This window comes from Bombus terrestris, chromosome 1, assembly GCF_910591885.1.
Source record: "Bombus terrestris chromosome 1, iyBomTerr1.2, whole genome shotgun sequence".
NCBI classification, from domain to species: domain Eukaryota; kingdom Metazoa; phylum Arthropoda; class Insecta; order Hymenoptera; family Apidae; genus Bombus; species Bombus terrestris.
Window position 1 is genome coordinate 1,776,088 of NC_063269.1, and position 834,976 is coordinate 2,611,063.

The 834,976-nt window shown below is 41.3% G+C and overlaps 13 protein-coding genes and 1 long non-coding RNA gene across 27 annotated transcripts; 8 read left to right on the forward strand and 6 right to left on the reverse strand.

The window, feature by feature from the left end:
- Positions 1 to 34,458: 34,458 nt before the first annotated feature.
- Positions 34,459 to 345,374, reverse strand: LOC100651512 (B-cell receptor CD22). The gene is made up of 11 exons (XM_003393124.3): positions 345,078 to 345,374; positions 342,075 to 342,607; positions 268,182 to 268,226; positions 191,752 to 192,085; positions 190,779 to 191,014; positions 165,449 to 165,790; positions 121,678 to 121,800; positions 111,732 to 111,875; positions 107,314 to 107,586; positions 43,194 to 43,372; positions 34,459 to 37,078 (listed from the first exon to the last, which is right to left on the reverse strand). Exons 2-11 carry the CDS (start codon positions 342,166 to 342,168, stop codon positions 36,845 to 36,847), a joined length of 2,004 nt encoding a protein of 667 aa, XP_003393172.1. The 5' UTR covers positions 342,169 to 342,607; positions 345,078 to 345,374; the 3' UTR covers positions 34,459 to 36,844.
- Positions 158,734 to 161,752, forward strand: LOC125385456. Its single transcript, XR_007224758.1, has 3 exons — positions 158,734 to 159,135; positions 159,789 to 160,083; positions 160,399 to 161,752. It is a non-coding gene; the product is annotated as an uncharacterized LOC125385456 (long non-coding RNA).
- A 10,179-nt stretch (positions 345,375 to 355,553) lies between the features above and the next one.
- Positions 355,554 to 356,490, forward strand: LOC100652102 (28S ribosomal protein S17, mitochondrial). The gene is made up of 4 exons (XM_003393129.4): positions 355,554 to 355,718; positions 355,808 to 355,924; positions 356,027 to 356,103; positions 356,175 to 356,490. Exons 1-4 carry the CDS (start codon positions 355,554 to 355,556, stop codon positions 356,350 to 356,352), a joined length of 537 nt encoding a protein of 178 aa, XP_003393177.2. The 3' UTR covers positions 356,353 to 356,490.
- On the reverse strand, positions 355,944 to 360,192 carry LOC100651629 (RNA polymerase II subunit A C-terminal domain phosphatase). Its single transcript, XM_003393125.4, has 7 exons — positions 359,605 to 360,192; positions 359,121 to 359,424; positions 358,683 to 358,927; positions 357,850 to 358,609; positions 357,621 to 357,788; positions 357,204 to 357,483; positions 355,944 to 357,119 (listed from the first exon to the last, which is right to left on the reverse strand). The coding sequence occupies exons 1-7, from the start codon at positions 359,829 to 359,831 to the stop codon at positions 356,848 to 356,850; spliced, it is 2,256 nt and encodes a 751-aa protein (XP_003393173.2). The 5' UTR covers positions 359,832 to 360,192; the 3' UTR covers positions 355,944 to 356,847.
- A 138-nt stretch (positions 360,193 to 360,330) lies between these two features.
- Positions 360,331 to 362,239, forward strand: LOC100651864 (centromere protein L-like). The gene is made up of 5 exons (XM_003393127.4): positions 360,331 to 360,627; positions 360,765 to 360,973; positions 361,137 to 361,528; positions 361,681 to 361,855; positions 361,956 to 362,239. The coding sequence occupies exons 1-5, from the start codon at positions 360,483 to 360,485 to the stop codon at positions 362,046 to 362,048; spliced, it is 1,014 nt and encodes a 337-aa protein (XP_003393175.1). The 5' UTR covers positions 360,331 to 360,482; the 3' UTR covers positions 362,049 to 362,239.
- Positions 362,081 to 364,033, reverse strand: LOC100651980 (snurportin-1). The gene is made up of 6 exons (XM_003393128.4): positions 363,719 to 364,033; positions 363,442 to 363,641; positions 363,105 to 363,357; positions 362,853 to 363,041; positions 362,402 to 362,773; positions 362,081 to 362,332 (listed from the first exon to the last, which is right to left on the reverse strand). The coding sequence occupies exons 2-6, from the start codon at positions 363,633 to 363,635 to the stop codon at positions 362,306 to 362,308; spliced, it is 1,035 nt and encodes a 344-aa protein (XP_003393176.4). The 5' UTR covers positions 363,636 to 363,641; positions 363,719 to 364,033; the 3' UTR covers positions 362,081 to 362,305.
- A 28-nt stretch (positions 364,034 to 364,061) lies between these two features.
- On the forward strand, positions 364,062 to 367,095 carry LOC100651744 (protein Hook homolog 3). 2 transcript variants are annotated; one of them, XM_048407829.1, is made up of 2 exons: positions 364,062 to 364,547; positions 364,614 to 367,095. In XM_048407829.1, the coding sequence occupies exons 1-2, from the start codon at positions 364,353 to 364,355 to the stop codon at positions 366,462 to 366,464; spliced, it is 2,046 nt and encodes a 681-aa protein (XP_048263786.1). In that variant the 5' UTR covers positions 364,062 to 364,352; the 3' UTR covers positions 366,465 to 367,095. The 2 variants fall into 2 exon arrangements, with proteins under 2 accessions (XP_048263786.1, XP_003393174.1); XM_003393126.4 differs by having other exon boundaries at positions 364,062 to 367,095.
- Positions 367,096 to 367,632: 537 nt separating this feature from the next.
- Positions 367,633 to 369,564, reverse strand: LOC100652219 (dehydrodolichyl diphosphate synthase complex subunit DHDDS). Of its 2 annotated transcripts, none has more exons than XM_048407849.1 (6): positions 369,139 to 369,564; positions 368,832 to 369,026; positions 368,558 to 368,719; positions 368,324 to 368,472; positions 368,008 to 368,192; positions 367,633 to 367,930 (listed from the first exon to the last, which is right to left on the reverse strand). In XM_048407849.1, the coding sequence occupies exons 2-6, from the start codon at positions 368,990 to 368,992 to the stop codon at positions 367,700 to 367,702; spliced, it is 888 nt and encodes a 295-aa protein (XP_048263806.1). In that variant the 5' UTR covers positions 368,993 to 369,026; positions 369,139 to 369,564; the 3' UTR covers positions 367,633 to 367,699. The 2 variants fall into 2 exon arrangements, with proteins under 2 accessions (XP_048263806.1, XP_012175854.1); XM_012320464.3 differs by having other exon boundaries at positions 369,514 to 369,532.
- A 609-nt stretch (positions 369,565 to 370,173) lies between these two features.
- LOC100642191 (PH-interacting protein) lies at positions 370,174 to 381,434 on the forward strand. 2 transcript variants are annotated; one of them, XM_003393131.4, is made up of 22 exons: positions 370,174 to 370,688; positions 370,775 to 370,833; positions 370,904 to 370,933; positions 371,143 to 371,202; positions 371,847 to 371,997; positions 372,075 to 372,173; positions 372,284 to 372,621; positions 372,699 to 372,853; positions 372,923 to 373,240; positions 373,328 to 373,745; positions 373,826 to 374,051; positions 374,902 to 375,226; positions 375,314 to 375,509; positions 375,579 to 375,827; positions 375,898 to 376,119; positions 376,195 to 376,573; positions 376,741 to 377,140; positions 377,256 to 377,486; positions 377,579 to 377,759; positions 377,838 to 377,991; positions 378,081 to 378,188; positions 378,428 to 381,434. In XM_003393131.4, exons 1-22 carry the CDS (start codon positions 370,646 to 370,648, stop codon positions 379,354 to 379,356), a joined length of 5,271 nt encoding a protein of 1,756 aa, XP_003393179.1. In that variant the 5' UTR covers positions 370,174 to 370,645; the 3' UTR covers positions 379,357 to 381,434. The 2 variants fall into 2 exon arrangements, with proteins under 2 accessions (XP_003393179.1, XP_048263783.1); XM_048407826.1 differs by lacking the exons at positions 370,174 to 370,688; positions 370,775 to 370,833; positions 370,904 to 370,933; positions 371,143 to 371,202 and adding an exon at positions 371,733 to 371,771.
- Positions 381,435 to 381,870: 436 nt separating this feature from the next.
- Positions 381,871 to 383,716, forward strand: LOC100642552 (60S ribosomal protein L13a). The gene is made up of 6 exons (XM_003393133.3): positions 381,871 to 382,016; positions 382,488 to 382,618; positions 382,740 to 382,849; positions 383,045 to 383,190; positions 383,397 to 383,519; positions 383,592 to 383,716. The coding sequence occupies exons 1-6, from the start codon at positions 381,996 to 381,998 to the stop codon at positions 383,673 to 383,675; spliced, it is 615 nt and encodes a 204-aa protein (XP_003393181.1). The 5' UTR covers positions 381,871 to 381,995; the 3' UTR covers positions 383,676 to 383,716.
- Positions 383,717 to 383,806: 90 nt separating this feature from the next.
- LOC100642434 (DNA-directed RNA polymerase II subunit GRINL1A) lies at positions 383,807 to 385,344 on the reverse strand. The gene is made up of 4 exons (XM_012320495.3): positions 385,009 to 385,344; positions 384,677 to 384,932; positions 384,175 to 384,537; positions 383,807 to 384,096 (listed from the first exon to the last, which is right to left on the reverse strand). The coding sequence occupies exons 1-4, from the start codon at positions 385,158 to 385,160 to the stop codon at positions 383,881 to 383,883; spliced, it is 987 nt and encodes a 328-aa protein (XP_012175885.2). The 5' UTR covers positions 385,161 to 385,344; the 3' UTR covers positions 383,807 to 383,880.
- Positions 385,345 to 385,466: 122 nt separating this feature from the next.
- LOC100642314 (trafficking protein particle complex subunit 10) lies at positions 385,467 to 391,387 on the forward strand. 3 transcript variants are annotated; one of them, XM_003393132.4, is made up of 11 exons: positions 385,475 to 385,816; positions 386,248 to 386,465; positions 386,570 to 386,763; positions 386,853 to 387,048; positions 387,125 to 387,236; positions 387,313 to 387,500; positions 387,581 to 387,799; positions 387,888 to 389,318; positions 389,410 to 389,871; positions 390,024 to 390,345; positions 390,453 to 391,387. In XM_003393132.4, exons 1-11 carry the CDS (start codon positions 385,738 to 385,740, stop codon positions 390,578 to 390,580), a joined length of 3,549 nt encoding a protein of 1,182 aa, XP_003393180.2. In that variant the 5' UTR covers positions 385,475 to 385,737; the 3' UTR covers positions 390,581 to 391,387. The 3 variants fall into 3 exon arrangements, with proteins under 3 accessions (XP_048262292.1, XP_003393180.2, XP_048262301.1); XM_048406335.1 differs by lacking the exon at positions 390,453 to 391,387 and having other exon boundaries at positions 385,467 to 385,816; positions 390,037 to 390,266; XM_048406344.1 differs by lacking the exon at positions 385,475 to 385,816 and having other exon boundaries at positions 386,351 to 386,465; positions 386,563 to 386,763.
- Positions 391,388 to 392,527: 1,140 nt separating this feature from the next.
- Positions 392,528 to 393,407, reverse strand: LOC100642793 (H/ACA ribonucleoprotein complex subunit 3). The gene is made up of 3 exons (XM_012320509.3): positions 393,228 to 393,407; positions 392,982 to 393,024; positions 392,528 to 392,912 (listed from the first exon to the last, which is right to left on the reverse strand). Exons 1-3 carry the CDS (start codon positions 393,279 to 393,281, stop codon positions 392,815 to 392,817), a joined length of 195 nt encoding a protein of 64 aa, XP_012175899.1. The 5' UTR covers positions 393,282 to 393,407; the 3' UTR covers positions 392,528 to 392,814.
- A 565-nt stretch (positions 393,408 to 393,972) lies between these two features.
- On the forward strand, positions 393,973 to 833,105 carry LOC100642674 (dystrophin, isoforms A/C/F/G/H). 9 transcript variants are annotated; one of them, XM_048406314.1, is made up of 49 exons: positions 393,973 to 394,204; positions 394,843 to 394,933; positions 406,786 to 406,847; positions 406,970 to 407,062; positions 407,610 to 407,687; positions 407,769 to 407,861; positions 408,008 to 408,097; positions 408,177 to 408,375; positions 408,470 to 408,618; positions 408,669 to 411,638; positions 411,714 to 411,866; positions 412,269 to 412,430; positions 412,715 to 413,017; positions 413,095 to 413,238; positions 413,348 to 413,518; positions 413,609 to 413,791; positions 413,857 to 413,973; positions 414,049 to 414,168; positions 415,073 to 416,476; positions 416,673 to 416,897; positions 417,100 to 417,615; positions 417,684 to 418,321; positions 418,718 to 418,865; positions 419,265 to 419,378; positions 419,481 to 419,657; positions 419,734 to 419,841; positions 420,212 to 420,323; positions 469,476 to 469,687; positions 478,016 to 478,114; positions 494,019 to 494,124; positions 531,527 to 531,738; positions 534,370 to 534,524; positions 534,771 to 534,960; positions 734,320 to 734,492; positions 756,514 to 756,658; positions 762,846 to 762,969; positions 769,485 to 769,651; positions 824,360 to 824,619; positions 826,477 to 826,635; positions 827,735 to 827,871; positions 828,462 to 828,666; positions 828,792 to 828,877; positions 828,968 to 829,295; positions 829,455 to 829,566; positions 829,658 to 830,296; positions 830,448 to 830,562; positions 830,899 to 831,006; positions 831,155 to 831,205; positions 831,769 to 833,105. In XM_048406314.1, the coding sequence occupies exons 2-48, from the start codon at positions 394,843 to 394,845 to the stop codon at positions 831,163 to 831,165; spliced, it is 12,363 nt and encodes a 4,120-aa protein (XP_048262271.1). In that variant the 5' UTR covers positions 393,973 to 394,204; the 3' UTR covers positions 831,166 to 831,205; positions 831,769 to 833,105. The 9 variants fall into 9 exon arrangements, with proteins under 9 accessions (XP_048262271.1, XP_048262273.1, XP_048262270.1 ...); XM_048406313.1 differs by having other exon boundaries at positions 393,974 to 394,204; positions 831,155 to 831,166; XM_048406304.1 differs by lacking the exon at positions 831,155 to 831,205 and having other exon boundaries at positions 393,975 to 394,204.
- Positions 833,106 to 834,976: the final 1,871 nt, after the last annotated feature.

Consider the following 834,976-nt stretch of genomic DNA (forward strand, 5'->3'; position numbering starts at 1 on the left):
AAATAGTTAAATACGATAGCAATATCTGAGATCATATTTGTTTTTATACGGTGCGTACGTGGCCAATGTTCGTTCGAACGACGTTTTTGGCGTTCAGTGCTAACTAATAGAAGGACGATGAAATATCTGAGCGGTTGTAATTTTAGTTCATGGCATCGCTTCGCCTATACACGCGGTGAGGTCGAAACCCTGTCTCTAGACGTGGAGTCACTGACATCGTGAGGTCGACGAAAACGAAATTTAGTTCGGTGCACTTGAGATAGAAACGACCTTCGCAGCCCCTGACAATAAGTCACTATCCTATGTTTAATCATTCGTTCCGCTCAAAATAAATAGTTATTCCGAAGTCGTTCTCATTGATGAATATTCTTATTTTGACTATAAAGAAATTTTTAATTGAAACGTAGGTACATTGGGCCACACAATGCAATTCTTTTCGAAACAAACGAATTAGACGCGACTGATTTATTTTCTATCAATTTTGTATTTCATATACAACAGTTTCTATCGAGTATCGGTGGACAAACTTTAAAACGATCAAAGTCTCCAGTTATATGAAATTTTCGGCTTGTTCACGGGTATTTCTGTAGCCAGGAAATTTCACTTTCCCTTAACGTTGTTTGATACGGTTACCGGAACACACACGAGCAGAGAGAGAGAGGGAGAAGGAGAGAGAGAGAGTGTGTGTGTGTGCGCGTGTGTGTGACAGAGAAAGAGAAAGAGAGTCTTGGGTCAAACGTGTTCCGGCAGAAATGGCGTCAAAACGCCGGCGGGAATCGCCTCTCGCGACGAGAATCGAATTGTATAGAAGTCGAAAGCCTGCGAGGCCTCAACTACAGACTATCAATGGACTGCATAGAATGTTGCGAATCAAATTACACACGGTGTGGGAAATAGCGAGTACAAGTTGCTTGGCTAGCCAATCACTGGCCGATTCATGGGAAAGAAAATCAAATTTTGTTGATGCCGAGTGCAGAACGACATCGTAATGTCACATCGGATAAATCTGCAAAATATTTTCACTTTTAGTCTAGTTTTTCGTCTCTCAGCTCAGATTTGTCAACTAGAGTTTCAATCCTCTATCGATTTTTCCATAACAGCAATCTTAATGACTTTTATGATATTCAAATGTCCCTGTCTCTTTAATGACAACGATTTGAATGCCTTCGACTTTCGAATGTCTTTGACTATGAGTAACACGACCTCAACGACCGCTGCAACTATCAAATGATCTAGACTTTCTATGACATAAGCTTGTTGATCTCCTGTGGGCCTTGAACGATCTTGACCGTCAATGGCGTAACCTTATTTTTCAAGTAGTCTTCTCTGAAAAGGAAAGACATTATCATCCAATTATAAGCTTCCATTAACTTCGAAAAACCATACGAGAACGAGATAGACACGAAAATGAAGTTGGTGCGCGACATTTTAAGATACAGCTTGCAGCTTCGTTCGTGATATATTATCTACAGCGTCTATTTGATATGCACATAATTTGATTGTTCCCAGTGATGGACGGGCGCGCTATTTTATTTCGCGGATTTCATTGAATCTTGTCGCATTTTCAGACGTGTTTTGTTCTCTCGCTAACCGGTTTACACATCTGTTAAGCTTGTTATCGATCGAGCTCGAATTTTTGCAATCGTTTCCCCTCATTTCTTTCTACTTCTATTTCCTATATAACTCGTAAAAATGCTTGCCAACGAAAATGTCTCGCGCGCTCTATCATATGACACAATATCGTTCCCATTTTATCACGTAGTTCCTTTTCAACATTTCAAAATTTACATAAATGTACATAAATCATCGATAACTATAGTATCAACAATTTCTATGGAAAAGACCAGCAGAATTCTCTGCGTATTATATTTATCATCGAAAAATAACAACCTAAAGCTAAAGGGTAATTTATTTTATTTATTTATTTATTTATTTGCGCACGTACAGCTTCATCCGCATATAAACAAATAGGCCGGAAGCGTGGAAATATCAGTAGTTGCAAAGGAAACAGAAAAACGTGATAATCAAACAGAAGAAAAAAATGGAAAAAATGGTCCGTGTTGTAACGATAATCGCCATCGATAAAATAAATTAGGATAACAAAGAGTACAGTTTCCATAATTCGAGAAATATCGTCATAAATCATACTCGCGTCAATATTTTGAGATTACGATTCTTATTATCATCAAACCCATGTGGGAGTTTGCGTGCTAGATGTTGGTTGTATCGGCGTCGTTCTTCGTGAAACGACTCGCAATGTCATGTGCACGAAATGTCCCGTGTGACAGAGTGACTGGTGACGAATCATTGCATACGAATGATAACGTGACATTGCTGCATCGACGTGATTACGACTTCGATATGTTGTCGGAATAAACTGGCAACCTGGTTTAAACACGACCTAGTCCTCCTGCCCTGGAAAGGTGTTCGTATCGTTGTTGTCTGCGGCGTGTTATCAGCACGAAAGCCAATAGCGAGTCGAGACCGTGGAAACGTGTACTTAATCTATCACGAGCAATGTATTTCCCGATTATATTGTCGGCCAATTTATTACACCTTTCAGATACCCCTGCGTATACAGATGCATAGAAGGCTTTGGCGGATAGTCAATGGAAAATATAAAAATGGTGACGGTGATTTGCTTCAACTACGACATCGAGATTCATGTTGATAACTGTTTTCGAGAATTATTCATTTCCGAAGATTCTTTGATTACGAGGATAATTAATTACACACGGTGTTTATAAATACGTAGGTGCAGTTAGGAAAATCGATTCTAAATGTGAAGACAATGAAACGAGCGTATAGGTTTTAGACAAGACATATCTTTAAGGAATGTTTTGTATGCGCGTGCACCTTCCTATAGAGAAGAAATATTATTATTATTAGATCAAAGAGGATTTGTGATTACATTTTCTTATTGGTTCCTTAATCATCGTCGCATTTTGTACGAAATCTACAAACAATCTTCCTCGATTCTATCATTTATTTCAAAATCCTACCAAATTAATGACATTTCTCTGTTACAGACATCTTCAATCAAAGCTATATATATTTAAGTAAAAGATTCTCCTATTCTTCTGACAAATTCTATCTTTAATGAGTTAAAAACTATTATAAAATGATCACTTGTGTATATGCAAATTCATCATGGGATCAAAGCTATGAAACATATAGCATGGTAATTTCTCTTTCATATTCCTGTTCACTTTGAACTTTTACTTTCGAGCCTACCCGACGTACCCTATCGACACGTCCGTGTCCGTTAAATTCCAGGAGGCAAAGAATCCTGTCGCGGACGTCCCGGTTTCCAATAATACAACGCGGGGTGGCGTCTTCCTCGCAGCGCGGATTGAAGAAACGGATATCGAAACGGAGCGAACTATCTCCTTGGCACGGAACTCGAAAGGAATTCATTCACGCTCGCTGGTCTCCATCGAATCGTGCTATTCCGTCAATTCGAACGGGAAGTCTCTTTGTGCTCGGCTTCATTGTTCGGTCATCGAACGCGTCCAAGTGTCGAAGTGGTCGCCGCCTCGGTCGGGTTACGCGGTATCAGTTATATAGAAACGAGTCGTGGAACTTTGTCGAATAACTTTAACGAGACACGAATAAATAAATCGAAGATCGTTATCAGACAGAGATTTATGCTGTTTTCTTTCGCACAGCCTCTTTGTACCGGTTAGAATCTTTCTCGATTTCTTCGTTCGCCAGTATTTGTTTTTCATTTCGTACCAGCGAAGAGACTCGTGGTTATTTTCTAGTATTTTCTGTCGCGTTCGGATATCGTTAGATAGAATAGAATAATTTTGTAGAGCGTAAGATTTATCGCTGTAATGAGAAATTAGCTTTCCAAACTTTTGATCGTTTCGTTTATCAAGCGGGGCTTATATTAGAAATTCGTTAATAATACTCTTACTTTGTTCCCGATTGTAGCATCTATTTCTGTGAATTAAGGGGAAGAAAAGTTTGTTACTAGTTCTTCGACAGATACGAGGACTACTCCGAGAGAATTATGGGCACGAGCGAAATCGATCGAGATGATCGGATTGGATACGCCATCGCCGACGATTGATTCTTCTTACTGGCGCACATTATCCAAGTATCCGAAATCGATGCTGTCTTCGGTGAGTTATGTTATTAGACCCGAAGCTATGAAATGTATCTACCGTTTGAGACCGATAGGTCTGAGGGGTCAGATCTATTGTTATCGTTTGAATATTCCTGATTCAAAGGTTGGAACATTGACGGAAGAGCAGGGAAATTTGAAGGTTCAGTGGATTCGCTCGGTAATATGAATTTCTTCAAAAGATGTACTTCATGCATGAGATGTTTAAAATTTATGAAGGTAAAAGCGGAAGAATTTTCAATCTTCGAGGCCTCTACGTTTCACCCTCTACGTACGAGATCGGTTTGAAAAAAAAGGATCTTGCAATTTGAGACTTTACATTCTTTCACGGAACCGCTCTTTTCTCATATCGCTCCTTATAGATTATTTTATATTATATTAAAAGATCTTTACATAAAAATCGCTTTCGTACTTTGTGGTGTATTTAGATCCAATTCACTTGGTTCATAATACGTTCGTTGTAGTATTACGTTCCGTGATTCCTGTACAATACCTATTGACGCCTTTATTATTACAAATGACGAATCACGCTGTTCTACGATTGCCTAAACCAAAAGTACCGCATCGACGCGTGAAATTTCAAATTTCTTCCGTGTCCATCGCGAGTACGAAACGATCGAAAATCGTCACGTTTCCGGGCCAGCAAATTGCGATCGCACAGCCACCCTTTCAAACGGCGACACGCAGCCATATCGAAAGTAATAGTTGCGCGGTTTAGTTACCGTCATCACTCGGCTATGACATTTATCGCGACCGAATAAAGCACCAACACTCGTACCTTTCGTTCATTCATCGACATCGACGCGACCATGTCGAGAATTTTTTTTCATTTCTGCATCACGTTTACCATCGCCACGCCGGGAAATCGAATCGAAATTAAACGAACACGGCCACGACAAGGACAGGGTAGCGACGCACATATCCCACCCCCTGGCCCATTTTGTTTTACCTTTTTTCAACTCCTCTTTTCTTCGTTTTTTTGTCCATTTTGTTTCATCCTACCTTTTGGTTGTCCGTTTGCTTTTTTCTTTCGGCTTGTCCCTTTTTCTCCGTTTGAATCGTCGCTCGTTCACCCTTTTCACTCGCGTATGCACGCCTTCCATTACAATCGTTTTCACCAATTTTGTTCGGCGACTCGTGTATTTACGAGTAATAGCAGCTCCGAGCTCTGTGTCTCTTTCTCTACTAGTAGATTACATGCCGATCTGCCGATGACACTCTCGCCTTAGGTAGAAATTGTTTGTAGGATCAGCTCGTTTTTCGTCGGATAAAGAGTGGATGCGAGTAACGAGAAAAACCGTACAGTGTTCAATTAATTCTCTCATCGATTTGTACGCTTTGAAAAATACGCCAGGGAGCACGAAGTTTTCTACGCAACGCGATCAATATACACGTTACGATAAAAAGTGCCACTACGTTCCTGTTCATCAGCCAACAATTACAGCTTAAGTTACTTTAATCTAAAGAGATAGATCGCATTTCTAATCCGACGGTCATACGATATCTTCGGAAAGAAATCGTGTAGAGCATTTTACTTCTTTAATAATTTCTTTAATAATTTTTTAATAATTCGTAAGAGAACATGGGAATACACCTTGCGTATTTTCCCAGCAAGAAAACAATAATATTGTCATTTCTCTCGTAAAAGTTCCTGTCGGATTTGTGTCACGAGCAGCCCACCTTCTAAAATCTTTGACCGAAAGACCCAATGTAAAGCAGTCATCTGTTGGAAAATTTTTCGTGCACCCAATGCAAACAATGTCCCACAGTTGCCCCCTGTTCCGTAGAGAAATCATTCTTTTCGCACAGTTCGAGTAAATTAGTAAAGTTTGTAAGTTTGAACGGCCGCAATTTACCCTACGAGATTGCCGAGGTATAATTCGATATCCTTCGCGACACTGTTTCACTTCCGCCTCCTGCTTCAACCTGTTCGCTCAACATGCAAACTATTCAGAACAACACCGGCTCAACGAAGGTTCTTGGTGGATTCTAGCAGGCAAGCCAGGAAAATGGACGAATTAACATTTAAAGGACGATTTTAGCCGTGTAAAACCTGCCCTTTTTATCTCCGGCTGCTTTTTCTCTGCGAATATCCAGCGATATCCGTCTCTCTCCGTGAAGATGAGAAGTCTCTAGGAAACACGTGGACCAGAAACTGGTAACACGATGGGTGCACGACGATGGCCGCTGGTACGCGAAGAATAGAGATTTTCCTGATTAGAGGGGCTGATCGGCTGAGCTTTCTTGGAAACGGAGGGCTAATGAAACGTTTGTAATCGTAACTGGGAGGAAACGAGCAGTTTGCGCGACGTGAACGTTCAGCGGTTGAACGCTCGAAGAATCTTCGAGTTTCCAACCGGTCTTGAATAATAAAAGAAAAAAGTTTCCAACGTGAATGTAATGAAGATGCAATGGGGCGAACGAAAACTCAATGCACGTACGACGACGTGGGTGAAACGTATGTTTCTAAATTCAATTAGAGGCGTTGCGTTGCTCTATTATTGTGTAGTCTTCGGAGGGTGTATCGTCGGATGAGTTGAGTACACAGAGATGGGAAAAACTTTGAGTAATTGAAGTCTTTCGCGAAATTATGGATAATTGTACGATAGTGATGAATTTAAAACACAGTTAGCTGTTCGATATTTGAATATACGGTTTTAGGAAATGACCTTCTTCCTATTTCTATATAGGGTTAAGCGTTTTGAAAAAAATGTCCTTTCTTCGCGAAGTTGAGTGTTCGTTATTTCGTGAATACTTAACCTCGTTCATTTTTTAGCCTTGGTTTACTTATATGCCGTGCATGGTCTTTAAAACACGTATTATGAGACGAGAAAAATAGTCGGATGACATAATTGAGATCTTTAATAAAGAATTACAATTAGCTACGTGGCAGAGTGGAAAAGTTAGTTACATTCCCTTAGAGATTTTTATTTGTAGGAGATATCACGATAAAGGTTGGTGGCTTCAATGATTATTACTTTGTCTCTAGAGTTTTATTAACAGGAAAATTTCATTTGTTTTCAGTCGTGAAGGGTACGTTGTCGGTTGGGAGTTGAATCCAAATAGGAAGCCGGCGTAGTGATTCGGTCTTTCTGCGGCGAAAAAAGTGTAACTCCACTGAAACTCATCGCCAATTCAGTGAGGTGTATGGTGATAATACGATATCGCAAAATAACGCAATTCGATCGAGGACGAGCGTACGAATATCAAAAAAAAGTTATCGGCAGGGAAAACTGTCAACTTGGTCGACAAATGACAACGCACGTCACCGGGAAATTTTACGAAACAAGCATAGAAGAACTAACTATAACTGTTGAAATTAGAAATATAGCCATAAATGCTGAATATCTTTTTTTAAGGCGAGTACAACCAATTTTTCTAGCTTGCCTCGTATTATTTTTACAAATTTATTTCGTGTCGAAGTAATTACTTGAAGAAAAACTCTACACCTTTTCTATTGTATATCCATGACATGGAGACCGCAGTCACGAAGAAAATAGAATTTAGTGAAATAAAAAATTCTATTGTGCCCCTCAATATAAATTTTGTTTTGGAATACAAGGTCTAGAAACAAAAGAGTTACAAGTAGATTTCTATTGCTGTTTTTTATAGGTCCATATTATTGTGTCCTTCAATATAAATTTTGTTTTGGAACACAAGGTCTAGAAACAAGAGAGCTATAAGTAGATTTCTATTGCTGTTTTTTATAGGTCCATATTATTGTGCCCATTAATGTAAATTTTGTTTTGGATCACAAGGTCTAGAAACAAGAAAGCTATAAGTAGATTTCTATTGCTGTTTCTTGTAGGTCCATATTATTGTGCCCTTCAATATAAATTTTGTTTTGGATTGCAAGGTCTAGAAACAAAAGAATAATAAGTAGATATCTATTGCTGTTTCTTGTAGGCCCATATTATTGTGCCCCTCAATATAAATTTTGTTTTGGATCACAAGGTCTAGAAACAAGAAAGCTATAAGTAGATTTCTATTGCTATTTCTTGTACGTCCATATTATTGTGCCCTTTAATGTAAATTTTGTTTAGGATCACAAGGTCTAGAAACAAGAAAGCTATAAGTAGATTTCTATTGCTATTTCTTGTACGTCCATATTATTGTGCCCTTTAATGTAAATTTTGTTTTGGATCACAAGGTCTTGAAACAAGAAAGCTATAAGTAGATTTCTATTGCTATTTCTTGTACGTCCATATTATTGTGCCCTTTAATGTAAATTTTGTTTTGGATCACAAGGTCTAGAAACAAGAAAGCTATAAGTAGATTTCTATTGCTCTTTCTTGTACGTCCATATTATTGTGCCCTTTAATGTAAATTTTGTTTTGGATCACAAGGTCTAGAAACAAGAAAGCTATAAGTAGATTTCTATTGCTATTTCTTGTACGTCCATATTATTGTGCCCTTTAATGTAAATTTTGTTTTGGATCACAATGTCTAGAAACAAGAAAGCTATAAGTAGATTTCTATTGCTATTTCTTGTACGTCCATATTATTGTGCCCTTTAATGTAAATTTTGTTTTGGATCACAAGGTCTAGAAACAAGAAAGCTATAAGTAGATTTCTATTGCTGTTTCTTGTAGGCCCATATTATTGTGCCCTTCAATATAAATTTGTTTTGGATTGCAAGGTCGAGAAACAAAAGAGTTATAAGTAGATTTCTATTGCTGTTTTTTGTAGGTCCATATTATTGTGCCCTTCAATATAAATTTTGTTTTGGAACACAAGGTCTACAAACAAGAGAGCTATAAGTAGATTACTATTGCTGTTTTTTGTAGGTCCATATTATTGTTCCCTTCAATATAAATTTTGTTTTGGAACACAAGGTCTAGAAACAAGAGAGCTATAAGTAGATTTCTATTGCTGTTTCTTGTAGGCCCATATTATTGTGCCCTTCAATATAAATTTTGTTTTGGATTGCAAGGTCTAGAAACAAAAGAGTAATAAATACATTTCTATTGCTATTTCTTGTACGTCCATATTATTGTGCCCTTTAATGTAAATTTTGTTTTGTATCACAAGGTCTAGAAACAAGAAAGCTATAAGTAGATTTCTATTGCTGTTTCTTGTAGGCACATATTATTGTGCCCTTCAATATAAATTTTGTTTTGGATTGCAAGGTCTAGAAACAAAAGAGTAATAAATAGATTTCTATTGCTATTTCTTGTACGTCCATATTATTGTGCCCTTTAATGTAAATTTTGTTTTGGATCACAAGGTCTAGAAACAAGAAAGCTATAAGAAGATTTCTATTGCTATTTCTTGTACGTCCATATTATTGTGCCCTTTAATGTAAATTTTGTTTTGGATCACAAGGTCTAGAAACAAGAAAGCTATAAGTAGATTTCTATTGCTGTTTCTTGTAGGCCCATATTATTGTGCCCTTCAATATAAATTTGTTTTGGATTGCAAGGTCTAGAAACAAAAGAGTTATAAGTAGATTTCTATTGCTGTTTTTTGTAGGTCCATATTATTGTGCCCTTCAATATAAATTTTGTTTTGGAACACAAGGTCTACAAACAAGAGAGCTATAAGTAGATTACTATTGCTGTTTTTTGTAGGTCCATATTATTGTTCCCTTCAATATAAATTTTGTTTTGGAACACAAGGTCTAGAAACAAGAGAGCTATAAGTAGATTTCAATTGCTGTTTCTTGTCGGCCCATATTATTGTGCCCTTCAATATAAATTTTGTTTTGGATTGCAAGGTCTAGAAACAAAAGAGTAATAAATAGATTTCTATTGCTATTTCTTGTACGTCCATATTATTGTGCCCTTTAATGTAAATTTTGTTTTGGATCACAAGGTCTAGAAACAAGAAAGCTATAAGTAGAATTCTATTGCTATTTCTTGTACGTCCATGTTATTGTGCCCTTTAATGTAAATTTTGTTTTGGATCACAAGGTCTAGAAACAAGAAAGCTATAAGTAGATTTCTATTGCTGTTTCTTGTAGGCCCATATTATTGTGCCCTTCAATATAAATTTTGTTTTGGATTGCAAGGTCTAGAAACAAAAGAGTAATAAATAGATTTCTACTGCTATTTCTTGTACGTCCATATTATTGTGCCCTTTAATGTAAATTTTGTTTTGGATCACAAGGTCTAGAAACAAGAAAGCTATAAGTAGATTTCTATTGCTATTTCTTGTACGTCCATATTATTGTGCCCTTTAATGTAAATTTTGTTTTGGATCACAAGGTCTAGAAACAAGAAAGCTATAAGTAGATTTCTATTGCTATTTCTTGTACGTCCATATTTTTGTGTCCTTTAATGTAAATTTTGTTTTGGATCACAAGGTCTAGAAACAAGAAAGATATAAGCAGATTTCTATTGCTGTTTCTTGTAGGCCCATATTATTGTGCCCTTCAATATAAATTTTGTTTTGGAACACAAGGTCTAGAAACAAGAGAGCTATAAGTAGATTTCTATTGCTATTTCTTGTACGTCCATATTATTGTGCCCTTTAATGTAAATTTTGTTTTGGATCACAAGGTCTAGAAACAAGAAAGCTATAAGTAGATTTCTATTGCTATTTCTTGTACGTCCATATTATTGTGCCCTTTAATGTAAATTTTGTTTTCGATCACAAGGTCTAGAAACAAGAAAGCTATAAGTAGATTTCTATTGCTGTTTCTTGTAGGCCCATATTATTGTGCCCTTCAATATAAATTTTGTTTTGGATCACAAGGTCTAGAAACAAGAAAGCTATAAGTAGATTTCTATTGCTGTTTCTTGTAGGCCCATATTATTGTGCCCTTCAATATAAATTTTGTTTTGGATTGCAAGGTCTAGAAACAAAAGAGTAATAAATAGATTTCAATTGCTATTTCTTGTACGTCCATATTATTGTGCCCTTTAATGTAAATTTTGTTTTGGATCACAAGGTCTAGAAACAAGAAAGCTATAAGTAGATTTCTATTGCTATTTCTTGTACGTCCATATTATTGTGCCCTTTAATGTAAATTTTGTTTTGGATCACAAGGTCTAGAAACAAGAAAGCTATAAGTAGATTTCTATTGCTATTTCTTGTACGTCCATATTTTTGTGTCCTTTAATGTAAATTTTGTTTTGGATCACAAGGTCTAGAAACAAGAAAGATATAAGCAGATTTCTATTGCTGTTTCTTGTAGGCCCATATTATTGTGCCCTTCAATATAAATTTTGTTTTGGAACACAAGGTCTAGAAACAAGAGAGCTATAAGTAGATTTCTATTGCTATTTCTTGTACGTCCATATTATTGTGCCCTTTAATGTAAATTTTGTTTTGGATCACAAGGTCTAGAAACAAGAAAGCTATAAGTAGATTTCTATTGCTATTTCTTGTACGTCCATATTATTGTGCCCTTTAATGTAAATTTTGTTTTCGATCACAAGGTCTAGAAACAAGAAAGCTATAAGTAGATTTCTATTGCTGTTTCTTGTAGGCCCATATTATTGTGCCCTTCAATATAAATTTTGTTTTGGATCACAAGGTCTAGAAACAAGAAAGCTATAAGTAGATTTCTATTGCTGTTTCTTGTAGGCCCATATTATTGTGCCCTTCAATATAAATTTTGTTTTGGATTGCAAGGTCTAGAAACAAAAGAGTAATAAATAGATTTCAATTGCTATTTCTTGTACGTCCATATTATTGTGCCCTTTAATGTAAATTTTGTTTTGTATCACAAGGACTAGAAACAAGAAAGCTATAAGTAGATTTCTATTGCTATTTCTTGTACGTCCATATTATTGTGCCCTTTAATGTAAATTTTGTTTTGGATCACAAGGTCTAGAAACAAGAAAGCTATAAGTAGATTTCTATTGCTGTTTCTTGTAGGCCCATATTATTGTGCCCTTCAATATAAATTTTGTTTTGGAACACAAGGTATAGAAACAAGAGAGCTATAAGTAGATTTCTATTGCTGTTTCTTGTAGGCCCATATTATTGTGCCCTTCAATATAAATTTTGTTTTGCATCACAAGGTCTAGAAACAAGAAAGCTATAAGTAGATTTCTATTGCTATTTCTTGTACGTCCATATTTTTGTGCCCTTTAATGTAAATTTTGTTTTGGAACACAATGTCTAGAAACAAGAGAGCTATAAGTAGATTTCTATTGCTATTTCTTGTACGTCCATATTATTGTGCCCTTTAATGTAAATTTTGTTTTGGATCACAAGGTCTAGAAACAAGAAAGCTATAAGTAGATTTCTATTGATGTTTCTTGTAGGTCCACATTATTGTGCCCCTCAATATAAATTTTGTTTTGGATTGCAAGGTCTAGAAACAAAAGAGTAATAAATAGATTTCTATTGCTGTTTTTTGTAGGTCCATATTATTGTGCCCTTCAATATAAATTTTGTTTTGGAACACAAGGTCTAGAAACAAGAGAGCTATAAGTAGATTACTATTGCTGTTTTTTGTAGGTCCATATTATTGTACCCTTCAATATAAATTTTGTTTTGGAACACAAGGTCTAGAAACAAAAGAGTTATAAGTATCTTTCTATTGCTGTTTTTTGTAGGTCCATATTATTGTGCCCTTCAATATAAATTTGTTTTGGATTGCAAGGTCTAGAAACAAAAGAGTTATAAGTATCTTTCTATTGCTGTTTCTTGTAGGCCCATATTATTGTGCCCTTCAATATAAATTTTGTTTTGGATTGCAAGGTCTAGAAACAAAAGAGTAATAAATAGATTTCTATTGCTATTTCTTGTACGTCCATATTATTGTGCCCTTTAATGTAAATTTTGTTTTGAATCACAAGGTCTACAAACAAGAGAGCTATAAGTAGATTACTATTGCTGTTTTTTGTAGGTCCATATTATTGTGCCCTTTAATGTAAATTTTGTTTTGGATCACAAGGTCTAGAAACAAAAGAGTAATAAATAGATTTCTATTGCTATTTCTGGTACGTCCATATTATTGTGCCCTTTAATGTAAATTTTGTTTTGCATCACAAGGTCTAGAAACAAGAAAGCTATAAGTAGATTTCTATTGCTATTTCTTGTACGTCCATATTATTGTGCCCTTTAATGTAAATTTTGTTTTGGATCACAAGGTCTAGAAACAAGAAAGCTATAAGTAGATTTCTATTGCTGTTTCTTGTAGGCACATATTATTGTGCCCTTCAATATAAATTTTGTTTTGGATTGCAAGGTCTAGAAACAAAAGAGTAATAAATAGATTTCTATTGCTATTTCTTGTACGTCCATATTATTGTGCCCTTTAATGTAAATTTTGTTTTGGATCACAAGGTCTAGAAACAAGAAAGCTATAAGTAGATTTCTATTGCTATTTCTTGTACGTCCATATTATTGTGCCCTTTAATGTAAATTTTGTTTTGGATCACAAGGTCTAGAAACAAGAAAGCTATAAGTAGATTTCTATTGCTGTTTCTTGTAGGCCCAAATTATTGTGCCCTTCAATATAAATTTTGTTTTGGATCACAAGGTCTAGAAACAAGAAAGCTATAAGTAGATTTCTATTGCTATTTCTTGTACGTCCATATTATTGTGCCCTTTAATGTAAATTTTGTTTTGGATCACAACGTCTAGAAACAAGAAAGCTATAAGTAGATTTCTATTGCTATTTCTTGTACGTCCATATTATTGTGCCCTTTAATGTAAATTTTGTTTTGGATCACAAGGTCTAGAAACAAGAAAGCTATAAGTAGATTTCTATTGCTGTTTCTTGTAGGTCCATATTATTGTGCCCTTCAATATAAATTTTGTTTTGGATTGCAAGGTCTAGAAACAAAAGAATAATAAGTAGATATCTATTGCTGTTTCTTGTAGGCCCATATTATTGTGCCCCTCAATATAAATTTTGTTTTGGATTGCAAGGTCTAGAAACAAAAGAGTTATAAGTAGATTTCTATTGCTGTTTTTTGTAGGTCCATATTATTGTGCCCTTGAATATAAATTTTGTTTTGGAACACAATGTCTAGAAACAAGAGAGCTATAAGTAGATTTCTATTGCTGTTTTTTGTAGGTCCATATTATTGTGCCCTTCAATATAAATTTTGTTTTGGAACACAAGGTCTAGAAACAAGAGAGCTATAAGTAGATTACTATTGCTGTTTTTTGTAGGTCCATATTATTGTACCCTTCAATATAAATTTTGTTTTGGAACACAAGGTCTAGAAACAAAAGAGTTATAAGTATCTTTCTATTGCTGTTTTTTGTAGGTCCATATTATTGTGCCCTTCAATATAAATTTGTTTTGGATTGCAAGGTCTAGAAACAAAAGAGTTATAAGTAGATTTCTATTGCTGTTTTTTGTAGGTCCATATTATTGTGCCCTTCAATATAAATTTTGTTTTGGAACACAAGGTCTACAAACAAGAGAGCTATAAGTAGATTACTATTGCTGTTTTTTGTAGGTCCATATTATTGTGCCCTTTAATGTAAATTTTGTTTTGGATCACAAGGTCTAGAAACAAGAGAGCTATAAGTAGATTTCTATTGCTATTTCTTGTACGTCCATATTATTGTGCCCTTTAATGTAAATTTTGTTTTGGATCACAAGGTCTAGAAACAAGAAAGCTATAAGTAGATTTCTATTGCTATTTCTTGTACGTCCATATTATTGTGCCCTTTAATGTAAATTTTGTTTTGGATCACAAGGTCTAGAAACAAGAAAGCTATAAGTAGATTTATATTGCTGTTTCTTGTAGGCCCATATTATTGTGCCCTTCAATATAAATTTTGTTTTGCATCACAAGGTCTAGAAACAAGAAAGCTATAAGTAGATTTCTATTGCTATTTCTTGTACGTCCATATTATTGTGCCCTTTAATGTAAATTTTGTTTTGGATCACAAGGTCTAGAAACAAGAAAGCTATAAGTAGATTTCTATTGCTGTTTCTTGTAGGCACATATTATTGTGCCCTTCAGTATAAATTTTGTTTTGGATTGCAAGGTCTAGAAACAAAAGAGTAATAAATAGATTTCTATTGCTATTTCTTGTACGTCCATATTATTGTGCCCTTTAATGTAAATTTTGTTTTGGATCACAAGGTCTAGAAACAAGAAAGCAATAAGTAGATTTCTATTGCTATTTCTTGTACGTCCATATTATTGTGCCCTTTAATGTAAATTTTGTTTTGGATCACAAGGTCTAGAAACAAGAAAGCTATAAGTAGATTTCTATTGCTGTTTCTTGTAGGCCCAAATTATTGTGCCCTTCAATATAAATTTTGTTTTGGATCACAAGGTCTAGAAACAAGAAAGCTATAAGTAGATTTCTATTGCTATTTCTTGTACGTCCATATTATTGTGCCCTTTAATGTAAATTTTGTTTTGGATCACAAGGTCTAGAAACAAGAAAGCTATAAGTAGATTTCTATTGCTATTTCTTGTACGTCCATATTATTGTGCCCTTTAATGTAAATTTTGTTTTGGATCACAAGGTCTAGAAACAAGAAAGCTATAAGTAGATTTCTATTGCTATTTCTTGTACGTCCATATTATTGTGCCCTTTAATGTAAATTTTGTTTTGGATCACAAGGTCTAGAAACAAGAAAGCTATAAGTAGATTTCTATTGCTATTTCTTGTACGTCCATATTATTGTGCCCTTTAATGTAAATTTTGTTTTGGATCACAAGGTCTAGAAACAAGAAAGCTATAAGTAGATTTCTATTGCTATTTCTTGTACGTCCATATTATTGTGCCCTTTAATGTAAATTTTGTTTTGGATCACAAGGTCTAGAAACAAGAAAGCTATAAGTAGATTTCTATTGCTATTTCTTGTACGTCCATATTATTGTGCCCTTTAATGTAAATTTTGTTTTGGATCACAAGGTCTAGAAACAGGAAAGCTATAAGTAGATTTCTATTGCTATTTCTTGTACGTCCATATTATTGTGCCCTTTAATGTAAATTTTGTTTTGGATCACAAGGTCTAGAAACAAGAAAGCTATAAGTAGATTTCTATTGCTGTTTCTTGTAGGCCCATATTATTGTGCCCTTCAATATAAATTTTGTTTTGGAACACAAGGTCTACAAACAAGAGAGCTGTAAGTAGATTACTATTGCTGTTTTTTGTAGGTCCATATTATTGTTCCCTTCAATATAAATTTTGTTTTGGAACACAAGGTCTAGAAACAAGAGAGCTATAAGTAGATTTCTATTGATGTTTCTTGTAGGCCCATATTATTGTGCCCTTTAATGTAAATTTTGTTTTGGATCACAAGGTCTAGAAACAAGAAAGCTATAAGTAGATTTCTATTGCTATTTCTTGTACGTCCATATTTTTGTGTCCTTTAATGTAAATTTTGTTTTGGATCACAAGGTCTAGAAACAAGAAAGATATAAGCAGATTTCTATTGCTGTTTCTTGTAGGCCCATATTATTGTGCCCTTCAATATAAATTTTGTTTTGGAACACAAGGTCTAGAAACAAGAGAGCTATAAGTAGATTTCTATTGCTATTTCTTGTACGTCCATATTATTGTGCCCTTTAATGTAAATTTTGTTTTGGATCACAAGGTCTAGAAACAAGAAAGCTATAAGTAGATTTCTATTGCTGTTTCTTGTAGGCCCATATTATTGTGCCCTTCAATATAAATTTTGTTTTGGATTGCAAGGTCTAGAAACAAAAGAGTAATAAATAGATTTCAATTGCTATTTCTTGTACGTCCATATTATTGTGCCCTTTAATGTAAATTTTGTTTTGTATCACAAGGACTAGAAACAAGAAAGCTATAAGTAGATTTCTATTGCTATTTCTTGTACGTCCATATTATTGTGCCCTTTAATGTAAATTTTGTTTTGGATCACAAGGTCTAGAAACAAGAAAGCTATAAGTAGATTTCTATTGCTGTTTCTTGTAGGCCCATATTATTGTGCCCTTCAATATAAATTTTGTTTTGGAACACAAGGTATAGAAACAAGAGAGCTATAAGTAGATTTCTATTGCTGTTTCTTGTAGGCCCATATTATTGTGCCCTTCAATATAAATTTTGTTTTGCATCACAAGGTCTAGAAACAAGAAAGCTATAAGTAGATTTCTATTGCTATTTCTTGTACGTCCATATTTTTGTGCCCTTTAATGTAAATTTTGTTTTGGAACACAATGTCTAGAAACAAGAGAGCTATAAGTAGATTTCTATTGCTATTTCTTGTACGTCCATATTATTGTGCCCTTTAATGTAAATTTTGTTTTGGATCACAAGGTCTAGAAACAAGAAAGCTATAAGTAGATTTCTATTGATGTTTCTTGTAGGTCCACATTATTGTGCCCCTCAATATAAATTTTGTTTTGGATTGCAAGGTCTAGAAACAAAAGAGTAATAAATAGATTTCTATTGCTGTTTTTTGTAGGTCCATATTATTGTGCCCTTCAATATAAATTTTGTTTTGGAACACAAGGTCTAGAAACAAGAGAGCTATAAGTAGATTACTATTGCTGTTTTTTGTAGGTCCATATTATTGTACCCTTCAATATAAATTTTGTTTTGGAACACAAGGTCTAGAAACAAAAGAGTTATAAGTATCTTTCTATTGCTGTTTTTTGTAGGTCCATATTATTGTGCCCTTCAATATAAATTTGTTTTGGATTGCAAGGTCTAGAAACAAAAGAGTAATAAATAGATTTCTATTGCTGTTTTTTGTAGGTCCATATTATTGTGCCCTTCAATATAAATTTTGTTTTGGATTGCAAGGTCTAGAAACAAAAGAGTAATAAATAGATTTCTATTGCTATTTCTTGTACGTCCATATTATTGTGCCCTTTAATGTAAATTTTGTTTTGAATCACAAGGTCTACAAACAAGAGAGCTATAAGTAGATTACTATTGCTGTTTTTTGTAGGTCCATATTATTGTGCCCTTTAATGTAAATTTTGTTTTGGATCACAACGTCTAGAAGCAAGAGAGCTATAAGTAGATTTCTATTGCTATTTCTTGTACGTCCATATTATTGTGCCCTTTAATGTAAATTTTGTTTTGGATAACAAGGTCTAGAAACAAGAAAGCTATAAGTAGATTTCTATTGCTATTTCTTGTACGTCCATATTATTGTGCCCTTTAATGTAAATTTTGTTTTGGATCACAAGGTCTAGAAACAAGAAAGCTATAAGTAGATTTCTATTGCTATTTCTTGTACGTCCATATTATTGTGCCCTTTAATGTAAATTTTGTTTTGGATCACAAGGTCTAGAAACAAAAGAGTAATAAATAGATTTCTATTGCTATTTCTGGTACGTCCATATTATTGTGCCCTTTAATGTAAATTTTGTTTTGCATCACAAGGTCTAGAAACAAGAAAGCTATAAGTAGATTTCTATTGCTATTTCTTGTACGTCCATATTTTTGTGCCCTTTAATGTAAATTTTGTTTTGGATCACAAGGTCTAGAAACAAGAAAGCTATAAGTAGATTTCTATTGCTGTTTCTTGTAGGCCCATATTATTGTGCCCTTCAATATAAATTTTGTTTTGGAACACAAGGTATAGAAACAAGAAAGCTATAAGTAGATTTCTATTGCTGTTTCTTGTAGGTCCATATTATTGTGCCCTTCAATATAAATTTTGTTTTGGATTGCAAGGTCTAGAAACAAAAGAATAATAAGTAGATATCTATTGCTGTTTCTTGTAGGCCCATATTATTGTGCCCCTCAATATAAATTTTGTTTTGGATTGCAAGGTCTAGAAACAAAAGAGTTATAAGTAGATTTCTATTGCTGTTTTTTGTAGGTCCATATTATTGTGCCCTTGAATATAAATTTTGTTTTGGAACACAATGTCTAGAAACAAGAGAGCTATAAGTAGATTTCTATTGCTATTTCTTGTACGTCCATATTATTGTGCCCTTTAATGTAAATTTTGTTTTGGATCACAAGGTCTAGAAACAAGAAAGCTATAAGTAGATTTCTATTGATGTTTCTTGTAGGTCCACATTATTGTGCCCCTCAATATAAATTTTGTTTTGGATTGCAAGGTCTAGAAACAAAAGAGTAATAAATAGATTTCTATTGCTGTTTTTTGTAGGTCCATATTATTGTGCCCTTCAATATAAATTTTGTTTTGGAACACAAGGTCTAGAAACAAGAGAGCTATAAGTAGATTACTATTGCTGTTTTTTGTAGGTCCATATTATTGTACCCTTCAATATAAATTTTGTTTTGGAACACAAGGTCTAGAAACAAAAGAGTTATAAGTATCTTTCTATTGCTGTTTTTTGTAGGTCCATATTATTGTGCCCTTCAATATAAATTTGTTTTGGATTGCAAGGTCTAGAAACAAAAGAGTTATAAGTAGATTTCTATTGCTGTTTTTTGTAGGTCCATATTATTGTGCCCTTCAATATAAATTTTGTTTTGGAACACAAGGTCTACAAACAAGAGAGCTATAAGTAGATTACTATTGCTGTTTTTTGTAGGTCCATATTATTGTGCCCTTTAATGTAAATTTTGTTTTGGATCACAAGGTCTAGAAACAAGAGAGCTATAAGTAGATTTCTATTGCTATTTCTTGTACGTCCATATTATTGTGCCCTTTAATGTAAATTTTGTTTTGGATCACAAGGTCTAGAAACAAAAGAGTAATAAATAGATTTCTATTGCTATTTCTGGTACGTCCATATTATTGTGCCCTTTAATGTAAATTTTGTTTTGGAGCACAAGGTCTAGAAACAAGAAAGCTATAAGTAGATTTCTATTGCTGTTTCTTGTAGGCCCATATTATTGTGCCCTTTAATGTAAATTTCGTTTTGGATCACAACGTCTAGAAACAAGAGAGCTATAAGTAGATTTCTATTGCTGTTTCTTGTAGGCCGATATTATTGTGCCCTTCAATATAAATTTTGTTTTGGATTGCAAGGTCTAGAAACAAAAGAGTAATAAATAGATTTCTATTGCTATTTCTTGTACGTCCATATTATTGTGCCCTTTAATGTAAATTTTGTTTTGAATCACAAGGTCTAGAAACAAGAAAGCTATAAGTAGATTTCTATTGCTATTTCTTGCACGTCCATATTATTGTGCCCTTTAATGTAAATTTTGTTTTGGATCACAAGGTCTAGAAACAAGAAAGCTATAAGTAGATTTCTATTGCTGTTTCTTGTAGGCCCATATTATTGTGCCCTTCAATATAAATTTTGTTTTGGATCACAAGGTCTAGAAACAAGATAGCTATAAGTAGATTTCTATTGCTATTTCTTGTACGTCCATATTATTGTGCCCTTTAATGTAAATTTTGTTTTGGATAACAAGGTCTAGAAACAAGAAAGCTATAAGTAGATTTCTATTGCTATTTCTTGTACGTCCATATTATTGTGCCCTTTAATGTAAATTTTGTTTTGGATCACAAGGTCTAGAAACAAGAAAGCAATAAGTAGATTTCTATTGCTATTTCTTGTATGTCCATATTATTGTGCCCTTTAATGTAAATTTTGTTTTGGATCACAAGGTCTAGAAACAAGAAAGCTATAAGTAGATTTCTATTGCTGTTTCTTGTAGGCCCAAATTATTGTGCCCTTCAATATAAATTTTGTTTTGGATCACAAGGTCTAGAAACAAGAAAGCTATAAGTAGATTTCTATTGCTATTTCTTGTACGTCCATATTATTGTGCCCTTTAATGTAAATTTTGTTTTGGATCACAAGGTCTAGAAACAAGAAAGCTATAAGTAGATTTCTATTGCTATTTCTTGTACGTCCATATTATTGTGCCCTTTAATGTAAATTTTGTTTTGGGTCACAAGGTCTAGAAACAAGAAAGCTATAAGTAGATTTCTATTGCTATTTCTTGTACGTCCATATTATTGTGCCCTTTAATGTAAATTTTGTTTTGGATCACAAGGTCTAGAAACAAGAAAGCTATAAGTAGATTTCTATTGCTATTTCTTGTACGTCCATATTATTGTGCCCTTTAATGTAAATTTTGTTTTGGATCACAAGGTCTAGAAACAAGAAAGCTATAAGTAGATTTCTATTGCTATTTCTTGTACGTCCATATTATTGTGCCCTTTAATGTAAATTTTGTTTTGGATCACAAGGTCTAGAAACAAGAAAGCTATAAGTAGATTTCTATTGCTATTTCTTGTACGTCCATATTATTGTGCCCTTTAATGTAAATTTTGTTTTGGATCACAAGGTCTAGAAACAGGAAAGCTATAAGTAGATTTCTATTGCTATTTCTTGTACGTCCATATTATTGTGCCCTTTAATGTAAATTTTGTTTTGGATCACAAGGTCTAGAAACAAGAAAGCTATAAGTAGATTTCTATTGCTGTTTCTTGTAGGCCCATATTATTGTGCCCTTCAATATAAATTTTGTTTTGGAACACAAGGTCTACAAACAAGAGAGCTGTAAGTAGATTACTATTGCTGTTTTTTGTAGGTCCATATTATTGTTCCCTTCAATATAAATTTTGTTTTGGAACACAAGGTCTAGAAACAAGAGAGCTATAAGTAGATTTCTATTGATGTTTCTTGTAGGCCCATATTATTGTGCCCTTTAATGTAAATTTTGTTTTGGATCACAAGGTCTAGAAACAAGAAAGCTATAAGTAGATTTCTATTGCTATTTCTTGTACGTCCATATTTTTGTGTCCTTTAATGTAAATTCTGTTTTGGATCACAAGGTCTAGAAACAAGAAAGATATAAGCAGATTTCTATTGCTGTTTCTTGTAGGCCCATATTATTGTGCCCTTCAATATAAATTTTGTTTTGGAACACAAGGTCTAGAAACAAGAGAGCTATAAGTAGATTTCTATTGCTGTTTCTTGTAGGCCCATATTATTGTGCCCTTTAATGTAAATTTCGTTTTGGATCACAACGTCTAGAAACAAGAGAGCTATAAGTAGATTTCTATTGCTGTTTCTTGTAGGCCCATATTATTGTGCCCTTCAATATAAATTTTGTTTTGGATTGCAAGGTCTAGAAACAAAAGAGTAATAAATAGATTTCTATTGCTATTTCTTGTACGTCCATATTATTGTGCCCTTTAATGTAAATTTTGTTTTGAATCACAAGGTCTAGAAACAAGAAAGCTATAAGTAGATTTCTATTGCTATTTCTTGTACGTCCATATTATTGTGCCCTTTAATGTAAATTTTGTTTTGGATCACAAGGTCTAGAAACAAGAAAGCTATAAGTAGATTTCTATTGCTGTTTCTTGTAGGCCCATATTATTGTGCCCTTCAATATAAATTTTGTTTTGGATCACAAGGTCTAGAAACAAGATAGCTATAAGTAGATTTCTATTGCTATTTCTTGTACGTCCATATTATTGTGCCCTTTAATGTAAATTTTGTTTTGGATAACAAGGTCTAGAAACAAGAAAGCTATAAGTAGAATTCTATTGCTATTTCTTGTACGTCCATATTATTGTGCCCTTTAATGTAAATTTTGTTTTGGATCACAAGGTCTAGAAACAAGAAAGCTATAAGTAGATTTCTATTGCTATTTCTTGTACGTCCATATTATTGTGCCCTTTAATGTAAATTTTGTTTTGGATCACAAGGTCTAGAAACAAAAGAGTAATAAATAGATTTCTATTGCTATTTCTGGTACGTCCATATTATTGTGCCCTTTAATGTAAATTTTGTTTTGGATTACAAGGTCTAGAAACAAGAAAGCTATAAGTAGATTTCTATTGCTATTTCTTGTACGTCCATATTATTGTGCCCTTTAATGTAAATTTTGTTTTGGATCACAAGGTCTAGAAACAAGAAAGCTATAAGTAGATTTCTATTGCTATTTCTTGTACGTCCATATTATTGTGCCCTTTAATGTAAATTTTGTTTTGGATCACAACGTCTAGAAACAAGAGAGCTATAAGTAGATTTCTATTGCTGTTTCTTGTAGGCCCATATTATTGTGCCCTTCAATATAAATTTTGTTTTGGATTGCAAGGTCTAGAAACAAAAGAGTAATAAATAGATTTCTATTGCTATTTCTTGTACGTCCATATTATTGTGCCCTTTAATGTAAATTTTGTTTTGTATCACAAGGACTAGAAACAAGAAAGCTATAAGTAGATTTCTATTGCTATTTCTTGTACGTCCATATTATTGTGCCCTTTAATGTAAATTTTGTTTTGGATCACAAGGTCTAGAAACAAGAAAGCTATAAGTAGATTTCTATTGCTATTTCTTGTACGTCCATATTATTGTGCCCTTTAATGTAAATTTTGTTTTGGATCACAAGGTCTAGAAACAAGAAAGCTATAAGTAGATTTATATTGCTGTTTCTTGTAGGCCCATATTATTGTGCCCTTCAATATAAATTTTGTTTTGCATCACAAGGTCTAGAAACAAGAAAGCTATAAGTAGATTTCTATTGCTATTTCTTGTACGTCCATATTATTGTGCCCTTTAATGTAAATTTTGTTTTGGATCACAAGGTCTAGAAACAAGAAAGCTATAAGTAGATTTCTATTGCTGTTTCTTGTAGGCACATATTATTGTGCCCTTCAATATAAATTTTGTTTTGGATTGCAAGGTCTAGAAACAAAAGAGTAATAAATAGATTTCTATTGCTATTTCTTGTACGTCCATATTATTGTGCCCTTTAATGTAAATTTTGTTTTGGATCACAAGGTCTAGAAACAAGAAAGCAATAAGTAGATTTCTATTGCTATTTCTTGTACGTCCATATTATTGTGCCCTTTAATGTAAATTTTGTTTTGGATCACAAGGTCTAGAAACAAGAAAGCTATAAGTAGATTTCTATTGCTGTTTCTTGTAGGCCCAAATTATTGTGCCCTTCAATATAAATTTTGTTTTGGATCACAAGGTCTAGAAACAAGAAAGCTATAAGTAGATTTCTATTGCTATTTCTTGTACGTCCATATTATTGTGCCCTTTAATGTAAATTTTGTTTTGGATCACAAGGTCTAGAAACAAGAAAGCTATAAGTAGATTTCTATTGCTATTTCTTGTACGTCCATATTATTGTGCCCTTTAATGTAAATTTTGTTTTGGATCACAAGGTCTAGAAACAGGAAAGCTATAAGTAGATTTCTATTGCTATTTCTTGTACGTCCATATTATTGTGCCCTTTAATGTAAATTTTGTTTTGGATCACAAGGTCTAGAAACAAGAAAGCTATAAGTAGATTTCTATTGCTGTTTCTTGTAGGCCCATATTATTGTGCCCTTCAATATAAATTTTGTTTTGGATTGCAAGGTCTAGAAACAAAAGAGTTATAAGTAGATTTCTATTGCTGTTTTTTGTAGGTCCATATTATTGTGCCCTTGAATATAAATTTTGTTTTGGAACACAATGTCTAGAAACAAGAGAGCTATAAGTAGATTTCTATTGCTATTTCTTGTACGTCCATATTATTGTGCCCTTTAATGTAAATTTTGTTTTGGATCACAAGGTCTAGAAACAAGAAAGCTATAAGTAGATTTCTATTGATGTTTCTTGTAGGTCCACATTATTGTGCCCCTCAATATAAATTTTGTTTTGGATTGCAAGGTCTAGAAACAAAAGAGTAATAAATAGATTTCTATTGCTGTTTTTTGTAGGTCCATATTATTGTGCCCTTCAATATAAATTTTGTTTTGGAACACAAGGTCTAGAAACAAGAGAGCTATAAGTAGATTACTATTGCTGTTTTTTGTAGGTCCATATTATTGTACCCTTCAATATAAATTTTGTTTTGGAACACAAGGTCTAGAAACAAAAGAGTTATAAGTATCTTTCTATTGCTGTTTTTTGTAGGTCCATATTATTGTGCCCTTCAATATAAATTTGTTTTGGATTGCAAGGTCTAGAAACAAAAGAGTTATAAGTAGATTTCTATTGCTGTTTTTTGTAGGTCCATATTATTGTGCCCTTCAATATAAATTTTGTTTTGGAACACAAGGTCTACAAACAAGAGAGCTATAAGTAGATTACTATTGCTGTTTTTTGTAGGTCCATATTATTGTGCCCTTTAATGTAAATTTTGTTTTGGATCACAAGGTCTAGAAACAAGAGAGCTATAAGTAGATTTCTATTGCTATTTCTTGTACGTCCATATTATTGTGCCCTTTAATGTAAATTTTGTTTTGGATCACAAGGTCTAGAAACAAAAGAGTAATAAATAGATTTCTATTGCTATTTCTGGTACGTCCATATTATTGTGCCCTTTAATGTAAATTTTGTTTTGGAGCACAAGGTCTAGAAACAAGAAAGCTATAAGTAGATTTCTATTGCTGTTTCTTGTAGGCCCATATTATTGTGCCCTTTAATGTAAATTTCGTTTTGGATCACAACGTCTAGAAACAAGAGAGCTATAAGTAGATTTCTATTGCTGTTTCTTGTAGGCCGATATTATTGTGCCCTTCAATATAAATTTTGTTTTGGATTGCAAGGTCTAGAAACAAAAGAGTAATAAATAGATTTCTATTGCTATTTCTTGTACGTCCATATTATTGTGCCCTTTAATGTTAATTTTGTTTTGAATCACAAGGTCTAGAAACAAGAAAGCTATAAGTAGATTTCTATTGCTATTTCTTGTACGTCCATATTATTGTGCCCTTTAATGTAAATTTTGTTTTGGATCACAAGGTCTAGAAACAAGAAAGCTATAAGTAGATTTCTATTGCTGTTTCTTGTAGGCCCATATTATTGTGCCCTTCAATATAAATTTTGTTTTGGATCACAAGGTCTAGAAACAAGATAGCTATAAGTAGATTTCTATTGCTATTTCTTGTACGTCCATATTATTGTGCCCTTTAATATAAATTTTGTTTTGGATAACAAGGTCTAGAAACAAGAAAGCTATAAGTAGATTTCTATTGCTATTTCTTGTACGTCCATATTATTGTGCCCTTTAATGTAAATTTTGTTTTGGATCACAAGGTCTAGAAACAAGAAAGCTATAAGTAGATTTCTATTGCTATTTCTTGTACGTCCATATTATTGTGCCCTTTAATGTAAATTTTGTTTTGGATCACAAGGTCTAGAAACAAAAGAGTAATAAATAGATTTCTATTGCTATTTCTGGTACGTCCATATTATTGTGCCCTTTAATGTAAATTTTGTTTTGGATTACAAGGTCTAGAAACAAGAAAGCTATAAGTAGATTTCTATTGCTATTTCTTGTACGTCCATATTATTGTGCCCTTTAATGTAAATTTTGTTTTGGATCACAAGGTCTAGAAACAAGAAAGCTATAAGTAGATTTCTATTGCTATTTCTTGTACGTCCATATTATTGTGCCCTTTAATGTAAATTTTGTTTTGGATCACAACGTCTAGAAACAAGAGAGCTATAAGTAGATTTCTATTGCTGTTTCTTGTAGGCCCATATTATTGTGCCCTTCAATATAAATTTTGTTTTGGATTGCAAGGTCTAGAAACAAAAGAGTAATAAATAGATTTCTATTGCTATTTCTTGTACGTCCATATTATTGTGCCCTTTAATGTAAATTTTGTTTTGTATCACAAGGACTAGAAACAAGAAAGCTATAAGTAGATTTCTATTGCTATTTCTTGTACGTCCATATTATTGTGCCCTTTAATGTAAATTTTGTTTTGGATCACAAGGTCTAGAAACAAGAAAGCTATAAGTAGATTTCTATTGCTATTTCTTGTACGTCCATATTATTGTGCCCTTTAATGTAAATTTTGTTTTGGATCACAAGGTCTAGAAACAAGAAAGCTATAAGTAGATTTATATTGCTGTTTCTTGTAGGCCCATATTATTGTGCCCTTCAATATAAATTTTGTTTTGCATCACAAGGTCTAGAAACAAGAAAGCTATAAGTAGATTTCTATTGCTATTTCTTGTACGTCCATATTATTGTGCTCTTTAATGTAAATTTTGTTTTGGATCACAAGGTCTAGAAACAAGAAAGCTATAAGTAGATTTCTATTGCTGTTTCTTGTAGGCACATATTATTGTGCCCTTCAATATAAATTTTGTTTTGGATTGCAAGGTCTAGAAACAAAAGAGTAATAAATAGATTTCTATTGCTATTTCTTGTACGTCCATATTATTGTGCCCTTTAATGTAAATTTTGTTTTGGATCACAAGGTCTAGAAACAAGAAAGCAATAAGTAGATTTCTATTGCTATTTCTTGTACGTCCATATTATTGTGCCCTTTAATGTAAATTTTGTTTTGGATCACAAGGTCTAGAAACAAGAAAGCTATAAGTAGATTTCTATTGCTGTTTCTTGTAGGCCCAAATTATTGTGCCCTTCAATATAAATTTTGTTTTGGATCACAAGGTCTAGAAACAAGAAAGCTATAAGTAGATTTCTATTGCTATTTCTTGTACGTCCATATTATTGTGCCCTTTAATGTAAATTTTGTTTTGGATCACAAGGTCTAGAAACAAGAAAGCTATAAGTAGATTTCTATTGCTATTTCTTGTACGTCCATATTATTGTGCCCTTTAATGTAAATTTTGTTTTGGATCACAAGGTCTAGAAACAAGAAAGCTATAAGTAGATTTCTATTGCTATTTCTTGTACGTCCATATTATTGTGCCCTTTAATGTAAATTTTGTTTTGGATCACAAGGTCTAGAAACAAGAAAGCTATAAGTAGATTTCTATTGCTATTTCTTGTACGTCCATATTATTGTGCCCTTTAATGTAAATTTTGTTTTGGATCACAAGGTCTAGAAACAAGAAAGCTATAAGTAGATTTCTATTGCTATTTCTTGTACGTCCATATTATTGTGCCCTTTAATGTAAATTTTGTTTTGGATCACAAGGTCTAGAAACAAGAAAGCTATAAGTAGATTTCTATTGCTATTTCTTGTACGTCCATATTATTGTGCCCTTTAATGTAAATTTTGTTTTGGATCACAAGGTCTAGAAACAGGAAAGCTATAAGTAGATTTCTATTGCTATTTCTTGTACGTCCATATTATTGTGCCCTTTAATGTAAATTTTGTTTTGGATCACAAGGTCTAGAAACAAGAAAGCTATAAGTAGATTTCTATTGCTGTTTCTTGTAGGCCCATATTATTGTGCCCTTCAATATAAATTTTGTTTTGGAACACAAGGTCTACAAACAAGAGAGCTGTAAGTAGATTACTATTGCTGTTTTTTGTAGGTCCATATTATTGTTCCCTTCAATATAAATTTTGTTTTGGAACACAAGGTCTAGAAACAAGAGAGCTATAAGTAGATTTCTATTGATGTTTCTTGTAGGCCCATATTATTGTGCCCTTTAATGTAAATTTTGTTTTGGATCACAAGGTCTAGAAACAAGAAAGCTATAAGTAGATTTCTATTGCTATTTCTTGTACGTCCATATTTTTGTGTCCTTTAATGTAAATTTTGTTTTGGATCACAAGGTCTAGAAACAAGAAAGATATAAGCAGATTTCTATTGCTGTTTCTTGTAGGCCCATATTATTGTGCCCTTCAATATAAATTTTGTTTTGGAACACAAGGTCTAGAAACAAGAGAGCTATAAGTAGATTTCTATTGCTATTTCTTGTACGTCCATATTATTGTGCCCTTTAATGTAAATTTTGTTTTGGATCACAAGGTCTAGAAACAAGAAAGCTATAAGTAGATTTCTATTGCTATTTCTTGTACGTCCATATTATTGTGCCCTTTAATGTAAATTTTGTTTTCGATCACAAGGTCTAGAAACAAGAAAGCTATAAGTAGATTTCTATTGCTGTTTCTTGTAGGCCCATATTATTGTGCCCTTCAATATAAATTTTGTTTTGGATCACAAGGTCTAGAAACAAGAAAGCTATAAGTAGATTTCTATTGCTGTTTCTTGTAGGCCCATATTATTGTGCCCTTCAATATAAATTTTGTTTTGGATTGCAAGGTCTAGAAACAAAAGAGTAATAAATAGATTTCAATTGCTATTTCTTGTACGTCCATATTATTGTGCCCTTTAATGTAAATTTTGTTTTGTATCACAAGGACTAGAAACAAGAAAGCTATAAGTAGATTTCTATTGCTATTTCTTGTACGTCCATATTATTGTGCCCTTTAATGTAAATTTTGTTTTGGATCACAAGGTCTAGAAACAAGAAAGCTATAAGTAGATTTCTATTGCTGTTTCTTGTAGGCCCATATTATTGTGCCCTTCAATATAAATTTTGTTTTGGAACACAAGGTATAGAAACAAGAGAGCTATAAGTAGATTTCTATTGCTGTTTCTTGTAGGCCCATATTATTGTGCCCTTCAATATAAATTTTGTTTTGCATCACAAGGTCTAGAAACAAGAAAGCTATAAGTAGATTTCTATTGCTATTTCTTGTACGTCCATATTTTTGTGCCCTTTAATGTAAATTTTGTTTTGGATCACAAGGTCTAGAAACAAGAAAGCTATAAGTAGATTTCTATTGCTGTTTCTTGTAGGCCCATATTATTGTGCCCTTCAATATAAATTTTGTTTTGCATCACAAGGTCTAGAAACAAGAAAGCTATAAGTAGATTTCTATTGCTATTTCTTGTACGTCCATATTATTGTGCCCTTTAATGTAAATTTTGTTTTGGATCACAAGGTCTAGAAACAAGAAAGCTATAAGTAGATTTCTATTGCTATTTCTTGTACGTCCATATTATTGTGCCCTTTAATGTAAATTTTGTTTTGGATCACAAGGTCTAGAAACAAGAAAGCTATAAGTAGATTTCTATTGCTATTTCTTGTACGTCCATATTATTGTGCCCTTTAATGTAAATTTTGTTTTGGATCACAAGGTCTAGAAACAAGAAAGCTATAAGTAGATTTCTATTGCTGTTTCTTGTAGGCCCATATTATTGTGCCCTTCAATATAAATTTTGTTTTGGATTGCAAGGTCTAGAAACAAAAGAGTAATAAATAGATTTCTATTGCTATTTCTTATACGTCCATATTATTGTGCCCTTTAATGTAAATTTTGTTTTGGATCACAAGGTCTAGAAACAAGAAAGCTATAAGTAGAATTCTATTGCTATTTCTTGTACGTCCATATTATTGTGCCCTTTAATGTAAATTTTGTTTTGGATCACAAGGTCTAGAAACAAGAAAGCTATAAGTAGATTTCTATTGCTGTTTCTTGTAGGCCCATATTATTGTGCCCTTCAATATAAATTTTGTTTTGGATTGCAAGGTCTAGAAACAAAAGAGTAATAAATAGATTTCTATTGCTATTTCTTGTACGTCCATATTATTGTGCCCTTTAATGTAAATTTTGTTTTGGATCACAAGGTCTAGAAACAAGAGAGCTATAAGTAGATTTCTATTGCTGTTTTTTGTAGGTCCATATTATTGTGCCTTTCAATATAAATTTTGTTTTGGAACACAAAGTCTAGAAACAAGAGGGCTATAAGTAGATTTCTATTGCTGTTTTTTGTATGTCCATATTATTGTGCCCTTTAATGTAAATTTTGTTTTGGATCACAAGGTCAAGAAACAAGAGAGCTATCAGTCGATTTCTAGCTCCATATTATTGTGCCCTTTAATGTAAATTTTGTTTTGGATTACAAGGTCAAGAAACAAGAGAGCTATCAGTAGATTTCTAGCTCCATATTATTGTGTCCTTCAATGTAAATTTTGTTTTGGATCACAAGGTCTAGAAACAAAAGAGCTATAAGTAGATTTCTATTGCTGTTTTTTGTAGCCTTCAGCTAAGGCTACAAAGTTAACTTTTTGGTAATGTCCTTTGCTATAAATATATGAAGGTGCTCCCTATCACTCTTCCTCTTATTGTATTTTAAACACTGTTGTATTTTAAGAGTGAGGGCCTGGATCAGCATACATTATACCTGTGTTTATACTTATACCTTTACTTATTTCAATATAGGATTTTTCTATTACAAATTCATCGACTCGTTCTTCTATCAGTCAACCTCAACATTTATCAAGGGAATTAGAGACAATGGAAAGCGTTTCCTTTTTCCAGATCTTTATTTATTAGTTGACCACCTTTAATCTCATCGTTGCGTTTTTTCATACCTTTCCTGAAAAAGATGTATTAACTTTTGATTATACTGTTTAACAATGTCTAATCGAAAAATGCCAGGTACAAGAATCTACAATCAAGCAACCCTTTTTCTTTTTCTTGCGTGCGTTCGAGCGTTCGCTGCACCGCGAATAGCCAGGCTCATTTTTCTTACTTAGCGTCGCGAGCTCTCATTCCGCGAAATTAACAAATTTATAAACGCTTCCAAACAAAGTCTCTAAACGAAGCATCCTTTATCTCGCGATATCGTAACTTACGAACTTTTCCCGATTAAATTTCCCTTTCCCCAGGTTCATAGTAATCTCTTTCGCGTATTAATCTAGACGCACAGAGATCAATCGGTTTATCAAATTTCCGAAAACGTTGCAAACGACACCTGGAGAATACTCTTCTTCTTTCTCTTTCTCAATATCGTTCCGATTCCAAGGACATCGTTTCAGAGACTTCGATGGAACACACAACTTGCATAATCTCCGGCAAGTTCATCTTCGCCAGATTTCCCTAACAATCATTCAAAAAGGTACAATTGTTTCATTTTACCAATGCAATGAATATTTTACTGTTGCTGTATATCAGGTGAAAAGTACAAAAGTTACCGTTTGCAATGCTTACATATTAGCATGCAGCTATAATATTACGAGAAAATCTCATGGGTAATAGCCTTCGGGGATGAAAAATGTTTATAATACGCTCATCAACATCTCGAAGATACTATTTCTATTTCCTTTTCACGTGTCGTTTCATGTTATACAAACTCATGGTTCACCTCTTGGACAGAATCAACCTTACCAATATCGTTTCTAAGATTTCGACGGAACTCGGGCTGCACGTTTCCGGTAGGTCTATCTTAGGTGGATTTCTCTGATAGTCGCGTCCCGCAGGGACGAGAAAAGAAATAAATGACGAGCGATTCCCGTGAGCCTGGTGAGCCGGCAAGAAGGAGCGGTTTCGGTGTAGATAGCGCGAGAATTATGGTTCCTCACGGGGGCTGTGATGAAGGTAGGCGGCAGCAGGGGTACGCGGGGCAATTTTAAGCCCTCCTCTCGGTTTCTGGCCTTATAACTCTGTAATTTTTACCCTCGGAAAAGTTAAGAGTAATTTACTGGCTCCACGTAGGCGTTATTCGACTCGACCCACTCCTCCGTGTACGCCTCCTATGTTGCCCCGTGAAATAGCTACATCGAAGATCCCTGGCCCTTGTTAATTGTCTGCCGTGGATGAGCTTGATCTTCCCGCGAAACTGCTAACCGGCAGGCTTGAGATAAATGTTAGTAATATCGTTACGAAAATAGGTAGTTACTTCTTTTCGGAGCCACGGGTAGACGTCCCCAGGGGTCTCATCCCCCAACTCGTTGAATCGTCCTTTCTTTGTTTGTCGGTAATAATGGACGAAAGAACTTGGAAACGAGCTGATGAAAACGAGTTTCTCTTGTACGAACAATGGGTCGGAACAAACGGAAGTGGTTGTGTTATAGAAATTAAGCTCCATATATCTTGTACATATTGTACGTACTAACGTTAAGGAATTTGATATTCGTTTTCATGAAAATTGCGTTAAGTACATGTACGTTAACATTTCCTCTGAAACGATGTGACTCTCTTGCAGATTCGTTGACAACGTTTTTCTGTAAACGTATTGTACGATGAAATAAAATATTATCCGCGGACCATTGTCTCGTAGGTAGCTTCTAACAATTAAAGAATTTATTTATTTACAATAAGTATGAAGTTGCTTGTAGGACCAATCGGATAGGAATTAAATGCATTCCTATTCCCTCGGTTTACCTAGGAACTTCTAGTTCGTACGATTATCCTGTCAGCATAGAAACGCAAGTTGAAGCAACCGGAGGTACTCGCGAGATGGTCGATCACGAGCAATTCGAGATATTGCGGGATGGTGTGTACGTGTTCGAGAATGCTACTGATCTGTGTGTACTGGACGGAGAAACGGGCCACGAAGGGGCCAGCATGCATCGAATCCCGGTAGCATTATTTAGCCGGGAAAAGTGCTGCCGACGCCATTAATCCGATTGGACGAACCTTCACCCTTAGGCCTTAGGGATCCATTATGTATTAGGAGGATCGGCTTGCTCAGTAGCCGGTAAGATTAAAGTTGGAACGGGCAAGGAAATGCGCTGCTTCAACACCGAAAATCCCGAACATAATTTCCCCCGGTAGAGATTTTAATCCTTTAAGAAAATAAGGAATCTCGGTAGCCACGTAGCGACTTTGTGGATCCATATATTGATATAAATTATGGGCGGAAATTTTGACGGTAGAGAATTGCAATAATTAGGAGAATAAATCGCGTGAATTTTTTCATCGAATAAAATTTCTACGTTTAGAATTATGTCACATTATAAGGATAATAATATGTATAATTCATTGGGAAAGGGAAGATTTCTTGAATGCGACAGATTCAACAACTATGTTTATAAAATTAATATTCTTCTTTCTTTTTCAATTTTCATGGACTAACTAACTTTAGAATGAAGATAACGTTAGAATGGAATGTACCTCTGTGTCCAAAGTCGCACTTCTTCAGCTTCTGTTCGCTCCTTAAAAAGTTGATATTTCGTGGACACGCGAGGGTGGAAAGCTGTTTCGTGGATATTTCACGAGGCAAATGCCGTGACTTATTTTACGGCACGAAAGAAGCAAACGAACGTGAATTTCCGGTGGGCCGACATTCTTTCTTTCCTACTGCTTCTCTACGTTGAAACCTTTTCGTGGTAAAAGCAAAGAAACGCACGCCTGCTTGCGCAACCACGTCTTTTTGAGGTTTCGTCTCTATTAGCATGATTGTAACTGCGTATCGAGTTGCCTCGTTTTCGCGCTCTGTTCTCACCCTACCAACTCTACGAAATAATAATTTGGCAATTTATTTAGATACATTTGTCCCGAACACGAAATGTTAGAAATATCTTCCGAAATATGTACCGGTTGATTTAAATTTTCTCCCTTTAAATTTAACATCTTCTTTCAATTCTGCCTGCAAATTGTTCTATGTAAAAATGACGTTGACTATTTTTGGTCGCTACGTGGGGAGAATGTGGCGCGATCAAAGGTTAAACGAAGCGTGCTGGAGGAAAGAGAAAACTTTTAAAAATAAGAAAGCTGAAGTATGGTATAATGAAAAATAGAGCGATTCTCAAACACCGCATTCAAACGTGCCGCACCGACAAGAACCATTAGGAAGGAAATGACCGTGAAGCTAGGCACGTTGGTCGAAGGAAACCGCGTGGTTTCCTCGCGAAAGTAATTTGTCTGCTTTTCATTCCCTTTCCGTTTGCTCACGACGAACTTCTGTCCCTGAATATTTTTCTATCGATGGAAATATTTACATAACTGTTAGAAATTATCACTAACATTTACATGCTGAAATTTATTTACAAAGTTTCTAAATTTTCGCTATCGGATTGGAATTATTAGGAGGAGGAATTTCAATGATACACATGAGAATCATTATATCAACGCAGATATTGTAAATATCATTTATTGGACTTTTAGGCGTCATGGGGTACAACGATTACATCACGTTGCTTATTTATAACACCTAAGCAATTCGATAAAAACGAAAAGAAAGAAGAACTACGGGGAGACGTTTTCCGTTCGTTCGGGTAAAAATCGTCGAGAAATGAAGAAACTCGGGGAGGGGGGGGGGGGAGGGGAACACTGGATTAATCTTCGTTCTCGCGTCTATAAAGTGTAATAATGCCGACTTCCGTGCGGATTAGGCGTGAACGGATGAATGAAGCTATAAACGCATCGCAGCCGGCACGCGTTGACAAAAATTAGGAACCACTGCGTTTACAAAAATGTACGCAACAACACCATTTTTTTTCTTTCTTCCTTCTTTTTCTTTTCTATTTTTTTTCTTCTTCTTCTTCTTCTTTCAGAGGAACTGGAACGATCGAAACGAGACGCTACATTCACTTCTTATCTAGCAATCGCGGAGAGATAAAAAACGAATAATCACGAAAGACAACGATGTTACGTAGGTTCGTGTTGATTTGTGTTTTTTCTTTTTTTCTTTCGTTTGTTTTTTCTTTACTACTGCAGTACAATCACCGTACAACCATCGAGAAACGTATAATCTAGGACGTTGATCGGGAATAAGGAGGAGTTCCGTTTGATTTATTTATCGTTATGATTTTGTGTTTGAATTGAAATCGTCATCATCGTCGTCGTCATTATCGTAACACTTTTTTCACGGCCGCTCTCGATTGAAAACTAACCATCGATCGGTACACGACATCCAGGGGGAAGGCGAACGAGAACTTATGGCTAAATAAAACTTTATAAAAATATATCAACGAATAATAAATATATCTCTAACAGCGTCACTGTATAATTCGTCATGCATAGCCCTCGGTGTACGATAGCCTATGCATTTACAATCACTATATACACGCTATTTTTTTTTTTTTTTGTTTTAATGCTACTTACCTAAAATAATATACAACAATGTATCTTTTTCCTTAATGTTCCTATTTTCTTTTTTTTTTTACGGAATATTTCTTGTTTCGTTTCTTGCGTTTAATTCAATTCGTTACTTCGTTTTCTTATCCATACGCGTAATTAATTCCATCATTTTCTTCTTTCTTTGACTCGACTTTCGCCGAGTTGTTTTCTTTGGTTCATGTTACGTCCTAACAATTACATTTGAACGAACAGCGATCATTTTCTATACTTCGACCACGTTCAGCCGTCGACGTTCTGCGAACCCGAATGTAAAAATTGGTCTCTTGTTCAACGCGTGTACACCTCTGCCTTCATTGCATTCTTTTATCGTTTGTCTTTCTTTTTCGTCCTCTTTCATTCTCGCATGCCGTCCGGTTTCTTTACAAATAAACTATACAAATATTTACACGTGCCCTCCGTAACGCATAATCTCGTCGAATATTCCATTTTATTAAGCTTAATCGAGAAAATCGCCGCGGGTCACGATTCTCGTGGTCAAAATCTCGCGACAATTTAGTTTACAAAGTTTTCCCCTACGCGATAACCGTATCCTCTTTCGAATTACTTTGGCCGCGCCGTTTCTCCATTTAAGGCCAGAGAAAGACATTGGCTACGTCGCGGTCGTAGATTCGAATCGCAGACTCCGAGGTATCGAACACACGTACGAAACCGTGGACTGTGCCTTTTAATTCCACTTCGAAATGGACATTTTTTTCCTTCTTTCCCTTCTTTTTTCTTTCTCTAATAAAGAAGAAAGGAGAAAAGAAAAAAAAAAGGAAAATAAATCTATAATGTACAGTCGAAGTTACGTCGATTCGATTTGTCAATCCCAACCGTCGTTTATCATCTAGAAAACCCTATGACAAGAACGTAGAGAAAAAGAAGACAAGAGAGAAAAAAAGAGAATACAAAAAGAATAAAAAATATGGAAAAAGAAAAAGAACGAATGTAGCAACGAGATCCATGATTAAGGAACGTCGAGGCCGGATTATCGTCGTCGCCGGAAGCTCTGCATCGTTCATCGACAACGACAGCGTCGATAAAAGGCTTTCTCGTTTAAGCGTGTTCACCCTTTCGATACATAATAAACAGGGTTTTCTCGTTGCATCGTCATCGAGTCTCGCCTTGAGTCAAGAACACGCTAATACAAAACGTTGCTCCGTATTCTTATCCGAAACGATGTATCCCATTCATCTTGCTCGCTCATTCTCTCCTTTGTAATTTATATATTTTCTATTTACAATCGTCGAAGATGGCGGAAATACTGACGGAACTTTGACTTCCTTCCCCCTTGTTCTTATCGTCTAATCAGGGAAGCTGATGTACAATTTTTTGTTCGAGTTCAGAGCCACTCCCTTGACTCTTCGCAAGCAAACGGTATCGACGTACTCCCAGCGATATCTCAGCGGCGATGCTCCTGCAGAATGACCAGGGCCAGACACATCGAAAGGTAAGTGAGACTCGCTGACCGGAAGTGAGCGTGACTGTACTCGGAGGCGCGCGTCACGTTCAACAAAACGGAAGCGTCCGAGATCCCTTCCGACGAGCGAACCAGCACAAACCATTCGCCGGCGTGAGACCATTGAATCGTGTCGAAGCTCAGCACCGTTCTGTAACAGGACTCCGTGCCACCGTCCTGAAAGGCAAACAACGAGAAACGTGCGTCGTTAATGAATTCGATACCGATGTTCCCGGAGTTTGTCAAGTATTCGTGACCTGATTCGTGCGATGGTTTTAAAGGGTTCGCTAGGAACCACCGAGGGTTATAAAGGATAATTTATCTGAATGGAGTTGCGGACGATCGTTGCTACTGGCAAGTTTTCGAGAGGGGAAAGTTGATAGCGGAATAGGTCAAGGGTAGTTCGAGATTTTCCATTTTCCCCCAATAAGAATTGCCATTGCCTCTTTTTTTTATGGAGATACGTAGGCTAGGAGAGAAATTTCTTACCGCCTTTTTGTGGAAGAATGGAATGGCAGAAGGTGGAAGAGAAGTTACCTTGTGTTCAAATAGACTATCATCTGTCCGATGAAACGGCGATTAAATACAATTGTTTACGAAAATGTTTGAACATTCGTGCATGCTTTCATGAGTATACCGTGTGTGTTATGCAAACGTTCAAACACTTTCGCGAACCATTGTGTATGTAATAATGACATAAAGGTAATATGCGCGATTAAGATGTAAGAATTTGCTTGTGTTAATTTAAAGAGATAGAACTTTCTCAGGATTCTCGTGCCACAGATCGCGTCTTTATAGTTCGATATAATTGTTAAAATAAAATAAAGTCAGAGCGTAGATCTTGAAGCAAAGACCAAATCGGTGCAAACGCAAATTGAGATAAGAAGTTGATATTCAAGCAAGAGTTTCGGAGTCGTTCGATTTCCCGACCTTTTTATCACTCGGCGTTCATTAACTTGCAATTCGATAAAGTCGATCCTACGACCGTATTTCTTATCTGCCGCGATTCTGTTTAGCTACTTGAGATTAAACTTTCGCGCGCAACTTCCACGAAAAAGCGAAAACTTCCTACATCGTGCCACGTTCTCGCTTCAATTGCCCATATCACTTCCGATTTCCATCGCTTTATCTTCCTTTTCTCCGACTTATATACCTCCTTAAGCTTCTCCTTTTTTCCCCCTAGCACGGCTCTTCTTCTTTCGTTCCTTCAGCTTTTTGTACGTCGCCGATGGAATCGATCGAATTAAATCGGCACGGTTTCCAGTGGTTGATCGATAGAAACGCGAAGAACACGGAGCTGAAAATAAAATTGAGCAACGCAAAATGTCAACTGGCCAGAAATAAAAATGACGCCTTTTAACGGATTAACTGGAACGCGTTGCTGCGAGTTCCATTATCGCGTAATACAAAATGAGGCACGCGTCAAACGATTGCCCTGTTTTATTCAATCACGTTAATTACTCTGATTATTTTTGCACGCGTTTAATCAACGGAAAAGCAGACGGTCGATCGAACGTATCGATGTTAAGTTCCTCGTGATCCTTTTATGGGCAAGCAAAGAGGAAACCGTATCAGAAATAAACGTACGAAACGGCATAAAAGAAACGTGGATCTTGGAAATGATATTTAAGCTTGTACAACGAAATTAAATCCACGGAATGCCGCGTAGAATCGCGTGGAACACGAAAAAAGGTATAATTATATTGCACGATGCTCCCTTTATCAATTCGTGTCCTTTCCGTTTGGCAAAGTACGTGCAACGAAGAAATACGTTTCCGTAATTGAATCGGATTCCGCTTGTCTCGGGGGTAACTTCTCTCGCAATTCGAACCAGACGTCGTCGTTCGTAGTCTCGCGAATTTTTCGCGTGCAACCAGTCGCAGTTTCTTGCTCCATTTAACTTTGCGTTTCATCCTCGTACTTTCTCAGTTTCACCAACCTACCACCGATCGCCATCCCAGACTCCTCGTGCTCTTTATTCTTCGGCTTTGCTCTTCTCCGTTACCATTCTTTGCCCTTGGCTTTTTTCTTCGTGTCGTTTCCCGAGATGAGTCCACGTCGACGCACGTCGATGTTTTACGTGATTTGTGCGTACCCTTTGTCGAATTTGGGCAATTTACGATAAATTAAGTAGCTCGAGTTCGTTCGGTTTCGATTTTATCGATGTCATTTTCATTTCTCGATGTGTATACGCGTGTTACTTTGTCGTGTCTGTTCTGTAATCTATCGCGAAGACTTCTATCACGAATGAAATTCCATCACGGTATAATTTTTCTATCTTATAGATGTTATTAATATTTTATCATAATTCTATATCACACAACAAAGAGTTATCGTTTGAAAATGCCAGAAAAGTAGTTTTCGAGGATCAGAAATATCCGGAATACGCTCGTCGGCATCTAATCCAGCGAAGAGCACTCCATTCGGCACTTTTATTCTCCGTTGAAAACCGTATTCACTGTAAACGATCGGAGATGCGAGAACAAGGTGGCAATACCGGGACTCTTTTATCTCGTATCGGCGTGGAAAACTTCTTTTCCCGGTGCTTGATGCACAAACAGCGTTCGACCGGAAACGGTGTCGCTTGCCTTCGTAAGGCGTCCTCCGGCGTTTCCCTCTCTGTCCAACCGATTCGTCGGTCGTGTGCAAAGAGTGCAAACACACGGAGGCGTCGCGACTCGTCGTTTCTGCGTCGCGTCGTGCTACGAGTTTGTTCCTTTTGTTCGTCGTGGAGGGTCGATCCACGGGAAATTTCATCGAAACTTTCGCCCAGCAACTCAAAGCGAAATTTCTGCGGCATTCGTCGAAAGCACGACTGATAGTAGTTAGTACGTGATTTATCTGTCTATCTCTCTGACCATCCTCTTCTCTATATCCCTTGTTATCCACGGCTGCAGTAGCGGGTAATTAATTCGTGGAATTGCAGCTCCCCGACCAGGGTTACGAAGGGACCACGCTGCAGCGTGCAAGCGGAGAACGACGAAACTGAAAACGGGTGCACGTGTTGCGGTGAACGTAGTTATTTCGACCTAGATTCTGTTTTGAATACCTCGCACTGTGTCGATACCGGCTACCAACTATCCCACTGTGCTTCTCTCGACGAAGAATTAATAAGCTACCCCCTCTGGCGTGGTCCGCGTGCTACGTAATCACGTCGAGAAAGGAAGAAATTTCGTATCGCGTGCAGCAGCCTGACCGACGCGGTGTGCTCGTTCAAATAAATTGGAAAACACGTTAGCGAAATTTTTATGGCTGCTCCGTTACGCAGTTTACCTCGAATTGCTTCTTTTTATGAATCAGCTCTTCTCTATGAAATTAACGTATTACGAAATAATCTCGCAGTTTTATCGCTAGCTGTGCTAAAGCGATAAAAATTGTTCTATCATGCATATAATACATAGGAAATATATTAGCGTTTAACGTTTTCCCTTATAACGGAGAAAGAAAGATACGAGTCTCGATTTGGATAAGCTGCTTCTTTCCTTCAAGAAAATTGTATCTTTATCGATGAACCGATATTATCGATAATGCGCGATATTTTGTAAGTAATTAACGAACGCGACAGAAATTAGAATTTAGTGTTTCGCGAGAAACATAACAATTTAAGCCTTGCTTGATATAGGATAGGAAATATGTTTCAGTTTTCAAATCGTCGTCTGTTTTCCAGGCAAACGGAGGAAAGCCATGATTAATCCCTCTTGGAGGAAACGATATTATAGTCGAACGCAGCGCGGAATGACTGTTCGAGCGTAGACGAAGATCTCGTGCATGTCTCAAGAAGTGGAATAATGCAGGAACAAGCGAAACGGCAGGAGAGCTTAAACGCTTTAAAGGAAACGCTCTTCCTTCCTTCTTGCCCCCCCCCTCTCTCTCTCTCTTTCTATTTTAACGAATGATTCCTCGCGATGAAATTTCTCCCGATAAAGGAGACGAAGAAACGAAAAGATCGACGACGAAATTAACAAAGATGATCGTTTCCTTCTTTTTTTTCTCTCTCCACTCGTTCAACGAATTAAGAACGCTGGCGCGTGGGACAAAAGGGATTAAAAGTTAGTAAAAACAAACGTAACACACGTGCATTAGTAAATCCCTCTAAAGCTATGCCAGATTCTTTCCTCTGCTCTGCTCTCCTCTCCTCTCTTCTCTTCTCCACTTTCTGCACTAGTTACCGATCTCTCTTTCTCTGTTCTCGGTTCCATGCGTTTCACCGTTATTCCTGATTCCTCGGAAAAACAGTTAATCCATCTTTTGTACGGAGTATCTAGACTCTGTCTGTCGGTGAAAAATAAAACGAAAAGAGAGAGAGAGAGAGAGAAGGAAGGATTGAAAAAGGAGAAGAAAGGCGTGCAACGACGTCGCGCGGAAATGAAATAAGCGCCGGCACCACGTATGAATCCGGTATCCCGTTTCATTCTTTCGTTCTCTCATATTTTCACGGTATGCAACAAGCGTTCACTGTCTCACGGCTTCTCTTTCCTTTTATTCCCACCCTTTTGTCCCCTTTCTACCTATTTCGCCGAGAAGAAATCACGTTTCGGCCGGTTCTCGTTCGTCGTCCGCGATAAAAATATAATTCTCCCGTTCCGAGAGTTGCGAATTCCTTGTTATTCCCGTTTGTTGGTGTTATTGTTGGGAAAGCAGGAATTGTCTGGTTGCCGAGGCTCGCGGACTATCTTCAAAGTTAAATTGCACCGGATGCTCCTTCGTTGACCCGGTTGAAAAGCGAGCCTCGCTTCCTGGTGATCGTCGTTGCGAGAATTCTTGCATTCTCGAACGCGAATCGAGATATTTTCCTCTCGTGTAAAACGAGTCATTTCTGGTTCAGATGAATCCTCCCTCTTCGTTTTACTTGTTTCGAGGATCGAAACGCTGTTTCGCACGAACAACGCGGCGAGTCAGAGAAGTGGAAGTTGGTTTAGCGGGCTGAGTATTTAGTTCGAAAAATCGCTATTTGTTTGTTTTCCTGGCTGTTAGTAGATTTATTAACAAAACCACGTAAGCAACGTTCGATAACGGATCAAAGGATTTACATACTGGAATTAAGGATTCCGCATGAGATTATGGAAAAAGCAGATGGATGGAAATACGTAAGAGTCCGGGGTGTAGGGAAACGAAGAATTCTGAAATGGAAAGCAAGAACGAGGAGAAGGATTGCGAGTAATAAAATCTTTAAATAAGAATTAGAAGTCAAGCAAAGGTATGAAAAAAAAGAGATTTGCAAATACATATTCCTAGTTAGGAATTACGACAGAACTCGTGACAGAAAGGATTTATTAAGGGTGTTTGCAACTATGTCGGCTTGAAAAAATCGAAATCTCTATTGCATTTTTTTAAAACTTGACATGCGTAGAATTTCGTGGCAAAAAAGTATTTTGAAATTCTAAAAAATAGCGGAGTTATAACTCCGAATACGAGTGCATCCTCTTATTTTAAAGACAGATTAACTTAAAACTTTAAACGCATTTTTCACGAAACTATGTTTTTCGACCTTGCGCTTAGTAGACCTCCGAAACTCTTCATCCGATTAACTTGGAATTTATGCACGTTACAATGCGTAACGTTACGCAATACAACGTACGTTTGATGTTACAATCCGTTGAATTTGCATAAACGTTCAGAGTTGATTTCATTCGCGGAAAAGTAAAATTTGATCTCTAACACGCCGGCATTTTCTTATTTTTCGAAATTGTGGAAAAATCGTACGCTACATTCGAAGATAATCTACTTCTGTATAAGATAGTGCAACAATTTTTTCATTTTTACAATCGAGTTACGTTTGCCATTGGCTACAAGCGAACAACGTTCCGCTGGATATAAAGTCACGTAATGTCGTACCACACCGTCGTTTTATAATTTTACGTAATAACAAAAATATGTACGCGGAGCTAACACGCTGCTTAAAGTTTGCCATAAAAATCTTGATTCTTTATCAAATACTTGCAGGCGAAAAAAACTATTAAATTCACCTTATTCTTTTTTTACATCACCGGGGTTGCATACTCCCTTCAAGCGTTAATAAAAACGTGTGTGAAATTGATTTATAAAACAAACAATCCATAAACAGAAACAGTAACGAGAAATATTAATAATTTCCATCTTCAATTTTCCATGTACAAAAAGACTGAACAAAAATTAACCGAATCCACAACGAGCAAAAATTAAGAAACACGTTCGAATGCGGAGGAAACGATCCACCATGTGTTAACGATATTATCATCTTCGATGTACTTTTCCATGTACAATCAAATCGAGTGAAAAATTGAGCGAATTCGTAAAAGACCATGAAACGTACCTCGATAGCAAGCGCTTGAACACCATCTCTGGCCTCTGTACCAGGTACGTAAACGCTTTCCTCGGACATCCAAAGCACCTTGGTGTATCTCGGCTCTGCGCAAAATTCGACGACGATGCTGAGCGACTCACCCTCTTTGGCCGTGACTGTTTGACTAGGTGGATGAACCATGGGTCGACCTGGAACAAAAATTCGCAAACAATTCTGTTATCCGTGCGGTCATGGCAACGTATACGCGTTTCTTTCGTCGGCCATAAATCCAGCCTTCGGTTCCGCTAGCGTAACCTAACCCCTCTTATCTTCTTTCTCTCTCGCTTTCATTCTCTATGGAGCTTGCACAGAGCTTTATGTCTTGTTAACTGCGAAAATATCTCAGCATGTAGCTAAACGACGTAATCTTCCGTAATTCCTGTTAAATTATGTTGTCGTCGGCGCGTGTTCGGCGCGCCACCGTCATGTTTCTATCTTAAGTGGAACTTCATTAAGGTGATCGAATGAAACGGTGGGCACGCTGAAACATCGTAGCGTGGGATAACGGAGTTAGGCGAACGTAGTAACATAGCGAATTTAGTGGAAAATGAAAATATCGATATGGCTGTGGGAAATCCTTTTTAACGCGTATTTATTCCGCGAAGGTATTTCCAGTTTCCCCTGTAACACGTTCGGTCGGCGAATTGTCAGACAATCGATATTTTACGTTTACGCGGCTGGTTATTAAAACAAGTGTTGGAACGTTGTGCATGAAGTCTGGCCACGCACAATATCGCGCGTAGTCGAATTTGCTTCTCGCCGGTTAATTTATTCCGCTTGGCAATCATGTCACAATGGCTGTTACAAACAATGAAAAGGTTGATATGTTTATCAAGTTTATACGCCGCTTTAATCACTGACTGTTGCAGTAATTTATCGCGGCAAGTATTCTCGGCCAGTGTAATCGATATCAAACGCACACATCCACCATCTCTTCTATAAGATACCATTCGTGACTAACCAACTACGAATTTTACAAATTTGCAAATCTTTAACATTTTATTCCATTTGAATGTAATTCTCGTTTAATTTAAAAAATACACCTTCGCGTTTCGCCAATGGCTTTCCGAATTATGTCAAAGGCGTCTCTTAAACGACGTATGTGACCAGACGAAATAAACCATCTTTTACATTTCCATACCTCCATTCTTTATCCATTTGACGAGACATCGGTGTCAGTTGCGCACGAAATTCGCTAAACGACCAACGGCGTCCACCGCGCCTTTATTTTCTCCTATTATTATTTATGGCCGTTTTTCCATGTTTACGAGCCGGATCGGATCGAAACATCGGCTTTTCCGCGTCGATTCGCGGTAACGCCCGCGACGCTTTTGATTTACTCGTTTCCACGAGTTTCACCGATCCCTGCGCAAACACGGCCTCCAGCCATCGAAACTAGACATTTACAGCGCGACAATGTGGCCACAACCTATAGCGACTCGTTGCAGCAAGAGAAAGATAGACGCAAAGCGAGCAGATAGAGAGAATCGTAGCCGTGACTTCTCGATTTCAAAGCCTTAAGGCGATCGTGATTTCCGGGACAGTTTCGCTATCTAGCCTCGTCAAAGTATCCCGATCCCTAGAGGCACCTGCTGGAAACGTGGCCCAACGTTTGCAGAAAGGAAATACATTTGCAAATCATGAATCAATATGACCACGTTTCGGGTACCGGTATTCAATCGTTGTTTCGTGTTTCAATTTGTTATTCGATACACTTGCACGTGTCTTCGCTTCGCCACTAAAATAAAAGTTTATGCGAGAATTGAGTGACTTTCGAGACAGTTTACAGAAAGTGCGATACACGTAAGTAGTTGTTCCGTTTAGGTATCGCGAGAAGAAAGACGAACGAAGACTATGAGATACTTACACGAGAATTTTCAACAATATTGTTCTATCGTCGTTTGTGCTTGCGACAGGTACGCGGAAAATGTTACGTCGGTGTAAAAAGCGCAGAGTATTGAACGTAAGAAAAAGGCGAGAGGGAATAACCTGGATTTTAAACCCGGTAGATCTCTATTTTAGAAGCCATCGGATGACAAAAACAATTTATATAACTGATGTTCACATAATAATAGAAATGCATCGACTCTCCCATTATCTATGATTTTTCGTTCGAATAATAGGACTTGCTATTTCAGATAACGGGATTCAATCTACAGGAGTTCGTTTAATCGAGCTCTGATTAGAATTTCGTTCCAGTAAACCGAACACTCAAATCCTCGAGATATTCGAATTACATACTATACGAACCTTTAAATATTCCCTAACGTTCCTTCTCGCGATTATCATAAGGTTCGCCTTTCGAAAAATCTTCTTCCAGAGAATAGAAACCCTATTCGGTTACAATTTTCACGCGTTCACTAGCTTGTTAGCAACTGCAGGTCTTCCACGGGGATCCAACGACCGAATCCAATGATCTCTAAAGGAGCAAACTTTTTGGTTTTACTCTAACGTTCTCCATTCACGGTGTCTTATCGAAACGATCGACGTAGGAGAGACACTAGCCACGGCCAGCGGCTGTGCTCGATGTCGTGGCAACAGCTTTGTTGCTGCACTTTGGCTAATTGAAGCGTGGATGCCGACCGGTTGGCCAAGACGAGCTCGTCTCTTTCGCTCTTTCGCCACCAATCCCCTCTTCTCACTCGTCCTCTTTCTCCCCCCGCCGCTCCTTTTAGCCGTTCTCATCTGCATGGATTTCCTGCTTCGTAAAGCAAGCTTTCTGACCCTGGTTGGCCTATCTGCAACGGTGAATAGAAGCGGAACAGTACACTCGGCCGTGGCTGCTCATGAATATTCCTACGACTGAAATTACTGGGATACCTTGGCTGCGCCTCTTGTTTCTGCGGCGAGGGTGAAAGCAGTCGGCCGTCTGTCCGACTGACTGTCTGTCTGTCTGTTCGTCTTCTCTCCCTGTTTCACCTGCGTGCCGTTTCAATACCTGCGTTCCACGTTCGATATGCTGCAAACTTTTCGATACGTCCGCGAGTCGGGATTCGACGTGTCTTTCTTCTTTTTCTTCGTTTCCTTCGATATGGATTGATCGATATAGTCGGAGTCGTTGAAGCTCATTATGGGGTTTGATAGGAGTTGTTGTAATTGATAGTGCGTTTCGGATGGTCTTTGAACAAATGGTTTCGGTTATACGTTGATTGGATATTGAAAAGTTTGTTCTCGTTGGCCTGTCAGAATTGCCGCGGTTTTAGATTTCAGATGGAAAGTTCGTTTAAATACGCGCCAGAACGGAACTTTAACGCTGTGTGAGCGGCAATGAGTTTCGAGCGTTAGAAATACGCGGGAGGATATAGCGGAGATGAAATTAGAGCGCGAAAGAAGAGCGTTTGATCGATTGAAGATTTTCCACGTCCTGGGAATGCTTGTGTTTTATATAGCTTTTGAGTCGCTTTGCACATCGTTGGGTTGTTAAATCGCCAACGTTGCACGTAAAAAGCCGGAAAATGTAATAAATAGATTGCAAATATTTACGAATTTATGGGAGATTTAAATACGCAGGAATGTACCGAACGTATGTAATATGCAGAAATATGAAATACCCAAAGTGGAGTACCCGTTATAATATTTAAAAGGTGAAACAAATCCCCGTTTTAGTTCCGTCGACAAACATATAAATTTGCATAAACATCGCAGAGTGCAATAATAAATAAATTTAATTATTATTCGCAAACGCATACCGCACTTATTCGATAACAGTTTAACCAAATGATTTTAAATGGTAAAATCATGCCATTTTTTTCACCTTTATTCTCCTACGCCGAATCCATTCGTTGTGCCACGGTGCAACGGTTTATTCGTTTGTTAGCTACCACTCGGCTCCATTTGCCGCGAGCGCGTGTTCAATTATACAAATGAAATAACCGGCCGATAGTTTCTGAACTTCAGCTTGACGGAACAAAGCTGGCTTAATTCCGCCATTAATTCTAATTGAAATGATTAATGAAATCAACGACGGCGAGTCGAAAACGCGGCGCGGCATCCGAATGGGATCAGAGCTAATTTCAGGGCGATGCTCCAAAGCCCACAAAATGCGGTTTGCGTCGCTAGCTCGAACGTGTTCCGCGAAAATGTAAATGCATTCGCGAAACTGCCATGTAAAATTCCCGTACGGTTCTCCACCCCTTTCACCTCCAACTTTGCCCTCGCGTTAGCGTTAATCTTCAAATTCGAAATACTCTTCGTTCTACTTCTTTCTCCCTTCTCTCTTCTATCTCTCCCCCTGCGTTGAAAAATTCTTGGATAGTCGCGAACTCGAAGGACGAGTACGTGGTAGAGAAAAAAGAAAGAAGCTGAAAGGAACCTGCCGGTCGTTTCGGTGAATTTTTTATACGGGCCGCGACGGCCCGCCAGCGCACGTGACACACATGCGACTCTATGCATTATGCAGAACGTTATTAAGAATGTGAAGAAACTGCAGATCCTCCGTGTTCTAATTATAATTTAAGCTTCTTCCGGCCATGAATAACTCAGCTGTGAGGAATAAATTGAAAGGGAGATGCGCAAGCTCTTTAACTTAAGGATCCTGAATTAAAAACCACGCCGTTGGACACTTTTCCGTGCGTTTCATGGAACTTCATCGTGAACGGTATCGTTAAATATTTAACAGCTACCGCGTGAAACGATATCTTCAATTTTATCGATGTTTTATCGGTATCCGCGGGTCTATTTTGATGGAAAGTTAATTATCGTATCAACGAGAGCCGTCGTGCCATTAAAAGGAACATTTTGCGGCAACACGAGATTGCAGATAGGATTCTATTTCCTAAATTATTTACGAAACTATATTCGAGCAAAAAATTCACCGAACTCTAGCTTGATTCTTATTCCGTAGGACTCAATTTGTTCAAACTTGCGTCACTCGCAATGTTACTCGTCGTAATACCTTGTTCACTCGCCGACGAGTTTGTTGTTTATTTTCTCAAAGAAACTCGATCATTTTTTACAACAGTCCCCTTTTCTTACTTCTCACCATAACAAGAATGAAACGACCATCGAGTTCAACGACCTTAGACGCCATGAAATCCTTCAGTTCGTACGGGTCGCTAGACAATGTATCCTGCAAAAAGCAACACGAAGCTCGTTGCAGAGAGTGGGCCAACGCGAACGTTATTTCAACGAGTGATGCGCGCTCGATTATCCGTGGCTATTGTCAAACGCTTATATAAAGCGGAACGTTGTTACACGCGGGAACAGAAAGGACGAAAAAACGCGTGTTCTCTGACGAGTTGGGTGACGCGCATTTTCGGTTGGCGAAAGTCGTCGCTTTCTCGTCGAGCACAGAGGTTAATTATCGATCGTTTAACGGTATAAAAGTGAAAAAAAGCGGAGCAGGAGAATGAAAAGCCGGAGGGAAGGTATCGTCTCGTTCGCTGGAGCAAAAACGAATAGAAATCGTCGGCCGGTCGAATTCTGCGTCCGGGACGACTTCCGGGAGGAGTCGCGTTCCCGAAAAGTACCTCTTAGCATGTTAAATGAGCCGTGGGCAATGGCTACGACGGCCACGGTGATTCATTTCTGGTGGCATCGCGGAAAAAGTTTCGACAAGAACGACCACCGTTACGGCAACGAATCCCTTCGAGTCGACGACTCGCGTGCTGTATACTTTGCTCCATCGAAACTTCGATCTATCTTAGCAAACTTCCCACCCTTTATTTTCGCAATTCCGACGCGACATTTAAGTGTTACGTATTCCAGCGAAGCTAACGATCGTCTGTCTTTCTTTTCTTTCTTTCTCTTTTTTTATTAATCCAGATATTTATCGACGAAATAAATTCGAACGGAATAACGTTACGTCGATGAAAATCATGACGGTGCAAGCGAAGATTTCGAGCATTTGAGTAATTTAATTTTGGCATTATTGAGATATGTATAATTTTGTGTGCTAGACTAGATTGACAACGTAGTAATGACACACGTATGCGAATATAAGTGTGTGGAAGTATGTGTGTGCACAGCGTCCCGAAAAACAGACGAATGTAACTGTTCCGTTGGCAGTGTGGTATGGAAGATGGTGAGACAAAGAAAGTGCTGAGACGCGTGCAAATGTACATCGACGAAGATCCTGGAAATCGTTTATTAAATAAATCTAAAACTATTTTAATATGAATTCCAAGTGTAATCTTGGTGTTCTTTTACTATTATTTCGACGATTAAGATCCACAATTGTGAACAGACATGTTTCCTAATTAATTCAGTTACGATTTTATTTTTTGTTACGATTCGTCTCCATGTGTTAGAAAAATACAGTCTATTTTTTATAGTAATAAACGTAGAAAAGGATTTTATGAACATTAGCAACAAACTGGCTTTCGCTATTATAATTTTCAACCCTGTAATTGTAAGAGTGAGTTACGATTGAGCGCAGGAAAATTAGGTCGTACAACGTACTTATGAGAGTTTATATGCTACAGTGTTAAATAACGTGGATGACATAAAAAGGTGTAATGAATCGCAAAATTTATTGGCTACGTTGCAGAAATGATTAACAGAGTTAGAGAAACCATAATCCGTTTACAGAGATACAGGTAACAGGATTAAAACGAGCATATTTATTTTTGTTTGCGGAATTATGCGAGTTACAATTGTATATCGTACGGTGATATGATTAAACCGTTTCATTGCTGTAGCTGCACGGGTATAACGGATTTCATATACAGCTAGTAAATCCGAGTGTTTTGAAATTGTAAATATTTGGTACAAAATAATTTGATTGAACGATGCTGATAAATTGAAAGACGCAATGCAAAATGTTAAATAAATATAAGTAAACAAATTCTTCAATGTGCTGCTATCCTAAGAGATTACTTTATCAAATTTCCTGTCATATGTAGTTGCAGGCTTAAAGGCCAAATCATTTTTTTAACCAGATACATGACAATTTATTTTTTGGTCTAATTTGAGGACGATGTCTCTTACCGAAACGCGTTAGTCGACCGCATCGATCGAAAAATCGCTCGTTTAATTGCTCGTTATAAATTCATACAACTATTTCCTCTCGTCGTAAAGGGGTATGGATCGCGATAAAATCCCTGTCCCCATTTCATATCATTACAGGTAATTTTGCAAATTGTACCGCATTTTTCCACCAGCGGATTCGTCGTTAAATATCCTCAGATTAATTGGCCGTACACGTGCGCAATAATGTAATTTTTAAATTAGAAGCCCGACCTGCAGGCATTACCGCTAATTAAACAGTGTTTGCTGGATCTGTAGGTATACCTCTCTCATTAGCGGCGTGTATTACGAGATATCAAAAGATTTTATCCTAACAGTTGCTTTTTACCGAAAATATTTCTATCCACCGATTGCCTGACTATGCGCCGACCGTTTCTACTCGCTCACTTGGTTACTTGACAAGAAAAGGAGGAGGTTTACACTCGTCGTTTGGAATGTCAATCTTTCGAATATAATTCGTCTTTATTTAAGGATTCTCTGTTGTTTGCGCGCTGTTTCATGTTCGTTAAAAGTAAATTATATCATCCAATTAGAAATTGACTTGTCTTTGAATTTGTTTAAGAATTTTTAAATTCAGCGAATGTTTGAGCATTCCTTTCACTCGATACTGATACTACGCACAAAGTAAGTACTTAGAACTGAAAAGGTTAATACGTATATAGTTATTCATAAAATATTTGAACGTACTTCACTCGATTCCCGTTTTATTTAAATACAGGAAACCTGTTTTCTTCTTATAAAAGCTTCAGATGTAAATATTTCAGGAAATTTCAATGATACTTTGTTTTTAAACAACTCTTAAAAGGTTTGAAAGCATTTTCCACAACCTATCGATACTATTTGATCGTAGAACGTCGCAGTCTGTGTCTACCCTGGAGAGTAAGGCTTGAGCAACGCTGGTTTGAGCGGACAGCGTCTGACGCGGCACTGTCCTGTTCCACTTTCGAAAGCGCTATTCGATTCAAAAGCAATCTATGCGTGAAATTGCCAACGAGAGGGCGAACGGGCGGACACACGGCCGAGCGGACAGACGATGAAACGAATTACTTGTACGCCGGCCTAGGCAGCCTGCGTAACAGCTTGCTAATTAATCGATTAATTTCCAATCTCGGGATCAAGAGCGTAAGTGCACTATCCTGCTCGCTTCTCACTTACTTTGTGTCATAATAGGCACGCGTCTTTGATCGGTGTAATTTCATAACATTTAAACGTTTACCCTAAATTTTCCATCGGGCAATTTCTAATAGATCTGCGTTCTTGTTCATTTTAGGCTGCTTCTGAAAATTTAAGTAAACTTGCACGGTGATTGGAAAATTATTCGATCCTCTAGGAATCGATATCTATACGAATGATTTTATAACAGAAATTCAAAATTTGAGAAGATTTCTTTCAATTTCCTCTCTAATTCACCCGAAACTTTTTCCAGTAGAATTTAGAATAGAAAACTGTGAAACATAATTATTATATTGTATTATGTTTTACGATAAAGTGACAACTCAATTACAGAATGATTTTTTTTTTTTTAATTTTTATTTAAAACACTAAGGCGTCACTCTTGATCTTCTGATCGTCTGCTGTTTATTCTCAACTCTGAAATTCACTCGATTGCTCATTATCAACCGCTTCTGAACGTATCTTGCGCAACCACTCTCGCATTCGCACGTTGCTTCTTTGCGTGTCTCTTGTTCGATTCGGCTAAAGACGTTCTGCAGACGCTGCTAGAAATTCAGGCACGTTCACGTTCCTCTTTGCTGCTCTAATATCAAACATACGTTCCACTTTTAACGTTTCCAACTCTATCATACACGGTCGCGCCAAGTTTCTCTTGGTAGTTGTAGTTCAGTGACGTGAGAAATAGTAGTTCTTAGAATATTTACTTTATATTTGTAGTCAACATTTTTTACTCCCGTATTTATTCAACGTTTTATCCCGTTTCCATTTTAGTTCACGAGTTCTCTGCATTTTGCATAACGCAACTTTTCTTTTTCATATGTATCAAAATATCGAAGTATTTCTATAATTGATGGGTCGATCTAGCTGCAAGTAAATTATTAAATCGACAATAACGCGATAAATATCAAACTTGACATGTTTTTCCAAACGTTCTTTAAGCTCTACATCGTGCGTCGATAAAAATAATCGTATTAAAATTCAACGCAGTGCTTCCAATTGCAGCTGGAAATGAGGTCGATCTCGTACACAAACAAGATTAACTCCACGACTCATTCTACTAGAAAGAAAATATAATTTCCAACAAAGGATGGTCGTCGATTTCTTTCTACTTTCTTAGAAGATCAAGAGTGGAAAAGCTACCAACGATCCTCCATATTGCATCGTGTTCCTTCAACGGGAGAAATGCAGGAAGGGAGAGGAAGAAGTGGGGTGAAAGGGTGCACCGGGTTCGAGATTGCTCCACCGGGAAGAACGATATATCCCGGAAAGTTTTGACATTATCCGCGCTAGGATTCACTTGGTTACATGTACCTCGACGCGATAAGAATCAACGCCCATTCAAAACGCGCGATAACGTTCGCAGGACGACGCTATTGTTTCAAGGCGCGAGCCTAGACCGCAGTTATCTTCGCATTGTTCTCGATATTCATTAAAACATTTGCACCCTTAGCACAGAGACACAGACAGCTTCGTCCGTCGTTCCGACTCTCCTCATCTGCGCGTCCACTTTTCAAAACAATCGTCCAATTGTACGACTTTTCGTGAATATTCCGACCAGCATCCGCGAAACTCGAGTAAACAGCTGCGATACACTTGCAAATATTTAGCGATACGATTTTGTTACAGTTTGTTAGACATTCGGGAATTTGTTTGTGAATTTTCAACGAGAGACGTTCGTTGTAGAGGAATGGTGGTTAGTTGTCGAAGACAGCGTACATAGTTGTTTCGTATAATGATATGCATAGTTCTCCGAAGGTTTGTAATTTCATTCGAAGAGTACATAATTGTTGATATTCCAACTTTTACACCTTTGCCGCTATGGGTTGTTTGATTAAGAAGAACAAGAGCATACCGAGCAAACCAAACAGAAGTTTCAACGAGTTTTCAACGTGTAAATATCTAAAATGAACAGTTTGTAAAAATACTAAAGCACGTGGTTTAGTGGATTTATACTTGACTGTACATCACGAAAGTTCAGTTTCCTGTGGAACGAGCGACCGATGTCTGCTTGGTCATCTTGCTGGGTAAACGCAGGAAGACAAATTTGACGCTAGCTGGTCCCTGGAGTTTTCAATTTGTCCTGAGTTAACACCTAAGTTAGGCGCGCCACGTCGGTATCGTCGGTTCTGCGAATTTTTGTTTTTCTTTCGCCAGGGAAACCGAAACGATATGCACGCGTACCCGCGACAAAGGAGGAAACTTACGTTGCGGCCAGTTATTCCCCACGGATAAAAGGGTTAATTTGCAATTTTACCGGTGGAACAAGTTTGTTCGGCTTGCGGCCTCTTCCCTTAGAGCGACTCGTTTTAGTCAAGTAGCTACATGCTCCTTTGCGTTGTATGCGCAGTGTTAAGGAAAAGAAGCTCGTAACCTTGTTACCAAGCGTTAAGGAAACGAAGGTAGCTTACGGCATGGCTAGAGCTTGTTACATCGAATGAAAAATTCACGCGTTGCGAATCTAGGAGGTGAAATTGAAATCATCGTTCTGTTATACGTAGTATCGACGGTTACCGCTGCTCGACGTTTTAATTCGAGTCTTTGCTTATTATCGACGTTTCAGAAAGCTGGATGAAACGAGGAAATTTCAATAGAGGACATGTCTCGTATCAGGAACACGGTTGAAATATACGTAATATTGTTAAGAAGAAGCTGAAAGTTTACGACACGAAAGACGTCATATATAATTCTCCGTTGTCATCCTTACGCTGTTACTAACATAAAACATTTTAACTAAAAGCAAGTACATAATCGGAAAAGGGAAGTACGTTGCCAAGGGTTCAAGAAACGACGCGGTATAATAACACGTTTAAAAGTAGCGCCGAGCACAGAGAATATATCGAAGAAGCGTCTACGACTGCTTGGACAATTAAATATCACGCGACCGAGGACTGAAACTTTCTTCGTGCAGAACCAATCTCTTCCCATTATTTCTATTCGTCGAACAAACTCTTACCGTTCAACTCCTTTCAATTTTCTATGTTGCAACGATAATTGCAACGTATCCTCGTTGTCTCGACGATTCTTTTTCTCTCCGATACTTGGTATAAGAGCATCGCGCGGAATTCTCGTATTGTTTGACGTTCGACCGCGACCGAGTTCTTTCGTCGTCGTGGAATCCTCTTCATCCACATCCTCCGTGCCGGAAGTTTCGGCGCGCTGGCGGAGAACGTTTTTTCCCCTTGGTTGCGCCGCTATCAATTCCACTTTCGTCCGCTTTCCGTCCGTTGTTACGCCGTACATTTACAAAAGGGCGTAGTTTCTCTCTTCCGCGTCGTTACTTCTCCCTTTTCTTCCTTCTCCTCCTTTTTCTCCCTTCTCGTTCTTTGTCCTGCGCTTTTTCGCTCTCTCTTTCCACTCTCGTTTCTCTCTTTCCTTTTTTTCTTTCTTACACCGACGATTAATCGAAAGCTCGCAAGTCGGCCGAGTTTCGAACTGTAAACGGTAGAACGAGTTACCACGTAACGAGGAAAAATACTCGCTGCGAGTTGTCGGCTCGAATCCACGGGATCTATGTCTATTCTTCGTGTATTTGCTTTTTTTGCAAAGAATCTGCAGTTCGAAAGACGTTTCGATGTCCCGAATCTGCATGTGGATTACCTGTTTCTTTTTTATTATTTTAAAAGTAATACCTATCACTTTTTAATCTTATTGAAATGTGTATAATTTTGTGTGCTAGACTAGATTGGCCGCGTAGTAGTGACACACGAATGTGAATAAGAGTGTGTGGAAGTATGTGTGTCTCGAAAAACAGACGAATGTAACTGTTTCGTATGGAAGATGGCGAGACAAGGAAAGTGCTGAGACGCGTGCAAGTGTGTATCGACGAAGATCCTGGAAATCGTTTATTAAATAAATCTAAAATTATCTTAATATGAATTCCAAGTGTAACCTCAGTGTTCCTCTACTTTTATTTCGGCAATTAAGATGCACAATTCTCAACAAATCTCATACAATATTCTCTGCAATATTCCGACTGCTTTTCCAACACCGACAGTCGAAACGACACCGATCGACGCATACAGTGCACAGTTAATCGTACGTTGTTCGAGGGTGTCGTGTGAATTCGAATTCGTTTCTAAGATTTATCCTCTGGAGGTAGCGACAAGAGTAAAGCGGTATGTGGAATTTTCGTACGCGATCGTAGCCCCGCTACGAATGAAATTTTAGTTTTGGCGTACGTTTAATATAATATGAGATTGCGTGTCTCGCGCAAGAATGACTCGTACCAAGGACGTATCTCTCTCGTTGCTTTTATTTTTAATCAGAGCGGTTCAACTTGGAGCAGAACGACGAGAAGATACTTTTGACGTGTTCATAACTGGATCTGGACATTAATTTTCCCCGTTATTGTGATTACGCAACTGAGAAATTTAACAGAAGTTAATTATAACGTTCTCTAAAAATACGCAAAGCGAAAGGGTAAACTAGTATCAGACTAAATATTTGAATATCAACAAGTATTAATATATCCGGCAGCATATGCAATGTAGAATAATATTTGATTGTAGAATTATTATTTGATATTTAGAACGCGCAATAACATCGTATAATTGAATATCATTCTGTATTGATTAATTCCAATGAATTAAAATTTTCCTTTGATAACGTTCCAATTGTTATTCCACCGCGATCAATATTCATTTTATTTTCGTCCAATAAACGATCATTGGCGACTGTGGGCAAACGATAGCCGTATTTCCCTTCAATTTTTCTCACCTCCAGGTTGATCATCGCGTATTACCAAGATATCAGGAAAACACATTGCGGTACGTTATTTCTTTTTTCACAAGACCGATACGATAAAACAGATTGAAAATTACAAAAACATACGATACGTATTCGTGCCGGAAGTCGCAAGAATGTAGCGCGTATAATCGAATGGTGGGGAAAAAAGAAGAAATTTACTATCTTCTCGTAAAAATTGTCCGTATGCTAATGATGTATGCAAATGTAGAATAGCTTGGAAGCGATCGAAATATACGGTGAACGAATTGACGAAGGAAACTGTAAAGATAAATAAAACCTTTCTCCTTTGCAAACGGTGAATACCGTCGATCGATTGGGTAGGCGCAAACGATTTTCGATGGATAATCGAGAGACGAAAAGAAATTTGAAAAAATTGAACGTTCATTCACGAGGGCGGTCGATTAATTCGGAAATCGCGTGGCCGTTTGCATATCTATCGGAGCGACGGCTCTCTCGTTCGGTTCACAATGCGAAAAGAAAGATGAAAGAGGTAGGCGTCGCGGCAGAGACACGAAGTGCCCGCAGTGCCTCTGGAAGAAGCCTTAACCGCATTTCCTGTCCCATTTTCGGTAGTGCCCCACATCGTCGAAAGCTACAAAAGCCGATTCCACGGAAATAAACCGCCAGAAGGCTGACTAAGCCGTCAGAAAGAAAGGAACGGAGTTAGGGGCGATGGCGGGGATGGCGGTGGCAGCAGCGGCGTCTGCGGTGGCTCGAACTTTTTAACTTTACCACCGCAAATCTGACCTCCTTCTTTTCTCTTTCCCTATCCCTCTTTTCACCGCCATGCCGCCGTGAAAATCTAGCAGATATCAATCCGGAGCAGAACAGATCGCATCACGATCCTTCAGATATGTTAACGTCGACAGAAGGTCGAAAAGGGGAGCGGAGGGTGAATGGAAGGGAAAAGTCATCGAACGAATGACCGGCGAGTGGATGTTCGAAGGAAATGGCTTTGTCACGAGACGTACAATAACGCGAGTATTCAGGATCGTGGTCGATGCTATGTCACCGAGATTTTTCCACGTTCATTCGCGGAATCGCGATCGAAATTCAGCTTTTCATTAGGACGAATTATAGAAAAGATGTCTGTATTTGTGGATGAAAATTTTCGTCGATGGGCAGGATCGAAGTTTTTAATTAATATTTCCAGTAATGGAAAAATTGATTAAACTAAGATGAAAGCAAACGTTTCCCGATCATTTTTGAAGTTTCAGTTACTTGCGATAACATAAAACTCGTAACATCTAACGTATTTTTTCCAAGTTTTAATTCAATATAAAAATTACGAAATTATCAGAAGCCTATAAATAATTGTGAAACGTGTAAGTAGTTGAAGATTTGTTGAAAAGGCCACTAAAATGCTAGAAAGTAAGTTACCATCGAGACGAAAGCTAATAATGAAATTTCAAACGAGAGAAAATTTAATCTCGAGGAAAAATTTATTCGAAATTACCATTTCCACAAATCCTTTCATTACGATATTTCCAGCATTCGCATGAAGTCATCTTAACGCTCGATGCGACGCTAACGCGTTAATTGACTTTTATGCGACGCGTACGCCGCTCGCGGAGGGTTTAAAGATAATTTCCCATTATTTCTCCTTTAGCGGATGCGCGCCATCTCCATGCACGCGGAATATATATACGGGGGGACGTGCATTAATGAACCGACGTAAATTCAACGGGCGCCAGGAATGCTGAAGCGAGAAGAGAGGCAAGAACTTCTCTTCCGCAGAGATGGTGGGGTCATCGTTAAAAGGAAAAGGCGAAGGAGACGAAGAAAAAGGGAGGCGGCAGAAGGGGCGGATGAAAAAGAGGAAAAGTGGAAGCTGTCCTGTGGAATTCCATGCCGCGTGATTACCGTCGAATTAACGAGCGTCTCCGAGATTTATCTCGCAATTTGGATCGAATAGGGTCACGGCTCGTTGACTGCTTATCGTTCAATCGAACTTTTATGTCATCGATGTGCTCGGTCAGCTAGTCGAGCCAATCAGAAATACAGTGCTGTGCAAAATCTTACAGAATTCTACGGAATCTTCGAAAATCGCATGTTTTGTTACTTTTCAGTGAATCGAACAACACGCTGTAATATACGATCTTGGTACGTTCGATTCTTCTTATGAAATATTTCCTGAGAAGCATATCGATCGATCGGAATAATTTTTAGATAAATTCCTTTGTTCGACGCTTTATGGGTAAGCTGGAATATACTCCATAATATCGAGGCAAAGAAAATATCGATAGCCAAGACGTAACAGATAGTATTTTTCTTTTTTTCTTTTTTTTTTTTTTTTTACTGATCTAACTACAACAAAAAAATTGATGTCTGAGACTTTTGCGTTATACTGTACACTGTACATGTTCGAAGGCAAGAGATGTACGATTCGGTCGGTCTGGCTCTCGATTCGATATACTATTGAAGGAATTGGATTGGGGAATTGCAAGGTCGGTATACGCGAGTCTGCGTGTATTTCAAAAGTGATCCCTTGTGCGATAGAAGGTGGAATTTGAGGCTTATTTGAAATCTGATGCGAAGGATCGATGCGAATCGAGCGTTGCGTGTATAGCGTGTAGTCTTTCGAACTTGATGGTAAAGTTCTAGCAGTATCTCACACGCTGAGCAATTCCAATAACGTTACGAACCTAGAAACGTCTGAATTGAGCTGTTTATACATTAGATGTTACCCGGTGGTTCTGCTTGATTTGTCGATTGAGTTTATAGACCGGTTAATTAGCACGTTTGAAATGGAAATGGAACACGTGCAACAAGGACCAACGAATGGGATGAAAAATTTAGGCAGATGGAGAAAGTCGAACTGTGAATTTTTTCACCGTTCCACAGCAAAAATTTGTCGAGATACCGTAAGATGCCTGTTGCTGGAACAATTGAATTTTCCCTTTGTATTTCTCGACATTTTTGCCTAACGTGAATCGAGGCAGAACTCGAAGCCTATTTCAAATATTGTCATAAGAATTCGGCAATAGCTTCCATATCGATCCCGGAATTCAGTCGTTTGAAATCAAGTCTGTAAAAGAATTAGAAATTCCAAAAAGTATATATATCGAAAGTTTATCCGAATGTTCGAGTGGAATAGCCATCTTAATAATTTAATGCCTCTTTAACATTCCGTTTGAGATTAGTAACTTTAATTCTACGGCAAAACGTTGGAGAATTTCTGAAATCTAGGATGGAAAGAAATAAAAGTTATACCTTATAATTTGAAACGCGGCTACGTATACCCGATATTTCGCTGACTCGTCGGTTCTCAATCAGAAACTCGCGGTCCGTAAGAGAGGGACGGTGGAAGGAGTAGTATAAGAACGCTTTAAATTGCATCAAACTCGAGGAATTATGTAACGTTAAAACGATAATTGAAATTGGATACGATGGCAAGGGAAAAGGGGTGAGCGAGGGTTCGGTTAATAAAGCCAATTATGGGATGATTCGAAAGAGGTGGAAAGGAGATTCCTCGCGGCGGATATAGCGGAGCTAGGAATTTTCCGGCTTTCCTCTATTCACCAGGAGAAAAGGATGAAATTGCTGCTAAAAATTCTGTTTCACCGGCTGATATTCCTTCCACCGCTTTAAACATTCATTTTCAAACGGTATTCGATGGTAAACAGCGATGTATGAAATTTCGGCCAACATCGGCAAGCGGTGAAGCAAAAACGAGAGAAAAATGAGAATGAAAGAAATGTGTGTTCTACGCGACGAATACGTATCGATTTGATCGCATGATCGAAGATCGATCGTGAATTTCGTTCGTAATATCCAATCTCGGACACGGGCTAATAGCATTTACTTTCGGTCGAAATATTCCTACGGAAAGAAATTTAGTTTTACTTCCACGGAATCTGGAAAGCGTAAAAAGGAAAAAGATTTCAAACGTTCCGAGAACATCGCGTTTGATTTGCCGTGTTTTCGGCAAACTTCTATCGGAACAAATCGATCGCTTCTCCAGAGATTCGTTCCATCGATCTTCGTGTGTGAAAAGCGAATCATCGACGATTTATTTACGCTCGGATATCGCTGTTATACATAATCATGGCCGTTAATTAATCGAGTAAACTGGACAAAGCTATATGACCGTGTACAAATGAAACGAGACTATTTATACACGATTGAATTTATAATTAAATTTTTCTTGCGGCAAAGCGCGTATTAATGGCCATCGCGATTATCCATCTCGCTATCCTGTAAACAACGATCTGGTTGAACCAGAGCCGATTCCGACGATTTCTGTTTCATTATAACACCGTGTACCGAATCGCTTTCGGGACGATCCGATCTGTTCAGCTTTGTTATCTTGTACGAGGATAAAGATTTCGTTGGACAGAGACGAACGAAGAGAGGGAAACAGGTCCCTCGGGGCGATATGTCGTTCTTCTGGCTATCGCGTCCAACTTTCTCTAGCAACTTTCCAGGGGAGGAGTAAGATGGTGGAGAACGAGAGGATACAGGTGGGGCGAGCTAAGACGAATTATTGGAATGCCGCAAATATTTCTTCCGGGATTCCTTCCGCCTTCGGGGTCGGAACGTTTATCGTGAAAGAACGTTAATACGTTGTTGCGCAAGCGTCCACCGAGAACGTTAGAGTATTCGATGTTTGGTCAACGGGCCAGAACGATCGGCCGTTTTGAAACGGTGTTGAACGAATATAATGCACGTTTCAGAATATGGTCGTATAGCGTGAAATTGAATGGACGCGCCAAGTGACTTTTACTTCGCAGATAATTCTAACGTCTCTATTCTTTTTTCTAGATTGACGCATCGAGCGAGTGTTACGCTGCATAGATGGCTTTCATTCGAGAAATCTTAAACGAAATACATAGCAACAAAATAAGAATACGAACAATGATTCACTGCGTGCTAAATATTCCATCAAACTCTCAGTTTTTCCTCTTCGAAAACTCAAACTAGGTTTGCATGACAATTTAATAAAGTTATCGTTGATGACGTTTGTGGGCTAAACGTGCGATTTAACAAAGACAAAAGTTAGATAAACAGCTAGTAAAATGTTTCATATTTCCGTCTTTCGATTACCAAATATATAACGAACTGTTTTCTGATTATTTGACGTTAATATCCGAGTATCCTGATTATTTGCATCTTCGAATTAGCTTTTAATATAAAAGGATGGAAGTTAATTCTTAGTTAATTCCTACATTCGCGGAGAAACGTTTCAGAATAGAATCCCCTTTACGATAATTGTTAGCTCGGAACGGCGGGCAGCATTGAAAATTATTTCACGTTTTATCCGATCGTTGCAACGGCTGAATTATCATCCTCGAAATACGATTATGGTTCCAGAGCGACGATGTTACGCGAATTTTTATGAGATTTCCACGATATACCGATGGTACCAGTGTTTCGAATCAAACTACATTTTAAACGCTGATCTACATTCGCTGCACCACGTTCATCCTCCTGTATGTGTTTGTTTGTCTCATGATTAGAGTCGATGATGCATCGACGGGCAAATTTTTCGCGAAAAGCTTGTTACGCGTTCGCGATCGACTGGCTGTAGCTTGGAAATTATGTGACACTGATTATTCTGTTCGAAATGACTCTCATTTGTAACGCGCGAAATGTAGATTGCAAAATGATAGGAAAATCGGTACTGTACTTGAAAAATTGAGATAGATAGACGAACAGACGGATAAACCTGTCGCGGGTACCGTAAAACGCTGTGAAAATTCAATCAAATATAAATTAAAGATATAAATTACTAAATCGTTTCTTTTTTCAAATTTGTGGCGAAATCTCTGAGAAATTTAACGTTTTATTTAACAATATACGCGCAGGGTTCAGTTAGAGACAAGACAAGAAGCGAACGAATCCTCAAATAGTAATCAAATCGTCTCGTAAAACTAGTCTCAATCTTCTCTGTTAATCGCTATCCTAATTATTTGAGAAGCTTTAAAGCTGCCGTACGAGAATATTGGAACGCATCAGCGTTTCACAGAGAGTTCTCTTTGACAAGTGGCGTTTCATCGGCGAGACGATGTAGTTTCTAGGGCGTAAGAAGCGGCAATTTGTCGACGAAGTTTCCGGTTGATCTGATGGTACGGCTGCTAATTAAGCAGCTGCGGGTGAGTGAATTAAAACGGGCTTCTCTTAGCAACCAACGACACCCGTTATCGCCTGGTAATTAATAAGACGGTCTTCTCGTAATTATGTTTTTGTTTTCTCCGCCCGTTTCCATCTTTCCCTCACTCTCCATTTTTTTTTTCTCTCTCTCTCTCCTTTTAAGTCGACAAATTAACGCACGACCGCGCCGTTCGTAAACTAGGAATATCGGTTGGCACGGATCCCAGGTTTCGCTCGTTTCTCCTGTCTTGGAGAAACGTAGGCACAGAAGGGTGCACTCAACCGATGAACTTTCTGCACCGCGACCTATGATATTTTTTTCAGAAATTCTTTCAGCAATTTAATCGACTCGAGTAGTTACGCGTGCCTCGTGGTCGATCGCAGTCCAGGAATTATCCGAGTTGTCTACGAAGAAGATCGTTTAACGCGGTTTCCTTGAGGTTTTGAATAAATTTCCACTCGGGCCAGTTCTTAAATCGTAGAGGATTAAAATATCGAATGCCTAGAATTACAAATTTTTGTCATTTTCCGAATTTATAAAACCTGCATAAAAAGCGAAGACGAATTAATTAGTTTCATTATTCTGGTAATTTTGGCGCAAATTGTACGGCGGCTGGAACGTTCACGGTACTCTTAAAACAAGTAACAAGCTCGTCGTACGGTACCTAGCTCACCACCGGACTTCCACAAACTGGATCTACCTTATCCCCGTCACTCACCCCTGTAGTGGTGGTAAGTTTTAATGAAACGCGGCGTGGTTTACAGGCAGCATCGAGGCACGATGACGGTGTGACACGAGGCACGCGCGAAACTTCCGCCCGTTATCGCGAGACGGACATGCCAGCCTGTGAGTACACGCTTAACTTTAAATAAGAAAGTCTGACTGCAAGAGGCGCGGCGTGCTGTCCGATACAGTTTCCGCCCAACAGCGGAAGTATGTCGCCGAACGTGCATCGAGAAATATTATCGCGTCCAAGTTAACGTTTCTCTCTAGCTTTCTACTTTATCTTTTCGTTCGACGTTCGATATTTTCCTTGGTCTTTTTCTCCACAGACCAAGACAATTCGTAGTCTGTTTGTTACAAGTTTATTCTGTCGCGAGTTTACCAGAAAATTGCAGCAGTTTGGCATTAGATGTGTTTAGCGATCGATGTCTATCGAAATGTCGTCCTTGAGCTTTGCTTTTTAGGAATTTTTTATTTTATACGTATAATTCGTCGATCTATAATTTAAAGCAGTATCATTGTCAGAATCGATATCAGAAACAATATAAAGAATGAAACTAGCCTATGATTAATCACATGTTACAAAGCCATAAACAATCGTTCAACATCTTGGTGGAATTCGTAAAGCTGGCTGGTAAACGCGTCTAAAGCGAGATTTACGCGTGTCAAAGCGATTGAAACGGTGAAACGACCATGATCGTTTGAAGGGGTGGATTACTCTACCGGTCGGCGTGCGAATATTTCAACGTAATTTCGGCGCGGAGAGGTCGGCGCGAGAAATATAGTGGCGGGGAGGCGTCATATTTTCCATGAGATATGTGAATTATCCGCAGGATATTGAATCGACCGAACATCTAGAAAAGAACCGTATCTCATTTTGCTCGATGGCAGGTTTGGCGAGTTTAAATTTGCCGCCGTTAGAAGAGCGAACGTGTTTTTCTTCTCGGAAATTATATGGAGAAGGGTAGGCAGTCGAGCCTCGTTGTTTGGCGGTGGCGGTGAATTATATTCGCGGCTGTTTCTTAGTCGCTGATGGAAGAGAAAATTAATAAGCGTGAGACGGTGGGGCGCGAAAATTGCCATGCGTCTTAGGCGCTGCCTGGTCGCGACGACGACGACGCTTTAATGAACAGCTGTAGGGTGCACGCGTGAGTAAAAACTCGTTGCACTGATGAGAGGCGTTGAGATGAGAGGGTGCAGGATGTGTAGACAATGGCGTGCTTTTGAGAAATTTCGGTGTAACCGAAGTCTTTGGTTTTGGGAAGGACTTCAAAGAGTACCGTGAAACCCATTAATTTTAGGTGTTCGTAATTGCGGATGAGCTCGAGATTTGTTTGATTTCGAAACTGGCAATCTAGCACGCGAGTATGGACTTCCTCTTTTCTTCGAGATCTCGTTTAATTTGAAATTTCTTTTCGTTCGAGTAAAAGGATATCAAAGAAATATTAAAGAGCAATGGGGTAAGCTAGGCGTTTGTGATTTCAAATTTGTTTAATTCAGCAAGCGATTTTCGGAGAACTGTTTTCTTTTCAATTTATGGTAATGCCACGCTATAGAGTAACGTATACGCTATATGTACGTATACGTTAATTATGTCGTTTGAAACATTTCCTGTAAGCGTTATTATAATATATCAATATTTGTCAGGTACCTATAGATTATTTCACATTTGACGTATTAAATACAATAATATAATGTTTTGTTACCAATTCAGCAGCTTATGACGCGGGATTATTCGATCGTATAATCACACAGTAATAAACTGAAGCTGAAAAATTGATGTATCTACTCACGCAGCAGCTAATCGGATGGTTCAATTTCAGTATTGTTGCGCTGTGCATTTGTCATTTCGACTGATTGAGAGTGGCGTTTCATATTCAACACGCGAGACACACGGCATAAATATATACAAATGTTTCTAAATATTCTCAATTTCTCACGTAATAGATCGTTTACTGTACATCGATTTCGTTTATCGTATCGTCTATTCCCAAAACTTAAAATTTTAACGATACAATCGATGTACAAATACAAGAAAACGGACTAGACGCTGGCAAAAGAAAGAAATTGGAAACGATAGAAAATGGGAAACGGAAGCTGTCTCACCGGATTCGCTATAAAAAGAAAATTATAGCCTTATTAATCACTCCATTCCCAGCTGGCCGATGACGAAAGTTTCCTCGAAATCAAGGGCTTTCCAACCTCTGTGCCGATAGCTTAACCGGAAATTGATCGTCGTAAAACAGCATTAAGCGTGTCCTTTTCTCCCCTAGTCGTGATACCATTCTTTAGACGAATGGCGAGGATTAACCCGATCGCTATTAGCGTGTATCGTTCTTACTTCTTTCTTTCGGTCATACCACTTGCCGAACACGCCCGAAGAAACGACGACAACGAAAGAAATCTAGCGTTTCAGGCTACCGCTATTATTCAAGTTGCTCGGACGAACAGTCGCTGTCATTAGTTTCTTGTCGACGTTTCGCGATCATCGTTGATCCAGCCTGAGCATAGCACGCGAAATGCGAGAAAAACCGTGGGCAAAAAGGGCCGTGCGATCGTTTCTCGCATTTCTACAGCGGCGTTTTTGCTCGCTCGTTCCGTTGTCACATCGACGTCTCGTCGCGCCTTTTTTCGCAACGGTTAGCCTTCCGTTCCCATATCGAACGTTCACAGCCGATGAACAATAATCGCGTCTTCTTGATCATCGTGTAGCTTCTTTCTTCGAGCTTACCGTCCGCGACCAGACGCAACTACGAGCCGACCGTGTGACGTGTTTGAGAAGTAGGAAACCCAAGGGGCAATCTGTGAAAAATGGAACCTACCGATGCCAGCCACTCCAAGTTCTAACGCTGTGATCTATTTTCCGAAAGGTTCTAGATCGTAGAGTTATTATTTTCGCGCTATCTGCTTCCGGAGAACAGCGTGCTTTGCCGGACATTTCAATTTTCGGAACGATCGAACGAAGGAAATGAGAAACGACTAGGGATACGCGGCGAGAAGGTCGACCGTCGGAAGAAACTTATTTCGAAGGGAAAATACAATTTGAATGCAGCGCGAAATGACGCGACCAAACTCTATACCGCGAGATACCACCGACTTCTAACTCTTCGTCTTTCTTCGCGACTATTCTGTCTACACGTTCTGCTTCGTTCTTCGCTTCGTCTTCCGTCAACCATCTCGCTGGCCCCCTTCTCCTACGTTGCAACCTTTCCGCTATAACACGACACATGCATACGAAATGTAAAACGACTTCCGTCACTGCTAAAATATCGCGTCGTGTATGTTGTATATATCCTTGAAGGATGGCCGAGGAAAGGGTGGTTGGAGAAAGAAGAAAGGAAGGAAGGAAGGAAGGAAGGAAGGAAGTGGATTTAGAGCGTCGGTGATTGCTACGGGTCGTCGAGTCCTGAACGCATCCACGGCTTTCGGGCAATCGCGCCGATCGCGAAACGATGAATTTATAAGCCTGTGACTTCTGGCTGAAGAGAAGTGTGGCAGGAAACGTAGGAAACGGAAATGTATAGGAGTTACTTTGTTGGCGAGGGTAACGCGGTAATAACCAAAGATCGCCGATCCCTGCTTTGATCCTCGAATCTCGTTTCGTTCCGATGGTATACGATATTTCAGGATTTAAATCCCGATACTCCTTATTTCCCCCTTTTTCGATTTTATCTCTCACGCCAGCGGAAAGAAAAAGATACAGTAATGAATAGCAATCTCGTTCCGATTGGATTTTACAATCGCTATTTATATTACATCTGTTCAATGGAAGCGCTTTGTCGACGAGAAAAAAGGGATATCGATAAATCTTAAATTGTCCAGAGGAAATGTAACACGACGATGTCAACGCGCAGGCAGGCAGCAGCTGTGTACAATTATTAGCCTGCAGTTCTTTGCATCGTTGATCCGCTTACGCGTGTCGACGTAATGTAGTGTAATATGATCTCGATATAAGAAAATCGGATTCCGTTTGAACAGTTTAAAGGCGTCTGTTTCATTGCAAGAGGTTAATGCGCGATTTCTGTTCGCGTGGAAGAATCGAATCGAGAATCCAGCCTTTTTCCCGGCCAGTTTTTCGTTTTATTAACACCGCTATTGTACACAGTTGTCGATATTATTCGCGACACCGGACGGAGCATTGTTTATTCGTACGTGCGACTGGGCATCACAGGACGGAACTAGGCTCGTGTCAGGAAGCGGAAACCAGAGGCATGGGAAGTTCGCCGTCCTACCCTCCGGACAGTCTGACGGGAACGAAAATGAACGAGCGTGTCGCAAGATCAATTTACAGCGGAATGAACGTGGTGAAAATGTGAAGAAAAACAGCGGCTGAATGAATTTTTACGAACTTGCCGGTTCGTACGTTCAATTACGAATTAGTCGGAGAGCTCTTTTTGTTCGAGCTACAACGTTGGCACGTTTCGACGCTCGGTTCTCGAATCTTTTGTGTCACATAGTTTACACCGAACTAAATTTCTCTTGAACATACATGGCCTTTTAGCTTTTGAAACAGCGCGTAGTCATGTCCGTATGACCCTATAAAGTGAAATATTCACGGCTGTACGTGAATTTTCACGTCCGCGTTCCGCCATTCTTATTTTCCTATTTTATTGCCAGTTAATTGAAATTCAGTTATTTCGTATCGTGCCTTTGAATTTCATTCATTATTATGCTCGTGGTTGTAGATGAATATCAAATTTTCATCAGATATTTAATTATATTTAAAAGTACACGTTAGAAATTAGAACACGAATCATTTTTCCTTCACTTTGTAAATTTTCTCCTTCTCCTTTTTCTCGAAATACGTGTTATCGATGATATTAATTAAATCTCGTCCAACAAAAGGTCTCAGACACTTATTCGATACGTTGGTTCCGTAGTCGATCGACGGACCATAAATCAAGCAATTCAAACAAGTCAGGCTGTTCACCCTGAAAACAGGATTTGCTCGTGATTGGTCGCATCGTGAGATGCAGCCAAGGGACTAGAGAAAAGAGAGGGAAGAACAGCGAAAAGCTCGCTGAGATTACTGTCAAACGTGTCGACCGGTTTAGACGTGGAGAAATTGTCCTCCGAACAGTCTGACGTTTCATTTTCCGAACTGGCATACCACTCACGCGATCGCTATTTGTATTCCGCGGTTTCGCCATGTGTCTTACCGCGGTTGTTTAATTCTCTCATTTACGATACGTCGAAGTATCAACTTCAACCAAGCAAATTTTAAGCAAACGTTTTAAACAACGTCCAGTCAACGATAAATCCGTAATTGGACGAAAGAAAGAAAAGAGAGGATAACTTGGGCCTGAATCAACGATTTAACTTATTAAGAACTCGCTAATCTATCTATGTACGAGAAATAATTTACATTAATCGTAGAATTAATTTTCCGGTGAAATTAGTCACGAAGCTAATGAATTTGAAAAGACAACGAAGAAATAGACATTGGCAAGGATTTATGCGTATTGCGATTCCTTTCGTGAACTTTTAAAGCAATGCTTTTGTTGACCGCTGACGAACGAAACTGACATTAGCTTCCGTGGCAAACGACTATCTATCAAGCAAGAAGCTTATTTACGACAGCCACTGTGTCGTTTTTCTTTCGTTCGCAACGATTCATTTTTGTCAAACCGAGTGCTTTCCATTTCCGGAGCTTGCGCTGCCAGTAGTCGTTCGAAACCTATCAATGAGTCAACCCTTTCAGACCACCAATTCGCGTGAAAAAGATGTCTCGATAAAAACATGAAATACCAATAATCATTTTTGGTCTCCCATCATGTTTTCGTCTAGTTGAAATATTAATATTACCCGTTTTTTTAAACTAAGACCTTTAAATGGGAGAGCAGGGAACCTGTTTCAGAAAAAGAAGAAACTGGCATAGATGAAATTCTAGTTTTACAGCTACATTACCATTCTTCCGTCGATGGAGAGATAGAAACGATACTAATATCATATTTTTAAGAAACTAGAAAACTAAGGAATTAGAAATTAGAATAAAAAGATTAAAAGATTTTCTTCAGATACGACATAATTCAACATAAATTCAACTGATATTAGTTTTCCAGTGCATCGGGAGTGTTAGTTGGTAGAACTAAACAGATGAATTGTAATGAATTAAATCGTAATAAACTGTAACATCAAATACGAGTCAAACGTACACCTTGATCGATCGTTAATTATTTTTAATATCGAAGGCAAATAAGTAACAATAATCAACGTATTACGGGTTTTATTCGCGGAGCGATAAAAGGGTTTGGAACGCGACTGTTGCAACATTATTCTTCGATCCCCATCGAAATTCCAAATTCCCCGGGTTCGATCTGCCGCGTGTCGCACCGCGGTTTAATAGACAGCCGGATAAAGAGAAAGAGAATGAACGAGAGAGGCGAAACAGACGAAGAGAGGGAATATCGAATCGCAACGCTGATCAAATTTTCCGCACCCAGATGAGCCATTTGATCAGGGAAAGCAACGTGGAGGCGACTCGCGGTAGACCACCACGAACACAATCCGTCGCGTACAATGCGACGCGATGAGGTGGCTCTCCCGTTGGTCTGTTGGCATTATTAGCGAGCCGATATCGGCGAATGAAAATCTCCACGAGTTGCCATCCTCTCTGTGTTCGCTTCCAACCGAACAGCAGGGAAAACGAGACGTAGTAAATCGGGAAGGCGTGGAGAGTGTATCAACCATGTTTGAAAGAAAATGGATGTTTCGGTATTTCCTATTGTACGTATACAGACTTTGATTAGTTGAGCTGGATCGTTATTACATTCTCGTTTGAGTATTGGAAATTCGGATGAATATTGTTATTACGATTGAACCGATGCACGTACAAATTTATATTTTTGTGAACGGAATTGGAGAAATGGATTTAGAAATTTCTTTCGTACTTTGAATACTGTAACGAGTAGTTTGCTGTGGAACATTTGTGTACTTTGTGCATTTTTCTACTTATTCTATACTTCATTTTCCTATCGACAGCGATACAATTATTATTGCAGTAATCGAGGTATAGATTTTGTTGCACGAATATTGGTTTCCGACTATATGTATTCGCTTCATAAGAGAAATAATGCGAGGAATTTAAAGGAGCGTGTAGAAAATAACAGCTACGTAAAATACCGCAATTTTATCAAAGAAATTTGCCGATTTCATAAAAGACAAATTTAATTACACTGAAATGAGGAGCATTGTACCTAGTATAGAAAATGAACTTTATAAAACGGGAAATTACTTCTTTTCGCGATATAAAAGGCTGATTGAACAACGTACCAATACATCCAACGTACAATAACATCGTCCAGTAAAGGGGAAATTATTTCACTCGAAGGGAACAAGACGCTTAATGAACAACGTTACATAATCGACGAATAAGTTACCATCAAAGTGTCATCAGCAGGAAGGTTACGTGGTGCAGGGCTCGAGAAAGTTTCACGAAGGAACGAAGTCACCGACTTTATTTTACGTAAATCCATCGGTCGAGCAACTTGTTTCGTTTCTCTGAAGTCTGTCAACGTGATACTCTTTCTTCGACGACGATAAACTTCCACGAGGAATGTCTCTTCTCGGAGAGTACGCGCCTCCTATTCCAACTAAACCCCTCTGTAATTTGAAGTTTCGAGAATTTCAACGACAACCGACTTCAAAGAGCGTTTACTACCAAGGGATTTGTAAACTGATCGAATCGTGGTACTCACTGGTATACGCAGGAAAAATAATTGCCTCGCTCCTCGTGGATGAATCAATTTGTAAAGAAATAAGGGGCAGATTCGTTTATTGAAAATTTGGGAAATTTGATTTCTTTTTCTCTCGTTAGAGGGAAACGTGTGTCGAATATTAGAAAGTGTTATAGTAAAGCTGTTAGAACTTTAATATTTCACGTCATAAATCATCGGAATATTCGCTTAACTTTTTTATGACTTTCAACTAGGAAAGTGTATCGTTAAGGCTGCAGGAAATACAAGTTTAGCATCCGAAAAAGCTTGTATAAATGTTAGGATAGCCCAACGTTGATTTGTAGATACGACGTCGATTTGCATATAACCTGATGAAATATAAATCGAGACAGAGGGTAAGAACGTAAAGACAGCGTTCCATGAGTTCTTTAATCCTATGGTCCATGGTTTTTATACGGGTAAAAAATAACGCGATTTTTCACCAATAGACTTAATTATTCCAGTCAAGGTACCAGGGTTTCGTAATAAATTTTATTTCGAATTTCTCTCTGACTAAAATATGCCGACGAAAATTTCCAGCTATTCTACAACGTGCCAAGCATCGAAATCCCAAATTACAATACATAACAATACCAGAACCACCCTCTGCAAAGTATAATGAAAAAACTAATCCAATGATCACTGAATCTGTACTCCATCGCCCGAACCTGCAAATTCAAGCCATCAAACCACCCTTCAACAAGAACATCATGACCAGGATCACGTAATTGGACCACCTTGCCGCGTATCCGATTACCAGACTAATTTACGACCGGGTATTTTTCATTGCGACAACTCCGACTAGCCAGCAATCCGGATGACCGTCGTGGTAATAGAGCATCCTCTCGTGCACACCTATCCGGCTGAAATCAATGGGGTGTCTAACGACTGTCTGGGGGCCACTAACTGTAGCACGGCGACAGCCTCTTTCGGTGAGAAGAGAGGAAGCTGCAGTGAGACGGTTCCCTAATCAACGTTAGCTGGTCCATGCCAATTCCGCGACGTATTTCAGAAAATAACGAATGTACTGGCATAATGCGACGAAAACGCGGCAGCCGATAATTCGTTACGCTGCCGATGACATTTATAGGAACAATAATTGGTATATTTATGGCGAGCAGCGCGCCTCTGCCGCGGATAAATATTAAACGCCGTCATAATTTACATATCGTCCGCTGGCAATCGACGGCCTATTGTTCGCGGTAAAAATCGCAAAATTATTCGGTGAAACGCGCCCTCGTCTGGCTTCTGGCTTTATTGTCTCCCTCCCTTCGCGAGCGCGACATGCGATTTCGCCCGGTTTCTTCTCTACTTCAAGCAGAGCTTCCATAGAAATCGTCTATACGTTGTTATTCCTTGAAGTTAGAATTGTAGACGTTCGCTGTAGGCATTATGATTCGTACAAGCTTAGAGACGAATATTAGAAACGAGACTTTAGCTTATCGTAAAGCAAAGAGTTTGTTTACGTCATAACGCGTCAATGGCTTTATCGTTTATCGTATTTAGAAATTAAGTGCGAGAAATGAAGAAAAGGCAAAGATGGATCGATCTGAATTCCATCGTTTACAGGTTTGGTATTTCGCTTGTCATCTTTCAAAAATGTTTAGATAATCGATAAAAAACGAATTATTGTCGACTGCAGAGTCTGCTATTATTGACAGTCTACTAGAACCGCGCAGACAAGCATGAAAGTCTCTAAAACTGTACGATGTCGTGGTGTATCTCGCGCGGTATCGATTGATCGCGGAGTCTCTGGTTCGGCTGTCATGTCTGTTGGCTGTAATTTCGCAAATGGTCAAATACAGGTCGCGAACTCGTGACATAAGTGTTTAGGGGAACGACGTCGTGCGTTTGACACCTCGTACATGCTCATCTCCGTTTCACGATCATCCTAGCAAGCGGAGGTTAACGGAACAAGCATCCGAACAGCGTGTACGGACTACTTGAATGCGCGCGTTAAGCAATCAGCCCGCAGATTATTAAGCAGTAACTCGGGTTATTTAGGCAATCTCGGAGATGCCTCGCTCGGCTGCGGTATTATTTCGATGCTGAATACACGCTCATCCGGAAATATATTCGATGCCGTGCATACTACGGAATTAAGTTACTTTCAGATATAATAGCATAGTATATACGATGCATTTATGCAAAAGTGAAGTTGGAATGAATGGTACGCGAAAGAATGGTAGGTGGGTATGTACGTGTGAGAATATGCAAAACGTATAAGTAGTTCCTAACGTTAAAGGGACAAAGTACAACAAGATATACAGTCGATAGAAAGTATAAAAGGATAGAAAGACGCAATAGTAAAGGTTTGTACGTAGCGAGAAAATTCTTCCAATTTATCTCCGAGTTTCGATCCGGAGAGATTAGGATCATTTCGTTTCAATCGTTATCGTCTTAGTTGCAAACAGAAATTCGTTAAAAAATTATCACGACAACGCTCTCGTATAAACGTTGACATTTAAAACGCAATGAAATCCTTGATATCCTGATGAAGCTTAATCAATGCCGATCCTCGTGCTTCGTTATGGCGACAATCAACCCTTTCGTTCTCTGAAAAACGGACGGCAATCGCAGGATGTTTGTCAGACGCTTGAAAACGAAGCGTTCCTCTCAACGAGGCTAGTCGTGATAGAACAGAGACAGAGACAGAGAGAGAGAGAGAGAGAGAGCCGGAAGAATCGAGATTACAAATTAATCCGATTATTCCCGATAAAACGAAACCAAACAGCGAAATCTCATTCGAGGTATCGTCCCGATTTTTTCCCACGGAACAATTCCACGGTCCTTGTTCTCCAATTATGCCTGTGTTCCTCCGGCAACGAGCCCGTTTCTTATTAAACTCCTGTCGATGAACCCCTCTTCGACCGTTCCCATCAACCTCTGTCTCCCTGTCCGCTTCCTGGCTATTTACCCTTCGGCAATATCGGGCCGTAGTTATACCACTCTCTGTTTAACTAAATGTTACGGAGCCACTCGATGAATCGTCCGGTGCTGCGTGTATTATCCAAGTGAGTAACCCAGATCATGGACTATTGAGCTCGTAACGTCAAGTACGCCAAAGGGTTCGGGGGCATCGTAAGCAACGTCCGAGCCGGTAGCTCGGATCGATATCGAGAAACACGGAACGGAAAGGGGGCGAACGAGAGGGAGGCAAAGGGACGGGGTAACCTCAAACTACCCGAGGCTAGTGGCACTCTGGTCACCAGCACGGAAAACGGTCCAATTACAGATGACGCCTTTGACCGGGGCCGCGTGTTTAACTACGCGCCGCAGGAAAGGGGAACAGCTTCGCCAAGGATCACCGTTAATGGATCGACCAGCAACGGGAAGATTGCCGTGCAGCTTCCTTACGCCGTGTGTACGCACGTGTAACCCGCGTGGCAAACTCGCGCAGGAATTTCACCTGGTGTTACGGTGCTTGCGCGTGTGCCGGCAATGTAACTCGGTTCTAGACTGCCGATACGTGACTTGGGTTTTGATCATCAAAGTGGATAATGGATATATAGTGGCTGCAAAAAGTGTTGCCACGATATCGTGCTTCTTATACCATTTACTTATTAATTAGTCTGATCGAAGAAACATTGTAAATATACTGCGAAAGATTATGCGAAATTTATTTAGAAGAGCATCTCCATCAAAATCATCGAACCTGTATTAATTAATCGCGTTTTTATTGGTCCTAGCAAACAGCACAAACTATCACAATTTCGGACTCTTTATTTTAAACGCCTTGCGTAGAATGTATGTGGAAAGTAATTGAAAATTTGCAGAGCATTCGCTAAACCCGAGTTCTCGCGAATCAGAACTTTTGAATTATTATAATTAGTTCAACATTGTTGTAATTTAATTTGCATGCGAGGGATAATTGCTTTGTCTCCTTAGGGATAAAGATAAGTAGACATCGTGTTTTTGTTGAAGTTACGTTGCCGTAAGTAGGTGCTCTATCCACAATGAGGATTTGCATGGTGTGTTACGTTCCTGAGAAACACTGAAACGTTTTTAGCTGTTAAGAATTGCATAGAACAGGTGCTGCGCTGTTATTTTGTTCAGAGCTTGAAAATGTGAAATAGTGAATTAACTTGTTACAAAGATTCATAAAAAGTTGTTAGCAACAAAGAACGAACGAGCGCGGAACGTATCGCGTCTCTGCATATTATCAATAGCTAAAGCTTGTTTTGCTAAAATAGGCTAAATTAGATATCATTATGAATTTGTAATTAAGTTCCATTACAGAATTAAATTATACGGTGTACAGCATATCGCATGGTTTCTGTACTTTTCCCGTCTCCCTTTTTTTCGAAATGTCACATTTTGTATATTTCGCTGGAATTATATTATCACAAGATTACAGGTCACTAGCGCAAGATAGTATAAAAATAACATTTATGCTTGTTTTTATAAAACAACCGTTTTGAAATAACGAAATACACCTGAAAAAATAATCTCTGTGTCACGGCAAGGAGATGCTTATTTAAACAAAAATGCCCCGTCCACGAGAAGCCAGGCATCGTTGTTTTGTCTGCGTCGCAAAGAGAAAAGTATATTTTTCGCACTAGCAAACATATTTGGCATCTCTCCGTTCTCTATCTCGCCAAATGAAATTATACGCAACCAGTTTAAAAACGTAACGTCGCGTTAAAAGGCCATGTCTACGTGTTATATAGTTACGTCACGGCTGAGAAAGACACGCACAAAACGTTTGTATCGTGGCTACGTAACTGGGCCTGTGTTCTCTACAATTCAGCCACTCTTGTCGCGGTTGACCTAAAAATTTCAATTTCCATTCGTTCGAACGATTGCCATTCTATACGCATTGATGCATCGTTAATTAAGCTCCATGCGCCACAGGCATCGTTTTAAATATTCGATGGAAAGAGAAAAATACACAGAATCGTTGTCCTCGAATCGGCCGAATTAGCCAATTATTTCCAGAACTATGAATTGAGTCGAAAATATCAGGAAAGTTGTCGAACGATTTGAATCAGAGGACACGATGTAGCATCAAGTGGTAGTAAGTGAGAGTGTGGTGAAACACGTGGCAGATCTACGGATTACGTACACTCAAGTGGAGTACACCAATCACCGAAGGAATAAGTAGTGTAAGTTGTCACTAGCCGAACAAGTAGAATAGGCCGATGCATCACCGCGCAAGTAGAACAGATCACAATTTGGCCAAGCAACTGGAATGTCTGGAATGCCTGACTAGACAGATAGAATAGGAAATACATGGACAGACAAGTAGAATGGGCACTGTCTGGTCGAACAAGTAGAATGGTATCTGGCTGTTCAGTCAAATATAATTAGAAGCGTTGTGTGGATGTACGGAGTCGGTACGATACTATACAAGTAAGATTAAGATTATCATGCGAAAACTCACGAAAGCATACTACGTGGCACGAGTAGTTTGACTGGAGTGATAGAGAAATATGATGAAGCATCGTATTATTATAACGTTTCTATACGAATGGCGTAACCCTGATTGGATAAATGTTACTTGGTAAATTACGATTGGAATTCAATGGTGTAAATACAGTGCGTATCGTGAACAAGTGGCGCAAGCATTCTCTACGTTTTCCCGTTTTTCTCGTGCGAACTGACCGTATCGCCGCGACAAGAAAGGAAAGCACGGAAGATTCTTGCTTGCCTCCGCATTGGGAGAAATTCGAAGAAACTTAGTTTCGCCGTGAAGAAACGAGCCGCGTGAAAAACACATCGTAGATGTGGCTCGTACCTTGTCTCTCCGGTGGGACCACTTCCGTATCCTTCTTGCCGGATAACCAGACGTACGCTCACCGGCGAAACAAATAGGTTGCGAACGTGTTGTACCTGCTGGTATGAAAAAGAACGAGACCAGTGAATTCTCATCCCGATGCAAACTCCCACAGCATATTTCGCAACGGTCCACGCGAAATTGGTTCACAATTAATGTTGGCTACATCCTCGTAGATAGAATATTTTCCCCGTATTCATTTTCCCTTATGCCATGAAGTAATTTTTAGACGATAATGAAAAGTGTAATGCATATGCGGCGATCGAATAAGATTCCTTTTATAATTTTTAGTACATGTTATTACGTTAACAAACCGAATTTTCTTTTTTGTAAATTTCGTATGTATCGATGGTTTATCGTATCTACAAATATTTTATCTATGATCTAAGAGAGATTATGATTTTGATATATTCACGTCAAATATTTGATAGAATATTGTAAATTTGATATTTAAGAACAAGCTGCCATTTCTAAGAAACTACTCTAAAATTTAAACAAACTTAATATCATTCGATTATTCTCAAATAAACGCAATCCACTTCCAGTCTAATGATATCGGCTAACGTTATAAAGCAGTGCTGGAGCTCGCATTTCGCCAGATGGACATTGTCGCAGAACAACAATTAGCAGAGGTCAGTTAGCGAAACGCGCGCTACCGAAAACTTTTCATAACCGCGTGATATTTGGCCCAACCGCTCTGCCATCCTCAAACGCGAGTATAATTTCACAGCGAGATAGTTACATGGCTCAAAATACATCTTAACGACACTTTGGAAGTTTCGTATCTTTGACACTCTTCTTTCCTAGGCGAGTTCACCCACGCGCAAGATGCATACACGCCCGCTGTCGCGACACTTCACAAAGAGTACGCCAGCTAATTTAAAGTGCAAGAAACTGCGAACGCGATGAAACTACAAGGACCCTGCTGTCGGCTGATGTTTAACCAAAGTCTTCGCAGACATCGTTGCTTGAGCGTATCTTTTCAAATGCGGGCCCTTTAGAGAACGCAACCATCCAGAAGGAACGCGTCGCCAGCATCGACCGAGATTTTCCTTTTCCCAGACGTTTGGTAAATAATAAGTGTTAGCATCGCTCGAATACCGCAACCCTATCCATTCCGTTGTCCTTTCGTTTCTCGAGAGCACGTTCAAACCACCGGTTCTCTTTTCCACGTATTTCTACTTAGTACTCGTTACTCGCCGATGCAATTAGAACTTTCCTAGAGTCCGTTGTCTTCGAGATACGCTTGGTTTTTTGCATAATTAAATTTTGTCGCGCGCGCAGAAATTCGAAAGGCTACGACACTACTTAAGGGATTTTTTGAGTAGTTTTTCAGTCACGTTCCTCTGGGGCTAAATGCGTTCGCTGGCTTTTTCGCGTGAAATGTTTCTCGAGAAAGAAAACCGGACGCTACGCGGTACAACTTCTATTACTGCCATCCAGAAGAAATTGTCTAGCTTTCGGAATTTAGACACAAATTCCATCCAAGGATATTATTTGCATATTCTATTAATCTATTTTTTATCCTTACGCGGCATGCTTCTTTCGTTGTATTATTTCATTCGAAGAAGAATGAATCGATGGTGAGAGTATCTTTGGTATCGTCCTCGGACATTGATCGAGCTCGAAAAACGACATTGGTTCTTTGGTACGGACGAAACATTACACTGCTGTGTTCACGAACTATTGGATTCGAACTATGGCACGACAGTGGTTTAAAAGAATTCAACGTGGAAGGGGCCGTGTTCGATTTAACCGAGCCACGAGTCGAATCGGCAACGTAATCGGTGGAACGATGCAAAAAATTCAATATCCCAACAATAGAACGCGACGATCGATCGGTGTGTACATCGGAGGAAGTCGTGAGTCTAGTCGGATTTCCCTGTACAGGCGACGGTAACGCTTGTTTGCCGCTCGCCCAGGAAAAAGCAGCTCCGGAAGCAGAAAGTCACGATTTTCGTGTCCGCTATCGCCGACATTTGTCCGTCCATGAATCGTTCTCTCTTTTGTTTCACCGACAATGAGAAGCAGAACCGATTCGACGCTGACAATCGCGTCCATGATCAATAACCGTCACTCTTTCCATTATAATGGAGACGGAAATCAGTGAATCGGTTCATTCTGCGCGTTGTTCCGCGATTTCGATACAGGCAAAAACCGCGATCTCTGCCAGAAGATGAGGCCGATAACCCGGCAAATAGTAGCAATCAGATTTTTCTCTCCTTGTTCGTAAAAGAGCGCAAATATCTTAACCTATTCGCGATTCTATTTTTACGTTCAAGATTGTTGATACGTAGGGTCGTATCGTTGACATTCGAGATGAAGGAAGGTCGTTACGATGCCATTGCTTCGGTAGAGATATCGTTCAGCGTTTCAAAGATTACCGTGTTCATTCGTCTAGAATTTTATACTCGGCGTAATTATAGTTTGTACGCCAATATATCAGCGGAATTATATCGTTCGGTGCAAATGGTCCGCAAACCGCGACAAATTTTAAGATAATCCGTTGTAACGCTAAATCACGTTAAGCTGCCGTTATAACCTTTCCAATACGGTAAAACGTCTGTAACGTTTGAAAAGAAAAGCGCTGTGTAAAAATAACGGTACACGAAAGAACCACGTGTTCCGCTAACGTTACGTGTTTTATTTACGCGGAGGTGGTAATAAATGTACCTGTGACCTCGAGATTATCCCTCGACACACTGATCGCGAACACGATATCTCACTATGCTTTTATTACCTATTCCAGCGAAATAAAGATGGAGGCCGAGAAAAATGCCTCTTTCTCCTTTCGAGACCCTATCAGAAGCTCAAGTTCGTGGCACGTAGAAGAAATAAAGCGGGAGAGCGGTCGGCAATAAAAGCAACCTTTAAGGGTTGGCCGCCAGCTTGCCAAATAAATACATCCCCCAAACGTCACATACCAACGATATCTGGATCTTCTCAGGACGACCCGGATCCGCTGGAAACTCATTGTTTCAAAACGAGACTACGTGATGTGGTTTTTGACTGGATCACGGCTACTTTCACGATTGTCAGTTTGCCTTAAGTAGACTTTAATGTTTCCTCTTCACCCTTCTTCTTACCTTTCCCGTCCTTTCCTCAAACTTGTTCCAGTTAATTGCTCCTTGTTATCGGCCGAGTCATCGGTATACGTTAAATCTTCCCATTTCAGGTTCTACTTACTCGTTAAAACTTCAAGTTGTTACGATTTGGGCGTGTTCAAGGTTACCGTTATCGAACCATGTAAAGGTAGAATCATCGGTGAGCACCGCAGACACGTGGATACGTAATTTACAGATTTTAGGAAAAATACTTTGAGACTATAATATAACAGCCATTTTTAGACCGTTGCGTGATACTCGCAATGCTTGAAATCGCATAGTGATCAATGTTGAATTTGGCGAGGTCATTGATAACGAAGTTCCAAGACCTGGTTCCTTGATATCGGATTGCAAAATTTCCAACTTGTTAACGTTCCATCTGAAATATTCAGAGTCGTAGCTCGATAGTTACGAAACGTCAAAGTTATTGATATAGTTTCCAAGTTTTTATGTGACAAGTTCAAAGATCTCACGATCGTTACAAATTTTGTAACCCGTGAAATATCCATACACGATAACAATGTAAAATTCGGGCAGAATTTGGAAATCAAGCGTATCTGCCTTCGCATATCGGCGTTCCGAATCGAATGGAAAATGTCGCGTCTGTCCCTGAAACTCGAATTCGAATATGGCGGTGTTCCGTGGTCGTTCTACTCTCCGGGGGATAACCTCGAGTTTATTTTTGAATCGTTTCGTTGTTTGCCCGTTGGAGATTTGGACGGGAAAAAATTTATTTTATCATGTATACCGGTTGGACATTCGATAGGGCGCGGCTAGTCACTCTGATCCACTTTTTCAACGGTATAAACCAACGGTGTCAAAGCCGTTGAGAATCCAGTAAATCGGATAACATTCAAATCGACGCGACGGCTAAAAGCACCGCGGTGAAACCATTATACGATATTGCATGGAAGAGGCATGAATTTGCGGACAGGCAAAAGGACCTTGGAATTATGAAATCATTCTGAAATGCGCATGGGGCTCGCCCGTATACATAAACGTGTCGGTAAATGCGTTCGATTTCTGTTACCAAATATTATCATCATAGATGACATCGTTTCATGGTTGAACGAGCATCCACGATAAAGCTAAGCATCAAACTGCTATTCGCGGTTAAAGCTCATCGAGAATATCGCAAATATATGATAGATTTGATATTCCACATGCAGGCGAATAATCGCTGGATCATTTTAATCGATCGTTAAACGAAATTGGAATTATTACTGTGAAAATCGAGAAGAAAAATTTTGCAACGTTCGATTTGAAACGAGAAACAGATTTAAATAACTATGTATCAAATTTCCAGTAGAATTTTGAATATTTCTCCTCATAAACCACGTCATCGACACCAGAAATAAACGGTACCGACAAAATCTATCTTTCGTTGTCAGAAATTGTTTTCAAGTGACATATTGAGATATGTATAATTTTGTGTGCTAGACTGGATTGGCCGAGTAGTAGTGACACACGTGTGTGAATATGAGTGTGTGGAAGTATATGTGGGCGTCTCGAAAAACAGACGAATGTAACTGTTCCGTTGGCAGTGTAGTATGGAAGATGGTGAGACGAAGAAAATGCTGAGACGCGTGCAAGTGTATATCGACGAAGATCCTGGAAATCGTTTATTAAATAAATCTAAAACTATTTTAATATGAATTCCAAGTGTAACCTTGGTGTTCCTTTACTTTTATTTCGACAATTAAGATCCACAATTCTCAACATAACGATCCGACGAAGACAAAAATCTAACTTGAAATGAAACAAAAAAGAATCCAAACTACAGAGATCGAAGGTTAAACGCGAAAAGTAAAAACCGTGAAAAGAAAGGATATTTGCAACGTGTACGTCCTCCACCGTTTCTCAACTTAACCCGCAAGGGGTTTTTCAATTTCTTGTGCCGTGCTCGAGGCCTCTGAGATTACCGTTATCCGAACGATGCCGTTGGAACTCAACACCAGCGCAATATATCTAACTGGCCAGCAGTTCACCTTACACCTCGTAACCGTACATAACCGGCAAGATCTCGCACGTACGCGCCACCGGTGAACTTAGTCGCCGGTTCTGCCGTCTGTGCGTCGCGCACACGTGCACGCCAAGGGGATGCACAGAGGGGAAGATCTTTTATACTGGATTCAGGGGTTAACCGTACCAGCCCCAACCCTCTTACCTGCTCCGCATGGAAAATAGCTGGTTCTTTGTCCTTACGTTCTCGGGCCAGCTACGTATCTACACCAACGATGCGATAGCGTGCAAGTGTACAAGATGTTCCATAAAGTGCGACGCTTTTGGGAGACGAGAAACACGGCGAAAAAATAACGCGTTCGCCACGAAACATGTAAAATTACATTTTGCCGGCGCGGCGATGTTGCCGAATAAGATTAGACGCGTAAAGCTGAGGAGATAACATAGAGATGCAGCAGCGCGTTTAAGACATTCGCGAGACTATTGCCGATGGCATTGTGCAATTTTGGCAGCAGTGGAAACTCTTCAGGGTTCTTGAATTTGCTGCTGCGAGATACTTTGCTTATATCTGCAGAATTTTCGGAACTGTATAGTAGTGTTGAGCGTACAGTAATCAGGAGGTGGTTCTTAATTCGTAAGATACTTAAATTGTACATGATTTCGTGGCCAGAAGTGGTAAATTAGAAAAATTGTAATCAACGACAATGTACGAATGGACTATTCCAGGAACGGGGAAGTCACGACAGAAGTTTGATTATTCCGTTCCAATCAGTGTTCATTTAATCTGTTCTCATTTTCTTATTTCGACGTCCGCAGTGCTTGCAAAGGGTTATTTTACGAAGACCGATACAATAACCCGTAGTACACTTGCGGAAACACGGATATCAAATGTGGACGCGTTGAAATGTAACCCAGTTACCCGTAAACTGCACAGAATGGAAAAATATCATAAAATAAACGAGCGTATTCCTTGTCAAAGTACGATCGAAACAACGATCGTATCAATGCTGGAAGATGATCCCTCGTGTGATCACGCCAGCGATTGTACGTGGTAGCGATAGTTATTTTATACGAGTCTCGAACGTCGGAAAGGAACGTTCATCCGATCGAGAGAACGTTGAAGGCGAATATACGTAATACACAATATCTCAATCACACAATTTGTGATCGCGATAATTTATATTGCCGCGTACTGAACTTCACGACTCATTGCTGCATTATATTGTGAGTACATGGTCAAGCGATTTGGTTGTAAAGGACGAACTAGTTTTCCTGGTTTTTGACATCGTACTAGGTGTTTGTAGGTGTGGTCAGTGGTGAAATTAATAGAGACGAAGCATGTGTGGAGTTTATGGTTGAATATTCTTAGATCGAAGAGATCGTTCGCTTCGTTTCACAGTTCGTCGAGGTAAAATACGAAAAAGGGTAATGGTGATGGTTTATAATTGCGTTGATCGTTCCGTGATCTTGTGAATATTCTCTGTCCGAAATTTCGTGTTTTCCGATAATTTACGCGGGTAAGGAAGTTATCATCTTAGATAGGCGCTTAAATTAGTTTTGTTTCTGACTCGTCCTGAAATGTGAGAAAAGAAACAAGGCTTCCAAGAGGCTTAAAGAACGTAATTGTAGCTTATTTTAAAGATCATGTTTGTTCGGAAGGCTCGAAAGTTAAAAATAGGTCAGCATATACATGTACATAGACCGCAAGCTTCTTCGAGGCCACGTATTTTATTCTTCACGAAAGTCAACTGTTTTGCGATATTCAACTTCTGAACAAAAACAAGGCTGCGAAACCAGAAACGTGACTCGTGTGTAAGAAGCACGTCGGAAAGCGATATCCACGTTTTATCTGGGATATTTCTCTGCTTCGCGAGGATGAGCTTTTTTTCATGCTGATATAAATTGTTACATAATCTTGGCACGAATATTTCATACCTTTTCGAAAATCTACGGCCACGGGAGAGACAATTTCTAAATAAATACGTATTGACAGTATAGAAATTAAAAGCCAGAACTAAACCAAACTCTACATCAAATCGCGATGGCAGAAAGCATTTATTTCAATCTTTCATTGTATAGTACGTCCATTTTATTAGAAAATATTCAGTATTCCGTTTCAGCGTCGCCTTACCAAGACAAAACGAGTATATGAAATGAAACGAATATCAGTTTCGTATTTTGAAAAAGTCTGCTACTGCTGCTCCTAGAGTCTTCCAAAGCACCAAAGCAAATAAAGAAGATTGTGTAACGAAACATAGACAGTATACGACCAAAAAACATAGTAGCGCGTAAAAGTGGCGAAGGTTAATTTTGTTTTTAAATTTCAGGGAGCTGGCCCGCGTTATCAAAGTTGCACGATATTATCTTGAACTTGGTAATAAAGCACTCCCTAGCTGCGCTGCGCGATATCAAAGGATCTCTGGTAGAACGCCTAACGAATCTTAAGAGGGAATCTAAACCGGATACCTTCGACTTTTATTCATCTACGTCTTGCACGATTAATGACGCAAGCAACTTCGCCCTTCTGGCTGTACGCTTGTTAAACATCTCCACCCTTGCTCGGTCAATGAGAAAGCCGTTACGGTAATTGCTCGATGTACTCTCGACTCGTCAGCGTAGAAAAGCCGAACATCACTGCCGGACGAACGATCGATGCACGCGTGTACACCCATCCTCAAGTGGAAACCGACGACCGATCGATCGCGTGGATACGCGTCTCTGCGTGCATACGGAGAATTTTTCTGGCGTACGCCGAGATTAATGAAACGGAAGGATCTACGAGGAGAGGAACGTCATTACGCCAGTCAATATTTGATCGGTGTTCGTCAGGGCTTTCGAACGACAGACATCTTTCCTCGCGTGCACAACAATACCGCTAGGATTCTTCCACGCCTTCGCTCCCAGTGTAACGCGTTATCCGTATCGTGTATTGTACGTCTAAGAGTCTCGTTTCCGATGACCGAGCCGGGTGAAATTGATCGTGTGGTGGGAAAATTCGATTACGAATTAAAAGAACTCTGATTGTGAGAGCAGTAGTTACGGGCTTTGAATTTTTTAAGCTGTATATGTACATAAGTTTGGTAAATTTCACCTTTTTTTGGTAAATAATACCTATCTTTATATTCGTCGGTGTAGAAAGGAATGATTTTAATCTTCTGGGCTGTTATGAAACCAGATTAAAGATTATGTATCCATGCATGCGTATCTTCTACGCTTTGTCTTACCTACTTATCATAGTTTCATTTTGTTTCATTATCGCATCGACAACAAGCCGTGTACTCATAACGATAATTAGTTGCTAATTTCCGAGTCAAAGGGAGAAACTGTAATGAAACGTAATCTTGTTTGCTGGTAAGTAAACAAAATTCTATCCGTGGTAGGTTAATTAACAAACATCGCTAAATACGTTACGTTAAATTTCGTTTAAACTAGAATCTTGTATTATGACATGTTTTTAGATAAAAGACTTCGGCCTTTTTACCAGAATATTAAGCAGAATTTCCTTTCCAGAGGAAAATACTGGAAAGTTTCAACCATTCTCTAGGAAGGTGGTTGTCACGTTGAAAATTCATCCTAAGACGCTATATTCGAGCGATCAACCGAGTCGACGATAAGCAAAAGGACTCGGTGGCCAAGCTACAATTCCATTACTCGCGTTGTCGCTACCGTTCGCCCACAATCGCGTTTCCAGTTGCTCGCCTCCGGCCGGCCTGGCGAGGTGGTTTCTTTTTTCAGTGCTCAACAGCAGCAGCACGAGCTGGCCGTTCCATCTCCACCCCTCCTATCGGTTGGACAGAAATTCTCCGACGACTTTCAGCTACGTCGGCGTTAATAGATCGTCGTCGAACACGCTGTCGCGTTATCTTCGATCACCCTTCTAATTTAACCGGCGAAAAATATAATTGAAATCGAGCCAAAGTTTCCCTTCGCGTTTCTTTTTTTTCCTACAGCCTTTCTCCGTCTCTCGTTCGTTCTTTCATCGTGATTACTTCGTCGTTACGTCCTTCTCACTTTGCACGCTTATTTCCGCGGATTCAGCTCGCGAACCTTCGCTGGCGTCGTGTTAATTGAATTTCGGCGGGTTAATTAATTTGGTCCCGTTTCCCGTGTGAATTACACGATAACGAAGGACTGACGCGATATCCTTTCGCTGTCCGACGAATACGTTCGAATCGATAACAATCCAAGGAATTCTTCGCTTCGAATCGCGCACACTGCTTTTACACGTACAGTCCGTATGACTCATAGTTTCTGTTTCACGCGTTTCCGGTTCGATGTTTCGCTAGCTGTTTCAACGAAACGTTCCCTCCCATCCCTTGCGACTCGTCACTCTTTTTTGTTCCATATTACACGGGCTCGTAACCGCTTCACGCGTTTCAGGTTCAATTTTTCGATTGTCCGTCCCTTTTTTTTCTGCTTTCGATTCGAGTCAATGTTAACGCATGTTCCAGCGGCACCGGTCGTTTTATGAGGAATACGAAATTTCCTCAATTTAAATATTTACATTATAAGAGAAATCACCGGCGTGCAATCATCGATTGGCTGCCGTGGAGAATGTCGATATGCGGTGATTGATCGAGCTGCGAAGTACCGTGCGTGATGCATTTTTACGTTCTTGGTAATGCATTTTCGACCTTTGTGCGGAGTTTCTCTGTGACGTTCTGTTTCACGAGAGAATGCACGGGCAAAGCATTACAGAGATAATTATTACATAGGCGATGAATAACGAGGTAAAATATTATTTTCTTTGCTTCCCTCTATACGTTTATACAAAGATGCAATTAATAACTTTTTCTAGGTCAACAGATATTCACGCGTTAGTCGGTTTTAATAATAAACCAATCGACTACCACAGAAGCGTCCTTTTAAAGGAACCAGAACCTACCCTCTCACCCCAAACAAGCTAACCAATGAGACCAACGGGACACGCTCTCTTCCCCTACTGTTTCTCGTTTCCAATCTTACCCATCGTTTCATCGAAATCGATTTTATCCAATAAATTACATTTAGCCGGTGCATCGATTTCGAACGACTATAAGCAGATAAATATGGATGAGGCTACCACGTAGAGGAATAATTGTGGAAAATTGACCAAGCCACGGAACCGGCCAGCGGATCGGTCTTAATTGATAGACACGGCACTTCCGTCTGCTCTCCGCTTTAGAAGAGAAGATTGGGTTAGCTGCAATCGGTTCGCCGGACCATGCATTCGCTTATAATCCGATTTTCTCCGGGGGGTAAGCTGTCTGCGCGCGTGTACACGCGAATCTGGAGAGTAAACTCTCTCTCTCTCTCTGTCTCTCTCTCTCTCTGTGAATCTGCGAGCGCGATAGACACGATCCGTGTGTCACGATGCAAATGTTTGCTTATTCAGCAAGTCGAACTTACGCGAGCGGCCATGGCGCGTTGTTGTCGTAGTAGTCCGTGCCACGAACACCCTCGAACGCCGATATCGTGGAGGGTAACCAGCTTACTGGGACTTGTGGGGCCGCGTACGAACGTCTTCGGCCGCATTGATTGCGAGTTTATGTCTCCCGGATGAATTCGCCACGGTTCGAGTGGCTCTTCGCGACGCTTCGAACGGCGTCGTTGCTGCCACGGCGCCGCCACAGCAACCCTTTCCGCACGGTATGCACCGTATTCCGTGGATACGGCTTCTCCCTTCACGCGGACGATAACGTGTACGAACGTGCACCGACAGAGAACGAACGCGACATCCTACGCGAAAGATAAGCTAATGTCGCGATACGCCAACCCTACGTCGTCTCGCGTGCTTTCACATGGGAAAACTTGGTGATTCCGCGTGCTTCGCTGTGTTCAGGTTTTGTCGGTGGATGGGATGTTCGTTTTACGGGAAATGAATGTTCGATAGAGTCTTCTGTATGATTGGAAATGTTGAATATTCGCGGTGTCGTGGTTGTAAGCGTCGAACTCTGAGGCAGAGAAATTAGCACGATGCGATAAAGTTATATTAGGATAATTACTAGACGACGATTTAAAAAATTTTGATCACCTTAGCCGTGTAAAATATTTACATTCGCCATATCGAATACGCGTAACATCGTTCGTGTATATTCTCATCAACGATACGTTAGATATACCTTTGTCTTTTTAATAAAATTTCATAAATTTAATAAAAACCCGTCAGCTATCATGGTCGATTCAAACAACGCAGAAAATAAGAAATTACGTTTAAAAATCTTGATAAAATCAGATTGATAAGAAGCGCGCTCGATTTCGCTAAATTTGTCGATCGTTTTCCAGACGATGAGGAAAAAAATATCGCGGCAATTTCCGCGACATTTGTCGTACGCGGAAGAGGAAGCGAAACGGCACACGAGGACGGTACGCTTCTTCTCCGCGCGGAAACGAGCAGCTCTGGGAGAAAACAAAGGCGTCACCGCGGAAAACGTCGCGTCCATACATAGAGAAACACGGGAAACGCGGTGGCGCTGCCCACGGGAATCGGTGTCGCACTCGGAGATTAATGGCGCTTTCGTCCGAAACGCAATTTACCGTGCGATCGACACGGAACGATGATTCGCCACGCGGGAAACCATCTCTGCAACTTGCGCGTTGACGGAGAAAAAGAACCGGCGTTTCGGGAACCGACGATGAACCCGCCGAGTCCAATATCGCCGACCGGTTAATCATTCTTTCGGGACGAGTTATACTAAATGAACGTAAAAGTAATGGCCATGTGCTGTTGTTCGCGGTTAGGTTCTGTGAATATGTTTAAAGAACACGTTGAAAGGAACGTCTGGAAATTTTTATGTAGTCTAACTGTGATTATTTCGCCTCTTTGTTTTAATAATTAGAATCACGCAGAAAGTCCAGACGAAGAGCACATGGATTTACGATTTTGATCAAGTCATGGAAGAACAAATTTAGATTCGCGTAACGATGAAATAAAATATGAAAGTGCTTGTTAGACAGGCATTCGATTATTCTTGTTTGGGTCTTGGAATCAGCAGGAACAAAGGTAAATACTAATGGTTTCCCGTCCCTTTTTTCCCTTCTCTGCTTTTATTCATCTCGTACTCTCTTCTTTCCTTCTGTTCACTCCCTTGCTTTCGATCCTCCGTTTTCTACCTTTCCTCCGCTTCCCTCCCTCCATTCTCTCCTCCTCAAACAGTTTTTATATACATGACTAACAGCTCGAACTAACAAAGTGACAGGTAATATATCTTTTACATAATTTTTCATTCAAAAATAAGAAACCTATGCAATGGCAATGACAAAATAAGCAACTGGAAATTAAACAACCACACAGCAGCCGCCTTTAAATATAACGATATCTTCTTCCAAAACTGTTCCGATCATTTACATGGTGTTTAGAACGCGAAAAGAAGTAAGAAGTTCTAAAGTTAAACCAGCATACTTAATGGAACTACATTGTCGAAATAAGAAACTTGCGTAATCCTTAGAAAAGGGAATTGCGGGAAAGCTAAACCGTAGCGTATTCAAAACAGCCGAGGAGCAAAGAAATTACGTTTCATTTGTAATATCCTTTGAAACACACGGGTACGTCGGGATCGGATTATTCGTGGCAAGGACGAGAAGATCAGTGGAACAGATGTCTGCCACGATTTGCTGTTAATTTTGTCTGTGCCAACCTTCGTGAGCAATCGAAATAACAGACCGCTCTATTTCGTCCGTGTGTGCTCTCATAACAGGAAAGTGCCACGGGCCATCTTACATCTGGCTATCGAGCGCTTGCAAGCCTCGCGAGAAGTTCTGGTCAGTGTAGGCGATAAAACCAATCACGTGCAAAGCGGGGATTAACATCCGGACGAGGAGAAGCGGTTGAAATCCGATTGGAATTAGCCAAGTATTTGAATAATCGGATGGTACGGAAACAATCGTCTTGCAAGGTGATAAATTCGGTTTTAGGAGATCTCTGATGGGGTAACTCAATATCGGATCGTTGTAGAATAAGGTCGTCCACATTTACATTTAGAATATGCATTTTTGAAACTTGTTGATGCGACTTAAAATTAGATTTTAGATGATTGTATAGGAATATCTTCGATAATTTGTACTTTCAAATTTTCCAGATCTAATAGTTTCTTATACATGCAATAAACCTTAGACTTACGATCTTATACCAATATGAGAAACTATAATATGTTGTAAGATAGTGTTTATTTAGTATCAAGGACTACGAATAAGCGGAATTTCGAAATCTTGTAAAATATTTCTAAAAATATACGCATGAGATTAATTTACTGCCAAGACGGAATTCTAATGTAACTTACAAAATATTATGCAATAATATACAAATATATCGAATATTTTCTATGCAATACTCATCAGGAAATAGAATCAGAACAAGATTATTTTTTGTACCTATTGTAATAAAAGCAATGAAATATATTTCATACATTCAATATCAAACTCAATATTAAACAATACCGAGTCAGTGCTTCTCCGATAAAACAATTTTCGACCTACTTTCTACTCTTTTCATTGTTGCAAGATAAAAATCGCCCGTGTTTTCATGAAACTATATTTAGCATACAAATATATCAATTTTTCAAAAGACACGCATCCATTAGTACGCTTTTACCAAAGCACATACATTTCCCAGTAACAGGCAACGTTATCAATTTCGAAACACCGTTCCACTAGTAAAATTATATACACGTATAAATTTGCTAGTAACCGTACTTGTATTTACCGCAACATATACATAATTGAATCATAAAATGACCGCTCTAAACATACCACATTGACCAAACGTCGTAATCATATCGTTAGTCTCATACCATTACGCTAATTGAACATATTACGTGTTCCTTTATTCTTTTCGACATATACGTATTATCGCTAATTTTTTTCTTTCAGAAAGTAAACCATTTCACTCGATACTAGGAAATTTATAGGGTAATAAATAAAAAAATATTCTAACCACTCTTTTCGAGAAAATTTCATTATTTAAAAAAAAAGCAAATTCTATATTCTCAAAATCAATAAGAAATCACTGCAAACCCATCAGTTGTAATTATACATTGATTAAACAGCATGAAACAGCAAGTGTTTCCACATCATTGAACCGGATATTTTTCCTGGTATTAACAACTGGAATAGAAGGGCTAAGAAAAAGTAAGAAAAAATGGATATCGGCTGGAACGAGCGATTCGACGGACAGCCATCGATAATAAGACGAAATATCAGCGGTTATTTTCGCAGCGTTAATTTTTCATCGCTTACATATAGCTGTGTTAGGCTAAGCATGAATTATGAACACATTACGGCCGGGATACAAATTGATTTATGGTCACGGCGTCGCGCCGTGCATACCTAATATCCCCCTGGCGATATTCTTCAGCCGTGGTGCAAGGCGGGTCAGGGAATACGATTAATCTGCATAGCAGATCGCGTCAGATTCGCTAATAGCGCTTTTATGATATTCCATCCTGAGCTCTACTGTCTCTGGCGTCTTGACAAGAACCATGGAAAAAAGAGGGCGCAAGAAAAAAGAGAGGAAGAGGATCCTGAGGCTACGTGAACGACTTCCACGATGGATTTCCCTGTCCTTCTGGGCGAAGATTTAAAAATTGTCTCGAGGTGGAGATTTGCTTGGATCGGAGCTTGCATTTTGATGAGCTCGGAGAGGAAAAAAGAAAAGGATCCCGTTAACCGAAATATTTCTTGAAACATAATTTATCGCGATACGTGTGCTGATGATAATGGAACTTACGTTAAGCAGTGAAAAATCTACGATTGCGTCGAAAAAGAACGTCGAGTCGTCTCATTTGTATTAAAATTTTTAGATACAAATAAAATCGTAAAATAAATAATATAAAATTTAAATGGAAGAATCAAGCTACCTGCGTAATTAATAAAACGCAGACTTCTATACTTTGACTATAGAAATTCCTCTATTGATTAAATAGATGACCGATGTTTTTATACTCGTTGCATCGAATAATCGGCGAAAAAGTTAGATGTTTTTCAATTTCCTAATTTTTAGTAAAGATAACGATAAAGCTACAAACTGTTGTTAGGAATATTATTTCATTTGCCATCGATTTAGAAATTGCAATACTTTAAACCGAGAGAAATCCTGCCAACGAAACTCCATGGGGATAGAACGAAAATATTCCCGTAAATATACAGTGTGCCGGACTTTCCCTGACTCTCGTAAAAAGCGGAAAAAATGCCCACAATCGACGTAACGCTGAAGCGAATTCCTTTCTCGTACTGTTGCCTGCGAAAATCGTTATATTTCAGGAGAGACGAGTGGGCATGCAAAATTCCTGCGATCGAGCCCCGAAGTGTCTTCGTAAATATTGTGCCCGAGCTTTCACAGCTTTTCCTTCTTTTTTTCATAAAAAGGTAAAAAGCGATTCGACGCCGTTGTGATGACACCGATGAACGAATGTTTGTTCTTTTCCACTCATTCTAAAAGCGATTGCATTCTCGGGTTAAAATACAGGCACGAAGGGAACAACGATTTTCTACGATAACGTTCAAAATACTTTGAAGGATATTTATTTGAACGTAAAGAACCGAATATAAAGAAAATAAATTTTACCTTTTAACTGAAATCCCTTGTGTAAAAAATTCTACTGGAACCTGACGCCATTGTTATTTTATCGGGAAACGTAACAAAAATCCACTGTTTTTACGTCATCTATTATACGATTATATAATCTGCACAATCGATTCGAATAACTACTGTCTCTTGGCGATTCAGTCGATTGCCCGCAAATATTCGCGTTATGGAGTTGATTTCTTAATGGATTTCCCGTTTCGACGAGACCGTCTCGTTAAAATTTCAGTTGGAAGGATCGAAGGTATTTTCGATAGACGGGCGCCAAAATACGCTATAACTCGACCGAATTTTGTTTAATCTTCCTCAATTCCGTTCATTAACGCATTCCGGATGCGCTCCACATGTTAATTACACGGCTATTAAATTGCCGCCGTGATCATTACCGGGGGTTGAACCAACCTGCCGATACAGTCGTTTCCGTGCACTGTACCATCGGTTAATAGGTGTCGTTGCATATTTTACTGGAAAAATTTATTCGCCTCTCGCGTTACGATACACGAGAGAATGCTACTACCTTTTTTCTATGGAGCGCATCTCTTTTTGGCACCGATGAACGTCGAAAATGTTTTTCGATGGATATCTTATCCGAACGAACGATTTTTGGGTTGTCGACGTTTTTCGCCTATATTTTACCTTTTTATTTTTTCATCCAGCTTTATACCTGTTTTTCTTCCTTCTCTTCCCTTTTTGTACATAGAACGACAGCTACGAAAATTATGATAGAATCTCGAAAGCTCGTTCGCCGTTGAAAACAACTTTCACGAAGTCGAAAACAAAATTGATCAGTCTGTGTGAAACGGGCATGGAAGGAAACTTTTCGTTCCCGGCCAACCGGTGGAACGAAAAGGAGCTAAGTGGAAAGCGGGAAGAAGGAGCAAGGGGGGGGGGGCTACGACAAGAGCAAAAGGGAGTTAATGCCCACTACATCTGTCAGCCCTCGAGACCGTATAGCGTTCCTATAGAAGTCACGCGACTCGGTGTACCGTGCAAATGTAGCTGTTCACCATGGACCAACGCGAAATTGAAATCTGTTTAGCAGATAATGCTTCTTTCTTTTCATCGAGGTGAAGGTTTAAACCGCCGACAAATTGATAAATGGCCGATAATTCCAAAAAGACAGTGTGGTACCGAGAAGCGAAATCTCTTTCCGAATGAGTAATTGCTAGAAAATTGTGCTTTCACTAAAACTGTGTTTTCAGTGCAGTAGATTGTTACACACTATCCAATTTCTCAATTAAAATATCTCATTATAAATGAAAATTGTTGTCTAACTGAAAGTTATAAAAACGTCAAAGTTTGCTTCACTTGGTGCAACTTTGTTAATTATTTTAAGCGAACTGAAAGTTAATTTAACTCGAACGACTCTTAACTATTTCCAACAACAAAATTTCCCCCTTCGCGAGCATCTTATTTTAACCTAACGACTGGAAATCAATCGAATATCTCGCGATCAACGCGCTAGAACGTTTCCATCGTCTTTTCCTGCCATTTTTAAATATTCTTCCCGGGTGAAAAACGTGGGAAGAACGAAGGGTAGATAGGAGAACGGAGAACGTGGCGGGGGTGACTGAAAGAGAGACAGACGTGACAGGAATGACAAAAAAGGTAATCTCGACTGACAGAAATCCAGTCACGGGGGAGATCGAAGACGCGACAGAGAGTCATTGACTCTGAGAACTCCCTATATTCTCTTTCGTCATCCCCTTGGGCAGCTGGATGATCAGATTCACCCTTCCACCAGTTATTTTTAAAGAACTTTCGTGTTTAAGTGGCAATGTACCACGATCAACGATCGTAATTCGCTTTAACGGTACTTCATGGCTCGATTATCGCCCTAATCAAACTTTCCTATTGTTTTTTTTTCTGGTTGGATAGCAAGAGAATGAAGATGAAGATCCCCTCCCCATATGACTCACGGGAATGCGATTGTGAAAAAACGAGGCACAGCTGGTTCACCATGGATCATAACGAAAGTTGCAAGCAGAGTTAAAAATATATTTGTCTTCAATTTTCTGGCTTTATTTGCGTTCTCGTTCGAGCAGCCACAGTTTATTATTGCATCGCTTGTTAAAAAGGATAGCTGTTTGTTCTTTCCCCCGACCGTTTCATTGCTCCGTTGTTTTTTCGTTTCGAGAAGATCTCAACCGAAAGCTTCTTCCGTTTCGATCGAACGTTTGTTAACTTTCGAGTAATGAACCGGCGGATTAAAGCAGTAATTCCATCATACGAAGTGGATTACGAAAGTTGGACACTTGAAAATTCCTGTGGTTACGTGGTTGGAACCGTTCGATACTTATCCTACTCTGTGTTGTATTATGTTCATGTGTAAGTACGATAGAATGTTTAATTAATCAAAATATGTATTATAAAAAATTTAATTGGTTCTCATATGTATTAGAAAATACATACAGCTAGTAATTTGTTCGAGATTATGTGAAAAAATTGCCAAGAATTATTGTACATGTTAAAATAATAAGAGGTAACTTTCACGTTTCTTATTGCTTATATTTGTCTCTGACAAAATACGAACACGTTCCTCTCTGCGTTCTACAATATTATCTTTCACATTTTAGTTCTCTTCTGTATTCCAGTCATGCATATGTTACGTTGATGTATTCGTACTACAAGGTACATAAGAGACATATCGCTATCACGTTTTATAAGCAAAATATGTAATTTCTAACAGCAAATTATGAACTACGAAGTTTCCTTTATACTATTAATCAATTTTGTCTTTGCAACGTTTTATATGGGAAAAGTTACTATTATCCGCGTGAAATACAATTGTAAAAACATCGAGCAACGTATTCAACGTCACGTTTTTGGCATGCAATTTACTTTTTAATCATGATCGAACTGACCTTGCAACCAGCAAGTGGTTCCTCTGTGTGGATCGAGGATCAATAGACTACGCTTAATTCTCGAGCGTCGAGGAAAATGCGGCAAGGATGGACCGTCTATTGCCATTACGACGGGGCAATTGATCCTCGTGGTCCAAGGTTTTTACATTGTCTAACGCGACGCTGACAGAGTCGAGTCGTTCATCATCGAATCGCGATGAAGGGATACGCGGCCGCATACGTGTAACGTGGCTCGAAGAAAAATTCCTTCGACGGCCACTCAATCTTGTTTTTTTCCGCTACGACGCCGCACCGCCTGCTGGCAAGTACCGTTCTTTTGGCAGTTCATCGAAACCTTCAAAACGATCGGAGAGGTTTTGACAGATCCGACAAAGCGAAAAATAGTAGATACATATATTTGTAATTGTGGAGATCTCCTGTGATATGTAAGAATTTTTAAATATACCGTAAATTATATACTACGAAAAGTATTTGCACATTCTCCTATTTTCCAATGAAGCGTCCTTTTATTACACGTTATATTTCGTTTTCATAGTACCCAAGTTTCGTAGTTGTATGAAAGTATCAGTAAATCATACGAAGTTTAGTATACTTGGACCTAATTAATTAACATGTAAATGATATAATAGATACAAATATTTTCTGCGGCTGTAGTAGTTCATGGATTTTTAAATCTTTAAACGTCTCTCCTATCGATTATAACGTGGAGTAATAATGAGATAAAAATTAATTAGCAAGTCGATGAAAAGAAGAAGACGAAGGAAGTACAGAAATATACCGAAGCACGGTAAAGTAAAATCGGTAAAAGCACGAAAAGGTGGAACATAATCGTAAAACTGCAAAATAAAATATATATATTACATATCGACAGTCCAGTTTTCTATGTGTACGATTGTTCGTTAATGCCGATAGGGAGAGAATATGGCGAGAGAAAAAGCGAGTCCCTAGGTAATGGAGTATGTGCTCGTGTTTTTCAGAACTAGTCCCAGTTACGAGACAATTTTTATAGAGAACAAGGGAATTTTACAGTAACGGTTGTGAGAATGAACATTCTAACTATAGAATCCATCCTGTTTTAACACAGTAGCCTCCATTCTATACAAAGCGTCAATGGCCAATACGATTTTTAAATGGATGGAATTGGAATGTAAAAATAGGATAGCAAAATACCAATGAAGAAGTTTAAACAATTAGCAGCTGGTATAACCAAGCATATTTATATGTAATATACTTATATAACTATATATAAAAGCAAGCTTTAAATTCGAATCGTCGACGAATCACTAATTAATTGCAAAAGATATTGCAAATATTGCTTGAATAAATAACAAGCAATATTACTATATTGTCCTAATATTATACTAGATTATTAAATTGCGTTCAACCATTGTAAATATGATATGAAAATTCAAAAAGTATTGAAAAAATCCCACACTGTATTATAAATATTGGTTATTGTTATTGCAATCGTAAGAATTATTAAACAATAAGAATTAACAGCGTCAGTCAATAATTGAAACAATCGAATTTCGATAATAATCAATTCGATAACAAAGAAATTCATATATTCTATTACTAATATAGGGATTTTTATTTTGTATATACTTTTCTTAGAATGATGGAATAGAAAACTATGATTATTTAACTAGAACTATTTCTTAATATATTAATGTCTACAACTACAGCAACTAAATCGATACAACTAATCAATTTCTAACGACAACTCGCAACCCACGTCAACCAACGACAACTACCAACAACCTCTTTTTCCATCAAAGCATTCATTTTTAACGCTTTTCGTACTTCCACCACACACACGTTTTCACAGTCGTCCGTGATTAAATATAATCATGTCTTTTCAAGTACTCACTTTTCTGAGGGGACCAGAGAACTCCCAGCAAGTCCATCGACTTTTTTAAACGAGTATTTCACGATACTATACTAATAACCTCACAATCCACATTTTCGGATTCTTCGAATCATAATATCGACGACATACCTGAATCGATGACGCCGCTCTGGGCACTATAACCAATTTCTCCGTGGCAGTCGTACCGTAAACATCGCACTATTCAATCATTCTAGAACATAATTGAACAAGCTGTGTGGATATTCGTGGGTATGTATGGTTTAGGGTTAGACTAGATGCTGTGTGCTAATCTAGATTTTACCGTTTCTGTTGGCAGGTGTGCGTGGGTAACAATTGGTGTTTTTCTGCATGCATTCTCGTATGTCCAACGGTGGTTAAGATTGGTCCCTAATGTATTACCACATGTGTTCACGTATGTTTAATAATGGATTACTCTATGTATTCGCGTGTGTTTAACCATGAATCAACGCTTGCTTTCGCGTATGTACTCGCGTGATTTCGCGTGCGATTACCCGTTTATTACTCCATAGATTGGTGAGGTTATGCGCATGCGTCCACGAGTGACATCTAGTCTGTTTGTGCAAGACCCCGCGAGTTTCTGGGCACGTTTCCTGCGCATTACGTAGTTTTATACGACTTTATACGCGTCGTGAACTTTTTCGTATATTTTTGTGCGTTTCCGTATGTTATTTTCAATATATTTACGCGTATGTTTCGCAATGCATTTCCAGAATCCTTGAATTTTGTATGCTGTCCTCGGTACGCGTATTGCTGCAAGAGGTGAGTTAATTATTTCTAAATAAGTAAATCCCTGAATTTTTGCATACGATTGTCCGAACATTTGCGTGATTTCATGCGTATTTCCATCTACCATTCCGGTTAAATTTCCGATTATATGTTTCTGAATTCTTGCACAACTGTTATGCATATGTGTGCGATTACGTTATTGAAATATCGCTCATTTATGAAATTATATTCAGATTCATATGATATAAACCTCGATATTAATACATAGAAATCAGTTTTTCGGTATTGAGGTTAGAGAAATCTATTTCCTTGGTTATGTTAACTTTTATTGCAAAAATGGCGTCGTATTAGACTCCGAACAATGCTTGCGATATCAAATTAAAGAAAAGATGTTAATCTCGATCGTATCGTGCAAGAAATCTTTTCCATTTATCTCATTTTGGTTAGCTTCTATCGGTTTCGTTTTGGCGGCAATTGCGTGACATTTTCTCAATCCTCGGTATGCATTCGGCGTTGTCGTAAGTGCAATCGTTCGCGCTGAAACACCGTAAGGAAACTTGCTACAACAATCGACGAGAAGCCTGAGATTGCCGCGGGGGAAAATTGTTCAGAGGCTTCGTGACGGTTTCCACGGAATATGTGGCGGGCGTGTACGTGAAAGCGGAATTCCATCAGCAACCACTGGAATCACGACACTTCGAGCGTGTCACCTTTGCGCGTTCAATTATAACGCCATAAGAAGCGTTCTAGCTGTCGACTATTACCAGACGCATGAATTAATAGGCTCGAATGCGATTTTCTGATATTCCTACTTGCACGACGTACATTCAATCGTATTTTTCATCGTTCGACATTATTTTTTAAACACTTGGTCATTGTATTTAGTATTATTTTAGCTAATGAAGCTAATGAAATATTACAAATTTGCTGTAGTATCAAATAATTTTAGAATTCCGATTATTGACGTGTGAAATTTACGTTCATTATCATTGTTAATTGTATATGTATTAGGGAAGTAGTATTACATGGGCTGTGAAATTCTATTATCTGTTCAATGTTGGATATTTTGGGTTAATTATTACAGAATGTCCAGTGATTGTTGGAATTATAGTTATCGATTATATTTATATATTCGCGAAATAATCATATTTTAGACGCAATTAGGAATTTTACACTGTACAATATTTAATTTATTCTCTTTTTAAATGATAATGTCAATACATTTGGAACGATTCTATCTGTATTTTGCGAAGCAACCAGACAATTTCTTGCTATGTAACGTATCAGTCAGATCAATCTTCTTTTCTGTCTAGAAGCAATCGTTAAGTTTCAACAGTATAATAAACCATTTCCGAAACGTGCCTCGAATTGTTCTCTTGAATTATAAATTCTCAGACCTCAATTTCCACGGCTAAAGAGGGCTGTCATTCTGTAACCATCGCGAACCCCTTTTTCCGCAATTAAACATTCCGGGAAGGAAGAGCCGCAAATTTTATTAGCCCCTAAATTTCCTTACGGTCCTGAAAAAGACCCAGGCTCGTTTTATTTTATCGTCCAAGTATCTTCGAGACCGATTATTCCCTCTTCATCAGCGAATTTGCCTGTTGAAACGAGCAACGGCGATGCCTCTGATTTCCATTCAACCGGTCATAACTCCGAATCGACGAATAAAAAGCAACGGAAGAGAAGCTCGTCGAGACGAAGAAGCCGCAAGATTCAGCTTCCTTTAATCATATCGTTCGCGAGCGCGTTCGCTAGCCGCGAAACAGGCCACAAAAGGAGGCCTGGTTAATTTCCGCGCGGAGGGGAAAAGCTGGATGGCGCGTAACTGAAACTTCGACTTGTTGAAAAATTTGCAACGCGCCGTGAGCTATTGCCGTCGACGAGACGAGACTAAACCAAACGAGACGGGAGCAGAAGAGAACGAAAGAGGAGTGTGAGGACCTTTTCACGGCAGAACCGCTTCCTTTCCCTCTTGCTTCCTGCGCTTTGATCCTATAATCAGCCTTTTGTTCCTAGCCACTCTGATACGTTTCCCTTGTAAATGACTCGCTGATTCGACCGTTCCTTTTATTAACCATGCAAATATGAAATCGTGATATCGGTCTTTGCCATGCTTTGCCAGACGTAACTACGGAAGACGGTTGTTTAGGCGAACAGAAGTTCAACCCTCTTACGATCGTAGCTTGTTACAATGAAATTTTGAGTGAGAATGTTGCGGGAAGGGTGGTTAATTAGAAATTTTACTTGACGATTGTCTGGCAACAATCGAGATTCGAGCGTTCGATTATTCTTTAATGGGAAAACGCGAGGTCGATATTAAAGCAACAATTTTAGATAGGTATCTGAACACGGCAGAAAGTGTTTGAGCAATTTAAATTTAGATTCGAACCACGAGATACCGAAAGACATTATTATACGGAGGATACCGAATAGGGAGCTTAGCGAATAGTCCTCTCGTTCTGTCTCTGGCTTCGTGCTATGGCTTGGGCTTGTTACGCAAGAAAGGGGAAGGAAATTGTTAGCGTGTTAATTTAGTTCGGACGAGTCAAGTGTATTTGCGACGGTAATTTCATTAAAAAGAAGGCGTGCTCGAAGGTACGTCTTATTTTTTCTAAGTAATGTCAGGATTGTATTGATGAAAAAAGAAATGTAAAAAAATATTATATTTTGTTTTTAAAGGAAAAATGTATTAAACTCTTTGTTAGTTCTGTTTGAAACAACGCAAGTCTCGAGGAAAGCGGAAAATAAAAAAAGGTCTCTAAATCATTTTTCCTTGCAACATGTTACGGTATACATACATAGATGGACTAACGTGTAACGTCGATTGAAATTGCAAAGCACACACGTGAATTCAAAGCAAGGAGGTGTACTATCCGCGACCAATGTTTGTGTTTCGGCGGTAACCTGGCGGGATCCAGGTGAAGCAAGATAATCCTCGGTAAAAGCCACTTACGGAGCGGTGTATAGCACTTTAACTTGTTATTATATAAGTTCCCGTGGCGGTGCTTAAATAAGCTTGCGGCCCGGTGAAAAGCAGACGAAAAACGGTGCATGTCTTAGCTCGGCGCAGCGTGAACATTTAACGAACGCTTAACGAGCCGTACGTAACCGAAGAAATAACCTCGGTTGTCGAGCTAAGCAATCCAGTTATCGTCTTCTCCTTTCCCGAGAAACAGCCACGATGAATTTCTGTCTAAAAGTACGTCAATCTACGCACAGATCTTTTTTTTTCCTATCTTCTTTTCCTAAAGTTTCTCTCGAGTATTTTTGTCGAGCGTTCCTTACGAGGAATTTTTCTCTGTTTTTTGGGGGGGTGTAAACGAAAGATGTAATTAATAGAGCAACGTTCCTCGCATTTTAGAAATCGATACTAATGAATTAAAAGCGTGGAGTACGTTTAAAGATACAATTTTATGTAAATCAGATATTCGCGAAGACAATTGAGAAAGTTTTGTGCTCCAATTATTCGTTCTCGCAAGGAAATTGATGAATATTTCCAGGGAGAAGAAAATGAATATCGATTAAAAATTGTTTAGCGATTTCGTTTCACAAAGTACATTGAGAAACAAAGTTAGAAGTCAAGCATAAAGTTTCTGAATACTCGTGAACGAAGTTTTAAATCAGTTTCTGGAAATTAATCTTCGATTAAGATTAAACCTGCGATTCTCCGGTCTTCTGGAAATGATAAATATTAATTACATCTATTGTATGAGTGAACATTAAGGTTTAAATGAAATGATCGTAGCGTCTTCGCAAAAGATATTTCAACGAATCAAGTTTAGAGAAATTAGATCGAAAATACCAGAGTATAACGATGTTCGCGTAAAGCGGCGGAGAAACGTCATTTAGCTGAAATAATTCGAGTGGCCGTAAAGGGTTAATATAAACAGTGATAATTTCAAATGAAAATGTTACAATAGCAAGACTAGGAAATTTTGACCAGCGGAATTAAATTAACGAATATTTAATTTCGCATAGTAGACAGTTACTGCTTTTTCTCCTTAAAATATTTCTTCGATATCGTATACCGTTAATTAAAGTGGAAAGAAAATTTGGAGAAACAAATTTACAACGATATATCACAGCGAGTAAAATTCCTAGTTTCAATGATCTTGACTGTTTTCGGAAACTGCATCCTTTTCGAGTTTCATTTCACGGTACGAAACGAGCGTCCATAAATCAGCAAGTGTCTAACTTGATTTAATCAACGACGGGTTACTAATTTTCCTCGAATTACTCGTGAAAAGCGTTCAACTGCAAATTTCCCGAGAACCTTAATTAACAACAGGTTGTTTAATCTTTCGTGACTCGCGACGAAAATTCGTTATAATTCCCCTCCCTCTCTCTCTCTCTCTCTCTCTCTCTCTTACTATTTCTCAACCTTTTTCTTTCATTCGTTTCCTTTCCTCCCATTTTTCTTTCCTTTAAAAAGATTTTAATCCCAAAACTCCCGCTCGTCTAATGATAAACGACCACGACCATGTAAAACTGCGAAAGTGTGTCCCGTGCAGGCAGCAGTTCGCAATTTCGTGGGGAAATTATCGCGAACGTGTCGTAGAGTTCCAGAGAGCCAACTAACGTAAGAACCAGGAGCATAATGTAGTTTTATTGCGGCCACAATTCGGTCCAACACGAAACTTCTCCTTGCTCCTACGACTTCTTCTACATTCTCGAATATTTTGCAACTGTTTTTTCTCGAAACGTTTAACTGAACCATCTCGCTAAAGAAGAGAAACGGTTTTTCTTCCGTAGGATCATAGAATTTTCTTACGATAACGAATTCGAAAAAACACGTTCGCTATGTTTTTCGCACGGAGGAAAAACGCGATTTTCTACGAACGAATAACTCGGGCAAAGTCAAGAACCGCCAACTTTTGAGAAATACATGGAACACCGATAAGAAATATTGACTGCAATATTTATAAAAGCGGATCTCGGAATCCAAGTGCATGTTATCCAAAGCATATTCGTTGCACGCTTCGTTCTACGCGCGTGGGTTTATGAAATAGGTATAAAAAAAAAGAGAGAGAAAGTAAATAACGAATATATTATAAATTACAGTAATTTATCGCGCCGTTCGATATTTTTCTATTCGTTTATTTTCAATACATTTCTAATATTAATCTACTTTTCGCAAAGTTTACCAAAGCGTGTACATATCAAAGGGAAAAAATGAAATAAGCGAGAAACCTTGTTGGAAGTCAACACTGGGCAGTCATAAAAATCGGAACTTGACGTTTTATATAACCAACAAACTTCGCTGTATTTTCCCCACGATATTCTTTTCATTCCACGTATTCCAAGAACGTACAAAATTCGCCGGTCTCTTCGATGTTTGCACAGAAAATCGATAATTTGCAGAAGGAATTAAAATGGTTCGTTCGGTTGTTTTTCCAACTCGCAACAAGAAGAGAAGCAGAGGAAGAAAAAAACAAGCGGAGAAATCGAGACAATTCGCGATAGGATGATTCCCGCGGCGTCCCCTTGTTCAATCCGGGGAAACGATTTTAAAATCCCGAGGATACCGTTCGACTGGCTGAGCCCCTTACACGCACGAGTTGCCTGAGCTGCAATCAATAAGAAGTCGAGATTGCTTCAGCGATTGCCTCGGGCTGGATAGCAAGCAAAGGCTTCCGCAGACCGTAGAATGAGAAAAGGCCAACGATTGCGGCTTGCAAAGAAGAATCTGCATTTATCATCGATGTGTAAGCAACGTGGACAAAGATAGTGCGCGGAATGCGCTCTGTGACGGGTATTAAAGAAACGTTCGATCGGTTTGGATCTGCTACAATACTTTGCATCGGAAATTTATGCGCAAATGCTGAGATTCAAACGTTAAAGGATCGTACCTTTGGTACTTTTAATTACATCTTTTCAGAAATTTAAACTTTCCGATTTTGAAATTTAAAAAGATTTAAAGTCTTTCGCTATTTAGCTTGCAATTTACATTTGAAAATTTGAAAACTCTCTTGTATAATAGTTTGGTAGGATATTAACAATATTATTTTTGTCGTCATCAAATCTTGCCTTTCTATCGCGTCAACGACTGATTGACATTTAAAATCTTCGTCATCGCGAATTTAATAAATATCCTATCATCAGACGAATTACATTTTAAAGAATCATTTAGTTAGTTACCTGATTCGAAGGTAGAATCTGACGTAAAATATTTGGCTAGAGGGAGAAATTCATTACTAAATGCTGTTGCTTTCAACTCTCTTACCAAGCCGGCACTCGGCATACAAACTTATAATAGTCGATTCCATTAACGATTTGGTTTTGAATCAGATTCTAATACCCCGGGAAGCGTACACTGCTTTTCCACCCGAAGTGTTGGACGTTGACCCTCCATAATCTGTCAGAAACGACAAACGATCGGTTTCCGTTTCGAACTACTTTACCTAGAGCTCGGCGAAAGAACGAAGAAGTTAAACGTTCTCAAAGTTTCCTGTCTTCTCGCTCCTCTTGCCCGACATCCGCTCGGTTCTCGTTCTTATAATCCCGCGTCATTTTCATTCGCGGCTATCCAACTCTCCGGACAAGGAGTCGCGAAGAACATTCTTATTAAGGTCGGATTATCGTGTTCTTCGGGTATACGATGCTTGAATCGCAATTCGTATGTTTGCGATGCTGCTTCTTGTTATGTCATCGACGTTTTATAGTCTTGGAAAAAGGAGATGTTACGCTACCTCACAGATACTTTGTTTCCGATGGTCGTAAAAGTTGTATCCTCGAGATTAGATGCGAATTAAACCATAGAAATATCAGGAAGGATGCAAAACGTGCAATAAGGTAGGTCGAGTTTGGATAAAGGAGAACGTTGATTCTTGTTTTAGACTTTATCGCGATATTTCATTCGTACATTATCTTTGTACAACTGATTTCTTGTTAATTACGAACTTGTTTATTTTATACCGCACTGCGAGTCGAATACGTCGAAAATCATCTTACACTTGGAGCAAGTTCTTACATGGTTTCTTGTTGTCTAGTCTACAACTGGAAACCTCGTTCGTTCGGAGAGAAAACGAAAAAATTTCAAACGAGAAAACCAGAAAAATAAACCCTAGGAAATCCTCTTTCTTCGGCAGAAATAAACTACGAGATTTTAAACACTGCTATCCTTTGAAACATAAACTAACCGTATAACGGGAACAACTTAGAATCGTTTGACAATGTTAAAACCATGAAACTATCGTAGTTGCAGAATTTCCAACGTGTAGTCGGGAGATTCAGTTTCTCACCCCCTTAAAATGGGCTAGGATCATTTCGACAGGACATGGTGCGTACGAAACAGCCTTTACGACGCACCAATTCCCATTCCGCGTCATAAACTTGTTTTCCGCGCCCTTACCAGGGGAAAACGGGTCTTCCAATATACACGCGCATCCCACCTATGTTTCTACACATAGCAACGCGCATTTCCAAGATCAAACAGAAGTCGCACGACGACGAAGACCCTACTGTTGTTACCATTGATTCGACTTTTCTCTTTCCCTCTCATCCAAGTCTACCCTTCGAGAAGTCGAATATCCGTCATTCCGAAGGAAGATACTATGGGGGAACGTGACCATTCAAGTGAAAACGACCAGAACGTCGATTTTCGGATTTATTCAAAATTCTTGTTTCTTACGACGGGATTTTTAGATTGGACGTTTTCGGGATTACTTAAAGTTTCTATTTTACAGTCTTTGGACGAGGGATTTTTAGAACTGCCTCGATTCTTGGATAAATGATTTTTCAACTACAAACTTTTGGAATTATTTAGATCCTTGTTCCTTTTAACACGGTTTCTACATCGAGCGTTCTTGGAATTATTTGAAATAACGATTTAGATGCAAAGGCTTCTAATTGCAAAGATTTGAAAATTTTGCACTCGAATTTGGCATTTTTAAAGCTCACAGATATGTTAGAATTACCTCGGTTCTTGTATGTATTTTCTCTAAGTAAGAGACGTGGAGAATTTTTAATTTTTCAGGTTATTTAAATTCCCGCGTTATACGATCACTGTATTAAAAATTCTTGGAATTATATAAATTCTCGATCCCACTATTCACTGATCAAGGATTCCTGCAATTACTACGAGGAATTTATGCTATACATAACTCGGAGAATTATCGTGGAGCAAAGTTAGCGGTATAACAGTGGTAGAAACAAGATAATTCCATTTGACGATCGTCAAACGTCGACGATCTGTCGTAGCAAGTTCAATTTCGTTCGCCGTCCATTCTTAAGCTCGTTTCACACTGATTTAATGACCGCGTTTATCCCGCTTTAATTAATTTTTCTCCTACAGGCAATTTATCCGGGTATTTAACGACGCGAGCGCGTCGATTGATTTCTCAAAGAAGCTGCTGCTTTTCGGTTGAAAATTCGCTTAATGTCGAGTGGAAGAATGCGTTCATGGAACAACAAACTCACCGCATATTGCATAGCGGAGGAAAGAACACGTTTTCCTCGGTGTTACGCGCGATATATCGCCGGAGAAAGGAGGAAAGGAAAAACCATCGGTTGCAGCGCATCGCGAAGGACGATAATAATGTTACAAGAATGAAAAAAGTAAAAGAAGAGGAGAGAGAAAAAGGAAGGAAAAAATAGAAGTGGATGTAGAACGTACGGTAGAAAATTCTAATTCTCTCGTCTCGCTTTTCCTACGTGGGTTACTCGTGTAAATATTCCAAAATACAGAAAAAATATACAACAGTCGCGAGTACACGAAAAAAGGGTTTAATGAATATGAACAATTTAAAAGAGGCCGTTGGCTAATGGTTATTTACACCGCGGAGTAAAAAAACGTTGCTGGTTTCTCTGACGAGAGAAACGTTCGCGCGTTCACGGGAGAAAATTTGGAAAAATAGGTAAACGATTAAGTTGAAAGGAGCGAAGGCGAAAGGCAGGAAAAGTGGTCTACGAGAAAGTAGTCGTTCAAATTGGCGGACTCGGTCTGCCGAGGATCAAACGTAATTTATCTAAAGTGCGTTCATAAGTCTTGCAATTAGGTGGTTGTCGAAGGGCGCACGCGAGCAATTATTGGAGAAAATTGGATAATTCCATTGAGGCGGTACGAAAGAGGGTTAGTCTCATGATAGTGACTAATGACGATAAGCTTTGAATTAGCCGCCCTCCTGGTAAATTAACCCACTCCTTCTCTGCACTGATTATCGATGGTTTCCGTTATTCAAGGTCGTCCTTTGTTTTATTTAAATTAAACTTAATCCAACAGGATCTACCGCGTTTTACCAAATTAATCGTATTAAAGGAACGATGATATTATTTTTCACATGGGTAGGGAGGAGCAGATTTATATTTCCTTAAAGAGGAAAGGAGTAAAGGTTCTCCTTAACCCGGTAACTAGGTCGTTCATTAGTCGGAATCTTCTATAATCGCAGACTTAAAAGTTAATCGCTAGAAATTAATTTGATGAATTTCAATGCATTCCGATCATAAACATCGTATAACGATACGTTGGAAACATAATACGCTAAGAGAATAAATTATTACACCGAGATATTATTAACAATTAGAGTAAAAAACCGATTCATTTCCTCCAGTTAACCTGATAATTGATCGACACTTGTTAGAATAAATACAAATAGTACAGGAGTAGAATAAACCTGCGCTTATTGCCATAAGTAGCAATGGTCCATCTCATGTCAGACAAGCGAGTCATCGATGCCTTTAATCAGACATCGTGATCTTGAGAATTCCAGACTTTTAATCAAAATAATAACAATAGGAGAAAAAACGACGATGAGACAATAGGAATAATCGTGTTGGTATATCGAGACTTACCAGTGATCTTGATGTGGTAGGGTAGTTGAGCACGCCAGGTGTCTTGCATTTTTCTGTCAGGTGCGACGCAGCGATACTCGCCAGCTTCCTGGTAAACGACTCGACTGAGAGCCAATGGGCCGGGACCACCGACTGGATCCATTCCAGGACCATGTCCCCAACAACCACCGTCGCACTCCAGAGTCACTGCACCCCCGATCTGAACTTCCATTTTTCGGGAATCGGTGGCCTCGCCGTTCAACGCTTCCGCTTCCGTTTCCATGTCTGGATCATCTAAACGATGATTTGAACGATAAATGTTGACCAGGAGAGTGAAATAAAAGCAATGGAAACACAGGTAGAGATAGATACAAACGCGTAAAGATTTATTTAACAAATGTACGAAATTAGACAGAGCACGATAACGTTTCGAATTTTCGAACCATCGAGTCTTCAAACTTATTATACGCCAAGTTTCTTGCTACGTTCGTTCCAAACTTCCCATCCGTACAATTTAACGTGGAAAATATATTTTCCACAAAAGTGGCGTCTTTGGATATTCGCTACAGGGTAAAGGAAATTACAGATTTCAATTTTTCCAATGGCCTCGACATATCAGAGGCGAGCGCGTGCTCGCGATTCTCGGGCACGCGACTCGCATTCGTATCCAAAGGTATTTTAAAGCGATCCTGAAATCCGACCAGTCGTTGTCATCGATAAGAACGAGGTGGCCGCGCATCAGGAATCGCACGCACGTACCGGGAATAAAGTTCAAAGTAGAAGTGGCGTACCCACGTGTGAGCTTCGGGAGAAAATCTTTCTGCGGGAGAACGAGGGCAAGGGAAGATAGGACGGACACCGATGACGCTCGCATCGGTGTACCTTTCCTTTCCCAATTCTACCTACGGAATTATATGTGCGCGATCGTTTGCTCTGCTGCGAGCTAACGCTATGTCCACAATTACGTGGAGAAAGGGTGTCGAGGGGTTGGTGATGTCGCGGCCGGGCTATCTTCTCTCTGAGAGGAGAATTAGAACGTCGGTAGATAGGGTGGAATTGGTTGGAGGGAGAGGAAGAGGGAAACAAAAGGAAGAGAGGAAAGAAGGGCAAAGAGGCGGGCGAAACGGAACCGATGGTGGGGATAGTCGGAGGGGATGGAGAAAGAGAGCAGTCCTTTGAGTTAGCAAGCTGATCCTCTGGCTCATCCTATAACAAAACAAAGGGATCAAAGTGGTGGATGCGACGATAGGAGGCTTTTACACCCTCCCTCAAGCCCCGGTCGGCTCGTTGGCTATACCTCGTTTGTCTTGTAGTTTGTTCGGAATTTTACAGCAAACACAGTCGTGACGCTATAACAAACAGCGGGTATACTGCGAGCAGGGTGGGAGATTAAGGGGTGAAGGGAAGAGTTTCCACTTTTTCTTTGTTAGCCTCCTGAATGCACGCGCGTTCGCGAATGCTCGAGTGTACGGAGAATCTCTGTTTTTTAATGGCGATTCTCGTTACCTACGAATTTGATCTATCACCGGAAATTCCGACTGACGCGCGCTTTGATCCTCGATGCGGGCAATTCTGTCGCGATTCACCGCATCGATGGGATCCATGCGTCGTGATCTCATGTGCGTTGAACCGATTCGTCGTTCATCGTGGAAAAATATAAAAATACTCGAGCGCCTATTGTGCCACCCATCGACGTTTTATCTGCTGCCGAACAATTTTCGACAGGAGTTTTCCCGGGATGTTTTCGAGCCTCGATGAATTGTAACTTTTTTACATTCTGGATTTGAAATTTACATACGTAGATAGTTTGTTCTACATAAATACACCTCGTGCGATCTGACACGTTGCAATTGAAATATTATCGATAGTCGAAGCTCGTTGAAGAGATCTTTAAAACTAAAGCATTCTTCAACGTTTCTGTTTAACGATCGATCCGCAACTATTCGTCTTTGAAACTATACGTAACTTCAACTTTGTTGTTCGTTACACTGTCGAGAGCTTAAGTAGTTTGGATGTCGATTGTTGGAAGCCCGATTGCTTTTGACTCTTTGTAATGTATTATATTTCACGACTGATTGGTAACTAAAGTAGGCCAACCAAACTGCTAACTAACCACTACCTTTAGAAGGTATCTCGACCTCTAACCGAGTCTTCTTCGGATACCTAGCGTATCCGATGACGGTCAGAACTTTAGCTGTAGCACGAGCATCCCCGAAATCCAGAAATTTACAATGATACGTACTATGTTTCTCAAATTTAGTCGAACGTTCGATTTCGATGTTTCGCTTTTGCTAAACACGACAGCAATCACGGAAAGCGACCGCCTAGCATCGAGAATCAATTTCCTAAACAACACAATTCGATCGATCCGAGCGTTTCCGAAATCCACCGTTTGCTCTCTCCGCCACTCTGAAACGTACGTTATCTATGATTGCACGAAATTGGTGTTCGCCGTTTAAAATCCTGCTAGACGTTATCCACGGATAAGTAATCCGGCCAGGAGATTCGAACAGGACGCGGTTGCGCTGTAATCGATAATTCCTTACAGGGGATGGCTGGTTTATAGGTGCACTCGAGCCATCTAAATTGCGTAGAGATTAGGTGCTCGGAAACCCGTATCCAGGATCCCGTCGGTCGACGGTGCGAGCGGAAGCTGGAGCTGAAGAGGCGGAAAGGGGCAGAGGAAGTGGAAAAGGAGGAAACTCGAAGGTTCGAGGGGGACTCTGCCACCCTCTCCTCTCTTCCACGGGTTATAATGGCAAGATGGAAGGTCGTACGGGGTCCAAGGCTGGGTAGGAAATTTGCAAATTTTCACGACAGGGCACGGATAATTTCCGGTTGGCTCGGTGGTTTCCGTACTTGACAAATGACTGTGGTTTCCGGTTATCGGCTGCGACGACCGCCATCCCTCTTGCATTCCGAATTAGCGAGAATGTCTGTTGCTCTTTAGGAGAGGCGATACTCTTTTCCATGTTCGGTCCACGATTACCTACTCTTCTCCTTTGCATTTCTATGGATCGCGATTTCCTCGAAGATATTTACTTCCCGAGTGAAACGTTTTTTCGTGTTATTTGTTGCTTTATGGTTTTTAATGCTTTAAATATTCTAATCTTTTTCTTTGACATTTGTTGCAAATCGTTGCATTTAAAAAATGCGTTTTTTCGAACTATACGGTATTTGGTAAAAAATAGCGTTCAATTTTATATCGGTATGGATTTGTTAGATCAATCAAGTTTCAACGCGGTTCTTGCGATAGCAGCGTTCCTTTTAACGAATAAAAGGTTTTGCAGAAGACAAATATTTCGGTGCATAAACAATGAAGTAGCAACATTTATCTCATTCGATCGTAATATAAAATGGTAAATTATCTCTTCAGGAGCAGGCAATACGCGTAGACTGGAAAATGGATTTTCTGTCGAAATTTTAAGGCAATTTTGAATCGCCTTTACCACGGCCGTTTAATAACATAAATCTTCGCCGATGACGCAAACATATCGCATTTCGAAGACTCGGTGGATCGTTTCGACGAACGAGACTCTCGATTCAATCGCTCTCATAACTCAAACAGCCGTGCAACGCGGCCCGCGATTTCCATTAATTTCTAATATTACTGTACCCTTTATCGGCTCGTACAGCTGCTCTACTTATTCTATTTTTAACCTTTTCATTGTTATGGAACGAAATGGTCGTTCCATAGCCCGCTCAATAAATCCATTCGTTGGCTATAGACACCGATAGATTTCAACGTATATTTAACGCGATTTTTAGCGTCTTTCTTTAATTCAATATCGTAGCAATTGACAAATCAAATGGATAATATAAAGTCGTTTCGCGTCCCACTGTCTTATTTCGCGAACAAACCTGCATTTCCATAATGTTGTACGAAAACGAAAAGGGACTTTTCACTTTTAAAAGATCGTCTATTTTCTGCAATATCATCAGAATGCACTATCTTTGAAGCATCTCTCTTGATACATCGTACCAACTAACTACTTCGTAGCTTTTCGTTATATATATTACAAATGTAATCGAGACTTTATCTTACAATCGATCGTTCCTCGCGCTTGAAAATTGAATTTTCTGCTCTTTATTTGCGCGATAACACGGTTATCTTGCTAACACACTCCTCTCCATTTCATCCAACAGAAAATGAGAAGAAAAACAGAATAATTGTGAAATTATCATCGCAGTTTACAGTATACAGTTTCGTGTTTCTAATTTGATATTAATCTAACTTCCAATTTTTCTAACGAACAAAGAACACGTTAATGCGCTTAATTGCCGAGAAACTCAACAGGTAACAGATGCGTTTAACAAAGGAAACCCGAGTCTTCGTAAAGTATAATAAAATACGTAAGAGTCTCGCAGTTTTGACAGGAGTTTACAAAGCACGCCAAGCCTCTGAATACGTAAATTACGTTGATGGGAAAAATACTCACAGCGTACGTTTAGGAAATAACCGATACTGGTGAATATGCCGAGCATGTGCCTGGTGTAACATTTGTACCAGCCGCTCTCGGCGCGGCTGATTTTTGTAAAGTTCAGCCATCCGTCGTCGCTCTGCTCGACGGGTGGTCCATTGTCTGAAACACAAACAGAGAGGCTGTATGGTACGGGAATTAACTCGGTGGAAACATCACGTCGTCCGACCGAGCCGGCGGCGATTCTACGCGCACGCTTCTCGCGCGGAATCGCGCCGTGCTCCTACCCGATTAACCGGCATCGCGTCGTTGGTATTACGCGGTCGACGCTGGCGCCGTGCCAACACAGGCCTCGTTATTGTCTTTCGAAAAATCTCTGTACGCGCGGGATTACGCGCCAACGATTCGAAACCTGCAATGGGGTAAGGGGATGCTGTTTCGAGGGTTAAGTCGCTGGGAACAGGCAACCCCGTGTAATTTTACTATTTGCTATAGGAAGCCATGGTAAATAAGAGAGTCTGTGCAATTTTGATACTTTTAGAGCGAGTAAAAGAAAAACTTGCGTACTTTTCGTACTTTTCTGGCAACGAACTGATCTCGCGTGGTTTTCACGTAACATTTTCGGCGCAAGGTTCAGTAATCGAGCGAAATCTTATAATTTTGATATTTGAGTTGCTGCTATACGTTGGTATATCGCAGCAAGCGTATCTCGGCATTGAACGTTTTTATCTGGAATGTCGAAAAGAAATACGAAAGGATTAATAGAAAAATTAGTTGCAAAGATTGAGAGCAATTACATGAATTTCTATGGAAGAAATGTATTCTCATAATATACTACGCCACGTCAGGTTAAAGATATACGTCGAATGGAATATCAAATTGAAATTAGTAGAAGCATAAGTCGTGGAGGATGAAAATTGACCGGAGTACCGATAAATCAAACTACCCAGCAATTCCACCTATCAATAATCCCGATTAAAACGAACGGCCACGATAAATCTTCGGACGCTACAACCCTTTCGTGCAGCCGGAACTTAAAACTCAGCGATCGTATCGATCGTATTTTCGTTAATCAAATTAGTACACGCGACTCGGCTATCTTCCTGCTTGTAAGTAGGCGGGGCGGCGGTACGATAAGAAACAAACAAAAGCGAACCGAGAGGATCTACCGCGGCTCGGCTTATTCGAGCGAACGAGTAAAACAAAGAAGCCAAGGAAAAGAAAAAGGAAGCAGGGAAAAAGAAGCGGCATGGGAATCCACTGGTATCCGTTTCGCGAAGTCGTTCGCGAAACTTTCATCCGGCCATAGGCATTTCGTTGGCTCGTTGTTTTTATCCCGCCCACGATGCGATTTGACGAAAAGCAGGATTCGACGCAGCTGTCGGATTTACTGCTAGTTCTCTGTGCTACGTCCTGAATGTGTAACAACGTCGACCAACAGAAGCGCAGAGATGAAAAAGGAAGAAGGGTAAGTTTGCTAACGGCCGTGGCGAAAGAAACCGAATCGAAAAGAGAAAGAAAAAGAGAAAGACGAGGGAAAAAAACATTCTCGCGTGTATACTCCTCGGTCGACGAAGTTTTGTGACGAAACTTTTGTATGATCCGGTATAACGGTCTTTGGTGGTTGAAACTCGGATGGTTCAGAGGGCGGATCACCACCGACTGTCTCGTTAAACAGCGAGCTCGTGCCGTTGCCAAAACACGCTCGATTGTGTTAACGGGACCTATAGGCTGGGAAGGACTAGCAAGATGTCGTGCTATTTTGTATGAAATAAGAGCGGCCCGTGACTTGGCCCGCCAAGCACGATATATCCGGTAGGGTTATGCGGGATTCCGGCTATTTGGCTCAGAAACAAACGAACCGTGTTTGAAACCGAGACAACGCGGAGAGAAGCTCCGGAAAACGGATAGAGTGGGATATTGGCGTTGGACAGAGTATTTGGTATAACGTAGAGTGTTCGTTCATTTTGACCGAGTCTAGACCACGACGTTGCCAACTTATCGAATACTTTGAAATAGTTTCACTTGTATAATTAGTTTAATTGGTAATCAACGGTACGATGCATGGAGAGTGAAATTCGGATATTTATACAAGGTGTTCCATAGCCGATGGTTGAACGAAGTAGGATAATTGGTAGAACGAGGTCAAGATTTTCGGATTGCTTGTACGATTTGCTTGCTGGCTTGCTAAAAACGATTAAGATTCTCGAGATCTTTCGAGAGAAAAGAAATTAGGATTGTAAGATTTTGTTCGAGTAAAATGAAGTGGAAATAAGATTCGAATGGAACGGAGTTAAGTGAAATAAAACGAGAATAAGATTTTTCACGACTCGAACGAACGCCGGTGAGTAATTCTACTCGGCACGCTTTATAAAACGAGATATTCTCGTCTAAGCTCGAACAGCCGGCTATTAGTTGCGCGGAGGAAGCAACGCAGATTGCGTTTTTTGCACGCTGTTCGAATAAAAAGTAGAAGAGCGATCGCGAAAGGAAACGTTCCCACGGAGACGAGTTTACGCGAGGTTTACTCGTTTCTTTGCCGTGTGCGATCATTCCTAAAAAGGTGTTGCTCGACTTTACCGTTCCGGGTACGCCAGTTAGCCGATCGAAAAACTTCGTCAACGTAAATACCGACCCGTTGCAGTGTCCTCGCTCGTTCCGAGACTATTTGAAATAATTTTACTAAAAAGAAAATCTTCCGTTGTTAACTCGCTGAAAGGAACATTTACCATCGATTGTAGCAAACTTATATAGATCCTTAGAGAACTCGCTTAGACGAAAAAGTTGCAGAGAAGTTACCCACAAGACTCGCGATATACAAAATTTGGACCTAAACTCATCTAAAATAAAACGCGAATACATTTTCGGAGAAATCTATCTCGAGTCACTAAACTGGTTGAGAGTTCACATATTTCGTTGTTGTATTCGTGTGTACCATCGCTGCTTCAAAAAAAGAAAAAGAGAAAAAGAAAAAGATGAAAGATCTACCAAAATATAACTAATTTAAATAAATACGAATAAATCTCCCATAAATCTCGCGTATATAAAACTCGAATCTTCTCTTTAAGTTGGTCTGCAGTAGACGCGATTGTATCACAAACGTGGCATTTTTTCGCTCGCAAAAAGGAAGCGAACATTTAGAATCCGTCAACGAGTTGCACGATGGAGCTCGCAGGAAAAACCGAAACGAGGTTACGTATAACAGACATACATATATATTTGACTCTGGCTGGCATCGCATTATATGCTAGGTTCGTATGAACAATGATCGGATGGGGATCTACTTCCCCCGGAGCGGTTTCCCGCAGCTGACGCCCTCGTACGTTCTCCGGAACGTCCGTAGCTCGAATGTATCGTCGTGATAAATCGTTCGACGGGGCCGTGATAAATTTATCCTTCTTTTCATTTAAAATATCCTCGCCCTTAACCGGGCCACTTTATAGCGATCATTACATATTGATCGTATCGCCGATGGCAGAGAGCTGGCCGCCGCTTTTTCTTTTCCTTCTACGTCGATAAGTCTTTACGACGACAATGTCGGACGTCAGCATGGTTTTCTCTGATTATTCCAGGCACGAACAGGGCGGGCGATTTTATCGTGACGCTGAAATTTCGTGAACGGGCTCGACTCGCGGCAGGATAACAGTGGACTACAGATATTTATCGATAAATTGAATTCCAGTTGGGGATACATACAGCCAGAGTGGATGGTAAGTGGTTGGAAAAATTGGTTGTATGTTGCGAATGGTAGGCAAAACGAGTGTGATTAAGGACTGGAAGAAAACTCGTACACGAGTTAAACGAATAGTTGACAAATTAAATCGTTTACAGCGGTTATGTTAGTCGATATAATACGAAAAATACACGGTGTATCGAAAGGATATTAAACTTATCGCGTGACCTCCTTTCCAACCATATATCGCGCACCCTTCAATTATTTCTAGCTTATCAGACATCCGACTACCGTCAGATTTATAACCTCGGGGAAAAAAAAAAGAAAAGTGGAAGGAACAAGCAGAAAGATGGAGAAACAAAAACACGAAACGGCTAGGACGAATACGGAAGTCGGTCTCGAAAACTATCAAAGAGCTAGTTGAATCGCTGGCCAAGCGTCGTAATATTACACGGTATGCCACGAGGAAAAACTGCAGTTATCCAGCTCCGTGCTATGATATATCGCTGGAAGACGAATGGTCAAAATATCTGCCGGAGTTTCAACAGTGATAAAGAGCTCTTTGAAGGAAAGCGAACGTGCTTTCCCGATACCTCCGGGCATCTGGATTGGGATTCGTTTAATAAGAGAGCACCCGTTCCAAAAAGAAATTGGGATCCACGGGAACGAGAACGAGGGATGGCGAAGGACGAGATCTGCAGAAGGGTGAGTTGAAACGCAAGGCTAAAAGCGAAGCAAGACGAGCTCAGGGGGTGGAAAGGATGTGGTTGGAAGGAGGCATCGCCCGGAGCGGCTACGTGCTCCAAAGGATATTAAAGTATTTTAATTGCAGCGGATTTCGCGGAACGCTGGAAGGATTTATTCGAAATCACTCGATCGAGTCTATGAATAGGGATTAAGCTCTCGCTTCCAGCCTCCCACATCGTCCAACCCCTCGTCTTCCCCTAGTGAACCGATGCACGCGGCAGGCCAGAATTCCGGACGTCAGGAATGGAAGGCAGAAATAATTGAACATTTAATGGGATAACTGGCGCTTATACCGGTCGTGACGTTGTCGAAACCGAAAGACTCGATTTACAGAATGTTACCCTCTTGTTATTACTATGATTGCGAGGAGACTCGTCGTGGCTACCTGTTTCTGGCGAATCTCTTCTTTCGCCTTTGCTCTCTGGTTCTTGGCTGGTGTCACGCGCAACGGATCGACCGGATAAATTCGTTCAGCGCACGTTAAACGTCGAATTGTGGAAAGTGGAACGTGGAACGAGTGTTTGGTCGCTCGTATCACATCGAGCGTGCCACGAATTCGTGCGATTCTCGGATCATACGGATCGAAGTCTATGGTTTTAAACTAATTATCTACTTTCGAAGAATCGAGAAGATTGACATCTTTAAACCAGGATCGCAAGAATAAAGTCGAAGGTTCCGAACGTTTCAGCGACATCGCGTTACATCGGCCACGATTAAACCTCAGATTCCTAAAGACAGCAATTTATATTACAGCCATAAATTTCAGCCATTATTCTTTTAGAACGGTCGACAAATCGAATCCACTTATCTGGACGATAATTCGCATTTAGTTGTAAAGCGAGAAGAGAATCAGCTCGGCACGATGGAACGACGCAAGATATTTTTCGCGTACAATTTGTTACGGTCTCGTGAATTCTTCCGTTTCGGATACCGTTGAACAATAATCCTCTGCGTCAACCGTTCGCCGGTAACGGGTCGTTCATCATATTTCTTATCACTCTCACCTAGCTGATCACGGCAGAAAGTGACGGGTGCAGCTGCTCTCAGCATTTTGTGTAACTCAATAACGGGACTAACGAGGCTTGTACGATTAACTCGGCTCCCGATAAATTTCATCGCCCTTCCACTACGGCAAACGGAATTTCTCTCCGAAAGGCGAAACGTCGTCCTCGCTTTCGAAGATCGAAACATCGGAAACATTTTCGATATCGTTGCTATGTTGATTTTTCTATGATTTTGAAAAATATTTTTCTTACCCGAAACATGAAATGTAAACTTTGGTTTGGCAAACAATGCTTTTTACCTAAAACTTATTATACAAATAAAGATCTATTTGTAATTAGTAACAAAGATTGCCAAGTAGATATAAATTCGTATGGAAAATGCCCAAACACGTACGATGTGATTTATCGTGTTGATTTTACGATAGATATTTTCTAAAACGCGTGTAATTACTTCTTATCGAGCTCGTATAATCATAAACCCATTCGCTATAAATTAGTTATTGATTTCGGCATACGCTTCTGTTTCGTTACTCATTGTTCTACAGCGCAAATGGTACATATTTCACCGTACGTTCGTACTATATTATCAGATAGGAGCTGATAACAATAATTTACGACGTACGGTACTATGCGAAAGTCTTCAACAATCTACCAAATAGAAACATTTCTTTTTATTAACAAACATACAAATTTCCACCATGTAAATTCCAGAATTTCTCGTTATATCGCTTCCAACCTGCGACTACTCGAAATGTTTTAAAAAACCGCAACATTGCCGCCATTTCTACTGCTTGTAACGTCAGAGGCTTGCAACGAGATTAAACATCGGCTTGATCGTAACTCGAATCGGTACTTCCGTAGCAGCTTCCTTCAAAAGGTTCGACCTACAAATTCGGAAAAAACCGTGGTTCCATAAAAAGTTCAGCGAACGCTCGGACCGAACCGCGTTTAACGAATGTAATAGTTTCGCCCGCTTAAACTGGCCGGTCTAATCAAGAAAGTGGTCTCGCCGTTGGTAACGCGGTACTCGCCACGAAAATCCTACTCCCGTTTCCTTTTTCGTGATCAAAGTTTCTCTGATTGACGACGAATAAAGGAAATTATACCGCGGCGAACTTTTATTTGCCACCGATTCGTAGCAAAAAGCAACATCGTTACCGATCCTCAAACTCCGTCTGTAAATCCTTTTCATGATTTCCACTGGTCGGATAAAAGGTGCAGAGGTAGACCAGTGGAAAAAGTCTGCTAACTGTTAGGCGAACGTGAACGAAAGAAAGAGGGATCGACATCGAATTTTCTGGCCGGAAAGCAGATTCTATCGTAATAGAATTTAGGGTGGTGAATATCGTTCGGTGTGTGAACGCGTAGTTTGATAATCATTTCTCGAAGTGGAGAGACAACGTCGTTGGAGTTTTTAGGGGCATTTTTACATCATAGGGGAGAGAAAGTGCGGGTGGATTTTCGAATTTGGATTATTTCACGGTTTAATGCGCAGGATAGAAGGTTCTTACTTTACGGCGTGGCACAGACACGGTTTCAAAGAAGCATATTTAATTTAACATACCGTTGCAGTCGGCTTCTAATTACATTAAAAGATCAGCTTAACGAGAACAAATGCACACTCGGACTGCATGCTCGAATGCAACGTTTTTGAGCGAGGAAAAAAAGCTGCTGCGAAGAAAGCTCGAGGAAATTTCACGATCAAATCCACTTTTAAAATTCAACAAGAGCATCCACCGTAGCTCCGTGAAAATCCTTCAACGTACTTGGAATTACCATACATTATATCCTTCAACTTCTCCGACCATCTTCGCATATCTTTTTATTTTTATTTCCTAGGGTAAATTAGCAAATAAATCGAGGAGCCAAGAATCGAAGAAACCGTGTTTCAGAAAGAAAAGGTTATTCCGACGGAACAATTGGCCGCGTATCATCTATCCCTGGGCTTCGAATCGAGCAATCAAGTTGCAAATCATGCTGTTCGTGCGAATAGCTATCACCGATGCCTCCGGTGCAGCTACGAATTTCTGCCTAACACGCGCGTGCATCACACGCGCCAGAGAACGAATCTACCTACCAGCGATGGTTCTCTGTGTAACGACGTAGCATGCCGACTCGGGGCGAAAAGTACGTCCATTAAAACAAACGTTAATTCCCATGGTAGGACGCGTAACGACTCGCACCGCGGCCGTTACGTAAAGCTGCACGTACCTGTACCTACGTACGTTTCGTAGTACCGAAATAGGCGTACAGTCATGAGGATACATAACGCCGAATTTGGGTTAACTCTTGGACTATGCTTTGTACAAGAAACACAGGGGAATATTTGCCATCGTTACTTTCTTCCTTTTGAATTAGTCCGACCAATTTCGCGGGCCAAGCTTTCTGACTTTTCTACGGAATAGTTTTTAAAAAGTACATACCCGTAAAGTATTTTTATTCGAGCGTCTGACGTGTCCGTTCTATTCTACGTTATGATACGAACTACTCTGAAAAATACTGCGGATCAAGGTTTCGGATTTTACAGGGTAGAGGCAATTGTTAAAAAAATAATATTTGAAAAGTATTTCCATTCGCGTATCCGATGTGTTCGGTCGTATTCTACTTTATGGTATTTCTTTTGCTGACCTTGCATCTGTTCGAACGAATTGACAGAAGGCTGAGATGATAAGAAATAAAGCCCGAAATTCCAGTCAGGATCGAATGATATATAGCTCGGACTTGGTTCAACCCCTGCTGATAATAAGAAAAGAAGAACGCCATATATCGTCGCTGGTTACATAGCTGGCGTTTTCATCGATAGATGCTACTAGGTATATTATATATTAATTTATAACCTCGCTATATCGTGCAAACCGGTTGTATTACTTCGTTACAGAGTCTTTTGGGACGCAATGTATTTTTATTATATTTTACTGTGAGATCTAACAAAAAAGGTCGACACAAGAGCCAACCTACTTACATACAAAGTAACTGCTTCACCTTCGACCCGGACGTTTTATCCTCTCTATCTGAAATCGTTCAAGAAGCTTTACTTTTACTCGTTGCCCCAGCTAAAATGTTGTTACATCGGGGTGTATCGGAATTGAAGGACCTCCGGAAGAACTCAAAGACGCTACCACGAGGAAAGAGAGACAGTGTCCGGGTAGACTAAAGGGGGAATTATAGAAGGCTTTAAATATTTATCAAGTCGTGGGCCAGTCTACCGTCGGCGAGCTTTGACAAAGAACAAGAGGCTGCTAATGAATCCAGTCGGCTGGGAGTAATTCACCGTCCCCGTTTCTCCTCCTCGAAGCAAATGGAATTTAAGGGAACAGGCGAGAGAACTTTTCCATTTGCCAATCTTCTTCGATCCTCGTGCTTAAAAAGAAGACTGGTATCGATCGATTTCCACTTCTTTATCCTCGAATTATTCGTTCATAACCGTTCGATCTGTGGTTAGGAAATACAAATACAAGGTATCGCGGAAATCTATCTCTTTCGCTTTCGTTTCTATTCTATGGGTTTTTTTTTTCGATCGAGAGGTTCGTTTCCGCCGGAAGGGAGCCGACCACTTCACCGTCGAGCTATCGATTACGGTCAGAGGGGAAAAAACGCGACGAACGAATTCGAACGAGCCAACGACGTTCCACGTTCGTACAAGGAGATTTCCAATTATCGGGAATAAGTCGGTGGAACGCTTCGAAAGCGAAATCTCAATGGAGTCCCATTGATTTCTGCGAGGATAGGTGGATGAAAGGAAGAAAAAAGAAGAAAGAAAAAAGGAACGAAGAAAAAGCATGACGAGAAAGAAGAAGAAGAAGAAGTAGCGATGCGCGCGTGACTGACGAAAGGCCACGGAAGAGCAGAGAAGCCGTCTCGAAGCGTAGAATTTTTAATCTTGACGAAGCATTCACAACACGCCGGATTAGAGGAACGAGAAAAAAGCACGCCATCGGGTTGCTTTCGCTACTCCACGAAAGATAATATCTGTCACGCATACTTATCCACGATGAGGGGATTCGCTCGCCTCCAACAGGGTAGGATTATTTATTGTCCTGACTTTGACTTCACGAACTAGCCTCCTCCTCCGAGTTCTCCTCGGGTCATCGTGGTATACACTAATGTGATTATACGATTTATCGTTTTGTTTTCTGATGACCGCGAAGAGACTGATAGTCTGGACGTTGATAGGAAATGGGAACACTTGACCCAGGATAGCAATGGGGCAGATAATTCCCTCTTGGAATAGAAGATGAAAATATGCCGGTTATTCGAGATTTTCTTCCTCTTGTCTTTTTCTTTTTTTTTTTTTTTTTTTTTAAGAGGTAGCTAATTAGAATTACGTTGCGAATTAGAAGGAAGAAACGTAGGTTGGTTTCGAAAGAGATACTTTGCATTCTTATTAGAGGCAATTGCAAGATGTGAATGTTCCGGTATAATATTTCTAAATATACATATATTTGTCCATGTTTCCCGTTTTCTTTTTATGTCGGTGTTTTAGGTAGGTTGTATGTATGGCTAACGAAACATGGAATTCTTCGTTACTATTGTCACTTACCACGTTGCCAAATCGGTGTGCTAGCCGGATTGCTGTCCACTTCGCATTTCAGGCTGACGGACATCCCCTCGACGATCGGAATTCCAAAACCAGGTAAACGCGTTATCGCGAACGACGGAGTATCTGAAACAGGTATTAAGCAATTACTGTCAGCCCCAATATCGATAGTCGTGTGTCGATCACGTGTCAGTAGGAGAAAAGAAGAAGCGCTATCTTTACGATTCTTGCCTGGAATTTTCTCTAATTCCACGATTTCTCTAAAGCGAGCGAATATATCAAAGACGTAGAATAAAAATCCCAGCGAAAGATTTCTCTGTAAATAAAATATTGGAAAGGAAAAAGCGTGAAAACTAATTGTTCGAATATATGCGGAATTTTTAAGTCGTTTCGGTAAAAAGAGTTTGGTACAACGAGGCTAAAGTTTCACAGAGTACGAACCGGAAAAAGAGTTTGAAATGTTCGGAGCTGTAAGGTATTTATATTCGTACACCGGACTGCGTCGTTATTATTGTTTATTAAAGCGCGCAAAGAAACTGGAGCCGTAGGTAGGTCGATAAGACCAGAGCTTAACGTCTTAACACAAATTGTATAGTAATGAGGTATCGCAAAATTTCGTGTTAGGTTGCCTGGGACGTAGGCTTAAGCAACAAGATCTGAAATGTGTTCTCTATACAAATAAATTCAACTTAGTCGAGTACAGGAAAAAGTCGATTAAGGATAAACCGCGTTATGAAGATTCTCGTGTCGCTGCTGGTAACACAGCGAGGAAAAACTGTTAATGTTATTTGCTCTCGAGTCCAAGTTACGATATTGCTCGCTTATTTTATTCGTGGCATTTATATCGTTGTATAAGGAAAATATTTAAGCGCGACTCTTAAATCTTCCCCGGAATTATATATCTCGCGATATAGAACGTCTTAAATATTCTTCGCATAATAAAAATACTCCTCTTTAATTTGAAAAGTAATTCTCCATACCGGAGAAATTTTTCATCCGACCACGATTATTCCTCAAACAGCGGTCTCTCGTTGATTCGGCGCTCGAAATCGGTCAGACCGACAAAGGACAACAAAAAGCCCGAGAGGCAAAAAGAGGAATATCGAGCGGAACGAAAGCAAAAATCGCGCGACTTCGTAATAACCGAAACGAGCGACGGGGAGGAAACGAGCCGCTCCATTGCGGACATCAAACCTACTAATCGGCAAAACGGAACTGCGCCTCTGACGAACGAGCTACCCCTTCGCCCCGTTTTGTGGGCGACGACCATGGCGCGCTACTAGCGTTCCTTCCGCGTCATTAACGACCGACCTCGAACTAGGTGACAGAATCGGGCCGTATCCAGAATGTGGATGCACACATGCGCGTAAGCACGCGTGCTACATAAAGGACACGTACATACGCGTGATACACACATATAGGTACGTAAACGTATGTATATAGGCGATAGAATCGAAAGCGTTCGACGAACGAACGAGCAGGCCAACGGCGAGCGAGCGAGTGAGCGCGTTTCGAGGCCGCGAGTAATTTAACGAACAGCGTAGGACAGTGAAAATTTTACGACCCACGGGTCGCGTGTACTCGTTAAAATCAACCCTGTCTTTATTTCGCTTCGTTCCCCTATTTTTTCCTTCTCTCCGTCTTTCTTGCGCTCGATGTCCGGTCGGATGGACGACGATGGTCGTCCGATCCACGGCGGGGAACAGGCTGGCGCCTTCTCGCGTGAAATCAAAGCTTGCCGTGGCGCCGTCCGAACGTTCGGTCGCGCGCTATATCGCGCTGTTCGTTCGGTTCGTTAATATTTCAGCAGCGCGCCGACGCGAGGATACCGAGGGAAAGGGTGTCGAGGTCGCGAGATAAATTGGTGGTTGGGAAGGAAGAAGAGGCGACGCGGTAGGTTTAGAGGAACCGGTCGTAAGAGCAATGGAGACGAATCGCGTTGAAAAGGGCGAGAAGAGAATCCCAAATACATTGATGCGGGCTGGAAGTAGCAAAGAGGGAGGAAAAGAGGAAAAAAGAAGCGAGAAGCTTTGCCTCCGACTACCGGATGGCTCCAAGTTATTCACTCGGCTATAATAGCGCGGTGCTGAGACAATGCAAGCTTAATGAAAGCCACCCCCACTTCTTTTCATCGCGTCTCTCTCTTTCTACCGGTTTCGTTTCTATCTTCGTTCGTCCTCCTTGTCCCTCTTTCCGACTATTCTCCGAGCGTCTTTGTCGCTCCCGCCGTTTCTCCGTCCCTGTCGGTTTTCCCTGTACGTCTCGTGGGTCTTGCTCGACGCCAACGGGGATAACGCCACCGCCGCCGCCACCACGGCCGCTGTGTAGACTCGGCGCAGTGGCGTAAACACCAAACAAAGCAAACAATGAGACACAGAAGTGTCCCACAGACCTCGATCGCTTAATGAGAACTTTAAAGCGCCTCCGCAAACTACCAGTCTGCCTGTTTTAGACAGGATCAAAGGCAGGCGTATGTCTGAGTACACGATGTATTCGGAAATGTCTGCCGACGCGATAGGGTTACGTTCTATTTATCGTGATAACGAGAACAGAAGCTTTTTCAAGATCGAACGCGAAACGTCTATTCTAATGGATTCTCGCTATAATTAAAACGCTAGTGGCGATTATATGTTCCTAGCGCGCGTATACCCGATGGAAATATTTCCAGATTGAAAATATCGTTCGATCGAACGAAATTTCACATCGCCGTTTAAACAGAACAATTAAACGTTCGCCGACGAACGTACCTCTTCATTAAATAATGGTCACACGTTCCCAGAATTGACCCAGGTATTTCTAAAACAGCCAGTGTGTACAAACACGAAGCCCGCAAATACACGCTCGCAGCGGTTCCCTTACGTGTTCTCTCTCGTATCGTTCTCTCGTTTGCCGTGTGCCCGATAAATCGCACGTCCGGGACTCGTTCGAACGCGAAATTCCTGCTCTATTTCTCCCTGTGCCCTGTGTAATTCCCTTTACGCGGGTCGTGAATTAACGCGAGACGAAAACGACGGCAGATTGTTGTCCCGATGGTGGCCGACTGTCGGTGTTTGTACCGGCTCGAAGAACTCGACGTGAAAGGGTGAAAGAAGGAGGCGAGCGTCTTCAAAGAAATTTTTCCTGCCGTATGCCACGGCTGTTGGAATGCTCGTAAACCTTATACGGGCCGTTAAGCAAACCTATACACCAAGGGGTATTTGCGAGGGTACACCACCAGTCGTTCCAGCGAGAGTTGCGTAAAGCAACGTGAAAAAGAACGTACGAGTACGAGTTCGACCACGGTTCCACCAGCCGCTTGTAATTTGTATCGCGAGATAGCTGTTGCCAGCGACCGTGTTGCGGTCAAAGGGAATTCCTCTGGTCTGGAATTTTAAATCGAAAAAAAAAGAAGAAAAAAGGGAATGGAAAGGAAACAACATGAAAATGGGGAAAAAAGAGAGAACGGATCGGAACGAATCAAACGTGACCGATTGTTTTGCCTGTGGCTTCCGGTGTTTTATGATACGACTGTGAAGAGGGATCGTTTTTTCCCGAGCTCCGGGAATTTACAGTCAACTTTTTAATCAGTGTATAACGTAAAAGCAGCTGTTTTAACTAATTCCGTTTCATGGAAATTTTATTATTCTTTCCGTCGCGATAGTGATTTGCGAGGGAACCGAAAACGATGGAGCGAATATTTAGTTGTTCGATCGATCGAATACCTATATTTTTTTCCGAATAAACGCGAAAAAATGTGGCAGAATTGACAACTTTGCGACCATCGTCACGTAACGATACCGACTTCGCTATTAACGAAACAATAGGCGAGCGCAAATATTTGGCCGTCACACGTCCACCACGGTGAACGCAGAAAGCTCGCATACACGGATGGAAACTATCGTGAAAACTCGTTTATGCAGGAAAAATCGTGACGCGGCTGTTAAATGATTCTTTGATGATCGAACGCTTTGCCGTATGGTATGCTGAAGTATTGCTGTGCGAATTAAGCATGCAACGTGTCGCCACTGCTATCGAATTTACTCCGTTTTTTAACGACATTGCTCAATAGACGTACAGAAAGTCGTACTAATTGATAGTTATCGATTTCGATGAAATTTTTAGGAAAAAAATACCTGCCTTTGGTAATATATATTTGTTTCATACAGAATTGTACAAATACGAGAACGATTTTACGCGCTATAGCGTTGTTTTCGTAGTTGCTGTTGTTTGTTTATTTAGATCCAGGAGGTGTGTTCGATCCAATCAAGTTGACCAAATGAAAACCAATGTTTTCCGCATGGTAGAACTATCGACAAGGAAATCGATCAATCAATCGGAGAGTGAGTCAGTCGGTTAACGCCCGGTAATCACCTCGCATCGTCAAATTTGTTTGAAAGAGGTACGCAATGTGGTGTTAACACAGATCGAGCGATTCCTCTGGAAAAATGACATTGCGTCGTTGAAAAATTGCAATACCCGCGAGCAGAGAAATAACAACTAAATTACTCTCTTTTTCTACCGGTCTTCCATACAACTAAATTCGGAACCGTAAATACATATACACGTTAATGACGAAACTAACGATATTCGACGATAATTGACATCGAAATGAAACAAAATTTTGCAGATATCCGGATAACCATTTGTAATATATGTAATGGGTCAGAGAAAAATCCACGTTAACTCGATCGCATTCATTATGTAATTGTTCGCGATTACATTCGTCTCTTATATATTGGTGTATATTTCGATGGAACTTATTCCAGCGGAAAACAATTCTATTATACAGAATATTTCGTGAAATATAGGACGATTTAATCAAAAAATGACGTAGGCTGCAGAGAGCTATATTCTCAACCTCGTAAATGGAATACCGATTCCGTTACACGTTTTAGAAAATAACCTGCGAGAAGTCGTAGATTTCTATCGACGAAGACTGGTAAGGATATTTTCCATATCGATGAATTCGAAGAACGCTATTAACTGCGTTCTAATTTCGCGAAGATACGAACATTTCTTCGGCTCGCTTTATCTTAGGACGGGTCAAAAACGAAAATAGAACCAAGAATATGCTTTTACACTCCAAATTCATCGCCTTAGGTGGCTCAATTTTCATTTGGAGAGCATCTCGAATAGGAAGCGAGTAATTACGTGTTGCCGGGTGATTCTGCGAAAGGAATGCATTTTCGTCGCTTTCTGTGAAACAAGGAACGCGATGACGGCTCGCAGTATTCGTCTCGTAAACAAGTTTAAGTTCCGCTATATTGGATCACCGGTCATCGTGCCGGAGATGTAAGCGTTTGAAACGCGTGCTTTGCTGGAAACGTTGGCCGATTGTTACGGATGCGCCTAGTTTCCCGAGCATTGCCACTTTGTCCAGTGTGCATGGAACTTCATTTCGAAATACTCGTTTCGCGAGGAAACGCGAGGGTCCGGCGCGAATTAATAGAACATGCGAGCGGACTGGAATGTTTCGCAAGGTACTTCATGGTTAAAACGTTGCCACGGTGCCGCCTGTTTTAAGGGTCGGAATGTGGCACGGATGAAAATGACGTCCCACAGTTTACGGGTGGTTAGTCACGTTACAGTTTAATTAGGTAAAAGGTTATGATAGTAGTAAAGGGGAAAAGGAGAGGCTTGCTAGTGGCTTCATCGGAGAGACTTTGCAATGTTCGAGGACCACGGCAAAAATGACGATAAGAAATTTTATCAAAACGATGTTTTAGACGAGGTTCGCCAAAGCTGAAACTTTGTGCCAGAATAAATAGCGAATTAAGCTTCGTTCCCAAGAAGCGAAAAAGATTTAATTATATGGCAACGTAACAATTTCACAAAACAACGATTTTACAAAGGAGAATTCACGAAAAAATCACGTTTCTTCGTTCTCGAGCTTGCGAAGCTTTAGTTGTTTAAGTAATTCGCAAACTAGCTATTTCTCGTTCGTGTATGCAAATCTCTCCGAGCCTTTATTTTCCTCTGAAAGTAAAAGGCATACGTACGACGCACACGATGCGATGCGATATTCTTCCGCGCCCTGAAAAAACAAACACGGGAAATATGAAATGGCGAGGTGACAAGGGATCGACGGAAACGCGATAAAGCGGCGAGTACTTGGTTGGGTTAAGGATGAGAGGATTCGAATCACCGATCCTGCAAACGTAAGTGACTTGGACGGAGTAGTAAATTGTAATCGTGAGTTCATGCAGTTTCTCGATCTCGAAGTTTGTAGTTACTCTTCGAGGTATTACCCAGGGAACCGTGGTAGCCTCGCTACCTGGCTAAGCATTCTCCTGTTTCTACCTAATTACCAAGTATCAAGTAAGCTTCATAAAGCTGCTATTAATCTTGCTCAAGCGCGCGGCAACGCCGAAATCCATAGGGTATCGCGGCAACGTCCTGCACGTTCGCACGATCTGCTGCGTGATAACGTCGCGTTTGACGTGCGAGCAATTTACAACTAAATTTCCAAATCTTTGAATTTAAACGAGCAGCAAGATCTCGCGATATCCGCGAGAGAATTAAGAGAATACTTTGATGGACCAATTTGTCAACTAACATCGCAAACTTTACTTCTCGAGCAGTTGTTTGAAAGACTCGAAAATAGGATTTAAGTTGAGCATTTGCTTTGCACGTAAAGCGTAAATGAAACTTAAATCCTAGTTCGTTGATTATATTTCCTAAAGCTATTATCGAAAAATGTCGATAATTGGAGAAGATAGCTGTTACTAACGAACGATGCGTCAACCACGGTAGAACGAACCAGCTGCTGATCAGACACGGCCATTAAAAGTCTAAAACAATCGGGGAATTTCAACTTTCAATTCTATCGTAGAACAACCGAAAGCTACACGAGAGCAGCATGAAAAGCTGTGTGAAAAAGCAGACCATCGTAATTTCCACGCATCTACTTCTCCTACATTTTCCTTACATTTTAAAACCCGCGGACTTTTACAACCTCGTGTTACCCATTTCTTTCAATTACGATCAACTGCACTGATTTTGCTCTGCAAACGTGCGACGCGAAAGGAAAAGGGAGACAAGATTTCCCGGACGGTTTCTCCATTGCTGTCAGCGGTACTGGCAGACACCCGATAACAAACCCACATTCCCGCGACCAAGCGTAGGGCGCATCTGCATTCATCGCGTAGATTCGGCGGCCCCGTAACAATTTTCATTAAACGACCTCAATAGGCAAGTTATACAGATGAATATAGCGTTCATCAGGGCTGGTGGAACGTCGCTATCGAGGCGGGGCGGCGCGTGTTTCGCCAGGACAAACCGGAAACGGCGACGATATTATACAGCCGGGTCGCCGGGAGTCGAATGAAGGAGGCGCGCCGCCGTTTCACAAATTTGCAACTTACTTTCGGTTTCGGGCGGTTCGTGCGGCAGGACGGTCGCCATAATTTAGACTCGAGTTTTCCTTGTATCTGTGTTAGTCAAATACGACGAAACTGGTGCGCGTACAAGAGCTGGGATTAAAATCAGTCGGTTAACTGGCGTCCTTTGGCAAATAGAACGGAGACGAAATAAAAAAAGGAACAGGAAGGTTTTAGCGTCGTTAGAATATGTGGGAAAGTAGAACAGAGAATTTCTTATACATCTAACAGTTAATGTACAATCGTGAAAAGATACTCGTACTGTTCAAAACGCTTCACGTATACGAATAAGGTCGTACTGCATCACGTGCCATTTTCTGAGCGTCGAACAATGCTCGTAAATGAGATTATCTTGGCAGACGCGTGTCTCAGGTATCGAGATACGTCGAGTTAGAAAATGCATTTACAGAATAAAGAATTTACTTGGATGGTACATTGCTCCGATGACAAAGAGTCGTTGCGGTATAAAAGAGAGAGAAAGTAGAACTTGGATGAAACGAAGGGAATGGAAAGAAGAAAGAGAAGCACAAGCATGGAGGAAGAAACGATCGAGAGAGTGGAGAGGATAAATGGCGAGCAGATTGGAAGAGATAGAAGCGAAGCGGGTTCAGCAATTCAGCAATTGGCACAAAGCAAATCGCGGCCTAATTAGAAGATAACATCGGTACTCGTGGCGGGTTCGCGACGCGTGCGAATGCCTCACGTGATTTGCGAGACTGTCACGGGATAATCAACGAACGGGTCTGCCGCGATCACGTTTGCCTCCACCGGGTGCACCCGGTTGCCGTGGAAATAGCTTCTCGAAACGTCGCGATAATTAACCGGCTCGTCGACAGAGTCCAGAGAAGGCGTGATTCAGCTGGAACGAGACGGATATATGTACACGAACGCGCAGCCATACACGCACAAAGGCAGACAAGGGTAGAAATGGAACAGCGTTCGCCGGAGCAACGATTCGAAGGATAGACCGCGTTGTATAATTCATAGAGCGCGGGGCAAGCGAGAAAGACAGAAACGGAAAAATATAGGAAGAGAGAAGGAGGGGGAGAGATGGCGCGGCGAAAGGCAGAAAAAAGAGCAGCGTTTCGTGGAAAAAGGTTGAGATCCATTGGCGTGGGCCAGCGGGGATATAAGACTATCGAAAAACGATTAATCCTTGAAGAGGATCACCGCACCGGATGAAAAGCGATATTACCCTGGGGGCCTCTAATTCAGCCTAATTGCTCGTTTATGCGAATCCTTGAAATATTCATGAAGCTTTATGAGAATTTTTCATCCCGCAGCTCACGCTGCTTCTTTCGAACTGTTACCCAAAGTGGGAGGGGGCTGCACGTGTTCCCGCCACGAGGCGCGACGCGATCGATCTTCCGTCGATACCAAAGGTACACCGGCGATTTTGTCGAGGCGATGCGTTTGTGAGAAAGACACAGGCCACTGACTTCATATCGAGGAACTCGTTTTAGAAACGACGCGGTGTATCATCCTGCTGGCAGAGATTAAACGGACGAACTTAATGGGATACAGGTGACGGTTTCTTCGACCCAGTAATATGAAAACTAAACACTTGCGATGGATTTTACGTGGATTTCGCCTGAAGTTTCGAGCGTGGAACGGCACGGTTACGTTGTAACAGGATTTTTCAGTCGATGTAGAGATACGGATGAATTACGTGCGAGTAATTACGGCTTAAGTACACAGACTGCGAACCAGGTATATTTGGACTGTCTGTAGCTTGTTAAATAGTGGCAATTGACTGTTATTTTCGCTTAAATATACCAAGTATGTGAGAAAGGGTCGTACGTAGATGAAGATAGAAACGAAAAAAGTATGGGAAAAGAAGAGTTTGAAAGAGCGCGGGAACGAATCGTCGTAAGCGAAGATACGGAAGAACAGCAAACTGAAAATGTCGAGAGAAATTGGAAAGTTCGAGAAAAGGAAGATCGCGTCGGCGGCGTAACTGGCACACCGCGATTCCAGCGAAAGACGTTTTTTCATCGGTAGTTCATCGGCTGAGAAAGGGAGAGGAAGGGTACTTATGTTCAGCCACGGTACCAGGCAAGGATGGTAAAAACCACAGTTAGTTAGTTCCGGACTCCTTCCCTCGAAACAAATTGCGTTTAAAGAGGAACAACGCCGACGGACTTTCGCAGTTAAATCTCATCGGGTAGCTTTGAGCAAGTTTTTGTGGCCAATAAAACATCAGGAGAGGTTGGGTAACGTTTTCTACCCAAGTACCTTGCAGGAAATCAAATTGTCCGAGCGCGTTTCGCAAGTGTCGCAATATTTCCTGCGTGCGCCACCGACCTTGTACCGGATCAAACGGATTGGATTTTCAATTGCTTTCAGAAACGTTCCGACGATTGTGACCGTAGAACACCGCCTCGGGCCCTCTACCTTTGGAAAGCATAGCACTGTTGCGTTTCAATTAATCGACTAATGAAATAGTTGCGAGAAAAAAAGAAAACAGACAGAAAGAAAAGAGGAGCGGTGGAGGAGGGGCAGGGGGGAGAAAGGATATAAAAGTAGCGGAAATCAAAGAGTAGCAAGCAAGCGAACCTTTCAACGTTTCTGGGACGATACAGTAACGGGCAGTTCGCCTCGAGCGAGTTTACATCGCGTCGTTTCAATTTCCGAATGGGCTGATCAGAAGGAAGAAAGGCACATGCGAACGAATGAACGAACGAGCGGTAGAAACGGCGCACGAGAAGAGCAACGGGTTGGGGAAGAAGATCGTCGGAGTATTGCTTCGACGAACGGTCGCCTGCATCGAGGACAGTCGTTCATTTCGCGCGTACGCTAGCTCTTCCGGCGTTGAAAATTACGCAACTACTGGTTCAGGGAACTGGCGAGGTTACGGACGAACGAAGGGACGCCGGTGGCAAAGGGTGGTCGATGAAAAACCGGGAAAATGTGGGAAAAAGCGAGCGGGATAGTTCGACATAGTCCGAAGGAAAAAAGGAAACGAGCAAACAGGAAGGAAGCGGTGGAACTGATACAACGTTACGCGACGATACAACGAAATAAGCGGAGAGAAGAGATGGAAACCAACGCGGCACGCGTATATCAAGCTTTGCTTGCTCGGCGTGGGCCAGTTCATGCGGAAAAAACGTTTGCCGGCGGCCGAGCATAAATAACCGGTCATCTCCAGGAAAAAAAAGCTTGATCGATCTGTTCAGGTTATTAATAAGTTGTCGAGCAGCCTGGAATACGGTTTAATGTCCGTTTGATGTTTAATCGTTACGTAATTCGTATCGTTATTATCGTCGTATTCGATACGATTTCTTCGGGAGATAACGAGTGGAACGAAAGAGAGGAAGATCGGCAGCCGGGAAACCAAGTTTATATTTCCCGTATCTACGATTGTCAGAAACGCGTATTGTAAAAGTTACGTAATTAGTCCGTTAATACACACGCCTCTTCAAACAAACGACGTTACCGTGTATCGTAATTTGCGCGTAAAATAGCGAGAAACGTGTATTCAGATATTTGAAAAATATCGAACTCTTTGCGAAAAACCAATGGAGGAATACGAACATCGAAACCTGGACAGGAAATTAATTAGACTTTAAGTTGATTGGCTTAAGACTGGAAGTTAACTGAGAAGTTGACTGCTAAGAAGCTTCACGGGTCTTCGTTTTTGTCTATGTTACACGTAGATCGAGAAAAGCCTGAAAATTTGTTTTTCCGGCTTTGATTAAGTGCTTCTTTAAATCACCTCTTTTTTTCAACGACGCTAACTAGCATGCTCTCGAGGAAAGACAAAAGAGTCGCGAAACTTTTAGTATCCGCATCTTTCTAGGGCCATCAAGTTTATAAATCTAGGTAATTAACTCTGCAGGAAGAAGTGTCCGTTTCTATCAAGCAAATGCCTGGAGGAGCAAAGTTTCCTTACAGATCTCTGGACATTGTTTAAGAAACATTTTCCTCCGGTAAAACATTCGCCATTGCCTTTTGCTTAATTATACGCTTCATTTAACCTTTTGACAAGATCAGAGAAAGCAAATGTTCCCTTTTAGAACTTCCAAACTGAGAAATTTCAATAAAACAGATACTTCGGAAACTCAAGCTTTCTTGGAAATATTTCACGTCGTTCTCTAAAGGTAATGTGAATTCCAAATCGTATTTTTCAACTTGCTTTTAATTTAGTAACAAAGTTCCGTCATTATTAAACAAATTTCTATAATTTATAAAACACGGGCTTAAATTCTTCGAAATTATTAAACGCTAGCAAATATCTGTCTCGGTATAAACAGATTTTAAATAATATACGGAACATCGATAAACTTTCTCTCTCGTTAAAATATCTCTAATCTACGGAACACTGATAAACGTTTTTGCTACCATAAAAGAGATTAGCTTAATCTTTATTCGTTCGGTGAACAAAAGCGATCGTACGAGAATCTTAAGCGTTTCCTGGCTGGAATGACAGCTAAAAATTGTCTAACAATTTCAAGCTGTTACTTTGTATTCGTTGCGCTACTCCGCAGAAGCGTAAAGTCGCGTTTCGCGATTTCCAGGACAAAAGCGTGAAACGTTATAACGTCGAGACGCGATTGTGCTTCAAAGCCACGACCTGTTTCGTTCCGCGTGAATGTTTTCGCTTTTAGCGCGTATCATCGTAATCCTGGACTTACGACACGGCATTTACCGTCCGTGGCCGACTGTCCCTACAAACAGTGGCTTTGAGCATCGAAAATTGAACGGTGAAAGCTGAATTTCTCTCCTTCTACCGCCTTCATTTTCTTCCACTTTCATTTCATTTAAATTTGCTTTAGCTTTAATTCTTTGCCTGCAAACAAACTTACTCGATACAGTTCTCTGTCGAGGTTAGCGTAGTTGAAACTCGATGCTTTAGACGTTAATCGCAGTTTCCTTTACCTTATAGAAATATCTTTTCCTCCGATTTCCAATTCTTAATGTTTCTTCGTTAAGATTTTTACAGTTTGTCGAATCTTTAGATCGTTTAGTTTCTCGGTATATTTTTTCTTTATTTGCAATTCGCTATATTTTACTATTATTGTACTTTATTCCTCTGATTTAATTCTCCGGTATTACATCTGTACAAAATGTCGTTAACGCAAGTGTAGAAGAGCGAACGTCCTGACGATGAAAGTAAACGAAGGTAAAATTAACGTAATTGAACGATTTAGTTGTATTGAAATTCATTCTAAACAAGTTCGGCGCTGTTACCGAGCTACTGGCAAAACATCGCATACAAATATTTCTTACGAAATAACTAAAATAAAACAGGCAGAGTATGCGATATCCCGCTAGAGCCTGTTGCTGAATTTAAAAGATAACCTCGCAGAAGTACCCGGTGCTCGACAATTTTACGCTTACCATTTACACCAGTGAGCTAAATGTAAACTTGGACAGTTCTTCAAGAAAATCTTCTCTCTACGTGCTGTTCGTCGAACAGGTCTTCGAAACGACTGGACGTAAACCGTCGTAAAGAAACTGTCTGCACGCACGCGACTACCAAGAAACACCGTTGTCATCGTGGTGTCGCCGGTTAAACCCGTCGTTACGTCCGAGGTTCTTGCGAACGAGCAACGATCTAAGGCAGCTACATCGAAAGACTAGCCGAGGAAAGTAACCCTTCGTCGTAACTCGTGCCGGTCGTTTCGGTTCACGGCGAACGACGATTTACATCGGCCGTAACCGCGAGAAAGGATTCCGGGAAATTGGATGTTACTTGGACATCTAGTCCGCCGTTTTGTTTCCTACACTCCTTCGGACAAGCTTATGGCCCGAGTCTGACTTTTCTGGCGGTTTCGAATGATCTCGTCTGGATAAAGAAAAAATCGAGGGACGTTGAAACTTACCAGACGACATGGTAAGCTTACGTGTATCGAGAGATAAGCTGGTATTTATTTAGGTTTGCGAAGTAGGTTTACCGATAGCAGGTTGTTGGCTAGCTGGATGGAAGAAGAGAGTACATGTTTCTGGAATATCGATCGAATGGAGCAAATACTTCTGGAAATTAGGATTCGATAAGAGTGACCCTACGAGATTGGATTTAGTCTGACTTGTTAGGGTTTCTATGGTATTGATATTGTATTATGTTTCTTTCTGCGAGTCCTATTGCCAGGTATCAGATTCTGGGTCTCAGATTGTCGGTAGACTCGTCTTATGGACATCTGTCCTTCGCAATAATCGCAAGATCATCCTTTCTATAATATATATTCAGACGCGAATAAATTGAAACGAGACTAAAATCAAATTACATGTAATGGATCGTTGCAGATTAAATGGGATTTTCGTTTGCAATTATCTACGTCTTTTCACGTCGCTACCTAGTATACGACGAAATGCAGATCACGCTTGTAGAGATCGAAATTAAATCGGAAGAAATGCAACTACGTATCTGGAAGATGTAGAGTAAAGGAAGGCCAAAGGGATAATTACGAATTCTCGCGTAAATTACTTTGCACAAAAACTTCATAGAAAATCTACATATCGTGCTAACGAAACGGCGAATTTTGCTCTTTGAAAGCCGAAAACGAGTGTCAACGCGAACGTTACATCGTGATGCAAGCGCACGACAAGGATTTTAACATTTTGCGGCAATTCCAGTGACAAAGGAAGCACACGGTGCCTTTCCCTCGTCAGCGATTCCGCGCGCGAAGGTGCCATAGCGCGGGAATTTGAAATTCAGATTAATACGGAACGCGTTCATCGTTAACACTGCAAAGGTCTGCCTGGCTATGCATTACCATACATGCGCACCCTCGCGCATTCAGATACGAACGCGCACCCTCGCACAGACAATATTCCAGCTTCCTTGTAGCTTGCGCGCATATGATTCCACCATGGTGTTTACCTGTCTCACGGCTGGTTGGAGAAATTCGGAAACCAGCGCGAGCATGTGGATTTCAATGAAGATGCGACACGTTGCCAGCGCTAAGATCGTTCACCGAGTGTTTTCGCAATAAATTCGTTGCGTTCGTGGAGCGTAAGTCGCGAGCGAGAGAACGTTCACGCTTCCTTCGTTTGATTGCACGTTGCTTCATTTTGCGTCGAGTTCGTGCTCAAGACCAAGAGGATAACGATCGAATTACCACGAATTGCGTCGAGTTACCGCCACGAGTTCTTGCAAGTCGAATACTTCGATTAGTTGGTTTCGCAGGTTTCTCCAGCAGCGACCTATTTTCTTGTTAAAAATGAAAATGTTGAAATTTCACACCGTTGAATATTTAAAGGAACGTTACAGCGAAAACTCGAGAATGCTTCGCAACTCAGCCGTGCGAAAGCCTCGAGGAAGCTGTCGATAGTCTATGATAGTCTTAGAATGCTCTGAATATTTACGCCGTCGAGATCATTGATTTACGTACGTTTTAAACTCTTTTTATAACCTTCTTCGCGATTATAGGGCGGAGGATATTTTTCTATGTGTTTTTATGACAGTTTATGAGAATCTGAAACTGTTCGAAAATATATCAATTTATAAATATATAAAAAATAAATTAAAGTACGAAACCGTTCTATCTGATAGACAACCTTATACCTTCCAACAGAATTTATCAGCAGTACAAGCACGTGTAGTATCGTGGACAAATGGCCTAAGATATATCGGGTGAACCATAAACAATGTTGCGAGGAAGTCCAATTGCCGACAGGCTCGTCAATGTGTAGTCGGTCCTTCAATCGAATAGTTACGCGGAAAAAAGGTCTACGTGATCATTGCGGAACACGTACGTGGTGGGGCTATGAGAAAAGACAAAGGGATGCTTATGGGAGAAAGACGAATTAACAGTCAGTGTGAGCTGAGAAGTCAGAGTGTGTTGTCAGCGTTGTCGAGGAAGGCGATCCTCGTGAAGGAGAGCGTTGGAACCGTGATGACGAGAGTTGTAAATTAACTATTTAGTTGTCTGAGTTGTAGCACATTACTGTATTACGTTCACGTTAAATAACCATCGTTTCCTGTTTGATTCATTCTAAATAAATAAAAAAATCCTACAATATAAATTAAAGTACGAAACCGTTCACCTGATAGACAACCTTATATCTTTCTATCAGTAGAACAAGCAAATTTAGTTCTCCAAATAAAAGCAGTATCATTGACCGGAATGTGTTGCTCCTTCGAAGTTTAGAAATTGGATCGCGATTCTACCGAAAGCAAATATTTTTCCTTGCATCTTGCGCGTGGGACAATTTCAGCGAATAAAATTTCACATAAAAGTAAATATTCCCGTATAACACGGAAGCGTCCTCCAAATTCTCGAAGCAGGACCGGCTCGAATTGAAAGGCGTCCGCTTTCTAATGGTTCTCTGGGCGTCTTGTGGAAATATGCGAGTCTAATCCCCGCAGCGACCGTGGAAATTCGTTAAGCGGAATTCGCGAGCCTTCGCGGTCGGCGTTTCTGCTATTCGACGATCTGGCATTCGCAACGAGGACGCGTAGAAGAAGATGATGACACCACGGACTATCAGCGTGACGAGAGTACAGTTTAAATCGAGAAATAGAGAACGAATCATACGATTTAGGATTATTAAATATCAAAGAACCGTCGCTTAATAGGCACAACGCAGTTTAAGGATGGGTTTGGTTCGAAAAATAACGAAATTACGATTAATTATAACGATTAAATTTTGATTAAATACGAAGGAAGTGTTTGCGAACTGGGTATGTGACCCCAAGTATCATAAACGAGCTAGAAAGAACATAGCCTGTTCCTGACACGATTTGCATATATTAAATTCCAGTTTGTATATAAAATGGGGAAAGAAGGTGGTCGGTCGAATTCGTTCGATCTTCAAGCCGGACCAAGCTGCAAAGAAAAATCTTGTAACGCGAGATTGTCCCGTGGAGGGGGATAGGAAGTTCCTTTTCGATGATCACAGAGCCTCGTCTTCCGTGGCACCGTTTTGGAATACTAATATTAAACTTCGCCCGTTAGCGACGTCAAAGACTTTTTGCATAGAGCAAAGTCTGCACGTGAGAGAAATAAAAATGCAGATACCTGTATACACGAAAAGCGAGGGATACGTCGTCGACTACGTAATTGGGAACGACCCCTCGATATCGTCGGACAATTATACGTCTTGTGGAGCGTACATCACAGTTGAGTTTCATCGATTCTTCTAATTTCCACTCAAATATTTTTACGATAAAAGATAAAAATAATAAACGGAAAAGTCTTCGCCGATAAAATTTGTTTAAATATACACACACGTATGGACGAAAGAAAAATCTTAAAGTTTCACGTACGTGTTATCCCGGATGAAGTTCACTTTCCAGAGAAATCGATTTAACATTAAAATGTCGGCTTTTACCTCGTCAAGTATCACAGAACACGTTATTCTTCATGAATTAGCGTTAGAACGGAGAAATTCGATTAGCTGTCCAGTCGACCGCGTTTAATCGTGCGGTTACATGGTGTCTTTCTTCTGACTAACCCTCGGCCTGCCTTATCCACCGGTAAACTTTACCCCTCGACACTACCCGTTCCCTCGTTTCCGTCGTGCACGAACGAAACGGGGTTAATTCGTCGGAAAACTCGATGAGCCGGCGATCTTAAATCTCGTATGCACCGGCCAGACGAGAGAAAACAATGGAGGATCAAATTTTATGGGGTCGTTCTGACTAAATTAACGCGTGCCACCGTGTCGAAATATTCCACAGGGATTACGTATTGACGAGATACACTCGTGTCCCCATTTTTCCCCTCGTTCGGTTAACTGCATCGTACACCACCATTGAAACACCATTCCCCTTAATTTTGCTCTCTATTATCGACGAAAGAATCCTGAAACGCTGTTTCCACCACTACGGACGTAACAACGAAGCCAATTATTCGCTCGCAACGAATTCGACGAGAACGATTTATGACGAAAATTCTGAAACGATGTTTTTGAACGGGGTTCAACTAAAATAATATTTCCGTTAAAATAAAATTCTCCATTGAAAAAAATTGCCGCTGTATCGATAAACCGTATTTCCCGTTAAACAAAGATTGTTTTTCAATCATCGTAGCAGCGAGCTCGTCGAGAGCTTTAGACGTTCTGGTTTACCTTACGCTCTCCGGTTGCTCTTTCTGATTGCACGAATGAAAAATACGAAGAGGCGAGCGCTAGCTCAGCTTATACGAAGGAGCTTACGGCTTAAACATTCCGACTGGCGAGTGAGAAAACCGAAGAAAAAGAGTCCAAAAAAAAGAAAAGAAAAAGAAGAAGAGTACGAAACAGATGATGAAAGGAGAAAGTACAAGAAAACGAAGCGGAAGCAGGATTCCGCCTATAACGAGCATCGCGTACGAGGACGCGAGTGATTGTTAAAATACACTGCCCGAAGGGGTGCGTGTGTGTACCGATAGAACGCAACCGGAAATGTTTCGAATGTTTTACTCCGGAATGCGCCCTTTCTGTCGCTTATTTTTCCTCGCCAGCATCCATGCAACTGCTTCGTTAGAGAGCCCTCTGTTTTTCTCCGTCCTCTTTTTCTCTTTTATTTCTCTCTTCTTCCTTTTTTCCTTGTTTCCTTTTCTTTTTTGTTTTGTTTTTTTAATCATTACCCTGCGTCCTTGTTGCGCGAGCACGGCAGAAAGATATTAGTTATCGAATTCCGATAATAACGCGTCAAAGATGACGAGTCTGGTGTAAATAAGCCAGGAAATTGTTATTCGCCGGGGTTGAAATTGAAAGTTACGTGCGGCGGCAGACGCGAACGCACAGCCAGACGCCAGGATAACAATGATTCTCATCGAACGTCTCGCCGTTCTCCGGCCCGACTTCTTACCCGTGCAATATCGTGGCAAGTTTTCTTGCCAGCCTGAAACCCGCTAACCCTTTCAACGTACGAAGCAAGGGCGAGCACAACCTCCAAGAGGGAAGTTAGTTTACGGGGGAACTTAGGTATATATGGAGTGTCTTCGAGGGAAGCTGGTGTACGAGACGATGTATAGGGCGTTTCTATGGAAAAGGAAGGTTGCTTCGTATTTGCCTCTTGGCCCCGGTTCATTATACCATAGAGTATTTGCATTTTAATTACATTAAACACAGGTTGGAGAGAGATACTTTGTTTAGTGATTTATGGTTTATTTATTTGAAAATACTTTATTGTACGTAGGAGGTACGAGTTTTCGGGGAATATGGTAATATCGTGGAGAAGAAGAACGCGTAATTAAGAAAATCTTGTTTCGTCGCTCGATAAAATTCTATTTACGTACATTTTAAAGAAAATTCGCCGTTGCTTAACGTTACGAAATTATCTGGTCTATCTTGAAATATTTATCACCTAATTCTACTCTGAGCCAGTTAACGGTTAAAATGGAAAACAACGAATCGAAGCTTCGATCGACGCGAACGAGTAAAATAGAAAATCAACCGTCTTCTTTCTCCTTTCTAAAGAAACGAACCTTCTGATGGGAGAAAATACGTGGAAAAGGTTGAACGTGGCTCAACGAGGAGAAGCCAGATCGAAAGGAAGCAGAACGTCGCGCAGACAGAAAAATATCGTTTTCTCAAGGTTGCGGAAAGGAAGAAAGTCGAAGACACTGGGTGAAAAAGCGAAATAAAGCGGCGAGATGCGCGGTACGAAGACGAAACTATGACTCGTGAGGCTCGGTAGAGGAAAGATGAATACAGCCACGAAGGAGATGTTTGTACAACCCAATTTTTCGCTCGATTGCCGTCCTCTACGCGATTTCCCATCTTTCTGCCCCTTGCCCTCTCTCAGCCTTCGGCATAATATTTCCCCTAGCTTGCCGCGTATCTGGTGGCGCGTTAGACTCTTAGAAGGAACGCTCTCGTATCTCCCTGCCTCGTTCCGTATTCCGTGTATATATCCGGCGCCTGGAATTTCATTTTGATTCAAAGTTGAAGACGCCTCGTTCGACCCGTATTTACCAGCGGTAAAGTTTCATCGAGGCATGTAAATAATGTGTCGGCCACGGTTCGGGCCACGGTGAATCGAAAAACGACCAGCAACGCGTTACCAGGGGTCACTGAAAGAGGGAACACGCCGTAGAAAATAGGGAAAATAGGGGAGGGGAGAAAAATAGAGAAGGAAGAGAAAAAGAAAGGAAGCGAAAGGTGGAGGCGGATGGCGATGCCGGCGAAGGAAAAAAGAAAGCAGCCGGCGTGTGTGTAATTCCAGAGGAAAAGGTGCGCGAGAGAAAGGCTTGCGGCGTTGTTTGTTGCCTCATTGCCCGCGGTTAACTGCCAGCAACAAAAACGTTCTACCGTCGGCCAACGTTACGTCCTATTACCGAGCCTCGTGTCCCACGCTTCTCCGCGTCCCTTTCTTCTTCGTCGCGTTCCACCCTCTGCCCTTTCGCCTCGTCATCGTGACGAAACGCTCGTTTATAAAACTCCTACGAGAACATATTCCGCGCGAATTTGCATGGAAAGTATTTCGCCCGGTAATCGCGTTACATCGGCGCACACGCGCATACACACACATCTCATACGTACATACGTAGGTGCATAGGCGAGCAGGAAAATCCTCGCGATCGTCCGTCTTGAAAATATGTTGGAACGATGTTAAGATGGAGGTGAAATATGCTTTATAGGGAGGATTTTTCGGTCGATGCCGATATAAAGATGATATTCGAAGTTTTCCATACGTTTGCTAAGATAAATACGTTGCGTGGCCGTACCGCTTAACAAGTTGGCTAAAATTATCGAATATCTGTCGGATAGTTGGTGGAAATCGGCCAAGTCGATTAAGGGCGTAGAAGTTATGAAACTCACTTGTGCGATATTGTAACGTACTGTGCGGAGTATATCGCGGCTAATAAGTGATAAACCTTGTACTGGAACCTGACTGTCTGCAAAACGCAGCTCGACTACTACCTTCGGTAGCCTGTGTAATAAGCGTAAAACGTAGTTCGTTATTAATAGATCAACTTCCGTGTACCTGTACAATTAAAACTTTCCTCCACACGGAAAGTTACCTGTTTTTCTATCTCGTTTCCTAAACTCGACTTTTTTCCATCAATCTACGTCTATAATCTATAATCTAATCTATATGTAGGGTGTATCTAAGGGAGTGTTCGTTTTAAGTTTCGAACGCCAGGGGACGCAGACCGCAGAGATCTAAATTAATTCTGTTAATTTTATCGCGAAAGCCGGATCGTCTCGAAGGTGGAAAAAGGGAGGAGGGGGCGGGGGGGGGGGGAGAGAAAAAGTCTCGACGGGAACGGGATTACCTTAGCATACCTAACTCCACTTTCCTACTTTCGCCCCTTTCGACCGGCTCGTTCCGCTTCCGACTCTCTGTTTCTCATCCTTATTCTCGCTTAGGATCTTCGATCTCGGCCTCCATTGAAAATTCATTTCATCCGTCGGATCCCATGGCCAATCTTCCTTTCCATTTAATCCGAGATGCCGACTGAGATATCCTCTTTGCTGATAGTCAAAGTGAGGATCTCACGAAGACGTTCCAAGTCCGGAAGTTAACTTGTTCGGGAAAGGAGGAACCGAAGTGGCAGCTGACTGCATTAGCTTGGTTAAGTGGCGGCGGTATTCATCTCAGGAAACGTTTACGATTCTATGAAATAGATCTCGTAGTCGATGGAACTCGATCGGACATTTTTTTTCATTCCCAGCAGCCGGTCGTGTACATTACGAGGGTTACCCGTGATTTTTACGAGGCGACAAGTCGACCACGAATCGCTGCCAAGCTGGGAAACGTGCGAAACCGCGGACAGATTTGCGAAGAAAGGACGTGCAAATTCGACCTGCCGAGTTACGGATTTTTTGCCTGCTTTGAATGAAATTCAAAACTATCTCTTTACCTCTTTGTCAAAAATTTTGGGCGCTTGAACGTAGTACCTACGAGACCAAGTTCTTCGTTCCGTAAGAAACGTTTAAAAACTAGTTTCCGGTGCGAAAGTTGCTTGCGATGTTTCAAAACTTTCAGATGTCCTAAAATTCTGAGATCCTGGAATCGGAAAGCGCGATTTCTCAGCGTAGTAAAATCGACAAACATTTTTTGATCGATCGAATCTCTATCACGTTGCTTCGTCCGACAACAGCTCTCCATCCACCTTGCCATTATTACTTGCACTTTCCTATCGAGCAAACAGCCCGGGTTCGCGTCGACAATCGGCCGCTAGCAACGACGACGACCGAGACAAAAGCGTCCGATGGAGATAAAAGCTGTGCGTCGACGGGGTTAAACGAAAGCAAAAGAGGAAATAAAAAGTGGAGAGAGCTGGAAAAGAGTAAATAAAAGGCGACGAAGGATCGGACGATCCATGGACGTAACGGGTATTGGCCTCTTTTGGCGCGCAGACAACTCTCGCTAATCCTCCTTTATCCAAGGCTAACGTAACTTCGCGTTCCATTCGGCGAATATCTTACGAGCACCGGCAACCATCCAAGCCGTCTGCTTTTTCCACCCTGCGGCTCTCGCCAACCCTCCTACGAACAGTGGTGCGCGACTTTCCAGCGAGGAGGAAATCTTGGCCAAGTTGAAAATCGAGTCGTGATTCGTCGATGCGGAGGGTAACTGAGAAAGAAGGTGGACGATCTCCAAATAGGTCGGCAAACGAGTCGACTTCGTTTCCGATTTAAGGATTGATGAGGTGCGCAGCTCGCTTTTGAGCAGCGTAACTTTCTGCTCCTCTTTCGTCTCTCCGCAAGGTACGTAAGAGGGTTGAAGGAATTGGTGGACGAAGTAGCGTAAGAGAAAAAGAACGACAGCGAGGGAAATTCCTGTGCAACGCCTTGTCGAACCGTAAAATCGTTCGATATCGCGACGGTGGTGGTGAAATTTTTGTCGTGCCGCAGCGTATCGAGCGACGCGGGTACTGGAGTGTTCGCGAGCATTGGGACGCCTTGGAATATAGGTCGTATCGAGAATCTCTCGTCGACTTCGTAACGAGAGTAACGAAGGGCAGCGGAAAATGGGCCATGCATACCGCGGTTCCTTTCAAATTTTACGAGACGGCCAGCACGCGGAATTCTATTATTCTCGTGAACCTTGAGAATGGGCCGGCTACAAACGCCTCCATTCTTCCACGATGAAATCCGATGAAATCACGATGAATTTTTTCGAATCGAGTCTCTATGTTTAGCGAGCTTCCTCTCTCGGCAAAACGAGCGGAAATTTCTAATAATCGAAGATTCCTTTGTATGGAACGACCGCATTGATTGGGAATCGAGCGAAAGTCGGGTTTTGTGATAAATTATTGAATGGTTCGATGGAGTTTCTTATTAAAAGTGGGTTTTGTCGGAGAACACGCTGTCAATTATGAATAGGGAATGGACTCGTTGAACTAACCGAAGTTTCTTCCGAAATATAATATCTTCAATTATGTAAGAGGCATACGGCTAATTCCAAAGTCGGATTATCTGAAATTTCTTGTTAAACACCACGGTGTAATTACCACGGTGTAGTAAAAAATTCCCAAGTTTCGCGAGATCAGTCACCGCGATGCAAATTATTCACGCATGAAAATTCGGGTCATTTCCTCTCCCGACCTCAGCACCCTCTCAAACTAGCGTATCCAGATCTATCTACCTGAATCTTGGACCGATGAGAAAAATTTGCAATAAGGCAACGAGGTTCCGTCTGCGAGATTACGTTTACAGTAGAATTCATTTGCGTGACGTTGTTCGATCGAAATTCGATATTGAATAATCAACATTTCCGTCCTTCGTCATTACCATAGTTTATTTAATGGCAGTAAAACAAGTCTGCATTACCAATGTTAAATTTGCCAGCTGTATGTACCTTTCCCTCGGTTACTCTTATACATACATACTTCATACAAATTTATTCTACGTTTTATAGCCTACCTTATGCATATTTATAGGTCAAAACTTAAACACGCTGCTCAAGTTCAACGATGTAATTCTTCGACAAACGGATACTCCATCTTTCTTTTTATCCGTCAAATAAAAGATATTATCGGTAATTGATAAAACAAGACGCGGCAAACTTAACGTATCAATCTCTTTGTCAATTCGCGAGAAACGAACGATTAAAATTTTTTATACGTTCAGGTTTTATGAAAAAGAGGAACGCAACGACGAAGAAACTCGACAGTGGTGTATGATATAGTCTATAACATCTTAGAGGTACCACGATCTCGTTATTTATTTTGCAATCTCGGTTTTGTCGAATTCGCGTCGCGACTCTTGTTAGCACCAAACGCCAATATATCCAATCACTAGCAACCGACATATCAAGCGAACCTAACCTAAACCTCAAACTGCTTCCAAAGACTCCCCCAATCTCGATTCGCAAACTGTTCGTCGTCAATCGCGCAAACGAAGGGTGCCGTGGTCGGTGGAGCGTCGAAGAGGGCCGTGCGTTTCCCTAAATGGAACGATGGAAGACGCCTCGGCAGTTTAGTTGGATCGTTGGTCGCATGGAAACTCGCGGGGTTTCTCGACCGATCGCGTACCCTGTAAATCAATTACAAGTAGCTCCGCTTGGCCTGTACCCAGTGAAATGGCACGTAGTAGTCCCAGCGAAGCTAGTCGAGTTTCGGGAACGTTGACGTGATCGGCAAACTCATGCACGCGCGTTCTACGGTCTTAGTTCGCGATTGCGAAGCGGCGAGGACGATGGAAAGTACAGGATGAAAAGGGGATGGCGAGATGGAAAGGCAGGAGGAGACGCGAGGATGGCAGCGAAGGACCGGTTCGTGGATGCATCGTCGATAATAGAAAGCGCGCCGCAGCCGAGCTTCCGCTGTTCCTGATCGATGCCGCATGCCTTCGCCAACGGCTCGGTTCCTTCCGATGGGTCACGTTTATAGGAACTCGTCACGCGGACGGATGAAAGCAGATCGTTAACGACAGTAACGAGGCTCGTTTCGTAATCCGACGACGACCGTCTGTGGCTTCGCCAGTTCGTAACCGACATCCGTTCGCCCCCAACGACAATTAGTTAAATTACTGCCTAGTGAAAATCATTGACGTCCTTGCGGCCGATTAGCCTCGTTAGATCCTTTCCCTTCTCCCGTTAGCCAACGTAGAAATTCCACGTGGCACGTGGGTGTGTTCGGTTCAATTCGATTTCACAGCGGATAGGAGGACGGAAAGGCGGGAATGAAGGTGGTATGATAGGTTTGTCTGTCGTTCGAACCGAACGTGTCAAGGAGGGGAGAATCGTTTGTAACGCGTTCCGACGAAGAATTACGTCGGGTGGAGGAGGCAGAGCGGTTTAAACGGCAGGATTGTTCGAATATCCTTTCTTCGGCACTGGTGGTTTTCGCCTAACCTTCTCGTTATCGGTTCTTTGACTACGTCGATTCGGGTCTTGTCAAGGTTGTAACGCGTTCTTACAATGGTTCGTTATTGCAACTGTGGAACGGTTCAGGAGGGAAGAACCGGAGAACGAAACGAGGATTGGTGGTGCAGTTTTTACTTAAGGGGTTCGAAACGAAGCGTTACGGGAAAGATTCGTACAACAATCTGGGAAATTCGATCGGACGAGAATCGAATTTCTTCCGGCTGCTTTTTTATCAAAAATCCTTGTTAAGAATCTTCGAGAACCGTTCGTTGGTCAAATATTTAATCCTTTAAACGACGATTGAACGACGGACTGAGATAAATCTTCTAAAATCTCTGGCAATCAAACATTCCGTGTTCTTCTCAGATTGATTAAAATTTGAATCTTTATTTTCATCGTATTAGATAATTTTTCGTTGGTTCTTTTCGTCGAACGATGTTAAATCGATAGACTGCGAACGAGGAAAGAACGGTGTCACGAGATTGACCGTGCTAATACGTATAATATACTCGACATAAACGAGAGCGTATACGGGCCGTGCAACCATCTCGAGATGGTCGAGCGTGGAATGCCGGTATGGAGGTGTGGCAAAGCACCTGTTATTTTCGCCCCATTATTCCCCGACCTATTGTTAAGCGGTGGTGGTTTGATCTCGAAGGAAAATAGCCTTTAACGTTCCGAGTTATAATCTGAATTCCGTATCTCGTTCAATCGCTTCATCTACTCTCGACCGTCCACCAGGCGCGTCCTACATTCCATCGAAGGAGCAAACCACCGATTACAAAGAGTATTGTCGACCAACTTCCGGCCATAAGACGTTCTCTATGCATAGAAAACAATCGCCACTGTTTCGCTAATATTCCCTGTTGTATCGTTAGCTTCTGTAGAGATTAGGTTAATTGCGATTCTCGCGAAAGATTCCAGATTAGACACGCGTGTTTCGTTTCGTTTTTAACGAGAGTCGCGTTACGGACGCGCTAAATATTAATTAGCGAACTTAACAAATTAGTCGATAGTTTCGAAAAGTTGAAATCGCATCGAGATCAACGAAATGATCATTCCGTGTTCTTTGTTCCTTCCCGAAATCCTATTGTTGCAGCGCTGAGAATCCAAGTTCGCGCGCTGCATCACCCAAGGGCCTGTCGCTCCTGATGCGAACCAGTTACTTATTCTCTTTACTTTCTCCGTCTCGAGAAACTATCCAGTCAGGAACTTTGAGTGTCCACTGCCAGCGACTTGCCTAACTTTGACCATTTTTCCAGTAACCAAGTCTGTAATAGAATTTCACCGAGCAAATTCTCCAAAATTCTCCAATAGTACGCGTCTGTCCTGGCTTTTTCCCGAATCTGATTTTTTTCCAAGACACTTGACCGCATTAAGTTGGAACTGTAGCTGGCCGAGCGATAGATCCGCCGTACTACGACGCCTATAGCAGAGATATGTTAAATTTACAAACGTCGAATTAATAGAAAAAGGTTGCAGACGTTCGTTAGAAACGAACCTAACATTACCGGCAAAGGGAATTTAATTATCGAAGCTGGAAATTAAGCTGCCTCGTTATTCCTATTTCCAGTGCTGTACTTTTCAGCACGTTTATTAAACCGGAACGAATACATATGCGTCTCATAATTCATTTAGTGCTTTCTGTCTCTTCTCTTGCCAAATCCGATCCGAAATTCCTTATCAGAATAGACGAGAACCGACAATAAATTCTCTACGCTCTACCTGATCCTGCTAATTTGCGTTCGCTAGAATCAATGTTCGCCGGAAGCTGAAATCATCCGACTCGGTGAAATAATTCGGCAACGATTCGTGCATCTTGCATTTCGCTGGAACGAACCACCACGGAACAGAATTCGCAGGAACTCGCGTCATCGTTGCGGATCCTTGTGAACTACGCGCTCAATTTGAATATGATTGATCGAGAGTACTCCTAAGTAGGACGTGAATGGGTCTACTCGTACGAGAGGGAAGCAAGGAACTAGCGATAAGGTGAGGGTAGCCATGCCTGCGTTGGTGCACGAAGGGGGAAACGAAGCTTAAGGAGACGAAGCGTGACAGTGACGCGTCCCACGGCGCTATCGGTGATACCGGAGACTCTCACTTAAACCCGATGATAACGTCGTTATGTCGGGTAGGGAGTCTCAAGTCGTACGACGACAAATCGAGGGAAAGTGATGATGATAAATGTTGAGGATCATGCGTGAACTTGAACGAACGAATACGAACGAGCGTTAAAGTCGTGGACGAGATTCTTCGAGGATCTCGCGAGTATCGGATGAAAAACTACTTGAAAATGCAGCGTGAAAGTGAGTCTCGGGAATCGAACGGTACATTGCAGTTATTTAACTCTTCACTAATGGAATTCTATTTGCTCGTGAAAAAAGAAAGTCTGTTTACAACGATATAAAAGTTAGCGACTAATTAATACAAACAGCAACTTTTTTAATATCAGTGCAATAGCGTAGTGAACAGACAAGTACAATTTTCCAATGTTTCAGGAAACGGTTTAGAGGAGTTATTTTAGAGTTAAATTTAGATTTCTGTTGGACGATCTCCTCTTGGATTATTTCGCTATGAAAAAAAGAATTTCGATGTTACGAAAACAAAAGACGAATCTTTCGAGATGATTTTCTATTATTCGGAAATCTAGGCGTGGTAAAGTAAAGGATCAATGTCTTCGGGTCGTGTAATTGCAAGCAGAACGACTAAATGAAACGCGGCCACTTTTAATTAAGCCTTAGCTTTATTCCTCGAAACGTTGCCTCATTTCTACTGGATACAACACCGCGTCTTTATTTCTTACTTAACTCTGTACTTTCGCCGGTCTTCGCAACGAAGGCTTAGAAATGCGAAGGCGAAACTTTCCGGGGAAGTTCGAAACTCCCCAAAATTGCTAAACTGTGTTGAAAATGTATGTAATCAAACGGCACATTGTGCGTTATTTCCTGAACGAAAGAATCTTCTCTTTCCATTCCGATTCTTCATTCTTCTATTCTTTACTTTCTGACTTGCGCTCTTTTAAAATGTTTTTTCTTTCTTTAATCTATGCAGCCTCTCGAGTTACTTTTCGAATATACTTTTCGACTCACCCAACGATATTATCTCCCATTTTTATCATCACTTAATATTTATAATTATTGCCATCATTATACCATTATTGTACCATTGTCTGGGTTTTTCATTTTGTTATTGATCTACGTAATTTTCTCAATGACAAGTCTAAAAATAAGAAAAAAGAAAAAAGGAACATCGACGAAATCTAAGAACCCAGTGAACCGCAGTTTCTTCTAAAAAAAACGATGTCACATTTGCAAGTAGTAATCACTGACGAGTCGTACTTTGGCTCGCGAAGAAAGCGAACTTGCGCGCTAGTGAAAGAGAAAAAAGGCATCCCTAAAGTCTCCTATTGCTCGTGAAGCTAAATTGTTATAGTTAAAGGAAGTCTTCTCTGTATCTAAACCGAAGAAACCTATCTTGGATTTACGACATCTCAAACGACGAAACGCGCGAGAAGGAAAGGAATGAAATCTAGCGAACTCTACTTCACCCTACCCTGTTCGCTATAATTTCGCCCAATTGGGATATATGCAGAACGACTGATATTTTTATCTCTCTTTTTCGTAGATCCCGTCGATGGCTAAGGGTGCTGTTTCCAGAGGAAACATTGGATATACAGGGTGGGTCTCGTATGATGTACCTCTTGAATTTTCTTACGATTTATTGACTTCCATAAAGTCGTTTTACTTTTCGTTCCTTACAGAAACATACGACGAAGAGGAAACTTTTTGGAAAGTAAATTACGGTAGATTTTTCGAGAGTGCGCAACTTGTAGAACAAGTTTCCTCGATACTTAGGATACAGGTCGTGAATTATAGTTCTTTCGTAACGCCATATCGTTAGATTTAGTTCTTTGATCGATGAAATAGGTGTGTTCAAATCCTTTGATATCCTTTGTTATAATCTGCACCAGTCAAAGGAAAGACGAAAATAAGTAAGAGAGAATGAACGAAGGTGAAAATAATTTCTAAACCTCGATAGAACGAAATGTCCAAGTAACGGACACTCGTTTCGACGAGTGTCTCGTTCTTCGTTGTCTCCCATATTTATGAAAGGGCCTGTAGCACGCAGACTCGCGTGCGCGTGGCGTTGAAAGCTGCTGAAAAGCCGTTTCGAAAAGGAGCGAGAGGGAGTAGAAAGGATGGGCTGTGGCGTGGTATGAGAAAAAGCGTGTGCAGCGGGTTCAATTTCGTCCCTTTGCAAGAAGAGATATCGACGTCATTCATAGCGAGGCTTTTCGCGCCCTCTCACCGTAAGGGGAACGTAATTATAGGTATCCCTTTCATCCGACTACGGAATAGATAGATCCAGCCGGCCAACTAATCCAGCTAATCCCTCTTCTAGGCTTTCAACAGGCCCTTCGCGCGGCTTCGATCCCATCAGACGATGCTTATCATTTCGTAGCTGGTTTTATTAAATGCACGCCTGTCACACCCTCCGTGGCCTGTCCTCTGTCAACGTCTAATCTGCTCGAATTATGTCATCAGGATTTTACCAACGAAATTCACCGGCGGTACACATAGATGGTGTATGCAACGCGTACCTTTGATATTCCTAGTGGACGAAACGAATTTGGAAAGCCTCGGTGGTAAAGCGAAATTGGTAGAAGTTAAGGTAGGTTCTGTTTGAGTTACTTTGTATACTTTGGATTTATTCGATAGATTTTCCACCAGTGAATATTTCATCTTGCTCGCAGTGGTTGCGGCAAAATTATTCCGCTTGAGACTGCTACTACGATTATTTCATGAGCAGTAGACATAACGATCGCAGAGCTGTCAGGTATAATTGTTTTTGCTTCGACATTATCATTTGTCATTTCGTTGGTAGTATCTGGTAGACGTTGGCGTAGGGTAGATTTTAATTGAGTTCGAATTTAAATTCGAATTAAAGTTTCAAGTTTCAAATTCAAACTCCTCATTGAAATTTCAAATTTAAATGATCGAAAATTGTAAGTTGGTAGGCGAGTAAATGACGAGAATTCGGACGATAGTATTCGGCATTGAAATAAGGACGAGAGTATTTTCCGGTTCGACGACAGTCAGCATCCCTAATTATCAAACGGGAACCGCAGCGTTGTATTCGGAAACAATACCGCGAGCAATGCACGATGCACCTGTAGGCACGTACACACGCGTACTCTTACCTGACCGAATCTGAACTAAATAACCACGAAATACGGTCAGCAAAATCAACAACCTGTTGATATTCGGCGTATTTAAGAAACAGCTTGCACGCTCCCGATGGATCGTGTTGCCTTTTATCGTCGAATTATCGCGACAAAAATAAGTCGAATATATTTCCAGTATCGAAACGAACTCTCTGAATCGAATCTGATACTACTGAAACCTTAGATGTCACTACTTCAAATATCCCGTGTTTAAATAAACGAATAGCAACGAGTTTATCCAAGTAAGGAGAAGCTTCAAATTCCCCGATTCTTAATTAAAAATTAATATTTTCGATAAAAATCGGAGTACGAATACAAACGTAAAAATAGCATACGCTTTTCGTATGAAGAAGGTCGTTGAAACTCGTCCGGGACAGTTTTGGAATCTCGTTTAAAACGTATCAGGCGGCAGAGTGGAATCAACGTCCTCGAGAAAATCGCGACGAGAACAAAAAGAACACACAACGTATTTAATTATACGAATAACACGAGCGCGTTATAGAAAAAGAGGGATTCCTTGAATCGCTACATGTTTTGTGTTCCGGACTAGAGTTCCTTTATCTTGGCGAATCGAAATATTGTAATGCACGTTTCAAAATAACGAGAAAGAGAGGAAGAGAAAATGGAGAAAACGCAGAGAAAGTAATTACTTCTCCGTGAAAATGCGAGTGCTAATTTTATGGCGGAGGAAAAAAGGACAGCGGGAGAGAAAGAGAGATAGATAGCGCGAGATGGATGGAAGTTGAGGGATCTTTTAGCAGGAATTAAACGCGTGCACGTGTTTGAAACGGGCCTGAGTGCTCTCGTACACGATGAAGATATCTCTGTTTTGATGAGAAAGTCATTCTGCGCGCATTCGCGTTTCATATAACCGGAAATCATGACGGGGCTCTCTGTATCGCAATTTGCGTTCCGCATTACGTGCCGCAGAGTGCTCTATGAGACTTTACCGCCCTATCCAGCGGATCCTATCAATGGGAAATTCCGTAATAATATTGCGAAACTTCATCCCTGAAGTTCATGCAAATACCAGCTGTTTACATCCTTCGAAATGTTTATCCCTCCACCTCTGGAAAAAGATAGTTTCCTAGGTGCAAACACGACACCTTGGCGAATTCCAGAAATTTATTTCTCGCGAATGATACAAGTGGGAAACTTGTACCTGCGTACGATGTCTACTTTTCTCAATAAATTCCGCTTAAAATGGAGAACGCAGGTTTGAAACTTACAGGAAGAATTTACTAGATCTTCCGTTATTAGTCCAAGTTACTTTCCAGTAGTATAACGGAAAATAGTTCTCGTTGCGAACGTAACCTTCTTCTTTTCCTTTCGAGTATCAGCTTACGTTTCAGCAGGATTTTCTTCTATTTGAAGCGTAACGCACCATATCGCAAGTACGATAGTACCTACTTCCAACAGATATTTTCCTCTGTCCTCTTTTTTTCTTCTCCTCTTTAAAAAAAAAAAAAGCAAATATTTTAAAAAATCTACTTTCGGAGACTCGACGCAACGTCGATAGCTAATTAAACGAAAGAAAGTATGAAACCGCGGATGTAAAAAAATTGGAAGTCCTCGAATTAAGCAAACCAGCCTGCGTGAATCTCGAGACGTCGCTTCTCGAGCGTAGAAGGAAACTCGAAGAGAAACAGTTGATTTCTTCGCCCCCCAACGCTATCGATCCCTTTTTCATTCCTTTAATAAACGTTTAATACAGACAAGCCATGGAATTTATTTGAAAAGGGATTTATTCCGTGTATTTCGTTGCGGTAACGTACAAAGGAACACCACAAGTGGCAATTAGTATGCCGACATTTCGAGCGGCATAGATAACTAAGAATGTTATTATCTGCTACCAAAAGGAATATCTCGATACCAATTTACACAAAGCCAGTCGATGGGTGGCGGGATCGTGAAGCACAATACTTCCATTCATCCCTTTGAGGAATCGCTGCTAAACGAGCGACCAGACAAAAGGGGAACAATAAAACCGGCAACTTTTTTTTTCTCTATCCTTCTTTGCACCTGTCCCTTTGTTGCCAGTCGGACTCGTTTCGCTTGACACGAAATTTCACTTAGGCACGATCTTCCCTCGGTAAACAGTTTTTACTTCCATTCGATCCTAATGACTTCTTTTAATTCCATCAGCAAGAGAAACAGCGCGAGATTCGCTTTTCAGCGGAACATGAAAGGGTTCGGTCGCTTTTGAAACAAATGATAGCTGTCAGTGTAGAGCTGCGAGATATTACCAATTCGCGAGATGTTGATTTTTAAATACGAACTTTTCATTATCTGCTTCATGGTTCGTTGAACTCGTGCTATTTTCAAACAAACAAATACTGCGTCATAAAATCTTCCTTCGGGGTTTTATATCCAAGGTTTCAAAAATTGTACAATTCCCATTAATTTTCACATTCGACGGTTCGAATTGTCTTTTCCCCATAGGAATTATTTTACAAATAATCTTTGTCGCCGACGTTTGAGTACGCAACATTTGTTCGCCCTTCGAAATTTATTAGGTTGTCCGGAAAGTGTCTTTCTTTTACAGACACGTCTTTTACGACGATATATTTTTATACAAACATGAAACCTAATCTGTCAAACGTTGTGATCTTCATTTTGATAGGACAAAATGGATCATACGTAGTTCGATACAATGATATAAAACGAAAAATGTTGTGCATCCATTATTTCCTTATAAAACGAAAGAAACTTTTCGGACAACCTAATACTTCTTTCACGCGTTTTCTTGAGATTCCCTTTAAATAATACATTTCGTATAAACGTCGAGAGGGAAACAACGATTCGTAGATAATTATAGGAACCATTATAATGTAATCATCTTAACGCACAAATAGAGTTAACGAAACTGGTGAGCTAAAATTCCACAAACGTCTAATTAATCGCTGACATCGTCCAACGAGTATCGGGTGACAAGCGAAAGACGAGATCGGTCGGTGCAACAGTGAGAATCGGATAATATGAGCAGCGAACGAGGCAAGGTGTTTACGAGAGCGTGTGGCATGTAAATACATGCACAATGGGCAAAATGGGTCACGTTACGTGTTTCAAGGTGCGTCGTAAAGGCATCGAATGTCTTCTAAAACGTCTTCGGCGTCCGTTCTGTTGGAAAATTCGCCCGGTCGGATGTCGACGAGCGTTGCAACGGCATTTCCGTTGCCCCCTCTAATCTCCTCTTCCTCTTCTTCCCTGCATCTCCTATAGCGACATCCGGAAACGCAGGTACCATGCGAATATAAATTCGCGGAAAAACGCGAAGAAAAGGACAGGTCCACCCGTAGGAACGGTGCTTTGCTATCGGAAGAAATCGCTCGAGAAACACCCGCATCTCCTTCCGGAATCTCGAAGGTGTGCACAGAGCTGTTCGCCTAGAAAATATGCATCTTCACGGCGCTTCGGCTTCGCTGCACGCGCCCGCATCATCTTTGACGCTGCAAGCGTTTCCTCTAGCTCGGAAAATATCTACTGCAGTGTTCCCGAATTTTTTCCGCTCCCAATTGCCCGGAAACAATTCGCCCCGGTAAAATATGCAACGCGACCTTATGTGTCACACTCGGGGAAACGAAACTTATCTGAGAATCGTCGTTTCTTATTTCCTCCTCTTATTTTTCTTTTATATTTGGATTACGAGTGATTTTATGGGGCGTTGAATATTGAAATGTTGGATCGTGCAACGTATCGTATCGAGGGAAATAAAAGAAGATCGATTCGTTGTATTTGAAACAGCGTGAAATATAGGGTAGCGTAGTAATAAAAGAGTGTAGAATGTTTGGAAACGACATAAGGAAAGAAATAAGTTGTAGAGAAATTCTTCAACGAATAATCTCTTTTTCATTCTCTCTTCCCTTTCGCTATTTTCTCGTTTACTAGCACGCTATTCTATCGTTACCAAATCGTTACAACTATTTCAGATTGCATTCTTTTGATTTTTGATATGATAGAAGAATTTAGAAAGCATCCTCTTTTATTAGACGAGTCTTGCACAATAGAAGAGCATAATTCGATACTCTTGCCATGATACTCCATGATCGATTCCGTTAAATTTGACAAGGGTTGTGCTGTATTTCGCCATCTTCCTTGATAGATATTATTATGTTTGACGAGGGCTGCGTTGTACTTCACGATCGTTTTCAAGAGTAGCCTTCGCAGAGAAGGTGAAGTAGCTTAATGGTGGTGAATTCCCGTATTTTGGCTAGGTAAATGACGTAGAGCTGCGCTGAACAATCTCCATTAGGGAAAATGTAATTTACTAACCCATCGACTTTCTACGAATTCCTTAAATTTCAATTAAGCTTCAAACTACCTCGGATCGTACACCTATCGTTCATTTCGGCATCTTCTAGGTTTACCCACCAGTATTCCGAATTTCTTTATTATGTAATATAAATATTTGACAAAACGTTGTTTCTATTCCAGCGAAGAACTCTGACATAGTTGCAGATCTCTTAAAAAGTTTGCCAACGGTATTTGGATGAAATATTAGTTCATTTTTAGTGCAGGAAACGAGGAACCGAACACGCGTTTATTTCACGTTGAAGATGAACCGCCGAGGAGTTTCCTGTAGTCCTTATTTCCCGTATTTAGGAACTTCTCCAGTGTTTTTCAAAGAGCGTCGAACTGCAAGAACAGACTGATTGAAGTTCCTCGAACAATTCTTCGGTGGATACCAGAGGATTCTGCTCGAATGTCGTTCGTAACGGATCCTCACGAAACTTTCCGTCTTGCTGGCCGTAATTCTCAAATCGAAACTTTTAGAGTCATCCAACATCGGACTGATAATTGTTCTCTTTCTGTACAGTCGGTGTGTGTCTTTCCTCGAGCTCGTACGAACTTTACGACGATCGAATTCGACCGAGTAAACGTCGGAACGGTACGTCGTGTAACCTGCTCCTCGCCCACGAAACGATATTTTTGTTCGAATATTATAGTTTGCGAGAATATCCACCTATTATGGAAATTACTTTGATATCTTTAGACGTTTCGAAGAAGATATAAATTTAAGAAGGAATAAAGGAACTGGAACCACCCCGTTCCTCGTGACTGATTTCGATATTAACGATCCCTTTTTCTGTTCCCATATTTTTTTCCTTTCTGGTCCCGTGAAGAATCGAACGACCACGGTCGAGTTTCCGTTTCACGAACTCGTAACTGACCACCGGTTTCCTTCCCACCCACTGGAGAACAAGCGCGGAAGAATTAAGGGGACGAAGTGACGTCGAGACACAATGGGTTCTCGTTGCGGCCAGAGAAGTCCGAGAAAAAGGAAACTTCACGGGAACCAGAAATGACGGAATAGCTCGCGGTAAGCGTATAATTTGCGGGAGAAAATCGTGCCACGATTAATGGAGCGAAAGAAAACGGCTGCAAAAATGTAGAAAAATTGATACTACTTGGTAATAACTCCACCGTAGATTAAACGATAACGAGTATACGATGAAAATATAAATTAATTGCATTGAAGACAAGATCAGCACGGACTTTTCATCTTATGGGTTATTTCGTGACCTGTGTTCTCAAGTAAGTACGTTTTACTACGATCTTTGTGATTTAGAATAATAAATTTGCGAATTATATTTTAATTCATCGTTGAAAGTGGTACAGTAAATACATTTATGTAAAATGATTTTCTTTCGTTGCATCGTTATGTAAAGATCTACGTATAATATAGAAATAATGATTGTTACTATCAACGTAGGAATAATAAAAGAATATAAACATTTATAAAGTGTAACTAAAATTTCCAGACAAAGGTATCGTTTTATTTCAAATATAATTTAACCAAACAATGTCTTATTGTTTTTTCTACGCACTAAATGGTATCATTTGTTCAAATTAAGTCGATATACGCAAATTTTCCAGGTACAGTATTGTGCATACTTGGTTAAAAATCATGGTATGAAAAATGTTCATTGTTACAATATTTGCTGAAAGTTGAATTTTCCAGGAAACCGTTTGTTTGTGTATGTATATACGCCTTTCATCAAGGAAAAGGTGAAATCTCTAAAAATTTCTAAAGAATAATACAGTCCAAGAGTCTCATAATTCATTGAAAGAGAAAATTTTTACGGCGGACTATGTTTCAATTTCGCGCGCTGCTGCGATTGGAAGAATAATCGTAGCTCGTTAGACTGCGACGTCAATCGCCATTTCCCGGTCGAAAATCGTAGCGTTAAGATATGTCAACAAAGTTTCGTCTGCGTTACACGGCGTCACTCGACTACGTAGTTATTTCTTGCTGATTATACATCGCTATTAGATTTGTTTCATTAATATAAATTTATAGAATAATTTATTGTACGTTATATAAAAGAATCAAGTAGTTTTAATTCTTTCCTGCTCTTTCTCGTCCTTTGTCTACGCTACTTTTATTTACGTCGTTTACATACGACATTACGAGATTCTAAGACGTAATTTGAGTTACGTTATTACTGTATTTTGATGTAATTGGTATAAGTTTATACGTTTACTTTACATTTATGTAGTATCGGGGCCAAAAGGCCTAAGGTATCGGCCGAACTGTAAACAAAGTACCGTTTAGCATCAATGTACCGTTGGGTCCTTTAAGTGGATAGTTTTCGTGAAAAGGCTGCGTGACCTTGACCACGGGGGTTTCGGGATACCTGTTCCTAAGAACGGGAAAAGGCAGAGTGTGCAGAGTGTGCAGAGTGTGCAGAGTGTGCAGAGTGTGCAGAGTGTGCAGAGTGTGCAGAGTGTGCAGAGTGTGCAGAGTGTGCAGAGTGTGCAGAGTGTGCAGAGTGTGCAGAGTGTGCAGAGTGTGCAGAGTGTGCAGAGTGTGCAGAGTGTGCAGAGTGTGCAGAGTGTGCAGAGTGTGCAGAGTGTGCAGAGTGTGCAGAGTGTGCAGAGTGTGCAGAGTGTGCAGAGTGTGCAGAGTGTGCAGAGTGTGCAGAGTGTGCAGAGTGTGCAGAGTGTGCAGAGTGTGCAGAGTGTGCAGAGTGTGCAGAGTGTGCAGAGTGTGCAGAGTGTGCAGAGTGTGCAGAGTGTGCAGAGTGTGCAGAGTGTGCAGAGTGTGCAGAGTGTGCAGAGTGTGCAGAGTGTGCAGAGTGTGCAGAGTGTGCAGAGTGTGCAGAGTGTGCAGAGTGTGCAGAGTGTGCAGAGTGTGCAGAGTGTGCAGAGTGTGCAGAGTGTGCAGAGTGTGCAGAGTGTGCAGAGTGTGCAGAGTGTGCAGAGTGTGCAGAGTGTGCAGAGTGTGCAGAGTGTGCAGAGTGTGCAGAGTGTGCAGAGTGTGCAGAGTGTGCAGAGTGTGCAGAGTGTGCAGAGTGTGCAGAGTGTGCAGAGTGTGCAGAGTGTGCAGAGTGTGCAGAGTGTGGAGAGTGTGGAGAGCGTGTGGAGTGTGCGGAGTGGGCAGAGCTTGAGTTGGGAAGCAGAAAGCCGCATGCGAGAATAGAACGTAGAACCGCATTGTAATCATTTCGTTGCTCTTAATAATATATATTAAATCAAAACATCATTACTTGTCCTTTCTCTCTAAGACCAATTTGGATACTACATTTATTTTAAATCTTTGGTTTTCTTTTGTATAGATCGTTGTTAGACCACAGAAATGATTTCGAAAGAATAGGACGTCACTGTGATTAATGATCCATTCGATGAGAATCGAATGCAGATAACCTGATTGGCAGATTTGATTTGCTGTAACAAAGGCTAATGTACGTACTGTACTTTTATTGAACTATAAACTACGCATTTAACACACGATTGACAAATAGCGCGTAATACAGAATTAATACGTAATGCAACTATGTTATAAATAATTCTATAGTTTATTGACAATGTTAAAATGGACGTAGACTTTGTAACATTTAAACAAGGAATTGAAGTAGCTTTTACATTTTGCTGCACTTCGATCGTGATCTCTCTCTGTAATAACCTTATCACTGAATTTGTATTTTCGCGATGAAATACGTTTCGATTGTAGGTTAGTCTCTAATAGGTCTCTTTTGCGTACCATTATCGGTTCCTTTAGGGACGCTTACATGAAAAATTTTAATCTGTTGCAAGTTGTAAGCATTCTCGAGTATATACATATCTAGTAAACAAGACAAATTATTATTACAAATACATTATTGAAACCTGATAGCAAGCATTTATAACATAGTTACATAATATTGCAGGTAGGTTATATTACATTCAGAATATTTCAATATTAACCGATGAGAAATGAATATTAGCTAATTGATAATTTAATAAATAAAATAGCAGTATTGTTTTAAACCAACGTTCATTAGGAAGCAAGGGGAAAACAAAATATTTTTCTTTTTTTCTACTCTCTCTACTAACGCACTTCGTTCTTCTTTTTCAGAGAACTTTTGTGACCGCGTACAATGCGGTCGATAAAATCAGTGTTTGCTGTGTAGGATGTAGGATCTTGAATATTTTTCAAGGCACAGTAGCTCTAATTAAATCTAATTACAATCGTCATACGCGAAATTAGAGTCAGTGCTATTTCGTCGATTATTTTCTTTTCTTTTCTTTCTTTTTTTATTTGAATTTATTCTCCTTCCTTTATGTACACATTTCTCTTTTTCAATATTCATCTCGGTATTAGAGTCAGTGTTTGTCTCAAGAGGATCCAACCTCTCCAAAGCACCAACTATGTAAGTGTCTTTATTTACTTTCTTACATTTTGAATGAAATTATTATCCATTAAAAAATAAAAATTTTTTAATATTATATTTTTAATATTATATTTCAGAGAGCTAAAAATTTTAAAATTTTATATTGGAGAATTGCAATTTTTATTATTATTAAACTTTAATTTTCGATATTATGTATTATTCAAATTCTACATTTAATACAATATTACAAACAGTACGATAACGATAACAGTAACAAATTCATGAAATTCTGCACTTTTTAAATAATGAGTATTGTCTTTAAAAATAAATTACAATATTGCACATTTTTTAAAGATTTCCGATTTCCTCCACTGATGACGACTTTCACGACGCATCGTTCTTCTGGGATATTATAGCATCGATGACAACATTTTCTACATCTAAGGGCGAGTTTCGTGCATTCTTGTTGCTCTGATCACTCGATCGTATCATAGGATGAAAAGTTAAAATCGGCACGGGTGACTGGTTGTATTACGTGGAACTTTTAACGAGCATAATGACTGCGGGTGTTTACTATACCCGTGAATAATAATATTTCCTTTTCCTATCTTTTATATCATATTAATTCAGGGAAAACCTTGCATATGGCGTTCTTGATACTAACAATATGACGTTGATGATAATGATATTAATGCAATATTAAATGCTATAATTAATATGAACGATATAATGTTGATAATTAGTTTGAATAAGTGGATGTAAAAGCAGAACATATCCAATATGAATACATATTTGCAAAAGCCAAACATCAATAAAATGTGAATAGGCACTTGTATAAATAACAAACATTGAAATAACTTCAATTTAAGTGCTTTGTAGTAAAGTCGAATATCCTACGACTTCGTTGTAGTGAAACTCGAAATTATTGTAACGATAATGTAAATTATAGTTGATAATTTTTTGTCTCATTTTCAGTCTCATGATGATATGTCGGACAATTCAATTATTTATTCTTCGTAATATAAACTTTATTATAATGTGATAGAGTATTTTGATACGAAGATATTAAAGTTCAATTCTTTGTATATTCAGTGTAAGAATTACTGTTGCAATAGTCCTCGGTCGCGCTTACTAAAATTATTTTTCGAATTAGTATTGCGTCGATGCATGATCGTGATTGTTGCGTCTATAAAATGTCACCCAATATTCTTGCATCGAGATTGTGGAAATATATTTCCGTCTTTGGATCATCTGATGCTACGAAAAGATTTCTCCTTACGTTCCTTCGTTTTAGGTATTTACGTAGGTTGGACTCGTGGAAACTTGGATTTTTAATGATCACGTGAAATTAGATCAACGGTTAGGCAGAATAAACTGATTAACTAACTAAAAATACAATATTAGTCAGTGCTTAAATTTATGTATGTACATCAATATTTATGTATTCGAGAGATATTAAGTGGCTGCATAAATAAAGATAGTGTATAAATAAATGAAATAAATTGAGAGACACATTTCTCCCCTTTTTTCTTTTTATCCACCAATTATTTTACATCTTTATGGCGATGAAAGTATAAAATATCGATACAAGTACGAAACAGCGTCTCACATAAAGTTATAAAATGAATGGTTTGAAATTTAATGTAAATTTCAAGAAGGGAATGCGTGTAAACTGTAATGATACAATGATAACGGCGTTGTAAAGCTTGCAAGATGCGAAATAAAAAATACATCGCGTGATAAATCTATTCTCTACCTCATCCATAATTCCGCTGCAACAATCTCGTCGAGTTTGTACTATCGTGTACCGGTTTGAGAATTTAATTTGAAAATTCCAGAAAAAAGAACATGTCATCGCGAAATATCTGAGACATTGGACGTGTGAAATTCAATTCCTTTGAACGACCCGCGTGATTTTACGTGTAACAACAAGTCAGCTCCCTGGAGGGATGTATAACCGCTTTCGGAAACTCGAACTAACAGGGATCTCGCCGGTTTCTCGAGGAAGGCAACAGCAAGAAGTTGACCAAGAGAAAATAAAGCGTACACGTTGGACGTTACCGTGCGCGGTTAACGGTGTTCCCTTCTTGCTCGGCTTTGTTATCCCCCGTTGCTTCATTCCTCAGGGTGAGATAGGATGCGAAATCTCTTTTCTAGTGCGGTAGATTTTACGAGACGTCTCGAAGAAACTAGTTTCCTTCTCTGGTTGCATCAACGACTCTAATTTGTTGGCGATAAACGGTGGCCCACGGAATTTTGAAGCCAGCGGAAAATTTACTCAAACACTGAACGACTATGGCCAAGGCTATGGCCCGATAAATTCCAGGCCCGTTGGAAAATTCTGAGTAATTTGCCGTGGGATTAATAATCTGAAAAATAGGGCGCGCGCATGGAGCATCAGTGGAAATTATCTTATTTCTCTTAATATATCCTGTGTTTTCTGTATTATTCAGTTTGTTTCTTTTTGTAGAATTTAATACTCTGATTAACTTTCATGGGTGATTATAGTACTGTTTGTAATAGTAGAATCCCTTGATACAATTCGATCGATTAAAACTTTCTTTTCTTCAGTTGCAACCACAAATGATCTAATTCGATAGAATATCTATAATTACTTACTTTAATGATACTTTAATTTCCAATTACCACCGAGTATTCCTAACTGAATTATTTTATTATTAATAATATTAGCCACACAGTAGTGGTGAGACAAGCGGGGTTATCACGAACGATAGTTTAAGTTAATCGCATAATTTGTTTTACCTGAAATTTCCCCATACACATTCCTTCTCTAATGTTAATTCCAAGTTCTTAGAAATGAAACAACATCGCAACGTGAAATAACAGCGAAGAAACGTAACTTAATTAAATTACTGCTTTCCTACACGTGGCATCCTCGTCGTTCAGACAACGATACTCGTCCCAGTTCTAATACCACGGAAATCCCGTTAGCTGCTACGTTTCTGTCCACCCCTCTCCCATCAAGCAGAGAGCAGGCCAGGGGGAAAAACGATCCGCGGAATTATAACACCTCCTTGCCGCTCGACTTGAATTAAGCCCATTTTTAAAACGCACCCAGCGACCGGCCGGGGCTTTTTTAGCCGCCAGGTCCCCGTATCGCGATTTCTTCTACCTAATATTTCAACAGGAATTGTGCTGGCTACGAAGTCTACGAAAATTAGATCTCGACCGTGGCCACTGGCAATTTCAACGCGGCATCAACTAAATAATACGCTCGTAACTTTTCCTCGGATCTCTTCTTCTGTATCCTTTCCTCCCTTTCTCCTCGTTACACCCTTAATAACGACGATGTGTGCTGGACAACGAGAGGAGACGAGGTAGGGGGATAAATAGGATTCGTTTCGTTCGAGACGAGACATCGAGGATTATACCGTGATAGCGAAAGTATAGAATGGGATTGGTGACCTAATTGCGTGGCTGCTCGTTGTGTCGAGGGCTGCGTTCCAGATAGACTGAAACAACGACGTGGGTGAATACCATCGTAAAAGTTGATTTTTTCTTCTTCTCTCTATATGAATCACGATGTATAGCGTAACGTATATTTGAGAGGTTTTGCTTGGATAGGAGAATATACGCGTAATAGGTATACAGTAGAGAAGATAAAGTTAGTTTGAAGGTAGATAGGTCCTTGTGACAGATTGGACTGAACAATGTTGAGTGTTAGTGTTAATAAATTCTAATTGTTTAGCGTGCTAAGTCCATATTATCCTGATAAGTTGTAGCAGTCACAGAAATGGGGTACAACTTCCTACAATACCAGGAGCGGAATACAAATTGCTTAGATATTCAGATTTGTGCCGTGTATAGTACTAAATAGCAATATTGATCTTTCGGTGATAAAGCAACATAGAATGTATAATAATATATACTCTGGTATAATTTGCTAAGTTATTTTAATTTAACTTATTTTCAGATAAATGACAGTAACGCGTTGGAATACGGTGCATTACATAGCGCGAATACTTTACAAAAGATTTAGCATAGAATTTTTAGAAGAGCCGAAAGAAACCGAGAAAGAGTCAAGTACAAGACAAAAGTTGTTTGCAATAGACGTGCAACACATCTTATAGACGAAATGGAAGTTATTGTATTTAGAGGTAAATGTACGCGGATAATAAAGTAGCAGATTGTCTGGATGATCTTCTCTAACGCACGAATGTGCTTAACCTGGTCAGGAAACCAAGTAACAAAAGCATATTCTAAACGTTGTATAACCATCAAACGATATAGCAATTTAGTGGAAAGGACGTTGCTGAAGAACATCGTTTTATCAATCCAGAGGTTATTGAATTTGAGCATGAAAAAACTAGACGTTTCATCTGAAAACACCAAATTGACCTGTAGATTTCCTCTTCCATGTTATTACTTGAAACAGCGTCTAGATGGAGAAAGATTCTTCTTTTTATGGTTCACGAAAGAAGAAAGATTTTCTATTATTTCACAAAGCATCAGAAAATTCCCTACCTCGAACTTGCGAGAGTTTAAGTTTTACGGCGTAGAAAGAGCAGGTCACGGGTGGTGAGCGTTGCGAGTTTCTGGAGAAAAGTGGAAAGGTCGAAGACCAGACGAGACGAGCAAATGACGAGACAGCTTACGGTGAAACGCTCGAAATTATACGATAGTTTCAGGGCAGGCTAAGGTGATGAGTTCGAGACGAGACAGCGACAATAACTCCGGGGCTACATAAAGACAGTTTAAAACAAGATATCACAGTGTGTTCATCGTGCTCATGTTGACGATCTCGCCGATGAAATCTTACAGTCCTTCTTGAACCGTTTCATTTGTCATTGAAATTTTACGAGAAGCTCATTTATGACGGCGACAAATAAAACACTGCTGAATTCATAAATTCAAAGTAGTAGGGTATTGTACAATATAAATGAGAAAGAAACAATTTTTGTCAAACAAACGAGAGTATCCTGAAGCGATTTGCGTTGCTTAAGTATATAAGAATAGGAAGGTCTTCAAGTATCTGAACTTTTTACGTTGATATTTCTCTAAATTTATGTATAAAAAGTCATTTAAAATCTCTAGCAAATTTATCGTCAAAGTATATTCTGAAACAGTTTACAATAACCTAACAGCACACGACAAAATCATTTATCAAACTAGGCCTCTCAACACCAGACACGAGGCCAATAGAATCCCGCAAAAAAGTATTCGATTAATATCCTAAACGTTCGAACAACTTTAAACACGACAACCTTCGTGTCAAGTTTTGCCATGTTTCGCCGTGTTCGCACGTTTCACGCAATTTCACCCTCGTCTTTTTCAAGGGGGACCTTAACCTTAACCTCGCTCGAATAAATAGCCGAGACGCGAAACAAAAAGCCAAAAAGAAAGAAACAGGAGGAAGAGAAAAAAATGTCGAAACATTACTCACATTGGACGTCGAGCAGAATACTCGCGTTCATGGGTATGGTGAGGGTGACGTGACGGGCGACGCAGGCGATGGTTGCGTTATGGTGTCCCCTCAGGACCTTAAGGTGAGCTCCGCTGCGTCTGCCGGACGTGGAGGGCAACACGGTCAGATTGTCCGGTGGTTGCTCTGGTCCGTCCAAAGTGGCCTGAGACAGAGTCATCCCCCATGCTAAATCGGGCGGTGGATTTCCACCCTCAGCGGCACACTCTAACGTCAATTCGGAGCCCTCCTTTACAGGGACGAACTGGTTGCCCGGGTCCAACCGACGACCATCTATCAGCAGGTACGTCCCACGGGGTGCCTCTGCAACAAATCCAACGACCCGATAAGTTCACCGATTCGTGACCTCGTAACGATGAAAAATCTTATCGGATATATTTCACCTGGTACTACTGAATTTATTTATGGAGAATTTTGTTTAGATTATTTTTGTTTCGATATTCGACTTCAGGGTTGTGTCGAATACGGCTAACGATAAGTCTTATAAATGAAAATTCTTCAAATAACAAATTGTACTGGTTACTCTGCGATGAATCGGCTAAGTGCTTTTGGCTGATTTACATTATTCTCCTCTGCGTTTTTTCTTTCAACGAGCTTTTCTCTAAACGAATTTTTTCTAAACTGAATTTTGATACCAGAATACGTTCGGTGATATGATACAATAGAAATCTCATTCCCATTGTTAGCGTAGATGTATTATAAAGCACATTGAACGAGAATATTACAAGTCCATTTTCCGTTTATTGAAATTAATAACAACAAACTCATCGGAGATTTAAATACAGGAACGTACGTAACCTTATTCCTTTTTAATAAAAGCGGGATACAAGACCCATCATTCAAATATATTACAGAGCTAATGAAACATTGAAGTAGAATTAAAATTCAGATCGTAACGACTGAATATTTCACGGCGTTACGATATTTTCAACGGAAAATCACGAAGGTGCTGTAACCAATGATTTTCTGCATCATTGTTATTCACAACGAGGATTTCGATCGAACAATACTGTTTTTCGAGCCGCCTGATGCGCCGTTGCAAAAACTGGAAACAAGGAAATGTAAATTTATCCGAGTTGAGACCGGGGATGAGGGAGGAGGAGAGGAGAGAAGAGAATAGCAGTAATAAGAATCATGTTTTCCATCCAAATTGATCGTGTTTATGTAGTCGAAGAGTGTGCCAAGCGTTTCAACAAGATTTCTGCCGTTCCAGAGTTTCGTTTCCCAGCCGATAAGATCCAGTCACGTTCATTAAATCGCATCGTGCTCTCGATCTTGCCAAAAATTGCCGCATGGAACGCTCCACGAAATGGATCATGGAAAGGAAAACGCGTGCAGATTTTTCGCTGCATCGAAATTGCGATCTCTGACACGTGTCCCGATTTCGCGTAATAAAATACGCGTTCGCTGGAAATACCAACGCAATGTTTCGTACATTATATCGTATATCTATAGTCTTTGTATCTCGTTTCCTTACAACTGTTTTTGGCATTGCTATTTTTTTTTTTTTTTTTTTTTTTACAGAACATATCGAAGTAAAATCGGTCATTCGCAGAGGACTCGTCTCTCAATTTTAATATAAATACGAATAAAAAAGCTATTAAACTTCAAGCATTAAATTCGATAAAACGAGGTGATTCGGAGATAATCAGAAAATCTGTCCTTCGACTCGATCGAGTTACCGAATCATCTGGTAAACAGGGGTGAAATTACATGAAATATTTTCGAGAGAAAGGGTTCGAGAGAAAAGAAAGAAAGATGAGAATGGAAAAAAGATACATGAACATTTAGCGACCGTACTTTGTGTCAGATATTTTCCAATTTTTCCGATAGGATGTATCGGGGCTGAAGAAGCGGTTCATTATTCACGGGTCCGTTCACTTCAAAAGAGAATCCAGGGCGAAACAAAAACTACGACAGGGGCAGCGCAAGAATCCTTGCCGCTACTGCTTCCCATTCGCGTCCTCCATCCACAATTTCATCGGAATTTTCGCGATGCCAGGGAATATATGGTAGATACGAAGCGGGAAAGGGGCGAGGAAGAGGGCGGAAGCATCGAAGTTTTGCGTTTCATTCGACGAACTGAAAAAGGTGCGCCTGTCCGCTCGATAAATCTGCACGCGTAGTTTGAAATTTTATTCTCCCGTTTTCCATGAAAACGCTACGGTTTCGCGATGCATCCGATCGGACCGGTTCTCAATGCCCGTTGAAATACTGCAGCGAAATTAATATAAAATCGCCAGACAAACGCGAACGGCAACGAGGTCTCTATTATTTCACCAATGATTTTACAAAACGATAGAATCGGCCACGATGAAAATTAACCTCAATCGTGTCACGTTGAGATTATTATTAATGATTTCTACTGAAATCTGATCGAATTTCCTACGATTTTAATATCGATTTCGAAAGATATTGTCATCTATAATTATTCGTACAGTTCAAATAGAGGAGATTTCTTTAATCGAAGTTAATAATCGCCAACAGAGAAATCCTGAAAATTATCACGAATTTTTAGAAATCTCAAATTCAATCGATCGTACGCGTATTTATAGAATATATTTGCTTTTAACCCTGAGATTCGTTCTTTCGTCGTCCAATTTTACTCGATCGTCCGATTTCCTTCGTTTCCGTAACGGAAGCGGGAAATACACGAGATCTTTTGGTTCCTTCTTCGGAATGAATAAACGACCTCCTTAATTCAGCGTTCTCTAAGTGAAAAGATGGATCGACTCTGGCTTATAACCGGAAGATCGTATCGTCAGATGTGAAAGCGGACGGTGGAATCTGAGAAAAATCCAGACACACTTTGCATACACTTTTCGCTTCAATTTTCAGTCTAAAAATCACGAACTTGCTCCGTTGGAAAGGTTCCAGATCTGTGTAATGCGATCGCGAATCGAGGAGAGGAAAGGATTCGGAAGGAAAAGAGGGTTCCTTGGTACGCTGGTTATATAATATATTCCCCCGTGAACATACGCTTCTTCCTCCAACTTTTCAACCAACATCTCGCCATTCTTAACCAAACTTTTGGAATCTCGATCGTTTTTTAATTTGATTATGACTACTCGATATCCCATTTTCCGTACAACGTTTACGTTTCGGTAATCAGAGTCGTTTTGTTGATAATATTCGACTACGTGGGTGCACCGTCAACGCAACGAATTAGTCAGCTCGTGAGAAATTGATCCAGTATACTCCGTGGTTTATTCCCACTTTCTCCCTTTTCCTAATTTTTACCGGCCTCTCCGAACGTTACTTTCCACCTTTGTGAATGTTCATCTCTATGCAACGATCTATCCGAATTTCCGCTCGTCTCTTTATCATTAATTGCCATTCGATAAAAGCTGTATGAAGAAATAGCGACAAATCTTCCTTCGAAGCTTGCTTTCTTGAAAAAATGTCCGACGAAAGAATATTCTTGCCGACATTTGAGTCATCAAGTCCATCGAACAACCCACTCAGAATAAGACAGTTTTTCGCTTCTGCATGAAAACCGTGCAACTTGTTCCGAGTACTCGTTAGACAATCATCGGAAAGACGAACAAACGATTCAGAAATCAAATGAAATCGAATCGATCGAATCACATTTTGCGTCTGATGGGAGAAAAGAAAAAAAATCGTATTCTGTTTTCTACACGGTAGTGCGGAAAAATCTGCTGGAAAACGCATATGAGTATGGTACAGAGTATTGCGGAGAAGTGATATTAACGAACGCAGCACGGTGTACTTTTTGCTCGTTAACTCGAATTGGCCCAAGAGAGACGGTTCGATCTTTCGTTCGGCTCGAAGCAAACGCATCGCGAATTTTTAACGTAATAAAGTGGAAATAAAGTGGTTTGGCCGGCGACTAACAGAAGGCTTGCCCCGTCTATCCAGGTCACTGAATTAATACCGGTTTACCTAGCGGCGCGCCGTGGCATCGCGTGTTCCCAACTCTCCGAGAGAAAAGGAAAGACCACCTCTCTCGATCAAAAGGGATTTAATCGCAACGCGAATCGAATTATATTATACACTCGGAACCCTTGCATCCAACGCGCGTTTCCATTACCGTTTCACATGGATAACGATTCATATTTGATTTCTATCTCCGTGGAATTTCATTGGCAAACATGCAGACGGGAAGCTTATAAAACACCTGAATCGTCGACGATCATACGGTTGGAGAGGCGGAGTTGAAAAGGCGATAGAAGCTTCTCGATTACCCTTCTGTTTTGTGAATTCAATTGGCCCCGAAAGGTATCCGATTTCGAAGATTGCCTCGCCGATTATGCAATATTTTAAACAATCGTGAAACGTGTCCGTAATTCCCGTTGTCGGTGAAAAAATTTGCGGTGAATTCGCGAGAAATGCATTATAGGAGCGAATTATTTTAGATTTCAAATCGGATTCAAAGATCAAGCGAAAGTGAATAAACGAAGGGACTTTAGCGAGATTTATTTTAATCGAAATAAAATTATTAACAGTTAAGAAGATCGTACGAACTTTGATAATAAAAAAGATTTTCATTCTTAAAATAAAATAATAGCCGCAGGACATTCGTTGTGTCGTATCGTCATATTACGATATGAGAACAATGGCAATGAATCATGTTTATAATAGATAAATTATTTAATTCTTATATGTTGAAGGTATTCTTGAAATGTTTCATATCGGATAGTTGACTCTGTATATACGTAATTGGCCAGGTGTCTGCAGAGAAAGTGCCGCCCTCCCCCCGAAATTCCAGGCCAATAATAGGTGCAAGGGTGCGCGTTTAAGCCGGGAAGAAAGCGTGCCGGCCGCGTTAATACAGAAACATAACGCTAAAAACAATTTCGAACGGTAGCGAGCTGCGTTTCGCACATATGGTGCCACGTCTGGCCGAACCAGGAATTTCCCAGATATCTATGGTTCGTAAAATTTCACAATATCGCCGGCACCGACCTCCTTCGACGATCGATTTCTCCGCGAATATCAGAAGGAACGCTTGTGTTGAAGTTAGGGAGTGAAAAGGAAGGAGGCTAAAAAGAAAAGCGAAAAAAGGAGCGGAGAGAAAAGTTGCCGAAGCGACGAAGAAACATTGATTTTTATGCGAAGCGAATGCTTCCGAAGGAATTTTTTTTATAACAGGCAAATAGGATTTAATAATCGCGTTAAGCAAAAGTTACGGGGAAAAAGCGAGACGAAATAACATTTTTTTTTTAAGTAGCGAATCTCAACGAGAATCTGGGAATTTGCAGACACATCGATAATGTAAAAGTAAAAAATGAATTATTTTACTCGATGGTAGCAGTGGAACGTAATTATAATACAAGAGGACTGCAATAACAAGATAACACTGGAGAAGTTCGTATTGAATTACAATGAAGTATACTTCATCGGTAGTTTCTCGCGATAACGCAAAGCACAGAAGGTCTGACGAATTTCTCAACGGAACTACTGAAAGTGACGTTTGACTACATAGAGAGATACTTGACTGAGATTCACCTCGACAGATACTACGCGAATACTCGTGTACAACATGCGATACCGCTTCGCCATCGAAATAATCTTTACAAAATTGAAAGTTTAAATTGTGCAAGGGATCACGGGATTCCAATTTAGCAGCGCGCTTAAAAATTGTCACTTTTTTCCTGAATTTAATCAAGCGACGCTTCTCTTCCCGCGACTCTGCTCCATCCAACCGGCAAGAAATTGTTCTCGCGCGATGTCGCGTCTTTCACCGCGATTATCCGCTGCGACTTTCATTAACGGGATGCTCGTAATGTTCCGCGTATGAATCGGGTGTCATTCGCGTTTATTGCGCCACGTGTCTTTTAGCTTTCGCTATCGCAGGCCACCATTGCCTGAAAAGATTCATTATCATTCATTAAGGAAACTTGAGGCTCGCGAAGCCGGTAATGTCTGTTTGGAACTGCAACTTGAGGAAACTTTAACGTTATTTTATTAAAATTCGAAAGTCTGTGGGAAAAAATCTCGCCCGGATAACACCGGAAACTGTATTTATGGTGCCTACTAAAAATTCGTCGACTCGGTTAATTATAGTTGAGCGGTTTTTTAAAAATCGTCTACAGAGGATAGACTTGCTGAGGATGTTACAGAGTTGCTGACAGCGAAACTCTGAGGAAGCGTTAAATATTCAGATCCAGTCACCGCTCTCAAGGAGAGGACGTATGTTTGCGAGTCTTTTAATCCGCGAAAAATATTTACGTTACTTAAGTGCAGACACTTCCAAAATTTTCTTTTTATACAGCTCTCTTCAGTCCACGGTTTACCGATTTATCAGGTTGCGGCAATGAGATTACTTTTTTTATACTTTGCGACAAATTGCTTTAGTTACTTGTTGATATTTTATCAAGCGACAAGAAAAACAGATTCGCTAATGCAATTTATAAGTTTCAGAATGTAATTCACGCTATTAGCTGGCATATACACTAGACCTACTTTACTTGCTTGAGCGCGAATGGCTTTTTACGACTCTTGTTCGACCACTGTCACCGCCCGTGTCACTGCCCGACCGCGTACCGTCTTAAGCTACTTGTTGGATCATATATCAGCCCATACTACTGTTCTCTCGATATAACGTCTATACTACTTGCTCGTACTGTATGCGATTTACGATATTTTCTTGATCAGGAACCATCCTCGTTCTACTTATCTGATTCAGAAGGGTTCCTATATTGCTTACATAGCAAGGGACGATTTCTATAATACTACTTGCACGACCAGAGATACGATTCCTATATCCGTTCAAAGACGGTTCCATTCCACTTGTACGATTACACATCGACTCGTACCACCCTGTCTAATCTGAAACGAGCTCCGCGCTACGCAAGGAGAATTATACAACGTTCCCCTAACTCTGCCAGACTATTTACGTAAGCTACACACGAGACGAAATCAATGGACTTTCCCTATATCTTGGAAGCAAAGCGTAAAGGAAAACAAGAATATCGCCGTTTCGTTGGGAAATTTGATAGCACGGCGAAACGATTCGAGACGATCGATCGCGAGGATCTATCGCCATGGTTCAACGAACACGACGTGTCCAGACAACCCAATCGGGTCAGGAATTTCGCAGACTTCGACATCTTTTCCGATAATCATTCGGTTCGCTCCGGGCAAGCAATAAATAGGCAAGATTTTAAATCGTTGCCCGAGGACGGCTCGTGGGAAAAGTTCGCGAGTCCGCACGCATCACCGCGTTCGATCGACTTCATCGTCCCTGCTCGTCGGTGTATCTAGCGCGGAAAGATTAGCCTGTACTCCTTTTACCTTCCCCTCTGCACACCGCGTGAACGAAAGTTCGCTTATTCCGTTTGCCGGCCTATGCTTCATCGTTTCTCTCGACTTGGACCCGGAATTTTTACCATCTTTCGATTTTCTCGACGAAAAGGAAATCGTTTTTATTAACATACGTTAACGCGGTTTTCAAATACCGCAAAATTCAAGTCAAGTAGAAAAGTAGCATTCCCAGAGAAAGTATAAATCGATTCCTGTCGGAGCGCAAAAGAAGAGCAAGAGAATTCGTATCGATTTCGTGGATCGACTCCTAAGTTTTCTCCCTTCCATTCGGCTTGCGCTTGTTTTGTGGATAGACGAAATAGAAAGTAAATATCGGATTCTGTATGACGCGTCTCCTTTGAGGAATATCTTCGATGCTTTGGATTAAAGATTTGTTTTCGTTTCGGGAAAATATCATGGAGCTTGTAAGGAAATGTATATACACAGATGGAGAGAATTTTTGATACGCCTTGAGTTTCTTTTGATTGGCATTAGAACGTATCGATAATCAAATGTAATTTAGTAATTATGCTTCATCAGATACATTATGGAAAAATGAATAACGAACGTACATTTTGTAGATAATTTACGAAGGCTGAAATATCGGGTTTTGTTTAAAATTTCATACGTGTTAAAATAAAAAGAAATTACCTTTAATAAAATAGTATAAAATGTTTCGCTCTTTATTCATATTGCACAACATTTTACGAAAATTAAAATTCATAGAAAATTGTGTTTTAATTTCTTAAGACGTTAGATGAAAGGAGAATTGTAGATCAGAGATAAATAATAAAAGTTCGAAATTTGTTTTCTGTCGTCACCTTTTTACCAAGAAGAGCGCTATGCAACAGAGATACAGATTTTCAGCCGGAATTTAGGAAACGGAAAGGATAAAGCGTACTATTAATAAAGCACTGTATTATGAAGGATGGTAAATTAAACGTAGAATGTTGGTTGGCTATTGCCGCGGTTGGCAGGTAATTGTGAAATACCTACGAGTGGGTGCGCGAGGCGAGCGTGCTAGGGTCGTGTTTGCATGCGATTGCTCGGTGTTTGGTCGTGTTGAGCGCCACCGAAAAGAATACCTCGTTGCGTTTCACGGTGCGCAACAAAGGCGCAACAGGTGCACGCAGCACACTGAAAAGAGAGGACGCTCGAAAGAAAATCTGCACGAGACGATAATTTTTTTTCCGACGGTGCGTCGAGCGTAATTCGTCGTCGCGTTACGAAATTACGAAGATCGTCGTGCCACGGACCGCGACGTTCGGGGCGATGAAACGAAAAGGGAGAGAAAAGGGAAAACAGGGGATCTCGGAACGACGTTTAAACTGTCTTAAAAATGAAACATTTCGTGAAACTCCTGAATTTGCTCTCGGGGATGTACGTGAAATTTAATGCGCTGACGAAAAGATGATATGAATTGCGCTGTTCGATCCACGAGAGAAAAATTGGAAGAGAAAGAAGGAGCCTTGGTTAGACAGCGCATGATATTACGATGCAAGAACGATCAGTCGCGAGTGACGCTATTATTGTCAGAAATCATTTGCATAGCCGTCCCGTTCAAAGACTTTAAAATCAATTTATCATAGCTTGCGACAGTGACATTATTGTATTCAATATTTCACGAAGGATATAGCCACGGGATATTACGTATTAAACTGCAATTCCAAGTCGCCAGTGCATAAACAGCTTAAATAATGTCCGATGCGATTCACCCTGACAAAGTTCCATGTCCGGAAACTACTAAAATATCAATAATTCTAAACTGCTCGTACCGCGGAATGGATATCGAAATAACATCGTCAGAATGTATAATATCGTGCACCGGTACTACTTCCGGTCCCAGTCGTATAGAAAATTCAATTGTGTACTTTATCTTCGTTCTACTTAATAGCGCAGCAGAATCGTCGATGTTTGACGAAGACAAATGTTTAATCACAGACAACATACCCAAAACCACTTCACCAACACACTGGGTCGACGGCATCGGCCGACTCTATTTCGATCCATGCTACTTACCAACCAAACACTGACCTGCTCTACTTTCCAGATGTCTGACCGTGCACGAGCCTATTTTACTTTCCGCGTGCCTACCCATATACTCTAGCTACTCCACTTCCAACACGTTGCCTGCGCGCTAGTCTATTCTACTTTCGCATTCTCGTGTATAGATCGGTCTATTATACCGTCCGGTGGTCCGACTACTCTAAGCCTATTTTACTTAATACGTTACCCTATCATTGCGCTGTTTCTCGCCGTGCTGTGATTAAATGCTGTGTATACGATAACTGCGTCTATTTATCGCGACGTTGCAAACGTGATATTTATGATTTAGCCTTCCGATATTTTGAAAGGTTCACGGTGTACGCGTCGAATATCAATATGCTTTCTACCTTCATATAATACACGTAATTCCAATTTACGTGGAAAGGTAAATTTTGTTAGCGTTTCCTATCTATAGAATTTTAACTCAACATATACAAATGTGTGTAGATTACACGAGGGCTCGGGAAAAAAGTAGGTGTTCGTGAAATAGTATCGCGCATGGATTTTTTTTCAAATTACCGTACGTATCGGGAAATAAAGAAGTGGCAAAGTTGAAAAATTCGAATTTATACGCGCGGAAATGTCGCAAAAGGAACTGTTTAAACGCTAAAGTAGTTTTTCCAGCCGACACTCTGCGAAATAAACGGCTTCGTTTTACGAACGCGCATATACTTCAAAATTCGAGCAGGGTCGCGTACGGTCACGCGTCTCCAGCAATTTCTGTTCGCGCTTTGCATGCTGCGATGAAGTGCTTTTAATTATGAAAGTATCCACTCGTTTGGGTGAAAACGAAGGGGACGTAAGCGTTACGACAGCGATACAATCTGCTGTAAATTAGATCCAATGGCGTTGTACGTTGTCCGTTCGGCTATACGAGAACCATCTATGATTCTTCAAACGTCAACTATGATTCGTTTATTCTTCAAGAGTATATAGAGCGTTTCACTGTTGGCGTATGTTAATGCACGGAACAATTTAAACAGAGGGAGTTAATGGAATTCCTGATTAGAAGTAAGCAGAATAAGTAAATGCGCGAACAGACAACTGGCAAGGTAGAGTAGGTCAACGTTTACTCGGTGATGCTGATAACAGAAAGCATCGATATGGGAGGAAACGCGTTAAAAGAGGCTTGTAAATTCTGGTTTTATGCAAGATATACAAATTTCTCGAAATAGTTGCAACGATAACAGAAAGTAGAACAACGCCCACGAGACAAGCGTTTTCCTCGGAGTGGTTTAAATTCAAATATCATCAATTACCTAGAGGAAAATTCCTCGTTAAAGAGTTCGATCTTCCGACGATATTTCGAAGCGAATACCGCGAATTACGATGAACCATAGCACGGGGTTTGCCTCGATGTTTATCCAAACAGTCTTAAACTTCCTAGGCGTCTGTACGAACGCTAAGGCGAGGGTTCCTTTAAAATGCAAATATTCTCGAAGGACGAAGCGCCGTAAGAAACGTTACTTTTTATAAAGCAGAGATTTTCGACGCCCGACCGGAGGATAAATTGTACGCCTTTGAATGGCCACGATATAAAGTCCACGCACCTGCTGGAAAACCACCCTTACCCATTTCACCGAGCATTAAATTATCTCGAGACCGAGGCGAATTAACGAGCGCCAAAACGAATTCCAACTTTTGCTCGTTCGATCGGGTGGCTTAAATCTTGCAATTGCCGCGTTGGACCACCGGCGAGCGATAAATTCCTTGGCGTTTCGAGAATTAATCCACGAGGGTGAATCACGGGCCGATCCACCCCAAGCTGGGAGACTCTGTATCGCCCTGATTAAACGAACTGCAACCGTAGCGCAACCGCAGCACCGTAAAGTAAACTCTCGGAAAACTCGCGTAACGATCCAACGTAACTTGGAAGGTGTCGCGGCCAACTCGCGCATAGTCGTCTGGCGAATGCAAACTGGTAGCGAGCGAGTATATCGACGCGAGATGACTTATTCAGTTGCCAGACCGCTGACGCGGCTGGAATTCGCATACGAAAGTGGGATAGATGGTACCGATGGTTCTCGAATACCGAAGGCCGCGTACGGCGTGAACACGCTCGTCTTTTTCCGCTTTTCACCGACAGCCAGCTGTGCTCGTGCAAGAGACGCGCAGCATCGCGTATCTCGTACGGAAAATCTCGGATTCCTGGACGGATCGGCACGGATAAGGGGCGAGACCAAAGAAGAGGGTAGGGGACGAAGCATCGGAAAAAGAAGAGGATGGGACGAGGAAGCAACAACACAGCGAAATTTCAGCCTGCAGCGAGGGCGACTGGCAACCGGCTCGACGAGCAAACAGGCAGTCAGGTAAGGCAGCCAGACACCAGCGATGGATGAGATGCTAACGAGACGCGAAACGATCGACTATTCTCTCTGAGCAAGAGAGAGAGAAGGGTAGTCGGGCGTGAAATGGTTTTCCTTTAGCACTCTCGACTCGCTGCGCCGCGCCTCGCTGCCAGCCAACGGTCCGAGTTTATCCCCCGTGCCAAATACGTGAGACGCGTACTTTGCCGTGTTTCCTCGCCGCGATACTAACCGATCCTCCAAGAATTATTGCTTTCTTTGTATCCACCGCCTCTGGGAGAACTGCTGGCTCAAAGGGACCTGCTCGGGGTTCTTCGAGAATACCTGTTTTCTTTGAAGTTCCTCAAACCGCTGGCTGATGCAAGTCTCGACATGGACGAACAACACGTTTGCCCTTCTGGGAGCGTTCAATGTTAATGACCCGAGGTCTTTTTGCGGCGGATACACTTTGATTTCCATTGCTTTAATAGTTACTTTGAAATATCTTTCGCGATTCTTTACCTGTTATGGCAACGATCGATCAGTTCGAACGTACGTTGTTACAGTTTGATCTTACATTTACCAGTTTATCAAGAGAAAAACGACTGCATAAAATTGAAGCGTGTGAAATATACCGACGTGGAACGTCGATCAAGCATTTCGACGAGCTTCCCAATATAGTCTCTTGGAAAAATGCATCGGTCACGACTGTACACCATGCCAAAATCTCGAGCGACCAGGCATCTTTCATTCGCGACATAATCTCAAACACTTTCCCTCGCGACTCTATCGCTCTAGACATCGGACTAAGTATATTTCTTTTGCTCATCTATCGTCTCAGTTCGACGACTCTTTTGTCCGTCTCGGCAAAAATTCTACCACCCCAACAAAGTATTACTCTCTATTTTCTTGGTAAAAATCTCTTTTTCCGATGTCGCCTATCTCCTTTGATTAATTATACTCCATGAAGCGTGTTTGATATTGTATGCACGCTCTATCAAAGAATCGTACTACAAGAGGTCGGTTCGATACAACTCCAAGTGTCAACGATTCGAACGCGAAGAGAGAAAAGGAGAAAAAGAAAGAAGAAAACGAAGGAAGAACCGTGGACAAAGCGAGCGCGGCGCATTGCACTGTATCAAACAACGGTGATTTGCAGTCCGTTGCAAAAGACAGGGTTATTGCGCGAGTACCCTCGGGTGAAGTATAGATGAAGTTTCCTCCCGCGGGAACGCAGGACTGCTTGCATTCAACGATTCAGCCGTAAACTTTGATCAGCCATGCATTGCACGCGGCTAATCCGCTAATCTCTCACGTACACGCGATAAAACGAGCGCGAGACCGTGAAGTGCGCGAAGGAAACGGCAAGAAAGCGGAAATCGTAGCTTTGAATGCGAATCCAGGGCTGCCGACTCTTTCTCGAATGCGATCAAACTGCCTTGAATCGAGCAAGTAACGAGGCATATCGTTTGTGATTGTTTTTAATTGCGTGAGAAACGAGAGCAAGAATCGATACCGTGTTCCGTTTCCGGAAAGCTCTGATCGCCAGAATAGAAGTAATAGTTGCTTACTAGGAAAGTAACCGATAGAAATGCAGTAAAATTAACAGCAGGCAGTGATAAAGGCAAACCAATGATAGAAAATAATCGATATTAGAGTAATCGGTAAGAGTAATTAATTAATAAAAGGTTCCAAGAAAGTAAGCTATATTTATGTGAATCCGCTATCCATGAAAGCTTCAAGAACAATAAAGACGAAATCGTACGCGTGTACGATTTTCGTATTCGAGTAATTTTTAACATTTTAGCCTATAAATCGGCTTTCTGTCGTCGACAATCTTTCTCATTATTTGAGCAGTAATTTGTTATTTAGTACTAAGGTACCTAGCTCAGTTGCGTTGCTTCGTAAGCTCCCACAGTTTTATATCAATTTAAAAAACTTATCGTTCGCGGTGAACGAAAAGAATAGTTTTGGGGAGTCTAAACCGAAACAGAGCCGGCGCCAGGGAAAATCTGCGCCTGAGCTGCCGGTCGGACGTGCGTAAAGTGTTAATGACAAACACAAGCATCGATTCGATCAAAAGTTATACACAAAAGATGAAACGACATTCGTTCTGTTTCTATCATGCGGAAAATCTTGAATTAAAAATAAGTCGGCCAACCGGACTATCGACCAGACGCGAAGCTAAGCATTTTCTTTTTACGATCTGCATCGACGCACCTCCGCGTTCATCCTCTGCGACAAGAATCGCTTCGTCTAGAATACGCGAAAAGGTGAGAGAAAGAGAGAGAGAGAGAGAGAGAGAAAAGAAAGGTAGACAAGAAACAAGAAGAGACGGTTCGCGAATCACTCGTTATAGATCTGCTTGCTGGTGTCAATTTTTCAAGGCTTCATATCACGCGTCGCCTGGTTCGAGACAGCAGCTATATTTATCACTCTCCGTCTATTCGTTCGCCGCTGATGCATCTCTTTGGGAGCGATCTTATTGATGAAGCGCCGCGCCAGTGTCGAAGAAAAATCGACGATCGACCTCTCTCGTCCAGCGGAATCGTGCGTCCGGACAGCGGATCGAAAAAGAGACGAAAAAGGAACTCGTGATTTATATCATAATCCCATGGTCGGTGTCTCCTTTCGAACGGAAGGTGACGTCTACGTCGGCAGGCTTGAAAATTAACACCGTCGTGTACCGGTGGAAAGGGACAGCGACGCTTCCATTATCCAGTAATATTATTTACTTGCTTCCAATTTCCTGGTCAATTGATTCGGCGGTCTCCGGTGAAACGTGATTTACCACACCGCCGATTGGATGGCTTCGCGTCCACGTTACGTGGCTCGAGTTACAATTGCAAAATGATACACGCGCACGCATTCCCGAACTAGAATTACCCGTGCGAAAGTATTCGCGGTATTCGGCCGGGAAATTGAGTTTATAATGCGGATGAAATTCTTAGATTAACGTTAAAATCGTTTTACGTGTTTGATGCAGATTTTAAAAACGGAGACGGTTCGAATTTGGAATATTTCGAAATTCCGTATAGAAGAGGAGCGAGTTACCGTAGTTTTATAATGCAAAATTCTGCTCTCGTACATTTGCTTCCTGGTAAATTGGAAGTTTTTAACATCGTTCAAAGAGATAGTATTATTTCGCGTTATTATTGTAGAAAGTTATGAAAGTTGTATGATTAAATTTTAATGTTAACGAGTGCAGTTGTTTAATTTCGCATAGCAGAATTTACGAAGTCACGTCACGCGAGAACGTCTGTTCCGTGCCATCGATTTTGAAAATCTCCGGCACGCTTTCCAGTCGCATGAGAGTTCGCCGGCGTAGATCAACGCTGGGTTATAAACAGCAAATCGGTCAGAAGAATAACACCGTCTGAATGAAAACCGACTGCAACTTCCGCAACGAAATGGGATACGTGAATGGCGAGGCGAAACTCGCCGGCGTCGACGTAATAACTTGGCCGTGGAATCGAAACGGCTGGGAAAAACTACGTGTTCGTTTCGTATTTTGTCGGCGTGTCGAAGAGGGATGATCGAGCGCGCTATCGCCAGGTGAACTAGAAGCAAAATTCACGGGGTTTCTCTTCTCTCTTCTCTCTTATCTCGTCGATTCTTACGATCCTCTTCTGCTCGACGATGAAGAACGCTCGACAGAAATCGAATTCGTGACAACGTCGAAGCAGGGCCAATTTTCGGAAAATTCATTAGCCGTGTTCGATGAAAACCGCACGCTCGTGGCCCAAGCGGAAACTTAGCGGTTCGCCGGAAAAATAGCCCTCCGTTGAGCAAAGTTCTGATTAAAAGTTATGAACGGGACCGAGAACCGGTCGTGTGCACTTTATTTACGGGCTCTCGCGTAATTGGATTTCATTTTGCCCGAGAAACTTGAATTCCCGATCCTTTGTGCCCGGCGATCATCTGCCCAGAGAAGCTTAATTCGACGTTGAATCTAATTAACCATCATCGAACAACCGCGGAAAAATCGCGGGTTAATTAAAACAGTTTCGAGCTTGGTGAATCGTTGCTAGGTATTTGCCGCGAGAAACGGGGCAAAATGTACGATCGATTGCACTGACGTCTAGTAGTCTGCCTATTCGTGGAAAAGAGATTAACGTAAAAGAGATTCGACGACATAGAGAAGAAGGCTAGCGTGGAATTTTTTTGATCTTCGTTTAACTATTTTAATTACGCAGAGGGGAAAACGGCTTTGAATTTGATGCACGTGTCAGCGCGATGTTCGTTCGTCTCTGAATTTCGATAAGAATTTACCTTATCGTTGTTACCTTAACAACATGCCGAATCGATTCATCGTTGATAATTGATTTAAATTAATCGGAACGATAAAATCTTTTCTTCGATCATCGTGTCGTAATACGCAGATTTATTGCAATATTTTCCACTATCGTTTCACTGTCCTTCGTGTTTCTTATGCAAATACTACGACAATACATAGTCTGGCACTTTTGCATACCTGGACACGGTTGTAAAACGAACGTAGAGGATACCCGCATCTACCTTTTCCATTACCTTGCCAAATTACACGTACAGCTGACCGTAAGTCGAGACAAATGTCCACCTTGCGTAATCTGACAGAAACGCAATCTCGATCCGATGTAAGATCGCCTGGACGAAGATTGCTCCCCTTGATCCTAGTTGAGAACACCTTATCGTTACGCGAATCTGTTTTATGACTTTCGACAACGAACCACCCATTACATAGCCCATTTCCTATTCACCCTCGCCCCTATTTAGCTGTCCGCCTAACGGGGACTCTTCACGAGGCTCTTTGTATTCGTGAATATATTTATGTACATGCGCTTGTGTTGCTTGTCAGTCTCTCTCGTTTGACCGCCACGTTATGGCGAAAAAGTTCATTCCCAGACGCTACTTTCTCGTGGGGGGAGCGAGGTTGCGCGATATCCGAGAAGAGAGAAGACGAGGAAATTGGCGCGCTTCGTTATACGAAATCGCCTGTATAAAACGGACATCATCGCCGTGGGCGGGTATCAGCGTCGTAGAAAACCGGTTACCGTCGTAGGTGTGGCTCGTGCTGCCAGATATTTGGCGCTCTAAGCGCCGCGTCTGTCCCGCCTCTTTAAAATTGAACGTGGCAACGCGAAACCACTATTCCTTTTATGAACACGAACCGACTTACCGGGCTAGCAGAATGCATTGCAAGAATACGTTCTAATTAACATAAACGCGGCGTCGAGAGGTTGCAGCGTTCCGAAAGAAGAGGAACATTTTTGTTTGTTTCTCCGGCGACGGAAGCGTACGCGTTTCGTAGATGTGAAACGCATGGGGGAAAATCGATGTAGTCACGCTTCGATATTTAGTGGGATACGAACTGGGCTCCAAGTGTATTATTAGTCGGTGGTCGAGGCAAGTTCGAATTTTCGATTAGGGTCTTTGGGAATTTGAACTCTGAACCCGGTAGTGATTGAATGTCGGAATGGAGAGAACGGAATATAGAGTTATGGAGTTTCCTGTTGTTCCCTATCTCCCCGTTCTCGCAAGAAATTCACAATCGCGGTAGCAAATACAGAGCTCGCTTCGATGGTCGAAACACAAATTACTGAGAACTCGAGCATTTGCGATCGCGACGCTGGATACCGGCTAAGTAGCTTTGTTAACTGCTTTAACTGAATGCTTTGTTAACTTTCTACTTTGACGCTTTCCATTCGTAATCCTTACACGAATAAACTCTGTTTTCTTAAGATACTTTCTCTTGGTTCGACGGAATATCGCAGAGAGTAATATTATTCGTATAAAATATAAAACATGTTGGTGCTGTTTCGAAATTAACAAAGAGTCAGGAATCTGCGAAACAAGAAAATTCAAAGGCTAAGACAGCCGCAAATCTAGGTCGTCGAATATTGCTTAAACGAGAGAAGAAATCGAAATCTCTCGCGTCTTCGGCGAGCTGAATTTCCTTTGCACAGACGTACGGAAAAATTATTCTCTCGGAGGATAACAGCACGGATACAGGTGATTCGTGCAAAATGTATCTTGACCAAATGGAGCTGTGCGGAGGCTGCCGCAGCGTAGATTATAATCGCGGGAATTGCGGCCAGGCTTGGTCATTAAATCGCGTAGAACACCAGAGATTGTTTCGTCGCTGTTTGCACGGCAACTGAACAAGCAATGAAACGACTGACCGGAGATAGTCAACTAATTATAGCGTTCCTCACGGACCAGAAAACAGAACAATGCTCCGTATATCGGCAGCCTGATCGCGCTTCCAGGCTACATTAAAGGATTTGCACCGTGAGACCAGTTAATTAACTAGCGTGCAATATCAGTCACGGAGATTAAAGTCGATCGACGATCTTCGCGACGCAACGTCTCGCCGATGAAAGCTACTGTTTCGGTCAATAGACACCGCCACTTTCGATTCTATGGTAGATTTACAGATTAGTTTGGCTATGTTTGCGTTATCGTTCCTTTGAAAATATTTCACGAATGTCGACAGATAGAGAGAAGACACGTGCGATGATATTGTTCTTCGTAATATGCGATGTCAAAGTGATAAAATCTCAAGTATCTCTATGGGTTAAAGATCAAAAAGGCGCGGAAAAACGTAAATTATAAAAATATTGAAAAGAAGAGATTAGACACCGAACAATATGTATTTCTTATATTACACGCGACCAAATTGGAAATTAATGTCTGTCGCGAAAACATCGGTTGAAAACATCGAATATTTCCCAAGTACTTTTATCATACTATCGTGCGTCGTAATTAAAAAATAAAAAGATCGAATTCACCAGCGAAAAAGAATCTTCGTCCACGCAAATACTTGTACAGCTACCACTGCAACTTACGTTCGGTTCCGTCGGTTTGGAAAGCAATCAGTGCCGCAGACGACCGGAAACGCGCAGCTTCTCCGACAAGCGTGTATCGTTGACCGGCGTTAAATGCCCGGAGAACGATAACGTCGTGCAACGGAGGAGAGTTGTCGGTTCGAACGACAGCCCTTCAAGCGTACCGTCGACCGGAAGCTCGAGGTTATTGACTCGCCACTCGACTTCGTAGGCGTGCAACACACGCTCACGGGGGAAACCTGGGGTGCGGTGTGTGTCGACGAGGGAACAGAGACAGGATCGAGAGACCGTATGAGAGAAGCGACTCGAAAAGTGCTGTATATACGAGATATGGTAACAGGTAGAGGAGAGACGGCTCTTGAAAACGGCAATTTCTTGTTTCCACCGAGAATCGAATACGCATGGTCGCGCGGTTCGCTTGAAAAAACAACCTCGTTGGAGATAATTAACTTTGTGCTGAATTCTTTCGCGATGGTTTCGCGATGGACGAGATTACAACGTCTTCTAACGGGTCCCGTGTTTTTTCTGGCAAAAGGCTGGAGATATCCTTCAGACACGATATTAACTAACACTCGTAACTGGATTATTAAACGTAATATCGCGAAATTGAAGTTGTGAGAGTTTCTTGGACGATAGATGTGTCCGGTATAAATCTCAGACGTAGTGGAACGTCTGGTAATAATTATATCGATCGCGTGTAAAGTGAAAGCTATAGAACGTGGGTGAATAATCTGGTTTACTCTGATTCAAGTCGATCCTTGATCTATAAACGAGCTTTGCCTTACAATTTTTATAACCCCGTTATATTCATATAACGATGTATCGTTGAGATACGCATAGAAATCGAATGATCGATTTAATCCGAATGATTAATTCAAAGTGGACGACGAGCGAGAAACAGGCAGAATCGCACGGCCAGATAAACACGATAGCCGCTGATTGGAGAAACGGCACATCGATATGGCGAAATTAAGCGGAAAATTATTAGCTAGTGCTGTTACACCGGTGCGTGCCTTGGGCGCAAGGCTTCTAAAGGATCTGTCAGCGCCGAAAACTGGAAACCCTAGTGGTAAACGCGAAATCAAGTTACCAGCGAACAGAGGGTGCTAGCGCTTCGTCGTAAAGCGATGCTGTAACCGTATTCGAGATCAAATGCGATAGTCAAATAGAGTTTTTTGTCAGATCGTAGCGCGAGCAGAAGCCGTACAAACAGAATCTATCGGCTAATAACCAAGAACGATCGATCGAACGTCGGTTTCGAATGTACGCGCGCGATTTTCGATAGTCGAGGCCGCGATTAACCGCGTCGAAACAGCGCCGCCCGGAAATACGACGGGTATTCGATGTTTGGCGACTCCTGCGGTCATCACCGGCCGATGAAATTAAATTACTTCGGCCGCCGGCCAAGCGAAACACCAACCTCGCTTCTCCTCGCCGTTGCAAACCCGATTTTGCACTTAAATCACTTGTAATCGACGGTTTTTGGCTTTGCGTTTAACATTCCCGATCGAGAAAGATCTTGAACACGTTCGTCGATCGTTCGATATATCGTCTACTTCGCGATAGGAATTCGCGGACTTTGCGATTAAGCGAGGAAAAATTGCTTTCGAAGCTTGGAATTTTTATTCCGTTGCCTTTGATCGTTGTATTTGAGACGTGTCGCTTAAAATTTGAGTAATTGAAAAAACAAAATTCCACTTTTTAAGTCTGCAAAAGCCTACCCGTGTCTTTAATATACAGGTCGTGTCATTCGCGAGGACGTAAAGCTGGAATAGAAAATATTTGATTGCGACTAACGCTATCGTGGACGGAAAGAAAAGTAAAATATGGAAAATCGTGGCGAGGACAGAAATTGTAAGCGATCGATCGCGAGGCCATTGGTGCTGGAGAATGTTCCATTAATTACGCGGAAACCTTCAGCTAATCAATGGGTAGTTAGTGGCCAATGGTTGGCTCGCATCAATAATCACTGGGCGACGTGGTAGTATAGTACTGGGCTTTGATGCGCTAATTTACACCACCTGCATTAATGCCCTTGTCCCACTGGTCCGGAACGACGATTGTCTAAGTGCGTGTACGATCCCAGGACAGGTATGCGCAAGGCGCCGCGAACAAGACGATATATTAAGGTAAGCCAGGTCGTACAAGCATCGATGTTCATCCCTTAATTGACAATTCACGTCTACATATTTATTTCTGTCTGAATCGACAAGAATCGTTGATTTAGATTCCGCTAGCGATGCTACTCTCGATGCAGAATGTATCATAGTAGGAAAAACGTTACAAACAGTAGGATAATTTTGTAGAAGTACACCAACGAACATGATCGCTCAAAGATAATCGATTCATTCGGTAGAACAAGCACGTACAAGTCGGCCGTCGTACAACGAAATCTATAGTTTGCAAACTTTGTACCAAGTTGTCGATACTTGCGAGGATTGATAACATTTCCTCGTAAGATGAATGTCAGATAAAAGCAAACGCCGCTGTGGAAGCAAAATGGTACAGGGGAAGTTCATGGTCTCTGGTTGGAAAGAGAATGTAGAATTAACTGACGAACAAAGTAGAATCTTTTCGTTCCATCGCCTGTTTAATATCTGATGCTACGAATGTAACGAGCGCACAAAAGAACAAACCTCTCTTGGTTACCTCGCAAATCCGTCTACTCCGCAAGGAAAAGCGCAATCACGCTAACAGCGCGCGATTAACCGGGGAACAATGGCGAGGTCCGAGGCTTCCGAAAATTCGCGGCAACGACACAATGAGCGACTGCCATCCGCGGCACTGGTTCTCCGTATCTGACTGCTATACTTTTCAGTCTGTTATAAATACACCGTGTAAACGTCTCGGTGACACCGGTCTCGTTCCTCCGTCGCGCTTCCGCGGCTTCCGCTTTCGAGCGGTGACAACGGTGGAAACAATGAAGCAACCCTCGCGGCCCTTCCCACCGTGCAAACTTTAGCTTTTGTCCCAACGCACCGGGAACAAGCGACGGAACGAAAAAGAAGCCCTCCTCTGCTCGGTTTACGGCCGAAACAATACTTTTATCTTTCGAAATTCGTCGGCGACGGCCTCGAGACAGTGCCGGTCGTCGCCTAATTAGATTCCCCGACGAAAGGGCCAACTATTTAGCCACTGCCGCTAATAAAGTTCTAAACGACGAGACAAAGAACGTGGCATAACGAGATTAGCAAATTACATCACGGTAGGCGTTTAATTAATTCCCACAACCGAGTAGATTTTCGTTCTTCCTCGTTCGATAAGCATCTATGCGATTGTTATTCTTTTTTCCCTCTCCTCTTTTTTTTTATCGATGATGACGATGGATGAAAAAAACTTTGGTGGTGATATAATTTAAAATTGAAAGAAGAATACCGGAAAGTGTCTTTGCGCGTGATAATCTTGGGGAAGGAAGGATTATCTTATGCTGTTAATTATTTTTCTATGTTAACGTGCCTTTTTTCTTTAACGATGTTTATCATCCAATGAGATCGACGTTACTAGCGAATCGCTAAATCGCTAAATCGAACAAACAGACGGGAATAAACGAATGATAGAGAACGATGTTTGCCGTTACGATTTATGACCCAGCGCAACAGCCGGAAGCCAAGACTGTATTTCCTTGGAAGATAAAGAAGAATGTACGCCGTGAAAGAAGCAGTTTCTAATTCATACGGTCGGCATGCGGCTTAGGTAGCGTGCCGTGCAACCGGCTCACAGATCCGATTTCTCGACATCCTTTTGCGAAAGTTTAAATAATACCAGCTTTGTACGTGGAATACCATCCACTCCATCGGCGTTTTATTGTCGTCGGCTCGTCTCGCGAAAATCTACAAAGAAACTCTCCAAACGGGAGAGAATATAAAGAAGAAAAGGAAGAAGAAGAAAGGGAAAAAGAGTTGGTCGGCAAGAGGAAGAGAGGTGAAACTTATAAAGAGCGGTTCCGTTGACGTCCACGTGAATCGAGCCATTATCATGCAAACCTTAGGAAGTCGAACGTTACCCGGACAGAGGGAAACGAAGAGAGAAAAACGATATTGCCGCGAGTGTTGGCGTAGTGCGGCGAAGGAGTAGGAGAAGTAGGAGGCGGAACGAAAGCGGAATGCCACGAATTTCGTTAGCGTGGTTTCGACGATGGAGTTGGACCGACGCGGCGCAGCGGACCGAGCGAGGCCGTATCTGCCCGGTCTGCTCTGATAAAGGAGAAAGCCCCGATATTGGTCAGACAGTGGAATGCCTGCACATTCGTGTCGGACAACAAGATTTCTCTCTGTACCTTATACCAGTCTCGTCAGCCTTATGGACCGAGGTTGCTGGATGGAACGGAAGGAAACGAGAAGAGACGAGGGAGCAAGAGGGACGAGGAGGAGAAAGGCAGTACGACAGATCGAGGGCGAGGTTAAAAGGAAAGTCGAAGGGATCGAACGATTGCGATTGGAACAAGTACCGTTAAGCGGCAATGGTCTGCCTGTTGTCACGATCAGACGTTCTCCGCAACACGAGAACCGTAGTACACGCGTGCCCCCCTCGCCTCTACTGTCCTGGCTGAAGAACAAGCCGGCAAATTGAATTTCGGCTCGAACAGCAGGGGAAAAATGTCGAAGAATCTAACGTCGGCGGGAGAGAAGCGAGCACAGGTGTCCAACGAGCGTGGAGAAACTAAAGGAGGGATCGTGGGGTCGAGCCGAAAAAAAGCGAGACGCAAGATTCTCTCGGCGAGAAACTTAGACGTCCGTCTCCTCGTGATTCAACTACTTCACTGGTGCGAAGAATGCAAAAACAAGCAGAGTGTGTTATCGAGCGCGGCTAAACGAATTCGTTGTGGAAAATCACCGATAAAGGGCAGAGGAGGATTTCGATTTGGTCGGCTTGGTCTATTCGGTCGGCTCGAGTACAGAGAATTCGGCGGAGCAGCCGCATAAAACGTGCATTATTCTTAACTTTTTCTTCGCGGCGAATTCGCTTACGGCAACCCCGAGGGCGCTAAGCAAATCTATCCCCATCAAACGCAGAACGACGTTACCATTTCCAACCAACGTCTTCCAATCTCTTCTCCTGCTTTCATCCCCGGGCTACGATGAGTCGCCGGAATTTCACCAACACCGACGAAATCGATGATTATGACTCGATGAACGCGTTACAAGCATATTATCGGTCGTCTATGCTTCTATTTCGATATTCTTTGTTCGAGGCTTGTTTGCTAGCTTGCAATATTCGAAAATTGTCCTTGGAATACAATCTTAATGTTATTGCATCAGCTTTGTTAAGGGTAATGGGGAAATTGAAACGTTTAATCGTTTTTATCGATGGTACGTAATTTCTTCCCGTGAAATCTGTGTGTATAGAATCTTTAGTCGAATGTCGATTAATTTCTATCGATTCCGTTGTTTCATAACCTTCCGATGTTACACGTATCCCACATTTGTTATTCTTTGGTAAGTTGAGATTCGCGTTTCTATATACTTGGGAATTGGTTTTTGTACGTATTCACCGTCCAAACGTTGATTTATCATTCGCTATAATTCAGTATTCAGTTAATTATTTTAGTACGAAAATTGCGAATCTTTCCGCGCACCACGATTACCAGATCCGGATTTCTAAAGCGACTAGGTGCTCGGTTAAATGACACAAAAATTTTCCATAAAATGCAAGAAAAATTGTCCCAGCGCAATGAAAGGGCTCAAGTTGTCTAATAAGCCATAAACCGCGGTACGTTGCGCAAAGTCTTGCTAGGAAATCGTTGACAAGTCGGCTGGTTCGAAACTCAAGCAGACTAGCGCGCGAAATTAAACATCGCCGCAAGGGGTTGCGCGGATGACAAATAAACGAGGCGAGAAGCGCGACGGTCAGACTGAAAAGAGCAGCTCCGGGGTTGGCCAGGACACGTCTAGCGGCTAGCTGGAAATAAAGGAAGGGCTGTACTTCGCGCGAGCAACGGGCGAGATATTAAAAACAAAAGTGGTCCGCAGGAGGGTGGCGTAGACGGCCGCGTGGCGGCTGGTTCATTTGAAACGTGATTCGAGCGGGTCGACGTAGAGGGTTGAAGCGTGTCGCGCGGCAGTCGCCGACGCCGCTTGCAACGATTGTTTCGTTCCGTGCATACCATTGTTTCGTCGCGTGTATGTACGTTTTGCCGCGGAGACGAGCGCCACCGATGCGTCCGTCAACCAGAAAAAAGAGCAAATTAAAAAGAATACCAGGAACGAGAGGAGGAGAAAGAAGGGGAGGAACGTTTACGACAGATGCATATTCATGCGGCGCGAGGATGCAACCGTGGTCCAAGTGACTTGATTTAATATGCATAAAATCTTTGCATTTCTGGGACCTGGAGTAGCATTTTGTAGAGACTAAGAAATAATTCGACACGGGAATGGTGGTTTTTTGAAAGGAGATCTGATAATCTGCTTTCTGTGGAGTCGGTTACGGACGACGAATCGGTAAAATGATTTTTCATACGTTGTAACTCGTCGAAAGCTTTTGCCCGATACGCGATATCGTTCTCGGTCTGTTTCTGAGTTCGATCGATATTTCTGTCGACCTTTTTTCCTTTCTCCCTCGGGATTTTCTTATTTTTTTTTTTTTTTTTTATTACTTCCTGTCGTTCTCTTTTAATTGTAATAATCTTGATAACTCGCTGAAAGCTCGTTACGACTGTTGGAAATAATTCTTCTCGTATAGCAAGAGAAGTACAATGCGCGAATATAAAAATTTCCTAATAAAGAGAATCGACAAACAGCATTGACCTTAATCCTCGATAATTAATTTCTAGCTACTCGCTCGTTATACGGCAGTACCGTTTCGTCAATATTTGCTAATACTATTAACTAGATATAACTATCGTGTTCAATATTCATAATCGTAACTTACCGAGGACGACGAGCTTCACAGGTCTGCCGGAAAGTATCTTCCCCTGATCGTCCTCCAGCGTGCAACCCCATATACCGTCGTCCTCTAATCTAACGTTGTCTATATGCAACGCCTCCGTGATAGAGTCACCGATATATCTATGTCCAGTTCCACTCATCTCCGTTCTCGTGTTGATTGTAATCATATCTACCGGACTTCCCTCGTGCAGCCATCTCGCTGGTCGTATTCTGTAACTCCTAACAAGACAATTCGTACCAATTAGAGAATTAATTCGGAACGACAATACCGTGCGAATTCGTTGCTGGGACGATATCGACTTCGACTACTTGCTCTCGCTACTTTAAATCGAATCTTCCCATTTGCGGAGAAACAGCTACGCGCGCAGAACTGTGTCAGCAATTACGACGAATCTGTTTCGTTGCGTCCCCAGGTACTTTTAAGACACGCGAATCGAACGTTGTTTTTTTTCGAAAATATTGGTCTTTCCGACATATTTCCAACTTATCGATCAAAACTGACACAGTGTCATCTATCTGGTTAATAACCGTGCTAGATACGTCTGCACTAGAATTATTTCTACATTTCGAGCAGCTATTTTTGAACAAAATCGTTGTAACAAAGCCGTACTCGTCTTCTAGCAAAATCTTTTTTACAATGGAATTTTAATGATGGAATTTTAGTTCGTTAAACAGCGATCCCTAGTTTAAACAGCTTCTTTTTCAAACGCGAACGCGATAAATTTCAAATGAACACACTATCCATCCGACTAAAACAGCTATTTTCACGCCAAATAAATCACTTTCTCTTGAACGAGGAGAAAGAAATCCTTCTCGGGAAAGAAGCGAATAAACCAAGCCACATTTTCTACGATATAAATTTATCTTTAGACGGAGGTACGTAACAGAGAAAAAGGACGAATCTCGTGATAGTCGCTCGTGCGCGTTTCATTCGTCGATGAAGAAGGTTAAATTACCTGACCCCGGGCAATAGCAGCCTCGAGTAATTTTCTAGCTCGCATGGCAATATGACCTTGCTGTGAGGTTTCACCACCAGTTCCAAGGGTGGCTTTGACGGAGCGGCAGCTGTATCTAAGGAGACTGGAACATCGGTCGTAGCGGAAGAACTGGTAGACCATAAGTCCTCTTCGGGGGCTAAAAGGGCCGCGGGCTGCGCCACCTCGTCCGACAGAGAAATCAACGTCGAGCTGGACGCCGTTGTACTGGTGGTGCTCGTCGTGGTTCTTCTAGCACGCCGTCCTCCCTCCTGCCTGCCACGAAGGGTGAAAACACCGGCCTCGTTCACCGACCCTGTAACGACAAAGGATAGTATCGTCATCTCGCTGTTCCGTTGTCTCGGCGAATAACTCGAATTTACGCACAACGAGTTTACCTTTGACTTGAACAGCTCGAAAATACATACGAAAATAAAATTACTTTGTTCGTCAGAAATTTCACAGATTCGAGTTAACAATATTTTTTAGCGTCGCTCGCGAACGAGAATTCTAGATGATAAATTTCGAATAAAATATTTTATTAATACGTTATTTTACTGGAATTTTAGTTTCTCTATGTTCGTACGCGTTGATTTTAGGTTTGAAATACGAGATTCTGAGGAAGCTCGAATGGTCGATGTATTTTATTCCATCAAATTTCATACTTGGCGATCCTAACGCAATCCCGAAACTCGACAGAGCCGCAAAATAAATAGCGTTCCACGCAAACGAAGGCGCTTCTTAACTAAATGGTGTTTCCACCGGTCGGTCGATTCTGCCGAAAACTGTCTATCAGCTTCGGTCGACCAAGGCTACCGAGGAAAACTAATTATGTCTTCGATGGACCGCAAATAGCTATAACTATCTAGCGTAACTGAGGTACCTTGTCGACCCGTGTCTCTACTCATACTCTCCTCACGACCTCCTATATTACGGAACAAGCTAATGTTTATTACTCGCCAAACGATGACAGAGCCGAAACGCGAAACGTCTCTGCCGTTTTATCGCTTTTTGCAAAACCATTATCACTCGTTCGATTTCAATTTCTAGTCGTCGATCTTCATCGACGCTCCAATTGCTCGAAGCCGAGCCAAATGAACTAAGAAATATTGTTCAAATCCGATTGTCCGTAACAAGCAAAACGAATAATTCAACGAGTAATATATAATAAATAAATTTGACTCCGAGGCATACGAAAAATGGTATCAATTGAACGAAAGACGCGGAATGAGAAGAAGACGAACCCGCTAAGAGCAAACGATTCGTCAATGCGTTCGTTAACGTTTCCGGGTATATCGGCGACCGGTTATACACCGACACCGAGTGGATGTTGTTGAGCGTTGATGCATGCATTATTCAGACTGTGTATCCATTCATTATTCATGTCATGATCAATGGATGTCAACAGACCGCGATCTGTATCTGAACGCATCAGCCTGACAGAAAGTGAAAGCACTCGCTGTCGTTGGGATGCGCTCGCGACACGAAGGGGCTATCGATGCCGATCAGATTTTATGAAACGAAGGAACCTCGCGCGAACACGCTTGTCTTCGTTACAATAATGCGTTATTGTCGCCTGGATGGTCCTGTTTGGTCACCGATACCGTTGACAAGATAATCAGCCAATCGTAGCGTTAGTTGATAATATGCCCCTGATGTCGAACGTCAAGTTTGAATATAGAAATTATATAGATCGCATAGATCTATTATGTAATCATAAACACGACGAGTCGATGAAATTTATGCTGTGCCGAGAATTCGCTCCTACGATGCCGCTATAATATAACATAGCGATATAATATAATCTGGGAAATTCAGCGTTGAGTTTCTCGGAATTTCTCTGCAACGAAAGTCAATAATTTCTGCATCGTAGAAATCGGAATTAGATGAATCGTTGGCCGTCGGAAACAACACAATATCGGGATACATCGATATTCGAAAACTTCCAAATAGAAAGAATCGTTCTTCGAAAAGGCAGTGCTCTTTGTTACGCGGATCGATAATGGTAAATTTCAAAAGCGGCGGAACAAAAAGATGACAAACGCGTAATCGTAAAGATCGATATCAATGCGTTGCGCGTTGAAGAAAGTGTTATCGATAAATCTCAAGGATATGAGGTTTCCGCGTTTCGCGCGAGTTCCGCGTGTCGAGAAAAGCGATATCGATAAATATCGATTGAATTTCCACTGGATGCCGATAAATTCGCTCATCCTCTGAAAATCAACACCAATAAATTCCGGGTCGTGGAAATCGGCACCGATATATTCTGGGTCGTAAAAATCGATGCCGATAAATTTCCCCGTTTGGTAAAACCCTCCGGAGCATCGGTAAATTTCGGGTCGTGATAACCGATCGCCGAATAAATTGCGAATCATGGAGATCGATAACATTGAATATCTTTTCGGCATGATCGACGATGATTTTTGGGTCGTGGTAATTTCCTACGATGACAAATTCTCCGTGCTTGGAAACCAAGGACCGAGATAAATTCTGGGTCGTGGCACGCGGCATCGATAAACCTCGCGTCCGTTCGACTCGAATCTTTCATTAATCAACCCGTGTTACAACCTAGTTACGCTAACATATACACACAGCGCGTAACCGAATACGTGGGAAACACTTCAGCAAGAATGAACTGGACGTTTAAAAACTAAAGCGTAAATTCGCATGGACGCATACTGTATACGGAATGTATTATATTTCCCTTGTAGTTTACACGCTGATTATTTAAATCCTGCAATATTAAATTTTCTATCGCTTAATATCATCCTTTCGTCGTTAGACAAGTTTGATATTCGAGGTTGAGAAACTTGATACTGATAACTGCGTAAACAGAGCCTAGTAAAAACAGACTCGCTAAAAAATACGAAATTAAATTACAGGCAATTTCGTCTCGCGATATTTCTAACTGTATAAATTATAAATTCACGTATCGTACAGTTCGATCGTTTCAACATCTCACAGAGACACATTGGACATAAGTTACCAAACAAGTTACGGATGCAGTTTGCGTTCTACGTTTGTCGTGCAATAAGTCATGCATTTAGCACCTTCGCGCAGACACTGCGCATCGTACGGACCTTGTATGTTGACGTGAAATAACATGGACTAATTACCTAATTAATCTTGCGACCTACCGAGCTAAAATTGAAGTACCGAGAGACACCTCGCGTTGCCCCATTTTCACTAATAAAAAGTCATACGCCATATTTCTGCCGATCGTAGAACCTTTGTCGCGAGTGTCTACTCTACGTAAAATGTCCATCCTTCACTGTCCAGCGTCAAACTGTCGACATACTTATTCGTGTAGCTTATTAAAACGTTAAATCCCTTCGCAAAATGTTCTCAAACGCATCAAGTCGCACCTGAAACGCTCGACAGTCGATATTCCGTGGCGCGCGACATCCTCAGACGTTTACAGCCTCGTAAAATCCTTAAGAACTTCGGTCGGCAACGGTTGACACAACCGTGGCTGCTTACAACGAGCAAGCAAGTCCTCGGCGCTGTATGAAATCGCAAAGACGAAGGACAACGACCGACGAAACGACCTATCTTTGCGCGTGTCTCTTGGTTGCCCGTTGCTCGCAAGCAACCGCGATAAGCGACACCAACCTTGGCGAACACAGGTAAGAAAATGGGAACGCTAGCGCGACGCGGGCGTGAAACGCGAAAGAACAAACGGAGAGACACGACGCCACGTGACGTGCTTACGTCGGCGCGTTTGCATGTATGCATGCGAGTCGCGACAATACGAGGTTGTAAAACGGTTAAGAGGATTTGTCACCTCGTGTCACTGGATAAACTCCTTTTCCTTCGCTCGCGAAACTCTGCTGTGTCGCTACTTTGGTTGACATCTTGGAGGACACGAACGCGAGCGACTCGGTGTCTCTCTTCTCGCCTCTCCTTTATTTCCTTCCCTCTTTCTCTCTTCCTCTCTCGCATCTTTCTCCCTTTTACGTACATTAAAGAGAATCCAAACTCCTCGTCCTGATTCCCTTTGTTCGTGGCGCATCAAACGTGAAATATGCGAATTCGCCCGGGGAATTCCGGTAATTTGCGAAGAGGAATCGGGGAAACTCGGCTTCGTCTTTAATCCCTCCCGAAATACTAGATTTGTCGAACGTTGCACGAAGCAGGAGGGAGCAGAGGGAACGGGGCGCGCAGCGGTACGGAGGAAACTTAGTCTCGCAAAACGCATGTGATACCGTGGAAAGTTGGCTGGAAGTTCTTCCTACCATCCCCTTGCACGGCGAACTCTCCAAGCCCCGACCATCCGCCGGCTATAGGATTTCGCTTCGTCGCGCTATTAATCGCTACTTATTTCCAGGCTTAATGGTGCCGTAAAGAAAATCGTCGGAGGATACTGTTATCCGAAGGGGTGAATTTGTTGCGCCAGTTCCGCGGAACGTCGGAAGTGCACAGCTGTAGGGTACAATGGTTTTAATGGGTGCATTGTGTCTGTTTCGTCGAGTACTTGACTCCGACAGAAATGGTATAATTGAGCGCGACCGGTATTTATCGCTGCGTTTTGTCTGGTTTGCTGAAAGATATGGATTTAAATTGCACCGACGGTATAAAAGGTTCCCAACTCTTTGTTTTCTAATGGATATCGAATGACGGAGAGACTAGGTAGGAAAGCTACGAAAGTAATCAATCACCTACGAGGGTAAATCGAGGAGCGATATTAAAACCAGGTCTCAGTGTTTGTGTATCTTTGGAAACAAATTCATTTTCCACCGACCAACTGTCAAAATGATAGAGAGCATCGTCGTCCGATAAAACTGACGGACGTATTTGTCGAAGGTGTTTTGACGCTCCGCCGAAAATACGTTCAGCCTTTTAAAAGCGCACCTTGGCCAAACACAACGAACAGATCCGTATAATAATCTTTTTGAACGATGTAGCTGGGCAGAAAGGAATCGATCGTGGCGAACTAGCGTGTTTTCCTTCCGGATCGAACGACTCTCTGTGGTCACGGCAACCGCGTGTGAAAAAATGTCATCGAGCGTGCACAGAGCGAATATCAAATAGCACGTTGCAACAACAACGTTCGTAACTCTTGGCAAATATTTTCTGTTGTGTTCCTCGGATGCTATTACACCGGCGTATCCGCACGTATTTACGAATCTGTTCAAACGCTTTCCAGTAAACCGACTGTTGGTAGTTTGGAAAATATCAGAAAACGTTGTCGAAAATTTCCAGCGCTCGCGAATGGATGAAGGGAGAAGCCAGGTATAAACGAGTCTATGGTCACAAGAAAGTACCAAGCGAAGTAAAAGAAGAAAAAAAGAAGAAGGTACGAACGATACAACGTCAGCGTTGTGTACATGAAACTGTAAAGATCATAGACCGCGTCTCTGAAGCGCATCTAACAGAGCAATAAGAGATACAAGGCGAAAGAGAAAGCGGGCAAAATGGTGAAACCAGAAAGAAGAAGAAGAAGAAGAAGAGAGGGACGGAAGAACGAGAAAAATGGAAAAAGTAGGAAAGAAAGAATTCAACGGTATGGATATATATCGGCGAGAGAATTTATCTTTGGCGGAATTCACAGCACGAACGTCTTTGATGGCAACCGGAGTGATTCTCGCCCAGGCCACACCTCCTTCTATCTCTACAATCCCCCTCCTCCTGGTTCTCTTCTCGTTCCGATCCTCTAATCTCTCTTCACCCTTTACTCCGATCCTCGGTGTCATCCTGTACTAAGCCCTCTGTAATACCCTCTGCTACGGAAACAGTTACGGACCGGTATTCGTTCCGGTCCTTGCCCGGTAATTCCAATCACTACGACGCTCTCGTTAACTCGAATCGACGAGCAAATACCGACGCGGCAAGAACAACACACGAGATTTCGACCCCGGCAGCACCCCCAACCTCCTCCTGGATTATACGAAATATTCTTTCAGCTCTCTTGTCCTGTTTTCCATCGGGAAACAGATTAATCTCGGCGGCAGGGAAAATACAAGGGGATACGTTGTACTGTTTATAATCCACGAATGCGAGAACCGAATTAATCCCTAATTACGAACGTCGTTGGATAACTCATTGAACCTCGGATGTACAGATATAATTTGTTCATATAGTATAATTGTATGCACGGATCCTGATATTAATTTGTCGGTATCTGATTTCGCCAATTAGCTTTGCGTACGAAAGAATCGTAACGTAACGATACGTAAATTTATTTTTCACGATGGAACGAAAGGTCGTTTATTCCTTTCTCCGGTCTACGGTGTATAACGATCGATCGAAGATTAAATTTATACAAAGGAAACTATTATCTTAGATGAAAGAATACGCGACGCGGGGAAACATACCTTTGTGACTCTGCTCGCTTTCTTCAACATCCTTTAAACGTTTCCACAATGGCCAAACAATTTCAATGGATGAATTTCCGTTTATGCATTGAAATAATCCAGAAGCAGGAAAACCAAGCTTCGTATAACCGACCGCGTAAGTTTTAATTTTATTTCACGTCGAATCGATTTCAATTTCACCTTTTCGTCGTACAATACCTGCCGCTAATATTCCCTGGGCTTGTCTTCTTTCACCGAACGCGAATCGAATTTCTAGTCGCGTTTCGCTTTTGTTGATAATTTTGGATCTTAATTGCCGAAATAATGATATAGGAATAGGTTCCTTTGTTTTCGAGATGCCGCCCACACACATACTTCCACACACTCATATTCACATACATGTATCACTACTACGCGGTAAATCTAGTCTGGCACACAAAATTATACACATCTCAATAATTTTTTCTATACCGTGTCTTAAAAACGAGTTGTATCGTTATTCCTATAATATTCATCGTTAGCCGTACGTAACAATAGGTTAAGAGAATGAGAAATAAAATGCTGAAAACTACATAGAATTAAAACACGAGCATCAACGCGCGAAGAAGAGAAACAGAAGCTGTATTCTGGCGTCCGATTGGTTTTGTTCGAAGAACGCGTGGAATCAGGTGCGGCTAACTAGAAATCGTTACGATCTATCGAACGGTTACGATTACGATCGACGTTCATAAACATCGAAGAGTATGTCGGATCCATTTGTTTTCAAGCACTACCGATACGTTATGAACTTTTTCGTTCTCTCACACCCACATTTCCAGCTGTTATTGCTTATACAACTGCGTGAGTATCTTCTTTTTCCCTTTTCTCTTTTTTTGTCCTGTAATAACTGTTGCCGTTTTTGCTCATTTTCTCGCACCTGGGAATAATCTACAAAACGGACGATTTGCATAGGAACGATCGTGTTAGCCTGTGACGAATACTTTCGTGGACTATGGACGTTAAACAGGAGTTAAAGGATTGGATTTTTATATTGGAACTGGAGAGTTCCTTTTGTTATGTTTTCGAGATTGTACAGATTTCAGATGACAAAATAATATCGTTATTTCAAATGTCACAGAGGCATGGCAGGAAAACAGTTCCGCAGCGATATAAATTCATGTTGCGACTGAATCGACGCGCACGACGTAACTCGTATTGCCCGATGTCTGTTTTTAATCGCAGGCCAAATATCAGATTGTAATTGACGCGACGCGTGATTTATATTCCTCTACGGGAGATGTAAGAGTCGGTGGAAGTTATAATTGGAACGAGTAAAAGGTATAACAACGAGAATATCTCGTAATAAAGGCGGTTAGACGAGAATGATCTTTTTCGACACGAGATTTCTCTCGTAAATAATGCAAATAAAAATCGACGACAGAAAGCAAACTCCTATCGCGCTTCTATATTTTCAAACTTATCGTTGAAAACAAATTAAACCTGTCGCGTTTGTCATAAAAGAGTCGAGAGAAAAGTTTCTATTCAACGTCCAATTTCAGAGCTACGAATGCAGCGCGATGGAATTAAATTTCTAAATATCTGAATTTCCAAATATTCAAATTCTCTAATATCCAAGAATGGTCAAACTTTCGAGTTTATTTAATAATAGAACTTTCGAATTCTCGCAAAATACACCAACTTCGTTCGTCGTCAAACCCTGGCAAAAGCACTCGATCATCCCTTTCGGATTCAATGGAGCCTATTAATCCACCGCAAATCCCTCGAGGGACGATCGAAAATTAGGATTTGTACGGCGTGCCACTTGTATCCTTATCAAGCGACAGCGAAAGAGGGCGAGATTCTTTGACGTGGTGGCGTCGGTGGCGACGGCGGCACGGCGACGCGACAACAGATATTATATGTACAGAGCGGTGAAACCCTTGGCCGCACGGAGTTCCATTAACAGCGGCGTTGTCCATCCGGAGCCGGCGGATTGCTCGGGATTCTAATCTGACCGCATAGCATGCCTTCTAATATAGATAGGCTTGATTAATTCCGCGGCAACGCAGTAATGCGTCGTGTGATCCGCGCGCGCTTCCCCATCCGTACGACTACGACAGCAGGTTACGTTGTCGCGTAAACGAGCCGAGATTTCGAGTGAAACCGCGAGCTCAAAGGAACACGATCACCGGCTCGCCGGGCTATGCGAATTAAATTGGAGAACCCTCGTATCTAGACGGCGTCGTCCATTGCCGGCGTCGTAAAAATCCGCACGACAACCCCCGGGGTAACCGGATGCACGCTCGACCCCGCCATTATCGAGTGTCGCTCTGTGCAAGCGGTACAGTGTCTGCGCGCACTGATTGCAGAGTTAGCGGCGGTAAACAGGCTCGATAGAATGGACGGGTGGATCGATGGCTACGGTGCTTCGATTGCGATCCTTTTGTGTGGATTACGTCAGTGTGAATACAGGTTGAGGGAAACTGATCGATTAAACGGATAACGTAAAAGGATAATTTTGGAGTTTTTCCGTTTTGCGACTCGAGATACGCTCGATGTTTCATTCTATAAATTACTTTCGGAATTGTTTTAAAGGTTTGCATTTAATGTACGCGCGACCGATGCTATCGCGTGTAATTTGATGGAGGAACGCAAAGAGACTGGATGAAAAAAGGACAGGAAACCGCCCATATCGCGTTACTTACCTAAAATTGGCTGCCCGCGCAACATCGGAAAATAATTCGAAAGGCAGCCGGTGGATCCACGAATATTCATCCCGATTCCCTTCGGCTGAGCCTGGAATCTCCGCTAAACCAGGGGAAACGTTCCGTTTCTATTTAAAAAAATATCCGACAATTTTTATGATAGCATCCCCCCGCATTCACTGGCGGAAAGTTACGCGAGTAATTTCAGGCTGGCCGCGTGCCACGATCGCATGGCAGTAGGAAAATCTTCGTTCAAACAAACTGCTCGCCTATACACACATAGGCCGGATCCGGTTTTCCAGCCACAGATATCGAGTGATTGATACACTTTCCACTGCGCAGCTTACGGATCTTGCAAGTTTTCTGAAGCTTCGCCAAGAGGCGAGACCCGGATGTCGAATGTGCCGAGTCCGGCGCACGATGCCAAACCGGAAATCGCCACCCACCCGTTTTCCATAGGTCGAAAAAGAAGCTGACCCGCGCGAGCGGCGAGTGGCACAAAGTCCACCTCCTCTATCTTTAATCGTTATCGTTCCGTATCGAACATTTTGCATAACCGATACTCGCAGCGTGGTCGTGCCAGAATGAAGCCAGATTCGCGGAAACGAAGCTCCGCGACTTCTTTTGCCTTCGGAGTCACATCCGTTCGGACGATATCGAATATACGCGAGTCTGTAGAGCCACAGACCCAAAGCTGCAGCTCTGAAACAGCATCTTAAATTTTGACGCTCTGATCGGGTTGATAGGAATCGACGAAGATACGCGGAAGCTGTGTGGATCGATGTACAGCTGTATATCTACGGTTATCAAACGCCGCGGCTTTGCAAGTAGAATGTGGTGGGTTTAAGAAGTTTTATTTAGCAATCTTAATCTCACGAGAAATCTCATTTACTTACGAGTGAGCTGGCCGATCGCCTCGTTTAGTCACGGACTTCCGATACTAGTGAAAGATTAATTAAAGCTCAGGCAACGCGTAATGCCGGAGCATTGCTTTCCACTTAAGTTCGCCGTTTCCGTAACATCGTCCATCGCGGTTCCATCAACCAGGAACTTCGCCACCTGCCGCTTAATAACGGACACTGCTTGCTCGCTGCTAGAGCGACAGAAGCGATATAGCGGGGCCGTAAAATCAGTCAGGAGTTAAAGTTTGCGTGTTTCGACGGCCGAAACAGCAAGTAATTTTAGATGGTTTGGCAAGCATAAGATATCGAGTCTTGTTCGATGGATCGTACGATATGAACTCGTGAGACGCGGACAACACCGTTGTTAAACAAGCGATAAGTAAAATAGAAAATTAGTTCTTTGCAAAGTAGAACGATTACGATATTGAAATCTCTACTTCTACGATTCGTCGTTAAATCGTTGACGATGGAAGAAATTGCTTTCGAAAAACTGGCGTGTGCTACTGGTGTGAGACGCGTAACATCCCTAGACGCGACTAGACGCTTTATTTTATGATATTGCCACCGTCGAAGTTGCAACCACGTTGTAACCAGCAAATATGAAAGCGGACGTGATTCATCGACATGGAATCTTTCGGACGACAGCCAGCGAGTTACCCTCGAACCCTCGGCTCGTTTCTTTCGTTGGAGGGTACTCGACGTCTTCGTTAGCGGTAATTTCTATCTGCGAGGAGGAGGAGGACGGCCTCGGAAGAGATTGACGTGGTCGTCGGTCGTTATTCTCTCTTTCGGGCAGCGTCGATGGTTCGCGCGCACCGTTCGATCCACTAAATCACCGGTACCACGAGCGAGCGACGTTATTAATGAGGCACTAATAGCGGCCGTACGAGGGCCATGTTTCGTATTCCCGCTCGACCCACTCTCATCGTTCGCCACTTAGCGATAATTGTTATCGTGGCGAGGACCGGGCTTCCTGTACAAATCGGCCGCTATGAAAATCGATCATCGTCTCCGCTTGAGGCTCGACCCCCGTTGGAATTTCGGACTTGATTTACACTCTTCGTCCCGAGTTCGCGCGCACCTATCATCCACAGTGACTGACTTTTATTCAATCTCGCGTGTCACATTAGAGGAATGCTTGGAAATTTGTAGTCCGCTAATCGAAGACGAGGATAATTCGCTTCTCTGGCAAGAAACCATCCCGTTTTAGCTTTCTGATCGTACGCGGCATTTATTCTATTTATACAACAAGATGTACTGTTCTGTGTCTGACTGCTTCCGCTTCACTTGCCTAATCATACTCGGCGTCTACTCTAATTGTCTCAATTTCGATCGTATTCTATTTGTCGACCCAATAAAGGTTCGTTCTGCTTGTTTGGCCGGTAGGGACACGTTCTATTATACTTGCACTGACAAATGTTGTTCTATTTATCTATTCAGGAACCTTTCTACCATATAAGTACACAGATAAGATTACTCGTCTATTCGTTGGAAATTATTATCAAAGATATTGCGATGCGTTGGATTTTTAATTATCAGAAGCGAAGAAGGCTGATTTTTCAACGTTGTTTATTCGAATGTTGCAACCGGCTGACAAACCATCGACTGTAACAGGTCTACGATAGTCACTCGACGTTACTCTGTAACGTTTCAGGCGAATGTCGGTAACAGAAAGAGGCAATTTCTTTGATCCCGATCGTTCGGGACGAATCGGAGCGGCTGCGGTAATGAATAGAATTAGTGCGATTTGCTGTGAGGCGTGCGACGCTACGGCTACGGGAGGACGATGCTAGCTGCGGATACCAGAACTGTTTATTTCGCCCACGACCGAATAAATTGTCCTGGCTTTCGATGCATCGTTCGAAGGGAGAGACTCGTACTTCTTTCGTATTTGATACTTTGTGCGGTCTTGGTAGATCGAAGGTCGGTCGGATGAAAGAGTTTGCCGTTCAAAGTATCCGCCAGAAAGCATCTTCTTAATCGTTGGTTCCGAGTTAAATAGTTACGATCGTTGAGCTTGTCTTGCGAGCTACCTTAAGCTTTTAGGAAATACCGTGTCCAGGAATCGCGTAAGGAAACATCGTCGAATGAACGAAAGAATTGTCAAGGATAGCTGTATGTTCGACTTTCGACTTAAAATAACCAGATTTCTTTCTGGAATATACGCGCGATGGTTTGGTACATATTTTCGCGATTTCCAACGCGAAGAGAATGGGAGTCGTCTCTACGGTAACTCTCGAGACATTAAATTTTACCAAAAGAAAAGCTCCTTTACCTTATCTTCCTCCTCTCTCGTCGCGTTTAACATTTCAGACTTTTTGAAACATAAAGTATAGCCATGATATACGTACTCTCTTGCTTCGTGCTCAGATACGGCTAACGTATTAGCGAGGCCTGTGCACTGCCCAAGGTTTTCTCAATGGGTCTGGTTTCCGTCACTGTGGACCATTTGCTTTCGCTTTTACAACCTTCTTTCTACCGTGTCTTTTAAAACTACGTCAGAAAATAATGTGCACGTTCTTACGATATGGCGCTTCTTGCGAGACTACATTTCTAATCTCGAGCTTTCGAGATAATGGCTGTGACATCGAATTTACGAGCTCATCGAGTTTAATTACGTTTCCTTGCGGATACAACGGAAGTTGCGTCGCAGGTATAGAGGAGCACGGTTTTCTTTCAAACGATCAGCGATGGCAGCACGCGAACCACGATACTCGTAAATTTCGAAATCGCTCGATGATCGAGAAGCTGTTTGAAAAATGCAACGCTTCCCCTGCGGCGAACTTTTACACCGGTGGAAGGGAACGTGGAGCGAAAGAGCGAGAGGAGAACTGCAGGGGGAAAGGAGGAAGTAGCGCGCCGACGAATTTACGGGCATCCGGCAGGACCTTAAGGAAATGCAGAAAGTACATAAAACGACGCGTTCTCCCTGGCAGAGATACTTTTATCGCTTACACATTTAGCGCCGCCAAGGGAATTTCTCGACGAACGACTCGCCACATTGGAAAAAGAAGGGGCTATGAGCGACGAGATAGTCGATGGATCTTTCACGCCGCAGAGAATAATATCTGGCTCACACCCCGTAAACCGGAGGAATAACAAATTTTACACAAAGTTTCTATATCGGTGTGACCCAATAGAATCGTCATACCGTTAACATACAATTGGACGCGTCGCGCGTTCTTAAATGCAGCTCTGGAAATTTCAAGATAAAATCGTGTCGTATGGTAAACAAGCAAACGAAGGTATATCGTAGCCAGAAGCTTTTGACGATTCTTGTAAACGGTCTTGAAGTTTGATACATCTATCGAAGAAACCAGCTAGACTTTCAGGCTGATTAGTCGCACAAAGCTTTCGCTTGGTCCTCGGCGTCGAACGTAAATCTTGGTACAAACAGGTAGGATCACTTTCTCTTATGGGCGCACGAAATGCTAACCGTTCAGATTTTACGAGCCAGACTGTCGTAAAGTGACTATTACCTTTCTTCAGACGCGTACCGGTTAGAACACGGAAGAATAACAGTCCGACGATTTGCCAATCTCGATAAATGATCTTATCAAGTATGTTTTTTTTTTTTTGTAAATGATCGATCGTAACTAACTAAAGATAAATTGCACAGGTACAGTACCGATTTTAGTTGTTGGGTCAACAGAGATTTTAGTTATAAAAGTTGGCCATCGTTATCGCTCTGTACTAAAACAAGGAACGATATTTTTATCGTATTACTCGTTGAAATGGTAATTTAAGTCTAAATTACGTTTCGTTACATCCAGATTTAAATTACATTAAATTTTTAAATTGCGCTACAATTCAAATGAAATGATTAAACAACGACTGTTTGCTCGAATAAATTATTGCTCGTAATTAGCAGCAGTACGCCTTTGCAGGCTTTCGAGCGAAATAAAATCCTCAATATCGAAACCAACTGAAGTAACTCTTCTTCGCCACCATGATCGCGATACATCACGGACACGAACATAGCTTGTTCTTCGTTTTAACGAACCGAAACAATTCTCTTCTCGGGTTTAACGATTATTATCGGTCCTTTCGATGAATCGAAGCAACGCAGCGCGGAAATGAGAGCATCCAGGAAACTAGGCGTCCCGGATGCGTTGCAGCCGTGGTGAAACGTCGATTCGTTGGTCGTTTCGCGAATGTATCAAGTTGCTTTTGTTGGCCACGTCGAGCAAAAACGGGCAACGGGCCTGTCTATCGCGAAACTTGATTTCGAGACTCGCAGCCGGCGATTTCATTCGCCGCTGTCAGACGTTGTGTTCCGGCCGGTCCATGGGAAATTCTGCCTCGTTACCAATCGGAATAACAAGCCGGAAAATGGATAAAATCGTCGGGGAGGCTCGAACGGAGGCTCGGCTAACGGTTGCCGCTCTCGAGAAAACTGAAGCGCCAAGAAATAACGAGATCGAGTCTGCCACGCGAGTCTGCCTCGTTAGAACGCCTATGGAAGAACGCCAAGTCTCTTTCGACACTTATTTGTCAGACGATTGCCTCGTCTTCTCCGCCACCCTCTCTACCGCTCTTGGAAATTTCGAGAATCAAGATCGATTTTCTTTGATTCGTTCGTTTTCAAGTGGCGCTTTGATTGGGAACGTAATTAACACATAATTCGCTATATCGATGGATTAGCATGGTGATTCCTTTAATTCCGCTTGCTTGAAATATTCCACGCTTTCATTGTTTTGAAATTGATCGAAATATCGGGGTGGAAAAATTTCTCTGTTTTTAGCAAGTTTATCTCAAACATCGGCTCGATCGAACGAATAATCAAACTTGTTGATATTGTCCTGAAATTCATGTAGGTAAACAGAGGCGAAACGTGGCTATTAGATTTTAAAATAGAAACATGTGGTTCATTTTGGGAAAAGAGTTGAAATTTACCGCCGTTTCGGCAGGTCCGACGAAATGGAAAAATATATTCTGCTCGGCGCATCTTTCATAGGAAACATTTTTTCCCTTTTTTTTTTTCTTTTTACTTTTTTTCGTTAAACGCCAAAGGCGGTGAATATATTTCACGCAAACAAAACGAAATGGGACACTTTAACCCGTCGACCGGCGAATTTGCGTGCGAAAAAGAGGGGTTTTCGGCCGGATAGAGGAGCGGCGCGGCCGAAAAATATCACGAGACGTTTATCAACGCGTCGATTCACGGGATCCGTTAGCGATAATTGATTATAAAAAGGGAGGGCCGACGATAACCGTTTCCGACGCTCTTTAAATCGAGATTTTATGGCAGTTACATGCCTGATTTTCGGAGATAAAATTCCCGCGCACGTTTTCGCTCTGGCCACCAGAATCGTGCAGTAAATCGTGCCGGACACTTTTAAGCCCTTGACACGTCCATTACGCGATTATTCCTAGCGCTATCGCAAACGGCGATATCCACCGTCGGATTTTATGATTGTAACCGGCATTCCTGCCCGAGTGAACGCGACTACGCGGTGGGAAACTATGGCGAGAAAAAAAGAGACTGGCCCCGACAAAATGGAACGTCGATAGTATGCAAAGGTAAATATGAACTATCTAGTCGTCGAGTAAACATTCGTTGAACCGAACAAAGAGATCGTCAGATCGTCGAGAACGTAATCTAGCGTAGAATTCATGGAAACGAATGTCGGAAAAAATCGAAAGAGAAATATCTGGAATCTAGAATTATGAACCAAAAAGCAGAATGTTCGAAGAAGATTATGGTTACGAAATACGAGCGAGAATGATGGATCGTTTAGTTGCCGTAGCAAGTAGTACGAAATACGATTAGATTTGCCTGTATTTCTTGTTTGGTGAAGGAGCATCGAACGAGCAAAGACATCTGTTCAAATAAATTCCATTTTGGAGATTGGTCGATGGAAACGGGCGTTGGGAGAAATCTGGAAGACGAAAGCCTACGGAGGATTCTCTTTCGAAAATCCGACGCGTGCCGTTATGAAACGTGCAACGAGAAGATAATAAAAATCGAGGAGATAGAACTTTGCGAAGCAGTAAATCCAAAGGACGCGACGTGTTTTCTAACGTATGAAAACCAAACGCTGCATCATTTGTTTCCTCTGATACTTTGTTTCTCACACGATCGCTGAAGATGGTAGAGGCGTTTTAAAAACGGTCGATTCGGCAAAGCAGCGATTAGATCGGAGAAACAGAAAGAACGAACGTGTACTGTTGTCTGTAAAAGGGAATTTCACATTTTCCTGGTAGATATCGTCGGTGAGAAGCTCTTGCAATTAACTCGCTACTGGCAGAAAGTCTGATGTAAAAATAAAAGCCACGAGACGACGAGGAAGAAGATGTAACGAGGTAAAACTTAATTGGCGAGAACTGGTGGAAAAGTTTCCAGGCCCTTGTTCTTGCGTTGCCCGGCTACCGATGGATTAAACGCCAAAAATCATTCCATCAACGACGGCCGACAGCGTTTCGGAAAGTTCGGTTTCAAGTTTCTAATTCTTTCTCGTAAATCAACGTCCTGGTCTGCTGAGAGATAGAGGCGGCTGAAGCGTGGAAAACAACCGTTACAGCGTATTCTAGCAACTAAAAGCGAGCATTTCGGCCTCCGACGCTGTTAATTTCCTCAAATGACTTTATCGATACGCGCCAGTTCTGCCACTGGCTCGTGAACCACGTTAACCGTGCACTTCTCCGATCGTTTAACGAAAAATCTTTCTGCATTTTGCACTGCCGAACAAATGAGGCCAGGGTGGATATCATTTTCGAACGGTGTGATTTCTCCAATGAGAATTCAAATATTCATCTCCGTCTTATACCGGTTACTTCGATCGCGTAAGATTTAGACGTAAGATTTAAACATAATGCGGCGCGAGCTGGAGAGACTGTGTCGCTTACAAAGTTGCCAAGAATTACTGGATGCTTGTTACTAAAACTTTAACGTGCACGTTAGCTCTGAAACACACCTTCTTACCCTCTACCGTTCCCATGATATTAATCCACGCAGGTGCAACGAGTATATTACGAAGCTAGATGAGCTAGAGCACCTTAAACATGCATGAAAACCCAAGAATAAGCTGTTGTTTCACGATGTCACTGGGGAAGACTACCGAGATCCAGTTGGCCGCGCTTAGGCTATTCTGGATACCCTAATAACCAGTAATTGAGTTCTCGTTATTGAAATTCACGGTCATTTTCACGGTTATTGGAATTCACGTCACAAGGGGTCATGGAAGTTTCCATATTAGAACCGAACGAACATCATTAACGTTTCTAGAATATCATCGAGATCGTATCATTACATTACGTAAGATTATTCGAAAGAGTTCACGAGGAGTCATCAAGATTACGTTAGTGGAACTTGAGATGATTTCCAGGTCACGGGAGGCCATCGAGACGATCCCATCATTGACACTTGCGATTTAAATACGGTAGATATTCATCGAGTTTGGTGATAAACATTGTAATATCATATTACAGTTTGGAAATGATCTATACCGCGTAGTTAATTGATTCTACAAATATCGTGGATAACAAAACGGACGGTATTAACGTTAATTTGTGATACAATGATTGTTGAACTACTTGAAATCGTCGAGCTGTATCTACAATTGTTGATCGAATAACGAGTGAAACGAAGCATCGCGTGCAGATATTGGCACGAGCAACAAGAGCACCGCGAAGAGCCGGTTACGATGAAGAGGAACAGGCCATGAGAGAAAACGGTGGCAACTGATAGGAACGTTATGCCATTTAACGTCGCCTTTCGCTCGACTTTGACACGTGATCGCAATCGCGCTGCGTGACATGCATCAATTTTCAACGTCGCGACGCCTCTTTGCTTGCGTATACACGCGCAATTTCGCGAACAACGTCTGCAACTTGCAAACAACTTAATTCGCCATTATCAAACGACAACGTCGATCACGCGTCCCATTATCAGCGCTAAACTTTATTTTCGACTCGGTCGAGCGGCGCATAAAACTTTGCGAGCGTTGATCGTTGAATTAATACGATGCTTCTGCATAAATAAATTTACTATACTTATGCGGTTCTCGCACGTGCAAACAAAGCTGATTTATCCTCGCGATATAAAACGTAAGACAAAACTGCAAACTACTTCGACGTTTTATAGCCGACGGCTGAAACAGACTGATCCTGCCACGGAAACACGACGATTCTATTTTTAAAATTCTCGTGCCTGAGATTTAAATGGCTTCTTCGTTAATCCATTCGTCGATCCATCGATTTGCCGTGACTACAAATTGTTCGCTCAGCCTCTTCCTCTGTCCGCGGTTCCTAGTTTCCGGGAATGGCGATAAAATTCAGAGATACGCCGGTACATCCATTATTCAGAAAGCGGGGAACACGATGAGACGAGCTTACGCTTCCACTTTATTTTTCCTGTTCGTTTTTTAAATAAAGTTATCGGCTTCGAACTCGACGAATCGCATAACGTCAAGTGAATTATGGGCCTCGGTGCGAGGGTCGCGTGCGCGAAAGAGGGTGCGTTGACAAAGCGATTTGCCTCTTGTTACCTTCGTCACGTAGAGAACAGAGTCGCTCTGTAAATTGTTGGCAGGTTGAAGGAGACTCGTAAAGACGTAGCTACAACGCGACGAGCTCACTTGGACCTTCGATTTCCTAACTTTGTTTCCACTATGTTTTATCGTGTCTCGTGTATTTCGAAAAGTATCTCGTCCAGCCGACAATAATCTCGTAAGCAAGAGAAGAGTTTCTAATTCGGATTTCGATAGTTTTAAAATACTACGAGGTAGAGATAGAGTAGAAAATATATGTCGATATTTACCAAAGATCGAACATACAAATGACAATAAATTGTAGTATCCGAGATACAAAGTCCAACTAGAATTTAATTGTCGAAAGTAGTCTGTCCGTGAGTAGAAAATCCAATTTCGAATTCAGCCTCGTTAATCCAATTTTAACCGCTCTTTCTCTCCTCGCGTGAAAATGAAATTTCCAACTATCTGTCCATCTATCAAGCGTCATCGAGCAATCATCGAGTTCTTGCAACTTGCAATTGTTAGATTCTGGGACAGCCATACACTGTTCATCGATCCATCGATGGAACGAGCATCCATCGTTCGTGAAAATGTTAATCCAGAGTCGAGTGGTCTTCGTGGAAACGCGTAAACGGTCTACGGATTCGAGTGAAAAATCGTCGTTGAGCTCCCCACTCCATTGATCGTCGAAGCAGTAACTCGACGAGATACGCGATTCTATCGAAGCCCCATTTCGTTGTATACCGACAGACAGTAAACCCTAGACCGTCTATCCGCCGGTTTATTAGAAAAATTAAGCAAACAACCAGCGAGAGCGAACGAATGAGCCGCGACTATTCCGCTGGTAATAAACATTATTGCCAGGGGAATCGCAATGCGCATTGGGAGACGTCAGGTCGGACGAAACGGGAATATCATCCTGCACGATTTTAAGGGGGAAAACAAAAGCCGGTTCAGACTGCGGCCCAACAGCAATAACACCTTCGATCTCGATGCGTATCGAAAAACGCTAAATATTCGCGTTCTCGTGGCTTCGTTTTATATCAATCGTTTCATTCCACGGTACATCGCGAGACTGGGAATGGCAAGAGGGTAGCTCGATCTTAACAGACTCTCGGATCGTTGATGGCACGACAAACTGGCTAAATGTAATTACTTTATGGGACAATTTCTGGTTGATTTACGAGATTGCCCGAGTACTCGAAGATCGTGTCGTTTTATCGTTTATTTTTTTCCTTTGGCGTTTCGTTTCGTCGGTGAAATCTTTGGTTGGAAATACACATAGGTACGAAAGGTGGATAGTTTTCGTTAGAATCAGCTTACGATTATGGAGGAAATATTCTGTTGAAAATTGTTGGGACGACGAACAAAAATGATTTAGAAAGCGTCAGATCCGCCGACAAAATCTACTTTATATTGCCAGTGGAATCATCGTGGCGTAAAAGCAGAAAACAATTGCAAGCTGTAAAATATCTATCAGCTTTACGAATCCACTGGCATGTTGCAACAAAGCGAACGAACAGGTCGTAAGTATCCGGACCACAGCACCGATCGCATTGTAACATCGTATCGAGTTCCGGGCCGATTCAACGTCGATAAATTCGCCGAGCGAATTAATCCCTGTCGTGGCTGGTAAATAGAAATCGGCTTCGTAAGGGCGGTCGTTTTGTTTCAGACTTTCGTGTTGTAACCGGGTTCTGGCCCCGTGTAATCGGTTGAAAAATGCGCGGGAGGGGGGAAAAGCGATTTTTCGATATTCGAGCAACGTCGAAATTTCGACGCACTGCCGCTTGCCCCCAGCTGAAATTTGAATATCCGCGAGAGAGGCCGCCCGGAAATGTATTTATTAAACAAATACGAGCCGCGCGGATTCGTGCGTGCGAGAAATATAAATATGTAAATACCCTTTGGTCGGCGCACGTATCTCGCTCGCTTTTAAGCATTTTTTTCTCTTTTTTCTTTTTTTTTTTTTTTTTTGCTTCCTCCAGTATACGAAGATAGCTGCGCGCGTGGATCGTAAGCTTCCAACTAAAATTCTTCGATAGATTTGTATATCGCTCGCGATATTCTTACTTGCTGCGTGGAAATTTTTCGGTGATAAAAGTTTTCGTATAAAAAGACGCCAGTCTCGGTATCGAAGGGTATGAAAGCCACGTAACGCGATTATTTGACACTTTGTTTCGATACTTTTTTATTTAACCGGGCAGAGTGACATAAAGTTTCTGTATCTTAACATTCTGAATTTATACGTATTATACGATATCGTGGCATTATACGTATATAACAACGCAGAAGACGGGTATTGCCCGGAGTAAGATATACCGTGATATATTCAACGTAGAAATTGTTCGTTTCGTCCAACGATCGTTAACGCATATCGCGATGAAACATGCATTCGATATGTTTTTACCTTCTTTTGCCAAAGATTTCGAACGGGCGAACGTGAAAAACGATTAACGCGACGAGAGGCACGTTGAATGATTTTTTCGTGAATTCGATTTCATTCGTAAGAGACGAACGACGACAGGTGGTGGTAAAATGCATCGCTACCGTTGATCGTGTACAGTTCTCCGCGTTTTGTCGCAACGTTTATTTGTCCACTTCTGAAAGGCATGGGCTCGCGGTAAATCAATCTCCAGACCGTGACATAAATCTTTCTAACGATCGGTCGTGTGCAACGAGCCGCGGTCAATCTAATAGCGTGCGATCGATATTCAAGTTTGAAAAAAAGCCCGTACCTCGAAAGAGCGCGGAATTGGCGCCACTTTTTCTCTAGGTTACGTAAACTCTTCGACTTTCTTCGTTTTTCTCTTTTACCTTCTTCGAAACTTGGCCAACTTACCCAGACCCCGTGCCCGGCAGATTTTTGACGTCCGAAAGTTCGGTTTAAATGCATTCGAAATAGCGAGTTACAGGGTAAACCTCTTAATTCGTTCTTTGGATGCTTCGAAACTTTGGATTTTCTAAGCAAAGGGGGTTGGTCGCGTGTGACAAGGTTAATCCGACCTTAATGGCGCTAGAATCTGTGTCGAAGTTATAAGTTCACCCGGTAATACCTAAAATAGCGGGTATAGCAGATTCTAAAAATAAAATGGCCATACCGTAACTGCCACTTACCGCTTTATGGCACCCTACTCGAAGTCTGAATGGTTCAAGGCTATAAAAAATAAGGTTAAAGGGTAACGTTGCTTAAAGAGCGCTTCTTACGTCGTGCGAATTACTCGATTCGAGGTAATCCAACACAGAGAGGAGAAGATGTTCGTCCGATATTCCTTCTCGCGGAAAAATGATAAAACCATGTCGCTCAAAGCTGTTAAAAATCTTTCTCAAGCTAACGTCGTTACAACGATCTGTCAAAGGTGAATCGAGTGCCACTAAAAATTGCGGACACGGTTCCCAGATGATCAGAACACGTCGCGACGGAAACGTCCATGTCGCTTTTTTCCGAAGCGCCGAAAGCTTTGAGATCTTTAACGACCGAGCGTCGTGCCATGGCGGCGGCTCTTTGTGTACTCGCGTCACGGTAATTCTTCACTGTCTTCAGGAAGCGTTTCCCATGCAGCCGGCTCGTTATACGAGACACCGTTCGAGCAACCAAGCTCGAGCTGGCCTGTTACATCATATTCACGATTTACTATCGTCTCTTTGTCTGCGTTGAAAATGGCCGAGGGAATCGCGCCGCGTAACCCGGTCCTGTTTGTATTTTTCATCGCCGGCAACATCGATCCTCCGTGGGAACATTAAAACAACCGAAAAACGAAGGAAAAGAGCAAGTAGAGAACGATAAAATAAAAGGAACAAAGCGAAAGGAAAAATGGAACGGAAAAATAGAGGGAAAGAAGATTTGTTTGTTAGCGATCGAACGATTTTTCAGAATGCAATTAAAAAGCGAAGGGGCGAAGCGTACAGAAAAAATTCGAAAGGCCGTAACCGTGCGGTGTTTTCGAAGTTTTTAAAAGCCAGTGAAACGTATGTTCGTCGCGTTTATTTTACAACGAAATTGTTGCTTGTCCCTGAGGGATTCCGCGAATCGTCGTGAATGCGGCGATGAAAAAATATTTTCATCGGTCAACGTTTTTTTAATACGTCATGAACCCCCCCCCCCTCCCCCTTATATTAACCACGCGACAATATAAAACGCGACGTAAGATTAAACGTATTTCTCTGACAAACCATCGTACGCGCGTAATGTAACGAGATTCTTCAAAGCTTTGTCGGTAATTTCATAAGAGAGATCGAATTTATTTCGTGAACGCGATATTATTTGCCATTTACGTTGAATATATAGGAAGAACGAAGAAAAGACGCGAATAGAGAGCGTAAAATTCGCACGAAACGCGTAAAAATAAATTAGGCCGAAAGATTCGACGATTTACAGTTTTGCGAGCACGAAACCACCGCGAAACGTCCACTCGTCGATGCGAATCCACTGTACAAGGTGCTCGTGTTACACTTGCAAAAAACGTGCTCCCTCGAGTAACGCGGCGCGTCGTTCCCTTTACGTATTTTCGCTTTGCATATCCAGGGACGGGCTTAAACGGTCCCCGGAAGTTTCCCGGAGACTTCGTCACCTCATTTTCATTCGTTCGCGGAAACAGTGTCGCGCAAATAGGTGGCAACGCTCTGCCACTCCGGTTCCTCGCTGCCGTCGCAGATAATTACCGTGGTAGCCGGCTCGCAAACAAATTACAGGTGAGCCACTCGCAAGAGCCCATCTCTTGATACCACTGTCGACAAAAGGTCGCATAATACAGCTATACGTAACTCTAAAATACTCTCGACAAGAAAATACTGGAAATGTAAGAAAGGATATCAAATTTTTTCTTCCACTGTGTATAAATTTGGCGTTATTAAATTCTCGCGAACGTATAAAACGAACTTTCAAATGTAATTTCAGTCTTTACGTCAGCGATATACGGTATACTGTGTCCATCTCGTAACGATGAATAGATTGGATTCTATTCGATATCGCAATTACCGACGAAGGTATCTGAACGCTCTTGTTCCTGGCAAAAGTCGTAATTCTTGAAATTCTCGAGATTTCTTTCAATATGCTACGCACAAGAACGAGATCTTCCGAGACACGAAAATAGAAAGACAGTGAAAAGTTCTCTTTAATTGTCACGTTTTACCTACAAGTTAAATTTATAATATTATTTCTATGCAATTGCACTTCTCTACGATATCTATACTACCCACTGATTTAACAGAAAAGCGTTCTTATTATTTCGTATATTATTATTTTCCTCGTATTATATTCCGCCGACAGATGCAAGCGTAAAGTTCGATAAAACAATAAAAAGTTGGATAAAAATTTCGACAATTCTCGACGTACCCAGAGCCTCTTCGCTTGGCTTGGCCCATTCAAGGCCAACTACTGCCACGATCTATACTCTACAGCCACGCGTTCAGCCAACATCAAAACGCAAAACAAACTCCGTGACGCGCATCGCGCAGCATTTTTCTAGAATATTTTTACAGGAGATTCGGAAACTCGGCTTACCATGAGCGTTGTGGCTGCGGTCGACAGCGCGGCCTCGGTCGGCCGCGTTTGCTTGAAAGCTGCCGAAGTTTGTCGGCAAACTTGGCAGACCATCGCGTGGCTGTCCGTCGCCTTTGAACCGTGAAAATCGCGCGAACAATGGAACCGCGAACTAGTCGGAAACGGAGCAGAAAGAGAAGGAAACAGGCGCAACCGAAGATTAAACAGAGAAAGAGAACGAACGACACGGAAACTGACGAAACCGAGCTGGAGACACGCTGGAAAATGGACGAAAACTGGAATTCCCCGGGAACTTTGCCTCTTTCTACGCGGCGATATACTTTTCACGGAGTTTAACCCGCTGCTCGCCGTGCGACGAACTCGTAATTCCGCCACGGCGTATGTCAGGCCGTTGATCCACCTCGACCCACTTCGACTTTGGTCCCTTCTGTATTTACGACCTCGTCAACCGACCGGGCAAAACTTGTAAGCGGCTCTGGAGATTACGATTTTTCCACGTCTCCGTTTCCCTTTGTCCGGGCTCCTCGAAAAACGAAAAACCATCGTCTATTGTCAGGATGATCCCGCCGCGGCTGCAAGTTTCATCGGTGGAAAGTGTTATTGTTAGAGAACACCGATCCTCTAGCATTACTGACCGCGTTTCTGCTGATCTTCCTGGATTCCTGAAAGGAGTTTGTGAATCGTAGGATGTGCCGGAGAAGCAGCTTTGGGAAATGTACTACTCGTCAGGCTAGAAAATCGATGGACCAAATCGAACGTTGAGTTTTGAATTCCCTGTGGTTTGCCGATTATACAAACCCGATAAGTAAACGGATATTTCAAGAAGGCGGTACGCGAAGATGGTCTTCTGGATGAAACGTTAGGGATTGAAAGCAAATGGAATGAAAGTCGGGACAAATGAATCGTCGTTAGCCCGATCGGATCGATCCAAGCCGATACAAACATTTTCCTAACGACGTCGAAACGATAGAAAAAAAAAAATCCGGTAAAGTAGTAGCTATCGCAACGAAATCATTCTCACGGTACGTTAACTTGGAAATTGCACTCGCAAACTTTCCAACTTGAAATCGTAAATCTAAATCCGGACAAAACTACGATATACTGCATCTCATCCAAACCATTCAGACGCGCCATTATTCGATACCGAACGCAGCTAAAACCGAGAGCGTCACTCGCACAAACGAAACGCGGCAATAAATCGCGAATTTCCAACGCATTCCACGACTGTCGGCCATTTCGAAGATCAATTTCAGGAAGCACGCGAGAATGGGAACGGAAAGGTATACGAGTGTAGCGTACTGGATAAGCATTAGCTCGCTTCGGCCTCGCCTTCTCGTCTATGTGGTTACTTTTGTTTCAGGAATCTCAGGTCTCGGGCGGAGAGAAAGCTGAAAGGTGACTCCGGTTCCGAGACACGCGTAATCTTATTTGCACGTTTCTAGGGCTTCTCCGTGTCTGAATTTTCCTCGCCGCAACCAACCCTAAGCAAAATCAAGCACTCTGTCGGTAATGCATCACAGTTGGCTTTAATCGCGAGACGCATACGACGGAAAATTTCAGCCACTTAGGTTTCCTGGCTTCTTGCCCGGTTTTTCGTAAAATTTGCTCATTGGGATGAAGCTTCAACGGCGTTGCATGTCGATAGTTACGCGTCGATAGTTGCACGTCGATAATGATATTGATAGTAATCTCTTACTTTCAATGCGATTCAAGAGATCGATCGATACAGAAAAAGATGACACACGGTATCGTATTTACGCGTCACTGGGTAATTTATACAAGCGATACATCTTCTATCATAGATATCCTCGTATCGTTGAGAAGAACTAAGTTTGTCGATATCGAACGATAACGTCAAGATACGTCGTTTCGTACAATGTCGATAATTAAAATAAATAACGACGTCGAAAGGTCCTCGACTTTTAACGACGCTTCGACTCTCAACAGGCGCGACTAAATCACGCGTAATCGATGAAATTGTCAAGTACATATCCCAGCTAATTAAAAATTGCGCAATTTACAAACTTGAAGACTCGTTGGTCTAGGCTTTGCTATAAAATCTGGCACATCGTGTACGAGGCCTATCCAAGTATATATATATTTAAATACATGTGTGTGTATATATATATACATGTTTGGCGAGTTTCGCGAGAACGGGCAAGTTTCCCTTTGAGGTTGGTCGAAGCTCGCAAAATGATGCTCGAAACAAACAAAGGCAGACTTTTTCCCGGCTGTGGACAGGTGGCGAAGTGGCGCGCGGCTGATTAGCGACCCAATTACCTAATGTAACGAGCACAGGAGGGAACACGGTGCACCGGAGTTGGACGCTTGACAGGCTGACGATTAAAAATGAACGCTAGGCCAGGCCCGTTCTCCGGGTGTCTCTTTGAAATTGCGCGCGATCCACGCCAACAAAGAGGGGAAATGAAAGTTCAACTTAATTATTTTCGCATTAGCTGCAAGTAACCGCGGTATCTGGTGCGACACAAAGGGTAGCCGAGCCTGGCGGCATAGCGTCGTCGTCGAACGAAATTCCCAGAGCTTTTAGCGGCCATCGGATTAATCCGCTCGGGGCCGATATTTTCCCCCGAAAAACGATCACCGCGACGCGAAACGCCGCGGCAAAGCTTCGTAGAGGAGTGACTCGCAAAACGGGAAAAGGAAACGGAGGAGAAGAAGCGAAGGTGCTCGCGAAGAAGGAGCATTGTGTAACTCACTTTCGAGTAATAAACGCCCGCAGCGGCGGAAGTTTCGCGGCGAGTGCCGCCTTCAGAATTTGCCGCGGTTAACTTTCGGCGAGCTCAAATAATTGCGTTCGTTCGAACGGCAAACGTTGCCCGCGCCGTGGAAATAATTCGATAAATGCGGGAGAAACCGTGTCCCGAGGAGTAGTGTACAAGAGTTGGTCTTTAATGATAGCGAGCGCTGCTGGTACAACGACGTTAAACCTTACATCGAGTATCGGAATTTTTAATTGCTTATCGCATTTAAATATTGGGATCGTTGAATATCGAAAAGCGAAATTTCAAAATATCATCGGTCAAAGTATCTAGAAATTTAAGCCAAAATAACAGAAAGATCGGAAACACGGCGCAACGAATAAACAATTATCTTTAATCGTAAGAAGCGACGTTTATCTCGCGGAACGTAACAGTTTCGAAACGTTAAAGGGCTGTATTCTATCTTCTAGTATCGCGAAGCGTCAAACCGTAACAAAGATCTTAATCAACGTCGCGCAAACAATTCCTGAACGATTTAAGGTAAATCGGATAAACGCTCGTGGTTACGCTTAGCGACTTTGGCGTAGATAGCACGTCGAGAAAGAAGATTCCTTCGGGAAGAGAACAAAGAATCGCGGAAGAAGGGTGTCCGGGAAAGCGAGCGGAAGAGCGAGCGTCCCGAGACGAGGCAACGCAAGGGAAGAGAAGACAGACGCGGCAGGAAGCAGGAGAAAATTTAATAACAATTTCTCAAAATGAGAATTAGCCGCTTTCAAGCATCGTGCGGCTCCGAAGCCGGCTCCCAACGGCTTTTCCCCCTCGACGTCTATCCTCGCCGCAACGGGCCGGCCTGCATTTTATTTAATATTAGCCCTGTTACCGGGTTAAATTGTCGGGCGGAGAGCCGAGGCCCTGGAATTTGCATCTTAATCGGACCCTATTACGGTAACGTCGTTGCAACGGTTCCAGTTTTAGGTTGGCCGTGGCCGGCATCGCGCCTGACCACTCGACGAAACACGCAACCCAGCCGCGCGCGCCCGTTGCAAATCCAAAAGCGGTTTTGATGCAGCGAGCCGCTGCTGCTGCTCGAATCGTTGCGTCGTTGATCGCCTCGTACCGGATAATCGAACCGATTCACTCACGTGAATACGCCCACCTGATTGACTCCCATTGTTGCCGATCATTCATCGCTTCCGCCACCAATTGCGCCCGTCTCTCCAAACTTTCCTACTCTCTCGCGCGTTCCACACCTATCTCCTGCCTCTACCCGACTCTCTCTTACTCCACCGTAACATGTTTGTCGCGATTCGAATTCAGATTCTTTCGCCTTTCTTTTTTTCCATTCTTTCGTTCTTTTTTTTTGACAACGCTATCTGGCTTTTCTATCTCGTCTGTCGAGCTTCTTTTCACTTTCCGTTATTACTTTTCCTTTGTTTTTCTTCGAAGAAAAAAAAGCGGACCGAAGCGCGAGCGTGTTATAGCCGCGACGAATCGATTCGATTTCCACGCGTCGAATTTAGTCGCAGATAAAGAGGATTTTTTGAAACGAAACGATATTTTAAATTTGACCAGTTGGATTTAAGGAGGATTAAACAATTTTTAGAATTTGATGGTAGCTTCGACTTTGGATAAACTGTGAATCAAATGGAGTAAATCGATCGTTTGATTATTCTCGCGAACTTGGTACACACTGTATTTAGGAGCAAGAGTTTTATTAAAAATATATTTCGCTATAAACCGTGTTGTTCAATTTCCGTATTCGGTTACCTGGTATTTTTGCTAATATCGTTCTAAAAACATTCGAGCAGATATTACCTTTATCGAAACAAAAGCTATTTTCTTATTCGCCATAACCGGCTCGGATTTTTATTAATTTCTCGTTCAATTTATTTAGCAAACTGGCAACACACGCTGGGTAATTGCTCGGCTTCGAGAGTCCAACGTAATATTAAACGTTTATTCCATCAGACATGCAAACAAAATTTATTTAAGGGTGCAATCTCGTTGTCATCGATAACATTTCGTATTCGTGTGCCCGGATTAATTTTTTAAATTTCACGTTTCACCCTCGCTGTTTACGGTCGAACAACCGAGTACATTTAATTATCAATCCCGTATAAATTCATCGATATTATACGTACATTAACCCACCAATTTACGATACAATTACTTTTCCTCTGTATTAACGCTATTTAAAGAACGAACTACAAAGATCCAATCTTCTTGAACATTTAGCTGGAACGAGTTTCACACTCACCCGTACGCCCAAACATTTCTCTGTCATTCTGTCTCTCGGAAATGCACAGGAATCTCGCAAACACTCACGGAATCCCGACTTCCGAACGTAAAAGTTCCACTCGACGTTTAAAAACCCTTTCTCGGTTCAACGCGAGACATTTCACCGAAACGCCCGCACGCTGCAGCTCTCTTACTTACGAATTACCTAATTACGTAGACGACGACTTCGCGCAAATGCACTTTTATCGAAGAGCTGATCCTCGTGCATCGCCCGAAGCTATGGCTCTTCGCCGCAGAGTCGAAGAACGAGTCGCCTGCAAGGCGACTTCCATGCTCCGTGTTACCCTTCGTGTCGGCAACAATCGCTATAATACACAACGTGCGCTACGTACGTTCACCGCGAGAAGAAGGCAAATTAACGAGACAGCGAAAAGATGGAAGAGACGGCAACTGGCGCGTGATCACGAGGGTCCTCGCGTGCGCATACGTGCACATGAAATTCTCGCCAGAATTACTTCGTCTCCACGAGCATAATTGCTCGACGAAGGCAGGAGCGTCGCGCTGAATGCTAAAAAGAATCAGTTGGCGAACGTTTGATTTCTTCGACCATTTGCATGCCAAATGCGCCGGTTATTCCTAGCTGGATTATTCGCGAGTCTTTTTATTAACCCTTTACGCAGCGAGAACCGTCGTTAAGGACGGGTTTATTCGATCAGAATGATACATCTCGTATGGTGTAATAGGAAATATGTGGAGTTGGAAGTTATCGTTGAAATTTTAAATAAGCATCGGTCACACGGAATGCTCAACTCCGTATACTCTAGCGACCGATGCTTTTAACCGCGATTTATCTCAATATAACGATAAATGTTTTAGCAGATCAGATGCATTGCATCGTCGATCCTCGTGGTGCTGATAACAAAATTCCTCTTAAATAGTAGTTTTTAGGACAATAAGGGAATCGTTATAATTCTTCTGGCAGCGTCGAGACCATAGTGGGCTTACTCGTTTAGCAAGTTACGATTAAGCTATATTCGTTTAAACTCGAACCTATTAAAGTTTGTCCTATCATATCTTTGTGTGGATTTCTGAAAGGAATATATCGGGAAGGTTACTAGCATAATCCTGCGGAAATCGTTTACACCGAGACTAAGAGCTGGCTAAATGAGTATTAAGTATGGCGATGGACTCGCGAGTGTCCTGGCGGAATTCCGCGTGCCGCAAACGGGAAGAGACGGAGAAGCAGCGACTGGAATCCGTGTAAAATCGATCGTGTTGAGGGTATAATGGGGCCGAGCCACTCCGTCCGGAATGGAGCAGATTATTCTTGTTTACAGGGCCACCGCTTTTACGCGGCCGCCATACGAATTACGATGATGCTAGTAACGATGCCACCGCCTTCCGCGAGTATCAAAGATTTTTCAAGATTTTTAGCTCGTTGGGAAGTCGAGCGAGAATGGCTGTACGCTTAAAAGTCTCTCCTCTACTCGATTGAAATTTATGGGCCGAGTTTTTAGCCAAGGAATCTCGAATTAGAGGATTATTCGTCCGACTTGCTGCGACCAAAGACCTGTTGAAGTGTTCGATCGCCCTGCTTTGTTCGAACCAATGTTACGTCGAAAGTAAAATTTGCATTTGCACGATCATTGGAAAACCGTGATCGTTACCGAACCGATAAAAAATATTCCTGCTCTCTTATGTCTACTCATCTATTTACTAGAATTATATAGAACATTTTTGTCACTGAAACAAGTCTTTTTGCAAAATGTAGAATGGCAATCGTGTTCATCTGGCGCGATAATACTCTGACGAAACCGTACAATTGCACGAGTAGAAAGCAGATTAATTAACGCGAGGGATTCGATTCCCACGGGATTCAAAGAAAGGAAAAGGAAGTTAGATACTGTTCTTGTAAGTCTGAGGAAGTTAAGTCCTGGAAATAATATTACCAGGCGAGTTATCTTCGGGTCGAAACGCTGGAAAGGAAGTTGCCGTTGTCCCTGGCGAGAAATTAACGAATTTATCCGCGTTCGGCGGAATTCATCGGTGTACTGCTTTTCGTTGTAACAGGTTGCAAAGGAAAACGTTCTATCTGCCTGATCCCGAACCACTTGCGCAATTCCGGCGTCTAAGTATTAAGCAAGTAAGCCTGTTCCCAACCGTTTTACCCCGCAGGCATTCGTATCGGAGAATTCTCTTGCGGAAAAGTCCCCTTTGGCCAGCCAGCAGTATTCAGTGATGCAGGTATTCGAGCACGGAAGACGGGAGGATAGGAAATTCCAAAGCTCGTTCCGGCTTCGTTCTTTTAACGCGTCGCGTGGGATCGCGCGTCTGTGAAATCGCGAAAGGAATTCCGGATCATCGCGTGTCTAGGCGAATCCCTTTTGCCGCTCCTTTACAAATCCTTCGAATTTATGCCCACAATCAAATATTAAATTTCATCGATCTACCTACGCGTTTCCAATTTCCAACGTATTTAGTAGGTAATGGGAAAAATGCTTCGATGTCTGACGGATGTCGCGTAAATAATTGCCAAGATATTTCTCGTGAAATCAGTAGCGATATTTGCGAAAAATCCTACGATGCGAAGTTAAACGTCGCTTTCCAGCTGTCCAGTCGATATCGTTTATCGCATAGGATGAGCCGAAAAGTAGGATACATTTCCGATCCATGTTTACCGTGTGTGTGAAATTTTTGTAATTGCCAATTTATAGATACATTCGTTTAATTTACACGTTCGTTCGAGGTGAAAACAGTCGGTGTTTTCGAGTCATTAATTTCGCAAGTAAAACTACGGATCGTATCTTCATTATCGCGTTGCATCGAGCAATTAATTGCAATAATCTCGCTAATAAAGCCGATAAACGAACTTCCACTTACATAAATTAGTCGATGTAACTTATTCAATCAATAATCCAATTTATCGGCAATTGTGCTGGACGAAATTTCTGCTAATAAGACCAAAGACAGCTAGGTTAACATTAACGAAATAATTTCCATTGGATCTGCTCGTTCATCGAATCGATAGAAACATTTACACCTCGAACATCAACCTAACCGAGAATCGCCCGTAACTTGACCGCTTCTAAGCGTGACTTTTAGGCTAATGGCTTCCAGCTTTAGGCAACTCTGATTGACAACTGATTGCTAACTAACTGACTAACAAACTGACCACCAACTTGCCAAGGAATCACGGCCTGCCTTTCACCGTTTCCCTTAACACGACTTTCCCAGTGCTGCGACACTGTTCGCCCTTTGTTCTGCGGTGAACGGAAGTTGGAAACAATGCTGAGTTTCACGCAGTTTCTGACTTCCCAGTTAGATTCACCGATTCCCGACCACCATTAAACAAAACGTTTTTATTCTACGCTTGGGAAATTGTAAGTTTTACAAATTCCACAAACTTGTAAACTTTAAGCGATAAATTCTACCTCTTTTTTTCCCGTACAATCATCTTCGCTTGTTGAACAGAAGGAAGATAGAGGATCCGTAATCTTTTCCTCTTGCGATTAAATATCTATGCGTTCGTTTTACCGCAGTTTATCCCAATTAATTCTCCAAGCGGTAATTAAATCTCAAAAGTCGAGATAACCGCTCGAGTACGTCTTTTTTTTCTTTTTTTTTCTTTTTTCTTTAAGTGTTTTAACCGTTTGTATCGGTATTAGGAAACTGACCATCTTGGATCGACATTTTGGTTTGAACAAAACCATCCAATTAACCGCAATATGTCGGTCAGGTCTCGCAAGGTGAAACCAATCGGTGGCATATAATATAATATAACAGACGGCGCGGCGATACACGCGTCGGCCGCATGCGGTAACGAACAATGTCTCGGAGGGCCACGTTGTCTCATTAATCAGGGCAATCTCTCGGCACAATATTGAAAATTCCATTGTACAGCCGTGCGGCGTCGCGCAGCCTCGGTCGACGACGCGACGCGATTTCAAGTATTTGCAAAAGGAGCAACCGGATATCCCTCGTCTCTGGCCTTTTCGTGCCGCTAGAGAGGCACTCAAATACCTGCACATACACACACACACACATCGATGTGTACGCGTAGACGCATCGGTGTACCGTCTCCTTTGTTCGCGTCTCTTCTTATCCTCTTCCCTTTATTCCTAACGCCCTTTGCTCGTCTTGGAACGCAGAACGAAAGACGCTATCTACGTAGCCTTCTCTTTCACTAACCTTCGAGACTCGCTCGTCGCTCATAATGGGTCACTCTTGGAACGACGTAATTGCTATCAATTTATATCGAGAGCGTAGAAAGGGCGTTAAGAAGATACAGGTGCCAACAGCCGGCTCCTGATAATCCCTTAAACGCGACTCAAAGATCGATGAAACGCTGACCGGTCTTTCGTTTGCCGAGCGAAACAGCTAGCTACGGAGCCGGCCAGTCTGCAGGGATTCGATTTGTCAACGACCGCTGCCAACGAACGGCTATTAATTACGACATAATGCGACTAGAATGGATCGGTACGAGTGCAGTATCGTTTTTAGAAATGTAATATTCTAGCGATTAGCGAAGGTGATTATTCTTTGAGCTCCAACGATGGAAGAAAGGGAGGTTGAGTGCGCGCGGTTGACGAGTGATTAGCGAGTTATACCTTTTGTGGCAACAGCTTTATGCGTAATATAACCAGCAGTAATGCCAACTGTCTGACTAGTAAATTTTAGATTTCGCGAACATTATAGGTTATTATGTAGCAACTATTCGCCGAACTTCCTCGATAATAACGTGGCAATGTTGCAAAGCAATTAGGAACTCGGTGTAACAATTGTGGGATTTGCGACAATCTCCTTAGAGCTGGCTGGAAACGCTCTGACAATTCAAAAGCTTGTAAAACGATACGCAACGCACCGTGCAAAGCTTATGTCGTTCGTTCCGCTCCAATTATCAAAAGCGCAATGCATTTGCACGTGACGAACGAAGAGAATGGCGACGGGCGCCTCTCGACATCGCATCGGAAACGTACACGGTATCCGTAATTCCGGGGTCTGACGTGGCACACAGGCGTCGCTGATATTTCCATCGCGCGACAGAAGGAGTATACATTAAACGTGTGTTATGCAAATTTTTCGACCCATTAAACGTCCGTTTCGTCGTCGCCGCCGCTCCTCCGTCGTCCCATCATTTCGCATCTCTCCATTAGTTACAGGGGTCTCGAATGGCGTCGCACGAGCACGTCCGATAACGCGACCATTACGCTCTCTCGTAATATTTCCTCGCGTCCTGTATCGTCCTATCGTGCCGATTATTATCGGATCCAACCGCGTCGTGTCATACGTTTTTCGCCGTTTTCGGCAAACGTCCTCGCGAAGACGGATTTCGCTCCTCAATATGCGCCGCTACTGCACTGTACTGTAATAACGCGAGAGAATTGATTCGAGGATTTCTAGATCGATCGATGTCGCACACGGATGAGATCGTTTGTCATAGTCGAAGAAAATAAAAGCGAGAGAGGAATTGGATCGTAATTGGTTAAATTTAGCAGATTGTTAGCAAGCTATTATTTCTCGTGATAACGCGGATGATTCGTCGAAGCGGTAATGATCGAATTACTTAGAAACTATATTTAAAAATTATCCATCTTCTCGTTAGAAATTTTCCATATAACCTATCTTTCTACGCTCTGACCTACATTTCTAGTGCAACGCTGGGAAACTTTTTTCCAACGAATAGATCGCGCGTTTATATCTTTCGTAGTTTCACGGATTTAACGGAGCATACTGCATATAAATATATTAGTTTCGTTCTTTCGTCTCTCGTGCTTGTTCTGCATATAGAAACCGTATGGCATACGTGGTTCTCGTCAATTAAACGAATTACCCATTTCTGGGAACAAATGATTTATCACTTTACACGGGTCTAATAAATTTCCCGTTAATTCTCGCGCAGAAACGTTTCTGTGGTAGCAAAAAAGAAACGCGAACCCGATGCTCCCCCGACCATTCTCGCGCTCTCTGTCTCTTCTCGCCCTTTTTATTTTTCATTCTCTGTCTTTCATTCGGTGGGTTTTTCGACGCCGGATAAAATCGTTCGACGAATTTGCAAACGAAAGAAAGAAACGATGATCGTTTCGGAGCTCTTTTAACGGGATAGATATGGCCGCCTTTGCAGCACGACAAACCGCTACCAGCCAGCCGCAGGATCGTTCTCTTGAAACAATTGAGCCTCTCTTAATTTATCACCTCGCCAGAATGCAACGAATTCCACGGGAAATAAATTATCGTAGATGGCCGGGGCCCGGGAATTCGGGAAGGCAAGTAATTCACCGACGAATTTGTTCTGCCGCTACCTATCTAACCCCCGGTTCCCTCTTGGTTCCTACTTTGCCTCCTCGTCGGGTTGCCACACACCTCGAGAAAATAACGTGCTCGCGTTAAATCATATTTATAACTGCGACACTCTTTAAAAACGTTCCTTAATCTTGCTCCTGCAATCTGCGGGAAATAAAATACATCGAGGGAATAAATAAAATATTAAGCCAACCGTGAAATTTCGTTTGGAACTGATGGCTCAACGTATCGCGTTATATTTACGTCCACTGAAATTATATAAAATTTCCTACTTTAAGAAATATCTTTTCTAGTCACGCCAATGTTTCGTATTTCCTGACATCCGAGAGACAACGATATGCAACGGGATATTGTTCCAGTTTGAACGAAACAATTCAGGTTGGGAAGAATTATGACGATTCTGTCATTAAGTGTTGATGACAAAATCCCAATCCAATAGAACAAGGAGAGCATCGGTTAAATGGGGTTTGTTTCCGATTTTTGGAATGAAATTTCGAGGGTGGGAGGTCGGCGTACTCGATAAGAAAAATGATGATAAATAAGAATAAAGCGTCGGGGTATGGTATTATTTGAAAAAGGAGAATCTGGGTCGAGGGGATGAGCATAAAGTATTATAGAGAAAGTTATAAGTTAAGCTTATTACTCTACAGTATAATGTAATCCTTAATTGCAAAATGTACCTTGTTACACTTTATCGGCTTCTTAATCAGCTTTCCCTCGATGTTCCGTATACTTATCGTCCGAAGATTCTTTAGTTTGCTATCACGCTTAATCACTTTAAATTGTATTACGTGTATCGATATAACAGACGATTGTATAGAAGCTGGAAGAAGTGCATAAAAGATGTATTCGTGGCACAGTCACTTTCTTTCCGGAAGTCGAACAGGTTCTTATTGAATTATATATGATCCATTTCGTTCTATTTCTATTATTACGTTCGTGCATAATTCGATAAAATAATATAAAACAAAAGGTATTGTGCGTCTATTATTTCCTCATAAAACGAAAGAAACTTTTCGGACAACCTAGTAGATTACAAAGTAATTGCTATTCCATTCATAGATGACGACAACGTTATATTTGAGAAACTTGAAAAGTTTGAAGAAGGATTATGAAACATCGATGGAACGAAACGTATTCCATGCCAATTAAACCAACTCTGATCCTCAAACCGTCAAAGTTGAAAACGGCACGAACAATGGAAACAGTAGGAAAACTCGACGCAGATTGGCACTAACGTATTAAGAAAAAAAGAACCACGTATATATGAGATATTTCATTTTTACGCGGATGTTTTACTACAAAGTTACAACGAAAATACCAAAATTATAAACGAGTGGATTCTCGTTCGATCGGATGGTCGCGTTTACCGAAGTTCTCGTTCAGTGTGTCGTCCGTATTTCTTTGAAATTCACGTCGTTTCCACGCACAACTAAGCCGGTTATCTTTGCTGTAACTTTGTAATAAAGCGTCTACGACTCTACGTTCAACATGGAGTTCTTATTTTCGATCGTAGTACATACCGATACCGTTTGGCGGAACAAAATGGAACATCCTGTAGATGATTATAACGAGTTGCGCGTAATTATTTTTCTATCCGAATGAAAATCGATATGAATTTTATCGAGAATACCTATACGCGTATCGTTGGTAATATTAAACCAAGGGAATAAAAAATTCGTCGTTTTGACGGGTTTGATAACTTCAAAGTGGAAACGTCGAAGCTTCTATACTGGGTAACATTCAGGAATTTCAATATACAAAATCTTCGCGTAGAATTTTTTAAAACAACTATCGCGAGGAAGGATGCTCTTAGCTTTGGTCGAAGATCAAACGTTATCGCCCAGTCATCGAGTCAACGAATCGAGTCCTTTAAGCCTGACTGGCGAAGCGACAAGATCTACGGTATTACAACTGATCCGCTTATCATTCCCGGATCTCCCTTCCTCCGTACTCTCTCCGGGCTTCGTTTCTAGATCCGAAGGTTCTATTCTATTCGCACTTTAGCCCCTTCATTCCTATTTGTTCTCTCGTTCATAATGCGCGCGAACGAACGGAACGGAGCAATGCACAAGAGACTGACGGGCAAAGAGAGAAAGAGAGAGTGAGAGAGAGAGAGAGAGAGAGAGCATAGTGACGAGGGGAATAAGAGAAGGAAAAAAGAAGAGAAAGAGACTCGCCTCTGGGCCGTAAAAGGTTTATTGGAAAAATGAAATGACGTCGGGCAATCACGACTCATCGCTACGATATAAGCATTTTATCCTTTCGATAAAGTGTGTTCGCGCAAAGGAAAGACAGAAAGGTAGAACAACTATAGCAGCGTCGCGCGAAGGAATTACTCGTAACTTTCGTAATATGTAATATTGCGTCTTACCGTGTAAGAGTTGTCGCGCGAGCGAATGAAAATCGTGTAATATCGTTAAAGTTTATGCATCGTAGAGGAGGTCACGCGATTCCACGTCAGTCTCCGTTTCTTCATACCGACGACGAGTCTGCAATCGCTGGAAAGAACGCGCTCGTATTCAACGACGTTAAATATCAAAGATCGTCCTTTGGCAAAGTGCTTGGATCGGTGATACGGTAAAATTCCTTTAAATTGTTACGGTCACCGGAGAAGTTAATAATCCGACTGGGAAGATAAAGTAGATATTTGCGCGATATTTGCGAACAAATTGGCGATAAAATTCCGCGAGATTCGACGATGTATTTTTAAGCACGGTGGTCTGTCCGCCTCTAACGAGACAAAGCGTCGCGTACGTTTGAAACCCAGGCTGGGTTAAACGCCATCGCCGTAACGTCGCCGCGCGTATCTAATTTGTATGGTGCAACCACAGAAGACGGCGTTCGAAGGCCAACGTGCTCGAACGATGCGACGAGGAACGCGTCAAAATCGCGGAAACTGTTGTCAACGCTGCCGTTCCTGTCGACATCCCCGATGACACGTAATTTCTGAGGCCGATTTCCGTGCGCCTGTAATTCAATGTAATAAGCCCATCGGCCGGCCCCGATACTGCATGCGATATCGTAACGGGGCCGACACGACGCCTATATCGGCTAAATACGTAGCGTATTTAGCCGCGGCCTACGTGCGCATCCGATTCCGCGGCAAGTAATCGATGGTCCTACACGGTGCGTGACGATTCAATTACGAACCGACGACGCAGACTTGCCGGAATTAACCGTGGATAAAGCCGAATCGAATTGTCACGATCGAGTGTCACGAACAGGTAGCCGAAACAGGCTCACCTGTGCGCAAAGCCCGAGGCGTACACCTAGGCCGCAACCCGTGACAGCTTTGACAAGGGTATAAATATCTGGCGTGCAAATCCGGCGTGCCGTAAATCTTTAAGTAGTCGAGCGTGGAGAAAATGGTGGGGGCTGCGAAGAAAAGGACGGTGACCAGATTTATCGAATATAACCGGGAACATGGAGCAACGGAACGCATTTATTTCGCGCTGGGGGCTGACACACGCGCAGGATAAGTACGTTCTCGAGGATTTATTCCGCGTGGATATCCATCGATTTCGAAATTATACGACTCGCGACCCCCCTCGGCGCGCACTCGCGCGTACACGAACCAACAGGATCGGGAATAAATTCCTGGTTCCGCGGGAGTTGAGCGTGTTTCGCTTGGTCTCTGTGATGCGCCAGCCCGATCGTAGTTTCTCGCGACACCGTTATACGTTTTATCCCCCATCGAAATGTTTCGGCGAAACGATCGCGAAAATCGTGATCGGTGAGGACCGAAAGTGATCGATCCTCTGTCGTGATTTTATTATCGATACAGCGATTAAATATAGTCGAATAAAATGTACGATCGTGTCGACAGTGGTTGGCCGTTTTACTGTATCGACGTACGTTTTACTGTATCACGAATAGAAATGGCGAAGGCGAAGGAAACGCAAAGATCGAACGAAACCGTTGCAGCATCGAATGGTTCTTTGTCATCGAACGGCCGCAAGAAACAGCGAAGATTCCAATGGTAAAGACTTTATCGGTGGACGGCGGATTGTTTCCGAAATTTCAATCGTACTTTTCGAGCATCCGCAGCTTTCGAGCGTTCGTCGTACCGCGTTTCTGTGTCCGTGTATCGCATCGTGTTTCGAACTTATTCGATCGAAACGGTCGGGGGAAATGAAAAAGAGGAAAAGAAACGCGCCCCCTTTACTGGTGCATCCTTCGTCGGAACCAGTTCCGATCGGCACCGAGCGTATCTCCTAACCCATAATTTCCAATGCATTCTCTAACCTACTTATTAAATGCCACGAGTGCACGTGCGGACCCGCTCTTCTCTCCGCTATAACTTTCCCCATCCTGACTTTTATATCTTCCCAACTGGAATTCCGTGTCTAACTTTTAAATTAGGATAACCATCGTTCTCAAGCCAACAACTACGTCTTGCCGTATGTCGCGAAATAAATAAAGACGAAATATTAAAAGGCAACCGACGATGAAAAATAACCGGCAGTGGGAAATGAGAATTTTCTCCATCGAGTATCTTAATCAAATATTTTGCGATTCTGTTGCGATCGATAGGTGGACATCCGTTGTATCGTAATTACCCTTACAGTTATTAAATTTACCAAAGTTAATCCATTGGCGGTAGTTGATAGCCAACGATTAATCTTGTTTCTTGCGAATTATTTAGACATTTGGAGAGATGGAGTATCAGTGCCATAACTAGTCGTTAATTTATTTCAAATTGGACGCGTAAAATCGGAAATCGATTCTCGAACGATTAACGGCCGGCATTGCAAGCTCCTCAAGACGGTATTAACGGAACAGAGGCGAGTAGAATTTTACCGAATAATCAGGCGCCCGTTGGCACACAAGTGCGCAATTAACGCGAGCGTACGATCGAGCGCGATACGTGCTACTATTTTGCGGTATAATTGCAACTCGCTCGACGGTTATTTATCCTAGTTTACGTTAACCATAACAACACAGAAACAAACAATCCGTTATACGATTCGCCAGACTAATATTTGATCGTGCAGCCATCGAACGGTGTAGTCAGCATTTGCATCGCGAAAGCGCATTTTGTTTCTTGTAATTCATCGTCGCTTGTCTCCATCGATGAAGAACAATCGAGTGATCAGGAAACAGAGAAGCGATCCGACGCTAGTTACCGGTCGGATTTTCGTCCGAACGGAATCGGTCGTGGAAAACGATCGCGTGGATCGAGTGCCTGCAAACGATAAAAGGACGATAATCCGTGAAACGTACGATTGCATCGGCGTTTTGACGAGCTACCGACAGCAACATTGTATTTTTAATCGGCCACGTGCGTGCTACCTCGATTGCTCGAAACGCTCTTGCATACTGATAATGCGATATAACTTTGTTCGAATATTTGGAATGTAGTTAATCCGATACTATTTTGATAGAAAGCATTGCTGCGGCCTGTGGTATTATGCAACGTTGTTCTGTCCGCGGGCAATATGGAACATCGGTGTAACTTTGTTGGGATATTAATTCAATTAAAAATAGCATTAAAAACGAAAGACGCGATTCGCGGCACGCAACGTTATTTCAAAATCGTTCGCGTTCTTCTCGATGTCCATCCCTGAAACATTCTATTTCCAGCGAAAAGAGGAAAAAGAAAATAGAATTATTAAAGTCTCGCGTAGAATAATTCGTTAGGACCGTTGAAGGAAAGCTGAAGTTATACGAACCTACATCGCCTGTTGGATTAAAATAATCAACCCATCGGCTCCGTCCGTTTTCATATTGCCGCGAACGTACGCTATTATCAAGATCACCGGTGAAAACGCTGGCGGAACAAAAGCGTATTTTCGTAAGAGCGTTCCACCGTGCCGGCAAATAAGCTGTCAAATAAAACTCAAATACCCGATACGACGCGCGCCGATCGCGCAGCGGAGCTGCATAAAGGAGATCAAAAGCTGCCGTGACACTCCCGACCCTTGCATTTACCGTAAACGCGAACAGCTCGCGAAACGGTGCTTTCGCGGTCGAATTCCAGCCGGATCGACCGTCTTCGCTGTACGTATTTTATCGCGCGTATTCTCGTGGAAATAGGCGACGACCGCGTGGAACTCGTCGCGTATGTCTCGCGACACGAAAAGCTTGTCGAAACTTTGTCCGAAATTTCCGCTGGTATTCTTGAATCGGTCGACGCGATCGATATAAATTTCCTCCATTCGTAAAGCGTAAAGCACACGGATGAAACGTAGGTGGACGCGAGCAGCCTCGTCCTTTAAAGCCCCTTCCCATTTGACGCGACCGCGTTGCTTTAATTAAATTCCCGTCGATCTCGCGCGTTTCTCGTGCGGCCAAGTCGGAATTCTCATTCTCCGCGGCTGTGGGGGGAAAAAACGGCGACCAGAAAGGTCGGGTCGAAGAAGGAAGTCGAAGGATACTAGTTGGAAACGCGGTACAAAGGATATTCGCGCCTCGAAAATGTACGTACGCGATAACGCGGCAATGTGTGTGTCGGTTGCGTACTTATGCACGTACGTAGTATCTGTATCGACGTACAACGATTCCACGACCTCGATTAAATGCAACGGAACGGAGATTAGAGACCAAGGTAGGATAAGATACAAATGTAAGTACGGTCAACGTAGAATAAGGATCGCTGCGGTCTGGGATATTATCGACATTCTAGAGGTGTACAAGATCGAGAATGTCTCATGCATCTTGGAATTCTCGGGTTTCAGCAGTGTCGGGGGATACGTTAGACTGGAAACCATCGAAGCAAGAAAACTTGCAGGCATACAGATTCTCTTGCTGTGGAGTAATTGCTGCAACTATGAATACGTACAGCGGGACTATAGAAGTTGAGGGTGAACTAGCAATTTATCGCGGTAAAATTTTCATGGTAAAAAGTTTGAAATAAAAATAGTTACGTGCAAATGGTTTCGTATTTCCTCGTACGAACAATTACACGTGAAAGCTTCGTCCTTTGCGTTCTCGTGAAAAATCCAATCGAGTAAATTTGATCGGTTTAATAACTACGCCGATCCAGCCCCTCTATCGGCGGTATCCAACTATCGTCGGTTTTTACAGCGAAACTTTTTCCTCCCCCGGTGGCGGACAATCGTCGGATCGTCAATGAAGTGAACCAAAGAGGAACCGGAGGAGCAGCTTGTCGACGAGAGAACGGCACCGCTCAAATATCGCAATATCCGGCCATATCTGATCGAAGTTTCTATTTTCCCAAAGTCGCGCTCCATCAAAGTTTCGTCGAGCGTACATCGCGAACGAGAAAGAGAGAGAGAGAGAGAAAGAGGGAACTGGAGATGGCGAGGGTAGCCGAGACGAAGAGAAGTTTGTAGGTCAACGGTGTAATAGACCGCACGGAGATAGGAGAACATAAGAAACGCGAGATTGGAGAAAAGCAGAAGAATCGGTTTTGGAGCGTGACTGTAAATTAGAATCCTCATGCCATAAAGTAAGAAAGGCTGGGGTGGCAATGGTTTGGCCACGGATTGATACAGAAAATGCCGCTGGTCGAACAGAAAGGGGCAACGACGGCGGTTTTCTGGCAACGAGGAGGACGAGCCAGGGGGATTGGGTCTCGCTCTAACGGCACAGATTGTTAGTGGACATTCAGAACTTTCCACTCGTGACTATTGCTTCTTCCCCTTGGAAGTTTTCTCGATGTTTTCGAGCCGGCGTCGCGATGAGAACCACCTCGAACCTCTTTCTTTCCTTTCCACTGATATATAGCCGCCTTTCTCTTCGACCCGTAGCCTCTGATCGCGCTATCGAATCGCAGCTCGTGTACCTCTTATTGATTTCTGGATTCTTCCAATGTTCCATCTAACCAACGGAAACTTGGACCTCTCGTTTATCCGGAATTCCGATAATAATCGATCGCGATAGTTTGTCCGTAAGTAATTCGACTTTTTTCCTACAACCGCGATTTGCGTATTTTTATTCGATCGATGGATCCTGTTTACGCGCTGTTTGATTTTTCGAGCTAAGTAAACACGTGATGCAAGTTTAAACGTGGAATAATTAGTCATTCAGTTGCCCCCCGTCCCCCTCCTTTTCATCTCCCAGCGTTGCGTTTCTGTTTCTTTATACAATGTTCCGAATCTATGAAAAAGTTATTAATTATACGAGTACGTCTTCCAATTTTCCACCCTACTTGCCTGTTAAAGCAACGAAGAACATCGAGATTCTTCCAATTAAAAGTTGTACAATTTTGAACAACTCCGACGACACCTGGCTGATTTTTTACTCGCCCGCCCTCTCTCCTATTGCCTGGTGTTTTTCATTAAAAACTGTAGTACAACAGTTCGGAATCGAACGTATCGATGGCGCAAACATTCCGCCCAGCCAATAGAACATAACAAATTTAATTAAACACGCAACTGCATCGCACAGATTCGAGAAAAAATGAGGCAATTCAAGGCCCAGAATGCTGCGAAGGTCCGAATTTTCCACCACGTAATTATTCGCCAAACTTTCTGTATATAATTTAGCAATTTATAGGATCGTTGCTGGGCTCAGGATGTTATTAAATTTTGCGTTACACGAGGTGAAATTAGACGTAATTCCGTGGGAAAGTATACGTAATGAAGCGGTTCAACGAGGATCGAGAAACGCGGCACATCGTCGTGCATCTCGAGCAGAAAACACGCTCGGTGAACGGTTAATTCCAGTGTCAATAAAGCAGAATCATCCAATTACAGACGCCGCTCGGGCAGCATCGTCGGCCGGCATGGTCGATTTCTAAATCGGAAAGTAGGAATACAAGTTGGGCGAGGAAAGGAGAAGGAAAAGTGGAAAGGAGGAGAACCCCGGGCGGAAAAGAGTTCGAGGGCGGCTAATGCCAAAATTAAAGCCAATGAACCGATTCGCAGGGGGAACGAAAACAGTTCGATAAGGTCGCTTTTCTGCTTGGAAACTTTCCGTGATCTTTTAATTAAAGTCGAATCGATATTGCTCGATATGGCGAGGATCGCATAGGGAAAAGAGATCGTATTGTTAACTTTTCGGATATCGCGGTTGATAAATACGATAAATCGCGAAATCTTGTCATAAATATTCTTAAACGGTCGCAAAATATATCCTTGGCTTGTATATGGTTTGTGAATACGAGATATTTCTATATTCGTAAAGAGAGACGAGAAAGAAAGAGGAGAAAGGAACGCGAAAGGGGGAATAATTACTCTTGTGCCATTTAACAGAATTATGTGCTAAAATTAGCCAGATGTTAAAAACGGAGGGAGGAGGTTTAATGTCGGCGCGATTAACGCGAAATTGAAGAGATTCCGAACTGTAATTTTTTTGATTGCTCTTCCAATGGTTTGATCCAGAGACCCGCAAAAAATTATCGCGATGCCACTGCGCCGTCGACATAATTAAACGTTCATATTTATATATATATATATATTTTTTTTTTTATATATATTAAACGATGAGAGCAAGCGAATACATACGCACGCTGATCGCGATACAGAACGATCGCTCAGCTGAACGAGATAATTACGATACAACGAAGCGTTACTCGTACTAGGAAACGAGGAGGGAAGAAAAAGTGGAGGCACAGATCGACTAAACGATGGAGATGGAAACGAATATTAACAACCGGTGCGCCCTGTACACAATATTAATGTACTCGGTCGCGAACGACATAGAAATACATCAAAGAGAGCCGCGCATAAATGCACTCGAAATCAAAGAGACGAATCCGAGAATGGAAAATCGCTATACAATAACGTCTATCAGCGTGAAACGAGATGCCGTACAAGCGTAATTGATTGCACCGAAAGCTGAAAAACGGCGTGGCACGGCGCACGCCAGAATCAATTAAATATTTCCGTCGATGAGACGGTCGAGCGAGTCGGAAGAGGCGTGCATGCTCGAAAGGTCAAAAGTGATCGGCTGATCGATGCCAATTAAGTTCCCATAAAAGATTCCATCGAACCTTGAGGATCTCCGGGCTCCTCATCTAGCGGAGACTGCCTTCGAACGAACTTGGTCGCTAATTGTAAGTTACCTCGTTATCGCGGATTTCGCGGATCGTCGAAGCGACCAAACACGCGGCTTCCCTTCCTCCTTTCGATTCAAAGATCGTCCCCTGTGTTTCGTTGAAGAATTGTTCAGAATTGCGGATCTTAACCCTGTCGCTTCGAGTGCCGCTTATAGGCGGCGACCACGCGACGACTTCCGAGTCCGACACTCTATATATCCGGCACGCAAATGATGCATATACAAGTGCTATCTGTAGTCAACGATATATCTTTTCGTTATCGGCAGAACATTTTCTTTTGATTTTATTGACATGTTGGATTAATCGCTTCTTAAAGTTACTCATTGTTGAAACAACATCGAAACGTTTCACGCAATATGTTTCAAACATCCAAACGATCGTATACTGTTTCATGCTAAAAAATCTATTAAATTCATTGGCAGTGGAACGATATTTCATGTACGGTTTTTACAAGAATTATTGTTATTTAAGACTTAGGAAAACGTATATACAGCAACCACGAACACTGTGCGTATTTCTGGCGCGTGCTTTCGCTCAGTGACAGTACTTCGGCGAACTGGATTATCGAAGCGAAAGGGTTAATCGCCGAAATAAATGTACAGGAACACTTAGATTATACTTGGAATCGATATCAAAATAGTTTCAGATTTATTTAATATGCGATTTACAAGATATTCGTCGATACGCATTCGCACGCGTCTCAGCACTCTCCTTGTCTCACCATCTTCTTTACCACACTACCAACGGAACAGTTGCATTTTTCTGTTTTACGAGACGCTGTGCACGCACATACTGCCACACACTCATACTCGTATATGCGTGTCACTACTACGCGGCTAATCTAGCGTAGCACACAAAATTACACATATCTGGATAGACGACAAAAAGTTGTACAGGTGCAGGGGAATGGTTTCTTTTGGGAAAGAATAAGGAGCGAAAAGGGAGGGTCGAACGTTATGCAAATCTTGGACAGAGGTAGTAAAACGGGGACGTAAAGGCCCGTTTGGTTCCTTATTCTTAAGGTCGGCAACTCTCATAAATTCGACCTCGTCCTCTATCAACGAGATCCCTGCCTCTTACACTGCGTTTTCCTTCGTATCTGTTTTACGCGAGCCATTGTCAGTCGGTCCTAACGTATAACCTTTAACCTTTATCCTCCTTGTTCCTCTACGTCGCGCCATGTTGTCCGCTACGAAAACGTATCCTATATACGACTGGAATATCGCATCAGGTATAGGTCCAAGACGTGGGTAGGAATATTGTAAAAACCTGTCGCGTTTCCATATCTTTTTAAAAGAACAGCAGGCTGCCCTATTAAATTTACTCGTCACGCTTTTTATCACGTACGATATTACAAAAATTCTTTCACCCATATCTTCTATCCTCTGTTTTCTTTTAACAGTTTTCCTTCGATTCGTCGTTGGGCACTGTCGATGCGCGTTCATTTAAAATCTCGCGCAAACAAACGATCGATACACCGCCGATATCGTTGGCCGGTAAACGATCGGGGCCCGGAAGTATGCGACATTCGATTATCGCGTTATTCAAATACCCAACTAAATCCATTAATGTTCGCGCTAATTAATTTATACTTCCGCCGCGGTTTAAGCTTTTAATAATTTATCCGATGCTGATTCACGACGATAATGCAAGTTTGGTAACGTATGGACGGTCCACGCACCGTTCCCCTCCCCGACCGTCCACTCTACTACCCTGGTCCTCCGTAATTTTCATCGGGATTTTCCTCGTGCAAACATTTAAGTAACCTAATTGATGAAACTGATGCCAGAAGGCTGGGAGAGCGTTGCGAGCCGGGATAATGCGAGCTCTAAATCGGCCGTCGAGAAAAATGGCGTTTGAAAAATGGCTACTGTGAAATCGCGGAACGATACAAACGATCGAGGGATAATATTTCTTGCGTCGCTAGTGGATTATCGCAGTTGCAGTGCCGATGGAATTCCTTTAATCTAACATATGTACGTAAATAAGATTTTCGAATGTCATAAATCGACCTTTGCACGAACGAACGATCCGCAGCTGCTTTTTAAAGAGAAGAAGGAAAAAATATTAGAGTGGAAATTCACGTGTCATTCGAATAGACATTTTCTCGATAATATTTCTTTCGCGAACGTTCCATAGCATTCTTCTAATTGAATCGACCGACTCGTTGCATAAATTGTTTCGCACGTATAATCGCGATAAAGCGTGAATATTTCGCGAGAGACGCCGCGCGTTCCGTACGCGAAAAATTAGTCGAACGCATCATACAAATATTTAAATGTTCAACGGCAGCTGTCAATAACGTATTTATTTGATAATATTTACGGTTTTCCACTACATCCTTATACACACGTACGCGTTCTACGTGATTTCGGTTTTTATTATAAAATCAATCGTAAATATCATCCTTGACAAAATATTGGACCGTCGCCAACCAGTGGAATTCGTTCAGCTCTGCGAACGCATCTTTGCACGGCCGAAAAAGCTGACTCTCGACTTTGACTAAAATAATTACGCGATTTCCAAGAATCCTTCGTCGTTCATCGCCTTTTCCCACGATTGTTTGCCCTGCTTTAAACAACATACGTCCAACCGAACGAATATATCAAAGATTTCCCGAAACGTTTCCAATTACCGATCCTTCCAATCCTTTACGTTCGACCGTAATAAATTATCTTTGGTTTTAAATAGAAAAACGGCATTGCATAATAGTTCTACGCGTAAATTAGATCACGAACAAATATACTCGAGATGGTGTTAGATGTAAGTACCCAAGAAATACACTCGATGTTCGACAATAAAGGTTTATTTAACAATTAACAATGAACAATCAACGGTTAACGATCAACAATTAACAATCACGCCTCTCGAATGTGTTTGCTTCGCTGTTACGCTAGACCCTTCGCACTTTGCTGTTCGAAACGGAATGAATCTTTTCTTTTTTTCGTCGCCCCTCAATATCCCCGCTATCCACGCGTTCGTTAGGCGTCCACGATCGTTGCCACGCACGCCTTCTTCTCGAACATCCGGCGGAAGGACCGTTGGGATATTGATGGCTCGTTTAGGCACTTCGCTTCGGCGATATACATCGTTGCCGAGTGTCGCGCAGCCGTCGGAAAGTCCCCTCGTTGCGTACCCGCCACATACTACAAAATAATTCTTAAACGTGCATTTCGTTTCAAATGTGGAAGATACGAAGCGACTCGACGACGCAGTATAAGCAGCTTTCTCTCTTAATTCTCCGTACGATTGTTCCATTCTACGATTACGCGCGCCCTCCGCACATTCCCCAATTTCACGCTCTTTTTCGCTCACTTGGCAGATATTTCTAGAAATCGGTCACGTTCGCGTAAAATCTGGCGCCTCGATGTAACCTTCTTTCATCCTCCAATCTCAATCTCTTGATTCTTCGACGCTTCTCCAACATCGTTAGAGATCCGCGTGAAATTTCCACTTCAACGGTAGATACATTCACCGCGAAGCCACATCGATCGTGGCTTCTGGCATTGGAATATTAAAATTTGCGACAGTTCTTTTAACCTTTGCCCGTGTTCCAGTAGAAGCTAAAAGTCTACGATTGTCAAATTAATTACCGGTGGTTCGTTGCTCTCTGTTGATTACCGTTAAACGCGAAAGAACTCGCGCGCTCAAAGCGACTTTCCGACGCGCGGACCCGCGAATCAGAGGTGGCAAACTCGAAATTACTGGAAATTTCGAGGCCGCTTTGACGAAGGGACAGTTGCCTTTCGTGGATGCGTGTGCATTCGTGTGCCAACGTGTCCGAACGTCGATGCAATTAGGAAACAACTGCGTTGGCGGCCAGCCACCCGGTTCGTTGGATAATTGGTTTCCTCTTACCTCGTTGTCTCGATTGCCGCTCAAACGATGTTCGCGAACTGCTAATTGGCACCGCGTGTATTCTCTGCCTATCTTTCCCTGTTTCGCTCTTTTCTTTCCTCTTCCTTCTTTTGTACAGTCGCGCTCGTCGTGCACGCGGCGCGGTAGATTAACAAGAACGCCGGACGAACGATGAGAAAAGAGAGTGAGAGAGAGAGAGAGAGATGGATTGTCTGATCGATTAACTTACCAACGATTGAAGCGATTTCCTTGGTAAAAGCTTCGTGTATATCGGCGACCATGCGCGAGTGATTCAACCGCTAAAGAAAATAACTCGAACTCCGTCCGTGAAATCGACTTCCTTTTTTCTTTGTTTCTTCGATTCTTCGTTTTTTCGTCTTTTCGCAGGAAAGCTTGGGAAATAGCTGGAGTCGAGAGTCGAAGCGACGAGAGCAGCCACGCGCTCATTTCTATCCGCTCTTTTTGCGACATGTTCGCAAAGATAGATTGAAAATTACGAACGAAGATAACTCTTGCGAATCTGTTCGCTAACCATAGTTCTTTTATACGTTTGGTATTTCGTCGCGTTCCACGTTCCTCCGCTGCTACAGACAGCTTTTCTACAAACAAATTTCTCCATTACTCGTGTCAAAGAGGAGACAGTATTATTTGGTTGCGCGTGAATTCAATAGTCTATAGTTGGACCTATCGAAAACGAGTTCACGTGGAACGAGCGCAATCAGTTTGGAAAATTCCTCTTTTTCGATAGTAAACCTGCTGCGTTCGGCTCGTACGAATACCACTGCTCTCTATATTAACCCATATTTTCGACGCTAGCAATCGTTCGCTTTTCAATGGCGTTCGCGACCGCCACGGCTGACTTGCAGCACTTTGAAAAAATGTACGCGCTGACGAAAATGCAAGCAAACGCGGCGAGGGTGTCGATAAACGGTCCATTAGTCCGATCGAAAATGGCCATTTGCCGGCCGCGTTACGTAAAACATAATACGTTGCGTGTTGAACGGTGAATTTCGCGAAAAGTTTCCACGCCGAAGCATCGATGGAGCGGCGAGTTGGCGTAATCGCCTGCTGTCTTCGCAAAATACAATGTACCTTGTCGCTATAAATATCCAGCCTAAATATTTGCGCATCGATATCGGCCGTGATATTTATTAGCCTGTGTAAAAGCCGATGGGCTTGGATTTTACGGAAACGCGGACCGGTTACGGCCGAATGCGCATCTAGCGGGACGCCAGCGAATCTATAGAGATGCACGGTAAGAGGGAAAAGTAAGAAGTAGCTCGGCCAGGCGGTGCGCTATGGCTGCAAGACGGGCCGCGATAAAGGAATTTATGTCCACGCGAGATTTACGTCCCCTTATGCTTTTACAAGATACGCGACGTTGGAGGTTACGGTCCCCGGCACCGCACGATACGCCGCTTTGTACGATGCTGGTAGAGTTTGTATGCGGCGTACGTGTGCCCGGGTTGCTAGCCGGCGTTGGTCACCGGCGGTAGAGAACGGGTTTGAGGCAAATACGAGGGCAGAAAGGCAAAGAGAGACGAGAAAAAGGCGAAGGAAACGGCGAAGATATAGGAGATTGGGGACTCCGGGGAAGCTAGTCGAGAAAGCGGAAGAAACGCGGTGGAGGGAAAAAAGCTGGAAGAAAGCGGAGGATGAGAGAAAGATAGGGATGAGGGAAAGAGGGCGAGGAGAAGAAAAGAGAAATATAGAAAAAGAGAAGATGCATGATAATAGAAAATAGTGGCAAGAAGAGAATAGGGAAAAACATGGAGGAGGATCGAAAGTAAGAGAATGTAGGGCGAACGTATATAGAACGTGGAAGAAAAGAGAAGTACGAAGGAAGCGGAGATCTATAAGAACGGAGAGCGATGGCAAGAAAAGGAAATGGTATTTCGAAAGTATATCCCAGTCGGTGCGAAGACCTCGCGATTTCCAAAGGTCCGACTGCAATTTTTTCGTATAAATTTCAAAGGATTCCCCAAGGCGGAAACGGAACCATGAGCACGAGAAAGCGCAAGACAAACGCACACGTATCCCACGAGAGAGCATAAATGTAAGAAAAGGGAACGAAAGAATAATTCGAGTCTGAGACCGGATGATAGTTCCGCGATATCGTACGGTCACCTTTGCATAAGCCTGCTTTATGCTTTTATCGGAGACAATCTCGAAAAGGTTGGGCCTCCTTTTGTAGAAGCATCGGTCGCGATTCACCTGCTGCAACCCGTGTCTTCTAAAGCCCTTCTTTCGTCGACTGTGTGTAGCCCTTTCGAGATGCCTGGCAAGAACGCGCCAACCCTTAACCGAGTTTACTTCCATCCGACACCACTTCCACGAGACCTCACTGCCTCTTTCTTTCCCGCCACTTCACACATGCTATTCTCGCTCGATTTTCCTTGAGCACCGTTGGCCCCGTGATGGCTCTCCAACGTCTACCCACTCTCCATCGCACAATCCAATTGAATTTGTAGAGGCGTACGCATAAACGGTGTTTATATTCGACGGTGCAGATAAAAAAGATGACATGGTCGATGCTTCGGCTGCTAATTTTCCCGATAATCTCGAGTAACGGAGGACTGATCAGGACGCTGAAAAGATCGCGAAATGCTTCGATAGAAATTTGTACTGTAAATCTTGGGAAGGATGTAGAAACAGGGCTACGTTGGAGGTATACTAACACTCGCGTGAAACTATGCGAACATTCCCACTTTGAAATTACTATAAAATATTTCTATACGGTGAACGTGAAAAGCATTTGCACCGCGTTGTATTTGTTATACATGGAACGTATATAGGTACTAAATATTATAATTAGGTCCAAGTATAGCAAAAAACGTAAGGAATATCATCTTATGTGTTGTTCCACCTGCCAGCTATCCTCTAACGCGCCATCGATCGATTCATATTCGAGCAAGAACTCTGAATCGTTGTTGTAAGCAGTCGAAACGCAAACATAACGAAGCACGCGAAAGGGTAAAATGGCGCGATCGATTATCGGTGCTGTTAAGCTTCGGCAACGGAAGTAACGAGAAAGTCGGTGCCAGGCCGATAATCACGGTAGCACTCAAGCGGTAGTTGCATAAGACTAGCGAGCGAAGTGTTGGCGCGAAACGCGACGGATCTCGATCGACGACGGGAAACGAAATATTTTTCGACGGAGCCGCGTCTCCGCCACCATCGACGGAGACAGCAAGGGAAACCGTTAGACTGCAGAAAGCGTAGTAAGTCTTTGATAAGCAACAGCCACCGTGGAAAGGAAGAAGAGGAGTGCGCTGTATTGAATGGCGCGCGATAAAAGAGTGCGGCGACTCGCTTGAATGCGGCCAAAGTTAGCGGAACGCCGCGAGAACGCGAACGGAGACGAAAAAGAACGAATAGCGGAGCCTACGAAGAACAAGAACGGAGAGAGATACGGAACGAGAAACGGGAGAGGGAGGGACGCGAGAAGTTCCATCGCAACGGAACAACGCTTGCAAGCAGCGTGTAACGTGTAGCCGGAACGAGTAAACAAAAAGAAATCTCTCACGGGTAAGCTTCATTAAACAGACGCCGAGGGGGGAGCAGGGTGTTATAGGCGGAAAGCAAGATGCGAATGGTAGAATGGGGGTGGTAAAGAGGATCGTAGTACCACGATGCAATGGGAAATAAAAAATGGCGTAGAGAAGAGGATAGGAAGAAGAAAGAGAGACGAAAACGATAAGAAAGAAAGCGGGAAAGAGAAACGAGAGAGTGAGAAAGAGAGAGAGAGAGAGAGAAGGTAGGGCGAAGGGGCTGGCATAAACTGTCCCCTTTGTGCGGGAAATTGCGTTTTAATTCCCGCATTCAGGGTTCCCCGGTACCAGCCGGCAGTGCTCGTATACACGCCATACACGACTTTCATGCATTTTACATGGTCAGCACCTGCCGACACATTGCGCCGCGCTGTGTGTAAAGAGTCGTCGAGAGAGCACGATGGCCACAGCTCGAAAGAGCCGCTTATCAACGGTCAGGAACCTCTTTTGGACTTTTACCACGTCGATTTGCTAGTCATGGCCAATTGGCTGAACAATAAGCATTACGGTGGAAAGTACGATTGCCGAGCGTGAAAGGTTCGTGATAAAGCCACCAATGGCTCCGTGTAATTAACAATGGACGCTCTCGAATAACCGTGCGACGATTCGGCAAACGACGAGAAAAAGTCGGGACGCTGTGATCGGCACGAGGTAATAAAGCTTTCACGGAATAAAGATGATCGTAGAAATTCACGTACTTTGGAAAAGATTACAATTTTATTTAAGAAATTGTCGCATTCCAAATACGTTTGGGGGCCTGGGGTTCATAGATCTATCAGATCGTCGCGTTATAACCCTTGCTAAACGTGTAAAATCCTCTTTGATCGTCGTGAACATCGCAATTACTCGGATATAAATCAAAAGCGCGAACATAAAGGAACGGAAGGGAGTAAGGGACTGGAAAGAATTTGTCATCGTTGTAGCCTAACCCCGTATCGTACTCGCGTTCCCCCTTGATTACGCGAAACTGTAGCACATCCAATCTCGCGGCGAAAATCTTTTCATGCGGTGGTTCTGATGCAAGAAGAGCGGTAGCAAAAATTTATCGGCGCGTTCGAGCTAAATGGGTCCCTCGGTAGATGAGGCCTCGTTTATTAGTAATCGTGCAAATCTTTCGAGAGCACTCGGCGAGAGGGTCAACCGGCCAGAAACCGTACGCGGTTCGCAGAGGGGTGAAAAAGTGAGAAAGAGAAGGCTAAGCAGAAGGACAGAACTGAACAAACCGTAGATAAGGGTTGCTGGTGATTGCCCCATAAAATATGTATGCTACGAGCGTCGACCTTTTTCTTTTCTTCCCCGTACTCTTCTGCGCGCTCGCCCACCTCCGCGAATTTTCTTGCTTTTTATACGCAGCACGGACGTCTTCGATCCCTGGAGCAACGAGCGACACCGATGTCGAGACATAGTGGATTCATGCGACTCTCTACGAACATGCGAGACTTTACGTGCCTTATATGGGGTGTCTCGCGTTGTTAGAATCAACGTTGGAGACTTGGACGGGAAATTGCTAGTAAAATCGGAGAATTCTCTGCTTTAAATAACCGAGCGTAGCAGTAACGTTGAGAAATGGCAAAGTACCCTAACAAGAATAAAGATAAAACACGGAAGAGCGAAAGAAGTATCGTAGAATATTCAAGCAAGTAGTATATAGTCCGTAGTTGGACACATTTTTCGAACAATGCCGACACGCTATACAACATTTTTCTACAACTTTCATCGCTTTCACGGGAAACATTTTTCGCGCAAACGAAGAATTTTTTACTTACGTAATAAAAAACAGCGTTCGAATTACAATGCTGTTCTCATCCCTTTCAAGAGCAACGTGAAATCTTCCATGTAATATGCAAGACCCTTTCATTTCGCTATGAATTTTAACAAGAACGTACTCCATGAATCTTAATGTATTCGTGGCGAATCTTTCGAGATAAAATTAACGGAACACCCTGTATGTACCAGTATGAGTTCTCCCACATGTTACTCTCTCACTCTCACTCTCTCTCTCTCTCACACACACACACACATACAGACACACACACACACACACCCTTTGCCTACGACTACACTGTTTGTTTCTGCCTGTCGAACTTTGGACCTTTCTCCACCGAGTCGCCTATCCCTCCTTTTTTTTTCCTCTCCTCCTTCTTTGTCATCGTATATCGGCCCCATGACGCTCTTTGCCAGAAGGGCTCTAAAGGGAGAAGACCCGCACCGATGCCAATATTCCCCTGCCGATGAAAACAGAAACTCAATGGAACCGTGGCAATCTCTCGCCTGCCTTTGCTCGCCCAGATGCAAATTCGGATATGCGTCTTCGAGAGTCTGTCTGCCGCAACGACGGATAGGTGTCGGCGAACGCCGAAGAATATTTTCGCATCGCGGATTCGCGTTTTACCCTCCTCTGCTATTTCCCGTCCAACGTGTCCAATCCTCGGGAATTGACGAATGGAAAATCGCAACACGATTGCGCGGTTCTCTTAAAAGAAACGAATATCAGTCCCGTTGAACGACGTGCCTAGGAGATTATCTACGAATTAAACGAGCGCGAAATTTCAACGAAAATGTTGCGACGAACGGTGGCGGGTTCGCTCAACGATTTTCCATAAAACGGAAAATTACAAACGAATCCATGCAAATTACAATTCGAATATACAATGGCCATGCAAAATGTTTCATAATAACGCTCGTTAATTTCTTTTTAACGAGTCGTGTATGCAGAGTATCAGATGCATACGTTGCTCTTTATGCGCAAGAAACAAACAAACGTTCGCGAATAATGGAATTGTTTTCTGCTTATTTATTACGATATATTTCTCCCTCTAGACTGGCTAGTGACTCGACTAACCGAATGGTATAACAGGGCGCGTAGCACGAGCATGTTAAAATGTCATGTTACGCGATAACGTACATGCTTGCTCCTACTATAACAGCTTAAGCTTCCGTATCTAATCGTGCTTCGAAAAGTTGACCGATATTACGTAGCTCGAACGTGTAAAGCACGTGACGGAAACACGCGGGGCGATTATCGAAAGATGGAGGGAAAATGTGGCGAGTCTTTAAGGAAACATCGGTGCACGTTGTTCAGAGCAACATCCAACTTGCCACGCGTGGAATTAAATTACGTTCGAGAACGATCAGCTCGTACAATCAGGACTAACGCGCGTAGAAATCGGACTTCCGTTTCGCAAATATTTTCGATCCAACCGAGCCGGGCTTCCTTCAACGGCGTACAAATTCAACGAGGAAATTTTCCGAAGCAGTATACGAGCATCTGAAATTTAAATGCACGCGAATTTGTTGGTTTCGCGAAAAACCCATACGAAACGTCGACAAAGAAAAACGAAGAGAGTAGCGGCGAGAGAGACGGAGAAAAGAAAAGGGAAAGATGGAAAAAAAGCGAATAGCTAGCGAGCATTGACTGTACATTATAAATTCTAGTTTGCATACCGAGTTTCGTTCGTAACGATATTCCTCGATGCGCCGCACGAAATATCCGTTTTATACAAAAGAAGAACATAGGAGCAAACCGTAGGTAATAGAATAAACACGCGAATCGATGCGCGATGTTGAAACGCGGCGCACACGGATTCGCTTGTTTGCCAACGTTTTCGCGCTTGTCTTTCGCCAACGTTCACGAAAATACAGTTTATTAACTCGATCCTTTGATGGACCGAACATTTTCCCGGGCGGACTTCGAACGCTGTACGAGATATTTTTAATCCACGAAATTTCTAGCTAACACGAAACCGAGTCTGCTCATCGGTTCCAAAGAAAGATAAACGGCAAGCTCGTCGATGGTGGATGATAGGAGCGCGAGAACCGGCACTGTTTCCTCGGAGAACGTTAAAAATTGCGAAATGGAGAAAATGAAGCGGGTAACGCGAGCACGAACGCGAAGAACCCGAATGAAAATGGTACGGGAAGCGATAGATAAAGGAAGAAACGTGTTGCGCTGCTTTCATAATCAGTAAAAATAGCATCGTGCAAAACAGTGTCAAATATAATCCAGATGAACTGTGCTGGCTAGCGTTCGTTCAACCCTCCGATGGTATAGGACGCGTCGAACTCGCAATAAAGCAAATATCATGATGAATATATTCAAAGCAATACGTTCGTCGAGGATGGAAAAACAGGAGGGAAACGAACGAGACATCTTCGTTGGCGACACAAATAAAAAGACTGAAACATGGAGAAAATTCGCGTAAATCCTGATTATTCGCAGCTTTTCGGATTTCTCATTCCGTATCGACGTTTCCACTTCCTTTACGAAGATTCTTCGAGCGGTTGCCTCGAGGTATAACGATCAAACCGAAGTGGTTGGCGAGTTCTCCAGGCGGATTTATAGCTCGCCTTAAGAAACAACGACCGTCGCCCATTTGTTCCTCCGGCAAAGATCGTTATCCCTCGAACGGACTCCGATAATTTAAAAAAAAAACCGATGATATATCGCTGGTCATTAATTCGAGTACCGACCGACCCCAGCCAAAGTAACAGGTATTTCTTTTTCTCCTACGCGGCATACGTCCTTGCTCCCACGGCTGACGATTAGAATACGAGTCGTGTCACGCGACACTCGACGCCATCGCATCCCTCTTACCGCATTCCCGAACGTTCAACCTCTAAACCGTACGCTCCAAGATATTCGAACGTATTTGTGCGGGTGCTCCTGCTTTTTCACGCACAGTCTACAAAGCGACACGTGGCTGAAAACGCCCGTAGTGTCGGTCGAATCGATCGGAAAGGCATCGTCCATCGACGTGGCGCAAAGAGAAATTTTTCAGCGGCGTCGACGATCGTTTCTCCGTTTTCTGTGAACCAGTCGCACCGCCCCCTGTCCTTGGAGTGCTACGCGAACTTTATAACGCGAGAGGAAGCGATGGGCGACAGGTTGCGTGGCGCCGCTTGCGTTTCCGTCGTTGAGCATTCCGCCACGTATTTCTGCCACGTATTTCGCTTGTTTGGTGCATGGCTCGTTCCTCACGAGGACAAACCACCGTCGATCGTGTGACGACTTCGTTTCGCATGGAAATACCACGCCACAACGAACTGCGCGCTTAAGAAATCTTCCGGTTACGTGCCCTCGTGACAGCCAGAAGTCGATGACCGATAGTTACGTATGGACGTGTACGGTCGTCGTTAGCAGTTAGAGCGACTCGAAGTGCGTTTGGGGAGGTAGTTTCGAGTTGTTCGAAAGGGTGGAATATATATATATAGTGTATAGTCGTCGTCTAGTTTCGACGTGTAATGGGCGCCAATGGGTTAGGTGTGTTCGATTCTCTGTCGAAGTAAATTCGATTGCCTGATTACCTTCGCTTCTTCTAATATCGGTGAATAAGATACAGCGAATATGTTAATGCGAGTATCTTACGATTAACGTCGACATAAAAGACATAGTTTTATACGTAGTAGATATAATAAAGTGAAAAATAAAAGAATGCTATGCCGAGGGATCGAAATTTTATTCCAGGATATAGCGCGAGGTATCGGAGAAGATTTGATTCTCGTATTTTTCTCAAGATCCGGTCGTAAATCAAAACGCTGGATCGTGCCAAGTAGAAGCAACGGCGTAAAAATAATTTTAGAACGGTGGGTAAGATTCAGCTTCACCGAAAACGCTTAAGCCGTGGTTAATCGCTTAATCCATCGACATAGATCTCTTTGTGCGCGCACAATAGGTCAGGATTGATTCCAGTAGACCGTAACTACTTACGCGCCACTTCCGACGAATATTTCCACGGTGGAAGCCACTCGTTTGATTCGTATCTCCGATCGTTATCGGACTGCATATCTAAAAATTATTTTTAACGAGACTACGCATTTGGTTGAAATCGTTCGACCATTCGCAACTACGTATCACGCGAAAACAAGTTTTTACTTGAAAGTCGCCAAAGATATTACGCGATAACACGTTTGCCGCGTCTCTCGAAAAGAAAATATTTGCATATTTCAACATTTATCAACGCGACACAGTTCGCCGAACATACACATAAATATTGAATTCACGACACTGGCGAATAATTGCGCCCTGTACGAGTGTTATCTGCCGCCAATAACATCCAACTTTAATAGTACTACCCTCGGAACGACTTACAACTACCCTCTCGTTGCCACAGCACTTCTGCTCTCCTGCACGTGGCTACTTACACGAGCATATCGACCGTAGGAGTTATCTTGTGACGTAATTATAACTTGTAGTTTCTAGTACTTTAGTTCACGGAGGTTAGTGCAAGGAGGAACAGGAGAAACAGGGGAAGAACAGCGCCGCAGTCTGAGAGATCGTCATTTGCCTGCCTCCGCTGAACAGAGATAGCGCGAAAGAGCGGGACAAACGGACGAGTAAAATGACAGATAAAGGACGAGAGAGAGAAAGTGAGAGAGCATGAGAGGAAAATGACAAGGAGGAGTGAGAATATCGTGGTGTTTGTAACATAGAAGATAAGCGAAGAAAAAGTAGAGACGATGGAAAGAACAGATAAAAGTAAAAGAATGAAAAAGAGACGGAAGGAAGACAGAGCTAGAAATTGAAAAAAAAGGAAACCAAGGGCAGAAGGGAAAGGACAACAGAGATTCGAATGTGATTTCGTGGTTTCGAACTCTTCCAAAAACGAAGCGATCATCCACTTCTGTTGTTAGCGTACCGTTGTTTTTGCCTACGACTAACTGCGAGCAAAAACACAGACGCGAGTACCGTATGATCGTGGATACTCGCTACATTTCACGATGATTATTCATTTTAATTAGTGTGTCGAAGCGGTTTCGTCTTGCTGTGCGACTAGGAATCGCGCATATAATTGCTGATTAGAGACAACAGCAGCAGTCGTGTGTCCTTTGAAACACAAAGCATCGGTGCAACGTTGGATATCAAATATTTGATCCCACCTTTGGGCACGGATAGTCGAACGAAGAGAAAAAACACTAACGTGACAGCACTCGAAAGAGATGGAAACGGTGGTATTTCATTTTCGGCAACATATTTGCCCTTTGAACGTCATTGAACCGCGAAACCTTTATCACAGAAGCGTTTCCACACGGTGTAACCCTCGTCTCGACACTTGCAGCGTTGTTTGCTCGCTGTAAAACGGCAACCAACACTGTACACTACGCTTTTTCTTTTTGCTTCGAATCGCTCGAAGATACGCGACGAAGGCGCAATTAGCGATTGTTCACGCTTTCACCAATTAAGACCGTAGAGATATCGAAAAAGCAAGTGTCGCGACTTCCTTTCTCTATATTCCGTCCCCTGTTTCACTCTTCTGTTGCAGCCAACGATTTCACGGCTTTTAGTTTACAAGACACTTGACTAGCTGCGAAAACACAGAAACGTTGCGGAAAGGCGAAAACAGATCGTGGAAAGTTGCTCGCAATGTTACAGTTCACAGATTGAACGAGAACGAAACTAAATTATCTTATTTCCAACTCTTAATACGGTAACTTCTAATTACAACTTTTGTCATCCACTTTTTTTTGGCCATATCTTAGAAGACACGATCAGAGAAAGTACAAGTCGAACGTTTTAATTATCTTGTTACGTTAATATCTATATACCGAGCTACATTGTACGTAACAAGTTATACTAATTTACCATCTTATACGATACGTACTTCGATGCTTGTCCGAGCAAATATCGTCTCGTTCGACTTGACAAACCACCTATTATCCGCGCTGCTTGTCCGCTCAATAGTTCCATTTTATTCGACGAAACAACCTACTGGTCGTGTCTGACCAGATACGACGCTATTCTACTTGCCGCGCTAGGACGAATCTATCTTACTTATCTGGTAAGACAGAAGTCCAGACAAAGGTACAAAACATCAAGACCAATTCCACTGCTTGTCAGATGAGACTCTTAATGCTTCGCTGACCATCCTAGAGTAACAATTTCCTAGCCGATATTATTCATCTTGTAGCGCTGTAATGGGAAGGAGGAGAAGAAAACAAAGGAAAACGGAAAGAAGATACGTTTGTGTCAAAATGTAAATACCAGTTATAGCTGATTTTAAAAAATGATGTTAGGTCAGGTCAGAAGGTAGTTTGACGATTGAAGAATTGTCTGTGTCGATGAGAATCCCTTCGATAACAAGTGACAGTAACGGTAAGAGGAGCGAGCTAACGTTTAATATCGTATGGCCGATAATTAATTGAGCTCGATGTACTTTGTTCGTAACTCTGTAATTCCGTGGAATTCAAAGAATAGTTAAACAGTGAGGTTAAATTTCGGTGTCAATCGAGAACGAACATATACGATTGGAAGTGTTGGAAAGACGTGAAAATTAGTTGACCAGAAGAGGGAAACTCGTTTAACTCGACTAGAAGCAAATCGCGCAGCTATCAATTTAATTTGGTTTCCGGTTGCTGCAACGCGAGCATGGTGTCGTCTTACAGGGCAAAAGAGCCGCCCGTGTATTCGTAATTTTCGTAACACAATACGCAGCACCGTGTGCACTTGGTGCGGCCAAGCGAAAGCACGCGCGCGCTAGTTTACGTGTATCCACGATTGACAAATTTTCAACGAGAGGACGGCAACACGTCTCCTATTAATCCGCCGCTATCGTTTATAATATGGCGTTGTTGCGAACTTTCTGAAACAGCCTGATTAATTTAACTCGAGCTTATGAAATTGCACCCAAAGCGAGCTTCATTCGCGCATATGCCGGAACGTTCTACGAAGCCAAGCAACGGGTACAACTTGTGACAGAAACGCATGGCCGCCCAGCCGGGGAAACACACTTCCGGTTAAACGTCCTGGATCTTTTTTCTTTTTCTTTTCCTTTCTTTTTATTTTCCCCTTGGTAAATCCACGGCATAACCGGATGCCTGTCAAGATTTATCGCTCCTGTAAAAAGACACGAAAGGGGAAAAAATGCTTTTCAACACCCTGACCTTGCCTTTCCCCTTTTACTCTCGTTTCCTCCCAAGGGACCAGCGGCCGAGTTTATCGAACCACGCGAAGAATAATGAATCACACGCGGTACTATATCACCTGTTCCGGCAGGTTTGCGGTTGACAATTTCAAGTCAATCTAAAGCGAACGGCAACGTATACGTTTCCAAGTTTTTAATTACTCGTGTTTAAAAAAAAAAAAAAAAAAAAGGAAAAAACGAAATGGCCTGGTACGATCGATTTAGATTTCGATTTTTGATAAAAATGAAAATCGATCAATTTCAGCCACTGTAACGTTCGCGAGTAAATGCAAATGCGATAATTACAATTCAATCGAGCAAAATCGAAAGGATTAATAAACGACAGTCCATCTGATACGAGGGAAATTCTAACAATGTTTCCCCTGTACGGCTTCAATTTTAATACCTACCCGATCATTTGTGACGTTCATCAGCCTGTGTTTGAATATTATAATGTAATTATTATGAAATTATACAATGACAGCGTAATAATCTTCGAGGGAATAATGCGAAAGCTTTTGTAATTGTCACGTCGCTTATTTGACGACTGCCCCTGCGTGGAGTAATTTGCGACAATCTCGTTAATAAATAATTAGAATTATCGTATCGTATAATACGGAATATTAATCGCATGTCGCCATTATTTATTGGGATCTTACCGAAATTCGCACTTTGCAAGCTAACGTTGAACAGAGAGACGAGAGGAGAGAGTGTTAGAGAGAGAGAGAGAGAGAGAGAGAGAAAGGGGAAAAAAGATTACAGCAACGGTGAAGAACAGAAAACGAATAGTACAAAGCGTAAATAACACAGTGCTGAACTTTCTAATTAATAATACCGCGAACGATTAATTATAGAGGGGAAAAACTTTCGAACAAACACGCCGACCGCTTTTTAACGCGGCTGTTGTGGCCGGTGGTTTGGTACAATTTCCGCGTAATTACTGAAGTAATACCAAAACAACTCTCGTTAAAACTATTCTGGCCGAAGTAGGACGATGTCAAGTGGAAGCGGAGGTGAAGGTTTTAGAAAGCTACCAAACGAATAGCAGAGAATACCGTTTCAATTATTACCCGTGTTATTATTCCGAAACGGCTTAAACTATTTCAACTTTTTGTTAAACGAAACGGAACAACATAGTGTACGTACACGATGAATCGGCTTTCCGATAAAATTCAAGAGTTCGAAAATTCCGCCTTCCGTTTCTCTCGTACAATTCTTGGCAAACGATGCACGCGACGCGTTTTCCCTCCGGTTGCCGGTTCAACTTTGACTTCATCTAGAACGCTTCGTTCCCTTCAGGCGCGTTATCAAACTTCACCCAGATTCCACGGTTGTTCACAGCTGCAGATCCATCGCGAACCGGCTACAGAGCTCTTTACGAATTTACAGCTCGCTCTGGCCGAGTTTCGTCTGAATTTGCAACTTGAAGCACAACGGTCAACCGACTTCTCACGAGAGACACGACTGTGTACCGACACAATTATGAATCGTATCACGTTTCATGATCAACCGTAGACTTAATTGGATCGCGTGGACAACGACGATTACGTAACTATTCGGAGTGGATCGTAGTACGTTTACGAGGCAGCCAAATCGAATAAATCATCGATCATTGATCCCGGGATAGCTTCAACCGCCACCAAGTTGATGACAACGAAATCCTTTCGTCGACGACAAAGGGAATATGGAACGACGTATCATCGAACGTGGAATTATCGGCGTGATGGCAAGCTGCGTGAATTTCCTCGACAAGCAACACGTATCGATATTGACGTAGTATCGACCGACGAAAGCGGCGGAACAAATGAAAACGTTAATTCGAAACCAGGTTGACCAGGCATCGAGCTGAACGAGAACGATCGAAAGCTTTGAGCCAGCTCGAGTGCAATAAGAGCCCTGCTGCGCCAATGAAATCTAACGAGCCGCGGTTAATTTTTCTAATTTACGAGAGCTTTCGCTGAATGCCTGAATGACCAGGTTTCACGAGCACTCGCGAGAATTTGATAGTTCCGTCGAACGTTTCTCGTCTGATGAATTGAATTCTCTAAACGATGAAATCACCGGAACGAAATTAATTGCTCGTTCCAACTTATGGCTTTCTATTCATACCGAGTAAAGTTAGGCTAGTTTATATTCCAAAAAAAAACGTGCAGATTTACCAACTTATTAAAATAATTGCCCTCGCCGTCTCGGTGGTGTCACGTTATTTTTATCATCTTCTCGGTGTAATATTAAAACAATACATCGAGCTTGTAAGAAGACGAAGGATAATTTTTCAAAGGATTTTTATAGATTTACAAACTTTGGTCATCGATAATCGTAGTGTTAACTGTGGCGGAAGAATAACGATAGGTATCGTCCTATCTTAAGATATTTTCCTCGCGATAATAAATAACGAAGGATATCCGGTTAAAACGTACAAGTTATTTCATCCAACACCGCATAAATCGTATCTTTTTGATCGGCCTACCGTACGAGTGTTCGTAATTCCGCAATAGCCGATCGTTAGTCGATACTGTCCTCTTCTTCGAAGCCTTGAAGCGCCCTCGAAATGTTCATCGAAAAATCCTCGACCGCGTAACCCACATGCGTCAATCGTTTCCTGTATGCCACTACGAGATCGAGCTCGCGTCACGAAAAAGATCAGCGATTATCGATACCTCTTGGAATTTTCAAACGGATCTACGTATATGGTCGACCAACAAGTTTCGCGATCTCTAATCGACAAATTAACGTACTCGCTGTCAATAATTTTCGGAACATGGGGAAAAAGAAATTTGAACGAGTTTGAAAGAGTTTGCCTTTAAATACAACGTTATCGGGTTACGAACGTTTTCATGAGAACGTCGATGTATTCGTGAGAATTTAAAAACTCTGCCTCCTTTAGATATCCAGGCGAAAAATTGTCCATTTTCTCAGAGTCGAAATATTGATAATAAACGGTCGCAAGATTCAAGGTACCAGCGAGTCGCTTGTTTTCCTCGAAGAAACGAAACTCTTTCGTCCTTTGTGGAGAACAGGCTGAAAACTTCTTTCGAATACGCGGACGCTGCGGGCTAACCGAAAGAACATACTAAGAACCGGAGGATTACGGAGGCACGCGGGCTCGAGGTTGGCCAAAAGCTTTTGTCTAGAATTGCTTGAAAACCGGCAATGAGAGTCCTCCGAAACCCACCCCCTATCCAAACCAATTACCTTCTTTTCTCTCGTCCTTTTCTCCAGTCCCCTCTTTGCCCTTTTTTTCCCCTCGAGGTGTCGCGAACCTCATCCCGCGACAGAAATTTCGTTCGCGTTCAATTTTAGCCGCGGGATAAGGGATAAATGCCAAAGTCGTCCGTCTCCGTCGTTTTTCTCTCGCCCTCTGTTCCTCCTCTCTTCCTACTTATCGTTTCCCGTCCCTTGCCGTGTCCCTTTGCCTTCCACGCTTACTCCTACGCCCTCTTCTCTTTGCTAGGCTCGTGACACCTTGGAGTATCACGCGGAATTAAAAGAAGACGAGCAGACGTTTTCGTTTCACGCTTCGCAACATATATGCTTTCGACGAAATCGAAAAGCAGCTTACCGTAAAACGTACTGATCCGTGAAAGTGTTAGAACGTGTAGGCTTTTGCGATTTTATACGCATCGTTTCGTACGCTTTAGTTTTAGAATTATCGAGTTAATTAATCTGCTGCACTGCATTGATCCTTTTAGTTTGCACAGGTTTAAGAGATTACGTTGGAATTAATGATTCTTCGAATGTCACGTATACCTATATCCAGTCACGTACACCTATTTGTATGCCACGCGGAGCCTCTAAATCGTAATCATCGAATTCTGGATAAACCCTCGACGTTTAAGAATTCAGGCAACCAGCGAACGCGCTACTCAAACAGACGCAGCCTACGAAATTAAGCCTGGCTATGGTTCTCTGTTTAATGTCGCCTCTTCAACCACCCTACGATTAGCACAGCCGACGAAAGTGTACAGTGTGCATGAAGGAAATGGAAATAAGAAGACTATGGGAAAGGTGTAAGTTCCTATGGACGTATTTTACAAAAATCATGCAGATTTCCAAAAATCGGCGTTGCCAGTTTATGGGATTTTTATGAGAAGGTAAAAATTGGTCGTTTCAGCTATTTTGATAGCTTTGTGGTTAATTGAAACACAGGGAAACGACAAATTACAACGTGCGCGTCTATCGTCGAACGTATTATCATCGAATACACGATAGTGATAACTCGTGATAGTTCTTCTTCCGCCAAAATTGATACTACGAATCGTACGCTGGCAGGAATACGAATTACCACGCGAGAAAACGTGGCACGAGTTCGTCCGCAGTTGTTACAAATTCCAGCTGCGAGTCGAGAACTTTTAATTCCGCGTGATGTACAGCTGTACCGTACGTACTCTCACTTCGGACCACCGACTGATCGATAACGAGAGTGAAATTGAAATTGGCCGACGCCATATCGGCCGCTGGAAATCCATCGCCCTGGAAATTACACGCTGAGTTAAATATGATTTTTCGACTTCGTTTGCTCCAGTTAAATATTGTATACGCGCTACAGCGAATGATCTTCCATAATCGAAGAACAAAACTGAAATATCTGTTTAAGATATTTCAGGATATTGTACCCTCGATATACGTTGGTAGGACTTTTTCAAATCAAAGTGTCGTTTGTGAAACGTTCGATACGTAAAATTTGCAGAAAGTTTTAAACAGAGTCTAGCGAATCGTTGTACCATCACAGTCACCGTGTCAACTAACCGTGCAAAGTAGCAGAGAGAGCAGAGAGTTACAACAGCAACGCGCGTAGTCTGCAGCACAGAGCCGAGAGTTAGATGGTACAACATACACAACACACGCATCAACTCGTACAACAGAAACACACAGATATCGGTAAACCACAACAGTCAGCGATCATCTGCAGTCGCTCATTTTACACGATCCTAAACCCATTCGCACTTGGATGGCCTCTCGAATCGGCGAGAGAAATTTAAACGACACCGTCGTTCGATCTGCAATCTTAAAATACCTAAATCGTTTATACGCGATGAAAAAATTCATTTCGCAATCTTCGTCTTCGCAATGGAGTTTCGTTTGAAATTCTCTCCGGAATCGATCGTGTCGCGACGATCATCCTTTCGACCGATCTTTTATCTGGAACAATACGCTAAGAGGTAGAGTACTTTATTCGAACGATCGAACGATTCGCGCGTTTTCTGCGGGTAGCTGTCGCTACCGTAATCGAAGGAAGGGGGGTTGGCGAGAGGGAAAGAGGGTGTCGCGAGGTCGCGCAAAAGCATTGGCCCAATTTACCACCGCAGCCAATTAGCCCGACATTCGGTTCTGCGCCCGTATTCAAGACGACCCTTACGTTATTCCAGCCATTTGGAATTGCAACACGCAGCGCAGTAATTCCTTCCACGAGCGCGTTCTATGTACACGACGTACGTATATATACGTAGGGACCGGCAACTTCATGCGCTCTGTTATTACGTTGGCCACACATAGATGCACACACAGGGCGAATGGCAGGGGTGCTTAAAGTTGGACGTTTTGGTAATTCGACGCCACTCGTACACGGGTACGGCCGTGTAACCGGCGGCCAGGCCGGCTGCTACAAGCGACAATTAGAATCTGTTTGCATAATCAAGATAATAATGGAAATTCTGAATGGCGCGCGGGGGATTATTTTGGTCCGCCGCGGTATATGTATATACAGCGATATAGGCGAAAAGGAAGCAATACCGTGTTATTACGCTGTCAGGAAACGAAACCGAATTCGTGTCAACTGGAATCGCTTACTATTTTGCGCGGGAAATCTTGCATCTCCGATCTAATAGCCCGTATCGCGATACATTTCTCGCGGAATAAAAGAGACAAAGTTGACCGTTTTACCGAAAAAAGAAAAGAAGTATTAGCAACGAAATGCTCAGGATTTTCAACGATATCTCATCGACTAAATTATCATTCTAGGATTTCTATTCCGTATATTCCATTCCTAAGATATTTACCTGAAAAGGGAAAAATCTTGCACCATAGTAGTACCGTAACAGGATCATTTTTCACCGGATGTTATTAGCACGGAAGGACCCTATGTGGACGACGAAATGTCCTTAGATAACGTCTAACTAACGACTGTACGACCGATCATCACCCTCTGAGCGACAAGGCAAAGAGCGTAGGCAAAGGAAAAAAGTCAGTCGATATCCTCCGGTCCAATCGACAGGTCCGATTTCATTACAACCCTCGACCGTATGCCCATTTTCGGCCGAAGCCCTGTACGAATCCGGGCAGCGCGATTGATCACCCATAACAGGTTCACCGATGGAAAGAAAGAAAAGGGAATACGGGCCGAGCGAAAGGTGAACCGTCCTGTTGGAAAGTTGAAAATAATAAATTGTTGCCATTAGCAGCGAACGCGGGGCTCTAACTGTCCGTCCAGATGGCAACTGTACAACGGAGAAAGGCGAGGCTTTCGAACCAATTTATCCCTTTGGCCGGTGAATTCCCCGTAGCTGTCATCGGTGATAATTCTTGTCCGGCCCGCGTTTCAACTATCCGACCGGAGCGTGCGATATCTGTACCGAATGTAGAGTAACTACTGGCGGTGAAATAATTTCGTGACACGAGCAGGCGTCGTGGTAATAAAAAAGAGACAAAAAAAGGGAAAAGGTGGAGGAGAAGAAAATAAAACAGCGACGCGGCGCGGGAGGATGAAAGAGGGTGAGAAAAGGGTGCGTTCGTGAGCGGAAACGAGAAAAATTATCGCGCGACGTGTTCCACCCCTGTTGGGACGAACGTTTTTCCGGCAAAGTTAGCTCGCCAAAGGTATCGGTTCGAAGGATCGCGTTACTGTGCCTCTCGAAGGTAATGCTTGATCGATTACGACGCTCTTTCCGTGTTCCTGGAATTAAACGGTGTAACGAAAGAGCGTGCGTTTGATTCGATTCGTAAGAAGAACCAAAGGTAACGATGAAAATCGACGGACGACGTGTCGTTTATGCAAACTTTAACCGAAGACGTTCCGCTTGGTTTCGCGAGAACGTTTTCTTCTCGTCGACTCTGAGATATCGAGTTTTACGAATCGACCAACTCCTGAAGTTTATTCCGACCTCGATCGAGATAAGTTTATTCTGTTCGGCACGGATCAAGTCGAATACAATACCATTCGCGGATACCAGTTTGACGTGTCTTCTTGCCAACGAGGAAGTTTGGTCAGACTCGAATCGACAGACGACAAGAGTCAGCGGGACAGTGGGAAAAATGTACTTTGAACTTGTTTCTATTCGGCCTTTACCACTCTAACCGCGACTAAGAAATATCTTTCTAAATCATTTGGAAATATTTTTTGATCGATTTAAATAATGGATAAAAGGCAGGAACAGTCGTCGTTCTTATACCGCGCGTACGCTCTAAACACGCTCGACGTTTCGAACAAACTTTGGAACGCTCGGTGATACAGTTTCACGAAGACCAAAAGAATTCCGTTCGGTACTCGGAACCTCGGAGTTTCGTTCCGTTTCGCGTACAAAGAAGAAGAAAAGCGATCTATGAAGAAGCAGTGGATACGCGAGTTCCTTCCGTTCGTGTCTTTGAAAATGGCAGCACGGGTTGTTGCGCGTGTCGTAGAACGGATCCGGATGCAATGCCGTGTGAAATAAAGTAGGCGTGAAATAGACGCGTTCTTCACGCGGATTCCTCTTTCCTCTCGTTTCCGTAACGTGTAAGAGTGCAAATGTGTCCTCGCGTAAGAGTGTAAGTACTCGGCTCGCAGCACGAGCACGGAAAGAACCTCGACGCAATCGTGTGACGAACTGCCGGCAGAGCGGCCGGATGCCATTTTACGAGAATTAATGTAAACACAGAGAAATACTCGAGCGTGGTAAATTGACGCGAACAAATTAGATCTCTCGTCATGAAATTAACACCCGTCGTGGAACGGAGCGTCACGTCGTTCAGATCGTGACACGTAATTATTCCTCGCTTTTTCGTTTTACTCTGTATTTTCTCTCTCGCGATTTCTCTCTCTATCTCTCTCGCGCGCGCGCGCTTTCGTTTTTCTCTCTTTGTAATCAACTTTTCGAATTATTATCAAACCGCGATCCACGTTCACCCCTATGGTCGCGTAATATTTCAAAAGGAATATCAATGATATCGTACGTTGTTGATCTTCGTGACGCGTGTTTGTTGCACGATAGAAATGACTTTTACGAAAACATTTTGGCAACCTGTTGTTCGTACTATGTACCGAAATAGTTTCGTTATTAAGGTATTAAAAGAGCTTGCATGGCGCTTGGGATTTTAGTAATTATGACTAGTTTATGAACATGAAACGTATCACACCGTTACAGAGCATTATGCTATTTAATATACCATTACCGTGATACACTATTAAAACATATTACATCAGTTTAACAGCTGCAATTACATCCAGTATTGTTCTATCCAAATTTTCTCTGCGTGTACGTTACCGCCTTTCGCCTAGGGTACTTTATCGACTATCGTACAACGAGATCTATGCTCAAAATCTTTCTCTCGCGAAATTACCATCGAATGGCTGATCCGAACGAGTCTCGCGAGTGATTTTCGGAACTACTCGATGCGGGTCTGCGATACGTCGAAGCAAATTAATTCCCGGAACAAGAAAAGAGAAACGATGATATAACGCGAGTGCAAAAACAACGTGCAGGTTTGGAAGAGGAGAAGTATACGAAAAGACGTCTGCACTTAATTTCGTAGCGCTAATAAGGTTACGTTGAAACAGTGCTTCGTATAGCCGTGCTTTCGCTTTCGCGTGTAAGTTAATACACGTTAAAAGCAGAAACGCTTTCCGTAGCTGCAGAAACAAAGATAAGTATATTAAACGGATTTCAAGTGCTTTCTGTTGCTGCGGCAACAAAGATAAGTGCATTAAACGGATTTAGTTTCGAGGCCTGGGAGAAGATGACGAGCCACTTTGTTAATTGAGTTTTGCCCTTACGATACCGGCTGTATACTTCTCCTCCTCGGGGGGTATTAAATAGCGCGGGCTGCATTAGCCCCGACTATCGACGATACTTCCGGTATATCGTGCGAACCGAAGAATATTAATTACTCGATTCGCCCCAACGAGAACCACCGACTTATTTTCCAATTACGATTCGGATAATTAGAACTCTTCCAACGAACGCGCTGGCAGGCAGAAATTGATCGGTCTATTTCGCGCTGAGAAATCGTTAATATGGATTTGAAATTCCTGCCGTAATAAAGGCTGTTGTCGTAAGAGGAGTCGTTTAAAAAGGAAAAATCCGCGCAGAAGAGAAAAGTTTATACGCATTGAGTTGGCAACTAAGTGGTTGCGGATTTTGTAATTAGATGGTAATGACAAAATCCGCAATCGCTTGGTTGGCAACCTAATAGTTCGTTAAAGTGCGTATGAATAATCTATGTGATCGGAATTCGTATAATAGGTATCCAGTGTGCACCCATTCTCCGTATGATTTTTCGTCCATTACGATAGAAATTCAACCGACGGGAGTTCGTTTGATCTCGTTCGTTCGAGAACGATTAAAATTTGAAATAAATGAAAGCCCTGTAAATGCAACGAAGGAACTGTAAAAATCGGACGCGGATTATGCGAAAATGTGACAGAGATTTAACTCGTTTGCGCGTTTTAACTTTACGTACGAAATAATACATTTTTCTGTTCGTTAATTATACTTTAACGTATGAATTTCTCGTTTGCAAGTCGAGTGAAAAGTGGCCTCGTTCGAGCATTATCGGTGGATAATGGCTAGCAAGCCCGAACGATATCCTTTCCCCTGTCGGTGTGTAAAAGGAGGACCACCTTGCGTCTATGAAATCAGCACAGCACCGTAATTATCTCGACTTCCGTGAACTCTGCAAACTTCGGTATTACGAGATTCAAATCGAATTGCAGAAACTCGACAGAATGTCGCTTCTCTGCATCTGCTACCGACAATGCTCGCCGCTCGAGCGCGAATCAACGTAAAACGGCAACGTCTCGCCAAGAAGCGAGTTCGCAACTTCCCGACCTCCTTACCGTATTTCATCGGATTCTTTCGTCGCGCGACACTCTCTGCCTTCTGTGTTGCTGGCATCGTGCTCGACGTTCCCGCGTCTCCCTCTCGTCGATATGATTTCGTAATCTGCGCCAAGTCGCCGGCGACAGCCGCGGAACGAAATACCGCGAGCCGGTCCGAAGTAAAACACGTCGAAACATTCGAACGCCAATAGCGAACTCTCGCTTTTTTCCTCGGATCTACGAGATTTATCGCGCGACAGCCGTTCTTGTTTACGAACGAACGGTCAAACGAAGAGCAAAAGCTTTTCCCTCCGAAACTGATACGAGAAGTCGAAGAGTAAAACGTTAATTGCGAATACGTATCAAGAGGTAATGGGTTCATGGCAACGCAGAATTTTTAATCTCTATCTCCCTTTTACAGAGACGATCGTAGAAAAAGGACGAGTCCCTACAGGCCAGCCCCACTAGCCATCGGCCTGTGCAACCGAATGGCTCGTGGATAGTTAAATTCGTTTTCATTTCGTTCCGTTTCGTCTCGTTTATTTTTCCCTCGATTTCACCGTGGCTGGTTTTTCGAGCTGACGTTAAAAGGAGCTGGCTAGGCGGCTGCTAGCCGATCGCACGTTTTATAGCATGCGTTTTAATGCGAATGCAATTTTACCGCGGTCTTTTAAGCAAGATCCGCGAATGCATCTACGATGGTACTGCGTTAACGGCGATTTGCCTTTTTAATTCCTTATAATAGCCTTGTATAATATTAGCACGGATTATAATATTCCGTGCGCTACTTCACGAAGGTACGCGTCTTATTTCTATCAAAATTTTATTCGGGCCCTGAATCTTATTATCTGTCGTGCCTTACACTCGATACAACGTTACAGCAGGGAATAGCTTGGAACATCAACTGACCCTACTAATTCTTGGAACTGACTATGTGAAATCTGGTGTTTCGTATTAGAAATAAAGAAATGCACCACTTATCCTCGACACAGAGAAACCTAGTCGATATCTTGCTCGATGATCGATAGAAAAACTGATCAAAGTCCTATCCCACGACCATTTGGCGAAGCGACGCTCCTACGAACCGCTGCGAAAGGCTAATGGCCTGTGCGATACCAAACTGCATTAGGGAAAAATATCGGTGCAATGGATCTGTTAGGGAAAAATCGGATGAAAAAGTTGCGGTCACGTCGCAAGTTGGGAATTAATGAATGACCGCGAACCGGTCGAACAAAGAGGCAAGCTATTACGCGGTTGTCGTAGAGCGGCGAAGACAGCCAGAGCGCACGGTCTCGCGCGTCGAATTAATTAAACTGAACGCATTGTCCCCGCAGGCCATTTACCCGGAATATCTATAAAGCAGCTTCGTGCCTCGAAGGGACTCATTACGAAAATTGATACAGATCTCCGGCAACCGACGCAACCGGTTCATCAAGAGAACTCTGATTAAACAGACGATTCCAACCAATAGGGAGAAGACGATAGAAGAGTACCAGGTAGACTAAAAACAAGCTGAAAGTGAGAAAGGGTGGTAACAAAGAGAGATAGAGGAGGGTTGCAATGGAGAAGGGAAAGAGAAACAAGCAGCCAGGCAGAAGGGAAATGATATTGGAAAGGGAATTCAGAACAGTACCAACGGTGATCCTCCACTTTTCGCAATTTCTGGCCAACCTGGCCGAAAAGGAGAGACACTTTACAACACCTTACCTACTCGATTCTGGTTCATAGCCGCGCACAGTAGTTACTAAACCGATGGAGTATAGGATAAAACGAAGCAGGGACCGGCGAACTAATCAGACTCGGCCAACCGTAGTCGTTTCCCCGGAGAAGCGGATGCTTCCTCTCGGCGGACAGGATAATTTAAACTTTCCTACACGATGCACCGCGTCCACGTATCTCGATCACTCGGCTAAACAGAATTAGATACGAGCATCAAATTCAAACGTTAACCATCTCGCCGTCTTGTCTCGCCACAGTATGCGCATCCTCTCCTCTCTGCCGTCTGATCCTCGATGGATCGTTTTGTCTGCGTCCTGCAAACGGAGTTTCCAACGACACTCGCTCTCCGTTACGTTTATGCTCGCGTGAAATTCGCATAACTCCTGCATATGTTTCCAAGATAAAAGCTCTCGTCGTCGACGTCTGAAATACGACGATGAAAAAGCCACCGATGGAACTGTCCCGTACGTGCGCGGACACAATTTAAACTTTCCTTTCCAGCACGAATATCATTCGAGGGTTAATTACCGGTTGGATATGGCGAGCTGATCAGCTTGGTTCCGTGTCGTGCGTTCCTATATAGACCCGGGATTGCATTCCCGGAATCTGTTTCCAACTCGAATCAATGTTTCTTAAGCTACGAATAATCGTAGTAAGTAGTACGCGTCGGGTCTCGTTTCACGTACGGAGTACGAAAGAATTTGCGCGTGTGTTAAATCTCCTTTGGTGACAAAGGAAGAGAAGAACTACGCGGTATCGATAAATAAACGCAAACTGATTCGTACGACAGATCGTAGTCTAACATTTTACCCGGTTTTGCCGTGAGCTACAAATTCGGATAAAACATATGTAGCTACAACGTTCTATATCCTTACCCGCTCTCGTCCTTTCTCGTTTCGAATTCCGCCATAGCCCGCGTTTTTTCTCGTTCGATTTCCACCGCATTGCTTCTGTTTTCCACCGATCCACCACCACCGTTCCTTCAGTTTTTCCCCAAATATTTTTCATACTCCGGTCCACCGCGTTCATATCGGCCACCGATATAGGTAAAACCACGCGGTCAAACCGCGATTATATCGACCGTAAACGCAAAAAAAAAAAAAAAGGAAGAAACGCCGACCCAGAATCCGGACCGAAACGCGTATATATAAATCGCGATCGAATATCGATCGCCGAGGTATGTGGTACGTACACGTATACCTGTGGAGAGCAGGAGTCGGATGGGCACACGCGATTCGCTGTACGGCGGGACGTGGATTTTCATCGGAGCCGGACTGCAAAGCTCTCCATCGACGGATCCGATCGAACTTTCGTTCCGTCTTGCCGTTAAACCTCTTCCATCGAACTCTGTCGGTTCGTTTAACGTATAAACCTTTCCTTCCAACCCACCCTCCACTTAGAAGACACCGAATGTTCAATTAAGGCGATCCCTTTCGAACGAGCCGGATTCAAGAGGATCGGAATCAACGTTAAAACTCGACGTCCAAAAGGTTTGGCGAAGCGCACGCGCGTCCTTTAGGGTGCTCGCGTGAAACAGAGAAGTGAAAAATTCACAGATGACACGAAAACCGAGGCAATTTAACTTTCACGACGAAGTCGAAAGTGTGGTGCGCGCGTGCTCGAGCCCCGGCGAAGCTTTTGACGAAAGCCACCGGGTATCGGCGGTCAGGGGAAAAGGACTTTACCGGAACTGTTCCTAACGGAATACATTACTTCTTAATCCGTTTCTGGCGAAAATGTGCCCAGGGAAAACGAAGCAGAACGTTTGATGGCGCGACCGGTTTTAACGGTGATCAAAAAATAGTTCAATTTCTACGGTAAAATATATTTTCAACGTCCTCCTCCGAGGGCTTCGATACGAAACATTGGAGAGGATCTTTTTTTCCAGCCGGGCTGATTATTCATTTTTCCACTTTCGCCGAAAGCTTGCGAGAAAGTTGGTTCGTTGAAACGCGTAATACTCGTCAACTATCGATTAAAGTTGCTTTGATTAACCAAATATCGCGCGATTGGAAAATCGTTTTGTAATATTCTCGGTACAAAGCGAGCAAGTTGTTCGATTTTCAAACATTCTTCTCTCTTTTTTCGCTTTTTCTTTTTTCCTTTTTTCGTTTCGTTGGAACCAGCAATAAAACCGAATCCGCGTAACGTGGTTAACGTCAAAAACTACACTACATTGTACGCGACCTACATTGTATACGTAACTATGGCCCGGAAAGGACATAACGCTGGAACCCCTCGTAACATGTGTGCGCATACGACAGGAAACTTCCCGCGCGACAATACGTATAAAAAATCATCGTCTCGTCTTCCTTTCATTTTCATCTTCCGGATACATGGCTGCGATAGACCGGGACGATATCTGGAATTTGTGCGAGAATTTCTCTGGCGTCCGTGAAGCACGTGGATCTACGATAGTACGCGACGACGTTACGTCGCTGGAATCGAGGCTGGCACGGTAGCACGAGGAAATGAGAATTTTCGAATTTAGGAAATCGTAAACCACGGAAATTTCGTTATCCAGCTGCAACAGAGTGCGCGTATCACCCGGGTTAAAAGTATCGGCGCGGGGTGAAGTGAAACGAGTCAACGATTTACGAGGCTGACAGTCGTGCTTTAACATCTTTATTTCGCTGCCACTCTCGCCGAAAAATTTATCGCCGGTCCGTTCATCTTTCCGTGGCCCGCGCAATTACAAAATAGCCTCGTTAATCGAGAGGCTTACGTCAATTACGCTAATGAGCGCCGCGAAGCGAGCGCGAACGACCAAGTTGCTATTACTCGAAAAATTAACGCTCGAACCGGTCCGCTATGGATCCGTTTAAAGGTACGCTTCGTTCAAATTTTCCGTTTCGAATTTAATTCCGATCACTCGTTTACGGCCAATCGAATTATTCAGCCGCCTGGCCTCCTTTGCCATCCGATCTTCCCTAAATCAGCGTATCAAATTGCCACGTTTTTACGAATATCTTTTGCGAAACGAAAGGATGATGCAGTAAAACAGCGTAAGTACAACGTGGGACATACGTTCTACCGCATCCTAGAAACCTGAGTTACGCAAACCACATGGATTGTACCGGTTCAGCTGTAAATCTTTACATATTTTATAACTGTTAGTTTTCCTGTACGTGTGTAAGCAAGAAATACGTGTATTGCACCCGGAAAAAAGAAGAAGAAAAGAATGTTTCAACCGTGTCCTATCGCGTTATAAAAGACCGTCTTATAGGAAAGTCCACGGTACCAACGAACATGGACGGAGTTGTCAACGACTCGTAAACGACTAAATAAACTCACCACCGCTCCTCGGTGTGTCAGTGGGTCCAGACCGTTGTCGCAATCCTGAAACAAAGAACAACATTGCCTCGTTACTTTACGGACAGTGTATTGTGTATAGATAACACTGTGAAAATAAATCGTTCTCTCGAAAACGGATTCCGTTGGAAACGAAAATCCAGCGAGATCTTTCGAAGTCTATGGCCGAGGTCTTTTCTCTGCCCCCCCCCCCCTTGTAACGTAATAGCTAGATTAATTTTCAGAAATATTCGAAAATTACCGCGAAACTTGGCCGACCGTGGCAACCGCTCGAGCGAAACGCACCCAATGGATGCTCGCTCGTAAGCTGATGCGCTCCCGCATTTTAATGAGTCTCATTTTTTTAATAATTAACACCGGTTCCGGCTGGAACCGGATCGCCTTCCTACATCCTCCTGGCTACAACGAAAATTCCCTGCAATTCGTCGGCAAGGTGAAACAACGGAGCAACGATGAATCTTGAGATTCTCTTACGCGAGTTCTTGCCGAGAAAAAGGACGAAAATAGTAACGAACAACTGCAGAAGGAATATTAGCGGATTTATGACACAGAAGATGGTCTACCGCTCGCGTTTGCTTGAGTTTATGACACGGTCGCGAATCTTCCGTTAGTTTCGAGCCGAGGAATTTTCGTTTTGACAGCTGACAGCCGGTGAAAAGAAGGATGGTGTTCGAAGGGGAAGCAGAAAGCGAGGCGCGTTGGTTTCATTCCGGGCCGCTATACGTGATGGACGTTTTCGAATATTAGGCTCAGTCGGAAGGAACTCGTCGATGATACATTCATCGATGATATATTAATCGAATGTAGCAGTTATCTGGCAAACGAGAAATTAAGCGTAACGGTTTCGTTCCCATTAAGATTTAATTGACGTCTTCTAAGATCGATACATTTTCGTTTATTAATATCTTTTTATTTAGGTGAATCGGTTAATATCAATGAGCGATTATATTAGACAACTGTCGACGTATTTTGAGATTAATCGAATTTTGAGATCGATCGAAAAAACGTAAAAATTGTCAGCAACGGTGTTAAAATAATTAGAGAAGCGCAAGTTGCGTGTCGATAGAAATTGAAGCGTTAATTCTGTGTCATCGACAACGAAGAAATACGAGAGGAACTAATACGAAACTATTACATATTTTAACGAGATCCGAAACCCGTCAAACGCACGATATCTCTGGCGTAACAAGCGAAATTCACGTGGCAAACTCTGGCCGAAGAAAACCGTAAAGAATCGGCGTTGGAAGGGGTGAGTGGAGGGCGCGCGAGGTGTTCCAGCTGACTTTTCTCACTCGAATCTTCGGTGTTTCTCGTTCGTCGAACATAAACGGCAAAGTTAACGTACTTACAGCTCCCTATCGGAGCCAGATCCCCATCGTGTGCGCCGGTTTTATATCTCCTTCCTTTGCCACCCTCTCCAACGCTCCACCCAGTCCTCCACGACCTTCGCCGCCGCCTGTATAAGCGCGAACCCCCGCCCCCGTAACTTTCGCATTCAAACTTTATCTACGGTACTTTTTGAGCGCAACGTCAACTCTACATCCCGCATGCCAGTCCTCTCAAACTCGCTGAATTACAAATCGAACGTGGCACCCTGTGTACGAAGAAGGAAAAAGGGGGAATAAAAGCGTCGCGAGCAACGGCGGAACGAAAGAAAACTGAGAGATGGAAGGAAAGATGGAAGGAAAGAAAAAGGAGAAGCTAGAGAAGAGGAGGACGAAGTAGAGGAATAGAAGCTCGGTTTGGGGATCGAGAAGGAGGCAGAAACGAGGGTATTTCAATCTCGTTCGTTGCCTCTACGCCACTCCGACGCATCGAGTTCGAAAACTTTCGCTTCTCGGCTCGTCCAGCTGACTGAGTTTTTCGAAGTGGTAAAGAAACCGGATCCTGGTTCAGAGATCGTGCACATTCTCACTGCTCACCTACACGCCACGCCCCCCTTCCCGTATCTTCCTTCCTCTTTTGCACGGTTGGTCTGGAAAAAGCGGGAATGGCCTTCCGCTCGGCAGTTTGTTTAACGAAGCGACCCGGTAACGGTGGATATTCTTTTTGCCAGCAGATAGGAGAGGGAAACTTTACTCGCTCTTAATTCTGTTTACAGTAGCGACGAAAGCTCGTCAGAAGTTTAGAGAGCGGGATAGATTAACGAGCGTGGTCATAAATCCTCGAATTCCGGGGTCGAAAGGCAGCCAGAGCTGCGTCCACCACGCTGAAAATAACCGTTTACTTTGCCCGTTATCTCGATCGTAGAATGGAACTCTCACTTGCTGTAATTGCATTCCAACCATTGGTCATTGTCGTCCTGATAAACCTTACCCTCTTTCCACTGTTCCTTAGATCATAGAGCTAAAAACCGAGCAACGACCGTTCGTAATGGTATAAATTGTCGCGTCTCGAATTTTCTTAATGTTGTTGTGGTCACCACTTCTAGGAAAACTCCACATCTGATCTTTTTAGTTTTCTCAAGCGCCGAAGCCATCGACAGCATATAGACAAAAGAATAGCAGCAAGGCAGACCATAAACAGTAGACAGGCGACGTTGGCTTCGGGGTTTTCAGTTATGAGGTAACACTGCTAGCGTGCGGATCTGGACCAGCTCAAATTCTATTCCTACTTATTATTACACTTCACTATTAAATCAAATATATATATTTCGTACCTTACACTTTATCCGCGCGTTTTTCTCTCTTTATACACCGAATAACCTCAACACTTAAATCTTGGAAATTGGTCATCGCAGAACCTCGCAAACCAAGCACTCTACGCTCAGTTCGTTTCCATCGTCTTCCTCCTTTCTCTTCGTTTTGCTTCCATACGTCATCCACGCCATTTCCATTTTCATCTTCTTCCACTACAAATTAGTGGTTTCATCCTCCGATCGATCGCTTTCTACGTAGCATGGATTAAATTTGTCTAAATTTAAATTCGCCAATGGCCGTTCGTCGCGATGACGAGCGGACGGTAATGGATACGTCGTGGGGTTATTTTTATATAATAAAGCAGTGTCTTTACGCGGCACCCTTAACGGCGTTCCTCGGCGAACGATTTGGCAGAACGGTCCCCGAAAAGTCATAAAAGTCAACGAGGACGAGAACGATTCGGTGGCAGAACTGGCGCGAAAAAACGAGTGAACCTCGTCATCGAGGCCATATATGGCGGCAGCCAATGGTTGGTCGTTCGTATAGGTGAACGCAACTCGGTTGGCGGGTTCTTACATCCGAACGACAATATGTATCGCACGTATGTGTGGGTCGGGTTGTAAGTTTAACAGAGGAGGGTACCGGCAAACGAGAAAGATAAGAGGAACGTGGGTAGACTCGCTACTTCTCGCTGCCGATAAGAGATCACACCTAACTTAACCTAGTCTTCGACCTAGGACGAACGACCGGCAGCAACCCTTACCAACGACCTACCATTCGGTTGAACTGGTTACGCTCCTAATATCTTTCTACTTTTTGTTAAACAATAGAACTATCACGCCAGTCAAATTGACTGGTTTTACAATTTTATTTTAAAATTCTTACTTCGTGTTATATTTTTCCCCCGATGATGTAATGACTTTCGCAATGATAACTGAAAGAATAATATAATGAGTTTTATTTTGTTCTTTATGTATTCAAACTGAAAATAATTTCGTATGAAAGCTACTTATGACAATACCAATCGAAATGACTGGTACTTGTCAAAGTGTGAAAGGATGCTGCAATCTGTTTATGGAACCACAATTAACCAGTTTCTTCGTTTTGTACAACTTGCAACGCGTTTTGAAAATTTTTACTGCCTATCATTCGATATGATGATATCAGCTATCGATTGCTAGATGCTAACACTAGCTAACACTAGCAATACCACACCAGTCAAAATGATTGGTTCTATAATTTTATAAATATGTCAATCCTCGTTTAGGGATGATGGTCTCAGATGGATTAATAATGCCAAAAATGTACTACGTAACATGGAATTCCTTCTGTAAGAAAATAATAAATCAATAAATTTAAAAATATTCTATTATTGCGTATTTTTTAAAGACCAATCATTTTGGCTGGTTTTGTTAGAAATAGCTTCGTGTTAACCATCGGTAGCTCTAGCGTTAAATAATGGAAAAGCGTTCTTCGATTATCGTATTGCTAGTTTTTTATCGCGCCAAAAATACTATAGTGCCATATATCGATCGGATCGAAAATCGAAACGGATTTTGCGAATCTTAACGCGCTAACGGAAGACGCTACGTAATTTTTATAAAGCCGAGAACAAAGATAGGTAAGTATCGGATTAAATTACGGTGTTTAAAATATTTCTTATATTTTCCCGTTGTGCGTGTTTGCTTCCTATTATCGATTTTTAGAGGATCGATAACGCTAAGAGGCAGGAACGCGTGATTTACGTAAACGATCCACTAATTGCCCGGAGCACCATGTGAATAATCTGATGATCAGTGGCAAACAAATTGCAGGCGAACACGCGCTACTTAATCCGCCGTATTCCATGATTTTCCAAGAGATCTGCTACGTAAAGAAACAACCCCGTTTGCTTCACAACGAAAAGTGAAAACTTTTCGACGCAACGTCGAACCGCTTCGAAATGATAAAACGCGTTATACGAAAAAGTAGAAGAAGAAAAGAAGTAAGAGAAAAAGGAACGGGAGATCTAATTTGGCGAATGGAATAGGACAATAGGCGATGCGTCGAAACAGCCGTCGCCATTTAGGTATATTTCGCTGTAATTACTGGTTAATTCGTTTCACGACAAATTTGCTTAACCGCGATCGGCCGCGAATTCACGAATTGCGAAGCAAGAGAAAGAGAAAGAGTGTGAGAGAGAGAGAGAGAGAGAGAGAAAGGGTGTATAATGGGGAGGTAGAGAGGTAGTTCGGATCGAATGTAATTTACAAAGCGAACGAATTCCTGGCTGTTCCGCGGCGAGTGAATCGTGAAAACACTCTCGGAACCATTTTTATTGAAATATATTTAAAGCATGCGCGGAAAAAAGGTACGACTCCCCTTTTGAAACTGTAGTTACAGAATCAACGACAGAGGGCGCGGGAAGAGGAGAACGAATGGAAAAGCAAGAAAAAAGAGAAACAAAAAAAAAAGGTTGAAAAAAAAAAACTAGAACGATCGCTGCAAGCTGTTGGCACAGGCCCCATGCACACTGCAACGTGCCCGTATGTGTGTATAGATTATCTAAATGGATCGTTCCTATGTGCCGGTACACGGCCGCGCATCCTACCCTGGTTCTTTTAGCTCGTTGCTTTTAATGACGACGTTACGAGTGGCTTCGATGCTCGCCATTATTCGAATAATTTACGGCAAATGTTTATCTAAGATAATTGTCCGAGCAAAGTCTCTTCGATAGTACACAGGTAGGTATCCAGGTAACAGGCTTGTTCGTTTACATAATAAATTATTTATCGTAAACGAGGATGTAACTGGGCATCGATGTTTGCTGAAAGCCAGCCGATCGAGCGACCTTTTCGATCAAACTATACGTTTGGGTTAAAAATGATTCGCTACGTGTAACAATCTGCTTTACATAGTTACACGTTTCGTTAGCCGTGACGTAATTGGGGGAAAAATATCTCTGACGATTCGTTGGAACAACCGATAACGTTTCAACGACTTTTCTGGTTTCTGTACGTGCTGCAACATTTGGACGCAACGAAAAGCGAAACAATTCTTTTTAAAAAAATGAAACCATCGAACGCACGGAAGCAATGTATCGGTAGCGGTACCGCCACTGGCTACCTAAATAAAATTGCGCAAAACTGTTACGAGCCTTTCAAATTTGCCCGCGGCATCTGAAATTCGATGGTGTCTTTGGCATTTGTCAACGCAAGGGGAAGAAAACCGATCTGCTTGGGACTTTGCATTGGTTTACAACGAAACGCCCGATGAACGAGATCGAATCGGGTATATAGCGTATCAAAGGAAACGCGATCGAAAAACGAAGACCGAAAGAGAATTAATATCTGGTTGCGTTTGCCGTTCGATCCTGACTCGGAGACAATGCGCACGTGGGGAACGAACCTACAGGATTATTTATCTTGAACCAGGGAAATTTCTATGTGCAACGTCAAACGCACTCGCAAACGCTGACCCGTTTACATTGTCGTAAAATCAATTCCCCGCTCGGCGCACGTAATAACATTATACCAACCACTACTGAGTTGATCTTTTATTAAAATATCGTCGAAATGGCAGGGTCGAGTAAATAGACGAGGATTATTAAAGCACGTTTGGTCTGGCAAGTCAGTTAATAGCACGCGATTGTGAAATCCATCGGCGAACTCGAACTCGACCGGTTCGTAATATCGATGATAAGATAACCGACGCTATCTGGCGTTTCAATTTTCTAATTCTCTGAAACGGCGATTGAAAGTTCCCTGCGAAAGCAAAGCTATTCGTCACCGCGTATCTACCATTATCACGAACCCTTCGATGGACTCTTGGATATCCACGACCAATTTATCACTATATCGCTATCACGGTATCGGCAACGGTAAGAAGTTGAATCTATCGCCAAGAAGGCGATTCTCTGTCAGCTTGCAGCGAGCGATGTTTCCAGATGCAATAACGAAAACAGCTAGACGCAACTGGAATCTAAGAAGATCAATGCCGCCCATCGGTTTTACACGTTGTCGCTACGAAATATAAAAGTCAAGGTTCGCTTAAACTTGCATCGCGTCTGCGATGAATCAGTCCTTTGCCATAAATAAAGAGCGATAACTTCTACCGCGTAGAAAGCTTATGTAACCATCGTACAACCTTCGTGCTCCACGACGAGACATCTTATCGAGACATTCTCGTATCCTGATAGTCCTTGTTACGAACTACTCGTTTCCTTTTTCTTCGTATGAAAACCAATATCGTTTTGCACGGTGTTCTCTGCCATACTCCTTCCGCGTGATCTCGATAACAATAACGATAAAATTCCTCTACACGATCCGCATTAACTCATCCATCTTGTTACGCATCGAACGATTGCAACGAAAACTTTTTAATCCATCGTGTCAATGAAAAGTCAAACGATCCACGCGACAAAGAGTTCATAGGACCATCGCACCTGTACGCTTCTTCGCATTTTCACCTGATTTAACAGAAACGATTCTCTAAATCGCTGCTGCGTCGAGCGACGGTGTAACTCGCGCTGCTATAAAGTTACTGTTGAGTATTTTTTAACATATCGGCCGAGCGTCACGCGTTCGCCCAACGAAACGGACAAAGCAGACGTGTTTTACGTAGCCGCGCGGAAAGTAACGATCGTCCGTCGCTGTATTCAGCAATTTCGCGTACGTTCCGCGCGACCCAGCACCACTAGCCGCGTGTATACGCTGGCTCGCGCGCAACAGCAAGGTGCCAGCTCGGTGTATCGCTGAAAATACGAAAATTCATTGGAAATTCCCGTGACGCGTTGCAGCATGCGGGATGTTTTCGAGCGTGACGATAGCTCGGGCAGAATCGACTTGGCCAGGAGCGCAACACGCGCGACAGCCGACGCGGGGAATTAACTAAAGCGCGGGATGGAACAAAATGATCGTCATCAGGGTGGATGGAATAAAAAGAGAGAAAGAGAGATAGAATGAGAACGGCGAGTGAAAATGAGAGGGAGAGAGAGAGAGGAACGGGTGGAACGATTTCGCGAGGCGAAAAACTTGGCCACCTGCGAAAACGAAGATGCTTACGGTTAAAGGAACGACCGGCCGTTTCAGCTAATCGCGTCGAGGCGATACCAATACGTTTCCCCTGAAAACTTCTTATCGCCGCGAACGATGTTTCCTTCTACCGTTTCCATATATCTTACGTAGACGAAATGTACTCGTCGACACACTGCGCAGGATAAAGCAGGATAAAGGTTAATGCAGACTGTAGCCCGGTGTGTACGATTTACCTCGTTGTTAAAAACAAAAAGAAGTACAAAGGAGAGAGAAGAGGAAAGAGACAAATGGAAGGAGAAAGAAAATAGCGAGTGAAAAAGAGCGAGGAATCGAAAGGAAAGGAAGAAAGATGGTGATCCGAGAAAAAACAGTGTAAAGGAAGAAGGGGGGAAGATAAGGGAAAAAGAGGAAAAGAAAAGTAAAGGGAAGGTGAGAGAAGAATGCGAAGACAGAGAGAGGAAAGAACGAGAAAGGAGAAAGGAACGGAGCAAGGGAAAGCAAAAAATAGGATGTCGTTGGAAATAATCTTTTTCAAGATTCGTCGATGGAAAATTAACGAAATGGTTTTCGGATCAAATTCGAACGCTCGATCCGAAGAAACGAACGAGCACATTGCGAGCGGATCGTACTAAAAATTAAATCGACGCTTAAAACAAAGCACGGCCGCGGATATCGCTGCTAATGAATATGCAAGAGGGCACGGGCTTTTCATAAGCATTCCAGGACCCGGGGATTTCAAACGGTACTGTCCGGTCGGCGCGCGCCTTGCACGCGATAGTAAATCGTTAAACTAAAATTTAATCTCCCGATACACGTGTGCTCCGTCCTCCGTGCGGACAGTATGCGGCAAATCTCAGTGAAACAGCCGTCGTGTACGTCGTCTAAAGAAAAATTTATAGCTCCAGCTGCGACGCTTTCTGTTCACGGGATTTAATCGCGAATTCCTGATGACCGATCCGTCCGAATAGACGACGATTAATCGCGCCATCCTGACATCGTTTACGGAAATTACTCGATTTCAATTCGACGGCTAATTGCAAAATTACCATCCGCTTGTAAACCTAAAATGTATAAATCCATCGGATAAAACTGGTACGAACTGTTGGAAATTTTCGTTGTAATTTCTTGAAAACAGCAACGCCAGTGAATAAAAAGAAACGAAACGCTTTATAAATACAGTGGTATGTACGGTACGAGCCATTGAAAAGCTACATCGATCGATACTTACGTGGTAACGAAACTGAGAAATTGGCAAAAATTGCAGTTGATCGGTTTGCCCTCTAAAAGGCTCATATACTCGTGCATATAAAACACTCGATATTTATTTAACTTTAGAAAGTGATTACGAAGAAATTATAACTTTCACGTGTTTTCTATAACGTAGTTCGATTGGGTTCGAACGATTGTCTTTGTTTTTAATAGTTTGCAAGACAAATATTCCAAGTTCCATCGTATATCAACGAATCTTCCCGATGATCATTTTCCGGTAACGTTTTCTCGATCTCGACGAAACGTGTCGTTCGTCATGGACAAAAACTGGAACGATCCGGTGCTGGCCGTGTTGGAGGCGAAAGGAAGGCGAAAGGAAGGGAAAAATCGCGGAGCTCGGAGCCGTGTCGACAACTGCGTTACGCGATCAATCGGAAAAACAGCGGGACGAAAGAGTTGGCCAGAGAGAAGCGGACCGACTTAGTCGGCTACGTTGGCTGGCACGGGAATTTTTTTCTCCTCGACACCGTTCACATCGACGACGCGTCGTCGGTTACGATTCCGCGACGAGTCTACTCACGGGGCGAATGTCAAATCGTTACGCGAAACTTTGCCATTGCAACAGGATTACCTCTAGCCCCTGTTCCTAGCCGGGCAAGTCGAAAGCTGTGTTAGACGAACGGAATATAAATGAGCGTAACCCGAAGACGAACTGGATCGATCGCGTGCACGTGATAAGGCGGGGCGAAGACGCAACGAGACAGCTTCCTTCGAGGTTCTTCAAGCCCGAGAACACGTGCAGAACATTTCAAGCGGCGATTTTGATATCGAGGATCTGCCGCAAAATTCGATACGAGTCCACTATCCTTCCTCTCGACTCTGTATACCTGTGCATCTGTGTGTATATCTGTACACGTATACGTTTGTACGTACGTATACACGAACGTAGACGCGAAACGAACATGCCGGTGTACACGAGATCGAACCGTGACATTATCGAGGACATCGGGGATTCTTTTTACAATCCTGCCTGCTTCCGACCATCAATTTTTGATCGACGGTGTATTCATCAAGGATGGCTTCGATAGGACGCGAAATCTGCAGAGAATAAAGATTTTCTGCGCTCGATGCAACTTTTGAGAGCACGTAGAAGACAGAGGGAAAGGGGTGGGGATAGAAAGTGGGCGGGAAGGGGTAACCAGAAAGATCGAAGAGGGATTAATATCACGCATCGTTTAGATCGTATTTTCTGAGAATAAGTGGAACGTACGGGCCGTGTCCGTTTCGTTTGACCTATCTTCCAACCTGCAGTTCTTCGTTCGCTACGTTCGTTCCATTGCCCGTTTGGCCGCACATCCGCGTACAACAGCCCACCCCAAAGCTGCGAACAAAGCAACGCCGCAATATCGTACGTGATTTAAGAAAAGTTTTCTTCGAAATTGTTTTTGTCATAACCTTTTGGAGTGGTTCCAGCGGAGCGCGGTGCCTAAGATAAGAATTTTCCTCGCAGTTGCTCGCTGTCACGGCGGCCAATATCCAGAATAGAGGGCAAAGACAAAGAACGAAATCGAAGCAGCCGATAGCAAAGCAGGCGAAGGAGACAAAGAAGGTGATTAAAGGCATTCGACGTACATTCGTGTACTCGTTTCAACGTTCTTCTTCTTCGAGTAACGAACGACTTAGTCCGACTTAGATTCGAAACAACGAACGATCCCTCGTTTCGCGTCTCTCCCTTTAGTAGCCTGGTCGCGTTAACATACCGCGTGACAACTCCATGTTTTTCAATTAAGGAGAGAAAAAGAATTTAGCTTTGGCGACAGCGGAACGGTCCAGGAACGCTGTACGAGTTTTAATTGGAAAAATAAAGAACAGTCTCGCCTCGGATCCATTTATTTACAAATTCTCGCTGCTAGGAAGTTTTAAGCTTTCGAGCCGGTCACAGCCATTATCGTCGCGACGCGATAAGGGAGAAAAATTAATTTCAAAGTACGTGGAGAAGCACATTCTCGTAGAGTAGACGTCTAAATGTTTAAGAGGGGACCCGTCAACGTTGTAGAAGTCATTGAGACAGCACCGTTGAAGGGTATGCCGTTAATTAATGATTCGAATCTCATTTATCATTACGGTCAGGTCGCTGGAACGAGCAACTGTCTGGCATTACAGCGTTCTTCTGCACCCTACTTCCTATACTTTCGTCTTCTTCCTTCTCCTCAGAAAACTATACACCAGATACACCGGAGCCTCCGTTCGCTGCTACTGCTTTTCTTCCGCACCATCTTTCCTTCCTCTCACCTTTCTTTAATTAAATAACTTCAAGACACTATCCGTTACTTCATCTACCCACTCGACCGTTCGTCCGCCAGCAGTCTACTTTTCAGGTCTGAACACGGGATGCCCATTAAGGTGAATTCAGGGAATTCGATATTCCCGATATCCGGTTGCTTATCCCCCTAAACCGCCGTTTCCTCCTGTTTCTCGGATTTTCGCGAGAAACAGCTTCCCGTTTCTACTTTCTTGTAGGAAAAAAGGAACAGAATCTGAAGACGGCTACGCGTTCATCCTCCGCGTCGAATTTCTTTTTTTCTTCTTTTAGCGAAAACGATTGTTCGCTCGTCCCTTCGTTCGTTCGCGCCAAACCAACAAAAACGTTGGCTCGTTTGCTACAAAAATTCGGTCCGAACGATCTGTTGGCAAACTCATCTGCAACGATCGAAGAAGCATTTTTGCACCGCTTATAGAGCATTCGGATGTTCGGTTGGACGAACAATCGTTAAACAGCGGAAGAATATTTTCTATACTTTAATTTTAACTGGAAGCGGAAGAAGTAGGAAGATTGGCTGGCTCGCTTCGTCTAAGCGCACCCCTATTTCCTTCGTTCGTTTATTCGTTCGTCTATTTGCTGGAGAGCAAATGATCCGATCGGCTACGATTGATTGATACGAGCTCGTTGATATTTCGACGCGATACATTTACGCGTATAGCGTGCCATGATAGGTTGATACATCGGTCGGTATGCATGGCACGGCACGGCAAATACAGCAGCGATGTTCGACGCGAATTCTCCGCGATTCCACACGGTTTTTCAACTTGTTATTTATTGCGACGCCAGTTGTTTTCCTTGCCTGGCTTCCTGGACTGTACGATGTCCTCGATATTCCGGAAAGGAGATTCGGAATCACGATGAAACGTGACGGATGATAGTGGAAGGAAGGAAGAAACGAAGGGAGAATCGAGACGAAGGGGAAGCCCATTGTCGGTATATCGCCGGAGCTGTCTTGTCAGCCCATCCATTATTCAAGTCGCGCGACTTACGGGTGCACCATACCATGCTATGCCACACACGAGTTCTCATTAATTCTTCTTTATATGTTTGCTTAATACCGGCAATCCTTCCACCGGATTGCACCTCGTTCAACTTGCGCGACACGTCATGCCAAAAAGCTCGAACGATCAACATCGTTGACCTCGATATCGATCTTTGGGAATCTTTTTTATAAATTGTAAATTGCCAAGAATTACGCTTTCAACGTACGATAAGTAGTTCTTGTTCGAAGTTTTTGCAATTTCAATTTCGCGTCGAAGAAAAACTAACGTCATACCGCGATAGACGCGTCGATTACACGCCGTCATCGGCAAAGAAGCCATTGAAGAGTGATACTCGTTAATCTGGCTTGTTAAAGCTTCTAAATTTTAATATTATCGTTTATCGTTAATACTTAATCGCTCAGAAATTAGGTGATCTAAAACGGAGTTGATGGGTTTAATTTCTGTGCGACTGGATGGAGTTGGACGCGTATTAAGCGATATCCAGACGCTTGGGCAAATGAAGAGCGGAACTATCCTCTAACTAGCTAGCAGGGCGCGGTCAGATCGACACACCTCGTTCTTTCAGCCTATTACGTCTCATTAAACGTGATAATTGTAACATACGATGTATCACCCAATTTTCCTCCGCTTGCAACAACACAAAGCTACAATTTAAAAAACTAATAACTATTACAAACGACGATAAGAGACAAAAACGCGATAAGCAATTTTAAAATTCAACGCTCATTTCCATATTACCGATATTATCTTCCCGTTTAGTCGTCTCTTGAAATAATGAAAATACAAACCGATACTTAAGAAGCATAAATGAGTGGACGCGTAATTTCGTGCCTTTATAAGAAGATCGAGATTAACTTGAACGAACAGACCATTAAAACGACCTAGATCGATAGTCTATGTATCGATTCTGTAGATGCTACCAATAGTCACCGGATGCAGCGCTGGAAGCTCGAAATTTGGTCGCAATAGCGTGTACGAGAGAAATTCCATCGCAGCGAAGTCGATCGGAGCGCATACTTTCGTCGGACGAGGAATTTTGAAAGGCGACGCGATTCCATGACACACACGCTCTCCGCCACGAAACCGCTTTCTACATGCGGCAACAACACGCACGGAACACCGTATCCATAGCGAAATCAATGATCGACGGGGCTGATGTACATTGGACATCGAGTTGCATAACCACAATCGAAATTTCGAACCGTCCGCATCGATGCGGAGGACCGCGGATCCCGTGAATTTCCGCGCGACCGGCATTCGAAACGAGAATCCGCGAGAATATCATATTTTAGCTGGGAGAACCCGACACTGTTCGGCCAAAGTCCGCACCAGACACGCTATCGGCATCTATACACACAATTCTCATCCATAGAATGCGGCATTCGAAGTCTTGGATTATTTTTGGTCGTTCAACAATGTTCTACTATTTGTTTCAGCGTTATTTCATTCTCGGTGCGTTTTAACGCGAAAGACGAGAAACAAACCGATGTTGGTCGAGTAAAAAAGTTACTCGAATCCTTAGAAACGCGTAGTAACATTAAATATCGATAAACGGAAAACTTAAAAGTATTCGGAATTCTAGACACGCGTTGAACGAACAAACAGTAAGTAGCTCGACGATAAAAAGAACGACCATCGTGGAGAAGATGGAAAGCGTGGCGGCTATACGAGGATACTCGATAAATTAGCGGAGGGCACGCAGCTGCAAGAATACATTTGTTTCGTTAATACATCGGGTCGGGTTGCAATTAATAAATGATACCGGTTTCTTATCCGCGCTGAAACTATATCATCCATTGTACACCTCTCTTCCATCCATCGTCTTAATTACCGCGCTGTCGTGCCACGTCCCCCACGTGTCCCCCAGCACCTAGCAAGCTTCGTCGCGAGAACTAGATCGTGCAGATTAAGTCGTCAACGGGTTACGCGTGGCCGTTAGCGAATCGCGAATTTGGAGAGCTGTAGGCTAAAGAGCTTAGAAGAGCCATGACCAGGATAAATAGAAGGCGGTGTCTTTCCAGTAGCAAAAAGCGAAGCTACTGTAGAAACCGTGAACATGCAATCCCTGTTCCGGTAAAAAATCCAATCGATACGGTCTCTGTATTCCTTGGGTAGTATCGAAGAAGCTTTTTGTGTAATTATTCCGCCGGATATCGTATAGTTTCATGGTTCTTCTGTGTAATCGAGTTTCTGTCATTTTCTAAACGTTCAAGATCGGTATCGATAACACACGAGAGGTAATTAGGTTAACTCGGTCCATTGGAAAGTAATGGAGGGTGCGTTGCGCCATTGTTTTCCACTTGGTTCGTAGATGAGATGTCGATCGAAAGAGTTATTAAAGATATTCCATAGCGAAGAATGGAAAGAATGGTTTAAGAAGTAGCCACGATTTCCTGGTTCGTCTTCGGGTTATAAATATCGTTGGAAAGAAGTTGATCGCGTTACTTATGTTTTTCTCGGGCTTCTTACTCGGCCGCGTTGCCTGGGCTCTCCGTTGACGATATATCAAGCGCAAAAAGTTCGTGACAAGCTGAAAGGGGAATCGCATTTCCGTCGACAATAGCGCGCCGAACGCGATTCATTTCTCCATCAATATGATTGGATAGTTGATCCTGATGGATGATCAGCATCCGTCACTCCTCTCGGTCGGCTATACTTGATTCACTTTCCGCCTGATCGGCGAAGAAATGCAAATTTGTCAATGATACGACACCGACAGATTCCACGTTACACCGTGGCCGTGGTATCATCCGGTAAGCTGTGTCCCGTTGCAAAAAAAGAAAAAAAAAACGAATCTGTTCCTCGAACGCTCTCGTTCGCCGAAGCAATTGCGATTTCATGCAAAATGTAATTTATTTCGTTCATTACGAAACGGAATGATCCCGCGAAACGAGATGATCTGTTCGCCCGATCGGAATTACGATCGTGGAAAAAGCGATGCGGGACGAACTCGATGGACGTTATAACAGTCGCCGATCAACCGGTCCGACTCTCGCCGCGCTTTTTAATATTAATTCACGGTGCGCCGTGCTAATTTATTCCCACGAGGCTTTGATCGCTTCGCGCGCAAATGACCAGCCACGGCACGCCTACGTTTCGCATACGTGCGTATGCAGCTGCCATCCATAATACTCGTCCATACACGCGAGGCCCCGTTTGCAACGTTAGTTTTCGCTAATGTCTGTCCTTTGATAAATTCCGCACGGTGAAACACATCCGGAATTCAGTAGCCTGCGCCATGTGCACGCGTTTCTCGTTCCAGCCGCGCTACTAATTTTCCACCTTCCTTGCTCAGCCCGTCATCAGCCCTCGTTCCTCCGTCTCTCCTCTTCTTTCTCTCTCTGTCGGAGGCCCTCTCTTTTTCTCGATAGTCATTATTATAACCGAGAGCACGTTAAAACGCTTCCCCATTTAATTCCTGTACGTAGCTCGCGGATGGAAATTTCTTAATTAACGATTAGTAATTGGAGCCACTTCTTTGGCCAATCTCTCGTCAATTTTTCTCCGGCTTAATTAACTTTCCTTTCAGCTCTACGTCGGCTCTCCTGCGATCGAAGGACGGCGAGGGACGAAGAGAAAAAGGGAGAGCCGGGCGCGGTTGGACGGAGAATGGCGGTCGCTTAACGCGTTTCGATATGCATGTCTCGCGCGTTCTGAACGACTACGACTACGACGAGTCGTCCTCGTGCTTAACAACTTCGAATATGTTGACTCTAAGTTGACTCACCGTTGCTACTTTACCGGTGCGGCGCGACGCTGGCATAAACCGAGCTCGAAGGGCAAATATAAGCGTGTGCACCGAGTGCACAGGTCGAAGGTGAGAGGGAAAGATGGCCAGGGTAGGGGGCTTGGAAGGGAACGTTACTTCGTTAGCAGTTACGTCATAGCTTGCGTAACACGGCTAATCGCTTCCAGGTTTACGCGCTTATTACGAGGGTAGAGCAGGTCGCTTGTGAGGGTGAATCGATGTAAAGCTCGGACTACGCCAACCGATAAATCAGTTCACTAAATTGAAGCGCGTGTTACGTAAAATATCGACGAGCTGGTCGAACCGTAATCCACGCGCGCTTTTATCCACGAAGAAATCGATACGTCGCTCTCTCCAAAATCTAACGTCGACCATACACGATGGACCATTGCCGTTGAAAAGTTTATGGCGATCGTATCTTTGGAAATCGAAGGAGGAGAGGATTTTCCACCCGACTCGTTCGACGTATTTAGAATCATCTTATAAAATACGAATTCGTGATAATTTAAATCGTGAACTCGATACCAAAGTTGTAGCTATAAATTCCAGTGTAACGCGTATAGCACCTTCCAAAGAGCGTGAAAAATTCTTTCGTCATAGTCCCTGACAGCGTCGTTGAAGTTTCTAAAGAATGCCAGATGTCGAGTCATTCGGTCCTTTCGTTAAATCGTCTTTTTCTTCCTCGTTGTCACAAATTCTAAACTTAGATCGCAATCATTTGCTCCGAGTAAAATACCTAGGAGAAGGACGCGCAACCGGATATGAAACTGCTGTATTTTTACAATAAGCGTGAAGGCAGTACGACACGTAAACTACGCAAGAAATAATTGAAAAGCGTTTCATCGTGCGCAAAACTTTCACGTCCGCGATACGTAACTCGACCGGCTGTCACTCCTGTTACGATTCCGACGACAGCAATACGCAGCGACGAATTTCATGAAATCCACCGTTGCGTTGTCGTCGTACACGATTTACACGGTAACGAAAACCCCGTTCGTGCGACAAAAACTATTTCGCTCTGTTTCTTTCGATTTCATGAGGGAAAAAACCAACCCCCAATCATCCATGCAAATCCCAATCGTCCTGAAATCTAGCAACTTGCTGCACGAAAGCTCGAATGCAACAGGCTTAAAACGCCTTGAAAGCGGGTTCGATTAACGACAACGAACGAAACGTGGTCGATTAAAGCTCGAACGATAGTGTCGTTCGGTTCCATCGGAGACGAAGACATCGCGTTCACGCGATTACCAACCGAACATCCTCCCTCTTTCTCTCCCTGCTTGCTTCCCTCTCTCTGTCCGGTGGATCCACGAGCTTATTCGCGATAATGGCGCGTCGTAACGATATTTCACGGTGGCCCTATATCAAGCGAAACTGCATATGCAAGTACGATCGTAGATAACGAGCCGCGGCTTTGTCCGGACCCTGTCACGTGTGCGGCTCTGATTTTGAGAAGCGTGTGAACGCCGGAAATTACGCCAACCCGGTTGTATACGCGACGTCGATCTCACGGCACTGATAAGCCGTTTTTCACGAGCCGACTTCAATCTAAATTACAGACAACACTCGGTATCGATCCGAGCCTCGGTGACTTCCCCTCGCGGAGTGCTCATCGAATACGATTCCGCGGCGTAACCGGCACACCAGTTAACCTACTTTCGTTAAATTTCGCGCCGTGTCTGTCATCTCGCTCTAATCGAGCCCGCCGTTGTTGCGAGCGTAGGAAAGCGCGATAGTTGCGAATAGAAACCGACCGGGTAGAGATGCCACGGGTTAATTCGGTAGCGTCTGCTCGTATGATCGTAGATCCTGGTTTCCGCTTCGGCCGAAAACCGGACCAGACGATCTCGTTGTTTTCGACGACGTAAATTTTCATGTATTTTCGAAGATCGAGGTTTTTTCGACGATCTGATCGATCTTGCAAACGCGAGATTGCCCTTGAATCGATCACTGTAATTATATTAGTAGACTCAAACGTTTCCTCGGTCATTACGAGTAGACCGCGAACGTAGGAAATTCGAATGTCAGAAATATACAAATGGACGTGATATCGTAAGACGCGAAATTCATAAAACATCCAAAGTACCGGTACATTATGAATTTACGTAGATATTCGCACGTCGATCCTACTGATAAAGAGCCTGTCGTTGAAAAATTAGCATACCATACGTATTTTTATTTCCAACAGATAAACGTGATAAAAAGGATTCATCGATTAAGCGCAAACGGTCAACGAATTTCATAATACATGGAAGAACGTGCTATCCTTTGGTTAGAGAGGCGCAATAGCGGTGCCGCTTGTTGTTACGAAAATGGCTTAAGCCGGCGTTAATTAAGGGAGGCTTTAGCTCGTACTGACTATAATCACCCGCGGCAGGCGTCGCCATGGTGACTACAGAATGCGTAGGAAATAGCTACGGGATGAGAAAACGAATGAACCCAAGAAAGGGATAGGAGCGTGTGTGGTGTACGACTGTTTTTGCACTACGGCCGCGGGATCGTCGGTCATTTATTATCAGAATTCCCGGAAAACGATAGAAACCAGAGTTCTCTACGATAAACAAATCGATAAGTTAAATAATTTGCTAAAGAATATATATTTATTCAGTCGTTTAAGCTTCAACGTCTTAAAGTTCGATTTTGCACTTAATAATGATAATAAGTGCACGAAATAATAGTTGATGTTTGGTATAGCAGCGAAAGGATGAGATTTAACGAGAAAAAATATGAAAAACGAAGAGTTTTGCTGATCTTGAGCAAGATCTTGCTAAAGTAACTGAAGACGTTTGTAATGACGTGTTTGAAGGAAAAATCGAATTCGCGTTAGCTGGATATATTCGAAATTACAGGAAATTGTATCGCGTACGCATGTTTTACAATTAAAGAATCTGTCGTCGAGGTAACTAATTGTCGAGAGAGTTTGAAAGTAACGAGAGGAAACTTTCCACGAGATACAGTCGCAAACAATCAAACGTTCGCAACGTATTTAACTACGGTAGCTAAATGTACTTTGTGCTGTACTCGAAGTAAAGTTAAAGATTAATGAATACGGTAGAAGAAGAAACTGTAAGCTTTCCGGGATTACGAAAAATAAACAACGTTCCGGTCTAACGTTTACGTAACCTCTTTGAATTAAAGAACGAGCATTCTCCGTTCTTAAAAATGATACTGAAAGAAAAAACCTGTTTCCTTCTTAATTCTCGAACAATCGGATAAGAATTAATAATGGAACAGCCAGCACGATTCTTTCAAATAGCGCCACTCGACAATGGAAACTCGGCCGTGATGTCGTTCGTGTACACAACTCACGGCGAATTTCGCGATGAGAAGCTGAATTCGCCAAGTCGTCGCTTAGGAGGAAATCGGATCGCGAAGCACGCGCTCGTAAAATAAGACGTTAGAACGATATTGCATACGTGTAACCCGATTATCAAGAGAACGGAGAAATGGTAAACCGATTTCACACCGATGAACGCGAATAATTAGTCGAAGCAACTTACATAAGTCGAAAGTTACGATTATGTTCCGTGGATTTCTCCGAATCCAGATCCCTTTGTCCCGACCAAATCGAAGTTAGAACCGACGGAATATTCCGCGATACACGTTCGTACTCGCGACAGAATGAAAAATTGTATAAAGTAAATTTTATCCATAACCGTGATTAAACGTAAATTGGCTTTCGAATCTTAACTACGGAGCATTAAACTCTCGCTAAGACAATAGAGCGTGGTACGAAAGGAAGATACTAGGTATTACTTGCACCGAGGATATTTACTAAGAAAGTAATTTTAGAAGAACACCGTCTCTGAGTTAATGAATTCGAAAGTACGAGAACGTCGCAGAAATTCAACTTTCCTAATTGAATTCGCTTTATTCGGAGTTACCCTTCAACGTCTATTCGACGATATTATCCTCATCGGCTGTCAACGCGTGCACGTTCCCAGAAACCAATAAGCGCCTGAAATGCAAATAATGGCTGTCAACCCGATAGAACTCGACGAGACACGAAAAACTCCGTCCTTGATCGTGCCGAAATAATTGAGCATCGGTCGACATTATCGGCTGGCCGTTAGAATAGAGAGGATCGAATGCAGGATGGTTACACGGAGGGAAGCCGATTAATGCAAATGTCTAACCTATTGTGGTGTATGGCATAGGCCGAACTAACCGGGGAGAATGATCGGTGCGTGGCGGGGTAGCAGGTAGAGTACGCTACATGGTTGGATAAGGAAGGAAGACGGAAGATACGGAATAATAGAGAGAGAAAGGAAAATAGAATAGATAGAGAGGAGTACAGAGGGAGAGAGAGAGAGAGAGAAAGATAAATGAAGAGAGAGAGAGAGGTAGAGAGTTGAAACAGGCGACAGAGAGGCAAGGGGTTAGAGAGGTCTATTCTGAATTACCCTGGACCAAACTGGACCTGCTCCACGACGGCTCGACCGCAACGCTTCAATTTAGAATGCTAATCAGCCAACCCGCCCTTCAATCCCCTTCTCTCCGCCCCGTGTCTCCCGCTTCTCGTACCGACAGTTTAATGTCTATACGTGTATCCGTCCCTTAATCCGCCGTCAGTTTTGGAGTCTGGGACCAACTATCTTTCACAGAAAGCCAGTAGCAGTATGTCAATGTCTGCCGGTTCAAGACTGTTCTCATCGTCGAGGGATTCCTCGGCACGACAACGCGGCGCTATGTTCTTCGAGGCTACGAGAGAGAACCGAGACCAGGAATGGGTGATATGGGAAGACGATCACAGTGCTAGAAGGGAATGTGGTGGGGCGCAGAGGAGGATGAAGAGAAATCCTTGCATCGTCGAGGATGCACCGTGCGCGAGCTTCCTTTGATCCTGTGACGGAAGGACGAGTACCATCGAGCATCGTCTCAAGGACCATTCGGTTACGGCCGAGTTCCTTCAGGCCGATCCTTCGAAGCACAAAAAGATGTGTGGGAATGACAGCGATGCGATCTCTCGCCCGATACTCTGTACTCTCTCTCTCTCCCTCTCTACAGATACCGCATAAACGCTACGATGAAAAATCGAATTCGCGACTGCTCTGCCGGACGATCACGCACGAGCGTATGTACAAAAGATCGTGTCACTGCACGGGAGGACGTACCAAAACTCAAAGTTGTATGATTTATTTGATCTTCAAAGTAAGAAAGATGGTCGCGAATTTATATCGAGAGAGTTTAAACGCAACGCTTCTGACGCATCCGGGCTCTAGCGAATAGTTACCGCGAAGAAGAAGCGTAAAGGTCGTACATTGAAATCCGTACGATTAATTCTGTCGCCTTAATGAGAACCGAGACCTACCTTTTCACTTTTCATCCTTCTTTCTCCGTCGCCCATCTTCCACCACCCCCTTTCGCTTCGAGGAGACGACCGGAGAAATCTCCATACTTGGAGCGTCTCTGTTTGAGAAGCGACGACCGGAAGACGGAATTTCAATTAAACATTTATCTCTCGGAAAAGTCCGCGCGAGACGCCTTGCGTAACTTGGATGGCGCAACCCACCTGAACCTATCGAATCGTTTATTTATTCACCGATAGAAACATCTGTCCGTAGAACGGAGGGCCGTGTCACGATATATACTCTCCGGTGCTCTGTAATTGGTGGACTTGTTAATTATCTGATAACGACGATTCCGCTCCCGTGATCAGTCGAAAGATTTCACCGGCGAACAACGCGCGCGCCCTCGCACACACGCGCGCACACCGTGGCGAAAACAACAAAGCGAATAATTAATGCAACGAACGCAGCCGTGCAACTCTTGTACCGGTCTAATTTGCATTTACAAGACAGACACACGTTGTAGCGTATCAACACTTTGATTAACAAAAGTCGACGTCCGAACGTGACGAGCGACCTCGCAAAAGAATGCGGTTAATTAACAGCGGGATTCCAGGGAGTTGGGAGGAAAAAAGCTAAAGCGCGTGTTCACAAAAACCCCCCGGGCAGCTTTGATCGAGTCCAGGTATCCCGTTTGATCTTCTCGAGATACGACCGAAGCAACGAAGTATATAATTTATGATTTTGTTGGAACGTTTACGGCGTTCCCGGAATGAAACGCACGGATTTGCCGCGACCGCGAGAATCACGGTGCACCGTTGCCGAACTGGCTGCGATATTACGCGTAACGAACTGAGTGCTTGGCTGAATGCATAATGCGTGATATCGCGACGAACAACGTCGACAAAAGTGCGGACAAAACAACGATAGGTAAATCCAGAAACATACACGGCTTAACTTTTTGATACAGTTTGTCTGTAAGCGTTGCAAAGAACGTTCGGATGCAAAAAGGTTGCGTAGAAGGTTCGTAGCATTTCTGAAAATTGACGTTAAGTTCTATCGTAGATTTGCTGAGAACGTTGAAAAGTCTTCGCCTTAAACCGAGAAACATCGAACCTTGACTGGAACGTACGCCGTACGCTGTATTCACCGTGCGATCTCTATACGTTTTCTATAGCGGGAAAACTGAATACGCCAGAAGCTGGCAAACGCACCTTGAAAGAGTTCTCTACCAAATAAGAGGAAATTTTTCGGAAAACCAATCACGAAGCTATCCGATAGACGGAAAAAATTCGCTGAGAAAAAATATTGCGTAGAATGCTGATTCCATAAAAATACGTGCATTGGCTTCGGATTTTTCTCGAATTTCGCTACCAACTTTCCGAGCAACCCGTACTAGTGACTTTTCGAAAGTTGAGTTCGAAGCTGAAACGAATCGTCGCGTGTATCCATATATGTACATATAGGTACGTATGTATGTAAGTCGAAAGCCGATGAACGAAACGAAGCAACATTTGCTCGACCAAATTCAATGATCGACTAATTTCTAAGTTCGATGATCGCATTCGTGGATAATAACAAACTACATTCGGCAAATTCGGCCGGCATTCTACCTATGGCTAGTTCGATGCACGAACAAAGACTATAATTTGGAAAATTTCGTTAGTCCGTGTACGTTCGAACGCGTTCACCATCGCGGATTCGTCGTTCGTGTGTTACCGTGTGTTAACTGGACGCGATCTGAACATCGGCAGTTGGCCGGAATAAAATGGTGCCGCTGCGTTGGAAAGTATGCGTGCACAGCTGAATCGGCGTGTAATTAAAATTTAATCGCGCAACCTGCCGCGAATATGTGGCTTACGCGCTTGTTGCGCGACCGTGTAATTTGCACGATCGACAGGTGGCGATGACTATTTCAAATCTGCCAAGCGAAACTACAGTGATTGCAAACATGGTCACGTTCTTGCCCGGAGCTATATATCAATCCAGAAAGACGTGCTAATCACGACCCGTCCTCGTTCGCGACAACCGCGATCCCGTCGCTCTTGCAGCTTCCAATTTTCATTCAAATGCACCAGCTGTGCTCCGTGCACGTTTCGTACAGCCGGATGTGCCCACGGAATAAAGCTTAATATTTTGACGTTGCCTGCCGGTGAAACGCGCCGGAATGTGTCCACAGAGGCATCGCCGGTAAGCTGACAGGTAATACATATTCTGTCCGCTTTGATTAAATCGAAAGAATTGTTCCCCACCCGATTTCAAATTTCTCGTTTCTATCGGATTTTTAATCCGACCGCTGCCAAACCGTCCGTATTTCCATCGGTCTTGTTATACTCTGGAAGCATCTGTAGCGCGTACTAATCGAACGATGGATAAAGTCTTGGTCGCGTGCACAAAGTCCAAGCGTCGTTCCACTCGCGCATACGTATAGAGAAACGTATCCCGAGCGAAGCATCTCTGAAACTACAAAACGCGTATGTTACTGTTTCATCCGGAATGTTTAATGTTCCGTGAGTCTGTATACGAGCCGGGAACAATAGTTGCCTCGAACGAGTAGCAACAAGAAAACGATAGAAAAGTAAAGGGCGGGAAGGATGGGAACGACTGCGCGAAAGAACAGAGAAGGAAGAAAGAGAAACATCGAACCGACAGGATTCGGAGCAGAAACAAGTGCGCGGCGGAGGAATCGGTGTACGGTGTAGCCCGGCGCGTGCATGAATTACGGGAATACGTATTCAAAGCCAGTCCACTCGGAATGACCGCTCGAAATTCAGAAATTCAGGAGCAGCAGCACGCTATCGGTCGGACACCGTCTCTCTCTTCCGCGCTGTGCCGCGCCACGCCGCGCCACGCGAACTCTGTGTGCTCGTGGTTCCTACTTCCGTTGGTACGGACACATTTGATATACGGGTCGGTGTATGCATCACACGGTAGTGGTGCGGGGGCGTATATAGATTACCGAAGGTGCGAGAGAGGCACAATAGAGTGTAATCAACGCCGAGAGCGGCGCGGCGCGGCGCTGTCCGCGTTAATATTAAATCGCGGCTCCTGCGGTTGTCTCGAGTGCTTATCTCGGATCTTCCTCCGCCTCTTCGTCATATAGTTGCCGACATCGGTGGCTGTTGATACCCTCTCGAGCCACCAACCACCCTAAACTCGCCCTATCGTATACCTATACCTTCCGCTAACTTTCTCTTCTTCTCTTCTCTTCTCTCTCTCTCTCTCTCTCTCTCTCTCTCTCTCTCACTCACTTTCCATCCATATCTCGTCTCCGGTATACCACGGGCAAGGGCGAATTAGGAAGAGGGAACGATGGAACAATGGAGAAGCGAGAGGATGATAAATCAGGCGATGCGTAAAAGAATAATAAAGAGACAGGAGAAAGAGTGGATGATAAAGGAAATGCAAGTAAATGATAAAGAGGAGGAAGAAAAGAACGATGGTCCAGAATGAAAAATCTTCGATATTGCACGTTTGGGACACCGACTACCAGGATCCTGTATGATTTTGCCATCGATTCTCTCTACCCGACACGCCTGTCCCTTATTTCTTACCCCATCCTCCTAACAGGGACTTCTCAACCCCTGCATCGTCCTCCCTGTCTTCCATCTTCTCGCAAAGCCACGACGCCGCGACACCGCGATACCATCTCGAGCCTCTGCTTACAGATTATCTGAACCGCTTACCATCCAGAGAGGATAATCGAGCCAGTTTATAGCGAGCTTCCGTGGTCGTTTAATAGAGTCCACGCGGTTGATGATCACCGCTATTCCGTGAATGGCTGTCGCTTTATTGCGCGCCACTTTTTTCGATCGCGACGGCCAAGGCGTCTCGATCTTTAACTCGCGCTTGCGGCGTATGACAATTTCTGTGTTACGAGATCCCAAGTAACATCGCTGCGAGAGCAATATTACAGATAGAAAGCATTCATAGATAGAAAGGTCCACAAAATAAATCCAATCGTGTAGCTCGCGGCACTTTTTATCGAAAAATTCGACCAAGTCGAACTCTAGAATTGGTGTCTCGAGGAAAACCTATTCTACCGAGTAGAAAAAGAAAAAAAGGGCCAATTCTCCTTTTCAACCTGGATCATCGTGTCCATGGGTCTTCGAACTTTAGACTACGATCATAGCGGAGTCACGCTCGGACGAAATGTTGTTCGAAGGAATGAAACACCCGGGTACGGTACGACACAGCTACTCTGGTTTGATCGCTCCGGATTGCTTCCGACTAGTCAGAAAATACGACTATTGGCGTGAAAGATACAAGAGACATTATCGCAAGCCTTTATCGCAAACATCACGACGTAGAGGGTAAACCGATGGAGCAGCTGGAAGATTCGTACAGCGTTAATCGTGACGGGTGGAACAACGACATCGTTCGTAATTAAATCTTGTAACTCGGTCGCGCGGCACAACCACCGGACAAGCTCGACGCGACATGACTTCGCGCATTGTTGGAACTTTAACGATATTTGTTGCGCGAAATTGGCGCAAACGCAACGCGTAATTAGAAATCGATACGCGTAGCCGTGAATTACGTTAAGCGGGGAACGATGAACGCCCCCGGAGCCTTAACAACGATCGTTCAGTGTCATGTAACGGCTGACAAGTAGGTCAGCCGGTTCTCGCGTATCGCGACTGACGACACAACGCCAGTCGATCGAGTGAATTTTTAGTTGAATTTTTATGCGGCCACTCACCACCGTATTCCATTTTACAATCTCGTCGCTACAAAAATGGATAGCAATTCGCAGTTTCGAGTTTTGCTGCGCGACATACTTTATACGACCTCTAACGACGACAAACAGACGCGTTTTCAACGGCAGTAGATTTTGGAGACGCGTTCGGCGCAGCGTATATTCGAGGAGACGTTCTTTCATAGAACGTCTTGCCTTGCATTTCCGAGCGTCTAGTAACGAGAATTCTCGTACTTCCTTTTCAGAATGCCATTATGTCACCCTTTTGTGGAGGACAGTTCTTTCGGATGCTATATGGTAGTTTAAAAGAGCGACGATTACAAAATCAAAATCGTAAAAGTTTTTGCGACAAAACCGTAACGCGAGTTATGGAACGGCGCCAGTGTGACGATGTAATCGCGATGTTTAAAGAATAGTTGGTAACGTTGCAGGAAACGATGAAATTCCACTTAATAACCTCACGTCTTCCGTTTCGTGCGTTACTGGTAGCATCGTTAGACCGCACGATTATTATCTCTCGCGTTCTGGCAAAAATGTGCTTGCTTTCATCAGAACTGGCGAAGGGAATCGAGCAGCTCCGTTGGTACGTAATAACCGTATTCATTGTTGGGTGTTCGTAGTCGAGAACACCCCGTGTTATCTCGGATAACGTCAGTTTTCGTTATCTCTGAAGATGGCTGGCGCCGTTAGAGGGAAGAAGATGATTCGCTCGAAGGGGGAAGAAAATTTAATTTCTCTTGATACGCCCACCTTGTGTCTCGCCCGAGCTTTCGAAATATCTCGACTGGATCCGAGTCTACCACGCTGATACGTATCGAGCAAAGATCTACCGAACTCTGTCGCTTCTCCCAGTTTCCCAATTATTTAATCGCTCCTTCGAAATAACCTTGCGTCGCTGTTGGCGATGTTCGCGGTAGAAAGTTACGCGAAAAACGGTTTAACAGAGAGAAAACTCGACGCTGGAAGCAACAGATTTAAACAATTTACGACGATACATTTTTGGGAATTTCAGTCGCTCTTCTTCTTATCGCGTTACGTATTCTTTGTAGTTGTAAGCCTTTCGTTGCTCTTAGTCGACTCATCGTTCTGGCGTCGAAGAAGCTACGTTAGAAGGAGCGTTAAAATTTCGGTCGAAGAAGATCGCATCTACGCAGTTTATCGATACGCTGAAACGTAACGTGCAACCGAGCGAGCTACGAGAGCTGCCTGGAATTTTCGGTTTCCTTACAACGACCACGCGTCGACTTCCTCGCTACCGCCAAGTACGACTACAGAATGCAACGTGTTACTAGATGCTACGACCATACGCCGAATCGAAAGTCGTCGAGATTCCTCTTTCGTTCGCTCGTACCATATATACAAGATAGGTTTCGCTATCCAGAAGTAATATCAAAGTTCAAAGCAAGGTGGCGGAATTGCTAAGCGAGCACCAGGCCTCGCGCTATTCCGTCGCTATCTGAACGTGATATTGCAACTGTATCCCGTGTACATGTGCTGTCGCTACTGTATTTTAATACGGATTCCTCCTACCCCCGTCTCCACCATTTTTCCTATTTTTTTTTTTTTTCTTTCCCTCTATTCGTTTGCCTTTAAGCATTCCCGGTACGTGACAATAACGATGGTGCAGCGAGTCGAAACCGTTCTTGCTGATTAAAATTCTGACGCTCTGAAAAATACATTATAATTGCACCTTAATTGCGACACGCGAGTTTGAATGGAAGCGAAAGAGAGGAAGAGAGAGGAAGAGAAACGGATGATGAAATACCATTCCGTCGGAGTGTTTCATTTGAACTCTTCGTTCAAGATGTTGTTTCGAGTACAAATATACGGCGGAAAGGGACAAAAAGGAGTTGTTTTAAGAAAAGCAACGACATCGCGGGTTAGATGGGAATCGTGTAAAGCGCTCGGATTTAACACGAACGCGTAATTCCTTCTCGTGTAAAATTTCCAGGAATAATCCGTGGACAGAAGGGCTATTTTAGCTGGCGTGTGTGGCCTTTGTGTCCTAGAATTTCGTTCGGCATCGAATTTCGTTTTCGAGCGCTTACCAGCCGGCTCCGGTATTGGTCGGACGTCTCTCAGTCAAGAGCGTTTTGGTGTTCTCGTCACGCTTTAAGCCTGTGCCTTATCGCCATAAATCCATGTGGCAAATGGCCGAGAAGAGGTTCGAATAGGGATTTCTTTCATACGTTTTTTCTCGCAGACCATTTTACTAAACTAATCTACACGATTCGGTTCATACGTATGTAGCCGGTAAAAACGTTCTCTGATATTAGATTTAGGAAGAAACAAGCTTCTCGTATAACTCAGATACGCTGAAACCGTTGAATAAATTGGCCAACATGTCCAACATGTCCAACGTTAACATAGATTCATCGCTCAACACCTTCGAACGTTATTAACGCGATCTCTAGCAAACGTGATAAACAGCCATTGATAATACTCGATGAACACGTAATCGTGAATCCCGTTAAATCCAAATCAAACTATCTCTTACGGTATTAAGATACGTAATAGCATAGCCACAGCTTCAAACCCCATTAGTGCTCGCAAACGTAACCGAAACCGCACCGCTACCGATTAACGTCAATCGACGATGTTTCGCGATGGCGTATAACCGTGACCACGTGTGATTTCTTTTATTAGATACTCGTGTTAGACGCACTGCTCGTCGTACAATAGGAGCGGCGATATGACAATTCGTTGCATGGGATTGAACAACTTCGATGGAAGTTTCGTGAAACGGACGAACCTCTTAGGCGCGTAACCGCTTACAAATGCTTAAAGCAGCTGCTCCAGGGAACTTCGCCCGACACCGGGAAACAAACTGACGTGCTGACTGAACATTAGAAACTCAGCCAAGCAATCAACATTTCCGAGATACTCTTACAACTACGACGATTAATGCACGCATTCGGGGAATTCCATATACAGATGTAGCCGCGAACGTAATCGCGTTAATTCGCGCAGCAAATGTAACTCATCCCAGGAGAGCGAATTTCCACGCACGGCATTCAATTACGCCCGCCACGATGGCTCCCTGCACCGATCAACATTCCCTAAATTTGTATAAGCGTGGAAAAAGATAGAATTTCGATTCGCCGTTGGTAATTTCATTCTTCAATTCCGGCTTTTTCATTCCAGTCTTCTATCTTCCTTTCTCTTTTATTCTTCCCTTTCTCCGTTTTATGTGCCGCGCGAGAATTTTTCTAACGTTCTTAAAAACGTTAAAGAATCCGTTGCGTGAAAAGTAAGATAGCTTGTTGCCTTCTTTTCGTTCAGAAAAAAAGAAAAGAGAGAGAGAGAGAAAAGAAAGTTTCACAGCGCTCTGCTTTTTCCGCCTGTTTTCTTATACATACCGCGACGACGTACGACCACCTGAGTAGAGAACTTGAGTGTATAATTCTTTCACAGCTCCCAAGGGAAGAAGGAGCGCGATTCGTGACACAGTCGGCCCACCATAAACAAGAATCACTGACATATGGATACCATAGACGAACAACGGACCGACCGATGCACGCACCTCTGTTGGTGACAGCGAGAAGTGCAGATGAAATTATTGGGTAGGAAACGCCCACGATATTATAAACGGATGATGTTTACCGTTCTATCTCTCTGGAGTTTATCGCTTCCTGTCGCGTACTCGGACTATCCCGTGTTCCATCCACCACAGAAAAAAAGGAGAGACTTTTTCAGAAAATAATCTCGTGGCAAAAAGAAATTTTAGTATCTTTATCACCGTACTTTAGCACTTTAGAACTTTCGACCATGTCGATTCATCTTCTCTAGAACGCTTTGTTTCCGATGAACTGTAACGATAGCGTGCTCCGTATGGAAGATTCGATGGTCCTTTCGTCAACGCGGATTTCTTACGGAAGAACGAATATTACTGTCAGTTTCGTTTCTCCTTTGTAACTCGCCTGGTCGGTGAAAAATCCGACTGATTTCGTTCGCAAATTTTCACAAAGCTGGAAGAGGGAAAAGAAAAGCCATTTAATCTTTGGCAACTACTAAAAGCTTTTCAGTCTCTCTCCCAATTTCATTAAACAGAGCCCGCATTAAATTCGAAATCCGAAAAAGCATCTTTCTCTGTTGCCGCGGCTCGGAAACTTGGATCTTCTTTCTGAGTAAACTTCGATGTGGCTTTGTAAGCGTGCCAATGTTAGAAATAAAAGAGGAGAAGAGAAAAAAGAAAGAAGGAAGAGAGAAGAAGGTACGGCCGAAACCTCGTACACTCTATAAGTGGGTACACGTGCAGCGTCGCAGTTTCCTCGCACAGGATAAGGAGTCCACCTCGAAACGAGAGAAACGACTCAGAACTTTATCAAAGAAGTACGTGATCCTTGCACTTAACGACCGTCGCCGTCTTCGTTCGGTACGCGGTGTTTCAGCAGGCGCCGAGGGCCACGAGATAAGGTTTACGTGGACAGGGATTTCTCAAATTGGTTTTGTTAGAAGCCGGATCACCTTCGTCTCTTCGACAGCCTCTCGCACAAACGCTTTCTTCGACGAGTAAACGAAAAACAACCACGAGAATGCTCTGTGTGGCTACCCGAGTCTTATCCTGCTTGCGGAAGAAATTAACGTTCCGAAGCAAATGATCGATCGATCGTTCCTTTATCACTTTGCGGTTAATCCCGGAGAATTGCGCGTGCTAGATGTCTCGGTACGACTGTCGTTTTATCATTTCGCTTCTACCAAAGTAACCTATAAAGAACGTTGTTCTAATCTGAACGACGAAATTACAGTCAATATAATAAACGTATCGGTCTATAGAGAAAGTGAGATATAAACGGAGAAAGACTGGCGTAGAAAGAAAGAGACGCGGGTCCTGAATAACCGACGACTCGCACACCAAACGCTTGGAAAAGTGTCTCGTCGAGTTGCCCGATATTTTTGCAAGCTGATATATCTCAAACCAAAGTAACGATTATACTTTTACCTCCAAAAATATCAACGTCGATGTTATCAAAGAGGTCTGTACGCTTTCGATAAACGTAAAAGCAAAAGTTTCCAAATTGCTCAATTTGTCTAATTAGTCTGTTCCAGCGTTAAGGCGATAGCGATAGGGAAATTCACCTGAGAGAGAAATTTGATACGATCGGTTTTTCTAACAGCAGAGAAACGGCGTAAACGTAAACGTTCGACCAGGATAAGCTGTCGTATTCTACTTGGTCGTACGCTAATCCCGAAACTGGAGTATCGGCGCGATCGTCGAAACGTTCTCTCTCTTTCTCTTTCTCCCCTTCTCTCTCTCTCTCTCTCTTCCTCCCTTGGCGGTATAACAATGAGAGCAGAGCACGGTCGGCAAAATCTCCGAAAACCAACGTTGCAACCGCGCGTATACCGAAAATGGCGAGTGTAACAAGAAGTACAACGAATGTCGCTCGCCGCTAATAACTCCGACGCTGCACAGCCCGCAAAAAGGCCGCTTTCGAGCCGCGGGATATTTTGGCTCGTGACTGCGACCAACCCCGAAATTACTGCCGGCGCTGATCGTTCCTCGTATCACAGTCACGCTAGATGCCGGCTAGATTATAAACACACGTATAGAACACGAGCACGCAGGCCACGGGGAAAACAGTGATACATAGCCGGTGCGTGAAACCAGCCAGCGCACGCTCCACCTACCGTGTGTTGACTTCGTGCAAAGGCGACGCGTGTAACGACGGTACAATGAAACCCGTCAGCTAAAAAAAGAGGGAAAATGGGTAAGCGAAGGCGCAGAGAGGCAGGTGTACTCGAAAACGAGAAGTATCTGTCGATCGAATTCGATAGAAAGAAGAAACAAAGGAAAAAAGTAAGAGGAAGGGAAATAGGAGAGAAAATAGTAATAAAAACGGGGGCAATCCTATTTTACGAGATCCATGGTAAGGATGTGTCTGTGTCGTACGGCGACGAGAAAGTACTCCATAAAGCATTCCCGTTAGTACAATAGCCGATAGAAGTTTCACAAAGAGCGCCGCCTAATGGAATTAGAAGCGCCAAGGATTTAAATACCCCGAGCCTCCAAACAGACTGGTTAACCCGTTGACGTGCAAATTCTTCGTTCTACTACTAGAAAACAATCGAATAACCTTCGTTTCTGTTCTTTCTTCTTAATGGACTCGGTCTGAAGATATTATATCATCGTTTTTAATGTACAATGATAACGACAATGTAAGGCAAGGTATGGTAAATTTGTATAAACATAAATTATTTTTCTAGCAATAATACCTTTAAGCGATTGTGTCACGGTAGTACGTAGAATGTGATTCATTCGAGACACGACCGAACCGAAAAAGCAGCTGCACGTTTACGGTAAACTCTTGACAGTTTCTCTAGCGGAACTTCTGCATCGATGAAAATTATACTTTTGGCAAAGGGAATTTCTTATTTTTACTTCCACTTTCTTGATAGTCGGAAACTCGACTACACTCCCCACGGTACGCTTCACAGAATTAAAAGAAACCCAAATATCTTTGTTCCGAATGTGCTTTTGGCCAACTTCTTCCTTCTGTATCGTTCTTTTCTTTCATGTTAAAAGGACGAAATTAAGGCAACAAGATGCTCTGCTGGTTTCTCTCTCTCTCTTTCTCTCCCTCTCTCTCTCTCTTCCTCCGTATACTTTTCTTGCTAATTGTAGAAATTTGATTACAAATGGGAACAAGTTCTCGTGAAATCTAACGTCTAACAACGTTTATAACGGCGAGTCCTTGTTACCGGAAGATGACTAAAACGAGAGTCACTGCTGGAACCAAAAAGTCGATGGAAAGTGCAAAGGGTCTGGTATAGAACGTGTATGCAAGTTGGTAAGTGGAGGCACTCCTGCGCCAACTTGGCATACGGCCAGCTTTTCCTCTCTGCGACTTCGAATGTGCTTGCGAGAACAAGCCCGTTCGTTCGTAGTTAGAGGAAACTATCCCATCGAATCATCCCTGCACTTTGATTGATCGTGATTTCGCTCTTTTTCAGGTAGCTACCGTCGAATCGTTCTATTTTCGGAAAATACCGCGTTTCGTATTTCGCTTACTTATTCTCCGAACTTTAGAATTCGAAACTTTCGATCGCGACATGTCGATCAACTCGCGACGTTTTGTAATTATTTTGCAAGCAGTTTGATTCGCGTGTTTGTTCGTTACTTGTTCGATCGATGCCACCAGTTCGTGATAAATCGACTCTTCTCTTTTTCTTTTTTTTTTTTTTTTTTTTTTGAAAGTTAATAATCCACCATATTAAACCATCTACGCTAAATTGAACGTCTAAGATTCTCCGGATGATAAACTCGTATAGATAAAGCCTGATCCGGTAACAAACGACGAGAGCTCGGTAAAGCCAAATACAATAAACTCTTGGTGAATTGATCGCGTTCTATTTCAAAGCTGCAGAGGAGGAGAATATTACTTCGCTCGCGCGGAACGTTCTAATCTAGCTCGTAGCAATTTCCAAAATCGCGAGTGCCTCTCTGTCAGATAACTTTCTGCATATATTTACAGACGCTGCCTGTTAAACTGCGCAAACCTCTCGAACCCCGCGACTAAGAGCTTTGATATAGCTGACGACAATTGGTGTCGCAAGTTACACAGGCCACAGGCGATGTTCCTCGAACTGGTTCCGGTTACAGCGTCCCTCCCTCGTTTCATATCCATAGCGGAGAAGCGGATCCACTTTTCCCCGCAGTTCCACTTTCTTAATCCCGATTACCAACCTCCTTTCCACCATAACGTACGTCCAAGTGAAACAAAACTTTCGTCGTCGTGGAACAAACGATCGCGAAGACGTAAAATCGCGGCGGTGGCGTACACTGGCAAAAGTCAAACGATCGTTCCTCGTTATATGGCCGTTGAAATTTAAAGGAAGCATAGCTACCTGCCAGCCATCCCGTTTCGACGCAAAACCAGGGAATTGCACCCAAGACAAATCCAATTTCTATAATACGCAGCAGCGTTGCCGATCAAAGTTATTTCGCCAGTGTCTGTTCAAGTTGCCCCGGGATTTCGTTTCGTTTTCCTGACGAGAAGGCAGGTGCCCCCTTATCTCAAGAGGACGCGAGTCTTGCGGGATATTCCCCGGAGAAATTGTCGCAGCCTTATTCCCCAGTGCCTTATACCTTCCGACTATCATCCGATCGCAGCCTTCCAATTCTGTACGTAGACGAATCTCATTGTCTACTCCGCCTTCCCATCGTGATGTTTCCACCCCATCCTCGGCAACCTAGCTGACAGCGAGACGAAAGGAACTTCGATCCTTCTACGATTCCCCCTACTCCTCTCGAGGACGCAACCCCGCCACACGAACCTGTTTTTCCTCGTGGAAAGCTTTTCAGCCTCCCCTGCTCGCACGAACCGACGATTCCATCGACTCGATACATCGATATTATCCAGTCAATATGCGAGGAATTTTGCGACAACGATAACGATTTACTTTGTAGAAGTTGACGCGCGTCGTTGGAAACTTCTTCTTCTATAGACAAGCTTCTTCCTCTCTTGCCTGGAAGTATGGAAAGGAAAACGCAGGATCGTGTGTACCGGTCGAACGCAAACATTTGATAGGATAAGTTTGACGCGTCGAGAGGAATCGAGCAACGCTGCGAAAATCCATGAAAATAGAGAGGCCCGTGGAAAATCGAGAACACGTGGGTCAATTTCGGGATAGAGAACGTCGTACGCTGCGAACGTAATGATTCTGATTTCAAAGGTAGATCGTGGCAGAGGAACGAACGTGTAACTCGTCGAGTTTCGTTTGTTTCACTGGCCGTCAATTTCTAACAAAAACCGCGCCACTGCTGCGAAAAGCTCGGAACGAACGATAGAATCTATTTTGCCTTCTGTTATCCTTTATTTTACTTTATTCCTTTTATCTTTATCGGGCATTTTTGCACAGACATAATCGCACATAAGGCACAAAGACGCGGATAGGAAAAAATGGAGGAAGAGCATGCTCGTATCATTTACGAGAGGACAACGAAGCATTTGATTCTATTGAACCGCGATAACCAATTAAACGTAAAATATTTACGAATCGGTGATAAACGTGGGAAAGGGAAAACGCGCGGGTTGGGCATCTTCTGGCGAAATATATTAAAAAAATATCCCGCGGCAGCTGCGTCGTGTGATACACCAAAAAATATTTTCATCCATCCATATAAATCGCGGCGGTTAGTTTTTTCCCGATTTTATTAGCCGGACGTTCCGTAAATAATGGAAACGAGCCAGTCGTATATAATTGTGCATGTTATCTATAACTGCGCACAGTTGCGAATATATTCGAGAGGAAATTTCGGAAAAAAAAAAATAATAATAAAAGGATATGCAGGAATATAATTGGATGAAATGTGAAGCTCAAAATTGAACAAATAGCCCGTGTAATATCTCTGTACTCTTTATCATTATAGAAGGCAAGTTAGATCATATAACTTGATACAGTATCGTGCAAAACCATATACACGCGAATTCAAGAATCATTGGCGATTTTTACGCTCTTGGCTTTCTTTCGTCTCGTAGCATCATTCTATATCATCCTATATATGCATTTTATGACATTTACTTCGTGACTCTGTTACGAAACTATAGAAACTAGTTCCTATGAATCGCGCTGCAACACTGTGTGCAAGTGTTTGATAAACGCGTTAGTTCTTACTGTGAGATCATCATCGTGAAAGGTCAGTGTCAAGTAGCCTAAGACTCGGCCGCGATAGTACATACATATGTATTTTTCCTACGATTCGATTGACCGTTCAAACGCTGCATTGAAACGGAATGAAGCAAAAAAAGAAGACAAGAAAAAGAGCGAAGACAACCGAGGAGAGGATAGAGATAGATCGTCGACCATCGTTTTTCAACGACGACAAGCTTTTTCGCGGCGCCGACAACTGACGACCAGGAACCCAGACACGTGAGATTCTCGGGGAAACGAGAACCGCGAGAAAGATCCTCTCTTTCTCTCTGCCTCTCTCTCATTCTCTCGTGGGATAGGTGGATACGACACGATGGATGACAGAAGATGGAAAAAAATTAAGAGGGCGGAGAAAAAGAGAGAGAGAGAGAGCGCGAGAGAAAAAGAGAAAAAGAAAAAAAGAAAGCGTCGGTAGCAGGCCGAGTCTAAGTGATTGCCGGAAGTGACATCGGCGGACGGGTAAACGCTTTATCGCAGAGCTAACGAGGCAGTCCGCGCGACTTTACCGCGCTCGGTTTCGCGCTGTGTGCCTCAATGGAAACGGGATCAGGATAGGTGCCCACCTCCCCAAATAAATCCTCTTTTTACGACAGAGATTTATGAAAGCCATTCCCTCCTACTCCCCGGTTCCTTTCTCTTCCCTGTCTTTTCTCGCCTCCGGCCTACTCCCCATCTTTCTCTTCTTGCAGCAGTGGAATCGAAGGGGAGCAGGAGCAGGATAAAGTAGAAAAAGAAGGAAGGGATTGCAGCGGCTCTTCTCGCTAGGCGTAAGGATGGGCTCGAGCTCCGAACGTTGGAAATCCAACCGAGGCTGAGTATCCCGGATTCCGGGCAGTTTCAGGCAAAATGAGGTAATTAGGATGCAGACGAGAAACGATGTCTCCCACCTCCGTCACATTCTCTCTCTTTCTCACCCTCGTCTCGTTTCGATTACACTCTCTTCGTACCACCCTCTACCTCTTCGTGTGCGCGTGTATATCTTCTCTCTCTCTCTCCCTCTCTATCTCCCTTTCATCTTACGTGGACGTCGTCTTTGTCGTCTCTCTACCTCTCCACCGTTTCGCTTCTCTTCTCCGCCGTCTAGCTCTCGCAAGCACACGCCAACAGCACGGGTGCAGTGCAGTGCGGTGGTAAATCAAAACCGTCGCGCTAAGAAGTCTTTAAACGTCTCGCGTATATGCAAATTACGCTACTGCGCCGGCAAAGTGCGAAAGGAAATTTGAAAAATCGCGCTTCCGCTATTGCTGCTGGGAACAAGAAGAACGAGCTGTATGAGAAACGCGAGCGGCCACTTTCCACGGGATATTTGCATCGACGATGAAACCGCGATTCTTCGTAAGTCGAAACATAGTGACGGAATTGCGAAGCAAATCGACTGTATCGATCCGTCGAGCGTGTCGCAGCCGAGATCTCGACGACCGCGAAGCCGACCGACCGATAACTAATCTCGCTGCACGATTCGTCGAAACGATTAACTTAACGCGCTGAAGCGTGCGCCGCCGCTCCCTTCCGTCGTTCAGCCAACGATTTATACCACTTTCGTACAGTGAAAATTTTCTCTCATCTACCGTAGAATCGTCGCAGTGTACAACTAGGATCTACGGTAGAACCGTGGATTCGTCGACTCTGTGCGTGGAACCGGGTGCCACGGAGGAAATATGATACGCGTGAAACGAAATGCATACCTCCGTCGTCGTTTCTTCCCGACAAACATTTTCAAGAATCCAATCCCCGGGTCCTCGTACAAAACTGGATAGACAAACTCCGTGGGATACCTGTTATCCGTAGTAGCCAAACACGTAGTGACCTCGCTCGGTGCCAGAGACGGAGAGAAATTCAGCCTGATCTCCCTGGAGACGCGGAGGCCAGAAGCCACGGAGAGGATGAAGAAAAATAGATAAGAAAAAGAAGACGAAAGAGAAGCAGGGGAAACAGAGGGAAGAGGAAAGGGAAAGTCGGTAAATCGAGGAGAAAAGAAGGAATAAGAAGAGAAAGGAAAAAATATTGAATGAGGGAACTCTAATTCTCGCGTCTTCCAACCACTTCCTCACCACCTTGCCGGTCGACGATGCTTAACGGGGCTCGAGTGTGCTACGAGCACCAGAAAGGGTACTTTGGTTGGGAACGCGGCCAGGATTGGCTTTCGTTGTCACGGCATATCCGATGCAAATGTAACGATGAAAAAGTCGCTCGTAACGAACGTCACCGGTAACAATCGATTCGCGTATCGAAGTTACGATACATATCTCACAGGGATGAAACAACAGAGCGACCAGAGGTACATGGCGCGTTACCATGCGCACGCTGACCAGATGATGGCAGAGAAGTGCGACGGCTTCATTAACAGCAATTTATCACTGGATCGGCGGGGGCCAGCGGCAGGCGCCACCATTAACCCCCTAAGGTCGTTAGGTTGCGGTTTGACATGAGAACATGCCCATAACACTGTTCGGTTATACGTACCTAACGTGTACCACCTATCTGGCCGGTGGTAAAGCACAGATCCATTGGCCTCTGCCTCTAGAACGCGTACAACAGCCGGATGAGAGCGGAGAAGGAACAGCTGTAGAGCGAACGGATGCGAATAGGATTGAACGAGGATGGAGAGAACGGAAATCAGACAGAATGAGTAAACGAACATTGTAAAGGAGAGAGTAGGAGAGAGAGAGAGAGAGACAAAGGGTAGACTCGCTGCTACGTCACAAGCTAACCATTAGCGGTCGTACAGTCTCGTGTTTAGACACCCCGTTATTGAATCGGTTACCTACGCCCCCTTATCCTGGATATCGAACCCGATGTTACACGTTCCGTCGCTAACGTTAAAATCGACGAAGCTAGCGAACCCAAGGACAGCGATTTTCAATGTTATTAGACACCGTGCGCCGAGGTCCGTTTAACCGAAAGCGTTTAAAGTTGTCTGTCCTTCGCTGGTCTCTGGTCCAACGCGATTAAACGATTCCTTGCGAGAGGTCATTATCACCGAAGCGATTGTCCATCGCAGTACTTTTAGGTCGAGAGCGTTCCGTATCGTTTATGGAACGCGACACGCTCGATGAAATATTCGATCGCGCGTACAACCGTTTAGCGTACACGCGTTGTTCCCGTGGCAGGAAGCTCGACACGGGCCTAAGTTTATTATCACAGAACCAAGGGTCGAACGAAATCTCTCAAGTATTTAGGAGTATTACCGATAAGTACTACTGGCTATAGGTATGCTTGGGTATTCCGGAATGGTATTTGCGATATTACTCGGAAGCTGGAATAATAGGCAGGAATTCTATGCGCGAATCGTGGAATATATTCGGAATCTCGAGCGAAGAATGACACGCTGGGAAAAAAGGGGATTCTAAATAAAAGGAGTCAGGTTTATTTATAACGAATAGGATGTGGCACGTAATGGAGCGCATAAATAGCGTGTTTTATAGACGTAAGAATATAGGTCTCGATCGAAGCAACAAGCTGTTTCGAAACGCGATATATGTACTTTGTGCCGAATTCACCGCGCCAACTTGCCATCGACGCGCTGGAACGCGACATTTCCGTAGAACATACTTTCATATCGTTCCGCAGCCGACGCGTACATCGATGAAACTGTTTTAATTAAAACGGTCTATCTGCCTCCACTCGCGTAAGATTTAATCAGGCCATAGACTGGAATCGGGCACGTGTGTAATTTAAGTTCCACCGTATCAGCGCCAGCGGAACCCGCCTTTGCATTCGACTAATCCGCGTGAAAGCAAGGATTTTGGGGCTTACGTAAGCGGGACTTCTCAAAATGAACAAGTCGCGTTCAAAGGTTCGAACTCCCTCTACACACTCGCGTGAATATTCATTAAACACGAGATACGTAGAACGAAGGCGGAAAACGGGAGGGAGACGTAAAAACAACAGAGCGGAAACTCGCGTCGATAGTTCGAACAGTTTCATCGGAGAGAAAGAACGAGCCCGTTCTCCGTTTCTTCAATTATGGAATAATTAACTAAAGATACTTTGAAAGCAAATTGCCTTATGTACTTGAAAGCGGCAGACCGGTCTTTCCTCTTTTAACCGCTTCTCCTTCCAACTTTCCTGGTACCTGCTAGCCTTACAACTTCTACCTACGCTTCCAGCACCCATGCACGAAGAGTTGAAGCACCCACTTCTCTCCCCTTCGCCTCTTACGCGCGTAGATTATTAATTTCGTTAATTTCCCCGTAGTTTTCAGAATTCGTCCGTTCGTTAGACCACTGCCCTTTGCGTCAACCCTACGCGGAACATTTTTACACCGTGTAACAAGTGGCTGCCGGCTAAAAGAAACCCTTTCGCTCCAGTTACTCGCGGCTCTCGACGTCTTTCGATTCAACCGCGTCTTTATTCGCACGAACGATCAACGGATCTGTATAAAAATAATACTCGAAACAACCTTCGTAAGGTATGTATCGTCGTAAAAATTACGTACGGCTGTCCGCCGTAATTGGAAGAATTTTCGAAAAGTTTAGGCTCTTTAAAAAACGAACTCCTCGTGTATCGTTCGTCGGACGATCCATCGTACGTACGTGTTGTCGAACAACGGCGAAGCGGAACAATCGATAAACCCGAACGCTCGATGACGCGTGCTAGCAAATTCTTCGAGCACCGCGGTTCTAACTTTAATTAACGTCTGCTCCGAATACTAGGCGAATTGAAATTCACGTACGACACTTACAAATTCGATGGTTCGCTGGAGTGTTATGCGTCCGCGATCCTCGCACTCTCGCCGTCGTCGTCGCCGTCGTCGTCGTCGTCGTCGTCGTCGTCGGGTAAGTTTCAACGAGCAGTGCGACTTTACGCGTTCATATTGAAAAAAGTCAACAACGCAACGCGGCGGCGAGAAAATGTGACGGAACGAAGTGAATATTGGCTATCTCCCCGAGCTTCGACGTCATTAAAACTTTTAGATTGCATAAGAATGGCTTTCCATTCCCGTCTCTAACACTCTTCAGAAGACGTCATGTCGGGCAAGAAATTCTTGCTCGGTCAAGCAGTAATTACCAGACTCGATGATAAATTAAATGGGGAAAAAAAGATGCTTCCTCTTATTTTTTTTTTCTTCTTCTTCTTTTCCTGTTCTCTCTTATCTTTGTGTTTTCTCTTTCTGTCTGCCGCTCTATTCTCGCGAGAGATCTATGTACATCCCCTTCTCTGTCGTTTGTATAAGTAGATTACTAGCATTACAGAGTAATATAACTCCGTTCTTCTCAATAATACGAAAACTTTCCACTCGTCATGGACAAGCAAACGAGGGATTTCGTTATAGACAGAGTCGAGGAACTTTTTAACACTTAAAAGGATCTTGGAAATATATCGCGTAGAAATTGCTATTCCAGGCGCTCGGATAAAAGGCTTGCGAAAGGTTATTACGTCTGAGTGCACGACTTAAGGGAAAACAAAGCAGTCGGAATAGAAACATCTTTCCGCGAGATCGATAACAATTATGGGGATGATGAAATAAATCTGACAATTTTCGAGCATTAAAATAGCAGATGAGTCGGATACACGACGATGTCGAGTGGTATCTTGCACGGAGATTCGTATTAATTTTATAAACTCGCACGTGCCAGTTTGACGAATGCAGTCAATTCGTCTAATCAACGGAAAACAATTCTCGCGTAACGATCATGCTCCCAAATACCACACTTTCTATGGAACCGACTAAAAAACAGTCTGAAGATACGGTAAAACCTGAAAGAAATACCAGGTGTATTATTATCAACATCTGCCTTCCGATTGTCTTCCGAATTGAGAATTGTATCCCGAAATAATAATAATCGATCGTCTATCATTTTCTATCGCTGTAATTCAACTATGAAAGTGATATAGCTGTTATAGCTAAAACTTTTAAGATCCAAGAAATTGATTTGACGTTTATTCGAAAATTTTAAGGGAGAGTAATTTTTCACGGAAACGTTTCCGATGCCGTGCGAGATATTCGAAAAGGAAAGGATGTAGCGGGGAAAAAGCGTAAAAGTCACAACGGTGTTTAAAACAAACGCGTGAAATGCAAATTAATTGGCGAGCAGTTCAGAGTATTATCCAGCCGTAAGAGGGGCATTGTATTAGCATCCTTTTCTTTCGGTAGCGCCTTTGTATCGATAGAGACTCGCGTGTCTCCATCCAAATACAAAAGAGCAACTCAATGGAGACACGATAGAAGCGAAAGAGAAAGAAAAGAAGAGAACTGGATGCATACTAGGTCATCCTTTGGCGCGACGATGTTACACCGGTACATTCCGCTTACGAATACGTCTTTTAGAGAAAGAAGAAAGAAATGAAAAGGGGAAAGAGATGGCAGAAAAAAGTTGGGGAAAAAACGCTCGTGACCCAGCGGGCGTCAATGTTATCGTTTCCGGTGTAGAAGCAGACTGCGTCGCGTAACATCTTGTCCCGCGTGAAATGTCAGCTTTCGCGCTGAATAGCATAGCCGACAACGAATTGACATAGTTGGCGAACGTTAAACTAATTTTTCATCTCCCGGCTTGCGGAACAATCGTCGCCGACTGCAATTTCGACGAGAAACGCATTTGTGCGTGGCAACTGAGCGGCGAAGGTAGAAGTTGCGAGAGTCGCCAGGAGTATAATTCCACCGCCTTTATCCCTACGCTCTAGGCTCGGCTCAATTTTCATCATCAAAGTTACGCGCGTACGTACATAACGCTTTTGAACACGAGAACGAGAAAGGGGGCAAGATGAAATCTCGGTCGTTAATTAGTACCTTGCGACCGGGGAGAAACGTTGAAACTGAATGGGTAATTCGTGCGCAAAGAAACGCAACGATTTATAGAAACAGAAGGTGGCTAGCGCGTGTTCGATAAAGCTGCAAAGAGAAGTACGAACCTTTTAACGAACATCGTTCGTATCATATTTCGTCTCTTCTCGAGACGACTGTCCTCCGCCTCTCTTCCTTTTCTTCTTCTCCTTTTCATTCTCTGTTGGCGTTCCTTCTGGTTTCTTTTACCACGACACGACGCGCGATTGCTAGCAAGAAGCACGACGGGAAACAGAATTACACGGACGAATTCTAGCATAAATAGTATTTGCTAACGAGTTGCCCTGTTGCAAGCCGCATCCGCTAACGCTACTCCGGCCGCAGAGGGATGGCCCAAGAAATTAAGAGGGACCACTTTGGTTTCGGTCCTCCGAGGTTTAAGGCGAGTTTATGCTCCAATTACCTCGTTTGCAGTATTAATTCGCGCCTCTATACCTTCCTCTCTTCCTTCTGCTGGCCCGGTTTAAACGGCGAAACAGGGCGAACAGAGGAATAAGGAAACGACGGACCAAGACAATAAGAGAGAAATAGAGGCGAATCGAAGGAGAAGAACCTTTGCAAATGTGTCTCGGAAACTACAAGCCGCGCGAGGATTACGGATTGGACTCGGGGCACAAGCATCGACTTGCACGAGCTCGTGCAAGGATCACAAGTTAGGAAGTCGTAACCGGTTCGGGATTAAGCTTGTCTCGGGCAATACCTTCGGGTGAATACGAAATATATCCGGACTATGTGTGGATCAGGCTTTGGTTCCGCTTCGCGTAGCTAGGCTATACGTTCACCAGGACACCATTTCGAACCGTGCAATGAACTTTTACCGTGCGCTAAACGCTACGATCCTTTAATGTGACGTACGTGTTACGGAATAAGAAAGATAGAGAGAGAGAGAGAGAGAGAGAGGAGAGAATGGAAGAGAGAAATAGTCTTTCACGAACGTATAAGTTTCGCGTACTTGAAGCTGCTGTTTTAAACTAACTTTGAAGAACGGTAATAACCACGGCCATAACCCGGAATTACGAATAAATTCGTTTCAGAATAGTTAAAGTAAAAAGGCAGTAGCCAAGGTAAATACGACGCGCGTATATGTATTATTTACTCGACGATTTATTTAGTTAATCTTCTGCGCGGATTGTATAAATTCAGACAATTTTTCCTGTTACACGTACAAAATTAAACGAATAAATTTAACAAGCGCACGTCGTCGTTGATCGTACAATGTTATTAATAACATTGACGTATCGCGTCGCGTATGCCGTAAGAGATAGATAATCTTGAAAATACATCTAACTAAGAAGCGTCTATTTAGAGTCAGAAACGCTCGCTCCGGAGTAATCCGGCATACGATAAAACAAGGAAAAAGTTAATTTTTCTGAAAAGTTTGACCGTAGCCTGTGCATATACAAGGTCGTTGGCGTGCACGATTTCAAAGTGTTCGCGTTTCTCTCTTCCGGTTTCTTTCGCCGAGAGAATCAAACTATCCCGGGGGATACACGGTTACTTGTGATTCTATGCGAAGCACATTTCCGAGAAGTTCCACGCAGGTTAGGCTGAGCTATGGTGCTACGTATTCTCGGCATTCACCGTTTAATCAGGAAGCAACTTGGCTGCTCCATAGAAAGCAAGTTTGGTTAGCGAGGAACGGTAGCCCGGACACTAGGCAAGATAGTCTGGCACGCGTATCGATCTTCGACGTTCGGGCAAACTTATCAAAACCAACGCTATCGTTGCGTAGTACAACGCGGTAGCTTCACCGCGCGATATTTCTTCGCGGAGACGAGCGTCGGAACGCTTCGAGCGGCGAATAAGTTTAAATTCTTAAATTCATAGATCCTCCATCGACTCGTCTTTGCCGCAACTCCGGCGCAACTCCTAAACGAACGTTAACAAGAGTCGAGTTCGCCACGTTTCGAAAGAGATCAGTGGAAGCTCTTCTCCGGTGCTACGCGCCGTCTAATAAGTATACACTTTGTACCGATCGAAAACTTCCTTAAGGATTGCTTCGCGTGGCAAAAGTTGGCTGGAAACTGGAAGCAGAGGGTTGCGCGGTCGTGAATTCTCTCGAGGCGCTAAACTAGACCGGAGCATAAAGGTCCTAGGTTTGCCAGAGAACGTTAGATCACAGAAGTGGATATAATCGTGAGTAAATGGTCCGTAAGTAACAGTCGAGGAAAACGTTTGAACGACCCTCATCCTCTTACTATTCTCCGACCACCTTTGGACTGTCGACGGATAGATATATGCAGTCCCGTTACCACCATTCCCGACACGCTCGCTAACGCTGTATCTTGATTATATTCCATTTAGGGTACGGCCTTGCCGCCCGTGCACTCGGCCAACTCGCGAAGTATTTCCACATCGAGATATCTCGTTTGTCACAGGGGTTACCGTGAACCGACGAATTTCTTGCTCTAAATATAGTCCAGTAGAAGCGACAAGTTGCTGGAACGTCGTTACCGGCCAGTCTTCCAGTAACCACTGCGAGCAACGTATTCAGAAAGTGTATGTGCGCGCACCAGTTAACCCGTGTCACGGTTAAAACCGTACGCCGACGTTTGGACGAGTTGAAGCGCTTCGATGATACGCGAATGACCACTTAGAGTTTTCGTTTGTAGATGGATTTTTAAAACGATAATTAAGCTACGGATGTATACGCTTCAACGAGAACGTTTTCCTTCCTATTTTCATTTTTCATTTTCAGGTGTCTCGCGCCTTCGAATACAAACGTTGGATTTACGACAATCCAGCGATCAGAAAACGAGTGTTAATATAGTTACGCGTCAAATTTTAAACCGTTAACATACATAGAGCAACAGAATGTACATTAAAAAATCAAAAGTTAGTTGTACATAGGTGGAAATTCTTCGAAGATCAACACACATCGAAGGAGACACGTTATAGACATTAATTTTTCCTCCTATTGTCTCAAATATGATCTTATACTTTAGATATTCCAATTGATTCGTTTCTCGAAACGTTCAAACAAAGAGAATCGAAAGTTTAACGAAAGGATAAAAGATTCGCCATTGCTGACTACGTTGTTACGATCTCCGCTGTACGCAGCGCACTTACGAAACGTTTAAAGACCGATGTATTTTCCTGCGTATCGTTTCCCATTACCCATTCTGTTTCGTTTATCCGGACCGGAATCTGTCTTCGTGAAGGACGAACGTTTCACCGAGTATCGTATCGTCGGTTGACTTCGCTCGATTTACTTCGAGTATTCGTTTTCTGTTAACGGGCCAGAGACATAATGTGTTTGCGGAACATAAAACCTTTGGGAAATCAACGAGAATATCGTATAGACTCGTTCAACGATTTCTTCCTATCTCCGTCCCTCTCATTTCCGCAAACATAAACGCACAATCGCGTTCCTTAGATTCGAGAATCACCAAATTGCTTGATACGCGAACCGTTAGGTTCCTCACGAATCGGCACGTTCTCGATTATAATCGGACGTTTATCGAGCACGATTCCAACGCTAATCCAATCGTTGCGTCTGTTTCGCATTGCAAATACGAGAGCGAGAGCGAGAGCGAGACGACGAAGAGATAGAGACGTGGACCAGCTACCCGTAATGAAATTACATGTACAGGAAAGATGTAGCATCTCCAGCAGAGTCGATATTAGATCCCCTTGTACTCCATGACGTTATTGTAAAAGTAACGCAGAAAAGTCAGCTGTACCAGCTGCGCGAGCTGATCCGATGAAATTTAATCACATCTCGCCGACGTTACGATATAGTATCCATAAATCTTGGAATCGACGTACCCTCGTACTGAAAATGTCTCTGAAAGGTATTTCCCGGTGTCGCAGCTTTTCCAACATTAAAACTCCTTATCCCTGGCACGACTTATCCTCGCTCGCAGTAACACCACCGACGTCGATTTCCTCAACACCCTTTTTCCCTCCTTCTTCGCCCGTTCTCCTCTGCCTCTGCCACCTCTGCTTCCTCTCTCTCTCTCTCTCTCTCTCAAACACACACACACACTTTTTCTCTCTCCCTCTTTCTTTCTAAATCCTCTCCACCGTCAACACCCAAACCAACGATCTCACCCCTTGCTCACGACCTCCGCCGCTCTCCCTCGCCAATCGACCTTTCTCCCCACTTTACATTCCACTCCGCTAGATTTATTTGTCGATACATATTGCGCTTGCGAGGACTGACAGTAATCTCCGACCCGGTGGCGATTCGTTCCAAGTTCACGAGTCGAGCAATTGACGAGCGCGACAATACGATGCGACGCGACATGCCGTTCGATTCCATCGAGTTGTCCAACATCGATCCACCTAGCGATTCTCGATTTTCACTGTTTCCCCTTTTCTATTCGTCGACTAGCTGCGTGATTTGCAAATTTGTTTATATAACCAACGGATTAAAGAAGCGTATACATCGAGACACCGGTGAAATTAACTTTTTACAAGCTAGACTTTCTCCGTTTACGTGTTCCAAAGCGCGTAGAAGCGCGGAGTGCTTTCAAGAGTCCACACCCTCATCAGACCGAGTCAATGCGTCGAGAGCCACTCCAACAAACACGCCGATTTTCAACTAACAGCTACGCGGAAGAGAATAAACAGCTAGGGAGGAAAACGAGAAGCCTCGACTTATATCGCTCTTAACGATTTATCTCGTTCTAAGCAACGATGGGCCACGAGACGCAAATACAGTCAGCGTTAAAACTCGAGCTGCTTATCGCTGTCGTTGCTCTTACGAGTCGATCTTAAGAAGAGGTTCGTATTCGCGAAATCCTATCAACAGCGTTAACTCGGTGTCGAGACCGCGACGTCTCTTATTCGATCCAACGACAAAATCGATAACTTCGCTTTAATAGCTCTGACAAATCCAAACGCTGTTTGCGGCTTCGAAACACGGTAGAACCGTAGAACGCATTCTAAACACAGCTTCCTATTACTCACATGTCACGTCCACGTTGACCAGAACTGTTCGCTAACAGTTGACGAGCTGCTTGCGTATTGATCCTGAACAAGTGTAGAATCGTGAATACGTACTAGAGAAATAGCTTCCGAAAGGAGCATTATTAGAAGGAGTATTAGCCTTCTTTCGGTTTAGCTGCTTAACCTTAGCTTCGTCTAACCTCTTGAGAACACGCTGTAGGACAACGGAGCGCGTTCTTGCTGCGAAACGATGCGATCAGAAAATCCTATCGCTCTGACGACCCAACGGTCGCCGCACAATAGTCGCGATGCGATTGATTCGCTCGGCCGAAGTGTCGCTTCTATTAATATCGCTGACATTATCGTCGTCGCGGTACATACGTTATGCACGCCGTCAGTGAGCAATATCAGCCAGAAACTGGTTGTCACGCACGTATAGGCGTAATACGGCATGAACGTAGATCAACGCTTAACGAAACATCCCGACGTCCAAGAGCAAGCGCCGGCCGGAATTAACATACGGGTAAACATAGGTAATACGAGGCGGATGCCGGAATATGGCTGGAGGCGGATAGACGTAACCAGTATTGCTATCTCTAACCGGCATCTCGATATTACGCCTCTCCGCATTTCGGGAGCTGCACCATAACCTACCCCAAAACGATGGAAATGGGTCGGGGATGGTACCTTTAGCACGGCTATACCGGACCGATCTCGACGATCAGAAGTCAAAAGCTCGTGCGTGGACAAATTGGGAACGATACGAGAGAGATATCCTGGGTCAGATGCATGCGAATCAAACGATTTGCCAAGATACAATGTGCTTTGTATGGAAACGTACCTCGGCGATGCCAGAAGGTTCTCTTATTTTATGGACGAGCTTGCGATCGATTTGCCATGTATCTACCAACTAATCTCGTAGTAACTTGAAACCAGTGTATTTTTTATTCGACTATAAAGATAGCTTTTTCTTTTCGACCTTAAGTATAAAAGTGTACCATTAACCATCGGAAGTGAGATGCTGTAGCATCACTGCAGGCAAATCATAATGATCCATTATGCATGTAACATACAGTTCGTCTGTAAAAATATTCATACGTCTTATAGGAGGACCGTTTCTATTTAAACGAAGCCGATAATGATATCGTGTAATAACGTTATCTGTTTTCTGAGAATATGTACAAAGCGACTCTTAGCACAAAGTGCAATAAAATTATAGCGAAATTTCGTTTTATCAAAAACGCGCACTTTATAGACTGCACGAAGACTCTATAAACGTCTTTCTTTTTTCAAATATTTCGCGCGATACGATCGTTCGTATTAAGTTAATAGGAGAGGAATTCAAGGTACGCGTTTAACTCTGTGATAAAACTCGTTCCTCTAAAATTCTCCGACCCCGATCTTTTATAGCCGATCTCCGACCAACGAACCTTGCAATATACGAATATGACTTTTATCCGAAGACAACGTCGTCAGTCGGGCAACACGGACGATGCGTTCGTAGAAAGTGGAAATCGAAATGTCGGTTCGCGTGTGTCCACGCGGGTACAACGACTCCGCATACCGTAGACGGTAAAAATGGACAAAGGTAACCATAGTACGCGATAGTTGCGGCCAATGCTCCCTCTCTCTGCGTCGACTGTACCGTTGGTGCGGTAACTTCGGTCATTACATCGGTGATGCCGTGCACCGAAGTGCAGGTTATTCCCGTTGCAAGTGGCCACCGCAATCGCCAGAGACAGAGGAGGGAACAACCCGAGCAAGGACAAGAGTTTGCATTGTCCTATCTGCGTAGTTTATACGTGTCATATGCGGTACAACCGGTAGATACGCGTGTATGTGCAAGGAATCGTTCTCTTCCGTGTCGTGTTTCGAATACACACGCCTCGCGAACATCGCATCACGAATCTAAAAAAACTTAATATCCACCGTTGCGCCGCCGGCGTGTCCCGACTTAAAAGCAGATTTGTTTTCTCATTCTCGGGCATATTTTTCTCGCTTCCGTGTGAGTCCTGTAACTCTCTCTCTCTCTCTTTTTCTCTTTTTGGAGACGTATACATACGTGACACGTTGTTCAGGTTTCGCTTGGACGAGCTCCTAAAGTCGCAACGTTCCGCAGAAGCCATAAACCATCTACGAAATAGGCATCGGAGTATTTGGAAAGTAAAAATGGCAGATGTTGGTGTTTTAATTCCCTCGTTGTTTGTTAAGAATTATTTGGTTTAAGAATTACTAGGATAATTTGCGACGATGGTCGAGAAAGATTTAATAGGAAAGTAAAGGTACGTCCAATTGGAAATCACAGGACGATAGGAGGTGTTCGTGTAATCTAAGGCTTATGCATATCATCGCATGAATACTACAGGCAAAAAGCTTGCGCGGAATTTTCTAAAGATACATATATGTGCGTATATATCTGCAGGATTTATCTTGCAGAATGCTAATTTTAATTTGTCAGAGTGTGATTCGAAAAAAATACGAGCTTAAGTTTAAATGTAGTAATATCGTGCTTAACATCGCGCTCGTTACTTTACGGCGACATATTTTTTACGGTAACGCCAGAAATTATTTCAAATAAATGATTTAAATATGTTAGTAACGCGAATTCTGTGGAATATTTCTGGCTGAGTTTACCGCTCGCGTAAAAATGTCGTGTTAAGAGTAAAATAGAAAAATATTAGAACAGGTATGAGGAGAAAAAATTTGAAAAATCTCATGTTTTCCACCAGGTATATATATATATATGCACGTATATATTTGTAGCCGCGTAGGATTTTCGTGAAATCATGAAAAAGTTGTCGCGGAAGGTGGCAATTAAAGCATCTTGTACAGAGTGTCAAGCTTTAGTTCGGACTTTGTTTGCGTAAATAACGTTTACTAAATGAAATGCTAACGAGTAAACACTTAGCTACTCTGAAGCCAGGTCCAGCGAAGTTAATGAAGAAAATTCAGGGTAACGTAATTCAATTATTCGCAATCACGACGCAGTGTGTAGTACGTTTGCCGCGACAATTATAACAAAATCAATTTAACGGCAACCGGTAAATAACGTTTGGTCGTTAGCATGACACGGACAAAGCCTGAAAATATCCATCATATGTAAAACGTTTAATATCGAGCTACGGAATGTCGGTTTCCCTCCTTCGAATTACGCTTCGACGTTCCATTTATCGATATCATCGATCGACCGACTTAATTTCATCGCACGACTTTACCGAAACAACGTGTTCCTCCGTCATTCGATCAAATTCATCCAATCTTGATTAAACATTTACACGCGTTACGATAGAAATCTCCGATTTTACGGAATCATCGACGTTGCTGGCAAGCGTGGAAAGCTGGAAAATCCGTCGACGCGATCACCACAGACACTATAAAATCTAAAACTAAGAGCTCTTCGCGTATATGCGTGTGACGATAAAACTTAACGAAGGAAGCGGTAAACCGATCGTTTAACCCATTCAAAGCTGATAATGGACGAAGGGATTCGCGTTACGCGAAAAGTCGAAGGAACAACGTCGTAGAAAGCATCGTGTATAATTAAAAAATGATTTCAAGCTAAAGGAGACCAAGAGGAATGGATTAAAAGAGGAATAGATACTTCAAAATTCACAAAATTGCCATCAAAAAATTCCCTCTGCGTCGTAGTTAACAGTTTAGGCAGACAATGGAAATATTTGAGAATGGAGCTACAGTATCCGCTGTGGACATAATAGCGTAAGCAACAAACGCGAGAACTCGGCGAGAGCCAAGTATCAAACTTTATGCTTTCAGTCGACGAGAATAAGTGTGTATCCTTTCCGAGCGCGGAAAGGATGTAGCTTAGTGCGACGAATAAATGCATCACCGTATAAGCCAGGACGCAATATTTTTTTCCCTTTCGTGGTTCTTCCATGTGAATCACCGACAGCAAAAGAGAGACAGACAGACAGACAGAGAGGCAAATGGAGAAACCGAGAAAGGGTGAGAAAGATGGGTGAACGGTTGAAAAAAGGTAACGCACGAAACGTAGCCTTTGGGGGGAGGGAAAGGGTGAGGAGGAAAAAGAGGATAGAAGGGAGTAAAGGGAGACGTTTCGAGCGGAGGTTCTCGTTGAATTTAGAAATCCACGCGCAAGCCCATTTTCCGAGGGAAAGGCCACTTCCTGCGGCATGTCGGTGCAGCCGTATTTTATCCGTTTGCGGCGGACCCGGTTCAGTCCGCTACCCCCTGTTCCCCGTGCCCCAGGTTTATAATAGCTTTGCGATGCGAAGATCGCGGACAAAAGCCGGACGAAAGGTAGAAAAATTCCGCCGCGGTGCTGACTGAGTTCCGGCTCTGTCCATTCGACAAACGAACTGCACGTATCGTACGCACAATAGACCAGGTCCGCGAGATCGTGCGGCTCTATTCGATACGGAATCGGCCAACCTTGGATAAATTTGTTTTCTTCCTCCTTTCTCTGCTCGCTTTTTTTTCATTTTTATTTTCTTTTACAACGTACAACCAGCCAGTCGCCATCCGTCTGTATTTCGGAGGAATTAACCAGAGATTTGTTGGAGAAGACTCGCCCCTGGAGGAGATGCTCGTTCCGGGACATTAACGTACGTCACTGAATTAGGTAACGTATAGTTGCCGGATAAAGCAAACATCGCGAGAGATGGTCGATTGTTGCCGAGATACGTTGATATCGGGAGATTAGTGACTCGAAGATTTTAAGCCGGAAGTGTAAATCAAATAGCGGAAGAACGAGTTGAATATATGAAAGAGCGAGAAAGGAAGGATTCGATAAAGGGGTATTTTAGTCGAATGACTCGTTCGATCATTCATCGTGGCCGTTACTCCAGGGATTAACCTTTCCCTGGTTTCACGAGTTAATTGAGAACGTATCGAAGTACATGGGCTACGGTCGACCCAAGAATCTCTTCCGTGTAATTAACCGAACAATAAATCGGAAGGAATTATGTATTCGATATTTATGCCGACCCGTCCGCGCCACGAGCGAATTTAATCTAAAGTTTCGAGCATCCGATTAAGCCAGGTTTTGTCAGTGGGAGGAAACGACGCAGAATTCCGTTGTAATAAATTGCGCGAGGGCAGCGAAAGTTTATCAATAAGGGACGACAGAAAGTGTGTCATTGACAAATATCTGGACAGCCGGGCGAGCGGTTGTGTAAAAAAGGGGGAAAAAATAGCATGGGAGAGAAAAAAACAGAACGTCCAGTGAATTATTTTCACTTGCATCGGGCTTAATGGACGCCTGCATTTTATTTTATTTTTTGTTCCGCTTTTTTTTCCCAGAAGATACGAAATCACGAACGAGCGATTGGGTCGTACTCCGACGCGAGAGTACGCATGAATCGTCGATCGATTTAAAGCGCTGTCATAGCTGGGAAATGTTCAAGCGTAAAACGAAAGAGGAAATTACCGTTTCCAGTTCTATGCGCGTTTCAAGCTTGCATGTGGCGTACATCGCGACCGGTCAAGCAGAAAAGGAGTGGAAAATCTATGTTTCATGGATCGATCGATCCATGACATTCCTCATTAACGATGTAAGCTTGTTGTCCTATATTTGAAATATCAAGAAGCCTGAAACTCCAAAAAAGATTTTATATGCCCGTTGCGCAGCGAAGCGAATTCATTCGACGAAATGGAACATCGAAGTTGATTGCTGTATCGAATTGACCTTTAATTAAATTGAATAGCTAATAGTCGTTTGTCAGGCAATCGGCTGTCAAAAAGATGACCGAAGAACACATATCGTTCGATCGAACGCTCTACTTCTATTGACGTTAAAGCCATTGAAACAAAATCATAAACTATAGTCCCGGTAGCGTGAGTCTATTCCAACTTCCAAGTGCTTCGGTTGAAGTTCAACAATAGAGCAAAGACAGAGTACACAAAGCTATCGAATAGATAATTGGTGTAACCCATTAAAGACGACGGTCTAAAGACAGTACAAGAGAGGAAGATTCTGGTCCTTCTCCGTGTATCTATAAAACGTGATACGATAAATCTTTCTCGGTATAATTTTGACTTTAATTAATTCGAAATACGAATCGTATTTGTGAAAAATTCGTTCTGTTCGCAACTATAAAACCAAGCGAGCCAAGTACGAGAAGGCTTTGTCGCGCAATGTCGCCTTGCAGTTTGCTCCGTGTTTAGAAAAGAATATGCACAGCTTGATGAAAACTTAAGTACAGATTTCGTTAAAGAGGACGAACCTGGGAATAACAGCCGTTCCGTGTTGGCGGGAAACTGCAGCCACCCAGCTATCTTTCCTTCAAAAGAATTTCCACGTTTTCCTTCGTGCGAGTGGAAAAAAAATCTCTGCGACGCGTGCAGCGCATTATACCCTTGACAGATTTTTCCAGTTAACCCTTCAGCTCTCTAACCCGTCGCGCTTCCATGAAATACGAAACGCGAACCGAGGCGGATCAATTTTAACCTGCGTTTTTACTCTTCCTAAATAAACTGTGGCCGCCTTCGAGTCAGAAAATTCCATTCAAACGTTATATGTAGATATTTCGTAAACACGGGCAGTAGCCCGCGATACGTTTCCATGTAAGTCCGTATAAGAGAAGTAAAAGAGCAGCGAATAAAAGACAGCTCGCGTTCCGGTTAAAGTCGAGAGATTTTCTCTTCGAACTTATCGAGCTTTCGAAAACAATATTATAGCATGCACGAATGCAACGTGTATTTTACCTAGCAAATGTGAAACATTTAACGCCGCAACAACGTGTTATGATTGTTAAATTATTTCGCCAGAACGGATCGGTATAGACCGTGCGCGAAACGTTTCCTCACCACATCGTGTCGAAATTTAACGATATCGATTAATTACCTTGTTCGCGTGATTTAATTACGTCTGACTCTTCGAAGCTACTGAAGAGATTTGCGATGCTACATTAACAACGATCAAACAGCTCGAGCATATTTATCATGGAGAAATCGCACAAATTACCCATAGAGTACATCTGACCGTCATTGAATGCATTCATACTCGTGCAGCATTTACAGGCGACGAGATTTAGCCGATATCATTCTTCATAGATGGTAATAAACGTTTAGAAGTTGATACACAAAAAAGCATCAAGTAAGACTGTTTCATTTAAATGAAAGATGTCGCGCTGTTATTCGCGAAACACGCTGTATCTCATATTTCTTGAAACGATGTTTCACTATTTCGATTAATGCATTTTGTACGAGATTTCGTAAACATTGACCTCCTATCTTCACCCGATTTAATATTTACTCAAATCCGGCACCGTGATGCAACCTACGACCATACCAGACACTATCAAAGGAGAAGTGAAAGCGTTAACCAGTCCCCACCTTAATCATCGATACAATATACTCTCTGTGCGTGTGTGTGTGCGTGCGTGCGTGTGTGTATGTGTGTGACACCCAGTCCAATTGAATGCGACCTCTGCGAATTCAAATATCTCCATCCAAGCTTTAGACAGCTCGGTATGGTGGTCCTTATGATCTCAGGAAGAGGATCAGGACTGTTAGTCCTGTCCGGATGTTCTGACGTTGACGTACCGCTACCTTGATACCGAGTCGAACGTAGCAGCGAGAGCACACTGAGTCACCAGGCCCTGAGAAGGATGGTAAGGAAGGCTATAACATCGGCTGAGATTGGCTTTGGCATGTTGGTACGTCGCTTCTCATTTGAATTTAGATTCATCTCGCTCTTCCCCTACTGCTCTCTCTCTCTTTCTCTCTCTCTCTCTCTCTCTTTCTATCTATCTATCTATCTATCTATCTATCTATCTATCTATCTATCTATCTATCTATCTATCTATCCAGCTATCTAGCTATCTAGCTATCTAGCTATCTATCTACCTGCCTACCTATATATGTGTATATATATATGTATATATATCTGTTTGCTATCATCTCCTTCTCACCCTCTCAAAGTTCTCTGCATTCGTTCCACCTCCCTCTACTTTCATCGTACTAGAGCAGCCTTCGACACTCTACGCGTCTACGAGCACGAGAAGAACCCCTCAGGTTCTCTATACTATCTTGGCCCCAAGCGCTTTTCATGCAAGAAAACCAAAACGCACATCCCCCTCCCATATAATCCAGGGAATTTGAGAAATACGTGCCTGACGTTCGAGGCTTTCTTCGCCGCTTCAATTTGCTCGGCAAATGAATGTCACGGCTTCCATGTCATTAGAATGTTAACTCGATTTTCGTGGAACACGCCGAAAGATCTGGAATTGGAAACAACGCGTGGCCGAGAATTCTCGTCCACCTGCCACCCACCACTCTCTATCTTGTTTCAGTCTGCGCCACCCCTGCCATCGAGTCTCGAGAACGCATTTCGTCGAAAGTACGCAGACCCTTGCAAGCGAGAGATCTTAAATTCGCGTACTACGTGAAAGTATCCTCGAGGGACAACGACGCGCTCGGTCAAAGTGAATCGAATATCCGAAAGCAGCAACACGACGGCCTCTCAGCCTCGTGCTGCCGTCGAGAGCAAGTCCTATGTGTCGTGCATTACGGTCGCATCACGCGACCAGCAAACTGCTGAGCGTAAGACAGCTAGACGTTCATGATGACGTGGATGAACCGGATGATCGCTGCGCGCTCTACAAATCCATAAATCGGCGAACAGACCTTTTGTAGAGTAGACGGAACGCCTCCATGAACGATTGACACATCGAGCTTGATATTTTTCCCCGACGCGACGTCGCGAATAAATGCGAAGAGTATAGGGAACAAAAGGGTGCCGCGATCTCGGACGCAACGCCAGGAAAAATATCAGCAATTTTACAAATCTGTCTGTACTATCGAGGTGAGTCGAGCAAGGGGAGTAGAAAGTAGAGAAATATTGGCAAATAGCGAGGGCAACAAGAAAAGTGAACGCGTACAGGCGAAGAATAGTAGAAGGGTGGAGAAAAAAGAGAGAGAGAGAGAGAGCAGAAGGGTATGGTATGTTGGTTGGTTCGACGGTTGGAAAGGTCGGACATCTACGGCCGAGGATAGAAGAGGAGTTTGAACTGTAGAGAATAAGCTCGGTGGTGGCACTGGCACTCGCTGGACGAAGGGATTGGCGGGGATTCGACGGGAGTAGATCGGCGGCGAAGGGGTCGACAACAGAGGGTGCGGGTTGGTGCGGATTCGCGCGCGGCTTCGTGTGGGATCGACTACTGAGGCAGGGCGGAGGATGCCGTGAGTTATCGCAGCAACTATCTGCTCAACTGGGCGGATTTATTTCTATAGGTACAATCTGCTGCGCAAAATAAAGTATTTTGAAAATAAGAAGAAGGAGGAGACGATAGAACACCGAGATATCATTCGCCATTTGTTCCACAACGGACGTGCGTCTAACTGAGCATGTCTAGCCTCTCCGGATATTTCCACGTGCGCGTCGAATATTCATACGATGGTCGTTCAGACGCGATACATCTTCGTTCGATAAGCTCATTCACGGTTCGAACGTTCTTGCGAATTTCACGTTCAATTAACGTGTATCTCGGTGGTATTCACCGCGCACGAATACGAGCGACCGTGAACGGACGTTAAAAAATTAACTTTTATTCGTTAAAGGGTTGTAACCGCTGAGTAAAGAGTAGAAAAGTCTTGATAGAATCGAACAGAGCGCAATTTAATTAGCGTTCCAATCAAGACGATCGAATTGTGTCGGAAATTTAGGCACGCGCGTTAGAATTCACGGTTGAATGTGAAAAGCTTCGCGACAACGTGAAATGTGTTGAAATTAAACACACGTACGTAATGGGTGTGGGCACGCGGGAAATAAATTGCGTGGATAATTCAAACAATCGGACGATTAATACTGGCCGTGCCGCTTCGTAAAAGAACGTATTACGGTCGAAATTATTTCAGCACTGGAATGTATTCAAAATATTATTACGGTACAGCGACTTCTATTTAATAATTATTCATCTGTGCTTCTGCAAGCAAAATCGCGCACTCAATTACGCGAATGAATAAAATTTTAGTACGCGATAGACATACAGTTATAGAGCGTCGTGACAAAGTTCCCTCTAATACGAACTCTTTAACGCGATAGAATATCAGCAAACGTGATTTAAACAACGTAAATTTATTCGTCGTGAAATCTAAACTATTTGTTGAAAAAAAAGGTATCGATATCGGATTATTTTCTGGCTAAAATAACGTTTTACAAATTGCGCAAATGGTCGTACATAAAATCTCCCTTTGAATTGCTTTTCGTGAAATTTCAGCGACACTCGATAAAACAACTTAAAACAGTTTCGTTTATGTAGATTCGTCCGCACCGAACCAAGCCTCGCCGCAATTTAGTAATTCTATCTGCTTGATTATTTCAAGGAGAATGTTTATTCGTGCAATTGCCCCGGCGGAATTTGCGATCGAAGAGCACAATTATTATGTGAGAGAGGCGCGATATTTGGAAGACACAGGAGAGAGGTTTGGAAGATTCGATTTGCATCAAATCGCAGTAAGTTTCACCGCGAACACGAGAAGTCACTGCGTGCCGTCTCTAAATTGCATTACCACCCGCCACTATTCCCAATATTTTCCCTTCCAAGCGTTCACAACCGACAACATACTTATTAATTTAAAATTCAAAGTATGTAATTTGCCGACGCTAATACTTCGATAGATTCTCGAACAAAAATATCGCGCGGTTTATAAAGTACTGTAACGCACAAAAGTCTTAGATTTTGGATCGTTAATGTATCGAGCGAAAATATTTCCTTTATGATATTCTTATGGATACTTGATATTGCTTAAACTTTGTCGTTATTTCTTCTGGAGAAACATTTAGAGCGAAAATTAATCATCTCGAAACACGTTCGATTATTTATTCGAATTAATATTTCAAGTAATATTTCTCTCAACGTCGCTGTTGAATAATGATGTAATAAATTCAGTTTTCAATATTTCAGAAAAAATTGACGCCCATTTTTTACTGTCTTCTCTGCTAGTTTATTCAGAATGGTGGCGTGCGTGTTTTATCAAATTTGGAGCAGGGCTCTATTTGCTGCAGCATTTTTAAAAAGTTTGTAAACCAAGAAATAGCACGAAGGTTGTATCTAAATATTCCACGTAACAGTACCTAGAGATATTTCCTAGAAATATGTTTAGTTTTCATGATAAAAATAGCGACGCGGACCGTCAAGATTTTTGCACATTACTGTACCTGAATAAAGATAAAAGTATCGACAAACGTTTTCTCCGCTCGACTAGTTTTTCCAAATCTTCGTCCTAGGTACCATCCTATTTGGTATGTTGTGCGAGGTAATCGTGCGCATGTTCTACTCGTAGACACGTAGCGGCCGCACGTTTCTCGGCAGCTTCATTTCAACGGCGAAGGAAACAAATGCCACGGGACGTGTCAAAATTTTAACCAAGCTGCATAAAAATATAATCTCGAGGGAAGAAGTTCCACGACAAGTGCAATTACCGTGAAAAGAATGAACCGCGTTCGCCGGAGAAGCGTCGCCATATATGTAATACAGACTTTAGAACGTAACACGAACGATCGTGCGAGAAAAAGATCGTGTCGATGAAAGAACGACGAAAGAAATGAATACGATAGGACGTCTTAAAACTGATATAAAAATTCGGGTATATTTTGATTACTCGCGGGATAGAAGTATAGAAATTTACGTGATACGACGACGACACAGACGTTCGACCCTTCGGATGAAATTCGACGAGTATATCGGTACTCGAACTCCGAGACAGATTTATTCGGCGGTCATGGAGATACCATGACCGACCAATCGCGATGCCATTGCTTGCCCACAGATACAAATCGTGATTCTTCCTTCCTGTGGTTGCCGAATCGGAGTTACGTACGAAGGAGAAAATACCAAGTTCTCGGGGTTAAAATAGCATCAACGAGAGAGAGACGAGAAACGAGACGCGCTCTCGGGATCTCTCGAACGTAGATAAAGCGTCGAGGGAAACGGCCACTCCAGATAACGGAAATCTCCCACGTATTCGTATATTCACGGGCCAAGTGAAACAATTTTTAGAACGGAAGAATTAATTACTTCGAATTAGAGCCGCCGCAACGCGAAGGCTTGAACGCGTTTGTATGCATAAATACGTGTCTCGCGATGATTAATCGTGCGAGTTTAACGCCATGGAATTCGTCATCTCGATATTAGCCGGAATAATTTTGATATAAATTTCGTCGCGGTGCACGGTTATAAAAAACGAGGCGGTAGAAATAGGAAAAGTTTGAAGAAAATGGTTGAAACGGTGGAGACGCTGTGCTGTATTTTTTGCAATTTCTAATTTTAATTCGTAAAAGTAAATATCCGTTCGAAGGAAACGAATCTAAACCAAGACATTGTTCTTTTATTTCGCTTCTTCTCTATCCTCTTGTTTTCCCGAGCGAAACTCCTATCCGCGGCAAGTCGAAACTTTTTCGTTGGCCTTAGAATAATGGAAACGCGAAAGAACTTCGAAGAATACAAAACACAGGCAGACGAGCAAGTCTAACGGATATCATCGGTCCTTGATTTCTACGAGTTTTTATCCATCGGAAGAATTTCTTCGGGCTCCCTTACCGATTTCCGTGGACGACGAAATTACGTCGGCCATTGTCTTCCGTGTTCCATCGAAAGTCAGGATAATTGCGAATTGAAAAAACTTGGATGCCTTCGAGGAACGCGTTTTCCTTTTGTTTGCTCTCGCTGTCCTATAAACGCCGTCGCGATCGACGAACAAATGACAAATGACCAATTTAATTTCGCGAGAGGAGACTCGCTGCCGGCTACGACATTACCTAGTCCCGTCAGAGAAAAAACAAGTAGAGTCTTCTTCTTTGGAAAGAAACAGAACATCGTCGTCGTCGTCGTCGTCGTCGTCGTCGTCGTCCAGCGATGTTCGCGACAAACTAATTTCTTAAGGCGATGCACTTGGACGATTAACTCTAGATATAGATAGATAGAAGCGGCGAAAGGCAGAAGTGGAGCGTACAAAGAAAGTTAGCGAAGACGATCCATCAATGACCTCATGACGCTTCAAAATTACGAAGCACCGTCGTTGCACGAAACAACGTTGAGCGACGTTCGTCCCCTACGACCCGACGCTGTGGATCAGTCAGTAATTGATCGGACGCCGAAGGAGTAAACACTCGGTCGTTGATTGATGAACTAATCAACCCTGCTAAACTATCGTAGATTCTCCGTCCCGTCTCGCAATCCCCTCCCTCCCTCCCTCCCTCTCGCCCTGCCGCTTGTACAAATCAAATTTTCCTGCCGCTTATTCCGAACAAACAGAATTTCAAAAGTCACCGGAGTGTTACGTAACTACTTCGACAATTCTATGTACTTACGTTTAACTTTCGTTCTATTTGCCACGCTATTTGATTAACGCGAACTCGCGTTATAGAAAGTCGAATATATCGATTGCTTGACGGATACAAACTTTCATGGCTGAAGGATATGTGTTTTCATGGGAAAATAACGACGACAGCCGAGCAAAACGTTTAGATGGAGATCTAATATCCGCGTCCGCTTGTACAGCAAACGATTTTATTTGATAGGAAGATAAAGAACGGAAAGGTCGTAATTCCTGAATTATTCCGTTGGACCTTTCATCGGATTTTTGTATTCCGTCGTGTTGGAGCACAGAACGAAAGTATCAGGGAAAATTTCAATTAATTTCTGAGAAGACGGAAACGAGTCCAATTAAGTACCACTAGCGGAAGGAAAGACACGAGACAGAATTCTTGCACGTTATTACCATGGCCTAGAAGTCTGCCGGTCCTTATTACCGTGCCTCGTAATTCTTTCACGAATGCGATGCTGGAAATGCTTTAATAACACTCGAATCGAATCTTCCGTAAGGTAACGCGCGTTGACCTTTCCAGAGAGAAAATAAGAGAGGCAACCACCGTGGCGCTGGCAAAGCGTAGCTAGTCTTTTAAAAAATTCATCGTCGCGTCTTTGCGATGCGATAACCGAACGAACAGCGTTCGTTGCATTCAGATATATACGGTGCACATATAGTAGAAAATTAACGAGATTGTCGCGTTTCGCGAACGAAGAATCGCATCCTGTTCGAATCGCGTAAAAATAATCTTACGGTTCAGGTATCGTTAACAAATTGGATAAACGATTCGACGATCGTTGTTCGTGTAAAAACACCGAGCAATAATTTCTTTGCGAATGCATTTTAATTTTCATTGGTAGAAAAGGTCGAATCAGCTGCATTATCCAAAGTAACGTGAAAATAAATTAATATCGAAAGCCCGGATAATATCAAATTGATATTAAAGTAACATTACAGTTTAATCAATATCAGTGATATCGAATTCACAATATCCACTATATGCGCACGTTGCTTGGCTAATTATGCGTTTTACGATGTAATACGAGAGACTAAACACGATGATTGTGCGAAAGAGTGGATAGAGCTTCTGGCCCGTACTAGTTCGTGGGGCACGTCCTGTGCGATCGGCAAACGGAGGGGCCAACCTACGGAGAATGTCTTATTATTTTTCGATAAGTCCGTTATCGGGACGGTTTTATTGCTTTTTCTTTAACCCCGAGTTACATCCGGGCGTTGAGACCGTATTATGGGGGAAAAAGGAGGGCAAGAGAAAACGAAGAAACGAAAAGCTGGGAAAAAGGGGGAAGCGAAAATCCGTAATTACGACAAATCACTTGGTCGACGAGAGAATTCTCTATTTCCGTGGGACAATATTGCCCGCCATTGCGTCCGCAAAACGAAAAGTTTCCACTTGTTTGTTCTGCTCTCCTGCAAATTACTGGGACAATTTCTAAAACCAGCGAAACAAAAATGGCGAAGAAGTACGCGCATAGACGAAAACTATAAGCTATTTCGCCGCAGGCTTTACAAACGTTTCTAATTAATATTTTCACGGATAAAAACGTATCCTCATTTGCGACTTCTACCCAAGTTACGTATGCTGCAAGTACTTACACGGTACACGGCGTGTACAGGTCTATGAACGCGCAACGAATTAATTTCAAACTTTTGCTTAAACGAATAAACATATATACCTGCGAGACGAAACTCGAATCGTGCATTGTGCGCTTACTTCGACACGCAAAAGTGTTTTAAAATGGTAAATCAATTAAAACGGAAAACTATTTTGCTTCGGCTTGCGCCGCAACTCGATTTCCACCAACGGTTAACGAAACAATTGTAATCCGGCCGTGGATGCGGAATAGCAAATTGTCGGATGTGAAACGAAGGAAAATGTAGTTCGAAGAAAATGTACAAATAGGAAAAATTCGAAATTCCTAACGCGCGATAAACAACCACGCGTTCAAACAAAAATATTCAAACACGTCGGCAAGTTTCATTACTTGCCCCAACGTTAATTCGGAAGCATACATTAAAATTGCATTAGCAGCAGAAATGGCGCTACAGAGTTCCCATAACTCATACAGCACGCGCATAACAAGAACATGCAAAACGACTCGATTCTCGTCTTCGTCCGTCCGCACGCTGTTGTTCGCGCGGCACAACTTCTTCCTCTCGTCGGCCGCTACACAGCGCGCCGCTCTGATTAATTTCTTGATTCGAACCGCTATCTCAGAGACCGATTTCAGAACGAAACATTACGTTCGTCTCAGCCGCGTCACGCTCTCCATTTATTCATTTATTCGTTCTCTCGTCCTTTCGTCGATGTATTCCAAGCGAAGAAACGAATGAATAAGGAAGATTACGGCTATCGTTTGGCGATTATGAAAATGACGGCATTAACAGGTTTCCGGTGTGGCGGCAGTTAAAGTCCCTGCCGGTATAACGTGTCGGTAATTTGAATTTACGATGAATCGAGTTATCCATCTTCAAAGATGATATTAATTTTCACGCCGAAGGGATTGCGATTCGATTCATATTAATGACACGCAACGATATACTCGTCCCTCGATTTATCACCGTTACGAAACGTTCGGGTTTTGGTCTGCGATTACCATCCACTGGAGGCGAAACTCGTAGGTGGATGGATTTACGTGACTAGTAATTCGTACGCGGTCGAAGGGAACGGAAACGGGATACGCACAGGGTGACACTGAAAAGCGTGGCGCGGAACTTGCGGTATAAGGCGGTCGCGTTTAACGCGATACGATCGTCGTATAAACGAACCGTGTAATTGCAAACGTGTCCCCGTGACGTGAAATCGGATGAAACGGAAAGCTCCCACGGACGCGGCAACGGCGTGACGAGCGTCAGTTAAAAACTGCTGCTTACGGGAAGAAATCAGATTAGCGTTAGTAGTTGGATGTCGAGGGGAGAGACAGGCATTTTCTAAATGCAAATTAGTCGGTTTGGCGACATGGTTACGCGGGCGACGCGTCGCGAACACAACACCAACTACGACGAGCGACTACGACGAAGTAGACGAAGTAGACTACAAAATGCCGTTACTATGTCAGCGTGCGTCTCTTTCATACCATACTCGCGGATCACGCGAAACAAACCTCTTCATCGTGAATATCCATTAACTTTTTACCGATGATAACGCAATTATTTCTAACGCGATGGAATCTGTCGTTCGAGGTACTACGCTCGCGAGTACGTCTTCAACGAACGATCCATCCACGTCTGAAACTTCCCGAATGCTTAAACTTTCATTATTTCCCTATCGGTTCCCTTACGAGATAGAATCGACAGAACAGTTCCGCGATTGCAAGCGGAAAAGGGAAATACGAGAGGTAGATGGAGAGATCTATAAAGTAACAGGAAGAAAGAGAGAGAGAAAGTGAACGAACCGTAAGTCTGCAATTACAATTAGGATAAATACCTTTAACTGGCAAACGCTAACCCTATCGTACCGGCTGTCTGTCCCTTTTGTAGACCTTCTCGCGACGAAACGAACGAATCGACCGTTTTCCGCAATCCAATAAATTCCTTTCCCAATGCGACTATCCACTCGCGCGTACGAGTAATTTGGGGTGAAATTGTTCCCTGTTCCCCTTTTCGACGGCGATGCCGAATTTATAGGTAGTTCGTATTCTAATTAAAGAACGCGAGTACCGATCTAAACGTCAGTGAAAGCTTTCCATCTCCGGTAAAACTGTTCCATGTTAGAGAAACGTTATTTATTGTTTTGCCATTAAGTAGCTGATTCGAGATATAAGGTAAAGAACGTCAAAGCTGTTTCGATATTGTTAACATAGGTACCGTGTATTGGTTCGAAAAATGAGAAACGTTAAAGCAGTAGAAAAGCTTGATTCTTCTATTAACGATACGAAACAATATCGAAATATTGGTTCTACGTAAAATCGTAAGAACGTAGGTTTTCATGGCTAATAAGAATTTTACATCGAACACCTCTCTACATCGAGAGATTGAACTTTTTAAAAGTCTCACAGGGATGCGAGAGGTCTAACAGGTTCGTAAGTAAGGGAATTCGAGAGAATTTCTGCAATTCCGAGACTCTTAGAGGCTCTAGACCATCTCGCAAATCTGACGATATCAGAGATCGCGTAACTCACTAGGATCTCGGCACTCCCCGCACCCCCAAGATCCCTTGGGACCCTTGGACGTTCAGGACATCTGCGATTCAGAAACCCCTGGGCTCCTCGAACTAAAATCAACCGAGACTCTTCACAGTCTCTGGTGTCTAATATAATAAACCACGCAGAGCATTACCGGTCACGACGAGATGCTTGCACGATTACGCGTTATGTACTTCTCTCTGCATGCGGAGATAACATCGACGAATCGATTAGAATCGTACGGTTAGAATCCATTGTAAAACAAAAATCGTATTAAATGGTCGGCAACGAAATGGCATATGGCAGAAATCTGTCTGTTTTAGAAAGTACTTTGAAGCAACGCAGATGCGAGATACGATGTAGAGCAATCGAGGAGACTGTGGATGCAGAGAAGGAAAAAAAAAGCGGAAGCTGTGTCGGAGCAAATTGTATCGCGACTCGGGTGTTTGGCAACACGTGACGGTGACACGAGCTTTCCAATTAATCAAAAATAAACGATGTGAACGGCCGACCGTCGAGAATCGGTAGCGAGTACAAATGTTATTTATCGTCAAGTATGTAGCCGCTAAATGTAGCCGAGGGTGTTATTTAAACGATTGTGCAAACGTCATCGTATCGGCTGCATTATGCGTCGCGTTTCACCGGAAATTCGTTACAGTTTCGCAGCTCGATTGTGTCGCGCTATGCGCCGCGACCCGGCGTTTATTTTCCTCTCAAGGAAAATACTCGGCCGCGGAACATCGAGTGAAAGTTATATCCTGGATCGCGCGAGTGCGCGTACACGTTCGTACGCGGTCGCGCACTTTCATACAAAATTGATTCGCCCGTGGTCGTGTTAAAATTCACGATCAGATGGAACAACGAGCTCGACGCAATAACGAGTTAACGCGATAACGAGTACACAGAGTGTCCGGCGAATAACGGCGAGTGGAGCGTCAGATTAAAAACGATCTTCGATCGGCGAATGAATACGCAAATGATCACGACGAATGAAACGCGTAATTGAACCGTGGAGAAGGCTACGGCTTGATCGATGTCCGGCTGCTTGTTCATCGAGTCTATACGATTCCCACCTGTTTCATATTGACGCATCCTGATGGTGATAGGTCGAGCTCCATGAAGACGGTACAGCTTTTCTAACCAATTATTTTTAATGTCTCGTTGTACTCTCCCTAGCGCGGCCATTAAACTTAATAGCCCGCACTACCCAAGGCGCGTCGCTCCTTTTTTTTCCTTCGAGGGTCGTAATTAAAGTCAATCGCATTACCGGAAACAGTCCATTAGACGTATTCTCGACCCCGAAAGCCAGTCAATCGGTGCACCGTGACACACCCGATGCGGCTCGAGCGATCGTTTTTAAAAGGCAATCTGCTCGCTCTTCTCCGACGAATCTCGAGCCTCGGAACTCAAAGAACGCAAAGATATAGAGAGGTCGAAGACACGCGCGCGACGAAATGTTTCTTCGGATGTCGTTTTACAGTTCTCCCCTAAGTTATTCGCGACGCGTTCCTGCGCTAAATGCGGCACGTAAATCAGGTTTTACGTCTACACGTATTTTTGTCTCTGTCGTACGATAACCTCGCAGCGGGAGACACGGACAAGTCTGACGCGAGTCGTCGTCAAATCGGCTTTAAATATTCGCTAACAGGGGATCGTGTTGCGCGCAATGCGAAACGATCGACACGATGTAACGCTCGATAACGCGAACGTTATTTCGAATGTTATCGCCCAATATTAATAGGGACGCGTCTGAAAGAAAAGGAAGAAACAGAAGCGAAAAGACAGCGGGAAAATACAAAACTAAAAAGAGGAGACGGGAGGAAGAGAAAGAAAGGAAAACGCGCGCGAGTTTTATTACGCCGGTTTTTAAACCTTCCAATGGAAAACAGAGTGTTTGACTTGGGCGAAACAAATCGAGGCTGAAGCTTTTCAACCGGCTACGCTAAATCGTTTCGACGGAATGGTGCAATGCTGTTACCGATTCGATTTCGTCCGAAACATTCCCGACGAAATATTCTAGCGCGTAGCATTTTACAAATGGACCAGTCGGGGTTGTTCGTGGTGATGACGTCAAAATATACGAATTTCCGCTGGCTAGGATCGGCACAGAGAGGGTGCTGACAAAGACAGAGAAAGAAAGATAGAAAGAGAGAGGCGAGAAGGGGAACCGCTACGTTACTAACCATTTTCTCTTCTATCAATAGCTTATCCATAACGATTCAACGGGTTTGTCCGAGCGTGAATGCAACGATAATGCGATGGTCCGTTTCTGTCCGGTTACGTTCTCCTGCCTGTTCTTCGTCTCCCTCTTTTGTCTCTTCATCGATTCATGCACGCGCCATCATTACCGTCAGATAATGCCCCCACGTTCGAACGTGGCGCAGGTCGATCGATGCGGTTTCATCGTACATAATACGGGAGGGAATGGTAAAGCCCCAGAGAGGAAAGGATCGAAGGAAACGATCGTCGTCGATCCAATATTTACTCCTATCTTGATGCACCGGAACGTAGCAGCTCCGACACGATATGGATGACAGAGGAACTTGCTTATCACGGTCCGGATGCGCATCGACGTATCCGTTCGACCATTCGCGGACCGTTGCATCTTCATGAAAGATTCAAGATAAAAGACTAGGGACGAACGAATGGTCGCAAGAATTTTCGCGCAGTTTAAGAACTGCCCGGAATTCGCACCCATCGAAATCGCGGATCAAAGGATCAAAAGTGGCTATTTTATTAGCGCGCGTACCTCTGCCTGCTCTCGTCGGATCTTATCGAGTATTCTGCGAAAATTACCGCTAAGAGGCGCCTTTGTAAACGTTCCCTGGAAGATTCCACGGTTTCCATGAACGCGTCGGATTACCGTGGATACGATCGTTTATTTCATCAGATATCAACCATTTCTGCCGTAGATTTCAAACACGTAACGTTTGCGATGGATCCGCGAGCGTAACGTTGTTACTCGAGGTAATTCTACGCGATCGATCTTTATCTTGTACTTTTGCCTAAATCTATCTCGTACCGCCGCTATCTTTATCCCGTATTTTTACAAAATAACGTTAATTCCGATGAAATCTTTGCCGTTTACGTGAAACATCGCGATCTAGAGAGCCGTACGTTGAAGCGGGCCGAATCGTTTAATTTCGCTGTAACGCGTACAACGGGCTCTTTCTCTATATTACTAGTTAGTTGTTTAGTACTAGAGTTACCGGGGGATTTGTCAGTCCCGCTGCACTTCCCCTGGCATTCGTCGAAGCCTCGAAATGCCGGGCGTGTTCGTCAACAAAAAGACGAAGATAAAACGATCGTTACATCAATCACTGCATCTCGAATCGAACCGTGCTCGAGGTTTGTGAGTGTCAGCAGAAATGACGAGCCGAACACGAAACCTCGTCCCTACTAACTAGGACGACAGAAGCGTATTCCATCAATTCCTCATCGAACGTATAGCACGTTCGTTACGCTGAAATTGTGTCTTAACCGAAGTGAAAAATTCCTATACTCGGCGGACGCGATCTATCAGACGCGGAAGCATTATTATTCGCCATGTTCGCGAACAGATCTCGGCAAATTAAACGTCGTTTTGTTGCTAGCGTCTGCCGTGATGCTCCCTCTATAGTTGAGACACGGATACGATCAACTATGTAAACCAATTAAAAAAGGCAGGCTGGAAAAAAGAAACGCGAAGCCGATGACAGCGAAGGAACGTCACAGAGAGAACAGGAAATCAAAAGGGAGCATTAAAAGTTGTCGATGCTTTAGCGGCACAGCGGTCGTTGCCAGAAAGGACTCCTTTGGGAGTACATAGGACGAGGATGAGGATGGTGGTAGCGCGAGGGTGGGAAGCCATTTCGCTCATCTGCCGAGTCATAAAGCAGATAGTACAGTTCTATCCTCGAAAATACATAAATCTTTGGTAGGTGTAATGTACGAGAAATGAGTCGTCCCGTAAAATAAATGATCGGATCAGCCGTCGTTTCCAATGAAGACGTTCGCTGTAACTTTACGCTCAAACTAGGGTTTGATACGAAGATGGCGGGAAACGTCATTAATAACGCGATAACAGCTATCCGGTAACAAGCGGAAAAATTAGAAACCGTCACCGCAGAATCCTCCTTCTCGTCGACGAATCCTTTAAAACTGGTCTTATCGAACGGATCGTCAACATCAAGAACAGACGCAGCTTCCTCCTCGCATTCGTCCTGATTCGCTGGTAATCGCGTGGAAGGTATAAGCTGCAACATCGAACCTTGATCCTCCTCCTTGATCAGAAGCTTGACGTAAGAACGTTGGATTCCGCATTCCACGCGAATCAAAGATTTCTGATTCAACGTTTATTCGCTAAACGAATTGATAAATCTTCGGCAATACGCGTTTTATCCACTCGTCTGTTCCGAATACCTATCGTACTTTTTTCTCGAGGTAGAGACCCTCGGCTGTCTAAAGGCACTTTTCCTTGGCATCCGCAAGATACACTGCTTTTATCGGTATGGCAAGCAGTCTGGGAATGTCACTGTTGCCAACGCTGACGCAAAGATATTTAAAAGGATGGGTGGCGAGAACCCAACGACAAATTCAACGCGTGACACTCGTGTTTCGAAGTGTGCGCGAGTTCGATTCTTGACCGTTAACGCCTTTACATGCGAATGATTCAGCAGCGTTTACACGAATACTTGCCCGGGGCAATAGACGCACTTTTAAAGCTCTAACAGTTTGTAATTACGAAATTGCAAAGCGAAATTTAATATCGAACGTATAGAGAGCACAAGACGTAATTTATCAAATTTATCGCTGCGAATTTCAATGGTACGCGAGGGATAATACTCTGTCCAATTCCAACCTTGCCATGGTTGTAGCCCGAAATATGCTTTATTCTTGTGAAGATAAATAGACGAGAGATATATTAATTAGAAGAACTGTCATTATTCTGTAAAATAAAATGTTTGACGCACCGACATGCGTAATCTAGATGCTAATTAAGCACGTTTGGCTTCATCGTGCATCGTGACACAATACGTTTCACGGTACTGCGAGTTTCCATCGTTAACTCAGCTATTGTAATTAATTTCGTGAAAAGCATTCAATGTACTTTATTGCGTCTACATAATGATTGCGTAGACGAAAATTCTGTATAAGCGTGAATTACACGCAACAGAGATTGCAGCGTGGAAATGCCCGGACGAAGAAGCGAAAGATGAATCGAGCGTTCCTACATACTTGCAGCTTGCAGCAGTGACTTGCAGCTTATTGGCTCAAATGGATATTAATTATCTCAACGGGATGACAAGCATTAGCTTTTTTGTTTTCCATTCGCCTGCATCAGTGCGCTACGAGGTCGACAGGATTTAACTTATGGATCTTACAAATGTTACACGCGTCCGGATAATTAAATCGCTCTCTTCCATTAAAGCGACACGAAATCGTCGAGACGAAAACGAAAACAAAGAGAACCGAGTGGAACTGAATCCTTTGGCGCGACTGAACTAACGGGATGAGAACAAAAAAATTGTACAAGTTACAAATCAGAAATTACCTGCCGATGCCAGTAGATTCTCTTCCGACAAGATTAGCAATAAACCAAACGAAATGTAATCTAAATCGTCCGATTATCGTATTCCATGCAAAATTGTAAGACGAATGAAAAAAAAAGAAAAGGTCGATAAACTACAATCTGTAAGTGGTGAATTTATTAACGTTATTAGCTGATAAATTATCGTGCGAGAAGATCGTGTTAATAAATGCGTAGAAAGATTTGTCAACATTCGAGAGCGCGCGTTTCTCCTCGTTTGATCCGAACGATCGATTCGTCGCATTTCTTCGCGTTAGTCGAATCTCATTAAACCCGAATGCTGGAGGCGCGTGATACATCTACGAAGTCGGAAGTTCCGTTGACAATGGGCGATACCCGTGCGAAACAGACGATACGATTGATGCAACATAATGCCGTCGCGTGTACGTATAATGCACTCGAAGCGACGGGATTTTCGAAATAAATCTTGAAAACAAATAAAAGCCCGATGCCAGGGCAATGCTCATAATTCCATGGAAGCGCAGTTGTATCGATTGAATGCAGCCCGATGGTTTTGCGAAACGAACGCGCCGACAGTCCAGTTCGCAGGCATGGCAGCACGTAATCTCTAATGCGTAATATCGGTGTTCACGCTGAAACGAGCAAACGCCAATAAAACGAAACAAGCCAGACACGGGAGCAAGGCAAAATGTGCCGGTCGATAATTTCGTAATTCGACGGGGGCTGACAACCGCAGGACCCGATTCGGTCGTTACATTCGCGAAAGAAACAAGGAGAGGAAAAAAAGGTTCACAATTTGATTAATCTGCCGTTGTATCCGTCGCAAGAGCGGTGTAAAATGTTTGCTCGCGCGCGCCATCGAACCAGTCCGAGCTCGGATGGAGCCCCGATAAATTGAGAGGACAAAGCTTCGAGTTTATTAGATCCATAATATTTTACAGGAAATTGTTTCTACGTGAAGCCATTTTTCATCGGGCGACCGATGTGATGTATTATCGGTACACGCGGGCCTCTCGGTACCGTTATCGTTATTGTTTTCCAACGGATTCATTTTTCCCTACTCGAATGCTCGCTCGAAAAACTGTTTTACCTCTCGTTACTTCCGTTTCGTTCCTGAATTTCCACGGATAAAAGGAACGATTTTCTCCGGGCGGACAGGGACAGAGAGGGAGAGAGAGAGAGAGAGAGAGGAGGACTACAGAACAAAGTCGCCAGGTAAAGCATCATCAATCTCATGGAAAGTCAATGGATCGGAGGAAAAAGAAAAAAGAAGTACGGGATCGCAGGTGCGTTCAGGTAACGACACCGAGAAAAGGGGCTTGAGAACTTTTATTGAAGCATCTGTTGTAGCAAACGGTGATAGCCGAAACTGACCCGAAAAGTTAGACGAACGTGGACTCGAGTGCCCTTCAGAAACCCATTCAACATCCTGAGAATATGCGCGGAAGAACGCCAGCAGAAAGAAGAACGAAGAGAAAGGAAGAAAGAGAACAAACAAGATTCGCCGGCAAATAAGAATAGTTATTACGCTCGTGGAGGAGGATAGAGAAAATTCTAGAGGGGAAGTTGGGAAACAAGAAAAGAACGAGAAAGAGATGCGTTGCTCAGGCAGAATGCAAAGGACTGATGTGAAAAGAAACTGTCCACAAACATTTTTCAAGAACGCAGAAGCACACCGTGGTCGGGCGACATTGGAAATAATAATACAGAACACGCTAGAAAATGATGCAAATGTGGCCATCCCGTTTTATGAAAATAACTGTGACATCATTTAACGTTTGCGTCTCCTCAAAAGTGCGGTGTTGTAAATAGGATGAACAAAAGACGAAAGGAAGGAGAGAACGGAATCGATGTTTTAGACGATACGAACACGTTCGTAAAACTAGAAACTCGACGCACGTTGATAATACCGGGAAACGTTCTATTTACAATGAAATTTAATTGTCGGTTGGCTGGTATCTTTCCGAGTATATTTCTACGTGTAAACAGACGATCAGACTCGTAAGACACGCGTATTTCCCTCGTAAAGGTCGAGCAACGAAAGAGGAAAAAGCGTAAGATATAAAAGACAGGTATAAATTGTACGTTGAACTTATTATTATTAATATTAATTTTTATAACGAATCAACAGACAGGAAACAGGAAAGATATCGTTCCAAACGATGCTCTTCTATACTATAAATTAGAAATATTTTAGGGAATAACTGCATCGATATTGAAATTATAGCGAACTCGCGATAAAAGCTACAAAGGCGACGCGCTACCATGGGAATAATTATAATACTATTCGTCTGCGTTTACTCCGACTGTCCGCCACGTCGACGAAATGAACAAGGACAAGTGCGCTGAGGGAACATTAGTCGTCTACACGGTGGAACCGGACGAAAAAAACTAAAGCGAAGACGAAAAAAAGATAGAGAGAGAATTCTCCTTGACAAAAAAAAAAAGGAGGAAAAACGAAGAGGGGGAAGGAAAGAGAAAAGGAAAACAAGAGAATATCAGCCATCTCACACCCACCGTGACAACGTCCGCATCCCATTCTGGCTTCAACGTCCTTTGAGCCAAACCACCGCACCCCGTTCACGCCCTCTTTGCTCTTACTCTCTCTCTCTCTCTCTCTCTCACTCTATTCTACCCTTGTCGGTCCACCAGCCTCGTGCAGGCTGGATACGACAAGCCAGCACAAGAGAAGGGGGTTATATTCCGTTGTATCGTTCCTGCCTTTTCACGATGCGTCGCGTATATCCCAGCTAAACAGGCCATTTCATCACGTTTCGTTTCGTTGTGTCTCGTTACGTCCTCGCATTCTCCCACCATCTTATTCTTTCGCGTTCGTTTCCACCCTTATCCTTCTACCTTGCCGCGATATCTTTTACTATTTTTCTAGAAGCCTATATTTTCTACGATCAAGTAGTATCATAAACAGAGCGGGCGCGTTTTTATTGTCGCTTTAAAAGTCGTTTCGGAACGATCGGGATCAACGAGGGAAAAAGTTCCGCTGATATTCTAGACGCGATTAAACGTGTTTTGCTGGAATATCGTATAAAAAGAAAAAATAGAAGGAAATTGGAAGTTTCATTTTGTGTATCGTTAAACGTGGACGATCGTCGCGTGTTTACGCTTGGCCGGGAAGTCAAGATATTATGCGAAACAATCGATGTTCCGATTGAAAAGAGATTCCAAGTTCGGCAAGAGGAAGCTTACATAGAAAATAAAGTTTCTCGAATGCTTGGAGCGTGTCGGTACGATGTTTAGTCTGAAAGCGAAGAAAGCGTTACGCATGGTTTTTATAACAATAAACGGTATTATCATTGAAAATACGCGGCGAGATAAAGTCGGCTCCATGGTCAACCGATAGTCCTCGCCTTTTGCCGTGCCAGAGCCTGTTATCAAGTTCGTCTTTTCCTTCGATCATTTCATCCACCGCGAACGTATTTTCGCGTTACGAAAATATTGACCTACATCAATTTAGAACTCGTAAAACCGTTCCCACGACGCACGTCGAATGGCGTCTGTCGAATCTCGATAAAGCCGCTCATCGAATCTCATATTCCCTTAACTGCTCGTTAAACGAATACGAAATACGAATACGATTTCGCGACTAGATAAAGTTAATGGTATACCACATTATCATTTAAATTACGTTAAATTACTCACTGGTTGCGTGGGACGTTTCGCAAAACAAGACGACGTAGAGTAATCCACCCACAAGGAGCGTAGCCAGAAAGGACGATCCCGAGCTGCAGCCCATCACGGCATCACTACTGATTTTCTATCGTTCGCAGTAATCCTCACCGAAGCACCGTGACTCGATCACAAACGACTGGTCCTTTTCCAGTTTAACTCTCGAGGATAGCACTGTCACTTGGCAAACATCCGGCTGTCATCCAGTGGCAAAGGAACCACTCGAGCGACGACCACGTCGTACAATCCAGCATCAGTGCAACTATGCTGTCGCACCAGAATCCCAGAGGTTTTACTCGCGTCACATGGCGTCGTCAACTTTTCACGCGCATCGTAACTCGCGAAGCTCTCGTGCCTCCTGTTAACACCGAAACCGACTCGGACGTTTAACCGATTCGTCACTTCGTCGCACGATCCTCCTGCTTCATTGGTGTCCCGTCGTCGAATTCAAGACCAAACGCAGTCGATCTCCACTCGTCACGGACACCATCGTCGTTCCGCGATCTCTGTAATATTCGATACACGTAACTAGATGAGATAATTTTACACCGATTCACGGTGACTCTGCTTAAGTAATCACGACTCTCTCTTTCTCTCTCTCTCTCTTCTTCCTTTTTCCGTCTGCCCTCTCCGAAGAATTCTCCGAAGAATTCTCCGAAGAATTCTCCGAAGAATTCCTGCCTGAACTCCGAAGAGCCAGCCCCTATCTCTGTACTTTCTCGTCGTCTGTTTGCAATTAAGTACCGAGTATGGATTCAATTCGAACGGATAAAAAGAATCGCTCGGGTTTCTTTGTACGAGAATTCTTTACGACCATCAAAGCAGCCGATGCAATTTCACTGAATGCATAGTGCCCAGCCAATTATCGGAGTTTAGGGGCTCGGGTTGAATCTCCTCGGGCGGAACGTCGACGGAACGGACTTGTTAAACTTTGGCACTAAAGCGCCGTTGTAGGTGATGTAACTTAAATCGAAGAACCGGTGCACGATTCTGGATACGATAGAGCGGCTCGATCATCCGATGCCGAATTTATTCGTGACAGCTAACACGATTTGTCTGGCGATTCGATCCTGTCGTTTGAACGAACTTTTCGAAAGCGTCGAACATCTCTACGGAGGTAGAATTACATCGAACGAACGCGTGAATTTTAAACTTATCGTTGGTCGTTAATAGTGGAATATCGAACACGATTTCAGCTACTTTTTACCCGTGGAAATAGATAGACGACAATGTTGTCGACGTACGTAGCAGAAAATAATATCGAACCACGGAGGTACTTAATGGGCCGTGCGAGTCACTTAACGTTTACTCTCGAGAACGATGATTTACGCGCGATCGAAGGAGAGAAACGATATCGTCGCCTTGGTGAAACGAAGTCAACCGGTTCGTCGCGAACGATTCAAACGAATCACGTATTTAGGGCACGGCATAAATCAGCCGCGTGCTTCGTGAAAACGTATGATCTTTTAAAATTGATCGTAACCGTGAATCGTTCGTATTTTACCTGATTCGATGTTGGAGCATATGTCGCGCAAATTCGAAGGGTCGGTTGTTAATTAAAAATTTCCCGGTAACGCGCATTCTCGAACGCGTCGATTCAGCTCGACGAAATTAAAGAGCCAGCTGACAGTGGTGAAATACGAACTGTCACCGCGTTACCTGTCTATTTATACGCCAATTATACAACATGTTGTGCGTTCTCGAATTAATAAATCGACATGGTTTAATTTATCATGGCCGCGCTGATTCAAAGACCGAGATGAAAAACGAGAAAGGAAAAGAGGAACGAATAAAAGACATTGGCGCGGAATGTTACAAGATTTGTGTCGTCGAATGGGAACAATGTACACAGAACGAACTAAGGAAAGTAGTTCGCGAAACACATTTGCGGAAGCCATATATCTTGCTATCGGTTTATTCCCAGCTCTAATCATCGGTCCGCAAGCTGGCAACACAAAATCCCTTGTGCATATGCATCGTGCATTCGCTTTGTACCGATGGTTTACACCCTCGTGTACCGTTTCTACCACTCGAATTGTTCGATTTCCGTCGAAGAAACAGTCCATTAACTTCCGCTTAGAGAAAAAGACGAGAGAAAAAGGAAACTCACTCGTAAAGATAGTCGTTCGTCGATACCTACAAGTCGTTAACGCGTTTGCATCGCGCCAAGAACTTTTCTTTCGATTATTCCTGGTGGGCCATCAACGTCGATCGAGGAACAAAAGAAATGGTACATAGGAGCATATAGGTGGATCGGAAGCACGTGTCGTGTATCGGTCTTGCGAAAAATGACGTCTCGCGCGGAGCGTTTCGAGATGAGAAAGCAAACGGAGTGGACGACAAAAACGCGATAAATATAAAATGGAGCAAGGTAGTGAAGACACGTGGCCTTTCGACGGCGTTAGATATTAAATAAACGCGTCCACTCGGTGACAAAGGAAAACGGCGATCATCTCCATTAAATGCCAGATGCCTGTCGCGAGTACGTGTACTCGGAACAAAAGCGCAGGCCGCTAAAGGGCCCGGCTTTTGACGGCTTCGAGAGTTCAAATATCATCACGCCCACGCACACACGTGCCCGGCAAAGTCGATCGACGAGCTCTTTCGTTGTCACCGGCAAGAGCGGAATTCCTGAAAACGATGGAGAGAAAAAAAAGAGAAAGAGACAGCGAGAGGCAGAGCGAGACAGAGAGGGAACAGAGAAAGAGAGATAGAAAGAGGGCCAGTGCTTTGTTGCTCGAAAAAGACCACCAAGCCAGCGGTTTCAGCTGCACGTTCACTCTTTTACAGCCATCCGCTTTCCAGACACATTCGTGACCCTTTTCGCCCTTCTAAATCCTTTCAGAAACATCGCTGCACTCGATCCTTTTTCGCTGTTCGCGAGACTGCTACTCAAACCGAGCGTCTCTAAACGCTTCCCTCCTGAATGCTAAAAAAATTTAAACAAAGTCGAACGTTCCAAGCGTCGTGACGTACCGGGACGAAACTTCGTTTTCAAATCCCTTGTGCGAGCACCCCTCGAGGACAGCGACTCGCGAAATTAGAAAGTAGAGGAACACCGTCGTTCGCGCGACGTTTCCTCGATCCTCGGACTGCCGCGCGATCGAGAATTAAGTCAGATATATGGAGTTCGCGTGTGCACGAGAGGAAACGAAACGAAACGACGACGACGACGACGACTGGAGCAGATGGAAAAGCTCGACGCGGTACGCGATACGAACACGCCTCGAGTGTACTCTCGGCTCTGGCTCTGCTTTCGGAACTGAGTCGTCGAGAGAGAGAGCATCGTTGGAGTTTCGAGGGATTCAGAGCTACCCCTACCCCCTACCCATCGAGCCGACCCCTGTCTCTCGGCAACCCGCGTGCTCCAGCACTCGCAGTTTTCCCCTGAGCCGCCGTCCCCACTCAAGCCACAAGGATGTCCCCCACTATCGAAAGCATTGCCACCCCAGCCGCTGGTCGGCTGCGCGCTCGCGCCTTTACGCGCGCAGTCGAATCCAGTCGAATTCAGGCACGCGCGTCACCACCAACTCCGGATCTACACAGAAGCACATGCGGCCAGCAAAATACACCTCGTTACGGACGACGATGCTATTTCACGCGTCCGTCTAGATTCTTCCCTTCTTTCCCACCAACGACAACGATTACCATCCCTTATGCATCGAGGAAACCCTTCGAAGGGAAAACGTCAGACCCGCACGAGATATGCCCCGCGAACGTGCGCGACGTTACGCCAACGCGTCGTCTTTTTTTCTTTCCTTGCGGAGCATCTGTCGTATCAACCGTGAAAACATCGTCGCAATTGCGTTTCAGTTAGCCGTACGTTGTCAGTGGGGATAGCACGAATGTGTAATTATATTAGCGATACCGTGACCTAACATTGTCGTGGAAATAACAGGGGGATGTTCGAGTGGCGCCAGAGGGATGGGCTTGAAAGCGTTTGTTGCAACGTGGTTCGTCGTAACTCGTGGCCGCGTACTATTCCGAAGAAGCTGACGCCCTTTTTTTTTTAAATACTGCTCGATTTAAAAATCGATACTCGTTAGTAGGATTAGACCCGCGGAGAAATAAATTTCAACGACGATATCTCCATCCTGCAGTTATCCTGTAATACCTACATACACTCAGCCGTTTATTTTGAATAACATCCAACTACGTAGAAGATAATTGTTTGGTTTATGACGAGCTATGGTATACCACTTACCGTATATCGTACTTTATGTTGTCTAATGCGTGTTGTTTAGTACCCGGAGAGAATGCGAATAGGGAGACAAGAAACGGCTGACGTATAAGGGTAAATGTTTCCGCAATTATTTCAAAAAAACAAAAGCGCGCTCTCTGAATGTACTTCGCATTATATATAACTGGAGATAATTAAATCTTCGTAAACTTCTTAATTAGCTGTTCGAGGCAGAGGATGAAACGAGGAGGATCGTTCGAAATTAAGCTCGGAGGCCATTCAAATTCGAACAAAGGACAGAGACGAACGCGCCGTTAAAAAATTACGGGAGATTTCTTTCCTCGAAATAAGTTTCCAGATAGAAGACATTTTTTTACGTGATCGAGGAACGATGGATACAAGCCGGAGAACTAGACTCCAATCACGTCTGTAGGAAAAAAAGTATACCGTTGCCTCTAGGGAACTATTTTCTATTTTATCCACAGATTCCTATAAACAAGCCGTTCCGAAGAACCAAAGGTATGAAAGGGAACCGAATACGAAGCCGAAAGAAGTCCTCGCGATAAAAAGTTTGCTTAAAGCGTATGTCTCGCTCGTTGTTCGGTGATTTCAATATTCACGATCGTAGTGAAAGGGCGATACGTGAGGGTACAAAACCGCGGACGGAGCTTTAAAGATACATTCGCATAAACTCGCGAAGATCGTGGTTTCTTTCTGAATGATTCATTGAAATCGCGTCACCATTGATAAGCGCGGCTCATTGTAGAAAATGAAACTGCCTGCTTACCGTTCTCATAATCGTATTCTACGATATTGGATAAATCGTTGGTCGCTGCATAAATTCCTTCGACTGTCGTCTCGTTGTTCTTGCGAACTGGAATTATCGTCTACCGAGTATTAAAAAGACCAGTTGGCAAGACAGTGCGCTACTGAAAACAAAATTAGGAAATCACGATCCAAGACAATAGAGACGATGAAATATATTTGACCGAAATACCGTACGCTGCATAGAACGATATAATACTATAGAGAATTCGAATTCTTCGAATCGAAGAACATAATCGAGTAGAGGTACGCTACCGTAAAAGAGTCATAAAAAGACGTTTAACGAACGAATGGTAGGATGCTTGCTGTTATTTTCATTGCAATTGAGAAAAGATGTTAATAGAACGTTCCTTAGAGATATGTATATTCGATTGCTATTAAAAGACGGAAAGCGTGGATAATCGAAAAATTTTGCGCGATACCGTACGTTACAGAGGCGATCAAGATTACATTGAAAAAGTTGGAGGATAACGTGGCAAGCGACGTAACTTTTTCATTGGTCTTATCGTAATTTAATTTAATCATTAGGTTTGACTTAGATCCAACGAGCCGCGTGGTACGAAATATCATAAATAAACGAACGCGAACTTTTAGTAAAAATTAATTTCCAGTTGTACGTACAGCGAAGGACGAAACTTTCGCTACGACCCGATATAAAGAGACGATGTTCGATCTGTCTTGGATTCAATAATCGCCCGATGATCGAACAAGATACGTCGGTAATCGATTGAGTTAGCCTTTACACAGATGGTCCGAAGTCAGTGATTTACGCGATATATTCGATGAAAGGCGAAACACGCGAATCCACCATATACGTCGAGCCGTTTTGCAAAGCTCGCGATAAACTTCGATGGTCTACCCTTTTGTCAAAACAGTGTGTGCCCCCGTGTCTCGTGTTCCTACTTCCGGCGTGTGGACGATAAAGTTCACCGATATTAACATCTTCGTCGGTGCTGTAATTTTCACCCCGGGTCTGATATACTGCAGCGTTTCGTTGCGGCGGTACCCGTATTACGACTAATATTTCTCTTCCGTACAGAACGAAAATTGAGTACTTTATAAGGAGCTGGGACATTAATAACTCGTACAGCCGGCTGGTATTTTCAGGACAGCTTAAAAGCCCTCGCCGCATCGATGATGTATTATATGCTCACAAAAGAACTGACACTTACCGCCACGTGCTTTCTCTTTCCACCCTACCAGTCTGTACCTCTCTCGCGCTTCGTTCACCCTCTTTCATCCCCCCTCGGCCTAAAGTCCTGTTGTCTCTGGTGTCGCACGAACCACCCTTAAATCACTGCTAAACATTTGTTCCCGGATATAATTTAAAAAAAAAAAAAAAAAAGAAAGAAAGAAAAACCATTTCCCGATGTAAATTCGTCGCTCGCTCGAAATGCAAGAGAGGAAGAATACACGCGATAGATTCTGGCTCGATAAATTCGATGAATCGCGACGCGATTCGTGACGACGCGAACTGTACGCGATACTGTCTACGTGTTCGCAGAACAATAGACGATGATTGCAAAAACGACGACGAATAGACAAGGGGCGTAAAAAGCGATGTAATGACGATTCATTATCACAGCGCGTTCCTGACAGATTGGCGAGCTCATAAATGATTTAAGAGTCATCGAGCTATCTATAGTGCTACTTTATCAAACACTTTCATCGACCGACGCTAAATAAGAACGTTTCGCGTACTAATCAACACGCTTACCGTCTGATATCCAATCTCGCGTGTTTGCAACCCTGTTCCAAGTTGTGGCATCCCTCCACGATTCGATTTCCAAAAGCCATCGCGACTTCTGAGAACAATCAGTCCCATTAATCGTAATTTTCGTTTGATTACACGTATTCTGCGAAAGTTGCCTCTCGGTTGTGAAAATGTAATTAGTAATTAGAACGTGATCATGGAATTCGTATTCGGCAATAATTTGTCGAATTACAACGTACCGAACGCTCGTTGTTCTCGCGACTGAAAAGAAACGCACGTTTCGCTTGGCGAATGCTACGGTTACTCTTCATTTCGAGATTTGTTGCTTAAAGTTTAATTACGAGACTTTAAAATCCTGTTTCCGCAGAATTTCATCCGTAAAGGGATACTTTATTCCTACTGTGCTCTAAAGAATTGTTCAAACGGCAAAAAACGACAAGAGAGATGGATCCAAAAAATATGGCAAGAATTATTCAATGTTCGCAGCGCCAAAGGCACGGCTACCTGCAATATTTACGACGACAAGGAAAAACTGAAAAACAGAACGAATCGCATACGCGAGCATCCCACGTGTTGGCCGGATAAATCGGTAAATTAAAGCGTCGAATAAATAACGTATCGACCGATCATTAAGAAAGTAAACCCCTGGCCACAACCCCATCGGTTGAATGCGATTCTCCTGGGAATTCCGTTGACTAGAATGAAATTGATGTCGGGGGAATTATGTAATCAGGATTTTTTGTCAAGAGACGACAAGCTACGCGAGAAAGCTACTCGGAGGTTCGTGATTAGGGCAGAATAAATAAAGGAGAAAAGCAGTGAAAGCGAGGGAAGAAGAGATCGGAAGGGTGAGCAGGGTGGAGAGATGGAAGCTTTTCGAACTCTTAATTCGCCTGCGGCCAGCCCCTTCCTCGGCAACCCCTCTCGATCCTCCGTACCGCACATCATCATCGAAGTGGGGTTGAAGGCGTACGGCCCTGGTCCCACGTCTACGGTAACCATGGAAACAGACGCGTAGTCGACGTCGACGTCGACGTCGACGTCGTCGTGTGGTCGTCGTCCTCGCGTACGTAACGAACACGCACGCACACGCGCGACCTTACACATTCGAATACGTGTGTGCACACCGTGCACGGACACGCGTTTTTCGAAACCGCGTAGAGAAAGAGTGCACGGATGTGTCGTACTCGCGGTCGTGCAAAAGCACGTCCGCAAATGACGTTTGCGCGTGGTTGAGAACACGAGTTGCGGTAGACAACGGTGAAACAAAACACGGAAAGAAACGAAAAGTGGAATCAACGAAAGCACGTCTTCGAGAGTACATCTTAAGTTGTCGGATGCGGACAACCTTTGTGCACCGGTAAAACGTGTTAAGCACTTTGTATGCTCGTTACTCGTATCGCGTGTATAATGTACACATATACAGATCCGTCTCGGAATTATAAGTAGCTGGTACAGTTCGTAAAAACGGAACAGCGAAAAGAGAGTCATAAGGAAAGGTATCTCTGAACGTTAACCGTACCTCGTTTTATAAGAGGATATTTCAGAAGAATTGCCAATCTTTCGTATTAGCGTGCATTTCAAAGCATTTCAAGACCAGGCTGTTACACCGATCCTCGAATAACCAATAATTTCCTCTGTGTCGGCTGTTACGAATTATTAGATTTTCTATGTAATTCGGACTGCTTCTTTAAACGTTGAAATTTGTCTGGGTCGCAATTTCATCGCGAGAAAAATAGCGATGTCAATGAGGCATTGCCGATGGAGAAAACCTTCGTGGGATGAGAGATTATTTCCGATCACTGATCTGGGATAGACACTGCCCATAAAAGTAGTTGGAACTGGAAGAGAAAATGCCACAGAACCGTCCGCGATAGTCAGGTAGTTCAGCAGGAACGATTTTGGAGAAAGTGACCGCTAGTAACCACTAACTGACCACAGGCTGGATGCCACTCGTGGCAGGTACTCGCTCAAGAGATAGTTGTTGGTAGAGCAAACCCGACTTTCGACACCTTGATATTTGTAAAAATGAAAAATGTAAAAATGAATTCCATCTGTATGAAAATCTAACGCGAATGTAAAAACCATCTCCAAAAAGACGAGCGATGGGTGGTAAAGGATCGTCGACAAAATACGCGTATTATGTACAAATTTATGCAAAGCAATTAAATGTCATTAAAACGTGTATATTGGAAATAGAGGAAGCGTATAAGCCGAACCTTAAAAGTCTGAAATGTCTAATGAAAACCTCAAACAGTGACGAAGTACGGCGCGCCGTGAATTACGTTATGCGTCAAAGTTCGCGGGAAATTGCACGAGAGACGAACGAAGCCGCGCGCTGTAATAATATCATGTTCCAGCAATTATTCTTGCAGAATCTAGAGTCGAAGCGGATCCGTAAATTATGACCTGTTTACGGCCTAGGGAAAAGCATTACCTAGAGAGCAATAAATGTCCGCCACTGAGAGGATATCACCTGGAGTGCGTACACATACCCGACGCGATTAACGTCAAGATTTTCATGCCGTTCCCAGCTCGACTTCCCGTTTCACGAACACACGAATAAAAATCCTCCACGAGTTGATCCTCCCTGTTCGCAACCGCGTTTTCGTTGAAATATTCGTTACATCTTCGCGCGAATATTCCCCGAATGGGAATGATTTTTCCCGGCAAGGAAAAATGAGGCGAACAGACAGAGACGGGGAGTGAGGCAAGAAAAAGGCAAGAGGATGGAGATCTAACGTATTTTCGTAAAATGATCACGTCGTTAAAATGCATCCATCTAGTAGCTGGCAAAATGAAAAGCGGACGTTTGAAATACTCGACCACCGCGAGTTCGACGAGTCACCTATAAGAATAAATTGCGCTCGCCCGACTCGGTTGAGCTAGGAATTTTTCACCAAGTAACATCTGCCGGCATTTGTATCCTTCGACGATACTTCGACCTTACTCCACGCGGCATAGACAAACCTTTGTAGGTCGGAAATAACCCCGGGAGGGTCTACGAGAGGACACCGACAGGAAAAGGCTAAGCGACGATATCTCCTTTCAAGGATCAGGAGTAAGATCTGAAAGAGAGTCAACGAGAAAAAGTGGAGGAAACGAATTCCTTCGGTTTTGTCGAATGGCTCTTCTTTCCTTCTACCAACATTTTCCACCTTTTACCGTCTTTCGAACTCGCTGTCTTTCCCTCGTGCTTGCACCGTCTCTCCCGCCCTCCCTTCCTCCTGCCGCAGGTCGCGAGATACACGCGAGCGAAAATTTACTATGGAGAAGCAGAGAGGAACAGAGGAGTGTGCGGTTATTAAATCGGGACTCGACGGTGTAGCGTTTCATAAATTCGTTAGATAGTAACTTTACAACGATAATTTCGTTCGGCCGAAACGGGGCCGGTTTACGACTCCTTTCCCGTCCAGCTATATCTCTGTTTTGCCCTTTCCTACCTTACCTCGCAAAATTTCTGTTCGTCTTTTAAAAATCGTTTAAGCAATATCGCAACATCGTTTGGAAACGATTAAAGGATGCGTTGCATACATTACCTAAAAATACCTTAATAAGATACCAGGCGTTGACATTTGAAACGTACGTAAAATCTACTTTATTGAAACGTTTCTTATGAAATACTAATTTACTTTTACACGGCGGTTACACGTTGCGGAGATCATATCGGTCGAGGAAGAAGCGGTTTGTCCGATTTCAATTCCGCGAATCATACACGATTCCATAAAAAACGGTAAAATAGGAAAAACATTTCAGGAGCTTCTTCGGTATCTTACGAGCGTAAGTACGGTTCAAGAAGGTCGAAGGTCGCGCGAAGTTTTCCGCGGTAAATGCTTGGCGGGCATTATCGGCTAAGGAAGCAGAGAGAAACGGAGTATTTCGCCCGGAACGCGTTCGCTTTATTTTGTCTCGCAATCTGCGAAATGGATAACATCGAAGACGAGTTTCCGGTCTGTACTGTACGAGCTGTGCATCAGGCTAACGTAGTCAGCCTTTCAGAAATCAATGCACCGCAATAACCGAACGATGCACTCGGCGTGCTTCGTCGCATTGAGCTCCGGCATCAAAAAGCTATTACATACAATGAAAATAGATTTCAAAGGCCAGCAACCATGTTCAGAAGACAGACAGAAGGGGAAGAGGAAAGGCGGGACAGGAGGTGGAAAGAGACAACGGTTTATGCATGGACAAAGCTATCGGCCAGATGAACCGGAAGAGAGTGTAATGTCCCGTGACATTTTGTTTCACGTGCATCAACACCATTAAATCCTATGGAGATCGTGTACATTCTATAAAATCTCTTTATGTTCTACTGACGCTCTTCCCGGAAGGGAACCGTTCAGAGTCATCGCACGCGGAACAAGAGCAACAACGGTTACGTTGAAAGTAAAAGTGCTCGATGAATTTTCTTAACTTTTGACTAACGCCAAGATCATCTAATGCAAAAAAGATTGAAATTCGAAATACAATTTCTGTTTATATACGGCATACATAGGTTGGTAGATGCGACGATCGTAAGATCGAAGGGTGTTAAAATAAGATAAAAATAAAGGTGTCACCATAGTTTCCGATGATTAATCTGCAGTGCTATATAGATGACCAAGTTTGAAAGTGGGGCGTTAAAAACCCCTGCTTCCCTTCTCAGCGCCCATAAATCAGGGAACGATTACATGTGTAAATATACTGTTCCTCACCCTTCATCGCAGCTGCGCTTTCCGGAAAATTCACCCTTGCGGCGTGTTTATGCGTGAATCTGTTCGCGTGAAAAATCATTGAATAAACATTTAGGGAGGGTACCGCTTGAGAAAATGTTAAATTTGGATATCTATATCTTACATCCAGAATGAACATTTTCTCTTATAACAAATAAGTTTGTTATCGTATTTTTATTAAAAATCATAAAAAAAAGACACGCGCAGTCCATTTGAATTCTCTCGTACGCGCTCTTAATGTAAACTGTCTATACAAATAGTGGTACATAACGAAACCAGTTTAATTTATGCATTTTGTTCGTATATGTAGCGCGCAATGTTGGGACTGATGGAATCGTCGCAAGAGGTATGCGATCATATTTATATGTAAATGCAGATACGTACACATTGGAAAAACGGGAATTGATGGAAGCAGGGGTTTGAATCAAAATTTGCAACGTGATTATACACGGTGCCGCTAAGCGTAAACGCGAACCGATGACATTGTTAATTTTATTATAAATATTCACCATCGATAAATCGAGTGCCCATTTTTGAATCGCAGACCGCGAATGTGTACTTCTATGATAATCACGTTATATGTCTAACTAATTTCGCGTAACACTTTTATTTTCCTTCGATACGTCAAAGTTATTTTTCATCGCAAATTGTTGATTCGGAATAAAACGAACTTACAGGAGAAAAATACATATATCGTAACAGAAGCAGCAACTACAACCGACCCATAGTTGTCCCGATTTTTTCACCGACAATGGAATTTCCTGGCTGACTGACGGCTCGGTCGCCGTCGATTCACAGAGCGATCAGCCGTGAATTCCCCTGCTCCTTTATATCCCGCAATAACAACGCGACTCGCAGATGCCAAAGGCACATTACATATACATATACACATAATGCGTAAAACAGAAGAAACGAATAAAGAATAAAAGTAATACATTTCGAAGTATCTTCGATTCAAGGCCGTTTCTTCCACCATCTCTTTCTGTAGCACTTGTCTTTCGTTCATTCATCCGCCACGAATCCCTCAGTGATATCTACCGATGTTTCTTCTAACCAATTGTCCATAGCCTGTAGCAACGATCTGATTGCAAATGCTTGTACAAAGGACGATGTCTCCTTTCGAGTCAGCCTCTTTTTCTGTCTCGCCAGGTTTTGTTCATTCTTCGTGTGATTTTCCTTGCCACGATCTTGACAAATAGATCCTTCGTCTCTCAGCCACGATACAAAGACAAAAAGTAACACGAGATCGAGATTAAAATTATAGATCGTGATTACAGTAAAAGTTATGCGTTCTACAAGTGCAGTATGGTAAATTCCGTAAGACAAGAATATAAAGAATCGAACGAATAAATAATGCGATGAAATGAAATGCAACACGTTTACTTTCTTACTAACTCTTCACTCGTTCGAACTATGTATATTCAGTATCTGCGATGTTATTAATTAAGGAAGCGCGTAATTGAGTGCCCCATTATCGAAAACTAGAGTTGCGCTGTTAGTAGTTGGAAATTAATTATTATTAAAGCCCATGGATCCCTGGAGTATTCTTGGATGCTAACGTTGATGATAGTGAATCTGTCTGGTACTCAAGATTTACGTATAAATACTATATGTACACTTTTCTCTCTGTGAAAAATTATATAAATAATGTAATGTTACCGACTATTATTCTTCAAAATATACATATGCATAGTTTGCATAATTCTACAAATTCATGACAATTTAAAAAATCACTAGTGAAATAAAAACTACTCTATTAGATATTGCTAGAATATATTCTTATCCAAACTATAAGGTTGAAAAAATGCAGCTATACATAATACTTTTCAAAAATGACAAATGAAAAAGGTATATATATAAATCTAAACTTATTTACTAGGATACATATAGTGATTAATAAAGCAATTAATCTAGAGTGCTGTTACAGTAAATATCATAAAATAAATTATGCTACAAATTATTCTTCTGGTATCATACCTACTACATATACAATATAGTATATCAAGTGTATGTACATATGTATGTTAGATACAAATATCGCAATAGTAACTATCATAGTCATGGCAGGGAATATCGTAAAAAAGCGAGGATTAACTTATTTATTAGGTGTATGTGTACCTTGTGCTAAACAAAATGCTGCTAAAATACGAGTGAAACAATCAGACTTCGATGCACATCTGTTAATGGTACGTAAATTCAACGTGAGTTCTTAAAATCGTAAATTCATTCTCGTAAGTGTTTAATTGAGGTTATGTTTTCAATTATCGCATTTCAGTATTTTAATAAATATGAATTTATTTATGCCGATGATCCCGAAAAGCGTTGTAAGACAGGTGATACAGTTTTAATACAAAGTTTACCAAAAAAATTAACTCGCCTTATCACTCATAAAGTATGTATATCATAAAAAGTTGAATCTCTATATTTTATTCATATTTTATTACAACTTCTTAATACAACTTTTATGCTTCTAATTTACATTTGATGATTATAGGTTGTTGATGTCATTTATCCACTAGGTGATATTACAGATCCTATTACTGGTAAAAAGGTTGTTGCAGGAAAATATAGGTATATTCTTCTTCTTTTGAAAATATTTACCATTTATTTGAAATTAAAACTTTATATTTATTTTAAATTAGGGAAAATATTGAAAAGGATGCTGAACTTTATGGAAATTTAGAATCTATGTATAGATATGAAAAAGCACCAAAGAGAGGAATCACAGAAGGCAAACGAGATTTTACAGACAAGGAAACTTATATGAAATATAGTGATGATCCGAAAGACTATGACCCATATGCAGTGAATCCATCGTAACTCGTACATACAACATACAAACATATTATAGATAGAAATTAATAAATGATGTTATATTGAAAAAAATTAACAGTGTATTTCAAATTAAGTTATAACTTTCAGAAAAAGAAAAAATATATTCGATTCGTTTGATACTTATCTTTTGACATTTTTTTAATATAAACGAATTATTTTATATATCCGCTATTTACATATATTAGTTACAATTTCCTTTAAAAATAAGAAAATAATTATTAAAATTACAATTTATTAAAAATGTAATATTAATTTTAGATTCAATTATTAAATACAATATCATTTTTTTGTATTTCTCCTTGTTAAATTTATACATCATGTTAAATTTGTTATAACATTGCCTCAAACTACTTGAATCAAAATTCTGCAAACACGTCAATTTAAATAATATCAGTGATTATTAAAATTCTCCAATTCAAAATTGAAAAATAATAATCATAGCTGATTCATAAAAGCAAAACAAGCAATTTTTATAATGAATCATTCAGAAAGAAATTCCCTTTCAAGTGCAGCTCCCATTTCATTCCATTCTCGTTCATCTTCATTATCCATTATTTCCAGATCATCGATTGAATCTTGAGAATTATCACCTAAATCTAAGTCATCGGGTAAACATTCTCCTCTTCTAAAACGCGTTACAGGGTCATCATCGTCATTGTTCAAAGTATCGTCTTTGCCACTTAAACTATCATCATTTGAACTTTCATCAGAAAGCTTCCTTTTCTTTCTTATTGGTTCATTTGTATTATTTCCTATTAGTAAAACTTGATATTAGTTATTGGATATTAGTAAAACTATTATCTGATAGTAAAATAAACTATAAATATTACACATACGATCATGGTTTATAGAGTCATCAGAATCTGAATCCTTATAACAATATTTTTTATCACATTCTTGTTCATCATCTATATCCTCTGTATCAAAGACAGGTGCATCTAATTCTTGATCATCCATATCTTCTTCAACTTCTTTATCCATAATTTCTATTTCCTCTGGTGTGAATGACATTAATGGATTAATACTATCAGCAAAACTGTTTTCTATATTTTTTTCTGGTTCTTCTATACGTTCAGGACTACTGCAATGTGGAGGCGGTATTCTAGAAGCACGTGCCTGAAAATACATAATTGATCATCATATGTATATCACTATTATATGTAGAATAATTGGAAATAATTTTATTATTTATTATTTTTTCTGTTTTTATCAAAGCTCTTGCTTCAAACTCATCATTTTTATAGTACCTATACCTTTGTAGTAAGTGGAAATAAACGCTCATCAACATGTTCCCAGCGTTCTGCACAAGTCCAAAGCCAATCTGGGTTTACAATTTTTATATTTCGATTCTTTTTTGCTGCATTAGCCTTTGCAGTTCCGGGTCTAATAGCTACCAAGTGAGTAGTTTTATCTGACAAATCCTACAATATAACGAATTATTAAAATAAAGATAATAGCATGAGAAAAAAGTTAACATATTACCTGTGCCACTTCTGCTCCAAATGCTCTGGCGACTTTATAAGCTCGACTTTGATGAAGTTTTTGATGAGTAGGTATTAATCCACTAAAAGTTAAATATACCCCTTTTAATACTTGAGCCCGCACTCGTGGAATAATGTCTCTTAATGACTTCCGTCCACCTTCTTTTTCTATAGTAGCATAAAATTCAGTATGAATCCTACGAAGAATATCTTCAAGATATAATAAATAATCATCGTCATCTTCATCTATAATATTATTTTCATCGGGATTTTTATTTACAGCTTTTATATCTTGTACTGATTCAGATAGTGTTAAATTTTCTTTCGACTCCTCTGATGCTTTATTCTCATCTTTATTTTCATTATTGGAATCAAGATTTAAATCAGTGTCGCTCATGGTATTATCTTTGGCACTTTTATCATTCTTTTCTATAAATTTATGTTCATTTTCTTTATCTTCAATTGTTTCCTCAATTTCCTTTTTTTGATTGTTATCAATCGCATTCCCTTCATCTGACAATACAGATGCACCATTTTTATCTGCTTCACTTAGATTGTCATCAATACAAAGCTCATTTGTATTTTGCAATTCAGGTAAAACAGATACATCACTTTTTTCTAATCCTGGTGGTGCATGTATGTCACCAGTATGACGAAAGAAGTGATAAGGCTTAACTTGAACTAAATTCCCACATCCTTGCCATACGTCTTCTCTATCATCTATAATGCATACCAGATCATCTCCACAAGGAAATAAAGCCCTATAGAAAAATAGTTAATAAAGTATCTATTTGTTTTGATAAGATGTCTAAAATACAAATTTTATGACCATACTTAAGATTAGCTGTTTTTGATGCTGGATCAAAACATTCATCCCTTGAAAGTATTCTATGAGAAAATAAAGTTCCATCTTTATCCAATAACGCTGCTACAGTATGTGCATAGTTTCTTGCTCCAAATGTACATATATGTAATTCATATAAACGACTCATTTCAGAAAGAAAGTGTTTGGTATTAGGCCTTAAACGAGTGTGATACCATGGAGAATTTGGTCCATAAAGTTGATAATGATAAACATCCTGAGAAAGGTATGTCAATGATGTTAATCTTACTCTTATTATTATTATTATTATTATTGTTATTATTATTATTATTATTATTGTTGTTATTATTATTATTATTACATGTATAATAATCTCTCTCTCTCTTTCTCTCTCTCTCTCTTTCTCTACATATATATAATATATGCACCTATGTATATAATACCTGTACCTTTATATTGGAGGGAATATTATCATTTGTTGTATGAACAATTGTTTGATCAAGATCCACAAGTAATGCTAACTTGCGATCATTCAAAAGACGTTGCTCATCTTCCTTTCCAATTTTTTTAGCCAATTCTGGGCATACTTTCAGTTCTGGCACACTATGTACCATTGGTACACTAGCTTGTGATATTTTTGTACTTTCATTTTCTTTATCAATCCTTTCAACTCTTAAATCCACGCCACATTCTGCACACAAGTCTTTCATTACGGTAGGATGTCTACATCCTTCTAATGTCATTACTACTTGCCTATAATATTAGTCATTTATGTAAATTTGAAGATAGAATCGTATAGAAATAATCTTACTAGAAAGAAGTTATTTTCTTAATTAATATCATTTTACGTAATGAAAAGTTATATATAATAAATTTTATTTTTGCAATACATTAAGCACTAAGAAATCTTATAAGGTTAAGGATATTATGTACCCAGGTTGAACAACATCCCCTTCTTTCGCTAAAATTTTTGTAACACGACCCAGTCGTGTGGCCCGAAATTTCTTCTCAGGACCTTTACTATCTTCTGTTCCCGGAATAACATTCTGATACAAAAACAGCACTCTACCCGCTGAAACCATAGTATCCATTCGAACTCTCCATTTTAATAATTTTCCTGATTGTCCACCAAACGGAAATGTTATCTCTATTGTCCCCATAACTTTTAAATAACTAACATTCAGATGTTAAAATGTTATCTTCAATTGAAAGAAATTAAGTAGTAAATATCATTAAACTCTTAATGTTTTTGCGCGGGAGATGATATAAACACACACTGATGTTCAATTTTCCAACACTAATAGAAATTCACATATACATGTATTTTGTTACACGTATAGGAAGATCAAAGATACTTTATTTTTATTATTGGGTAGCATATTTTTTAATTTCTATAGATAAAAATCACTTATTCTTCTAATAGTTTTATAACTATTATTAACATTTAATGATATTCAGTATGGGAAAACAAATAATACGTATACAGTAATGAATCACATGAACGTTATATTACATAACACTAGATAAACAATTTACCATATTAAAAAAGATTCGACACACATTTAAACACTTGTAATATTATATAGCATTATCATACCATAAAAATAATTAAATGTGTACTTAGTTATTTTAACTGTAATGATTAATGTAAAATTCCCCTAGTACATATAAATATTACTATATTCATGTTATAATGTTTTCGATACGATTTTGATTCACAATTAAAACTTTCAAACAATTGTCAACTTATAAACAGTATAGAATTTTTAATCAAGATTTAATTTAATACTCTACTGTTCATTCTTTGTAAAATGGAAGATAACATAGAAAACATATTGCCAAGTACTAGTAATACTATTCACACAACATGTTCCCTTCGAACGAGAGGAAGACAACAATTTAGTTTGTGTGTTAGTTCTGCTCCAGTAGAAGAAATTGAAGCTTTTAACTTAGAAGGTGTATTAGTCATAATTTTTATTTAATCTAGTATTTAATAATAATATGTATGTGAATAATTTTTACATATAAGTGTTTTGAAACTGTTTAAATTATAATAATATCTAAAACTCATGTTTATACTTCATATTTTATAGAATTATTATATAAAACTTGGACTATTTTTGGAGTTTCCACTTTATTTAATTTTCATCAAGATGAAGTACATTTGAAACAATATGCAAAACGATTAAGAGAAGAAGTTGCAAATAATTTATCACAAGAAGATGTTACATATGACGCAGAATTTTGTATTATGAAAGACATAACACAAAGACCTAGTCCATTGGATCCACCACCAATAAAGGTAGTATCAACAAATAAAATATGTTTAAAAAATGAGAAGTTACAAATCTTCCATATTAAGAATTATTGATAGTTTTTAAAACTTCTCATTTTTTATTCAAAATAGACATAAAAAGTAATCGCATCTCCCATGATTATAAATGTAATAAAAATGATAATTACAGATTGACGTTTATTCTGAAAATAGTAATAATCAAACAAATTCAAAGAAATGTATTTATAAAGGAGTATTTTTATCATGGAGAACTACCAAAAATAAATTAACCACTTTTAATTCTGTGAGATTACCTCTTTTATTATGTCGTGGTACACCAAGTGCTATAAGAACTGTTCATAATGTGTTAAGTCGTATGTTTGATTGTATGATTATTGCATTACCTGCACATGAGGATGATTTAATATGGCTTGTTCCAATTATAATTACTCCAGCAGATAAAGAGGAACAAACAAAACACACAGATGAAATTCGTATGGAATATAAAATACCAGAACTAGAAAATACAGATACAATTACAATAAAGTTTCTAGTTTTGGATTTAATAAAAATATTAACAGTGTATGTGTTCATAATGCCTAAAAAATAGTAAATATTTACCACTGTATTGCTGTATTTGTATATTATAATTTATGATTATCCAAAACACTATTATACAATATGTATAAAAATAAAAAAGTATGTTTTTTATATCTATATTAATTTTCTTTTAGAATTGTAAAGGATCAAAGTGATGAAGCAAATGTTGAAATTGCCTTTAATTTAGAACATATAGAAAAATTTCGTGAGGTCTTATACTCTCAAATATTAGAACTTGCTGGTTTACAATTAGGATTGTGTACATTACATAAAATTATTCTTCCGACAGTTACGATAATGGAAAACAGGGTAAATAAATAGTTATTACCTATATTGTGTAATTTTTATAAACATACATTTGTATTCATATTTTCTTATTTATAAGATACTCCTTTTCGTTTATTTTCAGATGAAAGTAATGAACGCAGATACCATGAATCGCGTTTTGTTATATTTAAATGAAAAAGCCCTTGATACATTTCACACATTAAATCTTGAGTAACATAATTTAACAATATTTGTAACAATAAGCAGTCTTTATATATTGTATATATTTATTTCGTATTTGGTATAATTTTTTCAAATATCACAGATTGTATAAAACATTATTGTTTGATTTCGAATACTATTATCAATTAATTTGTATAGCACATAAATTATATTTGTAAAATATAGTACTATTAACATTTTCAATAAGTCGATTATATGTCACTTCATTTTTGAAGAAGTTCGTTCATTTAAATAAGATAAAATAAGGTTCTAGGAATTCTCATCTACAATATCCATCTACAAGCAAAAATAAATAAATAATTTAGTTCTTTAATTAATATTCACTTTAAAAGTAGATGAACTTACTTGGTTTTCTGATTCTACTTTCTTTTTTTTAGCTCTATTATTAAGGATATAATGTACAAAATCTATATATCCATCAGGTTGTTCATCAAGTGGTGGTGGTACTGAAACACCAAGTATTTCAGGTAACATAAAAGTTTTTGACCATGTTACAAGTGGGGTACGACCTTTAGTATATTGTCCATCTTTATGGTAAAATAATAAACCGTCTAAAGGATATAAATTCGAAAGATTTGCTAATGCTAAACTTATATCAGTATCACAACTGATATTTGGTAAAGGTAATATAGGAAAATTATTTCTATATGTATCTCTTTCGTGTAATTCTTCGATTTCTTGTAACTTTGATCTCAACCAAAAGAACCTAAATTCAGTCTGAAACAAAAATTAAAAATCATCATAATGTATATAAAATGTAACTAGTATTATTACATTTGGAAGTAAAAATTCTTACATCACAATTTATTAAAGACTGATTGGACCATGCAAGTACATCTAAAATATAATATATTTTTTGTTGTTTTATCCATAAACAATCAAGAATGGTACAGCTACCTCTACATTCAGATGGATTACCACCAGGAAGTGCTGAATGGAATTTACCAAGGTTATTACCGTGTCTGTTATATACTTTAGTTATACCCTACAAAATATAAGAAATATAATAAACCATAAAAAATGTTCTCACTTTTTCTTTCTAACATACTTTACGTGCAACTAATAAAGTTCGTTTTCCTTGAGGACATGGTACTACAATCCACTTTCCTACGAGATCTTGAGGTACTTCCAACATCCATTCAGACATCATTAATTGATTTGCATAATTCTTATTTCGTTTAGAGTAGTAATATCCCTTTTTATCAATTTTTTGAATTTCCATTTCTTCCTCATATTCATCTTCAGAATTAAATGCTTCTTCCAGTATTCCTCTTCCAATATTAAATGCAGTATCTCTACATCTAATAATGCATATTATTACTTTTATGTTCATATGTTCATAGAGCTCTTTTATAAAATATAATAGCCATATATAAGAAACATACTTTTTTTGAAATTGTAGTAGCCGTCGACGTCTTATTTCTTGAAAAGTGTCAATGTTATCTACATCCAAATTGTAATTATCTTTTTTAACAGGTTTTTTATAAAATATGGCACGTAGATTACCATTTTTTTGTTCATGCATATTTATTAACTTATCTTTCATCTCAGTTGCCATAATTGTATTAATAATTACCATATGAAACTAAATTGTCCAAGAAAATAAAATGTTATACATAATTATCATTAAGAAATTTTGTTTAATATAAAATTTCCACAAACCTTTACACAATATTTCTATAACAGATTCAAATAATTTAATAAAAATTAATCTTATACATCTTGTTCTTTACAAAAGTACATGAATATATACTAATATGTAATGCATTTTCACGCACGAAAATAACTTTCATTCACTATTATATCAATAAATGTCAATTTTCTTGATGTATGTTTCAAGGTTTCAAGCTTTTATTAATGTACCATGAAATACTTCACTGAATAGATTCTTCTGTGTTATATGATTGGTAGTACAATTGTTACCAACATATTCTCAAAAATAAAATGTGGTTTTCTTAAGTTTACAGCAAAATTAACTAAAAACGAAAATATCTCAAGATAGCCTAGTACTCCTACTTTTTTTTCGTAAAGGAATGTCAAAATAACGTCAAAATAACGTTTTGATACAATTTGTAAGACATTTTTGTTGAAAGTAAGTTAATACACGATACCAATAAATGATGCAGAAATGGTCAAAGTACTCCTAGCCTCTACATTAATTACTCAAGAGGTAAATAATAAGTTTTTAAGCTGAGAACTTGAAAGGATTGACGTCTATCGTAACACTGTCATATATGACAGAGCTCGTATAGGTATTTTTACAATTTAATCGATACGTTCGTAAGTAGATACAACAATGGATGATCAGCAATTAAATAATTTAATTAAATGGTTAGATACATTTGATCTTCAAGCTCCTCATTCCACAGCAGAAGATATAAGTGATGGTGTTGCTTTAGCAGATGTCTTAGCTCAAATTGCTCCCGAGTGGTTTACTGCTGCTTGGAGAGCAAAAATTAAAACAGATGTTAGTTCTAACTGGCGATTAAAAGTTAGTAATCTTAAAAAAATTGTTGAGGCTATAATGGAGTATTATATAGAATGTTTAAATCAACAGTTATCAGGTTACATTAAACCCGATGCAACTAAAATTGGAGAACACTGTGATAACTATGAACTGCACCGTTTATTACAGTTAATTCTTGGTTGTGCAGTTAACTGCAATCAGAAACAACAATATATAACAAGAATTATGGGAATGGAAGAAACTGTTCAACAAGCAATTATGCAGAGCATTCAAGAATTAGAAAGTAATATGCATGGACCAAGATTAAGTTTAGGTACTAGCCTTAATTTTGAATCTTTGGATGTAGCTGATGGTACTCAGCAAAGATTATTAGCAGAACTTCAAGTAACTGTTGATATGAAAGAACAATTAGCACAAAAATGTCATGAACTTGATCAACAACTTTCGCTTTTACAAGAAGAAAAAGCAGCATTAGTGACAGAAAATAAAAAGCTTCAAGAACGATTGGATGAATTTGAAAATCCAGAAGAGTCTGGTTCTATCTTAAGATATTCTGGTCTTAGAAAACAAGTAGAAGCATTGAAAGATGAATTATTTAAAGTAGAAACATCTAGAGATGATTATAGACTAAAGGTAGAGCTATTAGAAAAGGAAGTATTAGAATTACAATCTAGGCAAGAAGATTTACAAAAAGCAGCTGATGAGGCTAATCATCTGAAAGATGAGATAGATGCATTAAGAGAAACTGCAGATAAAGTAGCAAAGTATGAACAGACAATAGAATCATACAAAAAGAAAATGGAAGATTTGAGTGATTTAAAAAGACAAGTTAAAATGTTAGAAGATAAGAATTTGGAGTATCTGCAATCCAAAATAGATTACGAAGAGGAATCAAAACGGACTACAATGCTCCGTAATCATTTAGAACTTTGTAAACAACAACTTGCTGAAGCACATCATAAATTGGATGAACAAACTAATAAATGTGATAAACTTGAATTTGAAGGGAAAAAAATGGAAGCAAAATTAAGCACTTTACAAAGAGAAAGAGATAGATTAATTGTAGAAAGAGATGCTTTAAAAGAAACAAATGAGGAATTGAAATGCACACAATTGCAAGCAGCAGAAAATATAACAAAACCTACTACTGACAGCACTGTTGCAAATACGGAAATGATTCCTCTTGAAATTAAAGAAAAACTAGTTTGTTTACAACTTGAAAATAAAATGTTGAAACTTAAACAGAAAGGAAATGAGGATAAATTACCAACAGTTCAAGCACTATTAGAAGACTCAGAGGAAAGATTGAATATACTTAGAGGTAAAAATCGCAAAGCTAATCAAAGAATAATTGAATTAGAAAATAGATTGGAAGAAGCATTGGGTAGTCAATCAAGCGGAGACAATAAAACTGATATCAATTTAGGACAAAAAATAACACAGCTACAGGATGAACTAGGAAAAATACAAGCAGAAAAGGAACGTTTAATTTTACAAGTCGAAGAACGGGAAAATGCATTACAAGCTCAAAAGCAGAAAGCTTTTGCACTACAGGAAAAGTTAACACGCAGAGAGTATGAAAATGCTGCACTAGAGGAGCGTTACAAAAAATATGTTGAAAAAGCAAAAAGTGTAATAAAAAGTTTAGATCCTAAACAAAATAATTCATCTCCTAATGAGGTAGCTGTTTTGAGGAATCAAATTTTAGAGCAACGTAAAATTATGGAGGATATGGAACGTTCTTTGAAAGAATCTAAATTAATTAAAGAAATGGAAGAAAAGTTAATGATATCTGCATTCTATCGCTTAGGTTTATCTTGTCATAGAGAAGCAATTGATCATCGGCTTGCAGCCTTAAGTTCAGCAAGTCAGGGACAATCTTTCTTAGCAAGGCAAAGACAACCATCTGCTAGAAGGCATCCGCCTTATAACTCTAAATAACAACTAACAAAAAATTATTTATATTCGCTGATTTTATTTTAATTAATGTTTAAATGAAACTAGCAGTTGATCAACGGCTTGCAGCCTTAAGTTCAGCAAGTCAGGAACAATCTTTCTTAGCAAAGCAAAGACATCCGTCTGCTAGACGGCATCTACCCTATAACTCTGAATAACAACTAACAAAAAATTATTTATATTCACTAATTTTATTTTAATTTATGTTTAAATGGAATATATAAACAAAATAGTTAAAATTTTATCAGGTTCAGCATTATATTATTTTACTATATTATCAAGTTTTATTTACTTAACCAATATATATTTTATTATTTTCTTGACCATTAATAAAATATTTATTTGAAATAAATTTAAAATGTTTTAATTTTTATAAATATATTATACATTCATGAACATACGACTTATTGTATATATTGTATATTACTTATCTTTATGCTGTTAAAACGTGATTATGCTTACATAATATGCTTACAGACTATATGAATCTCGAAATGCAATAATGTAACTTTGTATGTTTCTATTTCAGAAGAATTATACTAATAATGTGCCTGGTCATATTTATGTGATACATTATATTTATTTAGTAAATGTATGCTTTATAATCTTTCTAACAGACTGAAGTTCTTAATTTCGAATATTTTAAAGTATAAAAAAGTCTTATTAACGAAATCATATACAATAATGAAATAATGGAAATAATATATTTAAAAAGAATGGGAAAACTATTAAAATTAAGCCACATATTTAATATACTGCAGCAGACTTGGTATACAAGATATTTCAGAAAAATATCTTAAATACGAATTTTATAAATATAAATATATACAAATTTGTAAAACAACAGAATGAAATAAAAGAATGAATTTATGTATATGCATAACATTTCTATTTTTGTCTGATATTTTTTATCAATATATACATTATATTTATTTTTAAAAGAAATTTACTCAATATGAAAAAATATACATATATTATTATATACATATATTAATACATTTTCCTATATACAAGAATAGAAGAAGACCTATAGATTTTCAATACTTACACGTATTTGAATAGTATTATAGCATTTAAAAAGAAATGTACAAAAATATTTTTGAAGTATATACATAAATGTAAATTTCTAAAAAAAGGTATGTTTACATAGATGTATAATGTTATATAAACTTTAATGATCATAAGTAATCTTAATCATATTTGTTTTTTAAATACATATATTAAATGTTTGACAAATATATTCTTTCCAGTGTTATTTGTCTTTTATGATGTAATTTGTCTATGTATGTTGATTGTCTACTATTTTGTATTATTTGCTTCATATTTTGTATTTTTATTACTTTTTGTATATCAGAATAACATCTTTGGTAATAAAATATTGCATTGAGAAATTCCCACAGATTAAATTCTGGCCATAAAACAGTGGTAAAATAAATGCATGTATTTGATATCTGAAATTTATTAAATAACAATGTATTTAGAAAAGGGAAGGAAAAACAAAGAATTAGCCTATAATCTTTAAACTTACTTGCCACATAAGAAAGTCGCTAAATCTAACTTCTCCAGAAGTACGAATTAATAAATCTGGATTTGGTGAATAATTAGTATATAAACAGTTGGAAATTAAATTTTCATCAATATCTTCAGAAAGAATATCGCCATTTTGAACACCTTCGATTACATCTTTAATAGCATGTGTAATTTCATCTCTTGCTAAAATATTATATATGAAAGAAGATAGAAAAATATAAAAGTTAATAATATTTATATTACATTATATAATTGAGTGTAGCAAAAATAATGTTTGATATTTTAATGTATAAAGGTTTTTTAAGTACACTTACACGTATAAGCAAATGCAATATTGAGAAATCCTTTATTATGTTCTTTAGTAAGAATCATAGTTTCCGCTATCAACTCTTGTATATTTTGAGGTAATAGCGACAAATTACCAATTATACGGACACATAATCCATGTTTTCGTATTTTATCCCTATATTCAAATATTTGTTACATGGTATTATATTTATACAAATATTAAATAAACTGTGTTATAGATAAAACATGTTTCAACATACTTTTCATCCAATAATCTCTGGAATTTTTGTTCTGCAAGATTTAGAAGCCCATTTACTTCTTCTTGTTTCCTTTTAAAATTTTCAATACTAAATGCATAAAATGTTACTTCTTGTATACCAAGATCTGTACACCATTGTAAAGTTTCAGCAAACTTATCAAATCTTAAAAATTACAATTTGCATTTAATATACAACATACATAAAATACATAAAATAGACAAAAATAGAATGTGAAAGCTACATTTATATCCGATATTTTTTTACTAGTACACACCCTTTTGTATGTCCTTCTATTTTTTCTATTCCATTTTTACTTGCATAGCGTCTATTACCATCCATTATAAATGCTACATGTTTAGGAACATGCCCAGTTCTTAAAATTCTTATAGCCAAATGTTGAAACCAATTTAGAGTATTGTCTCTTATCCATGACATTGTTCACAAAGTTTCAAATACAATATTTAAAGTCCTAACCAAATTGTTTTACAATAGTAATAAATAAGATATGTTAAAAAGAGATTTCTCTATATAAAAGTTGGTAAATATTATACAAATTTAAATTATATAATTTTAATATTTACATATAATTTAAACTAATTTTACATGTTTAGCCATTTTTTAAATCTTTAATATATCAGTTGCCATAATATCTCATAAATCGAATGATGTGTATGATTTAATATAAATTTGTAACTGTGTAATTTTTAATAATGATAGTGTTAAATAATACTTAACAATATGTCATGTTTTATGAAAAAATAATGCTAAAATCATCATTCTATTGACACGTCGACATTTAACCGTATTAGAATTTTGGAACACATTTATCGTCTTCAAAAATTATAACAATTTGTTACATAATATTCTTTATTTTTGTAAGATATATATCAATATAATAGTTCATATCCATTAGCAATTTTTTCGAGAATTTTAAAAACTTTCCAAAAGTTACATACGTGGTATTGCATACATACATACACACACATTCACATACATTACACAAATGTGTATATACATATCGTTACACATCGATATTTCGAGTTTATTCGAGTTACCTAGCATCCATCTTGAAGTTTTAGCTTTTGTGAAAAAATGCACATTATGTTTTTATTCCTCTTAAATATATGTAAGTATTTAAATATATATAATAATATCAAATAATAATATTTTAATTAGTTTTGTCTAAAAAAGATACAAGCAGAATTCGATTTCATAATGCATGAAAATTTCTGTTATATCATATTACAAAATAAGTGCAAAAATATTATCATAGTATTAAAGCAGTGATATGATTAAAATTAAAAAATTAATTTAACACGTTCATGTCCTACAGCAGTATACAACATTTAAATAAAACACAGTAAAAATTATATAAGGACATTATCATCCTTTTATTAACAGCAGTTTTCATGGTCATTATTTATTGTTTAACTCGAATCGCTGTAGAATTATGAAAGTTGTGTTTTAAGTAAAAATTTCTTTCCATTCCTCTATTAAAGCCTATAATTAATAATAATTAATTCATATTTATCAACATATAATAACAACGATAACAAACTTCATTTGATAACCTACTTTAGTTTATGTTACCTTTAAATCAAGATTGTCTGTTTTTTTACATTTCTTACAATTGCGATTACCGTCACTGTATTTTTAATTTCAAATAAACCGCGTTACATGGTGCAGATATCATCCATAAATGCGTTTTATCGTAATGAAAACTTCGAACATATCAAATTAAGGTCTATGATAGTAACGTGAAAATTAGTTATCTAATTTCACTCTTTATTGAAATGTGAAAGAGAAGAGGAAAGTGTTTCGTTCTCCTAAAGCGGTTCAAATGAAAATAAAATTATACAGGGTTTTGGGAAGCAAGTTACGTTCCTGAATAATATGGTACGTTGTGTCGACAATCGGGTAGGGGGGGGGGACTACTTTCCGTTGAGGAGGTGAGTGTGCGTGTGCGTCTCGCGGTCGAGACCTCGCTAGAGAAAATGAAATCTGAAATGGTTACTACCGCGCTATGACCCTAAAAAGCAAATGTTTCTCTTTCTCTGTGAGTGAATAATAAACGATTGATCAGGCGAAATGGAGGGCAGCGTAACGAAGAACGAGACTGCAATAGCACCAGGTAAAGAATGGGAGCGATAAGCGCCCTTACTATCCGCAACGAAGCGAGGCGTGCGGTTCATTCCTAAACAGCGTTCTTTCTTACAGAGCTGTACTTCCTAATTGCTAAATTCTTAGCGGCGGGACCTTGTCGCGAAGCCGCAGACGTAAGTATTATTGAATTAAAATCCATGAAATTTCGTTGTGACATATTATGATGAACAACGTACGTTCTAGGTGTTGAAGCGTGAATTGGAGCGAGCTAAGGTAAGACGATTGGTCTGAGTTGACGTTTTGCCGGGGTGACACTATACATACCCATCGGCTCCACATGGTTTGCACGTGGTTTCTGCTTGTCAAAACATTAGAATTTCAAGGTCGGCGACCTTGACGTTCGACAAATTGGCACAATTTTATCTCGAGTGTGATCGATCGATCAATCGACTTATTTGTATGATTTTTTTATTTTTTTATAGGTTTTACCGCAAAGACTAGATTGGGGAGGGCATGTACATAATCAAACCTTTGAAGAGTTGGTAAGTAAGATTAATATTTCAGGAAGGAATTTTATTTTGTGTATAATAATTCATCATATATGATGAAATAAATAGGTTATTTTTCGAAGTAACATTATGATAAATTTCTGTTATGTCGTAAGCTAGTCAAATGCCAATGTATCAAGTACCCCTAATAGGGTGCTACCCCTTTTCTGTCCCACTCCTCAACCCTTCTTCCTCCTCCACTTCTCTGATCCTATGTTGCTGTTGCACAAGATTCTCCCACCATATTGCTTTCAACCAATAAGCATTAACTTCCGGCCATCTTGCATGCACTGATCAATGAGTATATCTCATACTCAGACCTTATTTATAGAAACTAGTATCGTGTGACGAGTAGGCTATTCGGATTGGCTGCGTTTGCTTGTTTGTCTTCTGATTGGTTACAAATAGGAACTACTTTAGATTACTTAAAATTCAATTAATAGTGCGAACTAGTTTTATTCCAAAACGTAATTATCATCTTTCTCTTCGTATATATAATATCTGTGATCTAAATATTTGGATATCCTAAAATACATATAATGATTGTATTATATTGTGTGATCGTATATATTTGTAATGATATTATATTATAAAATAGGATATGAAAAGATAGTTATAAAAACATTTTAATGTTTTAGGAAAAGAAATATTCTCATATTGGATCAAATCATTTATTACAAATATGTGCCAGAATTGGACCAGTATTGGAAAAAGAGGTACCGCCATGCATACCAGGAGCGATATCTCTTCTAGGAGCTGGCAGGCAATCTTTGTTACGTACACACGAAGGTAAAGTAAAAGATATAAATATGTTTAAGTAATTATTGAAATTATTTGACTTTTGGCATGAATATCTTTTGTTGTAGATGTCCAACGTCAAGTGCATGGCATTATTTCATATTCTGGCAGACTAGGTGGAAAACCATTTTTGGCTTCACCTTATAGTTTATCAGTGCCTAATATAGGTAAATCAAATATTCATTTGTTTAGATTTGGTACATAAATATTGCTAATATCAACCATTTTTTTCAGTACATAAAGCATTTTATTGTTATGTTACTTTTTTTTTATATAGTACATGTACTTCAGGGAAGGGAGAATTCCGGGCCTCTAGGTCGACGAGAGGCAATACCAACAAAGTTTTACAATAAAATGCAGTTGTATAGACACACATTAGGACATTTATCTGCAGTATATTGTGTTCTCTTTGATCGCACTGGGAAATATATAATAACTGGTGCAGATGATTTACTTGTTAAAGTATGGAGTTCTATTGATGGGCGATTATTAGCAACTTTTCGCGGAGCATCTGCTGAAATTATGGATATTGCAGTAAATTTTGATAACACTTTACTTGCTGCTGGTAGCCTAGATCGAATATTAAGAGTCTGGTGTTTTCAAACAATGTCTCCTGTAAGTTGATTAGAATATTAATTAATGTTATTGCATAGACTGATTTTGTTAAATTCATTTTTATTACTTTTTATCAGGTTGCAGTTCTATCTGGACACTCTGGTATGATTACATCTGTAAATTTTTGTCCTATATCTTGTAATGGCGTATATTATTTAGTTTCTACAAGTACAGATGGATCTGTTGCTTTCTGGTCTCATACAAAGAAAGGCAATGAAAGAGCAGTTTTTCAGTAAGTTTCAATAATATTTATATCCCATACAGAATGAAAAATAACATTATATCTTTTTTTTTTTTTTAGGCCGAAACCAATTCAATACCATGAAAAAATGCGACCTGGTCAAGCACAAATGATATGTGCGTCATTTAGTCCTGGTGGTGCATTTATGGCTGCTGGTTCTGCAGATCATCATGTTAGAGTGTATGCGATGTTAGGAGATGATGGTCCATGTAGAGTTTTAGAGGTGGAAGCACATTCTGATACAGTTGATAGTATTCAGTGGGCACATAACGGTTTAAAATTTATTTCGGGTTCTAAAGATGGTACTGCAAATGTTTGGCATTTTGAACAACAACAATGGATATACAAACGTTTGTTGATGACTACAAAACTTCCTGGGTAATTAAAGTATTATGAATATTTTTTATGAATGTTTTTCTGTATAATATTAATGACTAAATACCATTTTGTTCTTATAATTTCTAGAGAATCAGAAACAGAAGATGATTCTAACAAAAAGGCTAAGGTGACTATGGTTAGTTGGGATGTAAGTGATGAATGGGTTATTACAGCTGTAAATGATAGTTGTCTTAAAGTATGGAATGCAAAATCAGGTGAACTGGTGAAAATTTTACGTGGACATAAAGACGAAGTTTTTGTGTTAGAATCTCATCCCATAGATCCCCGTGTTATATTAAGTGCTGGACATGACGGGCAACTTATAATTTGGGATGTTCTGAACACAGAACCGATAGCGTGCTTTCAAAATTTTATTGAAGGGCAAGGTAATGGTGCTGTTTTTGATGCAAAGTGGTCCCCAGATGGAACAATGTTAGCAGCAACAGATTCTCATGGGCATCTTTTAATATATGGGTTTGGATCTGGTGTGGAAAAACTTAAAATAGTAAATACATTTGTTTTTATATAATTGTTATATCTATTAACACATTAGAAATGTATATTCTCTATTTTATATTTGTATAGGTACCCAAAGAATTATTTTTCCATACGGATTATAGACCCTTAATACGAGATGCAAATAATTATGTTTTGGATGAACAAACACAAACTGCACCTCATTTAATGCCTCCACCATTTTTAGTAGATGTTGATGGAAATCCTTATCCTCCAGCTCTGCAAAGATTGGTTCCTGGGAGAGAAAACTGTAGAGGAGAACAATTAGTACCAAATATTGCAGTAGGTGCTGGAGGTACATAAATTATTTTATTTCTGTTCAGGTGGATAGTAGGTCGGTGATAGTGCTGCTCCTAGCATATAGGTCGTTGTGAGGTACCGCTGTTGGATTGCCTTCTTCTTAGTTAGGAATCGTGGAGAAAAAATCGGAGTACGTGTGCCGGGATTTAAACCTGGTCTGGAACGTTCGTAACCAACGGCGCTAACCACTGCTCTACCATCGTCCGGGTCTTAGTTTGCTGTCAAGCGCCGCTATAGTACCCCCTTACCAGTTATAACATTCTCTTCTTTGTTGTACATATGGTCATACGACGTCGTTCGTTGTTTTTTCGTCGGCATTTGCGGATTTGTCGTTTCGATGCGGGGTACAGCGTCGGCAGCTTGTTATCAAACCCGTGCAGATGTTGCGCGTAGTCTTCGATGTGGCGGTGGATGCCTGTTGGTACGGTGCGTGCGTTTCAGCGTATGGTCGCCGCGGAGTCGTAGTAGGTCTCCGTTTCTACACTCTTAGATTCGCGGTGATCGAAGTCTCGGTAGCGCTATCATGGTCGTCACCTCTTTTTACTGTAGATCATTACGTCGGGGTCACCAATTTGAGGTAGGTATAGGTAGTGGTGGTGATAGTGCTGCTCCTGGCGTATAGGTCGCTGTGTTCTCAGTTAGGAATCGTGGAGAAAAAATCGGACTACGTGTTCCGGGATTTGAACCTGGTCCGGAACGTTCGTAACCAATGGCGCTAACCACTGCTCTACCATTGTCCGGGTCTTAGTTTGCTGTCGAGTGCCGCTACACTGTTTATTATTGTATATTTCCTGAATTTCCTGATATTTCCTGAAGCTTTAAAAGATATATATTTTATTTTGTAGGGATGCAGGAAGTTATAGAAGGACTTCCAGCTCAAGAACCACGATCCAACATTGATCAGTTAATTGAAGCGCTTGCACAAAGACAAAATATTAATGCTGATGCAGAAAATGCAGCTGATGAAAGAGATGAAAATGCAGCAGAGCAACCAGTTCGTCAAATGGCTAGTCCGCGAGGAAGCAGGTCTGGTTTAAGAAGAGCTGGAGATGTCGAAGGTGTACGACAAAGTAGTGGTAATTGGCAAAGAGATAATACTACACCTTGGAATAAGCCTATTCTTGCTCGACCCATGAATCCGGCTATTAGAGAAACACAATTTAAAACTTTGTATGTTTTGTATTATAAATTACTTCCTTCTTCACGAATATATCTATAAGTAGTTTAAATTCATAAATAAGGATATAATGTTTATAGACATGCAACAGCAGAAATGGAACTTGAAAATTTGAAACGCGAAATGCGAAAAAGACCACAACCAGTATCAAATACTGCCAATACCGAAGGTAATATAGGTAGTCGAATAGCAAATCGAAAACGCAATAGAACTACTAGACATGGATATAGAACTAGAGCTACGCGTAGTGAAGAACAAGAAGATGATGAGTTCGAGGTATTTTTTATACAATTTTAATTTAAATTAATAATTCGTATATACTTAATAATTCGTAAATCTTTATAGAATCCCGATAATGCAGCAACAACAGGAAGTTCAGCCAGTAGTAATAGTAATGATTCTACTGCTCATGAAGAAGATTTGTGTTCTGATAGTTCAACATCAGAGTCTAGTACTGAATATTCAGATTGGATTGCAGATCATGGTTTAAATTTAGAACCCCCAAAGCGAAGTAAACGCAAACCTGTAAAAAAACGATCTCTCACACCACCAAGTGATATGGACAAAAGGCGTAATAGACGACCTAGAAAAAAGGTAGGTAAAAACATTCTTTGTAAATAAATTTATTATTTTCTCTCTTTCGAAATCTTCTTTTTATTTAAAGGATATTCCATTGTCTACTGGCATTGATGATATCCCAGAAGTTTTTAGACCTTCAGAATGGCTTACCGAAATAATACCAAGGAAAGCCCCATATTATCCTCAAATGGGTGATGAAATAGTATATTTTCGACAAGGTCATCAGTTCTACTTAGATGCTGTTAGGAATAAAAAAGTATATGAACTTGGTCCACGATGTGAACCATGGAATAAAGTCAATATAAGAGTAAGATTTTTTTCTTTCAATTTACTTTATGAACATTAATATTAGTTACTTAGAAAAACATTCGATATTCTGTAGGCACAGGAATTTGTAAAAGTAGTAGGTATAAAGTATGAAATACGTCCACCTCGACTATGCTGTTTAAAATTGGCGTTAATGGATGAATATGGAAAATTAACAGGAGAAAATTTTACTATTAAATATCACGATATGGCTGATGTGTTAGATTTTTTAGTTTTACGTCAAACATTTGACACAGCTTTGGCACGTAGTTGGTCTGAAGGAGACCGATTTCGTTGCATGATTGATGACGGATGGTGGATGGGTCAAATACAATCAATGGAACCTTTAGACGAAGATTTTCCAGAATCGTTTTTCATGTGTTTCCGTGTCAGATGGGATAATGGCGAATATGAGAGAATGAGTCCTTGGGATCTTGAACCAATTGATGAAAATAGTATGTGTGTGTTCAAATGTTTTAACAATTAAAAATTTTTTGGAGAATATTGGGAAAAGTAACTGGTAAACTTTGGAAAAATATAAAATCTTAATTTATTCACAGTGTGAATATAAGCATTCATTTTATTGATATTAATACCTTGTATAATGTGTTATGTATTACAGGACTTCCAGTAGTACTTGGAGGTGCAGTTCCTGTGCTTCAAGAAGAGATACGTACAATACTATATCAACCTCATGCAGAGGAATGGCCAATGGGAGATAGAGAAGCAACATGCCGCAGAATTATACGTGGACTAGATCAAGTGATGAGCCTTGCAATTGCAGAACCTTTTATGGCGCCTGTTGATCTCAATGCATATCCTTCGTATGCATTTGTTGTGGAATATCCTATTGATTTAACAACCATAAAAGCTCGTTTTGAAAACCATTTTTATCGAAGAATAACATCCGCACAGTTTGATGTCAGATACTTAGCAACAAATGCGGAACAATTTAATGAACCACATAGTCAAATAGTAAAGCATGCAAGAATAGTTACTGACCTATGTCTACGTATTATAAAGTAAGGTCTAGTTTATTTATTCACAAAATTTAATACCATTTACATATCTTTTTTATTTTATTTCAACTTTATCAAGATATAATTAATAAAAATGTATTATTTTCCATTTATACAGAGAAACTACAGAATTAGATGTACCAGCTGTTTATCACCAACTGGTTGACACATACCATTCTTCTGAATCAGAAGTTGATGTAGAAGATGCAAAGGATAGACCTTCAACTAGCACTCAGAGAGCAACCTCGAGCAGAAATTTACGTTCACAAGAAGCATCAGCTGATTGGAAAGTAGCATGTCGTCAATTATTAGAAACGTTATGGCAATGTGAAGATTCTATTCCTTTTAGGTAAAATAAATTAATATTAGTATATTGATACGCATAATATACATATGTCAGACAGATATCTTTTGTAATAATTTTTATTTGATTTTTTATAGAGAACCAGTTGATAGATTAGAGCACCCAGATTATCATCAAATTATAGATACACCAATGGATTTACGTACGGTAAAAGAGGATTTATTAGGAGGAAATTATGAAACTCCTATAGAGTTTGCCAAAGATATGCGATTAATATTTACAAATAGTAGAAATTATAATACTAACAAACGATCAAGGGTATGCCATATTTATTACAATACTATGTGAAGAATATTACAACTATTGTACAAGATAATGGTACAATCTTTATTCTAGATATATTCAATGACAATAAGATTATCAGCCATGTTTGAAGAGCATATGGGAAGAATTATTTCAAACTGGAAATCTGCAAGAAGACGCAATAATAATGCAAAAAATACAAAAGGGAAAGCTAAAAGGGGCAAAGTTCGATTAACAAATGGCACTGGTATGCTTTCATTATATTAGTTAAAAATATTTGATAAAATAAATTAGATAAATGTAGAATAAATTTTAAACAATTAATATGATATGTAGCACCTTCAAAATCAAAATCTGCTTGTTCGGATGATGATGATGAGATAAATAGTGAGGATGATGATTTAGATGAAATGGAAAAGAATAATTCTAACATGTGTGCACCAGGTATATATATATATTGTTTTTATAGTATACACATACACATATATAAATACATAGAATGTTATCAGAGAGCAGAGTGAGAACATGTGAATAGATATTAATAATTTGATATATATGATAATAATAAGAATAAAATAATGATAATAAAATTATAATAAATATATTATTAAATAATAAAGATTAATCACATAGCTATGTAAAAAGGAAAAGAAAACATTGATTAACATTTTTTTATTTTATAGGGCCATCACGTATGACAAATGGACATACAAAACGTTCTGCTACTGCGACGCGACCTACGTTAAAACTTCGGATATCTAGATCTGCAGTACCTAAAAAACCAAAAGAAAGTGGAAGCGAAGCCAGTGACTCAGAAGCTTCCACAGAAAGTGAAAGTAGTGGTAGTGTGCCTGTAAGAAGGACACGAGCTAGAAAAACGGTACCCAGTGTTAGTGCTGATAGTGATTCTGGGGAAGTATATACACCCAGTGGACGTGGAAAACAAACTCGGAAAAATCGTGCGAAAAATACCAGAAATAGTAAACAAGTAAAGTCGAAGTCAAAGCTAAACTTTTACGAGAACTCAAAGAATGATAAGTATGAGGAGGATGAAGCATTTTCTGCAAATGAATTATCAGATGAAGAAAGTGAAGAGGAAGTTATTAATAGAAGTAGAACGAGATCACGAAAATTAGCATCTACACCCGAACATAATGAAAGTTTGAAGAACACAACAAAAAGTGGAAGAAATAACATTGAAAGTCAGAGTGAGGAAGAAGAAGAAGAGGAAGAAGAGGATGAAGAAGAAGAAGAAGAAGAAGAACAGTCTCAAAATGAAATTAATAATCAGGATTCAGATAGTGAAGAATCAGACAAAGGTTTTGTATCATCAAGATCTCAAAGAAGAATTCGTGGAACAAGAGAGATACAAAATCAAGAAACTGTACAAAATTCAAGAAGAACTGGAAAACGACCTCGCTATAATGAAGAAAGTGATGAGAGCAATACGATGCCAGTTAGAAATCGGCGTAAAATTAAGCGTCGATATTATGCAGAAGAAAGTGATGAAAGTCCTGAACCTGAAAATGTACCACGTATTAGTATAAGTAGTAGAGGGCGTGTGCGCAAAATGACGGAACGTGCACGGGCTTTTCTATTAGATTCACCCTAACAGCATCTTTCATACTAGTAATAAAAGTGTAAATTATGATTTTTCAAACAATTCTTACAAATGTTTAAGAATAATGTAAAAATTTAAAATGTTATTTGATAATGTTTATTCTAAAACACTCGACTGTATAAACACTTGACTGTATCCATATTATAGCATTACACTAAACTTGTGTATGCCAGGATATATTGTCTGAAAAGTTTAAGGTAAGATTATAGGTAGGCTGTACGTATAAACACTTGAGATTGTCATAGCAATTCATCATAAACACTGCTACAAAGTACTTCCATTATTATGAAGCACATTGGTAATGTTATTTTTTCATGTTTAAATATATAATCAATTAGCAGTGTATAAGACAGATTTAATAGCAAGCGGAAACAGTGTAATCATTCTATAATATTCGTTTGTTTGATCAACATACTTTTTATACATTTTTCCAAATTTTATGATATTACTGGTTATTTGAATATAAAATATTTATTGTAGTTTTAACTTACGCATCATTCCCAATACTTAGAATGGAATAACGACTAAATCGTTATACAATTATTTTTGCAATTGTTATTCATAATATATTGTTTAAAAATATTAATGGAAGAGTATTCTTTACAAATCCTGAATAAACATACAGTAATAACAGCAAAAAATAAAATGTATGATAATGTTAATATTACATGATTGAAAATATGTTATTGTACCTGGAATAATATAAAAAAAATACCCATCTTGTTCGGGGAATATAACTTTAAGCTTAACTTAATAAGTTCAACTGCTGCTTTTTTGAGGAAAGTCAATTGACAAATGAAAAACTACTTTCATGCTAATATCTTAAACAGTCAAAAAAAGGCATTATCTTCTACATGCAATTGATAAAAATAATCTGTATCAGTGTTTATGTTTATGTTTAATTACATAAATGAAATTATATTGTAAATCCTTTTAATAACACTGACATTTACTTAATGAATTTAATATTTGCATATTTGTATATTTTTCTAATAAGATAATTTTTCCTCTAATATGTCCTAAGATAAAATAAAATTGGTTTCAGGTCGAAAATTGTTTTCAGATTGAACATATATGTGGAATATTATTTTTTTATTGTGTGCATACTTTTAATATTCATAAATTAAATCAAGTGTTTGTACATTGAAGAAAGAATTGTACTTACCATCCATATTGTGTAAATTACATTAAATGAGGCAGTGCCTTTACATATATGATTATTTATTTAAAGAACATAGATAAAATCTTTTGTTTTTTAAAAGAATAATCACACAAAAATTAAATACCTTTCAATTTCATTAATTTAATAATGGCACTGTTTTCGCTTTTTGCAACTATACTTAAAATATATTATTTGTAAATATAAATACACACTGTAAAATGATTGCAATTTTTTTTAAAGTTACGTAAAACAAATGTGTGCTTTACATGATCTGTAGTATGAAGTAGAAAGTTTTTACATGTAATTTGTATGTCCGTTAGAAAATTAAGAACCAATGCTCGTGCGATTTTAGGAATTTTTCATATATAGAAATAGACATTTTTCAGATTTATATAGCATAAAAGTTATTTCACTTACTATACAATAGGATACAAGTTTTTCAAGGCAGTTATGCAACTGGCAAACTAACATAGTATAAGAATATGTGCACAAATATTGGAAGTCTTGACTGTCTCGGGCCATTGTGATATTAGCTTAAGAATATTAAACATAAAATGATATAAATAATAATAATTAGAAATATAACGGATATTTTTTTAATAACGCCTTGAAGAGAAGGAGTCATATCATGTGGACTCAAGAAGTCAAATATCTGGTTATATTATAATTTAATACCAATCTTAACTTTGATCATTTAATTACATTACTATTATGGTGTTTCGTATCTTAATCTTCAGAATTAATATAATTTCGTGTACATAAATATTGTTAAATAACAAAACTTAACACCGAAATTTTCGATTTATGTAAAATTTAAAACTTTAGTTGTGAAATCAATGTACTCTGTTGCATACTTAGTTTATCGAAACCCACCGTCACCAATAAAAAAATATTAAATTGTTTCATATTTGTTCCTTATTTATTTAAAAACCTGTTTTTTAAATCCTAATTTCATTAATTACAAAATTGAACATAAACCTTTATTTTGACGCCAGATGGCAGTTTTGCATGCTTTTTTGGTTAAATTGATAATTTTCTAAATCTTATTAGAATATAGATCTTATTATCTTATTATCTTATAGAAAAATTAATGTTACTTTTTAATATTATTCCAATATGTTTTAATAAAAAAATGTTTCCTTACTTTATAAAAAATTATATCCAAATGTTATAATTTCTGAAAAATATTTCACCAATAATGTAATGTAATATAATAAATTAATATAATTACTATATTATTAAAATGTTATGGATAAAAATTTTTTCAATTAAAATGATTATAAAATATAATACGATATAAAGTAATAAAAATTGTATCAATATTTTAATAACGAATTATGTTTGTTATGCTTTCATTTAGGAAAAAAGATATAATGTTGGATGCCCTGACAATGTCATCAGAATATCTTCCGGAAAGAGGTCGCATACTTCTCAATGTTCATGAATCCTTTTCCGGTAGACTAACAAGATGACTGGCTTCAGTAACAAGGTATGTATGTTTTATTTAATGTTTTAAGTCCTTAAGAGTAAATTAAGTTACACGATATATTTCTTTTAATCTGTACACTATACACAGAAATTAAAAAATACTTTTTAAACCACTCGATATTGCTTTTTCTAGAAATATATTCTTTGCATCCTTTTCTGAATTCATGTACACGTGTTTTCTTGCAATATCATTTGCTATATTTCCTCAAACGATGATGCAATTCCTTTATGTGATTATTTTTCGGTATGAAAATAGTACATGCATACATTAATTACACGGTATCTTAGAAATAATTATTTTATTTTTAAATCTGTCAATTGACACGTGTTATTTGTTATTGGTAATCGTACATATATTTATGCAATTCAAATCTTTGATAAAACCGAAAATTCGTTGTTATAAATATTTGTTTTATATAACGCTTTAATATGGAACAAAAATAGACATTAATTGTCGTAATTATGTTTTCAGCCAATATTAATTGATGGCCGTGGCCATTTACTTGGTCGTTTGGCAGCTATTATTGCCAAAACGATCCTACAGGGCAATAAAATAATTGTTATTCGCAGCGAGCAACTTAATATTTCCGGTAATTTCTTCAGGTTAGTTATACTACAGTAATATTATAATTAAGTATTCATGATATATACATATTCTTTTTTTTTTTTTAAGTATTTTCGCGTATAATTATTTCAGTGTGTTTTATGTAACTTTTTATTTTAGGAATAAGCTGAAATTTATGTCGTTTTTACGTAAGAGATGTAATGTAAATCCAGCTCGTGGACCTTTTCATTTCCGTGCTCCTAGTAAAATACTTTGGAAAACAGTTCGTGGTATGTTGAAATATTACTTATTTACATGGAATTTTATACTTTATATTAATCGATGATTATGTATATATTACCTACATTATTTGATGGTATCATGAAAAAAACATTTATATGAGATCATTAATTTATAAATAATTAAACAACCTTGTATATGTTTTACAGTATACTGTATAAATAAAAATATCATTGAATTTATAGGAATGATCCCACACAAAACAGAAAGGGGGAAGGATGCTCTCAGAAGGTTAAAGGTTTATGAAGGTTGTCCACCACCATATGACCGTAGAAAACGTGTTGTTGTACCAGGTGCCATGAGAGTTATGTGTCTTAAACCTGGTAGGAAGGTAAGATAGAACATTAATTTAAAAATACATTTATTATTGTTAGTAAATTATTTAATTATTTACAATGATGGTATGGTAATTTGCGCCTGAGTATAATTGTTTTTATACTTCGTGATGTCACATTCAGCTGAGTAAATAATAAAAAAATGTATATAGATATATTCCATCTAAAAAACATGTGATACTAATACAATGTTATTTTTTAGTACTGTCATGTAGGTAGATTGTCTCATGAAGTTGGATGGAAATACAAGGCTGTTGTACGTACATTGGAAAACAAGAGACGTGTCAGATCAATTCTTGAAGTTCAAAAGAGAGACAAGCTTAAGGTATATCTAAAAACATTACAAATATAAATGATGTCAAGAATTATTTCTTATACGCATCTTTTCTTATTTTAGAAACTTACCAAACAAGCAGGGCAAACAGTTGCAAAGGCTACTGCACCGTACACAGCAATTATTAATAATTTTGGATACAATTAATACAAAAATTGTAAAAATAATAAAGCTACATAAACATTTTACATTGAGTTATTATTATATTTTACACTATCATGATTATATATCCCTATATATATTTTTAGGTATATAAAAAAATACAAATTCTAATAATATAGGATTCTTAAGATATAAGATTTATTCATAAACATATTTACATAATATACGTGAGAGAAATAAGATAAATTAATTAGTTTCCTATACTATCTACTGTAAAAACAACAGTTCCTGCTTTATCATTATCTTCATCATCATACACTTCACTTTCTTCGCCTTCTGAATTAGAAAGATCGGATTCTTTTCCATTTTGTAGGCGATAAGTACCTACATTTTCAGGTGGAGGACCAATGTTATGTAAACCAAATTGATCAGCTAATCTTTCAGCTGCGTGTTTAGCTTGAATCTCCTAAGTATTACAATTTTTATTATAATTTATGTGTAATATATACTTTTCACAAATATTTAAAATATAAAAATTAGTTACTTGAAGTTTTTTAGTTTGTTCCTTTTGTAACTGAAGGGATTCAGTTAAATTGATGACTTTTACAGCACCATGAACTATAAGAGGTGGAGTTGCTGCTGTAACTTCCCAATGTTTATTCTGTTTTCTCAGTTTTTCTTTTTCTGGATCATGTACATCAGACTTGGTTGTTCTATATGGCTTGAATGGTTCTCTCTTTTTATCACTGTTTTCTTGAGGTTGTTCAACCTTATTAACAATGTATGTAATATGCTCAGGAGTTTTTGTCTTAAAAGATTCTATTTCTGCCAAATCTTCTGGCTTAATTAAACTTTCCTTCGGTGGAAGATGCATAATCTTTTTTTTATGAACCCCACATCCTGTAGGCTAATAATAGCAAATAATAAACATTGATATACAAAATTGATATATAATACCAATCTATATATATATATATATATATATATATATATATATATATATATTCATAAGGCATATAGTCTATAATCTAATACAAGTAACTTACTTGAGCTAATATTTTTAAGGGATCTTCTTCATCATCGCTATCAAGTTCAACAATTTTGATAGTATCTTTGGTTTCAGTATATTTGCCTGTCCATTCTAATTTATTTATAGCAGCTTTACCTTCAGATGCCAAGTTTAATCTTGACAAAAGATTAGCTGCCTGTTCAACTTCATTTTTATGTTCTAGTTCTTTTAATATTTTATCACGAAAAGATTTGATCTTTTCTCCTTTGTCCGGCAGCTTTAATACAAATGTTCTAAAACAGAAATATTTATATTTTGTCAAAAAGTAGTTTAATAAAGAGTATAGTTTATATCTTAGACCTTACCTACTTATTACTAAGAATTTTATTTTGTCTTTCTAATAATTCCTCTAGTTCAAACTTTTGTTTGTTTCTTAAATCCTCTATGTACCCTTGACTTTCTTTCTTGGGAGGAGGTGGTAAATTACCTGGTACTTTATTAATTATTTTTTTCTGATACATTCCGCTTTGTTTATCCAAATTGTAAAATTTGAAATAGTTAGGAGCTATTTTATTAACATTTATAGGAATAATATTTTTAGAATGACGGAAATTCTTAAAAAAAAATTAATGTTATGTGTTTTTAAATTAATTATTATTTAAATTAATAATTACAAGTCAGTTATTACGCGTTTAATTATGACGTTATGTATAGTGACGTGATAAATCGAATCTAATTGCATTACTTTTCACTGAACAGAAGATTGCAATAGACAATATATCTATTGAATACGAGATATCGAGATCTTCAAGACTATCGATATTGCACGACATGTTAAACGAAGATTTCAATTCCAACCTCAATGGAACTTAACTAAAGGATTTAAATAAAATGTTACATTTATTATATCATGTTGAATCTGTATTTTCAAGTGACGAATAAAGCTATCATCCTCTGTGTAATATAGAGAGAACATTGAAGTGTTAAATATTTTATTTCAAGATAAACTAAAAAATAATTTTTGTATAAAGTAACAAAAGTGACGTAAAGTTGTAATGATTAAAAGCAAGTTCGCGAAGCAACTGCCAATCTTTAGAAATGAATTGCAATGGGGGGTCGTCTTTGGGTGGTGAATGTAGATCAAATACATTTATGGATGTTAAGCCAATTGTTACATGTAAGTTTATTAATCAAAAATATTAATATATTTAACCTCTGTATGGTGACACTATTGTTAAGTATTGTTATTTGCGCTCTTGATGAACTGTCAATCTATATGACATTTCTTTTCCTTTTTTTAATTAAGATTGTTCATGAAATGATATACATGTTTAAAGCTGTATAGCTTATAATAATAATTTTTAAGCTATAATTAAAACTTTTTAAATAATTAGCATTCGTCATTGATGAACATATGTTATTTTAAATAGGTTAACTCTCTTTTTATAATAATTTCTTTTTCATGTACAATATTTTATTTCTAGTTAATTGTTATCAAATATATTACACATTTTTTACTTTAATTATAACACATTTAAGAAAGAGCAAATATAAGAGTTATTTTTGTTTGTATTACTTTAATGTATTTTAATGATTTCTCCAATATAGATGCAGGAGATGACAAATTATTTTCTACATTGGAAAACAGTTTATTCCAAGCCATATCTGCTGATACAGTGGAATGGCGTAGATCATTTAGTAGACCAATTAAACAAGTCAAACTTGGAGCAACATTTTTGCCATTTTCTAAGGATATTTTGCCAACTGAGAAAGATTGGCATTTGATAAAACAGCCAATATTTCATATTTATTGGACTGAATGTTCTGTAAGTAAATTAATATTATAATTATTTAAATATCTCATGAGTAAAATTTGTTATACTTATATATTTGTTTCATACTTTTCTAATTATGTATATTGAGATTACAGGATGTAGATACCTATAAAACAAGTATTAGAGAAGACATAGATAACTGGTTAAAAACATTAACACAATATCACATTCAGGATTGGATGATTGTTATAGTAGAAACTTATGACATAAAAAAAACTAACAAGTTATTACCCAGGACAACAGTTTTAGACAAAATTCGCAGTGACTTTGCTGCTAAGCATGGTGATAGGTGAAGTAATAATTAATCAGTGAATATTTGATAAATATATTTTTACATCTGATTTCTTTATTATATCTTATGTTTAATGTATTATATAGATGCTGTGCTGTAATAAATCCAATAAAATCAGAAATGCGCTCAGCTGAATCATGGAGAAGTTTAGTTAGCCGTATACGTTATTTAATGCTTGCTGCATATGATAAAAGACTATCTCATTTTGAAGATATTATTAGAGAACAAAGAGAAAATAGAAATCACCCAAACTGGAATTTCTGTCACTATTTCTTACTGCAGGTAAACTGATTATTGATTGAAATTAATTACTATTTTTAGACTTTAATCCTGTATATATATTAATTCTTTTTTTCAGGAAGAACTTGCATTTGTTTTACAAATGTTAGGATTATATGATGAAGCATTAGTACAGTATGATGAATTGGATGCTCTTTTTACACAGTTTGTGCTTAATTCTAATGTAGGAGGTATGATATTCTCATTTTCTTTCTATTATCTATTTTTTCAGATTATAAAATTAATCTGTTATTTAAAAATTTATAGATACACCAATTTGGTTAAATTTATTTCAAACCCCATTAAATAACTGGGGTGGTGTTAATTTAAGTAATGGTACAAATCATCATTTAAGGAACCTTCTGGCTGAATGTAAAGCATCACTATTAGATCTTAGAAGTTATTTATTCAGTAGACAATGTGCCATGTTACTATCACTTAACAAACTATGGGAGGTTGGTATATATTAAGACTGATTTTATTCATAGATTTAATTTCATTATGTATATAAACATACAACGATATTTTAATTTAGGTTGCGCAAAGGTGCTTATCATTTGTTCATAATACATTAAGTGAATTACGTATATTAGAAGTTCAGCGACCTGAAGGATCCATTGAATGTTGGTCTTTCCTTTGTGCGTTAGAAGTGCTTCAAGCTTGTCAATTATCATCATATAATATCGATAACAATCAGCAACTGGACCTTTGTTCCTTACATACCGCGAGTTTATGGGCTCTTGCTAGGGATAAAGTAAGTTACTAGACATATTAATAGAAATTATGTAATAATATTATTTATAGTATTAGAATAGTTAAATCTTTATTCTAATTTATTTTAGTTGGGAAATTTAGGAAAATTATGTGGTTTAATGCCTGGAAGTGAGCCATCTAGTGAGCAACTACACACAGTTGTTTACCTAATAGCTGGTATGGGAGATTCTGAACCACAGATAGAAGGGAAATTAACACCTACCGATAAATTAAAAGAAGCACTTTCGTCTAAAGAGGCATTCAAGAAACAATATCTTGAACATGCAGAATTAGCTATGGGTACTTATAAACATGTAGGCCGAATTCGATCAGCCAGATTAATCGGAAAAGAGTTAGCACAATTTTATAGCGAGCTAGGCGAGAATCAAAAAGCTGTTGCATTTTTATCGGATGCCTTAAAAACATACACTGATGAAGGCTGGAGGCACTTAGCAGCACAAACTCAACTCGAATTGGCACAGTGCTACAAAAGAATGGATGATGTTGAAAAATATACAAAAATATGTGCTGCTATTGCCAGTTTGGATGTATTACATATTACTGTTCGTAATACTTATTTTGAAGAAATGTTCGGGTATATGAAAATGATCTCATCACCACAACCCTTACTTGTAGAACTCGGATGTGCTTTTGTAGTACTCAGTATGGAAGTTAAAGTGATGGATAAAGTAGTGCAAGACTGCGTGGTCAATATCGAAATATATATACAAAGTTTGTTTCCTAGAGAAGTAAAATGTACTAAAGCGTCTATATCTGTTGAAGAAGTTCAGAAACCTCTATTACCTAATAAAAAAAAGGGTTCGAAGTTACCACCTGAACCATCAATTCCATTATTATCGAAATGTACTCTAGAAGATATGAGACCGTTTGATCCAAGTTTGCTTCAATTACAAGTATATTCATATTTAGATTATAAAGAAGATAAAAGCCTCGGATCAGCTAGTGTCTTACACAAAAACACTAAGCCTATTGTAAGACGTTCTGACAGTACAAAACATAGGAAACCATCAGTAAATGCAAAAGGTGATTTTAGTAAAGCGCTATCATGTAATGATTTTATTGTGAAACCAGGTATGAACATGGTTACATTAACTAGGCGTATAGATCAGCCTGGTTTTTACAAAGTTGGTCAAATATCATTAGTGATTGAGGAAAAATTGGAATTTTTATCACCTATTTTAAATCCTCGGTTATGTTATGAAGTAGCTAAGACTCAGCCTACAATTTCTATGAAATATAGTAGAGACTTATTGGCAGGCCTTATTCAAGGCATAGAATTAGTTATTATGAGCGGAAGTATAAAAATAACAAATGAAATGAAACTTAAATTACGTACGTCTAGGGGATTGATAATACAAGTCGATGGTTCACAAGAAACAATGTCTAAAGAACTAGAAATATCACTGCCATTTTGTGAACCATTTCAAACAACATGGTTAAAGTTTAAAGTTCTAGCAGAATTACCACCAAAGAAAGATTCTTTATCAATGGAACATAAAGTATGTTTTCATATATTTTAAAAATCAAAATAATATGTATAAAAAAGGAAATATGTAATTAAAAAAAAATTAATATTGTAAATTTTTATAGCTGAATATCCAATGTCCATGGGGTCTGGAGGAAAGCATACCTTTACATTTTGGTCCACCACTCATGTCAAATATGAAACTCCATACTGCAAAAGAAAGGAAATTTCTTCAAATAATTGTAACAGGATTAACAAATCAACTTTTACAACTAATTGAGCCAGAATTAACAACAGCAACATCAATAGATGTTAACTTTAAAAGCTTAAATCCTATTGCTGGTCAGAGATTAGTAATAGGTAATGGAATAAATGTATCATTTATGTGGGAACTTGAAATTGGTAAAGATGAAAAGTCTTTGATGCCAATAAAGACTGATTTTCGTGTAAAATATATACCAATCAATGATACTGAAGATTTGAACGATTTAAATAGCAATGAGGATCCTCTGCAAATTCATAATTTACAAAGAATGGAAAAAGCATGCAGTCTTTATAGATGCAATTTTGATATTACAGATTATGTGGTAAGAATATAATTATTTTTTTGGCTCTTTTTTCTTAATAAGTATGAACTGTAACTTATGCAATAATTTAATAATAATGAAATGTAAAATATAAAATTTATTTTTAAAATATTTCAAAGAGGTGAGTTTCTATTTATAATATCATTTTCCAGACTTTATTTACAGTGTCTTCAAAAGTTGAAGCAGCTGGAAATGGAGGTGAATTTTGTCGTGCTGGTAGCATGTGCCATCTTTATCTCACAGTAACACGTATGTTACCTAGTCCAAATCCAAATCCTTCACCACAATTAATGTACGAAGTTCTTGCTGATCAAGCCATGTGGGCTGTATGTGGTCGTACTGCTGGTATTGTGTCTTTGGAAGTGTTAGAGAAACAAAGCGTCACATTGGACGTGATGCCATTAACTAGTGGTTATTTACCCCTACCCGTTGTTAGATTGTCTCGATATATTCCAGCACCAGAATCCAAAAGTGGTAGGTATCCCAATACTAAAAAATCTTAAAATATTAAAGATACATTTGCATAATTCGTTTTACATTTTCACAACTTCATATTATTAACACCTATTAACTTTTTAAAGATATGATTCGCAAAAGTGAAATAGCTTCTAGTTCAAGACTAGAACCATTTAGTCCAGGCCAAGTTTACAATGCTAGTAAAGCACAACAAGTTCATGTTCTACCAGCAGCACCATCAGAAGCAAATTGAATGCAGATATTGATATTAAAAATGTATAATACACCTATGGCATTATAAAATGCAAATTGTATGCACATTGATCAAGACAATTTCTACGTTGTTTGGTATATTTCTATGATACAGAGTATATAATATATATATATATATATATATGTATTACAATATATATTTATATTATATATATATATATATATATATATATAATATTACTATTATTAATTTATCAATCATCACTATATTAATTTGTTTATATTTTTATATTTTTAGATTGAGATTTGAATTTTGGACAAATAAAATTTATATATATTGTTCGAAGTTACATGTTTATACGATATTTGTTCAAAAAACAAATTTCAATTTGCATCATTGTTTATTTTTATTAATAATAAGCAATTATAAGTTTAAGTTTTGCCATTATAAAAGCAAAGAAATAATATGACAATATTTAAGCAGTAGGTAAAATTCAGAAGTTTCATAGTTAAGAAATACTGCTACAATATAATGTTTTCTTTTGTGCAGTAATGTGATTTATATTCTAGTGAACTTATTGAACAATGTTCATTTTTTGATATTGTTGTATAGTCCACGTGTAAAATTCAATCAACATATTTTTCTGTTCGACTTAATTCGAGAGAAATAAGTTGTAAAAGTTTGTTACTTCTATTTTAATGTAACATACTTATAATTTTTCCATCATGTACCTATAATAGTATAGTTATATACCTTAAACTGTTTCCTATTTTCTAAATATTTAATTTTTTACATATGTTCTATATGCTAGATTTACAATAAAACATTCGTGATAATTTCATTCGATTTTGGAGCTCTTACAAATTGTGTTATATTAGTTCTAGAGTGATTGAATATTCAATTCTTTTGTTAAATACAATTCTGTACAAGAGTTTATGAAGAATATACTCGTAACATTGAATAAGCACTTGAAATTATACAGTTTGCATAATATAAACAATATAAAAATATCACAGGAAATAAGTAACATCTTAAGGGTAAAGATGTGTTCTGTAATAAATATTTGTGAAAAATGTAAGTATATGTAAGTATATACAGAGAACAAGATATATATATCTTATAATAATATATCTTATAATTAATAATATATATATATATATTATTTATATTACATTTACTTCTTAGCTTTATTATTCAAAATATGAATATTGCAAAAGGTATAATTATATTGCCATCTTAATTAGGAAACCATATTTTGATTTAATAAGATCATTAATTCTGTAAATAAGATAATTATTATAATACTCAATATGATATTTAGAAAATGTCAAAATTTGACATTTGTGAGATAAAATAATATTTTTCAGTATAATATAAAATGTATTTTAGAAAAATATAATGGATAAGTGTTTATTTCCACATTATTTATTAATTAATAGATAGGTAATGAAATATTATGAATGAATTACTAGACATATTTCTCAATGTATTTGCAATCTAAACAATTAAAAGAAATTATTTTTAATGCAAAATGTTAAATGTCATTTTGAAATGACAAAAAACGAATAAAAGATATGCATATATATATTTGAGTATGTGTATACAAATATATTTGGATATGTTAAATAGTATACACATTGTTATTCTGCATTTTAAGTTTAGTACAATGTACGTAGTGAAAATTACAAGTATCATGGAATGTTGGTACTAGTTTTGAGTCTACAAGTTTCATTATATGCAATTTAGGTTTTAATTATTTCTATCATACAAAGGGTTACTTCATAAAATTCTACAATATTTTTGACATAGTATTAAGATTAAAATATTAAAGTCAGTTCTATGTAATCTCGTTGATACATTATTTGATAAAATTGTATTCTACTCAAAATAATTAGACACTGTACAATAGATTACAATAAAACTTTTATTTTTTATATGTACATGTTAAGATGAACTAAATTCTGAATAAAAACAAATTTTATTAAATAAAGTGAATAATTAACCCATTTTATTTAAGATATTAATTGCATTTTATACATAATTTACACCCAAGTATAATTATAAATGCTATGAATGTTTCAACACAAATGGGATAGCAGACATTTAGATTACCAAGAGGGGAAGTCGTAGGCGTTGAAAGTTCAGTTCCGTATTTAAACAGTAAGAAATATCATATAAATATTTTAGGCATATACATTTAATAAATTTTAGGCTATTATATTCAATGCCATTACTACGCAATATATACGCATATAATTGTAAACGTAAAAATATTAATATGTTGGTAATGGTTGTTGTGTGAGCAACAAGCCAAATCTTCGTTTTAATGTTATCCTTTCTCTTGAATATTTATCTTCAGGAGAAAATCGAGCTGAAATAATTTTTTTTATTAATTAGTTGCAACACTTTATACAGAAACAAAATAAGATCTATTATATACCTGGATGAGCCGACAGTGTCGGTTTTCCATTAGGATCCATTTTCTATAAAACGAAAAAAAATACGGTTATAAATATATAAATACAAAATATATTACAGAGTAAGAAATTAATGCTTCCATATGTCTGTGTAAGAAACTAGACTATGTAAACACAAAATAGACTCAACAAAGAAAAATAATGCATTTTTTGTACAAACAATAAACAAACGTAATGTAATTTACAACAAATTACATTACATTTATTACCTTCAATGTATACACTCGATCTCCATTCTCATTTAGATAATACATCAAATACATGTTTACGTTCTAATTTTGATTTTTTCTATGAGTTCACAAATATTTCGTGTTGCATTTGTCGTCAATCTTTACTTCCACCTCGTGCTTAATCGCTTGTTACGGCCATTTTTGACGCATGCGTCGTTTCAGGATAACTGGATCGACCACGCAGATCGATCTATCTAACTTTAAATTTCAAAATTTTTAGTTAAAAAGCAAAATCAAGTTAAAACATTTTGATTTATAAAATTATATAAAAAATATTATATTTTTTTAAATATAAAGAGCTTGATTTTAAATCTAAACATATACTTTGCGCTACATATACTTTTTAATATCTGTAAACTTTAATGATTAAATGGTCATGTTTTATAAATCGTCGAGATAATATCCTTTTACATAATAAGGCAGTTAAATGTTAATAATTATTTCAGATTATCATAAATGATAATTATATTTATTTCCTTTTATTCAGAGATACGAAAAATATTGATATAAAATTTGTTAAGTGAAATAATAAAAGAAGCATTGTTCAATATTATCTTCGATCAATTTTAAATTGTATTCATAATGTCGGTAGATTATGCATGTTAAAGGGATTGGTAGTGAATGGTGTGCTTCACTTAATAACAGAGGAGAATTTAAGAGTGATACGTGCTTGTGTCAGAATATCTCGTGGACGAAAGTTCTGATCGTCCACACATATAACTAACAGACCCGTGGGTGTAGAAGTTCTGACAATTCTTCTTAGCAAAGTCGACATTCAAGCACGCATGGTCGATGCAACGAACAGCCAGATAGTCACAATACAGAGTGTCACTTCCGTTGACAGACAAATCATTGTCAGTGTGAAACGAGTATTGCCTGCAACAGCGTATTCAGACGTCGTCCGATGAATATCGTGTTAATAAATATTTTTTTTATGTTCCTCGACGATATTTAAGGTAACTTAAACATTGTTTGCGTGTTCACAGATTTATTCATGTGGAACATTAATTTGTATTTCAATACCATTCACGATTGCTACGTATCTAATCGTTGACATCTAATCACGAGCAAGCGCATATCATATTAATTTTATACTAATGATAACTATATCAGTTTGTTACGAATTGTGAAGATTAATAACATTTCTCTCTTTCAATTTTTTATGTATATTTTTATGTATAATAATGTAATTCTTATAAAACAAATTTTATTATTTATTTTATATTATATATTTAATAATATAATAGTAACATATTTAATAATTTGTATTTTTTTTAGGAAGTAATAAATTAAAAGAATCAATTTTTAGAAAATGTATTAACATAATTTAAAAAAATCAATATATACATTGAAAAGATATGTTACATAAAAACATATTTAGTTAAGGTTAATATTATGTTTGAGGAAACTCATTCAAGTCGCATTATCTGTAAACACTCTATTCGTAAAAAATAATCATATACCGATACCGATATATCGACTTTAAAACTAGCGTGAACTACTGATCTGGTGCAGTTCGATGTTATACAAGTAATGTTTGGCTGTGAACAGAGTTTTCCTTTTTATAAATAGAAATCATACAATTTTTTTTCAGATGCAATCAAGAAAAATTCGTTGGATTATTCAAGTCGAGGGAGATCCATGGCAAGGTGAGAGCGTCGAGGAGCAAATTTCCAGTATTAAAGGTAACTTAAAAATAACTCGAAATATGTGTTTAAAAAAATTGTTTTATAATTATAGTGAAAGAGAAAATTTTTTATCCTGACTGAAAAATAGTATAAATTGGTACTATATATAATAAAATAATATAGTCTGTTACTTTACTTATTAACTTCAATAGTATCAGTGTAACACACTATTCATTTTATTCATTTATTAGGAAAACGCATTCGTTACTAGCACTATGTGTCACTTATGTAATTATAAATAGAAGTGATCAACGCGATCACGTTTCACACCACGTTTTACTTTGTTCCGTAATGTAAAAAATGGGAATATACAGAAGAAGGAAAATAATACATAAGAAAATATACAAAAAAGTCGTTGTTGTCATACTGTCATTTCCATGTATTATGAATATTTGATTATGATTAAATATGAGAAGTTTTTTTGAATATAAATCAGATTAATCTTTTTATTATATTATATTATAAGTGAAAATAAAAGTATAAATATATAGGATATCTCTGATTTCATAGGCAACAATGATCTTTACTATCTATACTATAAATCTTCGTGCGCAATTATATCAAATCTTTTCTAATGATTAAAGGACATGCAAAGAAGCTGAATATCATCGATGATGTGCTTTATCACTTTGTGAAATTTTAATAATATTATTTTCGAAAATTTCTTGAATAGTACTTTTAAATCTCTACACATTTCCTAATAATTTTCCAAACCACTCAAACGTTTTATTCGTTTATTCGATTTTCTTCTAATCGCATAAATATTGCTCAAGATACATTTATTATCAATTTTATTCTAGCGATTAATACATATATTACTTTTGTGTGCTACTTCCAATATTGATAAATATCATTCCCTCCAATTTTCCTGCTTATAATATGAACGTGACGATATTTTTGGAACACATGCTACATTTCTGGTAAGTACATTTCGCGTAGGAACAGCAACAGATGTATATGAACCTTGACACGGAATATTTTAATTGAACGTCGTTTATATTTTTCAAAATATTTTTCTCGTATTTGGAAATTGAAAATATTCTGAAACTTATTCTTAAAATGGAGTTCTATAGTGGTTTTATAGTTTTTCTAAGTCGAACATAGTCATGGACGTTTATCAATGGGCAGTGTATAGTGAATTTTTGGTGTCAGTTTCATTGACACTGAAAGCGACAAATTAACGACACCGGAATAGTTTTCGATGATCGAACAAATTTAATATTTGATGCGTCGGCGCTGACTTCCAGAAAGAAGATCGCCTACGAAGCAAGCTTCTCAACACCTTACAGTGGCTTACAGTATCGCGACAGACTGCACCGAATGAGGTTCTTTGTTAACTAAATCCATGTGTGATCACTTCATGGTACCGTACTATCCACTAAAATCTCATCTAACCAGATTTAATTACGTGTACGCATGGAAAATCCGTTTTTGGAAAATTATTTAAAATCTGTGTTCATCGTTAATCGAACATGAAACTCTCGAAAAAATTGAAAATATGTTTAATAAAACTATAATAAAGTGTTATTTTACCAGTCATTGACAAGTCCGATCATAAATGTCGAGTGTTTAATGTTGTCTAATATTTGGGAAAGATGTTGCATAAAAAAGTGAATCTTACTGTGTAATCAGTACAGAATAGTTGATTATTTCGATGTTATAAATAATAGGGCAGCGTGTACAGTGTCCAATATTACAAAAGAAAGTGTGATTTGTTTAATGTGCTACGATGTGTAATGTACAAAGTATTCAGCAATTGTGAGCATGTGATAAATTGCATTCTATTCGACGAAATATTCGTGGAGTTTAGTGATTTTAAATGCATATATAACCGGAAACAAGTATGGATGATGATATTTGTAAGTATGTCAAACGATAAAATTGCATAATTGGTTTGTTTTTACAATTGTTAAAACAATCACGACGGATATAGTCGGACGAATATCAATTTGTTAAACGATAATATACCTATGGCTGGAATTGATTGGATTAGTTGAAGAATTGAAGATGCGACGCTGTGGGAGGTCTCTAATGCAAAGATATAGACGCATTTCTCAGAATTGCATTAATCTTGTTTCGTCTTCATTCAATACGGTTTTTCAAACGACAAATTATCGAATATACATTTGAACTTATGTTGATATATATATATATATATATATGTATATAAATTGGATATTCAATATTAAAATTATTATTAAAATATTTAAATTATATAAAAACCCGCTCTTATTAGGCTATTTTTGATCTCGTAGGAAATATCGATCTCGGTATGACAATCGATAGAATTTAAAATTCTTATTATGGAGCTATACGATCCACCTCTTTCTACCTGTTTCATTCGAGACAGACTACTTCTTTCGATTTCTGAGATCCTGTTTACCTGTGATACATTGGGCCTTACGGTCCACAAGGAAGAGCCCGAGGGCCTGTTTCACTGCTCGTAGATAGAAGTTTTTCTATATCTGTTTCAATCTATGTTTAATCCTTCGAGATATTTTATTTGTATCTAATGCGCAAGTTCCTTTGATAAATTATTTATCGCTTTCTATAAATTTCCTATAAATTATATAAATATCATGCGACTGTAAAATTTATAGACTTAACCAGTATAGTGTCAAAAGTACGATTACGGAATTAATTTTTACATTCGTAATTTTGACATAGTCGATTATCGAATAATTTTAATTCGTAACTAGCTGGGCTCAAATTTTAACACTCCTTTCGTTGTTTTCCGTGAACATCAATAAAGTCCTACGATATGTTAGGGAAAGGGGGATCTCATCTGAGAATAAAGGAAAGAACAAGGCAATTTATAAGAAAAAGCGAGATAGAATGAAAGTGTACATCGCTAGAGGGCGGGTACAGGTGGGGGAAGTTGGGCCTTACTTGTCCCGAACTCCGAGGTTGCCAGTTTGCTTAAGACTCAGCCGGTGTGTGGTTCGTTCGGCGATCTATTGACGCTCGTATGAAAGTAAGAACGTTTGGCAGTGTTTCTTTTCCTTTTACATTTTCGGTTCGCGAATCAGCTATCGTTTATCCGTGTCTTTTTCATCTTATCGTCACCGAATACTTTTTTTTCTGTTTCTCTCGCTGTTTCTTCGATATTCGCATTAGGCGCGAATAATCAACAATACTGTGGTTTCACGTATAAGTTATAATCGCGTTAAGGATTTTGAAGGCTTAAAAGAAACGCTATCGTCGGTGAGAACAAAGTAAACAAGAGAAAGAGATAGAAAAAGAGAATGCGAGGGAGATAGAGAACGAGAGCACGAGAGAAAAAGAGAAAGAAAGCTAAAGGTCCATGTGTGTAAGTGACGACGTGTTTGCTCGCAACGGGTGCAGTGGTCTTCTTGACAGTGTGGAATCAACAAGTGTCGTATACGGATCGCTGTTGTCGCGCGTTGTGCGCGCGCGATTCTAACCTCACCGTCGAGATCGGCTCGAAATTCAGATCGATTCGTTTTGTCGTTGACAATCGTTATTGTTTCCAAGTGTTTGAGTCTAAATTGTGCAATCTGTGACAGCCCACTTAGCGTGGTGACTGTAATCGATGTGATATTCTGTGCTTTCCACTAACGTGCCCTTGGATATTGTTACGTCGCCGATTCCGTGGCTGCGTCTGTGCAGAGTCTCAAGCAAGATGGAAGTCGTTTACATAGGTACTTTGCAATTATAACTTTACTACTTACCGAACCTTCCTATTTTTGTTACTTTTACTTTGTAATCGTCTCACAAATGGGTGGAGTTAACGTCTCTCTATACATCTACCTTACAATCACGTCTCATGTCTTGACATCTTGATGTTAGTTAAGAATTGCTTGCCTTCAGGATTTTATCCGAAAGCCGGCATTCGGTTTTCTTCGTTTTCATTTAAATTTAGCCGATGCTAGATTACTTTTAATATTATACATTAAAAACAATTAACTATTTAATGATTAACTCTTATCTGTCTGCATTGCGATTTAAACGATATCTTTTTTACGTTTACTGTGTCATATTAAAAAATGGATGCAATCTGCAACAAAGCATCGTATAGGGCTTGGTATTACAATATGTTCTTTGCATAGAGCTTAAATAGTGCATTTTATATATTATTTTAGTATTCATTTGCCTATTTTACGCCAGTAGACAATGAGGTTATCTATGTTCTAAGGTATGTTTTATCTAATCTTTGAAATATTTATTCGCCATATACGCGAAACGCATGTATACGTCAAGAAAGAGGTACGGTACACGTGCACGTCAAGAATGATAACTAGGCTGCGTAAGTGGCGTCATTTAGATTAGAATGCGTGCTTCGTGTACTAGGTTCAGTGAACATACTATTAGCGAAACGATTCAAGGAAATCGTTACACGCAAATTTAACGCAATCTCGTTTCAATTAAACAATTTAATGCTGAAATTTTCAATTTCAGCGACTTTGACAGTTTAGTTTCGTTCAGATGTTTGTTTTAATCAGCCATAGTAAAAGAATGAATCTTTATATTGTGAAATTTGTTGCGGTAATTGTTACGGTTGTTTACTACCTGTTCATCGACAGCATCTCTAATTACTGGTACGAGAACAATGGGACATTCTCGTGGAAGAAACTGAAATCTCGTTTATTAAATAATTCGTGTAAGACATTGATGCATTAATAGGCTCGTTAATACGTAAACAGCCAGTTAATTGTCATGGTAATCGAAAGGTGTAGTTTCAATCTCTTTTTCCTCTACGGTTTTATCATATTGCGTTACTATGAATTATTCTTAGTTTCGAATACTGCCTTCTGAAAAATTTATCCATTTTTTAAATGCAAAACGCTAACATCTTTTCATGGTACCTAGTCCAAGAATTATTTGTCCTTTATTAAGGCACGAATTGCTCATTGTACGCCTGTTAAAATAATGGATCGCTTTGTTTTCCTCACTTCAATGCATTTATTTCAACTGTAGACAATAACTACTTGTATATCTTCGGTAGAAGAAACGCATTCCGTTCGTGGAAGCTTAAATTGTAGAACTACGTAATGCTAGTGTGACGAATCAAGAGTTGAATCGTTGAATACAAAAACTGTCCATGTATGGATCACACGGACTATTCTTTGGCGTTCTGTGGATCTTTAAAACCTGTGATTGTCATACAAATGTCCGTATTCAATTGAAGAGATTTATCAAAGGTAACGATTTCGTGGTGCGAGCATTTCCAATGCTTTCCATTATAAATTTTTGCGTTGAACTCGATCCAGTTAGTTAGAAACCAACTCGATCCGAAGCGATCTATTCTGAGTTGGCTAGCTCGATGCTTTCCAATTTTTATTTTTTAATCGATTCGATTTAACGTGTTCTTTTCGTTTGAGCTAGATTTTATTCGATTCGAATCGATACGGTTCGATTTAGAATTCCGGATTACACGAATATGCTTAGTTTTAGAGAACATACTCGGGAGTATGTTCTTAAACCTATAATTTAGTACGAAGGATATACTATGGTCTATAGAAAGCTATGAATAGACGGATACAATTAACTAAACGTTGCCTTTCACAATAATACACCGCGAATTCATAATACTAAATACATATTTTATTACATTGTACGTGTAAACAGATCGGTAATTTCTGAACGGATTAACTTGGTATAATCCACGCAACTGATCCGATACAGGTCGCGATTAATGTCTTCCGTGTTCATACGTTATAAAACTTTTATCAGACTCTCTATTAACCAGATGCGTTTGATGCACGCGATTCGAGTTTGTTAACACAGTTGACTTTCATTGAAACGTTATAAACGTTAATCGCTATTAAATTTACGCGATATGTTTCAGATATCAGGCATTTAAATGTTCATTAAATGTGTTGTATTTTCGAGCTATCGCGGGGAGACGCGGTCGCGAGAATACGCGTCAACGGGAGTCGTAAATTTCCGTTACCATTGTAATAATCGACACCACGAATAGTTCGATCCTCTTATTTCGGTTAGGATAATAGGGGTGGTTGTTGTAGTATAACATTGTGATTCACAGAGTTATAAAAATATATATCTCCAACACTTTGTACGATCACACAAATTAGTAACGCCGTTGGTTAAGATACAGGTAACGAAGAAAAGGATTATTCGTAGATGAGAGAATTCGTGTCTATGTTGACTTTGATTGACTAGCGAGACACTTTGAGAGCCGTCGGAACTCTCGGACCTGTAGGCACTGTGAGAGCTGTAGGAACTCCAGGAACTCTGAGAACTCGTTCTGATGTGATTACGGAGGAAAGCTCGGTATAGGTGTCCCATTTGAACCAAGAACCCATTTTGGTTAGGAAAGTGAGGGCAATGGTCCGCGATGCCGATTGGTTATGACCACTGTTGGGAATGAAGATGGGAGGAAGAAGCCTCCTACCAACGTGGTTCATGGGCGACATTGTTTATGGGAAAACCAGCTTGTCCGTTAGGCAACTATTTCGTTTTTTCCATTAGGTAACTACTTGCTTTCTCCGTAATTTGGAAGCATGTACAATAGACCTAAGGACTTTTTATGTACCAGTTATAAACCAAAAATACTTGCAGGATTAAAGGTTCCTGCAAGCTGACAAACTCGGTTCATGATAGGGCCTTAGGTTTATTGAGGATATCTCAAACGGTGTTTGGGCCTTGATGATCAGACCATGAAGGACGTCGCGCGGACCTTTTCACGCGACGTAACATGTGTTATAGCGAATCTATTAAAAGATTCTGTTATATTTCTCTTTTAGTTACTCCCCTCGTTTGAACGATTACGATTAATTTGCAACCATTGCCGATAAGAATGAAAATAACGAGATACCGTTTATTTCTTCGCATTGAAAAATATCTCATCCATAAAAACACATATGATAAATTGAACAATTTGTGAACGATCGAAAGAAAATTATGACTTATGAATTTTTACTCAGACTATATCGACAAACGCTTGAAAACATATACGTTAAAATATATAAGCTCAAACGTGTTAAATACTAGGACGCTGTGAGAATATTACGTGGTTCCATCAGTTCGTTTGACCTGTGAACTTTGGACGATGGTGCGTTTAGGGCCAACGACACGCGTTCCAGTGTACACGCCAGAAGAGATGCAGTCCTCGCGGTCGCTAGTACGCATTGTCATCTCGTTTAAACGATTGTTAGCCACGCAGACGGCCATCCTAGGCGGTTAGCTTGTTTGCAAAGTGCACGCGGTACTCTACTTGCATTCAGGCTGGTGCCAATGAATGAAAAGGCGACGCTCTGAATGGCACATAGTCGAAAAGCGTTTAAAAGCGTTGCGCCTTTTGTGCCAATCGTATAATCGCACAGACTGCAGAGTATAGGGACAGGCAAAGTGCGCTCGATCCGGCAAATGGACACGCTGGCTCGGGCAGAAATTTACCGTGTTTTGTAAATCATTCTAGGTCTTTCTCAGCAGCTGACTTTTATCTTCGTTTCTGGCCTATTTCTGACCTACTTTCTGACTTACTATTTAAACCGTAAAGTTTTCATATTCTCTGACTTTCATCCATTTCTTAGATATGACGCGTAAGAGAAGCAAGAAAGGAAGATTTTGGTTAGATTATTTTTACATCGAGGGAAATATTCTTCGGGGTGTGAACTGTTTCTGTTGTCCACGAGTTCTATAAAATTGCAAACATTAATCGTAGCTGGTGCGTTAAGTCAAGGATATTTATAGAGCAATTTTCCGGCTTGCGCAAAGGGTCAAAGGTTCTCTACCGTCGCGCGATGTTTACGACGAAATTGAAATAATTTATCGTAAAACGACGCTGGTATTAGTAGGAACGACCAGCCTTCGTTGCTTCTTTCCGATCTTCCTCACCTCATTTTCTCGAAATTTGCATCTTTTTAATGAAGAGGCGATATCGAGTGGTTTCGAGCATCTCGTTCTCGCCGGCCCTTTTCGATGACGCTTAACGATTCTAGGGGGAAAAGAGGCAGACAGAGGGACCGAGACACCAATGGGATAAAGAACGCTCGATGGAAAGAAGGGAGAGAATCAGGTTCGAGATCGTTAATTCGACTTTGCCAAGCTGTCGGCGTTCACCAAGCAATGGCGACGCGTAAGAGCTTCGACTCGATGTGAAATCAGCACTCGATACGTATAATTCTTCCGGAGGTTCGAACCTCAGCGTAAAGATACCTTGGATGGAGAGCATTTCTCCCGCGAGTGGTAGTCGACTGGCGAAAAATTCTGCGTCCTTGAGGTAACCGATACCCGAGATCGCGCTGCGACAACGATACTGCAAACCTAGCGCACCGTCGATGGCGTAATGGTCACTGATGTAATCGAAAGATCGGTGTGACTGTAAACATAAAAGATCTTTTACCTTTTTCCCAATAATATTAAATCGCGAATCAACTTTTAATAATATTAAAATCAATATAATATTTAGTACTTGCTTTAGTATCGTTTAAACCACGGAAAATACGTTATCGCTGTTTGATCAATGAGAAACGAGTCGCAATCCCTGTTCGTGAACGGTAGAACGCGAAAGACGAAGAATGCAAGGTTTCTTTTTAGAAAGCTCGCCACGATAGGTGTCGGTGCAACGGCGCTTCGCCGCGAAATATTTGTTTCGTTGATTTGCTCTAATGAATGCGCGTATAGCGGATAGGAGAGCTCGTGTTAGCGCGCGTTTAGCTAAGTTTAGCGGTGGTTTCAGATGGCTGGCACTGTTTTCTCGGCGATGTAGCATATTATCGAGGCGTTAATAGCATTACGCGCGGCGAACTTTCGCGGTTCGTTCAACCCTCGCGATCGCGGAAAGGGTAGCTCGTGGCAATTGTCGCGGATTCGGAAATCGCTCGAGCCGAGACATACGAAACTCGTATACGCTACAAGTTGCAGCGAATCTTATCTTTCGTTTCGTTCGCGTAAGCGAAAATCAATTTCAAAGTTCTCCGATAAACGTGCACTGGAATTTTGTTCTATTTCGCAGAGTAAAGTTTTAACCTTATCAGAAGGTAATCAATTTTCTGTGTCACATCTCGCAGCGGTATAGTGTCGTGTACACAGTACTCTCTCGCGTACTTCATACTTGGCCACCGTTGTTTACGTTAGTTGCTACGAAAGTGAGCCAGCAGATGTGCATGTGCATATAAACACTCGAATCCATCTTTGGATTTTACTGAACGTTAAGGATAGACTTTCGTTACGAATAGTTTGCGCGACACGTGCACACAGCTGTTTCGTTTCCTTTTAAACTTTTAGTTTTTAATACGTTCTCTCCGATACCGATGATACACACCTTTGCAAGATAGTAGAGAAATCGATAGAATCGAGAACAATTTGATTTAACGGTTTCACGGCTCGGATGCATAGCTTCCACCGATACTCTGCATTTTGCAGTTACCGGTGATGTATGGGACTGTATTATGCGATATGTCGAGTCACAAGTAGTTCTCTATTTGCTCAAGGTACATATCTTCGCGCCGGAGTAGTTTTCACTTGGACACCGGTCAAGGTAATTTCACTGTCTTCTTGAAGCAACTTATCTCTTCGTTCGTAGAGCTTCGATTTCTATTTATCGACAGTTCTGTACTGTACTCGATCTTGTAATTTAAAGGAGTTGGTATAAACTGCGTTTTACTTGTTTCTCTGATGCGACTTAATTCGACCCTGTGTCACCGGTTAACGTGAAAAATCTGCTTACATTCCGTCGTTGGCATAGAAACAACCGGTAACGGTTAACAGAAAGACTGCGCAGTATTCGCGACAATGTTAAGGTCCACGTTTCCCGTTTGATAGTATGAAAGCTGGATGACCTCAGCTCTGAAATTCCGTTACATCCATCATGTACAACCGTCTCTAAGCTTGTCGTCGCTCTACCATCTTCTTTTCGTAAACAATGTCTCGAAACCCTATCCTTTTGAATACTTTGCAGCGGCACAGGAAGCATGTTTTTAAAATTCATAAGACCCAAGACGTTAGAATACTATGCAGCTAGAATGAATTCCAAATGTTGTACCAGACAGGAAACTATTTACTCAATCTTTACTCCAAACATCGAGTCGACGGATTATCTTCTCTGGAATTGTAGTATCTCGTAAATAAAATTCCCGCAAATGATAGAAGCTGTTTCGTTTTTATTTCTAGCGTGAATCATCGTTCCGATTAAAAGTCGAGTTTACCATTAAGAAGATATTTTTAAACTAGTTAACCGATCTTCTCGACTCGACGAGTAAATACCATGTCCTATTAGTAGCGTGTCTAACGTGCATCACCATCGAACAATCGTTCCAGTGGTCGTTACTCTCGGTTGCGTAGGTTGGCCTGATCGAGAGCGCAGGAAGTGGCGCGATTTACGTGACACGATTGAATTTTGTGACAGAAAACAGCGGGGAACCAGAGGGTGGAGATACGGTGATCGCGCAAAGAAAACTGGCGATCGAACGACCGTGCGAAAGAACTCGATGCACCATATTCGGAAGCGGCACGGTTTCGTAAGGAAAGGCTCCACGTTGGCCGATACCCGGCCAGGAAAGACGCACGCTCTCGTGCGCGTATCTTACGGCATACTTTGCTTCGGCTACGTGATCGCCATTCGCGATTTCTGTCCCCCTCGTTTCCCCTTTCGTTCACTCTGCTATCGTCTATCCTTCCGAACGTAAGATAAGCACGCTCGTTCCATTCATTCATCGTTGGTCAGTGACGTCCGCATGCTTGTCGCGTTTCTTTTCCATTTGCTTATTTGTAGAAATGTGGGCCGAAAAATGCATAGCTTTCTGGATCGCCTGGCGCCAACCACTCTGATACGGTTTCAATGACTAATAACGTTGCTGATATCTATGGACTTAACGTTGTCGAGATATTTCGTTTGCCAATAATTTCCGAAGCATTGGACGAGAAAAAGAAAAAGAGGTAAACGATGACGAACGACGATAGTTCGAAGAGAGCGTAGGTGATTTGGAGGATGCGTGGACGATATTATTTGTTCGATTAAGAATTCGCAGCGTCGATCGGTATAAAGTAATATATGATCGGAATCTGAATATTCTGGTTTCTGGTAAAAATCGAGCTAATGTATGCGGTTGCGTCAGGTTTTAAAGGACTCTCGTAGATATAAGAAGAACGAGTAGACAACCATGCCGATCAAAGTACACGGTGAATCATTCCAGTAGTTCGCGTACCAGAGATTTGACGTTGGCCCACAGATTTCGAGCGGGTGGTTACTCGTCCAAACTTGGTGATATCGTATGGCTCTAAAACGAAATTCTCATGACTGGTGAAAAATCGCTAGCCTCACAGAACCCGGCCACAGGTACATATTTAAGCATCGTGCTTATGACTTTCTGTTGGTCGACCTAAATTTCAAGAGTTTACTGCTGCATTTACCGGGGTCAATGAGTGTCAACGCGATAGATGACGAGCCGTCGTTGCCACGTCGACAATAATTTCGCGGTGGTGTCCAAATGACAATGAAACTACTGCTGTTGTTGCAGAAACAAGATATTTAAATCAAAACTCGTCGTTTTTTCCCCTTTTTCTTTCGAACGATAACGCGAGATTAGACTTTTTTGCCTCTACGTAAATCATCCAAAATATAATATGTGTCGTACGATGTACACTCTCGTCTCTGATAAATATATATTACTAACATACATCAGATACGTAATGTTTTCTTTCATTTTCCTAATTCATTTCCTCAATTACTCGAAAATATGATTATCGTAATCGCATTGAACGCTATTTAATTGCCAACAAACACGATATCATTATTAATGAACTCACCGTGTTAAATTACAAATGTATGTTCAATGATACGAGTACGGTATATATTGACCTTTGTAAATTAAAAACGATTGTCCTGCAATTGTTGTAACGATTATCGTATACGTATATTGCAGATGAGCGGGAAGACGTACAAAAGAAAACGTTTGCGAAATGGATAAATTCACAGTTGCTTAAGGTATGTACCACGTTGATTAAAATTACGAGTAAGAGTGAGGATTATCCGAATAAGACTTCACGATCCCACTAATATAAGAATTATTTATCAAACATGCATATTCATTGAAACTTTTTACACAGAATCACCACGAGCCGATTTCTGATTTATTCGTTGACTTAAGAGATGGCAATAGATTACTATCCCTGTTGGAAGTCCTTACGTCGAAAGCCTACGTAAGTAAAGAATTTGCAGTAGAGGTAAAGGATTATATAATCGAAACGTATAGGCGCGACAGCCCATAACGAGACATAAGCGATATTTTTATTTCGCATATGATGTAATCTTCTGAACATTGCGCTGACAGTTGTTCTTTTTTTAAAAGGACTAGTCCTCGCAATAGCGCGTCTCGTGTTTACATTACGAGGTGTACGAATAGAATTCCAAGCAGGTGCGCCTATCGAGTATTACGAATATTTGCATGAGAGCGCGGATTATCTACGCACGGTAGGCGTAAGATTATTCCGAGGGAAAAATATGCGTCGTTACGTGGATTCACTTTACGTGTCATTTCACGGCTAACTTTAGTCGCTCGGAAGATTTCCTTTATATAATCTCACTTTAAATCGCATTATTTATGATTTATTTCCTACTTTTTATCAATCCTTTTTACGACAGCTACATAGAGATAATTACAGCCGCTGAAATATCGGCTATTTACATTCCTGTATTTCTACATTAATTATCTCGTTTTTCTTCATTGTCTTGATTTATTTATTACAGAAAAGAGAACGCGGTCGAATGAGAGTTCATCATCTGAATAACGTTAACAAAGCTTTGCAAATTCTCGAGCAGAATAACGTGAGTTGCTAACATTGCAGCCAATTATGAGAGAAAGTATAAGAGATGCAAATTAATTGATATCCTTTACGCTTCTGCTAGGTGAAACTCGTAAATATTAGCAGCAACGATATAGTTGACGGGAATCCTAAGCTAACACTCGGATTAGTATGGAGTATTATTCTACACTGGCAGGTCAGTTTTATAGCTGGGTCAATTTACCGAGAATAAAGCTTATCAGCAAATATTGAACTCGTTTTTATTACTTGTCATCTATGTAATTTTATGTCGTAGACGTATAATACATCATTTATCTGATATCAAATGAAATGCTTATTTAGGTACATTACCATCTGAAGGATTTAATGACGGAATTGCAACAAACAAATCTGGAGAAAACTCTTTTGGCATGGTGTCGTCAAAATTCACAGGTGAAATCTCGTTCGAAGGATAAAATCAATTTTTCTAGCTATTTGCGTAACAAATTTTTGAGACGCATGTCGTTTATAGAATTACCCTGGGGTTGACATTAAAAACTTCACGACATCTTGGTCGGATGGTCTGGCATTTAATGCGATTCTTCATAAATGGAAACCACATTTATTCGATTTCAATAACATAGCGCGTAAACATCCGAATGCCAGATTGGATCATGCGTTTCGTATTGCCCAAGAACAATTAGACATCGAACGTTTATTGGATCCAGAAGGTAAATTAAATTAAAAGTTATTAATATCTGTACTAATTACTAACATTTAGTTTATGAAGTTTAAGACTGACATATACGTTGTATGTTGTAACAGATGTGAATACATCGGTGCCGGATAAGAAATCGATAATGATGTACGTTATGTGTCTTTTCCAATCATTACCTCATTCCGGAGACGATATAGGCGAGTTGGATCTATCAGTAGCGAGTGATAGTAGCCCGGTTACGACACCAGGAGCAGAGGTATTCGATCTGATTTCGCGTAGCTTAGTAATTATATGTATCTTTTTAAGAATGTTTCTTTGCAGAATACTCTATCTTTCACAAACTTTGGAACGCCAACGTCGCGGCCGATGAGTCTCGCAACGAACGTGTCTGTGGAACTTGGCGGTTATCAAGTTGCTCTCGAGGAAGTTTTGACCTGGCTCTTGGAGGCGGAAGATAAATTAAATCACGCTCCAGAACCTGGATCTAGTTTGGAAGTATTGAAGCAACAATTTCACGAACACGAGACATTTTTGGTGGAATTATCCGGACATCAGGATGGAGTCGGTGCTGTATTGGAGGAAGGTGCGAGATTATTAGCAGAAGGTGGTTTACACAAGGATGAGGAGCACGAAGTTCGAGTTCAAATGTCGTTATTAAATTCTCGATGGGAAGGGCTTCGAATGCGAGCGATGGAAAGGCAAACTAAAATTCACGAGGTTCTTATGCAAATGCAGCAAGGCCAGTTAGATGCATTGCGGCAGTGGTTAACGAGGACTGAAGATAGGATATCGCTAATGGCAACGATCGAACTAAATCAATCCGCTTTGGATGATCAACTAAAACTGTTAAACGAACTAGAACAAGATATTGCAGCGCAACAGGGAATCGTCGATGGTATGAGAAACATGGTAGTTGTCGTGGATGAAGAAAACTCTGAAGCAGTTTACGCGCAAATGGAAGATCAATTATCTGCTCTGGGAGAGCGATGGACTCACATTTGTCAATGGAAAGAAGAAAGGAGGCAACGTTTGCAAGCTTTTTCTTCGCTTTGGCAAAATGTTAATGACGATTACAAAAGATTAGTATCATGGTTGAGTGAAACTGAGATCACGTTAAAACAAATGGAAGCAAATCCAGCGTCAGAGATTGGTGAAGTGTTGGAAAGAATTAAAAAATTACAAATTCTGAAAATGGATATGGATGCAAATCAAAGGAAGTTAACGTCTTTGCAAGAATCCGTTCAAGAACTGGAGGGACAAAGTACTTCGCCAGAGTGTATTAATATATTAGAAAAGATCGAAAATTTGCAAGATCGCTGGGAAGCGGTGGGGCAGATAATGGAAGTACAGACGCAGAGGATAACAAATTCCGGATTTGAGTTTGATCTAAAGACTGAGAGGGAAACAACGATGATTACAGGTAACGAATGGATGTCTGAAACAGTAACAAGTATCGCCTATAAGGAAGAAATTACTGCAGCTTCCACACCTCACAGTGATTCGAAGAAACGTCGTATAGATAGTACAACTAGGCACGAATTTGAATCTGCGTTACATAATCTGTATAAATGGCTCGATTATGTTGATTTAGAAATTGGACGATCGGAGGGAGTATTTGACGAATTGAGCATCGAAGAGAAAAAAGTCGTTTACAATGATACAATAGCTGATATAGAGGCACACAAAGATGACTATAACAGAGTTTTAGACTTAGGGAAACAGCTTCTCGAGGAACTAAGAGATGCAAATGAATCGGTCGAAGCAGAGGAAACAAAAATCAAAGACATACAGAATTGTTGGATGGCAACTAACAATCGGCTTGAAGAAATAAAAACTCGTATAGAATATTTAGAAGAAGTGAAAAAATTCCGAACGGAATTGGCTAGTTTAAATTTAATGTTAGACAGCTATACTAAATGGTTTGATTCAAATAAAGGAAACAATCAAGTAGAACCGTTCAGGGTAAAATTGAAGTCGATGAAATCTCACGAGGAACGCATTAAAAAATTGTTAGAAAAAATCAAAGAGTTGTCGGAAAATCAAACTGGTAGTAATGAAACTGTTAATTTAAATGCTGATATACAAACTTTTGTTCGTAATTGGGACAAATTGTATAAAATATTGTCTGAAAGGCTAACCGAATTAAATGATGCTGTTGATAAAACACCACCAAAGAAATATACGGATGCTGTTGCTAATCTTACTTCTTTTATTAATAATGTGGAGAGTACATTATTGTCAGAGCATATAGTGATGTCAGATGATAAGACAATGGCAGAACAATTACAAAAATTCAATAATTTACAAAATTCTCTGAATGAGCATCAAGAAAATTTTAATTATGTAAATAGTGTTGGACACGAACTAATAATGAAAACCAGTGGAGATTCTCAGGGACAAAGACTTAAAGATGCATTGCAAGATCTTATCACCAAATGGAGTGACATACCTATAATATTAGAAGAACGGCAACAAAACCTATTGAGAGATATAGAGACTTTAAAGGCATTTAATAACGAGCTCTTGGATCTTCAAAGTTGGCTTGAAAAATCAAATCAGTATCTAGAAGAATTATCGAAAGATGGTGTGTCAAATAATATCGAATGTATGGAATTTAAATTAAAGCAAATTCAATCTTTTTGTGAGGATATAAATCAAACAAAACCTCGAATAGAAAAACTTCAAATCTCTACAAACAGATTACTTGAAAATTCTGAACCAAAATTTGCGAATGTATTAAACAATAAGCTGGAAGTTGTATCGCATAAGTGGAATGCTATTGTTGATGGTGCTAAAAGTTTAAATGATAAATATGAGGATACATTGAAGAAGAATGATGAAATAATAAATGGGATAGAAGATTTTACGAAGTGGTTGTCTACCTTAGAAAAAGAAATACCGGTTGAAACTAAAATAACATCTTCGGTTGAACTGTTTCAAGTTCGTGGCCGATATCAGTCATTAAAAGAAAAAATAGATAAACGAGTAGAAGAATTTCGAAATCTTAACGAAATGGGTAATGATAAATTGTTAAGTTCCGAAGGATCTTCGGTACAAGAACTTGGCAGACGATTTACGTTTTTAAATGCTCGCTGGACAGATGTTACAGATCGTATTTATGAACGATACAGACATTTACAAAATGCCAGCCACGAATATGGTGAATTCCGTGCTTTAGTTGCGCAAGAAAGTGATTGGTTGGATAAATTAGATAAACGATTGAAGAGATCGACAGAAAGTGCTGCAGATGCTGAAGAAATATCAGAGGAACTTGATGTAAGTTTACACGTTATAGTATCATGCAAATTTTTATGGTTTGTATGAAAAGTAATGAATTCTTGTTTTAAAAAGGATTTAGAGAATTACATACGAAATCATCCAGAAATAAGGCTTGAAAAGATACAAGAAATTGGTAAACAGTTGATTGAAAGTAATATCATGACGCAGTCCATTCAAGCAGATGTAGAAAGCTTAACAAGTCGTTGGGAGAGCCTAAATAATCAGGTATGTCACTGTTATATGTAATGTCATAGTGCTTGAATTATTGATTCTGTTCATAACAAAAAGTTGTATTTATTTTTAACTGCATGCATCATTGCCAAGGAAAACTTAAGTACTTATTTTAGACATATCTATTTAAAGATGTTAGTTTTTTATTCTGCTTTGAAAGATTACTCTTGCTTGTATGAATTATGAAGCTTTTTACTTATATGTTTGAAATTATAATGCTGTACAAAGAAAATATGTTATTCAGGTGAATTTTTTTAAATTTCCCCATATTTTTAAGTTGATAAATTTTTATATATTTATAATTGTTTAAGTTTGGTGAATACATTTAAACAATAGTTTATTCAACGAAGTTGTTTAATTAAGTTATACAGAAAATTAGAATTATATTTTGAGTAGGCAGGGCAGCGAGCAAAGCTGCTGGAAGGATCAGTGAAGCAAGCGCAACAATCAGAAGGACGTATTCTTGCCCTTCAGCACTCCCTAACGCAAATAGATTCTGTACTAACTGCACGTCTTGACTGCGACCTTACTGCTGATGATTTGCCTCATGATTATCAGGTCTGTTAGTGAAACTTTTTCTTACCATTTACTAAGCGTATGTTTGAAAGTTTCTGCAAATGTATAAAAAATGTGTAAACATAATATGTGTACTAAATTCATCTTTTTTCTTATATTAATAAACATTGTACATAAAGCATTGCTTCAAGGAAGCATGATAAAAATGTTACCTATGTATTTTGTAAAAATATATATTAATTAGCGTGTAATGTATAAACAAAGAACTTAGAATAAGATTTAAATTTTGTGATGATAGTTATACGAGTCAGGTATATATATTTTAGAAATTAATGGAAGAAATGGAGCATCAGCGTTCGACGCTTCAAGAAATGGCATTACAAATCGAATCATACAAAGCTTCTGGAAAGCAAGAAGCTGCATTTAGACTGCAAGAACAACTGACTCTTATTGAACAAAAATTCTCAGAAGTTCAAAAGAAATTTCAACGTTTCCGATGTCCAACGAATTTAGAACCGAGATTATCCAGAGCTCTGAGAGAACTTAGAGGAATAGAAGAAGCAACTTGTTTATTAGAATTATCATCAGAAGATCCAGAAGCTATTGAAGGTCAACTTAAACATTGTCTGGTAATTAATTATATACTTCGTAAGTTTTATTTTTCATAGATGTTCAAGTTGTGAAAAATCTGATTTTTCATTTATAGCGCTTTTATCAAACATTAAGTGAAATTAAAAGTGAGATAGAAAATATTATTCTAACTGGTAGAAAATTAGTCGAAGAAAAAAGTGTCACTGAACCAGAAAAATTTTCTCGGCGTATTGATATGTTAAAAGAATTGTACAACAAGGTAATACATGTTTAACATCAATGTATATTTTTAGTAGTACTGCTTTCTATGTACAATCGTTCTGTTTATACATTATATTTGTCATTATATTTATATTTTGTTATTACAGTTGGGTTTACATATAACTGAATCGAAAGCATGCTTAGAAACTGCTTTGGATTTATCACGTGATATGTATAAAAATATGTCTTATATTAATATGTCCATAGATAGTATTAATAAAGAATTAGATACACAAAAAAATATGCCTGACCTTCCAGTTAATGCAATATATGTACGAGTAAGTGCATAAATACATAAGTAAATTTAGATTCCACGATTTTTAATAATCTTTATATGAAAACAAATGATTATGAAATTGTTTAAATAGGAAACTCTGACAGAAGTAATACCACGATTAAATGTTGTGAAAGACAAGTTGCTAAATTCCCAGGAAGAATTTTCGAAACTTTGTGACCCAATGTATTTAGAGCAATTTAAAGAAAAGTTATCAGACGTTGTTACGAGATTAGCATATACTGAAAAGAGATTAAGACTATGTAATGCTTCAGAGGTAAATCCATCACATATAGGGAAATTGGTGTAATAAATGAGGTGAACAAATTTTTTTACTTTTAGGAAGAGCCTAATGTTGATGAAATAACGGCTTGGCTGTTACAAGTAGAGGAAAAGCTAAATAAATTAGATGGTGTTCCAGTTGATCAGTTAACGGAAAATCATTTTGAACAATGCAAAGTAATCAATATTTTAAGACTGCGCTACATGAAATGGGATTTTACTTTATGTATTTATTTAATGATTAATTTTTAGGCTGTACAAAGTGAAATGATTGAGGCAAAACCAAAAATCAATCAACTTCAACGTTATACCTATTATCCGAAAGTTTCAGATGTCTGCAAGAAGTGGGAGGATATATCTAATAGAATACAGGTATGTGTATTTATATATATACATATTTTCGTGTAATAAATTTAAATATCATTCATTGCTTGTTTCCTCATGGCTTGTATTGCTTCTTCTTTATCTTAACATCCGGTATATGTAATGCTTGTGCTTTATAGTACCATTACGTATATCTCATCAAGACAAATTTTCAATATATATATATATATACATATATATACATATATATTAAGAGTATGATTATATCATTTCTATAAACTAATGTTTCAATTCCACTAAAAATGATAATTGATGTAATACGTCAATCTTTCACATTTGAGGTTTTAAAGTTTTATTAATAAAGCTTTCTTTTTTTTGAATATTTTTTCATGAATTCTTTTGCTTTGCATTTATTTTTTAGTTCACTAAAGCATATAATGAGTTTTTTTAAAGATTTATGTGTAAATCAATTATATGTATTTCTACCTCTTAAGTTTGATTGTTAATACTATGTACATGTTTAACACATTATTGTACAAATATTATATATAAGTTATATTGGTACATATTCGTGAATGTTATGGAGCTGTCCAAGAGGTGTCTCTATCTATGTAAATAATACTGCCATTAATAATAAAAAGCAGACATAGACTTTGGTGGATGGAAAATACTTGTCATTGATCAGTTATTTATGATATTGTCTCTCCCCTTGTATAGAATTTTATACAGAAGTCTGAATATGATTTGCAAAAGCAACGAATAAGGAATGAACAGAAATGTGTTCCAAATTTTTATACTGGTGATGGATACACGCAAAGAAAAAGCTTTGTTTGCACAATGAAATGCATTGTCACTTTCATTTTGGCCATGCTTGATATTGTCACACTATTAACAATGCTCTTTCAATTAACGCCTGTCCATGAATTTTCTGTTACCTATCATATTTTCACAGGAATGGATCCACAAAATCACAGACAATTTATTAATAAAAAGTAAGGTGGGAGAAACTAAGGGGAGAGACAATTATGGACGCACTAAATTGTCTAAACAGCCGGATCAAACTTCGGTGCAACTAACTAAAAAAGAAAATAAATTGATAGATGAAAATGAGGAGGTATATGGTATAGGATATCTTAATCCTGCATTTGATGAAAGTCAATGTAATGTTATACATACACCTGAAAGTTCACCAGTTGATATCGTTCATCGAAGTCGGAAATCTTCCGTAAAATCTGAGAAAGTAAAAGCTAAAATCGTAGATGTTAGTAGGACTGTTAGACGAAAATTAGATATGAGTTCTGTACCCGATGTTGTTCAAACCTCTCAACCACAAGTCGTTCATATAGATGACGATCCACCTTCTTCATCCCCTGATACAGATGTGTATATGACCGATGAAGAATTCTTTTTGTCGAAAAATAGCACATTGTTTTCCCAAGTTTCTTCTAATACACTGATTACTACAGATTCAAAACCGTTTGACTATAACACACAGATGAATCCCTTCCGTATCGTTGAAGTGAGAGAAATGGAAATAATAAAGTCAGTTGCATCTCCCGAAGATCATGTAATATTACCAAGTGCGAATGTCAGTGTAGGATTAATGCCACAAGTTGTTGAAAGAGTAGAGATTATTGAAGACACAGAAACAGAACCAGAGTCAGTAGATACTGATACAGAAGATAAAGAATCTAGGGTAAAAATATGTAGTGGAGTTAGTAGTGGAAATCAAACTGTTAATAAGAAAAGAGAACTTATTCCTATTTTAAAAAAGAAAAGAACAGTAGACCCGTATTCGGCAAAAAGCATTAAAAAATTAACTCTTAAATTAGATGTTGAGGATAACGCATCGGATAATCAAATTTCGAATCGCAAGTTAATAAAAAGTCCGCAATTTTCGTGTAAAGTAAATAGATTTGAAAAAAATTCCATGTGGAAAGATACGGATAGCATAGCTGAATATCTTATTCTTGAAGATAATGAAATGAACGCAAAGTTAAACTCAAAATGTACCGCTGATCTTTCTGTCACGTCAGAGATCAGTCCTAGAAAAGGCAGGGAAGAGCACAGTAATGGCAAAGAATTGACATCGAAGAAAGATACAGATTTTTCAAAATCACGTAATACTATCAATCATAATGTTGATGAAAAAAACACGAAATTATCGTTATTCAGACGTACTAGAAGTATCTCAAAAGACGATACGTTAGAAGATTGTGAAAGCTTCTATGGAAGCGATAAAGAAACAGATGATGTTTTAATTTTTTCCGATGACACGGAAATTGATGTTGGAAGTTCCAGCTCAGATGGAGAAGATCTAAATTTAGGAGAGCATGTTGAGCACCTCTTGGGCAAGGTAATTCTAATAACACATATCTTGCCATTGTAAGATCTACCTTGTATATGTTATGTATTATTAATAATATAATTCGTGCATAATAATTGCAATTATAATTTTAATATTTGGTAGATACATAATAATAGGTGAAGGTTAACATAATATGAAGGAGTTTAATACTTTATAAAATTTTTTATAATTTTGTTGCATATAGATACAGGCTGAAAAATTATCACAGGAAATACAACAGAAAGCAGAAGTAAAATTTTCTAGTGAGAAGAGGTCTTTCAAAGTTTCAACTAGTTTATCCAGAACCGGCTTGGAGAAAAGTATTTTGGAATTTGAACAAGCTGCACAACGTATGTTACATAGGATGGATGTTATGTTGATGAGCATTGGTGGCATTACTAATGAAAAAGATCCAACTAAGCGACTGGAGGTTTGTATAGTGTTACTCTAAAAATCTGAAATTACATTATATCAGGTACAACCCGCGATTTTGTGTACCCGAAGCTGGAATTGAATCGGAACGGATTGACATTCCTATTCTAGAACTGAAGAAATATTTCTGATTTAACCCGATATTTCCGTAATTTCAGGTATATATATATTCCTAATCCTAATACATGTACGTATTTCAGGTACTAAAATCAGAAGTTAGTACTCTTGCACCAGATGCAGCAGCATTGATTAGTAAAGGCGATGGTCTAGTCATGACAGTGCACATATCCGATCCTGTTAGGGCTGAGAAGATAAAAAATGAACATCAAGATAAATTAAGAAGTAAATGGCACCAAGTTATGTCCGAAATAGAAACAAGACGCACACAAGCGCAACGAGCAGAGGAACTACTACGACAGTATAATAACATAGTAGCAGAGTTTGAAGACTGGTTCCGTGATGTGCCATTGAAACTTGAACAAGTAAATAACTACGAGGGCCAGTTAGAATCGTTTACTATAGAATTTGATGCTAAACAAGAACAAATTAAAAAATTAAACGACTTGGCTGTTGAATTGAAAAGATTAAATATTGGATATTCTGAAACTATACGATATAGTATCAATAGTAGATGGCAAGAAGTTAGTTCACAATTCAAAAGATTTAGTGGTAGCAAGGATAAGGACAAGCATGTGACAGACAAGAAAGTCGAAGTGGTATGTTCATACATCTCATTTTCGATTGGGTTAAAGAGTTTTGTTTATATTGGTCTTATCTTCTTTAGGATTTAGGAGGAGTTGATATGCAAGAATTTACTGCAAGAGTCAATAAGATCAGAGAGGCTGTCGTAACCGTGACAAGATCTCTAAATTCTATACCATTGAATGGCGATGATTACGAAATGTTTTCGAGTCAAGAAGATTGTCTGAAAAAGATCAGTAACGCATTAAATATTCTAAAACCGAGTATTGAAGAGATCAACACTGTTTTCGAAAATGTTGCTTCGCAATTGAGAAGAGAGCAAGCCGAACAAATTAGACGTTTGAGTGATAAATTACGGGACGAATGGATAAATGTCAACCAAAGTTACGTGGAAAGGTATAATCGTTGGAATAAATGTCACGAAAAGTGGAAAGAAATTTGCAACACATGTCGAACGTTTTCCGACTGGATGGATAAAACGGAAGAGTCATTAAAAAAATTAAATTCTCTCGGTCAGAATAAAATATCAAAAACGAAGATATTTGAATTGGAGCAAGAGATCTCTAGAATGCAACGAACCATGAATAATATTAATGTTTCAAGTGCTAGTATTTTAAGTCGTGCTAGAATTGAAGATATAGTGGATCTAAGAGAAACGGTTGAAACGATAAAGCGGCGTTGGCAAAATATTGTAACAGACATAAATACACGAAAAGAAAAGTATGTAAAAATGTCAATAATAATCTATATTGCTTTATCAAATAGATTGTTTATAATGTTTATGAGTTTCATGTGTTAATACACGAAATAGTAATTCAAAGTTTTTGGTATGTATGTAGTATTGAAGGCAAAGCTTTTTCTCTTACTGAGCTATTTCAGTTGTGATTTGCCTTTGGTGCTGTAGTGATCAACTCAGAATAACCTCTATGTAAATTAAGAAGCATGAATTAACTAGAATTTAAATTGTATTGTACTTACGTTTTTTTGTATATCGATGTTTTATACATTTTAATTTTTGAAAACATCTTTTTTAAAAATTAGACCACTGTTACTTGTACATGAATAGTTTTTATATTTTTAAAATTGTATTTAATAATTATATACTTTTTTTTGAAGGAATTTTGCTATGGAAAAAAAAGTGAACAATGAAGGCAGAATCTTAGAAAGCGCTCATAACATTTTAGAACAAATTAATTCTTTATTGGTGTCAGCAGCAAATCCTTCAGATGAGACCTCTTTATCAATAAGATTGTCATTAATTAAGGTAAGTTTATTTACATTTATAAAATAATTAAAAGTTTTCATAAAGATGTACTGTTAATATTCGTGGCACTGTAATTATTTAACATGTTCTTAAAACATATATTAGTTTATAACTTCACTATGCTGAATTACTTATTACTTTTATAAACGATTTAAATAAATTTTTATTATCGAATATCTGATCGTAGAATATGTATTTTGAAGTAGTAGCCGTTATAACGTTATCAAATAAATTGAAACTGAACCTAATAATATCTTCCATACCATGACTGCACAATCTAGAGTGTGCCAAGACATAAATAGCAATGATCTGTGTCGCTCCTTTTACTATTAGATTAATATTCTTTACATACAATGGATTTTATAAAAAATGTTAATTTAAAATAATTATTATCTTTAGGCTAGGCAAGAGGAACTTCTCTCCCGTAAGAGAGCATTACAGAATTTAATAAATCAAAACGGTATTCCTTCGGGAGAAGATGAATGTAATAAATTACTTGCAGATATGGATAAGGTATCATATTAAATTTATTTGAAATACATAAATCGAAATATTATGTGTCATAAAATTGTAAACGATTCTAATTTAAGTAATTTACTTAAATTAATTTTCCAGGCTAACACAAGCCTTTCCAGTCACCGTGAATATGTCGAAAATAAACTTGCATCTCTTAAAAAATATATTTGTACCTTGGATAATGTTATGACGTGGGTTATGGAAACCCGAACGAGAATATATATATCCCGAGAATTATCCCAACAAGAACGAGCCGAAATTATTAGTAACGTTATGGTAAGTGTGAAAGTATGTATTTAATGCAATGCAAAATTTTATGCAGAAAATAAATTAAGAACATTTTATATTGTAGACTAAGGTCGAAGACCGAGAAATGGAAGTAAAAGATGTATTAGAGAATTATACTAATTTAGAAAAAGAATGCGAGTCTGCGAAACAGCCTATTTCTGTAGAATTACAAGTAAGTAGAATAATTTATATTATAGTAAATTTAATATAATTTTCTTCAAAAAGAATAAATCGTAATAAATTTTCACTCACCAAATTATTTGCCTGTTTCAAAATTCGTATTATATCTGCATAAAAGATTTACTATTTAAATATTTGAATATTCCGTTACAACGAGGTACCAACTATGTAAAAAGTAATTGTTACTATGTTCATACTTTTAATTCTGTAGAAAAATTAAAGTTGAAAAAATGGCGCTCTGACAAATCAGTTTTCGAACTAACGGTCTGGCGTGCGGGCAGACCGTGCGTTAATAATTTGTATTTTCAGCTTTGTGTTCTGTTTCGTGTTCAATTTTGTTTTACCTCTTGTGTCTTTAATAGGAGAAATTGAAAAAGCTAAGAGAAGATTGGCAGTTTGTGAAGAACAATGGAGAATCATCGAATCATGAGGTCAAAACTACAGTGGCAGTTGGACCGGCGTCACAAGGAATCGGTGAGTCTTTTACATTTAGATCGTTAAAACGAAGAAATTATCTTAGAAATGTAACTTTTCCGATGATATCGACGTAAATACAATATTTTTAACGACTAGTATTAGCTAATGTCGATGTTAATTGCATGATTCGTCATATCGTATCGCACTTCATATTCTATGCGCGGGAAAGGAGTTCAATTTGAATTTGATGGTTGTCTAGTTTCGGCGTCTGCCGTAAGATGGAGTATTATTCGATACAGTAGAATCAGACTTGGTATATCGAATATGAAATATGTTTGTTAATTCTCAACCGCTATTTAATTCGATATTTTTATTTCGACCATATTTAAACATCTTTATAATTTACTTGTCTAAAATAAACATGTATCTACTTTCTTCTAATCTCTAAGTGTTTAAAACTAAAGCAGATGTAAAATATTTTTTAAATGTAATATTCTTTCAAATTTAAATTTTGTATATGGAATGTTATTGGTCAAACAGTATATCCGAAGTGCATCTCGCAAACACGTAACAGGTTTCTTTATATCGGCAATTTGTAGAGAAAGTAGTCGCGTGCAGTTGGCCTTTAAAAATTCAATAGCAATGAAAGCCGTTCTAACTCTTGCTAACTGTGTGCCTTTGCGACTGTTGGAGGATTTTCCGAGGAAGCTGGCAACTGAACAATAAATAGTACGTTTAGTCGGTCCGGTAAGCGTGGCCACATATCACTTCCACTCCATCCCGTACAACGATATATATCCGCCACGTTAAGTGCAGTCTTTTCACCGAGTAGTGGAACTCCCTTTTTTTTTTTACTTTCGCCCGTCGATCGATTTATGCATTCAGAATCGTCAACGGCGATAAATTACGCCGTGTCGTCGTTCTTTTAATCGGGGACTCTAACGATTCGTGCTCGAATCCTTTGACAGAAAACGAATCGACGCAATAAACCTGTACGATTTTAAAGTTGCGTCATGTTTCTCGTTTATACTTTAACAAATAAATAATCACAGAAATTCCAACTCGATCCATAGTTAGGCATCGATCGTTCGATCTAATCGTCGTTTTAATTGTCGCAATATACGTCTTTGAAGGAAATCGCGTTATCGTTAACAAAAGTACTGGAAAAGTATATTTAGGAAAATGAAACAACGTTAACGGTATATCGCAGAGAATATTACGTAAAAAATACATTTTCATTTTAAAATAAAAAGAAGGAAAAAGAAACGATTACATAATCCACAAACAGGACTGATAAATGTTGCTAGGAGTGTCGTCTTTTAATTAGAGGCCGATTTCCAAACGAGATTGTGAGATTTGGAAGGAGTTAATGCACGTTAGAATCGTTAAAATTTCTCGTTGTTACTAAAAGGCTTAAGCCCTCGTCGGGTACAGGACCATTAACCAGCTGAATTAAAATTTTACAGCAGCGCGCATGATTCAGAATCGCGTTGAATTTAATCGCGGCGGGTTCAGGAAGGAAGAACGTGAGATTGTTGATCCAAAAGCGGAGAGCTTAACGGAAAGGTCGACGGTTTGTAGTATAAGCGCGATCGTCGGGCCGCATAATGAGCGGATAAGCCGCCTAATGTAGTCGTGGTAGAACACCACCAGGCTGAAGATAGCTAAGGCTTCGTTATTCTCTGTTCTTCTTCGTTCTCTGTTTCCAACGCTTCCTTCCTCCATTGTCTTTCGCCTCTGTCAGACCTTTCGGTGTTACATCTAGATGAAATCAAGCTCGTTTGACTAAAGTTTGGGGGCCTACAAAAGGATTAAGCTGGCGCTTTTGATCCATCTTCTGGAATAATATTATTTTTTATTATTCTCTTTTATATCTCGTGTCCCTCGCTAATCGTTTTAGTATCTTTTCCATTCTGTCGCCATCAGGAATGTGCGAGTTCGATGTAAATGGAAATTCATACGGTTCATAGTCGTTGGGAGTTGGGAGTTCATTGATTTGATACGTAAGAGAGGATAATCGAGTTCTCCTTGCGCCCGATCGATTAGGGAAAAAATCTAGGCGGTCTCTTTTTATGTTTCCCTAAGGAATGCAGAGAAGGGATACGTTCATGCTGCCTTTCCCTTATCGAATCACTCCCAGAGGTTCGCCTCTTATCGTGATCAAACGCGTAACATTAGCCGACCGAGTCTCTGGTTTGTTACGATTACTCTGTTCTTATAGCACTGTTCTATAAGAGCAGAGTAAAGTAATCTCTTGAATAATTTTTTCTAAGAAATAAGACAAGGGGAGTGGAATATAATGAGAAAATAATATGCGCGACAACATCTAAAAAATTCGGCAATGTATTAGCGAATATCGATGCAGCCAAGAATGCTAGAAATTTAGGGATCCGTTGTTAATCGATAAATATTCAGATGTTCGTTAATTCGCGCGTCAATGAGTAACCGAGTGAGTTGTAGTATGTTACGTAGTATGTAGTAAACGCAGACAGTACATGGGAAAATAAAGCTGATTAACCGAATGAGCTTTTGGTAGCTTTTGCGCAACATAATATTTAGCAGTCTCGTGACGTGAAAACGGATTGTAGGTTGATTCGAGCTGACGCGATTAGCGGGATATATTGTGAGCCGTGATCACGTTAACGGTGAATTACGCCGATCCCAGAAAAGCTGCTCTCAACTAGCCTAGCGCGTGTACGTCGACGAAGAGGAACGGATGTTCACCTGAACAAACTCGTTCCTCGTTAGCGAGAGAGCTCATTAAGACTTTCATGTTCCTGTGGTCACGTTTTTTGCCTACAGTAGCAACATGGATTGAAAAGGCTAAAAAAAAAAAGAAAAAAAAAAGAAGAAACGCACGAAACTTTCGGCCTACAGAGCGCCTTTTAGCATCCGCCGTCAACGCGAGAAATGTTTAATCTTTTATTTCTCTTGTTCTTTTATTTGTTTATTACGGTCGAAACGTAAATTCGCCGAATATACGGATTTTCTAGCGCATTAGAAGTTAAACGTTATCGCACACGATAATTTACAATTAACGCAAATATAAAATATCGTAGGGCGAAAGTTGCAGACATAGATCATCGTGCAACGATATTTATCTCTTTATATACGCGATAGCGGATCGAACTCGGACAATTCGTAGGATCGTGTTTCTGCTGTACGCGGCGCGTTAGTGGCTGCAATAAAAAATACAGATAAAATTTTCCAGCGCGACCGTGGACACGTACGGATGAGAAATATCGGATGTTGTGCTGTTGTGCTGACACAGGGATTGTACTGTATGACGCTGTGCTAATTGCAGCAGGCTGTTGTACGAGAGACAGCTTTTTATGCGGCGACTGGTAATGACATCCGCCCTGTGCAGCTGACCCTCTATTATTTCTCACCGGTGCTGCTTTCCTATCGAACAAAATCCTCTTGGCAGGAGAACGCGCGTATTTATCTTGCCCCGAATTTCGAATTTCGCATATCAAAGCGCGCATTCAGCCCTTTTCATCATAAATGCCGTCACCGCTGGCCCCACTCCACCTCTACTCTCTGCCAATAATTCCTTCAAACTCTCCACCGAATAATGAATCTCCAGATGAAAATCGCTTTTCGACGTGCACCGAATTATAGCGTTCTTTGTGCCGCGCGATTATTCCACGGAATTTGCTTTCGCGCAAACTCGCCGCTGCTAGAGTGTCTTTCGGCCGCGAGCAGAAAAACACAATATCGTTGAACACGCTTTATTTTTTCGACGATTCGGGGATTTCTAACGCCGACCGAATATAATCAAAGGATCGTTTCGCTTATTCGTTGAGGCTCGGAGGCTCGCTTCGAGGAAAAGAGAAGAGCAACGTTTCGAAAATTTCTCAGCGAATTTTCCTTCAATTGCGGGACTAAATTTTTCGTTCGATTTCAATCAATATACGCAACGCGTTCGAAGAAAGTAAGAAGACGAGGGAAGTTGGTAGGGATTTACGTGGAAAATAAGAAGAAGGGCACTTCTCCGGGATCTAATAAGAGTCAGCTTAGCCGTGAAATTTTATTGTACTACGAAAAAGCTTCCAACGCTGATAGGGTGGTTTCGTCGTGCCATACGTTACTGGCACGCATGAATGCTCGTAGGATAGGCTTGTGGGTGGTGCGTAATATAGGACAGTGGTGGTGTATATAATCCCACTGGGTACATAGGTTGTAGAGAACGAATGACGAGGGGTGGATGGATGAGTGAAATAATGGTTTTTTGGGGCCTGCGTTAGACGCTGAAATATGTAATTCGATGGTGACCACGCATTACCGGCAATGAGATTTTGTATTAAAGGCTAATGTGGGAATTGTTATTTAAATTTACATTTTTTTCTTTGATATCGATTCGCTGCATTAACTCTCATTCACTCACGTACTCGCCGGTTTCATACGAGAATTTCGTGAAATATCTGGCAAAAGGTAGAGATATTTCTGTTAAAATTTTTTCATCGTTTCCACAAGCGCGCCGTATGCGAACAGCATTTTATTGTTCTTGCATTCACGATTTTTATTCCGCAGTCTCAAAGGTAAAATGATTCGATCGAACGTATAGATATACAAATACGTTCCTTGTCTAGGTCTAGACGAAGCGAATAAATTCATTCAACCGACTGAGATACGTCGGTCTGAGAAGAGCTTTGCATTCCTCTTATATCCGTTTCCATTCTGCTCGCCAGATACGTTCGACTTCGCATTCGAGCAAGAAACTTCACTCGCAAAACGAACGCACGCGTTCATCCAAATCGTACTAACGTTACTTGCTAACATTTTACTTGTGCGAAAAACTTGTATATCAAGTTGCTGGCGATGATTAATGCGCTTTATAAATTCGTTCGTATATAAAAATATAATTTGATTTACAAAGCTACGTATATAGATAGTAATCTACGAACGTATATACCATATACGGTAAAGCGGAATGCACTTGGAATTTAATCTTCCATAAAAAATAATCGAATAAAAAGACCAACAAGTGTAACAGAGCATAAATTACGTAGAGCCATATTATGAAGTTAATCGAAGGCGACGTCCTGTCTTCGCGTGGCTTCATTGTGTTCCAAGAATTCCTAAGAATACGTCGTTGCTAGTGAAGATTATCGTTTTAGTTATCATTCGTACTCGACAGACGACATATTTTATTCCATACCTTTGTCGTTTTCTTGCCGTGTCTAATTGCCTCGATGTGGCAAATTCCTTCGTTCGTTCGACCCGCGAGACCTTTCAGGGACGATCGAACGATCGTGCTCTGCGTCATCACAGTTTTATTTGTATGAAAGTAGCTGGCTATGTACTCGGTCGTCTCCGAGGCGACCGTCAGGTTCTTGTGCTCGAGGTTCCTCGTTAACGAGATCAAACGCTTGGCGTACAGGTGGATGATGGAGACTCCTCGAGTATCAGTACCTGTTAATTTGTCCTCGAATTGGAAAAGGGTTCTCTTTCAACCGATCGAGTGATTCACGTTGTCGAGGATACTGAAATAACTGGACGAGAGGTACCCGGGCTTTCTTCGGCAGCTTGCTGAACAAGTCAAGCAACGAGGAGGTAGCTGTAGTCTCGCAGAATATTCTCTTGTTCATGAATTTGTCATCCTTAACTTCTCGATATGCCGTGTCCTCCGACGAAACGTGAGACGCGTACGGATCCGGATAATCCTTGAAGAACGCTTCGCAAGCGGTCAGCTAAAAGTATGGAAGGACAGTTACTCTCTCGCTTTCCTTCATCGACTGAAATTTTAAACTATGCTACGTAAAATATTCTTGACGCGAATATCAAGGATCTACTTATCGTTTTACCGTGAATGTCTATGCAATTGCATATTTCAATTCCAGCGTGATCTAAGTAAAGATTTATCAGACATTGATAACGAATACTATCTTTAAATTTTACAAAATGGAAGTGGAAGAAACGGCTATAGAATGTTCCATAGGTCCCAAGAAATTTCCAAAACATTCCAAGAAATGGCGACGAAAGTGGATCGTGGAAATTCTCTTTTCTAACAACTATGTGAAAAGACAGAATTTAACAAACGTAAATTGATCGAACAAAACTGCAAACGAAACATACAAAATACGATTGAGTTATCCGAAGTGTTTTGCCTCTCGTTGCTTTTTATCTCGACTTCTCGGTTAGATTTTTTGCTCGTTTTCTGTTTTCCCTATTTTCTGGCCTTTCTCGCGACGAAGAGCACGCGCCGATCTATAGAGTTACTGACGCTTACTCGTTCATTCATACGCCACACCGAACTCCCGCCACCCGGTTATTCTTTCACCCTCTCTTATCGCAATTCATTAGTGAATCGTCAAGAGCTCCACAAACAGCGAACGTAGACCCTCATTAACGTAATTTCAATGATAATAACGCTTCCACGATTTTAAATGCGTTTATCGTTGTGTTTGCCCCGGACAATGATCGTGACTCCGTGCGCGGAATTGCGTGCAAATGCGATATATTTCGTCCCACTCCACAGGAATTCTGGTCATAACATTCTAAGGTTAGGTATAGCAATTTCACAATTGCCCCATGTATTGCTATCTTCTTTTAATCGACGCTTCATACGCGATATTCTTTATTCGTTTAAAGCCGTTCCCGACCATTTTCCCATCTTACCTGCGATTTTAATTCCAATTCGGCATCGTTGACTCTTCGTAAAATCTATTTTGTGTTATCAAAAACGTTCACGCCGAACGTACGCGTCGACGCTTCTCGTTTGTTCGAAACTCGAGCATCCCTTTCTTCTTCGTCTTTCCTGCCACGTTCCTTCGCAAGTTCCGTGTCCGATTTCTTCGAAAAATCATCCGAGTCCGATGTCCAACTCCAGGAAAGTGCGAGTCGTGTCCCAACGGGGATGATCCTCGTGTTAAGTCGACTATTTTCGGGTCGGAATTAGTGCAACGAGATAGGAGTGGCGATTGCATCGTGCGGATCCGTTAGAGAGCTGTAACAATTAGCGGCGCCGGTGGAGAAGAAGGACGGCTGGTTTCTCCAGTTTCGTCCTGGTCGAAGCTGTCTAAGCCGTGTTCATTACTGTACCGACGATCGGGCTGCTCGACGATGAAGAGGGCGGGAGAGGACGATAGAGGGGCGACAGGGGCACACGAACAGAGTTAGGGGCGGTTTAAGCGAGCGTAGCCACGGCGGTCAGGCTTGTAATCTGACGGTGGTAGGTCGTTCGGTTGGTCGGGGTAAAACGGTCCATTAAGACCGGGTAGCAGTTAGTGGTCATGCTATAGGAAGCAGCCAGCTTACTAATGCCAGCCGTGGTTCATCCCCGCAAGGGCCGTTAACCGGGGTCAGACCTGGGGCTGATTTCACCTTCGCGGAACTTGGATTTCGTTCGACCGCGTCCCGTTTTCCCTTGTTTTCCGCAAACAGAACGATGCATCATGCTGCCCTTCCGTTCTATCCGTGATCAATTGTAACTCATTCTCCGCGTCTCCAAGGGATGTATTTGTCTTCTGTGAACTGGAACGATCGGAGGGTTCCTGGTGTTATCTTTAACCAGCGTGCAGTGGAATGCTAGATATCGTTGGTCGGGTCGGGTTTGTTTGTTCTTATTTGGAAGAAATCATTAATCTACGAGTTTCGTAGATGGTGTGAATTATCACTTCTCGCATCGTTTAAAGTCACGCCTTTTTAGGACCGTAAAATTGTATACAACACGAAAGATTAAATTGGTTAAACGTTAGTTTTGTAAAATGTATCCAATATTGGAATCACGTAGCAACGTTTACAAGCGCCGGTCCATAGAAAGTTATACTCGAATAATTGATACAACGCCACGAGAAATTTTAACACTGATACCTGTACTAGTAAAATGTATTCGAACGAGTCGATATATTGTCATAGGTCCGGTTCCTGATAAACCCTACAGTTAGACCTTGTCTAGCGATAAACCAGATTTATTGATCGTATTATTGGACCGATTAACGAAACACGCAGACTAGTTAACGCTTTCACGCGTAGTTCTTACACGTGTACGCGTACCCAGGAAAGTTTAGCCGCGGTGTAACTTGAGCGCTAGCTGGGCATCAAGTTGACGATGTTATCGGTATGGTACGTGCTCCAGCAAATTACCGTGCACGTATATGTATTACGTACACATCGTGTCTAGTGTGTCTACGGTCTTGCGTACGGATATCCGAGTCGCGCGTGGAGGACGGGTAAGCAGAAGTTACCAATGCAGAGGGACGAACCCCCTTAAACGCGCGCCGACTCGGGGGTGGTTTTGCCTTTACGAACCAAAGTTTGATTACTGTTTTCACTGCGGGACTGCCGCGCAAGTGTAATACGACGTCCAAACCCGATACATTCTCGAGTCGTTACTTCGTCGATGTTAGAATTCGCGTGGTTCTTGTTTAACTTGCTCGTCGAGTTCGGTCTCTACGTGAAATAATTCGCGGCGTGTAAGGCTTCGTTTTATCGGCCCTTCGTAGGTATTCATTCGCATAGCCACCAGGGGAATTTTCTCCGAAAGAAATCACTTTCGGTCGTAGTTGGTACGTTCTTTTACGACTCTGATAGTAGTCTTTCGTTCGTCTCTTTGAAAACGTAGCGTTGAAAGGGAAGGAAGGAAAGAGAGGGAAGATTGGAAGGGAAAGGAGAGAAAGTCGTTGAGGGACTGATAGTTGGATTTGTCAAGCGTACGAGGCTTTCTTGCAAGCCTATGGTTTAGACAGCGAAGGCTGGAGAACGCGATTGTACGAATAAAACGATTGGCTCGAGAACATCTCCGCGATAAATCGAGAGCAGACTCAACACGAAAGTTTCGCCAACGGTAATTTTATTACGTGTAAGTTCGTAAACCTGGGAATATCGTAGCATACAGACGCTTAGTATACGTACAGTATATACTTAGTATACGGACAACGATAATTTTATTACGCGTAAGTTTGTAAGATCTGGGAATATACCGATATACAGAGAATTTGAAACGTACTCGCGCAAGCGTTTCTCCGTGACGAAGGTCCACCATGATAGTCGACGTCGTTACACGGACGATGAGTTTTTCATAGCGGCGTTTAAAGGACGTATAACGCGTCATCCTGGTGGTGTTCCTCGATTTCCTTCGACCCATCGAAGCAGAAGTAGAAGACACCGTGGACGTAGCGTTCGAGTCGTTAAATCGTCGCAGCAATTTAATAATGTCACGATGCTAACCTTGGACTTAGGAACGAACTGATCTTTGACGCTCGTTAAGGTGGTGTTAGTAATAACTTTTATAGCTTCCGGCGGACGTTAATGTCGTTATAACGCGAAGACACAACTAGCTCTAGCTTCGTCGTTTCGTGTCCGAGCAACGCGAGCTCGAACGATGTCCGATCGCGAATCCTCGCCTTGCCATTTTATAGTGGAATGCGTTCACGATCCTCGAGAATTGCGTTCGTTCAATCTTTCGCTGAAATTTATTTCCTCTCGATCTTCTCCGGTCGCATAGTTTCCTTTTCGTATCCAAACCTTGGGACGTAATTAATTCGCTACGCTCGTGTCCGTCTACGGAACTTTGCGCGGCAAGTTTCTCGAGGGGATGGAAAAGGATATTTCCCGAAGAGCATCGGGTTAGAGGGAAACTTTGATTTGACTTGCACGCGACCACTTTCGCACGAGTCTACGGTTAAGTTAGGACCTGTTTCGTCATCGAACAGGTAGCGATTGCACGAAATTAGAATTCTTGTCTGCGGTCGAGGTCGGCGCTCGAACTTCTCTTTGAAAGTACGTAATTATTCGGCACGATCGTGGCCAACTGCCTTCCTTTTTCAGCATCCGATCTGTGCATATTTCTTTAAACTTTTAATTTAGATTATCCGTTCGATTTTATCTTATCGTCGATTATCAACCACTTGGGATTAACCACTGGAGAAAAAGAAATTTCATATAAATCGGGTCAAGAGTATTTATTTTCGGACGAGGATATCGGAATATCCTTGTTACTTGTGAGTAATCGAAATATTAATCGCGTAATTTCGAAATATCGTTTATTCTTCGCCTTTGGACGAGAGACCGTCGAAAGCATCGAGGCGTAGTTGCTTCTAATTTTTGAACGGGGGTTTCGTCGTCGGATTTCGCGACGTTCCCCGGCAAAAGTTGGCGCGATTGTACGCGGAGAGGAGAGGCGAGGACGGCGCCGGGGGAATAATACGCGAGCGTTCCAGAATCCAGAGTTTCGCACGGAGGGAACAATGGACAAGATTAATGGGAAATGGCGTGAGCGCGGAGCCAGTTCCGAGGATCCTAACACAAGCATAACGAGAGGTCGGTCTTGCATAATCTGTCTTGCGGTGTTGCTGGGAAGCATCGCGACGCCGGATTATTGGAACATTTATGGCAGAGAATTTGATATCACGGTCGGATCTTCGAAATCGCTTTGGAAAATCCGCCAGTCGACCGTATTTCATTCACGTCGCAGGAATTTTTGGGTCTAAATGCTGACCGATATCGCAGCCAGAGGTATGATTTATGCGGTCCGTGATTTAATCCGTGCTTCGAGAGCACTCGTGAAATAAAACAGGGATTTAATTAAAAGCGCTTGTAACGCGTTGATTCTTTTTTTTTTTTTTGCTTGCCCGATAAAAAAGATAGCTGCCACGAATTAATTTGTAAACGCGTTTAACGCGAGACGAGCTCGTATTTCTTTTTTCTTTTGCGTCTTTTGTCGAGAGGAAATGAAAGTAGCACGCAGGAATAATCTTCGAGCTGTTGTGACTCGGAGGCATTCCTTTTTTAAATCTCGTCCGAGTAATCACCCGTGCTTCGGTCGAGATTAAAAACCAACCTACGGATATTAGCTAACCGCCCATCAGCGACTGTAAATCGAAGAACGCTTCGCATTTCTCGGGTTCGTCCGGTTTGTTCAGCCTTTGTTCGATGTAGCGCGCGATCGTATTGTTCCTCCTTGCGCGTTTCGTTTGTGTCGTGGAAAATGCACCATCGAAAAAAGAAAAAAAGGGTTTGGACTTCCCATTTACTTTGCTCCGGTCGTAAGAATCACGGAAATCTCACGAGATTGACGTACGTTTTATCCGCACGGTTGAAACCCATTTGTCGATATCGATAGTGGCGGTGGTCCGCTCTAAATTCAATTCAGCCCGCAAATCGAGAATTCTAATAGACGGCTATAATTTCGCCGCGGATCGTCGATCGTTTTCCGTCGCTCTTCGTTCGGCATTTAAAAATCAGGTCGAGATAAATTGATTTGCAGAAAAGCAATCGACGAAAATAAAAAAATGGAAGAGAAACTAAGAGCAAGAAGAGCGGGGAAGAATTGAAAGTAAAAAAGACGGTAGCAATTTTTCGTAGCGTGTTGGTTTATTCGAGGACGTATTCGAGGGACGCATCACGGTTCCTACACTTACGACAAGCCATAGAATAGCATATTGAAAAATCCCCGTCTTACACTGACACGCTACCGCTCTCCTCTCGTCTCCTCGTTCTTTCCTTTTCGCTTCTCGTCCGCTACCAGCCGAGGATGAATGCGTGCGAGGGTGCCACGAATGGTAGCAGGTGCGCCGCGTGAATTTATCGCGGCGAAGGAGCTCGACTTATGAGCGCTGCTTGTGATTCGAGTCGACCAAGAAGTTCGCTCCACGCTCGGCCAGTGATCGATAATCTTTCAGCTTGGAACTGACAGTACCGAGACGTCCTTCCTTTTCGTCGATCGATTTTTGGGGATTCTTCGTCGCTACAATTACGATACTTTTCGCTAAGTTTAGACCCATTTGCTCCTACAAAATGATATTATAAAAAATCGTCTTGCAAATATTAAAAAGGAAAATTTATCTAATAAAAGAATAAATTAAAGATGAAAGAAGGAAATTGTCTTGGAGTTCGAACGTATGCGGATCGGATAGTTAGCATTCGTTTGGCTAATTAAGAAGGTTCGCTTCGTTCAATCGGTTTGTCGAACTTAACGTACGAAATGCGTGTATCATAACGCGATATATTCTTGGCCCAAAAAGCGTTCTCGATATTGGCACGGTTATGCGAGGGAAGAAGGTAAAGGTGAGACGTTGGAAACATTTGAAATCAGTGCGTTCCCTGGGGACATCTCGTAAATCGTGCGCCCCGTTGTTGGCGCCTTTCCACGTGCCACCCTCTGGTTCTTTGCTTCTCTACATCTTGCTGCTTTCTCTTCGTGCCTTGAATCCTATCTCTGTTTTTCTTCCTTTCTCTCTTCGTCTCTCTTACGCAGGAAATCCAGGGAAATCCGAGAAAAATCGCGTTATCGCTAACCCGTGAAACAGAAGCCGTAACAGAAAGGACGACTTTAGAACGCTCGGGGACAAAGTATTCTTCCACAGCCAGTAGTACTATCGCGAGTTTCATATTTTTTTCTCTTCTCCTTTTCATTATAATCTTCCCATCTGTTTTTCATTAACCGGTGAATTTTTATAGCGATGTTTGAAATACGACGGTCGTTTCTCGCGGAATTATCGATGACGATAGAAGTCGGACGACGACGTTGATAATTCTTTTCTCGAATCCTTCTGTTCCTCGATGCCAGTTTCGTTTGTTTGCTCTCGAAACGAGCTATATTCGAAAGCTGTTCATGATCGTAACACCACGGTACGCTCTTTTTCCCCCCCCCCTAGAAAATTTATCGTTTCCTTTTAAGGGAACAGCGTAACTTTAAAACCTCGCAACGTTCTTTACGAAGCGTAAGTCTGTGGTGTTTTCAGTTTTTCTTCCGATATTTTCCATTTTCGGTAACTTCCGAACGAGAGATTCGGCTTTTAACGCTGCTGAATTATTTTCACTTCGATGTCTCGTTGGCTGCTCTCTGTGTCACGATAGAAAAGTTCTTCTTCATCAGGGAAAAGCTTTCCCACGGTTTTCGCGCCGTAGATTACAATGCTCGTTCACCGTGTTCTCTTCCTTTTCCTTTTTTCTAGTTCTTATCGCGCTTTAGCTTTCTCATCATCTTCATTCGCGTACAGTTGATTTTTCCACGCAAGCGATCCCAATATTTCAGAAATATATGAACGCGTCGAACGAATAAAAAATAGAAAATTTGAGAAAAAATAGCAAATGAATATTTTGCTTCCGTTGTATGCTTCTTTTCTAGCAATGACGTGATTCGGTGACGTGTGTGTGCTCGCGGAGTAATTTCGATGGCCGCGGTACGTCCGCTGTTTTGCAAATATTGATCGTGAAAAAATAGTCGGTGTCTCCGATACGAAGACAGCTTCAACAGGGCTGCATGGAATCGAATTTCTCATCGAGGATCGTGTAATCTGGGTCGAGCGTATATCGTTGTTACCGTAGAATATTGGCGATTGTTCGATACAAATTCAACCTCCGTTCGCCTAGCGTTGTCACCGAAAGAAAAGAAGAGAAAAAATGGTCGGTAGAACGAATGCAACCACTGGTTAAAGTCATCGAGAAGAAGCTCCAATATTTGGTCTCTTCGAACAGAAAATTGCATATCGCTACTGGGTTGATCGAACGAGCCTCGCTGGCAGATTAACGCACTCCCCTCTCGTTCCTGGTGATAACCAAAAAAGTAGAATTTTTACTCTTCTCGTAAAAGTAGATCGAACGATTGTTACGATTCGGGCAGATACAGAAAAATTCTACTCTCGACTAAATCGACTTCGTGCGAGTTTTAACAGCGTTGTCCGAGGATCGTAGCAAACTTGAATTGGATTCGAGTTCCGCGGAAACGTAGGATACGGTGGGTTATAATTCACGTGTATCGCATGCATAAACGGCGTTGTTGTCACCAAGGTCGAAACGAACGAGCAACGCCAGACGACGTCGATCCCGTTAATCGACTGTAAGCACTTTGCTCCGACTGGGACGATTTCCGCTAGAAACGCTTCGCAAATTGAGTTCGTCACGGTCCGGCGAATTAACGTCTAATAGTCTGTCCTCGAGAATGGAATTAATTATTTCGGTTTCAAGTCGTTGATATTAAATGCACCGATTAACATTCAGTTATAACGACGACCAGTTACGTCAATTTCGTCTGTTCTGCGCGTTAAAGTTGCCCGATGGCCGATCGCTTCCTATCACGTCCAAGTTGCGATTATTGGACACTCGTTTCGCTTGTTTCTTCGTGTTTAGGCGGATCCGGTAATCGAATAATTTATGGAGGCCAGAGAGGAAAGGTTTCGAACGACGTCGATTTCGCGATCCGATTAAATCAAACCTTGATCGTCGCTGTAATCCGATCTAGCAGACTCTTAAGCAGCTTACTTTTTCATTTGGTATTAATCTACTGTATTAAATACTTTCTAAATCAAAAGGAGAAAAGAAGTCGTTGTTTTGAAGTCGGAGAGGCTTGGTTAAAAAATATGAAAGGTAAGCGAAGAACTTCTAACGTTGTTCTCATCGAAAATAGCCAAGAATATCTAAAACTTAGGTAACTACTTAGGTACACGATGCGTTCAACCGTTCCATTAGACCTATGAAGACAAATAGATCTGAAAGTCCAACGAACCTTAGATAACGCGAAACTAAGCTGCTAGGGAAAAGGTCGGTTCCTTGTGAGGAGTTAAAAAGTTACAGAGAAAATTGTTACAACTGCGAACGGTAAAAACGAACTCGGAAGAATATTATTGATTCGTCGGAGTACTCGAAGACTCTTGTTGTACTTGTGGTACAACCAGGGTACACTTCGAAACACTTGTAAAACATTGCTCCTAGTGGCAAATTTTTATCGCCGAAAGATCTAGCGACGTTCTTCGAACGCTCTCGTTACACACACGCGCACCATAAATTATACATTTTTAAATACCTTCTATCGCGATAAATCATTCTTCATCGATAGAAAAGTAAATTATCGACGCGACAACGATAGTCGGAAGATACGAAGAAATATCGCTAAGCGTTAATTAATTTCCTAAATAATTGGAACCACTTGAAAATTCGTAATCCACGTGAGTTGATAAATATGGGAGGTGCCTGGAGGTATTTGATCGGGAGTGTCTAGGTACATTACGCTGCGCGTGCAAGCAACAGATCGAAGCGTTAGCGTTTCTATAGTAGCATTCGCGGTGGAAAGCGATCGACGTGAAATTTTCCGAGAAATCGTGATCGAGATCGGTGTCGAAAATGGGCCGGTTCGGGCCGTCTGGCTCTAAAGTGGCTATATCTCGGTGTCAGGAGCCGGAGTCAGGGATGTCGGGTGACATTGACCGCGGGAGCAACCCCCGTGGAGGGTCGACGAGGTTTTCGCTGGCGCGTGGAAACGGCGCTTGCGCTCGCCACGTTCTCGTGCAGCCGGGTTCGCGAAGAAAGGGGCGACGGGGTAAAACACAGTACGACCCTGGACGGCCAAGGGGTAACGACACGTCCATCGAATATAAATCCTTGTTTCCCTCGTATCGAAGTTCCCGCGGATAGGCGACCGCGTTCTCCGTCGCAGCATCGAGAATCTCGACGCGATAAAAACATCTCGGCGTCGTTTGTCCGCATTTCGTCCGTGTTAGGCGCGTGAAGCGTCGTCCTCTGGCGCGTGTATATTTGTCCGTGTCGTGGTACTCGTTAGATACGCCTAAGCTCGTCCGGTTGATCGTGCTTTCGTTTCTTTTGGTGGGTGATCTGCGATCTGCGAGTGTGTGCACTGCGTGCAAACGTGTGCCGCGTCTCTCTCGGAGTCGCGTGGCTTTGTTATGAAATATACCATGTAAGTATAACCAGTAGAGCGTGTATGGTGTTGCTTCTTAGCGAGACAAGTAGTGGGAGTAGTAACGAGAAGCTGTGTTTACCGGACGTCGATTTCGAGTTGCGAGCGCAGCCGGCACCTCGTGGTCCCGACATTCCCAGCGGTTTTCCGTTTCTCTCTGTTTATAGGTTCGATTACGTTTCACGCGGGTTACGAGGTTTGCAAATTCATGAAAATGCTCGGTAGGAAATACGATCGTCCGACGTATATTCCATGTATAATACACGTGTCGAACGAATAATCAAAACGAATGGCTATTACAGCGAGAAAAACACTTTGCCCTGCAGATAAATACACGAATTATTAACGTGATAGCTTTTGCCGGATAATTCCCTTGACAGAGTATATTCGTATATTAATAGGATATTTCGAGATACGGTTGATTTAAAGGAAAAGGAGGAATAAGTCGGAAGCGGAGATGCGCGAGACACAAAAAACCGATACGTGACTCCAATGGATCTAATCTTATCGGTTTAATTCGGTCTGGTAGACGGGTTTGAATAAGACGTAGACCTACCATTCGTTTTTCCTTCGCTTTCATCAGGTTTTCACGACTCTCTGTATATCGAGCCGGCTGAATGGACGCGCGGCTCATATTCGACAATTCGTATGCACGGCTCATAGTCGAAAGTTCGGCTGGTTGCTCGCTCAAAAGACAATGGTCGTGCTTCACCAGCTATTTCGCAACGTTTCATCGATGCATCCATCGAATAACGCGAAAACGAAATCCCGGTACTGACTTTGCTTTCGATCGTTTCTTTCTGGCGAACTATGAAGCTTCGAAAAATCATCGAACAACGATGTATTACGTACACGCGTTATACAAATTCCTCGGATTTTAACCGATACTTTGTTTCGTACGCGTACTGTAGACAGCATGCCTACGACTAATATTTGTAACGGGTAATTATTCGCGATTAATTGATTCGGACGAAGCTTCTAATTAAGGGGACGGGCAGCGGATGAGTGGAACAACGTGTCACTGGTTCTGCCCGCTTGGAATTTCAATGCTGGCCGTGTCGCTAAATAGGCAAATAAAATATTTGCGTTGGATCGATTACGTTTGAAAATTTCGAGCTGGAACTCGCGGTGTGAAATGTGCGTGGGGGTCGAAACGTCGGCACGTCTCATCTCGTTTAATCATCGACGCCAACGGCTACATTATTAACTGGGATTCTAGGTTGATAGATTATTCACGTGCCGCCCGTAATAACGTGAAATTAATTTATTCGATGACCGAGTAGAGATCGACCGCCGGGATAAGCCTGGTGTCGATTAAATTATCAAGCGGTGAAAATTAGAACGTCGGTATTGACGTTTCCCGATCGACTCCTTTCCTCCATCTGACTGTTCCACTTTCCATCCGTCTCTGTACGCCCGGCAAACTAGCGATTTTCCTCGTTTCTGTTCGGTGGCGTTGATATTCCGGCACAAACAAAATTCTCCCGTTCACCGCGAGTAAATCTCCCGTAGACAGTGGCCCGTTCCATGCAATTAGTTTAACACTTAACGCGCTAAAGCGAATCACGTGCCACGTTAATTCGGATTTGCTGATGTTATCGCGGTACATCAGCCAAGTAAGCGCGTTTCTGTTCTGGCTGCATTGTGTGCTCGTTCCGCGGAAATTTCGAACGGCCCCCGTCTCTCGCACGAAATCCCAGAGTCTGTTTTCCACGTTCGTTTCCGTATTTCGTATGGTAAATCGAAGGAGGTTAAGTAGTCGCGCAACACCTTCCGCAAATTTAACGAATAAACGAACGGCGCGTGTGTGCGATCGCGAAACGAGTGCAACGAATTTGTAATAATCCTTCCATTCGTACGAATTCGTATCGACGCGTTTAAAAATGCATTTTACGGCGAGCTCGATCGCGTTAATTACGCTCAGATGCTAGCTTTTTAATACAAATTTAATCAGCCATCCTGACACAGAAATTGCTTCGCTTTATTTACGTAGCGGTTTTAATCGATTTCGCTTTAGCCGATTTCTGCAGCAGCGTTAAATCTGAAAAAGGCGATTCGGAACGATACCTGTGTAGAGCTAGCCGGTTCTGATATTAATTTCGCGACAAACCTTCCTCTTCGTTTCTTTCTTCTCGAATGCCCGGCATCCCTTTTCCTTCTGCCTCATTTGCGCGCAATGGCCGCGTTCGTTACTCTCTCCAAAGTACCTAAGACGCTCGAAGTCGCAAGCTTCTCGGCATTGTCGTGTTCTTTTTGCTCGCTTCCAGCGTCTCTACTCTTCAACTTCCTTCCTCACCAACATTCCCTATGATTTCGAGCGCGTTGCCACGAATTTTAGCAGTTCGAAGTACGACGAAATTGGCTACTTTTATTTTCCTGCATCTTCTTGCTTCAACGTGCGTATGCCCTTTCAGCTTCCTTAAATAAACGCGACAGCGCCTGCTCGCTGCCAGCTGCGTTTATACATTCGCTTTGCCAGCACGAGAAAACAAGACTTTCCAAAGTAAAATGTTTTCGTGGGACGGTAGCGCATGTTGAGTCTCAAAGCAACGTTACTTACGACAGGCAAAGACGGGGGATGAAATCGCTTCTACGCGGCGATCACGCGTTTCCTTGCCCCCGGAAACGAATCTTTAGACAGACGTATATCGATACAATGTCTCGATGTTTTGATTCCCTGTGTCACGTATTTTCTGATATCGTTCGAACAGCAGGAATATCGCTTTCGGTGGCCCTGGGGATATTTTCAAAAGATTGCGTATCATCGGATCACCGATTCGTTGCGTGTGTTGTACGTTTCGTTAGTGTAATTTTCCTTCCTATGAAAAAAAAAAAAAAAAAAAAGAAAAGATATCGTTTACTTAACGTACAATTTGTTGATGAATATTTTCATACAAAACGATATTATTTTCATAGGTTTATCGTCTATTTTCCGCTTGTTCTCCAAAGTTTACCTTTTGATTTATCCACAATTTCGTAATTGAAATACATTCTGCCAAAACTAAAGAAACATTCGGTTAAACGTTGTTAACACCATCGTAAATGCGATACGTAAAAAGGAAGAAAACAATGATAATCCGACAGTAAATGCAATATTTAAGATCTTATTTAGCGGAACAATTTTGTCAGGATTGTACTTGGCAAAGTCGATACGATTTATTTCGAACACAGAGTAATCCTGACGACACGGTCGCGATTCTTTTAATTCGAATTGCTCGATCGTGCGCGTGTAAAAAGGATTACCCGATTTTCCCCGGTCTTTTTCTTCGTCCTCTTTTTTTTCGAGGGCGCGTCATTAAAATCCTACGAAATAAAAAAAAAAAAGAAAAAAAAAAGGAAAGCACCTCGTAAAAGCCGCGGGCGTTCGTTTTACCAAGCTTGCCCGTGAATCAGGCCATCCGACAGTGGGATCCGCGGCGAAGGGCGTCTGAATTTTATGACGGGGTTTCCATTAATCATCTCATCATTTTGTACCCCCGGCTGGACGGGTTTTATTCAAAGTACTGCCGATTTGAAACGCGGCATCGATTCGTTCTCGTTGAATGCAACAGAACTGCACCGGCCGACCCTGCCATTGTGTTGAATTAAACGTTCGCCCTGTGCCCGATGAAAGCTTTATATATCTCCTACGTTGGATCGGGTTACGCTTGGAGAGAGTGGCCCGATTGCTCGCGGCCAGCTTTCCACGTAAGTTCTAATTATCGCTACCGTTTCGCGGTCGATGGAAAACGAGCCACGCTACGTGGAAATAAAGACAATAGAATTTGCGACGTTCACCGTATTCGAATAGATTCGCTTGACAGTTCTGAAAGTGTATATGCGATATTTTACGTGGTTTTTTTCGGTAGGTGATTAATAACGAATAAATACAACGATTTATTTAACGATCGATTAACGTACCGATGAATCTTTTAGTCGTTAAATACTTAAATCGTGAAATCATTGTTGGAATAATTTACAGCGTGGACCCTGACTGTTTGCGTGGCACAGCAGATTACCGATTTCGATATCTTTTTTTACGGTGAAACTCTTTGGAATCGAGGTCTCTTTGTTTTTTAATGAAACGAAACATGCAAAATGTCCGCAGATTTACCTATATACTAGAATTCGTTCCTTTTACGCTTTTTATCGACGAGTACGCTACACGAAACAATTTTCACATTTGACCACGTTGTAACAGTTGGGTGGGTAGAAAGCGATAAATTACGGAACAATCGACAAATAAAATACAATTTAATTTTGCTTGAAATTTATTTCTAACATTCTTTTAAACGCGAAACGCGTTCAAAGCCCTCAAAAGTTGATTGCGCCGTTAGCGAGGTTGTAACCATCCTCGTCCCAGGTTTCCAAAGATACATCGACCTCGATAAGATACGCCTCTGCGTTGTATCGACACGCGAGGTGCGACGTGGGGATGAAATACTTTAATCCACCGAACGGTTCCGGTTATTTATTACGGCGACACGTAATTCGATAGCGCGGATCGCACCGGCGGAGAGTTTCGTTTGGAAAATAGAAGCGCTAATGGAACTAAGCAGTTGGGCGGCTGGAAACAGGCACGGATAGAATAGACTAGTTTCGCGCTAGTTCGAGGGACAATACCCGACAAATCCCCTTTGCGGCCTCCTCTCTCTGCCTTTGGCTAAAACAATGCGCGATTCTTCCCTGAAAATCACCCACCCGAGATACGGCATAAACAATGGTCGCACTATTGCATGGGCGTGCTCGTAGAAAATCAATGAGGTATAGTTCGAGGTATTCTTTTTACGTAGCCGTATCATTGTCCCGCGAGAAACGAGGGAAGAGCGGCCCGTTTTAAATTCGTGAAACTTTCATTCTAGTTCTCTCTGTCTCTTTTCTCTCGTGTTCCGATCCATTCGGAACTTGGCGTGTCGGTTAAGGCGATTCAGATACCGGAACTATCGTTACGTTTCTGGGTTACGGTTGATTGGTTTACGGAAAAAGTTCACCCTTCAACGAGATTAGCGCCGACTGTTTTATCTCAATTTACCTCGGATTCCTATTTCTTCGAGCCGTTCGTTTTTACTCGATTGCTTAATTTTATTACGATTGATAGACACGCCTGTACGTTTGTAGGAAATTTTAACGCTTGGAAATGTACAAAATATTCAAAATGAAAGACCAGTTGGAAAATTTAAATGCCGACATGTTTAATTAAGTCGATCGTGCTCATAAGAATACAAATGTACCTAAATATCCCCGATTTATTTCGCGATTAACAAACAGAGAAGCTGCAGGTTATATACGTCTGTCGCGAAGCATAATATGCGCGCGTGCACACAGTAGAATCCCGAAAAAAATAAGGTTACGCGTTGCTCCATCGTCGCGTCGCCCGTAAAAAACGGAGTAGAGACATTGCACGGACGCGACAACATATTTTTCGGGTGGCAGAGAATCGAGGCTCGTGCGAGTAACTCGGTTGCCAAGACGATTAAAATACCAAGCGAGTGCTATCGGTGGGCATCGTGTACAGATCCCAGACCGAATGACCAGCCGGCCAACCAGACTCGACTCGTTTAATTACCAAATGCAGTCGTCGTCGTCGTCTGTGATCCGAATACGAACGGCTTTGTGCTCTGTGTGTATCCGTTTTTAGGGGAGGATTTGCTCGGGAGCACACGGATTAATCGAGCAGGGGGGAACAGTGCAGGCGTTATCAGTGCGTCCTGCAGATAATGCGTGTCGGGATGCGGCCGCAGATAGATATAGAGATAGACGGACAGGGGTAGAAACGGTAGACGAAGAGGGAATAGCGCGTGTCTGTCCATTCGACCCTATCGTGCGAAATAGCCGAGCGTGTTTGCTCCTCGTAAACTACCCCCGATGCGCGTGCCTTCGAACCACCTCTACCTCCCTTCCGACCAAGTACGCTGGCTCTCCCCTGTCGCATACCTACGTACGATGTCGCGCGAGACGTCGCGTCCTAACGCGTTGCATTGTCCGGATTTACATACGTCGAGATATGCTCGTTTTCAAGGCCACAAATCTTATACAGTCGTTGTCGTCGTTGCCTCGGTGCCTTCGTGATCGTGGGTCATGGTCGCTGCCATTAAATCGGCACAGAGGTGGTATTTCCATCCAACGACCAACGACAAACGCACAAAGCTGCGAAGGGATTGTCTGCTTCGGCGGATTTCAGAAGTCTAGAACAATCGAGACCTGGCACTGTCACGTGCCGATCATTTGTTTACGGTGGATATTGCGCGGGGATTGAATTCTCTAAGCTAGCACTGAATTCGAGGTTTTCTCTGGCCGTGAGTGCGTGATCGGTTTTTCAAAAGCATCGGGTTACATTGTCATACCACGCATCAAGGGCATGCTCTTTTCAAGGGGTGACTCTCTGGGCCGTTGTCGCGTCACGCGAGTCACTTTTTCGGTTTAAACTCGTAATTCGACATGCCGCGACAGCGTCAAAGCGACCGGTCCGCTGTGTTTGTACATACTTCGGCGACAAGTTAATCTGACATTAATATGCGTGCAGCCGCGTGTTCAGTCGGTTGAAATGTACATATAGTCAGATTGATAAATTGACCGCATCCTATCATTCCGCGAGTATTTGATTTTCAGTTAGGACGGTCCAAACGAGCAGCTGCCTCTGTTCCTTCGTCATTAACGAAGTACTCGGCAAACGATTCGCTGTTATAATTGAATCCGGCATCGGAAATTTGGTGAAAAAGTGGAATTTCCACGATGTCTCTCGATCGTCAGGACGAGTTGCCGCGGATAATAACTTTTGAAATTTTTTCGTGCTTGACGGTAATTCAAATTCTCTCTGTTTCTCTCTATCTTTACGTCGTAACTTCTTTTGTAACGTTGGTACCGCGTTATTGGTATCTGACATCCGACAGAAAACCAGGCATTCGACTGCAAAAGGTATAAGTGCGTTCATTCGAAAATTTGCAACTTTGAGACGCGTTTAACCGACGAGAGACGACTATCAACGCGATTAAACGGCTCGTTTCGTTTCGATTTCACCGAGTACAAGCAGAATCTCGACACTCAACGACGATACTTTGAAATTCCCAAGCGGACGTCGCGTCTGCTGGAGATGGTAACTTCACGCTGTTTTGACGCGGCATAATAATTTCTCTGGAGACAGAATTTCCGCCTAATCTGTGCGCGCATGCAGACATATGCGCGGCGCAGTCGACGAAAAATGCGTTCTCATCGATCGCAGGTTTGCCAGGGATCGCTGGAACGAATCAATAGCGGGATATCAATATATTTGAAATCCATATTTCATTACACCACGAAAATTATCTGGCTGGGATCGCCGGGCTCGGAGGACGATTTCCAAAGTTTTATGACATCATCATCGTTCGGAAAGTTCTATCCTTCTCTCGTTCCGGTCGTGTAAATCTCTCGTGCTTTTTTCTCGAATGTCCTTTCTTACCACCGTTATCGTTCTTTTTACTCTCTCGTAGATTTGTCGTAAGCTTTGCGCGGAATAATCGAAACCAATATCTAGATATCGCAACAATTATTCCCCTGATGCTTGACAACGTATCTCGTATGCATGTATTCGTGCGCGATAACGCGATCTATCTAATCCATTCGGTGACATATGTATCCAAAATTGAAATACACAAACAGTCGAGGTACATTGTTTCGCTTCTGCTTATCCAACAACAGATACGTTATCTTTAGCCAGTCGTAAATTACCATCGCGTAGTTGAGTTTTCCAAAGCTCAATTCGAAATTCAAAATTCAAAGTTGGTTATCGTCTGGAATTGAAAGGTCGACATATCGTGTCGTACATTTCTCTCGTAACTTTCGTATATACATCCCATAATCTGACAAACGAAGAATCCTACAAAATTCTCATCTCTTTCTCAAGTAACTTTTGACTCTGGTGAAAGTCTGTTTGCCAGTGAAACGACGTGTAATCTCAAGAAAACGAAATTAACGGCCGTTTGGCGATGTTAAAAATCTTGGTAGGACTGTTTCTCAAGTTCCACGAGACCCGCCCTTTGCTCTTCATTCTCCGGCGCGGGTCTATTTACGAGTGAAAAATCTAGTGGTAAAGGAAATGTCTGAGAGAAAGAGAGAGAGAGAGAGAGTGAGAGAGAGAGAGAGAGAGAGAGAAATGGAGCTCGAATGTGGCAGTAGACTCGGAGGTATCTTGATTGAGATATGGTAACGTAGCTTGGTAGTTAAGGGGCAATTTCTATGGATGTTCGAATGCGTAGTGGCGTTCCGCGTGCGTCGAAGCAAGCGATAGAAGCGGCGAGCAGAATGAAAAAGAAAATAGGAGAAGCTGAAAAAAAGAACGGACGCAAAGCGGGCTGGCGGATGGAGCAAGAAAGGGGCATTCGCAGGGTGGTGGATCGAAGAGGGAAGAAACACGAACTAGGCGGGTAACTCGGCATGCTAATATCGGATTTTCCCGTACGTTCGGTCCATCTGTTCGGGGAACGTTTATTCGGCGCTTTATTTCCGTTATGCGGATGAATGCCAGCGGACTAGGACTCTATCGGGACAGAGTTTTGCAAAAAAAAAGGAAAAACAGAAACTGAGCAGAAGAAAGTCGACGCGACGCAAACAATTTCTTTCGACGGTTCTCACGAGGGAAAACAACGCGAAAACTTGTCCAAACTTGCGATGCTGGGTTATCGAGAAAGGCATCGAGAAACTCGAGGTTTTCTCGTCTTTCCCAACCGTCGTACGGTGTACTTTTATGAAATTGGTTAGACGCGTTATGTTCCTGCTTCCCGGGTTATTTTCTTTATAGCTTTCTACGTTTCGTATCGATGGAGGGTCGTTAACGATACTATTATTTAATTAACGATACTATCAGTGCGCGTTTTGACGCACTGTCGTTTTGACGAAGAACCATGTCACTCGTAATCCGTATGGACGTCTATAAATCGACCGTTGAAACTGCAAACTGTAGATAATATAATATAATACAATCGTCGAGCAATTATTCGAGCGATACACGCGATATTGTGTCCGTCTGAGCAAGTTCGATATCGAAATCATATGCTACGTTTCATCTTCAATTACGGCCGGGGACTTTAGTTGCGGATATTCGGTTGCTCGAATGCGCAGCCGAGCGAATGATAACGAGCGTAGTTTGCGTAGAGAGTTGTCGGGTTATTCCGTGAAAAGGAGCGACAGAACGTGTCCGTATTCCTATTAATACGCGAGTTTTTCGAGGAAAGGCGCCGCCGGAGAATAATTGCAGAGAAACGATGGCATCCTCGGCTCGTCTCTCGTATGTGGGCCAGTGGAATGGCGCCCTGTTGCTTTTAGTTGATGAACCGTCCCTGTTTCCAACAGTTGGCTTCTGCCTTAGTCGCATTCCAGCTGGCGTTCCAGCGAATGGTCGCGATTTCTGTTGACGCAGGATGCTTTTGGACATCCGGGATGATGGATCGAGTTTTCCACGCTTGAAAACGACACACGCTGCTTTTCCTCAATTGCAACGCGAACCACCTTGTTTCGTGATTTTACCGAGCTTCCCATGTAACCTAGTCTTTTAGGTCTTGGAATTATTCGACGTGTACTTTGCGAATTCAAAATCTTTCGATTCAGATTATACGTAGATCGAACGCGTGTACATACATCTATATATTCTACAGCACACTTTGTTTTCTGATAGCGAAAGTTTAGAAAGCTTTTGGTGTCTGTCGACGAGCAATTGCCATGTACGATGTTTCTCTCAGACTTCCGACGAAATTTACATATTTCTCGATAAGAGGGTTGCTGTTTCTTTTGGTATCTAAATTTCCCCACTTTCGTATTCAAAACTTTGCTGAAACTCGACGAAGATGATCGGTATACGGAGGGAGTTTGCTCCTCGACAGATAGTAAAAACTCGTAGCTAATTTGTATACGCGCGAAGAAGATATTCTCATCAACAGCTTGTTCGACTTGTTAATTTCATAACATTTTGTATATATATGACGCTTCGCGTTTTCATCCGTAAACCGATAAAGCAACCGGAACAACGAAAGGAGTGCAAATCTGTTGCTACGACTGCGAATAATCTCGAGACGTAGAGGGCCGGCGGTGAGGTACGCGAGAGTTATTTGGGTTAAACGTGGAAAATAAATTAAGCCCTGTTTACCGTGCGATAAATCGCGCGCTTAAAATAAACAAATAGGCCCGCGTGGCGTTTAAGTGAGTCGTTAAGATGTTCAGCTGCGCACGAGCATTATTCAAGCCCGTTCCGCTGTTCTCTCTGTTTCAAGGCAAGTTCCCCGACGTAGGAACGCGTGGTACATAGCGCTGTATCTCGTGGGATTTTGCCGCCGTTATCGTGAGTAACACGGTCCATTATCAGCAGCGGGACGGCTAAAACGAAGCGTATCGGAAAGCACGTTGGAAGAACAGAGTCGCGTTTTTGCGCGCTTGCAAGTTTCCCAGCGTTTGCGCGCGATATTGTGCGTATAGAAAGGCTCGCGTTCTACTTAACAAGATTCGACGAAAGAGGCGAGTTTGCACGTTAAACGCGTCACCGTTGGTTATATAATGGCGGCAGGAAGTACTTTAAATTAAAAGCTCAAATTGCGTTCCTGTCGACGACATTTTAATTACCAGCTGCGGCCTCCAGGTGAAACAGCGAGATTTTAGTTAATGAAACCTTAGGCAAACCGGGCGTTGTCGAGAAACGATTCAACAACGACCTTTTGATAATCGTTTCCTCGCTTCTCTACCAGCGCCTCGATCATCCTTTCCCGTCGTTTTAACATTTCCTCGTCTCTCCAGTCGACCAGAATCTTTCGAATTTCGTAGATTCTCGCGAGCTTCGGTAAACGCGTTAATTGGATATCAAGGGTATAGAACCTAGGTCTTTGATGTTAACTCGAGCCGTGTTTGATTTCCCCGTTGCATCTTACAGCTTTTCAAGGTGTTTAACGTCGTTAGGACCGGAACTCAAATACCTTCAGTTTTACCTGGCTTTCCTCTTGTCCGTTCTTCCTTCGCCCGTTCATCGTTACAGCTATGTGATTTTCCGTCATACCGTGTGCGTCCATGCCTTTACCGTCTACCGGAATCGAGAACGCGTTAATATCGCGCATCCGTTTATGCGTGACGTCGATTCGGTTGTAACGAAGTTGCGAGTTTCCCTTGGTATTTAGTAGCGCAGAGGGAGCCATCAGTGACACGTATATCAGCCGATTGTTGCGTTTCTTGCTCGCCTGACGATGGAACAACCGTAACTCGATCGACCGTCCCATAACACTCGACAAAGCGATTGTAATTGTTTTCGGTCGATCGGGAAGCTGGTTGTTTCATAAAAGGCGACGCTCGAATGGTTTGTCTCTCGAATAATCGGGAAATTCGTTTAGCGCGTAATAACTGCCTTTAACGAACACATCGAGGAACGGATACTCACGATATAGCAATTTAAACTAGATTCAAGTCATTAAAGTTTGATTAGTTACGGAGATTTTAGAACGCAGCGCCGATTTTACCCGACAATCGACAGTTGCTCCAATTTTCTTCCTCGTGTCTACTATTTGCGTCTTTGCGCCAATTTCCCGACGAAAATACCATATTCTCGATTCGAATCGACTTCTCATCGATTTTTTAGAGTTTCAGTTCTTTTTCCAATTACGATAACGTGTCGCTGTACCAATCGTGCAGCGTGTATCGGCAATCGGACAGCGATTGTTTTGCGAACAGATTCGGGCGGCTATCTTCTCACGGTCCTTGGCCGAATGTAATTGAATCGATTCTTGGTTAGTCTGACGGCGATTCGAAGGATTTAGGGGAGATTCAGGCTAACGATTTGCCGATACGTTACGCGTGCGGCGATAATGGCTGATGCGGATCGATCCAACTGACCAATGATTTACCGTTAATGGTTCTGTACCGTGTATTGGGATCTCGAGTTTGCGGACTGATCGATGATGTTTCGTTAAATTTGCATCGACGGTTTAGCCGCACAGGGGTTGCAGATGTCGCGGTTTATCTGGCTGTACCCTTTAACGTTTCCAACTTCCGCCTCCATCTTTCTTCCTTGTCTCTTTTGTTTCCTGCGATCAAGTTGAATGTTATTACTGTGCAATTATTAATATCCATACAAGTACCGTTTATATGAACATCGTTAATATGGTAATAGCGATAAACAATTTACGAAGCTCGTATAATAAGAATGCACTGGTCCTGCGTACCACGTATGATTTTCGTTCATAGTACAATAGAAATTCACGACCAGATAACTAGATTTAATGGACAGGAATTCATTGAATCGGCTATTAATTAAGATTTCATTTGACTAAACGAAATTGTGTTGTATTCAAGCAACGTAGAATCGTTCAGCGAATAATTACGTATACGCGTTAATGTACATACAAGAAGATCTCTTCGTACAGGTTTTTAACCAAATCCATTATAAGGTTCGCCAATAAACAGCAAACAAAAGACACATTAAATCTGTATATGGCCATTATATAGATGTAGAACTATATCGTTTATAGATCCACGTTATTTCCCTCGGAGAACGTCAGATCGACGAGAAAAGCGTTCTTCTTTTAGACCGATCTGGGCGTTCGTCTGGCGAAGTAACACGGCTGGAGCTTTTAACCGTCGTAAATGACGGCCCAAGTGAACGTTTAAGTCGTTTCGCGGGGATGCATCGAGGCGTCTCGTTCCCAGTGCCTTCGTGGAAAATCGTCGACCTAAAAGAAGTCACGCTTTGCACGACGAATTACAGCGAATTCATCGGCGTCCGTTTTGTTTCTAATTTCGTTCGACGGCGATCGTATCGATCTGCCAGCCGTGTTTAAAGGGGAACTAAAGCCTAATAGAGAAGAGCACCGGTCAGTGCGAAATGACCGTGCTTAAACGGTTCTAAACGATAAATCTTACACCCTTTTTGCCCGCCAACTGTAATCCTACAGTTAGCTTCACATATGTTACCCGCTTACGCAAACATCCCGGCAGAGCTTAAAGCCTGTTTGTGCAGTCAGGAAGTTGCTTCGCCCGTACATAAAATTCCATCGCTCCTCGGCCTACGAAATATTCTCTTTCTCATCCCTCTCTCCCTCTCTCTTTTCATTCTCGGCCCTGCACGCGATTGTTAAAAATATTTTATCTTTTACATGCTCTTTTTATCTATTGTAGTATTTAGTCTTTCTATTATTCTTGTGTCTGTTCATCACTTACTTATTTGCACTAACCGTGCTAGCGCTAACCTTGGCTCAGTATTGCGTAAAGAATTACGTCAAAGTTTGATTATTCTCGGAGCAGAATATCGATGTCGGTGGAGTCAGAGGATAAACAGTGGATCGGTAATTTCATTTACGAAGCCACAAGTTCTTATCTACGGTATCAATAACGAAATGTTTTATGGTCTGCACTTAGCTTCCAGAAACGTCGATCTTGTAAAATTGTAATGGTTCGCGAAACGATTACACAACTATCGACCAACTAACGAGCAAATCGATGGAACGGCATTAACCATGGCCTTTCGCCGGATAAAATTTCTTACTGCGCGAAACGATAGTTGGAACCGAGAGGTTAGATGTGGAGGCTGGAAAACCGGAGGTAGGTTAATTAACTGGAGGAGAGCTATTACAGTAATTTATCGGGGTAGTACACGGGAGCACGGATGTAGAAAGGAGGACGGGCTACTTAGTGTGCGGAGTCTGAAACGAAGCAATCCGCAATGGGCATGGTAGGCCGGCTAAATCCACGAACAATGGTGAAACTCGGCGAAAGAGGGCGACGCGCAAACGGCGATTGTGGTGGTTGTGGCGGTGGCGAGAGAAAAGAGCCCGGAGAAGGTGTTGAGGGGGCGGTTGCCGGTCGGATATCCGGACTACGTATATAAAAATCAATGGTAGATCTTTCCTGCGGTACTCGTTATTGCACCAGGCAGCCTTACCTGGAGTATCATCGTCGGATTCAAAGCTGCCGGGGCTTCGTCCCGTCGGGGAGTTTCTTCTATTCCGTAGAATTGGGGTAGAATGAAAGAGGGTTACGACGCGCGGGGAGAATACAAAGGGAGCGGGAACTGGAAGATGAAAAACACCAGTCGGAGAAACGTTGCTCCGATTGTTTGGGTCACGTTACGAAAGAGACGATAGCGGCTAAGGAAAGGTGTCACGACAGGTCTCGATCCTTGATCGCGTTCCATTTTAATTTCTTTCCGTTTAGTAACTGTGCGATGCTTCCAACGACAATGGGATTAACTTTATGAGAGCAGTTAAAGACAACGTAGCAAGTTAGGGTTGTTCGAGTCACGCAAGGTTCAACGTTTTGAAATTCCATTTTGAACTTTGCACAGAATAATCGAACCTCTTAATAATAATCTTTGTCGAAGGAAGAAACGAGAAAACGAGGGAATATCGTGTATTTTCGGTGCAGTATGATATTTCGATGAACTTTCTAAGATATACGCGTCTCTCTGCAACGGACGATCTTCCGGTCGTACGACGTCGTTCGTACCTGCCTTGTCGGAATTTCATTGCACGTTTTGTCATCGACTGTGCGGTACATTTTTGCCAGGAGGATGTAAGACTTAAACTCGAGCCCCTCTCGTCCTCTTTTTGCAAGCTGACACGTTCGAGTTTTTGTCCTTGAAGCTGACAGTCCAGAATGATGTCGGCAGACATCCTCCGTCGTCGGAGGATAAAACGACTCCTCGCTCGTGTGTGTCAGTTGATAGCTAAAGCGAAAGTAGCTTAGTCCGGAACGAGACTTTTCCTGCTAGAACGATGTCAGAGACAAATAGCACCGGATGCGCTCTTCTCTTTCTGTGTCGTCTGCTCTTTGCCACGTGGGCCTCGTCCACGCAGCTACGTTACAGCGTCGTTTCTGTAAATTTGCGAACCCTTCTCCGTTCTTCTTCCATCGCAGGAATTTAATTTACAGCTTTTCCATACGTTCTAACTCGACGACGTTCTTTTCGTTTCAGAAATTTATCCATTTCCTAACGAGAATCGTTTGTCCGTAGACAAGTCGTGCTGCCAACGATCGTTAAAAGCAGGCGATACGTCGAACCGTCTCCTGAAATATTTTTATCCGAAGGGGAGAAGACGAAAAAAAGTAGACGATAAAAATAATACCTTGTGATCTTGGAGCAGAAGTAATCATGGTGGGCGAGATTGCACGTGTCACACGAGATGGACGTACTCTGGTTTTCATAGGGCACAGGAAGCCAAGTAACTTTACGAGTTCGGGATTCGATTTTTCGATCTCTTCGGGGGTTGTTACGCATGCGATACGAGCCGCGTGGGATTATTTTACCGCAGGCCACAAGGGGGTCGTAGGAATCGTGCTGTAAAATCCCTCGCATTCTTGTCTTTCACATTCGTCTGGTACACGTGGTTCGCTACTCGCGCGCTGTTGACACTGAAGCTTCACACGTGTACACGGAGGGAAAGTTGGTTCGTTCGTACGTGTACAACCCTCGCGCTCTGAAGACACGTCGCCGACCCTTACCACTTTCTCACGTAATCCGGAACTCGTGTAATTTAGGTTCGAATCCGGTTCCATTGAAATCTTGTTTTGTACGGCGATTATGTCTTCGTGAAAATTTCAAATTAGCCAGTCGAACGGGCGATTCGAAAATTTCTCTTTATCCATCGTGTAGCATTCTAGAGTTTTAACATTCTCGAGAGTGTCACGATTAAAAAATTTTGATCCTAGGATATACTAGCTTTACCTAAACTCTGCCTTTTCTTATTTTTATGGTCACGGCAGAGAAAATAAAGTTGATCTTGTGATGATATAGTTGATGATATCCCTCTTATTGCTGTAAAAAGATTGCTGGGATTAAATTATCGGCTGCCGGACGAAAAAGTTGCGTTACTTCGAGGGAAAATTCTGGAGTAACACGAAGCGACGCGTGTTCGACTGCGCGAAGCGTTCGAGATACGGGGCAGGATAGGTGTTCATAAATAAAGCACGGCGATTCTACGCGCGTCTCGTCCCGTCTCGTCTTGTGGATTTCCTGAAATATGCATTTTAGGCTTTTGTACGGGTCCACGGCAGCTGCTTTTACCTTGTGGAGATACTTCTCTTTATACAGGGGCCCAGCCCAGTCTTTAATAGCGGGTTTCACGGTGCTGTGCATCGCGTTGCTTGCAAAGGAGCGTGTCGGGTGAATGAAGGAAAAGAGTAAAGCGGCATCGTGAAAAAGGAAACAGGAAGAAGAAAAAAAGAACTCGCATAAATTTGTTCATCCGGCACATGCTTTTACCAGCATTCGAAGATCCAGCCAGTTTCCTTATGACTGAACTTTCTCGGGATTTTATTCTCTCGGTTCGCCACGCCTCGCACGAACCTTCTTCTTCATCCGGAATGCGCCGAACGTGTTTCCTCGAATCGTTTTGCTTCAACTAGAATCACTTACGCTCTTCTTGTTCTCTCGCTTTTCAGCTTACCGTGTTTCGTGTTTTACAAGACGAGACTGTCAAGACGGAAGCGTCGAACCGGCAACAGAGGATACAAAAAAAGTATCGATCGAAGGAACGATTTTCTTGACTCGGTGAATCGATCTCGACGACAATTAAGCGCAATTAATGGATCCTGCTGGTTGACGAATAAGTCAGCTGTCGGAACTCGATGTTTTAAGTGTTGGCAGTGACAGCTAATCGATTTTCCTGGCACAAAGCTGGATGATCGGTCTTCGTGGTTCGTTTGATGTTCGTGGTTAAACGAGTTAATGGCTTTGCAAGTCACCGATCCATTTTTTCGTTCGTCCGCCGTTCATTCAAACTGCATGTGTCTGCTGTACCGCCCGACGCTCGTCCATGTGGTACAAGGATTTGTAAGGGAAATGTCCGTGATCGTTTTTCCCCTCCTTGTCGTGCAAAATCAAAGAAACTCGCGTTCGTTCGAAATGAAATTTCACGATTTTTAACTGCAAATGCAGCTTATCGATAGAATAAATCTCTAGAACCTTCTACTAGTCCTCAGGTACGTAAAATGAGAGAAGTTTTAGCTCTTCGTTGTTCTTTAAACACGACTGTATATTCGTTTGTACGGCTTCGAACGAAAAGGCATCTGGTTGAAAGTAGGAATTCTTTGTATTTACATTGATAATATCGTGCGCGTGTTCTCCGCTGGATACACGGGCACATAGGGACAGTGGGGGGAGGCGTCGCGGTGCGAGGCAGAGATCTGAAATCGTCGAAGAGAAGAGAGAAATGCACGGGAATACGACGTAGCGGCCGTCAAGCAAACAGGTATGCTTCAGAATCAATATTTGCTCGATACACGACGGTACTCTACTCTGAATGCATCCCTCGTCACACAGGCATGCACGAACACACGTTGCCTGTTACTCTCTGTCCGCCTCTCGCCACTCTTATGTGACACGACAGCCAGTGGTTGCCACGTTTCGCTACGACTCGGTACGGGAACGTCGGCAACGCTAGTTTTCGCCCCAAAAGTTTGATTTCGCGTGCATTCGATTATCCTCGCTCGGTGAATATCCTGTGAAATCGTGTTTCCTTTTGTTCGTTCCTTTTGTCTCGAGGTAACGGTCGTAATTAGAGTTTCCTGCTGCGCTTTGTCTCGAGCTAATTTTCTTCAGCAACGTTTCTTTCTCGACGAATCACCTACGATTAATTCGATTATACCGTGAACTTATTCTTCGCGTTTCCTTCGCTGAGACGTTTTTCGCGTAGCTCGCTGATAAATTTCTTCTCCAGCTTTGTCTCTCGATTCTGTCCACGATATTAGGACCAGCCGGAATATCGCCAAGGCGTCGCACGAGTAAATTGCGTTCACACCCAGTTTCCAGCGCCGCCCTGTTTCTTTAGCTGTCCCTTGTTCCGCTGTTAGGACCGAGGTCGTTAAAAGTTTTTTTCAAATTAAATTGGGTTCAAATCGACGATACCATTTCGTTCGGCCGTTTCTCCCTTAAACACCGTCGGTTTTTATCGTCTCGATAACGAGACGGGGTCGACAGGGGATGAAACTGCTTTTAATAGGTGTCCAAAAAGAAAAAAGAAAAAGAGAAAAATAAAAGTTTCTCAGTTCGAAAAATTTTACGATCGTGTAATCGATTCTTCTTCTTCGTTTCGGAGATTAGCGAATTTGTAATCGACTTTGAATTTCATTCCATTCTCCTTACTAATTAGATTTCACGCGAAGTAAATCTCGTAGAGTGGCGTTGATCAGCTTGAGTCGATAATTTCTTGTTCTTTTTCCAAGACGATCGCACGTACTGCCGCAGATTCTATCACTTGGGCGAATCAACGCGCTGCGGATCAGCTTAATTGCACACCTGGAGTTTCCACAGCGTATGCTATACGAGGCATGTACGTACACGCGTGAGCGGAAATTGCTGTTGGCGGCTGGGAATGCCTAAATGTCGATAATCACTTCAACGACAATATTCCGGACTCGACGCCATTGCGTATTATTTGCTTGTGTACTAAACGCGCCCAACCCTTTTCCCGCCCCTTTCCTCGCCCCTATTTCGCGCTCCTGCGATACAAAGCATTAATATTTGAACACGTGCACATAGTGGATCGTCGTCGTTTACGAGTATTATTAGATCGACAGCCTTCGACCGCTAGTATCGCGAGGTTTCCTTATCTGCCACTCTTCCCGGATGATTTTCCAAGCTTTACGTACAGTTTATCCGACGTAATCGCTTCGAATAATTTCTATTTGCCTTTACCGATGTAACTAAATGGAGTCGTTTGGAGAGCGACACTAATTACAGAATCGTTTCGTTCAAGAATTAATTGTCGTTCAAAGAGTCAATGGAAGAAGTAGCAGAGTCTTTCTTTCTCGATATTATTTTCAAACACGTGCCAACAATAATTTCACCGTAAAGGAGTCTGTTATTATTTTATGCACAATGTAGAAAAATATTTATTATTGAAAATAATACGGAAGAATGGAAAATACGTACACTTTTCAGAGATTCTGGCTCTCTATTGATTATAATATCGTAGAATAAAGGATGATTAATTATCTCGAACGTCGTTCTTAAAAATACAATTATAATAAAACAAATGTACAATTTTCTCGTCCGTTTTACGTCGAGATTTTATTGCCAGCAACGTAGAAATCGTGCTTGTAACCGATCCTTGTTAGCAGAAAATTGGCGAGTGAATTTAATGAATTTTTTAGCACTCTGCGATTTAACACGGCGTGTTATTACGGACGAACGTCTGCAACGAACCGAGGCAACGCGTTCACCGAACTTTTATCGCGTTTTCGAATAATCGTACATCGGATAACCGAGAAATCCTAATGAATCGGTGTTTTATCAGAGTTCGTTCGCAATTATTGAACTTCGATACCGTTCTTTCTTTATATCTCTTAACGTTACTTTGAGGAAAGTACGCATCGTTGCGTATCTCGTTCGTCATCGTTCGGATTATCATCGGTTTTTTAATGCGGACTCTCGCGTTTTCGGCGTTGGAAATCGGTACAAAGGCACGTAAACGCGAAGGAGGAACGTACATAGGAATTTTTTCCCGAGTTGAAAGCTTTCGAGGTTCGCATTCAGCGCATTTTTCTCTACATTACGGCGCATATTCGTACCAAGGGAATATAAGAAAATCTCGTTTCTCAGAACTCGGTACTTAGAAGAACAGTACACCTTCGTGGTTCCATGAAATTTATTTCATGAGACAGATGACGTAGTGAACATTTTTACATAATCAGTCATTTGCTGGTGGGAGTACGAAGAATATGGTAAAAGAAGCAAGCAAAGAGAAAAAACGAGGAGAATACGGGAGAAGGAGCGCGCGTACAGGTCCGGGATTTGTCAGAGCTACTGCCGCGGATCACCGAGGGAAAATATATCGTCATAGCCAGAACGTTATTGATCTCGACACACACGATAAAGCAGTAACGAGACCCGTAAACTAAAAGCACCACCTGGCCACCTGACATTTTACGAGAGAATACCGAGTTCTTTAGCGTCGAACTTGCAAGGGATGTCATTTCAAATTTGCGTGCTTCGCCACGGTGATGGAATCGAGTAATGTCTGCGTAGGTACGGTTTCATCTCCTTAAAGTGGCGCGGCTCTATATTAAAGTCGTCCTTCTCTCGGGACCGGTGTCGAACTGGATTCGGAGAATTTCATTCAATTATCCACGATGTGACGAACGTCCGCGAGCTGCAAGTGAGAAATTTAATAGTTTCAATCACACGGTATTACGTGTAACGAATTATTTAACAAGATTCGATAATCTTTTAACTACTTAGTTTGAAATCTAGAAATTATTCCCACTATGAAGAGAAGTTGTCGTCCATGACGGATCTAGAGATGAATCGCTTTATCCCCCTTTGTTCTCATCGTTATTCCTTCGGCTCGTTCTTCGTCACCCGACAGGATAAAATCAGGCGCCATAGACGTCATGCGTGAAACGAGAGTGAGAGAGAGAGAGAGAGAAAGAGAGAGAGAGAGAAGAGGGGATGGGAAGAGAGGAAACGTGGAAACGGTATTTTTAATGAGAATCGCGAGGATGTGCACGGATAGTATCTTCGTCCAGGTAACGTCTGCTGTCGAAAGATGGAGCGAAGGGGAATCCTTCAGTCGAGGAGTGAACACTCGAGCCCCGACTATACGGTTAATTATTTACTGGAGTGGCGAGGGTGAGTTCCCTTTTACGGTGTGTTTGAGCTTGCCGTGTCATTGCGAGTGTGCGTGTCACGCGTATGTGTGCGTGCATCGACTTGACGAGGACCCGGCGACGTCTCCGTTGGTTCCGAACTTTCTAAATAAAAGCCAAAATCGTAAACTTCGCCATTTACGTGGCTCGTTAAATGTCGCACGACCACGCCGGGATTATCGTTCGAACTTCTTCCCACTCTACGTTCGTTTGCCGGTTTTACGACTAAGTAAGCAGTAGGGTCTGGTAACTTTCGAGATTAAGCGGACTGACGACCGTGGGAGGAGCGTAAGAATGATCGAAACAAAGCGTTCGCGAGGAGAAAAACAAGAAATTGAACTTAACCGTGAAGACGATTGTTGCCGAGTTACGGAGAATGAACTAAGATTTAAGCCCTGTTTTAGTTCCGTTAAGCTTCCGCCAACGCCAACACCAACGCTTCTCCGGAAAGCTTCGAAAATTCTTGTTACCGAAGTTGTAGGAAAAAGGTTTGCTATAACAAGCTGATTGTCGCTATGGAGTATCCGAAATATTTTAAAGCTTTCTCTCGACGCTTTTAACAATCGCTTGCTCTGCGACGTGTTCCCATTAATTTGCATACTTGATTGAAAAAAACCATCGATTTTGCGTACGTTGCGTGATATTTTACAAGTTTACACTAGGGTGTGTTGCACGGTCGGCAGCTTTTAGCAAAACTTTTAAATACTTGATCTTCAAACAACATCGAACAACCTCGAATAATCTCGAGTGATCCTCGAGGGACATTAAACGCGACTCGAGAGTTTTTCAATAACTTTCCAACAATTCTTCCGGATAATTTTCGTGCCTGGTCCACGACTATACCAAATATTTTAGCAACGTTCTTCTACTCGTTTCGATACATCCACTCGCAAATGTAATTTATCCTCTCGATATTCGCCGACTTCCCGTAGATCTTTTGGAGGCAATAATGGACAAACTTCTCTCACGAAGAGGTCGAGATCCTCGGAAACAGCTTCTAGTGCCGGCAGCGTGCAATACAACAGATTCTTCGATGGTGTCGGTGTTGGCCAACAGCCAAAAAATCAGTGGAGTGCATTCGAACGAGGTGGTAGAAACGGAAAGGGAGAGAGAGAGAGAGAGAGAAAGAGAGAGCGAGAGAGACAAATCGAAGTTGAAACGTATAGCGAACGTGAACGAGAAACAGAGGAAGAGGAAGAGAGATGGTATGCGGCATAGCATCCGCACGGAACATATGCATAACTATCGTGCGTCGTTCGCTGCCGTATCGACGACACACGCATTCCTGAATTATGCATACGCCGTCAACCGAGCCTCGTGTTTGCACACCGCACGGTGAACGTAGTCGTGCGCGTGTGCGTGCCTGTGTTCATGGCAGAGAACGCGTTACCGATGATCGTGTCCGCGTCAAATCCCCTGTTCTATTACGAAGGCTGTTTAAGACGACTGCATAGCACGAGCTATTCGAGGTCTCGAGGCACCAACGTCATCCTAGAATTACGTACGCCGCTCTGTGTTCGCGTATAACCAAGGTATAAGCACAGGTACCAGCCTGCACAGACCGGTCATTTTTTTGTTTAAACGCCACGCCGTATCACGAATACATCGAGGATGTTCCCTCTGATTTTTCTCTCTTCAAATTTTTCCTATTTTTACAGATTTTGTTCACTCTACACGCTTCATTTCCCTACCTTCCCCTCTTTTTCTCTATTTTACCTGTTTTAACAAAGGAAAAAAATTTGTGGCTGACCAAAATACATCGTGTATTATATTTTACGTGGCACGGTCGAAATTTTCGTCGTCTTGTTTGCCGAAGCAAGTCTCGTAAACACGTTGATCAACCTGAGTCGAGAATTTCTTTTATTTTCTATGATTTTTTCTTTCTCGACGATTCGTTTGCCTAGCTTGCTCTTTCTCCTCCTTTCTCTTTTCTTTTTTGGTCACTTTCATAAGGAGAAAAAAGTTCGCTATTGGCCAGAATACATCGTGTATTATATTTTACGTAGCACGGCCCAAGCTTTCGTCCTCTTGTTCTCCCTCTTTCCATCTCCTTCTATGCGTCAGCCGAGGAAAGATGGCCCCTCGTTCCGTCTAATTTATTCGTTTCATAAGCGGTGCGCTCAAAAAATAGGTGTCAAAGAGATACGTTGATAAATATCTTATGAATATGTTAATTCCGACGGTCGCCACGATGAAAAATGAGGAAACTCCTTTGCACTCCGTAATCTTCCGTACAAAAGGAGCACCATGCTCGCCGTACTACTTCCTTAAGCATATGATTTATATTCTTTGTCGACGAGCGAGACGAAGGAGCACCCGTTCGCGCCTTTTATTCGTACACCGGCCCGGAACGTTTTTCATCTGCTTTTATCGCACATAGAACATGCCGTGAGATGCGTTCCAGACCGCGAAAGCGTTCTCCTACTGCGTTGCGGTTCTTGATAGACCTTTTAGCGCGAGAACGTGCAAACGAACGTGGAGCATTGGAACGTGCAGAAATTTCATAAGAGTGAAGTTTCTTCGACATCGAAACGTTATATTTTTCTTACGTCATTTACCTACGCCATTGCTGGTCATTCAAACGCGCTTTATTCTAGAACAGAGACCCTTAAATTCATTCCCTTGCCTCATAATACCGTGTCACACTCGATGAAAGCAAATTACATTTGTAACAAAGTTTGGTATGTCGATCGAAGATTATGTTACATTAGAATTACGTATATTTTGATGTTAGTCTGACACGATGCTGTAGGAGTGAACAGCTAACTTAATAATAGATAAACTTAAATAGTTTGCAAAGAAATCGTAAGGCGCAAGAGGTTAAGTCGATGTCGTAAAAATTAGCGGACTTTAACAGAAATCAACTTTCCCACAAACTGTAATTGCAGTCGCGAAGAACGAAGAGAACGAGGTGTTAACGGAAACGCGAACGTATTCAATTTCGAAGGTCTGAACTGGAGCGCGATGCACCGGTTCTCGATTCTCTTTCATTTCGTTTCTTTTTTTTTTCATTTTTCGACTTATCGTAATCTTTCGCTCCTCCATAGCTCTTCGTCAAACTTTTTACGCCGCTTCGAGGACGGCGGGATTTATTAAATCTCGGTAATTTCGACCTACAGGTGCCATCCTTCGCGTTAAAAGTTGCGACTATGTCGCCGTCGTTCGAGAGGAGCTGCTTCGCCGCCGATAAACTTTCCTCGACGGGGCTCCGCAATATTTAAATATGTCCCGTAATTTTGCAATCTTTGCTCCGGCATTTCCGTCACGTCTTGCCGCGAAAGTAATTTTTCTCCCGCGCCTCTTCTCTCTTCTTCTGGTCGAACCGTCCTCGTTGTCTTCGTGCCCTTCACCGAACGTAGTATCCGAAAGAATGAGACGGGAGTGTCTTACGCTGATAAACAGAAATTCTTGTTCGAGAACAGCGTAATAAAAGCAATCCTATTATCCTAATACGATAAGGTCTAATGGAGCTTGGTCGAGACTTGTCTCTTCTGATTTCTTCTGAAAAAATAATTTATCTCTCGTAATAGCTTTTCTTTCCGAAGATTCTCGCAAAAAATTTCCACGAATAAATTTCTGGTTTATAAATGGTAGCCGCATGAAGGATTAACGTATCGTTGTATTCGTACCAATGAATTGGGTCCATGTATTTTCAATTTCCTATCATCTAGCAGTACTTTCGTACGACTAGACAAATTTGATATCTGCTACGAAAATGAAATACAGAACTTGATAAAGAAATACTACCTTGAAAGATACAGGTATATGCCGATACTTCTCACGGTATGTACGCTGCATATAATTTGTTCTTTGTAATGGCTCTTCTTCTCAATTCTTCTTACTGAAATATTACACTCGTGGATCGCTGATACTCTATCGTTGTTCTGTACTTTATACTTGAATTTGAAACGAAGGATCACGACGCATAGGATCGTAACGCGTGTGCAAGGAGCATCGAGAGAAGGCTGATCGAGAGAATTTATTTTCAATCGAGCCCGGGGAAGAGTACGAATGGCTCTTGCCGACCGATCGAAAACCGAACCTAGCGCTCTATCACTTTTATTTTTCTCTATCCCCCACCGGGTTCGTCGGTGGAATCGCTTCCGCGAAAGAGAAGATTAATTTCTCGCGGTAAGAGAGCAGCCCTGAATTCTCGGCCGGGGGCGAGAAGGGCGGAACAATTGCCTTGGCAAAGACGAGAGATTCAATTACATCGAAAACGTGGGGCAAAAGGGCCGCTCGCTCTGCGTGAAGCCAGATTAATTCGTCCTTTGCCATGATGGTTCCACGGGGAGAAAAGCGTCGGTCCATTTTCTTTCCTTTTTTTCTTCTCTTCCCCTTCATTTCCTTTTCTTTCTCACCTCTATTTTTTCTTCTCTTTTTTTTTCTATCGCTTTGCTTTGCGATAGAACGTTTAAGAGGTATCGTTCGAGCGAGAAACTGCATGCGTCGTCCGTTTAAATTAGCCTCTGTTACGCTCGCTGGCAACGTTACCCTCTACACCACGCGGGTGTTCTTTCAAGTTTTTACAGCGAAAGCACGTTGTTTGATTTAAAAGGAAAGAAGAGAGATACGCGTTGCTGCCAATTAGCTTCTCGCTCAATTACTATTAATTCTATAGCCCGTAAATGCGATTTAGGCAACGTTTTGTGCAATGACATTAATCTTTCTTCCACCTGCACCAACGAAGAAAGGTGTGTGTAACCTCGGCTAACCCGAGCGGTAGCTGGCTTAGTTCTAGTACAGCGTATTTATACACATGCTCGTGTCACTGCCTCACAGCGACTGTATCATCTCGACACTTGCTTTTCTCTTACTGTATATTAGCTTCTCGTAAAAGGGTTGCTTCCCCGTGTGCTTATTAAATTGAATTAAATTAACTTAAATTAAATTACATTAACCAGTAGAAAAATTCTTGAACCGCCAGATCCACGTGAAATTTTACTTAAAAGTGGCTACGTAAAAGTTTGCTACGAGGGATATTCATAACGAAAACATCGTAGTAACAAAACTCATTTGTTACACGACACCTTAATACCGAAACTCTCTAGTTTACGCAAGGTAAAGTCGGGTGAAGGTAATAATGTGCCGAATATGTTGCCGTTAGGACACGCGAAGAGGGTAGTAAAGTACTGGTAAATATTTAACAGGTATACAGTTGGAACCCAAATTAAAATCGAAATAATGGAACAAGTACGACTAATAGCCTCTTGTACCAACATGCGCGTGCCTCTAGTCGTTATATTTATTTTCTTTTTGGATCTCTTTCTGTGTTTATGCGATAAATTTTTCATTAAATCGGTTACCCGCGTTCTCACTCGGTTCCATAAAGTTAAACGCTAAACCGTTGAAAAAAATATAACGAGCCACTTAGTCTCGTTTTTCTCCTTATGAATTTTTCAATCCCGTTTAACCGTCGATTTCAGCGTTAATATCTTTTTCCAATTTTCACCGTGTTTTTTTCGATTCTTTATTTTGCTCGATTCAAAGTTTACACATTTTGCACGTTTAGACGAACCGACAGACAGGCGTGCGCTCTCTCACGCACGTAAACGCGCGATGATAATCTATATTTTATACCGGTGGAGGAGTAGAGGCAGAACGAGCTCGTCGTAACGGGAATCCGTCGGAAGATTTACTCGACGTTACGAGAGAGTTTTACTGAAAATCACGGGAAACGAGGGCAAGCATTAACGGCAAGCCGAAGTTTTAAGCTTCCGTGAAGTTGGTATTCTTGGTAGGAAGCGTGCGGACGCTTTATTTTAATTCACGGTCCGGCCACAGTTTCTAGCTACGGCTGCTTGTTGTTGCGGACACGCGGAGAAGAGCTTTCGCCTCTCGGTTTATCCACGGAAATCTTTTAATCCTGTCCTGCCTGTCCTCGTTCGTCATGATTTTATCGATTCATTTACATTCGCATCGTCGACGGATATCTATTTGTTTTATTGACGGCGATTTGTCTGGCTGAACGGTTACGGGCCACGGCAATGCATCGCGCTTTTCAGCGCGGTACGATTTACGAGCTTTGTTCGACGTTCACGACGCACAATACGCGTCTAGCTAATTACTTTGATTCGTTAATGGTCATACAATAGCCAGGGTTGAACCGTTCGTCGATGCGTGTATCACTTTTCAACCGGTGGTGGTGCATAAAATCGGACTACGTTCTCGTTGTTGGTTCTCTTCCGATCGATCACCTCGTGATTTATCGTTCGTTGTTCGTCATTGAAAAATTCGAATAAATATCTGGAACGTTTTAACGGAAGCGATCTGCGTCTCGCGCGATTAGTTGTTGGCCGAATTTCGATATACGTTTCTTGTCCCGTGTTGGCTTCATCAGGATGATGTCCGACGTATAAACCTTCTCTGCCGATTAAAATACAGACTTCATAACGGCGTGACAGGTGTTGCCTCGCCACGCCACGCGAATTCGTCGTGATTTATCGTTGTAAAATATTTTGAAAATTTTTTCCCGCCGCTATTTTTTCACCGGTCCGTTCTCTGTGAAATACACGGATCGACTCTATCGCCGACGCTGGGAATTAAACGCGTTAATTTTTAGACGGCAACGACGCGTTCCCGCCGCTGAGCCTTCATTCGATTTTCCGCTTGGTTTTCTTCGCCGCTTAATAGCGACTCAAACGCGAACACCGGATACGCTGGCTGCCTCGAAATAGCTTCGACTTCTTTTTTTCTTTCCAATTCTTTCGCTCCCTCTATCGTTCAAACTCTTTCCTCTTTACAATCACGTACGATAATTAACACATTTGTACTTTCATTCTTCGAATTTCATTACGATCCCGTTCTCTCCCTCGTCCTTTCCTCCTTTCGCATTTACGCTTCTTTGGCCTTCATATATGTTACGTTTAATCAATTTTCTCCCCTACAGCAAACACGATATCGTTCGTACACCTTTGTGTTTATTACGACTATGGTGATGTAAGAAAACAGCACAAATAATGGCAAGTTCCAAGATAGAAGAAAAAACAGCGTTTTTAGCCATTTTTCTTTGTTCTTCGATTTATAGAGTACATCAGTATGGCTTCTGAGCAATCGAAATCTTATATCCACGTGTTCTTATAACAAGAATTATATTTTGTAATTGTAGCTTACAATAATAATAATTGTAACTTACCTCTCTGGTTGTATAACGCTGTATACCTGAAAAATAAAATATTCCCCAACTACGATATGGCGACTAAAACCGAATATGAAAGTCTTTGGAAGCAAACAAACAGCTGGGGCGCGCGTTGAATACGAGGGTTGTCGCGTTTAGCGAAACGGAAGTCGAGATTGTCGAACGATTGGGTTCCCGTTTGCGGAGCACGATGGTCGAGCTGGCCATTGGTGGAAGAGTGTCGGTCGATGGCGTCGCGCAATCTATCACTCTCATTCATCGACTATCGCCATTTTCTCCAACTATTCTTTACCTTGCTTATCCTGGGAAACCTCGTGACTCTCTGTCTCTGTGTTCTCGTCAAGGTTCGTTCCTCTGGTTCCCGGGCTCTGCTGTCGCATCACTTATCCCCCATTGGTGGACAGATGGATAGACGAACGGACGGTCGAGTTAAGCTCGCGGCTCGGTTTTTCCTATTTTTCACCAGAAAGCGAGCTTCAAGTACTTTGGTCGCTTTCTCCGGTCGATTCTTCCGGCTGGGCCTCCTCGACGGAATAAGACTACTGCCAGCGAGAATTGATGTTTCTCGCTGCAAATTCGTCCTATTTTTCACCATGTACCACCCCACGGCACTTATCCCGGCGGACCTAGCAGCCGCTAACAAGGGATTTCTGCCTCTCTTTTCCTACCTTTCTCTCTCGCCTTTTACCTTTCCCGATTCTTTCTCTCGTCTCTGTTTTTCGTGTTTGTTCAGCCACCGAGCTACAGTTCGTCTTCTCCACGGTGCTCCTCGTACGCGCGGATAAATCGCGCGTCGCACCAGTCTTTCTGTTGTTACAAATAGCGTCCAGAGGATGGCGTCGAACGCTGTCCAGATCGTTCTCTTTAGTTTCGAAACGTTGTCGTCTGCGTTCGATCATTTCATGTTTGCGTAATAGGATGGAAAATTCGAGGAACGTAAGTTTGAATTAACGTAAATGTCGGAAGAAGCGCGTGATATCACGATGGTAATTTTTTGACAACGAGATAATCGAGGAGATTGGAAGAACGTTTCCTTGTTGCGTGGTTTACTCGATCGTATGTACGAAATCACGTAGTTGGTCGGAAGTTGCGGTTGTATCTATGAGCATACGGCGCCGCATCCACGCAGGAAGATGGATTTTTTTGTGCGACAGCCACTCGGTTAGGTGCGACGCGGCAGTCGACGCTTCTTGTTAGCTTTGATAAAGAGCTGACGTGTTTTCAAAGACCACCGTTGGCCAGGCGTCTGATTCCCGTTGACGGTACACCAGTTGGAAAAGTTCCACCCTTGTCGCCGTTGTTACGAGAGAGCAATAACTCCCTGTTGGCAGCTGCTGCGGCGACAAGTGTTACGAATGTCCTCTTCAGAAAGACACCCTCGCTTTCAGTAGCGTTTCGTGGACCAGTCCCTCGCGTTACAGATTCCGAATTAAAGGGGAAGGGCGTGTGGTCTCGTAACGAATATCGTATGTAAAATATTCCATCTTGTCTCGTGTTTTGACAAGATACGATTACTACACGACGTTCCCTAATTGGATAGATCGGATAGAAATCGGCTCGAACTACTTGAGATTCCACAACCCCAAACTATTCCCGATTCGCAAGACTAACGCCAGTCAAACAGATCCCTCGCATGACAAATGTTCCCCATGGGGGTGGTATTTGATTTATTCTATCGAAGAGCGTAACACACGCTCCGCACGTACGTACACACGACATTTCTCGCGCAAGCGAATTTTTTTCCGCTTCATTTCGCGCAGAGGAAAAAATATCATCTTGCGATACGAGTCACGTATGAGTGTACGCGTCAGCCGCTAAAGCCCCTAAAGAACAAAAGGCGAGGAGAATTTTAAACGGCGTTCGCGCGTTCCGTTTCTTTCTGGTGTAGCGGGATTTCCTTCTCGATTAGCATAATCTAACGGGACTACGGGCCGTGTAGGGATGGAAACGAGAGGTGGTGCGCAGACTTTACGCGAGCATCGTTATTATGTATTTAGCGTGTAACTCAAGTAGCGCGACTAGTTCAACGACTATCCAACTTCGGAATGCGAAAAGGACTTAGTGGTACGAACTTATGACGCAAGTTCGAGGTATACTTGGAGGTATACTTGGAGGTTTGTACACGGCGAGTCTCTCTCTTCTGTCTTGCTGGCGCTTCGCAGGAAGTTCGTCTCTCGTCCAAGGGCGGAGAGAAAGCGCGGGGTACAGGTGCACGCACGCAAATACGGACGTGCAGTGCATCATGGAGTTTCCGCGTTACCCCATAAATCGCACGACATTGGTCCGTCGTTAATTTCGCTGTTTAACCTCCGCGTCAGGAATAACTATGTCTGACACCTACGTACGAGCGAGTTGTTGCTCGAGTCTACGATGTTTTAATCGCAATTTGACGCTTTTTACCAGACGAATTTATTAATCAATCGGATGCATTCGAACGAGTAACGACGCAGAATACGTACGATTATGCGGAGTGGTCCAGTGCTGTTACCGAGCTGGGTATACCGTGGAAAGATATCGAGAGAATATATATGGTAATAGGAAATTTAACGTTCGGATTATAAATTTATGACGCGCGTTAACCTCTAACTGCAGATTCCAAAATCGTCGATATTGCTGCATTCGGATTTCGTGTTTCTGCAATTGCTAGAAGCATGCAAGATGTTCTCAATAAAACGGACTATTATTGACTTTTGTCGAGACAGAACAACGACATACATCTATTTTTCGTATTATGTTATTTTTGTTCTAATCGGTCGAGATTTCTAAAATCCTGGGTATAAAGTAGATTTCGTTCGTCTGTTTCTTCAATTATTCGTTAATCTTCATCCTTTTTATCAAAGTTTTTATCAAAGAGCTTGGGAATATCCGCGGCAGGCGTTGCAAAAGTTTTCGTAAACTGAAATAAATTATCGGCAAATATTTGACTCTCGGCCAGGAATTCGAGGTGGTAAGACGAATTCGATCTTCGTTTCAGCGAAAAATTAAAAAAGGAGAAGGGACGGAGTCTCGGGGTGAGGATTTTGTTTCGCGATTAACCTGTTGGCAATACCGCGAGGAACGGACGTCGCTCTTTGGTCGCTTAAACGAAAGAAAGTAACGTTTTGACGAATACATTAAGATACCGTCGCTTGAGAAATATTTCTTCGTCCGTGAAAGTTCTATGGCTCATGAGTAATTACGCGAGCAAACGAGTTTCTGTCGTTCGTCTCGACCCTTAAGCTTCCCTCCATCTTCTCCGGCTTCTGTTGCCGACTGCAGGCAAGAACGTAACGAAATTCAGCAATAAAACTTGCCCTCTCCCTCGGTTGTTAAGATAATGTCATGGGACTGTCGGGTAATACGAGAGCCCGGCGAATAAAAATATAACGGCTTTTGCAAAAGTGGATTCCGACCAACTCCGGTGCGTAATTTACGATCTCCAGAGGCATATTTTCGCGTATCAGTCGCGTTCGAGATCCTCTGCAAAAGCCTTAAACGTTTTGATATCTACCGTAATCGAGAACAGAAAAGTCGTATCTTTCTCGTACAACGAATCTTTAAGGTGATCTTTTATCTCTTGGTTATTTCAGTGTACGTTTAGAACCATGTTCACTCGATACTCGCAGGTTCTTATCAGCCTCTCTAAACCTTTTGTTCCAGCTTGCATCCGTGCGGTAATTTTTCTTTCTCGATTAAATTGCCGAATTCATTGTGTTTCTCGAGTTTAATCCTGTTACCGACTTGGAATATTTATGTGCCAATTTCGTCCTCTTTTCAACGAACAAGAAGGCTTTTAACATTTAAAGCGATAATTATTTTACGCTTACCTTGAGCGTGACATTTTTCGACGACAGAAAACGAACACCTTGTGCAACTATAATTGTCTAGTTATCTGCGTACAAAGCGAGAAACGTCATACTTAACCGAGTGCTCCTTCAAAGTATGTTGGTTGACGAAATTAATTCGGTTGAACGCGAGGCCCATCTACGAAAACCGTAGACACGGGAAAGCGATTTCTTGAAGTTTTGCGACCGAAGCGGGCGGCAATAAAGCGGTATCAGGAGGCTGGTTTGCTGCTCGATTTATTCTCATTACTCTGAGTTTAATGCCATTGCATTCCGTTCCGACCGCGACTATACGTACGTCTAAAACTGAGCGAGGAGGTGCGGCGAAATTATTAGCGAGAAAATTTCGCGGAAGATAACAAACGAAGGGAACTGCTGGCCACCATTGGAAGATTCGTCTAATTGGACCGGCTCTTGAAATGTTATTCCACTGAAAGTGGGACGCAAGCGGAACGGAAATATTTTCAACCGTTTCGATCACGAGGACAGTAATTTATGGAATTTCGAAGGAGCTTTCAAGTTGCGCGAAGCGGGCGTTGCAAATCGACCGCCACGAAAACGAATCCAACGAAAGTTTTCAATTACATTAGAGCCGAGCATATTAAACGCATCTTCGAAGAATCTTCGCTCGAGATCCTGACGCGAACTCTGTCTCCCCTTTTCTCCTCTCTCTTGCTTCCTTTCTCGCGTCTTCCCGCTAACTCGATCCGAAGTGAGTTCGGAGGGTAAACTTATAAACTATGAAAGTTACTTTCCTATTCAATGAATTGACCGTACCTTCGGTCCGGGTACGTGCTTCGAAACCGAGTTTCGTTTCGACTTCCTGCAGGCCCCGAGTTTCGCTCCCTCTTTCGTTCCTATTATCTATTGCCGCGCGTGAGAAAGAATACAATGTCGCCGGCCGACCGGAAAATTACAAGTTTTCTTACTGTGGCGCCGGTCCAGCCGAATCCAGTCTCCCGTCACGATCGACGAAATGGGTCACGATGGTTTTTAATACGTCTAGCTCCGGTATAATTCACGCGCGAGACCGGCCCCGAGTGCTACGTGGAATTCGCGTGGCGGATATCGATACTGCTTGACGAAAATATCGATTGGCCGCGAATAGCCTCAGATTAATGGTCAAAGACTTGCACAAACTTTATTACGCGATTTTATTATTACAGCCGTGCATGTAAGTGTAGCGGCACATGATTTAGAAGCAAATCGAATCATCTTGTTGTTTTATCCTGGAGTATTAAGACCGTTAGAATTCAAGTAATGTAAACGTCGGGTTAGGACAAATTCGAATTTTCCGATTCTCCCCCGACCAGTATAAATGAACAGACACGTTCGCGGACGACTAGAATATAGTACGGTATCGAGCGAGTATTCATAGAAATCAACAGCTCTAACGGGTATCTCCGCAATGCTTATATCAAGTGTATGTATGTCTATTTAATTATTCGAAATACATATAACGAGCTGTGACAGCAATAATTTGCTCTCATTATTTCGCACTATCCATAAGCGGTTAAACCTCTACATAAGTATTTCGTAGGAGTAGCGTGGGATCGAGAACTGAGTGAATTTTTATACCGCAATGTAGGAGAGTGATTTGGACAATGGACGAGCAGTCTAGATCGCATAGCGTCGGTACGACGTGGATTGGATCGCGAGATATGATTTCGAAACCAAAGCTGATTGTATTGGAATCGACGACTTCGTAGTCGTTCGGTGGGATAGTTCTTGGTGGCTCGTTTATATCGGTTTTCACTTTTCCGCGGTTTTCGATGTTGTACGTTCCTCGATGTTTTCATTCGGCCGTCCAAGAGCCTCGCTATTAATTTACAGATGATTTATTGTTTTTCGAGAAATCGTCAATTCGGTTTACTCTTGATATCGTTAATTATGATTGATTAACGATTAGGTTAATCGATATATATTGTTAATATCAAACGGTAAATTACGTAGAGAGAAAATTATCGTTTCTTAAACTTTTATATCGTATTTTATTTTGTACTTAATGGGACTTACTTAATGTACTTTTGGTTTTTCTGTTACAGAAGTGGAAAAAACTGCAGGAACTGCACCGGGGGCATCGGGTGCAACTGCAGGGGGCCCTCGGGGGTTGACACCTTCCCCTGCCCCCTCGACACCCTCGACCCCCGTTACTGCCACTAGTCCTTCGGTCTATACCACCTCGCCCTCGTCCTCGCCTTCGCCTTCTTCCTCACCCTCCGCCCTTGTAGCCGGCTTTGACAAATCGGTGCTGCAGGTAAGACTTTAATCCTAATTATTCACGTAGCAATACACATTTAGGGTGACTGATTTGATACAAAACATTCCATACCCGAAACAGCAAATATTTCACTTTTTCTCACTAGATAACCGAGAAAATTCTGTTTCCTTCGCGACGAAAAAGAATTACATGGTAGATACATGGCAAAACGTAATTTCATTTACCGAAAGACTCGTTCTTACTTCGAAGAATGCTTTGTCTTACATTTTTCTATCCTTCGTTTCGTTTTATATGAAATATATTATACGACGAACTATATAACGAAGCTCCATACACGAGAAGAAAATATATATTAGCCATATATAAGCTTCTGAGTAACAGTTTCTAGCCGACCGATGATACAGACGATAAATCGCTTCTCGGTGATAACAACTATTACGTAACGTTCTCTTTAAAACATCGAATCGTCGATAAGATTTTCATGTGCTCGTAAGCGTCCGCGATATTTATACGGCACTCGTTTAGACGTGGATCGAGGAGGGTGGAAAATTTTCGAAAATTCGCCGCGTAAAACGATAACTACCCCTTGTAAATAGCGTGGAGCAACAGGCTGTATCGCGGAACAAAGGGACACCGTCTCCTGCCCCACAGGATCGGAACGATAACGTCCAAAGAAATATGTTGCCCATTAACCTGGCTAATAATCGCCGTGAATCGATATCGTTCGCTGACCGTCGAAAGGAAAAGAATCGACCGTTCTAATTCGCGTAACGTACCAGTTTCACGTTTAATTCGATATGTTGTCGCGCGAAGCACGATCTTAACGATGGCTTGGTCGTTTTCGTTGATGACGAGTACGGAACAACTTTAGGGGTGAGTTTCCCGGTGTAACAGTGATACGACGGTGGTAAGGTTAGTTACGATAATGCCAGGAGTCGGTGTAGCCTCGGGCATCTTGGCTAATTAAAACTCATAAATTACGTGGAAAGAGAGTGATGAGAATATAGCAACGTAACGGATGGACGTGCCTGAGGGTGCGCAAGGGTACCACTTGCACAAAAACTCTAAATTTCCACGAGTTCCGTTGTCTTCCTTACGTTTCTTCCGATCTTCTTAACGATACTTTATGGAATTTAACTTTTCTTTCATTTTGGTACACCTTCTTTCCCTTTAGGTACACCGGTTTTATCTTAATTTCTACTATTTCTACCGTGCGTATGAAATATCGTTTGACCAAAGTTTGAATTTACGATTGCAAAAACTGGCATGGGAACATAAATTTATCATTTGGGAAAAGTTAAAGATTAAAAAGAGTTACATTTTTCGAGACTTGTATTATATATTATTATGTTATATCTTTTCTATTCCATTCGATTTATTCCAGATTCGCTAATTTTCATAGGTCTACTATAATGAAGCCAGTTAGCGATTAGAAAAGTGCATCGAACGTGCGTAGAAATCGTCGGGATCAAGCGATATAGAGCTTCGTAGAAATTACGTTTAAATCTTATTTGAAAAAAAGAAAAAAAGTAAAAAAATATGACGTTTCGTACTCATCAACCTAATAGAACGATTAAAGAGATGTTTCTAATGGGAACGTACGGTAATGTTGTTGGAGTTGACGCGTTTAGAGACAAACGTTATTTAAAATCGCGAATGCGGCCCTTTGGATGCGCGTTTCGCGAAGGCACACACACGGACGTTGCGGTGGAATTCGAGTCGGGCAACTAACGGTACTGGCTCGGTCGGGGACATTTAAATTCATACGCCGTGGCAACGGGCAATCTGCTCGCAGAAATAAGGGGTAACGCGCGTTCCATGCTTCTCAAAGTTGGAGGGTCAGTCTAACTGGATAGCGGAACGAGTCGCTGAAATTAATTCTCCTTTCGATATTCGTTGCTCGGACGCCGATTGATTTCCATTCGAGTGGAAACGCGTTCCGAGTAAACAAAAATCTCACGGTGTGTGATTTTAATCGTGCGTTTCGACTGCTTACCCCGAAACATCCGTGTTTTTGAATACAGATATGTACTTTTAGGAAATATTAAAAAACCTGTACCCATATGCACTCTACTGGTCAAAAGTTTAGAATCGCTGCTTTTGATAGAAAACAGGAATTTAGGAATTCTATCATCGTAGAAAATTTTAATAAAGCAAAGCATATCGTTATTCATAGCTGTAACGTTAAATTCAAATTACTAATTAATAGAAGCAGCACGAAAATATCTGAACGCTTACCGTATCAAATTTTTATAAACGTATTAATATGCCGCTCAAGTTATGAACAAAAGTCACAGTTTTAGATAGTTCAAGTGGAAAAAGCAACAGAGAATTTAGTTTGGCTGCTAGAGTGGAAAGTAGCTTTCTTCCCCAATTCCACGATCTCGAAAGAAGTAAACGACGAATTTGTCTATTTGTCTCGTGTCTCGAAGAAATCTCGCTGGTTCTCGCAGCATCAGCTACGATTATTTGTTGCGTCGAACGTTTCCACCTACGTAGTCTTACGTAGTCGGGAATAGCTGCGTCTGAAATATGCCGACAGCGAAAAATTTCGAAGGAGCACGATTCTGGCGGAATATTCTGCCACGGTCGGCATGAGTTCGGTTATCAGGGACAGGAATTAGATTTGTGTGACGCCGGTGGACAGCGCGGAGACGGCGCAGAGGAGCGCCGAACCGCTCGTGCAGCCGTATAACTCGGTCAATTTTATCGAGTTACTCTCCCGTTTCTCTGCCTTCGCGGCGCCCTGATCTTCATTCGTCCCATACTCGAATCTGGAACGTCTTATCGAAGTGGCTGCTCCGACAGGATGTCCGAAATTTCCTCGACACGACCTTCTCTTATAATCTCCATTTTCCTTCTCTTCGTTTCTTTTTCCATCGTCTTTCTTTCTTTTCTACTTCCACTTTTTTTTTTTTTTTTTTTTTTTTTAATCAGATTCCCTGTGCTGGAAAAGACCGCTCCTCTTTCAACCGAATTTCATATCTCTCCATTATGAAATTTTCGTTCGTCAGTCGCGCCACGTTGTACGATAGCCAGGTCCGTCGGCTTTATTACGTGTTTGTGCTACTGGCAGCGTTTGGATTCTATTTGTACAAAACGTATTCTTCGAGAAGTTTGCCTGTCTGCAAACAATGAAGTTGCTTCGGGCGACTTGTTAAAATATTGTTCGCCAGTTGAGTGACGGAACTACTTTTCTCACATTTTGTTTCGAGGCAATAAAGAGCGTTTCTTTTGGACAGATCTTCTATCGTGACTTTAATAACCATCCTGATCAAACAACGCGTCTGTGTAAAAGTCTCCCTTCACTTTTCACTCGTATCTTTATCGTGCCTTTTCGCAATATATTTTAACACTTTGTTTAAAGCTTGTACGATAGATTTTTCACCACGTTTGAAGAAATACTGTCTTTGAGAGACAGTATTTGACAGCCCCTGTTTATAAGGAGCGCATTAACATACTAAAACACAGGTATCGTTTCTATTTACTTCATTTTCGGCGCAATTCCTTCGCCCTTACCGTCATCCTCCCTTGTCCTTTTGTGAGGTTCCTTTGTGCAACGATCCATGTACCGATTTATCAAGCTCCTTTTAACTCGTACCGCGTGCTATATTGTTGCCGCCTGTTGAGGGTACTTTGCACGCTCGCGCATTTCTTCCTTTATCTCATGTAAATGTGTCGCGTCGCTTCGACAATTGTCATTTACGTGTTCGGGGTGTAACCTCCTAAATACGTTCGACTAACAGGAATATCTTGATACTTTGTACAACTTTTGCTTTTTTAATATTTATTATTTTCTTAGATAACTTCCTACAGATACGGATGTAAAATGTTCGTACGTGAAATAAATTTAATTCGGTAGAAACCAATTGCGTAAATTCTGTACGCGTTCTATATTTCTTCATCGATCCTGAAGTGGAAGCGAAAATCCAGGTAGGGTCGGTTAAAAGTTTAGGCTTCTCTGTGCCGTAAACTTTCTCTTCGAACACGTGAAACTTGGCATCTCCAAAAATAGCGTTCTAAATTCGAAACTCGGCGTCCTTAATGGAGACACGTTTGCGCCAGTTTCGTTGAAAGCGTGTCCTCGTGTAGATGGCCGTGTGACACTTTACAGCTTACATAAGCGAATTTCTAGTCGAACGGCCTAGATAAAAATTCGTAATTATCTCGGTCGGATAGCTTTTATTGTCATCTCTGCTCGTCTATTGTGTCGATTGTATGGTACGCTTTTCCTATTTGCCGAGTCAACAGTCAGACTCGAGGCTCGGTCCGACGTCATAACAGCTACCTCCCTTCTTCCATTTCCGGCTATGCTGTCTCGCTGACAAGTATTGTGCTGTTTGCATAAAGCGACGAGAGGCTTCGAGGTAACGAGACTCGAACAGGAATCGCAGTTGCCAATGAAATTCCATTTTGCCCCGTGTTAGGCCTCGTTTCGTGCACGCTACGCTACTTACGGAATTGATTAACTCGGCCGTCATTGCCTCTTCAGACCGGTTTCTCTGTGCAACCAGGAAAAAAGAAAGACGAAGAAACGAAAGACAAACAAAAGGGTACCCCTCGCGAGAGGAAAGTAGGTTGCAGTATTTTTAAACGGGCTCGATTTAAGACTCAATTTATTCGCGTTACGTTTGTCCAGACCGAAGTTTTTAAACTACATTTTCCATTCACGACAAAGAATGCGATATAGAGAGGTACGCGTGTTCTTTATATCGACGTCGGGATTTCGTCCATCGGCTTCCTCCTGGCCACTCTATCCTTCTCGGTCGTGCATCGTGTTTCTAGACCGTAGCTTCTTTCCATCGTAGTACGTACAAAACCTCGTTTCTGTGTCTCCTGGTGCAGGAACTATTTTGTAGCACATTTTCCTTTGAGGAGGCCGTGGTATCTAGCTTATTAGATTCTTCTTGGTCGTCTCGGCGACATGTTTTCCTATTTGACGCGTATGGTACCCTCGTGTATTCGCACGTTGCGCAAGCCCTGTCAACCTTTCCTCTATATTAAATTCGCTCTGGTCCTCGATTTACCTTCGTTTCGATGCCATTTCGTTGTTTCCTTCGTTTCTCGTTATTTGTTGCTTTAAAACGTTCGTATTTCGAAGCTAAAAAAACGCAAGGCAACCAGGGGATGGAGAGGAATTTTTTTTTTTATACGGGAGAACAATTCATAGAGAAAGTAAAACAACGATGGCGAACGATGCGGTTGGAAGGGCGCTCGAACGTTGGAGAAGAGTCGTTGAACTTTTCACGCAGAAGTACGCCACGAATGCCGGGAAGTTTCGGCCGTTTCGTTGGAAGGAAACAGAGACGAAACGCGATCGATCCGATTCCTTTCGGTTCGAAGCGAAAATAATTCCAATTTCATCGAGAAATTTAATATCGATACTCCGTCGATATAGTTGGCCGGTGTTTCCTTCGCTATCTCGAGGATTCGAGATTCATCTTTTAGCGTGTTCCATTAACAATCCTCCGACAGTTCTGCTGCAAATGCGCGAACTATTTCTCGTTATCTTATCGATTCCTCGGGAATTATTTCCGAATTCTTCTCGCTTGGAGAAAAATACGGCCGGTCGATCGAAAGGCTATCGAATAAAATGGATTCTGTCTATTTTTCATCATCCGTCGAACCCTGTATCAATTCGGCACAGCTGCGTTTATATTTCAAATTAAGCCGTTCGTTTATTTCGAGTGATACGGACGGAACAAGTGGAAGAGCCTCGATATAGGTCAGGCCGAGCTACGATGATCGTTCGACTTTCAGTATTTTTAATTCTGTCGTCTTGTTATCGCTTACGCGAATACGGATAAAATTTTCTGAAACGTCGATCGTCGTTGTTCGTTGTTTTACGTCAACGCGTTTCCATCACGGCGATCGAGCAACTTGGAGGAAGATTTTAAACACGATATCGCTGTTGCGAAGCAAATTTAATTTCAATCGTCCTCGTATAGTACGTGCAGCTTTGTTCGTCTAGCTTTACGAGGATGTGTGCTCGTGGTAAACGTTCTGAAGCGTGCACCGAAGAGAAAGTTAGTCAAGAGTGAACTGTATGACGAAGAAGCCAAGAATGTTTGAAGTCAACACGAAAGAAAGAAAGAAAGGAAGCAAGAAAGCAAGAAAGAAAGAAAGAAATCGTAAAAAAATATTTGCCTACAGCTTGCAGCTGTTACTCGTATTGTTTCCTTCGTCAATCATCTTCGGAATTCCATGTTGCTCTGAAATTCCGTACAACTGTGTATGTGCGACGATAATCATCGTTCCACCGGGCGCATTTTTCAGCGGGTCAAATATCAAATCTACTGTCGCGTGAAAAGTCTGCTGGCATATATACGAGGACTGGCAGGAATATTTTCTTGCTCGTGTATACATATATATTCTTCCACCCTCCTTGGTTGTGTGCTCCCTCGGGACTGTCGGGGGACGACGTCTAGGCCTTTCATTTTCATCGGGCTTCTCTCGTCGAGGCTTTTCAAGAAGGAAGGGGAAAAAAAGTACGCCGTGAAGAAAACCACATGAGAGATATGATCGTTCTTCGACAACATGCACTTAATCAGGTCGGCTTTATGTGGAAGCGGAGGGCTAAAGTGAAAGCCAGAGAGGAAGGACACTGGCTCAGATACGAAGCTCCGACAGACTGGTCGAGGGGGGAGAAAATGTCGACTCGAGCGAGACCTTAATTTCCTGTAGCATTCCGGCTTATCTCTTTCGCGATTTATCGACCTACCCCGAAAGTTACACGCTCACGACTCGCAGAAACATTGCTTGTCCTCGAACATCCGTTTCCTGGCTGCGTTACCCGGCATCCGAAGTCGATTATGATTGTTCGTCCACTTTTTAGTGGCTCGTAAACGTCGTTTCCTTTTTAGATGGAGATACGTCCGCGTTGCCTTCAGATCGGCAGAATTTTCGCAGTAGAAATTATTTCGCGGGTCCTTTACAAGCAATGTCGCGCGATCTTTTTCAACAGTTGATCTAAAAATATCGAAAAATAACGTCATAAGCTTATTAACCGTTCTTACAGAGACATCGAAGCCGAGTGGAAATTAAACTTCATTTTTCTCGATCTGGAACGACGGTCCGTTCCACGAGCGTGGTTCGATATTACGAAGCAAGAGCGCAATAAATACGAAAAATACAATTAACGAAGGAAAATTGTACATTGCAGGTCGTTCAACCTTCGTACGCATAACACGGTCTATCGAGCACGTTGAGTAATGCCTGTTGTTCTCGTACCGATAAAAGCGTACAAGCTATTCGTTAATCCGATGCAAAGAAAAACTGTATGGCCAAACGACAGCTTTGTCTCGGCGCATCCAATTCGATATCAAGCTTTCGAACGTTCCTGTCGCATTTTTTCTAGATATCGAATGGAGTAAATCTTTCGAGGTGGAACAAAAAAGTAATTATGCGTTTGGAAGCTCGCGGTTTTCTATACCGATTCCGACATCGTAGTAGCATATCGAATGGCTCGTCCGCGTTATCGAAGCGTTTTTATTGCTCGCCCGAATGGAACTGTAATTAAGCAGTGTATCCTTGATATTTAATTATGCGCGCTGCTGCTGGCTTTCACGGAGAAAAATTATTGTCTGTTATTATTGAAATTCGAGGTATTCGCGGTGAAATTTTCGTTTTATGATAATCTCGTTACCAGAGACAATGTTTCGTAATTATAGGAACAATGCCCGAAAGACAATGAGACGTGGCGCGCTAATGTTTTTGCTGTAATAACCGTGTATCGGTACGTTTTCCCTGGTCTCCTGCCTGATATCAGGAAACTGAGCGAGCCACTTACGGACAGGCACTTCCAGCTAATTTCCGGTTGTAAATACTCGATTCGGTCCTATCCCGTTCGCATCCCATTCCCCTCTGATCGATGTCTTCTTTCCGTTTCCATTCCATCACTTTCCAATATTTTTATTCCAACGGGGAATTTCTACGCTCTAGGGTAAAATAACCTTCTTGTTCATCTAAAAACGTATACAGAGTATTGGGAAAAAATACGATAAGTCACATTCGCCGTTTTTATTCCACGGAATTGGTATTAACATACGGAATAATTACGGCAATTCAGAAATCGGTCTTGCGCTATCGAAATTGTCTTCCTGTTTTGTTTTCGTGCTGACGCGTTTCATTGTTCTCTTCAAAGCTTTTGAAATATTAAGATAATCGCTTACTTTGATAATCACACCTTTGGATTTCACAAAACTTCGTCAACTTTGTCAGCTACCGTTTTTAGAAGATTTTTATGTTCTGATACAACCTAACAGGTTGTTTTTATTTTTAATTGTAGGAAACTGAAGGTACGACAAGTAGAATGATAATAAATTACAATAGAAGTATAACGATGATATCTTATCTCTGTTTCAGATACGCGACTGGTTGACGGTCGAAGAAGAGATGCTGCGAAAACAAGCCGTGGTCGTCGGCGATGTCGGCGAAATTATGGAGGCGCTTGATAAACAAATGGTAAGTAGATTATCGTCGCTCGCACGACAAATTCACGATTCATTTTAGATGCGTAAGTTCTTCGTACGTGCGCCGCGCCGTTCTTGCATTTTACATGGCGTCCAGTAGCTTTATGTTCGTTTTCGTTTGCTCAAAGTTTTGGAAAATAGTTTATAAATATTTAACGATGCTTGGTGTATTCGTTGAAAATCTTCACTCGTTTAATCTTTCTTCTTAATCTAAATTCTATAATAGCCATTCTATTATTATCGCAATGCAAATTCTAAATAGTCAGCTGTGTAAAAATCTCCTAAAAATTTCATCGTAGATTTATCGCACCTAAAAATGTCATTTTTCTCCTTTATCTTCCTCGATTATTTTACCAATCGTGTCAACCCCACGTGAATGCAGAGAACTAAGAGTTCCTACGTCGGCAAAGGCATGATCTGCAATATCCATGAGGGGATTGTAAACGAGCAGCTTCGTAGCTTCAACCCTTATCTGTACTTGGAGGGTAAAGCGAGAACCTCTCTGCGTTATCAACGCGGAGTTTCTTCCCAGTTTGTCGATCGACGATTGTTGCACGGTAGTTTCAACGGATCCTTGTAAGCAAGGGTGCGATGGCGCTTTCTCGGTTTTCCGAGGGTTAAAGGTGGGGGTTTCTGGGGGTTTACTGACCGGGAAAACCCTGACATTGGCATTGGCATTAAGGGTCCAATGAACGCTGCCACGCCTTCCTATTTGTGCGTCGACGATACATTGTTGCTTCACGCGCAATAGTTATGCTCAGACTATTGATTACTCGTCCGTTGATTTGTTACGTTATCTCTCGTCCGCAAATTTTCCTCTTTTATTTTTTTTTTATCTTTGGCTTCGTTGGAAAAAATATTTTTTAATATTTTTATTAATTCTCTGTTTTTCTTCGCTGTTTATTATTTTTTCCATGGTAAAATATCGAAACGGTATTTCGAAATGCTTTAGATCGAATAATTCGACGATATCAATGCAAATATGCAAATTTTATCCTTGTAAAGGGATAATTACAATTTATGTGACGTTTGGTCTCTCAAAAGAACTGTCCTCTTCTCCGAGGCTCTAGAAACAGGGGCAGTGCGGGCAAAGGGAAATTCTAGGTTCGATTTCCCGTGTTTTACATTAAAGATCGCGTTGCTAATATAAACAGTTTTCAAGTGGAGCAAAGTTACCTTACCCCGTTTTCTTTCCGCGAGTTCTATTTATTTGTTCCATTGATCGTTTCCATAACGGTAGCGAGGGTGAAAGGACCCATAAAGTGTGCTTTGTGTAGTATCAATGGCCGGTCGTAATCTTTTCAGCTCGGAGCAAAGCGGTGTGGGTTGGTGTTCGATAAAACTCGACTGAAGGAATTAATTAAATCTTATTGGCAGTCCTTTCACGAATGCTCTCCTCTTCAATGGAGGCTCGTACCAGAACGAGTGCTTCTTCTATCTTTCGTCCTGTCCTTATCCAGATCGTTTTTTCCTCGATTCGAGAACACCGCCGGACAGGAAGCGATTGTTCCTCGACTCCGAGGATATTTCAGATTTTTCCGTCGCTAGTTCGAAAGCGCTGAGAAAGTTCGGAAGCGAGCGAAACGGAGGCCCCACGAAATTCGATTACCTTTGTATCTGTCGATGGATTTTGCGCGTGAAAAGAAAGAAAGCCTGTGTCCCATTCTTGATCAATGATAACCGGTTTCCACTGAAATCATATGGCGGCCCTTGTCTCGTTAAAGCGCCACTCGAATCGCTGGGACACAATTTCACAAGGACGGTAGAAAACAATGGGTCGGTTACGGCGGTGTTGTTATTGATTTCCGATTGGAGGAAGCCGGAGCAAAAGATATGGAGAAATGAAAGAGCCACCGAGTGGAAGAGGAAGGAAGAGATAGACAGAGAGTTGGGACGGAGGTTTTTCATAATGCATAGAGGAATATCAGCACTCTTTGAATAGTGCTGATTACTGGAATTAAAATCATTCGATTCGCGAATCTGGAGTAATTAAACCGGCGAGGAATAGAAGCACAGGCTTCTAAGGAAATACGTGATCGTACGCGTATCACTTTTTACGTTTATTGTCTCGTACGTCGAAATGATAATTTACTTATCCTACATTAAAAAAAAAAAATCTTAATTAAGTACCAGCGATAGATAGAAACGTGGGATGAGCGTGTATGTAAACTCTGAGTGTCCGAAGGCTAAATTGCAGATGGTCTTTGATTTGTCATTTAAAACGAGTTGGATGCACGTTCGGAGGTGCGTCGTCGACGTTTTCGTGCATATATTACGCTGCGTTGCGCTGCACCGAACTTCAGTCAATGTAACTGTGTCACTTTGGAAGAGCAGCGTTGAAATTCGAAAGCGTTAAAATTTGAGCGACTCGAACCACCGAGTTGGTCGGAATCGTCGTGTAATTTGAACTTGTAATTGGATATTAAATCAATGTCTCTGTAGAGTAAAACGGCAAATTATCGTCGGGTATATCGCTGAATATTACAACGGTTGTTTGCGCAGTCGTTTGATACAGTAACGATCGACTTTACGCGCTAATTAGTTTACTTTCGTAGAGAGACGCGATCATCGAATTACTATGTATATCCTCGAATCCTTTTCTACGTTATACAAATTACAAGGACCGCTTCTACATCGTAGTTGCAGCGGTATTCGCGTTAGTCATGTCTGTAATGTGTGACGTAACTGCACCATCCCTGTTCTCTGCTTTTCCAAACGTAGTAGTAGAAGAACATTCCTTCCATCCAATATTACAAGATCGTCGTTTTGCCGCGCCGAGTCGAGGCGAAATTTCCTTAAAGAGGTAGCACGGTCCGGTATCTAATTACGCGGAGTTTTGACGAACTTTCTCCGGCCAACTTCCACAACGATTTTCGCAATTAGTGTCTCGCTCGAGTCGGAGCCGGCTAAATTGAAATTACTTTCGAATTATTTCGATTCGAGCTTAAGGGAAAGAGAGAGGGAGAGAGAGAGAGAGAGAGAGGCACGAACAAAACGATATCCGGATGAGGCTATACGCTTCTACGCGCGTCACGCACGTCTGAGTCAAGTTCTCGAATTCTCCTTGCAAGCTGTTGCAGACTGGAACGGGATATTTAATTGCCGTTCCTTTTGTAGAACGTTCTCGCGATTACGAACAAAGAAATGGCAAGTTTTTCCACGAAGGCCAGACGTGGTGGATGTTGGCGAGCTGAAGTCACAGTGCTCGATTTAGTTCGACCTCGTTAAAGTAATATCGCGCGAGGAACGTGCGCATCATCGCATTTTTCACGTCGTCGTGTGCATACTCATAAACGCGCGACCCATTTTTAATCCAACGTCAAAGGTCCTTTTTCGATCGATTTTTCCACCTCGTTGCGTTCTCTTTCCCTGTTTCTCGTTTTATTCCTCGTCCCTTTTTCAGTAATTGTGCAATTCAGTGACCTTTCCCAATTTTGATTATCGAACTCTAGCTTCTTTTTTTTATCGAAATTTGTCAACCTCCCTCGATCGATTTCTTGCTCTACCGATGAACTAAGAAAAATTTTAAGAGAAGAACCGAAACGAAATAATTGAAATTAAGAATTTCTCTTTATTCATGGATTATTTATTCCGTGCAATTCCGTGAAAGTTCGACAGGATTTTCGACCGACTCGATCAGCGTGTTTTCGATTTTTAATTCGGACCCGCGAAATTTGTCGATTTCGGGCCGGCACGTAACGATAGATGTACACGGTGATACAACAGTTTCAAAAAGCGTTCGTACAGATAAACTTGAATTTGACGCGCGACGTAAATAGAATTTGTATGGCGAGAGGCAGTAAAGTTACTTTGAGCGAAACGTTTGTTCTAATTGTTTCGCGTGTAAATCAAACACACTGTCCCTCCATAAATTGAATCGTACTCACAGACGTCTAACTTTGAATCGCGTATACAACAGGCAAGTCGATGTTACCCCGGCTCTTGTATTATTCAACGTGCCCAGGATTTTTATCCTTATCGCGCCTTTATCATATTTTCCGCTGTTTGCTTGCCAACCGGATACACGCGAATGAAATTTGATGACTCGCTACGAAGTAATACATTCATTGACGATAATCTAATATGAGAATTCCGGTTGATACAAGGAATTTTAGAATTTTAAACAATACCTTGACACTCCTCGTATAATCGAACAATTATCACAATGGAATATATTTTGTTTAATTTTATTATCATTCGTATAAAGTCTCAGAAATAACATTTCCAAGGAGAATTATTTGGTCTTAGCATTCGGCAATTATAGAAGGATGGATTGCGTGTGCGCAGTGCGCATCTTCTTTATCCCCTCGACATCCGATTAGGTACCATGGCAGCGATAGATTCGACCTCGCGCTTGATAAATCGGAAATAACGAATGTTCTCTTTTGCTAAAAACTTTCCAATCCACTGGTAATACCGGTTCTCTTTTTTCTTAAGCAACAAGCAGTATTGAAAACTCTGGCGAGTTCAAAATTTTTTAAAATATCCGAAATAATACGTAAATCAATATCGGGTAATCCTGAGCGCGATAGCAAAATTTTCATTACGTTCGATCAAAAACATAAAAATAGAAAATACAGAAAAAGATACGAGGAAAATTGGAAATTATTTTCTGTTTGCAAGAATCAAACGCAATTTTGTTTCATCCTATCAAATTTTCAATTTCCAACCCTTCGGTAACGAAATTGCTGCGTCTGTTTTGGCGATGGTTTAAAGCGCTTACTAAACGGCACCCTTTGTACGCGAATTTTGTGCCCCGTAGGCTTTATACCCCGTAAGCTATAGAAGAGAGGATGATACATATATACATATACACACACACATATACATATACATATACATATACATATACATATACATACATACATACATACATACGTACGTAAGTATATAAAAATATATGTATATATGTATATATATAATACCGTTTCCTAGCTACCACAGATGCCCATGAAGCTGCGAATTTCAGTCAGTTTCTCGGCGGGCTTCCATCGAAATACTCGCGGTGGAAAATCATGCGGCCATGTTTTATTAACCAGGAAAATTTTGATTATTCGTCAGTCGTGCTATTTGGTTCCACGTTTCGTCGTCCCCTGTTCTCTCTTTCGTAAAGCTGTTCATTTTCTCGGAACATATTTCCCGTGCCATTTTGCGTTTCTCCATAGATTGATTACGTTCGTTCGTTGGTTTAATAAACGTAAGAGCATTTACATGAACGACGAGTACGTGAACGAAGAGGCAACGATCGATCGCAACGAGACTGCATTGCTCGACGAATCGAACTGAACAGCCTGCAGAAAAATTCAGAAATCACCGACAGTTTCAAGATTTTTCGAAACCGCGATCGTTTCCGAATAAACGCTCGTCGTTGGAGTCTACCGCGATTTTAATTAATTCGACGACGCAATCGTGTACCGGAGCTGGTAAACTATTTACACGATATAATATCAAATTAACGTACTGCTTTATCGTTACGCGCACCGGTGCTCGTTGTTCGAAATCGTTAAACCGTCTTTCTGATTAATTTACATTCCCCGTATATACGTACCGGGTGAACGAATGGAGAACGGCGCAGGTACCCGAAAAAGAAACAGGCCACGAAGTTGTTCGTATCGGCGCGTTCGTTATACTTGCATTAATGAGGAATTCGCGTGGTAATTGTCGGGGCCACGGATAACCGAAGTTGCCGCGCTAATTTGGCAATCGCTAACGAACCTCTCCGACGAATCTCGTCTCTTGCGTTTCTCACGGCGCGGCGTGCAACAACGCAACGCGTAGTTTAGTTATCGGCGCGTGAATCCGATAATGTGATTTTGACGAGAGGGCGCCAATGAAATTTCGCCGACGATGCGGCCAACGAAATATGTAGCAAACGAAACGAAAATCGATACAGCCTGCTGGCCGGCTCGCTGCTCCTCCTCTTTGCCGCGCTCTGTTCCTCGTGCTCTTCTTCGTCTCTTCGTCTCTTCGTGAATGGATGCGGTGAAACGAGTCGCAACCGCCCTACTCGGCCTCCTTTCCACCGGATAAGAAGGATCGTGGCTGATTTTCCCGTTGTTTCGATCGTTTTTATTCGTCGCGCGGTTAAATCGCGAAAGAAGAATGATTTTTCTCCTTTTAATCGAATTACGCGGACGAATTGGTTTAATCCCAACAGCGAGTTCTAATTTCGTTCGAAAGGATTTAAGGATCGATTTGCCTCCCTCTGTTCTTCGACTCGTTATCGATGATTAATGGTTTTTTATCTGGTCGAAATTCAGTGGGATACGCGCCGATAAAGAAACGATGATCCGATTGGCCGATTTATTTCTCGATTGTTAGTATAATTTCTTATTATTACATTTTGTTATCTGTAACATTTTCATTATCTGGCGATATCGTGTCTAGTTTGCATTTATTTTTAATCAGCTTGAATATTCCTTTTCATAAACTGGCAAGTTAACATCCGCGTTTAATTTCATGCATCAAACTTCCTGATCCGAGAGCATTTCGTTTAAACGGTTAATCAAAAACGATTCGATTCGATAACGCGCGCAAAACCGCGCTCGGATAATCTGTATAGAATAATTTATCTGGAACATCGTATAATTATTGTCCGGTTAAATTCGATTAGAACAGCGTCGGTCGGATGATTAACTTAATATCCGTTTCATGGAATATCGATAGCGAGGAGATTTACATGTCCAACCTACTATTCGAACTTATCTATTATCCGGAAGAAATTCAAATTGATCTTGTTATCGTTGCGTCATTAGGTTGGATATCCAGCCTTCGAATATCCTCCAATTTTCCATCGCTCTATGCCTGTCTTGTCGGTATTCATTTAAAAGTTTTGACATTGCGGTAAGCCGCATTATCCGTTACCTCGACCGGTCCCGCAGAGGCCCACGCAGTTTGACTGGCTGACAGTCCGCGGTTTGACGTGTCTCGTCATTTCCAGTTCCCTCGCAGCGAAAGGGAATTTCTTCCTTCTAATATTCGAATCGCTCTGCTTTGTCGTATTTCCAAATCTAATCGTAAAATTGCCTGTAACACAGGACATTAGGAAATAAACAAAGGTATCCACCGAGACACCGAGAAATAACGATAAAAGGCCAGGTCCTTGTTCTTCGTCGTCGGTCACCGCAAGTCACTCGTTTTACCTTGAAAACGTCGCATATAGACACCGATGATCGAAGATTATACGAGACGAACGTAAACACGTCGTTCAGACTTCGTATCGCGAAAGTGGGTTTTGTTTGCGACCTTTTTTTTTAACGTCCACTGTCGAATTACAGTATTTTACGGTTCGTGCGTCCGTGGATTTACGAGCAGACGGTAGAGCAACAACAATGAGGACGTTCTCGAACGCATTGCGATAAATTCGCGCGTGTTCACGGTAAAAGTGGCGCGTAAACGCACGGCGGAAACGATGGGACCGCGCGTGATTCTCGTCCAACGATCCTAAAGGGGCTAGTACGAACTCGTGCGAGTTACGAAGGAGTTGCAAACGAATCTGCCCGCGTGAATAAACCAGAGGAAAATCGTTATCTGGCCGAGAATACACAACGATGCGCGGAACCGAAAAAAACCAGGCGGAATCGTTTCGTTAGCGTGCAAAGTGTGTGTAAGCGCGATGGATCGAAAGGAACCACGACCAGGTAGCTCGAGTAGTTTCTCCGGCTGTACCAACACTCTACAACTTCGATTCAACGTAAGTACACGATTTATGTCTCGCATCCGAACGCCGAAGAACACGAAAAAGGATGAGTCGCGACGACGAAATCGCAGCCGTCTCGCGTACTGATATTTGCTCGCATTTAACGGGCTTAATGACGGTGCCGGGTACGGGAATTTATTGCTGGCCTGCCTACGCGACGTTGTTCCTCGACAGACGAGTAGGTAAAAGGAAACACGGGAGAATTACAGAGCTTAATATCAACCAGCGATTCGTAAAGTGGCAGCTGTTTTCTCTTGTTTCAGGACCGTCGTTTACTTCAGTCCCCAGGAATGAATGCAATTAAAAAATCGCGTTTCCCGTTTCCAGGCATTGCCCCGTAATCGCGTGAAGTTTCAAGAGGTTTGTTCTTCGGTTTTCTAATTTCGTTTGTTACCTTTAACGAGTTTAAAAGAAAGGTTTGCGTTGACGAACATTGAAACGCATTTTACTCGCTAATTACACATTCAGCTGGTTCTACGAACTAAGTAACTAACTTTGCGTTAGAAGCGCGTACGTCAAACAGACGACATTCTATCAACGTGATACGAAAGCCGAGAGACGTAAAGATCTACTATGTAAACCAATGCGTAAAATTCTACGCGTTAAAACGCTTATTCTAGTCTAAGGAACGTCGTTCTTCCACGTCTCGGTTTTGCCTGGTTCCTTCTAATTTTCGCAGATTCGATGTTGGACGATCGACAAGCCAAATGTTCAAAGCGGAGACGGTTTCGTTTTAAGTCGAATCTATCACGGAAACGAGGGCAGCGTTTTCTTTGATGCGGGTAAAACGAATTTCGCGCGAATATTGTCCAAGAAGGAACTCGGGGAACGCGTCCCTGGCCCGAGGTCGTGTTCTCCCGGGATAAATCCTACGGCCACGAATCCCGTTGCCCGATAATTTCGTTTTTTCCCTCTTTCCTCGTTGGTGTTCCGTTCGCTTCTTTACTGGCCGCAATGCAATAACATCGTTCCCCGGACCACTCTTTGACGTTACCCTCTTTTCTAACGGAGCCTCGGCAAACCGCTTTACCGGAAAAATAGAAAAGAAAATTAACGACGTCAGTGAAAATCTTCTTACCAAAAACCATGCCGGTTACACCGAGTTTTTTTTCTCTCCCTTCCCCGTTGTAGACGTTAGCTCCGGGTTAGAAGGATATCCTCTTTGTTACACCGTAATTCCTCTTTCTTTCGCCTGCCCCGCCCTCCCCTCTCTTCACCTTCTTTATTTCCACCTCAACTTCTCGTTTTCTTTCTGCCTCTTTCTCACGACCTGGCTTCTACCCTTCGCGCTCGCATGTTCTCTCCCTCGTTCTTCTCCTTCGTTCGTTGACCGTAAAAGTCTACGTAGACGAGTGTTGCTGGTTTTTCGGCCTCGTCGTATCCTCCTACAACGTAACTTTCTTACGCCACGTTCAAAGCCACGTCTCGTTATTCTCGCAACTTTGCGATCGTTAGTTCCGCTAGGAAGGGAAACTGCAAGAGAAACAGGCCGACTAGTACGTTTCCCCTCCTGGCGACGGTAATTCACGCTCGGGCCGCATTAATTATCGATCAATCCGTAAGCTGTTGAGCCCTCCCTGCTGGCGCGCTTACTGGCTGCTCGCTCGTAGGAATTCTTTTTATGGGTTAAACGATGTAACGGGATTCAAGGTTGATCGGAATGTAATCTCTCTACACCTATAAGATTTTGATAGTCGGAAGAAAGAAGAAGAAACTACGATGTTCGAGTTTTTGGTTGAAAGTTTCGATCGAGAATGTACGACAGGCACTGTATCTAACGATAAAATAACGCCGATAGCTCTCGAAATTCTCTTTCTCTTTTTTTCGACAGTCTTATGCTTAGATCGTGACAAAGACGCGCTTTCTTTCTTTTCTTCTTCTTTTTTCTCTCGCACAACACAGATTTTTCGCTCGATTCTCAATCGCTCGTCATCCGCGTGAATTTCTGCTACCAACGCTGTGAATACGGACGCGTTACAGGATTAAAAAAAAATTTGATAAAAGAAGCCTGCTACGGCAATTGCAGCCCGTAAATTGCGAGCGAAACGGTGATCGTTTATAGCCAGCCAAGACACGTTTATGAATTATCTTTACGACCTGTGAAATTTGTGACACGACGGTTTATTTAATCGACTCGGGTGAATTATGGGCCGTGACCTCGGCTGGCGTGCATATCGACTGTTCTCCCCGTAATCGTACACGGATTTCTGCCACGGCAGGATTTTGTCGACGGAAGGACACCATCGGGGCTTTCCACGAGATTCACAGAGATCAGAACGGTGTTTGTTAATATCGTTAAGTCCGGTTTTCGCTGACAAGACTGTACACGACGGCTGTTCCTCCTCTGTTGCTTCACTGCCGTTTCCATTAACGAGACTAACGCGTACAACGTCGACATCGTCCCCTCTCCGCCTGCGGTACAGAATGCAGGTCTACGATGGTTCCTCTTTTTATTAAAAATGAGCCGTCACGCCGGTGCGATGATCGATCGACGTTGGCCAAGTTTGCTGTTCACGATGTTCGCATAATTTATACGGAGCAACGAAAAAAGTCCTCGTGTACTACGCTATTTCAATTTCCTCTGACAGTCTTGCGTGTCATCGGCTGCGTTGCGTCATCTGCTGATTTGTGATTCTCGAATGACTATCGTCAGATGTTTTTCCAGACAGACCAAGTTAGTCAGATAAAACGTAGATAGTTCATCGTGCAATGGTGTTCTAGAGCAACTAAACGCAAATCTCGTAACGCGTTAAGACTCTGGTCATCGCCTACGTAAAGGTCACGTGGAACTTCGTACGAACTTAACTCGGACTGAATTTGTTATTATATAGTAAAATATTCTATATACTGAAATATATTTGTCTTTTCAATGGTGAATCAATTTTCCACTTCTGGTATTGGTTTGTTCAAAGACTGAAAACTCATTGAAATCGTTTTATGCCACGATAACCTATCCTGTCCACGACATTTCTCTATTTTAATTAGAACATTCCGCCTGCGAACCTTAAATTATCACGCATGGAAGAAAGGAGCATTTGTCGTTAGAACTCGCGTCCACTGAGCGGCTGTTTCTCGTCCAGTAGAGCAGCCATACGATTAAACCAACGGTTTCCGCCGTGCTTGTTCTACGTTTCCCACATCGTCCTTGCTCCACTTCCCATTGAGATCCCATATTGCTTTCATCAAGCGTCGGTCACGAACAAACGTTAGGCGATATTGCTTGCCGATATTTTTCACGCGTGACACTGTGCCCCGGTTTGTACCTGGCATGAGAAATCAAGGGGCAGCGTATGTATGTTTCCGAGAGCGTTGCGCTGAATAATGCACCAACTGATCGAGTAAGTTTCCATACTTTGCAACGGTTATTCAGACCTCGCAACACTGGTAATGGACGGTATTAGGAAGGCAGGCGTAGGACACGTCGCTTATGAGGAAATATTTCATAGCTGGAAAAGTTATTCGAGGCGACTAGGGCGACTTTAACCGATCATTTGTCTTACGTCCGTTGGACGAGGAGCATTCTTTGCGCGGAAAGAGAGAATAAAAGTGCGGCTCTTCTTGCGATAAGACAGCATCCTCTTCGACCCATTCCCTCCTTTCAATTATCGTTTAATTGGATTCGAGGAAAAGACGTGTACGTCGGCTTTGCCCAGCGTGATTATTCGAGCGGAACTCGAGTTTGCCAGAGAGAATCGTTAGGAGATCGCTGTTACTTGGTCGATGCGCCGTACTTTGGCGAAGCCTGCTTTATTTAGCCTCTGCAGCGGAGAAAATAATGTCGATCTAGTTTCGCGTTGTTTTGAAGGAAAGTATGCGCTCGGAAACTGTAGTCGACAGCGGGTTGGCGAAGGTACCGAGAGATGAAACGATAACAGAGCGTTCTGGATGGCGAGAGTAAGCTATAACGAAAGAACGAATATGGAAGCGAACATTAGAAAATCAATGCAGGGTACACATTTCTGACGGACGAAGGACGAAGGCGAGGGCCGCGAAATCAACGAATACCGTTTGCGTTGGCAAAACCGAGGCAGTGTCAATTTTCATTTGCATAGTCGGACAAGCAGATTACGGCGGTTAGATATTAAAGGGAACGAGGGAACGGCGGTACGCGTTTTGAAACGCGGTTTGTAACTGTTCGTCGAACGTTATCGCGCGTCGACTCGCGTCTTATCAGCGTATTGGCGCGCTGCGTTCTCGTTTCAAAGCGAAATTTCCTACGATTTAGCCACGTCGGCGACGCGCGTTAATTACTCAAGACTTATCTGGAGCAACACGCTGCCTGTTGTGCGCCAAGGTCGCAGGGAAATGCAATTACGCGTATGTCTGAGCCCGCTGACTTTTCACACGTGTATCACCTTAATGGCGTAATAACGCTACGTAAAAAGGGAACTAACCGTGTCAAGGATGAACGATAATTCTCTTCTTTTAAGAAGAAACGAGGAAGATGAGGGCGAACTCGAGAGTTGAGACAGACTCGTTGATGCCGGAGAAGCGTATTATGACATTTTTTCCTCTCTCCTCGTTTCCTTTTTTCTTCTCGTTTCGCGGACATTAGTTAAGATTACATTCGTGTTGTGCCTCGTTCGTAACGTGCACCGCTAAAAAAAACGCAGGAAATGGAAAGAGAAAGAAGAGAGAGAGAGGGACGAGAGGTGAATAAAATATAGAAAAAAAGCGTAGCTGGAAGTGCAGCCAGTCCGTTGACTGAGCGGATTAAAATGGACGCGACAGGAGGTGCTGTGAATATCACTTTTCCAGCGTGAACGATAACATTCAGAATGTTCGAGGCCACCGGGTATCTATTGAAATTCCCGCGACTCCTGTTTCAACGGATCAAATCCTACGGGTTTTCCATTTGTTACCACTGGCAGACGAGAATGTGACAACCTACTGCCCGCTGCCTTTTCAACGAATTGGAACGTAGCGTTCGATCAAACTATGGTTACCCTTTCGATCCAGCGTCGACGATATCTCTTTCGTTCGGAGAAGCATCGAAGAATATCGAAATGCGACGAAGGATCGTGTGACGGGTATTAAAGATGATTAACGTGGACTAGAATGACGAATGCGATACACCTCGCCAAGAGTATTCGACGCGAGTACAGAACGGTGTAACACACCGTCAAAGTTTACCCACGTTCGTACGAGTATGCATTATTCTGTGAAAAATAAAAAAACTCGAGAATTCGAGAGACCTAGAAATTGAGAACTCGACGACTATAAAAATGTACATTGGGCCAACTCTAAAAACACTCTAAAAATCGGCGATACGATAACTCTAAAATTAGAAAAATTGCGAGTCGAGGCACTCTAGAATATTGGAGAACTCGCGAAGAATTCGAAAATTCCAGATCCCTAAAACTCTAGAGATCGCGAATTGAAATTCTCGATAATATCACGACCCGAGGATTTATGAATGAACTGCAGGAAAACACATGATTCATTGATTCAACTGCATTGTGTAACACATTGTGTAACATACATACAAAATGACCGTGTACTCACCGTCATCGAGGTATGTCGGAATAACAACAGCGTTGTTTCGTAACGCGGGCAAAGTACGTCCGCGTAAAGTTCGACTGTGCACATGTCCTTGTCGCCGCTCTCTTCGCTCCACTCGACCCATAAATCGCGTTGCATTTTCACGTGGTATTAGTACAGTTCGTTTCACGCATGACGAGGTCGCCATTATCCAACGTCTATGGGAAGCACTCTCGTCTTTAACTTTGTATCTACATAACGACGCGATGCATCACCATACATTATACCGGATGTCTGGTGGTTTCCATATTTTCGTAGTCTCGTCGAGCTTTCTTGAGTCTCGCTTCCTCCGTATACCGGCGAGTTTTCCATGCCGCCAGTGACACGGAAGTAACGCACGATCGATTACACGCGAGGCTTATAAATAACTTCGTTTGTGTGTGGTTGCACGATGCTCGCGTTAAAAACGGAAGATCGATCTCCTTAAAGAATATCCGAGCTCGCGGAAAGCGAAGCAATCGATTAATCCGATACTTTAATCAGAGATTATTACGATCGCGGAACTGAAAGTTAACGAAAAAATCGATTTCGATTATATTGGCGATCGTGTAACAATTTAGCTCGTACTCTCCGATAAATAAATTATCAACAAAACGTATAAAATCCTAATTCGTAATCCATCAAAGAGCACGTTGGATAATTTAACTATTCGTCTCGATAGGAAGTTAAAAAAGAGAATCATCTATCGACGAAAAGAAAGAAAACGGATTATCAAGATTAACCGAGTAATCCAGGCCGATCTGGTTAATTCGACGACACGTAGCCAGCAAAGAGTCGGTTCGGCATCGAGCGAAATTGGACGAGCCTGTCCGATAATAAAAAGCGCTCTCCTCGGGGACTATTAAGATATTCGATATATCGATCGTCGTTTAAATCGTTCCTTTCGTTGATTTTATAACTAAATTTTACGATACACCACGCCATACAGTACGTGCACGCGGTGTTGTTTCAACCTGGTTGAGCTAAGAGATTTGCTAACGAGGCGAATGAATAATTTGAATTCCTGCTTTTCCATGGCTGGTAATCGGTCCATAATTCATCTGAATTCCACTCTCATCGCACAGTTCACCGTTACCAACGGAAGGAAACGTAATGACGTTAAATGAACAGTGTTCCCTTTTCGCGGAACGGAGGGAGGTTGAACGTTTCACGGTTAGTCGACCATAGGAAAATTAATTTGATCGTTAGGCGAGAACGCGAGAACAGGATTAGAATTCGGTGTAGTGAAGCGCGAGGCAGCCAGTCGTTCGGCTTGTCCTTTTATCTCGGCCCGCTGCAGATTAGCAAGACTTAACGCGGTTATTGTTTTCGTAATCCGCAGAACACCTCTGGTTCGGTAAACATTTTCCTTCGAATACGGCACCGCACGCCACCGTGACTTTCTTCTTCGAACATTCGCACTCTGTTTTATCTTTCTTCTTCCTGAATTCTTCTGTCATATTCTCTTACGCGTGATGAACGAGACGTTTAATAGAACGCGAACGTTGAACGCGAGTGACGAGAATATCGTACCTGTCAACGGGAAATAAGTACGTACATACATTGATCGAAGCTGACGCACGGTGTACTAGAAAATCACAAAGGCGAAATTCTTCGGTTCTTGTTACGCTTAAGGTACAGGAAAGAGCTCTGAGCTTTTCGTAGCTCCTTCCAGCGTACACGCTTATTTGCATATTTTATTCAGAGATTGTCGTCTAGCTTTATCACGCTAGGGAAAATTTGCTTGGAGTAACGAACATCGCGATTAGTAACATTTTTATCTTAAAGCTATACTTTTTACATTATCTGTGATTCCTCAGACGAATCTATTAATTTTTTATCGTACGCTACTCTTATTTACATTCGCGAGAAAATGTCTCTTGCGTCGCTGTGCTGTGATCCCATTACATTAATTTATATTTTTAATTATCTTAAAATATACCCGATTCTGGTCACGTTTTCTGTTCGAAAGGTTTGACGCTCGTTCATTATTGTTCGATGTTTACTCTTTCGCACCGAGAAGTAACAACGATGCGAGTAAGTCATCTGCATTTGTATCTTCCATCGAATATAAAGCGTCAAGTTTTAATTAGTTGTCGCTTCGCGTGATTTTATTACGCGGCATAATTACACGGGATGACAGGGCCGGGTAATAATACGCGTTTCGTTCGCAATATGCTAATTAGGTTTTCAAAAAGCCGGAGCTCCTGTGCTTGTAACAATGGACTGCGAAAATGGTAGCTCGGTTTCTAGGATGTCTACGACCGATCGATAGGCCCGTGTAGCAGAAAGCAGCTACAACGAAGAGGCAGAAACAGGTGATCGACCCGAAGCTTTCGCGGAACGTTTGATGGAAACGTTTTCGCTTCGCTGATATTTCTGAATATTTCTGAATAAAAGTGGGAAAAAACGTTTCGTAAAATAAAAATCCGAACCTGTCGTTGCGATCCGACTTGTCGACGATTTTAGTAGCTCATTGTCGAATTTTACGTTTTATCTTTAATCCGATTCCCTTTGAAAAGCGGGGAAGATTTCTGAAATTCGTAGATCGCTGAAGAAGCGAATAAAACCGAGGAAACAAGGTTGTTTTATTTTAATACGTAGGCAATTTTGAAAATCGTAAGTACAACGTTTTAAAGGCTATATTAATCCACGAATGTCTGGTTTGCTTGCGCAGGATGTCCTACGAGAACTGGGACAGAAAAAGCCGCAGCTGGACGAGCTGGTGCACACCGCGGAAGCGCTGCGTGCGGACACCAATAGACAGCAAGTGCACGGCAAAGGTAAGCTCATTCCCTTTTCCCCTATTTTAACCCGTTTCAGCATTCAGAAATTTTTATTTCGCGTTTCTATTTAATTCGACTCGCTCCAACCTAATTCCCGTTACGCGGTTATTCACAGCTTACAATTCTCAAGTATTTCGAATTACGAGCGCTATTCGTTAGAACAGGTGATAATTTATTATCAGTTAAATCGTGAAACGAACGTAGGACGAGATTGGTAATGAGAATATCGTCATCGCGGAAGATCGATATCCGTATCGATAGCCAACGACCTTAATAAGTTTTTGTCGTCGGAATTGATAAGGGTGCACGGTTACTGCTTGCCAAGCACTTTTCAGGCCCCAGCAAATTTCAGAAGTTTAATTATCGGCCTTGATTGTTCGACCAAAGCTTGTAATAAATTGAACCATCTGTTCCACGGGACAGCTACTTATTATACGAAGTATCTTGCTCCAAGCCGTTCTTTTCAATCGTTTCTTACGTCCGATTGAACGGATCGCGTGCAAAGGATTTCTCCTCTGTCAGCGGTGTTCTTATGAAATCGTCAATTTGTCTTTTCTTCTACCTGCAACTTGATTCCGTAATAAGCGATCGGATATCCGAACATCATCCTAATGATATAGTAGGAATATTAGGTTATAGACAGCTTTTACTCATGAAATATAAAATAAAGTAAAATAATTTATCCTTGTTTAACACTTTGACGGTCGTTCTTTGCCTTCGCTTTGGTCGACTATCGTCGCGTTTATAAGACTTCAGTTCCTTTTTTTTTCTTTTCAAATTTAATCGGCACTTGAAAGCTAGGCTTGAAATTTCTATGTTCGATAGAGCTCTATCGAAGCGAAACGATTTACGAATGCACTGAAAAGACCAGCAATTTGTGAGTCTAATGATCCAGTGAAAGCGAATGCTCAGGAAATGGTTATAATCCCGCTTCTGGGATTATATTCTTAAATTAAACGATATAACTGTACGGGGCAATCGATAAATAAATAAATAAATTTATATAATCATAGTAATCATAGTCATATAATAACCGTGCTCGATGCAATCAACGGCGAAGCATTGACGCGATTTCATTTTCTCAAGATCTTTAAACTCTGACGATTCTTCGATTCTTAATCGCGATCGACTTTCTACGTGGCATCGAGCGTGCTAATCTAACGGCGCGAGTTCTTCGGACCGTTCCACGTGCGTTTTCCATACCGTAACGCCAGTACTCGATTCTCGATCACTCGACAAGCATCGACTGCCGAATATTTTCTCTTCACGGTAATTCCAGCCGTTAATTGACGACTCGTTGGTCTATCTGGGTGGATTGGAAATTAGCTCGGTTAACCGTTTGGGGCGAGCGAGGGATCCGATTGATTTGGAAACTTTTTAAATCCCCGCGAATCTGGCGCGGATTGACGCAATAGAGGGTCGAGCGCGGAGATTAACGGCGATGCCGTTAATTGTTTCAAGAGCCCTGGAAAACTCTCTCTCCCGCCGATGTCGCATTGTTCCTTCTATATTAGCGTGCCGGTACTTGTCAGTCCCGTCTGGTACTGCGCCCGTGCATTATAGCCAGACGATTCTTTCGTCCATTGTTTTCAGCAGGCCGCCCACTCTGCGTGAAATAGGGAAGAAAGGGTTCGCATACCGGGCGTATCAACCAGTTGGTTCCCGTCTCTTGCGTTATACGTCGCAAGCTACGTTTCTCCTCCAGCATTCTTATTAATCGCACCTGCGCCTCCTTTTACCGTATTTCACGCTATTAAATGTCTTGGTTTCGCGTGATTATCAGAATTATCAGAATCATGGATGTTGACGCAAATTCGTGTCTTTCGTAAATATAAGAAGGTACTAACGAATCTAGCGTTCTCTTCTTTCTTTCGCTTAAAACGTATTATTCTCTATCTTTTTCGATGATACGTTTTTGCATCTTCAAGTCTTATATATACGCGCAATCATTCGCAGTATGGCAATCGTATACATCGTTTCCATGGAATCGGTGAATTTTTCGTCCAGTTGCCTTAATAATTCCACTATGTTAATGAATAATACGGTAGAGATCGAAGAAATTGTTATTCCTGGATATTAAGTATGTAACACTGATCGTGCAATAATAACAGGATAATCTAATATAATTTGAATGGACAGGAAAAAAGAATTCGATGTCGTGACACTACTTCATATCCTTGTAAAAACTCTACTTCGTATGGAACTTGCGACGTCGAGGTGAAAACTTGTAATTCGTCTCTCTTTAACTTGATCGGAACGTATATACTGGAAGAAAAATTGTGCGTCCAAAGTTGGCCAAGTTTATCGTTCGGCGGTACATAGAAAAATAAAAAGGTGGCCGTTTTATCGATCTAAAAATCGCTCGTACTCGCAAGCTGTCGGTTTACGGGTAGCAGCCCGATGTCTGGTTTCCCGTCTTGGCTGGCGTGCACGTGCCTCCTCGAGATTGAACCGATGCTGAAGTGGCTCGACACGGCAACCTCGGGTATATCGAAAGGCGGCCGTATTTTGGCCAACCTCTCCACAGCAGATTTTTCATAACGGTCACGTTATCAAACCGCGGCAAATGCCCACCTAGTCTGAAGTGCTGCTGTTCCCTCGCAGCCTTTAATTACCAGCACGAAACACTGACATGCTAACGCTCTCGCGTTTCACCGCCGTTTCTTTCTTCTATGCATCGCCTATATTATACGCTCGAATTGTTCCGTGCCTTCTTCTACTTTGTTTCTACGTAGAAACGCGTTCCTAATTTTTTATATTATACGTTGAACCACTAACCACGCGTCTCTCGTTCCTCGTACGTAGGAAATCGGATATTACGATTGCTTTGTAATTAAAAGTAAATCGAAAATATATCATTGTTGATGCACCGATTTACATTACCATTCGACGTAGCGAGTATTCGAATATAAAGCAAATACGATATCTACGATTAGCGAAGATTCCACTTGAAATCTATTAAACGTCGTCCTCTGGTTTCTCGGAGAAAAGAAATACGCGAGGAACGTCCGATGTTACCGTCAAAAGTTAACCGTGCAAAAACGACTTCATGAAACATTCAGAGTTCCTTTCTACTTTACGTAAACGTTTCCTATCTCCGCGTAAAATTACCGTGGAATCTTTTCGAAGGCTCGAAAGTGCATCGAAGCTAACGTTTCAGCCAGAAAGTATCGCTTCGTCTTAAAGTACAATGGTCGTTCAGATTCTCATATCGCGTACCAGTTTATTTCTCAGACAGATGTACGTGGATGAATGCAATCGGCTGATATATACGCGGCGTTGATTCTTTTTCCGGCGGATTTCGTATTCGTCGTTGATATTTTCGTGACTATCGACGAGTAACGCACCAGAGGGAGACGAAAAACGATAGAAAATGTCTCGAGATAAGCCATTGTTCCCGCTTTTATCCCGACAGTTACGTACAGTCAACGATGCAACTTTCTTTGAGGGAAATTCCATGAATTGTCTTGAACCGTGTCGCGAAACTGGCGTCGCTCGATCGAATACCTGATCTCCTTCGGCATTGTTGCCAAAACTCTCGCTCGCGGAATTAAATTCTTCCGTGTCGTTAATTAAACCCCTCTATTAGCCGGATGGGGTGGCAGATTCGGGTCTGGTGAAACCGGGAGGCAAATTAACTCCAGGTGTGAAGTCGTTTCCAAGACCGAGTGTTGTAAGAATGTAAAGCGACTTCGCGATCGTTTGCCTTAGATATTTCCTGTCGAATGGCGAATATAGTTCCTGTTCTTCGTGCAAAATAATTATGACACGAGTTCGATTTATGATTATACGTAGAAGAAGAGATATCAATTAGATGATTTTAAAATTAAATAGAACTTCTGACATTTTAGAACCGAGAGAAGAATTTTGTCAAATTCAAATTATCAGCGATTTGAGATATTTATATCGTCGTCGTAATAGTTTCAAGATTACAGGGAAAGAAGGTCGCGTTACCTAATTTTCGCAGAGAAACACATTTAGAGTTCTTTGCGCTGTCAGTCAATGTCGCATTAACAAAATCGTCCTCTTGAAACTTTTCAGATATTTTTATCGAGAGACCTACTTCAAAACTGGTTGTTTTCTTTGTTACGTTAAACGTCGTATTATGCTGCCCCGTTTAATCGTACAGTTCGTTAAAATCGAAAAATCAATAGAAACGTGTCTATCACGCTCTTTCTCTACGTCTCTATCGCGCGACCTTTACTTTATTATATTTGCAACTGCAATTTACAATTCAGCCTCCAAATCCGTGAAAGGGAAATAACAACAACGTCAATATTCACATCCGTGTATTTATCAAAATTCACTCTGGATTCACTGGGCGTAACCATTCCATTTGCATAAACAGATTCCTCCATATTCGAGCTGCTTCATACGGTAGATGGAAAATCGCGGATATATTAATAACAATTATACAAGCGCGTTAACAGCTGGTCGGATCGTTTTCGGTTGACGATAATGCAGCACGGACGGTGCGTTCTCGAGGTTGGTTCGGAAGCCTCTCGGCATTGCATTCCTGCGTGTGGCTTTTGGGACACACATCCGTCGACCATGGCGATAGGACGGTGTGCGAGATAGCAACCGACTTGTACCCCAGGAATGAAGGCAAGAGCCACTTCAAAGCCGACAGCGTTTCTATGTACGCGTGTGTTCACCACGTGTGCACCACGATAGGACGAATACACGTGCATTGTGCACGCATCCCTCTGGCTATAAACCGTGCCAATAACGCACCCTATTCTTGTCGCGTTACGTAGTCGACGCATGCCCATTATAAACCTTCTGGATTTTTAACATTACAACGCGAAAGAATATTTCAGGGAATTTTACGGTCGCGTAACGTGCAGCCTCCGGTGTCAAAGCCAATTTTCCGATTTGATTTTTCGATATTTTTTCATCAAATCTACCGATGAAACTGCTCCGGTCATTTTCACGTTGGTTCGTTAAAATTTTGTTGCTTCTGTGTTTACTTAATTCCGGCTCAACGCCTTAGTTCGGTAGAGGGTAAAAAATGTTTTAACGTTAGTGCAAACAACCTTTTGCCCTTTTTTTTACAGTTCAAAAGAAAGATTATCAGCTTCCTAAAAATACTTATATATTTACAATATCTACGTTGGCAGGCAGGTGCTGAAAAAAAAACAATCGTGAAACAAAATTAGAAGAAATTGTACTAGTGTATCCGAAAGAGCCGATGTATTTTATTTCCCGAAAATGAGACACTAGAGGCGTTGATAGGCGAAAACCGCAACCTGTTGCAAGGAAGTCAGAACTTGGCATTCTCTTTATACGGATGATGTTTCATAATGGAGTCGATGAAGCAAGGTTCTGCTTCTTGAAAAGTACCCATTCGCTTCGCGAGCCAAGGGTTATTCAATTTTGACGACTCGCCGAGTGGAAGAGTACGATTGACCTAACTTTTATAGCCTCCCCTATGATTCGTCGAAAGATATTTCGCGTGATAAATGGCACGTCGCATAAAAACCTTGCAAAAATCACACGCTTAGAAAAACACAAGATATAGTTGGTAATAAAGCTATACGAAGTAGAATATGGCATATATACGATGTTGTATTTTCCAAGTAAATATACAGAAGCGATTGATACCGAGTAAACACGTCCACTCGCCATCGATACCATTTGTCCGTTATTGTCTTGTCCACTATCCTGATTAACCGAGTGTTTGTCCACTCTTTTCGATCATAATAATTGTAATCTTCACTCTCGCGACAAATCAAACGCAAACGAGCAAAAGAGAAGAACAGAAAACGGAGTAGCAAACGCTAGAAGATAATTTGCCCATCTACAAAGTTTGACGCTTTTCCTCTCCCTTCGAGCTTTACGCAACGTAGACGAAGCATTTTCGCTGTTCGAAACAACAACGTCTAACCGCGTGGAAGACGTAAACACGAGCTGCAAATGGTAGGAAAATATCTTATTCACCCTCGAAGCGCGATATCAATGTTCTTTTCTTCGATCGGTAGACCCGTTTAATTGGGCGTTTCTTTCGTAAGCTTTTTAAGATTCAGAGTCGAACCTCGGTCCACGTGCACTTTCCATAAGTTTCACTTACGGTTTATCCTTCCTGCTACAAATGGTGTTTCTCTCGTTCGTGTAGAAATGGTTCACGTACTTTTCTGGACAAAACTCGCAGGTATAAGGGACGGCTACCATACCACTTGGTCGTCTCGCCACTTCGCAATTACCCCGAATCTATGGCGACTTAAGAGCGTTGCATATCTCCCAAATTATACGTACTTTAGGTAACTTATTGCGACTAAAGTATCAGTACGCGTCCCGGCTTCTCGCCTAATTGCTTAATTATGTCAATTAATGGGGGAACGGCGGAGCTTGCCAGCTGTGTTTCGCTTCCTCTCAGAGGATGAAGTATGTCCGGAACGTTTCAGCCGCTGACACCCTTTCGCCTCGGGCTTTCAGGTAACGAGAGAAGAGCTCTTTGATTTTCAAGCAGGCAGTTTTGTTATTCGATACAGAACGCTAATTGTAAATTGTTAATTATTCGAGATACATGGTTAGTTGGTTCGGAGTCTCGCGATTTGTTCGCTTTCCAGTTGTTTATTCGCGTATTCGCCTTGTTTGTTTATAAACTTCTGTCTGTTTACGCCCTTGTTTCATTTACTCTTATCAGATTCCTTTAACGTGATTTATTCCTCCCGTGTGATATAGCAGAATTTCAGCTTCGCATGTTAAAGTCGATCTACCGGAGACGGTGTACGAGAAAGTGTTAAGAGTGAAGATTAATAGATCGTCGAGGGATCAAGTTGAAGATCTAATCCCTTTGGTTTCAGCTACTGCTTTAGCGCTTTGGTTTCGAAATTCATTAAGCTACTCGCAATTACATAAATACGTCAAACGTTAGACGCCTATAAAACATTTGCTCTATCGATGTTTAAAGCGAATCGGGAATCAAAGAACGCGGTATCTCTGTTCGCAACTTTCAATGTCTCCTTTGAAATAATTTCTTTAAATTAGTTGTTGAACCATGTTGATTAAAATTCCGTTCTCTATCGAAACCCTTTGGTCGACGATGACTACGCATTTCGAGACGTAAGAGCACTCGTTGCCAGACAAATAGGAACGTTTATTCCACGACAGAGGTGCGTTTTCTTCCGCTTTCGTTGCACGTTTCACGGAGCGTAGGAATTTGAGGGAAGAAAAAACGAGAGTGGAGAAGAAGCAGCCGCGACAAACATAATGGGAAATCGTTGATGGAGACATTATACTTCCTCCATTACACACGACGAGAACGAAGTTGCTTAAGAACCGCGTCGCTGTTTGGGAAGATTGCTTTTTCTCTCTCGAAAAGGCTCGCTCTACCTCCGGCGGAAGACAGAACTCCGTCGTTCCGTGCATGGTCGAAGTTGTATTACGACATTAACGAGCTAATTGGATTTAAAAATACACCATGCCTCTCTCCCTCTTTCCTTGTTTTTGACACATTTTCTTCTTTGATGCCTGACAAACTTTTGCGGTTTCCTGAGCGACAAGCCATCGTATACAATGTAATTTGTGGCCGAGACTACATATTAGTTTGGGTTAAGGTGATTTCGCTGCAACCGCCGCTGCTGTTGTTCTTTCAGCCTGGAAAGCATTACGTCGTACCTGTAATATTTAACGTTTAATGGCATCGATTGTAAAGAACGTTTTCGATAAGAATGGAAAACTTCGTTACAAACGCTGTCGTTTCGCGTCTTTTGTATTTCGAGATAAAAGTGGTAATTTGTGATTTATGAGGTCGTGCGAATATTAGGCTTTAAGTCGGTTCTGTTCTTTTAAACTGGTCACGTTACACTCTTTACAAAAACATGGTTTCATTGATCTCTTGATCCATGCAACGCGTCCAACTCTGAATTGCTCGGCTTTGCTGGAAATCTCGTTCGATTCCCGGAGAATGTAGGAATTTTCAGTGGATCTCTGGCGGAAGGTGAGTCTCGGGTGATCTCGCGAACAAAAACACGATGGATTCACGTCGAGAGATCTGACTGGCCACGTAGTATCAGTCTCACGATTTATCCATTTGTCAGAAGCTGCGCCATTCAAACAGTTTCAAGATATCAGCTTCGAGAATTCAAAACGTCTTCGTGTAATCTGACCGCATACAGAATGTTAGAAAATACGAGTGGAAAACTTTGCCAACCTGTATCGTTTGCTGAGAGAAGCCGAAAATGTCCGATCGACGTAGGTTTTAGAATCAATCATCTCGATGTATCGAATTTCGTGTTCGTCGTATCGATATTTAAATGGAACCGTCCGATTAATCGTCCGAATCTTTTGCATATTTTGTGGCGAATAAAGAAAGAACGTTGCGAGCTTGAAGCGAATGGTAAACGCGTGATCGCACCGAATTCGCAAATGTCAATTTCCCATGGAAATAGAAACATACGGGTGGAAAATTTTTTGCGTTTTTAACGGCAAACGATCAGCTTTATCTTGATTGCACATTTTTTTACATCTTTCGGTGAGTACTACGAGCTCGCAAAGTCAAAGTAGATGCTCTTTCAGCATAAATCCTCGCTTTAAACTCCGTTAAGTTACTTCGGTCTTAAATATCTTCGTTTCTCGAGACAAAAGAGCGTAGAAGTATGAAACTTGGGAGCCGCTTTACGGAATGTCAGAGTCGATTCGCTGTTTTTCTAACCGTATCACGGGATTCCATAGAAAAAGTGGTAGGGCTGAACGTGCACCGGTTCTATTCCCGTCACGTAGTAAATGCATCTGGGGCAATTTTACAGGCGCGTCATCCGAGCATTTTCATTTTCGGAGCCCAAGTATTCCGGCATAACCGTTTCGTTGGTTGTCATAAATCATGGGTGTGTCTGACGTTTACACATCCTCGCACGCGCTCGTTTCCATGCAAGTATCTCGACGTGGCCTTGCCTTGGTCGTTGCATTGTTCGCTATAGCTACTTTCCTACAACGAAATAAAAATCGTGTTTCGGCCCTGGCTAAGAGATTCGTATCTTTGGCGATACGTTTTTGTTAACGTTTGTCAAGTAAGTAGTCCGCGTATCGATTACAAAATGAATTGGGATAGTTAATTTTCAAATTTTGTTTAAACGCTCGATGTGCAGCGAGAAATCACGGAAACGAAAGAGGAAAAGAAGAACGTCAACGGTTGGAAAAGACGTATGGTGGTATTTGAGGCCAGGGGGGAAAACCGACGGATCGCGAAACCTTTCTTCGACGGTACGTGCATCTTCGATCGAGGATATCTAGGATAAGATGCAGGATTTTTCTTTCTCTCTTTCTTCGTTTTTTCAACCGGCGTTCTTGTGGATCCGACTTTAATAATTCACGTCACGCAGTCTCCGATACGGCAGCCAAGGAAATACTCCTGGGGAATTTGCTTTCGGTACACGGGAATGGCTGCGTGTCGATATATTTTATTTACTGCCCCCTCCTCTCCCTTTTTCCATTGATTCCTCGTCACCGGCTGATCTATGGATTTTCCTCTGGCATTCTTCAACATCTGCTTCGAATCGCGTCGTTACGTCCATTCTTGTACATTTATCCGTACATCACCGAATCACCTCTTCCGACTAACGTTTTATGTTACTTTACGCGGCCAGGGAAAGAAGAAGATTGTAAAGCAACGTAAGCTCGTGCACACCCTACCTATTCGTTGCTTTTCATAGCCTTCTCGTTCCACGTCCCACGATTGCTACTTATTCTTATTATGGAGATTGTTTCAACCAACAACCTGCACCTTGGACGTTCCATTTTGGTCCATATATACTATGGTAAGGTTGTTGTTCTCGCAGACAGTCGTAAATTGCTTATACGACGCAACATTTCTTACACTTCTTTTGAAACGAGAATAACAGAGCGAGCGTAGAAAGGATGAAACAAAATATCTGCGAATAATCTTGATCTCTGATATTTCTTTGACGTATTTTCTCTAGTTTTTAAAAATTTGTATTAATCTCCATTAATTTTAGAATTTCTATATTTCAAGCTACGAGGAATTTCGTTAATCTGCTAATTGTATCGATGATGGTTTGCTCCTGATAGACATACTTTGCGGTAGATTCAAAGGCACATCAGAATGGTATAAAAAAGCGAAGTCTTCTGAGAAAGCTTCTTTGCTCCCTATCCTTTGTTCCCCTGAAATAAGACCTAACAACGAAAGTAGACAAATTCAAAGGAGGATAATTTCTTTCCTCCGGTAGACGACCCTAAAGTTTGTCGGGACGCGGGCCAAGGGGATCGAAATACCTGCGGAATAAATGCACGTTGATTGGAAAAAAGACCCGTCCGAATTGTTCGTAATGAGTTTCGTGGCAAAACAGAAGCATCGAGCGTAATGTTCGTTTAATTCGCGCGGAAATAAGGCCTTTCCAAAGGGATGGCTTCACGATTACGAATCTTTGTCCAGTACCTTTTTCCTATACCTTTGTATATGCTTTTAAACGTTGAACAAATTTCTTGGGACGATCAAAATTGCAATTTTACTTGCCCTGAAATACTTAACAAAATCGATCGCAAAAATCTCTGAATATCGAAATATCCCAAAGAGTAAAATCGCTCCAAATCGACTTCGCTTGTACCAACGACTATCACGAGGTCCTCCGTCCCCAACGTTATCCATTTTCAGTTGCACCCTCAGCAACAACCCCCGAAACAGTATCGCTGCTGTCCCTTCGCCCTACCGTTAGCTCCAAATACAATTTTACGCGTTTTACGCTCCTCGTCCCGTTGTTTTCTCGCCTTCGCCAACAACCGTTTACTGCGCATTTCACGTTAGAATTGAAATGCAAACGCGTTTATCGCGTTCGTTATCAATGGGCTACTTAACGATTCTTTCCTCTCGGCGGTCGTGTTTCAATCGCCGGATGTTTCGTATATTTTATAATCCACGCATCTGGATCGCGCGTGCGATTTTCGCGCTGGCAAATGCGAACAATACCGTCATCACCAGGACGTATCGCGATTCGCACTTCCGGTGAGTGCGAACGCGGCTGAAAACCATGGAAAATCCGATTATTCGTATCACCGGTGCGTACGCGAGAGAGTAGAGGAGATATGGAGAGGAAGAGGCGGAGAGAAAGACAGAGAAAAAGAGAGCGAGAGAGGGAGAGAGATATTCCGTCCCGGCCGGATTTCCAAAGCCGACACCGCATTTGCGGGAAAATTACAATATAACGCGCGCCCTCTGCGTAAAGCGGAATTTATTACAGCGCGTTTACACGCGTAAAACATAGGTAAGCGTCGTCGATCGACGCAGGGAATTGGTGGTGCGTGAAAAGTGGTCGGCTCGTTCAATGCCCGATTATCTTGCTTGCTTAGAGCGTAATCGCTCGTTTGTTTGATCCATTTGCTCGTCTGCGCGTCGAGGAGTGTACAGCAGCGTTAGCTGGCAATCGGATGGATCGACATTCTAAGAATTTGAATCGGAAATGAAAGAGCTAGATCTCTCGTTATCGTGTAAAATATTCTTAAATAGCCGCGCAGGATTGCGATATCCGCAGGATGAAATATAATATTTTGAAGAAAATGGATTATCCGTGATTGGAATAAAATTTTAGGGAAATAATAGGACAGGAAGTTGGAGGATTCTATTGGGAAACGCTTGCTCAAAGTGTCAGCATTGCAGGGAGCTAATATAGATAGTAATTATTCAAGTCGATATAGGGAAACGAAATTGAACGCGTAGCCGAGTGGAAAGCTGTACGTTAATAACTTAAAGTCCGATTCTCCAGATCTACTTACCTTAAGGCGTACATTTCCGGTCTGCGTATTCTAACCTGGCATTTCCACGATGCCTGTGAACGAATCGAACGCTAACGAGCTTACCTTCGTCCAGTGCGTCTCGAGGCTTCCACCCTGTCCGGTGGGACATTCATTAAAGGCGAGAAAAGAATTGCAAGGAAGGAAATTATTAAAGTTTCTTTTCACGTAGGGTCAGAAACGATTCCGAGACAGGGAAGAGGCAGGGTTAAAGAACGAGAATGTCCCGGTTATGAGTTTTACGAGCGAGCCGCTACGTCCAACGCACGACACAGCACTTCGTCAAAACTCGTTGAAAATTGCGATAATGCTAACGATTTTCCGTTGGACGAACGAGCCACCGTTATGCACGCTCGACACGTTCAACCTAAATCCTCGTTCGATCCCGAATCTTCCTTTATCAAATTTCTGTCAGATTGGCGAAAATATGCTGCGTTCGCTCGGATCATCGATGCGATTATCGAAGGGTTTCTTTGCTGGCGTTTTACTTTGCTTGGTAGCGCTATGGAAACTTGTATCTTTACACCGTCCAACTTTCCAGAGTCGGTACAACTTTTAAAACTCGTAATCTTTTGCTTAATATTCCGGGATAGATTGCTCCGTGACGGTAATCCAATCGCCGTAACGATCTTCTTCGAGGTACTCGTGCTCCGTCCTTTTTTTTCTTCGTTCTATTTTCCTTCGCTTTTATCGCCGATGATGTTCGATCGAAGGTAGACCGTGCGACGAGCAGGCGTGTTTGGTGAAAATTAAGAGGCGCGCAAACTCGAAAGCTCGACTTGCAAGATGGTGTTCTCGATGAGAGTCCGCGCCGACCAGCGGTAAATTAGTATCGCAAGCTGTACCGGTCAGACGAGATTATCGCGCACCGCGCTCCCGGAACGATTCTTCTACGATTTACAGGAAAACCATTTTGCGGAATAAGAGTGTTCTCGAATCTGCCGGCAAAGATAAGGGTAGATTACGTATAGGCGCGGTGCTTAACTTCGTCCATATAACGTTCCACACCGGCAGGGAACGATCTCGTTCGTTGAATTTTTATGGTTGTTCGCCGTACCGGCTGTAACGCCTTAGAAAGTACGATAGTATTATTACGCCAGGAGATCTTGAAATATTGCCTGGCCGTATATTTCATGTAAGTGGGCGATTCCGTTGTCTCGGACTGAGAGAAGTGGCAGGCAAGAAGACAGTGGCAGAGAGACAGCCCAGGAGATTCGATCGAAACTTGCATTTATTCCATTTCGTTTGTGTCCCTTTCAATGAGACTGCCGTACTCGCGGAACACGAGAACGTAAATCACGTTGCAACAATGGGATGGAAAAATTGCCAGCGTGTACTTATCAAACTCTCTGATACGAGAGACCTTGCGGGTCTTTGTACTGCAAAGTACCGGAGATATCATGCTACCAATGTGTTATCGATCAAAAGCAAAGAATCGAGAACATCGAGATTCTAATTTTAAATTTACAAACTATAAATCGAAGAAATTGTACGCCAACAGCAGCATCGGAGAATTCGCGATGGGTTGGGAGAAAATAAGAAACGTATATTATGAAAATTATATCGGCGATCGAACAAGCTTTTATAAAAATACCATGGATTTTTTTACAGAACGATAGAAATAAACTACGATCAGCCTATCCTAGAATATCAACGTTCCAATTTTCCTACGAAATTTTTCTAATTTTATAAATGGTTAGATCAGAGCAATGATCGTTGCAGATCTATCAAACGTTTGGTAAACATCGCGCGCGGTTTCCCTTGGGCTAATAGACGATTTGGGGAATTTCGCTCGTTCTTCCACCCTCCTCCCTCTCGCCCTTCCACGTTTCACGGTCGACGAACGAAATATTCCAGCCATATTCCGTGGAAAAGCATTACCGAAACGAACACCGTCGTCGACGTTCTTTTCTTCCGACTTTACTAACGTCTGCCGATGGAAGACGAGCGATGGTCGATCGGATCGCAGTGTTTTCTCGTTGGCCACGGAAATCAGTTTCGACAACCGCGAAATGGCGCTTTTTCAACCTGTCATCCGCGCGTTTCGGTCAATCGATAGTTACGCGTGCTGCCTTTTTCTCTTTCTTTTTTCCTTTCCTTTTTCCTCTTCGGTTTACTCTCGTCTACCACTCCACGTAACGCAACAGTTATTTTTGTCATCCATTTCCACGCAGAATTTAATATCCGACCGGTTGGTTACGACGATTAATAGCGCGCGGATCGCGTACGATGGAATTAAACTTTCTACCAGTTAATTGCAGTTTGCATACAGGATTATTAGGTACGCGGAAGCGCGACTGGTTTCGTCCCGCGTTTTGTCGATACCGATTTAGCCTCGACACACTAGCCATTTTGTGGTCGTTTCTTTAATTCACGTTGATCAAGTTTCGCGGTGGTAATTGATATCGATATCGATATCGCTGTTTGTTCATATTAGCTGTTATTCCGCGATTTATCCAATTTATCGTAATTTCGAGTTCTGACAATTTACAATTTTACGCTCTTTCGTTTTACGGTTGGACAAAAATTCCATCTCCTTGGGGCGCGATTCATCGATCGTTCACGGTCATCGAAGACGTAAACGGCGTGCAATCGATTGAACGATAGGCGACAAAACGGCGACGACGAGGTGAAACGTTGCCACGCGTTGGAATTCGATTTTCCTAGACGGAACCGCATGCGAGACGACACGTCGACGCGCGATAATTAACGGTTCGCATTGTGACGACAAAATCGTAGCTGGCGAATTGTCTGTTCGTCGGTAGCGAGGAACGCGCGATCCCAGTGGCGAGCTATTCGCCAATCGCGCTCGTTACGACGGGGACGACGTAACTTGCACGCGGGACTACTTTACCAAGTCCATCGACCGGCGCCAGAGAGCGAGAAACTACCAGAGTAGGTTGGCGTTCATTAACATACAACCACCGTAGTCGTCGTCGTAGTAGTCGTCGTGGTTGGCATCATCGTGGGTGTAACGACGACGACGAGTAATTACGCACGCCTAACGCGCTTGTGTACAACTCGCGACGAAGGTGGCCGGAATAGCACGCACGAGCCCGCTCGTTCGCGTGTGTCGTACGTGCTGGCCTAGAGACGCGCGTAGGCGCACCAGCCAGCCGGGCACACACCAGCCTTTCGATGTACCTGGAAGAAGAAAGGCTATGGATAGTACGAGAAGAGTACGGAAGAGCGAGAGAAACTGGTTTGGGGGGCTTAGAAAGATAGAAAGGTTGGGAAGACGAGAGAGAAAGGAAGTAGACGACGGTGTATATCCGAGGGATGGCAGAGTTCGAAGTTGGAGGGCGTAGAAGAAAGGCAGAGAAGGGGGATGAATAGTAGTACCGTCGTCAGTATCTACCTGGTGCACCGGTAGTCGAGGGGATAGACGAGAGGTTATTCCACCTACACAAGAGAAACGGTGCCGGTAGAGCTGCTCTGGTGGCAATGGATAGTGGTTGAAGGACAGAGAGAGAATTCGGTGCTGGGTTACGCCGATGGTGGAGTCGCCGTTGATGGTGGTTGTAAGGATGGTGGCTGGTGATAGTGTGATGGTAGAAGAAGGTGGTGGTAGATAGAGTGGGTGGTAGTGATGGAGGGTAGGACGGTGGTGGTGGTGGTGGTGTAACGCAGCGGTGACAAGGACGATGGTGGTAGAACGGTGGTGGTAGTTGTAGCAGTAGGAGCGGTGGTGGTGGTGGTGGTGGTAGTGGTGGTGGTAGTGGCGGCGGCGGTGGTGGAGGTGGTGGTGGCGACGGTGGTAGTGGTGGTAGTGGAGGAGAGGGTGCGGCATCGTCGATGGTGGTTGTGTTGCCGGTGGTGGAGGAGGCATGGGTTGGTTCCAGTGTTCGCGCGGCCGCTCCCTGTCGCACACGAACGACTCACCCCGACGCTGACGGCGTCGCGACGCTCTCAAAATCGCCGCCAAAAACGTGCTCGCGGAAAATACGGAAACGCTCGTCTCGTCGACTGCGGACGATCGGCCGGTTTCACGCGACCTACGATTGCTCGCGTACGATTTTCCACTCGTGACACGGAGGTATCCGTGTGAATCGTCGTTGCGGGTCGAGAGGGCTGCGATAAAACGCGTGGAAAACGCGAGGCGCGACGACGCTTTCCGGTAACGTGGAAATCGCAGCCGGGTACGCCGGCTTCGTCGCCAGACCGGTTCTCGTCGCGCCGCCTGACACGTGGACTTCTCTGCTGTTGATCGCGTAAAAGTGCGCTACATCGGAAGTCGTGTGGATGTCTCCACCTGTGGATAATCTCGAATGGCTATAGCACGGCTATTCCTCGTTTTACAAGCTTCGATCGATCTTCTTCGGAACGTTGCTACTCTCTGGTGAATACTGGAAACGTTGTGAAAGAAGGTGGATGATCTGTCGCGTATTCGTCGATCGAAGTGTGCCGGTACTTTAGTCCGACATTCTTTATCCTCCGATACTTTCTACATATCCGTGAATATCGTCTTGGGTGTCGATTTCTTGTCAACGTACTTTTTTCTATAAGCAACTTCGTGGAACCACGTATCAGGGGTGGCCGCGATAACGGTGCAAACCAACAAGTGTCTTAAATCAACAAGTCGAAAGTAGCAAGGTCACGGCGGACAACGGAACCGCGGCTGTGAAGAAAGTTTCCGTTCCGATGTTAATCGGGGCCGGTTGATCGTCGGATAAACGAGCACCGTCGGTGATAAGAGAAACTTTTGTAATTGTACGAGATCGGCTCGGACCTCGTATAGGAGAGTAACGAAGCGTTCAATGGAATCGAGGTGCAGTTGCACTCGGGACCAGGACAATCGACACCGAGAGACACACAGAGAGAGGCGCCGACACGTGCCCACTCGTTTCTAAAACGCCTGCGCTGTTTTCCTTAATAATTGATGCTTAAAGCGACCTGCCACCCGGCTACGATTCCCGTGGAAAGTAAGGGGAATCTACTTCACCCCTGTGCGATAGAATTAAAGGGGAATTCGGTCCGTTCGATACGAGGATCGAAGATCTTTGACCGCGCCACGTGTTTACGAAGATTTTGGCGAGCGAAACATTCTCGCCGCGTTAAAGATCGTTTCGTCGGTTTTCAGGGAGCTCGTCGCTTCGACAAACAGTTTTTCGAAAGAAAGATTCGCGTAGTTTCCCGGTAAAGAGAATGGTCGACGTATTTTAAAGACATACTCGAAGAAGTTTCACGCGAGTTTTCCACATCGAATATTGATAAGTCGGGTAGCGAGTCGAGCTCGCTGCAAGTCGAGAGGAAAAAAAAAAAACAAGGACAACCAGAGACAATCACGATTCGCTGCTCGTTCTTCCCCGTTCGTTCGTCGAACGATAAATCGGCCCATACGTATCGGTAATATCGATTTCTACGCAAGTTTTTATACCGTCCTGATCCATGAGCGGTGTAAATGCCATACAGCCTGACTCTTGGAAGGGGTGAACGCTTCGTGATAAATCTCTGGATGCAGGGTGCGTGAAATTCGCGTCACACCAGGGACCATCATCCTGCAGGCAGAACCACGTTAATTATTCTCGCGGAAGGATGCGCGATTATCGTAGTACACGGAAGCTGGTCTACGCTTCTCAACGAGCTACCTCCGGATCGCGTTATTAATCGTCGTTCTAAAGGATCGAAGCATCGGAACCACATTTTTCTAATTTAGCCCAATCGATACCGACCAATTTTCCGATACTCTCGTTTGCGGCATCATTTTGGACCATACGTTTTACTGGGATACGGAACAAACTCCCGTAGAGCTTCCGTATACTTCCAAGGACCGACAACCCGACGTTGGAATCGACGTTCGAACGTTGAAACAGCTGAACGTTCGGACGATTGCAGGTAGCTTGGTCGATATCGTACGCGAAGAAGAGGAAGCGCCCTGAGCTCAATCGTTGGATTCGATCGCGCAGATGTCGTCGATCGTCTGCGAACATTAAGGTCCCCCCAGTTTGGTTGGAGTAACTATTGGCCGTACCCTCGTCCTCGTCGCAGTCATCGAATTCCAATTATGTCGCAGCACCGGAGAGGCTCGATACATGCTGGTAGCCCGGTTCCTGGCCATCCGGCCACGAACGCGTCCATCTCCGCCTCTCACGAGGTACAAACGAGGGGGATACCTTTGCCTGGAATGGTACCATCGCGCTCTATCCACGGCAATCCTATGCACGGGAATCCGATCCACGGGTTCGTCAACCCTCTTGGACCCGCTGGTCTCGTTCATTCTCCGCCTACGCATCAATCGATCCTGTCCGGAATTTCTCATCATTCGTCGGTCGTCCATCAAGGTACCAGCCGGTCACTTGGTCGTGAATCTGCTTTCGCGTACTTGCCGTGAAGCAAGATCGCCGGTTAATCGATCAGACCGCGTTCCGATTTTAAGATTCGAGAGGAGAATCGATCGTGTGCCTATCTGCTAGAAAGTGATCTCCTATATTGACTTTTTCGTCCTTTCCTCTTCTTTTTCTCCTTTCTTTTTCTTCGTTCGGACTACAACACTGTTTTCGAACACTGTTTGAATTGCACTCGGAACGGACCATCGTGTTCCGCGCCGACTTCGTGATACGGATCGGTTCGTTTCGTCGATGGAGTGGTCGTACGAGGGATGCAATCTAATTATCGAGAGTGTAGACGACGGTGAAGCGTCGTATGAGGAATGAATAGAATTGTGGTGCGAGGCAAGTGGCGTCTTTGAGCGAAAACGAGGAGAGAAATTTGTAGCGAATCTTTCCTTTCTTTTCTTTTTCCTTTTTTTTTTTTCGTTTCCTCGGGCCGTTTCTAAAGAGAAGCTTGCCAACAAAATCTCGCTGCGCTCTTTGCATTCGCATTTTTACGAGAAATTACACCGCGCTTCTTTGCGACGCGTTTGCTTACTCGTTCGTTCGAATACGATGAAAAAGTAGTTTGATTTAGTTTTTTGTTTCGACATGGTGTATTTTATCCTGTTGCTGGTATCGGAGCAACGGTAACGATGATTCAACGATCAGAGGATAAAACAGTTCTCGTCGCGCGTGATATCCACGAAATTCGTCATTGGACGCTCATTGATCTCCCGGTGTACGTTGCGTTGAGTAATTGAACCGGTTGCATAGATGAAATACGACGCGTCCGGCCTGTCCACGATTAAAACCTGGCCAAACGAACCATCCATCGATTCGAAAGATCGTCTTTGGATAAACGGTTGTAACGGACCTGTATTACCACAATCGCCGCCGAAAACCATTCCGTTTTTACGTTTTACTTTGTAACTACCGTAGCTTTGTAACAACTAGCTTTCGTAAAATCACTGGCCGAAAGAAAAAAATGAGAAGAGAGAAAGAAAGGAGAAAGAGAAACGTTTCGATTTTGATTAAAACTTCGTCAATGTGAAATCGCAAGAACATTACACATCGACGCTTGATATTTCCGCTCGCTATTTTCTGCAGTTAAAGCATATTTACAAAGAACGGGGGGAAAAAGATGAAAAAGAAAAATAAAAAAATATAGCAGGCACCAACGGGGTCATGCAGGCAATCTCGACTGAAAGGGATCACCTCGAAGCTTACTCAGCGTTACACGCGTTTTGGTCGATTTCAATTATTCTAAAAGTCAGCGCGGACACACGGACAGCGGGAAAATGAAATTGCAACTTTTTTTTTTGTTGATATAAAAACCCAGCTTCACCTTTAGCCTTGTAGCGATGTATCGGTATCGAGCCACGTAGCCTCGTACGAGATCGAACTGGTTCCGGGTCTCGCGTTCGGTCCTATCCCTTTGTTGTTTCGTATTCTGTTTGTAAATTCGACGAATCATACGATTTCCAATAAATTTACCTTGTTTCAGTTGAAAAATGAAACAGCGAATTCCCCATTGATGTAAAATTCATGGGCAAACATCAAATTATACAAAATTTATTTCTATTCTCGAAGCTTCGAAAAATTCCGAATCTCGCAAACGCATTAATTTTTTCGCATATTCTCGAGATTATTGAAACACTTAGCGTAGAAGACGTAGAAATATATTAGTCGCGTTATACGAGACAATTTATTAGCACCAAAATGAACATTATGTTGGTAAAAAGGTTGGTACAAATTCGAACGCGTCTATAGGAGATACAAGCCAGCTATTGTACGTGATAACAAAGATTTTTACGGTAGATGTTCAAATATTTTCCATCCGAAAAGTCACGACGTACCACAGAAACGTAAAATCTTATCTCTGACGCATAAAAATACGAAGCATGCAACTGCACCGGAAATCAAACGTGAGCCCAACCGTCCGCTATCTCCGTCGTTCAAAGCTGAGTTATGCGATCGATTCTCCGATGTTCCTTCCTTTTCTCCGGCGGTCTTGCCGTTGCTATCCGCGATCAAATGCTCGCTAGTTCCACGGCCAATCCGTCACGCGAATATTCGATTGAAGGCGTTGAGAAGATACAGCCTCCCGGCTCTCCGTATTCCGCGCACGGTTCTCCGCTGAGAACTCCAATGAGTTCCGGTCACGGAACCCCACAGGAATCGCCCCATGTGGCCAGACATCGCAGGGACTCGGAACACTCGTCTGGCGTTGGATCGAGACGAGGCTCGTCGGATGTCGTCTCGCCTCTGCCGGAGGGTCCCTCAGGATCGCCGGACGGTCGAGCTCGTCGACGATCGGACTACAGTCCCCATCAGGGTAGGTCTCGTCACGCGGCCAGGAGCGTGTAACTCGCGATGAAATTAGTCGGTTTACGCGCCATCTTTTTCGTTCCAGCGTTTCCGTTCATCGAATCGAACAGAAAGGTGATATCTGCAATTTCGTTAATTATCCGCGACGTTTGGGGTGGATACACGCGATTCGACTGACCGCCAACCATAATCTGCTTGTTCAACCGTCTAACTGTATAAATCGTTGCTATTGTTTGGATTGAAGTTTACCGTGGTTCGATTCGAAGTTACGCAATTGCAGGAATTATTGTTATTTATCTGGATAAGGCGTTCCGATCCGTTCTGTATAGATAGAAACGTATGCTTCCAGTCCAGTTTACACAGTTTGAGTACCGTGTTTTCACATTCGGTTGCTCTTTGGTATTTGTCTTGTGGAATAGGTATAATACGAGTTGCAATACGCTGTATGACTTGCACTATCTATTTGCGCTTATACGAGAAAATATTTGAACCGTTGTGTGTTTGGCGAGTTTGATTGTCTATTTGCGATTTGCGAGTTGAAATCAAACAGATGAATTTCTCGAACAAAATACCGTTATCATCGGGGAGCGTACTCGAAGAAATAGTTGTAATCCCACGGATGCTGACCTTTTCCCCTGATCCTGCCGCTCACCGTGAGATTTTGAGAACCATTCCGAATGCCGAAAGCGCACCTGTAATTTTACCAGGCAACTTTGTAACGCGAACTCGGCAACGTATCGGCCACGTAGAGTCGAGTAGGTTGTCAAAGGAAGCGTTCGCCAGACTTCGAGCGAATCGCGTGTACAATTTAATAGCTCGGCATCCTGCTCCTTCCCATCCCCGGTGAAATATTCATCGCGTTTCGAGGCTGCCTTTGAATCCTTAAATAAGAGCAAGGAAGCGATTTTCCTATCCCGGATAGCTGAAAATCTTGTCTCTTTTTTCGTTGGGTCGTTGTCGTCGACGTCGTCATCGTCGTTGTCGTCGTCGTTGTCGTCGTCGTTGTCGTCGTATCGACCCTGCGACTTGGAAAACGACGCGTTCGTTCCGAAACGATCGCAACGCGGATCCGACGAAATACCGGCGGCGAAATTTCGTGTACAGGTAGAGTTGGCGATACGGCGAATTTTTACGGGCTTGCGCAATTTAAAAAAGTTCCATCTACAGCATTTAAAACGATAAAGGTCCATGGACGCTTTAAATTGTTGATGAACGCTAATTTCTGCTTTCGCTTCATAATGGAGTGCGAACGCAGGCGAACGTATAAGCGAGATTAAATGAAAATGTTAGCGAATCAGAGCGCGTGTAACTACGAAATGCACGAGCTCGTCAAATCGAAACTTTCGATCGATTACCGAATAATTAATCGCACATCTGGCCGGAATGTTTTACCTTTTACGTGTCTACGAAACTTTTATTGGATCGCCAGAAGAAACTTGTTTCCTGAAACATCAAGAAAAGGGACCAGTTTAATTGGAAAAATGAACGAACCGTGTTTGCTAGTTAGATTGATATTTCTAATTAAACCGGTGATTCGATTTCATCTTAATCCGAGAAACACCGATCGGTTGAAAGTTACAAATATACCGAAACTTTACAAATATCCAATATTTTTCTCTAAAATTATGTTATCAAGAATGAAACTTTTATCACTTCTTCGACGATACAGAGAGGTCGATCTTACATCAGCTCGATATAAATATAAAAGCCATTGTCGACAGTAACAAACATTTCAACAAAGTAACACGAAAAGCATATAAGTAGAAAATACAAGCTTCAGCTTGAAAGATCACGCGGTAATGGTTCTGAACGACAACCTGGAGAAAGAGCGAGAGCGAGAGAGAGAAAGGTCAGGATGGACTGGTAGGAAACGAAGAAGCAGTCTATTGAAAGTCGCGTTCGAGAATACCGTTTATTCCGGTGTCATTCATGCCATTGTTGGGTAGCATTCCGCAAAAACTATCTGCACCCACGTTTCAGAGGGTTGAATGAGACGGAGTTGCAGAGCGAAGGGCGGTGGGTGTCCGTGCGTAGAATCGCGCGAGGGCATCGTAACTCCGTGCGGGCCACGGCTGCGTGCGACAACAGCCACCCTCTTGCGTGGCCTTGCCTTCGCGTACGCCGCTCCAGCAAGTTTATCACTGTCAGGCATGGTAACGAGATAGCGAATAGCGTCGCCGAGTACATCGTACCGTCTACCGCGTATTTTTTCCTTTCTCGACCACGTAATCTGGTCGATCATTTGCATCTAGATGACATTTTTTGCATTTTCCAGCCGTCCGTTCGTAGGCGCGCTGTTAACGATACTCGCGCGTGAAACACGACTGTCTTCTTGACGATTCAGCAGGGAACACGTCGTCCAGGTGTTCCATTGACACAGGGCTTTCGGAGAAAGGACGAGGAAGGATGTTGTCTAATCAAGACAATTCGTGGATGGAAAATTCAATGAACGCCGCTCTCTGCACGGGGTGTTAGGTGGCTGCTTTTCTGGTTGCGACGAACGCTCGAGCGTACCTTTCGTGTGCAGCGGCGAAAGGAAGATGCGAAGGATAGTGCAGCTTAGAGGAGATAGTTGAACGAAGTCTTCTCTTTCGTTTAAAATAGAGAGAAAAAATGAGAAGCGTAGAAAGAGTAAATGTAAAAGTAAAGTAAAACGATCAGAACTTTGCGAGGAAAATTTAAAACGCGCCGTCTCTCTAATTTTTGAGTCTCGTTGCATAGGATGCCTATCATAGAGGTAGGAGAAAAATCGCGCGACCTTCGTTGGCGAGGGCGAAAGGTTGTTCACCGGGCAGAGGTTTCCTTTCAACGGATACACGTGACTGGCTTTGTACGCGCGGACCCATGCCGTTTTCCCGTCACGTTCGGGACGTCTGTCTGAGGGGCCTCGAAGGGGTGAAAAGTTCGGATAAATTACGATGAGAGGAATGGGGGAGTTTCGCCAAGACAGAAGTCATCCGCAATATCGGGGTCATTTGCCCTTATACGCCACGAAAAAAAACAGCCATTTTCCCGGTTCGTCGGGGAAGAATGCCAAGGGAGAAGGAAGGGCCGAAGAAAGGGGAATAGTTAGAATCGTAATAAGATGGCGGTAATAAATAATACCTCTAAACTGTTTTGCCCTCGAAGCCTTCTTATTAAAGTCTTAACTCATCCGAGGCTTCGACTTCGTGGTTTTTCGATTAACACGGTTGAACTTCATTTGTATGTAACCGCATCCAGCGGTCCAACCTATTCGATACGATAAAGGATCAATGATCTTCTCCGTCAGTTCTGTCGATTTTTCATTCGTGCAGTGGAAATTCACATCCAGATATAACTGGATTCAGCCGATATTAAAATTCCGTTTCGATAAATGCAGTTCGTTATACTCTATTCTGTTTGAACCGAAATTTAGACAAAGAAATGTTCGACTAAACTGAGAAAAAGGTCGTCTGAACTGTTTCTGACTCGCTCAAATCAAATAGAAATACGTTGTTAGCGCCGTAGAATGGAATCGAAAAGTTCGATACGAAGGATCCAACTGTTTAGGGAGGCGAGGCTAATTGCCAGAGTCTGAGTATTTCGGGACTCGAAAGTTCTTTGAGTAATTGACTTAGCGAGCCTCCAAAATGAAACTGATTGTCTGACTGGCTTCTTGATTGAGATTGTTCATTGTTTTAAATAGAATCATTGGGCCGAACGAAATGACTGACAGAATCTAACTGCACCTGCAGTCTCCTGATCGAAACCGATAAACTAACCGACGATTGCCTCGAATAGAATGTCTTGGACTATACGAGATCTTCCGACAAATGACAAATCCTTGTCGTCCTGGGCTTTAGGAGTTAGCTTGCTAAAATTGGCAATCTCTCAAGATTTCCAATTGTTTAGTTTCGTTAAAGACAAGTGACCAATCATCGCTTCCTTCGCACTTTCCTAAAGTGTCTATAGTTCGTGGAACAGTTCTTGTTACTGTTTTACCGTGCCAACTTATCGACGTTTAATCCTTTGAAAACATCGGACTTATCGTACGATTATACAAACGAAAGAAGTAACTTTCTAAAGTATAAATAACGTATCAGCGTTCGTTGTTTTAAATCATCCGTATAAGTAACAAGCACGAACGGATGCTGTAACCTGTATGGAATTTCTAGAGAGCATGAATTTGGTTTTGAAACGAACGGATCTAGATCATTATCGATTTGGGCGCGGTCTAACGAGATTTAACGCTGAATAAGTTGATTCGTTGCCCGATAAAGCATCGTACGTAGGGACCATTGGTCTAGAAAATCTGTTTCTCGTCGCAGCGGGGCTCCGGTTTTAAAGCCTCGGCTTATTCTGCAACGTGATGATAGGTCCCGAGAAGTGGGCGACAAAGTGCAGGCCAACGACTAAATAGACTTAAGGTTCTTAGTTTATGAGCTTTAAGCGATATGTCTCTGGATGCTTTTAGGATACATCTAGCCATATATCTTCGGCTTGTATGCAATTTACGATGATTCTACGATTCTTTTTTAATCTTTTATAATACGAAAAAGACAGAGGAGAAAGAGGCAAGGAAGTTGGTACAGTTGCAAAGAAATTAAATATAAAACGCAAATATCGTCTAATTTTACGTTCAACGCAACACGCCTTAAAAATTTCGAGACAATTACGACGCTTCTTATCCGCTTCGAAAATGGCCTGTTCGATCACCGTGAACACATCGAACGGTGATTCGGTTTCTGTGTGATTTCTGTGGCTTGGTTACTGTGGGGTACTGTAGTCGCTATCCTGGGACGGACTTCGTTTTTCGTTTCTTTTACGGTCGGCCGAGACGGCACGAAACGAACGATGCGCGACACCGGTGTCAGAGCAGCGAAATTGGTTGGACGGTTCGGCAAGAAAACGAGCACCGGCTCCGAGAGAAATAGAAAGAGAGGAGACGCGTGCATTTTACGATCGCGTGCACAGGCCGGAGATAATTTTCGCGTGTGGAGCGGCGGTTCCGCGGCGGCCACTTCGATATCCGTTACGGCTCACCGATTGCATAGTTTGTCTTCCTTATTTTCTCTATTTTTAGTTTGGAAATTTCGTGGTAACAAGGGACCATTCTTTTCCGATTCATTCTGATCGATTGGACTACGGAGGAGAGAGGTGGAATTTTTCAACGCACGTGTGTCTATATTTCTGATGGAATAACTTGAGATGTCCGTAGAGAGTCGCGGTCATTGCGACGAGAAAAAATATCGCCTTGCTTTTATCAGAAAGATACTGAATATTCCGTATGGACTTTAAAAATTGTTAGCTGCAATTTACATTTTCTCAATCGCCACGTAATTTCTGAAATTTCCAAGTTGACAAAAATATTCCGTACGTTTAAAGAAAATACAAAAGAATCGTCGATACTTCTTTTACGATAAAGTTTCTCTTAGAACATTACGAGCCTTTTTCTTTGCTAAAACGAGAGCGAAAGATTGACATAAAAATCGACGTAAGAAATATACCGATCTACGTTCATCGTACACTAACGAATCGTTACTCTTTGATGCAACTACCTCGTCTAATATCCTTTGTTTCATCGTTTCATGAGCGAGCAGCTTCGTAAGTCTCGATGCCTTTTACGAACAAATTGTACGCTTGGCATCTCGAAATTCGATTTACTTCGTGTACTCGATGCGCGTGAACTATAACGATACAGATTCAAGCTACGCCTCTGTTCGTTTCCTTTCTTCGCATTTTCCAGAGTCCACGTTTGACAGAGTCTACGAAATGACAAATACGCGATAGATATGTCAACTAAATGAAACGAAAACGATCGGACTAAACATTAGACGAAATTTAATCGTCGTTTTAATTGGCTTTCCTCGATGCTCGGCGTCGAGGTGCGTTCTTCCACGGTCCTGTTTTAATCAGAAATGGACACTTTCTATGCAAATCGATGCCAGGCTAAGGAGCTTCTCCGCCCGTAGTTCTCGCTCGCTCAGCCTCTTGTTCGACACGGGCATCTTAATGCGTCCGTCCGTCTCGCGACGAGCAAATATTTCGATGCCGCGTAGTCTCACGGTAACGAGGTGCAACGACGATTTAGCATCTCGGGTCAAGCACTATGCAAATTGCGCGTAAATAACATCAAGTGTATCTTCGACTCTTCGTTTTCCACCTAAATCGAAACGTATTGTAATGCGCAAATACGATGCTTTACATACGACGTTTAAAAATAAAATTATGCGCGTCAACATGACCAGATTCTTCCAAATTTTCTTCTCAATTCTTCTACGATTTATTCCATTGCTTTCTTAATATCGACATTCCGGTCGAAGCATTTGATCGATTTTCAAAAAATTACTTATCCACGTGAATCCTTATTTCCACGTTATTTGCCTAAATGCAAATGGGATATTTGTGCGTACAATTATTTAATGGGTTTGTCACTGTGATTTTGTAAATCCATCGTAATCGATACATCGGGTCTTATAAACGAGGTTCAGTCGAATCATTCTTCCGTTCTCAACGAAGAGATTATTTATCTTTAGCCCCTGTCTTCTGAATATTGGTACAAGATAAGTAAAGAGTTGATTCATCCTTTGCCGATCTCACAAACTAATCGCATTAAAGCCAACTGAAAGTTCCCAGGGTTCCTTCTCTTTGCCACGTTGCCGTGAATCGTCTGCGATTTTCGCGAAATCCGTTGACACACAGTGTTTCCATGAATTTACGCGCGCACAGCTTCAATTCATACGTTCGTTCTAGGCGTTACATCGTGTTTAAACTCGCGTAAATTTGTTCGAAATTTCACGGAATTTGCGTTCCGGATCGTATCACACATGATTTTTTATTCGTTTTAACCTTTTACGTCGACATCGTTGCATCGATCCCATTGCAGGATTCGGTAAAATCGCGTCCGAAACGATCTGTAAACGAATATCGAAATTACAAGCGTCGAAAAGGACACGAAATTCGCCTTCATTTTTCTTGGTTACCGTGCATTTCAATCCACGCCCCGAAATCGATCGCAATTTGCAAACAATTTGCACGAATCGCCGGGTAATTTCGGCCAGCTCCGCGGCAAAGTGGTTAGATCGATCAATCATACAACGTGGGAAGGGAAAAAGGAACCAGCTGCCAATTTTCCACGTAAAAGAGACGGCGCTCGCTGTCCGCGAAATAAAGTCCGTCCACGAGTGTTCGAATCGTTTCGATTAATAACAATTAAAACAGCTATACGCCGTACGGAACTTTAGCCGCTCTCTTTATTTTCTAATTAATTTTTCAAATTTATTTATAGATAAATATCGCTTACCCATCGACTTTCTTTCGTTTAAGCGAAACGATGCTTTTTATAGACGTTCCATTCGTTTCACGCGGATACGAATCTTTGTGGTATAATTCAGTTCCAAAAATCGATAGTTAAACTTCGTTATACACGGCTTATCGTGTGCAAAGCCGAGGATTACAGCGGTGTAAATCGGATTCCTATTTTACGTGAAATAGCTCGTTTTGCGTTTATTATTGTAAAAATTTCATTTCATTTCTCCAAGTTGTGAAAACTTATCGCGACAGAGGATATCGATATTACGACGTAATTAATTACGAAACTTTTACGACGTTTGATAGAAAGATTCTCTGAAGAATTGAGATACAAATTTTCAAAGTTTCGACTTACGGTACTATGATATTCAGCTCGCTATATGAAGGTATAAGGAAATAATACGAACGTGAAATCTCTTAACTCTTTTCTCAGTAGAATTAATCAAGAACACTTCGTTCGGCATCAAACTTTCCAAGATAAAAATTCCTCGATTGCCCAACTTTACCGAACGTCGTTATCATAGGAACTAACGTCGTACAATTAGACGTGCGTGAGTTTAAAATTTAACTTTACGTTATCTTCGCTGAAACAGTAACCTCGCGTCTACGTGTAAAGTTTTAATTTCTTCGCAAGCATTGTTCGAGCCGCGTCTCCGTCCTTTATCGTCGTGGATCTCGCATTTTATTCGCTCGACGAGTTCTCTCCGGCTTGCGTTCAGCGATCCTTGCGGACCTCGCATCCTTGTAACGCGGCGACTATAATAAGGTTCGCGTAATGAGTTTCGTCGCGCGCGCGCTTCGTGTTTGCTTAATGAAATTCCGCTGCGAACGCCGCCGGAAGTTCGACGCGTTTCAAACCACGGACACCGACGTGACGCGTAACTCGAGCACCGATCGAACTTGTTTACACGCTGTTTACACGATCGTTTAGCCTTTCAATTGTTCCTTCTCGCACGGTTTCCAAATTAGCGGTGTTCTACCTGTTCGGTCTTTGAATCGCTCTATTATCCACGTGGTTTGACCAAGATAATGGATTATTATATCGGTTTACACACGTTGAATTTCCTCCTTCTTTCGATATATCGCGATGTAATTTCGTTACTTCATCCGGACGATGGTAATTCTTTTCTTCGACATTTTTTATATTTAATAATTTACTCCAACGGTGTGGATTATAAAAGAAGAAATTATCGTTTGCACAAAGAGTTAAGATAAATGATACTTCGTGTTAATATATTACCTGGATTCTCGCGTAGAAGCATTGAACTAATATCATTAGCGAAACCTTACAAGTTACAAATCTCAGTGTTAAAAAATTGTCTCGAGCGAGTATTTTATAAATGATCGATTGTCGTAGTCGAAAATTTAGTTCGATTCGATATATTTGAATAATTCTAAATACTCTGCTTTCTCTAAATTGCTTTTCCTATTACAGTTTCGTTCGGCATTTTACAGAAACCGAACAATCGTGTTACAATCGCTCGTCCTTGTGTTCTACGCGCACCATTGTTTCGACTAAAATTGGCCATGGCTCTCGCGACAAATAGTTCGAGAGCTCATTACCTTTATCCAGATCCCTTTTTCCACGGACCAGATGAGAATTACGTTCGCTTGTAAATCCCGGTTAAGCTCCGCAAAGGAAAATCGGACAGGCTAAGCGGCGTCCCCGTTTAAACCGTGTCATTGTTGAAACGTTGAAATCGTCGGTTAACGGATGGACACGAGGGCTCTCGCATTCGGTGACGGTCAACGAGAGTCGCGGATCTTGCCTGTATCATCTAGCTGCGATGGAGATCCCGTTAATGAGATTCGGATTCCATTTTCGACGCGAAACCTGCCTCCCTCCTGTTCTCTTTGTCTTTGACGGCGAGCGCGCTCTCCACGTTCCCAAGTTATCGTGGCAACATCCATTTTTCTCGCCTTCTGCCGTCATACATTACCGCCGAACTTCCGACTCTCGAAACTTTCGAACAACTTTCGTTCGAGCGTTCTCCGTGTTTTATCATTCGTTCCCGCCTCTTGCCGCCGCCTGAATTACTTCTCGTACCATTGCCGAGCGTAATCTCCGTCGATTTATCGCACGTACCCGCGATACATTGTAATATTCACGGCCGGTAGCTCCTGCTGGCTATAAGGCTGGTAGGAAAAATCGTCGAATCATGGATCTTCGAGAGTTAATTTGTAGGATTTTGAAAAGCCACGTCCCTTTAGGGGCAAACTACGCTTTTTCTCTTTCAAAGTCCTCGTTCTGCTTCGTTGCGAAACTTTGCGATTCTTTTACGTTTTATATACTTTTACTTTCGAAGTAAAACATTTCCTTGTGAAATTGTCGATGTTGTTTCGTCGCTTGACTTTCGAATAAATTTTACGCCCCAGGGTATTCGCACAGGATTCATGGAGTCGAGTAAGTGGAGCATACTTAAACGAGTAAATAAGGATACATATTCGCAACTATAAATATACCGTTTATAGCTAATTTTACCAACTATAACGACCCAGATACGATTCTCCGAAGGTTTTAAGCGCACAATAAACGTGCTTGTTTCGTGCGACCAAAGTACCTTCGTATGCACGCTACGAATTGCTTTTTATTCGCTATCGATAGCTAACGTAAGTATTTATCTGATCTCCGATCGCGTATCATTCGCAACTTTATCGCTTAGGTAATTCGTCCTAACGCATATACATAGTCGCGTGCATACACAAGAGTTTATAGCCGCTGCATATGTAGAATATTTTTTAATGTACAGGAAAACTCTGGTTGAACGAAGGCGCTTCCGTTTTTTAGTCGAATATTACAGCGGAACAGGCAAAACACGAGTTAAAATTAAAAAGAATTGGATACTCCCTAGTCAGTTGCCATGTACGAAACGTATCCACGAACTTCATCGCTTAAACACATCCCGCATTTAAGCCGGTGCCCGGATGTACGCGCTTGGCGTTAAATTTTCATGCAGAGAGGAGCGCAAATGGCCTCGCGAACGAGCATCCCAAACTCTGAGGTGCTTTGCGGCAACAGATACACACATTGGGGCCGTTAGCGTCTTTATTACTCGCTTTCTGGGGTCAGATACGAAAGAAAGGACTGTGTTACGAACAACGGGAGGGTAAGCGATTGTGCCATTGTGACGTTCGTACGTTTTGCGATGGCCAAACTTTGTTAGGTAGGTTTTCAGCTAGGAATGCCCACTGGCGAACGAATTACCTCGAACGTATTGTTCTTTTATGCGCGTTTAGGACATCCGTCTGTTTCGAGTTTTCCTCTCTTTTCTTCTTTTTTCGTTTCGTCGTTTCCCATTCGACGATTTTCTGCGATTCGAGATTAGATCGGGAACCGACGAGAGAAAAACTCGTCTGTCAGCTAGTAATGGAAGAGAAAAATCTCGCGATACAGCCGCCGTGGCGTTCGAATCGTCGAGTTTATCGGAAATTCCATTTCGCTACGTGTAAAGTTTCATTTCGTGGCTCGGTGCGGTTTGTTCGTCTCTTCGCGTGGCTCGTTCGATTCTGTTACACCGTCGCGATGGTACCAGACATTTAAAGTTGGCAGAATATCATCGAGTTTATTCGATTAGGAATGCCATTCGTTAAAGAAACATTTCTCTTCCAGCTCGATCGAATTTTTTTTCTCTTCGAATTAACGCGTAAATCGAATAATTTCATCTACCAAACAGTCAAAGCAGCAGGTACGAATGAAAAGTAAAGATGAATCTAGCCATTGCGACACGTATTTTACGAATCCTGCTTGATGATTCAAGCAATCCTCCGAGGCGTGCATCCTTCCTCCAGGTCCGACCGTTCTTGCGAGTTTAATTGAAGTTCTTTCCGCGAGGCAGCGCGAACAAAGTTTTCCGCCGAGCGTTAGAATTTTAACAAGTGAACTTCTTCAATTTCTCGATCCTCAGCGGCACGGAGGGGCACTCGAACACTCGGTTGGCTCGTAGCCGCTGTTTACCGACACTCAAACCCAACGAGATACTTGGGTGCACGTAGCAGAATGGAGAAATGACGTCGCGGAACGAAAAACCCGAGATGCGTCCTCTACACTGTGCTTCTTTCCTAGCCCGCGTCCTCTCTGATTCGCGTGGATGACTCTCCTTATTTGCTCGGACATCCGGATACCGAGCAGCTTTAAATCCGAGTCCAAGGGAACAACAGAGCGTGCAACTTTCGACTAACTTCATCCATGACCATGTTCCAACATAATCCACTTGGCAAGGGTCCCTGGAAATCTTTCGAAGAGACTGCTTAACGAAGTTGGGGTCAAGTTTGAACTTAGCTCGAGCAGCATAGCTTCCGATTGATCGGCTGTTCTATCATCGGACCCTTTGCCGTTGCGATTTCTATGTCGTGCGTTGGGCTAAGTGCAAGTCGAGTATCTCGTTCCTTCATGTTAGCTGCTGTTACTCGTTGAACAACGTTATCCTGCTCCTTTGCGATCGTCAGGGGGAAATAATTTAATACGGTAGTGGAATCGGAATATCTGAAATTGTGGAATGTTTCAATTCCGAAATGTCGAAATTCTGCATTTGCCATTAATCCTACGCTCGTAAAATTATGTATACACATTTGTTATTTCCGATAGCTTGCAAAATTTGGTGATTAAATTCAACGCATTGCTATTTATTATTCAGCCATTACTCTACAAGTACATTGCTCTAAAAGTCGAGAATAGTCGTCAATATGCTGTACCAAAAATTACGTTAGAATTACGTTGGGATTCTTTTTTTCCCGGAAGTATTAGCGAAAACGTTAGCCATCCTTTCGGCATTGTCTAAGTGTTCGCATAATGGTAACGTTTCTCATCTGGCAGCAAGAGCCTAATAAGGCTTGGAATATATTTTATCGGGGCAGTTAAACTATCCCGGATAATTGTGACCACATTTGGCCAGTGTTGGCCGTCGGCGATGGTCCGGGATCGTAGCGCGTGGTCAGGCAAGAGCGGACAATTTCGTCGGCGAACTTGGCTTATCCACCTTTTACCCAGCGGTATTACAATTTTACAATTAAATTCCGCGCGTATGCAGGTTGTTTGATAAACGGTTCATCGGGCAGCGAGCCGACGAACTCTCTTCGTTTCTGTGGACGAGATAACGCGCTCAGACGGGATTTTGCTCGACTTCAATTTTCATTTCGCCAAAGTAACCGACGATTCCCTCTTCGTCCCTCCCCATCTAGTTTCTCGTCTTTTCTCTTCGTCCTACTCTTCTTCGCTTTATCCAACCGTTTACCGCGTTCCTCTCTCTTCGTCTGGTCTTTGTATTTCATCGATTTCAATCGGAATGCTTCTTCGTTCGCTTTACCAGGGTGCTAGTCCGCCAATTTGAATATATTAGGCGATTCATCTGAATTTAATAGAGGTGCATTAGACACCTAGGTAATAAAAGGCACGCGAGCGAGAGTCTCACGAGTGCCGGCTACACGACCAGCTTCTTACGGGTCGTATCGACCCATATCTTCTGGGTCGTCAACATGGTTTTCCTATATCCATGATTACATTCCGGTGTTCGTATATCTTCGCGCTAAACCTCTGTTATTTGCCAAACGAAGCATTTGCCACGAATCAGATGAATATTTGAATCGTATTTATTAAGAGAGAAAGAACGATTATACGTTTGCTATTAAAAATATTTGTACGTATCCTTATATTCCAATGTAGTGGATTTTATATGCTTCCATATTTTATTTCTAAGCAAATACAATAGCGTAGAAAATATTTTCTGTAATAGCTGTATGGCTATGAATTTATAGTATGTTTGGAAAAGTAGTTCGATTTTGATCGATTCCGAGTTAGTTTTTGTCAGCTAGTTCGAAAAATCTGTTAGGAAACGAGGTCATCTCCTTATCGCAGCAACTCTTTCGAATATTATTGTAGATTTTGGTCAGTGATTTATCGAAATGTAGGAAAGTTTGTTGGAATTTCGTATGGAATTTTCGATGGGATACACGAGCAGAATTCGATCGCGTAAACGCATTACCATCGTCGTAGTTTATACATACAGAGTTCGCACGTACATTGGTTCGTTGACTACTCTGTTAGCCTGCCGGGAATATCAGGATCGTCAGTTATGGTCACGCACGGCTCCAGAGAATATGAGGTGGTCGACGATTCGATTGACACACGCCGCTGCGCTCGTTGTACATGGATTAAACGCGGTTGATAATGTATACCTGTAATTTAGGTTCGTACGGTGGTTGTGCGAACGTCTTTATTACTGTTTCTATGCAACGTGATAATTTATTATGTGTACGCACCTAGAATTACCATACGCGATAACTTTCAGTTGGTTTAATCACAGACCAGTTGAAAGATAAACCTAACTTGCGATGGAATTTTGCACCGTATGTATAAAACGTATCGAGGCTCCAGTAATTTTATTATCCTAGTGTCTCTTATAACGTTATCGATTCAACGTAGGATGATATTATAGCCTGTATAGTTATAGTAGATTTGCGAAATTAATTAATCGAAATAGTTGTGCGTGAATTTAATGAAATTCGCGAGGAGTTTAAATAATAATGCCATATCGTATTATAATTTAATGTGTTTATCGAACATAATAGAGCAAAATGGGTAATAAATTATGGAAAGTTTGCCAGGCTATATGCTTTACTTATAGTTGTTTAAGGCTACTTAAAAGCAACGTGAAACACCAGCTCGCTTTATTATTATTTTTATTTATTAAAAGACTGGTTATTTAGTATTAAAGTTAACACTGATACACACACACACAGTTTCTAACATATAATTTTATATAAACGCATTCATTACCAATAACAATTCGCAATTATTTCAATTGTCATAAAATTATAAAATATATTCATGCGATAATTAGAAAAACGAACAATCTCTGCGTTAACGATGCTGAAATTTCAAAGTCGCATTCGTGATGAGGATGACTGGCAGTTCAGCGACGCGATAGGTTCGTCCCTAGGTTGAAGAGTGTACGTGCCATCTTTAATGTCCCATCGAACACTTGTCACGCTTGTGACACGAGTTGAAAAGGGTAGGGCACGCGGGGTCTGAGTCGTAGGGGTCGATGAGAGCGAATTGCTCTTGTAATAAGTCATCGAGCGCAGCCACTAGAAGACAACCTCCTCGTCTTTTGCACGGTATCCCTTCAGAGACTCCGCGAGTGGAAGGGATGATAGATCAAGCCACTTTACTTCCGGTCCCGGGATCCGAGGCTCACGTAGCCACCCAGTCGGTGCTCTTTCCTCTTCACTTAGAAACATTAGTCTAGCATGCGTGGTTTGTCGGATTATATCAGTCTGCGAGACTAGCATATGCTTCCGGTTACGTGCGAATGCACTCTGATCGTAATTCTTCGTTCTCTGTCCGCCAGAAAATTAGCCACGATGATGTATCGATGCGAACGAAGTACGGTGATCGATCGGGTTTTCGTTTGGTTCTATAGGGTGGTTGAAGATTATGGAACGTTAAAAGTATGCGATATGGATATATAAATATTAAAGAATAAAATTTAATTGTATGTTGAATTCCGCGATGCTACGTCTACAGCAGCCCGCGAATGATTCTTTTAATTGGGAAATATAACAAAGGATAGATGATGCGACGGGGAATATAATTGAGTTACGACGAAGATATAACAATTCTTTTAATACAATTAACGTATAATAATTTTTTTAATTAGAAACGATTGAAGTTTTATTTGAAAATATTTGTAAATATCGTTTGGCACGTATTCGTCGGATTAATCGCAATTTCTACGATATTAATGGTTCCGTTTGTAATGGAAATATTCCACGAAATATTTCATACGCATAGCTAAAAGTTTCTGCGAAATTGTTTTCATTTCAATATGTATTTTTTTAGTTTTCAACGATATATAGATCTCTATATCATTCTAAATTGTGCTACTGTCTGGAAACAGCGGCTAGGTTGTAACAGCGAGGATCCGCTAAACTACGAATTGCCTCGAGTGCTTACGCGTTTGTCTCTCCTCGTGCATTGTAACAGGCAACTGGATTTGCTGTTTTCGAATATTATTACGCGTGTTCTAGATTACGATGTCTTCCATTCTCTGCCGTACAAAGCGGTGTTTTTCAACATATTCGTTAAAATTCTGTTTAAAAACCAACGATACCGTTCTTTTACAAATTACTCGCGATAATCCCAGCAGCGGTGGTAATAAAAATATTACGGAAAAACATTAGAGAATATTAACAGAGAGCGTATACCACGAGACAGATTCGTTCCAGTCGTCTTTCGTAAGCATGTTAGCTTAACCACTTTAATCCTACGATATTTAGAGAGTGCGACGCTCTCAATCACGTTGTTTTCGTTTTAGCCTCGGTCCTGTTTGCCGGCACCCTGTCGCGAAACATCCTGTACATGCGTTGCATCATCAAAGGTACACTATAGAACCCCATTCTGCAGAGCTGTCCACGCGTGGTAATTCTGTTGTTACGGATGTTGAAACGCTGCCAATGCTTGCACCCCGCTTTTCCAGCTGCGCGTTCTTTCCCGCTAAGCTGCACCAGCTTGGACAGTTTCCAGCTGATTCCTCGTGTCTGGCGCGAATTTCAACGTGGATTTTAGCCTTGCTGAGAAGTGCTTCTTGATGCTCGACGAGCACGTGCCAGCGGCCGACTTCCTCGCGTTCGATTAACGAGCCTCTACACGATCGTCCGCTCTCGAATTCGAGAGTGCATCGTGTTTAACGTTCTCGTGTCAGAACGTTTAACCCTCTCGAGAACGATCAACGATCGATTATACGATTCCGTGATTCTTACGTTTATTTAAAATCTCCTTTGTTTCGTTCGACGAGCATTGAAATTGTCGTGGTAGCAGCGAATCGAAAGGATCGATTAATTGGAACGATTGTTCGAAAGCTTGGATAGGTTTATTTATTCATGCAGCCCTTGTTACGAACGTCATCGAATAGAATATAAGTTTAATTCCGTGTTCGACCTGGCTTTTTCGAATTGTTCTTGCAAAAGGATACTGATTGGTTATGATAACCGAGCAACGAGCTCCGGAGCTCCGCGTACTTTATCTTCGCTCTATTATTGGACTTTTGATTTACGTAAAAGGAGGAACCGTATGAAATGAATTTCTAACGAGACACAGATTGAATTTATTCCGTTTGTTAGCGGCAGCTTGTCTTCATAATCTATGTATGTTGTTTTAACAAGTTAATCCGCCGGCGCCCTTTTCGTTTCACGATGAATCGAATCGATCGTATCTTACAAGGCGAGTATTTCACTCTGCTGCGCTAATACTAAACACATAAATCATCACCTGTCGTGAAAAGCATTGGCTATCTGTGTCAACCATCTACATCAAAGACAGCCCCGCGTTTCAGCTCAATCTCCGACGATCCCCGTTCCTCAACAATTATTCTCTCCTCTATTTCGCTATAACTTTCCATCAGGTCACTGCTATATAACGAAACCAATTTTCCTACGTATATTCAACGTCCTACTAATTTTGTTTTTATCTTAAGATTAACTTTATAGATCTCGATAGAGTATAAACTTGCGATAAAAGAGTTTCTTAAGGTAACGAGATTTTGAGTCGCTTCCCTTAAAATTCTTGCCTTTCACGAAACACGCGGCAATCTCGAGCTTTTCAACGACAGTGTGTATCACGCTTGACCGTTTTGATACAGCGACACACGAGAAGGTAGATACAAATTGTCGAAGAAATAGGAACAAAGGCGAAGATAGTGGCACACAGATCGTATGAAAACGGCACGTCCGTCCGATTATTGTTGCAGTTACGAAGCTGAGGGAGCACTGGGACGAAATGAACTCGAAAATGATGCAGAGGAAGACGGAGTTGGACGCGATGCTCGGGGACAGTCAGCGATACGAGGCCAAAAGGAACGAGGTGGAGGTCTGGTTGGCGCGAATGGAAACTCGGCTGGAGAAAATGCGGGCCGTCGGGCACACTGCCGATGTTCTCGAGGCACAGCTCCGGGAACAAAAGGTACGCTGGCATTTTTCTCCCTTTCTTAACCGAGCTGCATTAACCCGCGCGCGGACAACCGACCTCTCGGGGTCGTTCTCTTTATCTCCTCTTTATCTCTCTCGTGTCAATGGCCGTGCAACAGACAGAAGGCAACCGGTTCTCCCGTTTGATCGCAGCAATTTGCGTTGATTGCGATTAGGAGACTGAATGAACGATCATCTGGGAATTCCGTGTTATTGGCAGCGGTAAATGGTCTCGGTGCGTGCTTTAAATCGCGGAGTGTTGATTGATAATTACGACGATCGATTTTGGTCGCGTTCTAATTTTGCATAATTATATCGAATAACCTAGAATTCAGAGATATTTCCTCGCACTGTGAAAATCGCTTCTCCGCAGGATATATCAATTGTATTATAGCTTGTATTGGTAAAAGACACATCTCTTGGGTGCAGCACCTAATCGCGTTAAGTGTTCACAGGTCGATATTTTATCTAGTCAGTTATCAAGGAAGATACAGTTGTAATTAACGTAACTACGTGTCTTTCGATTAAATTAAATACAAGTGAAGTACATATTATACGCGATGTCACGTTTGTTAACGACAGTAGCTCGTGTCACGAAGTCAATTAAAAAAAGATTAAACTGTAGATATCGAGGAAGGAAAGTCGCAGATAGTGGAAACGTGGCGCTACTCTAACTATTCCTGTAACGTAACGATAATTTCGTGGATTTTAACGCGTTGCGCTATAGAGGTTGAAAGAATCGTTGATACATTAGGGTCGAGTGGCGAGCGTTTCAGACTTGGCAAGTGTTTGAACTTGAACTCGATTTTCATTGAAACGCTCGCGCAAATAAAGGAGCAACGTAGCAATCTCGAGAGCAGCGGTGCATTTGAAGTTGTAATAAGAGAAAGGAAACAAGAAGTCACGGAGAACGAGCGTTCCTTAAAACAATACGCATGACGTTAGCGCGAAATGTTCCTCGTATTCTACCAGTTTATTCCATTTTACCAGATCTCTGGCCCCGAGCTTGCCATTCTCAGTATGCACCTATCCAACCGTAAGTACGCTCACCAGCTTCCAGATAGACCGGTGATACAAGGCTACTCTGCTATACGCGGCTACTTGCTCGAGTTTTAACATCCCGTACACCGACCGCTCTTACCTGTCGCTTAGAAAACAATAAAAAAGAAGAAAAGTTCTCAGATATTAAATTTCATCCGCCATCAAGACAGTTGGTACTAATCTCATAATCTAATTATGTACCATCAGAAAATTACGCAAATGATCGAATAAAGTTACCCGGATAATCTAACCGGCTTGCATTTTCTACGATTGCTCCAATAAAGAGAGAGAGAGAGGGGGGGAAGGGGGAGGAGAGGAGAGAAAAAAAAGAAGTGGATATAAAAAGAAACGGTCGCGAGTATAATGGCTGGCTAGAAGCTTCGTTACAGGCCGCGACCGCGATTAAAGAGAGCGAACGGATCGGTATTCATCCCGGCAGCTACTAACCTCTTTTTAGCAACGATCCGCTTTGTGTATCAGAATAACGCGACTCGTGGAGGGAAAAATGGCCGAGCAGTGCGCACGAGAGATAGGCGAAAGAACGGTCAAACTTCCAATCAACGCGAGATCGTGCCACGGCGTAGTACGTCACGCGGCCACAACTCTGTTTACATTGAAAAGAGCCGAATGGGCTATTCATGGGGTAATTTATTTCGTCGAACAACGCCTACATATTTGGAATTTGGGCTTCACCTTGATTCTAACGGCAGACCCGCCTCGTTGTCACTCTCGATCGTTGTCCTTTTTACGCGTCCTTAACGACCGGAGGTATCATCGAACGTAAGCATTCTGCGTTCATTCTGTTACGACGCGCGAATCACAAAGGACGTACTACGTTGCATCGTTGAGAAAGTAATATTCCTTCTTCTAATTTCGTATTTCAAAAACTTCCCTTCCGATGTCCGAATATGGTGAGTGTTTAACAAGACGATACTTGAGGAACATCGAGATCGTTTATTCGATTACTGTAACGATTGATCGCGAGAGTTTTCACGGTTTTACGAAGTCCTAAGCTAACACTTCAGCCTTGTTTAATAGAACTTGATTCCGGTGTATGTTTCGTTTACAAAGGTTAGCTTTCCGGTGTCTAACAGTGGCCAGATTCTTCCTTCCTCTTGGTACTTGCAATCGTAATTGATTAATTGATTCGTTTGTCGTTCGATTACATTTTCACGTCTCGTTTATCGGTTCATCTCGTTTTAAAATAGTTTCAATCTTCCCCTAATGGCAAAGTCCTTTCGATGGAAACGTTTCCTTTGAAATTAAAATCAAAGAAAATTTGTCGGGCGAACGCTATGAATAAGAACGCGTTTTTTTTTTTTTTTGGTTTGTCGGCTTAATCTGGATTGTCGTAAGTTTCCTCGACGCGAATCGCGGTCGCCGGCCGACCAAATAAAAGTTTCCACGGCACGGGATGCCACCGTGAAAGATGAAAGCCGGGCCTCCCTCTCTAGGAAGATTTAACTTTCGCGAGTTATCGAGGGACGCGACTTTCGAGTCTGACGGAGCCGCTCGCGATATAAGTTTACCGCCTCCACGGTGACCTGTCCGCCTCATCTTATTTCGACGCCGTTCGTGCTTGCAGTCGTTCCACGCGGAGCTCCACCAGTACAAGCATCAGATCGAACAGTTCAATCAGCTGACGCAGAAGCTGATAGCCGTTTATCAGGAGGACGACACGACTCGCGTGAAAAAGATGACGGAGACTATCAATCAGAGATACAACAATCTCAACACCAGGTATGCCTCGATTATAGTTTTATTCGCATTATCTTAGTATCGTGGAAAAGTCAGCAGTGTATGATTTGAAAATGCTCGATTCGATTCGATTTATTTAAACGTTTCGAACGCGGTTGATAGAATTTTTATAGTAGAAGTTATTCTTTCGCGATTTCGTTCTTGCGTTTGCCATTGAAGCGAATTCTGTCGTTTCGAACAGACTATCTGAATCGCGATGAAAGGCTATATCTATTAAATCCTTCTTAGTATCATCAATCGAGGAAAACTGCTTCATTCCGCGATGAACTCCCTCCACAACTTCGACCGGTCTCTGGACAAGTTCTTGGCTTGGTTGAGCGAAGCTGAGTCCTCGATGGAGGGATTGGAAGCGGAGGCCGATCGACTTGGCGGACGACGAGACCAGGGTGCGCTCAGACGACCGCAACATCAGCTTAAGGTAAGTCCCATTTTTGCTTGTACGAACTCGCCAATCGCGAGTTCTTATCGGCTAGGCTTTTGTTACGTATCGCGATTGTTCTTGATAGTCGGAACACAGCAATCTCGTACTTTAAGAAGAAATCTTTTCGCTGTTGATGTTTCCGGCGAAAAATCACGTAAAGATTTCAATTCTTCCAATCCATATTTTTATTTGGGTAAAATAATTAGTCGCGAGTTTATTTGATACCGTAACAAATACAAAATTAAATTTAAAATTATGATTCATATACTCCAGAAAGTTTAAAATTATTTCGTAATTGGAAAGGTACAATACATACTAAACTCGATAATGATATTTCCGAGAAATAAATCGCGACGATGGCGAAGTTGAAAAAACTGGCCATCCCTTGTACGTAGAAATATTCCACGCGATTTACGAATAGCTGAGGCAGGTGATTTCGCACAAATCAACGCGTTTCGAACGTAAACGGGATCGACGTAATTCATGTCTGGTTAGGTCGTAACATTCCTCGAGACGTTATAACGGTGGTGGTCAAGACGGGAAACCAGATCTGTATAGGTCACGTATTGACTCGAGAAGGTTTTACGGCTTCGATTGATTGCCATAAAAGTGTGTCGGACGTGGCAGGCCGTGTATCGGTATACCCATTAAAAGGAAGACGCTCGATATCGGATATCGGTGTAACGCGGTAGCGGCCTATCAGCCTCTGTGCGAAAGCTTCTTCTGGTTTTGCGTTCTGTTCTTCTCAGACGCAGATACTTGAGAGGAAAAAACGAAAATTGCAAGAATTTTCTTTCAAGAGTTATTACTTTATCGAACGATTACCGATATTTTAAAGTAAATACGCGGCGTACCTAGGCACATTGCGTTTCAGAAAGTCCGTTTTTCATATTCTACTACGAACTAGTTCTCTAAACAATTAGCATTCTCTGTGCTAACTGAACTTCTCAGTAATGCGCAGACGAGAAAACTTTGCCTCTCTACATACAAGGTAGTTTGCAGTAGCATGAAATTGTAACGAACTCTACTCGCGTATATTCTCCGACCTCAAAAACAATAGTCACACAGTCTAATCTTATTCGAAAGCGATTAAGATTAGCGATTAAAATCAGTATAAGTATAGAGAAGAATATGCGAATGAAAAGAAGAAAAAGTCATAGAGAGTGACATTGGTTAGGATGATCAAAGTTAGTCATAGCGTTATGAATTTAAAAAATCGCAGATTCGAATCCCTATAGCCCTAAAAAGAAGATTCCTCGCCTTCCGACGATATGCATTCAAAAGTGTTACACTCTCTCCTACGCATTAGCGCGAACACGCATAAGAACACGCATACAGGTTATCGATAATCGAGAAATTTAAACGGCAAACGATGTAAGCGCCGAAATTAAAAAATTTAAATTATTTTCCAAAGTAGAATCGCATTGTGTGCAAGCACGAAATAAATATTGTAAATCCTGAAGTATTTTATTTTAGATTCTAAGATACTCGAAACGCAGAGTGAAATTTTACGCGAATAGCTTTAATCTATGTTAAAAATTTTTATTTCTGGAATATTACATCGTTTCCCACTTAAACTCTTTGATCGCGGATGGAGATAGAACGAGGTCGAAATGTAAGACGCAAAGGTCGGGGTAAAAATGTGCGTCATTAAGGAAATCTATAGGGAGACGAGAAAGTTCTTTCGTCGTAACCTGCTTCCTATACGAATCGTGACGATAATCGCAATGAGAATCCTCCCCCGTCGAATACGTCTGTTTACAATTCCGTGGAACCGATGGACCATTCGCAGAATCAAATTGATATTGTAGCGTACGCGGTACGGCCTATTGCTCCATTTCGATGAAATTAATCTATAATCGTCCTCGCGTAACGAACAAACGGCACACGATTCCGGGAAATTAGCTTATAATATTGTTTGGCTGCCTACGCATTAACATCGGGATATTCTTTCCTTTGTCTGCTTTGTTCGATGCTTTTCTCCCATCTCGTCGACTGTTTGTTTGTTTTATCGAAAAGGGTCCAATTTTGGGCGTTTGAGGATCGATCGCATTGCATTTCGTAGGTAAACTCGTACATTTTATATGACAATGTCGCGTTCAATTTGGAATTACGTTATGAAGGGTTTATCCATTTCCGCTTTATGCATTTTTCTTAGTATAATGTTTAGTTTGATCGACTTTTCACGTTATTCGTAAAATCGTGTACTCTTTGTTTGTTATTATTATGTATATAGTTTTAATCTTTCGCTTCTCCGTGTCGAAAAGTTTCAAATAGGTGGAAATGCATTAATTCCATTTTATCTGTGAACACGAATGAAGTTATTGTTCTAAAATATTCGTGGCATTTATCAATGTCTCTCAATAATTTTCACTATATTCAGGCTGTGGTTGTGTTTAAAATTATCGATGCCAAATGAACAGGGACGGTATAAATTTTCGATGACGAAAGTCCAGTCGCACGGTTGCGCGACCGCGTGTCCGCGAAATGTAATTTCCATGCACCTCATCGGCGAACAGACGACGGCATTGATTATTCGATAAACAGTTGGATAACTGATTGGAATCAATCACTCGATAAATCCCGAGTATCGGGGACGAAAGGAAAATCGCCTCTGCGGCTTCCACGCTGTCCGACCGCTTGTCCAATAATAGCGATCATTGAAAATCAATGTTATTTGCCGTGCAACCTGATTATATCTACGCGCTGCAATGCGCAATAACAATTAGCCGGATCTATTTCAATTACAAGTTCTCTCTTTTGCCGCACGGTGTTTCGACGATTTCGTTTCGGTTTCGATTTCGCTCAGATTCCGTTTCGATTTCGTTCCGCTTTCGTTTCGCGGCTATTTTTGTTTTGGCGCCTGCGATTTTTCATTGGACTCGAATTTTAAAAGCAAACACCGCGCGTAATTCCTATTTACCAATCCCCAGTGTTCGCGTTCCGCTTTATCCCTTTCCATTCGTATCTCTCGCGTGACAATTTATCGAACTCGTTTGGCCGTGTTTAATGTTCTTGAAAAGCGTAATGCTGGTCGGCTCAGTCGAACCGGAAAATAGTATGCCTATGCGCACCGTCCGTAATTAAGTGTTGCAGTTGGTGCTCGCTGAAAGCTGCAAAGCTGCGTGTTGTCCCTTTATCGCCAATCGTCTCGGTTCACGTGGAATTTATACATCTTTCGATCAATTTAACGCGGAACTGTGTGTCGAACGAGCCATGCTCGAATCATCGCAGCATGCCGAGTTTGTTAATTTCATCGATGCAGCGTAAAATGTTGCGGTCGTGCAAACGTATCCCGTTCCACGGCGCTGCTACGTCGATTGCAAATAGGAATTAATTTCGAACGCCGCTCGGTGAGCTTCTCGAGATGTACACCCAGATGCGGTGTTACGCCGCCACGAATTCAAATCGACAGATGCATCCATGCTCGTCGTCGATCGCGCTCTCTGGTTCAATTATCCTTACTTGCTACAGACTTGCAGAGATGGGTTCGAGTTGCCTGCAATTAGTTTCGTTCATGCTGTGCCGTAGAAATATCGAAAGAATAATTGTCGAACGTTAATGCTATTTAGTGCACGCGAGCAATCAGCCGAGTTGTCCGGTTTTCACAAATGCACGCGGAACAGGGCGTGGGCCAGAAATTACATCCCGGTGACTAATGCCGCCTGGACAGCTGCTTCCACTCGTTAAACCTCGAGGTAGGTAGGAGCCGCGTTATCGATTGGCATTTGTAATAAAAACGAGGCAACGAAACTTGGCTCCGTACGTCGCGTCAAATCCACCCTTTGCCTCATTATCCATCTTGGTTTTACTTTCACCTCTTCCACCAGACGTTTCTTACCTTCGGAAAGTTAGTCTACAATTTCCATCGATCTAACGGTAGTCGATTCTTAAAGTTTCGAATTCTCGAATTTCGTAGGAACTGAAGATTGAAAAGGCTTCGATTTACTGGAAACGCGCGTACGTTCCAACTAACGTACACTTGCAACGGTATCGCGATATTATCGATGTATCGTAGACAACGCAGACTACGCTATCGTACAGTTAGCAACGCCAAGAAACAATGTAATTCCGCAGGCGAAGTTCACGGTTGTCGTCGCGATGCTACTAATGACTCACCGACCCGGTTCGACCGGAACGTAACTCATGCATGCATAGCGTCTCCGTCTTTCGAGAGCACATCCGGAGGAATTCCTAATACCTTCGTCCATGCTGCACCACGCTCCCGTGTGCATGAATTGCGATTTGTCGGGCACGAGTTATGGCCGTCCGATATTGGATCGCGGCTAGAATTACTTGGAATCGAAACGGGACGTTTCATGGGTAGCCCATGGGACTGGCAAATAAATACGTTCAAGAAGATCGAGATTCTTTTACGATATTAATATTTACGCTTGGAAAAGCTGGAACCTCGGGGATCTGGGGAAAAACTCGATCGATGTTTGATGATGACTTTTTCCCTTTTGCCGGGCAACGTATCGGTTCCATTTGTTTTTTCTGATTTCTCGAAGATAGGATAACATTTGATATATACAGCGTCTACAAGAAGTATTTGCACATAATCTTGCTTTGCGAGCAAACATTTCTTTTTCTCATCAGTTTTTACATTTCATAAAGAAGCTACTAAGCGATATGTTATATAATATACTTGGATCTAATGAATTAATTTGCAAATGGAATAATAAATACTATGGCGTATAAATGTTCTATAGCCATATTCTGTAGCCGGTGTTAGTCTGGATAACGACAGAGCGAAAGAAAGATCATCCAGAAAGATTATGCTTCAATCACGGTAAAACATGAAAGGTCAACAAGGACTTACCTTCTCGTGAAAGGATTTTCTAAAGGCGACGCGTTAAAAAAGAATTTAAAAAATACTAAAACACCTCGATTCTAGCAAGTCTATTAAAATGTAAAATTATTCTACTTATAGCACCAGAGAATAGCACAAAATTTCGTTCCATGGAAGTTCCATCTGTTTCACATTCGCAGTTTAAAATCTTCTCCCATGAAAAGTCACATTTGCAAGTATTTTCAACGATAGCACGGAGAGGTTTTCGCGTCTTTAAAATTCTGCGAGGCTCGCCTACGTTTCCGTTAGATTCGAAAACCACGAGAGGCAAGTAGGTCACGAATTTCCAATGAAGCTTCGCAACGCGGTAGCGCGTCGCCCAAGGTTGCTTTTAGGCTTCTTGTCATTTTGCGCCGTGGCTGGAGTTCGATGGCTTTACGAACCGTTTACACGGAAAGTAGGGTTCATCGATCGAGGAGAAACGCCACGGGAGTCGCTTACGTGACCTGAACTTTCGTTTCGCCCCCCTGTGTCGGACAAAGAGGCCTGTCCCTTTTCTCATATTCATGGTAAACATACCGTACAGGCTGGTTCGTTAAATCAAGCCTAGCGTGGCTAATTCGCTTTAACGCAATTTCACCTGGTTTTATTTTTTCAACGTGCCACGCGACCAACCCCTAGCCTATTCAGGGATGCGCTTGCTTCTTCATACGGCGACACCCTTGCCTGCACAAATGGGATGTACAAAATTGCAGTCGACTAGAGGCAACGAATTTCACTCGTGTCCGTCCACGAGGTTGTGACAACGTAACCGGACTTTCCATTCGGTCAATTTGCCCCTTTCGTTGCGTGTTAAAGCGTTCAATGCCGAATCGCGACTGAAAATGGGATGGGGATTGGGTTCTGCTAGAATTGACATCGATAAAGGGAGAATGTCATAGAATGACACGTTGAAAGCGCATTGTGCGTATACCTCGACCTTGCGACTGCTTGGTTAATATTAATATAACAATGGGAGCGTTCTGGCGGAAAAAAGCTTGCTCTTAGTAAATACCACAGGTTCGTAGCGGTCCAGCGAAACCCGGAACGTGCTTTTAATGTTGAGCATTTAGTATGTGTTCCGGTGATGTAAGGCCTTCCTGCATTACGTCTTCTGTCTAGAACCTCTAGCCACGACGAAAGCGTGGGTGATCTCTCAGTGTTATTTCGCAGCGTTGAATTCATTGCTGTTGCAGGTATTCGCGTTTTCGACAAACGTTATCGCAGTCACTGTTGAGCATAAATATTCGTAACTCTGTTTTATGGGTATAAGCGAGGGAATCTAACGTCGTTAAATTTTGTACGCCGAAAGAAACGGTAATCTTACGTTTTTGTGCGAACAATTTAAAAATAGAATTTTTGTACGACGGAATTCCGTGTATAAGGCAGACACACACAGCGACAGGAGAATGGGAAAAGTTGCGGACTTTTTCTCGGGGGTGCGAAGGTCATGATAAAGCGAAAGAATCGGTTGGCTACTTTCCCTTTCTCTCCCACAGGCGAAACGCAGCCGAAGGATCGATAGAGGAACGCCTTCGCGGCGTGAACGACCGCGCCGACGATGATATTCTTCGCTCCTAATAGTCGTTGTTCCATTATAACGCCGAATACTTTTCGCGACTCTCCGGCTAGAGGAGAGGAAAAGTGGTGTTCGTGTTTTTTATGCGTGGCGCATCCGGCGAGTTTCTGCGTCTCGCGACCAAAAGGACACCGTATAACGGAAATTTATAAGTGGAAGCGAGCGCTGGCGCACACACGGCCACGAATCGCGCTACTAAATCACGACGCCAAGTTTTTTCTTCTCTGGCAACAGAAATTATATCTAAAAGGGAAGGCTACGCTCGGTCTATCGCGGGGAAAAAAACCGGGCTCTTCCCAGTTCCTTGTTTTGCATAATCGCGAAACTCGTATGCGCTTCTTGGTCGCGGTACCTCTTTTATATTTTTCTCTCCGCTTCAACAACCGTCCGTTCGGTAAACTTCGTTAGCCTTTCAACGAAGGCGCATTAAGAATCTCTCTCTTTCTCTCTCTCTTTGCTTCTCTTGGCTGGTAATTTTTAAAATCGCTGCAGCACGGCAAAGTGCATTTAACGAACTCCACCCTCGTGGCTGCCGTCCGAGCAGAAAGGAAACGTTTTCAACGAGTTTATCAGGCGACAGTCTCGCGTTCGTGGGTCGCAGCGGTGAATTAATGTTTCGAATTTACCGTTTGATCGTTGCATGTTCACCGTGTAATCGCTCAGCGAATAACGACCGCTTAGGGTGACTGTTCACTGGCCCGGTCGTTTTTTCTTCCCTTCACGGACCTGCGAGTTACACAGCTTCGCTGTGTGTCTGTTGATTTCTCGCGATACATTGCTGTTAACGACTACGCTTATCTTCGTTGATTTTCTACGAGCTTTATCAAAGTCGATTTCGTTCGACGAGTTTTCGTCGCTGAAGGAAGCGGCGGGTGGGCGAAACTGAAAAGCGCCATGGCGAAAATGAAACGCGGAAGTCGTAAAGGGCACGGAGAGGGTGGGTGACGAAAGAGGTCGGGAAAGAATCTCGTAAAATACGGATATAAAAGCAACGGGTACGGGCAGGCAGGCTCCTAGCAAGTTTCTCCATTAAGGGGTAAAATTCGAGAGGCGGGTGTTTCTCGTTCGACAACGGTCACATCTTCACCCTTACACCACCCCCTCAAGCGACCATGATAAATGGAACGCCGTGAAGTCGAGGCGTTAAACGCATCGCTACGAGAATTCCTTTTTCCGTGTTTTAATTGCTTTAGCATCGAGCGTACTTCGAATTGGAAAATTTTGTTGGAATCTTCCCCCCCCCCCCTTCGTGTTTTATAGTTCAATTGGCAAAATTCCACCTGAATATTTCATGGTTAAAATTCCATCAAATTTTTTTAGCATTTTCTTCCACGTTCTTTCTTACGTTGTTTTTCATATATTATTCTGTTGGAAAAAATATACATCTTTGTACATTTTCGGGAAACGAAGCTTTTCGCGAATCACATTTTCATCATGCTTCGTATTCTCGTTATTATCTGTCTCTGTCTGTCTTTGTATCGTTTCTCCATCCTCCTACAACTTAGATGATACGTGCGATTTAACGAGAAAGGGGTTGTTCGCGATCGAAACGGTACGCGCATGCGCTCTCGGCTTCTTCAGAGGGCGGTAGCCGACAATGTTGGTAGAATTGCAAGGTCGGTAACGCAGGAGGGATGGTTTTCCTCTCGAAAGGGTAGTTTTCTCGAATTCCGGTTACCGACTTTGGGTGGCGATGTTATCAGCCGGTTCCTCGATGGAGAATTCCTATTCCGTGGCAGAATACATTCGATTTTCTAGCGTTTCTGCCTAAGATCTTAACCGCCAGTCGATACCGAAAGCGACTGGAAATATTTTGCAGGTTTCTGTCGCGTTTTGTTATCTTTTACTTATCCTACGCTAATATACTAAAAAGTCTCGTTATCTATCTAAGATCATCGATTCGTATCGTCTACTGTAAACTTTACAAAGCTGGAATTATCGAAATATTCTTTTTACATCTAAGCTTTGTCGTTACGAAAGATGTTCGCTTTTTTCTAAATTTTAGATGCTCTAGGTTCTCCTATTATTATTTCCAGTAAATTTTGCAAACATACGCGCTGCCGTTTCAATTTTTGTTCCTCGATCGAGCAAATCGTAAAGAAGGATTTCAAGTTAGCTTTTTTTCAAAAGTGAGTTCAGAGAAATGTTGGATTTTGACAACGTCGTTTTGGTCTATCGACGGTATCGAGCAAGAATCCATAAGGAACGGAAAAAGGCGATGATTTATGTTTGCTGGAGATTGGATCGATTCACTGACAGTCTCAATATTGTCGCTTTTGTGCGACGCTGTGTCATCTTCATTGTTTCGAAAAAAAACCAATCTCGCGATAATTCCGGAATTCGCGGCGAGCAATAACTTCGGTTATCGTCGATAAATCATCAATTGGATGAACCGCTTTTCCGTTCCCTGAAACAGATACCATCACGACAAATATTTCATTCTTGAATTTCATCTGTTTAAGCAAAAAGAGACTGGCCTCATTAGAGCGCGAGCGATATGCCTGCCAATTTATCAAACCATTTTTCGCTTCACAGTTTTAAATTTCAGATGTTTATCTTTCTCGTCCCGTCTAAAAACTATCGTTGTTTTTCTTTCTTTTCTACTTTGTAATAAACAAAAATATATCGCAGTTTTGTTTTCACAGCTGTCACAACGCGTGCGACGTTTTATCTTTTTGTGCGCAAATCCGTATTACGCATTTGTCATTTTTGTTAGCAGAATTTCCCGCCACCCTTTGTATTTTCATTTTCCTACGATTTTTTTCTAATTGTAATTTACATCGAGCTCACGCTGTCGCAGAGATCGTTGAGACAACAAGGTTGCAAAGCTTTTGAAAACTTCGTGGGAATATAATTAAAATTAATCAATGGGCACGTTGATAGCGACGAAAATCAGTTAACGAAATTAAAAAGAAAAAATAAATTAATGTTTATATTAAAACGATCTCGAGAAAGGGAGAAAGTAATTCAGCGACAGAGAAATAAAAAGGAAAAAGATCGCGGTTATGGAAGTTAAAAGTTTGTCGCGGTATAGCAAGTAGATAATTCATGGCGCAAAGTCAGCAGTGCACGTATGAATACATCTCGGAACTTGCGAGCGTCCGTTTAAATTTATACCCAGGAAAATTAGTTTTGTTGAATCTAGCAAGCTAGCAATCGTGGCTTGTAAAAGCAACGTTTATTTGTTCTAATTGCTTATGTAATTACGTCGTGGAGAAAGCGCTTTTAATCGGAACACTTTGCGACCGCGGCAAATTACATCGGTAATTAGACAGTCATTCGTAAATCGCTCGTTCGCCAAATGTATTTTCTTTTTACTAAATCTATCTTTCATTAGTCAAAAACAAAAATTAAAAATAAAAAAAAAAAAGGGAGAGAAAAACGAAACCGTGATCGTCCTTTGATTGACGCAAGTGTCATTGAACCAATGTACGTTAATTATTCGTAATATAACGTTGGTGGAATTTCACGAAATCAATACACATAGTTGCGTAACTTGTACAGCCCAGATTACGGATGCAACAATTTTATATCTGAATCTACTGAAAATTTTAACGTAATCCTAAAAGTGTATTACGACGATGTAACGTAGTTTGGATTGAAATTTTCGTATTTTATAAACCCTTGATCGTATTAAAACGTCAAATATCCAGATTTCCCTTTTTCGATTTCGCGTGTGAAGCTTCTGCCTTGTAATTCGTTTGGCTCGAACGTTTAATTGAAAAAAGATATTATTTAATCTTCTATCAAATTATGTTATTCTCTATATTATGACCTGCATTCGGAAGCCGCACCGATCAATTCTATATAAATTGGAAAGCGTAAAACGACGATTACCATTATTTGTGGCATATTCTCGCGATAAGAGAACTTAAGCAAGTAAGTCGTTGGTCCCTCGAGATTTAAACGTTAATCACGTAACTCTAACGTAATCGAGAAATTTGCAAAAAAAATGGTATCGATCATTTCGATTCTCGAGCATTTCGTACAACGCAACGTTCCAATCGATCGTTCGTTGACACAGTAGAATTTACACTGTCGTCGAGTGTCCGCTTTTCTTTTGGATCTGCCGGTGACTCAATGGATGTACTAGTTTGTAGTTCTGTTACTAAAGGATCTGGGTTGGACGGACAAACCAGCGAGAATATCTGAGATAACGTTGCGAGCAAATGTCGCCGCCTGCCGATTCACCGAAAAGCCTCGCAGACTTTACAGTACCGTACTCGCAACGAGTACACGGCTACACGTGGGGTGAGTCGCTCGGAACGAGCGTGGAAAACCATTACAACCGCGTCTGTATTTTCACAATTTTCCCAGTAATGGCCATTCAGGAGAAGCGCGGCTTTTTAAAACCACGATTGCCGTGTTTGAATTAAAAATACGCAATAAAAGAAATGCATTCGGCCGCGTTCCGCGACATTCACCCCCTTTTACCACAGCATCGTCCTTTTCCATTTTTCGGCACGGTTAATTAACGGACGATGCCTGGAATTTTCCATTGTCATACTCCTTTCCCTCCTTTCATTGATCGTTTTGGAATCGTTGCTCGATATAATCCATACACCTGTACCTATTAGAGTTATCCTATTTTTTGGAATTTTTTACTTTTTACGACCTACCTGTAATTACGTTCCTTCTAAAAGCGAAAGAGATTTTCAATGAATTTTTAGAATATTCCCATGTTTGTTATTTTCTTCAGAATAATTCAAGATTTAGAGGGATGCATATCATAGTCGTGTAAATCAAGATTTTGACAAGTTCGTCACTTACTTTAAAAATATCGTCTCTTAGTTTCATAATTAATCATTTAATAACTGTATACCCTGCCACGATACGTTTTCCGGATATTTTATATCGGATTGTTTATAAGAATAAATTCAGACCGGTATTTTCCGAGCGATAACAGCGAACTGACTTATGTTATTACGACCTGTGCTCCATCGTTTCGCCATTTTAGTATATCGCTTACGTTTTCAACGCTGTCTCTATATTACTTTCGTTCTTATTTCGTCCTACCTGATAAACACATCACGTAGGGACACTCTGGTACTTTCGATCGATTCATTTCGTACATTTTCGTGCAACGCGAGACAATGGTACGGACGATATCTGCCCGTATGTCCGCGGCAACAGCTCTTTGTACAACCGTCCCAAAACGGGAACAAAGCAGTCTCGCTAAACCGTCGGATAACAGTTCCACAAACTCATGCAAAAAAAAGAAAAAAAAAAAAAGAACTTAGTTACCAGAAAAGGAGTACGTACAAAGCGCGCGCAAGCCCTCTACGATTTTCCAACTATCCCTTCTTTTGTACTAATTGAAACGTATCATCCGACGCACAATGGCTATCGCGTCGTTCTTATTCAAACTGCTATCGCAACGAATAAAAGAGCCGCGGTACAGGGGCCGAATGTTCGTTTGAACAAATTTTTTTCAAACGAACGGCTACATGAATTACCAACCACGCTGTTCGCGTACGAACGTCGCGCGCACGAAATTCGACATTTTCATTTCTCTCCTCTCACAAAGATAGTTTCTTTGCTTTTTTGACCAGAAATAATTAGTGGCGGGTGCTCGACCCTCTGTTATAAGGGTGATATTTTTGGTCTCTCTCCAAAAGTCCCGACGGTGTAAGAGCATCATCAGCGTGGTCTGGTTGTTCTCTCGGGCCAGGTAATAGCGAGTCGAAACGAGGGATTCCGCGCAAAGAATTTTTTCCCTCTACCACCCCGTTACACTCCTTTTGCGTTTTTTCTGTCTCTCATCGTTTTCGGTTTAGTTGGTGCGAAACGGTCGAATGAAATTAAGGAAGAAAAAAAGGAAAGGAAAGAAGGTAGAGAAGAAGGGGCGGCATAGAGAAATAGAAAACGGGAGAAGTTGAGAAAGGACGAGGGAAGAAACACGATTGTGATCACAGGGGAGGGAAACCTTTGGCGCGAGAAACAGGTCGGCCGCGTTCTTTTGAAACGTCGACATTTTCGATTCCCCCGGCGATTCTCGCGGCTAGGACATCCCAAGAAGATAAGGAATTCCGGAAAAATCGTGGGTCCCGTCTGAATATGGACGTTGACGCGTCCCCGGGGATAATCTTGCTGTACTTCTTCCTCGAGCAACCTCGCTTCTTCGCTTCTTTTTACGCGTTTCCAAACACTGAATACAGATTCGACGTTTGCAACGACGTAAGAGTTCGATGTAACCTCCGATGGACGCGTAAATATCGTTTTGTCTCGGGCTCTTTTCCCTCTATTCTTTGTCGTCGTTTGTTATTCAACGCGGGAAATGGGATTACAGTTGGAAGAGCGGGGAACCGAGAGAAGGAGTTTGTAGGGCGGAAAATATTAGCGTCCGAAAGCGGTGACTGGACTACTGGGAATTACGTGCAAAACGGACTGAAACTTGGTGACGCACTTTCGAAACTCCGTTCATTTACGTCGTCCAGCTGGCGACGTGTTATTGCTTACAGTCCGTCATTAAATCACTGCTAACTTTATTACTTCGAAATTATTAAGTTTGCATTTGATTCGAAGCTGGTCGCAACCGCTTTCTGTTCTAGCTTCTATAGTTCCGCGCAGTTTACAGTAAACTGAGATCGAGTTGTCAGTGGGACGAGTAGCTTTTTCAAGTAGTAAAGAGTTATTTATCTTCCGGCTTAGAATGGCCTTCTAGTTTATTTATCATATTTACCTCTTATCATCACCTGACATGCTAATATTTTACTTAATCCTTCTTTTTCGAATTACATCTCTAGTTCGCTAGGTCGTAAGCGTTTACCGCCTTCCGACAAATGGAACATCTCAAGATCGAACTCGATATGCTTGTAGGGATCCGTGCATATCTATTATTTTTCTGACACGCGCTCTAACCATTCCTTTCTACGACTCCACGAGGATTCATTGTATTTACTAATTGCTCCAAATCATCCAGAAACAAACCATCCCGAAAGAAGGTTCTCTACATCGCGATCTCTACCCAACGCCCATAACCCAGACCGCTTCGAGGAATATTCTGATATTCGGAAGATGGAACAAATGGAAACGCGCGAAAAGATAGAGAAGAAGGTAGCCATCGGGACACGCGACCGTTCTATTTACTCAAACTTACCTGTAACGTGCGAGAAAGAAGCCGTCTGCCCAGGGCGTTTAGACGGAAGCTGTTCGCTTTATTTAAATTCCACACCGCAGTGTTCCGCGGTGCAGGAAGTCGAGGGAATGGATACGAGGAAGCTATCGGTGGTGGAAAAAAATTTCGCCCGCTCGTTGGCCAGCTCCTACACAATCCTCTTCCACGCAACGAAGCGAGGGAAGGTCACGACCGAAAGGAATTACCATATTCGGTTTCTTCTTTTGGCTCTTCCCTTGGAAAACGCGAATCTGAATTACACAGGCCAGACGTTACCACCGTCGTTTTCGATGTATTGATCGCAGCACGCGTTCCAAAGATATTTTCAGCGAGAAAAGGGAAAAGGGGTGATGTTTCCTTTCTTTTCGATTTTTCGCTCTCGTTACGACCGCTCGTAATGAAGGTCGTAAAACTGGAATCGCGAAGGGCCTTTTTTAATGTTCCTTGAAACTCGATTTTTTTCTAGTGCAGCTTTTACAGCGAGTTTTTCAGCCTGAAACCGGAGGAACTCGTGCGTTTTGTGATTTCTACGTGGTTTTCGCTTTATTGCAGGTAAAAATAGTATAATTACAGAGCAGTGGTTTCCACAAGAACGGTCCTATAATCTGCTATTTTTAAGATCACTGGGCTGTGGATCAGAAGCCACGACGATGCTTGGAAATAAGATTTGAGAATAAAGACACAATTTGTCGGGGGCTATGCGGTTGTAAGGTAGTAAATTTAACGGCACGACACGTGGATACGATCTAGAGAAGGCTTCGGTGTCGCAGAGCACTGCGTTTAGCAAGAATTAGACGTGGTTTTGAACAGGATTAAGATGATAGGACGAGATTCGGTTGAAATCAGAGTGGAGCGTCTTGATATCTTGTAGATCGAGATCTTGGGATATGATTCGTAGCGACACCGTGGCCCGCAGATGCGATGTTATCAAGTCGACAACCTAGTAGGACTCTGGCATCGTAAACATTGACTGGAATGCCTCCATCTCCGACCAAGTCGCATCTCGTGACTCTAACCTCGATGTTATTGGTCACCTAGGTTCCATATAGTCCATTACTTCAAAATTATTACTCTAATCTTAAGTGAATCTTCAACTGAAAATGTTTCGCCTCGCATTTCAGTTGAAAGTTAGTTTATACGTGCGATTACTAATAGCAATATTTATCTATCTGACAAATTAAAAAGAAATCAAAAGTGGAAGGTATGTAAAAATACAGGTAATTCAAGGAAACTATATATTTCGCAAGAAATCATTCGTATTCCCAAAAATACAATTTGTAAACGCATTTTACGAACAATTAGAAATCGATGAACAGTTTGGTCACTGTATCTTAATCTTAGTTATTAATATTCCACGATTCTGCTCGTCGTGATTTTTAATTATGCGACGTGTGTCGATCAATTAGTTAAGTGGAACACGGAGCGAACGAAGGTACGATTGTGCGTTCTCCATCGAGATCAATTACACTTTGTATTTAGGACGGTGGATTCATAAGAGAGAAATCCGGCGCATCGATCCGCAATGCAAGTAGAAATTCGCATTTACCAACAGAGCGAATGATGCTCCATTTTATCGCGAATAAAATGTTTGCTACATCTGGTGGCGGTTTTTCTGCCAGACCAGAGGAACAAGACATCAGGACGTTGCCCTATAGAAATTGTATCGAACACATCCGCCCGCGATGCCAATACCACCAAACGTTTTATTTCCTCGTCGCGAATGATTATCAGTCTATCGTCCGGTCGCTTACCTTGATAATTGATAATGATTATTGATGAATTTTTTATTCTATTAAACGAGTATTACGCATTGGGATTCATCTTGGGATTTTGGTAAATACAAACGAGTTACAGGAAAACGTTTCAAAGTTACGAATTGATTTTCTCGACTATTCTAGTATTAACATTTGCGGCACGTATTCGTCAATTGACAAGTAGAAACGGAGAATTGATAATTCTGTGTTGGTAATTTTCTTTGGAATTTTTCAGCGACTCGAACTTTTAGTTTTAATATTAAGATTACCTTTCGAATGGAAATAAATGAATCGAGGAAAACGCGTTTTCGCGACAAATAACGATTTTCAGAGCCCTCGCTTTGAGTCAGCACTACACGTGAATACTTCGTTTACCTTGCACTTCCGTCCGTCTCACTGCATCAATACTTTTCATCGGAAAGGAAACTTCGTCTGGTCACGCAGAACGGTGCACGAGATGATACAATTTGCCTCCGCCGGGTCGATACTTTGCAGAAGGACCGAGAGATTCTTACGGTATAACGAAACATCGTTGGAATCGAGAGTTAGTCGTGCTGTTTTCATCGGGGTACGTCGCCAAGCTCACGTTCGAGGCGTATACGACGCGGTTCGATGACTGCCATCAAGTTTCGACGTTAGTTTTAAAGGGTTCGATTCGAACTGGTTGCCGGTGGCCTCTGCTGGAACGAGCTTTTCAATTTCCGTTCTCTTTATGCGCGTCGAACTCTGGAATCTTCGCCATCCATCATGCCAACGACATTGTTGCGGCGTCTTAAGGATTCCTCGAGTTCTACGAAAATGCAGAGCGTTCCACCAGCTGCGGACGGTGTTTTTAATATCCGTTTCGTCGTGTATCGTCTTGCAAAATCCTTGCAACGCTGGGCTTCCTTGCACGTTGTCGACGATTTATCTCTTGCACCTTTCTGGCATGAAATGATATTTTTTAAATTCTAGAAAGTAACAGGATTATATCGAATTTAATAGGAAAAATGGACGAAGGTAATACGCGAATTCCTTCGATTTGATAGAATTCGCACTTAACGATTCTACGTATATTCTAGTAGAGGGTAAGATTCTACTGTATGTAAACTTTCCAAGTTCCATAGAATAACTGCGAGTACCTTCAAGGATCGTGAAACATTGCGTCGTTAGTCATAAATGGCTCGAAACACATATCCCTCTTTACTGCAACATCGTCGAAAGGATATTTCACCCGCGGCATGTCGTGCATACATCGTGATATCTTTGCAATCTTCTACGTACAGCATTGTTGCAGAACTACGTAACTGTGCAATATCGTCGAGGGGTTCTGCAAGAGCTGGCGATATATAGAATATCCAGATTTCTCGCACAAGCTCAAAATCAACCCAAAGAATCAACCTTGTTGCATCTTGTGCCAGTCTATTCGTGAACAGCTATCAAGGTGCAATTTCAAATTTGCAGCGAGTAAATTTGACTATAGCGAGGTCCATTAAAAACTTTCTCGAACTTCAGACAAAGACTAATAGGATGCATCCCGGGTCAGGAACAATAAATTTAATTATTTCGACATCAAAGCTGCCATTTCTAGGCGTTCGTCATTCAGCCGTATCTTGTCCAGTTATATTCCCGTGCCTTTTCTATCTCTTTTCGTTCTTCTTCCTCGTCCGAGCCGGCAGATTTTCATCTTCTCGGACCTTTCTCTTAGCCTGTTCGCCGTCTAGTCTCGTTTCCTTCCTCGTGCTTCCTTGTAAAACGAACGGACTCCTCGATATCGACAATCGTCTGCGATACGAAACTAATGGCGCCCAGAGATTCGTTATTCGTCTCGCTGCCTCCGAGTCTTTACAACCTTTTCGATCGGCCGGCAAAGGGAGAACACCGGTTTCGATATTTTCTTTGAAACGTCTCCACGCTTCTTCCAATCGCCCTTCTGTTTCCGTTTAACACGTTTGTCCCTACACCTCCTGTAATTTCGCGCGTTTCCTCCGTCCCTGCCAGCCAATTCCTCGCCTCGATTCCAATGCATTTCCTTTCCGTCTTCCTGTACTTGTCCATGACGATATATTATTCCGGGTTTTTCAATAGTTCTTGGATTTCGTATTGGGTCGAAGATACGGGCGTTTGTGTAAATCGATCTTTGATAATTGGAATGAAATATTTATCGTTCAAATTATTCATCATTGTCTCGTGCTATTATAGATCGTTTCGAACATTAATTTTTCAATTCTTCGTGTATTATTCAACATCGTATTGACTGTTTGGTGAACTACCTCGCGAATACGCTATACGTGGGCAATGTACCTCTGACTTCGTTATTCGATCGTCGGTTTGCCAGAAGAGTGACCTATCTCTACCTGAAATATCCGCGAAGATTATCATTTTTGCTTTCCTAGGGAAGATCTCCTAGTTTCATCGTTCCTCTGTCGAACCGACGATATCCAATTACGACATTTTAAACAATAAAATTCGCCATCGTACGGGAATCCATTATTCGAACGAGCAGACGTCTTCAAATGTTCGATTGATCGGAACGATCGACGTTTCCATTGGGGGCACCGTTCGAGGGTAAAACGAGCGCGAAGCATTTTGCAGGCCGCGATATTGCCCGTTTCTCAGCAGCAACGATCGATGCTCCGCCGGTGTAGTCTTGATTCGCGAGCAGGAGTTCCCATCCGCAATTCCTGCCGGTGGCCAGCTTCTAAAAACCGAGGCCACCTGCCGGACAGACTAATTTATCTCCCGTGCGAGCTTTAAAGCCTTTCCGTCGTTAATCTTGCCGCCGACGACTGCCTAGGATCCACCACTCGGTTTTTCCCTCGTTTACCCTCCCTCGGTATCTTTCTCTTTCTTCGTCTTCCTGTCTCCTTCTTCCTCGCTTTTTCCCTCCATTTTCCCTTTCGACCGTCGTCTTCTTCCATTCTGTCGAGCTTTAAATTGAAAAACACTTCCCCTTCGAAGAATTTCTCTTTTTAGTGTGGACGATTCGTCACGAACGAAGCATGTGCCTGGGAAATCGTTTAACGTGACTGTCTCTATTATTTTCGTATCTGGAAAACTCGACCGGCTATTAGCTTTATTCTTCTACGTGTAATAGCTCTCGAGATACTAAATAAAACGTGTTTATGAGCTTTGCTCGAAACACAATTAAAATATACTGTTATGGCGTGTATGATTTTCGAAGGCACTTCGGATTTAATCGTTACAAGGGAATTAGATCGGCAATAATTTAATTAGTCTTTGCGACTGCGACATAAATTCAGAGATTTATCGTTTCCATGAATTCTATTCGCTCGACGTATTATTCTATATCCCTTTGAAGGATTAATCAACCTGTGCTGCTGCAAGCGCGTGCGTTACATTTTAATTTTCGAAGTATCGATGTTCGACGACCTCTTTTTACGCGGCCTTTCTCACGGAAAGTATTCCGCGATTTTCCATGCATTTTTAATTTACAGGCAACAAATATGCCAGCCCCACGGATCGCCTCCGTCCCGAGTTATTTCGTCGATGCTCCGCGTCCAGTTGTTGCGACATCTTCTATCCGTTTGACGGATGAAATTCGCGTTGATAATATAAGTTTCGAGCGTATAAATACACGGACATTTTTCACCGAAACTGTGCGTTTTTGTTCGAATTTTTTGTTAACGAATTCGCAACTTTTAATACGAAATTGTGCACAGTTTCTTGTATAAGTCACGATCGATCAAAGCGGTGAAATTTTTCTTGTAAGAAACGGAGAACTTGAGACGAAAATGAAAAACTCGATTCAAATGTCTTGAGGGAAAGGCAGGAGAAAAAATAAACCCGAAGACAGTGTAACAGGATTCGCAAAAGTCGCGGAGATTCAGGCACAGAACGTTTTACGATGCCATTTAATTCGTTATCTTTTCGCATGCGTCCTACATCCCGCGATATCCTCCGCCGTTCTTCGCAGACCTCTACCATTTTCTCGTTTCCCTGGCTCCGATGTTTCCACTTCCCCGCTCTCGAGTTTCCCAAATATACTCGACAAGGTCGCGATGTTCGTTCAGGCGATCGCTGGAGAGTCGACTTCTGTTCGTAAATACGAATTACCGCGAAAATCGAACTGTTTTCGGTCCATTCGGCACGTGTCGTTTCAATGATGCACACGCGGCGAGAAAACGATCGTTTTCCCAATAAACGAACTAAATCTTTGTATAACTATACTTGGGACGAGCAGAGTCGATGCGTGAACGATAGAGCTTCTGTCTGGATCGTTCGATTTTCATACGATCTGTTCGATTCTGCGGTACATAGCTTGTTCGACTTGTAGACGATGTTTAATTTGTACGCGACAAGACGAAAAGTTTGCAAGACAAATTAGGCTTGTTAACTCCTCGAGCTGTTTTATCGGTCTACGTGCTATAGCTTTTTTTATAGATTTTTTTCTGTCGATTCTTTTAAAAATAATATTTATTTTAATAATTCGCAACATTATTTAGTCTCTGTATTCTGAAAGTAATCGCAATCATAACCGTACAAAAAACTCTCGTTATTCAAAGATATAAATATAAAAAGAAGCTCTTATTGAAAAAGTCGATTTCTTTGTAGAAAGAGGACGCGAAGCTATTTTCAACATGTTTCTACTATGATATTCGTAAACACGATAGACACAGCTAAATCGATATATGAGATCTGGTAGTGTTCGACTTGGAGCAAAGTCTACGTAAAAAAATCACAAAATACGCGGTTGACCCAACCATTTGTTCAACGTAGAGCTATAGAATCGGATTGTAAAGTAGAAGCATAAAAATGTGCAAATTCGATAGACAATAGAGAGAAAGCGGCGTGCAAATAAAATGTGTACCGATCGAGGATGGTTGGTCGATTGGTTGGTGGAAACGCGACTTCGATAATGGCGAGCACGCTACAGTTGCGCACCAGGTACCATGGAGATGGATAGGACGGATTGGGACGACGTGAGTTTGACACAGGTTTCCCTGTGTATGCGTTGTACAGTGGGAGTGTAAAAAAGAAATCGGAACAACGAATCAAGAGGTCAGATGAGCTGTCAAATCAGCGTTCTGACGAAACTACCAGCCGTGAGCGGAACAATCGCGCGAATATCGATGAAAGGGGGTGGCTCAGCTTTGTACTTGCGCGCGATAACGCGACCTTCCTTTTTACAGGCCTCGTGTCTCTTGTTATTTCGGTTTTAGTCCAGTGTCCGGTGCGTGTCACTCCTATCAGACCTGAAATTCACGGATTTTTCGCTGGCCCCACCGACGAAACGAAATTCGATTTTTTTCTACTGCTTCTTTCTTTCTTTCGTTCTTGCTTTTCTCTTCTTCCGTTTTTTCTTTTTCTTCTTTTTTTTTTAATACGCGTAGATTCGGATTATTCCATGTTACGCGAAAATGACTATGGTTGGATAAAATGATAGCGTTAACTGACCATCGTTTAAACGTCACACTCTCGCGTTCGCGTTACTTTCGTTTCGGCGAATTAGATTTATACGCACGTGTGCGAGTTTAATTATGGAAAATTCGTCTTCGTACCCAGCCCATTTGTATCGGCATAGTGATGTATACTTGCGGAGGATATGAATTATCATTATATCCGGTATATTATTCCGATTTCATTTCGACTGATTAAAACAATGCTCCTATTTCAATCTCTCGTAAAAATTATTCATTTGTTTCGCGATAATGAACATAACGAAATACTTTAAAAACATTTCAAGTAAACCAATGCAGATGCATGGTATCTAATATCTCTTCTACGAATGTACGAATGAAATTTTTATAAAAATCCTGCCGAAAAAATGTTCCCTCCGAATCGGAGAATTATTAGAACCATTATCAGAATCTTCGTTCGCCAAAATGGCAGGTTATGAATCGACGAACGTAATTCTTAGGCTGGCGGATTTGCGCGTGGAATTAAACGTTGGACGATCCACGACGGAATTACAGCTTACTCCGCGGGGAGGAAAATCTTATATCGAGAGTTTATGTCGGATACGGGTGACATCTTTGTGTGAAACCGATCGCCATCGCGGAAATGAAAAATTCCAAACGAGATTTATGCGGCAACCGGCGCTCTTCTTATCCGTTTCGCGTATCTACGCTCGGAATTTATGCGGACTCCGATTACCAGACGCGAAGACTCGCTGGAAAAATTCAGTTACTACGATCCAGTCGGATGTTTCGAGTTGAACGATACTGTTTCTATCGCGTCCGTTGGGGCTCTTTCAGCTTGCTCTGTACACGAACACACGTGTCGGTTATTCGAATGTTCTAAGTGAATATATCTGCGTGGTTTGGTCAGGTCAACTGTTGCAACTTGCGGTGCAGAAATGGCTTTCGCTGATACGGTAGCGTATCTAGCGAAATTTTCGACGATTGTTTCCTATGGACATTCGATAGTTAAAAAGAATAAATAGAAAAAATCGTTAATAAAGTTGCTGTGGCGCTATAAGTACGATTGACATAGTTTGATGACATTTTTTAGTTTAGGAAACCTTTTGGTTTAGTTCAGACCTTAGTCAAACGACCGAATCGAATGATTTTGTTTAAGACGGTTTAAGAAAACTTTGGTAGGTGTAGGAAACGCGAGATCTTAATTAGATGCCACGCGCGTGACTGATCTTATGAAAGAATTGAAAGCAACTCGTAAATGTGACAAATTTTGAAAGAACATCTACTTTTAACGGTTAACATCTTTTACTTTAGTTAAACTGATTTATTTTAATCCAGCGAACCATTGAATTCTTTGCTTCTTTACAATGTTTCCTTAGAGTCACCTTTTTCTTACAATTTTCGGTTCAAAGTTTCATCCCGAACCTGACTGAGTTCGCGTTGAGTTTCGTGAAAACGTACGGCGGATGAAGGATGAAGAAACTTCGCGTAACCGCAAAAGTAATTTTCGATCGAGGATGGTAGGTACTCGCGGTCGCGTAAAAGAGGGATGCTCGATACTTTTTTGCTGTCGTTAGAATCCTCCCCCTGTTCAACGAACTGTCTTTGCTGGCAAAAAACGCGAACGCTGCTCAACGGGTTTTCTTTTCTCCGCACGACGGGAGTACAATGACCAAGCTCGAGTAAATGATTCACGAGGGCGGGCGATATATTTTTACGGGACGTTCTTTCCTCGCCCGTAATTCTCGACAACATTGCGTACTAATTGTAATGCAATTAATCTCGAGAAATTCTTTCGTTTCCTTCTTCGGCTTGTTTGGCTCGCGAGCTTCCAACATTCTCTGTGAAACGAACAAACAAGAAAAGAAAGAACTACGAGGGTGGGAAAAGCGAAGGCGGTAAAAGAGCGAAGTAAAAGAGAGGGAAAAAAAAGCTGGGCGAAAGAATTCACGTTGAAACTGCACAGTTTCTCTCCTCTTCTCATTCCGTTGCAATTGTTCGCCGTGTTTCGTTGATCGCGACGTAGTAATTGGCTTCAAGAAATTCACCGCCCTTTCGTGGTCGCGTCCACGATAACACCGTTGAGTGGCAGTTTCATTACCGGCCAGTGACATTTCAGAAGGAAAAAAATGCGCTTATAGCGCACTGTCGAAACGTTCTAACCGATTCAATCGACGACAGTAAATCTACTAATTATTCAGAATGCGCGAACTAATCCTACAGAGATCTAACCCTATCCCTCTCTGTCTGTTTCTTATTTATATTAAAAATAATTATCATGGACGAGTTAAGTTTTCATCAGACCGAACAAAAGTAAATTTCTATACGAACTTCTAGTTTCCATTACTTTTTAAGGGCAGCGTTAGAAATAGGGAAAAACTTGTTTCAAAAGAGGACACGGAAGCACGGGGAAGGTGCGTTATTTAATATTTTGGGGGAACGCGTGACGGGTATGAATATTGCGGCTCTTTAATCACGGTCGTATCAGGGATGTCATTAGATTATTGCGTCGCCTGGAGGCATTCAGCTTCGGTTAATCCAGGGACACGTGACATGTATTACTGCGAGCATCGACGATAACATTGATGTTACATTGTTATTTGCATACGTTGCTAATAGATTCCCTGCACGTTGCTTTCAATGGCCGTTCCGGTACGGATAGCGAAGTATTTGTTATTCGATAGCGGCGACGAGATAGAAAACTCGTCGGTTCCTCGATTCTTTGTAGTTTTATTCGCGGGATAATCGATCGTGATTTGATAGAATTTTGATGGTACAGATAAAAGAAATGGCTGGAGTAGATGGTTCTTATGGGAACTGTGATGAAGGCAGTTTCTTCCGTTCCAGTCGCTGGGTATTACATTAGCACGAATAATTTTGTCGTTTAGAATTTAGAGTGATAAACAACGGTGGAATGAGTTCCATTTGAAACGCTATTTCATTTGTCTGTTTTCGATCAAAGAAAATGCAAGTTGAAAAATTTGAAAAGAAACTTGGCAGTGTGTTAACCTTTTTACAAATATTCGATGGAACTTGTTCGGCTAAGTAAATGAAGATTAATCTTCCCTTCGTGCAAAACGTTGAACAAATACTAATGGCATGCCTCTCTTTGTTACAGGTAAGACGCAACAAATTACCACACGTTCTTATGCTAGACATGGTGCTAGAGCGAACTCTTATAGGTAAGCAAAGAATGTCAGTGACATATTTCGCGACCGTTTCGTATTGCATTTCTCGGCAGACCAATTAATAACCGCTTCGTTCTCAACGCACTTTACATAATGAGACTATCCGCATAACGATCGGTGTTAATTCGATTCAATGGGAACGTCGATTCAGTCGGATAGACGTATTCGACGACCACTCGAATCGTCGACGTGTTTCTCTCCTCGACTTTAGACTCGATGCAATCTCGTTGCGATCGTACGTTTGTCTTCGTTGTTTTTAATTGGGAAAGCGAAGAGAGACGCACGATCGCAGCGAGATAACAAATGGCAAAAGACGGTACGTCTACACCGGGCCTTAAGCTACACCGATACGCGATAAATCAGATCTAAAACACGTGGAAAACCGTACTCGTTTGTCACGTATTCAAGCGGTTTCCATTCCGAGGAAGTCAAAACCATTCGATCTTGAGCGGTTCGACTAAGATTTAATCTCCAGTCAAGTCCCTGTCGCAAATCGTTATCTTTTACGAGATAGTCGTAAATTATAATTGATCGGCTATCGGACGAGCTTGGTGTAAAATATGATCGTCGTACACGGTGACTCGCCGTGGAACGCGTGTTCGTTGGCAGAACAGGCCTGGATTCATCCGGTCGAAAGAGAATTTCAATTAGGCGTTAATGGATGATATGAGATTTCCGTTGGATTAAAGCGGATCTCTCTGTACAAATGACTCGTAACGAACCGACTGACCGATATACGGTTGCCAGACCTGTCGTTTCGCTCTTTTCAAAAATGCTCTCAAATATGTAGCTCCTCTTTCTTTCAGCCAGTTCAGCCGTATATTCCCTCAAAGGGTCCTACGGTTTCGAACTAACCTGCCCAAAGGCTTGTTGCGCATCTGCAAGCTGGCATATCATTCCGCAAAATGCTCGTTGAGTAGAATTAATCCTGAAGTTTTCGACGAAGGGAAATTTAATTCTTCGTTCGCTCCGATTCTGTACGGGTTTACAGGCTTTTCTTTCCCTACGTTTCACGTTTACGACGGCCAATTTTATTTAAGTCCTGTAAAGAAGCTTCTGTAATTAACCCCGCTGCGGTCTGCGAATTCTTAGATCCCAATCGCGTTCTCGTTTCAACGAACGAAACTTTCGACTCTTAAATAAACTTCAACGTAAAATTTCAATGTACGTGCATTGTCAATTCACGTTTCGACAAACGTCGAATAGAGGAAATTGTCCTTTCATCCAAATCGAATGGCAATTAAGCAATATTATCCGTCTGCATCTGAATTTCTCAAGCCTTCTAATGATCGCAACAAGTCGAACTTTCCCAAGTTCGTAAATCTGATTTTCGCGGAGGCACCAGTGCCATCGATAATCGCGTAAATCAAAGAATCGTTGCCGGTCGGGTTAGGAGGACGTTCCATATCCCGGAGCGTCATATTCTCGAAATGTTTTCATCGAAAAAGCCGCGGGCTTCCATCGGCCCGGTGGCATCCGACGAAAGGCGTCGTCGGAGAGAAAAGGGCGCGCAGCCTTTCAGAATTCCTATCGTATTGATATCTCTTCGTGGCACTTTACCGAGGCTCTGCAAGTGAGTCGACGACTCGACGATCGGAGAAAGAGACGAGGATGGAGCCGAGACGATGGCAAACGCGGAGATCCGTAAGGGTGAAATTTAATTGAAGGGCATTTCGCGAAAGAAGCGAACCCGGATGTATCATTAAAGCGAGCGTCCCCCTGTTCCCTCGCTCTTAACTCGGTAACCCATATTTCACGGGAGCACTTACTCCGGCCATTCTTTCTTCACAAAGCCACTCGTTCCGCGCAAAAATACTCGGCCGAGGTCGCTACAGCCCAGAGCACTCCTAACCTCGCGAAGAATCGCGGCGGCGTAACCTCGTACTTAGACTCCTGGATTCTTGCTCCGTCTTTTCCTTTTTACTTGACTGCGCTCTACCGCTACGTACGTACGTACATTACGTTTCGAGGTTTCTTATTCTTGTCAAGATAGGCGAGGAAATTGGTTGTATTCGTAGGGGTTGGTCAAACCTTCGAACGTATCCAGCCACGGTTTTCTACATGAATACGTGTGTGATCGAGTAACGTGTAAATTGAAACTGTTATTTCGTGGGTTAGAATTTACGTGGATAGAATACGGGTAGAATTAAACAGAGTGTCCGGCTCTGTTGATATAATTAGGGGTTTTAATGATTTGGTATATTTGGTCGTAGATTGATTGATATCTGATTTGTACGTTTGCATGATAAATCAAATAATAGGCAAGTAATGAGGTTATTTTGAGGATAACGTTAAACAGAAGAGTTGTTGAATTTATCCCACAAAGCTAAATTATAATCAACGCATTATTAAATGAACAAATATCGTCTATTAATTCTTGAAATCCTAACCGTACTTAATCCTATAACAAAATATAAAGGGGAACAGATATAAAGAGAACGTTCGTCGTTGTTCGTCGTTTGGATCTGAAACGAAGCGAGGCAGATTTAGAGAATGGTAATTGCGTTGGCGAAATCGAGCAACAGCAACGGTAGCAAGAATTGTCTTCAAAAGGGCATTGATGGTGGAAAACGAGCTGCGGATCGAGGCGCGTAAGAGGCTTCGATGGTTCCTTGTTGTTCGTTCTCTTCATTTCCCGCTTCCTGTCTACCACGGTTAGCGTGTACTTGCTAACGAACCCATTGTGGCAACTCGGTCAACGTTTGCTCGGCTAATCCCGCGTGTTACTTGCAGCTTTAATACTCTGTCCGTCGTGCACAATGCCGGGTATGCAAAATTTCGAACTGCGTTCTGTCTTCGAGCACTCTACCGGGAGCCGGCCAATTTGCCGCCAATTTCTTTGTCCTCCCGGTTTAATTAGCGTTACCGTTAAAGAACCTCCAACCTGCTTTTTTTCCTAGCGAGAGAGTCTGTCTACGAAATCGATCTACCGGTCCTTAGAACAGAAATCTGGTTTCGCAAGTACTTAGTGCCTCCTGATCATTTTGTTTACTCTGGTAAACGACGAAAGTGTCGTCGTGCTTTTGCCAGACGATAATATCGCGAAGCAGAAAGAGAATTTTGATGCTATGGAAATATTTGAAGATTATTCGGTGATGTTTGATAGTAGCTACAAGGTAATTCGACGTTTAAGATCGTGTAAAAGTAGTTTTAAGATGATGAAGAAATTGCACCAAGGTTATTTGGAAATCATTGCAAAGTTGTTTCAGAATCATTTCTCACTGTATATCGGTAGCAAAATAGAGTTCAAATAAATTTGTATAATGGTAGGTTTGTTAGAATGATTTAAGAGTGCTATTAAAGTATGTGTCGTATAAAATATTTCTATTATGTTTGTTGGTTTATTTCATCAATGTCGTATATTTGATATAGTACAAATTCTGCAATTTGTTCTCGGCGTTCTCCTCCCATTTATTCCCGTGACAATTGTCACTTTTCATCCAGTTTATATATAAATTCATTAAGAAATCTAGTTGCCGGCTTTTACACCATAGCGTGTTTTCATCGTGCAATTTACGAAATTGTCTGTCCGTAGGAAATATCGTTACCAGCTGATTTTATTTGAACTACGCGTTACCATGGTAGAAATTCTCGATGTTGCGTCGTGCGGACAACGAATTCCACCCAAGGACCACTTCCGATTCGCTTGTACTAGGTTGCTGCTGATTCTGCAGCTTAATAAAGTGGTAGTACATCGTATTAGTTGACTGGACTCTCCGCGTTCTGCTAACCGCAGACCGCACGACCAGAGGACTTGCTACTACTTCGGATTGTCTCAGTACGTTGTAGATCGTGTTCACCAAGTTTCTCGTTATTTCCTTTCTTCTTTATCTATAGACATTGCACAATACAATCTTCCATGCGTTCGTTATAATCTTTTGTACTCCTGTAAAGCCCAGTGTCTTCATTGTTCGGCGAATGTTGCTGTTCTTAACGGAGATATTCTATTGGCAAATGGTAACTGGCTGATTCTTTTGTGAATTTTTACGCGAACTATTTCTACAAAATTTAGGATCTATAATAAAATGTCTAAAGAGAAATTTTCAATCATTTTTCCAATCATGCTTCTATCGAATTTATCGTCTGTTAATTTTTATTATCTATTCGACAAAATTTCTTATCGAAGAATTTCCAAAGATAACAGAGCATTCATCTTTTTCTATTCTTTCGAAACAGCGCAGTCATAATTTAATTCAATACAATTTGCTATTTTTGTAAACTGAGCGTCTTCGAGTGTCAACGTTAGCAACAAAAGATTAGGAGCGAAATAACAGAGGACCAGCTTGTCTGAATTAAAACTACGAACCACAAAATTCGGACGAAGATGTCGGAGCAACTTTGAAAACAATATTTCAGTTCTCGCGTGTCACTCGTGTTCTCGCATGAGAACTCTACCGCGCGCATTAGAGTTCTATTTTTACAGAGTCTGTCTATTTGAAGCGACGAGTGAAATTCTTCGTTCCTGAAATAGTTGGGCCGCGTGTCGAGTGTGCATATATGCAGCCTATGGCAAGTATATTATCTCGGGTATTCAACGCAACGGCAGTTTTCTTCAGACGGGACGAAATTCGTCATCTTTCCGTGCTTTCTTCCTTCCTTTTGTTGCCGGCCAATTCACACGGGCTACGTGCCGGCTATCGCCTCGCTTTTGTGTCAGCCCAAATGATTTATTCGGCTGGGGGCCAACAACTGCTACGTTGGTGTCTCGTTGGAACTTCCGGTAATTTCGTTGGACGCGAGCCGCCGGATCGAATAACTTTTGGGTGGCTCGCGTCGATACCATTTGTATCCATTGGTTGGAAGTTGCGTCTAACGTCGAACACCCTCGACCGCCGCGATCGTTCTCTGGAAATTGCGGAAGCGGAGCGTGGCCGCGTGCATCAAGCCAGCGTCTTGCGGCATAATTTGCCCGCGCTACCGTAATGGATTTTGGCGCCAGACCAACCCGGCCTCCGCGATTTCCAAACTCGGTTAACTGCTTCACGATCTTTCACTTGCGTTAAACTGTTATATCGCGATTTTTTGTGTCTGTACTTTAATACCGAGAATGTTTAGATGAAACAGCGTAAGCGAACATTGATAGCATTGATCGATGATTGGAAATATAGTTCTTTAATATAATATAATTTTAAAACGTTGATCTCTGAAGATAGAATTGCTGCGCTCCAGGAATATTACACTTAATATGGTGTATTATTGTGTAAGAGGTGGATTTATTTTTTAGAGTCGAAGTTGGAGCAATGAAGTTTTATAAAAGGAGAATAACAAATTTAGGAACACTTTTAAAGTTTATGTACACGTAAAAGCTTATTCTTTTAATTGAACGCATCTACTATGTTTCACGAGATACGAGGAAACTGAGGCCTTCGGAAGCTACATTGATCGATTTCATAAATCGAAGAGCAAACATTGCGTTTAGAATCGCAGATACGTATTATTTTCGAAATTTATCTTGAAATTTGCTATTTGCGTCGTTATCTTTTAATAAATGAATTCGTGGAAGCAAGTGATTTGTTTCTTCGTGTGATAAAATTGAGGAATTGATAAACAGTGCAATTGGACAGTTTGGCCTCTAAGAGGATCAGTTCCGTAGGTTGAATTCTTATTAGATTTTTATTCAAAGTGTGCCGAGTAATGGTATAAAGAAATTAAAGCGAGAGGTTTACGATACGTGTTTCTTTCTGGTGCGAAATATGTTGCTGGTGAAGTTGAGACGTCCCCCGGTGTTGACGATCCCTTTATGCGAAAAGTTTGGCACCGAGTCCGGAGAAACTTTTTCTGGATATCGTTGGTACAGGAATGCATTTCCTGCTCGGCAGATACGTTACAACGTGGTAGTGACAGAAGTCGAGCACAGAGGCGCAGTTATATTGAAAACGGAAAACGCTACACGAGTTATGAAATATCGAGAGTTTCTCGCAGGCATCGGGTACGCGGTTCATTTTATACTGCTCGGCTGTTCGTGAAAATAGTGTAGACTTTCATTTGCATGTCACATTCCGGATAAGACCTGTGTCTTACTTTTCTTACTCTCGTATCGAGTTTCATCACTGCCGATGGATCTTCGTTCCGTGTGATTCGATCGCATCTTCATCGATCAAACTTTTGCGTTCTGCCGGTAAAATGGTTTGACAGTTTACGGATCATTATCGTATTTGAGGAGCCCGGTGCAAGAATGGTACGAGGGTATTTTTTCGAAAACGGAAACGAATACAGGAAAAATATTCATAAGTATCGCGATACGCTTTCAGGCAGCAACATAGTATTAGGAATATCAAAGAAATGTGTAATTATCGAACGAGACGTGTTCCTTATCTCTGTAAATAATCTTCTAAACCGATACTTTATCACGTTCTAACTATCTAATCGCATCTGAACCGGGAATTTTTCAGAAGCTAAGAAGAAAAAGATCATTTTTCTATCTGTCGATTAATTTCATTACACCTTGCGTTTCTCGAAAATACGAACTATTTTACCCAGTAGCTTTCCAGTCTGACGAGAAAGAGAAAGATAGAATGAGACAAAGAGGGAGAGCTTGATTACGCCCCGCGGGACGCATAATCTTATTTTTCGCATATTTTGGTCACTTTTAATATCTAGTCGTGGAAGATTCGGAAAACCGTGGAACGAAATGGTCAAACAACCGTCCGGTTCCACGAGTTCGCTAGAAATTCTCGCCCAGCTAGAATTCGCGGTCGCGGATAAACTCGGCTGGCAAAAAATTAAGAAATTCCAACGTCCAGCGAGAAACGTTGGCTGGCTTTCCCTTAACGTCGATTTACTCGGTCCTTTTATTACAAACGTGTCTCCTAATCTGCTTTATCCCCTCCCGTGGTCTTCCGTGTATTTTGCGACTCTGCAAACGTTCCCCTTTCGAATTTACGCGAATGCCCGAGCAACTGTGGCTCCCGCAACTAACTCGTTCAGAGCCGTTCCCCGTCCTCTGTTCGTCGATTCTCTAACGTTTCCTCGTGGCGGCAATGCGGTAGACGCGAGAGTAGCCAAGCGACTTCCGATTGCGCTTCGTAATTACACGTAGGAATTTTAAGATGGAGATTAAGCTTCGACATCTGTTTCAATTCGTTGATTGAAATTCGATTCGCGATCGTTACGTGCCTGTGTGTTTGGTCAAGCTTCGCTTAAAGGTCTAAGCATTGGTTTCTGCAAGAAATTAGATGTTTCATATTACAGGATCTAGTACAGCGATGTAGAAAGTGTTAATTTTGTTTCTGGCGAGTGTAAGAGAAGCTTGGAATGTTTGAACGGCCGCTTGAGTTCGTGTGACTCGGAATTCAAGATGTTGAAACTACGAAACATCCGATGGTGTTATTAATAATTTCTTTCATAATTATATATGCTAATTTGGCATTCCTTGTACAATGGTCGAAGCTAATGAATGCTTTATAGACCGCTTAAACGCGATAGATCTGTTTTACTGAGATCTTGCAGATTTATAATTTGGCCAAAAATATTCAACGCGTATCTTGCCTTGTCGACAGTTGCCGATATTTTGGCGATGAGAAATTGTCTCTTGACTGAGCTATGAACCTTCGAAATGTCATCAAAATCAACGGATCGCTCTCGAGCGATATCTCTTCCGAGTATCATTTCACGCGACAACCTCCAGTTTCGCGATTACTCTTGCACAAGAGTGCCCAAGAGATCCACAATAATGTAACTACGTAACTAATTCTAAATCTCGATCCGCATTTCTAAATACTCATCAGCCCACGCGGGTACATCCGTTGTAAATCGCTCTATCTTAAAATACCCGTCGTCACAGTCAGCTCGGGTGTCATAAAACTGCAGCAGTGGGAATTAGAAGGCCAATAACCCGATAATATTTATGCGAACGCCACCATACACGCTGTGCTCTGATCCAATCCTCCAGGGACATAAAATAGCATGGGTGTCTCTGCAACTGCTAGTAACGCGTTTCCTGGCAAACTCGCCACCATATCTGCGTTAATCGTGCCGTTATCATCGAACCGCGGTCTGTCGAGGCAAAACGTGGCCAGAGTCCCACATACCCAGATCGGGAAAAGAAGGTTGCTCGTATCGCATCGCGTTGAAGGGATAGATGAATAAACAGAGAGGGCATCGAACGATGGGAAACAGCGGAAGAACCGAGGCTTAGAGGGATAGGAAGGGTTGCGAATGGATGGCGGAAGAGCGTCGTGCCCTGATATCCACAGATGGTACCTTTCGTTCTGCCCTTTTTCTTGTCCGTTTTCGTCTTCGCGTTCGTCCTCGTACTGAAACATCGAAGCGCGAACACACACGTGTGATCCGAATAATTGCGCGTCGCTAGAAAAAACCAGGTCGAAAGAAAACGTCGGTGAAAACGCTCCGACGCGAACTGGAGATCAATGAGACGGAATTAATGGTCGCGTCGGCTCGACGCCCGTCCCCGAAAAAACAAGTCGAGCGCAAAAGGCTGAAAGGAGGAAAAGCAAAGAGACGCGAGAAACAGGAGCTGACGATGGATACGCCTACGATCGTAGGAGTCGTTCTCCAGCCTCTGATGTCCACGAAGCGTCTTTGAAGAAAACTACAAACGGATTGTGCTTTCTTTATCGCGCTCTTTGCAACCCTTTTCAACCACGCTGATCCCTTTTCTCTCTCTCTCTTTCTCTCTTTGTATCGTCGTCCGTCTGGAGTGGTTCGCGAAAGAGAAACGGTAGCGCGTCGTCGGCTTAGCGGCTAGAAGAAACAGGCGCGAAGATCAACGTGTTCGTTGTCGTCGTTAGCGTCGTCATCGTTGTCAACGTCGACGAGGCATCGTAGCCTCGCGGAGTAAGAGACGAGAGAGGCAACACTTGGGCAGAAAGAGAGAGAGAGAGAAAGAGAAAGAGAGAGCGAGAGCTAGAGGCTGAGGCTGGACGAGCTACGAGTAGGGATAGGAGGGTATAGCAGGGCTGTACCAATGTTCCTGAGGGAACAGCAAAGAGAGAGGACAAGTGGGAGGAATGAGGGAGAACGGGCGAATGAGAGAGATCGTCGGGAGATGAGATAGACGAGACAGAGAGAGAAACAGTAGGCCGCGAGGCGCAGGCGTGCGGTTGGTCGCGGCTCGAATCCCGCCGTATTCCAAAGAGGAACACGCCACTCCGCCCCCGGCACGGCAGCCACGCGTCAGTCTCACCCGACTGACCTCCTGTCCCTAACTTCCCTCTTCGATTCCTGACCCGCGCACATTGAACTCACGCGGTTTATACCGGCGAAGACATCGCGCGGCCCGTTCAGTTGCTCTCCGACCGGAAGTGCTGCTGCTTCGTCTCCGAGAGCCATGCTGGTGACGCTGAAACGGCCTAAACTCGGATACGTTCGACCGGCCATGGTAAAGGAGGATCAGCGTTACGCGATCGGTGCTCGTCGACCATGTTAGATGCTGTGTTTGTCCGAGGCAACGATTCGTCGTACTGATACACACGGCCTGCAAGTAGGAATCGTTCGACATGGAAACGAATATCGAGAGGATCGAAAGGCGCGACGGATCGAAGAAGACGGATGATCCTTTCGCGATGGAGATTCGACGAGTACAATAGCGAGGGTCGAGCAAAAGGGTCGAACCGAAAGGAATCGGGGAAAGCGTCGACGTATCATCGACCACCAGTCGATAGAGTTTCTCCGTTCGTTTCGGACGTTCGGTGCGTATAACGGCTGTCTCTGCGTACGCGTACGGGTGGTGGCTGGTGTTTAGTGCGCGCGTCCGCGAACCACATCTCTGTTCGCCGCGAGAGTTTCAACGAGAAGTAAACATCGACGGGACTCCATCGAAATTTGATCAAAGTGAACGGAAGTAAGTAATGATTTAAAAGGAGTAGAGCAGAAGAAGCATCCTCGCAGTGTCGTTCGTTGTAGACGCGTAGTGTCGATCGCCGGTTGATCGTCGATCAAAGTCACGGTGCGGTGTTTCGCACAATCTACCACGTGCTCCAGGTAGACTCGAACGACAGGTTACGATTTCCTAGTTATTCGTTGTACGACTGATAGAAGGCGTTGTAGCGAGAAGAAGTAAACGAGTTGTTGACATAGAGAAAAAGAGTTTGTTCGTTCTCCTAGTCGAAATATATCGCATCCTGCAATCATCGTAGATCGAGGTTCTATTAAAAGTCATTATTAGAAGAATTTAGCGATCGTTGTCGTTATAGTGAAAATTTATTGTACGAGAATCTTCGATATTACATAGATATATCTATATATATATATATATATATATAATATATTTGAGAGATTTTTATACCGTTGTTCACGGTGAATGTAAAACTCAGTTGAGAGAGATTTATAGAAAAAGCACGAAGAGGAAAGGGAGGAAAAGAGAAACGGAGGAATATTCGTAAACTGGAAAGATCGAATCTACGTATCGGAACATCATCCGACTAACGAGCAAGCACTCTAAATATAATAATGGTCGTGAGTTCGCACTTTAATTCCAGTAACAATCGACGAGTAATTAATAACGATCGATTCACGCGAGAATTCCGAGCGTTGAATTACCGTTCGTCGGCATACAATTAATCAAATGTTATTTCGAAATATTATACGATCTCTGGCGACGCGAGACAAAGCTTCATTGGTCTATCGACTGATGCAAGGAACGAATATAAATATCGACCCGAAATAACGAATTATCGGGGAAAATATTCGACTTGTTAAAGACAGACGAGAGAAAAAGAGAAAGAGAGAGGGAGAGAGAGAGAGAGGAACCTGTCGCTTGGAACGCGTCGTCCAATGAAAGAAGAGAATCGTGGATGAAAATGGAGATCGGTCGCGGACTTTGCAACGTGAACGACAGAAGAAAGGCTTGAACGCGTTGAAGATAGACGACGAGCAACGAGGAGATTATCGATTTGCTCACGCGTGGGACAACATGTCGCGCGCGAAATGTGCACAAGCTGGTTCGCGAATCGTCTGGGAACCTCGGGACAACGAGCAGCATCTTGGAATTCGTGACGCGTTTTAGGATAAGACGCCAGCGTCGAACTTGCGTCTCGTTCGTCGAACGCGAATCGAGCGGAATGCATTTCGCTTCGATCGCGTGGAATCTGTAAAATTTAAAGAGTGCGCGACAGATCTTAAAGCGGATATTCGAAGATTCACCTTGGCAAGAGGAACACGACGATGATCGTGCAGCTGGGCACCTAGTCGGTCGTGTCCTGACGCCGCTAAAACCCAAATGGGCGAACCGAAACCCGCTTCGTCTCCGCAGCCCAACGGCGGGGTGAAACAGAAGCCGACCAGCCTGAATCTAGCGCCGGGTCCCGGTTTCTATCGCAATGTCAACGGACGTGCGAGCCTGAATGATCGTCATCTACAGCACGTCACCGCTGTCGTCGGCGGTGAACGCGCCGCACGCGTCAACAAGTCAGCTTCGCCAAGTCCTGCCGGCGCAGTCAACAATTCCGAATCCGCTGGCAATTCAGCAATCGCCACTACCACCGTCCAACTACCAGCTCTACCAACAGTACCACCATTATCAGCATTATCTTCAGCGTGGTCGTTGTCTGCAGAACTTGAAAATTTGCTGGAACCCCCGCCCCCACCGGCCCCAACACATTCTGCGACCACGCCTCGAACAAACACCGTCGTCAACGACCACCAACAACAGCAGCAACAACAACAGCAGCAGCAGCAACAGCAACAACAACAGCGCAACAACGTACAATCGTCCCCGATCAACCAGTTGCCCTCCCGTAGCCCGAGTCACAATGGTCACGGATTCCCATTGTACACCCCACCAGCTCCGATACCAGCATCCGGCGCAAATAAAATTCGCTCTACTCCCAACGGTCTACCCCAACCAACAGCACCGAGGCGTCCTCATAGTATTACCACTCCACCATACCACCATGTCTCCTCAAATGTCCACCACTCCCTTGGTCAACTCGGTGGTAGAGCAAACGCAACGTCAGCACTACCATCACCAGCATCAGCAACAACAGTATCAACAGGCACACCAGGATCAACAACACCGTCATCGTGGAGCAGCAGCGTTGGCGCACCAAGCCCAAGTTCAGCCGCCGTTGTATCAGGGATGGTACAACGGCGCGCCCATTCGGTCGCCGGTACTCCAGTATCTGTATCCACCAGCGGCGGTAACAACAATGGCGGCATCAATGGTGTCAACGGGCAACAGGAACCACGGAGCAACGGTACACCATCCGTCAACGGTACAGTGGGACCCACGACTCGCAGCGTTATACCACCCCAATCTTTATGGAACGGGCAACTTCAACAACCCGTACCTAGGCGGCCTCACAGCATCGCCTCGACACCCGTTACAGCTTCAGCAGGCATGCCTGCAGCAGCTCCAGCAACATCAGCAAGCAGCGTACCATCGTCCGCTCGTACAACAGGCGAATCTATACAGTGGGGTTCCTCTGGAATGGTGTTGCACCAACCCATACCTCGCAGGGCGTACGCTTCGACCCTGCCACATCCCCAGCCACCCACGCCCACGTCACAAGGGCCCGCTCTGAGTATTCTAACGAATCCCGGTAATTCAAACACGTGGACACCTGGCGCCGCGTTACGATCCAGGCCTCATAGCATAGCCACCACGCCGCAGACTGCTCCGATGCCACCGGCCTCTCCCTCCGATTCTGGCTATCGATCTTTGCCATCTGCCGCCAGCGATTATCAGATTCTCAAGTCCCCTTCGAGATCTCAACAGCAGACGCAGCAGGGACAACAACAGCAACAGAATCAGACTGCCACGCGACGTCTGTCCTTGCCGTCTGCGCAATCTCTTCTCCGTGCTTCCGCGCCCAGACCCAGCCCGACGTTTCACGGCCTACCGTTTCGCCCGTTTAATTGCGGCGTCTCGCCTAATGGCAATCCGATCTTCCTCGGGTGCACTCATCTGCACAACAGCAGCTCTGGTGGCACAGGCAGCACCGGAACCAGAAGCTCCACGCCGGCCACCAGCCCGGCCACGCCGCTCACCACCTCGCAGGCGATACAACAGTTGCTGGCACAGCCACGGAACGGATTCAAGATAGTCGACGATAAGGTGTCGCTCTTCATCGAAATCCTCGATACGCAGGAGAGGTTCGCCAAGGTCAGTGGCAAAGGAACACCAATCAACCGCATGTGTACATTCGTATTTTTAGATCGATTCTCGAGCCGCGCTGCAACGCGTATCTGGCGTGTTCTCAATTAAAATTCCAAACACGGTCGTTGTCGTCGTCTTATTTTGGACGCGGAACGACGGTGGCGTTCGAAAGGTCGTGCACGGGTCGACTCGTTTATCGCAGCAGATCGAGCCAGACGTTTTGGGGTTGATTTTTCCCGAGCGTCTGCGTCGTTCTGCTTTGGTTAGTAGGTTAATTAATTCCTCACCGGTGACAAATTTAAAACGAGGATGGAGTTGAAGGAAGTACGGGAAAGTAGGTTGCGTGTGAGTTGGTCATTCGCTTGTCTTAAATTTCACACGATTCTTCGATTCTTCGATAATTTCCAATGAACTTCGTTTCAACTCAATGTTTATCAAAAGCCTGGTATAATTCGATTTCTCTGGTCGATGTTTGTCGAGTCTCCTCGCTGTTTGTCTTCCTAAAACAGACACCAACGTCGTCCTTTCAAAGTAACTTCTGTTCCTTCACTTTCCGTCCAAACACGGATTGTTCGTCCCGTGTTTGGCGGCCTTTTTCCTCCGAATCGAACGACGCTCGACACACCAATTTCCCGATCCGTTGTTCGCGTCTTAGAATATCTGCAAACGGTCAATTGTCGCCTCGTGTACGATGCTGTCTTCCGTCGAATTTGCGAAGGACTCGTGGCGTCGGCTACATCGGCGTTCGCTTTAAATCGATAACGCTCGACGATGAGCACGAATCCTATCTCGGCGTAGCATCCATCGCGACGGTGTCATACATAAATTTTGCCCTTGAAAAATAAATGCGTTGCGCTCCGCTCTTTCTCGATACCGGTTCTTCGATGCCTCCTCTTCGATGGATCGATCGACAAATGGAAGAAGAAACCACGCGAAAACGAAGAAAAACCACGAGACTGTAGACCGCAACTTCTCGTTCCGGATGAACTTTATGATTTCGCGCCGCATCGTTTTACGATATTATTTACACGAGAAAGTTGGAGAGAGAGGCTACGATACACAGGGATGCGATGTATCGTCTGGCCTCGGGATCCGATTTACCGCCGCTTCCGGCATGGCGAGGCGTGCACGCGCGTGTGCATTCTGCATAATGCAGCAGGAAATTGCGACGTTAACGTGGAAAGTCCATTCACGGCGAAGGCGACCGATTCACCCTGTTTCCCCTTCCATCAGCCACTCTTTGTTACCAGATTAATCGCGCCGATGTGTTTCAGCTTTTTCAATATTCCACGGAGGATTTAGCTGAATATGTTGGAAACGATTCGAGAGATAATTATCATCGGAAAATGGAAGAGGAAGGTTGTTTTTAGACTGTAGGAATCGTGTATTCCGGTTAATACATCGTCCGTTTGTTAGAACTGTGACGCAATTAGGAGAAATAAATGCTCACGATTCGAGGTAGAAAATTATTATAAGATAACGAGGATAAGTCGCGTTAGTCTACATAATTTACAACGTATGTCAACTACAAGAATCGCAAACAACAGCGAGGTATTACAAAGATTTGTAGAAGTTTGACAATAGAATTTCTAAGCGAATTAATTACTTCTAGTAAATAATTCGCAATAGAGGATATACGGTTTAGCGGGCCGAGAACTGGAAAACCAGATGTACAGCGATGCGTGAGAGAAGTTCGCGAAGAACTAAAAGATCTCGTAGGAGCTTAAAAATTAATCAACTCGAGAACTCGTGGACAACTGACGATACCTTTAACCAGCTTGAACAGGAAAAGCAGATCCGCCAAAGTGCCCCGAAGTTATTAATTACTTTTTGTGATTTTTATATATTTTTTTTTTTCTATCTGTTTTATAAGATAAAATTGTAAGTAATAGAATAGTTATGGAGATTCGTGACCGATCCGGTGTTAACTAAAAGTTGAGAATTTTCGAGCATTTCGTTCGAGTTCCTCGGTTTTATCAGCATCGATTGGAAAGGGGAATCTGTACGTGAAAGTCGGAAGCCGGAGGATATCATTAAAACTTCATCGTTGTCGCGATTCTCTTTTCAATTGCTTCGCCGTCTCTTGCCACGGAATATTATATTAAACGAATCGCTGTCACAATGGACGCGAAGGAAAAAGTGACGTCCCGGTTCCATGTATATATATACACAAATACATATTTCTTTTGTGCATAGTTCATAGTTCGTATAAACGTCTTAAAAAGGTACGTGTCAAGAAGAAAGATTCTATTAAAAGCGTTATTCTCGTTAAGAGAATCTTGAAACTCTTCGGCCCAAATTTCTAGAAAAATTTCCTAGCTGATAAACGTCCCTCCATACTCCACGTTTTACAAATAAAATTAACGATCGACTCTCAACGTTCTCTTTCAATTGTCCTATGATAAAGATTTTACGATGGTCCTAGCCAAACGTCCAGAACTGCCTACGTTATGAAACTTTTGGTTGTCCCCTTACGAAACGTCGCAGAATTCTATGACCCTTTATTTTTACTCGATTCACCAGCCTCTTCTACTGTTCCTCGAGTGGTTGCGTCCGTGTTTACGAGGCGCAATCTCAAAGGACACATCTGGTGGTTGCGGAAGAAAGCCACACGATGCCCGGTTCTACTGTACATGAATTCGTCTGAACGGCGCTGATCGTGCGAGAAAGAGGAAGCGTTCCAACCTCCACGGCTGCTGCCGCTTGCTCCTTGCCTACCAACGACGCTACCAGCCCTCTTTGAATCCTTTAGAGTTACTCGATGGCATATTAGTTTCCAAGTCTGCACGGGCGCGTTTAATTGAAGCCTTAATATCACGTCTCAAAGCATGAATAGCCGAGCAACTAGATCGGCCACGCAAGAAACACGAATGTGGGGCTAACGCTTCTGGTTTATGCACTTGTGCATCGGTACCGGTGTTTCGTGTATTTGTGGCGCGCGTGAGAGAGAGTTGTGCACGAATCAGCCTCGTGATAAATGTAAACGAGGTTTCGGCTCGAGTGCTGCCGTTGGCCGATGAGGTTTTTGGTCCGAGTCCGTAGCTGACACATCCTGTACGGAATTAACGACGGTGTAATGGATCGTGAGACGCGCAAGAACCAACTCAACGATGGAGTGTTTCGAATTCAATTGGTATCCTCGAAGAAAAATGCGCGACCGCTGGTTCGACGTAGGCGAATGATCGAGGACGATCGCGATCAATTCGAAGGGATGGTTTCCACGACGATTAATCGCGTCGCACGAGCAGAATGTAGTCTGGTATTCGAAGAACTGACGGAGGTTTTTGTACGTTGACCTTAATGAGTTTATAAAGAGGCCCCGTTACGGTGCATGAATGAAATATGCGGTCTTTAATATTCGGTTCGATCCTCTCAATTATCTGGGGGAACGTGTTTCCCTAAGCTTTTGGAACAATACGCTAGATTGATTGGCGCATGAATATGTGTCTTCATTATCGTTCTGAATATTAACAATGTATCGATGGATTCGTTAAATAAGAGCAGTATAGCATCAGATTTTAGTTAATCAAAAGTTTATTGGTTTCGAATATCGCTTTGGGAAAATTGTCGATACAATTGGCTAGTATCTCTGTTATTTAACAGAATGTTCATCGTTGATAATAAAATCAATGTTTCTTCCAATTATTCCACGCAGAAATGATTTTTCATGGAAATTAAGATGCGCGTGTCGAAAAATTCAAGGATTCCGATTCCGACGAATAAAATGTTCCTCGAAATCGCACCTCCACGCCCAGAATGGCCCAGCCTTACCAAGGTTTATGTAAATTTATTGAAAGCGCGGTGCAGAGTGTCACGAGATCACGCGACAATTTCACAGGATAACGGTTACGTTATTGTCCCGTCAGCACACCACGTTCGTACAGTTCAAACTCGATACCTTGATAACTTCAAAGAGTTATCCAACAAATTTTCCTCCATGTCGATAAACAATTTCCGGGCTAAAGAATCATTTCGAGAAGCGAAAGAAAACGACCGCATAACGGTGGTAAAATCGATTGCCATGGATTCCCTGGTATCAATCGGTGCTTGCTGGAGAACGTTGGCAGAATTTTCGCGATCACGAACAAATAAATCGGCTCGTTATTTTAACGAGACGGCGCGGCGCTTGGCCAGCCAAAGCTTTTCGAGGCTCGTTCGAGGCGTATTTTCGAATTCTATTTCCCATTATTGGCTTGGAGGAAAGTTTGCCGGCGCATAGCGAGTTAACGCGAAACAACGCATCCCTATCGAGAATGTTATCCCAGGCACGAAATCAGGTACGGTCGGTAATGGAAATTCCTGGCAAATTTCGATCGAGACTAAAGCGATCCGAACCTGCTAAAATAAACCTCGATAAAGCGATCGGTCTACGTTTCCTTTGGATCTTCGTTTAAGAGTCGATCGTTAGCTGGAAACATTTTTGCTTCCACCGATTATTGCTAGAAAATTTGAAGAACATATTTGTAATTAGTTAGTGGAGTTTCCATAGGGGCTGGTTAAGAGGAAGTTTGCTTTAATATCCGCTTTAATGTTTCAATCTTCGACGATCACTAGGAGCTACGTTGTCACTGAAAGCACCTAGAACGGCCAAAATGAACCAAGAAATTAGAAATTCTACCTGAAGTACTCGTTTAACGACGTTAATCGTTCATCGTGAACCAACTCACCGCACCTCATCGATTAGGAAACACACGGAATGGTTGATCATAAACGTTGCGGTCCTTCCAACTCGCTTGTTAACGATACTCTGCACAGCTTTCTCAAGTTATCTCGTTTCTCTCTACGTTTCAACCTTTTTCGCTCGCGTCCACTCAATAACGAACATCAAACCGCTGGATTTTCAGATTAAATGTCGAATCGTTGGTTCACCGATCGACGCTCTGAATATCTTTCATGCAATTCTCACCTTTTTTTATTTTCAATTTTGCAGGTATCTCGCTGTATTCGTTGATTCCCTTTGTACGTTTGATTCTCTGCTGCGAGATGCGTTGACGCTCGAACGACAAAAGGAGACCGATGGACCGTTAGAACGTAACGTGTTCAGAGTATCAGTTGCCGCCTTTGGGGGACAGAAGTAATTTACGCGAAAAGGATAGAGTGACGAGGAGGTAAAACAAGGTGATGGCCTCGTGTAGGAGAGCGAAGAAGCAGGCTCGGTGTCTAGAATCGTGCTCATTGTTATGCATTTCCGTTATTAAATATGTATATCCCGGACTGCGTTTCCGTGCAGCCGGATGCATCTCAGTCGACGCTGCGGCTGGATTAAAAGTCTGTATAACCGGAGTATGGCCTGGCTCTGGTAGTGTAACATTAAAAGTTTACAAACAACGTCTGCCTTCGTTGCCACGTAACTTTTCAAGAACTAGACACTTTCGCGTTAACGATATTCCTGTTCGCTACCTTCTTTAGCGGACATCCTTCTGACCTCGGCGACACTTTCATCCCTTGTTAGTCCTGGTCAGATGATTCGTTATTGCTTCGTTACCTGTCTCGTCCAGGACGAGGAACTTGTGATTAAATAGGGTCCAGGAAAAGGAATCAACGAAGAGTAGCATTTTATGTACGTTTACATCTTCCTTGACGCACGATTATATTTTATTCGTCTGAGAAGCGAGATCTAGCGATTCGGTTTACTATTTACGTGGTACACGTATGACACACGGTTATGGCGAGTAACTTTACTTGTGATATTTTATATAATTTTTGTATAGGTTTCTAGATTCTTTTTTTTTGGTTCTGCACTTGTAAAAATTGTTTCGATGTAATGTCTCTTAGGTTTGGATTTTATCTTATTAGACCATGCTGCTCTCGAACAAAAGTAGATAATCACATAGGATTGCTGGAAAGAACGATCGGAAAACGGTGAACGTGACACGGATTGATTCACCGGGCAGTCAAATGAGCGAGGCTTAATATGGTCTAACAAGGGAAGCATCTCAATCTTATTGAGATCAATAAATGCACGTCTGGCAGGCAGTCGGATAGGAAGGAAATTAGCAATCGCGAACAGCTGATGCACGTTCCTCTGTCGGAATAGCGTTAAACCCTGTGCATGCAGAATGCAGTCAGGTGAAATTTTTAGCGCTTCTCGCGGAGCGAGCTGTGACGTCCCTCTTTTTAAGGTCGAATCCATCCAATTTTTAATGCAGTCGAATCTCGAGTCTTTCCACTTCGCGCATACATGTTCAGACATTCTCAAGCACGTTCCTTATTTTTCCATTAAATTTACTTACTTGATTCTTTCAAGACTAACTTGGAAAATTTACCTCGACGTAGATTATTTTACAAACTCTCTAACATTACGAATTCCCGAAATCTCAACGTACACTCGTCTGATCATTTTTATCTAAATCTCTGTGAACCATCGCCACTCATAGCACAAACTTCTCCTTCAGAATCTTCATATCGAGACACGAAAGGACTCCCAAAGCTTCAAAAACAACGGTTCTTTCAAGTTAGCGCGAGAAACTTTCCTATTCAGCTCTTTGAGATTGATCTGGAAGACTCACTGCTTCGCGTACTTTTTTCTCCAACATTTCGAACGTTACAAATTCTCAACACCTCAACGCACACACGAGCGATCGTTCTTATCCGAGTCTCTGTTCACCGCCACCATTTATAACACAGATTTTTCCAAGAACCATCGCGCTACGACTCTGAATTACTTACGAAGCTGTTCGAAAACAGTGGCTCGTTCGAGTTAACGCGACCAACTCTTGCACCATGGATTTCTCCGCGAGACGCAACGAAACGACGCTCGAGCGTCTCGTTCGCGAGTCGCGTTAGAACTCAAGAGCAGAAGACAGGTCGACCGACGAACGCGTAGCAAGTTTCTGGATGCGCGAAACGTAGCCGGAAGTGTAGTTGCCTCGGTGAAGATGTCCATGGATATATTTAACCCGTGAATCCAAGCACGTTACCCGAAAACTAAGCCAATATGCTCGCCGAACTCCGGTCGGAAGTGAAGCTACCGACAAAAGCCTATACGCCCGCCTGTTTCGACTCGGTGCTCCACCTACTCGTTTCGTGGCATCCGCATCAGCTTCATCCAACGGATCAGCTCGCAGTCGACCTTCTCTTTGCTCGTGCACAGCGGATTCTATCCCGATGGCACGTCGACCGGGACTAACTTCTTAAAGCCGCTCCGCTCACGTTCAAACTTCGGACACATTTTACTCGGCACACGTTGCCATTAACGTTAACTTCACCGCCGCGACACTATATCATTACTATGTTACCAGATAACAGGAAGGCTTGGTCTGGAACGCGGCACGCTCTCGTTCTACTCATAAATCTCGATGACGGGCGTGTCGGTCAAATTTCGAGTTCGGAAGCGGTGTGGTTTTGGTCGATGGTTATGATGAAGTGTGGAGACCACTGAGTTTTGCTTGGTATTTCGTTATTCCAGGATGATTTACTGGATTGGGAAGTGGCTGTGTCGAAGGTGACAGTTGAGGGGTTACCTACATTGTGTTGCTGTTTTAGGGCGGTATTCAATGTGTATGATTAGTGGCCGCGATTGTTTTCTGTAAATGAGAAACGTGCCGAGGGTGAATAGTGATAGATTAGCAGAAACAGGCAGGGTTCTGTATAATTGGATTTGGATTTTGTTTTCCTTCCAATGATTCCTTGTTCTCCATTTTCTTGTATTCATTTGCGAAGAGATACCGTGGCAGATACTAAGTTGAACATTCTATGGGCGTGGTAAAATTGTCTAATAATTTTGGAATAACGGTTAACAATGATTACAAGGTAAAACGAGGGTGATACGTTAGCGCAGAGTATACGAGTAGCAGCAAACCTTTGCCGTAGAATAACAGACTGGCTGTTTGTACTAAAAACTTGGCCCAGTTGACTTCTCAATGTTAATTACGATATATTTCGTATTGCACCATTTCTGTACATTTCTTCCATCTTATAATTAAGTAGTATTCGGCATATAATTAAGTAAAAATTGTAATTTCTCACAGAACGCGAGGCAACAGTGATGCGCAAGGGATATAGGAGCGTTTCTAGTCAGACACACGTGGCGTCGCACCGCCAAAGAATCTCGGTTCGCGAGTAGTAATCTTCGCGCAATTCAGCACGATAAATGGCTCGTTCAACTGCAATATCGCAGCGCATACATATGGTGGGAAGTTGAATCGAAGAATAATTTTCTCGAGAAACGTAGATTTTGGTTTGCGGAAGTCATGGCGAAAGTCGTAACGCAGTTTCAATCGTAACTGCGTTGGGAATAAGTTTCCGAGACTTCATTGGGAAACACCAGTGAAGCGTATACAGTGGTCAGTTTTAATCAGCCGAATGAATGAAATTTAGAGTTTATCCGTGGGCTATCGATCTTAAAATACGAACGAAGACTCCATTCCAATGTATATTTCTCGATTTAAGCGAAGAAAGTATAACAGCGATATCTCTTTTCTGCTTTAAAAACGTAAAAAAAGCTTAGGGAAGATGAAAGAACCACGACAAATCGTAATTAGAGCGCGTTGTACGCGTTGAAGAGGGATTTCTCGCGATTAATTAACTGTAGGGCAGGGAAGAAGAAAAACGTCTTTATTTGAGACAAAAATAGAAATTGGTCAGGGGGACATTTTGAATGGGACCGAGGTTTTGTTGAAACCTCTGTCTCGAAAGAAAACATACGATATATACCTAGCACGGAGACGTTCATGAATTTTATCCGGTCGTAAAACAATTACGCAAGCTCGGCGCCTCGCTTTAATTCTACTCCATTGTCGACGCGAGTCGGGGAAAAAAATAGCAACGTTCCTGTTCGCTGCCTTTTATCTTTGTTAACTCGTTACGTGTTCGGTCTCCCTTGCCTAACCATTCTACAGCCGACCGTCATGGTCTGGTTTAAAGTCATCACGCGTTGTGTCGGAAGTCTAAATACAAATTTCATTCCCTTTTTCTCTGCTTGACTGGAAACGTTTGTACACTGCCGCAATATCCAGCTTCCTATTTTTACTTTCTTTTCTCCATCAAAGATATCACATACGCGTATTATAATTCGAACATGATTCGATCGTAATATGATCATACACGTTTAAACTTATCTTGACCAAAAGTGTTATATTTTTTAATTATTTTCGTCGGTAATTAATACAATATTTCCATACTACAATACCGAAGAATAGCACTCGTGCAAGACGTTAAAAAGTAGGGTCGCTAGTTTATTCTTTCAAAGTTTCCAACACTCATAAATTCCTAAGAAATCAACGTTCGCCTCTCCAGCAGTTATCGACCAAAGTTTCCACGGCAACGCGATCTTCTCCTGGCAAAAAATGGTCGTGGACGTTTCGATAAATCATTAGGACCGATAATGGTAGAATTTACCGGCGTCGAATCAGCCAGATCGACCATAAAATCGGTCAAATCGTCCGGACTCTCGATTCCCCCTCGTAGTGGCGAACTTAGTTGTACTCGCTGGAGGTTTCCAAGCGGAGAAAAATTAGCCGACATTCCGAGGGATTTCGTCGGCTCGTAAAATGATTATGCAAAACGGCGCGTCTAGCCGGCTGTACGCCCGCGAGAAAGGGCGCTTTAATTTGGCGGCATTGTCGGGCCCCGGGAAAATTAAAAGCTTATCTCTCGCCCCGGTCCTCGACGTTGCTCGTAGAACCGAATACGCTTGGCGGCTGAGCCCCAGCCATTGTCTCGCTACGGAATTATTATCAACACCAGCGACGATGTTGCCAGATAGTAATTGCTTGAACGTTGATTCCACGCCATTGTTTGTTCATCAGAGCCGCCTTTTACCACGACGTTGCGTGTCCTTTCCTCGTTTCCACGAAAACGCAGACCCTGCGATCGTGATATTAATCTTGAAATCGATACGGCACGAGAGAAGAGGCTGTGACCGAGCTGCGTTTTGTAGCATATTCACAAGCAGGTGGTCGTTTGTTCGTGCTGAACTCTATGTACACCCTCGTTCATAAACATTTGGATATTTATGAGAATTTGTCCCGTCGTAGACAACTTGGCTCATTTACGTTCGAAACAAAATTTCATTCGTAAATTTTCTTTTCTTTCTTGTCTTGAGAACTCTACTGAGCGTTGAAGTTAGAAACCGTAGCAAAGAGTTTGATAATTATTTCAGAATTTATTCTGATCTTTTAAAAGCTAGAAATAATTTTAAAAAATTAGACGTGGAAATAAGCTTAGCCAAGAAAAAAAAAACTACGATAATGTCGTTGCTCGTGGAGGAATAATTAAATTCAGAAAATCACTAAGAAATTATCGAAACCTTCGAGTTAGGCTTTGTTACAAATACGAGTTGTCTTTTTTCGATAGAGAAGTACTACGAGGCTGATTCTATATTACGAGACAAGAAATTATAAGTACTAATCATGGTGATAAATTTTCTATCCTGTATCCCGGTATGCTCAAAATGTTCGATGAACGTTAAATCCTTGGAACATTAAGTCCTTGGCCAACACAGCGGAGGGTATTTCGAGGAAAGATGTGCAAAATTCACAGGGACAGGCAGTAATGGGTCGGCCATTTCCTCGTCCCACGGCGGCGATACAGCACCAGCTATCAGCCATCGATTAATTACGAGACATTAACTATGAAACACGCGCGATACTTGCGCTGTAGCAGCTAGTTTGCGGTCTAGTAGAGGCGTACGCGAGCAGATTTGACGAGAGGAAAGGGCGTCGTCTGGTCGTCTAGTTAGAAGTCAGAGGGACGTTCGGACGGTCTCGTGTCGTTATGGTCGAGCAAAGGGGTTCGTTTAATATGAATTGCGTATTAATAACGGACGAACTAGGCGCGAGAACGCCGCCACTTATTATTATTTATCAGGGTGATTAATTCAAGCCGGCGTGTTGCGGCGCGCCGCACCTGCGCCATCCGCCGCGTGCAGCGTCGCTAGCAAATTGGTTCATTCGCGTTCGAGTGCATCGGGATCTCGAATTCCGATGGACTTCTCGCTGCGAACGAGCACAGGTGTTCCTTTGTCTAAAGATTTTAAAAGTTACTGCCCTCTCGATGCGGAAGTTGAACGGCGGAACCGCGAAACTAAGCAGTCGAATGCTTTTTACGTTTGGCTCTTGTGCGTAAAGGTTGGAATAAATATCGGAAAAAAATTAAATGGCTTATACGTTCGTAGCTGGGGATATTGCGGGAAATAAGAACGTCGAGCGAAAGAAACTCACTCGCTAGTCTTAAGAGTAGGCAATTGTTTTAGAATTTCAAAATACAGAATCTCGAGTTTTTGTAATTGAAACGCAAGACAATAATTTTGTTCTCTTGCAAACTGGAATCGTAGTCAAGGGGTTTCGCGCTTAAAGCACCGTCTATTTGTATGCAGTATTAGATACAGAGGGTAAATTACTTGTAGTGGATGTTGAATACAGAGTCACCAATGCAGGACTTAACGTATTCAATCTTATCCGGTAGTACACTGGTGTTCTTGCGATACAGATTAATATCCGAGTTCTTGCTTAGGTTCTTGCCTAAGCTCTATTGCATAGAAAGCACCGGTTTTCGTCTAATTATCGGAGTTCCGTTTGCCAAGGGTTAGTTAACCGTTGGATGGATAACCATCGAGCAACCAAATGCACTGTTACACGGAATTCCACTTAATCTTGTAAATCCTGAACCTATGTAACTATAGCAATTGGGACGATTAAACGAAAAAGTTGGATCGTAGGAAGTCGGATTTCGTCACGTACGACTTTTCTCGAGATTAAACGGAACCCTAACGTCTCGAAATCGATTTCTCATTCTCCGCTGTTAGCGAAATATTGAAAATAGGGAATACATCGCGTGTGATGCGACTATGAATCACTCGATAGTCGAAAGAGTATCTACGTCGACAACCACCGTATCTTTAATAACGCTAGAGTGCACGGTGTTCAGGTGCACTCCCGTCGCAGCTCTCGACAGCGCAGTGAAATGCCTGGAACACGCAGACCTTTCCTCCAAATGCATACGAATCTCGTTTAACCGTTACGAACGTTCAAGACACGAAGTATCGATACGTTAACACATAACCGTATCGACAGCCGTACATTTATTTGATCTATGACGCTCGACCAGCTCTCTCTCCAACAAAGGAATGCGAGTGAAAAAGAAAAGGAGAAAAATGAAGTCAAAGAGAAGAATGAAACAGATAATATATTTTCATTTGTTCCAGTCTAATAGCCTAGCCGTGGAAAACGTCGACTGTCGTATTTCACTAACCTTTGCTAGGAATAGTTGATAGAGTTTACCGCCAGTACATCCCCTGGCAGCAGTTTCCAATTGATTTCTATCCGAAACTTTTTCTTTCGTTAAACAAAAGCCAGCGGTCCGCCGGAACAGCAAGGTATCTTAAATAATCGTTATCAGTGGCGTTAATGGCGTAGTGCTATCGTTTTTCCGGTGTACCGATAATGGGGAGGAAACCGCCCCGTTCGAGGCCACAGCATGCCGAAATTACCGATACATCGAGTCGACCGATATAGCTTCGAGACTTACGGGTTACGAGGATAAAACTAGTTCCTGCGCCTCTCTCTTTCAAGCGCCGGTTTCCCAGCGACCCTATCGTCGTTCGTCGAGAGTTTTGGCAGAAAGGAATTCGTGTTACGGTAACGCGCGTTGTTTGACAGCCACGTGAAAACCTCGATAATCCGATTTCCACGATATTAAAAGGACGTGCTTGAAATCGTTCGGAGCCGCGCCAATTTCAGTTTTCCAAGCTTGCAACGAATATCGTGGTGTAACGACACGATATTATAGGCGATAGATATTTCGGTTACGATATTTTCCGATGGGGGAAAAAAATTGGTCAAAGATTGGTCGATGATTTAATTCTTCTTTTTTTCTTTCCTTTTTTTTTCTTTTCTTTTTTTTTTTTTTTTTTTTTTTTTGTCGGTTCGTTTCACGGCTGTGGTTTGACGTCGAGCGATTAGCTTACGATTTTTAAAGGTTGGATAGCTATGATTGCTTTTCGTAGCTTGTGGTATAAATTTATATATGCGAATTTCTTGCTTCGAAATTGTTCAATTTAGAATATTAAATTCGAATTTCAAATTCATAATATAATGACGGTTCCGCGAAGTTTAGAAGTCACCGTACATGATCCATATAATTTCGAATTAGGCAGATGCGAAAACACGAGTAATACGAATGATTTACCCAAGTTCGTCCATTCAAGCAGTGTTTCATGTATCGTATCTGGTCTGACGAGCCCATCGTTGTGCGAAAAATATGGTTATACGAAGAGATAATTATAATATATCGATTGGAGATAATCCTGGCGAAAATAGCGTACTAATTGGTCGACCGCATTTACGTGGGCCACGTGAAGTCTTCTGGTTCGCGGCCACAAATATCCGCTGGCAACGAGCACACGTAACCACCGCATTCCTGACTGTTTAATTAATCGGAGATTCGTCGGAATTCCATTTTTTCCCTATTTTTTTGCAATCACGGAGGAAAGAATTTAAACGAATTATTTTTCTTTCGTTCGTGAATCTGTTTCATTCTTTCGATCCTGTATAATCTCAGAAATTTCAATCCCATTCCATCGTATCGCGTTTAATATCGACCGACTAAAAGGATAGAAATACTTTGCTCGTGTTATGGATTTGAACTATTTTAATGAAACGCTGGTAACTTTGCTTTTTAACACAGACGGACTTTAATAAACATAGCGGCGATATTTCGAAAAATTTCGAAATGCACGGGAGGTTGAAACATTCAGAACGTCGGAATAAATGGAGAAGTATGTTGGAATCGAACAAAGTTGCGAAACTATACTAGAACTAAGTGAGTACACGATAGTCACTTTGTCGATGGTAAAGGGTTGCGAAGGAATTTGCATATCGTTCGAGCGGTTCCACCGATAGAGAAAATGTTTCTCTTGGAGAACGAACGACTTTTTCAAATACCAGACTCGATACCGTACGCGGTTGATTTCTTTCCCTTCTTTCCCTCTTTCTCGTCCCCTTCTTTTTTCATCCCCATCAAAATTCATAATTCTGATTGCGGCGCGGGGCGCGACGAATTGATTCTCGTTTGGTCGCGGCGCGATGCCGCGAAACTTTGAATTGAATTGCAGGAAAATATTAGCCAGTCGGTGGTTTGTTCTCCAGGGAGATCCCAAACCCGATTTAATTAAACAATTTCAACGTACGTTGGAATTCTCGCGAAACCTGCCCATCGATTAAGACTAAATTACGCTTCTCTTTCGAAAATAACCGGAAGTTTAGGATGCGACTGTAAAATCGAGTGATGAACGACGCCCACGGGAAATTAGGCACAATTGCACTACCGAGACTGCACGCGTGTATTTTAAACGCGTTGACAAATACCCGCTCGTTCGGTCGCCACTCCGCTCCTTTTTTTCACTTATACACACACTCGGCAACGTTTTTCCTTCGAAGTTTTAAATATTTTCCAGAATACGCAACGTTTTATCGCTCTCGTACATGTAAAGTTTCCCATTTTGAGCTCTACGAGTATTTACGAGTTCCTTATATCAATATCGGCGAAGGAATAGATTATTTCAGTATCTCGTGTTAGGTAGGACTGTTTTAGAAATTTCATGAAAAATCTATTTTTATCTGTTGTGTCCTGTTACTAACTAAATTAGCGAAAGCTAGACGAGAGGAAAGTACGTTTCATCGTAGTCATACATATTATATTTTAACGTCTCTGGAAAGCTAAACTGACTGACGTCACCTTTCACAAAATTTTCAATTTTACTATCCACGCAGGTACATAATTAGAATTCGATAATCTCAAAAGGCAAGTTATTTATTGGCATAAAATTTGTCACATGGAAGTGACACAAATTGTTCGAAATCCCAAGATGAAAACTCGAGAAAATTATGACCATTGATCGTGTACAGAAAAAAAGGTAATCTAAATTCGCTTATCCGTCAAGATGACGCTCGATCGTACTCTCAAACAACTGCTGCTTGTATTACATACGCTCGTAACGTGTCTTATCGATGCATCCTCGATACACGTTGCACGTTTCGATGATACATACGTGAAAATGTCGCTTTTCACGCGTGTCACCAGCAACTGCTACGCGAGGAGCAACGACGACGTGTTCCGTATTATATTTCCGGTGTGTTTACTGCGAGCTTCTCGATGTCGTCTCGCATATACTAACAACAGCCCTAAAAGGATCTAACGAAATATCTTTTCAATCCAACCAGATGTTAGTCGATAATGAAAGTTTGGGCTTATCTTTATTCCAGGAATAAATGCAAATTCCAACGTTAAATATCGATCGTGTGGATCGAATGGAGGGAACAAGTGGACGAAATATTGTGTGGTCGTTAAGTTACAAATAGCGTTAACTGATAGTTGGCCGTGATAACGATTTGCACGGCGGAAACGTAGCTCCCACGCGTTAGCGTGAAACTTTTGGCGCTTCCGTTTGCCCGATGAAAACTTTCACTGACCTGGTCGAGGATAGCGCGATATTTTACTTTCAACGAGCGACCAAGGAAGAGGTTCCTTGCATCTACATGTAACCTTCGTTCGACCATTTTACTCTGCGATGAAGTCATTTCAAACGTGTTCGCCACTTTCCGTCAGTTGGTTTAAGGATGTAGAGAAATATTTGGTTAGGTTTTTAAGTTTGCAAGCAGTTTGGAGAGTCGAGAAAGTTCGTGCGAATAATGGAATTAGTCAGTGAATTTACACGAAATTGACGATGACCATTAGGATGATTCGTAATTTGTTGGAAATCTATTATCTATCTAGGAAAGGAAATGAAAACTCCGATGAGAGAATAATTTAGAATAATTTATTTTAGTTTCTGAGAACATCGCAAAATATATTTTCTCTTTCATCGATGGACAATTTAAACGCCGAAATTAACAAATACGTGTTGTCCATTCGTACCAAAAATCTTCGCCTCTGGCATTTCACGTAATTTACTATCGTTTCATCTCCTTGACCCTGCAACTTCGTTTCGTATTCGTTGAATTAAAGATTAAGAGACAAAAGATGTCGATATTTCATCCAGCGCTTCCAACGAAACGCAATTTACAGAGTCAAATGATTCCGGAGTAAGCAATAGCTCCGAAGTAACGTCCAAGTTACTTTCACAACAATCGTTGTTCGCAACTCGAACTCAGTGGGCTTTCAGCTCACGGACGGCGTTGTTGTCGAGCATTTTGCGCCGGTGAGCCATCGCATCGTTTCGAACGAAACAACGTACAAATTCTTTTTAATCTCTGTATAGTAATCCGGGGAAGGCTTTATGTTGCCGTGAAAGTTGCCCGCGTTGGGAGTCGTAACTCGTATTAATTCCCGTTAAAAGCTAAGTAACGCGATGCGCCATTTGCTCTAAGTTCCTGACGTGAAATCTCCACTTGTTTTCCATTTCTTCTTCGTTAGCAACACGCGTGCACACGTGTACACGTACGAACAGATTCATACCTGATTATTCACGGTGTAACCATAAGACGGTCACCGGAGACCATAGTATTTCGTCCTCCTTTTTTCATCCTAGTTTTTCCCCACGGGAATAACAAACACGCTTCTTTAACGTTCCTTTTTCCCCCTAGCTTCGCTTCCGAGAAGAATAAAAGTGCTTGTTACTTCGCTTTTTTGTTGCTGTTTTTTGGCTCCGTTCGTCGTTAACCGCAACTGGCGTAGTAAAAAGCACCGACAATGAAGATAGTTAGCGTTACACGTATATAAATTAAGCCTCTTCCTGCGGCTTTTCTTCTTTTAACGCGAGGCTAAAAAGGCCGCAGATTTCGTTAATTGTGGTATTCATAAGTCACTCTTCCCATCTGATTGTGGTTTCTTTCTTTTTCCTATTTTCTAAACAAAATGGCTTTTAAACGGACGACAACAGTGTACTTTGAACATACGTGATAATGATATCTGAATTAATTCTCTACTATTTTAAACTCTATAATATTTCAATTAACACCGCTAAACTCCGTTTGTCGTTTAAACTACCGTATAACAAAGATTGAATCTATCGTGATCAATAGAAAATGTAGAACCTCAAGAAAACCAGTTAAAGATCCATTACGTATAAATATATGTCGGGTTGGCGTTACGATTAGAGTTAGGGTTGAGGGCGTAAACGAATCCCTATTGACACTAGACGTGATCACTATGCAATAGAGGAGATATTTACTAGTGCAAACATGACCATGTTGGAATTGGACAAGTAATCGCGATAAATTGACACTCGAGAAGCTAATGACAATGATCCTAGGCTCAATAACGAATCCACGGTCATCGGGATGACGAACTCTACTCTTCTTTAGCGTCTAAGTTGTACTCAATGTTAATGCGTGGGGCAATCACTACGTATCCGAGAGTTACTTGAATCGTCGTCGAGATCGTACCGGGGAGTGTCTCTCCGTCGCGGTGATGCTGTCGAAGAAAACTATGATGGGTGTGCCTAAGGGCACGAGATCATCGGATTCGCGGAGAAAAGTCTTCGCTCGAAGGGTGAGGGAAATTGACGTTGCTGTTAATTGGTCAATTTCCATGTTGGTGGTTAGAGAAAGATATTAGCTGTCCTTGGGGAAAGTTGCTAGCGAGAAGCGTCGTTCGTGGAAGGATAGATTTCTCTTATCTTCCCGTAGTTGGGGCACGGGCCATTTGTCTATTTGAGAGACTTTGTGTAATTGAAATTTAATATTCGTAGCGGGTCCTCGCCCAGCTAAACATATACTGTGAAGATGCGTTGGCATCTGGCAATCGTCTTACCCGAAGGACAAAGTCTGCGTGTGGCGAGCCACGGGACAGAAATCGTTGAAATGTTTACCGTCGTGCCCCGTCCCAAGTATTTCTTTTAAGGAGAGCTATAGAATTACTTCATGCCTTTGTTAGACAAAACGTTCATCCTTTTGACCGCGGCTACGTTCGGCGACTGATTGTCGCCTCGAGCCCGAGCTCACTATCATAAATCTCAAATAAATACAGTCGGATCGAATGACAACAGTTTCTTAATACGGCTATGGTGAAATCTAAATTACAATACTAGGGGTCTTCCCAAAGTTCCAAAGGGAAGGTTCCGGTGTTCTTTCATCTCCGACATATATATAATTTATACATATATGAATCATTCGAATGCAATCATCTCAAGATCTCCTCAACATCACACAAATTCCTCGAGACGTTCTTCGCCTTCTTTTACATTCAACTAAATTCCATTGTTACACGTCCCTGGCGTCTCAACCTCCTCACCAGGCAACAACCAAGTTAATTCCCGGTCATAGGCTAATCAAGACCCGATAGTGGGAGTTAAAGGACGAGCCGAGGGAGTTAACCAGGCTGGAACCGCTGCCAGTTACGGACGGCGAGCCACCGAGCAAGAGAGTGGCAATGCCGAACTCTAAGTACTTCTGATAGGATTTACCTCTCTCGGAGCGCATTCGTGGCATCTGGGCCGAGTCTGGGCTGCCTTCTCGAGCCAGGATCGGTGCCTCTCAGGGCTGGAACCTCGTAAATCAGTAATCAGAATTCCCGTGGGACTGCGAGTTGGGCTACCGTACTCCGTTACGCCTCAAAATGAACGAGAATAAGGTTCGAAGGCGAAGTCAAAGGAACGGTGAAGGAGTAGGTGTCGCGACAGAATCCTGAAAATACGGCGAACTTGTCAACCCGCTTCCAAACCTAGTACGGTTGGTTAGCAAAGTTTTGTATCTTTCTAGGAGAATTCTCTGTGATTCTACTAGAAAAGGATGGAACGTTGATTTTCCTCGGATTTCTTTTCGTAATGTTAAATATCTATTTCAAAGTATAGTCGGTCAAAATAATTGATTTCTGAATACATTAGTTTGTCCGAAAAGTTTCTTTCGTTTTATGAGGAAATAATAGACGCACAACGTTTTTTGTTTTATATTATTTCGTCGAATTACGTACGATCCATTTTGTCTTGTTGCGATAAACACCGCGACATTTCACAGACTTGTTTTCACGTTTTTATGAAGGTGCACTGTTGTGAAAAACACGTTTGAGAAAGAAAGACACTTTCCGGACAACCTAATAGAAGAATATGAAAAACAAAAGAGAAATTTCAAAGAATTCTTCGAGCGAATCGATGTAGTGTAGGCTAGTTGGTTTATCGTCGTATAAACGTAAAGTTGTGAAAAATGTTTCATTTCATGCTATATAATTAAACTTTAAAAAAGATGGTTTTACTTAAAAAAGAAGCTAAGAGGAACGAGTAATGGATTAGTATTAACACCTTAATTGTCCAGATAACACGCGAACAATTCTAAATAGCGGACCACTCTACCATCATCTCCGAGAGCTTCAATTTACTAAATACTCCAAGATACCAGCTAGAGTAGTAATTTTCTCTCTTTTAATGAACAATTCAATTTTAATCAACAAATAGCTTCCACTTTCGGGTATAGAACCGATCTTTGAAAATTCCATTTCATTTAAACGCTATCTGCAGATTCAACAACCACTTACAATTCCAATCAATCACACTTCAGTCGGTCATAATGCGCGCGTAGCTCGATTGTCCACGGGACCAGATACATTGTTAAGTGTACGAGCGTCGTTCTGTTTATGCGAAATTTATGCAGATCGTGGCTCGAAGCGCGCGGCTTTATTATGCACACGCAATTAGCAATAATACGGCTTCATCAGTCGTCCATAATCGAAGCGTCGCATAGTCGGATAATAATTTCTGATCGGGAATAATTAAACGCGACGATACTTTATTCACTCAGTGAAAACGTGTATTTTTCGATCTCGAAATTGCTGTAACATTTCCGAGGGATTCTCGACGAGGCCAGTTTCCGTCCCCGAAACTCGAAGGGCCACGTTTTTCGCGTGTATCTGTATGTGCGTGTTTCAGCTTTACTAACTAGAATAACTGGTATCCTCTTCTCGCGAAATTTCCTCGTTTCCTTTTTGCTCGTGGCCGTGTGCCGGCGTTTTATGGTATTAATATCGTTAACTTAATATCGTATAACAAAGGATTTCGAAATTTATTTTTGATTATCGCGTTGGATATTCATAGAGTTATTAAATTACAATGTGTAGCGGGATTGTGGTCAATCTTGGCTGGAAAATATTTGTTAAAGTATAAAGAAAGTGATTAATCGAATTTTTGCGATTTTTACGGGGAAAGAGGTGAAAATGTTGCGTTTAATTCGAGTCCAGGTTATCGATCGATACTTGGTGGTGACAAGTATGATACTTTCGAAGCGCTACAAGCGTTGTATTTATATTTTATTCCATCATTTCTACGAGAAATACGTAGCTTTTAATATTCGCTTACGATACAATTTTAACAATACTCCAAATCTACTTATTAAATATTTCAGCATTTGTTAAGATCGATAAAATATCGTATCAAATATAATCGTATAAATATCAATACGTTACAACCATATTTATACAGCGCAAAATAAATTTTCACACTATTTTTTGTTGGCTAAACCGCGGATATTTATACAAATGCACGTTTTTACCAACATAACTAAATAAATAAAATCTAAATAAAAATTCTTTCTACCTACTACTATATTCGCATATTTTTAAATATTTCACGCGTTCTACATTTATGTACCTTGAAAATTTTCATAAATGTATAAGCATCTAGTATTTATTAGAAATGACAAAAGGAACGGACAAAGAAGATTCGAAACGATAAATTTCCCAAATGTCCAAAACGTTCTCGTCGAGCTCGCTTCGCCGTAGTCTCGCCTTTGAAATGTCAGCCGTGGAAATGCTTAATCGCGATCGATCGACGAGCGTAGCCGAACTTGGGAACCATTTCCATAGATTAAAGCTCAATCATCGCGAAACTGGTTGGCTCCGTTACAGGTGCATCGTTTTACGGTAAATCTTCCGCGAGAGTGTTACAAATATTGCCGTTACTTAACCAGTTTTCCTCTCCTCTTCCTCTTGCCTTGTCTCTACGGGAGATTCCCAGAGGGTTAAAACTTCCGGAGATCTGTCGTAACGCACATCGAACTTCCTACTTTCCAAAACGTTCCAGCTTTCCCGGGCGTACCGCTCTGAAAACGCGGTCGAGTGTCTCCGACGAGAGTTTCGCGAATTAATTCGTCCGTGCGTCTCGTCGAACCATTCCTCTTTCACGTTCCGCCAATTGACTTTTCTCCCCTTTTCCGTCCCTCTCTCTCTTTTTCTCTCGCGACCTCGCTCTTCATTTTTTCTCTCTTTTCGTCGCCGCTCTTGATTTCCTTTTGCCCGTCGATCCATCCGAACGATTCTTCGTATTAATTTACTGCGATCCATGTTGATTTAACGCTTCCCTTTTTCTCTGGAACGAGAACGCACTCCGACGCGGTGATAATTTCGTGGATTAATTTTTAGGACGTTCGAGAAGTTACAAAAATTATTGCTTGTAAATCGCTGCACGTGTCCATGTATTGGTGAGGCAAAGTTTGCGAGGATCATCGTGAAGGTTGACGCGATCTCTCTCACTTCGGAATTCCTAAAAATTTTTCAATTTCCTTGCTTTAACTAATAAAACTTTCTACAGAATTTCACTGGTTATTTTTCTACAAGGAGATTAATTAGGAAAGAAAAAAAGGAGGAAGAATTAAATCAATGGCTTCCGGAAGGGGCAAGCGTTTCTGCATGAAATACGTACCACCCCTCCGGCTCTCCACAAATCTCTCTCGCGCGCGGACATCGAACCTTGCAATTTCCTTGCTCGTATAAATCAGCAAGAACACTGTATCACGTCACAGAGTCGTCCCATCGAACAAGCAAGGGTAATTTTCGAAGAAATCGTTGCTCGCCAGACGGCTTTCACTCATCGTCCTCCTCTTTTACTCGAACAAGCACATTTTAATAGATGTCGCGTCTTCGTGAAAATAGGTTTTCTTTAATGTGCTTGCCCAGCCCACAGGACATTGCATCTTCGCATCGAGATGCTGCGTTAATGGCGCATTATTAGCAACGAAGATAGGCGAACGAGGAAACGAATGGTTATGAAGTGTGCTCGTGTTTAGAGGGGAAGCCGGTGCATTTCGGTGGAAATAATAGCTGCATAAATCTCGAGCGACTTCCATGAGTAACCTTGCTCGGAGAGCAACTGGATGCCTGCCAGAACAACGTAGACAAGAATGAATATTGGCCCGGCAGCGTATCCTTGAATAAAGAATGCGTTCTAAGTGTACGCGTAGAACCTCGACGTGTCTGCTTAAACTTGTTTCTAACGTGTTTCGGTTCGGTTACTCGAGTTTATGAACGAATTTGTAATAAATTAGCATACTCATTGCGAATGAACTCTCCTGATAAATTTTAATATTCACCCTGTCGACTAACTTGAACAAAATGAGAGCTCCTACTTGTATTTCGTAACTGAATTTGATCTCCTAACTGAGAATAGCGCGACGAGCGACATTCTTCCCTACAGTTTCGTCTTACCTCGCATATCTTCAAATATATTTCTGACAACTGTGTACCTTTGTTCGCTGTTTGTAATAGCGTGCGAGAACTGTAGATGAAAAGTGTCTGGATGATAACTTTCTATGTCCCTTTAATGGTTATCGTAGCGTGGAATTGCTACAAAGGCAGTCTTCGATAATCGATATATAACGATAAGGAAATTCCACCGTTTTAAAACTGGACGATCCCGACGAAGCGAAAGATCCGTAAAACGAAAGAAAAAAGTTCGAGTTATCAATTTTTATTCGAAATTAATTTGTCCCGAAATAATATTTCTCACGAATGGAAACTCGCGCATTCTCGTTCTTCATTAACAATTCATCAGCATTCTCTAGTCAGTTTTCCCGACGAATAGTTGGGTGGTTTCTCACATCTCCAAACTTCCGTCACTACCACAATGATTACCAAAAACGACAGTCTACGCTTGTCTTGAAACCCTTCGTCCGGACTGCGTAACACGAGCAAGTGAACGACGAGTCTTCTTAGTCGGGTGCATTAAGAGGGCCTTTAAAGTGTCTCTCGCAGTTAGCCAACGAAGCGGAGCGCGAACGGCCACTAAATCGTCGAGTTTCTCTCTAATTACGATCGTCGAGGCAGCGAATGTATTGTCAGGGATCTCCGTTCGACTTTTCGTCTCCTTCCAACGAGACTCGACTCACACACCGTGCCACAATGGATATTTTCGAACCGTCTCTGATTCGTTAGCCGACGTGTCAGACCATGCGGGGCCATTTTGAGCGCAGTTTGGAGAGCTCCAAAATGTGGTTCGTTTAATTAACGGAATATTAATCCTACTTCGTATTCTTTTCCCTTCTGTCAATGGTAACTCGCGTATTGCCTGTTAGTCTGCATTTTGCGCTTGAAGGTACAGTTCTACATAAAATACGATTCAATGAGTGCAACGCTACTTGCGTGACGTTTGACAAACAACCATCGTCGATCGTTAAGATTCCGTGCGTGATTTTCCTGCGAAAATGAATCAAAAGATCGAGAATATTACGATTAATCGTGTACTATGTAATTATACGATAGTAATATTACGATGATGAATTTTACGATAATAAATGACGCGATTGCGAGTGGTTTTACGTCTGAGGCAGCTCGAAAGTTCGTCGAACTTGCGCAGCTTATTCACGAGGTGCTCATCGATGAATAGCATTATCGCAGGACGATATATCAAGAGCGAGCTGCAGGTAGATTAGTTTAATCGTCGTTACTTGATAGAGTAGCAGTTCCAGACCAGGCAAGTCGCGATAAGTGGCCAGAAACGAGGTTGGATGTACGCGATGGAAGATCGTTGAAGGATATAAAAGGCGGAAGATGTTAATTGTGTATGGAATTCGTTGGAAATCGAGGCACGTGTGCCTTCAGATGATTAACGATTCTCGATGACTTTCTGCTCGTGTTGCGTTACGTCGTCGATGAAGTTGTTTCTTAGGATGTTGCGGAAAGTCGAAGGAATCATTTATCACGGATTAATGTGATACGTACTTATCTTTCTCTACATCGTCGGCGAGAAGTTGCAAGAGATTAACGATATATCAATTCAGATAGTCGAAGTTTTGATTTTCACGGCCGAAGCGAATCGCGTTATACGTTCTGAATTATTTAATTGAAAGCCTTACTCTAATTTCGTACTAATGAATGGTTCCTAGTTAGCACGTTGAATGTAACTAATTTTCGTTTGGAAGCTGTCCTCGTTTACCGTAACGTCTCTGCTTTTCACGTTCGTCCCTTTATACTAGTCTAATTAATCGATCTATTTTCCAAGGTTAAATTCTCGGCCTTTTCATCTTCTTTTCATACCAGACGAACCAAGCCATTGCCAAGTCCTGGTACGAACCATAAAAAACTACGACGATATTCATTATTCCATCGAAATTTATTCCGTCACTAATACGCGATGAGAAATGGGATATTTAATTTCCTCTTCGATTCCCGATAAACGGTTGGCATCCTGATTTACCGTTCAACGAGGTCGATATTATTCGTACGAATACCAAAAATTAAGGCAGCTACCGCATTACGAAATCGACTTTAAAATACATATACCCGCCGGATGAAAAAATATTTGGAGTGGTTGCCTATTGGAAACCACGGGAAATTTAATTATCTCGATATTCATAACGATTATTAACGTATAAATAATCGGAACGCCTCTGGTCGACTCGGAAATCTCGAATTTTCTGTCTCCGAGTTTCGCGAACCGCCGTGTCCCGGCTAATTGGCGCACGCAATCAAACTCGCTTTCCGGCTGTAATTTATCCGCATAATAATTACATCGCGCCGAAGGCGAAAGAGATAGTGAGAGCTGGTGGAGATCGCGAGGGAAAGGACGCGAGAACGATTGGTTCGTCGCATCGAATCGACCAGGGGAGGGAACATCGTAACCGCAATTGATAAACCGCGAGGCCACGTGCATTACTGCGACGATAATGATGACGTTATGCGTTCGTTATAACCGAGTCGTCGACTGCATCGTAATAAGCTACCATTGATGAATATTCAATAGCACTTGTCGCTTCGTTCCGGCCGTGATTCGAAGCGTTCGTTCCAGATGACGAGATTCCTTCAATTGGATCGGACCATTGATATCTTGTCACGTTGTAGTCGACGCGTTTGATATATTGATCGATGGTACGACAACGTTCAAAACGTTCGATTATCGCTAAAGATATCGTTCAAAGATTCACGGAGAAAAGATTCTAAGAGGATACTTCTTTAACTCTGACGAGTTAGAGGTCAAGAGATGTTAGAGAATCGACGTCACTGAGAACGTGATGATTTCGAAAGAAATAGGGCATGTTTCTGATGACTCGTTCGATCGTGAAATTTGATTAGGATCTCGATGGTTCCAAGTGCATACAATTAATCGTGTGGATATTTTATGAAATTACAGTACTGGATATTTTACTGCTTGATTGTCTGGATATTTCGGAATCGCGTTCTATCGGATTATTTCCCTTTCTCTATATATTTTCAGTATTTCGCACCTGGATCCTTTAGAAAATTCAATAATTTGTTAGATCGTCTCCGTCGTTTTTTTTTATTCACCGGAATAAATTTTCCTGTTTTGATTATTTCATATAAATTGCCAATTTTTGGTACAGTCTTTGGTTTTAGAGTGCTGACGTACTCGTGTACACGAAGCTGAAAGATTCAGTGTTCTCTAAAAGTTTTTTTTTCAAACGCATGGAGAGAAAAAGAGACATTCCGGAATAATTTAACACGCATGAAAATCCATGAAGGTCTATCTCGGTTGAGTTTACACGAGGCTGACTCGAAATTTCGTTAAACTCGACTGTAATCCCTGCTACGCATGTGCCAGTGTATATTCAGCGTTGGTTGTAAAATCTAGCGGACAGCGGGCCGGAAACGAGATCGGTCTCCGCGTGAAAGCTCCACTTCCCTGGCCCGGAACATCGTTCCTAACGTTGCATGTCGCGAGACTGTGGCGATCCATAGCAAACTCAATTTTCGAAACAGCCAGAAGCTCGAAAGGTGAAAGTTCGGGGCCTGGTGTCGAGTCTACCCGTATTTAGGACCGCGTCCACTTGCTTCGTTTACGTGCTATCATGCGTTGGAAAGTTTCGCTTCCGGGTTTAAACGCTTCCCTATGCGCGAGTCTAGTCGCGAATATCTTAGACAGCATCCATTAATTACCTATACTCCGAAGGTAGTTTCAAGAACCACTTTTATTAATATATTTCTATGAATTAAATATGGATAGAATCCTGACGTTGTCTTATTTGCCTGTAATAAATCTTGATGATAAATGATACATAATGTCAGTACTATAAATCAGTATGTCGTAAGTGACTTGTATCTCGATACAGTCAGAAACTAAAGATTACCTTTTCAACGCTAAAACGACTGTGGCAACTTTGGCAGCTCGCATTTTGATCCTTTATTTTCCACATGCACCGTTTATATTATTTTCCCAAATATTGTCAAGGTCTGTGCACCTTTGATTCATGCGCAAAAATAGTCAATGCAGCGACGGGTTTTCTACGTCAAATTTTAATCAATGGCTTTGATTTCTATCAACGTCGATACACATCTTTCGTTTTACGGTCGTTCTCTTATCTCTTAAAGCTATTATAGTACAATACATTCGTTGTTAAAATTCGATGAAATTTATGAATTCTCAACTCGCGTATTCGCACGAAAAAAAGAAAGCGTTTCGGTAGTTTCACGTAAATAATTGGGCGGACATACGTACGTATATGTTTAAAACTGGACACATTGCACACTATCAAGATGTTTACGTGGGCGTGTTTGCATGTGTACTTGGCGGCAGGCAGAAGAGAATGCGGGTGCTAGATGTCAACATAATTGGACACGGAGGGATGAGCGTTGGTGCGAGGGAAAGGGAGATTGCCATTAGTAACGTGCGCGCACGTCGGAGTGGAAGGGTGGATTGTCACGTGGTATTACATCCCTCGCGACTAGGCGGCTCTATTTTCAGCAAGGTGGCATCGATCGCCACTAAATTATTTCGTGCGGCCTACCTATACGAGAGCTGGCCCGAGAAAACTGACCTACATCTCTCTTTTTCTTTCGTTCTTCCCTCTTCCCATGCACACCTATATATGTATACATACGCTTCTATTTCTCTCTTACTTTCACCCTAGAAGTACGTTGCCGACCGGACCACGTTGCTTTCCAAGCGTTCCTTACTTTAAGTAGAATACCTCCGGATATGGCCGGACGCGCTGGTAAAAGCTACTTGCCCTGGCGACGCGACGCATCACGGACTCCGCTCCTTTTCAATCTCAGCCTCGAGGAAGCGTATTTGGGACGACGTCGAGATGCGCAAGATGTTCTTCGGGGATTTTCTGTTTTGCGAACCGTACTATCGACTCCATGGATTCGTTTCCTTCTTGCTTTCTTCTCTGAAACAGAATCTTTAAGTAATAACAGTTTTCCATGCCTCGGAATGCATTGAAACGACTATCGGACTAAGGCGAGATCACAATTTTGAAAATCCTTTGAGATCTAATTTTTGTTCTGCTTCTTATCTCCCCATCTGTATATCGGATTGTTTTCGACCTGTAATTTTAAGTAATTTCTCCTTTTTCCTATATTTTTCTTTGAATTTTCCTTCGCTGAAAAAAATTAAGATAACGGCGCAAGCTACTGCACGATATTCTAGAAACTTGGAAGGCTGTACAAGAGTCTTGGGGGATTTTTTTGAAATCGACGTCAACTCTAAAGATGACTTAAATAGGATAATCTGTACATAGAAGGCACTAGTCTTTGGTCAATAATCTTAGGTTTGTCACGAATAAACGTATCTGCCTGCATTTTTGGAATTTTTGTCAAAGTGTAAATACAGAAGGAAAACAAGAGTAACTAAAAATATTCAACGGAGACCTCGATAAGAATTCACGAACTCTAGAAAGATTAAAGGTGAACGTCTGGAATTTATCAGTCGCGCCCCAAGTAGAAACAGACCGTCTTTAGTCAGACATACATAGATGAAGTTGATTTTAGCTAGCGTTTGATGATTGACGTTATTTGTCCGGCTATTGATAGATATACAGGGATCGATAAACCCTCAGAGTTAACCCTTGCTCGTGTTTGTGTCTATTTTATTAACGTGGGTTGGTGTGCGTTGCATATAGGAGGGAGGCTGAAGGAGATAGAGATAGAGAGATAGAGAGAGAGAGAGAGAGAGAGATAGTCAGACAGACAGACAGACAGACTGACTGACAGAAACGGATGGCTTAAAATATAATTTACACTAAGATACAACGTCAACAGTATCTGACGTTTATATACTCGCGTTCGCAGTGTTTATCGAGTTACTGGTAAATGTTTTGATACCTGGATAATATCTATGAATGTGAATTTTAGTAATATCGTCAAGATATTTACAACTTGTACGTGTTGGGATTATTTGCAAGTTGTCGAAAGATTTTCTTGTGTCATTGTTATTACGCTTTAAAGATAATCTTTCGATGATTATCCCCATTTTATTATTCTCTCGACACGTTGTAAATCCCTAGTATCTAGCTTGGGCAAATTCATAATTTTTTAACCATTCGACGAGCGAACACGATATTTATTACGTTTCTAAAGAGTTCGAATAATCCTTCCACGTGGAATGTATGTTTCACAGCAAAGTAACCTCACGAACGTGCTGTTCAAACTGTCTGTCAGACACGTTCTCATCGGTGAAGCACAAATTGAACTGTCACGAGCTGCTAAGAAGCAACCGGTTTTGATTTTTCGTCCAGCAAAATCTTTGATATCGCATGGTTTCGAATCTACCGAGAAAAGTAGGTACAAATATACTTGACCGAGCTTCCATCTTGGACATCGTTGTAACGGAACCGTGGCTCGACGATCGCGACTCGCGCTTTAAGGATACTTACGATAACACGACGAAATTATGCAAGTTGCTGTAGCATAGCAAGTGTGTGTGCGGTGTCGTGTAAGCTGCTCGAACCTAGACACCCCACAGCTTAATCCTGTGTGACTAGCGACTATAAGACGTACACACGACGAGACCTTAACAGATGACGTTAACGGTGTTTAGACTGCACAATTGCTACCTGTCTGGGTTAGGCAAAGGGCTATCTAGTGTTTAGTCTTTAAAGTATAAAAGATGCTTGTTATCGTGTCGAAGGAAAAGACTAACGTAGATAAAAAATGAAATTTGTATTGGCATTGGAAAGGAATTGAGAAATTTTGGTTCGTTGAATTATTCGAATTGTCTCTGGGAAATCATCGTTCTCGCTCGTCTCGACCTTGTCGATAAAAATGAATTTCTTTCGATTAGAAAAGTGAAAAATCTTAATTGTAAATTATTCCTAGAGAAAAAGATCGCAGCGTCTCGAAAGCATGGAAAATCATAAACAGGTGCAACGAACGCGATTTTATAAATACTAGAAAACGATACGGAAGGAAGCTGAACAGGAGCTTGGGGGTTTCGGCCCATCCGGCTCCAGCGATGGAGTTAAGTGGTGCGATTTTTCAGTTCTGAGAGTCTTTTCGTGTATTATTAAAATGCAACGTTACGGTAGAGTTATTGATGCAATGAATATTCCCCTTATATAATGACTCTGAAAAATTCTCCTCTCCGGACACGTACACATTTTTTATGACCGCAATCTTTCGCCGTGGATAAGTAAATAATGCACCCAGGAAAAGAGCTTACCTTTCTCTTCTTCTCTTTACTCCCTCATCCCTTATCGCATTATCGTCGTTTGGCTAATCCTAGTTCACTTACAATTTCAATAGAACGCGCTGTCCTGCTCCTAGCAAATTTCTCGCTGGTTCTTGCTGTTTAAACAGGAATTTACTTTGTGAATATACCTACTTTACTGGATACCATTTTGCTGAATTTCCTTTTGAATCGCGCTTGCATGCTCGCACGATTTCTTTCTCGTATTTAAAGAGCAAACGTTTCTGTGTTGCGCGACATATGTGACGCATGATGAAGTATCAAAAGCTTTGCTTTATGAAAACAGCTTGCAGTACATCGTCGGCTTCGGAACTGTCATCGCTACGAATCACTGTTGAGGATACGTAAACCGAGATTTTCTATCATTAAATATTTATACGTTCTTCAGTCCGTAGAGGAGTGGATCGTTGTAAGAATTTTCTGAGAGATCGTAAAAAGGGTTATAATAATTCAACGTCTCGACGGTTCAATCGTCTCAAAGGCTATTACCAATGAGTTGCAAGATGATGTAGATGAAATTGGAAACTTCCAAGCAAAATTAACTTCTCATAATATTTATGAAAATTCACGTCATGACATCAAAGGGAAGATTTCATTAAAATCCATCTTCACTCGTACAAATCGAAATGCTCATTGCCCTGCTCGGTAAATGGTATCCAAAGCTACGAAGAACGATTGCTGTGCGCAATTAAAGGACCGAAAAATGCCGAGTCAAGGGGTGGTAAGCATCGTGCCTGCGGTTTAATCGAAGCCGCGAACCAAGAATTTCCGGTGGTTCCCTGAAACCAATTTACGTTCCTCGAGAACCGTGGTCGTTGCTTGGTCGTTGCTTGGTCGTTGCCCCGAGACGCGCTCGTTTCTGTTCCTCCTGTCGAGACTCGTGGATTCCACGGTGTCAGTAACGAACAGCATGGGCGCCGCAAGAACGCCTGCTCCACCGAAAACACGGTCCTCACCCGAGTTCGAGATCTTCGGGAAGATCGTCGCTCTTTCACCAGCGCTCGTCGCTTCAAAGGATTCCGGCGAGATTCGAAAGTTTCTATCTCTCATCGATCTTTCACCATGATTCTTGCTCCTATTACTTTCTTCGATCGTGAGTCTTCTCCGCCTGTCGTTTTCCTCTGGTACATGATTTAATATCGAAAAATTATCCCCGGGGCCACGTTGGTCCAGATCGAAAACTGACTATCAGAGAAGAATCCTGGCCGGTTGCAATGGACCAATGGATCGTCGACGGCGGCTGGCTGAACTTTCCGTACGAGGTCGCAGTTCTATCCGATATTAAGAAACTTTCCATCGGTTCTCGTACTTCCGGTCGAAATGAAGTCAGAGTACGCGTGGAACAGAGACGGTCGACTGGGTCGGGTTTTCTGAGAGGTCTGCAGAGAACGTCGAGCACCGGTGAGAAGAGAAAGAGGTTAGAGAGCCGAGAGAGCTCGTAAGCAGATAGAGACTGTGAACGGGAAATGGAGCGAAACAGAGAGAGAAGGGGACGAAGAAGGGGGATGAGCAGTAGCGGCATCATTAGTGTCTGGAATAGATGAGAGGAAAACAGGAAACGCTCCTTATCCGGATGGGCAAAACCATATCCCTCGGCGGCACGATATACAGCACAGACACGCGGTAGTATCAGGTGGACTGCATTCATCTCTGGTCACTGGATTGCGATCCTTGAACAATTTGCGAACCGGGATATGGCAAACTGTGCCGCGGGATTAGCCAATAAGCCTAATGGAAGACGCTCGTTTCCTCTGACGGCCGAACGAACGTCAGCCGGCCCTTCTGATATATTCATGATCGCGGTATATCGGCTGACGCGCACCAGTTCCGATTCACGCCGATCATTTTCGGCCCGGAAGTTCTGTCAAGCGTGACGAAGTGGATTGTGCTGTCGCGGTAGATCTACCTCCTTTGCCATTTTGGATATTCTAAAGGAACTTTGGTTGGAACGTGTAGTTATCGATGAATATCTGACAGATTTGATAGTACAGTTGAGAGTAATTTTATTAGTCGAATATCGGGAGCCGCTAAGTTATGGTTTTTTAAATAACTGTTTAAGCGAGCGTTGGACGTTCGTACGTTGCGCGTCATCTACCGTGTCGGATGATGTGGGAATTGAAGTTGGAGCGTAGATCTTCTTACGAATACAAATCTTCAAACGCGTGTCTCTATACCATAGAGCAAAGAGTTCAAAGTTAATCGAATCTTCGTGCCCAACTTTCACCATCCCAATCTATTTGTCACCGATTCGATCGTAAGGTTACTCAAATCTCAACGATGTTCATATTCGTATTTTCACGCAAGAATCTACATAATTTGCTATATGTAGCAGTGTTTTAAAAAACCCTACATAGTCGTAACTTGGGTTTAAGCCAAGTGGATACGAGCGACGAAGGATGACGGGGATGGCGAAGTACGAACAGACGGAAAAAAATTAAAAGCACAATTGTGCGAAATTCTTATTCACGACCGGCGGTATCCGCCGACTTATATTTCACTGCTCCCTTATTCCGCTGGCTCCGAAGGTAATCCTCTTTTCTTTCAATAAGTTCCGTGAAATTTTTTGGATTTCTTTCGCCTAACGAGGCACTGAATTTCGCCTGAATCGTTGTTATAGCTGGCGCTACAGTCATAGTTATCTCGGTTCTCTTAGCCGAGCCTCGATTTAAAATGTATCCGACGCGAGTTGCCAAGCTAACTGGAGCGTGCGTTATAAATTATACCAACGAATCAAATCTCTGTAAAGGTTTCGAAAACGCGGCCTGAATACAACTAATTCCGCCCGCGAACGTTTCCGGTTCCCGCGCCTTCTCTTCGAGAGAAACTTTTTCCTCCCCTTAAAGATTTTTCCACGCTGCTGATTCGCTTTGACTTTTCACCATATCGTTCTTCGCTTTGTCCGATTCTCTGCAGTTATTTCTCTTGGCTACTTCTTTCTTTCGTTTATTCTGCTTTTACGATTCGTTCCCAAGATGTAATAAGTCATAGTCAATTCTGTTTCTTGAATCTATTTCCCGCATTTCCTGTGCATAAAATAGTACGAAGTAGAAAGTTGTTGGTTAATTAAAGTTGTTCAATTACTCGATCGTTTAACAGTGGCAATCTTTTCATTTGATATATGAAATTGATTTTGTTAATTCAGCAGTTCAAGTTGTTCGAATCCACTGTATCAGTGTGATTCCGTTATTTAATTTTCTAACTAATCAACGATATATTTTTCGTCTTATCGTTCATTTCCAAATTTTATTTTCTTCTCTCGTACTCTGACTTCCAATCTTAATTTCCTCAACCTCCTCATCTCCACTCTCGAAAGCTTCTAAGTTTCAACGAAGCATCTAAATCTTAATTCGCGCTATTCTCCGCGCGTTTTATTCCGAATTAATTTCCTCGAACGTTGGTCGTCAAACGGAACAAATTTCTGCAACGTGAAAAGGGGAGAAATACGAATCACGAGGTTGTGTTCGTTCTTTGAAAGCACGGAGACAGGAAGTCTGGAGAGTTGCTACGGCCCTGGCCAACGAAGCACGAGCAACTTCGAGTGCAAGTTTCTCGTCTTCTCCTATTCACGGGCCACGTGTTGCGGATATACGACGTCGATGCGACTCGCAGTCGCGAGACAAGACAAACGGAACTAAGATCCCGTTCTCGCTTTGATCGGCAGACTGATTCCGGCTTTCATTTCAAAGCGACTTCCTTTCAAACGAAAATTTCTTTTTCGATGGTTAAATCGTCTAGAGCAAGTCACTTTGTCATTAATTTCGTCGCTCCATTGCACTTTCGTCGAGGAGATATCGAACGTTCTTTACCAAATGCATCGCTTTATTTATTCTCTCGGTTTAGATCTAGTCATTTGAAATATTCAAGCGAAATGATAATTCTCTTTCCCAACTCTGTCACTATTTTTCGGTACTGATTCCTTCGAATATCTTTTACTGGCTGCTAGATCATTTAATTTCTCATGCATGCATATACGTCTTTCGGTATCGAGATTCGGTATCGTCTTACCGAAAAGAGAGAAATCTTGTTTTATTAACAAATATTGAATGTGCAATATGCAAATGCAAATATGCAAATAGTAAAAGAGCAGCGAGTATTTCCTCGAACACTGAAATATGCGTTGAAATATGAATCTGCATAAATTCTTGCAGTATAATTATTGTGGAAAATATATACAAAAATTTCTACTAATAATTAATTACCAGAAACTACAACGCGGAGAAGAGAAACTATTATCTCGACCCATGATTCCGTTATTTCATCTGTATCTGTATCTGTGAATCGGTTCGAACTCGTTGCTCCACGGCGCGTGAAAGACAGAAAACAAAAATGATTCAGTTCGTGGCGAATGGTAATTCAGTAGCGAGCCACGGTTATTTCGTAATATATTCGCGAAGATCCTTAGAAATAAATGCCACGACGCGGAACGAACTTCCTTCCCGCTTGCTGACAAATGTTTTTTCATTCTTCTGCTGCTGGTTATCGGCGTACGTGCCGGAAATTTGGCGAATATACGACACGGAGCCATTTCCAGTAACGAGCCGTGGCGAGACAGGACGCGACGATGGTAACAGGGTGGCAGGAGGGGGGAGGGGGTGAATCGGAGTGGAAAAAGCCGACGAAAAAAATTCCACGTTTCTCGTATTGTGCCTTGGGGCTATAGCGCGACATAATAGAGTTTTCTAGGACAGAGGGGATACTGATAGTTGGCGGCGTTGTGCATTTTCGCGCGCTGTCGGCGATATTCCATTGCCGCCTATTGAAGAAGCATAACGCTGTAACGCTGGCTTTCTCGAAACTGATTTACACCATCGCGCGCTTTGATAGAGATTAATGAACGCAGCAACGATGAATAGCGATCCTGACGAGATGACCAGCGGCAAACTTCCATGGGATTGTATTTATCAACTTGTACCATGTGATAGCGTTGCTAATTGAAATCGAAGTTCGCAAAGAATTAAGACGATGTTCAGTTTCCTGATTCTGGGCAGAAATTTTGTACGGAGGAGGCAAGTTTTAGTAGGTGGAAAATAATGGTTTATCTTAAGATTTCGAACGGTAGCGTGTTTCAAATGATAATTAACTGAAGGATTATTGAAATGTTTCTAGCGATGAAAAATTATTATTACGATAGAAAGGTAATAATAATCGTGAGAAAAAATGCCACTGATATCGTCACCACAAAATCGTTACCACGTTCTCTGAAATAAACCAGTAAACGTAACAAACCATCGAAACCGACAAGTGCCTTCGTCTCGTTTGCACGTTTCTGGGAAAAGGCAAACCCGACAAACGATCAATTCTTCCACGATGGAGCGTATCTTCATGGCTATTTCCACCTCGATTTTTCTCCCATAAATCACACCTTGGCCATAGAAGAGGATCTCGAGGAATCGACGGAATTCTCGAGGAAAAAGCGCAGCATCGAGGCAAAGAGAGTGACTCGCGGTGGAATTCTCTTGCAGAGGCAGCGCGCGAGTGCATACGATTCTTTTCCCGGTCCGTTGCTTTTCACGCCTTCATTTTTCACTCAGTCTCTGGAATAACGTTTGATCGATAATCTAGCAACGACGCGGCGAGCTGCTCGCAGGACACGTTCGCAAGATCCTTGGTCCGATCGTCGGAGTCTTCTTCTCTTCGTCGTCGTCTTCTTCCTCTTCTTTTTCCATTTCCTCTTACTCGTCGTCGCTCGATGGATGAAAATAGGGGAAGAAAATGCGAAAAGAAGGAAGGAGGAAGGGAAAGCACCGTTGGGCACGTGCAAATTGATTCCTTGTGTTCGCACTTAAGTGCCTCCTTATCGGTAGGATTTGGGGCTGAGCCAATAGCTATGACTGATGGCTCGCAACGACGCGAACGGAATCGCATGGATTCGCTGAGAGGCGACAGGACCGTTCGCGGAACGTGCTTTTGCCTTTGCTATTTCGTTCGATCGAACGTGCCGGATCACAGGGCCTTAGCGAAGCTTTTCGTATTGATTCTCACGCTAATTGTTTGAAACGTGGTGTATGCATATGCTCGGAAGGAATGTCGAGAGTCGATGTTGGACCGTTGTGTTTAGGCGGTCGTAAAGTTCGGGTAACTTTGCGCGAGCTTGACGCGCTCATACATTATTAATGACGCGCTCAGAACACGTTCATTACATTCATGCTGGTGGTGGCTGTATCTGTGACGTACCTACAACTCTACTTGCTCGGTCTTCGGGATACTTAATCTTCATCAGGATCGTGGTTACATCTTTCGAAAGAATCGCTACTGTGTATGCTATTGTCGATCTTTCAAAGCGTGTAGTCTGGTGCAGAACGAAACATAGTCACAAATATCCTGCCAGTTGTTGTAAGAACAAACGAGGAAATAATTTCATTCTCCTTGCTATAAATATACATGGATTTGCTTTAAGATCACATTGATCAACTTTTTAAATGAAATGAATGATTAACTTTTTAATGAAGAAGAACACCATTTTGTTTCAGAATTTATTACAACTTATGTGATCTTCGTTTAATACGCGAACTTATGAAATAATGAAATGTAGAAATGAAAAAAAGTTGAGTCGATCGATTTGACCTCCGTGAGACGCATTTTCTCTCCGCTTACGATATGGCATATTTCTTCGGACGATCGTGCTAGTCGTATGAAGTGGTGTCAGTAGTATGAATTCAGAGATTCGCAGAGAGTGGCGTCGTAACGCGTGTTCGCCGGTGGAATTCAGTTTTATTTCCAGTGTAGATAAGTAGAGGCGGGTAGTAGAGCGTGTTATTGTTGGCATCTACTGGTATTTATTTTTTGTAGCGTTTCTTTCTGAAGAGTCGACTGCTCGCGGCGCGCCGCAGAGATTTCCAGTCTATAAAATAATTCGCCGAGCTCACGCGTCGATGTTCCTCTAACTTTTCGTTAATTATCGAACCAGAAACGATTCTACGGTAACGGTGTTGACGTAAATTACTCGTTGCGCGACATACGTAGAGTTCACGCAGTGCCTGGGCGGAAAAAACAGAGAAGAAAAAAGGAAAAACAGAAAGGAGAACAAAATAATCATCCCCCTTTTTCCTCGCATTCATCCTTTTCTGCCTACGGCCTTGTAGTTAAAACGTGGAAACGAATACGCGCACAGGTACAAAACGCGCGTACACTCGCCGTTCAAAGCAGCGGAGAACGAGAACCAGGTCAAGCGAGAAATCATTAGTCACTACTACGATTTTTCACCCCTCAGACTTACTTTCGTTGCGAAATTCTCTCGCCGGCACGAGTTTCTTGCTCTCATCGTACCGATTCATTACGCCCATTATAGAGGCGTGCGCGTTCCCGGAGACTTGAAATTCAATGGAGAAACAAGATGGAAAAATTGAAACAGAGACGTCTCATTCAGTCTAATATTTTGCAATTTTTAGGAACGCAGAGACGAAGGAAGGAAGTCGCGGTATGTTTGACGAAAGAGCAGGCACATGATCAAACATATAAAATAGACTTGTTCGTTGAGAGTTTCGTCTGACAAAATGAATTTAATGAAAAAGGAGAGGAGGGGAGTGGAGAGTCGTATTTATTGCTTTTTTTTTAAATATTAAATACCATATTAATTGCATAACTTTAATTAAGTTCAAGTATATTAAATTTCATATCTTTTAGTAGTACTTTGATACCATTACAATGCTTTAATTTGATACTATGAAAATGGAATGTATAACTTGATAAAATAATGTTAATTGGAAAATCAATATGCATGCAGATATTACTCGTAGCCTTTGCATTTCAATTAATAATAATAAATAATATAACGTAGGATAGTAGGAATCAAACTTATCGTTTCTATCCTTGTCTCGATTACAGAAAGCGTCGTATTTCAAGATTTAAATAGAATTTTCGCTCCTGAACATATTCAAAATTACAATTTATTGGTTTGCCGAGATAAATAATAATCCATGGATGTTCGATAATTTCGTAGGAAGATTCCTCCATATTCGGAAATATTTTCCACGGTCCCGCGTCTGTTTTTCATTCCCCGCGATTTCGCGTAGCAATTTGTACTCAAAACAGCTCGAGTATCCAGAATCTTGAACCAATTAAGTCACTCCACCAATTAAAGGCCATTCAAAGCCGCGTAGATGAGTCACGACGCGACCATATGTCTGGGAAGGCTTCGTTTCGCGTGGGATCGAGGAGATCGAGGAAAGCGCGGAGGCAAAAAGAATCTCGTAAAAGACGTGCTTAACCTGGTTGACGAATTCATCCGCGACGAAAGCAAAACGAGGAGATCTCGTGTCTTGCTACAGGCGACGGGAACGGTGCCCACGCCGAAAGGGTCTCTGCGAGCCTAAAAATGTTAACGAGGCGAAGCGATTCGTTGAAAACAAGGAATGAACGTGATGCGAACAAAAGAAAATATCGATCCTATATCTATGTACTATCTCGTTCTTTATGAATGCACGATAACGTGAATTCGAAACGAAGCCAACCGTTCCGAGAAAGTTTTCGAGCATTCGACGTCGATTCGCGAATTAAACCGTCGATCTTGGCGAACTACGCTCGAAACATCGCGGTCTGGAAGATAATAGAATTGTCCCGATTCGGCGAGGTCGTGGAAGTTAGACGAAGGAGCCAATATCAATTTCTCGAGGTATTTCCGATGCCTCTCTGCTGTACAATGCATGAGACAATCGAACCCACTCTCCGTAGTGGTACTTCGCCCCTTTCCGAGTAATACAACCTGCATCTTCGCCCCCTAACTTTCATCCTTCGTAAAGCCACTCGCAGCGTTCGGGGCCGACCGGTCGAGTACCATCCTGTTACGGGTCCTCGTATCATTAACATGCGACCAGATGCTCTAGAAAATTCCTACACAGACGTCTTGAGAGAGATTTTTTTTTCTTTTTTAATTATAAGTTGTACTTTCTCAGTTGTATCGAATTGAAAATTAATATTTACCATTACGGGATAGTAGTAATCTCGAATGGACCTACGTCCTTTCAGCAACTTGGTCGAAATTAAAACATCGATAGAACACTTGCTCAAAGAAACGTCCATAATGAAACGTTCAAACGATGAGATCCCACAAAGGTTCGGAGGATTTCGGCATCTATCAATCGCACACAGCAACTATCAAACACCAGTTACCAAATACCCTTTAGCCATCAATCCGTCTCAATTACAGCAAGCAAGTAAGGCGATCCGCCTACACCATCTCCCTCAGTTAAGCTCCTAAATATTTACCGAAAGAGAAAGAGAGAGAGAGAGAGGAAGGTAACAGTGCGCGACGTGGCTTGAATGCGAATGATCTACCGGTTTTTCAATTGTTCTCCTGGCTTCCTTTTTCGTGGCGTTTACATCGCCGCTGTCTCCCCTGTGGCTCTGATGTACGTGTCATGAATACACAATGAATGGAATCGCCAACGTCGACTTGGTCCTGCTATTTGGCTCTCTGTGCGAATTGAAAGTCAAGCGGGTAATATTTTTCTGCGGTTCAACTTGATTAAATCGCGCTGTGCAGAAAGGAGCGGACAGATTCCGCTCTCTTAGACGAGCAAACGAAGAGAAAGGAGAGAGTGGACGATACTGGTGAACGTCTCCGACGCGGTTCGCCACGACGTCAACGCCTGCGTCCAACGACGCTATACGACGTGCCGTCAACTGCGAGCAAATGCAATTTTATGCCTCGGTTTTCCTGGCTTCCCCCGTTCCCAGGCGGTGTCCCGTGCTTCCACGATGACGCAAGAGATCCTCGAGACTTCACGCGTGGCTCGCGAGTAGCGAATCACTCCGTTGAAGCTGCTGCGGTCTTCTCGGCGAATGGAAAGCCGGCGAAGAGGCTGCGCGTCTTTTGAATGGCGAACGCGAGTGCGCTTGATACGTACGTGTGGAGCCGCGTCTGATGTTCCTTACGGCTGAGGAGATGATTAAGTGCGAGGATGCGAGATGCTGCAGATTTCCAGGGGATTGCGGTGACATAGGATTTTTAGAATGGAGATATTGTGGAATGCACAGAATCTTTTGAAGCGAATTTAAGCGAAGTTTGTAGTGAGCTCGAAAAATATCTTCGTATACTCTTGCTTACCGATGAAATATTTATTTCGTCAGGTTATGCATTGTATTTTCATAGAATAAAATTTTTGTCTATGAAAATACTTCCAAATACTATCACATGGTACGAAATGTTATGGATCTGGATCTAATTAATTAGTATGTAAATGCTATAATAATTGCAACGGTAAATTTAAAATTTTCGTTGATTTCAGTAAAATCGTCTTATCCTCTTTCGTACTATCCCTTACAAATAGGGGTAGTAGACGCGATAAAATATCAAACATACGAAATTGGCACTTGATAAAATTTGGGAAAGATTTGAAATTATAAGGGACGCTACCATATGGTCTTTTTTTAAATCGTTCGCCATGTAAACAAAAAGGGATTGCTTGCAGCGTTTCGGAAATTAGAATGACGGAGATTTTTCGCGTGCAGCGACGCATACCTGAGAGCTGCATCCGCCGCCACGAGCGACCTCTATATGGAATTTTGATACGCGATTCGTAAATTTCGGATTTTATTCTGCCGTGATTTATCGGAGACAACATCGGCCGATGCTCGCGATTCCGCATGGAAAATGCATCCGCATCGGCCGAAAATGGAATGAAAGGACGCAACAGATGCATTACGCTCTTCCACAGCCGACACCGTCGCTGAATTTCGAATTTCGTCGTCGCTTCTGCTACCGGGCTGATGACACAGCCGCTTTGTTTTTACCTCCACGTTCAAAAGAGTGGGCTTTTTCCTGTTTCTCTTCGCCCGCTTACTTCTCGCGACTCGACTTTTTTTCGTGCCGCGAGTAACACTCCCGAAAAATGTTTATCCGGAAGAAAGCGATCTAACAATCAACGTCGTTGATGAACGTGAATCTTTGACGTTGGATCTTTCGCCATTTTCCAGGATTACACGTTATATCATTTTGGTTTTCAATGAAACGGCGTTTCAGGAGTTCTATCTTTTATTATATTCGTCCCCTAACTTCTTAGATTTCTCACTGGATTATATCCATAATCTAATGGAAAATTTTACAACTTACAAAATTCTTCAATTGGGAAAAATCTCGATTATCAGCGATGTTCCTCGCTGCTTATGTCATTTTGATCTTTCATTTATACGTCTGATAAGGACTCGCGTTCAGATAAATGGGTTCGACCAATGGAAGTTCATTTAAATCGAACATCAACTGAGTCTTTTTGCTCGTTACAACGAAGAGGCATTTGTACGGCGTAATTCGTTCTTAATGAAGCATCTACTTATACTGTTTAGTTTCTAAGCCTTACATATATATATAGAACCACTCGAAAATAATATAATAAAATTATCCGAAAGCTGAGATTAAATCACGAAGCAAAACGGACGTTAAACTCTTTTCCTCGATTTCCACGTGGTTGCCTGGAATTGGACCGAGCTCGCGACGTACGTTCTTCTATCAGAAGAGTACGCCCGGGATTTTTAGCATCTCGAGATGCTCGGAAAAGCTCGCTTGAGCCTTTGAAATGACGGTTTTCTCATCTTAAGTGCCGGTGCACCTATCTGCTGGCGCCTGTTCGGAGGGTGGCTTACGTTTAAAGCGTTTCTCCGCTTCCTCTACCTCTGCCTCTTCCTTCTTCCCGTTTCTCCATTCGACTCCTCGACGTGGTTGCTTCGTTGCCGTCGGCTGCTCGTGCCATTAGACGATTCCACCTCTTTCAGAATGTTCGCAATAATGTTACAGGCGTCACTGTGGCCTGGGACAAAGGTAGGTACTGGCCTTGCAAATGTGCCCGATCTTATTAGCCGGATAGTTCTTTCGAGGGTAAAGTGCCGGCAACGATTTTTATCGTATTACTAGCTGTGCTAGGTGGTGGACTTGGAAGCGAACGTATCAAAGCTACTTGGATAATCGAATTAAAGGAGTGCCCGATATAATTTTAATGGAGGCACGTTAACGAGATGGACCGAGTTCCTTTTTCCATTACCATCCTCTCTTTAACTTCCTTTCGCATCCATTTCTTTCGTATCCTTGCTTCCTCTGTCTCACCTGGTCTCTGTATCTGTTCCACCTTGCGCGACAAACCTCCGCGTTACGTTCGCTGGAATACCGCAATTAACATCTGTTCGCACGCCCGATGCTTCTCGCGATAGCCTTCTTTTCTGGCTGACTTGTTTCGGCTGGATCTCCTACGGATTTCGTTCGATTCGATGAATTAATGTCTTGTTCGTAGTAAAGTAATGCTCGAGTTCGTAGAGAAAAGCGGTATAGAAAGTGGCACTAAAGTTACATTTGCTGGTGTAGATGAAATTTTAAGATTAAAACGTGCAGATACGATAGCCCTTCAGTTCAAATTTTCTAAATGAATCGAATAGATTCGAGTGAGTTTTTAATCATCTTCCTTTTTAGTACTCTCATGCTGTTTAGTTTGCCTCAATTAATTATATAACTTCCCTAGAACTAGTATCTAATAAATGTCGCAGTCAGCATTGATCCTCGTCTCGAAAAATACTGAATATTTTTTTGTCCCTGTCGAACGTTCGTCGATCGTATATCGTTGAAATCGTTGCTGATTTCGCATAAATTATAATTCACACCGAGGAGTATTATCAATCATTAACGGTAATTTGTCGACAATGTGTGGAAATTCAACGGGATTTCGGGGCTAGGTCATCGATGACCGTGAGATTAACTTCCGTCCCTCTAAACGTTACGCTCGCCGTCGACGAATCGATGCCGAAATTAATGCCATCGGGAAGCTTTGATAGGGATATTGGTGTGCTCGGATAGACGCGTGTGTACACATGCTGCCAACGTTGGACGAATTCCAAGCATACAACAAGTCGACAATAGCCCGTGTCCTAGACTCGTTTCGAACAGTTTCGAATTAATCCACGTGTTCGCCCGTGATGGCATACTGATATTAGCGAGAAGTTAGCGGGATTCGCTTCAAATCTGTCCAGACGTATTTTCCATCGTGGAATGAATAGTTTAATCGAATTTGTTGGTAACCGTGGAAGCAGAATCTGGAGAATGGAAAATGAGATTGTTCGTGCAATTGGGAGAAATTTTAATGTACAAAAATATGTAAAATCGTGTCGTAATATTATATAAAAATGTATAAAATATACAAAGTAAAATATTTGTTACGACATCTACGAGATTGAACATATCTCAGATTAGATTAAATAGGTTTACTGCATTTATAAAACTATGAATAGATTATTAATGTTTAAAGAATATATTTTTGTACAAGCGAGATGCTGTGTAGTTTATTTAAGTTTAATGTAGAAATGATGGGGTTGGATTCACTAGTATTTAATGGGAAACAACGACTATGCTCTCGAAAGTTTAGAAACGAGATGTAGTTCTGTACGCAATTTCAATGGAAAAGGATCGCTATTTTTAAGAATCTTCGAAAAATATTTGGATTAAGGCGATGACAAAGTGTACGTTAACTCAACGCCGACTTTACTAAAATTGAAGACGTTATGATGAAATGTGTCCTATAATAACTAATGACCTACTGCGTTGAAATCTCACAAAGTGAAAACCTTAAAACCGCATAGTCCTCAAGAGGGTACAGGATGAAAACAAGTCTACTTTATCACATACTCTTGGGATCTACTAGCCAGCTACGCAATAAACTCGGGCTCCGAGTCAGAATCTTCGGAGTTCCACTAAAGAAAAACAGATTTTCTAAGTTAGAGTTCTACGTAACGACGTAACGTACCTCATCTCTAGCAGCTTCGTCAACGTTTCATAGAAACTATTCCAAAAATTTCATCTTCGCTAAAAGCTACGATATATTTAATTCGTTCGGAAACATGTTTGTCATATAAAGGAGTTCGTATTACCATCATCGCTTATTATTAGGAGTTTACTGAGAAAAATAAGATCGCGTGAAAGAAATATTACAGAGAAGATCGGACCACAATTAGGATCGTCAATATTTTCAGATACTAGTTTCTGGACGTCATCTTTTAGTTAGAGATATGTCTAGAATATGCTGGATAGATATGTCTAAAATAATCTCAAAATTCGTATTGTAGAGAGTCGCACACATTGTGCACGAAAGTCCTAAATCCATAGCATTGACGTGCCAAAGCAAACGACTGCGAAAAATCATGGAAATCTGAAAATATCATGGATCAAGATATCGTGGTGTATTCGTTCACGTGAACAACTCGGTGGAGCATATTGCGTTGGCCAAAATTCGCTATCGCAGCCACTTTACCCTAACATCATCTTACGCTGGTCTACTTTTTTCCACGCCTCGTCCATTGTGCGTCGTATCCTAAGCGAACTGACTGTACGATGCCCTGTGGTACGTTTCCTATGACGGTGAATGAAACGAGAGGAAGAGGGGACGAGAGGAATGGAAGAAATATAGTCGAAAATAGAGAGAAAGCAGGACGGTCCAGGGTCTATAAGGGACACAAGGGGAAAGGAGAGTCACGGGATTCGAGCTTGGAAGTGGTATATGACTATGATAGTCCGTTGCATATTTCAGGATCCACTTGGCGAAGTTGCTCTAGGCGAGAGAGAAAGCAGCGGAGCGACGCGCTACGACAATTTCTCGCGCGTGCGACGGGCACGTGTGCGTGATCGGCAACCACCTACACACGATTTTACTCTCGGTTTCTGTAAAAGCTCTCGAAACCACCGTCCGTGACTTAACTCGTCTCTAAACGGCGCCATTACCACCATAACCAAAGTGTTAGCGTGGCTGGGCTGATAACGGTTCGCTCGGAGTCAAGCAACCCCCGAGTGGTGATTTCTTTGTCTCTCCTCACCGATGCCGTAGGATTAGCGTTACTTTCGAGACCGGTCGATATCTGTGCGCTAGTATTTTTCCTTTCTTCCTTTTTATTAAATCTCTTTCTTATGGAAAAATCTCTTTCTTTTAACATATATAGCTTTTACCATTTCTCTTTTATTTTTTATACTTTTTTATTAGTACCGTCATATTTATATTATTTTATATATAGGAAAAATACAGTAGAATTCGTTCCACGTTATGCGTATGAACTTTGTCTTATATGAAATGCAGAGCGCGAGAGGTTACAGCGAAATAGAAATATCTTTTTAATAAAGTAAAAAATAATATGCGTTTCGTTTTATCTTCAAACTACGAAAATCTTTATCTTTGGTCCTAGAACTGGCGAATATTACTCCTGATCCTGTAATACCAGAGTACGTTAAACGTAATCGTCGCATTGAGAATGTTTAATTTTAACAAATAACGACGATATACAATTCGTGGTATTTTTATCTCTTTCTACAAGTGAGACGCGTTAAGGTTTAATTTGTAATTGCAAACTCTTCCTCGCTTTGTTTCGTACTGTATAATGAAGCAGTAATAGGTATGTTCAATTTATATATTTATTATTCATTGTTGCCGACAGGGAATTTATTATTCTCGGGGCGATAAAGGAGAACGAAATGCAGTTTGGTTGGTCGTCGCGACACGATTTACGTGAGCTCACCTTTAATGCGTCTACCTAGCCAGGTTAGGAGACGAATCGTTAGGTTAGTGAACCCGTCGGCATTATTATTACAACCGGATTCATCGTCCATTAAACAACGGGGCAACGACGTGTTGTGCTTGGCCGAATTGTCCAGCGCTGGATCACGTTCGCTTAGTGAAATAGCGATCGACGTTCTCATTTGCAGTTCGGATTATGGGTTTTGATTAATTTCATAGACGGCTCAATTAGTAAAAGTTGCATCGACCGTCGACTGCGATAGTATCGTCACTATCCATCGAGATATGGATTTCACAAACTATTTTTTGAATCTCAATTTTATTTTGTAACGTCGAAATTTCCAATACGCAGTTGAAAGAAATTTGTTTTCATTCGGAGCGAATTCTTTCATTTGCTTTCGTGTTGTACGCTTGAGCGCTATTTTTCAGACTTTTTTTTTTTATCCAGAAGCATTCATTTTCCTTTAATTTGAAAAAGTCATGATAACTGCAACGGTGCGTTACAAACATTCGCAAATATTTGCGAAATATCAACGTTTTCAGTTTGTGAATATTTTTTCGATATCCGACAGCTTGCTATTTTTTTTTAAACATCTCCGGGATGTTTCCCTTTATGACGAAGCTAACGTTGTTTCTTTTTGTGTTACAGGTACGTAGATCACAGCGTCCATTCGCTTTTAGTCGATGCTGCTATCGGTAAGTCCATTTTTGCAATGACGCGTCCTAGTTAATCTAACGAGCCAGACGCATTCCGGTACTTTGAACGAAAGAGGTGCTCAAGGCGTGAGAAACACTCAAGTCGAATCAAATTGAATGGAACCTTAGCGTTCCCATCATTGCTCCAACATTTTATTCTCTCTCTCTCTCTCTGTTGATTCCGCTACGAGTAGTCCTCTTCCGTTTGCGCCGTCAGATTCGAATGCCTACGTTTTTCTTTCTCTGTATACCAAATACTAATACACGTTCCCTTAAATCGAAATTTACTCTCTTCTCTTCCATTTTATAACTTCTTTTTTATAACTCTGCATAATGCGATACGTTAAAAGGAAACAGATTTCTGCAAATTGTAGAACGCGCGAAATATTGCTTTGTACTTAGAATTTCAAAGACGCAAGTAAAGAAATGTACAGCGACGATCGACCCTCGTAGATCTTGCAATCTTCGATTAAATTATTCACGAAAGTAAAACATCCTCGTCATAAATATTTCTTCGCTTCTTTACTCCTAATAATTTCAAGGGTAAAACTGGAGAAATCTACAACGACAGTCGATTCTCCTGAAACTTCCAATCTTCTAAATCTTTCACGAACGATCCAAACTAGATAACTTCTCGACGAATGGCCATAAAATTATTTGAAATAATTTCCGGCACATCCTGGACAAGCTGCACGTCGGAACGACATATAATCATCGTGCTGCTAAGGGACGCGATTGTTAAATGCAGCGGATGCGGCGTGTCGTATCACCTTTTAGCAAGACGCGCGACGAGGGGTCGATGGTACTCGAACGACGGGCGAGATATCGCACCTTTCAAACGCGCCCCACCCCCTTCGAGTCCCCTTTTGCCTTGAGATTCACCTGTTCCCCCCCTGTGCCGCCTCTGTCCTCTCGCCATGGCGCCACTTCATGACAATGCACGTCCCATCTCACTCGGCTGTTTTCCGCGCCGGAATCCGGAATGCCGCCGATAAAATATTAAGGGCGACGATATGTAGGCCAGTCACGCCTTGTAGATAGCTCGATTTCACGTGTCGCTCGAATTCCTCGGAATCTTTTTTAATAGCCTCTATCCGTACGCTTAATGGATTTTTGTTTTTGAAGAAGAAGAATTTTTTGGCTTCTAACGGTAGAATATTGTTTTTTGATAGGTGTAAGGTTAATTCTTTTGTCCCGCGGCTTCTCTAAGATAAACGTCGTTACTCGCGTAATAAAAAATCAAAGGAGGAACGAAAAGGGTGGAAAAGGAAAGGAAAGGAAAACAGTGTGTCTATGTATGTGGCAAAGAAATATTTATACTTCGTTTCATGTAAATCGCATCTGTTTTGGCAGAAATAAACTTCTTTGTATATTCGTATAATTTTTGTATAAAAATTGTCACTACAGTATAGATCATATACACTGTGTTTCACAGATAGATCGTGACCTATGATGAAATTTTTACAAACGCGACTTCTACACGCATAGGTTCGATAGAAAATCGAATTGATAAACTTGCGGTCGCTGTCCTGTCTTCACGTCCAGGAGACTTACGCTCGCAGCCGCGAGTAATTTAACTTCGCGAAGGAATATCCGAGCTGTGTTTATTTCTCGAATTTGATTAGAAACGTTTTAGGAGACTGATTGCTATAGTGGAGGGAGGAATATATATAGGGAGGTACATCGGGGCGGACCTTGATCCTGCGAATAAAGCAAAGATAAAGGACGATTGTTGTACCAATTAAAAACGAACGTCGCATACAGACAACAAACATACGAAACTTTCTTACGAAATACGTCAGAAATTTGAATAACGAAGAGAAATTCCTTTCCATTTCTATACGTTTCTCCATTAAATCGGATGCTATCGAAGTATCGTAAAAGGCGAGCACGGTGAAGCACGGAATAACGGCGCAACTATTCCGGAACTATGTTATAACTTATTCGTTAAAACGCTTGGCCGTTTCGGTGTATACAGTTTGGACTTTGATTCGAGCATTTGAGCTGCTCGTTCGCGGAGTTATTTCAAGTATTTTACCTCGCTCCGTTCATAAAAGAGCTCGTTTATTACGAGACAAAAACTATTCCTGACTGACGAGCGCCTCTCATTTGCCTTGCGCGGTGATAACCGTTGAATAATAGGCCGACGAATTCTATTCAGATCTGCGTTGATGTTTCTTCTCGTTTTGTTTGTCAAACTCCGGCGTCGTAACGCGCGTCGTAACTTCCGACGAATTCGATCGTATGTCTAACGCGTGTCAGCGAACCATTTAATCGTCGACTAATCCAGATAAAATCGTTTTAATCGTCGATGTTGATTCGGTCGTTAAATACGTCTGGTTTCGGCACTGTCCAAAATTACGTGGTGTCATAGTAGCTACAATAACTTGCACGAAACCGGGATGTGTACGTAGATGAAGCGTTTAATAAACCATGTTTATGACTACCAATTACGCAATGAAAGTTCTCTATGAGATATTTATTTTTTCAACTGCCTGCTATCCTAGTGTATTGTATATTTTCGGTTCCATTTTCTTGATTGTCGAAATCAAAGTGGAACGAGAGTTTCCATCGGGAATTTTTCATTCAGAGCGATAGATATTGCGAAAAATTACGCCAGGTACGTTTAATATCGGTGACAATATCGTCCCATTCCTTGTTAATAAACGTTATCAAACCGATAGTTGCATAAATTTTTGCAATCGTTATGCAATACCTATGCAATTTTTGCAATACCTATGGTAAAGCTTAACCATGCCTCGATCGTACGCAAGCCAAATTTATCGATCATCCAAACATTGTACGAAGCCTATTCACGTATGAGATCAACTTCCGAAAGTCAGATTGCTTCCAATTAAGCAACTGGGTTAATTAAATCGAGACTCAAGTGGAATCACGTTCGATCGGGACTGAATAAAGTATAAAAAAATCAGCGAGAAGTCCAAAAGGATTCAAAATTCGAATCCAAACCCGCCGATGCTTCGAGTTAATGCAGACCAATCCAATCGCAGACCAATTAGAGATCAAAAAGATTCCATGGTTATGTCGAGGATAGTCTTTTCTTCTTCTTTTTTTTATGCTCTTTCACTGTGACGAGATTATGATAAAATAAAAAAATAAGATTCTATCGTGAAGAGCACGATGATCCAGCGTTTCATTGGGCCGAGAGGAAATAATGGCGCGTTTGCTCCGATTCCGCTGTTAGCCGTCCACGCGGGATCTTTCCCGCTTCATCTTCGATTTATACGTCTAATTTTGCGAATTAATGGTCGCGCCACGAACGACGAATTACATTGTTCAAACCGGGACCACTCCAACATCGTTTCGTCGATCTCTCTTTTTATCGCTTAGTTCGCCTATCTCGTCCGATTGCCCGCGGCTCCATGGAAATCTCTGTCCCGGCCAATTACGTTTCGCGAACTCGCGTTACTTTCCGCGTGGATTCACGCCCGTCAGCACGTAATTACGTGAAATTGCAAGGCGGGAGGGAAAAAAGTTTCCGTCTCAACAGTCACGGTTCTCCTTCTACGGTTTAAACGTTCCTCAAAGCGTGCATCGCGACCCCGATGGAATCTCACGCGAGACGAAAGCGCCATTCTGTGGAATAGATCCCGAGCGAAAAGGGATGGTTTGAAGGATGTATCTAATTGGATATCGAATCTTGCAAAGATAGAGTTTATGCAACTTCGTTCTACAACGTTTTCCTTTCGATATTCCCGAGGACGCTTGGGCAGGATTTCAGTAAGACGTATGTTTGGATGAAATGGTACGAAAGATAAGTGCAAAGAGGTTCAGACGTTATTCTTTGGGAAGAATATTTCCTCTGGAATCGGATAAAATTCTACGGTAATTTTTTGTGGCGACGTAAAATAATATAAGTAATTTATTGCAGACACTCGTATGGTAACTACGAAATAGAGCTACCAGAAATATTTGTTATTAATTTATTACGAATTAATTAGCTCGATGTACGTATAGTAAGTTTCGTTTCTTGTAAGAGTAGTTTCATGTGACCCTAAAAATTTAATGCTACAAAAATTAATTATAGACTCTTCATTGGAGAATAATGGTAGGTATATGGAAATATCTTTTGTAGTCATCGAACGTGTATTAGTATAACATTCCAAATTCCACAAAGAACAAAAAATATCGTTATAAAATCATCGTGAAGTACGAAAAGACCGAATTACCACGAGTTACACAGCAAGCTGAAGCATGTGTCTTGATGGGCATCGAAACCCCATTAGCGAAGGTAACCAACTAGGTCGAGGAACGACGAGCGAACGCGAGCTGCGGTCTCGAATCGGCTTCGCGATGAATTCTCGCCGGTGATACTTTATTGAAATTACAGAATTTTAATTGGGTTCTCGTGGGCCGGTGCTGCTCGAGGGCCGCGCGATCCTCTGCCTTGTAACCTGCGTAAAGTTAATGAACCACTCGTGATTTAAGTGGTTCCGCTACGTGGAACACGTAGTGCGCGGTGCTGCTTGCTCTCGCGCAATAATCGCGATGATTTCTAGGGGAGGAAACGTTTTCTCTCTTCTTTTTTCTTTTTTTTTTCATTTTACCTTTACTGACGTTTGAATCGCTAGCATTCACGACCGTGTTTCTGCATAGGATTTCCGGCGATCGCGCCACGTTTTCCACTCACGCTCGCTCTACCAGTCTAGAATTAACATTGTTACACGGACTCGCAGGAATTACGAGATTCTAATTGGCCGCCGCGCGCGAACTTCCAGAGCCCATAATCTTTGCCACAGCCGAAGTGCGTAGCTCCGCTCGTAATTTCGGGATTATACCTACCGCCGCGAACAACGTTACACGGCATATCATCCTTTAATGCGCTCCTTTAATACCTGGCGAACCTGCTGGCACACCGAATCGCTGACCAGTGATTAATTGATCGCGATTTCCTTTCATCGATTTGTTACGTTCGACGAAAACGATATATCGATCGAAGAGGAAGCATGAGTGAAGTATTTGTTATTCATACCGTTCGGTAATAGATGGTAAAGCATTTACGTGGTGCTTTCGCAAGTCAGTATAAGACAAATGCGAATAAACAATTACGTTCGAGGCTTTGTTTATTGGTTATTCAGATTTAGAAATGGATCAACGTGATCCCTAACGGTCTGCAAACAAATCTCTTCGCGCGAATAGATGTAAAATTACTCGTAGAGATCAAGCAACGAACGATATACAGACCGGAAGATAAAAAACTTTGAAACGAAATTCTTCGAAATTACGTTCAAAATAATAAATCGAAATTTTCATTTTCATTTTGTTTCAGCTGTATAAAGATTACTCGATGCAATTACCCATCTATCATTTTTTTCGCAAAAGGGAATCCACGAAATGTCATCGTGCCAATCACGTTTAAACTCATCAGAAAAAGTAGTTATCCAGGAACTGGTGGAGCGGCTTTCAAAGTGTCTTCAAAGTTTCCGAAGGCGCGCTTTCGCGTGAAATTTAATGAAAACCAGGGCGCACTTTGCGTCGCAGGGAATCTATTAAATATCGTTCGACGGCCATGAAACGGGCAAGTGGCCACCGTTTCAGCTTCGCCAATTCCCCATAAATTTCTATTTCGATAACAGTGCAGTGGTACGTGCAGCCACGGTACCAATATGCGTATGGACCAATCGTCGCGTCTCTTCACTTTGTTCCTCGATTTTCTCTCGATCGAAATTAATTTACCTGCATTTTATAATGCAATCGCGACACGCTCGTACAGCCAGTGATTTATAGCGACGATATTTCAACGTAAAAATGCGTTGTCAGCAAGGGGTTGACACTTATGGAATAAGGTTGGAACTTTGGCTGGATGGGTTTCTGTTGCATTGGAAACCTGTAGGAAAATCCTCGAAAGCTATGTATCTTTTTGTCTCTATTTTGATTTAGTATCTGAATATACCATTTGTAAAAACTTACCTTCGTAGGGAAATTTCATTTATTTCTCGTTATTTTGTTTTATTCAATTTTCGAAACTTGGACCATTTAGTTTCCTATTCGTTGGCTGAAGGTTTTCGAAATAGTATAAAGGTAGATATATCGGTAGTAGGGAAATAGTAATTTTTTGGAAGCTCTGTTCAATATCAATTACGAATAAAAAATAATAGTAATTCTTTTATTTCAGTATTTCTTTTAGATTGTACAATGGTGTAATAACAGCAGTGTACAACATGGAATAACGTTTTGTGTAAATATGGTGCCGCCAGAACCTTCCAGCTAGCGATTAAACGACTTCGCTTGTACTTTCTTCGACTCGAAGAAGCCAGAACTTAGTTTTACAAGTTACTAATCAGCTATAAATTTCCCTCGTTTCGAGGAAAAAACTACCGCGTTTCATGAAAAAATTAAACGATAAAATTGCTTTTCCATAAGACGCACGCTTCGAAGAAAAAATTCCAACTCTCCAACTTACAATAAAAGAAAAAGAGTAAATTAATATCGCACAAGCTTCCGTGATAAATATTCAGATAATCACATAGCCGGTTGAAATGCAACCAACGTGAAAGTCGCATAATTCGGCTGCCAAGCATGGATTATTCTACGTGACGTTTTCAGGACGTATTCTTTTTGATTAGCGTCGACAACGCGTCTACCTTTCATCCGTCGGCTACGTTGGACATTCCGAAAATATAATATTACCAATTTTCAAGCATTCAGAGTGACCCATTATGCGCCATGAGAATATCGAATCGAGAATAACGATTGCTCTTCTCACGGAGCGTCGGTTTTCGTATTACGGCATTCGCAGTTTGTCGGCAATTTTTTTAAATTATGCCGCTGTCGACGATAGAAAATAGGACTTTGAAATCGTCATTCGTCACGTTCAATATACGCTAATTGGCTCCGATTATTTTAGAAGTATGACAGCACTTTTTGAGAATTCCGCTCGCGAAAAGCAGTTATTATAATGGTTCAGAAATCTAGATGGTGGCATTTTTCGATTCTGTATTTTCTATCGCTGTTTTAATCGTATATGCAGAATTTGGTGGAAACAGCATTTTTCAGCATCAGAGTTCTATATAAAAATATTATAAAAATGGTAATTTGAAGTTAAGAATAATTTTAAAAAAACCTTCAGGATATGAAAAGGTATTTTTATATGTGAAAATGTTTAATATTCAATCGAACTATTGAAGTTTCTGCAATGTTCTTTCATTGAGAATACAGATCTACCAGAATAATATTTGACTCGTTAATTTAATTCACTTGAAATGCTTGTACTTCTCCTTCACAGTTTAACTACTGCAAATGTTCTATTGCTAAATATAATTTTCTAACGTCCTCTGGCTTCTATTATATCTAATAGATTCGAAGAGTCTTCTATTGGGTTATATAAATTTTCAGAACGAAGTAATATCATGCGAACATATCGATCAGTGAGTTATCCATAATCATTGAACAATTTCCATTTTTAACTCGATTTGGGTTATCAGCGTAACGAGATAGTTTGAACGATGGGAAACGCGTCTAATCGGATCGTCAGCGAGTTTCTAAAGCCTGATACATCTTCGCGACACACACCACGGGGTATCACGTTTCGTCCTTGGTTACGGAGTTACGTAATTGATTGATTAAATCACAGCCACCGTGGCCGTAATTAATGCACCTCGATCGAGCAGTAATAAGTCCCATTAACGCGCGCGATAAAGCTGCAACCGCAATTTTTCTCCGTGCTGTCGAGCCACCTCGTGCACCCGCTGACAAATTATCCGAACTATTAATTAGAAAAATCACCGTGTCGTAGAAAATAATAATTTTGTCGGTGTACCTCGACCGCTGCATATTCACCGAGTGTTTTAAGCGACGAGTTATATCACACCTAGTTCATTTTATAAATTAATGATGAAATATGATAGCTTGGATACGTTATAAAATTGTTATATTCTAGTATATTGCGTCGCAGCTACGCGATTCTAATTCAAATTTAAAACTCGCTTGAGATTAACTAACCCATTTTTGTTTTTTAACCATCTACAATATTTGTAAAAGATATTCGATAAATTTTTCGTTGTACGCACTTTCCTTACGTACGTATACTAATTTCAAACACATGCTCCATTTTCAATAGTCGGAATACCGCGAGAAATGTAGAATTTTCACGTAAGATATTCCTCCACGTATAATATTCCTTCGACCAATTGCTACTCCAAATGATCTTCCCGATCGCGAGGTTCAGCCGCTACGATCAATTTGTAAAAAGATTAGAGCAGCTCTCCGATTCAGTCTCAACGAGTCTTTCTTCCCTTTGGATTATATTTACCCTTAAGTCGCTATTCTTCTAGAAATTTTCCTGCGATCGAGATTATTCTAAATGATAGTTACAAGATCTGGAAGATCATCCGGTTGCAAGGATTAATTTACAAAACAATTGGCGCAATTCTCCGATTGGGTTTCAGCGAGTTCTTTTTCCTCTTACGATCACCGTCGGTTCAACTCGTGCACATCTCCGACTTGAATCTGGTTACAGCCTTGCATGGTTGCGTTCGCGATGAAGTTTCGAACATCTGCTATTCGTTAGAGTACCAAAGCATAGTGGTAGGCGTTCGCGTTTCTGGCGATCCCAGTTACGTTTTGCAACGAGTTCGTTGGCTGCTACAGACGGGCACTTCTGCACCCTAGAAACAGTTAACTGTAATAAGCATCCTCGCCGACAAGCTCGTTGTAATTGAATTGCAACGTCGTTAAAACATCACGCACTATTGATTATTCAAGTAGCGTGTTCTCACAATTAGAAATCGGATGCCTGTTATTATAGGGATCCGTGAAAAACTGGGTGATGTTAGGGGGGAAAGCTTGGAATTCGTGAGCCACGTTACCGAATATCATCCTCTTCCTGCAAACATATTCCGTTCCATCGAAGATTCCTGTGTAAAGAAAACAAGTACTAAAAATTCACGATTAAATTCCTTATATACAATCGTTGAATATTTATGGCTTAATATTCCTTTTGTTTGAACAATTGAAATGATTTAAAAGAAGTCAATATCGTTAGGAAAACTAGGCAAATTTGACCAAATTTTTTCAGCACATAGAAACATAGCAGGATGAGAAATATTCCATATTTCAATTTCAGGATAATTCGATTTATTTCCACGTTTATCGTCGTTTCGTATTATTGCAATTTCAATTTCACGTTAAATAAATCTCGATTCAAAATCCTGTTGTTTACTGCAGCAATTCGTTTGTTTTACATGCTCGCATCGTATCAATTACTCTTCCCTAAAGGACACTCTTCCAAGAGATACACAAGATCGATTTTTAAGCGATCGTCGCGTGCAACGATATATCATCTTGTTTAGTTTGCCACTGAGATAGGTGGGCCGTTGAATCTTGATTTATTTCGCTCCTGGAACAGGACACTCGAGCGAATTTCCTTCTTGTTCTAACAGGGCTAAGGGTAGAAGACCATTTCTCTATCCTCGTACGGACGTATCCAACTAGTCTTTCTTCTCTATCCATCTCACTTTTCCAGAGTGTTTCGTTACGCGGAGAATTGTTCGGCGAGACCTTTGTTGACCATTCGTGCAGCCTCCAATCTCGGAACCTGCCGTTTTGTTCTTTCTGATTTTGCTGCTTGTGTTCTACCTATCGGAACCGTTAGTCAACTGTCCGGACTTAATTGCGATTTCTTGCCGATTCTTTCTACTTTTTATTGCCTTTCAACTGCAAGATTGTCGAAATAAGAAATCGAACCTCTTCCTTCGCGATACATCTCTGAAATGTATCTTTACATATGCATACCTTTGAATTTTTTAATTTAATTATGAAATTATAGATGACAGGATTTGCTATGATTTTATGATTTATATACGAGTCTGATTCAACTTAGTCGGTTTTTAATTTTTCAATTTCATTACGTAGATACGTGATTAATCTTTGTTTCTCCGGCGGCTTACTGCCATAAATTCATTTATAACGCAGAGATAGCGTATATAGATAAACATTTAAGAAAATCGTGTTCGTAACATCATCGCTTTCCTCTGCTTTCATTTTAGCGGCGGAGTTGATTAATGTACCTGATATCAGGAAATTTAAAAGGTAACTTTTATCTTTAGCTAGTTTAATTTCTCAGCTTCTTCTTGATGGAAAGCAAGCCGATAGAGGAATTATCGCGATTAGCTCAAACTGTTATACCCAAACCCGCAGACACATCTACGAATGACACGTTTCAAACGAAAATTCCCCAGTTTTCTTTCAGTTCTGCGTCTTCCTACACTCCATAATTCTTTCCACTTCCATCCCTCTTCTCGCAACTTTTTTTCCATCAGAAACACCATAGGGTACACTAGACGGAGTCGTAGTTTCTCGTCGTAAAAACGGAACTTGCAGGTTCTTTCGATGTTCCCTTCGATCTTCGTTCGACCACGCGTCGGATCGCCTCGCGCACCCTTTTTTTCTTCGAACCTGCCATTTCGTGTTTGCGTTCCTGTTCGTTTTACGCTCGTTTCTTAGTCTCGTGTCCATTTTACGCGGCACCGTTCCAATCGTCTCCTTCCATTCTCTCTTTTTATTTCGACCATCGACGTTTCCTCGTCGAACATCGTCGAAAATGAATCGTAAAAGCGGCTCGGCCCGCGATTCCCTTTGGCTCGTGCAATTACACGCAGAGATTTCCTGAGCGTGTATCGTCTCCCGCTGGACTCTCGAGAACATCTCTCGTCCCTGGTTCTTGTGTTGACCGTGTCTACCGCGTCCGGATCCAGCGGCCGCAGTTTTATTTCCTTCGACGTTCTCGTTTCCTCGATATTGTCTCCGTCCTTCCGTTCCTTTTGCGTCTCTGTTCCTGCATGATTCAACAGCGACTCCGACGCCAGCCGCTTGCACGACGTGGAAATCCGAAATTTCGCGAACACACTTCGTTCGAACAGCCAGCGAAAGAGATTGCTTTCGAGCGCGCCGGATCAAAAGAAAAATATTGCGAATTAGAGAATAGAATTTTAATAAGGTTTATCACTGTCTCGAACATAGGTGGTAAAAGAGATTTCGTGGCAACGATCTTGTTTCGTTCGGGTAATGATTTCTGGAAAATTTTCTGCTGCAAGAAGATTTAATTCTATTATGGCCTTTGGGTTTTTGTGTATCAGCGTTGCATTCTTTTCAACGAATCGGAAGATGTTTAATATTTTCGAAAAGGCTAATATATCTTTCCTAATTAAAAAACAGAAAGAAATTTATCAAATATAGAGAAATATAGTGATTCGAATGATTTAATACGGCAAAGGATTATAGTTCAAATACACACATGGCAGATAACGCGTACAAGTTTTTGGTTTCCTAGCTCAAAAGGATATTCAGCAGAAATCTACCATTTTGCAATAATAATCTTTCAATGGCAAAGGGCCACCGTAGTGAAATTGTGATATTTAACGATTGTCAAACCATTGATCCCAATACCGGGTCCTGACTCGTAGGACACCACAATGACGGTTGTATTAAGACGCAGCACCCAATATCGGAAATCTCCGAGTCGTGGAATCCAACACTGATATCTGCCAAATCGTGGCACCCGATACCGCCAACCATCGTGTCGTGGAATCGACCTGCGATTCGTGAAATACCATCCGAACAATTCTGAAATCGTGGAATCCAATATTGACACCATCGAATACAAAAATCTAACACGTGGATTTAACCATCCACGTGGATATTACTATTAGGTATACACTGCCAAGCAAAAGTTTAGAATCACTTTTCCAAACTTTCGTCGTACGCTGAATCTTCCGTTACTATTCTTTCGAAATTTCCACTTTAAGTTTCAAAGATAATTAGTTTTATATTCGATAGATTTTCGAGCAAAAGTTTCTCGCGATAATTGTTTTCGATTCGATGGATTTCTTACAGCTTCGTAAAGAAACAGAGTTCTAAACTAATCTTTTCTCATCGATCCGAAATTGCCATTGTAAATTTCGATAATATATACGGTAAATATCGTACTGTATCTTTAATTATATACAGTAAAGTAACAGAATTCTCAATCGATATATCTTTGTAAGTTTTTAGATTCAATGGAACGCACAATAATGCCAGACTTTTGTCCAATGATTTATCATAGTAGAACAGAAGCGATTCGCCAAGTGGTAACGAACAACGAACGATTAAATATCCAGGATACGAGCAATAGTCGCGTCAGGATTAATTATCGACGGGCGATTTTCGGCGCGTGAACGCGGTGCACGTAACAATTTATCGCGAATTGTCGCACGTTCCATAAATAGAGTCTGGCGAACGGGGAAAAATCCGCGGCGTGGCAAATTTACATTGGAAACGCCGGGGAAATTCGAAACCGTATCGACGGATGAAACAGAAGGAAGATAAAACGAAAACGTTGCAGCCACCATTAAATTACCGGTTAAAATTCATCCCTTGTTTGTTTTTCAGCCTGATACCGATGCTTACGTTCGAGCATGCAAAATGATATTTGAACAGAATTTTCGCCACCGATACGTATTTGTTAATAACTTATCGATGCGATGTCACGATTGTCAGGATATCTAATTCATCCACGCGCCATTAAAAGTAGAGGAGAACTGTTTTTGTTATTGGCTTTCTTTCTATTTGGTTAATGAATGATATAGTTCAAGCTTCAGATATAAATTGCAAATTGTATTCTTTCTCGAAAGATTGTTTCTATGAAGAAACAAAGCAAGTGACAAATTGAAGGGTTCTATGAAGTAAAGCAAGTAACAATAGCAAAAGACTATTATAGGCTTGGTGTTCTAGAATCAATGGATACTTCGAATAAAATATGTACAATAATCCATATTATTTTAAGTTACGATGCATTTGTCACATTTCATTATGTATTCGATTCTTCGTATGGCATTGTAGATCCATCTAACATCAAACATACTTTAACGACATACTTTTTACATATATATAGTACTAAATAAATTTTATTAACAATTAATTGAAAGAATGATTCGATACAGAAAGTGGAAACGAAATACCGAATCCGAATCTTCTCAAACCTATGTAGAAAATCGTATCCCTAATACAGCCACAAATATCCACAGTAGTATAAGTGTCTTTAAGTCAGACAACTTTTTCTCTTTACAAGTTGCTGTCCTATCGTAACCATATAATATCAACGATATTCAATCCAAACTTCTCGATACTTGGAATCATCCAACGTCAATTTTCAATGTCTACCAATCCATTCCACCTCTAATCCTCAGAACTTAATCATTGTGCACATTCTTCGGAATAGCTGTCTTGGAAAATTCTTGGCGGCGGTACCGGGCGCGCCGCGCAAACATGGTCCAGGACGAAGCATTTACGCGGCGTGTTTTCACAGTCGTTATTTTCAGCAACACCGTTGGCAAAGCAGATTAAACCGGGCGATTGTTTCGGACGGAGCAATAAAACAGGCCCGCGGGGCGAGCGTCGCGCCACGAGACGACGTGCAGTGATTTCCAATAACGAACTCTGAAATATCCAGGCCCCGGCCCGCTCCTGGAATGCAATCAATCGTTCCGACGCCAGATCCTCGGCCTTTGATTACCTTTATATCAGCGCGCGTTTCCCTGTAACCGGAACGCCCGGGCGCCCACGCCGTGTTCTCCCCGAGAAACGCTTCGGGAATGTTGAATCCGCACCGCGCAATAACCTATTCTCAAGGTTGGAAGGTTTAGCAGCGGAAGGGCGAGAGACGGAGGCGGTTGCAGGCTAACGCGCATCGACGCGAGCGGAAGGAAGTCTGCACGTTGAAAACGAGCGAGCTAGCCCGACCTATGCAAATGAGCACACACGGGCCGACGGAGTTGAAGCCAAGGCAATCAAAGAGCTACGAATGCTCTGCGTCGACTCTCTCTCTCTCTCTCTCTCTCTCTCTCTCTTCGTCACTCAGTGCTCCTCTCTTCAGCTTGCAAGCAAAAGCAAAGAGGAGAACACGTCTCCTCATCCTCTTCCTTTCTCTTACTCTTGCTGGGCCAGTCCGGTCACGAACTTCGAATTATGATTTTGTTGGACTGTGCGAGCTTTCAGCCCGCTTACATCTGACAGCCCCTTAGTTTTCCACGGGACTGAAATAGGGATGGAGAAAGGTCGACGAATGAATGGAAGGTGTATGAAAGGGGGAGAAAATTGCGGCAAAGCTAGTGCTTTTCGTCGTCAGGATATGGGCCACTGGTGATAATTGTTCGGATGCTGGTGATTCAGGCAGATTTTGAGGCTACCGGTGAGCGAGTTAGGCTGTAAGTAGATTGGGATTCGGCTGACTTATCGTTGTATAAAATATTTAGGCCAGGTTCGGACCTATTGCCTGAAAATATTCTTGCTAGGTCACATCTGGTTGTTCGAATTGTTCGTATGTTTCAATCTTGAAATATTTTATATCGAATCGCGATTATACAATATCATAAACGCTTTCTGTGGTAGGTGTTCGAGTACTTTCGTGAGCCACTGTATGAAAATATCTTGATAACCTGCGGGATTTAATAATCAAACACGTGACTGATACGTGTGCGGCGTTCTCCACGTTTGTCACATAAAATTTACTCGGAACAGTCGAGCAGAACCGCGAGAAACATCATCGTGGGAAAGCAACGATCTTTCAAACTGGCTGACAAAACGCCGATCTAACAACTGCCGATACAGATCGTCGAGAAAATCGAGTAGCGTGGAAACTGATGATTTTCCCTGTCGTTCGAGTAAAATCAATTTGACGGAAATCAAATCGATTATACGGAAATAGAGCGGGAGAGATGGCGGGAAATTTTAAAGCGACATGAAGCTGCGGGTCTGCCCCGATTTTCGATAACTCACTTTCCCATCTGGCACGTTAATTGTCGCAATGTAATCAAGCTGCGATCGACGCGTGTTAACCTATCTCTTTTACTCTCTCTCTCTCTCTCTCTCTCTCTCGCTCTCTCTTTTTTCTCTCATTCGTGTAATCGTCTGTCCTATTGGCATACCAACGCTCCGGAGAATTGAACTTTGTTAAATTTGTACGGACCGCTTTGTTCCTCGTCGATAATGCACGTTGATGGCCACCTTAAAAAATATAATTCCGATAAAAGTTCTTTGCTCGTACGTTTAAATCTGCTCGACTTTTTGTTTTCACTTTTTCCAGATGTTTTAGCTAGACGATAGACCAATAATCTCTAATTGTGAATTAATATTCGTATATTAAAGAGAGGTAGATTAATCGTATAAGTGATACTTAACAAAGCATTTTCAATGATATCCTGCGTAGAATATTCATTTTCCATACCGCAAAGGGTTACGAGTTTCAGTGCATTTTTACATGTTCCAGTGTGTCTCTTTTAATCAAAATTATCGCACTCACCGCTGGTAATTAACGAAACTTCTGAAGCCAGAAGGCGCAACCCTCTGTGAAAGATGGGAATTTCAAGAGTCACGAGTTTACCTTAAGGACTAAAGAGTTAAATTTCTAAATGCCCGAAGTAATTCAACTATAAAAATAGATAACAATTACTACCGTATAAAATTCAGATTATAGAAACAAAATCCAAATAAATTATAATCGTATCTCTGATAAGCAAATTAAATAAATTCTCGTTACACAGAGTGTTGTGATTTTTAAAGCAGAGAAACTAGATAGCTGATCAATCGCTCGTTGATCATCGTTAACACGCGTTTGGAAAACATCGCACGATCAAAAAATCAAAGTTTCACCGATCAATTGGCCAAACTGGAAGTTCCATCGATGCTCCACCGTTTCCTGAAACCCTCTCTCCCTAACCAAATCTGATTAAATTGCATTTCGATGTCTTCCTCTTTCTTTCCCAGCCGTTTCTCCTACCGTTCCCTGCAACCAGATTATAAGCACAAACAGCAGCCGATCGTTCGCATGAATTTACCATTGGAGAATCGTTTACGTTGCCGCGTGCATCCTGGCCGGTTACGTAAACCGGCCGGTCAAAGGTTAGCCAAACGCCTCCCTTCCTCCCAACCCCATCAAAGGTTGATTGAATTCCGAACTTCCGTTTGTTAGTCGGCATACTTCCGTGTTTGCTGTTCGCATCGGCACGGACAGCGCAACACGTTCAAGCTGAAAACGGGCCGGCCCCAAACAGAGATTCCAGCCTCTGTCGCCAAATTATTTCCAGAATTTCGCAGCTTTTTTTCGAATTTGAACGCGTTCTCGCGCTTTCTTCCACTCTTCGTCGCGTCATTTGTCAAAGCGGTTTGGAACGAGAGGAATTTTATAAAATCGTTTCGAAAGTGGATCCTATTAGGCGATTTCGAGATTTTTTTTTGATTACTCGTGCAAATGAGTGCACCCAAAAGCCAAATTAATCGATTCCACGTTCTAAAAGATATATGATCCGTGTTTAACTACGCAGAAAATATATTTTTCCCCTGGATGAAGAGGATCGGTTCGACTTCTACGTGGCTCGCATAATGAGGTGTTTAAATGGAAGAGGAAAGTGTAGAAATTTTTTCTTGGAAATTTTGGAAATACATTTGAGACCTTTTGAAGAGATCCACAACTAAATAAGATATAATTTGTGAATGCAATATAATAAATGAAATAGCTCAGTGTTATATATGTGTTACTCAATAATAGCTCAATGTATAGAAAATTATAAATGAAATTGTTCATAAACATAAGCCTGTTAGAGGCAAAGCAGACAATATGTGACCAATATAGCCAATAAAATGGAACAAGTATACAGAGATCCATATTGCAATTCCAGGGACAATATTTGGCATTTGTTTTACGACACGATCGATGCTATTTAACGTTGTATGTTCCTTCTTGGTTGTCTCCTGTATCCTAGCAATGAAATTCTTCTCTTAAATCTCTTTGCCGTTAACACGACCGATGACACGTTCGGTTGCAGTGTAAGCGAACGATGCCAATAGCCATTTTACGATCGTCGTTAGACTTTGCCACGGCGTATTCGGTCGTGGAACCTGGTGCAAGTCGATTATCGCGACCCCAGTTAAACCAACGAGAGGTTTGTTCGGTTTTCTTCGAAGAAAGAGGAGAAAGCGCTTTCAGCTTAATTGTCGACACTCCAGACTCTGGAAATAATCAACAACAATCGCCAGCAGACGGAGAAGAAAACGCGTTCTGCCACGGTCCTGCTTAATTTGTCTTAATTAACGCAAAACCGGCGTTAACGAAGATTTTACGTTCGCTGGAATTAATTAAGCTGGTTTCGAAAGTTCGCGCGGCCGATGGGCGGATACATAGTTAGGCCAGAACCGTACAGTGTCGCTGGAGGATCAGAAGAGAAAAAAACAACACTGAGAAAATAACAAGAAACGAGAAACACCGAGGGCGGTCTTGCCACTGAATATTCATATATTGTAATCAACCCCTTTAGTCAAGAGGGTTGCACACGTATACAAAAGCGTGAGCGAACTACCTGTTTGGATACCTGGCCACACTGGACTGAAACTTATTAACGACGAATATCGATGCAAGCTAGATACACGAGGAATTTGTTTGCTCGGAACTGGTCGTACCGCGTTCCTGTGTATCTTCCTGGCTACTTTGGTTAGCGGTTCCTTTGAAATGGTTTGTTGCACAGCTTCTTCGAGACGAGCAATAATTTTCTTCCTTGTTTGAAATAATTTATTTTTAGAGGATAAAACACGGTATGTTAATTATATATTAGTTGCTTAAACTATGTGACTGGTGTTCCCTAAACAAACTATCGTTAAACGTAGCTGAATGTAAAGTTATACGATTTAGTCGTAATACAAACGAAATTATGTAGAATTATTCTCTTGACGATACTGTTATAAGCTTTCTTGACTCTGTGCAGGATCTCGGTATTCGCTTCTCCTCTGACTTGAATTTCGCGGGAAAAAATTTCTCCTGTTTTTAAAGCTTTAGAACTTGCTCAAAGAATTTCCAAATTCTTTCGCAATAGAGGCACCCTCGAGTCATCGTCGTGTTCCTTGATTAGGCCAATAACGGAATATGATTCTATAATCTGGTCTCTTTATTATAAAATGCATATCAGTTCTTTCGAAAGAGTTTAATATAAATTAATCATCATATATGAACCAGTATTACACGTTATATTAGTCTTAGGATCTTAAAAAACTGGAAATAAGTATTTGATGTCTCATTATTGTTCATAAAGCATTACATGACCTAATAACCTACCCTGGCATTATACAGAAATTTTAACTTGTATTTTAAAGTTTTATTTAAGTACTTGGCTATTATTTAGTAATTACGTATTAGCTATAACTAGGTATAGTTATTAAATTCTGTGTAACTAATTAATAATTATAGATTACCCGCTTGCTTGTATAACTCTTCTTTCCCTCTTATATTATACTAATGGTCTTTCTCCCGCCTTAAAATAAAATGAAATAATAACGAAGAATTTGAGGAAGAAAATTTGCTATTGTTTCATCTTTTCATAAGTTGAGATCGTGCGATGAAGTTTAAAAGCTCGAGTGTTTTTGATATCGAAGATATTTAGTAGTCATTAATTTATGGAGGTGGAGGGGATATTACCAGGGAGTTAAATATACAAGAGCGAAGAAATTGAAAAATAAAATTTAATATCGTTTTATCGTGTGAAACAATAGAGATATACTTTTCATATAAATATCGTTCGATAGTCGGTAATTAAATATCATACTTTTTCGAGTTGAGTAATAGTACATGCTGCATCGATGTTTTAGTTTTCCTGTGAATACACGTTTGCCAATTTAGGGTACGGATAACTCGTTTGTGTGTCGAGAATTGGTATGCAAACTGCTTTCTGCAGCTTAAATTACTTCAAACCAGCTGTTGCATATTAATGCGATTCTGTGTGTTTCCTCAAAGAAGGGCTACTCCTGGATCAATTTCCCTCGTCCCGAGAATTTCAAACTCTCGATTTATTGATTCTCCGTTAAACACTTGACACGTCGTTCTATTTTACCACGACCGTCTATAAACGCTTCGTGCTACTTAATCCGAAATATCTATAGTTTACCGAATTAGCAACGTGACAACATCTCATAAATATTTCGTTGTTCAGCCATTAACCAATTTCTCGAATAATTGATCGCTCGTTGAAATAATTTTGTATCGAACTTAAGGACTCTGCATCTTGCTGTCTGCGAGGAAGTTGAAACGAACGAATCTGGAAAAGAAATCTTGTTACGCGAAAAATGAATTACACCATTTCTTCGTTACATTGTACACGAATTTTAAAAATACCTGAGCAAGCTACGATCGTCGTCAAAGGTATTTAGCGACAAGAACTTTTACTCGAAGATATCCATGTTCTTCCTAATCCGAATGATTTCGCCTTGTCTCGTTTTTGTACAAAACTCTAACCTCTCGTAAAAAACTGTATCTTGATTTCTTCCTCACTCGTTTCATGCCTCGACGAACATTATACAGATATCAACCGCAAAGTCTATCATCGATATAGGAGAATCTGCGAACTTTCAAAATATCTAAGCAGCGTCTCGAAGACGTGCCTTTAATTATTATCGAAGAATAAAGTTCGAGAAGGCTTTACCCACAAAAATTCAAGATTCTTCCATTCTCGATCCTCTTCTTTGTTTCACGTTCGTACAGAACCTCGACTCACCACGACCGAAAGTATGGAGAAAAGAAAATCACGATTCCTTCTCCGCTCGTTTCATCTCTCGACAAATACCAAGACAATCGTGCGGCGACGCTCGTTCGCGTTCCATCGAAACCATCTCCGTACTATGTACTCCTATCACATCGTCGCTGGGTCTCTCGACCCAATTGTAAACTCGATCAGTCATTCACCTTGCCCGCCGGCTGGATCATTATTTCGTCCCTAATTAATTGCCGTTGAACGCGATACGCGGGCCCGGGACCCGGCAATTTGTTAAGACTATAGACGGCAAGGCCCGTCTGTCGCTCCTCGACGCTCTTGCTGGATTAATTAATGCCTCGAGGTCCCGGCGGAGATACTCGCCGAATCTCCGAGATGGAAAATTGCATAAAACAGAAGCGGAAACGGACCACGGAATAGGCATAAAGAGAAGGGAACATGGAAGAAGAGCAGAGACACCGCGCAGACACAGGCCTCGTCTCTTCTCTTCTCTCCTCTTCTTTTCTCCTCTTTTCTCTTCTCTTCTCTTCTTTTCTCTTCTCTTCGCTTCTCTTCTTCTCTGTTTCGTTTTTGATACTGTCTCTCTCTCTCTCTCTCTCTCTCTCCCTTTCTCCCTCTCTGTCTCTGTATGTGTCTCCGTGCCGTAGGAAAAAGAATAACGAGCACGAGCGAATCGATATTTGCACCCGGCTGCTTACCTGCGAACGAGTTACGCCTCGATCCGAGGTAACTACGACGGTTTGTGGCTCCCTTTGTCGCGACGGCTTTTGTGCTCGGCATCTGTCGCGCGACATTCACCTGAAATTTCATCGTCGAATTCGCTCTTGTATATACAGCTTGTTTTCGCAGCAACTGTCTTGGAAACGCATCCCCTCGGTCGCTCTTTGTTCTTCTTTTGTATTTCTGGATTCGTTCGGACTTGAATTTGTCACTCCTTTTTTTCTATAGTTTCGATGTTTTTATTTCTGGAGGAGTTTTTAATTCGAGAAAGAAATTGCACCAGATACGATAGAAAGAATTTTTGGTAAAAGATGGTGATTTTATGTTCGAACAGAGGTTTTTTCGATATCTTGACACGGTTACGCGGATCGTCGTTCTCTATCCTTACCATCGTCTTTTCTTGAGTTTTCTTCGACAGGAAATATATTTTCTCTACATTCGCACAGTCGATCATCCGCATATCTTTGAACAAACGTCTTTGTGAAATCCTTCGCGATTCGTGAAAACTTTTGCTACATTTCGTTGGTGGTTCGCGAACTTCCACGCGAAATAACTGACACTTGGACGTTCCATTTTTCGTGACGCTGTCGGCAAACGTCACGCTGTTCTGTTTGCCGTTCGACGCTTTGCACGCTCCATTTTTCGCGACGCGATCGACAAACAGCGCGCGGTTGTTCACCTCGCGATCATTCTGCAGAAAACCGAATAACACGACTAGGACGACGAAAATAACCGAGATAGTCGAATAGGGAAACAGGTATTGAGAAACCGCAAATGGCCGTCATAATTGGTTAGAACAACTCTACGGCACGACTTTTGCAATTTTTTGTATCCGTTGATATATTACAGTCTTTTAGCTCTGTCTTTTGCCATGTCTTGTTTATTTATCGTGTTATGTTTTATGTGAATTTTACTGCCACTGTAATATTATGTTTTTCCACGAGTAGAGTACGGCTGGAATAGTCTTGCACAAAAATTTATTAGCTTGTAACTTAGTGAACTTCTCCCAATTACAAGTTGTAGATTTTAGATTTCTTTGTAACTTTACAATTTAATAATCCTGAACATGCGGAAGATAGGGAAGGGGAGTTTCTGGTATTAAATCAAATTAATTGTCATAAACGATACTTAACATAAACGAAAGTAAACTGACCAAATTCTTGTCATCCTCTTAATCGCGAAAACTTGCAATTTTCTACATCAAGATTCTCATAAAATTACCACCCATGAGCCTGTTAATATCAAATTCTGTCTTTCAATTAAACAAAACTAATTAAAATTTCCACGAGCATCCTTGCGAAATTTTTGAAATTCCTCCCATGCCCCAAGCGAATCAACGGTCTACGTATCGCGCAGCACTTTTTACGTCTTATGCTTCGAAGTATTCGAATTCAATGCGAGAATGCTATCCACGTATTACGACAGTGTGTACAGTGCCGCGAACGCAGCTAGGTATTGAATAAACGCGAAGAAAAACGTGGTCGAGCCTGAGGCAAGGAATCGAGGATCGTTACCTTTCGTTACTGGGTCAAGTGGAATCCCGAGTAACGAAGGAGTTCTTTGCAATTCGAGTCAAGTGGTAATGGCCCAAGCTTTTCCTTTTTTTTTTTCCTCCGTCACCGGTTTTCTTTATATTTCTCCTCCCTTTTCCGCCTTCTTCTTCTTGCGCTTCGTCTTCTTTGCCTATTTCTTTCGTTTCTCTTCGTGTGGCTTCTGTGTTCCTTGGGGAGAAAAGAAAAAAAAAGAAAAAAAAAAAAAAGAAAAGAAACTGGTCGTGGCACGAATTCGAGAAACGCGCCGTAACGAGGCGCCGCGAGTATAAAAATCGTCTTCGCCTGGCATAAAGCTCCGGTTGCGCGGAATCCAAATAGTTAAAGCTCTCGTATAAAGCGATGATCGTGTTATACGTAGTTTATCTGCCGGAAACTGTTGGCGAGAGGAAATATAAAGAGGGAATTGAATGGGTTCTAAATAAAGGATGTTGGGATAGAGGTTCAAGGAGTCTCGACCACGTGGTTTTCATAAGCACGAAGACCTACTTCACATGTCGAGAGGTTAATTCAGTATTATTTCGTACATCTCTAAATGAATATTTATCTACAGTTGAGAATATGCTCAGGAATCGATTCAGAAGTTTAACGATATTGGATGTAGATGCGTTTCTTCACGCGCCATAATTATTTTTTCGATCTTTCCCGATTTTTCTATTGTCGAACATCCGTCTTGATAACGTAGCCTGAGTACTGTACTATGAATCTGCTTAAATCAGATTGTTCGTATCAGTGATACGGTCTGACTGCTACGGCAATTCTAGTCTCATCAAACTTCCCAACATCTGTTACTGTGAGAAGTTCAATTGCCTCAATTACACTGATTAAAAGTACGCGTGAAACCAATCAAATGAAACGAAGGCAACTCGAACGATAATTAAAAGAAGCCACAGAATCGAAGCCTCTGGAGGAGCTGGCGTTCTTTCTTTAGCCGGCTGTCTTGGCCTAGGCAGCGTGCTTTTAATCAAAGATTTCACCTGACCCAGTCTCATTTCTCGGCTTTCTTCGCGGGCTCTCGTTCCCGCGTCCGCCATAGCCGGGGCGTCGTGATTCTTTGTTATACTCGCGGAAATAACGCGCGAGACGCACAGGAAGAAAAGAGCGAAGCAAGATAAAAAAAAGCCGCTTGCATTGTGCTCGTCCCGACGCGATACTTGCCCGGTTCTTTTCTTGATAAAGTTCGCGTGAAAGCGTCACCGTGAGTTCCCTAGCCGGAGGTCGAATCTTCAATTAAACCCAGTCAGTTTGCGCTTTAAAATCAGGAGGCGAAGCCAAAAGTTGATAGAACGAAAAGTCGAACGAGATTGTAACATAACCGGTCACGAAGCGGGAATTTAAGCAGCGAATCGTAAAATTCGATCATTGATTCCAAAGTGTCAGGGATCCACGATAGTTAAACGAAAATCTCAAAAAGAGGATGAAAATGAAAAAGGAAAAGGGAGTGTAATTGGACGAACCAGTCACCGGTGAAACAATAATCGCTCTGGAGTTGACGTTGTAACATGGATCAATCCGTTGCGGTTGGACGAAGCTTTCTCCAAGAAAGTTGTCGTAACCCGTTAAGTTGATTATATCTTGTCTGCGAGCAGTCCTTGTGTAGTTGAAGGGCCGTGATACGGAATGCACTATGCTGGTGTTAAAGTAAATTTAGCAATTGGTTTCGCAAACGGAGCTGGGAATTCTTCTTGAATATTTGATTGGTTGCATAGATCAGCTTCTGTAATTGTGCAAATTCCTTTCGTCTCTTCCGAGCACATGGATGCAAGTAGCCTTTGCTGCGGAAGAAGGCGCTGAATAAGAATTTTTAATAGATTGTAACACAATTATTAAATGATAGACGCGTGAATTGGCCGAGTTATAGAGAGAATAGCCTTTTTGTCCGCCTGCCATCTCAAGTGGTATCTTTCGAACGAGGAATAGCGCAAATGTAGATTTCAGTAAATTTTGATGCGTCTATCTCGCAAACATTCTCGTATTTTATTCGGAACGCGACATATTCTTACTCGCGTATCACTATCGTAGGGATTCTCTAGAAAGATTACGGTGCTCGGTTATATTTGTCAGTTGTGGAGAATTTGATGACTTTTTGCAGGCAAGGTCCATAGGGAACTGTATCTGTCAGAAAGATCACGTGGCTTGATTATCAAGACTGTATCTATATAAGATATAAGATATTCGATCTCAACCGAGTTGCAAGTAAAATCCTCAGGAATTATGTCAGCTTTGATGATGATCCAATAACTGTTCCTCCGCGTACGACACAAAACTCGATACATTTAAAGAAAGTTTGACAAGCTTGCGTCCGAGTCGGAAGAGAGGAGATTTGGTTGAACGTTTCACGATTTTGTGGGAAACGAAGATAACCAAAGTTTAAAGAGTCTTCGCTTCGTTATTCCGTCTACTCCTTCCACTTCTTTCGTTTCATTTTTTGCGGTGGAACGTACCTTTTACATTCATGGCCCTTCTCCTGGGCTTTCCTTGACTTTTGATTCTCCCAGGAATAGAATAAATTTCTTGTATCGCGGTGCTTCTTAATTGCCAAGTAGGAAGGACAACTTAATTGCACATATTATCTCCAAAGCATCGAGTTATTTATATCGCAATTTACTCTAAAAAATTTATGAGATATATCAAACGTAGAATTTACGGTAAAAGCGCAAGCGTAACGTAAAATTGATTCTGACGGATTAGGTAAACTCTGTTTTCCAAATTCGATGAAATTCGATGAAGATCAGCCAGAGAAAAGGAGTTTCTAATCTCGATTAGTCGATTCGAATTGCGACGCGTTGATTTCTCAGTCGCTTTCTGTCTAGATCGGGTCGCAGCGATGGTGGCTTCGTTATCGATCGACTTTTCCTTCGACGATAATCGTTGAAGGAAATAAAAGAGATCGAGGAAAAGCGAGGGCAACGAAAAATTAAACGCGGAGATCGTAGACGAGGGGTCAGCTCGCTGAAATCTTCGTCTTTGGAAATTTAACTGGAGACCGAATTATTTTTAAATATTGACAAAGATCTGGTTCTTGACTATCGATCTTCTATTGCTTGTAACTCGTATTAGAATTCCATTATCGTAATTTAGAAATATTAAAACAATTTTTATTTTGTTGCAATTAAAATATTCGATGTATTGGCATTAATTCGATGAAAAAGTAAAACAAATATAGCAAACAATAAAATAATTGTAGGGTCGTACGTTCCTCTATCTAACATAAGCTATTTTACTGTTACAGGTATGTAAACCGTGACACGCTTTCCAATCCAGCATTAAGTAAGTAATTTATGGGACAATTTTTATCAGTACGACTTGAGGGCAGAATGAGGTAACATTACTCGTTCAATGAATGGGCCTGCTTCTTGCCTCAGCATAGATTGAATTATTGAATACGTCCTGTTTATCGGGTGTCCGGTTATGTACAAACATCCTCGTTCCAACCCTTCGTCTAACTATCTTTGTAATGAAAGAACAATCGTTAGTTTCCTGGGCCAACCAGGAAGATTTGGAAATGGACGAGAGAAGAAAGAGGATATGTTTTTCGTCTAAACGAAGTCTATGTTTGCAACGATACACGAATTTTCTACCTGAGAAAGTTCTAAATTCGAGTATCTCATATTTACCACTATTAATGATACAAACATTCTATTATTTTATCGAAATATTCTTTGCTATTTTCTTGATCAGCAAGCTTGATACTCGGCATTTTTCCTTGTATTTGCACTGACACAATTTCCAGCGAGATGGCGCATAATCGATACACGTGCAGTCGCGCACCAAAAATTTGATTCGATCGCTGGCAGTGGTGCGTCGACTGAAAAACCTGTCTGCCGCGATATTTCATGCGAGCGTAATACTTTAAGTGGGCCGTAGCACACGAAATCCAATATTTGTTCGGCCGCAAGCACCCCAAGTACCCTCTAGGAATTCGCGCGGCGTTTTCACGCCGACTGTAATTTTATTTTCATTAGAGCATCGCACGAAACGGAGCTTCTGGCATCGACTTCGCGGTTTCCCGCGTCCCAAATTACGATCGCCCGCTCATACGAAAATCTGCGAGCCTATAAACGTCGCGTTCGCCGTTTACGACGTTGCACCGACGACACGGCGAATATATCGGCGAAGTTTCGGCTCTTAAACTGGTTTCAATGTTTCGAGACTCGTTGGCGAATCCTCGAGCGAGGATAGCGCGTTCTTCATTTCGTGGGTAGGAACTTCGTTTCCCCGTTTTCCACGACGTTCGCGGTTGTAAATTGCAGTCGTTCGGCGGTTTTAGTGAGTTAGAATGGTTCCGTAACGTAGACCTGGTTAGTACGCTCTTGTCGAACAGTTAACTTTCAGATGGATCGTATTATTATGTGCGATTCGGTCGTTACGGTACTTGATTCAAATGTGCTGAAAGATTACATTCATATAGCATTTTATTTGATAATAAAATGAAATGAAATTAATAAATACACATAATAAAATCGGGTGGATAGAAAGATCGGCTAAAAGCAACTTGGCGAAGAGAATGATATTTACGATGTCGCTTTGTTCGATGATAAAGTCGAAAACGTAAAACAGAATTTACGATCTCGTTTCCGAACAACGAATTAAGACCACGTCGTACAATTCTTAAGTATTCCGTGTCTAATACCGATATCTACAAACGAATAGCGCATTCTGCTTAACGATCAAGAAACTTTTCGAATTCTACGAACTTTCCGATATTAGATAAATTAATCGCATTTGTACACAGGTGCCTTGGAGGCGTGTAGTAGTTTGGCTTCCGGTACAAAAAAGTCGGTCATCTTCGCTCTTATAGTCCTGGCGTACCGTGAGGAAAAATCGTTTGGTCGAGAATGGTTGTTTCAACGATACTCGTTCCAACGCGAGATCAGCAGGAAATCTAAACTGTAACGACGACGTTCGACTCGGGGTTCACGAACGATAAGATACGAAATGTTTCCGACGCGTTTCCACGAAGTCTTTTAACCGCTTGGTACGGCAACAATTCGAGATAATAAAGGAATTATACCGAAGTCCACTTATCGTTTGGAAATTAATCCACTGCGCTTGCAGCTTTGCAAACATCTGCCAGTTCATACCATATCCTATTAGCCGGATGGTTTATAGGCGAGAAGGTTACTTCTTGTTCGACCCGGTTCTACGTGGGAACATTTTTAAGAATTCTCACTTAAAACGCCCCGCCGGGGAATACGTAAACTTTACTTGGATAAAAATGCTAATTTTACAGACACCGTACGTCATACGATGGTAACGATGATGACGTGTCTTTGCATTTCGCAGTACTTAAAAAGACTTTAAGTTGATTTAAAATTTAGAAAAGAAGTGTTCCAGTTACTATATATGAGGTCATTCCATAAATTCCGCCGTTTTTTTTATAAGCTAATACGAAATCTTTAATGGGTGTAAGTTTCAAGAAGGCTGAAAGGATTAAAGCGTAGATTAGCACGTTTCAGTGGATTTCGTAAAAAGATATAAAGCAGTCGAGAATATTAATCCGGCAACTCTGTACGTAACGACATACCGGAGATCATTTTTAAGGTTCTGCGAGAGAAATTTGTACGAAAATATTTCCATCAACTTCCATATTACTTAGAGATGTTCTAAGTCCAAGGGAAGAAAAGTTACTTTCTAAGAGAAAAAGCAGGATGAAAGATAGGACAGATCGAATTAGTCAAACTTCTGACAAAGAAACGACAAGATTTACGTAAACGACTTTAATATCTCTTATCTCTTTCGTAAAACCGGTAAAAAATATCTGCCAGTGAAAGCGTTGTAAAGATTGTGGGGACTGCTGCGATCCCGAAATCTTCGCCTGTGATTTCACTCTACGTTACACAAGGGTTGCAAAAGGAAAACGCCACGCCGGTGTAATTTTCAACGCTATAACTTCGCTGTTTAACCCGCCAATTAATGGAGGAGGCAAAGTACAGAATATAACGCGTGCGGTGGATACAAAATCGAGGGAGAAACGAATGAAAAGAGTCAGGTATCAACGAGAGTTGGTTAGGGTGCAGCAAGCTCTTTTTTTACTCTCGCGACTGCACCTGCCGCGGGAAAATACATGTTCGCGTAGAGGAGCTTCATTATTTTGGCGGGATCCTTTTCGACCCTCCAGCGACGAATCCTTCTTTTGTCTCTGTCTGTTTCTTTTTTCTTTTTCTTCTTTTTATTTTCTAACCGACGACCCCCGCTTTTTGGTCGACCACCGGCAACGATTCTCGGTGTCTCGTTGCAAGAAGAAGACGAACGCCCGAGGGAGAGAAACCGCAGCTCCTTTGCGTCGAGATTCTCGCTAGACGCTCGCCTCGTTATTATCACGTGCATTTGCATTTTTGTCGCAATTGCAAATGCGTCGCTTCCAGGCAAAGTAGCTGGAATTTGACGTGCGTCGCGCGTGTGTGTACAGAGCGTGCGTTTCGCGAATTTGAATTGTTGATTCGCTGGAAATTGAGATGTTTGAACGGTGAACGCTGTAAGTGGCTGCAAAAAATGAGAAACAATTTCCTCGTTGAAAAAGGGTGTACATTTTGATAGAAAGCAGGGGCAAGAATAATCTGTTTTACGTTTCAGGCTAAATTGTATTATACTTATTGTGTATTATACTGTGTCCTATGTACTGAGAATTACTGATAATCGATTAATCTACGTAGATTTACTTTAGTCATTAAATACGTCATTAAATATTAATCCTCGGATGGAAACTGGATTTTTAACTCGTACAGATATTTTACGTTTATTTCTCTTTAAATTACATTTGCGTATTCACACTACGCGTTCGCGCTATATGAACGATTTTATTTTTCAATGAATAATTAAGTAAATGGAGGGATTTTCCACTCGGCTCCTTGTTTTATCACTATGAAATAAAATATTCGATAGCTATAACAACGGTAATCCAATTTCCGCCGAACGAGAGTTAATATATCAGGGTTAATGAATAAAAGGATAACAAGTAACAAAGAATCATAAATTTATCTGTACGTTGTATAATTGACAAAATAGAAGTATAGCTTTAAATATTGATCAGAATGCCGGTGAAAAAAGAGAAAAAAGTATTGTTTCCGTATATCTGTAATGGTATTACAGAAGCAGAGTGGAAATATCGAAGCGCCGACCCGCGCTCGAGCAAATATTTTACCTAAAACTCTTTCCCGTAAATGCAATTCGTCTGATTGTTCCGAAGTTTGTGCGTAAAGGGACGCAGCTTGAATAATTCATCGGCGGCCAGCTTCGAAATTCGCGTTTATTAATTAATCACATTTTGCGGTTCGTTCGTGCACGTTCCAACCGGCAATAGTTTCATCGTATTATTTTTGAGAGAACGAACGGCTAACGTTAAAAAACCTAGCGAAGAGAGAGAGAAAGAGAGAAAGAGAGATGGAGAGAGAGAGAGAGAGAGAAGGGAGAATTCGTTGGTAAAACTGTTGTTAACTCAAATAACTCGATGAAAAGCGAAAAACGAAACGGAGGTGTTGAACGATTTTCGTTTAAACACCGGCTGGAGGGATTTGATGGGCTTTAATTCGACGTTACATAATACCTCGATGATCTTCTAATTCCCTATGTCAGTTAATGCGGGCGCGTAATTCGATCAGCGAGTCATTGATCTCGTAAACCGCTTATTGCGTGCGCGCACGCGTTAATTGCATAAGGATCGTGTGGATCGCGGTTCGAACGTAATTGAAAATTGTTTGCCGCCGCGAAATTGCGCCTCTGTGACTTCTGCTTTGATCGTATTGATTCGCTATACCTGGCTCGTGAACGTTTCTTTGACGTTCGCCAATCCCGTTTCAAACCGAAGAACTTTGCCAACTAAATTATTAACGGTTGTTAATTCTACGAAAAAGGATACTTTATTTCGTCGCTTTGACTCGGAAAAAATTCTTGACACGAAGGAACCTTATTTCTTTCTTTTTTATGTAGTTATATTTATAGTCGTTTTCAAGTTATATTCGAGGGATTGAAAATCGTAAGAGCGTAAATGAAAATATTGAGAATTCAAATTCAGTCGCGTATTTACAATTTAAATGTAACATCTCTTTCGCTTCGTAACTAATTAAATTATAATTTTATTCGCGCAGGTGGACTAAATTACATCGTTGTACATTCCAATGCTCCATTTGACGCAAATGATGGAAAAGAAAAACCAGTATTTTTAACCGTGATCAACATCTCTCGCAACATACCTTTTCTTTCATTTCTTTGCTTATATCATCAAGCAGAAGGATCGAGACAAGTTTCTTACATTTTTCCAATGAAATTCTCCGCAACAAAGGAAAGAATAATTTCCTTATTTTCCCGGCTCGTTTCGAGGTTTATAAAGAAACTTATAGAAGGATGTCACGCGATGTTTGTAAAATTAAAAGCGTTCTGCCGAGCATTACGATCGAAAGAGTAGAATCGGCTTTTGATTTGTAAGATCGGTCGGAGCACGCGAGCCAGCCTTACTTCGTGCATATCCTGCTTCGTCTGCTCTCCCTTCCTCTTTGCTCTCTCTCCGCATTCCTTTCTTCGCTTTGCTTCCACCTTCTGTATTCTACTCGCTATCATCGTTCTTCCGCCCCTCTCCTACTCGTCCGATGATTCTACTCGCGTTTTCTTCTCCTTCGCCTTCGTCCACTTTGTGTCGTTCGCCTCCCCAAAGGATCACGCGGTACATACGTTCCGGCTTATCTCGCAGATTATCTTAAATATCACAGACAGAACAATGGCGTTTCAATCGTACGAAACGCAGCTGACGTTTCCCTGCAATTATTTATCGCGTCACGCTGTTTGACGCAACGCAATCACGCCTCTGGTCATTTAAATGCATTGTCCAACGAGAAACCCTTTTGTATTCGGTCGAAGTATCGATGATCTCGAATCGAATTGCGATAGATACTTTGATTCTATTATTTATTTGGTTATTAAGGCACATAAGCCTTTCGATATGGAATGCATTATGGAAGAAGATGAGGTGAAGCGAAGGAACTGTAAGAAGAGAGGAAATGGAAAGTGATGAATAGATCAATAAGAAAGGGTGAGCGACTGGTTTTTGTTACGTTAGTTAGTTTAAAATTGAGCGAGTAATTTGATTACGATATCGTAATGGATTACGAATGGATTGTAATGGAAATTTTGAAAGGTTTACGATAAAAAAATAAATAATTCATCGAATCTGTCAAATTCGTTTATTTTGCAAATTTTCCTGGGGATACTGGATTCGTTAATAGCATAAATCCTCTCACTAAACATCGGTGTATTCTCAGAAGCATCATTTCCGAAGGTTCGATATCAATTTGACTGCACTCAGCTTCGAACGAAGTCACACGATTTTCATAAAGATCGATCGAAATCATCTCGATTCAACCTTGAGTTAGGCAAGCTCGGTTACTCCGATTAGTTCGGTTCAATACGAATCGTACGATTGGTTTAGTTACGATTCAATCGAACAATTGTGATACACTTCCGTTCGATTCGGCCTGAATTAGTTCGCTTCGGTGCGATGCAGCAGTGACTGTTCAGTTTCTGCAAGTAAACAACCATTACCACCCCGTTGTTCCGATACCAACCAAACAGAACCGCCTGTAAACGAGGCCACAAACAAACCAACATTAAACAGCCACCAAGCAACATCGTGTCTCGATAAAAAGTCTCTTAACTAATTCTATTTATACCAGAATTAGCAGACATCTACAGAGAACCTAGCCCTTGTTATCGCTGTGAAAGCTCGCAAAAAGGACCGAAACCCTCACGATCTACGGCACACCACATTCTCAACGATCCGGAATCGTTCTTGCTCAACATACTCTCAGTTTTTCCTCTCTCTCTCCTTCTCTCTCTCGCTCTCTCTTCGGCATCTATTCATCTTCGTGCAATCCTTCTCTGTCCCTCTAATTTCCTTCCGTCAAGCGCTCGTATTATCCTCCCATCCTCCCTCTGCACCATAATCTCTCTCTTTCTCCCGCCATTTACCTGTCTCCTCCGGATCTCTCTATCTCTCTTTGTCCTTCCAACTCCGCTTTGCTTCTCTCCCTCTCTCTCTCTCTTTCTCTCTCACTGAACACACAAACACGCCTACACGACACGTGGGTGTGCAGTCGGCGTACAAACGCGTTCGTGGACACGCACATGCACACACACACACACACACACATACATACACACGTGAACGTAGAACTGCTACGATGACTCGAGTGTGGAGCCCATGGAGCCGAGGGTACGGACGACAGTACCGCGTACACACCACAACGTTCCGCACTCATGCCTTGCGTTCTCCCGCGATAGATCGCCGACCGGCATCTCCGTTCCTCCGATAGAGCCGGCTCGAAACCGCCTCCGGCTTGTCGTCGTCGAGGAACCAAGCCAACCAACCAAAGATCGGCTCCTGGACCCGGGGAATTCGACAGTCCGCGTAACCGGGCAAACAGATCGCTCGAAATTTCCGATCGCCTCGAGAACAGCCCCTTTGATCCTCCGATTCACGCTCGATCTACCTGCAACGAACGGATCGCCCATCGGTTCAACGAGTTCATCTTCCTTACTTACGTTTCGACGGATCAGCTGATCGCTGTTAAAGGATCGAGGAATGGTGGTGGTACGTCCGCCGGCGAAATCTTTGGCTACGAAGATCGTAAAGGATCTTGCGGATCGGAGACTGGCGCGGGTGGTTAAGAAAAGCGGGATTCAGATACGTCAGCGAGAATGTGGATTTTCTTGTCGGTGCGGAAGCTGATTAGATGCAGCCCCGCATCGCTTCTTTCGTAGCAGTCTCTGGATTAAGTGTGTTTCTAGACACAATGTGATTACGGTGATTTAAGATTTATCTAAGTATCTATATATAGGGACGGTGTTTGTCGACACGAGTGTAAGGAAGGATGAGCTTGACTATAGATTAATTCTTCAAGAAAATTGTAGAAGATAATTTTCAATCGTCATTATGCAACGATCGTTGAACAAGTGAAATAGCGAGGCATGTTTCGTTCATTGGTCAGTGCAATTTAGCGACTATTCGTTCGAAAGTACAAAATTGTTTCCAAAGCAGCTCTCTGTCTCTAATATCAAAAGTACAATCTATTCGATCAACGTCGATATCGATGAAACATCGACAAATCGCGACATAAGTGAATTGTCGTGAACTCTCGTAAAAATACACCGGCGCACGAATAAAATAGCCGAGAGGAAAAATTGAAAAAGTTGAAAGAATCTGCATCAATGACAACAGTAGCAATTGCACGCACTCGACGTCAACTGTACGTCACTCGAGGCCGTGAGCATGTGCGCTCGAGCCGAAGGGCGCGCTCGTACGCGCGCACACTTCCTACAATGTCGAGTGCCGGAAGACGCGAGCAGAGGGGAGGGGGGTATGGACTAGGTAGACGAGTTCCTCTCGACGGACGAGTGTTAGTCGAAATATTCGAGTCGTGGCGAAAAAGCTTGGCGCGAGACGCGCGCTGGTCGAGCGTCGAAAAGCGGCGAGGCGCACGCGCGGCCGCTCGTTAATTGCCGCATCGTGAACACGTGAACACAGTGTATCCAGTGTCTTCGTGTATCCTTGGCTAATCACCGACAAGTCCCGCCCGCGTTTCGTTCCTCTCGCGAAAATGAAATCCAATGCGGGCCGCACAACGAATCGAGTGTCTCGAGCTGACTCGCACGGGAACCTCCGATGCCGCCAGTTTTCGAACGAAGTTCCGCGCGCGTGCGTCCTCGATCCTCGCTGTCTCAAGATCGTAAGAACTGCTTACGAATCGCGGTAATATTCGTAGTGTGGTTCAAGCATCGTACATACTCGTTTTGTGTTTAAATAAATTGTTTTTCGTTGTGACGTATGGTGATTTTTGTGGTGTTTGTGGATTTATATCGGGGATTTTCCGTTTCATCGATTGGTAAAGTATCTATATAAGTCAGATAGACGGAATAATTGAAGATAAACGAGAGTAATATAGAAGAGAAAAATGAAGGGAGGAAGATAGAAGTTATTCGTGTTTGAAGTAGTTTGTAGTAGTTTCTGGGAATGATTACGTCTTCGTTTCAGGTTGATGAAAGTAGTTTCTAGAAATGATACGTGAAGTCGTCCCGTAGGAAAGTCCTTCAGTTCAGTAATTTCCAGGTTTCCGTAAACTTAGAAACATGACTTTGTTGCAAACGATGAGATTATATATATAATCTGTCGCGTATCATCAGCATAGTCTAATTTGTTTAATCACATCGACGGAATTCTTATCCAATTAGAAATTATTCCTTCTTCTTCGTCTTAAACCCTTTTTATTCTTAATCATCTTGACAACTTGAACGAACCAAAATCATATTCATTTTCTACCTTCGCGTCGTTTTAAATCGTAAAACAAACTGATCGATCCATCCTCGCAGTCACAGAGTGTGGTAATAAAATTTTCCGATTAAACCGACGAGAAAAGTTTCCAAGAAACCACTTGCCAGAAGAAGACGATAGATCGGAACAACCACGATTGGCGTCGATTTCAAACAATTGGTTCTTAACACGCGTACCAGCGATCTACGAGCAATTCGGTCGATTGTAGGTAATTGAGCTAGCCCTTGGACAATTCAGTCGCAATTAATCGGGAAAATGGCAAGTAGAAGGCGGAATTAGCGATGGCTCGCGAGCTATTTAGTCGGCAGGCAGGTACCTGCATTCAAGAATCTTCCAGATACCGGGAAAGCCATTCGTCTTGACGGACGTCTAGGTCATTAAGTTAACACCGCGTATCGGCCGATCTAAAGGCTGCCACGTTTCTCATCAGCGGATTTATATCGTTTCAGGCGTCTCCCTTGCTATCTGGCTAATCCTCGAATCCTGCCGCGATCTCGCTATTTTCCAATTATCCTCGTAATAATTAATTATCTTCGGTACAATGATATATTCCAACTTGGCAGTTTCCTGTCTTGAAAGAATCCGAAAGATCTCAATTATCAAGCGATATCCTTCGAACGAATTATCATCGATTCGTATCGTTTCGAACCAGTTTCCACATTGAAATCTCGTTCGCGTGTCTGTTTCGACCGTACGCTCTAATGAATTACGACGAATGTTCGTTCTTTTCCTTGAAGTAACGTTCGTTACAAATTAAAAGAGAACGATTACTGTACCGTGAACAGTAACTTCTTTTCATTCGGCGTGTTATACGCGTCGTCGTAATACAACGATCAACGTAGAGATCGAAAGATCGGAAGAGGATCGAAGTATCTCGGAAATGCAGCGGATTTTGTATTTGCCATCGGGGCGTACGTGCGAGCATTCTGGATCGGCACAATAACCATATGGGGGTTTATTAACCCCGTATCTCGACTATCGGAATCCGTTCCGATCGATACTCTTCGACGGCTCATATTGTTCCCCCCTTTTTTTTATTCGCCTACGTCTAACTTCTCTCGAACTGTGTATCCTCTCCTTTCATAGAAAACTCCTTGCCGGCTGTGTTCCGTCTCGACTATTAATCGCCGAAGATTTAGTCGTTGCCGTTAATTTCAGGCGAATTAATTCTCCGGCGGAATTCCAAGGGAAAATTAAAATGTCTTTGTAAATGGACCGAATGTAAGCGTCGCTTTACGGTTCATTTAATTCTTCGTTTAAAACCTGGATGGACGTTGCGAAATCAATTTTTGAAGAGGTTTACTCTGGTGAAATTGTAGCTACCTTTCTCCTTCCCCCAGCTCCGATTTGTTTTCTCGATGGATCGTTATCATTCTGAATTAAAATGTATTCACCAACCGAGTGTTTTCTTCCACGAAATAATTTCCTGCGTTTTCACGTACTGATAACTCGTTAACATTGTTAATTACGAGAAAATATGGTAATAGGTTCGCACGGGAAAATATTCGTCGATCTCTCGCGAGTAGCTGGAATATAATACCGCGCGAAATCGTTTACGCGAAAAAATAAAAAAACAAATAAAATGTGACACGAAGGTAAATCTGGCTCTTCGATCGATTTATATAACGAGTTATATAATTCCATTATCAATTCGATTACTTTTTATAATCTCGACTCCGAATTTAACCTCGTGCTTTATGCAAACGACGTCCTTTAAACGTTTCGCCGGCGGGAAAGCTAAAGATCAACATTCAGCACGAGCGACATTTAATCAGCGATAGTAGCTCGTTTCGTCATGGTTACACGCTATACGAACAAAATGAAAAATCTAAATGGAACGACACGACGAGAAAGAGAAAAAGGCAGCGAGCATGATCGACAGGAGGCGGGATCGCCAACGACAGCGTGGAAACCTGTCATATTTTATCGACACCGCAAATCGCGAACTTTCAGCGACGCACGGTAGCTTATCCGTTCTATGGTTGGAAACGTTGTCGGATTTTTCGCAAGGTTAATCGGCCTGCAGGTGCTTGCCTATTAAATTACAAGCCTATGAGCTAGCGCGCCTCCGCGTAACGTTAGCAACGTCGATTAAAGGTAACTGTCGTCTCTCGCGTTACGTAACAAGCCGATAGCGCGGCCATACCTGTTCGCAAACGAAAAATCCGCATTAGAGACGCCGTGACTTTACGATCTTATCGTTCCGCACTGTGCACGACTGCTGGTTAGCCGCGTATTATCGAATCGCGATTTACCTTTCCATATATGCGTCTCTTTTATCAATGATTCGTGCTGGAAGAATGGATTTTAGTTGGGGATCGAAAATTTCTTTTCGCTTGAAATGGATTTTTAAGGAAGACTTGTAACGCGACTAAATAGTTTTAGTTGGTTTTGTCTTTCAGATTTCATCAATTATGTTAATAATGCTCTGATCGTTCTAAGTTAATGGTTGGCGAAAAGATTTTTCTGCGCGTTCTACGCTAATTCACTTCTTAGGTATCTTACGATTATAATTAATAAAATAAAGATCAGGGTGTTTCAGTAGCGTAGACATAATTTGAAATTTTGTGGAAAATGAAAAACCTGTTGTACGAAGGATATTAAATGCAACATGTTCCAGTTATAGTATTTTTATCTCGTACTGCTCATAAATAAGGGATTGGTTCGTACGTTCGACAAATTTCGTTAAATTGATATCGAATAAAATTGGACCTTCTATTTTCTGCAGTTACCCATATCTGTTGGTATACTTCAGAAACAGAACACGCGTATTTATGTCCATGAAAGGATAATGAACTTAGAAGCTCCCATTCACAATTTTTTAAAGCATCCACGTAACACCATGAATATACAATGTACAGATTATACTGATCCGCTTTAAGATGTTACTCAGAGCGCTGAAAAGTCGGTGTACGTGAAATTCTCGCGCGGACTGTTAAAGAAAGACAGACAGAAGATGGTAACGTTGAATTAAGAACGAGTGCCGTTCTTCCTAGAGCTTTGTTAAAAATTTGATGGGCCGACGAGGATTCAGCTAGGAACGTCGAACGGGCAGAAAGTTTTCGTGCATTGCACGTAAAACTTGGCTGGTAACCGCTTGGTTTCGCGGGAATTTGTCTTCATTATTACTAATCACCTATTAAAGTTTACGTTCGACGAGATAGTTAATAGCAAAAAGGGGGCGGGAAATGGGAGGATCGGGCGAGAGAAGGGGATGGAGCTAAGAAGCGGATGAAACTTTCAGGTGAAAAGTTTTCGGTGTAACTTGCTACCTCTTCGCTGACTGAACTAACAGAGAAAGAGAGAGTAAGAGTACATCCTCCGTCCGGTGCTCGTGCAAACAGAATTTGCAGCGAAAACGAAATCTCGATGATTAATTCTCAAGATCCACTATTCTCTCCCTCTCTTTCTCTCTCCCTCCCTCGTACACGTAACTGGTAGTCCTATTTTTTATTTTTTCAATTTTTTCCCTTTTCCTTGTTCCACTCTTTTTTTAGCGCGTTACGAATCGTATTTAAATGCGAGCGGTAATTTATTACGCGGCTTCCCCATTGTTCGCTTTCTTTCGCCTTACAATTGCGCGAGCACATCGCGTGCTGCTTTAACGTAATAATTTGTACCGTGCTTTCAGTAACTCGACCGTGTTCTCGCGCGATTGTACGAAACATTTAAGAAGAGCGAACTGAAGAAGAAGATAGGAACAGCGTCTTTGTCCGATTGGAAATTCTCTTCAGATCTAATAGACATCGATTGTATCGTATCGCGTGGACAGTGGACAGTTAACGATACGCGTTGTGCTTCGTCGTTTAACATAACCGTGCTTGTTTCGATTCGTTTCACGACAAAGAATTTCCTGCTTCACGCTCTGTAAACGAAATTGTTCGCTATTTACTCTCTGGTTTATGCCACAACAAGGCCACAACGATGCGTAAGAACCTAGAATGAGGTGTAATGGTACGAGAATTTGCACGTCGACGTTGATCCAGTTTCGGCCAAACGATTCTCAATTGACGAAATAAATTTCATCTACGACGTCGTTAAAAATAATTTGATCGCCAAAAGAATGTGTCTTTTTTTTCTATTTATGTCGCTACCGGTATAATTCGAATATAGAAGTAGGCAAAATGGAAATTACGCAGAAATGTTAATAGCACACGGTGCGCCGCGATTTGCATTTAACGCGGAATTATTTCGCGCCTCTATTAGAGTGAAGAATCCGTTTTCAAGTATCGCGCGGATAGAGAACGGCACAATTAGGTGGTGGTAACCTTTCGCGATAGCGGCAGGTGAACAGAAACGCGGTCTGATTTAAAAAATTACCTAAAAGCCCCTATGACGCGGTCCTTGTCCCCTGTTGGATTAATTATAAAAACTAAACATTCATTTCCATCGCGGTAACTTCAATTAATTCCACGCGGCATGGAAGTAGCGCGGAACTGTTAACAATATGTATTCAACAGCATTACGCGCAATGTCATTTACATTCAACCGAAATTACTCCAAATTTCTATCGTAATAAAGAAGCCCGTTTCACACTACGCGGAGAACATTGTAATTAATTCGGCCTGATTCGCGGGACATATGCACGTTTTACGAACTCCGAGTCATGAAACAGAATCAACCTATTTTATTACGTAACAAAGAAAACAGAAAACAATAGGACGAAGAACAAAGAAATTACACGCTATGAAGAAAGGCCTTTTTACTGGCTGATACCGAATCTCGGTCAGGATTAATACCGTGTAGGATGTTCGGTAATCAAAAGAGAGAAATATAACTTAAGTACTACATCTTTATACCGTAAAGTTTCACTGCTGAATAGTCTTCATGTTCGAGTAAATGCTAACACCCTTATTTTCCCTTATTTTCCAACGATGCATGTTTTTTATCAGCTTCTATATTTTATATCCGCAATAGTAGCAAATGGTACTAATAATTAATACGAAATTTAATATACTCGAACCTAATTACTTAGTAATAGAAGCAAGCTCGCGTTCTTTTCAGAATCTTGTAAGCTACACATAGCAGCTAGTGACTGTGAGCTTTTAGCCGATTGTATAGAGAATTTATAGCAAATTTCTTTTTCAATGCGGTTCCTGAACTTCGCCAGGAGAACCACGTTTCGCATGCACTGACCTTACAAAATAGCAACTCTCAAACTTGCAAACTCTCTCAAATCGCTGTTAAAGAACGAAATATAAGTTGGTCGTGGATCACAAACAAGGCTGCCAAACGAATGGCACGGGTGAAAGTATTGTTCGTGACAATCGGATACTGTCGCTTTCGAGCGTGCAGTTTCAGAGCGCGAAATCAGAGAACCATATGAGCCGGAGACATATACATGGGTAGAAGGAGCGGCGTTATCGACGGGTTTTCGTCGTTTCGGTCACGGTGCAGGCTTTAATTAAAGTTTAGCAATCGATTGCATGGACTGAGCGCGACGAGAGTAATCAACAGTCGCCCACGCAATCAGTGATCGTCGAAGCCAAACTTCGTCTCGCCAATGCTTACGGTACGGTACACCGTAATCGAACGCTCTTCGAATCGCCGATACACATCGGCTTCTCCGAAGAAACTTTTCCTCTTCTAACAGATTTTTCTTCCACGTCTTCGTATTTTCCAAATCTTCGGCCAGATTCGTCAAGATCTGGTTTACCCTCGCCACGAATTTAAATCTTGTTTCCCTCCGTCGTCGGTGGCACACGCCGCCCTGTTGATTCAGAATATGCGAAGAAAACTCTGTAAGCTGTGGTTTTCCCTAGTTTTCGTGGATCGTGTCTCGTTTTGTTACCACAGGAATTGTTTCTCTTGAATAATATATATATAGAGAGAGAAAGAGAGAAAGAGAGAGATAAGAACTCAAGTAGGTTGTAAATTTGCATTCTTACGGGAACATTGAATTTTCTTTTAAGCAAAGCTCCATTCCTTTCGAGATTTCGCGATTTGAATATGTTCACTCGGATATTAAATTCACGAAATGCTATTACGTCTTTTTCTGTTTTCATTAATTGACGCTAGATTTACCGATAACGAAAGTATGAAACCCGTACGAAAGAAATGAAAACGAAGGTTCCGTACGAAAATATGTAAAACAAGTTTTCTTCTCTCTATACTGTAGAAACGACCATTCAATTCCCAAAATTGTACGTAACTCGGAAAATTTGTAAGCAGAATTACGAATTATAACCCTGATAGTTGCAATGTCGAAGATGTTCGGTAAAAGAAGATACGCTTTCAAAAAGCACTTTACGATATTGTCCTTCTTTTGAAGTCGGAGCATAGCTGCGATGTGTACTCGACAAGAAAGACTTGTTCGAACGATGAATTCTTGTCGATAAACTCTCTCCCTCAGGTTTGTTTTACGAGCTATCGGTGATTTTTTAGTAACTTCCGAAAGACCCCACTTCGCCTCCTAAGTTCTCTATATCTCTTTTCTTTTTCCTCTCTTCGTCCTTTTTCTTCTTCTTTTTCCACCGTTTTTTCTTTTTTTTTTTTTTTCTTTATACGGGAAGCAGCCTTGTTAGAAACGGCTTAGAAACTCTTCAGAATGGCCGATCGATAATCTAGAATGCGCTTGAAATCTGGTTTCCAGAGACGTCGAGACCAACCAACGGAAACTTTATGACCGACTCGCTGGCCTTTTTAATCGATAATCAGTCGAACGAGAGGAAGAGGGATTGAGCACGATCTTGGCGGAAGCACGAGTTCCGGTTGATTTGATTTGTTAACAATAGAAACACGACGCGGAGATCGGGAAACTTTCATGACGTCCGATTGTCGAGTGGAATCTTATTTTCGATCAATTTATTTCGTAACACTTCCCTAAAGAATTGATTCCACGAAGCTGGTTTCTTAACTATTAGTGTTCGACTATGAATATATGTAGTTAATAAAACATATAGAATTGAGACGATAACGTGAGAATCGTTAGTGGTAAAAATTACGCGATCTAAAATTGTTTCTATTACAATTCTGCGTCTTCTTGCACAATGCGATTAATATGTATTATTAGCGAACTTGTAGAAATTACAAATTACAAGTTACACATATGAAATACGAATGAATTCTCTTACGTAACAGCAACAAGTTTAATAAAGAAAAAAAAACAAATTAATTTTATAAGTTACGAACTATCTAATGTTCTTGTTATAACTACCAATCTATCTAGTATTTCTAACTTGTCAATTTACTCACTTTATTAATTAATAAATTACTGTATAGAAGGATCATCACCATGACGACATATACTTTTTGAAGTTTCTTCATGGAGATAGAATTTTTGTATCTTTTATCGTAGGAAAGAATAGGATTAAAAAGCAGCGACCTAATCAGTTGAAATTAACATTCGTTACTCGATACGAGGTGAATTTCGCTCAGAAAGAGATACGTTACGCGACGGTCGTTCAATTCGATCGACTTTTCGTATAGCCCGAATGGAATTAAACGGCCGAAATTGGGGGCCAATTATCCGTATTATGTTTCGAGGCGGACGAAATGTTAAGCCGATTGCGCGAATTAACTCGATCTAAATATGGCTGGTCGAGCGAGAATTCAGCTCTTTAGTACGGCCGGCCATGGGCTTTTCAAAATTCCCGTTCAAACGACAATTCCTCGATTTCGGCGGCCGTTCCCGGCTAACAATGCTGCCACATTTTTGCATCCCGGCATGGAGAATTAAACAGCAATCTAGCCTCGTGTAAAATTTAAATAAACCCGCCGAAACTCTGTATGCATACTAAAGGCACGCAATCGCACGAAAAACCTGCGAAATTCCTGGCTACACCAATGGTATTTTAATCCCTTAACTGGCTAAAGTGAGTTTGTTTTATTAATTTCTCCTTTCTTCATAAACCATACGATACAATGCTGTTACGCGTTTTATATAAAATAGATACAGAAGGATAGTTTGGTATTTAAAAAAAGAAACATCTTACGCTCGTAACTGCTCTGTTATCATCTGGAAACGGAGGCTTAATCGAAATGAGAATCTCAAGACGCCACTCTAATACTCAGAAGCATTAAAAATAACGAACGATCGAAGTCAAAGCACGTGGAAGTATATTCGTATCGACAAGAGGCCAAGTTCACCGATCCTATAAAGATAAATCGGATTTTTCGTGTCTGTTGATCGTTCCGGCCGCGTCTGACATCGACCAGGCCTTTTCTACTAATCTTCTCGTAGCAGGTTGCGCCTGAGAATAGCAATTCGCTCGTAATTCTCCTCGAAGCGAACCTTAAAAATTTCGTTCAAACTGGATCGGCTGAAGAGGGAAGAAGTAGAATTCTATTTACGCGATCGTAGGACGTTTGAGGAGAACAAGGTGTTTATTGAATGATTCCGACGTTCGTGAGTGGTAATAAATGCAACCTCGTCGTGTATCGTGGCGCCTTTGTGAATGTATAAATATCGTACGACATGTTGCTTCTACGCTAATGAATCTGCACGGGACAGCAATCGGTAGAAGGTTAGGCGTGTCTATTAAAAGTTGATGTCCTTCAGACAGCGAACAAAGATCTTAATCGTCTGGTGCATTTCTTTAAAATCGGTTTTATCGCATTAAAAATTTCAATTTATCAAATTCAGATACATATCTTCAAATATGAATAGTTCTTTTCTATTTTTCTCTACCTTCCTTTTTTCCCTCGAAACAGAACGACGTAAAGATTGGAAAATTGTTTTAAACGAAGACAAGGTGAACTTTTTCGAAGAGAATTTTTCCTATGGCGTGAAGAAATTCTCGAGGCAGTCTGAACGACGTTCAAGATTAATTATACTTCTCCGAAGGACTCTCTTTAACGGAATTAGCTCATCCCCGACAATTAAGCAAGGACTCCCGTAGTGTGGTCTCTATCGCACTGGCGCGTCAGTTTCGCGCGTTGCAAATTAGTTTCTTCGGCTGCTGGAACGAAATGGTTTCCTCGTGTTGGTTGAATGAAAGTTATTCTTCAGAAAATGACGAATGAACGGCCTGATGAGACGCTTCATTTAGACCGGCGTCCTGTTCCAGCTGAATCGATTAAATATTTCACTTGAAACTAGTCTCAAACGTAGTACAATGAACGAAAAATTAAAAGCTGAGTGAAGGAGCTATCTTCGTTAATCCTACTGCTACCGGTTTACTTTTACTTTTCTTATATTAGGAATGAAATCACATTCGCTCTTAAAATGGAAATAATTTTAATCTATTTGTCATTCAAAAGTTCTATTAAATACAAAAGCGAAAATTAAATCATAAGAGGAATTAATTTGGTTGGATTAAAATTAATTTTAATTTTAAATAGACTTGCAAGTGCACTAATTGAATGAAATATAAAAAAATGTAAATTATATTCCTACTCTCAAAAGTGTTAATTAATATTACATTTAAATTAGCAGTAATACGCGCGACGAGTTAATTCGATTTCCTTAATTAACACATGGAAATAAAATCTTGTTCAACTGAAATTAATAAGTTTACAATAAAAATCAGCTCATGCCGTACTACATGATAACGTTAAAATGCCGGTCTGAAGGATGAAATTAAAACTGTAAACGATCGTTTCCATTAAAGCAGCACTGCGGCTCGTTCGAAGCAATGTCGTCTGTTCGATCGCGCTCGAAAACGTACAGCGTCCACAAATAACGATCGCGCGGCGCGATCAGCCAGACGCGGTGGAAATTATGGTCCCCACTTTTCCCGGAGCCGTTCCGCGACCGGTCCACGTAGGCGTGGGACGATCGTCGTCGATCCGTAACATAGATAACCGTCTGAAGGGATGCAAACGCGCCGCCGATTCAAATATCGAATCAAATCTCCAATTATGTGCATGTTTTTTCTTTAATCAATAGCCTGGAATTGAACGATCTTTTTCTTTTTCCTTTCTCTCAGCGGTACGTTATTTGTCAGACATTTTAACTTCTTCATTTAATCTTAATCGTTTAATATTGGAATTTTGTTCATTGAGAAACTAAATAGTAGTCGATTGGCTATAGTATCTTATTTCGATTTGACATGTGAAAATTGATAATTGCTACATAAACGGATTGGTTGTTAGCATAAAAATGTAACGTTAAAATATAATAATATTGTGGTAAATAAATGACATGAGAAACACGAGTACAATGTTCTAAGAAATAAATTGATCCAGATGAATTGATATATTTTCTCCAACATTGATTTGATCACCTTTCTAATCAAAATTATACGAAACCGAATATACAGGGTGGTTGGTAACTGGTGGTACAAGCGGAAAGGGGGTGATTCTACGTGAAAAAAGAAGTCGAAAATATAGAATAAAAATTTTTCGTTTGAGGCTTTGTTTTCGAGAAAATCGACTTTGAATTTTCGCTCGGTACGGGTGCACTTTATCAAGTTGCGAGCAATTGAAAGAAAAGATTATTGTAGCCTTTCATGCTTTAAAACAATCGAATACGTTAGAAAGTGTTCATAGAAATTTAATTAGAAGAGCAGAAGTATGTATTCGGCAGAATGGGCAACATTTTTGACTTCTTCACCCCCTTTCCGCTTATACCACCAGTTACCAACCACCCTGTATATACAGAATTTTATCACTATTCATCCTCCAAAATTTCTTATTCGAAGCAAACAGCAACAAAAAATCGAATTTATAATTAGCCATGATTTAAGCAATCTATATATAGCGCGTATCTAAGTTTTTCTTTCGTGCCAAATATTATGCGAGCAAATTGTTTTTTATCAACCGTTAATCTCATGGTCGCAGCCTTATTTTCTCTCTGCGAGCCGTATATTTGAAGAGGGCTGTTGTCAGCCACACGCCTGGCTTGGTTCCGGTTCAAAATATGCTGGCAATGTCGTGGCTGGTCTTCGTCCAAGTATCTTGGAGGAGAATAATAGCGAGGAATCGAGGAAAAAGACGCGCAGAAAAGGTAGTCGAGGAATCTTGATTCTCGTCGCGAGATACCGAAGCCTGGCGACAGGTTTTGCTGCTCCACTTCGATTCTTCGGTATCAAACGCGATCCTCTGACCGCGATAACCGCGCAGCATTCTCGCTGAAATGCACCGGGTGTCCCATCGAATCGACTCATGATCGAAGAAATTTCCATAAACCAAGCGATTGCCGATGCTTTCCTGGCCGTTTGTTGCAAGTTGATCGACTCGTTTTGGGATTATCGGTCGTTACGGTTAATTTATGGATTCGAATTCAAGATAACCACGTGTTTGCGACTCTCTTACGATCTATTTAAGCGCTGTTTCGACCGATGAAATGCGAGAGGGATGTATGCTCTTGTTGAATAGCATTTAAATGGATCCTGATCAAGTTGCGAGTAGATTATGGCCATTATTTTAAATTAGCGGGATCCATGAATAAATCAAGTATCGAGAAACGCAACGTAAATCGATGTAGCTCCGCTCGCTACAACTCAATCGTTAAAATTATCGATTTCTTTTTTCCTCCGCCTGTTTTTTATTTTCTTCTCTATTCACGTCGATCGAACGATCGAATTTCCGCTTATAAATTTCTTTTGTGACAAGAAACTTAACGTATTGTTAATTTCTATTTATCTACGGACATGGGATTTATTTCGTTCCCTCCGTTAAGTCGCACTTATCCTTCTTGCACCGATCGATCGAAACGCCAATGATGCAACTGAAATCCATTGTACATCCTTTCATTTTTATTCTAACGATCAATCCTCCGTTGGTTTTAAAACCTCCTTGACGTGAGTCCCGGATCGCAATGTAATCCTACGATAATGGCAACTTTATAAGCCAATTACGCGACCGCGTAACCTGCGTTATCTCGATATTTTCGTGATGGTCAGTTCATGAACGGGATACTGGCTATTATTGCTAATCCGACGTGTCAATTAAAGTCGTTGATAATACAAATCCGTCCAGTTGAATTCATCCAATCTGGCACAGAGGACGCCGACGTAACGCACCGGTGTACTAATTGCGTTACGTAAAAATCGTTAACCTCGTTGCGAACAGTCACGAACGACGGCTGAGAAAGCAATTTTCCAACGATTAAAGGTGAAAATGTAACGTTAATGCGTATGGTTGTATTATAAACAACGTTGATAAATAACAGATAATAAAATCATCGCGATGAATATCGTCCGTGATGATCACGCTGTCATAAACGGTAATATCTTAATCTTCCGGTCGGCTCTGGTCATCCTTCTCTGCTGGCGTTTATTTATCAGCCTGGTTCCCGTTGATAAAACGCATATTGCAGCCGAGCTTGCCGCGCAATCAGAGAGCGGCCGGGCATAGTATTCACGGCGATGATGTATTAATACTATTATCGGCTGGTGATCACCTGCGGCCCAAACCAACCTGACGTTGTCGTTGTTATATAACGCGCCACATCGCCCTTCGATCGTTTAATTCGATCCCGGGTACTCGTCGTTCTATCGCTTTTTTCTTTTTCAATATTCCAGTCAGTTCGTAAACCAAGTGGAAAATTGGAAATCCTAAGATCTGTCCTGTTTTTGAATTTATTCTAATGGAATTAATAGAATAATCAAAATGATCAGTCCGAAGTTTTTACGAAAATTTTAACTTTTACGACGCAATTCTGGGAATTTCATTGATAGTGATCTACCGTGCATTATATATTTTTCATATACTTTTTATTTTCGTTTCTTTCGTACAAATTTCATATTTTAATCGCGAGTAGTTCTTTCGTCAATGTGTCGATATTGCATAACTTTCTATGAAATGGACGTAATATTTCAATATTAAAAATTAGACAATTTAAAAATATTTTAGCTTTTAGTACTCGGTATGATATTACTACCTTGTGCGTAGTCCAGGCTTTTTACACGAATAAAGTGTTCCAAAAAAGCATACGTAAAGAAGTACAAACGTAGATAAGACGCGAGAAGAGCGGCAAGGTGAAATGACTAAAAATACGATTATTATCATTTACAAAATCACATCGGAGTTAAGCGTTTACAAATTCCCTTTCGGTTACTCGTTAAACTGAAAGAACCACGAATACCCTCGGGAAGACGGTTTTCACTTTTCATGGCCACCCTTCCGGTTGAACTTTCGTTCCATGGACGCGCGCAATAGCTCGCGAATTCAAGTTCATCCGCGTAGTTAGCCTCTGGAGGGTGACGGAGACTCGTCGACGAGGAGAGCGGTGTTGGTGATCGTTAAGAAATCGTCTGGCTGTTTTCTCCCTCGCCGTTAACCGGTGCCGCACCCCGGTTCCGTCCGAATCTTTCAGCCTGTTTTCGCTCGTCCACCCCTCGAGCAGGACGACAGCGTGTCGCCGTCTGGCATTGTGAACGGGGGATAATTATGCCTCATTAACAAATAGCTTTCTTTGATGTGGAAACCACGTGCGCGTTGCGCCAGGAGGGTTCACCGTGGTCGAGGGTGAGACAGCCAGATATTCTAGAAAGGATGGGAAAGGGGTGAAACGAGACAGAGAGAGAGAGAGAGAGAGAGAGAGAGGGAGGGAGAGAAAGAGGAAGAAAGCAGGAAGTTGGGGACATAAACAGAAGAGTGGAGAGAGAAAAGGATGCAACGGTGATGGAGTGGCAAAATGAACGGAGATGAAAAAGAGAGGAAGATAGGAAAAAACAGAGAAGAGGGTGAGAAGAAAAAAGAGGAAAGAACGAAGAGGAAAGGGTGGCGTGAAGGGTTGAAGGGAGACAAAGGAAGAGGGAAAGGTAGAGTGTCGACGTTGCGGTCTAAAAAGTACTCGATCGATATTTCGTGCACCGTGGCAGAACACAGGCGCAAGCTTCTGTGAGCGAGCGAGCGAATGACGCGGACTGGTTCGCACGCGCGACAAGCTTTTTGTTTTTTAAGAGAGAAAGCTGCCGCGCGAGAAAGAAATACCATCCGTCGACGAGATACGCGCGTACGGTGTGCAGCCAGACATAGAGAGAAGCAGAGAAGCTGTTGAACATCGAACTTGCAAGCGACGCGGAAGGAACGTCTACGCGATAAAGATTGGAAACCAAATATACATACACGTGTGTTCGCGACCGGCACGTGTCGTCGATATGTATTTGCGTAGCCTCGCCTCACTGGGGGCACGTTTCTTCCGTTTCCGCGGACTTGCCAGCACATACAAAAGTATTATTTGGAAATTGAATATGCAGTTTGTAAATCGGTCTCGGGAGCGGAAGGAGCTACCGCCAAAGAAATCTTGCGGAGCTACGAACGCCTCGATGAAATATGAATTTCCTGCCTCGAGGGAGGGGATATTGGCTGGCTGGAATAAAATGGACATAGGTTTTTTGGAGGGAACATCCGGTACACCGGTGGATCTGTTATTCTTCTTCTTCTCTCCGAGACTGGAGTTGAACGACTGGTTTTCGTTATTCGAATATTTGAAAATTGAACCGGCGATAGATATTTATTCTATGGAAATAAATTAAAAGTATTCTCGGCAGTGAGATGTACCTTCGGAGGAACTCGTTTAAATTTGAAAATGAAATTTCTAAATCAAAACTGATTCGGTTTAATATATCAATCTGTGAGCGATTAATAAACGGATTTATGCAAATTCGTGCTTCTATCGAGGCAGATAAAGAGATGAAATCCAAGCAGAAATTTGTTTCGCTTACCATATGTTAGGATAGATGAATCTTGCACGTTTCATATGTACTTTTACGCTTTTCAATTTCCAATAAACGCATAAAAATTCACGGTATAGTGATTAATCGTGGAATTTCGATGGGAAAAGGGAAACCAATAAGATGTAGTTTATAATTCGCCGCTCATAATGACTGTCGCCATTACCGTGAACACAAATCGTACGGCTGGTAATGATGTGGCCGACATTTTCTTGCGTGATTTTCCCCTGTGCTTCGTCGAGATTTCATCCGGCCCATATTTCACGCAGCTCGACATGTTAATACAAAAAGTTCCTGCTGCGAAAGAAATCCTTCATCTGAAGAGAAAACCTTTCATCAGGATAAATTGCACGCAACACTTCCTGTGTCTAGAACAATACGTTGATACTTGTAGCGTTTTCGATGTAAAAATAAACTGGTGAACGTCACGGAAACGATAAAATGCTCCATTAATTCTCTCTACTTGTTTTCAAAAAATTCGCAAGAATTTGAGAGAGATGTCCGGTTACTAGACATACATTAAATCCTTGATTGTTCTCTCGAATATCACACACTCGTATACAATGCAAATATTCGTGCATTATTTATGTTTATGCAACTTTATGTTTTTATAAACACGACTAAAGAAATAGATTTTAAATGGGAATTTGTTTCGCTCTTTAAATATTCCAAGAAATATTTTACTTGAAATATTCTCTACATTTTTATATATTTAAATTTTTCTCAAACGTCTCTAGTATAACTAATATAAGAAAGTATTTAAAATTCTATCGTCGTCTAATCGTAGCTCCGAGTGATACAGCTACTGTCTATTGCAGTGTAGCAAATGTAACATACTAATTAGCTTTAATATTCTATCGCTATCAACTCGGTCCCAGGATATTATGCATAAAGTTCTCGTTTAATCGGATAACATTCTAATATAACGATTCCAAGTATCAAAACACTGCGTATCATTGAATCGTAGCCAGCGGTATCACATGTGCCCATTTACCTTTTACGTAACCATTTCCGCAATCTATGCTTCGTAATGGAAGACATCATGAGAAACTTTCCGATGCCCGTGCAGATAATTCCATTATTCTCACGGTCGTTCGATGGAAAACAATTTCTGCACGCGAATCGACCAGTCATAATGTACATGGCCGAGTAATCTACAATTCTAACGTCTCACTTCGAATAGTTGGAGGTTTCGCTCGGAGCCTCGATATTTATTTTAATCGGCCACTTATTACGTTCTCGTTGTTCCGTGTTTCCACGTGTCTTTTCAATCGATGATTCGATGTTAAAACAACGCGAAATTTCACCAAACTTTCGATAGTCAATTCGTTCATGGAGTAACGCCCCTTATTACGTATGGAGCCGATAAATTATTCATCGATGGTTACGGTCGCTGTCAATTGCGATGCGTCTAGACAACGTGCATTTAAGAGTAATAGCCACTGTGCCTTTCAAACCGGATGTTATTGCAGCCGGCTCTGTGCGTGCCATGATTTTAAATTCAATTTGGTGAAGTAGGAATTCGGCGAATTTTCATTCGCGTTTAGCGGAATTAAAAATCATAACGGTGATTGCATTAACCGATAAAATATTCAGTGAGAATTAAATGAGAAGTAAGAAGAGAATTTAGATTGTCGGGCGAAGTTAATTTTAATAATTTAGCAACCGTCCTTGTTCATCTCTGTCGTTGAATGGCCTTATCTTAATCTTTCTAAAGTATCAGCTGAGACAAAAATAACTAGAGAATATAATACCTCGCAACGATTAATTCAACATTAAATTAATTCAACTTAAAACCATCGGATCTTTCTTCGTTATTAAAAATCCGGAGATGTAACTGGCCAATTCACGTTCCCAATAAATAAACTAATATGTCGCATCTCTAAATTCCAAAAACTAATTGAGCCAGCTCCCACCTCGAAACGCACAAACTGCTCAAGAACATCGAAATATCATCGAAATATACGACCGAGTTAAAAAACACATCCGATCGAATCGAGAGATCGAACAAAGAGATCAAACACGGCGAAGGTCTGTCTGGAAGGCGTCGTGGACCGTTGAACGGTGCCAAAAACGCGTATGGTCCCGGGAATCGTTTGCTCGCAACGGCGTCCTTTATACCAAGTTCTCTTCTCCTTATCTCGGCGCGTTGTCCATTGGCCGCAGCGGGAGAGCAATAGCGCGCAAGGACGAAGGGCAGAGCGAGTCGCGCTCCGGCGATCCGTGTATCCCTTTTATGCGGAACGAGTAAAGTTGTCCGGCGCCTTTGTCCGCCTACGTCAGCTGTCCGCCAGCCGTTTGTTCCGGGATAAATAAAAAGCGGTCTGCTCGCGAAACGATGAAGCGGCGCCCGGCGCAAGAAGATGATCGTTTGTTCCGGTGACAATGGCGCACAGGACCAGTTCCCCGGGAAACGTGAAAAACGACCGACGACTGTTCGCCAGGAGAACGACTGTATTTTTGGATACGTTCGTACGCTTTATGTTACTGTGCTGACCGTTGCTCACTGAATCTGATGTATTGAGAACAGCGCGGGATAAAGGGAAAATAGCGTAGGTGGTTGCGGTTAGAAGTTTTATGTGTAAAGTAAGAGTTTAGATCGATTCGAGTTAGGTTAGATAACAGGGATGGAGATACAGCGTCGTCAGCTCTGCTACGTCAGTCGATTTTTAATCAATTCTGTTTGTCTATGGTCAGAAAGTTTCTTAAAGGATAAAACAAATATGTGTAATTTAAACTTGCACCTTAAACCGTATAAAAACTCGCGTATAGCGTTTTATAATAATTTTCATCGCTTTCGACAATCTTCATCCCTCGCGTCGAATAAGACGTTTAGACGAGAAGGTGGAAGATCAATATTTCAAACGTCAGTTAACCCAACGTTTATCTAAACTACTCCAAACGCGCGTCGAACCGTCGAAGAACACTTTGACGATGGAAGATTCATCGAGGCGGTATTCATAGCTCCCGACAAAGAAAACCGCAATTGCAAGGCACGTGACTGAAAGAGCACCTTCCTGATCCGAATGGTCTTCGAATTCCATTTGGCCAACCTCGTGTCCAGACGATACACGCGAAATTGCGTCGTTATCGAGTGCCACCATATCCGAGACGAGGGTTACTTTTACCGCGAAATAGTTCGCTTTATCTGCAATCTATCCGACTATCACGTGCACCGAGTAGACTATTGGACAAGGAAAACGTGGAAAACTCGCCGAGGACGTTTCCTTGCACGTACGGAACCGAGAAATCCGACACCGTTGTAACATACACGACACGTACATACACAGAGACACTCGATAGGTAGCGAGATACCCACAGATACTCGAGACTGGTCCGGCAGAAGGGAAAAAGAGGCTGTACGCGAGCCCTTTTTTCCATTTTGCGGCTTTCCGCGTTCGCACGGATATTAATCGTGAAACAGCCGACCACGACTGCGAAGGATCAGAGGACGTAAGCGAGGACGGCGAAGATTCGCGACTAAACTGGATATTCGGATGCATTTTTACGGGAAATTTGAGGGTGTAAAAAATGCACGGAATGCTCATAACACGCGAAAGTATATACAATATATAGAGTAGATGATTGATTATTAGACTGTAGATTTTTACGTAGATATAACGATGCAAATGATGGACAGAATGCATATAATATTCAAAAATATATAAAATATCCAAAGTAGAGTACTCGTTATAATCTTTAATAAGTAAAATGAATCTCAACATTCTATTTTCTTAGTCGTGTCAATAAGTTTATGAATTTGCATGAAAATCCCCGACCTACTGATTATCATCTTTGATAGATGAAACGAGTCTCTGTTCATTATGCTTCGTATCTTGACTTATATTGGCCAAAATACGAATCGGCGTAAGTGTCCAAGGTTTAGTCGTGACCCTCGAGGATTTTTCCCAATCACGTGGTGGCAGCGTTATCGATCGACGTGCTTCGATGGATCGTGATAATCGACTAGGTTGCTGCGTTGCTCCTTCTTCGAGGTCTCCTATTAATTCGACAAGCAAAGCAGCGAAATCCCTTCTGATTCTCGCGGTGGTTGAACTTGATTCGCATCCAGCGTGGTCTCTCGGTGTGCCACGTCTCCGCGGGGACGCCGAGGATTCCGTTGGATGGACAGAAAGAGAGGTGGATAGGAAGAACGAGAGAGACAGGGGTTAAGCTCGTCGTCGAGGCTCGCCTCCCATGAGAAATCATTGCTGGCTGCGAATACGCGCAGCTCGTCAACTCATTGCCCTGCAATCCCTGGATGAATGACCGTGACAAAACCGTAAACGACCGTAATTGCGTTACAGTGCATCCCCTGTGAGCTCTGAAGGTACAATCGAAAAAGAAGAAAGTAAGGACGTAGCCCCGGTGAGAGGCTCGATGATGATGCTGGTATAATTGACGATCGCTTGGTTCGATGACGAACATTGGATTTCGTTTTTAGCGAAAAGAAATGCGATATATTGTTGGTATTGTTTATAGTAGGATTTTTATGAAGACTGTAGATTAATGTTTAGCGACCTAGAGTCGAATCGAACGTTCTCTAAAATTTGTGTAACGATCCTTTAATTACAAATTTTCATGCATCGATGTGAAAAACTGAGAATTCTGAAAGCGTAATCCGAAGATACAAATTCCCCTCCGCTTTCGTTTAAATTATCATATCATTTAGATAATACGTTTAACGCTACTGATGCACATATCGCGTTCACTCAATTATGGTAATGCTGCTGACACAAGCGTGCCATTTTCGCGTATTTCGACAAAATAAGTTAGAGAAACGAGCAAACCGTTGCCAGTACATCGAAACGAACGTTATTACGTGAAATAATGACATTTCGAGAGAAAAAAGTAATTCCAGCGATCGATAATTTCGCATTTTACCGGCAAACAATTGCGTTAAAATAGATATAATTATCAGACCATTCAATTCAGATGCGCCTGTTTTAAATTGAATATCCTGTTTAATATTTCGTAAAATGTCGTATTAACACTGGGATTACCGAAGTAGCCGAGATGATCAATTCATGCTTTCGTAGCAATTTTACAAATTTACAACGATACGTTTTCAGAGATATGAATGGCTTTTTGTGAAATATGGAAAGTGGTGAAAATACTCGATTCGTGATCTTGCATAGAAATTTCAGATTTACAATGATGGAGAGGATTTGAATGGCCTTTTTGTAAAATTCACAAAGTGGCCAAAATTTTCAGTTCGTGGTCTTTCATAGAAATTTTATACATTTTCGGCTGTCCGTTTTTTTACAGATTTGAATAACTTTCTGTATGATATGTGGATGAAAGTTCTTTCTTTTCGCTTTAATTTCTTTGGTATAAACCGTATAGCTCAGTCGTCGACAGTTCCAACGTTAAGCACACGAGTAACGTTATTTTCCATTGTTAGACTTTAACGTGAGACCGTAATCGTGATTGACGTGGATGGATCGTTGCTTTTCGAATGTTCGTATACGATGTAACACGAAACACCGTTCGCTAGACTCGTCACCGCAGCATCGACGCGGATCTTCCTTCTTTTGTAACAGTTTCGCGACCGCAAACGTGACAGGTTCCCGTGGATTGAATCCGTGCAGGCAACGGCGAATGTCGCCCGTCTCTTGGAGCGTTTCCAATCCAACGGAGATCCATCTCTGTGTTGTTAAAGTCCTACAGAAGTGTTTTGATCCTTTCGAAAGCTGAAATTGTCGGGGCTCGTTGCTAAAACAGCCGCGGGAGATCGTTTGAAAAACACCGCTATAAAACTAAAACGAAACCTCTTAAAACTAAGGCTGTGGACATTTCGACTCGACAAACCGAGCTTTATAGCCGACAGTCATTATCGAACATGGGGTTTTAAAGCGTTGCAACCTATCGAAGAGTGAAACGATCGATCGTATTATTCGTCGATCTGTTTCTACTAATCGCTTTAAATGTTGATTCTACCTTATGATAATTCTTCCTGCGAAATTAATTAATCGCAAATTTCGTTCATTGAAAATCACGTTCTTCTTTGAAATTATTAAATTCCACGTTATTATTTATACATTTCGCGGTAGTATTTTTTTTAGAACGTACTGTCAAAGCGAATTTCGATCGATGTGCCATTAAATCGAGAAAATTGAATAACGCAACTCAATACAGCTTTTAGACAAATTTTTACGTTTCAATAAGGGACACGGTCTTCTTTGGAATCTTCTACTTCGCAGTAGTATTTTATAAAAAAATCAGCAAACCGTAGATTTCGATCGACTGACTATAAAACTGAAAGATACTTGAAATAGAGTTTGTAGAAAATCTATATTTCCCAAGGACCCGTTTTTCTTTAGAATCGCTAAATATTACGCAACATCTACGATGTTTCTATAGCCAGAGATATAGAGGGACATTAGCCAATCTAATCCATCGTATATACCAGACGAAGCCGAGAAATCCAATTGAAATCGACCGCGAATCGGCAAATATCGTGTCGGCACGGTATTCACCTTCCTTCGAATGGACACGAAGTGCTGGTATTCATTAGAAAACCAGTCAAACGTAGCCATAAATTAACGAGCTACCGCCGTTGAGGCCGGAGGCGCGCGGTGTACAACGAAAAAGCGATCCGCAACAAATTGTAACGGTTGGAAACGCTCGGGTCCGGCCAGTCGCCTGGCTGGCTCGCACGACCGTAGATCTCTGCTTTAAAAGAATCCCGCGTGGGCCGCGATGAATTATGGCAAGCGAAAAATCCAAGTTCCTCTCCTCCTCCCTTCGTTGGCTGCGTTGGTCGGTCGAATGCGCGAAACAAACGTTCCATTATAACAAAAGCCATTGTACGCGGGGCCCCGGGACCGTACTATAGTAATCGTTTTACGATAGAGCACCGGTCAGTGTACCGAGGTTGCCTGTCCGACCGCGAGACTGGCAATATATTCTCGTTCCAATAAGCGACCACGTCGGGAAACGAGAAAGAGAGAAAGAAGGGAAGCCGCGAAGAAAAAGCGCGTTAGGGTCACCACGGGATTCTAAGCTGAGAGGGATGCTGCTGACCTTGGATCATTCTCTGAAATGCGTTGAACGTTCCTTTAACGTCGTAACGAGCCGAAAGATTTGTGGCTGAAAAATTGATTTGATGGCAGAAGGTGTTCTTAGGGGATTTGGACGACCTCGAAGATGATTTGGATGTGTTTCAATCTGGCGCTTGTTATATTTTATATTCGTATGATTTTTATAGTTTATGGAAATGGTTGTTTAAGCTTAAAGAAAATGTAAGATAAATATATATGTATATATGGGTAATAAATTAGTGTAACAGGAGGATTAATAGGGTACGATAGAGTAATTCATGAAAGTGGCTCGAGAAGCTATCTTTTAATATTGTTGGAAATTTAATAAATCCATACAAACTAGTGTTATTTATTCTCAAAGAAAATTACGTAAAAAACATTCAAGAGATAACCAAGGAAGATAAGGCGCGTTATAAGCTAGCATACCGTCGGAACAAAATATTAATATAGACTGCAATTTCATTGCTTACTATCATCCTTTGAATACGTAACTAATTTCAAACAACCTATAATTTCGCCTGCATGAAAATATTCGAGGAGCAAGAGAAGGACTGAACGGAGGGCAACGTCGAGAAATCTGTAATTATAACAAGTAGCAGGCAACACCTTCCATTTAACGGGACAGGCAGTCTACGTCTCCAGCAAATAACCGTCCAGCGAAATCCTCTATACGAATAAATACAATCGGATTATAAAATTAACCGTGGAAAGAAAAACAGATACGTTTCGCTCGAGACTCGTGTCGTAAACCTGACGAGTTGTAACAACGCGTGAGACGTGTGCAATACACAGCGGGCAGCTTAGGACCCAGACAGCAAATTGCAAATCAGACAGGCAGTTTTTAACGAGGCAACCAACAGCGTTTTCTGGAACGACACAGTGCTTTAAAACATCGGTTGCATAATTTTGATCCGTATTTATGGGTAGCAGGATTTATCACGACGACACGCGTGATACAATTATCGGTTTGAATTCGAGACCAATCACCCCCTCTATTTTTTTTTCTTTTTAAGATGGACTGGCATATTTCTCACCCCGTCGATTCGCCCTTCTCGATAGGGGCGTATTTCGTACTTTTGTTCGGTTACAGACCCGTGGGAATCGAACGATGCCACGTCCTCTTGTCGCTCGACTGTCAGTGATATTACCGCCGATCGACGAATGAAAGACTGATTAGTCTAAATCCGATCCTGATTTTTTAAACAAGTTGCTTTGTTAACCCGTTAACCGAGCAAGGCGAGTTTTATTTCTGTGAAGTGCATAATGTCGAAGTATTATATTATATTTACACGTGGGATCGCATGAAAATGAAATCCATGAAGATACGATTTAGACTTCATGCGTGTTGATGGACTCGTTAGTTTAGTTCGGCATCTGTGCGTGTATACGTGTATTTAATACATATAAACGTCACCTATTTCTGCATAAGTATGTCATAGCTAGAATCAACTTAATTGATATTGAAATTAATCTTTATTAACTCCGTGATCATCGATGTTTATCGTTAAGGGATGATTCGATTTAGGGCAAAATATGTTGAAGAACGTAATTGTATAGAATGTAGCTTTTTATTTTTATTATTCTATATTTATTATCTATTTTTTATCCTTGGAATCCCGAGTTTGACTGGCGAAGATTTTCTACTAATCCAATTGGATTCGGATCATGTTATTCGCTTATCAAAATTCTATATTCGGATTTAAATGAATTATTGTCGCGCTGTTAATATCATTGAAATTGTAGCAATCAATTTTGTTTAACGGTTCAACGAATTTCATAGATGACACTGTCTTCCCGTCTTTTACATATAATTTAATTTTACTTAATGGTAACGGGGCTATACCAATTTTCATCTTCCTCTCTCGTTCGTATAAGTTGATTTTCCTTGATGGTTTCACAAATTTCCAAAGCGACATCTTCAACCGTGACGCCATTAAACGACGTTGAATACGAAATGTGCCAGAATAGAGCAGACAAACACACACACACACACACACGGAGTCCAGACAACGATCATGAAAAATTAACGCAACAGTCCGCTTGCATTTCTCAACGCGCAACTGCATCTTTTATCGATTCACTGTAATCTGTCGTAATTCTTCGATTTATTATTTTATGTTCCCGTTTTTATGCGAATTTCTCTTTAGCCAGAAAAATCTACGATTTTCGAAATTTCACAAATCCGTGAATCCTCAAACTCAAGTACCATAATTTTACAATTCGTAGAATTCTATGAATCGTTAAAATTCCATGGATCTATGAATCCCCACGGTCCACGAGCTTACGAATTAAAAAATTCCAGAAATCTGCTAATTCTCTGTTTCGCGAATCAACGAATTGTCAAATTTCACGAATCCACAAATTCTCCAGTTCCGCGTCGTGCAATAGTTGCACCACCTGTTAAGAGATAATCGCAACTGCGGTTCATAATGTTTAAGTAAAGCTACACAATCAGGATGGATCGCGTGCGGGGAAAAATAGGAGAAGCAAGCGGATAAATTGTCTACGTTGTCGGTGAAAGGGAGCGACGTGGTATTTGTCGAAATTAAATCAATACCCCGCCGCGGGTGTAACGATACGTATGCGGGTAACGAGCGGTATGGTTCCCGCGTGGATTTCGTGGTGAAAAATCAACGAATCCGAACGGCGTAGCTTTAAACGTGTGTAAACGGGTGTAAATCAATGAACGAAAAATCGTCCGGTTCTACAGCCTTCGAAAAGCTCGCCCTTATTTGCATAAAAATTGATTTAGACCTGGCTCTCTGTTGAATTTAATATATAAAAGAACAAAAGGAAAGAAGAAAATTGGAGGAAAAGGAACACAAAGGGAAAGAGACGAACAGAGAGAGGTTTGGGGCAAATGCATCCCCTATATTGTATTCTGGATTTCGTTATTCGAGTTTCACACACGCTACCAGATCGATCGATATTCACTTTCGTTTAACGATCGCGTCCCGCGTATATCTGTCTATGCAAACGCGTCGCTTGGAAATCCGTAATATACGAATGCCAGTGTGTAACGTAGCCGTGACGGAGAAACGTTTTATCGCGGTCATATCCTCCAGAGAAAAGATAAACGCGAACTGTATATACCAGTTGAATTTTCACGCTGGATCGCTGAACGTCGGGGATATGCCTATTCTTACAGTGAAATGGAATTTAGAGGTTCGAAAAGGAAGCTTTTCAACGTATTAATAAAAATCAGGATCGCGAATGTTTTGATTTTTGGTCGTTAGAATCGTTTTATCAAGAGACAAAGCAAAGTTTTATTGGTCACAGATAACAGAAATTCTTTGAGATCAAATTGCATTTGCAACAATGTAATTGGATTCTGTTGTAACATTTCAACGAGACGAAAGTTCATGAGAATGTTAGGTATTTTTCACGTAGAACAGAGAAAGAAGATCAATCAGGCAGCGATATTCAAATGGTGTGCTATTGAATAATTGGATGCTCTTTGTGGAACATCGGCGTTTTTGATACGGTAGACGATTTTGCAAATAGCTCGTCGAGCTTTTGATCAATCGTGCAGCCCACCGCTGTAATTATGCAATTATTTAACGTTTATAAGTTCCCCTTCGTTATTTATTGTACACCGACCGTATTCTTTTTCTTTCCTGGAAACGATTACTAAAATAATATCGAGCTTTTTTTTTTATCTAAGAGCTCGAAAAGATGTTATTGTCTGAAGAAAACGAAGAAGAAATTAATAATGTCGTGCTATAACAGTGTGATAAATTATTTGAAAAACAGGCGCCATTATTCTCTCGATCTCTTCGTCTCGGGCAACATTCTTCGCCGTTTCTGAAGCTCCTGGGAGCAAAATTTCCTTCAAGCTTGAAGATGACTAAACACATTCTTCTCTGGTATCACGGCGACAGAACTCGTTCGTTTCACCAGGTTCTCTTCCCGACTCTTTCACTGAACACGTTTCTCAGTGATTCCAGGGACATCGTACGTAATACCGTCACAGACCAGCTCGTGGGACCGTGTACCAATTTTTTAAGAAAATTGACTTCACGCCTCGGCTTTGTAGCCCTAGTACATGGGATTCTGCTTCAAAGCAAAAGAGACTGGTGTTTCATCAAAAAAACGTATTTTTCATACGGTCTCTGAATTAAACTCCCGACCTACGACAACATTGTCGATACAATTTCTTAAGGAAGTATACTGGAAATTTAAAAATGAATTCCGTGCTTTATATAAATCGTAGGAGTGTTGAGTAGCAAACAGGATTTTTTTTGTTACAGAAAAGATTATAACTCCTGCTCCACGCTACCCAATTTTCTGCAACTGTTTTTCTTTTGACCGTTCCACGACTCTTCTCTGGTTCTCTCAACTGTTCCAACATTTACGCAGAACTCTCCCGCTTCTTATTCATACTCCACCCCTATAAATATCATGCGCACGATACAAATTTTGACTATTTTTACAACCCTCACACGCGCAATATTTTTGCAAGTCTCTGTATGCGTACATTCTCCGAATCACTCGCTGCCTATATCCAACTGCGAACGTTCGCTCGATTCTCGATCATTCGGTCACCCTCACGAGCTCTCATTTTCTCGATAGCCGAAAAAGCTCCCTTCAACTTGTCGGTATATTTCATTAAAAAATTCTTAACTCTGCAAATCAACTACAAATGCTCGCTATTTCCCCATACATGCATGGCTGCAGGCCACACAGTTTTATCACTGAAATTACCCGCCTGTACGGTGAGAGTAGAGACGAGGTTCGGAAAAACGAACATGAGAAGAAACAGAGTTGCACGCGGCGAGATACGCGTCCCGGAAGCGTCGTTAACATCGTCGGGAATAGGATGGCGCGAACATGGTGGGGCCGGTCGAAGGATCCAGTCGTTCACGGAGCATCGTCACGCTCCATTTACCGCTGGTACACGTTACATGCATGTAGGTACACGTAGAGAAGAAGAGTCGGACCCGGCCAGGGCGTAGCCGGCAGCTACCGTGGCGAAGACTCGTCTAGCTGCCTCCGAAATACATAAATTCGAGGTACAAAGGAAGATACACGAGCGACGTGTAACTTGTTACCCCGTTGGAATAAGGAGGGAGCCGAAACGGGGCCGCGATGAGGGAAGAAAGACAGAGACTGACTAGTGAAATGACGTAGAAAGCTAGATGAGTAGAGGGACAGAGCTGGATGGAAATGCAAAGAGGAACCAACTCGCCAAAGAGTGTTTTGAGACCAAATAAGACCGAGAAAATCACAGCCTCCCGAGGGAATAGCGGGACACCGTTTCGAGACTACCTCTCGAGACGCGTCTACGTTTTCGAACATTTTCGTCTGCATACGCTACCACTTCAAGGATTATAACTTGATATTTAATCTTGGCATGGGTTTTGAACGAGGGTCGTTTGTTCGTGTAACGAATATTTTACGGTGACGAAGGTCGCGTCCCCTCGAGGGACAGGACACGGGGAGAACTGGAGAGGAGACTGTGTAGTGGATGCTGGGTGCCGAATAGCAAGGAAATGGCTCTTCAAGTTCAGAGAAACTTTCCTGCTGTCGCGCGTTAAAAGTAGCTCCGCTTGAGTGTGGTGCATGGCAATGGTCCTTTCGAAGGCGAACTCGATGGTGTCTGCTTGGGTTCCATTTGTAAGGAGAAGGCAAAGTGTCATCATCGATGTATTTGGTTTAACAAGATACGTATGTTGCCAGAGTCTGACTACGACAGGGGTTATTCTACTTTCGTAGATTGTTCTCAGCTCGCTTTTAGTGCAGGAGATACGAACTTTTCGGACTTAGTGATATAATTTGGTAGTTCGTGTAATAAGAATCTACACATTTCTTCCACCAACGTGCTTTTTCAACAGAGCAGAAGCTCATTTAATAAGGTTGCAAAATTTCGTTCGAATGAACGATGTAGTATATTTTGGATTTTAGATATCGTTGAAAATATTCTGATCAATTTCTCGATTCAATAGTCGCGATCAAATCTTCGCGTAATTCTTGAACATCCTAAACTCATCGTTCTATACCAGTTTCCTCACGCTCCTTCTCTCTCATTCCTGTAGAGGAAACCTTATTTGTGTCATCAAACGCGACGTCGATCGCTCCACCTCTTATCTCCTCCAGGCACTTTTACTTACAATTTTTCCAGTCCGTACTACGTTAATCTTGCGGAAGAAGAAAGAAGATCGAACAAACAGGTGCATAACCGTGCATGTTTCGTCCTCGATACGTTGCGTTCCGATCCACGTGCATTTTAACGTCACCCTTTCTCCTTGGTGAGATATGGCGGAGGATAAACAGATGAAGAGGAGGGAGGCGTCCTCCGGTATAACAAATATGTCGCGTCGGACTACCCCCACGTCCCGACACTGTCCATTAGCTACGCGCACGAAGCTCGCCGCCTGCGAGTCCCTCGAATGAAGCGTCCCTGGAACGTGACGTAATGAGGTAATACTTAAATTACGTCCACGTGCTGTGGCAGTATCGACAGACACACAGAGCAGAGTCTTTGGCATGGAAAACCGTTGGAGGATAGGCAGAACTAGGCCGCAAACAATGGCCCTACCTCTCGTTAACGACGCCAGACTGGCGTCGGCTGCAGCATCATCTAGCATAGTCCGGCCTGCACTGCGGCGAGTCTCTCGGTGTGCGTGCCGCGACTATCGAGTGTCCGGCGCGATATTGGAACAAGTTGCATCTCGAAGAAACAGCGATTCGCGAACTGTGTTTTTGTGAAAAATGACTGTTACGGAATTTAGGAGTGTTACGCGAGTGATTTAAAAATCAGAAATAGTAACTACACGAATGAGTCGATACTATTCGAAGTCTCTTGAGATGGTACAGCGACAAGAGTAGTATTGCTCTTTGCCGCTCACCGTTACACGTTGCTATATCGTTATATTCGTATACGTGATATTTTCGGCTATGTTCGCAATTGCGTCCAGTCTATTAGAAATAATCAATCGGAGCCGCATTCCTCCTAGGAAGGTTCTTTTTTTAGCTATACCTACTACTATACATCCAGTGCAAGGTACTGCAAAAACACTTCCAGCAACTTCTCTTTTATCTCTCTACTGTACTTTCGGTGCAACGTACTACAAAAACACTTCCAGGAACTTCTTCTTAGCTCCCTGCTATACTTCCAGACCAAGGTACTAGAAAAACGTGTACGAAAAAACGAGAGGAAATAGAAAATAAAAATAGGCAGGAGGATAGAAAGAAGCTAGGCCATGGAGCTGGAAAAAATTCCAAGCATTAAATATTACGTATTGGCTGTGGTGCACGTTAATCCGCGGGATTTACGGAGATGAACCTGATGACAGCTTTCCGTGGAACGTGTCCCAGCGCAGCAAGCGGAACGTTTCAAGCGGAATCCTCGAAACGCTTCCGTCCGCGTTCTATTGGTGCAGGTAACGGCTCTTCCGCGAGCTGGTTGCGTTGAATCGCACGCGGCTTCATCATTTTCCCCTGTTTAATATGCGATGACGCGCCGCCAACCAACCACTAACTCGCAGCGCGAAGTAGACGCGGTTCGCAACGTGTCAGCCGAGCCACATGGCGAAACGAAACGTTATTATTCCGTGCCATTCGTCTCCCATCGACACGACGTTCGAATTATTTCCTTGGGAACGAGGAGCACCTGAAACTGAAACAATGACGGCGCCCGTGAACCGAAACGAATAAATATCGCGATTATGAAGGTTTCTATTTTAAAATTGAAACGTCTCGCAATTGGGATTTTTATTGCCATTTTTATGGAAATATTTTACTGCGTGAAAATTCATGCGCAATAATTTACTAACGAATAATGTTGGCGAATTGACAATTTACGGATTGTAGTCCATAGACTTCTCCCCAATAATTTTACAGTTTCACGTTGACTAGGATAGTAAGATGATTTTTAATTCGTACAAGTTTTATTGTGAAAAATTACATGTGGTTGATCGTCACGCCTATTGCTGTTATACAAGAAAATTTATTACTACTAATGATCTGTCCCTCGTGACTTAAATTGTATTGTTTAGTATTGTATTAGTTTAATTGTGGGAGTATGGTTTTATAATTTTGATATTCTATTTTTATATAATTTTTATGAATAAATTGAAGCACTTGGATATTTAATTATTTCACAAGACGTTAAAATTTCCATTCAATGTATCTATTTTGTAAATGTAGAGCATGAGGGACGTAATGAGATTCACAGTTGTGTTATTCAGAATCCAACGTTGAAGCAAACGGGTTTAGTATACTAGTCGCTTTGATACTAGAGCTCATTCATAATTGCTATTGCAAGTATTCGTTTTAATTTGCTAACTAAACCGATTTACCAAGCATCTACCTTCTATTTGCGTTCTACGCGAGTGTATTTTCTGGTATACTCGTTTATCAGTGGAAACACTCGGGAGAATACTTATTGACATAAACAAACAAGTGACTTCGTGTGCGGGAATCCTCTTATCGTGTCGCATGTTTAAAATAATTGCTATTAAAACAGTTGCCTTTAATTGAATTCCCAATTTTCTCATTAGATGCTTATTGCTCCTACCAGTTGCTTTACTAGCTTTTCCTATATTCAGATTTCGTAGCCACATTTATCCCCTTCCCTTTATCAGACTCAGACCATAATTTTTCACAAATTTCAAAAAAGATTACCTTGAAAAGAGTCCGAGTAATTTCCGTGATCTCGGCACGGAACCGAAAAATCTCGAAGCCTGAGGCAGGTGATAAAAGAAACACGTGAATTACCAGCGTATTTACAGTTTAAAAAATCGAGTCTTTTGATTAAAGAGTTAAAGAGAGTTAAAGGAATTTTTCAACTACGTGTAATATTATGTAATGTTTATTTTCTTTGTAGGTATAAAGAGAGGGAAATTTCTGTGAATTCAAACGTAGCTAATATTTAAAAAATCAGAAATATAATTTCCCAACGTGATTAACCTCGTTCAAAATTTTGTCTTACGCGCCCCTTTTTCAGGACGCTGCTTCTCCATATTCGCATTTTCAATCTGATATATGAATCTGACTGCGAGCTAATTTCCCAGGAAACTCAAAAGAATGCAGCCTGAAAAAAGGCAAGAATGCTAAATAATCTCCGCCGTCTCGGCATGAATCTGAAAAAAATCTGGAGACTCGAGGCGAGCGACGAAAGAAACAGAAAAATCGTGGCGCGTTGCTGTTCCGGAGGTCTCGAAACCGCATAATAAAGCCTCGCAAATAATACATCTTGCCGGAGAACTGTCCGTATAATGCGGCGAACTATTAAGGTATTCCAGACAAGTATTCGCCGCGATGTAGCGCGTGTGTTTTAATTAATGACGGCCCATACATGACCACGTATAATTTCGCCCTCCTGGTTCTACTGCCACGAAACAGAGAGAAAGAGAGAGAGAGAGAGAGGGAGGGAGAGAGAGAGAGAGTCTCTAAGTATTGGTGTACGCTCCAGTCGGATTACAGGCAACATCGATAGTCGATTAAGTTTAAGTCGACCAACCTACACCCCACCTAACGCTTTCACAGCCACTGTGTTCACCCTGTGGCCGTGTAATTACGCGGCGCGATCCTTATACGACGCGTGCAACGGCACAGAAGTCTAGAGAGAGAATAATCGGCGATCCTCGATAAGAAAGGCATCAAGCGAAATGGCAGAGGAGAAGGGAGAAGGGCAGGAAGGACTATAGTGCGACTAGAGAAGCAGTCCGGCTAGCTCGACTAATTAGCGGGAATAATTAGAGGTCGATCTGGTACCGTGGAAATTTTCCGTTCGGTCTGTAATCCTTTCCGGATCGACGTGCAACCGCGATATCTCTGTCTCGAGTCGGTTAATTATCGCCAGTAGCAACCGAATACTTGGGTGTAAACGGTTTCCAGACATTGGTGCTGGATTTCCCTGAGATATTGTGGGAGGAATGATCGGCAATCGACGCATGTTTATGCCAGAATATCGATAGCAAGTGAAAAGCAATTCGGAGAATACACGTGGCAAAGATATTTGACGTGCGCGTGAAATCTTTCATCTTTTCAAGACGAGGATTTTCTTTTCGTGATAGGAGCAATAATATAGCAATACAGACTATGATACGCTCGAGTATGCTCACTTGAGAATGTATATAATTTAACTGTAATTTCTTCGATGGAATAATTCCAATGGTGTAGTTCCATTCATAATAAATGAAATCTATTAATATTTCTATAAGTTAACTTGCTTCGGATTGTTCCATTAGCTTCTAATGATTAAGAATGCATAATTCTAAAAGGGCATATATACGTAAAGAAACGAGGCTCTATTATTGTTATTATACTATCTGTTTTTATTTCCTACTTATAGTTTTATCAGTTTATTTTGTATTTGACGAGTAAAAATCTACAATTCAACATCTCCGCAATATTTATTCGATTTCTTTCTTTATTTTTGTTTTCACGATTTCTTTCTTCTACCCTCTTTTCTGTCTGATTTGCTTCTTACTTTTGGCGACGCGAAATCGATAGAAGCAATCGGGAATATCCGGCACTTCATCAAAATTCCATATTCGCGAGAATCAGTCGGCAGCGGCCACCTTGAACCCTCGCTTACACATACAGACACACTTGGAGGAGTATGCACATAACCGTGTACGAAGGCAGCGTACAGGGAATGCCACTTCACCTAGACGTTTTATCTATAGGCGGTTTCTTCCTTATTTCCTCGAGGATTCGTCAGGATAAAAGAACGCGTGAAAAAAGGCTGCTGTCGAAAATAGGCGCCAACCATCGTTCGATGACTTGTAAATTAGAACTTGTTCGCTCCGAGTTGACTGGCTTTGACGAGAGGCCAAGTTTCCCTATCTGCTTCGACGTGCCTAATGGAAATTATTGGAATTCCATTCGATACAAACATTCTTAGAATGTACATTAATTCCTCTCTTTGAATTGTACGGTGGAATTCGTCTTGTCGAGTTTACGGGAATCAGATGAATTCCAGTTAGTTCGCTACGGGCCACGGGCTGTTGTACTTTGATAATTGAGAGGATGCTTGTAGTTGGTGTTCGCGTGTGGAGAAATTGATTTAATATCTTCGAGGCTTGTTCAACTACTTTCTACTAAGGTGCTGCAAAATTAACACGTATATTTCACGATTATATTATTATATGTCTTACGGTGACAGATGTCATATGCTGGCAACAAAAAGTTTACAAATATATGTTATGGTGGTTACCAAAACACTATAGCAGATATCCTTATTTTCCATTGAAACGTTTTCTATCAAGTTTGACATTTTATTTTCGTAAATAAATAAATAAAGTACTACTAAACGATACAAAATTTAATGTACTCGAATCTAATTAATTAGTACCTATGACAAAGCTATAATAAATACGATGCTGTGTAAATATTTTCTGTCGTAGTCGTCGTATAATATAATTTTAATATTATAATACTCTTCATAATCAAAATGCACAAGAAAGACATCGATAATATATGAAAGTCTAACCGATTCACCAGAACGTAATGGCGGTGAGACGGTTCCTCGAAACGTTCCGGAAACCGGCAGCAAAGAGCAACGAACGCTTTACACTCGGGGCCAGAATATCAAATAGACCGATAGCGGAGACAGTCGACCATGTAAGATAAACGAGCCAATATGGGCCGTGACACTCGCTAACTGTTGGATTTAGTGAGCTCGATAACCGATAACTTTCTTATTAAGTCTCTAGTCCGGGATTCGAGTTATCGGGCACAGTTTCGGCGATTGGAAGGAGGAAGGACCATTGCTCTTCCTGAATTTATACCGTGTTCGCCGTTACACGCGCGAGTTGAACGAATCCGACGAATCGTGGTTCTAGAATCGTAAAACGACCACCGGAATCGTTATTCCGATTCGTCTCGACGGAATTAATTTCGTGGTCATCGGGCAAGTTCCGAATAAACTCGAGCGATTCTTGAAGAAACGGTCGAATTGAATTTCTTTCATTGAATTTTAATTCATCGTCGTTTCAGCGTCGTCGCTGGAAGTTGACTTATTATTAATGATTCTTTGGTTGGAACAGAGACAGGCAGAAATTGTTGAAATTATAGTATTTAGTAGCTAGCTTTGTACTTATTTCATTTCACGTTTTAGAAGGAATTCAATTTAGTGGAATAAGCCAGGGTTAGGAGCAACTAGGGATACAAGTGACGAGATAAATGTTTTAAGATACATCGTAACGCAAACGTTAATGGCACGTGTGTTAAAACGAATCAAATCCTCGCAACTATCTCGCGTCTTGATACCAATATCCTCCATAATCGCAGATTCAACACGTCAATGTAGGATACAATTCGAAAACCCTTAGGCTTCTATAATAAGGTGAAACGAATTCACTTCAAACAAACCGGTCATATTGGTCATAGGTTTGGACAATACGTGCTCGCTAATAACAGCAAGTTGGCTAGCAAATCAAAGGAGCGACTTCTCGTCGGTAATTAGAGCTCGGCTAGCTGAAGAGTTCGAACGTAAATCGATTTCCCTACAATCACCTCGTCTTCGTGGCTCGAATTAAGCTGTTCGAAGCAGCGATCACGAGAAAATTGCGCGAGGAACCTCGCCGCCTTTAAAATCCACTCTGACGTCATTTCACATGCATGGAATTTTATTTCGTGTAAATACTGTCTTCGACGAAGTAATCGCCGCTGTAATTTCGATCCGCCTTTTCCTCTATCGCAAGTGAAAAAACTGTTTTCTTTTCTACGTGAATATTAAACGAGAAAGAGGAAAGACCGGAGGACTAAAATGTGGAGGATGTTTTCGAGGTCGCTGGAAAACCGCTCCACCGGTAAACAGCGTCTTCATAACTTCCGTTCTGGCGAAAGACTCGAGTGGATCGAAAATAAGTTTCGCGCTTCAAGGGTGGACGGGTGAACCGGCCGCCCTCGTGAATGTTTCACGAGGAACTTTCTTTCTCCGCCGGTATTTAGTCACGGCCCTCTAACTTCGCCCTGCCGACGAAGGAAGTTATTAATCTGCGAGAAGTCAATCCACGTTTCTTGCCTCTCACGGTCACAGCCCATTGTATTCGTGCTCGTGCAATTACATCCGTAGCCCGTTCCAGTTCGTTCGCGACTTTTCGTCCTCTCCAGACGGGCCCGTGCAAGCGAATGGCCACTTGATCGCATAATTTCATCCCTCGTGGCTTTTCGGCGGTGTTCGGCCACGATGCAAGTTCAACTCGCGGATGAAAAATTGAATTTCGTCCCGGTCGTACTTCTTTTAATATTCGGAACACGCTGGTGGAGAATATGAAGTTGAATGGTTTCCCGATTAAAAGATTTTTCTTAAGTTGCTAATAAATTGAATGGCTCGACAATGAAAATGACAAGTGAATATTTGTAATGTTTCCTATTGTCGAGAAATGTTTTAAATTTAAGATGTTTTAAATTTAAATTTAATTTTAAATTTAAATTTAAATATAAATTTAAAAATAAATTTAAATTTAAATTTAATTTCAAATTTAAATTTAAATACGAGAGGATGATCTTTAATATGAGTTATTTTGGTGTATCTCATCCTTTTGGGTATTTAATTTCCACACTAGAGAAAGTCTTACAAATACCAGTAAAGTTCTAAGCGTATTTGATTCGTGGTGCAATTTTAACGAAAGTACTTTCAGGGCAGCTTCAAAATGTCACTGTCGAAATGAAAGATTGGCACATAAAAATTCGGAAATTCCAAACTTCTTCAAGACTACACGTTCAGGATCTCACTGCTGAAACGAAAAGTTTCAAAAGTTGAAAGGCTGCGTTAGGATTAAGAAATTAACGTACTTATTCGCTGCTATGGGAGCAACCACAGAAGATATCCAATGATAAAGAACGAAAAAAAGCGAGAAACTTAAATTTATATAATGGAAAGTAGTGTACAGGCTATAGTAAAATGAGCGTGGATCGTTTCTATCTTTGATCGAGATCAAGCTGTCACTTGCTCTCAAAGAATTTCCAGTCGCCTAGCAGAAACGGTATTTCGCGAAAGAAACAACTAGCTCTCTATGGCGAATGATCGATCGTATTAAGGGTATGGCTGTATGTTTCATCCTGTTGTGATTGGCGTTTTCGGGGCAAACGGGATGGCCAGTTCTCAGCTCCGTTCTCGGTGTTGGATATCGAGCCCCTTGGCCCATTTTCCGCGTTTATCCCCGCGGCAGGCATTTGTTTCGATACAACGAGAAGTCCTGTAGAAATCGCGGCGAACGAAAACCGATAGTTACTGGTTAACGATTAAGCTTATCGGCCCCGTGTTAGCCGCGCCGTTTGTTCATTGTTCGATGCTTCTCTCTCGTTTCGTTTCTCAGAAACGTGGATAGTTATACAATGCTCGGCATCCTGATTGACGTATTTTCTTTTCCGCGGTAATCTTGATTTAACTCTTTATATTTATGTTTCGTATTTTGCACCGGAGCAATGCTATCGCTCTTTGAAAGATTCCTTTGATATTTCAAAATATTATTTAGGTAACTGGATTTTGAAAAAAGTACAATTTCGAGTACGCAAGAGAAGAAATTGTAATTACAGCCGTAAGAAAGAACTCGTCGCTGGAAGAGATAAACAGCTGTTGATTAACTTTGAATCGGAGCTCTTTACGTCGACAATTGCCACAAATTGAGCAGCGAAACAAGAGAACAAAACATTTACCCCTCCGGATGAAGTTTTATCGTCCATCCGAACTTCTAATCCTGTTTGTTTGACCAAGCTTCAGCCACTCACACATCTGGCAGCTCGTCGCGTGAAGTTTCGATATCGCCTTGCTCGGAAGAAGAGGAAGCTTCTTCAAATTTCGCGAGGGTCGTGCATTTGACACCCACCGCTATCGGTTTTCAGCATTTTTGGTCAGAGAAAGCCAACATCATTCGCAGGATCTTCGTTATAAGAGAAGCAACCGTGGAAACTCTCGCTATTATATCTCTGTATCGATCCATTCACAAAGTATTTCTACCAAAAGAAAAAGGAATTTCTACGAAATACGCAGGTTCACGAAAATATTCAAGAACTTGTAAACATTTCTCACAAATGTTTTATCTATGCTACACTATGATATACTTTGAAATTCTATTGGTTTGCAACGAATTTTCTGTAATTTCTTTTTTTTAATTTAAATGAATTTCAATTTTACCAATACCAATCGTGTCTGATTACGGTGCTAATGAAGTTACACAACAGATATAACATGGACATAAAAGTTTTGTAGGGTAGGTGAGCCAGTGTATATCACGTATTCATGTAAGTGTAAGATTATTTTTCTACGAAACAACTACTCGTGGTAACCGGATAATCTCGAGTCTCTGAGCAACGGCGTATATCAGCAACTTTCACTAAATCAATTTATTGTCCTCTCTACGCGGTGCCGCGATATAGTTTCAAACAGCCAGTGGGGGTAATTAAATGAGAATTTCTGTTTAAATTACATCGAAAGTTGGAAAGTTCCTCCCTCTGGCTCCGACTAACTGGAATGAAAGTCGATGATGAAACGATGAAAAATTCAAAGGCGCCAGAGCTTGATACGTATAGACCAGACAGTGTTCGCGTGAACAAGTAACGCCCAAGTCGATAACCGATTCGATATTCCTCTGGCTGCTTTCTTTTCTACGCTTTCTCGATTAAAAGTATCTCCGGGATTAAAGGAAGTTAATCCATACGGACGAAAGTGACACAGTTTTCTACGGCCGTGGTCTACGTATACTTCCTTCGATATTCGTCGTCTTTGCTTACCCTGCCGAACGATCTTGATCGGCTTCCCGTTTTCGTAAATATTTGCTCAAATACGAGGCAAGGTGTTCAAAAATTTCAACTAGCGCGATATTGGATTCTGAGAGATCTTTTTTTTGGCTAACTTATTTTTTAGTAATCATCGAACGTTTGACGAGTGCATAATAAAATTGTTCAAGTATCGTATATTTTTTTCATTGGTTCGTTCTGTATTTTTATCGACGATGGAATAGAATAAATTTAACCAGCTTTACAGCTTAAAAAGGGATGCCATAGATAAGTAGACATACATCAAGACTTTCACAGCCACGACTCAGCGTCCCTTAAGTACAATCCTCGCGCGCAATCTGCTCCAACGACGAACTTATGCCAATTACTAGCAATCTTCAACGAGATGCCACTCGTGCTTCCAGTCTCCATTAAATGGCCGTTAAGCAGTTCTCCTTGTAAAATGAATACGCTTAGTTAAACCTCGACCTCGTGGGACGCAATGATTTCAGACCGTAACATCTAAGAACACTGTAATTTATTTGCTAGCGTATGAAAATTTTCTTTACACGAAGAAAATTTATTAATTTCGGAATACATCGACTAGAAGCTTCTATGATCATAAATTTGAAAGTTAATAAGGAGAGATCGATTCGATCAAAATGAGATAACGCGTTAGTAGATAGAAGATGCATAAGCAAACGAATTAAAATGTTCGAGAGATTAAAAATACGAACGACGAGTTCATTCGTCGCCTCCAGTTAAAGGTTAACGAATGTAACACGTGTTAAAAGACGTATACAGAAATTCTCGTGGTCGTTATGGGAAGTACCCAAGGTTCACGTAATGCATATGAAAACGCGGATTTAATCCCGCAGTCTTTGTGTAGCATTCTTTCCTATACTTTGTCTTAATATAAAGGGCCGCATAAAGAAGATTCTGACGTAAATGTCACGTTATTTTTTACAATCCTTTTCCTAGATTTTCCGCGAATAAAAATGCCAACGTAATATAATTATATACGCAAAGCAGCGAGTCCTTGCAAGTCAGTGCGGATGTTTATGCAGATTTATATTTTTATGAACACAACTGAAGAATCTGCAATCAACAACCTATCCAAATATCTACTTAATGGTGACGCCATTATTCTAAATAAAAGTCAAATATTTTATATTTCTCTGCACATTGTGTAAGTACATTTTCTGCAACTTTGTACCCTAAACTTCCCACAGATGTATAAACATCGGCACTCTAAAAATAATTTAAATCAATGAAGGGAACCGTGTGAGAAAAATAATTGTCATCTAATTGGCCTAAGACCGACCAGCAGACATCGAACAGCGTAATCTGTTTCGACCAAGCGCGCAACCAGGTACAAAAGGAATCTCCGGTATGCGATGTTCCTGCGTATACAAAGAGGGCGGGTCGCACGTGTAACAACGTCTTTGAATACAGCGATCCTTTATCTACAAGCAGCGAGGAAGTCGAAGGACGACGTTCAAATAGCTTCCAGAGTAAAATAGAGACTTTATCGCGCGATGCCGCCGGCCGTATCGATGACTTCAGGTTTTCCAATGGCCCACGACTTCCGCTATGGTTTTACCCTTCCGCCGCGAGAGAAAGGTCGATCGATCTATCGCGAAACGTTCTCCGCGTGGCTTTAAGCGGTATTCTTTCTCATCTTCGTCCTGATGCTGGTCCGCTAACTGCTTACAAAGTCTGGCTCTCCATTCCCCTCAAGACGACTAAGCGATATTCCAACGGGAAAATATTAAATAATATTTTCTCATGGAATGGGAGTCGACAGTCGAATCGACGATAAATATTTGTCGAACGTTTTCCAACGGCGCGGAGACGATCGATACGCGAAAGAAGAAGTCGATGGAAGAGCAGCTTTCTTGGCTTTGTCTGCTGGAATTCTGCTTGACCGAGTCGCTCGGAGAATAAATCGCTCGCAAACGTATTGAGAGAGGGTGCGGTGAAATCTTGTAACTCGACCCTATTGTATCGTCTATCAACCGAGTTGCGATAGTTCGAACGTATAGCTCCGAAATAAAAAAAGGCAAAGAGTTAAAAGTAAAACAAAAAAGGGGGAAATAGAATTTCAATGGTATCTGATAGAGGAGGGAGGATCTCTTCGGAGACCGACGAATACCTGTTTCGAAACAAGCACAATGAACCATCGATTCGCAACGATTCCAGTGGAATCGGCCGAACAATTTAATCCCGCCCGCGTTGTTTGCGTTCGTGGAAGAGAATGGCGCGATACGCGAGGAATAGAGGGAACGTATTAAGCGGAGAGACGATGGAACAGAAGTGAGCGGTATGCAATAGGAAAAGTAGAAGGGGTAGTAGAAACGACCGAGCACATTTGGAGGCGCGATTGAAAGGTAGAAGCGGAATTGTACGGCGGTGCTTTTGCAATCTTTTGTCGCGGGGGGTCACGAGAAAAGTTTCCTGACAAGGGAAAGGCGGAGGGGCAGGGATGAAAAAGGGCAGAGGGCCTCCTTGTTGCGCCGGGCTATTGAAAGGAAATTGAACCGGTTGTTTAGTCATGCAAACGCGATGCTACCGGCTGATTTCGTTTGCGTTACGTACGAAATGAAAGTTCACTGACCGGCAACCGTTTCCTGGAATCTGGCCGATCGTACCGATTCCATGCTTTACGATTTGAGCCAGTTTCGATGGCCGACCCTTTTCCTACCCCCCGCTTGCATACACGTGAACGCGTTTCACCGCGTTCCATTTAAAATAGACGACTGGACAGAGAAGTACGATCGACGAAATTGCGACGCGAACTTGGCTCGAATCTCAGCCAGCTTTAAAAAAGATTCTCGCGGGGCTGCGATTTATTTCTTTCGTTCCGAACCCGGAAGCTTCTTTGGAATTATTCCAGCTAATTAGTCCAGATATTCTCGAATTTTTATTTTTATCTTATTTAAGATATAATTTTCTCTTACTTGGGTTTCACGTTAAGTGTAGGTATTGTTCTGGAAAAATCATAGTTCTTAGATAGTAGAACTTCTACTTGGATACATTTCCAGATTGCTTTTAAACTTTACCAATATAATCGTGGATACAGTACTTGTACAATTTCGGAATATTTTATATAATACGCATAATACGTGGATACGAATTTACAAGTGTTCGAATACTTTCGTGAACCGTTGCAATATACATTTGATATACTTCACTTATATCACATCTACATCGTTTAAATTAAAATTAAAACTCGTTATCGGTAGGCTTTTTAGAATATATTACAACGAAAGTAGTAAATATCAGAAAATTACAACCTCGGCGTGTCCACTATTCCCGTTTATTTTAATTCACGGTTAAACAAAGTGGCGGAAAATGGTATGGCTCGCTGGACAAAATTCCCAGTGAATTTCTCGTGTTATCGTGCGCTATTTGCCACGAAAATAGCTCGAGACGCGCGTTTTTCGGTAAATATATGCGTGCGTCAAGAGTGAAACAGCAGGGCAAATATTTCGCGAGTTTCCACGTGTCGTCACTGCCAGGAAATCTGTTTGTTCTCCCATTTTCGGGGACGTCGCGACAAATTCGAAACAAATACACCACATGCTAATTCGCCAGTGTTACGTTCCGGATCCTGTTTGGTCAAGTGATCGGTTTACGTTGACGATACTCTATTTGCTGTCTTATTTCCCTATTTATTATCATAAGCAAGTTAATCGATTCAGATTAAGTATGTTCGTCAAGATGGAAAAGATGGTTAGTTTTTGAAAATTATTGAATTATTTCGTATTTCGCTTCTCTTTTATCATACACTCTATACGAATTATTTTTGGATCAAATTTCTGAGGAAGAGGTAAGGCAGCATTATACAAATGTAGCTACGTTTGGTAACAGAAAGATCCATTTGTTTTAACAGCACACATTTGTTATGTGTTGGACAGAAAGGTTTTCAGTAGTCGTTTGTAACCTTCTTTTCTATTTTAGTCGCTGTGCTTTTCGCGTTTTATCAAGCGTTTGCTTCTTCTTTTTCGAGCAAACGTTTCGCGCGGTTGTCTATCGTGTCTCGCAATAAAATGTCACTTTACAGATAACACGTTCTTAATTGTTCCGCAATTACTCGAGAGAAAAAAGGACACGTCTAGACGAACCGAGAAAAGAAACTTATACACCTGTGGTTACGTTTTATTGGTTACCACTCCGTGATGAAACTTATAGAGTATCCTAAACGATAGAAAACGTCCTGCGGATAAAACTGTATCGTTTGAAACGAGTCACGTTCCATAAGTGAATTACGCCGGAGAATTCTCTGGCTTTTACGTTCTTTCTTGTCTCTTTTTTTTTCTTTCTCTTACGCTCTCCCTTTTTATCAAATGCGAAAAGTATACGCACGGCAATATACTCAGGTACTATCAAAAAGTTGATCCAGATAGACGAACATCGCGAACCGCTTTAGGTTTTAAACGTTTGAAAATTTTAAATGTTCAAAAGCTGTTGCGTACGTTTAATTAATCCACGCTCGAATTTTTCTCCGGTCACATTTTTTATCTCCTTCGCGGGGTCGTTCGTCGTTGCGATAAATTTCCTCTTCGCTTCTCACTCTTTCTCTCTCTCTCTCTCTCTCTCTCTCTCTCTCTCTCTCTCTAATACACACATATACACACACGCTCGCTCATTCACTCGTTCATTGCAAAAAAAAAAAAAGAAAAAATGGTTGCTGTAAATTAACGTTTAATTATGCACCGGTGGTGCTATCGTGCATTATATTATGAGATGGAGGTAACATGGTCATTGGCGAAATCCAAACTCGATAACACCGATACCGGCCTCTGATTTATGGTTTCACGAATTAAAATCGTATCAGGATTAACCGGCACAGGATCGGTGGAATTTTTCGAAATGCAAGTCATCCCGCGATTCGTTCGTTTAATCGACGCGCAAGGTTGTAATCGGGTTGAACGAACTGAATTTTTTTCCACGTTTTCATTGCTTATTCATCAAAGAGAAGCTGAGGTTTTAGAAAGTAAATAACGAATTTCAGTCGACGCACGGAATGGTTTAATCGGGCTTCGTTTCATTTAAACGCTTTTCCCGGATGATGTTTCGACCCGGGCGTTTGCTACTTTAATTTTTACGTTAGCAGTAATTTAGTTACTGCTATAATATAATTATACTTTATTATACTTTGTGATAATCACGCTTTCCTATACATTTTATGATACGTTTAAAAGTTAGGCGTATCGAGAAGGGGCCAAAAACAAGATAAAGTAAACGCAATTATGGCGGGTATCTCTCCAAGTTTTAACGCGTATCCACGAGTTTCGCCAACATTATCTCGCGAGTCAATTCTCACGTGTTTCTTACTGCTGACTCGCGACTTACTTCTGTCAAAATTTCAGTTCCTCTTCGTTTCCTTTGCACACGTTCCTTTATGTATTTAACCGAACAAGCGTTACCTAAGACTACCTTATCTCTCGAACATTTCCACGTCAAAGAACATTCGAGTGTCATCAACATTCAAGAACATCAACATTCAACATTCAACATTCAAGACCAAGGAATCGTCGATGTCTGTACGATCGCGATAACTCGCCATATCGTAGTCGCCATATTACTTTCGTGTTATTTTTGGCTCTATCAACAAGCGCAGACGATCCATTCTCAGAATAATTAGCTCTGAATTAGTTGTAATATTTCTTCTCGTTTCTATTTCTGACACGCTATGAACATTTTATCTCTCATTCGTTATTGTCAATGTAATTCTTTTTCGTAACACTCAACTATTGCCTGTTACTTACTAAATAAATAAATAAATTTCTTTTAAGAAACTTGCCATGGTGACGTAGTGCCATTAGCGAGACCAGCCGATTGCTCATCCGGATTACGCCACAGCAATTTAAAGACCACCCTCTGGTAGTTCTGGTTTCACGATTATCGTTCCGCGTTGGGCACTGTCCGAGAAAATGCGCTTTCTGTCAAAGCCGGAACTTATCAGTGCTGAGATTTTTCTAGAGGTTAGAGAAAACATATCTCGTACGGTGTTCTTGTTGGATATATAAGGCAAGAGGAATGACGAGAAGGAAAGTATCACGGGTCGAGTTGGACCCACGAGGTCTTCCATTATTCCTATATTTTTTTATTTTTCCATTCATACGTAAGCTCTGTCTAATTTACAGTCACTCTTACTCTGTGTCCTTCGAGGATTATCGAGATTAGGATTATCGAGATTAGAAAGAAAGAGAGAGAGCTTCTTGTGGCGTGCAAAGTGATGAATGTTTTATCACAGAACGTTTGTAACAAATGATCACAATTGTGAAAATCTTTCACTGGCGTGTTTTCTATAAAAGATACAGTGACTGCAAAAGATATTTAAACACACTATTATTCTTCGATAAAGCGTTTCTCTTTCATCAGACAATTATATCAACTAAAATTCAAATTGTCAATGTAAAAAATGAACATCCTACTATCGATACTATATCAATTTATAGCAAATACCACTTGCCAGTCCATTCCACAAAAGCTAAACACAGAAATTTGATCAATCGGTACTTCAGTTTTGAGATACATAACAAAACTTGTCGTCCGATTGTACGAACTTGTACGAACGAAAACTTGTACGAACAAGTCGCTGTTCGCATTGAGTTTTACAAGAGGTTGTAGAAAATGCGGTACTGCTGGCTCGACCTCCTTTTTACTCTTATTCTACCGCTCGTTAAAGCAGTTTGAACGTTAAGTAACAGTCTTATTCGCCGCATGGCGTGCCGCAACGAATACGAGCCGACAATAACGCGAGTAAGCAGCGCGCAGTTTCAAGGAATTCCTGGCTGGATCCCCGTGCGGACTGCGCTATCGCTTCCGGATCGAGTACGATAGCGGAGCAGGCAATGGGATCGCTGGTTCATTAATTACAAATCGCATTATGAAACTCGGTAGCGCGGAATCTCTAGTTGTTCGCGCCAGGAAAGGAGATAATGAACGTTCCGACGCGAGGGAGCTTTTTACAAGCGGAACGGGAACGATCGGTTAATGCGAGTTGTCTTCGAGCTCCGATCATTATTGCTGCTCCCTGTTAAATCGTCTTTATCAGGAGGTTGTGCGTCTTGGAAAATTTCTGGATGAAAATGTGATTTGACGCGTGCAAATTCGACGATAGACCGTCGTTCAATTTTAATCTCGTCAGGAATAAATTTATCAGAAATTAAGTTTTGCGACAGAGTCGAACTATCGTTTTGGTTTTTAGAGAAAAATGATGTAACGTATATATGTGGCTATCGGGTATTAGAAAATTCTATACATATGGGAAGAGTTTGCTGATTATTCGATAACGTTCGTTGGATCTTTTGGAGTAGCTGGTTCATAGGAAAATAAACTAAATGTACTTGTACAAGGTTTCTGAAATCTTTTTGTACAAACTTTGCAAGTGATTCTAAGTAAAATAAGAATAAAGTAACACGCAGCACGCGATCCATCGATGCTTCATTGAGAAATATATAACAAACGTGGCATGGGATTTATCGCGGGCCGATGTTGGTTACGACTTTGTCTTATCTCATCGAATACAGGTTTTGTCATGTTGATTCTCATAATTCATTGCGATAACTACCGACGAACAGTATCATCGTACCTTCCACTGTTCGTATTTTTATTGCCTTTTTAATAAAACATTTACGGACTTTTTGTTACATAGTATTTTATTTTTGCTCATAAAATAATATCGATGTCTTTCAAAAAATGAAATTACATTTTTTATCTGACATTTGTAGTAAAAAGGGATTCTCAAGTATAACTGCTTAGATGAATGAAATTTTCCGCAATTTCCAGCTTTTACACTAGGGATAAAGTTTCATAAAAAGTGTTCGATCCTGACGAGTTCCAACGAGCCCATCGCGCGGAAGGACAAACGAATCACGTTCTTATCTGTTCGATACGAGTTTCCGGCGAGGGGCGTTTAACGTCCACTCCCATAAACTGTGAACATCCCGACGAAACTCTTAACCATGCACGATTAATCGTTTCGCGCGTAAACGCGAACCGGCGTTAACGCGATCGTAAAAACGTCGATGTAACGAGCCAGGTGGCAGTAGCGTTCAAAGTGAACATCTGGTCCGTTCCGTGGCCAGCCATCGATAATTTATCCAGCCCCGTTAACAAGTTCAGCTAATAAAATTAACACGCCTAATCGTGCCTCTTTAACACGCCGGCATGTGAAATTCATAAATAAATCAAGCCCGGCGAGGCTGACCACGTTACAGATTAAACACGAGCCTAAATATCTCTATAAATAATTGAAACGCATCATTAATATTAAAATAATCGTTCGTAGAGTCGTATCGAACGTCCTCGACCACATTTAAATTCTCTTTATGATCATGCTACAGATTAATAGTATATGTATATTTATGCAAATTTATATTTTTAGTACCTCCAAAGATTTTATAAATAGCGTTTTACTTGGAATATTCTGTATATTTTCATGTATACATACGCATTCTGTACATTTCTGTGCATTTGAATTTCTCACAAATGCATTAGCATACTCAATCTGCAGATTAAACGCGAAGGTAAAATGTCTGTATAAATAATTGAAATACATTGAGAATCTTAAAATGATCATCTATAAAATCATGTCGAACACGTTCTCAGCGTATTGCATCGTTGGTCGGCGACCAGTTTCACGATCCTGTTACGGCGAACATCGATTTTTCTATTGCGAGCCTTGTATCGCCATGTGATCATCCTCGATCTCCTTTTTATTGATTCGCGTTGCCCCGCGGTACGAGCGTAACGCGTTCGCCCGTACATCGAATATGATAATATAGAAAGTTATGGTGGCATTAGCATAGTCACGGCGTTTCCCTTTCCACTTACGTACGTACACGTATTACGAACGCATGCGCGCAAGCGAGACAGAACTCGGCTCGTGCCTTCGTTATCTATGCTGACCACATGCCGCGTAATCTTCTTCATTATATCTGCTCGCCTGTTTTACATTTGCATTAAACGAAAATGTTTGCGTACGCGCGTTCCACCGAGCGATAACGTCGGGACTTGTGCTGACTGCCACCGAGAGTCCTCCCCTTGTACAAATCAGCCTTGGTTAAATCGGCGAACGAACGAGTTCGGCCGAGCCTTGCAGTTTTCTGCTCGTTGCCGGTCGTTTGCCTCGACCGAGGAAGATTTCATTGCGGAAGGAGTGGCTGCTTTTTATCCCGCCGACCTCTTGTTGCGGAAGAAGCTTCTCTTTCAAACGACGTCGTGGAAGCAGTTCAATGCTCGTTTGTTTGGGATTTAAGTTTGCTATCTGTCTCGGCCGTGGTAAGAAGGAAGTCTGCCTCCAACGAAACTTCATTTTGGCCTTCCTCCGTGCATCCGATTCTCGATCTTATCGTCTGAACTGATTTTGACTATTCGTGGTAGTAATATGTCTGACTAGCGTTCAATTTTCTACTTTCAGAATTATCTAGTATCTATCCACGATAGGAAAATTCTGGTATCTAGTTTTCATAGGAACTACAATATATTTGTCATCTATGAGTTTGTTTCGGGTATCGATAGAGAGCGACGCGTCTGACCAGTGTGAAATTTTCTACTTTCGAAATCAGTCGACAGCGTGCAGCTTGGAAAATTATCACGTTTGATCCTGTACGTACGAAGTCTAAGATTTCTTATTCTTTACTGTATATCTTTGATATATTCAACGTTAAAAAACACACTCTATTACGATGTAATAATATATAACGTTATTTGCATCTGACGATATTTAATCGTCACTGCAAAAATTTTAATTGAAAGCCTGATAAATTGTTTCTTTGATTCACGAAACGCATAGTCTAGTCGATTTTTACCGGTTCCTTTGGACAGCGGTTCGAAGACTGCGGCAGAAACTCGGGGGTGTCTGCGCTATCGTGGAATTTTCGGTGGGTTGCCGCGAACCAGGCAAATTCCAGCAACGGCAATTAACGGGAGCACTTTAGTGTGTATCTCGTGGTCGTGGCCAGACAAAGGGAAGGATTCGTTGATGGAGGCACGCGAGAGTAGTTGCTATCCCCGACTCTCTCGCCCGGCAAACATTGTTTCGTTGAGCCGGGGCGAGTTTCGAGAGTACGTCGGCTGCTTGGCCGCCGGAAATCTCAGAGAACAACACACCTAACCCAAGCCACGCTGCCAGTTTCTTTTCCAACGTCGTCGTTCGTTCGTGGATCCGAATCTGTTCGCGTTCAGCTGCATTTTGCATCATCAATCTTCGTCTTTGCTGAACGAGCGTTCACCGGAAACGAAGGCGTCCGTTCACTGATGGACGTTTCAATTTTCCAGCCGAGTTTATTCGACCGATTTATCCCGTGATCACGAACTCTTGCGAACGATCGATCGGTATCAACCCGGAGGATTTGTTCAAATACATCACCGCGATCCTTTATCATTTTCACGTTCGATCGTTGATGATTTTCCGTGTAAAAGGGGTAGACGCATAAGGGGATGGATATTCGAGGTGTTCGTTTCTTAGGAAAGAAACATGGAAAAGCATCCTCACGAGGAAAAAGAGAAAATACCGAATCGTATCAGCTAAAAGCTATCCCCTACTTTCCATCTCTTAATTTACCCGCTATATTTTCCCAACGAACCGCGTCAGCGTCCCGCTCTTCTAGACGTTTTTCCATCTCCCTAAGTATGAAACGATCCCTGAAAGGAAGACGGAACAGCGTACGGGGCAGATGCATTTCCATCTGTGCTGACTCCTGCATTCGTTGTGCATCGTTAAACGTTCTTCTTCGGTTGTTTCGTAGTTACATCAAACAGACATATTACGTACATAGTTTCGGATAACTCGTCCTAATGCAATAAAGAAAAATCTGTTGGAACACAGAGAAGCAAAAAGGAGAATAATCTTTAAAACTAACGCGTGACTTTCGGTGATCTTCGTCTTTCGTTTCGATCATAACGTTAACAACAGATGTGACCATTTTGCCTAACGAAAAGTTGTGTGTCCTATTTCTAAAATTATGTCTTAGAAGCTAATTCTATTACGCTATGAACCGATTTTATTTTTCCCGATTTCTCCTCAACCTTTTCCTTTTTATCATTTTTACAAAATCGTCGCAACTTCCTAACGCCACCGATAGAAACGCTTTAATGCAATTCTTCGTTTTTGTCCAGCAGCGGAATCACAGCTCATGGCCCCATTTCGCAGTGAGATCAGCCGGTGCCAGCGTTATTTCGGTTGATCGATGCAACGCACCTGCGTACCCCCTGATTTATATCCAGGGCTGCTGGTTCGTTTTAATCTCCCTTCGCCACTGGAACCACCCGTGACATTTGTAATCCGAGAAAATCGGCCGTACCTACTTGCCAAAGTGGCTGAACGTTTAATGGTAACCGTCGTTCGTTGATTTGTCAAACCGTAGGGGTGACTCGGTCGGTTTTCTTAAGCGATTACATTCTGGCCGAGTGTAATAACAGTGAAAAATAGCAGCCATCCCCGACGGTTATGTAAAAGCACATCGTCCTTGATAGATCAACAGGATGATGCGAAGAACGCGAAATAACAAGGGCCATTTCTCTTCGTTCTTGCTTGTTGCTCTCGATGTCAAGTGGTTTTTCTCTCTCTTTCTCCCTCTCCTTTTTTTCTGTTTCCTACACTTAGTACCCACTTCGGGCTGGGAAATGGTCGTGAGATAGAATATCGTCCGCAACTTACGTCCATCTTCCAAAGCACGGATATATCGTGCTTGCGTAACGCCATGAATCATGAATGTCGTTTCGTGCTACGTTCGAGATGCATACGGTTGTTACGTGCGTTCCACGAGACCAGTTTCTGCGGCCCACTCTCCAGGACCGAAAAGGTAGATCCGGTTAACGATTAAAGAAACTCTGGCTCAGCAACTTGAGCTTGAAACCTAATTTACGATTCGCGTGCGACGCGCATGTACGTGTATGCCTTTTTCAGGTTAAGTTGTCGAGGTTAAGTGCAGAAGTAAGTGGCTTTTGAAACATCGCCGATTGCCTAGCGGTGCACTCGGTTGAAATTTATTAACAGAATCGAGAATGAAGTAGCGAAACTACTACGTGATTTTTACGCTAGAATTAACGAACTTTGAGTTTTCAGCGGGCGCTAATTAGGGTCACGATTTCGAAAATGGTACACAAAGCTTAACTTTTAGAAACAGCCGAGATTACGCTTTATTCGACGATATCCCACGGCGATAGCGCGGTTATGCGAACGAAAAACTTGCAGATTAACAATCGCGGCTTAACTATGAGAGAGGCAAGAACCTAGTCGGTTTAACATTCTACTCGTGGTAGATCGTAACGCAGTTGCAACTCGGAATTTCGCGACATCATAATTGCGCGATTTCGTGCACCCTGTCCGGGGAACCCTTCCTCGAATTACGTACTCGCTACTAGCGTGGCCAGTTTCCTTTTTTCTTTTTCTTTATCGTATTATCCAATCCGCACGCTCACCGTTGGCCACGTTAAAACTCGCAAAATCTACGTGCTACACAGAACTGAACAGAAGATTAGTGGAATGATATGATACTGTGATAGTTACAAATATTCTCGCAACCATTGTATAACGATTAATATTTCATTAAAAAAATTGAATTATATAAAATAAAAATTAAAGACGACAAAAGGAAATAAACGTGTTTTGTTCGAGCTAATTGAAATTTCACTTAGTGGTACTTCGGACGATAATATGCTACAATACCTAAGGTTTAACGTGTAATATCGAAAATGCGTGAGAAAGAAACGTTCGATGCGTTACGATCAATCGGTTCCGCGTTTCTTAGCTTTCTTTCTAGCTCTGCACGATAGATGGTAGAAAGTATTCGTAATAAACGACTGCTTACGAATTAGTCTCTCGTCGTCTCGTTCATCCATCATCTTATGTTGCAGCGTTTCCAGGTAACGCTCCTTGACGATCCATCAACTCGTAGTTCTTCCATTTGCTATCCGAACAGCGATTCGCTTTCAGACACCCGCGCCACATAGGTTATTAATAATTTACACGCCACTTCGAGTGCAACAGCCAAGGCAGCTTGTTTCATGCCCGTTGCATAAATGTACGGCAAACGACATCGAATAATGTCCAACGACCGGATACATTGCCTGGATTCAAGTGGGAAACGATCGTTGAAATTGTAAATTCGATCCTGAGGGATTCATCTAGCGAAAATTATTACTGCTTTGCATTGATGTGCGATTTCTCAGTTTTATGTTTCTAGCTATTAGACTGTGGATGTTTGCGCGCTTATGAAAAATTTATAAATGTACGTAATATGCAAAGATATGCAAAATATCGATGGTAAAGCAATCGTTATAAAATCTGACGAGCGAAATAAATCGCTATTTTATTCTATTTACATTGATTTACTTACATTATTTTCATTTAAATTATTATCTGCTTATTTGCTTTATATTACTTATATCGTTTCGTAAAATTAATACTCGTGTACATTTGCTGGCTAATTAGTTTCCATGGAAATGTTTTTTAGTATCGCGAAATCGTTGCGCGACTTGTCCGCAGTAGATAGAGTCTCGAAGTCAGACACGCTAAACAAACAGACAATGTACAGCAACGATTGCTTCCATTCTTCTGTAATACGAGATGATACATCGGAAAATAAAGTCCGTGGTATAGTAAATGAACGATAATAAGGAGACAAAACCAATACTTCACCCATTATCCTGGAAATGGTCTAGCGAAAGTATCCGGAATACGACCGAAGAAAATTGAATCGCCGAAAGTCTAATTGAATTCTACAAGCGTCGTGAACGCGAGCTGGCCGTTCGCCGCGATTAATACGAAATTATTGCAGGTGGAGGTTGAACGTGATCGCGATTACGGTCGCGAACGATTCGTCGCATGACGCGCAACATTAACTCGCCCGTAACTCGCGTTAATCGCGACGCGGCTGTTCGTATTAAAATTCTAAATCGGGGTCGCGACACGGCACAGCCGCCACGTCAATTTAACCTCTGCACAGAGTTCGGGAACTTGATTTAAAAGTTTTTGACTCCTACCACGTCCGACGGGTTCCCCTCGGCTACACTTCGCCCTCGTCCCCATCAAACTTCTCGTGTCTTGCACATAATTTTTAATAAAGACGAAATACGATGTGATTACCCCGCGGCTGTGCACGACCCGCCAGGGAACTCGAGCTGAGTCGATCAAGGTGGAACTGCCTCTTTTTGCAATGGCTTCTTAATTATGCCCGTGATTTATTCTTCGATAGAAGAAATATGCAGCAACAGCCTCTTCCGTTCTTTCTCTTTTATTATCCCCCTTTTCATTTAATAGCGCTATTGAATTAATTACTTACTCCATTAATTTCATGGTTTTTTATTTTAAGTCGCCCTTAATACTTAGAATTTATCGACATGCCAGCGTAATTAACTGTAATTTAAAGTATTCCGTTTTGAAGGCATGTTAATAGTGATTTTATATTACGGAGAAGATTAGTATCCTTGTGCCGAAGCTACGATATCGCCACGTCTTCGATTACCGATTGAATGCACTTTTCAAAATTCGTCGAATAAAACGAGACAAATAAATCGGAATTAATTATTTTTACGTTAATCGATAGTCATTCTTATGCAATCGACTGGATGTGTAATAATTGTGCGAATTAAGATAAGCGCTATTACTTACTCTCGAAACTTACTCTTCAGAGCCACGGACTAAACGTCAACAAAACAACAGCATCATCCCTTTCGCAAATCCTTCTAAGCCAATATCCACGGGAAACAAACCAAAAACCCAACCTAGATGACAACAAGAGAAACCAAAGGGAGCAGCTTCTACTCTTCCCTGGCAATCGAGATAAACTCGACTGTGGGTCGAAAAGTTGAAAGACCGCGGGGATCGTGCAACCATAGGGGTGACAGGGTTGACTAACTCTGACCACGGACATCAACACCTCGCCCGGTATCCCCCTGTTGATCGACAGATACGTCAGCCGCGGAGGGTCGCTGGCCAGTTAGTGGATGGCCACAATGTAATCATTTGCGGTGTCGGAATGGACGTATCTCCTCTCTTCCTCTCTCCCTCTTTCTCTTTCTCTCTCTCTCTCACCCCTTCGATAGAGGGTTCGACGCCTCCTGGCTCTGCCAAATCCCACACTCCAACCTCTGCTCCTCTGAACGGCTTGACTATCCGAACCGGCTGTTAATAGGGATTGAAACCCTCTCAGAACGGCCGCCTGAAGCGCGTGCGGTCGCTTGCACTTCGAAGCGATACCGCGACCAGCCTGCGATTGCAATTATGCGTCGAGAAATTTGCTAACGGCGATGAATCTTCCACGATTGACGGACCGCGAATCGGCTCAGTTACGAGGGTGGAATGGAGGTCGGACCGAGAAGCGGTGATTTAGGATGTCTTCCGATGGTTGCCACTGCAGATTCTGCTTTTCTTTTCTTTTTTCGTACCTTCTTTTTCATATGATATTTTGTTAGGTAACTAAGATTCTGTTCTTGTGTAGTAAGCTGCACGTGCAGTTTAAAAGTCAACAAGTCGTGACAATTCAGTGTTAATTATGTGTTGAAAGGGTAATTTCAAGAACTAAGAATGAACAATTGTAGAAATGATATTTACCTATTATCCTGATATTATCCTGGCGTGTGTATTGTTTTTAGTAACGTCGTGTGTTTGGTAAATAGTTCTTCTTTGTGAGCTTCCAAATGGTTTCTCTATGGTTTAAAAACAATCACTAAGGAAGCGAGAAAAGACGCTCATCTTCTTCTTTAAAGTTAAGAAATTTGCGAATAACGATGCTTGTCGTTGAAAATAATAACTTTGAAGATTCGTGGAAGGATCGAAACGAGCCACTTGGTCTGTCTGGTTTTGCTTTATTCATAAGTGTTCTCGGTAGTCTTATGAAAATGATAAAACAAGGTCCGCGATAAAATGATGGAGAGAAATAGATACGACTTTTGGTTAATTAATTCGTTATTGTTTTATCGAATGAATGGAACAAATGTGTTTGAGTTTCTGAATTATGGAAATTAATTTCTGTCGTTGGTGGATAATTATGTTTTTGTCGGGTTATAGCTTGTGGTTTCGCTTCAAGTTAACTTTAAACAGAATAGGAGTAATCGTAGATTTTGTCCATCGAAACGTTGCAGAATAATGTCCGCCACTGTAAGCTTAATATAGGTCGTTAACGAGTGCATTTCTGAACCATCGAACTCGTAGAACGTATCGCTAATTACGAACTCCTCGAGTAAATTATGAACTCTGTAAATACACTCTCTAGAAATCCATTACAACATACGATACTCTTGAAATAAATTAATTCGCTCGAAACTCTTTCGATCAGTGCCGCACACGATCCATGAACCGGATTCAAACAAAGCTCGAGGGTCACTCGAAACTTGACGCGCGAGCGAAGTTAAGCTACTCCGTGTGTTCGTGTATTTTCCACCAGCTCCTTGTTTAAGGCTAGTTAACAATTCAATCCAGACACCTATCTCCGTCCAAAAAATACATCATAAAAAGCAATCGATTTCACACTTTCTTCCAACGTTGCTTGCTATCGATTCGGCAATTCCTAGTCAGCATAAAAATAGTACAATTTTTATTTTCTTCCGAAAACTATACTATATACCAATCAAATTGGTGGTAATCGTAAGATTCGTATTTGAATTGAATTAAAAAAGAAATTTAATGAATTCCAAAGTTATCGTTTCATAACTATTTGTTTCTTTATTTTAACCTTAAACAACGCGTCTTAATGCTGAAAAAGTATCCGCAATCTCGTCGCATCGAAGATCATCCATCCCTCTTGTATCGCTTCTTTCCCTTCCATTATTTCATTCATTCTCCAATTCGGTATTCATAACCATGTCCTACATCCTCCGCTTCCTTCACTCACAAACAATTTTGTAAATGTCCCTTGAAATCAGCCAGCCATAAATCTTCAAAGGAACCCTCTTACGTCCAAAGAACAATCTCCAGGAAGCTACCGCTTTAACAAACCTACTTTTTCCTTTCTGTCATCCGGATATCGAACGATAGACACGGATCTCCTACAGATTACGTTTCGCATACTCACAGTCATGGATATCAGGTATGATTGATGCTCCGTGAATCGGAGGGTTGTCCGTGTTTACTCGAAGGCTGCGCGCGCGCGCGCGTTCATGATCGTTTGCGTGTCGCGGACCGATAGGTGTGCAGAGGAAGAGAGAGAGAGAGAGAGAGCTCGGATGCAACGATGCAGTCGCAATTATGCATCGAGGAATTGCACTTGCCCGCGGTGATGCATCATCGAGGTCACTCTGACGGAAACTACGTCCGGAGAAATGTCGAGATAATAGTATTGATAAATGGAGAATCGATGGAGCTTTATATCGGCGGCGATGGCGATGTAGAAGCGGTGTGTTCATTATCCGGAAACGGAGGTTGCGTCGCGATTGATCGCGAGCAGCGATTAATGACGAGCGAAGAACGATGTCGGAGTCTGGTGCGTGAAATTTCGCGTTCGCTTAACGCTGGCAATGAATTTTCCCGCGACATTGACGATCTATCGCTCTCTCGTTCCCTCGCAAGCTTCGTTTTCTCTCTATCCATTTCTCTTCTCGTCGTGTTTGTCTATGAAATTTATCGAAACGCATCGTACTCCAGCCAAGCGCCGCAATTTCGTTAACAATTTTAATTGCGCTGTTTACAGGCACAACGTTAATGCTATTATCGTGCCGTGGCGCCGGCAACGATATTGCTGACGATTAATCGGGGACTCCCAACGTCCACGTACAATATTATTTACATAATTTGCTATTCCTTTTCGTGGATTTAGGCTACCGATACAATGAGATGATCCGTTTGATCGCAACTCTAAACAAACACGATTAAAATATTTCGATGTTGAAAATATCGGTGATTTTTGCATCTGTATATTATTTGTTGGCTCTTCGTTAAAGACGATATTCCCCTTTTGTTCAAAGAGTCGACCTTCCTCAGAACATCTGTCTTGCTTTTACGGCCGCTTCAAAGAATCGTCTTTTACAACTCGATACGATAATTCGTTCTTTAAATCCTCTTCCATTGAACTGGATCGAAATCGGGCGAAATCATAGGATGTTTTCTCGAGCGCCAGTTGCGTGGCATAGAGAAACGAAATCGGCAAGGTGTGCTTTAACAATCGAATAAAACGATCGGACGTAGCTGTAATCGCTGACGATACCGAGCTTCGAAGCGACGTATCGTTTATCTCGCGGCATTAAAAACTCGGGCAAAATGGCAGCTATTTTCCCCTCCCACCGTCGAACGAAAGAGAAAGAAACGAAACATTAGATGCGCGATTTATCGAATCGGCACAAAATTGGAAACTCGTAGCTTGAGTTTATCCGATGGTTCCGAAGTGGACGCGATTCGCAATTCATGTTTGCATAATCGTATATTTTTTATTTATGCGATTGCACGCTGTGTAATGGACGACCATAAATCGCGGCTTAATTGCTAGTTTCGTGTCACAATCAACTATCGGGTTCTTGCAACGCGTCGATCGATGAGCCTTCGGTATCTGGTACAGCTATTATAGGATGTTTCATTTAAAATGGTTAATTCAAAGGACGAATCGTGTAATTGTAAATTTTATTAACACGCCAGCTGTTATCGATTCGATTGACCCTACGTTTATCTAGGAAATTGACAATGTCGATTAAAACGTACGTCATGTTAGAAGCATAAACTCAATCGATTCCTCCGATCTACTGATATCGCTGCAAGCTTAGAACGTTGTTGTAGAATATTAGTTTGAAATTTCTTGCGCAACGTATTCGAAAATTAGAATTTAATTTGTATGCCGTGATGCTTAATTTCTTCCAAGCCCGAGAGTTACGAGCTTTTAGGTCAAATCTGTTTACCGAGCTTTCGAATCGTCAAACTTAGAACTTATAATCTCCGAACTTTTCAATCACGAAACTCGCGGCTTCTTCCTGAATTTTAGTTCGCTTTGAAGCTTACATTAACGTTTGATAGAGTGCTTTTATGCCTTTATGAATAATAATTTTGTCGACATTGTATCTTTTCTAATTCAGTCGTTAATGATAATTATGTAAGATAAAAAATTGAAATAAAATTTAAAAATGTGTTCTACAACATTACTATTCTTTATTTGTCTATTTCGAATTTGGATCTCGTAGCTTTCGAAGAATTTTTATTTGGAATTCCACGAGCAAAACGACCTTCGATTCGTCGATATTTCACCCCCCCCCCCTTCCCGATCTCTCACAGCCAGCGGACAGTCGTTCGTTTTTACGATATCTTCGACGTGAAAGCTGCGCAACGTCCTCGAAATGAACGATTTTGGCGGCGAGCCAACGATGATCTCTGGCATTGGTCATCATCGCTAATAGCCAAAGCTCTTTAGGCTCGTCCAGACAACGAAACTTTCTCCGCTCTCGAGGCAGATTTAATTGCATTTTTGCGGTACTACCACGACGGTGGGTTTATCGCGGTTTTTATGCTCCATCGAGAATTCCGTACACCTTATCCTTTAACCTTATAATCATGATACCACCACGCTGCCACATTTTACGATCTGATGCAGCATTTTACGGCATCTGCAACTTTCTTCGAACCGTCTTCCCGCTTCCAGGCGTGGCGCAAACCTTACGTTAATTTACAAAATGATTTCCTTCGAATTTAAGATTCGAGAAGACAATGTGAAATCGCTATCGCGAAAATTGATTAACGTAACTTATGGAAATTATTACGTTGGATTTCTAAACAAAAATCTGGTGAATTTAATTCAAGCTGGAGAACACGTGGACAAATAGTTCATTAAGTGTTTCTTAATCGCTTTCAAATATAAAATTCGAGAAGAACAAACAGAACTTTTCTCACCAAAAATTGACCGATGCAATTTCGAGAAGTTACTGAATTGGATTTCTAAACAAACAAGCCAACAATTTAATCCAAACTGGAATACACGTGTGCGAAACTACGTCGCACTGCCGATAGTTTTGAAAATCTAGTAAATATTTGATTTCATTTCGTGTTGCAACGGAAAACGCGTACACGAACAGGACGAGAATAAGTAAATTCTCAACAAAATGTTAGATCCGAAAAGGGATCGCGTTCTGTAAACATTTGTCAACATTTTTCAATGCCGAAATAATTTCTTTGAACGTATCCCGAATTACCATTGGCGTGCGTAGCTCCACGTGTGCATTCTGTGTACAATCATCGATTTTTTTTCTCGCACTGAAAATTCGTAACGACCCGCAACCGGTTCTCTTTCTCCTTTATTCTCGCATTCGCGCTCCTCCTTCTCTCACTATGCGGCTTTAAAGCGAACTTCTACGATTGTTTCATCGAATTTCCGACGAGGATTAGCGCGTGAAATTCACCGACTACGGTCGGTCCGACTAGACTGCCAGGCTGTCCATATTTTCGGCTGGCAAAATGGACGATAATTGAAACGTCTGAACGCCACCAGGGTTACAGGGGATAGAAACGAAAGACTACACCGTGAAGGGTACACCGTAAAGGAATTACAGCAGCTGGCTGGCAATTATGGCGTAATTATGTAACGTTATTACACGCGATGCGCTGACAGCACGAAATTAGAAAATTATAATCTAATACGACCGCATCGTCGCGTCGGGCTTGGTAAATCGGTTTCGTCTCATCGTTCGAGAAAAGGGTGGGTGGCCAGAGAAAAATGGGAAAACGTGTGTAATCTAGTTGTATCGCTTTCTCTATTTCCGTAAATAATGAAACTTTTATCGATAGACGTAATTAAAGTAATGTTCGACATCGACGATTTGAAAGTTCGAAGTTGATTTCGTCTCGTTGTTCGTTCGAAATGGAAAAATTTCTCTGATTTAATTGTTTCAATTTTGATATTTAGAACGCGAAGGCATATTCGGTAATTTCCAGAGTTTAGATTGCTTTGTGAAAGATTCATGTATTAGTAATAAAAAAATGATGTTTTCTTTAATGTGCTAACAACGCGTGGGAAGTGGAAAATGGATGCTCGACGTAGGGCGACGTTTAGAGAAGAAAGTGCTCCCTTAAAAGGTGGCGCTTGGTGAAAAAGTTGGTAACACGTGAACTCTTCGAGTTTCTAGCTTTTAACCTTTCAGCCTTTCGAGCTATTGATCTTGTACCTTGAACTTTCCAGCTTTCAACTTCGCAAGGATTGTCCTCGATTTTCGAGCTTACCGCCTTTTCAACCTTAATCTTCCGGCTACTCGCTTTTTGTTCTTGAAATAATCCCATACAGGAAGGATCCCTAAGCTCAACGGTATTACATCGTTATTTCCTGTACCGACAATGATACGTAAGATGACAGTACTGGACCGTACAATAGCTCTCATGATTTTAACTTAAAACTGATTAACGCTGTAATACCCAGGACTAAAAAATTAAAGGAAGAAAGTTAAAGACGTCGTGGTGAAATTTAATAATAAAAAAAGTATCATGCTGATAAAAAAAATATTATCACAAAGACATTGATAAAAATTCAGCAATAAGAGAGTATGACAAAAATACCAAAAAGAATTAAAAGTAATGGTAGAAGAATGCCCGAAAAAGGATTGCAGCAATAAAAGATTACAAGAGGAATTCCAACGGAGTAAAACAGTAGAAGACAGTAGAAAAGGAATTCCAACGGAGTAAAACAGTAGAAGATAGTAGGAAAGGAATTCCAGCAATAAAAGGAGAAAGATATTTGAAAAATAACAAAGTAGTGATTCTAAAAAAGGAATTTCCATGGTAAAAGATAGCACAAGTATCTTGAAAGGGAACGCTATTAATTAAAGTGTGACCTGATTTTAACCCAGATTTCCCTCTTGCTATCTTCGTCTTAACGTTTGTTACGTTATAACCTACGTAAATCACGAGGGTTACTATAAATTTCCTAACACCTCCTTAAAATTGAATAGAGACATTCCTTTCGAAACGACGGTCGAAAGGGACGATAGGACAGAAACAATTGCTTTAACGGAAAAGTTGGCGACTCTCCGAGCAAGATATTAAACACTAAGTATCCGACGCGATAGCTTTTCTTTAAAGTTCCGTAGAACGAGAAGAGAAGAGAGGGATATCCCGTCCCCTTTCGCGGAAAGTTTAATGAATTTCCAGGCCGGTCGGGCGTTAATTAAAAGCCTTTTTCTGAAATGGATTGCACGTTATCGCAATGAATGATTGTACACGTTCATTCTTCGGGCCCTTGACGGAGGTCTGGCCTGTCGTCGTCATACGCTCCTATAAGACAAGCAGCTTGTAGTTGGGAAAGGAGGCGAGTTGGAACCGTAATTAATTAAGTGTACGATAGCTCTGTGCTTGAAAATGTTACAGCGGGCTCAAAGCTTGACGTTATTGCGCCGCAAAATGGATCGGTGAAAAGAGAGCAACGATATGATGGATGGCGATCGTATCGAAGAGATTCTCCGACCGTTTCTACCCTTTTTATCTTTATTTACACAGGTCTTCGATTCCATGCCTCTCCTCTCTCTCTCTCTACCTTCTTTTTTTACTCTCTTTCAATCTATCCTGCTGTATATGAAGCGTACAAAGAGTATGATACGAAATCTTTTCATCGCTTCGATCCCTGCTTTTGTCGGATCGGCGTAATGAACCGAGTAAAGTTTTCCCAACGATGCCCGGTTGTTGCTGTTTCTGTTGGCTAATAAAAAAGAAAATTCGACATTTCGCTCGAAAAGAGTGAGTTAACTTTTGCATTACCTCGAATAATCCATTTGGATACGAAGTAGGGAACGTCCACGTCGTTCGATGAAACTAATCCAGATTATTCGCAGGATATATCGCGGTTATTGTTTAAGGTTAACGAGCGTCCAGTTTCCGAGTGTTAACATTATTAGTGGGATGAAATGTGGCCGGCGTTGATGACCGGCTAAGCGAGTAAAAAGCTTGCAGAGAGGATTACGTAAACTCGGTCGCGTTTCTCTGACGGCGAGGATCACAGATTCAATCTTGTCGTGGAACTCCGACTCGCGTGGCTTCTCCCGCGGTTATTCTATTTTACTCACCGAGAATCGGAACACGGAACACCGTTACAGCTAATTACGAGCGTAATGAAGGGTATGAATGCAAATTAAAACTTGGTAGACCGTTTCGCTTGCTCCGTTTTATAAAAACCTGCTAGTTTGCGCTGCCGTGCGCCAGGAATTATAAAAATCCTACTGAACAAACGGACCGATATTGTTGTTTAAACATGTACAAATAACGTTTATATCGCGTACGTTTTTCTTCCGTCGAACTAAAACCAGCTTGACGTTTGGCTACAGTGGCGTATCGGTGGCTGATCGGTGATTGACTTATACTACTGCAGCAAAATCTTGTAGACTTGAGCGACGATATGATTGATATTGCTGTTCGTAAACGATCGAATAATTTTCGTTCCTTGGTTGTCTATTGTCTATGCAATATAGTCGTATTCAATGTGATACTTACGAAAGTTTTATAAAAATTGTTTATATCGAAAGTAGCAAAATGAGAAATAACGGAGACGAGAAATACTAACACGATATAACAAACGTTAACGAAGAAAGTTTCGAAGAAAGAAATTACTAGAAGAGAATTATGACTCTTTATAAATATGACCAACATGCTCTTACGATTTGAAACAGCGAGCCGAGACTGACCTCGATGTCTATTTCTTCTAAAACTCCCCGCGCTTAGACAGTCGTATGATTCGCATTTTCACGCTGGAAGGCAAATACGACTGACACTAACCGGTACGATTGATCAATCGGTACCGCGAAACCTCGTAACGATTCAATTAACCGTGTCCAAAGCTATCGCCGCTAATTATAATTCCCCATAAATCCAGCGTCGGGCCGCGAGATTCCCGGCTGATATTTATCGACGTTCGCGGATCGGTCGTTCACCCTGTTCGCGGGGGATGAAACGATACCTTTCGAGCACCCTGTTCGTCTCGTGACGTCGCCTCGCCGCTGACGAGAAGTGTGCCGTGCCACTGAGCGACGCCGATAAATATTCATGGGCACCAGTCATGCTTCACACACCGCTATCTTTCTCGGTCCAAACATGGTACATCCGAGTTTACTTACTCGAAGCGGCTGGAAACAGGGACAAGGTGGCTGAATACGTGACGAGGAGCCGACACATTTGTCGGTTATGGTGGCCACCGTGCTGATGCACCCTCTTCCATCTAATACTCTGCTGATTTCGCACCCACCGTGACAGATGCGGACAAAGTTGGAGACCGCGCACACCACCGTAGATTGCGTAGATCAGGAATCTTGAATGGAATCGATTATGGTCGAATAGGTCGATTATGCGTTGCAGAGAATTAAGAGGACGACGAGAATTATACGAGAAATATGAAATCTGCGTGGATTTAATTCGTTAGAAGTACGAGGGAATAATTAGTATTGTAATTGTCAGCGAATATTCGAAAATCGACATATAAATTAGCAGAGATGGAATATTAAAGAAATCGGTTAAGATGTAACATTGGATTAAACGTAAGAGGAAGATTAGATTATCCAAAAACAGGATCATCGAAATGGGGCGTTGAAGTATCAGCTGCCGAGAGTTAGTTCTTAATTAGAAATCAGTTTGGAATGAGTTAGGAGTTTCTCAGAAACCAAGGAATTTAATGGAGTTGTAGATTTCACGGACTACGAGACATTAACTTAGTAGATGTTTTGGTGAAGACGTGAAAATGTTGCCGGGATGGATGCACTGCGTCGATGAAAAGCGTGGTTCGAGTGCCTTGCAGTTGCGGAAGTTATTTGGTGAAATTGGCACGGTTAAGATACGTAGCGTTGCGCCTTTTTTAGAATATTCGACTTAAAGTCTAGTGAGTTAGAATATGTCGGCTTTCTGTACTTGGCTTCTACATTTTGCAGGAACATATCGTATGTAACTTTTCGCAACACAAATAAAAAAAGAGCGAGAGAAAGAAGAGAAAGAAAATGTCGAACAAATCGTAGGAAAGTTTTGGAAAAATTGAGATTCGAACGCTAAGTTGGGTACATTTTCCACTCGACACGAGCACGAAATTTACTTAAGAGAAAGAGGGAAAGCTGTGATTCTACGACGAGTATCTCGTGCATTTCTCTCTGGCGGAGAAAAAAGAAGATACTGAGAATAAATAAGCGACGATGCTGGTGGAAAATCTAAAAACTCGAGGTCGATGCCAAGGGGACGGCCAACTAACACGGTGGCTCTATCGCTATGGCAGAAAGTTCCACTTACGTACAGCGTGGCGAGCGAAATGAAATTCGTACGAAGTTCGTCCCGTGCTCTCCGCTGGAAAATGAAAACGTTCCGGCAAAGTGATAAATTGTAGCGCGAGTAAGTGGCGTTAAATCTGCTCTGACCAAAAAATCCACGCCAACTGCTCGGTCGGCTTCTTTTTCCGTTTCTTAAGAACATCCTTGCGATATCGCGCCGGTGAGAAGCAAACCAGGATCAAGAGCGTTAAAATCGTTTAAATTTTCGAATCTAATTCGAAAATTTCACGATTTCTCGATCAAATTGAGAAATTCAAATGAAATTATCAGAATTTGAAATATCAAGCTTTCTAAATATCTACTGAAATATAAGCAGTGTGAGTGGTACGAAGGTTATCGATTTGTGATAAATAATTCATCCAAATTAACCCTTTCGCGATGAAAATAATATTTCATGACAGAAACTATGTTCGATTGCGTCGAACGATCATCCGTATACCAAAGTACATGTACAAAAGGTTTGGCTCGATAATTATGGATCTCATTAAGAATCAAAATCCGCCAACATTACCGAATTTCAACTTGATAAAATATTTCCAAATTTCAAATCGACGAACATAGAATTAGGCCAACGAAAGAACAACTTGTTCGTTTGTCAGCACGATCGATAGATGATCGTAGAAAAGGTGTACGTTTGGTGGACGAGAAAGGTACGCAGAAGGTTGGCTTTGAGAAACGGTGGGAGGGAGGGAAGAATGAATAGAGAGGAAGAGACGGTAGAACGGAAGAGGCATATTTAATGGGCATTTACAAGAGTCACGTAGGCGAGCGGTACGCGAACTGGTCCGCGCGGAAAACGCACAAACACTCGCAGATGCTGACAGGCACGTCGGCTTTTACGTGGCGCTCGGGTTCAATTGAATTCCGTGCTGCCTCGGTGCCGGCCGTTTTAGTCACTATTTATTCTGTTCGAGTACACGGTAATGCGATCGAGGCCTATTACCGCCGCGGATTTTCATTTATTTGCAAACTGTCCGACCGAAAAACGGATCGAGAACTCGCTTCATGGCCGATTCGTTTTCAACTACGCCATCGTTGATAAGTAGTCGGACATTTTGATCAATTTAAAGCAAAATCCTGCGAATTTTATCAAAATATATAACTGATGCAAATTAACAATCGGAAATAGCATTTGATCATTTCTTACGGGACCGATAAATAATAAATGGAAATTACTTCAAATAGTTTACCGATGGGACAATCTAATTGAATACGTCATTCGTTGATGCATGAACTGGTTTTAATTATGCATCTATCCATCATTTCGTAATTAAATTACGCCCTGTTCGTAAAACACAGCAGCATCCGAATACTTTTCAATGTACTTTTACATCGTATACGCACGTTACGACAAAATCTACCTTGTCTTTCGAGTTCTCGGAGATGAAAGGACATAAACTTTTTTACCACACCTCGTTTCTTTTATATTCTCTTCGGCTAACTTTTGTCGTGGCACGTGACGCGTAAGGAAATTACACGCAGTAATCTGGAATTGAAATCTGCGGATCAGTGTTGGTTTAATAACGCGCACAATTTCGTACTTCTACTCTCATATGATTATTACAAACCGCCGTATACAAAACCCTAACAATACCAATACGTAACGTTCAAGGGTTCGGTCGAATATTTTACTACAAATAAGAATATACGTTAAACGACGATACTCGAACGACATGACGAAACGGACGAACTAATTAACAAAGTAACGTTTCGTCGAATCGACTTCTCTAACTCTCTAATTTTTAATTTCTCGGAGCGTTAATAAAGCGAATTCGTTTCGCGCGAATAATCGTTGACGTTTTTTTCCAAGTGATCGCGTTAATAATAGTCTGCCTTGAACGAGGAGCACCCGGCAGGCACACGAGTACGGGCGCACGTGCGTTGCATCGAGCGCTGAATTCGTTGAACAAACAGCGTGAGATCGTTGATTCGAGTTAGGCCGTTCCTCCGGAACATCAATGGGGCGTTAATTCGTCGACTGCTTCGCCGTGTACCGGCGTGACGTCGTTAACGTCGCTATACCGTGACGATTGTGCACGGAACAAGAACACGGCCGGATCACCGACCCGTTAATCGCTGTCAAATTTCAAAATTCCAATCCCTGAAATTCTGTCCCTCGTAGCACACTCTCCCTCTGCCTCGACGAGGGCATAGCTCGCGTCGACAATTGCCATTCGAATTCCCTCGTGCATCGATCGTTTGTTGAACTTTACTGTGGCCCGTAATCAACGCGATTTTGATATTTGTTTCGACCAAGTGTGCAGTAATTTTGGCAACGTCAAAAATTTTATCAAACACAGTCGATGAATGTAGAGTTTGAACGGTAGAATTAAAATGTTACAGCACTACGATTGGCATAGTAAAACGCTAGAGTTATTGTATTAACGATAGACTTATAGCCTGTGTTGTAATTCTTACGACGTAACTAATATATGTTTAAATACATTACAAATTAGAAATTAACAGGTTGTTGAATCGTTACTATGCCGAATCACTGATTGTACTGTTAATCAGAAATTAGTAGTGCAAATATTCGTAACGATATGTACCGCGAGAATGAACAGAATTCTATGCTGACTGTATTTTAAATTGCTGATTTCTATGGAACACACGGTAATTTCAAAGCACTGTTAAAGAAAGATGGAATTGTAAAGTATAAGCGTGTTACAGTTTACCGTTACCGTTGCGAGAAACAGCAGAATACATCTGTTGCAACAACTTCGATTGATCGTTGTTCTGCCGATGATGGATTCGAATTCCGAGTAAATTGAAAGAATAGTATCGCGTTTCTGTGCTTCTTTAACGCCCTCGCAATATGTATTTTCAGCGAGATCTTGAGGTAGAATGTTGCGAGATTCTGCAGTTAAGACGTGGCCTAGAATTTCGAATTTTCTTTCAAATATAAGTGTTGAAGTGGTCACCACTTCTACGAAAACTCTACATCTGGTGTTTTTAGTTTTCTCAAGCGCTGAAGCCATCGATAGCATATAGACAAAAGACTGGCACGAAGGCAGACCATAAACGATAGACAGGCGACGTTGGCTTCGGGGTTTTCAATTATAAGGTAACACTGCTAGCGTGCGGATCTGGACCAGCTCAAATTCTATTCCTACTTATTATTACACTTCTCTATTAAATATATATTTTCTGCCTTACACTTTATCCACGCGTTTTTTCTCTTTATACGTCTAATAATCTCAACAATTAGAAAATTTCTCGTCTTCGGAATCATTGATAATTGGCCTTTCTTTTTTTACACTAACTACAACGAAACATAATACGCAAATCATCAGTGACAATTAATATATTAATTCTTGTTATTTCATTTGTATTCCACACTGAGAACACGACACAGATACAAAGCCGTATCACCAGCGAGAATATTCCAAACGTGAGTTTTTCTAAAAACAACGACGAATCCTTGTCTTTTTAACTGTCGAAGAACTAAAACACGAGATATAAAAAGGAAAATCCAGGTTTAATTATTCTTTATACCAGCGGGCTGAATTATTCATTCCACGCGCGAAAAGATTAACACTCGTCCATAAAATGCAATAAGTACAACAAGATATAAAATATAATAACACCAAAGGACAGGAGAAACTGTGCGAGCTCGATAAAAAAGTAATAACGAACAAAGTAACAAGTTACATCCAATGCAATTCCATTTCTACGAATTTACTTATTGAACGTCGCAATGCCATACCACGCGACCAACAAAATTTTTTAGCTAAAAAATTCTACTTGTACTCGCATACGCGTTGACCTAAATTCCTCCAAAAAAAAAAAGACTGAAAGCCGCTCGAACAACGTAACACGGGTGTGTACGCGCAACAAATCTTCGAATAAACGTTTACGACGGGTTAAAAGCTCGAACAGTGATATGCCTCGTCACCAGCTGGTAAACTCGAGCATGTACATAGCAGCAGGCAACCAGAACGATCGTAATCCAAAAGTACAAAATCGTATCGTCACCGACCGATGTCCGAATTTCGAATACCTGGAAAACCCTGGTATTGATCCGTCGTTGCTGCCGGATCCTTCCCACTCGGATCGGTCCTTCTCGTTCATTAGCCTTTTACCATCCTTCCAATTTTTTTACGGGAAAGCTCCGTTTCCACGTGACTTCTAATCTGTAGCCAGTTGTTTTTTCTTAAACGTTTCTAATTCCTCTTTCGCATCCCCTGTGTAACGACGAACGAAGACCCTTCAATTTATACGGTTCTTCTAATTTCGCTAATGGCTTTGAACGATGAGTGGAGACTGGACACTTTTCTTTTTTTTTTTTTTTTCGAAAATGTTTATATGATTACAGGTGAACTTGTTATGACAGTAAGTAGAGAATATCAGTGACAGCGGTTGGCGTTATAATAAGAAAATTTTCATTGTAAAAGTTTAGAATTTATAAGGCTGAAGCTATGAAAATTTTGCAAGGCTATGTCTATTTTATGAGGATATCTGTTATTGCTAAAAATGTTCGACATTTGAGTAGTCCGCGCTATGGAATTTCACGGTAAAGAATTAAGAACGCGTGTATCTAGAAGTATATCTGGAATTATGTAAATAATATAATAATAAACCGTACAATTAACCGTAAGTCTGAACGTCGAAATCAATATTGGCAATTGTAAGGAGACCAGGCAGAAACTAATCAAATTGACAATAAGAAGAAAATCACGTTCGTAAATATAAATTCTCGGAATATCTATCGAGTACGACCTACCAAAGCTGGAAAGGAAGCAGATATTTTTGAAAGCCGCTACGTAGTGGTTATCGGGCAAAGATCCTTTTGCGAAGTAGCGTGATTTTTACGAGTGGACGGATGAGATGGACGCGAAGCGGTCGGGAAATTGACGAATCGTAAAGAGCATCGTTCTGATGGCTCATAAAACCGGTGAACCCGTCGGTGACAGCCGTTCGGTTCTCTGGCGAAGAAAGTGTTGACCGTCGATCACGATCGTGAAACTCGATCTAATGGTTCGTCGAAGGAAAAAAAACACTTTCGTGGTATAGCTGGTCAAATCTCTCACTGGTCGCCGATATACGATCCCTGGCGTTCGGAAAATATCTCGCTCCACGTTTATTGACCATCAGGATCACTCACGAGGGCTTATTCTTTCCCTGGCGGCGAATGGAAAACCGAATTTTATTTGCAGACGCGTAGAGACAAATGAATATTAGGATTTCTATCGAAGATTTATCTTTTTCCATGCGTTTGGTCGGTGTATTTTTATAAAGAAGTCATTTTGATGTTTTAAAAAAAGATAAAAAAAAACATTGAGTTTGACGGTGTTTGAAGGAACGTATTTTATAGTCTTTTTCTCTCCCTCTTTTTTTCTTTTTTTTTTTTTTGAAGACAGGAAATTTGATTTTAGAGGATGCTGATAGTTTCCCCGGTCACTTGACCGGACTTTGGCCCGACATTTCCGCGATCTTTGTCGACGTTCCTTCGTGAAACTTTTCCCGAGAACCTCGGCTACGATTCCGGAGATATGCCGAGTATGCGGTAGCTGGTACACGATGTCCTGCGTTCCATCTCCCGAAGGAAGTTTCATATCCGATATAGACATGTTTCGCGCTAACGCCTTTTCGTCTATTTGCCTTTGACCCCTTGGAAATCGACCTCCTTTGCGCGGGAACGAAAGCGTATGAAGTTTCTTTGGCTCCAAGGAACAAGTATAGGATCCTAGAAAATTGGATATTTCCTTTTCAGTAACGAATGCAAAATTTCAAGAAATCCAGCTTGGAAAATTAACAGATTTTTAAGCCCGGCCCTTGGAGTCTTCATATCCAGAATCTTTGGAATTTGCGACTTTTCAAATCCTACATCTTTCGCGTTTTGAATCTTTACGATTCAGAAGCCTTGTTAGAATCCTCGAAATGCAGAATTCTTAGTACGCGGTAGTTTTAAAATCTAAAATCTTCAAACTCCAGACCCTTTCGAATTCAGACTTTTTATTCAATTCAGATCAGCCAGCAAAGCAAACTTTTCTACGGAACCTACGATGGAAAAAAATCTACATCCTTCAAAGGCGAGGCGCAAAGAAGATTATAAGTACAAATTTCGCGGTAAATCCTGTTGGAAATTTTGGACGAAACGGTGGAAAAAAACAGAAAAGAAGGTACAAAGGAAGAAAGAGAGGCCAGTTTTCGGTACTTTGTATTTAACCGAACCACGAGGTAGTTGGGTTTTGATCGCCAATGGGGATGAAGCTGGAGCGCGACGATGGCTGCTGCGGCGCTCTCTAATCGTCCGCAAGCCGCTTAACCCATCCCTTGTTCCCATCGGCCTCTTTCAGTAACATTACGTTGGTGGTTGGTACACCAATTTCTCTATCAGAGCCTGAACCACCGGTATTAACATCCGCCTCGATCTTCTCGTACGTTGAACAAGATTCTCGTTGACTGCTCGCGAAACAAGAGCGAAGCTAATACGTTCTATGAGAAACCTTCTTCGCCTGCGTAATGTCTATTCCTAATATTTAGAATGAAGTTCCGCTTTAACTCACTGACATCGAGTTTAACTTGAAGGAAAATTGAGAGTTATCAAGAATATGGTAGCACTAAAAGATTATAGCTGTAATATAAGTTGTAATTTCTTGGTGTAGTTTCATCTTTAGATCTTTATACATTAAATATTTAGATCTTTACGATTCGTTTCGGAAATACGATTGATATATGTGTACATAGTAAACTGAAATTAACTTTGTCTTGGTATAGAAGCATAAAGGATTCTCTGACGAAATACAATTTTAGTTTCGGTGTCAATGATCTTTCGATCGATCACCTCCGACCTCTTTACGTCGATTTCTTAACTTCGTTGTCCAATTATATGATTAATGTTCGATTCTCGGAAGAAAAAAAGACGACTTACCTCCGTAAGTTCGATTAGCAAACGGCAATGCTATAGATGATAATAAATTGCAGGGTAAATTAAAGATAAAACGACAATCTTTCGAACGTTATTTCTTTTCTGTAGCCTTCTGTAATATTAGAAGTCAATCGATATACGTTCCAAGTAACGAAATGACGTTGGCGAACTCGGTGCACGTAATAACCGAAATTCGTGGAATTGTTTCGTTATTTGTCAAAACATTCGACGAAAAGAGAGATGCTCTTTTCGTCGTTCGTTTCTCTGGCAGTCACTCGTCGCGAAAGTTATGCCATGTGTTTTCGACAGAAGACAAACGACAGCGGCGCTTCTTCCGAACGGTTTCCAGCGGTGCCATGACATTTAGATGATATTAAAATGAAATTTTCCCCGCTGCTGTCGCTGCTTACCCCGCGAGAGGGAAGAAGGGGAAGGGGAATGATTCTCGTTTTAGTTTTTGACGAAGCTCGTGTGACAGGCTTCGCCCTCTCTTCGGGTCCGAAACGAATCGAGACGAAAGCAGGGGAAAAAAGAGTGCCGAACCGTGGACGCCGTTAATGGGTTCCGTCGACGACCCGTAGCTTTGCCAGCCCCTATCCACCGACTATGAGAAAAAAATGAACGACGCGTGTCTGGTAGACGCGAGCAAACTAACCCAGTGGATGAAAAACCAAAGTCTGACGTATTGGCGATCTTTTTGATGTCGAATTAATTTTTATTTTGAGATTAGGAGACAAATATCCTGCAGCTACGTTTCAATGTTCGAGGAATATTTTAGAAGTTTAGGGAACATGATTTTAAAATTATACTTTAACGTTTGGCGCATTGTACAGGTCTGGATTAAATACACACTCACTTTCCTATGGATATTAACTTGTTAACCGAGTTGACTGATAATTAGGAGATTGAAAATTAAGCCCAGTTATGAGAATTTTACACTTTGCAATTTTAAATGTAATATCTTTGTTAATGAAATTGAAATAAGCTGACACTTATGGAATGCTTGGTCGAATTCAAAGACGTATAAAAATTAGAAAAGAATGATACGTTTATAATGTCTTGCGTTCTTCTTTCATTCGATTTTTCTTCCTTTCTTATTGTTCCTAAAAGATATTGAAGTTATGAAAAAAAAGATAATAAATAGAATCGAGGAACTTGCGAATTATCGGGGAAGTGGTAGTTTCGCGAACTTTTCTTTGCTTCGTGACAGATTTTTTTAATCCATCATAAAAGCTGCCATCCGACTTTATCCGAAGAATATACAGAGAGTTTCCCGTGATTGTCACAGTTAGTCGGAACAACGAAGAAATCTGCATCGTTGAAGACCCTAGAACTCGAGTTATTCGCCGGCAACTTTTCGTTCTTTTCGTCCTCCAGAAAGAGACTTTTTCCCTCGTTGAGTCCGCGTGAGGCGAAAAAGTGACGACGGGACTCCCTTCGAACTCGTTTGCAAGTACGACATTCACTTTGCATTTCATTCGCTGGAAATTGTTATCAATCTAAAGGGGAACACACCTTATGCTTCTGAAAATTCCCACGAGCCGTCGGCAACTTCGTTTCAAGAAATAATATTCGATTTCGAAGCGAAACGACGCGCTAATCTCGGATCGAGTTATTGTCTTGCGTTTCCCAATGCCAACGGTGCAATTCTCCGAGGGATAATGGAGTTTCATAAACGACGAAAGGGGTCTCGAAAAATTTTCTATGAATAGATTTATATTTCACGCGAATATTCGTTTCTTCTTTTTTAATTCCACTTGGTTTTATCTTCTCGACGAAGATAAGAAGATTTGAAAAGACAAAGATTCAGGTTTACGAAAGTGTTAGAACGGACAATAAGATGGAATCATTCGAACGAAGAGAAAAATCAGGATTTATCTTTCAAATATCGTTTTTTATTCAGACTCGTTATCCTGCTCGTTTATCTCGGATTAAATCTACTTATAAGTATCAAAACGGTTTAAAGAAAAGAAACGATTCGAAATGAAAAAGAAATTTCAAAAATGGTCAATCCTTTGTATCGACACTTCGGAAAAATCTTCAACCAATCAAATTATTTTTCAAATCTCCATCATTCTCGCGAAGGAAACTTCGTATGTTGTCTAATTCAAGCCACGAACTTCGACTATTATATAAAGCTATACTTTCGACGATATCTCATCGTAATCGATGCCTACTAATCATCGTAAAAATATTATAGGCTTGACTTTAGTGTTTGTTATATGTTTTGCTTCTTCTTGCTTTTTCTCTATTTCTCATCAACTTGCAATTGCTTTTATCATATGTATATCAAAAAGCTCTTGTCCATTAATCACAAAAATAAATTAGTAAGAAAATCCTCCGTCATACATTTTCAATACCAAGGGATCCTCTGCTCGATAAGGAAAGAAGGAAATCAGTGGAATTCGTTTCTGTCGACTACCGCGTGAAACGTAGCTAAATTATTTGCGGTTCATCGGGGATGTCGTGACAGGGTTGAGGCCTGATGTTTTACAAATCCGCCTCGTTACTTACCACAAGCTGTTCGTTCGATGCATTATTCATCCCCGTAGCCCGATTCCGCGTCTCGTATATTTTATTTTGATCGCCAGCAGAGTCTCACAGCCTCGTTCCAATCGGGTCCAGGAAGATGGCTCGCTTTCTAATCCGACAGAATGCGACCCTATTCCATTCTCGAGGCCACATTTTATCCAGCTCTCGCTTCGAAAAAGGAGGTGGACACGCGTCATTGATTTCGTAACAAGATAGAGAGTGCTCAACCCTCTTTCGAGCGCCGTTTGTTCAACCCCTTCTGGGATAAAGGGATAATTTTTCTTCGAGGAATTGGATTCCACGTAACAATGGCCAGGACGTGTGCCTGACACGATGCGTCCTATTCGAATCCTGCAAGAACTAATCGTTTCTCCGGCTGAAATCGATGGCTTTTATACCTCTCTATATGTACCTGTGCTTCACACGGATCAAAGTGACTGTTAGATAGTTGGTAATTGATGTTATGAATCGAAAATTACATTGCTCGACTTGCCGTTGATTTTCCTGTTCAGCTCCTGTAGTTAAAATTCTTTTTGTCTTTTAATTCGGTAGCACAGCGAAATCTAGAAAATAATAGGAATTTTTATGAGGAGGTCGTTAGACCGTAAGTGGGAAATTACGCTGTTAGAATTGGAGCGCATTGTCTTGCTGACTTTTTCATAGTTGGAATTTTCTTTATTCTTTAGATTTCTAGTCTGAAATCTAAGAACCAATAATAATTGGAACGGAAAAGACATGTTACTGTTTATAAAATAGATAGTTTCCTATAAGAAACTGAATAACGTTCGTGTAATTGGCAATCGTTTGTTTGATCCATCTGGGGATAAAGAAGCCAATTTTTCTCCAAGGAATTGGATTTTCTCTAACAATGGAGTCGATGTGCACTTGACGTTGTGATGTATTTGATAGCACTTGTATGAGCTAAGAGTTTCCCTTTGGATAAAAACGGATGGAACTTTGATTGTTCGTACCAAACTGAACTGAAAATTGCATTTACCGCTTAAGTGAAAACTAACTAAAAAAAAAGACTTAAACGAGACCTTTAAAAGTGACTGAAAGCAAAATAAAGAATAATAACTATACATTCGAAATGTCCAGCATTTCAGCGTGCGACTAAAACTTCTCAGAAAATCGTCGTTCCTGAATAAATTAATTAATACGATCCAAACTTCCACTTCGTTAAACTCGTAAATTTACGAAACTGAAATCAGTCCCATCAGAGTACTATGTTTTTTCTTTCTTCTTTCACGTTTGCATCCAGTCACAATCGAGTGCACCGAGACCTACATACAATTTCTTCATCTTCAAATTCAATCACGAATTTTTCTTCGCAATTTGTGCAATGTTCGACAAACGTTCAACTCGGCATTCAATCTCCTACCATCGACGAGAACCAATAGAAACGCCGATTATTGACAAAAACTGAAGGCAAAGTGTTCCGAGTGCTCATTAGCGCGGCTGTTTAAAATGTTGTTTGTCGATTAATCGCGACATGTGTTCCCGGATTTTTCTGTTGCACGGCTATCGGTCAACCGTATGAAATGCACGCACGTATCACGCGACACCCGCTCAGACAAGATCCGTGTGCAACGTTTAATCAGTGATCGATAATTCGAGCAAATGCCGTGGCATTTGCATACAGTTTCTGCGGTGATCACGGTGAAAACAAGCGCGTTAGTGGCCAAACGGAGTGCGTGGGTGAGAGGGTGAGAATTACGAGAGAGAAAAATGCGTGGCACAGTGTGGTGGAACGAAAGAGGACGCAGGAGGATGTGCGAGGACAGCGGCGGAAATCCGTGCGTGTATTTATCGAGTGTCGAAACGTCGAAATCGAAGAGGGTGAACAGGTAAAGGACGTGGAACGTTGGAGGAGAGGGTTGGACAGTTGGGGTGATGAGGGTGGAACTTCCGGCTACGTAATTACGGTGGATTATCGTGATAGTGTGCGCAAAGGGGGCACCTGGCCCGGGGGGCGTGCCACCCTTCAGGGAAACCTCCCTCGGGGAGCACGTGGCAAGCAGAAACCGGACGACGCACGGTATATCTACATTTCCTACATGCTGCTGGCAGAACTGCATCTCTTCGAACAGGTAAACGTCTATGTTTGATCGTTCACGACGATACGTTTGAGACGAGCAGTGATTATCTTTGGTTTATCTTACGGTTCACATGTTATTCGAAATAAGTAGCTTGAGAGATTTAAGAAAGAATATCTCTTTTACATCGTAGTCAGCCATTTATGCCACGTTGCAACTCTTAAATCGTTTGTTTTAGTTTCTATGGATGTAAATATTATATAATTTATTTTGAAGAGAAATGAGACGACGGATAAACAGATAGGGAACTTGTAAGTGAAGAAATTATTAGATACAAAAATTGTCTCTCCGGTGAACAGAATCTGATCGATGATAAAGAAAAAAGCTTGTTTATTGATTTTCTTTTTCCTATGTAGAACGAGACAATAAAATGTATAAATAACAAAGTGAAATTACAGAATTTGTTTATTTTTTTTTTTTTTGTGTGTGTGTGTGTACTATAGAATCATCGTAGACGATGACGTTGATATGAGAATCTACCTTCGAGTCAGCAATAGCTAGGGCAATTAACAAAAAAATATTTTTTCTCAATAAGGTTTGTTTGCGATCTCGTGGAGGGAGAAACGATCCTCTCAGCGGGTTTCTGAAAAAAAAGCGGCGAATTCAGTCATTTTTGCGAAGCCGCGTCGGTGATTAAATGAAAAAAGGTATGAATCACTGGGAAAACAATTGGAAAACGAAATCCAAATGGAACGATGAACAATTCGATAGAGAAGTATATCCAGTATTAGTTCCATCGCTTGCTGAACACACTCCATTTCCATTCGAAACTTTCGATCTACTAATCTGATCAAAGGGCCAACCATTCGAAAGTGGCGCAAAGTTTTCAATTTCACCGGTGATTTCGAAGAACCATTTTGCTACTACAACTACATATACGAAATTGTAAAAAAAATGTTTAAAACCGACAAGAGGCACACTCGATCCTTTGCACTCCGAACAACATTTGGAATTTGATTCCAACCGATTCATACTCGATATTTTTACAATCGATGATACATTTATGTTACGTAGCACGTATCTTTTTATCGAATCCATTTATAACAAAAGATAATATGATTTACACGTTACAACTATGAAGAATCGAGTGAAATAGAATATCGGGTTCAATTTTATTACGTGTTTTGGACTACAAGATTGACGGTGTGCTTAATCGATGTGGAAAAATTAATACATTATCGATCACAGGCACTGAAACGCTACTCTTATTCGCCAATTATCTTGCTACAAACCTTCGTTCTCATCATACGCCCATTATGTAATAATATACATACAATATCATCAAACAAAGTAAAAATTAGATCTTCTCCTTAAATATAGCAATTATGCATTCTAACATTTATGACCGGCAAAGTAACTTCGTATCATTATAATCATTGCGCTTATCATAGTAATAAGAAAAAGGTATCTCGCGATATCGACAGTCATAAAATAATGAAACGACGATTTTTTAACGATTCACAAACCTTCCGCGCAAAATCATTCAACGACGCGACGTGACAAACCGCTAAGAAGGTTGCACGGCTCTGTGTGAATGCCGTTTAGATCGTCTCGTCCATAGATCACGTAAATTCGCCGGCTTTGTCCCTGCGGAGTAACGCCTCCAAGGGAAGGAGCTCTCTCAACTGGCGGAACAGTCGGGGAATCTCGGTATACCGACGGGTAATCGGCAATTCCCCGTTAGAAATCCTCGCCAGCGTGCACGTCACCGACCGCCTAAGTGTCAGACATTGATTAAGCCTGACACTGCCGATTAAATACGTCACGTGAAACAGGCCGCTTCGAAAGACGAAGCCCCTTTGAATTATGCTCGACCCTCCGTCGTTTCCGACGGAATGGCACGTCTTCGTATCATCTAAAATTTTCATCGTGCGCAATGGGATCGATTAAATTTTAGAGAATTGACGCGGATAAACGGCACGACATCGTTGCGATATTATAGCAACGGCGCGAAGCTTTTAGCCGCTTTTACATTCTCGATAACGGGATTGCATATTCGCGTGCACCGTTAGAAATAGAATTTTCTTCAATTTCGTAGCGATTTTCGACGATTTTTACTACGATGTCGCGTTGCTCATCCGTTTTGTCAAGCTACAACGAAATTAATCGAAACTATTTAATAACCGTGCAATTGAAACATTTATCGTGCGTATAAAAGAATATCGTCGAGGATAGGAATACGCTATCAAACTTACACGGGATATTAGTCGATGGTGGAGACGATAAAATCTGCATTGTCGATTGGAACGTATTTTACAAGAACGATGAAGATTAAAACTAAAGATCTTCGAAGAATCGAAGGGCAGATAAATGAAATAATGGTGAGAAGTAAACTCGGTCCTTAGGGGTAGAAAATCGCGAGTAGATAATAAAACGCATTAGTTCAGAAATCATTGAAGTTCAAGGAAACTTTAACGGTTAGTCTTTAACCGTCGTATTGCTCGTCTGCGCATAGATTGATGTTCGAAATTGCTGAAATTAGAGTAAAAAGGAAGAAAATTCCTGTGAACGACACAACGAAAAGACGAACGGGTAGCATCGGCGGAAGCCACGTCGCAGAGTGCTAGTAATACTAAGCAGTTGGTAGTGGAAATTGAAGTTCGGGAAGGCTGGAATCCGGCTGGAAAATTTGACAGGGATTTACGAAGAGTATTGCGACGCGAATTTTGTTTACAGACCTCTGGTTTGAATTCAATTATCCAGCTTGAGTAACCGCAGAACGTTAATACGGAATATGTATGGAGTTTGCTGAAAATGTCACGAAAATTGGACGTATATGAATGAAATTTAGATGAACGGTCTAGAAATTAGAAGCCTGAAAGAGAATTATGCTTTGATATGACTATAATTAATATACAGCACATCGTCTAAATTAAACAAACAATAGGACGTTGGTAATTCGAATCACAATCGCCATCGATGAAGTCAGCTGGCGTAAATAAAATAATATTATTGGCGAAATTTGTTTATTAAATTTTCTCCTGCGATAACACGTTTATTAATAACTTAGAAGAAGGAATATTTTATAAACGAAATTATATCTAATTTTAATAAATTCTTTCGAGATGTTGTCTGACCATAAAGCTCCATATCGCTTAAAGCCTAAGCAAGACTTTTTAAAACTCAGTTTCTCTGTACGATCTACCTCTTGTCGATTCGCAAGCGTTATTGCTTAATAAATCATTGTACGAGACAAGCAAGGTATTAAATTTACCCTCGCAGGACGAGGGTAATAAAAACAAATTTTTATAGACTCGATCACAGCAGCTTCCTCTTTCGTTTGATTTAAGTCGATCGTCATACGCACTGCAGCATGATATAACGATAAAACAACATTGTTTAAACGTGTTAGGTGCTACGTGAAAGAATTTCAAGCGTCGTCAGCCGATCGTAAATAGCGTAATTAACGAAGGAAGTCGTTTGTCTCGTCGCGGCTCGGAATATCTCGGCTCGTTACGTGTTTCGCGTTCGATGATTGATGGAACGTGGATATTATTCGCGAAGCGGCCGCGTAACCATGTTTTCCTTTGGCAATTACGCGTGTACGCCATGTGTTCGAAATATTATCAGGAGCCGCAACACCAGGCAATAAAGCGATCTCGCCTCCCAGACGTAATATTACGTCCTTGGTATGGGAACAGGTAATATGCCTCTCGCTCCGCCGCGGGCAAACCTGCACTTCGATTCGAGCGTAAGGATTCGCCGCTCTAATTGAATCGTGGCCATACAAACGCACGTGAAATTGATTTAATTACCGATGTTTGAGCGGATCGTCACTGAGATAATCGACGAGCCGGGTCATTTTGTGACTCGTAATTTTTTAATCGCTGTACTGCGGATATTTTGCATTTATGGAATATTTGAAACTGTAAAATACGCAGATTGCAAAACTAGTTGGACGCATAAAGAACGGTCTATTAAACGCATAATATTGGCAAAGAGAATAAGCTGTAAAAACATTCTTTCTTTAATTTTGCATTCTTAACTGTATATATCATTTTGTAGCCTTATAAAAAGGAACTTGGAACGCGATAAATTAAAAATCCATATTCACGCAAATTTCTGAGCAATCTGAAAAGTGTTACGAAGCATTCGCGTGACCCTCGGGGTAATTAAAAATTTGCAACAATATCGCGAAACCTTCTGCAGTTCTACGAATCGTCACACTGGCCTCTAGAGCGTTGCAAGAATATTACGATATTGGAAAGATATTGGAACGTGTCGAAGTATTCTTCCGCGTTTTCAACAGTGTCGCACGGAATACCCCGTCTTCTAGACTTTCACGCGAACTTCATTATCAAGCGTCTTAACAATTAATTTCTTGTATATATGAGCTTAAACGAAGGATAAAATTACGAGCGGAAATCTTCCTAGTCCTTCCTTCTATATTTTCGCGAAGACTAAAATTGTAGAGAACGAAAGGAAAAAGGACAGGCGGAGGAAAAATGGAGCGATTTTATCGTTCATGACGCGCCATCGATAACGCGCTATTTGCGTAATTGCAGGGCGGTTGGTCCGATAAGAAGCACGAGCGCCGTCGACTGGCTAAAAACCCTTTACATTTTGCGTTTTTTCCAGCCCATCTACCCATCGAATTTCTTCTAAACGCTTCTTTCTTCTTCGCATCGGTTCACCGGGGTCACTTTATAGTCACCCATTACTCGGAAAATTTAATCTGCATTGAAAGTGCGCCGTTAAGACGGCGTATCGTATCCTCCGCCCTCTTCCAGATCGATCGGTATTCTACGATGTGATACTTGATTGGCAAACAGCAGAAAAGTGTTAGCTTTCTTCTCTAAACTCTTTTCTGCGGAATTGAACATTATCGTAGAAAATTATCCCACGTCATAAAGAAAGTATAGCGTGGAAATTTCACTTTTTCTAAGTACACCAGTTTGAGCTGGATCAACTGAACGAGATTGGACGTTGATCAGGCAATCGATCGCTTTGGCATTTTTCTGTATACGTATACAGATAATAGAAGAATAAGATTACTCGTTGTTTACGTTCACGACTGGACAAAGACATACCAATTTTTCCATCGTTTCGCACATACTACATTTCTACGGTAATGCAAAAAAACAAGGCGGTATAATAAAATGGAGAATTTTCAACGTGTGTGAACGTTGGCGTATACTCGGCCGACGATTAATCCAACCACAGCTATCAAACTTCATCGTTCAGATATCTGGTGTTCCAATTAAACGTCACCGATTCGCACTTTCGACCAGCACTCTGACGAAAAGCGTTTTGATGGATGTACCCCGACGCTTTTGAAACAAGTTCCTTGCACCGCTGCACATCGTGTACCACAATATTTGCCATCTATGTTTGCCGCTCTTCCTCTCCGGTGTACAGGTTGTACCGTAAATTGTGGACGCAACTTTACCGCGTCGAACACGTAGGAGCGATAAAAAAGCCATGCACCAGCTGTTCCGCCATACCAATCAATTCCAGATATCTTGTTATTTTTACGACTGTCGATACTTTTTATTCCATAATTCGTTTAAATCAACCTTTTTATCATTTTATTGTGCAATCTTTTAAAAGAAATATCAAAAGGAACGATAGGATTTTTCAAACGTTTCCAGTGTGGACGATATTTCATTAGATGATACAATGGTGATCGTAAAAAATTCAAATACCTTTTACAAACTAACAATTTGCGAGCCAACGTTTTCCATCTGAAATGGCGAACAATCGGTTCTCCGAAAGTGTTATCGCCCACATAAATTCCGCCGGAGCTGTGCATCACTCTCGGTACATTTTCTGCCATCGAATCGTCTACGTTTTATGATGCAACCTTTACACGCGTCAACTGTGTTGATTCAAGAGACATTCGTGTTTGGAAAAAATATCTCTTCCATAGAATTCCCGAATTCCAATAGTTTTGGCTTTTCTAACTGGGAACTTGAGTGAAACTCAGGGGACTCTCGTTTTAGAACTCGCGGTAGCCTAGAAATCACCGATTACTTCATAGATTGCGAATTATTTTATGCAAGTTCATATTTTTTTGAATATAATTTTTAAAAAATGGAGCCAAGATAGGGAATTGTTTTGCGTATTAAATATCATAGAAAATACTATGCTTTAGATATTTTATATGTTTCTGTATATTCAAATATTTATATATTTCGGATTTTCAAATTTCCCCATAAATTCGTAGAAATCCTCAGTCTATTATTTAGAACGTGAAGTCATCTTTTAATCAAACTCTTCGCTGGTTAACTATTCATTTATGGCTTATTTATCATCTATGTACAGTAAACCAGTAGAGTCGCAAAACGGAGATGCGAAACGGAAAACAGCGTGCATTCAATTCCGGAACGACTTTCAATCTGTACTTGTTTGAATTATAGAAGTTAACATCCGTGGCCCAAGAAGAATGGCTATTGAATTATTGTCCGCATCCCCTGTAGTGGAGAAAATTCGCCAACAGGATGGAACATACGAGTGGTACGAAAATAGCCTCTCTTAGGCTTTTGGATATTCACCGATTCTTCTCAACTCCGCTATGACCTGAATGTTTGATCGCCAAAGGATGACATTCCGTCTGTTTAATCATTTCTTACGACAGATTTCATTGTGCGTTAGGGGTGGTTTTTGGCGAACTATACCTTCACAGCGAATGGAGAATTCATTGTGAAAGGGATGATTGTGAATGGGGAGGTTAGTAGGATTTTGAGGGTAGTTTAAAATTGCACGGTTAGAACGTTTGGATGATTCATACGGTTTCTTTTCGACAGTCGGCTTTACCGGAATTGTACAGTAGTTGGATGATCATCCCTTAAAGCTAGTCTCGTTGCTAGTTTCTATTTGAATCGTGGATATTCGCCGTAAGAATATTTCCTCGGCACTTTTATGGCACAACCAATCATTCGTATAGTATTTATACGAACGATAAATTGTAAAAAGTGAAAGGATGTTCCATTATTTTGAGAGATCTAAATTAACTAAATAGATACTACTAAATTTATTAAATTGTAAATGTACAACATGTACAATTTAGTAACAGGTAGTTACAGTCGCAATTTAGTAGCAGGTAGTTACAGTTGCGATTTAGTAGGGTACGTATTATGCAATTTAGTATAGATACGATTTGGCAAAACACATGTACAATTTAACACTAAGTCCTTCAATGTGACGCCATACTTCTTTTACTTTTTAGAATTTAGCCTTTACATAAACGATATAAATTTAAATTCCAAAACAGAGAGAGGCTATACATCTTTCGCTGTAAATACCAATATATACACAGTATCCATAAATAAATTTCCATAAAACAGTGTTTCTCCTAGATCACCGATTGCATCTGCATCGATTTTACAATGCACGAGAAAGGAATGGAAAAATGTGAAATCCGCTTATGGCGAGTAGCAAGTTGCAGAAACGAAACCATCTTTTACGTTTGATTTTGAACGAAAATTTTCCTGTTCGAATTCTGCTACCTGTGGAAATTGCGTGAAGTATATAGAGCGCGGTGCAACGAATATTTCTTAATTCACTTGCATCGACCTCGATTTATTTTCATCGGCGCACGTCAACTGTGGACCCAAAGCTTGGACGTACACGGGGAACCCGGCATAAATCACTTCTGGCCAAGCGTTCGCCGCAATTCACGTCATCACGATGACGAAACACTGTTCTCTTTTCCCCCTATTTTCGACGTATACTTTCCACAGGGTACTCTCCCGTCGAGAAAATCCCGGGGGAATATTGCGCGAATTCTTGAAATTTTCTACGTCGGATATTTCACGCTGACATGGAATGTTTCTTCGATAATAACATCGTTCGTTGATCACGAGATACTTTAACTAGTGCCAAAATTAGCTTCCGCGATGGTTACGCAACGATCGTAAATTTCATCGTACACGGTAATTTGTATCGATCACTTTTTATTTTATATACTGTTTGTTCTTAACGCTTCTGTATACACTGTATTATCAAGTTACTATGAAGCTTTTTGCTTGTGTTATAGTTGGTTACATTGTCTCTGTTTGAAGTTTCGTATTCCAGTTCAATCCTGCACAGTTTTGATTAGTTTGTACGAGTAACACGTCGGTCGACATTTTTACCATTTCTGTTTTTCGTCGCGAGAATACGAGAAATGGAAAAATTCATTTGAGTTTGGCGAGCGTTATCCTTTTGATAGGCACAACTTAATTTATTACAGAAACCAAATATACAATACTAATATATACGATAATATTAATCATAGAAACTTATTAAATTGAACAAACGTTCAATTTAGTAGAATAGGAGTGATAGTTCTCGCTAATTTTACTAAATTAATAATTACGAATAAAGAGAATAAAAACAATTCTCAATTGGTATCATTGGGTCATGGTGACTACAATCGTTTGAATTAATATTGAGTTATTTATTTTTAATTGTATTGAAAATCCTATCGACAGCCTTCATCGCCTAAAACGCACAATATAAACCGTAATGAAAAACGTACTAAAATTCTACGTGATATTTAACCCACGATCTTCATTGTACATCATTCGAAACTAAAACCCATTGGTATTAATTGAGGATTGACATCAACCATAAAAAATTCAGTTCTTGTATAATACAAAATTAGCAACGCCCGAAGAGAAAAATTGACGTTACCTTTTGTTTGGATGTTTCAGGACCTGCAATCGGAAATCGAGACACACCGAGACGTGTACGCATCCCTGAATGGTACTGGCCGGAAGTTGTTGAGTTCTCTGGCCAGCCAGGATGACGCGGTTATGCTGCAACGACGTCTGGACGAGATGAACCAGCGATGGCATCACTTGAAAGCGAAGAGTATGGCGATAAGGTAAGCGACGACCGTACTGCTTTTTCTCGTTTCTTTTTCTGCTCTCTTCCCTTGTCTCCATTATGGTTCTTCCATTCTCCTGTTTTTCCTCTATCCCACATTATCCGTTCCTTTTTTCAATCCAATTAGCGTTCGCGGTGAGAACGATGACAGGTGGAACGGCGAAGTTTTCAGCTCCCGTGAGCGGTAACAGGTGCGCCGTTTCGAGACAGACGTTCCATTTTGATTGCGGCCGAGTATCTAACCGGCGAGAAGTGGCCGTAGAGAATTCAGCGCGAGATCGCGGAGTGGAAGAATGAATTATACGGGGGATAAGTTGAAACGCGACGGCCAAGAGTTGGGTTATCGGCCTGGTGAAAAAAAAGGACGGAGGGTGCTTGGAGGAAAAATGTGGGAAAGTGGCGAACCGAGATTTAAGGAAAATAGAAGCTTGAAAAATATATAGAGTGAAAAAAGAAGTGAATGACGCGTTATGTGAGGAGAAGAGGGGTGGGGGAGCGGTGGTGTGTAACGAGAAGAGAAAAACGTGGAAAAGAAGATGAAAAAGAGTAGCGTATAGAAAAGGAAGAGCACGAAAACGAAAGACGAAATAGGAAGAAGAAGTAATTGGTGGAACGTGAGATAAAGGTTGGAGTAAGATGAAACGTGAAGGAAAATAGAAGAAAGAGATTAGCTTTGATCTGAAAATATTATCGGGCTTTAGCGTACTCCTGCTGGCTATTAGATTGGCGAATTGTATCGAATTGGTCGAATTGTCCATTGTCGCAATTTTCTTTTCGGATCAATGTGTTTTTCCGCAGAAACTAACTGGTAGCATTTTAAACGTTGCATTAACTATGCCTCTGTACTTATTCGATCGCTTGTATGTAACATTTTCTCGTGTCATTTCGTTTGACATTTTCTTCTTGGATATTTTAATACGTTCGCGGTGAGCAAGGTTGTCGGTTAAAAAGTAAATCCAAAGAGATGCACGTGTCATATTGACGCGAGAACGAACCTACGAAAATGGCGGAAACAAATTTGCGAGCCAATGCACTTTCCTTCGTTGCCACGTGGAAATTTTTCGTCTGGGATCGAAACAACGCGAACACGATTTTTTTCTACCTTTGTCTCGTTTGGTATTTTTTATTTGTTTCTGTTTTTCGCTCCCTACTGGACGAGCCGTTTACTTCCGAAAACTTGATTTCAGATTCCATTTCGCGTGCCGATCGATTTATTAATCCGTTGAATATTTGAAAAACGCATTAAACCAATGTCAAACTGTTCTCGCGACGACCGTGGAATGTGAACGGTCGAGTTAGGAAAATCGCCGGTGCAAAAATGTTACAGAGGAACTTGGAAACGCGCAGGGTATTTCCAATTGTGCGCGTGTGTTTGCAGTTTGCAGTTTTGCCCGCGACAACGGTGCAAATAGGAAAAAGATAACGTTGAAAAATACCATCAACGTCAACGAAATCCACGCCTGCCTTAATATCCTTCAATTTTTGTGCCTTGAAACAGAGGTTGACGTTTAACCGGCATCATTCGACGCAAACGAAAACGAGAAAAAAGAGCCTAAAAGGAAGAAAAGGGAAGAACAATGTACCTTGCTAATATGGAAAAAGAGAAAACACGAGAGAAAAGATAACGCACGTTGTACGAGACAATGTATACACGCTTAAATGCATATTTTGAAACAGCGATTAACGCGATTAACGCCGAGGAACGACAACAATGACGGAACGGCGGGGAAAAAAGGGTTGAAAATCTTAAAAAGAATTCGTAAATCCGCGTGACAACGAACCGAGAATTATTCTCGTGACAACATTGCCGGAACAATGGCTTTTGACGCGCGAACAATTCCAAAGATTTCCAAAGCCGGGCGCATCGGGTCAGTGGCCGTGCACACGCAGTAGGTTAACTATGAAGCCGGAAATTCTCCGAGCGCCATTCTCCTTTGATAACGTAGCAGTTATGCGTCGCGGTAATACGTAAGCAGAAATTGTAGCGAGGAAAGAGCTACCGTTTCACCCCTACCTTCTGGATCTTTGACGTTCGACCTGGCCTCGGTACCAACCCTATCGATGCGTTGTGATGAGAAACTCTCATGGGATTCTCTGTGAAACTTTGAAGCCGCGACGCTGCTTTGACATCGCAAAACCTCTGCTCCGATCGCACCGACTCCAACCAGGTTGGATTATTAAGGAGCATATTGATTTTAGTCGGTCGATGCTCGATGCGTGCCCGGATTACAATCAGGGTTTACGTTTGTTACATGGTAATTTGAGTTCTCCGAATCAGCATTTGGAATTCAGTTAGTAGAATTAATATTCTATCGCGTTATCCGAAGGAAGCGATCGGATAAGAGATCTGTATTTAAGAATTTTAACCCATTCTGTAGAAAGACCGATAATTTCTTCTCTTTTGTTTCGGTTTTAATAATCAGCGATTCTCTTTTTTGTTTTGCGATACAAGTGAAACTCTCACTTATTTCAGTATTATTCGCCTGCGTTTCTTTGCTCTAACATCCATAATTCGCAACTTTTTATCATTTTTGCTAGATACTAATATTGTAATGTTAGCAATTTGTTTGTTCAGATATTATTTTATATTTTACAATAGTAGATATGCAGTCTTGATTATTCATAGTTGTTTATTGTTTTAATAGCAAAACTATTATCTTTTTTAACGGCGGGGAGGTAGAAGGAAAAAATATTTGAATCCAAAAATTTCATCGGGGCTTAAATACTCTTCGTTTCCGTGTTTACCAACCGCGTACTCAGCGCCCATCTTCCGAAGACAAAAATAGAAGCACAGTGAAGCGTTCGCTAGTTTGTGAAATTCGTAGGTGAAAAATTACCGGGGCGCTGTTTTTTCAACGTTCGCCGGTGAAAAACTCCATTCATCTTTCAATTCTGGAGGAAAAGATGAAAAGAGAGCGTTGCTAGTTCTTTTGAAATTCGTCGATGAAAAATTACCACGGTGACCTGAAACGCGTAACTAGGAAAAGAGCGAGAGAAAAAGACAAAGCGCGAGCAAGAAAATTCTAAAGTCAATGTCCATTTATTATTCCCGTTTCGCTTAATCAATTTCCCATTTTTATCGTCTGCAAAAGCCGCGCCCGTTTAAAAAACGTGAATCCCGACCTGAATCCGTGAACCGGCTGGCGCTTGATTTGCATCAGCCAGTTTATTATAAATCCTCCTTGGATTTTCCTCGTAGAAAAGTTCGCACATCTTCCTTGCGGAAGCAGTTTCGTTGCAAGGAGTTTCCGGATGGAATCTTCTTGCCGTCGATCGCCATCGTGTACTACGTTCGTGGATTACCTCTGTGCCCATATTGAAATCTTTATCGGTGGAAATTGCGAATCCCTGTTTCTGTCGCATGCATCGGATATGCCACGCACGAGTTGCGATCGCGGTGCTTTCGTAGCGAAGTATAAAATGGATCCTTGCGATCGATCGAGACGATAGAGAGAAGAAAGTGACTTCTTCAAACCCGCGTTTTTCGGGTTCCGGATGTTTTATTAAGGGAAATTTTTCACTAAAAAAGAGATACTCAACTGTTGTTACTGTTATACCGAGACTGAATGCATCTTCGACTCTAAATACGACCTTTGAGATTTGTTCTGATCTGTTGAATACTCTGAGGAATCTCAGGAAAATTTTTCTCAAATCCAATTGGAATCTCTTCGCTCGATAGTGCGTGCGATCTTGATTAAGTGCCAAGTTCTAATTTGAAGTTGGCTGTGGTCTGCTGCAGATAGTTGTTTAGCTTCTCCATTGATCGTGCTTTTAGCTGACGAATGTGTCGAAGTGTTTGAAGAGCTGTGACTAACGGTATTGCTAGAGTTTTCTCATTCGATAACTCTCGGAGACTCGATTACACGTATCGTATTTACAGTGGGAACGAGAGGAGAAAACGATGAAGAAAATGCTCTTTTCACTAGGGAATTTCGACGACACGTTTACTACGGGTGCACCTAATCGGATTTTCAGTCGCGGCAACTTGATGACGTCGCGTTCGTTCCAGCTTTCGAGACGATGGTTCTCGGTAAACTTTCGCCTAGCCGGACGAACTATGCGAATTCGCGGCGCGGTGACGGAAATTTTCGACGGAAGTTAAACGCTTTGACGGTGGCCAGTCGAAGGGAAATTTCTCGGCATACTGAGACAACCAAGAGAGGAAAGTTGCGAGTCATCTTGGTTTTCGACAACCGTCCGTGGTACATAACAGTTTCGCGTTTCAATCTTGCGTCGTCCGTCAACTTTAATAAAGATATCTCTCTCTCCGCTTCTGTTTGGACAGCGGTAACCGGGCAGAAGGTTGATTTTTGCTTAGATGGAAACCGGCTGTTGCATCGTCATGATGTTTCACCGGGAATGAAACCGGTTTACAAACGTTTGTACTTTATTAAAGAATACCGTAGGAGGTTGCTTATTGATATCATTTGAGACTGTGTACTCTACGACGATATTAGACGACGACTCGGTTTAATATCGGACGATTCTGAAACTTGTTGCCGTTTTTGAGCTGTTTACTTTGAGAGGCTACAACTCTGCTGAAGTTTATTATTCCTGTTTGATAGAAGCACCAATATTTCAGGCTCTTACGAAAGCAAGTAAGGAAGGAATCTCTGAATAGTACTTTCGAGATCCGTCTATTAGGCGGAAACATCTCTCTGTAAAATAATTTCTCCATGAAATACGAAGCTTTAGATCTATTCGAAGATCAGTAGAATATCGATCAAATTCATTTAAGGCTCCTTTAATATTTCATGGCTCGATGTCTAACATACGCACCACCTTAACCCGTACAATTTGCAAATTCACTTTTTAAACAAGGAATTCTTCTATTCAGTCGTTCCCCTACGTTAAAAACTCGCAAAAATTTATAGTAGAAAGAAAAAATTATTCAATTCTCGGTTCTTTTACATATAATTTACAGCCGTCGACGGCGAAGAAGAGACAGAGAAGTTTCATGCAGGATCCTGATAACGGGATAGGATTCGCCTTCGCTCTCTCTCTCTCTCTCTCTCTATCTCTCTCTATCTCACTCACTCACTCACTCACTCACTCACTCACTCCACTCCAAGAGGATTAATTTCAATCCTCTCCGGAGGCTCAAAGTGTTCGCAGAAAAGGCTGGAATCGTTCCGTGGTTCAGGGGGAATGACTCGAAAATTTAAGTAGCACCGATAAAGCGAAGTCAGCAGCGGGTTAACCCGGATAGAGTCGAGCAATCAGTCTCCATTAATTAGTCCGAGCTCAAGCTCGCGGTGCTTGATTACCGGAGGGGAGAGCGTATTCGTGGGGGAGGGTACGGAGCAACGAAAGCTGCGAACGGAAGCTTGGTCTCCTCCTCTTTCCACCCTTTCGACCCTGCTTCTCGTCTTGTTCCTCTGATTTCGCCGATCTTTTCGATCTTTTTCTCCCTCTCGCTCTCTCTTTTTAGTCCCTTTTCTTCTCTTTCAATCATCCGCCATATTTACCGGTGGTAACCTTCGAATTTTAGTAGCACTCTCTCTCTCTCTCTTTCTCTCTCCTTCTTGCTTGTGAATCGTCGTTCCAGCACGGTTTCAACGCGGTTGCCAGTCCGCAATCAGACCACAAATACCGTTGGAAATGCTGATCCCGATAATTCGACCAACGATCGTTTCTGGCACCGGTTTGAACGGGGTCGGGAACACCGATACCTCTGATATGTTATATCGCCGGCGAAACTTTTCGAACAACCGGCCAGCGATGCTGAGAAAGAGAGAGAACCAGTCGACAACCGAATGTCTGTCCTCTCTCGCCTTTGTCCAGCTTCGTCGATCGCAGGGATTGGCTTTTTAATAGAATGTCGCGCTGGATTCTCGATACTGTACCGAAAAATACATCTATCGGTTCGATGTTTTTCACCGCTGCCTGTTGCCGGTTTTCTGATTAAGTCGCAGGATATTACAGTCAACTATTTCTGCTTCTTGCAAGATACAGTGGTTCGAGAATGTATTTGAACGCTTGTAGCAATTTCTTACGGATATGAAAAAACATTATGTGTATTGGCTTTTGAAAGCGATGTGAAACTATATAGATGTTAGGAGATATTTATTGCAAGCATTTTGAATCGTAAACATAAGCAAAATATTTCAATAATCACTATATGAGTTGATTATTCAGTATATTAATAGGCATCAATATTTATGCAAATTTTTCTGCTGTATATCGATTGTTTACTGAGCGTATGTTTGCAGTAAATGGTTTGTAACTTTTATATACATCTTCAAATCGATTCCAAATTTTACCAACGTAATCACGATAGTCGTATCTCGTTGCAGTAGCAGTGAAATTTCAGAAAGTTTCGTATACCGCACACATGAAAAGATTCTGCGGTAAGTGATCGAATACTTTCGTCGACACGTTGTATAATTTTTGCAGGTATATCTTTCAAATTGTTTCGTAATTTGTTATATTATACCTAGTATAAGGATTTTAAAGTTGCATGAATTCGTAAAATTTGACGCGTGTTTGGTAGAAAGAATGGTATTTAATCGATAAAGAACAACCGTTCGATTTCCATTTAAAGAACAGTCAGGTTTAATTTCGCCGGCAACAGCTTTTCCTCGCAGACGTCGTAATCTTTTTGCCCGATGTGTGCAACAGCTGCCTGCTGCTGTTGTTTGCCGTACGAATTACACAATCCTTCTCCTCTCTTGTAGCGAAACTCCAGTATTTCGTGAAGGTTTGCTGGTTCAGCGAAGTGAAAGGCAGGGTAAATTCGGGGGTAAACTACATTGCTGCGAACAAACAAAGAATTGGTAACCCTGGTCCCTTTCGTCTTTCTTCTTTTATAGAATGACTCGCCGACCATCGAAAAATCCCGTATCGCTTTTACGTTAATACGTTTTGATTATAATCGCGTGTTTGATATTTGAGACTTTCCAATACTTTGATATATATATATACAGTAACTCACAAAAGTATTTGAACATTTATCATTAAACATTTTTATGAACATATTACGTATGTTATAGAAAATTCTTTGAATTATCATTAGATTGTTACAATCATAACACTGAGATTTTAAAGCAGTCCTAAAATGTGTATAAAAGTTACAAGATATTCACTGCAAATGTACGCTTGATAACAATAATTTTCTCACCATAAAGTGTATGTTTGTCAGAAATATTTTGTAACATCTATGTACATTTTCGTATTTGTTTCACGATGGTCTTGTCGTATGCCAAACAAAACCTTCTCTATAACACGTAATATATTCAATAAAGCTTCCGATAAATATATGTATAAATAACGATCTTTAGGTCACTGTACTTCGATTAATTATTTTTTCTCTCCTTCTATTTTGATACAGTCGATACACGGACAGGGAACAAAGAAACACGACGAATGACCGGTTGCATCGTCGCCGAAATAAATTATACCACTCTCTGTATCAACGCGTATAGACGTCCAGGTGGAATAAAAATCGCAGAAACTTCATTCTTCGCCGCACGCCCCTCTAATTCACTCTCTCGATAACAGACAGAGATTTATAACGGGGGAAGCGTGGCCGAGATAAAAATCGGCGACTTTTCGTTGCGTTGCGCTCGGCCAGGGACGGATTTCGCGCAAACAAGATACCGGTAGCGGGTAAAATCAATAGCGCCAGCAATTAGTTACCGTGGCACGCACGCGAAAAAGGCAGGAGCTGCATCCGGCAGTCGGATACGCGGACTTTTCGGACTTGTTCAACATCCGGGGCCGCTGCTCTCTCCCTCTGCCTCTCTCATTCTTCTCTTTTTTATTTTCTATTTTCGAACCTCGTACACCAAACCGTTCGAATCGACGCTCGAAAAAAACAGTCGACCCGAACTAGTGGAGAATTTGTACGTGAAAATTGGAACCTTTCGGGGAATGACTGGATGAGAAAATTTGTCTCCTGCACGTGCCACCGGTTGACAGAGTCCATTCGTTTGGTCGTGATATAAGATGTTTCTATCCGCTTCTGTCTGCTGCTTGGAAGTTAATCAATAACAACTTGTTTGACAAAGTCTCGATGTCATAGGAAATAATAAATCTTCTGTAGCGTTACGAATTACCGACACACTCCGTGTAACTTCGTTTTAACGATTTAGCTTATTTTGTAAACTGAAAGGAGATTTGTAATCAAGGCAATGTTGTTTTGTGGTGATTTGTCATGAGTGTGACTCGATATTACGAGACAAGAGATTAGTTCTCTGTTTATCCACCTTGTTTTATGATCAATCGATCATAATTACGTCGGAAATTATTTACAGAAAGTAAATTAGTTAGTCAGGTACAAAGAAATCCGAAACTATTCGCAACATTCTCCATTAACGTCATTACCGTGAAAGGAGAAAGAACGTGTTTACGTTAGCAATTCAAAAACACTAGAAAAGATCATCGACACGACACGACAAACATCTCTTCATCAGGAACCACCTGAAATAGTGAAAACCTCGTTCGCCAAATCCAGGAAGAGAAACAACGAGATAGAAGAGTGTCTTCTGCAAACACGGAAACGCTATGAAACCTGAGAGGCAGCAAAGGAGAGTCACGGTTGTTATTCGAGAACATGAATCGGGAGGAATAATTACAGATACTGAGAGGTTCTCGCGTCCCAGCGCCATTACTCGCGACGTGATTAGCGCACTCGCGCGTTCACGTATGTCGAGTGTCTAGGCGCCGGCGCGTCGAATCATCGAAACTGACGGAACACACGAGGGCGAGAACGACGCGAAGCATCGTGCAACGTCGCTTTTACGTTCGTATCTCGCCGTGGAAAAGACTTCAAAGGCCTGTTCACTGCGTTTCTTTTAATGCCGTCTCTACGCGGCAGCTCGTTGCTCGGGAATTGTTCTCGCATGGGAACGTCGCGACTTTTCCAGAAGCTCGACTTCCATCCGTGCCGGAAGCGATCGTTCCAAGCTTCGTTACGAAGCAGTTGTGTTTCGTCTCGATTCCCTCGCAATCAGAGTTTCTCTGCATTTGTTGGTTCGTCGTATTCTTTCGTACGAACCGCGAGAGAAAGATTGGAAAACAGAGAACGATGAGTTAGTCGGTTAATGATAAGATCTCGAGGTTCCTTGCTGCTGGTTCGACGATATTTACCGCTGGAAATCGATAACGAAAGATATAGGAAGATTCGAGTCGCGTAAGCTTCGACATCTTAAAATTCAATCTTGAAATTTCCACTGAATTATCGAGCCTGTTGTATTTTCCGAGACGCTGTCAATCTTTAGTGCAATGGGGAAAACATTGGGAAATATCGTGTACTTTAAGACCAACGAGAAAAGATATCAAAAATAAGAATACGTTTCGAGTAACCGATAAAATATTGGTCATATTCGAATTTAGCTAATTACTAAGCAAATTACGTAGCTTGTTATTTCAAGGAAATTAGTTTGCGAGTTTAAACAGCTTTGTATATTCATATGGAAAAATTATATCTGTTATGAAAAATTATATCTATTTAGAGAACAATGAATAAAAGTACGCATAACGTGACGGGAGTTTAGAATCTGTGTCCACACTGTGTATTGCATATCGGGGAACAAAAGCGGTGAAAGAACCGACAAAAGAGACTGTCAGGTTGAATTATTAAATCACGTGGCAAACGAACCAGTCTAAAAGCTCGGTCAAAGGGACGCCATTGAATCCTCGACAATTTCGAAAGGTGTACGGTGATGCCGGCGAAAATAGTGGGTCCTGTGATAGCGAAGAGCCGCGATAGTTGATTCGTCGCGCGCGCTAGCTGAACCGGAAGTGACAGGTAGATAATCGCGGATCGTGATGAATCACCAAGCCAGGCCCTTATCAGTCGCCCCCTGTACATCGTCGTTCTTTTCCCGTCGTTTCGCGAACACACCGAAATCTGTCACGTACAGCGCTTTCCCGCTACCAGAACACGGCACCTATTCTCCCTTTCTATTTCTCTCTTTCTTTGTGTGTCGAGCGAATCCGGTCAAATCGAAGTTATTTTTACGTGACGTCGTCGCGAAGACATAGAAAACGTGGCTGGATATCGAGAACGAATGACCAACAGGGAATTTGTTGCGATCGTGTTCGACGGTGTAGACCAGGTGCAAAATGTTGGGAGAATATTTCATTGGAAGTATGACAGATTTATACCATTGGGAGGAAATTATGGTATAGTTCGCTAGATGATTAATGTTACTGGATGATAGAGTTTGGGTCGAGTGATTACAATAGTTTGAAAGTATTAAGCGAGAATGTGGTCGAAGAATTACTAGACAAGTAATAATGCTCTTCTACTTATTACGATTATAAAATGACAAGTTGTGATCGAACATCCTACGATTTCTTCAATCAACGATATTTAACTATCTTCGTTCTTTGTAATCCTAAAGTAACCAAGAACTGCAAATTCCGCTCCGGTCTAAAGAGATTAACTGACAATTAACTAACGCTAAGGAACATTAAGACCATAACATAATTCCATCGGATCCATCGTAGCGTTATTTGCATCGAGCAATTCCAAAAAAGAAAAAATCATGTACCCGAAAAAATGACTCCCCTGCCGATCGAAAACGAAGCTATAAAACAAACACTAAATTCTACGCAATATTCACACCATTTGTCCGATACGCGATGAGTTAGACACAGCATTATATTTCATGGTTTAACAGCAATACACCAACAGAATGAAATCAAGCTGTCGCTCAGGTCGAAGCTTCCTTCCTTCCGGTCTGAAAGCAGTCGTAACTCATTACTGGTACTGGGGTAGTACGTGTTTCCAGGGGTGTATCGGATGCACGATAGCGGGCGCCGGCTTAAAGTATGATAAGGTGTGGCTTAGCGTTAATCTCCGGAAGAGCTGTCGGTTTTCCCGCGCGGGCTGCCTCGTTTCTGCCCGCTAAATGCACCTTCCTCCTTGCCTAACCGTATCCGCGTATCCACGACGTCTATATTCCCGGGCATTACGTTCCGTTCAAACCAGATGCGACCCGACCGGCTTACTTAGCCGTTCTCCGTGTCCTTGCCAGCGTCGTTCGACGAGGGACGCTACCCTAAAGCTCTCCGCTTCTCTCCGCCAGGAATCGATAGGAATTTATAGCAGCAGATAGTCGTAAACGTGGATGATCGGATGTGGAAGTGTTTTCGTTTGATCTCGACGAGTATGAGTTATTGAATTGCTATGGGTCGCTCTAACGATAATATTATTACAAGGGAACAGTGAAACAACTTGTATATTTATAAACTATGGCACATTATTACAATCGAAGGGTTTGCTATGATAAGACAGCTTTACTTTCCAGTAATTCGAGTAAAAATAAAAATTAGCTTGAGATTCATCGAATCGCTACTTTTTCACGCGTGCTATAAATTCGGTAAATTCTTCGACTCTTTGAACTGGCTAAAATTCTAATTGTTGTTCTAACTGCTGTTACGCGTATTGAAACTTAACTCCTATGGTAACTTAATTACGAATCTATTGATAACTAGATGTTTTTGATCTGATATAAATTTCTACTGTGAATCTTGATCGTCCAAATAGGAACAGAATTCATTGGGATTGTGTTTTTATCCGGAAGAACAGTCGGTATTGGCGGTGTGTACAAGGATTTCCGGGGATTACACTCCGAAGCATACTCTTAGAATTAGATAGAAGCCACGGTTTACTTAGCCAGTTTAGATCCTAACGCGTGTACACGGCTGGCGAAACGTGGGTTTCCTCCGAGCGTCGATTTATTACTCGTGGTTCGAAACCGGCGTCTCCTTAATAAATCTTCCACATTAATTTCGATTTAAACGACTCGTTATTCCAAACAGTACCGTAACTCATCGCCATAGTAGGGGTAGAGTAAGCGTTTAATCGAACTGCCGGCTCGAGTCATTCAGGGGAAAAGCGTTTCGCAGTTCGAACCCAGTGGTAAGCGTTTAATCTGCATAGATTAATTTGATCTGTAATCAAATCTGACCGCCAATGAATTGGGGCGAGTCTCTTCTCGGCCGATGTCGATTTCAAATTATCGGTATACCGTGCTAGACTGGCATTAGTCGAAATTATATTTGTTACGTGGATTATTATATTGAATTATACGCGTTGAGATAACCTGACGTTTCGAAACAATGCGGAATGCTTCTTTGAAGCTCCGTTAAATTTTCTGCCAAAGAAAAACGCTTCAATCGTTGCAACATTAAATAAAAAAGCTTTTTTCGAATGAATAATTCCATCGTCACGAATTCCTTTAAACACGAATTTTCGCGATAATCGAACGACCAGATTTGTTTACTGGTGACATTCTATGGTTAGGATTCCTGTAACTACGAAACGATCATAATCCTTTGATGATAGACGAACGAACAGACCCAACGATTGATAAAATTGAAGGAGGGTCGAAAGATTTTTTGCGAAACGTAGAATTTGTCTAAATGTCCCGGTAAGTTTTGACTAAATAGAGTTGAATTACCATTATCGGATAATTCGCGTCACCAATGGTCTAAGGCTGCAGTTACAGTGGGTGTATGTTCTAACATGTATATTTATACAAATGTTTGTTTCGTCAGAGCAAATGTTTGTTAGAATGTGCATCCACTGACTACCAGTCAAACTCAAAGAAAAAGAAGATCCAGAAAATGTATTGTCAACGAAGCGACACACTTCTGGTTCTATCTTCAAACATCACGAGAAACCAATAGGCCTGTTTCTCAAGTTGAAATTTCCGACGTGCAAAGCGAAGTCTCAGAAACAGAAGGGAACAGGTTTTCGCGGAAACAAAAGGCTCCATTTATAGATGATCCTCCTGAGGGAAATGGCGGTTCGAGAAACGACATCCTCTAGATGTATCGATCTCTATATCAGACTGAAGACGTAACAGAAGATCGTACGAACATCGGATCCCTTCAGGTTTGTACGTGTTTCGTGGACGAAAGGCGGTCCACGTGCCTCCGAAGTGACATTTTCACGCGTAGTCGCGTTGAAGGCGATTATATCGAGATATGTTTCGCTCGGTTAGTCCATGAAAGGAATCTGATATCGGTACGTGCGAAGAAACGATGTCTGGCTGCGTGTCTTCGACTCTTGAAAATGCGCGGGCGCGGCTTTAAAGGAAAAGCAACGAGGTAGTCGCGTTGATAAAAAATGAAAGAATGGGTCTGCCTGGAGGTGAGATCTCGATGGTTCAAAGGGAGATCTGAAATGAGTTTCTCTCGGAACAAAGGATCCATTCGCGTTATCGGAGTCACTGCAACGTTTGGTCACGTTTGGGCCGTCGCAATCTTAAGATTTTTAATTCGATATTTAAAACGCGTGGCGTAGAGAAGACAAAGAAGACGGATGCCTGCCAGCAAGGGGATTGCGTTTCTTTCTGCCACGCCTTTTTTCTTTTCTTACGATGCTTCGAAGACAAAATGAGTCGAAGATAAAATTGCCACCGTGATTGAATCTCGTACACAATTTTTGCCATAGATACGTGTATTGTTGTATAAGTGGGGAAAGCTTTTCACATCTTCTCTATTTCTTGTAGTTATGTGTTTATTCAGATACGTTAACCCAAGACGATTATTATAAGCTACTTACAAATTAAATTTATTTTATATTTATATAATATCATGCACGCCGTGTAAAATTCTTTCAGGATAGCCATTTCTCTTTAAATTAATCAATTAAAAGTTCAATTGGTACGTTGAATTTGAACTTGGAATAAAAAGGCAGTAACATCGTGGAAACATTGAACGAGGTTTTACAACTTTCTTCTAATATCAGTGTATAACAGTTTTGACATAATACGTAACAAATTCGATATGTGTATTAACGATCGACCGCGATTCTCAGATTATCGTGAAGCAAACAAGCCAGATTAAGCCATTCCAGACGGTGAATCTTCATTATGAAGACAATAATAGGATTCTGCGCGACTGATTAACCATTCCACAGAAATTAATCGCTTCGATTATCGAATTATCCATTGGGTCTATAAAACGGGAATAAAAAAAAGTCTGGAAAAATACGAGTGAAACGGCCATCAGAGCGCGGCCTGGGCGCATTAATCGTTCGATTAAACGACTTTCAATAAATTATTCGGATTATAAATACGGCAGGCGCGCGTCGACATGAAGCGGTGTCCCACGGTGTGATCGGTCGATTATCGATCCGGTACAGTCGGATACAAATCAACATGACCGATGACGATTGGGAAAAGGCGAATTAGTGGTATCGTGTTAAACGCAGACAGAGAAAGGATGTTGGTAAACAGAGATATTTGCGTCCTCATTAGAAAAGCGCGCGAGCTCGTCCAAATGAATTCGGCCTTCTATCAGCATCGCTCACAGTTGATCGATCCCTGTGGCCATCACATAATCGATACTACGCCACTAATGCTGGCTATCCGGTCAGAGAACGCACTTGAAGGCGAAATATCGGTCCAGGTGTACAGGCTAATGAGAGTCGGACTCGGACGATTAATCGTGAGAGCCTGTGTTGACTTTCGATTTGGTTTGTCGATGCTGCAAGCTATTTGGTCTTTGATGGTACATACGGAGAATAATATTCATCGCTTGATTTTCTTGATACGAAGAATTGAAAGTCGGGGGATTTTTTAAATCGTCCAATTCATTCGTCCAATCTTCCATTTTGATTATTACGATGTGATACTCGATCATAAATAGAAATTGCCAATCTATGATTCTTCTTTTTTGTAGATAAAAGGCTCCTATTTATTTCTAACATTAACGGAGATGCGTTATTTCGTGGAAGATTCGTACATCTATATATATATATTCGTTTCACTGACAGTGTTTGAGGAAAGTTAGATCGTGGGAAGCCCGTAGTTTGTGAATGAAATGAATTGAAAGCTTATCGAGTCACGTTGAACCTAAAACAAAGTCTGGAACAGACATACACTGTACTAATAATTCTATTGGTTCGCTGCAGGGTATATCGAGCACAAACGAAACCAATATACTCTGTCTGATTTGTGATAACAATAGTATTGTTTTTCGTAGTTAAGATAAATTAATCTTACACAAGCGGATAAATATTCTTGGTGAAATTTTCAAGATATTTCAATATTTGTCTCTTCTAATCTTTTTTACGAACGCTATTCTATACAGTTTTACCTTGGCCAATTAATCGCAATACAAAAATTATTGCAACATTTCAATCGACGGAAAGCTCGTAACCCTATCGCCGAGATTTCACTCGTTCAAAACCACTTAGCTTTTACCTAACGATACGATACATCAAACATAATGCAGTAATTTCATCCACTTACCGTATAACAACATAATTCCACCATTTTCAGAAAATCTTCGATCGAGTTATCCTTCCATTCATTTTTCAAACGCGCCTATCCAAACATAATTTTAGCACACAGTCTCGTATTTTGACGATATAGCGTGGATTCGTGGAGACGGCATTAATCCTTTAAACGCTATTACGCGTGATTTAACGTAAACGTCTGTCAGCAATACCATCGCGATGCTATTATTCGTAACCATTTGTTTCTTGTAACCCTAAACACTTAATTCCGCTTGTATCGTCATTTTATTAATCTTTCAATCTTTAAATCGTATCTCCGGGCTATGTATGTTGAAGTAACTCGTATACAATAATTTGCAGATACGATTACTTAATTTTATTCCGCATTCTATATTTTACGTGATAAAGATTCATCGCGTAACATACGAAATACGAATTGATCCTTCGCAGCGAGCTTCGTTCGTGTTCAAACCCTAGACAATCTCTCCGGTAAAAATAAACGTATTTTCCGTGAAATTTGTATCATCAAAACCGTTCAATTCATTGCGATACCTTGCAGAGAAATATTCTAAAATTAAGTGATCTAACTCAAATCGGATCCAAACCGTTGCGATCGCCTACAATCCAACGTTACCAGTTGTAGTTTAATTTAAGAAGAGAATTTAATTTAAGAGAAGAATTTAATTTGCATTAAAAATTTAAGTTGCGGTGTATTTTCACGACAGCCTTTCGGAGTTAAACGATTTCGAAATTCCATTTTTCAGCGGAATCTAATCCACCTTATTCGCTTTGGGTATTTACGACAATTTGCAGAGAAGGCCAGTTATTAAATCGAAAAGCCGTGTGAAGCGACCGGATTTCGGCACAGGGGCAACTTTATCGGGCGTATAACGCCACACACCGTAAAACGGCATGATTGTGCCGCCATTAGGATGGTCGTAGACCGTGCTAGCAGCTGATAGGCGGCACGAGGGTTAATTTTATTTAAAGTTCGCTCGGTGGTGTCTGTTAAACCGACCCTCGATCGCGTTTCAGCCTCTCTTTTCGGTATCGGCGGATCGACCATCATAAGAAACTACCTGCTGCGTGGGGAAACTTGGCAAGAAATAAAGTTAGCTTAACCGATACGCGAACTGTGAAATTGGAAAAATTGTAGGTATCGCGGTTAGCGATTAAATAGAACGCCACGGGGTGGCCCGTGTAAATATAAATTTTAAAGCTCGGGATAAAATGTCGCTGTCGACCGTTGGCTTCACGTTGTACGTTATATTTTACGAGTTAATGGAACGATGACGGTCGATCAAAAAACCGTCCGCTATTTTTCCTACGACGAAAATTATTCGCGATATGAAATCGTAGTTACGAGTCGCGATTTATATTGTTTATTATTCCGGGCAATGAATTGTGATTTACGAGTAGAAAGATTTTAGTGAAATTCAATGGCTATAAAAAAAGAATACTTTGAAGAGGGAATATTCTTAGGGGTACGTGACGAAGCGCGTAATAACCGATTCTTCGCGTTCATCCTAAACGTGAAATACAGTCTGTATAAAACTTTTGTCTATCACGATTTATCAGGAACTTATCGTAAATGCATTTACCATATAAAAAGAGATATCGTCTCGACGTATTTATTACCCATATTCCTAACATTATCGATTCTAACTGAAGAATTCAATCGAAAGCTGTACTTGCAACTAAATTTTCTTGCAAATACAACGTGTTCTCGTTGAATCAGAAGCGAAATCCGATATCATGGGACAAGGGGTTAATCCAAAGGGAGAACATTTCTCAGACAGAAGACATTCTCGGAGAAGCAAGCTTCGAGAGAACGAAATCTTGTGGTCGATGCAAAGATCCGGCGTAAGAGAGCGATCAGCGCGTTTAAAGGAAGTTCGCAGGTGGTCTGCAGAGTTACCGGAAGTGATGGTCGGCGAAGGACCGCGGAACTGGTACGCGTACAGTCGCATTGTTGTTGTTTATCGCGAAAGTTTGGATCGGTTTTGCGCGGTGGCGATGGTGGCAGTGGGTCGACCTTGCTCAGATTGGAATTGTGCCGGTAAATTGTTCCCCGGAGTTGAATTATAACGCTCCGCCCGTTCGTGGCAATTCCATTTGCCGACTTTATTGCGTTAACCGGTAGAACGGGTACGAGACCACGAGGAGTCTCGATGGAAAACGCCAAGGAAGAACCAGCAGCGACGAGGTGATAGATCAAAAGGCTTTGTCGAGCGGACCTCAACCCCTCTTCCAACGTCTCTTCCGCCTCTCTGCGAGAAGAGTCGATTACTGGGACGTCTGCACGCCGCGATCTGTCAATGGGTTCGTGAGATCGCGCTGGCAAACCCTCTCTTTCCCTAAGTGTAAAGCACATGATGATTTCGATAGCAGGGTGAAACGTACGGGCTAGAATTCTGGATAAAAATTGAAAGAAAATTGAGAGCAAATAGGAGGAAGGAAATTGTAAATTGAAATTTATCTCTTGGAAATGAACTCCCGATGACTAAAGTATAAAGCTTGCGTCAAAAGAAATAAATGGAAGATACTTGTGTTGAATCTTTATATTCGATCGTCTTATCGTGTATTCGACCGTAATACACGCTATTGTCCGTCTGTCTTATCTAAGTTAAGAGTTGTTGCACGCTTTGTGCGAGACTTAATTCTTTTCTTTTTTAATTTATTACTACCTCACTGTTATCTGAACGCTGAACTCGCCTTAAAAGTTCGATCCAAACTAGAAGCGATACAGCGAAAGAGTCTCTTTGTGCGATTCTGAAATCTCTGTTAACTCATAATCCCCATTGTACCCGTAAATTATACCGAAATCTCGTTAATTTCCGCAGGTGTTTGGAAAACATCGTAAACGAGTTTGCTCGTTTCGCGGGGTATTCCAAGCTTCTTCGAACTTGATTGCATTCGAGTACTTCTATAAATTCTTAAATTCTCCCACTCAATCCCAGTTACGAGTCTTAATGAAGATGTGCTTCTTCTCAGATCTCAAAAGCCACATTGACCTTTCTTATAATCTGATTTTATACATATACAAGAAATAATACGAGAAACCAATTACGTTGGAAAACTGAATATAATACGCTTCTACGGGAAACATGCACGATCGTACTGTATAGTTGCATTTATGGAGAAATTATGCTCAAATGCGGAGCTCGATTAAAGCTTGAACCATTTTTATTTCTAGAAGGTTCGTACGCTATTACTTCTTAACGTCCTTTCATATATTCAAAGCGAAAGTATAGCTCCCAAGACAGTTATTAATAACTATCCATCAAAGAATCTCAAAGTATCTTCGACGGTGCATCGATTTCACCTTTCAACTCCTGTTCTTCTTTCATCAATCCGCGAGTTAGCTCTCCGTTAAATCGTAACGATGATTTTATTCTGAACATTATTCTCTCTCGCAAAAACATGACGCAGAGATTTAGGAAGAACGAGCGCGACAAAATTTTTTTTTTTTAATGGGATTCGTTAATGCGAGGGATTAGCTGTGACGCTTCCCACGGCAAGTTTTCGAAAAAAGGCAAAGAGAGAGAGAGAGAGAGAGAGAATACAGAGAGAAAGAAGAGAAAAAAATGAAAATTCAGCGGCCTTGATGGCGGAAGCCGGCTTATCTGAAATCGGTCTGATGGCTGTGTCCATGCCCCTTCATGGGCATTTTGTTGCCATCCGTTTCGTCGTTTTAATTATTCCGAATGTCCGCTCGCGCGCAAAATCGAGCCGTAATCAAAAGTTCCGTGCTCTATACCGCGTTATCGTTCGAAGTTCCCCAATCCAATCCGACTCTTTATCCTCGCCGTGTCCCACTCGCCACTCTCTTTTCTACATTTCTAGGCTACGTCGATACTTTTCACGTTTTCATCGAACGCAGTCTGAAAATTTGTCAGGAAATTGTTTTTCATCCCAGGAAATTTAAATCGTAGCGATTTGTAGCATGGACAACGAGGAAATTTGATTAACACGTTCACTGCCTGATGAAATTGCGTCTTGCGCACGGTAATAAATAAAGTGCCGCGCTTGTTCCAACGCGTCCTAATAAACGCGTATATTTTAATAAACGAACGAAACTATTTAAATTGTTCGTGGCGAATTTAACGCATCGTCACTGTAATATTAAAGGTGAAATTACGAATGTAGCGGATTTTCTAATTTCGGTCTTCGGGATATAGAACGTGTTAAAAAATTAAATTAGAACCATTGTTTCAAGTTTCGAGTTCTCCAAGGCAAATATCACGAAAATATCAAAAAATTGACTGATTCCTTGCGATCAACGAAAATGATAGAGATGGTTCCCGATATGAGAAAAACGTTGGTCGTGACGATATCGTCGATATTTCGCCCGGAATCGAACTGAAAGTAAATTATCGCGCGAATACGATGGTCCCTTGAAAGAATTCTGTTCGCTTGGAGCAGAATAGAAAACGTTTTCTTGTCGGGTTGCTGTTCGCTGGCAGAATTTCTTAGTGATTTATGTTACATTAGGTCGGTACGTCGCGGAGATCGAGTAAAAGGAGTGTATTCAACGTATAGCTATGGAACACGGCCTCTGCTCTGGTATTCGTGGACCTATCCAATTGAAATGCGATCGCACGAACGTGAAGTATACCGTCTACGTTAAAGGTCCCTTCTGTTCGTGTCAGTCGCAAGACGACCGCGCAAATGGACGTTCTCCAAGAACTATTTTTCGTGACTGCAATGTTCTAATGCAAACACGAATTACGTTGATGTTCCATTAACCCGAAAAAGTCTATGCTCTCTCTCTCTCTCTTCCTCCCTCCCTCTCTCTTCCTTCTTTTTTCCATACCGGTCTTACTTGCATTCTGTGGTAATCAAGCAGCACCAAACTTGAAGCAATTAATCGTTGAGCGACAGCGTCGGTTAGACAGCTGACATCGTTCGGTATCGATCCAGCGCACGGCTATTTGTTTCCAGTAGGAGGATCATCCGAGGAAAATCAGCACGTCGGTTTTTGCAAATCCATGCTGTTTCAGACGATCGTTCGATCAACCGAACGACGGCGCGGTTAGTTTGTTTAGATAGGATCAGGAAATGGGGTAGTTTAATATCCGAGTGATCGATGAAATCTTTCGAGTCTCTTCAATTATGTTGGTAAAGTTTGGATAGGTAATAATCTGTAGGATTATAAAGGATGCTGGAATTTCTTACCGCCCTTCTTCAGTTCTGTCTAACCGACTCAGTTGTTCGTCCAATGATTACCGGTGATTTCAAGCCGACTTAGCTTAACCGATCAAACAAGAAACCTCTTTGTCTACGACACAAATGCCATCAGCGTGATATCGATAAAGACGAAACTCCATCTGGAGGCTTCTGAAAGGAATGAAACCGCTGTCGAGAAACTAAAACCATCGATCTCGGAATAATGGCTTGTTTTCAACGGGAGTGCTGTTCAACGTCAAGATAAATTCGCATCGGTCAAATTTCTGTTCGGCATCGGTCTTGCCCGCGCTGGGAAAAGGGGAAACACACAGACCAACTATCCTTCTTACAGGTATTCACCATAGTCCGGACGATATATCCCGGTTTCCTTATCTCGCGAGAGAAGAAGGCACAATACCTTTCGACGTGGTACATATTTCTAAAGATATATATACATATAGAGACGGTATGGTCGGATCGGCGGAAGTATACAGCTACGTCGCGGAATTCCGCAGGACTTTCATCGACGTTACAATAACTGCAATATATCCGGCCGCGGGTCTGTTCCTTCGCGATACCAGACGACGGGTCCGCGGCTTTCGTGGATGAAAAGGAGGGTTGTGCGCGACTGGGATGGGAAGACAGGAGTTGGTTGTTAAGGGTGTGAGAGACTGCTCCAGTCGACGACGGTACAACAATGGCGGAATATAAATCTAAATCCCGAGCGCCATCTTTCCTGCCCTGCCCTTGCCAGCCACCTCTCATCCTTCGATCTTTCCTCCCTTTCAATCCCTTCTATTTCTTCCATTCTTCTTCTTATTCATTCCGGTTGCCTATTTTGTCCATGCCTTACGTTCCGTCAACTACAATAACCGCCTCGCGTTATTTCTTCCTTCTTTCTTACTTCTTCTTACGCTTCTTCTTCTTCTTCTTCTTCTTCTTACTGGCATATACTTACGTTAACGTTCATTTCTCTTCCTGTCTTACTGCACCGCAACTTTTTCGATTTGATAAGTTTCCACGATCGCTTTGTTCTCGCCAAATTTGCCTCGAGTATTTCTTATTTTTCATTGTTTCCCTTACGTCTCGGATAAAGCGGACAGGTATCTTAACCTCTCTTTTGAGCGTCCGTTTATTTTATCCCGCTTTGTGCGTTACATTTAATTGCGTTCTTCCTATTGTTCTTAGGTTTTCTTTCTCGGGCGACGTTTTCACAATTTTCTTCGTTTCTTCTTTTCATTCATTGTTCCACCTGTTTTCGGTTTCATAGTTCACCTTGAATATCTTCCCCTCCCATCAAGCACCGCTTTTCTTGCGCTCCACCCACGCAGACGTCCCTCTCCTTCCCATTCATCACCGACCTCTTTCATTTTCTCGCTTTCTTTCACTTTCTCCGGAGAATAAATACTTCTTTACCCTGTGACGCGTCTCTACTCACCCCTTATCAGTATTTACGGCCAGACATGTGCTTCCTCCGCGTCGTTCTCGCAGCTGGTGCATTAGTTATGCACAGCTTGCGCGACTTCAGCTCTGATGGACACCTCCCTGCGGGATTCACTATGTTTTTCACATTGGAAGTTTCGGTTTTAATATCCACACATTTTTATGCATCGCAATTATAACGTTTATCTCCTCTTTGTTGTTGCAGAAATCGATTAGAAAGCAATACGGAACACTGGAACGCTCTTCTATTGTCTTTGCGTGAACTCATCGAATGGGTGATCAGAAAAGACACCGAACTTACTGGTTTGGGACCTGTCTGTGGAGACGTGGCCGCTTTGCAGAAGCAAGAAGTAAGTATTTTACAATTGTTACTCTTTCATATTACGAAATCACCCCTTGGGCTTAAATTATCATCGAGAAACTTGGGATTATTATGGACTATATCGTACGAATTTCGTAGGGTCTGTTCCAATCTTAAGAATTGGTTAACGCTGCAACTATTAGGCCGTATCGTATACCAAAATATACACACAGATGATTGTTATCAAGAGTTGCTACAATTTCTATAAATTCTAATCACGATTTATCTGGGCAAGAATAAAAAACAATAACGAAAACCTGAAACTCGCTGCTCAAATCAAGCCCTACTGATTACAAAAGCAATAAATTCAAAACTCGAATTGCCGAACCCCTTAGATATGACATATTCCTTAAGAATCTCCTACCTTGTTTCGTTTCTGATAAAAAGCAAGTTCCGATTAAAACATAACTCGATCAATACCTGTAAACTGTATCAAGATCGAGTTATTCCCGGCAGTTTCCAAAGTATTAATATACAGTATCCAAGGATACCTTGAAATCCACCTTGAGCCGGAAGCCCATCTTGAGCCGGAAGCGATCTTGTCGAGGCAAATAGGCTCGTGTACCTTGAAACGTGCCCCGTAACCTACTGGAATGGACTGGATTACACGAAAATGACGCAATTAGGGTGGCGCTGTGTGCGTGGACACCGACGAGTAAGGGGCACGCGTCGTCGACCGAAAGGGGTTCGGAGGTGGAGGAGGAGGAGATGGCGAGAGCACGAGCCGCCCCCGGCGGCCCAGTTTCCACGCACAAAGACGGACTAGCTCGGACTAATCCAGATTAGAACGTGCATGTTACCGAGCTGCGAGTGTACAGGGATGATAAGGTGCATGTACCGCGATCCCGCTCACGAACAGTCATCGACGGACGACACCTGCGCCCCTACTTATCGCGAACCGAAGCCCTAATCGGCCGGATATTAATCGGGAACAAGAGTTTCGAGACTCGTGGAACGCGTGGCGGGCGTTTTCAATCCGTTGAATATCCGGGTTTAACGAGGTCGGTCGATTACGGGGGCGAATAAATAAGCTCGATCCCCGAGACAGTATCGATTGAAAGCCGCGAACGGGAGACTGCTAATTACCGTAGGCGATAAAGTAAGTCGCGATGGATCGTTTAACAGGCTGGTTTCCGGAGGCAATTTCAACCGTTGGAATCGAGATGAGGGATCCCACGATGCTACTGATTGATGAGCGTGTATTTTGAGATTGATGCGGGGAAGAGAAGGTAACTAACGTTGGATACGGTTGTTGCACGAGGCTTGCAAGCAGCTGAATCCGGCGATGTTACCCTGCAAATGATTATCTCGGAAGGTTTTCCCTCGTAACTTGCTACCTCGAGGGTCAAACGTGATGTAATTTAAATCATCGGATTTTTTGTCATCTTTTTACTCTTCGTGTTTTTCTTTTTTCTTTGTCCTATTTTCCAAAGCTTTCATAAGCATACCAGCACAAGGTATCGTTAAAACAGTAGCCATGTAACAAAGAATTCTATGCATGTGAACACCAACGTTCAAACGATTTCAAAGCGTAATGTATTCCACGCGAATATCAGTTAGTTCGGTCGGTACATAGGGACGACAAACGGAGGGTTAGAGGAAAAAGATCGCAGCATACAGGTGGTACAAACAATAAGCGAGTTTCAGGGATACGCGATACACCGATGTCGCATTTGCTATGCATGAAATTCAAAAAAGATCGGTACAGAACCATGTATCTTCGTATAGCGAGAGTTAAAGACTCAAAGTTAGGAATATCGTATTTTAAGCTTCGAATTTGCAAGTTTTCGCAAATCTCGAATCTCATATTTCGTATTTCAAAGATCAAATAATTCTGAATTTAAAGTCGGTTTGTTATCATATTGTTGAGATATTTGAAATATCGTCGTTTAAAGCACCGTTTGGTCGAAACGCTCTTTTTTAAATGTCTTCAACGCCGATCGACGTAATTATCGACGAAGCGATATACAGCTGCCACGCGTGCACTATCTGTACACACCGTGCTACGTTTGAAATACCAAAATGCCACTCCAGCAGTTGTTGCGCCGTGAAACGAGGAAATTTCATTGTGTCTCACGTTCGGATGTAATTGTTTGCCAGGCTGTTTGCGAATAGAATTGAAGTTCTCGTTTCGTTCATCGATTTCAGTTTCGGTCGATTTCGATTTCCAGCCTACCATTTTCGTCGATCTTCAGAAATCCGCTTGATGCTTGCAAGATGCGTCGAACTGTCGAAAATCGTGGAGTTTCGCGGTACTCGAGTATTTCACGGACAGCAACGCGTAATTTTAAGTCGCAAACTAACGCCACAGCGAGAAGACCCAAGGGAGACGCAAATGCAGCCGACTAATGACCGTGCCAGGAGTAAATAGAACGAGAACTCTCCGTTACCGGATAGTAGTTAAACAATACAGTGGGCAACGTAATGCCGGAATTTCCGCGATATGGCTTCGCGGATGTCGTTCTAATTCGCACACAAATAATTGCGCATAAACGAACGACGCGGCGCAATAATTTATGCAAATTATGAGGCGTCACCTGGCGCCACGGCTTTATGTAAGACTGTGGCCTCACATATAGCTCGTTTTCATTGCAATATGGTTTATAAAACGCAGAGCATGCTGTTTTAGTGGAAATAGCGATAGACTGATGTGTAAAACCACGATTCTCAGTCCTCTCTATGATACTTGATTACATACGTTTTTAAGAATATATATTTATTCACAACTAAGTGAAATGTGAAATATTTAAAAGGTATACTGTGCACGATCACACATCGGTGGCCATCATCCTGTACTTTGAACCTATTTGCTCTAAAATCTACACTCAGAACCTAGTATCTGGTTCCCTGTACAATATATCTTGCACTATGCACTTCGCGTCGTGAATCCTGAATAATGTACCGTGCACTATGCATTGTGTACTATCCAGAATTCATCATATACTATACTATTCATTGAGTACGACGTATAATACACTATACATTATGCAACATGAATTAATCAGCACTTACACGCAGCGATTCATTCCCTAAAATCCATCTAAATAAGATTCTTCGATATTCCTTTGCTACCAAATATCCGCTTCGTACCTCAAAATAACTGAAACGACGAATAACACGTGTGTCGAAGTATCGGATCGGCTGAAAATGTCACGCGCTGGTATACGTGTTCGTGAATGGAATTCATTAGACGATCGAGGATCGTGAAATCGATAGCTGTGTGTGGCACGCAACATATCGGCGGCTTGTTTTATCGTACCGTATTCGTGCGTGAAATCGGCGACGGCTCACCTCGAATGGCGCATACGTAAAACGCGGTTTCGTCGTAAACGGGTCGTCGTTGTTCGGACGTAACGATCCGGCACAGAATCGCGCTGCTTAACGCGAAATCGATCGAACACACGACTGGCAAAAAGGAATAGCCGCGACGGGGGACGATTATCGGGCCACGAAACGACGATTATCGCAGCTCGGAATTGATTTCAACGAGCGTATCGATCGCCAAAGAGCCGCCATTTCTCCGGGCCATCCTGGCAAATTCGAGTTTCTTTAATTACCGATATTTCTCGAATTATCGACTATTAATCGTGCGTCTGGGAAAGTTTCACGTGCCGCGGGAAGCGTGTTCCGAGATGCGCCACGACGTTTTTAATGTCCGTTTTTTTAGTACAGCGTTGCGTAAAAGTCTTGCACCATTTAGCAGATGGAAATATTTTACCCTGAGAGATGAATATAAAAATACTTGGTGTTTCTCTCGTTCTACCAGTAGGTCATAGCGAGCATTAAATTTAAAAGGCCGCGTTGGATTAATCCAAAGTAAGATTCAAAATTTGTATTTTAGCAACAGTTCTCTTCGATGATAATTTTTTGATATTATTCTCCTATAATACCAATAGCATTTTTTAATGTCATGCAATATTGTATACGATTTTATTCCTCTCATCGTTCTTCGAACATCGAATCACAATGACACGAATTCTTTCACATAACGTGCCGCTGATTAAATCAGATAATCTCGTTGCATAATACGCGACATTACTTTCTACTGTGTTAAAATCCTTCCTATAATAGCAACATGCGAAAACGTTTTTCGAAAGTGTGTATATTCGGTTGCCATTACAAAACCAGTAACGTGAATGATGTAAGAATTCTATACAATGCTAGGATATACATATATATCGCAAAATTACCTCTTTGTTTAATCGAAGATCGGTTAAGCTTGCCAGAAGTCTGTAACATAAAATCCACGTTGTGCGTAAGTTTCATCGAAATCGATGGTTCACATTGGCAGACGTTCTATTGTTAGAGTGGTGGAAATAAGTTTAAGTGACTATAAAATTGGCCCATTTTCTATCGTTATCTATAAATTTAGATGGGAGGACGAGGCATGTATTCACGCGCGCACACAGACGAACGAAACGATCATTACGCTTTTTAACGACCTCGTGAAATAGACGATGCTCGTTTCAATGATGGAAATCCCTCAACATTGAATGCAACGTGCTGCTACTCTCTCGCTGAATACGTCGCTACGATGCACCCTGCGTAATTAACCCGTCATTCCGATAACCAATACGATAAGGCGATTATCTCGGCGTGGCCAATTAGAAAACGTCTAGTGGCTCAATTAAACGAACGACGCTTTAGTTGTTCTCGATTTCGTTGCTAACAAATCGACCTTATTTCGCCGCGAAATCCTTCGTCAACTATTTAGCTTCTGCATATTCGTTTTTAGACTCGAATCGTTGAAACACTATAATATTGTAGGATTCGTGGATTCGTGCAAGTAGAATACGCTTGAATGGCAATGATTTCGAGGATGATTATTTAATAGAATACGAACAATAATGTATGAAACTCATTTCGAAAAAGAGAACGAAAACAAGAAGTTGAAAGAGGCAAGAAACGTAAAGCTAAAAGAAATCTCCTTGAATAGCACAGAAACGAAAGAAGTGGACCACTTCTTCGCTCGTTATTACGCGTTGCTGTGTAACTTTCCACGTGGGCGTGATACTTTCGGCCAATATGCGTGACCATATTTACGATTTCATCGGGTTTATCGAAAATAAGGAATTAGGGACTTCTTTCCTGGTGTTTGGTCCCTTCTCTCGCGGGAAAAAGAATTTTATTCCACAGCGACGATAGGGAAAATTAAAATAACCGACGTACCGAATGGCGGTAATATTTTTCTAATTAAAAAACGAGTTGCCCAGAGTTTGAGATTTGTAAGAAATATAAAAATTTCATTCCCGGCAACGATTAATCTACACACCTACGATACCTTTGCTAGTGGAACGGCACGTTAAACGAGTTTAAACGCGGCGTGAAAGGTAAATACAAATAGAAACGAGAAGGAGGAGCATTCGCGAAAGAAATGTTGGGAGATGCGCGTAACCGCAATTTCGCACCAGCCGAAATAATTCCGCGAGAGACTAAACGAGAACACGAAGGTTTAAATCGGCGCTAATAACGCACCGTTTCATCGTCATCCCTCCGAAAGCTGAAGGATCTCACTGTGCGTGTGCGTGCCTATGTGTGTATGTAGGCGGATCCGCAGTTGTCGCAACAACGAAAGTAGGTAAATTATTCCGAGTCGTTTGAAAGGAGCCGTTCACGTGCTCTTCGAAAGACACACCCTCTCGGTGTTGCCAGTCCGGCGACGATGGGAGGAAAGAGTGTACGAAAGAAAAGAGGCCGTGCTCGAGCAGTGGGGGAAAAATCGCTGGTTGCCGTTTCCAACGAGATAGAAGCGAGCGGAGGAACGTACAGCAAAAAACCATGTTTCGGTGTCTAAATTTTCTCGAGGCTCGCGGAAGCGAGAGCAAAGGATAATCTCGTTAACGAGAAGCCGTCAGGCTACGCGATATCGTGAAAGTTGCAGCTCATTTTCTTCCTGTTCTTCGTCCTTCTTTTTTCTTCTTTCGTCTCCTCGTTAGCCGCTCGCGGTGCGGAATCGTCAGCGCGACGCGTGCCGTCACGACGATGTCTTGTCAAACGAAATTACGAATGCACGCGACGAAATGTAGACGACGTCGATGGCTCTGCCGTTGCTCTCGACGTTGCCGTTTAAAGCTTCGCGAATTAGCCTACTTACCTCGTCGAGTGTACGAGCGAGCGACGAACAACTCGGGCGTGAATGCTTCCTTCTCACGTGGACGTTTTCTTGCGCGTTGCAGGATGATCATCGCGGCTTCAGGAGGCAGCTCGAAGACAAACGACCGATCGTCGAGAACAACCTGCTGAGTGGCCGTCAGTACATCGCCAACGAACCACCGCTCTCTGACACTTCGGATTCTGAAGGTGAGTTTGTGATATTTGCATTGAGTTCAGTCGTACAGGTAAAACATGGCTGTACAACTACTAGCGTATAAGTTACGTACTGACGTTTGTATCGCAATTTGTTACTTGTCGATTCGTTGATGTTATCGGCTGGTAAAATCATTGTGCAAGATGAACCAAGTATCAACGTAAACAACGAGAAGCAAATTTTATTACGATAGAAGAGTCACAGGTTTTAGAAATTATACAGGTAGACTTAAAAACACAAAATAGACTTAAAAACAAACTTTATCTATTACCATCTCGTACTTAGCACATTTCTTTAGAAAAATGTACACTTGTACCATTTTTGTGCTGAAATTATTTGAAAACATTTGCAATTAGCGTAGAAAGATAGGATTGAGAACGATTAATTACAAAATACGACGTGTCACAAAAGTTTTATGTAATCGAAAAGCGTTTGAACTTCAGAATATCTCAATATAATTACAAATCTTCTTAAATAGATCGCAGATCCTCTTATGAGATACTTTTAAACAACATCAAAGCTAATTAATCTGAAAACGTGATTATTTTTAATTACAACATCGTCCAGTTCGTAATTAGAACTTGGATCAAGAAGTTCACGAGTAATATCGAAATATTAAAGATCCAATTAATAAAAAGTAATTGTGTTGCTCCTAATTAATATCGAACCTGCGAAGAAATGTGTTTGAACGCTTTATAAGCACTCGGAGAAATAACCAAGTTCGAGTCTCTTAAAGCTGTTTAAAGACTTCGTAAAGCCGAGTAAAGCTTTGTGAAGCCGAGTTTAACAGCCCTAGTTACCGATTTAAATGAAAGGTTCAGTAAACGAAATTAGTCGTTGAAATTAAACGGTCCTGCCCCTTCTCTTTTCTGAACCAAGAATTGTCCTGAATAAAGAAATTTATAAGAATAGAGAGAAAGTTAATTCACCGTCCGTATATTCCAAGTATTCGAATTAAAGAAACCAGTAGCAATAAAATTGTAATATTATTTAGAAAATTAAATTTTATCGATAGGAATATCGCCATATACAATTTTCACAATGTTTCTCGTTAACGAAATTTCCATCTTCGAAACGAGAATACGTCGCGACCAAAGCAATTCAGGATAAAAAAAAGAACCGTTCAGAAAAATGATGATAAGCGATGAATGTAATGAACGAAATGTACGGGACGAAAGTTTTGGCGAAAGTGTAGAGAAAGTCGGCCAAGTACGTTCGTTAGTTTCCTCGGAACTGGTCCGGAATGCGCGACTGAATTCGCCAATAGCGTGCAGGCCTAGTAATTAAGAGGCGCGGCAGAGCTTTCAATTCCAATAATTCTCGGCATTCTTCTTCCCGCTATTTTTCATACCAATTAGCCACGGAAAGGAACGAAAAAGGAGACCGATCTGCTCCAGAAGAATTCAGACTTCTCGTCGTAAGCTCGAATCCGAATAACGAGAGAAAAAAGGAGAGAGGCTTTTGGGACATTAAAAATCGCCTGTTCTAGGGTGCGTTGACCTGTGCTTGCTTTGTACGTTTGGAAAACTATAACCTGAAATTATTCAAAAGAATTATTATAAATAAGCGAGAGGTTGGCTAAATGCTGAAAAGTTTGCATTCCTCTAATCATCTTCGGCGAAATAAATTTGTTGAGCAAAAAAGTCGAAGGATATTGACTTCTCTGTGGATAGAGTTAGAAACAAACGTGGACCTAATTCATCGACGAGCATCGAGTACCCTGTTTTGGAGGCAGAACGTTCAGGATTAAAAGCAGGATGGAGTAAGAGAGGGTAAAATTGATTAAAGTTGTAGCTTCAAAGGGCGGCTCCTCGCGGCAGTTTGTCGCGGCGGAATGAAGGAGATTGTTAAGTGGGCTGATAAAATACGAGAAGTTTTCTCTTTCGCTTCCTCGTTTTTTCCACCTTTTACTTAAGCCAACGGAACAAGAGCGGCCCTTGGAAACGAGCTTCATTCGTTCTTGTCACCGGCTTTCACGTACAATAACCGCGGCGGACGTGTAACCGTGGTCCCTCTTGAATATTTCATTTAGATAATTCCACCCTCTCGAAACCAGGATTATTAAGAAACGTGAAACACGGAATTTATGGTTATTTGACCGAGAAGGATTCAGCAGAGTTCTTGCCAGAAAATGAGGCTCGTCTATTAAGCGAACGAAACAAACGCCACCGTCCTGGTACTGTGTCCGCCAAACAAAAGACTACGCTTCTCGTTTTTATTCTCGTTGGAACAACGCAAGAACACGGTCCCTCGTATCTTCCTTAATTGTTCCTCCTGTAAATTAGCTTCTTAAAGAAAGAAAGAAAAAAAAAAAGAAACATGTAAATTCCATCCGAGTCGAACATCTCGATTCTCCGATAGAATAGTTCGATACCGTTAAACGATGAATAATGCAGTTTCTCGATGTTCGAACGTCGAAACGAAAAGTTCCGCGGTCAATGCTAACGAAAACCACTCGGGGAAACCGCGAGACTGTATCAATCGAGTTACAAGTATCGAAGTACCCGGTAACTGGTGAAACTTGTAAGGTTTGGAAGAGTCGTCCCGCAGGAGATCGGAAACTCTAACCCAGAACTTGGCAAAGTTTCTCAGGGAAACGTTACTCGCTTTGTAATATCAATACTCTTTCCTACCTGCACTTTCCAAATTCGAAACAAAGAATTTCCCAAACATCGCGATTTTATTTTCACGCTTTTTATAATACACTGTTCGAAATTCGATAGTTTCCATCATACACGAGCATATATTTCTCTGACTCTTTATCGACGTCTCAAAATCATCGACGATGGCGCGTACAGGTGCGATAGCAGGTTACAAATTGCGAATAGCGATTCTGAGTCGGCGAAACACCGAGCTGAGCTTCGATCCCTTATTCGATTCGATTCGATTTCACGGGCCAAATCCGTGCAGCTGGCCAACTGGCAACTCGATAGCAAGGAGCTGGTTGCACGATCTGTGTCGGCGTGCTGCGATGCGGCGTGTTATATCGGTTGAAATTTATTGACGTTACGACAACGCCCGAGACTGCTCGATGCCGTGCACGTTTCATCGAACGTGACTGCCTGTCGAGCGACCGAAATCGTGCACCGAGCGAACGCTGGTTGTCTTTGCACAGGAGGCGCTGATCCGATGTTTCCGATCGAATCCAGAATCCGCAGCTTCGTGACATTCACCGTGTCGCTTCTTCTTCTCTCTAACTATCTATCTTTTTCTACTCTTCTTGTTGATTAACTTACATTGAACACGATCATACGTATTCCTAGCATGGCAGCAAGCTTGTGTAACATAACGCGAACGTCTTGAACGGATTGGGAGCTCTTACCTCTCACGATTGATGGATGGGAAATTTTCTGGTCATTCGTTGCGAGAATAGAAGGCACTGAACTGATTGTGTGTGTGGCTGGGAACGCTGTTTGATAGATGGATCTTTAGAAACGGTTTGCAGCGCTCCGTTTCTCTTCTTCTATCGTATTTTGTGAAAACTCTGCCTTTGGATTTATATCTTCGCTAGGAAAGAGATGTGTTTTCGGTAGAAGTAAAATTGCTAAAACCTAGCTGTCGTTGAATCATTGTAATTCTAATTTCAGATGTGTTCAAATTTCTCCCTTCTGTTTATTGTTTTGTTCTTATCTTTCGTTTATTTATTATTTTCTCTTTTTCCTCGTTGAAAAGAAGAATTTACGATTAGCTTTATAAATTAAATATCAGAATAAACATTTTGCTTTGCAAATATCGCATTGAGCTTTCTGGTAGACTGCAGAAAGATAACTTGATATTAATTATCGGGTAACAAAGCGGAGAATTTGTTCAAAGGAGAAAGAGGAATTACGTAAACTCAGTGGTCAGTTTCTGAAACAACAGCCAAGTGGGAAATGACCGAACAGAAAGCATCGAGGGATGAAAGCTGTCGGTGGAATACGAGTCTATAGAATGAAGAGAAAAAAAAAATGAAAAAAAAAGAGAGAAAAGTGAGAAAAACGAGGGTGTACGTGACTGGAAATCGAATGTGGCAACTGTTGAATGGATGGCTTACCGATGAAGAACACGACCGCCTAATTCGATTCGGTGAAAATAGTTTCCAGGTGTTTTTCTCGTGGTGATGTCTCTTTAGCGATCCGCGATCGTCCTGATTTAGACCATGTTGCTACCTGTTTCGACTTTTCAATCGCCTTCTTCGAATACGATTTTCTACCAACCTATCCATGTCGTCGTCTTTACTATGCACTGCACAATGTTTCTGAATACTATGCTTGGAGCATCTCCAACTAAATAGTAACGTCGGCTGCGAACTAAGAGATTAAAGGAATCGATCAAATTAAACGAGAATTAACGCTTTAAAAATTGTTTTCTATAATAGCTCTAGATAACTGAATTATCACTACGTGTCGGTTTATTAAAGAGACGAATGATAAAATTGTAATAGTCGATTATATTAAAATCACTTTAAATACAAGTACAGAAATAGTCTACGCTCTCTCAATGCTACTATTCAACTCTTCGACTGTACGACTCGCTATAATGATTCGTCCTAGAGACCACGTTCGTCTATTTGCATCGATCGGTGGTATTACAAAAAGTTCACATGTAACTCCGGTCGACGATTAAAAATAACAGCGATAATGTATTGTCCGGAGTTTGTTCACCTTGGAACCTAGCAAACCAAAACAAAGTTGGCACTCCAAGGCACAAAAATACGAGTCATAACATTGTGTAGTATCGTGGACGAAAGGCCTAAGAGGTATCGGGCGAACTGTAATCAATATCGCGAGAAAGCCGAAGTGCCAACAGGCCCAACAATGTATCTCGGTCCTTCGATCGAATAGTTTCGCGGAAAAGGCCTGCGCGACCCTGGCCACGAGCGGTTGCGGAACACGTGCGTGGTGGGGCTAAGACAAAAGACAAAGGGATGCTAAGGGAGAGACGAATTAACAATCAGTGTTAGTTGAGAAGTTAGGGAGTGAGTTGAGAGGCCAGAGATTGTGAATCGAAGAGTCAGAGAGTGCGAATTGCGTTGTGGAGAGAATGTGGTCCGCGGTGAATCCGCGGTGACGAGAGTTGCAAATTAACTATCTAGTTGTCTTAATTATAATACGCTTTTGTGATTAGTTCATGTTAAGTAACCATCGTTTGCTGTTTAACCAACACCTGTTTGATCCATTTATTGTAAATAAACTAATTGTATTAAAGATTGAAGAAAGAATTGTAATAAAGAACGTTAAAGGAAAATTCACAAGATGAGAAACTTCATCTATAATAGCCATTAAGAGTTAAAAATTAGGAATAAATACTATGCAGTTCGCGATTATACGATTTACAATTAATACGAAATTATTGTGGAAATTCTGCCGTAAGATATTTACATTAAATAGACTTGGATCCAGTATGAAACAACGAGTGCACAAATTCCATGTTCAAGAAATTAAACACAGAAACCATATTTATTACCCGACGTAATAATTTTCATCGCGGCATCACAGCGTAATTTTCGCCCGTCGTTCATCACGAAATGGGAACAAGTATGAAAAGAGAACGAAAAACGAGCTCGTGAAAAGCACGAAGGTTTACCTTTTTCTCGGTGTGGCACATATATCGATCGATGAATCGGGAATCGAACGAGTAACTACGGAACCGAGTGACGGGGCAAAGGGCAACTGGCACCATAAACATAAATCATCATAACACGCGGCAGATAGGGACGCAACGAACAGGTACGGTTGGTAGGCGTTATCAATGCTAAACATGCACATAAAAACTGTCCCGCATGATACGATGCGTGATTCATAGGACAATTAATTCCCGGCGATAGAACAGCCTAGGCATCGCGACGTCATACATGCGATACAAACGCGGTAATGTCATTTCTACGTTTCGTTACGTCCGCTGTTACCATCTGAAATGGAAAAAAACACGGACTTTTCGAACTGTGATAAACATCGAATTTCGTTTTGGAAAACGAAAATTGAAACAAGATCAAGAGTTATCGATTCTTTCATTCGTGCGCTCTCAATTTGCCGAGAACCTGCACAAACTCCGGAATTATGTGAAATTGTTATCGCTCCGAAGAATTATTAATAGCGCGTTTCGATAACTTTACAATAGCTCGATTCCGTCAGAAATATATATATATAGGGTAATGGCATCGAAGTTTACTATATGAAAATTATTGAAACACTGTGCTTTACATCCAATGACATTGCGGTCTGCATATTTACATTTTCGGTCTGTTTATTCGCACATTTGTTGTCTTGTTTATTTATATCTAGTTTGTTTGTATAAAATCCTGGCGATGTTCTCGAAACATTGCAATCGATATCAAATGCGTGGCAGGGACATATCAATGAAACTGTCGCACAATTCAACCAGCATTATTAATGAAATTTTACGATACACGTTGTCGTCAGTGTCGTACTAATAAAAGCGAAGCTATCTATCGCGAAAGATCTGACGTATTTAGCGTCGATTCGAAGGTTGTTCCGGTATCAAGCTCACGTTTGACGTTCTATTTCAGCCGGAAGAGAATTGGATGGTGATTCGAGGGGCTACAGAAGCGCAGAGGAACAGGCACGCGAATTGACGCGCAGTATTCGCCGGGAAGTGAACAAACTTTCAGAGCAGTGGAACGCCCTAATCGAACGTAGCGATGCGTGGAAGCGGAAACTCGACGACACCGCTAACGTGAGTACTTTACCCTCCTTTTACCTACATAGAAAGCCACTTACCCTCGAACCGCACTACCCGATATGAATACAAATATTTTGATTCCGTCAAAAGCCGTTGGCGGCCACAACCATCGAAGAACAGCTAGATTCTAACCATCGATGACGGTGTGCCCTTGTTTCGATAAAATTATTCCACAATTTCGCGATCAGCCTTCTTCCACAGCGAGTATTCTTCTCGCGAAAACCATCAAAATTTCGTATCCCTGTAGAATGGATAATGCGTGGATTTTCGAAATATTAAGTTCGTGTAATAATATATCTTTATTATCATTATTATTGTTATCGAATATTATCGTCTCTCTTCTTGTTCATAAGGATAAGAACGAAAGAAGCGAATTCGAAAATAGATTCTGAATCGTTTCGTTTGCAATTACGCTATTTAACAAATCAGCGTGTCGTACCTTGTAGAGAAGTCGAATCGCTTCTTCAGAGAACTTCCCTAGGAATTATTCAAGGTTTTGTCGTTTCGCTTAACTCGCGGCAAAGTTGAATCGCTGCCATAACGCGAATTTTCGTTTAATAGTATTCAGAAGTGGGAAGTTTGAATTGCGCACTTACCGGTCGCAAATTTATCAACATCGTGGAACGTATTGTGTAGTACGAACGTTACAGTTCGAAATCCGCATGAACTGTGGGATACTGTTACGATACATTAGCCTGGGTTATTATTTAAATAGCTTCCCATCGCCAACATATTTAAAACGTCATAAACACGTTTGTTGGCAATTTAAAATATTTCCCTAACAGTCCATAACGAACTGTGCGAAATGTATGAATAAAACATCGAAAAGCTCTTTACTGTCGGTTTAAACTCGCGGATCGTACGTGATAGTCATACCGCGAAGCCAAAGGAGAAAGAAAAATATTTTTCGAGGCTGTGGCACCGATCGGGGGAAAAGCACTGGCCGAAGATAATTCTCGAGGACTGTTCTAACCCCCGCTGGTAAAAATACAATCAGATTAAACGGTACATCTCGAAGGATAAACAAGCGGATGTAATATTTGGACTTATCGGTGGTATCAGTAGGAGACATAGAGCTACAGACAAAAGAGGGGATGATTCTGTACGGTTCTATTCATCCCCCTCGACCCCTTCGTTTGTCGTATCGCTTTATTATTGCCGGTACAATTTTCTCTATCGCGCGGACGTTCCATTTGTCGAAACGACTTTGTGCCTTGGGCGAGGGGGCGGGGGAGAACTAGCCACGGTACTTGGTATATCAGGGGGTCGGGTATGCCGGGTAAAAGACGCCGTCGAAAAAGTCTGTACCGCACGGTAAAGGCGATTTTTCGTTGCTTGCGTTCCACCGGAAGAATCCACCTTCTACACCTAACGACGTCGAAATTCCTGTGGAACCGGCTTCCGTTTTTCTCCTTTCGTGATACACCGAATTACCTTCGTTCTTCGCGATCCACCTTTTAATAGGGCTCGGGAAAACACGTTATTACCTTCGTCAGCGCGACAAGTCGAGTGATTATCGACCATTTCTACGCCATCATTTTGGTGGTCTTGGGATTTTACAGAAACTGGAATATGTATTTGTCTTCTAGCCTTTGAGATTATTTCGAGAACGCGTGCTTCCATTAATTTATACTATTTATTGTATAAAAATAGAGAATCTAGGCACGCGTATTCAGTTTCAATGCTATAAATAAGATAGAAAGAGATTTTTCCAAATTGACGGAGAGACCATCGTTATCGATATTAGCAATGACATTTAAAAACGGTTAACAAATCGATAATATCCGATTTAAACGCTCTATCCATAAAATTTCAAACAAATAATTCAAATTTCACGTAATATTGCGTATCTGTTGACTTAACGAAAAGATAGCGAGTATTGCTGTCCACCTGTTTGCCACGATTTTAGTAATATTGATACGATGTTGCAGCAAATGTCAATACGCTTGTAAAGGCTTCAAATTTGTTACGTTTGTTCGTATAATTTTATATTCACTATGATTGCAAAGACTTTTGAATATATCGTAAATCATTGTGCAAGATATCAAAGAACAGATTGCAAAGAAGGTATGCAAGGCTTTGTAAATCTCGCTTCGAAATCGTAAGGTTTATAACGAAGCGAAGGCTACATCCGCGATGCATCGATAATCGCGTTCGATTCATCTGCCACAGCGAAACTGCAAGTGTAAATCGCGCCTGCACGGTCGTCAAGGTTTAACGTCGTGGGTGGAATGCATTTTTCTCTCCCCTTCGTTCTTCTCCTTCCTCTTTCTCCTCTTCTTTCAGTTCTTCACCGCGTTGAATTCTGATTTCATAAGCGGCTTCGTGATTTACATCCCGCTACTGACAGAGTACCTTCGTCGATAGGATGTCGCCAATTTCGCGACATCGTTCCTGGTACAATGGGATTCGTGATGCGTGTACGCAATATCGTCTGCTTTATACGCAGCAACGTTACGCGCCGTTCGATAATATCGATACCAACGTGCCTCGTAGCCTTCCTGACGCATACTGTAATCGTTGCTTCCTCTTTGTTGCACCAGTCAAACGAATATTCCTATAGAGTATGTCCACTCTGAACGTTAAATTTTCATAAAAAGGATAAAAGCTTTATGCAAAATATTTCCTCCTATATATCGTAAAAACAAGGTTATCGTTGTACAGAGTGTAACTTGGTGTAGCGGAAAAATTGGCTCGTCAAGAAACAAAGATACGAACAGTTCGTTTCAAAAAAAGGATTCTGCAGGATATTTTGATTTAAAGCCAAACAGTATCCGATAAATCATCGGCAAATTCTTTCTTAATAGCGCTGAACGAGATCTTGTGGTGAAATTAGCGTTCTCGAGAGCCAGTGACAGTAAGAAGATCGAAACGCGTTATTCCGGGCATAGTAGACCGTCAAAGGGAACAAAGTCGCGTCGAAAGGTCGGGCGGTTGCTTAACCCGGAATTTAACGAGTTCGACGAAGATGGTAATAGCTTCTTTTCAACGATGCTTAAAATAACATGGAGCTGAACCGGCGGTAGAATTCATCTTAATGTAATTCGAGTGGGCCAAGTTTTCGCAAAGCTTGGCCCGTCTTTTCCCTCGAAATCTGTGAGCGTATAGTTGATCCCTTGTCGACTACGATTTCACGTCGAAACGAAGTGTCACTCGAAGATCACGTCCTTCCTTCCTTAAACTCGGCTCTACGCTGGACCACTTTGTTCGCGAAAGTTAAATGCGAATCTTGGTCGATTGACATGCACACACAGAGTCCAGGAATAGTATCCGGACGTTTTTCTCCTAATTGAAACGAAAATAATGGTTTTCACAATTTAAAACGTTCTTTCGCGTCTGTTGGCTCGCCATGCACTTACGCGCCAACTGAGTCAAAGGTTCTATAATTAAAATGGAAAACGTTTCCCATCGTTCGCGATACGGATATTCGACGATAAAGGCCAGCTTCGAGGATATTTAATTAAATGACTGTGAGCGTGATTAAATGAACGAGATCTGCTCGCGCCAGGGGGTTAAAAGAGGATTGTTCGAAACTATTAGAGAACGTTCCTGTAGGATGTGTGATTTATAGGTCGCGGGAATTATTTGTGCCTCGTTTTAAATAAAATCTTGTCTGTATAAAACACTATACGTAAAATAGGATGATTATACATGCTGTATATTAAAAATCAGGTGACTCGATTGCATGGAACATTCGATTTAATTAAATTTACAGAAAATACAATTTAAGCGAAATAAAATATGTAATATAATATATAGGAGTTGTTAAGCAATACAAATTGAAACAAACTTTGCGTACAAACGAAAAAATAGGGAAAACTGAAATGCATCACGTGTATTACTATTACGTACACCATCGGTTTTCAATTTATTTTTTTAAATTTGTCAATGCCTGCCGTGCGCCGCATTCCAATACAGTAATTTGTTCGCTTCAATCCACAATAGCGTCTAAACGAACCGGTGTATTGTCGAATTCGTAACTTTGTCCCTTCGTTCGAATCGAAACACAAGGAACCAAAATGACAGAAGTGAAAACTCGCGCGGAAAGTCAACAACGAAATTAACGCACGTTCGCCGAAATATTATTTCCGTGGTATTTAATCACCGTCGAACGATTCTTACGATTAATATTCGAAAGGAAAATGACACTCGAGCAGACGAAAACGCCGAAGCTCGTGAGTGAAAGACGAACGAAGCGAGAAATCTCATGGACGGTTACACGGACGAGCAATTAAAGGTGCATCGAATCAGCGATCTTCTTACGATCGTTTCTCCGATACGATATAACAGGAAGATCAAAGTTCCCGTGCAATCAGCAAGCTTCGGCCGCGAATGCATAATTCATGAGCGAAACACAATTTAACTTTTAAATTCCAGGTGCTCTGCTGGCGTGCCTTAATTATCGGCAATCCGGTAATTACGCGCGACACCTTCGCTTTTTCCTTCGGCCAGATAGCGTTATATTAATTCGATTTATTGCCATCCCGTGATTTTCAGCCGCTCGGAAGGGAATCGCGAAATTTCTACGTGGCGATTTTATCCTTCGTTCGAGTGCACGGTCACGCTACGGGCTTAAATTTAATCTGATAAAAGTACACGGAAGTTAACAGACGTTGACACAGCTCGGGACAAGTCCGACAGGCTTCTCGAGCACGCGTGAATGCGTGTTTAAGATCGAGCAAAGGGATATGGATATTTGGAATGTGTCACGCGTGTCATTTCCTGAAGAATATATAATCAGGTGACTCGCGATGTAATCGCCTAGCTTATCCGTAACAAGTATCGAGATGATTAAATATATGTACAGTGCGAGTGTTTCGTAAGTGAATTAACAGTGAATGGATAGTCGTAAAAGAACCAACTTTCATCTACGGCTCGGAAATAGAATCTTGCAATACGGGTTGCAAGATATCGACTGAAAACTAAAACCTGAATGCTTCGTCTATCAGTGATCAGGTTTTTCAGGTTTGAAAGGCTAGGATGACAAGGAGCTAGAAATCCATGCTAGCGTACAAAGTTTCAATCTATCTTTGCTTGTACCGTTGCTAAGTACATCTTTCTCGTAAATCAACGTGTTCTCTGTCAAGTAAGTTTTGACCGACTGTCATGTATAAGCTACATACACCGTTATACACGTCACAGTATTTGATAGAGCCGTCAAATTGATCTATTTTGCAGCGTCTCACGACATAGAATTTTATTTTTTCTTACTAAAGTGGACTTTCGACATATCCTTATACTACACTTTGTCTATTAATAGCAGAAATGGTACTTGACCTAGATGAAAACTTCAGTGTATATCAAAGATTGTTTACACGGCAATGACTGTCGCGCCGCTGACAGCCACCACCAGAAACGATTCTTTGAGAAACACGAAATCGAAGATGCATCTAACGCTATTACCGTTTGCCGCATGCTCGAACGTATAGTATTTCCTCTAAAAGCACGATCGTATTTTTTTCTCGTGGAAACAAGCTCGCGGATTCTCTTTGGCATGACGAGATCAGTGACTGCGCTTCCGGCGCTGCCGACTAAAATATCATCGAAAACTCTCTTCACCGCCGATACGTACGAATGACAGAAGCGTCGTGATAAACCTTTCAACGACGATACAACAATACTAACAATGAAAAAGACGCACAAATACTTCTCCCATTTCGAAGCATCGAAACGCAAACAAAGGTTAAAGAGAGCAGTATAACGAAAATTCCGCGCGTCGCCGACAAAGCAACGATTCTCGTTCAACGGTCGAACGATAAGGATTAACGCTGAGTGAATGTAGGTTTTCCCGAGCACGTGGAAACTGTTGAAAAGTGCACGCCGGCTATAGTTATGAGATAACTCGGTTTAAGCTAGAAATTAAGCTGAACCGAGCGATCCCGGTTGTCTCGGGCGAGGAATTCGCCTCCGTAGTTAGGTATGCAAAGCAGGAGGCAAGGCAGCAGGAAGCTTGGCCGGCCCCAATCAGGGAATATAGCCGGCAGCAGTTCTATCCAAATACATGGCAGCATACGTCGGCGAGTGCACGATCGCGCGATCCAAGCGAGCGAGCGAGTTGAACACGCGCACGTGCTCGACCGGAAGCTACTAGGTGGTGCAGGGCTATTCGTAGTTAGGGCGAATGAATGAATGCATACGCGTACTCAGGGCCAGCCCGGGAAACTCAAACACCATCTTTCAAATTATAACCGCACTATCGGATTATCTTTTGAATTATTCCGGATTCCTCTTGGTTCTACCGATTCAAAATCGCATGGTTCAGCTCGGCGGTGCTTCGTATACTTGAATTTATATATACGTGTGCACGTCGTGAACGGACGTGAAATGGACAGGTAATCGATTTTTGCGTGCTCGTGGATCTCATCTTCTTTCGAACAGGACGAAACATAACAGAGAGGAGTCGAAAATGATAGAAAAACAGGTGGACACTGGATCGTTTTTATTTCGAGTCTCTTTCGCTCGTGATAGCGTTCTGTTATCGTCACGATGGTAATCGAGATTAGAAAACAGGGAAATGGAAAGGGAACTGTCGAATCGGCCGGTGGAATGTGATTTTTGAATATATAAAGTAAACGTAGCGCGCACTGGGAAAATTTTATTCGGCTGATTCGCCGGATAAAATATAGCGTTGAATTACTTCGTATAAAAGTTTTCTCAAAATGATAAAAATCTGTTTGCTGTTTTTTTTTTTTTTTTTTTTTTGTTTCTTCCTTTTTATTCCTTTCTGCTTTGTTTATAAATGAGGTGGAATTTTTCATGCGTTTGATGTACATTTTCGGCATGAACGGCAACCAGCCACGTTCCTGGCGACGTTAATGCACGCGGGCACCGACCGCATCAGTATCAATCTAGTTCCCGACGAGTGGGTACTTAATCAGTCAATTAGCAATGTTCCACTAATTGGTTAATTACCAAGCAAATTTGTAGCCAGCATAGTATTGCGGCATTGGGGACACGCATGGTTATGTGTGTATATCATGAACACAGGGAGGTGAAAGGTACGCGACGACCTCGCTTGTCCAAGCATTAAGACACAAATGTATTTATCTGTGTGATCTATGGCTACTGTGGCATAATGAACCAGTTCGCGTTTAGCTAGATACGCGTGCCAACAGTTCGTGCAATCACCGTAGCTGATTGGACTCTCTGATCGAAGGAAAGACGTGTTACCAGATGCCATTCTTCGTTCACGGGTCGTTTTGTGCGAAATCAAGAATATCAAAGTGATCTGACGACGTTAGATTCAACGTATAGTTCTATATTATATCAATATCCAAAGATGTACGTAAGATAAGTAAGACTGAGATTGATCGGTATTTAATTTTCTGCTTGGAGGGACTTTCTCAAAATGTTAAACATTGAATTTTAAAAAGATAGGTAAGAGACTGATGTAAACGTTGAAAATAAAATTGTGAATTTCTTTGTAGAGACTGCATCCATGGTGTATAAAGAAGTATGCAAAATATGATATATTCGTATGAATAATGTATACAAGAATATGCTTGAGTGATTCGAGTCATCCCGAGTCGTATCATAACGAAGCTTTGAAAATGGGACAAAGTAATGCCTTTGTATAACCATGATTTTAAACCTCCTTATTCTCGAGTAAAATCAACTTAATGCTTCCTCTTTATTATTTTTATTTCCACGATATAAAATACTTTCAAACGCTGCCATAGAACAAGATTACGTTGGCACGAACATTATCTTCGATTTTCATTACGCTCGCCACAAAATTCTCCCACGTGTTCATTGTTCAAACACCTCGGCCATCAGAATTTCCGTTCCGAATGGATGACGCAGCAGGCATTCAAGAGTAATCGACGATTTCGCGGCGGAAAAGACCACCATCCCATGGAGGTGAATTAAAACTACGACCGGAAGCAAACACTTACATCCTATTATCCGTGCCGCAAGTTCAGCCACGCGTTAAATTCTCCTCGTACCCGGCGTCCAAATATACTTAGCCGATTGCCGCGTCTTTTGAGTTCAATGCACCTTCGCGTCGCGACGTCGACGCCTCTCCACGTTCGTTTGCAAATATTTTTACGATGGAGTAAAGCTCGACAGGGTTTAGTAGCTCGGTTTGATAACCAGATAAGACGCATTCCAACGCGACCATCAGAGTCCGATGGAGTAGCTTCTAGACAACAATTTGAATAAGCGAAAGGCGCTAAGGCACGGACTTTAATCGGTGCAATTGCGGCTCGATTATCGGCCAGGAAGCTTATCTCTGTCGTGGGAACTATATTTCATTGGGTCTGTCGTCGACTAGGAGAGTATAAGTGATTGCTGAGTCTCTTGATGGGGTTAAACGCAATCGTACGTAATTGCAATTGTATTAATTGAAAAGAATAGATGGATCGAATAGATTCATTAATTAACAGAGGATTAATTTTTGTTAGTATTCGTGATATTGGATGTATAATGGAATCGGAAAGCATGTTTGTTGATATCGCTCGAAACTGATGAAATTACTGCAAACTGTCGAGGGTTATAGGACAATGTTTCGGCACTCGAGATTCGATTTAGTGGCAGGATATGATGGCATTGAACGATCGCTCCAAAACACCATCGAAAATCAGGAAATCGGCCTCGACCGGTATTGTAATATCGCACGCTGACGCCTCTGACTCTTGCATTAAACATGAGTTATACATGGGCATTGTGCTCTATACAGAACCGTGCCGCTGTTAAATTTACATTATGTTCATGTGACCAATTATTGAGCGGTCGGAGTTGAAACATCGGAGCCTTGGAAAAAGTTATTTTTTCCTCGTGACCGTGCGATAACGGATTATTAATGTCAACTAATTCCAGGGAAACTTATCACTCGTATAGCAACTAGATAAAAATTGTTGAACTGTATGCGAATTTAAAAGGTTTAACTCGTTCGTTTAACTGGTTGAATTTACTGGAAAAAATTCTGAAAAAAGCATTCAAACGTTTCTCGATATTCGAGATCGAGCGAAAAAGATGGTGAAACGGAGTACACGACGGAGTCTTCTTTTATCGAGGACAACATCGTTCGCTTATCTCGTATCGCGATTACCTTCAGCCTGGCTGAATAAATAGATCAGCGAATGCTCCTGGTTCGTGCGAATGGACTGAATACTTGTATCCGGTCGCTGGATACAGCTTCCAACGTGTAGATCGCAATAACTCTGGACAATGTCACGATGCATGCTCCATAATTCCGCGAACTGGATCCATCTCACGTTTCGATTTCTCTGACGCGTTAGAAAATGTAGACGTAACTGTTCCACGCGTAGAACTGACACCGGATGGATCGCGGAAACGCTGAATACGATTTGCTCTGGTCTCGCGTATTCCGTGAAGTATTCTAGCTTAACATAGATCGATGAAAAATTGCGGAGAAATTTGTTTATTAAATTTGAATTTATAAGACACGGATCATACGTAAAATGTGGAGAATATATATATAAAAAGAAATGAGAAAGTGTAACATTATTAAATCTCACTTTTATGAAATATTCTACTGAATGTGTACTATATTCGTGTACAAAAAGGTCGATGACTTCAAGACACAAAAAAAAGAGATTCAGCCAGGTTCAACCATCCTGAACAAGGTTTGCTTGATCGTTGAAATCAATATGGCGAGTCTCCATTCACGCGTCGCCTTCGCGCGTGTATCCGACGCGAACAATCGTTCCCCTAATTTATTCAAATTTTGCGACATGCAACAGGAAAAACAAGCAGGAGTATAAAATGCAGATAATAACAGCGACGATAAACAACAGGAAACGGTGAAAGGCACTCGCATCCCTGTGCGAGATAAAATTGGCCAGGTTGATAGTCACGTAGGATCGAACGCGAGCGACGATAAGCAGCTGTAATAATAAACGAGGGATTAATTCAACAATAGATAAACTGGTCGATGCATCACGCCGATGTAAATATAAAATAAACCGGCAAAGATAAATGGACAGTCAGGTTAATACTAAACTTTGTTGCGCAACGAACTGAAATCGTATTTATAATTGACGGACGAACCATTACTCATCGGTCGTTCCTGTCTAGCTTGCGCGTACACATCCGCGTCCACCGATTGCTCGCTACAGGCTGTAGATTAATAATGACATTCGCGTTACGAAGGAAAAGGCGGGAGAAACTTGAAAAAGAATCGTTGCCGGTTCGATATCTCGAAACACGACAAGGAAGTTTATGCTCGAACTGGACACTGCTCTGGCAACCTATCTCGCGATAAAATACCGCTATTTCCTTCGCCGATAACTGACCAATTAGTAGATAATTAAATCTTTATTACTTTAGCAACTAGTTTAGGTTCGATCGAGCTTTAATTAATTATCGGACAGTCTAGGAACATACACGTTCGTACGCTTTCTCTTTACTGTAATACATATGTACCACAATAATCGCATCAAAGAGAAATTTAAATGTAACAAAACGTTTGTTTATTCTAGTTGCAAGTTAATTCTTTTATAAAGAAAATTTCATACAAACTTCCTATTTCATTTTTGATCCATCCAACGAAACCTACTAAAGGTAAAAACGATACTCACGTTACCGACGATACACGAATGACGGAAGCACTGCGAACCGAACGAATCCGAAAGTATCCGAGATCGGCCGAACGGCCGGCAACTCCACACGAGGGGACTCTAGCGAACTCCACAAGCCGGCTTCCGCTTCGTCCGGCGCGAACGTCGGAGCTTGTTCGTGTGTTGCTTTCCTATCCTTCTCGTCTTCGACGGTCATCCTCGGTCTTTTTGTTCTCTGAAAAAGTTGTCGGCTACCGGCGGACTCGATCGTCGAGTTCGTCGTCTCGCCTTGAATTCAGTGGCAAAAGTGGAAACAGTGGGTGAGAGGTGCACACGTGAGAGAGTGTGTTGGAATCGAAAAATGTGACAGCAACACGGCTCTCCGACGGCCGGAGGGGGAGAAACGCCGCGATTTTAGTCGCAAGCGATCGCGCCTGCGCGTTTCCTTTTTCTTTCCCTCCGTAGCACCGTGCGTGTGTATGTATATGTGTGTGTGGGTGGGAGGTCACGCGTAAAAAAAGTTCCCATAGAAGTGTGGGATTAGTATCTCGCGATACGGTGAGTGTTCTTTTGCTAATTGAGTGCCGGGATTCTGACCGGGATCTGCGAAGGATACGGAGAACAGCGCCGAAAAGACTGGACGGTGAATCATGTAAACAGCTGTTCCTATTCTATTCTAAACGCTGTAACGATAATCACTTGCTCTACCTATTTATTGTATCAGTTGTCTGTTTGCTACACTTAGCCTATCGGCAGTGGTGTTGCTGCGAGTCGATTTAGAGCGAACGATAATCGCTTCTAAAATTGAGCCGAAGGAACGCTATAAACGAGCACGATATAACGTAGAATTCTATGAATATCTATGAAATGGTTTTCCAACTTTTGTAGCTACTCTTCGTTCCAATAAACAGGAATTTGTTAGCGATAGAAAAGCACGATTACGTTATGAAAGTAACTGAAAGCACGTAGCGCGATTAATATTCGCTAAGGAATTCATATTTCTTCATATTTCTCGTCGCTTAACCCGTAGTTCGTTCTCAACGTGGGAGATAGGACTTAACAGTGACGCGATGCATAAATCGATGATTTTATAGCACGATGAATGCATCATTAAAACGAGACGCAGATGCAGATTCGCGTTAAACAGACCTCGTCGTAAATCCACAAATCAAACATACGAGCGAATAAAATGCGTGTGCCGCAGCATGGATTTCATGTTAATTGCAGTGACAGACGTTTCGAGCTACAGGGTGTCGAGTTTGTCCCCGACGATACTACATACCATTAAAAATTATCTTTGTCGCTACACTGTATTAGTTTAATAGGGTAATTTTTCTCTCGGTAAATAGGTTGATTTAATGTTGCAAGATGCTCGTAGAATGTAAAATTTATATTGAGTGATACTCAGCTACACTCGTCGCATTCCTTGGTAAGATGGAAATATTTACGTTAAACATAAAAAATACACTAGGATAAAATATACGAAAATATCATTAGAATATAAAACATAATAAAATAGAATATATACATCCAAAAGGGAAAGGACAATGTTCTATAAAAGCACAAAATATTTTCATGAAAATCCTTGAACTCTACAATTATCAACTATATTCTGCGGAACCATTAAAAAATAGCGTCACTGCCGTACATGGCAGCACTCTAAGCGGCAAGATAAAATTACTCCAATATTGTTTTTCGATTCGAGAGAATTTCTAGAGTGGTAGAAGCAAGGGAAGATAATGCGGGTTCCTCAAACAATGAATTAAATAAGCTCGAAGTCGCAGGGAATGTAATATCACGTTCGATACATCGTATAGTTGCTTATTAGAAACGACGATGAAAGAATATACGGTACGGTAGCACGTAGACACAGAAAAAAGCTATAATATTAAGTACACATATACACGGATGAAATTAACCTGCGAAAACGACCGGTTTCGATACGAAACTAACTTCCCTCGGTTACTGGGCCTCGTCCTCGTCCCTCTTTCTCTCTCCTTTCCGCTCTAACCCTTTCTCTTCCCTCTCGGCACGACCTGTACGCTATACGGCCGATCAAAAGCCGCTCTGTTTGTGCTTCATTAGTTTTTATTAGTAAGACCAGAGACGATAATTCGACGATGAACAGTGTAGTCCCGTTTTTCCTGGATGGTTAATTCGTATACGTCTAACGTGTTATGGACGTGGACGTAATTTAAGCATCGCGTTTTCATCAGCCAAAATTCGATCGGTTCAAATAATATTTAAATTATATCAATATTTTTTAAATCTCTGGCTTTGACAAAACACGCTGTGGCAGAGTAATGGTAGGTAAAACATCTGCTTAAGAATTAAATGGATAACCATTATAATAACATTTATTTATCATGACAAAGAAGAGAGGCATTTTAGATAATATTGACCATTGAATTCGTCTTGACATATGTATATTTTATCTTTTACAAATTTCTAGCTGAAACGCGATTTGCATCGTTTCCTATATGGTTCGCGTGACATGTATTCGTTGTAACACATTCGTCCCATTTTCGCCATTTATATAGCAGATTTGTACAAAACAGGATGAATTTATATTACGATCCATATATAAACGTTCCCGCGTTCCACGTTTCAAGTTAAAATTCGATGCACTTTATTGGTTTATTCGCACTGTGAAAATTACGATTACGCAATTTGATCGATAGTTGTCTAAAATTTGATCAGTGCGCGAAAGAAGGTTTTTCTCGTCGAGTAAGTATGTATATACCGGCTGGTTATTTGCCAAAGGTGTTCACGATACAAGGTTACCTAAGGATGACAGTAATTTAGCTAGACATGTTGCCTAGTCAAAGTCAGGTTCTCGTGCATGACGGGATAGGAAAAGAGAGAAAGGGAAGTTTCAAGGCTTCCATGCCGCGTTAAGAGTCTACTCCTCCTTCAAGTTCCTTCTGCCGCTTCAAGGTGTATTTGTCGACGTTCAAATGCACTCGACGAAATGGATCTCTTTACAGGTCGTAAACGTCCGTGCGATCGCCGTTTTTCCCTCAAGTTTACCCGTAGTACTTGAATTCCTCTTTAATGGCCGACACTTCGGAAGTGCTGATATCGTCGCGGATCAATGCGGAATGGCCGGGAACAAAAGCACGAAATTCCGTTTGTTTTCGTTTACCGATCGACGAGTTGTAGACGATACGAGTCACGATGATCCAACAACTTGAAAGTGAAAGCTTTAGTTCCTATTAGTTCTTTGAATATTCGATCGGATATTAAGCAAATAATGGAAAATTCTGTAAAGTAATTTTAATACTTAAAAGTTGGAAGATGTTCCCGCAAGGACGTTACACTACTATTAAAATAAATGAAAATCTTTGCTACAAAGTGTTCGCTATTTATTATTTTCTATTTACATTTACCTTTTACTTTTGATAAGTAAATAATTATAAAAAAGGTCTATTTAATTTAAGGATTAACAGTCTGAATTTTAATTGCATTTTACGACACAAATATCTGAGCACAGTAAACCATGTAACCGTACATTTGTAACTCGGTAACTCTGCTGCCGGCTTGATGAACCAACTTTTTTCTACCTTATTTCTCCGGCACGGCACGCCGCGCACCGGTGAAATCTAGTTTTCACAATAAACTTGCGTCCGAGCGCATCTTTGAACCCGTTGTCTTCTTACATTTCAGGCAACGGTTTCCCTCTTGCACGTTTCTGTTTTTCCGTCTGTTCATTTGGCTCCTTTTTCCCTCTCATCATTCTTGGTAGAAATAAAAATACACATTTCCAAACGAATTTCTCCACAGAGTCTAGAAATAATTTTTTGCTCTCGTTTCTTTCTTCTTTGATAATGTAGATAGATTGACGGCCATAAAAATGATTTAAACATAATTGTTAGAGATGGCATTTATTAAAGCTGGACTACGTTGATCCTAACTTGTTTATAGTTCTGACGATCTCTTGCTTCCAATTAGTCCGGATTAACGAAGTTCTGTGCCGTCTAAGGTAACGAAGCCTCTTGTTAGAAAGTAAATATCCAGCCTGGTATTTCCGTGGAATTTATTTAGGGAAACAATGATGAAACCAGATTATTGGAAGCTCAGCCGTTGGACAGTAATTACCTAATTATGTTGCGACGTAAAATGTGACTCGTGATTATGAGCGCTCCGATTTATTATCTTTCACCTGCTTGCTTTTCCATGGATCCAACTATTTAATTTATATCGATACCTTTAAAATGGACAGAAATGTCTGTTATGAAAAATAGGCAAAAGGTCGAAGAAGAAACTGCACCTGATATGGAAAGATGTTAACTTTACTCGTATTTTATTATACTTTAACGCGTAATCCAATACCGCGACATCTTCGTGCGTTCGTTTCCATTAAAACGTTTGGAGTAAAATGGAAGCAGAAGTTGCTCCGAATGGCCAATAGAAGCTATCAGTTTGCGATGAAATGGGCCTACTGGGACGGTGGTGTCGTTTTACGAGCATCAAGAAAAAGCTGTCGAAACGTATTATTCATCGTTAGAACCTCGTTAGCGGCGTACGAACCAATTTGCATCCTCGTACCCTGTCTACTTTGCGTCGATCTTATGTTTAAAATTACACATTTCCTAATTCAAAGAAAGATTATAAAATTTCTTTAGAAGACATTCCATTCTTTCTTTCGCTCGTCGCTCCTAATACAAGCGATGCAATATACCAAAGATTTAATTAATAGACCTACATATTTGAAAATATAAAATATTAAACTGGTAGATACTAGTTCTTAAATAATAAATATATCAATCGTGGGCGAAGGAAAATTCGAAATTAGTCGAAAATATATCAAAATATATCATAAGGGATGGTATTAATCCATCGTTTTTTTTTTAGAAGATTTTTTTAAATCTCCGTGGCGTTCAAAGCGAATAAGGTTAAAAGCGCCGAAGGGTCCTTGGACGCGACCTTCCCTCGAAGAAGAAGGCGTTCTTCGGCTCGTTCGAAAGCGAACGCATCGTTAGCCACGTTCTCCCTTCATACCAGGCTCCATGTCTAGCTTCTTATATACTTAAAAACGGCGCGGTTGACGCATTGAATGCCATTGCATCGTCCTTTCGTCCTCGTGTCGTAGTCAGCAGACTGACAGTTGAATCGTTTGACCCATTTCTTCGTTGCATCGTTTCGCAATGCTCCGCCAGCATAACGGTCTTTTGTACCTCGTATTACGGCTGTTCCACTTGCCGTGAAGCTGAAATCGCCTGCACACGCTCGCAATTCCTTCCACCAATGACTTCCACACTTTTCCTACTCGTTTGTACTTACCGAAAGAATCAATTCTTCTGGTAAGCAAAGAAATTTCACTTTTGTTGATTCTTCGGGGTAGAATGAAAGTCTTCAAGGATCGAGCTGTATAGCTATTCTTTCAGTCATCGGAATCATTTATACATAGTTTTTACTTGCTGGAAGTTAACCTAGTTGCATTTAGTAATATCCATGAATGAAACGTTTCGACAAGTTGATCGATATCACGTTGGTAAAATAGGATAATAAACTAGTTTGTTGAATAATTTAACAATACATATTAACGTGGACACGGAATGGCGCAGGTTTATCATCCAGATATGTCGAGAACGCAGAATAATAAATAACAATTGGATATGGTGATTTATCGAAATATCGGTAAATCGTGTACCCCTTATATGATGAAAATTTTCCACGTTCGAAATTCGCTGGGTTAATAAATAATAGTTGTTGCAATTATACCTAAGATATACCTAAGATACACGAGAATTCCATGAGCCCACTTTACGAAGCATTCTTGGAACTTTTCTAAGCCTTCCATCATGACCCTTTGTCGTCCATTGGAGGTCTAAGAAACGTACCATCCTGAAATATATGAAATTACATCGATCGGTAACACAATCGGTATGTTCTCTCTGAAATTTGAACGTCGTCTTAATCCAAAACCTTTCGAAAGGCCCTTTCAGATGTTTTTATATCGAACGTGTCCTCAAGACGTTCGAACCTCTCCGCCACTCTTCGAATACCTTTCTCGTCGAAGATTCCTATAGTACGTCGTGAAGTTGGTCTTTGATCGTCGAAATGATCCGTTTTGATGTCAAAAAAAGCCCGGGAGCTTCGCTCCTCCGTCGAAACACGTCAGTCGAATTGTTTTGACCCGTGCCATTATGAATACATCTTCGCAAACACTTCTGCCGGCGCTTCGCCATCATTCTGGCCGTGTGTTGGAAAAGCAAGAGCTCGACAGGGGAGAGGAGAGGATTGTGCGCCGCATGCCCAGACGAGAAACTCGTCAGCGAGAAAAGAAGAGAAAAGAGGAGAGCACGAAGGAAGCGGTCGCCGAAGAAGGCGTCGACGAGAGAGATTTCGTCTCTTTCCTTCTCCCTTCTTCCTCCTTTTCCTTCTCTTTTTAATTTTGTTTTAACGTCGTAAACCTGGGTTATTTCTGGTTCTCCTCTCTCTCGCTCCTATTGCTCCATACTCGCGTCTATGCTCGCCGAATGATCCTCGTAAAGCGAACGCGAAAATTCCCTTTCGAAGCTGTTTTAATCGCGCATGGAAGGATTGCCTTGATTTTTAAATATGGATTTTCTTTTTTAGATCAACCGATTAACGTAAATATCGTTAAAGGAGGTATCAAATAATTTTTACGAAAATCGTTCAGGATTTTGGCAAAAATAAAAACTTCATTACACGTACGTGTAATTGCGTTTGATGCACGAAGATTAATTTCGTGAGAAGCACTCGCACGTTTTTAATGATTGTAAAAGTAAAAAATACGAAGCTTCTTATTTTCAGAGGTCTGGTACTCTCACAGTGTCGTAACATTTTACGTATCTCGTACTGAGAATAATTCATAACGAACGTTCGTTCTGCTTTGTTAAAAAGCCATAGCATATCAAAGATCCATTAAGACGAATCTTAAAACTGTCATATTCTCCGAGTACTTAGAAATCATTTCTCCATACGCAATACATAATTCTACTCTAATTCGAATATCAGAACTCAATCGCAAGTTGTTCGAAATTCTTCAACGAGACTCTACCAAATATTCTTTATTGAACACCCATAAACGACGAGTGGTAATAACGATAGCCATTAAAAGAGCAATCACCCATTCACGACTCAATATGCAAAACAAAATTTAAAAAACGAAGAATATGCCAGACACTTCAACTTTTCAATCATTCCTTTGTTGCACAATGATCGACGCGGAATCCAGCACAATGAGTACATTAAACGCGGCCCAATTCTCGCGGTTTAATCGGAGGCTGCGTAATGTTCCGGTAGCGGTTCTTGCGTGCATCGTTCGTGAGACAAAGGATACGGCTGTGCACGGTGCTAAAGGCCTCTCTTCCCTTCTCTTTCGCGTCTGTTTATCGTCGTTTTCTCCTCGGCGGATCGACGAAGACGCACGCGCCCAGCGACCGCTGGAATCTTAATTACGTTACAGTCCATTCATGGCATGCGCCGTTGTCATCGTTGTATATCTGATGAAGAACGCGAGCGTGGAACGACCTAGGGGACCGATGCACAGGCAACAAGCCGCGTTCCCGCTTAGTTTCCCTGGCAAGACACGTGTTTACCTGATCTGACTGGAAACCGTGCAACACACGAACGAGAAGAACGCGTTTCACGGGTAGAAACCTTAGCTGCAGACGAATGAAAGAAAGAACATCGCATGACAAACGCACGATTCATGTCGATGTTTGTCCACGAAACTCGCGGCGATTCTCTGATCGAAATTTTAATGCGATTAACCGGCCGCTGGGGATAGAACTGATTTTTTCCAGGGTCATTGACCGCAAGACTCTATCGGAATCAGTAGGATAAATCTTCGATTCGAAGAAATTGATTTTTGCATAAAGGTAGAGCTGTTTAATTGTTTCAGAAGCATGGAAATTCAATAAGAAATTCTTTGCTTTCTGTCGATTAATCCCAGTCAATGTATCCGATGACAATAATAGTAAACTTTGCGATTAAATTGGCGAAAAGTAAAAGTCAATTTTCATCCTGAAGTATTGATAAATAAATACGAAATTTTGTATTTCTTTATCGATTTATAAAATGTTCACATATGCATATTTGTGTGCAGTATAGTGGTATTAAAGTTTCAGTATACGTACGTGGTTCATAGATGCAGGCGGAGCATTAAAATTTTCAAAGAATTTGTATTTTTAATCAATCGATGGGAAACTACCTCGGACGAGTGTCATAACCGGAGTATATAGTCCAAGGTAAGGGACAAAGTCTCTCCCGTTTGCGTTTTACAGTATCCGTGATACTGTATCTACACGCGCGCTCGAAATTGACCCTTAAATCCTTGCGGGACGCGGACGAGCCTTGTCAGTGTCACATTTCACTCTTGCTGGTCTTTTTACGCGGGCGTATCCGTTCCTTCGGATAGTAGATACATACTTGCCCGTACGAACCTGTGTTTAACGTGAGCTCCTTCGAAACGACTTCCTGTTCAGTTTTACATATTTATCATTTATACGAGGTCGGTACAGGAGAACTACCGCTTGGAAACTTGACCAGCAGTTCGCATATGTTTCCACAGCGAGGTGTCTTATTTATTCTCTCTTTACTCTCTTTTACTACCTTTTTAAATATCTCTACTGCGATATGTTACATTTCTGTCCCTCCCCCTCTCTTTTTTTTGAGTTATAAACATACCTATGTAACATTCACTTTAATCGAAATGGAGTATTTTTCAAAAGATTCTTCGTTTTATTGTATTATAACTACACATTCCTATATTCTATTTGAATAATTTTCTTACTAATTGTACTAACAATTTTAACAAGAAGTTTCGTAGTTCATAGATAATTATATATATGGAAATTTGAATTTTTCTCGTAGCTTTCAATTTACGAAGTTGATCAATATGGCCTTTGAATAGCTCGGTTGACCAACAGACTATTTTATTCCTAGGAAAAACGTGATAATACACCCACGTGGCGGTCATTAACGCGTTAACATACTAAAAGTACCAATAATCCTGATAATCCCACACTCGTGTTTGAAATGTTTCAACTCGTCATAGCATGTTTTCCCGGGACAGAAAGTCAAAAAAAGAGATTCATATCGTACAACTACGATAGTCTTGTCAATTAAACCCACGCAACCCATAGAAATGGAACGAATCAGCTCGTCCGCGTTCATTCCACGTTCGAACAGCTACTTCGATCCTTCGATACGAGAGAGGATCGCTGCGATTCACCGGAACTGTTCTTAAGCCGTGGACTCGGCACGGCCGTCTCTCGATATCCGATTAAACGTCGTCGCTCGTTAAAAGGCTGCAGATATCCCGAACATTCGACTTCTTCGTATCTATGCGGCCGTATCGCGCGTCGACTATCACCGTTGCCACAAACCTATACGCATACGCGTTCGGAATAAAGGCAGGCCAGCAACGCGAACGGAAACACGTGTACACGAGATTTCAGCAAATCCCGGATAACGGCCCTGCGAAATGTCTGGCGGATTTAAATGGAATTGGCCGAAGAGTCAAATGGTTTTCTATGCGACTGTTTCGTACGCGCTATGCTGGAACGTCGAGGAACGTCCCGCTGTGTAACGCGAAATTCTAAATTCGAGGCTCGTTTTCTTTATTCCTTTTACGGTTTTATATCAGGCGGAGGCTCGGATCAAATTATTCTGATCGAAAGATGATTTGTATTTGTTAACGAAAGGTGATAGCAGTGGTAGAGTAGATTTTAATAATTCGTACTTAACTGAATCATAAAAATATCATCTATCCACGTGAAAGTTAGAAATGAAAATTTTATAACGAAGAGGAAATTCTCAGGTTTAAGATGATATATGAAATAGTCTGCAGAGATAAAGACGGATCTTTCATATACATTACGAGTTGTAACTAACAACCCTTGTACGAAAGCATATGATGGAAGGTACTGCAGCGTATAATATTTATCTTTAATTCTCTTAAGTACACTGTGGATGAAATAAATTTTACGCGTAAATGAAAATGCAAAATTACAATAGCTAGCATGAGTTAGTGCGATGGTCAGTGCTCGATGGCTATACTGGTACCATTTTCCTGCCTCTCTCCTTCCATAATACTCTTACATCCAGGATCCAAAATGTCGTAAAAAGCTCGAGTCGTAATTTGCCAACGTGTTCCGTAGGATATATCCTAACACAGGTATTTAAAACAGTGGATAGTTAATGTGGTATTTCTCTTGTTTTACTATTGTATAACGGCAAAGTATAATAATAGTTCGCTGAAGCTGCAAAGATAAAGTATGCCTCTTCTAGTTGCATTAATGCATGATTGGAAATTTTATAATATTACAGATATATCACTGCCATATCACACAGTATTTCTAAATCTGATACGTGACGCTTATTATCGGAAACTTGGTAATTCATAGGATGACTCAAGTGTCATGCGAATTTCTTACGAGAATGTTATTTCCTGTTCGTGTCTGATTATCGTCGATTTCTCTCGAAACGAAAGTTTGGAGGTAGCGGCAAGAGACGTTTTCCATTCGAAGATTTGATTCGAGATCCGTAAAATTGGATCGACAACAATTTAGTTGCATGTCTACCATTTGTCTTCTCGTTATCAAGAATAATTATTTCACGGTGAAATACGTAGCTGGGTAGAAATATGAGATCATCTATCCAGCATAACGCACCGTTACTCTTTATGGCAGGCGAGGATTAAACCTGCGACAATGAGTCTTTGTTCTCGCTGAAAGTGGTCATTTAATAATTGTTTTACGATGGTAACTTCGCCGTATTAAACGCTCAGCTCAGAGGTTTTTAAGCAGTCGTCTATTAGCCTGTTTCGTTGCTGTATTTTACACGTGAAACTGCTCGTGTTCTTAATCCGAAAATCTGAAGCGTTAATAAATTTTAATTTACATTTCAAACGATCGAGGAAGGGATTCGTTAAAGTAAAATGAAATTTCATTCCTAGAATCTTCTAAGAAGTAACTGACTCTTACGAGATTGAGAATTCGACAATCTCAACTCATACATATTAACCAAGAAACGAATCAAAAGGTGTAGTTATAATTCTCAACTATAAGAGACTTGATCTTTTTCAAAAATCAATCCTCCAACATTTTCAAACATTCGTATTAACTCATTCGCTGATTTATCGAGCGATTAAGTTATTCTCGCTCGATTCTCTCTATTTGCCAAGCCATTTTCCAACTGTATTTTCGCTGATTTCTCAACGAAACACGTGCTTCGTTCTATGCTAACTAACAGCAGCCGGACAATCGCGCGCCATTCATCTTATTAGCTCGATACACGCGCTATACCGTGTACCATAACCTAATTGCACAAGTTCTCAGAGTCGACTGTCGAGTGTAATAAAGCTAAGAAAGCTCGAACCGTTTCCACGTGTTACTTGCAACAAAGTCGCTTCATTTTCCAAGTTTTCCAAGTACGTGAATAGAGTCAAGCCGTTCGATCACGTTGATTTATCAAGGAATTGTTTCGCGTCTGGTTCCTGTCGCGTCTTCTCATTGACCAATGACCCTAATTTGCGCTCGGTCACTCTTCAATTCCGTAGATTGCTCAGCCTCGCTTCAAATTGATCGAATTAAAGTTGACGCGATTAAACAGCATCGTTTCTAGCTTGTTTGCATTTATAAATGGCTATGCCGTTCATCTCCATCTAAACAATCCTCCACGTTATACGCGCTTTAGATATTGGTAAATTAATGATATGTACGGTGAGCCATGAGAATCTAAATATGTACTCCGTTTATTGCTGTATGAAAAAGCTTCTAAGGAAAAAGTTACACCATTCTTATCAGAGTCAGTTTTTTAAATAGAACCCTATAATTTTATACATCAAAGGGTAGATTTCTTATGCATCTATTTAAATATTTTAAGATAATCGTGTTTGAAAATGCTTAGATCAAAAGATTTTTCAATTTTAATTATGAAATAATTAATATAATTTAATTACGTATAAAAGACATTAAGATACGAAAGCAAGAATAGTATCCGCTCTTATCTTTCGTATGGAAAATTTTACAAAATGAAAGCTAAAACCCTGTGAAATATGATAATAATTCGTATCGTAAATAATTCAAATTGTATTCGAATCAAACGATTCCTAGAGCGTTTTCACATGAATTTCCAAACCTTGGTAATTCGATTAGCCGCTAATCGATCCGCAAATGCATTATGGAGATCCGTTTTTGCTCCGCGGCGTCCGATGTACGCGTTTTCATTGCAGAGTACGAGGAAACCTACGACAAAATTCCAAATACCCAGCTACAAAATGGCACGCAGCTGACGCATAATGTAATGTACGCTGCGTGTAATGGTATATATGACGCAGCGTAACCACGGAATTCGGTATATCGCGAGCCATAATACCGTATAATTAAAGTTCGAATTTAATGCCGCGGCGTGCAGAATGAAGCGAAACTAAACAAACCAGCGAAGAGTTCGACGAAAACACCGTGGTGTATTTCCTTGAAATATCTCATCCGCGTTTTATCATTTACACAATATCCACGTATATTTTTGCAAATGTGCAGCACATATTGTTCATCGTTGCTTTAATTAATCACAGGAATAACCACTGATTTATATGCACAATTTATAAGATACAAAAATTATGAGCTTTCGCGGAATGTTTGCGTGAAACATTTTCATAAATCTTGTTCAATTTTCATCGTATAAATGTACATTTCCTTCATTGAATAATTTTGATCTCTTCACCAAAAGATTCGAATTAACCATCCAAGTTATCGATATTGAAATGCGATAATTATTTAAGGAAACGACTTTACTTTCCTTGTCAAGGAGGCTACTAATTTTCGTGAAATACAAGAAACAAGAACCTCTTTACGTTTGTCAAAGTTGCAACATTTTTAAATACACGGATAGAAAAACGCGATTATGTTTCGAAAAATGACGATAAAGCGATTAATCTTTGATCTTTTTCGCCAATAAGATTCCTGATCAACAAACAAGCTATTTAAAATGTTGAAAGTCTATATCATCGAATCGGTTCAGTTTCTATCAAGCGTTTAAATCCGCGGGAGCATTTATTTCGTGTTCTCTCGCGCGGAGATCACCTGTTCCGCTCTCGCGAGCTTTTACCTCGACGAAAACGCTTTATCGCGATGTAAGGTGCGGAGAACGGCCGACTCCGCGGCTGTTTTATCGCCTCTTCCTCTCCGTTCCCTTCTACCATAGTCTTCGTATTTTATTTTTTCTCGTCCGCGTTGCCCGCTAGATTTCCTACGAGGAAACGCGCCCACTCCGCGATACTGCTTTACGATGCCGACGATGGGTTTGCCGAGGCCGTGTCGAATCTTGTTCTCTCTTTTTATTTTATTTTTTTTTTCATTTTCCCGCGTCTCTTCCAAGCCATAAATGAAAATCGCAATTTTCCGCGTTTCAATTTCAATGTTTCACCCAGGGCAAACTAAAGCTACGTGTTGCGTTATTATATCGCGAAAAAATGCCTTGATGTTACAAACATGAAGATCAGTGCGTGAAATACAAATCTGTTTTTTTACTTCAAGCTTTTACTTATATTTTTTACCGTAGCTTCTTTTGTAAGTCAGTGAATGAAATTTTATTTTAACATTATCGTTTCGTATACTGTTCTCGTCAGTTAAAACGTTCCATCTAGCACGTTTTCATTTTCCAAGTATCTTCTGCCTCTAAAATACGACTATACTACGCAGACTGTTAGAAAATAATGGCTAAATAATTTCAATTAAGTAAAAAGAAATAAAACCACACAGACAAGATGATATAAGGCAATACAGCACCATTGCGATGTTATTTGTAACAATTCCTTCTCATTTCTCGTCCAATACCGTATAATATTACCAAGTTCCATAGTATTATTTGATTTTATTGAATTGAATCAAATGATAAAGAACGTACCAGTGTAAAATCTCGTCTGCGATAGAATTAACGTAAGTTTCTCTGATGATAGCTTCTAAGGGTTAAGTAAAAGAATGACAATTCTAATAAAACTAGAAGAATTCCAAATGTCAACCATTTCCGCCTTATCTTATCGAATTTCGAAACGGCATGTCCACGACTCGAAACTTTTATAGGCTAGATGAAAACCGTAAAACCACAGGGAAAGTGTTAAGGAGACATTGGAGGATCGGTCGTTTCATTAACGTCACAGACCACTTTCTATCGGCTCTATTTTTCGTCGTCGGTCGCGTTTATCTTTAACGGTACTTCCCGGTCGTCCCGCGATCCACGGGTTCGCCTTATCAGCCGCCAATTAACGTCGCGAACGTATTTTTAAACGTCTGACTACGTGACATCAAGGTAGGAAATCGGTAGGCAGTGGCGGAATGGAAAAAAAGACCAAGAGAGCGGAGCAGACAGCGCGTAGATTCTCGTTGACGGTGTCGTGTGACGAGCCAACAGGCTTCCTACAAGTAAGGGGGTCTTCTAAGCTCTTTCACCGGAATAGTAGCCACTGTCGTGAACACATTTCACCATACAAATGGGGAATTTAACTGTGCGTCGAACTCAACTGCATATTCTTTTAAATTTTTCCGTATAAACGATATTTTTCCATATTGAAAATTGATTTAATCCTTCCACGTAAATATTGTGTTATCGAATACTTCTCCAAATTGTATAATATATTAAAGAAGTGAGTTATTTATTCTCCTACAAGCTTCGATTATAAAAATTTTTAATTAATTGCCGTATGATTTTATTTTGCTTTTTTTATTCCTCGAAATGAAACCAGCAAAAATATAAAAATATCAGGAAATTACTAATCAACCGAAACGAAATAGAATGTACGAAAAGTGGGGAAAAAGTTGGAAGTTTTAGATTTCAGTAGCATACGTTTTCACTTTTCCTCGTTGAAAACCAGTTCCTACTGAGAGTACAATCGATCGAGAACATCGTCTGCTACATCCTGCCACGTTTAGTCGCTCGTTACTCACATCCTTCGTTTCCCATGTACCTATACATCTTTCCTTGTTCTTTTTGCTGTTGCATTCGTTTCTCTGTATGTTCTTAATTCCCGTTTTACGTCTGGACCGTTTCATGCTCGCTTCCTGTTATCCTTCGCTATACGTGGTCGCGCATTCGTCGAATTCCCCGACAATCTGGAATCTAAAGATTCTGCGCGTTTATTTTAACATTCTCACGTATAATATTATATTGCCGATGTGTTTATAAAATGATAGAGTTTCCCAAATGGAATCCGTTCTTCTCGAGAGCTTGGAAATTCTAGTCAATGAATGTTTAAAATAATTTGAAACGTTCTTTGGCTTCGAATAAATGTAGACACCGTGCTTCGCAGTAAGATTATTTCGGGAATCATTGTTAATTCAGATATATCTATTGCCCTTTAAGAAGGAGAGATTTAATCGATAAGTTCGATTTAAGTTTCAAGTAGAAGAGACATTTTCATAAAACGTTGCTTATTTTACGCTCTCAAGAATCGTAACAAATTCTGAAACACTTAATAGCTTCTTTACTAAATTGTACGCTCGTTCATCAACTTAAATGTTGGAGACATTCGTGAACAAAATATACAGATCTTTTTCGAAGAAATTCAACGTGACTCACCGATGACCCAATTTGCCCTGTGAAGGTTAAAATTCCATGCTTCGACGCTGTTATTTGTTCTTGGACGTGGAACGTGTTGAATAGAAAATGGACGAGATTGATAAACATACATATGCCATTATACACGGTTATGCATAGAAGAAGGAATCAAGCTGATAATCGTGCGAATTTAATGTAAGTCACGCTTCTCAAGAAGTCTCGAGTGGTCTAAGCCGATATCTTTTTCGCTGAGAGAACGTCGTCGCCGCGGTTGGTAGGGTTTATCTAGCGTCGGTGTTGGTTGACACTAGGAAAGCGACACAAGCTGCATTATACGTGCTCTTTCGTTGCTTCGGCTCAGTTCACTCGCGAGCGTGCAGGCTTCACGCGCGGCTCGCCGCGCGCGCTTTCCTCGCGTTCTCGTTTCCTTCTTTCGTCTTCGAGTGTTCGATGACTCGATGAATAACTTGTTCCGCAGAAAATAAATCGCAGGATGAAGAAACGCGTCTCGCAAGACCGATCGTACAGTGTCCTACTTGAAAGATTAAAAGTTGATGTTGTAAAAAGAAAACGATGACTCTGTGCTACATGAAACGTATTAAATGTATCAAAGTATTCGAAATCGATCGATCATAAAGAACAAAGGTATTACGATTGGTGAGAAGGATAATTCGCGACAAACCAACGAATAATTATTATCGGTACCGTTGCTGTTGCTCTTAAACCGTGTAATTAATCGCCATGTGATCGAATTGGAACTGCGTGGAATAACGAAAAGTGAATCAGCTGTGATAAGTTACGTAACCGTGTTTAAAACGTGTGTCAAGCTCTTTGGACGTTTCATAGATCCATACGACAAAGATCCGATCGTTGTTTTCTAGCCCTATTAATATAAGTCGTTAATCTCGCGAATGTCCTTTAAATAATCAACGATAAAGAAGATAAAAAAAAAAAAAAAATATAATAAAAAAAATGGAGCTTGTAAAGAACAACGCGATCGAGATCCTGTCTCGAAGGAGCGTGGCCATAAAGGACTACGATATCGAGAATGGCGAGGAAGAAGAGGAGGAGCAAGCGGACGAGAGCGATCGCACCTCTCTGAAGATCGATCTCTCGATGGCCGAGCAGTTCTACTACGAGGTGATCTCGTCGTTCGAACAGGAGGAGGTATATACATACACATATATACACGCGTTGACACGCCTTTAATGTACCATTCCATTCTGATTGCTAATCTGACGAGCTCACGTCCACGCGTGGCATTGTGTCGCCAGACAGAGAGAAAGAGAGTATCGGCGTGCAGCGTCTCGAATGTCTGGATCCACCCCAAACAGTTAAAGCTGTCCCTCGATGGAAGTTGGAAACTGTTTAAAGCCAGTTTCTCTAATTCCGCTTTCGAACAGAGGAGTCTGCAGCTTCGATACTAGCTCTAGCTTCGATACTTTAGTTTACAGCTCTCTGGATTGCTTGGCGGCCAGGATCGATCGTTTTATTCCCGTTCATACCGGTGGCAATTTCTTCGCGAGCCTCATTTCAATCGGGTTAAAGTCGCGACGAGTTAAGTTTGTTTCTTCGGGTTGGTACAGATGCAATCGAGCGGGAATTCGTTTCTCCTCTTTGTAATACCCTGTGAAGGATCGATTTCCAGTGATCTTGACAATAGATGTTAGGCTCGCTCAAAAATAGTCGATCCAGTTTAAGTTAGTCTAAATATAGAGAAGCTAACTAGCATCAATTAAGCCACGCTCGTGGACGAATAACGTTCAATTAACTCTCTCTAGTAAAATAGCTTGTTACTCTTCTGATTAGGGAAAAAGAAAGTTAGGGTTAGAGAATAGAAGCATTCTTATTGGAGGAAATTTATTATAAAGCGTTGATCGACTCGGTCGTTAATTCTCACGCGTTATCGTTTTCAATGGTAAAAACCAGTCGATTGTTCCGGCTGGATGATAGTTGGCCGTTTCAACGGCTTTTATCTGCGATTAGCGATTCGTGGCTCACAGTTTGCACCTCTTCGTTGCGTTCGCCAGGTTCACGAACCGCTGTCGGATGAGCGGCTAGATTTCAAGGCGAACCAGTTGCCTGATAAAAGGACGTAATAAATAATGTTAGCAGTAACGCGACTGCTGTAAGGATTATCGCTTTAAATACAAGCACACGAACGCCCACTAAATTGTCCGACCGCTAGCTCGCGTCTCCTATAGTACCAGCTGTAAAGCATGATTCTAATTTGACTGGTTGAATTATTTATTGTCGTTCCGCTGTGTTTCGAGATAAACGGATCTGCTTGTCTCCTCATTCCGGGTGACAGATAGTTATTTGATTACGGTACACTCTGCATTCCACGATCATCGAAGAAGCATTTACTTTTCAACAAGATCTTTTCTTTTTCGTTACTTGACTAGTTAATTGATTCGTCCATGGCTGGTACTCGATTTCGTATTTATCATGATAATCGATATCTACAGTGATTTATTCGTAGACATTTTCTTTTGTGTTGTGTGCGTTACACAACGCAAGAAATTTTGTTCGACGTACAAAATTATGCAATTCGAAATTTCGCAAAATTTCAGTACAACGTTTAATACTTGTGACATCGTGTTTAAACGTTAGGAATCTCGTAACACGAAAAGACTTGAAAACTATCATCGAAAGTTACAATAATATATATATGTTCGTAACTTTTATCGTGATTCAAAGTGATCTTAATTAGCGACGACGAACGGTAAGCTTAAAGCGAACCATGGCATTCGATTGTGGGACGTGCAGGTATGCGTGGAATGTGCAAGGCGTCGCAGCCAACCTATTCCCTTGTTCAGTGCATTATCATGCGTCCAGTTTCGTCGAATGGCCAGACAGGGTGTATCAACGATTTGTGTGTCACAGCGCGCCCATAGCACTCAGCGCTTGTATCGTCTGATTGTGAATTAAAAACACGAATTCTCGCGTGTACACATCCGATAAGATGTCATTCCGATAAAAATGTCACAAAAGGAATACGCGTTTAAAGTTAGTAGTTGACGTAATTGGTAACAGTTTTTTCCTAGCAGTTCAATGTGGTCAGTTAGAAAAAAAGAAATTCATGAAAAATTGAAAATGCCACGTATTTTGTGTAACCCGAATAGGATAACACGAGGAACATCCGGGAAACAGAAATAAAATTGCAACTACTGGCAGTCGATGAAACAATACCAATCGATCAAACGATTTATGTTACCCTCGATTACTTTCTACCCTTCCCAATTGTTTTCGATTTACTTTTCACCATCGAAACGTTTCATTTGCCAAACTCGAATACCCACATTTGGAATTATTTGTTCCATTCGTTCATGTTCAGTAGTGTTTCATTAGCTGGCCACGTGTTTATGATTCTTCATGTTTTTTTTCCAAGTATTTTTCTTCCCTGTTGATACACCCTTATTTATTTTATATACGATAGAGTATCATTTAACCAAGTTTTAGTTAATGTTTAATTAAATGAACTCTTCTCGATCGAATCGATTTATCTGAATAATTAGCCGCCATTGTATATATAAATCATAACTAGCGGAAGAAATCAGTGAGCAATTCCTATTATATGAACTGTTTGTCCCCAGACGAATCTAGATAATTCCTATTATACCTGAAACACCTGAGGCTCGCTCCACTAGGTCAATTTCAAGAATCACTAGGGACAACGACATCCAGTTAATTCAACAAAATCCCATCCACTAACCATGACGCTATACCCAACTGTTTTTTCCCCCAGTCATCCCTTCTCAATCACCGACGAGTTACCATATACATAATCCAAGTTTCCCCATGTCTAATCAAATACACGACAGCTCTTCTACAAAAAAGGGCAATAAAATTCAGTAGTTTGCAGCATCTGATCATCCTTGGAACCACAGAAAACGTGAATTCCACGGAAGTCGGTTGGATTTCGAGGCGTCAGCCGGCAAAACGAGGAAAAGCAGCAGTAAACACTCATGAACTAATGCAAGACATTGGGCCAGCGGTGGTAGTGCTGGTGTTCCGTGTTTTGTATGCATAAGCCGACCTCGCTCTCTCTCTCCCTTTCTCTCTCTCTCTCTCTCTGTATTCTCGTGGCTGTCGCAGAGGTCGCAGCCAGCAACAGCAGCAATCTGCGCCTCTCAGCCTTTCGCCCTGTACTGCTGCAGATGCACGGACAACAGATTCTCCTCGAAGCATACCCCAGGGCCAGCGTTGCCGCTGGGAATGCAATTTAACGTCGTAATTGTCCGCGGATAATTGTAATAATTAGTACCCTTGTCGTTCTCCTCGGCCCTTCGCGCACTCTAACTCCGTGACTACTACGTGGCTGTTAATCATGCTGCTGATCCCATTATAGTCTCTCCTTTCCTGCTTTCTTCTTCTTCTTCTCTCACGGTGAATAACGTGTATGACCTTTGCGATTTTTAAAAGACCGCACAAAGTGGAAGGGCACAGGTGAAAAACACGATAGGTCATATTTTTTACCGCTGTCTTTCGTAGCAGAGCAATTAAAGATAAAAGACGTAGTTAAAAACGAACGATGAGTTAGGTTTCCTGGCTTTCATAGAGGAGCAAGTTTAAGATTCTGTATGTTGTTGATCGATAATTCCACGTCTTTCGCAATCTTATCGAATCATCCCCTTCTTCACGCTAAGATTCTTCCGTTTAGCTAACAATCGCTAGAAAAATGTCACAAGAATGAAGAAAAGCGAACATATGTCTTTTCCGTGGAATCTTCGATTGTTCGAACCTTTGGATATCGGTCTCTCGATGAAAGCTGTTGCAAGCGACCAGGAAACATTTTGTTTCTTAGAATAATGTTAGAGAAATGAGTTGAGGGAGGAATCGGACGATTTCTCTATGGTGGACGTTCTGTATCGAGGGTCTTGTGTGTCTGATAACTGTCCGATTCTTCTCGGATATGGATTTGACTTGGAAACGAAGGGTACAATCTTACGAAGTTTTGCTAGCGTAAAGGTTGTAGGTTGTGGATTGGAAGGTTGTCAGGTTTGGTGAACAGTGAGAAGGGACGATCCATTCAACAATTTTGTATATTCGCGAGAAAACTACGAAGGATGATTTCTTCGATAGAAATTGAATTTTCCTCTTTCTTACGCTTGATTCCATCTTTATGATTATAAAAATACTATTCAATCGTAAACGAGCAAAAAGATACAGAAGGGCTAATTGTTTTCTATTCTGCTACATTTTCTACTTTTTTATTTATCATGTGGGAAATAAGCAATGATCGATCGCAACCATTAACAAAACTGGAATTAACTCCACCTACATAATTAGGTATACCGTATCATTTATCAGCGCGACAATCGTCTTAACGTTGGTTCAAAAACAAACGCTGTTCGCAGTCAGAGCAGCCACATTCATCTTGGTTGGCAAGAAATTGCATAAACGTTTGTCGAGCATCACTCCGCCCGGTGCGGTACCTCGATAATGTACGCGCGGCATTATCGTCTCGCGCGAAATTACGTCGATATTTCACCAACGTAGAATAAACATCTCGTCCCCGCGGTGCATCGCGTACACACAAAATTTGCCGCTTTCTCTAATGTAACGTTAATATTTTACGCGAAGGGCGTTAACGCATTCAGAAATGGATCGAAGAATTTGAGTAAGTTGGAGATTTGCTCGTGTTTCGTGGTAACGCTACTGAAATTTCCAAACGTTTTATACAACGCACAAATTCCTGGATTTTCAATTTTCAGACCTATTTCATCTCTAAAGTTGAGTCTTTCCCTTATCTGCGATTTCTCGCTCCAGTAACAGTTCACATTAGGACCAGCAGATTCAGACAGAAGTCCATTTAATCAGACACCGACGTTAAAATCTCGTTCCAATAAATGACATTCTACTTTGACAATGTTTCTTTTTCTTTCACTTTACGTGGAAATGCGAAGAAAGAAAAACGCAACACTTGCATTACCAGCGTTACTTACGTGCAACTGATGGAATTGACGCAGGGTATGCGTCAATAGCAGAGAACGTGTTAACGCCGAGGCGTTCGTGAATTTTGAATGGCTGGGTATCGAGAGGCCCCGGAAAGGGGTCCCTCGGAGAAACAGCTTTCTGACGATTCGTGATAAATTACCCGTGTATAATTACCGGGCGAACGTCCGGAACAGGCGATCGTATTCGTCGGTTCGCCGTCAATTAGTCTTTCACGAACTAGACTCTCGATATATCGCCTGTACATACATAATATATGAAATCGTTACTGGCGCCAGTTTTACACGCAGGGCATTGGATAGCGGTGAAAATAGCAGAGATTTCGACGATCGAGTAGCCAGAAGTCGTCACAAACGAGGCGATTAACGATTGGCTTCAATTTACGATCGTGGCTGGTCTTTCGATCGATTCGAAGCCTGCCATGAGGAATCCTCAGTCCTCGATGCAAACAATGCTTTTTCACTCCGGTATTTACAAATTCAATCGTTTATCCTTTCATCGTATTGATTTTTTATCATTATACCAATGGAATACCAAGGAAACCAGAGTTAATGCCTCGTAGTTTTATGTGGAATTCGACATCCGAAAGTATTTATGTTGAGGTCATTAGATGTATAAAGAGAGAAAACGCGTGGCTAAAGTGTAAGGGAGAAAATATATATTTAATAGAGAAGTGTAATAATAAGTAGGAATACAATTTGAGCTGGTCCAGATCCGCACGCTAGCAGTGTTACCTTCTAACTGAAAATCCCGAAACCAACGTCGCCTGTCTATCGTTTATGATCTGCCTTCGTGCCAGTCTATATGCTGTCGATGGCTTCAGCGCTTGAGAAAATTAAAAAGACCAGATGTAGAGTTTTCGTAGAAGTGGTGACCACTTCAACAATTTACACACAATACAAAAATATAGTCGAATTACGCATACTCAAGTTTCGAAAGTAGTTTAGCCAAGGAAAATGTGAATTTTCAATCGAATTGCAAATAGACCGAAAGCAGGAAAAATTCTGTCATGAAAATTCCAACTTTTAATAGAATCTTCGTGATCCCGAGAAAATCGAAATGCAAATATCTGGCTTCTTTAGGATTGAAAATAATAAATACACGATATCTGTATATCGAAAGAAATGAAGAATATTGTACGTCGCGAGGGAAGAAAATCAGCACCTAAATCATCTAATGGCACGAGAAGCGAGCGACGTTCGACCTCGAAAGGCCACAATTCATCCGTATCGGTGCGGGGTGGTGGCGTAAATTATCGCGCGTACGGCCGACGCGCGCCTTTTTGCGAGCAACGTCTTATCGGTGCAACGTCGCGGGGACACAAATTGCTCGATTACAGGGCATCGCGAGAACGACGAAGAAACGAATGGACGAAGGGGAGAGAGTAAAGGAACCGAGCCAAGAGAGGGCGAGGCGTTGCCTTTCTTACGGGCGATTTAAGATGCCTTTTTCCGTGAGAAAAAGAGAGTTTTCTTCGTGCTCCTCGCGCTGCCCTCTTCCCGGCCGTTTAACATCAGAATTAATTACGACACGGTAATAAGGCTGATGCACGCTTTTACGCGATACGACGACCATCTCCAAGAGGCTCTTAAAGTTTATAAGGTCATTGGCTTTTCTCCCTCTATCCTTTGGCCCTTTTTATCCCTGATACGATGTTACACGATGTTACGCGGTGGATAGACGATCTCGTCGTGTAATCAGAATAATGAGCAAAGCCTGGTACTGTTCGGTCCCGTATCTCGCGGTAATTAGACGATGGATTTCCTTGCTTCTCGTGTTCGTTCAAGGTACAACCGTATACCCTTGTCTACTCTCGAACGTTCCCGAAAATCGATCGTCCGTAGAGGCTCGTGTCGCTCTGATACCGCGGTGTCGTGAAATTTTCATCCTCCTTGAATCGGTATAAGAAAGCCCGCGGCGCGTTACACTCTGGAAATAAGTTTAGATTAAAGTGTCGTCGCGGACCGAGCCGCTCTTAAGAGGATCTCTTTCGTTACTCAACGCGTGTGTGTTGTACGCCCGGTAAGCTCGCGAGATGATGTAAGCTTGTGAAATATAAAGGGGGTCGAAGTGAAAGAAAATCGTTTTTTCCTGTGCTGTACTTTGTGGTAGGACCACCGTAGTTGGAATAGTCTCTTTTAAGGTAAATAGGTAGCTGTGAATAGTGGAAGAACTGGTTTGATTACGAAAGTGTGAATCGATTGGGGTGTAATTCACGAACGTCTCGCACGGTCTATCGCTAGACCCGGAGGATTCAATTTCATCGAACCGTATAAAGAAAAGGAAATCTCAGACTCCTTACTCTGCCGTTATATCGTTTTAACGTAAAGAGCGAAGAAATTCCTTTTCGGATTTTCACGCAGATTGTTCGGATCGGCCGTGAGATCGAGCACAAATAAATCAGCTTCGTGCCTAGACAAAGAGAGAGCTTAGTCGAGTATCGTTGAAAAAGCTCTGGGAGTCACGATCCCAGCAACAAATTCACGCGTTATTCACAGTTTCAACGATGGGTAGTAACAGCTGCGAGACGACTCGAGCGAAAATGGAAGAGGAAGAGGGTTGCTGGCATCGGGACTGGTCCGAACCCGGTAATTGTCCCCCTCGCGATTTTAATGATCCGAAACGAGAGAGGCAGAGAAGTCGCGATTCCTGTCGATGCATTTACCTTTTCGAGCACTCGCTCGTAAACAATGAATAATTTATTCTGTTCGCAATGGACCGGTCGGTCCTCTTGGCTCTCTCGCTCGTCCCTTCCTTCCCCATCCCGCGCTTTTTGTTCCAACCCCGCGTTTGGTCTCGGTCGAGCAATTTCGTGCTGGCAGCGCGAAACACACGGAAGCGAAAACGAGCCCTCGAAGTCGCGCAATTGCCGGGATTAAATGCCTCCCGGCCATTGTTGCGAGACCCGCGTCATCGTCGATGTTAATATAATTCCTGCCACGCTACGGAAAATGTTGCTCGTTCAAAGGGAAAATCGAGTGTTTGGGAAAGTCTACGCGGATCGGCGCGTTGAAAGCTTGGATGTTTGGGTGGTAGAAAATTTGCCTTGAAAATTTAGCTGTTGAAAATCGATGATGGTGATATCGATAGAGGATGCTGCAGAATAGAAGAGGGCAAAAGAGAAGGGGAGAGAGGGCAAAGTGAAAAAAAGAAGAAGAGAGCGAAAGAGGGAAAGGAGAAACAGAAGGAACGAAGCGTAAAAAGTGAGGGTAAGAAGCAAGGGAATTCCAAAGCAAAAATAAAATATGCGATTCTTCTATAATAATATCGAATTGCAACGTCCATTCCTATTTTTTACGTTTATAAAGGACAAATGTTACGATCTTTATATAGCAATTTATAGCTTCTCTAAATTCTATTTAAAACCTACACTTCTCAAACCACCGATTAACCTATGATTCTCAATAAAAGCCAATAGTTTCTCTTCAGTTCGTGACACGTGGATACGCCATACGCCTTATCTGCCATCTCTTGCGTTCGATCCAACCCTGAAACTTCAATCATTTTACTAAAAATTTGCCGAGAAACTCGAAACTCTTGATTCGTGAATAAAGCGGTATCGCGACACAGTCCGGCCGTAGCGTAAAGCTCGTTAGGCGAGTGACGCAGGCCGTTCCGCGCGAGTTTTCAGGCGGATCCGAGCGTTTGTTATTGCTCCCCTAGAAAGTGCTCGGCAGAGGTAAAATGGAGAATGTTTCAATATCTCGGCGAAATGTTACGCGTTTTATTGCCGTCGCGGAATCTCCGTGGCTCTGGTTAAGTGCTAAAATATTGCGAATACTTTCTCCCTGCGGCATTTCCAGCGAAATATCAGCATTGTCGCGGCGGAACGCAAGTGCAACGACCTCGTAGCGGCGCGAGCGCGAGCGGTTCGCGCTTTGAAACCTGTTAGAACGCTTTGGCAAGCGTGAAATACCCGTATCGGCGCTTGTCGCGCTCGTAAACACCCGTGCCGCATTGCGTTTAATTCGCGGTCGCGTCTGTCATCGTCGAAAGAATTCCTGTGGCGCAGCTTTGCTATTCGACTCCAAGTACGTACAACTTTTGATGATCGCTGTTCGACGTAGAATGTTCGAGTAGAGGAAGAAACATCGTAGCGATCCTTGCTTTTGGTAAATGTATTTTAAGCATTGACGTTCACGGTTATTTTAAGGACCGGAGAATTCTTTATAAGTTGCTGGTATCTTTGAACGTGGACGATACGTACTCGAGTTGGAGCTTGCGATGATAGAATTGTTATTCGAAGCAGATAAACGAGGACGTGTGTGGCTTATAGTTATCGAAGAGTACGCAGTAGGTGGGTTTCTCTCTGTTAGTATTTCTAGTTGTTTTTACGTGGGAACAGATTATGAAAGCTTCCGGTTGCTTCGTTTAATCTTTTTTAACTCTTCTACGTTCTCTGTATCACTTTCATCCGAGTGGTATTTTTCTGTCGTTAAAAAGTTTCTTATGTTTGGAGGAAATATGAAAGAACCGTTATCGATATACTTGATATCTCGTTTCAATTTTATATTAATTTTCTTCAAACGTCAATGATCTTTCTTCGATTGAAACGAAAGTAAGTTCGAAACATAAAGAATTGCAGAAAGATTAATCGTAAACTAAATATTTTATTATATATTTAACTACCTAAGTCCATCGCGATATAAATCATTGAAATAATCAATTAATACTAATAATTAATTATTATGATCATAGACGTTACACGTTCGATCTAGAGAACCGGTGGTTACACGCTGTTTAAGTGGTCAGAAGCGGACAGACAATTGCGTTAGGTGTCTCCGATTTCAGAAGTCCTTTCAGCTAGTATTACACGAGAGAGTCAAGCAATTTGTTCCAGATTTACACCGCAAAAATGCCAGCGAGTACATTTTTACGACCGAAGTGGAACACGAGTGATGTTGCGTCGCGTTCTAAATATTTATTCGTTATACTTTCCCAATTCCTCTCTCTCTCTTTCTCTCTCTCTCTCTCTCTCTCTCTCTCGTATTTCCAAAACAATCGTACGCAACATAACGCGTGATATTTCGCAACGTGTATCGCTCGATAAATTTAATTGACGATGACATAGAATTACAATTGGGCGGTCCAGCATGTGATATTTCAATCTTTCTACATTTGTCCCCTTTCTACGTTTTTATATATTACAAACATTTCCTTGATCTCCTGATATCTATAAACGAAACCAAACCAGTAAAATTCTCGCCCACGTCTTATGTATAAAATCTCATTGGTTCGTTAACTCGTTCTTCACCCAGACTCTTCTAGTTAAGCGAAAACTACATTTTCTCATACCCAAGGTAACTACATTCAAGTCGTTGTCAATTTTGTTAGTATGAAAGAAGAATCTACCGCATTCATTTTAATTAATAAAGGCAGACGATACACTACGCGATACTTAAAACCAAATCCTCGTTTAAACCAACCTTTTCTCCTCGTCTTAATTATGGAATCTAGTTACTTTATCGTGTGATTTTCCATTCAAACTCTCTTAACTAAGTTAAATAAAATCTTAGCAGCTCCAAAATTTCGCTTGCGCCGCGTAACAAAAGGCCTAGTAGCGAGGTGCAAATCCCCCGATTCCGATTTAGACGGGGGCAAGGAGCAGGGGGTTCGCTTGTTCCATTCGGCGCCATTCATCGTGCTCATCCGAGAGGAAGTCGAGGTGTAACGAGAAAACAAGAGGCAGCCAGAGAAACGAGCGGACGCCTGGACTCGCCTCGACCTCTAAGGGACGAAAAGGGAGAGGGGAATTTTAATGGGGCAACGGGGCTGTTCTCCTCAATGGGAAAATTGTACCGGAAGTCTCGGTGCCGGAGGTACGGACTAGCGGAGCGAGCACAGGGGTTAAAGGCCCATTAAGTACGCCGCGATCTCGTCCTGCGTCGCTCTGTTGTACGTCGGAGCGAGAAGGACGGCGTGAACAAGAAAATTAAAGAGGAAGAACAACCAGGTTGCAATGTAAAACGCGTAAAAATTGCGGACAGAAATCGTGGAAATCGCAAAAGGTGGTTTTAACAAATTCGTGGGTAGATGTTCTTTTCCGTGTCGATTTTCTACTTCGTATTTCCCACTACTTTCCATCCCCTGTTGTGCGAGTTTCCCTTGTCCGCGCGGAAACCTTCTATTCCATCAGACTCGAAATTTGGAATCACGATAGCGTAAAAGGGGTAGCGTGGTTGCAAGAGGTATTTGCATATAGTCTCATTTTCCAATGAAACGCTTTTTACGAGATTCTATATTTCATTTTCGTTGTATCAAAATTTTACAGTCGTACGAAAGCGTGGGGGATACAAGATTTAATATATTTGCAGCTAATGGATTAATTATTAAGCAAATATTATAACAAATACATCGGTGTGCAAATATGTTTCGTAGCCACTGTAAGTATCTTTCTCGTTGCATCTGTTCCTGTTAACAAAATTCGTAATTGGTAATTTCACCGAAATTTTGAAGCATACATTTCATGGAAAATTCGAATGATTTTGCCTTCATATGTTATAAGTATTGTATCGCCTGTTATTATAATTGACTCGTTTCAATTTCTATCTCGCAACTCTACCTATACGATAGACAGATGACGAAGGATTTTTTAGCAGGGGCAGATTTTTATTCGAAACGAATTTTTTGAACCGAACGGGCGATAAAGGTTGGCGAAACTTTTTTTCCAGTGCGAAGGAAAATCACGAAGCTGCGGCAAGTTAAGCGAAATCCGGGGGAAAGTTTGATGAATCGGGGCCAGTTAGATATGCACGTCGCTTTGTCAAAGTTACACGTTACCTAACCCAGACCCGCTGCCCTTTTTCGCGAGTACACCGGTGAAGTTGGACTTTTATAAAGTCTCGACGTTGGTACGACATGCACGCGTGAGAAACACACATTTTTACTCGGTCTGAATTCCTCGATGAAGTAAATAGCAGGGTTGCGAGCTGTGCGCCGCGCGCCGCTCGTCTCGTTCCCTCTATGTTTGACGAAAAAGAAAGAAAGAAAGAAAAAAAAAATGTTTCGAGTAGCGGCATGTACCGTGCAAATTAATATAACAGCAATTACGGTTTTTCCATTTTCGCGACTTTTTATCGCGGTTGTCGGCCGGTTCCCGTTGTTTCCTCGGGAATTCGTCCAACGATAACCGACGATAATCGGGTTCGTCGCGATAGAAAAATGGAAAAAGCGATTTTAAATTTACCACAGTTTCGGTCCTGGTTTGGTATTTTTGGTGATCGTAGAAACGAAAGAGAAAGAGAGCGAGTCGGCGCCCCCTGCGAATCAAATAAACGACCGACAGTGAAATTACGAGGGGCGTGCGAAACTCATTTGGGCCGAATCTTTAATTAAACGTGCCGCATAACGCCACCAATTGTCATGCAACGCGACTATGTCCCGTGTAAAATAATTTCTTCTCCTCGTTTCTCCTCCTCTTTAACTTTCTCTCTCTCTCTCTCTCTCTCTCTCCCCTTTTCGTTGTTTGCGCTACGACCTGTACGTGGCTAATTTGCACAAGAAATTTTGCGACCCTGTTTTTAATCGTTGTTACATGCGCGTACAGTATGTCGCAATTAGATTTTATTTGGACGATTACTGTTGTCATTTGTTTTTCAGCATACAAGCTGGAAAGATGAAATGCGATTTAGAATTTGGCGACGGATGCAACTTATTGTACTCTGTACGGGCATGAAAGCTTTACGAATTTCCTTAAATCTGTCATCCAATTGTACATGTTGACCTGTGCAATTCTGAGATATCATGTTCTGTGTTTTATTTACAATATCATAAGTGCACTGACGTTACGATCTTATTCTACACTGAATTGGTCGCGCTATAAACGACATGATAATTCCACCCTATACCATGTCTGCATTAAACGCTTCGTCATCATCATTGCTAATTTTCGACATCGAACAAACGCGGAAGAAGGAGAGCAAGAGACTGAAGAACGCAAATCAAGGTTCATCGATTGCTAGTTTTACGTGAAACTTATCGAAGAAAATAGCCCAAAGAGCAAATTCTACGGATATTTTGGAATACCTTAGAAAGGAAGCTTTAGTATCTCGTGTGATCGTCAATCGAAGTCTACCTTGTCTCTCTCTTTATCTCTCGTTCACTCGTTCAGTTACTCACATATATTTTCTCTCCTTCTTTCATCTTATACTCAGCGGAGGTGCTGGAGTTCGTTTCCGATTTATTTCTTCCGCGTTATTTCACAATTCTGCAAAAATAAATGAACGATTAATCGATGTCGCGCAATCTGCGGAACTTTCTGGCCGAGTGGAGGCCGCGACCGATAGGAAATCCGTTAGCCGTGAAATTAATTTGCTGAACGACACGAGATTTTAATTACGTTTGGTAATGATCGCATACATTTACTCGCTGAGAACACACACGCTCACACGCACAACGTCAAAGTAATTAAGTCTTGCCCACGCTCCACCATAAAAGACGTTCACCAGCGTAGTGTCGTCTCTAACCTCTTGAGCCAACTCGTAAGATTTCTTTATATTCCTGCCCGTTTTCCATCGTGCCGACTATATTTCTTGTACACGGTCGAGTATTCGTCCTCTTTCGTCTTTCGGCCTGTTTCACATCCATCTTGACCCTTTTCACGTTCACGTTCTCAGTTTCCGTTTTCTTCAAAAGGTACGCCGCGGAAGTAAGAAAGCGACTCTCCTGTGCACATGTATAGAGAAAGAGCACGTGTGCGATGGTTCCTTTGCGTACATGGAACGGTGTACACGTGTGTCGTATATAGGTTGACTACTTGGAAATTCATAGATAGCTCGCAGGGTTCGAGGTAGAATTATTTATTAGAGAGAAAATCTGTAATCCTTTTTCACTGAATTTGTCACATTGTTTGCCTTGCTTTCTACAAAACGGTACCCTCCGAATCTTCTCACTTGCATTTATATTTCACAAACACTTGCACGTATTCCATGTCTTGGTTTTCTCACTGATAAACGGTAGTCTCCGCGTGTACTACATATATATACGTATATTCTTTTCGTCATCCTATATATATTTTTCTACGCATCTTCAACGAATCTTCTGAATATCTCGTACATCTCCTAAGAAGATCGATCTTTGTAAATTAAACATCCAAGAGTACCAATTTGTATCGCTATCGTATTTAAAGCACGATCCGATCGAAATTTTCCATAAATCGTGCACGATCGAACCTGAAAGGGTAAGCAACAAGAAGATACGTTTCGCAACCTGAGCATCGCGTAGTCAAACACATGACAATCATTGCTGCTACACTGCCGTTGGCTTGTTATAAGCTTCACCAATTTGCGTAGACCAGCGATCTCGTGGACAATTGCTCGTAATTAACACAGAGGCCAGTCGTCGTTGCAGGACCAAGCAACCAGTCGTATCGATGGCTACCCCTCGTAGATACTATCACGGAAATTGCACTTACCGTTTCTCCGACTCGGCTAATCCGATTCCCGTAGGGTGAATTCGCGGCCGTAGACTGCGTCTAAGATCGAAACGCGCCACCCTGCGGGTATTATTACGCGTGACGGAGCTTACAATCAGGTGATTTCGGCTGAAACGTTACCCACCTACTAAACATCCGATTGCACTTTGCTCATACTGCTGTCGCATATGTACGAGGCTTTAGGTTGCAGGAAAGGGACAAGAATGGAACTCGTAAGGGTGGTTTACTTGCTTGTTGAGTTTCGAGAGCATTTGATGGATGGATTTGCGTTGTTTCGAACGTGTATTTGTTGAGAATTCCCGACTTCGATGAGAAAATTACACGTATTGTATTTTCCGTTACGAAGAGATAGAAATCAGAGAGTGTTTGTTGGAATAGGTGTTAGATGTTAGATTCGGATTAGGCTGGCTGTATATGCTGTAACAGAGATTTAACGGCAGATGGCCGAACAATGAGAAAGGGTTGTGAAAGCTCCGATCTTGGGTGACCTTGAGGGTTGTACAGCGTCCAGGCAGATGTGATTACGTTTACGTTAGGAACAATGATTGTACCTTCATCTATGATGCAACTAGTGTTTTGAACTAAAAAGTATAAATAAAAAGATTTCTTTTGTATAACTTCTTCGACGATTTACCATTTCAATAATAAATCACTCGCTGCGAAAGATACTCGCTGTTTGATACGTTTCGTAACAAAAGTCGCTCAAACTGACAAACGATCGTAGGTCGACGCGCACGCGACAGCTTCATTTTTTCGATAACTCAGAAAAATTTGTTCGTTGCTCGAACATTCGCAAGAAAATTTCTCCGATAATTTATGCATCGCCTGTTCCCAAATATTCTTGGTATTCGTGGCTACGATTTATGGCTGTTTCCCCGACGATTACTGCGATCTATAATCAATCGCAAGTCGAGGTTGGACGCGCAGACGATAAATTAATTAACCAAAAGCCGCGAAACGTTAAGTTCAGCGCACTTAATCGGACGCGGACGAGTCAGTTTAGCAGACAACCGAGTGTAATTAACACCACGGCACATGGCATCGTTTGGAAACAAGCCACTACGCGGGGGCGTATCAGTATCCTCGTGCCCTCTGCCGTGTTGTAGAGATACAATCACGGAAATTGCTCTTACCATCTCGCCGACTGTTAATCCGATTCCCGTGTAGCGTTCTCTGTGCCGCTTGTGGCAGTCGCCGCGACTAAGTCCAGATGACTGATTCGTGATAAGGGATAGATGACCGGATCGAGATAAGAGAACATGATACAGAGCTGGTACAGCACGAGGAAACGTTGCCTGGCGGACAATCCACGGAGCCACCCCTCGGGAAAATCTTCTGCCTGATGTTCTCTTCGGTGGGAAGCCCATTTTTGTTTTTGACATACTCGCGCACGAGTATCAAGTTTTCGAAGGGTGAAAGGTGACATTTCGGGTTGGCTAACCTGTGGAAAGTTAGAAAAATGGGGGTTGGGGTAGCTTCATTCTTATTGTTTCGCCGAAATACAGCCCGTAGTCGTTGAATTAGAACCACGTGCAAGAGTTTCCCATGTTTATTCTTTTTACAAAAGATAGAATATTCGTAAATAAGAAATTTTATCTGACTGCATAAATTATTAATAAATTTAGATCATATATACGTAGGAATTAATTTATTAGTATACCATATCGCAATTGGTCGAAGAACATGCTTGTATTCTTCGTGGCTGGAAGATATAAACTCTTAACATGCATAGGTATAGCCTCTCGATCATCTTGAGAATTAATAAACTTTGCTATTAAAGTTTTTCCACGCCTCTCTAGTATTCCAAAACCGTACAAATTTTAATTAATCTTGATTTGATAGCCAGAGGATGTACGTGTTTTACCGCGTGATATTACAAAAACCTGCGAAGACGAGATTTTTATACCGGAACAAAATTTTGTACAACAAGAACGAACGTTGGAAACTGTTTTAAAATTCAATTAACGTGGTGTACGTATCGGTCTTAATTTTCGCCAACGTATCAAAATACCCAGGCTTCCAGGTAATGACAGCGAAAGCCTCGGTATAATGATTCGCATAAAGTAATCTAAAAAGTGCCTCTTTGCTCTCTTAACGATCACAAAGTGAAACGCGTAGACGTACATAGCTCACGCACCATTGAATTACTCGGTAACATCGTTTCGTTAATAAGACGTAACGACAGAGAATTACGGTTCGTAGTAAAAGTACATGGAGAATTTTCGACGAAGCAAAAATGTATCGGTCGGGGGTAATAAATGTTAATACGCATTTATTGCATCCGAGGGACGATATTAAGATCGTCAGCTTGGCGTCGTCGTACTGGCGTCGACGTTGGACATTAAAGGAGAAAACGATCCTCATAACGCTGATATTGCGGCAAGTATCCTTCAGACTTATGATTACACCGAGGAATCCTGTACATCATCGGGGTGTCGTGTCTTTGAGTGTCCTTTTTACTCTTCCCATTGGTCGCCTCTTGACAATTAATTCTTTAATCGTCCACTATTCTCGATAATATTTTACCTCCGCAATTCGAGCTCCATGCTTTATGCAGTGTATCGAAAGGTGTAAGAAAAATGTAGTTAACAATGTTATTCTGCAAAATAGAAATAACATGTGCATTTTGCGTAATTCGATTGACTTGAGCAAAATAAAACAGTAGCATTAGCATAACCAATAAACGTGTTATAAAATCTGCAAAGTACGTATTTTATCCTTGCGATTAATTCGAGTTTCATGCCAGTAATCTTGAGTTCTATTGTATCGTAAATTGTTGAATTCTTTATATGATTGCTTTCGTATATTTAATATAAAGACAGTCGTTAACAATATAAATACTCTGATGTTTCCATCGTCGTCAACCATAGCATATTTAAAAAATCTGTTCGGTCTATCGTCTCACAGATAAACGGTGTTCAAATTTTTGTCTCTTCTATCTTTCTCACGTGTCTTACGTTTAACCAGAAAACGACTGGAAACAAGCAGCGTGGATAGTCTAAAGTTTCGAAACTAAATATTCTGTATAAATGATAAATGTATAGTGTAACATAAAATTCAAATGTCGGCCAGAATGTATTGAATTTTTCACGACTCGAAGCCGACTCCTTCAAGCTTCGCGCGGAACCGAAATGGTAAAGACGGTTCGGAAAGCTTCGTCTCTGTTATTTGCAGAGCTAATTTTGTATTCGCTAATCGATTTACTTTCCCTGGAGAATCTTATTGCGCGGTTGCAGCGCGTCGAACAATAAATCCAATTAAAGATACATCCCACTCAATACCTTCCATCGATTTCGTGGCCGGGCGTTTTCGTTTCGGGCTCAACGAAATATCACGATTTTCGATTACCCATCGAGCGATAAATAAAAATGAACGGGGCAAGATGAACGGGGTATAGGTATTTCGTTTTATTGCACCAACGGGAATAGGAATAAAGTTTATAAAAATAAACGACTTCGATATTCAAAAGAGGAAAAAGATGAATGGTATGGATATAAAGTGATAACTTTTAATAGTTTTATATATGTTTCGAATACAGATATATCGTGAAGAATAAGTGGAACACAAAGTTTCTTAACGATTATTAATGTATCTAATCCTCGTTAAAACAATCGTATTGACAATAGTAGTCATTTGTTTCTCGCGAAGCTTTACGATCGTAGATCACTTCGTAATCGAGAAACAAAACCGATCAATTCACTTTTTAACAACTTGTCAGTTCCATTATATAGGTAGGTATACGATTAATGCTGAATCCTTAAGGAACAAATGTATATTTATAGAAATTTATGGTCGCAACAGATAAACATTTATTGCGACAAAATAACGTAGGTGGTAGTGGTAAATATCGAGATAAATTTAAAAAATAACTTTTGAAATATCGTCACGTTTTTACAGTTTTACAATTTATAGAGTTAATCAATGTGGCTTCTGAATGGCTGAATCACGAAAAGTGTCATAAATAGGAAAAGATTGCTTCTTCGTTTAATATCAACTCTCTCCGAGTAATATGCAAGTAATATACGTTAGAATAGAATGAAATTGCCCTTGGAACGTGTATAACGCTTCCGACTGTATCGATTTTTCTCTACGAAATTCTAATAACCATCTCCTTTAACCATCCTACGCGTTCAATGCTTTTAACTCGACGTGCTTTCCGAGATACGTCCATATATAAATTGAATAGGAATTCAATCTTCCTATTCAATCGGACTTCCATCGCTAGCACGATGCTTACATACGTTTCGGCCGAATTATCACTAATAAACGCATCGTATACCTATCAAATTATTAAACGGGTTTCACGGTAAATATGATACCGACCGAAGCCCAATTACATTCCGAATAAACAAACTATTGATCAATGTTATGTAACGTACGCAAACTGCTGTGCATCGAAACACTGCTTCGCCTGCTCCCTTCGATATATCGTAAAACGAAACATCCCGATAAACCAAGAAAAAATATCGATTCTCTTAAATCGAATAAATTTTATCCTACTGTACGAAATTTTAATTAACATTTTCATAAAATTCTATTTCCTCTTCTCCTTGGATCGTATTACTCGATGCTTGGCAAAAGACAAAAGACCAGTTATACAAAAAGATGAAACGTACTAGCTTAAAGCGTGAAATAAATATATATTTTATCCACAATAATAATCTTTTCTAGCAAATACCGAAATTACAATTAATAACAGTCACAATGTCATGCGATTAATTACAGTCACACGGTTACATTTAAAAACGAAGATTACAATTGAAATATTCTTATTCGTCAGAAGAATATGCACATTACAAATTTTCTTTCGTCCAAAAAGCGGAGGATATCCCGAACATTTGATCAACGGAGTATACAGCATAAGTAAAAAAAATAAAAAATCACAGACGACGCGAATGAAGACGAGCGGTACATCTGCATTTACCGAGTTTCCAGACACATATTCCCATATGATCGAGAATCGGAGATACGTTTCTAGTTCGCGAAGAAATATATCGAGGGGTTGGAGTATCGTGTGGCGAGGTTCGATCGCGTCTTCTGCATCCCCAGTTCAGGGGAGGCAAGCATATTCTAAACGGATCCCGCCATTTTAAGAGCATCTACCGGCACAATGGAATTTCGCGGCAGAACGGACAGGAATACACCGATGCTGGCTGGACTGGTAAAAAGCGCCTGTTCCCTTGTCGTATTCAGCGGAGATGCATTTGCAGGCTGCGAAATACATATTTTTGTCGATCCTAACGGTGTCGGGATGTAGGATATAAAACGTGGCCTATCTTGCTCGATGATCTCGGGCAAATGGAGTTAATGAATATCCTTTTTCCGATGGCGAAGTTTCCGCGATAAACTCCCGGCATATGCGCAACGATATTTTCCCATGAAAAATACGACACTCGGCCGACCGCTTTCCCCCGTATTTTAATGTCGCTTGCTTCGCTGGGTATGTTTCGCTATATGTTTTAAACTCATAATGTTACCTTCTTTCTTTGTTTTAACATTTTAGCGATATTTCTGTCTGAGCTATTGGTAGTGTCTCTTCTTCTCTCTTTTCTTTTTTTCAACTTTGCCGATCGTTCGTTTATGGATGTATCGATCTTGTCAAACTTTCGATACCAGATTCGGTTCCTTCTTTATTCGACGTTTCTCGTTGGATCAAGTTTGTGTAAGATTGTTAGCGACACTGTTGCGGGATATACGTATGTACATTAACATTGCACTATTTCTGCTCTTCTTGAAGCTGAAATTTTCTATCCAGCATTTCTTCATTTTTCAAGATCTCAAGTTTCTTCGGTTCCATTGTTAAGTAATTGTAATTGTCTGTGATACGTCCTAATTCCCTGATGTTACACATTTTCTAACGCTACGTGTTACTTAAAATTAGTAAGACTAAAAAGACTCACACGACTATCGACAGCTCTTGCCACGAAGAGCTTCCGATAAAACGAAAAAGTATTTTCACGGGACGAGCTATTTTTATCGACACGCCGCGACGTTTTCACGGCCGCTGACTTTCTTTGCTTGAGATCCTCTAGACAAACAGCAGAGAGGCTAACTCTCTTCTGGCCACGTCGATTTTAAGATTCCTCGCACGCGTGCTGTACGTTCCAACCAGTCAAGATCGTGTCGAGTACACTCGCGGACTTTGTTCATTCAACTTCCGCGAACCAATCGACATCGATGTGTTTATTAACCGCCAGAGTGATGAATGGAATCTTGTCGACCGACCTCGCTCAGTTCGCTCTTTTTTAAAGAACGACCCAATGGGATCATCCTGATAACGCGCGCAAATAATTCGGATCAGGCAGCGAACGAATTATTCGTTTATTATGTGCTTGATTCCGCGATTAATTATATTGGCCAAATTTATTTACGCTAAATCAGGTGTAATGAGTTTACATATCTTGCGTCGTGCAATTGTATATTGTGTTATGGCTGAAATATTTCATTCGTTGATTCTCAGTTGATTTTAATAAAGTACCGCGAGTAATATACCTAGAAAATTCGAGTGACATGGGTTTGCTGCTGATTGCTTGATGTATCGAGGTTAGTAGAAATTTTTCCTCGTTCAAGCCTATTAAATTAAACTTCATTGGACTTTAATCGATATCGTTGAAATACAGATAATTTTTAATTGTTCGATATAATTTTACTACTTCTTGTATCTTTCACGTTTTTTACGAGTAAAAAATGTGAATAAAATATTCCAGATAAAAAAAATATCTGCAGACGTACAAACATGAAAAAGAAATCAGAGGAACAATAGGCAATTCGTTCGTAAAGAACCTGCTTGTAGAAACGTTACAAACAGAATTGTCTATGCATCTTACGATAATAGGAATCGTAATAAGATAGCGGAAAATGTTCATGCGATTTCGCTTTCGACGATTTCTATAATTTTAATCGAAATTTGAGGAAAAATTCAGCATCGCCTCGCGCGATTGACAACACGTGAGAAATAGAAGATGGAAGGGCCATAGATCGAGAGGGTTGTTTTATCCGGCAATCGATGGAACGCGTCTCAGAATCACGGCGAAGACGTTAAGGTGAAGGTCTAGGGTACTTGGACTACGAGGCCAGATTTATAATAGATGCACATGGCGTGAAGCCAACGACAAGGCGCCACAATATTGCCGCTTAGTCACCTCAGCCAGGTCTTCTCTTTGTCCTGTTCCACGTTGACACGATAAATAACAGAAACGTCTACAGGAAAACTGAATATTTACGAAGCAATTTGGTAACCGTCTCGGTCGTATTTTATTTAATCTTTCACTTTTCCTTCTCTCTTTCTTTCCATAATCCCATCTTGCGATTTCTTCTTTTTCACTCTGTTCTCACCGATGGCCAGACGTTACTTTGATAACTATATTTACTTCGACGCTGATACGTTGCGACAACGTGATCGGCGATTTCAACGAAGATCTTATTATAGATATTTTCTCCTTTCTCTCTTTTTTGATTAAAACTGAAAATCTACTGTGTCAACCCTTTTCTCAAAAATCAATGGAGCAATAACGCTCGAGAAATGGATTTTAATCTTGTTACGTTCTTTACATCGCTTTCGACCTAATTGTGTTTTTATCGTATCGCAAGGTTTTCCAAGTTTGAGCAAGATATTGTTCTTATCGCACGGTAAAAACGTTTCAAACAATAAACGTAGAATATGTTAAAAGAGCCACTCTGTTCTCTTGAAGCATCGAATGTTTTGTCGATTGAAACGACGATTCGTCGCGATATAAAAATTTGCGGACGCTGTAATGAAGTTAAATTAAAATACCGCAAAAGATCTCTATTTGCCTATTGGCAAAAAATTCCATGGAATTTAATCGAACCTAATCACCGCATGTTCGCCTATTCTCTGCCAACTCGCGATTATCTCGCGATTCGTTTACACGCGTTCTCGTTAACAAAATTCGCTAAGAAAATTGCGTCACGCTAATTATTATCGAACTGCGCTGGCCGTAACGAACGCAGTATCGAATGGCGCCAGACAATTAGCTGGGTGAATTCCGCGAAAGAAATTGGCCAGAACGCGACACGGGAACGAGCTCGCTACTGTGAAGGCGTAAAACAAGACAGGGAAAGCGGCCACCGAGAAAGAGAGAAAAGGAAGAGCGAAAGCACGGCCGAGTTAACTTTAATTGCCCGGTCGGCTACATAATAAATGACATTGCAGACGGCCAAGCGGAGGAAAAATTGTTTCGTCCTCCGCCTCTGTCCACCCCCCGATCCTTTTCCCTCTTCGTACGGCTCTTCTAGTCTGCTTTCGTGCAGCTTGTTCGCTAGAACGATTTCTGTGTCGGAGCTTCGGCAAACCGGGACATATTGATGGCTGTGTAATGTTATTTTCAGCGATACATTCATCTTGGACGCGACACTTTCGCCGAGCTCGTACGTTCTTCCCTGAAGGAATTTATTACCAGAATTAAATCTTCGTCGACGACTCTAAAGAATCGCGAATAATATCAGCTCCCACTTGCCAATTTTCTTCTTTTCTTTGGCGAATAGATCCGAGTGTATATTTGTAGGAGATTGTAGCGGATTTTTTTGTAGACGGAGTAGATACTACGGTCGTTTGTTCTGGTTCTTTAGGTCCCGTTACGTGGCAGCTTTGAAACAATTTCTCGTCGACACCGTTCCAGCTACAGGTGCAAATAAACTTAATAAACCTAATTAGCGGTATGTTTGGGGATCTCGTAAGGTGCACGAAGGAAACGACTCTTTCGCGAGGCTTGCTTTAGGCACGCGTGAAAAAGATTGCTCTGTTACCCTCGACGATTATTTTTCTTCGTATTTTTAAATGGGTTAATTCTTTCGTGAGTAGCAACTTAGATTCTCGAAGAAAAGATTTCGATGCGAAATATAGCGATCGATAAAATATCTCTTTTTCTTTATATCATCCCTTACGGAAAAGGCTAACAGATGCTACTGCGCGTATTGAATATATTTTGTATATATAAATTGAAATACATACAAAGCGAAAATTTAAAAAAATAATATTCGTAATCCTCATTTTTCCGTGGATCATAATTTATGAAGCTGGTCGTGGCTTCTTAACTATTGTCGGTTGATCTTCGGTATTCATCGCCTGAGAAACAACCTGAATAACGATGTTTCGTTCGACGAATCCCTTTATCGAATGCCTGACAGCGTCACTTTCCACGTGGTCGGCGCCACGAACCGACTTCGGACGAATCGACTTTCCTTCCGCAGCTTTTTCTTCGCTTTTCCGCTTTAAGAACGCGCTCTGGATGCCGAATAAGCGACGCTTGAAGTACTTTCATAGCGGGACGACTAATTAGAGCGATTTAGCGTCCGTCGTCGACGTTTATTTAGAATGCAAATGCGGACTTTTCCCAACCCTTTGCCACTGTTCGCCTCTCTCGGTTCTCCTACTTTCGTTTTCCCCGTTGCTCTTTCCGCAACCCTTCTCCCTTTCCCCCCGTTTCTCTCGCTTTTCTCTTTTCCCACTGTTCCTTCCACTACACTCTTTGCCCTCGCTTCTGTTTTCCACGTCTCTATGCCTCTTTCACTGTTCGCTCTGCCTATTATTTCCCCTTTTCCTCTCTTCTCCAACCTCTGTTCGCTCTGTCCTCCGTACGTTCGTCTCCCCTTCGATCTCGCGTTCTCGCACGATGCATTATTTCCAAATTTGTTGACATCCTTGCGCTGAATGGAGCACCTTCTTAACCCTAAAACGCCACACTTTTTGGCACAGCCTCGTGCGTATCGTTTTCCGTAGAGTGAATTTTGGAATAATAGGGTGGTTCAAATATATATATATATTGGTCCAGGTAACTACTTCGGTACATACTTTATGGGATTAGCGAACGAGTATGTTTGTTGATTCTTAATAGGTATCGTTGGATTACAGATTTTATTCTATTTCTATATTCTATTTTTATTCCGCGGTTTAAGCGAAGAAGAACGGTGGAGTTTATCACGAAAGTAAGTAATTAAATACTCTAGAAGATTAGAGCGGAGATCTAATTGAAATTTAGCTCCAATTTCATCTACCTACGCTGTCAGATACTCTAGATGCAAATAGAATAGGAGATATCATTCAAAAACTAAGCACAGTTGAATTCACCCAATTAAGACACTCGAGAGATTCAAAATAGAAGAAAAAATAAGATGAAATATCCCAAAGTTAAATAACCCGAGTCAATTACGGTTTATTCGCGTCCCGAAACACTTCAAAAATAGAGAAACTACAAAGTTCTAACATTTATCTCACTCAAACTCTTTCTCGTTGAAACAAAAAATTCCCAACCCTTATAAACCTGTTACATTGCTTTTTTTCACGCTTAATAGAACGCGAAAAAGCCGCTCAAAAGCGTAACGACTGCAAAAGAAAGGGCGGAAATACATCGGTAAGAAGGGAGCCCGTTTTCTCCTCGTTGGAAGTTACGACGGGTGTTTTCGAACGCAATGGCGGTTCTTCATCGCGAAGAGCCAGAGCGACTTAAACGGAGAAAGGGAGAGACAGTCGATGGAAGGATGCGACGGTTGAATGGGAAGTAATCGAATGAATGGAAAGCGCGACGACTGCTTTCGCGTCGTCAGAACACTCTGAAAGGGATGTTAGGTGTTGTTTAAGGGTTATTGTTGCGGTCCTTTTGTCCTGTCGGTTCGCGGGACGCGGTCGTCGTTCCGCAACGTCGAATGTAATTTATCGGGGCGGAAAAAGGGCGCGTTACCTCCACCACCGTCGCCGTTTCTCTTTTATTGGGACGCGGCGACCGGAGAATCGTATTGCATGATCTTTCGTCCCCGTGATTTTTTGGGTTAAACGGAGGGTTATTGTGAATCTTGTTACATCCGTAACGAACGGGGTGGAAATCCCTTCGTTCGAAGCAAATATCAGCCAACGTTCTCGAGCCCTCTGGAACAGTAATTTGTAAATTGCAAGTCACAGGTTATAGACTTCTCTTTTACAATGATACATTTGTAAGATTTACTCGCAAAATCTCAGTTTATTAAAAATGTCGTTTTATTAGAACTTGTTTCGTGAAACGAGTAATCTACTAACTTTAGATAAAATATGAGCGTACAGGGTAGAGGGGCGGGGCAGGGATAAACGAAATATAATTTGATACGCGATAAATGCGAATGTTAAAAAATGATAAGCAAAAGGAGGGAAAACATTTTCTGCGGCTGCCTTCAATTAACTTGTTTATTAACTTGTTGCTGGACGTTTGAGACTCGTTTAAACAACCCTTCTGCGAATTCAATTTACCCAAATTACTTTAATCAAAACTCTGACGATTTTCTAATTACTTTATCCCTAGTCGTCAAAGAGATATTCGGAGAATGTAATTATGTCATTTTCTGAACTTCGTGTTTCCTCCGTCTTTCATTTTTATTACAATTTATGACCGAGAGGTCGGTGGCAAAAATGAGATTCTATTATCTTACGTTGTGCGTACAACAGAGGTAAAGAGGATTATTAAGGATAAACATACAATGTGTAGATTAATCGTAGCCTGAATCGTTTATGAATTTAAAACAAATATTTTCCAAAATAATCTCCAAAGAGAAACAAACGATCATAGATTTTTAAGTAAATTCTAACAAATAGTCTATAAAATAGTCGCTAAAAGCGAATGATACGTTCATAATTATTATTATCGATTACAAAAAAGACGTAAACAATCGTAAAGCAAATTTTAAAAAATAATACTTTTCATATCACATATTCTCTACGTTTCGGCTCATTGGCTCGTGCGATATATTCTCGCATATCAAATCTGCTTCTAAAAGTATGTAAATAGCTATAAATATACCAGGACGAAATTTTATTCGTTGTCAATCCTGACGTGTAGGTATCGCGCGTTTATCGTCGAACAAAACGCTTTCGTCGCCTCGCCATTAGCGACAAAGTCGAGGTCTTCTGACCGGCTACGAAATACGAGCGGCTCGACCACGATTTATAACGAGTTTTAATAGCAACGATTACTCACGGTTGACCCGTGAGTAGGACTGCGCGAAACTCGGTAAACCATAAACGTGATTTTCATGACCATAAACTTCTCAGCTCTCGACAATTACGTTTGCAGCTTTCTTTTCGACCGAAAACCGGCATCGTTCCCGGGACCGACGATGTCCATTTATTCGTGAAACACTATTTTCGGCGGCGACCACGAAAACTGGTTACAGTCATCGCCCAAGTTTCTCCTTCTTGCATCCAATCTTACGCGATAAACGTTTCCTTGATAAATTCATAGATATCTCCTTTCGCCTGGTAAATAATCTTCAAAAGGGTAGAAATTATGGTCGCTTATTTCCAGAGAAATCTTCTATAATTTAGATGCATATTATTTTTATGCAGTTTGAGACTGTTAAAACTGTAGATTCGTGTGAAGTTGATACTTCAAAGTTATCATCGGTGAAGAAATCGATAGAATAGAATATTTGATTGTTATTCAACTAGATGCGAAGTGGACAAATTATTGTCTGTGGTAATTAAAAAAAAAAAGAAGAAAAACGTAAACATTCTAACATGCCCCGACATCTGAAAGTCTGTTTTTCCAGATATGCAACGACTCCAATCGCACTTTTTTTTACGCGAATATACACGATCGTTCCCATTATTTTTCTCTTCCTTTTTATCGATGCGTTAAATCAGCCAGCTTTCCGGTGCTACACCGAATCACACGCGAACCTCCACTCACCTTGAGAACAAATTTTCCTGCCAGTTTTACACCGACGAGGATAGAAAAATGCAGGAAAAAGTTATCGCGCATATTATACACTTACAAGTTTAATGTTCCGGAAAAATGGTGGCGCGGCGAGGAAACATTTAAAGCAGCGAAACTTTCGCGACAAAAGAAGTTGCGTTAAAGTTTCAACTTTAAACCTACCAAAATGCTCTCATCCCTCTCACTTTCCTCGTGTTTTACCTGCTTCGTGTCAAGCGTTATTATCTTTCTCTGGCCAGGCCAGCCGTGTATTGATAGCAATGTACAGTCTGCGAATTTTTATCTATTTATAATAAACTTCAAGGTGGAAAAATCCAGCGAGTGCGTATAATATAGAAAATAAATTATCGCAGAATAAATAAAATAGATTAAGCAGAAGTAAATAAAATATCGAAAGCGGAGTACTCGTCGCGTTTAGTAGGCGAAACAGATCATTGCGTAGGCTCCATCGTTTTAGTTCTCTTAGCAAAAATATGAAATCGCGTAAAAATCTATCGCAGTCTATATCTGATGTATAGAATGATATATAGAATTTAAAAAATTTGGACGTTCTTCGTTGCAGAAAATATGCGTGTTCCAAAAGACGCTGGAGGATCTTTCGTCGCGGATGGCCGGAGCCGAAGCGATCCAGAGCGGCTGGCAGAATCCGAACGATGCGAACGAGGCGACAGAATTACTGAAGCAATTGGAGAAATTCGGCGAACGACTCTTGCCCATCCAGAGGAGCATCGAGTACGCGAACGATCAAGCGAGCGTCTTCGCCTCGAGCAGCGTCATCGTTTCTCATGCTTTGCTGGCGAAACTCGAAGATCTCAACACCAGGTACTTACCTACCGATGAATTCTCATTTCTCCGACGATTTTGATTCTCTCGAATTTATCATGCTAATACGACACGCATGAGACTCGGAGAAAATTTATCGTCTTGCCTACGAAGAAGTTTCATTACAGTGGACTTGATCGTTTGGTTTTATCCTCGCCACGATCTTGAAATTTTCATGATACTAATTCGCTTTCTTTTCGACAAGTTCGAAGGTTTTTAATGTTCTAAGAAAGCTTGTAGCGCGAGATTGAAATGAGAAAGCAAGTGTCCTTTTATGTCTTTTAAATGATATGAAATCTCTTAAGAAATTTTATTGAAGATGAAAAAACACATTGAAGACGATCTAAGAGGATCCAAGGAATGTAGCGAAGTTGAAATTTGAATAATTCTTTTCCAAATAACCATATTAAAATTACGCGTATCGTTGTTAGTTTCTAATTAGCTTCTAATCTTACTACAAAAGCTGAGATATAAATTTTCCATCGAATTATCGCAGCATCCCAGCAGTTCTAATATATAACAGTTCGACTATTTCCAAATCTCACACCAAACAGTTCGATTATTTATAGCAACACAGTCTGTTTGCGATGCAAAATACGTAGCAAATTGTTCTAATAATTTCACTGGTCCAATAACGAACAGAATTTACGTATTATCCACCAGGTGCGTTGTTCCATTTAAAACGAACGCTATAATATATGCACTTAACCCAAGCTTTCAAACAACAACGTCACACCTATTGCAACTAAACGTCAAACGATTTCCACATTCTCTCCGTGTAACACAATCCATTCTTACGCAACACCAGTGCACAGCTTATCGCTCCAATTACCTAAATATTATTTATAACGTTTCGTAATACTTTTCGTCCAGAGACTGAGTAAACAGAAACGTAATCTTTCGTACTGAACATAAATTGAGAGAAAGCTACGAAATCCTTTCCTCTTGCCGCCATCCACGTTCCTCGGGATCGAGTTGTAAAAAAGGTGCAAGATCTTCGGACGAACGATTTAGTTGAAACTTCAAACACTGATAGATGCAATATTTCGTTCCGTTTATAAAAATACTTCATTGTAATGTAAATTCTCCCTGTTATTTTCATATTTATTATATAAATGGGAAAGAACAGTACGAGTATATGTGATAATCTATAGCACTTCATACGGGCATACATTTCAGTATAGTTAACTTGATTGAACATGCGTATACTTTTGTACTTGGACAATTTTGGATACGTTTATACTTGGACACGTTCGTACTTGGTGACGCAACGCATGCGTCATGGGTGTCTTCTATTGTACATCTAATGACACACGTGTATGCGTCATCGATTCTCCACGAAGGAATCTGAAGCTACAGAGAAGGAGAATCTTTCTTTTACACGCGTTTTCAACGCCGTAAATAGATGCATTTTGTAAAAGAGAGAAGATATATAGATACGTTGTCGTAATAAAGATTCTCAAACGTGTCAACTTTAATTCTTTATTTATTCAGGAAAAGTATTACACGAAAAAGACATTAAAATACAAATATGTCGAACACCAAGCATCTACATTTTATTAACGTTTATAGAATCATATTTTTCATTTTTGTTCATATAATCCCGAGAAGAACATCGCAGCTACTCGCTGCGAATATCTCGAAAAATATTAACAACAAATATCTATACTATATATATAAATTTAAATATTTTCTATAAAATAGAAAAGAATAAAAGCTTCGATTAAATCCTTGAGCCAGACTTTCGCACTCGGGTTGTGGTCTTGCACTATACCGTAACATTTATTCGCGCGATCTCTGCTCGAATGTTGATTATTTTTCGTTCGAGGATGCTAAGTTTTTCGCGTATTTTCGCAGGTGGAAGGTGCTGCAAGTGGCGGTTGACGAGCGTTACAAGTTGCTAAGCGGATTTGGAAAGGATGGCAGCACTCCGGGTAGCCAGGCTTTCCTCGCGAGCAGCGTGGAACCACCATGGGAGAGAGCCCTCACACCCGCCAAAGTGCCTTACTATATCAAGTAATCGATCTTCCTTTCAACCGGATTCGAATCCTGCAACGCTAAATTTACCAGGACCGCGGCCACTGGATCCAGAACGCGATCTTAAACGCAAACAAACGAATAATCGATGAAGACGATCGTGGTTCGGAAGCGGTTACAAGAAGTTCGTGCTATTCTCGTCCTCGTCGTTCGGGAATTTCAAAGCGAGCCGCGAATGTTTAGGCGATGCTTGCAAATGGACGAAATCATAGAAATTCTAATTCAGATCGGCGACCGGATTTCAAACCAAGGGAGGCTTAACTTTCGATCGTCGACCCTGGAATATCGATTGCGTAACTGACAGCGAGGATTGCAATTGTTAGAGCGAAACGTTTAATCTTGGTCGAGAAACAAAATCATTTTTATTATATAATATTGGCCGAGTCGTGTTTTAATTACGATAGCTATGTTTTTACGTGAAATTCTTAGGTCTGAAAGTCGTGGTAACTATCGATGAGAACGATTTAAACGTACGTTTAAAAGTATAAGATGAATAGACCAATTTCTCGAATCGTTGAACTCGATTTCTGTTTCTTTCAATTTTAACGTATAAAATGTATTTTGCTTCGTTTTATGTTTGTTAACATACGTGCAAATTTTATGCCAAAGATAAACGACTCGCTGGTTACGAAAGTAGACCTGTGACGATATACGAACAGCTTTTGAACGCGGCTTAGGCCAAGAAGAGATATTAAACTTTCGCAAAAATTGTTTTTCCACGATCGTCATAACCAAGAGGTGATTTCAAAAGACTAACGAAAATCATCTGAATTCCATCTTGCGGGCCTCGGTCGAGAGTTAAAGCCGATTTTGGCTCGCCCTTATATCCGGATGATCTTGAAGACCACGAGATCCGATGAATCCGCGAATTCGTCGGTCCGTGGATAAATTCTTAAAACCTGGCTTGCGGCTCGAGCCAAGAATTGTGGCCGGATTTAATAAAGATTAAACAAAGTTCTCCTCTCGACTTTGCCGGGAACTTCTCGCGCCGGGATCCGTGTGGCTGTTGCGTGAAAATTTTGCATGAATCTCTTAATCCCGGATCGGGTCGGTTTAATCCCGTGGAAACGCTTTGCAGCCATCAGTCGGAGACCACCCATTGGGATCATCCGAAAATGATAGAGCTGATGTCCTCTCTGGCGGACCTGAACGAAGTACGATTTTCAGCGTACAGGACCGCGATGAAGCTGCGCACCGTGCAAAAACGATTGTGCCGTGAGTATCAGCCCTTAATTTTCTGTCGCGAGATTCTCGAGTATTCGTATTTAGTTTGTACTCAGGCGATCGGTCCTCGCCGGTGATTAGCCTGTGCGTTCATTAATCGTCGTAATTTTCTCGATTAATCACGTGTCCCGGCAGTGATGACGCATACCGTCGTCGTTGTTTAATGGATTTGATCTTTTGCATGGCTCTGTTTTGCTTGGAGAACCAGTGGTGTTCATTCTCCTTGTTCTGTATTTTGAAAGTCAAAAAGTATTCTGACTTTAGAACTGTACCTTTAATTCTCATATACGAACCTCTGAGAAAGCAACTTGGCTTTTCGCAAATGCGAGTTTCACGTCATTAGGTACGGTTAATGTTCAATTTCCAAGAAACAAGTAATTTAATTTCGTAAGTTCGTTTCTACTAAAACTTAGGAAATTATTTTATATCTTCGTTGTCGCATAAACTATATCTTGTTAAAGAATCTACCAATGAATATTTAACTTTCCCCAATACAGGAGAAGATATAATAATTGTCTTAAAGTTTTCGAACGATGATGCACGTAATTTCATTTCGTTTATTATTGGTGCTTCATTTGCAGTGGACATGTTGAGCCTTTCCACCGCATTAGAGCAGTTCGATTCACACGGACTCCGAGCGCAAAACGACAAACTAATCGACATTCCCGACATGGTGACAGTCTTGACGTCCCTGTACGAAGTGATAACGGCGGATAATCCGACGCAAGTGTCCGTACCGTTATGCATCGATTTAGCCATCAACTGGCTCCTCAACGTGTACGATAGGTGAGCCCGATCAACGATTATTCGTAATTAAATAAATCATGCTTCGCTGCCCGTTTGCTATTCAGCTGACAAAACGACAATTCAGTTGACATTTTAACGCTCAGCAAACTGTCGTTCCATTTCAGTCAACGAACTGGACAGATTCGCGTGCTTTCCTTCAAAGTTGGTTTGGTCCTGTTGTGCAAAGGTCATTTGGAAGAGAAATATCGATGTAAGTACCTCTCCATTTATATCATCGTTTCGCTATTTCATGGTCTCGACACGAAGAACGTGCACATAACGGAAGTCACGGTTATTCCAGATCTATTCCGGTTGATCGCGGATCCAAACAGACTGGTGGATCAACGAAAGCTCGGTTTATTGTTGCACGACTGCATCCAAGTGCCAAGGCAGTTGGGAGAAGTGGCGGCATTCGGTGGATCGAATATCGAGCCGAGCGTTCGCAGCTGCTTCGAGAAGGCTGGAAAAGACAAAAATGAAATAGAAGCGGTGCACTTTTTGAGCTGGCTGCAACAAGAGCCTCAAAGTATGGTCTGGTTGCCTGTGCTTCATAGACTCTCCGCCGCGGAGAGCGCAAAGCATCAAGCGAAATGTAACATATGCAAGGAATATCCTATCACTGGATTCAGGTATGGCATATCCCGCAATTTTACCATCGTAGAAAACTAGAAAAATTTAGAAACTTGTAGAAATTCTTTCTACAAGTTTTCTTTTATTTCCAAGTGAATCTATAATATCGTGAAACTACGATTTCTATTTCGATTCATATCCATTTCCTCTGATTCCAGGTATCGTTGCTTGAAATGCTTCAATTTCGACATGTGTCAGAATTGCTTCTTCTCAGGCCGGAAGGCGAAGAACCACAAGTTGACGCATCCGATGCAGGAATATTGCACTGCGGTAAGCTATGTTTCTCACTCGTCCGCCATCCTTTGTAAAATATTTCCTCCATATCCATAATGCGAAACAATAACGCTCGTTTATTCCGCAGACCACATCTGGTGAGGACGTGCGCGACTTTACGAGAGCGCTTCGAAACAAATTCAAGTCGAAAAGATACTTCAAGAAGCACCCGAGGGTCGGCTATCTGCCAGTGCAGACAGTTTTGGAGGGAGATGCTTTGGAAAGTCCGGCGCCGTCGCCGCAGCACAGCTCCCTTAGCCAGGACATGCACTCCCGATTAGAAATGTACGCGTCTCGACTGGCGGAAGTCGAACTATCGCGCACGAGAAGCAACTCGACGCCGGATAGCGACGACGAACATCAGTTGATCGCTCACTATTGCCAAAGCTTGAACGGCGGCGACAACGTGAACGTGCCCAGAAGCCCGGTGCAGGTGATGGCTGCGATCGATGCCGAGCAAAGAGAGGAACTGGAAGCTATGATACGCGAATTGGAGGAAGAGAACGCGACCCTTCAAGCGGAATACGAACGACTACGCTCGAAACAGACACCGGGCTCAACACCGGAAGACGGTCATGGCAACCGACAGCCTGACTGCGACATGATCGCCGAGGCAAAATTGTTGAGACAGCACAAGGGCAGATTAGAGGCACGCATGCAGATACTCGAGGATCATAATCGCCAACTAGAGGCTCAGCTGCAGAGACTTAGACAGCTTTTGGACGAGGTACGACGAAATTATATTACCTTAATAATTACGCCTCTAGTTAGGTAATTGTTATAGCTACAGTTGAAGTTTCTCAAAGTTCTGTGAAGTACGAGTTTCTTGGAGTTTCTGAGAGTTAAAGATTTATTATTTTCGTTATTTTTATTTGTAGCCAAACGCTTCCTCGCCATCGAAAACGGGTACGTTGCAAACGCGAAGCGTAACAGCGTCTCAATTGGCAACCGATTCGCCTGCTAAAATGAACGGCCACTATCACGACTCTTCAGGTATGTCACATAGGATATCATGGTAGAATTTTATACCGAGCGATACTTTATTTCTTAGTCATAGAGTGGTGAGTCATTGGTGAAACAAATTAATTATCATTTACGCAAACGTTCAACTTTTAATTTAGTTATTTTATTTAAATGGACATTACGTATAAATAAGATCTTCTTAACATTACGCCGGCGTATACGCCATAAGCGTCGTATTCGATATTCAGAATAAGTGGGCGCAGGGTATTTCTGACGCTATTAGATACTAACTGCATATTAATAAGCGTTTCACAAAATGCCGAGGAGATTAGCATAAAGCTTATTGGTATGGGTGTGTGGACATAGGTGGTGGAGGCTCGAACGAAGGAAGAGTGAGCAGTTTAGAGAGACCACCACCGCCACCGCATTCTCACAGCGTTGCCCACAACGTGGGCAATCTCTTGCATATGGCAGGTTCGTTCCTTTTTCCTGTACGAAGATCAGTACGATCACTTTTTATATGTAGCGTAATTAAAAGAAATCTGCTATGTCGAACGTTTCTTATGCACGATCTCGTTTCTGCTTAAAAATAACAATGCTCTCCTGTTTTTTCACGCCACAGAATGGATGTAAGGTGAGACTATCAACGCTTCTTTTCCCGCTGATTCTTCTTGTACGCACTGTTATTCTCTAAAATACGTCTAATTTTCTCGAATCGAGAATCGTACATCGCTTAATACTGATCGTGTACACTCGTTGTGAAATTTAATATATCTGCTGTGTGTCAACTATATAGGGTGAAACAAAAAAAGAGATATACTTAAACATTTCCTAAAGATTGCTAAACTTTGATAATCGCACAAGCGAATTAAACTCTCTCAAAGATATAGAAATGGTATTTCTACGTCTTCAAAAACAAGAAATATTTCATGTATCCTTTCTCGATAGTCCACCCTATATACAAAACGTTAGATCTATATGTTTGTCTTATCTGCTCGTTGCTTTCGTCTCTACGTGTTTACGATCACGAACTATTAACTCGAATACTCACTCGCCAGGCAATGTTTCCACCATTCACGTATGCCTGCATGTAATCGATTTATAAACGCTTGAATACGATATAACGATGTGTTTAAGGAGAGGTGATTCTCAATCGTGTAAATAGATAACTCCAGAAAACGGAGGAGCAAAAGATTGATCAAAGCAGGAAAGTTCAACTGAAACGTTCTTTTTTAGGAGACTTAGGGAAAGCAGTCGGTGAACTGGTGACGGTGATGACCAGCGAGGACTCGTCGAAAACGAATGGACAAAGGGCTCCGCCGCCAGCTTTCAAATAATGACTATTAACGCGACTTTGGTCGGGGATACTGCTTTACGTTTCAACGATATCGACGAACACGTCACGACGAAAAAACACGAAATCGATTCGATCGATCACGCACATATACATAATACACGTAGGCGAGATCCACGAACTTTTAAACGTTTGAAATCAATGACCAATAAGAAGCCTGGCTCTAAACGCATATCACGAGAAGAAGAATATCGCGCAAAATGCAGGGTCAGGGCAGCCGCCATAGTGGTTTTGGGTATTTTATAAGTTTTGATATACACCGTTGTATAGCTAAATTATATTGACTATAAGATGATTATGGTTTGGCTTTGGCGGCTCCCTGAGAGTAACTTTACTACATATTGACACGTCATATCATTGAAAAAAAAAAAAGAGAATAATCGTATCAGAGAATAAAGAAGAAGAAACGAATCAGTTGTTATATGCTTGCTAGTTAAAGAAAACAAAATAAAAGAAACAAAGCTATACGGAAGAAATGAAACGAGGATGAAGATGAATTGTAATGACTATAAGAGAATTACACGAAAGGAAATATCATTAACAATGCATGCAAAAGCAATGTATCAAATCACATACTCTATTCTAGATCGTAGGCTATATTTACATACCCATTCTGTTCACTGCCACGGGCTCTTCCTCGACATTAAATAACATACACGTTGTACATGCTATGCGATTCTAGATGACATATAAAGAAGGAAGAGAGAAACGCTAGGGAAAGGAAGAAAGAAAGAGAGAAAGAGAGACATTGACGAGAAGAACAGAGGGTATGAAAGGAAAATTCATATACCTGGCATCTTCCCGTAACTTCTATAAAGATTCGGAACTTTACATCGACACACGATGATACACGTTCACACACGAACACACGTACATGCATATCATTATATACATATACATATATAAATAAATAAATAAATAAATATATATATATATATATAATACGTGGATACATGAAACAGAGACACGTTACAGACACGTACACGCTGAGGACTTTTTGTAATCAATAATAAAAGCAAAGCAATGTGCATTATGACTTTCAAATTTATTTTTTATCCGGTTACGATCGTTTTTTCATATTTTTTAATGGATTTTAGATGGCAATGTCTCTTATTTAAGCCTGCCGGATGTTACTTATATTTAAGAATATATCGATAAGCATCTAATTTACAAACTGTAGGCTGTATTCTGATATGTAATAAAGTTGTCTAGAAAATAATTCCCTTCTTCTATTCTCCTCTTGCAACGGATATCATTTAATATAAAACGTCTCGCACCGCGTAAAAAGTTATTCAATGGAAATTAACAGGTAAAAAGACGGCTACAAAAAATACTTCGGAGTAAAAGATACGATATAATAAAACTGTACACCTCGAATAAATGCATCGATAATTGAAGCTCGAATTCGTTCGAGCTTTAACTATTGACAGGTTGATCGATGAGCTCGCGCGAAGCCGAATTTCTACGCCAGCAGGCCATCCGGATCGCAAGGACGTTACCTTGACTGGTTTCCATTCGATCCGGTTTTAATCACCCTTCGATGGAAACCGTAAGTGAATCGGCAAGAAAGAAAGGATCGAATGGTCAGGCATGATTGCGCTCGGTATGCGTGACGCTGCGGTAAAACATCGAAAGATGATACTTTATTTAAAAGTACTACAAAAGTACATTTTATATCTTATCGTGCAGATATATCGAACGAAGAAAAAGAATACGCATATCGGTTGAATCATAATTTAGCGAGTAAAGAGACAGCGTTGAAACGTTCGCGAGCCAAGAAAATAACATTCCTCGAATCGAATTCCAGCAATATCATCAACATTTTCTACCTAGATTGCAATAATCCGACTTCCATGCTTAGTCGACGAATATTCAAAGAGGAATGAAATATAAACCGTATTCAAAAGCGGTCAAAAATCGAGGGAAGAAGATTTGAAATGAAATTAATATTTATACATATATATATATACAGTAGTGGACGAGAAAAAGATTAAAGTTGCTAAGTAATTTGCTCGTGTATATGCCATTGCATTAGATATTTCTCATCGCGTTGATGATTGTCGTGTATTCTGGAAGATACATTTATTCGCTGCTTTTACCAAATATAATTCTATTGCGTAGATTTATGACATTTTTGTACCACTTATACTTAGACTTCCTTTCATCCGCTACTATAAATAATTGTCAGAGTTTTCGAGAAGAGATACTTGGAAACTAGCGATTTTGCGTCGATCGTAGGTAGAAAAATTTGTTTGCTCATAAGGGCAGAACTAATAGAAATAAAACAGTGGTTTCGTCGCGAAAATTGCACGGTGAGCCACGTAAAGTCGCGCTCGTCAAATTAACGAGTATTTCTGAAACACGCGAGGGGAGGTCTTTGCACTTAACACTGGTTCGCGTGCGGCTAACGTGTGCACGCAACGCGTGTTGCTCGCACACGTATACGCGATCCAAGATGCACTCTCTCAGGTAATAGCATAGGTGGCCTCGACCTTGGTGCATCGCTCGACTGCACTGTGCATCGTCCCACGCAGTGGCGTAACGCCCAGGTGAGACTCGAATCTTTCGGCCAGCCAGCTTCCCGACGAGAAATCGTTTTACATTTATTTATCCAAACTGCGATCTTTCCAACGCAACTAAATGGAAATTCATTTTGCAATATTTTTTACTGTGATAGAAATTTGTACATTTCTTTCTTTTATAAAACACTTTTGTTAATTGATAGTAAAATACCATTGCTTAGTATTTAAATATATTATATGTTCAGACGAATATAACTTAAGCGGTGTATGATATATACGATAAAAGTCTATCGACCGGTTCTATTCAAGTCAATTTTGCAATTTAAGATGCAAACAGTCGGTTTGGATATTTTTTTGTGATCTATAAAGATAGTAACGGAATTTTATCTCCGTATGTTGCACATGTTTGCTCATTGAGTTTGTCATCTAATGAATTTACGTACGAAGCACATACGTCTTCATTAAATCTCCGATAAACTTCATTAACTCGAAGAGATATATTGGCGAACCACTTAGAGGAGAAACAAAGTACTACGAGCTCACACCGTGCCTTCTGCAAATCATACGT

Coding starts and splice junctions, on each gene's coding strand:
- LOC100651512 (XM_003393124.3), bottom strand. CDS start 342,168: ATGGGCTGCAGCTCGGGATCGTCCTTTCTGGCTACGCTCCTTGTGGGT. Junction 121,801..165,448: donor TATTCTGCTCGACGTCCAAT/GTGAGTAATGTT, acceptor TACCTGTTTCAG/ATACTCCGTCGTTCGCGATA. Junction 43,373..107,313: donor CTACCACATCAAGATCACTG/GTAAGTCTCGAT, acceptor TTTTTGTTCCAG/GTCGACCCATGGTTCATCCA.
- LOC100652102 (XM_003393129.4), top strand. CDS start 355,554: ATGTTAGATACAAATATCGCAATAGTAACTATCATAGTCATGGCAGGG. Junction 355,925..356,026: donor CTCGCCTTATCACTCATAAA/GTATGTATATCA, acceptor TGATGATTATAG/GTTGTTGATGTCATTTATCC. Junction 356,104..356,174: donor GTTGTTGCAGGAAAATATAG/GTATATTCTTCT, acceptor ATTTTAAATTAG/GGAAAATATTGAAAAGGATG.
- LOC100651629 (XM_003393125.4), bottom strand. CDS start 359,831: ATGGGGACAATAGAGATAACATTTCCGTTTGGTGGACAATCAGGAAAA. Junction 359,425..359,604: donor GGGGATGTTGTTCAACCTGG/GTACATAATATC, acceptor CTAATATTATAG/GCAAGTAGTAATGACATTAG. Junction 357,789..357,849: donor TTGGAGCAGAAGTGGCACAG/GTAATATGTTAA, acceptor GTTATATTGTAG/GATTTGTCAGATAAAACTAC.
- LOC100651864 (XM_003393127.4), top strand. CDS start 360,483: ATGGAAGATAACATAGAAAACATATTGCCAAGTACTAGTAATACTATT. Junction 360,628..360,764: donor TGAAGCTTTTAACTTAGAAG/GTGTATTAGTCA, acceptor CATATTTTATAG/AATTATTATATAAAACTTGG. Junction 360,974..361,136: donor TGGATCCACCACCAATAAAG/GTAGTATCAACA, acceptor TGATAATTACAG/ATTGACGTTTATTCTGAAAA.
- LOC100651980 (XM_003393128.4), bottom strand. CDS start 363,635: ATGGTAATTATTAATACAATTATGGCAACTGAGATGAAAGATAAGTTA. Junction 362,774..362,852: donor AGTCTTTAATAAATTGTGAT/GTAAGAATTTTT, acceptor TTTTTGTTTCAG/ACTGAATTTAGGTTCTTTTG. Junction 362,333..362,401: donor AAGTAGAATCAGAAAACCAA/GTAAGTTCATCT, acceptor TTTTGCTTGTAG/ATGGATATTGTAGATGAGAA.
- LOC100651744 (XM_003393126.4), top strand. CDS start 364,353: ATGGATGATCAGCAATTAAATAATTTAATTAAATGGTTAGATACATTT.
- LOC100652219 (XM_048407849.1), bottom strand. CDS start 368,992: ATGTCATGGATAAGAGACAATACTCTAAATTGGTTTCAACATTTGGCT. Junction 368,473..368,557: donor CAGAGATTATTGGATGAAAA/GTATGTTGAAAC, acceptor ATTTGAATATAG/GGATAAAATACGAAAACATG. Junction 368,193..368,323: donor TATTGCATTTGCTTATACGT/GTAAGTGTACTT, acceptor ATAATATTTTAG/CAAGAGATGAAATTACACAT.
- LOC100642191 (XM_003393131.4), top strand. CDS start 370,646: ATGGAGGGCAGCGTAACGAAGAACGAGACTGCAATAGCACCAG. Junction 377,141..377,255: donor CTATGTCTACGTATTATAAA/GTAAGGTCTAGT, acceptor CCATTTATACAG/AGAAACTACAGAATTAGATG. Junction 378,189..378,427: donor TTCTAACATGTGTGCACCAG/GTATATATATAT, acceptor TTTATTTTATAG/GGCCATCACGTATGACAAAT.
- LOC100642552 (XM_003393133.3), top strand. CDS start 381,996: ATGACTGGCTTCAGTAACAAG. Junction 382,017..382,487: donor TGACTGGCTTCAGTAACAAG/GTATGTATGTTT, acceptor TTATGTTTTCAG/CCAATATTAATTGATGGCCG. Junction 382,850..383,044: donor ACTTTGGAAAACAGTTCGTG/GTATGTTGAAAT, acceptor TTGAATTTATAG/GAATGATCCCACACAAAACA.
- LOC100642434 (XM_012320495.3), bottom strand. CDS start 385,160: ATGTATCAGAAAAAAATAATTAATAAAGTACCAGGTAATTTACCACCT. Junction 384,538..384,676: donor CCTTAAAAATATTAGCTCAA/GTAAGTTACTTG, acceptor TGCTATTATTAG/CCTACAGGATGTGGGGTTCA. Junction 384,097..384,174: donor AACAAACTAAAAAACTTCAA/GTAACTAATTTT, acceptor TGTAATACTTAG/GAGATTCAAGCTAAACACGC.
- LOC100642314 (XM_003393132.4), top strand. CDS start 385,738: ATGAATTGCAATGGGGGGTCGTCTTTGGGTGGTGAATGTAGATCAAAT. Junction 386,764..386,852: donor GCTGCTAAGCATGGTGATAG/GTGAAGTAATAA, acceptor TGTATTATATAG/ATGCTGTGCTGTAATAAATC. Junction 387,237..387,312: donor GCTTAATTCTAATGTAGGAG/GTATGATATTCT, acceptor AAAAATTTATAG/ATACACCAATTTGGTTAAAT.
- LOC100642793 (XM_012320509.3), bottom strand. CDS start 393,281: ATGTATTTGATGTATTATCTAAATGAGAATGGAGATCGAGTGTATACA. Junction 393,025..393,227: donor ATCGAGTGTATACATTGAAG/GTAATAAATGTA, acceptor TTCGTTTTATAG/AAAATGGATCCTAATGGAAA. Junction 392,913..392,981: donor GACACTGTCGGCTCATCCAG/GTATATAATAGA, acceptor AAATTATTTCAG/CTCGATTTTCTCCTGAAGAT.
- LOC100642674 (XM_048406304.1), top strand. CDS start 394,843: ATGCAATCAAGAAAAATTCGTTGGATTATTCAAGTCGAGGGAGATCCA. Junction 407,688..407,768: donor AAATTCTCGAGCAGAATAAC/GTGAGTTGCTAA, acceptor CGCTTCTGCTAG/GTGAAACTCGTAAATATTAG. Junction 734,493..756,513: donor GCGAAGAGTATGGCGATAAG/GTAAGCGACGAC, acceptor TTGTTGTTGCAG/AAATCGATTAGAAAGCAATA.